Below are 1,138,506 nucleotides of genomic sequence, written 5' to 3'. Positions count from 1 at the left end.
AGAATGGGGTACAGTGATGTTTTGGCAGGCTTATGCAATGTATGATCAAATATTGTAACTAACCCACCAGGGCAGGTGTAAGGCTACTTTGCGCCATAGGCAAGACCAGCTACTCTCATACCCAACCCACCCTCCCACCTAATTTTTAGTTGTTTTTTTTTAATTGTCAACTATGTATGTCTCCCCCAACTCCTATGTGTGTCTCATCTCCCCAGCCCCTCTGTGTGTCTTTTTGTCACCGCAGTCTCTCTGTGTGTCTCTTTGTCACCCCCAGCCTTTCTGTGTACCTCTCCCAAGTCCAGCCCCCCAGTGTGGTTGCGCCCCCCAGCTCGCTGTGTAACTCTCCCCTGTCCAACCCAGCCTTTTGTGGTCTCTTCTCCCCAAGCCCTCTGTGTTTCTCTCCCCTGGGTGCCTCTACACTGCCCAAACCCTCTATGACCAGCAGGAGGGTAATGCTATACTCTCCCCTCCTGCCGGACATGCAGAGGAAACCGTGTCCTAGACGGCTTCCTAATCCACCTAGCAGTCATGTGTAAACCACCATTATTTTCATCTGAGTTCGGTGTTTTTAAATAAAACTATTATATTCCGTGAGCCTTGAATTTGCTGTTTAGTAAATTAATTAGTGCGCTGAATCGTGTTTGTAATAAATATATATATAGAGATTTTTTTTTACACATGAGGTTTATTTTCCTATGTATTATTTCATTTTCATTTGTAATTTACAGCGTTTTTTTTTTTTTTTTCACCTCTCCTTAAAGGGATACTATAGACACGCAGACCACTTCAGCTCATTGAAGTAATATGGGTGCAGTGACCTTGTTCCCTTAACCCTGCAATGTAAATCGCTGCAGTTTTAGAGAAACTGCAATGATACTAAGGCTGTCTCTTGTGGCTGTCAATCAGACAGGTGCAAGTGCTGACCCAGCGCCAATGTAGACCGGTGCTGGAGTTGAGTAAGTGATTGAAGTGTTTTAACTCTTGTAGTGCCAGGGGGTTGCGAGGGAGGGGTGTGCCAGTGGGACACGATAGCGTTAGGAATTCACTTTTGTATTGCTAAGGTCATAGTGTTTCTTTAAATCATTCTATACTTCTATGATGATGCTATATGTCTTACATTGGTTAGTTAATAGCGCCATCTATTGGCCCATTAGAAATGCAATATATATATTTTTTATTTATTCAATGTACCTTGTGATAGAAAGCCACTTCCACACACACATAGATTCCAACACACCTCCCAGACAAATGAGAAATAGTTTGCTGATTATTGTTCTCTCTTCTTTGTGAGAGTTCTTTTAATTCCAGCTACTGGTTAAAAATACGAGGTATGGATGTGGCCTACAGGATAATATGGCACACTACGCAGCGTATTTATCTTACCAGTGGCTGTGCTTTGAAAGCCATTATTAATAGTATTTTTTATAAGTATTGATTGTTTAATCAATTTCCTTGGTACGACGGTGGGAGAGTATGTTAGCGTTATCAGGATTATTGTGTTTGCTTTGCAATTACAGCAATTGTCTGGATGCATTCGATGTCTGGATGCATTCGATGTCTGGATTAAAATCTGTGCTTCGCATCCAAATCTTGTAAAAAGAATAGGATTTGGACGATTCACAAAGCTCCCATTTCTAAATGAAAAGGGACCGAATGCGTCTGGCAGGAGGCACATTTGGAAATTATAGTTTACATGCTTTTTAACGAATGATCATTTGAAGTACTAGTTGCAAAAAACAGCGCTTGTTTGCCAGACCCCACATTAAAAAATAAATAATAAATTAAAGTCCTATAAGGGTCAATAAGCCCTAACATAACTAACCGTAACTGGGCAGCAATTGGTATGTTAACCGCCCCCACCCTCTTCTAGGAGGTAAGGGGTTCCTAATCCGGCAAACTTTTATTATGAAAATTACTAATATGTAAAGAAATTCAGAAATTTTCCTCATACTTACCGTAATTTTCTTTCCCTGGATACATCGATGGCAGCCTCACGATAGGGTTTACTCCTCCCCCTAGGACGAGAAACACTTTACAAATAGGCCCTCCTATCAGTCAAGTAACTCACTCGAAGGATATAAAACAATGGGAAGGGAATTTATAGATGCTGCCATGGAACTATCCAGGAAAAGAAAATTACGGTAAGTATGAGGAAATGTTCTGAATTCCTGGCTAATCCATGGCAGCATCACGATAGGGTAACACCCAAGCTAAATTCAGAGGAGGGCAATAAAAACTAAGACAACGTAATAATGCTTCAAAGGAATCCTCATTTATTCAGAATCAAGAGACTGAGGAAAGAATGCTCCTTCCAAATTCAGTGGCCGTTCTGGACCTCACGTCCAAGGCATAATGTCTAATAAAAGTGTTGGCGGAAGCCCAGTTGGCTGCTCTACAAATATTTTCAATAGGAGTGTTAGTAGCAGCTGCCCATGAAGTAGAGAGAGATCTTGTAGAATGAGCCTTTAATCCCGAAGGGACTTGAGTTTCTTGAGTTTGATATGCAGAAGAAATAACAGAAACAATCCATCGGTTTAAAGTGTATTTTGATGCAGCCAATCCTCTACGAAGTCCAGCAAAGTTCAGAAATAGACTAGAAGATTTTCTCCAACTAGTCGTCTTATCCACATAAATAGAAAGGCACCTGGAGACATCCAGAGTATGCCATCTCTCTTCCTATGGGGTTGAGGGAAACTGAAAAAACTAAGGAAACAGAAAATTACTATCACAGGGATTTCATACGAACGGAAATTCATACGAATGCACTTTTTCCTAAACTAACGAACGCGACCAGAACCCATAAGGAGAACGCCGACCAAGATGGAGAATGGAGCGACACTACTGAACGCAGCTTCATAATAGAAGAGACAACCAGAGTCAGAGGCAATGCCTATAAGGAGGTCTCCCAATAATAATCAATTTTCCAGCAATTATAATTTTCCAATGGATGCAGGTATCATTTATTCTTGAGAATGTTATGACTTATCCAATGATATATACAGGAATTTATACAGGAATATCACTGCGGATTTAATTCATATTCAATATGTGGATACACCATGCACCGCTACCAATAGGATCACTGCGGCTATAGAAAAACCGCTACCCGTAGGATCACTGCGGCACATTTCCATCACATTATACCCATTATATTACAGCTATTAAACAAACAATGCGGAATTCTTCAAATAGTAAGGGTATATGGCCTTATATTCTTATCAAAACCCTTGGATATTCCATATTTTCCAGGAGAGAGAGGCTGAACTCACCCGGGAATTTAAGAGATAAAACAAAAACTATTAAAGGTTATGTAAGTTACCTGAAAACATGTCCACAGCCAAGAGGACAGGAACATAGACTGATGATACCAGGTACGGAGGGCCTATTTGTAAAGTGTTTCCTGTCCTAAACAGCCAAGGGGGAGGATCTAACCCTATCGTGATGCTGTCATGGGTTAGCCAGGAAATAAGAAATAAAACATTTCAAAACAAAACTCCCATCACCAAAAAACACGTTCATGATAAAAATGATAAAATAACTGAGCATTTAAAAATCCTCTTGTTATCAGTAAAGTGTGTGAGATTTCTCCCATACAGTTAGATGATACATTACACAGTGTGTACACCAGATGAACCAGACACAGCACTGTATGGACAATATAAATAGTTATCTCACAAATCGGTACTGTGGAGGTTTTGCCTAAATCTAAATTGCTGATCACATTGTGGGAGGTAACAGACACATACACCTGTCGGTATTTTCAAAGAACTCTTTATACTTGGATTCAACTGCATCCCACACACTTATATTGCCCATTTACTTTGTTATTGTAACTTCTATGGCTCGAAATTGTACCTAACCAGCTATTATCCAACTGTAGTAAAAACCAAAGAAAAAGTTACCTGCGCTCTCTCCTTAATCCCTATGTATATTTAGACAAATGGAGGTAATTTAGTTGCTACAATGGCCATTGGAGGGAATGCCCGCCTGCCAACGTCAAGGCAGACCCCCCTAGGCGGATCCTAACACTGACCCTTCAGCCTGCTTCCTTGAGCTTCTGGCAAAGATATCTCTAATGAGACAGAGAGGGGTATTTTTTATATACACCCCTATACTTATTAACCCTTAATAGGGAACACATGGGGTGGGCGGCAGCATTGTAACTAGGCTGTGTGATACGAAGTAAATACAAATACAAAAAGATAAGTCTTGCGCTCACTCCCATCACTCCAAATGGAGGTCCATTTGTCTAAATATACATAGGGATTAAGGAGAGAGCGCAGGTAACTGTTTTTTCTTTGGTTTTTACTATATATTGGGGCTGATGTGTATTGTAGTCATTGCTGCCGCCCAGGAACACCTATAGAAATATGGGCAGTGAATGTGGTTATAGTGTTTATATCATCATTGGCGCCGAGAGAATCGATCACAGTGAGGACTCAGGATAATTTTTTGGGGGATAAAATGAAACATCACAAGATATAACATTTCGAAACTATTTGAAGAAGGAAGATTTTTTTTTAAATTCTTTTATTTCATTTTTTTTTTTTTTTAAATATACACATACATATAAAAAAAAAAAATGAAAAAAGACAAAGCCAAGACACATATATCAACACAACACCACGTTATGCCTCCATTAATGAATGTGTCCTATTCCTCATGGATCATTACATCGATATATACAGAAAAAAAAGACCCCAGGGTTTCTGCGAAGCCGAGAGGGGGGAGGGGTATAAAGATGCTCAGGGATATGACTGCAGGCAATGATATCTATTTTGAAATCAGGCCTGTTTTTTTTGTTAGCCATGCTTGCCACAAAGCCTGTCTTTTGGGGGAATTCAGGAACGGGATGCTTAATTCCCTTTCCAATCCTTAGCTGTAAGAGTAATTGAGCTTTAATTAGCTCCCATGATAATTCTTGCGTTTTTTTCCAATTGCGTGCCAGTATGATCTTATATGCAATAAAACAATGTATAATAAAGCTCTCATTATTTCGTGTAATATTTGGCCAATGCATATGCAACAGTGCGATTTCAGGCTTCCTCTCTAATATTATCTCTGTCTTATCCAAAATATATTTAAAGAGTAAGTCTAATGCGTTTTGAATATATGGACAGCTCCACCATATATGGAGGTAGGTATCTTCTTTGAGACCACCTCGCCAGCATACAGAGATGACATTCTGATACATCTGTGCTATTCTACTTGGGACCAGGTACCACCTGTTTAGAACGTTATACTGGGTTTCAACTAAGTTCAAGCATTGTACTTGTTTACGAGTAATATTGAGAGCTTTACGCCATTCTCGATGATCTAAGACGCAATTCACATCTTTTTCCCATACTTTCTTCTGGGGCAGGTTGTCTGAGTAATTTATCCTTCTGATTACCTCTATTGCTTTCGCTAAAACCTTAGGAACTACCTCATTTGAGAAAAAGTATATTTTATTGTCTTTGGGGCATTTTTAGTAGCTAGAGTTAGATGTTTTTGTAAAAAGTTTGTTTTTGACTCTGAGATATGGAAACATTTCAGAGTTAGGTAATTGGAATTGTTGGAGTAGAGTTTCATATGGCATCAGATTATCTTGATCTAATATTTGGGACACCTCGCTCTCTCCATCTGGAAAGAGATATATCGTTTAGGTTTGCTTCTATTACATCAAGCTTTAAAGAGGCTAAAATTGCATATTTAATCCATATTTTTCTTTTAATCTCTTCCCATACAGGGAGCACTTGATCCAGTATTTTGTTATTTTTAATATCGACTCCCATTGTTTTGATTTTTTTCAGTGTTCCAGATAAGACCGGCGGAGTTCTTCAGACCTACGGCCTCCATTTCGATTTTGTACCAAACCTCATGTAAGGCGGTTTGTAGCTGGGTTCAATGAATATGAGTTATTAAATCCGCCCAGTAAATAAATCTGATGTTTGGAAAATTTAGAAAGAAGGAGGTTTTTAAGTTCAGGTCTGAAATCATTGGCTTATTTTAATGCCAGACAGATTTTATCTGGGTTATATATAAATTAATAGAGAATTTTAAAATGATTTTAGCTCCCAGTGTTCTTCCCACATGCAAACCAGACAAAGTAATTTTAATTTTTTTTTTTATTTTTTTTTTAACAGATCAACGTAAAGGCTTTTTTTTTTAAAATGTGGCAACTGTAGTTCTGGTAAATGTCAAACTATAAGGAAGACAAGTTTTAAAAGTTTTACTACAGTATAAAGATGTGCAATAAAGATAAGTAAAGTTGTGCAATTCAGTACGTGCGACGGACTATCAGAAAGCTTCATAAACATATTTTTGAACATTTTAATGGGATTTAGCAGAAGAGTGACACACACTGTTACCTGTGCTCTGTAACTTTAATAATGTTAATAATGTTTTAATAATTTATTTTGTATTGGAATAAATAGAGTTTCACCCCACTGGAGAGGTGAGGATCCCACTAGTCTTTTAGCAAAGAATGTGACCGAGATCCCATTAGCTCTCAACGTGGACTTAGATATTTTATCATTCATTTAAAATACATTTTATATCTATTGTTTATTTCGAAGATTGCATTTTAACTCTATTACAGGTTTTTATTTATATTTCTATATTATATTCTTGCATATATTTTTTGTACAATGTGTATCTACAAATCTAAGTTATTGGTCAATATATCTATTTATTAAATATCTCTGAATACAGGGAGATGATGTGTGAACAGACCTGTTATTTGTGACTTTAAAATCCCCATTAACCAATTAATTTAATAGTTTCCTTACATTGTGATTATATGACTCTGATGATGAGGATTTACATTGAATGATTTACAATGAGAGAATATTGAATACATTCATAAAATAATACCGATTTTCAAACATAAAAAATCTGATCTATCTCCCGTCTCCAGTAGACACAGTGCATTCTAAATACTTGGTATTGATTACGTATTGATTGTACAGACTATATTGCGTCATGATTACATTTTGAATATGTTTTCTTCATTTAATTAATACACAATGTATGTACGGTATGTAGAAATGTAAAGCCCATTGTTTGTTGTCCTGGTTGTCGTGGATGAATAGAAATGACAGGAATACGATGTATACAGACCAACGCTGCGAGGTTCTATTATTTGGGTTAAAGAGAATTGTCAGGGTTATTCACCAACGTTTCAATTGAAAAGGAATTTTAGATCACACGGCAGAAGAGTCAAGTCCGCTGTGTTTTATTTTGGTTATTTAAAATGAGAAATTCTCTTTGAATGTCTGACATTTCACTCTGTCATAAATAGCGATGTGTTTTCTGTATATTGTGTGTGTGCACCTGCCAACGCACGTATACATACTAACAAGTATTTAACCCCTTAAGGACACATGACATGTGTGACATGTCATGATTCCCTTTTATTCCAGAAGTTTGGTCCTTAAGGGGTTAAACATAAATATTTTGGACATTTCAGCAGTGAAAAATGATCAATTATTACAATAGGGTTTTAAAAATGTTATCGGACAAAAATGTGACAAGTGTTCTGTGTTTAAAAAAATATTTTTTTATTATTATAAACAATTTATTGCTATCATTATTTGCCTACATACTTAACTAATCACACAGGACGAATTCTCTCATCAGATCTAAATTTAAGTCTGGGAATTGATCAGAAAAGGCTGAATAGTTTATCCTATTGACCGCAATATGAACTGGCTATTCATTTAAACCGGTTATCGAGTTGTTTTTCCCGATTCTTATCTTGTTTAGTGTCACAATGTAAGTTTTTTTTCACACATCATTTATTTGTCCTTTTATCTTTTCATCATACTCACCTCCTGCATATGGTGATTTGAATTTATTCGGAAGATTCAACCCCTGAAGGGAACCATATACCAGGCTTTGTTACTTCATTTAAAGTGTGAGTGGCCATTTGGGATTGTAATATTTTGGCATTTTAACTACACAATTATCTGCCATGTTGAATTTCTTTCTATTGATTAAGCAGATACTCCCCAATTAATTGTATCCAATTACCTCCTGCTCCATGGATTCAGAGCCGCCTTTATCCTCACTTTGTGGGGGGCTGGATCTTTTCTGTCTACCAGTTCTTGAGAGGAATGTGGGGGGATAACTGAGCACCAACATCATTTAGTGTTAGGGGGGTGAGGCTGCCTATGTGATGCCATGTAGAGTGTGGAATCCCAACTGACCGTTCCTCATTGTAGTGATATGACAGCAGCAGTAACCTGACTCCCCGACGAGCATCGAGGCTTTGGGCACGTTCTATACAGACAGACATAGAGTTTATGAAGATAGTCTGAATGCACCAAGTCTTTTCTATGGCTAGCGATTTCACTGGCACAATGTATAGAAAGAATAAAGAGAGGGATACAATGATGTAAAGTACAAAGTGCCAGGACAGGTACCCTTTAACAGAGATAAACTTACCATTTAGAATAAAATCTAGCCCTATGCCTGATACCATAATATCAAAAAATAACCAGAAATTACAGAGAAATCTAGTTTTAACATGTTAGACCTTGTGACAGTGAGACAATAAAATGGTCTCTGTGTGGCAGTGATGTTGTGGTATAAAGTGCAATGAATTATTAAAATTTTTAAAAGGTGTTGAGGAACAAGTCTCTCTGCATTCTCCGGGGAGGGAGGGAACATATAAATGGGTTACTAAGTAATTTTATAGTGATCGAAGAGGACTTTACTCTGGACAGCTCAGACTGCCTACTAATCAAACAAGGAGGTAAGAAAACTGACACTTTCAAACAGTCAGAGGACACTAGGCTCAGCCATCCTCAGGAACAGTCACAAGGGAACCTCCTTTTGCATAAAAAATGGATAACAGGGATTTCATGTTTATATTTCTGTTTTTAGGTAAGTGACATAATTGTCCTATCAGGATTTTACTATATTTTATTTTCACTATGAAGGAACAGTATTAATAGAAATTCCCAAAGAGAGAACTACCCTTATAATAAGTATGTCCTAGTAGGCAAAAAAAAAGAATTCAGCTGAGTAACTGCGTTTTAAACGTACCCCTAAATCCTGGTTTCTCAGCAACTTTTTTAAAAGTTTTATTACATTGTTTATTATAATATAGACCATTCTGTAAAATAATTCACTTTATAGAATCCGAAATACAGAATTATGAATTGTCTCAGAATGAGCCCCTATTATACAACTTGAAGTAAATGGTTAGAGGCAAAAATATAATTATAATAAGCTAAAGAAATAGAACTGTCCCAGCATGCTTTGTATTTCCCTTATTCTATAAGTATATTCAGTATACATGCACGTGAAAACCAGTTGACTCGGCCGGTGTGTGATACGACAAGTGTGAACATTCGTCATATAGAGTCCCTATATACCTGGTGTCAATTAAAAACTACTGAAATAAGAAGTCTGTTATTTAGTGGGGGGAAACTGTGCATTGATTAATAAACAAATTGAGTTTTTAATATTTTAACCCTCCCCCCCCCCCCCCCTACTCACTGCAGGAACTTGAATACAGTGATAATAATTCAACAAAATATAATATGGTAGCGTATAAGAATATTTACATGACAGTTCCCACGCCAATATGACTTGTTATCACCTTCTAAATATAAAACTGGGCTTCCACAGATTCATAGATAAAATAGATAATGCTGCAAAGTAAACAAATAATTATATTTTTCTGCCATAAATGTTACTCTTTAAATAATAACATATTGCAGTAAGCATGGGGTATGTATTGCAAATAAAAATGAGCAATATTTTTGATATTGTAATTTCTACCTTAATACAGCTCTTGTGAAATCCAGATTCTACTGTTTGATGAAAAAAGTTAGTAAGATCATAAACTGACTTGAATAATTTAGACTAAACGAAAGGCTAAATAGGGCCCTGGGATGGGGCCCCTGTGACAGGGAGGGGTGCACAACCAAGGAGTTGGCTATACTCCCAAATATATATATATATAAATGAAACCAGGGGGCTGCACTCACCTGAACATGCATAAATGGGGTGCTGCTGGGGGCCACATCCGAGGGCCCTATTTAGCCTTGTACTGCAGAGAGAACAATCAAAAACAGGAAGGTGTACAATACACCAACCAGAGAAGTGGAGAATGAAAGGTGTACTATTGGATACACCAACCCTTTGTTGGGACGTAGGGATTAAGCTGTCAAATGGAGGGGGGAAAAGGGACTACTTGTGTAATAATGTCAGGGGTATAAGTGGACTGTAGGTGTCCAATGGTCCAACTCACATGGGAATGAGCCTTCCAGGACCGGCTAGCTGCCAAGAATACAAACAAATTGTCCTCCTCCGAGGCCTACCAGAAACTCAAGACACTTCAAAGGACCTACCTACTAAACTACGCATACTTTTTAACTCCATACTGCAAAGACCCCTGGACACCGTGTTACTGCTAGATGGGGCCCACAGAGCTGTGAACCTAGAAGATTGCCACAAGACACACTGAGAGATATCATATGTAGAGTTCACTATTTTACGCTCTAATAAGATATTCAAGTGGGTGATACACAGATCCAAATCTTCCCAGACTTGGCCTGGACAACACTTCAAGGTTGGAGGGCCCTTCGCCCGATTATCCAGCTACTTCAAGATCACCAAATCAAATATAGCTGGGGTCTATACAAATATAGACAATCAGTCTACAACACTGGCGTGCTTATCACCATCAAAATGACAGTGGATGACCCTGATTTTTTGAAACACCTTTACATGCCTCATGTGGACATACTAGAGTAGTACAATGCCGCAAATGGGACTCCAACTCCGGCCTTACCTCAAAGACCACGATGGAAGACTCAACAAGGGCAAAAGAGGCCCACATCGAGACCACCCTCTCAATTGGCACACTGAAGGGCAAGACAGGATCATTTAGTGCCATGAATTAATGTTTTAGGTTGTATACTACTTAAACTAGTTATGTGGCACCTATGTGCATTATAACTCATTATGCACTGCTTAGTGATGATCACATTTACCTGTGGTCCAACTCTGACTATGTTCAATGCAACCTGATAAACTGGGACTGCGCACTCATTACCCCAATGTGAGAGGCCGTCGATTTCCAAGCAAATCAGGACAGGGATCCTAGAGGGTTATTTACTAAAGTGAAATAAATTTTTTAAAAAAATTGGTCGTTAAGCGAGGATCCCTCACACCAGCGAGACAACCAAGTCTGGAATGTGCTAGAGAGCAGATCTATGTTCGGGGGAAATTCCCCAAACATAGACCAGCAGGTTACTCATTAATTAGGAATAGATTAATTATCAGAAGAATAATTGTATGGAAAAAGAGTTCAAGTAATTAACTATAATCAAAAAAGAAAAAAATAACATTTGTAGAGAAGAAAAAAAAAAGATAAATTTCTGATATAAAATGCTGATTGTTATCTTGAAAGGTTATTAAATGACATGTACGCTTCCTTGATGTTGTTTTGCATAATAAAACTTTGTAAATAAAATTGATTCAGGTGTTCACTTTTCAAATGATTGTTTGGTTAATTCTCTGATAATTGTATTATTTTTCTGGTCCTTATTTATAAAGATGTTGTAACACCCAGCTGGCATAATAATTTGTGAAGAACGAATGTGTTCAGAATAAAAATATAACATAATATTAACAAAATAAGACATCTTATTACACGCATAAAATAAATCCATAAAGAAATATTTCTCTCCATGTCTTGTGAAAAACGTTAAACTTACAATTGTAAATGTTTTCACGTTATTTTATTTCTTAAATAAACTAAATTATATTTCCTTTTCTGCCAACACATCACATACTTATTTACTTCTAATATCAATGAGTTACGCCGCCCGTGAAGCAGATTATGCATTCAGGAAGCAATTACAAAGTAAAGTCTGTTCGTTTAAATAGTTCTCACATTTATATAGCAATTATTGATTAAAAAAAAAAGACACATATAAACAAAACAAAACGTAATTTATGGGCACTTGAATTTTTTTCATGAAAAAAAAATCACAGGATCAGATTAGGGAAAATCTGTTTTACACTTCATAGGACACTACAGTCACCAAAACATCAGTGAATTGAGAAGTGAGACTTCACCAAACCTGCTTTATTAAGTAAAAGTTGCTTTGGTGACAATAGTGTCCCATTAAATTCTTGAAATGTTTATCCTACTTAGCTAAAGATTTCTAATGACGATATTTAACTTTTATATTTCTTTCTACCTTCCCCATAGGATGTGTTTCAAAGGCTGCCACAGACATTTGTGGGATTTCAGAGTTCTCCAGCCGGATAGTTGAGGGTACAGATGCTTCAGACGGAAGTTGGCCCTGGCAGATTAGTCTAAGATTTCAGGGCAGCCATATCTGCGGGGGATCCCTGATCTCGAGTCAGTGGGTGATGACAGCTGCGCACTGCTTAGAATTGTAAGTATCCCCCCACGTCTACACAATATGGGAATATCTAGCGATAAAAAGACCTAAAGCACTAAATGTCTCTCTAGCGGACCACGGGTAACCTGACCGGTTACCTCCGCTAATTCCCTTCCTTCAGCCGGTCAGGAACCGTTTAGAGTACAAAGAGACCCATTTCCTCCCCTCCTCCCCCACCCCACGACACACAGTCCTTGAGGTACAACACAATTTTATTGGCCACACACGGCTTTTATGTATAACCCCATACACAACTCTACAGGGTAACATCTCAGGATCCTTCCCCTCCTTGGCATCCTAGCACGGGAAGGGACTCTGTTCTCTTTGTCCCCAAAGACGGCCACTAAATCCACAGGGTTCCCCACACCAACCGCCACAGGTCTTCTTCCCAGAGGCCTCTGCGCCTGGGAGTCCAGGCGCGGGAAAAGGGACCGTTCCTTTGTCTCCGATGCACAGAAAAGCCCACCCGCAGGAAAAGAGCTGGTCTCTTTGTCCCCGCAGGCACCGAAAAGCCCGCCAACTTAGCCCGTGCCACAGGAGTTTACACACCAACCTCAGGGACCCTCACAGCAGTATCTTCCTCAGCCAGTCTCCGCTTGCGAGGTCCCATTGTGAAACCCTTCAACGGAAGCGTCTCCTTTCAGGATACGAAGGCTTCCCCTGGATTGCGGTTCCACACCTATGTTACGAGTGTGAACGTTTTTAGTAATTGGTGTGAACGTTCTAATAGGGCATTGGGGAGGTCCTCATTCCTGAGATGAACGAGTCGGGAAACAATCCACGAGTGCTCCCCCTGGTGGGTGTTCACATGTACAGCAACCACCCAGGGAAGCACTCATTAATTGTTTCCTTTTGTGGTTTGCGGTTTGACACTTATGTTGCGAGGTGTGAATGTTCTAACCTAACATTCTAAAAGAGGTATCGGGGTGATCCCTGTTCGGGAGGTGACTGAATTCCCTCCGTGTAAGACCTCTCGAACGGGGAGTGGGCACAATAAACAAAAGGAAGGGGAATCGCACATAATATAAAGAAAGACAATTCACTAACATGCGGTGGTTCTGCCACATCCTCCCTGAGCTCTGTCATGTCTTTTCATTGAAAAAATGGTTTCACAGGTTTTATTTTTGCATCTTTTATCCAAGAGACAAAGATCACTAATTCCATCAGTGAGGGTACCTATAGATGGTGGATACCTATACATATCACACAGTACCTATAGATGGTGGATACCTATACATATCACACAGTACCTATAGATGGTGGATATCTCTAGATGGCGCACAGTACCTGTAGATGTTGGAAGCTACAATGTTTAAGTCTGTGTTGCTCAGTGTTATTTACTATCCTGCTTTAGATTGTGATTCTGTGAGGACATCGAAGGTGATTAACCCCCTGGAAGGATTTAGAATCCAAATATCAGGGAATTTTAAGAGTTTGATACTCAGCATTTAGGAAACGAGGGCTGTGCTGTGTTACTTAGTTTAATGATGGAAGCGGCATTGTCAGCTGTGCTTTTGTCAACTCTGATGGAGCCTAAGAAATCAAACCATGTACCATATATCGATGTATATTCTCTTATGGGAGTGGGGAGGAATTTTCCCCAAGATTATTATGTCTGTCACCTTCCAATATGGCGCTGATGACAAACGTAAAATGTACAGAATTGACATTAGACAGTCCGGAACAGTGCCCCCGGCACACAAGAGCAGATAACTCAGCATGTGCAGTGTTTTCAGCTGAAATAACGCGCATGTTTGCTCCTACCACCAAGACCACTTCAAATCACAGACGTGGAATAAATGCAGAACAGACATTTAATGGTGTGGAACATTTTGAATATCACTGTGAGTGTATTTATCGGTTATTTTACTTGATTGAGTAAAGTTACACCATTTCATGCCAGTTTGTACTTTGTAAAAATATCTCTTTACATTATATTACCGAGATTTGTATTTTTTTAGATCAAGGCTTTTTGCTTCAATAAATTGTTACTTCCTTTTCCAGATCAAACACTACTTCATTGTACACTGTTGTCCTTGGTGCCTACCAGCTGTCCATAACCAATTCCCACCAAGTGACGTCCAACGTGAATAGTTTTATAATCAATAGTCTGTACGATGGCCCCTGGTATACCGGTGACATCGCTCTCATCAAACTCTCAAGCAACATCACTTACACTGAATACATTCGACCTGTGTGCCTGCCCCCCGGGTCCATCAGTTTCACAAACTGCATGAATTGCTGGGTTACTGGATGGGGGGCTACCAGCTTTGGAGGTGAGAGTCCGTGAATAACTACATAAACTGCTAAGCTCAATACCTAGTTATATCTTCCTTCTACAAATCCTGTCTTTACAGACAATGGGACATTCTGTACTTCACGGTCAGTGAGTCCATAATCTCCATCGTGGAGAATCAAACACGAATGGCGATACACAGGTTGAAGGAGCCAAGCAATGACTATAGAGGAATTAGTAAATTCAGCCATTTTAGACTGTTGACGATTAGATTTAATTTACTAAAGTTCTGAGTTTAATTTAAAAAAACATAAAAAGTTAGTCATAAACTGAAGTCCTGGTGACCACACATCTCCCCTTTATTAAGGGTACGTACCCCCGGCTTAGTTTCTGAGGGGGTACATGGCCTCTGAACACTGGTCATTATTCTAGGGCCAAAGGGAATCACAGCACCACGACCATGACGGCCCCTGCGGGGTGGCCTGCCTCTGCCTGTCATTTTTTTTCCGATTAGTGGTAGTATGCGTGCAAGCTACTGTGACAACAGATATGAGTGGCACTGTGCAGTGGCAGAAGTTGGCAGAGTAGACGCTGTAGGCCTGACACACACGCTTGCAGACAACTAACTGCTATTCAATCTATTACAGTCAAAAAAAAATTTTTTTTTTAAATGTACACTACTGTTACACCAAATATGAGTTGCACTGGTGTGACACTGTATCCTGGCAGGCCCTGAAACGCACACGCGTGAAGGAAACTGACTGCTATTATATTACAGTTCAAAAAGTTTTGTTTTTTTTAATGCAAGCTATTGGGACACCAGATATGAGTTAGTGGTGGCACTGGGCAGGCCCTGAACGCACACTCGTGAAGGAAACTGACTGCTATTATATTACAGTCCAAAAAGTTTTTTTTTTAAATGCAAGCTATTGTGACACCAGATATGAGTGGTGGCACTGGGCAAGTGGGCACAGTATACGCTGTGAGCCTGACACACACGCTGGCAGACAACTAACTGCTATTCAATCTATTACAGTCAAAATTGTATTTTTTTTTTTTAAATGTACACTACTGTTACACCAGATATGAGATGCACTGGTGTGACACTGTGCCCTGGCAGGCCCTGAAACGCACACGCGTGAAGGAAACTGACTGCTATTATATTACAGTCCAAAAAGTATTTTTTTTTGTTAAATGCAAGCTGTTGTGACACCAGTGAGTGAGTGGTGGCACTGGGCAAGTGGGCACAGTATATGCTGTGAGCCTGACACACAGGCTGGCAGGCAGACAACTGCAATTACATTACACAGAAAAAAAAAGCAGACTGATGTTCTAGCCCTTAAAAGGGCTTTTTGGGGTGCTGTCCTTACAGCAGAGATCAGATGAGTCCTTCAGGACTGTAGTGGACACTGAATACACTAGCCTAGCTATCAATTTCCCTATCAAATCAGCAGCAGCTACACTGTCCCTCCTCTCACTAAGAATGCAGCTTCACAATGAATGTAAAATGGATGCTGTCCAGGAGGTGGGAGGGTCTGGGAGGGAGGGTCTGCTGCTGATTGGCTGGAATGTGTCTGCTGACTGTGAGGTACAGGGTCAAAGTTTACTCAATGATGACGAATAGGGGGCGGACCGAACAGCGCATATGTTCGCCATCCGTGGCGAACGCGAACAAGCGATGTTCGCCAGGAACTATTCGCCAGCGAACCGTTCGGGACATCACTAACCCTCAGTAAAACATGGCAGTTTCTCTCAAACACGTTTTCAGCTGCAGGGTTAACACTAGAGGTACCTGAGCTGAAGTGGTCTGGGTGCCTATATTGGTCCTTTAAGCTTTTGTTCCTTCAAGCGCTTAGTGCATTTGACTAATTTATGATATATCATACTATATATATATATCTATATCAATACACATTATGATTAATCACAGGTTTTATTTGAGATGTTTGTTGAATCTTTACTTCACTTGTTACATTGTATTTTTATATTTGTTTCATTTTCTCCTATGCAATAAATGTATTTTTTTTTTTACATTCTATTTTGTGCTATTCTCCTTATTTATTTTTTAAATTTTTGATGATACCGAGTGGCACAACAGCAACATCTCTCGTTTGTTTGTTTATTATTGATAATTATATTAATTAAGTTCTATACCTATTAGTTTGTTTTCTTCTTCCTCTCCAATGTTCTATTGTTTGCTTGTGACGTTCTTTATAGCCCTTTAGCGCTATTAGAATAATATTCCAGATACCATAACTACTACAGTCTGCTGTATGGGGTTATGGTGCAAAGAGTGGCCTGGCACCCTCCCAGTGTAAGTAATGAAGCGCTATCTGAACAGGTTTACAACTAACCTGGGGTCTGCACCAGTCAGAGCCCAGAATCTACTGAAAAGATCTTCTATTAGCTTTACTGAGCCGAGCCTTGACTTTACTCAGGGCATCTGCCCTGCTTAGACTGGGACAATGAAGGGGCACTGTAAGTGTAAAATAGTGATCTCTGCATATGATATCTCTCGGTGTGTCTTGTGGCAATCTTCTAGGTTCACAGCTCTATGGGCCCCATCTAGCAGGAACACGGTGTCCAGGGGTCTTTGCAGTATGGAGTTAAAAAGTATGCGTAGTTTAGTAGGTAGGTCCTTTGAAGTGTCTTGAGTTTCTGGTAGGCCTCGGAGGAGGACAATTTGTTTGTATTCTTGGCAGCTAGCTTTTGATTTTTGTTATTTTGTTTGTAATTGTTATGTTTATTAAATAATATAGTCCTATAAATGACTCCTGCCTGCTTGCTTGGATAGAAGGGTGTGCCCCCTCAGAGGCACAGAGTGCTATAACCTTGAGCCAGGCATTAAGGGCTCTGGAATAGGTGGGCAAGATCTTTTTATTGTATATCTGTTTATCATACCTTACATACTACACCAGAAGTCTACTGGTTTCCCCACTTCATTTTCGTTTCATATACCATATTTGAGCGGACAGAGGAGGGGATCGGGTCACCTAGTACACTTCTGCCTATACGATCTGAGCCGGTCCTGGAAGGCTCATTCCCATGTGAGTTGGACCATTGGACACATACAGTCCACTTATACCCCTGACATTATTACACTAGTAGTCCCCTTTTTCCCCTCAATTTTACAGCTTAATCCCTGTGTAAAGTGGGCCATAGTAGTTGTGATGTTTTTGGTGTTCCTTCCACCTAACTATTTTGGAGCTTGCTGCACACCTATGGTTACCTGTGTATTTTTGATAAATAGGAGATCTAGATCTCTCTCTGCAGACAAAACAATTCATACTGATGGAAAGCACAGAGGTCCTGTTTTTTTTTTTTTTAATATTATAAGTAAGTATTCTCTTGTTTTAAACTATGTCCTAATAATTATTTGGTTTGTACGCAGGTCATTTCGTGGACCCTCAGACTCTACAGCAATTGATGGTCCCACTAATTACCAGAGACTCATGCAATGCCATGTACAACATTAACAGTGGACTTACGTACAATGTTACCGTAATCCAGAGTGACCAGATCTGCGCCGGGTACCAGGCTGGAGGGAAGGACTCCTGCCAGGTGAGTCAGCCCAACCGCAGATCTTCCATCTAGTTACACACTGGGGGAGATTAATTAAAGTGATTTTATTTTTAGCCACTAATCTGTTGGTATTTAATAATTAGTTCTAAAAATAATGGTTTGTAAACTATTGGCATTCGACTGCCTAAATTATGCTATGGGTTTTTTTTTTTAACCTCTTAAGGACCAAACTTCTGGAATAAAAGGGAATTATGACGTGTCAGACATGTCATGTGTCCTTAAGGGGTTAAAGAAAGTCCATTTCAAAAAAGACCAAAAAAATCTAGAATGGCAGACAAAGTAGTAAAACAACATCTTTCTTTCTGTAAGATTGATAAATCTGTTGCGTCAGAATGTCTATATTACACATCGTCACTTCCAGGGATCCATGGGAAACATACACTTTACTGTCGCTCTTTGCTTTGATGGGTTCTGTAATATTTAACAATCTTTAGACTACGTGCACAGCTATCTCTTCTCAGCATAGTGCACACCACTCTGGGCACGCCATTTAGACAACACAGAGAAATACATGGATCCCAAATGATCTGGTGCCCTCGTGTTTTAATAAAGAGCATTATCCAATCCTTGTCACCCTTCACCTGAGTGAATCAATGATTGTCACGTGGGATTGAAGGAGGGATGGAGAATTTATTGTATTTCTTTCTAATGAATCTCAGCCGGACTGTGTCCATATATTCAGCTGTATTCAATTATTATAATATGATATTAACCACACCATCCAGCAGCATGTGTAGGATTCCTGGATATGGATCATTCAAAAGCAGATGCTATTTACTATTCTGATGTATTTGGTCTGCATGAGGTTGGAACCAGTATGTGATATAGGGTTCCCACTTTCCATTTTTAATAAATAAACCTCTACATCTCCCTCTTCTCCTCTTTCTGGAAACTTGCTGTAGAATTGCCCAGTTGTAGTAATGTATGTGTCTCCAATTGCTCTCCCCTCTATATTCTGCAGCATTTCATTGGGCTAATTGAGTCATTGGCTCTGGATATAACCCAACCTCTGTCTTGCAGGGTGACTCTGGGGGTCCGCTGGTCTGCCAGGTGGACAATGTCTGGTATCAGGTTGGCATTGTGAGTTACGGAGATGAGTGTGTTCTCCCAAACAGACCTGGAGTTTATACCCTCGTATCCGTTTATGAAAACTGGATCAATTCAACTATTCCACGTGTATCAAATTCCGTGTCTCTTCCACGTGTATCAGTTCTGCTCCTATTTGGTGCTCTCACATTTCTGCTGCATTGACTTGAACCACTGTGATTGAAGGACCCTGACAAGGCACCCCTGCCCCCTCAGCATCGCTGCTTCCAGATGGGCATTACCCATGGCCTAAGGTCTAAACCAAGATTTGCTTCAGTGCAATTTGCATCCTCTGTGTGTTTTGCCTTAATGCAGCTCCTTCCACAAAAACAAACAAACTGTTATTTAATAGAGAAAATAATTATTATATATATATATATATATATATATATGTTTTTTTACGATATACCTTCAGAGATAAGCACTTTTTTCTATTTGTTTTGTATTTTAGGTTATTTGTAGATTAGATTTTTGTGTTTTTTATTGTAAAACGTGAAGTAAACACAAAGCTGAAGTGTCTGCTTGGAACATATTGATACAGATACTAACCGGCCTCCAATAATGGAAACGTATACCAATTATGGGTATCTATTGAAAACGCTGAACACTCCCCATAGAGATGCATTGATTTGGTACATCCCTATAAGCAGATGCAGATTGGCAATAGCCTCCCAATGATTTCCTATGGGAAAGTTTGGATTGGCTGAGATCATCAAGATTGATGATTTCGGCCATGGAGGCGAGCCAGCCACAGCGAGCCCAGCCGCCAATGTGGAAAAGGTAAGTAAAATACCTTTCTGCTCCTATTGGTTATCTAGCACTATAGCGTTAGGAACACATGTTGGTCCCTTTAATGGTTACAGTCAGTCAAACTTGGAGGTTTTGGTCCCCCAGGTAGACTAAGTCCCTGGTCCCTCCCCCAGTTATATTCGGAGTCATTTTATATTTTGAATAAATGTGAGAAGACAAATTAAATGAACTTTCTGTTTTATGGGACATTTTATCCTTTAGATGAACGTTTGGCTTGATAAGTCTTCCTTACACAATGTATTTCATTTACATACACAAAGCAAATCAAACAGTAATATTAATCTAGTCACAATGGTGTTGTTTTCCAATTGTTTTTACTGTAGATTTAATCTATCACAAAGCTCACAAAATGTAACCATTCAGGACACAGATATCAAGGCAACATAGAGAATTCTGCAATAACGTGCTAAGTTTGAAGCAAATTTACTGTTTATGCTGTTTGTTCTATATTACTCGAGAAAAGCTTTCATTTTCAGCTGAGCAATACAGCCTCCAGGGCATGGACAAAGTCTGGCTGCTGCTCAGCGCAGTAAACGTGCAAGTGGTGTTTGCTACCACTGAGTGCGACATAATGCAAACCGAACATGAAATAAATAATAATGTCAACTGAAAACATAAGTTAGGCACCAAATGTATTACAGAGAAACATGATGTATATTATGTCATTTACACTGGTTATATGGGAAATTGCATATGAGAGGGGAAAGATGTCTACTACAACAGTCATAATATAAAACCGAGCAAGCAATTGAGATGCACACTCCCCCATGAGGCACTGCCTCCGCTCAGGAGGACAAACAATGCCTAATCCTAAATTCCTAACATTCATGTAGAGGCTGGCGGCCTCCACTCTCTCCCAGAATTTAACACATAAAGTTGGTTCACACCAAGAGCACACGATTTGATTAGTCCCAGAAATATGATCACCAAGCCTGATCCACAATTTACTATTGGTAATCGCTCACAGGATTGCCCGTCTCTCGAGAGACACACTGTAAAAACACCCCACTTTACCCCACTTCACAAAAGTGAAGACTTAATAGCAGGTGGAAGGACGTACGTGGCCCAAGCGGTGCCCATACAACTCCCCAGAGGCCCTAGAGTCGTCTAGGGGAAAGCCACAGACTGACAAAGCCGTCTTTCTTTCCCTCAATTCCAAATACCTCAATTTCTTGCTCCACCTGCAGAAATACAATATTGTACATCGTTTATTTGTTATCGGTTATTATTCCCTGGTACACAGTGCGAAAGTGACAGAACACGCAGTTCACACACTCTCTAACACCCATAATGGCAAACCTGACTATAGTCACCCTCAATGTCATGGGACTCAACTCCCCGACAAAACGATCACTAACACTCCACGAACTCCACAAACGGAAAGCAGACGTGGCGTTTATTCAGGAGACCCACCTGAAGGCAGACTCCACTATCATTATCCGCAACAGACACTACCCCCACAGGATATTTCAGCTCCTATACAGATGCCAAAACCAGAGGAGTAGCCATCCTCATAGGGGCGCACACCCCGTACACGCACACGAACCAATACACAGACCCAACCGGTAGGCTTCTCATCATCAAAGGCAAAATTGGCAACACAATAGTGACATTCGCAAATGTTTACTTACCAAATACTAAACAAAGCAGGCACCTACGCAAATACCTCAACATAATCGAAAAGCATGTAAAAGGCATTCTAATACTGGGAGGTGATTTAAACATGTTCCTTGACTCGGAATTGGATACCACATCCAGCTCCACGAAGTACAACTCCAAGACCCGAATTACGATGTCCAAACTGTTAGACAAAACTCATCTGTTCGACTGCTGGAGAACTATACACCCACAAAGACGAGATTACTCTTTTTACTCAGCGGTCAAACATACATACTCTCACCTGGACATGCTATTCATCCCACACAGACATATTCCTCAGATTCAACCATGTGAATATGGTCCAATCACATGGTCAGATCATGTCCCCTTGTCTCTAGTTTTTCAAATTCCAACCCTGACACCCACCAGTTTTCAATGGAAACTCAATGACACCCTGCTGAACGACCCTACCACGGTCAAAACACTTGCAACTACATTGAAACACTACTTTGAGGACAACACATCACCGTCCACATCCCCGACAATAACCTGGGAAGCCCACAAATCAGTAGTGAGAGGACATATCATAGCCATAGCCTCCAAAATTAAGAAAAAGAAAAAACCTCAAATCTCAGACCTCTTGCAGGACATCTGCCAAATTGAACAGACACACAAAAATAACCTCTCTCTAGACCTCTACAAACAGCTAGTTGACAAACGCACAACTCTACAGACCCTATTAAACTCCAAAATCAAAAGAATACTCACACGCACCAAATACTCCTATTACACTCAGGGAGGAAAATGCAGGCAGATGCTAGCTAAAGCCCTTCAACAGAGCAAACACCGTACATATATAACTACAATCAAACAACATGACGGGACACGCACTCATCTGCTTCCACAAACCTTCATGCCTTCTACACAAACCTGTATAACCTTAGACAGGCGCCACCACAACCAGAAGCCCGTTTCCTTTCTGACCGGATCACACAAACGATTCCCACAAACATAAGACAGTCAATAGAAGGACCCCTGACGAACGAAGAATTTGGAGACATAGTTAAAAACCTCCCAATAGGCAAGAGCCGGGGGCCCGACGGCTACACTACTAAATGTTACAAAACCTTTACAGACTTGCTTCGCAAACCCTTTGCCACTGCCTTTAACTCACTTGTCTTAGGACATAAACTCCCAGTTGAGTCCCTAGAAGCTCACATCACACTAATTCCCAAACCCGGAAAGGAACCTGAGGAATGTGGGAGCTATTGCCCAATTTCTCTAATAAACTGTGACCTAAAAATCTTCACTAAGATTCTAGCCAACCATCTCAAACCACTCCTGAGAGGACTGGTACACCCAGATCAGTCGGGGTTTGTGCCTGGTAGGGAGGCCAAGAATAATACAACGAAACTACTAAGCTTAATAAACATAGCTAAGGGAGAAAGACCCCAGAGCCTCATTTTAACCATAGATGCCGAGAAGGCTTTTGATAGAGTGGACAGGTCCCTCCTCAAGGCCACAATGAGAACTCTGGGCTTCGGTCCACATTGGATGGACTGGCTCGCAGCCATATATTCAAATCCGGGAGAGAGAATATGGGTGAACGGACAGTTATCAGACACTATACAAATAACCAATGGTACAAGGCAGGGCTGTCCCCTCTCCCCGCTCCTATTCATCCTCACCATGGAACCATTCCTACAAGGAATAAGAGATAACCCGAACATATCTGGCCTTAAAGTAGCGGAACAGGAATACAAGGTCTCTGCTTTCGCAGACGACCAATTGTTCACAATATCCAACCCAGAATCTTCACTACAACACCTAATACAAGAAATAGATGCATATAATCTAGTCTCCAACTACAAAGTAAACATGAGTAAGAGTAAAATACTGCCACTAAATGTGTCCATCGACGCACAAACAGCGCTAGGCACAACTTACCCATTCCACTGGTCCACAGGGTCAATCAGATATCTGGGAGTCCAACTCACAACCCCACTGTCACATCTGTACCCCCTCAATTACACAACCCTCCTGGATAAAGTAAGTACAGAACTGAAATCATGGAACAAACCACAATTCGGCTGGCTATGCAGAATCCATATCTTAAAGATGATGATTCTTCCTAAGTTTCTGCACATAACTATTCACTAACTTTATATGGACAGGTAAACCCCCAAGACTACAATATGAGTGCCTCATAAAAAGCAAACAGCGAGGAGGCCTTGGCCTACCCGATTTAGAAATGTACCACAAGGCCATCATCCTCATCCTCAGGATTTATGAATGGTCGTACCCACAAAACACAGCCCAATGGGTACGGATTGAGGCAAGCTTCTTCACACTACCAATATACGCCATACCCTGGCTCAGCAGAGGGCCAGAACTTGAGACACATCCGGTGACAAAACACCCCACAATCACCCACACATTGAAACTATGGTCAACCACCAGGAAAGACAAATATCTCGCACCACACCCTTCATCACTCTACCCATTAACAGGAAACCCCTCCTTCCCCCAGGTACTGACCCCAGAGCTTTTCAGAATTTCCCCAAAGAGGCACATATACTGACTCTGGGGGATGTCCTAAACGACCAAGAGGTCATCCCCTTTGAACAGCTGCTACCCACAGAATCACAAACGAGACTAACACAACTCAGACATTCACAACTAAGACACTTTCTGAGCACGGACCAACCACTCTTACAGGGACATAGAACTCACACTCTATACGAGACCCAATGCGCCCAACACACCATCCGGAGGGGCCATATCTTCTCCTTCTACAAACAATTATGCCGACGTACCGAAGAAAACTTACCAACTTATACGACCCATTGGGAAACAGAACAAAGGATACAAATACAGGCCAAAGTGTGGCACAGAATATTCACCAACATCTTCCACACATCTAAAAGCAACAGCACACATGAGAGCAATTACAAACGAATAGCCAGATGGCACTACACACCAACCCGCATTAACAGATTCTTCCCCAACACACCGAAGACATGTTGGAGGTGCAAAAGTGCAGAGGGAACCACAAGCCACATATGGTGGCTATGCCCGATAATACGTAAATATTGGACCCAGATAGCTGATATTATACACACTATCACGAGACACAGACTACCCCATGACCCTAAGGTCCTGTGATTTTTGCTGTACCCCCATGCCCTACCCAAACGCACACGCATATTGACCAATCACCTTCTAACGGCAGCGAATGCCGCCATTCCAACTAAATGGAAAAAAAACACACCCCCGATCGATCAGAGTCTGGGTAGAAGCTATCAGAGAAATGGAGGAACTATCATACTCCTTCTCGCTCAAGTATGACGAGTATGTGGCCACTTGGACACCATGGTTGACATTCATACAAAAATAAGACCAAGACTACAACGGGACCCTCCCACTCCAAGGGGTCAAGCCAACCACATGAAACAACAAACCTAAACTCTCAATAGGCCTTCTTGGCCAAACTCTCCACAAGGGTTAAAATGATGGATTTACAATAGGACCCCCCAAATTCCAAACACCCACAAACAGTTACGCAAGGGCAAACACTACACACACACAAAGCACCAACATCTCAATGTAAGGTAACAAGGAGACCTGACTCGTGCCCTTATTAGGGGATGAGTGCATACTCTGATAAACAGACCCCAAGAAACGAATGTGTGAAGTAGCAACGTACAACACTGACGTTAACACTGATTAATAACCCTCTTTTTTATTCTTTTCTTGTTTATTAAGAATACCCCACCCCTAGAAATGTTGAAATGCTCTTAGCATACTAACAAGACAAATGATGTACTTAAACAACTGCTAAAACTGTATAGTACTCAAACAATTGCTAAAACTGTATTGTACTCAAACAAATGCTAAAACGGTATTGTACTCAAACAATTGCTAAAACTGTATTGTACTCAAACATTTGCTAAAACATTACTTTCCTACTGCAAAACAAATGTTGTAATCTTGAATATCATTCAATAAAACTTTTAAAACTCAAAAAAAAAACAAAAAGAAAGAAAAGAAAGAAATAATTATGTAAAGGCAATACACTGGGACCAGGTCCCTGATTGCCTGGTCAGTCATGGCAAGTGGTGGGGCATCCCGCACCCAGCTCAGTGCTCCTTGGATCTAACTTCAAGGTGGGCGACCAGCACTTCAAGTGGATAGTCGATATAAAACATATCCGGGTTTATTCTGAAAAGAGAGAACTGAATAATTACTGAATATTTACTATAAAATAACAGATTTGAAAAATGTCTCAGTCTTTCTTTTTTTGCAGAATAAACTGAGAGCAATCACACATGCGGCCTATACTTGGTGATTACATGTATACTGTTATCTCCTGCTCAGTTGATTGAAATTTAATTACACATGGGATGTTGCTAAGGGCCCTAGCATGCAATTTACAGGGTAGGCTGGAGATAATAACTTCTAAACTAAACAAACTGTGCTTTAAGGAAAGTATAAAAATGAGAGAAAATGTGAAGGGGTGGCTATATGAGTTCACAACTTTTCTGGGACAGCTTTCATTAGGACTCTAATCCCTGCAAAAATGGGAATCGGGGTCTAGTCCCACATTCTCAAATCTGTCAAGCAGTTCAGATTTGACAGGCAGCTTTCAGGATGCAGAAGATGGTTGGGGTACTCAGACCATGCACAGAGCACCTTAGCTACACTCTGTGCCTGGTTTGCCTTGAAGAGAAAAGCTGTCAGCAGTGGCGTACTAAGGGGGGGATGGCAGGGATTGGTTGGTTAGGATAGGGGCAGACCTAGTATATAAAGGGCAGCATCTTAATTTTGCCACAACTAATCTACTCACCAGTCTGGGTTGATCGGATCCAGCTTGGTGAGTTTGTGTTTTCTTTTTCAGTATGGACCAGTCATTGGAGGCCCTGATTGCTAGCTTCTGGACAGCGGCGGCACGCAGGGGAGCAGTGTGGATGCAGGTGTGGCTTGGCGGTGCAGTAGCAGCAGCAGACATGGAGGCTGGAGGGGCCCTGCGGCCTGCACGGAGAAGATGCCCCCAGCACAGATGAGCCCTGGTAGCACAAGAGGCGATGGTAGTCAGGCTGTGGCAGGCCTATGTCCTGCAATGGAGCACCTGGTGGCTGGCGGCGGTGGACATCGACAGGGAGTGGGTGCTGGCGGGTGGTGTGCCGGACGCGGCACAACAGAATGCTTATGTGTCTTTCATGGGGCCATTAGGGGTACTCCTCAATATGGAAGTGAAGGAGAGAATATGGAAGGGTAAGTTTGTCAAGGTGCTTTCGCTTCTACCATTGGAGGACTATATTGACCTCAAGGAGGAAGATATAAAAGACGCCACGAGAGATGAGGATGGGGAAAAGAAGCGCTATCGGACGATTACAAAATCATTTGGAAACTGGCTGCAGGCATTTTTTATTTTGCCAGTGTGATCTGTGAGAAATTGCCAGGGTTCTGTTCCTCCTTGTTCTGCTATCTCGACGGCATATTGGAAGCATACCAAAGGTACGGTGGATTGGCGTGGTGGCGGTACGACAAGCAGTTTCTGCAGCAGCTGTCGGCTAACCCTGGCATGCGGTGGGACCAAATGGACTTACCCTTGTGGCTGAAGCTGATGATGGCGCAGAAGGCGTCCCCCTTTTAGCCCGAGGCCGGCGCACGGGGCAAGTCCGTCTCATCGGCAGCGTTCAAAAAAGGAATTTACTGGCTCTTCAATGAGGGCCAGTGTAATTGGGAATCAATGTGCAAGTTCAAGCATGAGTGCTCAGGATTTGGAGGGACTCATGCCCTCCACCGCTGCTTTAAGAAAGGGAAGGGGGAGTTCCGGTGCCACATCGACTTCCCGGGGCATAACCCCGGTGAAGTTAGAGGCAATGCAGCCGTGGCTTACGGTAACAAGGCTGACGCTGATTTGTTGATGGCTGGGTTTTCGGAGGGTTTCATCATACCGTTCCGGGAGCTTGAGCTCACCTTGAGTTTTCATAATTTGCGTTTGGTGGTGTTATGGGCAAATGCAAATATTACAAGTTTTAGAATGAAATGTTGTATTTCTTAAACTGTGTACTTTGTCTTTAAGAGATATTGCAAATTGACAAGGTGTTAGAAATGGAACATATTGTTTTTCATAGATGTTTCTTTAAGCAATAACCTCAGTGCATAATATGTTTGCGCCATTTTGTCCCAGACGAATTACAATAACAATAATGCATAAACAAGCTTCAAGGCTATGCTACGACTCTTTCAGTACACAATATACTGTGGTAACCCCAAGTTAATGGAACTTCCCCAATTCCGGGAATCTCCCACGACTGTGCACTTATGTCTTAGTATAAACAACAGATAAGCTATTCAGACTTTAAGATGCCATCTTGAACTAAGTCAGGAAAATTTCCATGACGTGTGCACTTGCTTTTAGTTATGGCCATGTATCTTTGCCAACTTAAGGGAGGTCCTAAATTGATTTAAAGTAGACAAGTCACTTTTTCATATATGAACTATGGTGACCCTAGAATGACGACACCTAAGGTATAAATAAGTGTACTTTTAAAATGTTAAGAAACAGAGGAGAGACTTGGAGACAGACGCTGCTCCATCTTAAAATGACTGAATGGCTGACATGATGACATGTTCAGAAAGGGTATGTTAACCTATTAATGATATTTGCAAGCATTTAATTTCATCTTATAAACTCTGCTATAATGGATTTTATATTTATATTTTTATATAATAAATATCCAAAAAGACAAAACTATTGCTTCCAAGACAATCCTTATTTTGTATTGTATTCTCAATTATTTACATATGTTAAATAGAGGATCTCTTACTAACTATATAACATTATGGCTAAGATATCTGTATGGTTAGCCCTACTAAGTTCTATGCTTTAAGACATTATAGTGGTAAATAAGGGAACCGCCAGCGGTTACAGTGGCAGGTTTTTCTCAGGAAGTTCAACTGAGGAGAATGGCAGGGCTGTTTGCCATTGCCCCACTGGATAATTTGCGTTTGTCCCCATTGGGAGTGATTCCCAAGAAAGAGGCTGTCAAATTTCTCCTACCCCAAGGGGAGTTCAGGTAATGACAACATCAACAAGGACCTGTGCTCAGTCTCTTACGCATCATTCAACCAGGTGATCAAGCTGGTTAAGAATGCTGATGGCAAAGGTAGACATTGAGGTGGCATTTAGGCTGCTGCCGGTTCATCCGGCGTGTCATCATTTGCTGGGCTGTTTCTTCGAGGGACAGTGCTTTGTGGATCTCTGCCTCCCATTGGGCAGCTCTGTCTCTTGCTCCTATTTCAAGAAGATTAGGACGTTCCTGGAGTGGATGGTTCACATGGAGGTGGGGAATCGATCGGTGGTGCACTACCTGGACGATTTGATATGCATGGGTCCGGCAGGCTCGCCAACATGCCTCTATTTGCTTTGTACGCTGGAATGGGTGGCTGAAGTGTTTGGGGTGCCCTTGGCGGAGGGCAAGACGGAGGGGCCAACGGATTGTCTTAGCTTCTTGGGTTTGGAAATTGACTCTCAAGGGTGAGTGTCTGCTCCCGAGGGGGCTACGTGAGGTGGTGGTGGAGGTGTGTCAGGCTCAGAAGGTTACCTTGAAGCAGCTGCAGTAATTGATCGGAAGCTTAACTTTGCTTGTTGGGTAATCCCCATGGGTAGGATTTTCAGCCATAGTTTGTCTCGGGCGACGGCCGGGGTGAGGTCGCCACACCACTTTCTTCGGGTGTCCTCGTGTATGAAGGCTGACCTGGGGGTGTGGGACATGTTCCTGGCTCATTTTAACAGAACGGTGATCTTTCAGAAGACGTCTGTGTCAGCGAAGAAGCTGGAATTGTACACCGACACGTCGTGCAGTGTGGGCTCCTGGGGCAAGAGGCCTGGCTCGGTAGCCTGCTTATCCGCAATCTGGCATTCCTAGAACTTTTTCTGCTGGTGGTTATTGGCTGTGGGGTGCCTTGCTTCAGGACAGATAGGTGGTCTTTTACTCTGACAACATGTCTGTGGTGCACGCAGTGAACAATTTGTCGACCGCATTGGCTTCGCTGGTGCGCTTGTTGTGTAAAATCTTTTTGCTATGTATGTCACTCAATGTGGTGTTCTGTGCACGGAACATTCCGGGGTACTTTAATGTCGTGGCTGACGCCTTGTCTCATTTGCAGTGGTCCCGATTTTGGCTGGAGGCGCCTGGGGCGCAGGAGGAAGAGATCTGGCTGCTCAGGATAGCGTGCTTTATGGATTCGTGAGATCATCTTTGTCTCTGGGTACCTGGGCGGCATATTGTAAGGTTTGGGAGTCCTGAGAACTGTCCTTGCAGGGTATGGAATGGGAATTGGTGAGGGGGTCCCATCTGGATGCCCTGCTATGGTACACCTTTCAGTTTTTGGTCGGGGGCTCCTCTCCTGCGGTGGTAAATAGGCACATGTTTGCGCTGGTGCTCTGGTTCAAGTGGCACAGGTGGGAGGACCATACGAAACACTTTATCATTTGGCAAGCTCTTAAGGGGTTTTGAAGGGGTTGCGTGGTTCCGGACGCAAGGCAGCCAGAGCCATTTAGCTGTTGGACGGCTTGGTGCGTGCTCTCCCCTGGATCTGTTTCAGTGACTACGAGGTGTGTTTGTTTGCAGCAGCATTTATCCTGGCCTTTTCCGATGCATTTCGCATTGGGGAGTTGGTGAATGCTAACCGAGGGGGCCATGGTGGTGTTCAATGGGGTAATGTTCACTGTTCGGCGGATAGGGTGGCTCGGTTGAAAACATATGTCTTGGGGAAGGGTGTGTATGCCATGTTGCATGGGGTCCCAGGTTCATATTTATGCCCCGTCTTGCTGTTTTCTCGTTACCTGGCGTGTTGACCTCTGGGTGAGGGATTCTTCCTGGTTCACACGGACGGGTCAGTGCTTTCGCACTTTTTGTTAGGGTCTTCAGGTTGGGGCTTGGGAGCTTGGGGCTTCGGCCTGGCCAATTTGGGACATATTCGTTTAGGACAGGGGCCGCTACAGAAGCATCAAGGTTGGGACAAGGGGGGGACAAGCTTATTAAGAAAATTGGTAGGTGAGAATCGGCACGGCTCCGGTCCTACATGAGCTTGGGGCGTTTTGTGTAGTGGGCAATGTAAGGGGTCCAGGACTGAGCTTAATTGCAGCTCTTGTTTTTCTTAGGTCGAGTCGTGTGGATCGTGGGCCATTCCTACTTCTTCTGGGCTGCAGCTCATTCCAGGGGTCAGCTGCTGGGCTTTCCGGAGGATAGATTGTGGTGAAATGGTTTGGCTATTGGGGTTACAGGTGGTAAGCAGTTTGCCAGGCGGTCCTGGGCCTACTGGAAAGGGATAGGCGACCTGATATTCTTGTGTTTCATGCAGGGGGCAATTATCTAGGTATGGTCCTCAGAGGAAATTGGTTAAATGGATGAAGCAGGACATCAACAGGTTTAGGGCATTGGTCCCGGGGCTTCAGGTGGTTTGGTTGGATATAGTCCCCCGTCCGCGATTGCACACTCCCGTAGTAAGGTCAATGGGTTGATGGCAAGTTTTGTGAGGAAATTGGGGGAAGTGGAAGTACGGCATGAGGATCTTGAAGCTATGTTGCCAGGATATTACCGGCGGGACGGGGTTCACCTCTCATATGTGGGGTGGGATCTTTTCAACCTGCGGTTGCAGGAGGGGTTAGCAAAGGCCCTGTTTCTTTGGGGTGGCGGAGCTCAGATGGCTTAAGGGGTCAAGGTCTGAGCTTTTGATGTATTCAATAAAACTGTGGACATACTGTTGACCCTGTAGCGGAGCGGCAATATTAAATCCCACGATCTCCGCTGGTATTAAAGGTAAATCCACAGTCAGCGCTGAAAAGTAAGGCAATATCCCAAATCCCGAGTAACCGGACGAAACACAGTTCTGGGAGTTCTTTATTCACAGCTTCCAGTATGTATGCAAGTCCCCATGCAAGGGGTTTCCTTACGGATATAGCAGGGGTAACACAGTAAGGGACTACATGGGGGACTTAACATTTGGAGCAATTCTCCCATCAGGCACTGCTGCTCGAGAGGGACACTCCCACTGAAATACACCATTAAGTGGATTATCCCTCCGTGCAGCAGAACCAGCATTTCACATTTAAATCTACAACTTCAATAATATTCACCTTATTTGCACGAACGGACGTTCGGTAGATAGCTGGGGTCTGAGTGCACATTTCGTGTGATTACCGCTCAGATCCCAGCTAAAACAACCGAACGCCGCACGAAATACATTTGCTTATTAAATTCGTTGAAAAGTACCGAACACCGATGGGGAACCACAATAGGAGAAGACCGGAGAAGACCGGAGCTCCCGAACGGCCTGGAAGTACAGCGGTGTTCGTGTGGTTTTCAGTTCCACGCACTCGACGACCAAACACCGCTGGGGAGACAAAGGATCCAAGATGGCCGACCACCGCGTGGTTGGTAGTCGAACGACGGCCACCTAGGAACGCACTTAATTACCGATTGCAGCAATGTTGCAATCCAGTAATTGGTGCCACACGACCCTCCGTGTGTGGGCTTGGGTTCGGTACATAATTTGTTTCACGAACAGCCGGTAAAACAGCTGTACGCTAAACAGCTAGGTAAATGCTAGCGGCTTTCGGCTGCCAGCATACGAATTCTAAAGGAATTACAAGCACAGATACATTTCTATACAGCAAGCACAGTACATTAAGCACAATATGGCAGCAATGTTCTGGACAACCTTTAAAGATACAGTTTTCTAGTCTGAAGTGGCTAGGTTTGCTACAGACCCATACCTCTGGATTTGACTGGTAACAGGGGTGGGTATGGGGGTTTTGGGGTAATCACCACCTGCCCATATGGCGACTATACACTGGTCAAGGGGGGTGCCATGGTGGCCTTAGGATGTGCAAGCTGTGCGGCCGCACAGGTCACACACACAGGGTCAGGTAGCTGCAGAACTTCAAAACCGTCCGCATCAAAAAAAAAATGGGGGTGAGGCTAATTGATGTAGGGGTGGGGCCAAACCAGAAGCAGGGGGTGGGGCTAAACACAGCCTTCACCCGCTGCTGTCACTGCTGCACATCGAGGGGAAGCAGGATGGAGTCCCTGCTTACCCAATTAACAGACTCCAGGGACTTCAGTTAATCCACTCCTCCTCCAGCCCATACGGTGAGAGAGGGAGAGAGAGAGAGAGAGAGAGAGAGAGAGAGAGAGAGAGAAAGAAAGAGAGAGTGTGTGTGTGTATTGACTGCCTGCCTGTGACTGTCTGTGTGTGTGTCTGTCTGCCTGTAACTGTGTGTGTGTGAGGGAGGAGGGTGGTGGTGGTGGTGTGTGTGTGTATTTAACTGTGTGTGCTTGTCTGCCTGTAACTGTGTGTGTGACTGTGTGTGAGTGACTAAGTGCCTGGGGTTGGACTCTGAAGACTGTTGCTAATACTGTTGTGTTAAAAAAATGAATTCTATTGTAAGGGGCTGAGCTTTAGAGGGAGAGGCAGTTTTCTTTGGGAAGGGGGTGCAGGAGTTTTATGGAAGGTGGGTTCAGGGGTTTGTAGAATGGGGGCAGGACCTGCATTTTGTAGATCGGCAGGCAGGAGAGGGTTTTTGTAGAAGGGGCAGGACAGGGTTTTTTCAAAATGTACACATTTGTGCAATTTTTAAAAATAAAAGCATTAAACATTAAACAATGTTATGGGTGTTTTTTATATTCTAAAGATGAAGGGGTGCCAAACACAGGATCCGCCCTGTGTGCCAAATGCTCTAGGTACGCCCCTGGCTGTCAGTCAGACTATCTACTTTATGGAAGACCCACCTCTTTCACAGGTGTGTTTGCCCCTCTGGGCAGGCTGATCCCTTTCAAGCCCACAGCTGTTTGTTGTCAGCCCGGGGAGGTGTGACTAGGGCTGCATCAATGGCTGAGAATTGAGCAGTGACATTGCAGTTGCCTGATCTTTATACCAAAACTACTTCTTAAAACTAATAGTTTTTTTTGTTGGTGCTTAGAGTGTCCCTTAAATTAATTCAATTCTCAATTGAAAAATCCATTTTAGAATAAACTGTGCCTGTAGCGGAGTTGGAGAATTGTTCGAGATGAGCGATTTTTTCCTTACATTGTGCCATTTGGATTTTAATTTACTGTAACTCACACTTTAGAAAATAACTCCTCAGACTGCTAAGTATTCAGACTGCTGGTGTTCCACTCATTGAAACAGAACAAATGCTATTACTGTGTAAGAGACATTGTTAAAGGGACACTATAGTCACCTGAACAACTACAGCTTAATGTAGTTGTTCAGGTATGATCTATAGCTCCCTGCAGGCAATCTAATGTAAACACTGTATTTTCAAAGAAAATACAGTGTTTACATTGATTGATAGGAATACCTCCGTGGCCACTAGAGGGACATCCTATCACGCAGGGCCCTAAAAAGGCCTTGTACACGTCAGGCGTATTAAGATACGTCTGACGTGTGCAGGAGAGAGAAGGCACTGTGTGCGCGCCTTCTCTCTCCAGCCTGTCAGCGGAGGAGGGGGGCGGGCAAAGACCGCGAGCTGAGCTGTCAGTCAGCTCAGCTCGCGGCCGCGCACACCGCGCGCTTGCGCGGTAGTGCGCTTAGGACTTCAGAGGGCGGCATGAATGCCGCCCTCTGAAGTATGTGCGCATGTGCACAAGAGAGCAATGACGCTTCCAAATGGAAGTGTCTGAATGCTCCCTGCTCGCACCCGCCTATTTCGTCATTTTGACAAAATAGGGGGCGCGGCTTCACGAGGCTCCCGGCGCTGGAACCAGGTAAGTAAATTCGGCTGCCTGGAGAGTCCCTTTAACCCCTTAAGGACCAAACTTCTGGAATAAAAGGGAATCATGACATGTCACACATGTCATGTGTCCTTAAGGGGTTAAAACAAATTGTAAAAAAAAAATCTGGCAGGTTTCAGCTTGAATGGAATCCTGAAAATCTGTGATTTCCACAAATACAGCGTTAGTAAATAGCTGGGCTACATCCTGTGTACACAGGGCACCGCCGAATTATCCTTTTAATTAATGCAAAGGATGAGATCACTCATTTTCAGTAACCATACAGAGCTTATATTGCACAATTGTCCTGTTATATTTTCCTCCAATTCCAGCAATTGGCTGATTGTTGCTCTACAGGTAGCGATCCTATTATCTGTTAAATTTCCTTTAGTGATCTATGCTTTGCAGTACAATTAGGTGAGACAGCTGTCTGCAGAAACAGGTCTGGCCACTATCAGCAGGGAGAGTGTGGGATTGTGGGAGTCAGGGCAGTGTCTGTGAGGTGAGTGGACTGTGCACAGGGTGGCCATGGCTTTCAGACTCAACAAACCCACACAACTGATTTCTGTGCTTCTATACTCACTCCTGCTAGGTAAGTGTGTTTTATTTAAAACTTGTTTATGTGCCAATTTTTTTGAATACCACCTCTCCCTATTATTTAATCCATATATGCTATAAAATTGGGGGAGTCTGGACCCACATGTTTTATTGGATAAATATCTTGTTTGCATGTAAATTGTCTGCACATACAAGAGCTGGGCTGCAGTATGAAGCATTCATGGGCTGCAGTATGAAGCATTCATGGGCTGCAGTATGAAGCATTCATGGGCTGCAGTATGAAGCATTCATATGAGTGAATAGATATGTTAGAATGAGTTAAATATATAAATCTATGTAACTTCTTACAAAAAACTGAAATCGGTTATTCAATGAAGGTCTTCCACTGATATCTTTGCATCACATAGTTAAAATGGAATTGTTTTAAATCCATGTGGAAAAGACTCCATTAAAATGTCTTTGAATTCCCTACCCCCATGATAGATTTCCCCCAGCAGCAAATGAATGTTAGGCAATGTACGGCAGCAATTTTCATGCCCTGTCCATCAGCATGTGATATTGTTCAGCGCCCAGGAATACCAAGTTGATGATAAAATGTCGTATTTTTAAAATTAATTTTAAACATGTTGAATACTGTGTATTCCTTTCAACTCGATACATGTCTCACAGATAAACAAACTGTTTTTGTAATGTATTATTTAGTATCTTTTAATTAAATCAGTCTGGTTTTTCCCGTGTTCTGTGCATCATTTGGTGCCGACACACCAGATTTGTCATTTTCTTTGTTACTTTTTCCATCAGGAAAGTTTTCTGTTTTACATAGAATGTGATGGCAGATAAGAACCACTTGGCCCATCTAGACTTCTTAATACTTTCATTCTCATATCTAGAATAGCCTTATGCCTATCCCACGCATGCTTAAACTCCTTCAATGTGTTAACCTCTACCACTTCAGCTGGAAGGCTATTCCATGCATCCACTACCCTCTCAGTAAAGTAATACTTCCTGATATTATTTTTAAACCTTTGCCCCTCTAATTTTAGACTGTCCTCTTGTTGTGGTAGTTTTTCTTCTTTTAAATATAGTCTCCTCCTTTACTGTGTTGATTCCCTTTATGTATTTACTCATATATTTTACTAATTGTTTTAGAAGTTCTTCTCTGGAATGGATAGAATTTAGAGAGAGAAAGCCAGCACTGTTTAGACCATGTTTAGAGTACATTTTAAGTAAAACTTTCAGTGGTTCATGTGGTTTTGATATCTGCCAGTTTTTCTGTCTGTAATCATCACATACGGAATGAGAATCCCTCTATTCTCTGTAGGACACAGACTGACATGTTATCTGTTATTACAGGGGTCGTGCAATCTGCTACAGTAACAGGTAAATCCACTCTATGTAAGCAGTCATTCTCCGTCCCCCCCACTCACTCTGTATAAGCAGTCATTCTCTGTCCCCCCTACTCAGTCTGTATAAGCAGTCACCCCACCTACTCACTCTGTATAAGCAGTCATTCTCTGTCCCCCCTACTCACTCTGTATAAGCAGTCATTCTCTGTCCCCCCTACTCACTCTGTATAAGCAGTCACCCCACCTACTCACTCTGTATAAGCAGTCACCCCACCTACTCACTCTGTATAAGCAGTCACCCCACCTACTCACTCTGTATAAGCAGTCACCCCACCTACTCACTCTGTATAAGCAGTCACCCCACCTACTCACTCTGTATAAGCAGTCACCCCACCTACTCACTCTGTATAAGCAGTCATCCCCCCTACTCACTCTGTATAAGCAGTCATCCCCCCTACTCACTCTGTATAAGCAGTCATCCCCCCTACTCACTCTGTATAAGCGGTCATCCCCCCTACTCACTCTGTATAAGCGGTCATCCCCCCTACTCACTCTGTATAAGCGGTCATCCCCCCTACTCACTCTGTATAAGCGGTCATCCCCCCTACTCACTCTGTATAAGCGGTCATCCCCCCTACTCACTCTGTATAAGCGGTCATCCCCCCTACTCACTCTGTATAAGCGGTCATCCCCCCTACTCACTCTGTATAAGCGGTCATCCCCCCTACTCACTCTGTATAAGCGGTCACCCCCCTACTCACTCTGTATAAGCGGTCATCCCCCCTACTCACTCTGTATAAGCAGTCATTCTCTGTCCCCCCTACTCACTCTGTATAAGCAGTCATCCCCCCTACTCACTCTGTATAAGCAGTCATCCCCCCTACTCACTCTGTATAAGCAGTCATCCCCCCTACTCACTCTGTGTAAGCAGTCTCCCCCCCTACTCACTCTGTATAAGCAGTCATCCCCCCTCTCACTCTGTATAAGCAGTCATCCCCCCTACTCACTCTGTATAAGCAGTCATCCCCCCTACTCACTCTGTATAAGCAGTCATCCCCCCTACTCACTCTGTATAAGCAGTCATCCCCCCTACTCACTCTGTATAAGCAGTCATCCCCCCTACTCACTCTGTATAAGCAGTCATCCCCCCTACTCACTCTGTATAAGCAGTCATCCCCCCTACTCACTCTGTATAAGCAGTCATCCCCCCTACTCACTCTGTATAAGCAGTCATCCCCCCTACTCACTCTGTATAAGCAGTCATCCCCCCTACTCACTCTGTATAAGCAGTCATCCCCCCCTACTCACTCTGTATAAGCAGTCATCCCCCCTACTCACTCTGTATAAGCAGTCATCCCCCTACTCACTCTGTATAAGCAGTCATCCCCCTACTCACTCTGTATAAGCAGTCATCCCCCTACTCACTCTGTATAAGCAGTCATCCCCCTACTCACTCTGTATAAGCAGTCATCCCCCCTACTCACTCTGTATAAGCAGTCATCCCCCCTACTCACTCTGTATAAGCAGTCATCCCCCCTACTCACTCTGTATAAGCAGTCATCCCCCCTACTCACTCTGTATAAGCAGTCATCCCCCCTACTCACTCTGTATAAGCAGTCATCCCCCCTACTCACTCTGTATAAGCAGTCATCCCCCCTACTCACTCTGTATAAGCAGTCATCCCCCCTACTCACTCTGTATAAGCAGTCATCCCCCCTACTCACTCTGTATAAGCAGTCATCCCCCCTACTCACTCTGTATAAGCAGTCATCCCCCCTACTCACTCTGTATAAGCAGTCATCCCCCCTACTCACTCTGTATAAGCAGTCATCCCCCCTACTCACTCTGTATAAGCAGTCATCCCCCCTACTCACTCTGTATAAGCAGTCATCCCCCCTACTCACTCTGTATAAGCAGTCATCCCCCCTACTCACTCTGTATAAGCAGTCATCCCCCCTACTCACTCTGTATAAGCAGTCATCCCCCCTACTCACTCTGTATAAGCAGTCATCCCCCCTACTCACTCTGTATAAGCAGTCATCCCCCCTACTCACTCTGTATAAGCAGTCATCCCCCCTACTCACTCTGTATAAGCAGTCATCCCCCCTACTCACTCTGTATAAGCAGTCATCCCCCCTACTCACTCTGTATAAGCAGTCATCCCCCCTACTCACTCTGTATAAGCAGTCATCCCCCCTACTCACTCTGTATAAGCAGTCATCCCCCCTACTCACTCTGTATAAGCAGTCATCCCCCCTACTCACTCTGTATAAGCAGTCATCCCCCCTACTCACTCTGTATAAGCAGTCATCCCCCCTACTCACTCTGTATAAGCAGTCATCCCCCCTACTCACTCTGTATAAGCAGTCATCCCCCCTACTCACTCTGTATAAGCAGTCATCCCCCCTACTCACTCTGTATAAGCAGTCATCCCCCCTACTCACTCTGTATAAGCAGTCATCCCCCCTACTCACTCTGTATAAGCAGTCATCCCCCCTACTCACTCTGTATAAGCAGTCATCCCCCCTACTCACTCTGTATAAGCAGTCATCCCCCCTACTCACTCTGTATAAGCAGTCATCCCCCCTACTCACTCTGTATAAGCAGTCATCCCCCCTACTCACTCTGTATAAGCAGTCATCCCCCCTACTCACTCTGTATAAGCAGTCATCCCCCCTACTCACTCTGTATAAGCAGTCATCCCCCCTACTCACTCTGTATAAGCAGTCATCCCCCCTACTCACTCTGTATAAGCAGTCATCCCCCCTACTCACTCTGTATAAGCAGTCATCCCCCCTACTCACTCTGTATAAGCAGTCATCCCCCCTACTCACTCTGTATAAGCAGTCATCCCCCCTACTCACTCTGTATAAGCAGTCATCCCCCCTACTCACTCTGTATAAGCAGTCATCCCCCCTACTCACTCTGTATAAGCAGTCATCCCCCCTACTCACTCTGTATAAGCAGTCATCCCCCCTACTCACTCTGTATAAGCAGTCATCCCCCCTACTCACTCTGTATAAGCAGTCATCCCCCCTACTCACTCTGTATAAGCAGTCATCCCCCCTACTCACTCTGTATAAGCAGTCATCCCCCCTACTCACTCTGTATAAGCAGTCATCCCCCCTACTCACTCTGTATAAGCAGTCATCCCCCCTACTCACTCTGTATAAGCAGTCATCCCCCCTACTCACTCTGTATAAGCAGTCATCCCCCCTACTCACTCTGTATAAGCAGTCATCCCCCCCTACTCACTCTGTATAAGCAGTCATCCCCCCCTACTCACTCTGTATAAGCAGTCATCCCCCCCTACTCACTCTGTATAAGCAGTCATCCCCCCCTACTCACTCTGTATAAGCAGTCATCCCCCCCTACTCACTCTGTATAAGCAGTCATCCCCCCTACTCACTCTGTATAAGCAGTCACCCCCCTACTCACTCTGTTATAAGCAGTCACCCCCCTACTCACTCTGTATAAGCAGTCACCCCCCTACTCACTCTGTATAAGCAGTCACCCCCCTACTCACTCTGTATAAGCAGTCACCCCCCTACTCACTCTGTATAAGCAGTCACCCCCCTACTCACTCTGTATAAGCAGTCACCCCCCTACTCACTCTGTATAAGCAGTCACCCCCCTACTCACTCTGTATAAGCAGTCATCCCTGCCCCGACTCACTCTGTATAGGCAGTCAATCTTATCCCTTGCTCAGAGAATAATACTGATACATTGTATTATTTTGTGGATTTTTTTCTATCACTAGCTCCAGACATTCAGCCTGTGGGTTGTGGCTCCCCAATAATCTCCAACAGGATAGTTGGTGGCACAGATGCGGGGGAAGGAGAGTGGCCATGGCAGATCAGCTTACGATATAAAGGGTCCCATATATGCGGAGGGTCCCTGATCTCCAACCAGTGGATACTGACAGCTGCACACTGCTTTGTTTAGTGAGTAATTCTGTCTCTCACAGGGGGAAAACTATCTTGGGGTATCCCTGGCTCAATCACAACTAGGAGAGATTTACTAAATGGTGATAGGTGACTATCTCTCTCCACCAAAGATTCTCTTGACTTTTATCAAGTTGAAATCCATGAATTTTAATATTATATAGTGAGGTTTTCACTTTTACTATTTATTTAGATCCAGTGCCTAAGAAACAATTCAGAGAGTCAGCCACAAGGACATGGATCCCGTTTAGGACAGAGATTTAATGCCGCATCTAGTAGATGGTATACAGGGAGAGAATCGATGAATAGAGAATAATGTTTCTAATAATTTTAGTCTGACACATTCTATTGGACCTGGGGTTCCTACCCCCTTTGGAGTCATTAATAACCGTTTGATGTATCAATATCCATATCATTTCCATCCATCCCAGATGGCAATGAATTGCTGGGGGTGTGTTAACTAGTGGCAGATTAGCCCAGTGCTCGTAGCTAATCAATGCAGTCCAGTTTGGATAAAATTGTTCTTCAAAATATGAAACTCTAAATTCTTTTTCATCATTGTGGCCAAGAAAAAGGCATACTCGGGGACCCAGAGAGTGGCCTAGATTTTGTTAACTTAGCTACCCTGATTTGTAGTTGTCGTGATGCTCTGAGTTTTTTTTTTTTTTTTTTTTTTTTTAAATAAAGATTATATTTAACAGAATATAGATATAATTATAAAAGATACTCTCTTGAAATTGTGCAGTTTGTCCATCTTTTACAATAGTCTCACCAAGCCTGTAAGTGACACAACTAATCAGGATGTTTACTTACAAGGTATGAATTGGTTGTGTACCTTTTGTTTGTTTGTTTGTTTGTTTGTTTGTTTGTTTGTTTGTTTGTATTTATTTGTACAGCTCTGATATAGATGCATGTCTCTCTAAAGAAGAATAATGATGATGTGTCCATCTTTCTCTCCAGTTCTCTAAATCCTTCTTCGTATAACGTGTTCCTTGGTGTCTACAAGATGTCTGAACCCAGCAATAACGAGGTCTCATTTAACGTAATACAGATTATTAAGGACTCTAGCTACAATGGCCCTGGAACCAGAGGTGACATTGCTTTGGTCAAATTATCATCTCCCACTACTTTCAACAATTTCATTCTCCCTATCTGTGTGCCATCAACCTCCACCATCTTCACATCTGGCATGGAATGCTGGGTCACTGGGTGGGGGAACATTAACTCTGGAGGTGAGTCCCAAAATCTGATGGCATGGTCATTGATGGAGCTAGGGAAATGAATTGAGATAATCTATTTTAGGAGGAGCAGTCTGTAAGGGAGATGCACTAGTATTAATCTTGAATAAGAGAAGGCGAAGGCCTCTGTTAAGTGAAAGATATATTGAGAAGGAAAAGGTCTGGAGACGGTCTTGATTAGGGAGAGCTACAATGGAGTCAATTAAATAAATCTGAAAGACTTCTGAGTGAGAATGTATCAGAAAAAGACCTTTGTGTGGGGAATACCTGGGGAAGAATTCTAAATCAGAGAAGAGATTTCAAGTTGACAATACACATTTCTGCAAGTCCAGCACTTTTCTGCTCTAAGAAACCTTGTTTATACTAAAAAGAAGACTGTGTTGAGGCACCTTGGGTATCAACCTTTGAAGTGCTTGAAAAGGAGTGACGTGTTCAGGGTTATTCGCTAAAGTAAGAATTGCTGGAAATGTCTAGATTTAGGTTAACATAGCTGGAGATACCTTCCAAGTCAGTTCTGTTTTCTATTCGGCTAATTTGGCAGTTTATATGAAATTCACTGTGAATTCCTGACTATTTATTTTTAGTTTTGGGAAGGGGAGAGGGTTGGGTAAGTAATCCCTGATTCTTCACATAGGTAGTGCATGTCCTGATCAGAATCTTTTGCACTCAAGGTTTTGTATTTTCCCCAAAAAACTATTAACTGCGCATAAAGTCCAATCGGCATTTCGGCACGTTCGGGTCTTTACCAAGATCACAGTATTAAGCAAAATATGTGAATTTATAAGTGACCATGTAAAAAAAAAAACCTTACCAATCCAGTGATAAGACAGCCTGAGGACCGATTTAACCCGGAAGTATTGTGATGGGCAAATGCAAATACTGTACTCCTCAAACTGTGTACTTTGTCTTTAAGAGATATTGCAAACTGACAAGGTGTTAGAAATCGAACATATTGTTTTTCATAACTGTTTCTTTAAGCAATAACCTCTTGCTTACCTTCCGTGCATATTATGTTTGCATCATTTTGCCCCAGACGAAATAAAATAACAATAATGCATAAACAAGCTTCAAGACTATGCTACGACTCTTTCAGTACATAATATACTGCAGTAAACCTAAATAGATATGATTTTCAGACTTTAAGATGTTATAGTGGTAAATAAGGAAACCAGCCGCGGTTACAGTATCCGACATCCACATGTGTGGTGTGCATGTGATGTGACCGATCGGCATTCTCTTGCCATGGTTACTAAGTGATCAAACAAAGGTACCGGGTATCTAACACGGAAGATAGAAAGTAATCTATACCAACACCCATCATATACTAGAGGGACTGGTGTGGGGAAGCATATGAAAGGTGGAAAGTGATATGACATGAGTGTGATCAAAATGTGACAAACCAGCTAATCTCTGCAAACGTGTGGGTGAATGGGAGTGTTGGGAAGGGGAATCGCCAGCCTCGATCTATTGGGTGACCAAATATCCAATAAATGACATATTCTATACATATATTAACCATATCAACACTGATGCATATTAAGCACTCTAATAATATATAAACTAACTGGCAATACCAGGATCCATCCGTTGTCCTGTCTCATGTGTACTGCATGTTATGGTCAACACTCCGTAATGCCAGGACTGTCCCTTCTCTAATATAAAAGATATCCGTATACATAATTTATTAATACAACAGTAAAAAAAAGTTGGTATGCATATATATATATATTGCCGTCAACATGAGAGGGGGGGACTTCTACTACTTCTTAAAAAAAAAAAAAAAAAGACACAGTAACAAAATGTGCTCTGTCAAGCCACAACGTAAAATGAAAAATAAAAATTGTATTTTAGACTAGATCAGTGGCCAATTACATAGCACAAGTGTATCACATTTTTACATGCACAAGTTCTATCGGGAATGTAGCAATCTGAAACAAAAAAACATCTTAAATAAAACAATGTAAAAAATGTAGGTCTTTAAGGGCGATACACCTTCCTTTTTGTCCAGTGGATCTATAAGTTTTAAAGAAAGATGGAGTAGACCAGATTTTCATTAAAGGACCACTCAAGGCACCCAGACCACTTCAGCTTAATGAAGTGGTCTGGGTGCCAGGTCCAGATAGGGTTAACCCAATTTTTTATAAACATAGCAGTTTCAGAGAAACTGCTATGTTTATAAATTGGATAAGCCTTCCCCCAAAGCCTCTAGTGGCTGTCTCATTGACAGCCGCTAGAGGCGCTTGCGTGATTCTCACTTTGAAAATCACAGTGAGAGCACGCAAGCGTCCATAGGAAAGCATTGTAAATGCTTTCCTATGCGACCGGCTGAATGCGCGCGCATTCAGCCGACGGCGCGGAACGGAGGCGGAGAGGAGGAGGAGAGCTCTCCGCCCAGCACTGGAAAAAGGTACGTTTTAACTCTTTTCCCCTTTCCAGAGCCGGGCGGGAGGGGGACCCTGAGGGTGGGGGCACCCTCAGGGCACTCTAGTGCCAGGAAAACCAGTGTGTTTTCCTGGCACTAAAGTGGTCCTTTAAGTCCTTTTGGGGTCACTGTTTCCAAACGATAAATTCAGTAAGCCTCGCTCTCTAATTACAATTTAGACCTTCGGCCAAGGACGCAAAATGTTTTTGTTCTGCACTTTATAATAAAGCTGCCTACTGAAGAAACCACCAGGTGTGCCCTGGTCTACATTGTTCTATTGAATCTTTCCTGGGTTTGAGGCTCTGCCGGTCTGGAGCTCCCGATGGGAGTACTCCCCAGTTAGTGTGTGCATATACTCTCTCTATCTTTGTAATTCTCATTCATGGACTGCCATATGGTATCAAACGCAACATGGGCATATCAAACAAATCTGGCAAACGTCAATGTGTAAAATCTAAAATGGGCAAGCTTTATATGTGACTGTATTTTTCAAAACACCATGAAACTGTTGTACTCATGGGATGTGACCGCATATAAATATGAATATTTATTCATATTAAACTGTTCTAATTTATAAATATTTGATGTGGAATGAAAGCCCTGTTTCTCCTGAAAACCAATATGTTCTAAGAATAGGTGCACTTAATTTGAAAGAGGTGAATTTTGATGGAACAGTCCTAAAGAGCAAATTCCAGGTTTTGTTTTGGTTCAGAACTTGTACAATTGAATCCGAAGTTCAGGGGTTAAATAGAAAACTGTGGTAAAACTGATTGGCAATTGACAATTATAAACCAGAATAGCTAAACTGGAAAAAATATCCTACAGAAGCTACCTATTGATGTCTATTCTTCACGATGCACAATTTAGTGAAAAGCCTTGCACTGTCATAGTTGTAATGACCACATTAATGATTTTCTGGGTATTTTTTTCTCTTCTCTCAAGTGACACTCCCATACCCTGGTGTCCTCCAAAAAGTGAAGCTACCACTGATTACTAAAGCTTCCTGTGATCAGATGTACCACGTGGGCTCTGCAATCCGCCCTGGATACGCCATAATACAGAACGACCAGATTTGTGCTGGGTACCAGGCTGGACAGAAGGACTCCTGCCAGGTGAGTTGGATAGAACAATCATTGCCATTTGCCGTGTACCTGGTTTGCTTGATATTTTCCTCTCTGCTTACGTGAAGGAAAATCTTTTCCTCCCAGAAACGTGTTTAAAGGCTTTATTTGAAATGTTTACAGGCTACATAATCCCTCTAATGCTTAGCATTATCTGTCTGGAGCCTTGTGGGATGTGAAATTCCCCAAACTGCCTCAAAGGATTATAATACAATCTCTTTAAACGGAAATTCCATCAGGAAACGTGTTCTATGTGAGGAAGATTCTAAGACAGGCATAGGCAACCTTCGGCACTCCAGATGTGTTGGACTAAACCTCCCATGATGCTTTGCCAGCATTATGGGAGATGTAGTCCAAAACATCTGGAGTGCCAAAGGTTTGCATATCCAGGTTCCTGACAAACCATGCTGCCCCTATTCATATTCTGGTTCTGTGACCATAAAATAATTCTGCATGAGACCATGTGATGCATATAGCTTGGAGGGGATACAGTTAAACTGCAAGTTCCTACTATGTATAGTTTAGAGGAGAGGACGGAGAGTCAATATGATAAAATGTATCCGGCTGAAAGCCCATATTATGTATAGCTTAAGGGGAGAGCGTAATGTAGAATTTGTATTTTTCTAAATTCAGAGAGAAACTTGGTTTTAATTAGTAGATCTTCAGGCCAATGGGGATTAAAAGGAATTCTATCATCCTTTGTTTTTGTCATTGTATTCACTGGATACCCTGCTCTTGCCTTACAGGGTGACTCTGGGGGTCCGCTGGTCTGTGAGGTGCAAAGTGTCTGGTATCAGGTTGGCATCGTTAGCTGGGGAGATGAATGCGCCCTTCCTGACAGACCTGGTGTATACACGTTCGTCCCCACATACCGGGCCTGGATGGGATTGTACAACGCAACACTAAATAATCCCTCCGTGTCCTTTGCTCCCAGCATTCCTCTTCTCCTCCTCAGTATCTGCTTGTTAATACTTCAAAGGACTAACCATTTTTAATCCTTAATCTTTTTGGTTAAACTGAATGAACTTTAAAGTCATATTTATCAAAGCCGAACAGAAGCGACTCTGATGGAACGTGCAAAATGGAGACCGATTCATATGGAAACTAAGAGGAAGTTCCTTTGCATTTACTGCTTCGTTCCAGAATTGCCCGTTTTTGGATTTTTTTTATTTTGTGCTACCCATGGCTGTTATTCAATCTATTTTACAAAGAGATGTGGGTGAATTATATATTTTATAAACTGTGAATTACTATAGAAAAACTACCTTAATTAGATGGTTTGCAGAGATGCAAACATTGTCAAAGATCTCATTCGATAATATAAACCAGAGTCCTTTAAATCAACACTGGGACGAATTGAGTTTGTACGGTGTCACAGACTAACACACAAAATGCTGAAAGTAAAGAGATCGGCCACTCGGGAAATGCTGGTCTACCTAGTGTAGTTATATGTAAAGACAAAATTGCTTCTAAACTGTTCATCTTAGAGGGAGCGCGTCTCTGTGAGAGGTCTCCATAACACGTAGGAATAATCCATTATTAAGCACTGGGGTATTTGACTTTTGTTGATCCAGAAGTCTCTCTGGTTCATTGAATGTTATCAGGACACAAAGTGATACGGGATGTAGGTGCAGACATCTTTTAATTGACTTTTTGGAGATTATGTTGATTTTTATATATATATATATATATTTTATGTTGATAGTGATTTCTCTAAAATTTTATGCCAAATCTGAAATAAATTCACAAATTTTCTCAATAGTTATTAGTTTACAATTCATTAAATACATACTGCACTTTCAAGTTTGTGTTTTTTATTAACTGGTTTTTTTTTTTCATTCTGTGAAATAAAATAATTTTTGTTGATGTTTGTGCTGTGTGTTTTGCAATATATATTTCTAATTTGTAGAGCCTGTCTGTTGGGTAATAATGACTTTTGCTCTTTTATTAGAACTGTACCCCAGGATTGCCTTTCCATGTGCCCTGTGTGTCTGATTGAAATAAAAAATAAACTGGGGAATGCCACCAAAATATAGAAAATGTAATTTAGATCAGAAAGAAAATAAGATATAGTGGGGTGTATTCTTTAAACCGAGACTTTAAAATAATAATCTTTCAACAATTTTTTCGAACTATATTGAGAGATGCAATTAACTTCAATTACTGGATTAAGATATGCAATTAACTTCAAAAATTTGTGTAGCGTTTCAATGAAACAAAACATTCAGAATTCTTTAGGAAGTACGTCAAAAATTCACACTTTTAACGTGCTTGTGTCTAAGCAAATGGCTTTGTGTTATATAAAGTACTAAACCGTGTAACAAATGGGCAAAAACCAAAGCAAATTGTTTGAAAACACAACAATATATAATTGCCTTCAATGTCAAATGTTCTTGCCATCAATAAAGTGCCAATGTGAAAATAATTACATAGATTGTTACGCTTTGTTAAAACTTAAAAATAAGAAAAGGGCTTTTTAAAGCATTTAAATCGGACCAATCAGATGCATCCTATATAAGGAAGCCAATAATACTTGCAAAAAGGCAATTAAAGTGGCTAAACTAGAAAATGAGAAATTGATGGCCAAAGAATGCAAAACCAACCCCAAACATTTTTTCAAGTACATTAATTCTAAAAAAACAAAAAATGAAAGTGTAGGTACACTGAAAACAGAGATGGGTCTGTTAGTCAATGAAGACCAGGAAAAGGCAGAAATTTTAAATAACTATTTTTCTTCGGTATATATTAATGAGGATCCTATGGCAAGAGATATGCATATGATTGCTGCAACAAACTTGCAGATAACTTGTGATTGGATAACTCGAGACAAGGTGCTACAGCTATTAATGTATGAAAATTAATGTAAATAAAGCTCCGGGGCCTGACGGTATCCACCCACGAGTACTTAAGGAGCTAAGTGGGGAAATAAGTGAACCTCTGTATTTAATTTTTCAAGATTCTTTTGTTTCAGGTATTGTACCGGAGGATTGGAGGAAGGCAGATGTTGTTCCTATACTTAAAAAGGGTTCAAAATCCTTGCCTGGAAATTATAGACCTGTGAGCTTAACTTCTGTGACTGGGAAATTATTTGAACGGCTATTAAGGGATAATATTCAGGAATTCATTGGGAAGAACAGTGTTATTAGCAATAATCAGCATGGTTTTATGAAACATAGGTCATGTCAAACTAACCTAATTGCATTCTGCGAAGAAGTAAGTAGAAATATAGATCAGGGTGTCGCAGTGGATGTGATCTACTTGGATTTTGCCAAGGCATTTGATACGGTTCCTCACAATAGGTTAGTCTTCAAACTAAAAGAAATTGGTCTAGATGAATATTCTTGTTCTTGGGTAGAACATTGGCTTAAGGATAGAGTACAGCGAGTTGTCATAAATGGTAAATTTTCAAGCTGGACAAAAGTGGTAAGTGGTGTCCCTCAGGGTTCTGTTTTGGGACCGCTTCTATTTAACATATTTGTAAATGATCTTGAAATGGGCATTGAAAGCCATGTATCAGTGTTTGCAGATGACACAAAACTTTGTAAAGTAGTAAAATGTGAGCAGGATATTGCCTTGCTGCAGAGGGATTTGGATAGATTGGGGGACTGGGCACTAAAATGGCAGATGAAATTTAACGTAGAAAAATGCAAAGTTATGCACTTCGGGGTTAAGAATGCACAAGCAATTTACACCCTGAATGGTAGTGAACTAGGGATAACCACACACGAGAAGGATTTGGGAATTGTTATAGACAACAAATTAGGTAGCAATATGCAATGTCAATCTGCCGTTGCTAAGGCCAGTAAGGTTTTGTCATGTATAAATAGGGGCATAAATTCTCGAGATGAAAATATAATTTTGCCTCTTTATAAATCGCTGGTAAGACCACACCTTGAATATGCTGTGCAATTTTGGGCACCTGTTCTAAAGAAAGATATCATGGCACTAGAAAAAGTGCAGAGACGAGCTACAAAATTGATAAAAGGAATGGAGCATTTTAGTTATGAAGAAAGGTTAACAAATTGAAATCTCTTCAGTTTGGAAAAACGGCGCCTTAGAGGGGATATGATAACATTATACAAATATATTCAGGGCCAGTACAAACCATTATCTGGAAATCTATTCATAAACAGGGCTATAAATAGGACACAAGGTCACACATTTAGGCTTGAAGAAAGGAGATTTCATCTAAGGCAAAGAAAAGTTTTTTTTACAGTAAGAGCAATAAGGTGGTTTTGTCAGAAGAGGTGGTTTTGTCAGAGTCTATACAGATGTTTAAATTGCAATTGGATAAATACTTGCAAAAACATAACATACAGGGATACAATTTCTAATTAGTGGGCTAATAGCTGCCTGATCCAAGGAGACATCTGACTGCTATTTTGGGGTCAAGAAGGAATTTTTTCCTACTTTTTGCAAAATTGGAAGCGCTTCAGACTGGGTTTTTTGCCTTCTTTTGGATCAACAGCAAAAGCATATGTGAGGAAGGCTGAACTTGATGGACGCAAGTCTCTTTTCAGCTATGTAACAATGTAATATTAGTACTTCGCAGAGTACCTCAAAAATAAAAACACACTATAGTGCAGGATGTATGGTATAATGAAACCGTATCCCCCAAAATAATCTTATAGGTGCCCACTCACATTGAGCAGAGCCAGGAATTCGGCTCCATTATAGGGCCTTGAAGTCTTTGTGGTCGACTCCTTCCCTTTTGGTGGTAGCTGTGTATAACGGATGAAAAGCAAAATATGTATTTATTAAATAAAAATAAATCAAATGAATAAACAAACAAGTTAAACATTAACTGGAGAGGCCTGAAAGAGGTGTAATGCACAATCTATTTAATAATTGCAAACCATAACAATCTATTTTTAATTATTTTTGCATCGGCACTTTGATGATGGTATGGACATTGAAGGCAATTTATACAATATTTTGTCTTTTAAAACAATTTGCTGTGTTTTTGCACATTTGGTACACTGTTTAGCCCTCTATATTTCACACAACGCCATTTGTTTATACATGAGCACGTTAATTGTTAAAAGTGGAAATATTTGATGCACTTGGTAAATAATTGTGAAAATGTTTTATGGAAGGGCTACACTGTTTAAGGTTTTTTTATGGTGTTTAGAGGAGTAGACACGTGGGAGAGAAGAGCAGCTGATTTAAAAGTGCACATTATTTATCATTTTCTGAAAACCAAATAACTGAAGCGCTTTATACTTTGCTCTTTTTCAAATATGCGTTTCCTCCTCTATTCTCTACAATTGCTGGTTTAGAGAACACATTTTGTTTTTAATTCACAAGTTCATTGTATTAAATGAAAACTGAATAATTGTAAAACTAATCAAAGAACTTTTAATATTGTAAATATCATATTCAAAGAAAAAAAAATGGGGGGGACAGGAAAAAAAAGTCTATCAATGTAAAATTATAAACCTTTTTTTAATAAAGAAAAGAGAGAAATTTTGTTTTATGTAAAAGTATAAAATAATGTAGCCTAGATAGTTAATTTAAAAAAAGAAAAACGCACAACCTTCAAGAATTCAAGATTGATCCATACAAAGGCAAGGCTTAGCAATAGTTCAAACATGGACACTCTGTGCAGTTGAGATCCACCATTAGATTGCTCCACTTTTGTTTCAGTAGAATTCACCGAAGGATGTCTCTCCTCCTGGGTGGAGTTAGTGCTGCTGGATTCTGAGTGGGAGATGAGCTGGTCATGTGTTGTGTTCAGAAGAATACTTTGTCGCTGAACGAGTCCTCCATCAGTAATACTGACTGAAGGTACATAGCTCTTTATCCAGTTAATGTACATTTTAACTCTGGCGTAGACACCTGGGCTGTTGGGCTTAGCACAACTCACACCCCAGTTAATGACTCCAACCTGCAGCCAGATATTGTTAACGTTGCATACAATGGGGTCCACCCGAATCTCCCTGGATTGAAGAAAGAAAATCACGAAGTACACATCTCAGCATACACTTAAACAGAGTGAGATTTCTTTATAGAGAGATAGAAGATGAAAAGGGGGGAGACGTGTAAAAGTAGAGAGATGTAGAGTTGGAGAGAGAAGATGATTTTCATAAAAAGAGGTTAAAGAAGTGAAATTTGTTTGTGTACCTGGCAGGTGATCATATCATCCTCGATAAGATGGAGCACAGGACTATATCCCAGGCTGGACTGGTACATGGACTCACAAGTTGGCCTGTAAATTAGAGCCAACTCCACCTCCTGAAGGGTTGGAGGATCTTCTAGGGAAACTATGAGGAGCGAAAAGAATGAAAAGAACAAGGTGTAAGATAAAGTATTTTCTCCCTATTTAGTCCCATCATGAATCATTTCCCAGATTGTAAACAAGCACATCCCTAAGCCCTGTCAATTAAAATGGACAGCCTTGCATTCGCAATCTCACGCTGGTTCTAAATGTCAAATTTATATCAACTTACCTCCATAATTACTGTCCCCCCAGCCTGTAGCCCAACAGGAGGTTCCTTCTGGCAGGGTGACGGACGGAGATGGGAGGCAGACAGGGAGGATATAACTGGTGTATTGAGAAAAAATGGACTAATAGGTGGAAGATGTAGAAACAACCTGCCTCCCAATAAGGCCTAGTATCTAACTGAAACAAGCTCCTCTGCGAGTGTCTAATATAGAAGTAGAACGCAGAGAGCTAAAAAACAAAAAACTCTTTAATAATCCCTCATGAGGGAGAAACTCAAGACAAACAAACATAGGTAAAATAGGATTATATCAATGGTTCTAACAGATCTAAAGTAGTGAGTCACTGCAGTAACTTAGGAAATGTATGCAGAGTTGCTACGTACTGTTACAATACCAATGATCAAACAAATTAGATACAATAATAGTTGGGAACAAGACAGTCCTTAGATACACGATCTATAGCTGAAAGGACAAGTACCCCAAATACAGAGTAACTAGAGAAAAGCATGTAAGCTATGCAGAAAACCAGTAAATGTATTAGTAGTGCAGATGCACCTGATAAACCTATAGTACTATAGGAGATTTGGGGGAAGGAGTCCCTAGCATAGTATTAGTAACAGGCTGATTTCTAGTCCTCTGTGTAGTGAAAACGCCAAAGAAATTCTAAATTAAAATCATCCACAAAGAGTAAACGCTCAACGCGTGTTTCGGCGAAACAGGTCGCCTTTCTCAAGAGTTTACTCTTTGTGGATGATTTTAATATAGAATTTCTTTGGCGTTTTCACTACACAGAGGACTAGAAATCAGCCTGTTACTAATACTATGCTAGGGACTCCTTCCCCCAAATCTCCTATAGAACTATAGGTTTATCAGGTGCATCTGCACTACTAATACATTTACTGGTTTTCTGCATAGCTTACATGCTTTTCTCTAGTTACTCTGTATTTGGGGTACTTGTCCTTTCAGCTATAGATCGTGTTAGGAGGATGTAGGGGGCGGGGGGGGAAGAGATACCGTAGGAGAAAAAAAATGAGAAGGTAGAACAAATGGGAATCTTCAATTTGTCTGAGGTCAATTTAACTAAACAACAAATTAAAGTTCTCAATAGAGGCTTAAAGTATGCCCCTACGATCACATCAGATCCATTTACAGCATACTTAGATGTACAAAAATATATTAGAAAATTTACTTTAAATAATTTTTTTTTTAAATAACCCGATCCCGGTGATTCAAAAACCGGAACACACTATCTTCCATCATACAACTCTGAGAAACAAGTCATCTTTTTGTCTGGCCAATCAGATAAGTGGACCCATGTCAGCTTCCAATCTGGCAGTAGCTGCAGATATAGATAAACTACCAAAAAAAGTAGCTAAGCATAAACAAAACTTAAGTGTATGGGAAAGTAAAGCACTTAAGGAGCTCAGCGACAATATAGATATTACTATAAAACCAGCAGACAAGGGAGGGGGGATTGTGGTCCTGAATACTGAGGACTACAACACAGAATGCAAAAGAATTCTGAATGATCCCCTTACGTATAAGCAGATAAAAGGGGACCCCACGTCCGATACTAAAAAACGCCTGTTTTGGCATATTGGAGAGAGGTAGTTATTTGAATATATTGAGTAAAAAGGAGTTGGAGTTCGTTATGGTTGTATACCCGAAAAAACTGTATTTTACCAATTACCGAAAATACATAAGAGTCTTTTAAATCCCCCGGGTAGACCCATTATTTCTGGGATAGGGTCCCTGACATGCAATCTATCTCAGTACATAGATGCCATATTACAACCCTTTGTTAAAAAGGCTAGGTCGTATTTAAAGGACAGTGGCGACCTGTTAAGAAATATAGAAGGCCTGAAATGGGAGCAAGATTACCTAATGGTAACATGTGACGTTACGTCACTGTACACTGTCATTAAACACGATCTGGGATTAAAAGCAGTAAGAAAAACTCTATATGGGGATCCCACCATGTTAGTGGAACAAGTAGAATTTTTGATTGAATGTATTGACTTTATACTTAATAACAACTTCTTCTGGTATGGTAATGATATTTATCTACAAACGAATGGTACCACTATGGGGACCAGGTTCGCCCCAAGCTATGCTAATATTTTCATGGCCCACTGGGAAAATTTGTTTATTTACCGTCCAATACGATCAATGTGAACCCCTCGTGGTGATTATTATTATTATTATTATTGCCATTTATATAGCGCCAACAGATTCCGTAGCGCTTTACAATATTTTGAGAGGGGGGGATGTAACAATAAATAAGACAATTACAAGAAAACTTACAGGAATAATAGGTTGAAGAGGACCCTGCTCAAATGAGCTTACAGTCTATAGGAGGTGGGGTATTAGAAACATTAGGATAGGAAATATCAAGTAGGAGTGAAGCACAGCTGGAGGAGAGAGCAAAGCACTAGATGATTGATTGAATCATCTACCTTTGTTAAAAGAACTTTGAACCACAAATCAAACTACACAGTTCACGCATTGTCCATTTTAATTATTTCATGATTTGGCAATATAGCATTTCGGAGTTCGGGGTTTCGAATGACCCACCGATCACTCATAATTTAGATGAAAACTGAAATTTTGTTGGATCTCGCAACGCTTATTCTTCTGATAGTTTGGTCTGGCCGAATATCATCCGTGGATAAATATTTGGGATAGCATTGGGACAAACCAAAGAGGGTGCGAAAAGGAGCCAATCTGTGTACTGCACAATATGTAATACAATATAATTCAATATAATATAATAACCTAAATTTGGCGTAATCGCAATTCAGCCAAATCCGAATACATCATTATTCAGGTCAATCCTGAATTAGAGAAGGAGAGTAAAATGAAACTTTGCTTCAATATATTCTCCTCTTGCTATACTGACTGAGCTATAAAGTGCGGAGCTTATAAAAAATGATTAGACAATAAAATCCCTTATCTTAGCCAACAAACATAGGGTTCCGTTACACTATATGGCCAGATTGCGCTACGCCCTCGCCTATGTCACAGGGGTTGTAACTTAAATCCCTTATTGGTTTGCTAATATAGGTTATCTTAAAAAGCCTTCTACAAATGTAAACTGTATTCTTCTTGTGTGCGCTGTTACCTAATCTGTGTTTTGTGCATATTGTGGTCTTTACAGTAGCACTGCCACTAAGAAAAAGCATGTTCTGGGTGTGTTTCCAATGCGATGCTGGAACGTGAGCTCAGTTTCCTCGAATCCCCCGCTACAGGAGGAGAAGGGGGGTAATTCTGATATTTTCTGGGTTTGTGCAGGTCACTGTGTGTAAGCTGGTGTAGGAGTGTTTGTGTGCGTGCGTGCGTGCTTGCGTGTGTGTGTGTGTGTGTAAGCTGACAGCATATGTTGACCGTATATGTGTGTAAATTAGTGTGAGTGGCTCTATTTGTGTAAATTAGTGTGAGTGTGTATGTTAGTGTGCCAGAGTATATGTTTGCAGGACTAGTCTGAGAGTGTGAATGGCTAAAGAAATTAATGATAATGATATATATATATATATATATATATATATATATATATATATATATATATATATAAACATCTTAAACCTGATGAGCCCTGTTAGCCATTGTGAGCCCCTGTTAGCCGTTACTAGCCCCTAAAGAGATGAGACAGTATGAAATGCATAAGGCAGGACTAAGCAGGTAGTTTGAACCTTTCATCTGAGCATTCACTTTGCCCATAATCGGAACCTGTAACTTATAATGGCTCAAATGGAATACAAAGTGTTTGAGATCTGAGTGGACACTCACCGAAGGGCAAGCTACATGAGTTGTGCTCCACTCTCAGTTTTCTCACAAACTCTTGTTTTGCCTGATGTGGGAACCTGCCCTTTGCATCAGACCTGGACTATCTAAGTAGTGGTATTTGTGAAATGCCAGCCGGTCACTAAAAATTGAGCTGACAGATGACAGGTTATAACAAAGGGACACTCTTAGATGACCACATTGACAGGTGATTTATAGCACTGGTATGGGTGAATTCTCTGCATTATTGTAATTACTTGTGTTTTTATGAATAAATATTTCTACGGAGAACTCCGTGTTAATTAGTCTTCTTACTGTGTGTTAATTATAACACTATGAAATAGGACAAATCACTTGTACTGTGAAATTGATTGCATTCATTTGGTCCAATATTTCCTCCTTTTTTTTTTTTACAAATTACTAAGCTGTTTTTGTTACCACAAGCATATTGCTTCCTCTTATTTGTGTTTTTTGTGTGTGTTTTTTAAAATTCGTGTTTTCTGGTATTTTGATGTATTTAAGCTGCTTGTATTTTTTTCACTTTCTTTTCTTTTTCTATGGGAGATTGTTATTTGAATATTTATGATTGTGCCTAAGCCTTTTATTTACTCGTGTCAGTGCGTGTTATTGTAGACAAAAACCTTTTTTGAATTTTTCACATTTTTGAATTTTTAAATATTAAGATGTTTCTGAACCTGTTAGTCTGGTCTGACTTTGTATTTCACCAAAAGTGGTAGAAAGATAACAAGATAACCCTGTCTTTGACTCTATATATGGTGGGAGGTATTTTAGGATGTTCTGTATAAATAGCAAAGTGCTAAGGATGGACCAATCACAGCAAAATTCCATTGGTTTCTATGGAAACTGCTCCACTATAAGCACTTCATCCCACAGCTGCTCATTCTATATGGCCCAGTATGTGTAATTGTAACCATGGAAGAATATAATGACCCGGGCCAGAACGGAAACTGATGGAAGGAAGATTGTCTGATAATGTTTAATATCTGCACAGTCGGGTTAAACATCTTTCATGTCACTGGAACCAGTTAGATTGAATGAAAATTACTGACAATCAAGAATATTCTCAGCAAACTTTTAGTGAATTTTACAAATATGGGAAGAAAATTACAAATAAACCGTGTAAAAAACTAAATTCCCATCACCAAAAAAAGCGTAAGTACATTTTATGTCTTATTTAGAAGTAAAAGTATCACTATGGGCACCCACACCAGTGCATCCCAATGATATATCTCAATGAAGTGGTGTTGGTGCAGTGATCCGTTCCTTTAACTCGTCCAATGTATGACATTCCTTGCAGGGAAAATACACCTCTTGTGGCGGTCTACCGGGCAGCCCCTAGAGGAGCTTTTTCTGCACTAGCCAAGTCAGACTCAGTTATTCAATCAAATAGCTGCTCATAGAGAGTTTTGATTGGTACAGAGCAGAGGTCTTCACACTTGTGCTTGGAGAAGTATTGGGTTTGCGGAGATCATCAAGACTAATGATCTCAGCCGAAGAAGCGTGGCAGGAGCAGCGAGGCCAGCGTGCTCCGGTTTATAAGGCAAGCAAAATGTAACTTTTAAACCCTCACAGGGGTGGGGGTGGTGGGCACCATTATCTAAAGGGTAAGAATCAAAAAGATTTACAGAATTATTTACTAAAGTGAGAATTCCAGGTGAACTCAAAGTGAATTCTAAATTTAAATTCAAAATAGTCAAACTGGAAAAATTCTCGAAGTCCTTTGTAATTTGCCTTGAATTCTTACTTTGGTAAATGATCCGCATAAGGCAATATTTATTATATTTATTATTGCCATTTATATAGCGCCAACAGATTCCGTAGCGCTTTACAATATTATGAGAGAGGGATTTAACTATAAATAGGACAATTACAAATAAACTTACAGGAACAATAGGTTGAAGAGGACCCTGCTCAAACGAGCTTACATTCTATAGGAGGTGGGGTGTAAAACACATTAGGACAGGAATTTACAATCAAATAAGGTGGGCTGCCCTTTAGGAGAGGGCAAGAGACAGGTATGTGAGGTAAGGGTTAGTCTTGGAGGCCATAAGCTTTCCTAAAGAGATGGGTTTTAAGGCACTTCTTAAAAGATGCAAGACTAGGGGAGAGTCTGATGGCGGTAGGCAGGCTATTCCATAGGAAGGGAGCCGCCCGCGAGAAGTCCTGCAAGCGCGAGTTGGCCGTACGAGTGCGGACAACGGACAGGAGGTGGTCACGGGCAGAACGGAGAGACCGAGAAGGGACATACCTATGGATCTGTGAGGAGATATAAGAGGGGCTAGAGTTGTTCAGTGCTTTATAGGTGTGAGTTAGTACCTTGAATTGACTCCTATAGCATACAGGAAGCCAATGTAAGGACTGGCAGAGGGGTGAGGTGTGAGAGAGGCGACTAGAGAGGAAAATCAATCTAGCAGCAGCATTCATTACGGACTGTAAGGGTGCAGTACGGCTATTGGGGAGACCAATCAGGAGAGGGTTACAATAATCCATGCGGGAAATTACTAGAGCATGGACAAGCTCCTTGGTAGTATCTGGTGCAAGAAAGGGGCGGATGCGGGCTATGTTTTTAAGATGGAATCTACAGGATTTGGCAACATGCTGGATGTGAGGCTCAAAGGTGAGACCAGAGTCAAGTATGACACCAAGACAGCGCGCTTGCAAGGATGGACTGATGTTGGTACCACAAACTTGGAGGGAGAGCGAAAGAGGAGGGTCAGTATTAGGAGGAGGAAAGACAAGGAGCTCAGTTTTTGAGAGATTGAGTTTCAGAAAGCGGGAGGACATCCAGTCAGAGATGGAAGAAAGGCAAGCAGTGACACGTTGCAGGACGGCAGGGGAGAGGTCCGGGGAGGAGAGATATAGCTGGGTGTCATCAGCGTACAGGTGGTAGTGAAATCCAAAAGAGGTAATAAGTTTGCCAAGAGAGGCAGTATAAAGAGAAAATAGAAGGGGACCAAGGACGGAGCCTTGGGGAACTCCAACTGAGACAGGGCAAGGGGAGGAGGTATCATTAGAAAAGGAGACACTGAATGAGCGTTGGGAGAGATAAGAGGAAAACCAAGAGAGGACAGAGTCACAGAGACCAAGCGATTGAAGAGTTTGAAGAAGGAGAGCATGATCAACGGTGTCAAAGGCCGCTGAGAGGTCAAGAAGAATTAGTATGGAGTAGTGGCCTTTGGATTTAGCTGCGATTAGGTCGTTAGTAACTTTGATAAGGGCAGTCTCTGTAGAGTGGAGAGGGCGGAAGCCAGATTGAAGAGGGTCAAGGAGAGAGTTGGAATTGAGGAAATGAGACACACGGGTAAAGACAAGTCTTTCCAGAAGCTTTGAGGAAAAAGGGAGCAGGGATATGGGACGGTAGTTAGAGGGGGTGGATGGGTCGAGGGATGGTTTTTTTAGTATAGGTACTACAGTGGCATGTTTAAGGTCAGCAGGGACGATGCCAGAGGAGAGCGAGCAGTTGAAGGTGTGTGTTAGAGAAGGCACGAGACAAGTGGAGAGAGATCTAATAAGGTGAGATGGGACAGGATCGAGCGGGCAAGTGGTGGGGCGAGAGGAGCAAAGAAGAGCAGCCACCTCTTGGTCAGTAGCTGGGGAGAATGTCTGAAGGGTAGGAAAGGCATGATCTATGTGTGATTGAGAAACAGAAAGGCAAGGAGGGGAGAATTCTTTCCTTAGCTGTTCAATCTTGTCAGTGAAGTAACATGCGAAGTTATCAGCAGTAAGGTTAGTTTTGGGGGTGGCCACAGCAGGGCGAAGAAGAGAATTAAAGGTGTGAAAGAGACGCCTGGGGTTGCGGGAACATGAACTAATGAGAGTGGAAAAATAGGACTGTTTGGCAAGGGCAAGGGCTGCACTGTATGAACACAATATGAATCTATAATGGATAAAGTCTGATTGTGTACGAGACTTCCTCCAGGAGCGTTCAGCACAACGGGAGCATCTTTGCAGGTAGCGCGTTGATTTAGTATGCCATGGTTGGGGGCGGGTCCTCCTCGAGGTGCTTGTTTGGAGTGGCGCTGCAGTGTTCAAGGCAGATGTAAGAGTAGAGTTATATATGGAGATGGCCTGTGAAGGACAGGAGAGGGAAGGGATGGACAGCAGTTGTGAATCAATGTCAGCTGACAACTGTTGGAGATCAAGAGAATTAAGGTCCCTCCTGAGTTGAGGGGGGTTAGGCTGAGGTTTTTGGGTGAGGGGGTATGTGAGAGCAAATGATAAGAGGTGGTGATCAGAGAGTGGATATGGAGTGTTGCAGATATTAGATACTGTACATGCATAAGTGAAGATTAGGTCAAGGGTATTGCCAGCTACATGGGTGGGAGAATCTGCCCACTGCGATAGCCCGAGGGAGGAAGTCATGGAAAGTAGTTTGGTGGCTGCAGAGGTCAAAGGTGGGTTTATAGGAATATTGAAGTCCCCGAGAATTAGGGATGGAATGTTAGAAGAGAGGAAATAGGGTAGCCAGGCAGCAAAGTGGTCAAGGAAGAGAAGAGGGGAACCAGGGGGGCGGTAAATAACAGCAATGTTAGCAGAGAAGGGTTTGAAAAGGCGAATTGAGTGTATTTCAAATGATGGGAAAGAGAGAGAAGGGGGGGTGGGAAGAGGTTTAAAAGAGCAGTGAGGTGAGAGGAGAAACCCAACACCACCACCTTTACATTCAGAGTTTCTTGGGTTGTGGGTAAGTTGGAGACCACCGAAGGACAAAGATGCAGGGGTGGCAGTGTCAGAGGGGGAGAGCCAGGTTTCTGTTATGGCTAGTAAATCTATAGAACGAGAGATGAAGAAGTCATGGACAGCAGTGGATTTAGTTATATTGCAAACAGAGCGTGCGTTCCAGAGGGCAGTATTGAAGGAGGATTTAGAGGAACATGAGATGGGTATGAGATTAGTGTGGATCCTTGGGTTAGTATGTGCTGAGTTTGTTGCGAGGGGGCCGGGGTTAGGAGAGACATCACCAGCAGCTAGGAGCAGAAGGATAGAAAGGAAGTGAAGGTGGGAGTAGGATTTGAAAGTTTTGTAGGAGGGTATGTATGTAGAGGATTTGGGAGGAGTTGGTGGAGATAGGCTGGAAAGGTATGTGTAGAGTGCATGGGATGAATAGAGAGGGGAGGGGAGTAAGGTGGAAGTAATAATTATGGTGTTGCTAGGGACAGGTGAGTGAAAGGATAGGGATATTTTAGTGATGAGAGAAGTTAGTGTTAAAGTGAAAAATAGAAGGGAGAACATTAGAGAAAATGTGTATTATATAGATATGTAGATCATATATACAAACACACACAAATATCAATGAGTGTGTAAACCAGTGTAAGTATGCAGTGTGTTAAATGAATTCAGGTGAGGAGAGGTTTGGTAACTTGATTGGTGTGTTAAGGAAACCAGCTGATGTGCACTATCTATAAGTAAGTTGTTGACCATGGGGTGGGGTGGGGTGGGTAGGGTGGGCAATCTTCCAGAGATGATACCTCTGCTCTGAAGATTCAGCAGGACTTGGTTGCTTGGGAGTGCTGGGTGTTAATGCTGTTTTAAGGGGCCCAGTCTGAAATATAAGGTCTGAGGTTAGAAAAAAAAAAAAGAAATAAAACACACTATTATGGGTGGGGAGACATGGGCTATTGAGGTAATTAATTAGAGATGAAAAACTAAAAGGAGATAACATTTGGGATAAAAAGATAGGAAGGATCAGATAGGTGAAAGTCATAAACCATGAACATAAATTTACAAGATTATCAGTGAGTAGTAACACTAGGTAAACAAACAATTAACAAAAAGTCTTAAAGAATGAACATAAAATGACATGATCACAGCAGCTTTAAGCAAAACAAGAACAGAAGATCGGGATGGGAGATATAGGTATCAATTAAGTAGTGATAGTATAGGGAGGGAGATGGAATAGAACACAATTATAAAATAAGAGTTTAAAGGAAACAGGAATACAGGTATTCTTGAGTAGATCTTCCAGAGATGATACCTCTGCTCTGAAGATTCAGCAGGACTTGGTTGCTTGGGAGTGCTGGGTGTTAATGCTGTTTTAAGGGGCCCAGTCTCTGCTCTGAAGATTCAGCAGGACTTGGTTGCTTGGGAGTGCTGGGTGTTAATGCTGTTTTAAGGGGCCCAGTCTCTGCTCTGAAGATTCAGCAGGACTTGGTTGCTTGGGAGTGCTGGGTGTTAATGCTGTTTTAAGGGGCCCAGTCTCTGCTCTGAAGATTCAGCAGGACTTGGTTGCTTGGGAGTGCTGGGTGTTAATGCTGTTTTAAGGGGCCCAGTCTCTGCTCTGAAGATTCAGCAGGACTTGGTTGCTTGGGAGTGCTGGGTGTTAATGCTGTTTTAAGGGGCCCAGTCTCTGCTCTGAAGATTCAGCAGGACTTGGTTGCTTGGGAGTGCTGGGTGTTAATGCTGTTTTAAGGGGCCCAGTCTCTGCTCTGAAGATTCAGCAGGACTTGGTTGCTTGGGAGTGCTGGGTGTTAATGCTGTTTTAAGGGGCCCAGTCTCTGCTCTGAAGATTCAGCAGGACTTGGTTGCTTGGGAGTGCTGGGTGTTAATGCTGTTTTAAGGGGCCCAGTCTCTGCTCTGAAGATTCAGCAGGACTTGGTTGCTTGGGAGTGCTGGGTGTTAATGCTGTTTTAAGGGGCCCAGTCTCTGCTCTGAAGATTCAGCAGGACTTGGTTGCTTGGGAGTGCTGGGTGTTAATGCTGTTTTAAGGGGCCCAGTCTCTGCTCTGAAGATTCAGCAGGACTTGGTTGCTTGGGAGTGCTGGGTGTTAATGCTGTTTTAAGGGGCCCAGTCTCTGCTCTGAAGATTCAGCAGGACTTGGTTGCTTGGGAGTGCTGGGTGTTAATGCTGTTTTAAGGGGCCCAGTCTCTGCTCTGAAGATTCAGCAGGACTTGGTTGCTTGGGAGTGCTGGGTGTTAATGCTGTTTTAAGGGGCCCAGTCTCTGCTCTGAAGATTCAGCAGGACTTGGTTGCTTGGGAGTGCTGGGTGTTAATGCTGTTTTAAGGGGCCCAGTCTCTGCTCTGAAGATTCAGCAGGACTTGGTTGCTTGGGAGTGCTGGGTGTTAATGCTGTTTTAAGGGGCCCAGTCTCTGCTCTGAAGATTCAGCAGGACTTGGTTGCTTGGGAGTGCTGGGTGTTAATGCTGTTTTAAGGGGCCCAGTCTCTGCTCTGAAGATTCAGCAGGACTTAGTTGCTTGGGAGTGCTGGGTGTTAATGCTGTTTTAAGGGGCCCAGTCTCTGCTCTGAAGATTCAGCAGGACTTGGTTGCTTGGGAGTGCTGGGTGTTAATGCTGTTTTAAGGGGCCCAGTCTCTGCTCTGAAGATTCAGCAGGACTTGGTTGCTTGGGAGTGCTGGGTGTTAATGCTGTTTTAAGGGGCCCAGTCTCTGCTCTGAAGATTCAGCAGGACTTGGTTGCTTGGGAGTGCTGGGTGTTAATGCTGTTTTAAGGGGCCCAGTCTCTGCTCTGAAGATTCAGCAGGACTTGGTTGCTTGGGAGTGCTGGGTGTTAATGCTGTTTTAAGGGGCCCAGTCTCTGCTCTGAAGATTCAGCAGGACTTGGTTGCTTGGGAGTGCTGGGTGTTAATGCTGTTTTAAGGGGCCCAGTCTCTGCTCTGAAGATTCAGCAGGACTTGGTTGCTTGGGAGTGCTGGGTGTTAATGCTGTTTTAAGGGGCCCAGTCTCTGCTCTGAAGATTCAGCAGGACTTGGTTGCTTGGGAGTGCTGGGTGTTAATGCTGTTTTAAGGGGCCCAGTCTCTGCTCTGAAGATTCAGCAGGACTTGGTTGCTTGGGAGTGCTGGGTGTTAATAAATACAGGAGGCGCTGTTCCCATGGCCAAATCAAATTGTACATGATTCCAGTAATTCGCTTGAAAGCCCAAACTTATAATCATGTAACTTATTTGTCCCCATTATCCTTCGATGCTGTATCCCACATAAAGAGGAACATAGCTTTGATCCGGTAATCAGGAAAGTCTGTGTTATTTCTTTGGATGAGACATGACACCCTCAATGTGTAGACCAGCTGAATGAGAACGTGACCATCACTGTGTGGACAATATCAATAGACATCTTGCAAATCTGTACTGTGGAGGTTTTGTCCATTGGACAAGTCTAATCTAAACGCTTTCACACTTTGTGAGATATCAACTTAACGGGATTCTCTGTATTCAATGTTGATAACGTCAGTCAGGTAACTGTATCTCATTGTCTCTTTATTCAAGCTTGATCCACACACAGGCAAGACTTAGCAACAGACTGAACATGGACACTGTGTGCAGTTGAGGTCCACCATTAGACTTCTCCATTTTTACTTCAGTAGAATTTACAGAAGGATGTTTCTCCTCCTGGGTGGAGTTGATGCTGCTGGATTCTGAGAGGGAGATGAGTTTGTCCTGTGTTGAGTTCAGAAGAACACCTTGTCTGTGGAATAGTCCTGCGTCAGTAATACTGACTGAAGGCACATAGCTCTTTATCCAGTCAATGTACATTTTAACTCTGGCGTTGACACCTGGGCTGTTGGGCATAGCACAACTCACACCCCAGTTAATGACTCCAACCTGCAGCCAGATATTATTAACGTTGCACACAAGGGGTCCACCAGAATCTCCCTGGATTGAAGAAAATAAATCATGACGTACACAACGCAACATACAATTAAACAGTGAGATTTATTTATAGAGATATAGAAGCTGAAATTACGAGTGACGTGTAAACATAGAGAGAAGCAGGATTGGAAAGAGCAGTAGATTTTCATAAAATAAACTAATAAAGTGAAATGTGTTTGTGTACCTGGCAGGCGTCCTTCTGACCCTCCTTGTAGCCGGCACAGATCATATCATCCTCGATAAGGTGGAACACAGGACTATATCCCAGGCTGGACTGGTACATGGACTCACAAGTTTGTCTGTAAATTAGAGCGAGCTCCACCTCCTGAAGGGTCTGAGGATCTTCTAAGGAAACTATGGGGATCAAAAGAACAAAAACAGTAATTTTACTTACCGTAAATTCCTTTTTTCTTAGTATAGTGGCAGTACTTACAAGTGGGATGTTCCTTAGGATTCTGGACAAGAAGCTCCCCCTTCTTTAGAATTTAAATGCTGTGCTCCGCCTGCTGCCTCCATATAAGCTGTAACTCAGAGACACTCACCAGTAATACAAAAGAACCAAACGGAGACCGAATGATGCATAGAATTTAATCTATTTGAAAGCGGAGGGAAAGCCAGTACTGCCACTATACTAAGAAAAAAGGAATTTACGGTAAGTAAAATGACTGTTTTTCCCTTCGTATAGTGGCAGTACTTACAAGTGGGATATAGCAAGATCCCTGCATAAAACAAAGGGTGGGAACTCAGCAGGCCACAGCTTGTAGCCCCTTACGCACAAAGCAGCTCCAGATGATGAGAATACGTCCAGCCTACAATGCTTGATAAAAGTATGTAAGGAAGACCAAGCAGCAGCTTTGCAGATGTCTTCAGGTGAGGCGGCTGCTTTTTCAGCCCAGGAGGTTGCCATAGCTCTAGCGGAACGAGCCTTTAAAGGGAAACTAAGGGGAATCACTTTGGATTGATAAGCCAACCTGATTGTATACGTTAGCCATCTGGGCAAAGAGGGTCCTAAGACAGCCCAACCCCTGTTAGTGCCCTGAAAGAATACAAATAGATGATCTAAGGATCTAATCCCTGAGTCTTCTGAAGACAGATTTTCAGGGAACTTCTAACATCTAGGAGATGTCACTTTCTTTCCAGATCCGATGTAAGAGATTGACAAAAAACCGGTAGGACAATAGGTTGGTTAATCGCAGCACTAGAAATAACCTTAGGTAAAAAAGAAGGCTTGGTGTGCAGGACCACCTTGTCTTGATGAAAAAAATGGTGAATTCCGGAGAAAAAGAGAGAGCTCGGATCACACCTACTCATCTAGCAGAGGTGATAGTCACCAGGAAAACCGTCTCGAAGGTAAGAAACCTGATAGGAACCTCCAGTAATGGTTCAAACGGTGGTTCACAAAGGGCTCGAAGCACCAGAGACAGAACCCAAGTAGGGAAAGGTACTAACTTAGGAGGCCTCATAAGCCTTATGAACTTAAGAAATCTTCGAATAAGCAGGTTTGAGGCAATGTCACAAACCAGGAAGTGATTTAGAGCTGAAATCTGACCTTTGAGCGTAGATACTCCCAGGCCGGCTTCAAACCCATCTTGCAAAAAAGAAAGAATTTCCAGGATAGAGGCTGTGGCCGGATCCAAACCCCGAAGTGAACACCAGGTTCTGAACTTCATCCAAACTCAGAAATAGATTTTCGAAGTGGACCAGCGGACAGAAGACAGCAACACATCACATAAAGGTCAGAAAGACCATGGCCTTGAAGGATCACCCTTGCAGCAACCATGCCGTCAGGTGAAACATCTCCAGAGTTTCCACGGGGAGAGTCACATTCTCCAATATTTGAGAACAGACTGGGAGATGCCAACGTGAGATTGTCATGTTTTCCACTTCCGAAAACCAACTCCTGTACGGCCAGGAGGGCAGGACTGCCAAAATACTTGCCTTCTTCATCTTACTTGTGAACAATCCGTGGTATAAGAGCGACAACATAAGCCATGTCGAAGTTCCAAGGTATCGATAGACCGTCTAGTACAACTGGGTAATCTCCTGATGGAGGGAAGCAAATCATTGTACTTTCCTGTTTCTCCTTGTGGCAAATAGGTCTATCTCCGGGCTGCCGAAGCGTGCACCCAGCTCCCAAAAAAAACTTGGCTTGACAGTGCCCAGTCTGCCTGAGACCAAAGGCTTCTGCTGAGGCCGTCTGCAATAACGTTCAGAGACCCTCTGATATGGGTAGCTGATATAGCGAGAAGATTCGCTTGAGCCCAAGACATATGTGGTAGCAGAGCTCTTGAACAGCTTTTACCTTCGTGCCTCCCTGGTGATTCAAAAAAGCCACTGTAGTGGCGGTGTCTGACTGAATCCTCATTGACTGATTGGTGATGGCTGAACGGAAGGAAACCAGTGCCTTCCAAACCGCATTTAATCCCTGAAACTCGAGGAAGCGCCTGCCTCCACTCTGTTCCAAGACCTTGATGGAACTGAGAAGCTAGACGGGCACCCCAACCCATCTGGGAGGCATCTGTGGTTATCATAAACCATTGTTTCTGAGCAAACGATAGGCCCTTTGAGATTTTGCTTCTGTGTTTCCACCAGTTCAGTAGTCTTTTCACCCCTTTGGATAGGAGGAAGGGAGAGTCTAGATCTTCCTGTTTCCGTGTCCATTGGGAAAGGATGTCCCATTGCAATGGTTTTGCTTCTGCCTTTGCCCAGGCCACTGCTGGGATTGCAGAAGCGAGGAGGCCTAGAACCTCATAGCATCTCTGATTGAACTTAGGTTTTTATGCAGCTTTGATACGGCTTTTAAAATCCTCATTTTATTCACTATTGGTAGAAAAAGAGAGAGGGACTGTGAATTTCCTCTAAGACCCAAGATCTCTAGACTTCGTGACTCAGTCAGCTTGGATTTTTCCAGGTTAGGATCCAACCGTGATCTCTTAAAACCTTCATTGTAAGCTTGAGATGAAGATTTAGCAGTTGTCTTGATTGGGCCTTCAGGAACCAAACGTCCAGGTATGGAACAATCGAGATACCTTTCAGACGTAAAACCGCCGCTATGGGTGCCAGTATTTTCGTAAAAGCTCGAGGAGCTGAGGACAGGCCAAAGGGAAGAGTTGAATTGTAAATGGAGAATCCTTCGCTTTCTTGCTAGAACCGCAAACCTGAGAAACTTCCGGGAAGATTCTGAAACTGGTACATGGAGATAAGCATCTTTAAAAAACAACTCTGCCATGTAATCTCCCCTTGGAAATGTGTGTCACAGACAAAATACGTTCCATACGGAACTTCCGGTATGGCATGCCGGTGTTTACTAGTTTCAGGTCTAGGATCGGCCGGAAAGATCCATCTGGTTTTTGAACCAGAAAAAAGGTGTGAGTAAACTCCCTGAAATTCCCAACGTTTGGGTACCTCTCTACCACATTTCTTAAAAGAAGAAGAGCATTTGTTCTACTCTTGATGGATAGCTTGACAGTAGGAAGGATGGACGTGGTTTCGATGAAAACTTTATTCTGTAACCTTCTGAAATAGTTCTTGTAATCCACCTATTTGAAGCGCTCTTTCCCAGTCTTGGGCGAAGAACCGAAGGCGTCCTCCCTTCTCTTATGGCATCAAAAACTTCCTCTTTTGTCATGCCTGTTGGATTCCTGTCTAGACCACCGGCTGTTTATTTGAGGTACCTAGTTGGTCTCCCATACAAGTACTAACCAGGCCCGAGTCAGGATGGCTTCTGAGATCTGACGAGATCAGGGATTTTCAGGCTGGTATGGCCATAGGCCACCATGTTTTTGAAACCTGCAAAACCGCCCTGGTAACGAAAGGACCTCTGACCCTTGTACTGAAAACTTTAATATCCCTGGGTTCTAGATTCCAGAGGCAAGGCTTTCTTCGTATCAGACATCTGTCTAATAATGTCTTCCAAAGGAGTGCCAAAAAATGTTGTTCCTTTCAAAGGGTAATTCACATAAGGATGCCTTAGACGCAGAGTCAGCTGTCCATGTTCGTAGCCAAAGAGCTCTTCTGGCTACTGACGACAAACCCATAATCCTCGCTGATAAACGAAGAAAACTCATCTTTCAGTAGGAACATGAGATGGGAAGGATCTGTATCCGATTTCCCATAAGGGAATCTTCCAGGGCTTGTAGCGAAACGCTCTGAGCACTGAGAACCGCTGAACCTGCAATTTCAGCTCTGCACTGATATCCTGCGGCCTGGAATATTCTTCTACACGAAGTTTCGGCCCGTTCGTCCATTGGGTCTTTAAGCCCTGAGACTTCGCCAATGGGTATAGTGGTTTTCTTTGATAGCTGGGCAATCTGAACATCCACCTTAGGAAGATCTTCCCATTTTTCTTCAGACTGTAGCTTGAACAGCAGTTTAAAAATGTTTTGAAATGAACGTACGTCTTTCAGGATTCTTTCATTCTCTATGATAGAGATCCAAGATTTTAGGAGACATTGGGAAACCTTTAACCTTACCCTTGGTAGGTTCAGTTTCTTGTACCGCCGTCGTCACTTCTTTAATAAATTTCTTCAGCTCTTCTGGTGGAAAACCCTCCTCCACACTTGAAGCCAGGCTGGAAATATCTGAAGGTGAAGAGACGTCAGACACAGAAGGAGATCTATTCCTCCTACGCTGTGTGGGCAGATACTACCGAATAGCCGGTTCTTTATTCTTTATAAGCTTCAAATGTCTGGGACAAATTTTCCTGAAACCAGCCCAGGAAGGATGCCATATAAGTCTGCTCGGCTTTTTCTAGCCGATCCGTTGCGCACAGGAGGCCTAGAACCTCAAATGATTGCATGTATTTTTGCGACATCCGTCAGGTAGAGGTACCGCACATTCCAGACAACATAAGTGCTTAGATTTACTTGTGGTTTCGGAACAGAAGTTGACATCTTGTCTATATCTGTCTTATCTGGAGACATAGTTTTTATTCTAGGAGCATGCATAAGGAAAGGTGAAAAAAGGAGAGTTCAAATAGTTAAATCTCACCTTAAATCACCTAAGATCCGTGTAGGAGGGCAGGTGACACGGAGAACCAGAACTGTACACCCACCCTTGGGGTCAGGAAGGTCCTGCACAGCCATGTATCCAAATTTAGAATTTGGCGCCAAACACCATTTCGCGCATGCTCAGTAGCGCGATTCTGTGTTTGGTGGAACGCAAAGCCTCCCGGGCGTGCGTTCCACCGCTGTGCGCATGCGTAATGAGCAAAGGAGGACCGCCTGGGAACTCCGTCAGAAAAAAACACAAAAGACAGTACCCGGTCGCGTTCCGTAACGCGAACCCGGAAGTACTGTTGCCGCTCAGTTCCCGCCCGGGAAACTATCGGGCACTCACCTCCCGGTCAGCAACCTGTGCTGAACGCACCAAATCTCCACCTGTGGGGGAACCTGTCCGTCCCGTTGCCGGGACAAGAAGAACTGGTGAGTGTCTCTGGGTTACAGCTTATATGGAGGCAGCAGGCGGAGCACAGCATTTAAATTCTAAAGAAGGGGGAGCTTCTTGTCCAGAATCCTAAGGAACATCCCACTTGTAAGTACTGCCACTATACGAAGGGAAAATGTAAGATTTCTGATCACACTGACTGGGTAACTACAAGTGTTTATTGTATAAAGTGTTTATAATTTCCCTGATTACAAACAAGCACATCCCTAAGCCCTGTCAATTTAAATGGATAGCCTAACATTTGCAATCTCACATTGGTTCTAAATGTCCAGTTTATGTCAACTTACCTCCATAGTTACTGTCCCCCCAGCCTGTAGCCCAACAGGAGGTTCCTTCTGGCAGGTTGACGGACGGAGATGGGAGGCAGACAGGGAGTATATAATTCGTGTATTGTACAGGCCTTTCCAACTCCACTAAGGCGATGTCTCCACTCGATCCTTCATACTTGAAGTTGGGGTGAATTATGATCTGTTTTAGCCCCCTGGACACTACATTTGGATCTTGAAGGTTTGTCAGTTGATATGCCCCAAGGTATATTCTGTACGAAGGACTATTGTCTGACCTGTAAGCAGAAAGATGGTCAGTGCTGGATAGTGAGAGTGAAGGGATTTCGGTAAATAATTAAAAATACACTAAAATAATGATATAGAGTACACGTTTGTGAGAGATAACATAGACTAGTGAGGTCTACAGGCCAGTTATGGCCTCTGGACAGCTGATATTGATGGACCATAATAGTTAAATGCTGGGTAGTGATTGAAACTCAATAGTTCTAGAATTATACTGAAATAAATCACAGACTAATTACAGACACTGACCAGATAGATACTGTAAACTAGTCTCTAGTCAAGGTTTATATATGAAATAATTGAGGTAATCAGGAGGCAGTGTATGTATATAGTGTAGTTATAGTGTGTGTACACTGTTTGTATTGTATGTATATAGTGTGCATATAGCATAGGTAGGTCTATATACTGTGTGTGTGTGTGTGTTTAGTATGTGTATATAGTACGTGTATATGGGGTGTGCATATAGTGCATATCATGTGTGATAGAGGAATAGCAGAGCTTTGTTTAGTAATGAGCTTACACTGTGAAGCAATGAGCCGCCATCATCACCCAGGAATTTGTGAGGACAGTCCCACCACACAAGTGTTCTCCCTGAAAGTGGAAGCTGACCTGCCATGGCCACTTGCCCTTCTTTGCATCCGTACCTCCAACAATACGATCAGCAATTATCGGCCTCCCACAAACTGCAAGAAATAAGACTTATGGTTAGATGAGTGGAGTGTGACTAGACAGGGTCGGGGTTTGTGGAGAGTGGTTGAGTTGGTAGAGCTGGGTAGAGGATAGTTTAGTAAGTGGTAGTAGACAGTATAGAGCTTGGTTGAGTGTAGGGTGGAGAATCATTGGGTAAGAAGCACTGGATGAAGGGTAATGGAGTAAAGCTGGATGGAGAATTAGTGAAGTGAAGTGTACTTGAGTGGGCAGAGCTTAGTGGAGAGCGGTTGAGCGAGTACAACTGGGTAGAAAATGGAAGGAATTGCTAAGAATATGTGGAGAACAGTTGGAATGGGAGAAGTCTGGTTTTCATCAGTTGGACATGGTGTGAGTAAGAGATAGAGTATCTTAGTAACAGTGCATAACTCAGCTCATTAGATCTACTAAACAGAACGTATTCCCAGGATTATCCAACAAAATGGGAGCAAGTGACATAATATCACATCCCTTTCATTAGAAATCTCTCTAATATCCCCAAATATCACTACAAACAAGGCAGAAAATCAAAGAAATAAAATGTAGATAATTTTTAACTTACCATTCTCTGCCTGCAGCCACTGGACTCCTAAATGGAAAAGACAAGAAGATGATGTCAGAATTGGTCTCCATTATGTAAAAGAAACAAACAATAACATATTATCTCCATTATTATTTTATACTCGTTTATTAATGAAGATTTCAATCTGTTTTTTTCACATACCCCCAAACAAAACATGAAGAAAAATATACATTCACGTTTTCCTTGAGGTTATATCAATAAAACTTGTAAAAAATAAAAATTATTAAAAAAAAAGAGTAGAGTGTACCTTTAATTCCAAAATATATTATCTTCTTATATTTATGTAGGACAAATAAAAATAAATAATAATATAATATCTCCATGATTACTTTATAATTGGCTATAAATAAAGAATTAAATCAAACTAACATGCTGGCAAAAGCTAATTAATAAAACATGATGTAACAATTAATAAAACAGTTATCTAGACTTACAAGTTATTAATGTAACACATACGATAATAAATAAAACCCTTTCAGAAAGCTGATTTTGTGGTTTTATTTCTGGTCATTTATTTACAATATACTTTTGGAATAACTAAAAGGAAGTTATTCCTGTCCCATAATATACACAGAACCTAATTAACACAATAACAATAAGTTACAATCGTGTTACTTGAATATTCATTGTATCAGTTTACATTACAGAGAGCTCTGACATATTAAGTCTACATTTCTCCCACAATACCTTGCAAACTATGCGAATGAACACAAATGGCTTCCATTTCATTTATTCCCACAGCCATGTTGTATCCCAACCCCTATATCTAGACTAGCAGCCGCAGCTAAGACACCTATAGAAATATGGGCAGTGAATGTGGTTATGGTGTTTATATCATCATTGGGGCAGAGAGAATCGATCACAGTGAGGACTCGGGATAATTATTTGTGGTATAAAATGAAACATCACGAGGTATAAAATGAGTGTGTCGCCCCGTTAATTATCGCAGATCTCCAGGCAGAGAGCGCCAACTGGGTAACATGACGCTGCTTAGAGCAGAGAGGATTCTGGGTTACAAAACATTTAACTGTTTAAATGCCAAACCTCTGCTTATTGCCCCCAACTAATGACAAACACAACATAAAGTCCAGCTCTTTACACATTAATCCCAAATCTACAAGTTCCTTACATTGGTCAGCAAGAGTTACCCATGGCCCACTGTAGTCTGGCCAAACTTTTCCCTAAATAACTGGGGGTTTACTAAATAAACAGTGATTGGGGTGAATTAAAGGGTGAATTTACAAGGTTTAGTACCCAGTAACCAACCCCCTATTCCTCGGTTTCCATCTCTGCTGCTACAATAAATGTCTTTGCTGCCTGGCAGAGACTGGCCACATGGACAGCTGGGAGAGACAGAAGATGTTCTGTTAGCTTACCTTCCAGGAGAACAATCAGCACACGCAGGGTCAGGCTTGGCATGGTAGCCATTGTTCATTCACAGAGGATTGTCCTAGGACTGGCTGGAAGATCTGTAAGGACCAAGGATGGTCTTTTATAGAGCCTGAAAGTCATCCAACCAGTTCCAAAGCCATCAAATGTGTTACCATGCAAATACACCGAAACACCCCCAGGACATGATAATGAGGACTTAATATTCAGTATCACAAAATAAGAATAAAGCAATGCTCTGCAGAACATGGAATCACAGGGAGTAATGCTCTGCAGAACCATGACATCACTGATATTATGAGTTATTGGTCAATATATCTATTTATTAAATATCTGGTGTGAACAGACCTGTTACTTGTCAATGTAAAATCCCCATTAACCAATAAATGTAATAGTTTCATTAAATTGTGTTTTTTGAGACTGATGACAAAGATTTACATAGAATGATTTATAATGAGAGAATATTTAATACATTTATAAAATTATACCAATTTTCAAACATAAGAAATCTGATATTTTCGCGTCTCCTGTAGACACAGTGCTCAGTAATTTTAATATTAATTGTATGGACGTCTGAACACCCTCATCCCCGATTCTGGTTTCTGTTCACTTTAACTTGTTTGTCATAATGTATTTGATTGATTTTCTTAATATGTCCATTGTACGATGCTGCAGAATATGTCGGTGCTATAATAATAATAATAACGTATTGAAAATACAGACAGGATATTTTTCACACGCAAGTTTTGATTGGCTCTCTCACACCAAAACATTGCTATTCACTAACTTGTAATTGTCATTATATATATATATATAGGCTATTTTGCCCATTAATTTAATATGAACTTTGAAATATATTTGAATTACCAACAACACAGTTAAAACTATCCGGAGCAGACAGATCTCCTGTCCTTCTCCTACACCTTGAATATGGCGAGTACATCATCTAGCAATGTGCCATTATGGGACATCATTTGTCAGCGATCTTAGCTGGTATCAGCACGCCACGGGGCAGCAGGAATAGAAAGCCGTGTAACGCTGATTAGGCTGGCCGGCGTCCAATCACTAAACAATTAATTGGAGTTATTAGAAAAACACAAAATTCAGGCCAAGGCACACAAACTGAGACTTTATCGGAGACGGAGAAAGTTTAATTTTTAATAATGTATTTCTCCTCATACAAACATATTCATGCAGAACGCAGAGAAAGATGTCTATTGGAAAGAAAATTAAGTTGACAGTAAAGAAGTAATGGATAACAAATCTATGGGGGGGGAATGTTTGCTTCCCAGATGTGTTTGTATTGCAGTGCGCATGGTGGATTGGAATTCAGCTATAAACGCAGTTTGAATAGATTCTAAAGAAGGTAGGCTTGTGATTGGTGGCTTCTCTCTTCCTATATGAATAAAATCATTTAGTGACTGTTTCCTAGCATTCAATCATCCTTTTTCCCTCCAATGATCTCTCTGTAGGCGCCACGGATAATATTCAGAATCACGAATCAAAAAGATGTTCGGCCATTGTTTAAATTGGTCAGTAAATGTTAATCATTCTGACCTCCCCTTAGGGATGGGCAAGGGCAACCAGTTTGTTCAGTTTTTGTCATTGTGGGAATTTTTGCATGTTTACCATAAATCTTTGAATTTTAAAAACTTTCTGTGAAACGTAAAGCGGAACAGTCACAAATCAGTCAACTCACTAAAACATTGAAAATTATATAAAAAAAAATTTCACTTAATTGTATTATAAAGTATTATAAAGGAACACTATAGTCACAACGTAATGCAGTGGTCCTATCCTTTTAACCCTGCAAAGTATACAATGAAAGCTTGGTAGATTTATTTATTTTAATGCCCACAGGTTGGGGGGACCTGTATAGAAGTAGGGGCAGAAACACTAAAACATAGTAACTGCAACTGATGACAGAAACATTTTTGTGAAAAAACTATAAATCACTATTAATAAATCTAGAGAATCCTGAGAAGTATCTCAGTTAAATGATCTGTACTCATGTTTTGTTGAGGAATTGGGGTGACATTGCCCTAATTACAGGCTGGATGGCGTTTTGGTTTGCTCCATAACTGGGTTACCAGATGTTCCATGGATTTTACATACTGATGGGCAGCATGTGGAAAGTGTAAATGTAAAATTCTAATGCTGCAGGAGGGAAATCAGGTTAATCACAGAAATCCTTTAGCATATGAATTCTACAAACTGCAGGGCAGCACTTTTCATGTTCTGTCCACTAGTGATATGTGTCCAGGAAAACATGACTGACCCGGCAGATCCATCCATAGCCACGAGATCTGTGACCTCAGTGGCCTGGGCTCCATGTGTTTAATAGGATTAATTACCCGCAGGCCCGGACTGGTTAAAGGGCAGACCGACCTTGCTTCAATTAAATAAAATGTGTGCGGGGCTGGACACCTGGTTGGGGAGGCTGGATGTTGTTTTCATTACACTATCTGGTCCCAACTGCATAACCAACCGGGACACATCTAGCGGCCCCATCGAGAATCAGATGCTGCTGTATTCTTCTACTTCACTATTATTATTATTATTATTATTATTATTTCATTATCTTGTGAGTTTGTTAAAAAAAAACTATTATTAAGGTGAACCAAACCTTCCTATGTACAAGTCTAGTGTCTAGGTTCAAGTTACTGAGTGTATTTGTTAATTAGCGTCAGTGCATTTATTTAGTAAATGTGAGATTCTGTTAATATGATTGTGTATCTTAGTATGACTGTGTATGTGTGTGCTTTGGTAGTGTCAGTGTTGTCACATATTGATAATTTTGACAATATTGGTAAATACATTATAGTGGCATAAAAATTAGTAGTAATGTCTATTTCAATATCTACCCTGTGATCTCGTTAGTTCTTTAAATCCAAGGAAGGATAGATAGATAGATAGATAGATAGATAGATAGATTAGATAGATTGGATAGATTAGATAGATAGATTAGATAGAGTATATCCTTATATGCATTGTGGCAGGATGGCCAGGCTCTTCACAATAAACTTTAAATGCAACAATCAGGATAAAATAGTACTGCAGTTTATTGTCACTTTCCTCAATTTATACAAGGTTGTGCTCTCTCACAAAATAAAACAAAAAGAACATAAATCCTACTCCAACTTGGAGACTTACTAAACAACAGTGTTACTAACTATCCAACCGGCCAGCTAATCTGGTTCCCAGTTTTAAACAACATGAAATACAGCACTTTTAGCAGGTTTCACACAGTACCTTTTTCTCAGGGTCTCAGGGTCTCAGGGTCTCAGGGTCTCAGGGTCTCAGGCTTAACTGCCTCCTCTCTCCCAGCTGTTAGACTCCCTGATGTCTTCAGAGGCTAACCTTTTAAAACCCTAGTGCTGGTTAATTGCATTCACCTGGTTGATAACATTCAAGGGGTGACTCCCACCAATTAACCCCATCATGCTGGGAATAGAGATCGCTCCAATCTATTACTAACATAGAAAGCCTCTCTGACCCTGCCACAGCATGTATTATAATCCAAATATCTATGAACGCTATTAGCTGGTTGTCCACCAGGTGGAGACATCACACCCTAAGGTGTACATTCTATGCCCTCCTATTGAATTATACGTGAGCTGCAATTAACATTTTTGCCAAAACTAAAAGTGCGTTGGGTGCCAGCATTCCCACCTGCTTCTCCTTCCATCCCGTGATGCAAGCAGTCTGAAAATAAGTAGGGCTAGCTTTAACTTTGGTCTGAGATAGGGTTTGACAAGGTATGGCTGTTCATTGCATTAGGCTATTTTATGAGCGTATCAAGTGAGCCATCTTGTGGTAAAAAAGTAGATTGCAACTCATGTTCAATTCGATATTCAGGCACAGATCAAGGCCTCCCCCGATGGACGACCAGATAATAGATTTATCAGATATTAGAATTATTTATAATACAAATGTATTAGGAGGTAGTGCCCGTTATTTATTTATTGCTATTTGATGTTTGTTTTGATAAAGAAGTTTAAAAATGCTATTTCATTACCACTCATATAATGGCAATGGGATTTTCTTATTTTTCATGTTTATTGAGATTTCCTTATATTCTAGACATTTTAAGAGTTGTGGATAAAAGTCAAGTTGCACCTAGCGCTTGCGAAGCATTTTCTATGGGTTTTGTCTAGTATTAACTATTATTCTTACATTTCTACCATTTTAGTTCTCATATCAACGTCACAGATAACTTACAAATAGAGCAAATGAATTACTTCATCTCAGCACATTTGCAAAACTATTCTATTAAATAAACAATTCACCAAAGCCAAAATATGATCAAATTTGTATTAGAACAGCCAGCAATATGTATATCCTTAAATAGAACATTACTACCGGGCAATATTAAACCAAATACCTAAACACATGCCATACCCCAACACCATACATACACACCAATTATTATTGGGAACAAAGTCATTTTAACTTATCGTCCTATACAGCTATCGGAGCAAATGAATATTCTACTTTATTGAATAATTAGAGGGATTTCTTATACCATGGCTCTTAGTTCCCCTGCAGGAGGACGTGAGGATTAGAGGTATTCTAACACTATGTTTCAATAGAACCTGTAACTCGTTTGGTCCCTTTCACATATATTGAACATCCATTAGATAAAAGATAGATAGATTGTATGGACAATAGGTTATACATTACTTTATGTTGATGGATGATGATGGTCACTAGTTTAGTGTTCCCTCTAGCTCTCGAAGGCAAGGCGTGTGTAGTGGAAGGTGTCTGTAGGGAAAGGCGTGTCCAGGTGTCCTCAGCTTTACAAATGGTTTTATGAGGTTTTCCAAATTATGTTAAAGAATGCCCACTGGGTGAGTCTAGTGAAAAGCCCCTATTCTAACGGGCTGTGAAACCTAAACAATGGCTAGGGGTGTGTACAGTCAAATTAAACATTTGGTTAAGTCGATGCTTTACCTGTCCAGCGAATGACACAATGGAACTATTCTTCATCAGACATCATTCATGTTACACCGAGACTGTAGGCCGGTCTAAGCATTGATTTATATATACTTCCAGTCAGTCATTATACATATGTTGGATCTTTTTGGTGGTTGATATATATAATTATATAATGTAGATTAGATCACCTGTATTAGTCCACTAAAAATCTTATAATTATATGATTATTCTTGGCCCCTTACACACAGTTTAATTATTACATTATTATCATGCAAATACATCCCACGGCATATACTACACACAATATATATATTTATAAAGTCCAAAAACTTGCACTCCTGGTTATAACCAATAAAACACGGTGCAGGTTTGGCAACAACTATGTAAAAAACGAGGAAGAACTGAAAAAATGACCCATGAGAGCTCTCAGTTGGGAGCTGAAACGTCGACATTTTAATGGATCATGTAAATAAAAGCTACGTTTTACATTTTGTAATATTAAGTCCCTGGCGTGAGATTTTTGCTTTATTTATATATATAGACATTGTATCTATACTTTCATTATGAAACTTACTGATATGTAAATTCTGTTTACATATATTTAAATGCAATGTATCCTCTGAGTCTATTATGTATGTTGTCCTAAAGATTATTGAAAAACATCTCATTGCCTGATTGTTTGAAAATCTATCCGTTTGACAAACATTGCAAGATACCAATCTCTATTTACATTTGCCCAAGTGCTTCCCAGCAATACAATGGTCTTACTAGTTTATCAATTCTTTCTCCTGTTTGAGTGTATACAGGGGGTGGTCTAATCTGCTCAGTTGTCTCTTTGGTCAGTTGTATTCCTTAGTCCTGGCAAACAGTGAATGGCTAACATTGTTTTTTGGTTAACAGATTTTTTTTTTTTATTTCAAATTTAGTTTAGTTCAGATTTTTGGTTTGAACTCTTTCCATTCCTTTCACTTGATTAGCATTTCGTATTATTTCCAAACGTGTATGTTAAAATGTTCTGACAGCATGTATATGTGTCTGCATGTAAGTGTGACTGTGTATATGTGTGTATCTTGGTTTGTAATAATGTTAGTGTGTCTGTGTATATGTGTGACATTGTGTGCATAGTTAGGTTCATTTAAGGACGTAACTCCACAAACGTCAATATACATAAACACAGTCACATTGTACAGCTTTACCCATGACATGATTTATCATAAACCAAGCTGGTTTAATAATATCCCCCGGTCCTCCCCCTGCTCCTCCCCCGGTCCTCCAACCTGAAGTGTGACCCTTATTAGGCCAAATTTTAGAAGACATTCCTGCTTTTATTTCAAAGCTCCTAATCCAATGGTAGGCAGCCTTTACCACTCCAGATGAGATGTAGACTACATCTCCCATAATGCTCTTACATCCATGGTGCTGGCAAAGCATCAGGGGAGATGTAGTCCAGTACACGTGGAGTGCTGAAGGTTGCCTACACCTGTCCTAATCTACAGACAATCCTTGCCCCCACTATAGTAGTTACTTACAATATGGTGACTAAACAATGAAAGAAACATTGATCTTCCCCACAGAAACAAGTAAAATCTTGGAATGCTAACAGCGGGAAGGTATATCAGCTCACATATCACAGGCCTCCCCCCCCAAAGAGGTATAGATCCAATTCCCAGTCTGTCTTCAATATATTGCAGAACCCAGAGAACATCAAAGACTACAATATTAGACGGAGAGGGATAATTAGAAAGAGGTTCGTAGAACACAACCTGTCTAGACATTTTACTTGATTTCCATAAGGTCCAAGTCAATATACACTGCTACCGCTCCCAATGGAAGGCTATTCCAGGTATCTACTACCCTTTCTATATCACTGTTACTGCTCCCACTGGAAGGCTATTCCAGGTATCTACCACCCTTTCAATATCACTGCTACTGCTCCCACTGGAAGGCTATTCCAGGTATCTACTACCCTTTCTATATCACTGCTACCGCTCCCACTGGAAGGCTATTCCAGGTATCTACTACCCTTTCTATATCACTGTTACTGCTCCCACTGGAAGGCTATTACAGGTATCTACCACCCTTTCAATATCACTGCTACTGCTCCCACTGGAAGGCTATTCCAGGTATCTACTACCCTTTCTACATCACTGTTACTGCTCCCACTGGAAGGCTATTCCAGGTATCTACTACCCTTTCTATATCACTGCTACCGCTCCCACTGGAACCCTATTCCAGGTATCTACTACCCTTTCTACATCACTGTTACTGCTCCCACTGGAAGGCTATTCCAGGTATCTACTACCCTTTCTATATCACTGTTACTGCTCACACTGGAAGGCTATTCCAGGTATTTACTACCCTTTCTATATCACTGTTACTGCTCCCAGTGGAAGGCTATTCCAGGTATCTACTACCCTTTCTATATCACTGTTACTGCTCACACTGAAAGGCTATTCCAGGTATTTACTACCCTTTCTATATCACTGTTACTGCTCCCATTGGAAGGCTATTCCAGGTATCTACTACCCTTTCTATATCACTGTTACTGCTCCCACTGAAAGGCTATTCCAGGTATCTACTACCCTTTCTATATCACAGTTACTGCTCCCACTGGAAGGCTATTCCAGGTATCTACTACCCTTTCTGTATCATTGTTACTGCCCCCACTGGAAGGCTATTCCAGGTATCTACTACCCTTTCTATATCACTGTTACTGCTCCTACTGGAAGGCTATTCCAGGTATCTACTACCCTTTCTATATCACTGTTACTGCTCCCACTGGAAGGCTATTCCATGTATCTACTACCCTTCCTTATCACTGTTACTGCTCCCACTGGAAGCCTATTCCAGGTATCTACTACCCTTTCTATATCACTGTTACCGCTCCCACTGGAAGAATATTCCAGGTATCTACTACCCTTACTGTATCACTGTTACTGCTCCCACTGGAAGGCTATTCCAGGTATCTACTACCCTTTCTATATCACTGTTACTGCTCCCACTGGAAGGCTATTCCAGGTATCTACTACCTTTTCTATATCACTGTTACTGCTCCCACTGGAAGGCTATTCCGGGTATCTACTACCCTTTCTATATCACTGTTACTGCTCCCACTGGAAGGCTATTCCAGGTATCTACTACCCTTTCTGTATCGTTGTTACTGCTCCCACAGGAAGGCTATTCCAGGTATCTACTACACTTTCTATATCACTGTTACTGCTTCCACTGGAAGGCTATTCCTGGTAGCTATTGCCCTTTCTATATCACTGTTACTGCTCCCTATGGAAGGCTATTCTGGATATCTACTACCCTTTCTATATCACTGTTACTGCTCCCACTGGAAGGCTATTCCAGGTATCTACTACCCTTTCTATATCACTGTTACTGCTCCCACTAGAAGGCTATTCCAGGTATCTATTACCCTTTCTGTATCGCTGTTACTGTTCCCACTGGAAGGCTATTCCAGGTATCTACTACCCTTTTTATGTCACTGTTACTGCTCCCACTGGAAGGCTTTTCCTGGTGTCTACTACCCTTTCTATACCACTGTTACTGCTCCCACTGGAAGGCTATTCCAGGTATCTACTACCCTTTCTATATCACTGTTACTGCTCCCACTGAAAGGCTATTCCAGGTATCTATTACCCTTTCTATATCACTGTTACTGCTCCCACTGGAAGGCTATTGCAGGTATCTATTACCCTTTCTATATCACTGCTACTGCTCCCACTGGAAGGCTATTCCAGGTATCTACTACCCTTTCTATATCACAGTTACTGCTCCCACTGGAAGGATATTCCAGGTATCTACTACCCTTTCTATATCACTGTTACTGCTCCCACTGAAAGGCTATTCCAGTTATCTACTACGCTTTCTATATCACTGCTCCCACTGGAAGGTTATTCCAGGTATCTACTACCCTTTCTATATCACTGCTCCCACTGGAAGTCTATTCCAGGTATCGACTACTCTTTCTATATCACTGTTACTGCTCCCACTGGAAGGCTATTCCAGGTATCTACTACCCTTTCTATATCACTGTTACTGCACCCACTGGAAGGCTATTCCAGGTATCTACTACCCTTTCTATATCACTGCTCCCACTGGAAGGCTATTCCAGGTATCTACTACCCTTTCTATATCACTGCTCCCACTGGAAGGCTATTCCAGGTATCTACTACACTTTCTATATCACTGTTACTGCTCCCACTGGAAGGCTATTCCAGGTATCTACTAACCTTTCTATATCACTGTTACTGCCCCACTGGAAGGCTATTCCAGGTATCTACTACCCTTTCTATATCACTGTTACTGCTCCCACTGGAAGGCTATTCCAGGTATCTACTACCCTTTCTATATCACTGTTTCTGCTCCCACTGGAAGGCTATTCCAGGTATCTACTACCCTTTCTATATCACTGTTACTGCTCCCACTGGAAGGCTATTCCGGGTATCTACTACCCTTTCTATATCACTGTTACTGCTCCCACTGGAAGGCTATTCCAGGTATCTACTACCCTTTCTGTATCGTTGTTACTGCTCCCACAGGAAGGCTATTCCAGGTATCTACTACACTTTCTATATCACTGCTACTGCTTCCACTGGAAGGCTATTCCTGGTAGCTATTGCCCTTTCTATATCACTGTTACTGCTCCCTATGGAAGGCTATTCTGGATATCTACTACCCTTTCTATATCACTGTTACTGCTCCCACTGGAAGGCTATTCCAGGTATCTACTACCCTTTCTATATCACTGTTACTGCTCCCACTAGAAGGCTATTCCAGGTATCTATTACCCTTTCTGTATCGCTGTTACTGTTCCCACTGGAAGGCTATTCCAGGTATCTACTACCCTTTTTATGTCACTGTTACTGCTCCCACTGGAAGGCTTTTCCTGGTGTCTACTACCCTTTCTATACCACTGTTACTGCTCCCACTGGAAGGCTATTCCAGGTATCTACTACCCTTTCTATATCACTGTTACTGCTCCCACTGAAAGGCTATTCCAGGTATCTATTACCCTTTCTATATCACTGTTACTGCTCCCACTGGAAGGCTATTGCAGGTATCTATTACCCTTTCTATATCACTGCTACTGCTCCCACTGGAAGGCTATTCCAGGTATCTACTACCCTTTCTATATCACAGTTACTGCTCCCACTGGAAGGATATTCCAGGTATCTACTACCCTTTCTATATCACTGTTACTGCTCCCACTGAAAGGCTATTCCAGTTATCTACTACGCTTTCTATATCACTGCTCCCACTGGAAGGTTATTCCAGGTATCTACTACCCTTTCTATATCACTGCTCCCACTGGAAGTCTATTCCAGGTATCGACTACTCTTTCTATATCACTGTTACTGCTCCCACTGGAAGGCTATTCCAGGTATCTACTACCCTTTCTATATCACTGTTACTGCACCCACTGGAAGGCTATTCCAGGTATCTACTACCCTTTCTATATCACTGCTCCCACTGGAAGGCTATTCCAGGTATCTACTACCCTTTCTATATCACTGCTCCCACTGGAAGGCTATTCCAGGTATCTACTACACTTTCTATATCACTGTTACTGCTCCCACTGGAAGGCTATTCCAGGTATCTACTAACCTTTCTATATCACTGTTACTGCCCCACTGGAAGGCTATTCCAGGTATCTACTACCCTTTCTATATCACTGTTACTGCTCCCACTGGAAGGCTATTCCAGGTATCTACTACCCTTTCTATATCACTGTTTCTGCTCCCACTGGAAGGCTATTCCAGGTATCTACTACCCTTTCTATATCACTGCTCCCACTGGAAGGTTATTCCAGGTATCTACTACCCTTTCTATATCACTGCTCCCACTGGAAGTCTATTCCAGGTATAGACTACTCTTTCTATATCACTGTTACTGCTCCCACTGGAAGGCTATTCCAGTTATCTACTACCCTTTATATATCACTGTTACTGCACCCACTGGAAGGCTATTCCGGGTATCTACTACCCTTTCTATATCACTGCTCCCACTGGAAGGCTATTCCAGGTATCTACTACACTTTCTAAATCACTGTTACTGCTCTCACTGGAAGGCTATTCCAGGTATCTACTAACCTTTCTATATCACTGTTACTGCCCCCACTGGAAGGCTATTCCAGGTATCTACTACCCTTTCTATATCACTGTTACTGCTCCCACTGGAAGGCTATTCCAGGTATCTACTACCCTTTCTATATCACTGTTACTGCTCCCACTGGAAGCCTATTGCATGTATCTACTAGCCTTTCTATATCACTGTCACTGCTCCCACTGGAAGGCTATTCCAGGTATCTACTACCCTTTCTATATCACTGTTACTGCTCCCACTAGAAGGCTATTCCAGGTATCTACTACCCTTTCTATATCACTGTTACCGCTCCTACTGGAAGACTATTCCAGGTGTCTACTACCCTTTCTATATCACTATTACTGCTCCCACTGGAAGACTATTCCAGGTATCTACTACTCTTTCTATATCACTGTTACTGCTCCTACTGGAAGGCTATTCCTGGTATCTACTACCCTTTCTATATCACTGTTACTGCTCCCTCTGGAAGGCTATTCCAGGTATCTACTACCCTTTCTATATCACTGTTACTGCTCCCACTAGAAGGCTTTTCCTAGTACCTATTACCCTTTCTATATCACTGTTACTGCTCCCACTAGAAGGCTTTTCCTGGTACCTATTACCCTTTCTATATCACTGTTACTGCTCCCACTGGAAGGCTATTCCAGGTATCTACTACCCTTTCTATATCACTGTTACTGCTCCCACTAGAAGGCTATTCCAGGTATCTACTACCCTTTCTATATCACTGTTACTGCTCCCACTGGAAGGCTATTCCAGGTATCTATTACCCTTTCTATATCACTGTTACTGCTCCCACTAGAAGACTATTCCCGGTATCTACTACCCTTTCTATAGCACTGTTACTGCTCCCACTGGAATGCTATTCCAGGTATCTACTACCCTTTCTATATCACTGTTACTGCTCCCACTGGAAGGCTATTCCAGGTATCTACTACCCTTTCTATATCACTGTTACTGCTCCCACTGGAAGGCTATTCCAGGTATCTATTACCCTTTCTATATCACTGTTACTGCTCCCACTAGAAGACTATTCCCGGTATCTACTACCCTTTCTATAGCACTGTTACTGCTCCCACTGGAAGGCTATTGCAGGTATCTATTACCCTTTCTATATCACTGCTACTGCTCCCACTGGAAGGCTATTCCAGGTATCTACTACCCTTTCTATATCACAGTTACTGCTCCCACTGGAAGGATATTCCAGGTATCTACTACCCTTTCTATATCACTGTTACTGCTCCCACTGAAAGGCTATTCCAGTTATCTACTACGCTTTCTATATCACTGCTCCCACTGGAAGGTTATTCCAGGTATCTACTACCCTTTCTATATCACTGCTCCCACTGGAAGTCTATTCCAGGTATCGACTACTCTTTCTATATCACTGTTACTGCTCCCACTGGAAGGCTATTCCAGGTATCTACTACCCTTTCTATATCACTGTTACTGCACCCACTGGAAGGCTATTCCAGGTATCTACTACCCTTTCTATATCACTGCTCCCACTGGAAGGCTATTCCAGGTATCTACTACCCTTTCTATATCACTGCTCCCACTGGAAGGCTATTCCAGGTATCTACTACACTTTCTATATCACTGTTACTGCTCCCACTGGAAGGCTATTCCAGGTATCTACTAACCTTTCTATATCACTGTTACTGCCCCACTGGAAGGCTATTCCAGGTATCTACTACCCTTTCTATATCACTGTTACTGCTCCCACTGGAAGGCTATTCCAGGTATCTACTACCCTTTCTATATCACTGTTTCTGCTCCCACTGGAAGGCTATTCCAGGTATCTACTACCCTTTCTATATCACTGCTCCCACTGGAAGGTTATTCCAGGTATCTACTACCCTTTCTATATCACTGCTCCCACTGGAAGTCTATTCCAGGTATAGACTACTCTTTCTATATCACTGTTACTGCTCCCACTGGAAGGCTATTCCAGTTATCTACTACCCTTTATATATCACTGTTACTGCACCCACTGGAAGGCTATTCCGGGTATCTACTACCCTTTCTATATCACTGCTCCCACTGGAAGGCTATTCCAGGTATCTACTACACTTTCTAAATCACTGTTACTGCTCTCACTGGAAGGCTATTCCAGGTATCTACTAACCTTTCTATATCACTGTTACTGCCCCCACTGGAAGGCTATTCCAGGTATCTACTACCCTTTCTATATCACTGTTACTGCTCCCACTGGAAGGCTATTCCAGGTATCTACTACCCTTTCTATATCACTGTTACTGCTCCCACTGGAAGCCTATTGCATGTATCTACTAGCCTTTCTATATCACTGTCACTGCTCCCACTGGAAGGCTATTCCAGGTATCTACTACCCTTTCTATATCACTGTTACTGCTCCCACTAGAAGGCTATTCCAGGTATCTACTACCCTTTCTATATCACTGTTACCGCTCCTACTGGAAGACTATTCCAGGTATCTACTACCCTTTCTATATCACTATTACTGCTCCCACTGGAAGACTATTCCAGGTATCTACTACTCTTTCTATATCACTGTTACTGCTCCTACTGGAAGGCTATTCCTGGTATCTACTACCCTTTCTATATCACTGTTACTGCTCCCTCTGGAAGGCTATTCCAGGTATCTACTACCCTTTCTATATCACTGTTACTGCTCCCACTAGAAGGCTTTTCCTAGTACCTATTACCCTTTCTATATCACTGTTACTGCTCCCACTAGAAGGCTTTTCCTGGTACCTATTACCCTTTCTATATCACTGTTACTGCTCCCACTGGAAGGCTATTCCAGGTATCTACTACCCTTTCTATATCACTGTTACTGCTCCCACTAGAAGGCTATTCCAGGTATCTACTACCCTTTCTATATCACTGTTACTGCTCCCACTGGAAGGCTATTCCAGGTATCTATTACCCTTTCTATATCACTGTTACTGCTCCCACTAGAAGACTATTCCCGGTATCTACTACCCTTTCTATAGCACTGTTACTGCTCCCACTGGAATGCTATTCCAGGTATCTACTACCCTTTCTATATCACTGTTACTGCTCCCACTGGAAGGCTATTCCAGGTATCTACTACCCTTTCTATATCACTGTTACTGCTCCCCCTGGAAGGCTATTCCAGGTATCTACTACCCTTTCTATATCACTGTTACTGCTCCCACTGGAAGGCTATTCCAGGTATCTATTACCCTTTCTATATCACTGTTACTGCTCCCACTAGAAGACTATTCCCGGTATCTACTACCCTTTCTATAGCACTGTTACTGCTCCCACTGGAAGGCTATTGCAGGTATCTATTACCCTTTCTATATCACTGCTACTGCTCCCACTGGAAGGCTATTCCAGGTATCTACTACCCTTTCTATATCACAGTTACTGCTCCCACTGGAAGGATATTCCAGGTATCTACTACCCTTTCTATATCACTGTTACTGCTCCCACTGAAAGGCTATTCCAGTTATCTACTACGCTTTCTATATCACTGCTCCCACTGGAAGGTTATTCCAGGTATCTACTACCCTTTCTATATCACTGCTCCCACTGGAAGTCTATTCCAGGTATCGACTACTCTTTCTATATCACTGTTACTGCTCCCACTGGAAGGCTATTCCAGGTATCTACTACCCTTTCTATATCACTGTTACTGCACCCACTGGAAGGCTATTCCAGGTATCTACTACCCTTTCTATATCACTGCTCCCACTGGAAGGCTATTCCAGGTATCTACTACCCTTTCTATATCACTGCTCCCACTGGAAGGCTATTCCAGGTATCTACTACACTTTCTATATCACTGTTACTGCTCCCACTGGAAGGCTATTCCAGGTATCTACTAACCTTTCTATATCACTGTTACTGCCCCACTGGAAGGCTATTCCAGGTATCTACTACCCTTTCTATATCACTGTTACTGCTCCCACTGGAAGGCTATTCCAGGTATCTACTACCCTTTCTATATCACTGTTTCTGCTCCCACTGGAAGGCTATTCCAGGTATCTACTACCCTTTCTATATCACTGCTCCCACTGGAAGGTTATTCCAAGTATCTACTACCCTTTCTATATCACTGCTCCCACTGGAAGTCTATTCCAGGTATAGACTACTCTTTCTATATCACTGTTACTGCTCCCACTGGAAGGCTATTCCAGTTATCTACTACCCTTTATATATCACTGTTACTGCACCCACTGGAAGGCTATTCCGGGTATCTACTACCCTTTCTATATCACTGCTCCCACTGGAAGGCTATTCCAGGTATCTACTACACTTTCTAAATCACTGTTACTGCTCTCACTGGAAGGCTATTCCAGGTATCTACTAACCTTTCTATATCACTGTTACTGCCCCCACTGGAAGGCTATTCCAGGTATCTACTACCCTTTCTATATCACTGTTACTGCTCCCACTGGAAGGCTATTCCAGGTATCTACTACCCTTTCTATATCACTGTTACTGCTCCCACTGGAAGCCTATTGCATGTATCTACTAGCCTTTCTATATCACTGTCACTGCTCCCACTGGAAGGCTATTCCAGGTATCTACTACCCTTTCTTTATCACTGTTACTGCTCCCACTAGAAGGCTATTCCAGGTATCTACTACCCTTTCTATATCACTGTTACCGCTCCTACTGGAAGACTATTCCAGGTATCTACTACCCTTTCTATATCACTATTACTGCTCCCACTGGAAGACTATTCCAGGTATCTACTACTCTTTCTATATCACTGTTACTGCTCCTACTGGAAGGCTATTCCTGGTATCTACTACCCTTTCTATATCACTGTTACTGCTCCCTCTGGAAGGCTATTCCAGGTATCTACTACCCTTTCTATATCACTGTTACTGCTCCCACTAGAAGGCTTTTCCTGGTACCTATTACCCTTTCTATATCACTGTTACTGCTCCCACTAGAAGGCTTTTCCTGGTACCTATTACCCTTTCTATATCACTGTTACTGCTCCCACTGGAAGGCTATTCCAGGTATCTACTACCCTTTCTATATCACTGTTACTGCTCCCACTAGAAGGCTATTCCAGGTATCTACTACCCTTTCTATATCACTGTTACTGCTCCCACTGGAAGGCTATTCCAGGTATCTATTACCCTTTCTATATCACTGTTACTGCTCCCACTAGAAGACTATTCCCGGTATCTACTACCCTTTCTATAGCACTGTTACTGCTCCCACTGGAATGCTATTCCAGGTATCTACTACCCTTTCTATATCACTGTTACTGCTCCCACTGGAAGGCTATTCCAGGTATCTACTACCCTTTCTATATCACTGTTACTGCTCCCCCTGGAAGGCTATTCCAGGTATCTACTACCCTTTCTATATCACTGTTACTGCTCCCACTGGAAGGCTATTCCAGGTATCTATTACCCTTTCTATATCACTGTTACTGCTCCCACTAGAAGACTATTCCCGGTATCTACTACCCTTTCTATAGCACTGTTACTGCTCCCACTGGAATGCTATTCCAGGTATCTACTACCCTTTCTATATCACTGTTACTGCTCCCACTGGAAGGCTATTCCCGGTATCTACTACCCTTTCTATATCATTGTCACTGCTCCCACTGGAAGGCTATTCCAGGTATCTACAACCCTTTCTATATCACTGTCACTGCTCCCACTGGAAGGCTATTCGAGGTATCTACTACCCTTTCTATATAACTGTTACTGCTCCCACTGGAAGGCTATTCCAGCTATCTACTACCCTTTCTATATCACTGTTACTGCTCCCACTGGAAGGCTATTCCAGCTATCTACTACCCTTTCTATATCACTGTTAGCCATTACTGCTTCCACCATTCTAATCATGCCACATTACTTGTGTTGGTGCTGTATAAATAATAAAAGCCAATATGATCAATACACTTAAAGGAGGTTTGAAACCCGGCACACATTTTGTGTTATATGGTTGCATATTCTGGCTGTTGTCAATTTGGAGTAATTCTAACAAAACTCATCCTGTCTCCAAACCCATATAGTTTGTCCATCTTCGTTCCAAGTTGGGAAATTTCCGTCACTGTTTGAAGACTATATCTCCTATCCCTCTCCTCCTCCCCCCCCCCCCCCCCTCCTTATCCGTCCTATCAGGTAATTCCAGTTATTGTGTAATTGAGCTGTAATAATCTCATTTCACTGGGCTTGCCGTTACTTTGTGACCAATATAGTGCAGAAATTGAATTTCCGTGGAAATCTTGTGAAAGGTTAATTCCTATTTTTATCTTTGATAATTCCAGTCTATTCTCAAAGCGTCAACCGAACACAAACATCAAAAAGATAAAACAACTACTAAGCAGTCAAGATGATGGGCGATCAAAGCCTATTGATGTTCATTGATGCACATGGTAGGGAAGGATAGACCGTCTGGTCCGATCACACAAAAGAACTTCTGTAGCTCAAGTTGCCAAAAAACCTAATGCTGGATATGAAAGAGAGGTGTCAGAACACACAGTGCATCGCAGTTTGCTGCAAATGGGTCTGTGTAGCCGCAGACCACTCAGAGTGGAAATGATGACCCCTGTCCACTGTCGAAAGCACCTTCAGTTGAGGTGTGAGCATCAGCATTGGACCATGGAGCAATGGGTGAAGGTTGCCTAGTCTGATGAATCACATTTTCTTTTAGATCAGGTGGATGGCTGAGTGTGTGTGCATCATTTACCCATGAAAGAGATGACAGCACGATGAACTATGGGAAGAAGGCAGGTCGGCGGAAGCAGTGTTATGCTAAGGGCAATGTTCTGCTGGGAAACCTTGGGTCCTGGCATTCATGCAGATGTTACTTTGATATGTACCACCTACCAAGAGATTTTTGCAAACCATATACACCCCTCATGGCAATGGTGTTTCCTAATGACAGTGGCCTCTTTCAGCAGGATAATGGACCTTGCCACATTTCATAAATTGTTCAGGAATGGTTTGAGAAGCATGACAAAGAGTACAAGGTGTTGCCTTGGCCTCCAGATTTCAATCCAATTGAGCATCAGTGGGATGTGCTGGAAGAACAAATCTGATCCATTAAGATACCACCTCGCAACTTGCAGGATTTGCTGCTAATGTCTTTGTGCCAGATACCACAGAATACATTCCGAGGTCTTGTGGACAGTGGTGTATCCTGGTTTTGTGCTGCCCTAGTCATGACAAAATTCAGGCACCTTCCCCCCTCTCACCCCCGCCTTCTAAAAACACATGCACACTCACTGACAGACACATATACACTCAGTGTCAGACACACACACTCAACGACAGACACACATACACACTCACTAACAGACACACACACTCTCACTAACAGACACACACACACTCACTAACAGACACACATACTAACACACTCACTAACAGACACACAAACACTCTAACACATGCACTAACAGACACACACACACAAACAGACACACACATAGTAACACACTCACTAACAGACACACATGCACTCTCACTAAGAGACATACACACTCTCACTAACACACACACTCACTCACTAACAGACACACACAGTCACTAACAGACACACATACACTCTCACTAACAGACACGCATACACACTCACTAACATACACACTAACAGACACACACACTAACACACTATCTAACAAACACACACGCACTAACAAACTCACTAACACACACACATACACACACTAACACACTTTCTAACAGATACACACTCACTAACACACACACACTAACACACTTTCTAACAGATATACACACACTAACACATTCACTAACAGACACACACACAAATACACTAACACACTCACATTTTAAAAAAAATTAAAAAATTCAACTCCCCAGCCTCCCTACCTTTGGCTGGGGTGGATTCTCGCTTTCCCTGGGGTCAAGTGGGGCTGCTACGTGGGCGGTTGGCCGGTCACTGCGGTCGGCGAGGGAGCACTGATCCTCCTGTTCAGCTCCCTCGCGTGCCGCATAGTGATGCCAGGGCCGGAGTGACGTCATATTCCGGCTCCGGTATCACTGCGGTGCTCCCTCGCCGCCCACCCGGAAAGTGCCACCGCTGCCAGCCTCGGGGACCCTTGTGAGCCTCACAGTAAAAACACAGCTGCTTGTGGAGTCCATGCTCACTGCATCAGAGCTGTTTTGGCAGCACAATATTAGGCAGATGGTTTTAATGTGCTGTGTGCATAAACACACACACTGATCAGCCATAACATTAAACCCACCTGCCTAATATTGCGTAGGTCCCCCTTGACCTCCTTAAACAAGCAGTGACCCTCACCCCAGGCAGTAGTTCCCATGCGGCGAATACGTGATGTCAAACTGTGCAGCTTCTTGTGGCTCAAGGGGTCAATTACATATATTGTATCTCTCTCTCTTGGGTCCCAGCACTCTCCGCAGGATTCCTGTGTTTAACGTGGAGAAAGTACAATTGACCCCTGGAGCCACGAGAAGCTGCACATTCACTGTGTGAGAATTGCTGCCTGGGGTGAGGTAGGAAACTTACCTGTAACGTTCTGCATTTGTTGTAATTAGGGTCATATCTGTGTCTAATTTCACATCAAGCAGGTGGCAGCCTGACTAATCCCATTAAACACATGGAGCACTAGGCGGCCGTAACATCTTGCGTTACAGTGTTATAGTGTTACCAGATCTACCATGCTTTCCTGCACACACAATTCTTTCATGGTGATGTGCAACACTTGAACGGTGCTGTCCATCAGTAAGTAGTATTCATATGCTGAAGGGTCCCTCAATGATTAATAAACTGATTTCCCTCCTCTAGGATTTGAATTCTGCATAATAAAGGGCAGTCTATTTCAGGGACAAACAATACATTAGCAAATAAATTTAAAGCAGCACTGTGCCGAATTTGCAAAGACCCCATATTTTGACATCAGAGCAGGATGTTCGGTGGCTGGGGGTGGTGGAGCAGATAAAGGTGAAATTTACTTACCTGAATATGGCCATCTTGATCCAGTGGGTCCTCTTCAAAGCTGACATCACTGCTGTACTCTCACGCACGCGCTATAGTAGAGCATTGAAGTCTGTGGAGGATACCGCGTGATCTTCCATAGACACAGCCAATCCCTGCAGCTGTCGGGTTTGACAGAGACACAGACTCTACCCTGAACATCAGGCGTAGGAGAAATACAGAGACAAAGCAGTCCCTACAGTGGAATTCCAACACAATCAAATGAGTATTTCATAAAGATTCTATCTTTAGAAAATACACATTTTTCGGAGGGGCAGGGGGGAGTGAGAGTGCCAGTTTAACATATGGCTCAGCACAACCCTCTGCAAAAAATGCTATCCAAGCGCCGGCCCTGCTGGGTGCCTTCACAGACCGGAGGGGAGATCAGAGATCTTTCTCACCGGTCGGCAGACACATTGCTGGGCGTCCAGCAGAGGAGGACAGGGCCGTCTATAATATGAATAGGACCCTGGGCATATCATTTTCTTGGGCCCCCTGGGCCCTGCCCCTCCCCCCGTCAATTATGCCCAACCCCCAGACATACTGACACATACACACACAGACAGACATATTAAAACATTTGGATACATACTGACACACACATACACTGACACACAAATATATACTGGTAGACATATTGACACACATTCAGACATACTGACACACACACAAACGCACATACATACACACACAGACACATACACTGACAGATATACTGACACACACACAGACACATACACATACACTGACAGAAATACTGAAACACACACAGACACATACACTGACAGACGTATTGACGCGCACACACAGACATGCTGGCACACACACAGGCATACTGACATACACACACACAGACACACTGACACACACACACAGGCATACTGACATACACACAAAGGTATGGGACCGCGCCGGTGGGCAAAGTAAATGGAATTAAAAGTCCTGGTTAAGGTAATAATATTGAAATAGAGTCCAGTATAATGGAACTTTGGTCCTATGTTGGTCTCTGAAGTTGTAGGGTATCGCTCCTTGCAGATATATGAATGATGAATGATGAAGATAATAATGATAAAGGGTGATCCAAAAGGTATCCAAATAAAATAGGAGAGATAATACTCACTTTTTGTAGAGCTTAATCCAGCTCTGGTATGAATAGCTTGCAGCGGTATGATCCCCGCTTATGGGATATGCGGTGAGTATCCTCTTCGGTGTAGTGACAGACAGCCAGGGGGGGAGATAAAACAAAAAACAGTGATGGTGCAGTATGTTCCAAAAGTGGATAAAAGTATTTAAATATAGTAGATCCACTCACATTTAATAGAGCTTATACTAGCTCTAACACTCTAACACATGCACTAACAGACACACACACACAAACAGACACACACATAGTAACACACTCACTAACAGACACACATGCACTCTCACTAAGAGACATACACACTCTCACTAACACACACACTCACTCACTAACAGACACACACAGTCACTAACAGACACACATACACTCTCACTAACAGACACGCATACACACTCACTAACATACACACTAACAGATGTTATGGTACTTTTTCAGTAAACCAAAATGTTTAAGTGTCTATCTGTTCCTGTCCAAATTTAAAGAGAATTGAATTGCGTATATACGCTGAAGTAATTCAGTCTGACACACGGAGTTCAGGTTAAAATAACTTCGAGGAAATTTATTGGCAAGTGCAGAATCAGCGGGCGCGCAGGCCCTTTTAAGAGACATTTTCGTCATCATTGATTATCAAGATATCAGTGAATAAACATCATTAATTGGATTAATTGTTAAGTGTCTGGGTTAGTGTCCACCTATCAATATAATTAATTGGATCAAAAGCTAAGTGGTTAGTTCCGTGTCCACCCACCAAGAGGTGGTACTTTTTCGGACACGGGTGGGGGACAAGGGGTCTTGAGCGTCATTTTACTCGGTCGGTGATGTCAAATCTCGTGGTTAGGTGCAAGGTCTCTTATGAATAGAACATTTCATTACTACTGTGTTCTCGTGGCCTTTAAATTATACTTTGTTGCGAGTTAGGGGAAATTCAACAGTTCCTGGGTTAGTCATATCCTTATGGAGAATACTGTCCTTGTCTATTGTATTAGATGTGCTGAGAAATACTGTCATGTAATGTAGTTTTCATATGAAGAAGTCAGGTTATGAGGACAAAATGGAGGATTTGTCACAGTATCAGGTTAATACAGAGTTAGAGCAGCAATTCAATATAAATACAATAAGATTTTTTAATAATTCTACATCAGTCCCCCCTATGAAATGTTAGATTCTAAGAGATAAAAACTTTATTTGTTAATACCAGAAGACGTGTTAGCCCAAAGGCACAGAAACCCCGTGGCCGCTAGCTAGGTGTTAATGCAAAGTGCAAGTCTGTCCCTATTTTCTGACCCTACTAGGCTAGCTCATCTGTCAGTATGGCTCTCGAACACTTCACACCCAAGGGTATCCCATGGCAGCTAACCCACCACTTCTCCACATGGGGCCTTTACCATTCACCGACAGATGCTGTCCCTAATCTAGTCCCTTCCTAGAACTCTCGCACTTTATCATCAAAAGGGATGGATTGCAGCGGCAAACAGGGTGAGTTGAGATCCTGGAAATCTTGGTCATCAACATCAAGTAGTGTGAAAGTGGGTGCCGCTTGGTCAATAGTCTTCGTGAGAGCTTTCCTCAGGCAGGGGAAGACACAACAAAAGAGAAGAGCACAGATAAAAAGAGAAATTAGTATTGCCATACCAATATGCATTAAAGCCTTTTTCCAACCCGTCATCCAACCAAACCATCTGTCCCAGGGATCTTTTATCCCAGAATTCCTTTTTAATTCTTCTGAGAGGTCATTTAATTTTGCTATGGCTAATGTAACTTTACCATTAGGACCTGTGTTTTCTGGGATGTAGGTACAACATGTCATGGTGTCGGGCAAAATTTTACATACCCCTCCTTTTTCGGCTAGGATCATATCCAGGGCTATTCTATTTTGGAAGGCCATTTGGGATGTTGCCTGCAACTGTTCGGCTAATCCCTGGAGGGCATCTCTGGTGTAATTAACGAAACGCTGTTGATTGTAATAAATGTAGTTTATCCAATTTAAGTTCTTGTTTGCAGTAACTATGGTAAAAATTGATTCAAATCCTGCAGCAACTTCATCTCTTGCTTTAAATTCATTGGGTACCCCCCTAGGCACCCCAATGGCATCAATGTAAATGTGAGGGTCAAAACTTCCTTTTACCGGGGCTTCACGCTTGGCCTTAGTGTGGCTGGACTCATGGGTGTTGGTGTGTGTGTCAGAAATAATGTGTATAGGCATAATGGCCTTGGCCAATGTACACTCCCCCCACCACTCTGTGTCCATTCTGGATCTTAACTGTAAATCCCCACACAACCAGTAAATATCTCCAAGTGACCTAGTGTGCTGCTGCAGCAAACGTACAGGAACAGTTCTATATGTAGTACAATAACCTGCGGGAAAGTTACCCACAAATTTACCAATCCCATCATGTTTGACATAGCAAGTGTAATTACCTTTATATACGGTAACACCATGAGGAGGTCTTACATTTTTGGCTATAAGAGGATACTCCGCTGTCCATGCTTGACATTGAGACCTGTTGAAATTATATTGGTAGGCAAAAAGACTTAAAATGCATTTTTCTTCATCTACTGGCAGGGTTAAAGGTACAGTGCCCAGATGAGGCCGGGCACCACCACACACATAGCATGCGGTTCGGTTATGTTTGTTGGCATTATATTTCATCCATTCTAACCATAGGTTAACATCATTAAAACCTGTTTCAGCGGCCATAGTATCTTCAAAGGTGGGGTTAGCAATGGCCATCATGTCCTTAAAGGACTGGATGTGTGGTTTTAATGGGTTTGTGACCATATGAGTAGCTCCTTGCCACTCAGGGGAATTACACATATCTTTAAGGTAGAAATGCCCTAATTTAGTATAGGAACCCTTTTTCCAGTACATTCCCAATACATACTGGTCTGCATCTGTTGGGCTTGGATGCTCAACATTAAGAATTAATTTCATTGGTGTGCCTCCTCCAGGCTTTCTCAGAGTCATTCTTTGAAGGAGGGACCTACCATGATCATCTACTTTAGATAAGGCACTTTTTGGCTTGTAGCCCCAGGAAGGCCCGGCATTCCATCCCGCCGCCCCCCAATGGCCACAATCATGCCCCCATTGTTTGTCAACTACACAAACATATGGATCTTTTACATGAGGGATATCTCTATAGATATTCTGGATTTGTGTTGTAGTGAATGGGCATTCTACGATGTCACAATAATCAAAGGTATAGGTAGCCACACGGGTACATGATGAATTATACCAGAAGGTGTACCCACTAGCATCTTTAGTGATGGCTACTTGCTGGGCCTTAATTAAACTAATTAAGGAGACAATGTACCAGAGGTACATGGTTGTGCGGTATCTGCTTCCTCTGGGGCAGGAGACTTCTTGCAGTGGGAAGCGTGGATCCAATGTGGCCTGCCGGCCAATTTGACGGAAGTTGCGGTGATCAGGAGAACTTGGAATGGCCCGTCAAATCTTGGTTCCAGGGAGCTTTTCCGCACGAACTTCTTAACCAGAACCCAATCTCTCAATTGATTGCAAAAGGTTACTCCGGAGGGATAATCAACATCACTTGTAAGCAGATCTGTACTGAGGTGGCGGGCCATGCTGGGCCAATATGCATCCCCTGCTTTAATAGCACAAATGCTCAGTAGGTCACGCCAGGCGGCGGAATAAGTCTTTTGTATCTGAACTATCCCTCGGTAAAAAGGCATAGGCTGTTTCTCTGGGTCAGGGAGAGATTTCATTAAAGCACTAGCTTGTGTGGGGTTAAAAGCGACATATTTAGGAGGGGCCTGTTCTCCCCGACCCTGATGGCCGAAGGGATCATCAATAGAACGGTGGGCTCTCGTAGCCTCCATTGAACCCTGGGACAGCCTGTCATCCTCTTCCTCATCTAGCTCTATTATCTGGGACCTTCTGCGTGAGGGGAGCACCTGAGGAGACAGGGCCGGGGGATAGGAGGGAGCTCCGGAGGCGGGAGTTGCCATTGGGTCATAACCTTGGGACCGGTAATCACCGGGAAGCACCGGCATCAGGGGTGCTGAATGGCTGGGGGCCGCCATATTGGAGGCGGGGAAGGAAGTTGCATTGGGGTTAAGGGAAGACGTGGCGGCCATGTTGGATGTGGGCACATCCGGGGCAGACTGAACCGGACTGGGCATGACCGGAACCTGGGGAGTGGCTTGGGGAAAGGGGTATGACCAGTGAGGATAGGGGTATGGGAAGGGGTATGGCCAGGCCATTGGGGTGGGAGTTGGGGCGGAACCTGGAGTGGGCAGTGAGGTTGGGGAGGGATTAGCAGAGGGGGTGGGAAACTGGGCTGTGGTCGGGGCGGGCGAGGGAGAGGGTGGGGAAGAGTCAGTAAAGGTGCCTGAAGGAGGAGGAGCCGGAGTGGGATCAGCAAGATTGACAGTGGCAGGAGAGGAGGGGTTAGTGAACTGGGCAGATGCAGATGGGAGGGTAGGATTATCTACGGAGACAAAGTGTGAGGAAGGAATGGCAGATGAGATGTTAGCATTAGACTCAGAAGGTGGCTTGGGGATGGATGAGGATGATGGGAATGTTAGGGAAGGAGAAGGGGAAAAGTAGGATCCATCAGAATTTAGGACCGGGCAAACGGGAGAGGTGACGGGATGGGGATTGGGAGGATTGGGAGTGGGATACATAGTCAGCTGGCAATCTCCCGTTGCTGACTGGACCTTTGGGATAGACATCCCCCGGGCGCCATTTTGGGGCGCTGGCTGAGGAAGAGCCCCAGCAACACAATTATTATGGTACACAAACAATTTCACACCCTTGTGAATTATTTCTTCTTCAACCCAACCTTCTTGCTGAATAGCCTTTGCTACTCTGTACCATGCTTCAGCTGTTTTTAATAAATCATAATTTGCAAGCTTGCCTTTCTTTTCCATCAACAATCTACGCCAACTTTCTGGTTGTAATCTACCACATGTCGGCACAGCTATTTTACAAACTTTTGCAATCTTTTCAACACCTTTAACCATCTCCTCACCCTCTCTGTCATCAACTAAATCACATGCTAACCAGCCCTTACTGGGCTTACTTAAATCCTGCCCCATGATCCCTTCTCCCCTACACCAGCGTCCCAGATATAGGGAAAGATAAGGAAAATTGAACCGGAACGTCTACAATGCTCGACTGCCACCTGAGAATCGTGGGTCTTTCTCAAGTGCGTCTTCCCAAAACGTAGACTAGTCACTGAATCCGCCTACCCGGGGTGGTAGACACGGATTGGAGCGAGGTGAGAAGTGTGTGACCAATCACTTCTCTATTAAGAGGAATGGGAGTGGATAGTACAATAGTACAGGAAGTGTAGAAAAGGTAAAGAGTAAGGGAAGAAAAATCCTTAGAGACAGATACAGGAGTTTAAATGACTCCACATTAAACAAACAAGACAACAGTACAGTTGAAATACAGTGCATGCATCACAGTTCAAATGAAATCAACAGTAATCCCTTTCCTTCTACATGTGCTTACTCCAAAGTCACCTTTCTCAACCTCGTAGTGTCCCCGCTCGGAGGATGACTTCCTCAAGTCTCACTACCAGCGGCCAAGGATAACAACTAACACCGGTCCGAAATCCTTTCTAGCCTCCCTCGTTACAGCAGTCCACTTAAAGTGGCCACGCCACCCTCACTCCCGTAGTGCCCTTATAAAACCCACTCTATAAGTCTCACTACCACGTGATGCGGAAAACAAGCAATGCCTGCCTGAATCCCCCCAGGAAACTGAGTCCCCTGCCACAAGGCTAAGTCTCCTATCACAGTTAAAATAATCAGTGGACCTTCAACTCAACTAGAGCCGAAGGGTCCGGGTCAGGACGTCCCCAACTCAACTAGAGCTGGATGGTCCGGGTCAGGACGTCCCCAACTCAACTAGAGCTGGATGGTCCGAAAGCGCACAGTGAAGCTAGCTAGGCTATCAAAGTGACACAAAATTGGATCACAGGAAACTATGATTCTACACAGATCCCACAATTCCACAAACTTCTTTTTCCTTACAGCCACAGCCACGAGGCTCCTAAAAGAAGTAAACAGGCAAAGAAGACCCCCAGGAACACATCCACAGGTCAACCCCCCTTTTTCCCTACAGCCACAAACACGTGGCTCCTAAAAGGAGTAAAACAGGCAACAGGACTCCAGGCAAATCCCTCGGGTCCACCCCCCCTTTATCCCAAAAAGGGGAAAACAGACAAACACAGGACCCTCAAGCAAACTACCACTGGTCCACCACCCCCCTTTATCCCAAAAAGGGGAAACAAATAAACATTCAGCCCGGGCAACCAAACTAGACACACCCAGGCAACAGATAGACTAAATGCAGGTAACAAATGGGTAATAAGACTCCGGGCAAGATATTACCTGTCTTTGATGTCCTCCCGGGAAGCAGTCACAGACACGTGGACGGGTCAATCAAAGGGGCCGGAACGTACCGGTGGCTCTGCAGAAGTCTCTACCGTGTAACTGGAGGTGATCAGTCTCCCTTTCCTTCCCCCTGGATTCCTCCGTCCACCCTTGTCTTCCTTAGGACGGCTCACCGGCCAGACATAGCCCGGAGTCCCTGTTCGGGCGCCAAAGTTGTTATGGTACTTTTTCAGTAAACCAAAATGTTTAAGTGTCTATCTGTTCCTGTCCAAATTTAAAGAGAATTGAATTGCGTATATACGCTGAAGTAATTCAGTCTGACACACGGAGTTCAGGTTAAAATAACTTCGAGGAAATTTATTGGCAAGTGCAGAATCAGCGGGCGCGCAGGCCCTTTTAAGAGACATTTTCGTCATCATTGATTATCAAGATATCAGTGAATAAACATCATTAATTGGATTAATTGTTAAGTGTCTGGGTTAGTGTCCACCTATCAATATAATTAATTGGATCAAAAGCTAAGTGGTTAGTTCCGTGTCCACCCACCAAGAGGTGGTACTTTTTCGGACACGGGTGGGGGACAAGGGGTCTTGAGCGTCATTTTACTCGGTCGGTGATGTCAAATCTCGTGGTTAGGTGCAAGGTCTCTTATGAATAGAACATTTCATTACTACTGTGTTCTCGTGGCCTTTAAATTATACTTTGTTGCGAGTTAGGGGAAATTCAACAGTTCCTGGGTTAGTCATATCCTTATGGAGAATACTGTCCTTGTCTATTGTATTAGATGTGCTGAGAAATACTGTCATGTAATGTAGTTTTCATATGAAGAAGTCAGGTTATGAGGACAAAATGGAGGATTTGTCACAGTATCAGGTTAATACAGAGTTAGAGCAGCAATTCAATATAAATACAATAAGATTTTTTAATAATTCTACATCACAGACACACACACTAACACACTATCTAACAAACACACACGCACTAACAAACTCACTAACACACACACATACACACACTAACACACTTTCTAACAGATACACACTCACTAACACACACACTAACACACTTTCTAACAGATATACACACACTAACACATTCACTAACAGACACACACACAAATACACTAACACACTCACATTTTAAAAAAAATTAAAAAATTCAACTCCCCAGCCTCCCTACCTTTGGCTGGGGTGGATTCTCGCTTTCCCTGGGGTCAAGTGGGGCTGCTACGTGGGCGGTTGGCCGGTCACTGCGGTCGGCGAGGGAGCACTGATCCTCCTGTTCAGCTCCCTCGCGTGCCGCATAGTGATGCCAGGGCCGGAGTGACGTCATATTCCGGCTCCGGTATCACTGCGGTGCTCCCTCGCCGCCCACCTGGAAAGTGCCACCACTGCCAGCCTCGGGGACCCTTGTGAGCCTCACAGTAAAAACACAGCTGCTTGTGGAGTCCATGCTCACTGCATCAGAGCTGTTTTGGCAGCACAATATTAGGCAGATGGTTTTAATGTGCTGTGTGCATAAACACACACACTGATCAGCCATAACATTAAACCCACCTGCCTAATATTGCGTAGGTCCCCCTTGACCTCCTTAAACAAGCAGTGACCCTCACCCCAGGCAGTAGTTCCCACGCGGCGAATACGTGATGTCAAACTGTGCAGCTTCTTGTGGCTCAAGGGGTCAATTACATATATTGTATCTCTCTCTCTTGGGTCCCAGCACTCTCCGCAGGATTCCTGTGTTTAACGTGGAGAAAGTACAATTGACCCCTGGAGCCACGAGAAGCTGCACATTCACTGTGTGAGAATTGCTGCCTGGGGTGAGGTAGGAAACTTACCTGTAACGTTCTGCATTTGTTGTAATTAGGGTCATATCTGTGTCTAATTTCACATCAAGCAGGTGGCAGCCTGACTAATCCCATTAAACACATGGAGCACTAGGCGGCCGTAACATCTTGCGTTACAGTGTTATAGTGTTACCAGATCTACCATGCTTTCCTGCACACACAATTCTTTCATGGTGATGTGCAACACTTGAACGGTGCTGTCCATCAGTAAGTAGTATTCATATGCTGAAGGGTCCCTCAATGATTAATAAACTGATTTCCCTCCTCTAGGATTTGAATTCTGCATAATAAAGGGCAGTCTATTTCAGGGACAAACAATACATTAGCAAATAAATTTAAAGCAGCACTGTGCCGAATTTGCAAAGACCCCATATTTTGACATCAGAGCAGGATGTTCGGTGGCTGGGGGTGGTGGAGCAGATAAAGGTGAAATTTACTTACCTGAATATGGCCATCTTGATCCAGTGGGTCCTCTTCAAAGCTGACATCACTGCTGTACTCTCACGCACGCGCTATAGTAGAGCATTGAAGTCTGTGGAGGATACCGCGTGATCTTCCATAGACACAGCCAATCCCTGCAGCTGTCGGGTTTGACAGAGACACAGACTCTACCCTGAACATCAGGCGTAGGAGAAATACAGAGACAAAGCAGTCCCTACAGTGGAATTCCAACACAATCAAATGAGTATTTCATAAAGATTCTATCTTTAGAAAATACACATTTTTCGGAGGGGCAGGGGGGAGTGAGAGTGCCAGTTTAACATATGGCTCGGCACAACCCTCTGCAAAAAATGCTATCCAAGCGCCGGCCCTGCTGGGTGCCTTCACAGACCGGAGGGGAGATCAGAGATCTTTCTCACCGGTCGGCAGACACATTGCTGGGCGTCCAGCAGGGGAGGACAGGGCCGTCTATAATATGAATAGGACCCTGGGCATATCATTTTCTTGGGCCCCCTGGGCCCTGCCCCTCCCCCCGTCAATTATGCCCAACCCCCAGACATACTGACACATACACACACAGACAGACATATTAAAACATTTGGATACATACTGACACACACATACACTGACACACAAATATATACTGGTAGACATATTGACACACATTCAGACATACTGACACACACACAAACGCACATACATACACACACAGACACATACACTGACAGATATACTGACACACACACAGACACATACACATACACTGACAGAAATACTGAAACACACACAGACACATACACTGACAGACGTATTGACGCGCACACACAGACATGCTGGCACACACACAGGCATACTGACATACACACACACAGACACACTGACACACACACACAGGCATACTGACATACACACAAAGGTATGGGACCGCGCCGGTGGGCAAAGTAAATGGAATTAAAAGTCCTGGTTAAGGTAATAATATTGAAATAGAGTCCAGTATAATGGAACTTTGGTCCTATGTTGGTCTCTGAAGTTGTAGGGTATCGCTCCTTGCAGATATATGAATGATGAATGATGAAGATAATAATGATAAAGGGTGATCCAAAAGGTATCCAAATAAAATAGGAGAGATAATACTCACTTTTTGTAGAGCTTAATCCAGCTCTGGTATGAATAGCTTGCAGCGGTATGATCCCCGCTTATGGGATATGCGGTGAGTATCCTCTTCGGTGTAGTGACAGACAGCCAGGGGGGGAGATAAAACAAAAAACAGTGATGGTGCAGTATGTTCCAAAAGTGGATAAAAGTATTTAAATATAGTAGATCCACTCACATTTAATAGAGCTTATACTAGCTCTAGTGTAGTAGGCATACAGCGGTATAATCCCTGCCTCTGGGATATGTGGTGAGCGATCTTGAAATGGTTCTTAAGATGGTAACAGGATCTCAGGGAGAAGATAAGAAAACAGCGATAGTGCTCTCAGTAAGATAATGCAGGTATATAAAATATAATAAAATATACTCACAATGTATAGGGCAGGCTAACTGCTCTATGATACAGGTACGGGTGGTATAATCCCCACCTAAGGATTCTTTGGAGTATAGGAGATAATCGGGTAAAAAGCCAGGTAGTTTAAAATAAATAATAAATTAAATAAAAAAGTAAATAAAAGATAATGGTACAAAATAATAAAATGACCAAAATCTATTTATTAACAGTAATTTAAAAGCAGTACAATATCCAAACGCGTTTCACCAATTTAGGCTTTATCAATGGATTTGGATCACCCTTTATCATTATTATCTTCATCATTCATCGCCCTCCTCCATATATCTGCAAGGAGCGATACCCTACAACTTCAGAGACCAACATAGGACCAAAGTTCCATTATACTGGACTCTATTTCAATATTATTACCTTAACCAGGACTTTTAATTCCATTAACTTTGCCCACCGGCGAGGTCCCATACCTTTGTCTGTTTGCCTTTCTCATTTATTTCAAGGACACATGAGGGAGTCCTTGTTTGGGATTGCTGCCTTTTGTACCTCTGATATATTAGCGCTGACTCTATTCTCTGTTTTTTGATACTGACATACACACACACAGACAGACATACTGACACAAACAGACAGACATACTGACACACACAGAATTACTGACATACATACAGACATACTGACATACACAGACACAAACATAGTGACACACGCATAGACATACTGACATACACAGACATACTGACACACACACACACACACAGACATACCGACACACACACAGACATACTGACATCACGTAAACAAGCGCACCGCGGAAATGACCACATTTCATCCGAACAGAATATCGACACTTTAGCCATTCGTGTTTGGATGAAATACTGTAATTTCCACGATGCCCTTGTTAATGTGGAAAGGACGTTCAGAAATGGCAAAAGGAAGCAACGTGGGAACATGGAGGAGGGTGAGTATTATGGGAAAACGTTCTGGTAATCCAATCCGGGACAGTAGACAGACCCTATTTCCCACACATACTAGGGACCAAAGAACTAGGGGCATGTCTAATAAACAATAGCTGCTCATTGATGTAACAAATACCCTCCATTGCAATAAAGTTGAACCAGACCCAGGCACCTGTTAAAATAATTAACAAATGAGGGGAAATAGTGTCCCTCTCCAGCCCCCACCTATTAGCAGCGGACAGGGGCCCTAATTGATGAGGTGATGACCTATTGTCACCCCAGCTCCCCACTCATTGCTGGCAGAGGGGGCTATAGTAAAAATATCTGCCCCCAGTGACTAGGGGTCCTCAAGCCCCAAGTCAGCTCCCCAATAAATATCCTCACCCTAATAATAGTGGATCCTTTGTAACAACACCAGACTGAGACGTGGTAAATATTTATTGTAGTCTAAAATTTAAAAAAAAGAAGGTGAATATCAGAAACATACCGAGCAGATTCTTAGAGAATTCAGGTAGGCAGGTCATGCATAGCCTCTGATGAAGTGACCGATAATGCCACGAAGCGCATAAGACAAGACCTTCCAATAAGTTTCCAGGAGCAGATGATCGGACACACGTGTACACGCCGGGTCAGACATCAGTGGATTTTACACATGGTAGCAAGGAATACAGCAGAGATTTCCCCTCACTTAATTGAGCACAAGAAGTGGAAACACTCCATTTTACAGCCGGAGCATTGGGAACTCTCAACCACCGCAGCTCACTACCAACAGGTAGGAGTACCTGGTCTAGCAGGGGACATTATTCCCCTATCCATTCACTTACGCTGGATACTTTGTTGTGAACCTTCCAATTTTAGTGCCACTGTTTATAGCACAATGAACTTTCATTTGCAACTTTTATTTGCAACAGTGATGTAACAGACAGTGCAATGTGACAGAGACTGAGATGTGACAGTGACAGTGTGATGTGACATAGACGGAGATGTGACAGAGACAGTGATATGACAGAGACAGTGCGATGTGACAGAGACTGTGATATGACAGAGACAGTGTTAAGTGACAGAGGCAGTGCGATGTGACAGAGACTGAGATGTGACAGTGACAGTGTGATGTGACAGAGACAGTGCGATGTGACAGACAGTGCAATGTGACAGAGACTGAGATGTGACAGTGACAGTGTGATGTGACAGAGACGGAGATGTGACAGAGACAGTGATATGACAGAGACAGTGCGATGTGACAGAGACTGTGATATGACAGAGACAGTGTTAAGTGACAGAGACAGTGTGATGTGACAGAGACAGTGCGATGTGACAGAGACTGTGATATGACAGAGACAGTGTTATGTGACAGAGACAGTGTGATGTGACAGATACAGTGATGTGACAGAGACTGTGCAATGTAACAGAGACAGTGTGATGTGACAGAGACAGTGTGATGTGACAGAGACTGTGCAATGTAACAGAGACAGTGTGATGTGACAGAGACTGTGATGTGACAGAGACGGTGAGCCGTGACAGAGACAGTGTGATGTGACAGAGACGGAGATGTGACAGAGACAGTGATATGACAGAGACAGTGCGATGTGACAGAGACTGTGATATGACAGAGACAGTGTGATGTGACAGAGACAGTGTGATGTGACAGACAGTGCAATGTGACAGAGACTGAGATGTGACAGTGACAGTGTGATGTGACAGAGACGGAGATGTGACAGTGACAGTGTGATGTGACAGAGACAGTGCGATGTGACAGAGACTGTGATATGACAGAGACAGTGCGATGTGACAGAGACAGTGTGATGTGACAGAGACAGTGTGATGTGACAGAGACAGTGCGATGTGACAGAGACTGCGATGTGACAGAGACAGTGTTATGTGACAGAGACAGTGTGATGTGACAGAGACAGTGATGTGACAGAGACAGTGTTATGTGACAGAGACAGTGCGATGTGACAGAGACTGCGATGTGACAGAGACAGTGTTATGTGACAGAGACAGTGTGATGTGACAGAGACAGTGATGTGACAGAGACAGTGCAATGTAACAGAGACAGTGCGATGTGACAGAGACTGTGATGAGACAGAGACAGTGTGATGTGACAGAGACAGTGCGATGTGACAGAGACTGCGATGTGACAGAGACAGTGTTATGTGACAGAGACAGTGTGATGTGACAGATACAGTGATGTGACAGAGACTGTGCAATGTAACAGAGACAGTGTGATGTGACAGAGACTGTGATGTGACAGAGACAGTGTGATGTGACAGAGACTGTGATGTGACAGAGACAATGTGATGAGACAGTGATGTGACAGTGACGGTGATGTGACAGAGACAGTGTGATGAGACAGAGTAGGTTGCAAGGACATGAAAGTAAATATATTATATTTCTCGAATGACATGTATCCAAATCTGTTATGTCAAACTCATCTTAAGTACTAATAGAATTAAAAATTTAAATTTTATAACCTATTTAACCATTCGTTTCTACATGTCATGTGTGGCGGCCTGTCAAGGTATCACCGCCATGAATACCCTTTTCCCATAATAATACGCCAATAATCCACAGGTTGAAATATCGCCGGTATAACATAACCCCTCACACATGAGCCAAGGCTTAATGCTGGGGTAAGACTGATTTTAATGGAAAACAGGCATCAAATTAAACAGTCACTAAACTCCTCCTCTGAACCTGGGAGATAATTGGGTCAGAGAATGGACTAAACTCAATTATCTCCAGGTACAGAAAAGGTACAATATTACAACACCCCAAAAGTACCCCCAAAATACATAGAATCCCACAAAATACATAGAATCCCACAAAGTCACATCCCTGGGTAGCCTGGATGTGGGGGAACAATATATCTGAAAATCACCCAGATCCGTTTGGTAGTTTGTGATCAGTCCCGCAGGGAAGATTTGACCGGTCTGCCACGAGGTCGAAGCCCAGAAATAGTTCCATGGAAAGTGTGGCAAGAGCCGGTCTCCGTTCGTGGGGTTTTGCACGAAAACCACATAAAATATAGTCAAGCTGGTTCGTGGAGAATGCTCCCTGTGTTCGGTATTATGGAACTACCGAACGCTATTCATGTAGGTGAGGAGAACGGAGAGTAAATCCATAGAGACCGGTGTTCGTGAGAATGCCTGGCCGAAATGAGTTCCAGGCACTTGATAACCAGGTCCCGCTGGCAGCATTCGGCAGACAAGATGGCTGCCATCTATTGTCCCAACCATGTGCATTCATATGTACAAAATGGCAGCCACCCAATGGGGGATTCTATTAATGATCACCTATGTGGTTTTCGTACAAGATACATGATGTTCCATTTTCTAATTGGTCTCTGGGGTGGTCTCAGTTCGGCAACCGAACAAAGTTACGAACAAAACTGGGACATGATGATAACCGAAGGTAACTAGCCGAACACTGATGGGGTATTCCTTCACACCATGCACCTATTACATTTTAAAATGTTACCGTGAATATTATACAATGTGTCAGTCCAGTGTTGTTATGAAGGATCCATTGCACGCTAGGAGCTGATCCCTCCGAAGCCAGACAGTGAGAGTGGCGCCTATTACATTTTTTTATTGTGAGTTTAACACTATGTGTTTTCTATTTTGTCTTTTGTTTAGAATATAGACATTCTGCACTAGGTTTGTTTCTCATTTTAATTTGAAGGTGCTGTTTATAGACAAATCAAGCAACTTGGTTTATATAAGTATTTTAAAATTTATGTTTGCGCAATAACTTGTGGGTTTGTTTTTGGTCTTGTCAGAATATTTTTGCTGATTCTTGGTTGTTTGCAACATTTGTACAAAAGGTTTGCACATTGAGCACTTATACATATATTTTATTAATACACTTGCACAGAGTACTTCATGCATGTGTTTGTCCTGCACCTGTGCCAGGTTCCCCTTTGTTGGATTTAGAAGGGGTATTTTATTATGACAGTGAGCCGCCACTGGCATGCCCCTACTTGTGGCATAGTGAGTATGGGCAGGAGGGAGATTTTACCTCCCTTATGCTACTATGAGGATAAGTTTTACCCCCATAGAATTAAGGAGGGGGGGGGGGGGCGGCACAGGAGGATTTAGAAAGTGGTGTGGATCACAGCTCCCTGGCATTTCTATTTTTACATATTATAAGGAGGCCAGCAGCTCTCTCCTTCTAATAAAAAAACAAATTAATAAAGACTGCAATGTGATCTTTGTTCGTTCTTTGTAACTTCTATGTGTTCATTCGTCTGAACAAATAGCCGAAATTCCAATTGAAATTAGGACAAAAGCGAATGCCCAAGTATTCAACTGGACATGAGCACAAATTTGACAGACTGAGCTAGGGTGGGCAGATGAAGCCCATGTGGTACCCACCATCCATGAAACACTAAGATGATGGCGCCTAGGACATATATCCAGAGTAGAAATAAAGCATTAAAAAAGGTGGGATGGGGGGCCTAGGGAAATTTGGAGGTGACTAAGGGGACAATCAAATGTAGAGGAGTTGGGAGGTGGGTTTAAAAAAAAAAAGAGGTCTTGTAGACCAAAAACAATGGCTAATTATTGAAATGATGTTTCCAGATGCTTATAAAAGCCAGCAGAGATAATGCAACTTGCTTATTTAGTTGTGTGGCATGCAGTATGTTTATGAAAGAACATTCGCAATACATTAAGAGTTATAAATGGTAAGTGGTGCAGTTGTTTTCAAGACACAGTTTTATCGTGTTTTGTATTTGTGCTCAATTTTTCATGTTTGAGCCCTTCCTGGCAGTTTTATGCACCACGTTTTGTTATTTTCTTGCAAAGATAATCGGGCTGGAAAATAGCGAGTTAGCAAACCTTTCCAGCTGGCCTGTTTTAACATCATATTCTCCACAGTTCCAGGATTAGTGAATACACCCTTATAATGCCTCAAATGTCACCCTAATTTTACTAATTAGATACGAGTTGTATATATCGCGTCTCATTTTATGGAGTCGTCAAAATATTTCTGCCTTTGATCATAATCAATGAAGTCATGGTGCTGGGAAATTCTCATTTTATTGGCCCAGGGCCGTCTCAGTCTATGTGCACGGTGACATATTTGATGGATATCGTACAGTAACTGGTTGGATGGCTTTCTGTCTCTATAAAAGGTTGTCCATCCTTAGTCCTTTCAAAACAGATCTTCCACTCCTTCTAAGAGAACCTTCTGTGAATGGACCATGGCCACCATGCCAAGCCTGACCCTGTGTGCGCTGCTTGTTCTTCTGCAAGGTAAACTAACTGATCGCTTTCTGTCTCTCCCCACTGTCTATGAGGCCATTCTTTCGGTCGATAACTTGCAAATTTACTTTTCAGTTCCTAAAATTCACTGTTTGCTTAACGAGCAAACCCAGATTTGTTTGGGAAATAGTTTGGGAAATAGTTTGAGCCCCTTTTCTAGCTGTGTGTCACACAGACCCATTTATACATTTATTCCATGTTTATTTTGTGGGTTTATACTCCAGGTATCTGATAGCACTTTACATTTTTCTGTGAATTTGTCTGATGCTTATTACATTTATAGGATTATTTACTAAAAATAAATTTGAAATACATTTAGAATTTCGGAGAAGTCTCACTTTAGGGAAAAACTGTGTTGGATCCAAATGTTTTCTTTATCAAATTTTTACACTCACCCTTTACCACCAGATCTGTGTGAATTCTTCATTAATAAATAAGGTTTACCAATCCATGACAATATTTTTTTTCTTTTTACTATGTTTATTCTCAATGCAAAACAATTGTGACATCATGGTTCATCTGTTCTCTTTTAGGGATCGGGCTTCTGCAAGCGCAGGGCGGTAAGATGGCACAGATTTAATTTGTCATTTTATTTGTTTGATTTTCCCAATGAATGTTTCTGTAACGATATTTGGTAATATGAGTTGCATTTACTAATTTACAGTGACCGGCTCCAGGCTATGAATTAATTATAATAAGTTAAATATAGTGAGCAACTCAATATGTATGTTTAATAAAAAAAAAATATGTAACATTGTAATAAATCCAGGGCCAGACTGGCCCACCTTGATACTGGGAAACATAATTTCCCATTGTATGTGTGTGTCAGTGAGCATGTGTGTTGGTGAGCTTGTCTGTAGTGAGCTTATGTGTGTCAGTGAGCTTGTCTGTAGTAAGCTTTTGTGTGTGTTGGAGTTTGTCTGTGCTATGTTTGTGTGTGTCAGTGAGCGTGTGTGTATTAGCAAGCCTGTGTTTTTGTGTCAGTGAGCTTGTGTGTGTCAATGAGACTTCCAGTCCAGCACTAAATAAATCTGTTTTACAGTAGTATAGATATCTAGGGTCCACCCTCTAAAGTGTATAAGATCTTCTCCAGTAAGATGATCACCTATTGATGATGATTTTACCTTAAAGGGAAATCTCTCTGACTTAACGTTAGTATAAATGCCTCAATTGTAACCTGGAGAAAGTGCAGTTTTAGCCCTGGGGCCGCAGAAGTTGTACATTGTCAGGTTGACGTCACATATTCACCATGTGAGAAATGCTGCCTGGGGTGAGGGTGACTGCTGGTTAAAGGTAGGCTACTCACCTATAACGTTCTGTGTTTTGTTGTAATTAGGGTGATATCTGTGTCTAATATCACATCAAGCAGGTGGCAGGCTGACTAATCCCATTTAACACATGGAGCACCAGGCAGCCATAACTTCTTAGTGTGATAGTGTTACCAGACCTGCCAGGTTTTCCTGGACATACAAGTCTTTCATGGTGATGTGCAATACTTGAACGGTGCTGCCCATCAGTATGTAGAATTCATATGCTTCATGATCTCTCAATGATTGACAAACTGGATTCCTTTATGTAGGATTTGAATACAGCTCAGCCTTTTTCATGCACTGCCAATAAATTTTTATAAATTTGGTACGTGGCTCGGCCCAAGCCCTTTGTGATAAATACCTACAATTCATATGGATACCAACAAGATTGGAAGGAACTGTACTCATTCAATTTGCACAATTATAGGGTGAGACCAGACCACGGGCTAACACAATCCCCACAAGGTGAAATCCAGAATAGAAGAAAAGGCCAAAGCTCAGCCAGACAAATTTATTGGAACTAAGTTGTCAGCAAAGTTTTGACCCTTCGATGGGTCTTTGACAAGCTGGCACACACAGTGAATAACAACCGATTTAGACGCAGTGTAATTACAACAAAGTGACATTTTTGTGTGTCGGTGAGCTTGTGTGTGTCAATGAGATTCCCAGTCCGGCCTCTAATCTGTATAACCGTAGTATAGATCTATAGGATCCACTCTGTGTATATAAATCATAATCCAACAATCCAAATGCAACCATACTCCACCCATTGTTACCCACTCAATACATCAATATATCAAGCCATATTTACCCCGTGTTGTCTTTAATATCTGATATTTGTTGAGGCATCTTGGAAGTGACTATAATAGCTTGTAATATGGTCACTGAGAGAACAGCCACGCCAGTGCTTTTTCAGGATGTTTATATTTTAACATCCAGGGTACTCTCAGCAGGCTAAATAGGGCTGGACAGTGTCAATTAATGGGACATAGTCACCAAAATCACTTTAGCCTTATGAAGCCGTTTTAGTGTATAGACCATGCACCTGCAGTCTCAATGCTCTTATCTCTGCCATTTAGGAGTTAAATTACTTTGTATTAAACCTAGAGACAGGGGCAGAAACAGAACCCATATGATGGATTTTATACCTCACTTAATAAAACTGCCCCCAGTGACTCTGTCACAATCTGAGTCTAATACATCATTGTTTCCCCCTAATAAACCTTACCTCAGACTGACTGATGTGTTGTGATGGCTGAATATATTGAATATATGGGTTTGTGAATTCATTGTTATGTCTCTATGTTGCCTGCTTTACACGTTTTAACGTTTCTTGCAGTTTGTGGGAGACCGATAATCTCTGATCGCATTGTGGGAGGCTCTGATTCCACAAGGGGAGAATGGCCGTGGCAGGTCAGCCTGTACTTTGATGGATTGCCCTCGTGTGGTGGAAGCCTTATCGCAAATTCCTGGGTGATGTCGGCTGCTCATTGCTTCACTTTGTAAGATCATAACTACATAGAACTCTGCTGCATAACACCCTTTAGACATGGTTTCCTAACCTGGTGTAATGTCTAGTGATTAATATTGAATAATAGGAACTATTCATAACCTTCAAGAAGATGTATCCTACACATAACATGTGTGTAACGGCACCCCCAGGCATAAAAGGGGTTAAAAGCCGTTTAGTAGATCTTCCCCTTCCAGAGATACAGGCACAGCTACTGCAGAACACCAAACTCTCGAACTGGATACAAAATAGCACTCCAACTCCCGAACTGGAACCTCACTAATAGCTGCTAGCAGACGAACAGGAAAAGCAGACAATCAACTTACACTCCTGGCAATCAGTCTCTAACAGCATACAGTAAATCCCCCCAAGAACGAGACTAGGCTCCGTGTTGAGGGTCAAGCAGTGGTCTGTTTTGATTAACACTCACAGACTTTTATGCAAGTCCACATGCAAGGGGACATCCCACAGGGAGGGACAACATGTAACCAATCCCGTACAGTAAAACATAAAACACATCCAGAACAAACACATAAAATCCTCTCCTCTGCCTGTGATATAATTACTGAACACAATGGGTTAATGTAATTTATCACAGGCAGGAAAAATACAGTTTTTACAGCATATTCATAACTTCTAAAATATACATCACATTCACATAAAAATTATATATTCACAATCAATCCATTCAGGGGAACAACATATCAAAACATGGCATGAATCAGACCAGGGGTTCAGAAGTTAGTAAAGTATCTTTTGGGGCCTGGCTGGCAGCATAGCTATCTGGCCCAAACCGGTTTTACAGAGCCCTCTATCCTGGAGACAATGGGGAAAATAATCCAATTATATTCAGGGATAGAGGCAGACTCCATTGAGCACATGTTACCAGTAAAACACAAAAGGATACAAAAATACATAACTCCTATCATACTGAATTGAACGGGCCAAATCTCCCAGGGTCCATAGTCACAGGGCAACCAGGCTCCTCCAATGCAATGTGGCGAGATTGGTCTCGTCACATCTCTCCCCTTTTCCAAACAGACTAACAGGGTATCTGACCTCCTGATGGTCAGTGCCCTTGTTAGTCCAGCAGCCCACGCACAAAACACAATCAGCCGTACAGCCCACCCACAATAAATGGTTACTACACCTGGGTAGAGGAGAACTTTGTCCAGGTAGGTGGCCTTGGTGGGTTGCTGAGTGGTTGCTGAGTGGTTGCTGAGTGGGCAGAGACCAGCAGTACTCTGCCCTGGTGCCAGGGCTACCATGGAAGTAGCCTGGTTGGAGCCTGGTTGTGGGAGGGGGAGACCGACTGTCTCCCCTTTAGATACACAGCTCTGCTGCTAGAGACCGACTGTCTCCCCTTTGGCTATACAGCTCTGTCGTGGGGGGGGCAGGACCGACTGTCCCTACCCCCTGTGCTGTAAGTGCAGAGACCACGGTCCCATCTGCACAGTTGTGGGGCTTACTGTCTCCCCCTGGTATGTTAAGCTGCCGCTGGGGAGAGGGGGTAACAAGCTCCTCTCCCATATATACTTCCAGCCGTGGGGAGGGAGACTGACGGTCTCTGCTCCCAATACAGAGTCCTGCTGCTGGGGAAAGGAGACTGGGCTCTCTATTCCCTGTAGGATACTCTGCCGCTGGGGAATGGAGACTGGGCTCCCAATTCCTTGCTGTATCTCCCGCTGGGGAATGGAGACTGGGCTCCCAATTCACTGCTGTATCTCCCGCTGGGGAATGGAGACTGGGCTCCCAATTCCCTGGAATTCACTCTGCTGCTGGGGGACAGAAGCAACTATCTCTGCCCCCTGTATCTCAGCCTGCCGCTGGGGAATGGAGACTGGGCTCCCAATTCCCAATACATCACTCTGCCGCTGGGGAATGGAGACTGGGCTCCTAATTCCCAATAAATCAACACGGCCGCTGGGGAATGGAGACTGGGCTCCTAATTCCCAAAAAATCACGCTGCTGCTGGAGGGCAGGAACAACTACCTCTGCTCCCTGTAACTCAGCCTGCCGCTGGGGAGGGAGGACGCTGCTCTCCCCTCCCTTCACTTCACACTGCCGCTGGGGAAAGGTGACCGGGCTCCCAATTCCCTGCAGGACCGGCGGAGAAACCTCGGTCCCATCTCCACCGGCCACCTGGGGTTCTTCCCAGTAAAACTTTACTCTCTCGTCCCAGCTGAATGGGTCTGGCTCTGGGTCTGTCACTCTGCTCTCCTGCTGAGCCTTCTCACTGCATTGAAACAGCTGTGGTAGCTCTGTTCTAGCTCCATCTCCCGGGTCACCAGGTGGACCAGGTCTTGCTCAATCTAGTGAGTGTCGTCCCAGTCATACCTGCTCTCCCTCCACTCCAAGAGATCACTGAACTGGGCTTGTGTAGGGCTCCCAAATTCGAGCTCTGAAAAAGACTCCCATAACAAGCCAGGACCATCAAACTCCTCTCGCTCTGGCTTGTCATGCTCGGCTGTCCAGGGCAGGTACTGTGCCCCATACCACCGGAGCGCCTGGTAGGCATCTTCCAGCCATATTATTATTATTATATTATATTATTTATAGAGCGCCGTCAAATTCCGCAGCGCTTTACAATGGGTGGACGAACAGACATGTAGTTGTAACCAGACAAGTTGGACACACAGGAACAGAGGGGTTGAGGGCCCTGCTCAATGAGCTTACATGCTAGAGGGAGTGGGGTAAAATGACACAAAAGGTAAGGATAGTATTAGACTAGTGACAGTTGCAGAAGAGGAATCAGTTGGGAGCTATTAAGAGTTTAATTGATACGCTTTTATGAAAAAGTGGGTTTTTAATGATTTTTTTGAAGGAGTGGAGACTGGGTGAGCATCTAACGGAGGAGGGAAGCGAATTCCACAGGAACGGTGCAGCCCTCGAGAAGTCTTGAAGGAGAGCATCAGAGGTGGGAGTACGGACAGAAGATAGACGTAAGTCTTCAGCAGATCATAAGGGCCTAGACGGGACATACTTGTGTATAAGGGAGGATAGATAGGTGGGAGCAGCATTATGTAGACATTTGAAAGCAAGAACCAGAATTTTAAATTGAGCTCTATATTTTATACGAAGCCAATGTAGGGACTGACAGAAGGGTGAGGCATGGGAGGTGCGGGCGGACAGGAAGATGAGCCTCGCCGCCGCATTCATTATGGACTGTAACGGCGCAAGTTGGGAGCATGTAAGACCACTGAGAAGCGGATTACAGTAGTCAAGGCGAGAGAGTACAGTGGAATGGACCAACACCTAGGGGCGGATGCGCGCAATGTTTTTGAGATGGAAACGACAGGATTTGGTGATAGAGTGAACATGAGGCTTGAAGGAGAGGTCGGAGTCAAAGAGAACACCTAGGCAACGAGCCTGCGTGGTGGAGCTGATATCTCCTGCCATACCCGGAGCTCCAATTCCTTCACCCATTCCTCCAGGGGCTGCTCTCCCAGGAAGGGCATCCGCAGGGCTAGTCGCTTCTGCAATCGCTGGTCTTCCTTGGGGAGTCTCTCGCCCCGCTGGTACTCCGCAATACCCAGTGCCTGGTACCAGATGCCTTTGTGAACTGCATCTCAGTCATCCATGGCACCCTCATCGTACTCCACTGCTGGTTCCATCCTGGTGCTGTCAGGGTCGCTGTACTCGGACATGCATTGCCCTCAAATTGTAAAATCCACAGAATGGTGTCTCCTGTAGCTGTCCTTCTGGCTGTGTGAACGATCCCGCCGCTTTCCACCAATTGTAACGGCACCCCCAGGCATAAAAGGGGTTAAAAGCCATTTAGTAGATCTTCCCCTTCCAGAGATACAGGCACAGCTACTGCAGAACACCAAACTCCCGAACTGGATACAAAATAGCACTCCAACTCCCGAACTGGAACCTCACTAATAGCTGCTAGCAGACGAACAGGAAAAGCAGACAATCAGCTTACACTCCTGGCAATCAGTCTCTAACAGCATACAGTAAATCCCCCCCAAGAACGAGACAAGGCTCCGTGTTGAGGGTCAAGCAGTGGTCTGTTTTAATTAACACTCACAGACTTTTATGCAAGTCCCCATGCAAGGGGACATCCCACAGGGAGGGACAACATGTAACCAATCCCGTACAGTAAAACATAAAACACACCCAGCACAAACACATAAAATCCTCCCCTCTGCCTGTGATATAATTACTGAACACAATGGGTTAATGTAATTTATCACAGGCAGGAAAAATACAGTTTTTACAGCATATTCATAACTTCTAAAATATACATCACATTCACATAAATTATATATTCACAATCAATCCATTCAGGGGAACAACATATCAAAACATGGCATGAATCAGACCAGGGGATCAGAAGTTAGTAAAGTATCTTTTGGGGCCTGGCTGGCAGCATAGCTATCTGGCCCAAATCGGTTTTACAGAGCTCTCTATCCTGGAGACAATGGGGAAAATAATCAAATTATATCCAGGGATAGAGGCAGACTCCATTGAGCACATGTTACCAGTAAAACACAAAAGGATACAAAAATACATAACTCCTATCATACTGAATTGAACGGGCCAAATCTCCCAGGGTCCATAGTCACAGGGCAAGAGGCGGGCACCCAGGCTCCTCCAATGCAATGTGGCGAGATTGGTCTCGTCACAATGTGTTCTCTGCTAGTCTGCAATATTGTTTAATATAATGGTGTATATGTGGCGGTATCTATCACTATCTTCAATATTATGTAATATAATGTGCTTTGCCAATCATTGGTTATCAATGTGGAATGTGTTATAATACAAATAACCTCTTGTTATAAGCTCTCACTATCCAACATCGACTATCTCACCATCTGCTTACAGGTCAGACAATTGTTCCTCATACAGAATATACCTTGGGGCGTATCAGCTGTCAAACCTTCAAGACCCAAATGTAGTGTCCATTGGGATAAAGCAGATCATAAAACACCCAGACTTCCAATATGAAGGTTCGAGTGGAGACATTGCCTTGGTAGAGTTGGAAGTGGCTGTCCAATACACCAGTTATATCCTTCCTATCTGCCTCCCATCTCCAACCATCAACCTGCCGGAAGGAACCACCTGTTGGTCCACAGGCTGGGGACACACTCAAGCTGGAGGTGAGATGGCTTTACAATTGGTGTTTTGTAACTGACGGGAGTTCTGGAATTGTAGGTTGTCCATTTACATAGAATGGCTTGGTAATTAACCTGGTTACAATTGAGAACATTAAGAACGATTGACTGGCGGGAGAGAAAAAACTTTGTTAAAATGATAACTTGTTGTTATTCAGTCAGTGTTCCGAGTGTCTTATACTTTGTTCTTCACTTTCTTTCTGATCCCCATAGTTGCCCTCACAGACCCTAAAACCCTTCAGGAGGTGGAGCTTGCCCTAATTAATAGGACCACTTGTGAAGCCATGTACCAGGTCAGTCTGCACTATAGTGCCCAGTACCAGCTCATCCAGGATGATATGATCTGTGCCGGCTACAAGGAGGGTCAGAAGGACGCCTGCCAGGTACACAAACACATTTCACTTTTGTTTTGTGCTTTGTCTTTCTGTATTCGCCCGCTCTTTTTGTCAAAGCATCTTCTCCTGACTCACTGTTTTCATCTTTTATATGGATGTTTCTCCCCTGTCTTCCTACATTTTCCTCTAAATGTGTTGCTTTGTTTCCAAGGTAACCTAATCTAATCTAACTCAATTTCTGATAATATGGAGTTCTCTCTCTTGCTCAGATACTTGTAGAGTTGCGTGCTTGATGATGCCATTTTCTTCCATCCAGGGGGATTCGGGTGGTCCATTTGTGTGCAACATTAACAATGTCTGGCTACAGTTTGGAATAATTACCTGGGGTGTGGGTTGTGCCAAAGCTTATAGCCCAGGTGTCTACTCCAGAGTTCAAACGTACCTTGATTGGATAAAGAGCTATGTGCCTTCAGTCAGTATCAGTGACGGGGGACTCGTCCAGACGCAAAGTAGTCTTCTGAACTCAACACAGGCCCAGATGATCTCCCTCTCAGAATCCAGCAGCATTAACCCCACGCAGGTGTGGAGATATTCGACTGTAAATTCTACTGCAGCTCGAGTGGATCTGTCTAAAGGTGGAGCTCAGCTACACACAGTGTCCATGCTTGGGCTATTGATAAGCCTTACCTGTGTATGGATCAAGGTTGCATAAGAAACTTCAGGGATGCAGTGACCTGACTTACAGAATACAGAGACATCTCTTTAAGCTGAGATATCCCAAGGTGAGGAAGCATTTCAATGCAAACACATTGATGGTATAATGTTGAATCCTACTGCAGGACAGAAATCTGTTGAAATAACACAGACAGCACTAATTAGTGGAGCAAAGTGATGCTATTCTTTACAAGGGATGCAACACCGAAAAATGTATTCTACGTTTTGGACTTCCAAACAAATCACAGAAAACACTTTGTGTGCAATTTAATTTGACAACAGTAACTGCTTTGTGTATTTATTCTGTAAATATTTTTTATATCTATTGGATCCTCCCACTAATTTAACTTTCATCTAAGATATAAAATGTACACATTTAATGGTTTACCTTTTTTTTTTCCTCATTCACCCAATAAAATTCAGACTGGTTTTAGTATAAAAAAAAAAAAAAACCTGTCAAGGCTACACACAACCCATACAGAGCCAGGTAGATCAATCTTATATACAACCATCTGCACATATCTCTAGTGTTGTTTTGTGCAAGCGCATCATTGGCACAACCTCTTTCCCCCTCCCACCAGTGTCCCAATTCACAGGATGTCAAAGTTTGGAACTATGTGCGCGCAACATGCAAAATTCTAAAATAAGGGTTCTGTAATATTCCAGTACACACAGCACATTACTGGGGGCTCTGTAATATTCCAGTACACACAGCACATTACTGGGGGCTCTGTAATATTCCAGTACACACAGCACATTACTGGGGGCTCTGTAATATCCCAGTACACACAGCACATTACTGGTGGCTCTGTAATATCCCAGTACACACAGCACATTACTGGGAGCTCTGTAATATCCCAGTACACACTGCACATTACTGGGGGCGCTGTAATATCCCAGTACACACAGCACATTACTGGGGGCTCTGTAATATTCCAGTACAGCCTGCTGTTTACTGGGGGCTCTGTAATATCCCAGTACACACTGCACATCACCGGGGGCTCTGTAATATCCCAGTACACACTGCACATTACTGGGGGCGCTGTAATATCCCAGTACACACCGCACATTACTGGGGGCTCTGTAATATCCCAGTACACACAGCACATTACTGGGGGCGCTGTAATATCCCAGTACACACATCACATTACTGGGGGCTCTGGAATATCCCAGTACAGCCTGCACATTACTGGGGACTCTGTAATATTCCAGTACAGCCTGCACATTACTGGGGGCTCTGTAATATCCCAGTACACCCTGCACATTACTGGGGGCTCTGTAATATCCCAGTACACACTGCACATTACTGGGAGCTCTGTAATATCCCAGTACACACAGCACATTACTGGGGGCTCTGTAATATACCAGTACACACTGCACATTACTGGGGGCTCTGTAATATCCCAGTACACACTGCACATTACTGGGGGCTCTGTAATATCCCAGTACACACAGCACATTACTGGGGGCTCTGTAATATCCCAGTACACACATCACATTACTGGGGGCTCTGTAATATCCCAGTACACACTGCACATTACCGGGGGCTCTGTAATATCCCAGTACACACTGCACATTACTGGGGGCTCTGTAATATCCCAGTACACACAGCACATTACCGGGGGCTCTGTAATATTCCAGTACACACAGCACATTGCTGGGGGCTCTGTAATATCCCAGTACACACAGCACATTACTGGGGGCTCTGTAATATCCCAGTACACACATCACATTACTGGGGGCTCTGTAATATCCCAGTACACACTGCACATTACCGGGGGCTCTGTAATATCCCAGTACACACTGCACATTACTGGGGGCTCTGTAATATCCCAGTACACACAGCACATTACCGGGGGCTCTGTAATATTCCAGTACACACAGCACATTGCTGGGGGCTCTGTAATATCCCAGTACACACAGCACATTACTGGGGGCTCTGTAATATCCCAGTACACACTGCACATTACTGGGAGCTCTGTAATATCCCAGTACACACAGCACATTACTGGGGGCTCTGTAATATCCCAGTACACACTGCACATTACTGGGGGCGCTGTAATATCCCAGTACACACAGCACATTACTGGGGGCTCTCTAATATCCCAGTACATACTGCACATTATTGGGGACTCTGTAATATCCCAGTACACACTGCACATTACCGGGGGCTCTGTAATATCCCAGTACACCCTGCACATTACTGGGGGCTCTGTAATATCCCAGTACACACTGCACATTACTGGGAGCTCTGTAATATCCCAGTACACACTGCACATTACTGGGGGCTCTGTAATATACCAGTACACACTGCACATTACTGGGGGCTCTGTAATATCCCAGTACACACTGCACATTACCGGGGGCTCTGTAATATCCCAGTACACACTGCACATTACTGGGGGCTCTGTAATATCCCAGTACACACAGCAAATTACCGGGGGCTCTGTAATATTCCAGTACACACAGCACATTACTGGGGGCTCTGTAATATCCCAGTACACACAGCACATTACTGGGAGCTCTGTAATATCCCAGTACACACAGCACATTACTGGGGGCTCTGTAATATCCCAGTACACACTGCACATTACCGGGGGCTCTGTAATATCCCAGTACACACTGCACATTACTGGGGGCTCTGTAATATCCCAGTACACACAGCACATTACCGGGGGCTCTGTAATATTCCAGTACACACAGCACATTGCTGGGGGCTCTGTAATATCCCAGTACACACAGCACATTACTGGGGGCTCTGTAATATCCCAGTACACACTGCACATTACTGGGAGCTCTGTAATATCCCAGTACACACTGCACATTACTGGGGGCGCTGTAATATCCCAGTACACACAGCACATTACTGGGGGCTCTCTAATATCCCAGTACATACTGCACATTATTGGGGACTCTGTAATATCCCAGTACACACTGCACATTACCGGGGGCTCTGTAATATCCCAGTACACCCTGCACATTACTGGGGGCTCTCTAATATCCCAGTACATACTGCACATTATTGGGGACTCTGTAATATCCCAGTACACACTGCACATTACCGGGGGCTCTGTAATATCCCAGTACACCCTGCACATTACTGGGGGCTCTGTAATATCCCAGTACACACTGCACATTACTGGGAGCTCTGTAATATCCCAGTACACACTGCACATTACTGGGGGCTCTGTAATATACCAGTACACACTGCACATTACTGGGGGCTCTGTAATATACCAGTACACACAGCACATTACTGGGGGCTCTGTAATATACCAGTACACACAGCACATTACTGGGGACTCTGTAATATCCCAGTACACACAGCACATTACTGGGGGCTCTGTAATATCCCAGTAAATACAGCGCATTACTGGGGGCTCTGTAATATCCCAGTACACACAGCACATTACTGGGGACTCTGTAATATCCCAGTACACACAGCACATTACTGGGGACTCTGTAATATCCCAGTACACACTGCACATTACTGCGGGCTCTGTAATATCCCAGTACACACAGCACATTACTGGGGGCGCTGTAATATCCCAGCACACACAGCACATTACTGGCGGCACTGTAATATACCAGTACACACTGCACATTACTGGGAGCTCTGTAATATCCCAGTACACACAGCACATTACTGGGGGCTCTGGAATATTCCAGTACACACAGCACATTACTGGGGGCTCTGGAATATCCCAGTACACACAGCACATTCCTGGGAGCTCTGTAATATCCCAGTACACACAGCACATTACTGGGGGCTCTGGAATATCCCAGTACACACAGCACATTACTGGGAGCTCTGTAATATCCCAGTACACACAGCACATTACTGGGAGCTCTGTAATATCCCAGTACACACAGCACATTACTGGGGGCTCTGTAATATCCCAGTACACACATCACATTACTGGGGACTCTGTAATATCCCAGTACACACAGCACATTACTGGGGACTCTGTAATATCCCAGTACACACAGCACATTACTGGGGACTCTGTAATATCCCAGTACACACAGCACATTACTGGGGACTCTGCAATATCCCAGTACACACAGCACATTACTGGGGACTCTGTAATATCCCAGTACACACAGCACATTACTGGGGGCTCTGTAATATTCCAGTACACACCTGCACATTACTGGGGGCTCTGTAATATCCCAGTACACACATCACATTACTGGGGGCTCTGGAATATCCCAGTACACACATCACATTACTGGGGGCTCTGTAATATCCCAGTACACACTGCACATTACTGGGAGCTCTGTAATATCCCAGTACACACAGCACATTACTGGGGGCTCTGTAATATCCCAGTACACACATCACATTACTGGGGGCTCTGTAATATCCCAGTACACACAGCACATTACTGGGGGCTCTGTAATATCCCAGTAAACACATCACATTACTGGGGGCTCTGTAATATCCCAGTACACACATCACATTACTGGGGGCTCTGGAATATCCCAGTACACACATCACATTACTGGGGGCTCTGTAATATCCCAGTACACACAGCGCATTACTGGGGGCTCTGTAATATCCCAGTACACACAGCACATTACTGGGGGCTCTGTAATATACCAGTACACACAGCACATTACTGGGAGCTCTGTAATATCCCAGTACACACAGCACATTACTGGGAGCTCTGTAATATCCCAGTACACACAGCACATTACTGGGGGCTCTGTAATATCCCAGTACACACATCACATTACTGGGGGCTCTGTAATATCCCAGTACACACAGCACATTACTGGGGGCTCTGTAATATCCCAGTACACACAGCACATTACTGGGGGCTCTGTAATATACCAGTACACACAGCACATTACTGGGGACTCTGTAATATACCAGTACACACAGCACATTACTGGGAGCTCTGTAATATCCCAGTACACACATCACATTACTGGGGGCTCTGTAATATACCAGTACACACAGCACATTACTGGGGACTCTGTAATATACCAGTACACACAGCACATTACTGGGAGCTCTGTAATATCCCAGTACACACATCACATTACTGGGGACTCTGTAATATCCCAGTACACACAGCACATTACTGGGGACTCTGTAATATCCCAGTACACACAGCACATTACTGAGGACTCTGTAATATCCCAGTACACACAGCACATTACTGGGGACTCTGCAATATCCCAGTACACACAGCACATTACTGGGGACTCTGTAATATCCCAGTACACACAGCACATTACTGGGGGCTCTGTAATATTCCAGTACACACCTGCACATTACTGGGGGCTCTGTAATATCCCAGTACACACATCACATTACTGGGGGCTCTGGAATATCCCAGTACACACATCACATTACTGGGGGCTCTGTAATATCCCAGTACACACTGCACATTACTGGGAGCTCTGTAATATCCCAGTACACACAGCACATTACTGGGGGCTCTGTAATATCCCAGTACACACATCACATTACTGGGGGCTCTGTAATATCCCAGTACACACAGCACATTACTGGGGGCTCTGTAATATCCCAGTAAACACATCACATTACTGGGGGCTCTGTAATATCCCAGTACACACATCACATTACTGGGGGCTCTGGAATATCCCAGTACACACATCACATTACTGGGGGCTCTGTAATATCCCAGTACACACAGCGCATTACTGGGGGCTCTGTAATATCCCAGTACACACAGCACATTACTGGGGGCTCTGTAATATACCAGTACACACAGCACATTACTGGGAGCTCTGTAATATCCCAGTACACACAGCACATTACTGGGAGCTCTGTAATATCCCAGTACACACAGCACATTACTGGGGGCTCTGTAATATCCCAGTACACACATCACATTACTGGGGGCTCTGTAATATCCCAGTACACACAGCACATTACTGGGGGCTCTGTAATATCCCAGTACACACAGCACATTACTGGGGGCTCTGTAATATCTCAGTACACACAGCACATTACTGGGGGCTCTGTAATATCCCAGTACAGCCTGCTCATTACTGGGGGCTCTGTAATATCCCAGTACACACAGCACATTACTGGGGGCTCTGTAATATCCCAGTACACACAGCACATTACTGGGGGCTCTGTAATATCCCAGTACACACAGCACATTACTGGGGGCTCTGTAATATCCCAGTACACACAGCACATTACTGGGGGCTCTGTAATATCTCAGTACACACAGCACATTACTGGGGGCTCTGTAATATCCCAGTACAGCCTGCTCATTACTGGGGGCTCTGTAATATCCCAGTACACACAGCACATTACTGGGGGCTCTGTAATATCCCAGTACACACAGCACATTACTGGGGGCTCTGTAATATCCCAGTACACACAGCACATTACTGGGGGCTCTGTAATATCCCAGTACACACAGCACATTACTGGGGGCTCTGTAATATCCCAGTACAGCCTGCTCATTACTGGGGGCTCTGTAATATCCCAGTACACACAGCACATTACTGGGGGCTCTGTAATATCCCAGTACACACAGCACATTACTTGGGGCTCTGGAATATCCCAGTACACACTGCACATTACTGGGGACTCTGTAATATCCCAGTACACACTGCACATTACTGGGGGCTCTGTAATATCCCAGTACACACAGCACATTACTGGGGGCTCTGTAATATCCCAGTACACACTGCACATTACTGGGGGCTCTGTAATATCCCAGTAAACACATCACATTACTGGGGGCTCTGTAATAATCCAGTAAACACATCACATTACTGGGGGCTCTGTAATATCCCAGTACACACATCACATTACTGGGGGCTCTGTAATATCCCAGTAAACACATCACATTACTGGGGGCTCTGTAATATCCCAGTACACACAGCACATTACTGGGGGCTCTGTAATATCCCAGTACAGCCTGCTCATTACTGGGGGCTCTGTAATATCCCAGTACACACAGCACATTACTGGGGGCTCTGTAATATCCCAGTACACACAGCACATTACTGGGGGCTCTGTAATATCCCAGTACACACAGCACATTACTGGGGGCTCTGTAATATCCCAGTACACACAGCACATTACTGGGGGCTCTGTAATATCCCAGTACAGCCTGCTCATTACTGGGGGCTCTGTAATATCCCAGTACACACAGCACATTACTGGGGGCTCTGTAATATCCCAGTACACACAGCACATTACTTGGGGCTCTGGAATATCCCAGTACACACTGCACATTACTGGGGACTCTGTAATATCCCAGTACACACTGCACATTACTGGGGGCTCTGTAATATCCCAGTACACACAGCACATTACTGGGGGCTCTGTAATATCCCAGTACACACTGCACATTACTGGGGGCTCTGTAATATCCCAGTAAACACATCACATTACTGGGGGCTCTGTAATATCCCAGTAAACACATCACATTACTGGGGGCTCTGTAATATCCCAGTACACACATCACATTACTGGGGGCTCTGTAATATCCCAGTAAACACATCACATTACTGGGGGCTCTGTAATATCCCAGTACAGCCTGCTCATTACTGGGGGCTCTGTAATATCCCAGTACACACAGCACATTACTGGGGGCTCTGTAATATCCCAGTACACACAGCACATTACTGGGGGCTCTGTAATATCCCAGTACACACAGCACATTACTGGGGGCTCTGTAATATCCCAGTACACACAGCACATTACTGGGGGCTCTGTAATATCTCAGTACACACAGCACATTACTGGGGGCTCTGTAATATCCCAGTACAGCCTGCTCATTACTGGGGGCTCTGTAATATCCCAGTACACACAGCACATTACTGGGGGCTCTGTAATATCCCAGTACACACAGCACATTACTGGGGGCTCTGTAATATCCCAGTACACACAGCACATTACTGGGGGCTCTGTAATATCCCAGTACACACAGCACATTACTGGGGGCTCTGTAATATCCCAGTACAGCCTGCTCATTACTGGGGGCTCTGTAATATCCCAGTACACACAGCACATTACTGGGGGCTCTGTAATATCCCAGTACACACAGCACATTACTTGGGGCTCTGGAATATCCCAGTACACACTGCACATTACTGGGGACTCTGTAATATCCCAGTACACACTGCACATTACTGGGGGCTCTGTAATATCCCAGTACACACAGCACATTACTGGGGGCTCTGTAATATCCCAGTACACACTGCACATTACTGGGGGCTCTGTAATATCCCAGTAAACACATCACATTACTGGGGGCTCTGTAATAATCCAGTAAACACATCACATTACTGGGGGCTCTGTAATATCCCAGTACACACATCACATTACTGGGGGCTCTGTAATATCCCAGTAAACACATCACATTACTGGGGGCTCTGTAATATCCCAGTACACACAGCACATTACTGGGGGCTCTGTAATATCCCAGTACAGCCTGCTCATTACTGGGGGCTCTGTAATATCCCAGTACACACAGCACATTACTGGGGGCTCTGTAATATCCCAGTACACACAGCACATTACTGGGGGCTCTGTAATATCCCAGTACACACAGCACATTACTGGGGGCTCTGTAATATCCCAGTACACACAGCACATTACTTGGGGCTCTGGAATATCCCAGTACACACTGCACATTACTGGGGACTCTGTAATATCCCAGTACACACTGCACATTACTGGGGGCTCTGTAATATCCCAGTACACACAGCACATTACTGGGGGCTCTGTAATATCCCAGTACACACTGCACATTACTGGGGGCTCTGTAATATCCCAGTAAACACATCACATTACTGGGGGCTCTGTAATATCCCAGTAAACACATCACATTACTGGGGGCTCTGTAATATCCCAGTACACACATCACATTACTGGGGGCTCTGTAATATCCCAGTAAACACATCACATTACTGGGGGCTCTGTTAGAATTGAAAAAATTAGAATTGAAAAATGTAAAGTAATATACCTTTTTACCTAAAATAAGCAGTCAGTAATAACATTAATATGTTAAAGCAAATGTAAGATAATGGTGGTGAGTAGAAGGTGGCAGTAAATTTGAAGAAAGAAATAGTAAGTTCAAATAAGTTCAAGTAAAAACTAATGGTAGTATTATCAGTGAACAGAAGGTGGCAGTATATTCACAGATAAAGAGTTAGGTTTAAAAGAAATACAATTTTAGTAATGGTAGTAAAAAAATCAACCACTAGATGGCACTATGTTCTCAAGTTATACAATAATGGACTGCTAGTACTCCACTTAACCCCTTAACCTCCCTGGCGGTATGATTATGTCAGGAATTTTGTACCAAAAGCGGTACCATTTTTTTGCATTTGAATTACCCGCCCAGTTCCGCCCCATGTCAGGCATGTCAATCAAATTTTAATTAATCAAATCACATAATTACGTTAAAAGATTATTTAAATATACATGTAGAATTTTAATATATATGCATTTATAGGTATTTAAATTCTACGTGTATACTAATGTAATCTTTTATGTAATTATATGTATTTATCTATATATATATATTTGCGTTATTTGTATTTTATATATATATAGATATATATAGAATGTCATTCTAAGTGTATTTTGTTACCGATATATATATATTTTTTTTTTTTTATAATTCTTTATTTTTGTTGTGCAGGTGAGTACATAGGATAGTCATACGCCACAACAGCGTGCATTTATATTTGAACATAGGTGAAACAGTGGCATAGAGAATTTGCACATATTTTGTTTTGAAGAGCATATTGATAAGCTAGGCAGTTATGTCTGAACTATAATAAACAGTTTGCTAAGTAACTCGCTTGTTTAAGTGGTAAACAGTAGAGGGTCGGACAGCTAATTCTGTCTCATAACTAAAAGGTAACTTCGCTGATATATCTATAAATCAATGCTTTTTATTTTTCTATTTGGTGCTCGCTTAGACTAGCTGAAACATAAGGCTAAGCTTAGTCTGGCCATAGCATATATGTTAAACGTGAGGTGGCAGACAGATCAGAGAATGCATATAATTAGGCAAAACATTAGAGAATAAAGCAAGAACAACATATTACTAGCCCCCCAAGCCTGCCCGTCTCCATTGCCTGATTAGTTACAGGGCAGTTGATAATTACATGGCATTGTCACCCCTGCTGCTGTAGTAATAGTAAGTGCAGTTGATCTGGACGTGAAATAAAAGTCTCTAGTGCCAAAACAAGTACTCGGTAGGTGTTTGAGTCAGAGGTGATAGTCAGGCACCATGCTAGAGACCAAGTCCCATTCTCCCCCTCGTCCGGCGCCATGCACGGGCAGAGCAAGGTTTCCGAGTTTGTGGACTCTTCGTTAGTCTGGCAGGGTACCTTGGTTCCATGGGTGTTGCAGCTGGAGCCCCTCTGGATTTGCCCGGACTAGCCCTCCTCGCTTGTTGTGAACCTGAGCTGCGATGTAGCTGCGAGGACTGCATGGAATGTTTCCATGCTGTACCCGGCATATCTCGCCGGACTTGCTTTGCGGGCTGTCGTCGAGGTGGATGGCGTGATGGTGCATCGCTTTCCGTTGCCGCCATCTTGTAAGGTAGGCCTTGGGGGTCTCGTGCTGCCTCTTCTCCTCTCTCTTGAGCTTTCCAGGGGGGGGGCAGGCCGGGATGACCCCCCCGGCCCACAGGGGGGGGAAACGGGACCGGCAAGCCCCTCAAAAAGCCGGTGTGTGGCAGTTGGGGAGGGAGGCAGGGAGGCGGCCGTCCACCCCGCTCTCCTCCCGAGTAGGCCGCAGCTCCCGAAGCCCTGTGCCCCCTTCAGGGGACCCAAAGCTCCCGATCTCGGGGTCCACCGCCTCTTCCACCACCGTGTGGATATCTTGTGGGCTCATGTCGAGTACCAGGGCTGAGAAGTTGGCTTAACAGGCCAGATTTCTGCGGAGCCTGTCCTGCATGCGACCGGTCAGCATGGCGGTCCGGCCCCGCCCCCGATATATATATATTAATAACAAAATACAGTTAGAATGAAATTACATATGCATATATAATTTATATTAAATTTTGTTTCAATATTTTATTTATTTATTTTATTATTTTATTTATTTATTATTTTAATGATACGTATTTATATATATATATGTACATCTATTATATATATAATATATATACATATTATATATATGTAACGTCATTCTAAGTGTATTTTAATATTAATATATATACTTATATTAATATTAAAATACACTTTGTATGACGTTACATATATATAATATGTATATATATTATATATATAATATATATACATATTATATATATATATAAAAATATATTTAATTTATTTTTACACTTGTCTTTTTTTATTTTTTTTATACTTCCCACCAGCAGGGTATTGATATTTCAAACAGTCCCCCTGCTGGCAGATCCACAGCCAGCTATAGAGGGCCATGTGATCGCTCTTTGAGAGCGATCACATGGCCCCCGGGGGCCTGATTTGCTGTGGGAGGGCTGCCTGGGCTGTGAGGCAGTCCTCCCGAAGCGGATCGCGGCGGAGGTAAGTAAATCTTACCTCCGGGGGCTCTGTTATCTACCCCGAGCGTGACTCGGGGTTACCGCTTCTGGCAGCGAAAATTAACCCCGAGTCACGCTCGGGAATACCGCCAGGGAGGTTAAGGACACATGACGGGAATATTCCGTCATGATTCTATAGTTCCCCCCCATTGTGATTTATGACCCCCACCCACTGCGCAGGGGTGGGGGCCGGGGGGAGGACAGTAGGTCCACCCCCTCATTCTTTTTATGGCCCCCACCCACCACGCAGGGGTGGAAGCAGGGGGGAGGACAGTAGGTCCCCCCCCCAGTGTGTATCAGGGTCCCTGAGGACAGTTGTCAATCCATATCTGCCAAGTGACCCTATGTAGGGGGGACAATCCCTATTCTGCTCTGTCTCAGTGTGTATCAGGGATCCTTAGGATAGGTGTCAATCCATATCTGCCAAGTGACCCTATGTAGGGGGGACAGTCCCTATTCTGCTCTGTCTCAGTGTGTATCAGGGATCCTTAGGATAGGTGTCAATCCATATCTGCCAAGTGACCCTATGTAGGGGGGACAGTCCCTATTCTGCTCTGTCTCAGTGTGTATCAGGGATCCTTAGGATAGGTGTCAATCCATATCTGCCAAGTGACCCTATGTAGGGGGAACAGTCCCTATTCGGCTCTGTTTCAGTGTGTATCAGGGATCCTTAGGATAGGTGTCAATCCATATCTGCCAAGTGACTCTATGTAGGGGGAACAGTCCCTATTCTGCTCTGTGTCAGTGTGTATCAGGAATCCTTAGGATAGGTGTCAATCCATATCTGCCAAGTGATCCTATGTAGGGGGAACAGTCCCTATTCTGCTCTGTGTCCATGTGTATCAGGGATCATTAGGATAGGTGTCAATCCATATCTGCCAAGTGACTCTATGTAGAAGGAACAGTCCCTATTCTGCTCTGTGTCAGTGTGTATCAGGGTCTCTGAGGACAGGTGTCAATCCATATCTGCCAAGTGACCCTATGTAGGGGGAACAGTCCCTATTCTGCTCTGTGTCAATGTGTAGCAGGGAATATTTCCCTGTATAACAATGTTTGGCATTTAGTGAATATTCCCCTATATAACAATGTTTTGCATTTAGAATAAAAAAAAAAAATGATTGCAGCTTCCGAATGAATCTAAAATGGATGCTGTACAGGAGGTGGGAGGATCTGAGAGGGAGGGTCTGCTGCTGATTGGCTGGAATGTGTTTGCTGACTGTGAGGTACAGGGTCAAAGTTTACTCAATGATAAAGTATAGGGGGCGGATCGATCCGCGCATATGTTCGCCCGTTGTGGCGAACATGAACACGCTATGTTCGCCAGGAACTATTCGCCAGCGAACCGTCCAGGACATCACTACTTACGAGTTGACAAACCCACACATTGCAATGGAAACTTGCAGCAATCTTCCTGCAATGCTAAAGTATGGTTTGTAGTATGGTTTGTAGTATAGTTTGTAGTAAGACTGGACCTACTCTAATACTACCATCATTATCTAGGCACCATGGACTAACACCACTGTGCCGACAAAGAAAGATATGCTTGCTAGTAGAAGCACTCCATAAATCTAATCAACCAGGTGGGTGATTTTGCAGTTTTGACATGACCCTAGAATGAAATCCATCAAAATGTTCACGAGTGGGCTAGTGGACCCTTTCCTGGCATAATGTAGAGTCCAACTGTCTGCGTCCAAACTGTAGGTTGACTACTGGTACAATCTTTAAAATCCTTCCTGCTCTGCCTATTAGTGGTTACCCTGACAGCTACTAGATGTTGCTTCCACTTCCAGAATCACACCTGACTCAATGCATGAGGATATTGAAAGTTCAATCAATGCTTCTCATTGCTGTGCATTACGTCTACTATGCTTGTCTATGAGAACCATTTGATTGGACAAAAATGGTCATCAGACCTGATAACCTCAGTACAGGCTGAATGTCCTCCTCAGAAGAGCCTGTCTCAGTGTTGGGTTACAGGTGAGTAAAGTGCTATTTGTTTTTTTGTTTTTTGTTTTTATTAAAAGGCAGGTCTGAAGATTATTAGACAAGACTAACATTACTAGTTTTTAAAGATACAGGGAATGACACAGTATCTGCATTTCTATTTTTTTTTTTTTTTTTTTTGCACAGTCCACATGCCAGCACCCATTCTACCAACTGCCAACAGGGCAGGTACAGGGGATTATGGACACAATGGCTAAGGCGACAGAGGATTAGAGGACCAATGATGCGTTAGAAAGAATGAACCAGGGCTAGGGTTACGGGGAATGAAACAGCGCTAGAGGAACAGAGTGGTAAAAGGTTAAGGAGATTGGGGATTAGAGGAACAGAGTGGTAAAAGGCTTAGAGGAACAGAGTGATAAAAGGCTAAAGAGATAGGGGATTAGAGGATTAGAGGAACAGAGTGATAAAAGGCTAAGGAGACAAGTGATTAGAGGAACAGAGTAATAAAAGGCTAAGGAGACAGGGGATTAGAGGAACAGAGCGATAAAAGGCTAGGGAGACAGGGGATTAGAGGAACAGAGTGATAAAAGGCTAAGGAGACAGGGGATTAGAGGAACAGAGTGATAAAAGGCTAAGAAGACAGGGGATTAGAGGAACAGAGTAATAAAAGGCTAAGGGGACAGGGGATTAGAGGAACAGAGTGATAAAAGGCTAAGGAGACAGGGGATTAGAGGAACAGAGCGATAAAAGGCTAAGGAGACAGGGGATTAGAGGAACAGAGTAATAAAAGGCTAAGGAGACAGGGGATTAGAGGAACAGAGTAATAAAAGGCTAAGGAGACAGGGGATTAGAGGAACAGAGTAATAAAAGGCTAAGGAGACAGGGGATTAGAGGAACAGAGTGATAAAAGGCTAAGGAGACAGGGGATTAGAGGAACAGAGTGATAAAAGGCTAAGGAGACAGGGGATTAGAGGAACAGAGTGATAAAAGGCTAAGGGGACAGGGGATTAGAGGAACAGAGTAATAAAAGGCTAAGGAGACAGGGGATTAGAGGAACAGAGCGATAAAAGGCTAAGGAGACAGGGGATTAGAGGAACAGAGTAATAAAAGGCTAAGGAGACAGGGGATTAGAGGAACAGAGTAATAAAAGGCTAAGGAGACAGGGGATTAGAGGAACAGAGTAATAAAAGGCTAAGGAGACAGGGGATTAGAGGAACAGAGTGATAAAAGGCTAGGGAGACAGGGGATTAGAGGAACAGAGTAATAAAAGGCTAAGGAGACAGGGGATTAGGGGAACAGAGTAATAAAAGGCTAAGGAGACAGGGGATTAGAGGAACAGAGTAATAAAAGGCTAAGGAGACAGGGGATTAGAGGAACAGAGTGATAAAAGGCTAGAGAGACAGGGGATTAGAGGAACAGAGTGACAAAAGGCTAACGAGATAGAAGATTATAGGAAGAGTGTGGTAAAAGGCTATGGGGACACAGTCACACAGGCTAAGGGCAAGGGGAGATAGGGTATATCTTAATCTTTAAAATGTCCCTCTACTTCTGGTTCTGTCAGGTGGCTGAGGAAGCTCTCCAAGGCAGGAGGGATGCTGTCCTTGGTGTGAAAAGGTTCCTCGGACAGCTGTCTGGCTCACCAAGGAGGTGGAGAACTGAGCACTGTGCCTAGGTGTCTGCTGTCTTGTACTCTGGTTTGCCAGGACCCCTGGGGGTGCTATGGGGAGAAAGGCAGGAGTCGTGTCCTCCTGACATAATTTATGAGCCAGTTGAACAAAATTGTGGCCTAGGCACTCAAGGATCAGTTAATTGCCTGGGCCATACTTTTGTTCAACTTTCACGGTAGGGGCAGCCAACCCCAGGTCTGGTTGCACCAGCATTTTACTTAGAGTGCAGATTTCCTTGTTTTGTTTATATCATTTATGGGCCAGGCCGCCATGGTGGAGCCCTGCAGGGCCTGGAGGAATAAGAGGAGGCAGCAGGGAGTATGGCAGGTATTTTAAAAGTCCAAGTCTTCGGTCAGTGGCCAAGGATTGAGATTTGTGACCCACTCGGCATTTGTCTTTGCTGCCTTGTGGAAGTGCCACGCTCCTTACATGTGTATTAATTGTAGTCGCAGATGGCAGCCCTGTAGGCAAGTGGGTACTGTAATGGTAAATAATATGAGAGGAACTAATGTCAGAGTTAGATTAAATGGAGCATTTAGTGTAGTGAATTACCAGCTTGAGAGGGTTATAGTTGTGGTATAAGGGGTGGACGATTATTGGGTTTGGGGTTAGGGTGGGGTTAAAGTTAGTAATGGGGTGTTAATCCTAGGATTAAGGTAAATGATTATTTTTTCAGGTTTAGGCATGGAGTGTTTAAAGTTGGTACTAAGGAAATGGTATCTTTAGCGTGAGAGGCCGTTAGTGAGAGATATGAAGTGATCCCTTCGCCTTCCTGGCCAGCCTCACACACAGACACTGGAGGAGCTGGGACAGCACTGAGTGTTACACCCGCTATAACTGTTCCTGCAGCTCTACTATCAAACATAGGAGGCTATACTACAAGACTGGACTACAGTGGACACTGAGCAAGGGTCCCAAGATTTAGCTCTCCCCCATAAACCGCCATAAGCTCCAAAAAGCAAAATTGTAAGTCTTGATTTGCACCCTGGATTATCAACTAATAGGAGTGCGGTTTCTTACTAATTCTCTTAATGACTAGGTTATCGCTGTATATCGAGGATATGATTTCTGGTACCATATATTGCTGCTGTCTGTAGATACCCCCTTTATAATTGCCACCTGTCTTTGAAGCTGGATTTGTACATTCATTTTTCCAATACTGACATCTTGTTTGGAATGTTAGACGTTTGTTTATGTGACAGTTTGGTTCTGCAGAATATCATTCGTGGTAAAATATTCGGGGAAACATTTAGACAAAATGAAAAGGGATCAAATATGGGCCAATCGGTGCACTGTAAAATATATATAATATATACATGTAAATATAAATTAAATGCAACATTTAGATGATAGACTGATTTAAGCATTTTTTCTTCACACTTCAGCTGAGAAAATGTGACGAAAAAACAGAGTCAGTAGAAGAAATATCTATACTTATATACTTAAATACCCAGGGCAGACCATTTCCCCCCCCCCCCCCCCCCCATTCACTGATCCAAGCTAAACGCACTATCACAGACTGACTATAGGTCAGCTATATGCATTCCCTGCTAGTGTATTAAGTTTAAGATAATGAAGAGAAAGTGATGCTGTGTATCCCCTTTCTTTCTCACTTTTCTGGCTCACTGTGCATGCCCATTAGATTTGTTTTTTTAGTACTGCCTCTTTAAGAAGCACGTTGTTAACTGTTGCATTAGCATTTTAGTAGATTTTAGAATAAACTGGTAAAAGGAGTTATTCCAGCATCATTGCTTTCCCTAGGAGGCAGACGCATAGCAGGTGTTGAATTGCTCATAGCCTATTCTTTTATTCTCTAATTAAGAGTTTAGTTAATCACTAATGAGCTTTTCCCTATAGAGGCATGTTTCTGAGTGACTATAATCCCAGAGGCTCACACACTTAATTACACTCCTATTATAAGTAAGCCCCATACAATGGTTAATTATGGCAATTAATTAACTCTAACAAAACACGTTTGGCTGACCGGGATCCTAGGTGAAGAGAGCCATGCCCAAACGAGTTTACAATCTAAATGAACAGTAAATGCGTTTATAGTGTGAGGTGGGCGTTAGTTACTTGCTATATACTCCATTAGTTTCTGTGTTAGTCTACATGTAGCCAATTATCGTCTCACTGGGTTTCAGAACCTCCAATTTCCATAGAGATCCCTGAATCAATTCACAATTTACCCTTTTGTCAGTGTGAAAGAGTTACTCCTCTGCTGTGTAAAATGCCATATTGGGCACTATGTAGAGCAAACATGTCAAACTCAAAGGCTAACACGGGCCAAATAAACAAGGTTTAAGTCTAGCTGGGCCGCCAAAAAAAAAGAATTTGACGTAGACCAACAAAACTAAAATTACTGTATCATTCTAATGAAAACAATATGTAATCCTGGGTACATATATTTATATAAGTTACTCAAAATCTTCACTTAAAGTTACTTACTATGCCCCCCAATTTAATACCCAGCTTCCCTCGACCCTGCCTCTCTAATATACTGGCCCTCCCCCAATCTAATAAACTGCCCCCTCTCCCTCCACTCTAATTTAATACATTGCTTCGCCCCCTCCAATCTAATTTAATACACTGCCCTCCACCATTCTAATTAATTACACTGCCCCCCTCCACTCTAATTTAATACACTGCCCCCCACAACTCTAATTTAATACACTGCACCCCTCCCCAATCTAATACACTGCCCCCACTCCAAATTAATACAACGCCCCCCACAACTCTAATTTAATACACTGCCCCCTCCCTCTTCTCTAATTTAATACACTGCCCCTCCTCCCTCTACTCTAATTTAATACACTGCCCCCCTCCCTCTACTCTAATTTAATACACTGCCCCCACCTCTCTAATTTAATATACTGCCCCCTCATTCTAATACACTGCACCCCCCCAAAATCTAATACACTGCCCCCACTTCAATTTAATACACTGCCTCCACTCTAATTGAATACACTGCCCCCTCATTCTAATACACTGCACCCCTCCCCAAATCTAATACACTGCCCCCACTCTAATTTAATACACTGCCGCCCTCTACTCTAATTTAATACACTGCCCCCCACTCCAATTGAATACACTGCCGTTCTCCACTCTAATTTAATACACTGCCCCCCACTCTAATTAAATACACTGCCCCCCCACTCCAATTGAATACACTGCCGTCCTCCACTCTAATTTAATACACTGCCCCCTCCCTTCACTCTAATTTAATATACTGCCCCCTCACTGTAATACATTGCCCCTCCTCCCTCCCCCAATTTAATACACTGCCGCCCTCTACCCTAATTTAATACACTGCCCCCCTCCCTCCACTCTAATTGAATACACTGCCCCCCTCTACCCTAATTTAATACACTACCCCCTCTACTTTAATTTAATATACTGCCCCCTCCCTTCACTCTAATTTAATATACTGTCCCCTCACTGTAATACATTGCCCCTCCTCCCTCCCCAATTTAATACACTGCCCCTCCTCCCTTGCCACAATTTAATACACTGCCCCCCTCCCTGCCCCCAATTTAATACACTGCCCCACTCCCTTCCCCAATTTAATACACTGGCCCCCTTCCCTGCCTCCAATGTAATACACTGCACCTCTTCCCTCCCCCAATTTAACACACTGCCCCTCCCCCAATTTAATACACTGCCCCCTCCCTCCCTCCCTCCCTCCCTCCAATTTAATACACTGCACCTCTTCCCTCCCCCCAATTTAACACACTGCCCTCTCCCTTCCCCAATTTAATACACTGCACCCCTCCCTCCCCCAATTTAATACACTGCCCCCTCCCTTCCCCAAATTTAATACACTGCCCCTCCCCCAATTTAATACACTGCCCCCTCCCTTCCCCCAATTTAATACACTGCCCCTTCCTCCCCCCAATTTAATACACTGCCCCCCCTCCCTTCCCCCAATTTAATACACTACCCCCCTTCCCCTCCCCCAATTTAATACACTCCCCCTTCCCTTCCCCAAATTTAATACACTGCCCCTCCCCCCTCCCCCAATTTAATACACTGCCCCCCTCCCTTCCCCCAATTTAATACCCTGCCCCCCCTTCCCCCCCTCCAATTTAATACACTGCCCCCTCCCTTCCCCCAATTTAATACACTGCCCCTTCCTCCCCCCAATTTAATACACTGCCCCCCTCCCTTCCCCCAATTTAATACACTACCCCCCTCCCCCTCCCCCAATTTAATACACTGCCCCCTCCCTTCCCCAAATTTAATACACTGCCCCTCCCCCTCCCCCAATTTATTACACTGCCCCCCTCCCTTCCCCCAATTTAATACCCTGCCCCCCTTCCCCCCTCCAATTTAATACACTGCCCCCTCCCTTCCCCCAATTTAATACACTACCCCTTCCTCCCCCCAATTTAATACACTGCCCTCTCCCTTCCCCCAATTTAATACACTACCCCCCTCCCCCAATTTAATACACTGCCCCCTCCCTTCCCCCAATTTAATACACTCCCCCCTCCCCCCTCCCCCAATTTAATACACTGCCCCCTCCCTTCCCCAAATTTAATACACTGCCCCCTCCCCCACCCCCAATTTAATACACTGCCCCCCCCAATTTAATACACTGCCCCTCCCTTCCCCCAATTTAATACACTGCCCCCCCCCCCCCCCCCCCCCCGCACCCCCCAATTTAATACACTGCCAATGTAATGGTCATGGTGGTAGGGGTATCCTGTTATCAATTAGATCAATTGGTTGGATATAGCGTATCTGGCGAAATTACATTAAATAGAATATGGGTTTTAAATACTGAGGAACTATTTACAGGGATAGAAAGCAGTGGGTTAAACCATGTTGAGTTATTCAATAAAGTTTGGATTGTTCAAAATTTAAAGTCAATTTAATATTATCAGTCAAAACAGTCAAATTGTTCATTTTTTTCTTTCTAAAATATGAAATTAATTTTGAATTCCTGAAAAAGTTAATGAATAGCAATATTATCTGTACAATCAAGATATAATCAGTACCAAGTATTTGCAATGCACATTGTCTTGGGGAGACAGATATTTCTTATGTTTAAAAATCGGTATCATTTTATGAATTTATTCAATATTCTCTCATTATAAATCATTCCATGTAAATCTTCATCATCCGTCTCATATAAACACAATGCAATGAAACGATACAATTAATTGGTTAATGTCGATTTTAAAATGACAAATAACAGGTCTGTTCACACATTATCTCCCCGTATTCAGAGATATTTAATAAATTGATATATTGACCAATAACTCATAATATCAGTGATGTCATGGTTCTGCAGAGCATTACTTCCTGTGATTCCATGTTCTGCAGAGCATTGCTTTATTCTCATTTTGAGATCATGAATATTAAGTCCTCATTATCATGTCCTGGGGGGTGTTTCGGTGTATGTGCATGGTGACATATTTGATGGCTTTGGTACAGGAACTGGTTGGACCACTTTCTGGCTCTATAAAAGACTCTCCATCCTTGGTCCTTACAGATCTTCCATCCAGTCCTAGGACAATCTTCTGTGAACGGACAATGGCCACCATGCCAAGCCTGACCCTGTGTGTGCTGATTGTTCTCCTGGAAGGTAAGCCAACAGAGCATCTTCTGTCTCTCCCCGCTGTCCATGTGGCCAGTCTCTGCCAGGCAGCAAAGACATTTATTGTACCAGCAGAGGCGGAAACCAGGGAATAGGGGCTGGTTACTGGAGACTAAAACTTTAGGGAATAGGTTGGCCACACAGTGGGCTATGGGTAACTCTTGCTGACCAATGTAAGGAATTTATAGACGTGGGATTAATGTGTAAAGAGCTGGACTTTATGTTATGTTTGTCATTAGTTGGGAGGAATGAGCAGAGATTTGGCATTTAAACAGTTAACTATGGTTTTTTTTTTAACCCAGAATCCTCTCTGCTCGAAGCAGCCTCATGTAACCCAGTTGGCGCTCTCTGCCCGGAGATCTGCGATAATTAACGGGGAGACACTCATTTTATACCTCGTGATGTTTCATTTTTTCCTAGAAATAATTATCCCGAGTCCTCACTGTGATCTATTCTCTCTGCCCCAATGATGATATAAACACCATAACCACATTCACTGCCCATATTTCTATAGGTGTCTTAGCAGCGGCTGCTAGTCTAGATATAGGGGTTGAGATACAACATGGCTGTGGGAATAAATAAAAAACTTCATCATGAGAATCAAAAAAGAATCTATTAAAGTATAATCGAATAATAACGTATTGTGGGAGTAATAAGGACGTAATACGTGAGAGCTAAATTGGGTAAAGTTTCTAATATTTTTTTTTTTTTTTTTTTTTAAATGTAAACGTAAAATATAGATTTCCAATAACCAAACTGTGACATTTATTAGGTTGGAAGATATTTTTTGAGTTTAATTATTTTGGCCTCCGTTTTGTATTCTGCTTTCATTTCAATAGAGTTCACTGTTTAGAGAATAAACTGTTACAATAAATACCGCTATTATGTCATCTGCCTTAAAAGTAACATGGCTGCTCCCCGCACCTTGCCTGATTTTAGTAGTTTTTCATTTTGTCTTTATAATAGTAAGTGTATTTAACCTGTGTGTAAAAACTGGTACTGGGCGATAATACATGTTGGAGTTAATTAGGCTCTCTACTTATAATGGGACAGGAATATAACAGGAATATAACAGGAATAAACAAAATACAAAACCCAGATTTCACATGAGATTTTATTTAACATTATTAACGCGAGGCTCTATCTCCCTGGTTTATAATATTTATATTGTATTTTATTAATGTATAAGCATGTTAGCTTGCTTGAATTCTTCATTTATAGCAAATGATAAAGTAATAATGGCGATATTATGTTATATATTGTTATATACCGGTATATTCCTTATTTGTCTTACATAATGCAAGCTGTGTGTGTGTGACCGTTACTAGAAGATAATACATTTTGGATTTAAAGGAACAGTTTACTGAAATACAATGTTATAGATATAACCCCAAGGAAATCTGCATGTATATTTTTCTTCATGTGAAAAAACTGATTAAATTCTTCATTAATAGCCAATAATAAAATAACAATGTAGATATGATGTTATGTGTTTGTTTTACATGATGTACACAAATCCTGACATTGTCTTCTTGTCTTTTCCATTTAGGGGTCCAGTGGCTGCAGGCAGAGAACGGTAAGATATGAATTATCTAAATTTTATTTCTTTGATTTTCTGCCTTGTTTGTAGTGATAGTTGGGGATATTAGAGATATTTCCAATGAATGTATGTGATATTATGTCAGCTGTTCCCATTTTGTTGGAATTAATATTCATATAATCCTGAGAATACGTTCTGTTGTAGATTTAGTGAGCAGAGTTATGCACTGTTACTGAGGTTAAACAAAACTTCTGAGACAAGCCTTGTGTCTCTCTTTCTCTTACCCACACCACGCCCAACTCATTGAAATCAGGCTTCTCCCATTCCAACTGTTCTCCACATATTCTGAGCAATTCCTAAAATTTTCTACCCAGTTCTACTTGTTTAACTGCTCTCCACTCAGCTCTGCCCACTCAGGGCCGATGCAAGGATTTTTGCTGCCCTAAGCAAAAAAAAATGTTGCCGCCCCATTTGCTCCACCCACTCATGCAGACTGACATACACTGACCCAAGCAGACTGACACACACACACGGACCCACGCAGACTGACACACACACACACTGTCCCACGCAGACACATATACTGACACACAATGATACATGCAGACACAGACACACTGATACATGTAGACACACGCTGACCCATACTGTAGACACATGCTGACTCATGCTGACATACAGTGACCCATGCACACACATACAGACAAACACTGACCCATGCAGACACACACTGACCCATGCAGACACAGACTGACCCATACAGACAAACACTGACCCATGCAGACACACACTGACCCATACAGACAAACACTGACCCATATAGACAAACACTGACCCATATAGACACACACTGACCTATACAGACACACACTGACCCATACAGACTGACATACACACATTCTTACCTGCACCTGGCCGCCTTCAATGCGTGTCAGCCCCGTCCCTGCTATGCTCCCGCCCACTTGTCCCAACGTACAGGGCAAGGGGTGGGAGCGAGGAATTGAAGCGCCCTCATGGCAATGGTAGGGGGACCTGGCTGAGCAGGCTGAAGTGGATGCCGTCAGACCAGTGTTATACAACGCGCCGGCCCTGAGTACAATTCACCCAGCTCTGCCCACTTAGTAATTCTTGGTCCAGCTTTACTCAATTAATCTTCATCCAGCCTTTCTTACCCAATGACTTTAAGCCTACACTCAACCTAGTTCTTTACTGTCCACTCCTACTCACTCAACTATCCTCCACCCTGCTCCACCCACTCAACCACTCTCCACAACCCCGGTCCGGTCTAGTCACACTCCAACAATCTCTACACACTTAAATCACACTCCACCTATCTCTGCTCCCTCCAGTCACACTCCACCCATCTCCGCTCCCTCCAGTCACACTCCACCCATCTGCGCTCCCTCCAGTCACACTCCACCCATCTCTACACACTCAAATCACACTCCACCTATCTCTGCTCCCTCCAGTCACACTCCACCCATCTCTGCTCACTCCAGTCACACTCCACCCATCTCCGCTCCCTCCAGTCACACTCCACCCATCTCCGCTCCCTCCAGTCACACTCCACCCATCTCTGCTCACTCCAGTCACACTCCACTCTTCTACCATATTTCCTCAGTACTCCTCACACTACATTTAATCAATGTCTATCTTTCATTGTATGGTTAATATGTTCTGACATTTCTTGCAGTTTGTGGGAGGCCGATAATCGCTGATCGTATTGTTGGAGGTCAGGACGCAAAGAAGGGCGAGTGGCCATGGCAAGTCAGCTTGCAATTTCAGGGAGAACACTTGTGTGGTGGGACTGTCCTCACAAATTCCTGGGTGATGATGGCGGCTCATTGCTTCATAATGTAAGATCATTACTAAACAAAGCTCTGCTATTGCTGTATCACACACTATACACACACTATATACACACACTATACACACACTATATACACACTATACACACACACTATATACACACTATATACACACTATACTCATACTATTTACAGACTATATGTACACACTATATACACACAATATACACACACTATATACACACACTATACACACACACTATATACACACTATACACACACACTATATACACACTATACTCATACTATTTACAGACTATATGTACACACTATATACACACAATATACACACACTATATACACACACTATACACACACACTATATACACACTATACTCATACTATTTACAGACTATATGTACACACTATATACACACAATATACACACACTATATACACACACTATATACACACACTATATACACACAATATACACACAATATACACACACTATATACACACACTATATACACACTATACGCATACTATTTACAGACTATATGTACACACTATATACACACAATATACACACACTATATACACACACTATATACACACTATATACACACTATACTCATACTATTTACAGACTATATGTACACACTATATACATACAATATACACACACTATATACACACACTATATACACACAATATACACACACTATATACACACAATATACACACAATATACACACACTATATACACACACTATATACACACTATACACATACTATTTACAGACTATATGTACACACTATATACACACAATATACACACACTATATACACACACTATACACACACACTATATACACACTATATACACACTATACGCATACTATTTACAGACTATATGTACACACTATATACACACAATATACACACACTATATACACACACTATATACACACAATATACACACACTATATACACACAATATACACACAATATACACACACTATATACACACACTATATACACACTATATACACACTATACGCATACTATTTACAGACTATATGTACACACTATATACACACACTATATACACACAATATACACACACTATATACACACAATATACACACACTATATACACACAATATACACACAATATACACACACTATATACACACAATATACACACACTATATACACACAATATACACACACTATATGCACACACTACATACACAAAATATACACACTATATACAAACACTAAATACAAACACTATATATACACTATGTACATGCTATGTACAGACACTGCCTCCTTATCACTTCACTTTCAAACATAAACCTGTGTATAGAAAATTTACTACAATATTTAGCTGGTTAGTGTCTCAACTAGTCTTCAATATCTAAATATCTGTAATATATTTCAATATAATAGTATTAACTACTCAGTATCTATCACTACCCAGCATTTAACTACATCATTGACCATCATTAAAAGCTGGTCAGTATCCATAACTTGCCTGTAAACCTCATTAATCTATGTTATCGCTCACACACCTGTACAATATATTATTATTTTAGTGTATTTTTAATTATATACCAATGTGTCTTAATGTAATTTCTCTTACTATCCAGCACTGACCATCTTTCTGCTTACAGGTCAGACAATAGTTCCTCGTACAGAATATACCTTGGGGCATATCAGCTGACAAACCTTCAAGACCCAAATGTAGTGTCCAGGGGGTTAAAACAGATCATAATACACCCAGACTTCAAGTACGAAGGATCGAGTGGAGACATCGCCTTGGTGGAGTTGGAAAGGCCTGTCCAATACACCAGTTATATCCTCCCTGTCTGCCTCCCATCACAGTCCGTCACTCTGCCAGAAGGAACCTCCTGTTGGGCCACAGGATGGGGGGACACTAATTATGGAGGTAAGATGACTTTAATTGAACATTTACAACCAGCGTGAGAAAGCAAGTGGTGGGCTGTCCATTTAAATTGACACGGCTTGGGAATATGCTTATTTATAAGCTGGGAAAGGATACATGATTGGACTAGATGGGGAGAATACACTTTATACAATAAGCACTTGCAGTTAATAGGTCAATATGTTCAGAGATCTTACACCTTGTTCTTTTTCATTCCTTTTGCTCCTCATAGTTTCCCTTGAAAACCCTCAAACCCTTCAGGAGGTGGAGCTCGCTCTAATTTATAGACCAACTTGTGAGTCCATGTACCAGTCCAGCCTGGGATATAGTCCTGTGTTCCACCTTATCGAGGATGATATGATCTGTGCCGGCTACAAGGAGGGTCAGAAGGACGCCTGCCAGGTACACAAACACATTTCACTTTATTAGTTTCTTTTTATGAAAATCTACTGCTCTTTCATACTCTGCTTCTCTCTATGTTTACATGCCTCTCCTAATTTTAGTTTGCATCTCTCTATAAACAAATCTCACTCTGTTTAAATTTTATGTTGAGTTGTGTACTTCATGATTTTCTTTCTTCAATCCAGGGAGATTCGGGTGGACCCCTTGTGTGCAACGTTAACAATATCTGGCTGCAGGTTGGAGTCATTAACTGGGGTGTGAGTTGTGCTAAGCCTAATAGCCCGGGTGTCTACGCCAGAGTTAAAATGTACATTGACTGGATAAAGAGCTACGTACCTTCAGTCGGTATCACTGACGCAGGTCTAGCCCAGCGACAGGGTATTTTTCTGAACTCAACACATGACCAGCTCATCTCCCTCTCAGAATCCAGCAGCATCAACTCCACCCAGGAGGAGGCACATCCTTTTGTAAATTCTACTGAAATAAAAGGGGAGAAGTCTAATGGTGGACCTCAACTGCACACAGTGTCCATGTTCGGTCTGTTGCTAAGTCTTGCCTGTGTGTGGATCAAGCTTGAATAAAGAGACAATGAGATACAGTTACCTGACTGACGTTATCAACATTGAACACACCTCTTGTTAAGTTGATATCTCACAAAGTGTGAAAGCGTTTAGGTTGGACTTGTCCAATGGACAAAACCTCCACAGTACAGATTTGCAAGATGTCTATTGATATTGTCCACACAGTGATGTTAACGTTCTCATTCAGCTGGTCTACACATTGAGGGTGTCATGTCTCATCCAAAGAAATACCACAGACTTTCCTGATTACCGGATCAAAGCTATGTTCCTCTTTATGTGGGATACAGCATCGAAGGATAATGGGGACAAATAAGTTACGTGGTTATAAGTTTGGGCTTTCATAAAGGGGCTGAAGTGAAAGCAGAGCTGATTTAGAGAAGTTTTCCAAATTTACTATTTTGAATTTAAATTTGAAATCTACTTTGAATTCACCTGGAATTCTCACTTTAGTAAATAATCATGTAAATCTTTTTGATCCTTGACCTTTTTATTTAATTTAATCTATTTCGGTGCCCCCCTGTGAGGGTTTAAAAGATACATTTTAGCATTGTACCAATCAAAACTCTCTATGAGCAGCTATGTGATTGAATAACTAAGTGACTTGTTTATTGCAACAAAATCTCGTCTAGTGACTGTTAGGAAGACCATCACTAGAGGAAAACGTTGCCCTATCTACAAAACCACAATGTCATACATTGGACCAGTTAAAGGAACGGATCACTGCACCAACACCACTTCATTGAGACAGGGCCGGACTAGGAATTAAAAGCAGCCCTGGAAAAAAATTATTTACCAGCCCCATAATGCGTCGCGCCAGCATAGTGTGCAGATACAGATTTAGAAAAGATAACTTAAAATGACGGTATCTTGTTTATTTTGAGGTCCTGTGGGTGCACTCTTCACTTTAAATATGTTATTGTGCTGGAGTATGTACCTAGAAACAAGACTGGGCCAATATCTGCTCATTACATATGGTACATATTAATGACATTTCTCAGTGTAGTATGCATATATAAATGTACATTAATATATGTGTAAATATTATAGGCATAATTATATATATATATATATATATATATATATATATATATATATAAAATCAGTGGCGGATCCAGAGCCTGATCTCAGGAGGGGCACCTATAGATTATTTAAAGAAATAATCCATGCACAATAACCACTACTGCTCTGTGTAGTGGGTATGGTGCCAGGAGTGCCGGGACCCGCTCCTAGAGTAAATAGTCAAACCGTTTAAGTACAGTTTGACAACTTACCTGGGGTCTGCTGGGATATGGGGCTGTAGGGTATAGGAGCAGTGGTGCAATGTGTGAGGGGTGCAATGTGTGTGTAAGGTTCAGTGTGTAGGGGCAATGTGTGTATGGGTGGCTGTGTGTGTAGGGCAATGTGTGTATGGGGGTCTGTGTGTGTGTATGGGGGGGCAGTGTGTGAATTTGTATGGTGTGTGTGTGGGCAGTGTTTGTATGGGGCTAGAGTTCACTCTCACCACTTGGACCACCAGGAATCCCTGGTGGTCGCAGTGAAGAGAGTGAACTCTAGCCCGTAGCTCCAGGGCTAGAGTTTCCCTGTGGCACTCTCCCTCCCCCTCCGACTCTCTCTATTCACCCCTCTTTCTCCCCTTGTGTCTCACTCTCCCCCCTCTGTCTCTTTCTCCCCCCTCCCCCCCTTTCCCTGTGGCACTGTCTCTCTCTATTCACCCCTCTTTCTCCCCTTGTGTCTCACTCTCCCCCCTCTGTCTCTTTCTCCCCCCTTTCCCTGTGGCACTCTCCCTCCCCCTCTGTCTCTCTCTATTCGCCCCTCTTTCTCCCCTTGTGTCTCACTCTCCCCCCTCTGTCTCTTTCTCCCTCCTTTCCCTGTGGCACTCTCCCTCCCCCTCTGTCTCTCTCTATTCGCCCCTCTTTCCCCCCTTGTGTCTCACTCTCCCCCCCTCTCTGTCTCTTTCTCCCTCCTTTCCCTGTGGCACTCTCCCTCCCCCTCTGTCTCTCTCTATTCACCCCTCTTTCTCCCCTTGTGTCTCACTCTCCCCCCTCTCCCTGTGGCACTCCCCCCCTCTGTCTCTCGCTCTATTCACCCCCCATTCCCTCTGTCTCTCTCTCTATTCACCCCCCATCTGTCTCTCTCTCTTCCCCCCCATTCCCTCTGTCTCTCTCTCTATTCACCCCCCCATTCCCTCTGTCTCTCTCTCTATTATACCCCCCATCTGTCTTTCTCTCTATTCTCCCCCCCATCCCCTCTGTCTCTCTCTCTATTAACCCCCTCTGTCTCTCTCTCTATTCACCCCTCCGCATTCCCTCTGTCTCTCTCTCTCTATTCACCCCCCTCTGTCTCTCTCTCTTTTCACCCCCCCATTCCCTCTGTCTCTCTCTCTCTATTCACCCCCCCTCTGTCTCTCTCTCTATTCACCCCCCATTCCCTCTGTCTCTCTCTCTATTCACCCCCCCCCTCTGTCTCTCTCTCTATTCACCCCCCATTCCCTCTGTCTCTCTCTCTATTCACCCCCCCTCTGTCTCTCTCTCTATTCACCCCCATTCCCTCTGTCTCTCTCTATTCACCCCCATCTGTCTCTCTCTCTATTCACCCCCCATTCACTCTGTCTCTCTCTCTATTCACCCCCCATCTGTCTCTCTCTCCCCCCCCCATTCCCTCTGTCTCTCTCTCTATTCACCCCCCATTCCCTCTGTCTCTCTCTCTATTCAACTCCCCATCTGTCGTTCTCTCTATTCTCCCCCCATCCCCTCTGTCTCTCTCTCTATTAACCCCCCCTCTGTCTCTCTCTCTATTCACCCCCTCCGCATTCCCTCTGTCTCTCTTTCTATTCACCCCCTCTGTCTCTCTCTCTTTTCACCCCCCCATTCCCTCTGTCTCTCTCTCTATTCAACCCCCCTCCCGTCTTTCTCTCTATTCTCCCCCCCCCCCCCGCATCCCCTCTGTCTCTCTCTCTATTCTCCCCACCCACCTTAGAGGAGTCAGGGGGCCGGCCGCGTTCCACACTGCAGCCTCACCGGCACTCCTACTGCTGAGGGCTGAAGGGAGCATATCTCTACCATGCTCCCTCGCGGTTCCCACAATTCACAGCAGCATCCGTGCTGTGAATTGTGGGAACCGCGAGGGAGCATGGTAGAGATATGCTCCCTCCCCCTTCAACCCTCAGCAGTAGGAGTGCGCCGGACCGGCGAGGCTGCCATCCGGCCCGGTGGCTCCAGCCTTGAATGCGGCCGCCGGCCCCCCTCTGAGTGTGCCACCGGACTGGCCACCCGGTGGCACATACTTGCGCAGCCCCCAGATGCCGCGGCCCAGCGGGAAATTTCCCGGTATCCCGGTGGGCCAGTCCGGCCCTGCATTGAGATATATCATTGGGATGAACTGGTGTGGGTGCCCATAGTGGTCCTTTTACTTCTATCTAAGACATAAAATGTTTTTTGGTGATGGGAATTTTGTTTTTACATGTTTTATTTGTAATTTTCTTCCCATATTTGTAAAATTCACAATAAAAGTTTGCTGAGAATATTCTTGATCGTCAGTAATTTTCATTCAATCTAACTGGTTCCAGTGATATAAAAGACTGTGCAGATATTAAACATTATCAATCTTCATTCCATCAGTTTCCTTTCTCTAATAGCATCTGCCTCCCTTATTCTGGCCCGGGTCGTTATATTCTTCCATGGTTACAATTACACATACTGGGCCATATAGAATGAGCAGCTGTGGGATGAAGTGCTTATAGTGGAGCAGTTACCATAGAAACCAATGGAATGTTGGCTCCATCTTTACCACTTTGCTATTTATACAGAACACCCTAAAATACCTCCCACCATATATAGAGCTGTCTTTCTACCACTCCGGGTGAGATACAAAGTCACACCAGACTAGCAGGATCAGAAACGTCTTTATCTAAATTCAGAAAAGGAAACCTGTGATCAACGTGGAGACTTCAATACAGAATTCTGACTGAGGGCGTTTCCCATGACAATATATATAACAAATGGGGTAATTGGTGTTGTCGCAGGTATTTGCAGTTTATGATCATATACAGTTTCATTTGTTTAAAAAAATATAAAATTCTGTGATCTTTCAGGCTGCTGTTTAGTCCGTGAGTTTACTTGATCATGCATGATATATATGTATATCGAAAGTCATGTATATATTTAATTGGTTCACATTCAACTCAGTGAAGACTGCATTTTTTTTCTCCCCACTTCGCACCCACCCACCCAGGCTTCCCCTAAATATATAGCATGCTCCTCCAGCTATTTGAGATTCTCACTCAATTACCTCTCCATTCCCTTTGTATTTTACCAATCGCTGCTTCTCTGTTAACTCTTTCAGCCATCACCTCCAAACTTCCCCTGCTACCTCTTGTCTCAAATCCCCCTGGTATCCTTTAGATTGTAAGCTCACGGGCCATCTAGCCAAGCACTTTGTATAAAGGAGCTCCAATGGCTAGATATCAGCTTACGGGCAGGGCTCTCTCTACCTCTTGTATTTGTGTATATTGTACGTTCTCCTGCGCTGCGGAATCTGTTGGCGCTTTATAAATAGCAGAAATAAATAAATAAAGAGAGAGCCACTGCACCTTAATGTAGTATTTATGGAATATCCTGTCCCTGCAGGGTGAGCACTGTAAACATTGACTTTTCATAGAAAGGTCAGTGTTTACATTGCTGCCTTGTAACACCCCTAGTGGCAGCCACTAGAGGTGCTTCCTAATCCAGTGCTGCACAGTGTATTGATTAGATACATCAAAAAGGGATTCTGGTTGTTATCAGTAAGTTTAGCATCACAGTGTTAGGGATACATGTTTTTATTTCTGACACTATACAGTTCCTTTAAATAAATCAATATACCAAAAACCACTAATTAAGAAAAAAAAAAAACTCATAGAAACATAGAATGTGACGGCAGATAAGAACCATTCGGCCCATCTAGTCTGCCTAATTTTCTAAATACTTTCATTAGTCCCTGGCTTATCTTATAGTTAGGATAGCCTTATAAAAAATAGATAGATTAGGCGCACACTATATGATAGATAATGGTTAGGCAGCAGTAACCAGTACAAGGAACCCCAACCTTGTAATAGAAAAGAGTAGACAAAAAAAGAAAAAGGAAACCGCGCCCTAGGTATAAAGAGGTATATAAATAATATACGTACACAATGGTAATGGTGATGGTCTCTATACAATTGACCTCAAAAGATAAAACATAAAAAGATAATGGTGCAGTAAATCAAATACAGTGGGTGCGTGAATGGATACTTTGAGATAATTCACACTCACATTTCCCAGAGCTAACTCAGAGCTCAGCTGTTAGTACACATGGACGGAACAATCCCCGTCTTATGATATGTGTAAAGTAGTAGATATCTTGGTCGTCTCGGATTAGATGATATGCGAAGAGACAGAGAAGTCCAGATAGTGTAATATTTACTGATAAAATAAGTAAATAAAATAATAAAATTCCGTACTCACATTTACCAGAGCAGGACTTGCTCTAGTTTTTATGGCATAGGTGGTATAGTCCCCACCAAGGAGCAAGATGGTAACCAGGAAGTAAGAAGTAAAATCCAAATGTAGTAAATGGAAAAAATAATTTATTTGACAAATAAATAAAAAAAATATTATGAGTAAAGTCCTTTAAAATCCACTTGACGCGTTTCACCTGTCAAAAGGCTTCTTCAGAAGTGTGGCCAGGTTTCAGGTGAAACGCGTCAAAAGCAACTGAAAACTATCACTCAAACATGAAAGAAATCATTTGTGTGTGGAGAGAGTGCCGTTTGTGTGTGGAGAGAGTGCCGTTTGTGCGTGGAGAGAGTGACGTTTGTGCGTGGAGGGGTGCTGTGTGCGTGAAGGGGTGCTGTGTGCGTGGAGGGGTTCTGTGTGCGTGGAGGGGTGCTGTTTATGTGTGGAGGGGTTCTGTGTGCGTGGAGGGGTTATGTGTGCGTGGAGGGGTGCTGTTTATGTGTGGAGGGGTTCTGTGTGCATGAAGGAGTTCTGTGTGCGTGAAGGGGTTCTGTGTATGTGGAGGGGTGCTGTTTATGTGTGGAGGGGTTCTGTGTGCGTGGAGGGGTTCTGTGTGCGTGAAGGGATTCTGTGTGTCGGGGGGTTCTGTGTGTGTGAAGGGGTTCTGTGTGTGTGGAGGGGTGCTGTTTATGTGTGGAGGGGTTCTGTGTGCATGAAGGGGTTCTGTGTGCGTGAAGGGGTTCTGTGTGCGTGAAGGGGTTCTGTGTGTGTGAAGGGGTTGTGTAGGTGTGAAGGGGTTCTGTATGCGTGAAGGGATTCTCTGTGCGTGGAAGGGTTCTGTGTGTGTGGAGGGGTGCTGTTTATGTGTGGAGGGGTTCTGTGTGCGTGAAGGAGTTCTGTGTGCGTGAAGGGGTTCTGTGTATGTGGAGGGGTGCTGTTTATGTGTGGAGGGGTTCTGTGTGCGTGAAGGGGTTCTGTGTGTGTGAAGGGGTTCTGTGTGTGTGGAGGGGTGATGTTTATGTGTGGAGGGGTTCTGTGTGCGTGAAGGGGTTCTGTGTGCGTGAAGGGGTTCTGTGTGTGTGAAAGGTTTCTGTAGGTGTGAAGGGGTTCTGTAGGTGTGAAGGGGTTCTGTGTGCGTGAAGGGGTTCTGTGTGTGTGAAGGGGTTCTGTAGGTGTGAAGGGGTTCTGTAGGTGTGAAGGGGTTCTGTGTGCGTGAAGGGGTTCTGTGTGTGTGGGGGGGGGGTTCTGTGTGTGTGAAGGGGTTCTGTGTGTGTGGAAGGGTGCTGTTTATGTGTGGAGGGGTTCTGTGTGCGTGAAGGGGTTCTGTGTGCGTGAAGGGGTTCCACTGGTCTGGTGTAGAACAGGCTCTCGGGAGGCTGTTTGTAACTCTGGTCACAAAAATCAATGTTCTGGGAGAATTGGAAGCAGCTTCATTTTTTGAGGCCCCTTACACAGCTCAAGGTCTGGGCCCCAGGGCCTGACGGTGAGTATGCCCATAAGTCCACCTATATGTTCCACCCACTAAATTCACAGGGAGTGGAGTGTGTAGGGAATGTGTTATGTGTTATTGTAGAGGATCTAATGTGTGTGCTTATGGAATGTAGTGTATAGGCATACCAGTTTGTGTAGGTGATGCAGTGTGTTTGTGTGTAGTGGAAGCAGTGTGTGTTTGTGGTTGTGTGTCCATTGTGTGAATCTGTGTTTGTATGCATAAGGGATGCAAGGTGTGTGTCTGTAAGTGTGTGCATTGAGTGTGTGTAAGAAATGCATTGTTTCTGTGTGTATGTAAGAGAAGCAGTTTGTGTGTGTGTGTTTGCATGTGTGTGTAATGGATGCATTGTGTGTTTCTGTGTATGTATAGGGACGTATTGTGTGTGTGTGCGTGTAGTGTGAAAGAGCTCTCCCTTCTGTCCCTTAGAGCTCTCCCCTCCCCCTTAGTGGTCTCTCCTCTCCCCCCACCCTCCCCTGGGGGTCTCTTCTCACACCCACCCACCCTCCCTGTGTTCTCCTCACCTCCCCCCGTGTTCTCCTCACCCCCCTCTCCCTGTGTTCTTCTCACTCCCCCCTCCCTGTGTTCTTCTCACTCTCCCCTCCCTGTGTTCTTCTCACCTCCCCCTCTCCTCGCCCCCCTCCCTGTGTTCTTCTCACTCCCCCCTCCCTGTGTTCTTCTCACCTCCTCCTCTCCTCACCCCCCTCCCTGTGTTCTTCTTACTCCCCCTCCCTTTGTTCTTCTTACTCCCCCCTCCCCTCTTCTTCTTAGTCCCCTCCCCCCTTTCTTCTTACTCCCTCCTCCTCCCTTTCTTCTTACTCCCCCCTCCTTCTTACTCCCCCTCCCCCCTTTCTTCTTACTCCCCCCTCCACTTGTCTTCTTCTTACTCCCCCCTCCACTTTCTTCTTACTCCTCCTCCCCCTTTCTTCTTACTCCCCCTCCCCCTCTTCTTCTTACTCCCACCCCTCTTCTTACCCCCCCTCCCCCTTCAAACTACCCCTTCCACTTGTCTTCGTCTTACTCCCCCCCTCCACTTGTCTTCTTCTTACTCCCCCTCCCCCTTTCTTCTTACTCCCCCCTTTCTTCTTACTCCCCCTCCCCTCTTCTTCTTACTCCCCCACCCCTCTTCTTCTTACTACCCCACCCCTCTTCTTCTTACTCCCCCACCCCTCTTCTTACTACCCCCCTTTTTACCCGCCTCCACTTGTCTTATTCTTACTCCCCCCTCCCCTTGTTTTCTTACTCCCCCACCTTCCCTCTTCTTCTTACCCCCCTCCCCTCCCCAGTTCTTCTTGCCCCCGCCCCTCCCCCAGTTCTCCTCCTAACCTCACCTCCCCTGTAGCGTGGCCGAGCTCCTCTCCGGTCCGCGGTACAGGAGTTTCAGTTTCCTGTACCCGGACGGACTGATCGGAAGTTCACACTGAGTGTGCACTTCCTGTCAGTCCGGCCGGGTCGCGTACCGGAGAGGAGCTCGGCCACGCTACAGGGGAGGTGAGGCAGTGTGGCAGCCGCTTGAGCGCTCTCTATAAAGCGCTCAGGCGGCTGCAACATTTAAAGGGACGGCGATGGGGGCGCAGGGCGCCCCCTCCTATATGGCGCCCTAGGCGGCTGCCTAGTTCGCCTTATAGGAAGCGCCCGCCCTGATTGAGGCAGTAAGCTAGACCATTATCCTTTTCTACCATACCTCCCTTCTTTTGTTTTTAATCTAACTAATTCTTGTTTTACTTTCCTTTTCTCATTTATGTATCTAAAAAAATGTTTTGGCCCTTTTTTACTGACTGTGCTATTTTCTCTTCTGTGTGTGATTTGGAAGCTCTTATATATACAAAGAGCAAGCAATATGTCCGTGGTAACAAAAACCAGTAGTAATATGTAAATTAGATAAAATAGGAGGAAATATTGGACAAAATAAATACAATCAATTGCACAGTACAGTAAGCGATGTCTCCTAATTCATTGTGTTGTAAAGACACTGGGTTCTCCATTGAAGTATTTATTAACCAAAGCATGTAATAATTATAGTAATACAGAGAATTCACCCATATTGGTGCTATAAACCACCTGTCAATGTTTTTCTCTAAGTGCATTCCTTTTTTATAAATTGTCATCTGTCAGCTCAATCTTTGCGACGGGCTGTCATTTCTCAAATACCACTACTCAATAACAACTCATGTAGCTTTCCCTTCGGTGAGTCTCAAACATGTTTTATTCCATTTGAGCCATTATAAGATACAGGTTCCCAAATAATGGGCAAAGTAAATGCTCAGTTTAAAGATCTTCAGACTATTGCTTAGTCCAGCCTTACGCATTTCAGAATGTCTCATCTATTCAGGGGCTCGTAACAACTAACAGGGGCTGGTAAGGGCTAACAGGGGTTCGCAAGGGCTAACAGGGGCTCATAACAACTAACAGGGGCTGGTAAGGGCTAATAGGGGTTCGCAAGGGCTAACAGGGGCTCATAACAACTAACAGGGACTGGTAAGGGCTAACAGGGGTTCGCAAGGGCTAACAGGGGCTCATAACAACTAACAGGGGCTGGTAAGGGCTAACAGGGGTTCACAAGGGCTAACAGGGGCTCATAACAACTAACAGGGGCTGGTAAGGGCTAACAGGGGTTCGCAAGGGCTAACAGGGGCTCGTAACAACTAACAGGGGCTGGTAAGGGCTAACAGGGGTTCGCAAGGGCTAACAGGGGCTCATAACAACTAACAGGGGCTGGTAAGGGCTAACAGGGGTTGGCAAGGGGTAACAGGGGCTTGTAACAACTAACAGGGGCTGGTAAGGGCTAACAGGGGTTGGCAAGGGGTAACAGGGGCTTGTAACAACTAACAGGGGCTGGTAAGGGCTAACAAGGGTTAGCAAGGGCTAACAGGGGCTTGTAACAACTAACAGGGGCTTGTAACAACTAACAGAGCCTTGTAAGGGCTAACAGGGGCTCATCAACATATGCTGTCAACTTACACACACGCACACACACACACGCACGCAGACAACCACTCCTACACCAATTTGCACACAGTGACCTGCACAAACAAAGAAAATATCAGAATAAGCTGTAGCAGGGGGATTAGAGGAAACAAGATCATGTCCCTGAACCTGCTTCCATTATAAACTGCAGTAACAGGGTACCGGGCAGCATTTAACCCCTGACTGACTGAAACCTGTTTAAATGGTATAAAGTAGATGGAGTGTGGCTGGGGGGATTACAGAGGAAAGCACGGGTTACACGGTGTGACGGACCGCCTGGCACCCCGACCGGGTACCTTCCTCAATCGCTGCTTCCTAGTAATCCTTGAGTACCATAAGAACCGCACCGGACACCATAACCACCGTAGACCCCACAAACCGCCGCATGTTGGTTGGGGTCTTGCCGTCCTCCACCCACCGAGGGCCCAAGACCAGGATCCAGCTTTCAGTGGGTAGACCTCTCCTAGTCCAGAGAGTGTAGCAGAAACAGCTCTTATAAGAGCTAGTGATTATACTCAGGGGAGTATTGTGATATAGCAATCCCCAGAGTGAATATAGCTCTCCAATCTCCCAAACATGAGCCAAGACTTCATGAAGGGGTAAACGAATCTCTGTTTAATGGGAGCCACACTTGGCCTTATATGACAATCCCCATGCAAGGGGTACGCCCACAGAAACCTTGTGGGGGACTGATTTGCAACGTTACAGACCAATAACGTTACAAGGCACGACAATTATCTCCAAGCACAGAAAAAAACATACTTTTTTTTAAAACGCCCCAAAAGTACCCTAAAAATACATAAAACCCCACAAATGTTACATCCCCTGATAGCCCTTATCTGGGTGACCAACAAATCCAACAATCACTTAGATCAGTTCAGGGGTTCAGGAATTTCCTGTAAGTCATTTATTTGACCGACCGCAGGCATGGTCCTATAGCCCATAGAACTATATCATTTAAGCTGAACAAGCTCCAGGGTGGTCTCTGGTTCGTGTGGTTGTTCGGTAAACAAACCTTATAGTCCCAATTGCACGAACAGAGCTTGTTTAAAGTATTTTAGCCAGGTCCATTGCAGGGGCCATAGTCACAGGGTAGGAGGCTGGCAAACAGGCCCCTCCAAAAACCAGTGGCAAGGTTACTTTCGCCACACACGTCTTCTCAAATTATAGAGACAATAACTTATAGACTTTCAGTTACTGACAGAGCTCCCCCTTATGTTGGGGCGTATGGGCATAACCCTAAATAGTGAGAGAAAACATTTACTATCCCTCTACCTATAGATAACAAGGGAGGGACTGAAAGGGAGCGAAATGGGTCCCTGACGAGGTGTGTTAAAGACAATAAAACTGGCGTTGGGGGGTTTAGGATTTGTTTGATTTAAACTGAAACTCTGGGGACTGTTTACTCTGTGCTGGCTGTTTGCTCTGTGGTGGGTGTTTGCTCTGTGAGTGTAGTTTGCTCTGTGGTGGGTGCTGTTTGCTCTGTGTTGGGTGCTGTTTGCTCTGTGGTGGGTGTTTGCTCTGTGGTGGGTGTTTGCTCTGTGAGGGCTGTTTGCTCTGTGATGGGTGCTGTTTGCTCTGTGTTGGGGCGCTGTTTGCTCTGTGGGGGCTGTTTGCTCTGTGGGGGCTGTTTGCTCTGTGGTGGGTGTCTGCTCTGTGGGGGTAGTTTGCTCTGTGGGGGCTGTTTGCTCTGTGAGTGCTGTTTGCTCGGTGGTGGGTGCTGTTTGCTCTGTGGGGGCTGTTTGCTCTGTGGGGGCTGTTTGCTCTGTGGTGGGTGTCTGCTCTGTGGGGGTAGTTTGCTCTGTGGGGGCTGTTTGCTCTGTGGTGGGTGTTTGCTCTGTGGGGGCTGTTTTCTCTGTGCTGGGTGTTTGTTCTGTTGTGGGTGCTATTTGCTTGTACTTGTTTACTAGACTTTTTGTGTTACACCTGCTTAGGTTTGTATATCGCGATTTTAACGATTGAGGTATCTTAGAGATATTCCATCGTTCTGTATACACTAAAGCAGGGGTGCCCGAAAAGTCGATCCCCAGATATTGTACAACTCCCATGATGCTTTGCATGCCTTTGGAATGCCTGTTGAATCACAAAGCATCATGGAAGCTGTAGTTTTAAAACATCTGGTGATCTACCTTTTGGACGCCCCTACATTAACGGGTTACCCCATGCCCATTCCATCACTCTGCTTTGTCCAATTAAATGCTTCTCACAGAGGAACATTTGATTGGACCAATCTCCAGGCTCAGAGCTTGGGCTTGGAGGGAGAGAAGGATGGGTGGAGAAGGGGGGATAAGGGAGGGAATAATAGAAAAAACCATGGAGGTGGAAAGTGGTACCTCCCTCTCACCTGCCATTAGCCTGGTCTGCCCTTTAACCAGTCGAGGCCTGGGGGTAACTAATCCTATTAAACACATGGAACTCAAGCCTTTATTCAGTCACAGATCTCAGGGTTATGGATAGGGAGGCCAGGTCGGCCATGTTTTCCTGGACACAAATCACTTTTCATGTTGGTGTACAGAAGATGAATAGTGCTTCCCTGCAGTATGTAGAATTCACATGCTGCATGAATTCTCTGATTAACCTGAATTCCATCCTGCAGCGTTACAATTCTGCATTTTGCCTTTTTTTTCTTTTCTATGAGGGCAATGTCACCCCACTCTTCCTCTATAAATACAGTTACATTAACTGGTTTATTTTGAAAGATTTTGTAAATTAGTTTTTTCACAAAAAAAAATGTTTTCCAACATCTGTTGTAGTTACTATGTTGGTGGGAGATCTGTTCTGGATCTAAGCAAATCAATCTAGAATTCCTGTCAATAATTTTTATAAGTTCCGTCCTTTCTAGCTGTCAGTCAGTATAGCGAGGGGAGAATAAACAGAAAGAAACAAAGTTTCATTTGAATCTCTTCGTCCAATTCAAAGTTTGCCCTGGCTCTCCCAGCACTGAGCTGGACATATTTTCTTTATTATTAGACGTGTGCATTCGGATTTGGCTGAATTGCGATTAGGCCAAATTTGGGTTCATCGGCTGTTTGGACGAATTACGTAGTTCGATGGTTTGAGAAATCTCTCTATTTATATACAGTATCCAGATTTCCTATCTGTTGATTACTATTTTTTACGTGATCTATGAACCATAATGGTGGGAAAATGCTCCCATCAGTATATGGTCATCATATATTATTAAATCATAATATTATATTATATATTATGCAGTACACATATTTGCTCATTTTTTGCACCCTTTTTGGTTTGTCCAAACCAAACTATGAGAAGAATGAGTGTCGGACATCCCAAACAAAATTTCAGTTTTGGAAAAAAGACTTGACGAAAACAAACCTTCCCACCACACACAAGTCTTTTTAATATTCAATTAAATTAAAATGGAGCGTCTCATGAAAAAAACAAGTTATGGGTGATTTTCAATGTTTCGTTCAATTCTATAATTTGTAATTCCACTTTAAGTTTCACAGAAACTTTTTTGTTTTGTCAGAATTCAAACACAGACAGTAACGGGGCATAAATTCCCTCCAAGACACAACTGAGTGAACTGGTTGGACCTGCCCATCCCTAATGGTCCCTAAGGGGCCAAATGATTAACTGTTCATTTAAATTAGCACAGACTGAAAGGAATGCAAAGTCAGCAAATATCTGTTTTTAAAACCAAAAGAGATTTTATTTAAAATGAAACTCCATACTTGAATGTTTTGCACTCGGCTAGCATGCTCTGAATATCTCAATTTGCTTTAAACGTATTGAATAATTGTATTGAAAGACCAGTGTTCATATTACCCTCCGACCTGATCATAACCACGAGCATTTACCTCCACGTTTCCATCTTCTCCTGTGTGGGAGACCTCCCAAGTTTGCCGATACGGAATGCCAACACATTGCTTAGAATATTGTGAATTCTTCCTTAAAACCTTGATTTATCTCTTTAAACTAATAAAATATATTCACATAATGTTTGGAAGTTAAATACCTCTAATAAGATTCATTTCCTCCTAAGAAGTAGCAGCAGACATAGTATATTTATAGGACACTCATCTTCAAACTATTCATAAAACCCACATATTAACCCTATCAATACCATGCTGCTAGAAATCAGAAATCCATAGGAGTATCCATTATAATTATTCTCATCTTCACATTACACAGAAATATATTTGAACCCAGAGGAAGAAACATATTCCTAATTTGCACAATTAACGTCATGTGTTCCAGAATTGCAAATATCTATAATATCAAATTTGGAACATAAAAAATGTCTTCACCAAATCCGTTGTAAATTTTCTTCTATCCAATAAGGGATAATAATGATAAGAGGTGGCTATAGCCAGTTCTTTGGCACATTCGGCTCTTGATTCCCCCTGAAGTGCGATTTATCTAAATTATGGGCGATCGGTGGGTCATTCGAAATCCCGAACTCTGAAATGCTATATTGCCAAATCATGAAATAATTAAAATGGACAATGCGTGAGCTGTGTAGTTTGATTTGTGGTTCAAAGTTCTGTTAATAAAGGTAGATGATTCAATCACCAGGAGGGGTTCACATTGATCGTATTGGACGGTAAAGAGGGCTATACATTCCTTGTATTGAAATACAAAAATGCAGCTAATTCTCCCAATGACAAGATTAACCCTGAATATCGGGGATTTATTTAGAGGTGTCTACGTGGCTGCACCCCACTATTGTTAGCTACCCACTTGCCAATTTAAAATTGAAGGTCAAAATAGCCCCCAAAAAAGCCTAAAAAGATTAGATTTACTGAAATTCCTGACAATTCCAAGTTAAATTAAAAAACAAAGCATTTGGTGTAAAGGAGTCAAACAGAACTGCGTGTGAAGAATATCCTGCATGTATTTTCAATAAGTTATTTATATTATTATTAATATTATTATAGCACCGACATATTCTGCAGCGATGTACAATGGACAAATTAAGAAAATCAAACAAATACATTCTGATAACAAGTTAAATTGAACAGAAACCAGAATCGGGGATGAGGGTGTTCAGACGTCCATAAAATTAATATATAAATTACTGAGCACTGTGTCTACGGGAAACGGAAAAGATCAGATTTCTTATGTTTGAATATCGGTATCATTTTATGAATTTATTCAATATTCTCTCATTATAAATCATTCCGTGTAAATCTTCATCATCCGTCTCATATAAACACAATTTAATGAAACTATTACATTTATTAGTTAATGGGGATTTTAAATCGACAAGTAACAGGTCTGTTCACACATTATCTCCCTGTATTCAGAGATATTTAATAAATAGATATATTGCTCAAAAGCTCATATATCGTAATTATTCTAATCTAATGCGCCATCGAATGAAATGTGCACTTCAATTTTTAAAACCTTGAAGCGGAAAAATGTTTGTTTGTTTGTTTTGGACTGGCGAATGTAATGTGAATTTGTACAAGATGACACTGTGCACAGAAACCAAGCTTTGCATGCCTGGCAAATTCGCATTGCATGTCTGCTGTATCTCCGAGCGGTAAATGGTCTTACAGACAATGACGTTTTTCTTTTTTATTATTATTATTATTATTGCCATTTATATAGCGCCAACAGATTCCGTAGCGCTTTACAATATTTTGAGAAAGTTTCTTCCTGTGATTCCATGTTCTGCAGAGCATTTTGTGATACTGAATATTAAGTCCTCATTATCATGTCCTGGGGGTGTTTCGGTGTATTTGCATGGTGACACATTTGATGGCTTTGGTACTGGAACTGGTTGGATGACTTTCAGGCTCTATAAAAGACCCTCCATCCTTGGTCCTTACAGATCTTCCAGCCAGTCCTAGGACAATCTTCTGTGAATGAACAATGGCTACCATGCCAAGCCTGACCCTGTGTGTACTGCTTGTTCTCCTGGAAGGTAAGCCAACAGAGCATCTTCTGTCTCTCCCTGTTGTCCATGTGGCCAGTCTCTGCCAGGCAGCAAAGACATTTATTGCACCAGCAGAGGCTGAAACCAGGGAATAGGGCCTGGTTACTGGGGACTAAAACTTGCAAATTCACCCTTTAATTCACCCCAATCACTGTTTATTGAGTAAACCCCCAGTTATTTAGGGAATAGTTTGGCCAGACTACAGTGGGCCATGGGTAACTCTTGCTGACCAATGTAAGGAACTTGTAGATTTGGGATTAATGTGTAAAGAGCTGAACTTTATGTTATGTTTGTCATTAGTTGAGGGCAATGTGCAGAGATTTGGCATTTAAACAGTTAAATATGTTTTGTAACCCAGAATCCTCTCTGCTCTAAGCAGCGTCATGTTACCCAGTTGGCGCTCTCTGCCTGGAGATCTGCGATAATTAACGGGGCGACACACTCATTTTATACCTCGTGATGTTTCATTTTTTCCTAGAAATAATTATCCCGAGTCCTCACTGTGATCGATTCTCTCTGCCCCAATGATGAAATAAACACCATAACCACATTCACTGCCCATATTTCTATAGGTTTCTTAGCTGCGGCTGCTAGTCTAGATATAGGGGTTGGGATACAACATGGCTGTGGGAATAAATGTATCACTTCATCATCTGTAGCCATGAGAATGGGGAAATCAGAGCTGTTGTGTATGGAGCTGAATTTAAAATGCTGTTGTTTTTATATGAAAATGTAAACTGTAATATCAATACTGAAATAATCAAACGTTGGCATTTATTGTGTTGGAATTGTTTGTTTGTTTTTCAATTAGTTTATTTTCGCCTAACGTTGGCAATTCTGCTTTTATTTACAATATGCAATTTAATGTATTTTCAATACAGTTCACAGTTTAGTGTGTAACACATGTTGATATTCTGTAATCTAAACCAATTTTAACATTGTCTGCTTGTTTTTTCCATTTAGGGGTCCAGTGGTTGCAGGCAGAAAATGGTAAGATACGAATTGTCTACATTTTATGTTTGATTTTCTTCCTTGTTTGTTGTGATATTTGGGGATATTAAAGAGATTTTTAATCAAAGGGATGTGATATTATGTTGGCTGTTCCCATTTTCATGGAATAAATATTAATACTGTCCTGGGAATACGTTATGTTTAGTAGATTTTGTGAGCTGAGTTACAAAAAACTTCTGTGACATGCCTTGTGTCCCTCTATCTCTTACCTACACCACATCCAACTCATTAAAACCAGACTTCTCCTATTCCAAGTGTTCTCGACATATTCTTAGCAATTCCTACCATTTTCTACCCAGTTCTACTCGCTCAATCGCTCTCCACTCAGCTCTGCCCACTCAAGTATACTTCACTCAGCTCTGCCCACTCAGTAATTCTCCATCCAGTTTACTCAATTTCTCTTCATACAGCCCTTCTTATCCAATGACTCTCCACCCTAAAGTCCACCTAGCTCTATACCGCCACCCTGCTCTACCCACTCAACCACTCTTCACAAGCCCTGACCCTTTCTAGTCACACTCCACCCATCCCTACTCACTCCAGTAAAACTCTACCCATCCCAACTCACGCCAATAAAACTCTACCCATCTCTACTCACTCCGGTCACACTCCACCCATCTCTGCTAACTCTGGTCACACTCCACCCATCTCTACTCACTCCAGTCACACTCCACCCATCTCTACTCACTCCAGTCACACTCCATCCATCTCTACTCACTCCAGTCACACTCTTTCCATTCCCATTCCTATCCACTTTTCTAACATAAGTCTTCAGTTGTCCTCACAATACATTTAATTAATGTCTGTCTTTAATTTAATGGGATAGTTAACATGTTCTGACATTTCTTGCAGATTGTGGAAGACCGATAATCACTGATCGTATTGTTGGAGGTGAGGACGCAACGAAGGGCGAGTGGCCATGGCAGGTCAGCTTGCACTTTCAGGGAGAACACTTGTGTGGTGGGACTGTCCTCACAAATTCCTGGGTGATGATGGCGGCTCATTGCTTCACAATGTAAGATCATATTACTATATGATATTAACACACTATATGCACACTATATACACACTATATACACAATACATACACACACAATATACACACACTATACACACACACAATATACACACTGCTTACTGATCACTTCAATCATTTCACATATCAACCTGGTGTACTGCCCATTGACCACAATCTCTAACTAGTCATAACTAGTCTACAATATCTAACCGGTCTGTATCTTTCACCAGTTTCAATAACTAACTGATCAGTATGTATCACTTGTCTGTAATATCTTTCAATATGACTCTGCATTGATTATCTATCACTACTCTTTATTAAACAATCATTGTCCATCATTCCCAGCTGTTCAGAAGCCACAATTGGCATGTAGACCTTACTAGTCTAAGTTATCTCTCACAGACTTGTATAATACATCATTTTAGCCTATTTTTAATTATATAATGTATTTTTAATCAATTCTCACTATCCAGCACTGACCATCTTTCTGCTTACAGGTCAGACAATAGTTCCTCGTACAGAATATACCTTGGGGCATATCAGCTGACAAACCTTCAAGACCCAAATGTAGTGTCCAGGGGGCTAAAACAGATCATAATACACCCAGACTTCAAGTACGAAGGATCGAGTGGAGACATCGCCTTGGTGGAGTTGGAAAGGCCTGTCCAATACACCAGTTATATCCTCCCTGTCTGCCTCCCATCACAGTCCGTCACTCTGCCAGAAGGAACCTCCTGTTGGGCCACAGGATGGGGGGACACTAATTATGGAGGTAAGATGACTTTAACTGGACATTTAGAATCAGCATGATATTAGAAATGGTGTTTGACCATTTAAATTGACAGGGCTTGGGAATTTGCCTGTTTATAACCTGGGAAACAAGATATAAGTGGACTAGAAAGAGAGAATACATGATTGGACTAGAAGGGGAGAATAAACTTTTAACATATATACTTGTAGTTACTCAGTTTATATGAGATCATGTACTGATTTCTTATTATTCTTCTTGCTCCCTATAGTACCCCTCAAAAACCCTCAAACCCTTCAGGAGGTGGAGCTCGCTCTAATTTACAGGCCAACTTGTGAGTCCATGTACCAGTCCGGCCTGGGATATAGTCCTGTGTTCCACCTTATCGAGGATGATATGATCTGTGCCGGCTACAAGGAGGGTCAGAAGGACGCCTGCCAGGTACACAAACACATTTCACTTCATTAGTCTCTTTTTATAAAAAATCTTCTTCTCTCTCCAACTCTGCATCTCTATACATTGCATGTCTCTCCCCATTTCAGCTTTTATCTCTCTGTAAAGAATTCTCACTCTTTTTAAGTGTATGCTGAGTTGTGTACTTTATGATTTATTTTCTTCAATCCAGGGAGATTCGGGTGGCCCCATTGTGTGCAACGTTAACAATATCTGGCTGCAGGTTGGAGTCATTAACTGGGGTGTGAGTTGTGCTAAGCCCAACAGCCCAGGTGTCAACGCCAGAGTTAAAATGTACATCGACTGGATAAAGAGCTACGTACCTTCAGTCAGTATCAGTGATGGAGGACTCGTTCAGCGACAAAGTATTCTTATGAACTCAACACAGGCCCCTCTCATCTTCTTCCCAGAATCCACTAGCACTAACTCCACCCAGGAGGAGAGACATCCTTCTGGGAATTCTACTGAAACAAAAGTGGAGCAGTCTAATGGTGGAACTCAGCTACACTCAGTGTCAATATTTGGACTATTGCTAAGCTTTGCCTGTGCATGGATCAAGCTTGAATTTTGAATAGTGTTCCCTCTTCAGTTTATTTAACTTTACTGTCATAAATGGAGGATTTTTTCCTTTGATGCAAAACAACAAAACATGTATTTTCTTTGTTAATAATGTATGTAATTTTACCGTGATAGGTCTCTCTTGCAGTTATTTTTTTATATTTCTAAATCTTGTTTTATTTTTTGACAAATATATTTACAAAATAAAATCTCTTTGAGAAGTTTCCCAATTGGTCATAGTTTTTATTTAATAGGATGAATTATTTATTAAATGAAACTATATTATAGTTTGGTTGACATTTTGCAGTATCACTGTTTAATGTTTATTCAGCACACTCTTTTAGGGTACTTTTACCAATTTTGTTACTAAGTAACTAAACATGATCGAGGTTGGTTTTCTTCTGTTTCTATCATTTATTTGAAATTATTCCTTTGGGTTCTGCATTATTGTACCACTGATTATATTACCTTCATCATTGTTCAAGATGTGTTACTTATATTGCAACACTCCTTTACTATTTCACAAAATTGCAAATACAATAAATGAATAAATAGATAAATACAATATTAATTTCCACTGGTAAGTAATGTAAGAAGAGACAATATAGGGTTTAAGAACTCTTACTTACCTTTTTCCCAAAAAGTTATACGTTTTGTTCTATATAATTAACCAAAGCATATCAGAACAAAATTTTTATATTTGTAATATATGGGACTCAGAATTCAAAATTCCCTGACAAGTTATTAAATTAAAATGTCTTTCTAGATCCATAAATAAAAACAATGGCAGTCATTCACTCTTTAGAATAGCAAATTAACTGCAAACCCTTGAATAAAATTTGGACTGAGATGTACCCCAATTACCCTTTACTTTTGACAATTCTCTGGTCATTGTCTTTTGAGTAGCAGATGATGTTGGAGATTCTCATAACCAGGGCTCAATCTTACTCTCATGGTGCCTGTACACTACCAATATTCTTACTAGATGATGTCACAGTTAATAAAGTTTTCTCACCTAAAAACTGGTAAGAATGTTATCTACCTGTCCTCTATGGTGGCCCAGGTATGTCTTTGAGGATAACCCTCCTTTGGATAACCCTCCTCTTTGAGGATACTCACACATTATCCTGTACGCCAGCTTTTCTAATTTTAAATCTGAACAATTGGATCAATAAACAAATTTTAGATTTAATTACACAGAACAAACTATACCTCCTTTCATCCAGACCTCTCAAGACACTCAAGAATTATACTAGTGCCGTGTTATAATGGTATGGCTTACTTTTCATATGACTAGTAACATTGAGTGTCTGATTGTCAAGCAGGAGTAGGTTTTGGTCACTTTTTCCCTGCTGTAGTGATCCCGGACGAGCCCCCAAAATTGTTAGCTTTTCCCCCTAACTTATAACTTATGGTAAGCCACAAAGTCAGACCAAAGTAGCTGATAAAGAAATGTGCTTATTTACCTTAATACAGAAAATAAAATTCAGTACATAATTCTGACTGATGGAGTGTAACGGAGCTTCCTGTACCCCGGTTTAGTACCTCCGCCGACGGATGCTCCTAGTGCCTCCAGACACCATAAGTACTGCAGACCCCATGAACCACCGCAGCTTAGTTGGGGTCTTTCCATCTCCTACCCAGCCTGGACTTACAACAAGGCTCCAGGTTCCAGTGGGTGAACCTCTCTGCCTCTAGAGTGCGAAGCAGGAACAGCTCTTACAAAAGCTAGTGATTATTCAAGGGAGTACGAAGAGCATAGCAATCCCCTGTAGCAGTTTCCCCCAATAAGAGACAAGACTCTAGATTGAGGGTAAATCAGGAACAGAAAGTTTTTTTTTTATATTCATAAATCTTTATTTTTCATTTAAAATTACATCCATATAACATATTTCCAAAAATAGATTTTAAATATTACAGTAAGTTAAATATTGTACATATCATTACTAAAAAGCATATTTTATACATCTATACGATAGGTACAATCAAAATCAAAAGAATGCATACATTAGCCTCATTCTTACTCATACACAAAAATACATTTAAAGCTGCTAAATTTCCTAAGAGAGGTTGACAATAGGGTATGGGGGGGGAGGGGTTAAGTTTTAAGACATAAATATCTATTCCAAGGGGCCCAGATCTCATCATATTTCTCTTTAGATACATTGTTTATTGCTATGCCTGCTTCCATCCTACATTGATAGTCCACTTGTATACAGATATCTTGCCAATCTAAAGGGCCCATACTTCTCCAATTTCTAGCCATAACTATTTTAATTGCCATAAAGATGTGAATCATAAGAATTTTAAATTTTATATTAACCCTTGGCAAGTCTAAATGAAACAAGAACATTCGAGCCGTAATAACAGTTTGTGCCTTCAGAATAAGGTTTACCAAATCAGATAAAATTATTTTCATAGGTTTCAACTCCTCACAATCCCACCATATATGGGAGAATGAGCCCAGTTCCCTGCCACATCTCCAGCAATCTGGTAGAAGTGTGGGTTGGAATCTATGAAGGCAAGTGGGCACCAGGTACCATCGGTATACAAGTTTAAAGTACACTTCCTGTATATTCACCCCGTGTATATATCTTTTTACTAATTGTAGGCCCAGAAGCCAATCTTCAACCGGAAGGGAGAATTGGAGTTCTTGCTCCCATTTTATCTAATTGCCTTTGGCTTTTTATAAATTGGTTAAATCTGGAGGCAATTTTTTTCCTATTTTGGAATGCTATAAATTGATCAATTGGAGAGGTTTCAAAAAAATTTTTTTACCCATAATAAAAATTTTTATTCTTAAATAGTTAAATAATTCTTTAGAGGGAAGATTATATTTGAACTGTATCATTGGAAATGATAATATTTTATTACCCTCTAATATTTACGCAATTTTTGCAATTCCACACTTTTCCCATTCTTGAATATTTATGTCTTTTATATAAAGTTTTACACACGTTAGTGGGGCATTTCTTGATAGTAGATTAGTACCATATTTTTTCTTTAGATATTTTACTATATAGATCATTGTGTTATTGATCGGATTGCTAGATTTTATATATTTTTTTTAAATTCACTGTCGCACCATTTAAGAAATAAAGGTTCGATATTACAAAAATCCGATTTTTCAATATCTAACCAAGTTGGTCTTGATATTGTAAAGTTATCACACTTAATTAGATGTACTACCATATTAATCATATATAATTTTTGTACATCCGGAAAGGAAACACCCCCCTCCCTCCAATCTCTCTGTAAAATTTCCAGTGACACTCTAGGTCGCCTGTCCTGCCATATATAATCTGATATTTGTTTTTGCAGACCGCGTATCGTCTGGGAGGACACCATCAGCGGAAGATTACCAAATAGAAATGTCAATTTGGGAAGTAGGTAGGAGTTGACTGCCTCAATTCTTCCCAACCATGACAGTTCTAACCCCCTCCAAGTATTTAGAGTGCTCCTAAATTGGGTAGCAATTTCTGAATAGTTAAGTTCTCCAATTTAGTCCAAAGATAATCTTACCTCTAAATACTTTATATTCCTAGCTTCCCAATCACATTTAAATTCCTTTTTAAGCATTCTTTCCCCGGGCCCAGTAAATCAAAATTTGTGTTTTCATTACATTTACTTTATATCCAGAGAGTTTGCTGTATTCTTTAATAAGACAGAATACGGCTGAGATAGATCTAATAGGGTCCGTGAGAGACAATAGAACATCATCTACATAGAGTGTAATTTTATTCTCCAATGTGTTCACCTTTAACCCGCTGATACCCTCACTCTGTCTAATCGCGGCTGCCAATGGCTCTATGGAGAGGATATATAACAGGGGTGCCAAAGGGCAGCCCTGTCGCGTCCCATTTCTAATTGGGAACCATTTTTATTGGAACATAAATCCTGAGACTCTGGCTTGGGGATCTTTATATAATGCCATTGTACAGTCCTTGAAAACACCGCCTATGCCAAAGGCCTTCAAAACCTCTTCCAAATATTTCCAATTAACATGGTCGAAGGCCTTCTCGGCGTCAAGGGTGACCTCCAGCGTCGCTAAAATCCCCATAGGAAAGCATTGAAATTCGTTTTCAATGCTTTCCTATGGGGAGACCTAATGCGCATGCGCGGAATTGCCGCGCATGCGCATTAGGTCTCCTCGGCCGGTGGGCGGGAACAGTCTCGCCCGCCGGCCGACGGAGCCAGTAGGAGGAGCGGCGCGGAGGAGGAGACAGCAGCGAGGGACATCGCCGCTGCCTCAGGTAAGTGACTGAAGGGGTTTTCACCCCTTCAGTAACTGGGGATTGGTGGGTGGGAGGGAGAGGGACCCTCCAGTGTCAGGAAAACGGATCGTTTTTCTGGCACTGGAGTTTCCCTTTAACCCCTAAGGAATCTGGTCTGGATTCCAAATATAATATGAACAGAGAGAGGATAGGGGGCACTCCCGAGACCTACTTTTGTATGAAAGGTGCTGCCGCTGTGCCCAAAACTTCATGAATGAGAGAATAAATAGTTGCGGCGCACTCAGACTACAAAGAGAACAAAGAAGGCTACTAAAATGCCTATCTAAGTATAAATATGGGGATTTGGTTCCACCATATGGCCATATGTTGTTAAGCCCACCACTACTTTCAAAGTACCCCATTATTGGTGGGTCCTACACTAAAATGTGGGGGGCAAATAAATAGTAATAGTGTTAAAAATAAAAAAGTGTTAAATACTAGTAAGAGCATAGTGAGTATACAAACATAAGTGATGAAAGCAATTAAAAACAGTGTTAGAACTAAATAGTTCATGAGTTTGTGCTGAAATGGGTATACTCACTAATGCAGATGACTGTGCTAGCTGGAAAAAATAATTAAAGTATTTAATTTAACACTTTTATTTTTAACACTATTACTATTTATTTGTCTCCCACATTTTAGTGTAGGACCCACCAATAATGGGGTACTTTGAAAGTAGTGGTAAGCTTAACAACATATGGCCATATGGTGGAACCAAATCCCAATATTTATACTTAGATAGGCATTTTAGTAGCCTTCATTGTTCTCTTTGTAGTCTGAGTGCGCCGCAACTATTTATTCTCACACTAACATAAATACAGTCACATTAAGATACACACATACACAGTCACACTATCATAAATACAGTCACATTAAGATACACACATACACAGTCACACTATCATAAATACAGTCACATTAAGATACACACATACACAGTCACACTATCATAAATACAGTCACATTAAGATACACACATACACAGTCACACTAACATAAATACAGTCACATTAAGATACACACATACACAGTCACACTAACATAAATACAGTCACATTAAGATACACACATACACAGTCACACTAACATAAATACAGTCACATTAAGATACACACATACACAGTCACACTAACATAAATACAGTCACATTAAGATACACACTTATATACAGTCACACTAACATAAATACAGTCACATTAAGATACACACTTATATACAGTCACACTAACATAAATACAGTCACATTAAGATACACACTCATATACAGTCACACTAACATGCACGTATAAATACACTGTCAGACCATTTTAACAGATACAATTTCTGGAACTAATATGAATCTCTAATCAAGTGAGAGGAAAGCTAAGAGTTAAAACAAAAAAATCTGAACTGAGTGTTGAACATATCTGTTAACCAAAAAACAATGTATAATCAGACACGGTTTGCCAGGACTAAGGAATACAACTGACCAAAGAGACAACTGAGCAGATTAGACCACCACCTGTATACACTCAAACAGGAGAAAGAATTTATAAACTAGTAAGACCATTGTATTCCTGGGAAGCACTAGGGAAAATGTAAATAGAGATTGGTATCTTGCAATGTTTGTCAAACTGATAGATTTTCAAACAATCAGGCAATGAGATGTTTTTCAATCATCTTTAGGACATGATACTGTGGCGGAGCTCTGATACACCGACCAAGTATCTCCGCTGATTCTTCCTGATTATAACCCTTTCCCCCCAGTAACTAGTCTAGACAACACATAATTCCAGGAGTCAACTGAGGTTTTATTAAGCCACACTCTGCCTTTTATGCACAGACCCCCAGCATGGGGTCTCCATAGGTAAAAGTACAAACCCCTCCCAGGAATTTCTGTGTCTAAGATATAATTGAGTCAAAAGAAAGATAGCTCAATTATCTCTCAGCCAAAGGAAACAATACAAAAATAACATATCAATAATATACAGGAACCCTGCAAATGTCATATTTTATAATATATTGCATTTACCTTGATACAAGAAATGATTTAAACATATATAAATTGAAACTATGCATCAGTTTTCTAATAAAAGAATAGATACAATCAGTGGTGGAACTAATGTAGATCTTCCTGTGCAAGGCAATTTTTGGGGCTCCCTCAAGAACAAGAAAGGCAAAAAGATAGATCCCCATCTGTCGTACAACTCTTAAGATGCTAAGCCAGCTGGGGATCTAGCATGTTTCAATCTATGCAGGGTTGTATTCAGGGCCTGATTCAGATGAAAAGAGGCCCTAGGCTATTCCACTTATGAGGCCCTTTCACCTCCCATTTTTAAGTTTGTAAATTACATGAGAGACAATAAAATACATAATTACTGTGATATATATAAATATGTTAAATGAAACATGTTGTGATTGGTAATAACCTTTCTAAAAAATGTGGCACGGATAATAAATTAAAAAAAAGTCGAGATGAGGAGAGGGGGGGTGATTGTGAGAGGGAGGGGGTGATCAGGAGAGGGGGGGTGATTGTGAGAGGGAGGGGGGTTATGAGGAGAGGGGGGGTGATTGTGAGAGGGAGGGGGGTTATGAGGAGAGGGGGGGTGTGAGAGGGAGGGGTGTGATGAGGAGAGGGGGGTGACTAAAAAAATTACCTTAAATCCCTGGTGGTCCAGTGGGGGCTGCCTTGTTGTCCGGTGGGGTCCCTGGTGGTCCGGTGGCCCTCATTTCTGGTCTGCAGCTCCACAGAGCTGCAGACCATGGATATCGAGAGACACAATCAGAGCAACACTCTGATTGGGCAGTGCACGCGAGATCCATGGTCTGCAGCTCAGCACATTGCGGAGCTGCAGACCGCCGGTCTCGGCGATCGCGGCAGGAGGGGCATGCAGTCTGCCCTGGGCACCCCCCTAGTAAGTGGCACCCGGGGCGGACCACCCTCCCCCCTCTCCTTAGTACGCCACTGGTCATATCATATGCGTAGAATTTCTCCTTATTTTCGGTTCAGTGTTTTAGTGTTCACTGTTTTTAGAATAGTGTAATTTTAATTTTGCTAACAATTTGAATGTAGGCCCCTCTTGATCTTGAGGCCCTAGGCTGAAGCCTAGTTAGCCTATAGGAAAATCCGGCCCTGGTTGTATTTGTGAGTAGTGTTTATGCGTTTGAATGTAAGCATGTTCTTATATAGTGTATGAGTGTGTGTAGGGGTGTATTTGTATGTGCTTTTGTCATTGAAATGCAGTGGTGTACATGTGTGTAGTGTTTGTATTTGAATGCAGGGGTGTGTTTGTATGTAGTGTTGGCTTTTAAATGCATTTGTGTTTGTGTGTGTAGTGTTGGTGTTTGTATATATTTTTTGCATTTTAATACTGAGTGTGTTTGTATGTAATATTTGCGTTTAAGTGCATTGGTGTGTTTGGATGTAGTGTTTTTAAATCTGCTTTTAAATGCGGCTGTGCATTTGTGAGTAGTATTGGTGTTTGAGTGAATGGGTGTGTTTGTATATAATTTTGGAGTTTGAATTCTGGGATGTATGCACATACACAGATAGACACACAGACTGAAGATTAATTTATGAAGATTAGTTCTATTGTGTCATTCGCTGGACAGGTAAAGCATCCACTTAACCAAATGTTTAATTTGACTGTACACACCCCTAGCCATTGTTTAGGTTTCACAGCCCGATAGAATAGGGTCTTTTCACTAGACTCACCCAGTGGGCATTCTTTAACATAATTTGGAAAACCTCATAAAACCATTTGTAAAGCTGAGGACACCTGGACACGCCTTCCCCTACAGACACCTTCCACTACCCACGCCTTCCCTTCGAGAGCTAGAGGGAACACTAAACTAGTGACCATCATCATCCATCAACATAAAGTAATGTATAACCTATTGTCCATACAATCTATCTATCTTTTATCTAATGGATGTTCAATATATGTGAAAGGGACCAAACGAGTTACAGGTTCTATTGAAACATAGTGTTAGAATACCTCTAATCCTTACGTCCTCCTGCAGGGGAACTAAGAGCCATGGTATGAGAAATCCCTCTAATTATTCGATAAAGTAGAATATTCATTTGCTCCGATAGCTGTATAGGACGATAAGTTAAAATGACTTTGTTCCCAATAATAATTGGTGTGTATGTATGGTGTTGGGGTATGGCATGTGTTTTGGTATTTGATTGAATGTTGTCTGTTAGTAATTTTCTATTTAAGAATATAAATTTTGCCGGTTGTTCTAATAGTATATTTGATTATATTTTGGCTTTGGAGAATCGGATGTCTATTTAATAGAATACCTTTGCAAGTGTGCTAAGATGTAGTAATTCAACTGTTCTGATTGTAAGTTATCTATGGCATTGATACAAAAACCAAAATGAAGAAAACAATGACTATTAGCCAATGCTAGACAAAACCCAAAGAAAATGCTAAGAAAGCACTAGGGAAAACTTTACTGTTATTCACAAACAACTCAACATTTCTAAAGTATAAGGTAATATTATTACATTTAAAAAAAAACAAAAAACTACTGTTGCTATTATATGAGTATACTAGATTACCATCTAGTAAGTTCTTAATAAAAAAAAAAAACTATCAGATGTCAAATAGTAATAAATAAATAAATTGAAGGGATGTGTTATTATAATCCTAATCTCTGAAAAATCAATTATCTGGTCGTCCACCAGGGGGAGACCTCATTCTGTGCCTGCATATTGAATTGCATGTGAGTTGCAATCTACTTTTTTGCCACAAGATGGCTCACATGTTACTGTCATAAATAAAAGCAATGAAACATAGTGTGAGATAGCCATTTCTGGTCAAACCCTATCTCAGACCAAAGTTAAAGCTAGCCCTATTTTGTTACCGGCTTCTTGCATTATGGGACGGCAGTAGAGGCAGGAGGGAATGCAGCTCGGGTAAAATTTAATAGGCAGGCATAGAATGTACTGTTAGTCTATATGCTGAAGTTCAGGGTGTGAGGTCTCCCCCTGGTGGATGACCAGCTAACTGCTTTTGCAGAAATTGAGATTATAATACAAGCTATTAGAATGTAGTGCTCGTTATTTATTAATTGATCACTTTTTCGATGTTTGATAATTTTTCTTGTTTTGATTAAGAAGTTAATAGATGCTGTTTCAATACACTCATATAATAGATATAGGAGTTTCTTTTTTTTTTTTTAAATCTATTTATTATTATACATTTATTTATTATACATTTAGGATATTAATCTAGACATTTTAAGAGTTGTGAATAAAAGTTACATTTTACTTAGTGCTTTCTTAGCATTTTCTTTGGGCCTTATCTATGGTATTGATTTATTGACTCAAGTGATGCAGAGCCATTGTGGAAGTATACTTTGCCTTAAATGAATTAATTATTATAAAGTAAAACTTATATACAAATATCTTTGCAACAATTGAGTATGTTTGTACATTAACTATACACTATCTTCAGATGTCCATAATATATAAATTACTGTGCACTGTGTCTACGGGAGACGGAAAAGATCAGATATCTTATGTTTGAAAATCGGTATAATTTAATGAATTTATTCAATATTCTCTCATTATAAATCATTATATGTAAATCTTTGTCATCAGTCTCATATAAACACAATGCAATGAAACAATTAAATTAATTGGTTAATGGGGATTTTAAATTCATAATAACAGGTCTGTTCACACATTATCTCCCTGTATTCAGAACTATTTAATAAATTCATATATTGGTCAATAACTCATTGTGAGGATTGGCCAACCTCAGGCCCGATTGCACCCTGGGATACAGGAGAGTGTGGTGTCCATATTGGTAATTATATTTTATGTTTGTCAGTTGGGGGCAATGAGCAGAGATTTGGCATTTAAACAGTTAGAGGTGTTTTTTAACCCAGAATCCTCTCGGCTCTAAGCAGCGTCATGTTACCCAGTTGGCTGTCTCTGCCTGGAGATCTGGGATAATTAACGGGGAGACACACTTGTTACGACACTCACCGCCTGGAGAGTGAAGCCGCCGTGTAGTCGATATTCCCCTTTCTCCAGAAATGCAATTCCAGCATAACCGATCATAAAACTCCCGACCGGAGCATACGAACACGGTAACTCCCGATCAGCAATCCATTCGAAATCCTTCCACAGCTAGAAATAAACGAAAACGCTGTCCCAATAGTCAATCCCTCCACAAACGAGACAAAGCTCCGTTTTGAAGGTCAAGCAGAATGTGTTTAATGGGGGCTACCTGCCCAGTATTTATGCAGGTCTCCACCAGGTAGACACTCCCCTAGGGGACCTGGTGGAAGACTGTAAAATATATTAAACAGTAGCCAATCGCAGTGGCTATAACACAAGCCCTCCCCATTTTACCCATAATACATCTCTTCCTATCCTGGAGATAATTAGGGAGAAACCTAATTAACTCCGAGGATAGGAACCATCGCCATTTTAAACACAAACACAAGAAATACAATAAAATACATAAAATCAGAAGTACCGAAGATATAGTGTTCGTGCAACGTATCCCCAGATAGCCTGAATCTGAGGGCATATTCCTACCGAATAGCGCTCAGATCCGAAGTACACAGTCCAATCGCCATGGAGTCAAAGTCTCTCATAAGTCTTTCGGTGTACGAATGACTCCATGGGACGGCTATCTGGGTAAGTTCATACGGATGAAGAAAACCCCCGAACGGAACAGGGTTCGTATGCCTCCAAGGGAATAGAAGGGGAGACGGCCGTCTCCAGCGGTGTTCGGTAGATAAAGAGTCCGTTTTTAGATCCATGGGTTTCGCACCGAACACCGCTGATTCGCCTCGTGTCCAAAATGGCCGCCGCCTCGTGGTCGGCATACGAACGACGACCACCCGTACGATGGAACGGAGAGGTGTTTGCGGTTAACCACAGCGTTCTAATTTGTGGTCAAGGTGTTAATGAGCCGCACACTCCTCTCCTGGGTGGCCGATGTTCGGTAGTTTTACTCGGTACTTTAGAAAACGTAAAAACAACAGCGTACGGACAGGAAATCCACGAATCCAATGAAAACAGATGAACCCGCAATACAGGTCTATGCAGCAGGGTTCGTCACACGGCTCCCCTCTTGTGGAACACTCCGGCAGACCCGGCTTGGCCCTTTAGCGGGTCAACGTGGGGATGACCGGACTAGGAAGTAGCGAGGACGTCGGTTTGCCGGGATAACCCATCTGCATTCCCATTCTGCTTACCGGGTCGGTAGCTGATGGTGAAGTTATATGGTTGTAATGCTAAACTCCACCGCAGCAGTCTACCATTGTCTCCCGAGACCCGGTTAAGCCAAACAAGGGGATTGTGGTCCGTGATAAGGGAAAATTCCTGTCCATACAAATAGGGACTCAATTTCTTCAATGCCCAGACCAGGGCCAAACATTCTTTCTCCACTGCCGCATAACTCACTTCCCGGGGTAACAGCTTTCGACTGAGGTATGCGACAGGGTGTTCTCCTCCATCTTCCCCGACCTGGCTTAGCACAGCCCCCAGTCCATACATGGAAGCATCTGTATGGACGAGAAAACGTTTGTTAGGAAGTGGGGCAGCCAGGACAGGGGCATTCACGAGGGCCTGCTTAAGTGCTTGAAACGCAGCTTCACAAGCTGGAGACCACAGGACCTGCTTAGGGAGATTCTTCTTCGTCAGGTCTGTCAGGGGTTTAGCTATAGAGCTATAGTCGGGGACAAAGCGTCTGTAATACCCTGCAGTCCCTAGGAAGGCCAATACCTGGGTCTTAGTGATAGGTGTGGGCCAGTTCGCTACTGCCTCTATCTTGGCCGGCTCTGGTCTCTGGCTCCCACACCCCACCCTGTGACCCAAGTATTGCACCTCAGCCATGCCTAGATGACATTTTTCTGGCTTCAACGTCAGGCCAGCGGCCCGAATTTTATCCAGTACTACCCCTACGTGTACCAGGTGTTCCTCCCAGGACTCACTGTAGATCGCAATATCATCCAGGTATGCACAAGCAAATTCCTGGAAGCCATCAAGGAGCCTATCCACCATCCGTTGGAAGGTAGCTGGGGCGTTCTTCATCCCAAATGGCATAACCTTAAATTGGTATAAGCCAAAGGGGGTGACGAAGGCCGACTTGGGGATAGCGTCCTTGGCCAGGGGAATCTGCCAGTAGCCCTTACACAGGTCTATGGTGGTCAGATAGCGTCCCCTGGCAATGCGGTCTAATAATTCGTCTACCCGTGGCATCGGGTAGGCGTCAGTGGTGGTCCGCTCGTTGAGCCTCCTGTAGTCTACACAGAACTGGGTGGTCCCATCTTTCTTAGGCACCAGGATTACAGGGGAGGCCCAAGGGCTATCGGAGTGCTCGATGACCCCAAGCTGGGTCATCTCCTCTATCTCCTTCCGCATTCCTTCTCGGACTGCTTCAGGGATACGGTAAGGGGGCTGTCGTAAGGGGTTCTGTCCAGGGGTCTCTACCTTATGTACAGCTAGGGTAGTGTAGCCGGGTTCTTGGGAGAACGTCGCCTGCTTCTCCCACAGAAGCTGTTTCGCCTGTTCCTTCTCTGCGGGGCTTAACCTGTCCCCTAGCTGTACGAGATCAGTCAGATCCGTCTGGGCACCTCTGGCTAATAGGTCGGGTAAGGGCAAGCTTTCGGTGTCGTCTGCAGCGGGGGCACACACTGCGGCTACATCCTCAGGTCGTTCCTGATACTCCTTTAGCATGTTCACATGAAAGGATCGCTGGATCCTGTCATCTGAACAGCTGGCTATAAGGTAAGTAGTATCGCACACCTGGGCTAATACTTTATACGGGCCCTGCCAAGATGCTTGCATCTTGTTCGCCTTCACAGGTTTGAGCACTAGTACCTTCTGCCCAACCTGGAATACTCGCTGTCGGGCACCCCGATCGTACCATTCCTTCTGTCTCCCCTGGGCCACCTGGAGGTTCTCTCTTACCATCAGAGACAGTTTCTCCATGCGGTCCCGAAGTTCCAGAACATACGGCACTATGGGGGTACCTTCCTGCTCTGTCTCCCCCTCCCAGTGGCCTCTAATGAGATCTAGAGGTCCGCGGACCCTTCTCCCATAAAGCAGCTCAAAGGGGGAGAACCCAGTAGATTCCTGGGGCACCTCTCTGTAGGCAAACAACAGATGAGGCAGGAATCGCTCCCAGTCTCGGCAAGTGTCAGAAAAGGTCCTCAGCATCTGTTTGAGGGTGCCATTAAATCGCTCGCAGAGACCGTTAGTCTGTGGATGGTATGGGGAACTAAGTATCGGTTTAATGCCGCATACCCTCCACAGCTGCTGGGTGAGCACAGCGGTAAATTGGGTTCCCTGGTCAGAGAGAATCTCCTGAGGGAACCCGACCCTGGTAAAAATCCTAACCAGGGCATCAGCAACTGTCTCTGCCTCTATGTTAGACAGCGCTACTGCCTCTGGATAGCGAGTGGCATAGTCCACCACGGTGAGAATGTATTTCTTACCAGATGGACTAGCCCTGGCCAGTGGACCCACAATATCAACGGCTATGCGGGCAAAGGGCTCCCCAATAATAGGCATCGACATAAGCCTACCTTTTGGGTGGTCCCCCCGCTTCTCTACCCGTTGACAAGTGTCACACGTGCTACAATATATCCGCACAGCCTGGTTAATCCCTGGCCAAAAAAAGTTCTGCATAATCCTATGGCCTGTGCGGCAGGACCCTAGATGTCCGGCTAGCGGGACATCATGCCCTATCCGCAGAATCTCCCGCCGGTATTTCGCGGGCACTACCAGCTGTCGATTCGGCGGAGGGGCAACACTTTTCTGGGACGGCTTAGGGATCCGATATAACCTGTCCCCCACCCACTCATACCGCTCCCCCTCTGCTCCTTCCTCTCCAGTGTCTGCTCTGCCTCTATACCTCTGGAGAGATGGGTCTGTCTGGGTTTCCCTCCCGAACTCCTCCGGGGAATCCCAACTAGCTAACGTCTGCCCTGGGGTGTCAGTCGGGGAATCGGTTCTTACCTGGGTCTCAGCAGCAGGTGGGCCGGTTCCAGCAGCACGGGTCTGAGCACGGGTAGTCACGGGATTGGCTTCGCCAGGCCCCATAGTAGCATAGGCAGAAATCAGAGGGGCCAAATCATTTCCCAGCAAAACATCGGCAGGCAAGTCCTTCATAACCCCCACATTCACATGTCCAGCTCCCGCTCCCCAGTCCAAATGAACCCGGGCAACAGGCAGACGGAACACGGCGCCTCCTGCCACCCTTACTGCCACAGTGTTCCCGGTGTGTTGGTGTTCCGAAACCAGGTTCTTTTGAAGTAAGGTCATAGTAGCTCCAGTGTCTCTTAGACCAGTGACCTCTTTCCCGTTCAACTTAACGGTCTGCCTGTGGTGTTGGCGGTTGTCCTGCTGAGCTGCGTGAACTGGGTCCGCTTCGTGAAGGAAACCCCAAAACTCCTCCTGCTCAAGGCAGTGAGCAGAAGGCTGAGGTGGCTGCTGGGCTCCGCCGGCTGGGTTTCTCCAGGATGGTGCTTGGTTGGCGTGGTTTAAAGGGCATTCTGGTCTTTTATGTCCCATCTGCTTGCACCCAAAGCACTGGACCTGGTTGGAGTAACCCCGTTTGTTGAATCGGGCTGACTGCCCATGGTTGGTTGCTGGCGGTATAGCGGGGGTACGTTGTGCTGGGGGGTGATATAGGTTGGTGGTTGGAGGTGCTGCCGGTTTGTATTCCACTCGGGCAGGGACCTTGGCTGCTGTCTGATCGAGCTTACGGGCATCAGTGTATTCGTCAGCCAGACGAGCAGCTTCATGGAAGGTAGCGGGTTTACGGTCCCTGACCCACTCTCGAACTCCTGCAGGTAATTTGTCAAAGCAGTGTTCTAGCAGGAACACTTGCAGCACCTCTTCCCCAGTTACCGCTCGACACCCTGCCATCCAGTGGGTTGCCGTGCGGTGTACCCGGCATGCCCATTCCACATAGGAATCACCAGCCTGCTTATTATTGTCTCGGAATCGCCTCCGGTACGCCTCAGGGGTAACAGCGTACCGGGTCAAAAGGGCATCTTTTACTGTCCGGTAGCTAGTGAGTTCCTCCTCTGGGATGGCCCGAAAAGCTTCACTGGCCCGGCCGGATAATTTCCCAGAGAGGATAGGAACCCATTCTTCTGCGGGCACCTGGTGTAAAGCACACTGTCGTTCAAAGTCCGCCAGGAACCCGTCTATCTCTCCTTCAGTCTCAATAAAGTTTTTAAAAGCAGCAAATGGTACCTTTTTCTTCCCATTGTTATTATGGGGTACCTCTGCTGCTGCAGCTCCGCTTCTCTGGAGCGCCTGTTGTGCTGCTACTGCGGCTTGTACTTGAACCACAATATCCGCTGCAGGGTTGGGGCCAAAGTGTGCCAGCCTTATCTGAACTGCCCGGTTAAACGCTATTTCCTCGGGTGTTAGATCCAGCAGGCCAGGCACATTAGCTATCTCCCTTCCCTGTGCTGTATCCATCTCCACCAATATAGCAATAATCTCTCTTTTCTTGAGATTGCTCGCTGATCGTCCTCTGCGCTCCAAAATGTCTTTAAGGGTAGCACGCCTTAACTCCTCATATTGCATTTCCAATCAGGGGTGTGTAGCTGGCCTTCAGGGCGGTGGGATTCATCCCGTCGCTTGCCACCAATTGTTACGACACTCACCGCCTGGAGAGTGAAGCCGCCGTGTAGTCGATATTCCCCTTTCTCCAGAAATGCAATTCCAGCATAACCGATCATAAAACTCCCGACCGGAGCATACGAACACGGTAACTCCCGATCAGCAATCCATTCAAAATCCTTCCACAGCTAGAAATAAACGAAAACGCTGTCCCAATAGTCAATCCCTCCACAAACGAGACAAAGCTCCGTTTTGAAGGTCAAGCAGAATGTGTTTAATGGGGGCTACCTGCCCAGTATTTATGCAGGTCTCCACCAGGTAGACACTCCCCTAGGGGACCTGGTGGAAGACTGTAAAATATATTAAACAGTAGCCAATCGCAGTGGCTATAACACAAGCCCTCCCCATTTTACCCATAATACATCTCTTCCTATCCTGGAGATAATTAGGGAGAAACCTAATTAACTCAGAGGATAGGAACCATCGCCATTTTAAACACAAACACAAGAAATACAATAAAATACATAAAATCAGAAGTACCGAAGATATAGTGTTCGTGCAACGTATCCCCAGATAGCCTGAATCTGAGGGCATATTCCTACCGAATAGCGCTCAGATCCGAAGTACACAGTCCAATCGCCATGGAGTCAAAGTCTCTCATAAGTCTTTCGGTGTACGAATGACTCCATGGGACGGCTATCTGGGTAAGTTCATACGGATGAAGAAAACCCCCGAACGGAACAGGGTTCGTATGCCTCCAAGGGAATAGAAGGGGAGACGGCCGTCTCCAGCGGTGTTCGGTAGATAAAGAGTCCGTTTTTAGATCCATGGGTTTCGCACCGAACACCGCTGATTCGCCTCGTGTCCAAAATGGCCGCCGCCTCGTGGTCGGCATACGAACGACGACCACCCGTACGATGGAACGGAGAGGTGTTTGCGGTTAACCACAGCGTTCTAATTTGTGGTCAAGGTGTTAATGAGCCGCACACTCCTCTCCTGGGTGGCCGATGTTCGGTAGTTTTACTCGGTACTTTAGAAAACGTAAAAACAACAGCGTACGGACAGGAAATCCACGAATCCAATGAAAACAGATGAACCCGCAATACAGGTCTATGCAGCAGGGTTCGTCACAACACTCATTTTATACCTCGTGATGTTTCATTTTATCCCAGAATTAATTATCCAGAGTCCTCACTGTGATCGATTCTCTCTGCCCCAATGATGATATAAACACCATAACCACATTCACTGCCCATATTTCTATAGGAGTCTTAGCTGCGGCTGCTAGTTTAGATATAGGGGTTGGGATACAACATGGCTGTGGGAATAAATGTATCACTTCATCATCTGTAGCCATGAGAATGGGGAAATCTAAAACGTGACAACGCTGTTTATGTTCATTTGCATAATTTGCAAAGCATTGCGGGAGATATGTGGACTTAATATGTCAGAGCTCTAGTGTGTAGAGCTATATTATTTCAAGTTTTTAGGTTGTTTTTTTTTTTGTTTTTGATATGTTAACAGGAATATCTTGTTTTTAGTTTCACCCAAAGTATATGGAAAATGAACACAAATACAAAAATAAAAAACATGAATAAGTCAAAATCGCTGTTTTATTAATAATTATATAAGATTTTATTAATTATCCTTTGCCAGCAGGTTAATTTGTTTGAATTCTTCATTTATAGAGTGTAAAACAATAATGGAGAGATGATATTTGTTATTATATAAATTTCTTACAGTTACCAGAAGATAATACATTTTGGAATTAAAGGAACACTTTACTGACATGGTTTTTAACCCCAAAGAAAGCATGCATGTATATATTTCTTCATGTTTTCTTTGGTGGCTATATAAAAAAACAGATTGAATTTTTCACTAACAGCCGAGTGTACAATAATAATAGAGATATTATATTATTGTTTGTTTGTTCATTATACATAATCCAAACCAATCCTGACATTGTCTTCTTGTCTTTTCCATTTAGGAGTCCAGTGGATGCAGGCAGTGAATGGTAAGATATAAATTAGCTACTTTTCATTTGTTTGATTTTTATCTTTGTTTATATTGATATTTGGGGATATTTGAGCAATATCTAATGAGAAGGATGTGATATTATGTCAGCTGCTCCCATTTTTTTTGGAATTAACATTCATATCATCTACAACGTCTACAAAAACCTCTTGTGTCCCTCTATCTCTTACCCACACCACGTCCAACTCATTAAAACCACACTTTTTCCATCCCAACTGTTCTCCACATATTCTTAGCAATTCCTACCGTTTTCTACCCAGTACTACTCGCTCAAGCGCTCTCCACTCAGCTCTGCCCACTCAAGTACACTTCACCCAGCTCTGCCCACTCAGTAATTCTCCATCCAGTTTACTCAATTATTATTCATCCAGCCCTTCTTATCCAATGACTCTCCACCCTAAACTCAACCTAGATCTATACTGTCCACTACTACTCACTCAACTATCTGCCAGCCACCTCTGCCCACACAACTACTCCTCATAAACCCTGACCCTGTGTAGTCACACTCCACCCATCTCTACTCACTCCAGTCACACTCTTTCCATTCCTATTCACTCCAGTCACACTCCACCCATTCCTTTTCACTCCTGTCACACTCCACCCATTCCTTTTTACTCATGTCACACTTCACACTTCTAACCATAAGTCTTCAGTTGTCCTCACACTATGTCTTATTAATGTCTGTCTTTAATTTAATGGGATAGTTAACATGTTCCGACATTTCTTGCAGTTTGTGGGAGGCCGATAATCGCTGATCGTATAGTTGGAGGTCAGGACGCAAAGAAGGGCGAGTGGCCATGGCAGGTCAGCTTGCAATTTCAGGGAGAACACTTGTGTGGTGGGACTGTCCTCACACATTCCTGGGTGATGATGGCGGCTCATTGCTTCACAATGTAAGAGCATTACTAATCAAAGCTCTGCTATTCCTCTATCACACACAATATACACACTGTATGTACGCAATGTATACACACAATATGCAAACAATATATGCAAATGACATATACACACAACACTCACATTAAATGCAACATTATATTCACACACTACACAAATGCACTGTACACACTATACACACTATATACACATGCTACATACAAACACTATATTCAGATGATCTACACACTTTCTAAACACACTGTATATACACACACTGTTCCTGAACACATCAATCACTTATATATAATCCTGATGTACTGTCTATTGACTTCAATATGTAACTGGTCAGTGTCTACAATTAGTCTGTAATATCTTATTAATATTATCTCTTAATATTATCAGTATAATTGTAAAAACTATAGTGTGTCTTTCACAACCCAGCATTTCATTATCATTTCAATCATTATCAGTTGTTCAGGAGCCCTCACTGGCCTGTAGACCTCACTAGTCATCTCGTATCTCTCACAAACTTGTACAATATATCATTATTTTAGTGTATTTTTAATCATATACTGATATCTGTACTATACAGCACTGACCATCTTTCTGCTTACAGGTCAGACAATAGTTCCTCGTACAGAATATACCTTGGAGCATATCAGCTGACAAACCTTCAAGATCCAAATGTAGTGTCCAAGGGAATAAAATAGATCATAATACACCCAGACTTCATGTACGAAGGATCAAGTGGAGACATGACCTTGGAAAAGTTGGAAAAGCCTGTCCAATACACCAGTTATATCCTCTCTGTCTGCCTCCCATCTCCGTCCGTCACCCTGCCAGAAGGAACCTCCTGTTGGGCCACAGGATGGGGGGACACTAATTATGGAGGTGAGATGACTTTAATTGAACATTTAGAACCAGCTTGATTGCAAATGGCGGGCTGTCCATTGAGATTGTAAGGGCGTGGGAATTTGCCTGTTTTTAACCTGGGAAAGGATTCATAATTCCTAACACTTTCCAATAAGTTCATATATCTTACACCTTGTTTTTCTCATTCTTTTTGCTCCTCATAGTTTCCCTAGAAGATCCTCAAACCCTCCAGGAGGTGGAGCTCGCTCTAATTTACAGGCCAACTTGTGAGTCCATGTACCAGTCCAGCCTGGGATATAGTCCTGTGTTCCACCTTATCGAGGATGATATGCTCTGTGCCGGCTACAAGGAGGGTCAGAAGGACGCCTGCCAGGTACACAAACAAGTGTGAAATCATTTTTATTAGACTTGTCCAATGGGAGTCCAAAACCTCCACAGTACAGATTGTTAAGATATCAACTGATTTTGTCCTTCTCATTCAGCTGGTCTACACATTGAGGGTGTAAAGGATCATCTAACTGTGTGGAAGAAATAACAGACTTTCCTGATTACGGAACCAAAGCCGTGTTACTGTGTATGTGGGCTGCAGTATATAAGAATAATGGGGAGATGATTATACATACGAATCATATGAATACAATTTAATTTGGTAACAGTAACAGCGCCCCCTGTCTGTTTATTCTGTAAATATTCCCTCTATTTCGTTTGCATCCTCCTACATTGCTTGTAACTGCTTTCTAAGACATAAAACGGACGTTTTTTTGGGGGGTTTTTTTGGTGATGGGAATTTTGTTTTTACATGTTTTATTTGTAATTTTCTTTACATATTTGTAAAATTCACAATAAAAGTTTGCTGAGAATATTCTTAATCGTCAGTAATTTTCATTCAATCTAACTGGTTCCAGTGATATAAAAGACTGTGCAGATATTAAACATTATCAGCCAATCTTCATTCCATCAGTTTCCTTTCTCTAATAGCATCTGCCTCCCTTATTCTGGCCCGGGTCGTTATATTCTTCCATGGTTACAATTCCACATACTGGGCCATATAGAATGAGCAGCTGTGGGATGAAGTGCTTATAGTGGAGCAGTTACCATAGAAACCAATGGAATGTTGGCTCCATCTTTAGCACTTTGCTATTTATACAGAACACCCTAAAATACCTCCCACCATATATAGCGCTGTCTTTCTACCACTCCGGGTGAGATACAAAATCACACCAGACTAGCAGGATCAGAAACGTCTTTATCTAAATTCAGAAAAGGAAACCTGTGATCAACGTGGAGAATTCAATACATAATTCTGACTGAGGGCGTTTCCCATGACAATATATAAATAAACGATTACGTAGAAAAAGCATAATTCATACATTTGAATAAAAATTACATTAAACACCTCTGTTAACCGACTGAACTCGGGCATCCCTCTAATCTAAATTTCCCCCACCCCTTCCTGTCAAGTTTGCACCTCTGTAAAAAGAAGGTGTTATTTTATGTTCATTTGTATCTGTTGATCATACACCACGCAAGCCTGAGGAAGTCCTATTAGAAGATTTGCCTTTGAAGTCGAAGATTTCATCAGCATGTCCTCCCATTCAGCTTACGCATATAGTTGTGCTCAAAAGTTTGTCATACCCTGGCAGAAATTGTGACATTTTGGCATTGATTTTGAAAATATGACTGATCATGCAAAAAAAAAATATTTTCTTGAAGGATAATGATCATATGAAGCCATTTATTATCACATAGTGATATGAAGCCATTTATTATCACATAGTTGTTTGGCTCCTTTTTAAATCATAATGATAAAAGAAATTACCCAAATGGCCCTGATCAAAAGTTTACGTACCCTTGAATGTTTGGCATTTGTTACAGACACACAAGGTGACACACACAGGTTAAAATGGCAATTTAAGGTTAATTTCTCACACCAGTGGCTTTTTAAATTGCAATTAGTGTCTGTGTATAAATAGTCAATGAGTTTGCTAGCTCGCACGTGGATGCACTGAGCAGGCTAGATACTGAGCCATTGGGAACAGAAAAGAATGGTCAAAAGCCTGTGTAACAAAGTAATGGAACTTTATAAAGATGGAAAAGGATATAAAAAGATATCCAAATGACAGGATTACTGTTTGATCCAGCACGTAGAACTGTATAGCACGGATGACAAATAAGTAACGTATTACCGGTCCTTAGAATGGCCGGATTTAACGTACAAAGAATAGTCAAAAATACTAGCCGAGGTCAGGGAACACAGAAAGGGACCCAGCGATGAGGAAAGCCAGGAGTCAGGATACCAGAATATAGAGAAGTCAATAAACAAAGCCAAAGTAAAAAAACAGGTACAAAACTATAAACAGGAACGCGCTCTCGGACAACCACAAGGGAAACCACGACAGGGCACTGAGCAGGATGAGAACTGGGCCTCTAGATCTGATAGGCTGTAACCGGCCTTTGACCCCAAAGTCAGTTACCAGGTTTCATTTGCATAATTGCTGCTCAGCATTAACCCTTCTGTGGATTTGGTTGCTGCTCGGCACAACTTTTCCTGTGTGGACAGTAAATGCCATTAACCACATTTTTATAAGCGGATGAATACGTGACACCAAAGCCTTGAAAATGCCTGTCAGTACTGTTCAATCACTTATTAAAAAGTGAAGAATTTTGGGATCTGTTGTGTAACGGACCGTTTCACTTACAAGAGGATAAAACCCAGTTTAGGCGATATCCCCCTTTCCAGCTGCACCGGCAGCTATTGCAAACACCACTCTCCCGACTGGAGACACACGAACACTGGAACAGCTGAACAAGAAAAGCATACAATCCGCTTACACTCCTGGCAGTCAGCATACAATCCAATTCCCCCAAAGAACGAGACGACACATCGCTTTGAGGGTTAAGCAGGAACTCTGGACTGGCTCATCCAGCCTGGCTTTTATTTCCAACTCACACATACAGGCCACACCCAGGGGGAGGCATAAAAGAACCAATGGCATAGATGCTACCTCCCACACATCCCCTCCCCTTAGTGTGACACATAATCCCATTATGCATACAGTTTAAAATATACTTTCCACACATACACTGTAACTTTAAAACTATACATTCAATCCACTCCATAAAACACTCCATAAAACTCCATAAAAATTACATATTCGGAATCAGCACACTTCAAACATAAACACTTCCAAAAATCAGCCAAATCCCTCCAGCGGATCAAAAGTTAGCTGGAGGTCCCTTTATGACCGACCGCAAGCACAATTTCCTGCCCAAAACAGTTCCATAGATTTGGGCTGTGCGGCCGGTCAATTGCATGCGGAAAAATGACGGGACTTCGAACGGGACTTAGTCTCTGGAGCTGAAAAACGAAGTGTAGGAGAAGGTAAGGGTCAGCGGTGTTCGGTAAAATGTGTAGCCGATTTCAGTTCCATGAATTTGGCTACACATACCGCTGACCTCGTTCGAATGAACAAAGATGGCCGCTGCCACGTGTTCGTTTGTCGAATGGCGGCCACTTCGACTACTTCGGCACTTCGGCTGCATCCGAAGTGCCCATTTAAAGCTGCAGCACTGTTCCAAATTATTTAAAGGGACAGTCTTATAAAATCCAATCTGCTAAAAGAGTCTTTAACAGGTAATACCTTACAGGGGCCATAGTCTTAAAGGGTATTGTTACCAAAAGTCTCAATATGGCCCCAGACAGTTCTTAGAGGGCCAGCAGCAGCCCAATATAAAATAAAACATGCCCAAATGTAGTTTTTAAAGTGCAATATGTCCAGGGGCCATAGTCAGCGGGCAGGAGGCGGGCAAACAGGCCTCTCCAATGCTCAGTGGCGAGGTTCGTTTCGCCACATCTTGATACCAAGCCAAGGTCAGGTAGACCAAGAAAGATTTCAGCCACAACTGCCAGAAGAATTGTTTGGGATACAAAGCGAAACTCACAGGTAACCTCAGGGGAAATACAGGATGCTCTGGAAAAAGACGGTGTGGTTGTTTCAAGGAGCAGAATATGATGATACTTGAACAAAAATTAGCTGCATGGCCGAGTTGCCAGAAAGAAGCCCTTACTGCGCCAATGGCACAAAAAAGCCTGGTTACGATATGCCCGACAACACCTTGACACGTCTCACAGCTTCTGGCAAACTGTAATTTGTAGTGACGAGACCAAAATAGAGCTTTATGGTCACAACCATAAGCGCTATGTTTGTAGAGGGGACCACAAGGCCTATAGTGAAAAGAATACCATCCCCACTGTGAAGCATTGTGGTGGCTCACTGATGTATTAGGGGGTGTGAGCTCTAAAGGCACGGGGAATCTGGTGAAAATTGATGGCAAGACGAATGCAGAATGTTATCATAAGATACTGGCAGACAATTTGCATTCTGTTGCAGGAAGGCTGCGCATGGGACGCTCTTAGATTTTCCAACATGACAATGATCCGAAGCACAAGGCCAAGTTGACCCTCCAGTGGTTACAGCAGAAAAAGGTGAAGGTTTCTGGAGCGGCCATCACAGTCTCCTGACCTTAATATCATCGAGCCACTCTTTGGGAGATCTCAAAAGTGCGGTTCATGCAAGACGACCAAAGACTTTGCCTGACCTCGAGACATCTTGCTAAGACGAATGGGCAGCTATTCCACCTGCAAGAATTAGGGGCCTCATAGACAACTATTACAATAGACTGCACGCTGTCATTAATGCTAAAGGGGGCAATACACAGTATTAGGAACTAAGGGTATGCAGACTTTTGAACAGGGGTTATTTCATTTTTTTCTTTGTTGACATGTTTTGTTTTATGGTTGTGCCATTCTGTTATAACCTGCAGTTGAATATGAATCCCATAAGAAATGAAAGAAAAGTGTTTTCTCTGGTCACTCATGTTTTCTTTAAAAATGGTACATATATAACCAATTCTCCAAGGGTATGCAAACTTTTAAACGCAACTGTATTCATGGCTGATGTATTGGAGTGATGCTAAAATAGCCTTTAGTTATTTAAATATGCGTAGGTATTTGAGATTTAGATTTTTTATTAGATTTGATAAGTTGCACAAAAAAGTTTACGCAAAAATGTTGGTGAGAATTGGATAAATCTCCCCCATGTTTAAGTTTTCCTGTTCTCTGTATGTTATTTTCATGCTGATTACCAGGAGCAAGGTACAGAGCTGATAACAATGACTGGAAGATAAGATGGAGGCAGGAAAGAGTTGTGGATTCAGCACTTCTCTGATATGCAGACAGACTGGAATTCGGTCCACATTGATGTCCAATTTAGAGTTGAATTGTACAAGTTGGACAATGATAAATATTGTGAAAAATGTATGGATTCTAGGTTCAAAATAGAACTTTGGGTGGTCCTGATTAGTTCCTGCTATTCAGACTCTGAGTATTTGGTCTTCAGAGAATATTTTTAGTTATTATATAGGGCTAAAAATCACTGAGAACTAAGATCGGAGAAACAGGGGGAAATTGTCCTGATATCCCCTCTGACTGAAGGTCACAATGGTTTCCACTCAGCACAGCTGCACGTCTGGTCTAATAGCGTAAGGGGACTTAACATTCCTTCCCAGCAGCATCAGTGTTTAATATCTGAGTTCCTTAATCGATATGTTACCCGGAGGTTAACACCTGAAATGGCCCAAAGACCCAGAGCAATCTCTGACTATAGAGGAACTAAATGAAGCCCTGAAACTATCAAAATCTAATCGAGCCCTGGGCCCAGATAGCCTTAATTTTACACATGAGATTCAGGCCTCTTCTGTGCCTGCGGTTTGTATCTGGGTTAACAACGCGTTTACATCCCCACTTCCCATCTGAAACGGTACTCGCTAGGGGTGTTCCTTGTCTCTGGAGCTGTTCTTGGAGGCAGATAGACTGGATGGGTGTATAATAGGGTTCACCCTGAGCCGGAGGGAACACCGTGTCTCTGCTTATGCCGATGACATGCTCTTATTCCTAGAATAGCCGATGGTTTTGTTGCCCAATCCACTGGAGTCCTTCAGAACATTTGCCTTAATCGAAAACTTAGCATGCATAAGTATGAGGCACTGCATCTCTCACTTACCCATGAGTCTTCGGCCTACCTACGTCCTCAATTCTCTTTTAACTGGTGTTAAAATAAGGTTTGCTACCTCGACGTATGGTTGCCGTGAGAACTCACACAACTGTATCAGCTGAATTTTCTTCCGATTCACAACGCGTTGCAATCCAACCTACAATGTTGGACACTGCAATATATACCATGGTTTAGCTGTATGAATGTGCTTAAACTAAATGCCTTGCCGCATATCCTATATTTGTTCCAGACTATGAAAAAACTACCAGTGATAATCCTGAGAGCGTTATTTCAGTTCCCTTACGGCAGAAATACGGGGGTTTGTGCGTAGCCAGCAGGTCACTCAGTACCGTAGGGCCCTATTGGAGTTCCCGTTCATAGTTGCGTACTATCACGCTAGATGGGTATATGTGCCCCACCATGAAGCAGTGAATGGACATGGAGGTTCAGCAATCTGATGGCAAGATCTCCTCCATGCAGTGACTAGGGAGTACAGCACTGAGTGATTTCTCCGCTACACATGACAGTTGACCACCTCCCCCAACCCACATATATCCATAACAAACAACTCTGACCTGGCCAGTGGACTTAGCCCCACCGAACTGGTGGGATTCCATCGCCAGATTGGGTATACATTCATCTATGGTGCACACCTAACCAACTGAACCCATAACCGACCTACTTCCTGAACGACAGCCACACTAGACCAGTTTCACTACCACCAAATTAAGACCTATTACACATCGATTTGAAGCAGAGGACAGCTACATTGAACCCTAACCCAATTTGAAAGCTTATTTACCTGCTGCTTGTCTCGGGAGCTCATCTCCTGAGTGAAACTAACTCTGTGGTTCACGAGTAAGTGGGAGAGGGAAGTGGCTGGTTACACTCAACAGTTCAAGAGTGGGACAAAATGTTCATCCTCACACACAATGACTCTATAAGCTCGAAATTTCTGGAACTGAGTTACAAATTGCTGACATTCTGGTATACAACTCCAGATGTCCTGCACCACATGCACAAAGAGATACCAGGGGAATGCTGGCGATGCGGCTCCGAGTTGAGAACTGGGATCCACATTTGGTGGTCATGCCCAACAATCGTTCCCTTCTGGGAGATGGTGCACTCCAAGATAAGGGGAATTACCAGCTGTGAGCTAGCACTACAACCACTACCTAAGCTCTTAAAGCAGCAGATAAAAGAAGGGTACTCTGGGAAACGTAACTGACTACCTAACCGTTACTGAGTTACTTCACAGGAAGAATTAAAATAAAATATTATTTTCTTTTATTAATTTTTTTATTTCTGTTCCTGTAAAACCAAAAAAGAAAGATTGTCCCAAATAAATAAAACAAACAACTAATAAAGCTCTGCTAGTTTTAATACATTGCACTGACATAAAACATCAAAAAATAGCACAAAACCACCTGTGACACTTTGATAAATCTCCTTCCACTCAGTTATTGCTACAACGTATCCTGAAACCTGCGCTAATAATTCTGTGAATACAGCTAAACATTGTGTGATCATTCAGATTGTATGTGTTATTGTACAGGCTGTCCCACCCCAGGTGATATAACAGGTCTGGGTAACGTGTCCTGTCTGCCTGCACAGTGTCTCTAGCGTGACAGCGTCCTTGGCAACTGATCAAAGGTTGTCCTATCTGTGCATTACTATAGGGCTAAAGAGATAGACAGCACAGAAGGGGAGGGGAGTACACACACACCCGCCCTTTCTCTTAGACAAACCCTCTTGTTGTGTAAGTAATCCTTTCATTCACTCAAAGCTAAAGGACAGAGACAGCCACGCTGGGGTGTAAGGAAAGAGAGACAGCCACGCTGGGGTGTAAGGAAAGAGAGACAGCCACGCTGGGGTATAAGGAGAGAGAGACAGCCAAGCTGGGGTGTAAGGAGAGAGTAACAGATATGCTGGGGTGTAAGGACAGAGAGACAGCCAAGCTGGGGTGTAAGGAGAGAGACAGCCACACTGGGGTGTAGGGAGAGAGAGACAGCCAAGCTGGGGCGTAAGGAGAGAGTAACAGACATGCTGGGGTGTAAGGAGAGAGAAATAGACATGCTGGGGTGTAAGGAGAGAGAGGCGTCCACACTGGGGTGTAAGGAGAGAGAGACAGCTAAGCTGGGGTGTAAGGAGAGAGAGACAGACATGCTGGGGTGTAAGGAGAGAGAGGCGTCCACACTGGGGTGTAAGGAGAGAGAGACAGCTAAGCTGGGGTGTAAGGAGAGAAAGACAGCCACACTGGGGTGTAAGGAGAGAGAGACAGCCACACTGGGGTGTAAGGAGAGAGAGACAGCCACACTGGGGTGTAAGGAGAGAGAGACAGACACGCTGGGGTGTAAGGAGAGAGAGACAGCCAAGCTGGGGTGTAAGTAGAGAGAGAGACAGCCACCCTGGGGTATAAGTAAAGAGAAACAGCCACGCTGGGATATAAGGAGAGAGAGACAGCCACGCTGGGGTATAAGGAGAGAGAGACAGCCACACTGGGGTGTAAGGAGAGAGTAACAGACATGCTGGGGTGTAAGGAGAGAGAGACAGCCAAGCTGTGGTGTAAGGAGAGAGAGAGACAGCCACCCTGGGGTATAAGTAAAGAGAAACAGCCACGCTGGGATATAAGGAGAGAGAGACAGCCACGCTGGGGTATAAGGAGAGAGAGACAGCCACGCTGGGGTATAAGGAGAGAGAGACAGCCACGCTGGGGTGTAAGGAGAGAGTAACAGACATGCTGTAGTGTAAGGAGAGAGAGACGGCCACGCTGGAGTGTAAGGAGAGAGAGACGGTTACGCTGAGGTGTAAGGAGAGAGACGGCCAAGCTGGGGTGTAAGGAGAGAGACGGCCACGCTGGGGTGTAAGGAGAGAGACGGCCACGCTGGGGTGTAAGGAGAGAGAGACGGCCGCGCTGGGGTGTAAGGAGAGAGAGAGACGGCCACGCTGAGGTGTAAGGAGAGAGAGACAGCCACGCTGGGGTGTAAGGAAAGAGAGACAGCCACGCTGGGGTATAAGGAGAGAGAGACAGCCAAGCTGGGGTGTAAGGAGAGAGTAACAGATATGCTGGGGTGTAAGGACAGAGAGACAGCCAAGCTGGGGTGTAAGGAGAGAGACAGCCACACTGGGGTGTAGGGAGAGAGAGACAGCCAAGCTGGGGCGTAAGGAGAGAGTAACAGACATGCTGGGGTGTAAGGAGAGAGAAATAGACATGCTGGGGTGTAAGGAGAGAGAGGCGTCCACACTGGGGTGTAAGGAGAGAGAGACAGCTAAGCTGGGGTGTAAGGAGAGAGAGACAGACATGCTGGGGTGTAAGGAGAGAGAGGCGTCCACACTGGGGTGTAAGGAGAGAGAGACAGCTAAGCTGGGGTGTAAGGAGAGAAAGACAGCCACACTGGGGTGTAAGGAGAGAGAGACAGCCACACTGGGGTGTAAGGAGAGAGAGACAGCCACACTGGGGTGTAAGGAGAGAGAGACAGACACGCTGGGGTGTAAGGAGAGAGAGACAGCCAAGCTGTGGTGTAAGGAGAGAGAGAGACAGCCACCCTGGGGTATAAGTAAAGAGAAACAGCCACGCTGGGATATAAGGAGAGAGAGACAGCCACGCTGGGGTATAAGGAGAGAGAGACAGCCACACTGGGGTGTAAGGAGAGAGTAACAGACATGCTGGGGTGTAAGGAGAGAGAGACAGCCAAGCTGTGGTGTAAGGAGAGAGAGAGACAGCCACCCTGGGATATAAGGAGAGAGAGACAGCCACGCTGGGGTATAAGGAGAGAGAGACAGCCACACTGGGGTGTAAGGAGAGAGTAACAGACATGCTGTAGTGTAAGGAGAGAGAGACGGCCACGCTGGAGTGTAAGGAGAGAGAGACGGTTACGCTGAGGTGTAAGGAGAGAGACGGCCAAGCTGGGGTGTAAGGAGAGAGACGGCCACGCTGGGGTGTAAGGAGAGAGACGGCCACGCTGGGGTGTAAGGAGAGAGAGACGGCCGCGCTGGGGTGTAAGGAGAGAGAGAGACGGCCACGCTGAGGTGTAAGGAGAGAGAGACGGCCACGCTGGGGTGTAAGGAGAGAGAGAGACGGCCACGCTGAGGTGTAAGGAGAGAGACGGCCACGCTGGAGTGTAAGGAGAGAGAGACGGCCACGCTGGGGTGTAAGGCGAGAGAGACAACCACTGACAGAGAGGGACAGCTACATTGTGGTGTAAAGTTAGAGAGAGCCACTGTGGGGAGTATGGGCAGAGAGACAATCAAGCCAAGTTGTAAAGGAAAAGAGACAGCCGGGTATTATAAGTACAGAGAGACAGACACAGTAACATATAAAGAGACAGAGAGAATCTCACATACAGGATGCTGGAGGAGAGTGTCTGCGTGTTACCTGTTATACCTGCTGCAGGCTGTACGGCTCTGTTAAATGGCTCGGAGACAGTTAATCGAGGGTCAGACAGAGGGTTATCACTAAACTCAGAATTTCAAGTCTCAGGCCAAAGTAGCCTATATTTCTAGTTTGTCTATTTTGACCTTAAATTTGATTCCCCTGTGAACTCACTTTGGTAAATTCAGCTGAATCTCTTGGGATCAGGAAGGGATTCACTCAATTTCTGCCCTATGACTAGGCTGTCAGCTCTGACAGATTCCTTATTGTCCCTGCAGAACCTGAGATCTTGTTTGAAGCTGGTCGGTCTGTAACGTATCTATTTACTTTTACTTTCTATCACTTTAACCTTCTGTTACAGGTCAGCATGGGGTCCGTTTGGCAGTCGGTGCAGGATTTCTACACGTGGGCTTTGGAAAATGGAGGTAAAAATTGTCACTATAACAACAACACAGCCTTCCCTATGAGGGTGACTATCTAGACTTCCATCAGGTCCACTGCAGGGTGACATAGAAAGAAGGAGCTATGGGACAAGGAGTCTGTCCCTCCCACTGCAGGGTGACACAGACAGAAGGAGCTACGGCACACGGAGTCTGTCCCTCCCACTGCAGGGTGACACAGACAGAATGAGCTATGGGACATGGAGACTGTCCCTCCCACTGCAGGGTGACATAGACAGAAGGAGCCATGGGACACGGAGTCTGTCCCTCCCACTGCAGGGTGACACAGACAGAAGGAGCTATGGGACACGGAGTCTGTCCCTCCCACTGCAGGGTGACACAGACAGAAGGAGCTATGGGACACGGAGTCTGTCCCTCCCACTGCAGGGTGACACAGACAGAAGGGCATTATGGAACACAATGTTTATATGATATTGGACACTATAGTCACCTGAACAACTTCAGCTTAATGAGGTTGTTCAGGTGAGTGCTACAGCTACCCGGAGCCTTTTTCTTGTAAGCACTGTATTTTCTGAGAAAATGCAGTGTTTACATTGGAAGCTTGGAACACCTCTTGTTGCAGTCAATCAGACGGCCACCAGAGGGACTTCCGAGTTCGGAGGCCCTAAAAAGGCCTCTCGTCCGATGCATTCTGGGTGAATGCATCAGACGGGCTATCAGCACACAAAGCACTGTGAACGCGCTTTGTGTGCTGATAGCCTGTCAGCACTGCTGTGGGCGTGGCTTCAGCTGACAGCTTCAGCTTCAGCTGACAGCTGAAGCCCGAACCCACAGGGACGCTTACTGTCCACAATAGTGGTTGAAGGGGGGGGGGGAGACCTACTCTCCTTCCCCCCCCCGGCTCCCACCGCTGTGCGGCGGGTGGGGGCCCTAAAATTATCAATAAGGGGGGGGACCTACTGCCCCCCCCCCGGCCCCCACCCCTGTGCGGCGGGTGGGGGCCCTAAAATTATCAATAAGGGGGGGGACCTACTGTCCCCCCCCCCGGCCCCCACCGCTCAGGGGTGGGGGCCGGGGGGGACAATAGGTCCCCCCCCTTATTGATAATTTTAGGGCCCCCACCCGCCGCACAGGGGTGGGGGCCGGGGGGGGACAATAGGTCCCCCCCTTATTGATCATTTTAGGGCCCCCACCCGCCGCTCAGGGGTGGGGGCCGGGGGGGGGGCAGTAGGTCCCCCCCCTCATTGATAATTTTAGGGCCCCCACCCGCCGCACAGGGGTGGGGGCCGGGGGGGGACAGTAGGTCCCCCCCCTTATTGATAATTTTAGAAAGCGAGCTGAGCTGTCAGTCAGACAGCTCAGCTCGCGAACGCGCATTCCGCGCACAGTAGGTCCCCCCCCTTATTGATAATTGTAGGGCCCCCACCCGCCGCTCAGGGGTGGGGGCCGGGGGGGGACAGTAGGTCCCCCCCCTCATTGATAATTTTAGGGCCCCCACCCGCCGCACAGGGGTGGGGGCCGGGGGGGGGGACAGTAGGTCCCCCCCCTCATTGATAATTTTAGGGCCCCCACCCGCCGCACAGGGGTGGGGGCCGGGGGGGGACAGTAGGTCCCCCCCTTATTGATAATTGTAGGGCCCCCACCCGCCGCTCAGGGGTGGGGGCCGGGGGGGGACAGTAGGTCCCCCCCTCATTGATAATTTTAGGGCCCCCACCCGCCGCACAGGGGTGGGGGCCGGGGGGGGACAGTAGGTCCCCCCCCTTATTGATAATTTTAGGGCCCCCACCCGCCGCTCAGGGGTGGGGGCCGGGGGGGGCAGTAGGTCCCCCCCCTCATTGATAATTTTAGGGCCCCCACCCGCCGCACAGGGGTGGGGGCCGGGGGGGGACAGTAGGTCCCCCCCCTTATTGATAATTTTAGAAAGCGAGCTGAGCTGTCAGTCAGACAGCTCAGCTCGCGAACGCGCATTCCGCGCACATGCGCGGTAAAGCGCTCAGGTTCTTCATAGGGCGGCATTCAATGCCGCTCTATGAAGAACGCGATTGGTGCAGCGCGAAGCCGTCCCATTGGGCCCCGCGATTTCGTCATTTTGACGAAAAAGGGGGCGCGGCCTAGCGGGGAGCTCGGCGCTGGAACGGAGGTAAGTTTTTAATATAAAAACACCGAATTTTTTTTTTTAATTAATGAAAGTTCATATAAAAGCAAGAAGGAAGGCTGGGGGACCTGTCTTTCTTGCTTTTATATGGTGACTATAGAGTCCCTTTAAATAGCATTTATTAAGACTAAAATATTATTACCCTCTCTGTAGATAGCCGTACAGACCCTTGGCTCCTGGTATATTCCCCATTACCAGTGATCCTGATTTTCACTGTTTACCTCGTGCTTGTGGCCCTGGGACCCCGGCTGATGGATGGTCGGGAACCCTTCATTCTCCGATCTGTACTCCTAATCTATAACTTGGCACTGGTGGTTCTCTCTGCATACATGTTCTATGAGGTAGGTACAAAGGTGTAACCTGCTTGTCTTCAATCCCCCCCACCCCCCCTCTGGTTTATATTACTCTCCCGTCCAACCCTCTTCTGGTTTATATTACTCTCCCATCCAACCCTCTTCTGGTTTATATTACTCTCCCGTCCTCTGGTTTATATTACTCTCCCATCCAAACCTCCTCTGGTTTATATTACTCTCCCGTCCACCCCCCATCTGGTTTATATTACTCTCCCGTCCTATGGTTTATATTACTCTCCCGTCCAAAGCTCCTCTGGTTTATATTACTCTCCCATCCAACCCTCCTCTGGTTTATATTACTCTCCCGTCCAACCCTCCTCTGGTCTATATTACTCTCCCGTCCAACCCTCCTCTGGTTTATATTACTCTCCCGTCCAACCCTCCTCTGGTTTATATTACTCTCCCGTCCAACCCTCCTCTGGTTTATATTACTCTCCCGTCCAAACCTCCTCTGGTTTATATTACTCTCCCGTCCTCTGGTTTATATTACTCTCCCGTCCAAACCTCCTCTGGTTTATATTACTCTCCCGTCCTCTGGTTTATATTACTCTCCTGTCCAACCCTCCTCTGGTTTATATTACTCTCCCGTCCAACCCTCCTCTGGTTCATATTACTCTCCCGTCCAACCCTCCTCTGGTTTATATTACTCTCCCGTCCAACCCTCCTCTGGTTTATATTACTCTCCCATCCAACCCTCCTCTGGTTCATATTACTCTCCCGTCCAACCCTCCTCTGGTTTATATTACTCTCCCGTCCAACCCTCCTCTGGTTTATATTACTCTCCCGTCCAACCCTCCTCTGGTTTATATTACTCTCCCGTCCAACCCTCCTCTGGTTTATATTACTCTCCCGTCCAAACCTCCTCTGGTTTATATTACTCTCCCGTCCTCTGGTTTATATTACTCTCCCGTCCAAACCTCCTCTGGTTTATATTACTCTCCCGTCCTCTGGTTTATATTACTCTCCCGTCCAACCCTCCTCTGGTTTATATTACTCTCCCGTCCAACCCTCCTCTGGTTTATATTACTCTCCCGTCCAACCCTCCTCTGGTTTATATTACTCTCCCGTCCAACCCTCCTCTGGTTTATATTACTCTCCCGTCCAAACCTCCTCTGGTTTATATTACTCTCCCGTCCTCTGGTTTATATTACTCTCCCGTCCACCCCCCATCTGGTTTATATTACTCTCCCGTCCAACTCTCTTCTGGTTTATATTACTCTCCCGTCCTCTGGTTTATATTACTCTCCCGTCCAACACTCCTCTGGTTTATATTACTCTCCCGTCCAACACTCCTCTGGTTTATATTACTCTCCCGTCCAACCCTCCTCTGGTTTATATTACTCTCCCGTCCTATGGTTTATATTACTCTCCCATACAACCATCCTCTGGTTTATATTACTCTCCCGTCCAACCCTCCTCTGGTTTATATTACTCTCCCGTCCTCTGGTTTATATTACTCTCCCGTCCAACCCTCCTCTGGTTTATATTACTCTCCCGTCCAACCCTCCTCTGGTTTATATTACTCTCCCGTCCAACCCTCCTCTGGTTTATATTACTCTCCCGTCCTCTGGTTTATATTACTCTCCCGTCCAACCCTCCTCTGGTTTATATTACTCTCCCGTCCTCTGGTTTATATTACTCTCCCGTCCAACCCTCCTCTGGTTTATATTACTCTCCCGTCCTCTGGTTTATATTACTCTCCCGTCCAACCCTCCTCTGGTTTATATTACTCTCCTGTCCAACCCTCCTCTGGTTTATATTACTCTCCCGTCCTCTGGTTTATATTACTCTCCCGTCCTCTGGTTTATATTACTCTCCCGTCCAACCCTCCTTTGGTTTACACTTACATTTATCCTGCTCTTACTTTTGTACCTTTTCTAATTACCATATCCATATTATCTTCATTAAGTTCCTTGTGACGTCCGTATTGGCTGGATACAGCTATTTATGCCAACCTGTGGATTACAGTAACAGTGAGCTGGGCCTGCGGGTAAGTGAAACCACCTACTACATTACAAATCATACCAGCCTAGTGATATCCGTAGTACGTATCAAGTCATACCAGCCTGGTGATATCCGTAGTGTGTATCAAGTCATACCAGCCTGGTGATATCCGTAGTACGTATCAAGTCATACCAGCCTGGTGATATCCGTAGTGTGTATCAAGTCATACCAGCCTAGTGATAGCCGTAGTGTGTATCAAGTCATACCAGCCTGGTGATATCCGTAGTGTGTATCAAGTCATACCAGCCTGGTGATATCCGTAGTACGTATCAAGTCATACCAGCCTAGTGATATCCGTAGTTTGTATCAAGTCATACCAGCCTAGTGATATCCGTAGTACGTATCAAGTCATACCAGCCTGGTGATATCCGTAGTACGTATCAAGTCATACCAGCCTAGTGATATCTGTAGTACGTATCAAGTCATACCAGCCTGGTGATATCCGTAGTGTGTATCAAGTCATGCCAGCCTGGTGATATCCGTAGTACGTATCAAGTCATGCCAGCCTGGTGATATCCGTAGTTTGTATCAAGTCATACCAGCCTGGTGATATCCGTAGTTTGTATCAAGTCATACCAGCCTGGTGATATCCATAGTGTGTATCAAGTCATACCAGCCTAGTGATATCCGTAGTACGTATCAAGTCATACCAGCCTGGTGATATCCGTAGTGTGTATCAAGTCATACCAGCCTGGTGATATTCATAGTACGTATCAAGTCATACCAGCCTGGTGATATCCGTAGTGTGTATCAAGTCATACCAGCCTGGTGATATCCATAGTACGTATCAAGTCATACCAGCCTGGTGATATCCGTAGTACGTATCAAGTCATACCAACCTGGTGATATCCGTAGTGTGTATCAAGTCATACCAGCCTGGTTATATCCGTAGTTTGTATCAAGTCATATCAGCCTGGTGATATCCATAGTGTGTATCAAGTCATACCAGCCTAGTGATATCCGTAGTACGTATCAAGTCATACCAGCCTGGTGATATCCGTAGTTTGTATCAAGTCATACCAGCCTGGTGATATCCGTAGTTTGTATCAAGTCATACCAGCCTGGTGATATCCGTAGTGTGTATCAAGTCATACCAGCCTGGTGATATCCATAGTACGTATCAAGTCATACCAGCCTGGTGATATCCGTAGTACGTATCAAGTCATACCAGCCTGGTGATATCCGTAGTGTGTATCAAGTCATACCAGCCTGGTTATATCCGTAGTTTGTATCAAGTCATATCAGCCTGGTGATATCCATAGTGTGTATCAAGTCATACCAGCCTAGTGATATCCGTAGTACGTATCAAGTCATACCAGCCTGGTGATATCCGTAGTGTGTATCAAGTCATGCCAGCCTGGTGATATCCGTAGTACGTATCAAGTCATGCCAGCCTGGTGATATCCATAGTACGTATCAAGTCATGCCAGCCTGGTGATATCCGTAGTGTGTATCAAGTCATACTAGCCTGGTGATATCCGTAGTGTGTATCAAGTCATACCAGCCTGGTGATATCCATAGTACGTATCAAGTCATGCCAGCCTGGTGATATCCGTAGTGTGTATCAAGTCATGCCAGCCTGGTGATATCCGTAGTACGTATCAAGTCATACCAGCCTGGTGATATCCGTAGTACGTATCAAGTCATGCCAGCCTGGTGATATCCGTAGTACGTATCAAGTCATACCAGCCTGGTGATATCCGTAGTGTGTATCAAGTCATACCAGCCTGGTGATATCCGTAGTACGTATCAAGTCATGCCAGCCTGGTGATATCCGTAGTGTGTATCAAGTCATACCAGCCTGGTGATATCCGTAGTGTGTATCAAGTCATACCAGCCTGGTGATATCCGTAGTACGTATCAAGTCATGCCAGCCTGGTGATATCCGTAGTTTGTATCAAGTCATACCAGCCTGGTGATATCCGTAGTTTGTATCAAGTCATACCAGCCTGGTGATATCCGTAGTTTGTATCAAGTCATACCAGCCTAGTGATATCCGTAGTACGTATCAAGTCATACCAGCCTGGTGATATCCGTAGTACGTATCAAGTCATACCAGCCTGGTGATATCCGTAGTGTGTATCAAGTCATGCCAGCCTGGTGATATCCGTAGTACGTATCAAGTCATACCAGCCTGGTGATATCCGTAGTACGTATCAAGTCATACCAGCCTGGTGATATCCTTAGTTTGTACCAAGCTATACCAGCCTGGTGATATCCGTAGTGTGTATCAAGTCATACCAGCCTGGTGATATCCGTAGTGTGTATCAAGTCATACCAGCCTGGTGATATCCGTAGTGTGTATCAAGTCATACCAGCCTGGTGATATCCGTAGTACGTATCAAGTCATGCCAGCCTGGTGATATCCGTAGTGTGTATCAAGTCATACCAGCCTGGTGATATCCGTAGTGTGTATCAAGTCATACCAGCCTGGTGATATCCGTAGTACGTATCAAGTCATGCCAGCCTGGTGATATCCGTAGTTTGTATCAAGTCATACCAGCCTGGTGATATCCGTAGTTTGTATCAAGTCATACCAGCCTGGTGATATCCGTAGTTTGTATCAAGTCATACCAGCCTAGTGATATCCGTAGTACGTATCAAGTCATACCAGCCTGGTGATATCCGTAGTACGTATCAAGTCATACCAGCCTGGTGATATCCGTAGTGTGTATCAAGTCATGCCAGCCTGGTGATATCCGTAGTACGTATCAAGTCATACCAGCCTGGTGATATCCGTAGTACGTATCAAGTCATACCAGCCTGGTGATATCCTTAGTTTGTACCAAGCTATACCAGCCTGGTGATATCCGTAGTGTGTATCAAGTCATACCAGCCTGGTGATATCCGTAGTGTGTATCAAGTCATACCAGCCTGGTGATATCCGTAGTATGTGTCAAGTTAAAGCCTTGGATTTCACATGGTATGAATGAAGTTATACCAGCTTGACAGTTGTGACACCTTTGTATTATACAAGCCATTATGTGAGGGTCTCTATACATCACAGCTAATGTTGGCCTGTATTGTTATGGTTGAGGTTTAGGGTGTAATTTCTGACATTTTTATGCCTCCCTTGGCAGCATTATCTATGTCTCTCTTACAGATGGCCCGTGTCTGCTGGTGGTTTTTCTTTTCCAAAGTCATTGAGCTATTAGACACAGTGAGTACATCTACTTACATCTCCCAGGTCTCATTCTCTGCCAGATCTCACTCACTGTGAGGTCTCACTCACTGCTAGATTATTAGGCCATACTTCTGGTTAAATCCCATTCTACGACAACCCTCTTAATTCCATATTCTTCCACACACCCTTCCCTCCTAGTTAACCATGCCATAATTCTGTCTAGACCACCAATACCTAGTTTCACCCAGTCTCCCACAGCATATGTTTTACTAGAGTCTTCGCAATCCTTATTTTATTTTTCTCTTTTTTTTCAGATATTTTTCATAATGAGAAAGAAGTTTAATCAGATCTCCTTCCTTCACGTCTACCACCATGCAACCATGATCTTTAATTGGTGGGCTGGTGTGAAATACGTGGCTGGAGGGCAAGGTAAGTAACTCACCTCAGCACACTTACCTGCCTAGTCGGATAAACATTATATTTCTTTTACATTATATTTCTTTTACTATAACATTGAAAACTCACTTCAGTTGTGTCTCCCAACCAAAGAAGACAGTGGATATACCCAAACACCCAACCGGGCACAGATCTTTCAGAAACAAAGGTCTTCTGTCTCTGCAAGTCAACAATAAATCCTATGGAGATTATGTATCTAGACCAAACCCAGAACTCAAGTACCCCCTATGAGTCCAGGATTTAGGGATTACCATGTTGTGTCCTAAGTGGGTTTTTTTCTTCTTCTAAAAACACCTTAGACACAATTGGGAGATCCCTAAATCCTGGACTGTTATGGGGGTACTTGAGGACTGGATTGGGAACCTCCGATCTAGACTGACTACCTCCTGCCATGTTATATATTCGTGCTATTCCTACCCCAATTATATTTAACATTGTGTAATACTGTACATAAAAGGTAAAAGATCGTTTCCAGTTTGGCTCTCAGGCAATCACCAAGCAGTTCATCATAAAGATTAATTACACCGAGATAGACCCTCACTATTCACCAAGAAACTGCTTTAAAATGGAATGCAGAAATATACTTGTTAACCAAATAAATGTTTGAGAGCAAAACTTATTTGAGAACTCTGAGAATTTACAAAAGCCTAGCGGAACTCACTTGTGCCATTACAGAGAGAACATATTCTGGAGCATATCAGACTGATCCTATCCATAAGGGCAGTCCAGAACTGAACTTTGGGCCTCGTCAGTGAGGTGTAGCGGATACTCCCCTATAAGCACAGTGATTTTTATCACCGCTTAGGTGGATGATTGTCAATATTTGGTATCTTGATTAATTAGTTGGGGCCTCATCTCACTAAGAGAATTTTATTGACACAATTTGGTGAATTGTCACATGTACCCATTTCTTACTCTGAGAAAGTCAAACAATTTAGAAAGCTCTATGTGAAGTCCTTTTAGATAAATGGGGGGTACAGTCTTTGTATACTGGGCACTGATGCACTAACATTCACCATATTTACTCTGCAGCCTTTTTTATTGGCATGTTAAACTCGTTCGTTCACATCTTCATGTACCTGTATTACGCACTCGCTGTGCTTGGACCAACCGTGCAGAAGTATCTTTGGTGGAAACGCTACCTTACATTGCTGCAGCTGGTAAGTCTGGTGTAAAATTGTCAAATCCATTGCACTAGGTGATATTAAATAATGACCTTTAGCATGACAATATGTGTGTCGCCCTACTGCGACATATGGGGACATTGCACATAATGGTATGGTCCTCCGTACACAGTGAATCCCAGTATATTCAGGTTTTTGAAGAAAATATAGGTGATTTGGCCTGTGAACCACTGAATGAATAGCTTCTTGTTCCTACAGACCCAGTTTGGAGCAATCGCTCTTCATTCCGGCTACAATCTTGTGACCGATTGCCCCTTCCCAGATGGCTTTAATGGGGCTGTGTTTGCATACATCGTGACCCTCATTATTCTCTTCCTGAACTTCTACTACCAGACTTACCTGCGCAGGACACAAAGAAAGAAACTGTGAGGAGCCACCAAGGGCCTGGAGAGCAAGGACCTCTCAGAACACCTTGTTAAGAGCAAGATAACTTTGTACTGAGTGCAAGGGTCATTACAGCAGGTTTATTTACCATGATAGCAACACGGAGAGACTCTAGCTTCCTACAGCTTGTGCTGGTGATGATATAGTGTGTGGGGACTTCATATATATCGCAACACACTGTAAACTGGAAAACCTCATGTCATGCTGTTTGGGGAGTCTTTAAAGTGACACCGTAGGCACTATAACCATGTTATCCATTTAAATTTCTTATACTGCCTGGAGTCCTCTGACACTATTCATCCAGTCTGTAAGTGGCTTAAAGGGACACTATAGTAACCTGAACAACTTCAGCTTAAAGGGACACTCTAGGCACCCAGACCACTTCTGCTCATTGGAGTGGTCTGGGTGCCAACTCCCACTACTCTTAACCCTGCAAGTGTAATTATTGCAGTTTTTTTATAAACTGCAATAATTACCTTGCAGGGTTAACTCCACCTCTAGTGGCTGTCTATTAGACAGCCACTAGAGGGAACTTCCTGGTTTCTAGCACAGGAAACCTGTGCTAGAGCGTCGCTGGACGTCCTCAGGCTGTGTGAGGACCTCCAGCGTCGCTCAAAACCCCATAGGAAAGCATTGAAATGATTTTCCAATGCTTTCCTATGGGGAGACGTAATGCGCATGCTCGGCCTTGCCGCGCATTAGGTCCCCTCGGCCGACGCAATGGAGAGGAGGAGCGTCGCGGAGGCGGAGACAGCGGCGAGGGACATCGCCGCTGCCTCAGGTAAGTCACTGAAGGTGTTTTTACCCCTTCAGTAACCGGGGATTGGGGGGTGGGAGGGAGAGGGACCCTCCAGTGCCCTGCAGCCTCTCATGTAAACACTGTATTTTCTGAGAAAATACAGTGTTTACATTGAAAGCTAGGAACACCTCCAGTTGCAGTCACTCGGAGTGAACCAGAGGGACTTCGGAGTTGATGGAGGCATATGATGCCTCCATCCACTCAGATCTGCTGTCAGCAGAGCACAGGGCAGCACTGTGCACAGCATCCTGTGATTCAGTATCTCTTCCCTCTGCATGCAGACACTGAACTTTCCTCATAGAGATTCATTGATTCAATTCATCTCTATGAAGAGATGCTGATTGGCCAGGGCTGTGTTTGATTTGTGCTGGCTCTGCCTCTTTGTCAGTCTCAGCCAATCCTATGGGGAAGCATTGTGATTGGATCAGGCTATCACTTCTGATGATGTCAGCAAACTGCTTGTTTTTCTGAGTCTAACAGCATGCAGATTTACAGCTTCAGGCATGAATACAGTAAGATTTGTATTATATTTATGGAGGCATGAGGGGCCCAGGGGGGCTAGATGGTGGTATTAACACTATAGGGTCAGGAATACATGTTTGTTTTCCTGACCCTATAGTGATCCTTTAAAATAAAGGAAAGTCCCTTGCTGCCCATAGCATGGCCCCAACTGAAAATATGGCTAAGGCGGAGATTATACACTTCCTTGTAGTCATACCAGCAATGACCATTGTGATAGGCTGATAGTAGTCACCTGACACTCTCAGCCAATCACATGCATTCATTTCTGCTCAGGATACTGTCTTCAATAGCTCACGGTGAACGGAAGGGGTAGGCTACTGGGGACTCTCATTCAGCATTATTATTTTATTATTTATATAGCGCCAGCAAATTCCGTGGGGCTGCATTAAACCATTTCTAATGCTAAATGAAAGGACAGTGCCAGGGAACGCAAGACACTATAACCACTTCAATAAGAGGAAGCAGTTACAATGCCTGCAGTGTCCCTTTAAATATCTCATGCTAAGAGCACAGGGTGTCATTATGGGCTGACTACACGAAAGCATATTGATTCTTACATTTAATTAAGGATGGCAACAAAACTCTCCAAAACACCAGGTAACCATGGAAGGGTACAGGTCTACGTTATATCTCACAGATGTCTTCGAGAACAAACTCTGCTTCCTTGTGTGTATATATATATAATGGATTTATAATAGGACAGTACGTGGAATTCCTTGTCCAGTGAGACTGTTAACATATTAGAAGATACAATATATCGCTTAGCTATGTCACCAGCGATGCAGCAGAGCATTAACAAAGACATCAAAGGTCAAACCCATGAAATGAAAGATTGTTCTAGTAATTAAAATGCAGTTAATAAAATGCTCTTTTAAAGTTTTCCTGTATTTTCCTATGGACTGCTCTGCCTTTAAATACTCGGGCAAATCTTTGCTCTAGACCAGCCCTGACTGACTCCATTTCAATCTGAAGCCACCAGAGAGAGGCCTTCTGATTGGCACAGACATGGCAAAATGTAGACGGTGTCTTCCCTCAGACACAACAGTTTCCTTCTGCAAGGCTGCAGGAGCAGCAACTAAGCCTCAAAATAATTTCCAAAAAAGTATTCTGGTACTTTGACAGTCCTTTAAAATCAATGGATTGCGTGCTCCTTGGGTCAGGAACTGCATTCTGTGTGGTTCATTGATTTCCTTGGTGATTAAAGGGATTAAAGGGTCACTAAATTCCTACAAGGATCAGTAGAATTAGTAATTGTGTATTGAGATTTTAGTGTAGGCGGCAACATGACATACGACTAGCGTGGCGCTCTGTGTGCTCTCTGCCCATACACACCCCCCCCCCCCCCAACCACACAAATCATAATAATAAAGTATTTAACCAGGAAAGGTACATTCAGATTACTCTGGTTTCCAAGTACATCCAGGGGATGTTATCATTACCCAATTTAAAGGTACTCACTAATTTTATCTACCTCTGAAGGATAAAGGTTAAACAGAGTTTACTGATGATGCATTAGCCCATTGAGCAGGCCACATACACAGTATCAGTGTTCACATCCAGCACATATCAGGACACTCGCTTAAACTGGGAGAATGGAAATGAAAGGCTTTATTGGAATGAAATCCTCGTAGGTTGTAAATACCACATACGATAATAGGAGATTCGGTAACATGGGGCTGATACGAAGTTGTAATACAGAATACTGACATAGAAATGTATTAGAACACTAGAGTGTAACAATGCTGATACAGCATAAATACATAGAATACGATTTCTATCTGCCTGGTGATTCAGCAAATACAAGAAATATAAAAATACATCAGGCTTATGGTAAATTAACAAAGAATTAAAGGGGAAATCACAAATATTACGAAACCCGTTTATGTACCAACAACCCGTTTCTTCGATCATTTCCCCCGTAGCAATGGAGACTGTGGCTTTTGTACCGGCAAGGAAAGCTATTAAAAGGTGAAAAATAGTGTAATCTTAAGATTACAGATCTCCAAGATTTGGGGTTTTGAGGATACACTCTACACTAGTTCTCCAGGCACCACCGATAACCGTTTTGAAATAGACGCATCCATGGTGAAACATCCACAGATTGGAGCCAATCTTCTGGCATCCATGGCCATTGCCACATAAGGACACACCGTTCTGGATGAGGCATCATGGCCAAGTGACGTCCGTCCTCCGAGCAGAGGGCAGCTATACCAAGAGGAGAGCCATTGGGGTTCATGGGATATTTCTCAGTGGGATTTCCTGAATCATCCACATAAAGAATAGGGGCCAAGTGTTGAGAGATTATGTAGTCTTGGACCTTCTGAGATCGGAACCTCATGAGACCTGAAAAGGAAGAGGCAAAGATCAAAGTTAAGGACTGGAATGCTATGTAGTTACTCCATATTTCAGTTGGTTAAAAAGGAATGTGTACACAATGTAAGCTTGCTTAAGCTGGAGCTCAAATATCTCCATTCCTCAATTGTAAGGTTCTGCAGAACATGTTGACGCTATATAAATGATGATAATAAATTACCTTCCCCGTGTGCAACCCACACACCAAATGAAGAGCCTTCCATTCCACGCAGCAGAATGGACGGACTGGTTTCTATCTTCACAGTGACAAAACGAGACTCAAACCGTCCAGACAGATTGTGACTCAGCAGTACTCCCTGAGTGGGAAGCTCACCTGTAGGATGAAGGGAAAACATGAAGAGAGTCCCCAGGAAATAGAATGTGATCTGATGTTTGAAGTTCACTCACCTGTAACTGTGGGATGATCTGGTCCCACCCAACCCAAGAGTGCCATTAGCTGGCAACCATTGCAAACTCCCAGGCTGAACGTGTCGGGCCGACAGCGGAAAGCCTCAAACTGTTCACGCACGGCAGTGTTATACCGCACAGATGCAGCCCAGCCTGTTATACCGCAACAAACCAGATCACAAAAAAAATAAAAAACATGTAGCCTATCAATCACTGTGAACAGTACTAGATCACTTAAATACACTCACCTTTTGCAGAACCCAAGACATCTGCATAACTGAATCCTCCTACAAATATGAGGCCTCGAAAAGAGTCCAAAGTGCCCCCTCCAGATAGAAGGTCTTCCATAGTGAGATCCCATACCTAGAGAGAGAAGGACGCCAAGAACAGTTGGTGTTACATGGTAAGATGATGGGATCAGTGAATATTAGATACAAAATCTGAAGTTACCTCAAAACCAGCCATCAACAATGCAGCCGCCATCTCTCTGTCCCCATTGCTTCCTTCTTCACGTACCACAGCAACGCGAGGCTGAGATGAACCTATTACAAGAAGTTAGTTAAACCACCATGGTTTTATTGCAATACTTCAGACAAAGATTTTACTGTAATTTAAAGTACCAGGTGCTGGCGATAGTAAACTTTTCTCTGAGGGGTCAAAAGTCAGATGGAATTTTGGCCCCTCTCTCTGACGAAGTTCAATCTCTTCCTGGGCCACAAAACTTGGATTAGCCTGCAAGCGCTCCAGCTGAAAACTTGTTTCTTCCCACACAGCTCGCAGGTTCCCCACCTCATCGGAGAGCACTTCTTGGTCATTCACACAGATTCTGACCTGGAAAGATCACCATTGAATCAGAGATTGAACAGTTCCTTAAACGTGGGTAATTTAAGATTGAACGTAAGACTAACCTTGGCATTAGACCCATAACCACCGGTACGTCCAATTTTCAGACACTGCACCCCAGCTGCTCGGTACTGTGCCATGACCCCTTCCAGCACCAACTCAGACATCTCTAGAACCAGCCCCAACTCTTCTGCAAATAGGATCTCCAAAGCTGATTAAACAAAAAAAAGAGGGGAACATGTAAGGTAACGTAAAGATTACTAGGATTTGCATTTATTTTCCACAAATGAGGACAGAACTTGCAGAGAGTATACTAACCACTTCTGCCGGGGAAAGAAATCTGAATATCCAAGCCACAATTTCCTGCAAAGGCCATCTCCAGAAGACAAGTGATCAAACCTCCATCACTTACATCATGTCCGGCACTCAAGCAGCGATCTGAGGGTGTTAAAAGTGTACAGAACAAAAGTTAATATTTAGTTACAGAAAATCGATAATTTGTCCACAACACAACCATCTGACTGTCCCCAAGAATCTTTCACAGACGCAGCCCGGCTCTTCCGCTCACCTCGGAGAAGTTTCTGTGTAATCTGGAAACAGGACACCAATGTCTGAGGGTCTTCCAGGTCAGGTGGCTGATCTCCCAGCTGTGAATAGCACTGAGACAGTGCACTGCCACCCAGCCGGTAAAGGCCCGGACTGAGTGGAACATAGAGCAGAACACCTGGAGAAAGAAAGACTCTACAGTCAGACGGCTTCTCTATGTCAAGCAAGACAATCTCTTCAAACTTTGCCTATTTCTTTAAAAGGAACAATCTAAGCAACATAACCATCACAGCACGCTAGAGTTATGGCCACGAGTGCCTTGCTACCTCCCACTTGTACCTGGCACCTGGGCTCTGCCAGTTGCCACTCCCCACCTCCACTACTTCAGTTGGAGAGCTGGAACCTCCTAAGCAGTACAGGGTTGGCTTATTGGCTGACTGTCAGCGGACCTGTCTCAGCCAATGAGCGAAGTCTTGCACCTCTGGGTTATCTCAGAGAGAAAGTAGCAATAACAATTTGTAAAAAAAACAAATAAACAAGAAAAACATTTTTTTAACACCTACCACTTTTACATAACTAAAAACTAAATCAAATTTTCATTTACACAAAACTGGTGGATTAGGGTTTACAGGAGAGTAAAACTATAATACCTTTAATGTCAATATGTTAATGTTACCTTGTTGTTTGGGGTTTTTAAGGTCGGGTGTTATGGTTGCGGTAATGTCTGGACACACTGCGTACACGGAAACAACAAGAGACCCTGGGAAGGAAGGACATGGGTTACTAACTATAATAACTTCCTTCAAACACAGCAGAACCGAGAAACAAATGGGGTGAAAAACCATCAAAAAATAATATTCCTGCAATGTTTACCTGGGGCTTTGACGGTTTCTGTTCCCACTCTGGCTGCCATGCTGAGGGAATCTTTTCCTCCATCTATTGCCACTCCCAACTTCGCCATGACATCACACATAGCGACACAAGCGTCATACAATGCAGCTCCCTCTCCCGGGAGTTTGGCTGCCCACATCCAGTTACCGCTGCATTTCACATCCTAAAAGGAGAAGACAAAACGCAAAGATAACTTTTTATGTCTACTTGGACAGCCTGCTAATCCCATTGGCTTTGCTTCACTTACTAACGGGATTTATTGAAAATGTCATCTAAAATAAGAAATTCTGACATATACAATAATCCTTTTCCTGTAAAGCAACAGGAAGCATATTGACAAAATAACTTAAACGTAACGGCTTTAAGGACATGATCGAGCAGAATATCCTGTTTCACTGTAGGCTGAGGAAGGACGTTTAATTTACAAGTAACTTTGGAACTTCCTGTATCAGACATGAATAGGAAATGCAGTAAATAAGATATGGAAATATTTGGATGTCTGTGGATCTTTCTATGGTGACTCATAGAAAGGCAGGCAACTGCAATTAGATTACACAAAAAAAAAACAGACTGATGGTCTAGCCCTAAAAAAGGCTTTTTGGGGTGCTGTCCTTACAGCAGAGATCAGATGAGTCCTTCAGGGTAGAGGACCATACATGGTCTTACCTTCAGATCGGTTATCTGAGCAAACACGAGGTTGGTCAGAGCTTCTGCCACTGCCAGACGGGCTCCTGCCGCTGGATTTAGCAGACCTTTAATAGGTTGTTCTCCAATGGCTGTAGCTCCTCCCACAGTTCCAGAATAGGACAACGATACCACAGCCACGTCAGCCAAGGGTGTGTGTAGAGGGCCTACACATTGCTGCTGGGCCACAAGACCAGTGACTGAACGGTCCACCTGAGCACATACAAGGGCCGGGGATTAAAAGTGAAACACTGCGTGTTGGTAGACATAAGAAAAAAAAAAACACAAAACAAGATAAAACAGAGGAGATCCACCTAAGAAAGGAAAGTGCACTAACGTAGCCATTACCTTATTAGTCAGGTACCGTTTGCTTCCCACGGCTGGTAATCTCAGAACCCGCTGCAGAGCATCCCGGACTGTCAGCTCACTGGGTAAATTCAAAGGTTGTAGTTTAGGAGTAATTCGATTTAGAGCAAATTCCTAATATAAAATAGGAAAAAGGCAAATTAAAAAGGCGTTTGGAGAGACCAGTCCAATCAATAAGATGCAGAGGTGAGAGCTGATGTGTTCAGGGAGGAGATGGTACCTTGCGTGGCATCTTCCCCAGTACCCAGTCCAGCTGAAGATCTACAGGAAGGCTATTACGGTCATTGGAATTTGGGACAGGATCTGATTCACCGCCATTTACCAACACAATCTGCAAGGCGAGAAATACTGTATCAAAAAGGAAAAATATATATTTATATATTTTTAAAAAAATCTACAGCTGCCGATATGCGAGTCAGAAGGGAGGGCACACTTACCTTGCCATCTCCTGTGATCTTGCCCACAAAGTCTACAGGGCATCTCTCTCTACTGCAAACAGAACGCAGGAATTTCTCATCAGACGGACGGACAAGCAACGCATTGGATTCCTGATATTCTGCACCCCAAATCTCCAGCACACTCAAAGTAGGGTCCCCGAGCTTTACAGTGAAAGGGAATAAAATATATAGGTTTGTGTAAACAGGGAGAGAAAGGAAATAGTAAGGAATTTAGAAGCCACTCGGTCACGCTGAGCTCACCTGGAAGTGGCGTGTGTAGATCACAGCTCCTTGAGGCTCGCTGAGCTCTTTCAGAACATTACCTGTTGTTCAGAGAGAGACATTAGGAGCAGCATCAAAGAACTCTGACATAAAGTGTTTGTTTTTGCACTTGGTACATTATAAATGTGAAGGAAGACTCACCGTTGCCTCCTGCCCCCTGATCATGGATGCTACAGATTGGATTACTGGAGATTTTCTCCACACAAGCCCGCACTGCGCGATTCATTTTTTGCTCCATCTCTGCGTCCCCTCGTTGTACGGCTCCAAAATCAAGATCAATGGCATTATCACCCTGAACCTAAATAACAGTGAGTTACAGATTCAGATCCCACTACTCAATTACTATCCTGGGAACCAACTTATCACGAAAACAAAAACACCTCTAATTTCAAATCCCACAAAACCAGAAGATGGAGCTCTGTACCAGGAGTGCCACCCTAACAAATCTCTTTAAACTTTATAAATCATATTTACCTGAATAGAGGATGCAGCTCCCCCTCCAACACCTATCCGATAGATTGGACCCCCGACTTTTACCACCAGCATTCCTGGGAGAAATGGATTCAGACATTTAGAAACAAGTCTCAAATTCTACACATTCGTCAGTTGCCAGGTAACAAACCCATTCGTCCAGTGTACCATTTATAAATGATTTTCTTGGTTACCCCAATTTCTGTTTTTTGGATATAATCCACCGATACCTATAGTGTATAGCACCCGCTCTCACATTGTTACTATACTACGGCACAGCGATTGCAAACCTTTCACAGACCGAGACACGGCAATACGCGAAAATGTGTCAAGGTGCTACCAGAGATAGTTACTGCTTAAAGAAAGGCATGAAGATACAGGAGGAAAACTGCATAAAAATAAAATGGGAAAACTGCTCGGGCCATATATATATATATATATACATAATATATATAAAATAAATAAAAAACACACCACAACATGCCTGCCCAGACGGAATACACAACCCTACAAGGAATATCCCATAAATCGTTACCACAAAGCCATATAAAGAAATTCACTTTGAAACTTACATTCTAATTTTTTAGGACTGCAGTTACCCATTTGCTCTAGAGTCAAGGTACACTAGAGTCTCTAGAGGAGCAGAGTACTTTAAGGGAGGTTTGTCCCCATTTAGATGTCACACAGGTTCCTAACATACTCTGGACCTGTGAGCAAACTGAATCCCTTACCTGGTTCAGGAGTCTCTTTCTTATGGTGAACATCCTCCATTGACCCAATTCCTCCACTAAACATTATGGGTTTTACCCATTCTCGTCTTTCCCCGGAGGGCAAACGAAGTCCAAACGAACGAGCAAATCCTAGGATATTCATAGAGTATGTTATTATAACAGGGACACATTTTCAGTTAAAACATCCCTTCCTGGTAATTCTAGAGACTCTTACCGGTCAGGACTGGCTCGCCAAATTTATTCCCATAATCTGAGGCGCCATTACTTGCTTCAATAGCGACCTCTAGAGGCCGGGCAAACTGCACGGGGTATTGAAAGGAAGAGTCCTCCCAAGGGAGCGAGTACCCTATTAGAACGGTAACAAAAAAATTAAACACATTCATATTTCACATTTACAAATATATGTATAAAAGTTTCCCATTTAGTGCATGGGGACTAATCTTATCCCATAAACCCATACAAGGCGATTATGGGATATGTAGTCCACAAAGGCAGAAGTTACAGATTTAATGAGTGAAATTGCAGAATAAAACTGACAGTAGTCATACTGCAGCTGTTGTCTCAGTTTTACCACATCTCACACACACACACACAATATCAGCCTGTCAGATGAGTTGAAGGCATGAACGGTAAAAAAAAGTTGTTTGCCTGGGCAAGAGATATATAGGGTGAGATTTATCAAAGTGTCTTATTTTTGGGATTAAATCCGTTTATATTTATTACTTGTTCTACAGGTTGTCTAAAAAGAGTCAGAGTTTCTCAGACTAAATTCCGTTTCTTGTTTTTAAATTCAGATAGGACTGAAAAATGTAAAGTAGCAGAAAAAAAAATGGAAACAGCACCCTGGAGGGAAGATTGGTGAACAGACTGACAAATCTCTGCATCTTACAATCAAAACTAAGGTTAGGCCACAGACAGATTTAATAGATTGCTCCCTGTGTGCCGGGAGACAGGGATACGTACCTGGAATATGAAGGTTCCCAAAACAGTACCCAGCTGTACCCGCAATAACATGGGCCCCACGTCCCGTGCTCTGAACATCCCGAATACGTCCACCTGTGCCGGTGGTAGCTCCGCTGAATGGAGCAACACCTGGTACAAAAAAAGCAGAGAGTGAGGAAATCTGGCACAATAATACCTGTAACAAAGCACCTGTGGCAAATGCGCCTATCCCACAAGCTCCTGGAGGAGCCTGCTAGCTAGCCTCCTGCCCAAAGACTATGGCCCGTGTGACAGACCACCCTGTCACTGATTATACTCTGATTAACCGAACAAACTCACGAATTGCCCTCTCTATACCCCCTGTACTCGGACCACCTCTTGGCTTGTTAACCCCTGTTGACCTCTCTGACACCTCAATCATCTGTTCGCACCTAGCTGTTTCAAATGTTCTGCTGGGTGGCCGCCGTTCGCATGAACAAACACGTGGAAAATGTGTTGGCGGCCATCTTGTTCGCACGAACGCAGGCTGCAGTGTTCGGACGTCGAGAGCATGAAACTAAAATCGGACAGACTAACTCGTGAACACCGCTGAACTAACGTATAATAGAGTATCCATTAAAAATCCTCAAAATCAAAAAGAAACCAATGGAAATATAGCGTTTAAAACATCCCTCTACTGGGAAAACACAGGCCCCACTAAAAAGCCAATATATAAGTGAAAAGTGGAATAATAACTAGATAAATTCTAGTAGAAAATAAATAAATGTTCTCTTACATCACTCCTGTTTTTTTTACTAGAATTTATCTAGTTATTATACCTCTTTTCACCGCTAAACTTATACAATCGCCTGCTTCTTTTCTAAGTGAGCTAGGAGAGCGCCGTTCGGTAGGATTGTTCGCACGAACTTGAACAATTGCTACCTAGGAGCCAGGAGAACTGCTCGGGATTTCTTTCGTTTTAGGACTCCCGAAAGTGAACGACCGCTACCACTTTTCTTATGGAACTATTTTGGGCAGTCACCAGCTGTGCGGTCTGTCAAAACTTTACCCCGATGGCGATTTGGCTGTATTCATGGGATATGAGCGCTATTTAGAAACTTTGGGCGCTCAGATCCAGGCTGTCTGGCAATATAAGACTTGTGGGGGTCCCTTGTTATATTGTGCATGTTTTGGGGTGTTTAATATTTTGTGCATTGTACCTCTGTGCCTAGGAGATCATTAGTTTAAGCAGAGTACACCCAGTTATTTTCCAGACACAGAGACTCTGGGGTGGAGTTTGAATGTAACTGTATGGAGACGACCTGCTGGGGGTCTGTGTACAAATTGCCTGTGCACTGACCCATTAAACCAGTTCACTCCCCGCATTAAGTCTCGGTAATGTCTGTGGGGGAAAGCTATGACTCAACAGCTATACTCTCTACAGGAGAGCTTTATTCACTAAAAGCTGGATCCAGGACCCTGATCCAGGGTGAGAAGCAACGGTGAGACTCCGGCCAAGCTGCAGCGGCTGAAGTGCAATAACTAGAGAGCGTGCTTGGCGGAGGTATCCAGTCGGGGTACCAGGCGATCCGCCACATCACCGGTCTCACCACCAGTCTTCTCTGATTGTAAAGTCATATCCTTTGTCCTCCTTGCTCCATCCAATTTTAACCCACATTCTGGTCTCACACCTCCCCTCACACCTCCTTGACTCCGGCCTTTCCTCTACCTTGCCTGCAGCTCCCTCCGAGCCCCCACCTTGCCTGCAGCTCCCTCCGAGCCCCCACCTTGCCTGCAGCTCCCTCCGAGCCCCCACCTTGCCTGCAGCTCCCTCCGAGCCCCCACCTTGCCTGCAGCTCCCTCCGAGCCCCCACCTTGCCTGCAGCTCCCTCCGAGCCCCCACCTTGCCTGCAGCTCCCTCCGAGCCCCCACCTTGCCTGCAACTCCCTCCGAGCCCCCACCTTGCCTGCAGCTCCCTCCGAGCCCCCACCTTGCCTGCAGCTCCCTCCGAGCCCCCACCTTGCCTGCAGCTCCCTCCGAGCCCCCACCTTGCCTGCAGCTCCCTCCGAGCCCCCATCTTGCCTGCAGCTCCCTCCGAGCCCCCACCTTGCCTGCAGCTCCCTCCGAGCCCCCACCTTGCCTGCAGCTCCCTCCGAGCCCCCACCTTGCCTGCAGCTCCCTCCGAGCCCCCACCTTGCCTGCAGCTCCCTCCGAGCCCCCACCTTGCCTGCAGCTCCCTCCGAGCCCCCACCTTGCCTGCAGCTCCCTCCGAGCCCCCACCTTGCCTGCAGCTCCCTCCGAGCCCCCACCTTGCCTGCAGCTCCCTCCGAGCCCCCACCTTGCCTGCAGCTCCCTCCGAGCCCCCACCTTGCCTGCAGCTCCCTCCGAGCCCCCACCTTGCCTGCAGCTCCCTCCGAGCCCCCACCTTGCCTGCAGCTCCCTCCGAGCCCCCACCTTGCCTGCAGCTCCCTCCGAGCCCCCACCTTGCCTGCAGCTCCCTCCGAGCCCCCACCTTGCCTGCAGCTCCCTCCGAGCCCCCACCTTGCCTGCAGCTCCCTCCGAGCCCCCACCTTGCCTGCAGCTCCCTCCGAGCCCCCACCTTGCCTGCAGCTCCCTCCGAGTCCCCACCTTGCCTGCAGCTCCCTCCGAGCCCCCACCTTGTCTGCAGCTCCCTCCGAGCCCCCACCTTGCCTGCAGCTCCATCCGAGCCTCCTTCAGTCACTAACACCTTTGCCTGTTTTCTTTCTATCCTCTCCCAGGTTTTACATCACTCACCAGTTGGAAAATTGTGAGTTTCCGCAGTGAAGATCAGGTGTCGCACGGAGGAGTGCAAGCGATAAGGTCCAGCACACGAAGGGTCTGTGGGGTTCAGACATGAGACCTCGCTTCCCTGGATCGCACTGAGGACAAAGAAAGAATAATCATGGATTGTGTTTAAATTTTATATACTGCAATACAAACAGACAACCCAACCGCCACAATACAAACAGAGCTGCTGATACAGGCTGCACGGTATGGGATATATATATACTTTACTATACGGACTGCACGGTATGGGATATATACACTATACTATACGGGCTGCACGGTATCCAATCTATACACTATACGGGCTGCACGGTATGGGATATATACACACTATACGGGCTGCACGGTATGGGATATATACACTATACGGGCTGCACGGTATGGGATATATACACTATACTATACGGGCTGCACGGTATCCAATCTATACACTATACGGGCTGCACGGTATGGGATATATACACTATACTATACGGGCTGCACGGTATGGGATATATACACTATACGGGCTGCACGGTATGGGATATATACACTATACGGGCTGCACGGTATGCAATATATACACTATACGGGCTGCACGGTATGGGATATATACACTATACGGGCTGCACGGTATGCAATATATACACTATACTATACGGGCTGCGCGGTATGGGATATATACACTTTACTATATGGGCTGCACAGTATGCAATATATACACCATATGGGCTGCGCGGTATGGGATATATACACTATACTATACGGGCTGCACGGTATCCAATCTATACACTATACGGGCTGCACGGTATGCAATATATACACTATACGGGCTGCACGGTATGCAATATATACACTGTACTGTGCGGGCTGCACGGTATGCAATATATACACTATACTATACGGGTAGCACGGTATGGGATATATACACTATACTATACGGGCTGCACGGTATCCAATCTATACACTATACGGGCTGCACGGTATGCAATATATACACTATACGGGCTGCACGGTATGCAATATATACACTGTACTGTGCGGGCTGCACGGTATGCAATTTATACACTATACTATATGGGTAGCACGGTATGCAATATATACACTATACTATATGGGTAGCATGGTTTGCAATATATACACTATACTATACGGGCTGCACGGTATGCAATATATACACTATACTATACGAGCAGGACGGTATGCAATATATACACTATACTATACGAGCAGGACGGTATGCAATATATACACTATACTATACGAGCAGGACGGTATGCAATATATACACTATACGGGTAGCACGGTATGCAATATATACACTATACGGGCTGCACGGTATGCAATTTATACACTATACTATATGGGTAGCACGGTATGCAATATATACACTATACTATATGGGTAGCATGGTTTGCAATATATACACTATACTATACGGGCTGCACGGTATGCAATATATACACTATACTATACGAGCAGGACGGTATGCAATATATACACTATATGGGTAGCATGGTATGCAATATATACAGGCTGGGCGGTATGGGATATATACATTGTATACAGGCTGTGTGGTATAAAATATACACTATATACAGGCTGAGCGGTATGGGATATATACACTGTTTACAGGCTGTGTGGTATAAAATATACACTATATACAGGCTGAGCGGTATGGGATATATACATTGTATACAGGCGGTGTGGTATAAAATATACACTATATACAGGCTGCGCGGTATGGGATATATAAACTGTTTACAGGCTGTGTGGTATAAAATATACACTATATACAGGCTGTGCGGTATGGGATATATACACTGTATACAGGCTGTGTGGTATAAAATACACTATATACGGGCTGGGCAGTATGCAATATATACACCATATACAGGCTGCACGGTATGCAATATATACAGGCTGCGTGGTATGGAATATACACTATATACGGGCTGCATGGTATGCAATATATACAGGCTGGGCTGTATGGAATATACACTTTATACAGGCTGCGTGGTATGGGATATATACAGGCTGGGCTGTATGGAATATACACTATATACAGGCTGCGTGGTATGGGATATATACAGGCTGGGCTGTTAGGAATATACACTATATGCAGGCTGCATGGTATGCAATATATACAGGCTGGGCTGTTAGGAATATACACTTTATACAAGCTGCGTGGTATGGGATATATACAGGCTGGGCTGTATGGAATATACAGTATATACAGGCTGCGTGGTATGGGATATATACAGGCTGGGCTGTATGGAATATACAGTATATACAGGCTGCGTGGTATGGGATATTTGCACTGTATACAGCCTGTGGGTAAAGAATATTGACGATATACAGACCTGCTGTTGTCACAGAATTTGATGACATTGTTCGGATTACTCGTATCCTGAGTCTTCATGATCATGTCAAACAGAGACATCTCCTTCTCCTCCCCATCGACCGTCAGCTTGCCTTTAAAAAACCAATGGCGACTGTGCTCACTGTGGGAGAGACAGCTCTGTCATTCACCTGTCTACTGAGAGACCTCACACTAGAGAGGACAGAGTAACAGTATTATCAGAGAAAACACCAACCTGTTAGACTGCGCCAGGTCAAAGCATTCCACACTGCTAGGGTTCCGCCCCACGCGTTGGAACAGAGCCGTGTAAAAATCGAGATCCCACGAGTCAAACGCCAAACCTATGAGAACCGACAAAATCACAATGTGAAATCATCTTAAAAAATACTAAAAGTAATAATCAGAAAACAAAAAATAGCTAGACAGTTAGTTATGTTTTGCAACATTTTAATCCTTCATGTTGTGACGCACATTCAGTCAGACATTTCTTGCTCTCGTCTAAACTTTTCATTGCTCAATTAACTGTCAGACAGTAACAGGAGACCATGGTGGGACTTAGTATGTTCTAAACATGTGTGAAATCTGAATGAAATCAGGTGTTTTTATAATAATTTTTAAATAAATAACAGACGGTTTTAAACTGCTAATTGACTCCTTAAGGACCTCAGACGTACCTAGTACGTCCGTGGCAAATAAGAGCGCTTGAAGCGATCGTGACCGCTTCCAGCCGCTCTAAGAGTATTGCAGCGATGCCTCAATGTCGAGGCATCCTGCAATACCTCACCTGACTGCCAGGCCACTGGGGGACTGCCTGAGCTCTCAGGCTATCCCCCTAAAGCCTGTAAAAATGTTTTACAAGTTATAATAAAGTTTTAACAGTTTATAAATGTAATAAAAGTACTTGGATCATACATATGTATTAATTTAGAGGAGCAAAAGGTTTAAAAATAATATCAGGAAGTATTACTTTACTGAGAGGGTAGTGGATGCATGGAATAGCCTTCCAGCTGAAGTGGTAGAGGTTAACACAGTAAAGGAGTTTAAGCATGCGTGGGATAGGCATAAGGCTATCCTAACTATAAGATAAGGCCAGGGACTAATGAAAGTATTTGGAAAACTGGGCAGACTAGATGGGCCGAATGGTTCTTATCTGCCGTCATATGCTATGTTTCTATGATCTAAGTACTTGTATATGCACATATACATACATAAACTATATATATATATTTATTTAAATTCTACATATATATTTATATAATATTTTTACATAATTAAGTAATTTCATTAATTACAATTTGAGGGACCTGCCTGACAACCCAAGCAGAGGGTCCAGAGAATTTGGTTCCCAAGCCCTGCATTTAACCCTGTAACTTTCCAAGACACTATAAAACCTGTACATGGGGGGTATTGTTATACTCGGGAGACTTCACTGAACACAAATATTAGTGTTTCAAAACATATCACAACAATGATATCGTCAGTGAAAGTGCCATTTTTCACACACAAACAACACTTTCACTGATGACATAGTTGTTGTAATACATTTTACTGTTTTGAAACACTAATATTTGTATTCAGCGAAGTCTCCCGAGTATAACAGTACCCCCCATGTACTAGTTTTATGTTTGTTTTTAAAAGTTACAGGGTCAAATATAAGGCTTGCATTTCTGTTTTTTACATTGAATTTTGCCAGATTGTTTTTGTTGCCTTTGAGACCATATGGTAGCCCAGGAATGAGAATTACCTTCATGATGGCATACCATTTGCAAAAGTAGACAGCCCAAGGTATTGCAAATGGGGTATGTTCAGTTTTTTAGTAGCCACGTAGTCACAAACGCTGGTCAAATTTAGCGTTCAATTTAGTTTTTTGCATTTTTCACATACAAACAAATGTGAACACTAACTTTGGCCAGTGTCATATTGGGCCATATTAAGAGCCCATTTGGCCTTGTGCTGACAATTATGGGCATTATTATAGATTTGTATTGATAGAAAACACTAAAACAGTTATACCTCCCAATCGTCATGTATCTGGTGGAGATGGTGCTGGAGGGAAACTCACAGGATATAGCTTTAAGAAAACACATACCATATGCTAATCTCTTGAGTTTATCTTTCAAGTAAATCCATACCGCCTAACAGCCGTGTCCAGTGAAGCAGGGTTTCGGTGGGTGGGGTGAAAGGGTGGGCCACTGACGCAAATCACATAACCAGAACTGCCCAAAGGGGCAATCATGCCCCAAAAAATCTGCCCAAGTAATTAGGTCAGTCTGGCGTGAATGCATGTCAGGCTGCCTGCCAATCATGCATGCTGGCCAACCAATGGCATACTATGCAAATAGCACCCTGAGCTTGGCATAAATGCATCTAATGATGCGCTAGCTCCACGCTTTCTAAGGACTGTCTCCTAGCGCTCGCTAGTCCACTCCTTTCCTAACCTTCTTACTAGCAGGTAGAAGCTCCTGGTATATAGTCTGGGACAGGGAAAAGGTATATGTAGTGGGGGTATCTGTAAGCGAAGCTGTAAGAGCATTTGCATAGTGCGCAATGTCAGCTTTACCTTATCTAATTTCATTGTCCGCCAATCCACACAAGTTTTGTTTCCCTACATCCACATGTGAAGAGTAGTAAAAAAAATTCCATGGGCATGGGCCTGAAGCTGCAGCTCCATCAGCCCTTATGTTAATCTGGCCCCGGCCAGTGTTTGTGACTAAGTGGCTACTAGAAAAGTCCCTTGAGTTGACTACTTTTGCAAAATATATACATGTGAAGGTTATTCAGGGATTCCTGACCGATATCAGTGTTACAATGTAACTTGCGTTAATTTAAAAGAAAAAATGGTTTGGAAATAGCAAAGTGCTACTTGTGCTTATAGCCCTATAACTTTCCAAAGAAAGCTAAGAACATGCTAACATTGGGCATTTCTAAACTCAGGACAAATTGTAGAAACTATTTAGCGCGGGTGTTTTTTGGCAGTTGTAGATGCGTAACAGATTCTGGGGGTCAAAGTTAGAAAAAGTGTTTTTTGTTCATCATATTTTATAATTTGTTTATAATATATTATATGATATGATGAAAATATTGGTATCTTTAGAAAGACCATTTAATGGCGAGAAAAACTGTATTTGATATGTGTGGGTACAGTAAATGAGTAAGAGGAAAATTACAGCTAAACACAAAAAACGCAGAAATGTAAAAATAGCCCTGGTCCCAAACGGTAAGAAAATTGAAAAACGGTCTGGTTTCTAAGGGGTAAAAGAAAAGATTATATTTTGAATACGCAAAACAAGTAATTACAAAGCAAAGAGGGAAAGAAAAATGCATTCGGAATTTAAAGTAATTTTTAATTCATCACAGAAACTCCACTACTGACAATGGCGGAAAAATATCTGGGGGAAAAAAGGGCACTTTGCACCTTTCTAATGTATTATGAATTATAAGACATTTGTAAAACGAAAAATAAAATGACACAAGAGATGCACAAATCAGGAAATAGGTGCAAATGGGGAAAGAGACAGAAAAACACCCTAAAAAGGGTTTACAGCTGTGGACCCCAGGAAATGCTGCTTTTTTTGACATGACGAATTATGGAGAGGTTTTTTTTGGTAAATACGTGTTTTACAGCATTCTGCACCTTAAATTCAAAGGATTTGTAATATTCTGTTTACCTATTCCATAGTTTTGAATTAATAGCAAAAACAGATGTGAGAAAGGATGGACGCAAGTCTTTTCAGCAACGATAATGATAATGAAAAAAGAGAGCTTAGTTTCCTTTAATGCGGGCATCTCTAGGAAAGTATATCATTGAACACATGGGCCAGACCAAGGCAGGTAGAGAAAGGATAGAGTCACAATGTCAGAGCACCACGGGGCCGGAGATTACACATACCCAGCTCAGTGTTGGCCCTCTCCAGCGCCGCCCTGCCTTGCCCCAGCACATCCACTTCATACACCTGCTCAGGAAGGACAGACACCTGGAAGCTGGTCACAGGCTCAGGGTAGACACATTCCGTCATTCGGTCATACAGAGACATCGAGATCTTCTTCAACTCGCCCTCCTCTGGTTGGGTCTGGAACTGAGAGCATGAGTGGGAGATGTTTAGGGAAAAAGCAGAGACATCTGAATAATATGAGACTAAGGACAATAGGAAGAGGAGAACCACAACTATGGTTCTATAACAACATACAAGGAGTAGAGAGCCATGCAGAGTCAGAATGAAACTTCCCGGGTTCATTTTACAAATGGAAAGGTCATCGTGAACCAGAATGAGTTAATAAGTGAATTATAGAAATATCGCCACAGCAGCAGACAAACACTCCCTTATTCTCTGTTACATTGTATTATCTTATAATCTCTTCCCGGGGGCCCAGCACAATATACTATTCTGCTCCGTGTAGCTGTGTGAGTGCCTTACCTTTATCAAGTACCTCCGGGAACACTCAATCCTGTCTACATGTGAGAGACCGATAGAGCGACAGACGGAGACCGCGTTGGTGGAGGCTGCGGTGGAGAAATTCATCCTGAAGGAAAACACACAGATTGTATACTAGCTCTAAATGCTAACAAGACATGGGAAAACGCGGTAGGCCAGGGAAGCTCACCTTGGGCCAATTTCTATCAGAAGGTCAGAGGGCTCAGGGTGAAGATAAGACGTGTCCGAGATACCGTCAGGGTCAAAAGGACAACTGAAGAGCCAACGCAGGGCATCAACCTCCTGACTGGATGGGGGAGACTCACCTGGGGAGAAACAAAACAAATTGTGTCATGGGATCAGAGTGAAAGAGAGACTGGGGACAGTATACCGTGCAGTCAGCAGGGGGTATACAGTGTATTACACTATGCAGTCAGGGGGGCACACATTGAGGGTACATTATACTAAGCAGTCAGGGTGGGGGGGGGGGGCAGTGAGGGTACATTGCACCATGCAGTCAGGGGGGCACACAGTAAGGGTACATTACACTACGCAGTCAGGGGGGCACATTACACTACGCAGTCAGGGGGGGCACACAGTAAGGGTATATTACACTATGCAGTCAGGGGGGGCACACAGTAAGGGTACATTACACTATGCAGTCGGGGGTGGGGGGGGCAGTGAGGGTACATTACACCATGCAGTCAGGGGGGCACACAGTAAGGGTACATTACACTACGCAGTCAGGGGGGCACATTACACTACGCAGTCAGGGGGGGCACACAGTAAGGGTATATTACACTATGCAGTCAGGGGGGGCACACAGTAAGGGTACATTACACTATGCAGTCAGGGGGGGCACACAGTGAGGGTACATTACACTATGCAGTCGGGGGGGGCACACAGTAAAGGTACATTACACTATGCAGTCAAGGAACGACGACAGTGAGGGTACATTACACTATGCAGTGGGGGGGGCACACAGTGAGGGTATATTACACTATGCAGTGGGGGGGGCACACAGTGAGGGTATATTACACTATGCAGTGGGGGGGCACACAGTGAGGGTATATTACACTATGCAGTGGGGGGGGCACACAGTGAGGGTATATTACACTATGCAGTGGGGGGGAGCACACAGTGAGGGTACATTACACTATGCAGTTGGGCGGGAGAGGGGGGGCACCCACAGTGAGGGTATATTACACTATGCAGTGGGGGGGGGGCACACAGTGAGGGTATATTACACTATGCAGTGGGGGGGCACACAGTAAGGGTACATTACACTATGCAGTCAGGGGGGGCACACAGTGAGGGTATATTACACTATGCAGTGGGGGGGAGCACACAGTGAGGGTACATTACACTATGCAGTTGGGCGGGAGAGGGGGGGCACCCACAGTGAGGGTATATTACACTATGCAGTGGGGGGGGGGGGCACACAGTGAGGGTACATTACACTATGCAGTCAGGGAGGCACACAGTCAGGGTACATTACACCATGCAGTGGAGGGGGTGCACACAGTTAGGGTATGTTATGCCAGGCAGTCAGGGTGGGCACACAGTGAGGGTAAATTACACTACGCAGTCAGGGGGGCACACAGTGAGGGTACATTACACTACGCAGTCAGGGGGGCACACAGTGAGGGTACATTACACTACGCAGTCAGGGGGGCACACAGTGAGGGTACATTACACTACGCAGTCAGGGGGGCACACAGTGAGGGTACATTACACTACGCAGTCAGGGGGGCACACAGTGAGGGTACATTACACTACGCAGTCAGGGGGGCACACAGTGAGGGTATGTTATGCCAGGCAGTCAGGGGGGCACACAGTGAGGGTATCGTATGCCAGGCAGTCAGGGTGGGCACACAGTGAGGGTATATTACACTATGCAGTCAGGGGGGCAGCACACAGTGAGGGTACATTAGACTATGCAGTCAGGGGGGCACACAGTGAGGGTATGTTATGCCAGGCAGTCAGGGGGGCACACAGTCAGAGTAAATGGGTGGGCTGTAAAATAATTAAGAGGAATAAAAGGCAGTTAGGAAGTTCCGCCAGGTTGGTGGAGGGGACACTCACTTGTCCAGTTGACATTGTAGCACAACTCTCTCTGCTCACTCTGAATATACTCAGTGCCAGAAGGATGGGGTGCGCTGAACGGTGGCTGGACAGAGCGATAGAAGTGCAAGACCACCATCTTCACAGGTCGAGGGTCCTAAAAGAGAGAGAGTGAGTACTCAGTGATGGGGGGCTGGCAGGAAACCGAGCTTGGAGGAGCGATGGGCACATTATTAGTGGACTGATCAGCTGAGGTCGTCCATTAGTCACAGAAGAAGAGACTGAACAGAAAGTGAATGAGGCACAATGAGGTCTCTGTGAGTGGCCGGATCGCAGCGTAATTCATGGCATGTGTCGCCTGCGTGGTCTGCACTGCAAATGATCCACTTTTAATCCGGTTATCTTTGAGCAGAGGGGTGTACAATGGTGTACCCCGAATCCCTGTGTGCCCAAAACATGCTGTGAATCTCAACATCTACCACTCTCTGCCTGGCTTCACCTGGTATACACACTATACTATATATATATATATATATATATACACAGTGAGCATGCTGGCAGTATACACACTATTATTCACTATACTGTGTATATATATATACACACACAGTGAGCACGCTGACAGTATACACTATTATGCACTATACTGTATATATACACAGTGAGCACGCTGGCAGTATACACACTATTATTCACTATACTGTATATATACACAGTGAGCACGCTGGCAGTATACACACTATTATTCACTATACTGTATATATATATACACAGTGAGCACGCTGGCAGTATACACACTATTATTCACTATACTGTATATATACACAGTGAGCACGCTGGCAGTATACACACTATTATTCACTATACTGTATATACACACAGTGAGCACGCTGGCAGTATACACACTATTATTCACTATACTGTATATACACACAGTGAGCACGCTGGCAGTATACACACTATTATTCACTATACTGTATATACACAGTGAGCACGCTGGCAGTATACACACTATTATTCACTATACTGTATATACACAGTGAGCACGCTGGCAGTATAAACTATTATTCACTATACTGTATATACACAGTGAGAACGCTGACAGTATACACTATTATTCACTAAACTGTGAGCTGTCATACATCCTGCAGGGAACTGCATATTTTTTTATCAAAAAGCCAAATTGCATATGAGCAAATACTATTTCCGCACTGACAGCCTTACAGTGTCTTGAAATGGAAAAAAATCCCAATAGTCTGTACTGCAATTATCTATACAGCTAGGTATGTGATCCTACATCGACAAATATACACACTGCACATACAGAGCATGCACACACATAGCATGCACACACACTGCACACACATAGTATGCACACATACACTGCACACACACTGCACATACATAGCACGCACACATACACACTGCACATACATAGCATGCACACATACACACTGCACATACATAGCATGCACACATATACACTGCACATACATAGCATGCACACATACACTGCACACACATCGCATGCACACACACACTGCACACACATAGCATGCACATACAGAGCATGCACATACACACTGCACATAAAGAGCATGTACACATAGACTACACATACATAGCATGCACAAACTCACTCTATACATACTAAGTACACACCATGTCCACACACTAGAGACAGAGCGCACTGTGAGCTCACCTAAACCACGTGCTTCCTCAAACCCAGATCAGCAGACTGGGGGGAGGAGTGAGCAAAGGGAGCAGGAACTGAGGACAAGGGGAGGGTAGGGGGGAGGAGATACAGAGAGGGGGTAATATCACAGGGGGGATACAGAGAGGGGGTAATATCACAGGAGGGGATACAGAGAGGGGGTAATATCACAGGGGGGATACAGAGAGAGGGTAATATTACAGGAGGGGATACAGAGAGGGGGTAATATTACAGGGGGGATACAGAGAGGGGGTAATATTACAGGAGGGGATACAAAGAGGGGTAATATTACAGGAGGGGATACAGAGAGGGGGTAATATTACAGGGGGATACAGAGAGAGGGTAATATTACAGGAGGGATACAGAGAGGGGATAATATTACAGGAGTGGATACAGAGAGGGGTAATCTTACAGGAGGGATACAGAGAGGGGGTAATATTACAGGAGGGATACAGAGAGGGGATAATATTACAGGAGTGGATACAGAGAGGGGTAATCTTACAGGAGGGATACAGAGAGGGGGTAATATTACAGGAGGGGAGAGGGGGTAATATTACAGGAGGGGATACAGAGAGGGGGTAACATTACAGGGGGGATACAGAGAGGGGGTAATATTACAGGGGGGATACAGAGAAGGGTTAATATCACAGGAGGGGATACAGAGAGGGGGTAATATTACAGGAGGGATACAGAGAGGGGGTAATATTATGGGGGGATACAGAGAGAGGGTAATATTACAGGGGGGATACAGAGAGGGGGTAATATTACAGGAGGGATACAGAGAGGGGTAATATTATGGGGGGATACAGAGAGGGGGTAATATTACAGGGGGGATACAGAGAGGGGGTAATATTACAGGAGGGGATACAGAGAGGGGGTAATATCACAGGAGGGGATACAGAGAGGGGGTAATATTACAGGAGGGATACAGAGAGGGGTAATATTATGGGGGGATACAGAGAGGGGGTAATATTACAGGGGGGATACAGAGAGGGGGTAATATTACAGGGGGGATACAGAGAGGGGGAATATTACAGGGGGGATACAGAGAGGGGGTAATATTACAGGGGGGATACAGAGAGGGGGAATATTACAGGGGGGATACAGAGAGGGGGAATATTACAGGGGGGATACAGAGAGGGGGTAATATTACAGGGGGGATACAGAGAGGGGGTAATATTACAGGAGGGGATACAGAGAGGGGGTAATATCACAGGAGGGGATACAGAGAGGGGGTAATATCACAGAAGGGGATACAGAGAGGTGGTAATATTACAGGGGGGATACAGAGAGGGGGTTATATTACAGGAGGGGATACAGAGAGGGGTTAATATCACAGGAGGGGATACAGAGAGGAGGTAATATTACAGAGGGATGCAGAGAGGGGGTAATATTACAGGAGGGATGCAGAGAGGGGGTAATATTACAGGAGGGGATACAGAGAGGGGGTAATATCACAGGAGGGGATACAGAGAGAGGGTAATATTACAGGAGGGGATACAGAGAGGGGGTAATATTACAGGGGGATACAGAGAGGGGGTAATATTACAGGGGGGATACAGAGAGGGGGTAATATTACAGGAGGGGATACAGAGAGGGGGTAATATCACAGGAGGGGATACAGAGAGGGGGTAATATTACAGGAGGGGATACAGAGAGGGGGTAATATCACAGGAGGGGATACAGAGAGGGGGTAATATTACAGGAGTGGATACAGAGGGGGGTAATATCACAGGAGGGGATACAGAGAGGGGGTAATATCACAGGAGGGGATACAGAGAGAGGGTAATATTACAGAGAGGGGGTAATATTACAGGGGGATACAGAGAGGGGGTAATATTACAGGGGGGATACAGAGAGGGGGTAATATTACAGGAGGGGATACAGAGAGGGGGTAATATTACAGGGGGGATACAGAGAGGGGGTAATATTACACAAGGGGATACAGAGAGGGGGTAATATCACAGGAGGGGATACAGAGAGGGGGTAATATTACAGGAGTGGATACAGAGAGGGGGTAATATCACAGGAGGGGATACAGAGAGGGGGTAATATTACAGGGGGATACAGAGAGAGGGTAATATTACAGGAGGGGATACAGAGAGGGGGTAATATCACAGGGGGGATACAGAGAGAGGGTAATATTACAGGAGGGGATACAGAGAGGGGGTAATATCACAGGAGGGGATACAGAGAGGGGGTAATATTACAGGAGTGGATACAGAGGGGGGTAATATCACAGGAGGGGATACAGAGAGGGGGTAATATCACAGGAGGGGATACAGAGAGAGGGTAATATTACAGAGAGGGGGTAATATTACAGGGGGATACAGAGAGGGGGTAATATTACAGGGGGGATACAGAGAGGGGGTAATATTACAGGAGGGGATACAGAGAGGGGGTAATATTACAGGGGGGATACAGAGAGGGGGTAATATTACACAAGGGGATACAGAGAGGGGGTAATATCACAGGAGGGGATACAGAGAGGGGGTAATATTACAGGAGTGGATACAGAGAGGGGGTAATATCACAGGAGGGGATACAGAGAGGGGGTAATATTACAGGGGGGATACAGAGAGAGGGTAATATTACAGGAGGGGATACAGAGAGGGGGTAATATTACAGGGGGGATACAGAGAGAGGGTAATATTACAGGGGGGATACAGAGAGGGGGTAATATTACAGGAGGGGATACAGAGAGGGGGTAATATTACAGGAGGGGATACAGAGAGGGGGTAATATCACAGGAGGGGTTACAGAGAGGGGGTAATATTACAGGGGGGATACAGAGAGAGGGTAATATTACAGGAGGGATACAGAGAGGGGGTAATATTACAGGGGGGATACAGAGAGGGGGTAATATTACAGGGGGGATACAGAGAAGGGTTTTAATATCACAGGAGGGGATACAGAGAGGGGGTAATATCACAGGAGGGGATACAGAGAGGGGGTAATATTACAGGGGGGATACAGAGAGGGGGTAATATTACAGGAGGGATACAGAGAGGGGGTAATATTACAGGAGGGGATATCACAGGGGGGATACAGAGAGGGGGTAATATTACAGGGGGGATACAGAGAGAGTGTAATATTACAGGGGGGTACAGAGAGGGGGTAATATTACAGGAAGGGTGTGGCGGAACCAACCCCGCCACCGTGCACTGGAGAAGACTGCTTGCCAGCCTCTTGCCCTGTGACTATGGTCCCTGGGAGGTTTGGCCCTTGAAATAGCAGATGCTGCCCCTTTAACTCCCAAAGAAAGGGTTTGTACTTTTAAATTGGCACTTCGAATGCCGTCGAAGTGCCGAAGTAGTCGAAGTGGCCGCCATTCGAAAAACGAACACGTGGCGGCGGCCATCTTGGTTCCTTCCATGCGGTCAGCGGTATGTGTAGCCAAATTCATGGAACTGAAATCGGCTACACAGTTCCGCGAACACCGCTGAGCCTTACCTGCTCCCACAATGATTTTGCAGCTGCAGAGACTAAGTCCCGTTCGAAGATTCGAACGTTCGTTCGAATGGGACTTAGTCATTTTTTCAGCCTGAAATAGACCGACCACACAGCCCAAATCTATGGAACTGTTTTGGGCATGAGAATGTGCTTGGTCGGTCGGTCATAAAGGACTTCCATCTGACTTTTTAACCCCTGCACCGATTGCCCTGATTTTTGAGTATGTGTTTATTTCTTGTATGCTGATTATGAAAATGTATGTTTTATGTTTGTGACATGTATATTTTAGAAGTTATAAATATTGTGTAAAAACTGTATTCCTCTGCCTGTAATAATGAGATTATCCATTGTGTTCAGTAATCATATCACAGGCAGAGGGGAGGATTTTGTGTGGGAGTGTCTGTGTGTATTGTACGGATTGATTGGTTGTTCTGTAAAACCCTGTGGGCTGTACTATGTTTGTGGATTGGGAATAAAAGAGACTGTATGTGCCAGGACAGTCAGATTCTGCTTAACCCTCAAAACAAAGTGTTGTCTCGTTATTGGGGGAATTGAATTGTATGCTGACTGCCAGGAGTGTAACCCTTTTGTATGGTTTTCCTGTTCGGCTGTTTCCAGGATTCGTGTAGTTTGCAGTTCAGGAGATTGGTGCTTACAGTAGCTGCATGTGCATCTGGAAAGGGGAATATCGCCTAAACGGTTTTTAACCTCTGGTGAGCAAAACGGTCCGTTACAAAGGGATACAGAGAGAGGGTAATATCACAGGAGGGAATACAGAGAGGGGGTAATATTACAGGAGGGGATACAGAGAGGGGGGGATACAGAGAGGGGGTAATATTACAGGAGGGGATACAGAGAGGGGGGGATACAGAGAGGGGGGATATCATAGGATATCACCCTCCCATAGGTTGACCCACTAGAGGAACACCGTAAATGTCTCTCAGATACCTGTAGCCTCGTTTCAGCTCGATACTATCCCTCCCTCCCAGGGGATGCCCAAAGCCATCCCAGTTTAAAGTTATTCATTTCTTCCTCACTGGACATATTGAGTGGCAGAATAAAGTGCCTGTCCTGTTTCCATCCTGTTACCCAGTCAGGGCGGTGGTTATAGATGTCAGAAGAGAAATAAAGGGAGAGCAGCGGCCCGATTAGTTCAGGTTTGATAATCAGGACCGTGTGCAGCCAATAGAAAAGCTGTATATGGTTTGGACCGGATTTGTGCCAGGGATCCATAATATGGAATATTGATTTGCATGTACAGATTCTTCAGAATGTGACACCACAGTCACCAGAACAACTACAGCTTAGAGTAGCAGCTCTGGTGACTATTGTATGTCCCTGCAGCCGCTTTGCTGTAAACACTTTTTCAGAGAAAAGACAGTTACTAACTTACAGCCTAGGAACATAGCCTCTAGAGGCGCCTCAAGGGTCAGCGCTGCACAGTGTGACGGACATTCACTGGAGACACTGAACTTTCCTCATAGAGATGCTGATTTGCCAGAGTGGTGTCTGGCTCCTCCCTCCGCCCTGCCTTTTTGGCTGATATCATTAAGAATTGACAATCTCAGCCAATCCAATGCTTTCCTACGGGAAATTCTGATGATTTCAGCCGAGGAGGCGGAACATGGGGGGCACAAGCATCAGCAGCCCTGTGCAGCGCTAGAAATAAGGAGAGTTTTTACTATATTTATGGGGGAGCCAAGGGGCTACATGGTGTTTGTTTTAACACTCTAGGTTCAGAAATACACATTTGTTCCTTTAAAGTCACACTTGTAAATAGTATTAACCATTATATATATATGTTCCAAAAATAAATAAAAAAGACACAAACAGAGACATACACAGTGCATTTTATTGGATTCTCTCAGTCTCGCCCTTTAAACCACCTGCAGGGGGTCTCTGTCAGTTTGGGACACCACAACCTGCACTTTCCCTTCCAGTCGTTCCTCGAGCTGAACCCGCAGCTCCTTCAGATATCCCCGCTCAGAGTTACTGTGCTCACACAAAACAACGCTTCGTCCTTCAGCCACCGCATCCAGGACATCGTGATGGGACATCTCACCTGCAGGGGCAAACAGACAATAAAATATCCCCATTACCCAATTCATAAGCCAAACCCTGGCACCTAAAAGGACATCCTTTAAAGTTAATAGCGGCAGGAGGACTAGTTAGAGCCCAGAGCAGTGAATCGTTTCTTGGAATAGAAAGGTCCAACAACCCGTGCTCAGCTAATAAATCATCACATATTGCCTTTTACAAACGTATATGCTATACTAGATAAACAATTTTTGAGCGGTTTGACAAATAATAGCTGGCACCAATCTGCCAGTTCCTCTGCTATGTTTGGCCAATATGTGCGGACTTCCCAATTAGCCTTCCAACATTGGTGGGCAATCACGGCTTGGAACGCCGAGTTTTACTGCAATCTGGAGTAGTTATGATGCAAGGAATAATCTGGCCTGTTTCTCCGGTAATGGAAAAATGGTTTCCCTTCTAACCTGGGTCCCCGCTGGGCTCAAATGCTACCGGATGGTCCAGTGAGGCACTTCCAGCTTCTGCAGAGCTGCAATGACACTGCTGGAGGTGGAGTTACACCTTCGTCAGCAGAGGGATTAAACTCCATAAGTGCGTTTTATGGCAAGACGCTGCATATACAGGCTTGAGGCACCATGATCACTTCAAATCACTGACGTTGTCATGGTACCTGGAGTAACCAGGTTCAGAGATCAATATATGGAGGTTAAACAGTATTCACTGGGGGTACAGTTTGTTACCCGTTAGATAGAGATCTGCAGGGACTCCACTCAGAACGCTGCTCCCTGATCCGGCACAAACAGCTACCGTGCTCACTGAGGATTCTGGGAAAGAGAGGAATATATGTATATATTTTAGCCAAGAGTAATAATAAAAACAGATTATTAAAGACCTAGGAAAATATCCACCCGTAACATTCCATAAGGAAGTGGCTAATTTATCTCAGCCAATCCATAACCCCCTGTGAAATCAGCATTAGAGGCACTGCACATGTATACGCCATGTAAGCTGCTCGTGTCAATTGATGGGAACTGTTTGAACACACACAGCTCAGTCAGACGTTCACAGAAAATTTGAGAAGGCACTTCAGAAGTGCAAACGGCTTGCGTTAGATTCTCTAGGAAAGCGCCAGGCATGCACAGGAACGAGCATAAAAGAATAGAAGCCTAGTCAGAGAAGTAGAGGAGGACTGAAAGAAATGTTTTATATTTTTTTACTTTTACACGTTTTCATACTAAAAATATTTGTAGACACTTCGAGGTCACACGTACACTGCCCTTTAGAAGAGTGGAATTATAGATAGCTGTTTATACAGAGAGCAGCAGAGAAAGAGATAGTCATGTACGCTATTCAGAGGGCAGAACATTATTTACTGGGGAATACAAGACGTTTCTCGGTTTGTGAAACTCTGTGAAAGGTTATTGGTTGATGTATCTTCGTATTGTTAATTCACAAATAGCAAGCTGTACATATACAGGGAGGGCAGGGATGTTAAACATACATTACACCCACCCAAGGTTTTGCCCCTTCCAATGCCCAGGCGCAGGTGATTTAAGCCCACGTGAGTTTTAATGCGTTCAAGTGCAGTTGCTAAGGAAACTGGTTCAGTCAGCGTGCAAAGACGACCCATCCCAGTGTCCAGAAGAGGGGGCTGCAGGAGAGATAAGAAGGTTATTTTCCATAAAGGACTAAAGGGCACAGTATGTGTCTGTAAGATGTAGTTATGGTGACCTTCTGCAGGGTGAGGAGCTCCACACTTCTATACACACATGGATCTTCAGCTAGGATTGCTAGAGTCTGCTGTAAAGCCTTCTGGGAGCAGCTGAGACGGACGCGGGTTCTATTCTCTCCCTCCTCGCTGGTGGGTAATATACAGAATGCTCAAGGTTCATAGCAGAATATTCAGAGAGTGGACATGTACTATTCGCATACAGTGTGGAAATACCTGACTTGAAAGGTGCGCAGACAAGCCCCCTGCAGGGATTTTACTCTGGATAATACACTCTCAGAGAGGCCACAGCTGAACTCCAAGACGTGGGCATTTCCTCCAGGGTAGGACAGCGACGAGGAGGCGCGCAGAGGTAATGATACACATGGTCCTGGAAATATATACACGTTATAAAAAGATACGACAGGAAGAAGACATGGGAGTTTAAAGCAGATAGAGACAGTTTGGGATTGAAAGGAACACACACAATTTAAAGAGTTTGTAGAGGCTAGAAACCAGTCAGATACCATTTAGAATTTAGATTGATTATTTTTGAAGGCATGAAAGATGTGCATCTCAGAAATTAAAAATGAAAACACCCCCAATAATCTTACCAACAGTGCCATTTTTATGAATCAAGGCTTTCCAGGATATAATGCAAGAGCAAAGTTAGACCAAATTACACAGAGGAAGGACACAAAAACAGGCAAGAAAAGTCAGTGAGAAGGCTTAAAATAATTAAAGAGGCCAAAACAGACAAGCAGTGCTCTATTACCAGTTGCTCTCCCGAGCCAGTCATTAACTCCATTGGAGAGGGCATCATAGGCAGTGTGGGGAGAGTAGATGGCTATCCGTTTCTCCAGGGCCTTCACCATCAACCTCTCCTTCCAGTTCCCACAAGTGAGGCGCTTCAGAGCCTTGAATATGGGAGGGTGATAGGACAGGACCATTTCAGCACCCATTCCCACCGCCTCCTCCAGCACATCTTCCGTCAGGTCATTGGTCAGCAGGAGTTTCTGGACCATGTGTGGAGGGCTGGGTTCCACCAAGAGACCTACATTATCCCAGCTCTCCGCCAAAGCTGGGGGAGCAAATGCATTCAGATGAGAGACCACTGCACAAAGATCCATTACACCGCGCCGTGCTAACCACGTCCTCAGACTGGTTGGTTGAAGGAGACTCTTGAAGGTCCAGCTCAGCAGCATCCAGTGAGGGTAAAGTGTGATAGAAAGCCAAACAGGAAAAGTCTAGATAGAGGAGAGAAAAATTGAGGTATAGAACTGGACTTAAATTAAACAAATAATAATAATGCAGACATTACACTAACTACATGATTTGTAAAGAAAGCAAAAATACACACAAATAGAGGTAAACAGCCCGTAACTAAATTCTAAATCCTTCAATTGCCATTGACACAAATAACTCAGAGGCCCTGTTGTCTACTTTTATGCTGAAACAAAGACATGGTCAGGAAGAAAAAACACCTAACAATTGACAGTAAACATCTAAGCTATACTTTTCCCAGTAATCCATCTTGTATAAAGAACATACCTTTTGTGACGAACTGAACCGCGTCATGGGTTCTTGGAGGGGCCTGCTGGTCAGCCTCCTACCTCAGGACTATGGCCCCTGGTTCAGGACTGTTAAAAGGCTCTGTTTATATGTACTTTTGTACTCCAGAAAGAAAAACCAACCGTTAGCCCGGATTCCCTGGAACTGTTTTGGGCATAGGAAAACGTAAACGGTCGGTCAAAATTATGACTTATATGGAAATCCCAAACCCCTGAACCGATCTGGGTGATTTTTGGATATGTTGGTCCCCCAGATCGGGGCTATCAGGGGATGTGACTTTTGTGGAGTCATGTGTTTTGGGGTACTTTTGGGATATTGTTAAAATGTATGTTTTCTGTGCCTGGGGAGAATTGACTTTAGTATAGTTCCTGACTCAATTATCTCTCAGGCACAAGGGAGGGATTACCCTGTTTTGTGTGGCAATGTCCTGGACCGGAGAGTTAATGAATTATGTGTATGTTTTACTGTAGTTTCCTCTCAGGTCCAGTGGGGAATGCCCCTGGAATATGTATACAGAAACCCCATGCATATAAGGCTGTGTGTGGCTTCCATTAAACCAGTTCCTCTACATCCTCAAAATAGAGCCTTATCTCATGTTTGGAGGTAACAGCTATACAGGGAGTGCAGAATTATTAGGCAAATGAGTATTTTGACCACATCATCCTCTTTATGCACGTTGTCTTACTCCAAGCTGTATAGGCTCGAAAGCCTACTACCAATTAAGCATATTAGGTGATGTGCATCTCTGTAATGAGAAGGGGTGTGGTCTAATGACATCAACACCCTATATCAGGTGTGCATAATTATTAGGCAACTTCCTTTCCTTTGGCAAAATGGGTCAAAAGAAGGACTTGACAGGCTCAGAAAAGTCAAAAATAGTGAGATATCTTGCAGAGGGATGCAGCACTCTTAAAATTGCAAAGCTTCTGAAGCGTGATCATCGAACAATCAAGCGTTTCATTCAAAATAGTCAACAGGGTCGCAAGAAGCGTGTGGAGAAACCAAGGCGCAAAATAACTGCCCATGAACTGAGAAAAGTCAAGCGTGCAGCTGCCAAGATGCCACTTGCCACCAGTTTGGCCATATTTCAGAGCTGCAACATCACTGGAGTGCCCAAAAGCACAAGGTGTGCAATACTCAGAGACATGGCCAAGGTAAGAAAGGCTGAAAGACGACCACCACTGAACAAGACACACAAGCTGAAACGTCAAGACTGGGCCAAGAAATATCTCAAGACTGATTTTTCTAAGGTTTTATGGACTGATGAAATGAGAGTGAGTCTTGATGGGCCAGATGGATGGATTGGTAAAGGGCAGAGAGCTCCAGTCCGACTCAGACGCCAGCAAGGTGGAGGTGGAGTACTGGTTTGGGCTGGTATCATCAAAGATGAGCTTGTGGGGCCTTTTCGGGTTGAGGATGGAGTCAAGCTCAACTCCCAGTCCTACTGCCAGTTTCTGGAAGACACCTTCTTCAAGCAGTGGTACAGGAAGAAGTCTGCATCCTTCAAGAAAAACATGATTTTCATGCAGGACAATGCTCCATCACACGCGTCCAAGTACTCCACAGCGTGGCTGGCAAGAAAGAGTATAAAAGAAGAAAATCTAATGACATGGTGTGGCGGTACCAGCCTTGCCACTGGGCATTGGAGAAGACTGATTGCCAGCCTCCTGCCATGTGACTATGGCCCCTGAGATGTATTGCCTGCTCTCCTGTACTGCTGAGGATTGCTACCCCTTAGGTGGATTTGGCTATGGAGCTTGTGTAGTGCCCTCTGTTGGTAGCAACAGTAATATGCACTACCTGAATAGCAAGACTGGTAATTTGCATATTCGGGTAGATTTGCATATCGCTAATTCTGCATGCAGGAGAGACATTTGTGTTAATTATGGTCTTCCCCACCTATTTATCAATATGTAATTATGTTATAATAAGTCACTGAATGTTGCCTGCTATGATTTGACTGTTTGTAATTTTATTGAGTTTTCACAGCAATGTTAATGTAATGACCAAATGGGCTAGTCCCAAGTAAAATAAAGATTTTGTCAGTTCTACTTCACCCTCAATTTGGAGTCCTGTCTCTTATTGGGGGAATCTGCTACAAGGGATTGCTATGCTCTGCATATTCCCTTGCTATAATCACTCCTAAGCTCTTTTAAGAGCTCGTTCCTGCTTCGCTCTGGAAGGAAGAGAGGTTCGTCCTGCGGTGGTTGTGTTGTCGGCTAGAGTGCTTGGAATCCTCAAGAAGCGCTAGGAGCATCCATCAACGGAGGTACCCAGTCGGGGTGCCAGGTGATCCGTTACATTGGTGGCAGCGGTGGGATGGCTTCCTAGCCTTGGGAAAACCAGCACTACTTCAGAGATGGAAGGCCGTGCAGTATCTCCCTTTGATGCCAGGCTCCAGCAGCGACTACAGGATGTGATGCGCAGTATGGAGTATCCTATCCCAGAGGAAAAAGAGACAGAGTGGAGGGTGGCGCTTCGTACCGATCTCTGGAAGGAGGACATCGACGAAATTCGACCCTTCCGGTTCGAGGAAATCCTGACCACTAACCAGCGCCAAGCAGAACAACTAGAGCTGCGGATGCCATTATTGGGAAACCAGCCCTCAGAGGAATGGGTAAGCGAACTGGAGACGTTAGTTGAGACTGAGGTGTGGCTGGATGATTCCTATCGGGCCCTGCGGTGGCATGCTTACCACCTCTACCCATGGCTGATCGAGTACAAGTGTATTGAGGGGGAAGACTACGATGGCCCTGGTTTGTTGTGGGATACTATTGAAACTAGTCTCTGGTTCGGAGACACCGACATTGCTCGCTTCTGGTCCATCCGAGCTGAGCGGGCAGACAACTGGGACCTTACGGAGATCGATGCCATTCAGCCAGATCTATCTTTTCTTGCCAACCGGGAGTGGGAACTAGAACAGGATTATGTTTGCCTATTCCAATGTATAACGCCGCCTGTCTCTGACATGATGGGGCTTATTGACTGTATGCCACCGGAAGCATTGAGTTTAGTTCTTCCTCCCCAGCAACCAAGCCTGTTATCAGGGGACCTTGGTACTGTACCACATATGTCCCAACCAGCACCAGAGATGGAAGATCTTATTGACTTGTCCTGGGAAGACACCCAGCTGGCAGGTGGAGATGGGACCGAGGTCTCTCTACCGGCCCTACAGGGATGCTGGGCAGTCGGCCCAGATCCCCAGCGGCAGTATGTATCCCAGGGAGCTGAAGGTGCCGTCCTTCCTCCCCAGCGGCAGTGTGTGTCCTTAGGAGAGGAGACAGTTGGTCCCTCTTCCCAGCAGTCCAGTGAGTCTCAGGGAGCCGAAGGTGCAGTCCTTCCTCCCAAGCGGCAGTGTGTGTCCTTAGGAGAGGAGACAGTTGGTCCCTCTCCCCAGCAGTCTCAGGGAGCCGAAGGTGCAGTCCTTCCTCCCCAGCGGCAGTGTGTGTTACAGGGAGCTGAAGGTGTCGTCCTTCCTCCCCAGCAGCAGTGTGTGTCATTAGGAGAGGAGACAGTTAGTCTCTCTCCCCAGCGGCTGAAAGTATGTATGGGAGAGGAGCTTGTTACCCCCTCTCCCCAGCAGCTGAAAGTATGTATGGGAGAGGAGCTTGTTACCCCCTCTCCCCAGCAGCAGCTTAACCCACCAAGGGGAGACAGTAAGCTCCACAACAGTGCAGATGGGACCGTGGTCTCTGCACATGCACCACTAGGGGTAGGGACAGTCGGTCCTGTCCACCAGCAGCAGGGCTGTTTAGCCAAAGGGGAGACAGTCGGTCTCCCCCTCCAGCAGCAGGACTATGTAACCAAAGGGGAGACAGTCGGTCTCCCCCTCCAGCAGCAGCCCCAGATCCCGAGAGAGGAGCCTACCAACTCTTCTTTTCAGCATGGCTCCAACCAGGCTACTCCCGTGGTAGCGCTGGCACTCAGCAACCCACCAAGGCAGCCTATCAGTACCCCACACAGCCTTGTTGAGGCACCTGGACATGGACAAGCTAATCTTTTACCCAGGTGTAGTAACCATGTATTGTGGGTAGGCTGTATTACTGTTTGTGCTTCGTGGGTGGGTTGCTGGACTAACCAGGGCACTGACCGGCAGGAGGTCAGATACCCTGTTAGTCTGTTTGGAAAAGGGGAGAAATGTGGCGGTACCAGCCTTGCCACTGGGCATTGGAGAAGACTGATTGCCAGCCTCCTGCCATGTGACTATGGCCCCTGAGATGTATTGCCTGCTCTCCTGTACTGCTGAGGATTGCTACCCCTTAGGTGGATTTGGCTATGGAGCTTGTGTAGTGCCCTCTGTTGGTAGCAACAGTAATATGCACTACCTGAATAGCAAGACTGGTAATTTGCATATTCGGGTAGATTTGCATATCGCTAATTCTGCATGCAGGAGAGACATTTGTGTTAATTATGGTCTTCCCCACCTATTTATCAATATGTAATTATGTTATAATAAGTCACTGAATGTTGCCTGCTATGATTTGACTGTTTGTAATTTTATTGAGTTTTCACAGCAATGTTAATGTAATGACCAAATGGGCTAGTCCCAAGTAAAATAAAGATTTTGTCAGTTCTACTTCACCCTCAATTTGGAGTCCTGTCTCTTATTGGGGGAATCTGCTACAAGGGATTGCTATGCTCTGCATATTCCCTTGCTATAATCACTCCTAAGCTCTTTTAAGAGCTCGTTCCTGCTTCGCTCTGGAAGGAAGAGAGGTTCGTCCTGCGGTGGTTGTGTTGTCGGCTAGAGTGCTTGGAATCCTCAAGAAGCGCTAGGAGCATCCATCAACGGAGGTACCCAGTCGGGGTGCCAGGTGATCCGTTACACATGGCCTCCTTGTTCACCTGATCTGAACCCCATTGAGAACCTGTGGTCCATCATCAAATGTGAGATTTACAAGGAGGGAAAACAGTACACCTCTCTGAACAGTGTCTGGGAGGCTGTGGTTGCTGCTGCACGCAATGTTGATGGTGAACAGATCAAAACACTGACAGAATCCATGGATGGCAGGCTTTTGAGTGTCCTTGCAAAGAAAGGTGGCTATATTGGTCACTGATTTGTTTTTGAATGTCAGAAATGTATATTTGTGAATGTTGAGATGTTATATTGGTTTCACTGGTAAAAATAAATAATTGAAATGGGTATATTTGTTTTTTGTTAAGTTGCCTAATAATTATGCACAGTAATAGTCACCTGCACACACAGATATCCCCCTAAAATAGCTATAACTAAAAACAAGCTAAAAACTACTTCCAAAACTATTCAGCTTTGATATTAATGAGTTTTTTGGGTTCATTGAGAACATGGTTGTTGTTCAATAATAAAATTAATCCTCAAAAATACAACTTGCCTAATAATTCTGCACTCCCTGTATTTACTCTGGGGATTGCTATATTACTATGCTTCCTTGGAATATAACCGCTAGCTCTTGTAAGAGCTATCCTGCTAGACTCTCTGGAGTAGGAGAGGTCCGCTCACTGGAAGCTGGATCCCTGACTTGGGTTCAGGGTGGGTGGAGGACAGCGAGACCCCAGCCAAGCTGCGGCAGCTAAGGGTCTACAGTGCTGATGGTGTCTGGTGGAGTGCTGGAAGTACTCAGTGTTGCTAGGAAGCAGAGACTGGCAAAGGCATATAACAGAGCTCCACAGTAATAATACTCCCAGTATTTAAACTACAATAAATGTTTACAAATTAGTCTTTGCAAATAAACTTTTGATCATGAATAAGTTAAGTATTCAGTAATACAAATTGTACAGCGCTGCGGAATGTGTCGGCACTTTATAAATGCCAGTAATAAATCAATATAAATATCCATGGATTGTGTGCTGTGCTGCCCATTAGCATGTATGTCCAGTGACACATGACAGCAGATCTGGAAACCTTGGGGTCACAGTCACCTTCTTTTCCAACAATAACCAAAAAATAGAAAATAATTAAAATTAACATCAAAATAACTGAAACACAAAGTCCACAATCTCTGACTTTCTATGAGGACAGTCAGTAATTACCTGCTCTGTAAGGGACTGCTCAGAAAGTCTCCATATAAAGGATTTGCAGGCTGTTTAATGTAAGTATCTGCATGTAATCTGTATTTACTCTGCATTTATTAACCACCAGCAAATATAACCCGGAACCTGTCACTAAAATGAGGACATGGACACCGCCATCTTGCTGCTCCCACAGAACAGGAAGTCCAGCCTCACACTCATGGTAGACAGGAAGTCGGCCATCTTAGCACTCCCAGGAAGTGGCAGCAAGCTCGGAGGAGTAACAGGCGGCAGCCATCTTGGCTCACCCTCTGGAGCCTAAACGTGAGTTTGCAGAGCATTGTGAGCATTATCTCCTCTTGTTTATTCATTATAATTTATTTTCCTGTGTACTGTGGGGTGTGGCAGTGGGTATTGCAGGATAGTTTATTTCATGGATTTGTTTAGTTTATTGGATTTATGAAACATTTTGCTCTATATCTGCACCAGGTTAATGTAAAAACTGACAATAATCAATATTAATAATAATAAAAACTGACAGTAATCAATATTAATAATAAGTGATAATGAATGGTAATAATAATGAAAAGTTACAATAATGGTTAGAATTATAAAAAGTAATCATAATAATAATAACTAGTGACAATAATGAATGGTAATGACAATTATAATAATATTATAATAATTATAATAATGGTATAATATCAAAATGTTTAGCCAGGGAGATTGCAGTTCTCAGTAGTTTCATGTGTACTGGGATATCTGTATAATAATAATAATAATTCCTAAGGCATGTTGCTGGGTTACCGCGTGGACACGTATCATGTATACATATTGATGGGGAATGCATAGAAAGTGCCCTGCACTGCAGGAAGCATATCATGTCATCACTGAGGAATCATGCAGCATATGAATTCTAAATACCGCAGGGCGCTTTTGTTATCCTGATTTTATACTCCCTGCTGACCCGCTTCCCGCAGTCTTACCATCCTTGGTTATTATTGGGGTCAAGAACAACACCAGTAGCATGCAAGAGCGCTTCTACAGTGCCAGCGGTATTCAACAAAGTAAGGATTCAAAGTCAATGGATCCAAGGGGATTTTACATTGAGGGTAAAATAGCCAACTGGAAAACTTCACAATTATATATAGAAATAAATGAAACAACAACAGGGTAAAAAAAATTACCTATTCAATTGACCCTTTCATGGCAAATGTGTTTTGGTGTGACTTTAAAAGGCGTAATATTTGTTTCCAGGTGACATAGTGACATCCCATCTCCCAGCACTCGCCCGTTCTCGTTATATCAACCTCTGCAAGTTTTACTCTGTGTATTGCTTCATTTCTCTTATAGGAGGTAACATTCTATCCATCTCAATGAGTTGGGTTATGCTGACATTTTCATGAGTTCCTGATTTTAATTTTTTTTCATACTTGGTTCTATTGTAAAAGTGAGAATTTAAATACTGTATCTTATTTTCTCTTTTTCTTTTTTATCAGAGCCATTCCCGTAGCCTGAAATGGTGAGTGCATGACTTCTGTCCATTGTTTCCTGTAAATAATTCCTTGTTAATCAAGGTATAACTGTGTCTGTCTGTCTGTCTTACCTCCACAGGCTGCGACACTTCACACCGATTTAGGGGACATTAAAATCGAAGTGTTTTGTGAGAGAGCACCTAAAGCATGCGAGGTAAGTAAACGTTTACCCAACTGGGGGAATAGGTGCTCAATGTAATGTAATCGGAAAAAACATCGCTTCTCATGTGTGACAGTTTATTTATTGTGATTCTGATCTAGGTTGTGTTATTGTATCTTTTTGTTTGGTATCTGCTGTAGGCAGTGTCTGTGTTTAAAGGACCACTCTAGGCACCCAGACCACTTCAGCTTAATGAAGTGGTCTGGGTGCCTGGTCCATCTAGGATTAACCCATTTTTCTATAAACATAGCAGTTTCAGAGAAATGTTTATGTTAGGGTTAATCCAGCCTCTAGTGGCTGTCTCTTGACAGCCGCTAGAGGCGCTTGCGTGATTCTCACTGTGAAAATCACAGTGAGAAGACGCCAGCGTCCATAGGAAAGCATTATGAATGCTTTCCTATGAGACTGGCTGAATGCGCGCGCAGCTCCTGCCGCGCATGCGCATTCAGCCAAAGAGGAGGAGGAGAGCTCCCCGCCCGGCGCTGGAGAAAGGCAAGATTTTAACCCCTTCCTCTCTCCAGAGCCCGGCGGGAGGGGGACCCTGAGGGTAGGGGCACTCTCAGGGCACTATAGTGCCAGGAAAACGAGTGTTTTCCTGGCACTATAGTGGTCCTTTAATGGGGAAGTTCTAAGCTGTAGCTGTATTTAGTGGGGTATGTCCTACTCTAGACTGTGTCTTTGTGTATTGGGGGGGCTGTTTTACGTATTGTCCTTGTGTGTACTGGGTGCAGTTCTAGGATGTAGCTGTATTTAGTGGGGTGTGTTCTAGACTGTCTCTTTGTGTATTGGGGGCTGTTTTACGCATTGTCTTTGTGTGTACTGGGTGCAGTTTTAGACTGTAGCTGTGTTTTTATTGTTGGTCGTTCTCTGAGCTGTGTGTTTATTAGGAGTTTGGTGCTTTATGTGTGCATTTTGGGTATCGTTCTAGGCTGTGTCTTTTATGAGTAGTATGCTTTGTGGGCTTTGTTTTAGGCTGGATCTCTGTGTTATGAGTTGTTTGGGGCTTTGTGTGCATTTATTGGGTATTGTTCTAGGCTGGATCTCCGTGCTTTGAGTCATTCGAGGCTTTGTGTGTATTTATTGGGTATTATTATAGGCTGGATCTCTGTGCTATGAGTTGTTCCAGGCTTTATGTGCATTTATTGGGTATTGTTCTAGGCTGGATCTCTGTATTAGGAGTTGATCTAGGCTACTGTATAATAACTTTGGCTTTCAATGTGTCTCTTAGAACTTTCTCGCTCTATGCGCCGGTAACTATTACACTGGGTGCCTCTTCCACAGGAACATTAAAGGCTTCATGGTACAAACAGGAGATCCTTCAGGTGAGTTAATACATTAATGTAAATGCATCCTGCTGTGCTTGTTTCTAATTGTAAAGAAAAGGCCGTGTGCGAGAAGTCGCTAGACGTGGTCATTTGGCTACAGCTATATAGTGATGAATCGCATTGTCTTCTATTGTATTCTACATACTGAACGTCATTGAGAACGACCCAATTTTAAAGCAATATATATCAGGAGCCTTGTATATTGGGCACCCCTTTTTTTTTAGCAGCATAACCCATTCTTCTCAATTACGGTCGTCACTGAACTCGTTATTCTCTTCCCCTTGTTTTCCCTTCCCCTTCTTTGTTCTGACTCTGCTAGCCCTTGTCTGCTGTGTCTAATAGTTTCTCATTCTGCTCAGGTTCCGGAAAAGGAGGTCAAAGCATCTGGGGCCGGAAGTTTGAAGATGAATTTAGTGAATACTTGAAGGTGTGTGTTTCTGATTTAATATCTTATTCTGTTGTTTGATAGATCTGTTCTAAATGTGGAACTTCCACTGCTGAGATGGACACCTCTTCTAGTTAGTGGATCCATTACTTACACGTGTCTAAATCACACTCACAGCCAATATTCACTTTAACATTTGAGTGTTCCTGTAACTCTAACAGTGCCAGGGACCTCCAGAATTAAAGAAAATAAATATTACTCATCTTTGTACACAGCGAAGAGTCCCCAAATACCCTGGAGAGACTCCAGCCATCACAAATGAAAGTTGGTACGTGTGCAGCTATTACCTTGAATATACCAATCAAATATAGCACTTGCATAATCGTATTTGTGTCATAGGGAAGCAATAACTAACAAGGAACCCCTCATGGCATTCCCAAATTGTCCAAAATCAATTCATAAAATTGCCAGTTTCACTTGAAATCGGCACTTTTTGATTTAGGACAAGGTGGCTTGTAGTTAATAGCTACAAAGCAAACTGAAGTGCTTTCGGGGCTTGGAGTGTCCCTTTATTAACCCCTTAAGGACCAAACTTCTGGAATAAAAGGGAATCATGACATGTCACACATGTCATGTGTCCTTAAGGGGTTAAGAGCTTTTATTGTAGATCAGAAATATCTCGGAGCAACATCCACTCGGTCACTCACTTCATGTTAGCGATGCAGGCTCACTGGATGAGGCTGTATAATATCGAAGGACATATTGCAAAAATAATTTCTGTCCTTAGTAACAATTATTGCCACTGGGTACCGAACCGCTTCCAGAAGGAACTCTGTTACTCTGTTTCTGTTGTGTGGCACTAATTACCGTATTTTTCGCTCCATAAGACGCACCTAGTTTTTAGAGGAAGAAACCCAGAAAAAAAATTATTCTGAACAAACTGTCCCATAGTGTTTCTTACTATGGGACAGTTTGTTCAGAATATTTTTTTTTTCTCCCCTGTCCCATAGTTTTCTCTCCTCCCCCTTCCATAGTCTTCTCCTCTCTCCCATAGACTTCTCCCCCCCCCCTCTCATAGTCTTCTCCCCCCACCCTCCCATAGTCTTCTCCCCCCCCTCCCATAGTCTTCTCCCCCCCCCCCATAGTCTTCTCCCCCCCCCCCATAGTCTTCTCCCCCCCCTCCCATAATCTTCTCCCCCCTTTCCCATAGTCTTCCCCCTCCCATAGTGTTCTCTCCTCTCCCATACTGTCCCCCTCCCCTCCCCTTGTCCCATAATTACTTACCTGTCTTGTAGCGTGGGCTGGCCTTACAGCGCGCACCGCGGTACTGGAACTTCAATTTCAGGTTCCGGTTTCCGGCGGGACTGAAAGGAAGTGTGCACACTGAGTGCGCACTTCCTTTCAGTCTCGCCGGAAACCGGAACCTGAAATTGAAGTTCCTGTACCGCGGTGCGCGCTGTGAAGCCGGCCCACGCTACAATACAGGTAAGTAAAGCTTTATATTCGCTCCATAAGACGCACAGACATTTCCCCTCACTTTTGAGGGGAAAAAAGTGCGTCTTATGGAGCGAAAAATACGGTATACTGAAAGCAACATAAAGGGAATGCTGTGTAGCTGCAGTTCTTCTAGCATGTTGAATGTGCAGTGAGGACGGCTGTGAAACACAATCTCGCTGCACCGGTTAAAGAAAGCCTTTCATTAGTCTGGCTGTTGAGCGGTCCATTGGTGCTGTTTGCTAGTAAAGTAACTACAACAAAGAACGTCACATCAGCAGCGTCATGTAATACGCTTCCGCCCACAATTCTAAGTTCAGTATGTACACTGCCGGGTATTTCCTGGCATAATTTTCACCATCACTGCACCCTTTAGAGAGATTAATCACTTGGCAGGGGATGACCTAGGGTTGGACAGATGCTACCTGTCTGACTGCATAGTACTCACTATGAAACATAGTCACAGAGGAGTTGTGGCCTGGATCTGTTTTCATAGTCTTGTATAAGCCTTTAAGTTTCAGTGGGGGGAGGGTTTTTTTTTATTAACATTATGACATTCGATGGCATTCTAGATATTTCAGTGTTTCTAACTTTGTGGCACCAGAGAGGTGGAAGGTCATTTCCTATTGCAACATTATGAAGTCCCTGTGCCCAAAGCAACATCTATATTTAAATTATTTACATCAGAGCCAGAGAGCATGATGAGCCTGCGCAGAGCCTGTGTTTCAACCCCATCGAACACTATTGAAAATTTAATTGAAAAGGTAATGGTGAGCATGGCTCTATGACCCAACATCTGCACCCATCTTCTCCAATCCTCTAGCTGAATGGAAACAAGTTTCCAGCAACACCTGGCCATTCTCACGGGGTCAATGGGTGTTACCATGTTGTAACACCCACCCTCCACTGCCATCCCCTCTGCTGTGATTGGCCTTGCTTCGGGACACTTGCCCAAGCTGGGCAGTTTTCTTTGATGATTTCGACATCTGACTTGCACTTCCAGCACGTCAGAATCAGAACATTGTATACTGCCCCAGCCAGTGCAATACACAATTGGTGAGCAACTAGCACAGTGACAGGAAGCAGAGAACCACATTTGGGAGGGTTCTCCTGTTTTCCCTGTCGCTCAATCCTCTGTTTAGATCTACATGCTGTCAGCTGGAAGTTGTGTGTACCATGACAGGTCCAATTAAATAGCTACCCAAACAGGAATGGAATGCAAGATTGTATTTCATATAAATCATACAGCAAACCATGGGAATCAAGCATTTCCAGTTGATTCTTATAACTGATGTCTTTCCTTTATTATGTCCCCAGCACAGTGTACGAGGAGTCGTCTCAATGGCCAACAACGGTCCCAATACTAATAGTTCCCAGTTCTTCATTACATATGGCAAACAACCCCACCTGGACATGAAGTACACCGTGTTTGGGAAGTAAGTATGGTGGAGACCACTCTACACATTGTTATCCCTCTTCACCATCCCCTCTTCTCTTTGTATACACTTGGGCATATGACTCTTCCAGCTGTAGAATGATTGGGGTTTCCTACTCTATAATTATCCTTTTGTCTGGATGTAGGATTGTGGGGAATTATTGGGGTGCTCCAGTTTGTAAGTAATTTTCTCTGAATGTAGAGTGATGGTTGCTGTTTTAGGGTTCCCTATCCTGTAACTGTCCTCTCTGTCTATCAGGCGATTGGAGCAGTATTTGGGTGCCCTATTCTGTAAACATCCTCCTCTCCTTCTGTAGGGTGAGCAGTATTGAGGTGATCTATTCTGTAACTATCCCCTTCCCATGCTGTAAGTACATATGTACTTATGTACATTTCTCTCTCTCATTCTATTGGGTGATTGGGGCAGTATTGGGATGTCCTATTCTGTACATTTCTCTCTCTCATGCCGTTGGGTGATTGAGGCGGTATTGGGATGTCCTACTATGTACATTTCTCTCTCTCTCGTTCCGTTGGGTGATTGGGGCAGTATTGGGTTTTCTTATTATGTGCATTTCTCTCTCTCTCATGCCGTTGGGTGATTGGGGCGGTATTGGGATGTCCTACTATGTACATTTCTCTCTCTTATGCCGTTGGGTGATTGGGGCGGTATTGGAATGTCCTATTCTGTACATTTATCTCTCTCGTGTGATTGGGGCAGTATTGGGGTGTCCTATTCTGTACATTTCTCTCTCTCATGCCGTTGGGTGATTGGGGCGGTATTGGGATGTCCTATTCTGTACATTTATCTCTCTCGTGTGATTGGGGCAGTATTGGGGTGTCCTATTCTGTACATTTCTCTCTCTCATGCCGTTGGGTGATTGGGGCAGTATTGGGATGTCATACTATGTACATTTCTCTCTCTTATGCCGTTGGGTGATTGGGGCGGTATTGGGGTGTCCTATTCTGTACATTTCTCTCTCTCATGCCGTTGGGTGATTGGGGCTGTATTGGAATGTCCTATTCTGTACATTTCTCTCTCTCATGCCGTTGGGTGATTGGGGCTGTATTGGAATGTCCTATTCTGTACATTTAACTCTCTCGTGTGATTGGGGCGGTATTGGGATGTCCTACTATGTACATTTCTCTCTCTCATGCCGTTGGGTGATTGGGGCGGTATTGGGATGTCCTATTCTGTACATTTATCTCTCTCGTGTGATTGGAGCAGTATTGGGGTGTCCTATTGTGTACTTTTCTCTCTCACGTGCCGTTGGGTGATTGGGGGGCAGTATTTGACTACCCTGTTTTGTAACTATTCATTTTTCTATTATAGAGTAATTGATGGCCTTGACACACTGGATGAGTTGGAGAAGCTGCCCGTACATGAGAAATCATTCCGCCCTCTTACCGAAGTTCGAATAAAAGATGTCACCATTCACGCTAACCCCTTTGCTCTCTAGTCTGTGTAATCAGGATTATCAAGACCGATCCCACTTCTGTGGAGCTACCGATGGCTTCCAGATTATCACCCTGGGAATTTGTAACTTGCAATGATCAGTGATGGACTTCTGCCTAAACATAAATGATAGATATCCTCTCTGTTTATCCAGGACTTTGTCTAATTCTGTTATACATACTGTGCCAGATTTCACCTCAATGGCCAGTTTCATGTCTTTTTGTATTGATCTGTGAATGTTTGTGAAATTAAATTCATTTTTAAGATAAATTCATCATTGTAAAAGAAGGTGGTGACAAGACTGTAAATAGAATAGTGTTTTTTTTTATGCAGATTACATCAATAAAAAAGAAAAAAAAACACCTTTATTTGAAGGATCTTTAATTGAAACATTTAAATTTCAGTAGAAAGATACAATAGAAAAGCCCATCTAATTTTTAGAAGTCCTGAAAAATCGAATGAATAGGAAGTAACAAAAGAAAAATAAAGATAACCCCTTAACACCGTTACATCATTTTATGCCGTCCCCATTATAATAGGCTTTAAAGCCGTTTTTTGGAAAGTTGACAGCTGTGAGTCAGCACTAACAAATCCAAAGACAAAATAGAGAGAATGGAGGCAGCACCCCAAACAAAGGCTCCCTCAAAAGCACTTGAAGGTGATAAGAGAAAAACAAAAAAGACAACATTAGGCTGCGCCACAGTGTAAAAAATAACAGTCTTATCTCAGTATTGTTTGATTGGGAACAGAGTCTAGATATATAGCATTAAAGTCCAGTGTAGATCTCTGGATCCGTGAGATAGTGGACCTTTTCCAGGTATCCGTATATATACAAAGGGGTGATAAGAGATACAAAAAAGTGATGGTGCAGAACATTCACCAGGGTATGGATATGATAATTTTTTTTAGCAGTTTCACTCGCTTTCCCTCACATTTAATAGAGCTTAAGCCACGAGATACAACTGTGAAGTTTCATTATTACAATGCTAAGGATAAACGTCTTAATGCTATCAGGTAATTACTGGCTCTCCCCCCACCTTATCAAGACATCACAGTGTTCATGGATTTATAAAGTGTCACGCTGGCACGAAGACGGGAATTTACTGCAGTAACAAAGTGTTTGAGAGATAACTAACAAGATATCATATAGATGGGGATATCCCAAATTCTGGCGTGGAAGGACAGTAAATTATGTTTTTTCGGAACCAGAGTGAAAATGTGGGGCTTCATGGAACAGCAAGTGGGGGTTATCCCCTCCGAGACTCTCACTCCTTAATATTATGCCAGAATGGAGAATGGCGGGGCCATCTAAGCAATAAGTACTCTCAATATAGAGACTGTAGATATGGATTTGATTTGGATTTTATCCTTGGTGTTTTTTGTTTGTTTTTGTTTTTTTTTGTTTGTTTTTGGGGGGGGGGTTCTCCTTGCTTTCTGCATTTCCTCTTCTTACTTATTTTTTCCTCTCTATATATTCTCCCTTCTCTTTCCTCACAATATATAAAGGGGAATATATAAAACTTAAAAATGTGTGTGTGTGTATATATATATATTACATAACAAAAAAAAGAAGTAAGAAGAAAGGAAAAGAAAAGAAAAATATATTACATTTTTTTAAATAAAATATATAGATTATTACACTATTTCAAAGCAAACCGTGTGTGTGTGTATATATATATACACGGTTTGCTTTGGAATAGTGTAATAATATATATATATTTTATTTTAAAAATGGTATATATTTCGAACGATTCCAATTGAGATACCTAGTGTTATTTTAAAGAAATTTCAGATTTTGATCAATGCGTACGTATGGAAAAAGCATCCCCCAAGAATACCACATGGGGTAGCTAGACGGTCAATTCAGAAGGGAGGCCTGGGTATACCATGTGTCCGTTCATATTATATTGCATCCGCCCTTGCACAAGGAGTGCAACTTTTGACAAAGTTTCAGACTCCTCTGTGGTTATCATTAGATAATGACTGTTTGATACCAAATGTCATGAATTCCATACTGTGGAGAGCAGAAAGTTAAACTGTTATGTTTAAAACATACATTAAAAATATGGAGTACTTGGGCCCCCAAATTAATGGGTACAAATAAATGACTTTCAGTTGCCCCGTTACAGACAATTACAAAGGCCGGAATAACAAGTGATCTTTCAGTTACACATTGGGTTAATGCTGGGATCGATACAGTGGATAAGCTATGCAATATAGAGAGGGTATTAAGACATTCTCGGATCTTCAGAAGGAGTTTTTCATTTCACCTAAGGACATTTTTACATATTTAAGATTAAAACACATTATTATTACTAGACAATTATATAGCTATAATCCTACAGATTTATCAATATTTGGACATAAATGTCTAGGCCGCCTGCCAATCTGGAAACCATTATCTTTGTGTTATACAGCGCTGATTAATATTGACGCAGATATTAACCCCTTAAGGACACATGACATGTGTGACAGGATTCCCATTTATAGAGAATAAACAAAAAAAGAAAAAAATGCCATTCTACCTGTGTATGATTTACTGAGAAGATTATAGGCTTAAAAAGTAAATTAATAAATACATCAAAAAGAAAAATAATATGAACAGCAGGAGTGAGTGGAGACTATACAGCGAGTAAAACTCTGTGACTACTTATATAAGCTGAAGCAATACTGTTTTGCTACAATATAACATCAGTGTATTCCCAAGTAATAGAAGTGATACTGTATTATATATCACTAATAGCTGTAACAATTGATAATGTTCTATGGTGCTTAACCTCAGAAAGATCAAAGATAATGGTTTTAGATGTATTTATTAAAAGTTACTTTTTACGCCTATAATCTTCTCAGTAAATCATACACAGGTAGAATGGCATTTTTTTCTTTTTTTGTTCATCCTCTATGATATTCACCATTTAGGGGTTACCCCCCTTTTTTGTGCCCTGTACCTTGTGATATCTAAATTTTGGCCCTAGGTTAATTCTTTTCATTTTCTTCGTATAATGATTCCCTTTTATTCCAGAAGTTTGGTCCTTAAGGGGTAAAACCTTTATATATGCTCAAATGGGAGGAAGATTTCGGTGTAACGTTCTCTTTAGAAGTATGGTTCCAGGCAATGAAGATTACCAAAGCTGCTTCACATTGTTAACACATTGGGAGTGTTTTTGTAAAGTTCTGATGAGATGGTATTTGGTTCCACGGAGACTGTCTCGTATGTATGTTGATATCTCTCCTAAATGTTGGAGATGTCCGCTTGAAATTGGTTCATTTGAACATATATTTTGGAAGTGTCCAGTTTTGTTGGACTTATGGAAATCTTTAAATCGTACTATCCAACAAATTACTGGCCTTAATCTACTATTCCGGCCGGAGGTTTATTTACTTCATATGATCCCTATCTTTGCAAGCATGCCGCAAAGACAAATAATAATACACTTCTTGCTACAAAAACTAGTATAGCGGTACGGTGGAAATCCCCACTTTCGCCTACATTAAAAGAAGTTTTAGAACGAGTGGATGATATATACTACTTGGAACAAATGGCATACCGTGTGAAGGGGAAAGAATTTGTACACACTCAAAAATGGGCAAATTGGCTAAAGTGTAGATCTACTTTATCAGACTTGGACATTTCTAATAATCATTAGCACTTTTTCACTTAGAAGCCTATTTACTCTTTCGGGAACAGAAAAATAGCTCTGGCACCCTGTTTGGGGATTTAAAAAAAATACATTTTATCACATTACCGGTCAATTATTCATAATGCATAATGACCATAATGCATCATAATAATTCCCAGCATGCACTTTCATGGCCTTATTGGCTCCTCATTCTCTAGTTTTTTCATTGATTTGTAGTAATAGTAGTTACCGTGTTTCCCCGAAAATAAGACCTACCCCGAAAATAAGCCCTAGCTGAATTTTCGGGGTGGGCTGCAATATAAGCCCTACCCCGAAAATAAGACCTAGGCATTTTACCTTTGCGGCCCGGCGGGACTTCCTTCTTCTATGAGGAGGAGGGGGAGGAGCGTTGGGGCCGCGGCATCGCGCAGTGTGATGACGACGTGCGCAGCGTGATGACGACGTGCGCAGCGCCGTCAGTCTGCCTTCACGGATCTTCAGCGGAAGGATCCATTCCGGGCGGTGAGGTACTTTGAACTGTGAGTAGATACCAGTATTTTATGTCTGGGACTTATTTAATTAAAGGGGGGGGTGAATTAATTAAAGGGGGGTGAATTAATTAAAGGGGGGTGGATTAATTAAAGGGGGGTGGATTAATTAAAGGGGTGGTGGATTAATTAGAGGGGGTGGATTAATTAAAGAGGGGGTGGATTCATTAAAGGGGTGGTGGATTAATTAGAGGGGGGGTGGATTAATTAGAGGGGGTGGATTTATTAAAGGGGGGTGGATTAATTAGAGGGGTGGATTAAATAGAGGGGGTGGATTTATTAAAGGAGGGGTGGATTAATTAGAGGGGGTGGATTTATTAAAGGGGGGTGGATTAATTAGAGGGGGTGGATTAATTAGAGGGGGTGGATTTATTAAAGGGGGGTGGATTTATTAAAGGGGGGTGGATTAATTAAAGGGGGGAGGATTAGTTAAAGGGGGGGGGTTCAATGTACATACCGGTACTGTAAATAAATAAGCCCTACCCTGAAAATAAGCCCTAGTGTGTTTTTTGTGACTAAAATTAATATAAGACTCGGTCTTATTTTCGGAGAAACACGGTATGAATTATTATTAATGTCTATTGTGTCCATGCAGAAATATTTTCACAGCAAAGTAAGCACCCTCCTGGGGCAGGGGCTTGTTCTCTTTACCAATTCTGGTTTGTGGAACCTTTGAGATGCGATAGGCAAGGCGTTGCATGGACGGAACTTGTTTTCCTCCAGTATTATGGCTGTCTCGATGTTTGTGGCCTTGGAGAGATGTTCTGTAATGGCTCCTTTTTATAATGTTATTTTTATCTTGTTTTTGGCCTGTTTTCTTTGTGGCATCTAAATCCTTGTTTATGTTTGTCGTTGTTGTCTCATTGATGGTCATATCTGTCTCCTCCTACTAATTATTATAATTTTTTTAGTGGTGTAGCGGGACCTGGGTGACCCGACTGGTTACCTCCGCTATAGTTGGAAGAACAGACCCATCTCCCCCAAAGACCGGTCGACACACAGTTCCAGGGGTATAACAAACTTTATTTGCCACAGACGGCTTTTATACTTTTCCCCATGCAAGGGGGGGGGAACACATTAGACACAATGTCGCCTCCCAGGGACCACCCCCTCCCAGGGACCACCCCCTCCCAGGGGTCTTATAACAGAACCGGGACCTACAGTCCCTTTTTCCTTGTTTCCCGCCATTCAGTGTCCCCTCCCTAAGTCCCTCCCTCCCAGGAGTCTGTGCATGGGACAGGAACTCCAGTCCCTTTGTCCCCAGTTCCCACCACCCAAACACAGGGTTTCTCACTTCCCGAGATAAGGGGTCTTCTTCCCAGGACCCTCTGTACCTGGGAGTCCCAGCACGAGAAAGACTCCCACCTCCTGGGCTCCCAGGTCCAGAAAGCCTGCCAAACCGCCATTGTCCCCAAGAGAGTGTCCCTACCAATCTCAGGGAACCCCACAACAGTGTTCGGTGTGAACCTTCCCTGTTCGTGGAGTCGCTGTATGAACCCCAGCAAGGGACATGCCTTCTTTCATGATACGAATGCTCCCCCTAGTCGACGTTCGTCTATACGAATGGCGGCCACCCAGGGGAGGCACTGATTAATTACTTCCCTTGCGGTTTCACACTATATAGCAAGTTGCCAACGTTCTAATTGATTGATGCGAACACTCTCAAAGGGCGCTGGGGAGGTCCTTGTTCGGGAAACGAACAAGGCGAGAAGCAATCCACGAATGCTCCCCCTGGATGGTGTTCGTTTAACGAACGAGCCCCACCCAGGTTCGGCACTCGCCAAGGCTTCCCTTGCGGTTTGTGGCTTTCACACCTTTCACACGTTCTAAATAAACATTATAAATGGGATATCGGGGTGGTCCCTGTTCAGGAGACAAATGGTGTTGGTTTGTATGGGTCCTCCCGAATGGGGAGCAGGGAGCTTTCTCAGTAAGGTGAATGCACAAGAAGGGCAGGATGGAGAAAGAGTACGAAAAAGGGTAATGTCCAAGCAGCATACACACGTTACAGGGTAATATATCCACACATATAAAAGGGGCAATTCACCGTCGGGTAGCAGTCCCGCCACATCTGGTACATTGTAACAGAAAGAATCATCATTTCCATGGTAGCATAACATTGAAATGGTAACGTAACATTTGCCATATAACCAATAACACATTACAAATATATTACAGTGACATTTAGTTACAAGTCTGCAATATTTGTGATTCTATAGACCAGTGTGGTTTCAGTCGTGGGATATGTGTCCTGTCATCTGAAACCACTCCAAAGGTAGTTACGGAAGGATCTACTCTGGTGTTTATTGGGAAGGTATAGGTTTGCCAATGTCACCATATTATGGCCAAGTTGGCCCTTGACTAGTATTATTCTACCAGAATTGTCAGAATAATGTTCTTTATAAGTCAACGGGACCTGGGATGCTATGAGAATTGCCACTCCCAATTTGCTATTTCTAAGGGTTGATGCCCCATCCCCCTTGAAATGAGTCTCCTGGACAAAGATTACATCCACCTTAATTTTTTGGAAATCTGTTTTCAGGGCTGTTGAGTTACCTGGCATTCAGGGTGATTATCCTAATCGAAGCCATGAGCAGACAAGTGAATAGTGCAGGGATGTGGGGGAGGTAAACTTAGGATTTAGAGAGTGAGCTAGGAGGAGAAATTGACATAGGGTACAGATTACAGGTGTATAAGAGAACATCATTAGACAGGGAAGAAACAACCATCATTGGCTCCACATAGCCTTACTGTCTCCTGTGTCAGCCTTGAATTGCATATGTGGAGTGTTTCTTGCTTCCCCCAGTGAGCCAGTACTATCTGCTGCTCTCCAGTACTATCTGCTGCTCTCCTGTTCACCAGCGGCTAGCTGTGATGGAACAAAGACAAGTTGGGCTGGAATGTCCAGTACTCAGTGGGTGTGGAGTGTCAGATAGTTGAGGGGTGGTGTAGTGGGAGCAAGACAAAGTCCATGCAGTAGAGTCCAATTGTATTAGATCGGCGGTCAGCGCGAAGTGTGATGGTTCTGTAAGGGGGCATTCCAATATTGGAGTGAACCAGTTTAGGATGGGCCATCTGCAGATGGGCCTGCAGAAGCTGCTGTCGGGGAGGAAGGGGTACTCCCTGTTGGTCCCACGTTGGTCATGTTTTCTCCGTTATGATGGAGTTTTCTCCCTTTGGCGCTGTGGTGCTTGTGTGTTCTGGGTTGACTGTATGGCTCCGCACCAGTCCGGTATACTAATGTCGGGTAAATCCAGTGCCCTAGTGAACACAGGCACATCTTGATATGAGGATAAGGTATGGATTTGGAATGAACCATTGTACGTCGCTATGAGGGCAAAAAGGAATCCCCATCTATATCTAATGTTGCGTGAGCAGAGTTGGTCGGTAATGGGTCTCAGCACTCTCCTGGCTTGGAGCGTTGCCCAGGATAGATCAGGATAAATTTGTACGTAAGCATTATGGAATAACAACGGCTGAGATGTTTGGCGTAGCTCTCTCATTATATCCTCTTTAACTGAGAAATAATGTAGCCTACAGATGATATCTCTTGGGGCTGTATTAGGGGCTCCCTTGGATTTCAGTGCCCTGTGTGCACGGTCAAACAGTACCTGAGCCTCCGGAGGCCTATGGAGGAGGAAATTGAAGAGCTCCCTTAGCTGCGATTAGAGGTCCTCCTGATTTGCTTCTGGAAGACCTTTGATCCGCAAGTTGTTGCGGTGGCCATGGTTGTCTATGTCATCCATCGTGCGTTGCATCCCAGAGAGGAGGTAAGTATGGGATGTGACTTCAGCTTGCAAATGTTGTAACCGAGTAAAGAGCACATCGCGGTTGTCTCTGTCCCCCACATGGCGGATGTCCGTGCCAATAGCCTCCAGTTTCATTGGAATTAAACGTCCAGTTTCCCCAGCATGTTGACAATGTCGCTTTTGGAGGGTAGGTGTTTGTTGTTGCATCCTGGAGAGGAGGTAAGTATGGGATGTGACTTCAGCTTGAAAATGTTGTAATCGAGTAAAGAGCACATCGCATCCGTCTTCCAGGGAAGTGACTCTGTTCCCCAGATGGCAGATGTCCGTGCCAATAGCCTCCAGTTTCGTTTGAATTGAAACTTCCAGTTTCCCCAGCATGTTGGCAATGTCGCTTTCGGAGGGTAGATTTCGTAAAGCATCCCTGATCTGTAGGTCTGTGATACACACTGAGTCTGCAGAGCCCTCCGAACTGGAGGGTGCCGAGCCATTTTGGGATGATTCGGGCGCCATGTTGAGATCTGTTGCTCCTTGTTGCTGTTCTGCGTTGTCACGAAAACATTTCAACAGGACTCCAGATTTGCCCAGGGGATGTTTCCCTGAAGCTTGCTGTGAGGAAAGGGATTTCTTGTTTCTTGGGGTGTCCCATTTTGGGTTTGTAGCCCGATGTAATTGGATTTTGTGGAAAGCTCGTCCATGCAGCTCGGATGTCAGACCCCCTGCTTGAAACTTATTTTATCTCCGGGGTCATCTCAAACGTGTTTTGGCAGTTCCATATCCAGACAAATATCACCGTAGATACAATGCCTAAAATCAGAAAATGTTTCTTGTGGGAAAAATAAGAAAACAAATATTAGGAACTGCGGCATTGTGCTGGCCACGATTTTATATTTAATGCATTTCTCTTGTGACATAGGCTTTATTGCTGGGTGAGAATTAGCTCCAGACTTGTAGTAAATGGAATGAATTTATGTATTGGATTGACTGAGATAGCGCTTTAATATTGTTATGGTAAACATGGCCAACCCTGTATGTGTCTATCTTTAATTTGTGTATAGACCAAAACTGACAAATGCACTGTACTACATTATGAGCACATCATAAGACAGCTCTCCCAGAATGCAATATATGCAACTAAGCACAACTTGTACTGTCACATTATCAGATTTCCATCCCACAAGTTTGTTGGGTCCACATAAACTGACCTGACCTGCTAGTTTCCTAAGACATGTCTTAAAGGGACACTCTGACGTAATATTATTATTTACATTTGTCTCTTTAGTTGTAATACAGGGGCTAGAGTCTGAATTAAAGCTTTGTACAATTTGGTTCAGCTGTTCAGCATCTTATAGGGTAAAGGAGTCAAACTGGCTAAACTCACTGTGACGGAGCTCCCTGTACCCCGGATTGGTTCGGTAGATTACTTCTACCGAACAGCGCTCTGTTCGTATGCATTTTAGTGAACTTGTATGGAGGTGGAAGTCCCAGCGGTGTTTGTGCCATCGAATGTCCGATTTTAGTTCCATGAACTCTACGGCAAAACACTGCTGACCGCGTTCGGCTAAACAAGATGGCCACCACCACGTGTTCGGCTATACGAACGGTGACCACCCAGCCATTCATCAATTAGCTGTGGTTAACCACAGCTTTTGGGGGGTACAAGCAGCACACTCCACTTGCGGGTGGTCCGTCTGTTCGGTAGTTTGTTCGGTTAACCCCATATACCGAACCACATAGGGATAAGGCACGAACAAGTCTTTCCACAGTCCTGGGACAAAGTTTTAGAGTATGGGCCATAACCCTGGGGCAAGAGGCTGGCAAGTAGTCCTCTCAAAAAACCCATTGGCGAAGTGTATTTTGTCACACTCACCATTATTCAAATTAGAAAGGTAACCCAACATTTGGATAATAACCATTACATTTAGAAATTCCAGAAAGGAAGACGATGTGTTTATTGCACTAAAACTTCATCTTTATTGAATTGCTATTGAAATGTCCTGTGATTTTTCTTTTTGGTCTGTGTTTTTTTTAAATTTTATTTCCATATATTGGAATCGTGGATCATTTTACAATAATTATATTTTTACTCTCTCACCCTCAAGGTTTTATATTTCTGTTACCCACGAAAACCCACGAGTTTAACAGGACAGTCAAGTAATATATTCTTCTATTCTATTGTTTGTTAATTATTGTGTACTCTCTGAGGAGGGGGTATGTTGGAACCTATTTCTGGTCACCCTATGGTTGTATATAGTGAGTTCCCAAAGACACCTGATTTTGCAAGTATTCAAACTGTTTGCTAATGGTTTGAAAATTACCCAAATTCCTCTGGGTGCCAGTTATGCCCTCCATGACAGACGGAAGCTTTATGCGTTGAGATAAGCCTGGCAGTGCAGGGCTTCGCTCATTGACTGAGCAAAGATAACTGAAGTCCCTTGAAGAAGCATCCTTCTCTCTGTGGAGGCAGTGACCAATGCCCAGCCATTAACAAATGGTTTGACTACTTACATTGGTCAAGGTACCATAACCACTACATGGTGCTGCGGTGGTTGTGGTGCGTGGACTGTTTCTTTAAATGAAGTTTAACATTTAAATTCCTCCCTGATGTTTCTAAACATAACTCTTATCTATAGCCCTTCAGCATGTTTTGAGGAAGCAAGCCCTGAAAGATATCTCCAGTAATGGAGTGTTGGAAAACCTTAACAATGACAGTGTTCTCTACACCTATTTGCACAGTATAATCCTGTGAGAATAATATTTATGGTGTTTTTTTTTTTTTTTTAAAGGAATGTTATTAATATTATTAATACCGTATATCTTACAATAATGACAGTTCAACACTTATTCCTGAATTCCATGAGAAAGTTACTCACCAGCGTCATGTTTCCTGTGAATCAGAAAAAAGAATTGATGGTTATTAGTGAACATGTATTAACATACAAGAAAAGGCCATATCTGGAAATCATAATACGACCCACAACTGTTCCTCTTATCTGGGAATTGGGATCCTAAACATTTTGGGGCACTTACTGCTTTTCTCGTACCGGTGTGATTTTATTGTATTAAGTACAATACTGAGAGCAGTGTTTGTAGATTCATGGGAAAGGGGTTACTAATATCATTAGAGATGACTGAATATTTACTAATCAGGATTAGAAGACACTTGCAGTAGAGGGATATTCCAGTGAACACATTTATCAGACGTCTTATATTTAGAATTAAAGAGTGACACAATATGACGTGATACGTAAAAGTATTGCAACAAAAATCGACACAAAACAATCTAAAGAAAAAATAAAAGTACACAAGTAATAATGTGTTTTTAGTAGATATAAAAGGTGCTCTTCAACACTCTATTTTCTGATAAGGTCACAAGCCTTGCGTACAGCGCTGCGTATGGCTCAGAATATAGTGAGTTATCAGAACTCACAGGGGCATGTTTTTAAAATTCTCTGGAGAACCACACTATTATCGTCTGTGTTAAATTGGGGTTGTTTTCCTATTCCTTTATAGTGCTTTTAGTTTTGGAAATCATCGATTTTACAGATATGCGCATGTGCGCTTTACTCTTTTTTATTAGATGATATTGGGATTTTATTTTATTATAAACACGACACGAATATAATTGATATATAAACACATAAAAGACACCTTTTTTATCTGTTGTATCATTTCCTCATATTTATAAACAAGAGACATGGAGGTTACATATCAGATATGGGCCTCGATTTAATGTTGTTGGATAAACTGTTCAAATGATTTATTTTTTTGGGATAAACCTTTAAATTATTTAATATTGTGAAACATATTTTGATGTCTTAATGTTTTCATATATTCTTTTTATATATGATATTTTACTATTTTGAAAAAAATCATTTTAAATGTTTAGCCAAAAATATTAAATTGAGGTGTAATTTTAAAGGTCTCTTCAACATTGTATTACGTAACTAACCAGCTTCAAGCAAAATGATTTCTTACCTGTTGAACAGATTAGTTTGCTCATAATCTCTAGCTTTTTGACTTTGGATTTTAGTAATTTGGGTTCCATAAAATGACTCCGCTTCTCCTCTGTATCAAATAGGAACAGATCTTTGGCCAGTCTACAAATACTCGGTTGGTTCTCCAAGATCCTGATCTTGTGCTCCTCACTGCTATCATCCACATCATCAACCACCACAATGACTTTATTCTTCCCTGTTATGACGGACAAGGACCATGGAACATATTTTATTTAATGAATAGTGCCACATTGCAATAGTATAACATTGGAGGACTTCCACTGTGTGATCTCCTGTCCTATAAACCCTTGCAATGAGATGGACACAATGTACACCGCACTCTGAGAACCAGCTGATGGCACAGAGAGGACTCGTGAGTTAAACGTCTCGTCTTTACCAGGACTATGTTTAAAGCAGTCAGCATGTGAAAATAAACTTGGCATGGACCTTATGAAATGTACGGTATCATTTTCTAAGTCAGTCCCTACTCTGACGTAATTAAAAATCATATATTTTTAACAGTTTGTGTACACTTGAGATGATATATATCCATCGTTTCTGTGATCCCCACACACTCTGGCCTCATTCCTGTATCTCTAAATCTTTTCGGTTACCCTGTTCACATTATAGGTTACACCTGTTATTGATACATTCTGTTTTTCTTTTGATGGTCACTGCACAGCCTCACTCTACTTTCTTTTTCACTCATTCCTGGCCTGTGGCTACGTCGAGATTTTGTGATTTCTCCCAGTAGACTATATTCCTTACGATTGTTTGCATTTTTCCTAACATGTGGGCCAAGATCCAAAACACATCAGCACCTAGTTTTGTTCAGTTTTTTTTTTTTTTAAATCTATCGGATTTTTTTCATCTGTGGCATTTGTATCCTGTCATTTTTCAATTTGGGCCATTTTCTAAGTTTTATGTATTTTTCCAGCACTTTTTCCAATGGAGACCTTTTTCTGCAACTCTAAATTCGTCAGTCTTCTTAAAAGGAAATTTATGTGAATATTAGCTGAATTTTCTATGCAGAACACCGTCACGTTTTAGATCACTTTAATATATATAATCAAAAGAATGACAGAATATCGCCACCACTTCTAAGAGCCTTTTGATAAATATCCCCTGTTATGTTTATTGTAATCCAGGTATCTTCCCTCAAACAGTGGTTTATAGTAGGGACCCTGCCAACCCCAGTGCATCGGAGACTCCTCTACTGATACTGGAAATCATTTAATGAACAAGCTCTGCAAATTATTTTACTAAATATTATTTTACAGATGAAGAACTAACTTGGATACCTCTCCGAAAAGATTAAAAAAAAACTCTGGGGAATTGCAATCTAATGTGCGATATTTATCAATACATTAGCAGCTGCTGATAGACCAAAAACAATGTCAAGGTGATGGAGACCCCACCATTCTGATATTTTTAAGGATTTACCTGGTTATTGGAAAATGTTCCTATTTATGTTAAATCCTGCAGAAAAATAAATCATAGTGTCCCTTTTAAGGAGTTTCCATAAAAATTGCACATAACGATTTTCACCGTTACATCATAAAGGAAGTCCACCAATCCCTCTTACCTAGTGCATCTGACAAAGTCCTCAAGTCTTTGTCGTAGAGAGAGTCGGTCACATCGGTGATATTAATTCTCCCCCGGTTCTTTGTATGATACAGAATGCCGAACGTGCACCGAGAGAGCTCAGTCTTAACAGTTTCATAGTTACTGTTAGAGATGTAAACAGGATGGACATCACGGACCCCAGGGATAGATCTGGCATAGTCGATCAACCATTTATACGTTTCCTCACTTTCCCTGGAGAATATTCCTATAACGGTGCCTCTGAGCATCTTCGTCTTACAGCAGAGAAAGCGAAGGAAGAAACATGTCAATAAAGGGTTAAATAAGAATTCTGAGCTATTTAAATGGTTCATAGATGGACACCGAATGTCTGACCAGGAGAGGGAGTTAGGCACCCTTAGGGATCAAATTGTAGAATTTAGGCTACAGCTGTAGTCAAGCTTTGATTATAGCTGAAGTGCGAAAATTTCCCAGGTCAGATATTTTGTCACTGTAAATTGCATTTTGATTTTCAATTTATTACAATTTGGTGTTTAATTAATAAGCCCCTTAACGTTTCACAAAACCAGAAATGGTCAAGAACTGACTCTAGAATTTCAAGGTAATATTCCTAACCACATCTCCCCGGAAAGCCTCACACATTCTCACCCCTCCAATAGCCCACCTCCCCACATACCGTAGGGCCAAGCTGTTTTCTTTCTCTGTATTGTGGACTTCCTGCCTTCTTGTAACTGAGTAAAGATAGTCTAAGAATGAAAGTGAAAGACGATAAACTGAAAGTTACATTATTTAAAGGTTCTGTGCTAGCAGTACACGTTATCAGAGCACTGTACAGTATTGTCCATTAGACTGTTAAAAAAAGAAAATCTTCCACAACAAGAGGACATAGTCTTAAATTAGAGGGGCACAGGTTTAAAAATAATATCAGGAAGTATTACTTTACTGAGAGGGTAGTGGATGCATTGAATAGCCTTCTAGCTGAAGTGGTAGAGGTTAACACAGTAAAGGAGTTTAAGCATGCGTGGGATAGGCATAAGGCTATCCTAACTATAAGATAAGGCCAGGGACTAATGAAAGTATTTAGAAAATTGGGCGCACTAGATGGGCCGAATGGTTCTTATCTGCCATCACATTCTATGTTTCTATGTTAGAGACTTAGAGTGCTAGCTGAAGACTTGCAGTACAGGTCAATAGAATGGTGCAAAAATGCATTTAACTATCAATCGAAGGATCGATTTGGTCAGGCGTAGATTAGAAGGAATTTGGTTTGTTTTAACAAGCTGAAATAAATTCTTTGCAAAAGTCTATTAGCCAGTACTGCACGTCAACAGCTAGCACTACACGTCATCAGCTAGCACTGCACATTGCCGTGAGACAGGAACATTGCCGGTGAGATAGCTCAGTGGGTTAATCTCAGTCAGGGCTGCCATCAGAAATTTTGGGGCCCCTGACAAAGCACAAGGTCTGGGCCCCCTTCCCGGGCCCGCCCACACCATACCTAGTCCGCTGACAATGATGCAGGATTGAATGTGGTGTGTATAGTGGAAGTGAATTAGAATGTGTGTAATGGATGTAGTGTTTGTTTGTATTAGATACTGTTTGTGCAGTGAATGCAGAGTGTGTGTTTGTGTAGCGGATGCAGTGTGTATAGTGAACGCAGTGTGTGTTTGAGTAGTGGATGTAGTGTGTGTACAGTGATGTAGTGTGTGTTTGTGTAGTGGATGTAGTGTTTGTATGTACTAGATGAAATGTGTTTAGTGGATGCAGTGTCTGTAGTGGATGTAGTGTGTGTATTAGACGCAGTGTCTGTGTATAGTGAATGCAGAGTGTTTCAATTTGTGGTGGATGTAGTGTGTGTACTGTGAATACAGGATGTTGGTGTAGTGGATGCTGTGTGTACAGTTAATGCAGAGTGTGTGTCGGTATAGTGAATCCAGAGTGTGTGCATAGTTTAGTGAATGCAGAGTGTGTGTTAGTGTGTAATGAATGCAGAGTGTGTGTTAGTGTGTAATGAATGCAGAGTGTGTGTTAGTGTGCAGTGAATGCAGAGTGTGTCAGTGTAATGAATGTAGTGTGTGTGTTAATGTGTAGTGAATGCAGAGAGTGTGTTAGTGTGTAGCAGATGCAGAGTGTGTGTGTTAGTGTAGTGAATGCAGAGTGTGTTAATGTGTAGTGAATGCAGAGGGTGTGTTAGTGTGTAGCGGATGCAGAGTGTGTATTAGTGTAGTGAATGCAGAGTGTTAATGTGTAGTGAATGCAGAGAGTGTGTGAGTAGTGGATGTAGTGTGTGTACAGTGATGTAGTGTGTGTTTGTGTAGTGGATGTAGTGTTTGTATGTACTAGATTAAATGTGTTTAGTGGATGCAGTGTCTGTAGTGGATGTAGTGTGTGTATTAGACACAGTGTCTGTGTATAGTGAATGCAGAGTGTTTCAATTTGTGGTGGATGTAGTGTGTGTACTGTGAATACAGGATGTTTGTGCAGTGGATGCTGTGTGTACAGTTAATGCAGAGTGTATGTTAGTGTAGTGAATGCAGAGTGTGTGTCAGTATAGTGAATCCAGAGCATAGTTTAGTGATTGCAGAGTGTGTGTTAGTGTGTAATAAATGCAGAGTGTGTGTTAGGGTGTATTGAATGCAGAGTGTGTCAGTGCAATGAATGTAGTGTGTGTGTAAATTTGTAGTGAATGCAGAGTGTGTGTTAATGTGTAGTGAATGCAGAGAGTGTGTTAGTGTAGTGAATGCAGAGTGTGCTAATGTGTAGTGAATGCAGATAGTGTGTTAGTGTGTAGCGGATGCCGAGTGTGTGTTAGTGTAGTGAATGCAGAGTGTTAATGTGTAGTGAATGCAGAGAGTGTGTTAGTGTGTAGCGGATGCAGAGTGTGTTAGTGTAGTGAATGCAGAGTGTGTTAATGTGTAGCGATGCAGAGTGTGTGTCAGTATAGTGGATGCAGTGAGTGTGTTAGTGTGTAGTGTATGCAGAGTGCATGTTATATTAGTGAATGCAGTTTGTGTATTGTATTAGTGTATGCAGTGTGTGTATTGTATTAGTGTATGCAGTGTGTGTTGTGTTAGTGTATGCAGTGTGTGTTGTTTGTGTATGCAGAGTGTGTGTTGTATTAGTGTATGCAGTGTGTGTTGTATTAGTGTATGCAGTGTGTGTTGTGTTAGTGTATGAATAGTGTGTGTTGTGTTAGTGTGTGCAGTGTGTCTGTTGTGCCAGTGTATGTAGTGTGTGTTGTGTTAGTGTATGCAGTGTGTGTGTTGTGTCAGTGTATGTAGTGCGTGTGTTGTGTCAGTGTATCCATTGTGTTTGTGTGTTGTGTCAGTGTATGCAGTGTGTGTGTTGTGTCAGTGTATGCAGTGTGTGTGTTATGTCAGTGTATGCAGTGTGTGTGTGTGTTGTGTCAGTGTATGCAGTGTGTGTGTGTGTTGTGTCAATGTATGCAGTGTGTGTGTGTTGTGTCAGTGTATGCAGTGTGTGTGTGTGTTGTGTCAGTGTATGCAGTGTGTGTGTGTTGCGTCAGTGTATGCAGTGTGTGTATGTAGTGTGTGTGTGTGTAAATGTGCAAACTGGGGGGGAGGGGAGGGGGAGTAAGGGGCATTTTGCACATACATTTTTTATTTATTTTAAATGTTATTTTACATTTATTTTTAAATTAAATGTTATCCCCCCCTCCCTGCTTACCTTTGTCCAGGGTGGGGGGGAGATTCCATGATCCCTGGTGGTCCGGTGGGGGGGGAGATTCCATGATCCCTGGTGGTCCGGTGGGGGGGGAGATTCCATCCCTGGTGGTCCGTGGGGGGGGCCCGGCTCCCTGTTACCGCAGAGGGGGCCCAGGCAGCACACTGCTTCTTCTCTGCTCGTCTCTTCCAATAACTCTCGCGAGACCCGCGGAGCGTTGCCATGGCAACCGGGTCTCGCGAGAGTTATTAGAAGAGAGAAGAGAGGAGAAGCTGTGTGCTGGGCCCCCTCTGCGGTAACAGGGAGCCGGGGGCCCGCGGCTGCACACATAGATTGCGATATTTGAGAAAGAAAGTGGGGCCCAGGACTGCCAGAGCAGTCCGGGCCCCCCAGGGCCGCCGGGCCCGTGACAACCGTCATGGTTGTCACCCCCTGATGGCGGCCCTGATCTCAGTGGGGAATCTGTTCAACTGTTGGGGATTGCAGGTTCAAATCCGGGCAGAATTGACTCAGCCCTTCATTGTTGCGAGGATGGGTAATAGTAACATCCCCTGGATGTACTTGGAATCCAGAGTAATTTGAATGTACCTTTCCTGGTTAAATACTAGTGTCAGCCAGCACTGTGCCTATTTGGCATGCCTGTGTCCTTATAATTGCTTGTAGAAAAGAATATAAATTATAATAAATCTGTTTACGTCCTATCAACTGAGATTAGATGAATTAATTCACTGAGCTTGTTATACTGTCAGATATTCTAGGTGATTGGGAGGTATTTACTGATTCAAGCATTATCATAGTTGCACTAATGTGCTGGCGTCAAACCACGTTTACACAGTACTGTGCTCTGGGAGGAGGACTGTACAACTGTTCCAGTTCAGGAAATTCCCATCTGTTCCAGTTCTGAATAATAGCTCTGTCTGCCATCCTACCTGAAATTAATATTATTTTATTCTCACAATATTAAACTCTGACAAAGACAAGACTTTTAATTTCATTCTGGTACCATTATTAAATTCACTGTATATATATTAATTCCCTTGTGTAAGAGCCATGTATAAAACAAATTAAATAAAATAAAGGTTGTTTAAAAAAAAAAAAAAATGATAATGTACCATCTCTGGATTTCAACATTCTCCATGCTACTCACTAAAGGGACAATTCTCAGAAATTCAACGTAAGTTTCAAAGTTAAGGCCTGAATTGCCGAACTGTGATAATGAAACATGTTAGCTAGGATGTCAGATCGACTTGCAACTATTTTGGCCTTAAATTGGAATTTGACTGTGACTTTGAATTCCTGACAAATCTCATGTTAGTGAATAGCGCTCTCTGTTTCCACCGAGTACATTAATGCAATACTTGGCCACATTCGTCGTAAAGTTCCGTCACAGGTAAGATTTGGACGTTCCCCATTCAGCTGTTAGCTACGTAACCAAACATGGATTTAGGCTTTGAGATTGAAGCCATTGGTCTAATACGAGAATGAGAAGTTGGATTTCGGCTGATAAATTAAAACAACCTCGGCCAATAACCAGCAGCCACTCGGCTCGGCACGCTTAGCAACTCGAGGGTTTAAGCAAAACTGGCATTGAAACTGGCATCTACCATGCAGCACGCTTACAAACCAATAATGGACGGGATCCAAAAACCACACCTCTGAAACATGTCTCGCTGAAAGACGGTCTCTGGGCATTAACCCCTTCACCACCTAAGCAGATTCTGAACTTGCCATTCACTTGGGAGGTTTAACATAAAGGCAGGATTAAACAGCAACCTTGAGTACAGACTGCTCTTCAGGGATACCAACAGAATTAACAAAAATGTTAACCTACACAAAATCAATTCTCATTTATTCATTTTTCCTTTATGGAAATATTTGGTTGGTGTGTCTGAGTGTATAACAGAGCTCCACAGCAATAATACTCCCAGTAATGTGTCTGAGTGTATAACAGAGCTCCACAGCAATAATACTCCCAGTAATGTGTCTGAGTGTATAACAGAGCTCCACAGCAATAATACTCCCAGTAATGTGTCTGAGTGTATAACAGAGCTCCACAGCAATAATACTCCCAGTAATGTGTCTGAGTGTATAACAGAGCTCCACAGCAATAATACTCCCAGTAATGTGTCTGAGTGTATAACAGAGCTCCACAGCAATAATACTCCCAGTAATGTGTCTGAGTGTATAACAGAGCTCCACAGCAACAATACTCCCAGTAATGTGTCTGAGTGTATAACAGAGCTCCACAGCAATAATACTCCCAGTAATGTGTCTGAGTGTATAACAGAGCTCCACATCAATAATACTCCCAGTAATGTGTCTGAGTGTATAACAAAGCTCCACAGCAATAATACTCTCAGTAATGTGTCTGAGTGTATAACAGAGCTCCACAGTAATAATACTCCCAGTAATGTGTCTGAGTGTATAACAGAGCTCCACAGCAATAATACTCCCAGTAATGTGTCTGAGTGAATAACAGAGCTCCACAGCAATAAGACTCCCAGTAATGTGTCTGAGTGTATAACAGAGCTCCACAGTAATAATACTCCCAGTAATGTGTCTGAGTGTATAACAGAGCTCCACAGCAATAATACTCCCAGTAATGTGTCTGAGTGAATAACAGAGCTCCACAGCAATAATACTCCCAGTAATGTGTCTGAGTGTATAACAGAGCTCCACAGTAATAATACTCCCAGTAATGTGTCTGAGTGTATAACAGAGCTCTATAGCAATAATACTCCCAGTAATGTGTCTGAGTGTATAACAGAGCTCCACAGCAATAATACTCCCAGTAATGTGTCTGAGTGTATAACAGAGCTCCACAGTAATAATACTCCCAGTAATGTGTCTGAGTGTATAACAGAGCTCCACAGCAATAATACTCCCAGTAATGTGTCTGAGTGTATAACAGAGCTCCACAGCAATAATACTCCCAGTAATGTGTCTGAGTGAATAACAGAGCTCCACAGCAATAATACTCCCAGTAATGTGTCTGAGTGTATAACAGAGCTCCACAGCAATAATACTCCCAGTAATGTGACTGAGTGTATAACAGAGCTCCACATTAATAATACTCCCAGTAATGTGTCTGATTGTATAACAGAGCCCCACAGCAATAATACTCCCAGTAATGTGTCTGAGTGAATAACAGAGCCGCACAGCAATAATACTCCCAGTAATGTGTCTGAGTGTATAACAGAGCTCCACAGCAATAATACTCCCAGTAATGTGTCTGAGTGAATAACAGAGCCGCACAGCAATAATACTCCCAGTAATGTGTCTGAGTGTATAACAGAGCCCCACAGCAATAATACTCCCAGTAATGTGTCTGAGTGTATAACAGAGCTCCACAGCAATAATACTCCCAGTAATGTGTCTGAGTGAATAACAGAGCCGCACAGCAATAATACTCCCAGTAATGTGTCTGAGTGTATAACAGAGCTCCACAGCAATAATACTCCCAGTAATGTGTCTGAGTGTATAACAGAGCTCCACAGCAATAATACTCCCAGTAATGTGTCTGAGTGTATAACAGAGCCCCACAGCAATAATACTCCCAGTAATGTGTCTGAGTGAATAACAGAGCCGCACAGCAATAATACTCCCAATAATGTGTCTGAGTGTATAACAGAGCTCCACAGCAATAATACTCCCAGTAATGTGTCTGAGTGTATAACAGAGCCCCACAGCAATAATACTCCCAGTAATGTGTGATCACAGAGCTTCACAGCAATAATACTCCCAGTAATGTGTCTGAGTGTATAACAGAGCCCCACAGCAATAATACTCCCAGTAATGTGTCTGAGTGTATAACAGAGCCCCACAGCAATAATACTCCCAGTAATGTGTCTTAGTGTATAACAGAGCCCCACAGCAATAATACTCCCAGTAATGTGTCTGAGTGTATAACAGAGCCCCACAGTAATAATACTCCCAGTAATGTGTCTGAATGTATAACAGAGCTCCACAGTAATAATACTCCCAGTAATGTGTCTGAATGTATAACAGAGCTCCACAGCAATAATACTCCCAGTAATGTGTCTGAATGTATAACAGAGCTTCACAGCAATAATACTCCCAGTAATGTGTCTGAGTGTATAACAGAGCCCCACAGCAATAATACTACCAGTAATGTGTGATCACAGAGCTTCACAGCAATAATACTCCCAGTAATGTGTCTGAGTGTATAACAGAGCTCCACAGTAATAATACTCCCAGTAATGTGTCTGAGTGTATAACAGAGCTCCACAGCAATAATACTCCCAGTAATGTGTCTGAGTCTATAACAGAGCTCCACAGCAATAATACTCCCAGTAATGTGTCTGAGTCTATAACAGAGCTCCACAGCAATAATACTTCCAGTAATGTGTCTGAGTGTGTAACAGAGCTCCACAGCAATAATACTCCCAGTAATGTGTCTGAGTGTATAACAGAGCCCCACAGCAATAATACTCCCAGTAATGTGTCTGAGTGTATAACAGAGCTCCACAGCAATAATACTCCCAGTAATGTGTCTGAGTGTATAACAGAGCTCCACAGCAATAATACTCCCAGTAATGTGTCTGAGCGTATAACAGAGCTCCACAGCAATAATACTCCCAGTAATGTGTCTGAGCGTATAACAGAGCTCCACAGTAATAATACTCCCAGTAATGTGTCTGAATGTATAACAGAGCTTCACAGCAATAATACTCCCAGTAATGTGTCTGAGTGTATAACAGAGCCCCACAGCAATAATACTACCAGTAATGTGTGATCACAGAGCTTCACAGCAATAATACTCCCAGTAATGTGTCTGAGTGTATAACAGAGCTCCACAGTAATAATACTCCCAGTAATGTGTCTGAGTGTATAACAGAGCTCCACAGCAATAATACTCCCAGTAATGTGTCTGAGTCTATAACAGAGCTCCACAGCAATAATACTCCCAGTAATGTGTCTGAGTCTATAACAGAGCTCCACAGCAATAATACTTCCAGTAATGTGTCTGAGTGTGTAACAGAGCTCCACAGCAATAATACTCCCAGTAATGTGTCTGAGTGTATAACAGAGCCCCACAGCAATAATACTCCCAGTAATGTGTCTGAGTGTATAACAGAGCTCCACAGCAATAATACTCCCAGTAATGTGTCTGAGTGTATACCAGAGCTCCACAGCAATAATACTCCCAGTAATGTGTCTGAGCGTATAACAGAGCTCCACAGCAATAATACTCCCAGTAATGTGACTGAGTGCATAACAGAGCCCCTCAGCAATAATACTCACAGTAATGTGCCTGAGTGTATAACAGAGCTCCACAGTAATAATACTCCCAGTAATGTGTCTGAGTGTATAACAGAGCCCCACAGCAATAATACTCCCAGTAATGTGTCTGAGTGTATAACAGCTCCACAGCAATAATACTCCCAGTAATGTGTCTGAGTGTATAACAGAGCCCCACAGCAATAATACTACCAGTAATGTGTGATCACAGAGCTTCACAGCAATAATACTCCCAGTAATGTGTCTGAATGTATAACAGAGCTCCACAGTAATAATACTCCCAGTAATGTGTCTGAATGTATAACAGAGCTCCACAGCAATAATACTCCCAGTAATGTGTCTGAATGTATAACAGAGCTTCACAGCAATAATACTCCCAGTAATGTGTCTGAGTGTATAACAGAGCCCCACAGCAATAATACTACCAGTAATGTGTGATCACAGAGCTTCACAGCAATAATACTCCCAGTAATGTGTCTGAGTGTATAACAGAGCTCCACAGTAATAATACTCCCAGTAATGTGTCTGAGTGTATAACAGAGCTCCACAGCAATAATACTCCCAGTAATGTGTCTGAGTCTATAACAGAGCTCCACAGCAATAATACTCCCAGTAATGTGTCTGAGTCTATAACAGAGCTCCACAGCAATAATACTTCCAGTAATGTGTCTGAGTGTGTAACAGAGCTCCACAGCAATAATACTCCCAGTAATGTGTCTGAGTGTATAACAGAGCCCCACAGCAATAATACTCCCAGTAATGTGTCTGAGTGTATAACAGAGCTCCACAGCAATAATACTCCCAGTAATGTGTCTGAGTGTATAACAGAGCTCCACAGCAATAATACTCCCAGTAATGTGTCTGAGCGTATAACAGAGCTCCACAGCAATAATACTCCCAGTAATGTGTCTGAGCGTATAACAGAGCTCCACAGTAATAATACTCCCAGTAATGTGTCTGAATGTATAACAGAGCTTCACAGCAATAATACTCCCAGTAATGTGTCTGAGTGTATAACAGAGCCCCACAGCAATAATACTACCAGTAATGTGTGATCACAGAGCTTCACAGCAATAATACTCCCAGTAATGTGTCTGAGTGTATAACAGAGCTCCACAGTAATAATACTCCCAGTAATGTGTCTGAGTGTATAACAGAGCTCCACAGCAATAATATTCCCAGTAATGTGTCTGAGTCTATAACAGAGCTCCACAGCAATAATACTCCCAGTAATGTGTCTGAGTCTATAACAGAGCTCCACAGCAATAATACTTCCAGTAATGTGTCTGAGTGTGTAACAGAGCTCCACAGCAATAATACTCCCAGTAATGTGTCTGAGTGTATAACAGAGCCCCACAGCAATAATACTCCCAGTAATGTGTCTGAGTGTATAACAGAGCTCCACAGCAATAATACTCCCAGTAATGTGTCTGAGTGTATACCAGAGCTCCACAGCAATAATACTCCCAGTAATGTGTCTGAGCGTATAACAGAGCTCCACAGCAATAATACTCCCAGTAATGTGACTGAGTGCATAACAGAGCCCCACAGCAATAATACTCACAGTAATGTGCCTGAGTGTATAACAGAGCTCCACAGTAATAATACTCCCAGTAATGTGTCTGAGTGTATAACAGAGCCCCACAGCAATAATACTCCCAGTAATGTGCCTGAGTGTATAACAGAAGCTCCACAGTAATAATACTCCAAGTAATGTGTCTGAGTGCATAACAGAGCTCCACGGCAATAATACTCCCAGTAATGTGTCTGAGTGTATAACAGAGCTCCACGGCAATAATACTCCCAGTAATGTGTCTGAGTGTATAACAGAGCTCCACAGCAGTAATACTCCCAGTAATGTGTCTGAGTGTATAACAGAGCTCCACGGCAATAATACTCCCAGTAATGTGTCTGAGTGTATAACAGAGCTCCATGGCAATAATACTCCCAGTAATGTGTCTCCGTGTATATCAGAGCTCCACAGCAATAATACTCCCAGTAATGTGTCTGAGTGTATAACAGAGCTCCACGGCAATAATACTCCCAGTAATGTGTCTGAGTGTGTAACAGAGCTCCACAGCAATAATATTCCCAGTAATGTGTCTGAGTGTATAACAGAGCTCCACGGCAATAATACTCCCAGTAATGTGTCTGAGTGTATAACAGAGCTCCACAGCAATAATATTTCCAGTAATGTGTCTGAGTGTATAACAGAGCTCCACAGCAATAATACTTCCAGTAATGTGTCTGAGTGTGTAACAGAGCTCCACAGCAATAATATTCCCAGTAATGTGTCTGAGTGTATAACAGAGCCCCACAGCAATAATACTCCCAGTAATGTGTCTGAGTGAATAACAGAGCTCCACAGCAATAATACTCCCAGTAATGTGTCTGAGTGTATAACAGAGCTCCACAGCAATAATACTCCCAGTAATGTGACTGAGTGTATAACAGAGCTCCACATTAATAATACTCCCAGTAATGTGTCTGATTGTATAACAGAGCCCCACAGCAATAATACTCCCAGTAATGTGTCTGAGTGAATAACAGAGCCGCACAGCAATAATACTCCCAGTAATGTGTCTGAGTGTATAACAGAGCTCCACAGCAATAATACTCCCAGTAATGTGACTGAGTGTATAACAGAGCTCCACATTAATAATACTCCCAGTAATGTGTCTGATTGTATAACAGAGCCCCACAGCAATAATACTCCCAGTAATGTGTCTGAGTGAATAACAGAGCCGCACAGCAATAATACTCCCAGTAATGTGTCTGAGTGTATAACAGAGCTCCACAGCAATAATACTCCCAGTAATGTGTCTGAGTGAATAACAGAGCCGCACAGCAATAATACTCCCAGTAATGTGTCTGAGTGTATAACAGAGCCCCACAGCAATAATACTCCCAGTAATGTGTCTGAGTGTATAACAGAGCTCCACAGCAATAATACTCCCAGTAATGTGTCTGAGTGAATAACAGAGCCGCACAGCAATAATACTCCCAGTAATGTGTCTGAGTGTATAACAGAGCTCCACAGCAATAATACTCCCAGTAATGTGTCTGAGTGTATAACAGAGCTCCACAGCAATAATACTCCCAGTAATGTGTCTGAGTGTATAACAGAGCCCCACAGCAATAATACTCCCAGTAATGTGTCTGAGTGAATAACAGAGCCGCACAGCAATAATACTCCCAATAATGTGTCTGAGTGTATAACAGAGCTCCACAGCAATAATACTCCCAGTAATGTGTCTGAGTGTATAACAGAGCCCCACAGCAATAATACTCCCAGTAATGTGTGATCACAGAGCTTCACAGCAATAATACTCCCAGTAATGTGTCTGAGTGTATAACAGAGCCCCACAGCAATAATACTCCCAGTAATGTGTCTGAGTGTATAACAGAGCCCCACAGCAATAATACTCCCAGTAATGTGTCTTAGTGTATAACAGAGCCCCACAGCAATAATACTCCCAGTAATGTGTCTGAGTGTATAACAGAGCCCCACAGTAATAATACTCCCAGTAATGTGTCTGAATGTATAACAGAGCTCCACAGTAATAATACTCCCAGTAATGTGTCTGAATGTATAACAGAGCTCCACAGCAATAATACTCCCAGTAATGTGTCTGAATGTATAACAGAGCTTCACAGCAATAATACTCCCAGTAATGTGTCTGAGTGTATAACAGAGCCCCACAGCAATAATACTACCAGTAATGTGTGATCACAGAGCTTCACAGCAATAATACTCCCAGTAATGTGTCTGAGTGTATAACAGAGCTCCACAGTAATAATACTCCCAGTAATGTGTCTGAGTGTATAACAGAGCTCCACAGCAATAATACTCCCAGTAATGTGTCTGAGTCTATAACAGAGCTCCACAGCAATAATACTCCCAGTAATGTGTCTGAGTCTATAACAGAGCTCCACAGCAATAATACTTCCAGTAATGTGTCTGAGTGTGTAACAGAGCTCCACAGCAATAATACTCCCAGTAATGTGTCTGAGTGTATAACAGAGCCCCACAGCAATAATACTCCCAGTAATGTGTCTGAGTGTATAACAGAGCTCCACAGCAATAATACTCCCAGTAATGTGTCTGAGTGTATAACAGAGCTCCACAGCAATAATACTCCCAGTAATGTGTCTGAGCGTATAACAGAGCTCCACAGCAATAATACTCCCAGTAATGTGTCTGAGCGTATAACAGAGCTCCACAGTAATAATACTCCCAGTAATGTGTCTGAATGTATAACAGAGCTTCACAGCAATAATACTCCCAGTAATGTGTCTGAGTGTATAACAGAGCCCCACAGCAATAATACTACCAGTAATGTGTGATCACAGAGCTTCACAGCAATAATACTCCCAGTAATGTGTCTGAGTGTATAACAGAGCTCCACAGTAATAATACTCCCAGTAATGTGTCTGAGTGTATAACAGAGCTCCACAGCAATAATACTCCCAGTAATGTGTCTGAGTCTATAACAGAGCTCCACAGCAATAATACTCCCAGTAATGTGTCTGAGTCTATAACAGAGCTCCACAGCAATAATACTTCCAGTAATGTGTCTGAGTGTGTAACAGAGCTCCACAGCAATAATACTCCCAGTAATGTGTCTGAGTGTATAACAGAGCCCCACAGCAATAATACTCCCAGTAATGTGTCTGAGTGTATAACAGAGCTCCACAGCAATAATACTCCCAGTAATGTGTCTGAGTGTATACCAGAGCTCCACAGCAATAATACTCCCAGTAATGTGTCTGAGCGTATAACAGAGCTCCACAGCAATAATACTCCCAGTAATGTGACTGAGTGCATAACAGAGCCCCTCAGCAATAATACTCACAGTAATGTGCCTGAGTGTATAACAGAGCTCCACAGTAATAATACTCCCAGTAATGTGTCTGAGTGTATAACAGAGCCCCACAGCAATAATACTCCCAGTAATGTGTCTGAGTGTATAACAGCTCCACAGCAATAATACTCCCAGTAATGTGTCTGAGTGTATAACAGAGCCCCACAGCAATAATACTACCAGTAATGTGTGATCACAGAGCTTCACAGCAATAATACTCCCAGTAATGTGTCTGAATGTATAACAGAGCTCCACAGTAATAATACTCCCAGTAATGTGTCTGAATGTATAACAGAGCTCCACAGCAATAATACTCCCAGTAATGTGTCTGAATGTATAACAGAGCTTCACAGCAATAATACTCCCAGTAATGTGTCTGAGTGTATAACAGAGCCCCACAGCAATAATACTACCAGTAATGTGTGATCACAGAGCTTCACAGCAATAATACTCCCAGTAATGTGTCTGAGTGTATAACAGAGCTCCACAGTAATAATACTCCCAGTAATGTGTCTGAGTGTATAACAGAGCTCCACAGCAATAATACTCCCAGTAATGTGTCTGAGTCTATAACAGAGCTCCACAGCAATAATACTCCCAGTAATGTGTCTGAGTCTATAACAGAGCTCCACAGCAATAATACTTCCAGTAATGTGTCTGAGTGTGTAACAGAGCTCCACAGCAATAATACTCCCAGTAATGTGTCTGAGTGTATAACAGAGCCCCACAGCAATAATACTCCTAGTAATGTGTCTGAGTGTATAACAGAGCTCCACAGCAATAATACTCCCAGTAATGTGTCTGAGTGTATAACAGAGCTCCACAGCAATAATACTCCCAGTAATGTGTCTGAGCGTATAACAGAGCTCCACAGCAATAATACTCCCAGTAATGTGTCTGAGCGTATAACAGAGCTCCACAGTAATAATACTCCCAGTAATGTGTCTGAATGTATAACAGAGCTTCACAGCAATAATACTCCCAGTAATGTGTCTGAGTGTATAACAGAGCCCCACAGCAATAATACTACCAGTAATGTGTGATCACAGAGCTTCACAGCAATAATACTCCCAGTAATGTGTCTGAGTGTATAACAGAGCTCCACAGTAATAATACTCCCAGTAATGTGTCTGAGTGTATAACAGAGCTCCACAGCAATAATATTCCCAGTAATGTGTCTGAGTCTATAACAGAGCTCCACAGCAATAATACTCCCAGTAATGTGTCTGAGTCTATAACAGAGCTCCACAGCAATAATACTTCCAGTAATGTGTCTGAGTGTGTAACAGAGCTCCACAGCAATAATACTCCCAGTAATGTGTCTGAGTGTATAACAGAGCCCCACAGCAATAATACTCCCAGTAATGTGTCTGAGTGTATAACAGAGCTCCACAGCAATAATACTCCCAGTAATGTGTCTGAGTGTATACCAGAGCTCCACAGCAATAATACTCCCAGTAATGTGTCTGAGCGTATAACAGAGCTCCACAGCAATAATACTCCCAGTAATGTGACTGAGTGCATAACAGAGCCCCACAGCAATAATACTCACAGTAATGTGCCTGAGTGTATAACAGAGCTCCACAGTAATAATACTCCCAGTAATGTGTCTGAGTGTATAACAGAGCCCCACAGCAATAATACTCCCAGTAATGTGCCTGAGTGTATAACAGAAGCTCCACAGTAATAATACTCCAAGTAATGTGTCTGAGTGCATAACAGAGCTCCACGGCAATAATACTCCCAGTAATGTGTCTGAGTGTATAACAGAGCTCCACGGCAATAATACTCCCAGTAATGTGTCTGAGTGTATAACAGAGCTCCACAGCAGTAATACTCCCAGTAATGTGTCTGAGTGTATAACAGAGCTCCACGGCAATAATACTCCCAGTAATGTGTCTGAGTGTATAACAGAGCTCCATGGCAATAATACTCCCAGTAATGTGTCTCCGTGTATATCAGAGCTCCACAGCAATAATACTCCCAGTAATGTGTCTGAGTGTATAACAGAGCTCCACGGCAATAATACTCCCAGTAATGTGTCTGAGTGTGTAACAGAGCTCCACAGCAATAATATTCCCAGTAATGTGTCTGAGTGTATAACAGAGCTCCACGGCAATAATACTCCCAGTAATGTGTCTGAGTGTATAACAGAGCTCCACAGCAATAATATTTCCAGTAATGTGTCTGAGTGTATAACAGAGCTCCACAGCAATAATACTTCCAGTAATGTGTCTGAGTGTGTAACAGAGCTCCACAGCAATAATATTCCCAGTAATGTGTCTGAGTGTATAACAGAGCCCCACAGCAATAATACTCCCAGTAATGTGTCTGAGTGTATAACAGAGCTCCACAGCAATTATACTCCCAGTAATGTGTCTGAGTGTATAACAGAGCTCCACAGCAATAATACTCCCAGTAATGTGTCTGAGTGTATAACAGAGCTCCACAGCAATAATACTCCCAGTAATGTGTCTGAGCGTATAACAGAGCTCCACAGCAATAATACTCCCAGTAATGTGTCTGAGTGTATAACAGAGCTCCACAGCAATAATACTCCCAGTAATGTGTCTGAGTGTATAACAGAGCTCCACAGCAATAATACTCCCAGTAATGTGTCTGAGTCTATAACAGAGCTTCACAGCAATAATACTCCCAGTAATGTGTCTGAGTCTATAACAGAGCTCCACAGCAATAATACTCCCAGTAATGTGTCTGAGTGTATAACAGAGCTCCACAGCAATAATACTTCCAGTAATGTGTCTGAGTGTGTAACAGAGCTCCACAGCAATAATACTCCCAGTAATGTGTCTGAGTGTATAACAGAGCCCCACAGCAATAATACTCCCAGTAATGTGTCTGAGTGTATAACAGAGCTCCACAGCAATAATACTCCCAGTAATGTGTCTGAGTGTATAACAGAGCTCCACAGCAATAATACTCCCAGTAATGTGTCTGAGCGTATAACAGAGCTCCACAGCAATAATACTCCCAGTAATGTGACTGAGTGTATAACAGAGCCCCACAGCAATAATACTCCCAGTAATGTGCCTGAGTGTATAACAGAGCTCCACAGTAATAATACTCCCAGTAATGTGTCTGAGTGTATAACAGAGCCCCACAGCAATAATACTCCCAGTAATGTGCCTGAGTGTATAACAGAAGCTCCACAGTAATAATACTCCCAGTAATGTGTCTGAGTGCATAACAGAGCTCCACGGCAATAATACTCCCAGTAATGTGTCTGAGTGTATAACAGAGCTCCACGGCAATAATACTCCCAGTAATGTGTCTGAGTGTATAACAGAGCTCCACAGCAATAATACTCCCAGTAATGTGTCTGAGTGTATAACAGAGCTCCACGGCAATAATACTCCCAGTAATGTGTCTGAGTGTATAACAGAGCTCCATGGCAATAATACTCCCAGTAATGTGTCTCCGTGTATATCAGAGCTCCACAGCAATAATACTCCCAGTAATGTGTCTGAGTGTATAACAGAGCTCCACGGCAATAATACTCCCAGTAATGTGTCTGAGTGTGTAACAGAGCTCCACAGCAATAATATTCCCAGTAATGTGTCTGAGTGTATAACAGAGCTCCACAGCAATAATACTCCCAGTAATGTGTCTGAGTGTATAACAGAGCTCCACAGCAATAATATTTCCAGTAATGTGTCTGAGTGTATAACAGAGCTCCACAGCAATAATACTTCCAGTAATGTGTCTGAGTGTGTAACAGAGCTCCACAGCAATAATATTCCCAGTAATGTGTCTGAGTGTATAACAGAGCCCCACAGCAATAATACTCCCAGTAATGTGTCTGAGTGTATAACAGAGCTCCACAGCAATAATACTCCCAGTAATGTGTCTGAGTGTATAACAGAGCTCCACAGCAATAATACTCCCAGTAATGTGTCTGAGTGTATAACAGAGCTCCACAGCAATAATACTACCAGTAATGTGTCTGAGCGTATAACAGAGCTCCACAGCAATAATACTCCCAGTAATGTGTCTGAGTGTATAACAGAGCTCCACGGCAATAATACTCCCAGTAATGTGTCTGAGTGTATAACAGAGCTCCACGGCAATAATACTCCCAGTAATGTGTCTGAGTGTATAACAGAGCCCCACAGCAATAATACTCCCAGTAATGTGCCTGAGTGTATAACAGAGCTCCACAGTAATAATACTCCCAGTATTGTGTCTGAGTGCATAACAGAGCTCCACGGCAATAATACTCCCAGTAATGTGTCTGAGTGTATAACAGAGCTCCACGGCAATAATACTCCCAGTAATGTGTCTGAGTGCATAACAGAGCTCCACGGCAATAATACTCCCAGTAATGTGTCTGAGTGTATAACAGAGCTCCACAGCAATAATACTCCCAGTAATGTGTCTGAGTGTATAACAGAGCTCCACAGCAATAATACTCCCAGTAATGTGTCTGAGTGTATAACAGAGCTCCACAGCAATAATACTCCCAGTAATGTGTCTGAGTGTATAACAGAGCTCCACAGCAATAATACTCCCAGTAATGTGTCTGAGCGTATAACAGAGCTCCACAGCAATAATACTCCCAGTAATGTGTCTGAGTGTATAACAGAGCTCCACAGCAATAATACTCCCAGTAATGTGTCTGAGTGTATAACAGAGCTCCACAGCAATAATACTCCCAGTAATGTGTCTGAGTCTATAACAGAGCTTCACAGCAATAATACTCCCAGTAATGTGTCTGAGTCTATAACAGAGCTCCACAGCAATAATACTCCCAGTAATGTGTCTGAGTGTATAACAGAGCTCCACAGCAATAATACTTCCAGTAATGTGTCTGAGTGTGTAACAGAGCTCCACAGCAATAATACTCCCAGTAATGTGTCTGAGTGTATAACAGAGCCCCACAGCAATAATACTCCCAGTAATGTGTCTGAGTGTATAACAGAGCTCCACAGCAATAATACTCCCAGTAATGTGTCTGAGTGTATAACAGAGCTCCACAGCAATAATACTCCCAGTAATGTGTCTGAGCGTATAACAGAGCTCCACAGCAATAATACTCCCAGTAATGTGACTGAGTGTATAACAGAGCCCCACAGCAATAATACTCCCAGTAATGTGCCTGAGTGTATAACAGAGCTCCACAGTAATAATACTCCCAGTAATGTGTCTGAGTGTATAACAGAGCCCCACAGCAATAATACTCCCAGTAATGTGCCTGAGTGTATAACAGAAGCTCCACCGTAATAATACTCCCAGTAATGTGTCTGAGTGCATAACAGAGCTCCACGGCAATAATACTCCCAGTAATGTGTCTGAGTGTATAACAGAGCTCCACGGCAATAATACTCCCAGTAATGTGTCTGAGTGTATAACAGAGCTCCACAGCAATAATACTCCCAGTAATGTGTCTGAGTGTATAACAGAGCTCCACGGCAATAATACTCCCAGTAATGTGTCTGAGTGTATAACAGAGCTCCATGGCAATAATACTCCCAGTAATGTGTCTCCGTGTATATCAGAGCTCCACAGCAATAATACTCCCAGTAATGTGTCTGAGTGTATAACAGAGCTCCACGGCAATAATACTCCCAGTAATGTGTCTGAGTGTGTAACAGAGCTCCACAGCAATAATTTTCCCAGTAATGTGTCTGAGTGTATAACAGAGCTCCACGGCAATAATACTCCCAGTAATGTGTCTGAGTGTATAACAGAGCTCCACAGCAATAATATTTCCAGTAATGTGTCTGAGTGTATAACAGAGCTCCACAGCAATAATACTTCCAGTAATGTGTCTGAGTGTGTAACAGAGCTCCACAGCAATAATATTCCCAGTAATGTGTCTGAGTGTATAACAGAGCCCCACAGCAATAATACTCCCAGTAATGTGTCTGAGTGTATAACAGAGCTCCACAGCAATAATACTCCCAGTAATGTGTCTGAGTGTATAACAGAGCTCCACAGCAATAATACTCCCAGTAATGTGTCTGAGTGTATAACAGAGCTCCACAGCAATAATACTCCCAGTAATGTGTCTGAGCGTATAACAGAGCTCCACAGCAATAATACTCCCAGTAATGTGTCTGAGTGTATAACAGAGCTCCACGGCAATAATACTCCCAGTAATGTGTCTGAGTGTATAACAGAGCTCCACGGCAATAATACTCCCAGTAATGTGTCTGAGTGTATAACAGAGCCCCACAGCAATAATACTCCCAGTAATGTGCCTGAGTGTATAACAGAGCTCCACAGTAATAATACTCCCAGTAATGTGTCTGAGTGCATAACAGAGCTCCACGGCAATAATACTCCCAGTAATGTGTCTGAGTGTATAACAGAGCTCCACGGCAATAATACTCCCAGTAATGTGTCTGAGTGCATAACAGAGCTCCACGGCAATAATACTCCCAGTAATGTGTCTGAGTGTATAACAGAGCTCCACAGCAATAATACTCCCAGTAATGTGTCTGAGTGTATAACAGAGCTCCACGGCAATAATACTCCCAGTAATGTGTCTGAGTGTATAACAGAGCTCCACGGCAATAATACTCCCAGTAATGTGTCTCCGTGTATATCAGAGCTCCACAGCAATAATATTCCCAGTAATGTGTCTGAGTGTATAACAGAGCTCCACGGCAATAATACTCCCAGTAATGTGTCTGAGTGTATAACAGAGCTCCACAGCAATAATACTTCCAGTAATGTGTCTGAGTGTATAACAGAGCTCCACAGCAATAATTCCCCCAGTAATGTGTCTGAGTGTATAACAGAGCTCCACAACAATAATACTCCCAGTAATGTCTGTGTGTATAACAGAGCTCCACAGCAATAATACTCCCAGTAATGTGTCTGAGTGTATAACAGAGCTCCACAGCAATAATACTTCCAGTAATGTGTCTGAGTGTATAACAGAGCGCCACAGCAATAATACTCCCAGTAATGTGTGAGTGTATAACAGAGCTCCACAGCAATAATACTCCCAGTAATGTGTCTGAGTGTATAACAGAGCTCCACAGTAATAATACTCCCAGTAATGTGTCTGAGTGTATAACACAGCTCCACAGCAATAATACTCCCAGTAATGTGTCTGAGTGTATAACAGAGCTCCACAGTAATAATACTCCCAGCAGAGGCGGCTCTAGACTTTATGAGGCCTTAGGCGAAACGCAAACATGAGACCCCACTAACAAAAAAGTGTCACATATACACATTGATGCACTGTCTACCTGTGTATGTGCCTGAGAGTGTGTCTGACAGAGAGTATCATTGTGTGTGTGAATGTATGTCTCTGTGAGCATGTTTGCGTTTTTGTCTGAGACCCTGTGTATGGGGTAGCTGCTTGAAGTGTGTTGTGTGTATGGGGGCGGGGTGATGGTGAGAGGCGAGTGATGGTGAAAGGGGGGTGATGTGAGAGGCGGGTGATGGTGAAAGGGGGGTGATGGTGAGAGGGAGCGGGGGGATGATGTGAGAGGGAGCGGGGGGTGTGATGGTGAGAGGGAGCGGGGGGTGTGATGGTGAGAGGGAGCGGGGAGTGTGATGGTGAGAGGGAGCGGGGGGTGTGATGGTGAGAGGGAGCGGGGGGTTGATGGTGAGCGGGGGGTTGATGGTGAGAGGGAGCGGGGGGTGATGGTAATGTGAGAGTGAGGGGGGGTAATGTAAGAATGAGGGGGGTAATGTGAGAGTGAGGGGGGTAATGTGAGAGTGAGGGGGGTAATGTGAGAGTGAGGGGGGTAATGTGAGAGTGAGAGGGGGGTAATGTGAGAGTGAGAGGGGGTAATGTGAGAGTGAGAGGGGGGTAATGTGAGAGTGAGGGGGGGTAATGTGTGAGTGAGGGGGCATAATGTGTGAGTGAGGGGGCATAATGTGTGAGTGAGGGGGCATAATGTGTGAGTGAGGGGGCATAATGTGAGAGTGAGGGGGCATAATGTGAGAGTGAGGGGGCATAATGTGAGAGTGGGTGGGTAATGTGAGAGTGGGTGGGTAATGTGAGAGTGGGTGGGTAATGTGAGAGTGGGTGGGTAATGTGAGAGTGAGGGGGGTAATGTGAGAGTGAGGGGGGTAATGTGAGAGTGAGAGGGGGTAATGTGAGAGTGAGAGGGGGTAATGTGAGAGTGAGAGGGGGTAATGTGAGAGTGAGAGGGGGTAATGTGAGAAGGAGGGGGTGATGGTGAGTGGGGTGAGGCTGAGGGTGGTGACGGAGGGTTATGCTGAGGGTGGTGGGGGTGAGGCTGAGGGTGGTGAGGGGGGTGATGCTGAGGGTGGTGGGGGGAGTGATGCTGAGGGTGGTGGTGATGATGAGGGTGGTGGTGATGATGAGGGTGGTGGGGGATGGTGGTGATGATGAGGGTGGTGGGGGGGTGGTGATGATGAGGGTGGTGGGGGGGTGGTGAGGCTGAGGGTGGTGGGGGATGAAGCCGAGGGTGGTGGGGGGTAAAGCTGAGGGTGGTGGGGGGTAAAGCTGAGGGTGGTGGGGGGTGATGGTGGTAGGGGGTGAGGCTGAGGGTGGTGATGGTTGTGGGGGGTGAGGCTGAGGGTGCTGGGGGGTGATGGTGAGGGGTGATGCTGAGGGTGCTGGGGGGTGATGGTGAGAGTGGTGGGGGGTGATGGTGAGGGTGGGGAGGGGTGATGGTGGGGGGTGAGGCTGAGGGTGGTGGGGGGTGATGGTGGTGGGGGGTGAGGCTGAGGGTGGTGTGTGATGGTGGTGGGGTGATGGTGAGAGTGGTGGGGGGTGATGGTGGGGGGGTGAGGCTGAGGGTGGGGGGGGTGATGCTGAGGGTGCTGAGGGGTGATGGTGAGAGTGGTGGGGGGTGATGGTGAGGGTGGGGAGGGGAGGGGTGATGGTGGGGGGTGAGGCTGAGGGTGGTGGGGGGTGATGGTGGTGGGGGTGAGGCTGAGGGTGGTGTGTGATGGTGGTGGGGGTGAGGCTGAGGGTGGTGGGGGGTGATGGTGGGGGGGTGAGGCTGAGGGTGGGGGGGTGAGGCTGAGGGTGGGAGGGTGAGGCTGAGGGTGGTGGGGGTGATGGTGGTGGGGGTGAGGCTGAGGGTGGGGGTGAGGGTGGGGAGGGGTGATGGTGGTGGGGGGTGAGGCTGAGGGTGCTGGGGGGTGATGGTGAGAGTGGTGGGGGGTGAGGCTGAGGGTGGTGGGGGTGAGGCTGAGGGTGGTGGGGGGTGATGGTGGTGGGGGTGGGGGTGAGGCTGATGGTGGTGGGGGGTGAGGCTGAGGGTGGTGGGGGTGATGGTTGTGGGGGGTGAGGCTGAGGGTGGTGGGGGTGATGGTGAGAGTGGTGGGGGGTGATGGTGGGGGGGTGAGGCTGAGGGTGGTGGGGGTGAGGCTGAGGGTGGTGGGGGTGATGGTGGTGGGGGGTGAGGCTGAGGGTGGTGGGGGGTGATGGTGAGGGTGGGGAGGGGTGATGGTGGTGGGGGTGAGGCTGAGGGTGCTGGGGGGTGATGGTGAGAGTGGTGGGGGGTGATGGTGAGGGTGGGGAGGGGTGATGGTGGGGGGTGAGGCTGAGGATGGTGGGGGTGAGGCTGAGGGTGATGGTGGTGGGGGTGAGGCTGAGGGTGGTGGGGGGTGATGGTGAGAGTGGTGGGGGGTGATGGTGGGGGGGTGAGGCTGAGGGTGGGTGAAGCTGAGGGTGGTGGGGGTGAGGCTGAGGGTGGTGGGGGTGAGGCTGAGGGTGGTGGGGGTGAGGCTGAGGGTGGTGGGGGTGAGGCTGAGGGTGGTGGGGGGTGAGGCTGAGGGTGGTGATGGTGGTGGGGGGTTATGGTGGTGGGGGGTGAGGCTCAGGGTGGTGGGGGGTGAGGCTGAGGGTGGTGGGGGGTGATGCTGTGGGTGAGGCTGAGTGTGGTGGGGGTGATGGGGAGGGAGAGCCTACCTTTCCCTGGTGGTCCAGTGGGTTCCCTGGTGGTCCGGTGGCCACTGCTTCCGGTCTGCAGCTCCGCATAGCTGCAGACCATGTAATCTCACGAGATTTCAGAGCGTTGCCGCGGTAACCCGCGGCAACGCTCTGATTGGCCAATTCTCGCGAGTCCCATGGTCTGCAGCTCTGCACACTGCGGAGCTGCAGACCAGTGTCTGCTATGGTGGCCGGGCAGCCAGGAGGGGCCTCGCACCCGGCGGCATACCGGGCAAGCCGCCGGGCCCCCTCCTGGTGTCAGGTCCTCGGTCAGTGACCGAGGACCTGACACACTCTGCTCACAGGTGGTTTAGGCGGCCGCGAGGCCCCCGCCAGCGCGAGGCCTTAGGCGGCCGCCTAAACCGCCTAATTAGAGAGCCGCCTCTGACTCCCAGTAATGTGTCTGAGTGTATAACAGAGCTCCACAGCAGTAATACTCCCAGTAATGTGTCTGAGTGTATAACAGAGCTCCACAGCAGTAATACTCCCAGTAATGTGTCTGAGTGTATAACAGAGCTCCCAGCAATAATACTCCCTTTAATGTGTCTGAGTGTATAACAGAGCTCCACAGTAATAATACTCCCAGTAATGTGCCTGAGTGTATAACAGAGCTCCACAGCAATAATACTCCCAGTAATGTGCCTGAGTGTATAACAGAGCTCCGCAGCTATAATACTCCCAGTAATGTGTCTGAGTGTATAACAGAGCTCCACAGCAATAATACTCCCAGTAATGTGTCTGAGTGTATAACAGAGCTCCACAGCAATAATACTCCCAGTAATGTGTGTGAGTGTATAACAGAGCTCCACAGCAATAATACTCCCAGTAATGTGTCTTAGTGTATAACAGAGCTCCACAGCAGTAATACTCCCAGTAATGTGTCTGAGTGTATAACAGAGCTCCACAGCAGTAATACTCCCAGTAATGTGTCTGAGTGTATAACAGAGCTCCACAGCAGTAATACTCCCAGTAATGTGTCTGAGTGTATAACAGAGCTCCCAGCAATAATACTCCCTTTAATGTGTCTGAGTGTATAACAGAGCTCCACAGTAATAATACTCCCAGTAATGTGCCTGAGTGTATAACAGAGCTCCACAGCAATAATACTCCCAGTAATGTGCCTGAGTGTATAACAGAGCTCCGCAGCTATAATACTCCCAGTAATGTGTCTGAGTGTATAACAGAGCTCCACAGCAATAATACTCCCAGTAATGTGTCTGAGTGTATAACAGAGCTCCACAGTAATAATACTCCCAGTAATGTGTCTGAGTGTATAACAGAGCTCCACAGTAATAATACTCCCAGTAATGTGTCTGAGTGTATAACAGAGCTCCACGGCAATAATACTCCCAGTAATGTGTCTGAGTGTGTAACAGAGCTCCACAGCAATAATATTCCCAGTAATGTGTCTGAGTGTATAACAGAGCTCCACGGCAATAATACTCCCAGTAATGTGTCTGAGTGTATAACAGAGCTCCACAGCAATAATACTTCCAGTAATGTGTTTGAGTGTATAACAGAGCTCCACAGCAATAATACTCCCAGTAATGTGTCTGAGTGTATAACAGAGCTCCACAACAATAATACTCCCAGTAATGTCTGTGTGTATAACAGAGCTCCACAGCAATAATACTCCCAGTAATGTGTCTGAGTGTATAACAGAGCTCCACAGCAATAATACTTCCAGTAATGTGTCTGAGTGTATAACAGAGCGCCACAGCAATAATACTCCCAGTAATGTGTGAGTGTATAACAGAGCTCCACAGCAATAATACTCCCAGTAATGTGTCTGAGTGTATAACAGAGCTCCACAGTAATAATACTCCCAGTAATGTGTCTGAGTGTATAACAGAGCTCCACAGCAATAATACTCCCAGTAATGTGTCTGAGTGTATAACAGAGCTCCACAGTAATAATACTCCCAGTAATGTGTCTGAGTGTATAACAGAGCTCCACAGCAATAATACTCCCAGTAATGTGTCTGAGTGTATTACAGAGCTCCCAGCAATAACACTCCCTTTAATGTGTCTGAGTGTATAACAGAGCTCCACAGTAATAATACTCCCAGAAATGTGCCTGAGTGTATAACAGAGCTCCGCAGCTATAATACTCCCAGTAATGTGTCTGAGTGTATAACAGAGCTCCACAGCAATAATACTCCCAGTAATGTGTCTGAGTGTATAACAGAGCTCCACAGTAATAATACTCCCAGTAATGTGTCTGAATGTATAACAGAGCTCCACAGCAATAATACTCCCAGGAATGTGTCTGAGTGTATAACAGAGCTCCACAGGAATAATACTCCCAGTAATGTGTCTGAGTGTATAACAGAGCCCCACAGCAATAATACTCCCAGTAATGTGTCTGAGTGTATAACAGAGCTCCACAGTAATAATACTCCCAGTAATGTGTCTGAGTGTATAACAGAGCTCCACAGCAATAATACTCCCAGTAATGTGTCTGAGTGTATAACAGAGCTCCACAGCAATAATACTCCCAGTAATGTGTCTGAGTGTATAACAGAGCTCCACAGCAATAATACTCCCAGTAATGTGTCTGAGTGTATAACAGAGCTCCACAGGAATAATACTCCCAGTAATGTGTCTGAGTGTATAACAGAGCCCCACAGCAATAATACTCCCAGTAATGTGTCTGAGTGTATAACAGAGCTCCACAGTAATAATACTCCCAGTAATGTGTCTGAGTGTATAACAGAGCTCCACAGCAATAATACTCCCAGTAATGTGTCTGAGTGTATAACAGAGCTCCACAGCAATAATACTCCCAGGAATGTGTCTGAGTGTATAACAGAGCTCCACAGCAATAATACTCCTAGTAATGTGTCTGAGTGTATAACAGAGCTCCACAGTAATAATACTCCCAGTAATGTGTCTGAGTGTATAACAGAGCTCCACAGCAATAATACTCCCAGTAATGTGTCTGAGTGTATAACAGAGCCCCACAGGAATAATACTCCCAGTAATGTGTCTGAGTGTATAACAGAGCCCCACAGGAATAATACTCCCAGTAATGTGTCTGAGTGTATAACAGAGCTCCACAGTAATAATACTCCCAGTAATGTGTCTGAGTGTATAACAGAGCCCCACAGGAATAATACTCCCAGTAATGTGTCTGAGTGTATAACAGAGCCCCACAGCAATAATACTCCCAGTAATGTGTCTGAGTGTATAACAGAGCTCCACAGCAATAATACTCCCAGTAATGTGTCTGAGTGTATAACAGAGCTCCACAGCAATAATACTCCCAGTAATGTGTCTGAGTGTATAACAGAGCTCCACAGCAATAATACTCCCAGTAATGTGCATAACAGAGCTTTAAACTACAACAAATGTGTTTAGAAATCAGGCTGTGTAATTAACCCCTTAAGGACACATGACGTGTCTGACACGTCATGATTCCCTTTTATTCCAGAAGTTTGGTCCTTAAGGGGTTAAGATCCACAAGATTGTTATTAGCAAGTCACATAAAATTGTCTCAGAACAGTCCTCCCCACCACACCCCTATAATTAAAGCGTCTGTTGTCCATTTGAAATATTGTTGTGAAGCCTTGTTTAACCCCTTAAGGACCAAACTTCTGGAATAAAAGGGAATCATGACATGTCACACATGTCATGTGTCCTTAAGGGGTTAACCATGAACAGGAACTAAATCTCCAGCAGACCTTCCTCCAGAGTCCAGAACAAAGTTTCACTCCAGTTTATTTTTTGGCAGACAGTCAAAGCATATTTGTAACAGTAAGAGAATGCGGATTATGTAATCCTCCAGCTAAATCTGTAAATTAACCCTTCACTGGAATTCTAAATCGGTCAGTTCCCTGCTGTCACCTTCAGACAACGCTAACTGCAACATATGTTCTTCTGTTAGAGTTTGTACACTGAGCGACTCATTTAATAAACTGTGAATTGTTTAGTGAATGGCAAACTTCAGGCTAAAATACTCTGCTATTTTTTTGAGCTTGGCTGTTTGACCCATATACCCCTTGCACACAATTCCTAGTTTAATGATTCTGTCTCTATATGTCATTATAGTCGACATTCCACCCAACATTATAAAAGGACAAAAAGTGGCACTTTAATTTTAGGGGTGGAGCCAGGGGCAGGGCCATCCTGAGACATTTTAGGTGATTTACTAATAACAATTTACGCAGTTATAATTTATTATAGAAGGAGGAACACTGCATCTTAACCACTTAAGGACCACGACAATTGTGCGAATTCTGAGCCAAAACAAAACCTGGAATTTGCGCTCTATGTCTGTTTAACCATAATTCATCTCTTTCATATTGCGTGTACCCACACCTTTTATATATCATTTAATTCAGGAGAAACAGGGCTTTCGCTTCACACCACATACTTATCTATGAAACATAATGTAAAATGTCTAAAATCTAAAATACAGTAAGAAATTAAGAAATGTTATTTTGTTAGTTCTGTGTGGCATGTTAACTGTGAATGTCACAATACTGTTAGCTTTCAGTGCAATAAAATACACATATTTGCATTCAGCGATGTCTCACGAGTAAAACAACACCCCACATATACAGGTTTTATGGTGTTTTGCAAAGTTACCTGGTCAAATATAGGGCTTTCACCTTTTCAGTTTACACATTGAAATTTGCCAGATTAGTTGAGGTGACTGTTTGACACCAAGTGGCAGCCAAGGAATTAAAATTACCCCCGTCATGGCATACCATTTGCAAAAGTAGACAAACCATTCTAAATGGTGTATGTTCAGTCTTTTTTTTGTAGCCACTTAATCATAAACCCAGTGTTTGTGTGTGTGTCAGTGTGTATCTGAATGTGATCGTGTGTGCATCTGTGTGTCAGAGTATGTGTGTATCTGAATGTATGTGTTAATGTTTATGTATATCTGTGTAAGTATGTATGTACCAGTGCAGTGTATGTGCATCCCAGCAATCAAACACCAACATAGCAAACACACCCCTCCAGTCAATCAAAAACATTACATACAAACACAACCAACCCTACAGTCACCCAAAAACATTACATACAAACACAACCCTACAGTCACCCAAAAACATTACATACAAACACAACCCTAAAGTCAAACTCCAAAATTGATATACAAACTCACCACTGCACTCAAACAACAATACTCACAAATGCAACCATGCAAGGATGGGCACATGGTAGATTCCTATCTGGCAAAACATTACAGGATATTTACAACAGATATACCCCTTTGGCCACTCCTGTGCTAAGACCATCTCTACATTAGTGCTGCACCCAGACACACCATCAAAATGGAACTCCTAGAAAAGTGGGACATTAGGATGGAAAAATAGGGAATGTGGCCCAAAATAGGGACTGTGCTTTCTAACTAAGGACACTTGGGAGATATGGATCCCTGTTATACTTTAAAAAGGCTACTCATACAGTGGTTAAGGTGCTGTGAGTCTATAGACGCAGTCCTACCGTATTTTAGAATTCATATATACATGATGTAATCAAATATTTATTATTTGTTTTGTTAAAATATGATTATTAATCATAAATGTGAAATATTAATAAAAACATAAAACAAAATTGTAAATACTGAAGCGGAGATACTTTCCTATTGTAACATTTTTCATAGATAAATATTTTTGAAAGCAAACTTTTGAAATGTATTGTGTTTACTTAATAAACGTGAATATGATGTAGGCAGTGAGAGTTTGAGTACATCAAAAGAGCTGAGTACATCAAAGCAATCTGGGAAACTGAGTCCTGTCTCCTCCTGATTCATTCATGGAACCAAGCTGCTGTTTGGCGCAGTTGCACTGGGAGTAAAAATTGGTGTAGAGCTAGAGCTCCTCGGGTGAAACATGCTGCTCCTTTCTGTGGTCGTGTCTATGGGTGTCTTCGTCGTCACGTTCATTGGCATATCAGCCAAGGTCATGTTGATGGTTATATTTGTGGTCATATTCATGGTCACGGTGGTGGTCACGTTCATAGAAATATTCATGGGCAGAGTTGTGGTGATGTCCGTGGTCATCGTGGTGGACATGTTCATTGGCAGAGTTGTGGTGATGTCCGTGGTCATCGTGGTGGACATGTTCATTGGCAGAGTTGTGGTGATGTCCGTGGTCATCGTGGTGGACATGTTCATGGGCACAGTTGTAGTCGTGTCCGTAGGTGAATGGTCTTGGCTCCTCAAGAGACAGGCTACGATTATCACAAGCACAATAACAATGATGGCGAATATCATCCATATGAAGTATTTCTGAAAAAGAACACCAGAACACGATTAGTACATATGAGTCTAAGATTGAAAAAAACGTCAGGGTATTATTATTTGCATTCACTTCTTTGGCTATGTTTTTAAATGTAACATTCTGTAAAGCTCTATAAAAGACCTTCTGCTATCTGGTGAGGGATCGAGATCCACCACACGTCAGCAACAAGGGTTTTCAGTAATAACTGTAGAAGAAAGGTTTGGGAGAGTAACCAAAAAAGAAGGCCAGGTGTCCAAGTAAATCAATTAATTTCTCTCTTTATTAATCATTCATAAATGGTTGGTAGCTGTTGATAAGGTGCCGTTAAGGCACGCAACGTGTCCAGATCCATTGGCGTATGTGTCCCTCCCCCCGATAGAGTGCATTACTGTGAGATTTTGTTTTATGTTTACATGGGGTTAACTGTAAAGTGCACAATCAAGGCATCAATCGTATCTCCTGCCTTTTTTTAGTTGTAGCATTTTATTTCAGCCGGGTAGCAGTGGACTCTTGCACTAACTGTCTTTCATTTTCTCTGTTGTTCTGTCCGGGGAATTAACGAGTACTCTAGAACCCTAATGCTCATGCTGACCCAGCATCACAGAATAACTAAAGTAAATCGTAAAACTTGAATTGGATTATTGATAACTATTTTATTAGCGACATCTGTTCATATTTTTAATCAAAGCATCGACCTGTACGAAAGCATGCTGCTAGGGAGAGGAGTAGGATGAGGGGTAGGAGGGGGTAGAATGCAGGGTGAGGAGGGGGTAGGATGATGGCACAGTATGCAGGGTGAGGAGGGGGTAGAATGTTGGCACAGTATGCAGGGTGAGGGGGGGTAGAATGTTGGCACAGTATGCAGGGTGAGGAGGGGGTAGGATGATGGCACAGTATGCAGGGTGAGGAGGGGGTAGAATGTTGGCACAGTATGCAGGGTGAGGAGGGGGTAGGATGATGGCACAGTATGCAGGGTGAGGAGGGGGTAGGATGATGGCACAGTATGCAGGGTGAGGAGGGGGTAGAATGTTGGCACCGTATGCAGAGTGAGGAGGGGGTAGGATGATGGCACAGTATGCAGGGTGAGGAGGGGGTAGGATGATGGCACAGTATGCAGGGTGAGGAGGGGGTAGGATTATGGCACAGTATGCAGGGTGAGGAGGGGGTAGAATGTTGGCACAGTATGCAGGGTGAGGAGGGGGTAGAATGTTGGCACAGTATGCAGGGTGAGGAGGGGGTAGGATGATGGCACAGTATGCAGGGTGAGGAGGGGGTAGAATGTTGGCACAGTATGCAGGGTGAGGAGGGGGTAGAATGTTGGCACAGTATGCAGGGTGAGGAGGGGGTAGAATGTTGGCACAGTATGCAGGGTGAAGAGGGGGTAGGATGGTGGCACGGTATGCAGGGTGAGGAGGGGGTAGGATTATGGCACAGTATGCAGGGTGAGGAGGGGGTAGGATTATGGCACAGTATGCAGGGTGAGGAGGGGGTAGAATGTTGGCACAGTATGCAGAGTGAGGAGGGGGTAGAATGTTGGCACAGTATGCAGGGTGAGGAGGGGGTAGGATGATGGCACAGTATGCAGGGTGAGGAGGGGGTAGGATGATGGCACAGTATGCAGGGTGAGGAGGGGGTAGAATGTTGGCACAGTATGCAGGGTGAGGAGGGGGTAGGATTATGGCACAGTATGCAGGGTGAGGAGGGGGTAGAATGTTGGCACAGTATGCAGGGTGAGGAGGGGGTAGGATGATGGCACAGTATGCAGGGTGAGGAGGGGGTAGGATTATGGCACAGTATGCAGGGTGAGGAGGGGGTAGAATGTTGGCACAGTATGCAGGGTGAGGAGGGGGTAGAATGTTGGCACAGTATGCAGGGTGAAGAGGGGGTAGGATGGTGGCACGGTATGCAGGGTGAGGAGGGGGTAGGATTATGGCACAGTATGCAGGGTGAGGAGGGGGTAGGATTATGGCACAGTATGCAGGGTGAGGAGGGGGTAGGATGATGGCACAGTATGCAGGGTGAGGAGGGGGTAGGATTATGGCACAGTATGCAGGGTGAGGTGGGGGTAGAATGTTGGCATAGTATGCAGGGTGAGGAGTGGGTAGGATTATGGCACAGTATGCAGGGTGAGGAGGGGGTAGAATGTTGGCACAGTATGCAGGGTGAGGAGGGGGTAGGATGATGGCACAGTATGCAGGGTGAGGAGGGGGTAGAATGTTGGCACAGTATGCAGGGTGAGGAGGGGGTAGAATGTTGGCACAGTATGCAGGGTGAGGAGGGGGTAGAATGTTGGCACAGTATGCAGGGTGAAGAGGGGGTAGGATGGTGGCACGGTATGCAGGGTGAGGAGGGGGTAGGATTATGGCACAGTATGCAGGGTGAGGAGGGGGTAGGATTATGGCACAGTATGCAGGGTGAGGAGGGGGTAGAATGTTGGCACAGTATGCAGAGTGAGGAGGGGGTAGAATGTTGGCACAGTATGCAGGGTGAGGAGGGGGTAGGATGATGGCACAGTATGCAGGGTGAGGAGGGGGTAGGATGATGGCACAGTATGCAGGGTGAGGAGGGGGTAGAATGTTGGCACAGTATGCAGGGTGAGGAGGGGGTAGGATTATGGCACAGTATGCAGGGTGAGGAGGGGGTAGAATGTTGGCACAGTATGCAGGGTGAGGAGGGGGTAGGATGATGGCACAGTATGCAGGGTGAGGAGGGGGTAGGATTATGGCACAGTATGCAGGGTGAGGAGGGGGTAGAATGTTGGCACAGTATGCAGGGTGAGGAGGGGGTAGAATGTTGGCACAGTATGCAGGGTGAAGAGGGGGTAGGATGGTGGCACGGTATGCAGGGTGAGGAGGGGGTAGGATTATGGCACAGTATGCAGGGTGAGGAGGGGGTAGGATTATGGCACAGTATGCAGGGTGAGGAGGGGGTAGGATTATGGCACAGTATGCAGAGTGAGGAGGGGGTAGAATGTTGGCACAGTATGCAGGGTGAGGAGGGGGTAGGATGATGGCACAGTATGCAGGGTGAGGAGGGGGTAGGATTATGGCACAGTATGCAGGGTGAGGAGGGGGTAGAATGTTGGCACAGTATGCAGGGTGAGGAGGGGGTAGAATGTTGGCACAGTATGCAGGGTGAAGAGGGGGTAGGATGGTGGCACGGTATGCAGGGTGAGGAGGGGGTAGGATTATGGCACAGTATGCAGGGTGAGGAGGGGGTAGGATTATGGCACAGTATGCAGGGTGAGGAGGGGGTAGAATGTTGGCACAGTATGCAGAATGAGGAGGGGGTAGAATGTTGGCACAGTATGCAGGGTGAGGAGGGGGTAGGATGATGGCACAGTATGCAGGGTGAGGAGGGGGTAGGATGATGGCACAGTATGCAGGGTGAGGAGGGGGTAGAATGTTGGCACAGTATGCAGGGTGAGGAGGGGGTAGAATGTTGGCACAGTATGCAGGGTGAGGAGGGGTAGGATGATGGCACAGTATGCAGGGTGAGGAGGAGGTAGAATGTTGGCACAGTATGCAGGGTGAGTGTGGCGAAACCAACTTCGCCACTGTGAACTGGAGAAGCCTGGTTGCTAGCCTCCTGCCCTGCGACTACGGCCCCTGGACATATTGCTCTATAAAAACTATATGTGGGCATGTAATGATTTATATTACTGCTACTGGGCCTTTAAGGGTCCTCCGTGAACTTATTGGGACTTTTGTGATACTGTACCTTTAAGACTGTAGAACATGGTACTTTAACCCTGCTAAATATTATGTAGGTATTTATGTGTTCAGTTAAACTGGGGATATGTAGAAATGTGTGTTTTATGTGTTAAATGTATCAGTATGTAATTTTATGTCTTTTACTGTCTTTTTGCAACCATGTGGTTAATGGAGTCTGACTCTAGTCCTAGATAATTGGATTACTTCTCCAATTATCTCCAGGGCAGAAGGGAGGAAGCAGGGATGCATTGTGGGGGATGTTTTACTTCTGTTTGAGCCAGATTGTGCCATGCTGCAAGCCAGGGCCCAAAATATACTTTTAGTAACTTTTAAACCCCTGGTCGGATTCATGCCATTTTTTAATATGTTGTTCCCCTGAATGGATTGATTGTGGATATGTATTTTTATGTGAATGTGATGTATGGTTTTAAAGTTATGAAAGTTGTGTAAAAGTATATTTTACTCTGTATGCATAATGGGATTATGTGTCACACTAAGGGGAGGGGATGTGTGGGAGGTAACATCTATGTCATTGGTTCTTTTATGCCTCCCCCTGGGTGTGGCCTGTATGTGTGAGTTGGAAATAAAAGCCAGACTGGGTGTCCCAGTCTAGAGTTCTTGCTTAACCCTCAAAGCGATGTGTCGTCTCGGTCTTTGGGGGAATGGGATTGTATGCTGACTGCCAAGAGTGTAAGCCGATGTCTGCTTTTCTTGTTCAGCTGTTCCAGTGTTCGTGTGGTTCCAGTCGGGAGAATGGTGTTTGCAGTAGCTGCCTGTGCATCTGGAAAGGGGATTATCGCCTAAACTGGGTTTTATCCTCTTGTAAGTGAAACGGTCCGTTACAATTGGTGGCAAGCGGCGGGATCGTTCCTACAACCAGAGGGACAGCTACAGACAACATCCATTCCTGGATTACAAAGTGAGGGCAACGCCAGTACCCGTACAGCGCCCCTATCTTCAAGGAACCAACTGCAGCAGAGCAAGCATGGCACCCAGCTACACGCAGGAGGAGTTTGACAAAGAGCTGAGATCACGACTGATTTTCTTCGGACCCAACCCCCCGGAGAAATACGTGCAGCTTGTGAGTAGACAGGTAGATGAGTACCTGCGGTTCATGGCAGATCCAGCCAAGGGTATCGGTCGCCCTATCCGGCGGCAGAGTGCGTTTCGGGGACTCAAAGGTGTACCCCAGGGAGATGATGGTGTCGTCCATCCTCCCCAGCAGCCGTGTGTGTCCCAGGGAGCCGAAGGTGCAGTCCTTCCTCCCCAGCGGCAGGCTGAGTTACAGGGGGCAGAGGTTGTTGTTCCTGCCCCCCAGCAGCAAAGTGAAATGCCAAGAAGGCAGTGTGAAGCGAAGGGAGAGGAGAGCAGCGTCCTCCCTCCCCAGCGGCAGTGTGTGCCCCAGGGAGCTGATGGTGTCGTCCATCCTCCCCAGCAGCCGTGTGTGTCCCAGGGAGCCGAAGGTGCAGTCCTTCCTCCCCAGCGGCAGGCTGAGTTACAGGGGGCAGAGGTTGTTGTTCCTGCCCCCCAGCAGCAAAGTGATATGCCAAGAAGGCAGTGTGAAGTGAAGGGAGAGGAGAGCAGCGTCCTCCCTCCCCAGCGGCAGTGTGTGCCCCAGGGAGCTGATGGTGTCGTCCATCCTCCCCAGCAGCCGTGTGTGTCCCAGGGAGCCGAAGGTGCAGTCCTTCCTCCCCAGCGGCAGGCTGAGTTACAGGGGGCAGAGGGTGTTGTTCCTGCCCCCCAGCAGCAAAGTGATATGCCAAGAAGGCAGTGTGAAGTGAAGGGAGAGGAGAGCAGCGTCCTCCCTCCCCAGCGGCAGTGTGTACCCCAGGGAGCTGAAGGTGCCGTCCTTCTTCCCCAGCGGCAGTGTGTGTCCCAGGGAGCAGAAGGTGCCGTCCTTCCTCCCCAGCGGCAGTGTGTACCCCAGGGAGCTGATGGTGTCGTCCATCCTCCCCAGCGGCAGTGTGTCCTGCAGGGAGCAGAGACAGTCCGTCTCGCACCCCAGCAGCCGGACAAGAGAATGAAAGGGGAGACAGCTGGTCCCCCTTTCCACCAGCTGAGAGAGTGGCAGGGAGAGGAGCCTGCTAACCCCCCTCCCCAGCGGCAGTTTACCGTCCAGAGAGAGGAGCTTGTTACACCCTCTCTCCAGCGGCAGCCTAACCCACCAAGGGGAGATGTTAAGCCCCACATCGGTGCAGATGGGACCGTAGTCTCTGCACTTACAGCACCAGGGGTAGGGACGGTCGGTCCTGTCCCCCAGCCACAGAGCGATATATCTAAAGGGGAGACAGTCGGTCTCCAGCAACCAGGCTCCCACCAGACTACTCCCGTGGTAGTGCTGGCAACAGGACAGAGTACCGCTGGTCTCTGCCCCCTCAGCAACCCACCAAGGCAGCCTACCAGCCCCCCACACAGCCGTGGTGAGGCACCTGAACCCGGACAAGATCCTCCCTCACCCAGGTGTAGTAACTATTTATTGTGGGTGGGCTGCTCTACTATTTCTGTTTTGTGGGTGGGTTGCTGGACTAACCAGGGCACTGACCGGCAGGAGGTCAGATACCCTGTTAGTCTAATTGGTAAAGGGGAGAATTGTGGCGAAACCAACTTCGCCACTGTGAACTGGAGAAGCCTGGTTGCTAGCCTCCTGCCCTGCGACTACGGCCCCTGGACATATTGCTCTATAAAAACTATATGTGGGCATGTAATGATTTATATTACTGCTACTGGGCCTTTAAGGGTCCTCCGTGAACTTATTGGGACTTTTGTGATACTGTACCTTTAAGACTGTAGAACATGGTACTTTAACCCTGCTAAATATTATGTAGGTATTTATGTGTTCAGTTAAACTGGGGATATGTAGAAATGTGTGTTTTATGTGTTAAATGTATCAGTATGTAATTTTATGTCTTTTACTGTCTTTTTGCAACCATGTGGTTAATGGAGTCTGACTCTAGTCCTAGATAATTGGATTACTTCTCCAATTATCTCCAGGGCAGAAGGGAGGAAGCAGGGATGCATTGTGGGGGATGTTTTACTTCTGTTTGAGCCAGATTGTGCCATGCTGCAAGCCAGGGCCCAAAAGATACTTTTAGTAACTTTTAAACCCCTGGTCGGATTCATGCCATTTTTTAATATGTTGTTCCCCTGAATGGATTGATTGTGGATATGTATTTTTATGTGAATGTGATGTATGGTTTTAAAGTTATGAAAGTTGTGTAAAAGTATATTTTACTCTGTATGCATAATGGGATTATGTGTCACACTAAGGGGAGGGGATGTGTGGGAGGTAACATCTATGTCATTGGTTCTTTTATGCCTCCCCCTGGGTGTGGCCTGTATGTGTGAGTTGGAAATAAAATCCAGACTGGGTGTCCCAGTCTAGAGTTCTTGCTTAACCCTCAAAGCGATGTGTCGTCTCAGTCTTTGGGGGAATGGGATTGTATGCTGACTGCCAAGAGTGTAAGCCGATGTCTGCTTTTCTTGTTCAGCTGTTCCAGTGTTCGTGTGGTTCCAGTCGGGAGAATGGTGTTTGCAGTAGCTGCCTGTGCATCTGGAAAGGGGATTATCGCCTAAACTGGGTTTTATCCTCTTGTAAGTGAAACGGTCCGTTACAGTGAGGAGGGGGTAGGATGATGGCACAGTATGCAGGGTGAGGAGGGGGTAGAATGTTGGCACAGTATGCAGAGTGAGGAGGGGGTAGAATGTTGGCACAGTATGCAGGGTGAGGAGGGGTAGGATGATGGTCAGATTAGAAGTGAGAGGGATTCGAAATTACTCACCGGTAAAGCATATTCTGTAAAAGAAATAAGAAAAAAAATCACAATTATTAGCGAATATATCTTGACATTACAAATGTAGACTGGATTAGCCGTATTAGTCCAGTAGACAAGATGACAAAATAACCAGAGTATTGCAATGTGAATTATTACTTTTTTAAATTGGATTAAAATTTATATTTAAATGAACTGCATACTGAATTACTGCGGTTATTTTGACAACATAAAAATAAAAAATATTTTAAAATTTTAAAAAAGTCAACCTGTGGGGTTTCATACTGTTTATGCAATAAATATATAACAGTATCCGCTAGATTTTTTTTTAATTCTTTATTTTAGTGTGTATTTTGATTCATACAATAAGAGAATGGCATTGTGACATTGTGTGAATATATGCAAAATTAATACACATAGGAGTAGCGTTACTCGACATAGAAGAACACTGCCCTTTTTAGTATAGCGAAATATAAATGAGTTAATATAGGAACATGCTTAACAGCAGAGAATCAGGCTAGCATGTCTAAATTTGAGGTGCCAGCAGGATAGTCTAACTTAAAGGTAACACTAGACTAGGTGGGTGTTTGGCTGTTGTATGCAACGGGTACCAGGCTAGTCTAATCTGTTGTGCACAGGCCACAGGGACGATAAGAGAGGCGGCCATGCATTTTGCAGCAGTAGGCTGCATCTGCTAGGCAGTAGCTTGCTAATGACAGGGACCCCCTATGTAGTGCCTTATATAAGCCTGTGGGGGGGCTATAATTAAGGGGAGCCGGTCTACAGCACCCACCGCCCCGCTAAAATTCCCTGCCCTCATCCAATGCCCATGCTGACCACCATAGTTTCATATATAGATTGAGTCCCGGCAGTCCAGAAAAGGGTCACACCACTGGCCCCAGGCCTCTGCAAGGGCACATTTGCAGTTTCCAATACTTTGGTCCCGCTTGGCTCTGCTAGTGATGTCCTGGATGGCAGTATGCATGGCTTGAAAGTAATGTTGTTCCCGTCGGCGTTGTGTAATAAGCATCCGGGGTGTCTTCCGTTTAGCCCTCACCATGGGCATGCAGGAGCGGGTGCTGTGCCTCTCAGGATGTGGACGGGCCGTGGTTTGGCAGGCTTTCCTCCCAAGAGGCTTCCCATGGCAGAGTGTCAGGGATGGTCTCCGCGCTGAGCAGGCTGTGGAGCGCTGAGCTTCATTAGGCTGGTGCCACCGTGCTCCTTCCTCTCTACTCTCCTCTCCAATTCGAGCCAGTCTGTGTTCAAGCTTCAGCCAGAATGTGCGAAAGAGCTTGTCCAGTCGTTTTTGCAGCGATTCCTGTGGGTCTCCAGTGGTTTCTGCAGGCACTGTGTTCGCCATCTTGGCTCATAAAAGTAGACAGCGCGTGCTGGACAGGAGATGCAATGTGTCTCTCTTGGTAGGTATTTAATGCTTGTGGTGTATGCTCCAGGTGCCCAGTGCGGACCGGGATATCCCCCACCAGTCCAAAGGAGGGGGGGGGGGGTAGGAGTTAGGAGTTCTCACGCGAGGAGAGCGGCTGCCTCTCCCCGGCTCGACCCCTGGTAGGCCTCACTAGATTTCTCGGGTTCCCGGCTACAGTTCTGCAAGATTCGGGTGTCAAAGGATTCACCCGTGTCCCCTTCTCGCTCATAGCCCTCCAGAGGGCGGACGTGCTGGATTTCTTTTTTTCCCCCAAAAAAATTAGTAATTTTAGTTAGGAGCTTGGTTGCTGCATGTCTGCTCAGCCTGGAATCTAGGCTCTGCCCCCTAGAGAAACTAATTTTTAAAGACAATGGGTACGGATCGTTCCCTCTTGGCTAAGAGAGTCTCCTTCCCTTATATTCTGCTAGTGATTACACGCATAACGAACTGGAACTATTACAGGTCTCCGCGGGACTGTATGTCTTATCTAATGTGTCCTGCAAGGCAGATGTTCCGTGGTACCATTGCGTTACTTCCTGAATTCTACGAACCTCTCATTATTCTTTCCATGTCTTTGTTGGAACTGTTTTTGTTAGTGGACTCCTAGTTAATGGTTTAAATTTCAATCAATGCAATGTAAGTATGAGATTTATTCCTGTGGGTTACTCTCACACGTGACATGATCCTGGTTTTAAAGGACTCCAACCCACACTATTACATATAGAATAACCCACTAAAACCTCTAACTGAAGGGGACATTATACATAGTTACTAAATTGTTGTGAACCCGGTTATTTTAGCCATTACCTTGTATTATATTCTTAATCATCTCCAGATTGTTGGATTTGTCATCGTTAAAGAGGAACAGCTCCCTGGCCAGGTTGGCAATTTTCGGTTGGTTCCGTAGGATCTTAATCTTATGCGTTTCACTAACATCATCCAGATCATCAATCACGACAATCACATTATTCTTTCCTGCAATGACAAACAAACCATCCAGCCTGTATATTATTCACTCCAATGTCACCAAATAACTCTGGAATGTTGTAGGACGCGCTTTACGAAATCCCCCCATTAACACAATTGGTTTTAGTGACTGTACATGCCCTGTGCGGTGGGTTTCTGAGGAACAGGGCAAGATAAATAATGTGGGTAAAGAAACAGCAGAATCTCCCCAGAGCTCCTTTTCACTTGTGTTGCATGGCTGTATGGAGAAACCCAACAAGACCCGAGGGTTAGTGTCATGCTGGAGAGGAGGTAAGTAAGACCGTAACAGCTCGCAAAACAGTTACTTACCCAATTTATCTGATACGATAAGTTATATGTTTGTTGCTTTAGATATATTTTAAGATAAACTTGCCATGGCAGATTCACTGTAAGGATTTGTTATGTTAATTTGGTTTCTATTTAACCAGGAACAATGAATAATAAATAAATAGAGATCCCTCTAAAATACGAGGACGTCTAAGTATATTTCCCCATCATTCCATAATTATGACAGACAGAAGTCCACATATCACTCTTACCGAGACGAGCAGATAAAGTCTCCAATTCTCTGTCATAGATAGAGTCGGTTACATCGGTGATGTTTATTCTCCCTCGGTTCTTTGTATGATACAGAATAGCAAACGAGCACTTAGAGACCTCTCTGGAGACAACTCGGGAGTCGTTAACTGGGATGTAAACAGGACGGACATCTTTCACTCCATGGAGCGATGCAAGGTAGGGAATTAACCATTTATAGCTTTCTTCACTTTCCCTTGAGAATATTCCAATTACTTTATTTTGAGCAGACATTTTCATTTTTCAGATAATAGATTCTGGAAAAACATAGCAAAAAAGCTTAAATGAGTATTCTAAGCTATTCTATGTATTTAAATATCCAATGGTTCCCATGTTATGGAACTCCTGACACCATAACCTCTATGTCACGCCCAGGGCATATAATTCCTTAAATGTGATTTGTGTAGTGCCTACATGAATTGGCTAGCTGGTAGAGGTGGTATGGTTGATTGTGTAGGAATGTGATAGATGTCAGAAGGTTTAAAACATGAATTTTTCTTTTGAAGCTGTAACTTTAACCAGATATTCTCTGCCAGGTGTGAAATGTTACTAGTTTTAATGTAAACTAACTGAGGCCCAGGCCTCTCTGTGCCTGGGGTTAAGTGAGTTTGCTTTGCTTAAACTAATTATCTCCCAGGCATTAGAGGTACAATGAATAAAACTTAAAACAGCCCAAAACATACATAATAGAACCCCCATAAGTCTTATATCCCCGGATAGCTCAGATCTGAGCGCCCAAGTTCTCCAAATAACACTCAGATAATCCCGATAATAGAGCCGAGTTGCCACTGTGGTAACGTTTTGATTGAATTAGTTTGGGGGACAATGGCACCCCATTTAAAAATTGTCTTGGGGGTGGCAGCGTTAACATTATAGCTAAGTGTGTTTTTTGATATGTTGCTTCTTTAGCATTATTTCCAGTCGAGTGCAAACAAAGTGTGAATTGTAACCTTTTCACTACTAGAACTAAGTCACAAGCAAGCTTGGAGTAGTGTGACTTCGTGGCACCCTATACCACGTTGTAGTAGTTATGGTGCTTGGAGTGTTTCTTTAAAAATCAGCTAGCCATCACTACATTTAACAGGATGTTATGTGAAATGCAGGGACAGGTAACGGCACACGACTTTTTAGTTTATTTTTATTTTTCCATTTTAAAAAAATCATTTATTAGCATTGGAGTAAGCTTGGATAACAGCTATGTTTATGAATACAGAAATATAGATTTCCATTTTACTGCTCCTCCCCTCTATTGGTCACTTAGTCAATATTTAGTGACTGTCTTCTGCCTTTTTTCCCAGCTATCATCCTTTTGGTTGATTTTTTTCCAACACGGGTGGAATTTAGAAAACTCCCTTCCCGAACATGATTAATATGGCATGGTTCAGTTAGTTCATAATTCGGGTATATTTTGGCTCAGAATTCAGACATTCGGTTTAACGTTTAGAAATTTGGTCAAATTGCAGTTTGGTCTGCAATGAATCTCCAAGCCTAATAATTAACTCTGACATAGTCTTTAATAATAATTACACTGTCAACGGACTCTTCCAGGCAACACCCAATTTTTTTCACACAACTGAAACAAAAATCAAAATGTGAAAAGTGAACAGGTGGTGAAAGTTTGCTAGTTACTCCTTGCTGTACGAGTAATAATGATCCCCATTTACACCCGGCCTGTGTCATGCTTGGTCACACGCGGCATACACAGGGTAAAAGAAATCCACTGTTTTCTCTATTTTGGGCTTTGTTGCCTATAGGAGGAATATGTTACAATATGGGTTAGTTTTAACAGACCGAGCGCAGAGATCCTGTATAGAGAGACGGTATCTCCGCCCCCCAAATCCTCCCACATTGTTCACCCCCAAACCCTCTTCTGTATAAAATATTACCGGCAGTTTGATTATCTGCCTCCATCACTCGTCAGCCCCCCAATTCCCCCCAGTATTTCGCTCGCACTAACCTCACTGTGGCTGCCTTCTGTGCGAACTGCTTCCTTCCAGCTGCTAAATGAAAAACGTAAAAATGAAACTGAAATTAGAACTCGAATCCCCCTTGTGGAGGGCTGGCAATGGAATGCTTTAACGATAAACAACCTCCACTCTCCGTACATCAGCAGCCAGCACTGACACCGCTACATTTTTATTATTATTATCATTTTATTATTTATATATCCCCAGCAAATTCCGTAGTGCTGTACAATCCTTATCATCAGCCTGCACATACACTGCCATACCTCCCACTCACAGTCACTATGTTGGACCCAAATCCCTCTGTCTTTCTTTTCTAGGAGTTCCGTATTGTTGATGTGTCTGAGTGTATAACAGAGCTCCACAGCAATAATACTCCCAGTAATGTGTCTGAGTGTATAACAGAGCTCCACAGTAATAATACTCCCAGTAATGTGTCTGAGTGTATAACAGAGCTCCACAGTAATAATACTCCCAGTAATGTGTCTGAGTGTATAACAGAGCTCCACAGCAATAATACTCCCAGTAATGTGTCTGAGTGTATAACAGAGCTCCACAGTAATAATACTCCCAGTAATGTGTCTGAGTGTATAACAGAGCTCCACAGTAATAATACTCCCAGTAATGTGTCTGAGTGTATAACAGAGCTCCACAGTAATAATACTCCCAGTAATGTGTCTGAGTGTATAACAGAGCTCCACAGTAATAATACTCCCAGTAATGTGTCTCAGTGTATAACAGAGCTCCACAGTAATAATACTCCCAGTAATGTGTCTGATTGTATAACAGAGCTCCACAGTAATAATACTCCCAGTAATGTGTCTGAGTGTATAACAGAGCTCCACAGTAATAATACTCCCAGTAATGTGTCTGAGTGTATAACAGAGCTCTACAGTAATAATACTCTCAGTAATGTGTCTGAGTGTATAACAGAGCTCCACAGCAATAATACTCCCAGTAATGTGTCTGAGTGTATAACAGAGCTCTACAGTAATAATACTCCCAGTAATGTGTCTGAGTGTATAACAGAGCTCCACAGTAATAATACTCCCAGTAATGTGTCTGAGTGTATAACAGAGCTCCACAGCAATAATACTCCCAGTAATGTGTCTGAGTGTATAACAGAGCTCCACAGTAATAATACTCCCAGTAATGTGTCTGAGTGTATAACAGAGCTCCACAGTAATAATACTCCCAGTAATGTGTCTGAGTGTATAACAGAGCTCCACAGCAATAATACTCCCAGTAATGTGTCTGAGTGTATAACAGAGCTCCACAGTAATAATACTCCCAGTAATGTGTCTGAGTGTATAACAGAGCTCCACAGTAATAATACTCCCAGTAATGTGTCTGAGTGTATAACAGAGCTCCACAGTAATAATACTCCCAGTAATGTGTCTCAGTGTATAAGAGAGCTCCACAGTAATAATACTCCCAGTAATGTGTCTGATTGTATAACAGAGCTCCACAGTAATAATACTCCCAGTAATGTGTCTGAGTGTATAACAGAGCTCCACAGTAATAATACTCCCAGTAATGTGTCTGAGTGTATAACAGAGCTCTACAGTAATAATACTCTCAGTAATGTGTCTGAGTGTATAACAGAGCTCCACAGCAATAATACTCCCAGTAATGTGTCTGAGTGTATAACAGAACTCCACAGTAATAATACTCCCAGTAATGTGTCTGAGTGTATAACAGAGCTCCACAGAAATAATACTCCCAGTAATGTGTCTGAGTGTATAACAGAGCTCCACAGCAATAATACTCCCAGTAATGTGTCTGAGTGTATAACAGAGTTCTACAGTAATAATACTCTCAGTAATGTGTCTGAGTGTATAACAGAGTTCCACAGCAATAATACTCCCAGTAATGTGACTGAGTGTATAACAGAGCTCCACAGTAATAATACTCCCAGTAATGTGTCTGAGTGTATAACAGAGCCCCACAGCAATAATACTCCCAGTAATGTGTCAGAGTGCATAACAGAGCTCCACAGCAATAATACTCCCAGTAATGTGTCTGAGTGTATAACAGAGCTCCACAGTAATAATACTCCCAGTAATGTGTCTGAGTGTATAACAGAGCTCCACAGTAATAATACTCCCAGTAATGTGTCTGAGTGTATAACAGAGCTCTACAGTAATAATACTCTCAGTAATGTGTCTGAGTGTATAACAGAGCTCCACAGCAATAATACTCCCAGTAATATGTCTGAGTGTATAACAGAGCTCCACAGCAATAATACTCCCAGTAATGTGTCTGAGTGTATAACAGAGCTCCACAGCAATAATACTCCCAGTAATGTGTCTGAGTATATAACAGAGCTCCACAGCGATAATACTCACAGTAATGTGTCTGAGTGTATAACAGAGCTCCACAGTAATAATACTCCCAGTAATGTGTCTGAGTGTATAACAGAGCTCTACAGTAATAATACTCTCAGTAATGTTTCTGAGTGTATAACAGAGCTCCACAGCAATAATACTCCCAGTAATGTGACTGAGTGTATAACAGAGCTCCACAGTAATAATACTCCCAGTAATGTGTCTGAGTGTATAACAGAGCCCCACAGCAATAATACTCCCAGTAATGTGTCAGAGTGTATAACAGAGCTCCACAGCAATAATACTCCCAGTAATGTGTCTGAGTGTATTACAGAGCTCCACAGCAATAATACTCCCAGTAATGTGTCTGAGTGTATAACAGAGCCCCACAGCAATAATACTCCCAGTAATGTGTCTGAGTGTATAACAGAGCCCCACAGCAATAATACTCCCAGTAATGTGTCTGAGTGTATAACAGAGCTCCACAGCAATAATAGTCCCAGTAATGAATCTGAGTGTATAACAGAGCTCCACAGCAATAATACTCCCAGTAATGTGTCTGAGTGTATAACAGAGCTCCACAGCAATAATACTCCCAGTAATGTCTGAGTGTATAACAGAGCTCCACAGCAATAACACTCCCAGTAATGTGTGAGTGTATAACAGAGCGCCACAGCAATAATACTCCGAGTAATGTTTCTGAGTGTATAACAGTGCTCCACAGCAATAATACTCCCAGTAATGTGTCTGAGTGTATAACAGAGCTTCACAGCAATAATACTCCCAGTAATGTGACTGTATAACAGAGCTTCAGAGTAATAATACTCCCAGTAATGTGTCTGTATAACAGAGCTCCACAGCAATAATACTCCCATTAATGTGTCTGAGTGTATAACAGAGCTCCACAGCAATAATACTCCCAGTAATGTGTCTGAGTGTATATCAGAGCTCCACGGCAATAATACTCCCAGTAATGTGTCTGAGTGTATACCAGAGCTCCGCAGCAATAATACTCCCAGTAATGTGTCTGAGTGTATAACAGCCCCACAGCAATGATACTCCCATTAATGTGTCTGAGTGTATAACAGAGCTCCACAGCAATAATACTCCCAGTAATGTGTCTGAGTGTATATCAGAGCTCCACAGCAATAATACTCCCAGTAATGTGTCTGAGTGTATAACAGAGCTCCACAGTAATAATACTCCCAGTAATGTGTCTGAGTGTATAACAGAGCTCCACAGCAATAATACTCCCAGTAATGTGTCTGAGTGTATAACAGAGCTCCACAGTAATAATACTCCCAGTAATGTGTCTGAGTGTATAACAGAGCTCCACAGTAATAATACTCCCAGTAATGTGTCTGAGTGTATAACAGAGCTCCACAGTAATAATACTCCCAGTAATGTGTCTGAGTGTATAACAGAGCTCCACAGTAATAATACTCCCAGTAATGTGTCTCAGTGTATAACAGAGCTCCACAGTAATAATACTCCCAGTAATGTGTCTGATTGTATAACAGAGCTCCACAGTAATAATACTCCCAGTAATGTGTCTGAGTGTATAACAGAGCTCCACAGTAATAATACTCCCAGTAATGTGTCTGAGTGTATAACAGAGCTCTACAGTAATAATACTCTCAGTAATGTGTCTGAGTGTATAACAGAGCTCCACAGCAATAATACTCCCAGTAATGTGTCTGAGTGTATAACAGAGCTCTACAGTAATAATACTCCCAGTAATGTGTCTGAGTGTATAACAGAGCTCCACAGTAATAATACTCCCAGTAATGTGTCTGAGTGTATAACAGAGCTCTACAGTAATAATACTCTCAGTAATGTGTCTGAGTGTATAACAGAGCCCCACAGCAATAATACTCCCAGTAATGTGTCTGAGTGTATAACAGAGCTCTACAGTAATAATACTCTCAGTAATGTGTCTGAGTGTATAACAGAGCTCCGCAGCAATAATACTCCCAGTAATGTGTCTGAGTGTATAACAGAACTCCACAGTAATAATACTCCCAGTAATGTGTCTGAGTGTATAACAGAGCTCCACAGAAATAATACTCCCAGTAATGTGTCTGAGTGTATAACAGAGCTCCACAGCAATAATACTCCCAGTAATGTGTCTGAGTGTATAACAGAGTTCTACAGTAATAATACTCTCAGTAATGTGTCTGAGTGTATAACAGAGCTCCACAGCAATAATACTCCCAGTAATGTGACTGAGTGTATAACAGAGCTCCACAGTAATAATACTCCCAGTAATGTGTCTGAGTGTATAACAGAGCCCCACAGCAATAATACTCCCAGTAATGTGTCAGAGTGCATAACAGAGCTCCACAGCAATAATACTCCCAGTAATGTGTCTGAGTGTATAACAGAGCTCCACAGTAATAATACTCCCAGTAATGTGTCTGAGTGTATAACAGAGCTCCACAGTAATAATACTCCCAGTAATGTGTCTGAGTGTATAACAGAGCTCTACAGTAATAATACTCTCAGTAATGTGTCTGAGTGTATAACAGAGCTCCACAGCAATAATACTCCCAGTAATATGTCTGAGTGTATAACAGAGCTCCACAGCAATAATACTCCCAGTAATGTGTCTGAGTGTATAACAGAGCTCCACAGCAATAATACTCCCAGTAATGTGTCTGAGTATATAACAGAGCTCCACAGCGATAATACTCACAGTAATGTGTCTGAGTGTATAACAGAGCTCCACAGTAATAATACTCCCAGTAATGTGTCTGAGTGTATAACAGAGCTCTACAGTAATAATACTCTCAGTAATGTTTCTGAGTGTATAACAGAGCTCCACAGCAATAATACTCCCAGTAATGTGACTGAGTGTATAACAGAGCTCCACAGTAATAATACTCCCAGTAATGTGTCTGAGTGTATAACAGAGCCCCACAGCAATAATACTCCCAGTAATGTGTCAGAGTGTATAACAGAGCTCCACAGCAATAATACTCCCAGTAATGTGTCTGAGTGTATAACAGAGCTCCACAGCAATAATACTCCCAGTAATGTGTCTGAGTGTATAACAGAGCCCCACAGCAATAATACTCCCAGTAATGTGTCTGAGTGTATAACAGAGCCCCACAGCAATAATACTCCCAGTAATGTGTCTGAGTGTATAACAGAGCTCCACAGCAATAATAGTCCCAGTAATGAATCTGAGTGTATAACAGAGCTCCACAGCAATAATACTCCCAGTAATGTGTCTGAGTGTATAACAGAGCTCCACAGCAATAATACTCCCAGTAATGTCTGAGTGTATAACAGAGCTCCACAGCAATAACACTCCCAGTAATGTGTGAGTGTATAACAGAGCGCCACAGCAATAATACTCCGAGTAATGTTTCTGAGTGTATAACAGTGCTCCACAGCAATAATACTCCCAGTAATGTGTCTGAGTGTATAACAGAGCTTCACAGCAATAATACTCCCAGTAATGTGACTGTATAACAGAGCTTCAGAGTAATAATACTCCCAGTAATGTGTCTGTATAACAGAGCTCCACAGCAATAATACTCCCATTAATGTGTCTGAGTGTATAACAGAGCTCCACAGCAATAATACTCCCAGTAATGTGTCTGAGTGTATATCAGAGCTCCACAGCAATAATACTCCCAGTAATGTGTCTGAGTGTATACCAGAGCTCCGCAGCAATAATACTCCCAGTAATGTGTCTGAGTGTATAACAGCCCCACAGCAATGATACTCCCATTAATGTGTCTGAGTATATAACAGAGCTCCACAGCAATAATACTCCCAGTAATGTGTCTGAGTGTATATCAGAGCTCCACAGCAATAATACTCCCATTAATGTGTCTGAGTGTATACCAGAGCTCCGCAGTAATAATACTCCCAGTAATGTGTCTGAGTGTATAACAGAGCTCCACAGCAATAATACTCCCAGTAATGTGTCTGAGTGTGCAACAGAGCCCCACAGCAATAATACTCCCAGTAATGTGTCTGGGGGTATAACAGAGCTCCACAGCAATAATACTCCCAGTAATGTGTCTGAGTGTATAACAGAGCCCCACAGTAATAATACTCCCAGTAATGTGTCTGAGTGTATAACAGAGCTCCACAGCAATAATACTCCCAGTAATGTGTCAGAGTGTATAACAGAGCTCCACAGCAATAATACTCCCAGTAATGTGTCTGAGTGTATAACAGAGCTCCACAGCAATAATACTCCCAGTAATGTGTCTGAGTGTATAACAGAGCGCCACAGCAATAATACTCCCAGTAATGTGTCTGAGTGTATAACAGAGCCCCACGGCAATAATACTCCCAGTAATGTGTCTGAGTGTATAACAGAGATACACAACAATAATACTCCCAGTAATGTGTCTGAGTGTATAACAGAGCTCCACAGCAATAATACTCCCAGTAATGTGTCAGAGTGTATAACAGAGCTCCACAGCAATAATACTCCCAGTAATGTGTCTGAGTGTATAACAGAGCCCCACAGCAATAATACTCCCAGTAATGTGTCTGAGTGTATAACAGAGCTCCACAGTAATAATATTCCCAGTAATGTGTCAGTGTATAACAGAGCCCCACAGCAATAATACTCCCAGTAATGTGTCTGAGTGTATAACAGAGCCCCACAGCAATAATACTCCCAGTAATGTGACTGAGTGTATAACAGAGCTCCACGGCTATAATACTCCCAGTAATGTGTCTGAGTGTATAACAGCTCCACAGCAATAATACTCCCAGTAATATGTCTGAGTGTATAACAGAGCTCCACAGCAATAATACTCCCAGTAATGTGTCTGAGTGTATAACAGAGCTCCACAGCAATAATACTCCCAGTAATGTGTCTGAGTGTATAACAGAGCCCCACAGTAATAATACTCCCAGTAATGTGTCTGAGTGTATAACAGAGCTCCACAGCAATAATACTCCCAGTAATGTGTCTTTAAACTACAATAATTGTGTTTAGAGATCAGTTTGTTTAAATAAGATACATTGTTTTATAAATTACATTTTAGTTGTTTAAATTGTTATTAGCAAGTCACCTAAAATTTCTCAAAACATCCCTGCCCTGGCCACACCCACTCTCAAACCCCTTAAATTAAACTGTCCCTCTTTGGAGCATTATTCACTGCCACATTATCACTAACACTTACAGTGCACTAACACAAATGATGTCATTTAAACGTGAATATTTAACAGGGGCACTCTTTGAAGTCCAAATTTTGGCACCGTGCCAAGATGAAAGTCCCTGCTCCAAAGGTATAAATAATCCGTATATAGCATAATAAGACCCCAGCACTCAGTGAAGAGAGGTGAAATGTGGGTTTATTCAGCCATCAACTAATTGGCAACATATCGACACTGTGTGTGTCTTTTCAAGCCATAATCAAGTGCATCATACAAAGGTATTTATAAGTGGACACTTCAATAAGCAACCAATCACACAAGAGTCCACGTAACAATCAAAGCATATTGTGATTAGAAGGTTAACTATACAATACTGCTTCCAAAAACTGTCCTAAAAACTAAAAATATATAAAATTGTTGTTTCTTAAAGGAACATTTTGAATCTATATTGTATATAGAAGATAAAATACAGTGAATAGGATATATAACCCAAGTCAAACAAAGAAATTGCTTCTTAATCAGAAACTCTACTCGTTACATTTATCAAAAAGAAATACATTTCATAAATATCATCTTACATAAAGAATAATTGTATAGAAGCAAAATGAGAGAGTGGTTTAAATCCTCAATCTCATTTATACATAAACAAATCAGTGCAAATACCTTTGTATGTGTCGTAGTATCTTAATAAGTCTTTGATTACATGTTTTTATGTTAGAAACAATCTGACAATGTATAAGCTACGAACATTCTAATAATATATATTACACATTCGGCCTGTTTGGATAAGACCCCGAACATTGCAATTCTCTGGTTAGCTCGGGCAGAAATTCGTATCTCACGTTTTAACTATATTGTGACCAAGTCCAAAACGTTGCTTACTTAAAGAGAAACAAAAAGCAAAAGACACACAAAAAAAAAAACAACAAAGGAATTTAATTATAAAATGTAAGTAATACAACTACCAATGTATGTCATTTTTAAAATTAATGTTCAAGTATACGGAAGGATTCAATTTTATTAGTTAACACAAATGACTATTTAAATATAAACTGACCTACAACAATACGAGAATAAAAACAAAAAATGTAAATAAAAATATCTTTAAAAATGTAAAATTGGAATACAGACAATAAACAATTTTTTTTTTACATGAATACAATTTCTAATAAAAAAAAATATATATATAATATACAAAGAATAAAGATCTAAACATGCCTTTGTTCTTGTTTTCTGTATAAGTAAGTAGCTGAGGGTTGAAAGAGATGGTGCACAGCCATAGATGCCTACACACTGGTCTATAGTTAAATCTTCAGTTAGAGTGTTACAGGATCCCCTATGCCTGAACTGGGCTCTCAGTGGCCCACTTCTCTTGGCCCAATGTAACAGTGAGCTGCCTAGACACTGTAACACTGTACCATTACGCACTGCACTGCCACAACCCTAAAACTAATGGCATAACGATATCACTGACTGCGCCATGGACTCTTGGAGCTGCCCGCCCTGCAACCCCTTCCCAGCACTGCGACCAGAGAAATGATAGAGTGTTGTGTGGGAATGTTTTGGCTACTGGTAGTCATGGCTGCTAATTTGTCCCTTCAATATTGGTCCTGTTCTGTTTACTGAGCAGCACAATCATTTGTCAGGGGAAGAAATGATTACCACAAACCAGATATACCTCTAGCACCTATTAATGCACCCAATCAGCCAAAACGTTGGAGGCATTTATCAAAGTGTTCTGGGAAATCTGTCTTCATTCTGATTCTGTCCTAATAGTTCTAAAAGGAACCTAAAAACAGATGGTTTTCTTCACTGTAAACACCACAGGTTTTTGAAGAAACCTCCATTTCAAGTGTGGCAAAAAATGGCAAGTGAAACAGAAGACTTTCCTGTTAGAAATTGTAGCAATAAATCCTTTGTGTTTGTCGAAAAAATGATCCATAGTCAAAAATGAGTTCGAAAGCAAAATGTATAAAAACTGACGGATTGAATAAATTGCTCCAATAATTCACTGAAAGTTAGATGTTAACATTCTAGTGACAGGAGATAAATCTCCCCCATTGCGTAAGAAAACACTGACAAACTCAGGGGTCATTTTAGCGAACTAGTGTCATAATAGATGGGACCTTTGCTGTGTCAGTCCAGTAACAAAATGCTGGCAAATCCCCCCAGCTCAAGGCATACAGCAAGTGCAGACCACTGCTTCGGCCTTCTTTAGGCTTCAACAATGAGATAATGCTGATATAAGCACAGTGCGCAACGGGTTACTGTCTGGCCTACCCGTTCGATATAGGAATACACTAAGAAAATGCAAGGTAGTCATCACAGATTAGAATCTGAGTGCTGAATAAGGCAGAAAAATATAAATCAGCTGAAGGAAAAAAATAATATCTCGTTTAAATGAGACACTCTCAAGCAATCCTTAAATATGTCCTAATTATATGGTTATAGTACTGAATGAGGAGCACAGCCAGCTAAAATACAAAGCACTTTATCGTACAGGTACAAAGGTAACAGGTATCACCAAGTATCCAATCTATAAATCAAAGTATAAATGTTATCATACATGTACAGCGCTACGGAATCTGATAGCGCTATATAAATAATAAAATAATAATATACAAATTATCAATATGGTACTAATCCAAATACCGAAGAGAATGGATACCTATATAGAAATGTTAACCAAATAGTATATACCAGAACCAATTCAGTAATCCTCATTCAGTACTATATTATATTGTATCATTAGCCTTTGGAAATAGGGCTTTCTGAGTGAGCACCCTTATCTGTATACTGATTGCTTATATCTATTGCATATGGCAGACAGCCGGGTGTGACAACCATTTTCTTGTTAATACCAATTATATGGTAAAACATCCAATTTTGCCACAAAAGAGAAAAAAAATATCCTCCTCACTCCAAAATGTCAGTTGATTTTCTGTTTGGATTCACAAACTGTTACCCTAAATATTAACCTTTTATATCCATGAATATTAAGTATTTTCTAAAAAAAAACAAAAAAAAACAATTCTACAAATCTGTAAATCTGTCAAAAATGTCTGGTAAAAACTCCCAACTATTTTCACACAACACCATATCTTCACCATATTTTTTTTTCTTACTCTGCTATCGGGGAAATCTCTTTCTTTTCAGTGAATCATTAACTTAGTATTGTTTGCATATCTGCATTCTTTGAATTCATAAATACTAAAACATACTGGTTGTGAACAAGGAGTCATTTTGGGGCTTAATTCCAAGAGTGTAGAAGTTACCATGAGAACCACAGTTGGATGATGCACTGATTGGTGGTTGGCCAATCCAGGAAGATGATGCACAATTATCCATGTGGTGGTTGGATAATGCGTATAAATTTGTTTGGTGGTTGGATGGTACATGCTGGTCTGTTTGGAGGTAGGATGACAAATGTTGGTCCATTTGGTAGTTGGAGGGCCCATGCTGGTCTGTTTGGTGGTTGGAAGGTGCATGCTGGTCTGTTTGGTGGATGGATGGCCCATGCTGGTCTGTTTGGTGTTTGGATGGTGCATGCTGGCCTGTTTTGGTTTTGGATAACACATGTTGATTCGTTTGGTGGTTAGAAAATACATGTTGGTCCGTTTGGTGGTTGGATAATGCATGTTGGTCTGTTTGTTGGTTGGATGACACACATTGTTCCGTTTGGAGGTTGAATGATGTATACTGATTTCTTTGGTGGATGGAACATGCAAATTGGTCCATTGGGTGAAGACAGAATGAATTACAATTGTGTTCATTCAGTTGTATCTGCTGCTCACTGAGTTTCAATTTAGCTTATAGTACAACCACAGAAAAATGATCTGAAAAAAGAGATTTAATGTGGTTTTAACTTGCTGTACCTGAGATTGTTAAAACTCCCTAGTCAGTTTAAACCCAATACAGTATGAATATAATGAGAAATAAAAAATAGCCAAAATAAATATGAAAACCACAAGAATTGCATGAAGGACAAATAGCAGCAAACATTGAGTGCAATCGGTCACATTAATCCGATAATTGTTTACTCAGTGCATTTGTTTACAAATGTTGGGTAGCATGTAAAAATAATACGGAAAATCCTATAATAAAAATACCTAGAGACTAACATCCAAAAAAAGAAAAGAAAAAAACAACAACCTAAAAAAAAAAAAAATGCTACCCAACATTTGTAAACAAATGCACGGAGTATACAATGTCAACATTCAAGCCATTCAATGATCAAATTGCTAGTTAAATTTAAAAATGTTATACTTTTAGATTTGTATGTATTTCATTAATATCTTTAGGTTTGTCTTAGGGAATAAAGTCCTGATCGCAAGAGAGCAACCCTACCACCCGAACGGGTATATAGAGCCTTAGCAGTAGGTCGTTAATCGCCTATGCTCTCTGAAGAAGTGAAAACGTCTCACAAAACGCATAGGAGCGAACGATTACCGATCGGTCTTCTTTTGTTTCTGACACCTTTGAGTTCCAGTCCACCCTTCCTCCCTAAACGGCACAGCGACATCTGGTGGGATATACAGGGGGATACAGCAACAGCTGCGAGCTGGAACTAATATAATACACACTGGACCAGAGGTCTAGCTCAGGAGAATACCAACTACTTGGACTTACCACTCCTATTTTCTAAACCACAAGCCCGGCACAGGGGGTCTCCAAGCAGGTCAGAAAAACACTCTGAGGGTCATTAAGACAAACACACACAACACATCAGCCACAGAGACTTTATACAGTGTATGTGTACACAGTCCATGTGTTTTATTGTGTTCTGCTTATACCTGATAAGTTCCAAAATGTATATTTATGCTCTCTGCAATACACTGTTTTTCATTTGAAATTGTTTTAACAGTTTGCACTTTACACGGTGTATTTTCGTGCGTATATTCTTTGTAACATTTTATTGTCTCAATAAATTCATGCATTTACTGTACTGTACACATTGTATACACAGACTGTGTGCACCGATCTGTGGAGCTAACAGGAGATGTTTCTAAGCTCGCCTCTCTCCAGGGGAGCAGACAGTCCGTCCTAGTTGGACATGCAACATAAATTGGATGGATCTCACACAGAGAAGGAGGAAATAAAAATGGTTCTTTTACATCTTAGAGCTGAAAGGCAGACTTATAATGTGCTTTTTTTTTTTTACTCTCTGTACCATAGACAGTAACCCTTTACATAGTCTGGGTCATTACTAATAACCCTTTATGTAGGCCCGGTTCTTATGTTTTTTAAGCAGTTTCAAGATTCTGAAGTCACAGGACTGCAGCGTCAATTTTGCATGAAAATTTTTTCTGTCAAAGCACACTCTTTAAAAGGCAACATATTACTTGTATGCGTATCAGAGTGGAAGAGAAGAAGGTATGTACGGCGCTACGGAATCTGATGGCGCTATATAAATAATAAAATAATAATAATATGGAATATTGAGTAAAGGGATGATCGGTGGGGTATTGAGAAGGTTGTAGAGCAAGGGGAAGAACAGAAGGGCGAGGAGGGAAAAGAGCGAGGGCCAGCTAGTGCAAGGTGACCAGACAATCTATACTATAATAACCTCTATGTCTAGAGATTGTGGGTTTATTCACTAAATCTGAATTGTAACCAAGTGAAATCTAAATGGCAACATTTAGGGGAAAGTAGCTGATATGGAGAAATTCTCTATCTCCAGTATAGCATACCTCAGCTGTTTTAGCCCGGGTTTTGTCATTTGGATTTAATTTGCTGAAAGTCTAATTTTAGTCAGTAAGCCAGCATGTGTGTTGGTAAAATATTATTACATATCCATTTCTAGACTTCAATTGAAATATTACTTACTTTGATCCTTCCGTTTTCCCTAAGACAAAGAAAGTAAAGATGTTTGTTAGATAAAATGTATTGACACATTGTAATAATAACCACCATAAGAAATGCTTGTATAGTTAGATATTCAGATAAAATAATTCTCACAAGAATATGTTGGAACTCTGCAAATAAAATAAAAAATTACTGATTGGGCTGAGAATTGTGGTGAATTTATAAGAGAATTGGAAATTGTAACCTAAATTTACTGCATTAGAAAATCTCTAATTCATTATTTCTCCAACCTTTTGGGCTTAAAATGTGAAATTCACAAAATTCTCCACAATTGATGGGTTTCTTGAATAAACCTTCTCATGTTTAGTCTGACAAGCTTTGGTGACAAGGCCTGTCACTGGGTCCAGCCCAATCTCTGGTCATGTTTCGTTATATAGTGCATTCAATGGTTTTATTCCTAATGCGTCTGGCATTATTCAAGAATCTGCTAGTAGGAATGGTTGCAGTCTCGTCACTTATTAGTGTTTTTGTGGTGTTACAATGTCATTGTGATGATTTGTGGTTTGCAGGAATAGATCATGTTTAGATGTTCTCCTCATTTATATCAACACTGATAAAGTAGAGCTGGATTGGGGAGCTATACTTAGTGCTCTTGGGTCACCGAGGGGTGGAAGTGAGAAGTTGGACCTACTAATGGTGTTTGGAAGATACGGTTGTCTGACTTTTTGAAACAGCTAAAGCATATTTTCTGACTGTACAACCCCTCGATCTGTCATATAGATTTCACATCCATCTTCTGTTTCACCTTTTATTGGGCCTACTGATGGTCGATGGAGGAGTTGATGCCTGTTTTCTGAATGAGCGTTCAACCATGTGATCTGAATCCCAGATGACTATTGTTCTGACTCACCTTTTACTTTTTTACTATGCTTTGGAGTGTCCATGTTATTCTTGTGTTTTGTAGACATTTTTGGTGCTACAATAAATAAAGAGACATAAAAACATGATTATAAATCCCAGAGTTTTGTAGAAATCAGTTATGTTTAATGTTTTGAGAAGGCAGGGTTGCATTGGAAAGATATACTTAGTGCCCTGGGGTCACCGAGTGGCAAAGGGGGAAGCTGGGCTTACTAATGGTGTTTGGAAGCTACGGTTGTCTGACCTTTGGAAACATCTGAAGCTGACGGTACATCCACACGATCTGTCACACAGGCTTCACCTCCATCTTCTGTATCTCGTTTTACTTCTTCACCATGTTTTGGGGTGACCATGCTCGTTTTGTTTTTAAAAGGTCCTATAGCAGTCGCAAATAGACACAACAATATGATTATCAAGCCATGTTTTGCGGAAACCAGTCGTATTCAATCTTTTTCATTTTCGATATTGCATAGCACTGAGAAGGCAGGGTTGGATTGCGGAGATAAAATTGGTGCCCTGGAGTCGGCAAGGGGTAGAATGGGGAAATTGGGCCTACTGATGGTGGATGGAGGAGTTGATGCCTGTTTTCTGAATGAGCGTTCAACCATGTGATCTGAATCCCAGATGACTATTGTTCTGACTCACCTTTTACTTTTTTACTATGCTTTGGGGTGTCCATGTTATTCTTGTGTTTTGTAGACATTTTTGGTGCTACAATAAATAAAGAGACATAAAAACATGATTATAAATCCCAGAGTTTTGTAGAAATCAGTTATGTTTAATGTTTTGAGAAGGCAGGGTTGCATTGGAAAGATATACTTAGTGCCCTGGGGTCACCGAGTGGCAAAGGGGGAAGCTGGGCTTACTAATGGTGTTTGGAAGCTACGGTTGTCTGACCTTTGGAAACATCTGAAGCTGACGGTACATCCACACGATCTGTCACACAGGCTTCACCTCCATCTTCTGTATCTCGTTTTACTTCTTCACCATGTTTTGGGGTGACCATGCTCGTTTTGTTTTTAAAAGGTCCTATAGCAGTCGTAAATAGACACAACAATATGATTATCAAGCCATGTTTTGCGGAAACCAGTCGTATTCAATCTTTTTCATTTTCGATATTGCATAGCACTGAGAAGGCAGGGTTGGATTGCGGAGATAAAATTGGTGCCCTGGAGTCAGCAAGGGGTAGAATGGGGAAATTGGGCCTACTGATGGTGGATGGAGGAGTTGATGCCTGTTTTCTGAATGAACGTTCAACCATGTGATCTGAATCCCAGATGACTATTGTTCTGACTCACCTTTTACTTTTTTACTATGCTTTGGGGTGTCCATGTTATTCTTGTGTTTTGTAGACATTTTTGGTGCTACAATAAATAAAGAGGCATAAAAACATGATTATAAATCCCAGAGTTTTGTAGAAATCAGTCAAGTTTAATGTTTTGCTTTGTACATATCACAGAGCACTGAGAAGGCAGGGTTGGATTGGGTAAATATACTTAGTGCCGTGGGGCCACCGAGGGGTAGAATTGGGACACAAAAGACACAAAATTATGATTTTTATCTCCACAATCCTATTTATAAAAATAGGATTGTGGAGATAAAGTTAGGGCCCTGGGATCACTCTAGGAATTCGGGCCTGCTAATGATGATTAGAGGATCATGCAGTCAATTACAGAAAGATAATAGTAATAAACAAGTGAATAAGGCGCTGAAAGTTGATATTAAAATAAATAAATAAATAAATAAGTGCAAAAAAAGCAGCACCTTAAAATGCACTAGCCCCAAAAACACAACTGTACTGAATAAACTATAAATTTAAGGTGCACTGTGTCTTTAAGATAAATTAATTTATAACACACAAATAGAGTGAAATTGTAATACACAATATACAACTTCACCCTAATTAAAGTGATATTTCACATGAGCAAAAAAATGCTTCAAAGTGCAATATAAGTAAAAGTGCACTAAACAATTGCAAAACAAAAATGACTACAGCAATCACGTCCCATATCCAGATTTCAGAATGTGCCCCCGAATTACCCTTAGAAAATATCTATAGTTTGAGTTTGGTGGATTTTCCAAAATTTTGAAGGAACCTTCCCACTCTAGTGAGCAGCCCTGATTGTCAGTTTACCTCTGTGACATTGTCTGTTTGGGAATGATCGACCTCGTGTTTTATGAATCTTTGTGTGAATGCGTACACTACAGACACATTTAGTGGCATAAAAAAAACTTGTCAGCCTTAGATAGGGTTCTTTCTAACCTTTTCCAAATATTATGTCTCCCATGTTTAACAGCTTCTGGGCTCCGGGACTACTTGAATGCTGACTTGGAGATTCCTTATTAAGAGTTGCCTTCTCCTCTGTGCTGAAGAGGAAGAGTTCTTTGGCCAATCTTGCAATACTTGGCTGGTTCTCCAGTATTGACGTTTTCATCGCATCGCTGCTGTCCTCCAAGTCGTCAACCACCACTATGACTCTTTTCTTCTCTATAATGACAGACAAACTGTGAAATGTCTAGATTAATAATTCAGTAGATTTCCAACTCCTGGTAAACTGTGATACCTTTGGGAGATGTTTTGTCACATTACACCCTGAACCGTGCAGACAGCAAGGTTGTCCCTTGAAGGATTTGAACTCACAGCTCCAGCATCCCAGGCAGGTTCTCTACCTTGTTGTCCACTAGGGTTCAGTATCTGCCTGCATTATTCTGTTACCTGACTCTGGATGGAGCAGTACTGATCCACCTGCAGTCCCTTGCCAATTAGTCTCAGCTGTTCCTAATCAACAGGCTGTAAAACCCAGTTTTGCCTGAGGCCTAGTATCTGGTTGTTTGCTTTTTCTGCTGGATGTATGCTACCTTGCTGACTGTTTTCCTGGACTGTTACCTCTGCTTGCCTTACGGACTATGATATTCCGCTGCCCTGACTTCTGCTTCTCACCTCACCCTGCCTTTGAATGTCCCCTTCATTTGTACTGTGCTTTGGTATTGCCTCCTTGTGCCATCTCCCGCACCTGTGGTTCAACTCCCGGTAAACTGTGACACCTTTGATGAGTATTTATATTCACTATAACAGTGACTTTAATGACTTCTTGTAGTTAGTTTTTTGAAGATGTTTTACATCAGTTAGCTGCAATGCTGAACTGGGCATAAAAAGCTGATCTGAAAAACATTTTAATTAATTCTCTGGTAAATGAAAGGTAAGTGGGCAACTGGCGCAGTCAGTACTGACCTTTTAGGAAGATGTGCTTACAGGAACCCCCATTCATGAGATAATATATTAGAACGAGAGCCAGTCTTTTTATAGACATAAAGTTCTTAAATGTACATACCATGCACCTATTATGGTACATGTATCACATAGTAAGCCAATGTGGTATCCCATGTTATTCTGGGTTATCTTGTGTTATTCTGTGTTATCTTGTGCTTTGCGGGGTTACCCCATGTAATCTTGTGTTACCCCATGTAATCATTGGGGAGTCAAGAGTGTGCGTGACGTAGTTGTAGTGGTGAAAGGGTTAAAGTTCACTATTTGTCTGCACTAGACCGGAAATAATGACAAAATCCCCCTTAACACCACCCACACTTAAACATGATAATATAACCTTTACTATTTTAACGCTGCCACCACCAAGACAATTTATAAATGGGGTGCCGTGGTCTCCCGGGTAAATCAATAATAAAAACCCACCAAATATAACTTAGCACAATATCTATGTAATTGCAAAATACTAATTAGTCTCTTCAAGTAATGTGATTCTTTCACCAGACAAAGGCAAAACTTAATATAGGAATATTTATTATGAGCAAAAAGAATAGTCACAGTGCATGCAAAAAATAGATGATAAATTATTTACACCATCAACAGATAAAAACAAAAGGGATAAAATAACAGTCCCTATCACTTACTCAAAGTAACACTTCTGCCCCAGGCAGGGGCGTATTAGCCGCGAGGCAAACAAGGCATTTGCCTTGGGCGGCATTTTCCAGGGGGCGGCAAAAAAAGCCGCCCCCAAATGCCCAAGGCAAATGTCTTGTTAGCCTTGCGGCTAACTGACATGCCGGCGGGCTGCTGGGCGATCGGGCGGCACTGCCTGGCGGTCGGGCGGCGCTGGTGGGCGGCCGGCGAGGGAGCTCTTCCCCTGAGCTGTCTGCTCAGCTCCCTCGCCAGCCGCAGAGTGAGGCTGGGAGTCGGAGCCGGAATATGACGTCATATTCCGGCTCCCAGCCTCACTCTGAGGCGCGCGAGGGAGCTGAGCAGACAGCTCAGGGGAAGAGCTCCCTCGCCAGCCTGCCGCCCGCCCAGCAGCCACTGGACCACCAGGGAGGAAGAGACACCCCCCTCCCCAGCATTCCCAAAGGTAAGGTGGCTGGGGGGGGGGGGTGTTAAATAAAAAAAAAAGTGTTAAAAATACATTTAAATAAAATGTGTTACAAATAAATTTAAAAAAAACGTGTTAAAAAAAAAATGTGTTAAAAAAAATGTAAAAAAATGTGTTAAAAATTAATTTTTTAAAAAATGTGTTAATGTGGGTGGGTGAGTGTGTGTCTGTGTCTGTTAGTGTGTGTGTCTGTTAGTGTGTGTGTGTGTGTCAGTGTGTGTGTCTGTTAGTGTTTGTGTCTGTTAGTGTGTGTGTGTGTGTGTGTGTGTCTGTTAGTGTGTGTGTCTGTTAGTGTGTGTGTCTGTTAGTGTGTGTGTGTCTGTTAGTGTGTGTGTGTCTGTTAGTGTGTGTCAGTGTGTGTGTCTGTTAGTGTTTGTGTCTGTGTCTGTTAGTGTGTGTGTCTGTGTCTGTTAGTTTGTCAGTGTGTGTGTCTGTTAGTGTGTGTGTTTGTGCGTCTGTTAGTGTGTGTCTGTGTCTGTTAGTGTGTGTGTGTGTCTGTGTCTGTTAGTGTGTGTTTGCCTGTGAGTGTGTGTGTATGTCAGTGAGTGTGTGTGTCTGCTAGTTTGTGTCTGCTAGTGAGTGAGTGTGTGTCTGTTAGTGAGTGTGTTTGTCTGTTAGTGAGTGTGAGTGTGTTTGTTAGTGTGTGTGTGTTTCTGTTAGCGAGTGTGTGTGTGTGTATTTAGAATGCGGGGCGGGGGGAAAGGTTGGGTGGGGGTGGCGCGGGGGGAGGGGGGTGCGCCTGAGTTTTGTCCTGCCTAGGGCAGCACAAAACCAGGATACACCACTGGCCCCAGGGGGTCTCTGGTAGGAAAGATGGTCAATTGCTTAGGATCAGATTCTGGCCCCAAGAAATTACCAGGCATACTTCAGTTTCATTAAAGATATACCCTGTGGATTACCACACCTCACCCAGAGGTGGAGTTAAGGCATAGAGACACTAAGCGACCACCCCCTTGTGTCCAGACCCCCATCAATCCAAATGAAAACATTTGTCTCTATCTTCTCTTATGTACCAGGCCCAGAAATAATAATTGCATCTATGAATTTGTTATTATTTTTCCATTCCATTGATATGTCATACACCTTACTCGTGACCCAATATAACGGACATCACAATCCTTTCCCATGTGGTTAAGTAATGCTTTTATGTTTGGGCTTGTTGAGAAGATGGTGTTCCTGTTCTAAATGTAAAAAAATGAGGCTTCATTTTTATTATGTGGGCACATTTGACTGTTTCTTTTGGATATGATACTTGAACAAAAGGCTTATGATCATTAACATATCAAAGAAATCCTCTCATCAATGAAAAGGTACAGGCCAAATGGCTGAAGCTAGACATCAGGCTTTTCAAGCGTAGAATCTCACACCTTGCAGGGCCTTGATTAATTCACATCCTTATGGTAAAATCCTTTTCACATTCCTATGCCATTCACACTACCACTTCTGTCATCTGACTTCTGTGGGGGTCCCAGCTTCAAAAGTTGTAACCCATTTTGACATTGACAATACCATCTCTGCTAGGCCAGCAGGACCTTAATTTACTACCCAAATTACATTAAAGGACAATATTCCATAGTGCAATAAATGATTTAGGCACCCTTGCTGTGACAATCCTGTGTTACCCCATGTAATCCTGTGTTATTCCATGCTATCTTATGTCATCGTGTTTTATCTCCAGTTTGCCTGTGTTATCCCATTATTCCATGTTATCTCATGTTATCCCACATCATCCCTCTTACCGAGCTTATTTGACAATTTCTCCAGTTCTTTATCATACAGAGAGTCTGTCACATCCGTGATATTAATTCTTCCTCTGTTCTTCGAATGATACAAAATGGCGAAATGGCTTGAATGGAGTCCCTCGTTAAACATTTGGGAGCTGTTATTACCAATGTAAATTTGATTAACTTCCCGAACTCGGGGGAGAGACTGGAGATAGTCATATAACCATTTGTATGTGTCGTCGCTTTCCCTTGAGAATATTCCAATTACTTTATTCGTCATTTTCTCCTTTGGTAATAGGACAGTTTCTGGAATTAAATAACGGGAAGGGTTTGATGAGGATAATAAATAGACATCTATAGAATAATTATCATGGATTAATGAACATAGGATGAGTGCAACTGCTTGATAATTTAAAGACAGCCATGACGGCATATCTACCCTATCAGCACATCACCACTGCATCTCTATAGCTCTACCCTATCATGCATTGATACACTGCATTACTGGCACTAAATCTCTAAGGTTCTACCATATCCACACTTCACTAACTCACTGAATCTCAACAGCTTTACCCAAACAGCACTGCACTAACACACTGCATTACCAGCACTGCATCTATACAGCTTTACCCAAACAGCACTGAACTAACACACTGCATCTACACAGCTGTTACCTTATAGCACTGCATTACCAGCACAGCATCTACACAGCTTTACCCTATCAGCAGTGAACTAACAAACTGCATCTACAAAGCTTTACCCAAACATCACTGCACTAACACACTGCATACCAGCACTGCATCTACACAGTTTTAACCAAACAGCACTGCATTAACAGGGCCGGTGCAAGGATTTTAGCCGCCCCAGGCAAAAAAAAAAATGTGCCGCCCCATTTGCTCCTGGCTTGAATCTATGTAGGGACAGAGACACTATATTATTCAGAATACAGGTTGATATTCCCAACACTAGAGTGCTCCTCTAAAAGTATTGATTTTTTTTTTTTAAATTAAAATGGTCCTTCACGTCCAAATGCAGTCACTGACACACACATACACACACTCACGCACACACTCATTCACTCACTTACACTCAATGGTCCTCACAATCAGTGACCAATGCACACACACATTCACTGACTCGTGCAGAGTGACAGAGACACACACACTGACCCAAGCAGGGTTACACTGACTCATGTTGACTATCATGCAGACACACACACTGACCCAAGCAGGGATACACTGACTCATGTTGACTATCATGCAGACACACACACTTGCACTGGCCCAAGCAGACGCACACACACTAACCCAATTAGATGCACGCACACACACTGACCAAAGCAGACACACTGACCCAAGCATACACAAGCAGACACACTGACCCAAGCAGACACACTGACCCAAGCAGACACACACACGCTAACCCAAGGAGACACAAAGACACTGACCCAAGCAGATACTACACACTGACTCAAGCACACACACTGTTCAAAGTAGACACACACTGCCTCAAACAGACGCACACGTACTGACCTAAGCAGGCACATACACACACTGATCCAGGCACATACACACACTGATCCAAGCATACACACACACACACACACACACACACACACTGACACAAACAGACTGACACACATTCTTTAAAACACACACACACACACTAGTAAGTGCCCCTCTTCCTTTCATTTCACAATGAATCAGTCTCCGGCTTCTGGACTGCATCTGGCTGCCTCCACTCTCTCTCAGCTCTGCCCCCGCTATCCTCCCGTTCACTTGACCCCGAGTGCTCTGTGAACTTTGCGGTCTGAGGTTGATGGCACCGGCCGCTAGTCTGCAGCTATGTGAGTGCTCCCTAGCGCCCGGTGCCGTCACCTGCGGCATGAACTACAGACTTTGTCCCACATAGAGGGGAGGCAGCCCAAATCAGGTGCCCCCCTTGAGAAGTGCCTTAGGCGGCTGCCTAATCGGCCTATAGGACGTGCCAGCCCTGTGCACTAACAAACTGCATCTACACAGCTTTACCCTAACTGCACTGCACTAACACTGCATCTACACAGCTTTACCCTAACTGCACTGCACTAACACTGCATCACCAGCACTGCATCTACACAGCTTTACCCTCACTGCACTGCACCAACACTGCATCACCAGCACTGGATCTACACAGCTTTACCCTCACTGCACTAACACTGCATCACCAGCACTGCATCTACACAGCTTTACCCTAACTGCACTGCACCAACACTGCATCACCAGCACTGCATCTACACAGCTTTACCCAAACAGCACAGCTTTACCCTAACAGCACTGCACTAATACACTGCATCACCAGCACTGCACTAACACACTGCATCTACACAGCTTTACCCTAACTGCACTGCACTAACACTGCATCACCAGCACTGCATCTACACAGCTTTACCCAAACTGCACTGCACTAACACACTAGAAATAGCTCTGTCTGGCACACACAGGGTTAAACTGTAGATTTCTATATTTTGGGATTCACTCTGAAAAACTCTCTAGGTGTGCACACAGAGACTGTCTCTTTAGACAGCCCCCACCCCAGTCTCATTTCCCTTCCTGTCAAACTATTTCCCCACTCCTGACATCTCTCCCACTGCCATCACCCAGACATTTATTACTGTATTTCCACCTACCAAACCTGGATTTTGGCCTTCGCTGTTTTCTTATAAATCTCTCCTTCCGTGAGATTCCTCAGAATGAAAGTGAAAGTAGAATAAACTCACAGTTACTGTAACAACAATGACATGGAGACAGTGTAACAGTAACATACAGAGCTGGGGACTCTTACCAATGAGCCAAAATCCACAGCCTACCCCTCATATACCATACATCCCCCCCAATCCACAGCCTGCCCCTCATATACCACACATCTCTCCCCCCAATCCACAGCCTGCCCCTCATATACCACACATCTACCCCCCTAATCCACAGCCTGCCCCTCATATACCACACATCTACCCCCTAATCCACAGCTTGCCCCTCATATACCACACATCCCCCCCAATACACAGCCTGCCCCTCACAGTACCACACATCTCCCCCCCAATACACAGTCTGCCCCTCACAGTACCACACATCTCCCCCCCAATACACAGCCTGCCCCTCATATACCACACATTCCCCCTAATCCACAGCCTGCCCCTCATATACCACACATCCCCCCTAATCCACAGCCTGCCCCTCATATACCACACATCTCCCCCCAATACACAGCCTGCCCCTCATATACCTCACATCTCTCCCCCCCCAATCCACAGCCTTCTCCTCACAATACCACACACCCCCCCAATCCACAGCCTGCCCCTCATATACCACACATCTACCCCCCTAATCCACAGCCTGCCCCTCATATACCACACATCTACCCCCCCTAATCCACAGCCTGCCCCTCACAATACCACACATCTACCCCCCAATCCACAGCCTGCCCCTCATATACCACACATTCCCCCTAATCCACAGCCTGCCCCTCATATACCACACATTCCCCCTAATCCACAGCCTGCCCCTCATATACCACACATCCCCCCAAATACACAGCCTGCCCCTCATATACCACACATTCCCCCTAATCCACAGCCTGCCCCTCATATACCACACATTCCCCCTAATCCACAGCTTGCCCCTCATATACCACACATCCCCCCCAATACACAGCCTACCCCTCATATACCACACATCCCCCCAATCCACAGACTGCCCCTCATATACCACACATTCCCCCTAATCCACAGCCTGCCCCTCATATACCACACATCCCCCCTAATCCACAGCCTGCCCCTCATATACCACACATCTCCCCCAATACACAGCCTGCCCCTCATATACCACACATCTCTCCCCCCCAATCCACAGCCTACTCCTCACAATACCACACATCCCCCCCCAATCCACAGCCTGCCCCTCATATACCACACATTCCCCCTAATCCACAGCCTGCCCCTCATATACCACACATTCCCCCTAATCCATAGCCTTCCCCTCACAATACCACACATCCCCCCTCAATACACAGCCTGCCCCTCACAATACCACACATCTCCCCCCCAATCCACAGCCTGCCCCTCATATACCACACATCCCCCCCCAATCCACAGCCTGCCCCTCATATACCACACATCCCCCACCAATCCACAGCCTGCCCCTCACATTACCACACATCTACCCCCCCCCAATCCACAGCCTGCCCCTCATATACCACACATTCCCCCTAATCCACAGCCTGCCCCTCATATACCACACATTCCCCCTAATCCAAAGCCTGCCCCTCACAGTACCACACATCTCCCCCCCAATACACAGCCTGCCCCTCATATACCACACATTCCCCCTAATCCACAGCCTGCCCCTCATATACCACACATTCCCCCTAATCCACAGCCTGCCCCTCATTTACCACACATCCCACCCCCCAATCCACAGCCTGCCCCTCATATACCACACATATATCCCCCCCCACCCCCTAGTCTCCTGTCCCATTTCTCTTTCTCTTTCTTTTCCTGCTGTCTCTCCAGCAGCGTGTGTGTGCGTGTGTATGTGTGTGTGTGTGTGTGTATGTGTGATTGAGTATTGGGGGTACTTCTCAATGAGTTTACATGTTAGAGCGGTGGGGTATGGGGACACAAAAAGGGTAGAAAGTAGGTGGCTAGAATAGTTTTCACAGAGGGCTTAGTGTTTTTTATTTTTATGACACTTGCAGGAGAGGAAGCTGGGAGGAGAAGCAACTGTTTAGCTGAAATTCTGCCAGCCCCAGGAAGTCGCCTCCCTGCAACCAAAAGGTATTGAAGCAGGGGGGTAGTTAATAATATGTATACAGGACTGGGGCAGCCGTTAGGTGAATTAGGCATTTGCCTGAGGCATTGACTCTTGAGCCGCCCCACCAGCGCCAGGCTGATCCTTCGTGTCTGTATGTGTGAGTGTCTGTCTGTCTGTGTGAGTGAGTGTCTGTCAGTGAGTGTCTGTCTGTCTGTGTGTGTGTCTGTCAGTGAGTGTCTGCCTGTCTGTGTGTGTGTGTGTGTCTGTCAGTGAGTGTCTGCCTGTCTGTGTGAGTGAGTGTCTGTCAGTGAGTGTCTGTGTGTGTCTGTCAGTGAGTGTCTGTCAGTGAGTGTCTGTCTGTCTGTGTGAGTGTGTGTCTGTCAGTGAGTGTCTGTCTGTCTGTGTGTGTGTGTCTGTCAGTGAGTGTCTGTCTGTCTGTGTGAGTGAGTGTCTGTCAGTGAGTGTCTGTGTGTGTCTGTCAGTGAGTGTCTGTCTGTCTGTCTGTGTGTGTGTGTGTGTCTGTCAGTGAGTGTCTGTCTGTCTGTGTGAGTGAGTGTCTGTCAGTGAGTGTCTGTCTGTCTGTCTGTCTGTGTGAGTGTCTGTCTGTCTGTGTGAGTGTGTGTGTGTCAGTGAGTGTCTGTCTGTCTGTGTGAGTGTGTGTGTGTCAGTGAGTGTCTGTCTGTCTGTGTGAGTGAGTGTCTGTCAGTGAGTGTATGTCTGTCTGTGTGAGTGTGTGTGTGTCTGTCAGTGAGTGTATGTCTGTCTGTGTGAGTGTGTGTGTGTGTCAGTGAGTGAGTATGTCTATGTAAATAGATGATATATTAAATTATATTTATAATATATATCTATTCAGTTATATAGCTGTGTGTGTGTGTGAATGCATGTATTAGGCAGTGTGTGTATATACATGTATGTATAGGGCAGGCAAAGAATTTGAAACACAATTTAAAAATAATTAAGAAAGATGCTTCCCTATAAATGTTTTTATTAACTACATATTTCACTTTTCCTTTAAATGCTCACTGAAAATGTAAGCGGATATCTATAGCTATATATTTAAAAAAAAATTATATATATATTTTTCCCCAAAAACTGGACTGTCAAGGGTCTGGTCAGGAAAGGGTGCTGACCAGAGCAGTAACCTCTATAGCAGGGGTACCCAAAATGTAGATTCCCAGATGTTGCAGAACTGCAACTCCCATGATGCTTTGCATGCCTTTTAGAATGCTCTAGAATGACCCAGCATCATGGAAGCTGTAGTTTTAAAACATCTGGGTAATCTACCTTTTGGGCACCCCTGCTCTATAGGATGGCACCCAGAATGCAAGGAAACCAGCAAACACACGCATCATGTATTATTTCCATGGAACACAACAGAATCAAACACACGCACATACAACTCAACGTAAGAGAAGGGCCTCTGGGTAGAGTGAACACAGGAAAGCAGTATATCTACAGACTGCTACATAGGACAAAGGGACCAGACCAAAAACATTCATTATTAACATTAACTGGCAAACAAGAAGGGGTGAGGCTCAACTGAATAAGGAGAAGATAATTGCAAATTAAGGCCAGCTGGGAACAGAGAGATCTCAGTCTGGGTGCAGCCTGCAATAGCCCCACAGACAGGTAGGGGCACTGTGAGATACGGCACCAGGCTGAGAATAAACCGAATCGTGACGTGGACATATTTCGAGCTTACAAGTTCTTTTACCAGGCTAGCAGGAAATTTCATGAGGTTCCACGGCACCTGGGGCTGGGCAGGCAGCCCTAATCATTAAACTAATGCCCTTTTTATTATTTTCCCCTCAGTCTGTGACCGTCTGTGTCAGTCCGAGGGAATTAGGGAGGGAGGTGCTGGGGGCTGGTGCAGCCACATTTAGGCTGCAGGTGGCCGGCATTAACACTGTCAATCTCCCTCCCACTGGCTGCACCGGGCCCACTCTCTGAGGGGACCCATTAGGTTGCCCATGCAGTTGGGGTCACCCGATGGTTATTTCTGAAAAGGGGCCCGGTCGGCCACCACGGCCCTTTAAGAGACTTTTCACATTGGGCTGCTGGGAGGAAGTGATATCAGACTACTTCCTCCCGTCTACAGGAAGAGCCGGGTGAGAGAGAGGAGAGCCACAGCATGAGTGGGAGGAGGCAGCACAAGAGAAGTGGGAGAAATCTAGCTCCAGACCCACACTCCCACCAGACTGAGCCAACAGCAGGACCCCAGGTAAGCCTGAAGATTCTGACATGTATTTGTGTCAGTGAGTGTGTCACTGAGTGAATGTGTGTATCTGTGTCAGTGTATGTGTGTAAATCTGTGTGCCAAGGTGTGTACCCATTTCGTCCCTCCCGGGACTTCCTCAGGGATTTGTTGTCAGTTCTGTAGTCCTACGCGTTTCGTCCCTCCAGGGACTTCCTCAGGGATTTGTTGTCAGTTCTGTAGTCCTACGCGTTTCGTCCCTCCATGGACTTCCTCAGGGATTTTTTTGTCAGTTCTGTAGTTTTACGCGTTTCGTCCCTCCCGGGACTTCCTCAGGGATTTGTTGTCAGTTCTGTAGTCCTACGCGTTTCGTCCCTCCATGGACTTCCTCAGGGATTTTTTTTTGTCAGTTCTGTAGTTTTACGCGTTTCGTCCCTCCCGGGACTTCCTCAGGGATTTGTTGTCAGTTCTGTAGTCCTACGCGTTTCGTCCCTCCATGGACTTCCTCAGGGATTTTTTTTGTCAGTTCTGTAGTTTTACGCATTTCATCCCTCCAGGGACTTCCTCAGGGATTTGTTTTCAGTTCTGTAGTCCTATGCGTTTCGTCCCTCCAGGGACTTCCTCAGGGATTTGTTTTCAGTTCTGTAGTCCTACGCGTTTCGTCCCTCCAGGGACTTCCTCAGGGATTTGTTGTCAGTTCTGTAGTCCTACAGGTTTCATCCCTTCAGGGACTTCCTCAGAGGCAGTGTCTCTGAGGAAGTCCCTGGAGGTGTGAAATGAGTAGGACTACAGAACTGACAACAAATCCCTGAGGAAGTCCCTGGAGGGACGAAACGCGTAGGACTACAGAACTGAAAACAAATCCACACTTTTGACCTCTACACCTGCTGTTTTAAAATTACATGTAAGCGAATAAATTTGTTATGCACTTTTTTTTTCAAACTTGCATTACAATTTTTGCACTTTCTCTTCCCATAAATGATCCTGAGACTGCCACGGTTCTGAAGTAAGAGAGTGAACTCTTTAAAGATTATCCGAAAGCTTAAAGTTGGCATTAAAAGTGTCAGTGGCGACCCGGCTCCAAACTCAAGCTGCCCAGTTATAATTTCCACGACGACCAATTCTCCTCCTCAACACAGCATGGTTCTATGCCTTTATAACCCAGCATGTTATATAACAAAGTGCCGAAGTCAAACATATCGTTCAACATCTTATTTTATCTTACTAGTATTTTTATAAGCCTGCTTTATGAGCCTGCCTTCTGAACCTGCCTTATGAGCCTACCTCATGAGCCTGTATCATAGGCCTGACATATAAGCCTGATATATGAGCATGATAGATAAGCCTGATATATAAGCATGATATAAGCCTGATATATGAGCATGATAGATAAGCCTGATATATAAGCATGATATAAGCCTGATATATAAGCATGATAGATAAGCATGATGTATAAGCCTGATATATAAACCTGCTATATAAGCCTGATTTATATGCCTGATTTCAAGACACGTTTTCTACGCTTGATACGCTTCTCGCAGCTAATCACTTTATCGTTGAGACATCCCACTTTCCATGCATTAATGGCTTGTTTAGCTGCATTAATATATAAGAGATGGCGTGCTGTCAGCTATACTAACAGTACAAGTATATTGTTAATCCTTCTTACAACTAACCATACTGTTACCTAATGTTGGAACCCCTGTTAAATAGCCTAATGATTTAATATTATGTTCATAACAGTTAAAAAATGTGCCGACACTTTCATGCCGTAAACGTTCAACTACTATGTTTATATCTTTTACCTATGCTGTTGTGGCATTGACAAATGTATTGATACTCCTTGCACAAGAAAAATAAAGAATTAAAAAAAAAAAAATAAAAAAAATAAATAAAAATAAAAGTGTCAGTGGCCAATTGAACTTTTTTTGAACAAAGGTTTATACACAGTTAAACACAATGTTGTGCCTTTCTTATTTCCCAAACTTTCTTGTTTTATGTCTGTGGTTGAAGATTAGAGGAAATCGTCGGGGTGGATTCATTGCTGAAGGGAAGTTCTATTGATTTTATATTCATCATATTTTGCAGATAGTATTTGCACTTGCATAAGTAATAGGTTGTAATTGTCACCACTAATATTGATATATTCATGCCACTGGTCTATAACAGAGCAGAAACACCATCAGTGTTATTTCAGAATTTTTATTTTGCAAATATTTCGATGCCCTGAGCTTATTCTGCAGAGTCCGGTGATGTGTGCTTGCATGCTGGTACCAAGGAGGTGAGGAAGATATATTTGTCTTTAATTTCAGGTGTCCTCATGCAAGACCATGGGATCCTCCATAGATCAATATACATCTTATTGTATTATGACAGCTCATTGCATGCTCACGGCTCAATATTTCAAGGCCTATGCTACTAACCAGACCTAAATGTCACTTGCTAAACGGGGAAAATAAATTGGTATTCCTGAATTTTTTTTCTTGTTTTGAACGATGTTCTTCTATGTGATATTTCGATTCAGACGAATTTCGTCCATGCAGTTTTCGAGGAAAACTATTTGGATGAACCAAATGCAGTGAAAATGATCCAATCAATGTACTGCAAGTTTGTATGGATCAAACCGGAACAATGGCCATTTGATTTTTCATGTAGGGCAATGAAAGCTAAGCTTTATGTTTTCAAGTCCTAAGAGAGCTATCTGGATCTCTTTTCTGATATTTTGGCCTGACAGGCACCGGCCAAGTATTACATGACATATGGAGTGCAAGATCTTTGTTCTTTTAATATAAATATTATATATGTTCTTTGCAGTTCACTTATACTTTTCGTGCCATTTGGTTCACAGATCAAGTGAGAGAAAGTGACCCATTGTACAGTGCTACAGAGTTTGGCGCTATATAAATAATTATAAAAATAACCAATATAAGGAAAAACACGAGGAGCAGGAAAAACATATATACTGTATATCTATATCTCATAAATGTATTGAATACATTAAATATAGAATTATTATTTTAATGCTCCTTTTTTCACTGTATTGGTTACTTTTGTTCGGGGAATAAATTAACATTATTTATTGACTAGATACAACAAATACAGGGTGCACTAAGTAGGACAATGAGAGATAATAAAGAAAAATCAGCAATAATATAAAGAGTCTCTTAAAGTACAGTGAAGACCTGGAGTGTATATTCTTCAGTCCTTGCTTTGAATCCTCACTTGATAAAGCCTGTTTTTGGCGAAACGCGTTGTGTTTTTATAAGAATCCAAAAAAAGTAAATTGCGCACTTACTTTTATTTGTTGCTGTTTTATCCTGGCTGATTTTTTATCATTTTAAAGATCCAGTACTACAAAAGAAATCCCTGGTGGGGATTATTCCACCTACGTCTAGTTCATAGAGCAGTGTGGCTTCTCTGAACACTGTAAGTACGTTTCATTTTACCTTTTACTGCTGTTTTTTATACGGTAAACACTATGGGCCCTCTCTTGTGATTTTATTTTCATGAGACCGGCACTGCAAGTATCGCTAGAAGGATATCCTACATGTGGGGAGTTTAAATACCACTGTATGCTGTTTTACTCAGAGCTGGTTATAGCTCTCCCAATTGTAAGTTGGCACTCTTAGGACCTCAGTGTTGTCTGTAGTTGCAGTTAACCTACGTTATTGCACCATTGGGTTTTTCCCCCTTTTATGTATTTTATATGTTGACGCTTATCTGGAATGCTGTAAGAAGTCTTGAGGATACACCTCCAAGTGTCCAGTTATATCCTACTTGTGGGGAGTATTAAATATAAATACCACTGTATGCTGTTTTACCTAGAGCTGGGCATAGCTCTTTAAATTGTGAGTTGGCACTTCTCTACTTCTATGTTGTTCGTGATCCAGCTTTCCTAAAACGGTTTGGCACTATTGGTCTCTATTTTTGCTTTTGTATTTCATATTTACCACTGAGGATTCAAAGCAAGAACTGAAGAATATACACTCCAGGTCTTCGCTGTACTTTAAGAGACTCTTTATATTGTTTTTGTTTATTATCTCTCATTGTCCTACTTAGCGCACCCTGTATTTGTTGTATCTTGTTCTCTCCATTCTTTGAAGGGTTTGAGGGTTACCCTTCCCCTCAGGTGTGCAGCTCTATTGTCCCCTGTGATCAGTACTTTAGCGCTGTTCCTCTCCTATTATTTATTGTCTGTCTCCTGGCCATAAATCTTTTTTTTTTGTCACCATGAACAGAACTTCGTTATGTCTATTATCCCTTTTGTTGTTTTTTTATTCGTCCCTAAAGCATTTTGAAGTTCGGTTTTTCAGACAAATTGACATCAGTGACAATGTGTTTGAAAGGGGATGCCACTTACTACTGCAAACCTCTGTTTTGTAATGCAACTGCTGTAAATAATACAATAAGCTGTAATGAAGCAGTAATCATCATACATTGAGCTGTAATTAAACAATAAGTTGTACTGAAACAGTACTCTCATCATACATTGAGCTGTAATTAAACAATAAGTTGTACTGAAACAGTACTCTCATCATACATTGAGCTGCAATGATGCAATAAGCTGTAGTGAGACAGCACTCTCATACATTGAGCTGTAATTATACAATACGCTGTAGTGAGACAGCACTCTCATACATTGAGCTGTAATTATACAATAAGCTGTAGTGAGAATGCACTCTCATTATCCATTGAGCTGTAATTATACAATAAGCTGTAGTGAGACAGCACTCTCATTATCCATTGAGCTGTAATTATACAATAAGCTGTCCTCCCAGTATGGTGTTAGGGAACGGAGCTATTTGTCAGAATCATTTTCAAAGTGGAAGTTGGTAAGGACATCGTACTCGTTGGGTAGCTGGTGTTGGTCCGGTTGGTTGTGGTAGAATAGACTATTGTTGAAGTCAAGTCATCTGTTGCGTTCGAAGTACAAAATAAGCACAAGCATTATTATTATGAAAATCACAGCACCGAAGACAATGGCGAGGATTTTCTGAAACATAAAAGAGAAAACAATAGTCAGAACGGAAGGTGTTGAGAGGTTTAATTATTATGGTTTTAAGAAAGCATTAAGGTTTATTTATTATTGGAAATATAAGGCAGAAAGGTGTAAAAGTGACACTATCAGCAGGAATATTCCACGGGTTTCCATGGAGACTGCTCAACTTTTAGAATGATGTCTTAGGAAGGCAGAGAATTGACTAGTGAGACTGCATGTGTATGATCTAAACGCCAGAACCACTCCATTAACCTAAAGTTGTTTTGGTGCCTATAGTATCCCTTTAAAATGTGATCAGAATAAATACTAAATTGTTATTGTATGTGGTGTGACCTGAAGGGCTTGGATAAAGATAATAATAATTTATGTGATTATATAACTCACCCAACACTTTCTTTTGTAGGTGATATCGGAACCTGAAATAAAGAAGTAAAGCAAATCGTATTATCATTATGTTGAAACGATCTAGCTGAGATTATACCTCCTCTTTCCAGTTTTTCCAAATAAGAATTACGCTGGTTTAGTTTCTGCCTGTCCCATTGTTTATCTATTAGAGTATTTTTTTTAAGGGCTGTGTCTTATGTAACACAGCCTGGGCCAATCCTTGGGTCACAGACGTCTGGGTGCAGACATTTTTGGGGCGCCATCAGGTTGGCGTGGTCACATTAGTAACCTCTCCCCTTTGCAAATGCCCAGTACAGACAAGCAAGAGAGGCACACACTCTACCTGGTTTGACACACTTTAACAGATACACAGTCACTGTCATTGAAAGTGTGTGAGTGTGTGTGCCTGCCAGTGAGAGTGTGTGTCTCTCAGTGAGACTGTGTGACTGTCAGTGTATGTTTTTGTCAGTGAGTGTGTTTTAAATCAGTGCAAAGTTGTGTCTGACAGACACACTGACACACTATCAATAACAGAAACAAACTCTCACTGATTTGAAATGCACTCACTGACAGACACACTTACTGACACTGTCAGTGTGCTTGACTCTCAGTGAGTGTGTTTCAGACTTTGATTCGCACTGATTTAAAACACACTCACTGACAGACATACACTCTCACTGACAGCCACACTAACTGAGAGACCCCTGAGAGAGGACTCACACTCTCTCAGGGGTTCAGTAGGGCTCTTCTCCCTGGTGTCAAATGCCTTCTGTGCTCTTCTAGCTTCTTACTGCTCTCTAGCACTGTTTAGTGATGCGGGGCCGGAGTAACGTCATATTCCGGCTCACGGCTTGCCAGAGAGGGAGCACGAGGGAGCAGTCAGGAGCTGGAAGAGCATCAGACCTTCCTCGCCACTTCCACCGCCTGCCTCTACCCCGAGACATACTGTATTTCAACAGAGTAGGCACCTGCCATCCAGGTAAGCAAATCTCATCTATATTTTGTACAAGAAGAATTGCTAGCAAATGTCTAGAGTTCCTTCCACCACTGGGATTAGAAAACTGTGCTCTGCATGTCTGTTATCAGGGACACCATGGACATCTCTCCTGCTAGAATTCAGCCGAAAAGGGTAATAATAATTCAGTCTAAAAGGGAAAGCAATGCCTGCAATGGGAAGTAGGGAGGAGGGGCAGGCTCTGTGCAAGACCAGCAGACCCATCCTGGAGAGAGTTGTGAAACATTTTCACTCAGATCTTACAGCACATTGTGTTTATTTTACAAGTTCTTATCTTTAGTTCTGTTAAGTCAATTGTAATCGTACACAGGAGACTACTGCAGACTCTAACCAGCAGTTGGAGCAGGAGATGAGAATTTGTAAATTAGGCACACTGTGCAATCAGGAAAATAATTTAGACTCTTTTTTTAGGAAGTATGTGGGCAGCATACACAAAGTGATTTAACATACAAATGGTAGAAATTGAGCAGTGAGACTGCAGGGACATGATCTATACACCAGCCTCCAGAGCCTCTAGTGGCTGTCTCATTGACAGCCGCTAGAGGCGCTTGCGTGATTCTCACTGTGAAAATCACAGTGAGAGCACGCAAGCGTCCATAGGAAAGCATTGTAAATGCCGGGCTCTGGAGAGAGGAAGGGGTTAAACACTTACCTTTCTCCAGTGCCGGACGGGGAGCTTTCCTCCTCCTCTCCTCCTTCCTCGCAACGTCATCGGCTGAATGCGCATGCGCGGCAGGAAATTGAGCAGTGAGACTGCAGGGACATGATCTATAAGTGGTCTGTGTGCCTGGTCCAGCTAGGGTTAACCCTTTTTTTTTTTTATAAACATAGTAGTTTCAGAGAAACTGCTATGTTTATACTGAGGGTTAATCCAGCCTCCAGAGCCTCTAGTGGCTGTCTCATTGACAGCCGCTAGAGGCGCTTGCGTGATTCTCACTGTGAAAATCACAGTGAGAGCACGCAAGCGTCCATAGGAAAGCATTGTAAATACTTTCCTATGCGACCGGCTGAATGCGCGCGCGGCTCCTGCCGCGCATGCGCATTCAGCCGATGACGTTGCGAGGAAGGAGGAGAGGAGGAGGAAAGCTCCCCGTCCGGCACTGGAGAAAGGTAAGTGTTTAACCCCTTCCTCTCTCCAGAGCCCGGCGGGAGGGGGTTCCTGAGGGTGGGGGCACCCTCAGGGCACTATAGTGCCAGGAAAACGAGTATGTTTTCCTGACACTATAGTGGTCCTTTAACAAGCTCCCGGGTGGTCCCTGGTTTGTGCGGTTGTCCGGTTTCTGAACAACATAGTCCCAAATCACACGAACAGAGTAGTTTGCAGGGTATTTTGTATGGCCCATAATCATGGGGCAGGAGGCTGGCTATCGGGCTCCTCCAGGGGCTCGTGGTAAACGACCAGACCACAGAGCGTTTGTGACAATATACCTACCGCACTTACTGTACCTCCCTCTACTGCAATGCAACCTGTAAAGTGCTGAGTACACGTAAACCAGGAACTGACAAGGAAGAGCTAAAAATAGGTAATCAGGCAAAAATAGGTAATAAAATAATTTTCAGGCAAAAATAGGTAAGAAAAAATGTAAAATTACATCCTTGACATAAAGATAGGAACATCCTTGACAATTATTCCCAATTTCAATGTCAGAACCTGAGTCAGTAATTTCATATATCTAACCAGATCACATACAATATACAAAATCTATGTGTAAGAAGAAAAAAAGAAGATTCTCTCTAACCGTTAATTAGTTTCTTAATTTCCTTCTTTTTGGCTGAAGAAACACTTTGATAGGTTTGGTATTGAGGTTCCACAGAAAGATTCCTATTTTCCTCGGTGGAGAAGAGGAACAGATCCTGAGCCAGTCGACCAATCTTCGGCTGATTCTCCAGAATCCTGGCCTTTTCCACTTCACTGCTGTCTTCCATGTCGTCAGCCACCACAATGACATTGGACCTTCCTGTAATGAGAGACAAACCATCAAACCATTATTGTCCTTACTGACAGCGGTCATAATATACTGACTGGTCCTTACTGACAGCGGTCATAATATACTGACTGGTCCTTACTGACAGCGGTCATAATATACTGACTGGCCCTTACTGACAGCGGTCATAATATACTGACTGGTCCTTACTGACAGCGGTCATAATATACTGACTGGTCCTTACTGACAGCGGTCATAACATACTGACTGGTCCTTACTGACAGCGGTCATACTGACTGGCCCTTACTGACAGCGGTCATAACATACTGACTGGCCCTTACTGACAGCGGTCATAATATACTGACTGGTCCTTACTGACAGCGGTCATACTGACTGGCCCTTACTGACAGCGGTCATAACATACTGACTGGTCCTTACTGACAGCGGTCATAATATACTGACTGGTCCTTACTGACAGCGGTCATAATATACTGACTGGTCCTTACTGACAGCGGTCATAACATACTGACTGGTCCTTACTGACAGCGGTCATAATATACTGACTGGCCCTTACTGACAGCGGTCATACTGACTGGCCCTTACTGACAGCGGTCATAATATACTGACTGGTCCTTACTGACAGCGGTCATACTGACTGGCCCTTACTGACAGCGGTCATAATATACTGACTGGTCCTTACTGACAGCGGTCATAATATACTGACTGGCCCTTACTGACAGCGGTCATAATATACTGACTGGTCCTTACTGACAGCGGTCATAATATACTGACTGGCCCTTACTGACAGCGGTCATAATATACTGACTGGTCCTTACTGACAGCGGTCATAATATACTGACTGGTCCTTACTGACAGCGGTCATAATATACTGACTGGTCCTTACTGACAGCGGTCATAATATACTGACTGGTCCTTACTGACAGCGGTCATAATATACTGACTGGCCCTTACTGACAGCGGTCATAATATACTGACTGGTCCTTACTGACAGCGGTCATAATATACTGACTGGCCCTTACTGACAGCGGTCATAATATACTGACTGGTCCTTACTGACAGCGGTCATAATATACTGACTGGTCCTTACTGACAGCGGTCATAATATACTGACTGGTCCTTACTGACAGCGGTCATACTGACTGGCCCTTACTGACAGCGGTCATACTGACTGGTCCTTACTGACAGGGGTCATAATATACTGACTGGTCCTTACTGACAGGGGTCATAATATACTGACTGGCCCTTACTGACAGCGGTCATAATATACTGACTGGTCCTTACTGACAGCGGCCATAACATACTGACTGGTCCTTACTGACAGCGGTCATAATATACTGACTGGTCCTTACTGACAGCGGTCATAATATACTGACTGGCCCTTACTGACAGCGGTCATAATATACTGACTGGTCCTTACTGACAGCGGTCATAATATACTGACTGGTCCTTACTGACAGCGGTCATAATATACTGACTGGCCCTTACTGACAGCGGTCATAATATACTGACTGGTCCTTACTGACAGCGGTCATAATATACTGACTGGTCCTTACTGACAGCGGTCATAATATACTGACTGGTCCTTACTGACAGCGGTCATAATATACTGACTGGTCCTTACTGACAGCGGTCATAATATACTGACTGGTCCTTACTGACAGCGGTCATAATATACTGACTGGCCCTTACTGACAGCGGTCATAATATACTGACTGGTCCTTACTGACAGCGGTCATAATATACTGACTGGCCCTTACTGACAGCGGTCATAATATACTGACTGGTCCTTACTGACAGCGGTCATAATATACTGACTGGTCCTTACTGACAGCGGTCATAATATACTGACTGGTCCTTACTGACAGCGGTCATACTGACTGGTCCTTACTGACAGCGGTCATACTGACTGGCCCTTACTGACAGCGGTCATACTGACTGGCCCTTACTGACAGCGGTCATAATATACTGACTGGCCCTTACTGACAGCGGTCATAATATACTGACTGGTCCTTACTGACAGCGGTCATAATATACTGACTGGTCCTTACTGACAGCGGTCATAATATACTGACTGGTCCTTACTGACAGCGGTCATAATATACTGACTGGTCCTTACTGACAGCGGCCATACTGACTGGCCCTTACTGACAGCGGCCATACTGACTGGTCCTTACTGACAGCGGTCATACTGACTGGCCCTTACTGACAGGGGTCATAACATACCAACTTGTCCTTAATGAATGCTGTCATAACACACTGACTGGTCCTTGCTGACTGTGGTCATAATATAGTGACTGGTCCTTGCTGACTGTGGTCATAATATAGTGACTGGTCCCTACTGACTGCTGTCATAATATAGTGACTGGTCCTTACTGACTGCTGTCATAATATAGTGACTGTTGGAGTGGTATTTCTTCATTCTGAAACAAGTGATCTTGACAAACACCCCTGCTGGTTTCATTGTAGGATAAGATTTATTTTATTTCTCTTTGGCTGCGGGGTGGGGTATGGATTAGAGACTTTCTTTCTAGAGTAAATATGGAGGAAGGGGACAGCACAGAACAAATTTTAAATTTGCGGCCAAAGGAAAATTAAATAATTCAGTAAGTTACTGCATTAAAATTAGGGCTTTGATACGTAGAGAGTTGTGTTTATTAGTGACTGTAAAATACTGTGTAGACACACTTCACTTACATTCGGCGCTGGCTGCTCCACGTATCGCGTTGGTGGTTCACGGCGGCCATCTTGGATCTTGCATCTTGCAAAATCCGCAATGGTCATAATACTTTACCCGCGTATGTTGCTGGCCATTCGGTACAGAGCTGCTCCTCGAGGCCGGCTGGCGCTGCTTCTGTTGCTGCTGCTCTGCACTACAAACTGCACAGGAATTAGCACTGTACCTAAGACCAACAAAGGGAACATTTTGGGACCAGGAGGTTTACTAGTGACCCTGAGGGTTTCTTTTGGGGCTGTTAGTCCTCCTTGCTTCTGGGTTGAGCCACCTTTGATATTTCACCTCTAGGTCTTTTGTGTAGCTGCTGATTCGGGGTTTGCTTTTGCAACCCCTATTTCTAGTTGAGCCCCTGATTATACCACCTTTACAGCTTTGGATGTTTCACGTACCCTGCTTAATTCCTGCCCGTCTGGCTGGCTTCCTGATAGTGTCACTGGCCCCTTCCAGGCTCTGCATTGACTGCATTATTATGGATGATTCACAGACCCTCCCTCTCGGTTTTGGATGAATAGCAGGCTGATAGGTCAGACTCTGGCAATGACGCTTGGGGTTCTGGCTTAAGGTCGGAGTCCACATTTGTGTGGGAGACTTTTCTGGGTTAGCCACAGGTGGCTTAGAATGTGGATGGTGCGGACGCTCTGCTTCAGATGGATGTGAAGGTCATTGTGGTGCCAGATAGAAGATGTTTAACCAGTGCAATATCTGTCACTCACTACTCCTCGCGTTGGACACCGCCTAAACACTTAACAAAAAAACAGAAACAAAACCCCTTTTTAGAGGAAATGAGTGATACTATTCTGTGGCTAAATACAGAGCAGCTCAAACACATAAAGTGGATGTAACGGAACGCCTGGCACCCCGAGTGGGTACCTTCCGCTGACGGAGGCTCCTAGTGCTTCCCGAGGGCTCCATTCACTCCACCAGACACCATACCCACGAACCGCCGCAGCTTGGTTGGGGTCTCACCAACTCCTACCCACCCTGGACCCAAGACCAGGGTCCAGCTCCCAGTGGGTAGACCTATCTTAAATCCAGGGAGCAGGAACAGGAACAAGCTCTTAGCAGAGCTTAGTGATTATACCCTGGGGAGTATAGTGATTATAGCAATTCCCAGAGTGTGGTAGTTCTCCAATCCCCCAAACATGAGCCGAAACGTCATGAAGGTGCAAGATGATCTGTTTAATGTGCACAAAGGCATTTCTTTTATACACATTTTCGGGCCAGAGGCACACCCCCTGGACCTGGTGGTAAACTGAGATAAAAGGGACAAACCAATGGGAACAATAATTAACACAGTAACACTCCCACATACACAGTAAAATCCCTCCCCTCAATCCTGGAGATAATTGGCTTAAGTGGCTGTGGTACACTCAATTATCTCCAGGTGCAGAAAATATTCCCAAGTTAAAACTGTAAGAAAAACACATTAAAATGTTTCACAGAACTGAACCTCCACGTGTGACATGTTCCCAGATAGCTTGGATCTGAGCGCCCAATATATCCGAACAGAGCTCCTATAAACATAGTCGAATCGCCATGGGGTTTAAGTGTCTATGGAAGTCTCTTTTGACCGACCGCAGCATGGCTTTCCTGCCCAAAACAGTTCCACAGAATTTGGCTGTGCAGCCGGTCTATTTCCCCTGTTAAAGTCAGTTCAAATAGACGAACGTCAACCGTTCGTGCAAATGTCAATGTTAAAGTGGCGTTCGAATTGTTGAACACCGTTCAACTCCCGTCGAAGTTCAGAGAAGGTAAAGTTCAGCGGTGTTTGTGCCGTCGAGTGTATGATTTTTTTTTATTTTTTTTTGCAAGTAAGGTAACATTTTATTTTAATTTTTTTTGTCAATCTTTCTTTTATTATGGCATTTAAAATATGGGGTACAGAAGAGAGAAAGGAGTTGTAGCAAGATAATACAAAGTATAGGGTTTCAGCGTGTTTTGCAGACACTCCTCAGAATGACTGCAATTTTTTTTTTATATTAATTAAACATTTTCATACAGGCTAGGTTCAACTGTAGCGTAAAAGTACGAATATTAACAGATTACTTAAACTGCACTTGTTTGAACACAAATAGTGAGGAGTAAGCATGTTAGCTGGGGACACAGGCTACCACTGTAAGGCCTACCTAAATGCTGAGCCTAGAAAAACATGTTGATCTGTAGTGTCATGGCTATGCACATACATTGAGAAGTTAGTGCCTTAAGTCATCAGAGTAATACTATGTGCGAACAGACAAAAACAATTAGTGCTCAATAATCTCTACCTTGACAAAACGCAGAACTACCACCCTAACGTTTTGTCACTCTTTACAGCAGTCATTTTGTGAGATAATATCTATGGAGGCTCCAGCAGAATTCTCCGTAGATATCACTGTGGTACCCTTGTGCATGTGTTCTGCACTGACGTGGGCTCCTGGTGAATCGATCGCTGAAAAATGAAGATGGCGGCGCCCATGGGGAAGAGCATTAGGTAAGTATCACAGACCTGCGCCAAAACACACAAAAACCCCAGAAGGTGACAGGGACACTTTAAAGTTGGTTTTATTTGCTCAATTTAATCTTTAGCACCCACATTTAGACATACTTTATAAGGGTCAGGAATAAGTGTACGATTGTTGCGGTCTCTTTTTTAGTGTTTATGTGTTTAACGTTTTCTCTCCTGTGTTGCTCGTTAAACCTTTTTTGTAGGTTTTGCCTATTTTAGTACAATCTATGAAAAGGGAGAGAGGTATAAAAACAAAAAAAAGCCCCAGATAGTTCAGTAGTCAAAAATAACATCAAATGTGCACCAGTTACCGTATTTTATTTCTCATATTTCTCAAGATTATTTGTTAAAGTGTGAACTACCAGGTATTTAAAGTGAATTCAAAGTACATTTTTAATTTTAGGACAAATTAGCTGAACTGTAGAAATTCTGCAAGTCAGTTTTTTTTTATATTGGCTTTTTGGCCTAACGTTCCAACAGTTGACAACTTACCAAGTTTTCTCGATAGAGCCTCCAATTCGTTGTCGTACAGAGAGTCCGTTACGTCTGTGATGTTAACCCTCCCTCTGTTCTTTGTATGATACAGAATGGCGAATGAGCATTGGGAGATCTCATGGTTGAGGTTTCGGGGGCTGGTATTGGAGATGTAAACCTGGCGGACGTCGCTTACTCCGTGCAGAGATAGGAGAAAGCTAATTAACCAAGGATAGCTTTCTTCACTTTCTCTGGAGAATATTCCGATCACTTTTCTTCGAGACATATCCCTCTTGCTTTAGATAACGATTTCTGGAAAGTGACAATAAGTGGTTACTGTATCCAGTTTAGGTATCCCTGCACTAAGTACACAGAGTAGCCATTACAATATAGCATGTCTTGTCTTACCAAATCCTTCGCATTGTATCTATATATTGCTCTTCTTGCTTAACACATTTACCATAGCTCCCAACCGTATGGATTTGGCATGGGATTCGGGTAGCTAAGAGGGGGCATGGCAATGACACAATGATGGATGGTTCTGTCCAAAACCGAAATGCTATCTGACTGGCATGCACGCTACGCTGACCAGTGGCCATGATGACCTGGCCACTCAGGATAGCCAATTTGCAAAGTACTAATGTAGTGCTTCACCTTGGTTGAACGCAACAGATCTGCCCTGCCCTGTCAAGGGCGCATTTACCACCCGGGAGAGCAGGCGTCTGTGTATCCTGGAAAGGGTGAAACTGCAGGAAGCGTCTCTAGCGGCTATCTGAAATGCAGATATTGTACTAACCCTACAATGTAAACAGTGCAGTTTCTCTGAAAGTTATTAATCAAAGTGAGAATTCAAAGTTTAAGGCCAAAAAAAGTCAAACTGGAAAAATGATCCAAGTCAGCTAAATCAAGCTACTTTGGTCTTAAATGTGAAATTCACTTTGTAATTCTCACTTCGCATACCGGCCAATGTTCTCTGCCACCTTCCGGGACAGAGGTGGGCACGAGGAGACAGCAATCTGTGTGCATGTGGCAAGCTGCCTGTTAGAGGATCGTGCCTGCCCCAAGAGGGTGGCCAGGCCCTCTCAAGGTAGAACATGCAGGAGGCACTAGTGCAGTGACCTGGGCATAGTCCAGTACCCTCCTGGGTTTTGAAACCTCATGGCAGGTTTCAGAATGTGGGACAGGCCTATCATTGCAGGAACAGCACGCCAAAATGCAGGACTGTCCTGACAAATTTGGGACATGACTTGTTTTACTTGCGACACCCGTAATAGGCAGACCCGCCTGGCAAAGGAGTGAGACCGCCAAACTGACCGGCACTTTGACCAGCCCCCAGCTGTCAAGAACGTGCAGATAGTGCTTCCCAAGTGCTCCCTACATGGTCCTAGTGCCCGCTGTGCTCCCCTAGTATGCTGGGAAAGGATCCCAAAATAGGGACCATGGGCAGGCCTGCTTTAATGACTAACCCTGACAGTTAGTAGTTTAATTTATAGCATGTTTCTTCAGCTGCGTGAAATGTCACCTAACTCCTCATTACATTTACCTCTTACCAATGGCTGCAAATATTCTTTAATTCTGTCCATCACCTTCAAATTCTCCCGGCTCCCTCTGCTCTTATCTCCCCAATATAGCCTGTAGATCTAGCTACATTCTTTGTATAAAGCACTGTAATTGCTAGATCTAATCTCCCCGACCAGCCGGGCCCTGTTTACATCTAGTATTGGTCAGTTTATATCATACTGGCTTTTTTTTACCAACAGTACAGCGCTGCAGAATATGTTGGCTCTATATAAATAATAATAATAATAATAGAGTTTATTAATGGTCACAGGAAGAGGCTGTACTTGTATGTGCACATCACTCCCAGCACACCTCCCTTTTCGTTCTGCCCAACACCCAGCCCTTGGTTGATGCCAGGTGTTCCCCTCCTGCCCCCACACGCACACACAGAAAAACAGGTCCTAAACAAACCTTGTGCTGAGACGGTGCCTTGGTGCCTGGGTGTTTCTCTCTTCCTGAACTAAATGTGTAAGATAATAACGAAAGTGAAAGTAACTCCACTCTACCAGAAAATAGAACTAACGCGATAATAATTCACTTTAACCCCTTAAGGACACATGCTGGACATTTTCCATCATGCTGACCTCTTAAGCTGTCCTTAACCCCTTAAGGACCAAACATCTGGAATAAAATGGAATCATGACATGTCACACATGTCATGTGTCCTTAAGGGGTTAAGGGGTTAACGTTACATTCTAAGGAACAAAAATAAATATCCAAGTATATTGTGTTACTTTATAAGTTTAGACCCCGCCCCGCCCCTCTTAAAAAAAAAAAAAGCCAGAGTGAATATGGAGTTAATTCGAAAGAGCTTTATAGGCCTGGTGTGCATTTGACTCCTTAACCCCTTCACTGCCAAGCACTTTTTACATTTAAAACATATTAGAATAACATTGATTTGAAGCAAGGGGTGCACAGCTAGCATTTAATCTTATCATAACAGACATTCAGCGTATAGATTGCTTTGCAGACAGACTTAAACGTCTTAAAAGTCTTTGGTCAGTTTATACAGTGTGTGCTTTTCTTGCAATATTTAACACAGAGTCTGAAATGTTAGCCAAAAAGCAAAAATGCAATCTGTCTCACATACAATCGGTTTGACAAAAATATGGAAATACAAATGGTCAAATACCTTGCTTATAGATATTTCCCAGGATCCTGAAGGCATTACTAGCCTAATGAAGGCATTACTAGACAGCTTACTAAGAAAATGGCAACAGAATGTGGAAAGGATATCACAGACAGTTAAATCTTATGTTTCTAAAATAGTATTTGAACTGCTAAAGCAGTCTTGGAATGTTAATATATTGAGATCAATTTTGATGATCTCAGCCAACCCAATGCTATCCCATAGGAAAGCATTGGGAAGCTGTTGCTCATTATTATTATTATTATTATTGCCATTTATATAGCGCTAATAGATTACGTACCGCTTAACAATATTACGAGAGGGGGGATATAACTATAAATAGGACAATTACAAAAAAAACTTACAGGAACGAAGGGTTGGAGAGGACCTTGCTCAAACCGCTTACATTCTATAGGAGGTGGGGTGTAGAACACAATAGGACAACGCAGCAAAACACCGCGCTGCGTCAATCAGCATCTCCTCATAGAGATGAGTGAATCAAAGTTAATGGGGGGGAAAAAACACCGTGCAAAAAGGTGATACATTTTAACTCTTCCATTGCCGGGGATCTGTGGAACACTGCAGAACAGTTCATACATGAACGGGTCACTGGGATAAGTACTATAACTATGTTATGTTTACTCTTTCTAAGTTCCTGTCTGAGTTATCAGAGACGCCGACTGCAGCCCCCGCCCTGCGTTCCCACAGATAATAGATAGTGACCCATGTTTTCCGATTCAGCTAACTTTTTAGTTCAATTATATTGGAATAAGTCTATTTCCTTACCAACTCTCTACAGTTCAGTTTGGCGTATAAACCCCAATAACTTTATATTGGTTGCATGCAACCAATCACGGAGCTGGGCGTGTCTTGCCTCTTCGGGCCAATTTTCCAAATGACGTGTAGCTGATAGCCGTAGGTTTATTTCCTTATGGGGGAGGAGCCTTCTTTCGGCACAGCCGATGACTGACATCCTCCCTACGTCCCTAGACCCGCCCTACTTACACCCACGTGGGCGGATGCACGGACAATTGACAGGCTACACGTCATTTGGAAAATTGGCGCGAAGAGGCAAGACACGCCCAGCGCCGTGATTGGTTGCATGCACTGCCGGTCCGGGTATTTAAACCCAGCGGTGCGCATAAGCCGGTTCACCTTTGACAAAGGCGCTCCAATAGCACCGAAACGTACGTCAGGTCGTTACACTTTTTTTTTTTTTTTTTTTACCAGCACGGTTTGATGTGACCACTGGGTGAGGGGAGTGGGTCTGTGTTATGCCTAACCGACGTTAGAGCTAGCTTCCTTTAGTTTTCTAAGTGAACAGTGTAGAAATCTATTTTCTCCCTCAGCAGACTTACTACAGCTCCTTCAATATTAGGGGCAACCACTGCAACAAGCTGCCTTAGCCAGCCCTTGACAGGAATTGGGCTGTTACAAGTGTAGAAATCTTTTTTTCTCCTTCAGCAGGTTCATTACAGCTCCCTCAGGAATAGGGGCAACTACTGCAACCACTGACTCTGCCAGTCCTTAATAGCCATTGGGCTGATACATTGAATCTCCTGCACATCAAGTTGCAACTCTGTATCTCCTTAGTTATACAGAGATACGTTGTTTCCCACTGGCTGATACTTGGGACTGATTTATTTATTTACTATTTTTTTTCCACACTCTGATGCCAAGGGACACATCCAGCTGCCATTTGCCTGTGCCTCTCAGGTTAGCAAGTCCTTAGTGCACAATATTACAGCACCAGCCACACTTCATATTACTAGTACATTTTGCAGACCCACCCCAGTGTGTATATAATGGTTGTGGTATATTAAGTTTTATTTGTTTATTTATTTTTCATTTGGGATCATATTTTCAATGATACCCGCAATTACATAATTTTAGACCATTATTTAAAGCAGTACAACAGCTGCAGAACTCCTTTTCTTGGCGCTCCTGAAGCTTTCTAGCCAGGGAATACGCCTACTCGCTCTATTTTTGTATTTACAAGGGTTATCCCCTATAGAGTCCTGCAGACACACTCTAGTTCCCCCTGTTGGGAACCCAGCACTTTGGTGCCTTCTGTTTAAATGTAATTAGTAAACAAAATTAAAAGAAAGCATCTCCCACTTTTGAGGTCCCTGTAGCTTCGTAGTTCCAGGACTTGCAGCACATTTTGCAAAGACCCCTGAAGGTGATATCTCCGCTCAGACAGCAGAGAGTGGGGGGCTGCAGTGGAGTGTAGATATATGTACCTGAAGCTGTCCCTCACAGCCGCTGCGACCTTTTTCAGCATCTAGTGCTTCGTCTTAGCGTTACATTAGTGTCCAGCACTGAGATGGATGGAATATCTCATTTGGGAATCTCCATTGATCACATCAACAGGTGTCAACCTCAGGCTTTCCCATAAAACAAAGCATTCCCAGTTTTCTCTTATATCTTTGGATTTAATATTTCATAAATTAAATGATATCTTCGTGAAATGTCCTATCATGTAGTATGTAGAGGTTGAACGTTGCAGGATGTAAATGAATTGAATAATTCATGGAGAAATCTATTTTATATAAAGCCTACATAAAGAAGGGCAGCTGTCCATCAATACGTATAAAGATGTGTTTCCAGAAAAACGTGTTGGAACTGGTGGCCTATCCTCCGTATATAGAAATATATAGTTGGGAAAATAAGGATACTTCCTGACTGCAACCTGATGGAATTTGAATAGCTGTATTGCTAAAAGACGATGGGGGAGATTTACCAAAATGTTGTGACCTGAAAAGGGGTACAAAGTTCTAAAAGTTGGGTGAACATGTGTACTTGGAGTTTAGTAAAAGGATAAAAACCCCAAAAGAAAAGTGATCACACATCAAATATTTAACATCACACTGTTTCTATCACACTGTGTCTAAACTGTCCATCACACTGTGTCCATCATACTGTGTCCATCATACTGTGTCCATCCCACTGTGTCCATCACACTGTGTCCATCACACTGTGTCCATCACACTGTGTCCATCACACTGTGTCCATCACACTGTGTCCATCACACTGTGTCCATCATACTGTGTCCAAACTGTCTATCATACTGTGTCCCTCATACTGTGTCCATCACACTGCGTCCCTCATATTGTGTTAAGTATTTGATATGTGATCACTTTTCTTTTGGGGTGTAATATCCTTGGACTTACCTTTATTAAATACTATAGGTGTGTAAGGAGACATACCCAAATATACATCCCTCCACTTTTGGTTCTTTTGCAAGCAACGCTGACACATTTTGTACTTGGAGACCTGGACAGGCTCAAGGACATATTTGTTTCAAAACCAATGCAACAACATACGATAATATATTATATATATGCTTGCCACCTTTCGTCACCGTGTTAGTAATTTGGACTGATCTCCTCATCTTCACAGTGGTGGGACACAATCAATAACTAGGTATAAAAGTGGGTAAATGGTCACTCAATTCCAAAAATTGTTTATCAGAATGGCCATCTTAATAGATAAACATGTTAAATTGCATTTCACAAATAATCCTTATGGTCTAGCATACACAGAGAAGACAGATCCAGCCTTAAAAAGAAGAACACAGGGACACTGTTCATCTATCCGGATAAGATGAGGCTTGTTCTCCGCTATTCCATTATTTCTTTTGTTAACTCCCTTGTTTTACCTTCTAGCCCAATCTTGAAAGGTTCAACTAGCCCTACTTCGTACCAACAAAGGCACCGCTTAGTTTCTGGCCCCGTTTGACTGTGGTTATTTGGTATTACGCTGTTTTATTATTTCATAAATCCCAGTTTTTATTAGAGTCCGTGCATTGCATCATTGCATCATTACATCACTCCAACTCTGTACTTGTAAGAGCTTACTGTTGATGGTCCGAGAGTCTCGTCTGAGTTTTACTTGTTACTGCACTTTGCATTTTGTCTTCTCTATAGTATCATTCTTTAATCCAAGATAACTGAATTGTATATCAAGTTTTATTTTCGTTTTTGAAGCCTTTGGGCGATTTGTGTATATTCTAGAAATGACTAGAATGTAATGTTGCTATGACAGTGTTTTCTTCACAGTACGTATAACTTCCAGGGTCTGAGTGCAGTCTCTTTTTCCGTTGTTAATCGCTCTACACTCAGACACATTACTGGGAGTATTATTGCTGTGTAGCTCTGTTATACACTCAGACACATTACTGGGAGTATTATTACTGTGGGGCTCTGTTATACACTCAGGCACATTACTGGGAGTATTATTACAGTGGGGCTCTGTTGTACATTCAGACACATTACTGGGAGTATTATTGCTGTGGAGCTCTGTTATACACTCAGACACATTACTGGGAGTATTATTACTGTGGGGCTCTGTTATACACTCAGGCACATTACTGGGAGTATTATTGCTGTGGAGCTCTGTTATACACTCAGACACATTGCTGGGAGTATTATTGCTGTGGAGCTCTGTTATACACTCAGACACATTACTGGGAGTATTATTGCTGTGGGGCTCTGTTACACTTAGACCTATTACTGGGAGTATTATTACTGTGGGTCTCTGTTATACACTCAGACACATTACTGGGAGTATTATTACTGTGGAGCTCTGTTATACACTCAGACACATTACTGGGAGTATTATTGCTGTGGAGCTAAGTTATACACTCAGACACATTACTGGGAGTATTATTGCTGTGGAGCTCTGTTATACACTCAGACACATTACTGGGAGTATTATTGCTGTGGAGCTAAGTTATACACTCAGACACATTACTGGGAGTATTATTGCTGTGGAGCTCTGTTATACACTCAGACACATTACTGGGAGTATTATTGCAGTGGAGCTCTGTTATACACTCAGACACATTACTGGGAGTATTATTACTGTGGGGCTCTGTTATACACTCAGACACATTACTGGGAGTATTATTACTGTGGAGCTCTGTTATACACTCAGACACATTACTGGGAGTATTATTGCTGTGGAGCTCTGTTATACACTCAGACACATTACTGGGAGTATTATTGCTGTGGAGCTCTGTTATACACTCACACATTACTGGGAGTATTATTGCTGTGGAGCTCTGTTATACACTCAGACACATTACTGGGAGTATTATTGCTGTGGAGCTCTGTTATACACTCTGACACACGAACAATATGGAGCTCCTAGAAAAGAGAACAATGGAAAAGTGGGACAGAGGGTATTGGGCCCAAAATATGGGCTGTCCCTTCTATATAGGGACACTTGGAAGGTATAAATTTAGCCTGCCAGTCACCATAAATTACTGCTTAGCGAACAGATTCCAATTTTAGCTAGTGGCTTATTTTCATTCATGAAAGTATAATTAAAAATGATTTATTATAACACACAACACAGCTAACGGAAGTACCAGGCACGTCCTGCTAGAGTGGATCTATCTGCTCCACCAAGTGAAGGCATTCCTGTTGGCATCCACACAATGCATATTTTCATTGGGGGTATATATACCAAATTTTAATAAATAAATACATTTAAAAACACAAACATTCCAATTCCTTTAATAATTCAATACAGAAGTAATAGTAATAGTTTATTTTATTAGGTATAATTGATATTATTAGATATACATTTTATTAGATATGTTTTATTGCATACATGATAACACAAATATTATACATGTTTATATATCATATCCTAACAAAACTGTCAGAAACTGTTGCAGGAGTAAGCAAAGTGATGTCTAAACATATTGTGTGAGTAAATAGGTCCAGGATAGTCTTACTTCTGTTTAACTTACTGAGGGGAACTGGTGATGGTAATTTGCATATTCCTGCTTCATTAAGCATAACTATCTGTCCGAGGTGTTCCTAGGCAGTAATGTCTACATTAAGCCATAATTGGAGACAGCAAGTTCCGAAGCTACAAAAAATAGTTTTCAGGCAGTTAGGAAGGGAATTTTGAAATACTAATAAATTCACATTTTTTTATTAACTGCATTGTTCCAATGTGTTTAAAAATATGCATTATTTTCTAACCTAGACATTTCCTTATGACATTTACAGTTGCGTTGAAAGCCAAAAGATATCAAGATATAAAGAGTAAAATCCTCTGTGTTTGTTAACGTATTGAGATTTCGAGAGCTAATTTTGCACATTGCCTGACATAATATACTTATGCTTTTATCTTGTGATTTTTTAATCTAACTGAAACAATATAGACACGTCTGTCTTACAATTCCAAGGACTGTATATGTCTAGTTTCAGTTTACAGGATCTGTTGATTAGCTTTTGATTGACTTAATGCATGAAAAGATAAAATATTTTCTTCAATCCGAGTCAGGTCTGACTGAGCAAAAGCCATTGCATCTCATTGAATTGGTTATAGTGCCTGGAGTCCCTTGGCGCTGTCCCTCTATTCAGTGTTAAATCATTTTCGAGCAGTTTAAGGCTGAATGAGTGTCTCTGGCTACCCATAGCACTGCCCACACTGGAGGTGTGGCTTAGTCAGAGATTACACACTTCCTTATAGCCATACCGATTCATACCAGCAGTGACCCCTGTGATAGGCTAAAAGCAGTCACCTGACACTCTCAGCCAATCACAGCCGCCAATTTCTACTCTGGCTAATGCTTCCTCATTAACCCCATTCAGCACATAGAGGATGGGCTTCTGGGGACTCTAGTTTAGCATTACAAGTTTAAAACATTAAAAATGGTTTAACACTGAATGGGATGATATCAGTCCATCTAGTCTGCCCAATTTTCTAAATACGTTCATTAGTCCCTGGCCTTTCTTATAGTTAGGATAGCCTTATGCCTATCCCACCCATGCTTAAGCTCCTTTACTGTGTTAACCTCTACCACTTCATCTGGAAGGCTAATTCATGCATCCACTACCCTCTCAGTAAAGTAATACTTCCTGAAATTATTTTTAAACCTTTGCCCCTCTAATTTAAGACTATGCACAAGGGACTCCGTATACTATAGCCACTGCAATGAGATAAAGCATGTGTAGTGCCTACAGTGTCCCTTTAACATGCTTAATAAATGTCCTCCCTGCAGACAATATTCTAATCATTATCCTATAAAGAGTCCTGGCCCATGGTATCTCCCGAGCACCATCAGATCCAGGTATCTCCAGTTTTCTCGAATATTGTGGTTCTGTTCTGTTCTCAGTTTACACCGTAGCAGGTATTTCTATGGCCTCCTCTGTGGTTTGTTTATCTGAAAGCATATGGTGAGACAAGAAACAGCATTTCGTTTAATGAGATAAATAAAGAGATTTTATGTAAAAAGATTTAATTTTGCGTTTGGCATGGTTGCCAAGGGGACTCATAGCTGGGATACCGTCCTACCATTTTTCTTCAGTAATGCTACAAATAAATATAATGGTGACTTGATAACTCAATACAAGACTAAACCTATCTGCCAGTGTGTAATCTTACCATATTTAATCCATGCTTCCAGCACTTGTAGTTTCTCATAAATTACTTTTTCCTCATTGGTGAAGACAAATAATTCCTCGCTAAGGTTCCCAATACTGCGCTGATTCTCCAAAATCCGGCTCCTCACCCTGGAGGTGTCTTGCTCAACATCATCCACCAGCACAATAACCCTCTCCTTTCCTGCGTGGAGAAGAGGTAACGGAGGAAGTTTATTAAACTAGTTTCTCAGACAGACATTTCAGCTCTAAGAAATGTATGACAATAAGACATTAACATGTTATATGGATTGTTATTTGATTATTAATATTGGTATTTATATAGAACCAGCTTAAACCACAGCGCTTTACAATAAATAATCTCTTACCTAGTGTATCAGACAGATATTTCAGCTCTTTGTCATACAGAGAGTCCGTCACATCAGTGATATTAATCCTCCCTCTGTGATGGTGTGTCCTATTGGTTATTAATCTTCTTGTGATTGGCTGTTTGTTTAGGCCCAGTTTGATTGGTTGCTGTTCCAAACCTTTGTGTGTTTACTAATGAGTTTACTTGTATACAAATACCTGGGTGTGGCTAATAAACAGTAGTTCCCATTCTGCCATCAAGCTGTGTGTGGGGAGAGGTGTTAGCCGACTGAGTCTTCGTGAACGGGCTGACATCTGTGGTTTGGTGGCGGGAAGAAGCTGTTTGGACGGGTGTGCTCAGTCGGGGCACAGGGGACCCGTCACAAATATTATTTTGTATAATATGTATTGTACTTTGTGGCGAAAGTAACCTCGCCACAGGCTCTTGGAGGAGCCTACTGGCCAGCCTCCTAGCTCAGGACTATGGCCCCTGGTTCAGGACTGTTAAAAGGCTCTGTTCATGTGAGTTATGTACTTTTGTACAGCAGACAGAGAGACCGACTGGTAGTCCTGATTCCCTGGAACAGTTTTGGGCATAGGACCATGTGCACTGTCGGTCAAAATGATGACTTCCATGGAAATCCCAAGCCCCTGAACCGATCTGGGTGATTTTTGGATATGTTGGTGCCCCACATCGGACTATCAGGGGATTTGACTTTTGTGGGGTTTCCGTGTGTTGTAGGGGTACTTTTGGGGTGTATTGCATGTTTCTTGTATTGATAGATAATTTAATTATATGTTTGTGTACAGTGGCGTACACATGACCCATGGGGCCCCGGTGCGAAAATTGATCCGTGGGCCCCCCCCCCCCTCGCGCTTACTCTGCGCGGGCCGGGGCAGCAACACATGGCGGCGGGCACCTGGCTGAAGGGTTGCAGAGCTGCGACCGCGGTATGTACGCCACTGCATGCAGATGCACACACACTTAAAGGACCACTACAGACACCCAGATCACATCAGCTCAATTAAGTGGTCTAGGTGTCAGGTCCCTCTAGTTTTAACCCTGCAGCTGAAAGCATAGCAGTTTCAGAGAAACTGTTATGTTTCACTGAGGGTTAATCCAGCCTCTAGTGGCTGTCTCACTGACAGCCGCTAGAGGCGCTTCCGCCATTTTAAGACACTGAACGTCCCTAGGAAAGCATTGAGTAATGCTTTCCTATGGGCGGTTTGAATGCGTGCGCGGCTCTTGCCGTGCATGCGCATTCGGAGCTGAGAGGCGGAGGGATCCCCAGCGCCATGGGAGTCCGGCGCTGGAGAAAGGTAAGTGCTTAAGACACAAACACACACTCTCACGAACAAATGCATACACACTAGCTAACAGACACACACATTTATTGACAGTGACACACTCAGCGGCAGACATACATACACACTCACTTACAAAACATACACTCTCACTGACAAACACACACTCACTAACAGACATCAAACAGACTCACTAACACACACACACAAACACACTCAGTAACAGACACACACAGTAACACACTCACTAACACTCACTAGCAGACTCACACACTCTAACACACACACACACACACACACACTAACACACACACACACACACACACACTGACACTCACACACACACACACGCACACTAACACTCACACACACTCACTAATACACACACACACTAACACACACACACTAACACACACACTCACACACACACACTAACACTCACACACACACACTAACACTCACACACTCACACACACACACTAACACACTCACTAACACACACTCACTAACACTAACACGCACACACACTAACACACACTAACACACACACACACACACACACACAAACACTCACTAAAACACACACTCACTAACACACACACACACACTCACTAACACACACACACTCACTAACACACACACACTCACTAACACACACACACTCACTAACACTCACACGTTTTTTTTTTTATTTAATCCCCCCAGCCTCCCTACCTTTTGGAGTGCTGAGGGGATTCCCTGGGGTCCAGTGGTGCTGCTGGGCTCCTGGGGGGGCGGTCACCCGGCGGCCGGTCAGGCTGGCTGGTGCGCGAGGGAGCACTCTCCCCTGCGTGCTTCCTCTTCAGCTCCCTCGCGCGCCGCGTACTGATACCGGCGCCGGAAGATGACATCATCTTCCGGCTCCGGTATCAGTGCGGTGCGCGAGGGAGCTGAAGAGGAAGCACGCAGGGGAGAGTGCTCCCTCGCGCACCAGCCAGCCTGACCGGCCGCCGGGTGTAAGCAGGGCCAGCCTCGGGGGGCCCGGAGGTGGCCGGCTCCTGGGCCCCCCAGGAGAAGAGGCTGTCCCAGAGCGTACATACCGGGTCGCAGGGGCGGCCGGGCCCCCTGGTGGGCCGGGCCCGGTCGCAGCCGCGACCCCTGCGACCCTGGTATGTACGCCACTGTTTGTGTACCCAAGTAATTATCTCTCAGGCACAGGGGAGTGTAGGAGTGTCCTGGACCTGAGATTAAATGCCATTACAGTGTGTACTTTGTACTTTTACATAGTCCCCTCTCAGGTCCAGTGGGGAATGCTCCTGGAATATGTTAAAGAAAACCCCTTGCATGGGGACCTGCATATAAGGCCAGTTGCGGCTACCATTAAACAGTAACTCTTCACCCTTAACATAGTGACTCTTCTCATGTGTGGAGGGGACACCTGTATCTACTCTGGGGATTGCTATATAACTATACTCCCTGGCATTATAATCACTTGCTCTTGTAAGAGCACCCTACTCTACTCTCTGGCTTAGGAGAGGTCTCCCCACTGGAAGCTGGATCCTTATCTTGGGTCCAGAGTGGGTGGAGGACAGCGAGACCCCAACCAAGCTATAACGCTGGCAGTAGGGACTACGGTGCTTGGTGCAGTGGTGACTATGGTGTCCGGTGCGGTGCTTATGGTACTCAAGGATTACTAGAAAGCAGCGATTGGTGGAGGCACCCAGTCGAGGTACCAGACGTTCCGTCACACTCTTTATAATTGTGTTGTATAAGCATTGTATGACAATAAGACATTAACATGTTATATGGATTGTTATTTGATTATTAATATTGGTATTTATATAGCACCAGCTTATTCCACAGCGCTTTACAATAAATAATCTCTTACCTAGTGTATCAGACAGATATTTCAGCTCTTTGTTGTACAGAGAGTCCATCACATCAGTGATATTAATCCTCCCTCTGTTCTTGGTGTGATACAGGATCCCGAACGTGCATTGAGACACGTCCTGTGTGAAGTGACGGTACCCGGAGTTAGAGATGTAACAGGGTCTGACCTCCTGAACGCAGTCCCTGAACCCCTTAGATCTGAGCAGGGTCTGCAGCCAGGAGTATTCATCCTGCCCCGATCTGGAGAAGATCCCAACCGTGTGTTTCGGTGAATGCTACATAAGATTGGAAACCGCTTCGGTAAAGGTGTAGCAACCAAACAGAGTATTCAATTACCACATTTCAACATTAACTCAAAGGAGAAAATAAATCATGAAAATACATGGATGTTTATTTTGTTCATACAGGCATGTAATCTGCAGTGTATAAAGTGTTTTTGTCAGTGTGTGAAATGCATTTGCTATCATTTGAGAATTGTACGTGTAACGACTTGTTATTCTGAGTCCCCAGAATACTGAGAGAGAAATAAGACATCCGGTGATATGAGCTGTGACAGTGTCACTTTAATGCACCATATTTGGAGTCCGTACATTGATGAGTGCGCAAAGGGTTAAACAGCTGGGCTAGGGGCTAGGGGTTAATACAGCAGGTGTGGAGTTTATAAATATAGATTTATATAATAGTCTAATTTCAATAGAAAGATTTAATGTTACAATATGATTTATAGAATAAATTAGGGTTTCGGATTGAATCTAAGATATTGGTATAGGGCTGGTTTTAGGAGGCCCCTGGTCTTTTTGCCACCTACAAGCATCCAGCAGTGTGCATGCTAACTCCTCCCCGTCTGCATACCTGACAATATTTTAAATATTAAGACTAAGATATACTCTTTAGTTTTAGGGGTGTGAGTGGGGGGTGGCTCTGAGATATTTAAGTGACTTACTAACAACCATGTATACAACTAAAATGTGATTTAGAACAAGAACAATGTGTCTTATATACACAGACTGATTTCTAACCACATTTATTGTAGTATTAAGACACATTACTGGGAGTATTATTGCTGTGGAGTTCTGTTATACACTCTGACACATTACTGGGAGTATTATTGCTGTGGAGCTCTGTTATACACTCAGACACATTACTGGGAGTATTATTGCTGTGGAGCTCTGTTATACACTCAGACACATTACTGGGAGTATTATTGATGTGAAGCTCTGTGACACACTCAGACACATTACTGGGAGTATTATTGCTGTGGAGCTCTGTTATACACTCAGACACATTACTGGGAGTATTATTGCTGTGGAGCTCTGTTATACACTCAGACACATTACTGGGAGTATTATTACTGTGGGGCTCTGTTATACACTCAGACACATTACTGGGAGTATTAATGCTGTGGAGCTCTGTGACACACTCAGACACATTACTGGGAGTATTATTGCTGTGGAGCTCTGTTATACACTCAGACACATTACTGGGAGTATTATTGCCGTGGAGCTCTGTTATACACTCAGACACATTACTGGGAGTATTATTGCTGTGGAGCTCTGTTATACACTCAGACACATTACTGGGAGTATTATTGCTGTGGAGCTCTGTTATACACTCGGACACATTACTGGGAGTATTATTACTGTGGGGCTCTGTTATACACTAAGACACATTACTGGGAGTATTATTGATGTGAAGCTCTGTGACACACTCAGACACATTACTGGGAGTATTATTGCTATGGAGCTCTGTTATACACTCAGACACATTACTGGGAGTATTATTGCTGTGGAGCTCTGATATACACTAAGACACATTACTGGGAGTATTATTGCTGTGGAGCTCTGTTATACACTCAGACACATTACTGGGAGTATTATTGCTGTGTAGCTCTGTTATACACTCAGACACATTACTGGGAGTATTATTACTGTGGGGCTCTGTTATACACTCAGACACATTACTGGGAGTATTATTGCTGTGGGGCTCTGTTATACACTAAGACACATTACTGGGAGTATTATTGATGTGAAGCTCTGTGACACACTCAGACACATTACTGGGAGTATTATTGCTGTGGAGCTCTGTTATACACTCAGACACATTACTGGGAGTATTATTACTGTGGGGCTCTGTTATACACTCAGACACATTACTGTGAGTATTATTGCTGTGGAGCTCTGTTATACACTCAGACACATTACTGGGAGTATTATTGATGTGGAGCTCTGTGACACACTCAGACACATTACTGGGAGTAGTATTGCTGTGGGGCTCTGTTATACACTCAGACACATTACTGGGAGTAGTATTGCTATGGAGCTCTGTTATACACTCAGACACATTACTGGGAGTATTATTGCTGTGGAGCTCTGTGACACACTCAGACACATTACTGGGAGTAGTATTGCTATGGAGCTCTGTTATACACTCAGACACATTACTGGGAGTATTATTACTGTGGGGCTCTGTTATACACTCAGACACATTACTGGGAGTATTATTGCTGTGGAGCTCTGTTATACACTAAGACACATTACTGGGAGTATTATTGCTGTGTAGCTCTGTTATACACTCAGACACATTACTGGGAGTATTATTGCTGTGGGGCTCTGTTATACACTAAGACACATTACTGGGAGTATTATTGATGTGAAGCTCTGTGACACACTCAGACACATTACTGGGAGTATTATTGCTATGGAGCTCTGTTATACACTCAGACACATTACTGGGAGTATTATTGCTGTGGAGCTCTGTTATACACTCAGACACATTACTGGGAGTATTATTACTGTGGGGCTCTGTTATACACTCAGACACATTACTGGGAGTAGTATTGCTGTGGGGCTCTGTTATACACTCAGACACATTACTGGGAGTAGTATTGCTATGGAGCTCTGTTATACACTCAGACACATTACTGGGAGTATTATTGCTGTGGAGCTCTGTGACACACTCAGACACATTACTGGGAGTAGTATTGCTGTGGGGCTCTGTTATACACTAAGACACATTACTGGGAGTATTATTGATGTGAAGCTCTGTGACACACTCAGACACATTACTGGGAGTATTATTGCTATGGAGCTCTGTTATACACTCAGACACATTACTGGGAGTATTATTGCTGTGGAGCTCTGATATACAATCAGACACATTACTGGGAGTATTATTACTGTGGGGCTCTGTTATACACTCAGACACATTACTGGGAGTAGTATTGCTATGGAGCTCTGTTATACACTCAGACACATTACTGGGAGTATTATTGCTGTGGGACTCTGCTATACACTAAGACACATTACTGGGAGTATTATTGCTGTGGAGCTCTGTTATAAACTCAGACACATTACTGGGAGTATTATTGCTGTGGGACTCTGTTATACACTCAGACACATTACTGGGAGTATTATTGCTGTGTAGCTCTGTTATACACTCAGACACATTACTGGGAGTATTATTGCTGTGGGGCTCTGTTATACACTAAGACACATTACTGGGAGTATTATTGATGTGAAGCTCTGTGACACACTCAGACACATTACTGGGAGTATTATTGCTATGGAGCTCTGTTATACACTCAGACACATTACTGGGAGTATTATTGCTGTGGAGCTCTGTTATACACTCAGACACATTACTGGGAGTATTATTACTGTGGGGCTCTGTTATACACTCAGACACATTACTGGGAGTAGTATTGCTGTGGGGCTCTGTTATACACTCAGACACATTACTGGGAGTAGTATTGCTATGGAGCTCTGTTATACACTCAGACACATTACTGGGAGTATTATTGCTGTGGAGCTCTGTGACACACTCAGACACATTACTGGGAGTAGTATTGCTGTGGGGCTCTGTTATACACTAAGACACATTACTGGGAGTATTATTGATGTGAAGCTCTGTGACACACTCAGACACATTACTGGGAGTATTATTGCTATGGAGCTCTGTTATACACTCAGACACATTACTGGGAGTATTATTGCTGTGGAGCTCTGATATACAATCAGACACATTACTGGGAGTATTATTACTGTGGGGCTCTGTTATACACTCAGACACATTACTGGGAGTAGTATTGCTATGGAGCTCTGTTATACACTCAGACACATTACTGGGAGTATTATTGCTGTGGGACTCTGCTATACACTAAGACACATTACTGGGAGTATTATTGCTGTGGAGCTCTGTTATAAACTCAGACACATTACTGGGAGTATTATTGCTGTGGGACTCTGTTATACACTCAGACACATTACTGGGAGTATTATTGCTGTGTAGCTCTGTTATACACTCAGACACATTACTGGGAGTATTATTGCTGTGGGGCTCTGTTATACACTAAGACACATTACTGGGAGTATTATTGATGTGAAGCTCTGTGACACACTCAGACACATTACTGGGAGTATTATTGCTATGGAGCTCTGTTATACACTCAGACACATTACTGGGAGTATTATTGCTGTGGAGCTCTGTTATACACTCAGACACATTACTGGGAGTATTATTACTGTGGGGCTCTGTTATACACTCAGACACATTACTGTGAGTATTATTGCTGTGGAGCTCTGTTATACACTCAGACACATTACTGGGAGTATTATTGATGTGGAGCTCTGTGACACACTCAGACACATTACTGGGAGTAGTATTGCTGTGGGGCTCTGTTATACACTCAGACACATTACTGGGAGTAGTATTGCTATGGAGCTCTGTTATACACTCAGACACATTACTGGGAGTAGTATTGCTGTGGGGCTCTGTTATACACTCAGACACATTACTGGGAGTAGTATTGCTATGGAGCTCTGTTATACACTCAGACACATTACTGGGAGTATTATTACTGTGGGACTCTGTTATACACTCTGACACATTACTGGGAGTATTATTGCTGTGGGACTCTGTTATACACTCAGACACATTACTGGGAGTATTATTGCTATGGAGCTCTGTTATACACTCAGACACATTACTGGGAGTATTATTGCTGTGGAGCTCTGTTATACACTCAGCCACATTACTGGGAGTATTATTGCTGTGGAGCTCTGTTATACACTCAGTCACATTACTGGGAGTATTATTGCTGTGGAGCTCTGTTATACACTCAGACACATTACTGGGAGTTTTATTGCTATGGAGCTCTGTGATACACTCAGACACATTACTGGGAGTATTATTGCTGTGTAGCTCTGTGATACACTCAGACACATTACTGGGAGTATTATTGCTGTGGAGCTCTGTAATACACTCAGCCACATTACTGGGAGTATTATTGCTGTGGAGCTCTGTTATACACTCAGTCACATTACTGGGAGTATTATTGCTGTGGCGCTCTGTTATACACTCAGACACATTACTGGGAGTATTATTGCTATGGAGCTCTGTGACACACTCAGACACATTACTGGGAGTATTATTGCTGTGGAGCTCTGTTATACACTCAGTCACATTACTGGGAGTATTATTGCTGTGGCGCTCTGTTATACACTCAGACACATTACTGGGAGTATTATTGCTGTGGAGCTCTGTTATACACTCAGACACATTACTGGGAGTATTATTGATGTGGAGCTCTGTGACACACTCAGACACATTACTGGGAGTATGAAAAGTCCCATCAAATAGCTACTGCAGCGTTTTGATTGGTTGATGGAAAGTGATAACTGCAGAATATGTAAAGTCTAAGAATTGCAAATGCAGCAACGTGAGTACTTGTATTATCCGTTTTTTATTCAGGATTATTTATTATACATTATCTGTACAATAGAATAAAAAGAATGGTTTGGTTCGAGCCTGGACTGTCCCTTTAATTCTCTATGAACCTTCTTGAGTTTAGCCATCACTGACTGATCTCACAAATTGTGATGACGTCTCAATAAAATATAATTTCCTGCAAAACTGAGGATTTGCTGAAAACCAATAATTTAGTTTCTCATTGCATAAAACTCTTGTTTATAGTTTTCCTGATCATGAAGGAAAGAGAGACAATTTATAACAAAATATATAACATGATAGTTGTGTACAGAACAGGAACACAGTCAGCCTATACTGGGCTTATAACATGATAGACGTATACAGAGCTGGAACACTGGGCCTATAACATGGTAGATGTATACAGAGCTGGAACATAATCAGCCTATACTGGGCCTATGACATGATAGACGTATACAGAGCAGGAACACAATCAGCGTATACTGGGCCTATAACATGATAGACGTATACAAAGCAGGAACACAATCAGCGTATACTGGGCCTATATCGTGATAGATGTGTACAGAACTGGAACACAGTCAACCTATACTGGGCTTATAACACGGTGGACATATACACAGCTGGAACACAATCAGCCTATATTGGGCCTATAACTATGTAACTGTATACAGAGCTGGAACACAGTCAGCGTAAACTAGGGCTATAATATGGTAGATGTATACAGAGCTGGAACACAATCAGCCTATACTGGAGTTATATTGTTATAGATGCATACAGAACTGGAACACAGTTGGTCTATACTGGGCCTATAACATGATACATGTATACAGAGCTGGAACACAATCAGCCTATACTGGGTCTATATCGTGATAGACATATACAGAACTGGAACACAATCAGCCTATACTGGGCCTATAACATGATAGACATATACAGAACTGGAACACAATCAGCCTATACTGGGTCTATATCGTGATAGACATATACAGAACTGGAACACAATCAGCCTATACTGGGCCTATAACATGATAGACATATACAGAACTGGAACACAATCAGCCTATACTGGGCCTATAACATGATAGATGCGTACAGAGGTGGAACACAATCAGCCTATACTGGGTCTATATCGTGATAGACATATACAGAGCTGGAACACAGTCAGCCTATACTGGGCCTATAACATGATAGACATATACAGAGCTGGAACACAATCAGCCTATACTGGGTCTATATCGTGATAGACATATACAGAACTGGAACACAATCAGCCTATACTGGGCCTATAACATGATAGATGCGTACAGAGGTGGAACACAATCAGCCTATACTGGGTCTATATCGTGATAGACATATACAGAGCTGGAACACAGTCAGCCTATACTGGGCCTATAACATGATAGACATATACAGAGCTGGAACACAATCAGCCTATACTGGGTCTATATCGTGATAGACATATACAGAACTGGAACACAATCAGCCTATACTGGGCCTATAGCATGATAGACATATACAGAACTGGAACACAATCAGCCTATACTGGGCCTATAACATGATAGACATATACAGAACTGTTACACAATCAGCCTATACTGGGTCTATATCGTGATAGACATATACAGAACTGGAACACAATCAGCCTATACTGGGCCTATAACATGATAGACATATACAGAACTGGAACACAATCAGCCTATACTGGGCCTATAACATGATAGACATATACAGAGCTGGAACACAATCAGCCTATACTGGGCCTATAACATGATAGACATATACAGAGCTGGAACACAGTCAGCCTATTCTGGGCCTATAACATGATAGACATATACAGAGCAGGAACACAATCAGCCTATACTGGGTCTATATCGTGATAGACATATACAGAGCTGGAACACAGTCAGCCTATACTGGGCCTATAACATGATAGACGTATACAGAGCTGGAACACAGTCAGCCTATACTGGGCCTATAACATGATAGACATATACAGAGCTGGAACACAATCAGCCTATACTGGGCCTATAACATGATAGACATATACAGAGCTGGAACACAATCAGCCTATACTGGGCCTATAACATGGTAGACATATACAGAACTGGAACAAAGTCAGCCTATACTGGGCCTATAACATGATAGACATATACAGAGCTGGAACACAATCAGCCTATGCTGGGCCTATAACATGATAGACATATACAGAGCTGGAACACAGTCAGCCTATACTGGGCCTATAACATGATAGACATATACAGAGCTGGAACACAATCAGTCTATACTGGGCCTATAACATGATAGACATATACAGAGCAGGAACACAGTCAGCCTATACTGGGCCTATAACATGATAGACATATACAGAGCAGGAACACAATCAGCCTATACTGGGTCTATATCGTGATAGACATATACAGAGCTGGAACACAGTCAGCCTATACTGGGCCTATAACATGATAGACGTATACAGAGCTGGAACACAGTCAGCCTATACTGGGCCTATAACATGATAGACATATACAGAGCTGGAACACAATCAGTCTATACTGGGCCTATAACATGATAGACATATACAGAGCTGGAACACAGTCATCCTATACTGGGCCTATAACATGATAGACATATACAGAACTGGAACACAATCAGCCTATACTGGGCCTATAACATGATAGACATATACAGAGTTGGACTGGGCCAATAAATGTATGTTTTTCTTTATTCTTATTTGGCAGATTGCTCTGTCCCCAGAACAGAGACCCAGAGACGCGGTATTAAAGCAGTAATGACTGGTGTGTGGTGGAGAATTCCTGGACAGTCGCGTTAGTGATTTATTTGAGAGAATCTGCCCTCTCTGTACATGTCCCGATACGAGCCTATAATCCAGACAGACATTAATGCATTGCAGCAGACTCCTCTAAAATCAAGAAAGAAGCACCAAAAACAGAAACATGTATCAAATAAGAATGACTGTATAATATCTTACCATGATATATGATAAAAGATAACCTGGTGATCCTGTAAGAAGAAAGGATGACAAATATGATTTACCGATTAAATGGGAGTCATAGACAGACACACAATCGTGAAGAAGTATTGACAACATCACATATTCTAATAACAAAGTATTAAAATGAAACGCTAACGTATGATTTAACGGCTCCAACACCATTACCTTCACCCTTATAATTACATGCTATGGTTATTATTATAGGACGATATTACTATTGTGTTACATTTATCATTGTCTGAAATGGTCAATTGTTTTTCATATTGTGCTGAAACACATGATAATACTGTACTAGCATGGGATATACATACGGGTGGTGCTTCAGTCCCTTTGGCCACTGCCAGGCCCCCAACATGTACATAAAACAAAAGAACTGGACTTCACACCTGGTATGGCAGAACATACAAGGTATACATATTTCAAAACTAAACAATGTCATGTTCCTCAGTATCTACCTGAAAGTGGTGGGTTGTACGGAGGTGTTGCGTGAATTGGTACAATTCCATATGTTCTAAGAGCAAACCTTTTTGATGTTTTAATCAATCAAGTTTATATTGTACCTGGGGGGACAGGATGAAGCCTGGGTTGGGGTCGCACTGCTGGGGATTAGGAAATAATAGGTGGGAGACCCTTTGAGATATGGTGATCAAACTAGGTCGTCTCTCCTACAACAAACATTCCTATTTTCCACGACACTTCCCCTTCTCTGTAGGTCTCTGACCGAGGTCCCTCCTGGCTTTTTATCAATGTCAATTTTATACTTTACTTACTTTATGCTATAAAATACTGTTTATATTGGAACAACCCTGGATACAGTTCTGATATTTCCCTTTTGACTCGATGTACAATTCCCTTCTAGACTGTAAGCTCAGGGGGTTGTTCTATTTTACTTTTGTTTTGAAGTGTCTATATATTTATTTCCTGTTTGTATAACTACTAATGCTACTTTTACAAAGATGTTAAAGTGCTCCTGATAAGAGCCCTACGTATGAATATTTGAATAAATAAATACTGGTCAATTAAATTGGGTGTGGCTACATGTTTTACGTGTGTTTTTATATATTTTGGCCACTAGGGGCATATACTGCACTCATGATTAAGGAATTCTGTCAAAAAGATGTGTAATTGTGTGGCTACTCCCAGTATGTAAATATGTCCTTATTTATTGGCTGTATACCAGGTGTGGAGCCCAGGGTTCACAAATATCAGTTCTTTTGAGATTTTACTTAAAGAGACACTATGCTCACCTGAATAACTGTAGCTTAATGTAGTTGTTCTGATGTGTATAGTCTGCCCCTGCATGCATTTGCATGTAAACATTGCATTTTCAGAGAAGAGGCAGTGTGTACATTGCTCTTTTTGGACACCTTCCTGGGTCAGTGCTGCACAACGTGCAGGGAGACGCTGAATTTTTCCAATATAAATGAATGGATTTAATGCATCTCTATAAGAAGATGCTATTTGCCCATGGTGTCACTTGGCTCTGCCACATTCCGCCCCTTGGCTAAGATGATCAGAATTGACAATCTCAGCCAACCCAATGCTTTCCTATGGGATCATCAATTCTGGATGGACATGCTCAGCACTGGAATAAGGGTGAGCCTTTACTGTATTTACAGGGAGAAAGGGGGGCTTATTTGTGTTTTTAACACTATAGGTTCAGGAATACACGTTTTTGCTCCATTCCCTATAGTCTTCTTTTAACTTTTAGTTTATAATCTAGACACTATATAAATCTCTACCAAAATAACAGGATTCTAAAGGTACCTGTAGTAATAAATGCATTACCTTTATGGAACCTGTGGTTCTTAAAGCCTCAGCATGCTACAGAAATAAAGTGTGTGTAGGAGGAGTAATTGATGAGTCTATTAAATACCTTGGCTTGTCTTCATGATCTTTTCCATGTCTCTCAGCTTTTCCTTTGCCTTTTGGAATAAAGGTAATTTCTCCTTGAAGAGTTTAATATCACTCTTTGTGTAGCATATTAACTTGTTGCAGAAATCAGGAGTTGCTGTTTTAGAACATTTATCCTTCTCACATTCTTTTTCATCCAGGTCACCAAACACAATGATCCAGTTCTTCTTATCTACAAACCATAGAAAAATACATTTAACAAAGCAAACAAATGTATGATGGGTTTATAGCGCTTTAACATGGTATGTACGTATGGATGGATGGATGTGAAGCATGGTGTTTACCCTGATTGTAAAATGTTTTTGCCAGTTCCTCAAGGTCTAAATGTTTGTTCTCATCATCACTGAGTTCTCTTGATTTGTATAAAATTACATGGGATATTGGGGAAGCATCTTGTTCGAGTTTTTGTTGATCTTGATGGTACAAGCAGTGCTTAACATCGGTCACGCAGTCTTTAAAGTCTTCCAATCTCAGTAGGTTGACCAGCCATTGACAGTCATCATTCTCTGACCGTGTGATAATCCAAGCGTTGTGTGTGGCTCCTCCAAAGGGCTAAATAGAAAGAAATTAAAATGACCTTACATGAACATGCTCAAACCTGCTACAGGGCAGAACCAGGACTCCTTGGGGGAGGTTCAAACACCCATTACTAGTCTTGACAGACACTGATTTGATGTAAGTACAACTAAGGATGAAGATAAAACAAACAAACAAAGCACAGTTTTCACACCTTAATTGTTTTTTTCTATCACGCCATCATATTGCTTTTTCTTCTTTGCTACATTTTTTTTTATCCGCGCACATTATCCCTTTAAACTGTACGATCATAAGCCGTTTTGCAGGACGTATTGTATAAAAGTTCAAAGTACATTGGCTGTGCTTTCCCCTGTTTTTGTATGAGACTGTCTAATTAAAACCCCCTATGTTCATAACAATACTTATGATTGCTAACAGTTTTTTTTTTATATAAGTTTTTCACATTTTTATATTTGCTATAATTTCCATTTTACAAAAAAACAAAAAACCTTCACATTTTGCAAGTTTATGTGCTAGTTAGGCAAACTATTTTACAGCTAAATGTTATACTAATTTTTTTTCCAACAACAATTTGCATCGGGAGGTACACTGTATACAGTTAAATCTTACCAACTCTGTCAATTCAGTCAGATCTTAGCAAACCTAAGTACACACTCCTCTACGTGTCAGAACCAATAATAACTATGGGAAAGCATTGGATTGGCAAAAAATCGGCAATTATGATATTGTCACCAAGAAGACTGGGGCGGACCCGTGTGCTGCTGGAAATAACGTGAGTTTTCACCTTTCCTAAGGGGACTATGGGGAGGCAAGCCAACTAAATGGTGGATGAAACACTATAGGCTCAGGAATACATGTTTGTGTTCCTGACCCTATAGTGTTCCTTTAAGTTTTGTCCTTCATCTATGTGGGTCACTATTGGGTATTTGATGTATAATCTCGTGAGACCGGAAGTGATGACATCATTTCTGGTCCTGATCGAGTAGTCCTTACTGATGGCCATCAGCTGTTTAGCGGAGTATATATACATGACCAGGTTACGTATGATAAAAGTTCCCTTGAGAAAGGCATCCCTTTGTGTGCCGAAATGTTGGGGGGGTCGGTTATTGATCATATATTGATTTATAGATTCTAGCCTTTTTCTGTGTTTATTGTATGTTAAATTATCCTTTTATTGTGTAAATTAAGAAGTAATCATATTTTTAAGATTTTATTTTCAATGGAGTATTGTTTTGTAGTGAAGGAGTTCATATGAGTGCTTTTGCATATTTATCTGGATACAGACTTTGTACAAAAGTATTAGTGTTATAGTTTTATATAGTATTATAATATACTCCTATAAAATTAGTTTTGTCCCAAATCCATTAATTTTTAAAAAAAAATCCTTTATTGATTTATTTTTTTTAATATTGCATGCATTTTCTTTCCATTTTCAACAATCATTAGCATATTGATTTTTTTTTTTTGTTTTGTTCAAATCTCCATACAGCCCACCTTGTCTGTCTGGATTGTCTCAGGTTATAGAAGGGAATATAACATCACCAGGGCCGGATTTACACGTCAGGCGTCTGTGTAGGCACAAAATTCTAAGACAGCCCTGCTCCCAACACGAAACAAGGCAGATAAACGAAGTATAATACATTTATTAACAGAACGTTGCAGGATTTAAAAACAGCTAAAAAAAAATATTCAGATATGTATAAATGTATGTATGTGCACATTTCTGTTTGTAGTATAGTGTTTGAACCTGTGAGTATAGTGAGTGTATGCAGCTGTGTAAAAGAACACATGGTTACAAATAATGTTAGAAGTGGTTATAGTAAAATAAACTCAAAGGGCTAAACTCAAAGAGACACTCCAGACCCCTAAAGCAGTTTAGTTTGCTGAAAAGCTTTACATGTGAAGAGTGTATCCTCTTTCTTTTATATTTTTTTCAATAGACATAGATGATTTTATAAATTAACCCTGGTTTCAGTCGGACAACCTGTTCTGTTCTTCCTGGTTTGTTTAGCTCAGTGGCGCTCAAATCAAGAGGCTGCAATTGCCCAGAGCACCTGCCTTCTCATTGACTTCTCATTGAGTCTTCTGTAGCCCAGTGAGAATGATGATATTAGAGCTGCCGGAGCTGTTATACAGTGTGCATCACTCAGAGCTCCCCTGCTCCCCCTGCACGGCATTTCCCGTGTGAGAGGCTGTTAGTGGCAGATGGGAAGTGATCCCTTCCACTTCCTGTCCAGCCTCACACATAGACAGTGGAGGATTTGGGACAGCACTGAGTATAACACCTGCTATAACTGTTCCTGCAGCTCTGCTATTAAGGCTGGCTAGATACAGAGGGCACTGGCCAAGGCTCCTGGTACTTATCTCCCCATACCAGCTTATTTTATCTCCAACAAAAGCACATTATAAGTACTCAAAACAGGTGCCCCTAGTGGTCAAGTGCCTGTATACAGGTGCTTACTGTAGCGGAATGGACATCTACCACAGACAAGCTGTGCTGTATTTGGGCTGTCCGTATTTTTTTCCCTGTTATTTTGTACCAGATTGCTGTGTTATTTCGTGTGTTTCTGTTTTAGCCATTCGGGAGACTTCATACGAATTGAGTCCATTCGTCTCCCGAATGAGGACCACCCCTGTGCCCCATTAGAACGTTAACACCTGCCACTTAAGTACGAAAACAGCAAGGGAAACAATTAATGAGTGTTTCCTCTGGGTGGCCGCTGTACGTATAAGCGAACTGTGGCGAACTGTGGAGGGGACTACTTGCCAGCCTTTTACCCTGTGACTATGGCCCCTTTAATTTATTGTGGCTATTGGGACTTTAAACAATGGTTCTTCGAACTCCTGAACAGTCGAAGTGGCTGCCTTTTGACATTCGAACATGTGGTGGCGGCGGCCATCTTGTTCGCGTGGACCAAAACCATGAATAGACTTCAGGGGGACTTATCCGTGACTGCCCTGGAACTATTTTCGTCATGAAAACCTTGCGGTTCCCGGTCGGTCCTCCAGCGGCACTTAGCTGCGATTCTATGGAGCTTTTTTGGCGCATGGGACCATCCCTGCGCCTGGGCAAAACTATTACTTCCATTTTTTTTTACCCCAGTGGTGAAGTGGCTTTCGCCACATGAACATATGTCTGAGAGGATTGCGGCCATCTCGTCTCCCGAACGAGGACAGTGGTACTTGATCGTTAAATGCCTGGAACTATTTTCGGCTAGGCCCTCGCACCAACACCGGTAAACTTTTTCGACCGCTGCCTGTCCATGTTCCCGACCACCTACACGGACTGCGTTCGGGAGATGTAAACTACCGAACCGGGGGAACATTCGTATCCTGGAAGCAAACTATTCCCTTGCATGGTTTTCGTATAGGAACCACACGAACAGAGACCGGCCCAGACACCCATTCCTCTGGAACTATTTCCGGCTAGCGCCTCGTGTCTGGCCGGTCAAAACTTCCACACGGTGCCATTCCCGTTCTACTGAACCGATCTGAGTGATTCTTGGATATGTTGGTCACTTAGATCGGGGCTATCGGGGAATGTGCTTTGTGTGGGGTTCCCAGGTATGGTTGAGGGACTTTTGGGGTACAGGATATTTTGTCGCAGCACTGCACATGGTGTGAACCCAGGACTGTGTATGGTGAGAACCCAACACTTAACTCAGCACTGCGTATGGTGTGAACCCAGCACTGAACTCAGCACTGCGTATGGTGTGAACCCAGGACTGCGTATGGTGTGAACCCAGCACTGAACGCCACACTGTGTATGGTGTGAACCCAGCACTGCGTATGGTGTGAACCAACACTGTGTATGGTGTGTACGCAGCACTGCACATTTTGTGTATATATTATTGTTTTTAATTTGTTTCTACATATATTTGTAAAGTTTTTCCAATAATTTGATCAAAAAAGAATGAGTAACATCTCAAACCCGAAACAACCCTTAAGCAGTAAATAATAATAGATAAATGACACAAAACAGAATAAAACCAGTTACAGCAAGTTGTAAATATATTACCCAGAATCCTGTAATGTAAGCTCCAAAATTCCAGATAACAGAAACAGCCCAATCAAACCATCCTGTAGAAATAAATATGTTTTATTAGAAAAAATGATAACAAAAACATCTCACACATGACACCTGAATAATGGTTTTAATAGCAAACGTAACAACTATGTGATATTTGCCAGCATAATCCATACACGGTAACACACAAGGTGTAATGTCAGTACATATAGAATCCATACACGGTAACACGCAAGGTGTAATGTCAGTACATATAGAATCCATACACGGTAACACACAAGGTGTAATGTCAGTACATATAGAATCCATACACGGTAACACGCAAGGTGTAATGTCAGTACATATAGAATCCACACACGGTAACACGCGAGGTGTAATGTCAGTACATATAGAATCCACACACGGTAACACGCGAGGTGTAATGTCAGTACATATAGAATCCACACACGGTAACACGCGAGGTGTAATGTCAGTACATATAGAATCCACACACGGTAACACGCGAGGTGTAATGTCAGTACATATAGAATCCACACACGGTAACACGCGAGGTGTAATGTCAGTACATATAGAATCCACACACGGTAACACAATGTGCAATCCAAAAGGTATAAGGTGAAAGTGCACACCAGATTAGAGGAATATTACCTAGATACACAGTACACTCGATATACAGTATACTTGAGAAAAGGGTATTGCAGTTTTCCTATATAGAAATACAAACAAAACGCGACATAGTGTAATCTGAATGAATATTAGGTGAGAGGTTTAAAACTCGATACACACAATTTTATGAGCCCATTCAAGTTGGCTTTGGACTTATAGAACATGGATGTCTCCTTTATGGACATAAAACGCTATTATCCATAGGATGGGTCCCACAGCTGGTAGAAAGTACAGATCAGGAGCATATAGATTTTAAAAAATATATTGTTTTTAAAATTAATTTATTATTACTGAATATATAAAAAACAAACAATTATTCTATGTTGGAAAAACGGATTTGACTCTGAGAGATAGAATCAGGGGTCACAGATCGGCTATCATTACAGCCTTTAGAGATGGGAAGACAGAAAAATTCAATCATAGATTACCCACTCTTAAAGGACCACTCTAGTGCCAGGAAAACATACTCGTTTTCCTGGCACTAGAGTGCCCTGAGGGTGCCCCCACCCTCAGGGACCCACTCCCGCCGGGCTCTGGGGGGAGGAAGGGGTTAAACTTACCTCTTTCTCCAGCGCCGGGCGGGGAGCTTTCCTCCTCCTCTTCGCGACGTCATCGGCTGAATGCGCATGCGCGGCAGGAGCCGCGCTCGCATTCAGCCGGTCGCATAGGAAAGCATTCATAATGCTTTCCTATGGACGCTTGCGTGCTCTCACTGTGATTTTCACAGAGAGAATCACGCAAGCGCCTCTAGCGCCGGTCAATGAGACAGCCACTAGAGGCTCTGGAGGCTGGCTTAACCCTCAGTATAAACATAGCAGTTTCTCTGAAACTGCTATGTTTATAAAAAAAAGGGTAAAAGCTAGCTGGACCTGGCACCCAGACCACTTCATTAAGCTGAAGAGGTCTGGGTGCCTAGAGTGGTCCTTTAAATTCATCGCTATTGATGTGATACCCGTTCTCACCAGAGGAGGAGATTGTTCTAGACTATTGTTACAAAAAGAAACCTGGATAACACAACTGGACACTATACATCCCAAAGGACTTAACCAATATACATTGTTTAATTCGTTTTTGGATATTCGTTAATTTGGATCAGTGTAATCAGTATTGTTTATATATTATGGCTTAGAAGCAGGGAGTCTGGTAGTATTCCAACCCCTGAAATATGTTTGTATAGATATAGTGGATTTATGTTTGTTGTCTATGGTTAGCAAGTATCTAATTATGATAGACTAAGTATTTCACATGCAATATGAGGTTTTGTAGTTTACTATTGGTTGGTATTGTTAGAGTATATCACTTAGTTATATTTTTGGGCATAGTTAGATTATAATACTCCATACATGATTATTGAGTGCTTTCTATTTATGTATATACGGTGTTTTCTTTATTAGATATAGTAGAATTGTACTGTTGATATGTGTCTATTCAGGGACAGATCGTCACATGCATTATTAGTTACACTTTATTTTCTCTGGTCGGTGTCACATGTGTGGGCACTTAGGTTACACATACACCAGTTCATGTAAATTTTCTTGATGTCCTTGGACTGTCTCTTCTTGTTCATGTGGCACATGTACTTTCTTACATTATTTATTCCTTTGGCTAAATCTCCTATATTTACACTCTCTGGTTAGTTCTCACATCACCCCATATCCACAAAGATCTACTTCTGTGTACACTTTGTCTGCTCTCTTTCTTACATTGTACATTTAGATCGGTACATTATTCAGTTTGTAGTCATTTTTCACACTCACACTCCTCGGACAGTTCTTCATATCAACTTATACATTCACATAGATGCACATTAAATTTTCTCTGCTTTCATAATCCGTGGTAATACTCATTTCTGTCATTTAGACTTGTTTCAGTTTAAGCCCCATAGTCCGATGCATGTTTTTCATTAAACTTAGCAATATTTTCATTATTCATATATCCTCTATGTTGTACGCACGTCCGGTGGTGTTTCTATGGAAACCTTTGTTCATGCACGTCATTCTTGTCGTTCACGGACGTATTGTGTCATCACGTCCGGATACACGCCCCATGCATGCGCACGGGTAACAAGCACCAGACGGTGATCGGGAATCACTACACACAGATGGGGTAAGTTAGATATTTAATATTTTTTATATATTTACACTGTTTGCACACTTTCCTTATCTTGATAAAGACCCTGAAGGGTCAAAACGTTGATGTAGAGGTTGTGATTATTTTTTTAAATATATTTGGAAATCCAAGAGAGTGCTCCTGTTTTGACTATATACACACATACAAACACACACACACACACAGTTGATACTCAAAAAATTAGAATATCGTGCAAAAGTTAATTTATTTCAGTAATGCAACGTAAAAGGGGAAACTAATATATTAGATAGACGCATTACATACAAAGCAAGATAGTTCAAGCCGTGATTTGTCATAAATGCGATGATTATGGCTTACAGCTCATGAAAACCCAAAATCCACAATCTCAGTAAATTAGAATATTACATGCAATCAATAAAACAAGCAGTGTACATAGAACAATATCTCTTAACAAATTTAAACCTCTTTAGTTTACAAAAATGTTGCCTCAGAGGGGTTATGATAACATTATACCAATATATCCGGGGTCAATACAAACCATTGTGTGGAAATCTATTCACTAACCGGACCTTACATAGGACACAAGGTCATGTGTTTAGACTGGAAGAAAGAAGATTTAGTCTAAGGCAAAGGAAAGGTTTTTTTTTTACCAATAAGGATGTGGAATTCTCTGCATGAAAAGGTGGTTTTATCAGAGTCCGTACAGATGTTTAAACAGCAACTAGATGCAAACAGAATATTCAATGATAAAATATTTAACTGTAGGGTAATAGCTTCTTGATCCAAGGATTAATCAGACTGCCATTCTGGGGTCAAGATGGAATTATTTTCCTTGTTTGTTGCAAAATTGGAAGTGCTTCAAACTGTGGTTTTTTTGTTTTGCCTTCTTTTGGATCAACATCAAAAAACAAATGTGAGGAAGGCTGAACTTGATGGACGCATGTCTCTTTTCAGCTATGTAACTGTGTAACATATATACGTACATACATCTATGGAATCTTTATCCGTTACACAGTATCTAGGGTCTCAAAAAGAGAAACAGGAGAAAACAATAATAGTGCAGTATTTCCTCAAAAAAAGAAGACCAGGGACCTAATGAAAGTATTTAGAGAATTGGGCAGACTAGATGGGCTAAAAACAGAGATGGGGACCCTGGGCTGGGGTGGGGTTGGGAAATGGTGACACTGGGTTGAAGTTGGGGAGAGAGTTTGACACTAGATTGCAAGGGGTGGGGAGACTGGACTTTTATGTAGTAGGATGGTAACATAAACACTGGATATGTATCATGTAAAGGTAAGGATGTTATAAAGGTATTATTACTATCAATATCTTATATTGCCACAAATTGCCCCAAATGTGCTTTATAAATCAGGTTAAACGAATAAAAAATGTAAGCTACAATGCAAAAAGGAAATGAATATTGAAACAAATATAAAAAACACTCACCACTTCCTCTTTCTGAGCTCTTTACGAGCTCCCAACCCAGGCTGCGCAGGCCTTAATAATGTACCAGAGACAGGGCCGGATTAAGAGCCCAGTGGGCCTGGTGCTGACAATTATAAAGGGCCTAATTAAAAAATCTTATTTACCAAAAACACTAAAGCAGTCCTACCTCCTAAGCATCATGTATCTTATGTAGATGGTGCTGGAGGGAAACTCATAGGATGCAGCTTTGAGAAAACACATACCCTATGCTAATTTCACGCTTTCATCTTCAAGTAAACCCATACCCCCTTACAACAGTGCCCAGTAAAGCAGGAAGTCTATGGATGGGGTAAAAGGGTGGGCCACTGACACAAATCTGCCGAAAGGGGCGAACATACACAAAAAGGGGGCATGTCTGTGTCCCCATGTCTCCCAGTCCCTTAGTGTCTGTGTCCCTATGTCTCCCAGTGTCCCCATGTCACTAGGACTCTAGGGGATATTGAGAGACATTGGGAAACTGGGAGACATGGGGACACTGAGAGACCTGGGGACACAGACTCTCGGGGACACTGGGAGACATGGAGAAATGGGACACTGGTTGACTTTGGGACATGAGGGGACATGGGAGACATGGGGCACTGAGACACTGTGATATATAGGGGACACTGGTGACTTGATAAAGACCTGGGTACAGGTCAAAACATTGCGGTGTCCAATAAACCTGCGTAAATCTATCAAAGTGAGTGCCTGATATTTTTATTTTATACTATGGGACACTGAGACACTAGGAGACATGGGGACACTGGGAGACATTGGGACACTGAGACACTGGGAGACTAGGGGACTTTGGGAGACTAGAAAACACTGAGACACTAGGGACACTGGCACACTATGGACATTGTGAGACAACATGCACACTGGGAGACATGGGGATACGGAGATACTAAGGACACTGGCTGGGAGACATGGGGACACTGGGAGTGCCCCATGTCTCCCAGGTCTCAAAGTCGCCCAGTGTCCCCATGTCTCCCTGTGTCCCCATGTCTCTCAGTGTCCCCTAGTGTCTCAGTGTTCCCATGTCGCCAAGTGTCCCCTAGTGTTTGTATCCCCATGTCTCCCAGTGTCCCTTGAGACATTGGGACACTGGGAGAGACATGGGGGCACTGAGACACTGGGAGAGAAATGGGTACACTGAGATACATAGGGACACTGAGAGAATAGGGGACTCTGGGAGACTAGGGGACTTTGGGAGACTAGGGACACAAACACTATGGACACCAAGAGACACCAAGGACACCGGGAGACATGGGGACACTGGAAGACTAGGGGCCGCTGGGAGACTAGGGGCCACTCGGAGACATGGGGCCACTATGTCCCTAATGTCTCAGGGTCCCCATGTTCCCCAGTGTCCCTATGTCTCCCAGTGTCCCAATGTCTCAGCGTCCCCAAGTCTCTCACCTTCCCCATGTCTTGCAGGCTCGAAGCTGCTGTCTGGACTCTCTGTGCAGAGCTGCTCCCCGCGGATCAGTGACTAGAGAGAGGCAGGGAGGGAGATGCTGTAACTTCTCATCCCTGCCTCTCTCCACACAAACAGTGACCCCTACTGGCCGGTGCTGGCATTGCAGAATAATCTCTGTATATACTGAGACAGACATTTGTATTGCCGGTATTACTGCAATATCGGCACTGGCTAGGTAGCCTCAAATACCTGAGAAATACTTCTGAGAAATACCTGGCAAACATGAGAAATACCTGGCAACCTGGCAACCTGGCAAGAGTAGTGTGTGTAAAAAAAAAATTATTAATTTTTTTTTTTTTTTAAATCAATGGGACTATTCCATGGGGATGGGCCTGGAGCTGCAGCTCCATTAGCCCCTATGTTATTCCGGCCCTGACCAGAGAGAGTGGTGAGATCAGTACAGACGGTAACCGCGGATCTGACAGACATTTTTCAAATTACGTTCAAACGGCCGAAGTTAAAGGACAACTGACACCTCAACTATTTTTTAATATAATGATTCCTTCATGAAGATTGGGAAGGAAATAGATTATTTGTTAAATGCAGTAAATGCAAATAATGAAAAAAACTCCCTATCTTTACTGTATGACAAGATCCTTCAGCCATGTACATGCACCTTGGGTCAGACAGTGTTTTAAAACCGAAGTTAGTCTCTATGGTCATCTGCACAGCGCATTGACGCCATGAGACCCAATAACTGTCTAATTCAAACACTGTCTGACCCAAGCTGTTATGTATATGGCTGGATGATGATCTCATATAGTAAAGGTAAGGAGTGGTTTTTCTCTTTTTTTTTTTTTACTTCTACGTTACGTCCACGTTGGACACAGGTGGTAAGGGCAGTGCCTCAGGATTATATTCTGGGTCCAATTCTCTTTAATCTGTTTATTGATGATCCCAAAATGGGCATCGAATAATGTATCAGCAGTTGAAGTTTAATGTTGGGGGCACTAGACTCCACCCTGTCAGGGCTCCCAGGGCGGTCCCCTCTCCCCTTACCGATAAGCGAGCGGCATCCTCTCCTCTTGACACGCCGCTCGCGTCCTCCTCTCCTCCTCCCAGCGGCAGCATGTCTAACGCTGCACGCTGGGAGCCGGCACTATTATCTAAGCGCCGGGGTCACTCACGTGACCCGGCGTTAAAGCTACAGTGCAACAAACACAGTGGGGGGTATAGATATCCCCCACGTGTGTTTGTTAATACTGATCGGTGGTTAGCCAATCAGGATTCAGGCTAGGATTTAAATACTTACCTTTCCTGTCTTTCTGTGCCCTGTTGTGGTCTTTGCTTCATAGTATTGATTGTGAACGTGTGCTTTCTGGTTACGTACTCTCTGGCTTGTTATACTGACTTTGTGACTTTCTCCTACCCTTTGACCTCGGCTTGTTTCTCGTTATTCTGTTTTCTGGTTCCCCTTACTCGGCTTGTCTCCTGACTATTCTGTGTGTGCTTAGCCCGGCCACTCTAAGGACCGGTACTGCACACTTTCTGTGTGTGTGTCTGTGTGTGCGTTAGCGTGTTGGGTTCCCCGGAATCGTGACATTACAACGGGGCCATAATGGAACCTGCTGACATACCACAGCTCCTAGTTAATCAGGAGGCTAGAATGGATGGCTTGGACCACCGTATGGATCAGTTTGCTCAGGCTTTGCAGACCATACTGGCTCGTACTGCACACCTGCAGCCTGCCGTCCAGGAGGCGGTTGCTGCTGTGCCCGAACCCATTGCCACTCCAGTACCCGTTCCTGCTCATGTAGTCCATATGACACCGCCACAGCGCTATAGTGGTGACCCAGCTTTGTGTCGTGGTTTCCTCAATCAAATTGACATCCATTTGGTGATGAATCCACGTTCCTATCCCACCGACAGGTCCAAAATTGCCTTTTTGATAAACCACCTGTCTGGAAGAGCTTTAGCATGGGCAAACCCCATGTGGGAAAATATGTCTCCTATGTCCTTTGCAGATTTTTTGTCAGCATTCAAACGCACGTTTATCAACCCGGTAGGGTTGCCTCTGCTGGCAAAGCTCTGCTTAGGGTTCGACAGGGTAACAGATCTGTAGCGGATTATACTATCGAATTCCGCACTCTAGCAGCTGAAGTGGTTTGGAATAATGACGCCCTCGTAACAGCCTTTCAGGAGGGTTTGGCCGCTTACATACTGGATGAAATAGCATCCAGGGAACTGCCTGTTCTTCTGGATGATGTTATAGACTATGTAGTCCTTATTGATAACCGTATTAGAGAGAGGCGTACTCAAAGACGGCTGGATACACGGGTGTTACCTGCTCTACCCAGTACTGCATTACTAGCATTACCCGCTCCTAGACAATCATCCCCCGAACCCATGCAATTGGGTGCTACAGGGTTAACTGAGGCTGAAAGAACGTATCGTAGAAGGGAGGGGTTATGTCTTTATTGTGGTAAGAGGGGGCACCACTGTAATACCTGCCCTAAGTTACAGGGAAACTACAGCACCTAAGGCCCAGAGAGGGGTCGGCCTCGGGTGTTATGACCTTGTCCCCTCATGTGTCCATCTCCAGACCGTTTATTACAGTTTCTCTTTTGGTCAATAAAACCACTATAACAACCAAAGCCTTGATCGATTCAGGTGCGGCAGACAACCTTATGGATGAGAACTTTGCCAAAACCGCAGCCCTGACTTTGATCCGAAAGGCCACACCCTTGGCCGTTGAGGCCATAGATGGTAGACCACTTGAGAAACCTCTGGTGACCCATGAAACCCAAGATATAGTTATGTCTGTGGGTGCTTTACACAAGGAACGATTAACCTTCCAAATAATTGACTCTCCTACTGCTACCATCGTTCTGGGTTTTCCCTGGTTAGTTAAACACAACCCAGTACTTGATTGGGGTTGTTTAGATATACTCTCCTGGGGGGAATCTTGTCAACGAGACTGTATGGCCCAGGTACGTCCCGTTTGTTTACTCAACGTGCCCACAGCTAAACCACTTTCTGTTTCTGTCCCTTCTGTATATGCAGACCTTGCATTGGTTTTCGAAAAAAGGGAGGCAGATAAGTTACCTCCACACCGTGAGTATGACTGTGCCATTAACCTATTACCGGGTACTATGCCTCCTAGGGGTAAGGTCTACCCTCTTTCTGAGAAAGAGAACCAGGTCATGGAGGAGTACATACGGGAGGCCTTAACTAAAGGTTTTATTAGAAGGTCCTCCTCTCCGGCTGGTGCTGGTTTCTTTTTTGTGGCGAAAAAGGAGGGCGATTTGAGACCGTGCATAGATTACAGAGCACTAAACAATATAACGATTAAAAATGCCTATCCGATCCCTCTCATTACGGAGTTGTTTGATCGTGTCAAAGGTTCTAAATATTTTACAAAACTAGACCTCAGGGGGGCTTATAACCTTGTTCGTATCAAAGAGAACGATGAATGGAAAACGGCGTTCAATACACGCAGTGGGCATTACGAGTATCTAGTCATGCCTTTTGGATTGTGTAATGCTCCTGCCGTATTTCAGGATCTCATTAACGATGTCCTTAGAGACCTACTTCATGTCTGTGCCGTAGTCTACCTTGATGACATACTGGTATATTCTCCAGATTTGGAGACACATCATACTCATGTTAGGATGGTGCTTAAAAGGTTGTTGCAGAACGGTCTTTATTGTAAATTAGAGAAATGCTTATTCGACCAAACTTCTGTACAATTTCTGGGTTATGTTATTTCTGAACAAGGATTCAGCATGGATCCTTCAAAATTGGAAGCTATACTGTCCTGGCCCCTTCCCCAAGGACTTAAGGCAATACAGCGATTTATAGGGTTTGCCAATTATTATAGAAAGTTTGTTAAAAACTTCTCATCCATTATTTCCCCTATCACTAAACTGACAAAAAAGGGTTTACACCCCAGGGTTTGGAATCCTAATGCTATTGTGGCCTTCGAAACTCTAAAAAAGGCATTTGCCACTGCCCCTGTGTTACACCATCCTGATCCTTCCCTTCCCTTTGTACTCAGGGCGCCATGGAGCAGGGGGCGCCGTGGATATAAAAAAAAAAAAAAAAAAAAAATATATATATATATTTTTTTTAATTTGCAGCGGGGGCGGAGCTTACCGTGCGGCGGGGGCGGAGCTTAACGTGCGGCGGGGGCGGAGCTAAAAGCGCCGGAAAACTGCTGCAGGGGAAGCAGGAAGGAGTCCCTGCTTCCCCACCAAACAGTCACCAGGAGCTGCACTGCCTCCACAATGAACTCCACAGGTAACTGTGTGATTGTCAGGTGAGTGTGACTCTCTGCCTGTGTTTATTACTGTCTGTGTGTGTATGACTGTCTGCCTGTGTGTGTGTCTGTGTGTATGACTGTCTGCCTCTGTGTGTGTGTCTGTGCATGACTGTCTGCCTGTGTGTGTGTGTCTGTGTATGACTGTCTGCCTGTGTGTGTGTGTGTGTCTGTGTATGACTGTCTGCCTGTGTGTGTGTGTGTCTGTGTATGACTGTCTGCCTGTGTGTGTGTGTCTGTGTATGACTGTCTGCCTGTGTGTGTGTGTCTGTGTATGACTGTCTGCCTGTGTGTGTGTGTCTGTGTATGACTGTCTGCCTGTGTGTGTGTCTGTGTATGACTGTCTGCCTGTGTGTGTGTGTCTGTGTATGACTGTCTGCCTGTGTGTGTGTGTCTGTGTATGACTGTCTGCCTGTGTGTGTGTGTCTGTGTATGACTGTCTGCCTGTGTGTGTGTGTCTGTGTATGACTGTCTGCCTGTGTGTGTGTGTCTGTGCATGACTGTCTGCCTGTGTGTGTGTCTGTGTATGACTGTCTGCCTGTGTGTGTCTGTGTGTGTGTATGACTGTCTGCCTCTGTGTGTGTCTGTGTGTATGACTGTCTGCCTCTGTGTGTGTCTGTGTGTATTACTGTCTGTGTCTGTGTGTATGACTGACTGTCTGCCTGTGTGTGTCTGTGTGTGTGAGACTATCTGCCTGTGTGTGTGTGTGTATATGACTGTCTGCCACTGTGTGTCTGTGTGTATTACTGTCTGCCTCTGTGTGTGTGTCTGTGTGTATGACTGTCTGCCTCTGTGTGTATGACTGTCTACCTCTGTGTGTGTGATTGTGTGTATGACTGCCTCTGTGTGTATGGCTGTCTGCCTCTGTGTGTATTACTGTCTGCCTCTGTGTGTGTCTGTGTGTATTACTGTCTGCCTGTGTGTGTCTGTGTGTATGACTGTCTGCGTGTTTGTCTGTGTGTATTACTGTCTGCCTCTGTGTGTGTCTGTGTGTATTACTGTCTGTGTCTGTGTGTATGACTGACTGTCTGCCTGTGCGTGTCTGTGTGTGAGACTGTCTGCCTTTGTGTGTCTGTGTGTGTGTGTATGACTGTCTGCCTGTGTGTGTGTGTGGATGTCTTCCTGTGTGTGTGTATGGCCGTCTGACTCTGTGTGTGTGTGTGTGTGTGTGTGTCACATACAACCAATACACGCATATCACACACTGTTAATACACCCATTACAAATATCACACATAGCATACATATCACACACAGTCATCACACCTACTATCACATACACAGACAACACAAACATTACAGCATACATGGATGACGGGGGGGGGGGGGGGGCGCTGTGAAGATTTTTCGCACAGGGCGTCAAAATGCCTAAGGCCGGCCCTGTTTGTACTGGAAGTAGACGCCTCTGAATCAGGTATAGGAGCAGTGTTGTCACAAAGACAATCGTATGACGAACCCCTCCTTCCCTGTGGTTACTTTTCAAAATGTTTGTCAGAGTCTGAAAAGAATTACGACGTTGGGAACAGGGAATTATTAGCTATAGTGATGGCATTTAAAGAATGGAGGTACTTGTTAGAGGGAGCTAGACACAAGATTCTGGTTATAACCGATCATAAAAATCTATCCTATATCGCAGATGCTAAGAGGTTATCCTCTCGTCAGGCTAGATGGTCTTTATTTCTCTCACGTTTTCAGTACATAATCACATACAGGCCTGGTTATCGAAATGTCAAGGCTGATGCCATCTCCCGCCAGTACGAACCTGTAGATTCTATTACCTCCACTCCTGAGCCCATTGTACCCACAACTAATATAATAGCTACTACCCGTTTGGTTATCTCGTCTCTTTTTCTTGATGGTATCAAGTCATACCAATCCCAAGCACCCTCTGATACTCCTACTGGTAAGCTGTACGTGAAAGTAAAAGACAGAAAGAAGTTGTTAACTTTATTTCACACAGCCAAAACGGCTGGTCATCCAGGGGTTACCAAGACTTACAAGGGTCTTTTCCAACAGTTTTGGTGGCCCTCACTCAAAAAAGACGTGGTAGATTACGTGCAGGCTTGCCGTGTCTGTACACAGTGTAAGTCCCCTAATGTTAAACCCCAGGGACTCCTTATGCCCCTATCTGTACCCAAGAAACCGTGGACACACTTATCCATGGACTTTATTGTGGATCTTCCTTCATCTGATGGGCAGACAGTAATTTTGACTGTAACGGATAGGTTCTCCAAAATGGCGCACTTCATTCCGCTTAAGAAGCTACCTTCTGCGGTTCAGTTGGCTCAGGTGTTTGCCAAAGAAGTGTTCCGTTTGCATGGTATACCACAAGATATCGTATCTGACAGGGGCCCTCAGTTTGTCTCTCGGTTTTGGAGAGGCTTTTGTGCTGAGATGGGGGTCTCCTTATCATTTACTTCCTCCTATCATCCGCAATCTAATGGAGCTGCCGAACGAGCAAATCAGTCTGTGGAGTTGTATTTACGCTGTTTCACGAATGCACACCAGGACAACTGGTCCCATCTCCTTCCCTGGGCTGAGTTTGCCAGAAACACTGTGTCTCATTCTTCTACTGGCGTAAGTCCTTTTATGGTGGCTTATGGGTTCCAACCCGCTGTCCTTCCCGGTGTGTTCTCCGACAAGGGAATGCCCGCTTTGGACGAGCACCTCGCCTCCTTACGGAAGATGTGGGATCAGGTCCATGCTGCTTTGTCGTGCTGCTGCTACTCAAAAGAGATTTGCTGATCGTCGCAGATGTGCGGCTCCTTCTTATGCTCCGGGTGATAGGGTTTGGTTGTCCTCTAGGAATCTCCGCCTTAGGGTTCCCTCGATGAAGTTCGCGCCCAAGTTCCTTGGTCCCTATAAGGTGTTGCGTAGGGTGAATCCTGTCTCCTACTCCCTGGCCTTACCCCCTTCCATGCGCATACCTAACACCTTTCACACCTCCCTTTTGAAGCCCTTGCTCTGTAATCGGTTCTCTGGGTCTCTCAGGCGTTCCGATACCCTTCGCGCAGTCTCTAGTGACGTATATGAGGTGGCTGCTCTCCTTGATTCTCGTTTCTCTCGAGGTCGGTTGCAGTATCTGGTTGATTGGAAGGGTTACGGCCTGGAGGAGCGGTCGTGGGTTTCTGTCTCTGACTTGAACGCCCCCTCCTTGATCCGCTCCTTTCATGCGCGGTTTCCTTTGAAGCCTTCGGTCTTCGAGGGGGGGGGTTATGTCAGGGCTCCGCGGGCGGCGGTGAGGGGAGGCTGCAATCCTCTCGCAGCACTCACCCTCGGTCCTTCGCCGCCCGCGGTCCCCTCTCCCCTTACCGATAAGCGAGCGGCGTCCTCTCCTCTTGACACGCCGCTCGCGTCCTCCTCTCCTCCTCCCAGCGGCAGCATGTCTAACGCTGCACGCTGGGAGCCGGCACTATTATCTAAGCGCCGGGGTCACTCACGTGACCTGGCGTTAAAGCTACAGTGCAACAAACACAGTGGGGGGTGTGTTTGTTAATACTGATTGGTGGTTAGCCAATCAGGATTCAGGCTAGGATTTAAATACTTACCTTTCCTGTCTTTCTGTGCCCTGTTGTGGTCTTTGCTTCATAGTATTGATTGTGAACGTGTGCTTTCTGGTTACGTACTCTCTGGCTTGTTATACTGACTTTGTGACTTTCTCCTACCCTTTGACCTCGGCTTGTTTCTCGTTATTCTGTTTTCTGGTTCCCCTTACTCGGCTTGTCTCCTGACTATTCTGTGTGTGCTTAGCCCGGCCACTCTAAGGACCGGTACTGCACACTTTCTGTGTGTGTGTCTGTGTGTGCGTTAGCGTGTTGGGTTCCCCGGAATCGTGACACACCCCAGGAATTTGACTTTATTTACTGACTTGTTGAACCCACATATTCTGACTCATTGGCATGTCATGTCCTGTTCCACACCAATAAACAACAACCACTTTAAATAGGTCCAAGACCCCCCCCACTCCATCTCCCCTACGATGTGTTTATCCAATGACAGCCCTACAAGAACACACTGGCATATTTCAGGGCATCTGGTGGCCTATTGCAAACAGGGGTGTATTTGCCGCGAGGCAAACAAGGCATTTGCCTTGGGCGGCATTTTCCAGGGGGCGGCAAAAAAAGCCGCCCCCAAACGCCCAGGGCAAATGCCTTGTTAGCCTTGCGGCTAACAGACATCCTGGGCTGGTGGCTGCTGGGCTGGTTGCTGGGCGGGCGGCTGGCGAGGGAGCACTTCCTCTGAGCTGTCTGCTCAGCTCCCTCGCGCGCCGCAGAGTGAGGCTGGGAGCCGGAATATGACGTCATATTCCGGCTCCGCCTCCCAGCCTCACTGTGCGGCGCGCGAGGGAGCTGAGCAGACAGCTCAGAGGAAGTGCTCCCTCGCCAGCCGCCCGCCCAGCAACCAGCCCAGCAGCCCGACCGGCAGCCCCACTAGACCCCAGGGAGAGGGAGAACCCCCCCAGCATTCCCAAAGGTAAGGAGGCTGGGGGGGTAAATTAAAAAAAAAAATGAGTTAATGTGAGTGAGTGTGTCTGTTAGTGTGTGTGTGTCTGTCAGTGTGTGTGAGTGTGTCTGACTGTGTGTGTCTGTTAGTGTGTGTGAGAGTGTGTGTGAGTGTGTCTGACTGTGTGTGTCTGTTAGTGAGTGTGTGTGTCAGTGTGTGTGTGTGTGTCTGTTAGTGAGTGTGTGTGTCAGTGTGTGTGAGTGTGTCTGTTAATGTGTGTCTGTTGGTGAGTGTGAGTGTGTCTGTTTGTCTGTTAGAGTGTGTGAGAGTGTGTCTGAGAGTGAGTGTGTCTGAGAGTGAGTGTGTCTGAGAGTGAGTGTGTCTGAGAGTGAGTGTGTCTGTTAGTGAGTGTGTCTGTTAGTGAGTGTGTCTGTTAGTGAGTGTGTCTGTTAGTGAGTGTGTCTGTTAGTGAGTGTGTCTGTTAGTGAGTGTGTCTGTTAGTGAGTGTGTCTGTTAGTGAGTGTGTCTGTTAGTGAGTGTGTCTGTTAGTGAGTGTGTCTGTTAGTGAGTGTGTCTGTTAGTGAGTGTGTCTGTTAGTGAGTGTGTCTGTTAGTGAGTGTGTCTGTTAGTGAGTGTGTCTGTTAGTGAGTGTGTCTGTTAGTGAGTGTGTCTGTTAGTGAGTGTGTCTGTTAGTGAGTGTGTCTGTTAGTGAGTGTGTCTGTTAGTGAGTGTGTCTGTTAGTGAGTGTGTCTGTTAGTGAGTGTGTCTGTTAGTGAGTGTGTCTGTTAGTGAGTGTGTCTGTTAGTGAGTGTGTCTGTTAGTGAGTGTGTCTGTTAGTGAGTGTGTCTGTTAGTGAGTGTGTCTGTTAGTGAGTGTGTCTGTTAGTGAGTGTGTCTGTTAGTGAGTGTGTCTGTTAGTGTGTGTATGTCAGTGTGTGTGAGTGTGTCTGTTAGTGAGTGTGTCTGTTAGCAGCTAACAGACACACTCACTAACAGACACACACACACTGACATACACACACTAACAGACACACTCACTAACAGACACACTCACTAACAGACACACTCACTAACAGACACACTCACTAACAGACACACTCATACACTCACACACACACACTGACAGATACGCATCCATTAGCTAACAGTTAGCTAATGGATGCGTATCTGTCAGTGTGTGTGTATTTAGAAGGCGGGGGAAGGGTTGGGTGGGGGTGGCGGGGGGGGGGGGTTGGGGGTGAGGGGGGCGCCTGAGTTTTGTCCTGCCTAGGGCAGCACAAAACCAGGATACACCCCTGATTGCAAAGAAATAGGTGACAGATTGTTGTTAGAGCACATTAGGCATGTCTGGGGGTCTATTCCCAGAGAACGGGGCTGTTTTTTTTTTAAAAACAAAACACCCAAAAATCTTGACACGATTAGTATCCTAGCTTCTCATCAGCAAATCCAGCCATTAATAGGGCAGAAACGGGTGGAAATAGGAAACTGCAGGACTAATGATAACAGACTTAACGTGTTTATATTGTTCTTGTATTTTAAATGCAACATAAAATGGTGGTGGTAGTGGAGGTGGGAGGGGGAGAAGAGGTCACTGCAAAATACAAAATGACACAAAACCAGAAAAAGTAATGTAGTAAGTAATGTATGTTACGTCACTGCAGGGGTTTGGATAAAATAGGGGACCAAGGAGGCAAGGGGCAGAACCAGCTTAGATAAATATAAATACCAAGTTGAGAAGAGAGATGGATGTAAGCATAATTATACACTAGAGAGTAGATAGCAATCGCAATAACATTCATCATCAAAAAGGTAAAATAAGAAAGGGTTTTGTGCAGCGAATTAAAACTTAACGTTTACTAAAATTTAATACAAACTCACAATATAAAAAAAGATTGGAAATATAATACTTTATATACTAATCTTTAAAGGAGCACTATGATGTCTGGAATACAAACGTGTATTCCTGATACTCTAGGTGTAAAAACAGATTGTAGCCCCCCTGGCCCCCTTGCCTTCTGTTAAAAAGTAGTTTTACTGACATTCTTCCCATGCTGCGCCGGTATAGTCGAGGGTGGCCCCACCCCCACTCTGACTCCTCGGCTGAGATCAACAAACCTGATGATCTCAGCCAATCTAATGCTTTTCCATAGGAAAGCATTGGGTGGGTATTCCTCATGCCCGGCATCTCCTCATAGATGGTGTATCTCCTCATAGAGATGAATTGAATCATTGAATCTCTATAAAGAAAGTTCAGTGTCTGCATGCAGAGGGAGGAGACACTGAATGTCAGTCACACTGTGCAGCACTGACCCGGGAAGCACCTCTAGCAGCCATCTGAATGACTGTCACAAGAGGTGTTACTAGGCTGTAATGTAAACACTTACTTTTCTCTGAAATCGCAGTGTTTACATTAAAAAGCCTGCAGGGACTGACTACAGACGTAAGAGCCACTACATTAAGCTTACATTAAATTATAGTTGCTCTGGTGACTATAGTGTCCTTTTAATCTTCATATAAACATGCACTGATAATATTCCCGTATGTATCAATCAGAAACAAGTAGCTTTCTTGAAATCTCCCTCATTTGAACCTCAGAACAATATTCCTCATTAATGAGGCAGATATGAAGCTATTCTCTAAATGGTGTTATCAAATAATCTATTACTTGGACACTCCTTATTAGGAGAATAAATGTACAAATGAAAAACTGGCAGGGCTTCTACTGAGAGGGCAATGGCTCAGGTGTACAGTTAGATCCAAACTGGTACCATATTTATCTCACACTGATACAACACTGTAACAGAGCTACCTGTACCCCGGCTGGGTACCTTCGCCAAGGACCGCCTCCTAGCTGAAACAGGGAAAACCTCAGCGCTTCTGCCCCAGTCGCCGTGGCTTGACTGGGGTCCTCCTGGAGCCTCTCTGTCCTGGAGCAGGATAGGGGACTAGCTCTATTCCCTCCCAGGAACTGGACGACCCACATTCCTGGGAGCTCTAGTCCTTACAAGGACTTTCCCCGCCGAATCCTCCACGAGTTGGAACAAGGTGCTGAGCATTGATTAGCCCTTTCCCCTCCCAGGAACTAGACAACACATAGTTCTGGGACCACAACTGCTTTTAATAAGCCAAACTCAGCCTTTTATGCACAAACCCCAGCAGGGGGTCTCCATTGTATTCAGCCCAAGTGATCGATTTTTTACTTTGGGTATATAGAGTCTGTGACTTAGCATTTTAGGATACAGTACCAAGAGGAGAGCCAGTGATAGATCAGGCACAGGGACTACTATTTGAGATTGATGTTTTCATTTAAGCCAGTATCGTATCCCTATTCACAGATGGTAGTTACCCTGTTTCTATCCTGTCCTGTATGCATAGCTGCATCAGTTACACTTGTATATACTTTATTTTCCACCTATTTGATGGTCTCTTTTTTGTTCTGGGATATATTCGCCATTGAATTAATATTTTAACCCTACGTTGCTATATATATATATCCAGGTGATGTACCTGGTCTCATGGCCTTGTTTGCACTGAGACCAGAAGCACCATTTTTTTGTCTTTCTGATTAGTAAATAGCCCTATAAATAACATTCACCTTGCTGCCAATACAATGACAGGGGAATAACATGGAGAGAGCTCAAGGATTGGTATAACAGACACAGAAAATATATACACTAAATCACTAATTTAGCTCATGAGGGGGACAGTCAACATCAAATCAACTTAAACCTAATGCCGTGGTTATGGTGCCAGGACCCTGTCTGGACACCCATGACTAATGATTGCAGTATTATGTAGAAGAGTTTTAGATTTGTTTCAGGTCGATTTTGACTTTGAAATTCAAGCTGAAATGTATCTAAATTACAGGCCAACCAAACTGCGCATTGCTGAACATGTCCGGATCGGGGTCATACCTCTTATTCCTCCCCCTCACCCCCCAGTGCCAAACAACGAGAGAAATAATAAGAAAAAAAGATGACAAATTAAGTGAGAAGTGACCAATACAGTGAAAAATGTGCTCCTCCTCCGGTTTTACCATCTATTGGTTATTTTTTCTCACTTGAGCTGTGAACCAACTGGTGGAAAAATATTCTTATCAGTGTACAGTAAAATACCATATTTACTCCAATCTAATGCGCACCTTGTAAAGGAAAATAAAGTTTCCAAAATTTGAATGCACATTAGATTCTATGGCACCCTACATTTGGGGCAAAATTCTAAATATTCAGGCGAATTTCATTATAGCGAATTTACACAGGCGAATTTTGTTACTGTAAGAGGGCTTAAGAAAGAATAGACTTAACATGTAACACTAAAATTGAAATACCATTCAGGAAAGCGCATACAAGAGAATCTCACGGTGGCACTATTCACCCACCAAACTACAACATGTCTTCCTGCACACACCCAATACATGCTGGAGATGTGGATAGATGGGAGGGACAACAGCACACATTTGGTGGCATTGCCTCGGCCAGACAATCATATTGGAGAAGAGTGGGAGAAATTATCGACACCATCACAGGGGGGCCCTAACACCCACCCCGGAAACCATGCTCTTCCTACTATTCCCCGACCCCATCCCCAAACCACTGCGTGTATTAAAGACCCACTTACTCACAGCGGCCAACCTCCTCATCCCGGTTCATTGGAAAGCCACCAGAGCCCCTTTGATAAGGGAATGGTTCCAGAAGGTGGAATCAATTAGGGTAATGGAGGAACTGACAGCTTCTATGACCGGTAAATATACCAAGTACACCTCCACCTGGGAACCTTGGTTGAAATACATAGGCACTAGCACACCTTCATGAGGTGCCAACCGACACAGGGCCCTGATAGATAGATAAACAAACAATTAATCAGGTTGTAACATAGCATTAGGGGCCGGGGCAAGCCTCGTTCCCTCAGACTACCCACTTCTTACTTGTAATTTTTAACCTCCAACCCCCAACTCTTACCTGTTACATACCACATTTCATGCAGGGGCCGGTGGGGATGCCAGTCGCCTCGTGGGCTCGCAATCTAGACCATGGGCCGCAGAGAATGGCAACCTGAGCCTAACACCCTGTGGTACTTAAATCCCCTTCCCAGACGCACCACTTACAAGCCACAGACCATAGCTAAGAAGTTTGGATTTACTTGTCCATGGTTATAATGTTTGATTAAATTGTAGAAAACTTGCTAGGCAACTTTGATGTTTTATGATTCATTAGGATGTTCAACCGCTTAGAACACGGGTTTTATATTGGAGTTAAGTCATTCGCCCGGTAGGTGACATAAACAGAATGCCTCCACATGGTTACCACAAACCTTCCTGAATGGGCAGACATGTATAAGAGTAAATTGTACGAAGGTAAAAGGATGTAGAACGCCTTGGTATATGGAATACCTTGAGAAATATCACATCCCACGGTAGCATAACGATAGGCAAGGCCATCACAGAAAGTTGCAAATGTATTCTTTTTGTAACAGTGGCAGCTAACTTTGGTTCCATGTACTAGATAACCGATAGACGTGTACAACGCATGTTCCATTGTATCAAGCACTTTATTGTACAATGCTCTTCATTATGTATCATCACTGTACATTTCATACCACGCAATGTAACCATAAAGTATATAATTAAAACTTCTTAAAAAAAAAAAAAAAATATCGAAATACCATCAATGTTACTATGGTATATGGCAATAAACATTTTCATTGTAGCACAATGTTGTATAGTAGTATCTTCATGTATAAATGTGTGCAATGTCGCATTAGATTTGAGTAAATACGCTACATAATTATTATTATTATTATTATTATTATTGCAATTTATATAGCGCCAACAGATTCCGTAGCGCTTTACAATATTATGAGAGGGGATTTAACTATAAATAGGACAATTACAAATAAACTTACAGGAAACAATAGGTTGAACAGGACCCTGCTCGATCGAGCTTACATTCTATAGGAGGTGGGGTGTAAAACACATTAGGACAGGAATTTGAAATCAAATAAGGTGGACTGCCCTTTAGGAGAGGGCAAGAGACCGGTATGTGAGGTATTGGTTAGTCTTGGAGGCCATAAGCTTTCCTAAAGAGATGGGTTTTAAGGCACTTCTTAAAAGATGCAAGACTAGGGGAGAGTCTGATGGCGGTAGGCAGGCTATTCCATAGGAAGGGAGCTGCCCGCGAGAAGTCCTGCAAGCGCGAGTTGGCCGTACGAGTGCGGACAACGGACAGGAGGTGGTCACGGGCAGAGCGGAGAGACCGAGAAGGGACATACCTATGGATCTGTGAGGAGATATAAGAGGGGCTAGAGTTGTTCAGTGCTTTATAGGTGTGAGTTAGTACCTTGAATTGACTCCTATAGCATACAGGAAGCCAATGTAAGGACTGGCAGAGGGGTGAGGTGTGAGAGAAACGACTAGAGAGGAAAATCAGTCTAGCAGCAGCATTCATTACGGACTGTAGGGGTGCAGTACGGCTTTTGGGAAGACCAATCAGGAGAGGGTTACAGTAATCCATGCGGGAAATTACTAGAGCATGGACAAGCTCCTTGGTAGTATCTGGTGCAAGAAAGGGGCGGATGCGGGCTATGTTTTTAAGATGGAATCTACAGGATTTGGCAACATGCTGGATGTGAGGCTCAAAGGTGAGGCCAGAGTCAAGAATGACGCCAAGACAGCGCGCTTGCAAGGATGGACTGATGTTGGTACCACAAACTTGAAGGGAGAGCGAAAGAGGAGGATCAGTATTAGGAGGAGGAAAGACAAGGAGCTCAGTTTTTGAGAGATTGAGTTTCAGAAAGCGGGAGGACATCCAGTCAGAGATGGAAGAAAGGCAAGCAGTGACACGTTGCAGGACAGCAGGGGAGAGGTCTGGGGAGAAGAGATATAGCTGGGTGTCATCAGCGTACAGGTGGTAGTGGAATCCAAAAGAGGTAATAAGTTTGCCAAGAGAGGCAGTATAAAGAGAAAATAGAAGGGGACCAAGGACGGAGCCTTGGGGGACTCCAACCGAGACAGGGCGAGGGGAGGAGGTATCATTAGAAAAGGAGACACTGAATGAGCGTTGGGAGAGATAAGAGGAAAGCCATGAGAGGACAGAGCCACAGAGACCAAGCGATTGAAGAGTTTGAAGAAGGAGAGCATGATCAACGGTGTCAAAGGCCGCTGAGAGGTCAAGAAGAATTAGTATGGAGTAGTGGCCTTTGGATTTAGCTGCGATTAGGTCGTTAGTGACTTTGATAAGGGCAGTCTCTGTAGAGTGGAGAGGGCGGAAGCCAGATTGAAGGGGGTCAAGGAGAGAGTTGGAATTGAGGAAATGAGACAAACGGGTAAAGACAAGTCTTTCCAGAAGCTTTGAGGAAAAAGGGAGCAGGTATATGGGACGGTAGTTAGAAAGGGTGGATGGGTCGAGGGATGTTTTTTTTAGTATAGGTACTACAGTGGCATGTTTAAGGTCAGCAGGGACGATGCCAGAAGAGAGCGAGCAGTTGAAGATGTGTGTTAGAGAAGGCACGAGACAAGTGGAGAGAGATCTGATAAGGTGAGATGGGACAGGATCGAGCAGGCAAGTGGTGGGGCGAGAGGAGCAAAGAAGAGCAGCCAACTCTTGGTCAGTAGCTGGGGAGAATGTCTGAAGGGTAGGAAAGGCATGATTTATGTGTGATTGAGAAACAGAAAGGCAAGGAGGGGAGAATTCTTTCCTTAGCTGTTCAATCTTGTCAGTGAAGTAACATGCAAAGTTATCAGCAGTAAGGTTAGTTTTGGGGGTGGCCACAGCAGGGCGAAGAAGAGAATTAAAGGTGTCGAAGAGACGCCTGGGGTTGCGGGAACATGAACTAATGAGAGAGGAAAAATAGGACTGTTTGGCAAGGGCTGCACTGTATGAACACAATATGAATCTATAATGGAGAAAGTCTGATTGGGTATGAGATGTTTAATATATGATAATATATTATATTATCATTATATTGTGTATCTATTTTACAGCACACTTATTGGCTTATTTTCTCTCCCTGATATGTTCTTCTGTTTCCAAATCGGAATGTCGGTTCCGAACGGCTGCCGAGCCAAACCGACATTTGGGCGAAATGTCTCATTGTGCACATATTTATTTTGTAATACGTTTTTTTAAATAGGCGTTTTATTTTATTCTATACATTCATTTGTCGAGTTGGACTTTGAGAATTCTTCTCAAGCACAGAAACTCAAGAAATAGTGTTTCCATAAATATCCCAGAGTTCATAGTGTTTTAGACTCCATACTAATTTCTGCAGAGACTCTTAGCAATGGAAACGGTTTTAAACCAAAGTATAGGGTGTGATCCATATATAGATATGGGAGGAGAATTGTGAGGAATGTTTCGTTTTAGAATAGGAAATTATTGAAATAAAAAAGATTTGTTTGTTGTCGCCCAGTATAGAGCGTATTCATAACTTAACATCTTACCTATTAATTCAAATGGCTCTTTCTTTTCAGCAACGTCTTTACAATCTGCATTGAAACAGTGAATAGTGTGAGTGAAGTATTAATAATTGGATATAAAACACTCTCAATATATACAATTATATTCATAGTCCTCCCACAACAATTCACCCACTCCCCACCCCAGGGTCAATGCCCCCCCACTCTCCATCCCAGGGTCAATGTCCCACACTCTCCATCCCAGTGTTAATATCCTTCCATTCCCCATCCCAGTGTTATTACTCCCCAATCCCCATCCCAATGTTTATATCCCCACACTCCCCATCCCAGAGTTAATATCCCCCCACTCTCCATCGCAGAGTTAATATCCCCCCAGTACCCATGCCAGTGTTAATATCCCCCCACTCCCCATCCCAGTGTTAATATCCCCCACTACCCATCCCAGTGTTAATATCCCCCACTCTCCATCCCAGTGTTAATATCCCCCACTCTCCATCCCAGTGTTAATATCCCCCACTCTCCATCCCAGTGTTAATATCCCCCACTACCCATCCCAGTGTTAATATCCCCCCCACTCTCCATCCCAGTGTTAATATCCCCCACTACCCAACCCAGTGTTAATATCCCCCACTACCCAACCCAGTGTTAATATCCCCCCACTCCCCATCCCAGTGTTAATATCCCCCCACTCCCCATCCCAGTGTTAATATCCCCCCACTCCCCATCCCAGTGTTAATATCCCCCCACTCCCCATCCCAGTGTTAATATCCCCCCACTCCCCATCCCAGTGTTAATATCCCCCCACTCTCCATCCCAGTGTTAATATCCCCCACTACCCATCCCAGTGTTAATATTCCCCACTACCCATCCCAGTGTTAATATTCCCCACTCCCCATCCCAGTGTTAATATCCCCCCACTCTCCATCCCAGTGTTAATATCCCCCACTACCCATCCCAGTGTTAATATCCCCCCACTCCCCATCCCAGTGTTAATATCCCCCCACTCCCCATCCCAGTGTTAATATCCCCCCACTCCCCATCCCAGTGTTAATATCCCCCCACTCCCCATCCCAGTGTTAATATCCCCCCACTCCCCATCCCAGTGTTAATATCACCCCACTTCGCACTCCCCATCCCGTTATTAACCCCCCCCCCCCCCCACACACACACACACACCATCCCGGGGTTAATATCCCCCCACCCACTATTATGCATATCTCAAATTGGATTTTGATCAAGAAATCATGTTTCCACAATTATCCCAGTAATGTGCAGAGTGTGTGAGTGGTACAAAGAGCTTCACAGAAATGTGTAGCAAGTGTATCAGAGAGCTCTACAACAGACAAATTGTTGCAATAAAACTCACAGTAATCTGCTGGTAGAGATACAAAGTTACAAAGAATGCATTTTATATCTGTCCTTTATTCCCCACATACTTTGATTTCACCTATGTACTTTTCACCTATGTACCCTGTACTTACCGGCAGGTTCCATCACGAGGAGCTGAATTCCTGGATTTGGATAAAAACATTTATTATCGCCCTCCTCCGACTTCCTTCTTAGCAGCTTGTTTACTAAGAATTCAGAAACATGTCTGATTCTCAATGTTTTACTTTCACTTTCACTCTCGCTGTGTCTCTCTGTGTAACTGTAGGTCTCTCCTGGTACACAGTATAAAAGCCAGCACTCACTTTTAAAGTGACACGTTTGGGTGCAGTGACGTGCACGGCAGGGGTTATTTCTTAACACAGACATACATAAACCACATTATATATATATTAAACACACAGACTACGAAATATAGATATAAAGGCCGTGGTCTTTTATTTAGTTTATAAACATTAACAACTGTGACTTTAAATCACATTTAAAGGGACACTATAGTCACCAGACCAACTACAGCTTATTGAATTTGTTCTGGTGAGTAGAATCATTCCCTTCAGGCTTTTTGCTGTAAACACTGTCTTTTCAGAGAAAATGCAGTGTTTACATTACAGCCTAGTGATAACTTCACCGGTCACTCCTCAGATGGCTGTTAGAGATCCTTCCTGGGTCACGGCTGCCTATTATTATTATTATTATTGCCATTTATATAGCGCCAACAGATTCCGTAGCGCTTTACAATATTATGAGAGGGGATTTAACTATAAATAGGACAATTACAAATAAACTTACAGGAACAATAGGTTGAAGAGGACCCTGCTCAATCGAGCTTACATTCTATAGGAGGTGGGGTGTAAAACACATTAGGACAGGAATTTGCAATCAAATAAGGTGGGCTGCCCTTTAGACAGGTATGTGAGGTAGGGGTTAGTCTTGGAGGCCATAAGCTTTCCTAAAGAGATGGGTTTTATGGCACTTCTTAAAAGATGCAAGACTAGGGGAGAGTGATGGCGGTAGGCAGGCTATTCCATAGGAAGGGAGCCGCCCGCGAGAAGTCCTGCAAGCGCGAGTTGGCCGTACGAGTGCGGACAATGGACAGGAGGTGGTCACGGGCAGAGCAAGGAGACTAGGAAGGGACATACCTATGGATCTGTGAGGAGATATAAGAGGGGCTAGAGTTGTTCAGTGCTTTATAGGTGTGAGTTAGTACCTTGAATTGACTCCTATAGCATACAGGAAGCCAATGTAAGGACTGGCAGAGGGGTGAGGTGTGAGAAACGACTAGAGAGGAAAATCAATCTAGCAGGTGCAGTACGGCTATTGGGAAGACCAAGCAGGAGAGTGTTACAATAATCCATGCGGGAAATTACTAGAGCATGGACAAGCTCCTTGGTAGTATCTGGTGTAAGAAAGGGGCGGATGCGGGCTATGTTTTTAAGATGGAATCTACAGGATTTGGCAACATGCTGGATGTGAGGCTCAAAGGTGAGACCAGAGGTATGACGCCAAGACAGCGCGCTTGCAAGGATCTGTATGTTGGTACCACAAACTTGAAGGGAGAGCGAAAGAGGAGGAGCAGTATTAGGAGGAGGAAAGACAAGGAGCTCAGTTTTTGAGAGATTGCGTTTCAGAAAGCGGGAGGACATCCAGTCAGAGATGGAAGAAAGGCAAGCGGTGACACGTTGCAGGACGGCAGGGGAGAGGTCTAAAACACATAACCTGCATAGGCGTGCGCACGGGGTGTGCCGGGTGTGCCTGGGCACACCCTAATCCCCGTGGCACGCCTATGTATTGAGTCCTGCAGGAACTTTTATTTGAGCAGGAACGCTGTTCCTGCAGGCACTCAGTGCCCCCCCAAATGCCCCCTTCCGGCCCCCATGTTCCCCCTATCATGGGGGGGGCAAGAGGTGATGGACCCCGGACCACAAACCCCCTCCCCCCCAACCCCTCCGGTCGGGTGCCTGTCTTCATCTCAGCCGCGGCGAGGGAGCTGTGTGCTGTCTGCTCCCTCTCGCCGCGCGCCGTTTGCTGATGCCGGAGCCGGAATATGACGTCATATTCCGGCTCCCAGCTACTGTAGACAGCCCGCGCGGTGAGAGGGAGCAGAGAGCACACAGCTCCCTCGCCGCGGCTGAGATGAAGACAGGCACCCGACCCACTGGACCCCAGGGACAGGTCCACGCCAGCACTCCAGGTAGGGAGGCTGGGTGGACATTTTTTTAATTAAAAAAAAAATTGTATGTGTGTGTCTGTGAATGTATGTGTGTGTCTGTAAGTGTGTCTGTGAATGTATGTGTGTGTGAATGTATGTGTGTCTGTGAATGTATGTGTGTGTCTGTAAGTCTGAATGTATGTGTGTGTGTGTCTCTGAGTGTGTGTATGTAAGTGTGTCTGTGAATGTATGTGTCTGTGTGTATGTCTGGGTGTGTGTCTGTGAATGTATGTGTGTCTGTGAATGTATGTGTGTCTGTGAATGTATGTGTGTGTGTCTGTGAATGTATGTGTGTGTGTCTGTGAATGTATGTGTGTGTGTCTGTGAATGTATGTGTGTGTGTCTGTGAATGTATGTGTGTGTGTCTGTGAATGTATGGGTGTGTCTGTGAATGTATGGGTGTGTCTGTGAATGTATGGGTGTGTCTGTGAATGTATGGGTGTGTCTGTGAATGTATGGGTGTGTCTGTGAATGTATGGGTGTGTCTGTGAATGTATGGGTGTGTCTGTGAATGTATGGGTGTGTCTGTGAGTGTATGGGTGTGTCTGTGAGTGTATGGGAGTGTCTGTGAGTGTATGGGAGTGTCTGTGAGTGTATGGGAGTGTCTGTGAGTGTATGGGAGTATCTGTGAGTGTATGGGAGTATCTGTGAGTGTATGGGAGTATCTGTGAGTGTATGGGAGTATGTGTGTGCACGCGTATATATATATATGTGTGTGTCTGTGTATGTGTGTCAGTATATAAATACACACACATGTATATTATTTTTTTGGGGGGGTGGGAAAAGAGTTCCCACACTTTATTCCCCAGGACTTCTCCAGAGATCTCCGGATCTTCCCTGTCGGCTCACGCAGAGGCGGCACTATCTGAGTGCTGGCTCTGCTCTTAGCCTTCATGGGCTGGCGGGGAGATCAAAGATGGAGCAACATGGAGGGAGGCAGGAGAGGACCCGGGGAGCTCTAGACAGCAGCTCTGTCAGGTTCCTCTCACGAGATCTGAGCATTGCCAAGGCAACACTCAGATCTCGTGAGAGTTAACTCTAGGTCCGCAGGCTAGAGTTCACTCTCCACTGGACCACAAGGGATGGCGCATGGCAGCAAGGATCCCCCCTCCCTACATAAGGTAGGGAGGGGGGATATTTACTAATCTGCCCTAACCTTCACAATCCCTCCAAACATACAGCCCACACACACACAGCACCTAGACACATATAGCACGCTCACACACACCATACACTAACCGCACCCTCACAAATACACACAGCACCTTTACAAACACACAACACCCTGACACACAGCACACTAACAGCACCCTCACAAACAGCACCCTCACACACACACAGCACCCTCACACAGCACAGTAACAGGACCCTAACAAACAGACAAACACCCTCACACACAGCACACTACCAGCACCCTCACACACAAACAGCACCCACACAAACACCCTCACCCACATAGCACACTGCCAGCACCCTCACATCACACTAATAGCACCCTCACACACACACACTAACAGCACCCACATCACACACTAACAGCACCCTCACAGCACACACACAGCAGTGTATGTGTGTATATATATATTACATATATACACATGCGGCGTGTGTTTGTGCTTTAGGGTGCACACCCTAATGCAATAGGCTGCGCACGCCTATGATAACCTGTAACCAACAATCTCCGGTCTCAAAACCACTCTGAGATTTAACTCATGACTTACCAGAGTCCCGCCCTATTAGCCACAGCTTTAACCAATCACAGCTAGTCCACCCCCTTTTAAATATGCAGGTGACCATTTCCCCACCCCCTGCCGCATTAAACTAATGCTGCAGCCCACTCCACCAGACCAGATCATATTCTGAAAATCGTTTTTGAAAATATCCAAACCAATATCAGAAAGATGAATAGATACCATCCTCAAAAAATAAAACTTAACAATGACCTGCAATATCATCATTGGCAAAATGTAAAACCACCAATTGATGGCATAAACCTCTCCATGGCTCTGCTTAACATCAATGCACAGTGCTGATCACATACATTTTTAGATCTGGAAATTTTTATTCAAAATTCTAAAATACATTCTAGGAATTATTTTAAAGATGTAGATGCCAATAGCGATATCAAAAATAACGGAAAATTCCTTCATACTTACCGTAATTTTCATTTCCTGATAATTAGTCATGGCAGCATATACTTTGGGTAGCTCCTCCCCTCACAGCAGAAAGGACAGGAAATAGAACTCTGAAACTGGTATAAATAGATCCTCCCCCTACCCATCAGGCAGTCTTTGTAACTAGCTTCACCTCCTATAGTATATGCTGCCATGACTAATTATCAGGAAATGAAAATTACGGTAAGTATGAAGGAATTTTCCGTTTTCCTGACCATTATTCATGGCAGCATATACTTTGGGGAATACCCAAGCAATACATATAGAGGGAGGGACAGAGTTCAAAAACAGCCAAATAGTTATAAAACCATTATTGAGCTGTATACATCATAGAAGACCTTAAAAATAGATTCATAGAAGATTTTACAAAGCCAAACAAGAATCAATAGGAAATTGTCATAAAATCTGCTCAGCCAAGACAATTTACCCTAGAGGCTGCAAGGTCAGCAACCTCCTGACATTCAATATCTGAAATATCCTGAATAGATATATAGAGTCAGATAGGAATTAAGGCCATAATAGCATAAGCCAGAGAATGAAAATGTTACTGATACAAAACCAAATAGCTATCAAATCAAAACCTCAACAAAGTCATAACTTCCAGAGATCATACTGGAACAAGCAGATAATGTTGGATGAGAACGGACACACCATGCTATTAAACATGGGGAGAATTACACTGAGAATCTTACTACTTTCCGGATGTATTCAATAAAGACGATTCACACCGCTTCCTCTTGCCTTGTGAACTACTTACCTGAAGATACAGGAACAAATCAATATCTGCCTGTCAGAAAGAGGCAGAGCCTAGTAGAGAAATAAGAGTCTGTTATTAAAACACTGCAACAATGACCCGATGTTGGTAAATTCAGATTCACAACAATACCTCACCCAGTGGATGAATTGATACAGCAATGATCAGTCACAGGAGAGGAATAAACTAATAGCATTACTAGGCAAAGGCAAGAAGAACCATATACAAATTAGTTGAGGAAATAAAGAAATATCGGTATGAACCATAGAATTTGTGGCAACTAATAATTTATAAGGAGGCCAACCATGTCAGTACCTATATTTGTAAATAGCACAGATTATGCCAAACAGTTTAATCACATTTATTAGAGACTGTTGTGCAACATAAGAAATATCTATATATACACACACATATGAGGCGAGATACTGATGGGAAAGTGGTAACCAGAGGCACATTATACATTGTGGCAACAGACACACAATAAGCAGGGTAGAAGATATTCAGTTATCCTTATGAGAACAACAACCACATACTTACTCTTACCTTATCTTCAGACAGTGAAGAAGGACTTATGGCAGAGCCTATGATGATAATAAGCAGCTTGTTATATCTGCAAGATATCAACGCCAATCCAAACATATAATCCACAAATATTAAATCAATGCAATGTTAGGAGTGACCGTAACTTATACAGATCCAGGTACAGAGAACATGAAAAACATATCAGTCAAATGTTTGTCATTAATAAGTTGCATCACATTACATTATGCAGGATGAATCAACCACTTAAAGCCACACGTTGGTTGTAATTCCAGATATAAGGACACCTAGAATAAACCCCATGAATATCAGAAGAGAGGTATGAAATGGAACTACCTGTTTAGGGATTTCCTCTATAGTTCAGGTAGCAGGTGAATTTTACCTGAAATAGTAAACCTGGTAGAAAGGACTGGGGACTGGAAAGACCTTAAAATATGTGCAATACACAGCATCAAAGTTACCTGAGCATATGAGCCTAAAAGAATACCTTTATTGCAGAAAGGAATTTATAATGTTCCCCTTCACAACAGGGGAATTGGTCAGGAGTTTCTGATCATTAACTCATTAAGAACCAAAAGCATGCCACTCCTGACATATCCGAAAAGGGATTGCCAGACTTCCAGGACCCCAAGGGATAAAAGAGAATACAATTTATGCTTTAAGGAAATTAATTCAGATTTAAAGACTAAAAGGTTATGACCAGGTGAAATAAAAAACAATATTAACAGCTTTTAAATCAGGTAATGGCTTCAGCGTTACCTACTTGTGAGATCAATTATTAGCCCAATTTGTACTCTTGCAACTAGTATGATCTACTTAGCTGTGAATTAGTAATCAGCATATATCTAAAGGTAAAACACTGTCACCCATTAAAAAAAACATTCCCTATCTTGGACAGAGAGGAGAGGATACCTAGTAATAGAAAATCTATTGTCTCATGAATAATTACATAGATGTGTACACACACAAAAAAAATTAATTTATATTGATTCTGTTAAACAGTACCATGCTTCATTTTGGAAAATCAGGTCTCTTTCTTTCCTGGGAGAGGCACTCAGACAGGTTCAGTAACACCTGCACTCTACCTGAAGTGGTAAAAATGTGTTAATTGCTTATGAAACACCTTTGGGAGAAGGAATCTAATACAAAGCCAGCAGCAGTATGTTCCCTTATTTACTTCATTTAAAAAAAATAACTGAAATTGAAAATCCACAGTAGGCAATAATTACTTACCCAGTATACTAGTCCATTTGTATTTGCTAGAATTGAGCAGTGCTACATTTCAGCGCAAAACTGACCTTAGATCATTCGTATATACTAAATCCACCAATGCCGTATATAAATTGGGGTTATATAATATTATCAACCTGCATACAGATTATATGAATCACATACATTGTGAGAGATTCTAACAGCACCTTATGCACAGATATATCATTTACATATACTGAGTCTGTTGAAACAGTAATCATACATACAGGGCCGGCCTTAGGCATTTAGACGCCCTGTGCGAAAAATCTTCACAGCGCCCCCCCCCCCCCGTCATCCATGTATGCTGTTATGTTTGTGTTGTCTGTGTATGTAATAGTACGTGTGATGACTGTGTGTGATATGTAGGCTATGTGTGATAATTGTAATGGGTATATTAACAGTGTGTGATATGCGTGTATTGGTTGTATGTGACACACACACACACAGACACACACACACAGGAAGACATCCACACACACACAAGCAGACAGTCATACACACACACACAGACACACACAGGCAGGCAGTCACACACACACACAGACACACACAGGCAGACAGTCAGTCATACACACAGACAGTAATACACACAGACACACACAGAGGCAGACAGTCATATACACACACACACACACACACGCAGACAGTCATACACACAGACACACACAGGCAGACAGTCATACACACAGACACACACAGGCAGACAGTCATACACACAGACACACACAGGCAGACAGTCATACACACAGAGGCAGACAGTCATACACACAGAGGCAGTCATACACAGTCACACACACAGAGGCAGACAGTAATACACACAGACAAACACACAGATGCAGACAGTAACACACACAGACACACAGTGGCAGACAGTCATATACACACACACACACACACACACACACACACACACACGCAGACAGTCATACACACAGACACACAGAGGCAGACAGTCATACACACAGACACACAGAGGCAGACAGTCATACACACAGAGGCAGACAGTCATACACACAGAGGCAGACAGTCATACACACAGAGGCAGTCATGCACAGTCACACACACAGAGGGCAGACAGTAATACACACAGACAAACACACAGAGGCAGACAATAATACACACAGACACACAGTGGCAGACAGTCATATACACACACACACACACACACACAGACACACAGAGGCAGACAGTCATACACACAGACACACACACAGAGGCAGACAGTAATACACACAGACACAGTGGCAGACAGTCATATACACACACATACAGTCATACACACACACACAGGCAGACAGTCATACATACACACACACACACAGAGACACACACAGGCAGACAGTCATACACACAGACATACAGAGGCAGACAGTCATATACACACACACACACACACACACACACACACACACACATAGGCAGACAGTCATACACACAGGCAGAGAGTTACACTCACCTGACAATCACACAGTTACCTGTGGAGTTCATTGTGGAGGCAGTGCAGCTCCTGGTGACTGTTTGGTGGGGAAGCAGGGACTCCTTCCTGCTTCCCCTGCAGCCGTTTTCCGGCGCTTTTAGCTCCGCCCCCGCCGCACGGTAAGCTCCGCCCCCGCTGCAAATTTAAAAAAAAAAAAAATTATTATTTTTTTTTTTTTTTAAATCGGCTGTGCGGCCGCACGGCGCCCCCTGCTCCATGGCGCCCTGTGCGGCCGCACAGCTCGCACACCCCTAAGGCCGGCCCTGCATACATAGCCTGCATCTGCTATAGAGTGACACTATGCCTGTACACATATTAAGATTATATGAGTGAGATAAATTGAGGCTGTGTTTTAACCGAACTTCATACACATATTACGCCACTCACATATACTGAGGCTGTGACTCACAACCCACACATAGAACTAGTATTAGTTTGGATTCATATAGCGGAAGTGCCCTATATCATTCACATATATTGTGTTTCCACTAATACATCAATCATATAGGGAACAGATACACTGAAGCAATGTCTCATATAGAGCATGAAGAGGACGTATACTGAGGCTGTGTTTCCACAGCGACTCAGAGCATACAAAGAACACACACTGAGGCAGAGTCTTCAGATCAACTCATACACAGACAATATAGTGGATATATACACTGATGCGGTATCCCAATAGTAACACACACACACATACACACACACACAACATATAGCGGACATACACAATGAGGCTGTGTCCTCATAGCAACTCCCATAGAGAAAACATAATGGATACACATACTGAGGCTGTGTCCTTACAGTAACTCATACATAGAGCATATAGTGGATACATATACTGAGGCTGTGTCCACACGGTAACTCATACATAGAGCATATAGTGGATGCATATACTAAGGCTGTGTTCTAATAGTAACTCATACATAGAGCATATAGTGGATGCATATACTGAGGCTGTGTCCACACAGTAACCCATACACAGAGCATATAGAGGATACATACACTGAGGCCGTGTTCTCATAGTAACTCATACATAGAGCATATAGTGGATACATACACTGAAGCTGTGTTCTCATAGTAACTCCTATAAAGAGCATATAGAGGATACTTATACTGAGGCGATGTCCTCACAGTAACTCATACATAGAGCATATAGTGGATAAATATACTGAGGCAGTGTCCTCACAGTAACTCATACACAGAGCATATAGCGGACACCTACACTGAGGCTGTGTCCCCACAGTAACCCATACCTAGAGCATATAGTGGATACAAATACTGAGGCCGTGTCCTCATAGCAACTCATACCTAGAGCATATACCGGACACACACTGTTCATACATTACAGCATAAAGTGGAAACATACCGATGCTGTACCACCACCAGATTATGTATGGATACTCAGGCCCGGTGGTCTCCTGTGTAGTATATTCTTCCACTGTCTGCAAAAGCCTGCTTATTTGTGATAATGCACAGATAACGGCAATCAATGCCACATACCTTGATAGAAACAAGTGTGTGTGTGGACTTGGAGTTAGGTTTTTCAAAACCTGTCATATACATATGTGTACTTTAAACAGACACCCAGGAAGGTTCTCTTACCTTGGATATTCCTCTGTCACCAGGCTGTGGAATTCCAGCAGACTTTATACAGCCAGGATATCCATTATTAGCACTCTTTTTCACAGCGTCTTATTGCATTATCAGCACTCCTTTGCAAAATGTCTCCTTGCATTATCAGCACTCTTTTTGCATTATCAGCACTACTTTGCCCAATGCATACTTGTATCATCAGCACTCTTTTGGGTACATATACCTGTACCAAACATCCTTATATAAACTTACCTAAATGCTCACCACACAAATCTCCTAAATGTGACCTATTTGTTAGAAGGAAGCCAAAATAAGCAGCTGGGAGGGACTGAAAGAACAGAGACCCAGGTGCCTATACTAGTTTTAATCTAAATTACTAATGCACTCACCTGAACCGTTGCAGGCCTGTGTTTCAGCAAAATGGGGATTTGAACAACTGACAGCCTAAACTGTTTAAACTATAGGCTTCCATCTGTACCCCATATGCCATTCATCATCACCATACAAGGTGGAACACAAATAATAGGTATACCCCGGCAGTCACAACTCTGTTGGGCCTCATGTATGCAGTGTACCGCTGTCAACCCTTCAGGGAGAGTTATGGGTTAGACTCTTGATTGCTGAAGGAGGTACCCAGGCTGGCAACTCCTACACATGTAATGTTTGCTGGGTCTTCAGGGATAAAGTCTTAGACTCAACTGGGCCACATATATGCAGTGGACTACTGTCATCACTTCCAAGAGAGATAGGACAGACCCCTGGATGCTGGAGCATGTACCCAGGCTGGCAACTCTTACCGGTATGCTGTTTGCTGGGCTTCATGTAGACAGTAGATCACATACATCCCCTTAGGGGGTACCCAAGCTGGCCTGTTGCTGGGTCTTCAGGGATAAGAGGCTGAACCCTGGCATGCAGTGGACCATTTTCATCCCTTTCAGGGAGAGTTTGGGTCCGACCCCCGGTCACTAAAGGGGGTACCCAGGGTAGCAACTTTTCATCTTAGTGCGTATTGCTGGGTCTTCAGGGCTTAGAGGCTGAACCCTGGCATGGCTACAAAAATATAGCCTGGTGAGCATAAAAGAAAACCTTGGCCTGCATAAGCAGACTCCTTCCAAACTGCTTGTGAAGGACAGGAAAAAAGACTGCCTGATGGGAAGGGGGAGGATCTATTTATACCAGTTTCAAAGTTCTATTTCCTGTCCTTTCTGCTGTGAGGGGAGGAGCTACCCAAAGTATATGCTGCCATGAATAATGGTCAGGAAAAATAGTTGTCACTACGCCCCATGGCTAACAAATGCTCCAAAGAGCCAATTCTTAAGGATAAGAAGGAATTGCACGCAAGATGCAGATTACAAAATTTAAGCAGAAAAGATTAGGCAATAATTTATCGAAAAAGGCTATGACGCAAAAGAGCCAAAGAGTTGCATGGAGAATGTTATGAAAACTGAAAGAAGAGATCTCGTGTGCTATAAAGGAGAAAGATCAAAGAAAAAACTCAAAGACAATAATATAGTTGAAATACCCTTTATATGTAATCATAGTGGGAACAATAAAAAAGTTAATAAAATAATAAAAAAATACTGGGTGATTTTAAAAGTAGATCTTATTTTGAAACAAATCCTACCTCCTGATCCTAACGTAGTTTATAGAGGATGCAGAAACTGGAAGCAAATGTTGGTTAAAAGTAGTTTTAAAGCTAAATCCACCCGTTATCTTCTAAATAAAAACAAAGGATTTTATGGATGCGGATCCTGATTAGCGTCTAGAGAGACGAATAATAAAAAAAGGACATAACTTCGTTGAAGTATCAGGAAGATAAAGAGTTCAACATCAAAGACCAACTCACCTGTTTTTCTAAAAATGTTAGCTATATTTTAAAATGTCATTAAATTTATGTAGGAAGAATTACCAGATGTCTGCACATTAGGATCGCAGAACACAGAAGAAACGTGAAAAATGGCTTAAATCACTTCAAAACCTGCCATAATAAGAATCCGAGAGACCTCTTTATCTGTGCCAATGATTGGTTGGTTTTAATCAGGATTTCGAATTATGTCATTTCTTATCTTAAATTATTTATTTATTTTTTTTATGAGAAGGTCTCTCGTTTTTATTAATACGTCTTATTGATTTTTTTTTTTTTTTTTAATTCTTTATTTTATTTGTGCACAAGTTAAACAAGCAGGATTGCACTGCCACAACAGCTGGTGCAGACTGAGTGTCAGACATAGTATAACATTTACGTGGCCAATAGAACATTGCACTTTTTTTTGTTTTGAGTTTTAGCAAGATAAGACTACATTTTTTTTAGTCTAAAGAGGCAAGATTTCTCTCACTCAGTATGTACGATTATTAAACATAGCGCAGAATAGAACACAGGATAAGGGTGAGGTATAGCATGGAAGTAGTGTCTAAATATAGCCTAGACGGGGTGAGTGGCAGGTCTTTGGCTGCCGTGTTGTACCAGCGAACATCAGCCGAACCCGTCAATCCATGTAGGTATCATTCATCTTGCTATTATGCCCTGTGAGGGGTACTAGACTTGGTGATGACATAACGTTTCAGTGGTGTTGGAGGTAAACTAACCAATAGTTACGTGTGTGGTATGCACAGCAGTTTGGTGAAGTGGTCACAGCAATTAGTTTGGGGTTGGTGGTTATGCGTGTCAGGTTGTGTGGAGTTCATACTGTGCTGTCTGCTGGTGTGAGCAGTAGAGTATTGATTGCAGGAATGCTGTGAGTTGTTACTTGGACCTAGGTTTGTTATGTCACAATATGGTCTTATTGAATATATTTTTTATATATTTTTTATATATTTTTTATAGTGTTCGGTAATTTACACTATCTATTAACACTGCACTTTTATTAAACATTTTCGTATTACACAGGTATACGAACTTCAATAATATATATCTTCACTCTTTTGGCATATATATGATTGTGGTACTGTCAAATTCTCTTACTTTTTAAATATTGATCCCTGTATCTTTAAGTCAACCATTTAAACAATCTACCTCTAGAACCGTTTATTTTTCCACATTGCTGCTAAAGAAATATGTTACATCATCGTGGAATTAGATATATCTAACATATTTCTTAATTGTGTTCCACGACTGCTGATCCGCTCACGTGATAGGAGGTGACGTGTGGAAACAGAAAGAAGATGCAGACAGACGGGTGGAACGAATGATGCGTTCCAAAAGCAAAAGACTGCGGAAATTGAACAAGGGACATATAAAAGAAGCCACAAGGACTCAGCAATACCACATGTACCAACTGAAGAAGCAAAACTTCGGCGAATCGCGTCTTGGTGATTATTGGACTTTTATTCATGCTCATTTTTTATTGTTTGATTTATATTAATACATTTGTTCACCTCTTCCATATTCCTGCCATCTATTGTTTTTTTGAGAGACTGTTGGATCACCCTTACACCGTCTCAAGTGGGGCTTGAATCTCCCAATAAGGATCCTAAAGAGATTCATACCAGAGCCAGGGTCTGTATATGGCTCTTGTGATGAAACTACCCTGCTTATTCTGGACTTTGACTTTTTTTTGGGTTTAGTAGTTGAAACTACCGAACACCGATCACTCCCTGGCTCATTAACTTCAAAGATAACAGTCCATTAAGTGCTCTCCCTGTGTTTCCGCTGTTCGTATAGTCGAACGCCACGTGCAGGAGAAAACCGCGGCCATCTTGTTGTGGAGTGTCTGGACCTAAAATCAGACACTCGACTTCCTAAACACATGCCAAACTTTACGAATGCCTGCTTCCTTTTCCCGAACAGCTAGGAGAGCGCTGTTCGGTAGTTTTGTTCCCACAAACTAGGGGAACAAATGCTGCTGTGAGCCAGCGGATACTGTTCGTGTATTTGTTCGGTTTCAAAGACTTTCTGAAATAGACCGACCGCACAACTTAAACTCATGGGACTACTGTATTTCTGGGCAGGAGCCTCGTGTGCGGTCAGTCAAATTAAGACATCCATAGAATTTCTGAACCCCTGAATTGATCTGGGTGATTTTGGGATATGTTGGTCACCCAGATCAGGGCTATCAGGGGGTGTAACTGTGATGGAGCACTGGCACTCCGACCGAGTACCTCCGCCAATCGATGCTCCTAGTGCTTGATGAGGACTCCAAACACTCCACCAGACACCATAAGCACTGCAGACCCCACTTCCAGCGATACAGCTGTGGCGGGGTCTCACCGTCCTCCACCCACCCTGGACCCAAGACCAGGATCCAGCTTCCAGTGGGTAAACCTCTCCTACTCCAGAGAGCGTAGCAGGAACAAGTTCTTACAAGAGCTTATACTCAGGGGAGTATTGTGATTATAGTAATAGAAAGGATGGGAGTAGGTAAGATAGATGGGCAGGCGTGCAGGGCATGAACCCAGTTATATAAGTATAAGGAAGCGGAGAGGGTTTGATCAAAGCCCTAAAGTATGGCGGATAATAAAACTTAACTTTTAATATGTACAAAATCAGTGAAATAAGTGCAAAAGAAATATATACAAATATATACAAATAACAGCTATACTGGCTGTGGTTGTGATTATACCCAACCACAACCAGAGTGTAGTTATCCCATCCCCCAAACATGAGCCAAGACTTCATGAAGGGGTCAAGCAGGTCTGTTTAATGAAAGCCAGTATTCCCCATTTATCCAATTCCTCAGGCCAGAGACACACCCCCTGGGCCTGATGGAACACAGGCACACAAAGGACACAAACCAATCAGAACAATACAACAATGTCTGAAACTCCCACATAGAGCACACAAGCCCTCCCCTCTGCCTGGGATATAATTAAAGCAGCTAATACAATAACCTAATTATCCACAGACAGAAAAACACACATTTTCCCCAAAGTCTAGAAAACACCCCAAAACATAACACATCCCCAAAGTCTAGAAAACATCCCAAAACATATATATATATCCCTGGATAGCCATGATTTGGGTGAGCAACCTATCTAAAAATCACCCAGATCAGAGCAGGGGTTAAAAAGTTTTGTGGAAGTCTCTTTTGACCGACCGCACGCATGATTTTCATGCCCAAAATAATTCCACAGATTCAGGCTGTGCGTTCGGTCTATCTTCTCCTTCAAATAAGGTACAAATTGCACGAACGGATCCGTTTGTGCATTACTTCAATACATTTGTTAGTATGTTCTCCCTGAATAGCGCTCTGTTCATATGAACTTAGCCGAACGCACGGAAGGTGGAAGTCTCAGCAGTGTTCGCACCTTTGCGTGTCCAATTTTAGTTCCAGGCGATCGACGACAAAACACAGCTGAGCGTGTTCGGCTAAACAAAATGGCCAACGCCACGTGTTTGTTCATATGAACGACGACCACCCAGCCGCTCGTCAATTAAGCTGCTGTTAACCACAGCTTCTGGGTGGTTAACAAGCAACACACTCCACATGCAGGGTGGCTGGCTGTTCGAAAGTTTGTTCTGTAAACTCCATTTACCAAACCCCATAGGAAAAAGGCATGAACAAGCATTTCTACTGTCTGGAAACAAAGTTTTAGACATGGTCCATAGTCACAGGGCTATAGGCTGGCAAGCAGGCCTCTCCAAGTATAAGTGGCGAGGTTACTTTCGCCACATATCTTTCCCCCCAAGGGAAGACTACCCAGGTACCTGACTTCATGCCGGTCGGTACCTGAGTTAGTCTGGCAGCCCACCCACAACCATATGCTGGACCTGGTGAATTTGGTAGCCTGTCTCTGTCCAGTGAGTCCACCAAGTTTGTGTTGGTATCTGGTACTCCCGGTCTCTGGGGGGCTCTCTGGCTTGGAGTGGAGGTTACTTTGGGGGCAGAGATCAGCGGTGCTCTGCCCTGGTGCTAGCGCTTCAGCTGGGTAACCCAGAGCACAGTCCTGCCCTGTAACAATGGCATAGATAGGGCAGAGGCCAGCTGCGCTCTGCCCGGATGCCAGCTCTTCTGCCTGGTGGGCGTTCTTCAGGTGGGGGGTAATGTCACGTATTCATCCGCTTATAAAAATGCGATTAACGGCATTTACTGTTCAGACAGGAAAAGTTGTGCTCAGCAATATTACTGTCCTGACAGGAAAAGTTGTGCCGAGCAGCAATCAAATCCACAGGAGGGTTTGTGCTGAGCTGCAATTATGCAAATTGTAACCTGGTAACTGCATTTGGGGTCAAAGGACGATTACAGCCTATCAGATCCAGAGGAGGGGTATTTAGGCCCAGTTCTCATCCTGCTCAGTGCCCTGTGGTTGTCCGAGAGCGCGTTATTGATTCTGGTTATTCTGGTAATTTGACTTTGGCATTAATTTTGAGTTCCCCGTTTTCTGGCATCCCTGACCCTTGGCTTTTCCTTATCACTGTGTATTCTGACTCGGATTGTTTTGATAGTGATCTAACCCTTGTGAGCCCTCTGTGCTTGGCCTGTATAAGCAGATACGGTCACTGCGGACAATCCTCCTCAGATAGCTGAACTCACCAATACTAGTCTCATCCAAAAGCTGGTTTATTCTGAACATGACACAACAGGAATACAGCAGAATGAATGGATTTCAGTATTATGCGGTCAAAAGATGCTTTCCTTAACTTAACATGTGAAATACCAGAGTCCCAGTTTCATGAGGCAAATGTAAGTCGCCATGACACAGGAAGTACAGCAAGAACAGGGCGGAGTTTACATAGCAGGAAATGATGTAAGATGCTCACAGGAGGAACAAGAGCATTACCAAAATGGGCCAGAAGGTGGCAGCAAATACCTACCCATAGAAAAATACAAGGTAAATAAATCACAGAATATGCTATGTAAATTGCATCTACAATAACGAGAATATTAACTGTGTAACAGCACACTGTGTCTCTTTCTGTGTCCCTTGACCTCGGCTATTCCTGACTATTCTTTGGTACGTTAGTCCGGCCATTCTAAGGTCCGGTATACGTTACCTATCAGTCCTCTGTGTTACACAATTCTACGGGGGCCCTGATGGATGTGGAGGCAGCTTTCCGCTTGCTTTCCTTTCACCCTAATTGTCACGACCTGCTGAGTTGTTATTTTGACGGGGGGTACTTCGTCGACTTGTGTCTCCCCATGGGCTGTTCGATTTCGTTCTGTTACTTTGAGGCATTCAGTTAATTTCTGGAGTGGGTGGTTAAGGAGGAGGCTGGGAGTAAGTCAGTGGTGCACTACTTGGATGATTTCTTCTATGTGGGCCCGGTGAACTCGGTAGACTGTCTTCATCTTCTGCGTACTATTGAATGGGTGGCAGGGCAGTTCGGGGTGCCGCTTGCTGCAGGTAAGATGGATGGCCCTACAGAATTTCTCCGTTTCTTGGGTCTCGAAATTGATTCGTTGCAGGGGGAGTGTCGGCTGCCTCAGGATAAGCTCATGGGGATTCGGGGGGTCGTGGAGGAGGTGCTGCGGGTGCGCAAGGTGACTTTGCAGCAACTGCAATCACTCCTGGGCAATCTTAACTTAGCCTGCAAAGTTATGCCAATGGGGTGGATCTTTAGCCGGAGCCTGTCTGCGGCAACGGCAGGGGTGCGGTCGCCACACCATTTCATCAGGGTGCCGGCAAGTATGCGGGCCGATCTGGAAGTGTGGGGAGCGTTTTTGATGACTTTAATGGCACGGTGTTCTTTCAGATGACGGGGATATGGGTGGAGGAACTCGAGCTCTTCAGGGATGCTTCGGGTAGCATAGGCTTTGGGGCTTACTTCGGTGGTCGCTTGTGCGCGGAGCGGTGGCCAGCTGAGTGGAGTGAGAGCCCACTCATCCGGAACCTGGCATTCCTGGAATTGTTCCCATTGGTGGTGGCACTGTGGAACTGTAAAGTAGTTTTCTTTTCAGACAACATGGTGGTGGTACACGCAGTTAACAATCTGTCGGCGGCTTCCCAGCTGGTGGTATGGTTGTTGCGGCGCTTTGTTTTGCTTTGCATGTCGCTCAATGTGGTTTTTCGTGCAAGGCATGTGCCCGGGTATCTGAACGTCATAGCTGACGTCTTGTCTTGTTCACAGTGGTCCCGGTTTCGGATGGTGGCGCCAGGAGCGCTGGAAGTAGGACAGGCGTGCCCGGAGGAGATGTGGCAGCTCAGGGCATCATGCTTGGGGGATATGTGAGAGCTTCGGTGGCACCTGGCACTTGGGCTGCTTACAGTAAGGTCTGGACGGAATGGGAAGATTCGTTGGCTGGGCTAGATCAGGCACTGGTAAGAGAATCACGACTGGACGCGTTGCTGTGGTTCACATAGCGTTTGCTTGCTGGGAATCCGTCACCATTCATGTTAACCCCTGGTTCAGTCCCTGTTCCTGATTCATGATCTTCCCCATTTATGTTAACCCCTGGTTCAGGCCCTGGCCCTGATTCAGGATCTTCCCCATTTATGTTAACCCCTGGTTCAGGCCCTGGCCCTGATTCAGGATCTTCCCCATTTATGTTAACCCCTGGTTTAGGCCCTGGTCCTGATTCAGGATCTTCCCCATTCATGTTAACCACTGGTTCAGTCCCTTGTCCTGATTCAGGATCTTCCCCATTCATGTTAACCCCTGGTTCAGTACCTGGTCCTGATTCAGGATCTTCCCCATTCATGTTAACCCCTGGTTCATGTCCTGGTCCTGACTAAGGATCTTCCCCATTCATGTTAACCCCTGGGTCAGGTCCTGGTCATGACTCAGGATCTTCCCATATCTTCCCTGAATCAGGACCAGGGACTGAGCCAGGGGTTAACATTGTTAACCCCTTGTTCAGTCCCTGGTCCTGACTCAGGATCTTCCTCATTAATGTTAACCCATGGTTCAGTCCCTGGTCCTGATTCATGATCTTCCCCATTCATGTTAATGTATGTCTGTATGCATGTATGTCTATGTATGTCTATCTGTCTGTATGTATATGTGTGTGTCAGTATGAATGTATGTCTGCATATCATTATGAACGTATGTCTGTGTGTATGGATGTCTGCATGTATGTCTGTCAGTAGGTCTGTATGTATGCATGTATGTCAGTCTGTATGTATGAATGTATGTCTATGTATGTGTCTGTATGTATGTCTGTATGTATGTAGGTATGTCTGTATGCATGTATGTCTATGTATGTCTATGTCTGTATGCATGTGTGTATGTCTGTATGCATGCATGTATGTCTGTGTATGTATGTATGTGTATGCCTGACTGTCTGTATGTATGTATGTCTGGATGCATGCATGCATGTATGTATGTATGTCTATGTCTGTCTGTCTGACTGCATGTATGTCTATGTATGTCTGTCTGTCTGTATGTATATGTGTGTGTCAGTATGAATGTATGTCTGCATATCATTATGAACGTATGTCTGTGTGTATGGATGTCTGAATGCATGTATGTCTGTCAGTAGGTCTGTATGTATGCATGTATGTCAGTCTGTATGTATGAATGTATGTCATTATGAATGTATGTGTGTATGGATGTCAGTGTCTGTATGTATGTATGTGTGTATGGATGTCAGTGTCTGTATGTATGAATGTGTGTATGTATGTATGTATGTCGGTGTCTGTATGTATGTATGTGTCTTTATGTCTTCGTGCATGTGTGTCTGTATGTATGTTAGTATGTGTCTGTCTTTTACTATGTATGCCTGTGTGTATGTCTTAGTATGTGTGTGTCAGTATGTATGCGTGTATGTCTGTTTCCGTATGTGTGTCTGTTAGTATGTATCTGTGTCCTTTTGTATCAGTGTGTGTGTGTTTGTGTCTGTGTATGTATTCCTGTGGGCGGTATTTGGAGGTGGACCCAGTGGGCGGTATTTGGAGGCGGGCCCCTGGGGGCCCAGACCCTGAGCTGAGTTAGGGGCCCCAACATTTCTGGTGGCGGCCCTGAATAAAATAAATGAACACAAATTAGAAGTTACCTGTGATAATATTAATTGTATGCTTACTAATGCAAGGAGCCTAAATAAAAAATGGGGGAACTAGAGGCAATAGCATACACTAAGCAATATGACTTTATAGGCATAGCAGAAACATGGTGGGATAAGACATATGACTTAGCAGTTAACTTAGTGTATACTAAAACATATAATTTTCGGTGGCAGGGCCGGACCACCATGCTGGCTGGCCGCATGTCAGAACAGCTCCTGGGGCATTTGGCCTTTAATCGATGTTGTGCCCTTCGCCACTTGGTCCTGGAGAGGCCTGCTTCTTGCCCTGTGACTATGGCCCCTGTGAGATTGTGCCCTTTAAAAAAAACAAAAAACTTTATTTGGGCATTTTGGATTTTATTGCACTGTTTCTGCTCCTTTGATTCCATGGGAGAATGTGCCTTTTTCCTGTCCCATTCTTCTCCAGCAGGGCTTTGTCCCAGGGACAGTACCAGACCAGTTGAAACTGGCTGCTTTGTCCCTCCTCAAATCTCTTATCAGCTTAACCCCTTGGCGATCCAACTGTATTCGTGAGATCTGAGCGCTTTTCTGACATATTGAGCGCTCAGATCCAAGCTATCTGGGGATATGTTGGACATGTAAGTTAAACATTTTATTATATAAGTAATTATTTAGTTTTATTCTTTATTTTTGTAGTGCTTATGGTTGTAATATACATGCTTGTGGTACCCCAATGGCATTCCACACACTGGTTTCAAAAACAATAGATACAGTAGGGGATGAGTGAACAATGTACATTTTTTTATCATAGCTTAACATGGCTGGATTAATACGTTATGTATTTTTATGTCGTTTTTGTAACAGTTTTTGGACTTGGATATTTTCTGTACCTAGAGATAATTGGCTTACCACACGCACTTAAGCCAATTATCTCCAGGATAGAGGAGAAGATAGACCGGCTGCACAGCCTAAATCTGTGGAACTGTTTTGGGCATGAAAGCCATGCTTGCAGTCGGTCAAATAGGACTTCCATCTATCTTTTGAACCACTGGACCAAATTGTATGATTTTTGAATATGTTTGTATACTGATTATGTTGGTTCAGAATATTTATGGAAATTGTTTGTATAGTTTTGAAGTTGTAAATTTTGTTTAAAACTGTATATTTTCCTGGCTGTGATAATTAAGTTAGCCCATTGTGTTCAGTAATTATATCACAGGCAGAGGGGAGGGTTTGTGTGCCTTGGCTGGGAGTGTCTGACTGTACTGTAATGTTTTGATTGGCTATTGTAACTGCATGTCCCGTATCCCACAAGGTCCACGTGGGTGGTAACCTTGTGGGAAAACCTGCATAAACAAAGCAATAAAGCCTCAGTGCATGCTGTTCCTGTTTGACCCTCAACACGTAGTCTTGTCTCGTGATTGGAGGGGAACTGCTATAATCACACTGGGGATTGCTATACTTTGTATACTCACCTGGGTTATAATCACTTAGCTCTTGTAAGAGCTTGTTCCTGTAACGCTCTCCTGGAGGAGAGGTCTTTCCCACACGGTCCTGGAGGACAGAAGCTGATCCAGGGTGGAAGGAAGACGACGAGACTCCAGTTAAGCTACAACGGTTGTGGAGTCTGCAGTGGCTATGGCTCTGCTTAGGATGAAAATATATTTTTTTCTCTTTATAAATCAATGATAAGGCCAGGGACATTTTAGCCAAAAGGCAAACAAGGCATTTGCCTTGGGCAGCATTTTCCAGGGAGCAGCAAAAAAAGACGCCCCCAATTGCCCAGGGCAAATGTCTTGTTAGCCTTGTGGCTAACTGACAAGCCGGCCGGGCGTGCGGGCTGCTGGGTGGGCGAGCGGCGCTGGCGAGGGAGCACTTTCCTCTGAGCGGTCTGCAAGCTCCCTCGTGCGCCGCACAGTGATGCTGGGAGCCGGAATATGACGTCATATTTCAGCTCCCAGCATCACACTGCGGCGCGCGAGGGAGCTGAGCAGACCACTCAGGGGAAAGTTCTCCCTCGCCAGCGCCGCCCACCCAGCAGCCCCACTAGACCCCAGGGAGAGGGAGAACCCCCGCAGCAATGTAAATATTGCCGTTTATGAAAACTGCAATATTTGATGTTGCAGGGTTAAGGGTAGTGGGAGTTGGCACCCAGACCACTCCAATCGGCAGAAGTGGTCTGAGTGCCTGGAGTCTCCCTAAGTAATTATTATAAAAGATTCACCTAAAGAACATGAAGAAAATAGATTTTTGAATTGTGGCAATTGCTTGGGATGTAAAGCAGTAGAAACATAAAAATACCCCCAAAAATATCTCAGATGACAGAATTAATCACTTGCAGCACAAATAATGCGATTTACTTATTACTTATTTACTTACAGTATTTATTAAATACTTTACTCTCTAGTGGTCTCACTGTGATTGTGAGTTATGCCATTTATTGTAAATGAATATTAATGTGAGTATTATTTACTATTGTTGCTACTAGTAATTTAATTGATTGTAAATATTTTAAAGTTTATTATAATTTATTGTGTTAAAAAAGCAGCCAGCAGACACTCTCAGCCAATCACAGCTGCTCATTGCTTCTTAGGTTAATGCCTCCGTATTATCCCACGCAGCAAGGGACAGGTTATTGGAACTCTTACTTATAGTTAAAATATAAAAACAATAAAAAAAAGTTTAATACTGAATGAAAGGACAGCAGGAGGGCACTCCAGACACCAGAGACCCTAGCCAGTTAATTTTATTATGGCTTGTAGGGGTGTTGATGGGGACCTCATGTTCAAGCTTCACCTAAGGCCTTGAGAAGATTCAAACCTCTTCTGTTGGATCCCTCCAGAGTACCTTGGGTCAAAGTATGTCTCGGTTTAGGGGGTTGGCTCAAGCCCAGCAACACACCTGCACATGAATTTTCTTACAGGATGTATGGGGAGTTAGCTGGTAACTTGTTTGCACCAGGCAGAGGCAGGATTTACATTTTAGGATATAGCACCAGCTGGTAAATTGTAGCGACAAAGTTGGAAATCAGTCAAAAAACAGTTTCTTTGTAATAGTTAATGGATCCCATTATATATTCTCTATGGAGTCACTAACAGTAACAATGGGGGGGGAAGTACCGCCAATCCTCCAAAATTGCAATCTGTTTAAAACTTAAGTCTAGTGACGTGCACTTTAGAGAGGTAAAACGTAATGATTATAAATGAGCCCTGAGTTACTTCATCAGAGGCTCAGTGTGAATATCTCACTGCATAATGTAGACGACCAACTTAGTGCATTTATAAAGTATGAATAACGACAATAATAAGACAATACATTTAACAAACAGCAGTTACATATTGTGAATTTATAATAAGAGCTGATATTACATAGAATTGGCAAACAGATCTCTGTGGGATATGATGTCCGTCTTGTTTGACATTTTATCTTTGCTACCGATGAGGATTAGATTTTGGGCCAGTCTTCCAATGCTTGGCTGGTTCTCCAGGATCCTGATCTTCTGTTCTGATCCACTGTCCTTCAGATCATCAATCACCACAACTACTTTTTTCTTCCCTGTGTAACAAATAAAAGACTATTATTCATCTTAGGTGGGATAATTAAACATATTATGACCTTTATAACTTCACTAAACTTTAAGGTAATGTAAAAAGGGTAAACACTGGTTCTGTTTTACTCAGTAGAGGTTGGAGTGAGTCTGATTAGAGAAGACTACAGCATCAGCCCTCTTCTGGAGACTTAAAAATATTGACATGAAGAATGGGGGACATGTCTGTATGGAAATACTCCTACCAGAACACCCTTATGGAGAACAAAGAATCTATGGAAAGGTTCTAAAATGAAAGCAATGACTGCGGAAACCAATGGAATATAGAATCTGATTGTGTTGGATTGTATGTCGTATGTTTCATTTACTGACTCGTTCATTCATCGCCTTAAGAATGTCTTGTCCTTCCATTGGATTATCCCGAAACTTCTGTGGCTTATTTGAATGATTTTTTTGAGCATGTTCAACTTTTCTTGTGGTTTTTGGTCAGTAGTGGTGTAGTTATTGGAGTTCTGGCATGGTAACTTTCTGCATTTAGTATGCACCTTACTGTGATCACTGAAACCTCAGTGCCTGTTGCCACCAAGTCTTGCTACAGGTATTTTGCAGTCACTCAAGGGTTTTTCATGACCTGCCTTCTCAGAAATCTGGTCGCAGCAATTGATAGCTTCCTTATTGTGCCCCATCCAGTTAGTGTAACAACTGTTCCTTCAACTTTTAACTAGCAAATTATGCTTTCAGCTGTGTCTCTAGGAACATTCAGTGCCTTTGCTATGTTTTTGTATCCTGCCCTTGTTGGTGAAGGGCAATGATCTCTTATCTTAAGTTTGTGGACCATTCTTTTGAATTGGCTATATTTCTAACAAGCAGTCAAACGTGACACTCAGTAAACCCCTAGCCAGGTAAGGTATTTTAAGTTTTCCAGCTCAAGCACACCTGGTGAAACTAATGAAGCCCTTGATTTTTTGCATCAGGTGTGCTTGAGACAACATCTGTTTTGCATATTTGTGCTGTTGTGATGGATTCTATTCAGAGGGTTGAATCATTTTGAAACTGGAGAAGTCATAAGTTGCATTTTCAGTTGAATTCGGGGAAACCACTTGAAGCATTCGTTGTGTTGAGCTAATCATTTCAATGTGTTTTGCTTGATTTGTTCATTGCAAGCAGCCTAAAGTTTGTAAATTTTGACAATAAACATGATATTCAGTGGATGATTAATTTTGATTACAACTGTATACTCCAAAAAAAAAACTCTACCAAACAAGGTAGCCAAGATGTTGGACTACAACTTTCATAATTTTACTGCATTAAAAGAATTTGAGGAGTTTCCATCCATCAACATCTGGGGGTCCGGAGTGTAACAACAATCCTGCTGTGAAATATTGATGGCCAACAGAATTTCTGTGGATGACACAAGAGAAACCTTCAGCTGTCAGCTTGCTCTATATCCTCTTTATCTCGCTGAACAGGGCCAATTTAACATAGGGGCTGATGGAGCTGCAGCTCCAGGCCCAGGCTAATGGAATAGGCCCATTGATAAAAAAAAACAAAAAAAAAAAAAAACTTGTCTCCCAGCCAGTGTCCTTGGTGTCTCGGTATCCCCATGTCTCCCAGCCTGTGTCCTTGGTGTCTCAGTGCCCCAATGTGTCCCCATGTCTCCCAGCCATTGTCCCTAGGGACACTGAAACACTAGGAGACATGGGGACATTGTGTCCCTAGCGGCTCAGTGTACCCAAGTCTCCCAGTGTCCCCATATGACATGGGGACACTGGGAAACATAGGGACACGGACACTGGGCGACATGGGGACACTGGGAGCAATCTATCTATACAGCAGAATCAAACTCTAAGTAGTTTTTTGGTGATTTTACAGAATTTTCTCTTATGTCACTACTTGTAATTTACATCAGGTGATGTCACGCTTACATGAGTAGTTATGCAAATTAGTAAGGCCTGTATTTTTGTTCCAAGAAAGGTGGCAACCCTAACTACTCTTCACATATTCTTACTTAAGTATGGACACTTAAGAGGGATACATGGTAACAAAACTTGTGTGGACTGACTGTAATGAAATTAGTTAAGGTAATGCTGACTTTGGTCTCTCTAACAGTATGGCATGTCCCCTTTCTTCTACAGTCACTATATTCACCTTATCTCTGTCTCAGACTGTATACCAGGAGCTTCTGGCTGCTAGTAAGAAGGTAAGGAGACAAGTGGACCAGCGAGTGCTAGGGGACAGTCCTTCGAAAGCGTGGAGCGAGCGCATCATTAGACGCATTTATGCCAAGCTCAGGATGCTGTTGGCCAACATGCATGATTGGCAGGCAGCCTGACATGCATTCATGCCAGGCTGGCCTTCCAATTCTTTGGCAGACATGCCTCTTTTTTGGGCATGTATGTCCCTTTCTGGAGTTCTGGTTACATGATTCGCGGCAGTTGCCATTGACTTCCTGCTTCACTGGACACGGCTGTTAGGGGGTATGGATTTACTTGAAAGATGAAAGCATTAATTAGAGAGAGATTAGCGTATTTTAAAAGAAACTGAGTTTTCTTATAGCTGCATCCTGTGAGTTTCCCTCCGGCAATATCTCCACCAGAAACATGGCGCTTGGGAGGTAGGACTGTTTTAGAGTTTTTGGTCGATAAGATTCTGTACTTGGGCCCCTCATAATTGTCAGCACCAGGTCCACTGGGATCTTAATCTGGCCCTGTCGCTGAACTGCTTTATATGTCTGGAGTCTGTCGTATTTTTGTGACAGTTTTAAAAGGGTTGATTTCAGTAGAAAAAAAAAAACACTTCCCTGGCTGTCAATTAGGTTTTCAACTATTTTCGTTAGCTCCACAGAGCATGCCTGTCTTCCACCTTCTCAATGAGCTGTATTTCTAGAAAAGCACTGATTGAATGCTCACAGCTCCAGCATAGAGGCTTTTCAATGAGAAGTCTCGGATTCGAGTATTCTCTGCCACAGACTGAATATCTGTATCGGGGAATGAGGGGAGAACTTGCAATTGCTGCAGACAGCAGGTCAGCAGCTTTTGCAAGTTGTTATTTCAAATACCCTAGAAGAAAATGTGCGGGAAAAATAATTACATGTTTTCTTTGAAGGAATACCCACTAAATTGCAATAAAAAAAAATAATAATCAAAGAAGTGTTGTTTTTAATCCAGTGTTCTGGGGTACAAAAACTTTTACACTATCCAAATTCATATGGACTATCTATCTGTATTCCAACCAATCTACACTAAAACCATCCTTTTCAATATGGACTATCATATACTAATCGGACTCAAAAAAAGAAGAAATATTCTAAGTGAGAGGTGAGTGGTAAATGGGAGCAGTGAACTTTAAAATGTAACTTTTATTAAATACTTAAAAAGCATTATAGGAGCACTATAGGTTTAGGAACACAAACATGTATTCCTGATTCTATAACGTTAAGAGCACCATTTAGGTGTTTCTTCCACCCTTAGCCCCCTTAAAAGGGGTTAAAACAGACTGCCCCCGATCCACCTCTTTGGTAGGCATGTGCATGGGGAAAATATTTGTTTCGGTTCGGCATTCCGAAATTTGGGACTTCCTCAATTCGGGACTTTGGCAATTCGTCACTTCGGCACTTCGGATCTTAGACACTTCAGAACTTCGTCAACTTCGGAACTCCGGCATTTCGGGACTTTTGTTGTAGCCGCTTGATAGATAACTCCCTAATTCCCACGGTATTAGGGAGTTATCAACCAAAAGGCTGAAAGACCAATTTAAAGTAAAGATTACATAGTATTAGTAAATTATACCCCTACTTACTATACCGCGAGTAGGGGCATGTCTAGTAAACAGTGAGCAGTAACCAATCAGAGAGTTATGAGTCAAATTACACAGCGTGGTAAAATTCCAAAGAACTTTCCCTCGCTGTGTAAAATGACACAGAGCACTCTGATTGGTGGATTTCAAACCAACCAATCAGAGTGCTGTGACAGGTAAATGTAGAGACTTACCTGTCAGTCTCTTCATTTACCTGTCAGAGCACTCCGATTGGATGGCTTAAACCCACCAATCAGAGTGCTCTGAGCCTAATTGCAGGGCGGGTCAAAGCTTTATAAGCCTTCCCCCGCCCTGCAGAGCTCAGTCATTAGGTTCCCCCCCTTATTCTTGTTTAGGGCCCCCCCCCACCCACGGCTCAGGGGTGGGGGCCAAGGGGGAGGACATTAGCCCCCCCCTTATTCTTGTTTAGGGCCCCCACCCACCGCTCAGGGTGGGGGCCAGGGTGGGAGGACATTAAGTCCCCCCCCACAATTTTTATTTAGGGCCACCACCCGCCGCTCAGGGGTGGGGGCAGGGGGGTAATAGGTCCCCCCTTTAGTTTAAAAGCCCCCACTCGCACTTCGCGGGTGGGGGCCCTTTTTTTTTTTTACAGTGAGCAGCCACAGTCTGCTCACTGTTTAATAGACATGCCATAATTTACTAATGCTAAGTAATCTTTACTTAGTATTAGTAAATTTGTCTGAAAGACCAATTTAGGTCTTTCAGCCTTTTAGTAGATAGCTCCCTAATACCGTGGGAATTAGGGAGTTATCTACTTATTCATCCCTGTCATAACATTGACTGGCTAAGTAACTTACATTTTATATAAATGTATGTTACTTGATTGTTGTAAGTGTTGCACATGCTTACAGCTGAATCCTGGCTATGTTTGTATACTTTTTATTTGAAATTGTATACAGTGTAACATTCTTCTTCTTTCACTGGGTAAGTATATTACTGTGGCAATACTGTGCTTCGGAACTTCGGCACTTTGACACTTCTGCAACTTCGGCAATTCAACTATTCGGACATTCGGAAGCACCCGAATGTCCGAATTACCTGAAATTTCGCCGAATTTTAATTTGGACCAAATTAAAATTGCACATGTCTACTCTTTGGTGACATCATCAGAATTTATTATTTTTAGCCAATCCAATGTTTTCCCGTAGGGAAAGCATTGGGATGGCTGAAATAAGCAAGGATGGGGGTAGGTCCTAACGCCATTTTAACCAATCAGCACCTCCTCATAGAGATTGCCTGGGTACCTGCTGCCATTGCCCAGGCAGGGATCCAGCCTGTCAGTCTTCTCCCACCAGATGGAGACACTCCTCACACTCCCTCCTCTCATCTCTTCCGTCCGGACGCTGGGCGCGGTAGCTCCGCCCCTTTTTATGAGGCGGCGCATGCACTCCAACGTCATGACGTCGATGATGTCACAGCCCGCCAAAACCTTCCAATTCAGACGTTTTGGGGGTGTGGCCATCACTTAAAGAGCCAAGCTATAAAAAGGAATAATTTGCAATGAATCATTGCCCTGTGGTGGCTCAAGCTTGATTATTCCCTATAGTGCCTACTCTGGTTTGGTTTATTGGTATTTGACTTGGCTCTGGTTTTGACTATTCTGTGTTCTCCTTCACTTTGACTCAGCTTGTTTATTCGCTTACCTGTTTTCTGGCTCCCTTGACCTTGGCTTGTCCCTGACTATTCTCTGTCCTTTCCAACGTTAGTCCGGCCATTCTAAGGCCCGGTAAATGTTCTCCTATTTGCACTCTGCGTATTGGATCCCCGTGCTGTTCCTGACAGAGATGCATTGAATCAATTTTCTCTAAAAAGGCAGTGTTTGCATTAAAATGCCTGAAGGCAATGATTATACTCACCAGAACAACTACATTAAGCTAAAGTGGATCTGGTGACTATAGTGTCCCTTTAAAACTATAAATAAATGTCCCTGAGAAAACAATATGAACATGGTTATTTTACACAGTGGCCAAGTTGCAATGTTGTACCGTAACAATGAAACATTTAAAACTGCCCCAAAGCGGCAGATATATCTCATAGTAACACCATAACAGAAGGCAATATAGAGTAAGAAATTGAACAGAGGACCCTGCAAGCAGCAGACTTGAAAAGTCGATTTAGATAACGGCACTCCTGGGCTATTGTAGAAAAGACCTGGCATAGTATCTCTGAAGATCCTTAGGGGTGAAACCTGTTTCTTTATTAGGTGTTACTATGGTGGTACTCTTCTTTTCCGCACTGTACGTATTTGGTTGTATCTTCTTGATTATATAATTTATTAGTCAGAAGTAATGCAAAAGATGCTCAATGTTATGCAGGAACAAATGTATGTCTTACCTAGTTTCTCAGACAGATATTCCAGCTCTTTGTCGTACAGAGAGTCCGTCACATCAGTGATATTAATCCTCCCTCTGTTCTTGGTGTGATACAGAATCCCAAACGTGCATTGAGACACATTCTGTGTGAACTGTCGGTACCCGGAGTTAGAGATGTAACAGGGTCTGACCTCCTGAACCCGATCCCTGAACCCCTTAGATCTGAGCAGGGTCTGCAGCCAGGAGTATTCCTCCTCCGCTGATCTGGAGAAAATCCCAACTCTGTATTTCTCACTAACAAACTGGGATAAACATAAAAAAAAGTAACTTAGTAACATATCCCAATATTGATCATGTCTGATGTACAAAGCTATACTTACTGTAAGTGATCAAACACATCACCTACATGGCCTTGTTTACTCTTCAAGCTCCTATAAACCCTTTGGATTTGTGATGTGATATTTTATCGCAGTGTGAATTTACCATATTAATCCTAGTTAACACAAATCTACCAAGGGAACAGGTCCACGACTATTAAATGTGTTAGTGATACCAGCAATCAAATTAAAGCGGCGCTGTCATTCTGAACTTGCCTTTCTTTAATCGATTCCTCTTCTCTCAGGATCTGTTCTTCATTTCTTCCGGTCTGCTCTAGTTTTCTTTAAAACATAACATAATTCCTTCGCCATGACCATCTCTGACCAGCGCAGGAGCAAAGCGCGCTTCATTTCCGGTGGTCAGAGAAATTTTCCCAGAATTCTCACCTTTGATCTGTGTTCCCGCAAAGCCTCCTTTCACTTTTCCTGAACGTCCTGCCACTTAGACAGAACACCGGAGAAACTACCAAATTTCGTCGTAACAGAATGAGAACAGTTTCTCCATTGGTGTTAGGACACAATTCGGGACTTTGTTCAGATCGGAATTTCATTCTAATGAATGAAACTCCGATCCTATTCATTGCCGAGGCTGCATCTTGCAGCCGCTTAGTAGATAACTCCCTAATTCCCACGGTATCAGGGAGCTATCTACTAAAAGGCTGAAAGACCTAAATTGGTCTTTCAGCCACATTTACTAATACTAAGTAAAAAATACTTCGTATTAGTAAATTATGCCCCTACTTGCATGTCTACTAAACTACACTACACATACACACAATAAATCATTATACATACACAGAAACACACAATGCATCCCTACACACACACACACACACAGAAACACACAATGCATCCCTACACACACACACACATGCACACACACACACACAATGCATCCATTACACACACTGCATCCCTTACATACAAAACACACCATGCATCCCTTAGGCAAACAAGCACACACTGCTTCTCTTACACACACAGAAACAATGCATCTCTTACACACACTCAATGCACCCCTTACATACATTACATACTCAGAAACACACCTTGCATCACTTACATATACAAACACAGATTCACACAATGCATCCCACACACATATACACACACACACACACACACACACTACATCCCTATACACTACATTTCATAAGAACACACACACATTACATCCTGTACTATAACACATCCCCTACACACATACACACCACTCCCCGTGAGCGAACTCATGGGTGGGCCATGTAGGTGGACTTATGAATGGGTCTTGTAGGCATACTCACGGTCGTACCCTGAGGGGCCCAAACCGTGATCTGTGTAAGGTGCCCCAAAAATGGAGCTGCTTCCTGTTCGTTGATTTTTGTGAGCACTGACTCCAGAGAGCCTGTTTTAACACCAGACCAGTGGAGCCAGAAAGCAGCCAGAGGCCATCATTATCCTCTTGGCCTCATCTGGTGGTAAGTAGGCAATCCAGTATATTATTAATGGGACTAATCTCTAATTTACCTCACATTAAAGGGACAATATAGTCACCAGAACCACTACAGCTCAATGTAGTGGTTCTGGTGTCTAAAGTCTGTCCCTGCAGGCTTTTTAATGTAAACACACACTGTGTGCAGCACTGGCGTGGCTCATATGGCAGATCATATGGGTAGGGCATTATGGTGTCACAAGGTGGGCAGAGCACATGGGAGTGACAATTTTTTGTTTGCCTAGGGCGGCAGAAATCCTTACACATCACCCTGTAAAATGTTTAACTCTAATGGCAGGATAAGCATTTTACAGGGTGATCGCTGCATTTGATTGGTTGGCGTATTCACAGAAATAGTTGTACATGTGATAATGTCAGATGGAGAGGAAGGGAGACTGTCGTCCCTGTCAATCTCCCCGGACCTGACAGAGAGGGAGAAAGACCTTGCTAATAGGGAAATATAGAAAATAAACTTAATATTGGGGGTTTGTCTGCCATCTAGACCGGTAAAGGAACACCCCAAACCTTAAAATTAAACATCTGTATTTAACCTTGTATTTATCTTTGTTTTTCCTCTAATGTATGTATATGTTTATATTATTATTAATGAATATTTTATAAACATAAAAATACATATACATATCTATATATGTTTAGAATACTTAATATATATATATATGTGTGCATATGGTTATTAATATTAAACCTTTGTATGACTCAAAAAATACACACTGACTCACAAACACACATTGATACACATATGTATACTGACACACACCCACTGTGCCACAGCCTCCCAAAAACTTTCCTGGGCTGGCACTGGGCACTGGCATCATCACTTGCAGCCACACTGCTCTATCATAATGCACAGAGTCTTGACCACTAGGCACTGGCATCATCTATCCCAGCAGCCTTCGGTCTGTATATAACAAGAAGCTAAAATAGAAAGGTGAACAGCGCTAGAGATCAGAAATTGTACATGCGTTTAGTAGAAATACTGGCCAGCGGAGTAACTTAAAAAAAAAAGGAGAAACAAAGATACAAATAATGGTACAGTATGTATGAACGATATAATTCCACAAGAACAAATGGGTTATATTCACACTCACACTTTGAGGAGCTATATCAGCTCGGTGTTGAGAGCTTGGACGGAATAATCCCCGTCTATGGATTTCTTGAGGTTCCAGATCGTTGGTGAGTTTATAGGTGTAAGTAATCGTTATATGAAAAACAAGAGTAAAATACGCCACATGGTCTAGTACGTAAATATAAAATATTGTAGTAAGAGTAGATGATCCTACTTACATATACTAGAGCAACGACCTGCTCTAGTTTGGAGAATTTCAGGTGGAATAATCCCCACCTCGGGATATAGTGGACCCAGGTATAGCAGCAAAGCAGTATTAAATAGGAAGGAGGACAAAAAAAATGACTGGATAGTTTAAAAATTATATATACTTTAATACAATAAGTAAAAAGTGAATAATACACTATAAAACCAGTCCTGTATAAAAGTCCAAAATTCTTCCTCACTTGACGCGTTTCGCCGAAGCTTTCTCAAAAGTGAATGCTTGCTGCTTGGGGTCCTTGAGATTATATACCTTCTCTGATGATGAAAATCGATTCTGCTGTGCATATTTCCTCATTTCCTGTTTTCAGCAAGATAGCATAGACAGGAAGTTCTCCGGACGCCATCTTGGATGTGGGCAATTTGTGGGAAAGTTCAAAAATAGGAAATGAGGAAATACACATAATAGAATCGATTTCCACTATCATATACCCTATGTGTGCCCATATCTGTAATTATTCAAGTTTCTATCTGATCCAATATGTTATTATGTTATTGTATACCTTTGATTCCTATTTTTGAACTTTCCCACAAATTGCCCACATCCAAGATGGCGTCCGGAGAACTTCCTGTCTATGCTATCTTGCTGAAAACAGGAAATGAGGAAATATGCACAGCAGAATCGATTTTCATCATCAGAGAAGGTATATAATCTCAAGGACCCCAAGCAGCAAGCATTCACTTTTGAGAAAGCTTCGGCGAAACGCGTCAAGTGAGGAAGAATTTTGGACTTTTATACAGGACTGGTTTTATAGTGTATTATTCACTTTTTACTTATTGTATTAAAGTATATATAATTTTTAAACTATCCAGTCATTTTTTTTGTCCTCCTTCCTATTTAATACTGCTTTGCTGCTATACCTGGGTCCACTATATCCCGAGGTGGGGATTATTCCACCTGAAATTCTCCAAACTAGAGCAGGTCGTTGCTCTAGTATATGTAAGTAGGATCATCTACTCTTACTACAATATTTTATATTTACGTACTAGACCATGTGGCGTATTTTACTCTTGTTTTTCATATAACGATTACTTACACCTATAAACTCACCAACGATCTGGAACCTCAAGAAATCCATAGACGGGGATTATTCCGTCCAAGCTCTCAACACCGAGCTGATATAGCTCCTCAAAGTGTGAGTGTGAATATAACCCATTTGTTCTTGTGGAATTATATCGTTCATACATACTGTACCATTATTTGTATCTTTGTTTCTCCTTTTTTTTAAGTTACTCCGCTGGCCAGTATTTCTACTAAACGTATGTACAATTTCTGATCTCTAGCGCTGTTCACCTTTCTATTTTATCTGTCCATTTATCACAAGGTAGAGGGAACACCTTGTTGGTGAACTGCTGCTCACCCTTGAGAAGAGAGCGCTTATTACCCTTTTGCATATAACAAGAAGCTACTGGCGGCTGTCACTTCTCGCACCTCTGACCATCACTGGAGCCCTTGCACACCTCAGTTGGCCCCAGCTACTGTGACTCACAAGGAAATAGCCAAGTTTATCGATGGATCAATCTGGCGCAGTTGACATTCTACTAGTTTTCTCACTAAAACACTCCAAAAACTGAACATATAGATATATATCCCACCATTAGCAGTTTGGAACACTCGGCTGGCTAATGTAAATTCTGTACATACTGGACACCTGTGACCGGCACACATAGTATGATGGTGACTGGTGATCAATGGCAGTATGTCCTCCCCAGCCTCCCTGATATTCCTCCTGCTGATGTGAGCAGGAGTGGTGTCACTTAGGAGGGCTAGGCTGCCGGGGGAACTTGGCCAGGATAAAATTCGGTATTTGGAAGGTAATGGTGACATTATTATTGGTTTGAGTAACCTTTTAAATAAACTTTAACTCACCACCCCATACCCCTACTATTTCCATTACTTGTTATCTGTACATGCATCCTAAGCACATCTCAAAAAATATTGTCCACCCTTCATGCGGTAATATTCTTGGTTTTGATAGAGAATGATATTGAACATTGACACCTGAAGATCAGTCCCAGCAATAAGTACCACCTTTATTCATGTATAAATACCCGCTGTTACTGTCTGTATCAGGACTAATAAAGAGGCCTTACATTAAATATGCAGATAAGGGTGTTTTTTTAATTTGATATTATTTAAATTTATTTCCTTCACAGATGTTTTAATACAAAAAGAAAACATACATATCTCACATTATTTCTCTGTTAACAGATTAAAATTTGAAGGTAATTTTATCTCTTACCCCTTGTAATTGATGTGTCGAAATGGAATTCTTCCTGGGATGCTGAGATCCTATGGGATAAGAAAATAGATTGATATTATTCTGTCAGTCTCTCTAAATATATTTAAACCAGATACATTTAAAATGCTCCCATTGAAACAGAAAGGTTCAATAAACTTCAAATTCCCTCGTACCGAATGGCTGCACCTCGTACCGAATGGCTGCACCTCGTACCGAATGGCTGCACCTCGTACCGAATGGCTGCACCTCGTACCGAATGGCTGCACCTCGTACCGAATGGCTGCACCTCGTACCGAATGGCTGCACCTCGTACCGAATGACTGCATACAGAGCCATTCGGACTGAAAAATCATGACATTGTTCACACTGTTTAACAATATCCAGATTTTGCAAAACATGCTCCAAATGTGTCTGAATTTTTTGCAGGCCAAAAGTTGCCAGAAACCTGAAAATTCGAACCAGATGGTTAAAATCTGCGACCAGCCGGCAAATAGCTAAGGGACACTATAGTCACCCAGACCACTTCAGCTCAATGAAGTGGTCTGGGTGCAAGGTCCCTCTAGGGGTAACCCTGCCTGCTGTAAACATAGTATAGTATAGTACATATTTTCAGAGAAACTGCTATGTTTACATTTGGGGTTAAGCCAGCCTCTAGTGGCTGTCTTCCTGACAGCCACTAGAGGCGCATCTGCGGCACTGGAGGCGTTTAATGCCTCCATCACGCAGAGCGTCCATAGGAAAGCTTTATAAGCCTTCCCCCGCCCTGCAGAGCTCAGTCTGAGAGGAGCCCTCCATGGGTGAAGATGGATTATTATTTTTTGCGTCAGGTTTTTTTTCCCTTTTCGTCTGTTTTCATGCTCGGATTATTTTTTTTTATTTTAAGTTCGACGGGTATTATGGTTTTTTATTTCGCCTTTTTTGGGGCTGAAAAATGAAGATTTTAGAAGAAAGAAGACATCAAATGGTAAGTTTTATTTTTATTTACAGGTTAGTAATTTTATTCCCCCCTCATTATTTTTAGGGTGGGGGGGGATTTGTCTTAGGGCCCCCACCCACCGCCCAGGGGTGGGGGCCGGGGAGGAGGACAGTAGGTCCCCCCATTGTGATTTATGGCCCCCACCCACCGCTCAGGTGTAGGGGCCTGGGTGAGGACAGTAGGTCCCCCCCTCATTGTTATTTAGGCCCCCACCCGCATGCTATGGACTTGGAGCCTGATGTTGCGAGAAGATAACCAAACCTTCTCACTCACTTGGTAAACAGGGTTGGCACCTCGACGTGTATCAGCATAATGCTTGAAACGGTCAGCAGCAGTACCCAGAGCAGATTGAACGTTAACCCCTCATTCTTATTTAGGGCCCCCACCCACCGCGCAGGGATGGGGGCCGGGGGGGAGGACAGTAGGTCCCCCCCTCATTGTTATGTAGGGCCCCCACCCACCGCTCAGGTGTGGGGGCCGGGGGGAGGACAGTAGGTCCCCCCCCTCATTGTTATGTAGGACCCCCAACCGCCGCACAGGGGTGGGGGTCGGGGGGAGGACAGTAGGTTCCCGCCCTCATTCTTATTTAGGACCCCCACCCCCCACCCACCGCGCAGTGATGGGGGCCGGGGGGGGAGGACAGTAGGTCCCCCCTCATTGTTATGTAGGACCCCCACCCAACGCTCAGGGGTGGGGGCCGGGGGGGAGGACATTAGGTCCCCCCCTCATTGTTATGTAGGACCCCCATCCGCCGCACAGGGGTGGGGGCCGGGGGGCAGGACAGTAGGTTCCCGCCCTCATTCTTATTTAGGGCCCCCACCCACCGCTCAGGGATGGGGGTTGGGGGGAAAGACAGTAGGTCCCCCCCCCTCATTGTTATGTAGGGCCCCCACCCACCGCGCAGGGTAGGGGGCCAGGGGGGAGGACAGTAGGTCCCCCCCTCATTGTTATTTAGGGCCCCCACCTGCCACGCAGGGGTGGGGGCTGGGGGGAGGACAATAGGTCCCCCCTCATTGTTATGTAGGGCCCCCAGCCGCCGTGCAGGGGTGGGGCCCGTAGGGGAGGACAGTAGGTTCCCCCCCCTCAATCTTATTTAGGGCCCCCACCCACCGCTCAGGGGTGGGCGCCGGGGGGGAGGACAGTAGGTCCCCCTCTCATTGTTATGTAGGGCCGAACACCGAACTCAAACTGTTACTGAAATGTCCGGGTTCGAGGTCAAAAAATCGTAATGTTCGGTACGCACCCGAACTTTACAGATCGGATTCACTCAACTCTAAAGTTGAGTTATCTCACACACATACGCCCCCAGACACAGGTACACACATTCCTACCCAAGGATGCTCAGACACATACACAGATACACAATGCCAGAGACACAGACACTCTCAGTCAGAAATGAACACACACACTCGCAGACACATACACAGATACACAATGTTAGACACACTCAGACCCCCTCCCCCCATACAGCTCTCAGCCTCCTCCACACACTCAGTCACTACACATGCCTTCACACACCAATCACAGAAACAGAGCAAAGGGCTCTTGGAGGGGGCCCTCAATCTGGCGCTCTGCCTATGTTCTTAATCTGGTTCTGGTTATAGTCAATCCCATGCCACACCACCAATGGTAGGCAGCAATGTTTTTAATTAGAATTGTGATAATATGTATGAAAACAATGCACAGAGCTCCACAGTTCAAAATCTTTTTTTATACGGGGAACTCTGTCTTCATCTCCTCCTATTGTACCAACCCATCACAAATCCCTTTCTCCTCTTCCACTCATGCTCCCTCTCACCTCATCCTCTCATCACGCTCACCCATCCTTCTCCCCATTGCTCCCACTCATCCCTCCTACCCATATCTCCTCACTCTCACCCATCAAGCCTCCCTCACTCCATCACTCCCACCCATCACTCCTTCACTACAAATTACATCCAACCATCCCCATCACATCCACCTATTCCTCTCTGTAACAGAGCTTCCTGTCCCCCGGTTGAGTACCTCTGCCAAGGGATGCCCCATGTGCTCACTGAGGACTCCAAGCACTCCACCAGACACCATCAGCAGTGCAGTCCACACGTCCAGAGTTACAGCTTGGCTGGGAATTCACCGTCCTCCATCCACCCTGGACCCAAGACCAGGATCCCGCTTCCAGTGGGTGAACCTCTCCTACTCCAGTGTCAGGATTACAGAATGATCCAGCACGTAGAATTGTTTAACACAGAGGACTGATAGGTAACGTATCCCGGACATTAGAATGGCTGAAGTACCAAAGAATAGTCAGGAATAGCCGAGGTCAAGGGATACAGAAAGAGACACAACGATAAGGAAAAGCCAGGAGTCAGGGATGCCAGAAAACAGGGAAGCCAAAAACAATGCCAAAGTCAAATAACCAGAAGAACCAGAAGAACCAGAATAAATAACACGCTCTCACACAACCACAAGGGAAACCACGACAGGGCACTGAGCAGGATGAGAACTGGGCCTAAATACCCCTCCTCTAGATCTGATAGGCTGTAACCGGCCTTTGACCCCAAAGGCAGTTACCAGGTTTCCATTTGCATAATTGCTGCTCAGCATTAACCCTTCTGTGGATTTGGTTGCTGCTCGGCACAACTTTTCAGGTGTGGACAGTAAATGCCATTAACCACATTTTTATAAGCGGATGAATACGTGACATCCAGAGAGCGTAGCAGGAACAGCTCTTTAAAAAGCTAGTGATTATAATCTCAGGGGAGTATAGTGATATAGCAATCCCCAGGGTAGATACAGCCTTTTCCTCCACACGAGACAAGGCTCTATGTTGAGGGTAAAACAGGAACTTAATTTTAATGGAGGCACACTGGCCTTTTATGCAAGTTTCCCAACAAGGGTGACACCCAGGTGCACCTTGTTGGACACAGGGTCACAAGTTAACAAACCAATAAAAACAGCGTTATACAGTGGGACACTCCCATACACAAACAATAGAATCCCTCCTCTGTGCTTGGGACATTATTGAATCAGAAACTGTACTAATTTAACCCAATTATCTCCAAGCACAGAAAATCATACAATTTTATGAAACCCCAAAAAGTACCTCAAAACACAACATATCCTCACAACATAGCTTCATCGAACATCCCCTGATAGCCCTGATCTGGGTGACCAACATATCCTCACAACATAGCCTCATCTTACACCCCCTGATAGCCCCGATCTGGGTGACCAACATATCCAGATCAGTTCAGGGGTTCAGGAAATTCTATGGAAGTCATAGTTTTGCCCAGGCACACGCAGGATTTCAACCCCAAAACAGCCATAGAACACACATCACTCACAGCCACATACATCACACACACTGACAACTACAACACTTACACCCACCCCTACCAGCACAAAACAAAGCTTGCCCCACACACAGAGTTTTAACAAATATCCATCTTATATAAAATTAAAAAAATAACATAGTGAAATAATTCCACCATCCTGTTCTGCTCGACAGTTCCTATATTGGGGTGCTGACCCACCATCACTAGTCGGTTTCCTAGTTTACCACATCTGGTGACACCAGAAAACCAGCGTCAGCCATCACTGCCCACGTACATAATTAGATGTGCTTGCACTGACGGCTCTAGAACCATCTGTATGATGTGCTGTGTGTGTGACCCCAGCCAGGAGGTGGTCAGTTAGCCTGGTGTGCATCTATTGCAGTTTGAAACACCACTGCTGTCGATGAGTCCATCTCCTTTCTGGGATGCCCCACCTTTTATGGGTGTCACCAGTGATGCAAGCTGACTCACTGAAATGCTGCCCAAGGCCCGCCCAGCTGGGTTCACACGATAATGAAACGTTTTGCGCACGCCTATCCTCACATAGACTTCCTACACACTTCCTGTAAAGAGAGATCTATTGTTTAAAAGCCCTTTATTAAACAGTTTGTTTGAATTAAATTTTTTTTAATCTCTTGCTCTCCAATTAGCCTTCTAGACCCCGCTGAAGCCCTCTGTGTGTGATAAAAGTCCAATTAACTGAACCAGAGGTTAAAAAAAGTCTAAAGTAAACACACTGTACTGTAAGATCTGATTTAAAGTAAAACCATTTTGTTTTCATACAGGCTGTGTCAGTTAAAGCCAGGATAGGTGTGGCTAGGACTGCATAAACAGAAACGCAAGTTATTTAACTCCTAAATTGCAGAGAATTCAGCAATGAGACTGTAGGTGCATGATCTATGCAGCAAAACTACTTCATTAAGCTAAAGTTGTTTTCATGCCTATAGTATCCCTTTAAATATAGAATTATAGTATGACAAAACACAATTCATCTGCTTACCGCAAATCCTGGCCTGCCTTCATCCTGTTAATTTCCATTTTACATCGAACCTGCATTTCAACCAGCAAACACAGACTTGCACTAAAAGGGGTATTTCCCTTTTCTTAGTAACATCATGTGCTAATATCTCTGCAGTTCTGTTCCTATATTGAAAAGTCCTATCAAAAATAACAGTGGGACAGTGGTTTAAATTATATGCGTGGATAATAGCAAAGAGGATTGTACCGTGTGATTGGTCAGATGGTCGGATTCTCTTATCTGCTGCTCGTATCATCTCTTTAATTGTTTGCTGTTTCTCCAGCACATTCTGAGTCCGTGCTCGTCCATCACTATGTATCTTCTCCTGCCTGTTGAAGAGGATCAGCTCTTGGGCCAATGCCCCAATACACGGGTGGAGCTTTAGGATCATGTGTTTCACAGCCAGACTATCATCAGGCAGATCATCAACCACCACAATGACATTACCCTTCCCTGCACAATACAGACACAAAACAAACTCTGGTCACATTCAAGGAAGATTCAGCTAGAGTTTATCTCTGCAAAACCCATCATACTGCTAAGGTGTGGGGGTAAGATTGAGGCAGTGTCTCTGTTTTCCAATAAACAAATCAGTTAAAACAGACATTCCTCGTATAATTCTTAATGACAGGAAATAAATATACAGAGATAATAATAGTTCATCCAAACACAGGAAATAAATGTAACTAATATTCACTGTGAAAGATTAAAATATGTTAAATATTGTATCCAACAGAGTTACCAGCATGCATTAATGCACAGTGAATGCAGATACTGGATCCTTCTTCTACAATTTATAAGCTGAATTACTAACGCTATAGTGTCTCCTCACTTTTTAGATTCAATCCCCAAGCAGGCAGATCAGGGGCAGAGCCAGCAGCAGCAGACTGGAATAAAGGTAAGATTTTACAATATTCAGGGGGGCAAGAGGGGTTAGATAGTGTTTTTAATACTATAACCCATTATTAAGTCTAACGGGTTATTTCACTAAATTCTGAATGACCCGAATCGGGCAAAAGCATCGGTCTGTTCTCACAATTCAACAATGTCCGGATTTCAGCTGGATAAAATGCCTCCGGATGGCTGAAATCCAGACCAAATGCTGCAAATCCGAGTCTGGATTGAAAAGAAATTATAGGAATGGTTTGCCCGCTGGATGCTTGTTCTTGCCACAAAAAACCCTTGGTGGCATGAAAGTTAATTATGTGACATTTGGCCAATAAAATTAATAAATAAAAAGCCAATAAAGGTCAATAATACTACAATAATTGCAGCAAAATATCTACTAAGAATTTAAAATGAGCCATCAAAAAGGCCATAAAAAAATGGGGGGGAGGGGGGAGGGGGGATGAGGGGGACACAGTTGACCTAGCCGACAATGGCAGGGTCTATGTCCATCCCCTTCAGCCCCCACCCCTCATTAGTATACAGCCTTTTGGCAAAGGCTTTTCTAGTGACTGGGCAGAAATGGCTTCCCAGTCGCTAGTTTTAACATGTTAGCAGATATGCACTCTCCCCCGGGGATACAGAGAGAGGCTGCTGGTTAGGGAAGTGATGGACAGATACCATTTAATTAACCCTTGTGTCGCTATGGGGGTTTTAATTATTTGGCCGCTCGCTGCTAGTGCTGCCAGTGATCAATTACGCACGGACATTACACAAGCTCCCCACTGGACACCAGGGAAAAGATCCACTCCAGCTCTCTCAAATGTACGGAGGCTTGGTGGACTTAAATAAAAATATATATTTTTTAAAAATAACAATTTGTGAGTATGTGTGAGAGATAATGTGTGTGTGTGTGTGTGTGTGTATCTGTCAGTGTGTGTCTGCCAGTAAGTGTGTCTCTGGCAGTGTGTGTGCCTGTCAGTGTGTGTCTGCCAGTGAGTGTGTGTGTCAGTGTGTGTCATTGTGTGTCAGTGAGTGTGTCTGTCAGTGTGTGTCAAATCAGTTTGAGTGTCCTCTGTGTGAACTATTATGCATGTATTATATTTTAATTTGTGACTTTTATCATTCAGGTTAATAGTTCACAAACTCCTTCTTAGATACACAATGTAACGGCACCCCCAGGCATAAAAGGGATTAAAAGCCGTTAGGAGATATTCCCTTCCAGATATACAGGCAGCTACTGTAGACACCAATCCACCGAACCAGAGAAGCATATGAATGCTCTCAAACATACGAATGCTGTAAACAGACGAATAGGAAAAAAACATACGAAAGGTTTACACTCCTAGCAGTCGAACTGGAACAGCATACAATAAATTCCTCCCCCCCCCCCCCAAGAACGAGACAAGGCTCCGTTTTGAGGGTCAAACAGGAACAGACAGAGTTGTGGGTTTATTGTTCTTATATACAAATTCTTACACATTAGTACCACCCACAGGGTTTTGTAAAACAACCAATAAACACATAATACACAGTAATACACTCCCATTCATTCCAGCAGAATTTGTCCTCTGGGTGGCCGCCATTCGGGAAACAAACACGTGGCGGCGGCCATCTTAAACTACCGAACAGCGGTGTTTTGCCGTCGAGTGTCTGGAACTAAAATCGGACACTTGACTAGGCAAACACCGCTGAGACCTCCATACTTCCAGAAATTCGTATGGAAACTACCGAATGACCCGCCGTTCGGTAGAAAGAGCCCCATAAACAAGGGAATTCATTCAAACCCTCTCCAGGCTCTATAACACAGGCAATTCGACTGTTTTCATTCCCTTGTTTGTGACCGACATGGAACTGTTTTCGGATACTTTACCCATGCGGTCGGTCAAATCTTTGGAACCCCATATCTCACGAACCATTCATCCGAATGGGCTAATTTTTAAGTATGTTGGTCCCCCAGAATAGAGCTATCTGGGGATGTTGGATTTGTGGATGTACCCCAAGTATTTAGGGTACATCCAAAACTCGGGGAAAACTGTGTACACAATAAGGGGATTATGATGCTAGAGGAGGGGAGGAGATCTGTGGGAGGTTACTACTTAGAGATTGGATAATGTCTTAAGTGTTAGAACCTCCTCCCTTGCATGGGAGAGGGCTTTATAAGGAACTGTGGAATAAAGCTTGTCAGTCTACTCCTGAAACTGTGTGTCGTCCAGTTATTGGGATTGCGATGGGGATACTGCTGTATTACTTTACCTGCTGGAAACCTTGCCTATGGACTTAACATCACCTTGTTCCTGAGCCTCACTGGAATCTCTAGTGGAGAATAGCTGTGCAAGATCGGCTCTCCGCTACAACACATAATTCCTATCATACTGAACAGAACCCCTACATTCAACCTATCCTCAGATGGCTTGGATCTGAGCGCTCAGTATATCCAAACAGCGCTCAGATCCCACAAACACAGTCAAATCGCCATGGGGTTTAAGTCTAGCATGGGCTGATGAGAGGGGCCATAGTCAAGAGGCAGGAGGCTGCCAATCAGGCTTCTCCATTACCCAGTGGCGAGGTTGGTTTCGCCTTTCCCAAAAAGACTAACAAGGTACCTGACCTCCTGTCGGTCAGTGCCTTGGTTAGTCCAGCAACCCACCCACAAAACATAGTCAGTAGTGCAGCTCACCCACAATGAATAGTTACTGCACCAGGGGAAATGTGTAGCTGGTCGTTGTCCAGGGGCTTCACCACGGCTGTGTCGGGTACTGCTAGTCCAGGTCTGTGGGTTGCTGAGCAGGCAGAGACCAGCGGTACTCTGCCCCGGTGCCAGCGCTTCAGCTGGAGTAGCCTGGTTGGCGCTTAGCTGGGAAGAGAGGGTAGAAGCTCCTCTCCCTGGAACCGGTGCAACTGCTGGAGGGGGAGACCGACTGTCTCCCCTTCTGATAAACGGTCCTGTTGCTGGGGGTCTGGACAGGCTGTCCCTATTACCTGTAGTGTGGGCACAGAGACCATGGTCCCATCTGCACCAATGGGGAGCTTATTGTCTCCCCTTGGTGGACTAGGCTGCCACTGAGGAGGGAGGACAATGCTCTCCTCTCCCAGTATAAGACTCTGCGGCTGGGAGCTGGACCGACTGTCCACACTCCCTGTAGTTTGGGCACAGAGACCACGGTCCCATCTGCACCGGTGGGGAGCTGATTGTCTCCCCTCTGTGGGCTAAGCTGCCGCTGGGGAGAGGGGGCAACAGGCTCCTCTCCCTTATACACTTTCAGCTGCTGGGGAGGGAGACCGACTGTCTGCACTCCCAATACATTGTCCTGCTGCTGTGGAGAGAGACAGACTGTCTCTGCTCCCTGTAGGACATTCTGCCGCTGGGGAAGGGAGACGGGGCTCTCCACTCCCTGCAAGGGATACTGCCACTGGGGAAAGGAGACGCTGCTCTCTATTCCCTGCAAATCAAGCTGCCGCTGGGAATCTGGACCTACTGCCCAGCATCCCTGTAGCTCACCCTACCGCTGGGGAGGGAGGACGCTGCTCTCCTCTCCTTGTGGGGCTAGTGGAGAGACCTCGGTCCCATCTCTACTGGCCGGCTTGAGGTCCTCCCAGTACGCCTCGACAATATCCTCCCAGCTGAAGGGCTCTGGACCTGGGTCTTCCACGATGCTCTCCTGCTGGGTATCCTTGATGGAGCGGAACAGATGTTTGTAATCCTACTCCAGTTCCCACTCCAGGGTTGCGAGGTGTACGAAGTATTGCCTCACTGTAACCGAACCGCTTTCAGAATTGACCCCCCGTCCCACCCAAACTACACCCCCAAACTGCCGATTAAGATGGGACTCCACGCTCCTGCCATCAGAGAAACAGGGGCTGCCGAAGGGGAAGGAATAACTGAACAAACATGAGGCCACAACGTGCACTAAATCTTGTCAATTAGATTATCTTCTTAGTTGAACGAGTTGTGTATTGCTTCCTGAGCCTGTCATTCTGTCTAGTTAATTAATGGAGGTATACCTTTATATACCTGAGCCTGTCATACTGTCTAGTTAATTAATGGAGGTACACCTTTATATACCTGAGCCTGTCATACTGTCTAGTTAATTAATGGAGGTACACCTTTATATACCTGAGCCTGTCAGTCTGTCTAGTTAATTAATGGAGGTACACCTTTATATATACCTGAGCCTGTCATTCTGTCTAGTTAATTAATGGTGGTACACCTTTATATACCTGAGCCTGTGATTCTGTCTAGTTAATTAATGGAGGTACACCTTTATATATACCTGAGCCTGTCATTCTGTCTAGTTAATTAATGGAGGTACACCTTTATATACCTGAGCCTGTCATTCTGTCTAGTTAATTAATGGAGGTAAACCTTTATATACCTGAGCCTGTCATTCTGTCTAGTTAATTAATGGAGGTAGACCTTTATATATACCTGAGCCTGTCACTCTGTCTAGCTAATTAATGGAGGTACACCTTTATATACCTGAGCCTGTCATTCTGTCTAGTTAATTAATGGAGGTAAACCTTTATATACCTGAGCCTGTCATTCTGTCTAGTTAATTAATGGAGGTACACCTTTATATACCTGAGCCTGTCACTCTGTCTAGTTAATTAATGGAGGTACACCTTTATATATACCTGAGCCTGTCATTCTGTCTAGTTAATTAATGGAGGTACACCTTTATATATACCTGAGCCTGTCACTCTGTCTAGTTAATTAATGGAGGTATACCTTTATATATACCTGAGCCTGTCATTCTGTCTAGTTAATTAATGGAGGCACACCTTTATATATACCTGAGCCTGTCATTCTGTCTAGTTAGTTAATGGAGGTACACCTTTATATATACCTGAGCCTGTCATTCTGTCTAGTTAATTAATGGAGGTATACCTTTATATATACCTGAGCCTGTCATACTGTCTAGTTAATTAATGGAGGTACACCTTTATATACCTGAGCCTGTCATTCTGTCTAGTTAATTAATGGAGGCACACCTTTATATATACCTGAGCCTGTCATTCTGTCTAGTTAATTAATGGAGGTACACCTTTATATATACCTGAGCCTGTCATTCTATCTAGTTAATTAATGGAGGTATACCTTTATATACCTGAGCCTGTCATTCTGTCTAGTTAATTAATGGAGGTACACCTTTATATACCTGAGCCTGTCATTCTGTCTAGTTAATTAATGGAGGTACACCTTTATATATATCTGAGCCTGTCATTCTGTCTAGTTAATTAATGGAGGTACACCTTTATATATACCTGAGCCTGTCATTCTGTCTAGTTAATTAATGGAGGTACACCTTTATATACCTGAGCCTGTCATACTGTCTAGTTAATTAATGGAGGTACACCTTTATATACCTGAGCCTGTCAGTCTGTCTAGTTAATTAATGGAGGTACACCTTTATATATACCTGAGCCTGTCATTCTGTCTAGTTAATTAATGGTGGTACACCTTTATATACCTGAGCCTGTGATTCTGTCTAGTTAATTAATGGAGGTACACCTTTATATATACCTGAGCCTGTCATTCTGTCTAGTTAATTAATGGAGGTACACCTTTATATACCTGAGCCTGTAATTCTGTCTAGTTAATTAATGGAGGTAAACCTTTATATACCTGAGCCTGTCATTCTGTCTAGTTAATTAATGGAGGTAGACCTTTATATATACTGTGGCGAAACCAACCTCGCCACTGGGCCCTGGAGAAGCCTGTTTGCTAGCCTCCTACCTACTGACTATGGCCCCTGGGTTATCTGGGGCATATTGTACTGTATATTGCTGCTACTGGCCCTTTTAACAGCATCTATGGACATATTGGGACTTTTGGGACTACTGTCCCTTTAAGATTGTGAAGCATATTCAAGTGTACTGCCTGTAATATTATATATGTATTTATAGATGTGTTAAGTTTATCCTGGGTGATTTGTATGCAGCATTCTGATTGTTCGGTAGAATCACTCCATTCAGTATATTGAGTGAAACTACCGAACAACCAGACCACCCAGGAATGAGTGTGCCTCCAATTACCGTTTGCAACAATGTTGCAAACAGGTAATTGGCAATCAGTGCAGTGTGGTCTTTGTCCTCTGGGTGGCCGCCATTCGGGAAACAAACACGTGGCGGCGGCCATCTTAAACTACCGAACAGCGGTGTTTTGCCGTCGAGTGTCTGGAACTAAAATCGGACACTTGACTAGGCAAACACCGCTGAGACCTCCATACTTCCAGAAATTCGTATGGAAACTACCGAATGACCCGCCGTTCGGTAGAAAGAGCCCCATAAACAAGGGAATTCATTCAAACCCTCTCCAGGCTCTATAACACAGGCAATTCGCCTGTTTTCATTCCCTTGTTTGTGACCGACCGCAGGGCCAAAATGCATGGAACTGTTTTCGGATACTTTACCCATGCGGTCGGTCAAATCTTTGGAACCCCATATCTCACGAACCATTCATCCGAATTACTTGAATTTTGAATATGTTGTCCCCCTGAATAAGGGCTATCCAGCGATGCTGGATTTAAAGGTGTACCCCCGGGTTTTGGGGTACATCCAGAACTTGGCTGAAAAAGTGTACCGGATAATTGAGTTTAATTTTATCTGAGGGGAGGGGATGTGTGGGCTGAACCATGTATGTGATTGGTTATTTTATGCCTCCCCCTGGGTGTGGCCTGTATGTGGATTATTGTAATAAAAGCCAGGCTGGATGAGCCAGTCCAGAGTTCCTGTTTTAACCTCAAAGTGATGTGTCGTCTCATTATTGGGGGAAGGATTTATTGTATGCTGTTCCAGTTGACTGCTAGGGGTACAAGCCTATTCGTATGGTTCCTATTCAATGGTCTACAGCATTCATACGCTTGGGAGAATTTAAAGGTTTCTTGGATTCGGTGATTATGGTGTCTGCCAGAGTGCTTGGAGTCCTCAGGAAGCACTAGGAGCATCCATTAACGGAGGTACCAAGTCGGGGTGCCAGGTGATCTGTTACATTGGTGGCAAGCGGTGGGATGGCGTCCTAGTGCGAGGTAAAGCAGCTCGGAGACACAGTGCGTTTGGATTTACAATTGAGGGCAACGCTAGCAGTCGTGCAGCGCCCCTGGGAGCAGACAAGTATGGAAGGTTCTGGCTCTGGAGATGATTGGCTGGCCGAGGTGAGGCAGCGAGTGGCTGAGTATGGGGATGATATACCCATGGAGACACGCCGGGTGATCTGGAACCAGGTCATGGCCGAGCGAAACACAAGGCTGGACCGAGAATTCCGGTTGGCAAAAGAGAGGAAGTATGCTCAGCAGCAGGAGCGTTACAGCAGCCGGGTAGAGGCTGCATCCGAGGAGGTTAGCCGTCTTTCCCTGAGGCGGCGGGAGGAACCCGAAGTGGGGGTCCTCATAGACTGGTCCTGTGAAGAACCACAACAGGCAGGTAGAGATGGGACCAAGGTCACTCCACCGGGATGCTGGGCAGCCGGCCCAGATCCCCAGCAGCAACCAGAGTTGCCAGGTGGGGAAGCAGGTGGCCCTTACTCACAAATGTTGAGGGGCCTCACGGATTGGTCCTGGGAAGACCCACCAATGGCAGGTGGAGATGGGACTGCGGTCTCTCTACCGGCCCTACAGGGATGCTGGGCAGTCGGCCCAGATCCCCAGCGGCAGTGTGCGTTACAGGGAGCTGAAGGTGCCGTTCTGGCTCCCCAGCGGCAGTCTACGGTGCAGGGAGAGGAGCCTGTTATCCCCTCTCCCCAGCGGTTGAAGGTGTGTAAGGGAGAGGAGTTTGTTATTCCCTCTCCCCAGCGGCAGCACAGCTCACCAAGGGGAGACAGTAAGCCCCTCACCAGCGCAGATGGGACCGTGGTCTCTGCGCCCTGCCTACAGGGAGTACAGAGGGTCAGCCCTGCTCCCCAGCGGCTGAAAGTGTGTAAGGGAGAGGAGTTTGTTACCCCCTCTCCCCAGCAGCAGCTTAGCACACCAAGGGGAGACAGTAAGCCCCACACCAGCGCAGATGGGACCATGGTCTCTGCGCCCAAGCTACAGGGAGCTGAAGGGGCCGTCCTCCCTCCCCAGCGGCAGTGTGATTTGTTGGGAATTGGGAGCCCAGTCTCCATTCCCCAGCGGCAGGCTGAGTTACAGGGGGCAGAGGTAGTTGGTCCTACCCCCCAGCAGCAGAGTGATATGCCGGGAAGGCAGTGTGAAGTGCAGGGAGAGGAGAGCAGCGTCCTCCCTCCCCAGCGGAAGGCTGAGTTACAGGGGGCAGAGGTAGTTGGTCCTACCCCCCAGCAGCAGTGTGATTTTTTGGGAATAGAGAGCCCAGTCTCTATTCCCCAGCAGCAGGACACTGAATTGGGAGGAGAGACAGTCGGTCTCCCTCCACAAAGACTGAAAGTAGGCATGGGAGAGGAGATTGTTACCTCCTCTCCCCAGCGGCAGATCATCAATGGGCAGAGTGTTCTAATGGGAGAGGAGATTGTTACCACCTCTCCCCAGCTGCAGATCATCAATGGGCAGAGTGTTCTAATGGGAGAGGAGCTGGTTACCACCTCTCCCCAGTGGCAGCTTAATGTACCAGGGGGAGACTGTAAGCCCCACACCTGTGCAGATGGGACCGTGGTCTCTGCACTTCCAGCACAGGGGGTAGAGACGGTCGGTCCTGCCCCCCCACAACAGGGCTGTTTAGCCAAAGGGGAGACAGTCGGTCTCCAGCAACCAGGCTCCAACCAGACTACTCCTGTAGTAGTGCTGGCACCAGGGCAGAGTACCGCTGGTCTCTGCCCACTCAGCAACCCACCAAAACAGCCTACCAGTCCCCCACACAGCCGGGGTGAGGCACCTGGACCTGGACAAGTTTTTCCATTACTCAGGTGTAGTAACCATTTATTGTGGGTGGGCTGTATTGCTGTTTCTGTTTTGTGGGTGGGCTGCTGGACTAACAAGGGCACTGACCGGCAAGAGGTCAGGTACCCTGTTAGTCTGTTTGGAAAAGGGGAGAAATGTGGCGAAACCAACCTCGCCACTGGGCCCTGGAGAAGCCTGTTTGCTAGCCTCCTACCTACTGACTATGGCCCCTGGGTTATCTGGGGCATATTGTACTGTATATTGCTGCTACTGGCCCTTTTAACAGCATCTATGGACATATTGGGACTTTTGGGACTACTGTCCCTTTAAGATTGTGAAGCATATTCAAGTGTACTGCCTGTAATATTATATATGTATTTATAGATGTGTTAAGTTTATCCTGGGTGATTTGTATGCAGCATTCTGATTGTTCGGTAGAATCACTCCATTCAGTATATTGAGTGAAACTACCGAACAACCAGACCACCCAGGAATGAGTGTGCCTCCAATTACCGTTTGCAACAATGTTGCAAACAGGTAATTGGCAATCAGTGCAGTGTGGTCTTTGTCCTCTGGGTGGCCGCCATTCGGGAAACAAACACGTGGCGGCGGCCATCTTAAACTACCGAACAGCGGTGTTTTGCCGTCGAGTGTCTGGAACTAAAATCGGACACTTGACTAGGCAAACACCGCTGAGACCTCCATACTTCCAGAAATTCGTATGGAAACTACCGAATGACCCGCCGTTCGGTAGAAAGAGCCCCATAAACAAGGGAATTCATTCAAACCCTCTCCAGGCTCTATAACACAGGCAATTCGCCTGTTTTCATTCCCTTGTTTGTGACCGACCGCAGGGCCAAAATGCATGGAACTGTTTTCGGATACTTTACCCATGCGGTCGGTCAAATCTTTGGAACCCCATATCTCACGAACCATTCATCCGAATTACTTGAATTTTGAATATGTTGTCCCCCTGAATAAGGGCTATCCAGCGATGCTGGATTTAAAGGTGTACCCCCGGGTTTTGGGGTACATCCAGAACTTGGCTGAAAAAGTGTACCGGATAATTGAGTTTAATTTTATCTGAGGGGAGGGGATGTGTGGGCTGAACCATGTATGTGATTGGTTATTTTATGCCTCCCCCTGGGTGTGGCCTGTATGTGGATTATTGTAATAAAAGCCAGGCTGGATGAGCCAGTCCAGAGTTCCTGTTTTAACCTCAAAGTGATGTGTCGTCTCATTATTGGGGGAAGGATTTATTGTATGCTGTTCCAGTTGACTGCTAGGGGTACAAGCCTATTCGTATGGTTCCTATTCAATGGTCTACAGCATTCATACGCTTGGGAGAATTTAAAGGTTTCTTGGATTCGGTGATTATGGTGTCTGCCAGAGTGCTTGGAGTCCTCAGGAAGCACTAGGAGCATCCATTAACGGAGGTACCAAGTCGGGGTGCCAGGTGATCCGTTACATATACCTGAGCCTGTCACTCTGTCTAGCTAATTAATGGAGGTACACCTTTATATACCTGAGCCTGTCATTCTGTCTAGTTAATTAATGGAGGTAAACCTTTATATACCTGAGCCTGTCATTCTGTCTAGTTAATTAATGGAGGTACACCTTTATATACCTGAGCCTGTCATTCTGTCTAGTTAATTAATGGAGGTACACCTTTATATATACCTGAGCCTGTCATTCTGTCTAGTTAATTAATGGAGGTACACCTTTATATATACCTGAGCCTGTCAGTCTGTCTAGTTAATTAATGGAGGTACACCTTTATATACCTGAGCCTGTCATTCTGTCTAGTTAATTAATGGAGGTACACCTTTATATACCTGAGCCTGTCATTCTGTCTAGTTAATTAATGGAGGTACACCTTTATATATACCTGAGCCTGTCATTCTGTCTAGTTAATTAATGGAGGTACACCTTTATATATACCTGAGCCTGTCACTCTGTCTAGTTAATTAATGGAGGTACACCTTTATATACCTGAGCCTGTCATTCTGTCTAGTTAATTAATGGAGGTACACCTTTATATACCTGAGCCTGTCATTCGGTCTAGTTAATTAATGGAGGTACACCTTTATATATACCGGAGCCTGTCATTCTGTCTAGTTAATTAATGGAGGTACACCTTTATATATACCTGAGCCTGTCATTCTGTCTAGTTAATTAATGGAGGTACACCTTTATATACCTGAGCCTGTCATTCTGTCTAGTTAATTAATGGAGGTACACCTTTATATACCTGAGCCTGTCATTCTGTCTAGTTAATTAATGGAGGTACACCTTTATATACCTTAGCCTGTCATTCTGTCTAGTTAATTAATGGAGGTACACCTTTATATACCTGAGCCTGTCACTCTGTCTAGTTAATTAATGGAGGTACACCTTTATATATGCCTGAGCCTGTCACTCTGTCTAGTTAATTAATGGAGGTACACCTTTATATATACCTGAGCCTGTCACTCTGTCTAGTTAATTAATGGAGGTACACCTTTATATATACCTGAGCCTGTCACTCTGTCTAGTTAATTAATGGAGGTATACCTTTATATATACCTGAGCCTGTCATTCTGTCTAGTTAATTAATGGAGGTACACCTTTATATATATATACCTGAGCCTTTCATTCTGTCTAGTTAATTAATGGAGGTACACCTTTATATACCTGAGCCTGTCATTCTGTCTAGTTAATTAATGGAGGTACACCTTTATATACCTGAGCCTGTCACTCTGTCTAGTTAATTAATGGAGGTACACCTTTATATACCTGAGCCTGTCATTCTGTCTAGTTAATTAATGGAGGTACACCTTTATATATACCTGAGCCTGTCATTCTGTCTAGTTAATTAATGGAGGTACACCTTTATATATACCTGAGCCTGTCATTCTGTCTAGTTAATTAATGGAGGTACACCTTTATATATACCTGAGCCTGTCATTCTGTCTAGTTAATTAATGGAGGTACACCTTTATATATACCTGAGCCTGTCATTCTGTCTAGTTAATTAATGGAGGTATACCTTTATATACCTGAGCCTGTCATTCTGTCTAGTTAATTAATGGAGGTACACCTTTATATACCTGAGCCTGTCATTCTGTCTAGTTAATTAATGAAGGTACACCTTTATATACCGGAGCCTGTCATTCTGTCTAGTTAATTAATGGAGGTATACCTTTATATACCTGAGCCTGTCATTCTGTCTAGTTAATTAATGGAGGTACACCTTTATATATACCTGAGCCTGTCATTCTGTCTAGTTAATTAATGAAGGTACACCTTTATATACCGGAGCCTGTCATTCTGTCTAGTTAATTAATGGAGGTATACCTTTATATACCGGAGCCTGTCATTCTGTCTAGTTAATTAATGGAGGTACACCTTTATATACCGGAGCCTGTCATTCTGTCTAGTTAATTAATGGAGGTATACCTTTATATACCTGAGCCTGTCATTCTGTCTAGTTAATTAATGAAGGTACACCTTTATATACCGGAGCCTGTCATTCTGTCTAGTTAATTAATGGAGGTATACCTTTATATACCTGAGCCTGTTATTCTGTCTAGTTAATTAATGGAGGTACACCTTTATATACCTGAGCCTGTCATTCTGTCTAGTTAATTAATGGAGGTACACCTTTATATATACCTGAGCCTGTCACTCTGTCTAGTTAATTAATGGAGGTACACCTTTATATATACCTGAGCCTGTCATTCTGTCTAGTTAATTAATGGAGGTACACCTTTATATACCTGAGCCTGTCATTCTGTCTAGTTAATTAATGGAGGTACACCTTTATATACCGGAGCCTGTCACTCTGTCTAGTTAATTAATGGAGGTACACCTTTATATACCTGAGCCTGTAATTCTGTCTAGTTAATTAATGGAGGTACACCTTTATATATACCTGAGCCTGTCACTCTGTCTAGTTAATTAATGGAGGTACACCTTTATATACCTGAGCCTGTCATTCTGTCTAGTTAATTAATGGAGGTACACCTTTATATATACCTGAGCCTGTCATTCTGTCTAGTTAATTAATGGAGGTACACCTTTATATATACCTGAGCCAAGTCAGGTAAGCCTGGGACTGTGCATTATATTGTACAGACAGGGAAACACTACATCAGCTAAACTAGGACACACGTTACTTGACCACCTATCATTCTGTCTTCACATGATTAATGTCTTCTTCATTCATTAAAAAATGTGCACGTAATTTGGAATGTGAGGAATGCCGCTGGGGTACCTCACTGCAAAAATTAAAAAATAAAAAAATAAAAAACCAAGCTATAATATGCTAATTCAGACGATGAGTCCTGGACTTGGTACTTCAAGGGTCCTGAAGGTATAGCTGAACCCCGAAACACATACACCATCACAACATATTTGGGTTAAAAGGGACTGTGGCATTTATGCTAATCTGTTTCTTTGTGTGGCAAAAATGAATAAGTGAACCTTTCTGACTCTCTTACCAAACGTAGAAGACAAACACGTCAGATCATTGGTAAGAGAGATATCCTTCCTCTCTTTGTTCTCAGAATGATACAGGATCCCGAACGTGCATTGAGACACATTCTGTATGAACTCCTGGTGGTTGTTGGAGATGTAACAGGGTCTGACCTCCTGAACGCAATCCCTGAACCCCTCAGATCTGAGCAGGGTCTGCAGCCAGGAGTATTCATCCTGCCCCGATCTGGAGAAGATCCCAACTGTGTGTTTTCCTTCTGGAGTCTGAAACCGATGAGAAATATAACACATTCTTTGTTTAACTGGTTACAGGTTAGAATTTGATGCTGTATGGATTCAGATTAGGGAGAGAGCAACTTGCAGGAAGATGTGAGAAGCCAGACTTTAAACCTTCCTTCTGTCTATTCTTTAACAAGCATAGAGAAACAGGATATGTAACAAGAGACTAGCAGGGTTATTCACTAAAGTAAGGATTCAACGTGAATTTCACATTTAAAGCCACAGCAGCCAATCAGAAAGCATTACTGAATTTTATCATTTTGGCTGTTTTTATCTTAAATTTATAATTCACTTTGAATTCTCATTTTAGTGAATAGCCTTCATAGAAAATGGACTCATGTTTTGCCATGTGTCTTGAACAAAGGGGTCAAAAAACATTTAAGTAATATGGTAACATTGAAGTAAATGTCAAGAATTGGGTTAAAGCGACTGGAATCAACTGTGTTATAGTATTATTATTATTATTTATAAAGCACCAACAAATTCCGCAGCGCTGTACAATAGGTGGACTAACAGACAATTATTTACAGGAGAAGCAGGAGAGGAAGCAAGGTGGGTTACCAAGGTGCGGGGAGGAAAAGCTATTTTCAGAGGAACGGTGTAGCTCTAGAGGTGTCTTGAAGGTGGATGTCAGAGGTGCGAGTATAAACAGAGGATAGACGCAGGTCATTGGCAGGGTGTAGGGGACTAGATGGGACAAACATGTATAGTAGTGAAGATAGGTAGGTGGGAGGGGTGTTATGTAGAGATTTCCAAGCAAGTACCAGAATTTTAAATTGAGCTCTATATGGTATGGAATGGAAAGCTAGTGTAAAGACTGACGGGGGAAGAAATGTGTGGGAGGTCCAGGCAGATATGAAGATGAGCTTCACTTTAGCACTCATTACAGACTGTAAGAGTGCAAGTTGGGAATGCGTAAGACCAGTGAGAAGTGGGCTACAGTAGTCAAGGTGAGAGATAATAGAAGCACTGACTGGCAACAAAGCTGTATCCGGTGTGTTATAAAGGGGCGGATACGAGTTATGTTCTTGATTTGAAAGCGGCAGCATTTGGTGATTGACTGGACAAGAGGGATAAGGAAGAGGTTGGAGTCCAAGAGGCAGTGAACCTGCAAGGTAGAGCAGATGGTAGTGCCATTGACTCCAAGGGAGGCAGACACTGGAGTAGCAACATTTAAGGGAGGAAATATCGGAATTTCTGATTTGGACATGTTATGTTTGATGAAGTGAGCAGCCCTTGAGTTAGAAAGAGCAGAGAGGCAGTCAAAAAGTCAAGAAGGAGGGTGAGCGATCAGGAGAGGACAGCTAGATTTGCATGTCATCCAAATAGAAGTGATATTGGAAGCCAAAGGAACTGATGAGTTAACCAAGGCAGGTAGTATAGATTGAAAACCATAGAGGACCAAGGACAGAACCTTGGGGAATGTCAACAGAGATGGGTTTTGGATGAGAGGAAGAACCAAAGACGGAAACACTGAAAGAGCACTGGGAGAGGTAGGAGAGGCAGGAAAGAGCAGAGTCATGCAGGCCATAGTTGATAAGGTTTAGAAGCAGAAATGTCAAGGAGAATTAGAGTGTAGAAGAGTGTAGTGACCACTGGATTTAACAGCAATTAAAACATTGGATACTTTGGTCAAGGCCGTTTTTAACATAATCTTGACTAAAGCGCGTCAAGCAGAGAGTTGGATTCAAGGAAGTCTGTCAATCTTGTGTACACAACTCTCTCAAGGATCCTGGAGGCAAACAGTAGTCTATGTAGTAATCTTACCCAATCATCAAGCCCACAATGCTATTCTCATTTTCACGCGGCAACGCGGCCTGAACAGGGAATACTTACCATTTAGCCAGTCAAACAGCTCCTGCTGATGGTCCTCTTCCCTGCAATATATTAGATGCTGCCCAGATGGCGCATCTTTTATAGACATCCCGCTTACCCATGAAGAGACCACGTCATCTAGGCAATCCCATATGCTATCAATTAGGAGTTGCAGACATGATGTGGACCAATCAGAAAGCATGTTAGAATATACAAATTTAATGTGGGCTCTTGTTCATTGCTATATTTGCCTGTTCTGCCTTGATACATGTTAGTGCTTATCGTTTCTCTTGATATTCTGATATATACCTTGACTTTGTGTATGTCTTGTATAATGACCAAGCTTGTTTCTACCCTTGAGCCTTGCTGGTATCCTGACCCGGCTTGTTATTCTGTTTATCCGTATTTCTATATCCTGACCTTGGCTATTTCTGACTTTGTCTTTATCTTTCTTACATTAAATCCAGCCTCTCTATGTCTATCTAGAACCTCTGTTTGTGGGATTTACTATTGATGTAAGTTGGGGTACGACCCTCGAGACAGTAGTGAGATAGGGTAGGGGTGGTAGTTTGATGGGGAGTTCGGATCACGGTTGGGATTTTTTTAGAAATAGGATTATGGTTGCATGTTTGGAGAGTGAAGAAAATATACCAGAGTAGAGAGAGAGATTGAATATTTTAGTGAGGGGCAGAGAAAGAGAAGGAAACAGAGGGCAAATGTGATTTGAGGGAATAGAATCTAGGGTACAGATGGTGGGGGTAAGACAACCGTAGCAGAGCAAAAACCTCTTCCGCTGTGGCGGATGTGAGTGAAAATAGAACAGCAGAGGGTGTTGGGAGAAGTATTGTTAGAGAAAGAAAAGAGATGAGAGATCCCTTTCCTGATTGTAGAAACCTTCTCAGTGAAGTGAGTTTTGAAGTTAGTAGCGGTTAAGATATTAGGAAGATTAGCAGCAACAGGGCAAATAAGAGAGTTAGAAGTGTGAAAGAGGCATTTGGGTTTTTGGAAGAACGTGATTAAAAGTGTGTTGAAGTAGTTTTCTTTTGCGGAGAAAGAGCCAAGCTGTATGCAGGGCCAGTGAAGGGATTTCTGGCTACACAGACGGCGATGCATTTTGCGCCCTCCCCCAAAAAAGCATCTTCACCTGTGTATCTCGTAACCCCCCTTTTGAATTTCTTACCCCCTTTAGTCCCCCTTTACACCCACATGTGTGTCTCTTAAAGGCCCCTTTCTGTGGCTCTCTTTTCCCCAGCCCCTTTTCCGTGGCTCTCTCTTTCCCCCAGCCCCCCCAGACCCTTTCCGCCAGCCCCTTTCCATGGCTCTTTCTTTCCCCCAGCCCCTTTCCGTGGCTCTCTCTTTTCCCCAGCCCTTTTCCATGGCTCTCTCTTTTCCCCAGCTCCTTTTCATGGCTCTCTCTTTCCCCCAGCCCCTTTTCATGGCTCTCTCTTTCCCCCAGCCCCTTTTCATGGCTCTCTCTTTCCCCCAGCCCCTTTTCATGGCTCTCTCTTTCCCCCAGCCCCTTTTCGTGGCTCTCTCTTTCCCCCAGCCCCTTTTCGTGGCTCTCTCTTTCCCCCAGCCCCTTTCCGTGGCTCTCTCTTTCCCCCAGCCCCTTTCCGTGGCTCTCTCTTTCCCCCAGCCCCTTTCCGTGGCTCTCTTTCCCAGCCCCTTTCCGTGGCTCTCTCTTTCCCAGCCCCTTTCCGTGGCTCTTTCTTTCACCCAGCCCCTTTCAGTGGCTCTCTTTCCCCCAGCCTCTTTCCGTGTCTGTTTCATTCCCCCAGCCCCTTTCCATGTATGTTTCTTTCCCCAAGGCCCTTTCTGTGACTTTCTTTTCCCCAGCCACTTTCCGTGTCTCTTTCTTTCCCCCAGCCCATTTCCGTGTCTGTTTTTGTTCCCCAGTCCCTTTCTATGGCTCTCTCCCCTCAGCCTGTGTTGTGTTGAGACGGGTAAAAGGAGAGTTTGGAAGTTGGTATAGAATTGCTGTAGGTCAAGGTTTCCACAAGTGATTTCCACGAGGGCAGTATAATTTGATTACGAGGGATGCTGATATCAAAGGTCATCAGATAATGGTCAGATAAAGGAAATTGAATATTGAAGAGATTACCGGTGGTACAAAACTTGGTGAAGATGAGATCAAGAGTATTTCCTGCTGTATGAGTTGTTGAGTTAGACCATTGTATGAGCCCAAAGGAGGAGGTTACAGAGAGCAGCTGAGAGACAACAAAAGTCCCCAAGGATAAGAGAAGGAGAGCTACAGGAGAGGACATGGGGTAGCAAGAAAAAAAATGTTTAATGAATAAACCAGGATGATCAAGCAGGGCGAGATTAATGAGTTATCTTCTGGACTGAGGCAGGATCATTCCTAACTCAGGCTGTGGGTCACATAGACCTGCAATAAAGCTTATGGATGGAGAGATGCATCTGTGCACAGGTGAGGAGAGAGGACGTCAAGCAAAACAAACATTTGGTTAGCTAACAATGCAATAATGGAATGGGAATGGGCAGAAATCACAGAGAATATTTCCCACAATCTGAGTTTCGTAAATAATCCCGTATGTGTTTTCTATAATATTCTGTGAGTGCACAGCAGTAACAGCAGTGGATGTAGCTTCAGATGTAATAAGACGTGTCTAAATATTTGGCCAGAATTCATTACAATACAGATACTTAATTTACCATATAAACAGACTTTAGCATCCTGGTAAAATATCCCATAGAAACCTGATAAAATATTTTATAGATAGCTGCTAAAATTTGCCAACACAAATGTTGTTTTCCCATATCTTACCTTGGGTTTTTTCCATGCATTGCTCACATCTGTAAGGTAAGACAATGTTTTATTTTTTATTTTATTTTTCTCCCAGTTACTCCCTTAATATCAGTGTCAATGATTCTTGTAACATTTCTAACATATTAGCTGAAATTCCTTGGGGTGATACATATAATGAGGGGTTGGCTGAGCGTTTAAATGGTCATGATACCTTGTTTTTTTCCTTATAATATTTCTTTATTTAGATTTATAGTAAAAAAAGAAAGTAAGACATAAATCAAACATATAGCAAAAAGACAGAAGTGGAAACCACCCAGAATACGTATAATGAATAGAATACAAAGGGACAACCTGATATAGGTCAAATTTCCTTGAATGGGATCTGTGTAAAAATTGAAAACACTTTCATAGCGTAAAAAAGTAAATATAAGTAGTGTTTAAAGTGAGATATGAAATGCACTCACAAACAAACGATTATTCAGGCCTTTCACCCTCTCAGGGGTAGTGTGATGAGTAAAGATGTCCTCCGACACGATATATGTGGATGTAAAAAATGCAATATAGTGAAGTATGTTTAGAAATATATAAATTCACATTTATTCATTGCACTTACAAATTAGCAGCATAAAAAAGGACAGGACAGAAAACTGAGGATTGATACCTTATTCAGAGGGGGGAACAAATCTATAGACAGTTCTCTAAACCATAAATTTATCCAATTAGAACGTCTATTAGAGAAAGAAACTCGCAAATGGTGGGAAATTACATCTTTAGAACAGTATTTAGCTTACGATATCATCCCACGTGGTCTAAGAATACTTAAAATGCCAGCTTTTGGCCTAGAGGATAAATTACTAATGCAGGACTGGCATAATGCCAATGATGAATGCTCAAAAAAATATATGACTGGTTTAATTAATTACCAAAAAAGATCTTTGAAATCACTAGAGGATGAAATTAATAAAATAGAGAATGAACTCTCTTTACATGTAGAACTTAAAGCAGTAGAAAACAACTACACAATTTTAAAAGAGAAAATAAAAGCTGTTGATGATAAAATTTCAAATACTAAGTCCACCAAGTTTAAGAGGGATCAGGATGATTACCAAAAAGGCAATCAAAGAAATTGGCCCAGGCAAAAACCTGAACATGGGCACTTTAGATACTCGTACAAAAATCAATCCAACTCTAGATCCCAAGATCCCCATCCAAAAAGATTAGACACAAGACGTTTTTCCAACTCTAATTCTAATTCATTCTCTAAGCCTCTACTTAGAAAAAATTCACATGATAGTGTCAATCCCACACAGTATAAAAAGTACCCCACACGAACAGCAGGTAGCTATTCTCCTAATCATTCCAGATATTCTAAAAACAACCAGGAAGTTTTTTTAGGCAAGGAGCCAAACCAAAAACTAAATTCAACCCAGTTTTCCATACACACTCAAAACAGATTCCAGCACTTAAAATCTCCCACAAAGAAAAGACCGCACTTGGAGGTGGAGGAGGAGGATCCTCCACTCCACCTCTCACACAGACAGAATTAAACCAATTTGAAGGCATTTTTAATCTTTCTGACATATCCCTTTCACCGCAAGAACTGTCATTATTAAAGAAAGGCTTGAATTTTGCCCCGTCTTCCAACTGTAATCCCTTTAACCTTTATTTAGATAACCAGAAATTTCTAAGAAAATTAACATTAAAGAGATTCTTCAAAAGCAAGGAAATGAACTTGATCAACTCAGAGCCATATCTAAGCAATACTCCACTAGACTCGAATATAGAGAACAAGGTACCTGATACGGAATCTAAAATCATTCATACCTCTTTGAAACCCAAATCAAAATTTTTTTCCATGGGCAGCCAAGGGGAAATTCCTGGAGGTATTCAATGACTTGGTACAGGAAGATTTAAACAAAATTGTGGACAGTAAATTTAAACCTAATCTTACCAAAAAAGAAAAGCTAGCTCTAACCACACTTACAGAAAATCACAATGTGGTTATAAAAGAAGCTGACAAGGGAGGGGGGATTGTTATTATGAACAAAACTTATTATTTACAGGAAGCCTATAATATCTTACATGACGTTAACACATATCAAACTTTGGATAAAAATCCTTCTTCTGAATTTTTGGCAGAATTACATACACTACTGACCACCGGTCTAAATAATCACATTATAAACCAGGATGAATTTAAATATATCTTTAACCCAAATTGCAAAGTGGCAGTTTTTTATTTTTTGCCAAAAATTCACAAGAACACTCAAAACCCCCCAGGACGTCCAATCATCAGTGGAATCAATTCCTTGTCATGCAAACTATCAGAATATGTGGATTTATTTTTACAGCCTTATGTCCCATTACACTATACTTTTATCAAAGACACCAGGCATATTCTGCAAGATTTACAATCTATGGAATGGAAGTCTTCTTATATTCTAGCGACAGCAGACATCACAGCCCTATACTCTAACATACCCCACGCAAAAGGTATTGCTTGCATTCAAGATACCCTTAGATCACCACAAGTTTTAGAGGATGCCCAGATTGAGTTTCTGGTGAGCTGTATCCAATTCGTACTCGCCAAAAACTTCTTCTGGTTCAATGGTCAGTTTTTTCTTCAGCGGTGCGGCGTCGCCATGGGAGCAAAATTCGCCCCCAGTTTTGCCAACTTGTATGTGTCCCATTGGGAGCGCCAGCACATCAAGTTGGCGAACCATGGTGGGGGTGGTTTGGTCCTGTGGCGGCGCTTCATCGATGATGTCCTGATCATCTGGGATGGTTCTACAGAAGACCTTGATTTATTTCTGGGTCAAGTTAACGACAATGAATATAATCTAAAATTCACTTCGATATCCAGTAACTCCACTATAAATTTCTTGGATTTAACTTTATATGTAGAACAAAATAAACTAAAAACCAAGACGTATTTCAAGCCCACAGACTGCAACACAGCCATCGAGAACTCCAGTACTCATTATCCTCCATGGCTCTCCAACATTCCTAAGAGCCAATTTACCCGGCTCAGAAGGAACTGTACAGACAACCATATGTTCCTAGAACAGTCTAAGATTGTACAACAAAGATATACTGATAAAGGGTATAATGTGAAAAAAATGGAGACATCTAAATCTGAAATACTAAATTCTGACAGATCATTGTTGCTGACTAACAAAAATGAAGAGGGTCTGGAACTATTAACAGCTGAGCAAAAAATAAAAAATAGATTCAGATGGAAAAATAAAAATAAGGAGAAAAGTGACAATACAGATAGAGGAAAAAATAATAGCAACAGAAAAGATACTAATAACAAATTTGAATTCGCGTTTGTCACACAATACAATTCCCAAGCTAGACAGGTAGAAAAAATCCTTAAAAAGCATTGGTACATCTTAAAGAGAGATGAGATCTTAAAAGATGTATTACCAGATTTTCCTACAGTAATCTATAAAAAATCCAGCAATCTAAAGAACAAATTGGCACCCAGTCTATTACCTATCACTCCTTCCTGTAACAACTTTTTAAAGACCCAAGTACAAGGGTTTTACAGGTGTGGCCATTGTTCCACCTGTACACACCTCAAAAGGAAAATCCAAGATTTCACTGGTACATACACGAAAAAAACATATAAAATAAAAAACTATATTCAGTGTTCTTCTACTTTTGTAATCTATTTATTGCAATGCGGCTGTGGTGCCCAATATGTCGGACGCACATCCAGAAAGTTACACATCAGAATATTGGAACACCACAACAACATACGCAAAAATAAAAATAAAATTGACCATAGTGTACCAAGACACTGCAATTCTTGTCCCTCATTCTCTTGGAATACTCTGCAAGTTTATGGAATAGACTCGGTTCAACTAGGATGGAGAGGTGGAGACAAACTACAGGAACTAATTAGGAAGGAGGCTTGGTGGATTTTTAATCTAAAAACCTTGAATATGGGACTCAACCAAGAAATAGATTTACAGGGTCTCATCTAATCATTTCCTCAAAGGTTCTCTTCGCTGTCGAAGTTTCTTCAATAAGACGCCATGATTTTTCTTTGTCTATATGTATGTATATATTGACCTAAATGTAAATATGTGGAATATATATTTTTTATATATTCTTTTATATATTTTTTATATATTTTCTATACCTATTTTTTATGTTTATCCCTTACTATAGTCCAATCTCCTGATTCACTTAAGGAAGCTCTATAACCAATTTAATCTACACCCATAATTCCTTGCACATTAATAACATATGATGGGTATACATGACCCTTTAATTGAGCCCAATAATCTGTTTCACATATAAGAACCCTATAATTAAATTTACATCCAGTAATCTTGCACACTAGTAACTTATTATGGGGCTTCATGTCCCTCTAATTTGGTCCATATTAATTGGATTTTAAATCCATCCTGATTTATAAACTTATATTTACATATGGTTGGGTATACATATATAATTTATATTATACTGTTAATTTTGTGCTCATGTTCGTAAATGTGTACACATATTGAGATGTAGAGATATATCTAGAATATATGCTGTAATATTATTGGTAATTCTGCCACTCTATTAGATTTTGTAGCAATATGTGCTCGGTTTTGTTCTCAGGCGTTTTTTCGCCTTTCTATGCCTTTTGTCCCCTACAGGCAACGGTCTTTTCAGTTGACGCATGCGCGGTCATTACGCGCATGCGCACTATTACCCGGAACTGTTTTGAGAAGCTCCTTGTATTCCGCGCCGGATTTCTGCGGTTCACAGTGAAACGCATGTTTGATTGCATGTGTACCGGATCAAGAAGATGATGTTGAAGGGTATAAAAACCCTCAGAAGTGGATCCACAACTATCCCTGAAGAAGTCCGACATCCAATAGGACGAAACGCGTTGGATATTATTACACTTCTTATGTACTTATATTTGTTTTTATTTACTTTTATTTTGAATGCTGTATCTTCTCCCTGACTCTGGATTGTGGATACTCGACTATCACCACCAGGAGTTCCATATGTTTATGGAGAGATGCCTTTTTTATGCTGCTAATTTGTAAGTGCAATGAATAAATGTGAATTTATATATTTCTAAACATACTTCACTATATTGCATTTTTTACATCCACATATATCGTGTCGGAGGACATCTTTACTCATCACACTACCCCTGAGAGGGTGAAAGGCCTGAATAATCGTTTGTTTGTGAGTGCATTTCATATCTCACTTTAAACACTACTTATATTTACTTTTTTACGCTATGAAAGTGTTTTCAATTTTTACACAGATCCCATTCAAGGAAATTTGACCTATATCAGGTTGTCCCTTTGTATTCTATTCATTATACGTATTCTGGGTGGTTTCCACTTCTGTCTTTTTGCTATATATTTCCACAGGTGGTTGTGAAGTTCACCTGGAACTATCTCAGTATACGTGTATTCTCTTAGTGTATATACTTTATTCCTTTGTTTCATAAATCAAACATATGCATTGAATCAAACTATTACACTTACATATCTATTGTATCACATATAGAGCCTAGAACTTTCTTATCTGTGTATATTCCTCAGTATTACCACGGTGTTCCTTCATATCATAAAAGATTAATATCAATGCATAAACTACTACACATACTAACAACAAATATACAATGTGCACAGAGTATGCACTAACAAACACAATCGTAATTGTATGTGCGTAACGTAAGGAGTGGCTATCTGATATTCACTTCTTATATTTAAAGAAAGAAAGAGACGGTAGGGGATGGATATCAGATTGGATATTTTAAAATCCACCTTTGGTGATATTTTCCATAATTAAGTTGTGCAGAGTAATATCCCCTTTCCGTTTTGGCTTGGTGTTTCATCTGATTAATCACATTATTGATCTTTTTTATATCATTTTGAGACCAGTTCCTAGCAATGACAATATTTACTGCTAGAAGTCCCTGTAAAAATAACACCTTATCATTTCTTGATAACATTTCTAATTCCATATGGAATAGGGCCCTTTGAATTGTAGGTGGAATTATGATATTGATTACGCTAGAAAGAACACCAAAAATATCAATCCATACCTGTTTAACCTTGCTACAGCTCCACCATATATGTTGGTAGGTACCTACTACCTCATTGCTTCTCCAACATTCTGCTAAATTTGGCCATTCGACCGGAACCAGGTACCATCGCATCATGATCTTATAATGCAATTCAACCATATTTAAACAATGAGTCATTGTATTCACTACGACTAAGCTATTGATCCATTCTTCTAGATTTAAACAGTATTCTAGTTCCCTTTGCCAAATCTGATAAGGTTTCAAATTGAAGGTTTCATCCATATCTCCTAATATTCTTTACCATCTTGCCATCTCTTTTTTCACAAACACATTATTCAAAATATTTAGAATGTTATGGGTCATATTATTTCTATTGCTAATATATATATATATATATATATATATATAAATAACGCCACAATCTGAGTGAGTTAAAATATTCAGATTCTTTAAGTGCATATACCAAAACAGACACAGACACAGACACACACTCTCTGACACAGACACACACACACTGACAGGCAGACAGACACACACTGACACACATGGACAGAGACACAGACACACACACTAATAGAAAAGCAGACACACAGTCTCTCACTGTGACAGACCGCCTGGCACCCCGACCGGGTGTCTCCGTCAATCGATGCTTCCTAGCGGACGCTGAGGACCATAAGCACCGCACTGGACACCGTAGGCACTGTAGTCCCTTAGCCGCCATAGCTTGGCTGGGGGTCTACCCGTCCTTTCCCACCCTGGACCAAACTCCTGGATCCAGCTCCCAGTGGGAAGGCCTCTCCTCCAAGAGAGTATAGCTGGTTGCTCTTAAAAGAGCAAGTGATTATAGCACTCCGAAGAACAATCCCAGGAGCAGGGATTATAGCAGGTATATCAGTTCCCTCAAACACGAAGCGAGGCTCTGTGTTGAGAGTAAAGCAGGAACTGGTTTAATGGTAGCCACACTGGCCTTTTATGCAAGTCCCCATGCAAGGGACCTTGTGGGAAACTACAATGCAAAATTATAAACCAATAACAATAAGGTTACAAGACACGACACTCCCACACACAGCACACAATCCCTCCCCTCTGCCTGCTATTGATTAACTCAATTATCTCCAGGAAGAAAAAATACACATGCCTACAGGAATTTTCTTTTCCTATAATTAGCGCAAATGTTATTGTAGGAAACATGAGACACAATTTGAGAAAGTTTTTAATTTTTCTTCAAATTACTTTAAACTAAAGGTTTACTTTGATAAAAAGAGAGGAACTATTTGGTAAGTGACTTCATAATAAATAAGCAATAACTAAGGAGTAATAACGTACTATATTGGGGATGACGATGATATAGGGCTGAGAATAAGAAACATTTGAGGAAACACCATTTTACATTGTAAAATATGCCAGATATTGCAGACAATTAGATGCTTACCTTTAAGGAAGGAGGTGGCTTTATCAATTATTTCTGAACCGAAACCTGAGGATTTTATCAAAAGGATAAAACAAAGTGGTGAAATAAGCACACCACAAAGACAAACAATATATACAGCACCGAACAGATTCAAATAGAATAGAAAATGTGAAGCCATTGAGGGTTAAGTTAATTTTGTACCTTGGATAAAATGATTGTGATAGCATTTAATGTAGAGTTAAAAGTTAACAAAGTTAAAGGGACACTATAGTCACCAGACCAACTCCAGCTTATTGAATTTGTTCTGGTGAGTAGAATCATTCCCTTCAGGCTTTTTGCTGTAAACACTGTCTTTTCAGAGAAAATGCAGTGTTTACATTACAGCCTAGTGATAACTTCACTGGCCGCTCCTCAGATGGCTGTTAGAGATCCTTCCTGGGTCATGGCTGTCTAAAATGCATCCAAACATTCAGTGTCTCCTCCCTCTGCATACAGACACTGAACTTTCCTCATAGAGATTCATTGATTCAATTAATCTCTGAGGAGATGCTGATTGGCCAGGGCTGTGTTTGAATTGTGTTGGCTCTGCCCCGATCTGCCTCTCTGTCAGTCTCAGCCAATCCTATGGGGAATCACTGTGATTGGTTCAGGCTACCACTTCTGATGATGTCAGCAGACTGCTTGTTTTTCTGAGTCTAACAGCATGCAGAGTTACAGATTCAAGCTTGAATACAGTAAGATTTTGCTATATTTATGGAGGCATGAGGGCCCCAGGGGGCTAGATGGTGGTTTTAACACTATAGGGTCAGGAATACATGTTTGTGTTCCTGACCCTAAAGTGATCCTTTAACAAACATTTCCCCACTGTGATTTGAATCTCGGAAATAGTGACGTTCTGTCAATAGATGTTCATCTTACTGCAAAAATAATTTAACCCTTAAAAAGATTGTCATTATTTAATATGATGATTAAGAAGCAAAATTGGCTAAATGCTGTGATAATGAATTGAAGCACTCATTAAAATCGACAGATGTTGCATATGTTTAAAAGAGAGCATTCAAATAGGGAAAATGTAAGAGAAAATGTTACATTACCTGTGGCAACATTAATGATCCATCTCGGTGTATAATTCAATCCCAGTGATATATTATAAAGAGGTCATTGTAGCTTGTTTCCCCTTCATTTTGTTATTATTAATATAAGTAGGACAGACGCCATTCATTCCCCTATTACACAGTAATTCAGAAATGCTGATTTATTTACCTTTCACTTTATCACAACCTTCTTGTGTTTTAAGATAGCTGGGTTCTCCTGTTGGTTCTAGAAATGACAAACAGAGTGCAATAATACAATATATAAATTGGTTTCCTTACACAGAATTGAAAGTAACTTAGTAGCAGATATTGTTTGCTGTTTGAGTAAGATTTAATTCCATATTAGAACAGTGACATGAACGATGACACAAAAACAAAAAAATAGAAAATAATAAAATAATTGTAGATTATTCCATTTTACATGAGAAAAGAATCTTAATTTTACTAATGACAGGAGGAACATATTTTGCATTCTTTCTTTACTCCACCTCTGAATAGCAGCAAACAATAATCTAAGATCAACCACTCAAAAATCAGAAAAAAAAACATCATAGGCAGAACCACTTCCTCTTTTTTTGAAGCGATAAAGTCAAACTCTAATTAATCTTCAAACTATATACTTCTCGTCCTCATAAATAAATAAAACGGAAACAAAGATTTGAACGTGTCCATGACCTCTGTCCAAACCCTGAGACTGGAAGCAGGATCGGCCTGATGTGTCTTGAGACCTTTGGTAGAAGGATTGAGGCTGGATAGCTCTGGGTCTGGAAGGCAAAAAATGCTGGGCCCCGCTGTCATCCAGCTCTGGAAACAACACCCCTCATGGTCAGGGGACAAAAATCCTTCAGGAAGGTGGTTTGAGCTTTGTTTTTATGAGGCAAAATATTTACATGCTTATGGAGCTCTTTGGGAAATGGTTCTGCAGATAACACCCCCTCAGCCTGTGGTCCCAGCTCCCTTGAATTTAGCTCTACCAGCTAACAATTCTATATGAAGGAGTGCAGCTTTATGCCTCTCCACATTCATTGCAACACTAGCATTGCCTATCAAACAGATGATGTGCTGTGTCCATTCCCAAATGGAATTTGGTTCTAGGGTGGGAGGTCATAGCAGTATCTGCCAAATACAGAATTTGTGCCACAGGGCCCAAGGCATTCGTCTTGGCAAAATGCCTCCAGGTCTCTGGAGCATTTTGCATTCTTCTGCACGAAAGCTGCGCATGGGACGCATTCTTCTGCACGAAGGCTGCGCATGGATGCTCTTGGACTTTCCAGCATGACAATGACCCTAAACACAAGGCCAAGCTGACCCTCCAGTGATTACAGCAGAAAAAGGTGAAGGTTCTGGAGTGGCCATCACAGTCTCCTTACCTTAATATCATCGAGCTACCCTGGGGAGATCTCAAACGTACGGTTCATGCAAGACGGCCAGAGACCTGGAGGCATTTTGCCAATACGAATGGGCAGCTAAACCACCTACAAGAATTAGGGACAACTATTACAATAGACTGCATGCAGTCATTGATGCCAAAGGGGGCTATACACAGTATTAGGAACTAAGGGTATGCAGACTTTTGAACAGGGGTCATTTATTTTTTTCTTTGTTGCCATGTTTTGTTTTATGATTGTGCCATTCTGTTATAATTTACAGTTGAATATGAATCCCCTAAGAAATGAAAGAAACGTGTTTTGTCTGCTCACTCTTGTTTTCTTTAAAAATGGTACATATATTACCAATTCTCCAAGCAGGGCCGAACTGGCCCACGGGGATACCGGAAAATTCCCTGGTGGGCCGGTGCACCTGGGGCTGGCAGTGCAGCACTCTTTTTTTACTCCTTTTGACATTTTTGTTTCGGGCTGGAGCCTGGGGGAAAAGGTTTGCTGGATGACCGCAGTTAGGCTGCCAGAGGCCGGTAACAGAAAAAGGTGACAGCTGGTTTGCAGCAGAGAGGAGAGAGAGAGAGAGCACTGAAAGGTGACAGCTGGTTTGCAGCAGAGAGGAGAGAGAGAGAGAGCACTGAAAGGTGACAGCTGGTTTGCAGCAGAGAGGAGAGAGAGAGAGAGCACTGAAAGGTGACAGCTGGCGTGTAGCAGAGAGAGAGAGAATACTGAAAGGTGACAGCTGGTTTGGAGGAGAGAGGAATGAGGGAGCACTGAAGTGACAGCTGGTTTGCAGCGGAGAGGAGAGAGAGAATACTGAAAGGTGACAGCTGGTTTGCAGCAGAGAAGAATGAGAGAGCACTGAAAGGTGACAGCTGGTTTGCAGCAGAGAAGAATGAGAGAGCACTGAAAGGCGACAGCTGGTTTGCAGCAGAGAGGAGAGAGAGAGAACTGAAAGGTGACAGCTGGTTTGCAGCAGAGAGGAGAGAGAACTGAAAGGTGACAGCTGGTTTGTAGTAGAGAGGAGAGAGAGCGAGTACTGAACGGTGACAGCTGGTTTGTAGCAGAGAGGAGAGAGAGCGAGTACTGAAAGGTGACAGCTGGTTTGTAGCAGAGAGGAGAGAGAGAGAGTACTGAGAGTCTCTCTCACTCTCTAACAAAACGCTCCTTCTTGGTTTCCAGCTCTGCATGGACCGTCTGGCAGAGCCAACCTACGCACTGGAGCTCCAACTCCAGCCTCACCCTCGTGATAAAAAAAATATTGCGCTTGAAGCTTGAAGTCCGGTTACAGTGAAGTTACAGGTACTTATAGATTCACCCAGCAGCCCATAATTAATTGTGTGTGAGTGTGTGTGTGTGTAGAGCTTGTAGTGATCTTGTGTGTGTCAGTGAGCTTGTAGTGAGCATGTCTGTACTGTGCTTGAGTGTGTCAGTGACATTGTGTATGTCAGTGAGCATGTCTGTAGTGAGCTTTTGTGTGTGTGTCACTGAGCATGTAGTGATTTTGTCTGTATTGAGCCTGTGTGTGTGTGTGTCAGTGAGCATGTCCATACTGTGTTGTAGTGTGTGTCAGTGAGTTTGTCTGTATTGTGCTTGTGTGTTTCAGTGAGCTTATAGTAAGCATGTATGTAGTTAGCGTGTGTATTTGTGTCAGTTAACATGTCTGTAGTGAGCGTGTGTATGCGTCAGAGAGCTTCTGTGTGTGTCAGTGAGCTTGTGTTTGTTGGTAAGCTTGAATGGGCTTGTGTGTGTCAGTGAGCTTGTGTTGGTCAGAGAACCTCTGTGTGTGCCAGTGAGCTTGACTGCAGTGAGTTTCTATGTGTTACATAGTTACATAGTTACATAGCTGAAAAGAGACTTGCGTCCATCAATTTCAGCCTTCCTCACATTTGTTTTTTGCTGTTGATCCAAAAGAAGGCAAATAAACCCAGTTGAAGCACAATTTAGCAACAAGCTAGGAAAAAAATTCCTTCGTGACCCCAGAATGGCAGTCAGATTTATCCTTGGATCAAGCAGTTATTACCCTACATTGAAAGATTATATCCTTGAATATTCTGCTTTTGCAAGTATGCATCTAGTAGCTGTTTGAACATCTGTATGGACTCTGATAAAACCACTTCTTCGGGCAGAGAATTCCACATCCTGATTGTTCTTACAGTAAAAAAACCTTTCCTTTGCCTTAGACGAAATCTTCTTTCTTCCAGTCTAAACGCATGGCCTTGTGTCCTATGTAAAGTCCGGTTTGTGAATAGACTTCCACACAATGGTTTGTATTGGCCCCGAATATATTTGTATAATGTTATCATATCCCCTCTCAGGCGACGTTTTTCTAAACTAAATAGGTTTAACCCCTTAAGGACACATGACATGTGTGACATGTCATGATTCCCTTTTATTCCAGAAGTTTGGTCCTTAAGGGGTTAAATTTGTTAACCTTTCTTCATAGCTGATATGTTCCATTCCTTTTATAAATTTTGTAGCCCGCCTCTGCACTTTTTCTAGTGCCATAATATCCTTCTTTAGAACAGGTGCCCAAAATTGAACAGCATATTCAATGTGTGGTCTTATCAGTGATTTATAAAGAGGCAAAATTATATTCTCGTCCCGAGAATGAATGCCCTTTTTCATGCATGACAATACCCTACTGGCCTTGGCCACTGCTGATTGACATTGCACATTGTTGCATAGTTTGTTGTCTATAACAATTCCCAAGTCCTTTTCGTGTGTTGTTATCCCTAATTCGCTTCCATTAAGGGTATACGTTGCTTGTGTATTCTTTACGCCGAAGTGCATAACTTTGCATTTTTCAACATTAAATTTCATCTGCCATTTGAGTGCCCAGTCCTCCAGTCTATCTAAATCCTTCTGCAGCAAAGTAATATCTTGCTCACATTGTATTATTTCAGAAAGTTTTGTGTCATCTGCAAACACTGAAACATGACTTTCAATGCTGTCTTCAAGATCATTTATAAAAATGTTAAATAGAAGGGGTCCCAGAACAGACCCCTGATGGACACCACTTGCCACCTCTGTCCAGCTTGAAAATTTACCATTAACGAAAACTCTTTGTATTCTGTTTTTAAGCCAATGTTCTACCCAAGAACAAGCATTTTCATCGAGACCGATTTCCTTGAGTTTGAACACTAATCTTTTGTGTGGAACTGTATCAAATGCCTTGGCAAAATCCAAATAGCTCAGATGTGTGCCAGTGAGCTATTCTGGTAGTGAGCTTGTGTGTGTCAGAGAGCTTGTCTATAGTGAGCTTATTTGGGTCAGAGAGTTTGTGCATGTCAGATGAGCTTGTTTGTATTTGTGTCAGTGAGCATGTCTGTAGCGTGAGTGTGTCATTGAGCTTGTCTGTAGTGAGCTTGTGTGCGCGTCACTGAGCATGTCTTTAGTGAGCTTGTGTGTACGTGTGTTCTTGACTTGAGTGAGCTTGTGTGTATCAGCAAGCTTGTCTGTAGTGAGCTTGTGTATGGGTAAGAGAACATGTGTGTGTCGGTGAGCTTGTCTGTAGTGAACTTGTGTGTGTCAGCCTGGAGGGTGGGTATTATAGCACTGTAATATACATGGATCAACTGAAGTGAGGGACTGCAGGTAAGAAACAATATAACAGCTCCCAAAGCACATAGATATAAAAAATACAAACACTGGGGGTGGGGCTGAGCCACTGAGCGGATCAGTCGCATATCTGCTGAGCTCCAGGAATTTTAGGCCTGTACCACAACTTAACCCCTTAAGGACACATGACGTGTGTGACACGTCATGATTCCCTTTTATTCCAGAAGTTTGGTCCTTAAGGGGTTAAACAAGCTAATCCTGCAAAAAAGAGACCTAAATCGATACCAAAGCGTACTGAAGAGGAGGCTGCCTGATCCCACAACTACCACGTCACAGCTCTGGCCACTCCGGCGATACCCCGCGGACTGCGGCCTAGTGGAGCGGAGGACGGGGTGGACAGCTGCCGCCCTGCCCTACTGTCACGGGCCGTTAACGCACACGCTGGAGAAAGCTGAGGCGGGAGCAGATCTCCTCTCCCCTCCCCTCCCCCCCCTCTCCCCCCCCTTTGGACCGGTGGGGGTAATCCCGGTCCCCACTGGCCGCTACACTTACCTACGAGCGGCAACAATAATGCAGGCTGAGACCGCCATGTGCTCCCCCAAAATGGCGGACGGATGTGCGGCACTGAAGCCACCAAACACCCTGACCTTACCTGCCAGTCTGGAACAACGAATCGACGAGCTCTTTCTCCGCTTCTGGGCAAAGCTGGAAGCCCGAACCAAAGCCACACAATCACAGAGATGGAAAAGCCCACGAGGGGGAAGGAACAGCAGGCGCAGGTACACCCTCCGGGCACTCGACACTTGCAAGCTACAACCACTAGCACACAAGGCTCACCTGGGCCAAGGGCCAAAAGGGGGGAAACCCCCAACGCACCGGCCACCACGACAGAAAGCCCCCCGCTATGGGTGGCGAAAACACATCAGGGGCCACTGTCGCACCCTACCTGGGAAAGACTTGGACTCCGACAGGAGCCCCCGAGTCTGTGGTCATTTAATGCGGGCCCCTCACGAGGCCTGAGGCAGGAGGGTTGCCGTGAAGCATGAAGACCTGGCACCCCCTTGGGCACTCACCTACCTGTTCCCGAACACTGGGGTGAACGACCCAGACCGAGCACGGGACTGAAACTGCTGCCAGTCACCCCCATCAACCGACGCCATGAACCTACCAGCCTTACGACCCACTCCTCAGACCGCCAGAAAAATATACAGCCAGTGGATAACGGTGGTGATCACTACTGTTATAAAAGCATATTTTATTTAGCAAAGTTATCTTTACCCTTTGTGTTGATACCTAGCTTTAAAGCTTTTCATGCAGGCACACCATGATTATCTTTTAATCGTGCACAAAAGCATACTGTTTTTACTATTCATGCTAGCCTAGCAACTGTTTAGCTTTGTATATTAGCCTGCAGTTTTGTAAGCTCTACCAATAAGCATTATGTCTGCTTCACATAACATGCAGCAGCCTACTCTAAAGAATCCTACACCTGATATGCCTGGTCTCAGATACTTATGCTAACACAATCTTGAATATTGAGATATACCCTTGTCCACAGGTGTGAAGTAACAGTTACCATGTATACGACTCTAATATAGCAACAGGGTTCTCAACACTAGCGAGTTTCACATTTCATGTATAGGCTATAATGGACCAGGCCTAATTAACCCTTGCATGTAAAATATTGAATGTTACCAAAGATGCTCGAGGATTGCTGTTGGGGCACCACGAGCTTGTATGTCTTTATCACTATGCACAATAAAAATACAGATTTAAAAAAAAAAATTAAAAAAAAAAAACACTATGTGACACAATGAATTATAGGGCTGGAATATTTTTTTTCCAAGGCTGCTTTCTTTTTCCAGTCCGGCCCTGTCTCCAAGGGTATGCAAACTTTTGAGCACAACTGTATGTATCAGTGTGTATATGTGTGTGTCTGCATATATTCCAGCTTTTAAACATGAAAACTACACACAAATACATTCGTACTATCAAGTGCCAACACTACATGCAAACACACCAACTTAATATACAAACAATAAAACTACATACAAACACACCAACATAATATACAAACAATAAAACTACATACAAACACACCAACATAATATACACACAATAAAACTACATACAAACACACCAACATAATATACAAACAATAACACTACATACAAACACACCAACATAATATACAAACAATAAAACTACATACAAACACACCAACATAATATACAAACAATAAAACTACATACAAACACACCAACATAATATACAAACAATAAAACTACATACAAACACACCAACATAATATACAAACAATAAAACTACATACAAACACACCAACATAATATACAAACAATAAAACTACATACAAACACACCAACATAATATACAAACAATAAAACTACATACAAACACACCAACATAATATACAAACAATAACACTACATACAAACACACCAACATAATATACAAACAATAAAACTACATGCAAACACACCAACATAATATACAAACAATAACACTACATACAAACACACCAACATAATATACAAACAATAAAACTACATACAAACACACCAACATAATATACAAACAATAAAACTACATACAAACACACCAACATAATATACAAACAATAAAACTACATACAAACACACCCTGCATTCAAAACACACTGCAGATTTACACCACTGCTTTTAAGTAGCAACAATACATATTAACTCACAACTGCATTCAAATGCCAATACTCTACATAAATAGACCCATTCATTTCTCACACTCACACACTCACACACTCTATGTTCCATAAATAAAATGCTTACATTCAAACACACAAAATCTGCTCACAAGTAAAACCCTGCAAGGATGAGCAAGTGGTAGATCCCCAGCTGGCAATGCATCATGGCATCTGTACAACAGATGGGAATCTATCCATTGGCCACCCTTTCTTGCAATGGGGCCTGGGACAAAAGCACCTTCGTCACTGGGATTTGGAGAGGCCTGCTTGCCAGCCTCTTGCCCTGTGACTATGGCCCCTGGGATACATTTCCCTTTAAAAACACTGTTTGGGAATATTGGATTATAAAGGCACTGATTCTGCCCCTTGGACTTTTAACTGGAATAGATTCAAACATTTGGCGGCGGCCATCTTAACTTATCCAGCAGCGTTTTGCTGTTGAGTGTATGGAACTGTTTTGGGTATGTTCCATCAGGCACAGGGGGTGTGTCTCTGGCCTGAGGAATTGTATAAATTGTGAATGCTGGCTTACATTAAACAGACCTGCTTGACACTTTCTTGAAGCCTTGGCTCATGTTTGGGGGATGGGATAACTACACTCTTGGGGATTGCTATATCACAATACTCCCCTGAGTATAAGCTCTTGTAAGAGCTTGTCCCTGCTACGCTCTCTGGAGTAGGAGAGGTCTACCCACTGGAAGCTGGATCCTGGTCTTGGGTCCAGGGTGGGTGGAGGATGGCGAGACCCCGGGGCAGCTGCATCGCTGGAAGTGGGGTCTGCAGTGCTTATGTTGTTGGGTGCTTGGAGTCCTCGGCAAGCACTAGGATCATCGATTGGCGGAGGTACTTGGTCATAGTGCCAGCGTTCCATCACAGGGCCCTCTTTGAATTAGTTCCACCACTGCCCACTCTGCTGAGTGCTGGTGACGTTACATGCCGGTGCTCAGAGTGGTATACTACAGCCCCTATCCCCCCAATACAGCCCCAAACCCCCAACACTAGAGTCCCCTATCACCCTGCTACAGCTCATCTCAGCCCACTAACAGTGCTCCTGCGAGATTTGGTACTGGATCCGACCCTGCACCTCTACAATGGTGGCAGACATCAATGCCTTGACAGGCAGAATTAAGACCATGGAGAAGAATACCTACAGTCTTGGAATTAAACAGAATTCAACTACAATCCACCTACAGGAGGTGTTGAACACACGTGCAGCGCTGAGTGCTGTTGGAGGACATAGGATAGCATCGCAATCTGAAAATGCGGGGCATCCCTGATGCAATAGTTAGTTACCAGTAAACTGCTATAGCTCATCAGGAGACTATTTGCAGCTACCTTGACACCCAAACAGGCCAAGAAAATGCTGCTTAATGGACCATACCAAATTCCAGGGGTCCTAATGCCAATCCCAAGGTATCCAGGGATGTGATCCTATGTTTCAAGTCACGATCTGACACATTCTTATCACAAGTTAAAGGCCGATCACCATTTATATTTGAGCAACCTTCTTTGAGCTTTTTCTATTACCTTAGCAGGAGGTGACCTCTCAGCTGAGAGTGACAGATTTTCCATACAAATGGGGGTCCCCAAGGGCTCTTTTAGTCAAGAGAAATGGTCAATACCATAAGTTAACTTCAGTATGCAACGTGGACAAGTTCCTACACTTTTTGGGACTATTTACCCCTACATCCTTTGGGACTAGCTTACCTACTTATCAGTGGGACATGGATAATGTCGCAGTCTTCACAACAGCCAGCTCTACAGCCCCGGGCTGAGGCGTACAGGGATGTTGCTCCTCATGGCCAGATTCACATTGACTGGATCTCTTTACTGTTAATATTGTTTTTAGTTCTCTGTTGTATTCTCATTACATTCTATTTATTTTATCAATTTACTCTGCCGTGGTGACCTCTATGGGTCAAGTGACCTTTATGGGTCATTACAATGCCTAAGCAGTGTACCATTCCTAGGAATAAACCCTTATTATTATTATTATTATTATTATTTATAAAAAGCCAACAAATTCCGCAGCATTGTACAATGGGTGGACTAACAAACAAGTATTTGTGACCAAACAAGTTGGACACTCAGGAACAGAGGGGTTGAGGGCCCTGCTCAATGAGCTTACATGCTAGAGGGAGTGGGGTACAGTGACACAGAAGGAGAGGGTAAGGTAGAAAAGTAGGTTGCTAGAATAGCATTCACTATGTGTTTTGATAGTTGCCGGGGAGGAGTCAGGGTGCGGGAAGGGAAAGCTGTTAACAGATTAGTTCATTTGCATTTCTGAAAAAGATTTAATTTTTTTTTTGAAGGAATGGAGACTTGGTGAGAGTATAATGGAGAAGGGAAGATAGTTCCACAGGAGCAGTGCAGCATTAGAGAAGTTTTGAAGGTGAGCATCAGAAGTAGGAGTACAGAGGACAGACGCAGGTTTTCGCCAGTGCACAGGGGCCTAGATGGGACAAGGGCCGATAGGTAGGTTGGAGCAGCATTATAAAACATTATCCAGAGATTTATAAGCAAGTACCAGAATTTTAAATTGAACCCTATATCTTACGGGTAGCCAGTGTAGGGAGTGAAAGAGGGGTGAGGCATGGGAGGTGCGGGCGGACAGGAAGATGAGCCTCACCGCCGCATTCATTATAGACTGTAACAGGGCAAGTTGGAAACACATAAGGCCACTAAGAAGGGGATTGCAGACCAGCACCATAACCATGTCCAGCATTAAATAGCGCCAGATATGCACTATGTTTTAGAGATGGAAGTAGCAGGGTTTGGCGATCGATGGACATGAGGTGGTGATGGAGACGTCAGAGTCAAAGAGAACACCTAAGAGCGAGCCTGTGAGCTGGAGCTTGGAGGGAGACAGACATGGGAGTAGCAACACTTAAAGGAGGAAAGACAGGAGTTCGTTTTGATAAGGTTAAGTTTGGGGAAGTGAGCAGCCATACAGTTAGAAATAGCAGAGAGGCAGTCAGAGACACGAGTCAAGAGGTGCGTGAAAGATCAGGAGAGGACAGATAGATTTGCATGTCATCTGCATAGAAACTATATTGGAAGCCAAATAAACTGATGAGTTTACCAAGAGAGGCAGTATAGATCGAGAACAGTAGTTTAAAAGCAGCAGAAAAGTGTCAAAAGCAGCATATAATTAGGATTTTACTTCAGACTACAGAAGAAAGAGAAAAGAGGGTCAACCAGGACTGCAATAAAGGCCTATCACACCCCTTTTCCCTTGGGCTCTGGGGTTATGGAGCTCACTAATTTCTCTGTGATAATCACCATAGGACCTCTCATTTACAGTAGGCAACAGTAGGTGACCGCAGTCACCATACCCACCTGCTATTGATTCAGTCATGCACAGGGCAACACAAGGCCAGGCTATGTTCTGAGGCACTTTTATCTACGTTATGTGTTTATTCTTTTTACTAGACAAGTGCAATTTAGTTCGGTCCGAATTGAAATTTGGATGAATTTCAGACATTCGGATGCTTCAGAATGGCCGAAGTGCTGAATTTCCGAAGTCTGAACCAAACCTAACCTACCCTTAACCCTACCCTAACCTTACTCCTAAACCTAACCCTACCCCTAACACTGCCCCTACCCTAACCCTAAACCCTACCCTAGCCCTAACCCAACCTTAACCCTACCCCTACCCCTATCCTCTACCTCTAACCCTACCTCTAACCCTACCCCTACACCAACCCTACCCTACCCCATAACCCTACCCTACCCCTACTCCTAAACTAACATTACCCCTACCCTACACTACCCTACCTCTAACCCTACCCCAACCCTACACTAACCCTACACTAACCCTAACCCTAACCCTACTCCTAAACCTACCCCTAACCCTACACTTACCCAAAGTGCCAAAGTTTCCAAACTGAAGTGCCGAACTGCTGAAGTCCCGAATTTCGGAATGCCAAACCAAATAATTTTCCCATGCACATCCTTACTTTTTACACTTTATTTGGGGATCTAGACGTAATCTACATTCTTAACTCTGATAACTATATGAGGCCTAACAGTAGACATAAGCAGTCTTATTGTTCTTTGGCATAGTTTCTTAATTGCATATAATTACTGCCGCTTTAATGTATCCTATACTATTGGGGCAAAGATGTAGTCTTTTCTACTAAATGCCAATACCTGCTTACAGCACACAGTCACTACTAGGTAATCACATCTCTTGGCATGCAACCTTGCCTTGAATTAGAACCCAGGTTGTGTCACTGTATCCCAAGTTAATGGATCTTATTATTTATTTGTTTGTGTTTGTCTTAGACAGACCTTTACCCTGGTGGAGGTTTGCCAATAAGTCATGGATCTGAGCACTATTTGGACAACATGGAAGCTAGGATCAAACTATGTTTTTGGGGTATTTTGTGTTGTGCTCTCTGTGTTCAGGAGATAATTCGCTATTCTGGGTAAAAAGAAAAATATTGCCGACTGTCTCTCTCGTTTTGATTTTGATTCTTTTAAGCTTCTTGCTCCAAATGTGGGTCCAAAAGGAGAATAGCTACCATAAGGGATTTGGTTTCTCCAAATAAAACTGTTCAAAAGTTCACTCTCTACTTTGGCTGCTTGGACCACTTGGGTAGATGTTATGTCCACTCAATGTTTTGACCCTTATGGGAACTCTTTGCAAGCTGCTCTGCAGCTTATTTTACAGTTAATAACTAATTACGTTAAAAAAAATGCACTAATATATTTAGCAGGGATTTCTTATTTTATGACATTACCGGTCTTTAAGACAAATTTTAAAAAATGTATGATTACCATGATCTTGACCTGTTATGAACCTGGTCAGAAAGTCAGAAGGTTAAGGATACTACACATCTAACATCTGGGGATCTACCTTTTGGGCACTTCTGGTTTAGATATGTTAACAACAATATTCAAGCACATGTTGAATGGGATTTTTTACCTTGGGGGGGGGGGTTGGGGAAAAAAATGATTTTGACTTTGCCACCCTAGATAAATGGGGAAATGTGTAAGGAGAAAGGTAGTGATTAAAATACAGGAACACAAGTAGAAGTAAGTATAGGTAAATAAGATAATAAGAAATAAAGTATATAAATAAAGTATATAAGTAAATGTAAGGAGCAATATCAATGAAAAACATATATATATATTATGAAGTAATAAGGGAAGACCTGTCTGCGATGGAGCAGTAAAGAAAGAGGAGGAGGAGCCTGTTCACTGGGACTATATACTCCCTGTTTTGCATTTTGATTGGTTTAAATGTTTTCACTTTCTTTACTGCTGTGGAGTTTAGTAAAGAGAGTTATGCAAAATAGGAAGCCTCCTGTCATGTGATACAATGTGCCTGTATTTGGTCTTAATCAAACCTCAGTGTCTCCATGTTTTCTGTTTATTCCGTTTGATTATTTAGTTTCCTTTCCTTAACATACAGGGTCCCACACAGCTCCACAAAGCACAGTTATGGTGACTCTCTAAAATCACCCCTTCATGTAGAAAAAACTTTTACTCCTGAGTGAGAGATAGGGCTGTCACAAATACAGGGACACAGTCTACTGGCTTCACTTAATCAGTAGGAATAGATGTTTGAAAGTACAGGCCATTTTCAGGTCCCTCTGTTAATAAGGAGGTTAGACATGCTTACCTAATCTTATCCAGCCTTTAACAGTGTTCAGTTTTTCCTGCAGCTTCTCCTTATCCACTGGCTGTAGCGCAGGTAGATACTTCATCCATTCTCCCTTCTCCTCCGTCCTGAAGAGGAACAGATCCTGGGCCAACTTCCCAATACTCGGCTGGTTCTGTAGGATGCTGGCTTTCATCTCCTGACTGTTATCATCCAGATCATCAACCACCACGATGACTTTATCTTTCCCTGCACAACACAGCAGTAATAAGACCTCAACTGACTTACCCCATCAGGGTGACATATTCGCCTCTTCTATTTAATTTAGTTTTTTGTTCATTTTAGTTTTTCTGTCTACCTATAGATGCTCTAGAGCAGAGGTCCCCAACCTGTAGTACGATTACCCCAGGGGTACAATTCAGCTCCCCTGGGGGTTCGCGAATATATTTCAGTAATTGCAGAATTGAATTCCGCACTGCCAATTCTGGGCAGCTGCATGCTTTCTCCGTCCCCTGGGCTTCACAGTCACTCTCCCACACTGCCCCCACACTGTGATGGGAAACAAGGTCAGTGCCCCCCTTTCCATACTGTCACTCTCCCAAATTGTTTCCAAACGGTCACCCTCCCACACTGTCCCCACACTGTCACCCCCCCCCCCCCCCCCACACTGCCTCAAATCTGTCACCCTCCCACACTGTCCCCACACTGTCACCCCGCCACACTGCCCCAAATCTGTCACCCTCCCACACTGTCCCAAATATGTCACCCTCCCACACTGCCCCTCCCACACTGTCTCCACACTGTCACCCCCCACACTGCCCCAAATCTGTCACCCTCTGACAGTGTCCCCACCCTGTCACCCCCCACACTGCCCCAAATCTGTTAACGTCCCACACTGTCCCCACACTGTCACCCTCCCACAGTGTCCCCACACTGTCACCCTTCCACAGTGTTCCCACACTGTCAACCTCCCACAGTGTCCTCACACTGTCAACCTCCCACAGTGTCCTCACACTGTCACCCTCCCACAGTGTCCTCACACTGTCACCCTCCCACAGTGTCCTTACACTGTCACCCTCCCACACTGCCCCACACTGTCACCCTCTCACACCGCCCCACACTGTCACCCTCCCACACTGCCCCCAATCTGTTCTCAAACTGTCACCCTCCCACACTGCCCCAATACTATCCCACACTGTCACCCTCTTACACTACCCCCACTTTGTCACCCTCCCACACTCTGTCACCCTCTCCACACACCGCTTCCACAGTCCCCCTCCCACGATACAACCATGCTGTCTCTCTCTCCACACTGCCCCAACACTATGTCAAACTGTTACCCTTTTACACTACCCCCACACTGTCACCCTCTCCACACTGCCCCCACACTACCCCTTTGTCTCCCTCCCACACTGCCCCAATACAGTGTCACCTTTCCACACTACCCCCACTCTGACACCATTCCACATTGCCCCCCTCCCCACTTTGTCACCCTCCCACTGTCCACACACGGTCATCTTCCCCCAAATGCTACCTGGGGCAGAAGAGGAGCGGGGAGAGCCTTGAGAAGAAGCGGAGCAGGGAGAGCCTGGGGCAGATGAGAAGCAGGGAGAGCCTGAGGCAGAGGAGCAGCAGGGAGAGCCTGAGCCAGAGGAGCAGCAGGGAGAGCCTGAGGCAGACGAGAAGCAGGGAGAGCCTTGTTAAGAAGCGGAGCAGGGAGTGCCTGGAACAGAGCAGCAGCAGGGAGAGCCTGGGGCAGAGGCGCAGTAGGGATGAGCCTGGGGCAGAGAAGGATCAGGGAAGAGCCTGGGGGAAAGGAGGATAAGGGAAGAGCCTGGGGCAAAAGAAAAGCAGGGGAGCCATGGGCAGAAGAAAAACAAGGGGCCTTTGGCAGAGGAGGAGCCTGGGGCTGAGAAAGTGCATGGGAGCATGGCGCAAACGAAAAGCAGGGAACCCATGGGCAGAAAACAAAGTAGGGAGACTCTGGGACTGAGGACTGAGGAGAAGCAGGGGAGCCTTGGGCAGGAGAAAAGTAGGGATGCGATGGGCAGAGTGGGAGCAGAGGAGCTATGGGCAGAGTGGGAGCAGGGGAGCTATGGGCAGAGTGGGAGCAGGGGAGCTATGGGCAGAGTGGAAGCAGGGGAGCTATGGGCAGAGTGGAAGCAGGGGAGCTATGGGCAGAGTGGGAGCAGGGGAGCTATGGGCAGAGTGGGAGCAGGGGAGCTATGGGCAGAGTGGGAGCAGGGGAGCTATGGGCAGAGTGGGAGCAGGGGAGCTATGGGCAGAGTGGGAGCAGAGGAGCTATGGGCAGATTGGGAGCAGGGGAGCTATGGGCAGATTGGGAGCAGGGGAGCTATGGGCAGATTGGGAGCAGGGGAGCTATGGGAAGATTGGGAGCAGAGGAGCTATGGGCAGATTGGGAGCAGGGGAGCTATGGGCAGAGTGGGAGTAGAGAAACTATGGGCAGAGTGGGAGCAGGGGAGCTATGGGCAGAGTGGGGCAGGGGAGCTATGGGCAGAGTGTAATCTACTATATATTTCCGTTGCATGTGCATCTCTTGTTAAATGTTAAATCATAGCTCCTACTGCTACAAACTTTTATTTCAGTCTTTAGAATGGGCTTCAGAGACATAACTAAGAAAACACCAGGCCCCGGTGCAATAATTACCTTGCCCCCCTCACCCCATGTGTCTCATTCTCCCCTTCCATATATTTCAATTCCCCCCAGCCCCTCAATGTGTCTCAGTACCAATACCCCAATACCTTCCATGTGTCAATTTCTAACAGTGCCTTCTATGTGTTTCTACCCCCCAGTACTCTCCATGTGTAAATCCTCACCCCCCCTCCATGTGTCAATCCCCCCATTCCCCTCTGTACCTGCTATCTCCTGTAGCGTGGCAGAGCGGGCTGCGGTACCCATACTGTCAAGAAATGCTCTCTCAGTGAGTCCGCTTGGCCACGTTACTTGTTGTAACCAGCAGGGAGGTGTGGCCCTGCACTGGCCCTGAATTGATTTCGATCCGCGGTCACAGGGGTCGCAGCTGCAGCCAGGTCCCCTGGAGTGATGAGCGGCAACCTCTGTGACTGTGGTAGTGATGTCACTGATGTAGTAAATTCTGAATATTGTTTACAGCAACGGATCCCAACGCAGTCCTCACATCCTTGTTCCAGGTTTGCCAGTTTCCCACTGGGAACACAACTGGAGAGTGTACACTGGTATACACAACCCTGATTTAAATTTGTAACACATATAGTTTTGTGCTGACCTGCAATGTCATATTATATGAACCTTTGCAATCTCTTACCTAGTGTATCAGACAGATATTTTAGCTCTTTGTCGTACAGAGAACTTGTCACATTAGTGACATTAATCCTCCCTCTGTTCTTGGTGTGATACAGAATCCCAAACGTGCATTGAGACACATCCTGTCTGAACTGACTGTACCCGGAGTTAGAGATGTAATACGGTCTGACCTCCTGAACCCAATCCTTGAACCCCTCAGATCTGAGCAGGGTCTGCAGCCATAAATAATCCTCCTCTGACGATCTGGAGAAGATCCCAACCTAATTATAAGGAAGAAAATGACTGCTTGATTTACCAGAATCAGAGCAAAGTGACGTATAAAAGATACATGAAATTTACTTATCTAAAACGTGCAGATACTTTCCTATGGGGATTTAACTAACGTGAGGACACCCAGTGTCTGTTAGGCGACTAAAAGTTGCCTACCAAGCAGGAGGTGCCTCTAGTGCTGCAAGGTAATTATTGCAGTTCCTCTAAACCTGCAAAGTTTTACATTGCTGGACGAAGTAGGAAACAGACACTGTACCCAGATTACTTCAATAAGCTGATGTGGTCTGGGTCCTATAGCGTCCGTTCAACATGCTTTAGAAGTTTGTATTTCCTGTAAGTTAAACTTTAATCACACATAGGAGGCTTCTGCAGGGTCTAGAAGGTTATTAACAGAGCAACAGATAATACATTCCAAATTAAACAGAATGTGTAATACAGGAAGTGTAAATATCAGATGACTCTTTACAGGAAGTGTTTAAGAAGGCTGTGCAACGTAGATGTATAGCTGCTAGTTGGCTAAAACTAAATCTTCCATCAATGAGAGAGGTTGAATTAAAGATTCAAGAAAACTACATAACGGACGATCTATCCTCAAGAGTAAGCTTCCCTCCTCAGTTAGATGCTCACCCAGTCTCCACTCCTTCAAAAAATCGTTAAAAACCCACTTCTTCATAAAAGCGTATCAATTAAACTGTTAATAGCTCCCGACTGATTCCTCGTCTGCAACTGTCATTAGTCTAATACTATCCTTACCTTTTTGTGTCATTTTACCCCACTCCCTCTAGCATGTAAGCTCATTGAGCAGGGCCCTCAATCCCTCTGTTACTGTGTCACTATACCCCACTCCGTCTAGCATGTAAACTCACTGAGCAGGGCCCTCAATCCCTCTGTTCCTGTGTGTCCAACATGTCTGGTTACAACTACATGTCTGTTCGTCCACCCATTGTAAAGCGCTGCGGAATTTGATGGCGCTATATAAAAAAACATAATAATTGTAGCGGAGAGCTGATTTCCCACAGCTATTCTCCACTTAAGATCCCAGTGAGGCTCAGGAACAAGTCAATAGTAAATCCACAAGCAGAGTTTCCAGCAGGTAAAAAGGTACATCAATATCCCAACAGCAATCCCAATAACTGGACGACACACAGTTTCAGGAGCAGAACTAACTATCTTTATTCCAGGGGTCCTTATAAAGCATGCTCCCATGCAAGGGAGGGATTCACAGCAATTAAGACAGTAACCAATAATGTAACTGTTACCTCCCACACATCTCCTCCCCTCAGAGTGACTCATAATCCCCTTAACTAGTACTGTACTTTTACCCCAAACCTGGATGTACCCCTAAACTAGTACATAACATCAATATTAGGGTACCGCCAGGTAGCCCTGATCTGGGTGAATAATATATCCAAAATTCACCCAGATCGGACCAGGGGTTCGGTAGTTAGGTGGAGGGTGAAGTTTGACCGACCGCACACGAGGTGGTATCCGAAAAGGGTTCCATGTGTTTGGGCCCTGCGGTCGGTCTCCGTTCGGCAGAAAAAACAGACAGTTATATTAGCCATCCACACTTAACTTCACCTGGATATTACTTCACTTGTTCGGTACTTTGTTTCTACCGAATGGGGATTCGTTAGGACTCTCCGTTCGGTAGTTACGGAGCTCTGGAGGTCTCAGCGGTGTTCGGTAGTTTGAGTGTCCGATTTGAGTTCCAGACACTCGACGACCAAACACCGCTGAGTTTTTCATGCGTAAGATGGCCGCCGCTACGTGTACGCATACCGAACGACGGCCACCCAGATACATCCTTAATGAGCTTGTTAACCTGCGGTCAGAGAAAGTGTGAACCCTAAACCTAATAGCTGCCACACTTCTCTCTGGGGTGGTCTGCCAGTTCGGTAGTTTCCCTTCGCATAATATACGGATGGAAACTACCGAACACATACTTTAAATACATAAAGATACATGTGAAATGTGAACAATACTGTACGAATTGCATACTGCATACGGTTACATAGGAATCAACAGGACAGGCTTAATGCATTCCGCTACAATAATAATAATAAGACATTCTCAACATATCTTTAGCAAGGTCTGGGAACCCTGGATGGCATATACCATAGGGAAGGGTGTATTTAGATAGAGAGGTACGGGTGTGTTTTTTTTTTTTTTTAACATTGCTGTAAATGGCGGTTAGATACAGCGCTCTCTGTCATTGCTGTAAATGCAGGCTTCAAACTATATAAACAATGAAACCAGATAGGTTAAACCAGATAGGTTAAAAAAATAAAATAAAAAACCTCTGTCACGGCTGTAAACTATATACAGTCACATGATGTATAGTGACCGGGATTTGCAAATGTCAATTTTGATAAATAATTCCACAATTTATGCCTTCAACAGTCGACAGATTACTTTATATTGCTACATAAATATGCAGTGTACAACTAAACATAACATGAAACAAAATACCACATACCTTCTGTGCACGCTTTGTCAGGAAACCTGCTGATAGAATATAAAATCCATTAAGAGGAAAAGGATGTCAGATAATTTACCTAAAAACATATATACCACATGCACTTACTGTACCTCCCTCTACTGTAATGTAACCTGTAAAGTGCTGAGTACACCTGTTAGCGCTATATAAATAAAATATACATACACTGTATACCTACTGCACTTACTGTACCTCCCTCTACTGTAATGTAACCTGTAAAGTGCTGAGTATACCTGTTAGCGCTATATAAATATAATATACATACACTGTATACCTACTGCACTTACTGTACCTCCCTCTACTGTAATGTAACCTGTAAAGTGCTGAGTATACCTGTTAGCGCTATATAAATATAATATACATACACTGTATACCTACTGCACTTACTGTGCCTCCCTCTACTGTAATGTAACCTGTAAAGTGCTGAGTACACCTGTTAGCACTATATAAATATAATATAATATACATACACTGTATACCTACTGCACTTACTGTGCCTCCCTCTACTGTAATGTAAACTGTAACGTGCTGAGTACACCTGTTAGCGCTATATAATTATAATATACATACACTGTATACCTACTGCACTTACTGTACCTCCCTCTACTGTAATTTAACCTGTAAAGTGCGGAGTACACCTGTTAGCGCTATATAAATAAAATATACATACACTGTATACCTACTGCACTTACTGTGCCTCCCTCTACTGTAATGTAAACTGTAACGTGCTGAGTACACCTGTTAGCGCTATATAATTATAATATACATACACTGTATACCTACTGCACTTACTGTACCTCCCTCTACTGTAATGTAACCTGTAAAGTGCTGAGTACACCTGTTAGCACTATATAAATATAATATAATATACATACACTGTATACCTACTGCACTTACTGTGCCTCCCTCTACTGTAATGTAAACTGTAACGTGCTGAGTACACCTGTTAGCGCTATATAATTATAATATACATACACTGTATACCTACTGCACTTACTGTACCTCCCTCTACTGTAATGTAACCTGTAAAGTGCTGAGTACACCTGTTAGCACTATATAAATATAATATAATATACATACACTGTATACCTACTGCACTTACTGTGCCTCCCTCTACTGTAATGTAAACTGTAACGTGCTGAGTACACCTGTTAGTGCTATATAAATACAATATACATACACTGTATACCTACTGCACTTACTGTACCTCCCTCTACTGTAATGTAACCTGTAAAGTGCGGAGTACACCTGTTAGCACTATATAAATATAATATACATACACTGTATACAGGGCCGGTGCAAGGATTCTTGCCGCCCTAGGCAAAGATCCATTTTGCCGCCCCCTCTTGAATGCAACTACACTCTCTCAGAAGTTTATTCACTAAACTATGAATTCAGTGAATTGGAAATCGAATTGCATAGTTTAAGCAAAAACAGCTGAACTGTGACAGTTGCTGAGTTGGCGAATACTTCTAAATGGTATAAATTTTGCCATTTGGTTTTTAATTAGGTCTGATCAGCTGTCCCTTTCCTCCATAGTGCCCAATCTCTCTCATTAGCGTTTCTCCCCAGCTTTCTCCTTTGTGTCTGTTTCCCAAAGCTTGCAGTCTCTATGTTCATGATTTATCTGCTCACTCTATGCCACAGATTCTCTCCAGCCTGTTTCTCTTTATTCCAATAGGGTTATTCAATAAAGTGAGAATTGTTGGGAATTCAAATTGAACTTCTAATTTATGGTCAAAACACCCGTTAACATTCTCAAGATTTGGCTACTCTGCCCTTACACTTACAATTTCACTCTAGTGAATAACCCGGTAATTATCTTCTGTCAATTTCTCTTCTTTTCTTTTCCATGTCTATTTATTAAACAGTGGGTTGAAATATAACTTGAAACATTTATGCCAAAACAGAAGAGTTGTATAAAGTCATCTCAACTTTTTTCAAATCACTGTTTAGTGAATAGACTCCTAAGTGTCTAAGGGAAAGCAGAGAGACCAGTGATAAATTTAGGGAAAGGGAACAGACCGGGAAGGCAATTAGGAAAGGGATAGAGAGATTGTTGAGGTTTTTAGGAAACCTATACAAACTAGGAGACATTTTAGAAGAGACACAGTGAGCAGACATTTAGGGGGGGGGGGGGGGAAACTGTCCAATATGAACACACACATTCAGTACACACAGGAATACATACATCCACACACACACACACTGCCAATACATACATCCTTACACACACACACAGACTGCCAATACATACAACCATACACGCACGCTGCCTAATATATACATTCAACTATACACACTCACTGCCCATTATATACATACTGCCCAACACATACATCCATGCGCACATACTGCCCAACACATACTTCCTAATACATATACATTTTACATTGAATATATTTATGGTTGTTATAAAAAAATTTATTCAATTAATTTGGTGGGATTTATCTTATACTATTGTGCATTTAGTTTCTGATAATGGGGGTATTTAATGTATGCTACAGGGAACTTGTCTGAAAGGCACACTGTAAGTAAAACTTTTTTTTAAATATAATATATATAATTATATTAATGTATTAGAAATATAACTGGTCACACACTCACTGGCACACACACACACACGTCACTTACACCCTCTCACCAACACACACACTCTTACTGACAAATACACACAAACACAATGTCACCTACACATTCTCACTAACACACACACACTCTTTCACTGAAATACACACACACAGTGTCACTCACACCAGTTTACATATAGTCAGTTTATTATACACACACCCACAAACAAACTTAACACACCAATTTTTAAACATACAAACAATAATAACCATCTCCCCTTATGCAATACCTGTGCTACTGATGTGACTGGAGGAGAAGGGGACCATCTTTCAGCCTGCAGGTATCTGTCCTTGTTCCTGGTGGAGCAGGAGAGCCGTGCACTGTGAGCACAGGCTGCTTCCTGCTCCCTCCAGAGTGCTTCCTCTGTTCACAGGCAGGGGGCAGCCAGGATACCAGGTTACATCCTGGCTTTCCCTGCCTGCAGCAAGCAGAGTGTTCTGCTCGGGTGCTGGGGATTCAACAGATCCCCTCTCCCTGAGCAGATGATCGGCACTGCAGCAACAGGGAGGCAGAGGGAGCACAGGATATGGCTGCGCTGGGGGGTGGCTAAACAGCCACTTACCCAGCGCTCCGACCCCAGGCAGGAGAAGCCCGCTGCCCACCCACAGGAGCAGCCCACCCAGAAACCTCCCAGTGGGCGCCCCCTGCAGGTCGGCGCCCCAGGCGAATGCCTAATTTGCCTTAATGGTAGCGCCGGCCCTGGCTGTATACCTACTGCACTTACTGTACCTCCCTCTACTGTAATGTAACCTGTAAAGTGCTGAGTACACCTGTTAGCACTATATAAATAAAATATACATACACTGTATACCTACTGCACTTACTGTACCTCCCTCTACTGTAATGTAACCTGTAACACGCTGAGTACACCTGTTAGCGCTATATAAATAAAATATACATACACTGTATACCTACTGCACTTACTTTACCTCCCTCTACTGTGATGTAACCTGTAACGTGCTGAGTACACCTGTTAGCGCTATATAAATATAATATACATACACTGTATACCTACTGCACTTACTGTACCTCCCTCTACTGTAATGTAACCTGTAACGTGCTGAGTACACCTGTTAGCGCTATATAAATATAATATACATACACTGTATACCTACTGCACTTACTGAACCTCCCTCTACTGTAATGTAACCTGTAAAGTGCTGAGTACACCTGTTAGCGCTATATAAATAAAATATACATACACTGTATACCTACTGCACTGACTGTACCTCCCTCTACTGTAATGTAACCTGTAACGTGCTGAGTACACCTGTTAGCGCTATATAAATATAATATACATACACTGTATACCTACTGCACTTACTGTACCTCCCTCTACTGTAATGTAACCTGTAACGTGCTGAGTACACCTGTTAGTGCTATATAAATAAAATATACATACACTGTATACCTACTGCACTTACTGAACCTCCCTCTACTGTAATGTAACCTGTAAAGTGCTGAGTACACCTGTTAGCGCTATATAAATAAAATATACATACACTGTATACCTACTGCACTGACTGTACCTCCCTCTACTGTAATGTAACCTGTAAAGTGCTGAGTACACCTGTTAGCGCTATATAAATAAAATATACATACACTGTATACCTACTGCACTTACTGTACCTCCCTCTACTGTAATGTAACCTGTAACGTGCTGAGTACACCTGTTAGCGCTATATAAATATAATATACATACACTGTATACCTACTGCACTTACTGTACCTCCCTCTACTGTAATGTAACCTGTAAAGTGCTGAGTACACCTGTTAGTGCTATATAAATAAAATATACATACACTGTATACCTACTGCACTTACTGAACCTCCCTCTACTGTAATGTAACCTGTAAAGTGCTGAGTACACCTGTTAGCGCTATATAAATAAAATATACATACACTGTATACCTACTGCACTGACTGTACCTCCCTCTACTGTAATGTAACCTGTAAAGTGCTGAGTACACCACTTAGTGCTATATAAATATAATATACATACACTGTATACCTACTGCACTTACTGTACCTCCCTCTACTGTAATGTAACCTGTAAAGTGCTGAGTACACCTGTTAGCGCTATATAAATCTAATATACATACACTGTATACCTACTGCACTTACTGTACCTCCCTCCACTGTAATGTAACCTGTAAAGTGCTGAGTACACCTGTTAGCGCTATATAAATAAAATATACATACACTGTATACCTACTGCACTTACTGTACCTCCCTCTACTGTAATGTAACCTGTAAAGTGCTGAGTACACCTGTTAGCACTATATAAATAAAATATACATACACTGTATACCTACTGCACTTACTGTACCTCCCTCTACTGTAATGTAACCTGTAAAGTGCTGAGTACACCTGTTAGCGCTATATAAATAAAATATACATACACCGTATACCTACTGCACTTACTGTACCTCCCTCTACCATAATGTAACGTGTAACGTGCTGAGTACACCTGTTAGCGCTATATAAATACAATATACATACACTGTATACCTACTGCACTTACTGTACCTCCCTCTACTGTAATGTAATCTGTAAAGTGCTGAGTACACCTGTTAGCGCTATATAATTATAATATACATACACTGTATACCTACTGTACTTACTGTACCTCCCTCTACTGTAATGTAACCTGTAAAGTGCTGAGTACACCTGTTAGCGCTATATAATTATAATATAAATACACTGTATACCTACTGCACTTACTGTACCTCCCCCTACTGTAATGTAACATGTAAAGTGCTGAGTACACCTGTTAGCGCTATATAAATATAATATACATACACTGTATACCTACTGCACCTCCCCCTACTGTAATGTAACCTGTAAAGTGCTGAGTACACCTGTTAGCGCTATATAAATATAATATACATACACTGTATACCTACTACACTTACTGTACCTCCCTCTACTGTAATGTAAAGTGCTGAGTAAACCTGTTAGCGCTATATAAATAAAATATACATACGCTGTATACCTACTGTACTTACTGCACCTCCCTCTACTGTAATGTAACCTGTAAAGTGCTGAGTACACCTGTTAGTGCTATATAAATAAAATATACATACACTGTATACCTACTGTACTTACTGTACCTCCCTCTACTGTAATGTAACCTGTAAAGTGCTGAGTACACCTGTTAGTGCTATATAAATAAAATATACATACACTGTATACCTACTGCACTTACTTTACCTCCCTCTACTGTAATGTAACCTGTAAAGTGCTGAGTACACCACTTAGTGCTATATAAATATAATATACATACACTGTATACCTACTGCACTTACTGTACCTCCCTCTACTGTAATGTAACCTGTAAAGTGCTGAGTACACCTGTTAGCGCTATATAAATATAATATACATACACTGTATACCTACTGCACTTACTGTACCTCCCTCTACTGTAATGTAACCTGTAAAGTGCTGAGTACACCTGTTAGTGCTATATAAATAAAATATACATACACTGTATACCTACTGCACTTACTGTACCTCCCTCTACTGTAATGTAACCTGTAAAGTGCTGAGTACACCTGTTAGCGCTATATAAATACAATATACATACACTGTATACCTACTGCACTTACTGCACCTCCCTCTACTGTAATGTAACCTGTAAAGTGCTGAGTACACCTGTTAGCGCTATATAAATAAAATATACATACACTGTATACCTACTGCACCTAATGTACATCCCTCTACTGTAATGTAACCAGTAAAGTGCTGAGTACACCTGTTAGCGCTATATAAATATAATATACATACACTGTATACCTACTGCACTTACTGTACCTCCCTCTACTGTAATGTAACCTGTAAAATGCTGAGTACACCTGTTAATGCTATATAAATATAATATACATACACTGTATACCTACTGCACTTACTGTACCTCCCTCTACTGTAATGTAACCTGTAACGTGCTGAGTATACCTGTTAGTGCTATATAAATAAAATATACATACACTGTATACCTACTGCACTTACTGTACCTCCCTCTACTGTAATGTAACCTGTAAAGTGCTGAGTATACCTGTTAGCGCTATATAAATATAATAAACATACACTGTATACCTACTGCACTGACTGTACCTCCCTCTACTGTAATGTAACCTGTAAAGTGCTGAGTACACCTGTTAGCGCTATATAAATAAAATATACATACACTGTATACCTACTGCACTGACTGTACCTCCCTCTACTGTAATGTAACCTGTAAAGTGCTGAGTACACCACTTAGTGCTATATAAATATAATATACATACACTGTATACCTACTGCACTTACTGTACCTCCCTCTACTGTAATGTAACCTGTAAAGTGCTGAGTACACCTGTTAGCGCTATATAAATCTAATATACATACACTGTATACCTACTGCACTTACTGTACCTCCCTCCACTGTAATGTAACCTGTAAAGTGCTGAGTACACCTGTTAGCGCTATATAAATAAAATATACATACACTGTATACCTACTGCACTTACTGTACCTCCCTCTACTGTAATGTAACCTGTAAAGTGCTGAGTACACCTGTTAGCACTATATAAATAAAATATACATACACTGTATACCTACTGCACTTACTGTACCTCCCTCTACTGTAATGTAACCTGTAAAGTGCTGAGTACACCTGTTAGCGCTATATAAATAAAATATACATACACCGTATACCTACTGCACTTACTGTACCTCCCTCTACCGTAATGTAACGTGTAACGTGCTGAGTACACCTGTTAGCGCTATATAAATACAATATACATACACTGTATACCTACTGCACTTACTGTACCTCCCTCTACTGTAATGTAATCTGTAAAGTGCTGAGTACACCTGTTAGCGCTATATAATTATAATATACATACACTGTATACCTACTGTACTTACTGTACCTCCCTCTACTGTAATGTAACCTGTAAAGTGCTGAGTACACCTGTTAGCGCTATATAATTATAATATAAATACACTGTATACCTACTGCACTTACTGTACCTCCCCCTACTGTAATGTAACATGTAAAGTGCTGAGTACACCTGTTAGCGCTATATAAATATAATATACATACACTGTATACCTACTACACTTACTGTACCTCCCTCTACTGTAATGTAAAGTGCTGAGTAAACCTGTTAGTGCTATATAAATAAAATATACATACGCTGTATACCTACTGTACTTACTGTACCTCCCTCTACTGTAATGTAACTTGTAAAGTGCTGAGTACACCTGTTAGCGCTATATAAATAAAATATACACACACTGTATACCTACTGCACTTACTGTACCTCCCTCTACTGTAATGTAACCTGTAAAGTGCTGAGTACACCTGTTAGTGCTATATAAATAAAATATACATACACTGTATACCTACTGCACTTACTTTACCTCCCTCTACTGTAATGTAACCTGTAAAGTGCTGAGTACACCTGTTAGCGCTATATAAATATAATATACATACACTGTATACCTACTGCACTTACTGTACCTCCCTCTACTGTAATGTAACCTGTAACGTGCTGAGTACACCTGTTAGTGCTATATAAATAAAATATACATACACTGTATACCTACTGCACTTACTGTACCTCCCTCTACTGTAATGTAACCTGTAAAGTGCTGAGTACACCTGTTAGCGCTATATAAATACAATATACATACACTGTATACCTACTGCACTTACTGCACCTCCCTCTACTGTAATGTAACCTGTAAAGTGCTGAGTACACCTGTTAGCGCTATATAAATAAAATATACATACACTGTATACCTACTGCACCTAATGTACATCCCTCTACTGTAATGTAACCAGTAAAGTGCTGAGTACACCTGTTAGCGCTATATAAATATAATATACATACACTGTATACCTACTGCACTTACTGTACCTCCCTCTACTGTAATGTAACCTGTAAAATGCTGAGTACACCTGTTAATGCTATATAAATATAATATACATACACTGTATACCTACTGCACCTAATGTACATCCCTCTACTGTAATGTAACCTGTAAAGTGCTGAGTACACCTGTTAGTGCTATATAAATACAATATACATACACTGTATACCTACTGCACTTACTGTACCTCCCTCTACTGTAATGTAACCTGTAAAGTGCTGAGTACACCTGTTATCGCTATATAAATAAAATATACATACACTGTATACCTACTGCACTTACTGTACCTCCCTCTACTGTAAAGTAACCTGTAAAGTGCTGAGTACACCTGTTAGCGCTATATAAATAAAATATACATACACTGTATACCTACTGCACTTACTGTACCTCCCTCTACTGTAATGTAACTTGTAAAGCGCTGAGTACACCTGTTAGCGCTATATAAATAAAATATACATACACTGTATACCTACTGCACTTACTGTACCTCCCTCTACTGTAATGTAACTTGTAAAGCGCTGAGTACACCTGTTAGCGCTATATAAATAAAATATACATACACTGTATACCTACTGCACTTACTGTACCTCCCTCTACTGTAATGTAACCTGTAAAGTGCTGAGTACACCTGTTAGCGCTATATAATATACATACATTACGTATTTTAGTATGCATATTATGGGATAATTGAGGCATGCTCGATGTTATTTTATCTTTCCTATTACATGGTTATGTGGTTTTAGTTTTTACCTCGGCTCAGGATGTCCCTCATTCCCTTTAATTTAAGCTCCGTGTTTCTATCTGTCCAGGGTTTCAGTCGGTCCGGTTTGATGGAGTCCAGTTCAGCCTCAGTGAAGGACAGTGATTCCCATTTGTTTGTCTCTGCCTGAGACGCCCAGAATCTCTTCATCTCAGAATATTTATCTGTTACATCAGTGATCAGCACTTTCACAGGCTGGGAACCTGCAACCCGTGTAAAGACGTTATCAGCATTATCACATGGAAAACAAACTTTACACAATAGATAACAGATATCTTGTCTATCACTTTCTGAACTAGGTCGAGAATAGTTACACAGGATGATCCAACATTAGAATTAGGGGTTTTAGCCCTTTATAGGTATAAATAGAAAGGAGATTGTGGTGAAGCAATGACTAAAATATAACTTTTAATAAATAGAGTTAAAAATAGTCCCAAGAAGGGTCTAACAGGTAATCGTTATAGAGTAGAGAGTAACACAGAAGGAAATAATGTAGTAAAAACCAATCTGGTTTCTCCTGGGAGGTTTTTGGAGACTTATACATAAAAGATAGTTTGATACAAAATCAAATAAACTATCTAAAAATTATCTACTTGCAAGTATGTGGATAATCTACCACTAGATGTCACGTAGTAGCCGTATACGGCGCCATAAGGAATTGGTACATTGTAGCCAACGTTTTGCAAGGGATTTTAGCAGTATGAATAGTTAGTTAGGCAGCTGTATAATTCCAAGAATGTAACGAAATGACTAGTCCCTACGTATTTGTCAGCCGGCACATGTTCCCTCCATGTCGCAATCAATCAAACAAATTACCAAATGCCCAAATAAATACAATATTAATTAGGAAACCCAACTTAGAGATAACCAGTAAAAATAATCCCGAACACAGTAAGCTAGAAGTATCATGAGTTATGTACTGAAGGCGGAGGTAGAACCCCTGTTCGGGAGATACACTGGTAAACACCCGATGCGTTTCACCGGGATCATCAGGAGTTCTGGGGGCGGTCTGTAAGCCATTCGGTTTTTAAATAAACCGGTAAAAGCCATCACTGGTTGATTGACTGCTGGTGGGGTTTAACCAATATGCCATTATTTCTGCCGAAATCTCCCGATGTAAGTCACCAGGAGAAATAATACTAAAAAATAATAAATAAGGATGGAAAATCGAGGTTTTATAAGAATAATCTCCAACTAAAACTTAATGATATAAAGAATGACAGCAGATATAGCTATCCATTAATGTTGTCGAAATGGGAATGGCGGATACACTTAGAGGTAATCACTAACGTGTATTATCCTGATCTCAGATTCTTACTTGTAGGCTGATAGGTTATGTTCGGCAGGTATAACGCTTTGCTGAGCATCGGGTCCATACAGAGGTTTCTTTAAAAGTAGTATGGGAGATGCAGTGATATTGCTCCACCTAAAGCATTGAGTGATATATCTCGACACTTGTCAGTTAGTTTATATCAGTAAAAGGGGGAAATCACGTAGAAGTGATCTGTTATTTATGGGAAGCAAATCTTTAGTCGTAGGTTAGCTTAGCTGTCTAACAATAATGTGCTAAGGACCCAAACAATCTATAGTCTCCGGGATAACATATGTGGTATACGATCTGATAGCACCAGGGCCGGTGCAAGGATTTTTAGCTACACAGGCGAAGATGCATTTTGTACTGCGCTTCCCTCCAGCCGGACAGCCTGACATTGCGCCCCCAGGGCCGATGCACCCTAAGGTGGCCGCCTGATGGTAGCACTGGCCCTCGATAGCAGATTAGTATTGAGACTGAAGTGAAAATTAATAAATCAAGAAACAAAATAATACAATGGTAGTAATTAAAATGTAAAAAAGATCAAATGAAAAATAAACCACATGACAGACCAACTATATAGTAAGTGTGAAAGAATAAGCGCTCATATACACATAGGGCAGTGTAAGAGGAACACAATATGTAGCAATAGATGTGTATATAAATGGATGTATATGAAACATTGGTGATTAAGTAATAAAGGCCGTGTGATTGAACTTTTGATTGAGTCCAAGAGGACTCAGCGTTTTAAAAGTAAAAATCTATCTAGATTCCTGCTATAATATTTTGGGATTGATGTCGCCCCTTCGTGGAGATGTTCTTACCCTTTCAATGCTTCTCCATTGTGAAAATTGTGGCTATGTCTAGCTATTGGTGTGTATCACTGCCAGCAGTGATCGTATAAATGAGCTGTAGGATTCTTAGGCCAAGTTGTTGTGTGGTCTTACCAATGTATTGCATCCCACATACGCAGATAGCCAGATATACCGCAATTCATGAAGGATCTTAATCTGTACGTTTGGTTGGTAGTGAAAGATTTCACTATTTTAGTTGGTGTGATGTATTTACAGGCTTTGCAATTTTTGTGTAGCGGTTTTGGATTCTGTGATTACTATAAAAGTTGCAATCTCAGCATGTCTAATATTGCAAAGTGTTAGCTTTCAAACCATAACTCACTCCTTCTGTTTGGTATTTGTTTTATTACTTGTAGAAATTAATTGAAATCCTCGACATTTTGGGCATTTTAACAATCCGGACTGATTAGTCGATTTATTTTGAGATAGTTTTCTTTACTTGCACTTGGTTTGTAGGAATAATCCAATGTAAAGAGATGGTATATAATATGTACATATTACACTGCACTAAAACAGAACGTGTTAAATAATGACAGAATTAACTCATGGCAAAAATGCCAAATAGGCCTTAGCCATAAACACGTTACATCGCAAAATAGCGTTTGTCCTTGAGGGGTTAAGATTGTGCACGATATTTATAGCAACGTATATCAATTGGTTGTGTGTACAGTATTTGCAAATAATATATATATTTATTTAATGTAAGATTATCTCTACTTACGTTTTATGAAGTGAGTCAGGTGACTCTGCAATTCATCCCGGGATACTTGAGATCTCATGGAGTGATGAATAATGTGAAGAGAATTTCTATCAATGACATCCTCCAAGGACACATCAGAAATAGGTAGGACATTAGATGCCATGTCTCGAGAGATTTTAGATAGATAATCTGCCAGCCAGATGTAGTCTGGTTTGAGATCGGTGAGAAATATCCCAACCTTCTCCATTCTCTGCCTGTAACACAAAGATAATCAATGTCAGACAATATGTGGCTGTTTGTGTTCTAATGTCTGGATTTTCAGCCAAATTCTACATTTTGTTACAATATATCAAATATCAATAACTGCGCTATTCAATAACAGCATATTGATTGACAATTCACTGAGAAGAATTACCTCCAGATTTCTAACCTTATTGCCAGATTATTCATAGCCTGTCACTAATAACAGTAAAACAGTAAATGTCCGGATCCCACACTTTATGCAGGATTTGCATGTAAAATCCTTTATTTTAAACCAGACACTGAATGCATCCAGCCGAATGGTGCAGATCCGCTCAGAATTCTGTCATTTTCACCAAATTCGGTAAATCTGGACACAATCATGTGTTTGGTGAATAATTGTGCGATTATTCACTATAAGAGTGTGTTAGTGTATCAACACAAGAGTGAATTCAAACTATAAATATAATAATATAACTGAGATTAAAGAGATATAAGTGTTAAAGTAATGAAAGGAGAGAATAAAGACTCACATTATGATGAAATATATTTTATACAGTTATTCATTCAGGTAAAGTTGGGGTAATACAGCTCACTCACCGTCACATGAGAGGTAGGTAGTACTGACTGTCAGAGGGTAATATTGTATTCTGTGAGTGTGTGTAGTGAGCAGGGTACATGACTGCTCCTAGCTTACAGTGAGTGTAAAGAACCACTCCCAAGTACCATAACCACTACACTGCTACGAAGTGGTTATGGTGCCTGCAGTGTTACATTAATATATATCTGACCGGTGAGTAATACTGTTACCTTTCGGTGATTTCTGTGTTTTGGACGGATTGTTCCTCCTCTCTACAACTGCCCCCAACAGCAGCTTCTGCACCTCCACCTCCTGCAGTTCCAGTTCTGTCCTGGCTGCCTGGTTCCTGTGAGATCTCCATTTCTCTATCAGATGGCTCTTGGTTTTTGCCACCTGGAGCATATTGTTCAGAGCTAGTACTTGGGCAGCTAGCTCCTGCCAGTGCTTGTCCTGACAAAGGACCTTCCCCATTCATGTTAACATCTGGTGCTGGTCCTGATGAAAAGTTTTCATCCTCATCCTCAATATTCAGTTTCATTGCAGACTCTCCTTGCCCTTTGTCAGCTCCTCCTGGTGAGAGAGGGTTACCAGGTCCTCCTGGCGAGAGAGAGTTACCAGGTCCTCCTGGTGAGATCGGGTTACCAGCACCTCCTGGTGAGAGAGGGTTACCAGCGCCTCCTGGTGAGAGAGGGTTACCAGCGCCTCCTGGTGAGAGAGGGTTACCAGCGCCTCCTGGTGAGAGAGGGTTACCATCGCCTCCTGGTGAGAGAGGGTTACCAGCGCCTCCTGGTGAGAGAGGGTTACCAGCGCCTCCTGGTGAGAGAGGGTTACCAGCGCCTCCTGGTGAGAGAGGGTTACCAGCGCCTCCTGGTGAGAGAGGGTTACCAGCGCCTCCTGGTGAGAGAGGGTTACCAGCGCCTCCTGGTGAGAGAGGGTTACCAGCGCCTCCTGGTGAGAGAGGGTTACCAGCGCCTCCTGGTGAGAGAGGGTTACCAGCGCCTCCTGGTGAGAGAGGGTTACCAGCGCCTCCTGGTGAGAGAGGGTTACCAGCTCCTCCTGGTGAGAGAGGGTTACCAGCGCCTCCTGGTGAGAGAGGGTTACCAGCGCCTCCTGGTGAGAGAGGGTTACCAGCGCCTCCTGGTGAGAGAGGGTTACCAGCGCCTCCTGGTGAGAGAGGGTTACCAGCGCCTCCTGGTGAGAGAGGGTTACCAGCGCCTCCTGGTGAGAGAGGGTTACCAGCGCCTCCTGGTGAGAGAGGGTTACCAGCGCCTCCTGGTGAGAGAGGGTTACCAGCGCCTCCTGGTGAGAGAGGGTTACCAGCTCCTCCTGGTGAGAGAGAGTTATCAGGTCCTACTGATGAGAGGTCTCCAGCTCCATTGGTGGTAGCTTGTTCAGATTTGTCTACCATGTCTACATCTTCAGATGCTTCCTGTTTTTGTTCTTCCATAATCCTGTCTTTATCTTTACTATCAGGATTATCAGATCCTGCCAGTGTGTTCTAGCAGCTGATTTTCTTGTACTTTATTCACTTACTGAAGCATGTCCTGTTTCTGCAGGTAGTCCTCATCTGTACTGCCCTGTATGTAGATCTGTTCTTCTTTTTACTTTTTTTGCTCCTGAAACTGGTTCTAATCCTTCAGAAGATTGTATTTTACTGTTACTGTATCTGGTCCTGGTCAAGGCTCGTTCCTGTATCTGTTTCTGAACCAGTAGGAGGTCTTGATCCTGTATGTGGTTCTGGATCTGTATCTGGTTCTGATCCAGTAGAAAGTCTTGTTCCTGTATGTGGTTCTGGACCTGTATCTGGTTCTGATCCAGTAGAAGGTCTTGTTCCTGTATGTGGTTCTGGATCTGTATCTGGTTCTGATCCAGTAGAAGGTCTTGTTCCTGTATGTGGTTCTGGACCTGTATCTGGTTTTGATCCAGTAGAAGGTCTTGTTCCTGTATCTGGTTCTGATCCAGTAGAAGGTCTTGTTCCTGTATGTGGTTCTGGATCTGTATCTGGTTCTGATCCAGTAGAAGGTCTTGTTTTTGTATGTGGTTCTGGATCTGGATCTGGTTTTGATCCAGTAGAAGGTCTTGTTCCTGTATGTGGTTCTGGATCTGTATCTGGTTTTGATCCAGTAGAAGGTCTTGTTCCTGTATGTGGTTCTGGATCTGTATCTTGTTTTGATCCAGTAGAAGGTCTTGTTCCTGTATGTGGTTCTGGATCTGTATCTGGTTTTGATCCAGTAGAAGGTCTTGTTCCTGTATCTGGTTCTGATCCAGTAGAAGGTCTTGTTCCAGTATCTGGTTCTGTCCCAGTATCTGGTTATGTTCCTGTATCTGGTTCTGTATCTGTTTCTGTTGAAGTTCTTGTTTTCGTGCAGTAGAGGAGCAGACTGAGTTAGATCTGAGCATTGAGTGTGAGTGTGAGTGCTTGCTCAGGGGGACTGGTTTGTAGTGGATTATAGTCCAATTCCCCCAGAATCCTGCTAGCCCGGCAGCTCACACTCTATCTGGGTTGTGTAACACTCTCTCTGCCCCGGTCTGGGAGGTTTATGATATTTTTGCTGCTTGTTAATTCCTGGAATTAGAGAGGGTTTCACTTTCACATTGACTGAGCAGCACCTCCCTGTGTTATCATGGGCTGAGAATGGAAACTGAACACAAACTAACTGACTGACACTCCCTCCTCACTGTGCGACAGTAACTCAGTGAATCTATCTCTCACAATGTAACAGAGGTGGATCTGATCCCACTGGGAATGTCACAATGTAATACATGTGTGTATATATCATACAAATTACTTGTAAACAAAAACATAATATTTAACACATGTAAAAAATGAAGAACTGTAATTATTTTTAATACAAGAAATGTGATATTTTAATGAAAATTTAACTTTTCACTATTTCCCTGCTTGATTTGTGACATTTGCATTTTACATTGTTTTAACCCTTCCTATGCCGATGGCTGTAGATTCACACCACGAAGGGTTAATGAGATCTTTCTCAACATGTAATGTACACAGTGTGAAATCATTTGTGTGTTTATTTTGGTATCGTAGTTAGGGGCTAACAAGTCTCAAGTGTTGACTGTAAGCTCGTTTGAGCAGGGTCCTCATCTACCTGTTCCTGTGTCATTGTCTCATTTATTGTAAATTTCCCCCTTTCATTATATTCCAAAGCGCTGCGGAATTAGTTGGCGCTATATAAATACCAATAATAATAATATTAATAATAATAAAAATAATAATAAGTCTTGGGTCCTACCATGTGAAATCTTAAACCAACACTGCAGGGTTAAAGACCACCATAGTCCTGAATGTCTTAAAGTCCAGTCACAATGAGCACTTCACATTATTTCACACAGCGCCCTGGGCTCTCTCTCAGTACTAAATGTGGGTTATTGCGCAGGTATAATCACAACCTCTACAAGAAAACCCACCAGGGATGTCACTCAGTCTGCCCACTTAGCTACCAGGGGCTACCAGTGTCAGTTCTGTCCATATCATGCGTTTATTGTGCACAAGTCACACGTACAATAGGGAAGGCTTTATCCCAGGAGAGGGCCAAGCGTTGGACCACGCAGTCTAATAGTAAAACACTGCCTGTTTAGTGAACCAGGCTCTGTGTAAATTGACAGTATGGCTTCTATCAAATTAAAGAACTCTTCCAATCATCCTGAGTGATAAGTAAAACTATTGTTATCCCATAATCCCTCCTGGACAGGAAATTATAGGATAAGATCAGTCCCCAAACATCACAATTAGAGGCTCCTGATGGGAGAATCTCCTCAGAGTGGGATGAGTCTACCTGCAGCTACAGACAGACCCACTAAGCAGTGCTCCGAGGGACACATTAAAAGGTGAGAATTTTTTTTTTGCCAATTTAATGCACCAAAATAAGTGAAAACAAGATTTTCCTATATATAAGTAATATGTGAACTGCAAAACACACACTGAAACTGCAACATATCAAAAGCAGTTTAAATAAAATATAAAACAAAACCAAGTTGGGGGTGCACTCAATTAGTTATACTTATCAGTAAGTCTCCACTGTTCTCAGTGCATCGGAAAACATGTTTAAAAAAAGACTTGTACTCAAAGTTTGTTCAGCTCATTTAAGTACGATGCAGTAAAAAGTAAAAAAAAAAAATACTGGGATTCTATAGAAGAATCTAATGTCAGTTCTCCATGTAGCATGTGATCATCCTATAAGAATCTCAGGGATGGTCCGGAGTCAATCTGCTAACCAGCCAGGTCCCTACAAGCTCCCTCAATGAGTACAGGTAACGTCTCCCAGTTAGCGGCAGGAGGTATCAGAAATTTATGAGGAAGAGATTGAAGTAAAAGCAATAATATGTAATAACAGTAGGGTAAACACATAACTAGTAGGCTCCGGGGTTACGGCTAAGATGGCTTTCCTTACATTACTATCCTGTGCATCTAATACCATCACTCTATGTGTTATCCCTCCGAGTTCTATATCATGACTGTTGACAAGATAACCTACCCGTTACCCCCAATAATGACATGACACCTGAGTATTGGATAAGGGCAATGGCCACAGCTTTATTGATTCAACTTTTTTAAACACAGCCAGCATTACCACCACCTGTCAGCTGTTTATTTATTTATTAAAAATTCTTAAGAAACGCAGTCTTATTACCCATAGGGTCTCGATGCGCATACCAGCAATCAAAAACAAGCAAAACAATATCCAGCACACAACAGCATTATAATCACATGCATTTGAACCAGGTTAAAAATTTCATGTCATCCCGTATGCCTGAGCAAATAAAACTGTTTTTAAGCTCCGGCGGAACTTCAATAGATCATTCTCAAGTCTTAATGTCAGAGGCAGGGAGTTCCAAAATTGCGCTCCCTGAACATCACTCGTCCTCCCTCCGCACTTTTTCTTTTTAAAATTTGGAATCTTCAATAAGGCTAAATCAGCCGATCTCAAGGATCGACTGGGAGCATAGCGTGTGAATTTATCCTTCAGATAGTCTGGTCCCATACCGTGGATTGCCTTATATACCAAACAACCATTTTTAAACAGAACCCGTTCACGAACGGGCAGCCAGTGCAGGGCTTTTAAAGATGGAGTGATATGGTCATTGCGGGCCACACCCGTAAGTAGCCTTGCAGCTGCGTTCTGTATCAACTGTAGCTTGTGTATGATGTTCTGAGGCAGTCCAAGGTACAGGACATTGCAGTAGTCCAATCGGCTACCGATGATGGCGTTGACCACCGAGATTTGATCGGAGGGGGCAATAAATCTAAAAATAGACAGAAAAGGAGACCCTTGAAACAAGGGGATCCTGAGAAGCAACTTTGGACACGGAAAAGGCACTTGAATGCCCGGTAACAGGAAAGAGAGAGAGAGTAATAGGAGAATGAACAGGTGAGAGATAATGAATCATAACCTGTACCCCCAACTTGCTTGATATATCATACTAGTACAAAATAATAGTAAAACTAGATGAATAGCCCCGCACGAGGGCTATAGAGGAGTAACAAACAAGAGAACCCCCAAAAATATCTCTCCAATAGCTGCCTAGTATAATATGTGGATACAACCACCTTAACTAGGGCAAACACACTAAATGCCTGCTACCGTTGGCAAACCGAAAAGTCACCTAATAAAAAACTATAAAGTGCTACCTAAAGGTGTGAGACAAACATAAGAAAAATAAAGTAAAGGAAACGCTCGACGCGCGTTTCAGCGTGTATGCACGCCGTCGTCAGGAGCTAGTCAAACACTGTGTGCTCCCAGGCTTCTTAAATATCCGACGTATCATGACCAGATGGCTTGCAGCTGATCGAGGCAAATTGAAGGTGTCATTCTGTCCCACCTCCTATGCCGCATCATAGCCGAGTAGTGCCTATGCATTGGTGAAAGTGTGGGTCAATCATAAGGTGATCCCACAGCGGATCCGCCTATCCTCATTGCTGCACACACTCGGCGGCGGTCATAGGTTCAACAGCATGTCCGTCAAATGTGGGCGGACAAGGGGGAGGGGATGCAGTAACTAGCAATCCAATCGCCATGAATCCTTCAATGCTGGGCTGTCCAGCTAAGTGGGAGTGTGAAGCTCCGTCAAAGAGGCGGGGCTTCATGTCAATCACTCAAATCTGGTAAAAGGGGATTATTCACTAAACTAGCACATCGCACATACACCGATTATGGTGCTTAACGAGGGCTAATAGATAAATAAACAAACCACTTATGAGTGCCCACGATGGAAGATCATATTACGACATCTAACCCAAGCTTAAAGGTGAAATGAATGCTGCAAGACCAACTTTATAACTCCACTATCTTAGAAGGTTATGCTAATGCATAACATGGGTTAATACATCAAACCCATATGCTGCAAAGAGCTACAAAGAAAGACAGAGAGAGGGGCCATTAGTTAAACTGCGTTAAATGACAGTCCCTCAATTAAAGGGATAGTACTATTAAGTCAGATAAAGAGCTAGTGATTACACACAATGTTGTTCCAAAGATATCAACTTTTTATAGTTTGCCAAAAATCCATAAATCCATGACAAACCCTACGGGACGACCAATAGTCTCTGGTACAGGAAACTTAACTCAAAATATGAGTATCTATCTTGATAAAGTAATGAGTCCCTTTGTTTTAGCACTTCCTTCGTACGTAAGGGACACCAAACAGATGCTTCAAACTGTGGAGAGTCTCGTAGTACCCAAAGATGCAGTACTATGCAGTCTGGACGTGGAGGCTCTCTACAGCTCCATCCCACATAACTTGGGTATTAAGAACTTGAGACTTATTTTACAACAACAGTCCAAATTTGCTCAAGAATATATTGATTTTGTATGTGCTATTTTGAATTTTGTACTTACCAAAAACATATTTTTGTTCAATGGGACCATCTACCATCAAATCGTTGGCACAGCTATGGGCACATCTTGTGCTCCATCTTATGCCAATTTATACCTGGGCACCTGGGAGCACAGACTGTCAATAGATGTTCGTCTGACCCAATATATGACTCTGGTATATTGTTGGAAACGCTACATTGACGACGTGCTGGTAGTGTGGCTGGGGTCTACAGAAGACTTTAACAAGTTCGTACAACTGCTTAACGATAATGACTTAAATCTACATTTCACTAGTGAAATTGGGGGTAAACATTTAAATTTTTTGGACATTACATTGTCCCTGCAGGATGAATACATATCCACTACCCTGTTCCGTAAAAAGACTGCCACAAACAGTTTTTTGAACTGGCAGAGTCATCATCCCTACCCTTCAAAGGCTGGCATACCGACTGGACAGTACCTGCGTTTACGCAGGAACTGTTCTACGGTGGATGATTTTAAAATCAAAGCAGCCAACTTAAGAAAATCATTCAAAGATAAAGGGTACCCCAACAGGGTATTAAAAAGGGCTTACTCAAGGGCCTTAAAGTCCGAAAGAAGTGACCTTCTTAAAGACAACAATCCAATTATTAGTCACCAAATCCGTTGCATCGGAACTTTTGATGCAGGTTGGCATACCATGCTGTCGATCCTTGGCAGATATTGGCCAATCCTGACGGCAGACGAACAACTAAAATCAGTGATCTCCCCCTTTCCGTCAGTTACAGCTCGGAGGGGGAAAAACCTTAGGGATTTATTGGTACCTAGCCATTTTGGACCAATTGGCAATTTAGCCAAACCATATCTTCCTAAAGGCACGTATGGTTGCGGACACTGTAGTGCCTGCCAATTTATACCCAAAGACACTAAGATGTTTTCAGATAGTTCCAATCACGAAGTCCATCATGTACAATCTTTCTTCAACTGTCGTACGGAGGGGGTCATCTACCTTCTGACGTGTTCATGTGGAATTAAGTACGTGGGGAAGACCTTCCGCCCCTTTAAATTCCGCATTAGGGAACATGTGAACTCTGTCAGAAGGAGACTGGAAACCCCTATCTCCAGACATTTGAAGATATATCATGCTAATTCATCCAGCAGATTACGTTTTATGGGCATAGAACTTATACCCCAGCCCCAACGTAAAGGTGACTGGGACCGCAAATTGAGACAAAGGGAGTCCTATTGGATTTACAAATTAAAAACACTCTCCCCTAAAGGACTCAATGAGGGGTTCTCATTTACTCCATTTTTATAGTTTAAAGGGTACTATAACATCCACGATTAATAGGCTAGTCACCCTCTTAGAACTATTTTTAAATCCTTAAATTGCTGACTGCGCAATGGTGTATATATGTAAATAATAAAGTTTTTTTGTTTTTTGTCATCTGTTCTTTGGAACAACATTGTGTGTAATCACTAGCTCTTTATCTGACTTAATAGTACTATCCCTTTAATTGAGGGACTGTCATTTAACGCAGTTTAACTAATGGCCCCTCTCTCTGTCTTTCTTTGTAGCTCTTTGCAGCATATGGGTTTGATGTATTAACCCATGTTATGCATTAGCATAACCTTCTAAGATAGTGGAGTTATAAAGTTGGTCTTGCAGCATTCATTTCACCTTTAAGCTTGGGTTAGATGTCGTAATATGATCTTCCATCGTGGGCACTCATAAGTGGTTTGTTTATTTATCTATTAGCCCTCGTTAAGCACCATAATCGGTGTATGTGCGATGTGCTAGTTTAGTGAATAATCCCCTTTTACCAGATTTGAGTGATTGACATGAAGCCCCGCCTCTTTGACGGAGCTTCACACTCCCACTTAGCTGGACAGCCCAGCATTGAAGGATTCATGGCGATTGGATTGCTAGTTACTGCATCCCCTCCCCCTTGTCCGCCCACATTTGACGGACATGCTGTTGAACCTATGACCGCCGCCGAGTGTGTGCAGCAATGAGGATAGGCGGATCCGCTGTGGGATCACCTTATGATTGACCCACACTTCCACCAATGCATAGGCACTACTCGGCTATGATGCGGCATAGGAGGTGGGACAGAATGACACCTTCAATTTGCCTCGATCAGCTGCAAGCCATCTGGTCATGATACGTCGGATATTTAAGAAGCCTGGGAGCACACAGTGTTTGACTAGCTCCTGACGACGGCGTGCATACACGCTGAAACGCGCGTCGAGCGTTTCCTTTACTTTATTTTTCTTATGTTTGTCTCACACCTTTAGGTAGCACTTTATAGTTTTTTATTAGGTGACTTTTCGGTTTGCCAACGGTAGCAGGCATTTAGTGTGTTTGCCCTAGTTAAGGTGGTTGTATCCACATATTATACTAGGCAGCTATTGGAGAGATATTTTTGGGGGTTCTCTTGTTTGTTACTCCTCTATAGCCCTCGTGCGGGGCTATTCATCTAGTTTTACTATTATTTTGTACTAGTATGATATATCAAGCAAGTTGGGGGTACAGGTTATGATTCATTATCTCTCACCTGTTCATTCTCCTATTACTCTCTCTCTCTTTCCTGTTACCGGGCATTCAAGTGCCTTTTCCGTGTCCAAAGTTGCTTCTCAGGATCCCCTTGTTTCAAGGGTCTCCTTTTCTGTGTATTTTCTCTGGGTTACCCCCTACTTTGCAGCTTTGAGGTAGGCAATGAATGGGGTCTTTTTCAATGGTTTGCATATAGCTATGTGAATTATTGGATCTACCCTATTCATCATTCGTTTCTTCGTAAATCTAAAAATAGACCTCAGAAGCTTCAGGTGGTAGTGGCAAGAGCTTACCACCTGATTGATCTGGGGCTTCAGTGTCAACCTAGAGTCGAAAATGACTCCCAGATCTCTGACCTTGGTGGCAGGACTCGGAGATGGAGAAAACGAGTCCGGCCATGAGGGAAAGATACTATTCACCTCCTGGTTACTGAAGATGATGCATTCAGTTTTGGAGCCATTGAGTTTTAAATAATTGGCTCCCATCCACGACTGGATATCCTGTAGGCAGGAAGAAAGATTGATTTGATCCTCCTTTTTCTTGGCCAGGCAAAAGTACAACTGGGTATCGTCGGCATAGATATGATAGGGAAGCATGTGGCGGCGGATGATATGGGTCAGTGGCCTCATATAGATGTTAAACAGGATTGGAGATAAAGCCGAACCCTGGGGGACTCCACACGTCAGGGCGATGTTAGAGGAGTAAAATGTTCCCAATTTTACCCTTTGAACCCTGTCGTGGAGAAACGAGGTCACCCAAGCCAGCACCCTATCATCCACACCAGCCACAGTAAGTAGCCTCTCTATCAATCTATCATGATCGATGGTATCGAAGGCCGCCGATAAATCCAGGAGTACCAGGGCAATTTCCTCCCCTCTGTCCAAGGCCCACAGGAGATCGTCGTGGACTTTAACCAGGGCAGTCTCTGTCCCTCTACCAGGTCGAAATCCCGATTGGAAGTCATCCAGAATGTGATTAGATTCCAGGTGAGGCTGAATCTGCCATACCGCCGCTCTCTCGATGATCTTGGCCAAAAAAGGCAAGGTGGAAATAGGTCGATTGTTGCTCAACTCGGAGCGTGGCACAGTTGGAGTCTTCAGCAGAGGGATAACCACAGCCTGCTTCAGAATGCCAGGAACAACTCCGGTGGCAAATGACATACTAACAATGTCTGCAATATAGGGGGCCAAAACATCAGCGGCATCCTTCACCAGCTGAGCAGTGCAGGGATCCAGCGATGAGGACGATGCCCTGAGAGACTTGAGGATGATCAAAATCTCGGGTGTACTAACGGGTTTAAAATTCGAGAACATCGAGCCATCATAGGGTGTAAAAGTTTCTGTATCAGGTTCCACCACTATGTTGCTCCTAATTAGATCAATTTTTTGTTTAAAAAAGTGAGAGAGGGATTCGCAAAACTTTTGAGATGTTTCTTCTTGGGGAAGCGAACAGTTAGGATTTGCTAGGAGGTTTGTTGTGCGAAAAAGCTCTGCCGCTGAGTTTTTCGCTTTTGTAATCTTATCTGTGAAATATAGTTTTTTCGCATTTTTAATACTAGATTTATATAATTTTAAGGATTTTAAATATTCCAATTTAAGATCGTCATTGTAATCTTTTCTCCACCGTTTTTCAGCTGCTCGACATCGCCATTTCATCTCCCTGGTCGCCTGATTAAACCAGGGAGGGTTTTTATTTACTTGTCTTACTAGACAAGTTTTTTTCATGGGGGCTAGAAGTTCTATTGATTCTACAATCACTGAATTAAACAGTAAGATTTTCTCTTCTACTGTGTGGGAATCATGAAATTTAATGGGGTCCATTTTGCTGGAAAAAGTTGTGCTAAGAAGAGGTCCGGTGACTTTAGAAATATCTCGAGACCATGAGCAGATATTATTTCTTTTTGGGATGTGGGGGATTTTCTTCATTTCAACACCTACTGCCTCAAACTTGATCAAATTATGATCACTCCAGGCCGTGGGTTGAGGAGTAGCAGTCGAAGAAATCAACCCATTGTGGAAAATCCAATCTAGTGTGTGTCCGGTTCTATGTGTAGGGCCGGATACTGCTTGGTTATACCCTATGGTTTTAGCATAGAGTAATAAACTCTGGGCATGAGAGTCCATAGGAGAATCAGCCCATAAGTTAAAGTCTCCCAAAATGATGGAGGAGGTAAACTTCAGACTTATAGTAGTTAACAGTTCGGATATCTCCTCCATAAAGACGGATGTACTAGTATTAGGCGGATGATAAATAAGAGCAAGACCTGCCGTTTCCCTCTCAGTGCGCTGCCAAAGGAGAGAGAGATATTCAAATGTGGTGAAGGATGTCACCTCCATCTCAATTTCCCTGATTTTAAGGTGTTCTTTAAAGATAATCGCAATCCCCCCGCCTCTTCTTGTGGCCCGATTACACATAAGTATGTGATATCCAGGGGGGGCCAATTCATCAAGACGCGGTGGGGTTGAGGGTGAAAACCATGTTTCTGTTAAAAACAAAAAATCAAGGTTGTTATCCTTAATTACAATATTAATGGCCTCAGCGTTCTTAATTGCTGAGCGGGCATTCAATAGAGCACCCTTAAAAGACGGGCCATGATTACTCTTTAGAGTATTATTAGTCTCACTAAGGTTGCTAGCCAAATCAAGAATAGTTTTAATCTGGGAGCTTCCATAGTGAGATAATATTTTATTTTTCTTTAATTTGAGGGCAGTACGAATATCTATTGGGCCATTAGTATTTAAAGCCTGGTGACTACCCAACAGACAGATAAACCGTGTATTTCCAGAGTTCGTACAGCCTGCCTTCTGCCATTAGCCCTTGCAGGCTGCGACTCCCCAAAGCCTTGTCTCGTAAATTACTTACGCTGGCCAGGAACTCCGCCACCGTGATGCTGGCCCTCATCCCCATTTTCCGGCATCACGCCCCCCCCCCCCCCCCGCAGACAGCGCATGTTCTATTCCTGCTTGGAGACCCACATTAAAAATACCTAAACCAATTTGATTAAGGTGCACTCTGTCCGCCATCATCAAGTTGCGATTGTCCCCCTCCAGCTCCACGTGCCGTACCAACACACCACCAAGTCGACACACAAACCGAGAAATGGTAACGGTGAACTTACGTCTGCTCCTTTACAAACCCTTGGCATACGGCAAGCTCTGCCAGCATGGACAGGGAACAATCTTGGACCATATCAAAGTACACTCAGAAAACAACGCAAGACGCCATGCCAGGTCATGCTTGACAGAGTGCACTAAATCCACAGTCCTAAACCTACCTAAATCATTACCCCCTGCATGGATAAGGATGGTGACAGTTCCTGACAGGCAACCTGCTAAAGGCAACGCACTCCAGGAAAATCTGCTTCAGGACAACCCCCGAATACCCCTCCAGCGAACCCTCGCTAAATCCACTAGAATCCCCAGGTTCCATCCATAGGAGTGTGACTCTGCCCGTCGAGCTGCCCAATAGATAAATGAGTGTCCTAATATCCACACATAACGGGGAGCACACCCTGAAACAAATTACAACAAAGGAGGCCGGACATACAGCTAATATCTCCTGGATGACCATCTACCTAAACGCTGCACAGCCGAAACCCAAGACGCTAGCTTGCGTCACAGCCCCAATTCTAAAGGAATGAGGAGAGAAACCCATAGGATCTCGCCCACAAGACACCAATGCTTTCCCCAGCACCGACGTGAACTGGAAACAAGTAAGAGGGGGCCCATCTGCGTGTACCAATAGCGAGACCGACGACGGCCTAACTGCAGTATAACGATAAAATAACAGGACAAAACTCACCTCTAGTACCCAGAGCCACATGCCTCTACCGGTCTGATCCGTCTTCGACCTGCAAATATGTAAGTCCACAAAACTATCCAACCAACGCACACCCGATAACAACAGCGGGGAAACCGAACGTGATTGGGGGCTACGAGCTCCCCCACCCGTAAAGCTCTGAAAAAACAGGAGATGAATGCCACCTGGAACAACAGACTCTCGCTATCAGAACTGCACACACTAGTCAACACTGCCATCAACTGCCACAGCAAATCCACGGAAATTGGCCTTCGACAGTCCGGATGCCTCCGACTCCTCCAACCACGCAAGACCTGTTGCAAGCAAACCTCCTCTGTAATGTCTCGCCATCCCAAAAAGTAAATCAGGAATGATAGAGCAGACAATGCTCGTTCCGCCGTTGCACAAGAGTGACCATTCTCCAGTAACCTATTCAAATATTTCAACGTAACCTCAAACCGGGGTGCCTCAGACAACAGCCAAACCGACACATCCACGAATGACAACCAACCTACCCATACCGACCTGTAAGCCTTCCACGTAGAGGCAGACAACGAGTCTGACACCAAGGACATCAAGCCTCCAAAACTAGGTTCCATAAGTACGAAGGGCAGAGAAGACCCTCTCAATCCGCTCCCGGAGTTGACTCATGAAAACGGTCGCACTAAAATGGAGAAAGAGAGTCAGCCACTACATTCAATTCCCCAGGGACATGTCGAGGCTGCATCCACACATTAAACCGTAAGCTTAACAGCATTAGATCTCGCAAGATCTCGCAAGAGAGACAGAACTGGAGGAGATGCAGATGATGATCAATCACATGGACCACACTCATATTGTCCGTGTGAAAAACCACCACCCGATTCCGCAGATCCTCACGCCATAATGCCAGATCCACCACAATGGAAAAAAGTTCCAAAAATGTTAGGTTACGAATTACGAATCACGTCCAACCCCAGGTAGGGCTCTATTTTATTTTATTTGGGTGGGGGTGACTAGGGTCTTGGGGACCCCTAGTTACTTGTGGGGGGGGTATTTTTACACTCAGCCCCTACCCGTCGCCCAAGGGAAGACAATAGATCCCCCATTTTCATTTACGGTCCCCACACGCCACTCATGGGTGGGAGCCGGAGGGGAGGACAATAGGTCCCCTCCCCCTTATTGTCATTTAGGGCCCCTACCCGCCTCTCATGTGTGGGGCCCGGGTTGCTTTTTTTACAACAGTCATATTGACCCCCATAGAGTGAGGGAGGATATGTCTGCAATTAAATATCTGTTAGTCCACCTATTGTACAGCGCTATGGAATTTGGTGGCGTTTTACAATAATGATAACGATGCGATTTGACCAAGTTTACAGTATGTCTGTTAATATTTATTACATACATTTAAAAAATGTTTCTTGCTTTATCTTGGTTTGTATATTTGTTTCCTTGCTGGTTAAAAATAAATAAAAATAAAGGTCAAGTGATGCATGTCCCTTTAAGGACCAAGGCTTATCTAAGGTTAGATGTGTTTGTGACCAAATCCTTGTTGGCATACATACTATGTTTTAATTCTACCATAAGTTTATATTTTCCATTTAAGTGCACCTACACATAGTGTGTGAGTGTGTGTGCTGAGCCTGTGGGCGGAGCCTGGAGTTGTGGGAGGGGTTAGTTTTCCTATAAATGTACAGGCTTCCCGTCCCTCTGTGCTGTTGCTGCCGGGTCAGGTCTTCTTCCAGTTCTAAGGTCATCAACACAAACTGCCTAAACTCCAAACAAGGAGACATGCATTGATTCAATGTATCTCCATGACGAGATACTGATTGGAGCATGTACAATGTAATTACATTTAGGGATTTTACTTCAGATATTGTGTCCACCCTGGATTGCCACTGCTGGAGGGTTGGGGTAACTTGTTATTTCCACAATTCTGATACAAGGGACTCTGCAGCATTTAATAAATGTCTTGTAAGGGTTTTTATATTTGGGGTTCCAAATGCGTCAAATGCCATTTCCTAAACCGAGGTGATTGTTGGAGTAACCCTTTAATATCACACTGGCTGGGTTAGAGAAGGTCTCCATTCTGGTTATTTTTGGTTACATTTTGCAGTTGCCTGGCGAGTTTCTAACAATGCACAGTGTAGTTAGTAAAGTTAGTTGGTTAGTAAAGCTTACTTCTGCTTTTTGTACACCTTAAGAGCTGTAATATTGTGTTGGGTCTATTCATTAGACACCACACAGTGCAGAGTTATTTACTAAGGTGAGAATTGTCAGGAATTCAGAGTACATTCAAAGTGATTTCCACATTTAAGGCCAGAGTAGCTGAACTAGAACAATTCTCCAAGCTAACTATGCTTCCAGTTTGGCTACTTTGGCCTTAAATTTGAATTCCCAACAATTATCACTTTAACTCCTAAATGGCGGAGAATTTTGTATCTCAAAGGTCTAACGTGCATTATATTGTTGTGTTTGTAAAATGTAGTATCATTACTTTCACTAATGAGTTAATACTGTCTCTTGTAACAAGAGCGATGCCCCTTACATTCAAAACTACTCTCCATGTCATGGAACAAGACTGTATTCTACACCTCTCCTGCATAGAGAGCCTTCCAAATACTGGGCCAGCTTTATCAAAGTGTCACCAAAACATTTACACACTTTTATAGCAATTGATGAAAATCTCTAATTAATTGATTTGTTTTATATCTGTTTTCTTTTGCATTCGAAGTGACATTTTTGAATGTACACCATATTTTCTGTACACCATATTTGTTAAGACATCACAATATGAATAATATTTTCATTCAATAAACTTGGGCAAAAAGCAATGACTCCAATCACTATTATACACTAAAAAGGAAACCATTGACCATCATACAATGGCGTTCTCATGTGGACACACAATACAGGAAACGTAATATCACTCAGTTTAATATCCGGACAGGTGATATGTAGCAGCAAAACCAGGTTCCCATAGATTGGCAGGGTCAATCTCAATGTTTCAAAAATGATAACAATCAGTAATTTAAAAACCCATGTAAGTCACTTTCCAAGACGTCAGTATATGGTTAGAAGTGTTGGGGTCTATAAGTTGGTGTTCCCCAGTAGAGATATTATAGGTATAGTCGAGCTACCAAGCATCAGTCTTACATAAAAACACAATAACAAATAGGAACTTCACTTTGTCCATTTCCAAAGCCAGTATATCCAGAGATGGTCTCAAATCTAGCTCACAAACAGGGTGAATGAAGAACATGTCTGTAGGGTTTCACAAACTAAGCAGGCTTTGTAAATAGGAGATAAATACAATAAACTCATCCTGGAGAGGACCACATAATCTGAGAGGCTATGGGAGTGGAAGCAGCAAGTCCATACTTTGATCTATGCCCAAACAGTCACAATATAAATATTCATTTTTTTCTGTTACATTTATTATGAGTCAGGCTGCTGTCTCTAGAGTGACACTCTCCTTTTATCGAACTGTCTTTTTTATGTGTTCATGGCTCTCCAGTACTCAGTCTGTACTGTGCATGACGGCTGGGATTCCTGCTGTATATAAGACATAGCAATCACGCAGGAGGGAGAGTCCAGAGGGTGTGTAGACCAGCAGAAGGCTTTCTTTATGTTACACATAACTACTATGACAATAAAACGGAAATTCAACTTGTCATTAGCCTCATTTGTGTTTTATTCAGCTCCAGGCGAATCCAGGACCAATCCTAGAGAGATGGACCGTTTGGGAGCACAGTAGAGTAGAGGTCACTGGTCATAGTGAGGTTGACTCACTTATTAAGGGATTAGGGGTTTCCGTCTCAGGTTGTTCCTTGTTTTTCTCATATTCTTTCCCCTTCTCTGCTATGAGGAAAAGACCACTAGAATATCTTCCAATACTTGGCTGGTTCTGCAGGATCCTGCTCCTTTCCTCGGGGCTGCTATCTTCCAGGTCATCGATCACCACCAGGACATTGTCCTTCCCTGCACAGAACACAGAGATACATAATGTCAGCCTTCATTATTTGTACATATTTTTATAATTCGATTTATATTTATACTGTGACTTTCTTACCAAGATTATCTGACATAAATTTCAGTTCTTCATCATACAGAGAGTCCGTCACGTCTGTGAGATTGATTCTCCCTCTGTTCTTAGTGTGATACAATATTCCAAACTTGCACTCTGAAACATCTTCCATAAACTGTAACTTTCCATTGTTTGAAATATAAAAGGACTGAATGTCTGGAGCCTGACCTCTGAACCCCTCAGATTGGAGCAATGTCTGAAGCCATTCGTAATCACTCTCAGCCGATCTGGAGAATATCCCGAGAGTCCAGGGTGAAGGTGTCTTCTGTCCCTGTTACAAACAGATAAAACGGTCAGCACACAATATGGTGAATTTAAATAGAATTCTCATTTTCTGCATCTTTGTATGTTTACTTTAATATTATCTGAAATCTTTTACAATAAAACACATGAGATTTTAAAAGAAATGCATGATGTGTGTGTGAGATGCGCAATCTTAAGAAAATAACCAGAAATGGGGAGAATTAAAATGTTCCCTAGTGGAGTAACGGTGAATATTTTAGTTTAGAAAATTCCTAAATAAGTGAACATGTCGAGGGTATAAAGCAGTGAACTTGTTCAGCTTCTAAATAGAGCAAACTCAGCCAATCACATTGCCTTGATACTATGATGAAGAAATGGAAATTGCACTCACACAATGTAAGGATCTAATTTGTTTTGTAGCAGCTGTTATTATTATTCTCAATTTTGATTATTAACCTACTAAGTAAAAAGTAAACAAACACCTAAACAGCAGCATAACAAATGTACCCTTTGCAGTCCTATTGTATGGTTAATGGGTTACTCCAACCCTATCTTTTCTTAAACTAATGCTCTATGCGCCCCCCTCTAAGCAGAGTTATAACACAAGTTCCAACTTACTTTATATCCAGAATTGACATTTGGCAGCCTGGAACAGAGTGAAACAGGGTTCTGGGATGCAGGCCCAGACTGGCCATCGGGCATACCGGGCAAATGCCCGGTGGGCTGCGATGGCTGAGAAAATGCCCAGTGGGCCCCTATCCGAGCGCCGGCCCTGCTGTGTGCCTTCATGTATATATATATATATTTGAAGGCTTGGCCTGTAGTTGTGGGAGGGGCTTGGTTTCCCTATAAAGGACTGCCAATCCACTCCCACCTTACCGTTAATGGTCTGGCGAGTCTGAAACGTTTACTTCCGGTTCAGACCGCCATCTTGGATTTTTTCTTACCTGTTCCTCGTGGTCTCCTGGTCCAGTGCTCTCCTGAGTGGTCCGGTGCTCTCCTGGCTCTCCTTATCGCCGCCGGCGCCCACACAGCTCGTTCATTACTTGCCGCTGGAAAAAACGTAAGTTAGGCCCGCCGTAAAGCAACCGCTGCAAACTTCCCGGCTTTACACGGCGGAGCCCCATTCGTTTCAAACCGCGTTCGGTACTGTCGTTCGAATACAGCACGACGCTCGGCTAAATTCCCCTAGCCACTCGCAAATGTTCATTTCACTTAAAACTAACGAACGGCAGCATTCGGTTATACACATAGCAATTTCTTTTCGTTTCAAATTACAATTAAATGTATCCATTCGTATGTATCTATACTCCATCTAGTTCGCGCAACTACTCACGAAATAACACGATGTTCAAAACAGTTCTCCAGGGGAATTTCGCCCCTACTGGTCACAAACGATATTACAGGCACTCATAAATTCTACAAATGTATATAAATGTTCAAACCTATATTGGTGTCCTGATTTTCCCTGGCATTTTCCCACAGGTTTTCCTTACCAGGGAGTCTTACTAGGATTTGTGAATTCTGACATCTGTATCCATTGTATTTCTTTCTAGGTTGGTTGAAATTTAAATATGATTCAAGTAAAGGCCAACAAAACATATTAAATTAGTTAAATGTGTAATTTACTCTTCTAGGTTACCATTCATCGGACGGTAGCTTTTACAAGCAAGGAAGCCGTCACTTTCTCTCGGTTAAATCCCCTCTGCAGAGTGTCGGGTAGGTTCTGGTTTTAGGGCCCACGATCTGGCCAAACCACTACCTTATATTCAGAAATTTATATATCAGCATGCCCACAGGTCAACTACTCGATACTATCACAGTCACTCTTCATTGAGAGCCTGGTCTGACTCACATATCAGGTACTACGCCAGAACCCATTACTTCCTATGCTTTAAGGGGTACTGGTCCTAGGTTATGTGGCCCAATTAGGTAAACTATTCTGATCTTAATCCATAGGCTAGTGGTCCCGCGAGGCCAACATCCCCATCCTCATACTCGGAGGTACTACGCCCCTCGGGCCAAATCATAGCTAGCCGCCTCGCAACAATGCAAAGAGAGGGCCTCACCTGTCACTCCCATTCTTTCTTATGCTTTAATTGACACCGAGAGGCCAACACCCCGCCACAACGTTCGGTGGCCTCAAACTTCCCCTCGGGCCCACGCATAGATAGTGCCTCTCAAGCCGCTTGGCAAATAGCAGGGACTCATCTGTCATGCTCAAAAAGCTTAATTGTTTCACCCCTTGGTATCTAGCTAGCCCACCAGTACCCACTCACAAACCCATTACATACGACTGATTATATAATTTTATAATTTCAGTTATGTCATTAACTCCTGATATCCCTGAGGAACTATCACTACCTAGCACACCCGCTAGGCCAGCCACCCCTGGCCCTGGTACAGATGTGAATAGCCCTGCATCCCTTAGATCATGGACCATACCACGTCTCACAGCAGAACTCAGAAGACGCTGCATCCCTTTCCCTGCTACGGCTAGGAAGTCAGAGTTGTTTAGGCTACTGAACGCTACCACTGACAACTCCGAGGCAGGGGAAGGCCCTAGCGGGACCCAAGTACCAGCTTTTCATGCTATGATGACATCCCTTATGGCATCCATTGGCACAATAAGCGACAGGCTGGACAAATTGGAGGCCGGTGGTGCTAGTCAGTCCACTACAAACACGACAGTCACCACTCATCCTCTCACTAATACCTTGCCCGGTAATACCCTGGCAGCTACGGCGATTATAGAGTCTATTGATCCCTCGCATATGGTCCCAGCTCACCTTAAAAAGGACATTCTGGAGGGCAAGGACGTTAATCTAGCTTCATTGCTCATTGCCTCCCAGGATGTCCTAGAGAACAGGACCTTTGCATATGGGGACATTTCGGTTGTACTAAAGGCTAGAGACCCTTGGCTGAACAAAAAACTGACCATCCCCGAATTTGTATTAGGGTTTGGAATTTATAGAGATGTATACTGCACTGTTTACCCCGGGAAAAGAGCAGAGCTAGATGCTTACATGCACAAGATGGTGGATCTGGGGCACAAATACGGTGGTACTTCGTTTTACGATTACCACCGTTCCTTCTCTGCAAAGGTGGCTGCAGCTCTGGCTCAATTCAATTTAAACATAAATTGGAATAAGTTGGACACTGAGCTATTCTGCAGGCACTTTGCAGGCCTCTGACCCCCAACTTGTGCAGTATGCTCATCAGCAACACACAGCACTAATTTCTGCCCGACTACGGCCGAGGTCGAGCAAAACCAATCAGCTACAAACCTCCAAAGACCTACTAAAGGTTTGAAAGATAAACTGGGAAGGGATATTGGTTTTTTAAGCAAATCCCAAGTGTGTAATAATTTTAATGCAGGCAATTGTGGTTTTAGCTCTTGCAGATTGATGCATGTATGTTCACACTGTTTTAGGGCCCATTCCAGGACAATGTGCCCAAATAAAGCTTTCCCTAAACCCTATCTCACGTGCGTGAACCTCAGCTTATTCACCGATTTGCTACATCTACACCCATCACGACATTTCAGTGACTATCTCATAACAGGACTGTCGGAGGGCTTTCACACAGGGTTGATACATTTACCTACAGGCACACTGGAATGTGACAACCTACTATCCACACTAGATGACCCACAGCTGGTACATAAACTCATCATGACCGAGGTGAACCAAGGGTTCTTGCTGGGTCCTTTCCTTTCACCACCCTTCACTTCTTGGAGAACCAATCCCATTGGGATTGTCACGGGGAAAAACTCACTTAAACCTAGGCTGATTATTGATGTATCTGCACCACATTCCTCCACAGTCCCTAGTCTAAATTCCCTCATACCTTCAGAAGAGTTTTCACTGCATTATGCCACTATCGACCATGCCATTGGTGCTATCATTAAAGCAGGCACAGGGGCATGGTTAAGTAAAACGGATGTAGTGAATGCCTTCTAATTGCTTCCCATGCACCCTACACTTTGGCACCTTCACGGCATTAAATGGGAAGGGTTATATTATTTCTTCACCCATCTCACTTTTGGCTCCAAAAGCAGCCCGCGTATTTTTGCCACTTTTGCAGAAGCTTTATGTTCGTTGTTACTAAATGTGTGTAAATTAGATGATTTCCTCACGATTGAGAACAACACACTTCCACCAACGAGTTTAAAACACATGTTGGCGTTATTTGAATCACTCACTATCCCAGTCTCCCCACTCAAGACTTTGGGGCCCGACACCCAGATGCAATTTTTGGGAATACAACTGGACACCGTACACATGCAAGCTAGCCTCCCTCATGAAAAAATTGAGCGTATCCTGGCAAGCATTGAACACTACCTACGGCAAGGTTGTTGCACAAAAAAAGAACTACAATCATTGCTGGGATCGCTCAACTTTGCAATGAGAATCATTCCCCAGGGCAGATCTTTTATTTCACACTTACTATCCCTATTTCCAAAATTTACCTCAGACACGTCAAGTATTACATTAGACGACCACGCAACCTCCGATTTACGTATGTGGGGAATTTTTCTCACTTCTTGGAACGGGAGAGCCATGTTTATACCCCCTCACTCTGACACTTCACCTACACTATGGACAGACGCAGCAGCAAACACAGGATTTGCAGCCATCTGGGGAGACAGATGGCTTTGTGGGCCATGGCCAACCGAGGTCAAATCACTCCCAAAATTCACAGAGACCTCAGCTTTATTCGAATTGTACCCCATCTTGGCGGCAGCCATTACCTGGGGACCACATTGGTCCGGTCACACGGTTAGGTGCTATTCTGATAATATGGCTACTTGCATCACTCAGCATCACTTGTAATTATGAGACTCTTAAGACGACTCACATGGGTAGCAGCCACCTGTCAATTCTTTATCACATGTATTCACGTTTCAGGGTGCACAAACATCAGTGCTGATCACTTGTCTCAATTTCGTTTTCAGGAATTCTTCACGACACTACCCACCGCCTCCAGACTGGCAACTCCAGCCCCACTTTTCAAAGACATGATAATGGATTAAAAGCTTTGTTAGATCACGCACGTCACATTTCTCACCTGGCACTTTCTGTAAACACTAGGAACACTTACGATAGAGCATTTCACATATTCAAGAAATTCATCACTGATTTCCACATCCACAACATGTTCACTTCCTTTTGCCACATTAACCTTAAACTATCATTTAACACGATAAAACTATACCTTACTGGAATTCAACATCACATGCTTATCCAACAACCCAACGCTACGGGTTTCCTGTCCTCATATCAAATCAAGACAGTACTGAAAGGCATTAAAAAATTGGACGCACATGTCCCCTCAAAACGCCTACCCATAGACAACAACCTATTCCATGCACTAGTCAATTTGTTAGATTCCTCTCCTTTTGAGCCCAGGACGAATATGGTAATAAAGACAGCTATATATTTAGCCTTTTATGGCTTCCTCCGACCCAACAAATTCACGACTAAGACCATTACAACCCCCTGACTACCTAAGAACTATGGACTTGGGGAAACATAACGACCATTACCTACTAATGTTAAAACAATCAAAAACCAGCACCAGAGGTCATACTATTACCATCCCCTTGTACCCTACTCATAACTAATGGTGCCCTGTACAAGTTTTTGACACTTATCTTCACTCACTCCACAAACAACCTTTACAACCTTTGCTCGAACTGCATGGTAACGTTCTGACTACAACAAAGTTTATGCTTTATGTACGTCTACTATTGACCAGACTCGGCTTAAACCCTAGTCATTACTCAGGTCATTCTTTTCGAATTGGGGCAGCATCTACAGCATCTGCTAATCACATACCCCCGCACATCATCAAGACAATGGGACGCTGGAAATCCTCAGCCTACACTCTCTACATACCCAATCCGGTAAAAGAATTAAGACTAGCTTTCTGTGACTTATCTAAATAAAGAGTATTGGTCACCGTATTATGTCTTATGGTATTTTTGCCCACTTTTTACAGGCCTACTGCTCTGTCGGTTTCGGCACACCACAACCGACTAGTTCCAACTTATTGATATTATGGTTATTATATGCTAGATTTCTGTATACGGCTATATTGCCCCGACTACAAATTTGAAGGCTTGGCCTGTAGTTGTGGGAGGGGCTTGGTTTCCCTATAAAAGGGCTGCCAATCCACTCCCACCTTACCGTTAATGGTCTGGCGAGTCACCCCACCCGCCACTCCCTCTATTACAAACACCCTCTAAGGTGGGCCCACTTTTTACAGCCCTACTGCTCTGTCGGTTTCGGCACACCACAACCGACTAGTTCCAACTCATTGATATTATGGTCATTATATGCTTGATTTCCGTATACGGCTATATTGCCCCGACTACAAATATATATATATATGTATATGTATGTATGTGTTTGGACATATTGTATGTGTGAAGAGTGCAGTGTGTTGGGTGTGCTGTGTGTATGTGTGAAGGGTGCAGCATGCATAATATTATTATTATTGCCATTTATATAGTGCCAACAGATTCCGTAGCACTTTACAATATTATATACTACAGCACCACTACACACATTACGCTCCAGATACACGCTAGATCCCTTACCCTATATACACTCTGAATCCTCTATACACACACAATCTCCTATACACACTCTGGGTCCTTTACACACAAAATCCCCTACACACACTGCACCACCTACACACACACACACTACATCCCTTGTAAGCAAACACATACTACATTCTCTAAACACACACTCTCTACAACCCCTACACACACTGCAGCCGGTATGCAAACACTCGCTACATCCCCTATAACACTGTGCCCCCTGTACACACACTCTCTACAGCCCCTAGCCACACATATTACACCACAAACACAAATGAAATTTACCTATTTACACAATACCACACCACACTCTACACACACGCAATCCCACAAGCAGGCTCCAAACATGTGCACCATACACTTTCCTGGCCCTTTTTGTCCTCTGGTATCCCACTTGTGGAGACACCAGAGACAATTTAAAAGCAAACACAGCGCAAGCATGTTATTAAATTTGCTTGCGCTGCGAAGAACCAATTCAGGGCCTTTTTCTCTTCAGCGGGGCTCTGAGCATTGAACCAACATGCTCACTTTGAGAGGGGGCGTGCGTGTCATTAGTGATGACAAAACACACCCTCTCTGGCCCCGCCCCCTTTTCAGGGAGCCGCTGTGATTGAAAAATGCCTGGGCCGAATTTTTCCCCCAGTCTGGCCCTGCTTGGCTGCCAAACTCACAGGTGTCAGGGGTGTAGCTAGCCCCCAGCACACAATTACAAATATCTCTATATGTGCAGCATCTCCAGCAGAAACACTGCACATACAGACGCCTGCCACCATAAGCACTTCTGAAAGCAGAAGTAGTCATGGTGATTGGCCTAACACTTTAGTTCCAGTCATTTAGCCACCAGTTGGAATAAATTTAGATGTATTTAGAGAGACTGCTCTGTTGGTATAATCAAAACAATTATGAGCGACTTTGTTATGTTTGGAAGGTGGTTCGTACATTGAGTTATTCACAAAGCCCAGAACCACACCTCTCAATATTTCAAATGGACAGAGAGCGACACTTTACTTTTAGGGGTGTACATGTTGGTGTGGCAGGAGGCGAGGTGTTCTGGGACATTTTAGGTGACTTACTTGTAATTTTTACAGCTAAACTGTAATTTAGAGGAACAATGTATCTTATATACACAGACTGATTTCTAAACACATTTATTGTAGTTTAAAGACACATTACTGGGAGTATTATTGATGTGGAGCTCTGTTATACACTCAGACACATTACTGGGAGTATTATTGCTGTGGAGCTCTGTTATACACTCAGACACATTACTGGGAGTATTATTCCTGTGGAGCTCTGTTATACACTCAGACACATTACTGGGAGTATTATTGCTGTGGAGCTCTGTTATACACTCAGACACATTACTGGGAGTATTATTACTGTTGGGCTCTGTTATACACTCAGGCACATTACTGGGAGTATTATTGCTGTGGAGTTCTGTTATCACTCAGACACATTACTGGGAGTATTATTGCTGTGGAGCTCTGTTATACACTCAGACACATTACTGGGAGTATTATTGCTATGGAGCTCTGTGATACACTCAGACACATTACTGGGAGTGTTATTTCTGTGGAGCTCTGTTATACACTCAGACACATTACTGGGAGTATTATTACTGTGGAGCTCTGTTATACACTCAGACACATTACTGGGAGTATTATTGTTGTGGTGCTCTGTTATACACTGAAACACATTACTGGGAGTATTATTGCTGTGGAGTTCTGGTATACACTGAGACACATTACTGGGAGTATTATTGATGTGGAGCTCTGTTATACACTTAGACACATTACTGGGAGTATTATTGCTGTGGAGCTCTGTTATACACTCAGACACATTGCTGGGAGTATTATTGCTGTGGAGCTCTGTTATATATTAAGACACATTACTGGTAGTGATGTCCCGAACGGTTCGCTGGCGAATAGTTCCTGGCGAACATAGCATGTTCGCGTTCGCCACCGCGGGCGAACACATGCGATGTTCGGTCCGCCCCTATTCTTTATCATTGAGTAAACTTTGACCCTGTACCTCACAGTCAGCAGACACATTCCAGCCAATCAGCAGCACACCCTCCCTAGCAGACCCTCCCACCTACTGGACAGCATCCATTTTAGATTCATTTGGAAGCTGCAACCATTTTATTTTATTTTTTCAATTTATAATTTTTTTTTTCAGTGTATATAAATGTTACAAGCAGATACTTCCCCCAGACACTCTGTATTACTGCAGATACTTCCCCCAGACACTCTGTATTACTGCAGATACTCCCCCCAGACACTCTGTGTTACTGCAGATACTCCCCCCAGACACTCTGTGTTACTGCAGATACTCCCTCCAGACACTCTGTGTTACTGCAGATACTCCCTCCAGACACTCTGTGTTACTGCAGATACTCCCCCCAGACACTCTGTGTTACTGCAGATACTCCCTCCAGACACTCTGTGTTACTGCAGATACTCCCCCCAGACACTCTGTGTTACTGCAGATACTCCCTCCAGACACTCTGTGTTACTCCAGATACTCCCTCCAGACACCTTGTTTTACTCCAGATACTCCCTCCAGACACTCTGTATTACTGCAGATAATCCCTCCAGACACTCTGTATTACTGCAGATACTCCCTCCAGACACTCTGTGTTACTGCAGATACTCCCTCCAGACACCCTGTGTTACTGCAGATACTACTCCCTCCAGACACTCTGTATTACTGCAGATACTCCCTCCAGACACCCTGTGTTACTGCAGATACTCCCTCCAGACACTCTGTATTACTGCAGATACTCCCTCCAGACACCCTGTGTTACTGCAGATACTCCCTCCAGACACCCTGTGTTACTGCAGATACTCCCTCCAGACACCCTGTGTTACTGCAGATACTCCCTCCAGACACTCTGTATTACTGCAGATACTCCCCCCAGACACTGACACAGAATAGGGACTGTTCCCCCTACATAGGGTCACTTGGCAGATATGGATTGACACCTATCCTAAGGATCCCTGATACCCACTGACACAGAGCAGAATAGGGACTGTTCCCCCTACATAGGGTCACTTGGCAGATATGGATTTTGTGTTTGCGACATCACTAATTACTGGGAGTATTATTGCTGTGGAGCTCCGTTATACACACAGACACATTACTGGGAGTATTATTGTTGTGGAGCTCTGTTATACACTCAGACACATTACTGGGAGTATTATTGCTGTGGAGCTCTGTTATACACTCAGACACATTACTGGGAGTATTATTGCTGTGGAGCTCTGTTATACACTCAGACACATTACTGGGAGTATTATTGCTGTGGAGCTCTGTTATACACACAGACACATTACTGGGAGTATTATTGCTGTGGGGCTCTGTTATACACTCAGACACATTACTGGGAGTATTATTGCTGTGGAGCTCTGTTATACACTCAGACACATTACTGGGAGTATTATTGCTGTGGAGCTCTGTTATACACTCTGACACATTACTGGGAGTATTATTGCTGTGGGGCTCTGTTATACACTCAGACACATTACTGGGAGTATTATTGCTGTGGAGCTCTGTTATACACTCAGACACATTACTGGGAGTATTATTGCTGTGGGGCTCTGTTATACACTCAGACACATTACTGGGAGTATTATTGCTGTGGGGCTCTGTTATACACTCAGACACATTACTGGGAGTATTATTGCTGTGGAGCTCTGTTATACACTCAGACACATTACTGGGAGTATTATTGCTGTGGAGCTCTGTTATACACCCAGACACATTACTGGGAGTATTATTACTGTGGGGCTCTGTTATACACTCAGACACATTACTGGGAGTATTATTGCTGTGGAGCTCTGTTATACACTCAGACACATTACTGGGAGTATTATTGCTGTGGAGCTCTGTTATACACCCAGACACATTACTGGGAGTATTATTACTGTGGGGCTCTGTTATACACTCAGACACATTACTGGGAGTATTATTGCTGTGGAGCTCTGTTATACACACAGACACATTACTGGGAGTATTATTGCTGTGGAGCTCTGTTATACACAGACACATTACTGGGAGTATTATTGCTGTGGAGCTCTGTTACACACTCAGACACATTACTGGGAGTATTATTGCTGTGAAGCTCTGTTATACACTCAGACACATTACTGGGAGTATTATTGCTGTGGAGCTCTGTTACACACTCAGACACATTACTGGGAGTATTATTGCTGTGGAGCTCTGTTATACACTCAGACACATTACTGGGAGTATTATTGCTGTGGAGCTCTGTTATACACTCAGACACATTACTGGGAGTATTATTGCTGTGGGGCTCTGTTATACACTCAGACACATTACTGGGAGTATTGTTACTGTGGAGCTCTGTTATACACTCAGACACATTACTGGGAGTATTATTGCTGTGGAGCTCTGTTATACACTCAGACACATTACTGGGAGTATTATTGCTGTGGAGCTCTGTTACACACTCAGACACATTACTGGGAGTATTATTGCTGTGGAGCTCTGTTATACACTCAGACACATTACTGGGAGTATTATTGCTGTGGGGCTCTGTTATACACTCAGACACATTACTGGGAGTATTATTGCTGTGGGGCTCTGTTATACACGCAGACACATTACTGGGAGTATTATTGCTGTGGGGCTCTGTTATACACTGACACATTACTGGGAATATTATTACTGTGGAGCTCTGTTATACACTCAGACACATTACTGGGAGTATTATTGCTGTGGAGCTCTGTTATACACTCAGACACATTACTGGGAGTATTATTGCTGTGGGGCTCTGTTATACACTCAGACACATTACTGGGAGTATTATTGCTGTGGAGCTCTGTTATACACTCAGACACATTACTGGGAGTATTATTGCTGTGGGGCTCTGTTATACACTCAGACACATTACTGGGAGTATTATTGCTGTGGGGCTCTGTTATACACTCAGTCACACCAACAATATGGAGCTTTTAGAAAAGAGGGACATTATGAGAGAAAAGAGGGACAGAATATAGAGCTTTTCTGGGAAGCTCCCACACTACCTGAGCAGAATGCTCTCCCCGGCTGTTCCACCTCCTATAACCTACAATCCAGTACCAGCACTTTATTTAATCTACCTCAATACAAAAGCGTCCCAATCCTCCTTCTCCTACAGAGCACCGAAATTATGGAACGACCTCCCGCACACTTTCAAATCTTCCCCAAGCCTAAAGTCCTTTAAGAGACCCCTCTCTACATACCTCAAAACAGAATGCACCTGTCATGGTTAATTATATATTTCCTACCTGTTCTATGTTACATTTTGTTTTTATTGTGTATTAATATTGTTTTTGTATTTTATTGTACCCTAATTGTAACAATGCAATGATTTGTGGACCCAGGACATACTTGAAAATGAGAGAAATCTCAACGTATCCTTCCTGGTAAAATATTTTATAAATAAAGAATATCCCTGGAAAAGGTACATACGGGGGTATTTCTGAACTCAGACGACATAGCTGAGCAACATATGAAGTATTATAGTACCATAGCAAACATAAGGTTTGCAAAATATACAGTAAAATCTCACGGTGTGTGTCAAAAAGGCAGAAAAATGCTTAGTACCACTACATCTGGTACAAATTAGCGAAAAAATTATCCCATGCTTAAGTTAACATGCCTGTGATGATAGTCACCCCCTCTGGGGATAGAAGACAGACACTGTATGTGGGTACCCATATTTATTTTGTGTTTATATCACCCTGTGCCCATTATTGGTGCTGGGTGTAGTCCACATACTGTCTGGGTATGTTGAATGTATTGCTTGTCTGTGCCTCTCCCCCTCCCCCCTTTTCCTGTCCCATTGTTTCCCCAGCAGTTCATTGTCCCAGGGACACTACCAGACCTGTTTAAACTAGCTGCCCCGTTCCTCCTCAATCTCCCACCAGCTCTTGCTATTGTCTGACCCATCCTTCCTTATACTATAGTGCTTTATGCACCCTATTGTATGTAAATCAGACTGTTGGGGGTTTAAATGTGTGTGCTATATCTAGGAAAGTGAGTTGTTGTTTTAACCTTCACCAAGTGTTGCCTGGTGTTTGGTCCAGGGTGGAAAAGGCCCTCAGTGATCCCAGTCAAGCCTGGGCGACTAGGTCTGAAGTGCTCCATGGTCCCTGATAGCTACGAGGAAACAGACTTGGTGAAGGTACTCTGAGCTATGCCTTTTGAAATACCCTAGTGATGGTAAGCCTTTATGGGGTAGTTTGAATAAGCAATCTTAAGATACCCTGGAGTGCCTGCTTTCTCAATTGTAAGCCCTTTGTGGGGTTATTTGAACAGTCAAACGGCTATAATGCCCCAAAATGAGATATAGGCCATCAAAACCATCTATGAAAATTCTAACTATAGAAACTGAAATAGCCTTGTCTCTTATATGGCATTGTAGCTTTACAGAAAAGTGCCAAAAGCATACAATGGGGGTATCGTTATACTCAGCAGATGTAGCTGAACACAATGTTAGGTTTTGTACAGGAATAGCACACACTAGCTTTAAGAAATGCACATTAAAAAAAATCTTGTTAAAGGGACACTCCAGGCACCCAGACCACTTCTGCCCATTGGAGTGGTCTGGGTGCCAACTCCCACTACTCTTAACACTGCAAGTGTAATTATTGCAGTTTTTTATAAACTGCAATAATTACCTTGCAGGGTTAACTCCACCTCTAGTGGCTGTCTACAAGACAGCCACTAGAGGGAACTTCCTGACTCATAGCACAGATTATCTGTGCTAGAGCGTCGCTGGACGTCCTCACGCTGTGTGAGGACCTCCAGCGTCGCTCAATTCCCCATAGGAAAGCATTGAAAATCTTTTTCAATGCTTTCCTATGGGGAGACCTAATGCAATGCCGGATGGTTTTCCTGGCACTGGAGTTTTACTTTAAATGTGTATATGTAAAAAAAACCTGAAAAAACTAATTTTTTTCTACACAATTTAGCAGAGATTGGCAGTCAAATGGCTACATGAAAAGTGTTAAAATAACCTTGTGGTGTGATGTCTACTTTATATAACTGTATACTTTTGTGTGGCAATTTTGTTTTCTGTGATGGCTATTAAACTTACAAGACAAACTTAACATTTCACATTGAAATTGTATTTTATTCCTTGTATTTTGTGACCTGTAACTTTTTAAATAAGATGAAATCTTTGACATTTGAATTCGTTTTCCTAAGATAGGCATATTATGTACACGTTATTATTGCCAAGACTGTGAAAATTTAATTTTCTTTTCAGATTTTATTATAAATAATAGTTTATCACGTCACATCAAATTAAAGCCCCTTTTGCCCTTTAAAAAGCACTATATGATATAATATGTGTTTGTGCAATAAATACAAAAAATGCTAATGTGTTTGAATACAAAAAATGTAAAGATTGCTGGTGTCCTTAAGTGTATGTCCAGCTTCTAAATCTGCATCCTTAAGGGGTTAATATTTTGGATAAGCTTTTAAAATGATGTAAAAAAAGAACTCCTAGAAAAAATCATCAAATGAGGTCTTAACTGCTGGAGCAGTCCAGGTATGCAGAGATATGAGCTAAACGTGGATTGGAGGGGTAATGGTGCACGTCATGTGTTATACTAAGGGTGAGTTTGTAACCTTCTTCTTTCTCCTCATATTGAGTCAAGTTGCCACATTGTTGTCCCTTTGTAAGCTGCTCCTGTGAGGTCTTACATCAGTCAATAGCTGAGCTCCATCGGTGATGCTACACTGACTGGAACACATAGAGGTGTCTGGACACCAAAAAGGTTGGACTTCGTTCAGCGTCACTGTGTTGCCCGTTCCCTTTGGAGGGATTGCTTTTAGAAGAGCTGCACATTATAAAAACCTACAGTCATTCTAACAGTTTGGGTGGAACTTACCTTTTTTCCCTCAGAATGAGTCAGCCTGCGCCATTGTTCTTTCTTCGCAAGCTCCACCTGTGAAAAAATAACTAGAGCTTAAAAGTCTGTTTTCCCAAATTTCCTTCCCCCCCTCCCACCAGGGCCGTCTTTAATATTGATTGGACCCTGGGCAAGCATCTGCTTGGGCCCCCTGGGCATGCAATCGCTCCCTCCACCCCAACCTAGAGGCAAAACTAATGTAGAGAGTGCCTTGGTGCAAATACAATATTCAGGCCTGCCCTGTAGCACAAGAGTAAAGAAAAGATAGATCCCCATCTGTCATACAACTCCTGCGATGCTATGCCAGCTGGGGATCTACCATCCTTGCAGGGTTGTATTTTTTAGCAGTGTTTGTGCAATTGAATGTCAGCATGTTATTGTATAGAGTGTATGTGTGCATGTAGGGGGTATTTGTATGTACTGTTACCATTGGAATGCAGTGGTGTACTTGTGTGTAGTGTTTGCGTTTGAATGCAGGGGGGTGTTTTGATGTAGTGTTGTGTTTTAAATGCATATGTACATTTGTGTGTAGTATTGGTGTTTCAGCAAACTGGTGTGCTTGTATGTAATGTTTGTGTTTGCATGGGGTCTGTTTGCATGTGGTGTGATTTCTATAACACATTTACATATACACATTAACACGCAGATACACACATAAGCACACTGACACATGCTCACACCTTGACACATACACACACACACTCAGATACACACCCTTTGACAAACAGATACAAGCACTCAGATACACACACACACACACACACACACAGGTATGTAGAGATACACACACACACACATACACACACTGACACATCCACACACAGAGATACACACACACACAGGTATGTACACACACACACTCAGATACACACATACATAAAGGTATAAATGCAGGGGTGTATATGTGTACAGTGCTAGAGATGGAGTGTATTTGTGTTGGCATTAAAATGCTGGGATGTATGCATTACCACACACTCAGATGCACACTTACACACACACTGGCACATACATACATACACACACACACACACACACACACAACACACACAAGTACACATACACAGGTATACATACACACAGAAACACTGACACACAGACAAACACAGACAGATACACACACTGACACAAACACAGCCAGATACACACAAGGACATAAACACAGCCAGATACACACACACACATATATGTGAACATTTACATATTTTAATCTCTGCCTTCTAGCAGCTCTTGGACAGCAACTCCCAGCAACCTTGGCCAATATAATGTCTCAACTCTGTTCTTACATACCCTGGTCCAGAATTTGGCAAAAGTGACATTTGGAAATGGTGTACAGCCTTTGATAACACTTGATGCAATAATATGTTAAAATAAATACTTTTTACATTTATATTTAATAGGGAACTGTCAGGTTCTTCTAGGATTTTTAACATGTACTTATTCCCTGTGTGTTACATTACAAACACCAACACTTGAATAAAAGTGATATCATAAATTAGCATAACAAAAAAAAACAAAAAATATTTAGCCCCCCTCCTGTCTCCTTACCTTTTGGGTACAGTGGGGTGGCTTCCCTGGGGTCCAGTGGGAGCTTGCTGGCCCAGGCTGATGGGAGTCTGCCATCAGCTTTCTCAGTCCCTCTCCCCCACAATGCTTGCGTCCTCCATGTGGTGTGTGCCCCCTCCCCAGCGGCACTGAGGAGGAAGTGATCTGTTCTTACTGGGAAATTCTGACCTTACTTCCTCCCAGCATGCCACGGAGAAGAAAATGAATCACAGGGCAGTGTGTGAGGGGGCTAGCTGTGAGTATGTATTCAGCCACCCCCATATTACAGGGGCCAGGGCCAGAGCAGTATTAAAGGGCTGTGGCCCCTGATTACCTCAGGTGCTGCAGGGGGCCCATGGGGCAGCTGCCTTAGGGCCCTCAGGAGTAACTGGGCCCGGGGCAGCTGCCCCTTTTGCCCCTCCTTAAAGACGGCCCTGCCTCCCACCCATAGAAACCCTACTGGCAACTCTTTGTCTAAACAAGGCCTATTTGCAGGAGCTCCTGGGGCGGGCACACGCATCATCTAAAGAAGTCAACTGCTGGTGTTTTGTCCCAGTTCAGTTTCAGATAGACTTTGGCTTTGCTTTATGGATCTTCACTCTTCCTGTCTGATTTGGATTCAGCATCTGGACCTTGGATTGCTGTGGATGAACTGTAACCTTGGATGAACACCGGACAACCTTGTAACTTGTCTTATTTCTCAACTATTCCGTTCTTCATAATCCTATAGCTGTCCTCCTCATGTTATCATTTTCTGGAATCCATAACCTACGTTTTTTCCTGACTGCTCTCTCACCATTACAGTTTAGACAAACCAATACAAAGTGAATATAGGGTCCAACCCCAGAGCTTTGGTCTAGCATTTACAGCCCTTTTATCCAAAGTACTGAGCTACATGGCTCAGGAGCTTACAATCTAAAGGTTATAATGGTGACTTGACATGAGAGGGAGCATGGCTGATTTGAAGATTCAGGTGAGAGAGCCTTAGTACATTTACACAGACTGCTAAGATATGATGTGATTGAGGAGGTAATTGGGGAACATGCCATATGCCTGCAAAGGCAAGCTATAAAGGAAGCAGGAAGCAGGAAGCAGAAACCAGGGAGGATTTTGTTTGAAGTTTGAAGTTTGTTTGAAGTGAATATGGTGTATGTGAGGACTCTAAATGGGATGGAATGAGGATAAACATGTAGGTGAAGGTATGTACTGCTGGAGAAAGGAGGGTGTAACAGAGTTCCTATTGAGTATTTCTGCTTCCTCAGTGCTATTGGGAGGATCACCGAGATCGATAATCTCAGCCAATCCAATGCTCTCCCACAGGAAAGCATTAGGAGGCTAGTGCGCATGCACAGCAAGACGCCACACTACCACATCCTGCCTAACTCCCTATTTAAGGAACAGAGCCTTTCTACCCAGATTGTGAACAAGAGACTAAAGGAACATAAAACACAGGCACCTACTTACACCTATATGACATCAATGTATTCTGATCATTCACAGATCTTAAATACTGGAGACTATTTTCGATACTTGCAATTACGAGATTTTGCCCGGGGTACTACAGTCAGTTCTGCAGAGACCCATCCCCTCGTGTTCTTTAGAGGTTTGTGTGTCACCCACACTCCACAAAAAGGTCCAATAACTGGTATATATGCTCACATATGTGCTTCATCTGGAAATCGGGGTATATTATACAATGGGAAACAGACCTGCAGCAGACACTGGAGGGACGTGATTGGGAAGAAATGTTGGAGGCAGCTTTGAAAACCTCCATAGGAACAATCCTCTAAAACATTATTTTGGTGGTATACCTTCCCTGTAAAGCAGTTCGATATGGTGGAAAACACCTCCGATGTTTGTTGGAGGGGCTGTGAGTGTAAGGGAATCTATGTCCATATGTGGGCATAGGTGAGCAAATATCGGGAAATGGCTAAAGACATCCTGGTAGCGATATTCCACAGGCCAATAGAGATGGATCCATGGTTCTTCTTATTATCTAAACCAATTGGGGTTTAGCCAATATGTCACATATGCAAAAATGATTTTAGAAAATTACTGTAGCTGCAAGGAGAGCACTTGCACAGGTGTGGCTGGGTATGGATGTACCCAAGAAAGACAACGTCATACTTAAAATAAAGGATAACTTCCTAATGGACAAATTCACAGCTCAGAGCCTCAGATTCACAACACGATGGTAGCTTTCAATAAAGTGTGGTAACTATGGGAAGATTACAATGGCTGAGAGGCCACCAGTAGCATGGCTGAGTGTCTAATAGGGTCACAAGTATAACTATAAAGAATTTAAAAAATAAAAGAATACTACTTATAACATAGAGAGAATGTATACTAGATATACTAAACTAAGGTTGGAATGTATACTAAATATACTAAACTGAGGTTGGAATGTATACTAGATATACTAAACTAAGGTTGGAATGTATACTAAATATACTAAACTAAGGTTGGAATGTATACTAGATATACTAAACTGAGGTTGGAATGTATACTAGATATACTAAACTGAGGCTGGAATGTATACTAGATATACTAAACTAAGGTTGGAATGTATACTAGATATACTAAACTGAGGTTGGAATGTATACTAGATATACTAAACTAAGGTTGGAATGTATACTAGATATACTAAACTGAGGTTGGAATGTATACTAGATATACTAAACTAAGGTTGGAATGTATACTAGATATACTAAACTAAGGTTGGAATGCATACTAGATATACTAAACTGAGGCTGGAATGTATACTAGATATACTAAACTAAGGTTGAAATGTATACTAGATATACTAAACTGAGGTTGGAATGTATACTAGATATACTAAACTAAGGTTGAAATGTATACTAGATATACTAAACTGAGGTTGGAATGCATACTAGATATACTAAACTGAGGCTGGAATGTATACTAGATATACTAAACTAAGGTTGAAATGTATACTAGACATACTAAACTAAGGTTGGAATGCATACTAGATATACTAAACTGAGGCTGGAATGTATACTAGATATACTAAACTAAGGTTGAAATGTATACTAGATATACTAAACTAAGGTTGAAATGTATACTAGATATACTAAACTAAGGTTGAAATGTATACTAGATATACTAAACTGAGGTTGAAATGTATACTAGATATACTAAACTGAGGCTGGAATGTATACTAGATATACTAAACTAAGGTTGAAATGTATACTAGATATACTAAACTAAGGTTGAAATGTATACTAGATATACTAAACTAAGGTTGAAATGTATACTAGATATACTAAACTGAGGTTGGAATGTATACTAGATATACTAAACTAAGGTTGGAATGCATACTAGATATACTAAACTGAGGCTGGAATGTATACTAGATATACTAAACTAAGGTTGAAATGTATACTAGATATACTAAACTAAGGTTGAAATGTATACTAGATATACTAAACTAAGGTTGAAATGTATACTAGATATACTAAACTGAGGTTGGAATGTATACTAGATATACTAAACTAAGGTTGGAATGCATACTAGATATACTAAACTGAGGCTGGAATGTATACTAGATATACTAAACTAAGGTTGAAATGTATACTAGATATACTAAACTGAGGCTGGAATGTATACTAGATATACTAAACTAAGGTTGAAATGTATACTAGATATACTAAACTGAGGCTGGAATGTATACTAGATATACTAAACTAAGGTTGAAATGTATACTAGATATACTAAACTAAGGTTGAAATGTATACTAGATATACTAAACTAAGGTTGAAATGTATACTAGATATACTAAACTGAGGTTGGAATGTATACTAGATATACTAAACTAAGGTTGGAATGCATACTAGATATACTAAACTGAGGCTGGAATGTATACTAGATATACTAAACTAAGGTTGAAATGTATACTAGATATACTAAACTGAGGTTGGAATGTATACTAGATATACTAAACTAAGGTTGAAATGTATACTAGATATACTAAACTGAGGTTGGAATGTATACTAGATATACTAAACTAAGGTTGGAATGCATACTAGATATACTAAACTGAGGCTGGAATGTATACTAGATATACTAAACTAAGGTTGAAATGTATACTAGATATACTAAACTAAGGTTGGAATGTATACTAGATATACTAAACTAAGGTTGGAATGCATACTAGATATACTAAACTAAGGTTGAAATGTATACTAGATATACTAAACTGAGGTTGGAATGTATACTAGATATACTAAACTAAGGTTGAAATGTATACTAGATATACTAAACTAAGGTTGGAATGCATACTAGATATACTAAACTGAGGTTGGAATGTATACTAGATATACTAAACTGAGGTTGGAATGTATACTAGATATACTAAACTAAGGTTGGAATGTATACTAGATATACTAAACTAAGGTTGAAATGTATACTAGATATACTAAACTGAGGTTGGAATGTATACTAGATATACTAAACTGAGGTTGAAATGTATACTAGATATACTAAACTAAGGTTGGAATGCATACTAGATATACTAAACTGAGGTTGGAATGTATACTAGATATACTAAACTAAGGTTGAAATGTATACTAGATATACTAAACTAAGGTTGGAATGCATACTAGATATACTAAACTGAGGCTGGAATGTATACTAGATATACTAAACTAAGGTTGAAATGTATACTAGATATACTAAAATGAGGCTGGAATGCATACTAGATATACTAAACTGAGGTTTGAATGTATACTAGATATACTAAACTAAGGTTGAAATGTATACTAGATATACTAAACTAAGGTTGGAATGTATACTAGATATACTAAACTAAGGTTGGAATGCATACTAGATATACTAAACTAAGGTTGAAATGTATACTAGATATACTAAACTGAGGTTGGAATGTATACTAGATATACTAAACTAAGGTTGAAATGTATACTAGATATACTAAACTAAGGTTGGAATGCATACTAGATATACTAAACTGAGGTTGGAATGTATACTAGATATACTAAACTGAGGTTGGAATGTATACTAGATATACTAAACTAAGGTTGGAATGTATACTAGATATACTAATCTAAGGTTGAAATGTATACTAGATATACTAAACTGAGGTTGGAATGTATACTAGATATACTAAACTAAGGTTGGAATGTATACTAGATATACTAAACTGAGGTTGGAATGTATACTAGATATACTAAACTAAGGTTGGAATGTATACTAGATATACTAAACTAAGGTTGAAATGTATACTAGATATACTAAACTAAGGTTGGAATGCATACTAGATATACTAAACTGAGGTTGGAATGTATACTAGATATACTAAACTAAGGTTGAAATGTATACTAGATATACTAAACTAAGGTTGGAATGCATACTAGATATACTAAACTGAGGCTGGAATGTATACTAGATATACTAAACTAAGGTTGAAATGTATACTAGATATACTAAAATGAGGTTGGAATGTATACTAGATATACTAAACTAAGGTTGAAATGTATACTAGATATACTAAACTGAGGTTGGAATGTATACTAGATATACTAAACTAAGGTTGGAATGCATACTAAATATACTAAACTGAGGTTGGAATGTATACTAGATATACTAAACTGAGGTTGGAATGTATACTAGATATACTAAACTAAGGTTGGAATGCATACTAAATATACTAAACTGAAGTTGGAATGTATACTAGATATACTAAACTGAGGCTGGAATGTATACTAGATATACCAAACTGAGGTTGGAATGTATACTAGATATACTAAACTAAGGTTGGAATGTATACTAGATATACTAAACTGAGGTTGGAATGTATACTAGATATACTAAACTAAGGTTGGAATGTATACTAGATATACTAAACTAAGGTTGGAATGTATACTAGATATACTAAACTAAGGTTGGAATGCATACTAGATATACTAAACTGAGGTTGGAATGCATACTAGATATACTAAACTAAGGTTGGAATGTATACTAGATATACTAAACTAAGGTTGGAATGTATACTAGATATACTAAACTAAGGTTGGAATGCATACTAGATATACTAAACTGAGGTTGGAATGTATACTAGATATACTAAACTGAGGTTGGAATGTATACTAGATATACTAAACTGAGGTTGGAATGTATACTGGATATACTAAACTGAGGTCATATGTCAAGTATATATGTTTGTAAAGGTTAAATTATACATTTCTAATAAATATTAAATATGAAAAGAAAATAATACTACTAATAAGACATACAATAGAGTGCACAATGGCTACAGAAACTAGTGATAATATGAAGGTAAAGTCACACAAAATACTCACAGTGTTATAGGATGATGATGATGATGATGATGATGCCGATGTGTTTTCTGTAAGTCTGTTAGAAGAATCTGAGAAAACAATGAGCTCTCAGTTAATAATCTGATTTTGTGAAGAACATTGATAAGATATATGTGTATTAATAACAGAATAATAAAAGTGTGCACGTAAAGATAACTCACTCACATTCGATTATAAAATGTGGATTAAAATATGTTTGTGTAAAATGTGTGTAAAACATATCTATTTACTAAACAACATGACAAACACATAACAATAAATAAAATAAAAAATGCCAAACACAACTTGCTTCAGAAAAAACACTGATTATGCAGTATTGATAATAAGCACACTAGCTCAGCATGTAATGCTTACCGCTGGCACCCTGCAGTTTGTACTAAATAAAGCAAGCACGTTTCCACTTAAAAAGTCTGCTGCTAGATTTTGCATTTATTTAAATACTTATCCGGAATTCCCTTAATAATTCCTGGAGGAGATTCTGGAAGCAGAACAGGCACCTTTGGGCGATTTATATAGAGCCTGATACGGCTCTGCCTAATGTGAGTGAGATTCCTATCAATTGCTCTCTTTATTATTCCATACAGATTCAATTTCTTTGACTTTCTTTTGTTTTATTTTAGAAATGTTTCTATATGTTTTAGGAACGGTATGCAATCAGCTGAACAGTGCTCATCACATTATTGTATGTAGCCCTCTATACTAGGTTTTTGTGTATATACTGGTATACTGTGTTTGTTTTCATTGTTTGTATATGGTATGTTCATTTTTAGGTGTTGGGGAAGCGATTATTGTTACATATGCCTTTGTTCCGCTTCACTTGAAGCACCAACATTCTTTGTCTTATAAATCCCATGCATCTACTAAACAGGGACGTTTTATTTTATTTGGGCAGTGGAGTGTCCCTTCGTAGACACTTCCCTAATTTTAACACAACCAGATATCTTCCTTGAGGACCACATCTCACATAATGCTCTTTCAGCCATAATGCTGGCAAACATTAGAGGAGATGCAGTTCACAATAACTGGAGTGCCAAAGGTTGGTTCCTCCTGAGCTACAGGATAACGAAAAGCTAGCTATTGGTTATCCCGCTGTTTTTATTAGTAATTATTTATTTTGTATTTAATTTACAAGTTTTAGCAGGCATCGCAAGACAAAGTATAGAAATTAGTTAACCCTGTAGAAACATCACTCAGCACATGCAGATGTAAAGCCCAGCTTCAGAAATACTGAATGTGAACGTGTAGACCCCAGGATGCACCCGAGCGCACCCATAGCATTATGGGCATTCCATAGGGGCAGCAGAGCTAAGTGTACATCATTCAATCCAGTAAAACCTGCAATAGTGTTCACTGGGGTGAAGGAATTAAGAAATTACATTTCTATGGAAACCTTTTAAAAACTACTTTAAACCCAGTAACCTAGTGACATCCCATAACACCACCTCCAACCCCTGGATTTTATACTCTATTTTAATAAGCTCTTAGTCTTCATTGCCTTATTCTTATTTTTATGTCATTGAATATAAAAGTTGTGTTTTACGTAAAATAAAGGTAATCACCTTCTCATAGCTGGAAGATTTTCTGGTCCCATTATTTATAATAGTTGACAAAGGGAAGAAATATACCCTGAGTGTCCCTTTAAATGTGATTCTTCTAAACTCTCCATTCAGCTAAATCCATGATCCGTATGAATCTGGATGAGTTCCAACAGAGAATGATACATAGAGAGTAATGGTGGAGGGATCTTACCTGTCTCAGATACCAGTGCTTTCAGCACAGACAGTTTTCGAATGTTTTCTCCGGCCTTTTTACTATTTTTCTGGAAGAACCTCTGATGGGCTTTCTTTTCATTGTTACTGTATCGTAAAACATGACTAATCCCAGTGATCTTATCTGGTCCATTGTTCCCTGGATCACAAATCACCGCTAAGACTTCCCTCTTCCCTGCACAAAAGAAGTGTGATCACATTAATGGCCGTAGGCTTTCACCTGGAATTATTTATACAATTTTATAAATCTTTAGTTTAAATATGAAGATTTATTAAATTCTCAGTCATTATGCATTTTAGATATATTCAATGGAAGTAACTGAGTTTAAAGTTTTTTAGAACTTCTGTTGAAAAATTTGCAAAATGTAAAAATACATCCCTGGTATTTATTTGTTTATTGTAGCGATAACCAAAGTATATTCTTATTAGTTAGTTATTGGTGATTTGTGTCTTACCGGATAAACCAACCCAGCGTGGAGAACAGTGACGGGAGAGAGTAGATACCACCGCTAATTTTCACTTATTAACCTTGCTTCTTATTTCAGGCTATGTCACCTAAACTTCACTCTTCTTCACAAATACTAAATCCAAATAAGCTCCAAATTAACTCATACTAAAGGAAATAAACCCTCCATGCTCAATGCAAAAAAACAAGTAATATAAGTTTCTATCAGTTAAATGCGACCAAATAATGCCTATTTCCTACGAGCATAGATGATCAACTACCCCATCTGAGCTACTTTGCTCCAGATGTGAATGGCTCTTCACCCGATGGGCTGTCTTAAATAAATATTTGTCATGTTCTTCAGACTGCTTATTAGACTGTAGTTCTTATGTTGATGAACTGATCATAGCGGACTAATTATATATAAATATATTTGCGGCCCGCCTGCCCTGGGGCCACTTTGTGCTGTGGCTGCAAAGAGCTGCAAGACAGAAGAGCTATTTCCTGTCTTCCTTTTCATGTCCACAAGAGGGCAGAGTGTCTGTCTGTCTGCAGAGCAGGCCAGCAACTCCCCCTTCCCTCCTACTCGCAGTTCCAGAGGCTCATCTTAAGGTAGGGGAAGAGGGGCTTGGGGGACCGTCCTGTGTATTGTGTTAAATTGTGGAGGGTGGGTGGCAGTGTATTAATTTGGGGGAGGGAGGAGGCAGTGTATTAATTTGGGGAGTAAGGGGGCAGTGTATTAAATTGGGGAGGGAGGGGGCAGTGCTCATGAGCTGTAAGCCATAATAATCGCACTTATGACAAATCACGGCTTGAACTATCTTGCTTTGCATATTAGTTTCCCTTTTTACGTTGCATTACTGAAATAAATTAACTTTTGCGCGATATTCTAATTTTTCGAGTATCACCTGTAGAGTATCTCATCTCTAAGTACTTGATTAAGATCCCACTCTATATTGAGGCCCTGTGGGGTCCTTGTCTGTAACGTGAATCCAGTATATATTATCTTTCAGCAGAAATTTCTGCAAAAAGTACATGAAGGTATCTTAACATTTTAACAGATTCCCACCGCCTGTCAATTTGGCAGTTTTTGAGATTGTGCCTGCATATGTTATAGAAATCCCAATTTAAAGTCTACAATAAAAAAAGACCTAGTTTGACTGCACGTATGAATGACAAAAATATATTTCTTACCTCTGGTGGAACAAGGCCCGGACGGCCATCAGGCATAACGGGCAAATCCCGGAGGGCTGCGATCGCCACAGGCTGAGGCCGACAAGGGAGATAAGTGTATCTCCCCTGCCAGCCCATGCAGAGCCAGTGCTATCAAAGCGCCGGCCCTGCTGTGTGTCTTCATGGGCCAGTGGGGAGACAAACTATCTCCCCACCTGCCCACAGGCACTGAGATGCGGCCGCCGGTTGGGGATGGAGAGAGGACCCGGGTGAGCTCTATCCTGCAGCTCCGCCGGGTTCCTCTCGTGAGGTCAGAGCGTTGCTGCGGTTACTATGGCAACGCTCTGATCTCGCGAGAGTGATCTCTACCCCAAGAACTGCAGGGTACAGTTCACTTCTCAACGGATCACCAGGGATTTCCTACCGGACCACCAGGGGTTTCGTACCGTGTACCAGGGCTGGCAACAAGGTCCCCCCTCCCAGACAAAGGTAAGAAGGGAGGGAGGGCATAAATATAATATTATTTTTTTTAAATAATATAGTTTTTTTTATTTTTACCCCACAGCACCCCAAACATCACACTGCACCACTCACACACACAAACCACACCCCAAACACCACAGAGCACCCCAAACAACACAGAGCACCCCAGACACCACACAGCACCCCTCACACACACACATACCAACAGCACCCCTCACACATACACTGCACCCCAAACACCACAGAGCACTCCAAACACACAGTGAACCCCTCACACACACACACACTGCACCCCAAACACCACACATCACCCCAAACACACAGTGCACCCTTCACACACACTGCACCCCAAACACCACACACACTGAACCCCAAACACCACACAGCACCCCAAACACACAATGCACCCTTCACACACACACTCACTGCATGCCTCACACACACCCTGCACCCCTCATACACACACAGTGCACCCCCTCCCCACACACACACACAGTGCAACCTTCACACACACAGTGCAACCCCCCCCCACACACACACACAGTGCACCCCTACACACATTACATTCTAGACACACATACACTACAGCCCCTATGCACACACTCGCTACGTTACCTATACTCACACTGTCTACAGCCCATAGCCATACATATTACACCACAAACACAACACAACTAAAACCGACATTTACAGAAAACACCACACAATCAACTCACTCTACACACACACAATCCCACAAGCAGGCTCTAAACACATGTACAATACGCTTTCCTTACACTTTTGTCCTTTGGTATCCCACTTATGGAGACACCGGAGATATGACACAAGCAAACACAACACAGCGCAAGCATGTTAATTAATTTGCTTGTGCTACGTAGAACAATTACAGGGTCTCTTTTTCATGCCAGAGCTCTGCGCATTGAACCAACATGCTCACTTTGAGAGGGGGGCTTGTCATTGGTAATGACAAAACACCCCCCCCCCCCCTCTCTGGCCTTCTCAGTGGGCCGCTACAATTCAAAAATGCCCGGGCCAAATTTTTTCCCCAGTCCAGCCCTGAATGGAACATACTCAGAATCAATATTCCAAAAAAGGTGAGGTTTATTTGGATCAAAAGAACAAAAACATCTGCAACATTTCGGCTTCAACCTTACATGATTAAGGCTTGAGGCCAGTACGTTGTATGTGTTTTTGTTCCAAATAAACCTCACCGTCATTGTACCATGTCATGTCAAGGACTGTGGATCCCTCTCACATTGTTCTGCAGTGACAGCAGTGATTTGAACTTTACCTTCTGGAATATATTTCAGATCGCTGATATGTTTTTCGGAAACATGAAATACGGAGTACGAGTACTTAGAGATCTTCTCTCTTATCTTCTTTTTGATCTTGTCCTCTGATCCTCTAGGTATCTCAATGTGTTTAAACTGGAATAAACCATCCTTGTTCTTCCCATTCAGAGACGTCTTAAGCCAAGTGAACTCATCCTTCAGCCTTGAGATTATCCCAATCGAGTGTTTTATTGTGTTCTGTAATTACATGTTACAAATCGCAGAAATGGATTCATTAAACACCCTCCTTTATCTTACAATGTGTATCTAGATTTATAAAATGATAAATCAAACACCCCTCTTATATTTATTGAATAATGTACCCATATACCTTTATGCTTTATGTATAATATAGAAAACAATGTACACAAAACAAACTGGTGAGAGAGAAAGAGACAAATACAGAAAGAGACAGAAGCACAAAAAGACAGACAGAGAGAGAGACAGCTAAAAAACCTATCGGATGTATTTTATTACAATATTTTGTATGGCTCTATTTTCCTTTCTAAACACCAATTTTGAATTGGGAATTGCTTTGTAAACTTTATAGAATATTTTATTATATTTTATCATTAATGTATAACTAGTGAATCTTACTGCTTACTTTTCTTAGAGTCCATCTTGACGCGTTTAAGTCAGATTGTGGCTGAGATTCTGTAAGTGAAAACAAACCAACATCAAGATGAGAGAACATTTCTGTTGGAGAAAACAGAACATATCAACCTCAATTAGGGAGAAAATATGGAAACACCCATATCTGTTAAAGCTAAACATTCATATTAACAGCATTCATGTCATAAAGGTGCGACACAAACAGTGACCTTTGGAAAAGCTTCTCGTACATTGGGTCTGTGATCTGCAGCTTGAGTGCACTTTCTGATTGAAATAAACTGGAGGTGTGATAGGGCGCCTGTTGGCATACTGACGGAGTGACACAGGAGGTAAGAATTGTGCGGGGTCTTCTCGCTAGCAGTGTGTTATTGCGTGCTTTGACTGGTGGCCTGTAATCTCAATGTTCTCTGGGGCTGAACTGGCCCAATGACAAGTTTCCCAAGAGATAGCAGTACCTGAGAACGACCAGGCTGTCAGACTATGATAAGTAGTTATGGTATGGGGGGCTTTAAGTTGCTTGCAGGAGACATTGATGTCACTGGAACTGATCAGCTAGGCACACAGCTAGACTATTGGTGATTCTGTCACCCACAAAGGGTTAGCCCAAGCAAGTGCCTTATCAGCTAAATGGCTAATCATGAAGGTTTTCATGATTATGAAGGATCTTAGGAAATCAGTAGGAAATGAGCAGGGGGTTCATTATGAATGCTAACCTGGTTGATAAAACCACAGCAATTCAATGGATCTCCACCATAATGTTCTGGAGGTGTCATATGAGCAGGAGGAGCATAAAGATTAGTCTCATAGGCTGAGGACGTAATAGCAGATACACTGGCAGGAAATTGTGTCTCAGGTTGCAAGTGAGCGGTACGAGATAACATAGTCTGGAGGGCCTTGGCAAATTGATCCATATGGTGATCAAGCCTATCCATTCTCGCTGCTTGCATTGCAAGTTGCTGAAAGAAGTCTTTAGGGTCCATAATGGCTCTGTTGTACTGTCACGGTTGTGATAAAGGAACCCAAAACATACAAACCCTAATCTGCTTAAGTAAATACATAACGTATTACTAGGCCTTAGAATGACTGGACTTAACTTATAGAATAATCAGAGACTTGGTCGAGGTCATGAGTAGGAGAAAACCGGGTACACGGTAAACAAGCAAAAATATCAGGAATACAGAGAGCGGAGAAACGGTTAAACGAGCCAAGATCCAGGGCCGGACTGGCCCACCGGGATACCGGGAAAATTCCCGGTGGGCCGCGGCACCTGGGGGGCTGGAGGGAGACAGGGAGCCCTGCTCTTTATATTTTAATAATATTGCGGCCACCGGCCGCATTGTCGCTGCCGCCGGGTGGCCGGTCCGGCGGCACACTCTGAGGGTTTATACTCACCTTGCGGCCGGCGGCCCCATCTCCTGTGCTGACAGCTATGCTGCTGTCAGTATCAGTGAGTGTGCCGGGCGGCCACCTAAGCGATCCGGCGGCACACTCACTGATACTCACAGCCGTGCAGCTGTCAGCACAGGAGGACTGAGGGAGGGGCGGAGCTAACGACCATGCTCCCTCGCGGTTCCCATAATTCCCAGCATCTACACATCATAGAGTAATCACTACTCTATGATGTGTCCATGCTGGGAATTATGGGAACCGCGAGGGAGCATGGTAGTTAGCTCCGCCCCCTCCCTCAGTCCTCCTGCGACAAGTTAAGCAGGCACACAGAAGGGGAAGGGGGGGGCAAATAGAGGGGAAGGGGGGCAAATAGAGGAGAAGGGGGAGACAAATAGAGGGGAAGGGGGGCAAATAGAGGGGAAGACAAATAGAGGGGAAGGGGGGCAAATAGAGGGAATGGGGTAGACAAATAGAGGGGAAGGGGAAGACAAATAGAGGGGAAGGGGGGCAAATAGAGGGGAAGGGGGAGACTAATAGAGGGGAAGGGGAGAGGCAAATAGAGGAGATGGGGTAGGCAAATAGAGGGGAAGGGGGGGGAGACAAATAAAGGAATAATAGAAACACAGGGAGAGGGGGGACACAGAGACTGAGGGGTAATAGAAAAACACCAGGTTGGGGGGGGGGGGGCAAAGAGACAGAGGGGTAATAGAGAGACATAGGGCAAGGGGGGACAAAGAGACAGAGGGGTAATAGAGAAACAGGGGATGGGGGAGGACAAAGAGAGGGGTAATAGAGAGACACAGGAGAAGGGGGACACAGAGACAGATGGGGTAATAGAGAGACACAGGGGATGGGGGTACAAAGAGACAGAGGGGTAAGAGAGAGACACAGGGAGGAGATGGGGAAGAGAGACACACAGAAGGTTTGTTGGGGGTAACGCTGGGCTGGGGAAAAAGAGACAGAGAGTGGCTGGGAGAAGAGAAAGAGGCACACAGAGTCTGGAGTTAGAAAGAGACACACAGATGAGATTTGGAAGGGGAGAAAGAGACAAAGTGTCTGGGGCTAAGAACAACACAAAAAGGGCTGGGGGAAAGAGAAATACAGAGGCTGGAGAAGGGTAAAAAGAAACACACATGGACTGGGATGAAGTAAAAGCTGCACAAGGGTCGCTGTAAGAGAAAAAAAAGGAGACAATTGGAGACAAGATACACTAAACGAGGTAAAGGTAATAGACGTAAATTGATGTGATCCTGACAGTAATACACACATATATATGCATGTATATTGATGTGTGTATTAGTAACATATAACTATGCCTATAATATTTACACATATAGTAATATACATTTATATATGCATAATACACACATAAATGTCATTAATATATATATGTGTGTGTGTGTGTGTGTGTGTGTGTGTGTAATGAGCACGTATTGACCCAGTCTTGTTGCTAGTTGCATACTCATGCACAACAACATATTCAAAGTGAAGAGCACACCCATAGAACTTCAAAATTAACCAGATCACTTCATTTTTTTAGTTGTGCAACCGCAGACATTCAGCATTTCAGTCCCATTACTAAAATGTCCTTAATAGGCCAAAGTAGTTGTACTGAAACATTGATTACATGCAAATGTACGTCTACTTAAAATATAGGCACTCTTTTGTTTATTTTGAAGCCCTATATGCGTTCCTTCGTTGGAGTAAGAGTTTTCAATTTCAAGTTATTTTTTCACCCTCTATATCAGTACACTATGCTGTCGCGACGCATTATTGGGCTGGTATAGAATTTTTTTCCAGGGCTGCTTTTAGTTCCCAGTCCGGCCCTGCCAAGATCAATAACAAGGCGTCAAATATAAGATAAACGCACTATAGGGTAATCAGGAACCACAACAGGGCAACTTGCACCAGGAAGGCCTGACTTTAAGTAGCCTTTACTATTATACAATTGGTTGGTGTCACTGGAGAGCGCTTGAAGACCCAAATTCTGCAAATGGCCAAATTCGTGTCTTTTTAAAATTAATTCATGCTGAATGAATAGGCGCTCAGAGTCACGCCATTCTGACCTAGGTGCAACTGATTACAAATAAACATGCACAAGCAGGGTGCAGCGTCTATCCTGCCGTCAAAACAGTGAGAGGGAGCTATGGAACCGGTGAGTATGACAATAGAGGTGACAAGCATACCATATCAGGCTTCTGGAGACTCAGTCTTCATTCTCTTAGTTTATTACAATGCCTCCTGAACTCTTCGATGGATTTATTTTCTATTATGTATCCCATATAAATAAAGCATAATAATGCAACATAATGAAAATAATAAAAAAAACTAAACTAAAATAAATTATTTTCAAGCACGCGAAGAGATGGAGATATGGTGAATACATCATTGCTATCATTCACATTGCAGAATTAATATGAGTGTTATCTCATCCTTATATATCGAGAGGATTAGTGCATTATTTTATTTAGAAAAAAAGGACAATATCCCAGACATCCACTCCGATGGAGATAGGTGTATGGGAATAAGTACAACTGAAATAGATAGTAGCAAAACCAAAAAATATATAAAAACCTTTAAATGAATCTAAAGTCATAGAGCTACTATCTAATAGAGGGTCCTAAATAGGAAACAAAAGTCTGCATACCAGTTAACATGGTATCAGCCCTATAAGACAGATAAAGGGTATATATATAGCGTACCACTTGAGAGGGATACCTGTGGTGAAAGTGACCTCGTCACTGGTTCTTGGAGGGGCCTGTTTGCCAGCCTCCTACCCTGTGACTATGGCCCCTGTGATAAAACTTGGTTTAAATCACTGTTTGTGATTTTTTACGGCCACAGTTCGTATTTTCGAAGTGGCACTTCAAACTCCCAAACAGTTGGAGTGGCGGCCATTCGACATTCGAACACGTCGTGGCGGCCATCTTGTTTGCATGGACCAAAACTGCGAATAGACTTCAGGGGGACTTAGCCGCGAATGCCCTGGAACTATTTTCGGCATGAAAATCTTGCGGTTCCCGGTCGGCCTCCAGCGGCAAGAGCTGTTCCTGCTATGCTCTCTGGAGTAGGAGAGGTCTGTCCCACATGGTCCTGGATGTCAGCGGTTGGTCCAGAGTGGGAGGAAGACGCCGATATCCCAGCTAAGCTACGGCGGTTGTGTAGTCTGCGGTGCTTGTGGTGTCCGTTGCGGTGCTTAGGGTCCTCAGCTTCAGCTAGGAAACATCTGTTAGTGTAGGTGCCCAATCGGGGTGCCAGGTGATCCGTTACACCTTCTAACAAGCAAAACCTAGTAAGGGGTAATTGGGGAACACAAAGGGATAATCTGTATCTCATTCAAAAAGGAAAAAAACTCCTGGATATCAGCCAGTAGGAGATTAGAAAAATGAATATGAGAGAGACAGCAAGGCTCCCAAAAACGATTATAAAAAATTGCTACCAAGTTCCCACCATAACCACCATACCCCATAGAGAATATATTCCCATCTGTCCCTAATACCTCGGCACCGCACAAGACTAATGCCTACCTGAACCAAGGATCCTATAAAAGTTAACTCAAAAACAGAGTGAAGTGCTACCTAACAAGCGAAGGAGTGCATAATAAAATTAAAAATAAATGAAGCCCGACGCGCGTTTCAGCTTATTATAGCGCCGTCGTCAGGAGCAAAGCACTTTGTTTTTGCTACTAGCTATTTCAGGTTATATCTCCAACGGAGTGGATGTCTGGGATAGTGTCCTTTTTTTCTATTTCTAGAAATTAGGGTTACCCCCTAATACAACCAGGTGACCCCTTCTTAACTACGGGATAGGGTTATAGGCCTACCCTAGCTTATGTCTTTTGGCTGGTGGAGGATCATTTGACCTATCCCAGGGTTAATATATTTAAGCTTTTACGCATTATTTTATTTGTTTGTTTTGTGACTGAACCCTAAAATGTAGTTTGGCTAATTGATAGACTGCATGGAAGAATTGCATTGTCTCAACAATTTCCTTCTCAATTTAGACTACAAACTAATTTTATCATTACCCTTCTGGAATCCTTGGGATCTATGATCAACCGTTAAAAATCCTCCCTAACAGCTCCTCAACTGACTCAGTTCCTAGAGTTTGAAGTGGACACTATGGCTTGCATCCTACATCTCCTGTTATCCAAAATTCACCTGATCAAAACAGAGATTTTAAGGTTTTTTCATTGGGACCATCACTGGTCTTAGCTCGTCTGTTGGGTATTCTGTAATCATCCATCCAGGCAATCTTCCTAGTCCATGACTATTGAGCAATGAAACATCTGAAAATGGATTATCTGAGATTTACACCATCGTACAATCAAACCATTTCCCTTTCAGAGAAGATGTGCTGGTGGTTGGTGAAACTTTGAGGCATATCAGTTGTCTAGGAATGATAGAAGGATCTTGCGCTATTTAAAGTCTAGCCAAGGATCTCTCCAATGGCCGGAGACATTTCCTCCATTTGCCATGATCACCTGGGTTCTTCACCATCTACATCTACAGAAGAGTCATCTGTTGCATCCAGATCTGCTGGAATTGGAAATACTCTTTTTTGTGGGATGTGCCAGTCATCTTCCAGTTCTTGAAATCTCGACCTCAAAATGAAGAGCTACCCCTCCGGCAACACTTGGTCAAATTTGTGCTTTTACTTTGTTTGGTTTTGTTTCTTCACGCTTTGGATATTCATGCTTACACAGTTTCTTTTACTCCTAATGGGGTTACCTTTTCCATCTCAAACTAATCTAATAAGATTCAATTTCTATGTTTTATCCCTTCTCTTCGGATGATCCAGAGCTGTAGATCTTATCTCTGACAGAGTTTTGGGGCTAACTTTGAGTGTGGAGGAAATTCTGCGATTGGTGGATTGGTCAAGAAAAGAAACATCTAAAATTTCTATTTTCACCCATCGGAGCACACAGCTGCTTTGTTGCTATCAGAGCATTAACACTGCAAATATGAAGCCTCCTGACGTTATAAAATTGCAAATTATTCTAACCTAGATGAAGAAATTATTCTAATTTAATTAATGACAGGAGGTGAATATTTCTCCTCACTCTCCGTCCCTTTTTTTTTCCTCGTCTTTCGTTTTTTTCTTACTCCTTTTCCTGATAATATCAATGATTGTTCTGTTGGAGTTGTATCTAATTTATGTTAATTCATGTTGTTACATGTTATTTAATGCAGAAAACAAAGTGGTAAACCGCGCCACACGATAAAAAACAGTATAAACAAAATTGTACATACATACAAGTAGTCCCAGTATTGAGGTAGTAAATATAAACCTTAAAGGATAAAAATAGAAATAATAGTGCAACATGCCAATGTAAAGAGATACAATAGTGCTATAATATAAAGAACCAGTAGAAGGACCAATGTTACCTTTTTAGACCTTGATATCTATATTAAAGACAATAGCATCCACACAAAAACCCATTTTAAAGAAGTACACGTTAATAATTTTATTAAAACAGATAGTTGTCATTATAAAAGCTGGCTCCAGAGTGTCCCTAAAAGCCAATTACTTAGACTCAAAAGGAACTGTTCAGAATGTAATATCTTTGAGACTCAAGCTAATGAGATGAAAGAGAAATTTATTGAGAAAGGGTATAATAAAGGAGTAATAGAAGATACCATAAAAGAAATATCAAGTATGGACAGAAATTCTTTAATCAAAAAGAAAGACCAAAGTAAAAAAGATGGAAAAGAATTCATGTTACCGATAGTCTTAGACTACAATAATAAAAATAAACAATTAAAGAAAATAATAAAAAAGAATTGGCATCTACTAAAAGAAGATAGAATATTAGGGAAAATTATTCCAGAACAACCAAGAATAGTATTCAGAGGGGCCCCTAATTTAAAAATGCAACTCACAAAGAATTACACCAAAAGAGAAAACTCCAATGCTCTGAATAGCTTTTTAAGTAATAAGAAAGGATTTTTTAGATGCAATTGCTGTGTAGCCTGTAAAAAAACCCCAAAAATTAATAGACATACTATGGATTTTAAATCAAACAAAACTAACAAAAAGTATGAGATCAAAGACACTATCACATGTATGAGCAAGAATGTCATCTATTTATTAGAGTGCCCATGTGGTCTACAATACGTAGGAAGGACTATAAGACCTCTAAAAACGAGAATTGGGGAACATTGTAGGAATATAGAAAAGGGCTTCAAAAATCATCTTGTATCCTCTCATTTTGCACTCCACAATAATGACCCACGCCTACTTAAATTTATTGGCATCACAAAAGTATCCCAACATTGGAGAGGTGGTGATATGGTTAATAAATTGGGTAAAAAAGAGATGGAGTGGGTGTACTTTTTAGATACACTACAACCTAATGGACTTAATGCTGAATTTGATCTTTTAAATTTTTTATAATTTTTTACAAATATATTTTATATACATTCCTTTTTTTATATTTATATTTATATATATGTTTTTCTCAACTTTTAATGATACCATACACCTCTCATGTTGCCACTATATACAATTCCTCTTGCACATATAATTCCTAATGTGATTGGTGTGTTTTTTTCACTGTCTACAGTTCTTAATATATACCTCTATGGCCATATATACTGGCCCTTTAAGAATCTGCTATACATGTATGATATCCTGATTACTATATGTTTAAGTGTATACCTCTATGGCCATATATATTGGCCCTCTAATAATCTGCTATATATCTATAAAATCCAGATCACTATATGTATAAGTGTATATTTCTGTGGCAATATTTACTGGCCCTTTAAATACTCGTTCAATCAGAATTCCCTGACCACTATATGATCAACTTATAAACTTCACTATATATGCAGTCATGTAAACAAACTAAGATTGAACAGCTCTCTATAAACATTAATGTATATGTAATTGCTCTTTTTCTCATTTGTTTGAGGATGCTGTAAAGGGTAGTGTTTAAAACTACTCCCCCCACAATGCACCGCTAGTCGCGTGACGTCATTTCCGGGCGACGCACGCGACTACCGGAATTAGCAACAACATTAGGACTACACGTCCCATCAGCCCCTGCAGATTGCGTTACGTCACTTCCGGTTGGCGCATGCGACCGGCCGGAAACAGGAAGAGTGCACACACTGGGATTACAAGACAGATGCCCTATATAAGGACGGAACTGCCATTCCCCACTATCTACACTTCTGAAGAAGCCCCTATTCGGGCGAAACGCGTAAAGTGGATCAAGAAGTCTGGACTTTGAATTTTGGACATTGTATTTTTACTGAAGATTTTATATACAAAGGTTTTTTATTTTATTTTACAATAAAGTTGTAGTTTGTTTCCAGCTTTTTGATCTACCTCTCATTCCTGTGCACCTTGGATCCTGCTTATATCCCTTGGTGGGGATTATACCACCACAAGCACTCACCACCAGAGCAAGTTTAGTGCTCTGGAAATTGTAAGTAGGGTATTTACCCCTTGTTTTTTATTCCAATATTTATACATAATACACTATTGGATTTTCTCTGTGTTTCTATTTTATACACGCCTGTGGAGCCTTGGATACCAGTTACCACCACCATATCCTTAGACGGGGATCATACCGTCCAGGCGCTAATCAGCAGAGCTCTTAGCAGCTCTGTAAAGTGTGAGTTGGTCCTTCTACTGGTTCTTTATATTATAGCACTATTGTATCTCTTTACATTGGCATGTTGCACTATTATTTCTATTTTTATCCTTTAAGGTTTATATTTACTACCTCAATACTGGGACTACTTGTATGTATGTACAATTTTGTTTATACTGTTTTTTATCGTGTGGCGCGGTTTACCACTTTGTTTTCTGCACTTTCTGGGTAATAGCAGGTATTGGGAAGTCCTGCTGGTTTACTGCTGCCGTCCATCCATACATTCTAGAGAGCGCCTACACCTGTGTTGTTTCTACATGTTATTTAATGCCCTTATATTTTATGGGTCAGTTTGTTACAGGGGAGGATTTTGATGGTTAATTATTATCATTTTTCAATATATATATTAGTAGTGTTATGTAATTATTTATGCTAATATCCTTCAAGGTATTACGATGGTTGTCTCTTTTCTTTTCAGTTTGACTCCTTCTGGCTTGTTCGTGGCTTGTTCGGATTTTTAGTCACTTTTCCTTAGATTCGGTGATTGGAGTCATCTTCGTGGTTTGACGTTCTTTCCTGTTAATGGTTCCACAGAAGAAAGAGGAAGTGGCTATTGTGCTTTGACCTTTTATAGCCTTTTCTGTTTTTCTATTGGTCATTTTTGTTTCATGTGTTTGCTACTGTTTTTGGATGCAGTAATGAAAGGATAACAAATATTCGCCTGTTCTCATTAATTAAATTAGGATTATTTCTCCACTTAAGCTAAAGTAATATGAATTTTTGCTACTTTCTTCTGTTTCCTTGTTTTTTTTATGTCATATTATTCAGAACATATACAAAAACATTAAAGAACTTAATTTTCCCAGTGGAGCTAAATAAATCAATATTGAGGGCTAATGCTGTGGTGAACACTTACCTTCCTTCAGGATCTCCATCATCTTATCTAGCGTTTCTTCCATGCGTATTGTATTTGGATCAAGAAATGCAAGTTCCTTTTTGGTAAAAAGAAAGAGCTGACACCCTGGCAAGTTTTTCATCCACTGAGTTTCCTTCTTCTTTAATTCCTTTTCATTTTTACCAACTACCACCGCCAAGCTCTGACGTCCTGCATATCGTGAAAAGATACCACCATCATCTTCCATTAACGTTTTACCATAGTCAAAGGCCAGCAATACTTTGGTATTATTAATCCAATTCTAATATTTCCCACACATGTCATAACACTGTATGAATGTGATCTTATAGTGAATATTCCAAGAGATATACTGTACATTATTTAATGGATTTTAGTGAAAATATTATCAGAAATTTTTTTTATTCTACAACTGTAGTTTCTCTGGCACCAATTACATAGATCTCAATGTTATCAAACTCTGTTTGCTATTTGATAATATGTAATAAAGGTAATTGTGAAAGCGCTGAGATTTCCAAGTCAGGTCTCTATTCCTTAACATCTCATTCCGTCATTATATATTTTTCCTCTCACCTTTTCTTGCTATACATTGTTTCTGGAACTTGCTCATATGTTCCCAGGTTCTCGTTAGATCCTCATAGTAACAAATGATTGTATGAGATGTATCAATTATATCATTCCACTCATTCTCTTTGACATTATCCATTCTAATTCTCATAGAACTAGCTGATGTTAGATGGTTCTCTAGCCATGATATGTCAGTGTTTGGATCCCAGTAGCAGATCTTCACCTTACTCTCTGTATATCTGAAACATAAAACACAGACACAATTCAGAGACACTAACACAGGATGCATCACACTTACTATCAGCGACGCAAACACATGACTGCACAGAACTATGACCCAGTGTAACGACACTTACCTGGTCCTCAAGCCAATCGGGAACCTCCAAAGGATGCACGCACCGAATGAAAAAAAAATGAATGATGACGAATCCCAGCACTGAGAACACTGCTCACATTTGGAGCGCGTTCTTAAAGACGCACAGGGGACGTAATGTAATTTCCAGCTCGAATTTGTCTAGTGTCCCATTCACACGCATTCTGGGGTCACAGGCATGATGTGGACCAATCAAATCAAACATAACAGTATTTATATTTCTCTGGCACCACTGAATTGTGATATTTCTGTTATTGACCTTGACTTTGTTCCTGACCCCCTGTAAAACGTTTTCTTATGTTTGTTTCACTAAGTTTCCAGTTTTGTAACTTCCTGAATCCTGATGTGTAGACAGACAAGAAAGAAGTCAGGATTTCAACAACAAACGGTTTATAGAATGGGGTATACTGTGATGATGTTTGATTACGTTTGTTTTTAACCTGTTAAAGGGACATGCATCACTTTGCAAAACTGTCTCGTTCAAATACTTTGGCTTTTAATGAGACAGTTTCCTCACTCTGCAGGCTGAAAAAAGCCGATAAATATGATTTTGTTCCATGAAAAAATTACCTGCTTTTTCTTACTTGCTCATTTACCTACATTTCCTTTCCTATGCTTTCCACACCCACTCCGGGGGGAGAACTGATATAACCAGTGTCCTATCCCTAGGAATGCTGTAAAAATGCATTGAGCATGCTGGGCAGATTTACACGTGTGCAGTTGGAAGATCTCTTCACCTTGAGGAGAATAGAGGGAGTCTGATACGGGTGATAAATGCAGAGCAGGTTCCGGTGTCGGGGCTCTCTCTCCTGCTGCTGCACAATGATACCCTGCTTCTGTCATTAGTGGTTTGGTCTGAAATGGAGATGGGTGGATAAAGGGGAAGGAGGCTGAAGAAACACCACTAGTTGAGAGGCATGTCCAGCAATGTTAATAGCTTCCCTCCCCGCACCTTGGTGACCCACCTGCTCCCTCTCCTGCAACTGTGTTATCCTATAAACTAACCTTCACCTTAAACTATTGTAGTAACCTACATTCTACCATTCATGACACACACCCTACCCTTACCCCTTGTGCCACTTTACCCCACTCCCTCTAAAATTTATGAGTAGGGCCCTCAACATCGTCTGCTTTTGTGCGTCCAACCTATGTTTCTGCGATGAAATGTCTGTTAGTCCACCCATTGTACACTTTATAATAATAACAATAATAACAATAACAATAATAACAATGCGTACTGATGTGTTATCTGATTACTCTTAACTTAACACCTGCATGTGTTATTTCCTATGGTACAGTTGGAGATCATTTGTTATCTCTAATAACTGAAACCTGCGTGTTCTTTATTTTTCCTGCACTCAACACTTGATACCTCCTTACAGAAAAGGGAGGGGGAAAAATGAAATAATAATAATAATAACAATGCAATTTGACCAGGTTTATAGTATGTTTGTTAACATTTATTACATACGTTTCAAAAAATGTCTTACTTTATCTTGGTTTGTATATTTGTTTAAACATGTTTACTTGCTGGTTAAAAAATAAAAGAAATAAAGGTCAAGTGATACATGTCCCTTTAAGGACCCAGTCTTTTCTAAGATTAAATGTGTCTGTGATCAAAGTCCTTGTTGGCATTTTTTTTTGTTTAGAGTATGTATATGCTTGATAGAAGAAAGTATTAATATGTTATTTAATAATGGTCATAATAATTTCTACATAACTAAATAAAAAAAACTCACTCTAATCCCTCTCCCATATTCTACCCCAAGCCTAACACTGTATCAACCCTCTAAGCATAATGCTACCCTTATATCTACAACCTATCCCTAACCTATCGTTCCTGTAGGTTTTCTTGTAATTGTCCTATTTATAGTTAAATCCCCCCTTCTTATAATATTGTAGAGCGCTACGGAATCTGTTGGCGCTATATAAATTAAATGGCAATACTAATAATAATAAGTCTAACAATACACCCTCGAAACATAGGCTAGGATCCATGGAGTATACTGTCAGTATTGGGCTCTAACACAACGTGGCCACATTTTGTACATCATATAGGTCTTTTTATATAACATTAAAAAATGAAAAATGCTTTAAAATATCTCTGCTGAGCCACGCTTGTGTATTTTGGGATACATTTGTGGCTTTTTGTCACTAAAGTTAGATAAAACGCTAAACAAGATAATACGAAGAAAGTTAGATTTATAAGCTAAATGCCAGCACAGGGAGAGTCGGGTGTAAAGGAATTATAGAATCTTAAATGTGAGATTTTATGAATCATTAACTTGTTCTATCTTGCCGGCTCGCTGTCTCGTTGCTTTCGCCCTTTGACAATTTCCTCATACTTCAATCTCTCTGTCAGCTAAATGTCAGCGAGAATCTGATGGTAGTACATAGCGAGTGTGGCAGACCTCTCTGCCTTTGGATTACTACTGTTTCGTCTGTTTGTTCAGTATTTGCCAGTTGTTCGTATAGTTCTGCTTTCATTCACCTAAATACGAATAAACTACCGAATGGCAAGCCACCCAGCAGGGAAGTGTCCTGCTCGTTAACCTTTCTGCACCCATTAACATTGTGGTTAACTGCAGACACTTCCAACTACCGAATGGTCGGCTGGGTGGTCGTTGTTCGTATGTACGAACACGTGGCGGCGGCCATCTTGGACAGTCGAACTCCCAGCGGTGTTCGTCAACAAACTCATGGAACTAATTTCAGACTCTGCTTCCCACGGACACCTCTGAAATCACCGACCCTTCATCGTTCTGTCCAAGTTTCATACGAACCGTTCTGTAAAGTGACAATGTACGAACAGAGCTGCCCTAGATAGCCATCCCATGGAGCTCATTCGTTTAGTCGAAAGCACCCTGTACAAGACTTTTGCTCCATGGCGATTTAACTACATGTATGGGATCTGAGCGCTATTCGGTTATATTGAGCGCTCAGATCTAAGCTATCTGGGGATACGTTGAATGTGGGGATTCTATTCGGTACATTTGGAAATATATATTTTTATGTGAAGATTCTCTATCGCTGGAGGTAATTCAGTTATTTCTAGTACTTAGCCCAATTATCTCCGGATAGAGAGAAGGAGTTGTACTGTTTGAGTGGGAGTGCTTATTACTGTAAATGTATGTGATTGGTTGCTGTACAAAACTGTCTCAGTCGTCCACAAGGTCCCTATGGGAGTGTCCCTTGCTGAAGACCTGCATAAAAGATTGACATGTAGCCACCATTAAACAGATCCTGCTTGACCCTCAATACAGAGCCTCGTCTCGTACTTGGGGGGATTATTCGTATGTTTCCTGTTCGGCGCTTAGGAGTGTTCGGTAGCTGACTTCACGTTCGGGAAAAGGAACAGCTTTGGCGGCGCTATCCCCTTCTATAACCTCGGTGCCGTTACAGCAAGGAAGGAATTTTATTGAAAAGATGCAGATTTCAAGGTGTATTAAAGCTTCTTGTGGTTTTTCATAGGGTGTGAAAATAAGGTGAGATTGATGCTATTATCAATGATCTCTGCTGTTGACATTATATAAACCTTATGATATAAAATGCCCTCAGACATACATGTTACGTGTTACACATGAAGACACAGCCCGAGTACTCCAGGCACCATAACCAATTCAAAGAGATATAATGGCTATAGGGGCAGTGGTGATAGTGGTTATAGGTACAAACAGCAGAACTAAAAAAAAAACAGCGGACTTTGATGATTTTTCCAATTTGCCTGTTTGGGCCTCAATTTCAAACTGACTTTGACAATTCTCACTTTAGTAAATACAAATTGTCATTCATACACTCTGTGTTAAATCAGTCACAGTTATCATTGTAGATCTTTAGGGATCACATCGGTAATTAAATAACTGATTGGGAACTTGTAAATTCCTCATACTGCCAGGCAGAACTTTCTAACAGTAAATAACAATAAAATGCACTGGTGAAAAAATCCTAAAGAGAAATAGTGGTGCTACAATCACCTTAGTGGAGCCACAGAAACCACTAAATAAATACAAGTGACAGTTTAAAATACCGATGGTGGAACCTTCAGGGGGTGCTCTTTTAGATTGAATAAAAATAAGAAAATTACACAGTTTGTATCCTCTGTGACCAAAAGGGAATATCAGATTAAGTCCATTATGACGTGTTCAAGTAAAGATGTTATTTATATGGTAACCTGCCCATGTGGGTTTCAATAGATTGGTAAGACCACACGTAGTTTAAAAATCAGAATTAGGGAACATATAAATAATATCCAACGCAAATTCACTAATCATAGTGTGTCAAATCATTTTTTACAAGCCCATAATGGGGACCCTAAAGGTATAGAGTTTATGGGCATAGACCAGATTAAAGTTCATTGGAGAGGGGGGAACAAGGATCATATTTTAGGGTTAGCAGAGATGAAGTGGATGTTTGAACGTGACACTATGGTACCACGTGGACTTAATGTTGACTTTGAAATTAATAAATATGTATGAAGAATTTATTTCCTAATATTCTCCCTTTTTTCCTTTTAGAATTTTCTAATTAATTCATTCATTTTTATTTCTATACTGTTTTATATATATATTTTAATTTATATTGCATATTTAATTATTTTATTGCCTTTGTATAACATAATTTTTAGCCATTATTTATTCTTCTATCTAATTTTCCTCTTATTATTAACCAAAGTTTTTGTTATTTAGGTTTTTAGGATGTTATCTCTATTAAATTATATTTATCCCCTTTCTTCTAGTATTTAATTCCATATTTTTATAATTTATTGTTGTGTATTATTGGATAATATTTTTTTGGATGCAAGGTTGCACATTCTCTTTTTCCTCTGAAAAGGATCTTGAGTATATTAAGATTGGACTATTTTAGTATGTAATGCCAGGAGCATTTTATTGTATGGACGTTTTGTTTTTCCATGACGTTCCTGACACGTCCTAGTATAAGGCTAAACTGGAAGTGAAGACAGACGTCGGGACGTGATGACGCAGGACGCGTCCCGACGTCAAACCCGGAAGTAAAGTGCCGCGAATGTGGCGAAAAGGGCGCGAGGAACAGGTTTAAAAGACAGCATACCAGGGATCAGAAGCATCACCTCCGACGAAGGAGGATTGCCGAAACGCGTCAGGTGCTTTTTGGACTTTTAATGTAAAGGGACTTTCTTTTAATATTTGTATTATTTGATTATCTCAAATTTTTTGGAAGAATAAAGTTTATTGTTACCCCTTGAACCTGCGTTCCTTGGTGGTACATTGGATATAACTACAGAAAGGACCCAGCTGAAGCCCAATAAGAGATTGATTCAAGGCATACAGTTTGAGCCAGCTTTTTAAGTGGCTCTTTCCATGTAAGTGAGACGAGTATTAGAGTCTTGAGTTTTAGTTTTAACGTTATTACCCTATGTTTTTCTCCATCTGTGTTTATTTCCAGATTGTGTCCGAGTTTGGGTAATATTATTATTATATTTTCTATTTTATTTGAGTGCTCTCACCATCTCTATTTTAAACTAGCACTTTCTAACCCTTTCAAACCCTGTGGACCATGTTCACTGGTCCCCAAGAAATCCTGTAGACAAGATAAACCGCACTGAGCTCTTGGTAGATATAATGAAACTATAACTGTCCTCAGTATTATTAGAGGGCAGTGGGTTTAGAATGGATAATACAATACAAACAGGGCATGAACCATGGGGTGGGTGGGGTGTGTTTATCAAACAGAATTTTACTCTGAGTTTCTCTAAATTTGGAGCCATTTTTTACAACTTTATTATTCTCAATCTGCACAGGAAGAGGTTTCAATATGCTGTGTCTGTATAGAAAAATGATTAATCTGATTATTAAACATTGTGTCCTGTTTAGGAATGTCAGTAAGAGCCAGCTGATCAGTGAATGAATGGTAAATATTGTATTATCTGACAGATAGACTCACCCAGTGCGCTCATTCCCTGGAGGATCAGTAGGTGATCCAGATACAGAGACCGGGGGGACTTCAGGAGGCGATTCCTCTGATTCTAATCCACATGGCTGGACGGGTTTATTCCTTTCATTGTGTGATTTCCATGTATCCCCTGTAGATCTTGATCCCCCAGTATTCCCTCCAGTGCCTAGTGCCCCTGTATTCCCTCCAGAGCCTGGTGCCCCTGTAACTTCCCCATCGCCTGGTGCCCCTGTATTCCCTCCAGAGCCTGGTGCCCCTGTATTTCCTCCAGAGCCTGGTGCCCCAGTAGTCCCTCCAGAGCCTGGTGCCCCTGTAGCTTCTTTAGCACCTGGTGCCCCAGTATACCCTCCAGAGCCGGGTGCCCCTGTATCTTCTCTAGCACCTGGTGCCCCAGTATACCGTCCAGAGCCTGGTGCCCCTGTAGCTTCTTTAGCACCTGGTGCCCCAGTATACCCTCCAGAGCCGGGTGCCCCTGTATCTTCTCTAGCACCTGGTGCCCCAGTATACCGTCCAGAGCCTGGTGCCCCTGTATCTTCTTTATCACCTGCTGCCCCAGTTTTCCCTCTATCGCCTGGTGCCCCTGTGTCTTCTCTAGCACTTGGTGCCCCAGAATTCCCTCCAGAGACTGGTGCCCCTGTATCTTCTTTATCACTTGCTGCCCCAGTATTCCCTCCAGAGCCTGGTGCCCCTGTATCTTCTTTAGCACCTGGTGCCCCAGTATTGCCTCCAGAGCCTGGTGCCCCTGTGTCTTCTCTAGCACTTGGTGCCCCAGTATTCCCTCCAGAGCCTGGTGCCCCTGTATCTTCTCTAGCACTTGGTGCCCCAGTAGTCGCTCCAGAGCCTGGTGCCCCTGTGTCTTCTTTATCACCTGCAGCCCCAGTATTCCCTCCAGAGCCTGGTGCCCCTGTATCTTCTCTAGCACTTGGTTCCACTGTATCTTCTCCAGCACCTGCTGGCCCAGTATTCCCTCCAGCATCTGGTTCCCCAGTATTCCCTCCAGAGCCTCGTGCCCCTGTACCTTCCCCAGCGTCTGGTTCCCCAGTATTCCCTCCAGAGCCTGGTGTCCTTGTATTCTCTCTACTCTGTGCTGATTCTTTTAGTCCTTCAGGGGGTGATGGCTCTGATTTGTTCCCTTGAAAGTCTGATGTCTTTTGATCTAAGTCCCTTCTATCAAGTGGTGTGCTTGATGTTGTTTTAGTTTCCATGACGGTCTGATTTGACTCTTCAACCTGCCCTGGCCCTGAATCCAGTATTGCTCTTTTACTAACCATTGGCAATATATCCTGATTTTCCAATTCAGCCAACTCAGCCCTTGTTTCCTGTGTTGATCTTGTACTCCACTTTTTCACCACACTTTACCCTGCGCTACCCCTATACCAGTCCCAGGATCTGCTTGCATTCTGTTGATCTCACACAGAACCCGCTGTGCAGAGCAATCACTGTCCTGGAAAATAGATTATAAAATCCAGAATTCCGTCCTCGCTCCAGATAAATCCGATATATTCAGTATATATCCAGACAGGCTGTGTGTTTGTTACATTCTCCAGGCAGGCTGTGTGTTTGTTGCACGCTCCAGATATTGTGTGTTTATTACACGCTCCAGGCAGGCTGTGTGTGATGCACTTTGTCTCTGGTTGTTAATTCTATAGCATGCCAATACCCCAGTAAAATAATTCTCATATCGCACTCTGACCCTGCATCATATACTGTTTATTATCCAGGAAGGAATTATTTCAGCTGGAGAGGAAAGTCCAGGGTTTATTCAAATCATAAGGGAAGATCCAGTTTTTTAAACTGCGTCTGCCCATTCGTTTCCCCAACACACTGAGAAACACATTATAACTGTCCTCTGTCAGCAAAAACCAACAGGGTTATTTACTGAAGTGAGAATTCAAAGTGAATTCCAAATTTAAGGTCAGAATAGCCAAAATGGAAACATTCTCAGTCAGCTACGGTTTCCACTCAGCTGCTCTGGCCTTCAATGTGAAATTCACTTTGAGTTCTCAGTTCAGTGAGTAACCTGTTATTCTGTGGAGCTCTGTGATTCACTCTTGCATAGTGCATATTACTCTCAGGGATAGTCACTAAATTTGCGTTCCAAGCTGTTACTCCAGCGATCTCTGGAACGCATAGCGGTACGAGCATGTTAGCAATAAAACGCTTTGTTATCTTAAAAGTGGATATTTAACCACAAAGAACAAGGAATTTAATAGAGGAGTATCATACACTAGTTTTTTAAGACTAGTGATTTTATAAAAGTTAATGGGATGATTTTCCCTTTCTATGGCAACAAATATGGGCCATGTATAATTAAGGAAATAGAATGTTGCAAAGTTCCACAAGATTGACAGACTAACCAACGGTCACTGTATATTGTTTCTAATGGAAATTATATTAAGGAACAAAGACTTTCTCTCAGAGGAAGGTCAGTTTTTCCGATATAGGATAATCTGCAAGGACATTTGAAGTTTATACATGACAAAGTCTGAAGTACATGTCAGTCGTTGTCTAATTTGGTATTTCCTACATTACTGGGAGTATTATTGTTGTGGAGCTCTGTTATACACTCAGACACATTACTGGGAGTATTATTGTTGTGGAGCTCTGTTATACACTCAGACACATTACTGGGAGTATTATTACTGTGGAGCTCTGTTATACACTCAGACACATTACTGGGAGTATTATTGCTGTGGAGCTCTGTTATACACTCAGACACATTACTGGGAGTATTATTGCTGTGGAGCTCTGTTATACACTCAGACACATTACTGGGAGTATGATTGCTGTGGAGCTCTGTTATACACTCAGACACATTACTGGGATTATTATTGCTGTGGAGCTCTGTTATACACTCAGACACATTACTGGGAGTATTATTGCTGTGGAGCTCTGTTATACACTCAGACACATTACTGGGAGTATTATTGCTGTGGAGCTCTGTTATACACGCAGACACATTACTGGGAGTATTATTGCTGTGGAGCTCTGTTATACACTCAGACACATTACTGGGAGTATTATTGCTGTGGAGCTCTGTTATACACTCAGACACATTACTGGGAGTATTATTGCTGTGGAACTCTGTTATACACTCAGACACATTACTGGGAGAATTATTGCTGTGGGGCTCTGTTATACAATCAGACACATTACTGGGAGTATTATTGCTGTGGAGCTCTGTTATACACTCAGACACATTACTGGGAGTATTATTGCTGTGGAGCTCTGTTATACAATCAGACACATTACTGGGAGTATTATTGCTGTGGAGCTCTGTTATACACTCAGACACATTACTGGGAGTATTATTGCTGTGGAGCTCTGTTATACACGCAGACACATTACTGGGAGTATTATTGCTGTGGAGCTCTGTTATACACTCAGACACATTACTGGGAGTATTATTGCCGTGGAGCTCTGTTATACACTCAGACACATTACTGGGAGTATTATTGCTGTGGAGCTCTGTTATACACTAAGACACATTACTGGGAGTATTATTACTGTGGAGCTCTGTTATACACTCAGACACATTACTGGGAGTATTATTGCTGTGGAGCTCTGTTATACACTCAGGCACATTACTGGGAGTGTTATTGCTGTGGAGCTCTGTTATACGCTCAGACACATTACTGGGAGTATTATTACTGTGGAGCTCTGTTATACACTCAGACACATTACTGGGAGTATTATTACTGTGGAGCTCTGTTATACACCCAGACACATTACTGGGAGTATTATTGCTGTGGGGCTCTGTTATACACTCAGACACATTACTGGGAGTATTATTGTAAAGCGCTACGGAATCTGTTGGCGCTATATAAATGGCAATAATAATAATAAATATTATTGCTGTGGGGCTCTGTTATACACTCAGACACATTACTGGGAGTATTATTGCTGTGGGGCTCTGTTATACACTCAGACACATTACTGGGAGTATTATTGCTGTGGGGCTCTGTTACACACTCAGACACATTACTGGGAGTATTATTGCTGTGGAGCTCTGTTATACACTCAGACACATTACTGGGAGTATTATTGATGTGGAGCTCTGTTCTACACCCAGACACATTACTGGGAGTATTATTGATGTGGAGCTCTGTTATACACTCAGACACATTACTGGGAGTATTATTGATGTGGAGCTCTGTTCTACGCCCAGACACATTACTGGGAGTATTATATTATATTCCTATAAACCCACCTTTGACCTCTGCAGCCACCAAACTACTTTCCATGACTTCCTCCCTCGGGCTATCGCAGTGGGCAGATTCTCCCACCCATGTAGCTGGCAATACCCTTGACCTAATCTTCACTTATGCATGTACAGTATCTAATATCTGCAACACTCCATATCCACTCTCTGATCACCACCTCTTATCATTTGCTCTCACATACCCCCTCACCCAAAAACCTCAGCCTAACCCCCCTCAACTCAGGAGGGACCTTAATTCTCTTGATCTCCAACAGTTGTCAGCTGACATTGATTCACAACTGCTGTCCATCCCTTCCCTCTCCTGTCCTTCACAGGCCATCTCCATATATAACTCTACTCTTACATCTGCCTTGAACACTGCAGCGCCACTCCAAACAAGCACCTCGAGGAGGACCCGCCCCCAACCATGGCATACTAAATCAACGCGCTACCTGCAAAGATGCTCCCGTTGTGCTGAACGCTCCTGGAGGAAGTCTCGTACACAATCAGACTTTCTCCATTATAGATTCATATTGTGTTCATACAGTGCAGCCCTTGCCCTTGCCAAACAGTCCTATTTTTCCACTCTCATTAGTTCATGTTCCCGCAACCCCAGGCGTCTCTTTCACACCTTTAATTCTCTTCTTCGCCCTGCTGTGGCCACCCCCAAAACTAACCTTACTGCTGATAACTTCGCATGTTACTTCACTGACAAGATTGAACAGCTAAGGAAAGAATTCTCCCCTCCTTGCCTTTCTGTTTCTCAATCACACATAGATCATGCCTTTCCTACCCTTCAGACATTCTCCCCAGCTACTGACCAAGAGGTGGCTGCTCTTCTTTGCTCCTCTCGCCCCACCACTTGCCCGCTCGATCCTGTCCCATCTCACCTTATTAGATCTCTCTCCACTTGTCTCGTGCCTTCTCTAACACACATCTTCAACTGCTCGCTCTCCTCTGGCATCGTCCCTGCTGACCTTAAACATGCCACTGTAGTACCTATACTAAAAAAACCATCCCTCGACCCATCCACCCCCTCTAACTACCGTCCCATATCCCTGCTCCCTTTTTCCTCAAAGCTTCTGGAAAGACTTGTCTTCACCCGTGTGTCTCATTTCCTCAATTCCAACTCTCTCCTTGACCCTCTTCAATCTGGCTTCCGCCCTCTCCACTCTACAGAGACTGCCCTTATCAAAGTTACTAACGACCTAATCGCAGCTAAATCCAAAGGCCACTACTCCATACTAATTCTTCTTGACCTCTCAGCGGCCTTTGACACCGTTGATCATGCTCTCCTTCTTCAAACTCTTCAATCGCTTGGTCTCTGTGACTCTGTCCTCTCATGGTTTTCCTCTTATCTCTCCCAACGCTCATTCAGTGTCTCCTTTTCTAATGATACCTCCTCCCCTTGCCCTGTCTCAGTTGGAGTTCCCCAAGGCTCCGTCCTTGGTCCCCTTCTATTTTCTCTTTATACTGCCTCTCTTGGCAAACTTATTACCTCTTTTGGATTTCACTACCACCTGTACGCTGATGACACCCAGCTATATCTCTCCTCCCCGGACCTCTCCCCTGCCGTCCTGCAACGTGTCACTGCTTGCCTTTCTTCCATCTCTGACTGGATGTCCTCCCGCTTTCTGAAACTCAATCTCTCAAAAACTGAGCTCCTTGTCTTTCCTCCTCCTAATACTGATCCTCCTCTTTCGCTCTCCCTCCAAGTTTGTGGTACCAACATCAGTCCATCCTTGCAAGCGCGCTGTCTTGGCGTCATACTTGACTCTGGTCTCACCTTTGAGCCTCACATCCAGCATGTTGCCAAATCCTGTAGATTCCATCTTAAAAACATAGCCCGCATCCGCCCCTTTCTTGCACCAGATACTACCAAGGAGCTTGTCCATGCTCTAGTAATTTCCCGCATGGATTATTGTAACCCTCTCCTGATTGGTCTCCCCAATAGCCGTACTGCACCCTTACAGTCCGTAATGAATGCTGCTGCTAGATTGATTTTCCTCTCTAGTCGTTTCTCTCACACCTCACCCCTCTGCCAGTCCTTACATTGGCTTCCTGTATGCTATAGGAGTCAATTCAAGGTACTAACTCACACCTCTAAAGCACTGAACAACTCTAGTCCCTCTTATATCTCCTCACAGATCCATAGGTATGTCCCTTCTCGGTCTCTCCGTTCTGCCCGTGACCACCTCCTGTCCGTTGTCCGCACTCGTACGGCCAACTCGCGCTTGCAGGACTTCTCGCGGGCGGCTCCCTTCCTATGGAATAGCCTGCCTACCGCCATCAGACTCTCCCCTAGTCTTGCATCTTTTAAGAAGTGCCTTAAAACCCATCTCTTTAGGAAAGCTTATGGCCTCCAAGACTAACCCTTACCTCACATACCTGTCTCTTGCCCTCTCCAAAAGGGCAGCCCACCTTATTTGATTGTAAATTCCTGTCCTAATGTGTTTTACACCCCACCTCCTATAGAATGTAAGCTCGTTTGAGCAGGGTCCTCTTCAACCTATTGTTCCTGTAAGTTTATTTGTAACTGTCCTATTTATAGTTAAATCCCCCTCTCATAATATCGTAAAGCGCTACGGAATCTGTTGGCGCTATATAAATGGCAATAATAAATAAATAAATAAATATTATTGCTGTGGAGCTCTGTTATACCCCCAGACACATTACTGGGAGTATTATTGCTGTGGGGCTCTGTTATACACTCTGACACATTACTGGGAGTATTATTGCTGTGGGGCTCTGTTATACACTCAGACACATTACTGGGAGTATTATTGCTGTGGAGCTCTGTTATACACTCTGACACATTACTGGGAGTATTATTGCTGTGGAGCTCTGTTATACACTCTGACACATTACTGGGAGTATTATTGCTGTGGAGCTCTGTTATACACTCTGACACATTACTGGGAGTATTATTGCTGTGGAGCTCTGTTATACCCCCAGACACATTACTGGGAGTATTATTGCTGTGGAGCTCTGTTATACACTCTGACACATTACTGGGAGTATTATTGCTGTGGAGCTCTGTTATACACTCTGACACATTACTGGGAGTATTATTGCTGTGGGGCTCTGTTATACACTCAGACACATTACTGGGAGTATTATTACTGTGGAGCTCTGTTATACACTCTGACCCATTACTGGGAGTATTATTGCTGTGGAGCTCTGTTATACCCCCAGACACATTACTGGGAGTATTATTGCTGTGGAGCTCTGTTATACACTCTGACACATTACTGGGAGTATTATTGCTGTGGAGCTCTGTTATACACTCTGACACATTACTGGGAGTATTATTGCTGTGGAGCTCTGTTATACACTCTGACACATTACTGGGAGTATTATTACTGTGGGGCTCTGTTATACACTCAGACACATTACTGGGAGTATTATTGCTGTGGAGCTCTGTTATACCCCCAGACACATTACTGGGAGTATTATTGCTGTAGAGCTCTGTTATACACTCAGACACATTACTGGGAGTATTATTGCTGTTGGGCTCTGTTATACACTCAGACACATTACTGGGAGTATTATTGCTGTGGGGCTCTGTTATACGCTCAGACACATTACTGGGAGTATTATTGCTGTGGGGCTCTGTTATACACTCAGACACATTACTGGGAGTATTATTGCTGTGGAACTCTGTTATACACTCAGACACATTACTGGGAGTATTATTATTGAGACACAGATTATACTAAAGCCATATGCAAATTTGATCACAGGATACTATCGTTACATTGATGACCTCTTGATCATTTGGAAGGGTACATCATTGGAGGCACAACACATGATTGATGAATTGAACCACTTGTCTACACCGATTAGGTTCACATCAAATATCAGCAGGGGTTCAGTCCAATACCTTGTCTTGGAATTATCATATGGACCAGAAGGGATTGAATACACTTTGTTTTCTAAATTGACTGATCGCAATACCCTTTTGCATGCACAGAGTGCCCACCCTATGACTTTGAAAAAATCTATTCCGAAGGCACAGTTTCAAAGGGTTATACGCAATAACTCTAATTTAAGGCAGAGTTACAATTGAAGTTGATGACCCAAAAGTTTGTGAATAGAGGATATAAAGGTCGAGTGTTGAAAGAAGCACTTATTGAGGCCAAAGCAGCCCTGAATCAGGTTAAGGCTGACTCTACACAACGTATGGTGTTTCCAATGACATTCCACAACTCTGCTAACAAGGTTGCAGCTGTGATCAGAGACAATTGGAAAATGATAGCCACTGATGATACACTGCCTAAGATCTTTAAGGAACCCCCCATGATCTGCAGAATGCTTGGTTGTATAGGGAGAGGTATTAGCAGTAGAAAGAGGGAAGTGCTCATGCCATTGTACAGAACACTGGTGAGACCTCACTTGGAGTACTGTACGCAGTACTGGAGACCGTATCTTCAGAAGGATATTGATACCTTAGAGAGAGTTCAGAGAAGGGCTACTAAACTGGTTCATGGATTGCAGGATAAAACTTACCAGGAAAGGTTAAAGGATCTTAACATGTATAGCATGGAGGAAAGACGAGACAGGGGGGATATGATAGAAACATTTAAATACATAAAGGGAATCAACACAGTAAAGGAGGAGACTATGTTTAAACAAAGAAAAACTACCACAACAAGAGGACATAGTCTTAAATTAGAGGGACAAAGGTTTAAAAATAATATCAGGAAGTATTACTTTACTGAGAGGGTAGTGGATACATGGAATAGCCTTCCAGCTGAAGTGGTAGAGGTTAACACAGTAAAGGAGTTTAAGCATGCGTGGGATAGGCATAAGGCTATCCTAACTATAAGATAAGGCCAGGGACTAATGAAAGTATTTAGAAAACTGGGCAGACTAGATGGGCCGAATGGTTCTTATCTGCCGTCACATTCTATGTTTCTATGTTTCTATGCTACAGGAGGAACAGAAATCTTCGGAATATTCTGGTACACACAGATCCGGTGGATAGTTACACCAACACCACAAAGAGTAATATACGAGGATGCATACAATGCCTTGGATGTGTCACTTGTGGACATATGATTGCATCTAAGAAATTTACCCATCCGCATACCAATAAAGTATATGACATCAGGCACACCATTTCATGTAAAACTCCCTTTGTCATCTATAAACTTATGTGTCCCTGTGGACTGTATTATGTGGGGAAAACGGAGACCCCTATATGTGAACACATCCGAGGCCACCGGTCTAGTTTCAGGTTGGCATATCGTGATGGCCAATCTGACAAACCGGTGGCTAAACATTTTCTGGAGATGGGGCATCCCCTCTCCTAAGAGGGGTGGTAATAGAGGTAGGATGCTGCTCCAAAAGGAATCTTTTTGGATATACCAGCTGGGTAGGTGGCATCTAAAGGGCTTAATAAAAATATCCCCTATTATTTGTTTATTTGATTTCACCAGCTTGTACTACATAGATTTTATTATTATAGATGTCTTTTATGCATGTAAATAGTGTAAAATAGCTCATAGAAGTATATGTATACATGAGTAAGAACAGAACACATGAGCTTTACAGTAAAATGTATAGATTTTTATGAATTGAAGTGAAAGTATAAGCTTGTTTGTATAGTTAGGCTTAAATACACCATTTATTATTAGACATGTGCAATTCGTTTCGGGCCGAATATGAATTCGGACGAATTTCGGGCAATTTCGGACATTCGGGTTCTTCCGGTGGGTGGGGGCCCTAAATTAGAATGAGGGGGGAGGACCTCATGTCCTCCCCCCTGGCCCCTCCCTGAGCGGTGGGTGGGGGCCCTAAAATACTAATTAGGGGGGGCTAATGTCCTCCCCCATGGCCCCTCACCTCTGAGCGGTGGGTGGGGGCCCTAAAATACTAATTAGGGGGGGAACCTAATATCCTCCCCCCTGGTCCCCACCCCTGAGCGGTGGGTGGGGGCCCTAAATAAAAAAAATAGCCCCCCCTCCCCCGGGTGACTAGGGGTCCCCAAACCCCTAGTCACCCCCCTCCCGCCAAAAATTAACCCCTACCCCCTCACCCTAAAAATAATGAGGGGGTGACCATTTAACTAAGTACCTGAAAAAAAACTTACCATTTGATGTTTTCTTTCTTCTAAAATCTTATTTTTTCAGCCCCCAAAAAGGCCAAATAAAAAGCCATGCTCCCTACAGAAGAGCTAACTAACACAAACATTCACTACAGACAAGCTCACTGACACACACATGCTCACTACAGACAAGCTCACTGACACACATATGGTCACTACAGACAAGCTCACAATCACAGACATGCTTACTACAGACAAGCTCACTGCACACACATGCTCACCACAGACAGACTCAGACACACCCATGCTCCCTACAGACAAGCTCACTAACACACACACACATGATCCCTGTGACAAAAGCACATTCGTCACTGGGACTTGGAGAGGCCTGCTTGCCAGCCTCTTGCCCTGTGACTATGGCCCTATTTGGGCTTATTGGATTTTAAAACATTTTTTCTGCCCCTTTAAATCCATGGGAAAATGTGCCTCTTCCCCTCCTCCTGTTTCCTGTCCTATTGTTTCTCCAGCAGGGCGTTGAAACTGGCAGCTTTGTCCCTCTTCAATATCTCATCAGCCCTTGCTATTGTCTGACCTCACCCTTCCCTGTACTATAGGGCACTTTTAACATTGGACATATTGAGCGCTCAGATCCAAGCTATATGGGGATATGTTGGACATATAGGTTAAACATTGTTTTATAAGAGTTATGTATTTTTATGTGGTTTTTGTAATTGTTTTTGACGTAGAGATATTTCATGTTACTGGAGTTAATTAGGTTACCACAGCTACTTAAGCCAATTATCTCCAGGATAGAGGAGAAGATAGACCGGCCCCACAGCCTAAATCTGTGGAACTGTTTTGGGCATGAAAGCCATGCTTGCAGTCGGTCAAATGTGACTTCCATAAAACTTTTGAAACCCTGCTCTGATCTGGGTGATTTTTGTATATATTGTTCACCCAGATCAGGGCTATCCAGGAATGTATAATTTGTGGGGATATGTTGTTGTTTTGGGGTGTTTCTGGACTTTGGGTAAAACTGGATATTTTCTGCCTGTGGTAATTGAGTTAGTCCATTGTGTTTGGTAATTGTATCACAGGCAGAGGGGAGGGTTTGTGTACGTTAGCTGGGAGTGTCTAACTGTTCAATACTGTGTTGATTGGCTGTTGTCCTTTGTGTCCTGTGCTCCACAAGGTCCACGTGGGTGGTAACCTTGTGGGGAAAATGTGTATAAAAGAAATGACTTTGTGCTCATTAAACAGACTTGTTCTACCCTTCATGAAGTTTCAGCTCATGTTTGGGGGATTGGAGAACTACCTACACCGGGGATTGCTATAATCACTATACTCTTGTAAGAGCTTGTTCCTGTTCCTGCTCTCTGGATTTAGGAGAGGTCTGCCTACTGGAAGCTGGTCCCTGGTCTTGGGCCCAGAGTAGGAGGAAGACAGTGAGACCCCAACCAAGCTGCGGCGGTTCGTGGGGTCTGCGGTGGTTATGGTGTCTAATGGAGCCCTAGGGAACCACTTGGAGCATCCGTCAATGGAAGGTACCCATTCGGGGTGCCAGGCAATCCATTACAATCCCTACAGACAAGCTCACTGACACACATACAAGCTCACTCCCTAGCAGGCACACACACTCACACTCACAAACTGAGTAGCAGGCGCAACCACACAGAAGCTCCCTCACTAGCAGATGCACACACACACAGAAGCTCACTTACTAGCAGATGTGCGCGCACACACACACACAGAAGCTCACTCAATCACTAGCAGATGCATACACACACTCTCAAACTGACTAGCAGGCGCACACACACAGAAGCTCCCTCACTAGCAGATGCACACACACACAGAAGCTCACTCACTAGCAGATGCGTGCGCACACACACACACACACAGAAGCTCACTCACTCACTAGCAGATGCACACACACAAAGACATCCACACACACAGAGGCAGACATTCACACACACAGAGACAGGCAGACAACCACACACACACAGAGAGCCACACACACACGCACACATAGGCAGATAGCCCCACACACACACACAGACAGTCACACACACACCGCACACATGCAGACAGTCACACACACACACACACACACACACACAGGCAGACAGTCACACACTCACACACACAAAGGCAGACAGTCACACACACACAGGCAGACAGTCACACACACACACATGCCAGACAGTCACACACTCACTTTCCTCATAAATATCAATATACATGAATTTAAAACAAAATATGAGATGATCTATTATAAAGATTTATTAGAATAATAAGTCAGTGTTCTTTTAATCAGGGGAAAGGTCAGATAGAGATTAGTAGGGGTCTCTTTAATAACTTGGGAAAAATGAGAAGGAAACTACCACCAGTCTGACCATACAACAGCCGAGCGAGCTCCCCGTAGATAACACCCATAGCCCGAGTCTTCACTGCTCTCCTGTTTGTAGATACCTCGACGTCTCCCCTCTGGAACTGCTGTGTGAATAGCTGTGTATCTATATATCCTCCATGTACGAACATTGCACCCCAAATAATATACATATACATTGTATAAACCATTATTTTATGGTGATAGCACGTCACCCCTCTTCTCTGTCTTTCTGTGAAGAAGGTTTACTCTCCATTGCTTATTTAGATCCCTGGTCCTTATAAACCACAAAACAACTATTTCCTTTTTTTCCTCAATTGTATTCAGCATTTTCTTTGTAAATAGAACCACCAGGCATAGCTCAATGCAAAGAGCTTCTGGATTTCAGTGGAGAAGGTGACCGATGACTGGTGAACTCCAAGTAATTGTCAAGTCATTTGAATATTTGCAAATGGTTTAACTAGTTACATAGGGGAGGGCACCAGGGCATTCATAGCACTATAATCACTAGAGCTGACATAAAAGGCAGGAACTTGGTAACAATTTGCCACTTTCTGCATAATGGGGCCTAACCTAAAAAATTGTTAAAGCCATATTGCATCACCACGGAGATACAGCTATACAGCTACTAATGTCTGATATCCTATGGGTCGTGTAAAACTCATTACAAGTCTAATTTCACATTTATGGACATGTAATTCTGGTAATGCAGGTGTCACGTGGTTAGTGGCTGGAAATGTGAACATGATGAGGGACCACATAGCCCCTTGAGCTTGGAATGCAAAAAGAGACCACATTATTGGTGCTAGGTGCCACAAAAGCTTACTACAATCTAGTAGCAGGGCCAGATTAAGAGCCCAGTGGGCCTGGTGCTGACAATTATGATGGGGCCTAATTACAGAATCTTATCGACCAAAAACACTAAAACAGTCCTACCTCCCAAGCGTCATGTATCTGATGGAGATGGTGCTGGAGGGAAACTCAAAGGATGCAGCTATGAGAAAACACATACTCTATGCTAATCTCACACTTTCATCTTTCAAGTAAATCCATACCTCTTAACAGCAGTGTCCAGTGAAGCAGAAAGTCAATGGGCGGGGTAAAAGGGTGGGCCACTGACGCGAATAACGTGACCAGACCTGCAAAAAGGGTTGAACATGTCCAAAAAGGGGGCATGTTTGTCCAAAGAATTGGAAGGCCAACCTGGCATGAATGCATGTCAGGCTTCCTGCCAATCATGCAGGCTAGCCAACTGAGGGCATACTATGCAGGCAGCACCCTGAGCTTGGCATTAATGATGCGCCTACTCCACGCTTTCTAAGGACTGTCCCTTAGCACTCACATGTCCACTTGTCGCCTTACCTTCTTACTAGCAGGCAGAAGTAGTAGTTTGGGACAGAGAAAAGTTGTATGTAGTGAGGGTATGAGGAAATGTGACATGCAACAGTGTTAGAGAGACCAACGTCTGCATTACCTAAACTAATTTTATTGTCAGCCAGTGCACACAACTTTTGTTCCCATACATTCCTCTTAAGCTTCCAAACTTAAAGGGACACAATAGTCACCAGAACAACTACAGCTTATTGTATTTGTTCTGGTAGGTATAATCATTCCCTTCAGGCTTTTTACAGTAAACACTGTCTTTTCAGAGAAAATAAATCCACTGGCCACTCCTTAGATGGCTGCTAGAGGTGCTTCCTGGGGCAGTACTGCCTAGTCTTTCTGAACTTTCCTCATAGAGATGCATTGATTTAATTTATCTTCATGAGGAGATGCTGATTGGCCAGGGCTGTGTTTGACTTGTGCTGGCTCTGCCCCCGATCTGCCTACTTGACAGTTATCAGCATTGTAGTTTGCTCAGACCACCACTTCTGATCATGCCAGCAGACAGAGTCAGTTCAGAGGCAGAGCCAGCAGCTGCAGACTTGAATACAAGTAGGATTTTACTATATTTAGGGAGGCAAGAGGGGATCAGGGGGGGCTAGATGGTGGTTTTAACATAATAGAGTCAGAAATACATGATTATGTTCCTGCCCCTATAGTGTTCCTTTAAGCAAGAGTATGTGAAGAGTAGTTAGGGTTGCCACCTTTCTTGGAAAAAAATACCAGCCTTAATCATTTGTATATTTAATTATATATGCGTAACATCACATGATGTAAATCACAAGGAGTGACATAAGAGAAATATCTGTAAAATCACCAACAAACTACTCAGTTTCATTCTGCTGTATAGATGGATTGCTCCCAGTGTCCCTATGTATCACAGTGTCAGTGTCCCCATGTTGCCCAGTCCCTTAGTCTCCCAGTATCTCAGTGTCCCCATTTCTCCCAGTGTCCCCATGTCTCAGTGTGTCCCTATGTCACTAGGATACTAGGGGACACAGTGAGACATGGGGACACTGAGAGACCCAGGGACACAGAAACTTGGGGACACTGGGAGACATGGGGGCACTTGTGGATACAGACATGGGGACACTGGGAGACATGGAGACACGGGGACACTGAGACATTTGGGGACACTGGGATATATGGGGACACTGAGAGACATGGGGACACTGGGAGACATGAGGACACTGAGTCACTGACTGGGAGAGAGACACTTGGAGACACTCAGAGACATGGGGACACTTGTGGACATGGACTGGGAGACATGGAGACACTGAGACATTTGGGGACACTGGAAAACTAGGCACACTGGGAGACTTGAGGACATTGGGAGACATGGGGACACTGGCTGGGAGACATGGGGACACTGATACACTAGGGACACTGGCTGGGGACATGGGGACACTGGGAGACATGGGGACACTGTGTCTCAGTGTCTTCCAATGTCCCTATGTCTCACAGCATCCCCATGTGTCTCAGTATCCCTATGTGTCTCAGCATTCCCGTCTCACAGTGTCCCCATGTTTTCCAGTGTCCCCAAGTGTCTGTGTCCCCTAGTGTCTCAGTGTCCCCATGTCTCCCTTCCTCATTTACCTCCATCCCTCACTTACCTGAGCTGTAGAGCTGCTGTCTTGACTCTCTGTGTTGTGCAGCTGCTCCCCCACGGATCAGTGAGTAGTAGAGAGAGGCAGGGATATGCTGTAACTTCCTATCCCTGCCTCTCTCCACACACAGTGACCCCTACTGGCCAGTGCTTGTATTGCAGAATAATCTCCATTTATACTAAAAAAAAACACCTGCAATTGCATTGCCGGCATGGCCAGGCAGCCTCAAATACCGACATGGCCAGGCAACCTCAAATACCGACTGTGCCAGTAAAATACCAGTCAGGTGGCAAACCCATGAGTAGTGTGTAAAAAAATCTTTTTTAAATGGGCCTATTCCGTGGGCCTGGGCCTGGAGCTGCAGCTCCATCAGCCCCTATGTTAATCTGTCCCTGTCTTTCCAGATCCCTGATGAGTGGCTCGTTGTATTTCTTTAGAATCTGGTAGAAAGTTTCTTTGTCATCAGGACCCCAAGAGTTGGCGCATACATAAAGCTCCCTCATCTTATCCTGGTTGGTGAGCTTACTGCGGACAATGGAATAATGTTCATATGTAAGGAGCTTCTTGTCCAGGAGTTCATCGAGTACAGGATCCACCAGACTCATCCTCTTAATCAGATTTAACCTGTATCTGTCCACAAAAGGCTCTGGAGCTGTGGATATGGAGAAGACAGGTCATCATGTATTCTAAATGTAGTGAATAATCACAGCAGCATCACCAACTGTGGTTTATAGGAAACATCTAGTCCTGAAAAGAAAAAGAAAAATTCTGGACTATAAGTGTAACTGTTCCTTTAAATGGTTCACATCCCTTTCCAACATATCCCTTTAGGAGACAATATAATGGTTTCTTTAAATAGTTCAACTTGCTTTCCAACATATCACTTTAATTAGATTCTAAAAGTGCATGGATCCACCTATTTAAACCTCCAAAAGGTACAATTATTTTCTCAACCTGTGTGCAGTTGACATCTGTTTCCTCTGCTACAGGTCCCAGTGACTCCCTCAAAGCTAACACTCCGTTAATTATATTTATTTATTACTTGTTGCCAACCCAGATTGGATTTGATGCTTCTCCTGGATATTCCCTTTGGACTGATTTACTGTTGCTGAACTGGTTTGGACTTTAACAACTCTTCTGGATTTTCCCTATAATTATTCAAAACAAACCGGATTATCACCTAAACGTTGCTCTCACTCCTGGTGAATTTCCTTATATTTTCAACTCCTGCTCCTCAGATTGGTAAGTACTATTTATTTTTAATTTGTTTGACAAATATATTGTTTAAATTATTACAATAAGTTACTTTCTGTTGCTGCGATCTCTGTCCACCCACTCCTTTTTTTTTTTTTTATCTTTGTTTTTGATAAATATTACTTACCTCGTTTACAGAGACAAGACATTCCAGCTGCACCGGTCCTCTCCACCTCTGTGTTTGCGATCTCGTCCAATGTAATGCTTGAAATATTTGGAGGCAAGATGCACATGCCCACCAGCAAACCTCTGCACTTAGCAACATTTCTCCAAGTATTTGATTGGCTATGTATCAGCAGCATTTGATTCCCAGACCGAGATTTACTCGATCTGGAAGAAAGAAAGCGCCTAGAGTTTTCATTAAGCCTTCAATGTAAGCATTGCCCTTCTACTAAATGGCAATGTTTCACATTAAGAGTTGCTGATTATTTATTTGCTTCGAATTACGTGTGGATATCAAACAGGATCCTGGAGGCGGTATGTTAGTGTGGTGAGCGTGCAGTGCTGGTCATGATATTATTTCATTCTATTGTCATCTCATCCCATTATGCCCTATATCCAGTGATGTACTAAGGGGGGCGGTACGCCCCGGGTGCCACTCGCTAGGGGTGGTTCCCGGGGCGCACTTTCAAAGGGGCGGCATTTCAAGAGTATCCACGCTTGTTTCTTATCCAGCAGCAGCAGGTTCTCGCGATCTGTGAGAGCGTTGCCACTCTCTCGCGGATCGCGAGAACAGAGGACCTGCTGCTGGATAAGAAACGAGCATGCAGAGTTCTGGGCCCCTCTTCACTGCCCATCTATGCTGTGCCACTGGACCACCAGGAAACATCCCCTCCCTGGACACAGATAATAGTGGGCGTGGGAGGGGGCAAACAATACACACTGCTCACCTTCCCACCACTTATTCCACACAACACACACACACTGCATGCACATGCATACACTATACACAACAGCTGCATTCACTATACACATACTGCATAGACTATATACACACACTGCATTCACTATACAAACATACTTATGTTTGTGTGTATGTGTGTCTCTCTGTGTGTCTATATGTGTCAGTATTTGTCTATGACTGTGTAACTGCATAGGCGTGCCCTTGGGGTGTGCCTGGGCACACCCTAATCCCCGCGGCACGCCTCTGGAGTGAGACCAGCAGGGGAGATCTCAGGATCCCCCCTGTCGGCTCATGCAGACGGGACCTAAAAGTTGGCACCGAAGACGGAGATCCCACCTGCTTAAACACAAACAGGCAAGATCAAGTCACACTGCGACCCTGGCCCGACTTAGCCCACAAGCTGATCCCAAATCCTGCATGAAGCGGAAACCCGAACAGCAACCAGTAACAAACAAGCTACAATCACAGCTCCGATCCTGCTCGACGCCATGGAGAGCCCCAGAGCACCAAACGGAGAATACACTTACCCGCAATGTCCACGCTGGTTCCCGCGGTGACGAGCAGATGAGACAGCAATTGGAACCCACGACGCTGCTCATGGCAGAGCCTCAGCAGGACTTTCAAACGATCCCAACACCCTTCAATGCGCTGGGTATCAGCTGACCGAGCACTCCCAGACCGGGACACACAGAGGTATAAGTCCAAGGCATCTAATACAATAGACGCTGTCTATACCACATTGGCAACTCTTGAGCAGAGATTTTCCATCGACAGAGGACTTTAAAGTAACATTCACAGCTTACCCATTTTAATTGTTTTGCACTCATAATATTCATCCCACACCTGCATTATGCATTACGGTACGCATAGGCCATGCTCCCAGATAGCCTGTCACCTATTAACATAACAATGATATGCCTGACTGCCTGGCAACCTGCATGTTTAAATCTTACGTCTGTTTTTTCTTCTCCTCTCATATATGCATAACCTGTGATGCCCACAGACTAGTTTAAACACTGTTCTAGCCTAATTAACGTGTAACACTACTCTCAAAAACTGAAAGTATATGCTAACAATAATATAAAAATGTGCCTTGTAATCAAATGTCCCGCATGTTTTGCGAGAAAAAAGCTTGAGGACTGCTCTCAGGGCACCTCATGCCTGCTTGTAACGTTTTCTGTGCACTGCAAAAAAAAAAAAATACAAAATGAAGAAAAATTGTAGGATGGCTGTCAAACGAGCCGAGAAGGGATCCAGGTTTCTTTACAAGCACCAACCATTCCATGCATTCCAAGCAGATTTGTAAGCTTGTCTCGTGCACATGGTCCTATGCCCAAAACAGTGTACTTCCCCTTTAAGAAGCCAGAGACAAGGCTTGTAGTTCTGCTTATATATGGAAGACCACATGTACATTCCAAGAGGTAGATCACATTTTTACTATTACATGTTATTGTCTCTCTGATCTTGTATGATCTTCCTCTATTGTTTGATAAGATTTTGGGCACGGTTTACTGTCTATTTTTTGTATTGCATGTACTAACAAGGTTTGGGAATCTTTGTATTGTTCACTGCTGCCTGCCCTACATCCTCTGTTTAATGTTCTAGTGATCACCTATTACCCTCCCTGTTTTTATGATCCCATTATTCCCTATGTCTCATCCCATTATTCTCTAATGGCCTCGTGGCCGGCCGGTCAGAACTATCAAACCGATCTGAGCACTATTTGGATATGTTGTGCTCTCAGATCTGGGCTATTCGGGGATATAAGACTTGTGGGGTTCCTGTAAAATATGAATGTTTTTATGTGTTTTCTGTATTTCCCTGTAACTGAGTTACTCCGTTTTTACTCCATTATCTCTCAGACAACGTGTCGCCTGGGAGGGGCTTATGTATATTTCGAATGGAGACCCCATGCTGAGGTTTTGTGCATAGAAGGCTGTGTTTGGGCTGAATAATCAGTTGTACTCCAGTTGAAATGTGTGTTGTCCAGTTACTGGGGAGGGATTGAGCTATTTACTTCACAGCACTTTGTTCCAGAGCTCCTGTCATCATGGATCCAGTGGAGGAGAGTCCTGATCAGGACTAGTGCTCCACTACATATATCTCATCCCATAATTCTCTATATCTTATCCCATTATTCTCTAGATCAGGGGTAGGCATCCTTTGGCACGTGTGCCATGCATGGCACTCGAGGTGTCTTCGCATGGCACTCAAGGCTGCTAGAGCCACACAGGATCTGGCCTATCAGGAGTCTCAGTGAAACTTGAGATATCTATTAATATGAAAATGTGGTTGTGACAAAACCAGAGATGTTCCTCCAAGATACCTATTATTTGTTCACTTAGCCCATTCGTTTATTTTTTTATTACCCATGTAATTCGTCTGTTGGTTCGTCTAAATAAAAACTACCGAACCCCCAGACCACCCCCAAGTGAAGTGTGCCGCTAATTGACCACCCAAGCTCGTGGTTAAACACCGTGAAACCGCCAAACAGATGATGGGTCACCGTTCGTATGAATGAACACGTGGTAGTGGCCATCTTAAACTGACGAACGACCAGCGGTGTTTAGTCGTCGACTGCATGGAACTGTTTTCGGCCACGATTTCCAACGAACACCGCTGGGACGGCCGAACTTCCGTCTCCATTTGCAATGAACGCCATGGCGTTCGGTACATTCAAACCCAAGAACTATATACAGATAGCTAATGCTGGACAGATTTCTGCCGAACAGTCGGTGAAAAACTCTTTAACTCTATGGGGATTTGACTGTGTTCGTGAGATCTGCGTGCTGTTCGGCTATATTGAACACTCCTATCTGGGGATATGTTGAATGTGGGGGTTCGATTCGATAAATAAAAATTTTAATGTATTTTGTTACAGTTGTAAAATGGAAATATTTTCTCTACCTGGAGATAATTAAGTTTACTCTAGCCACTTAACCCAATTATCTCCAGGATAGAGAGGAGGGATTTCATAGTTTATGTGGGAGTGTTTTATATTGTACTGAATAATGATTGGTTACTGTAACTTGTGTTTCAGTCCTCCACAAGCTCCCTGTGGGAGTATCCCTTGCTGGAGGACCTGCATAAAAGGCCAAGCTCGTTTACCCCGCCATGAAGTCACGACTCATGTTTGGGGGATTGAAAGCTATAATCACTACTTTGCTCTACTTCAGCTGGGATTTCGGGAGAAGCTACAAGGATCTCTCCTATAAGGATACAAGGATCCGTTTTCGAGTGGTGAAGGTCAATTCTCAATTTATGCATTGCAGCACGTAGAGGAAGTGATCTTTTTCTCCCAGCACTTGTGAATGGAAATTCACACTGTAGTAGAGCAGCTCGCAGCTGCTGTTGTGGCTCCTGTCTTTGAGGTGTACCTAGCTAGCCTGATCCCCACAGGAACCCAGGGAAGCCACCCACACTGCTAGAAATACACAGAAATGCAGAATAACCCATCCCTCATACAAATAATACAAACAGCCCTCAAACAAACATACACACAATCCGCACAAACGCAACACCACTAACAATCCACATACATGAACACAACCCCACATGCAATACCCCAAACAGCCCGACACACACACAATGTGATATATCCAGCCACACACACAATTCCACAAGCAGCCCCCATACACAGCCAACATCCATAGATATCAATATATAACTTACACCTAATCACCCGTGGAAAATATCAATTTCAAATATCAAATATCAATCAACTTAGCTTTTCGGATACTTGCTTCCCTTAGGTTACCTCCCAACCTGGTAACCATATACAACTATTACAAAATACAAATGGACCAGGGATCCAGCTTGTATCACTAAAATGTAAACATAAAATGCAACATAGTGTAATAAAGTTACAATTAAAATTTGCACTTCATGTTTCAAGGTTGCACTCACAGATTGCCTCCTCTATGGTTAGGGGGATTCCTCCTGTTTGGTTACCACGCCAATTCCAGAATCAGGAAGTCCACACACTCCCAATGGTTGGTAAAAAAGGAATTTATTGGCTTTAAAGTAAGAAAATAAAATACTATTGCTGGTCCTACGCGTTTCGTCTCCCTTAGGAAACTTCCTCAGGGACCAAAAGTAAAATCACAGTAGTTAAAACATACAATTACATACACTGCCAAAAAATCAACTAGTGTACAAATGAGCCTATTTCCCCCTTCCCCTCAAACCCTTAAATATACATCAATCTGTGAGTGCAACCTTGAAACATGAAACATGAAGTGAATATTTAAATTGTAACTTTATTACACTATGTTGCATTTTATGTTTACATTTTAGTGATACAAGCTGGATCCCTGGTCGATTTCATAGATATCATACACGATACCACAAACTACTCATGAACATAAACAATACAATAGCTCACATACGCACAAACATCGATACAAAGCAACTGCAGTATAAATAACACAAGCAGAATACGGCAACATACACACCCCGATTAAAAAATAAATAAAAATCGGACCGGCACGCTATGGGCCATCACAATCTTAATTCAGCACAGTTCTGCTAAAATTTTGCCTACCGCTGCTCTAGATATTATCACATTATTCTCTATATCTCATCCCATTCTTTATATTATTCTCAATACCTTATTCCAAAAAATTCCTGAAAGCATCAAGGTGTCACGGTAGTTTACCCCAACTCGCAAGATTTAGTCCAACAATTGACAATATAGAGCAGAGATACGTCTTACCAGACCTTAGAATGGCCGGACTAGACGTAGAGGAGAGAAATACAGAGTCAGGAATGATCCGAGGTCAAGGGTACAAAGAGACAGCGAAAACAAGAACTAGCCAAGGTCTGGTACACAGTAATCAGCAAGCCAGCAAACAGTACAAAACAGGGATAAAGAGATAAACTGAGTCAAATACAAAGCCAAGGTCAAGTACGAAAAATCACAACTGAACACAACAAGCGCTAAAGGGAACTGAAACAGAAACCACGAGATAGGGCAGGGAGTTAAGGGAGAGGTAAGTATAAATACCCTAACATTTAATTTGATTGGCCCCTGTCATATCCATGCCCCCAAAATGTGAGTGTATGGGGAATGTGGGATGACCGGGGCCAATGGGAGACCGTTTTAATTTTCGGCTCCCACTTCCCCTTTAAGAGTGCCCGAGACGCGCGGCGCGCTCTTGGAGCTAGACAGGACACGTGACCGCATCCCACGGTCAGTGCCCACCGTCATTCGAGCCTCGAGCGATGGGAACTGAGGACCTCGGCTGGCCCCCGAATAAGGTAAGTACCGCTACACCAGGGAGACATAGTCCACATTATCCAGAGCGTCAACAGTTGCAAATTACTGCTCTACATCGTATCCCTTTATTCCCTATATATTAATTATCAGGGTCTGCCAGCTGTGTGCCCATCAGTAGTGTCTGGCAGCATTTTGCCCATCTTACCAGCAGGTTTGGGTGCTCTGGTTAGCAGATTGTGCGTGGCATCTGAAAATTGTTCACCTGTGTAAATTGAGGTAAAAACAGAAAATCAGGATTAATTGAGCTGAACCAGATAAATCACATCCTGTGTACTCTGCTAGGGGGTGGAGAGGAACATAGTCTATATTTATGTTGCGTTACACCCACTCCCTTTATTCTCTATATTCACTAATCTCGTTAATCTTTATAGCCTCTCATTTCACCCCTTTATTCTCTATACCCCCATCTGTATCCGTATTCCCTATATTCTCCTTTTCATCACCTTATTCCTAATCATTTCAAACATTATTCCTTTCCTACTTCATAAACGGTCTGTATATACCCCTCTCCATACCCAGCTGTCTTTGAATGTATATTTCTCTTTATAAGTGTCTGCCCGATGTGTGCCCATCTCTCTCTGTGGCAGAACCACGGCCTGTTCGTGAATCTCCATTTTCTTCTTACTTGTGCTTTCCCTATATTTTCGTTTATTGTGCCCGCTCCCTGTTAGGGAGTGCTTCACGAATGGAATTAATTCACCTCCCGAACGGGGACCACCACGATACTTCATTTAGAATGTTGGTTTAGAGCGTTCGCACCTCACAACATAAGTGTCAAACTGCAAACTGCTACAGGAAACCATTAATGAGTGCTGCCCTGGATGGCTGCTATTCCTAAAGACGTTTCACCAAGGGAGCATTTGTGGATTGTTTCCCGACTCGTTCGTCTCCCGAAAGAGGAGCTCCCTGATGCCCAATTAGAACATTCACGCCAATTAATCAGAACGTTCACACTCGCAACATAAGTGTGAAACCGCAAGGAAAGTAATTAATGAGTGCTCCCCTGGGTGGCCGCCATTTCGTATAGACGTACGCCGCCCAGGGGGAGCATTGGTATCCAAAAAGGACTCTTCCCTTACAGGGTTTCACACAGGGACCTCGCAAGCAGAGACTGGGCAAAGATGGGTATCGCTGCGAGGGTCCCTGGGGTTTGTGGGGACAACTCTGGGGCACTGGCTAGGTTGGCGGGCTTGTCGATGCCTGCAGGCGCAAAGAGACCAGCTATTTTCCAGCGGGTGGGCTTTTCTGTGCCTGTGAGATAAAGTGACGGTCCCTTTTTCCCGAGCCTGGATTCCCAGGCACAGAGGCTCCTGGGAAGAAGTACCTCTGGCAGCTAGTGTGGGAAACCCTGTGTCTTCAGTGGCGGGCTTTGGGGACAAAGGGAACCCTGTGCTAGGGTCCCAGGGAGGGGGAGGATCTGGGGATGTGACCTTGTATATTTGTGTGGGAAACCCCTTGCACGGGGTGATGCAAAAAAGCAGAGTGTGGCCAATAAAAGTGTTGTTGTACCTCCAGGACTGTGTGTAATCCAGTTACTGGGGGGAAATGGGTCTCTTTGTACTTTTAAATGGTTCCTGACCGGCTAAAGGAAGGGAATTAGCGGAGGTAACTGGTCGGGTCCGCTACAACTGGTGGCAAGCGGCGGGATCGTACTTCCCAGTCGAAGGGACCACACCAAATTAAAGAGGCAAATGCTACAGGAGATATTGGCAGCCCGAGGTCTACCAGCCAGTACCAAACTCAAGGCAGATTTGATTACCACCCTCATGAAGGATGATCTATGAAGCGGTGGGGACGCGGCACCAAAATCGGTGGCCAAGAAGGATCCCTTCAACAAGGAGATGGCCCACCACCTGGATTACTATATGGAAAACCAATCCCAGGAGATCCTAGCCAGGACCATCTCGGAGGTACAGACCTACCTCCTGGCTCAGCCAGGGCGGGCAGCGGAGGGGACCCTGGTGAGCACAGCCCCTGCCGGACAGAAGCCCAAGGTTCCGTGCGCGCCATTCAAAATTTTCACAGAAACAGAGGAGGACATTGACAAATTCCTCCTACACGAAATTGCTTCCTCTGATTGGGTTCCCCTGCTTGCTGGGAATCTAACTGGTAAGGCTGCCGATGCCTACAGAGCCGTGCCAACAGAAGGACTGAGATATTATGACATGGTAAAGCAGGTCCTGCTGGCCTGATATGCTGTGACCCCGGAAACTTCTTGCAGGACATTTCAGGAGTCCAAAAGGGGAGCCAAGACTCCCATGCCGAATGGGCTTGCTTCATGTCCTGGGCAGCCCAATATTGGCTGCACTCCCAAGGTGCCAAGTCCCCCAAGGCCATCCTCCAGCTGTACCTGCTGGAAAACTTTTACGGTTTATGGTTTCTCCCCCAAGATGCATGAATGGGTGAGAGACCGGCAGCCCAAGACCTACTGAAGCAGCTCAATAGACCGAGTACCTAGATGCCCACCGACCTAACTGATCGTCCCCTTTTCTTGGGATACCACGGCTGAGTTTGGGAGATAGTATCCATCCTCTTGATAAGTGTCTGCCTGCTGTGTGCCCATCTCTCTCCTCTGTATAAGTGTCTGCCAGCTGTGTGAACATGTCTCTCTTTGTTATACGTGTTATGCCCATCTCTCTCCTCTTTAAACATGTCTGTCTGTTAGGTTTTACCAATCTTACCAGCAGGCTGGTGCACTGTGGTTGGCATCCCAGGATCGCTCACTGTAAATTGACATCAAGAGAGAAAATAAGGAATTAATTGATCTGGACCAGATAAAACAGACTCATGTAGAGTTATTTACTACAGTGGGAAATCAAAGTGAATTAAAAATTTAAGGCAAAAGTAACTGAACTGGATGCATAGCTGGTTTATGTTTCCAGTTTGTCCATTTTTATCTTGAAGGAGTACTTCAGACTATATTATAAAAACAAAACAAAAAAAAAAACATAACTCCCTGTTTAATAGATTCACCTTCAATGGATACATGCATTCATTTTTAGTTTTTTCTCATTTGTGTTCTTCTGACGGCAGCCGTTGGCTTAGTGGAGCAAACAGAGGAAGCAAAACACCCTGGCGTCCTGGTTGACAGGAAGGGGTTTTATAATTTAAAAATAGAAATATTCAAGAAGTGCAAAAAATACAATCTTGTCACATACAGATAATAAACATATTAATCTTATTGAAGTCTAAAAATATATTGGATACCAATAACATGTCATTTTTTATAATTTCCCCAGGTAATTGTTGGCACTCAGCGGTCTAGAGCAGGCATAGGCAACCTTTGGCACTCCAGATGTTTTGGACTACACCTCCCATGTTGCTTTGCCAGCATTATGGGTGTCGATGGTTGCCTATCCCTGGTCTAGAGCATCAAACTGTGCAAATATGCCATAGCAGTCAGTTTGCAATGAAGGATGTAGGGTTTGCATTATTTAATTTACAGAACATGCCCACAACTTTGAAGATGTGTTTTTTTTTGTTTTTTATTGTGAAGCAAACCACAACTAGGACAAAAAAAACAGAAACAGTCAATGTGCATAACTATTCACTCCCTTAAAGTCAATACTTTGTAGAGCCACCTTTTGTGGCAATCACAGATCCAAGTCGCTTTGGATAAGTCTCTATGAGCTTTCCAAATCTTACCACTGGGATTTTTGCCCATTCCTCCTTGCAAAACTGCTCCAGCTCCTTCAAGTTGGATGGTTTGCACTTGTGAACAGCAATCTTTAAGTCTGACCACAGATTTTCTATTGGATTGAGGTCTGGGCTTTGACTAGTCCATTCCAACACATTTACATGATTCCCCTTAAACCACTCAAGTGTTGCTTTAGCTCTGTGTTTGGGGTCATTGTCGTGCTGGAAGGTGAACCTCCATCCTAGCCTCAAATCACGCACAGAGTGGTACAGGTTTTGCTCAAGAATATCCCTGTATTTAGCACCATCCATTTTTCCCTCAACTCTGACCAGTTTCCCAGTCCCGGTTGCTGAAAAATATCCCCACAGCATGATGCTGCCACCACCATGTTTCACTGTGGGGATGGTGTTCTTTGGGTGATGTGATGGTTTGCGCCAGACATAGTGTTTTCTTTGATGACCGAAAAGTTCACTTTTAGTCTCATCAGACTAAAAATACATACATTTTGGGAGTCTGCCACATGCCTTTTCGAAAAACTGAAAACGTGCCATTTTGTTTTTTTGCTGAAAGCAATGGCTTTCTTCTGGCCACTCTGCAATAAAGCCCAACTCTATGGAGCGTACGGCTTATTGTCGTACTATTTACAGATACTCCAGTCTCTGTTGTGGAACTCTGCAGCTCCTCCAGGGTTACCTTAGGTCTCTGTGCTGCCTCTCTGACTAATGCCCTCCTTGCCCGGTCCATGAGTTTTGGTGGGTGGCCGTCTCTTGGCAGGTTAGCTGTTTTGCCATGTTCTTTCCATTTGGTTATGATAGATTTGATGGTGCTCCTGGGGATCATCAAAGATTTTGATATTTTTTTTATAACCTAACCCTGACTTGTACTTCTCAACAACATTGTCCCTTACTTGTTTGGAGAGTGCCTTGGTCTTCATGGCAATGTTTGGTTAGTGGTGCCTCTTGCTTAGGTGTTGCAGCCTCTGGGGCCTTTCAAAAAAGGTGTGTATATGTAATGACAGATCATGTGACACTTAGATTGCACACAGGTGGACATCATTTCACTAATTATGTGACTTCTGAAGGTAATTGGTTGCACCAGAGCTTTTTATGGGCTTCATAACAAAGGGGGTGAATACATACGCACATGCCAATTTTCTGTTTTCTATTTCTTTTTTTTTTTTTTTTTTTGTCAATCTTTCTTTTATTGAGGCATAAAATTTACGGGTACAGAATAGAAATGGGAGACAATAAAAAGTCATACAATATGGGGTATCACAGTTCACTATACATTATCTCCGAAGATTGTCGGCCTCTTTTTTTTTTTAAGTAAAGTGTATTAAAAGCGTTGTTTAGCGTTAAGTGCCTGCGTGCTCAGTGTCGGGGTACGTCTTGTAGTAGGAATTAAGGCACCTCAAAATGTGAGTGTGTTGAGCGTGGGACCTTAGTTAGATGAGCTCAAATAGGTGTGCGTGTCGTAGCTGGGTGTGGTTGACTAAGTTGCTAGCGGAGAGTGCAGCAGGTAGTGTGCGGTGTGTTTCAAGCTGTGTTACGCACTCTGGGTGTAATGGGGGGGTGACAGTGGCTTAATACATATTATTATTCAAAGGCTTACGGAGCCAAAAAAGATAACAAAGAAAAGATAAAAAACACAACAATGTATGGTGAAAGAAAAGAGAGAATATAAACATAAACCAACAGCAACAGCATTGGGAATTACACACGTGGAACAGGTCAGGTATGTCTCTTGTTATGTGCAACAGGTAGAGGGTGTGTGGGCCCAGCTTTGCTGCTGCTTCAAGTTGGTAGGGCTGTGGTTTTCTGAGCCTCTCTTCTCGGCACGAAAGGGGTAATCTCCGCTACAGTCCATGTTGGACGGTTCTGTTGCTGTGATGTTAACGCTGGAAGGCCGAGTGCCTGCAGGAAGGCTGGTATATCAGATGCGTGGGATAGCTTGTATGTTGCGCCCTCCTTCTCTGCCTGTAGTCGGTGAGGGCCCCATTTGTAGGGGATAGCTTGGTCTCGGAGTAGCTGGGTGACCGGGCGGAAGGACTTCCTCCACATCATGGTGTGCCTGGAGAAGTCTTTATAGAATGCCAGTTGTACCCCTTCAAACTCCACCGTGGGGGAGCCCCTTATAGCCCCCATTATCTTGCCCCTATCAGAGTCCCGTATGAATTTAATCAGTACGTCACCGGCTCCTTCGTGTGGTGTTGAGGCCGCCCTGGTGAGTCTGAAACAGGAATCAATTGTGATCGACTTTGCTTGTCGTGGTGTAAGCAATGTGGCAATAAGCCGTCGGCAAAAGTGCGGCAATTCCGTGCTGGTGAGTGTCCCTGGCACTCCACGGACCCGCAGGTTTCTCGCTTTGCACCGGTCCTCCATTCCAGCCAGTTGGGCTTGTTGGTCCGCATACTGCTTGCGGAGTAAGCTCAGCGCCGCGTCCGTGGCACTTTGCGCTAGCTTAGTGTCCCCCAGGCCCACCTCCACGTTTGCCACTTTATTAGTGAGTGTGGCTACTTCTGCCCTTACCAGCGCCATGTCCGCTTGGAACATGGCCTGAATGTCCTTCACCAAAGCTTTGATATCAGCCTTGGTGGCTGGAGCAGCGTCCCCCATGTCCACAGGTCTCTGTGGCAGTTGTGGCGCGCGGGTCAGCGGTGCAGGCTCTGCAAAGTAGCTTTCCTCGTCCGAGGATTGTGAGGCATAGATCTCGGGCGCCATCTTGGATTCTGCAGGCCGCGACGCAGCTCGGAGAAAAGCCCCTATATCTCCGGATCCCGTGCTCGGATCTGCTCTCTGCTTCTTGCTCTTTTTCCCCATGTTGTCGGTAAGCTGTGAGCCGGTTTAGAGGTCCGGTGGGTGCGGGGATTTTGGCTCCGGGCGGGTTAATCGAGTGTGCCGCACGGAGCTGTCTAAGAATGCGGCCGGTTCCTGTTTTCTATTTCTAAAAAATAGTTTTATGTATATATTTTTCTCATTTCACTTAACCAACTTGGACAATTGTGTTCTGATCCATCACATAAAATTCAGATTAATAAAACATTGAACTTAAGGCTGTAATGTAACAAAATAGGTAACAAGTCAAGGGGGTGAATACTTTTGCAAGGCACTTTATGTGTATATACACTACAGCCATAAGGCTAGGTGGGAATATTTCTGGCATATGGTATTGAACACCCTCATTCTATGTTTCCAGTGCAGTGAGATACTAATCTTTCATTTATAATTGATGTTCCGGTTCCCCTTTTTTGTTTTGTCTGTCCAAAGCAATAAAATGGGGACGTTTGGCAACGCAGGGCATTTAAGGAAGACTCTGTGTGGTTGAAATGTCACCATTTTCTTTGGCACATTAAATAAAGGATTTAAAAGTTTGTGCTGGACATTTCCATTTTTCTGTATTGCTGTTGGCAGAGCCAGGGTACGTGCACCCTAATTTGACCAGAGTCCTCGCTGTTATTGAAATTGTCCATAGCACCAAGCATATCAACCACTTGCAATGCAACACTGTTATGAATTTATTGGTTCAACATTCTTCCATTGCTTTGGACAGTAGGTGGTCATAAATAGATATAATTTTATATTTCACCTCACTAAACACTGGATGTTGTCAAGATGGAGAAAAAAAAATGACAAATTCCAATTGAAATTCCAAATTTTCATATTTATTAAACCTAAAAAAAATTCCAGGTGGAATCTTAGTCCGCCCAAACAAATCTGTACCAATCAACAGAAGCGTTGGGTGATTGGTTTAAAATTAAAGCTTTTCTCATTTGAACACAATTCAAACGATAGGATTGGGAAATGCACAAAAAACTGATTTTAAACTAAATAGGGACTGAATGTATCCAGTAGGATACACATTCACAAATTATCATTACCTTGCCTTAGTGCAAGCAATCATAAAATTAAATTATTTGAAGTACTTTTTGCTCACTGATGGCACCAGCAGCCAGTGGGAAATATAAAAAAAAAAAACACCCTGGTTGTTCCACGTTTAAACATGTGGCAACGGGCCAGAGCTTCCTAGCCAGCCGGCACATTAAATGGTAAAAATAAATAAAAACATAATACATTTAAAAATATAGAATATAGAATTTATTCAGTGAGCTCACTAGTCTTTACCTTATAGGTACTATGTTCTAATTTCCATTACACTTGGCATTTGTTTACTAATACACTCTTTTAAACAATTTTTTTTTTTTTACTTCAATTAAGTTCCTTTTATTATTATATATTTTTTTCTGTGCTTAGTCTCCCTGATTTAGTTTGAGGGAACTGCCTTTAGTTATTTTTTAAAAGACTGCTTTATCCCTTTGAAATGATCACATACCCACAGTGTATCATTCAGGGGATTTAGCCAGTGGTTCTACTAGAAGGAATGGGGTATAAAGAGCACCATAATGTTGTCTGGCATTGTATGAAGAATACGCTACATTTTGAAATGGCTCTAATGGGTTAATCATATTGAATTCTGGCCGACTAAGGAACTTGAGCAAAAACTACATTTATATAAATGAGTCTTACTTGGTTCCAGATTTTTAGCATGCATATCCTAAAGATGTTTAATAAGGGCCATTCTCTATGACTCACAATGAAGCACAATATATGAGGCTTATTTTCGTGCCATTGACCTATGCTGTGTAACTGACGGTATCACCAGGGCCATCTTTAATGCGGGGCAAATGGGGCAGCTGCCCTGGGCCCAGTTACTCCTGGGGGTCCAAAGCAGCGCCCCGTGGGGCTCACTGCCCACAACAATTTCATGCCCTCAGGGCCACCCAAGGGGCCCATTTGGGGGCCATGGCCCTTTCAGAGTCGAGCTGGCCACTGTAGTATCAGCTGGCTGGGAGGAAGTTATGATCACTTCCTCCCAGCTTCAAAAGAGAGCACCGAGGGCGGAAGGAGGCAGCAGCATGGGGAGCAGGGATATGTCTACAGCGAGGCAAACAAGGCAATTTTCAGGGGGCTTCAAAAAACACCACCCCAAATGCCCAGGCAAATACCTTGTTTGGCTCCCCCCGGGACAGGCGGCCAGTTATTTTGTGGGCAGCGAGGGAGCACTTTCTCCTGAGCTCTCCGCTCCCTTGTGCGACCCACAGTAATGCTGGGAGCTGGAATATGACGTCATATTCCGGCTCCCGGCATCACTCTGCAGCGCGCAAGTGAGCTGAGAAGAGAGGGCTCAGGGGAAAGTGCTCCCTCGCCACCCGCCCACATGTCCAGCCGCCTCCTTGCCCCCAGGTGAAAAATCCACCCAGCTATCCCAAATGTAGGGAGGCTGGGTGGATTTTATATAAAAAATAATAATAATAATAATTAGAATATTAATAATTGTGAGTGGGGAAATGTGTGATTGTGTGTCTGTCAGTGAATGTGAGTGTGCATCTGTCAGTGAGCGAGTGTGTCCATCAGTTTGTGTCTGAGTAATAGTGTTTGTCTGTCAATCAGTTTGTGTGTGTGTGTGTCATTGTTTTTCAGTGAATGTGAGTGTTACGGTTGCCTGCAGGCTAGCTGAAAGTTGGACCGCTTAGATGTCCTGGTTCCCGATCTTGGAGAGTAGTAGCGAAGTTCCAAACAGCATCCAGTAATAATCTGTAAGTGTAGATATCCCACTAGCTATAAGTAAAGGTAGTATAACGCCTTTCCCTACAACACGAGTCGAGGCTGCGAGTTGAGGGTAAGAAGAACTTGTTTAATGGGCATTCATGCACGACTTTAATACACATTTTCAGGCCAGAGGAACACCCCTCTGGAGCTGATGGTACACAGGATTACAAAGTGTAACATCCAATAGAAACAAAGTGCATTTTCCAAAACAATCCCTCCTGCCCTGGAGATAATTGGTCTCAACGGTTACAGTAACTCCATTATCTCCAGGTACACAAAATATCACTTTTATAGACACATGAAAACTGGATAAAAATATATCTTTTACACCATAGTCTTTGCATGTCACATTCAACCCATCCCCAGACAGCTTGGATCAGAGCGCACGATATACACGAAAAGTGCTCAGATCTCACGAACTGTATGCAAACACTATGGGGATGAAAATTGTCTGTAGGGCTGTTCGACAAGTAGCAGCCCATGTATCCTCTGCCATAGTGTCCTGCAAGGGGTGGGTATATCCTTTGTAGGGGCAAAGTGTTGAACGCACTTTGGTATTTTATACACGAACGGACGGGGCAAGATGGATCCCAGCGGGGCTCGTGCAGAATAGTGTCCGAAAGGAGTACCAGGAATTTGGCGACCAGGTCCCGCTGGGCGTTCGACAATAAAAGATGGCCGTCGCCACGTGTTCGGGCATACGAACGATGACTACCCTGTCGATCAATTAGGTTGCGGTTAAACACAAGCCGCAGCTTCAGGGTGGCTAACTAGGGCACACGCCTCCGGTAGGGTGGTCGGTAGTTGGTTTGACATGTAGTTCGGTGTCCCGTTCGACCCTCTCATACGAACAGTGACCACCCCGTTGACGATCAATTAGGCTGCGGTTTACCACAAAAACTGCAACTCCTGGGTGGTTAATTGTAGGCACACTCCTCATGTAGGGTGGCCATGGTTCAACAGTTTGTTCGGTATTTTGAGAGGTGAACGGGGTTAATTGGCGGCACACGCCAGGGGCCGGGTGGTCGGCCATTCTTATAAACAAATGGCGTGCAATAGTTGTTCGGGCAAAAGTAACAAAATAACAACAAAGTAACAGGGTTGTAGCAGACGGGGGGGGACTTTTGTAACAATGAGTGTGTGCATCTGTCAGTGAGTGTGCATCTGTCAGTCAAAGTGCAGCCTTGACAGGAAGGGGTGGGGAAAATTTAAATTGGGGGAGAGCGGTGCCCGAGCATGTCCTGCCTAGGGCAGCACAACTCCTAAATACACCACTGATGGGGAGGAGAGGCAAGAATGAGCTGCAGCTCATTCTACACTCATCAGCCTCAGCCAGCACCAAGCTGAGTTGAAGGTAAGTGTGTCTAGTCCCTGATCCTCTCCTTCTCTGTGATCTGACTGAATGTATGCAGCTGGGATAGTTTTTAGAGAAACCTATTTAGGAGCCTCCCCATTCTGCCTTGCCTTATCCCACTCACTGCTTCTGCCCTACATTGCAGAACCCCACTCACTGCTTCTGCCCTACATTGCAGAGCCCCTGCCCTGTCCCCCCCTAACTCTCTGCTTCTGCTCTTTACCTCCCCCACTCTGCTTCTGACCTATGTCCCCCCAATCCTCTGCTTAAGCTTAGTGCCTTCCCCCACTCACTGCTTCTGCTCTGCCTTCCCCCACTCACTGCTTCTGCTCTGCCTTCCCCCCCTCACTGCTCCTGCCCTGCCTTCCCCACTCATTGATTCTCTACTCTCTGTCCCCACTAACTGCTCCTTCCATACATTGCAGAGCCCCACTCACTACTTCTGTCCTACATTGCAGATCCCCTGCTCTGTGCCATGCCCCACCTTTATTGGGCACACCGCTTTTTATGCACAGACCCCCACAGGGGGTCTCCATCCAGCACAACACAAAACACATACAAGAGGGGGCTGGGGAACAGATAACCATCTCCTGCTCTGGGAGATACGAACAGGACACAGGGACACACATGAGTACACTTCACATACAGGGGGGTGAACTTTGGGGCTCGGCACCCCGGGACAGGAAGGGGATACAAGGTTACATTTTACATGGATGCATAGCCCCGGGTATCATCTGGGATCCCTGCAAAAAGTGGAGCAATCGGATGTACAGAGCCGGAGATATCAGTGTCGGAAGTCTGGGGCTCTAGGCTCTGCACATCCCCAGAATCCGTTCCATGGTGTTGCTTGGTTTAGTTTGGTGAATTCAAACTTCGCGCCTAAACCAAGCAAAGACCAATCAGCCGAAATGGCGCGAACCAAATCGCGCCAATCAGCGTTAGGGGGAGGAAGGAGTTTCGCCACCCAATCCGAAGAAAGGGCGTGAAACTTGGCTGCACCAATCCGTACTTGAGGAGGGCAGGGGTTTGTGACCCAATCAGAAGATGGGGGGCGAAACCCGATGTCACCAATCCGCTGAAAGGCGCAAAACCTATTCACGCCAATAAGCGCCAGGAGGGGAACAGGAGGGGTTTCGTTGCCCAATCATATGGAAGGGCGCGAAACCCCTTTGAACAAGTGCCCTTCTTGGATTGGTCGCTCACTCCCTGTGGTGGCCAATCGGCACTTTATTCGTGCCGGCCAACCAGGAGAGTGGCGCGAACCCAGTTTGAATGGGCGCTCCCTCTCTCGTAGGTTGGCACAGACTTCCATGCGGCCAGCGGGAACCCTGCGGCCGTGATTCAGATTCACAGCCGCAGGGACTCTCTTTGGGGAGAGCGCACTCCTGGGCAGTCACGAGCATAGCCATGTGGCACCCAGGTAAGGGACAGGGATGAGGAATTATAGCTCTGTTGGGGAGCGGGTAGGACAAGGAAAGGTAGGAGTGATTATAGCTCCATTGGGAGCAGGTAGGATGATACCTGACACCGGGATCTAAGACAGTGTGCGCAGGCCGGTTCGGGAGACGAATGCTCCCTCTGGTGGGCGTTCGGTAATACAAACCAGCGGCCATCCAGGGGAAGCACGCACCACTCATTCCCTTGCGGTCTGTCGTTTTCATACTTCGTTAGCGAGGTTTGAACATTCTAAGTAAACGTTTTAACTGAGGTGCCGGGGTGGTCTGGCGCACAGGGCTCCTTGTTATCTGCTAAGACCTGATGCTGAATGATTGAAAACAAATTATCATCCCAATGTAATCATAGAACCATTGGACATGGAAGTTTTAAAAATGCAGAGGGCTATGTAAGTGGGTCCATGTAGACAATGTAAATTATACAAAGGGGCTTGTTCCCCAGATACAGAGTTATCTGCGAAGACCTGATCCTCCTTGTTGATCTCTTACAGCTATTTCGAAAAGTACCGCGATATGGATGTCACTCAACATGCTGATACTCACCTGTAAATTGATGGAACAGCTTGTCACAGGCCAAAGCAACAACCGCTTTATCTATGCAAATACAGCTCCATCTACCAAAGACTTAACATAGGACTGAAAAGTGGTTCCCACTTAAACGCTACTTCTTTAAGTAGACACCATAGAGGGAACAATAAATGTGATAGATCGGGATGGACTAGGAGTTGGAGCAGTGACGATCTACAAGTTCCATGTGTAGATGTGACATTTTATCTTGGGTGGGTGGTCAAGATTTCCTAAAACAACTTGATTCTAGCAATGGATTTTGGAAAAGACAATACAGGAAATGAAGAACATTGGGAATGTATATGGAATGGTTAGGGGAAATGGGTTGTATAGCTGGAGGGAGACAATATTAATATCAAACTATATATACAGCAAGATAGTATCATATAACACTAATTATAGTGGGTACATTTAATTAAAAGGGAATACATTAGGGGGGGGAGGAATGGACACAACAAGAGTGGGAAAGTAAATGTCTTTTGAATGTAGAGCCTACAATGCAGGCTCCTCCTTTCACCTATTTTCATGTGTAATAAGTGGTCTGTGTTTTCTCAGTTGATTAAGTCTTTTATATATATATATAACAGATTTAACTTGGCACTCACCCTCTAATGCAGTAGATTTGGGAATTCTTGCCCAGGTGCATCCCCAGCATACAAAATATAAACAAGGAGTAGTGGGAGCACTAAAAGGACTTCTTTGCAATTATATATATATATAAATAATACCGGCACTCTAGGTCTTCTAAAAAATCTGTTGGTTTATTATAAGTCAATCCAGAGGGTCAACGTTTCAGCTCAGAGATCATTAAACACTCACCAAAGTACAGCTGCTGCTTGTTTCCTCCAATGCACGGCGTCTGTTCGGCACTATTGCGCATGTGCGCCGTTTTGGAAATCACTTCCTCGTCACAGATCAGCTGGGGTCCTCCGCGTGACCCGGCTGCGTCACGTTGCCATAGTGACCGCAGTAAACACTACGGTCAGACGCAACATTCTGTCTCTGCATGCCGGGGGGAGAAAATTACTCCTTCTATCAGAGGAGGATCCACTTAAAGACCGGACTGGGGATATATTTAAATAGAGAAAACTACCTCAATAAAGAGATAGAAAGTGTTTCTTTACAGTGCCCAAAATGTAAAAGCTGCTCAACACTAAAAGTGGAATACCCCTTACCCACAATAAAAAACAAATATACAGAAATAAGGTATACAAATTATACCAAACAAGTGGAGCGCTCTAAACAGTAGAGGGGTTTACTCACCCCTTTGGTACAGTGACAGTCTTGAAAAACTTGAATGTACATATAAAAGGAAACAAGAGAAACAAAAATATAGTGCAGATGTTCCAAAATGGATAATTGGTAGTAAGTAATGACTGAAACCACTCACATGGACAGGAGCCTATATGGTATTGGCTCCGTAAAAGGATCCTTTATGCTTTTAGGGCAGCAACACACCCCTTTATCCCAGGTAGTGTCCCTCCAGGAGTATACAACGAGAAGAAAAGCAGAAAAACAACTGTGTAGAATTGCACATACTATAATGGTATTTTGAAATATAAATAGTTGTGCTCACCTTCTGCAGAGCCCTGAAATCCCGGCTCTGAGGTTGATAAACAATGTGCTACTTTAGAGGGGGAATAGCACTCTCCCCAATGGAGTTCCTGATGGCTATAAAGGACTTTGGACTAAAGTATAAAATAGTAAATAACATTTATTGTTAATACATTAAAAACAAAATAAATGGGTACTTAGAAAGTAAAAAGATCCAATAAAAGTCCAATAAAAAGTCCAGAATAATCAGCTAAACGCGTTTCACTCTATGAGCTTCCTCAGTAGCTGCATGATAGCCTCAGGAATCCTTCTTTTTAAATGTTTGAAAGTCCTTGTGGATCCTCCTCTTGAAGTCACATGGTGTGGAATTAATCACAAATTGGAAAACAGGTTACGCTCTACATTATATGTTACAAGAGAAAACATCTGTGGTAGAGAATTTCCATTTGTTGACAAAATTGTCAATCATCAGTGATGTTTAGTTACGTAATGTTCATTGGTAGTGACATAATTTTAAATATCCAATGGTGTGAATGGTTGGCGGAAGTGACATCACTAAGTGATATTGCCAACCATCTCCATCCTCCATTTTAAATGGTAACATGATTTTATATATCCAATGGTGTGAATGGTTGGCGGAAGTGACATCACTAAGTGATATTGCCAACCATCTCCATCCTCCATTTTAAATGGTAACATGATTTTGTATATCCAATGGTGTGAATGGTTGGCGGAAGTGACATCACTAAGTGATATTGCCAACCATCTCCATCCTCCATTTTAAATGGTAAAAAAAATAAAAAAAAAATAAATAAATAAAAAAATAAAATAAAAATACAATGGTGTGAATGGTTGGCGGAAGTGACATCACTAAGTGATATTGCCAACCATCTCCATCCTCCATTTTAAATGGTAACATGATTTTATATATCCAATGGTGTGAATGGTTGGCGGAAGTGACATCACTGAGTGATATTTCCAACCATCTCCATCCTCCATTTTAAAAGGTAACATGATTTTATATATCCAATGGTGTGAATGGTTGGCGGAAGTGACATCACTAAGTGATATTGCCAACCATCTCCATCCTCCATTTTAAATGGTAACATGATTTTATATATCAAATGATGTGAATGGTTGGCGGAAGTGACATCACTAAATAATATTGCCAACCATCTCCATCCTCCATTTTAAATGGTAACATAATTTTAAATATCCAATGGTGTAAATGGTTGGCGGAAGTGACATCACTAATTGATATTGCCAACCATCTCCATCCTCCATTTTAAATGATGACCTAATTTAATGATGTGAAATTACACTTTGGTATAGATTTAAAGAAAATGGCATAATTCGAAATCAATGTTCAAACCATTGGGTTGTAGAGTACCAAGGTTGAACATCCATCTCATTTCCTGTTGGCCTAAAATTTGGTTGGAATCCCCCCCCCTCCAATTTCCTAAAACTTTATAAATACCTATAAAAGACAGTCCCTTAGGATTACTATTATGGGAGATCTTGAAATGGTTAGAAATACTATGTCCCTCATATCCTTTCTTGATGTTCCTAACATGTTCCTCTACCCTTGTATGTAAGTTACGTTTCGTGCGGCCTACATATTTTAGGCCGCATGGACATTCCAACATATAAATGACATTTTTAGAGTAACAAGTAATTAAACTTTTTATGTGGAACTCCTCATTGTTTTTTGCATTATTGAAATTTTCTATGTGTCTTTTCTTATTTCCAGTATTCTTACATGCTAGGCATATACCACATCCAAAGAAACCTTTTCTACAGTCAATCGGTTTTATATTACAATCTTTTCGAATGTGATTTCTCACTAGTAATTTTTTCATATTGGGAGCTCCTCTAAAGATTAGTTTAGGTTTTTCTGGCAGAATGACGGTTAGAGCAGGGTCTTCCCTTAGAATTGGCCAATGCTTATTAATTATTCTTCTGAATTGATCATTTCCATGGCTATAATTACAAATAATTGGTATTGTGGCATTAGATTCTATCTTATTCTTTTTTGTATTCTTCAATAAGTTATCTCTTTTTATTATTGATACTTCGTTAAGTGCATTTGACAAAACATCTTGTTTATAACCTTTTTCAAGGAAATTATTTTCCAATTTTTGTGCCTGTTTAATGAATTCTACTTCCTCAGTGCAATTTCTTTTAATTCTAATAAATTGTGATTTAGGGATTCCCTTTAACCAGGGTGTAAAATGACAGCTTGTGGTGTAAATAAAACGATTAACATCTACCCGTTTAAAATGGGTGCTTGTTTTTATCTTATTGTCTTCTACATAAATATTAAGATCCAAAAAATTTACTTTAAGTTTACTAATATCTGTGGATAAAATGATACCCCAATTATTGGAGTTAAGTGAATTTATAAAACTAGTTAAAGATTCCTCCGTGCCTTCCCAAATAAAGAATAGATCATCTATATAACGGCGATAGGTAACGAGACCCGCTGCCCAGCCGGCCCCATAATGGACAAACTGGAGCTCCCAGTATGCCATAAATAAATTGGCATAGCTAGGCGCGAATCTCGTTCCCATCGCCGTTCCACATGCCTGGAGATAAAAGTTGCCATCGGTCATTACTTACTACCAATTATCCATTTTGGAACATCTGCACTATATTTTTGTTTCTCTTGTTTCCTTTTATATGTACATTCAAGTTTTTCAAGACTGTCACTGTACCAAAGGGGTGAGTAAACCCCTCTACTGTTTAGAGCGCTCCACTTGTTTGGTATAATTTGTATACCTTATTTCTGTATATGGGGATATATTTAGATTATCAATTGCCGAGATCGTTGTGCATGGGGGGACAGAAGTCATAATATATACATGGGAAAAGAAACATTAAAAGAGGAACAGATTATGAAATGTTAAATTCTGTAAATGTAGTATGAGATGTGCTCCTATCTAGTGAAGCTATATATATGTGTGTGTGTATACAGTTGATAAAGTTCTATATATGCAATTTTATTTAAAAATCCTATCTAGTGATATGATATATATGTGTATTATGTTAGTTAAACATACATGGTATATGGTAGAGTATGAAATGTACTCCACATTTAAAGTGATAGTGTCTAATAATACATCTCACTGTATTGAATAGAGTGATAGTGTGTATAAAAAAATACAATCAATCAACATAATAGTGTTCAAATCTAAAAAAAACAAAAAAGTGTCAAAATAAGCTATATCAATAGTACATAGTAGCTCAGTCTGCGCGGAGCCCTCCATGGGTGAAGATGGATTATTTTCTTTTGCGCTTGTTTTTTATTTTTTAAATTGCGTCGGTTATTATGGTTTTTTTATTTGCCCTTTTTTGGGGCTGAAAAAAGAAGATTTTAGAAGAAAGAAAACCTCGAATGCTAAGTTGTTTTTATCTAATTGTTTTTTACAGGTTTTTAGTTAAAGGTCCCCCCCTCATTGGTGAGGGGGGTAGGTAGGGGGATAATTTTTTTTTTGGGGGGTGAGGGGGTGACTAGGGTCCCCCCCTTATTAGAATTTAGGGCCCCCAACCCACCGCTCAGGGGTGGGGGCCGGGGCAGGACAATAGGTCCCCGACTTATTGTTTTTTTTAGGGCCCCCACCCCTTATTGTTATTTTTAGGGCCCCCACCCGCCGCTCAGCAGTGGGGGCCGGGGAGGAGGACAATAGGTCCCCCCCCCCCACTGGTATTTAGGGCCCCCACCTGCTGCTCAGGTGTGGGGGCCGGGGGGGAGGACAATAGTTCCCCCCCCTATTGTTATTTAGGGCCCCACCCGCCGCTCAGGGGTGGGGGCCGGACAATAGGTCCCCCCCTATTGTTATTTAGGGCCCCACCCGCCGCTCAAGGGTGGGGGACAGGGGGGAGGACAATAGGTCCTGCCCCCTTTTTTTTACTTTAGGGCCCCCACCCGCTCAGGGAGGGGGGACCCTTTTTTTTTTTTTTTTTTAACAGTGAGCAGCCACAGGCTGCTCACTGTTTAATAGACATACCCCTACTCGCGGTATTGCGAATATGGGGAACAATTTACTAATACTAAGTAATTTTAATTTAAAAAATAAAATAAAATAGGGGGCGGACCGAAAATCGCATATGTTCGCCATCCGTGGCGAACGCGAACACACTATGTTCGCCAGGAACTATTCACCAGCGAACCGTTCGGGACATCACTATTGTTCATCTGTAGGAAGCTTCTTGGACAGATCATTGAGTACACAATCCACCAGACTCATCCTGCTGATCAGCTTTGCCCGGTGTCTTTCCACAAAGTGCTCAGGAGCTGTGGGGATGGAGGGGACTATCAAACCTCCTGTGTCTGTATGTATTCTGTCATCACCCCTTTATATCTTCCCATCGCACAACTTTGTTCTCTGTATCCCCTCATCTCACCTAATCTGTTCTATATATCTTCCCATCTCACCTCTTTATGGCCTATATTTTACCTTTTTACCCATTTATATTCCACATCTTCCCATCTCACCCTTTTATGCTCTATATCTTCCCATCTCACCCCTTTATGCTCTATATCTTCCCATCTCACCCCTTTATGCTCTATATCTTCCCATCTCACCCCTTTATGCTCTATATCTTCCCATCTCACCCCTTTATGCTCTATATCTTCCCATCTCACCCCTTTATGCTCTATATCTTCCCATCTCACCCCTTTATGCTCTATATCTTCCCATCTCACCCCTTTATGCTCTATATCTTCCCATCTCACCCCTTTATGCTCTATATCTTGCCATATCACCCCTTTATGCTCTATATCTTGCCATATCACCCCTTTATGTTCTATATCTTCCTATCTCACCCCTTTATGCTCTATATCTTGCCATATCACCCCTTTATGTTCTATATCTTCCTATCTCACCCCTTTATGCTCTATATCTTGCCATATCACCCCTTTATGTTCTATATCTTCCTATCTCACCCCTTTATGCTCTATATCTTGCCATATCACCCCTTTATGTTCTATATCTTCCTATCTCACCCCTTTATGCTCTATATCTTGCCATATCACCCCTTTATGTTCTATATCTTCCTATCTCACCCTTTGTTCTCTGTATCCCCCACATCTCACCCCATCTATTCTCTATACCCTCCCATCTCAACTCTTTATATCCACCATCTCCCCCCTTTATTCTTTATAGCACATGTATCACTCCTTCTTAATATCTTCTAATAATATTCCTCTTTTATAGAGGAAAAGCAAGGTCATGAGGTGTCCAAGAGTAAGTCCATTATTTGCACCCCCACAAGCTGGCAGCTTACAGGTCCCTGGTTATATATGTCTTAAATGTTAACCTCTTGGCAACATTAGAAAGTTACATGCTGTCCTCGACAAACTGGGATTTAGAGACGTTAGCATGACACATCCTAATATTCGTGTCTCCTCCACTTCTCCTACTATACAATTACCCACCAGGATCCAGCATACCTAGCAACTAAAGCAGTCCCCCAGGATCCAATCGTTGCTGGTATAGTAACGTGATAGTGGGTTGACAGACAGTCACCAAAATCATAGTATCAGTTTGTCTAATTTAACCATTAAAACAAATTTAACCCTTTCCTGCTTTTACTGATCATTGTACTTTATCTGCAATCAGTCTGACCAGGGTGTTCTGCCTGATCAATTTGACTTGCTATGTTTTATTTTATTTGTATATTTTTTTTACTATATTTGTTAGTACACTAATACAAAAAATGATAAAACAAACATTTTAACCCTTTCAGTGCTATTAAGTCTGATTGCAGATTTTAATACTGTGATCAATCTGTCCTGTTCTTTTTTCTTTGAGGTGCTGTGTTTACTTTGTTGGGTGGCAGTGGGAATTGATGAATTGAGAGGTGGCTTGAGGGAGTTAGTGTTAGGTAGGAGTACAAAAATGAGAATGAAATTAAAATGCCACCTTTGTAAAAAGGCATTATGGCACTGTATTTATTTATTTTTTAAAAAGGGCCTACACCATTCTGGTGAGTGATTTAGTAACATCTTTGATGTATCGGATAGTGACACTCTGTGAGCCTCTGATATAGAGCCTAATGGTTGTAATATTTCGCTTAACCCATGAAGGAAGCACCCTGATAAATCATATATAGAGCCTGTATGCGGATCTATACCATGGTTCAAATTATTAGCCTATATGCTATATATTACATGTTACGCTATGAAATGTCACCCTTTTATTATTTTTTGACACAGATAACATATTTCAAATGTTCCTGAATTTATTAAAGGGGGCGTATTGGAAGGTACATGCAATTTGTGCACTTTATATATTTTGTTCATAGAGCCCCTACGTTATACTTCAGTGATGGTGCTTCCAGTCTACCACCATCTAAAATGGGTGCACAGAACATCCAGCAATCTCTGATGAAAATAGGGTATCCCTAAACGTATTTGCTCATGAAATACCCACATGTATGGCAACTCCTGAAATCACAACTAGCAGTTCTGTTTCTTAGCCAATACAATTCTGAAAGACAACATGTTTAAGAATATTGCTACTCAAACAAATGTATATGCCAACAAATATCTTTCAGTTGAGTCCTGTTGAACCATAGTAAGAAAACACCTAGTACCCCATTAAATTCACAACAGGGCATTAAGGTACTTCAATTAAAGGGGCATTGGGAACAATTAGTTCACAAAAATGACACAGAAAATGATATGTTGGAGAGATATGAGTGGATCCATAGGCCCAAAAAATGTCTCCAAGTTTAAAAAGCGCATGTCATATATTTACCTGGAAAATTGGTTCATGGAGGCCCCTGTTATATTTGTGAAACAATATTGAGTCTTTATTGCAATAAAACAAAGCAGGAATATGACCTTTCCTGTAAAAATTTAATTTATGTGTTTGGAAAAAAACAAATAAAATTATATGTGACCAGCATTTACGATAAAGTGGCTAGTCCAAACAACTCAAACTGTCTACTTTTGAAAATGGTAAGCCATAATGGTGAAAATTCTATTTCCTGGTCTGTCAGAATGTCTCAAAGGTGATGTAGGCCTAGCAAACCAATCTTTTTGAAAATGTAAATGGACAGGTCTTATTTTTGCCCCTGTAACTTTTAAAGTTCTTGTTGTACTTGTCAGATAACGCTGAATATGAATGTTTTATTGCAGGAAAAAATATAAGGATGATAACACACACAGCGAAAGTAAAGTGTTTGTGTGAAAAATTAAAAAATATATTTATATACGCATATGAACACTACATTTGGCCAGGTTTGTGAATACCCTGGGTTGTCTACTTATGCAAATGATTTGACATGATGGGGCTAATTTTCTTTCCTGGGCTGCTATAATGCCTCAACAGTGACATAGGCTGTTTATAGTATTGTGTGTTTGTAGGTACATTGCTTGTGGAGTTGCATATCAGTTGGAAAGCATGTGTGGGGGGACACCGCTTGTGGTATTGCATGGTTGTAGGTATGCTACTTGTGGGGTTGAGTGTGTGTTGATGGGGCTGTCTGTAGTGTAGCGTGTGGAGAGGGCCAATTGTGGTGTAGTGTGTATGTGTTTGAAGGGGGTTGGGAGTTTAGTTTGTGCGGGGATGAAATAAGGGCTTTAGTCTGTTTGTGTATAGGGTTGTAGTGTGTAGGAAGAAAAGAGGGGCTATAGTGTGTGTGTGAGTAAGGATAGGGATTTACTTGTGGGAGAGAGAGTGGGATGTTAGAGCTATAGAATATAGGGATAGGGGCTGTAGTGTAGGCAACATATGAGATGAGTGTAGGGATTGGAGTGTATCAAGGGATAGAACCTATATTGTGTGAATATTGTGAAAAAGTGCAATATTCTAGGCTCACAGTGTCCCACTCTAATCAGCTAAGTAAGCCATAACACCTGCAAAGGGTTTCTGAGCCTTTAAATGGTCTCTCAGTCTGGTTCAGTAGGAATCACAATCATGGGGAAGACTGCTGACCTGACAGTTGTGCAGAAAACCATCATTGACACCCTCCATAAGGAGGGAAAGCCTCAAAAGGTAATTGCGAAGGAAGTTGGATGTTCCCAAAGTGCACATTAATAGAAAGTTATGTAGAAGGGAAAAATTTGGAAGAAAAAGGTGCACAAGCAGCAGGGATGACCACAGCCTGGAGAGGATTGTCAGGGAAAGGCCATTCAAATGTGGTGGGGACTTTCACAAGGAGTGGACTGAGGCTGGAGTCAGTGCATCAAGAGCCACCACACACAGACGGATCATGGACTTGGGCTTCAGATGTCGTATTCCTCTTGTCAAGGCTGCTCCTGACCAACAAACAACATCAGAAGCGTCTTACTTGGGCTAAAGAAAAACAGACCTGGTCTATTGCTCAGTGGTCCAAAGTCCTCTTTTCTGATTAGAGCAACTTTTTCATTTCATTTGGAAACCAAGGACCAGAGTCTGGAGGAAGAATGGAGAGGCACACACTGCAAGATGCTTGAAGTCCAGTGTGAAGTTTCCACAGTCTGTGTTGATTTGGGGAGCCATGTCATCTGCTGGTGTTGGTCCACTGTGCTTCATTAAGTCCAGGGTCAATGCAGCCGTCTACCAGGAGATTTTGGAGCACTTCATGCTTCCTTCCGCAGACAAGCTTTATGGGGATGCTGACATCATTTTCCAGCAGGAAACCTGCCCACACTGCCAAAAGCACCAAAGTCTGGTTCAATGACCGTGGGATTACTGTGCATGATTGGCCAGCAAACTCGCCTGACCTGAACCCCATAGAGAACCTATGGGGCATTGCCAAGAGAAAGATGAGACATGAGACCGAACAATGCAGAAGAGCTGAAGGCTGCTATTGAAGCATCCTGGTCTTCCATAACACATCAGCAGTGCCACAGGCTGATAGCTTCCATGCCACGCCGCATTGAGGCAGTAATTGCTGCAAAAGGGGCCCAAACCAAGTACTGAGTCCATATGCATGCTTATACTTTTCAGAGGTCCGATATTGTTCTATGTACACTCCTTGTTTTATTGATTGCATGTAATATTCTAATTTACTGAGATTGTGGATTTGGGGTTTTCATGAGCTGTAAGCCATAATCATCGCACTTATGACAAATCACGTCTTGAACTATCTTGCTTTGCATGTAATGCGTCTATCTCATATATTAGTTTCCCCTTTTACGTTGCATTACTGAAATAAATGAACTTTTGCGCGATATTCTTATTTTTCGAGTATCACCTGTAGATTAAAAAATAATTAATAATAGATTTTAAAAATAAAAGCGTATTCCTTCCTCCCTCTTGCTTAGCTTGGGCCAGGGACAGGAGAAAGTTAATCCAGTCTGTTTACTAAATTGAGTATTCCAATTTTCTATCAATCTCCCTCTTCTCTTTATAAGTGTCTGTCAGCTGAGTGCCCATCTATCTTTACTCAAATTATGTGCCCATCTCTCTATCATTTTTATGTCTGCCAGCTGTGTACCCATTTGTGACTTCCAGTGTTCTGCCCATCATACCAACATTTTGTCTCCTTTAGTTGTCTTCTGAAAACTGCTCACTGCAAAGAGAGATCAAGAGAAAAATCGAAATTAATTGAAAAGTGTATTATTCATGTGAAGGACTCTATATTTATGTTGCATTAATGCTTTCTTACCTCACTCCAAGTGATGTTATAATTTTTCTGCTATTGCCATAAGCTCCAGGAATGAGATCTGCCCCATCCTCTCGTCTGCTTCTCCAGGTGTGTCCTTGGAAAGCTCCTGTACGGTTCTTTCACTAGAAATTCTGCTTTTTTCGGGAATCTCTTGAAGATCCTTTCACACTTCTTTCAGGTTTCTCACCAGCCAACCCTGCACTGTGGATCCCATTTTATCTAATTATATAATATTATAGAGTTCTAATTTTTCCTTACTTTACTTTTTGACTTGGTTTTCCTAACAGTTTATATGTGTTCTCAGGGCCGGCGCGTCCATAAGGCGGCACAGGCGGCCGCCTTAGGGCGCACGGGCTCTGGGGGCGCAAAATTTCAGTGACCGGCAGGAGGGAAGCTCTCCCTCCTGCCAGCCACCATCTCGGCCCCCGGCGCGGTTGTGCTGTGCGGAGATCAGACGCGGCGAGGGAGCTCTAATCTCACCGCTCTGCTCCCTCGCGCGCTGTCTGCTGATACCGCGGGAGCCGAAATATGACGTCATATTCCGGCTCCCGCGGTATCAGCAGACAGCGTGCAAGGGAGCAGAGCGGTGAGATTAGAGCTCCCTCGCCGCGTCTGATCTCCGCACAGCACAGCCGCACGCCGCTCAGCAGGACCCCAGGGAAGGATGCATCATCCACACCAGCTCTCCAGGTAAGGAGGCTGGGTGGGAAATGTATATTTATTAAAATAATTAGTGAATGTATGTGATGTGTGTCTGTGAGTGTCTGTGTGTGTGTCTGTGTGTGTCTGTGAGTGTCTGTGAGTGTCTGTGTGTGTGTCTGTGAGTGACAGTGTGTGTGTCTGTGAGTGTCTGTGTGTGTGTCTGTGATTGACAGTGTGTGTGTCTGTGAGTGTCTGTGAGTGTCTGTGTGTGTGTCTGTGAGTGTCTGTGTGTGTGTCTGTGATTGACAGTGTGTGTGTCTGTGATTGACAGTGTGTGTGTCTGTGAGTGTCTGTGAGTGACAGTGTGTGTGTCTGTGAGTGACAGTGTGTGTGTCTGTGAGTGTCTGTGTGTGTGTCTGTGAGTGACAGCGTGTGTGTCTGTGAGTGTCTGCGTGTGTGTCTGTGAGTGACAGCATGTGCGTCTGTGAGTGACAGCGTGTGCGTCTGTGAGTGACAGCGTGTGCGTCTGTGAGTGACAGCGTGTGCGTCTGTGAGTGACAGCGTGTGCGTCTGTGAGTGACAGCGTGTGCGTCTGTGAGTGACAGCGTGCGTCTATGAGTGACAGCGTGTGTGAGTGAGTGCGTCTGTGTGTGTGCATGTGAGTTTAGGAGTGTGTCTGTCAGTGTATGATGAGTGTGTTTGTCAGTGTATGAGTGTGTGTCTGTCAAGTCAGTGAGAGTATGTTTGTCATTGAGTATGTGCGTGACTATCCGTGTGTCTGTCAATGAGTCTGTGTCTGTCAGTGACGTCTGTGTGTTTGTCATTGAGCGTGTGACTGTCAGTGTGTACAGAGTGTAGCGGAGCAGAGCGCAGTACAGGAGCTTCTGTTTCCTGTACCTGGCCAGACTGACAGGAGGTGCTCACAGAGAGAGCACTCCCTGTCAGTTCGGCCGGGTACAGAAAACTGAAGCTCCTTTAGGGGATCTGCTCCGCTAGGCAATGCAACAATAGAGGTAGAAGGCACACCAGGAAGGGGAGTGTAACCACTAATGGGGTGTGGGGTGCACCAAGGGACAGGGAGGAAATGGGAGAGAAACACCAAGAGACAGGGAAAAGAGGGGGGAGGGGAGAAGAACACTAAGGGGCAGGAAGGGACCACTATTGGTCGGGGAGGGGAGCGGGGCTGGTTAAGAGGCACATAGGTGAAGATGTTTTTTTTGGGGGGGCGGAAAAATGCATCTTCGCCTATGTACCTAAAAATCCAAGCACCGGCCCTGTGTGTTCTGGTATGAGAAATTTAGTTACAGGCTTCTGCAACCTCATTTGGCCGAACGTCAAGACTTGTTAGCTTTAGTAGTCATAATTTTGTGGTTGCCCAACATCTAGAAACAGAAGTTTGCTTGCTTTCGAAGATTCCATCTTGATTCTCCGTGCTGATCACGGGCGTATGTATCAATAAACAAACTCTCTGTCAGGATCATGACAGGGATCCAACACGCAGAATGCAAACAGGAGATAGGTACGTATACCGGACCTTAGAATGGCTGGACTAACGTAAGGAGTAGGCAAAGGATGGTCAGAGACAAGCCGAGGTCGAGGGAACGAGAGAACAGGAAAGCGAGAGACAAGCAGAGTCAAAAGAAAACGAGAGGTAAGCAGGGACGAAAATACAAGCCGAATCAAAAACCAAAAGACAATAGAAATAAGAGCACTGAGTGACCAGACTAGCTAGAACCACGACAGGGCAATGAATCATTACAAATAACACTCTTTTATACCTTGGCTCTTTAATTGTTGACCCCGCCCCCAATAAGTCCTGATTCGCGGTTTCTGGCGGGTCGGGACGTGATTGACGTCATGACGTCGGCTAATGAGCGCCGCGTCATAAAAGGAGGCGGAGCTATCGCGGCTGGCGTGTAAACGGCCGGAGAGACTGACGAGATCGGGCGTGCCAGCCCCCTTTAGAGGACGGACGTCTAGGTGTCTAGCCTCCTCTGAGATAGACACCATAGGTAACATGACACTCTCTAAGAATTAACAGTGGTGTGGTCTTAGTTTGTATGCAGCCCACTAGTCACTAACAATACTTTAATGTCATCTGATCGCTGTGCTCATTTTCTATCTTGAAATAATGTTTCACTGTCTGGGTTAGATTGTATCCTTTATTTTAATCAGCACCTTGTCACATATTTCCTAATTTTTTACATTGTAGTTTAATGTCATATAGAATCAAATGTATATTTTATGCAAAATAAAATTGAAGAGTGTCCACCTGTTTATAATGTTTTAAAAATGTTGGAAGTCTCCTAAGAGCCCCTTTTTATTTTGTGCTAGTGCTAGTTATAGGTTCTGTCCTTAGGTCCTTAGTCCCCTACTGTTCTCAATCTACACTGCCTCCCTTGGTAAACTCATCAGCTCCTTTGGCTTCCAATATCACTTCTACAAAGATGACCAGCAAATCTATCTGTCCTCTCCCAATCTCTCGCCATCCCTCGTGACTCATGTCTTTGTCTACTTCTCTGCTATTTCTAACTACATGGCTTCTCCCGTTCTTAAACTTAACCTGTACAAAACAGAACTTCTCATCTTTCCTTCCTCAAGCAATGCTACTCCGAGTCTGTCTCCCTCCAAGTTAACAGCGCTACCATCAGCTCCACCACGCAGGCTCGCTGCCTAGGTTTTCTTTTTAACTCCGACCCCTCCTTCACCCCTCCTGTCCAGTCAATTGCCAAATCCTGCGGCTTTCTTTCTTCAACTCAAAAAAATAACAAGCATCCGCACCTAACGCCAGATGCAGCTATTGTGCTAGTCCATGCGTCCTCTGTCAGTTCTTACATTGTTACATTGGCTTCTCAATTCCTTAAAAAAATAATTAAAGACTCACTTCTTCAAGAAGGAATATCAATGACATTCTTAACAGCTTTCCCTCCTACCCACTTGGCTTCCATCCCTGCTACTGTATCACAAATATATAAACTCCTCTAGTAGCCTACTCTTCCCACACGTGAAATACATCCTATCCTTACCTCTTGGGTCACTATACCCCACTCCCTCTAGCATGTAAGCTCAACACCCTCTGTCCCTGTGCGTCCAACTCGTCTAGTTACAAATAAGTGTCTGTTAGTCCACCCATTGTACAGCGCTGCTGAATTTGTTTCGCACTTTTATAAATAATAATAATAAACAAAAGATATTTAATCTTGGTATTGGTATGATTCTTCTAAACCCATCCATATGAAGCTGGATGAGTTCCAGTACAGTATGATACAGAGAGAGTAATGGAGGGATCTTACCTGTGTCAGATACCAGCTTTTCCAGCTTACATAGTTGGTCTTCAATCCTTTTTCGAGACATTTTACTATTTTTATTGTGGAATTTCCAATAGGCTTTCCTTTCATCTTCACTTAAGGAGAAGTGCTTAATCTCAGGATATTTGATTTTCATCCTATTAATTGTTTCATCAGCATTGTTGCCATCATAATAAATTACCACTAAGACTTTATTCATCTCTGCACAAAAAATATTTATCACATTAAAAGCAATAGGTGTACACAATGCATCTCATCTAGAATTGTCTTTAAAAGCAAAAAAGAGGCAAAAATGTATTGAGTACTCATTCATAGTAAAATTTGAATTTATTCAATGTACACAGTGTATTGTTACGGATAATTGCATTTTACAAAATAATGAAATTAAGCATAAACTACCATAATTATTATTTATTGTAATGATAATAAGGTAGGTATACTATTTTTCCAATTTAGGCCCCAGTTTAATGTTTGGGTAAACTTTTCAAATGATTTAATATTTTTGAATAAACATTTAAAAAAAAAAAAAATCTAAATATTAAAATAATTAAAATATGGAAACGTATTAATTTATAAAAAAAATCCATTATATATTGAATATCAAAATATTAAAATAGTTTTTAAAATATTACATTGTTTATAAAGCTAATCCAAAACAAAAACAAATTGAGGCCTTAACCCCTTAAGGACTGGACTGTTTTTGCGATGTTGTATATTTGCGACCAGGCCTCTTTTTACACTTTTGTGGTGTTTGTGTTTAGCTGTGATTTTCCTCTCTCTCATTTACTGTTCCCATACAAATTATATATTGTTTTTTTTTTTAGGACAAAACGGGCTCTCTTCACATACCATTATTTATGTAATCTCATGTAATTTAATAAAAATTAAAAAAAAGATAAAACATTGAAAAAAATACATGTTTTTTTACTTTTACTTGAAAAATCTTTTACTCCTCTTCAAAAGCGAATGAAAAAAACTTCTACCGTAAATAGATTCAAAATTTTGTTTAAAAATACCCAGTGTTTACATGATTTTTTGCTTTTTTTTGCAAGTTATAGGGCTATAAGTACAAGTAGCATATTGCGGTTTCAAAACTTACATTTTTAAAATGTATCAATAAAGATTAAATTCTCATATTGTAAAACTGTAATCCAGTATACTTAATATTGCTCTATATAAGGAATCTTCGCCAGGATCCGATGTTAGAAAAAATATTACCGGTACAACCTCAATTTATTCATAGAGGATTGAGGAATTTACGAAGTATCTTAACGTTGAGTTATATCAGGGAGAAGAAAAAGAGGGACATGTTTTTTAAGCAAGAAAAAGGTTTTTTCGGTTGTGGTTAGTGCTTGGCGTGCAGAAGAACAGGGAACAAAACAAGAAAAATTATGCACTTTATGAGTAAGGAAAAGAAAGAATATGCAATAAGAGAAGTTATCACGTCATACGAACAATGTGATTTATGCCCCTGTGGTTTAAATTATGTGGGTTAAACTACTCGGCCACTCCACATTAGGATTGAGGAGTACAGCAGGAATATAATGAAGGGAGCTGAGAATCATAGTGTACCTCTCCATTACAAACGTCATCATAATCAATCTCCGTTAGGTAGTAATTTTTGAGGACTAATAAGAGTGGGAAAAGATTGGAGAGGGGGGGATTTTAACCAGAAACTTAGTAAAGAAGAGGTGAAATGGATCTTCGAACTAAATACCCTTATCCCCTACGGACTAAATTCCGAATTTGAAATTTGCCACTTTTTAGATTAATTTTTGTACTGTATATAAGCTGATACAATTTTTAAGTTATTTTTATTGAGTCATTTTTATGGTTTGTTTCTCATAAGTAGGGGTTCATCAACTAAATGGGGAAGGAGAAATTATAGAATAATGTATAAAATAAGAAATAAATAATAAATAAAAAATAAAAATACAAAAAATGACATAGAATAATAAAGGTTAAATGCACTTTTTTAAGAGATAAATTCCCTAGCATTTAGAATATACATAGATATTAGCTTAAGAATTATTTTGACACAGAATTGACCCATTTGCAATAATACACAGATGTATCTCTATATGTACATTGTTGCAAGAATGATGAGAAATAGTGAGGACTGCTCTGTAGAATCTCTGTTATATATATTCATGAAAACGACATTGCTATGAAATAGATATTGGAGTGAAAAGCGTAGGTTGAGACAACATTACATATAAGGACATTAGTTATAATTAGTTATATTTGGGACATGCATTTTAAACTATATTGCCCTTCTTATATATTAGTAATATAAGAATTTTATGGATTGAATGTATTTATTATATATGTTTTTATCTTAATAGTTGTATTTAGTATTTCCTTTCGTCTGTCCTTTGGACGGTATTCTGCACCTATATGAACACTCGATATGTGAGATCGAGGTTCTTGTTTAAGAGGAGACTCAGGCGTTAACGGAACGGAATCAGGATGACGTCATATGCGGAAGTAAACCGCAATGAGAGGGAGGCTTGGAATACACACAGTGCCCGCCGAGAAAGAAGAAGCATCGGCGCGCCAAACAGCAGCTAAACATCGTGCTCAAAATCATGGACAAGGTATAATAGCAGGACTTCTGACAGGAGGAGGAATGTATTGTGACTTTTACCCAGCTGAAGAAGCTGACAGAAGTTCGGCGAAACGCGTCCTGGGGACTTTGATACTATCACCTTTATGCCCTGAATTTGATATTTTTAATATATTTCTTTTTATATATTTGAGTGTATTTGATTTTAGTATATTCTAATTGGCCATTAGAATTTTAGATTCAGATTACCTAAATAAAGTATTTGGATTTTCATTATTAGGCTATTGGTTCCTGCTATATAGGAGTGTAGTCCTACACAATGTGTGGAAAAAGAGCCTAAGAGTGGCTCCATACTTGTGAGTATAATATACTTTTATCATTATTGAAATACTGGTTCCAGACCATACTGCACCATTTGTTATTTTGTTTGAGCCCTAGCCACATCGTGAGGAATTATTTGATATGAAGAAAGGGAAAGGTCGCCTTTCCGGACCTGAGAGCGTTTATCCCTAAGCTTGGTTGATAGCTCAGAAATATGTGCGTGGTTCCTTATATAGAGCAATATTAAGTATACTGGATTACAGTTTTACAGTATGAGAATTTAATCTCTCTTTCAGATCATTGTCTCTATACCATCAACACTGTGACTTTTTTGGAGTGACAGTCATTCAGACTCTGGACGATTTTATATTTGTATGTAGCGCTACACCTTCTTTATTTTTTTGTTTTGTGATCAGTGTATGAGGAAAGATTACACTTGGTGTTACAGCAGCTATTATATTTTTTATTGTATAATACTTTGTTAATTTAGTGTTTTAATAGAGCGCCAGTATATATTTCTATTATTACTTAGATACTTGGACACCTATTGTGACCATGTGATCGCACTGTTAAGCAATCACATGGCCCCAGGGGTCCTAATCCACCATGGGCAGACTGTCTGGGCTGCAGGCAGTCTCCCCACACCGGGAGCACCGACGATCGCTGCCGGGGGAACAACAGCGATCAGGTAAGTAAATAAGACCATTGTGACGGTTCAGGACCGTCAGCGGTCGGCAACGCTAAAATGCCGATGACGGTCCTGAACCGTCCTCGGTCGTTAAGGAGTTAATGAGGCCAAAAAGTGCAGGTAAGGATCGATCTTAATGGAGACAAAGAGGAGAATCTAGCAATATCTTCTCCTTGGGCATATCTGAAACACCCCTTTTTTTGTCAAATATATTTTATTAGAGACTTTTTTTTAACAGATACAATAAATATTAATGGGATGGGGAAACTGGGAGAAAATGAGTAAAAGTAGAGGAGGCCTTATTACCTTTTAAATAAAAAAATATTTTTAAGGCGTCTCAACAATTCCAATAGAATTTAGTAAATTTTTTATTGGATTTCTGTTTTCATTGTTGATAAAGAAGCTGATCAGGTCAGATTTGTTTGCTTGATTTAAATCATAATTCTTTCTCAAGGGTTTTTAGATTTTTTTATTTAGTTTGTTTCAAATGAGACGCCCTTTGTATAAAATGACCCCTTTAAACAAACAGCTTTGTGTGCATTCCAAATCCCCTTACCAAATATATCAGGATTATAGTCATGGTTAAAATAGTTTTTTATAGCATATTCTGCCAGGAGTTTGTTTTCGGTGTCTTCCTAAATGATCATTTAATTTCCATATTCAAATTGGGTTTATACAAAGAGTTTCGGATAGATGTAAAATGATTGGTGCATTGACCGACCAAGTAATGTTAAGTATATTGATTTTAAGATGTGTGGTATCATGCTCTCATTAATCATAAACCTTTGAATACGTGAATTCATATTGTGTCATATTGAATGGTAGGTAAAATAATTTTCCTCTTCATTAAGCAATCTGGACCACTCCTTTTGAACGTCTTTATTAAAGAAGCACTGCACTCATAACAACTTTATCTACATGAAGTTGTTATAGTGGCTGCAATTGTTCCCACCCCTCAAATGACAATATTTTACTAATTAGAAGGCGTGGGTGGGTGGTTTCAAGACACGCACCCAAGCCTTTCGGGTATAAGAGTTGGGACTGCTGCTTTCCAGCTCTCATATCCATGGCTTGCGTTAAGCTTTTAGGCACCCTTTGCAAAAAATCTAAACAGCTCCCCTCCCTGGTCTTACCCCTTTAACCCCTTAAGGACGGAGGGCATTCTATGCCATCCTTAAGGGGCTGGCTCTAAACGCCGCAGGACGGCATAGAACGTCCTGGCTGTTCTTGCCGCCCATGTGGCCGGCGCAATTACCACGCTGCAGATCGCAGTCAGGGGGCCCATCAGGGGGTCCCCCTCTGCCCAGTGACTGTGGTCTGCAGCCTCCGATCTCAGTGATAGGCTGTTACTGCAATCGGTATTTAACATGTCAGCCGATTTTAAAATCGGCTGACACATGTAGCCGCAGCATTTTCCCGCTGCAGATTGCGGTCGGGGGACATGCCTGGCCCCCCAGTCAGTCCCCCTGCGGTCAGTGACTGCGATCTGCTCAGCCTGATCGCAGTGACAGGCTGTCAGTGCGATTTGATCGCAGAGACAGTAACTCTGATCGCAGTGAGAGGCTATGTGTCAGCCTATTGGCTGACACATGTAACTACAGTTGGATCCCCCTGCAGATCGCAGTGGGGGGCATGCCTGGCCACCCAGGCACTCCCCCTGTGGCCAATTACCGTGATCTGCAGGAGGTGATCACAGTGACAGCCAGTCACTGTGATCACTGTTCCTGTGTGTCAGCCAATGATGTGAAATCACTGGCTGACAATGTATCTGCCCCTCTCCTTCCTCTTAACCCCTTAAGGGTAAAAATAAAATATTAGTTAAAAATAAACTATACTTAGATCATACACGGGTACTATAGATAGCTGCCCGTTCTCAGTATTCTCTAGCGACCCATTTTTTACTCTCCTTAAGGAAAGGAGACCACCAGACATTTTAGTAACTGGGTGCTGAGGGTCAATGGGATCAGATGGAATTGGAGCTATATGAATATAGGCATAAAACAGATTATTAAATCACATGCAGTAGCTAGAGAGCAGTGCTGTGTGCGAGAGGGAACGACAGGCTATTGCTCTGGAGTATATAGCATCCCCCAGTGCCTATCCTACTCAGCCTATGCCCATAGCTGTCAGGCAAAGTCCAGACCTATTTGCAGGGTAGCGTGGTTCTTCCAGCATGTCTCTTTGGCTCACCGCGTCAGTGTGGACCGACTCCCAGTATCTGCAGGCCGTATACAGGCGTGCACATAGGTGTGTGGGCCCGTTTGATGGGTATGGATAGCAGCTTGGTTTACGGTCCAGGCGAGCCCCCGGCCCATGGGAGCAGAGGGAGGCTGGTGTAGCTGTGGACTTTGGTGTACCCGGAGGGGTGAGTGTCCGTTTCGCCTCATTGCAAGGGGTCGCTTCCATGACTGCCGGTGCTACAGAGGTTATAATCCTCGGTTGCTCGTCCAGCCGGGTCCCTCCAGGAATCCTTGTTTGGTTTTCATCGCTCTGGTCAGTCTCGCATCCGCGAGCGGGAACTCGGGAGATGGTGTGTTCCGCTTGTCGAGGAGGTTTCTTCTGCTGGGTTCTTGGGCCGTGTACCAGGGTCTTTCCCCTATGGGCCCTCTGCCCGGGAACCTTGTAACGAGCTCTGGGCCATTCGGGTGCCTGGCACAGCACCGGAAACCATGTGCTGCTTCCACCGCTTTTCTGCCGGGAGGCCTGGAGGGTCAGGAGGGTTGCTCTCTCTCCTCTGCTCCCCTTTAGCCTGTGCCCCTCTGTCCCGCAACATCCGCCAGAAGTTGATGAACAGCGCATCTAGCCATTTGTCGAGTGTCGCTTGCGGGCCTCGTGCTGCTGTCTCAGGTGCATACACCGCCATCTTGATGTCAGCAGTGGAACTGGGCGCAGGCCACAGAAATAGCCTATATGCTTGTGCCGGGCTGGGGGGGAGACAGGGGTCCCAGGTGCTTCGACATTGTCCTGCAATACTGCTCGGAGAGAGATCAGCTGCCTCTCCCTGGTTTGCAGCTGCTGGTAGGCCGCAGTTTGTCGACGGTTGCAGAATGCTTCTCCAGTCACGGAAATCCACCCGGTTGAGTCTCGGGGGTATCCCCAATGCTCTGCTGTGTCAAGATATTTATTTTGTTGTAGTTTGTCTGCTATATGTCGTTTTTTTTGGTGGGTCTCTGCTCGGAGCTCTTTCTATGTGCGACCGATCTGATCGATGGCTAGGCCCCCTCCCTGTCCCTCTCTTTTAAAGACACTTAACATTCTACATGTTTTTAAAAAAATTGTAGGGAATAAGTGAGATATTTTAGTTAGCAGCTCATCATAGTAATATTCCACAAAACAAAGGCTGTAAAGCAATAAAAAATGTCTATAGGTTGAAACTTTAACCTAGGGACCTGTGTGATTTTATCTGAGAAGGAATCATTTTGATTTGAAAGAATAACTTATTTTGGTATGGTAATAAGTTCTACCGTCAAAATAATGCTATGGGGACTAAGTTTGCACCCAGTTATGCTAATGTGTTCATGGCTACTGGGAGAAAATTAATTTACTTTCCCACTATAAAAATGAGTCATTTATTACATGTGAGTTTACAGAGGAAGAGGTTCTATTTCCACTGTCAAAAGTAAAGACAAACAAGTCAATGGGACCTGATGGAATACACCCAAAGCTATTAAAAGAGCTCAGTGGTGTACTAGCAAAACCATTAACAGATTTATTTAACCAATCATTGTTAACAGGAGTAGTCCCAGAAGATTGGAAGTTAGCGAATGTTGTGCCCATTTTCAAGAAAGGTAATAGGGAGGAGTCGGGCAACTATAGGCCAGTAAGCCTTACTTCAGTAGTGGGGAAAGTGATGGAAACCATGGTAAAGGATAGGATTGTTGAACATCTAAAAACACATGGATTTGAAGATCAGAGACAACATGGGTTTACTTCAGGGAGATCATGCCAAACTAATCTTATTGATTTTTTTGATTGGGTAACTAAAATTATAGATCAGGGTGGTGCGGTAGACATTGCTTACCTAGATTTCAGTAAGGCTTTTGACACTGTTGCACATAGAAGGCTTATCAATAAACTGCAATCTTTGAGTTTGGATTCCAATATTGTTGAATGGGTAAGGCAGTGGCTGAGTGACAGGCAACAGAGGGTTGTAGTCAATGGAGTATATTCGAAGCTTGGGCTTGTCACCAGTGGGGTACCTCAGGGATCTGTACTTGGACCCATTCTCTTTAATATTTTTATTAGTGATATTGCAGAAGGTCTTGATGGTAAGGTGTGTCTTTTTACTGATGATACTAAGATATATAACAGGGTTGATGTTCCAGGAGGGATAAGCCAAATGGCTAATGATTTAGGTAAACTAGAAAAATGGTCAGAGTTGTGGCAACTGACATTTAATGGATAAGTGCAAGATAATGCATCTTGGACGTAAAAACCCAAGGGCAGAGTACAGAATATTTGATAGAGTCCTAACCTCAACATCTGAGGAAAGGGATTTAGGGGTGATTATTTCTGATGACTTAAAGGTAGGCAGACAATGTAATAGAGCAGCAGGAAATGCTAGCAGAATGCTTGGTTGTATAGGGAGAGGTATTAGCAGTAGAAAGAGGGAAGTGCTCATGCCATTGTACAGAACACTGGTAAGACCTCACTTGGAGTACTGTACGCAGTACTGGAGACCCTATCTTCAGAAGGATATTGATACCTTAGAGAGAGTTCAGAGAAAGGCCACTAAACTGGTTCATGGATTGCAGGATAAAACTTACCAGGAAAGGTTAAAGGATCTTAACATGTATAGCATGGAGGAAAGACGAGACAGGGGGGATATGATAGAAACATTTAAATACATAAAGGGAATCAACACAGTAAAGGAGGAGACTATATTTAAAAGAAGAAAAACTACCACAAGAGGACATAGTCTTAAATTAGAGGGGCAAAGGTTTAAAAATAATATCAGGAAGTATTACTTTACTGAGAGGGTAGTGGATGCATGGAATAGCCTTCCAGCTGAAGTGGTAGAGGTTAACACAGTAAAGGAGTTTAAGCATGCATGGGATAGGCATAAGGCTATCCTAACTATAAGATAAGGCCAGGGACTAATGAACGTATTTAGAAAACTGGGCAGACTAGATGGGCCGAATGGTTCTTATCTGCCGTCACATTCTATGTTTCTATGAGGGAAAGAGAGCAAGAAAATTCCGTTTGGGAGGGTTCTCCTGCTCCCCATCTGTGTTGTTCTCCTCCTACAGGCATTTCTTCTGCTTGCTAAGAGAACATAGAACTGTGTGACAATTATGTGCTAGCCGTAAAGTCAGTAAAGTCAGCATTCAAGTGGCATCAACCCTGATTGTATTGCTTAGAGAAGTGTTTTCAAGCAGGGCCACAGCAGAGGGGAGTCGCAGTGGAGGATGGAGATACAATATTGTAGATTAAGCAAAATTGTAACAGCTCCCAAAGCATAGAAATATTTAAGAAAAGAGAAAAGTGCTAGTGCGCTGAGAAATATTGCTCGTTTGAGAAAGCCCCAAGAGGCGGGGCGAAACGCGTCACGTGACCACGGCATTGACGCACACGGAAGTGACTGGGAAACATCTACCGGCAAGAGGCACCTCGAAACAGGAGTGAACAGGAGCAAAGACTCACGTTTTAACATCTATCCCTGTTTCTGATCGATTTGGTGTGGTGAGCTTGCGGCTGGACTGACCCATTTTTATGTTTTATTGCTTGGAATTCATTATTATACCAATAAATTTTTGCGTCTATAACAGTGGTCACTAAGAGCTTTTTCTGCGGATCCCACGTACCCAAGGGGCTGATCCTCCCTGGGCATGATAGCCGTGAGTGGGGCTTATACCACTCTACTTTTGTGAGTTTTTTACCTATAGGGATTTTATATATATGTGTTTTATATGTATATTTTTACTTTAATGCACTAGGAGTACCTCCTATTGTCCCCCCTCCCTGTTTTTTGTCTCCCTCATTACAGTACCCAGCTACCAACATTGACAGGCTATAAGGCTATAAGTATATGTGTGTCAGTGATTTGGGTGCACATATTTGACTTTTGGGTCTCTGTTTTAATCACTATTTTACATTTGGAGAGTCACTGGATGATTTTATAGGTGTCTCTATACAAATTTCTCAGCGCACTAGCACTTTTCTCTTTTCTGTATTACGTGGTACCTTTTTACCAGGGTACATTGCTGGTGCTGCTTATTTTATTGTATTGGTATATAATATAATATTTTTTTGTCTATTAGGTTGAATCTTGCGCCAATTTATCTTATTTGTATACTATAGAAATATTTAAATTCTCACTAATGGGAGCTGTTATATGTTAATGTAAACCATGAGAGATTCACTTTAAATTCATTATTATTTAAAATTGATTGGTATATTTATGCTACATATGTGAAAATCACAGTGAGAAGCGCGGAAGCGCCTCTTGCGGCTGTCAATGAAACAGCCACTAGAGGCTGGCTTAACCCTAATATAAACATAGCAGTTTCTCTAAAACAGCTATGTTTATAGCAGAAAGGGTTAACCCTAGCTGGACCTGGCACCCAGACCACTTCATTAAGCTGAAGTGGTCTGGGTGCCTATAGTGGTCCTTTAACTGTTTGCACTATTTAAGAGAGGCATATATTCAATGAGTGAATGGATGATACAAAATACACCTCTTACCTTTTGATGAAATACTTTTCAGATAGTGGTTATCGTCACTGGAAATATAAAATATGGAGTACCGAAATGTAGAAATCTTCTCTTTAATCATCTGCTCTGATGTTTCATATATGTTAATGTTTCTGAACTGGAAAATGATATCCTTCTCAGTATTATTCAGCAATGTTTTAAGCCATCTTAACTTATAACGCGAAAACCTTGAGAAGATCCCAACGGACATTTCATCCAAGCACTGAAACAGTAAGTCACATGTGGTGTCAATGTATTTATTAATCATCCCCTTACAGCTTAGAATTAGTATCTTTATTAAAAAACAATTGTATCATAAACACCACCAAAAAGACTTTACAGAGTATCTGACATTTTATCAGAAACACATGATCATAAACTATACCTGTATCACTGTTCAAAAATATAGAAATAAAAAAAATAACAAAACGAACAATGATGGGACAGACAGAGAGAAGTAAAATCCGAGAGAGAGAGACAGTGGCAGAAAGATTGAGACCGACAGAGAAGAAAAAGACAGCTAATCATAAATATTTCTATGGGGTTGTAGACAATGATTTATTTTGTATTTTTATTTTTTAGCTCTGACTTAGGAGTAGTTGATGTGTATATACAACTATATAGAATATTTGATTTAGTTTGTAATTAGTGAATCATGCACATAGTGACAGTGCTTACATTTATTATAGCCCACCGTGAACACTCGGAGTACGTTTTTGGCAGAGATGCTGTAAGAGAGAACACACCAACATGAATATATAACGGAACATTTCAAATGGAGAAAGTAGACCTATCAATAGCATTTGTCATAAAGTTACAGCACGTACAGTGACCTTTAGCAGAGAACTATGAGAAGATAATTATTTAAAGGGACACTATAGTCACCTGAACAACTTTAGCTTAATGAAGCAGTTTTGGTGTATAGAACATGCCCCATGCAGCCTCACTGCTCAATCCTCTGCCATTTAGGAGTTAAATCACTTTGTTTATGAACCCTAGTCACACCTTCCTGCATGTGACTTGCACAGCCTTCCATAAACACTTCCTGTAAAGAGAGCCCTATTTAGACTTTCTTTATTGCAAGTTCTGTTTAATTAAGATTTTCTTATCCCCTGCTATGTTAATAGCTTGCTAGACCCTGCAAGAGCCTCCTGTATGTGATTAAAGTTCAATTTAGAGATTGAGATACAATTATTTAAGGTAAATTACATCTGTTTGAAAGTGAAACCAGTTTTTTTTTTCCATGCAGGCTCTGTCAATCATAGCCAGGGGAGGTGTGGCTAGGGCTGCATAAACAGAAACAAAGTGATTTAACTCCTAAATGACAGTGAATTGAGCAGTGAAATTGCAGGGGAATGATCTATACACTAAAACTGCTTTATTTAGCTAAAGTAATTTAGGTGACTATAGTGTTCCTTTAAGCTATGTAAAAAGTAAAATTCAGCAGGAAGCGTAACTCCACCAGTCTTTATATCCCGGCTTTATTTCCACAGAGACAAAGGAGATCTATTTAAAGATTCCAAAAAATGGAGAACTCTGTAAATAAGCAATGCAGATAGAAAATAGTGGCTTGAAAGGAAAGCAACAATTAGCCGCTTTTCAAACATGTTCTTCGACTAATTAATTTAAAATAAAAGCGCGGTAACTAGGAGGAAGGGGTTTGGGAAGCGGCCCATAAGGTTTCCATGTGAAGTTACATGGACAGACATTTCAGATTATGATGTGATGGTATACCACCTCTGTTAGGCTTTATATAATAGGAAAGGCACCCTCTGAGCTTTGCTGGAGACTGTGACCATATTTGTTTGCTGAGATAGGTTATTTTAAGATGTCTTATAAGATTTAAAACAATTTTATGAGTGCACTCTTCCTTAATTATTATGCATACATGTTGGTCACTACAGCAGCACCATGCCTGCAAAATGCATGTTCTGGGTGTGCCTGCAATTCATTTTTGTCTTTACTCCTATGTCTAAGTCACCCTTTGCCCATTATAGGTGCAGCCGGGTGTGTTTAACATATTTATTTTGTGTGCTCTCCTGTCCCGCTGGCGTTTGTTACAAGCTAGGTGGATTTGGCTATGGAGCCTGTATAGCACCATCTGTTGGTAACAACCGCTGTATACCCTACCTGAATAGCAAGGCTTGCTAATTTGCATACTCAGCTAGATTTGCATATATCTGCAGGAGAGATATTTTGTGTTTTTTATTGTCTTCCCCATCCTCTTTATAAATATGTCATTATGTTATTATAAGTTGCTGTATGTTTTCTGATATGATTTGATTATTTGTATTTTTATTAACCCCTTCAGAACCGGCCTGTTTTTGCGATGTTGTATGTTAAGGACCAAGGCTCTTTTAACACTTTTGTGGTGTTTGTGTTTAGCTGTAATTTTCCGCTCTCTCAATTATGGTTCCAATACAAGTTACATATTGTTTTTTTCAGGACAAAAAGGGCTTTCTTTACATACCATTATTTGTATCATGTCACATAATTTACTTTAAAAATAATAAAATATGGTGAAAAATTGGAGAAAAAAAACATGTTTTTTGACTTTTGCTTGAAAAATCTTTTACTTACCTGCGAAAGCGAATGAAAAAAACTTCTCCCCCCCTCCCTGTAATCTCTTCTTCTCCCCCCCCGTAATCTTCTCTTCTCCCCCCCTCCCTCCCATCTCATCTTCTTCTTCCCCCTCCCTCTCTGTAATCTCTTCTTCTCCCCCCCCTCCCTGGAATCTCTTCTTCCCCCCCCCCTCCCTGGAATCTCTTCTTCCCTCCCTCTCCCTCCCTGTAATCTCTTCTTTCCCCCCTCCCTGTAATCTCTTCTTCCCCCCCCTCCCTGTAATCTCTTCTCCCCCCCCCCTGTAATCTCTTCTCGCCCCCCTCCCTCCAATCTCTTCTTCTCTCCCCCCCATTTTCTCCTCACCTCCCCTCCCCTGTAGCGTGGCCGAACTGCTCTCACGTCAACGGTACAGGAGTTTCTGTTTCTTGTACCCGGCCGGACTGACAGGAAGTGCACACTGAGTGTGCACTTCCTGTCAGTCCGGCCGGGACCGCGGACCGGAGAGGAGCTCGGCCACGCTACAAGGGACTAGGGAGGGGAGGTGAGGCAGTGCGGCAGCAGCCTGAGCGCTCTTTATAGAGCGCTCAGGCGGCTGCAGCATTTAAAGGGCCGGCGATGGGGGCACAGGGCGCCCCCTCCTATATGGCGCCCTAGGCGGCTGCCTAGTTCGACTTATAGGAAGCGCCGGCCCTTAGCACAGGTTTCATGTGCCAGGAACCAGGAAGTGCCCTCTAGTGGCTGTCTATTAGACAGCCACTAGAGACAGCCACTAGGGGTGGAGTTAACCATGCAAGGTAATTATTGCAGTTTATAAAAAACTGCAATAATTACACTTGCAGGGTTAAGAGTAGTGGGAGTTGGCACCCAGACCACTCCAATGGGCAGAAGTGGTCTGGGTGCCTGGAGTGTCCCTTTAACCCCTTAAGGACACATGACGTGTGTGACATGTCATGATTCCCTTTTATTCCAGAAGTTTGGTCCTTAAGGGGTTAAGGGTTTTTGTGTGTCCTCCTGTTTCAAAGACCCTAGAAAAGTATTTGGTAATATTTTTGAGTACAGCAGTATACCACTTGTACACCTTTGCTAGTTTTTGTGGAACTTGTAGGACTTAGTCAGAGACATGCCCTAATTTTAACATTCCTCATTGCTTGCTTTCAGAGTAAAGGGATTCTATGTTTGTCACCATACTGACCAGCTTTAAATGTTGACTATTTTTAACTCAAATCATAGCTAGTCCCAAACTTTGCTAAAACTAACACTAGCTAACCCTGCAGAACCCAGCATAGAACCAATTCCATTATTTAAATATCACAAGAGAAAATGAAATGCTATGAAAAGAATAAATGGATCAGAACTGCCCAAACCAGAAGCCCACAGGGCTCCCATATCAGTCTTCAGTAAATTATTATTTATTTATAAAATATTTTACCAGGAAAGATACATTGAGATTTCTCTCGTCTTAAGCATCTAAAGTAAGAATACACTTTAACATATATATGTGTAGTGCAGGGGTAGGCAACCTACGGCACTAGTGCCATGAACGGCACTCGAGGTGTCTTTGCACGGCACTCGAGGCGGCTAGAGCCAAACAGGCTCTGGCGTATCAGGAGTCCCAGTAAAACTTCAGATATCTGCTAATCCGAAAAGGTGGTGAAGGACAATCCTCAATTTATGCATTGCAGCACGTAGAGGTAGTGATCTCAGATCACTTCCTCCCAGCACTTGTGAATAGGAAGCCACACTGTAGTAGAGCAGCTCGCAGTTGCTGTTGCAGCTCCTGTCCTTGACATGTACCTGGCCTGGACTAGTCCCCACTGGAACCCAGGGAAGCCACCCACACTGCTAGATATACACAGAAATGCAGAATAACCCTCCCCTCATACAAATAATACGGACAGCCCACACACAAACATACACACAATCCGCACAAACAAAACACCACTAACAATCCATATACATGCACACAACCCCACATGCAATACCCCAAACAGCCCCCACACACTACCAAACACACACTTTGACATATCCATCCACACACACACACACACACACACACACACACACACACAATTCCACAAGCAGCACCCATACACAGCTTACATTCATATGCAGGGCCGCCATCAGGGGGTGACAACCATAACGGTTGTCACAAGCCCGGCGGCCCTGGGGGGCCCGGCCGCCCGGGCCCCACGTGGAGCGGCAAAACTGCCGCAGGTTCATCTGCACCGGGGCCCATCAGGTGGCCCAAGCATTTAGGGACACCCGATGGGCCCCATATCTTCAGGGGCCCGGTCAGCGCTGCGGCCGGGTAATTGCGCGACCCGGCCCCTTTAAAAAAAAAAATTTGCGGCTACAACGCAAGGGCTGCTGGGAGGAAGTGACGGCCGGTCACTTCCTCCCAGCTTACTGCGCGCGGGTGGAGAGCAGAGGAAGAGAAAAAGGAGAGGAGAGGCATCCCCTACCTCCCATCATCCCCAGCCACCCTCCTGCAACTTAGAGGTAAGAGGAGGGTGGCTGATAAATGAGGTGTGTGTATGTATGTGTCTGCAAGTATGTATGTCTGTGTGTGTGTGTGTGTGTGTGTATGTCTGTATGTATGTATATCAGTATGTATGTGTATGTATGTCTGTATGTATGTATATCAGTATGTATGTGTATGTATGTCTGTATGTATGTATATCAGTATGTATGTGTATGTATGTCTGTATCTATGTATATCAGTATGTATGTGTATGTATGCCATTATGTATTTATGTGTATGTATGTCTGTATGTGTATGTATGCCATTATGTATTTATGTGTATGTATGTATGTCTGTATGTCTGTACGTCAGTGTGTGTGTGTGTGTGTATGTGTCCATATGTATGTGTGTATCTTTCTGTGTCTGTGTCTGTGTGTGTGTATTCCTGTGGGCGGGATTTGGAGGCGGGGCTTGGAGGCGGGCACACGGGGGCCCAGACCTTGAGCTGTGTTAGGGCCCCCACAATTTCTCATGGCAGCCCTGTTCCTATGTATCATACACAATACCATAAACTACTCATGAACATAAACAATATAATAGCTCATATATGTAGGGCCTACTTTAACGCGGGGCAAACTGGGCAGCTGCACCGTAAGCCCTGCTGGCCTCAACTATTTCTAACCCTCTGGCTGGTAATCTGCACACTAAGGAGGCCCACCGGGTGGCCCATGCACAAAGGACCACCCGCTGGGCGTCTGTCAGCAGGGACACGCTGAGGTGCTTTAACAGCACGAGCGGGCCCCTTGCTTTTCGGCAGCAGGCTGGGAGGAAGTGACGGCCACGCATCACTTCCTCCCACAAAGAGAGGAGCGCGCAGGAAAGAAGAGTAGGCAGATTGGAGGGGGGCTGGCCAAGAGCTCTAGACCCCAACTCCCAACACCTTCAGCCATCAGCAGGAAAGGTAGGAAACTGGAGGGTGGGTTTTAAAGTGTATGTCTGTGTCAGTATGTCTGTCAGTGTGTGTGTGTGTGTCATATCTGTGTGTGTCAGTATGTTTGTGTGTCAGTATGTCTTTGTGTGTCAGCATGTCTGTGTGTCAGTATGTGTCAGTATGTCTTTGTGTGTGTCAGTATGTCTTTGTGTGTGTCAGTATGTCTGTGTGTGTGTCTGTATATCTGTGTCAGTATATCTGTGTGTGTCAGTATGTTTGTATGACAGCATGTCTGTGTGTGTTAGTATGTCTCTGTGTGTGTCAGTGTGTGTGTGTGTGCTTGCAATCATGCCAACACCACATACAAACATATTCCACAAAAACACACAAAAACTGCTTAGTGCTAAATACAGACCTGCAAACATGAGTAAATGGTAGAGCCCCAGCTGTCAATGCATTTTTGGAGTTGCAAGACAGATGGGGATCTACCTTTTAATCACCCATGCAACAGGGAGACCGCCAAGAATTATTGCACCTCTCTACTTTAGGTCCGCCACTCTGTTGAGGTGGAGGACGTGATTGCATGCCTGGGAAGGGGGTACAGGGTCCAGGGGGCCCTAAGCAAATGCTTTGCCCAGGGTCCAGTCATTATTAAAGACAGCCCTGCATATATACGCACAAATACAACAATACAAAGCAATTACAGTAAAAATAACACAAGCAGAATACGGCAGCATACACACCTCGATTTATAAATAAAATAGGACCGGCACGCTACAGGACATCACAATCCTATATCGGCACAGTGCTGCTAAAAGGTTGCCTACCCCTGGTGTAGTGAAAAGGAATTCATTTATTGTCTTTCTGTCTCACAAGATCTTAAAGGACCACTCTATGCACCCAGACCACTTCAGCTTAATAAAGTGGTCTGGGTGCCTGGTCCAGCTAGGTTTAACCCTTTTTTATATAAACATAGCAGTTTCAGAGAAACTGCTATGTTTATAATAGGGTTAATCCAGCCTCCAAATCCTCTAGTGGCTGTCTCACTGACAGCGGCTAGAGGCGCTTGCGTGATTCTCACTGTGAAAATCACAGTGAGAGCACGCAAGCGTCCATAGGAAAGCATTGTAAATGCTTTCCTATGCGACCGGCTGAATGCGCGCCCAGCTCTTGCTGTGCATGCGCATTCAGCCGAAAAGGGAGGATCGGAGGTGGAGAGGAGGAGGAGAGCTCCCCGCCCGGCGCTGGAATAAAGGTAAGTTTTAACCCTTTCCCCTTCCCAGAGCCAGGCGGGAGGGGCCCCCTGAGGGTGTTTTCCTGGCACTATAGTGGTCCTTTAACATGACATTTGGATCTTACCATCCTTCATAATTGTCACCATCTGATTCATTGTTCCACTTGCTTGTTTTCTCGCTTGCAAGTTTCGTGGGTTAAGAAATGTATGCTCATTTTTGGTGAAAAGAAAGAGATGGCACTTTGAAAGGGGAGATTTCTTCCATTTATATCTAATTTGCAATATGGAGTCTTCGTCTTCCATGTCATCAAATACCATCACCAAACTCTGGGGATCTGGATATCATAAAAAGACACCACAAGCATCTTCCATTAATACACAATAATGTTTCCAGTGGTCACAGGCCATCAGTAGTTTTGTTATTAGTTATCTAATTATAATATTTCCCACATATGTCTTAATACTGTACTATTTTAATCTCTACATGTGATATATGTGTAATATTGTAACATCCCACCACCTGATACATACTATACATGCGAATATTAACACCCCATATATCCCATAGTCTGCTACTTATAGCAGATATAATGGAGCATTCCATGATCTGTTAACACAGAGATTAAAGTCCAAATAGTGTAAATTTGGAAGAAGGATTCACGGTTTAGTTATCGGCTAAAAAATAGTTCATGTTCTAATGCCGCATACAAAGAAGGAATACACCAAATACCAATGTAGACCCAAAAAACACCTTAGTGGGAGGAGGCCCTTTCACAGCAAGGACTAAACAAAGTTTGAGTCAAAAATATAATTGCCTAGTTAATTTAATTCATACATAGAATGTTTCCAAGAAGGGAGGAAGCTGTTTAAAGTAAACCTGACATGACAGAAATCCCCCTCATGTCTTGAATACTCAATAAATTATTCATTCAATTAAAAATATTAAAATATAAACTCACCTTACTTGTCAAGTGCTGCCATGTCTTCTTCTTGGGTGTTACACTATTGCTGGGGTCAGCAACCTATGGCACCTGAGGTGCCTTTACACGGCACTCAAGGATGCCAGAGAAACATCCCATTGGGACTTCAGATATCTGCTAGTGAAACCAAGCGATGAATGTAGGTGGTGAGGGACAATCCTAAATTTACACATTACAGCACTTTGAGGTCATATTTCAAATCACTTACTCCTGGTACTTGTAAACGGGAATCTGAACTGGACTAGATCAGCCTGCTCCTGCCTTGGCCCTTTATCTGGCCATCCTGGACTCCACTGGTCCCCACCTACAATGCTGGACATACACAGAATACGCCTGCCCCTCATACAAATAATAAAAACAGCCCCCACAAACAGAACTTGACTGAAAACCCATATAACAACCCCAGAAGCAGTCTTTCACATGCAATACCCCAATCAGTCATGCGCACACACACCAAACGCACAATGTGACATATCATCCGCACACACAAAATTCAGTGCCGGTACACAGCCCACATTCATGGGTATCATACACAATACCACAAACTACTCATGAACATATATAATACATACAATACACATATAATATACAACAGATCAGCCCACATACACACAAATACAACACTACAAATCAGCTGCAGAATCCAAAGGTAACACAAGTGCAATACGGCAACATACACAATTAAAAAAAAAAAATAGGACCAGCACGCCAAGGGACTTCAAGATCTTGTATTGGCACACTAATACTAAAACTTTGTCTACCCCTGCACTATTGTAACACCCACCTCCAGTTTGTCCACTTTCTTATTTTCCCTGATTGGAAACACTTCCCCATGCTGTGCAAACCTTCTCCATGACACTGATATGTTGGCTTCCTTAACAGCATGGCGATGTCTGAGAGTGATGTCACTCACTACACTCCTATACTCCCTAGTCAGCAGTAACAATGTTGGCAAGGAGATAAACACATTGCTACACATGAAGAGCAGGAGAACTGTCTGTTGGAGGTCTCTCCTGCTCTCCGTCTCTCTATTCTTCAGCACACAGGTCTATGCTGAAGAATTGACAGGTGGGAGAGAGATATTTTAGTTCTTTATGTAATGGATAGTTTACATAAAAATGCAATACACTTACATTTCAACACAAAGTGTACAATCGAGAAATTTACAAAACTATAGAAAAAATTTAAAAAAGTAAACTAGATACATGCACACCTTTGAATATACTGTAGATATCAATGCAAATGGATCAAGCTGATTATTAATGCAATCTATATATTTGTTAGAGCAAGGGTGCCCAAAAGGTAGATTCCCAGATGTTGTAAAACAACAACTCCCATGATGCTTTGCATGACTTTAGAATGCTTTAGAATGAAAAAGCATTGTGGCGGAACCAGCCTCGCCACTGGGCATTGGAGAAGACTGATTGCCAGCCTCCTGCCATGTGACTATGGCCCCTGGGATGTATTGCCTGCTCTCCTGTACTGCTGAGGATTGCTACCAACTAGGTGGATTTGGCTATGGAGTTTGTCTAGTGCCCTCTGTTGGTTGCAACAGCAATATGCACTACCTGAATGGCAAGACTGGTAATTTGCATATTCGGGTAGATTTGCATATCGCTAATTCTGCATGCAGGAGAGACATTTTGTGTTAATTATGGTCTTCCCCACCCATTTATAAATATGTAATTATGTTATAATAAGTCACTGTATGTTGCCTGCTACGATTTGATTGTTTGTAATTTTATTGAGTTTAACAGCAATGTTAATGTAATGACCATATGGGCTAGTCCCAAGTAAAATAAAGTTTTAGACAGTTCTACTTCACCCTCAATTTGTCCTGTCTCTTATTGGGGAATCTGCTACAAGGGATTGCTATGCTCTGCATATTCCCTTGCTATAATCACTCCTAAGCTCTTTTAAGAGCTTGTTCCTGTTTCGCTCCGAAGGAAGAGAGGTTTGGCCTGTGGTGGTTGTGGTGTCGGCTAGAGTGCTTGGACACCTCAATAAGCGCTAAGAGCATCCATCACTGGAGAAGCCGTGTCAGGGTGCCAGGTGATCCGTTACAAGAATCATGGAAGTTGTGATTCTACAACATCTGGGGAATCTACCCTCTGGGCACCCCTGTGTTGCATATTCTGGTAGCACAATTTCTAAATGAGTTGTTATGCTCTATTTATACAGTGAAAATAACTTGTATACTGTAACGCGTTTGACGTGGCACTTAATCATAAACCCATAAGTCACCATATTGTTAATCCTACTCTGATGTATGAATTAAATTAAACTTTGCATGTGCAATCGAAACTCCAGCTTTATTAAGAAGAACATGTTCAAAGCTCCCAGATTTCCAAGTCAGGGTGTATAAGGTTACATTACATATTATCTGCCATTTGTGGTTCATTAGTCTCACCTTTTCTTTTCAAATATTCTTTACAGAACTTGTCCAAAGAAGTTCTTGGCTTCTTATTGCAATTAAACATTTTAACAGATGTCTCAATAATGTCTCCCCATTCATTAACTTTGTCCTTAGATAGGAGTTTGCATTCCACTCCTCCACTAATTTTCATGGAAGAAAATGAATTTAGCAGTTCACACAGCCATTTATTTTTGTTTTGAGTTTTCTTACTCCAGTAGCAGATCCTCACCTTGCTCTCTGTAAATCTGAAAAATAGACACCATTTACTCTCAGTTATACAAACACAGGATGAGGGAATTATCATGGAGAAATATGTGCTTTTCTGAGTGCAATGTGTTAAATGTTGAAATACAGTTTGTTCGTTTCCATGGTAACTGGGCCTGTAAGACTTTGCACCAAAACTCCTGAGGATCCCGGTGAGGATGACCGGGTGAAACGCGCCTATTTTGTTTTGTTTTGGTAGTCTTCTGTGACTAAAGTTTTTATTGAATTCTGTTTTGTCTATACACATATTTCATATCATTTTTTTCACCTCTCATCACTTGGAATATAGGGGAACATTGTTCGGCGGGCAAATAAGCAGGGACTGGATACAATTAATCTTATAGAGAGCAAGATCAGGGCACAGCCAAACTTTGTACCCCTGCCTGAGGGAGAATGATAGATTTGAGGGATTGGATTTTCACCTCTATAATTTATTGGGTACAAGGAAAAAGGTGGTTTGCGCACAATGACAGTTTCTGGTTTTATATCTGGAAAGTACAAGTGTAAAAAAACATCATAGGATAATATGTATATACAAAATTTTAAATGAGAGATAACAGGGTGAGCGGTACACGCCCCCTGAATAAGAAGGACGATCAAATAGAGCTTACAACCTCCATTGATGATGCCCGCCGAAAATACGAACATCAGACGGAACCGGAAGTAATTCGGCTAAACGTGACTAGCCGCAATGCGCGGCCATGTTGGGAAGGTCTCTCCAGACATATACACATAGAAGTCACCTTTTCCCACACATTGGAGGGGGCAAACGAAAACCGGAACTTACCTATATGGAGAAAAAGGGTTGGGACATTTCTTTTATTTTTTTATTTCACGTTTATTTAATTTGTATTTTATGTGATATATATGTCTGTGATATTTACCTGTCAGTATTGCACCTGAAGAAGACCGATTGCTAACAGTCGAAACGCGTTAGGATTAAGTTTTATCCGAATAAAGAGTTACTATTTACTTCATGCTTGGTTCCTGCATTACCATCCAGATAAATATTGTTACTTTCTGGGGGTTTTAACAAAAGAGTCAGCGCTGAATAAAGTCACAAATATAATTTGTTATAGGGCAGCACACCTTAAGGTAGAAAGGGGTTCCCTCCTAATACCCAACAATTAGCAATTAGAGAAAGAGAAGGAAAACAAGGTTAAGCCTAATATAAATTGGGATATACCAAAAAAATATATATTTACCAGAGATAAAATATCTGATAAAATAAAAAAAATCCGGGTATACTGAAATAAAAAAAAAAAAGAGTATAAAAGTCTTTAAAAGGAACAGTCAAACTTGATAGGATTAAAACGTTCTTGAGGGTTGGGTTCTTGTCATTCCAGAAGTACATGCAAGACACACGAAAAGAAAAAGGGACTCCAATGGTGCAGTAAATAATGTGATATGTATACAAAATTGTATAGGATATATTCTACTCACATTTACCAGAGCTATATCCAGCTCTGGTGTGTATAGGGTGAAGTTAAATAGTATGTAGTGGTATGTAGTTTCTCCAGATATTTCCAATGGTAATAATTCCGAACCGAGAAAGTAAAAATGGCAAATATAGTGCTCACTGTAGCAAAGAACACTTTAAGCAAACAACATTTTAAGAAATACTTAAAAATAGAGGATATGTACTCACATTTCTTTGAGCTGGCTCACTGCTCAATGAGTAGGGCGCTGGTGGTATATTCACCAACTAGGATTCTTTTAGTCCTCGCTTGAGATATTAGAATCAGGATGCCAGGTTTAAAACGTATTAAAAGATCCCTTTATTGGTACAAATAGATAAAATAAAATATATCGCCTTGCAAGGCTTTAACAAGTAGATAAGAACATATAAAATAATCAACCTGTCATCTCTTGTTTATATAGGGGGATAATGACAATCAAATCATTTGAATTTGGCGCCAAAATGTCGTCATATGGGCGGGCCAATAACAATATTTGGTCAGAAATATACAAAGACATTTCAATGTTTAGTTCTTGAATAAGCAATATGGTCCTTATGTATAATCACTAGTTTTAACAAAAACTAGGCTTTTTTTAAAAGTAACAGCGTTTTTAGTATATCATGTGATGTGATGTTCAGTATTACTCTCATGTCATGTGACGCAAGATTTAAGTTCCGCATCACGTGATAGTCTTAGTGTGCATGTGTAAGGACTTCTTTTCTCCTGCGCACGTATTGTGGGGTGTGTGAGGGAAGTGCGGTCATAGCCGTACCCTCACTAGCACGTGGCAGTCCATGTCATCTGTATGAGTGACTACATGTTTCTGCATCACGTGAACGGACTTCGAGAAGGAGGAGAGATATAATATAATCTCTCCTTTCTCACGTATACAGCCCAGAGCCTTCAAAAGAACTGTGCAAACAAGTACAATTTTTTTTTACACAACATCATCTGCAAACTTTTCAGCAGTATCAATTAGATGTGTGGCATTTCTAAATATAATAGTATTGGAATATTACATAGCAGGGTTAATTGAATGTGTAACCTATGTATGTGTGTATATATATATATTTATAAATAATTTATTAAAGAAAATAAAAATAATAGAGGAAAAAAACATAAGACCAAACTGAATAACTGAGGGGTAATATTGCACTGTGGATAAATATGTATAGAGAGGGACACTAATGATGATGCTAATATTATTTTAAATATAAAATGAATGGTAATATATATAATGATGGAAAATAGAAAAGAAAATGCAAATGCAGATAAAATAAATCTAAAAATAGTTGAATAAGTATAAAGATAGAAATGAAGGTAAAGATAATAGTAGAAATATATAGTAAAAATAATAATAATGAAATAAAACTAAAAATAAAAAAAAATGAAAATAAGTAAAAATACAAATGAAAATAAAAATAAATAAATACATGCAAAAATAAAAACAATAAACAGAAATAAATAAAAAATTTAAAAAGGGAAATATAAAAATAATAACAAGAAAATAATAATGAAAAATAAAAATATGAATAAAAATGAAAATAGATGTAAAATTAAATTAATTTAAAAAATTAGAAATTGGAATAAGCTTTAAAAATAGGGTCAGATTTATAGAAAATTGTCCAGATCGAAATCCACATTAAAATCTTGTGGGGCAAGAGTTTTTAAATTAAAAACCCATTCCATCTCCGTGCTTCCTAAAAAAAATGTTGATGTCACCACCTCTCCATGGAACATTGCATCCTGACACATTTAAAAAATGTAGGATTTTTCTCATGTATAATAAAGCGTTGTTTAGATACCGAGTAGTTTTCGTATGCTTTGATTATATTACGGCAATGTTCTGCCAACCTTATTTTTAAGCAACGAGTGGTCATGCCCACATATTGTAACCCACATGGGCATTCTAATAAATATATAACATTCCTGGTGTTACAGTTTATAAAGTCTTTGATAAGATCTATTTGTAATTGTGGATTTAAAATGTGTAGTTTTTGTTTTGACCTCACAGTTGGTACTTCTGCATACTATGCAATCATTGCTTTTTAAAAAGCCCTTACGTTTAGTTAAAAAGGAAAGGGAGGGCTGAGTAATGCCGGTTTTTGTAAAAAAAAAAATTGGAAGTATGGATTTAAAATTTGGTGCCCCCCTTAAAACAATAATTGGTTTGTCTGGAAATATGGTTTTTAAAATGTCGTCTTGTTTTATTATATGCCAATGCTTACTGATGATTTTTTTTCACAATGTTGCTTTTATTATTAAAATCAAAAATAATTGGCAATGAAATAGAATTGTCTGTGTTTTTATTTTTATATTCTAAAAGAGCGGATCTGTTCATATTTTTGATAGCTGCTATGTTTTCATCTAAATTTTTCCTGTGGTGTTTTTTTTTTTAAATACGTTTATTTTTAAGTGGTTCTGATAATCGTAAAAATCTTGCAGACTTGAACAGTTTCTTCTTAAGTGGAGAAACTGACTTGTTGGACTACCATGTAGCCAAGGCTTGTAGTGGCAACTGGATATATCTATTACATTGTTGCTGCAAACTTTCTTAAAAAAATGTTTTTGTGTTAATCTGATTTTCGTGTATGAAAATTTGTAAGTCCAAGAAATTGATGGAGGTCTGACTGTATTCCCATGTTAACACAATGCCATTATTTAATTTTTTTTTTAATTCTTTATTTTGAAAATGCAAGTTTGTACATATATGCAGGCAGTGCCACGACGATAGCTGCGTGCACAGCATTTCAGGACAGATTATGACAGTGGTGTGGCATACTTTAGCAGACATTAGCACAATTTTACATTTTGATATTGTTAACTGCGTGTTTGATCCACTGTGGTGCAGGCTTTGTTCAGGAGTGAGAGTGCCCAAAATGAGGTGTTTCAAAAGCTTATGTTTTGGCCAGTAGTGTGAGCCAGTGGATGAGAGATTTGCATGCGAGTAAGAGTTGCAAAGGAAAAATTAAAAGTAGGGTGTAAACGAGTAGTGGAATCTGAACTTGCGATCCCTGTGGGGTATAGTGTAGGGTGTGACTGGGAGTTGAGGGGTGTCGCGGGTCTTGTTCCTCTTGCGGTTCATGAGAGTAGAAGTGTGGGTCGGTAGTTTGGCAAGAGGGTGTCACTCACATCGCTCAGTTCTAGCGCTGCTTCAAGAGAGGCAGGTGAGTGGAGTAGGGGATAATGGGAGTGTACTCCCTATGTCAGCGAGTGTATGAGGGGCATAGGGACACATCCCAAGGAGTGGACTTTATGATATGACTGTGTCGGTACAGATCGCTATTTTGGAAAGTACCTGTTCTCCACGAGGTTCTCCTACTCTACCTGTTCTTGGTACGAGCAACAGGGTTTTCCGTTCAAACAGCTCCTTACTAGCAGTCATCGCAGAGGATAGAGTCCAGATACTCACAAAACCGTAAGCCATGACCTACCCGTCGTGCCAGGCGCAGTCCCACGGCGTCATCACGGGTCAGGTCTATTCTTTACGTTTTCATTCGCATGGTTTCACACGTTTTATTACTTACAATGACTGCTTCGTACAAACCGTTAGTTTCACTGCTCGTTTTGCCGAACGAAATCCATTTGTTACATTACTGGCTTTCGTTTATACAAACTCCCAAACGGAGGCCATCCTGTTCATACATTTTCCTTTCAGAACTCGGCTAATTTTTCGTGCACATAGTTCACACGAACACAGCATTTCAGGAACACTCCACATACTGACCCCTACCAGTCTCTTCCCATTATAACATGGTCACAACTATACAACTGTTCGTTAAACTTTTCTGCCGAACGAGTACCATGGGTCACACTCATTGGCATTTTCGTTTACAAAATCCCGAACGGGGGCTAGCACGTTTCGTACATTCTTGCACATTTACTCAGCTACAGATAGCACAAAACTCATACGGCTAATATTTTGTGCACAGGAGCACACAAAATACAGCATTTTGTTTAAAATAAGCTAATGTACTGACCCCTACCAGTCTCTTATTATACAGCATGCATATAAATTATAAATTATAACAAATAGGTTCTGTTGTTACAATGGCTTTGTGTTAGATTATTGACACATACTCTTTTTTGATACCTTGCTAATACAGTTTTGTTTTAACAACCTATAAGTCTTTGTATATTTATGCTTGGGACTCTGTTTACAGCTAATTTTCATTCTGTATTCTTTGCTTATAGTATAATTATAGTTTCTCTTAAATGGGGGAATTTTAGAACAATACAAGTAGCTTGATTTGGGGGGGCACTTTTGCTCTTTGACTTGTACGTTGTACACATATTAGTTATAAGGATGGGATATGTTTATATTCATTACTTCAATACATTGTTTTATCCGTTCATGTTACAGGTACTACTAAAGCTACTAACTGATTTATCAGTGCATAACCATACTTACCAGGTATGTACACCTGCTTACTACAAACGCATAAATTCTAAACCCCCCCAGGTTCAGATACTAGCGTACTGGCAAACAGGGACCTTAGAGTCCAATACGTATTTTAATTTCTACGGTTACATGCCTTAGGTCAGTGGTCCCGCGAGGCATACACCCTTCTCACTCTCGGAGATATACACCCATCGGGCCAATCATAGCTAGCCGCCTCGCATAGTAACATATTTTTCTGGTTACAGTCACCGAGAGGCCGTCACTCTGCCACTACGTTTGGTGGCCACAAAAAACGCCTCGCGCCAATGCATAGAGCCTCTCAAGCCGCTGGGCATCTAGCAGGGCCTCACCTGTCACCAAACTTAGCATAATTGTTTTGCCACTTGGCTTTAGCTAGCATGCCAGTACTAGGTCTCTTATGTACAAGTAATAATGGTATTCTTTATATTATTTAGTGTGTCTCAAGAAGGTGGCGAGGAACTTTCTCTACCCAGCATTTCGGCTAGATCTGGCACACCTTCACGTAGAGGAGATATGGCTAGTCCAGCATCAATCAGATCCTGGACTATTCCTCGCATTACTACCGAGCTCAGGAGACGACAAATCCCATACCCAGCTACAGCAAGGAAAGGTGAACTATTCAAACTACTTTGCACATCAACTGATAACATGGAGGAAGGGGAAGGCCCAAGCAATGCTAATTCTGGTGATATTTATGCCATGTTATCTTCACTCATGACTTCCAACTGGAATCAGTTACTTAGCCCTGACTACTGCCGGGCCTCCCGCTATAATCCAACCAGCATCAACTGAAACTCACTTAGGTGGTTCAGTGACCACTTCTGATGCACAGGACGTTAACCCTGCTCACATGATTCCAGCTCATATTAAGAAAGATATCCTGGAGGGTAAAGATGTCAACCTAGCATCACTTCTAATTGCCTCCCAGGATATCGTTGAGAATAAAACCTATGCATATGAGGATGTATCAATGGTGATAAGAGCTAGGGATTCCAGGTTAAACAGGAAACTGACCATCCCTCAGTTTGTGTTAGCCTTTGGCATTTATAGAGATGTTGTTGCTCTGTTTTTCCGAATAGAAGGGAAGAATTTGATTTGTATATGCACAAGCTGGTAGACCTAGGCAACAAATACGGTGGCACAGCCTTTTACGACTATCACAGGTCTTTTTCAGCCAAAGTGTCAGGTGCTCTCTCTCAATTCGGGAATAGGACCAATTGGAGCAAACTTGATACAGAATTATTCTCCAGACACTTTGCAGGTTTAAAGACACCAGCTTGTGCATCCTGTTCATCCTCTACTCATACAACAAATTTCTGTCCCGAATCAGTGGAGGATCATCCCTATGCTCCGGTTTCTAGCACCTCTGGTAGAACAGAGAAAACTATTAGGGACAAGTTAGGTCGTCCCATTATCATTTTCGGTAAATCACAAATCTGCAATAATGTCAATGTTGGTACGTGCAGTTTTAGTGCATGCAGACTGTTGCATAAATGTTCCAAGTGTTCCGGGCACATGCTAAAACTATGTGTCCCAATAAAATGTACCCTAAACCGTACTTAACGTCTGTCAACATCAATGCATTGTCAGCTTTACTGTCAACACACCCCTCTAGACATCTGGTGGATTTCCTAATTTCAGGATTTTCAGAGGGTTTCCATACAGGTATCCCTTGGCTGTAAACACTCTCATAGCCCAAGAACTTTTCAATCCCCACCATTTAATGCATGGAGAACAAACCCCATTGGGATTGTCACAGGGAAAACCTCCCTCAAACAAAGACTGATCAATGACTTATCAGCACCCCAAGTTTCAACTCCCTGATTCCCTCTGAGGAGTTTTCCTTTCAGTACACCACCATTGACCATGCCATTACAGCTATCATTAAAGCAGGGATAGGAGCCTGGTTGAGTAAGACTGATATCATCAACGCATTTAAACTCCTATCAATCCATCCCACACTTTGGTACCTACATGGCATTAAATAGGATGGCAGTTACTATTTTTTTTTCACGCTTAACTTTTGAGTCAAAAAGCAGCCCTAAAATCTTTGACATTTTCACAGAGACTCTATGCTGGTTGTTACTAAACATATCTAGGTTCCCCACAGTCATCCATTATCTAGATGACTTTTTGATGGTCGAAGATAACACCTTTCCCCCAAGAAGCCTCAGGGAAGCCATTAGCCTTTTTTACTAATTGGGAATTCCAGTATCCCTAAGAAAACAGAAGGCCCGGACACTATCATCACCTTCCTAGACATCCAACTAGTGGGGCTGTAGATGGGTGCACAGGGGCTCTAGAAGTGGGTCAGGGGCTGTGGTAGGGCATTGGGGATATACAAGGGGGGTCAAGGGGGCAGGGGATGTAGAGAGGGTCTGTAGATGGGGGAAACTGTGACTGTAGAGAGGGAGGACACAGGGGCTGTAGAGGGGGGACCCACGAGCTATGGTGGGGGGACACAGGGGCTCTAGAAGGGGAGGGCAGGGGCTGTAGAAGGAAGGGCACAGGGGCTGTAGAGAGGGGAACAAATGCTATAGAAGGAGGGTAGGGTGTAAAAGGGAAGGCATGGGCTGTAGAATGGGGGCATGGGCTGTAGAGGGGGGCACAGGGGCTGTAAGAAGGGGTGGGATGGGGCTGTAAGAAGGGAGGGCATAGGGACTATAGAAGGGTAGGCAGGGGCTGTAAAAGGGGCAAAGGAGCTATAAAAGGGGGTACAGGGGCTATAGAAAGGGGAACAGGGACTGTAGAGAGGCCATGAGCTGAGAGGGAGCACAGGGGCTATAGAAGTGGTGGGCAGGGGCTGACAAGAACAAACACTATTGTAATTGTATCTCCCCCACCCCTGAGTCTTACCTTAGACCAGGGAGGGGAGGGGAGGGGTGGGCAGGGGCAGGGGCAGGAGCCTGCACAGAGCAGCCAGTGAAGTCAGCCTCTCCTGATGATGTCAGGAGGAGGGGGCGTGACTTCCTTTGCTTTTTGCCCAGACTCCCCAGTGGACCTGGGAGAAAAGCAGAGGAAGTCACGCCCCTTCCTCCTGACATCATCAGGAGAGGCTGACTTCACTGACTGCTCTGTGCAGGCTGCATGGAGAGTGAGAAAATGTGAAAAATCTGAGTCCCCAGCCACAGGCAGGGCCAGAGCATGCCGGCCCCGGATGGAGCATTTAGCAGTTGCTCATTTGTGTTTAAGTCCGTAATAGGGGGTAAAGGGGATCAGAGATAGGTTGCAGCTGGCTATTCAACCAGTTAGTAGATATGCACCTACTCAGGCAATAGTTATATGGAATTATACTGATATCTAATATGCTTCTTTTGTTTGAATTCTTTTTTTTTTACTTTTTTTTATTCTCGTGGCTTGCATGTGAGCTGGCCAACTACAAATAACCATCACTTGATGAAAACATTTAATGAAGAATTTTAAACTATTTTACCGCTAGCTGCTAGCTCTGTGTTAGGTCAAATAGTCAAAATTTAAAGGGACACTAGTCACCAAAACAACTTTGCCTTAAAGGACCACTATAGGCACCCAGACCACTTCAGCTCAATGAAGTGGTCTGGGTGCCAGGTCCAGCTAGGTTTAACCCTTTTTTATATAAACATAGCAGAGAAACTGCTATGTTTATAATAGGGTTAATCCAGCCTCTAGCGGCTGTCTCATTGACAGCCGCTAGAGGCGCTTCCGCGCTTCTCACTGTGATTTGAGAATGCTTTCCTATGAGACTGGCTGAATGTGCGCGCGGCTCGTGCCGCACATGCGCATTCAGCCGAGGAGAGTCCCCCGCCCGGCGCTGGAGAAATAGGTAATTTTAACCCCTTCCACCCCCTAGAGCCCGGCGGGAGGGGGACCCTGAGGGTGGGGGCACCCTCAGGGCACTATAGTGCCAGGAAAACGAGTATGTTTTCCTGGCCCTATAGTGGTCCTTTAATAAAGTAGTTTTGGTATATAGATCATGCCCTGCCGTTTCACTGCTCAATACTGTTAATACAGCCCTAGTCACACCTTCTTACACTTACAGCTTACACAGCCTGCATGGAAAAAACGGTTTAATTTCCAATCAGATCTAACAGCACAGTGTGTGTACTGTACACACATTTTTATCTGAAAACTGCTTCATTAAGCTAAAATTGTTTTGGTGCTTAGATTGCCCCTTACATAGTGACATAGGCTGAAAAGAGACTTACGTCCATCAAGTTCAGCCTTCCTAACATTTGTTTTTTGCTGTTGATCCAAAAGAAGGCAACAAAAACCCAGTTTGAAGCAGATGTTTAATTTGTAAAAAAAAAATTGCTCCTGGCAGAATCTGGTATAAATGTGATGTTCGGTAAATGTGCGAATAATGAACTGAGCTTTACTTAAGAGAATTATTGATGTTAAACCAGAATTGTGCTCTTTTTTTTTTTTTAAAATAATTGCTAATACGTTACTCTATTAAACATTGAAATTGCTAATCTACTTAAAATCAGGTTAATTTAATCAAATTTTGATGAACACAATCATTGTGTCCTGTGTAGAATGTCAGTAAGAGCCAGCTGATCAGTGAATGAATGGTAAATATTGTATCATCTGACAGACTCACCCAGTGCGCTCATTCCCTGGAGGATCAGTATGTGACACAGAGCCTGTGGTGATTTCATTGCGTGATTCCTCTGTATTTAAGCCATGTGGCTGGGCTGGTTCATTCCTTTCATTGCGTGATTCCTCTGTATTTAAGCCATGTGGCTGGGCTGGTTCATTCCTTTCCTTGCGTGATTCCTCTGTATTTAAGCCATGTGGCTGGGCTGGTTCATTCCTTTCCTTGCGTGATTCCTCTGTATTTAAGCCATGTGGCTGGGCTGGTTCATTCCTTTCATTGCGTGATTCCTCTGTATTTAAGCCATGTGGCTGGGCTGGTTCATTCCTTTCATTGCGTGATTCCTCTATATTTAAGCCATGTGGCTGGGCTGGTTCATTCTTTTCATTGCGTGATTCCTCTGTATTTAAGCCATGTGGCTGGGCTGGTTCATTCCTTTCATTGCGTGATTCCTCTATATTTAAGCCATGTGGCTGGGCTGGTTCATTCCTTTCATTGCGTGATTCCTCTGTATTTAAGCCATGTGGCTGGGCTGGTTCATTCCTTTCATTGCGTGATTCCTCTATATTTAAGCCATGTGGCTGGGCTGGTTCATTCCTTTCATTGCGTGATTCCTCTGTATTTAAGCCATGTGGCTGGGCTGGTTCATTCCTTTCATTGCGTGATTCCTCTATATTTAAGCCATGTGGCTGGGCTGGTTCATTCCTTTCATTGCGTGATTCCTCTATATTTAAGCCATGTGGCTGGGCTGGTTCATTCCTTTCCTTGCGTGATTCCTCTGTATTTAAGCCATATGGCTGGGCTGGTTCATTCCTTTCATTGCGTGATTCCTCTGTATTTAAGCCATGTGGCTGGGCTGGTTCATTCCTCTCATTGCGTGATTTCTCTGTATCCCCTTCAGAGCCTGATGCCCCTGTATCCACTGCGGAGCCTGGCGTCCCTGTATCCCCAGCACAGCCTGATGCTGCTCTATCCCCAGCAGTGTGTGTTGTTTCTTGTATTCCATCAGATGCTGCTGTCTCTTTATTTAATTGATGTAGATTCTCTGATTCATTCCTTTCGAAGTTCGATATCCTTATACCCTGCTCATCTAAGTCCCTTTTATCTATTAATGTGCCTGATGTCCCTTTACTCACTGCCTCTTGTTCGGCCACCTGGTCCCCTGTATTTTGCTTTTCCCCTGCTTCCTGATGTGGCTCTTTAATCAGCTTTGCCCCTGTACCCTGATGTGGCTCTTTAATCAGCTTTGCCCCTGCACCCTGATGTGGCTTTTTAATCTGCTTTGCCCCTGCACCCTGATGTGGCTCTTTAATCAGCTTTGCCCCTGCACCCTGATGTGGCTCTTTAATCAGCTTTGCCCCTGCACCCTGATGTGGCTCTTTAATCAGCTTTGCCTCTGCACCCTGATGTGGCTCTTTAATCAGCTTTGCCCCTGCACCCTGATGTGGATCTTTAATCTGCTTTGCCCCTGCACCCTGATGTGGCTTTTTAATCTGATTTGTCCCTGTTCCCTGATGTGGCTCTTTAATCTGCTTTGCCCCTGCACCCTGATGTGGCTCTTTAATCTGATTTGCCCCTGCACCCTGATGTGGCTTTTTAATCTGATTTGCCCCTGCACCCTGATGTGGCTCTTTAATCAGCTTTGCCCCTGCACCCTGATGTGGCTTTTTAATCTGATTTGTCCCTGTTCCCTGATGTGGCTCTTTAATCTGCTTTGCCCCTGCACCCTGATGTGGCTCTTTAATCTGATTTGCCCCTGCACCCTGATGTGGCTTTTTAATCTGATTTGCCCCTGCACCCTGATGTGGCTTTTTAATCTGATTTGCCCCTGCACCCTGATGTGGCTCTTTAATCTGCTTTGTCCCTGCTCCTCTCTCTTCCCTTATACCCGGTTTCCATTCATTACCTAAACGTGTTCTTGCAATCACCTTTGCCTTTTCTTCCTGTGTTGACCCTGTACCCTGCTTTACCCCGATTACACCTGCACCAGACTTTCTCCCTGTATCCTGCTTTGCTCCTGTACCGCAGTCTTTCTTTATAACAGTTGCATGTGTCTTTTGCATTCTGTTGATTTCAAATAGACCCCGCTGTGCAGAATAATCACTGTCCGGGGAAGTAGATTATAAAATCCAGAATTCTGTCCCCTCCAGCTAAATTTGATACGCTCAATATATCAGTAACAGGATGATACCGTCTGCCCGTCCGTCTCTCGGTGATATTGTGCGTTTGTTGCATGCTCCAGGCAGACTGTGTGTGATGCACTTTGTCCCTGGTTGTTAATTCTATAGCATGCCAATACCCCAGTAAAATAATTCCCATATCGCACTCTGACCCTGCACCATATACTGTTTATTATCCAGGAAGGATTATTTCAGCCGGAGAGGAAAGTCCAGGGTTTATTCAAAGGGAGGATCCATTTACCTATAGACATGTTATTTAAACTCAGACTGCCCTCCGTTTCCCCCAACACACTGAGAAACACATTATAACTGTCCTCTGTTAACAAAAACCAACAGGGTTAGTTACTGAAGTGAGAATTCAAGAAAAAGAAAATACCCCCTTGCGGGGATAAGGTAAGTGTGTCCAGATCGTATCTCAATAGGGGGTAACCCTTGTATTATATACAGTAAGACAGAAGAGGTAGTGTATACCTAAGACCCAAGGTCTAGGTAACACAAGTGAGATACAGATCTCAGAAGTCTGCTAAAATTATAATCTTTAATTAGGTATACTTAACCATGAACAAATAGAACAACATAAATGTGAATACTTAAAGTAAAAAATCACCCAAACCGGTACAAGAGGAGATTGAAAGGGGCTCAGGGAGTAATGGATGAGGTATCACCTTAGGCAAATGTGCTCTAGATGTATACTCATTACTAGGGAATATAAATGGGAGGTACCAATGATCACTTAACTACCCGGCTGTATCGTGAACAGTACCAAACCCTTAAAACTGGAAAGGGAAGTAACCGGTGCCCCCGGTTACTAGGACCCACTGGTTATTGGATGTCTGTCAGAACCACAAAAACGTGTAGTCATATAGAGGTGTAGAGACATCACAGAGTCACACTAGAGGGTACTGCAACATAAAGTGTTACATAAATATTCATATGGCCACACCTGAATAGCTTAATGCAGGAAGGATAACCCCCTATCAGAGGGCGGACAGCTTCTGTAGTGTAAAGCTGATCCTGCAGTAACATTAGGTACTTGATAGATAGTGTAGAATTGGGATACTTAGATGTTCCCCTATTAAATATCAACGTACTCAATACTATTTGGAACTAGCCACAGTGCTGTATGCACTGACTGGTAGATAGTGTAGATTTGGGATACTTAGATGTTCCCCTATTAAATATCAACGGACTCAATATTACTTGGAACTAGCTACAGTGCTGTATGCACTGACTGGTCAAAGTAAGGCTAATAAAGTCGTATTGCACACTTAGTCTATCTTGGCTGGAATCCAACAGAAAGTAGTAATCATAGTACAACTCCCTTATTCCCTCCAAAAAATCTCCAAACAGGCCCCAGCTCCTCTTGTCCTAATACAACACCCCTAACATAGTGAAGTGAAAAATCGTGAAGAAACCGTGATTATAAAATCATCTAAATTATTCACATGTCTGCCTAACGCGTTTCGGCGCTGTGAAAAGCGCCTTTCTCAAAGGCTGTCATTGAGCAAATGCTCGAGAGTGCTTTTTAAGTATGAATCATAGCCGAAATTCGTCCAATCAGCAAACGACATGGGCGGAATTAATATTTAATCCGCCCCCCGTTCATGATAGGTGTCAGAGCCATCAATCTTACAGCCTCTGGCCAATCAGAGCGGGTACAGGGCGGGACTAAATGCCGGAGCTACGGTTAGATACACCCCCCAATGGTGATATATGTGCTGTCCGTCTTAAGGGCTCTGACCAATCTGAGCGGGCGGGGGCGGGACTAAGTGCCGAATCCGAAATCCAGTGCATAGTGGATTATATAATGAGAACTTTTTCTCTATAGTCATTTATCCTTCACACATCGTTATACTTGTTGTTTGCTAATGTACACATTCCTTTGTACATATCACATCTTTACCAGGCCATCATCATGAACCATACTACTAGTGGCCAAATTCAAGTTCTACCAGTCAGCAACTAATTTATAGTACGAAGGTATCCACAGTATCCTCTCTAGCTATGAGGCTTTATGGATACAGTAAGGTTTTACCTTCGGCAGGGTAATATTTATTGAGTTCCCAGTCTGTCCTATATGTACTAAAACAGAACGTCACCTCGACTGGGCAATAGTCAATAAGTTCCCAGTCTGTTCTATATGTACCAAAACAGGACGTTACTACTATGTACTATAAGTCCACCATTGGACTACCCCCATTGATGTTTTTTAAGCAGTCCACTGTGGCTATACTCTTAAGGCATTTTTTCCGATGATCCTGTCAGCACTATGCACTGGATTTCGGATTCAGCACTTAGTCCCGCCCCCGCCCGCTCAGATTGGTCAGAGCCCTTAAGACGGACAGCACATATATCACCATTGGGGGGTGTATCTAACCGTAGCTCCGGCATTTAGTCCCGCCCTGTACCCGCTCTGATTGGCCAGAGGATGTAAGATTGATGGCTCTGACACCTATCATGAACGGGGGGCAGATTAAATATTAATTCCGCCCATGTCGTTTGCTGATTGGACGAATTTCGGCTATGATTCATACTTAAAAAGCACTCTCGAGCATTTGCTCAATGACAGCCTTTGAGAAAGGCGCTTTTCACAGCGCCGAAACGCGTTAGGCAGACATGTGAATAATTTAGATGATTTTATAATCACGGTTTCTTCACGATTTTTCACTTCACTATGTTAGGGGTGTTGTATTAGGACAAGAGGAGCTGGGGCCTGTTTGGAGATTTTTTGGAGGGAATAAGGGAGTTGTACTATGATTACTACTTTCTGTTGGATTCCAGCCAAGATAGACTAAGTGTGCAATACGACTTTATTAGCCTTACTTTGACCAGTCAGTGCATACAGCACTGTAGCTAGTTCCAAGTAATATTGAGTCCGTTGATATTTAATAGGGGAACATCTAAGTATCCCAAATCTACACTATCTACCAGTCAGTGCATACAGCACTGTGGCTAGTTCCAAATAGTATTGAGTACGTTGATATTTAATAGGGGAACATCTAAGTATCCCAATTCTACACTATCTATCAAGTACCTAATGTTACTGCAGGATCAGCTTTACACTACAGAAGCTGTCCGCCCTCTGATAGGGGGTTATCCTTCCTGCATTAAGCTATTCAGGTGTGGCCATATGAATATTTATGTAACACTTTATGTTGCAGTACCCTCTAGTGTGACTCTGTGATGTCTCTACACCTCTATATGACTACACGTTTTTGTGGTTCTGACAGACATCCAATAACCAGTGGGTCCTAGTAACCGGGGGCACCGGTTACTTCCCTTTCCAGTTTTAAGGGTTTGGTACTGTTCACGATACAGCCGGGTAGTTAAGTGATCATTGGTACCTCCCATTTATATTCCCTAGTAATGAGTATACATCTAGAGCACATTTGCCTAAGGTGATACCTCATCCATTACTCCCTGAGCCCCTTTCAATCTCCTCTTGTACCGGTTTGGGTGATTTTTTACTTTAAGTATTCACATTTATGTTGTTCTATTTGTTCATGGTTAAGTATACCTAATTAAAGATTATAATTTTAGCAGACTTCTGAGATCTGTATCTCACTTGTGTTACCTAGACCTTGGGTCTTAGGTATACACTACCTCTTCTGAAGTGAGAATTCAAAGTGAATTCCAAATTTTATTTATTTTATTTTTTAATTTGACAATTTTTATTGGAGACCGGTACATCAAACACCATTCGTTCAGTAAGTTACGTTACAATCAGGGCTCGAGTCCTGCAGGAACGCATGGAAACGGCGTTCATGCACTTTTTCCAAAGCAGAAACGCCGCTCCCGTTACCAGTTCTGCAGGACCTGCCCTGTTACCTGCACACTCTGTGTTTCCTCTCCAGCTGCAGCTCACATCCGCAAGACTCGCGGCTGTCAGAGCGTTGCCACGGGTTACGATGGAAACGCTTCCCACAGCACGCAGGCGAGTCTCGCGAGAGTTAGAGCAGGAGAGGCAACACAGCGTGTGATGGCCCCTGTGTGCAGAGGCTGGCTCCCTCCACCGGACCACCTGGCGATCTCCCCCCTCCCTGACAAGGTAAGAAGCAGGGAGGGGGGAATAAAATAAAAATATATAAACACATACATTAAAACAAAAGAAATATACAGACATAAATTGGAAAAAAATGCTTCCCCTCTTTAAAGTTTTTGCCCCCCCTATCATTCAGCATACACACATCATCCAGCACACACACACACCATCCAGCACACACACCATCCAGCACACACACACACATCATCCAGCACATACACACACACACCATCCAGCACACACACACACACACATCATCCAGCACACACACACACACACATCATCCAGCACATACACACACACCATCCAGCACACACACACACATCATCCAGCACACACACACATCATCCAGCACACACACACACACATCATCCAGCACATACACACACACACCATCCAGCACATACACACACACATCATCCAGCAGACACACACATCATCCAGCACACACACACACACCATCCAGCACACACACACACACACACATCATCCAGCACACACACACATCATCCAGCACACACACACCATCCAGCACACACACACATACCATCCAGCACACACACACACATCATCCAGCACACACACACACACCATCCAGCACACACACCATCCAGCACACACACACATCATCCAGCACACACACACACACACACACCATCCAGCACACACACACACCATCCAGCACACACACACACACACACACACACACACACACACACCATCCAGCACACACATACACATCATCCAGCACACACACACACACCATCCAGCACACACACACACACACACACATCATCCAGCACACACACACACACACACCATCCAGCACACACACACACACCATCCAGCACACACATACACATCATCCAGCACACACACACACATCATCCAGCACACACACACACACCAACCAGCACACACACACACACACACCATCCAGCACACACATACACATCATCCAGCACACACATACACATCATCCAGCACACACACACACACACACACACACACACACACACACACACACATCATCCAGCACACACACACACACACACCATCCAGCACACACATACACACCATCCAGCACACACACACACACACACCATCCAGCACACACATACACACCATCCAGCACACACACACACACACACCATCCAGCACACACACACACACCATCCAGCACACACATACACATCATCCAGCACACACACACACACACATCATCCAGCACACACACACACACACCAACCAGCACACACACACACACACCATCCAGCACACACATACACATCATCCAGCACACACACACACACACACCATCCAGCACACACACACACAGCATCCAGCACACACACACAGCATCCAGCACACACACACATCATCCAGCGCACGCACACACACATCATCATGCGCACACACACACACCATCCAGCACACACACACACACACATTATCCAGCACACACACACACACATCATCCAGCACACACACACACACACACACACACACACACATCTTCTAGCACACACACTGCATTCATTATACACAATCTGCACTCATTACAAATACACTACATTCACTATACACACTCTGCACTCATGACATTCACTATACACACTCTGCACTCACTACAAGCATACTACATTTATTATAAATATTGCACTCACTACAAACACACTACATTCATTATACACACTCTTCACTCACTACAAACACACTAAATTCACTATACACACTCTGCATTCATTATACACTTTGCACTCACTACAAACACAGTAGTGTTATTATACACACTTTGCACTGCACTATATGCATAGGAGTGGAATTTTTTTTTTTTTTTTTTTTAGGGGGGAGGGGGCGGGAATCTTGGGTGAGTTCCCACACTTTTTTCCCCAGGACTTGACCCCTGGTTACAATACAGTCGATGTTGTCCATCCAAACTGGTCAATATTCACTTGCATACATGGATAGTTATACGCTGTACATTGCGTCATTCCAAGTGTTTGGCATACAACCCCTCCTTCATTTCACTTAAACAATAAACTTTAAAAAATTAAAGCCACAAAGGTGGGTAGGGGGAGATAAAGAAGAGGGGAGTGGGGATATTTCCAGTAAGTGTATTGCTGAGGTTGCATTTCTTCCACAGGGGCACCGATAGAGGAATGTACATGACTATGGGTGTATGAATATATATATGGATGGCCTGTGGTATTGGTTTTTGTTGGGCCATCTTCCGACCCCTCAGACTACTCCCACGCACAGCCTGCTCGGCCGCACACGTCTGGGTGAGCAGAGCAGTTCTCTTTGTCTTAGCGTGCATGTGTCAGGGTACCTGTGGTCTCTACCTCCGAAAGAGGTAGAGACTTAGCTGTTCCTCCATCCAGACGGTCTGATGGCTCCCTTCCCCGCGGTCTATCCGGTCATGCTAGGCCGGCCGCGAGGGAGTGACTGCCTTTTACAGCATCTAGGCAGGAAGTAGTCATCAGGACACTCCCCCGGAACGACCTGTCAGTCAATTGCTGCAGGACCAATCAAGACGCCTCGGAGGCGTGGTTACTGCTCTGAACAGGGTATTTAACAGAGCTTCTTTCATTAGCTCATTGCCCTGTCGTGGTTCTAGCTTGTTCTAGTCACTCAGTGCTTGTGTATTCTATTATCCCTTTTGGTTTTGACCCGGCTTGTTTACCTTACTCTGCTTATCTCTGTTACCCTTGATTCGGCTTGTCTCTCGCTTACCTGTCTTCTGTTACCCTCGACCTCGGCTTGTCTTTGACCATTCTATACTGTACTACTTACGTTAGTCCGGCCATTCTAAGGTCCGGTATACGTATCTGGCTACTGTTTGTACTCTGCGTGTTGGATCCCTGTCCCGATCCTGACATTACGACAGGGCCAATGGATCCTGCGAGTACAAACAGTCAGCTTGCCTCTCCTGATCCTAGGTTTGAAGCCATGGATCACAGAATGGATCAGATGGCGCTTGCGCTACAGGCTCTATTATCTCGTGCCAATAACCCACCAGAGGAGATACATAATACCCCTGTTTCTCCTGTCGGATCAGGTCTAGAGGTAGCCACAGTGGGTGCTTCTTCTCGCATTACCCCCCCAGTACGCTATGGTGGGGCTCCTGAGAAGTGTCGTGGTTTCTTAAACCAAATTAGTATCCATTTTGAATTGCAACCTCGCTCTTACCCTACAGATAGGGCAAAGGTAGGATTTATTATCACCCTACTTATTGAGAAAGCTCTGAGATGGGCCAACCCATTATGGGAGAACGATAACCCATTAGTTTATAACTATAACGCCTTTGTAGTTGCTTTTAGAAGAACATTTGACCCTCCAGGTAGAAAGGTTAATGCAGCCAGATTACTGTTGCGTCTGAAACAGGAGAACCGAGCACTGGTGGATTATGCACTAGAGTTCAGGTCTCTGGCGTCAGAGGTCAAGTGGAATGAGCAGGCGTATATGGATGTATTTTTGAATGGCTTATCTGAAGTAATCAGGACCGGTGCTAGGATTTTTAGTTACACAGGCGAAGATGCATTTTGGTGCCCCCCACCCTCGTTTAAAATAAGGTTCATACAAACACAGAAATAATCATGCAGAGACATACAGACACAGACAGAGACATACATGCATACAGAGACATGCAGGCATATAAAGACATACATACAGAGGCATACCGTCATACAGACACATACATACAGGCATACAGAAACATACATACAGAGACATCCAGGCATACAGACACATACATACAGGCATACAAAGACATACACGCATACAGAGACATACCGTCATACAGACACATACATATATACAGGTATACAGAGACATACAGGCATACAGACACATACGTACAAAGACATACAGGCATACAGACACATACATTTGTACATACAGAGACATACAGGCATACGGACACATACATTTGTACATACAGAGACATACAGGCATACAGAAACATACAGACATATACATTTTGTACAGACATACAGGCATACAGAGACCTACATACATACATACATACAGAGACATACATACATACATACAGAGACATACACAATTACATACTTACATCAGTTCAATCTTGTCCCCTGGATGCATGCTGTCTGGCTCCTTGGAGTCCTGTCCTGCAGCCCAGCCCCATCACAGGGCGCCAGCCACGCTGTGTGGTACACAGGGAGCAGGGATATGATGTCATTCATATCCTCGCCCCCTCCACACAGCCTGCGGCAGACACCAGGGTAGGTGCAGTGGCGTACACATGACCCATGGGGCCCCAGTGCGCAAATTGATCCGTGCCCCCCCCACTCTCGCGCTTACTCTGCGCGGGCCGGGGCCGCAACACATGGCGCCGGGCACCTGGTCGCAGGGGTTGCAGGGCTGTGACCCCTGCGACCGCGGTATGTACGCCAGTGCATGCAGATGCACACACACTTAAAGGACCACTACAGACACCCAGATCACATCAGCTCAATGAAGTGGTCTGTGTGTCAGGTCCCTCTAGTTTTAACCCTGACACCCTGACAGAGAAACTGCTATGTTTCACCGAGGGTTAATTCAGCCTCTAGTGGATGTCTCACTGACAGCCTCTAGAGGAGCTTCCGCTATTCTAAAACACTGAACGTCCATAGGAAAGCATTGAGTAATGCTTTCCTATGGGCGGTTTGAATGCGTGCGCGGCAAGAGCATTCGGAGCTGAGAGGCGGAGGAATCCCCAGCGCCAAGGGAGAAAGGTAAGTGCTGAAGACACACACACACTCTCACGAACAGATGCATACACACCAGCTAACGGACACACATTTACTGACAGACACACTCAGCAACAGACATACATACACACTCACTTACAAAACATACACTCTCACTGACAAACACACACTCACTAACAGACAAACCGACTCACTAATACACACACAAACACACTCAGTAAGAGACTCACTAGCAGACACACTCACTGACACTCACTGACACACACTGACACACACTGACACACACTGACACACACTGACACTCACTAGCAGACACACACACTGACACTAGCAGACACACTCACTGACACTAGCAGACACACTCACTGACACTAGCAGACACACTCACTGACACTCACTAGCAGACACTCACTAGCAGACACACTCACTGACACTCACTAGCAGACACACACAATGACACTCACTAGCAGACACACTCACTGACGCTCACTAGCAGACACACTCACTGACGCTCACTAGCAGACACACTCACTGACGCTCACTAGCAGACACACTCACTGACGCTCACTAGCAGACACACACACTGACGCTCACTAGCAGACACACTCACTGATGCTCACTAGCAGACACACTCACTGACGCTCACTAGCAGACACACACAATGACGCTCACTAGCAGACACACACAATGAGGCTCACTAGCAGACACACACAATGATGCTCACTAGCAGACACACACAATGACGCTCACTAGCAGACACACTCACTGACGCTCACTAGCAGACACACTCACTGACGCTCACTAGCAGATACACACAATGACGCTCACTAGCAGACACACACAATGACGTTCACTAGCAGACACACACACTGACGCTCACTAGCAGACACACACACTGACACTCACTAGCAGACACACACAATGACACTCACTAGCAGACACACACAATGATGCTCACTAGCAGACACACTCACTGACGCTCACTAGCAGACACACTCACTGACGCTCACTAGCAGACACACTCACTGACGCTCACTAGCAGACACACTCACTGACGCTCACTAGCAGACACACACACTGACGCTCACTAGCAGACACACACACTGACACTCACTAGCAGACACACACACTGACACTCACTAGCAGACACACACACTGACACTCACTAGCAGACACACACACACACACACACTAACACTCACACTAACACATGTTTTTTTTTTTTTTAATTTAATCCCCCAGCCTCCTTACCTTTTTGGAGTGCTGAAGGGATTCCCTGGGGTCCAGTGGTGCTGCTGGGCTCCTGGGCGGGTAGGCAGGCTGGCTGGCGGGCGGGTAGGCAGGCTGGCTGGCGGGCGCGAGGGAGCACTCTCCCATGTGTGCTTCCTCTTCAGCTCCCTCGCGCACCGCGTAGGGATGCCGGAGCCGGAAGATGACGTCATCTTCCGGCTCCGGTATCAGTATGCGGCGCGCGAGGGAGCTGAAGAGGAAGCACACATGGGAGAGTGCTCCCTCGCGCGCCCGCAGAACCGGGTGCTCGGCCACGCTACAATAGGTCGTCGGTTGGAGGGGAGCGCAGTGCGCTTCCCTCCTTCCGGTCACCCTGATTTTGCGCCCCCAGGGCCGGTGCGCCCTAAGGCGGCCGCCTGGGCCGCCTTATGGTAGCGCCGGCCCTGGAAGTAATCCTTGATGAGGTTGCTACCAGAGAACTCCCTGAGAATTTAGAGGATTTAATTTCGTTCATCTCTCATATAGATGAACGTTTAAGAGAGAGACAGAACACTCGAGAGAAGAACCGGAGACCTTCTTTTAGGTTAGCCCCCGCTTTTCCAAATCCTGACTCCACGGTATCTTTGCTTCCTGAACCTATGCAGATAGGGTATACCCGCCTCTCTGAGGAGGAAAGACAGTACAGGAGAAGAGAGGGTTTGTGTATGTATTGTGGAGCTAAGGGTCATCTACTCTCAAACTGTTCTAACCGCCCGGGAAACGCTCGCACCTAAGTCTCTCTAGAGGACAGGCCTTGGGTGTTTCTATTTTGTCCTCTACTCCTAATTATAAAGATCACAGGCTTCTGCTACCAGTTTCCTTAACTTGCGGGAGGGAAGTAGTAAGGGCTATGGCTTTGATAGATTCCGGTGCTGCTGAGAATTTTATCGACCAAGCCTTTGCCAGTAAAAACAATTTCCCATCCCAGCTAAGGGAGACACCCTTGGCCGTTGAGGCCATAGATGGTAGACCACTACTAGACCCTGTTATCTTTCGTGAAACCATACCCATTGAGTTAAATGTTGGCATCCTACACGTGGAGAATTTATCTCTTATGCTCATTTCGTCTCCTTCCGTTCCCATAGTTCTGGGGTACCCATGGTTGAAAGAACATAACCCTATTATTGATTGGGAGTTAGGGGAGATACTCTCGTGGGGCCAGGGCTGCCAGGATCAGTGTTTGTGCAAGGTTTCTCCATTAGCTAATATTAACATACAGGAGAATCCTACTCAGTCCACAGAAAGACAAATACCAGACCTTTACCTAGACTTAAGGGCAGTGTTTGACAAGAAGAATGCCGATTCTTTGCCGCCACACAGGTCATTTGACTGTAAAATTAAGCTTCTACCCGGGACTATGCCTCCGAGGGGCCATGTATATCCTTTGTCTGTTCAGGAGAACTCGGTTCTAGAGGAGTATATTCAGGAGAATTTAGAAAAGGGATTCATCAGGAGGTCTTCTTCTCCGGCCGGGGCGGGGTTCTTTTTCATTAAAAAGAAAGATGGCACGCTGAGACCTTGTATCGATTACCGAGGCTTAAATAAAATAACTGTCAGAAATGCCTATCCCATCCCACTGATTACCGAGTTATTTGATCGTCTTAAGGGCTCCAAAATCTTCACCAAGTTAGATCTCAGAGGGGCTTACAATTTGGTGAGAATCCAGCAAGGTCACGAGTGGATGACGGCATTCAATACCCGGTATGGCCATTACGAGTACACTGTTATGCCATTTGGACTATGCAATGCTCCTGCAGTATTTCAAGAGTTGATTAATGAGGTACTTAGGGAGTTTCAGCATGATTGTGTTATTGTTTACCTGGACGACATACTAATACACTCTAAGGAGATTGAGACTCACCATAGACAGGTCAGAAAGGTGTTACACAAACTTCTGCAACATGGTCTATACTGCAAATTGGAGAAGTGCAGTTTTGATCAGTCTCAGGTAGACTTTCTTGGGTACGTGATTTCTGGGGAAGGTTTTAAAATGGATCCTGGTAAACTCCAATCTATTTTAGACTGGCCTTTGCCCAAAGGACTCAAGGCTATCCAAAGGTTTATTGGTTTTTCCAACTACTATAGGCGCTTCATTAAGGGTTACTCCTCTATCATTGCGCCTATTACCAATATGACGAAACAAGGGGCTGATACTAAGTTCTGGTCTGAGGAAGCTCTTGGTGCTTTTAAGACTCTCAAGGAACTTTTTGCCTCAGCTCCCATTCTAGTTCATCCTGATACGACTCTGCCTTTCCTGCTTGAGGTCGATGCTTCTGAGACAGGAGTTGGGGCTGTTCTGTCTCAAAGGTTAGGGGTGGATAAACCGTTACACCCTTGTGGTTTCTTCTCTAAAAAAATTTCTGGGCCTGAGAGCAGATATGACATCGGGGAGAGGGAACTGTTAGTGGTCATTAAGGCTTTAAAGGAGTGGAGACATTTACTGGAAGGGACACTACACCCTGTTACTATCCTAACGGATCATAAGAACTTGTCTTATATTGGGGAGGCTAAGCGCTTGTCCGCCAGGCAGGCTCGCTGGGCTTTGTTCCTCACTCACTTTAATTATGTACTTACGTATAGACCTGGTTCTAAGAACTCTAAAGCCGATGCTTTGTCTCGTCAATATGAACCATCCACTATAACTGAACCACTTCTGTCCTCCATAGTTCCTAAGGGGAATATCATCGCGAACACGAATCTCAGGATTCACTCTCCATTGCTTTCTGAGATCATGAAGTTTCAGCATTTGGCACCCAAACAGACTCCTGGGGATCGACACTTCGTTCCTGCCGCTCTCCAACTGGAGGTGCTACGCTGTTTCCATAACAGCAAGGTGGCTGGGCATCCTGGTATCCGCAAGACTTATGCGCTGGTCTCTAAAGATTTTTGGTGGCCTGACTTACGCAAGGATATTAAAGAATTCATCGGGGCATGTGAAGTTTGTACCAAGACCAAGCTACCCATTCGCTTCCATGCGGATTTCTGCACCCTTTAGAGGTTCCTGAAAAGCCTTGGTCCTGTCTGGCAATGGACTTCATTGTTGATTTGCCTATCTCTAAAAAGCAGACTGTCATCCTCACTGTGGTAGACAGATTTACTAAAATGGCTCACTTCATTCCCTTACCTAAACTCCCATCTTCGCCCGAATTAGCGGAGATATTCGCCAGGGAGATTTTCCGGTTGCATGGGATACCTTCCCAAATTGTCTCTGACAGAGGCTCCCAATTTGTTTCCCGTTTTTGGAGATCATTCTGCTCCCAACTAGGCATCAAATTGAATTTCTCCTCTGCCTATCATCCTCAGTCCAATGGAGCTGCTGAACGCACTAACCAAAAAGTTGAACAATATCTACGTTGTTTCGTTTCAGAACACCAGGACGATTGGGTCGGTTTGATTCCTTGGGCGGAGTTTGCACACAACAATCTCGTTTGCGATTCTACTCATTCAAGCCCCTTCTTCATGAATTATGGTTTTCATCCGTCTATTCTTCCTTCGGATTCTCCTTCCCAGGGGGTGCCGTCGGTTGATGTTCATGTTGCCAATTTGAGGAAGTTGTGGGATCAAACTCGACAAATCCTTGTGCACAACTCTATGTTGGTTAAGAAACACGCTGATAAACGTAGAAGGGCGGCTCCGGTCTTTGTTCCAGGTGATAGGGTATGGCTGAGCACGAGGAACATCCGTTTAAAAGTGCCATCCATGAAGTTCGCTCCTCGTTATATTGGACCCTACAGGGTGCTGACCCGTATCAATCCAGTTGCGTATCGTTTAGCTCTTCCTAATACCTTACGCATCCCGAACTCGTTTCACGTTTCATTGCTGAAACCACTCATATGTAACAGATTTTCCTCCACAATAGCCCCTCCTCGCTCCGTTCAGGTGGAGGGTCAGGAGGAGTATGAGGTTAACTCTATTATTGATTCTCGAATCTCCCGGGGGAGAGTACAATATCTGGTTGATTTGGAAGGGATATGGTCCTGAGGAGATGAGTTGGGTACCTCAGGAGGATGTTCATGCTCCCCGTCTCCGCAGGGCGTATCACTCTCGCTTCCCATCTCGTCCCGGTTCATTCCGCCCGGTGGGCGTATCTGAGAGGGGGGGTACTGTCAGGGTACCTGTGGTCTCTACCGCCGAAAGAGGTAGAGACTTAGCTGTTCCTCCATCCAGACGGTCTGATGGCTCCCTTCCCCGCGGTCTATCCGGTCATGCTAGGCCGGCCGCGAGGGAGTGACTGCCTTTTACAGCATCTAGGCAGGAAGTAGTCATCAGGACACTCCCCCGGAACGACCTGTCAGTCAATTGCTGCAGGACCAATCAAGACGCCTCGGAGGCGTGGTTACTGCTCTGAACAGGGTATTTAACAGAGCTTCTTTCATTAGCTCATTGCCCTGTCGTGGTTCTAGCTTGTTCTAGTCACTCAGTGCTTGTGTATTCTATTATCCCTTTTGGTTTTGACCCGGCTTGTTTACCTTACTCTGCTTATCTCTGTTACCCTTGATTCGGCTTGTCTCTCGCTTACCTGTCTTCTGTTACCCTCGACCTCGGCTTGTCTTTGACCATTCTATACTGTACTACTTACGTTAGTCCGGCCATTCTAAGGTCCGGTATACGTATCTGGCTACTGTTTGTACTCTGCGTGTTGGATCCCTGTCCCGATCCTGACAGCATGTCGCCTCTGTCCCTGTGCCTCTCTACAAACTGGTCCCACCCCATCCAGGAGAGCGTCTTCTTGTTTTTCTTCCCTTCTAAGTCTGCGTATATCAATTCGTATTTTTGATTTTTAGCCACAGTAGCTATTATGTGTCTAATAGTTGGAGGTTTTGTCTGCTTCCAGCTGTATTTTTAATTGTTATGTTATTTTAAGTGATTTCCCTATCCACATTTGTTTGCAGGGCACCTGTCCTACTCTTACCCCCATTTTACTCCCTTTTGCACCCCTCTAGCCCTTTCCAGGACTTTTTTAGAGGCATTTTTGTGCCCAAAAGTTCGGGTCCCCATTGACTTCAATGGGGTTCGGGGTCAAGTTCGGGGTAAAGTTCGATCCCAAACCCAGACCTTTTTCAAAGTTCGGCCGAACCCGCTGGACCTGAACATCCAGGTGTCCGCTCAACTCTAGTCACCAACTCTACTTAAAGGAACACTATATTCACCAGATCAACTACAGCTTGATGTAGTGGTTGTGGTGTCTATAGCCTGTGCCTGCAGACTTTTTAATGTAAACACTTAATGTAAGCAAGTCACTCAGATGGCCACTAGCGTGCAGACACTGAACGTTTCCCCGTAGACATGCAATGATTCAATGCGTCTCTGACGACGAGATACTGATTGGAGCATGTACAATGTAATTACATTTAGGAATTTTACTTCAGATATTTTTCCCCCCCTGGATTGCCACTGCTGGAGGGTTGGGGTAACTTGTTATTTCCACAATTCTGATACAAGGGACTCTGCAGCATTTAATAAATGTCTTGTAAGGGTTTTTATATTTGGGGTTCCAAATGCTCCAAATAATGGTGAGAATTAAAATGTTCCCTAGTGGAGTAATGGTGAATATTTTAGTTTAGAAAATTCCTAAATAAGTGAACATGTCGAGGGTATAAAGCAGTGACCTCGTTCAGCTTCTAAATAGAGCAAACTCAGCCAATCACATTGCCTTGATACCATGATGAAGAAATGGAAATTGCACTCACACAATGTAAGGATCTAATTTGTTTTGTAGCAGCTGTTATTATTTATTCTCAATTTTGATTATTAACCTACTAAGTAAAAAGTAAACAAACACCTAAACAGCAGCATAACAAATGTACCCTTTGCAGTCCTATTGTATCGTTAAAGGGTTACTCCAACCCTATCTTAATGCCCTATGCGCCCCCCTCTAAACAGAGTTAAAACACAAGTTCCAACTTACCTTAAAGGGACTCTCCATTGCCAGGAGGACGAATCGTTTTCCTGGCACTGCAGGTCCCCTCTCCCTCCCACCTCCCATCCCCGGTTGCTGAAGGGGTCAAAACCCCTTCAGTGACGTACCTGAGGCATTAGGCCGCTGCCCGGCGCTGGATTAAGGTAAGTGGCTGAAGAGGTCTTAACCCCTTCAGCCCAGCGGGAGGGGGGCCCTGAGTGTGGGGTGGACCTAAGGGTTATATAGTGTGAGTATAAACAAGATTGTTTTCCTGACACTATAGTGATCCTAAACTCCTAAATGGCAGAGAATTGAGCAGTGAGCCTGCAGTCAGGGCCGGTGCTTGAATTTTTAGGTACATGGGCGAAGATGCATTTTTCCGCCCTTCCCTCTCCCCCCGAAAAAACATCTTCACCTATATGCCTCTAAACCAGCCCCTTTCCCCTCCTTGACCATTAATGGTCCCTTCCCTGTCCCTTAGTGTTCTTCTCCCCTACCCCCTCTTTTCCCTGTCTCTTGGTGTTTCTCTCCCATTCCCTCCCTGTCCCTTGGTGCACCCCACACCCCTTTAGTGGTCACACTCCCCTTCCTGGTGTGTCAGTGTGTACAGAGTGTAGCGGAGCGGAGCGCGGTACAGGAGCTTCAGTTTTCTGTACCCGGCAGAACTGACAGGGAGTGCTCTCTCTGTGAGCACCTCCTGTCAGTCTGGCCAGGTACAGGAAACAGAAGCTCCTGTATGTGTCTGGAAACAGAAGCTCCTGTACCGCGCTCCGCTACACTCTGTACACACTGACAGTCACACACTCAATGACAAACACACAGACGTCACTGACAGACACAGACTCATTGACAGACACACTGATAGTCACACACAGACTCAATGACAAACATACTCTCACTGATTTGACAGACACACACTCATACACTGACAAACACACAGACGCACTCACACACATGCTGTCACTCACAGACACACGCTGTCATTCACAGACGCACACACTCTGTCACTCACAGACACATACTGTCACTCACAGACGCACACTCTGTCACTCACAGACGCACACTCTGTCACTCACAGACGCACACACTCTGTCACTCACAGACGCACACACTCTGACACTCACAGACGCACACACTCTGACACTCACAGACGCACACACTCTGTCACTCACAGACGCACACACTCTGTCACTCACAGACGCACACGCTGTCACTCACAGACACACACGCTGTCACTCACAGACGCACACGCTGTCACTCACAGACGCACACGCTGTCACTCACAGACGCACACGCTGTCACTCACAGACGCACGCTGTCACTCACAGACGCACGCTGTCACTCACAGACGCACGCTGTCACTCACAGACGCACGCTGTCACTCACACACAGACACATACACTCACACACACACAGACACATACACTCACACACACACAGACACATACACTCACACACACACATACACATACACTCACACACACACAGACACATACACTCACACACACACACACACAGACACATACACATACACTCACACACACACAGACACATACACACACACAGACACATACACTCACACACAGACACATACACTCACACACACACACATACACTCACACTCACACACACACATACACTCACTAATTATTTTATAAATAAATATTTTCCACCCAGCCTCCCTACCTGGAGAGCTGGTGTGGATGATGAATCCTTCCCTGGGGTCCAGTGGGGCTGCTGGGCGGCGTGCGGCTGTGCTGAGATCAGACGCGGCGAGGGAGCTCTAACCTCTCTGCTCTGCTCCCTCGCGCGCTGCCTGTCTGCTGATACCGCGGGAGCCGGAATATGACGTCATATTCCGGTATCAGCAGACAGGCAGCGCGCGAGGGAGCAGAGCAGAGAGGTTAGAGCTCCCTCGCCGCGTCTGATCTCAGCACAGCCGCACGCAGCACCGGGGGCCGAGATGGTGGCCCGGCAGGAGGGAGAGCTTCCCTCCTGCCGGTCACTGAAATCTTGCGCCCCCAGACCCCGTGCGCCCTAAGGCGGCCGCCTGTGCCGCCTTATGGACGCGCCGGCCCTGCCTGCAGTGGCATGATCTATACATTAAAACTGCTTTATTAAGCTGAAGTTGGTTTAATGACTATAGTTTCCCTTTAAACAATTAGGCAAGAGCAGAGTGGGGAGTGGACCACCACATGAACAGTAAGTGGGTGGCTTTTAAGACCCCATGCTGATAACCACATAACGTTCACATGGTTTAAATAGCATTTTATTGTTGTGTTTGTAAAATGTAGTATTATTGCTCTCAGTAATGAGAGTGATGCCCCTTACATTCAAAACTACTCTCCATGTCATGGAACAAGACTGTATTCTATACCTCTCCTGCATAGAGAACCTTCCAAATACTGGGCCAGCTTTATCAAAGTGTCACCAAAACATTTACACACTTTTATAGCAATTGATGAAAATCTCTAATTAATTTATTTGTTTTCTTTTGCATTCGAAGTGACGTTTTTGAATGTACACCATATTTTCTGTACACCATATTTGTTAAGACATCCCAATATGAATAATATTTTCATTCAATAAACTTGGGCAAAAAAGCAATGACTCCAATCACTAATAAACACTAAAAAGGAAACCATTGACCATCATACCATGGTGTTCCCATGTGGACACACAATACAGGAAATATAATCACTCGGTTTAATATCCGGACAGTTGATATGGAGCAGCAAAACCAGGCTCCCATAGATTGTCAGGGTTAATCTCAATGTTTCAGAAATGATAACAATCAGTAATTTATAAACCCATGTACTGTAAATATTCATTTTTTTCTGTTACATTTATTATGAGTCAGGCTGCTGTCTCTAGAGTGACACTCTCCTTGTATCGAACTGTCTTTTTTATGTGTTCATGGCTCTCCAGTACTCAGTCTGTACTGTGCATGACGGCTGGGATTCCTGTTGTATATAAGACATCGCAATCACGCAAGAGGGAGAGTCCAGAGGGTGTGTAGACCAGCAGAAGGCTTTCTGTCACACATGAAGTCAGGGCCGGACTGGGAACTAAAATCAGCCCTGGAAAAAAATTGTATACCAGTCCAATAATGCGTCGCGACAGCATAGTGTGCTGATATAGAGGGTGAAAAAATAACTTGAAATTGAAAACTCTTACTCCAACGAAGGAACGCATATAGGGCTTCAAAATAAACAAAAGAGCGCCTTTATTTTAAGCAGACGTACATTTGCATGTAATCAATGTTTCAGTACAACTACTTTGGCCTATTAAGGACATTTTATTAATGGGACTGAAATGCTAAATGTCTGCGGTTGCACAACTAAAAAAATGAAGTGATCTGGTTAATTTTGAAATTTTATGGGTACGCTCTTCACTTTGAATATGTTATTGTGCATGAGTATGCAACTAGCAACAAGACTGGGCCAATACGTGCTAATTACACACACACACACACACACACACACACACATATATATATATATTAATGACATTTATGTGTGTATTATGCATATATAAATGTATATTACTATATGTGTAAATATTATAGGCATAGTTATATGTTACTAATACACACATCAATATACATGCATATATATGTGTGTATTACTGTCAGGATCACATCAATTTACGTCTATTACCTTTACCTCGTTTAGTGTATCTTGTCTCCAATTGTCTCCTTTTTTTCTCTTACAGCGACCCTTGTGCATCTTTTACTTCATCCCAGTCCATGTGTGTTTCTTTTTACCCTTCTCCAGCCTCTGTATTTCTCTTTCCCCCAGCCCCTTTTGTGTTGTTCTTAGCCCCAGACACTTTGTCTCTTTCTCCCCTTCCAAATCTCATCTGTGTGTCTCTTTCTAACTCCAGACTCTGTGTGCCTCTTTCTCTTCTCCCAGCCACTCTCTGTCTCTTTTTCCCCAGCCCAGCGTTGCCTCCCACAAATCTTGTGTCACTTTGTCCCCCTTCCCTACTGTATGTCTCTTTGTCCCCCCAACAAACCTTCTGTGTGTCTCTCTTCCCCATCTCCTCCCTGTGTCTCTCTCTTACCCCTCTGTCTCTTTGTACCCCCATCCCCTGTGTCTCTCTATTACCCCATCTGTCTCTGTGTCCCCCTTCTCCTATGTCTCTATTACCCCTCTCTTTGCCCCCCCATCCCCTGTTTATCTATTACCCCTCTGTCTCTTTGTCCCCCCTTGCCCTATGTCTTTCTATTACCCCTCAGTCTCTGTGTCCCCCCTCTCCCTGTGTTTCTATTATTCCTCTATTTGTCTCCCCCCTTCCCCTCTATTTGCCTACCCCCATCTCCTCTATTTGCCTCTCCCCTTCCCCTCTATTAGTCTCCCCCTTCCCCTCTATTAGTCTCCCCCTTCCCCTCTATTTGCCCCCCTTCCCCTCTATTTGCCCCCCTTCCCCTCTATTTGCCCCCCTCCCCCTCTATTTGTCTCCCCCCTTCCCCTCTATTTGTCTACCCCATCCCCTCTATTTGTCTACCCCATCCCCTCTATGTGTCTACCCCCTTCCCCTCTATTTGCCCCCCTTCCCCTCTATTTGTCTACCCCACTTCCCCTCTATTTGCCTCTCCCCTTCCCCTCTATTTGTCTCCCCTTCTCCTCTATTTACCCCTTCCCCTCTATTTGTCTCCCCCTTCTCCTCTATTTGCCCCCCCTTCCCCTCTATTTGTCTTCCCTTCTATTTGCCTCCCCCTTCTCCTCTATTTGCCCCCCCTTCCCCTCTTTGTCTTCCCCTCTATTTGCCCCCCTTCCCTTCTATTTGCCCCCCCTTGCCCTTCTGTGTGCCTGCTTAACTTATCACAGGAGGACTGAGGGAGGGGGCGGAGCTAACTACCATGCTCCCTCGCGGTTCCCATAATTCCCAGCATGGACACATAATAGAGTAGTGATTACTCTATGATGTGTAGATGCTGGGAATCATGGGAACCGCGAGGGAGCATGGTCGTTAGCTCCGCCCCCTCCCTCAGTCCTCCTGTGCTGACAGCTGCACGGCTGTGAGTATCAGTGAGTGTGCTGCTGGATCGCTTGTGTCCGGTGCGGCCGCGTCACTTCCGGTATAGCATTCTGACAAGGTATAGAGATCTGATAGAACACCGGCACACTCATTGATACTGACAGCAGGTACAGCTGTCAGCACAGGAGATGGGGCCGCGTTATTATTAAAATATAAAGAGCAGGGCTCCCTGTCTCCCTCCAGCCCCCCAGGTCCCGCGGCCCACCGGGAAATTTCCCGGTATCCCGGTGGGCCAGTCCAGCCCTGCATGAAGTCCATAACTACTATGACAATAAAACGGAAATTCAACTTGTTATTAGCTTCATCTGTGTTTTATTCAGCTCCAGGCGAATCCAGGACCAATCCTAGAGAGATGGACCGTTTGGGAGCACAGTAGAGTAGAGGTCACTGGTCATAGTGAGGTTGACTCACTTATTAAGGGATTAGGTGTTTCCGTCTCAGGTTGTTCCTTGTTTTTCTCATACTCTTTCCCCTTCTCTGCTATGAGGAAAAGACCACTTGAATATCTTCCAATACTTGGCTGGTTCTGCAGGATCCTGCTCCTTTCCTCGGGGCTGCTATCTTCCAGGTCATCGATCACCACCAGGACATTGTCCTTCCCTGCACAGAACACAGAGATACATTATGTTAGCCTTCATTATTTGTACATATTTTTATAATTCTATTCATATTTATACTGTGACTTTCTTACCAAGAATCTCAGACATTGATTTCAGTTCTTCATCATACAGAGAGTTTGTCACGTCTGTGACATTGATTCTCCCTTTGTTCTTAGTGTGATACAATATTCCAAACTTGCACAATGAAACATCTTCCATAAACTGTACCATTCCATTGTTTGAAATACAAAAGGACTGAATGTCTGGAGCCTGACCTCTGAACCCCTCAGATTGGAGCAATGTCTGAAGCCATTCGTAATCACTTTCAGTCGATCTGGAGAATATCCCGAGAGTCCAGGGTGAAGGTGTCTTCTGTCCCTGTTACAAACAGATAAAACAGTCAGCTCATTTTCTGCATCTTTGTATGTTTACTTTAATATTATCTGAAATCTTTTGCAATAAAACACATGAGATGTTAAAAGAAGTGCATGATGTGTGTGTGAGGTGCGCAATCTTAAGAAAATAACCAGAAATGGGGAGAATTAAAATGTTCCCTAGTGGAGTAATGGTGAATATTTTAGTTTAGAAAATTCCTAAATAAGTGAACATGTCGAAGGTATAAAGCAGTGACCTCGTTCAGCTTCTAAATAGAGCAAACTCAGCCAATCACATTGCCTTGATACTATGATGAAGAAATGGAAATTGCACGCACATAATGTAAGGATCTAATTTGTTTTGTAGCAGCTGTTATTATTATTCTCAATTTTGATTATTAACATAATAAGTAAAAAGTAAACAAACACCTAAACAGCAGCATAACAAATGTACCCTTTGCAGTCCTATTGTATCGTTAAAGGGTTACTCCAACCCTATCTTTTCTCAAACTGATGCCCTATGCGCCCCCCTCTAAACAGAGTTATAAAACAAGTTCCAACTTACCTTAAAGCGACTCTCCAGTGCCAGGAAGACAAATCGTTTTCCTGGCACTGCAGGTCCCCTCTCCCTCCCACCTCCCATCCCCGGTTGCTGAAGGGGTCAAAGACCGATCACGCCCGCCGGCGGGGAAGACCACGCACGCGCAATAGACCTCTCCATAGGAAAGCACTGAAAATGCGTTCAATACTTTCCTATGGGGATTTTAGCAACGCTAGAGGTCCTCACATAGCGTGAGGACGTCCAGCGACGCTATAGCACACCTGTGCTATAGACCAGGAACTGCCCTCTAGTGACTGTCTAATAGACAGCCACTAGAGGAGGAGTTAACCCTGCAAGGTAATTATTGCAGTTAATAAAACCTGCAATATTTACAGTGGCAGGGTTAAGGGTAGTGGGAGTTGGCACCCAGACCATTCCAATGGTCAGAAGTGGTTTGGGTGCCTGGAGTGTCCCTTTAACCCCTTAAGGACACATGACATGTGTGACATGTCATGATTCCCTTTTATTCCGGAAGTTTGGTCCTTAAGGGGTTAAATCCAGAATTGACATCTGGCAGCCTGGAACAGAGTGAAAAAGGGTTCTGGGCTGCCAAACTCACAGGTGTCAGGGGCAGGGTCGTTTTTAAGGAGGGGCAAAAGGGGCAGCTGCCCCGGGCCCAGTTACTCCTGGGGGCCCTAAGGCAGCTGCCCCATGGGCCCACTGCAGCACCTGAGGTAATCAGGGGCCACAGCCCTTTAATACTGCTCTGGACCGGGGCCCTTGTAATATGGGGGTTTGGCTGAATACAAACACACAGCTAGCCCCCTCACACACTGCCCTGTGATCCCTTTTCTTCCCCGTGGCATGCTGGGAGGAAGTGAGGTCAGATCGCCTCCTCCTCAGTGCCGCTGGGGAGGGGGCACACACCACATGGAGGACGCAAGCATTGTGGGGGAGAGGGACAGAGAAAGCTGATGGCAGACTCCCATCAGCCTGGGCCAGCAAGCTCCCACTGGACCCCAGGGAAGCCACCTTTCTGTACCCAAAAGGTAAGTAGACAGGAGGGTGGCTTAATATTTTTTGTTTTTTTTTGTTATGCTAATTTATGATATCACTTTTATTCAAGTGTTGGTGATTGTAATGTAACACACAGGGAATAAGTACATGTTAAAAATCCTAGAAGAACCTGACAGTTCCCTATTAAATATAAATGTAAAAAGTATTTATTTTAACATATTATTGCATCAAGTGTTATCAAAGGCTGTACACCATTTCCAAATGTCACTTTTGCCAAATTCTGGACCAGGGTATGTAAGAACAGAGTTGAGACATTATATTGGCCAAGGTTGCTGGGAGTTGCTGTCCAAGAGCTGCTAGAAGGCAGAGATTAAAATATGTAAATGTTCACATATATGTGTGTGTGTGTATCTGGCTGTGTTTATGTCCTTGTGTGTATCTGGCTGTGTTTGTGTCAGTGTGTGTATCTGGCTGTGTTTGTGTCAGTGTATGTATCTGGCTGTGTTTGTCTGTGTGTCAGTGTTTCTGTGTGTATGTATACCTGTGTATGTGTACTTGTGTGTCAGTGTGTATGTGTACCTGTGTGTGTGTGTGTGTGTGTGTGTGTGTATGTATGTGTCGGTGTGTGTAAGTGTGCATCTGAGTGTGTGGTAATGCATACATCCCAGCGTTTTAATGCCAACACAAATACACTCCATCTCTAGCACTGTACACATATACACCCCTGCATTTATACCTTTATGTATGTGTGTATCTGAGTGTGTGTGTACATACCTGTGTCAGTGTGTGTGTGTGTGTGTGTGTGTGTGTGTGTATCTCTGTGTGTGGATGTGCCAGTGTGTGTGTATCAAAGTGCTTGTATCTGTGTGTCAAAGGGTGTGTATCTGAGTGTGTGTGTGTATGTGCCAGTATGTGTCAAAGTGTGAGCATGTGTCAGTGTGCCTATGTGTGTATCTGCGTGTTAATGTGTATATGTATATGTGTTATAAAAAATCACACAATATGCAAACAGAGCCCTGCAAACACAAACATTACATACAAACACATCAGTTTGCTGAAACACCAATACTACACACAAATGTACATATGCATTTAAAACACAACACTACATCCAAACAACCCCCTGCATGCAAATAAAAACATTACATACAAACACATTCCTGTATTAAAACGCTAAAATGATATACAAACACCAACTCTACACACAAAAGTACACCTGCATTTAAAAGCCAACACTACAGACAATCACACATTCCTGCATTCAAATGCAAACACTACACACAAGTACACCACTGCATTCCAATGGTAACAGTACATACAAATATACCCCTACATGCACACATACACTCTATACAATAACATGCTGACATTCAATTGCACAAACACTGCTCAAAAATACAACCCTGCAAGGATGGTAGATCCCCACCTGGCATAGCATTGCATGAGTTGTATGACAGATGGGGATCTATCTTTTCTTTACTCTTGTGCTACAGGGCAGGCCTGAATTTTAATTTTTTTTTGCACCAAGGCACTCTCTACATTAGTTTCGCCTCTAGGTTGGGGTGGAGGGAGTGATTGCATGCCCAGGGGGCCCAAGCAGATGCTTGCCCAGGGTCCAATCAATATTAAAGACGGCCCTGGTCAGGGGTGTAGCTAGCCCCCAGCACACAATTGTAAATATCTCTATATGTGCAGCATCTCCAGCGGAAACACTACACATACAGACGCCTGCCACCATAAGCACTTCTGAAAGCAGAAATAATACATTTGGATGTATTTAGAGAGACTGCTCTGTGGGTATAATCAAAACAATTATGAGCGGGTTTGTTATGTTTGGAAGGTGGTTCGTACATTGAGTTATTCACAAAGCCCAGAACCACACCTCTCAATATTTCAAATGGACAGAGAGCGACACTTTACTTTTTGGGGTGTACATGGGGGTGTTGCAGGAGGCGAGGTGTTTTAGGTGACGTATTTATACTTTTTACAGCTAAACTGTAATTTAGTAGAACAATGTATCTTATGGACACAGACTGATTTCTAAACACATTTATTGTAGTTTAACCCCTTAACACCGCAGCCAAATGTACAAGTTGTGAACGAAACAAAACGTAAACAAAACCTGGCATTTGCGCTATATGTCTGTCCAACCGTAATTCACCTCTTTCATATTAAATGCACCCCCCTTATTATACATCATTTTATTCAGGGGAAACAGGGCTTTCATTTAATATCAAATATTTAGCTATGAAACATAATTTAATATGAAAAAAATGAGAGAAAATAAGATTTTTTTTTGATTTTTTTCGTTCTACATGACATTTTAACTGTCAATGTCATAATACTGTTTGCTTTTACTGCAATAAAATACACATATTTGTATTCAGCAAAGTCTCACGTGTAAAACAGTACCCCCTATGTACAGGTTTTATGGTGTTTTGGGAAGTTACAGGGTCAAATATAGCATGTTACATTTGAAATTGAAATTCGCCAGATTGGTTATGTTGCCTTTGAGACTGTATAGTAGCCCAGGAAATAAATTTACACCCATAATGGCATGCCATTTGCAATAGTAGACGACCCAAGGTATTGCAAATAAGCGATGTCCAGTCTTTTTTAGTAGCCATTTGGTCACAAACACTGGCCAAAGTTAGCGTTCGTATTTGTTTGTGTGTTAAAAATGCAAAAAACGCCAATTTTGGCCAGTGTTTGTGACTAAGTGGCTACTAAAAAAGACTGGACATACCCCATTTGCAATACCTTTGCTTGTCTACTATTGCAAATGGTATGCCATCATAGGGGTAATTTTCATTCTTGGGCTACCATAGGGTCATAAAGGCAACGTAAGCAATCTGGCGAATTTTAATGTGAAAAAAATTAAACATAAGCCTTATATTTGACGCTGTAATTTTTGAAAACACCATAAAACCTGTACATGAGGGGTACTGTTGTACTCAGGAGACTTCGCTGAACACAAATATTTGTGTTTCAAAACAGTAAAAAGTATTGCAGCAATAATATCGTCCGTGTAAGTGCTGTTTGTGCGTGAAAAATGCAAAAAACGTCACTTTTACTGGCGATATCATGGTTGTAATACATTTTACTGTTTTGAAACACTAATATTTGTGTTCAGCGAAGTCTCCCGAGTAAAACAGTACCCCCCATGTACAGGTTTTATGGTGTCTTGGAAAGTTATAGGGTTAAATATAGTGCTAGCAAATTAAATTCCCTATACGTTCAGCATGGGTTGTCAGGCAGGTCCCGCTAATTGTAATTAATTAGGATACCTAATTATGTAAAATTATTACAGAAATATATGTGTAGAATTAATATATGTATATATATACATATGTGTATATATACGTATATATATATATATATATATACCGTATATATATTTTTTATATTTTTATTTATATATAGGTATATATATAGTGATATATACGTATATATTTATGTATATAGATATATATATTATTTCGTTCTACGTGTATTTTGATATAAATATATATATATATTAATATCACAATACAGTTAGAACGAAATAAAACACATCTATATATTTTTTAATATTTTATTTTTAATTATTTTTTTATTTTATTTTTGTATGTATTTACATATTTATTTTTTTTATATTATTTATAAATATATATATAACAATAATTATATATATATTTAATCAGTATCAGTCTACGTGTAATTTGATATTAATATATATATATAATTATATATATATATTAATATTAAAATACACCTAGACGGTGTATGTGTGTGTATGTATATGTGTATATATATACTTAGATCATATATATATAATATATATATATATGATCTAAGTATAAATTTTTTTTTTACACTTATTCAACATTATTTTTATTTGATTTTCAGCCAGCAGGGGGACCAACTGTCATTACAGTTAGTCCCCCTGCTGGCAATACAGAAGCCAGCTATCCCGGCCATGTGATTGTGAGGTCCTCGCAAGGACCTCACTCTCACATGACCGGGAGGGACCGGAGGAGGAAGATGTGCCGCGGGGGGGCTCCCTGCGAATCCCCCCAACCGCGATCGCCGGCGTGGGACCGCCGGCGACCGGGTAAGTTACTAAAAACCGGAGGGCGTACTATTACGCCCTGCGGCGTTTAGAGCCGCTTTTAAAAGGACGTAATAGTACGCCCTCCGGTCTTAAGGGGTTAAAGACACATTACTGGGAGTATTATTGCTGTGGAGCTCTGTTATACACTCAGACACATTACTGGGAGTATTATTACTGTGGAGCTCTGTTATACACTCAGACACATTACTGGGAGTATTATTACTGTGGAGCTCTGTTATACACTCAGACACATTACTGGGAGTATTATTACTGTGGAGCTCTGTTATACACTCAGTCACATTACTGGGAGTAATTTTGCTGTGGAGCTCCGTTATACACTCAGACATTACTGGGAGTATTATTGCTGTGGAGCTCTGTTATACACTCAGACACATTACTGGGAGTATTATTACTGTGGAGCTCTGTTATACACTCAGACACATTACTGGGAGTATTATTACTGTGGAGCTCTGTTATACACTCAGACACATTACTGGGAGTATTGTTGCTGTGGAGCTCTGTTATACACTCAGACACAGTACTGGGAGTATTATCGCTGTGGAGCTCTGTTATACACTCAGACACATTACTGGGAGTATTATTACTGCGGAGCTCTGTTATACACTCAGACACATTACTGGGAGTATTATTGCTGTGGAGCTCTGTTATACACTCAGACACATTACTGGGAGTATTATTACTGCGGAGCTCTGTTATACACTCAGACACATTACTGGGAGTATTATTGCTGTGGAGCTCTGTTATACACTCAGACACATTACTGGGAGTATTATTGCTGTGGGCTCTGTTATACACTCAGACACATTACTGGGAGTATTATTGCTGTGAAGCTCTGTTATACACTCAGACACATTACTGGCAGTATTATTGCTGTGGAGCTATGTTATACACTCAGACACATTACTGGGAGTGTTATTGCTGTGGAGCTGTTATACACTCAGACACACCAACAATATGGAGCTTTTAGAAAAGAGGGACAGAAGGATTGGACCCAAAACAGGGACTGTACCTCATAAAGAGGGACACCTTGAAGGTTTGTTAAAGTGCAAAAACAATTTTATTATTATTTATTTATTTTTTTTAAGTGCTAATTTGGAGGCAATTTGTTAACGAGTCATGCTCCCAATTGCCACATATCCCCCTCTGTAATGCTCTGACTTTTAGCAGAATCCCAGGGTTAGGAGCCTCAAGAAGGAACCAACTAGCACAGTAATTTATTTTAAATAATGTCCTAAACCATGGGTCGTCAACCTGGTCCCTACCGCCCACTTGTGGGTGTTTCACGATTCCAGGTGGGTGGTAGGAATTTCGGCGGCTAAATCCTCCATTTGAGAGAGCGTGCGAGCGGGTGCGAGTGCGCACATGAAAGAATGAACGCGCGCGAGAATGCGTGCACGCGAACGCATGGGCGCGCAAGCGTGTAACACGTGAGAAGAGGAAGGGGAGGAGTGGGAGCTGATGCATGATAGCAGGGACAGGCAGAAGGGGAGCAGAGCACTTGTAAAATAGGAGACAGAAAAGTTTTAGGCAGGACAAGGAGAGAATTGTTGTTGACTAATAATAATAATAAGAAGAAGAAGAAGAAGTGGGCTAACTAGCTCAGCCTTACTTTTGTGCATTACCATAAGGAAGGTAAAAGAAAAGCATAAAAAGGGAGATAAAAATGAAAAGATCAAAAAAATAAAAAAGGGAAGAAAAATAGAAAAAAGGGGATAAAACAAAAGGAAGAGAGTACTCGTAAAAAAGGAGAAAGAGGGGCGGAGCCTGACCACGAGCCGGAGCGGTCGCACCTCAGCAAGGCTCCCGACCGCAACCTAAATAAAAGCCTGACAAGTGGGGAATAAAACCCCCAACTTACCCACTCCTGACCAGGGGCACCATCGATACTCTCCCCTACAGCCTCCCATGCCGTTTGTGTGTCCGGCGCGGATTAACCGCCGGAAGCGCAGACCCGCGGCCTACAAGCCGGCTGCAGCCCTCGATTGGACGGCATTCCTCGACGGCCTCGATCAGCCGGAGGATTCAACAGGGGACGAACCCTACATAGCACCCTCACCCACTCGGGCAGACATGGGCCGCCGGTCCCAGAAACCCCCACCGGAGACGGCTTCAGGGTCCAGAGATATCAGCACCATGCTGCAGCAACACAGGCCGCCAGCCAAAATGGCGGATGCGGCGGAGCAGGACACCATGAAGGTACTCAGGGGTCCCAGCCCACATGCCCAATCCCCAGAACAGGTACCTACACCAGGGGGAACCACTGATGGGTCTGCCCCAGTCACTCAGCGGGACTTCCAACACCTAATTGGGGAAATAAAAAACCTCCTGGCGACCAGCATAGCAGCCATTAAATCTGATGTGCAGGCTATAGATGTCAGGGTACAGGCCACAGAGAACGATGTTGCCAACATCAAACAGGGACTGACAACCATGCAGGACACAATACTGGCACTCCAGACTCAACAGCAAGCACTCTCCCTCCACTATATCGCCCTCGATGACAGGTCAAGGCGAAACCACATAAAAATAAGAGGAGTACCAGACGACGTCTCCTCAGACGAATTACCTCACTACCTGAGACGCCTCGTGGCCGCCATCCTGCCACCCACACAGGCCAAGAAATTCAACACGGATGGGATATACCGCCTGCCACCTTCGGGCAGGACAGCCCCAAGCTTGGCCCGAGACGTGATTGTCCGCTGTGCCGCCTCCCACGACAAAAGAATCCTGATGACCGCTCTCCGGGGCAAGACGCCACTCACATTTGAAGGCGCACAGCTTAACATCTACCAAGACCTCACCAGAGCCACGCTACAATGGCGCAGATCGCTGAACCAAGTCACCAGCACCCTCAGAGAAGCGGGGATAGAATACCACTGGAGGTCACCCAGATTCCTGGTAGTCACTAGACACGGAACTGTCCACAAACTCTCCACACTTGAAGAGTTCCCGACATTCTGCCACGCTTTGGGCATACCCGCACCTAACCAGGCCACTGACAAGTGACCTACTCCTGAGGCCTGACTCCAACAACAGAGACTTTACCACACATGTTTTACGTTGCACAGTTAGGACTACACATAATCTGCTGACCTTGAACCACTCCTAGCTCACCTCATCCCCCCCCACTGACAAGAGGGAGCGACCGCTCCAAACCTACGTACCCCCCCCCAGACCCCCCTGGGCTCTGGGTATACATAGAAGAAGGCCATAACTCAGAACCCGATAGGGTCACTACACACATACTATGGTTACTCACCCATTCTCCCGAGGCAATTCACACACTCACGATAACATACCATTGCGGACCCACACTCTCGTACATGATTTTGTTTAAATGCTATTGTTCATGCCGTACTATGTTTTCATAATTATGTTTGATGTACAGTTCAAATATTCTTGACCCGCAAGGGTGTGAAAAAAAAAAAACAAATTTCAATAAAAAGAGATTGACAAAAAAAAAAAAAAAGGAGAAAGAGGGAGCAGAGTACTTGTAGAATAGGAGAAAGAAGGAGCAGAGTATTTGTAGAATAGGAGAAAGAAGGAGCAGAGTATTTGTAGAATAGGAGAAAGAAGGAGCAGAGTACTTGTAGAATAGGAGGAAGAAGGAGCAGAGTACTTGTAGAATAGAAGAAAGAAGGAGCAGAGTATTTGTAGAATAGGGGAAAGAAGGAGCAGAGTACGTGTAGAATAGGAGAAAGAAGGAGCAGAGTACTTGTAGAATAGGAGAAAGAAGGAGCCGAGTATTTGTAGAATAGGAGAAAGAAGGAGCAGAGTATTTGTAGAATAGGAGAAAGAAGGAGCCGAGTATTTGTAGAATAGGAGAAAGAAGGAGCAGAGTATTTGAAGAATAGAAGAAAGAAGGAGCAGAGTATTTGTAGAATAGGAGAAAGAAGGAGTAGAGTACTTGTAGAATAGGAGAAAGAAGGAGCAGAGTACTTGTAGAATAGGAGAAAGAAGGAGCAGAGTATTTGAAGAATAGAAGAAAGAAGGCGCAGAGTACTTGTAGAATAGGAGGAAGAAGGAGCGGAGTACTTGTAGAATAGGAGAAAGAAGGAGCAGAGTACTTGTAGAATAGGAGAAAGAAGGGGCAGAGTACTTGTAGAATAGGAGAAAGAAGGAGCAGAGTACTTGTAGAATAGGAGAAAGAAGGAGCAGAGTACTTGTAGAATAGGAGAAAGAAGGAGCAGAGTATTTGTAGAACAGGAGAAAGAAGGAGCAGAGTATTTGTAGAACAGGAGAAAGAAGGAGCAGAGTATTTGTAGAATAGGAGAAAGAAGGGGCAGAGTACTTGTAGAATAGGAGAAAGAAGGAGCAGAGTACTTGTAGAATAGGAGAGAAGGAGCAGAGTACTTGTAGAATAGGAGAAAGAAGGAGCAGAGTATTTGTAGAATAGGAGAAAGAAGGAGCAGAGTACGTGTAGAATAGGAGAAAGAAGGAGCAGAGTATTTGTAGAATAGGAGAAAGAAGGAGCAGAGTACGTGTAGAATAGGAGAAAGAAGGAGCAGAGTACGTGTAGAATAGGAGAAAGAAGGAGCAGAGTATTTGTAGAATAGGAGGAAGAATCAGCAGAGTATTTGAAGAATAGAAGAAAGAAGGAGCAGAGTATTTGTAGAATAGGAGAAAGAAGGAGCAGAGTATTTGTAGAATAGGAGAAAGAAGGAGCAGAGTACTTGTAGAATAGGAGAAAGAAGGAGCAGAGTATTTGTAGAACAGGAGAAAGAAGGAGCAGAGTATTTGTAGAATAGGAGAAAGAAGGGGCAGAGTACTTGTAGAATAGGAGAAAGAAGGAGCAGAGTACTTGTAGAATAGGAGAAAGAAGGAGCAGAGTACTTGTAGAATAGGAGAAAGAAGGAGCAGAGTATTTGTAGAATAGGAGAAAGAAGGAGCAGAGTACGTGTAGAATAGGAGAAAGAAGGAGCAGAGTATTTGTAGAATAGGAGGAAGAATCAGCAGAGTATTTGAAGAATAGAAGAAAGAAGGAGCAGAGTATTTGTAGAATAGGAGAAAGAAGGAGCAGAGTACTTGTAGAATAGGAGGAAGAATCAGCAGAGTATTTGTAGAATAGAAGAAAGAAGGAGCAGAGTATTTGAAGAATAGAAGAAAGAAGGAGCAGAGTACTTGTAGAATAGGAGAAAGAAGGAGCAGAGTATTTGAAGAATAGAAGAAAGAAGGAGCAGAGTACTTGTAGAATAGGAGAAAGAGGGAGCAGAGTACTTGTAGAATAGGAGAAAGAAGGAGCAGAGTACTTGTAGAATAGGAGGAAGAAGGAGCAGAGTACTTGTAGAATAGGAGGAAGAAGGAGCAGAGTATTTGTAGAATAGGAGGAAGAAGGAGCAGAGTACTTGTAGAATAGGAGGAAGAATCAGCAGAGTATTTGTAGAATAGGAGAAAGAAGGAGCAGAGTATTTGAAGAATAGAAGAAAGAAGGAGCAGAGTACTTGTAGAATAGGAGAAAGAGGGAGCAGAGTATTTGTAGAATAGGAGGAAGAAGGAGCAGAGTATTTGTAGAATAGGAGGAAGAAGGAGCAGAGTACTTGTAGAATAGGAGAAAGAAGGAGCAGAGTACTTGTAGAATAGGAGGAAGAAGGAGCAGAGTATTTGTAGAATAGGAGGAAGAAGGAGCAGAGTATTTGTAGAATAGGAGGAAGAAGGAGCAGAGTATTTGTAGAATAGGAGAAAGAAGGAGCAGAGTATTTGTAGAATAGGAGAAAGAAGGAGCAGAGTATTTGTAGAATAGGAGGAAGAAGGAGCAGAGTATTTGTAGAATAGGAGGAAGAAGGAGCAGAGTATTTGTAGAATAGGAGAAAGAAGGAGCAGAGTATTTGTAGAATAGGAGAAAGAAGGAGCAGAGTATTTGTAGAATAGGAGGAAGAAGGAGCAGAGTATTTGTAGAATAGGAGGAAGAAGGAGCAGAGTATTTGTAGAATAGGAGAAAGAAGGAGCAGAGTATTTGTAGAATAGGAGGAAGAAGGAGCAGAGTATTTGTAGAATAGGAGGAAGAAGGAGCAGAGTATTTGTAGAATAGGAGAAAGAAGGAGCAGAGTATTTGTAGAATAGGAGAAAGAAGGAGCAGAGTACTTGTATAAAGGAGAAAGAAGGAGCAGAGTATTTGTATAAAGGAGAAAGAAGGAGCAGAGTATTTGTATAAAGGAGAAAGAAGGAGCAGAGTATTTGTATAAAGGAGAAAGAAGGAGCAGAGTATTTGTATAAAGGAGAAAGAAGGAAAATAAAAAGGAAAAGGAGAGAATTGTTGTTGGCTAATAATAGTAAGTGGGCTACCTAGCTCAGCCTTCCTGCTGGGCATTGCTATAAGGAAGGTTAAAAAATAGAAAAAAGGGAAAAAAAAGGGAGGGGGCAAATTGAGGAGGGAGAGGAGGGGAGCTGAAGTAAGGATGAGAAATCATATTATGAGCAAACAGAGAAATCGTCTGAATATCATTGAAACAGGAGACCTTCGTTTGTTCCTTACGAAAATCGAACCAGATATCAAATATTTAGTCTTGCAGCCTCAACCTCAAGGATCTCATTAATCACTAGTAAAGGTAATTTCAATTTACTTTATTGTTTTCTCATTAAACTTCATAAAGTTAAAAACATTATAAACATGCATAAAGTAGAAATAAAAAGATAAATGTACGTACATTTATTTTTTTTAAACACCCTCCTTTCTAAAAAAATATTTGCACGAAAACTGGTGGGCGGTAAGGACATTTTTCCATCAAAAAAGATGCATTAGTGGGCGGTAGGTAGAAAAAGTTTGACTACCCCTGTCCTAAACAATTCTAAGTTGGTCTCAAAATAAGGCTTTGATTTAACCCTTTGACAAACTGGTCGGACATTTTCCACCATGGCTTACCCTTAAGGATACATGATGAGACATTTCCATAATTTACTAAAATTAACCAGATCAACGTGGTTGCAGCAATTATGGTGTTAATGCTGCTTCAGTCTGCCTCAATTTCTGAGGCAGAGCGGCAGCAGCCAATCACACTCTCCCAGCACATGTAACCACTGGGATTGTCAGTCACAGCGATCATGTGCTGGGACCTCTGATCCACCTCCCTCCACCTCCGTGGAAGCAGTGACATGGAGGGAAACAGATCAGAGTAGATCTGCTTCTTCCTGCAAAATAAAGAGTGTTTATTTAAAATCCCACCCTCTTTACCCTGTTCTAATGAAAATTAACCATTTTCCTGACAATTGATCACTGTCTTTTTAAATCTTAAGGGTTTATTTTTATTGTTTTTTTTTTTAACCCTAATGGATTGAATTATTATTGTAATATTTTTTTCAATTATTTTTTTATTTAGCTGGAGTTGGTGGAAGTTAATGGGAAATTGGGGGTTAGCTGTAATAAAAAGGTTTAAAAAAAGGTTCAATAAAGTTTTAAAAAGGAAAAATACTTATTCCCACTACACCTGTTACAAATAAAAGATCCCATGCTAAGGTTTGTGGCTTTGTGGGGTAGTTTGAATTAGCAACCTTCTAAAATGCTCCAAAATGGGACATGGACCCAGCATCAAAATTCAAAGTTTGAAAAAATCTTGAAATAGCCGTGTCTTCAACATCCTGAATCTTAGGAGTTTACCAAGGGAGTTCACCAAGGAGGACACAAGGAGGAAAACAGCAGACAATCCCATTAGATGTAGCAAATGCCTTTAACAATTATTTTGTTAGATGCTCCACTGTCCTGATTGCCAAGCTAACAAATGACACACATCCTAAAAACTACAAATGTGGATCAGGCCCCACTAAATTTGTAAAGACCCAATATAGACAAGTTCATTTTTAGACCTGCACCTATTAGTGTCATTAAGAAACACCTTAATAATCTAAAAATGAAAAACCAGTCTGGACCTGCTCAAATCCCAGCAATGCTGTTGAAGCTCAGTGCGCCATTGTATGATGGTCAATGGTTTCCTTTTTAGTGTTTATTAGTGATTGGAGTCATTGCTTTTTGCCCAAGTTTATTAAATGAAAATATTAATCATGTTGCGATGCCTTAGCAAATATCGTGTCCAGAAAATATGGTGTACATTCAAAAATGTCAGTTCGAATGCAAAAGAAAACAGATATAAAACAAATAAATTAGAGATTTTCATAAATTGCTCTAAAAATGTGCCAAAAATGTGTAAATGTTTTGGTGACACTTTGATAAAGCTGGCCCAGTATTTGGGTATGTTGAATGTATTGCTTGTCTGTGCCTCTCCCCCTTTTTCCTGTCCCATTGTTTCCCCAGCAGGGCGTTGTCCCAGGGACACTGGCAGACCTGTTTAAACTAGCTGCCCCGTTCCTCCTCAATCTCCCACCAGCTATTGCTATTGTCTGACCCATCCTTCCTTATACTATAGTGCTTTATGCACCCTATTGTATGTAAATGAGGCTGTTGGGGGTTTAAATGTGTGTGCTATATCTAGGAAAGTGAGTTGTTGTTTTAACCTTCACCAAGTGTTGCCTGGTGTTTGGTCCAGGGTGGAAAAGGCCCTCAGTGATCCCAGTCAAGCCTGGGCGACTAGGTCTGAAGTGCTCCATGGTCCCTGATAGCTACGAGGAAACAGACTTGGAGAAGGTACTCTGAGCTATGCCTTTTGAAATACCCTAGTGATGGTAAGCCTTTATGGGGTAGTTTGAATAAGCAATCTTAAGATACCCTGGAGTGTCTGCTTTCTCAATTGTAAGCCCTTTGTGGGGTTATTTGAACAATCAAACGGCTACAATGCCCCAAAATGAGATATAGGCCATCGAAACCATCTATGAAAATTCTAACTATAGAAACTGAAATAGCCTTGTCTCTGATATGGCATTGTAGCTTTACAGAAAAGTGCCAAAGGCATACAATGGGGGTATCGTTATACTCAGCAGATGTAGCTGAACACAATGTTAGGTTTTGTACAGGAATAGCACACACTAGCTTTTGTCTGCTTTTAAAAGAGCTGAACATTATAAAAACCTGCAGTTATACTAACAGTTTGGGTGGAACTTACCTTTTTTCCCTCAGAATCAGTCAGCCTGCGCCATTGTTCTTTCTTCGCAAGCTCCACCTGTGAAAAAATAGCTAGAGCTTAAAAGTCTGTTTTCCCAAATTTCCTTCCCCCCCTCCCACCCATAGAAACCCTACTGGCAACTCTTTGTCTATAAACAAGGCCTATTTGCAGGAGCTCCTGGGGGGGGGGGGGGGGGGGGCACACGCATCATCTAAAGAAGTCAACTGCTGGTGTTTTGTCCCAGTTCAGCTACAGATAGACTTTGGCTTTGCTTTATGGATCTTCACTCTTCCTGTCTGATTTGGATTCAGCATCTGGACCTTGGATTGCTGTGGATGAACTGTAACCTTGGATGAACACCGGACAACCTTGTAACTTGTCTTATTTCTCAACTATTCCATTCTTCATAATCCTATAACTGTCCTCCTCATGTTATCATTTTCTGGAATCCATAACCTACGTTTTTTCCTGACTGCTCTCTCACCATTACAGTTTAGACAAACCAATACAAAGTGAATATAGGGTCCGACCCCTGAGCTTTGGTCTAGCATTTACAGCCCTTTTATACAAAGTACTGAGCTACATGGCTCAGGAGCTTACAATCTAAAGGTTATAATGGTGACTTGACATGAGAGGGAGCATGGCTGATTTGAAGATTCAGGTGAGAGAGCCTTAGTACATTTACGCAGACTGCTAAGATATGATGTGATTGAGGAGGTAATTGGGGAACATGCCATACTCCTGGAAAGGCAAGCTATAAAGGAAGCAGGAATCAGAAACCAGGGAGGAGGGGAGGGTGGGAAGCCTTTTGTGAAAATGGATGATTTTGTTTGAAGTGGATATGGTGTATGTGAGGACTCTAAATGGAATGGAATGAGGAGAAACATGTAGGTGAAGGTAGGTACTGCTGGAGAAAGGAGGGTGTAACAGAGTTCCTATTGAGTATTTCCGCTTCCTCAGTGCTATTGGGAGGATCACCGAGATCGATAATCTCAGCCAATCCAATGCTCTCCCACAGGAAAGCATTAGGAGGCTAGTGCGCATGCACAGCAAGACGCCACACTACCACATCCTGCCTAACTCCCTATTTAAGGAACAGAGCCTTTCTACCCAGATTGTGAACAAGAGACTAAAGGAACATAAAACACAGGCACCTACTTACACCTATATGACATCAATGTATTCTGATCATTCACGGATCTTAAATACTGGAGACTATTTTCGATACTTGCAATTACGAGATTTTGCCCGGGGTACTACAGTCAGTTCTGCAGAGACCCATCCCCTCGTGTTCTTTAGAGGTTTGTGTGTCCCCCACACTCCACAAAAAGGTCCAATAACTGTTATATATGCTCACATATGTGCTTCATCTGGAAATCGGGGTATATTATACAATGGGAAACAGACCTGCAGCAGACACTGGAGGGACGTGATTGGGAAGAAATGTGGGAGGCCGCTTTGAAGTCCTCCATAGGAACAATCCTCTAAAGCATTATTTTGGTGGTATACCTTCCCTGTAAAGCAGTTCGATATGGTGGAAAACACCTCCGATGTTTGTTGGAGGGGCTGTGAGTGTAAGGGAACCTATGTCCATATGTGGGCATAGGTGAGCAAATATCGGGGAATGGCTGAAAACATCCTGGTAGCGATATTCCACAGGCCAATAGAGATGGATCCATGGTTCTTCTTATTATCTAAACCAATTGGGGTTTAGCCAATATGTCACATATGCAAAAATGATTTAATAAAATTACCCTAGCTGCAAGGAGAGCACTTGCACAGGTGTGGCTGGGTATGGATGTACCCAAGGAAGACAACATCATAATTAAAATAAATGATAACTTCCTAATGGAGAAATTCACAGCTCAGAGCCTCAGATTCACAACACGATGGTAGCTTTCAATAAAGTGCGGTAACTATGGGAAGATTACAATGGGTGAGAGGCCACCAGTAGCATGGCTGAGTGTCTAATAGGGTCGTAAGTATAACTATAAAGAATTTAAAAAATAAAAGAATACTACTTATAACATAGAGAGAATGTATACTAGATATACTAAACTAAGGTTGGAATGTATACTAGATATACTAAACTAAGGTTGGAATGTATACTAGATATACTAAACTAAGGTTGAAATGTATACTAGATATACTAAACTAAGGATGGAATGTATACTAGATATACTAAACTGAGGCTGGAATGTATACTAGATATACTAAACTAAGGTCGGAATGTATACTAGATATACTAAACTAAGGTTGGAATGTATACTAGATATACTAAACTAAGGTTGGAATGTATACTAGATAAACTAAACTAAGGTTGAAATGTATACTAGATATACTAAACTGAGGCTGGAATGTATACTAGATATACTAAACTAAGGTCGGAATGTATACTAGATAAACTAAACTAAGGTTGAAATGTATACTAGATATACTAAACTGAGGCTGGAATGTATACTAGATATACTAAACTAAGGTTGGAATGTATACTAGATATACTAAACTGAGGCTGGAATGTATACTAGATATACTAAACTAAGGTTGGAATGTATACTAGATATACTAAACTAAGGTTGAAATGTATACTAGATATACTAAACTGAGGTTGGAATGTATACTAGATATACTAAACTAAGGTTGGAATGTATACTAGATATACTAAACTGAGGTTGGAATGTATACTAGATATACTAAACTAAGGTTGAAATGTATACTAGATATACTAAACTGAGGCTGGGATGTATACTAGATATACTAAACTAAGGTTGGAATGTATACTAGATATACTAAACTGAGGTTGGAATGTATACTAGATATACTAAACTAAGGTCGGAATGTATACTAGATAAACTAAACTAAGGTTGAAATGTATACTAGATATACTAAACTGAGGCTGGAATGTATACTAGATATACTAAACTAAGGTTGGAATGTATACTAGATATACTAAACTGAGGCTGGAATGTATACTAGATATACTAAACTAAGGTTGGAATGTATACTAGATATACTAAACTAAGGTTGAAATGTATACTAGATATACTAAACTGAGGTTGGAATGTATACTAGATATACTAAACTAAGGTTGGAATGTATACTAGATATACTAAACTGAGGTTGGAATGTATACTAGATATACTAAACTAAGGTTGAAATGTATACTAGATATACTAAACTGAGGCTGGGATGTATACTAGATATACTAAACTAAGGTTGGAGTGTATACTAGATATACTAAACTGAGGTTGGAATGTATACTAGATATACTAAACTAAGGTTGAAATGTATACTAGATATACTAAACTAAGGTTGGAATGTATACTAGATATACTAAACTGAGGTTGGAATGCATACTAGATATACTAAACTAAGGTTGAAATGTACACTAGATATACTAAACTAAGGTTGGAATGTATACTAGATATACTAAAATGAGGTTGGAATGTATACTATGTATACTAAACTAAGGTTGGAATGTATATTAGATATACTAAACTAAGGTTGGAATGTATATTAGATATACTAAACTAAGGTTGAAATGTATACTAGATATACTAAACTGAGGTTGGAATGTATACTAGATATACTAAACTAAGGCTGGAATGTATACTAGATATACTAAACTAAGGTTGAAATGTATACTAGATATACTAAACTGAGGTTGGAATGTATACTAGATATACTAAACTGAGGTTGGAATGTATACTAGATATACTAAACTAAGGTTGAAATGTATACTAGATATACTAAACTGAGGTTGGAATGTATACTAGATATACTAAACTGAGGTTGGAATGCATACTAGATATACTAAACTGAGGTTGGAATGCATACTAGATATACTAAACTAAGGTCGGAATGTATACTAGATATACTAAACTAAGGTTGGAATGTATACTAGATATACTAAACTAAGGTTGGAATGTATACTAGATATACTAAACTAAGGTCGGAATGTATACTAGATAAACTAAACTAAGGTTGAAATGTATACTAGATATACTAAACTGAGGCTGGAATGTATACTAGATATACTAAACTGAGGCTGGAATGTATACTAGATATACTAAACTAAGGTTGGAATGTATACTAGATATACTAAACTGAGGCTGGAATGTATACTAGATATACTAAACTAAGGTTGGAATGTATACTAGATATACTAAACTAAGGTTGAAATGTATACTAGATATACTAAACTGAGGTTGGAATGTATACTAGATATACTAAACTAAGGTTGGAATGTATACTAGATATACTAAACTGAGGTTGGAATGTATACTAGATATACTAAACTAAGGTTGAAATGTATACTAGATATACTACACTGAGGCTGGGATGTATACTAGATATACTAAACTAAGGTTGGAATGTATACTAGATATACTAAACTGAGGTTGGAATGTATACTAGATATACTAAACTAAGGTTGAAATGTATACTAGATATACTAAACTAAGGTTGGAATGTATACTAGATATACTAAACTGAGGTTGGAATGCATACTAGATATACTAAACTAAGGTTGAAATATACACTAGATATACTAAACTAAGGTTGGAATGTATACTAGATATACTAAAATGAGGTTGGAATGTATACTATGTATACTAAACTAAGGTTGGAATGTATATTAGATATACTAAACTAAGGTTGGAATGTATATTAGATATACTAAACTAAGGTTGAAATGTATACTAGATATACTAAACTGAGGTTGGAATGTATACTAGATATACTAAACTAAGGCTGGAATGTATACTAGATATACTAAACTAAGGTTGAAATGTATACTAGATATACTAAACTGAGGCTGGAATGTATACTAGATATACTAAACTGAGGTTGGAATGTATACTAGATATACTAAACTAAGGTTGAAATGTATACTAGATATACTAAACTGAGGTTGGAATGTATACTAGATATACTAAACTGAGGTTGGAATGCATACTAGATATACTAAACTAAGGTTGGAATGCATACTAGATATACTAAACTGAGGCTGGAATGTATACTAGATAAACTAAACTAAGGTTGGAATGTATACTAGATATACTAAACTGAGGTTGGAATGTATACTAGATATACTAAACTGAGGTTGGAATGTATACTAGATATACTAAACTGAGGCTGGGATGCATACTAGATATACGAAACTGAGGTTGGAATGTATACTAGATATACTAAAATGAGGTTGGAATGTATACTATGTATACTAAACTAAGGTTGGAATGTATATTAGATATACTAAACTAAGGTTGGAATGTATATTAGATATACTAAACTAAGGTTGAAATGTATACTAGATATACTAAACTGAGGTTGGAATGTATACTAGATATACTAAACTAAGGCTGGAATGTATACTAGATATACTAAACTAAGGTTGAAATGTATACTAGATATACTAAACTGAGGCTGGAATGTATACTAGATATACTAAACTGAGGTTGGAATGTATACTAGATATACTAAACTAAGGTTGAAATGTATACTAGATATACTAAACTGAGGTTGGAATGTATACTAGATATACTAAACTGAGGTTGGAATGCATACTAGATATACTAAACTAAGGTTGGAATGCATACTAGATATACTAAACTGAGGCTGGAATGTATACTAGATAAACTAAACTAAGGTTGGAATGTATACTAGATATACTAAACTGAGGTTGGAATGTATACTAGATATACTAAACTGAGGTTGGAATGTATACTAGATATACTAAACTGAGGCTGGGATGCATACTAGATATACGAAACTGAGGTTGGAATGTATACTAGATATACTAAACTAAGGTTGGAATGTATACTAGATATACTAAACTAAGGTTGGAATGTATACTAGATATACTAAACTGAGGTTGGAATGTATACTAGATATACTAAACTAAGGCTGGAATGTATACTAGATATACTAAACTGAGGTTGGAATGTATACTAGATATACTAAACTGAGGTTGGAATGTATACTAGATATACTAAACTGAGGTTGGAATGTATACTAGATATACTAAACTAAGGCTGGAATGTATACTAGATATACTAAACTGAGGTTGGAATGTATACTAGATATACTAAACTAAGGTTGAAATGTATACTAGATATACTAAACTGAGGTTGGAATGTATGCTAGATATACTAAACTAAGGCTGGAATGTATACTAGATATACTAAACTGAGGTTGGAATGTATACTAGATATACTAAACTAAGGTTGAAATGTATACTAGATATACTAAACTGAGGTTGGAATGTATACTAGATATACTAAACTAAGGTTGAAATGTATACTAGATATACTAAACTGAGGTTGGAATGTATACTAGATATACTAAACTAAGGCTGGAATGTATACTAGATATACTAAACTGAGGTTGGAATGTATACTAGATATACTAAACTAAGGTTGAAATGTATACTAGATATACTAAACTGAGGTTGGAATGTATACTAGATATACTAAACTAAGGTTGCAATGTATTATGTATACTAGATATACTAAACTGAGGTTGGAATGTATACTGGATATACTACACTAAGGTTGGAATGTATACTGGATATACTAAACTAAGGTTGGAATGTATACTGGATATACTAAACTAAGGTCGGAATGTATACTAGATATACTAAACTAAGGTCGGAATGTATACTGGATATACTAAACTAAGGTTGGAATGTATACTGGATATACTAAACTAAGGTTGGAATGTATACTGGATATACTAAACTAAGGTCGGAATGTATACTGGATATACTAAACTAAGGTTGGAATGTATACTGGATATACTAAACTAAGGTTGGAATGTATACTGGATATACTAAACTAAGGTCGGAATGTATACTGGATATACTAAACTAAGGTCGGAATGTATACTAGATATACTAAACTAAGGTTGGAATGTATACTGGATATACTAAACTAAGGTTGGAATGTATACTGGATATACTAAACTAAGGTCGGAATGTATACTGGATATACTAAACTAAGGTCGGAATGTATACTAGATATACTAAACTAAGGTTGGAATGTATACTGGATATACTAAACTAAGGTTGGAATGTATACTGGATATACTAAACTAAGGTCGGAATGTATACTGGATATACTAAACTAAGGTCGGAATGTATACTGGATATACTAAACTAAGGTCGGAATGTATACTAGATATACTAAACTAAGGTTGGAATGTATACTGGATATACTAAACTAAGGTCAGAATGTATACTGGATATACTAAACTAAGGTCAGAATGTATACTAGATATACTAAACTAAGGTTGGAATGTATACTGGATATACTAAACTAAGGTCAGAATGTATACTAGATATACTAAACTAAGGTTGGAATGTATACTGGATATACTAAACTAAGGTTGGAATGTATACTAGATATACTAAACTGAGGTTGGAATGTATACTAGATATACTAAACTAAGGTTGGAATGTATACTAGATATACTAAACTAAGGTTGGAATGTATACTAGATATACTAAACTAAGGTTGGAATGTATACTGGATATACTAAACTAAGGTTGGAATGTATACTAGATATACTAAACTGAGGTTGGAATGTATACTAGATATACTAAACTAAGGTTGGAATGTATACTAGATATACTAAACTAAGGTTGGAATGTATACTAGATATACTAAACTAAGGTTGGAATGTATACTAGATATACTAAACTAAGGTTGGAATGTATACTGGATATACTAAACTGAGGTTGGAATGTATACTAGATGTACTAAACTGAGGTCATATGTCAAGTATATATGTTTGTAAAGGTTAAATTATACATTTCTAATAAATATTAAATATGAAAAGAAAATAATACTACTAATAAGACATACAATAGAGTGCACAATGACTACAGAAACTAATGATAATATGAAGGTAAAGTCACACAAAATACTCACAGTGTTATAGGATGATGATGATGATGATGATGATGATGATGATGGTGCTGTGTTTTCTTTAACCCTGTTAGAAGAATCTGAGAAAGCAATGAGCTCTCAGTTAATAATCTGATTTTGTGAAGAACATTGATAATATATATGTGTATTGATAACAGAATAATAAAAGTGTACACGTAAAGATAACTCACTCACTCACATTCGATTATAAAATGTGGATTAAAATATGTTTGTGTAAAATGTGTGTAAAACATATCTATTTACTAAGCAACATGAAAAACACATAACAATAAATAAAATAAAAAATGCCAAACACAACTTGCTTCAGAACAAACACCGATTATGCAGTATTGATAATAAGCACACTAGCTCAGCCTGTAATGCTTACCGCTGGCTCCCTGCAGTTTGTACTAAAGAAAGCAAGCACGTTTCCACTTAAAAAGTCTGCTGCTAGATTTTGCATATATTTAAATACTTATCCGGAATTCCCTTAAAAATTCCTGGAGGAGATTCTGGAAGCAGAACAGGCACCTTTGGGCGATTTATATAGAGCCTGATACGGCTCTTCCTAATGTGAGTGAGATTCCTATCAATTGCTCTCTTTATTATTCCATACAGATTCAATTTATTTTACTTTCTTTTGTTTTATTTTAGAAATGTTTCTATATGTTTTAGGAAGTGTATGCAATCAGCTGAACAATGCTCATCACATTATTGTATGTAGCCCTGTATACTAGGTTTTCGTGTATACACTGGCATACTGTGTTTGTTTTCATTGTTTGTATATGGTATGTTCATTTTTAGGTGTTGGGGAAGCGATTATTGTTACATATGCCTTTGTTCCGCTTCACTTGAAGCACCAACATACTTTGTCTTATAAATCCCATGTATCTACTAAACAGGGACTTTTTATTTTATTTGGGCAGTGGGGTGTCCCTTTGTAGACACTTCCCTAATTTTAACACAACCAGATATCTTCCTAGAGGACCACATCTCACATAATTCTCTTTCAGCCATAATGCTGGCAAACATCAGAGGAGATGCAGTTCACAATAACTGGAGTGCCAAAGGTTGGTTCCTCCTGAGCTACAGGATAACGAAAAGCTAGCTCTTGGTTATCACGTTTTTTTTATTAGTTATTTTGTATTTAATGTAATTTACAAGTTTTAGCAGGCATTGCAAGACAAAGTATAGAAATTGGTTAATTTGAGCGCACCCATAGCATTATGGGCATTCCATAGGGGCAGCAGAGCTAAGTGTTTTACATCATTCAATCCAGTAAAACCTGCAATAGTGTTCACTGGGGTGAAGGAATTAAGAAATTACATTTCTATGGAACCCTTTTAAAAACGACTTTAAACCCAGTAACCTAGTGACATCCCATAACATCACCTCCAACCCCTGGATTTTATACTCTATTTTAATAAGCTCTTAGTCTTCATTGCCTTATTCTTACTTGTATGTCATTGAATATAAAAGTTGTGTGTTTTACGTAAAATAAAGGTAATCACCTTCTCATAGCTGGAAGATTTTCTGGTCCCATTATTTATAATAGTTGACAAAGGGAAGAAATATACCCTGAGTGTCCCTTTAAATGTGATTCTTCTAAACTCTCCATTCAGCTAAATCCATGATCCGTATGAATCTGGATGAGTTCCAACAGAGAATGATACATAGAGAGTAATGGTGGAGGGATCTTACCTGTCTCAGATACCAGTGCTTTCAGCACAGACAGTTTTCTAATGTTTTCTCCGGCCTTTTTACTATTTTTCTGGAAGAACCTCTGATGGGCTTTCTTTTCATTGTTACTGTATCGTAAAACATGATTAGTCCCAGTGATCTCATCTGGTCCATTGTTCCCTGGATCACAAATCACCGCTAAGACTTTCTTCTTCCCTGCACAAAAGAAGTGTGATCACATTAATGGCCGTAGGCTTTCACCTGGAATTATTTATACAATTTTATAAATCTTTAGTTTAAATATGAAGATTTATTAAATTCTCAGTCATTATGCATTTTAGATATATTCAATGAAAGTAACTGAGTTTAAAGTTTTTTAGAACTTCTGTTGAAAAATTTGCAAAATGTAAAAATACATCCCTGGTATTGTTTATTGTAGCGATAACCAAAGTATATTCTTAATAGTTAGTTATTGGTGATTTGTGTCTTACCGGATAAACCAACCCAGCGTGGAGGACAGTGATGGCAGAGAGTAGATACCACTACTAATTCTTACTTATTAACCTTGCTTCTTATTTCAGGCTATGTCACCTAAACTTCACTCTTCTTCACAAATACTAAATCCAAATAAGCTCCAAATTAACTCATACTAAAGGAAATGAACCCTCCATGCTCAATGCAAAAAAACAAGTAATATAAGTTTCTATCAGTTAAATGCGACCAAATAATGCCTATTTCCTACGAGCATAGATGATCAACTACCCCGATCTGAGCTACTTTGCTCCAGATGTGAATGGCTCTTCACCCGATGGGCTGTCTTAAAGAAATATTTGTCATGTTCTTCAGACTGCTTATTAGACTGTAGTTCTTATGTTGATGAACTGATCATAGCGGACTAATTATATATAAATATATTTGCAGCCCGCCTGCCCTGGGGCCACTTTGTGCTGTGGCTGCAAAGAGCTGCAAGACAGAAGATATATTTCCTGTCTTCCTTTTCATGTCCACAAGAGGGCAGAGTGTCTGTCTGTCTGCAGAGCAGGCCACCAACTCCCCCTTCCTTCCTGCTCGCAGTTCCAGAGGCTCATCTTAAGGTAGGGGAAGAAGGGCTTCGGGGACCGTCCTGTGTATTGTGTTAAATTGTGGAGGGTGGGGGGCAGTGTATTAATTTAGGGGAGAAAGGGGGACAGTGTATTAATTTGGGGAGGGAGGGGGCAGTGTATTAATTTAGGGGAGAAAGGGGGGCAGTGTATTAATTTGGGGAGAGGGAGCAGTGTATAATTTGCAGGAGGGAGGGGACCAGTGTAATAGATTGGGAGAGGGTGTGGGACTGTGTATTAGAGTGGTGTGAGGGGGGCAGTGTGTTACATTAGGGGGAGGGCAGTGTATTTATTTGGGGAGGGAGGGGGCAGTGTATTAAATTGGGGAGGGAGGGGGCAGTGTATTCATTTGGGGAGGGAGGGGGCCGTGCTCATGAGCTGTAAGCCATAATCATCGCACTTATGACAAATCACGTCTTGAACTATCTTGCTTTGCATGTAATGCGTCTATCTCATATATTAGTTTCCCTTTTTACGTTGCATTACTGAAATAAATGAACTTTTACACGGTATTCTAATTTTTCGAGTATCTCATCTCTAAGTACTTGATTAAGATCCCACTCTATTTTGAGGCCCTGTGGGGTCCTTGTCTGTAACTTGAATCCAATATATCTTATCTTTCAGCAGAAATTTCTACAAAAAGTACATGAAGGTATCTTAACATTTTAACAGGTTCCCACCGCCTGTCAATTTGGCAGTTTTTGAGATTGTGCCTGCATGTGTTATAGAAATCCCAATTCAAGTCTGCCCTATTTTGGGAATACAATATAAAAAGACCTAGTTTGACTGCACGTATGAATGACAAAAATATATTTCTTACCTCTGGTGGAGCCAGGCCCGGACTGGTCATCGGGCATAACAGGCAAATGCCCAGAGGGCTGCGATCGCCACAGGCCGAGGCCGACAAGGGAGATAAGTGTATCTCCCCTGCTAGCCCATCCAGAGCCAGCTATCAAAGTGCTGGCCCTGCTGTGTGTCTTCATGAACCAGTGGGGAGACAAACTATCTCCCCACCTGCCCACAGGCACTGAGATGCGGCCGCCGGTTGGGGAGGGAGAGAGGACCCGGGTGAGCTCTATCCTGCAGCTCCGCCGGGTTCCTCTCCTGAGGTCGGAGCGTTGCTGCGGTTACTATGGCAACGCTCTGATCTCGCGAGAGTGATCTCTACTCCAAGAACTGCAGGGTACAGTTCACTTCTCAACGGATCACCTGGGATTTCTTACCGGACCACCAGTGCTGGCAACAAGGTCCCCCCTCCCAGACAAAGGTAAGAAGGGAGGGGGGGCATAAATATAATATTTTTGTTTTAAATTTTATTTTTACCCCCCAGCTCCCCAAACATCACACTGCTCCCCAAACACTACAAAGCACCCCAAACACACACAGAGCACCCTAAAGACACACACAGCACCACACAAACACACACCGACAGCACCCCTCACACATACAGTGCACCCCAAACACCACAGAGCACTCCAAACACACAGTGAACCCCACACACACACAGCACCCCAAACACCACACAGCACCCCAAACACGCAGTGCACCCTTCACACACAGTGCACCCTTCACACACAGCACCCCAAACACACAATGCACCCTTCACACACACAATGCACCCTTCACACACACACACACACTGCATGCCTTATACACACACTCTGCACCCCTCACACACACAGTGCACCCTTCACACACACACAGTGCAACCTTCACACACACAGTGCACCCCCCACACACGCACACAGTGCAACCTTCACACACACAGTGCAACCTTCACACACACACAGTGCAACCTTCACACACACAGTGCAACCTTCACACACAGTGCAACCTTCACACACACAGTGCAACCTTCACACACGCACACACACACACACAGTGCACCCTTCACACACACAGTGCACCCCTACACACATTACATTCTAGACACACACACTACATCCCTTATACACACACCCTAGATCCCGTACATAACTATGGATCCTCTACACACATAAACACACTAAATCTCCTACGCACACTCTAGGTTCTCCACACACTCTGGATCCCCTATGAATACACTAGATCCCCTATAAGCAAACACACACTACTTTCCCTAAACACACACTTTACAACTCCTACACACACTACATCATCCTTACACACATACACTACAGCCCCTATGCACACACTCGCTACGTTACCTATACTCACACTCTCTACAGCCCTTAGCCATACATATTACACCACAAACACAACACAACTAAAACCAACATTTACAGAAAACACCACACAATCAACTCACTCTACACACACACAATCCCACAAGCAGGCTCTAAACACATGTACAATACGCTTTCCTTACACTTTTGTCCTTTGGTATCCCACTTATGGAGACACCGGAGATATGACACAAGCAAACACAACACAGCGCAAGCATGTTAATTAATTTGCTTGTGCTGCGTAGAACAATTACAGGGTCTCTTTTTCATGCCAGAGCTCTGCGCATTGAACCAACATGCTCACTTTTGAGAGGGGGGCTTGTCATTGGTAATGACAAAACACCCCCCCTCTCTGGCCTTCTCAGTGGGCCGCTACAATTCAAAAATGCCCGGGCCAAATTTTTTCCCCAGTCCAGCCCTGGATGGAACATACTCAGAATCAATATTCCAAAAAAGGTGAGGTTTATTTGGATCAAAAGAACAAAAACATCTGCAACATTTCTGCCTCAACCTTACATGATTCAGGCTTGAGGCCAGTACGTTGTATGTGTTTTTGTTCCAAATAAACCTCACCTTCATTGTACCATGTCATGTCAAGGACTGTGGATCCCTTTCACATTGTTTATGTATTTATAAAATATTTTACCAGGAAAGATACATTGAGATTTCTCTTGTTTTCAAGCATGTCCTGGGACAAATCATTGCATTGTTACAGTTAGTGTACAATAAAATACAAAACCAATATTAATACACAATATATAAAAAATGTAACATAGAACAGGTAGGGAATATATAATCAACCATGACAGGTACATTCTGTTTTGAGGTATGTAGAGAGGGATCTCTTAAAGGACTTTAAGCTTAGGGAAGATTTTAATTTGTGCGGGAGGTCGTTCCACAATTGCGGCGCTCTGTAGGAGAAGGAGGATCGGGCCGCTTTCTTTTTGTATTGAGGTAGACTAAATAAAGTGTTGGTACTGGATCGGAGGTTATAGGAGGTGGGAACAGCCGGGGAGAGCATTGCGTTCAGGTAGGGAGGGAGAGCATTGTTCTGGAGTGACAGCAGTGATTTGAACTTTACCTTCTGGAATATATTTCAGATCGCTGATATGTTTTTCGGAAACATGAAATACGGAGTACGAGTACTTAGAGATCTTCTCTCCGATCTTCTTTTTGATTTTGTCCTCTGATCCTCTAGGTATCTCAATGTGTTTAAACTGGAATAAACCATCCTTGTTCTTCCCATTCAGAGACGTCTTAAGCCAAGTGAACTCATCCTTCAGCCTTGAGATTATCCCAATCGAGTTCTGTAATTACATGTTACAAATCACAGAAATGGATTCATTAAACACCCTCCTTTATCTTACTATGTGTATCTAGATTTATACAATGATAAATCAAACACCTCTCTTATATTTATTAAATAATGTACCCATATACCTTTATGCTTTATGTGGAACAATGCCCAGTGCCCATGTTGAACAGAGAATAATAAATAGGTGAAAAATTCCCTCAGGCTATTTAGCAGTGTTTTCTCCCCTATATCTTACTTGGTGGTATAGGAGGTATTAGTCACATTTGTATATACCTTATTTCATTCTTTTTATTATTTACCTAGCCTCACCATTTGTGGGTCTGTTTAGCCAGCATTTATTTGCATTAGTTTCCTACGTGGCTATACTTATATCCAGGCGATGCACGGGGTCTCAAGCCCTTTTTTTAGATTGAGACTCCTTAGCATCTCTCTTTTTCTTTTGTGTTCTTACTAATTTAGGGGTTAGGTCCCTGGAGACCCCTGGAGTCTCCCTGCGGTACACAGGACCGCGAGTTTAGACTGGCACTCTTCCGTTTGGGTACAGTGCTGTAGTCTGTTCTTGCTGCCTTGTTCTGTTCTCTACTTAGTAAATTATGCCCCTACTCACTATACCGCGAGTAGGGGCATGTCTATTAAACAGACTGTGGCTGCTCACTGTAAAAATAAATAAAAAATACCTTTTGTCCTCCCCCCGGCTCCCACACCTGAGCGGCGGGTGGGGGCCCTAAATCAGACTTAGGGGAGGGGACCTAATGTCCTCCTCCCTGGCCCCACCCCCTGAGCGGTGGGTGCGGGCCCTAATGTAAAATAATGGGGGGGACCTATTGTCCTCCCCCCGGGCCCCCACCCCTGAGCGGTGGGTGGGGGCCCTAAATCAGAATAAGGGGGGGGACTTAATGTCCTCCCCCTGGCCCCCACCCCTAAGCGGCAGGTGGTGGCCCTAAATACTAATAAGGGGGAGGACCTAAGGTCCTCCCCCCTGGCCCCCACCCCTGAGTGGCGGGTGGGGGCCCTAAAAAAAATGTCCCCCTCCCTGGTGACGAGGGGTCCCCAAACCCCTAGTCACCCCCTCCCCTCCAATAAAAATTATCCCCCTACCTACCACCTCACCCTTAAAATAATGAGGGGGGGACCTTTAACTAAGTACCTGTAAAAAAAAACAAAAAAAATTACCATTCAATGTTTTCTTACCATTCGATGTTTCTTCTAAAATCTTCTTTTTTCCGCCCCAAAAAAGGGCAAATAGAAAAACATAATAACCGATGCAATTATATATAAAAAAAAAACAAGCGCAAAAAAAAAATAATCCTTCTTCACCCGGCGAGGGCTCCGCGCAAACTGAGCTCTGCAGGGCGGGGCAAGGCTTTTATAATTGCCCTGCAATTAGGCTCAGAGCACTCTGATTGGTGGGTTTAAGCCAGCCAATCAGAGTGCTTTGACAGGTAAATTAAGAGACTCACAGGTAAGTCTCTACATTTACCTGTCACAGCACTCTGATTGGTTGGCTCTGTGTCATTTTACACAGCGTGGGAAAGTTCTTTGGAATTTTCCCACGCTGTGTAATTTGACTCATAACACTCTTATTGGTGGATTAAGTAACCAATCAGAGAGTTATGAGTCAAATTACACAGCGTGGGAAAATTCCAAAGAACTTTCCCACGCTGTGTAAAATGACAGAGCACTCTGATTGGTGGATTTCAAACCAACCAATCAGAGTGCTGTGACAGGTAAATGTAGAGACTTACCTGTCAGTCTCTTCATTTACCTGTCAAAGCACTCTGATTGGATGGCTTAAACCCACCAATCAGAGTGCTCTGAGCCTAATTGCAGGGGTGGGGGCTGGGGGGGGGCGCTTTTTTTTTTTAAACAGTAAGCAGTCACAGGCTGCTCACTGTTTACTAGGCATGCCGCTACTCGTGGTATAGCGAGTAGGGGCAAAATTTACTAATACTGAGTAATTTTTACTTAGTATTAGTAAATTTGGCTGAAAGACCAATTTAGGTCTTTCAGCCTTTTGGTAGATAACTCCCTAATACCGTGTGAATTAGGGAGTTATCTACCAAGCGGCTGCAAGAGAAGTCCCGAGGTGCCGAAGTCCCAAAATGCCGAAGTTCCGAAATTCCGAAGTTCAGAAGTTGCCGAATTTCCAAAGTGCTGAAGTGCCGAATTTCCGAAGTTGCCGAATTTCCAAAGTGCCGAAGTTGCTGAATTTCCGAAGTGTCGAAGTGTCGAAGTGCCGAAGTTCCAAAGTGCTGAAGTGCCGAAGTTCCAAAGTTGCCGAATTTCCGAAGTGTCGAAGTTCCGAAGTGTCGAAGTTCCGAAGTCTTGAATTGCCGAAGTCCCGAATTGCGAAAATCCCTAATTTCAGAATGCCGAACCGTGCCGAAAATTTTCCCCATGCACATGCCTACAAAATATTTTGTATGGCTCTATTTTACTTTTTAAACACCAATTTTGACTTGGGAATTACTTTGTAAACTTTATAGAATATTTTATTATATTTTATCATTAATGTATAACTAGTGAATCTTACTGCTTACTTTTCTTACAGTCCATCTTGACGTGTTTAAGTCAGATTGTGGCTGAGATTCTGTAAGTAAAAACAAACCAACATCAAGACGAGAGAACATTTCTGATGGAGAAAACAGAACATATCAACCTCAATTAGGGAGAAAATATGGAAACACCCATATCTGTTAAAGCTAAACATTCATATTAACAGCAGAAAAATAAAATTTTCACCTCAAAGGAGAAAAAGTATAGGTGGATTGGCGCTAAATAGTACAAAACAGCAACTACCCCCAGTGTCTAAAAATCACTAAAAGACACTAACAAATAGTGAAGTAACAATAAAACAATATCTGTCTAAATATGTAGATATACATCTCCAACCGTTAGTTAAAAAAAGTCTGTCTTATCTTAAAGACTCTATGAGCTTATTACATGCCCCAAAAGACTTCAAATGGAATGAAGATTTTTTATTCATTACGTGTGATGTTACCAGCCTGTATACGTGTATTGACCACGAGATAGGCTGTCATGCTACACGTTTTATTCCTAGAAACCTCTGCATTATATCCTGCGGACCAGGTGGACTTTGTTATGGAGGGGATATCACTTATCCTCCGTAACAATTTTTTCTGGTTCGAGGATGATTATTTTTTACAATGCAGAGGGACAGTTATGGGGACCAGGTTCGCACCCAGCTATGCCAACCTATTTCTGTCTTATTTGGAGGATAAGTATGTTTATTCGCAGCATGCTGGAGTGCAAACCTGGTCCTATATAAAAGATATATCGATGACATCTTTTTAATTTGGAAGGGTGACGAAAGTTCTGCTCTTAATTTTATAATTTTTTTAAAATTCGAATCAGTGGAATATACATCTAACTCATGAGATTAATAAAGATCATATTCACTTTTTAGATTTGGAGATTTTTATACACAATCAAAAGATTATTGTTATTATTATTGCCATTTATAAAGCGCCAACAGATTCCGTAGCACTTTGATTAGCACTCACACTTTTTCTAAACCCGTGGATGTTAATAGTTACATCCAAAGGGATAGTTGCCATTTCCAACCATGGCTGGACAATATACCTAGGGGTCAGTTCGTCTGCCTAAGACGTAATTGTACGGACCTTGATTCCTTTGAAAATCAAGCTAACATTCTTAAAAAACAATTTTAGATAGAGGCTATCATTCAGAAATATTGGAAGAAGAAATTGATACCGTGATAGATATGGATAGGGAATCTCTTCTAATATACAAATATAAGGACAAAAAGTATAAAGATTAAACGATTCCAATGATTTTTAATTATAATAAGGAACATAAGGAACTAAGAAAAGTCCTTAATAAAAAATGGCACATCCTACAACAAGATGCAGAAATGTTACCATATATTTAAAATAAACCTGAAGTAGTTTTTAGGGGTGCTAAAAACCTCAGACAAATTCTGACCTCCAGTTATTTAGATAAACCTAAGGATAATAGTAATTTTGTAAACACATATAGAGATAACAACAAAGGTTTTTATTACTGTGGAGACTGTATGGGATATAGGAATCTTAAAAATAAACCTAAGAAAATAGAGAATTTCAAATCCATAGTGGGATCCTCTATTTTTAAGATTGATTCACTAATTACTTGCCATTCGAAAAATGTGGTGTATATGCTCACGTGTCCTTGTGGACTTCAATACGTTGGAAAAACCTCAAGGGCACTAAAGACAAGGATACGTGAGCATATTTACAACATTAAAAGGGGCTTCTTGAAACATAATGTTTCTTTACACTTTATGAAAGTCCATGGAGGAGACCCTACTGGACTTATCTTCCATGGTATTCAATTGATTAAGACTCACTGGGGGGGTGGCCATGTCGAGTCCGCGTTGAGCCGCTGTGAGATGAGGTGGATTTTTAATTTAGACACCTTGTCTCCTGGTAGTCTCAACCTGGACTTTGAGATGGCAGCACTTATATAAATTTTATAAATGTTATACATTTGTATCTTTATAAAAGAAAACTATTTAAAAGATTTTTGAAACTCCTTATGATGTATAGATGTCACTGTTTGCCTCCATATATGCATCTGTATTTTTTTTTTATATGTACAAGTATTCATATTCTATGTTATTGATGTTACTGTTTGCTTCTATGTAGACATAGATTTTTTTATATTCAAAAGTATTTATAATTCAATGTTATTATTGCTTTCTTTGTTTATATGCCCATCACCAAAATGGTGTCTCCCGAGTTATTTGGACCATCACTTCCGGAACATCCAAAACGGACATACAGGAAATGACGCAATGACGGCATGTGCATCATTGCGTCACAAGCGGAAGTAGAACACGGAGGAATACCGGGCGGGAAATTGAATTTCCGGAAGATAGGTTTAAAAACACGCCGAGAGAAGTCCAGTTTATGCACTTTGAAAAAGACTGAAGGTCGAAACGCGTTAGTGCTTTATTTATGTTATATATTTTTACGGCGGTTCTTTTACTGTTGTTCATCTTTATTTGAGTAAATACTTTTTACACTTCATTTATCCTGGTTTGCCATTCATCTTTTACGCATCTGGGTAAGGACATCAGTCAATACAGGTGTCTAAAAGTGATGACAGCTAGAGCCTGCTATCCTAGGCTCTATATATCGTGAGTGACCCATTACCTCTGCCATATATTAAATCTGTACACATACAGTATTATGCTATGTATACACTTTTATATTTTTCAGATTAACTTCAAGACTTATTAACTATTAAGTATAAATATTTTGTTTTCTTCTGGTTTACACCCCCCACATTGTTTAATTGTCAATTCATATTAACAGCATTCATGTCATAAAGCTACACCATGAACAGTGACCGTTAGAAACAGCTATGGAGATAAATCAATTAGCAGGTACTTACTCGTTCGATTGGCGCAAAGATTTTCTAACATACCTGGGGATAAAACTTACTAAAACGAGCTCTCTTTTAATTAAGCATAATCATATTCCTGTATTACATAAATTAAAAGATCAGTTAGAAAATTGGGGGACTTTGGGGACATCTTGGTTAGGGCGTGTACACACAATTAAAATGATGGCCTTACCCCATATATTGTATCTTTTTCGAACTATTCCTATGGCTGTGCCAAAAAAATTATTAAAAAAATTTCAACTTATGTTTAACTTATACATATGGAAAAAAAAAACGCCAAGGGTGGCAGCTAGGCTTACAGAGCTTCCATATCTACAAGGCGGATTGGGTATTCCTAACATTATTAAATATTATCAGGCATCTATGTTGTCCTATGCTTTGGCAGTACTTTTCCGTTTAAATTCACCAGTATGGTTAAAACTGGAACAAGCTTGCGCTAAACCCTATTTAATAGAAAAGCTTTTATGGGAGACCTTAATGAATGGTCAATAGGCAAAAACATGCTTTCTACGACAAAATTAATGCTCTATCATTGGTCAAAATGGACTCCTAAATTGCTAAAAGGTGTAAAGCTATTAGTCTTAGCACCATTATATGTAATAAAGTACTTTATACAAGATTTAAATTTGAATACTTGGGAAACTAATGGCATCAGTAAAGTGCATATGTTATATAATGAGGCAGGGCTCAAATCATATCCTAGTTTGCAGGCAGAGTTTGCCCTTCCGAATAAAGAGGTATTTTCGTATTTAAGGATCAAGAATTTTTTGTTAGAAAATAAGCTGTTAAAATTAGATATGGCCTTAGTGACTTGGTTGGGTAAATTCTGTTTGAACCCTAATATGGAGAGTAAACCTCTTTCAATATGCTACAAAAGCCTTTTATATGTAAATGGGGAAGAAAAGTTGCCTTATATGATATTATGGGAACGAGACCTATCAAAAACCTTTGATCTATCCCATTGGTATCAAACTATAAAAATTACTAAACAAATATCTCATAGCCTTACATATTGGGAAGCTTATAGCAAAATATTAATGCGTTGGTACTTAGTTCCCGCAAAAGTGTCTCGAATGTATGAAGCTGCCTCTGACAGGTGCTGGAGGTGTCAAAGGGAGAAGGGAACTTTATTACATATTTTTTGGGGATGCTCTCGTCTTGAACAGTTTTGGAACGATGTTAAATTAGTAATTCAAATTTTAATGGATACAGTGATACCAAATTTCCCTGAGTTCTATCTTTTACATATATACCAAGAGTGGAGTCGAATAAAAAATAAGGTAGTTATTATTCATATATTAATCGCTGCAAAAATAAGCATTGCTCAAAATTGGAAAAAAACAATCCCACCATATATTTTGGAAGTGCAGGAAAGAGTAGACAAGACGTATGAATATGAGAGAATAGTAAATAAAATAGAAGGAAGAGAAGGTGGCCATGAAAAAGCATGGCAAGATTGGTTAGCATATAGGTGTAAGGTATAAATAGAGGTTATAGCAAAAGGAGGAATAGCCTAAAACAGATATGAGGTTAAAGCATGTACATTATTGCATATTAATGAATAATTGATAGGGTATGACTGCAAAGCTGAAAGATTTAGGTAAAATAGTGTTAAAACTGTTAAAACAGGATGAATATGCTGGGCCTTCCGCTTGTGAGTAAGAACTAATTGTCAATGTCAATTATTTTTACTTTGCATACTGGTATAAGTTGAATATAAGGATTGTAAATTAAATCAAGGTAATAGCAAAGAAAAGTAAAATTTAATTTATTTTGTTTATGTATTTTTATTTTATTTAATTTTATGTTATTGTGTTTTGTGTTGTTTATGGCTTGTGTTGAAGCCCATGGAACAACGCAGTAGGAGGAGTGGGCCTTGACAGAGCCAGGAAGTGGGCAGGTGCTAGTGTTTGGGGGTTGGATTCGTTTAATGGAGCTTGGGGGCGGAGACAGGGAGTATAAAGAGCAGCCATTTTAGAATAGGGGCCATTTTAACCAGAGCCTTTCTTACCTGTAAATTGTCCCACCCACCCTCCCTAGGTTTAGCAGTTCCGTTTCAGTCACAGCGGCGGAACAGGGCATAGTAGAAATTGGAATTTGGCGTAGAGTTTGGACTGGACAGGCCGAGGTGTAGGCCTGATGGAATTAAGGACTGGTTGGTTCTAGCTCTTCGGTGGCGACGAACCTGTGGGTGTAGGGGTGTCTGAGGTACACCCCTACAGTTAACAATATGATGTGGGGCCTCTTTGGTAGGCCGTGTTTCAAGTGAATTGTTATTTGTTATATATTGTTCAATTGGTAGGGTCATTGTCAGGGGTACTGTGTGGGGGGTATAGTAATTTAATGTATAGTTGTTCAATGACCCTAAATTATGTTAATTATGTTAATTTATGATAATGTAATTAATAATTTAATTAATAAAAGCTGTGGACTTTATACTCCAACAGAATTAACTGTGTCCGTGTCTTATTTAGTTTAAGGTTATGTGCATGACGAATATCGTCTGTACAAAGGTTTATATAAAAGTTTTAGCACATGCCGAATAACGTCTGTGCAAATGTCATGTTTTTTCTGTGTGTGTAAGAAATAAAAAATTAACAATGGAAGAAACAGCTATGGGAAGCAAATGCAATTGCCCTATGGACCACTAGTATACTGGGTCTGTGATCTGCAGCTTGAGTGCACTTTCTAATTGAAATAAACTGGAGGTGTGATAGGGCGCCTGTTGGCAGTACTGAAGGAGTGACATGGGGGGTAAGAATGTGTAGGTTTGTGCTTTAACTGGTGGCCTGTAATTTCAACGCTTTCTGGGGCTGAACTGGAGCAATGACAAGAGATAGCAGTACCTGAGGACGACCAAGCTGTCAGACTATGATAAGTAGGTATGGTGGGAGGTGGTGGGGGGGTGGAGAGGGTTGCAAGTTTGCAGGATACATTGATGTCACTGGAATTGATCAGCTAAGCACACCGAGATCTTTATGAATGGACTTTTGTTGATTCTGTCAAAGGGTTAGAAAACAAGTGTCTTATCAGTTAAATGGTTAATCATGAAGGCGATCTTAGGATATCAGTAGGAAATAAGCTACATTGTGAAATTAATGCTAACCTGGTTGATAAAACCACAGCAATTCAATGGATCTCCACTATAATGTTGTGGAGGTGTCATATGAGCAGGAGGAGCATAATGACTAGTCTCATAGGCTGAGGACGTAATAGCGGATACACTGGCAGGAAATTGTGTCTCAGGTTGCAAGTGAGCGGTACGAGATAATATAGTCTGGAGGGCCTTGGCAAATTTATCCATATGGTGATCTAGCCTATCCATTCTCGCTGCTTGCATTGCAAGTTGCTGAAAGAAGTCTTTAGGGTCTGTGGTCCTGTCACGGTTGTGATAAAGGAACCCAAAACATACAAACCCTAATCTTCTTAAGTAAATACATAACGTATTACTAGGCCTTAGAATGATTGGACTTAACGTATAGAATAATCAGAGACTTGGTCGAGGTCATGAGTAGGAGAAAACCGGGTTCACGGTAAACAAGCCAAAATATCAGGAATACAGAGAGCGGAGAAACGGTTAAACGAGCCAAGATCAATAACAAGGCGTCAAATATAAGATAAACGCACTATAGGGTAATCAGGAACCACAACAGGGCAACTTGCACCAGGAAGGCCTGACTTTAAGTAGCCTTTACTATTATACAATTGGTTGGTGTCACTGGAGAGCGCTTGAAGACCCAAATTCTGCAAATGGCCAAATTCGTGTCTTTTTAAAATTAATTCATGCTGAATGAATAGGCGCTCAGAGTCACGCCATTCTGACCTAGGTGCAACTGATTACAAATAAACATGCACAAGAAGGGTGCAGCGTCTATCCTGCCGTCAAAACAGTAAGAGGGAGCTATGGAACCGGTGAGTATGACAATAGAGGTGACAAGCATACCATATCAGGCTTCTGGAGACTCAGTCTTCATTCTCTTAGTTTATTACAATGCCTCCTGAACTCTTCGATGGGTTTATTTTCTATTATGTATCCCATATAAATAAAGCATAATAATGCAACATAATGAAAATAATAAAAAAATAAAAATAAAAATAAATTATTTTCAAGCACGCGAAGAGATGGAGATATGGTGAATACATCATTGCTATCATTCACATTGCAGAATTAATATGAGTGTTATCTCATCCTTATATATCGAGAGGATTAGTGCATTATTTTATTTAGAAAAAAAGGACAATATCCCAGACATCCACTCCGATGGAGATAGGTGTATGGGAATAAGTACAACTGAAAGAGATAGCAAGACCAAAAAAATATAAAAACCTTTAAATTAATCTAAAGTCATAGAGCTACTATCTAATAGAGGGTCCTAAATAGGAAACAAATGTCTGCATACTGGATAACAGGGTATCAGCTCTATAAGACAGATAAAGGGTATATACATAGCGTACTTCTTGAGAGGGATACCTGTGGTGAAAGTGACCTCATCACTGGTTCTTGGAGGGGCCTGTTTGCCAGCATCCTACCCTGTGACTATGGCCCCTGTGATAAAACTTGGTTTAAATCACTGTTTGTGATTTTTTACGGCCACAGTTCGAATTTTCGAAGTGGCACTTCAAACTCCCAAACAGTTGGAGTGGCAGCCATTCGACATTCAAACACGTCGTGGCGGCCATCTTGTTTGCATGGACCAAAACTGCGAATAGACTTCAGGGGGACTTAGCCGCGAATGCCCTGGAACTATTTTCGGCATGAAAACCTTGCGGTTCCCGGTCGGCCTCCAGCGGCAAGAGCTGTTCCTGCTATGCTCTCTGGAGTAGGAGAGGTCTGTCCCACATGGTCCTGGATGTCAGAGGTTGGTCCAGAGTAGGAGGAAGACGGCGAGATCCCAGCTAAGCTACGGCTGTTGTGGAGTCTGCGGTGCTTGTGGTGTCCGTTGTGGTGCTTAGGGTCCTCAGCTTCAGCTAGGAAACATCTGTTAGTGTAGGTGCCCAATCGGGGTGCCAGGTGATGCGTTACACCTTCTAACAAGCAAAACCTAGTAAGGGGTAATTGGGGAACACAAAGGGATAATCTGTATCTCATTCAAAAAGGAAAAAAACTCCTGGATATCAGCCAGTAGGAGATTAGAAAAATGAATATGAGAGAGACAGCAAGGCTCCCAAAAACGATTATAAAAAATCGCTACCAAGTTCCCACCATAACCACCATACCCCATAGAGAATATATTCCCATCTGTCCCTAATACCTCGGCACCGCACAAGACTAATGCCTACCTGAACCAAGGATCCTATAAAAGTTAACTCAAAAACAGAGTGAAGTGCTACCTAACAAGTGAAGGAGTGCATAATAAAATTAAAAATAAATGAAGCCCAACGCGCGTTTCAGCTTATTATAGCGCCGTCGTCAGGAGCAAAGCACTTTGTTTTTGCTACTAGCTATTTCGGGTTATATCTCCAACGGAGTGGATGTCTGGGATAGTGTCCTTTTTTTCTATTTCTAGTAATTAGGGTTACCCCCTAATACAACCAGGTGACCCCTTCTTAACTACGGGATAGGGTTATAGGCCTACCCTAGCTTATGTCTTTTGGCTGGTGGAGGATCATTTGACCTATCCCAGGGTTAATATATTTAAGCTTTTACGCATTATTTTATTTGTTTGTTTTGTGACTGAACCCTAAAATGTAGTTTGGCTAATTGATAGACTGCATGGAAGAATTGCATTGTCTCGACGATTTCCTTCTATTTTGCACAGATATGGCTCAACTTAGACTACAAACTAATTTTATCATTACCCTTCTGGAATCCTTGGGATCTATGATCAACCGTGAAAAATCCTCCCTAACACCTTCTCAACTGACTCAGTTCCTAGAGTTTGAAGTGGACACTGCGGCTTGCAACCCAAATCTCCTGTTATCCAAAATTCACCTGATCAAAACAGAGATTTGAAGGTTTTTTCATTGGGACCATCACTGGTCTTAGCTCGTCTGGTGGGTATTCTGTAATCATCCATCCAGGCAATCTTCCTAGTCCATGACTATTGAGCAATGAAACATCTGAAAATGGATTATCTGAGATTTACACCATCGTACAATCAAACCATTTCCCTTTCAGAGAAGATGTGCTGGTGGTTGGTGAAACTTTGAGGCATATCAGTTGTCTAGGAATGATAGAAGGATCTTGCGCTATTTAAAGTCTAGCCAAGGATCTCTCCAATGGCCGGAGACATTTCCTCCATTTGCCATGATCACCTGGGTTCTTCACCATCTACATCTACAGAAGAGTCATCTGTTGCATCCAGATCTGCTGGAATTGGAAATACTCTTTTTTGTGGGATGTGCCAGTCATCTTCCAGTTCTTGAAATCTCGACCTCAAAATGAAGAGCTACCCCTCCGGCAACACTTGGTCAAATTTGTGCTTTTACTTTGTTTGGTTTTGTTTCTTCACGCTTTGGATATTCATGCTTACACAGTTTCTTTTACTCCTAATGGGGTTACCTTTTCCATCTCAAACTAATCTAATCAGATTAAATTTCTATGTTTTATCCCTTCTTTCCGGATGATCCAGAGCTGTAGATCTTATCCCTGACAGAGTTTTGGGGCTAACTTTGAGTGTGGAGGAAATTCTGCGATTGGTGGATTGGTCAAGAAAAGAAACATCTAAAATTTCTATTTTCACCCATCGGAGCACACAGCTGCTTTGTTGCTATCAGAGCATTAACACTGCAAATATGAAGCCTCCTGACGTTATAAAATTGCAAATTATTCTAACCTAGATGAAGAAATTATTCTAATTTAATTAATGACAGGAGGTGAATATTTCTCCTCACTCTCCGTCCCTTTTTTTTTCCTCGTCTTTCGTTTTTTTCTTACTCCTTTTCCTGATAATATCAATGATTGTTCTGTTGGAGTTGTATCTAATTTATGTTAATTCATGTTGTTACATGTTATTTAATGCAGAAAACAAAGTGGTAAACCGCGCCACACGATAAAAAACAGTATAAACAAAATTGTACATACATACAAGTAGTCCCAGTATTGAGGTAGTAAATATAAACCTTAAAGGATAAAAATAGAAATAATAGTGCAACATGCCAATGTAAAGAGATACAATAGTGCTATAATATAAAGAACCAGTAGAAGGACCAATGTTACCTTTTTAGACCTTGATATCTATATTAAAGACAATAGCATCCACACAAAAACCCATTTTAAAGAAGTACACGTTAATAATTTTATTAAAACAGATAGTTGTCATTATAAAAGCTGGCTCCAGAGTGTCCCTAAAAGCCAATTACTTAGACTCAAAAGGAACTGTTCAGAATGTAATATCTTTGAGACTCAAGCTAATGAGATGAAAGAGAAATTTATTGAGAAAGGGTATAATAAAGGAGTAATAGAAGATACCATAAAAGAAATATCAAGTATGGACAGAAATTCTTTAATCAAAAAGAAAGACCAAAGTAAAAAAGATGGAAAAGAATTCATGTTACCGATAGTCTTAGACTACAATAATAAAAATAAACAATTAAAGAAAATAATAAAAAAGAATTGGCATCTACTAAAAGAAGATAGAATATTAGGGAAAATTATTCCAGAACAACCAAGAATAGTATTCAGAGGGGCCCCTAATTTAAAAATGCAACTCACAAAGAATTACACCAAAAGAGAAAACTCCAATGCTCTGAATAGCTTTTTAAGTAATAAGAAAGGATTTTTTAGATGCAATTGCTGTGTAGCCTGTAAAAAAAACCCAAAAATTAATAGACATACTATGGATTTTAAATCAAACAAAACTAACAAAAAGTATGAGATCAAAGACACTATCACATGTATGAGCAAGAATGTCATCTATTTATTAGAGTGCCCATGTGGTCTACAATACGTAGGAAGGACTATAAGACCTCTAAAAACGAGAATTGGGGAACATTGTAGGAATATAGAAAAGGGCTTCAAAAATCATCTTGTATCCTCTCATTTTGCACTCCACAATAATGACCCACGCCTACTTAAATTTATTGGCATCACAAAAGTATCCCAACATTGGAGAGGTGGTGATATGGTTAATAAATTGGGTAAAAAAGAGATGGAGTGGGTGTACTTTTTAGATACACTACAACCTAATGGACTTAATGCTGAATTTGATCTTTTAAATTTTTTATAATTTTTTACAAATATATTTTATATACATTCCTTTTTTTATATTTATATTTATATATATGTTTTTCTCAACTTTTAATGATACCATACACCTCTCATGTTGCCACTATATACAATTCCTCTTGCACATATAATTCCTAATGTGATTGGTGTGTTTTTTTCACTGTCTACAGTTCTTAATATATACCTCTATGGCCATATATACTGGCCCTTTAAGAATCTGCTATACATGTATGATATCCTGATTACTATATGTTTAAGTGTATACCTCTATGGCCATATATATTGGCCCTCTAATAATCTGCTATATATCTATAAAATCCAGATCACTATATGTATAAGTGTATATTTCTGTGGCAATATTTACTGGCCCTTTAAATACTCGTTCAATCAGAATTCCCTGACCACTATATGATCAACTTATAAACTTCACTATATATGCAGTCATGTAAACAAACTAAGATTGAACAGCTCTCTATAAACATTAATGTATATGTAATTGCTCTTTTTCTCATTTGTTTGAGGATGCTGTAAAGGGTAGTGTTTAAAACTACTCCCCCCACAATGCACCGCTAGTCGCGTGACGTCATTTCCGGGCGACGCACGCGACTACCGGAATTAGCAACAACATTAGGACTACACGTCCCATCAGCCCCTGCAGATTGCGTTACGTCACTTCCGGTTGGCGCATGCGACCGGCCGGAAACAGGAAGAGTGCACACACTGGGATTACAAGACAGATGCCCTATATAAGGACGGAACTGCCATTCCCCACTATCTACACTTCTGAAGAAGCCCCTATTCGGGCGAAACGCGTAAAGTGGATCAAGAAGTCTGGACTTTGAATTTTGGACATTGTATTTTTACTGAAGATTTTATATACAAAGGTTTTTTATTTTATTTTACAATAAAGTTGTAGTTTGTTTCCAGCTTTTTGATCTACCTCTCATTCCTGTGCACCTTGGATCCTGCTTATATCCCTTGGTGGGGATTATACCACCACAAGCACTCACCACCAGAGCAAGTTTAGTGCTCTGGAAATTGTAAGTAGGGTATTTACCCCTTGTTTTTTATTCCAATATTTATACATAATACACTATTGGATTTTCTCTGTGTTTCTATTTTATACACGCCTGTGGAGCCTTGGATACCAGTTACCACCACCATATCCTTAGACGGGGATCATACCGTCCAGGCGCTAATCAGCAGAGCTCTTAGCAGCTCTGTAAAGTGTGAGTTGGTCCTTCTACTGGTTCTTTATATTATAGCACTATTGTATCTCTTTACATTGGCATATTGCACTATTATTTCTATTTTTATCCTTTAAGGTTTATATTTACTACCTCAATACTGGGACTACTTGTATGTATGTACAATTTTGTTTATACTGTTTTTTATCGTGTGGCGCGGTTTACCACTTTGTTTTCTGCACTTTCTGGGTAATAGCAGGTATTGGGAAGTCCTGCTGGTTTACTGCTGCCGTCCATCCATACATTCTAGAGAGCGCCTACACCTGTGTTGTTTCTACATGTTATTTAATGCCCTTATATTTTATGGGTCAGTTTGTTACAGGGGAGGATTTTGATGGTTAATTATTATCATTTTTCAATATATATATTAGTAGTGTTATGTAATTATTTATGCTAATATCCTTCAAGGTATTACGATGGTTGTCTCTTTTCTTTTCAGTTTGACTCCTTCTGGCTTGTTCGTGGCTTGTTCGGATTTTTAGTCACTTTTCCTTAGATTCGGTGATTGGAGTCATCTTCGTGGTTTGACGTTCTTTCCTGTTAATGGTTCCACAGAAGAAAGAGGAAGTGGCTATTGTGCTTTGACCTTTTATAGCCTTTTCTGTTTTTCTATTGGTCATTTTTGTTTCATGTGTTTGCTACTGTTTTTGTATGCAGCAATGAAAGGATAACAAATATTCGCCTGTTCTCATTAATTAAATTAGGATTATTTCTCCACTTAAGCAAAGTAATATGAATTTTTGCTACTTTCTTCTGTTTCCTTGTTTTTTTTATGTCATATTATTCAGAACATATACAAAAACATTAAAGAACTTAATTTTCCCAGTGGAGCTAAATAAATCAATATTGAGGGCTAATGCTGTGGTGAACACTTACCTTCCTTCAGGATCTCCATCATCTTATCTAGCGTTTCTTCCATGCGTATTGTATTTGGATCAAGAAATGCAAGTTCCTTTTTGGTAAAAAGAAAGAGCTGACACCCTGGCAAGTTTTTCATCCACTGAGTTTCCTTCTTCTTTAATTCCTTTTCATTTTTACCAACTACCACCGCCAAGCTCTGACGTCCTGCATACCGTGAAAAGATACCACAATCATCTTCCATTAACGTTTTACCATAGTCAAAGGCCAGCAATACTTTGGTATTATTAATCCAATTCTAATATTTCCCACACATGTCATAACACTGTATGAATGTGATCTTATAGTGAATATTCCAAGAGATATACTGCACATTATTTAATGGATTTTAGTGAAAATATTATCAGAAATTTTTTTATTCTACAACTGTAGTTTCTCTGGCACCAATTACATAGATCTCAATGTTATCAAACTCTGTTTGCTATTTGATAATTAAAGGTAATTGTGAAAGCGCTGAGATTTCCAAGTCAGGTCTCTCTATTCCTTAACATCTCATTCCGTCATTATATATTTTTCCTAGTTTCCCTCTCACCTTTTCTTGCTATACATTGTTTCTGGAACTTGCTCATATGTTCCCAGGTTCTCGTTAGATCTTCATAGTAACAAATGATTGTATGAGATGTATCAATTATATCATTCCACTCATTCTCTTTGACATTATCCATTCTAATTCTCATAGAACTAGCTGATGTTAGATGGTTCTCTAGCCATGATATGTCAGTGTTTGGATCCCAGTAGCAGATCTTCACCTTACTCTCTCTATACCTGAAACATAAAACACAGACACAATTCAGAGACACTAACACAGGATGCATCACACTTACTATCAGCGACGCAAACACATGACTGCACAGAACTATGACCCAGTGTAACGACACTTACCTGGTCCTCAAGCCAATCGGGAACCTCCAAAGGATGCACGCACCGAATGAAAAAAAAATGAATGATGACGAATCCCAGCACTGAGAACACTGCTCACATTTGGAGCGCGTTCTTAAAGACGCACAGGGGACGTAATGTAATTTCCAGCTCGAATTTGTCTAGTGTCCCATTCACACGCATTCTGGGGTCACAGGCATGATGTGGACCAATCAAATCAAACATAACAGTATTTATATTTCTCTGGCACCACTGAATTGTGATATTTCTGTTATTGACCTTGACTTTGTTCCTGACCCCCTGTAAAACGTTTTCTTATGTTTGTTTCACTAAGTTTCCAGTTTTGTAACTTCCTGAATCCTGATGTGTAGACAGACAAGAAAGAAGTCAGGATTTCAACAACAAACGGTTTATAGAATGGGGTATACTGTGATGATGTTTGATTACGTTTGTTTTTAACCTGTTAAAGGGACATACATCACTTTGCAAAACTGTCTCGTTCAAATACTTTGGCTTTTAACCCCTTAAGGACACATGACGTGTGTGACACGTCATGATTCCCTTTTATTCCAGAAGTTTGGTCCTTAAGGGGTTAATGAGACAGTTTCCTCACTCTGCAGGCTGAAAAAAGACGATAAATATGATTTTGTTCCATGAAAAAATTACCTGCTTCTTCTTACTTGCTCATTTACCTACATTTTCTTTCCTATGCTTTCCACACCCACTCCAGGGGGAGAACTGATATAACCAGTGTCCTATCCCTAGGAATGCTGTAAAAATGCATTGAGCATGCTGGGCAGATTTACACGTGTGCAGTTGGAAGATCTCTCCACCTTGAGGAGAATAGAGGGAGTCTGATACGGGTGATAAATGCAGAGCAGGTTCCGGTGTCGGGGCTCTCTCTCCTGCTGCTGCACAATGATACCCTGCTTCTGTCATTAGTGGTTTGGTCTGAAATGGAGATGGGTGGATAAAGGGGGAGGAGGCTGAAGAAACACCACTAGTTGAGAGGCATGTCCAGCAATGTTAATAGCTTCCCTCCCCGCACCTTGGTAACCCACCTGCTCCCTCTCCTGCAACTGTGTTATCCTATAAACTAACCTTCACCTTAAACTATTCTAGTAACCTACATTCTACCATTCATGACACACACCCTACCCTTACCCCTTGTGCCACTTTACCCCACTCCCTCTAAAATATAAGCCTTTATGAGTAGGGCCCTCAACATCGTCTGCTTTTGTGCGTCCAACCTATGTTTCTGCGATGAAATGTCTGTTAGTCCACCCATTGTATACTTTATAATAATAACAATAATAACAATAATAACAATGCGTACTGATGTGTTATATGATTACTCTTAACTTAACACCTGCATGTGTTATTTCCTATGGTACAGTTGGAGATCATTTGTTATCTCTAATACCTGAAACCTGCGTGTGCTTTATTTTTCCTGCACTCAACACTTGATACCTCCTTACAGAAAAGGGAGGGGAAAAAATGAAATAATAATAATAATAATAATAATAACAATGCAATTTGACCAGGTTTATAGTATGTTTGTTAACATTTATTACATACGTTTCAAAAAATGTCTTACTTTATCTTGGTTTGTATATTTGTTTAAAAATGTTTACTTGCTGGTTAACCCCTTAACGCCGTTACGGCGTTCTATGCCGTCGCGGCTTTAAAGGGCTTTAAAGCCGTTGCGGCGGCATAGAACGCCGTAATGGCTTGCAGCCCCAGGAGGTATAGTGTACTCACCTCCGCCGCGATCCTCTTCTGGGGGGCTGTCTGAGAGCCCAGGCAGCCCCTTTCCGGCAAATGAGGCCCCCGGGGGCCATGTGATCGCTCTCAAAGAGCTGGCTATGGATCTGCCAGCAGGGGGACTGTATAAAATATTAGACAGTCCCTCTGCTGGTAGGTAGTGAAAAAAAAAATATTAAAATGTTATAAAATAAATTAAATGCCTTTTTATATATATAATATATGTATATATATTATATATATAATATATTATTATTATTATTATTATTATTATTGCCATTTATATAGCGCCAATAGATTCCGTAGCGCTTTACAATATTTTGAGAGGGGGGGATGTAACAATAAATAAGACAATTACAAGAAAACTGACAGGAATAATAGGTTGAAGAGGACCCTGCTCAAATGAGCTTACAGCCTATAGGAGGTGGGGTATTAGAAACATTAGGATAGGAAATATCAAGTAGGAGTGAAGCAGAGCTGGAGGAGAGAGCAAAGCACTATCCCATAGGAGAGCAAGAGACAGGTATGTAAGGGAGAGATTACTCTGGGAGGCCATAAGCTTTCCTGAAGAGATGGGTTTTAAGGCCCTTCTTAAATGATTGAAGACTAGGGGAGAGTCTGATGGCAGTAGGCAAGTTATTCCATAGGAGAGGAGCCGCCCGTGAGAGGTCCTGCAAGCGTGAGTTGGCCGTACGGGTGCGAGCAGCGGTCAGGAGGTGGTCGCGGGCAGAGCGGAGGGTACGAGGAGGGGCATACCTATGGATCTGTGAAGAGATATAAGAGGGGCTGGAATTGTTCAGTGCTTTAAATGTATGGGTTAGCACTTTGAATTGACTCCTATAGGATACAGGGAGCCAATGTAAGGACTGGCAGAGGGGCGAGGTGTGAGAGGACCGACTGGATAGGAAAATCAGTCTAGCTGCAGCATTCATTACAGACTGTAGCGGGGCAGTACGGCTTTTGGGGAGACCAATCAGGAGAGGGTTACAGTAATCCATGCGGGAAATTACTAGAGCATGGACAAGCTCCTTGGTAGCATCTTGCGTAAGAAAGGGGCGGATGCGGGCTATGTTTTTGAGTTGGAACCTACAGGACTTGGCAACAAACTGGATGTGAGACTCAAAGGTGAGACCAGAGTCAAGTATGACGCCAAGACAGCGCGCTTGTAGGGATGGACTTATGTGGATATCACTGACTTGAAGGGAGAGTGAGAGAGGAGGATCAGTATTAGGAGGAGGAAAGACAAGGAGTTCAGTTTTAGAGAGGTTAAGTTTGAGAAAGCGTGATGACATCCAGTCAGAGATGGAAGAGAGGCAAGCAGTGACACGTTGCAGGACGGCCGGGGAGAGGTCCGGTGAGGAGAGGTATATCTGAGTGTCATCAGCGTACAGGTGGTAGTTGAATCCAAAAGAGGCAATAAGTTTTCCAAGAGAGGCAGTATAAAGAGAAAATAGAAGGGGACCAAGGACAGAGCCTTGGGGAACTCCAACCGAGACAGGGCGAGGGGAGGAGGTATCCTTGGAAAAGGAGACACTAAATGAGCGTTGGGAGAGATAGGAGGAAAACCAAGAGAGGACAGAGTCACAGAGACCGAGTGATTGAAGAGTTTGAAGGAGGAGAGAATGATCAACTGTGTCAAAGGCAGCAGAGAGGTCAAGGAGAATTAATATGGAGTAGTGACCTTTGGATTTAGCGGAGATTAGGTCATTAGTCACTTTGATAAGAGCGGTCTCAGTAGAGTGGAGAGGGCGGAAGCCAGATTGAAGGGGGTCAAGGAGAGAGTTGGAATTAAGGAAGTGAGACACACGGGTAAAGACAAGTCTTTCCAAAAGCTTTGATGAGTAAGGGAGCAGGGATATGGGACGATAGTTCGAGGGGGAGGATGGGTCAAGAGATGGTTTTTTCAGGATAGGTATTACAGTGGCATGTTTAAGGTCAGCAGGAACAGTGCCAGAAGAGAGAGAGCAGTTAAAGATGTGTGTTAGGATAGGCACAAGACAAGGGGAGAGAGATCTGATGAGGTGAGATGGGACAGGATCAAGTGGGCAAGTGGTGGGGCGAGAGGAATGGAGAAGTGCAGCCACCTCTTGTTCAGTAGCTGGGGAGAAAGTCTGAAGGGTAGGGAAGGCATGATCGTGTGGTTGATAAAGAGAACGACAAGGCTGGGAGAATTCTTTCCTTAGCTGTTCAATCTTGTCAGTAAAGTAATATGCAAAGCTATCAGCTGTAAGGTTAGTTTGGGGGGTGGCCACAGCAGGGCGGAGAAGGGAATTAAAAGTGTCAAAGAGACGTCTGGGATTGCGGGAGCATGTACTAATGAGAGAGGAAAAGTAGGACTGTTTGGCGAGGGCAAGGGCTGCGCTGTACGAAAGCAACATTAATCTATAATGAATCTATAATATATATATTATATATATGTAACGTCATACGTAATGTATTTAATATTAATATTAGTATATATATTAGTATTAAAATACACTTAGAATGACGTTACATATATATATAATATGTATATATATTATATATATATAGATCTACATATATATATTATATATATATACGTATAATTACAATAATAAATAAATAAAATAATTAAATAAATAAATAAAATATTGAAACAAAATATAAAATAAATTATATATTCATATGTAATTTCATTCTAACTGTATTTTGTTATTAATATATATATATTGGAAACAGAATACACTTAGAATGACATTCTATATATATCTATCTATATATAAAATACAAATAACCGCAAATATATATATAGAGATAAATACATATAATTACATAAAAGATTACATTAGTATACACATAGAATTTATATACCTATAAATGCATATATATTAAAATTCTACGTGTATATTTAAGTAATTTTTTAACATAATTATGTCATTCGATTAATTAAAATTTGATTGACATGCCTGACAACACAGGGAGAAAGTGCAGAGAATTTAATTCGCAAGCACTATATTTGACCCTGTAACTCTCCAAGACACCATAAAACCTGTATATAGGGGGTACTGTTTTACTCGGGAGACTTCGCTGAACTCAAATATTAGTGTTTAAAACTGGTAAATTGTATTACAACGATGATATTTTAAGTAAAAGTTAAGTTTTTTGCATTTTTTACAAACAAACGGCACTTTTATGGACTATATTATTGTTGTAATATGTTTTACTGTTTTAAAACACTAATATTTGTGTTTAGTGAAATCTCCCGAGAATAACAGTACCCCCCATGTACAGGTTTTATGGTGTTTTGGAAAGTTAGAGAGTCACATATAAGGCTTGCATTTCTCTTTTTTGACATTGAAATTTGCCAGATTAGTTATGTTGCCTTTGAGACGTATGGTAGACCAGGAATAAGAATTACCCCCATGATGGCATACCATTTGCAAAAGTAGACAACCCAACGTATTGCAAATGGGGTATGTCCAGTCATTTTTAGTAGCCACTTAGTCACAAACACTGGCCAAATATTAGTTTTTTGCTTTTTTCACACAAAAACAAATATGAACGTTAACTTTGGCCAGTGTTTGTGACTAAGTGGCTACTAAAAAAACTAAACATACCCCACGTTCAATACCTTGGGTTGTCTACTTTTTCAAATGGTATGCCATTATGGGGGTAATTCTCATTCCTGGGCTACCACACCGTCTCAAAGGTAACATTACTAATCTGGCAAATTTCAATTTGAAAATGGAACGTTCTATATTTGACCCTGTAACTTTCCAAAACACCATAAAGCCTGTTAATGGGGGGTACTGTTGTACTCGTGAGACATCGCTGATTACAAATATGTGCATTTTGTTGCTAACAGTATTATGACATTTACAGCTAAAATGTGAGGCGGAACTACAAATTAAAAAAAAAATTAAAATTTCTCACAGTTTTTTTAAATTTTATTCATAATAAATTGTTTCATATACAAATATTTTATATGAAATGAAAGCCCTGTTTCTCCTGAACAAAATGATATATACAATAAGTGTGGGTGCATTTAATATGAAAGAGGGGAACTACGGGTGAACAGACATATAGCGCAAATTCCAGTTTTTGTTTATGTTTTGTTTTGATCAGAACGTGTACTATTGACTCCGTCCCGAAGGGGTTAAAAAATAAAAGAAATAAAGGTCAAGTGATACATGTCCCTTTAAGGACCCAGTCTTTTCTAAGATTAAATGTGTCTGTGATCAAAGTCCTTGTTGGCATTTTTGTTTTGTTTAGAGTATGCATATGCTTGATACAAAAAAGTATTAATATGTTATTTAATAATGGTCATAATAATTTCTACATAACTAAATAAAAAAAACTCACTCTAATCCCTCTCCCATATTCTACCCCAAGCCTAACACTGTATCAACCCTCTAAGCATAATGCTACCCTTATATCTACAACCTATCCCTAACCTATCGTTCCTGTAGGTTTTCTTGTAATTGTCCTATTTATAGTTAAATCCCCCCTTCTTATAATATTGTAGAGCGCTACGGAATCTGTTGGCGCTATATAAATTACGGTAAATGGCAATACTAATAATAATAAGTCTAACAATACACCCTCGAAACATAGGCTAGGATCCATGGAGTATACTGTCAGTATTGGGCTCTAACACAACGTGGCCACATTTTGTACATCATATAGGTCATTTTATATAACATTAAAAAATGAAAAATGCTTTAAAATATCTCTGCTGAGCCATGCTTGTGTATTTTGGGATACATTTGTGGCTTTTTGTCACTAAAGTTAGATAAAACGCTAAACAAGATAATACGAAGAAAGTTAGATTTATAAGCTAAATGCCAGCACAGGGAGAGTCGGGTGTAAAGGAATTATAGAATCTTAAATGTGAGATTTTATGAATCATTAACTTGTTCTATCTTGCAGGTTCGCTGTCTCGTTGCTTTTGCCCTTTGATAATTTCCTCATACTTCAATCTCTCTGTCAGCTAAATGTCAGCGAGAATCTGATGGTAGTACATAGCGAGTGTGGCAGACCTCTCTGCCTTTGGATTACTACTGTTTCGTCTGTTTGTTCAGTATTTGCCAGTTGTTCGTATAGTTCTGCTTTCATTCACCTAAATACGAATAAACTACCGAATGGCAAGCCACCCAGCAGGGAAGTGTCCTGCTCGTTAACCTTTCTGCACCCATTAACATTGTGGTTAACTGCAGACACTTCCAACTACCGAATGGTCGGCTGGGTGGTCGTTGTTCGTATGTACAAACACGTGGCGGCGGCCATCTTGGACAGTCGAACTCCCAGCGGTGTTCGTCAACAAACTCATGGAACCTCTGAAATCACCGACCCTTCATCGTTCTGTCCAAGTTTCATACGAACCGTTCTGTAAAGTGACAATGTACGAACAGAGCTGCCCTAGATAGCCATCCCATGGAGCTCATTCGTTTAGTCGAAAGCACCCTGTACAAGACTTTTGCTCCATGGCGATTTAACTACATGTATGGGATCTGAGCGCTATTCGGTTATATTGAGCGCTCAGATCTAAGCTATCTGGGGATACGTTGAATGTGGGGATTCTATTCGGTACATTTGGAAATATATATTTTTATGTGAAGATTCTCTATCGCTGGAGGTAATTCAGTTATTTCTAGTACTTAGCCCAATTATCTCCGGATAGAGAGAAGGAGTTGTACTGTTTGAGTGGGAGTGCTTATTACTGTAAATGTATGTGATTGGTTGCTGTACAAAACTGTCTCAGTCGTCCACAAGGTCCCTATGGGAGTGTCCCTTGCTGAAGACCTGCATAAAAGATTGACATGTAGCCACCATTAAACAGATCCTGCTTGACCCTCAATACAGAGCCTCGTCTCGTACTTGGGGGGATTATTCGTATGTTTCCTGTTCGGCACTTAGGAGTGTTCGGTAGCTGACTTCACGTTCGGGAAAAGGAACAGCTTTGGCGGCGCTATCCCCTTCTATAACCTCGGTGCCGTTACAGCAAGGAAGGAATTTTATTGAAAAGATGCAGATTTCAAGGTGTATTAAAGCTTCTTGTGGTTTTTCATAGGGTGTGAAAATAAGGTGAGATTGATGCTATTATCAATGATCTCTGCTGTTGACATTATATAAACCTTATGATATAAAATGCCCTCAGACATACATGTTACGTGTTACACATGAAGACACAGCCCGAGTACTCCAGGCACCATAACCAATTCAAAGAGATATAATGGCTATAGGGGCAGTGGTGATAGTGGTTATAGGTACAAACAGCAGAACTAAAAAAAAAACAGCGGACTTTGATGATTTTTCCAATTTGCCTGTTTGGGCCTCAATTTCAAACTGACTTTGACAATTCTCACTTTAGTAAATACAAATTGTCATTCATACACTCTGTGTTAAATCAGTCACAGTTATCATTGTAGATCTTTAGGGATCACATCGGTAATTAAATAACTGATTGGGAACTTGTAAATTCCTCATACTGCCAGGCAGAACTTTCTAACAGTAAATAACAATAAAATGCACTGGTGAAAAAATCCTAAAGAGAAATAGTGGTGCTACAATCACCTTAGTGGAGCCACAGAAACCACTAAATAAATACAAGTGACAGTTTAAAATACAGATGGTGGAACCTTCAGGGGGTGCTCTTTTAGATTGAATAAAAATAAGAAAATTACACAGTTTGTATCCTCTGTGACCAAAAGGGAATATCAGATTAAGTCCATTATGACGTGTTCAAGTAAAGATGTTATTTATATGGTAACCTGCCCATGTGGGTTTCAATAGATTGGTAAGACCACACGTAGTTTAAAAATCAGAATTAGGGAACATATAAATAATATCCAACGCAAATTCACTAATCATAGTGTGTCAAATCATTTTTTACAAGCCCATAATGGGGACCCTAAAGGTATAGAGTTTATGGGCATAGACCAGATTAAAGTTCATTGGAGAGGGGGGAACAAGGATCATATTTTAGGGTTAGCAGAGATGAAGTGGATGTTTGAACGTGACACTATGGTACCACGTGGACTTAATGTTGACTTTGAAATTAATAAATATGTATGAAGAATTTATTTCCTAATATTCTCCCTTTTTTCCTTTTAGAATTTTCTAATTAATTCATTCATTTTTATTTATATACTGTTTTATATATATATTTTAATTTATATTGCATATTTAATTATTTTATTGCCTTTGTATAACATAATTTTTAGCCATTATTTATTCTTCTATCTAATTTTCCTCTTATTATTAACCAAAGTTTTTGTTATTTAGGTTTTTAGGATGTTATCTCTATTAAATTATATTTATCCCCTTTCTTCTAGTATTTAATTCCATATTTTTATAATTTATTGTTGTGTATTATTGGATAATATTTTTTTGGATGCAAGGTTGCACATTCTCTTTTTCCTCTGAAAAGGATCTTGAGTATATTAAGATTGGACTATTTTAGTATGTAATGCCAGGAGCATTTTATTGTATGGACGTTTTGTTTTTCCATGACGTTCCTGACACGTCCTAGTATAAGGCTAAACTGGAAGTGAAGACAGACGTCGGGACGTGATGACGCAGGACGCGTCCCGACGTCAAACCCGGAAGTAAAGTGCCGCGAATGTGGCGAAAAGGGCGCGAGGAACAGGTTTAAAAGACAGCATACCAGGGATCAGAAGCATCACCTCCGACGAAGGAGGATTGCCGAAACGCGTCAGGTGCTTTTTGGACTTTTAATGTAAAGGGACTTTCTTTTAATATTTGTATTATTTGATTATCTCAAATTTTTTGGAAGAATAAAGTTTATTGTTACCCCTTGAACCTGCGTTCCTTGGTGGTACATTGGATATAACTACAGAAAGGACCCAGCTGAAGCCCAATAAGAGATTGATTCAAGGCATACAGTTTGAGCCAGCTTTTTAAGTGGCTCTTTCCATGTAAGTGAGACGAGTATTAGAGTCTTGAGTTTTAGTTTTAACGTTATTACCCTATGTTTTTCTCCATCTGTGTTTATTTCCAGATTGTGTCCGAGTTTGGGTAATATTATTATTATATTTTCTATTTTATTTGAGTGCTCTCACCATCTCTATTTTAAACTAGCACTTTCTAACCCTTTCAAACCCTGTGGACCATGTTCACTGGTCCCCAAGAAATCCTGTAGACAAGATAAACCGCACTGAGCTCTTGGTAGATATAATGAAACTATAACTGTCCTCAGTATTATTAGAGGGCAGTGGGTTTAGAATGGATAATACAATACAAACAGGGCATGAACCATGGGGTGGGTGGGGTGTGTTTATCAAACAGAATTTTACTCTGAGTTTCTCTAAATTTGGAGCCATTTTTTACAACTTTATTATTCTCAATCTGCACAGGAAGAGGTTTCAATATGCTGTGTCTGTATAGAAAAATGATTAATCTGATTATTAAACATTGTGTCCTGTTTAGGAATGTCAGTAAGAGCCAGCTGATCAGTGAATGAATGGTAAATATTGTATCATCTGACAGATAGACTCACCCAGTGCGCTCATTCCCTGGAGGATCAGTAGGTGATCCAGATACAGAGACCGGGGGGACTTCAGGAGGCGATTCCTCTGATTCTAATCCACATGGCTGGACGGGTTTATTCCTTTCATTGTGTGATTTCCATGTATCCCCTGTAGATCTTGATCCCCCAGTATTCCCTCCAGTGCCTAGTGCCCCTGTATTCCCTCCAGAGCCTGGTGCCCCTGTAACTTCCCCATCGCCTGGTGCCCCTGTATTCCCTCCAGAGCCTGGTGCCCCTGTATTTCCTCCAGAGCCTGGTGCCCCAGTAGTCCCTCCAGAGCCTGGTGCCCCTGTAGCTTCTTTAGCACCTGGTGCCCCAGTATACCCTCCAGAGCCGGGTGCCCCTGTATCTTCTCTAGCACCTGGTGCCCCAGTATACCGTCCAGAGCCTGGTGCCCCTGTAGCTTCTTTAGCACCTGGTGCCCCAGTATACCCTCCAGAGCCGGGTGCCCCTGTATCTTCTCTAGCACCTGGTGCCCCAGTATACCGTCCAGAGCCTGGTGCCCCTGTATCTTCTTTATCACCTGCTGCCCCAGTTTTCCCTCTATCGCCTGGTGCCCCTGTGTCTTCTCTAGCACTTGGTGCCCCAGAATTCCCTCCAGAGACTGGTGCCCCTGTATCTTCTTTATCACTTGCTGCCCCAGTATTCCCTCCAGAGCCTGGTGCCCCTGTATCTTCTTTAGCACCTGGTGCCCCAGTATTGCCTCCAGAGCCTGGTGCCCCTGTGTCTTCTCTAGCACTTGGTGCCCCAGTATTCCCTCCAGAGCCTGGTGCCCCTGTATCTTCTCTAGCACTTGGTGCCCCAGTAGTCGCTCCAGAGCCTGGTGCCCCTGTATCTTCTTTATCACCTGCAGCCCCAGTATTCCCTCCAGAGCCTGGTGCCCCTGTATCTTCTCTAGCACTTGGTTCCACTGTATCTTCTCCAGCGCCTGCTGGCCCAGTATTCCCTCCAGCATCTGGTTCCCCAGTATTCCCTCCAGAGCCTCGTGCCCCTGTACCTTCCCCAGCGTCTGGTTCCCCAGTATTCCCTCCAGAGCCTGGTGTCCTTGTATTCTCTCTACTCTGTGCTGATTCTTTTAGTCCTTCAGGGGGTGATGGCTCTGATTTGTTCCCTTCAAAGTCTGATGTCTTTTGATCTAAGTCCCTTCTATCAAGTGGTGTGCTTGATGTTGTTTTAGTTTCCATGACGGTCTGATTTGACTCTTCAACCTGCCCTGTCCCTGAATCCAGTATTGCTCTTTTACTAACCATTGGCAATATATCCTGATTTTCCAATTCAGCCAACTCAGCCCTTGTTTCCTGTGTTGATCTTGTACTCCACTTTTTCACCACACTTTACCCTGCGCTACCCCTATACCAGTCCCAGGATCTGCTTGCATTCTGTTGATCTCACACAGAACCCGCTGTGCAGAGCAATCACTGTCCTGGAAAATAGATTATAAAATCCAGAATTCCGTCCTCGCTCCAGATAAATCCGATATATTCAGTATATATCCAGACAGGCTGTGTGTTTGTTACATTCTCCAGGCAGGCTGTGTGTTTGTTGCACGCTCCAGATATTGTGTGTTTGTTGCATGCTCCAGGCAGGCTGTGTGTTTATTACATGCTCCAGGCAGACTGTGTGTGATGCACTTTGTCCCTGGTTGTTAATTCTATAGCATGCCAATACCCCAGTAAAATAATTCTCATATCGCACTCTGACCCTGCATCATATACTGTTTATTATCCAGGAAGGATTATTTCAGCTGGAGAGGAAAGTCCAGGGTTTATTCAAATCATAAGGGAAGATCCAGTTTTTTAAACTGCGTCTGCCCATTCGATTCCCCGGCACATAGAGAAACACATTATAACTGTCCTCTGTCAGCAAAAACCAACAGGGTTAGTTACTGAAGTGAGAATTCAAAGTGAATTCCAAATTTAAGGTCAGAATAGCCAAAATGGAAACATTCTCAGTCAGCTACGGTTTCCACTCAGCTGCTCTGGCCTTCAATGTGAAATTCACTTTGAGTTCTCAGTTCAGTGAGTAACCTGTTATTCTGCGGAGCTCTGTGATTCACTCTTGCATAGTGCATATTACTCTCAGGGATAGTCACTAAATTTGCGTTCCAAGCTGTTACTCCAGCGATCTCTGGAAGCGGTACGAGCATGTTAGCAATAAAACGCTTTGTTATCTTAAAAGTGGATATTTAACCACAGAGAACAAGGAATTTAATAGAGGAGTATCATACACTAGTTTTTTAAGACTAGTGATTTTATAAAAGTTAATGGGATGATTTTCCCTTTCTATGGCAACAAATATGGGCCATGTATAATTAAGGAAATAGAATGTTGCAAAGTTCCACAAGATTGACAGACTAACCAACGGTCACTGTATAGTGTTTCTAATGGAAATTATATTAAGGAACAAAGACTCTCACTCAGGGGAAGGTCAGTTTTTCTGATATAGGATAATCTGCAAGGACATTTGGAGTTTATACATGACAAAGTCTGAAGTACATGTCAGTCGTTGTCTAATTTGGTATTTCCTACCTTACTGGGAGTATTATTAATGTGGAGCTCTGTTATAAACTCAGACACATTACTGGGAGTATTATTGCTGTGGAGCTCTGTTATACACTCAGACATTACTGGGAGTATTATTGCTGTGGCTCTGTTATAAACTCAGACACATTACTGGGAGTATTATTGCTGTGGCTCTGTTATAAACTCAGACACATTACTGGGAGTATTATTACTGTGGAGCTCTGTTATACACTCAGACACATTACTGGGAGTATTATTGCTGTGGAGCTCTGTTATACACTCAGACACATTACTGGGAGTATTATTGCTGTGGAGCTCTGTTATACACTCAGATACATTACTGGGAGTATTATTGCTGTGGAACTCGGTTATACACTCAGACACATTACTGGGAGTATTATTACTGTGGAGTTCTGTTATACACTCAGACACATTACTGGGAGTATTATTGCTGTGGGGCTCTGTTATACACTCAGACACATTACTGGGAGTATTATTGCTGTGGAGCTCGGTTATACACTCAGACACATTACTGGGAGTATTATTGCTGTGGGGCTCTGTTATACACTCAGACACATTACTGGGAGTATTATTGCTGTGGGGCTCTGTTATACACTCAGGCACATTACTGGGAGTATTATTGCTGTGGAGCTCTGTTATACATTCAGACACATTACTGGGAGTATTATTGCTGTGGAGCTCTGTGATACACTCAGACACATTACTGGGAGTATTATTGCTGTGGGGCTCTGTTATACACTCAGACTCATTACTGGGAGTATTATTGCTGTGGAGCTCTGTTATACACCCAGACAAATTACTGGCAGTATTATTACTGTGGAGCTCTGTTATACACCCAGACACATTACTGGGAGTATTATTGCTGTGGGGCTCTGTTATACACTCAGACACATTACTGGGAGTATTATTGCTGTGGAGCTCTGTTATACACTCAGACACATTACTGGGAGTATTATTGCTGTGGAGCTCTGTTATACACTCAGACACATTACTGGGAGTATTATTACTGTGGAGCTCTGTTATACACTCAGACACATTACTGGGAGTATTATTGCTGTGGAGCTCTGTTATACACTCAGACACATTACTGGGAGTATTATTGCTGTGGAGCTCTGTTATACACTCAGACACATTACTGGGAGTATTATTGCTGTGGAGCTCTGTTATACACTCAGACACATTACTGGGAGTATTATTGCTGTGGAGCTCTGTTATACACTCAGACACATTACTGGGAGTATTATTGCTGTGGGGCTCTGTTATACACTCAGACACATTACTGGGAGTATTATTGCTGTGGAGCTCTGTTATTCACTCAGACACATTACTGGGAGTATTATTGCTGTGGAGCTCTGTTATACACTCAGACACATTACTGGGAGTATTATTGCTGTGGCTCTGTTATACACTCAGACACATTACTGGGAGTATTATTGCTGTGGAGCTCTGTTATAGACTCAGACACATTACTGGGAGTATTATTGCTGTGGAGCTTTGTTATACACTCAGACACATTACTGGGAGTATTATTGCTGTGGAGCTCTGGTATACACTCAGACACATTACTGGGAGTATTATTGCTGTGGAACTCTGTTATACACTCAGACACATTACTGGGAGTATTATTACTGTGGGGCTCTGTTATACACTCAGACACATTACTGGGAGTATTATTGCTGTGGGGCTCTGTTATACACTCAGACACATTACTGGGAGTATTATTGCTGTGGGGCTCTGTTATACACTCAGACACATTACTGGGAGTATTATTGCTGTGGGGCTCTGTTATACACTCAGACACATTACTGGGAGTATTATTGCTGTGGAGCTCTGTTATACACTCAGACACATTACTGGGAGTATTATTGTTGTGGAGTTCTGTTATACACTCAGACACATTACTGGGAGTATTATTGCTGTGGAGCTCTGTTATACACTCAGACACATTACTGGGAGTATTATTACTGTGGGGCTCTGTTATACACTCAGACACATTACTGGGAGTATTATTGCTGTGGGGCTCTGTTATACACTCAGACACATTACTGGGAGTATTATTGCTGTGGAGCTCTGTTATACACTCAGACACATTACTGGGAGTATTATTACTGTGGAGCTCTGTTATACACTCAGACACATTACTGGGAGTATTATTGCTGTGGGGCTCTGTTATACACTCAGACACATTACTGGGAGTATTATTACTGTGGGGCTCTGTTATACACTCAGACACATTACTGGGAGTATTATTACTGTGGGGCTCTGTTATACACTCAGACACATTACTGGGAGTATTATTGCTGTGGGGCTCTGTTATACACTCAGACACATTACTGGGAGTATTATTGCTGTGGAGCTCTGTTATACACTCAGACACATTACTGGGAGTATTATTACTGTGGAGCTCTGTTATACAATCAGACACATTACTGGGAGTATTATTGCTGTGGAGCTCTGTTATACACTCAGACACATTACTGGGAGTATTATTGCTGTGGAGCTCTGTTATACAATCAGACACATTACTGGGAGTATTATTGCTGTGGAGCTCTGTTATACACTCAGACACATTACTGGGAGTATTATTGCTGTGGAGTTCTGTGATACACTCAGACACATTACTGGGAGTATTATTATTGAGACACAGATTATACTAAAGCCATATGCAAATTTGATCACAGGATACTATCGTTACATTGATGACCTCTTGATAATTTGGAAGGGTACATCATTGGAGGCACAACACATGATTGATGAATTGAACCACTTGTCTACACCGATTAGGTTCACATCAAATATCAGCAGGGATTCAGTCCAATACCTTGACTTGGAATTATCATATGGACCAGAAGGGATTGAATACACTTTGTTTTCTAAATTGACTGATCGCAATACCCTTTTGCATGCACAGAGTGCCCACCCTATGACTTTGAAAAAATCTATTCCGAAGGCACAGTTTCAAAGGGTTATACGCAAAAACTCTAATTTAAGGCGGAGTTACAATTGAAGTTGATGACCCAAAAGTTTGTGAATAGAGGATATAAAGGTCGAGTGTTGAACGAAGCACTTATTCAGGCCAAAGCAGCCCTGAATCAGGTTAAGGCTGACTCTACACAACGTATGATGTTTCCAATGACATTCCACAACTCTGCTAACAAGGTTGCAGCTGTGATCAGAGACAATTGGAAAATGATAGCCACTGATGATACACTGCCTAAGATCTTTAAGGAACCCCCCATGATTCGCAGAATGCTTGGTTGTATAGGGAGAGGTATTAGCAGTAGAAAGAGGGAAGTGCTCATGCCATTGTACAGAACACTGGGAGTATTGTACGCAGTACTGGAGACCGTATCTTCAGAAGGATATTGATACCTTAGAGAGAGTTCAGAGAAGGGCTACTAAACTGGTTCATGGATTGCAGGATAAAACTTACCAGGAAAGGTTAAATGATCTTAACATGTATAGCTTGGAGGAAAGACGAGACAGGGGGGATATGATAGAAACATTTAAATACATAAAGGGAATCAACACAGTAAAGGAGGAGACTATATTTAAAAGAAGAAAAACTACCACAACAAGAGGACATAGTCTTAAATTAGAGGGACAAAGGTTTAAAAATAATATCAGGAAGTATTACTTTACTGAGAGGGTAGTGGATGCATGGAATAGCCTTCCAGCTGAAGTGGTAGAGGTTAACACAGTAAAGGAGTTTAAGCATGCGTGGGATAGGCATAAGGCTATCCTAACTATAAGATAAGGCCAGGGACTAATGAAAGTATTTAGAAAACTGGGCAGACTAGATGGGCCGAATGGTTCTTATCTGCCGTCACATTCTATGTTTCTATGTTTCTATGCTACAGGAGGAACAGAAATCTTCGGAATATTTTGGTACACACAGATCCGGTGGATAGTTACACCAAGACCACAAAGAGTAATATACGAGGATTCATACGATGCCTTGGATGTGTCACTTGTGGACATATGATTCCATCTAAGAAATGTACCCATCCGCATACCAATAAAGTATATGACATCAGGCACACCATTTCATGTAAAACTCCCTTTGTCATCTATAAACTTATGTGTCCCTGTGGACTGTATTATGTGGGGAAAACGGAGACCCCTATATGTGAACGCATCCGAGGCCACCGGTCTAGTATCAGGTTGGCATATCGTGATGGCCAATCTGACAAACCGGTGGCTAAACATTTTCTGGAGATGGGGCATCCACTATCCTGCCTCAAATTTGTGAGTATAGACCACATTCCCTCTCCTAAGAGGGGTGGTAATAGAGGTAGGATGCTGCTCCAAAAGGAATCTTTTTGGATATACCAGCTGGGTACGGTGGCATCTAAAGGGCTTAATAAAAATATCCCCTATTATGTGTTTATTTGATTTCACCAGCTTGTACTACATAGATTTTATTATTATAGATGTCGTTTATGCATGTAAACAGTGTAAAATAGCTCATAGAAGTATATGTATACATGAGCTTTACAGTAAAATGTATAGATTTTTATGAATTGAAGTGAAAGTATAAGCTTGTTTGTATAGTTAGGCTTAAATACACCATTTATTATTAGACATGTGCAATTCGTTTCGGGCCGAATATGAATTCGGACGAATTTCGGGCAATTCGGACATTCGGGTTCTTCCGGTGGGTGGGGGCCCTAAATTAGAATAATGTCCTCCCCTCTGCCCCCCCCCCATGAGCGGTGGGTGGGGGCCCTAAAATACTAATTAGGGGGGGCTAATGTCCTCCCCCATGGCCCCCCACCTCTGAGCGGTGGGTGGGGGCCCTAAAATACTAATTAGGGGGGAACCTAATATCCTCCCCCCTGGTCCCCACCCCTGAGCGGTGGGTGGGGGCCCTAAATAAAAAAAATAGCCCCCCCTCCCCCGGGTGACTAGGGGTCCCCAAACCCCTAGTCACCCCCCTCCCCCCAAAAATTAACCCCTACCTACCCCCCTCATCCTAAAAATAATGAGGGGGTGACCATTTAACTAAGTACCTGAAAAAAAACTTACCATTTGATGTTTTCTTTCTTCTAAAATCTTATTTTTTCAGCCCCAAAAAAGGCCAAATAAAAAGCCATGCTCCCTACAGAAGAGCTAACTAACACAAACATTCACTACAGACAAGCTCACTGACACACACATGCTCACTACAGACAAGCTCACTGACACACATATGGTCACTACAGACAAGCTCACAATCACAGACATGCTTACTACAGACAAGCTCACTGCACACACATGCTCACCACAGACAGACTCAGACACACCCATGCTCCCTACAGACAAGCTCACTAACACACACACACATGATCCCTGTGACAAAAGCACATTCGTCACTGGGATTTGGAGAGGCCTGCTTGCCAGCCTTTTGCCCTGTGACTATGGCCCTATTTGGGCTTATTGGATTTTAAAACATTTTTTCTGCCCCTTTAAATCCATGGGAAAATGTGCCTCTTCCCCTCCCCCTGTTTCCTGTCCTATTGTTTCTCCAGCAGGGCGTTGAAACTGGCAGCTTTGTCCCTCTTCAATATCTCATCAGCCCTTGCTATTGTCTGACCTCACCCTTCCCTGTACTATAGGGCACTTTTAACATGACACATTGAGCGCTCAGATCCAAGCTATATGGGGATATGTTGGACATATAGGTTAAACATTGTTTTATAAGAGTTATGTATTTTTATGTGGTTTTTGTAAATGTTTTTGACGTAGAGATATTTCATGTTACTGGAGTTAATTAGGTTACCACAGCTACTTAAGCCAATTATCTCCAGGATAGAGGAGAAGATAGACCGGCCCCACAGCCTAAATCTGTGGAACTGTTTTGGGCATGAAAGCCATGCTTGCAGTCGGTCAAATGTGACTTCCATAAAACTTTTGAACCCCTGCTCTGATCTGGGTGATTTTTGTATATATTGTTCACCCAGATCAGGGCTATCCAGGAATGTATAATTTGTGGGGATATGTTGTTGTTTTGGGTGTTTCTGGACTTTGGGTAAAACTGGATATTTTCTGCCTGTGGTAATTGAGTTAGTCCATTGTGTTTGGTAATTCTATCACAGGCAGAGGGGAGGGTTTGTGTACATTAGCTGGGAGTGTCTAACTGTACAATACTGTGTTGATTGGCTGTTGTCCTTTGTGTCCTGTGCTCCACAAGGTCCACGTGGGTGGTAACCTTGTGGGGAAAACGTGTATAAAATAAATGACTTTGTGCTCATTAAACAGACTTGTTCTACCCTTCACGAAGTTTCAGCTCATGTTTGGGGGATTGGAGAACTACCTACACCGGGGATTGCTATAATCACTATACTCTTGTAAGAGCCTGTTCCTGCTCTCTGGATTTAGGAGAGGTCTGCCTACTGGAAGCTGGTCCCTGGTCTTGGGCCCAGAGTAGGATGAAGACAGTGAGACCCCAACCAAGCTGCTGCAGTTCCTGGGGTCTGCGGTGGTTATGGTGTCTAGTGGAGCCCTCGGGAACCACTTGGAGCATCCGTCAATGGAAGGTACCCATTCGGGGTGCCAGGCAATCATTACAATCCCTACAGACAAGCTCACTGACACACATACAAGCTCACTCCCTAGCAGGCACACACACACAGACACACTCACAAACTGACTAGCAGGCGCAACCACACAGAAGCTCCCTCACTAGCAGATGCACACACACACAGAAGCTCACTTACTAGCAGATGTGCGCGCACACACACACAGATGCTCACTCACTCACTAGCAGATGCATACACACACTCTAAAACTGACTAGCAGGCGCACACACACAGAAGCTCCCTCACTAGCAGATGCACACACACACAGAAGCTCACTCACTAGCAGATGCATGCGCACACACACACACACACACACAGAAGCTCATTCACTCACTAGCAGATGCACACACACAAAGACATCCACACACACAGAGGCAGACATTCACACACACAGAGGCAGACATCCACACACACACACACACACATAGGCAGACAACCACACACACACACAGAGAGCCACACACACACACAGGCAGACAGTCACACAGTCACACACACAAAGGCAGACAGTCAAACACACACACACAGGCAGACAGTCACACACACACACACATGCAGACAGTCACACACTCACTTTCCTCATAAATATCAATATACATGAACTTAAAACAAAATATGAGATGATCTATTATAACGATTTATTAGATTTATTAGAATAATAAGTCAGTGTTCTTTTTTTTTTTTTTAATTCTTTATTTTTGTGTCCCGCTGCACAAGTGTCAGGGTCGACATTCAAAACGTTTGAAGCATAATTGTCAGATTCATACATATGGCAATACACAAGAAAAGGTACAATATGCAGCATGAACAGTTTTTTTGTTTAAAAGAATTATTGAGTATAAGTAGGTAGGTAACTCGAGTGCCCTCAGTGGTCTATAGAAGTATGGCTATCTGGTGTGATGTGGTGGTTCGTGTTCCACTGAGGAGGACATCCCCGCTGGCTATGGCTGCCTCGCGAAATGACCCTGGTGTGTCAGTGGTGGGGATGGGGGGGGGGGGAATACACAACGTATTCAGTAGTTTAAACTCGGCGTCTGGCCGTTGTCTCACCAAAAGTGGCCACGTGTGTTGCAACTAAGTTGGGTACCTGGTGAGGTGTATTATGTGAGGTGTCGCTACGAGGGAGTAGTGTGTGATGAGCTCTAACTTAGGAGTGATGAACTGTGAGGTAGGGTAACAGTAGACATTGGAGGAAAGTCAATCCCCTTCACAGGGGTAGTCTCTCATGGTGGCGCGTGTTAAAGCCATATTGCATCACCACGGAGATACAGCTATACAGCTACTAATGTCTGATATCCTATGGGTCGTGTAAAACTCATTACAAGTCTAATTTCACATTTATGGACATGTAATTCTGGTAATGCAGGCGTCACGTGTTAGTGGCTGGAAATGTGAACATGATGAGGGACCACATAGCCCCTTGAGCTTGGAATGCAAAAAGAGACCACATTATTGGTGCTAGGTGCCACAAAAGCTTACTACAATCTAGTAGCAGGGCCAGATTAAGAGCCCAGTGGGCCTGGTGCTGACAATTATGATGGGGCCTAATTACAGAATCTTATCGACCAAAAACACTAACACAGTCCTACCTCCCAAGCGTCATGTATCTGATGGAGATGGTGCTGGAGGGAAACTCAAAGGATGCAGCTATGAGAAAACACATACTCTATGCTAATCTCTCTCTAATTCATGCTTTCATCTTTCAAGTAAATCCATACCCCTAACAGCAGTGTCCAGTGAAGCAGGAAGTCAATTGGCGGGGTAAAAGGGTGTGCCACTGACACAAATCATGTGACCAGACCTGCCAAAAGGGTTGAACATGTCCAAAAAGGGGGCATGTTTGTCCAAAGAATTGGAAGGCCATCCTGGCATGAATGCATGTCAGGCTGCCTGCCAATCATGCAGGCTTGCCAACTAAGGGCATACTATGCAGGCAGCACCCTGAGCTTGGCATTAATGATGCGCCTACTCCACGCTTTCTAAGGACTGTCCCCTAGCACTCATATGTCCACTTGTCTCCTTACCTTCTTACTAGCAGGCAGAAGTAGTAGTTTGGGACAGAGAAAAGGTGTATGTAGTGAGTGTAGAAGAAAGGGGACATGCCACAGGGTTAGAGAGACCAACGTCTGCATTACCTAAACTAATTTTATTGTCAGCCAGTCCACACAGGTTTTGTTCCCATACATTCCTCTTAAGCTTCCAAACTTAAAGGGACACAATAGTCACCAGAACAACTACAGCTTATTGTATTTGTTCTGGTAGGTATAATCATTCCCTTCAGGCTTTTTGCAGTAAACACTGTCTTTTCAGAGAAAATAAATCCACTGGCCACTCCTTAGATGGCTGCTAGAGGTGCTTCCTGGGGCAGTACTGCCTAGTCTTTCTGAACTTTCCTCATATACTTCATACCTCATACTTTCCTACTGGCCAGTGCTTGTATTGCAGAATAATCTCCGTTTATACTAAAAAAAACACCTGCAATTGTATTGCCGGCATGGCCAGGCAGCCTCAAATACCGACATGGCCAGGCAGCCTCAAATACCGACTGTGCCAGCAAAATACCAGTCAGGTGGCAAACCCATGAGTAGTGTGTAAATGTTTTTTTTTTTAAATGGGCCTATTCCGTGGTCCTGGGCCTGGAGCTGCAGCTCCATCAGCCCCTATGTTAATCTGTCCCTGTCTTTCCAGATCCCTGATGAGTGGCTCGTTGTATTTCTTTAGAATCTGGTAGAAAGTTTCTTTGTCATCAGGACCCCAAGAGTTGGCGCATACATAAAGCTCCCTCATCTTATCCTGGTTGGTGAGCTTACTGCGGACAATGGAATAATGTTCATATGTAAGGAGCTTCTTGTCCAGGAGTTCATCGAGTACAGGATCCACCAGACTCATCCTCTTAATCAGATTTAACCTGTATCTGTCCACAAAAGGCTCTGGAGCTGTGGATATGGAGAAGACAGGTCATCATGTATTCTAAATGTAGTGAATAATCACAGCAGCATCACCAACTGTGGTTTATAGGAAACATCTAGTCCTGAAAAGAAAAAGAAAAATTCTGGACTATAAGTGTAACTGTTCCTTTAAATGGTTCACATCCCTTTCCAACATATCCCTTTAGGAGACTATATAATGGTTTCTTTAAATAGTTCAACTTGCTTTCCAACATATCACTTTAAGAATCTAATTGAAGTGCATGGATCCACCTATTTAAACTTCCAAAAGGTACAATTATTTTCTCAACCTGTGTGCAGTTGACACCTGTTTCCTCTGCTACAGGTCCCAGTGACTCCCTCAATAGTGATGTACCGAACTGTTCGCTGGCGAATAGTTCCTGGCGAACTTAGCGTGTTCGCGTTCGCCACGGCGGGCGAACATATGCGATGTTCGGTCCGCCCCCTATTAATTTACTAATACTAAGTAAATATTACTTAGTATTAGTAAATTGTGCCCCTACTCGCAATACCGCGAGTAGGGGCATGTCTATTAAACAGTGAGCAGCCTGTGGCTGCTCACTCTTAAAAAAAAAAAAAAAGGGGTGGGGGACCTAAAAATCACAATAAGAGAGGGACCTATTGTCCCCCCCGGCCCCCACCCCTGAGCGGCGGGTGGGGGCCCTAAAATGAACAATAAGGGGGGGACCTATTGTCCCCCCCCGGCCCCCACCCCTGAGCGGCGGGTGGGGGCCCTAAAATGAACAATAAGGAGGGGACCTATTGTCCCCCCCGGCCCCCACCCCTGAGCGGCGGGTGGGGGCCCTACAAATAACAATTAGGGGGGACCTATTGTCCCCCCCCGGACCCCACCCCTGAGCGGCGGGTGGGGGCCCTAAAATTAACAATAAGGGGGGGACCTATTGTCCCCCCCCCGGCCCCCACCCCTGAGTGGCGGGTGGGGGCCCTACAAATAACAATTAGGGGGGGACCTATTGTCCCCCCCCGGCCCCCACCCCTGAGTGGCGGGTGGGGGCCCTAAAAATAACAATTAGGGGGGACCTATTGTCCCCCCCCGGCCCCCACCCCTGAGCGGCGGGTGTGGGCCCTAAATACAAAGGGGGGGGTGCCCTTGTTTTTTTTTTTTGTAAATCTGTTTATTAAGGCATAGTAAATAATACAGAGTTGGCTCGCAGGCCAGATAAACGAGCAAAATTTTCAAGGCATTAGCAAGACATGTATACAAAGTTTTAATATCTAGTAAATTGTGATATAAACAGGAGCAATACGATTAACCTATATCGGATCAGGAGATCCGAGCTTCCTCTTGTGGGTCAGTAGCAGGTCCCCAGCTGTCAGGTTCAGATATGTAAATGAGCAGTACCTCAGAACATTCCCAAGGTATTTACGTGGGTGCACCAGTGACTATTCTAGGTGTGACGTTGCTTTAGGTTAGGCAGAGATAGTTGGCATGATCTATCCCATGAGAGCAGAGTTAGGAAAATTGGGTCAACCGTTAGCAACGTAGAGGTTTAGATTTCTGGGTCTGTGAAGACGATATAGAGTACTGCCTCATCACTTCACATGCATAACCCCTTTACCTAGTGTATCCCCAGATAAGGCCAATATTCAGGCTCTAAGACTCTGCGGTGGTGGGAGATCATCCCTCCAGACAGTGTGCCACAGCGGAGCTCGAGATATATCCACCGGCTAGTACACCCAACAAACCACTAAACCATTTAAAAAGGGGGTCAGTTGATCGCCCATTGCAAAGGTCACGAGTTCTCAATGCGTAAGTACGTATGGGCACCATCCCGGGGCATTGAGGGGGTGGACTAGAGCGGTGGTCGCCCAAATTTAGTAAGTGTCCAGCGTGACCTAGGTCTCCAGGGTCTCCGAGGGCATCCCCGGAGATCATGGTTTACCATCCGCCATCAAGTCTGAACACCGGAAAATCGTCAGTCGGTAGTCAGGTCAGTCATGTACCGTGAGATGTCAATTATCCGTCCTGTGTATGGTCTAGCCAGTCCCGAGCCCAGATCCCCCGTGGCCCAGTGATCAGAGAGAAGAGAGTAGGAAAAGAGGTTAGAGAGGGGGGGGCATTGGAGGTTGCGCTGCGCGCCCCTGATGGTCCCCGTGCTGTCGGCAGCTGGCGATATAGAAGAACCATGGTGCCCACATTTCAGTGTGTCTGGCTACCCGGCCCATGATGGTAGCATGGGCTTCTTCTGCCCCCTGAATATCTTCCACTCTTTTAATCCACTCACTTCTGGTCGGTACTATGTCCGTCTTCCAGTGTGCCGGAATGTTAGCTTTTGCGGCGTTAAGCAGGTGTCGTAGTATTGATTTCTTGTACACTGGTATGGGTAGAGCAGAGATGTGTAATAAAGCCAGTTCTGCACCCCACGTTGGTAGATCTCTTAGGATGAGCCGAACCGCCTCTCTAATCATATCCCAGTAGGGAATGATAAGCCTGCACTCCCACCAGATATGTATCACTGTACCGAGCTCCTCCTGACATCTCCAGCACGTCGGAGGAGTAGAAGGGAAGATGCGGTGGAGCAGCACCGGTGTCCTATACCATAGGGAGATCAGCTTATAATTTAGCTCCTGATAATAAGAGCTCATAGAGCTCTTATGTTGCCAAAGTAGCGCGGATTCCCATTGTTGGGTGGTGAGATCCTTCCCTAGTTGTCCTTCCCATTGCCGTTTGAATGCCATCCGTGTGGAGGCGCCTCCGGTGAGCAGGTGTAAATATAGAGATGAAATTGCGTGGTCTAGGGTGGTACCTTGATCACAAAGCTGCTCAAACCACGTAAGTTCCCTGTGGAGTCGTGCATTGTGTGGTATGGAGGCCAGAAAATGTTTCAGTTGTAGGTGGCGGAAGTGTGAAAGAAAGGTAGGAGGTCTATCCCCTAGGAGCGATGAGAGATCCCGCAATCGTCCACCACTAAGAACCGTGTATATGGGTACAAATGTACGTTCACTCTCGATAGGCCATGCCTCAGTCGGGAGCCCCCCTCCAACTTCTTCATTGTGAGTAATCGGTAGCAGTGGGCTAGGCGTCGGCGACACCTGTTCTTGTTCCCTCAGGGATTGCCATCCAAGCAGGGTCTGCGAGACCAACCCCTCGCTAGGCGTCAGGGTGGGCCGTCTCCTGGGGGATCCCCATACCCTCGCCTCCAGCGTCGGGCCTATGAGACCTCTATCGAGGGCTACCCATTGTTTAGGTGTCGACGTTGAGTGCCAGTCCAGAACGCGCTGTAGGATAGCAGCTTGATAATACCTTTTGAAATCGGGGAGCGCTAGGCCACCTTGTGTCCTCGGCCGGCATAAGAGGTCATGGCGAAGCCGAGGGCGGCCCCCATGCCAAATATATTTGAGCACTCCTGATTTTAGGGCCGCAAAGAAGCTCACCGGAATGGCCAGGGGTATAGTCTGTAGGAGGTAGAGAACCCTCGGAAGGATGTTCATCTTAAGCACTGCCACTCTACCGTGCCACGTAACGTGTGGATAGGACCATTTGGAAAGGTCCGTTAGGATATTTTTAAGGAGAGGTGAAAAATTGCAGTCGTAAACTTCTTCCGGATTCGTGGTCACCCATACCCCTAAGTATTTCATTTTACTAGATAGCCAATTGAACGCAAACTGTGGTTCCAGAGATCGGTATTCCTCCGGGGGGAGCGTGATGTTTAGCGCCTCACATTTGGAGATGTTAAGTTTAAATCCGGACAATTGTCCGAATTTATCAAGTTCCGAAAGGAGGCAAGGTAGTGTAATCCTGGGATTGCGGACAAAAAAGAGAAGGTCATCAGCATAGGCCGCTACTTTGTGGTGAGTGCCATGCCATTCATAACCCTGGATGTCTGGATTCCGTCTGATCGCTCGGAGAAGTGGCTCTAGGTGGAGTGCGAATAACAGAGGTGAGAGCGGGCATCCCTGTCTGGTACCGTTTCGGATAGCGAAGTCGGCAGTCGTGGCCCCATTGACCCGTACCGTTGCTCGAGGATCAGCGTACAAGGCAGAGATCCACGCGAGGAACCTCTCTCCACACCCCTGCCATTGTAGCATTTCAAGCAGGTATGACCAGTTGACCCGGTCAAATGCCTTCTCCGCATCCGTGGAAAGAAGCATCAGCCGGGTGCCCTTGTTAACCCTTCCCCCCCCCCCAAAAAAAAATGATCTACCTACCTACCCCCCTCACCCTAAAAATAATGAGGGGGGGACCTTTAACTAAAACCCTGTAAAAAAAAATAGATAAAAACAACTTACCATTTGATGTTTTCTTTCTTCTACAATCTTCTTTTTTCAGCCCCAAAAAAGGCCAAATAAAAAAACATAATAACCGACGCAATAAAAAAAAAAAAAAAAATAACAAAAACCGACCGCACAAAAAAATAATCCATCTTCACCCATGGAGGGCTCCGCGCAGACTGAGCTCTGCAGGGCGGGGCAAGGCTTATAAAGCCTTGCCACGCCCTGCAATTAGGCTAAGAACACTCTGATTGGCTGGTTTAAGCCAATCAAAGTGCTCTTTGTCATTTTACACAGCGTGGGAAAACTCCAAAGAACTTTCCCACGCGTGTAAAATGACACAGAGCACTGTTATTGGATGGCTTGAAATCCATCCAATCACAGTGCTCTGTGTCATTTTACACAGCGTGGGAAAGATCATTTTTCACACGCTGTGTAAAATGACACAGAGCACTGTGATTGGATGGATTTCAAGCCATCCAATAACAGTGCTCTGTGTCATTTTACACGCGTGGGAAAGTTCTTTGGAATTTTCCCACACTGTGTAAAATGACAAAGAGCACTCTGATTGGCTTAAACCAGCCAATCAGAGTGTTCTTAGCCTAATTGCAGGGCGTGGCAAGGCTTTATAAGCCTTCCCCCGCCCTGCAGAGCTCAGTCTGCGCGGAACCCTCCATGGGTGAAGATGGATTATTTTTTTGTGCGGTCGTTTTTTTTTGTTTTTTTTTTAATTGCGTCGGTTATTATGGTTTTTTTTGGCATTTTTTGGGGCTGAAAAAAGAAGATTGTAGAAGAAAGAAAACATCAAATGGTAAGTTGTTTTTATCTATTTTTTTTTTTACAGGGTTTTAGTTAAAGGTCCCCCCCCTCATTATTTTTAGGGTGAGGGGGGTAGGTAGGTAGATCATTTTTTTTTTGGGGGGGGGGTAGATATTTTTTTTATTGCCCCCCCCCCTTATTGTTAATTTTAGGGCCCCCACCCACCGCTCAGGGGTGGGGGCCGGGGGGGGACAATAGGTCCCCCCCTTATGTTATTTTTAGGGCCCCCACCCGCCGCACAGGGGTGGGGGCCGGAGAGGGGGAGGACAGTAGGCCCCCCCTCATTATCTTTATGGCCCCCACCCGCCGCCCAGGGGTTGGGGCCGTGGGGGGGACAGTAGCCCCCCCCCCCTCATTATCATTATGGCCCCCACCCGCCGCACAGGGGTGGGGGGCGGAGGACAGTAGGTCCCCCCCCCTCATTATCATTATGGCCCCCACCTGAACCCAGGGGTGGGGGCCGGGGGGGGGGAAGGAGAGTAGGTCTCCTCCCCCCCCTTCAACCACTATTGTGGGTTTTAAAATTTGCCTGCCTATTGAAGGCACAGGGGTGGGGGCCGGAGAGGGGGAGGACAGTAGGCCCCCCCTCATTATCTTTATGGCCCCCACCCACCGCCCAGGGGTGGGGGCCGGAGAGGGGGAGGACAGTAGCCCCCCCCCTCATTATCATTATGGCCCCCACCCGCCGCACAGGGGTGGGGGCCGGAGAGGGGGAGGACAGTAGCCCCCCCCCTCATTATCATTATGGCCCCCACCCGCCGCCCAGGGGTGGGGGCCGGAGAGGGGGAGGACAGTAGGTCCCCCCCTCATTATCTTTATGGCCCCCACCCGCCGCCCAGGGGTGGGGGACGGGGGGACGGGGGACAGTAGCCCCCCCCTCATTATCTTTATGGCCCCCACCCGCCGCCCAGGGGTGGGGGACGGGGGGGGGACGACAGTAGCCCCCCCCTCATTATCATTATGGCCCCCACCCGCCGCCCAGGGGTTGGGGCCGTGGGGGGGACAGTAGCCCCCCCCCCCTCATTATCATTATGGCCCCCACCCGCCGCACAGGGGTGGGGGGCGGAGGACAGTAGGCCCCCCCCCCTCATTATCATTATGGCCCCCACCTGAACCCAGGGGTGGGGGCCGGGGGGGGGGAAGGAGAGTAGGTCTCCTCCCCCCCCTTCAACCACTATTGTGGGTTTTAAAATTTGCCTGCCTATTGAAGGCTATGGCGGTTCACACGGTTCGCCGGTTCGCGAACATTTGCGGACGTTCGAGAACCGAAAATTTTATGTTCGCGACATCACTATCCCTCAAAGCTAACACTCCGTTAATTATATTTATTTATTACTTGTTGCCAACCCAGATTGGATTTGATGCTTCTCCTGGATATTCCCTTTGGACTGATTTACTGTTGCTGAACTGGTTTGGACTTTAACAACTCTTCTGGATTTTCCCTATAATTATTCAAAACAAACCGGATTATCACCTAAACGTTGCTCTCACTCCTGGTGAATTTCCTTATATTTTCAACTCCTGCTCCTCAGATTGGTAAGTACTATTTATTTTTCATTTGTTTGACAAATATATTGTTTAAATTATTACAATAAGTTACTTTCTGTTGCTGTGATCTCTGTCCACCCACTCCTTTTTTTTTTTAAATCTTTGTTTTTGATAAATATTACTTGCCTCGTTTACAGAGACAAGACATTCCAGCTGCACCGGTCCTCTCCACCTCTGTGTTTGCGATCTCGTCCAATGTAATGCTTGAAAGATTTGGGGGCAAGATGCACATGCCCACCAGCAAACCTCTGCACTTAGCAAAATTTCTCCAAGTATTTGATTGGCTATGTATCAGCAGCATTTGATTCCCAGACCGAGATTTACTCGATCTGGAAGAATGAAAGCGCCTAGAGTTTTCATTAAGCCTTCAGTCTAAGCATTGCCCTTCTACTAAATGGCAATGTTTCACATTAAGAGTTGCTGATTATTTATTTGCTTCGAATTACGTGTGGATATCAAACAGGATCCTGGAGGCGGTATGTCAGTGTGGTGAGCGCGCAGTGCTGGTCATGATTTTATTTCATTCTCTCTCTATTGTCATCTCATCCCATATGTCCTATATCCAGTGATGTACTAAGGGGGGCGGTACGCTAGGGGGGGTTCCCGGGGCGCACTTTCATAGGGGTGGCATTTCAAGAGTATCCACGCTTGTTTCTTATCCAGCAGCAGCAGGTTCTCGCGATCCGCGAGAGCGTTGCCACTCTCTTGCGGATCGCGAGAACAGAGGACCTGCTGCTGGATAAGAAACAAGCATGCAGAGTTCTGGGCCCCTCTTCACTGCCCATCTATGCTGTGCCACTGGACCACCAGAAAACATCCCCTCCCTGGACACCGATAATAGTGGGCATGGGAGAGTGGGAGGGGGCAAACAATACACACTGCTCACCTTCCCACCACTTATTCCACACAACACACACACACTGCATGCACATGCATACACTATACACAAAAGCTGCATTCACTATACACATACTGCATAGACTATATACACACACTGCATTCACTATACAAACATACTTATGTTTGTGTGTCTGTGTGTTTCAGTGTATGTGTGTCTCTCTGTGTGTCTATATGTGTCAGTATTTGTCTGTATCTGTGTATGACTGTGTAACTGCATAGGCGTGCGCACGGGGTGTGCCTGGGCACACCCTAATCCCTGCGGCACGCCTCTGGAGTTAGACCAGCAGGGGAGATCTCAGGAGCGCCGGCTCTGCTCTAAACCTCCCTCTCCACCGACCCACAGGCAGTGAGGGAGGCAGGAGAGGACCCGGGGAGCTCTTGCCAGCAGCTCCGCCGGGTTCATCTCGCGAGATCTGAGCATTGCCGCGGAAAAGAGAAACATCACAGATTGTAGAGTAACGAGGGAGCGGTGGACGAGAAAATCATACTCCGCGTAGTAAGCGACAGACAAAAGGGTGTCGTGCGATGGGGGTACCATCGATGCCTTGATGTCCAGTGGAAAGCGCCGAGCAGTAGAGGTTATCCGTGTGGTACGCTTTTCCTTCTTTAAAAAGGGAGGTCAAAAATTGTAGGATGGAGGCGGGGCCTGACCTGCCAGCAGAGCAGTCGCATGGTGGATGAGCTCCCACCACACAGGCTGTTTACAGGGAAATACCAGCAGATCTCATGTCTGAATTAAAGCCGGGGTGTGCTACCCATACTGGGGGCGCCCTGGTAAATCATTTGATACCGGACTCAAGTGTTTCCCACAAGCGAGAACTCCAGGTGGCATGCTGCGGCCCACTGTGGACGGGGCAGGGGGGAGACGGCCGCTCCCCTCGCCTCAACGCCAGGGGCATGGAACCGCCGATTACCCGCTCCCCCCCTCAGGACCGGCGGGGGTGATCCCGGTCCAGGCAGCAGGGCTTAAGCGCGAGCTGACAGCAGAGCATACAGGGCAGCCCCATGCTGCACGGGCACTTACAATGGCGGACGCCACGTGCATTCAAAACTGCCACACGGACAAGCACAGAACCATGGACAAACTCAAAGCCATACTCGACGCCTTTTGGGCACGAATGGTGAGCAAGGAGCGACACACTAAAGCTCCAGTGTGTAAACCCATTAAAAGACCCGCACATACCCACCGCATAGGCCCCCGCCTGACGGGACCTAAAAGTTGGCGCCGAAGACTGAGATCCCACCTGCTTAAACACAAACAGGCAAGATCAAGTCACACTGCGACCCTGGCCCGACTTGGCCCACAAGCTCATCCCAAATCCTGCATGAAGCGGAAACCCGAAAAGCAACCAGTAACAAGCAAGCTACAATCACAGCTCCGATCCTGCTCGACGCCATGGAGAGCCCCAGAGCACCAAACGGAGAATACACTTACCCGCAATGTCCACGCCGGTTCCCGCGGTGACGAGCAGATGAGACCGCAATTGGAACCCACGACGCTGCTCATGGCAGAGCCTCAGCAGGACTTTCAAACTATCCCAACACCCTTCAATGCGCAGGGTATCGGCTGACCGAGCACTCCCAGACCGGGACACACAGAGGTATAAGTCCAAGGCATCTAATACAATAGACGCTGTCTATACCACATTGGCACCTCTTGAGCAGAGATTTTCCATCGACAGAGGACTTTAAAGTAACATTCACAGCTTACCCATTTTAATTGTTTTGCACTCATAATATTCATCCCACACCTGCATTATGCATTACGGTACGCATAGGCCATGCTCCCAGATAGCCTGTCACCTATTAACATAACAATTATATACCTGACTGCCTGGCAACCTGCATGTTTAAATCTTACGTCTGTTTTTTCTTCTCCTCTTATATATGCATAATCTGTGATGCCCACAGACTAGTTTAAACACTGTTCTAGCCTAATTAACGTGTAACACTACTCTCACAAACTGAAAGTTTAAGCTAACAATAATATAAAAATGTGCCTTGTAACCAAATGTCCTGCATGTTTTGCGAGAAAAAGCTTGAGGACTGCTCTCGGGGCACCTCATGCCTGCTTGCAATGTTTTCTGTGCACTGCAAAAATAAAAAATACAAAATTAAAAAAAATTGTAGGATGGCTGTCAAACGAGCCGATAAGGGATCCAGGTTTCTTTCCAAGCACCAACCATTCCATGCATTCCAAGCAGATTTGTAAGCTTGTCTCGTGCACATGGTCCTATGCCCAAAACAGTGTACTTCCCCTTTAAGAAGCCGGAGACAAGGCTTGTAGTTCTGCTTATATATGGAAGACCACATGTACATTCCAAGAGGTAGATCACATTTTTACTATTACATGTAATTGTATCTCTGATCTTGTATGATCTTCCTGTATTGTTTGATAAAATTTTGGGCACGGTTTACTGTCTATTTTTTGTATTGCATGTACTAACAAGGTTCGGGAATCTTTGTATTGTTCACTGCTGCCTGCCCTACATCCTCTGTTTTAATGTTATAGTGAGCACCTATTACCCTCCCTGTTTTTATGATCCCATTATTCCCAATGTCTCATCCAATTATTCTCTAATGGCCTCGTGGCTGGCCGGTCAGAACTATCAAACGGATCTGAGCACTAATGGGATATGTTGTGCTCTCAGATCTGGGCTATTCGGGGATATAAGACTTGTGGGGTTCCTGTAAAATATGAATGTTTTTTTTATGCATATTTTCTGTATTTCCCTGTAACTGAGTTACTCCGTTTTTACTCCGTTATCTCTCAGACAACGTGTTGCCTGGGAGGGGCTTATGTATATTTCGAATGGAGACCCCATGCTGAGGTTCTGTGCATAGAAGGCTGTGTTTGGGCTGAATAATCAGTTGTACTCCAGTTGAAATGTGTGTTGTCCAGTTACTGGGGAGGGATAGAGCTATTTACTTCACAGCACCTTGTTCCAGAGCTCCTGTCATCATGGATCCAGTGGAGGAGAGTCCTGATCAGGACTAGCGCTCCACTACATATATCTTATCCCATTATTCTCTAGATCAGGGGTAGGCATCCTTTGGCACGTGTGCCATGCATGGCACTCGAGGTGTCTTCGCATGGCACTCAAGGCTGCTAGAGCCAAACTGGCTCTGGCCTATCAGGAGTCCCAGTGAAACTTGAGATATCTGCTAATATGAAAATGTGGTTGTGACAACCAGAGATGTTCCTCCAAGATACCTATTCTTTGTTCACTTAGCCCATTCGTTTACTTTTTTTATTACCCATGCAATTCGTCTGTTGGTTCGTCTAAATAAAAACTACCGAACCCCCAGACCACCCCCAAGTGAAGTGCGCCGCTAATTGACCACCCAAGCTCGTGGTTAAACACTGTGAAACTGCCAAACAGATGATGGGTTGCCGTTCGTATGAATGAACATGTGGTAGTGACCATCTTAAACTGACGAACGACCAGCGGTGTTTAGTCGTCGACTGCATGGAACTGTTTTCGGCCACGATTTCCAACGAATATCGCTGGGACGGCCGAACTTCCGTCTCCATTTGCAATGAACGCCATGGCGTTCGGTACATTCAAACCCAAGAACTATATACAGATAGCTAAATCCATGTAGCTAATGCTGGACAGATTTCTGCCGAACAGTCGGTGAAAAACCTCTTTGACTATATGGGGATTTGACTGTGTTCGTGGGATTTGCGTGCTGTTCGGCTATATTGAACACTCCTATCCAAGCTATCTGGGGATATGTTGAATGTGGGGGTTCGATTCGATAAATAAAACTTATGTATTTTAATGTATTTTGTTACAGTTGTAAAATGGAAATATTTTCTCTACCTGGAGATAATTAAGTTTACTCTAGCCTTACCACAATTAACTTAACCCAATTATCTCCAGGATAGAAAGGAGGGATTTCACAGTTTATGTGGGAGTGTTTTATATTGTACTGAATAATGATTGGTTACTGTAACTTGTGTTTCAGTCCTCCACAAGCTCCCTGTGGGAGTATCCCTTGCTGGAGGACCTGCATAAAAGGCCAAGCTCGTTTACCCCTTCATGAAGTCTCGACTCATGTTTGGGGGATTGAAAGCTATAATCACTACTTTGCTCTACTTCTGCTGGGATTTCGGGAGAAGCTACAAGGATCTCTCCTATAAGGATACAAGGATCCGTTTTAGAGTGGTGAAGGTCAATTCTCAATTTATGCATTGCAGCACGTAGAGGAAGTGATTTTTTTTCTCTCCCAGCACTTGTGAATGGAAATTCACACTGTAGTAGAGCAGCGCGCAGCTGCTGTTGTGGCTCCTGTATTTGAGCTGTACCTAGCTAGCCTGATCCCCACAGGAACCCAGGGAAGCCACCCACACTGCTAGAAATACACAGAAATGCAGAATAACCCATCCTTCATACAAATAATACAAACAGCCCACAAACAAACATACACACAATCCGCACAAACGCAACACCACTAACAATCCACATACATGCACACAATCCCACATGCAATACCCCAAACAGCCCGACACACACACAACGTGATATAACCAGCCACACACAATATTCCACAAGCAGCCCCCATACACAGCCAACATCCATAGATATCAATATATAACTTCCACCTAATCACCCGTGGAAAATATAAATTTGAACTTAGCTTTTCGGATACTTGCTTCCCTTAGGTTACCTCCCAATCTGGTAACCATATACAACTATTACAAAATACAAATGGACCAGGGATCCAGCTTGTATCACTAAAATGCAACATAGTGTAATAAAGTTACAATTTAAATATTCACTTCACGTTTCAAGGTTGCACTCACAGATTGATGATTTATATCAAGCCCTCAGGTTGCCTCCCCTATGGTTAGGGGGGGTTCCTCCTGTTTGGTTACCACGCCAATTCCAGAATCAGGAAGTCCACACACTCCCAATGGTTGGTAAAAAAGGAATTTATTGGCTTTAAAGTAAGAAAATAAAATACTATCGCTGGTCCTACACGTTTCGTCTCCCTTAGGAAACTTCCTCAGCGACCAAAAGTAAAATCAAAGTAGTTAAAACATACAATTACATACACTGCCAAAAAATCAACTAGTGTACAAATGAGCCCATTTCCCCCTTCCCCTCAAACCCTTAAATATACATCAATCTGTGAGTGCAACCTTGAAACATGAAGTGAATATTTAAATTGTAACTTTATTACACTATGTTGCATTTTATGTTTACATTTTAGTGAAACAAGCTGGATCCCTGGTCGATTCATAGATATCATACACGATACCACAAACTACTCATGAACATAAACAATACAATAGCTCACATACGCACAAACATCGATACAAAGCAACTGCAGTATAAATGACACAAGCAGAATACGGCAACATACACACCCCGATTAAAAAATAAATAAAAATCGGACCGGCTATGGGCCATCACAATCTTAATTCAGCACAGTTCTGCTCAAATTTTGCCTACCCCTGCTCTAGATATTATCACATTATTCTCTATATCTCATCCCATTATTCTTTATATTATTCTCAATACCTTATTCCAAAACATTCCTGAAAGCATTAAGGTGTCACGGTAGTTTACCCCAACTCGCAAGATTTAGTCCAACAATTGACAATATAGAGCAGAGATACGTCTTACCGGACCTTAGAATGGCCGGACTAGACGTAGAGGAGAGAAATACAGAGTCAGGAATGATCCGAGGTCAAGGGTACAAAGAGACAGCGAAAACAAGAACTAGCCAAGGTCTGGTACACAGTAATCAGCAAGCCAGCAAACAGTACAAAACATGGATAAAGAGATAAACGGAGTCAAATACAAAGCCAAGGTCAAGTACGAAAAATCACAACTGAACACAACAAGCGCTAAAGGGAACTGAAACAGAAACCACGATAGGGCAGGGAGTTAAGGGAGAGGTAAGTATAAATACCCTAACATTTAATTTGATTGGCCCCTGTCATATCCATGCCCCCAAAATGTGAGTGTATGGGGAATGTGGGATGACCAGGGCCAATGGGAGACCGTTTAAATTTTCGGCTCCCACTTCCCCTTTAAGAGTGCCCGAGACGCGCGGCGCGCTCTTGGAGCTAGACAGGACACGTGACCGCATCCCGCGGTCAGTGCCCACCGTCATTCGAGCCTCGAGCGATGGGAACTGAGGACCTCGGCTGGCCCCCGAATAAGGTAAGTACCGCTACACCAGGGAGACATAGTCCACATTATCCAGAGTATCAACAGTTGCAAATTACTGCTCTACATCTTATCCCTTTATTCCCTATATATTAATTATCAGGGTCTGCCAGCTGTGTGCCCATCAGTAGTGTCTGGCAGCATTTTGCCCATCTTACCAGCAGGTTTGGGTGCTCTGGTTAGCAGATTGTGCGTGGCATCTGAAAATTGTTCACCTGTGTAAATTGAGGTAAAAACAGAAAATCAGGATTAATTGAGCTGAACCAGATAAATCACATCCTGTGTACTCTGCTAGGGGGTGGAGAGGAACATAGTCTATATTTATGTTGCGTTACACCCACTCCCTTTATTCTCTATATTCACTAATCTCGTTAATCTTTATAGCCTCTCATTTCACCCCTTTATTATCTATACCCCCATCTGTATCCGTATTCCCTATATTCTCCTTTTCATCACCTTATTCCTAATCATTTCAAACATTATTCCTTTCCTACTTCATAAACGGTCTGTATATACCCCTCTCCATACCCAGCTGTCTTTGAATGTATATTTCTCTTTATAAGTGTCTGCCCGATGTGTGCCCATCTCTCTCTGTGGCAGAACCACTGCCTGTTCGTGAATCTCCATTTTCTTCTTACTTGTGCTTTCCCTGTATTTTCGTTTATTGTGCCCGCTCCCTGTTAGGGAGTGCTTCACGAATGGAATTAATTCACCTCCCGAACGGGGACCACCACGATACTTAATTTAGAATGTTGGTTTAGAGCGTTCGCACCTCACAACATAAGTGTCAAACTGCAAACTGCTACAGGAAACAATTAATGAGTGCTGCCCTGGATGGCTGCTATTCCTAAAGACGTTTCACCAAGGGAGCATTTGTGGATTGTTTCCCGACTCGTTCGTCTCCCGAAAGAGGAGCTCCCTGATGCCCAATTAGAACATTCACGCCAATTAATCAGAACGTTCACACTCGCAACATAAGTGTGAAACCGCAAGGAAAGTAATTAATGAGTGCTCCCCTGGGTGGCCGCCATTTCGTATAGACGTACGCCGCCCAGGGGGAGCATTGGTATCCAAAAAGGAGACTCTTCCCTTACAGGGTTTCACACAGGGACCTCGCAAGCAGAGACTGGGCAAAGATGGGTATCGCTGCGAGGGTCCCTGGGGTTTGTGGGGACAACTCTGGGGCACTGGCTAGGTTGGCGGGCTTGTCGATGCCTGCAGGCGCAAAGAGACCAGCTATTTTCCAGCAGGTGGGCTTTTCTGTGCCTGTGAGAAAGTGACGGTCCCTTTTTCCCGAGCCTGGACTCCCAGGCACAGAGGCTCCTGGGAAGAAGTACCTCTGGCAGCTAGTGTGGGAAACCCTGTGTCTTCAGTGGCGGGCTTTGGGGACAAAGGGAACCCTGTGCTAGGGTCCCAGGGAGGGGGAGGATCTGGGGATGTGACCTTGTATATTTGTGTGGGAAACCCCTTGCACGGGGTGATGCAAAAAAGCAGAGTGTGGCCAATAAAAGTGTTGTTGTACCTCCAGGACTGTGTGTAATCCAGTTACTGGGAAGAAATGGGTCTCTTTGTACTTTTAAATGGTTCCTGACCGGCTAAAGGAAGGGAATTAGCAGAGGTAACCGGTCGGGTCCGCTACAACTGGTGGCAAGCGGCGGGATCGTACTTCCCAGTCGAAGGGACCACACCAAATTAAAGAGGCAAATGCTACAGGAGATATTGGCAGCCCGAGGTCTACCAGCCAGTACCAAACTCAAGGCAGATTTGATTACCACCCTCATGAAGGATGATCTATGAAGCGGTGGGGACGCGGCACCAAAATCGGTGGCCAAGAAGGATCCCTTCAACAAGGAGATGGCCCACCACCTGGATTACTATAGGGAAAACCAATCCCAGGAGATCCTAGCCAGGACCATCTCGGAGGTACAGACCTACCTCCTGGCTCAGCCAGGGCGGGCAGCGGAGGGGACCCTGGTGAGCGCAGCCCCTGCCGGACAGAAGCCCAAGGTTCCGTGCGCGCCATTCAAAATTTTCACAGAAACAGAAGAGGACATTGACAAATTCCTCCTACACGAAATTGCTTCCTCTGATTGGGTTCCCCTGCTTGCTGGGAATCTAACTGGTAAGGCTGCCGATGCCTACAGAGCCGTGCCAACAGAAGGACTGAGATATTATGACATGGTAAAGCAGGTCCTGCTGGCCTGATATGCTGTGACCCCGGAGGCTTATTGCAGGAAGTTTCAGGAGTCCAAAAGGGGAGCCAAGACTCCCATGCCGAATGGGCTTGCTTCATGTCCTGGGCAGCCCAATATTGACTGCACTCCCAAGGTGCCAAGTCCTCCAAGGCCATCCTCCAGCTGTACCTGCTGGAACACTTTTACGGTTTATGGTTTCTCCCCCAAGATGCATGAATGGGTGAGAGACCGGCAGCCCAAGACCTACTGAAGCAGCTCAATAGACCGAGTACCTAGATGCCCACCGACCTAACTGATCGTCCCCTTGTCTTGGGATACCACGGCTGAGTTTGGGAGATAGTATCCATCCTCTTGATAAGTGTCTGCCTGCTGTGTGCCCATCTCTCTCCTCTGTATAAGTGTCTGCCAGCTGTGTGAACATGTCTCTCTTCGTTATACGTGTTATGCCCATCTCTCTCCTCTTTAAACATGTCTGTTAGGTTTTACCAATCTTACCAGCAGGCTGGTGCCCTGTGGTTGGCATCCCAGGATCGCTCACTGTAAATTGACATCAAGACAGAAAATAAGGAATTAATTGATCTGGACCAGATAAAACAGACTCATGTAGAGTTATTTACTACAGTGAGAAATCAAAGTGAATTAAAAATTTAGGGCAAAAGTAACTGAACTGGATGCATAGCTGGTTTATGTTTCCAGTTTGTCCATTTTTATCTTGAAGGAGTACTTCAGACTATATTATATATAAAAAAAACATAACTCCCTATTTAATAGATTCACCTTCAATGGATACATGCATTCATTTTTAGTTTTTTCTCATTTGTGTTCTTCTGACGGCAGCCGTTGGCTTAGTGGAGCAAACAGAGGAAGCAAAACACCCTGGCGTCCTGGTTGACAGGAAGGGGTTTTATAATTTAAAAATAGAAATATTCAAGAAGCGCAAAAAATACAATCTTGTCACATACAGATAATAAACATATTATTAATCTTATTTAAGTCTAAAAATATATTGGATACCAATAACATGTAATTGTTTATAATTTCACCAGGTAATTGTTGGCACTCAGCGGTCTAGAGCAGGCATAGGCAACCTTTGGCACTCCAGATGTTTTGGACTACACCTCCCATGTTGCTTTTCCAGCATTATGGGTGTCGATGGTTGCTATCCCTGGTCTAGAGCATCAAACTGTGCAAATATGCCGTAGCAGTCAGTTTGCAATGAAGGATGTAGGGTTTGCATTACTTAATTTACAGAACATGCCCACAACTTTGAAGATGTGTTTTTTTTTATTTTTTTTTTTTATTGTGAAGCAAACAACAAATAGGACAAAAAAAAAACAGAAAAAGTCAATGTGCATAACTATTCACCCCCCTAAAGTCAATAATTTGTAGAGCCACCTTTTGTGGCAATCACGGTTCCAAGTCGCTTTGGTTAAGTCTCTATGAGCTTTCCAAATCTTACCACTGGGATTTTTGCCCATTCCTCCTTGCAAAACTGCTCCAGCTCCTTCAAGTTGGATGGTTTGCACTTGTGAACAGCAATCTTTAAGTCTGACCCCAGATTTTCTATTGGATTGAGGTCTGGGCTTTGACTAGGCCATTCCAACACATTTACATGTTTCCCTTAAACCACTCAAGTGTTGCTTTAGCAGTGTATTTGGGGTCATTGTCCTGCTGGAAGGTGAACCTCCATCCTAGCCTCAAATCACGCACAGAGTGGTACAGGTTTTGCTCAAGAATATCCCTGTATTTAGCACCATCCATCTTTCCCTCAACTCTGACCAGTTTCCCAATCCCGGTTGCTGAAAAACATCCCCACAGCATAATGCTGCCACCACCATGTTTCACTGTGGGGATGGTGTTCTTTGGGTGATGTGATGGTTTGCGCCAGACATAGTGTTTTCTTTGATGACCGAAAAGTTCAATTTTAGTCTCATCAGACTAAAAATACATACTGTAACGGATCGCCTGGCACCCCGACTTGGTACCTCCGTTAAAGGATGCTCCTAGCGCTTCCTGAGGACTCCAAGCACTCTGGCAGACACCACAATCACTGAATCCGAGAAACCTTTAAATTCTCCCAAGCGTATGAATGATGTAGACCATTGAATAGGAACCATACGAATAGGCTTGTACTCCTAGCAGTCAACTGGAACAGCATACATTAAATCCTTCCCCCAATAATGAGACGACACATCACTTTGAGGGTAAAACAGGAACTCTGGACTGGCTCATCCAGCCTGGCTTTTATTTCCAACTCACACATACAGGCCACACCCAGGGGGAGGCATAAAAGAACCAATGACATAGATGTTACCTCCCACACATCCCCTCCCCTTAGTGTGACACATAATCCCATTATGCATACAGTGTAAAATATAACTTTTACACAATATCTGTAACTTCAAAACCATACATCACATTCACATAAAAATACATATCCACAATCAATCCATTCAGGGGAACAACATATTAAAAAAATGGCATGGATCAGACCAGGGGTTCAAAAGTTAGTAAAAGTATCTTTTGTTCCCCCTGGCTCAAACAGTAAAAGTAAAACATCCCCACAATGCATCCTGGCTTCCTCCCTTCTGCCCTGGAGATAATTGGAGAAGGAATCTAATTATCTCCAAAGACAGAGCCAAACTCCATTACCCACATGGCAGACAAAAAGACAGTAAAAGACATAAAATTACATACTGATACATTTAGTACATAAAACACACATTTCTACATATCCCCAGATAGCTTTGATCTGACTGCACATTATTAGATGAATGGCACTCAGATCACACGAATAAGCCTTTCTGCAGGGAAAATAAACAGTTTAACCTGCAGGGCCATAGTCCAAAGGCAAGAGGCGGGCAAGCAGCCCCCTCCAAGGACACGTGGCGAGGTCGGTTTCGCCACACATACATTTTGGGAGTCTGCCACATGCCTTTTCGAAAAACTCAAAACGTGCCATTTTGTTTTTTTGCTGAAAGCAATGGCTTTCTTCTGGCCACTCTGCAATAAAGCCCAACTCTATGGAGCGTACGGCTTATTGTCGTCCTATATACAGATACTCCAGTCTCTGCTGTGGAACTCTGCAGCTCCTCCAGAGTTACCTTAGGTCTCTGTGCTGCTTATCTGATTAATGCCCTCCTTGCCTGGTCCGTGAGTTTTGGTGGGCGGCCGTCTCTTGGCAGGTTTGCTGTTGTGCCATGTTCTTTCCATTTGGTTATGATAGATTTGATGGTGCTCCTGGGGATCAGCAAAGATTTGGATATTTTTTTTTTATAACCTAACCCTAACTTATATTTCTCAACAACATTGTCCCTTACTTGTTTGGAGAGTTCCTTGGTCTTCATGGCAGTGTTTGGTTAGTGGTGCCTCTTGCTTAGGTGTTGCAGCCTCTGGGGCCTTTCAAAAAAGATGTGTATATGTAATGACCGATCATGTGACACTTAGATTGCACATATCATTTCACTAATTATGTGACTTCTGAAGGTAATTGGTTGCACCAGAGCTTTTTATGGGCTTCATAACAAAGGAGGTGAATTCATACGCACATGCCAATTTTCTGTTTTCTATTTCTAAAAAATAGTTTTATGTATATATCTTTCTCATTTCACTTAACCAACTTAAACTATTGTGTTCTGATCCATCACATAAAATTGATGTTCCGGTTCCCCTTTTTTTGTTTTGTCTGTCCAAAGCAATAAAATGGGGACATTTGGCAACGCAGGGCATTTAAGGAAGACTCTGTGTGGTTGAAATGTCACCATTTTCTTTGGCACATTAAATAAAGGATTTAAAGGTTTGTGCTGGACATTTCCATTTTTCTGTATTGCTGTTGGCAGAGCCATGGTACGTGCACCCTAATTTGACCAGAGTCCTCGCTGTTATTGAAATTGTCCATAGCACCAAGCATATCAACCACTTGCAATGCAACACTGTTATGAATTTATTGGTTCAACATTCTTCCATTGCTTTGGACAGTAGGTGGTCATAAATAGATATAATTTTATATTTCACCTCACTAAACACTGGATGTTGTCAAGATGGAAAAAAAAATGACAAATTCCAATTGAAATGTCAATTTTCATATTTACTAAACCAAAAAAAAATTCCAGGTGGAATCTTAGTCCGCCCAAACAAATCTGTACCAATCAACAGAAGCGTTGGGTGATTGGTTTAAAATTAAAGCTTTTCTCATTTGAACACAATTCAAACGATAGGATTGGGAAATGCACAAAAAACTGATTTTAAACTAAATAGGGACTGAATGTATCCAGTAGGATACACATTCACAAATTATCATTACCTTGCTTTAGTGCAAGCAATCATAAAATTAAATTATTTGAAGTACTATTTTCTCACTGATGGCACCAGCAGCCAGTGGGAAATATAAAAAAATAAAAAACACCCTGGTTGTTGCACGTTTAAACATGTGGCAACGGGCCAGAGCTTCATAGCCAGCTGGCACATTAAATGGTAAAAATAAATAAAAACATAATACATTTAAAAATATGTCTTTATTCAGTGAGCTCACTAGTCTTTACCTTATAGGTACTATGTTCTAATTTCCATTACACTTGGCATTTGTTTACTAATACACTCTTTTAAACAATTTTTTTTTTTTTTTACTTCAATGAATTCCTTTTATTATTATATATTTTTTTTCTGTGCTTAGTCTCCCTGATTTAGTTTGAGGGAACTGCCTTTAGTTATTTTTGTAAAAGATTGCTTTATCCCTTTGAAATGATCACATTCCCACAGTGTATCATTCAGGGGATTTAGCCAGTGGTTCTACTAGAAGGAATGGGGTATAAAGAGCACCATAATGTTGTCTGGCATTGTATGAAGAATACAACGCTACATTTTGAAATGGCTCTAATGGGTTAATCATATTGAATTCTGGCCGACTAAGGAACTTGAGCAAAAACTACATTTATATAAATAATGAGTCTTACTTGGTTCCAGATTTTTAGCATGCATATCCTAAAGATGTTTAATAAGGGCCATTATCTATGACTCTATGAAGCACAATATATGAGGCTTATTTTCATGCCATTGACCTATGACGGTATCACCAGGGCCATCTTTAATGCGGGGCAAATGGGGCAGCTGCCCTGGGCCCAGTTACTCCTGGGGGTCCAAAGCAGCGCCCCGTGGGGCTCACTGCCCACAACAATTTCATGCACTCAGGGCCACCCAAGGGGCCCATTTGGGGGCCATGGCCCTTTCAGAGTCGAGCTGGCCACTGTAGTATCAGCTGGCTGGGAGGAAGTTATGATCACTTCCTCCCAGCTTCAAAAGAGAGCACCGAGGGCGGAAGGAGGCAGCAGCATGGGGAGAAGGGATATGTCTACAGCGAGGCAAACAAGGCAATTTTCAGGGGGCTTCAAAAAACACCACCCCCAAATGCCCAGGCAAATACCTTGTTTGGCTCCCCCCGGGACAGGCGGACAGTTATTTTGTGGGCAGCGAGGGAGCACTTTCTCCTGAGCTCTCCGCTCCCTTGTGCGACCCACAGTAATGCTGGGAGCTGGAATATGACGTCATATTCCGGCTCCCGGCATCACTCTGCAGCGCGCAAGTGAGCTGAGAAAAGAGGGCTCAGGGGAAAGTGCTCCCTCGCCACCCGCTCACATGTCCAGCCGCCTCCCTGCCCCCAGGTGAAAAATCCACCCAGCTATCCCAAATGTAGGGAGGCTGGGTGGATTTTATATAACAAAAAAAAATAATAATAATTAGAATATTAATAATTGTGAGTGGGGAAATGTGTGATTGTGTGTCTGTCAGTGAATGTGAGTGTGCATCTGTCAGTGAATGTGAGTGTGTCTATCAGTTTGTGTCTGAGTAATAGTGTTTGTCTGTCAATCAGTTTGTGTGTGTGTGTCATTGTTTGTCAGTGAATGTGAGTGTTACGGTTGCCTGCAGGCTAGCTGAAAGTTGGACCGCTTAGATGTCCTGGTTCCCGATCTTGGAGAGTAGTAGCGAAGTTCCAAACAGCATCCAGTAATAATCTGTAAGTGTAGATATCCCACTAGCTATAAGTAAAGCTAGTATAACGCCTTTCCCTACAACACGAGTTGAGGGTAAGAAGAACTTGTTTAATGGGCATTCATGCACGACTTTAATACATATTTTCAGGCCAGAGGAACACCACTCTGGAGCTGATGGTACACAGGATTACAAAGTGTAACATCCAATAGAAACACAGTGCATTTTCCAAAACAATCCCTCCTGCCCTGGAGATAATTGGTCTCAACGGTTACAGTAACTCCATTATCTCCAGGTACACAAAATATCACTTTTATAGACACATGAAAACTGAATAAAAATATATCTTTTACAACATAGTCTTTGCATGTCACATTCAACCCATCCCCAGACAGCTTGGATCAGAGCGCACGATATACACGAAAAGCGCTCAGATCTCACGAACTGTATGCAAACACTATGGGGATGAAAATTGTCTGTAGGGCTGTTCGACAAGTAGCAGCCCATGTATCCTCTGCCATAGTGTCCTGCAAGGGGTGGGTATATCCTTCGTAGGGGCAAAGTGTTGAACGCACTTCGGTATTTTATACACGAACGGACGGGGCAAGATGGATCCCAGCGGGGTTCGTGCAGAATAGTGTCCGAAAGGAGTACCAGGAATTTGGCGACCAGGTCCCGCTGGGCGTTCGACAATAAAAGATGGCCGTCGCCACGTGTTCGGGCATACGAACGATGACTACCCTGTCGATCAATTAGGTTGCGGTTAAACACAAGCCGCAGCTTCAGGGTGGCTAACTAGGGCACACGCCTCAGGTAGGGTGGTCGGTAGTTGGTTTGACATGTATTTCGGTGTCCCGTTCGACCCTCTCATACGAACAGTGACCACCCCGTTGACGATCAATTAGGCTGCGGTTAACCACAAAAACTGCAGCTCCTGGGTGGTTAATTGTAGGCACACTCCTCATGTAGGGTGGCCATGGTTCAACAGTTTGTTCGGTATTTTGAGAGGTGAACGGGGTTAATTGGCGGCACACGCCAGGGGCCGGGTGGTCGGCCATTCTTATAAACAAATGGCGTGCAATAGTTGTTCGGGCAAAAGTAACAAAATAACAACAAAGTAACAGAGTTGTAGCAGACAGGGGGGGGACTTTTGTAACAATGAGTGTGTGCATCTGTCAGTGAGTGTTCGTCTGTCAGTCAAAGTGCAGCCTTGACAGGAAGGGGTGGGGAAAATTTAAATTGGGGGAGGGGGGTGCCCGAGCATGTCCTGCCTAGGGCAGCACAAATCCTAAATACACCACTGATGGGGAGGAGAAGCAAGAATGAGCTGCAGCTCATTCTACACTCATCAGCCTCAGCCAGCACCAAGCTGAGTTGAAGGTAAGTGTGTCTAGTCCCTGATCCTCTCCTTCTCTGTGATCTGACTGAATGTATGCAGCTGGGATAGTTTTTAGAGAAACCTATTTAGGAGCCTCCCCATTTTGCCTTGCCTTATCCCACTCACTGCTTCTCTACTCTGTGTCCGCACTCACTGCTTCTGCCCTACATTGCAGAGCCCCTGCCCTGTGCCCCCCTAACTCTCTGCTTCTGCTCTTTACCTCCCCCACTCTCTGCTTCTGACCTATGTCCCCCCCAATCCTCTGCTTAAGCTTAGTGCCCTCTCCCACTCACTGCTTCTGCTCTGCCTTCCCCCACTCACTGCTCCTGCCCTGCCTTCCCCACTCATTGATTCTCTACTCTCTGTCCCCACCAACTGCTCCTTCCATACATTGCAGAGCCCCACTCACTACTTCTGTCCTACATTGCAGAGCCACTGCTCTGTGCCATGCCCCACCTTTATTGGGCACACCGCTTTTTATGCACAGACCCCCACAGGGGGGCTCCATCCAGCACAACACAAAACACATACAAGAGGGGGCTGGGGAACAGAACCATCTCCTGCTCTGGGAGATACGAACAGGACACAGGGACACACATGAGTACACTTCACATACAGGGGGGTGAACTTTGGGGCTCGGCACCCCGGGACAGGAAGGGGATACAAGGTTACATTTTATATGGATGCATAGCCCCGGGTATCATCTGGGATCCCTGCAAAAAGTGGAGCAATCGGATGTACAGAGCCGGAGATATCAGCGTCGGAAGTCTGGGGCTCTAGGCTCTGCACATCCCCAGAGTCCGTTCCATGGTGTTGCTTGGTTTAGTCCGGTGAATTCAAACTTCGCGCCTAAACCAAGCAAAGACCAATCAGCCGAAATGGCGCGAACCAAATCGCGCCAATCAGCGTTAGGGGGAGGAAGGAGTTTCGCCACCCAATCCGAAGAAAGGGCGTGAAACTTGGCTGCACCAATCCGTACTTGAGGAGGGCAGGGGTTTGTGACCCAATCAGAAGATAGGGGGCAAAACCCGATGTCACCAATCCGCTGAAAGGCGCAAAACCTATTCACGCCAATAAGCGCCCAGGAACAGGAGGGGTTTCGTTGCCCAATCATATGGAAGGGCGCAAAACCCCTTTGAACAAGCGCCCTTCTTGGATTGGTCGCTCACTCCCTGTGGTGGCCAATCGGCACTTTATTCGTGCCGGCCAACCAAGAGTGGCGCGAACCCAGTTTGAATGGGCGCTCCCTCTCTCGTAGGTTGGCACAGACTTCCATGCGGCCAGCGGGAACCCTGCGGCCGTGATTCAGATTCACAGCCGCAGGGACTCTCTTTGGGGAGAGCGCACTCCTGGGCAGTCACGAGCATAGCCATGTGGCACCCAGGTAAGAGACAGGGATGAGGAATTATAGCTCTGTTGGGGAGCGGGTAGGACAAGGAAAGGTAGGAGTGATTATAGCTCCATTGGGAGCAGGTAGGATGATACCTGACACCGGGATCTAAGACAGTGTGCGCAGGCCGGTTCGGGAGACGAATGCTCCCTCTGGTGGGCGTTCGGTAATACAAACCAGCGGCCATCCAGGGGAAGCACGCACCACTCGTTCCCTTGCGGTCTGTCGTTTTCATACTTCGTTAGCGAGGTTTGAACATTCTAAGTAAACGTTTTAACTGAGGTGCCGGGGTGGTCTGGCGCACAGGGCTCCTTGTTATCTGCTAAGACCTGATGCTGAATGATTGAAAAAAAATTATCATCCCAATGTAATCATAGAACCATTGGACATAGAAGTTTTAAAAATGCAGAGGGCTATGTAAGTGGGTCCATGTAGACAATGTAAATTATACAAAGGGGCTTGTTCCCCAGATACAGAGTTATCTGCTAAGACCTGATGCTCCTTGTTGATCTCTTACAGCTATTTCGAAAAGTACCGCGATATGGATGTCACTCAACATGCTGATACTCACCTGTAAATTGATGGAACAGCTTGTCACAGGCCAAAGCAACAACCGCTTTATCTATGCAAATACAGCTCCATCTACCAAAGACTTAACATAGGACTGAAAAGTGGTTCCCACTTAAACGCTACTTCTTTAAGTAGACACCATAGAGGGAACAATAAACGTGATATATCGGGATGGACTAGGAGTTGGAGCAGTGACGATCTACACGTTCCATGTGTAGATGTGACATTTTATCTTGGGTGGGTGGTCAAGATTTCCTAAAACAACTTGATTCTAGCAATGGATTTTGGAAAAGACAATACAGGAAATGAAGAACATTGGGAATGTATATGGAATGGTTAGGGGAAATGGGTTGTATAGCTGGAGGGAGACAATATTAATATCAAACTATATATACAGCAAGATAGTATCATATAACACTAATTATAGTGGGTACATTTAATTAAAAGGGAATACATTAGGGGGGGGAGGAATGGACACAACAAGAGTGGGAAAGTAAATGTCTTTTGAATGTAGAGCCTACAATGCAGGCTCCTCCTTTCACCTATTTTCATGTGTAATAAGTGGTCTGTGTTTTCTCAGTTGATTAAGTCTTTTATATATATAAACAGATTTAACTTGGCACCAGTGGCGTACATACCGGGTACCCCGGTATGTACCCGCAGGGCCAGACTCTTCTGCTGGGAGGCCCAGGAGCTGGCCACCTCCGGGCCCCCCGAGGCTGGCCCTGCTGTCACCTGGCTGGCGGGCGCGCGAGGGAGCACTGTCCCCTGAGTGCTCCCTCTTCAGCTCCCTTGCGCACCGCACTGATACCGGAGCCGGAAGATGACGTCATCTTCCGGCTCCGGCATCAGTACGCGGCGCGCGAGGGAGCTGAAGAGGGAGCACTCAGGGGACAGTGCTCCCTCGCGCGCCCGCCAGCCAGCCAGGTGACAGCCTGGCCAGCAACACCACTGGACCCCAGGGAATCCCCTCAGCTCTCCCACAGGTAAGGAGGCTGGGGGGATTAAATTTAAAACAAAAAAAAAATGTGTGAGTGTGTTAGTGTGTTAGTGAGTGTGTTAGTGTGAGTGTGTTAGTGTGAGTGTGTTAGTGAGTGTGTTAGTGTGTGTGTTAGTGTGTGTGTGTGTGTTAGTGAGTGTGTGTGTGTGAGTGTGTGTGTTAGAGTGTGTGTCTGTTACTGAGTATGTTTGTGTGCATCTGTCACTGAGTGTGTGTCTGTCAGTAAATGTGTGCGTCTGTTCATGAGAGTGTGTGTGTGTGTGTGTGTCTAAAGGACGTCATCTTCCGGATCCGGCATCAGTACGCGGCGCGCGAGGGAGCTGAAGAGGGAGCACTCAGGGGACAGTGCTCCCTCGCGCGCCCGCCAGCCAGCCAGGTGACAGCCTGGCCAGCAACACCACTGGACCCCAGGGAATCCCCTCAGCTCTCCCACAGGTAAGGAGGCTGGGGGGATTAAATTTAAAACAAAAAAAAAATGTGTGAGTGTGTTAGTGTGTTAGTGAGTGTGTTAGTGTGAGTGTGTTAGTGTGAGTGTGTTAGTGAGTGTGTTAGTGTGTGTGTTAGTGTGTGTGTGTGTGTTAGTGAGTGTGTGTGTGTGAGTGTGTGTGTTAGAGTGTGTGTCTGTTACTGAGTATGTTTGTGTGCATCTGTCACTGAGTGTGTGTCTGTCAGTAAATGTGTGCGTCTGTTCATGAGAGTGTGTGTGTGTGTGTGTGTCTAAAGGACGTCATCTTCCGGATCCGGCATCAGTACGCGGCGCGCGAGGGAGCTGAAGAGGGAGCACTCAGGGGACAGTGCTCCCTCGCGCGCCCGCCAGCCAGCCAGGTGACAGCCTGGCCAGCAACACCACTGGACCCCAGGGAATCCCCTCAGCTCTCCCACAGGTAAGGAGGCTGGGGGGATTAAATTTAAAACAAAAAAAAAATGTGTGAGTGTGTTAGTGTGTTAGTGAGTGTGTTAGTGTGAGTGTGTTAGTGTGAGTGTGTTAGTGAGTGTGTTAGTGTGTGTGTTAGTGTGTGTGTGTGTGTTAGTGAGTGTGTGTGTGTGAGTGTGTGTGTTAGAGTGTGTGTCTGTTACTGAGTATGTTTGTGTGCATCTGTCACTGAGTGTGTGTCTGTCAGTAAATGTGTGCGTCTGTTCATGAGAGTGTGTGTGTGTGTGTGTCTAAAGGACGTCATCTTCCGGCTCCGGCATCAGTACGCGGCGCGCGAGGGAGCTGAAGAGGGAGCACTCAGGGGACAGTGTGTTAGTGAGTGTGTTAGTGAGTGCGTTAGTGAGTGCGTTAGTGAGTGCGTTAGTGTGTGTTAGTGTGTGTGTTAGTGTTAGTGAGTGTGTTAGTGAGTGTGTTAGTGTTTGTGTGTGTGTGTTAGTGAGTGTGTGTGTGTGTTAGTGAGTGTGTGTTAGTGAGTGTGAGTGTGTGTGTTAGTGTGTGTGTCTGTTACTGAGTATGTTTGTGTGCGTCTGTCACTGAGTGTGTGTCTGTCAGTAAATGTGTGCGTCTGTTCATGAGAGTGTGTGTGTGTGTGTCTAAAGGACTTACCTTTCTCCAGCGCCGGGCTCCCTTGGCGCTGGGGATCTCTCCGTCCCGATCCGCCTCTCAGCTCCGAGTGCACATGCGTGGCAAGAGCCACGCGCGCATTCAAACCGCCCATAGGAAAGCATTACTCAATGCTTTCCTATGGACGTTCAGCGTCTTCTCACTGTGATTTTCACAGTGAGAATCGCAGAAAATCCTCTAGCGGCTGTCAATGAGACAGCCACTAGAGGCTGGATTAACCCTCAGTGAAACATAGCAGTTTCTCTGAAACTGCTATGCTTTCAGCTGCAGGGTTAAAACTAGAGAGACCTGGCACCCAGACCACTTCATTGAGCTGATTTGATCTGGGTGTCTGTAGTGGTCCTTTAAGTGTATGTGTTTATGCATGCACGGGCGTACATACCGCGGTCGCACGGGTCGCAACCCTGCGACCAGGTGCCCGCCACCATGTGTTGCGGCCCCAGCCCATGCAGAGTAAGCGCGGGGGGGGGGGGTCACGGATCAGTTTTTGCACCGGGGCCCCATGGGTTGTGTGTACGCCACTGCTTGGCACTCACCCTCTAATGCAGTAGATTTGGGAATTCTTGCCCAGGTGCATCCCCAGCATACAAAATATAAACAAGGAGTAGTGGGAGCACTCAAAGGACTTCTTTGCAATTATATATATATATATATAAAAATAATACCGGCACTCTAGGTCTTCTAAAAAATCTGTTGGTTTATTATAAGTCAATCCAGAGGGTCAACGTTTCAGCTCAGAGATCATTAAACACTCACCAAAGTACAGCTGCTGCTTGTTTCCTCCAATGCACGGCGTCTGTCCGGCACTATTGCGCATGTGCGCCGTTTTGGAAATCACTTCCTCGTCACAGATCAGCTGGGGTCCTCCGCGTGACCCGGCTGCGCCACGTTGCCATAGTGACCGCAGTAAACACTACGGTCAGACGCAACATTGTGTCTCTGCATGCCGGGGGGAGAAAATTACTCCTTCTATCAGAGGAGGATCCACTTAAAGACCGGACTGGGGATATATTTAGATTATCAATTGCCGAGATCGTCGTGCATGGGGGGACAGAAGTCATAATATATACATGGGAAAAGAAACATTAAAAGAGGAACAGATTATCAAATGTTAAATTCTGTAAATGTAGTATGAGATGTGCTCCTATCTAGTGAAGCTATATATATATATATATATATATATATATATGTGTATACAGTTGATAAAGTTCTATATATGCAATTGATATGATATATATGTGTATTATGTTAGTTAAACATACATGGTATATGGTAGAGTATGAAATGTACTCCACATTTAAAGTGATAGTGTCTAATAATACATCTCACTGTATTGAATAGAGTGATAGTGTGTATAAAAAAATACAATCAATCAACATAATAGTGTTCAAATCTAAAAAAAAAAAAGTGTCAAAATAAGCTATATCAATAGTACATAGTAGCTCAGTCTGCGCGGAGCCCTCCATGGGTGAAGATGGATTATTTTCTTTTGCGCTTGTTTTTTATTTTTTAAATTGCGTCGGTTATTATGGTTTTTTATTTGCCCTTTTTTGGGGCTGAAAAAAGAAGATTTTAGAAGAAAGAAAACATCGAATGCTAAGTTGTTTTTATCTAATTGTTTTTTTACAGGTTTTTAGTTAAAGGTACCCCCCTCATAATTTTTTTTTTGGGGGGGAGGGGGTGACTAGGGTCCCCCCTTATTAGTATTTAGGGCCCCCAACCCACTGCTCAGGGGTGGGGGCCGGGGGAGGACAATAGGTCCCCCACTTATTGTTTTTTTTAGGGCCCCACCCCATATTGTTATTTTTAGGGCCCCCACCCGCCGCTCAGGGGTGGGGGCCGGGGGGAAAGTAGGTTCCCCCCTTGATTTTTTTTAGGGCCCCCACCCACCGCTCAGGGGTGGGGGGCGGGGGGAGGACAATAGGTCCTCCCCCTACTGGTATTTAGGGCCCCCACCTGCTGCTCAGGGGTGGGGGCCGGGGGGAGGACAATAGGTCACCCCCCTATTGGTATTTAGGGCCCCCACCCGCCACTCAGGGGTGGGGGCCAGGGGGGAGGACAATAGGTCCTGCCCCCTTTTTTTACTTTAGGGCCCCCACCCGCTCAGGGAGGGGGGACCCTTTTTTTTTTTTTTTTAACAGTGAGCAGCCACAGGCTGCTCACTGTTTAATAGACATGCCCCTACTCGAGGTATTGCGAATATGGGGCACAATTTACTAATACTAAGTAATTTTAATTTAAAAAAAAAAATAGGGGGCGGACCGAAAATCGCATATGTTCGCCATCCGTGGCGAACGCGAACACGCTATGTTCGCCAGGAACTATTCACCAGCGAACCGTTCGGGACATAACTATTGTTCATCTGTAGGAAGCTTCTTGGACAGATCATTGAGTACACAATCCACCAGACTCATCCTGCTGATCAGCTTTGCCCGGTGTCTTTCCACAAGAGCTGTGGGGATGGAGGGGACTATCAAACCTCCTGTGTCTGTATGTATTCTGTCATCACCCCTTTATATCTTCCCCTCGCACAACTTTGTTCTCTGTATCCCCTCATCTCACCTAATCTGTTCTATATATCTTCCCATCTCACCTCTTTATGGCCTATATTTTACCTTTTTACCCATTTATATTCCATATCTTCCCATCTCACCCATTTATGTTCTATATCTTCCCATCTTACCTCTTTATGGTCTCTATTGTACCTTTTTACCCATTTATATTCCACATCTTCCCATCTCACGCTTTTATGTTCTATATCTTCCCATATCACCCCTTTATGCTCTATATCTTGCCATATCACCCCTTTATGCTCTATATCTTGCCATATCACCCCTTTATGCTCTATATCTTGCCATATCACCCCTTTATGCTCTATATCTTGCCATCTCACCCCTTTATGCTCTATATCTTGCCATCTCACCCCTTTATGCTCTATATCTTGCCATATCACCCCTTTATGTTCTATATATTCCTATCTCACCCTTTGTTCTCTGTATCCCCCACATCTCACCCCATCTATTCTCTATACCCTCCCATCTCAACTCTTTATATCCACCATCTCCCCCCTTTATTCTTTATAGCACATGTATCACTCCTTCTTAATATCTTCTAATAATATTCCTCTTTTATAGAGGAAAAGCATGAGGTGTCCAAGAGTAAGTCCATTATTTGCACCCCCACAAGCTGGCAGCTTACAGGTCCCTGGTTATATTTGTCTTAAATGTTAACCTCTTGGCAACATTAGAAAGTTACATGCTGTCCTCGACAAACTGGGATTTAGAGACGTTAGCATGACACATCCTAATATTCGTGTCTCCTCCACTTCTCCTACTATACAATTACCCACCAGGATCCAGCATACCTAGCAACTAAAGCAGTCCCCCAGGATCCAATCGTTGCTGGTATAGCAACGTGATAGTGGGTTGACAGACAGTCACCAAAATCATAGTATCAGTTTGTCTAATTTAACCATTTAAAAAAAAAATAAAAAATTTTTTTTAACCCTTTCCTGCTTTTACTGATCATTGTACTTTATCTGCAATCAGTCTGACCAGGGTGTTCTGCCTGATCAATTTGACTTGCTATGTTTTATTTTATTTGTATTTATTTTTTACTATATTTGTTAGTACACTAATACAAAAAATGATAAAACAAACATTTTAACCCTTTCAGTGCTATTAAGTCTGATTGCAGATTTTAATACTGTGATCAATCTGTCCTGTTCTTTTTTCTTTGAGGTGCTGTGTTTACTTTGTTGGGTGGCAGTGGGAATTGATGAATTGAGAGGTGGCTTGAGGGAGTTAGTGTTAGGTAGGAGTACAAAAATGAGAATGAAATTAAAATGCCACCTTTGTAAAAAGGCATTATGGCACTGTATTTATTTATTTTTTAAAAAGGGCCTACACCATTCTGGTGAGTGATTTAGTAACATCTTTGATGTATCGGATAGTGACACTCTGTGAGCCTCTGATATAGAGCCTAGTGGTTGTAATATTTCCCTTAACCCATGAAGGAAGCACCCTGATGATTCATAAATAGAGCCTGTATGCGGATCTATACCATGGTTCAAATTAGTAGCCTATATGCTATATATTACATGTTACGCTATGAAATGTCACCCTTTTATTATTTTTTGACACAGATAACATATTTCAAATGTTCCTGAATGTATTAAAGGGGGAGTATTGGAAGGTACATGCAATTTGTGCACTTTATATATTTTGTTCATAGAGCCCCTACGTTACACTTCAGTGATGGTGCTTCCAGTCTACCACCATCTAAAATGGGTGCACAGAACATCCAGCAATCTCTGATGAAAATAGGGTATCCCTAAACGTATTTGCTCATGAAATACCCACATGTATGGCAACTCCTGAAATCACAACTAGCAGTTCTGTTTCTTAGCCAATACAATTCTGAAAGACAACATGTTTAAGAATATTGCTACTCAAACAAATGTATATGCCAACAAATATCTTTCAGTTGAGTCCTGTTGAACCATAGTAAGAAAACACCTAGTACCCCATTAAATTCACAACAGGGCATTAAGGTACTTCAATTAAAGGGGCCTTGGGGACAATGAGTTCACAAAAATGACACAGAAAATGATATGTTGGAGAGATATGAGTGGATCCATAGGCCCAAAAAATGTCTCCAAGTTTAAAAAGCGCATGTCATATATTTACCTGGAAAATTGGTTCATGGAGGCCCCTGTTATATTTGTGAAACAATCTTAAATAACAATATTGAGTCTTTATTGCAATAAAACAAAGCAGGAATATGACCTTTCCTGTGAAAATTTAATTTATGTGTTTGGAAAAAAACAAATAAAATTATATGTGACCAGCATTTACGATAAAGTGGCTAGTCCAAACAACTCAAACTGCCTAATATTGAAAATGGTAAGCCATAATGGTGAAAATTCTATTTCCTGGTCTGTCAGAATGTCTCAAAGGTGATGTAGGCCTAGCAAACCAATCTTTTTGAAAATGTAAATGGACAGGTCTTATTTTTGCCCCTGTAACTTTTAAAGTTCTTGTTGTACTTGTCAGATAACGCTGAATATGAATGTTTTATTGCAGGAAAAAATATAAGGATGATAACACACAGCGAAAGTAAAGTGTTTGTGTGAAAAATTAAAAAATATATTTATATACGCATATGAACACTACATTTGGCCAGGTTTGTGAATACCCTGGGTTGTCTACTTATGCAAATGATTTGACATGATGGGGCTAATTTTCTTTCCTGGGCTGCTATAATGCCTCAACAGTGACATAGGCTGTTTATAGTATTGTGTGTTTGTAGGTACATTGCTTGTGGAGTTGCATATCAGTTGGAAAGCATGTGTGGGGGGACACCGCTTGTGGTATTGCATGGCTGTAGGTATGCTACTTGTGGGGGTTGAGTGTGTGTTGATGGGGCTGTCTGTAGTGTAGCGTGTGGAGAGGGCCAATTGTGGTGTAGTGTGTATGTGTTTGAAGGGGGTTGGGAGTTTAGTTTGTGCGGGGATGAAATAAGGGCTTTAGTCTGTTTGTGTATAGGGTTGTAGTGTGTAGGAAGAAAAGAGGGGCTATAGTGTGTGTGAGTAAGGATAGGGGTTTACTTGTGGGAGAGAGAGTGGGATGTTAGAGCTATAGAATATAGGGATAGGGGCTGTAGTGTAGGCAACATATGAGATGAGTGTAGGGATTGGAGTGTATCAAGGGATAGAACCTATATTGTGAAAAGGTGCAATATTCTAGGCTCACAGTGTCCCACTCTAATCAGCTAAGTAAGCCATAACACCTGCAAAGGGTTTCTGAGCCTTTAAATGGTCTCTCAGTCTGGTTCAGTAGGAATCACAATCATGGGGAAGACTGCTGACCTGACAGTTGTGCAGAAAACCATCACTGTCACCCTCCAAAAGGTAATTGCAAAGGAACTTGGATGTTCCCAAAGTGCACATTAATAGAAAGTTATGTAGAAGGGAAAAATTTGGAAGAAAAAGGTGCACAAGCAGCAGGGATGACCACAGCCTGGAGAGGATTGTCAGGGAAAGGCCATTCAAATGTGGTGGGGACTTTCACAAGGAGTGGACTGAGGCTGGAGTCAGTGCATCAAGAGCCACCACACACAGACGGATCATGGACTTGGGCTTCAGATGTCGTATTCCTCTTGTCAAGGCTGCTCCTGACCAACAAACAACATCAGAAGCGTCTTACTTGGGCTAAAGAAAAACAGACCTGGTCTATTGCTCAGTGGTCCAAAGTCCTCTTTTCTGATTAGAGCAACTTTTTCATTTCATTTGGAAACCAAGGACCCAGAGTCTGGAGGAAGAATGGAGAGGCACACACTGCAAGATGCTTGAAGTCCAGTGTGAAGTTTCCACAGTCTGTGTTGATTTGGGGAGCCATGTCATCTGCTGGTGTTGGTCCACTGTGCTTCATTAAGTCCAGGGTCAATGCAGCCGTCTACCAGGAGATTTTGGAGCACTTCATGCTTCCTTCCGCAGACGAGCTTCATTTTCCAGCAGGAAACCTGCCCACACTGCCAAAAGCACCAAAGCCTGGTTCAATGACCGTGGAATTACTGTGCATGATTGGCCAGCAAACTCGCCTGACCTGAACCCCATAGAGAACCTATGGGGCATTGCCAAGAGAAAGGTGAGAGACATGAGACCGAACAATGCAGAAGAGCTGAAGGCCGCTATTGAAGCATCCTGGTCTTCCATAACACCTCAGCAGTGCCACAGGCTGATAGCTTCCATGCCACGCCGCATTGAGGCAGTAATTGCTGCAAAAGGGGCCCAAACCAAGTACTGAGTCCATATGCATGCTTATACTTTTCAGAGGTCCGATATTGCTCTATGTACACTCCTTGTTTTATTGATTGCAGGTAATATTCTAATTTACTGAGATTATGGATTTGGGGTTTTCATGAGCTGTAAGCCATAATCATCGCACTTATGACAAATCACGGCTTGAACTATGTAATGTTGCATGTAATGCGTCTATCTCATATATTAGTTTCCCCTTTTACGTTGCATTACTGAAATAAATGAACTTTTGCGCGATATTCTAATATTTCGAGTATCTGTAGATTAAAAAATAATTAATAATAGATTTAAAAAATAAAAGCATATTCCTTACTCCCTCTTGCTTAGCTTGGGCCAGGGACAGGAGAAAGTTAATCAGTTGTCATCCAGGTGGGCTTATTTTCTGCTCTGCCACCCCATGGGCTTTCTCAGGCGTGTACTGGGTTTAAAAGCCGATTATTGCCATGATAACTCGCGGCAACACTCTAATCCAATTCAGGGTGCAATACACAGAGTCTGCACCTGCTCTTTTACATTCCAGTCTGTTTACTAAATTGAGTATTCCAATTTTCTATCAATCTCCCTCTTCTCTTTATAAGTGTCTGTCAGCTGAGTGCCCATCTATCTTTACTCAAATTATGTGCCCATCTCTCTATCATTTTTGTCTGCCAGCTGTGTACCCATTTGTGACTTCCAGTGTTCTGCCCATCATACCAACATTTTGTCTCCTTTAGTTGTCTTCTGAAAACTGCTCACTGCAAAGAGAGGTCAAGAGAAAAATCGAAATTAATTGAAAAGTGTATTATTCATGTGAAGGACTCTATATGTATGTAGCATTAATGCTTTCTTACCTTTCTCCAAGTGGTGTTATAATTTTTCTGCTATTGCCATAAGCTCCAGGAATGAGATCTGCCCCATCCTCTCATCTGCTTCTCCAGGTGTGTCCTTGGAAAGCTCCTGTACGGTTCTTTCACTAGAAATTCTGCTTTTTTCGGGAATCTCTTGAAGATCCTTTCACACTTCTTTCAGGTTTCTCCCCAGCCAACCCTGCACTGTGGATCCCATTTTATCTAATTATATAATATTATAGAGTTCTAATTTTTCCTTACTTTACTTTTTGACTTGGTTTTCCTAACAGTTTATATGTGTTCTGGTATGAGAAATTTAGTTACAGGCTTCTGCAACCTCATTTGGCCGAACGTCAAGACTTGTTAGCTTTAGTAGTCATAATTTTGGGGTTGCCCAACATCTAGAAACAGAAGTTTGCTTGCTTTCGAAGATTCCATCTTGATTCTCCGTGCTGATCACGGGCGTATGTATCAATAAACAAACTCTCTGTCAGGATCGTGACAGGGATCCAACACGCAGAATGCAAACAGGAGATAGGTACGTATACCGGACCTTAGAATGGCCGGACTAACGTAAGGAGTAGGCAAAGGATGGTCAGAGACAAGCCGAGGTCGAGGGAACGAGAGAACAGGAAAGCGAGAGACAAGCAGAGTCAAAAGAAAACGAGAGGTAAGCAGGGACGAAAATACAAGCCGAACTTAAAAACCAAAAGACAATAGAAATAAGAGCACTGAGTGACCAGACTAGCTAGAACCACGACAGGGCAATGAATCATTACAAATAACACTCTTTTATACCTTGGCTCTTTAATTGTTGACCCCGCCCCCAATAAGTCCTGATTCGCGGTTTCTGGCGGGTCGGGACGTGATTGACGTCATGACGTCGGCTAATGAGCGCCGCGTCATAAAAGGAGGCGGAGCTATCGCGGCCGGCATGTAAACGGCCGGAGAGACTGACGAGATCGGGCGTGCCAGCCCCCTTTAGAGGACGGACGTCTGGGTGTCTAGCCTCCTCTGAGATAGACACCGTAGGTAACATGACAGTACCCCCCCTCTCAGAAAAGCCCACCGGGCGGACGGAACCGGGGCGAGACGGAAAACGAGCATGAAATGCCCGAAGGAGACGAGGGGCATGCACATTTTCACAGGCCACCCAAGACCTTTCTTCAGGCCCATACCCCTGCAAGTCAACAAGATATTGCAACGTCCCCTGAGAAATACGAGAATCAAGAATGGATTTGATTTCATATTCCTCCTGACCCTCAACCTGGACCGAAGAAGGGGAGGATACAGTGGAGGAAAACCTGTTGCAAACAAGAGGCTTCAACAAAGAGGCATGAAAAGAGTTAGGGATGCGCAGGGCATGAGGAAGGGCAAGACGATACGCAACCGGGTTAATCCGACTCAGGACCTTGTAAGGGCCTATGTAGCGAGGAGCAAATTTCATGGAAGGAACCTTCAAGCGGATGTTTCTGGTACTCAACCACACCTTATCACCCGGGGCAAAAACCGGAGCAACCCGTCTACGTTTGTCAGCGTGCCGTTTAAACATCGTGGAATTCTGAAGAAGAATTTGTCGAGTCTGATCCCACAACTTTCTCAGATTGGCAACATGAACATCAACCGACTGTACCCCTTGGGAAGGGGAAACCGACGCAAGAATGGTAGGATGAAAGCCATAATTCAAGAAAAAGGGGCTAGTACGAGTAGATTCACAAACGAGATTGATGTGTGCAAACTCCGCCCAAGGAATCAGACCGACCCAATTGTCCTGGTGTTCAGAAACAAAACAAGGTAAATATTGTTCAATCTTTTGGTTCGTGCGCTCGGCTCCTCCGTTGGACTGGGGATGATAGGCAGAGGAGAAATTCAATTTGATACCCAACTGAGAACAGAAGGATTTCCAAAACCGGGAAACAAATTGGGAACCCCTATCAGAAACGATTTCGGAAGGAATACCATGTAAACAAAAAATCTCCTTCGCGAATATTTCAGCCAATTCGGGAGAAGAGGGCAGTTTAGGCAAGGGTACGAAATGAGCCATCTTAGTAAACCTGTCAATCACCGTGAGAATAACAGTATGTTTCTTAGAAACAGGCAAATCGACAATGAAGTCCATAGCCAAACAGGTCCATGGTTTCTCGGGAATTTCTAGGGGTTGCAAAAGCCACATGGGAGCGTTTGAGGTTGCTTAGTCTTCATACAAACATCACATGCGCTGACAAAATCCCTTATATCCTTACATAAAGAAGACCACCAGAAGTCTTTGGAAATTAGAGAATACGTTTTGCATATGCCGGGATGCCCAGCAACTTTACTGTCATGAAAGCAACGCAGCAGTTCCACTTGGAAATCAGGAGGAATGAAGTACTGAGCCCCAGGAACAGGTTCAGGGGCTAGATGTTGTACTTTCTCAATCTCAGCAAGCAACGGCAAGTGTATCCTGACACTCGTGTTGGCAATAATATTACACTTGGGAACGATAGAAGACAAAGCAGTTTCCGTCACAGTAGAAGGTTCATGTTGGCGGGACAACGCATCTGCCTTGGAGTTCTTAGAACCTGGTCTATATGTGAGCACGTAATTGAAATGAGTAAGGAACAAAGACCAACCAGCTTGCCTGGCGGACAATCGCTTGGCCTCCCCTATATAGTACAAATTCTTGTGATCCATCAAAATAGTAACCGGGTGTAAAGTCCCTTCCAACAAATGTCTCCATTCCTTTAAAGCCATAATGACCGCTAACAGTTCCCTGTCTCCAATGTCATATCTACTTTCAGTCCCAGATAAGTTTTTTTTTTTAGAAAAAAAAAACACATGGATGTAACGGTTTATCCAAACCTTGTCTTTGAGACAAGACTGTGCCTATACGTGACTCCGAGGCGTCTACCTCGAGTAAAAAAGGCAACAAGGTGTCAGGATGAACCAATATCGGTGCTGAGGCAAAATGTTCCTTGAGTGTTTTGAAAGCAGAGAGAGCCTCAGTAGACCATGTTTTGGTATTAGCACCCTGTTTAGTCATATTAGTAATAGGAGCAATAACAGAAGAGTAACCTTTAATGAAGTGCCTATAATAATTGGAGAATCCGATAAACCTCTGAATGGCCTTTAGTCCCCTGGGCAATGGTCAATCTAAAATCGATTGAAGTTTAATCGGGTCCATTATAAACCCGTCTCCAGAAATAACGTAACCAAGAAAGTTTATCTGAGATTGGTCGAAGCTGCACTTTTCCAATTTGCAATACAATCCATGTTGTAAAAGTTTGCGCAATACCCTTCTGACTTGTCTGTGATGAGTCTCAATCTCACTAGAATGTATTAGTATATCATCCAAATATACTATAACGCATTCATGTTGAAATTCCCTAAGAACCTTGTGGCGAAACCAGCTTCGCCACTGTGAACTGGAGAGGCCTGGTTGCTAGCGTCCTGCCCAGCGATTATGGCTCTGGGAGATTGGGCCCTTTAAGAACAGTGTTCGCCCATTTAATGACTATGGGAGAAGGATTGGCACTTACTAGAGGGCACTTCAGATACAGCCGAAGTGCCGAAGTTACCGAAGGTGCCGAAGTCGTCGAAGTGACCGGCATCGGACAAAGGACCACGTGGCGGCGGCCATTTTAACTCGAACAGCGCCGACCCGTACCATCGACTGCACTTCGACACTTCGACTAAAGTCGAAGTACCGAACACACTTCGAACGGGACTTAGTCGTTTTTATACCAGGAAGGGACCGACCGCACAGCCCAAATCCATGGAACTATTTTGGGCAAGAAAAGGTGCTTGCGGTCGGTCATAAAAGGACTTCCGTGTAACTTTTTATTTACTGAAGGGATTGGTATGATTTGAGAGTGTTTATGTTTAAAGTATGCTGAGTCTGGATATGTGGTTTTTATGTGGATGTGATGTATGGTTTCAAAGTTATGAAAGTTGTGTAAAAGTATATTTTAAACTGTATGCATAATGGGATTATGTGTCACACTAAGGGGAGGGGATGTGTGGGAGGTAACATCTATGTCATTGGTTCTTTTATGCCTCCCCCTGGGTGTGGCCTGTATGTGTGAGTTGGAAATAAAAGCCAGGCTGGATGAGCCAGTCCTGAGTTCCTGTTTAACCCTCAAAATGAAGTGTCGTCTCGTTCTTGGGGGGAATTGGATTGTAAGCTGACTGCCAAGAGTGTAAGCCGATGTCTGCTTTTCTTGTTCAGCTGTTCCAGTGTTCGTGTGTCTCCAGTCGGGAGAATGGTGTTTGCAGTAGCTGCCTGTGCATCTGGAAAGGGGATTATCGCCTAAACTGGGTTTTATTCCCTTTTATGCTGAAACGGTCCGCAACAAACCTCATTAATTATATCCTGGAATACTGCTGGTGCATTGCAAAGCCCAAAAGGCATTACTGTGTATTCATAGTGGCCGTAACGGGTATTGAATGCCGTTTTCCATTCGTCTCCCTGCTGAATTCTTACCAAGTTATAAGCTCCCCTCAAATCTAACTTGGTAAAAATCTTGGAGCTTTTCAGTCTATCAAATAGCTCAGTAATCAGGGGAATAGGATAAGCATTCCTAATCGTTATCTTATTCAAGCCCCCGATAATCAATGCAAGGCCGCAGAGTGCCATCTTTTTTTTTATCCACAAAGAAGAAACCGGCCCCAGCTGGGGATGAAGACCTCCTAATAAATCCTTTGTCTAGGTTTTCACGTATATATTCCTCCAGGACTACGTTTTCCTTAGTGGATAATGGATATACCGTACCCCTCGGAGGCATAGTACCAGGCAAGAGTCTAATATTACAGTTAAAAGACCTATGAGGGGGTAAAGTATCAGCCTTCTTTTTGTCAAATACTGCCTTCAAATCCAGGTACTGAGATGGTATCTGTAAATCTGTAGATTGGAAAGAGTTAACAGGAGCATCAACTACGCAAACCGGTGAGATTTTCTGTAAACATCCTGTCTGGCAACCCTGACCCCAAGAAACTATCTCACCCAGGTCCCAGTCAATGGTAGGGTTATGCTTCTTAAGCCATGGATACCCCAAGACCACTGGAACAGAAGGAGATGAGATAAGCATGAGGGACAATCTTTCTTCGTGTAGGATACCAACGGTTAATTTAACTGGTATGGTTTCACGAAAAATAACAGGTTCTGATAATGGTCTACCATCTATGGCCTCAACGGTCAAGGGTGTATCTCTTAGTTGAGATGGGATATAGTGGTTAGTGGCAAAGGCTTGATCAATAAAGCTTTCAGCTGCTCCGGAATCTATCAAAGCCATAGCATTTATAACTCCCTTTTCCCCAACTAAAGAGACAGGTATAAGAAGTCTATGGTCTTTATAATCATATATAGAGGACAAGATAGAAACACCCAAGGCCTGTCCTCTTGAGAAACTTAATTGCGAGCGTTCCCCGGCCTGGTTAGGGCAATTTAGGCGTAGGTCTTAATCCACAATACATACAAAGACCCTCCCTTCTCCTGTACTGTCTCTCATCTTCTGAGAGCAGGGTGGTTACTATTTGCATAGGTTCTGGAAGAGCTAAAGTTGTAGAATCAGAATTCTGAAATGAGGGGGCTAGTCTTATGGAAGGTCTACGGGTTCTATCCCGAGTATTCTGCCTCTGTCTCATACGCTCATCTATTCGGGAAATAAATGAAATTAAATCCTCCAAATTTTCTGGAAGTTCTCTTGTGGCAACCTCATCTAGAATCTCATCAGATAACCCGTTCAAAAATACGTCCATATAAGCCTGTTCATTCCATTTGACTTCTGTCGCCAAGGATCTGAACTCTAATGCATAATCCACGAGGGTTCGGTTATGCTGTCTGAGACGTAACAGTAGTCTGGCTGCATTGGCCTTTCTTTCTGGGGGATCAAAAGTCCTCCTAAATATATCAACAAAAGCATTATAATGATAAACTAACGGGTTATCATTTTCCCACAGAGGGTTAGCCCATCTGAGTGCCTTGTCAATAAGAAACGTGATTATAAATCCAACCTTCGCTCTGTCTGTAGGGTAGGCGCGAGGTTGTAACTCAAAATGAATACCTATCTGGTTTAAAAAGCCTCGACAAGTATCAGGAGAGCCACCATAGCGTAGAGGGGAAGTGACACGAGAAGAAGCACCCACTGTGGCTACCTCTAGGCCTGTACTTACAGGGGAAATAGAGGGAGTACGCAACTCCTCTGACTGATTATTAGGACGAGATAGCAAAGCTTGCAAAGCTAGGGCCATCTAATCCATTCTATGGTCCATCGTCTCAAATCTAGAGTCAGGAGAACCGACCTGAGAGTTTGCACCTGCAGGATCCATTGGCCCTGTCGTAATGTCAGGATCGAGACAGGGATCCAACACGCAGAATGCAAAACAGGAGATAGGTACGTATACCGGACCTTAGAATGGCCGGACTAACAAGGAGTAGGCAAAGGATGGTCAGAGACAAGCCGAGGTCGAGGGAACGAGAGAACAGGTAAGCGAGAGACAAGCAGAGTCAAAAGGAAATGAGAGGTAAGCAGGGATGAAAATACAAGTCGAATCAAAAACCAAAAGACAATAGAAATAAGAGCACTGAGTGACCAGACTAGCTAGAACCACGACAGGGCAATGAATCATTACAAATAACACTCTTTTATACCTTGGCTCTTTAATTGTTGACCCCGCCCCCAATAAGTCCTGATTTGCGGTTTCTGGCGGGTCGGGACGTGATTGACGTCATGACGTCGGCTAATGAGCGCCGCGTCATAAAAGGAGGCGGAGCTATCGCGGCCGGCGTGTAAACGGCCGGAGAGACTGACGAGATCGGGCGCGCCACCCCCCTTTAGAGGACGGACGTCTAGGTGTCTAGCCTCCTCTGAGATAGACACCGTAGGTAACATGACACTCTCTAAGAATTAACAGTGGTGTGGTCTTAGTTTGTATGCAGCCCACTAGTCACTAACAATACTTTAATGTCATCTGATCACTGTGCTCATTTTCTATCTTGAAATAATGTTTATCTGTCTGGGCTAGATTGTATCCTTTATTTTAATCAGCACCTTGTCACATATTTCCTAATTTTTTACATTGTATTTTTATGTCATATAGAATCAAATGTATATTTTATGCAAAATAAAATTGAAGAGTGTCCACCTGTTTATAATGTTTTAAAAATGGTGGAAGTCCCCTAAGAGCCCCTTTTTATTTTGTGCTAGTTATAGGTTCTGTCCTTGGTCCCCTACTGTTCTCAATCTACACTGCCTCCCTTGGTAAACTCATCAGCTCCTTTGGCTTCCAATATCACTTCTACAAAGATGACCAGCAAATCTATCTGTCCTCTCCCAATCTCTCGCCATCCCTCGTGACTCATGTCTTTGTCTACTTCTCTGCTATTTCTAACTACATGGCTTCTCACGTTCTTAAACTTAACCTGTACAAAACAGAACTTCTCCTCTTTCCTTCCTCAAGCAATGCTACTCCGAGTCTGTCTCCCTCCAAGTTAACAGCGCTACCATCAGCTCCACCACGCAGGCTCGCTGCCTAGGTTTTCTCTTTAACTCCGACCCCTCCTTCACCCCTCCTGTCCAGTCAATTGCCAAATCCTGCGGCTTTCTTTCTTCAACTCAAAAAAATAACAAGCATCCGCACCTAACGCCAGATGCAGCTATTGTGCTAGTCCATGCGGTTTTCTCCCGCCTTGACTACTGCAATCTGCTTCTCAGTTGTCTTATGCACTACCAGCATGCCGCAATGCAGTCTGCAGCGAGGCTCCTCTTCCTGCCTGCCAGCATCTCCCACGCCACCCCCCTCTGTCAGTTCTTACATTGTTACATTGGCTTCTCAATTCCTTTAAAAAAATAATTAAAGACTCACTTCTTCAAGAAGGAATATCAATGACATTCTTAACAGCTTTCCCTCCTACCCACTTGGCTTCGTTCCCTGCTACTGTATCACAAATATATAAACTCCTCTAGTAGCCTACTCTTCCCACACGTGAAATACATCCTATCCTTACCTCTTGGGTCACTATACCCCACTCCCTCTAGCATGTAAGCTCATTTAAACAGGACCCTCAACACCCTCTGTCCCTGTGCGTCCAACTCGTCTAGTTACAAATACTTGTCTGTTAGTCCACCCATTGTACAGCGCTGCTGAATTTGTTTCGCACTTTATAAATAATAATAATAAACAAAAGATATTTAATCTTGGTATTGGTATGATTCTTCTAAACCCATCCATATGAAGCTGGATGAGTTCCAGTACAGTATGATACAGAGAGAGTAATGGAGGGATCTTACCTGTGTCAGATACCAGCTTTTCCAGCTTACATAGTTGGTCTTCAATCCTTTTTCGAGACATTTTACTATTTTTATTGTGGAATTTCCAATAGGCTTTCCTTTCATCTTCACTTAAGGAGAAGTGCTTAATCTCAGGATATTTGATTTTCATCCTATTAATTGTTTCATCAGCATTGTTGCCATCATAATAAATTACCACTAAGACTTTATTCATGTCTGCACAAAAAATATTTATCACATTAAAAGCAATAGGTGTACACAATGCATCTCATCTAGAATTGTCTTTAAAAGCAAAAAAGAGGCAAAAATGTATTGAGTACTCATTCATAGTAAAATTTGAATTTATTCAATGTACACAGTGTATTGTTACGGATAGTTGCATTTTACAAAATAATGAAATTAAGCATAAACTACCATAATTTTATAACATGACAGGAGGCTTCGTATTTGCTTAAGTCTCTCTTTACTAGAACTCCACAGCAGCACAGAAAACAACCAATCAGAAAAAAGTTAGGTACTATAAAACTCCCCTCCCCATGCATCATTTTCTCTTTCTTTGCTGCTCCGCACCAGTACAGGTCAGAGTACCTCTGCCTCCTGCTAATATTAGTGGGTGGCTGTATGGTTTTTATTATATTTTCAGTGTTTCACTTGTTTATGTGTTTTCACTTTATTCTCCTCTGCATATTGCTCTGGGGCTTGTGGGGAGTTTGTTTATTTTGGCTTCATTTTCATCTCCCTGGGGATTCTTTCCCTCTCTGTCCCCTTTAATTTTCCCTTCTCTGTTCCCCTGGACCTCATTCCTCCGGTCGGCGGGGTTCTGTGTTATTGCTCACACCCGCCGGCCGGAGGCTTTCACATGGCCGCCTGCTGCCTGCCTTGTCTGCGGACCGCATGGCCGCAGAGGGAAGAGGGGACTTTGTCCTACCCCACCTGTAGTTTTCTTCTTCTCCGGTCGCGGTGTTGTGGTACCGCCGACCGGAGGCTTTGCACATGGCCGCCTGCTTGCAGGTCCGCAAGGGGAAGAGGGGGCATTCGCTGCCCCACCTGCGGTTTTTCTCCTCCTCCGGTCGCGGTGTTAGGGTACCGCCGACCGGAGACTTTACACGTGGCCGCCGGTTTGCAGGTCCGGTCGCGGTGTTATGATGCCGCCGACCGGAGTCTCGGCATGTGGTTGCCCGCCCTGGCCGGCTCTATATGCGGCCGCATGTGTCCGCCGGGGGAGGAGAGAGCAATTACAACCCGCTCGCCCCCCCCGACCCCTCTCCTCACGGTCATACCGGTTTCTCGTCTAACCTGATTGTTAGCTCTCCTTTCTATGTATATCTCACAAATTACTGTGTTTATGTTACATGGACCTTAGTGGCATTTTCTATCTGAGAGTGATGTGTGTTTGTTTGGCACATATACACAGATGCTGTGAATTTTGCTGCCAGGTGTATGGCACAGATTACTGTGGTTTTTTTTGCTGACAGTGTAATTCGCAGATCACTGTATGTTTTACTGACAGTGTATTTCTAGATTTAGTTTTTCTACCGTGTGTATGCAGTTTGCTGTGTGTCTGACTGACGCTGTATATCTCAGACTTCGTTTTACTGACAGTGTATATGACAGATGCTTTGAGTTTTTGCTGACAGTGCATTTCTCAGACCGCTGTGTTTACTGACAGTGTATTTCAGGATTTTTTTTTTTTTCTGTCTGTGTATGTCGCCGTTGCTGCGCGTTTGACTGACAGTGTATTTCTAGATTTCGTTTCTGACAGCGTATGTCTCAGTTGCTGTGTGTTTGCTGTCAGTGTGAATCACAGATCGCTGTGAGTTTGCTGGCAGTGTATTTCTCAGATCACTGAGAATTTTGGACAGTACACGTCGCCTATTCTGCGCGTATCACGGAGTTCTGCGAGTTACAGGTGTGTATGTACTCAGCTTGTACAGGCTCTGCACATGTGTAGACAGTGCCAGTTAACTCTCGGATTCGTTTGCTTCTCAGTATATATTTTTTCTGGTCCAGCTATGAGGTCTCAGATGGGACTGCTCGGGTGTGAATTATCTGTCCGTGGCATGTATAGTATGGCTATCAGTCCTGGCTCTGTCTCAAACTGGTATGGGAGGCCAGTCTACGCTGATGCGATACAATTTTATCAGGTTCTCGGGGGAATTCATTAATTCGGCTATGGTTTAGCCCCTCTCCTCGCAGTGTCCGTGATTTCACAACCCCTGCAGGTGGTATGATGATGGTAACCTATAATACGCTAGAATTCCTACAGATCCGTGAGAGCATATGCTTACCTATTCACAGTTCAAGGACAGTTTCACTCAGTGTATCTTCCATTCACGGGCATGATGGTCGCTGGACTACCTCCGTTTTACCCAATACAGCTGGAATACCACTTTTCCCTGCTGGGCACTTGGGGGACCGCCAGTCCCGGTTCAGGTTATTACAACGGCATTACGCTGTCTAATAGGGTTGGTGTCTAGGGGTCCTACGTCACAGGATGCTTTGAGGATCCACTGATTTTTAGGGGCCTCTATCCAAACTCAGAGGTCCCCACTTTCACTCAGTACCCCTCGTAGGCGCTACGGAATTGGATGGCGCTATATAAATAACGTGTTATAATGATATAACTATATACACGACCCAGGATTGGCCTGATATGTCCGTGCCCCATTGATAGGCCTGCTCTGTCTGTGCCCCATAAGAATGGCCTGCTCTGTCTGTGCCCCATAAGAATGGCCTGCTATGTCTGTGCCCCATAAGAATGGCCTGCTATGTCTGTGCCCATAAGAATGGCCTGCTATGTCTGTGCCCATAAGAATGGCCTGCTATGTCTGTGCCCATAAGAATGGCCTGCTATGTCTGTGCCCATAAGAACGGCCTGCTATGTCTGTGCCCATAAGAATGGCCTGCTATGTCTGTGCCCATAAGAACGGCCTGCTATGTCTGTGCCCATAAGAACGGCCTGCTATGTCGGTGCCCTTTTATTGGTCCTCCTATGTCGGTGCCTATTTGCTTGACCAACTATTCTGTGTCCGTTAGTTTGGCCTGCTGGGCCTGCTCTATTGATGCTGAACCCCCTTTGGCCGCAGGCCTGGGGCTATATCACCGAGGAGAAGCCAGTGCCCACCAGTGACACGGAAATAGGCAGGTGTCCGGACAAGCACCGTTGCCATACTATCCAAGAGAACGCCAATATACAGCCATCTGGATATGGTAGGTAGGGTGAAGGCCCTAAACCTCAGACCTGAAGGGCAAGTTTTTCCTATGAAGACCCCGGACACACATCCGCGGTTTGCGCCAAACCGGCGACGGCACATCTCCAAGGAGAACTTTGCACTGGTGAGGACCGGTACTCAGACACCTACAGGAGAATGCGGCGCTTTCCTTGTCTTTAACAACTAACTCCGTATCTGCCCGGTATCCATATAGCTATCGGTAGTTATTCCTGCGTAAGATTAGCTCCTGGCCCTGTTCGGTGGGGCTTACTTGTCTTGCCTTCCGGCCTGCTTTTGCCTTCTAGCTGAGATAGGATTTGTGTTTTTTCTCGTTCTACGTTATTGTTGTCCTTTTCGTTTTCGTGACTTCCTTTTCCTTTCGCTCGGGGCGTCGAGAGGCCTGACTTGACCTCCTCCGACCTCCCGGGTGCTCGTGGATTGCGGAGAACGTCTCCAGCTTTCCTGAGACTACCAACGATCCGCCTGGACCCCGCGCGCGCGCACGGGATCCGGACGGTCAGTTGATAGTTTTCCATCGTTTTCCCGTAGATTACCCTCAGCCTTAGGCTGATACTCGTATTTGGTGTACCCTATAGTTGGTCACCCTGAGTCTCTAGGGACTCTAGCTTGGATCACAGGAGGGTGCGGCCCTCCACCTCTTCGATCCGAGAATATTTTATCTTCTGGAACAGTGAGCGTACCCCTCTCAGATACGGAACCGGACACTGATTTGTTATTAGAGGGCGCAGCCCTCCCTCAACCTCAGCCAGAGACTGAGCTGGATACAGGGGTCATGTTTGGAGGAAGCATTCTCCTAGAGAGGAACGGTCACGGATGCAGACTCTACTGTTTGGTTATTTGCGGGTGCGGCCCGCTCAGGCTATCAGCCGGACGTTAGCACGATATTTGATCTCATTAGTAGAGAGCGCGGCTCTCTCGTACACTCGACGCTCTACGGTGCCATCCATTTGTTCATCACACAGACTTGTACCTGTGCAAGACATCGATGACTACATGGAGGGGCGTCACTCCTGCATTCAAGTAGATCTGACGTCCGTGCTACTGATTTCGATATAGAGGACTGCCTGGTCATGCAAGATATCCATACTGGTTCCCTCTAGTCTATCTCCTGTAATGGAGGGATATTCTCACAGGGGTATAACGAGGGGTGACTCCCACTTATTTATACACATTCCTGGAGATGGTACGGCCATCGGATGGAACCCAGGTAATATGTGAGTGCAGGTTTGGGTATATTCTGCACCATAAAGAACAGAGGATTGCTTTCTGTTTTTGGATATCCAGACCATTGTGAACAACTGCTCAGACAGTTTTTCTCCCATATTTAGGTGGCAGGTGATACGGGGACCTTCATGGAGCATGCGGGCTCTGCCTTGCTCGGGTAACAGGATTAAGGAGGGCCTATTACCCGCTCTGAAGGTAAAAACCGTACGTATGGTTCACATGGTAAGACCGGAAACCCCGGTTTGTCTTGACCTCCCCGGTCCTCAGATCTTGGGATACGATGGCAGGACTGCCCCGTCTCCTCGAAACGCATACCTGGTGATCAGGGTTCGGAGATGGAGGACCCTCCATCTATACTCTAGTTATTCCTCACGGGAGCCATTTTGTTGGATTCACGCTACCCTACCTTTCAACTATCTTCGAGGAGACCTACGGGACCTTATGGTGGTACCTGGTATACCCAGACTTCTACACAGACATCTTTCACTCTTGGACGAGGGCATTTCTGGATGGAAATCTGCGTTCCTGTTTGCACTTCCCATTCCTTTGAAGATTTCTGGGATTCCCTATTCCCAGAATAGTCGACCTCCGTTCCTCCACTCAAGTTCAGTTCGGAACCCTGAATGGACGTCTTTTGGAGCCCTTTCTCTACGGCGTCCGAGGTTTTACACAGTCCGTTTGGACTATTGGAATCACTTAGTATACGGCTGGTTTGGACACACTCTCATTGTGTGCGTTATGAATTTATGCTCGGATGAGACATCCCACCGGGTAGGACAGGAATGTACGAAAGATCCTCCTCGGTTTCTATTGCGATTTTGGTGGTGGTCTTCGGTGCATTCCTTGAGATTGGAGATCTCCCTGCAAGGCCGCATCACCGAATGGCCCTGGCACGATCGGAGGAGCCGCCTTACGGATCATGAGTTGAGACTTGGTGTCAGTTTTCTTCTCGCGACCCTAAGTCCTAGTTCGGATTTCGAAGTTATACAACTACAGGAATGTGGCTAATAGGTCAGCTTGCCAGCTCATGGACCGACTTCTAGGAAACAGGTTGCTACACCAGGTACAATGGATTTACCGGCGGAGGGTGCTTTTTTCCGTATTTGAGATACTTCGTCGGTTGGCATCTCCTTTGACCCGTCGGCTGTCATTTATCGTATTTGGAATGTCCAATTAGGATTACTCTGATATTTCCTGGAATAATTACCAGCGACACAAACAGTGTTGGATTGGTGAACTGAGCGTTGAAACAGCAAATACGAAGCCTCCTGTCATGTTATAAAATTGTAGATTATGCTAGCTTTAGTGTACCTATAATCTTAATTTTATTAATGACAGGAGGCGAGTATTTCCCACCCATTCTTGTCCCTCCCTTGTTTAATGTTATGGTTTAGATTATCAGGTAAGTATGCAACTCTGTTTGTTGTCTCTGCTACCTGTCGCTTGTTCCTTATGTCTGTTTTTTCCATAAGTAGGGTTGGGATATTTTCATATTAGGTTAATTTGGTTGCTACGTTGAGTACCTACATGTTTATTCAGAGTACATTTCATTGGATAATCAACCTGTTCGATTCTGTTTTTCTCTCGTTTCAGTTTACAGTCCATCTACACTATCTAGTTTGACGGTTACACTTGGATGGTGGACATCGTTATATTCATCGTATCTAGGACTTCGTTTCTTCCCCATGATGTTCTCTGCCTTTTATTCTGTTTTGTCGCAGCTTGAAAGAGGAAATGATGCATGGGGAGGGGAGTTTTATAGTACCTAACTTTTTTCTGATTGGTTGTTTTCTGTGCTGCTGTGGAGTTCTAGTAAAGAGAGACTTAAGCAAATACTCGCCTCCTGTCTAATAAAATTAAGATTATAGGTACACTAAAGCTAGCATAATCTACAATTATTATTTATTGTAATGATAAGGTAGGTATACTATTTTCCAATTTAGGCCCCAGTTTAATGTTTGGGTAAACTTTTCAAATGATTTAATATTTTTGAATAAACATTTAAAAAAAACAAAATTCTAAATATTAAAATATGGAAACTTATTAATTTATATAAAAAAATCCATTATATATTGAATATCAAAATATTAAAATAGTTTTCAAAATATTACCTTATTTAAAAAGCTAATCCAAAACATAAACAAATTGAGGCCTTAACTCCTTAAGGACTGGACTGTTTTTGCGATGTTGTACATTTGCGACCAGGCCTCTTTTTACACTTTTGTGGTGTTTGTGTTTAGCTGTAATTTTCCTCTCTCTCATTTACTGTTCCCATACAAATTATATATTGGTTTTTTTTAGGACAAAACAGGCTCTCTTCACATACCATTATTTATGTAATCTCATGTAATTTAATAAAAATAAAAAAAAAAGATAAAACATTGAAAACAATACATGTTTTTTTAATTTTACTTGAAAAATCTTTTACTTCTCTTCAAAAGCGAATGGAAAAAAAACTGCTAAATAGATTTAGAATTTTGTCCTGAGTTTAAAAATACCCAGTGTTTACATGATTTTTTGCTTTTTTTTTTTGCAAGTTATAGGGCTATAAGTACAAGTAGCATATTGCGGTTTCAAAACTTACATTTTTAAAATTTATCAATAGAGATTAAATTCTCATATTGTAAAACTGTAATCCAGTATACTTAATATTGCTCTATGCCAGGATCCGATGTTAGAAAAAATATTACCGGTACAACCTCAATTTATTCATAGAGGATTGAGGAATTTACAAAGTATCTTACCGTCGAGTTATATCAGGGAGAAGAAAAATAACGTTTTTTTAAGCAAGAAAAAGTTTTTTTCAGTTGTGGTCAGTGCTTGGCGTGCAGAAGAACAGGGAACAAAACAAGAAAAAATATGCACTTTATGAGTAAGGAAAAAGAAAGAATATGCAATAAGAGAAGTTATCACATGTCATACGAACAATGTGATTTATGTAATGCAATGCCCCTGTGGTTTAAATTATGTGGGTTAAACTACTCGGCCACTCCACATTAGGATTGAGGAGCACAGCAGGAATATAATGAAGGGAGCTGAGAATCATAGTGTACCTCTCCATTACAAACGTCATCATAATCAATCTCCGTTAGGTAGTAATTTTTGAGGACTAATAAGAGTGGGAAAAGATTGGAGAGGGGGGGATTTTAACCAGAAACTTAGTAAAGAAGAGATGAAATGGATCTTCGAACTAAATACCCTTATCCCCTACGGACTAAATTCCGAATTTGAAATTTGCCACTTTTTAGATTATTTTTTGTACTGTATATAAGCTGATACCATTTTTAAGTTATTTTTATTGAGTCATTTTTATGGTTTGTTTCTCATAAGTAGGGGTTCATCAACTAAATGGGGAAGGAGAAATTATAGAATAATGTATAAAATAAGAAATAAATAATAAATAAAAATAAAAAATAAAAAAATGACATAGAATAAAGGTTAAATGCACTTTTTTTAAGAGATAAATTCCCTAACATTTAGAATATACATAGATATTAGCTTAAGAATTATTTTGACACAGAATTGACACATTTGCAATAATACACAAATGTACATTGTTGCAAGAATGATGAGAAATAGTGAGGATTGCTCTGTAGAATCTCTGTTATATATATTCATGAAAACGACATTGCTATGAAATAGATATTGGAGTTAAAAGCATAGGTTGAGACAACATTACATATAAGGACATTGGATATAATCAGTTATATTTGGGACATGCATTTTAAACTATATTGCCCTTCTTATATATTTGTAATATAAGAATTTTATGGATTTAATGTATTTATTATATATGTTTTTATCTTAATAGTTGTATTTGGCCCCCCAGGCAGTCCCCCTGCGGTCAGGACCGGTGCTAGGATTTTTAGTTACACAGGCGAAGATGCATTTTGGTGCCCCCCACCCTCATTCAAAATAAGGTTCATACAAACACAGAAATAATCATACAGACATACAGACACAGACAGAGACATACATGCAGGCATATAGACATCATGGCGGCGGGCACCTGGTCGCAGGGATGTGACCCCTGCGACCGCGGTATGTACGCCAGTGCATGCAGATGCACACACAATTAAAGGACCACTACAGACTCCCAGATCACATCAGCTCAATGAAGTGGTCTGGGTGTCAGGTCCCTCTAGTTTTAACCCTGCAGCTGAAAACATAGCAGTTTCAGAGAAACTGCTATGTTTCACCGAGGGTTAATCCATCTCTAGTGGCTGTCTCACTGACAGCCGCTAGAGGAGCTTCCGCTATTCTAAAACACTGAACGTCCATAGGAAAGCATTGAGTAATGCTTTCCTATGGGCGGTTTGAATGCATGCGCGGCAAGAGCATTCGGAGCTGAGAGGCGTAGGGATCCCCAGCGCCAAGGGAGTCCGGCGCTAGAGAAAGGTAAGTGCTGAAGACACACACACACTCTCACGAACAGATGCATACACACCAGCTAACAGACACACACATTTACTGACAGACACACTCAGCGACAGACATACATACACACTCACTTACAAAACATACACTCTCACTGACAAACACACACTCACTAACAGACATCAAACAGACTCACTAATACACACACAAACACTCAGTAAGAGACACACAGTAACACACTTACTGACACTCACTAGCAGACACACTCACTAGCAGACACACTCATTGACACTCACTAGCAGACACACTAGCAGACACACACTGACACTCACTAGCAGGCACACACACTGACACTAGCAGGCACACTCACTGACACTAGCAGGCACACTCACTGACACTAGCAGGCACACTCACTGACACTAGCAGGCACACTCACTGACACTAGCAGGCACACTCACTGACACTAGCAGACACACTCACTGACACTAGCAGACACACTCACTGACACTCACTAGCAGACACACTCACTGACACTCACTAGCAGACACACACACTGACACTCACTAGCAGACACTCACTGACACTCACTAGCAGACACTCATTGACACTCACTAGCAGACACTCATTGACACTCACTGACACTCACTAGCAGACACTCATTGACACACACTGACACTCACTAGCAGACACACACTGACACTCACTAGCAGACACACTCACTGACACTTACTAGCAGACACACTCACTGACACTTACTAGCAGACACACACTCACACACACTAACACTAACACATGTATTTTTTTTTTTTTATTTAATCCCCCAGCCTCCTTACCTTTTTGGAGTGCTGAAGGGATTCCCTGGGGTCCAGTGGTGCTGCTAGGCTCCTGGGCTCCTTGGCTGGCTGTCTCCCTGGCTGGCTGTCTCCCTTGGTGGCTGGCTGGCTGTCTCCCGGGCTGGCGGGCAGGCGCGAGGGAGCACTCTCCCATGTGTGCTTCCTCTTCAGCTCCCTCGCGCACCGCGTAGGGATGCCGGCGCCGGAAGATGACGTCATCTTCCGGCTCCGGTATCAGTATGCGGCGCGCGAGGGAGCTGAAGAGGAAGCACACATGGGAGAGTGCTCCCTCGCGCGCCCGCAGAACCGGGCGCTCGGCCACGCTACAAAAGGTCGTCGGTTGGAGGGGAGCGCAGTGCGCTTCCCTCCTTCCGGTCAGCCTGATTTTGCGCCCCCAGGGCCGGTGCGCCCTAAGGCGGCCGCCTGGGCCGCCTTATGGTAGCGCCGGCCCTGCCTGCGGTCAGTGACTGAGATCTGCTCAGCCTGATCGCAGTGACAGGCTGTCAGCGCGATCTGATCGCAAAGACAGCCTCTCACTGCGATCAGAGTTACTATGTGTCAACCTATTGGCTGACACGTGTAACTACAGTTGGATCCCCCTGCAGATCGCGGTGGGGGCATGCCTGGCCACCCAGGCACTCCCCCTGTGGCCAATTACCGTGATCTGCAGGAGGTGATCACAGTGACAGCCAGTCACTGTGATCACTGTTCCTGTGTGTCAGCCAATGATGTGAAATCACTGGCTGACAATGTATCTGCCCCTCTCCTTCCTCTTAACCCCTTAAGGGTAAAAATTAAATATTAGTTAAAAATAAACTATACTTAGATCATACACGGGTACTATAGATCGCTTAAGGAAAGGAGACCACCAGACATTTTAGTAACTGGGTGCTGAGGGTCAATGGGATCAGATGGAATTGGAGATATATGAATATAGGCATACAACAGATTATTAAATCACATGCAGTAGCTAGAGAGCAGTGCTGTGTGCGAGAGGGAACGACAGGCTATTGCTCTGGAGTATATAGCATCCCCCAGTGCCTATCCTACTCAGCCTATGCCCATAGCTGTCAGGCAAAGTCCAGACCTATTTGCAGGGTAGCGTGGTTCTTCCAGCATGTCTCTTTGGCTCACCGCGTCAGTGTGGACCGACTCAGTATCTGCAGGCCGTCCTCTTTGTGCGTGCACATAGGTGTGTGGGCCCGTTTGATGGGTATGGATAGCAGTTTGGTTTATGGTCCAGACGGGCCCCCGGCCCATGGGAGCAGAGGGTGGCTGGTGTAGCTGTGGGCTTTGGTGTACCCGGAGGGGTGAGTGTCCGTTTCGCCTCCGTCCCATTGCAAGGGGTCGCTTTCATGACTGCCGGTGCTACAGAGGTTAGAATCCTCGGTTGCTCATCCCGCCGGACCCCTCCAGGAATCCTTGTTTGGTTTTCATCGCTCTGGTCAGTCTCGCATCCGCGAGCGGGAACTCGGGAGATGGTGTGTTCCGCTTGTCGAGGAGGTTTCTTCTGCTGGGTTCTTGGGCCGCGTACCAGGGTCTTTCCCCTATGGGCCCTCTGCCCAGGAACCTTGTAACGAGCTCTGGGCCATTTGGGACATGAGCGGGTGCCTGGCACAGCACCGAGAACCATGGGCTGCTTCCACCGTTTTTCTGCCGGGAGGTCTGGAGGGTATATAGCATCCCCCAGTGCTTTTCTGCCGGGAGGCCTGGAGGGTATATAGCATCCCCAGGTTGCTCTCTCTCCTCTGCTCCCCTTTAGCCTGTGCCCCTCTGTCCCGCAACATCCGCCAGAAGTTGATGAAGAGCGCATCTAGCCATTTGTCGAGTGTCGCTTGCAGGCCTCGTGCTGCTGTTTCAGGTGCATCCTCCGCCATCTTTATGTCAGCAGTGGAACTGGGCGCAGGCCACAGAAATAGCCTGTATGCTTGTGCGGGGCTGGGAGGGAGACAGGGGTGCTTCGACGTTGTCCTGCAATACTGCTCGCAGAGAGATCAGCCGCCTCTCCCTGGTTTGCAGCTGCTGGTAGGCCGCAGTTTGTCGACGGTTGCAGAATGCTTCTCCAGTCACGGAAATCCACCCGGTTGAGTCTCGGGGGTATCCCCAATGCTCTGCTGTGTCAAGATATTTATTTTGTTGTAGTTTGTCTGCTATATGTCGTTTTTTTTGGTGGGTCTCTGCTCGGAGCTCTTTCTATGTGCGACCGATCTGATCGATGGCTAGGCCCCCTCCCTGTCCCTCTCTTTTAAAGACACTTAACATTCTACATGTTTTTAAAAAAATTGTAGGGAATAAGTGAGATATTTTAGTTAGCCGCTCATCATAGTAATATTCCACAAAACAAAGGCTGTAAAGCAATAAAAAATGTCTATAGGTTGAACCTTTAACCTAGGGACCTGTGTGATTTTATCTGAGAAGGAATAATTTTGATTTGAAAGAATAACTTCTTTTGGTATGGTAATAAGTTCTACCGTCAAAATAATGCTATGGGGACTAAGTTTGCACCCAGTTATGCTAATGTGTTCATGGCCTACTGGGAGAAAATTAATTTACTTTCCCACTATAAAAATGAGTCATTTATTACATGTGAGTTTACAGAGGAAGAGGTTATATTTTAACTGTCAAAAGTAAAGACAAATAAGTCAATGGGGCCTGATGGAATACACCCAAAGCTATTAAAAGAGCTTAGTGGTGTACTAGCAAAACCATCAACAGATTTATTTAACCAATCATTGATAACAGGAGTAGTCCCAGAAGATTGGAAGTTAGCGAATGTTGTGCCCATTCACAAGAAAGGTAATAGGGAGGAGTCGGGCAACTATAGGCCAGTAAGCCTTACTTCAGTAGTGGGGGAAGTGATGGAAACCATGTTAAAGGATAGGATTGTTGAACATCTAAAAACACATGGATTTCAAGATCAGAGACAACATGGATTTACTTCAGGGAGATCATGCCAAACTAATCTTATTGATTTTTTTGATTGGGTAACTAAAATTATAGATCAGGGTGGTGCAGTAGACATTGCTTACCTAGATTTCAGTAAGGCTTTTGACACTGTTGCACATAGAAGGCTTATCAATAAACTGCAATCTTTGAGTTTGGATTCCAATATTGTTGAATGGGTAAGGCAGTGGCTGAGTGACCGGCAACAGAGGGTTGTAGTCAATGGAGTATATTCGAAGCTTGGGCTTGTCACCAGTGGGGTACCTCAGGGATCTGTACTTGGACCCATTCTCTTTAATATTTTTATTAGTGATATTGCAGAAGGTCTTGATGGTAAGGTGTGTCTTTTTGCTGATGATACTAAGATATGTAACAGGGTTGATGTTCCAGGAGGGATAAGCCAAATGGCTATTGATTTAGGTAAACTAGAAAAATGGTCAGAGTTGTGGCAACTGACATTTAATGTGGATAAGTGCAAGATAATGAATCTTGGACGTAAAAACCCAAGGGTAGAGTACAAAATATTTGATAGAGTCCTAACCTCAACATCTGAGGAAAGGGATTTAGGGGTGATTCTTTCTGATGACTTAAAGGTAGGCAGACAATGTTATAGAGCAGCAGAAAATGCTAGCAGAATGCTTGGTTGTATAGGGAGAGGTATTAGCAGTAGAAAGAGGGAAGTGCTCATGCCATTGTACAGAACACTGGTGAGACCTCACTTGGATTACTGTACACAGTACTGGAGACCGTATCTCCAGAAGGATATTGATACCTTAGAGAGAGTTCAGAGAAGGGCTACTAAACTGGTTCATGGATTGCAGGATAAAACTTACCAGGAAAGGTTAAAGGATCTTAACATGTATAGCTTGGAGGAAAGACGAGACAGGGGGGATATGATAGAAACATTTAAATACATAAAGGGAATCAACACAGTAAAGGAGAAACTACCACAACAAGAGGACATAGTCTTAAATTAGAGGGACAAAGGTTTAAAAATAATATCAGGGGGGCGTGGCCTGACCGCTGAGCCGAGAGGACGCTCACCTCGACGGCTATGGCACATCGGGGCGCTAAAAGCGAAGAAAACAGCTCTAATAGGCGGTGAATCAGTGCCAATTGGCCTCCTGGTGAAAGGGGGAACCGGGGCGCACACATCGATGCCCACCAAGCGACAACTACTCCGGTGCGTACCAATCACCCAGGAGGGGCCTACCAGCATGGCGGGAGCGGGAGAGGCGGCCGCTCTCCTGCCGCCAGGCATGGATGACACCTCGCCCCACGATCCACGTTCCCCCCCCCTCTGGTCCGGTGGGGGTTATCCCAGGCCACCCCCACACGATCCCCACTATAAAAGACAGACCAGCAATTAGCCTACCGGGCCCAGAGAGAAGCATGGCGGAATACAAAATGGCAGATAGCAATCACACTGCATCCCTGGCCACAGCATGGGAGTTCACAGAGCTCCGACTCAACCTCATATTTAACTCCTTCTGGGAAAAGATAGAGGCCCTCACTTGGCCCACAGAGCAAGAACCCCCTCAAGGAAATACACCACAGTGCACACTACGGGAAAACCCAGAACCCGGTGCAGCAAACCCAAGACACGCCTACCCGAGGACGAGCAGACACATAAAAAGACCCACTTCGACTGATGGGGCCTGGCACAACAAGGCGAACAGGCGCAGCATACACAAAGCAAGTAAAGCTCAAGTGTCACCCACAGCAAGGTACTTTAAACCGCCTCGCCTACAGCATAGACCCGGGCCCGGCGCAACCAACAGAGCAAAAATGAGAAAGCGGCACACCACGGGTCCTTCATTAACAGCAGCGGCAGATCACCCACATCCGCTATGCAATAAACTGCAAACACACCGACCGCGGAGACCCACATATGGGTTTGCGTGCCACCAGCCGAATGGAACACATACCCACTCGGGAACTTCTCACCTCAACATATCCGGTCCACGGAGAACGAAGACAGCAGCTCAGAACTTACCTAACCAGGCACCACCACCACCGCTGACGGGGATCGGCTGATCCTGATGCTGGACTTAACACTAGACCTCAGAGCTGCCAGAAAGGGACACTATGCGCTCAGATAGGTTCACTGAGGGCCCAACTTTAACCCCTTGCTTACCGCAGCATTAATGGTCATAAGCATATATGCCACTCTAGCATACCAAGAGATGCACTAGCCTGCATAATACAACAAATAGGATGTCCTCAAGGGAGAAAGTACTGCCTCCTTCCTTATAGTTATTGTCAGCCAACTCAATATGTGTATATCGTGTTAAGTATCACCTCTGACATAACATGTTTATGCCTGTTTATTACTCTACAAATGTGTTTATTAGTTGACTACATTTTGGCTAATTTTATGATTTATGTGGGGCAGGGGGGGTGCCAGGCTCAGGGGGAACATAGCGCATTCTTTAGCCGATAGTCTGCTTTCTCCCTATATCAGAGTTTCCGTGTCTGCAATGTCTAGTGCATATTATTGCTTATGCATTCTACTACACATAGATTCTGTCAGGCGTAGCCTGTGTGTACTGTTAATCTGGCACACTAGGTCGTTCTTGCACTCTTGATTTACAATTTATCCTGCAACCCTGAGAACCTCCTGGGGATGTAACTTGACAAACGCATGTTTATTTAGTTTTTAACTACCTGAATCTAACATATTGATACCAAGCGCACTGTCTTAACTCTTGAAACTCGAGCATGATTCTTAATCGCAATTTCAATCTACGTTTACGCCTGTTTAATACAAACCTTATATAACAAAAAGTGCTGAGTTAATTTAGTTTTTAGTTACTTGAATCTAACACGTTGATGCCAAGCGCGCTGTCTTAACTCTTGTAGCACTAGCATGATTCTCACTCGCAATCTCAACCTACGTTTTAAGCCTGTCTAATACAAACCTTATATAACAAAAAGTGCTGAGTTCAATTACGCCACTAAATTGTATTTATCTGTTACTTGTGATTGAGTCTTATGGCTATTGTGGCTACGAAGACACTGTTGTAACTCTTGCACGACAAAAATAAAGAATATAAAAAAAATATATAATAATATCAGCAAGTATTACTTTACTGAGAGGGTAGTGGATGCATGGAATAGCTTTCCAGCTGAAGTGGTAGAGGTTAACACAGTAAAGGAGTTTAAGCATGCGTGGGATAGGCATAAGGCTATCCTAACTATAAGATAAGGCCAGGGACTAATGAAAGTATTTAGAAAATTGGGCAGACTAGATGGGCCGAATGGTTCTTATCTGCCGTCACATTCTGTGTTTCTATGAGGGAAAGAGAGCAAGAAAATTCCGTTTGGGAGGGTTCTCCTGCTCCCCATCTGTGTTGTTCTCCTCCTACAGGCATTTCTTCTGCTTGCTAAGAGAACATAGAACTGTGTGACAATTATGTGCTAGCCGTAAAGTCAGTAAAGTCAGCATTCAAGTGGCATCAACAGGGCCGCCATCAGGGGGTGACAACCATAACGGTTGTCAAGGGCCCGGCGGCCCTGGGGGGCCCGGCCGCCCGGGCCCCACGTGTAGCGCATGCTGATGGGGCCCATCGGGTGGCCCACTCACTTAGGGCCACCCCATGGGCCCTGTATCTTCAGGGGCCCGGTCAGCGCTGCGGCCGTGCAATAGCGCGACCGGGCCCCTTAAAAAAAAATCCCAACCGCAAAGTACTGCTGGGAGGAAGTGGCCGTCACTTCCTCCCAGCTCCCTCCCCCCAGCACCGCGCGGGAGGCAAGAAGGACAGGCCTGCAGCCCGCAGGAGCCACGCCGACTCCCATCAGCTACAGCCTTCCACCTGCAAAAAAAGGTAAGAAAAAATAGCTGTATTTGTGTATGTATGTCAGAATGTCTGTATGTATGTTAGAATGTCTGTGTGTATGTCAGAATGTCTGTGTGTATGTTAGAATGTCTGTATGTATGTTAGAATGTCTGTGTGTATGTCAGAATGTCTGTGTGTATGTCAGAATGTCTGTATGTATGTTAGAATGTCTGTGTGTATGTTAGAATGTCTGTATGTATGTTAGAATGTCTGTGTGTATGTTAGAATGTCTGTATGTATGTTAGAATGTCTGTGTGTATGTCAGAATGTCTGTGTGTATGTTAGAATGTCTGTGTGTATGTCAGAATGTCTGTGTGTATGTTAGAATGTCTGTATGTATGTTAGAATGTCTGTGTGTATGTTAGAATGTCTGTGTGTATGTTAGAATGTCTGTGTGTATGTCAGAATGTCTGTGTGTATGTTAGAATGTCTGTATGTATGTTAGAATGTCTGTGTGTATGTCAGAATGTCTGTGTGTATGTCAGAATGTCTGTATGTATGTCAGAATGTCTGTGTGTATGTTAGAATGTCTGTATGTATGTTAGAATGTCTGTGTGTATGTCAGAATGTCTGTGTGTATGTTAGAATGTCTGTATGTATGTTAGAATGTCTGTGTGTATGTCAGAATGTCTGTGTGTATGTTAGAATGTCTGTATGTATGTTAGAATGTCTGTGTGTATGTCAGAATGTCTGTGTGTATGTCAGAATGTCTGTATGTATGTTAGAATGTCTGTGTGTATGTTAGAATGTCTGTATGTATGTTAGAATGTCTGTGTGTATGTTAGAATGTCTGTATGTATGTTAGAATGTCTGTGTGTATGTCAGAATGTCTGTGTGTATGTTAGAATGTCTGTATGTATGTTAGAATGTCTGTGTGTATGTCAGAATGTCTGTGTGTATGTTAGAATGTCTGTGTGTATGTCAGAATGTCTGTATGTATGTTAGAATGTCTGTGTGTATGTCAGAATGTCTGTATGTATGTTAGAATGTCTGTGTGTATGTCAGAATGTCTGTGTGTATGTCAGTATGTCTGTGTGTATGTTAGAATGTATGTGTGTATGTTAGAATGTCTGTGTGTATGTTAGAATGTCTGTGTGTATGTTAGAATGTCTGTATGTATGTTAGAATGTCTGTATGTATGTTAGAATGTCTGTGTGTATGTTAGAATGTCTGTATGTATGTTAGAATGTCTGTGTGTATGTTAGAATGTCTGTATGTATGTTAGAATGTCTGTGTGTATGTTAGAATGTCTGTATGTATGTTAGAATGTCTGTATGTATGTTAGAATGTCTGTGTGTATGTTAGAATGTCTGTGTGTATGTTAGAATGTCTGTGTGTATGTCAGTATGTCTGTGTGTATGTCAGTATGTCTGTGTGTATGTCTGTATGTCAGTATGTCTGTGTGTATGTCAGTATGTCTGTGTGTGTTAGAATGTCTGTATGTATGTTAGAATGTCTGTATGTATGTTAGAATGTCTGTATGTATGTTAGAATGTCTGTGTGTATGTTAGAATGTCTGTACGTATGTCAGTATGTCTGTGTGTATGTTAGAATGTCTGTATGTATGTTAGAATGTCTGTGTGTATGTTAGGATGTCTGTATGTATGTTAGAATGTCTGTGTGTATGTTAGAATGTCTGTATGTATGTTAGAATGTCTGTATGTATGTTAGAATGTCTGTATGTATGTTAGAATGTCTGTGTGTATGTTAGAATGTCTGTACGTATGTCAGTATGTCTGTGTGTATGTTAGTATGTCTGTGTGTATGTTAGTATGTCTGTGTGTATGTCAGAATGTCTGTATGTATGTTAGAATGTCTGTGTGTATGTTAGAATGTCTGTATGTATGTTAGAATGTCTGTGTGTATGTTAGAATGTCTGTGTGTATGTTAGAATGTCTGTGTGTATGTTAGAATGTCTGTATGTATGTTAGAATGTCTGTGTGTATGTTATAATGTCTGTATGTATGTTAGAATGTCTGTGTGTATGTTAGAATGTATGTATGTTAGAATGTCTGTGTGTATGTTAGAATGTCTGTATGTATGTCAGAATGTCTGTGTGTATGTCAGAATGTCTGTGTGTATGTTAGAATGTCTGTATGTATGTTAGAATGTCTGTGTGTATGTCAGAATGTCTGTGTGTATGTTAGAATGTCTGTGTGTATGTCAGAATGTCTGTGTGTATGTCAGAATGTCTGTGTGTATGTTAGAATGTCTGTGTGTATGTCAGAATGTCTGTGTGTATGTTAGAATGTCTGTATGTATGTTAGAATGTCTGTGTGTATGTCAGAATGTATGTGTGTATGTTAGAATGTCTGTATGTATGTTAGAATGTCTGTGTGTATGTCAGAATGTCTGTGTGTATGTTAGAATGTCTGTGTGTATGTCAGAATGTCTGTGTGTATGTTAGAATGTCTGTGTGTATGTCAGAATGTCTGTGTGTATGTTAGAATGTCTGTGTGTATGTCAGAATGTCTGTGTGTATGTCAGAATGTCTGTGTGTATGTCAGAATGTCTGTGTGTATGTTAGAATGTCTGTGTGTATGTTAGAATGTCTGTGTGTATGTCAGAATGTCTGTGTGTATGTTAGAATGTCTGTGTGTATGTCAGAATGTCTGTGTGTATGTTAGAATGTCTGTGTGTATGTCAGAATGTCTGTATGTATGTTAGAATGTCTGTGTGTATGTCAGAATGTCTGTGTGTATGTTAGAATGTCTGTGTGTATGTCAGAATGTCTGTGTGTATGTCAGAATGTCTGTGTGTATGTTAGAATGTCTGTGTGTATGTCAGAATGTCTGTGTGTATGTTAGAATGTCTGTGTGTATGTCAGAATGTCTGTGTGTATGTTAGAATGTCTGTGTGTATGTCAGAATGTCTGTATGTATGTTAGAATGTCTGTGTGTATGTTAGAATGTCTGTATGTATGTCAGTATGTATGTAAGAATGTCTGTACGTATGTCAGTATGTCTGTACGTATGTCAGTATGTATGTAAGAATGTCTGTACGTATGTCAGTATGTCTGTACGTATGTCAGTATGTCTGTACGTATGTCAGTATGTATGTAAGAATGTCTGTATGTCAGTATGTCTGTACGTATGTCAGTATGTCTGTGTGTATGTCAGAATGTCTGTACGTATGTCTGTGTGTATGTTAGTATGTCTGTATGTATGTAAGAATGTCTGTGTGTATGTCAGAATGTCTGTGACTGTCTGTGTGTGTATGTCAGTATGTCTATATGTATGTATGCCAGTATGAATTAATGTATGTCTGTGTGTATGTATGTGATGTCGGTGTATGTGTGTGTAAGTCCTCATGCATGTGTGTCTGTATGTATGTATGTTAGTATGTGTCTATCTGTCACTATGTATGCCTGTGTGTCTGTATATGTGTGTATGTCTCAGTATGTGTGTGTCAGTACGTATGCCTATATGCGTGTATTTCTGTTTCAGTATGTGTGTCTGTTAGTATGTATTTTTGTGTGTGTGTGTGTGTCTGTGTCCTTTTGAATCAGTGTGTGTTTTTGTGTCTGTGTGTATTCCTGTGGGCGGGATTTGGAGGCGGACCCTGTGGGCGGGATTGGAGGCGGGGCCCAGACCCTGAGCTGAGTTAGGGGCCCCAAAATTTCTGGTGGCGGCCCTGGGCATCAACCCTGATTGTATTGCTTAGAGAAGTGTTTTCAAGCAGGGCCACAGCAGAGGGGAGTCGCAGTGGAGGATGGATATACAATATTGTAGATTAAGCAACATTGTAACAGCTCCCAAAGCATAGAAATATGTAAATTCTCACTAATGGGAGCTGTTCTATGTTAATGTAAACCATGAGAGATTCACTTTAAATTCATTATTATTTAAAATTGATTGGTATATTTATGCTACATATGTGAAAATCACAGTGAGAAGCGCGCAAGCGCCTCTAGCTGCTGTCAATGAGACAGCCGCTAGAGGCTGGCTTAACCCTAATATAAACATAGCAGTTTCTCTAAAACAGCTATGTTTATAGCAGAAAGGGTTAACCCTAGCTGGACCAAGCACCCAGACCACCTCATTAAGCTGAAGTGGTCTGGGTGCCTATAGTGGTCCTTTAACTGTTTGCACTATTTAAGAGAGGCATATATTCAATGAGTGAATGGATGATACAAAATACACCTCTTACCCTTTGATGAAATACTTTTCAGATAGTGGTTATCGTCACTGGAAATATAAAATATGGAGTACCGAAATGTAGAAATCTTCTCTTTAATCATCTGCTCTGATGTTTCATATATGTTAATGTTTCTGAACTGGAAAATGATATCCTTCTCAGTATTATTCAGCAATGTTTTAAGCCATCTTAACTTATAACGCGAAAACCTTGAGAAGATCCCAACGGACATTTCATCCAAGCACTGAAACAGTAAGTCACATACGGTGTCAATGTATTTATTAATCATCCCCTTACAGCTTAGAATTAGTATCTTTATTAAAAAACAATTGTATCATAAACACCACCAAAAAGACTTTACAGAGTATCTGACATTTTATCAGAAACACATGATCATAAACTATACCTGTATTACTGTTCAAAAATATAGAAATAAAAAAAAAAATAACAAAACGAACAATGATGGGACAGACAGAGAGAAGTAAAATCCGAGAGAGAGACAGTGGCAGAAAAATTGAGACCGACAGAGAAGAAAAAGACAGCTAATCATAAATATTTCTATGGGGTTGTAGACAATGATTTATTTAGTATTTTTATTTTTTAATAACCAGCTCTGACTTGGGAGTAGTTGATGTGTATATACAACTATATAGAATATTTGATTTAGTTTGTAATTAGTGAATCATGCACATAGTGACAGTGCTTACATTTATTATAGCCCACCGTGAACACTCTGAGTACGTTTTTGGCAGAGATGCTGTAAGAGAGAACACACCAACATGAATATATAACGGAACATTTCAAATGGAGAAAGTAGACATATCAATAGCATTTGTCATAAAGTTACAGCACGTACAGTGACCTTTAGCAGAGAACTATGAGAAGATAATTATTTAAAGGGACACTATAGTCACCTGAACAACTTTAGCTTAATGAAGCAGTTTTGGTTTATAGAACATGCCCCTGCAGCCTCACTGCTCAATCCTCTGCCATTTAGGAGTTAAATCCCTTTGTTTATGAACCCTAGTCACACCTCCCTGCATGTCACTTGCACAGCCTTCCATAAACACTTCCTGTAAAGAGAGCCCTATTTAGGCTTTCTTTATTGCAAGTTCTGTTTAATTAAGATTTTCTTATCCCCTGCTATGTTAATAGCTTGCTAGACCCTGCAAGAGCCTCCTGTATGTGATTTAAGTTCAATTTAGAGATTGAGATACAATTATTTAAGGTAAATTACATCTGATTGAAAGTGAAACCAGTTTTTTTTTTTCATGCAGGCTCTGTCAATCATAGCCAGGGGAGGTGTGGCTAGGGCTGCATAAACAGAAACAAAGTGATTTAACTCCTAAATGACAGTGAATTGAACTGTGAAATTGCAGGGGAATGATCTATACACTAAAACTGCTTTATTTAGCTAAAGTAATTTAGGTGACTATCGTGTTCCTTTAAGCTATGTAAAAAGTAAAATTCAGCAGGAAGCGTAACTCTACCAGTCTTTATATCCCGGCTTTGTTTCCACAGAGACAAAGGAGATCTATTTAAAGATTCCAAAAAATGGAGAACTTGGTAAATAAGCAATGCAGATAGAAAATAGTGGCTTGAAAGGAAAGCAACAATTAGCCGCTTTTCAAACATGTTCTTCTACTAATTAATTTAAAATAAAAGCGCGGTAACTAGGAGGAAGGGGTTTGGGAAGCGGCCCATAAGGTTTCCATGTGAAGTTACATGGACAGACATTTCAGATTATGATGTGATGGTATACCACCTCTATTAGGCTTTATATAATAGGAAAGGCACCCTCTGAGCTTTGCTGGAGACTGTGACCATATTTGTTTGCTGAGATAGGTTATTTTAAGATGTCTTATAAGATTTAAAACTATTTTATGAGTGCACTCTTCCTTAATTATTATGCATACATGTTGGTCACTACAGCAGCACCATTCCTGCAAAATGCATGTTCTGGGTGTGCCTGCAATTCATTTTTGTCTTTACTCCTATGTCTAAGTCACCCTGTGCCCATTATAGGTGCAGGGTGTGTTTAACATTTATTTTGTGTGCTCTCCTGTCCCGCTGGCGTTTGTTACAAGCTAGGTGGATTTGGCTATGGAGTCTGTATAGCACCATCTGTTGGTAACAGCAGCTGTATACCCTACCTGAATAGCAAGGCTTGCTAATTTGCATACTCAGCTAGATTTGCATATATCTGCAGGAGAGATATTTTGTGTTTTTTATTGTCTTCCCCATCCTCTCTATAAATATGTCATTATGTTATTATAAGTTGCTGTATGTTTTCTGATATGATTTGATTATTTGTATTTTTATTAACCCCTTCAGGACCGGCCTGTTTTTGCGATGTTGTACGTTAAGGACCAGGGCTCTTTTAACATTTTTGTGGTGTTTGTGTTTAGCTGTAATTTTCCGCTCTCTCAATTATGGTTCCCATACAAGTTACATATTGTTTTTTTCAGGACAAAAAGGGCTTTCTTTACATACCACTATTTGTATCATGTCACATAATTTACTTTAAAAATAATAAAATATGGTGAAAAATTGGAGAAAAAGAAACATGTTTTTTGACTTTTGCTTGAAAAATCTTTTACTTACCTGTGAAAGCGAATGAAAAAAAGTCTCCCCCCCCCCCCTCTCTGTAATCTCTTCTTCTCCCCCCCGTAATCTTCTCTTCTCCCCCCCTCCCTCCCATCTCATCTTCTTCTTCCCCCTCCCTCTCTGTAATCTCTTCTTCCCCCTCCCTCTCTGTAATCTCTTCTTCCCCCTTCCCTCCCTGGAATCTCTTCTCCCCCCCCCCCCCGGAATCTCTTCTTTCCCCCTCCCTCCATGTAATCTATTCTTTCCCCCTCCCTGTAATCTCTTCTTCCCTCTCCCTCCCTCTCCCTCCCTGTAATCTCTTCTTCTTCTCCCCCCCCTCCCTGTAATCTCTTCTCCCCCCCCCCCCCTCCAATCTCTTCTTCTCTCCCCCCCATTTTCTCCTCTCCTCCCCTCCCCTGTAGCGTGGCCGAACTCCTCTCCGGTCCGCGGTACAGGAGTTTCTGTTTCCTGTACCCGGCCGGACTGACAGGAAGTGCACTTCCTGTCAGTCCAGCCGGGACCGCGGACCGGAGAGGAGCTCGGCCACGCTACAAGGGACTGGGGAGGGGAGGTGAGGCAGTGCGGCAGCAGCCTGAGCGCTCTTTATAGAGCGCTCAGGCGGCTGCAGCATTTAAAGGGCCGGCGATGGGGGCACAGGGCGCCCCCTCCTATATGGCGCCCTAGGCGGCTGCCTAGTTTGCCTTATAGGAAGCGCCGGCCCTGAGCACAGGTTTCATGTGCCAGGAACCAGGAAGTGCCCTGTCTATTAGACAGCCACTAGAGACAGCCACTAGAGGTGGAGTTAACCCTGCAAGGTAATTATTGCAGTTTATAAAAAACTGCAATAATTACACTTGCAGGGTTAAGAGTAGTGGGAGTTGGCACCCAGACCACTCCAATGGGCAGAAGTGGTCTGGGTGCCTGGAGTGTCCCTTTAAGGGTTTTTGTGTGTCCTCCTGTTTCAAAGACCCTAGAAAAGTATTTGGTAATATTTTTGGGAGTACAGCAGTATACCACTTGTACGCCTTTGCTAGTTTTTGTGGAACTTGTAGGACTTAGTCAGAGACATGCCCTAATTTTAACATTCCTCATTGCTTGCTTTCAGAGTAAAGGGATTCTATGTTTGTCACCATACTGACCAGCTTTAAATGTTGACTATTTTTAACTCAAATCATAGCTAGTCCCAAACTTTGCTAAAACTAACACTAGCTAACCCTGCAGAACCCAGCATAGAACCAATTCCATTATTTAAATATCACAAGAGAAAATGAAATGCTATGACAAGAATAAATGGATCAGAACTGCCCAAACCAGAAGCCCACAGGGCTCCCATATCAGTCTTCAGTAAATTATTATTTATTTATAAAATATTTTACCAGGAAAGATACATTGAGATTTCTCTCGTCTTAAGCATCTAAAGTAAGAATACACTTTAACATATATATGTGAAGTGAAAAGGAATTAATTTATTGTCTTTCTGTCTCACAAGATCTTAAAGGACCACTCTAGGCACCCAGACCACTTCAGCTTAATAAAGTGGTCTGGGTGCCTGGTCCAGCTAGGTTTAACCCTTTTTTTATATAAACATAGCAGTTTCAGAGAAACTGCTATGTTTATAATAGGGTTAATCCAGCCTCCAAATCCTCTAGTGGCTGTCTCATTGACAGCCGCTAGAGGCGCTTGCATGATTCTCACTATGAAAATCACAGTGAGAGCACGCAAGCGTCCATAGGAAAGCATTGTAAATGCTTTCCTATGCGACCGGCTGAATGCGCGCGCAGCTCTTGCCGCGCATGCGCATTCAGCCGAAAAGGGAGGATCGGAGGTGGAGAGGAGGAGGAGGAGAGCTCCCCGCCCGGCGCTGGAATAAAGGTAAGTTTTAACCCTTTCCAGAGCCAGGCGGGAGGGGCCCCCTGGGGGTGGGGGCACCCTCAGGGCACTATAGTGCCAGGAAAACGAGTATGTTTTCCTGGCACTATAGTGGTCCTTTAACATGACATTTGGATCTTACCATCCTTCATAATTGTCACCATCTGATTCATTGTTCCACTTGCTTGTTTTCTCGCTTGCAAGTTTCGTGGGTTAAGAAATGTATGCTCATTTTTGGTGAAAAGAAAGAGATGGCACTTTGAAAGGGGAGATTTCTTCCATTTATATCTAATTTGCAATATGGAGTCTTCGTCTTCCATGTCATCAAATACCATCACCAAACTCTGGGGATCTGGATATCATAAAAAGACACCACAAGCATCTTCCATTAATACACAATAATGTTTCCAGTGGTCACAGGCCATCAGTAGTTTTGTTATTAGTTATTATAATATTTCCCACATATGTCTTAATACTGTACTATTTTAATCTCTACATGTGATATATGTGTAATATTGTAACATCCCACCACCTGATACATACTATACATGCGAATATTAACACCCCATATATCCCATAGTCTGCTACTTATAGCAGATATAATGGAGCATTCCATGATCTGTTAACACAGAGATTAAAGTCCAAATAGTGTAAATTTGGAAGAAGGATTCACGGTTTAGTTATCGGCTAAAAAATAGTTCATGTTCTAATGCCGCATACAAAGAAGGAATACACCAAATACCAATGTAGACCCAAAAAACACCTTAGTGGGAGGAGGCCCTTTCACAGCAAGGACTAAACAAAGTTTGAGTCAAAAATATAATTGCCTAGTTAATTTAATTCATACACAGAATGTTTCCAAGAAGGGAGGAAGCTGTTTAAAGTAAACCTGACATGACAGAAATCCCCCTCATGTCTTGAATACTCAATAAATTATTCATTCAATTAAAAATATTAAAATATAAACTCACCTTACCTCTTGTCAAGTGCTGCCATGTCTTCTTCTTGGGTGTTACACTATTGCTGGGGTCAGCAACCTATGGCACCTGAGGTGCCTTTACACGGCACTCAAGAATGCCAGAGAAACATCCCATTGGGACTTCAGATATCTGCTAGTGAAACCAAGCGATGAATGTAGGTGGTGAGGGACAATCCTAAATTTACACATTACAGCACTTTGAGGTCATATTTCAGATCACTTACTCCTGGTACTTGTAAACGGGAATCTGCACTGGACTAGATCAGCCTGCTCCTGCCTTGGCCCTTTATCTGGCCATCCTGGACTCCACTGGTCCCCACCTACAATGCTGGACATACACAGAATACGCCTGCCCCTCATACAAATAATAAAAACAGCCCCCACAAACAGAACTTGACTGACAACCCACATAACAACCCCAGAAGCAGTCTTTTACATGCAATACCCCAATCAGTCCTGCACACACACCAAACGCACAATGTGACATATCATCCGCACACACAAAATTCCGTGCCGGTACAGAGCCCACATTCATAGGTATCATACACAATACCACAAACTACTCATGAACATATATAATACATACAATACACATATAATATACAACAGATCAGCCCACATACACACAAATACAACACTACAAATCAGCTGCAGAATCCAAAGGTAACACAAGTGCAATACGGCAACATACACAATTTAAAAAAAAAAAAAAATAGGAGCAGCACGCCAAGGGACTTCAAGATCTTGTATTGGCACACTAATACTAAAACTTTGTCTACCCCTGCACTATTGTAACACCCACCTCCAGTTTGTCCACTTTCTTATTTTCCCTGATTGGAAACACTTCCCCATGCTGTGCAAACCTTCTCCATGACACTGATATGTTGGCTTCCTTAACAGCATGGCGATGTCTGAGAGTGATGTCACTCACTACACTCCTATACTCCCTAGTCAGCAGTAACAATGTGTGCTACACATGAAGAGCAGGAGAACTGTCTGTTGGAGGTCTTTCCTGCTCTCCGTCTCTCTATTCTTCAGCACACAGGTCTATGCTGAAGAATTGACAGGTGGGAGAGAGATATTTTAGTTCTTTATGTAATGGATAGTTTACATAAAAATGCAATACACTTACATTTCAACACAAAGTGTACAATCGAGAAATTTACAAAACTATAGAAAAAATTAAAAAAAAGTAAACTAGATACATGCACACCTTTGAATATACTGTAGATATCAATGCAAATGGATCAAGCTGATTATTAATGCAATCTATATATTTGTTAGAGCAAGGGTGCCCAAAAGGTAGATTCCCAGATGTTGTAAAACAACAACTCCCATGATGCTTTGCATGACTTTAGAATGCTTTAGAATGAAAAAGCATTGTGGCGGAACCAGCCTCGCCACTGGGCATTGGAGAAGACTGATTGCCAGCCTCCTGCCATGTGACTATGGCCCCTGGGATGTATTGCCTGCTCTCCTGTACTGCTGAGGATTGCTACCAACTAGGTGGATTTGGCTATGGAGTTTGTCTAGTGCCCTCTGTTGGTTGCAACAGCAATATGCACTACCTGAATGGCAAGACTGGTAATTTGCATATTCGGGTAGATTTGCATATCGCTAATTCTGCATGCAGGAGAGACATTTTGTGTTAATTATGGTCTTCCCCACCCATTTATAAATATGTAATTATGTTATAATAAGTCACTGTATGTTGCCTGCTATGATTTGATGATTTGATTGTTTATAATTTTATTGAGTTTTCACAGCAATGTTAATGTAATGACCATATGGGCTAGTCCCAAGTAAAATAAAGTTTTAGACAGTTCTACTTCATCCTCAATTTGTCCTGTCTCTTATTGGGGGAATCTGCTACAAGGGATTGCTATGCTCTGCATCTTCCCTTGCTATAATCACTCCCACACTCTTTTAAGAGCTCGTTCCTGTTTCGCTCCGAAGGAAGAGAGGTTTGGCCTGTGGTGGTTGTGGTGTCGGCTAGAGTGCTTGGACACCTCAATAAGCGCTAAGAGCATCCATCACTGGAGGTACCCAGTCGGGGTGCCAGGTGATCTGTTACAAGCATCATGGAAGCTGTATTTCTACAACATCTGGGGGATCTACCCTCTGGGCACCCCTGTGTTGGATATTCTGGTAGCACAATTTCTAAATGAGTTGTTATGCTCTATTTATACAGTGAAAATAACTTGTATACTGTAACGCGTTTGACGTGGCACTTAACCATAAACCCATAAGTCACCATATTGTTAATCCTACTCTGATGTATGAATTAAATTAAACTTTGCATGTACAATCGAAACCCCAGCTTTATTAAGAAGAACATTTTCAAAGCTCCCAGATTTCCAAGTCAGGGTGTATAAGGTTACATTACATATCTGCCATTTGTGGTTCATTATTCTCACCTTTTCTTTTCAAATATTCTTTACAGAACTTGTCCAAAGAAGTTATTGGCTTCTTATTGCAATTAAAAATTTTAACAGATGTCTCAATAATGTCTCCCCACTCATTAGCTTTGTCCTTAGATAGGAGTTTGCATTCCACTCCTCCACTAATTTTCATGGAAGAAAATGAATTTAGCAGTTCACACAGCCATTTATTTTTGTTTTGAGTTTTCTTACTCCAGTAGCAGATCCTCACCTTGCTCTCTGTAAATCTGAAAAATAGACACCATTTACTTTCAGTTATACAAACACAGGATGAGGGAATTATCATGGCGAAATATGTGCTTTTCTGAGTGCAATGTGTTAAATGTTGAAATACAGTTTGCTCGTTTCCATGGTAACTGGGCCTGTAAGACTTTGACACCAAAACTCCTGAGGATCCCGGTGAGGATGACCGGGTGAAACGCGCCTATTTTGTTTTGTTTTGGTAGTCTTCTGTGACTAAAGTTTTTAGTGAATTCTGTTTTGTCTATACACATATTTCATATCATTTTTTTCACCTCTCATCACTTGGAATATAGGGGAACATTGTTCGGCGGGCAAATAAGCAGGGACTGGATACAATTAATCTTATAGAGAGCAAGATCAGGGCACAGCCAAACTTTGTACCCCTGCCTGAGGGAGAATGATAGATTTGAGGGATTGGATTTTCACCTCTATAATTTATTGGGTACAAGGAAAAAGGTGGTTTGCGCACAATGACAGTTTCTGGTTTTATATCTGGAAAGTAAAAGTGTAAAAAAACATCATAGGATAATATGTATATACAAAATTTTAAATGAGAGATAACAGGGTGAGCGGTACACGCCCCCTGAATAAGAAGGACGATCAAATAGAGCTTACAACCTCCATTGATGATGCCCGCCGAAAATACGAACATCAGACGGAACCGGAAGTAATTCGGCTAAACGTGACTAGCCGCAATGCGCGGCCATGTTGGGAAGGTCTCTCCGGACATATACACATAGAAGTCACCTTTTCCCACACATTGGAGGGGGCAAACGAAAACCGGAACTTACCTATATGGAGAAAAAGGGTTGGGACATTTCTTTTATTTTTTTATTTCACGTTTATTTAATTTGTATTTTATGTGATATATATGTCTGTGATATTTACCTGTCAGTATTGCACCTGAGGAAGACCGATTGCTAACAGTCGAAACGCGTTAGGATTAAGTTTTATCCGAATAAAGAGTTACTATTTACTTCATGCTTGGTTCCTGCATTACCATCCAGATAAATATTGTTACTTTCTGGGGGTTTTAACAAAAGAGTCAGCGCTGAATAAAGTCACAAATATAATTTGTTATAGGGCAGCACACCTTAAGGTAGAAAGGGGTTCCCTCCTAATACCCAACAATTAGCAATTAGAGAAAGAGAAGGAAAACAAGGTTAAGCCTAATATAAATTGGAATATACCAAAAAAATATATATTTACTAGAGATAAAATATCTGATAAAATAAAAAAAATCCGGGTATACTGAAATAAAAAAAAAAAGAGTATAAAAGTCTTTAAAAGGAACAGTCAAACTTGATAGGATTAAAACGTTCTTGAGGGTTGGGTTCTTGTCATTCCAGAAGTACATGCAAGACACACGAAAAGAAAAAGGGACTCCAATGGTGCAGTAAATAATGTGATATGTATACAAAATTGTATAGGATATATTCTACTCACATTTACCAGAGCTATATCCAGCTCTGGTGTGTATAGGGTGAAGTTAAATAGTATGTAGTGGTATGTAGTTTCTCCAGATATTTCCAATGGTAATAATTCCGAACCGAGAAAGTAAAAATGGCAAATATAGTGCTCACTGTAGCAAAGAACACTTTAAGCAAACAACATTTTAAGAAATACTTAAAAATAGAGGATATGTACTCACATTTCTTTGAGCTGGCTCACTGCTCAATGAGTAGGGCGCTGGTGGTATATTCACCAACTAGGATTCTTTTAGTCCTCGCTTGAGATATTAGAATCAGGATGCCAGGTTTAAAATGTATTAAAAGATCCCTTTATTGGTACAAATAGATAAAATAAAATATATCGCCTTGCAAGGCTTTAACAAGTAGATAAGAACAGATAAAATAATCAACCTGTCATCTCTTGTTTATATAGGGGGATAATGACAATCAAATCATTTGAATTTGGCGCCAAAATGTCGTCATATGGGCGGGCCAATAACAATATTTGGTCAGAAATATACAAAGACATTTCAATGTTTAGTTCTTGAATAAGCAATATGGTCCTTATGTATAATCACTAGTTTTAACAAAAACTAGGCTTTTTTTAAAAGTAACAGCGTTTTTAGTATATCATGTGATGTGATGTTCAGTATTACTCTCATGTCATGTGACGCAAGATTTAAGTTCCGCATCACGTGATAGTCTTAGTGTGCATGTGTAAGGACTTCTTTTCTCCTGCGCACGTATTGTGGGGTGTGTGAGGGAAGTGCGGTCATAGCCGTACCCTCACTAGCACGTGGCAGTCCATGTCATCTGTATGAGTGACTACATGTTTCTGCATCACGTGAACGGACTTCGAGAAGGATGAGAGATATAATATAATCTCTCCTTTCTCACGTATACAGCCCAGAGCCTTCAAAAGAACTGTGCAAACAAGTACAATTTTTTTTTACACAACATCATCTGCAAACTTTTCAGCAGTATCAATTAGATGTGTGGCATTTCTAAATATAATAGTATTGGAATATTACATAGCAGGGTTAATTGAATGTGTAACCTATGTATGTGTGTGTATATATATATATTTATAAATAATTTATTAAAGAAAATAAAAATAATAGAGGAAAAAAACATAAGACCAAACTGAATAACTGAGGGGTAATATTGCACTGTGGATAAATATGTATGGAGAGGGACACTAATGATGATGCTAATATTATTTTAAATATAAAATGAATGGTAATATATATAATGATGGAAAATAGAAAAGAAAATGCAAATGCAGATAAAATAAATCTAAAAATAGTTGAATAAGTATAAAGATAGAAATGAAGGTAAAGATAATAGTAGAAATATATAGTAAAAATAATAATAATGAAATAAAACTAAAAATAAAATAAAAATAAAAAAATGAAAATAAGTAAAAATACAAATGAAAATAAAAATAAATAAATACATGCAAAAATAAAAACAATAAACAGAAATAAATAAAAAATTTAAAAAGGGAAATATAAAAATAATAACAAGAAAATAATAATGAAAAATAAAAATATTAATAAAAATGAAAATAGATGTAAAATTAAATTAATTTCAAAAATAGAAATTGGAATAAGCTTTAAAAATAGGGTCAGATTTATAGAAAATTGTCCAGATCGAAATCCACATTAAAATCTTGTGGGGCAAGAGTTTTTAAATTAAAAACCCATTCCATCTCCGTGCTTCCTAAAAAAATGTTGATGTCACCACCTCTCCATGGAACATTGCATCCTGACACATTTAAAAAATGTAGGATTTTTCTCATGTATAATAAAGAGTTTAGATACCGAGTAGTTTTCGTATGCTTTGATTATATTACGGCAATGTTCTGCCAACCTTATTTTTAAGCAACGAGTGGTCATGCCCACATATTGTAACCCACATGGGCATTCTAATAAATATATAACATTCCTGGTGTTACAGTTTATAAAGTCTTTGATAAGATCTATTTGTAATTGTGGATTTAAAATGTGTAGTTTTTGTTTTGACCTCACAGTTGGTACTTCTGCATACTATGCACTTATTGCTTTTTAAAAAGCCCTTACGTTTAGTTAAAAAGGAAAGGGAGGGCTGAGTAATGCCGGTTTTCGTAAAAAAAAATTGTAAGTATGGATTTAAAATTTGGTGCCCCCCTTAAAACAATAATTGGTTTGTCTGGAAATATGGTTTTTAAAATGTCGTCTTGTTTTATTATATGCCAATGCTTACTGATGATTTTTTTTCACAATGTTGCTTTTATTATTAAAATCAAAAATAATTGGCAATGAAATAGAATTGTCTGTGTTTTTATTTTTATATTCTAAAAGAGCGGATCTGTTCATATTTTTGATAGCTGCTATGTTTTCATCTAAATTTTTCCTGTGGTGTATTTTTTTTTAAATACGTTTATTTTTAAGTGGTTCTGATAATCGTAAAAATCTTGCAGACTTGAACAGTTTCTTCTTAAGTTGAGAAACTGACTTGTTGGAATACCATGTAGCCAAGGCTTGTAGTGGCAACTGGATATATCTATTACATTGTTGCTGCAAACTTTCTTAAATGTTTTTGTGTTAATCTGATTTTCGTGTATGAAAATTTGTAAGTCCAAGAAATTGATGGAGGTCTGACTGTATTCCCATGTTAACACAATGCCATTATTTAAAAAAAAATTTAATTCTTTATTTTGAAAATGCAAGTTTGTACATATATGCAGGCAGTGCCACGACGATAGCTGCGTGCACAGCATTTCAGGACAGATTATGACAGTGGTGTGGCATACTTTAGCAGACATTAGCACAATTTTACATTTTGATATTGTTAACTGCGTGTTTGATCCACTGTGGTGCAGGCTTTGATCAGGAGTGAGAGTGCCCAAAATGAGGTGTTTCAAAAGCCTATGTTTTGGCCAGTAGTGTGAGCCAGTGGATGAGAGATTTGCATGCGAGTAAGAGTTGCAAAGGAAAAATTAAAAGTAGGGTGTAAACGAGTATTGGAATCTGAACTTGCGATCCCTGTGGGGTATAGTGTAGGGTGTGACTGGGAGTTGAGGGGTGTCGCGGGTCTTGTTCCTCTTGCGGTTCATGAGAGTAGACGTGTGGGTCGGTAGTTTGGCAAGAGGGTGTCACTCACATCGCTCAGTTCTAGCGCTGCTTCAAGAGAGGCAGGTGAGTGGAGTAGGGGGTAATGGGAGTGTACTCCCTATGTCAGCGAGTGTATGAGGGGCATAGGGACACATCCCAAGGAGTGGACTTTATGATATGACTGTGTCGGTACAGATCGCTATTTTGGAAAGTACCTGATCTCCACGAGGTTCTCCTACTCTACCTGTTCTTGGTACGAGCAACGGGGTTTTCCGTTCAAACAGCTCCTTACTGGCAGTCATCGCCGAGGATAGAGTCCAGATACTCACAAAACCGTAAGCCATGACCTACCCGTCGTGCCAGGCGCAGTCCCACGGCGTCATCACGGGTCAGGTCTATACTTTACGTTTTCATTCGCATGGTTTCACACGTTTTATTACTTACAATGACTGCTTCGTACAAACCGTTAGTTTCACTGCTCGTTTTGCCAAACGAAATCCATTTGTTACATTACTGGCTTTCGTTTATACAAACTCCCAAACGGAGGCCATCCTGTTCATACATTTTCCTTTCAGAACTCGGCTAATTTTTCGTGCACATAGTTCACACGAACACAGCATTTCAGGAACACTCCACATACTGACCCCTACCGGTCTCTTCCCATTATAACATGGTCACAACTTTACAACTGTTCGTTAAACTTTTCTGCCGAACGAGTACCATGGGTCACACTCATTGGCATTTTCGTTTACAAAATCCCGAACGGGGGCTTGCACGTTTCGTACGTTCTTGCACATTTACTCAGCTACAGATAGCACGAAACTCATACGGCTAATATTTTGTGCACAGGAGCACACGAAATACAGCATTTTGTTTAAAATAAGCTAATGTACTGACCCCTACCAGTCTCTTATTATACAGAATGCATATAAATTATAAATTATAACAAATAGGTTCTGTTGTTGGCTTTGTGTTAGATTATTGACACATACTCTTTTTTGATACCTTGCTAATACAGTTTTGTTTTAACAACCTATAAGTCTTTGTATATTTATGCTTGGGACTCTGTTTACAGCTAATTTTCATTCTGTATTCTTTGTTTATAGTATAATTATAGTTTCTCTTAAATGGGGGAATTTTAGAACATTACAAGTAGCTTGATTTGGGGGGGCACTTTTGCTCTTTGACTTGTACGTTGTACACATATTAGTTATAAGGATGGGATATGTTTATATTCATTACTTCAATACATTGTTTTATCCATTCATGTTGCAGGTACTACTAAAGCTACTAACTGATTTATCAGTGCATAACCATACTTACCAGGTATGTACACCTGCTTACTACAAACGCATAAATTCTAAACCCCCCCCCCCCAGGTTCAGATACTAGCGTACTGGCAAACAGGGACCTTAGAGTCCAATACGTATTTTATTTCTACGGTTACATGCCTTAGGTCAGTGGTCCCGCGAGGCATACACCCTTCTCACTCTCGGAGATATACACCCATCGGGCCAATCATAGCTAGCCGCCTCGCATAGTAACATAGAGGGCCTCACCTGTCACTTCCTTTTCTATTTTTCTGGTTACAGTCACCGAGAGGCCGTCACTCTGCCACTACGTTTGGTGGCCACAAAAACCGCCTCGCGCCAATGCATAGAGCCTCTCAAGCCGCTGGGCATCTAGCAGGGCCTCACCTGTCACCAAACTTAGCATAATTGTTTTGCCACTTGGCTTTAGCTAGCATGCCAGTACTAGGTCTCTTATGTACAAGTAGTATGTCTCAAGAAGGTGGCGAGGAACTTTCTCTACCCAGCATTTCGGCTAGATCTGGCACACCTTCACGTAGAGGAGATATGGCTAGTCCAGCATCAATCAGATCCTGGACTATTCCTCGCATTACTACCGAGCTCAGGAGACGATGAATCCCATACCCAGCTACAGCAAGGAAAGGTGATCTATTCAAACTACTTTGCACATCCACTGATAACATGGAGGAAGGGGAAGGCCCAAGCAATGCTAATTCTGGTGATATTTATGCCATGTTATCTTCACTCATGACTTCCAACTGGAATCAGTTACTTAGCCCTGACTACTGCCGGGCCTCCCGCTATAATCCAACCAGCATCAACGGAAACTCACTTAGGTGGTTCAGTGACCACTTCTGATGCACAGGACGTTAACCCTGCTCACATGATTCCAGCTCATATTAAGAAAGATATCCTGGAAGGTAAAGATGTCAACCTAGCATCACTTCTAATTGCCTCCCAGGATATCGTTGAGAATAAAACCTATGCATATGAGGATGTATCAATGGTGATAAGTGCTAGGGATTCCAGGTTAAACAGGAAACTGACCATCCCTGAGTTTGTGTTAGCCTTTGGCATTTATAGAGATGTTGTTGCTCTGTTTTTCCGAATAGAAGGGAAGAATTTGATATGTATATGCACAAGCTGGTAGACCTAGGCAACAAATACGGTGGCACAGCCTTTTACAACTATCACAGGTCTTTTTCAGCCAAAGTGTCTGGTGCTCTCTCTCAATTCGGGAATAGGACCAATTGGAGCAAACTTGATACATAATTATTCTCCAGACACTTTGCTGGTTTAAAGACACCAGCTTGTGCATCCTGTTCATCCTCTACTCATACGACAAATTTCTGTCCCGAATCAGTGGAGGATCATCCCTATGCTCCGGTTTCTAGCACCTCTGGTAGAACAGAGAAAACTATTATGGACAAGTTAGGTCGTCCCATTATCATTTTCGGTAAATCACAAATCTGCAATAATGTCAATGTTGGTACGTGCAGTTTTAGTGCATGCAGACTGTTGCATAAATGTTCCAAGTGTTCCGGGCACATGCTAAAACTATGTGTCCCAATAAAATGTACCCTAAACCGTACTTAACGTCTGTCAACATCAATGCATTGTCAGCTTTACTGTCAACACACCCCTCTAGACATCTGGTGGATTTCCTAATTTCAGGATTTTCAGAGGGTTTCCATACAGGTATCCCTTGGCTGTAAACACTCTCATAGCCCAAGAACTTTTCAATCCCCACCATTTAATGCATGGAGAACAAACCCCATTGGGATTGTCACAGGGAAAACCTCCCTCAAACAAAGACTGATCAATGACTTATCAGCACCCCAAGTTTCAACTCCCTGATTCCCTCTGAGGAGTTTTCCTTTCAGTACACCACCATTGACCATGCCATTACAGCTATCATTAAAGCAGGGATAGGAGCCTGGTTGAGTAAGACTGATATCATCAACGCATTTAAACTACTACCAATCCATCCCACACTTTGGTACCTACATGGCATTAAATAGGATGGCAGTTACTATTTTTTTTTCACGCTTAACTTTTGAGTCAAAAAGCAGCCCTAAAATCTTTTACATTTTCACAGAGACTCTATGCTGGTTGTTACTAAACATATCTAGGTGCCCCACAGTCATCCATTATCTAGATGACTTTTTGATGGTCGAAGATAACACCTTTCCCCCAAGAAGCCTCAGGGAAGCCATTAGCCTTTTTTACTAATTGGGAATTCCAGTATCCCTAAGAAAACAGAAGGCCCGGACACTATCATCACCTTCCTAGACATCCAACTAGTGGGGCTGTAGATGGGTGCACAGGGGCTCTAGAAGTGGGTCAGGGGCTGTGGTAGGGCATTGGGGATATACAAAGGGGGGTCAAGGTCTGTGTGGGGGCAGGGGATGTAGAGAGGGTCTGTAGATGGGGGAAACTGTGACTGTAGAGAGGGGGGACACAGGGGCTGTAGAGGGGGGACCCACAAGCTATGGTGGGGGGACACAGGGACTATAGAAGGGGAGGGCAGGGGCTGTAGAAGGAAGGGCACAGGGGCTGTAGAGAGGGGAACAAATGCTATAGAAGGAGGGTAGGGTGTAAAAGGGAAGGCATGGGCTGTAGAATGGGGGCATGGGCTGTAGAGGGGGGCACAGGGGCTGTAAGAAGGGGTGGGATGGGGCTGTAAGAAGGGAGGGCATAGGGACTATAGAAGGGTAGGCAGGGGCTGTAAAAGGGGCAAAAGAGCTATAAAAGGGGGCACATGGGCTATAGAAAGGGGAACAGGGACTGTAGAGAGGCCATGGGCTGAGAGGGAGCACAGGGGATATAGAAGTGGTGGGCAGGGGCTGACAAAAACAAACACTATTGTAATTGTATCTCCCCCACCCCTGAGTCTTACCTTAGACCAGGGAGGGGAGGGGAGGGGTGGGCAGGGGCAGGGGCAGGAGCAGGAGCCTGCACAGAGCAGCCAGTGAAGTCAGCCTCTCCTGATGATGTCAGGAGGAGGGGGCGTGACTTCCTTTGCTTTTCTCCCAGACTCCCCAGTGGACCTGGGAGAAAAGCAGAGGAAGTCACGCCCCTTCCTCCTGACATCATCAGGAGAGGCTGACTTCACTGACTGCTCTGCGCAGGCTGCATGGAGAGTGAGAAAATGTGAAAAATCTGAGTCCCCAGCGACAGGCACGGCCAGAGCATGCCGGCCCCGGATGGAGCATTTAGCAGTTGCTCATTTGTGTTTAAGTCCGTAATAGGGGGTAAAGGGGATCAGAGATAGGTTGTAGCTCTCCATTCAACCAGTTAGTAGATATGCACCTACTCAGGCAATAGTTTTATGGAGTTATACTGATATCCTATATGCTTCTTTTGTTTGAATTCTTTTTTTTTTTACTTTTTTTATTCTCGTGGCTTGCATGTGAGCTGGCCAACTACAAATAACCATCACTTGATGAAAACATTTAATGAAGAATTTTAAACTATTTTACCGCTAGCTGCTAGCTCTGTGTTAGGTCAAATAGTCAGAATTTAAAGGGACACTAGTCACCAAAACAACTTTGCCTTAAAGGACCACTATAGGCACCCAGACCACTTCAGCTCAATGAAATGGTCTGGGTGCCAGGTCCAGCTAGGTTTAACCCTTTTTTATATAAACATAGCAGAGAAACTGCTATGTTTATATTAGGGTTAATCCAGCCTCTAGCGGCTGTCTCATTGACAGCCGCTAGAGGCGCTTCCGCGCTTCTCACTGTGATTTGAGAATGCTTTCCTATGAGACTGGCTGAATGTGCGCGCGGCTTGTGCCGCACATGCGCATTCAGCCGAAGAGAGTCCCCCGCCCGGCGCTGGAGAAATAGGTAATTTTAACCCCTTCCACCCCCTAGAGCCCGGCGGGAGGGGGACCCTGACGGTGGGGGCACCCTCAGGGCACTATAGTGCCAGGAAAACGAGTATGTTTTCCTGGCCCTATAGTGGTCCTTTAATAAAGTAGTTTTGGTATATAGATCATGCCCTGCCGTTTCACTGCTCAATACTGTTAATACAGCCCTAGTCACACCTTCTTACACTTACAGCTTACACAGCCTGCATGGAAAAAACGGTTTAATTTCCAATCAGATCTAACAGCACAGTGTGTGTACTGTACACACATTTTTATCTGAAAACTGCTTCATTAAGCTAAAAATTTTTGGTGCTTAGATTGCCCCTTACATAGTGACATAGGCTGAAAAGAGACTTACGTCCATCAAGTTCAGCCTTCCTAACATTTGTTTTTTGCTGTTGATCCAAAAGAAGGCAACAAAAACCCAGTTTGAAGCAGATGTTTAATTTGTAAAAAAAAAAATTGCTCCTGGCAGAATCTGGTATAAATGTGATGTTCGGTAAATGTGCGAATAATGAACTGAGCTTGACTTAAGAGAATTACTGATGTTAAACCAGAATTGTGCTCTTTTTTTTTTTAAATAATTGCTAATACGTTACTCTATTAAACATTGAAATTGCTAATCTACTTAAAATCAGGTTAATTTAATCAAATTTTGATGAACACAATCATTGTGTCCTGTGTAGGAATGTCAGTAAGAGGCAGCTGATCAGTGAATGAATGGTAAATATTGTATCATCTGACAGACTCACCCAGTGCGCTCATTCCCTGGAGGATCAGTATGTGACACAGAGCCTGTGGTGATTTCATTGCGTGATTCCTCTGTATTTAAGCCATGTGGCTGGGCTGGTTCATTCCTTTCATTGCGTGATTCCTCTGTATTTAAGCCATGTGGCTGGGCTGGTTCATTCCTTTCATTGCATGATTCCTCTGTATTTAAGCCATGTGGCTGGGCTGGTTCATTCCTTTCATTGCATGATTCCTCTGTATTTAAGCCATGTGGCTGGGCTGGTTCATTCCTTTCATTGCGTGATTCCTCTGTATTTAAGCCATGTGGCTGGGCTGGTTCATTCCTTTCATTGCATGATTCCTCTGTATTTAAGCCATGTGGCTGGGCTGGTTCATTCCTTTCATTGCATGATTCCTCTGTATTTAAGCCATGTGGCTGGGCTGGTTCATTCCTTTCATTGCATGATTCCTCTGTATTTAAGCCATGTGGCTGGGCTGGTTCATTCCTTTCATTGCGTGATTCCTCTGTATTTAAGCCATGTGGCTGGGCTGGTTCATTCCTTTCATTGCGCGATTCCTCTGTATTTAAGCCATGTGGCTGGGCTGGTTCATTCCTTTCCTTGCGTGATTCCTCTGTATTTAAGCCATGTGGCTGGGCTGGTTCATTCCTTTCATTGCGTGATTCCTCTGTATTTAAGCCATGTGGCTGGGCTGGTTCATTCCTTTCCTTGCGTGATTCCTCTATATTTAAGCCATGTGGCTGGGCTGGTTCATTCCTTTCATTGCGTGATTCCTCTATATTTAAGCCATGTGGCTGGGCTGGTTCATTCCTTTCATTGCGTGATTCCTCTGTATTTAAGCCATGTGGCTGGGCTGGTTCATTCCTTTCCTTGCGTGATTCCTCTGTATTTAAGCCATGTGGCTGGGCTGGTTCATTCCTTTCATTGCGTGATTCCTCTGTATTTAAGCCATGTGGCTGGGCTGGTTCATTCTTTTCCTTGCGTGATTCGTCTATATTTAAGCCATGTGGCTGGGCTGGTTCATTCCTTTCATTGCGTGATTCCTCTGTATTTAAGCCATGTGGCTGGGCTGGTTCATTCCTTTCCTTGCGTGATTCCTCTGTATTTAAGCCATATGGCTGGGCTGGTTCATTCCTTTCATTGCGTGATTCCTCTGTATTTAAGCCATGTGGCTGGGCTGGTTCATTCCTCTCATTGCGTGATTTCTCTGTATCCCCTTCAGAGCCTGATGCCCCTGTATCCACTGCGGAGCCTGGCGTCCCTGTATCCCCAGCACAGCCTGATGCTGCTCTATCCCCAGCAGTATGTGTTGTTTCTTGTATTCCATCAGATGCTGCTGTCTCTTTATTTATTTGATGTAGATTCTCTGATTCATTCCTTTCGAAGTTCGATATCCTTATACCCTGCTCATCTAAGTCCCTTTTATCTATTAATGTGCCTGATGTCCCTTTACTCACTGCCTCTTGTTCGGCCACCTGGTCCCCTGTATTTTGCTTTTCCCCTGCTTCCTGATGTGGCTCTTTAATCAGCTTTGCCCCTGCACCCTGATGTGGCTCTTTAATCTGCTTTGCCCCTGCACCCTGATGTGGATCTTTAATCTGCTTTGCCCCTGCACCCTGATGTGGCTCTTTAATCAGCTTTGCCCCTGCTCCCTGATGTGGCTCTTTAATCTGCTTTGCCCCTGCTTCCTGATGTGGCTTTTTAATCTGATTTGCCCCTGCACCCTGATGTGGCTCTTTAATCAGCTTTGCCCCTGCTCCCTGATGTGGCTCTTTAATCAGCTTTGCCCCTGCTCCCTGATGTGGCTCTTTAATCTGCTTTGCCCCTGCTTCCTGATGTGGCTTTTTAATCTGATTTGCCCCTGCACCCTGATGTGGCTCTTTAATCAGCTTTGCCCCTGCACCCTGATGTGGCTTTTTAATCTGATTTGCCCCTGCACCCTGATGTGGCTCTTTAATCAGCTTTGCCCCTGCACCCTGATGTGGCTCTTTAATCAGCTTTGCCCCTGCACCCTGATGTGGCTCTTTAATCTGATTTGCCCCTGCACCCTGATGTGGCTCTTTAATCTGATTTGCCCCTGCACCCTGATGTGGCTTTTTAATCTGATTTGCCCCTGCACCCTGATGTGGCTTTTTAATCTGATTTGCCCCTGCACCCTGATGTGGCTCTTTAATCTGCTTTGTCCCTGCTCCTCTCTCTTCCCTTATACCCGGTTTCCATTCATTACCTAAACGTGTTCTTGCAATCACCTTTGCCTTTTCTTCCTGTGTTGACCCTGTACCCTGCTTTACCCCGATTACATCTGCACCAGACTTTCTCCCTGTATCCTGCTTTGCTCCTGTACCCCAGTCTTTCTTTATAACAGTTGCATGTGTCTTTTGCATTCTGTTGATTTCAAACAGACCCCGCTGTGCAGAATAATCACTGTCCCGGGAAGTAGATTATAAAATCCAGAATTCTGTCCCCTCCAGCTAAATTTGATACGCTCAGTATATCAGTAACAGGATGATACCGTCTGCCCGTCCGTCTCTCGGTGATATTGTGCGTTTGTTGCATGCTCCAGGCAGACTGTGTGTGATGCACTTTGTCCATGGTTGTTAATTCTATAGCATGCCAATACCCCAGTAAAATAATTCTCATATCGCACTCTGACCCTGCATCATATACTGTTTATTATCCAGGAAGGATTATTTCAGCCGGAGAGGAAAGTCCAGGGTTTATTCAAAGGGAGGATCCATTTACCTATAGACATGTTATTTAAACGCAGACTGCCCTCCGTTTCCCCCAACACACTGAGAAACACATTATAACTGTCCTCTGTTAACAAAAACCAACAGGGTTAGTTACTGAAGTGAGAATTCAAAGTGAATTCCAAATTTTATTTATTTTATTTTTTAATTTGACAATTTTTATTGGAGACCGGTACATCAAACACCATTCGTTCAGTAAGTTACGTTACAATCAGGGCTCGAGTCCTGCAGGAACGCATGGAAACGGCGTTCGTGCACTTTTTCCAAAGCAGAAACGCCGCTCCCGTTACCAGTCCTGCAGGACCTGCCCTGTTACCTGCACACTCTGTGTTTCCTCTCCAGCTGCAGCTCACATCCGCAAGACTCGCGGCTGTCAGAGCTTTGCCACGGGTTACCATGGAAACGCTTCCCACAGCACGCAGGCGAGTCTCGCGAGAGTTAGAGCAGGAGAGGCAACACAGCGTGTGATGGCCCTTGTGTGCAGAGGCTGGCTCCCTCCACCGGACCACCTGGCGATCTCCCCCCTCCCTGACAAGGTAAGAAGCAGGGAGGGGGGAATAAAATAAAAATATATAAACACATACATTAAAACAAAAGAAATATACAGACATAAATTGGAAAAAAAATGCTTCCCCTCTTTAAAGTTTTTGCCCCCCCTATCATTCAGCATACACACATCATCCAGCACACACACACACACACCATCCAGCACACACACCATCCAACACACATCATCCAGCACACACACACACCATCCAGCACACACACACACACATCATCCAGCACACACACACACACACACACATCATCCAGCACACACACACACACACATCATCCAGCACACACACACATCATCCAGCACATACACACACACACCATCCAGCACACACACACACATCATCCAGCACACACACACATCATCCAGCGCACACACACACACACCATCCAGCACACACACACACACACACATCATCCAGCACACACACACACACACACCATCCAGCACACACACACACACACACACACACCATCCAGCACACACACACACACACATCATCCAGCACACACACACACACACACCATCCAGCACACACACCATCCAGCACACACACACACATCATCCAGCACACACACACACACATCATCCAGCACACACACACATCATCCTGCACACACACACATCATCCAGCACACACACACACACACACACATCATCCAGCACACACACATCATCCAGCACACACACACATCATCCAGCACACACACACATACCATCCAGCACACACACACATCATCCAGCACACACACACACACCATCCAGCGCACACACACACACACCATCCAGCGCACACACACACACACATCATCCAGCACACACACACACACACACACACATCTTCTAGCACACACACTGCATTCATTATACACAATCTGCACTCATTACAAATACACTACATTCACTATACACACTCTGCACTCATGACATTCACTATACACACTCTGCACTCACTACAAGCATACTACATTTATTATAAATATTGCACTCACTACAAACACACTACATTCATTATACACACTCTGCACTCACTACAAACACACTAAATTCACTATACACACTCTGCATTCATTATACACTCTGCACTCACTACAAACACAGTAGTGTTATTATACACACTTTGCACTGCACTATATGCATAGGAGTGGAATTTTTTTTTTTTTTTTTTTAGGGGGGAGGGGGCGGGAATCTTGGGTGAGTTCCCACACTTTTTTCCCCAGGACTTGACCCCTGGTTACAATACAGTCGATGTTGTCCATCCAAACTGGTCAATATTCACTTGCGTACATGGATAGTTATACGCTGTACATTGCGTCATTCCAAGTGTTTGGCATACAACCCCTCCTTCATTTCACTTAAACAATAAACTTTAAAAAATTAAAGCCACAAAGGTGGGTAGGGGGAGATAAAGAGGAGGGGAGTGGGGATATTTCCAGTAAGTGTATTGCTGAGGTTGCATTTCTTCCACAGGGGCACCGATAGAGGAATGTACATGACTATGGGTGTATGAATATATATATGGATGGCCTGTGGTATTGGTTTTTGTTGGGCCATCTTCTGACCCCTCAGACTACTCCCACGCACAGCCTGCTCGGCCGCACACGTCTGGGTGAGCAGAGCAGTTCTCTTTGTCTTAGCGTGCATGTCGCCTCTGTCCCTGTGCCTCTCTACAAACTGGTCCCACCCCATCCAGGAGAGCGTCTTCTTGTTTTTCTTCCCTTCTAAGTCTGCGTATATCAATTCGTATTTTTTATTTTTTGCCACAGTAGCTATTATGTGTCTAATAGTTGAAGGTTTTGTCTGCTTCCAGCTGTATTTTTAATTGTTATGTTATTTTAAGTGATTTCCCTATCCACATTTGTTTGCAGGGCACCTGTCCTACTCTTACCCCCATTTTACTCCCTTTTGCACCCCTCTAGCCCTTTCCAGGACTTTTTTAGAGGCATTTTTGTGCCCAAAAGTTCGGGTCCCCATTGACTTCAATGGGGTTCGGGGTCAAGTTCGGGGTAAAGTTCGATCCCAAACCCGGACCTTTTTCAAAGTTCGGCCGAACCCGCTGGACCTGAACATCCAGGTGTCCGCTCAACTCTAGTCACCAACTCTACTTAAAGGAACACTATATTCACCAGATCAACTACAGCTTGATGTAGTGGTTGTGGTGTCTATAGCCTGTGCCTGCAGACTTTTTAATGTAAACACTTAATGTAAGCAAGTCACTCTGATGGCCACTAGCGTGCAGACACTGAACGTTTCCCCGTAGACATGCAATGATTCAATGCATCTCTGACGAGATACTGATTGGAGCATGTACAATGTAATTAATTACATTTAGGAATTTTACTTCAGATATTTTTTCCCCCCTGGATTGCCACTGCTGGAGGGTTGGGGTAACTTGTTATTTCCACAATTCTGATATAAGGGACTCTGCAGCATTTAATAAATGTCTTGTAAGGGTTTTTATATTTGGGGTTCCAAATGCTCCAAATAATGGGGAGAATTAAAATGTTCCCTAGTGGAGTAACGGTGAATATTTTAGTTTAGAAAATTCCTAAATAAGTGAACATGTCGAGGGTATAAAGCAGTGACCTCGTTCAGCTTCTAAATAGAGCAAACTCAGCCAATCACATTGCCTTGATACCGTGATGAAGAAATGGAAATTGCACTCACACAATGTAAGGATCTAATTTGTTTTGTAGCAGCTGTTATTATTTATTCTCAATTTTGATTATTAACCTACTAAGTAAAAAGTAAACAAACACCTAAACAGCAGCATAACAAATGTACCCTTTGCAGTCCTATTGTATCGTTAAAGGGTTACTCCAACCCTATCTTAATGCCCTGTGCGCCCCCCTCTAAACAGAGTTATAAAACAAGTTCCAACTTACCTTAAAGGGACTCTCCAGTGTCAGGAAGACAAATCGTTTTCCTGGCACTGCAGGTCCCCTCTCCCTCCCAGCTCCCATCCCCGGTTGCTGAAGGGGTCAAAACCCCTTCAGTGACATACCTGAGGCATTAGGCCGCTGCCCGGCGCTGGATTAAGGTAAGTGGCTGAAGGGGTCTTAACCCCTTCAGCCCAGCGGGAGGGGGGCCCTGAGTGTGGGGTGGACCTAAGGGTTATATAGTGTGAGTATAAACAAGATTGTTTTCCTGACACTATAGTGATCCTAAAGTCCTAAATGGCAGAGAATTGAGCAGTGAGCCTGCAGTCAGGGCCGGTGCTTGAATTTTTAGGTACATGGGCGAAGATGCATTTTTCCGCCCTTCCCTCTCCCCCCCGAAAAAACATCTTCACCTATGTGCCTCTTAACCAGCCCCTCTCCCCTCCTTGACCATTAATGGTCCCTTCCCTGTCCCTTAGTGTTCTTCTCCCCTACCCCCTCTTTTCCCTGTCTCTTGGTGTTTCTCTCCCATTCCCTCCCTGTCCCTTGGTGCACCCCACACCCCTTTAGTGGTCACACTCCCCTTCCTGGTGTGTCAGTGTGTACAGAGTGGAGGGGAGCGGAGCACTGTACAGGAGCTTCAGTTTTCTGTACCCGGCCGAACTGACAGGGAGTGCTCTCTCTGTGAGCACCTCCTGTCAGTCTGGCCAGGTACAGGAAACAGAAGCTCCTGTACCGCGCTCCGCTACACTCTGTACACACTGACAGTTACACACTCAATGACAAACACACAGACGTCACTGACAGACACAGACTCATTGACAGACACACTGATAGTCACACACAGACTCAATGACAAACATACTCTCACTGATTTGACAGACACACACTCATACACTGACAAACACACTCATCATACACTGACAGACACACAGACGCACTCACACACACACGCTGTCACTCACAGACACACACTGTCATTCACAGACGCACACACTCTGTCACTCACAGACACATACTGTCACTCACAGACACACACTCTGCCACTCACAGACGCACACACTGTCACTCACAGACGCACACACTGTCACTCACAGACGCACACACTCTGTCACTCACAGACGCACACACTCTGTCACTCACAGACGCACACACTCTGTCACTCACAGACGCACACACTCTGTCACTCACAGACGCACACACTGTCACTCACAGACACATACACTCACACACAGACACATACACTCACACACACAGACACATACACTCACACACACACACATACACAGATACATACACTCACACACAGACACATACACTCACACACAGACACACTCACACACACACACAGACACATACACTCACACACACACAGACACATACACTCACACACTCACACACACACACAGACACTCACACACAGACACATACACTCACACACACACATACACTCACACACACACATACACTCACACACACACACACAGACACTCACACACACACACACAGACACTCACACACACACACACAGACACTCACACACACACACACAGACACTCACACACACACACATACACTCACACACATACACTCACTAATTATTTTATAAATAAATATTTTCCACCCAGCCTCCCTACCTGGAGAGCTGGTGTGGATGATGAATCCTTCCCTGGGGTCCAGTGGGGCTGCTGGGCGGCGTGCGGCTGTGCTGAGATCAGACGCGGCAAGGGAGCTCTAACCTCTCTGCTCTGCTCCCTCGCGCGCTGCCTGTCTGCTGATACCGCGGGAGCCGGAATATGACGTCATATTCCGGTATCAGCAGACAGGCAGCGCGCGAGGGAGCAGAGCAGAGAGGTTAGAGCTCCCTCGCCGCGTCTGATCTCAGCACAGCCGCACGCAGCACCGGGGGCCGAGATGGTGGCCCGGCAGGAGGGAGAGCTTCCCTCCTGCCGGTCACTGAAATCTTGCGCCCCCAGACCCCGTGCGCCCTAAGGCGGCCGCCTGTACCGCCTTATGGACGCGCCGGCCCTGCCTGCAGTGGCATGATCTATACATTAAAACTGCTTTATTAAGCTGAAGTTGGTTTAGTGACTATAGTTTCCCTTTAAACATTTAGGCAAGAGCAGAGTGGGGAGTGGACCACCACATGAACAGTAAGTGGGTGGCTTTTAAGACCCCATGCTGATAACCACATAACGTTCACATGGTTTAAATAGCATTTTATTGTTGTGTTTGTAAAATGTAGTATTATTGCTCTCAGTAATGAGAGTGATGCCCCTTACATTCAAAACTACTCTCCATGTCATGGAACAAGACTGTATTCTATACCTCTCCTGCATAGAGAGCCTTCCAAATACTGGGTCAGCTTTATCAAAGTGTCACCAAAACATTTACACACTTTTATAGCAATTGATGAAAATCTCTAATTAATTTATTTGTTTTATATCTGTTTTCTTTTGCATTCGAAGTGACATTTTTGAATGTACACCATATTTTCTGTACACCATATTTGTTAAGGGCATCACAATATGAATAATATTTTCATTCAATAAACTTGGGCAAAAAAGCAATGACTCCAATCACTAATAAACACTAAAAAGGAAACCATTGACCATCATACAATGGCGTTCTCATGTGGACACACAATACAGGAAATATAATCACTCGGTTTAATATCCGGACAGGTGATATGGAGCAGCAAAACCAGGATCCCATAGATTGGCAGGGTTAATCTCAATGTTTCGGAAATGATAACAATCAGTAATTTATAAACCCATGTACTGTAAATATTCTTTTTTTTCTGTTACATTTATTATGAGTCAGGCTGCTGTCTCTAGAGTGACACTCTCCTTGTATCGAACTGTCTTTATTATGTGTTCATGGCTCTCCAGTACTCAGTCTGTACTGTGCATGACGGCTGGGATTCCTGTTGTATATAAGACATCGCACTCACGCAGGAGGGAGAGTCCAGAGGGTGTGTAGACCAGCAGAAGGCTTTCTGTCACACGTCCATAACTACTATGACAATAAAACGGAAATTCAACTTGTTATTAGCTTCATTTGTGTTTTATTCAGCTCCAGGCGAATCCAGGACCAATCCTAGAGAGATGGACCGTTTGGGAGCACAGTAGAGTAGAGGTCACTGGTCATAGTGAGTTTGACTCACTTATTAAGGGATTAGGGGTTTCCGTCTCAGGTTGTTCCTTGTTTTTCTCATATTCTTTCCCCTTCTCTGCTATGAGGAAAAGACCACTAGAATATCTTCCAATACTTGGCTGGTTCTGCAGGATCCTGCTCCTTTCCTCGGGGCTGCTATCTTCCAGGTCATCGATCACCACCAGGACATTGTCCTTCCCTGCACAGAACACAGAGATACAATATGTCAGCCTTCATTATTTGTACATATTTTTATAATTTGATTTATATCTACACTGTGACTTTCTTACCAAGATTATCTGACATAAATTTCAGTTCTTCATCATACAGAGAATCCATCACGTCGGTGAGATTTATTCCACCTCTGTTCTTAGTGTGATACAATATTCCAAACTTGCACAATGAAACATCTTCCATAAACTGTACCATTCCATTGTTTGAAATATAAAAGGACTGAATATCTGGAGCCTGACCTCTGAACCCCTCAGATTGGAGCAATGTCTGAAGCCATTCGTAATCACTCTCAGCCGATCTGGAGAATATCCCGAGAGTCCAGGGTGAAGGTGTCTTCTGTCCCTGTTACAAACAAATAAAACAGTCAGCTCATTTTCTGCATCTTTGTATGTTTACTTTAATATTATCTGAAATCTTTTACAATAAAACACATGAGATTTTAAAAGAAGTGCATGATGTGTGTGTGAGGTGCGCAATCTTAAGAAAATAACCAGAAATGGGGATAATTAAAATGTTCCCTAGTGGAGTAACGGTGAATATTTTAGTTTAGAAAATTCCTAAATAAGTGAACATGTCGAGGGTATAAAGCAGTGACCTCGTTCAGCTTCTAAATAGAGCAAACTCAGCCAATCACATTGCCTTGATACTATGATGAAGAAATGGAAATTGCACGCACACAATGTAAGGGTCTAATTTGTTTTGTAGCAGCTGTTATTATTTATTCTCAGTTTTGATTATTAACCTACTAAGTAAAAAGTAAACAAACACCTAAACAGCAGCATAACAAATGTACCCTTTGCAGTCCTATTGTATCGTTAAAGGGTTACTCCAACCCTATCTTTTCTTAACCCGTTAAGGACACATGACATGTGTGACATGTCACGATTCTCTTTTATTCCAGAAGTTTGGTCCTTAAGGGGTTAAACTAATGCCCTATGCGCCCCCCTCTAAACAGAGTTAAAACACAAGTTCCAACTTACCTTAAAGGGACTCTCCATTGCCAGGAGGACAAATCGTTTTCTTGGCACTGCAGGTCCCCTCTCCCTCCCACCTCCCATCCCCGGTTGCTGAAGGGGTCAAAGAACGATCACGCCCGCCGGCGGGGAAGACCACGCACGCGCATTAGACCTCTCCATAGGAAAGCACTAAAAATGCATTTAATACTTTCCTATGGGGATTTTAGCAACGCTGGAGGTCCTCACATAGCGTGAGGACATCCAGCGACGCTATAGCACACCTGTGCTATAGACCAGGAACTGCCCTCTAGTGGCTGTCTAATAGACAGCCACTAGAGGAGGAGGCTGTCTAATAGACAGCCACTAGAGGAGGAGGCTGTCTAATAGACAGCCACTAGAGGAGGAGTTAACCCTGCAAGGTAATTATTGCAGTTAATGAAGCCTGCAATATTTACAGTGGCAGGGTTAAGGGTAGTGGGAGTTGGCACCCAGACCATTCCAATGGGCAGAAGTGGTTTGGGTGCCTGGAGTGTCCCTTTAAATCCAGAATTGACATTTGGCAGCCTGGAACAGAGTGAAAAAGGGTTCTGGGCTGCCAAACTCACAGGTGTCAGGGGTTTAGCTAGCCCCCAGCACACAATTGTAAATATCTCTATATGTGCAGCATCTCCAGCAGAAACACTGCACATACAGACGCCTGCCACCATAAGCACTTCTAAAAGCAGAAATAATACATTTGGATGTATTTAGACAGACTGCTCTGTGGGTATAATCAAAACAATTGAGTTATTCACAAAGCCCTGAACCACACCTCCCAACATTTCAAATGGACAGAGAGCGACACTTTACTTTTTGGGGTGTACATGGGGGTGTGGCAGGAGGCGAGGTGTTTTAGGTGACTTATTTATACTTTTTACAGCTAAACTGTAATTTATAAAACAATGTATCTTATTTCCACATACTCATTTCTAAACACATTTATTGTAGTTTAAAGACACATTACTGGGAGTATTATTGCTGTGTAGCTCTGTTATACACTCAGACACATTACTGGGAGTATTATTACTGTGGAGCTCTGTTACACACTCAGACACATTACTGGGAGTATTATTGCTGTGGGGCTCTGTTATACACCCAGACACATTACTGGGAGTATTATTGCTGTGGAGCTCTGTTATACACTCAGACACATTACTGGGAGTATTATTGCTGTGGAGCTCTGTTATACACTCAGACACATTACTGGGAGTATTATTGCTGTGGAGCTCTGTTATACACTCAGACACATTACTGGGAGTATTATTGCTGTGGAGCTCTGTTATACACTCAGACACATTACTGGGAGTATTATTGCTGTGGGGCTCTGTTATACACTCAGACACATTACTGGGAGTATTATTCCTGTGGAGCTCTGTTATACACTCAGACACATTCCTGGGAGTATTATTGCTGTGGGGCTCTGTTATACACTCGACACATTACTGGGAGTATTATTGCTGTGGAGCTCTGTTACACACTCAGACACATTACTGGGAGTATTATTGCTGTGGAGCTCTGTTATACACTCAGACACATTACTGGGAGTATTATTGCTGTGGGGCTCTGTTATACACCCAGACACATTACTGGGAGTATTATTGCTGTGGAGCTCTGTTATACACTCAGACACATTACTGGGAGTATTATTGCTGTGGAGCTCTGTTATACACTCAGACACATTACTGGGAGTATTATTGCTGTGGAGCTCTGTTATACACTCAGACACATTACTGGGAGTATTATTGCTGTGGAGCTCTGTTATACACTCAGACACATTACTGGGAGTATTATTGCTGTGGGGCTCTGTTATACACTCAGACACATTACTGGGAGTATTATTCCTGTGGAGCTCTGTTATACACTCAGACACATTCCTGGGAGTATTATTGCTGTGGGGCTCTGTTATACACTCGACACATTACTGGGAGTATTATTGCTGTGCGGCTCTGTTATACACTCAGACACATTACTGGGAGTATTATTCCTGTGGAGCTCTGTTATACACTCAGACACATTACTGGGAGTATTATTGCTGTGGGGCTCTGTTATACACTCAGACACATTACTGGGAGTATTATTGCTGTGGGGCTCTGTTATACACACAGATACATTACTGGGAGTATTATTGCTGTGGGGCTCTGTTATACACTCAGACACATTACTGGGAGTATTATTGCTGTGGGGCTCTGTTATACAATCAGACACATTACTGGGAGTATTATTGCTGTGGGGCTCTATTATACACACAGATACATTACTGGGAGTATTATTGCTGTGGAGCTCTGTTATACACTCAGACACATTACTGGGAGTATTATTGCTGTGGAGCTCTGTTATACACTCAGACACATTACTGGGAGTATTATTCCTGTGGAGCTCTGCTATACACTCAGACACATTACTGGGAGTATTATTGCTGTGGAGCTCTGTTATACACTCATACACATTACTGGGAGTATTATTGCTGTGGAGCTCTGTTATACACTCAGACACATTACTGGGAGTATTGTTACTGTGGAGCTCTGTTATACACTCAGACACATTACTGGGAGTATTATTACTGTGGAGCTCTGTTATCCACTCAGACACATTACTGGGAGTATTATTGCTGTGGAGCTCTGTTATACACTCAGACACATTACTGGGAGTATTATTGCTGTGGAGCTCTGTTATACACTCAGACACATTACTGGCAGTATTATTACTGTGGAGCTCTGTTATACACTCAGACACATTACTGGGAGTATTATTACTGTGGGGCTCTGTTATACACTCAGACACATTACTGGGAGTATTGTTACTGTGGAGCTCTGTTATACACTCAGACACATTACTGGGAGTATTATTACTGTGGGGCTCTGTTATACACTCGAGACATTACTGGGAGTATTATTGCTGTGGGGCTCTGTTATACACTCGACACATTACTGGGAGTATTATTGCTGTGCGGCTCTGTTATACACTCAGACACATTACTGGGAGTATTATTGCTGTGGAGCTCTGTTATACACTCAGACACATTACTGGGAGTATTATTGCTGTGGGGCTCTGTTATACACTCAGACACATTACTGGGAGTATTATTGCTGTGGGGCTCTGTTATACACACAGATACATTACTGGGAGTATTATTGCTGTGGGGCTCTGTTATACACTCAGACACATTACTGGGAGTATTATTGCTGTGGGGCTCTGTTATACAATCAGACACATTACTGGGAGTATTATTGCTGTGGGGCTCTGTTATACACACAGATACATTACTGGGAGTATTATTGCTGTGGAGCTCTGTTATACACTCAGACACATTACTGGGAGTATTATTGCTGTGGAGCTCTGTTATACACTCAGACACATTACTGGGAGTATTATTCCTGTGGAGCTCTGCTATACACTCAGACACATTACTGGGAGTATTATTGCTGTGGAGCTCTGTTATACACTCATACACATTACTGGGAGTATTATTGCTGTGAGGCTCTGTTATACACTCAGACACATTACTGGGAGTATTATTGCTGTGGGGCTCTGTTATACACTCAGACACATTACTGGGAGTATTATTACTGTGGAGCGCTGTTATACACTCAGACACATTACTGGGAGTATTATTGCTGTGGGGCTCTGTTATACACTCACACATTACTGGGAGTATTATTGCTGTGTGGCTCTGTTACACACTCAGACACATTACTGGGAGTATTATTCCTGTGGAGCTCTGCTATACACTCAGACACATTACTGGGAGTATTATTGCTGTGGAGCTCTGTTACACACTCATGCACATTACTGGGAGTATTATTGCTGTGGAGCTCTGTTATACACTCAGACACATTACTGGGAGTATTGTTACTGTGGAGCTCTGTTATACACTCAGACATTACTGGGAGTATTATTGCTGTGGGGCTCTGTTATACACTCAGATACATTACTGGGAGTATTATTGCTGTGGAGCTCTGTTATACACTCAGACATTACTGGGAGTATTATTGCTGTGGAGCTCTGTTATACACTCAGACACATTACTGGGAGTATTATTGCTGTGGAGCTCTGTTACACACTCAGACATTACTGGGAGTATTTTTGCTGTGGGGCTCTGTTATACACTCAGACATTACTGGGAGTATTATTGCTGTGGAGCTCTGTTATACACTCAGACACATTACTGGGAGTATTATTGCTGTGGAGCACTGTTACACACTCAGACACATTACTGGGAGTATTATTGCTGTGGGGCTCTGTTATACACTCAGACATTACTGGGAGTATTATTGCTGTGGAGCTGTGTTTTACACCCAGACACATTACTGGAAGTATTATTGTTGTGGAGCTCTGTTATACACTCAGACACATTACTGGGAGTATTATTGCTGTGGAGCTCTGTTATACACTCAGACACATTACTGGGAGTATTATTACTTCGGAGCTCTGTTATACACTCAGTCACATTACTGGGAGTATTATTGCTGTGGAGCTCTGTTATGCACTCAGACACATTACTGGGAGTATTATTACTTCGGAGCTCTGTTATACACTCAGTCACATTACTGGGAGTATTATTGCTGTGGAGCTCTGTTACACACTCAGATACATTACTGGGAGTATTATTACTGTGGAGCTCTGTTATACACTCAGACACATTACTGGGAGTATTATTGCTGTGGAGCTCTGTTATACAATCAGACACATTACTGGGAGTATTGTTGCTGTGGAGCTCTGTTATACACTCAGACACATTACTGGGAGTATTATTGCTGTGGAGCTCTGTTACACACTCATGCACATTACTGGGAGTATTATTGCTGTGGAGCTCTGTTATACACTCAGACACATTACTGGGAGTATTGTTACTGTGGAGCTCTGTTATACACTCAGACATTACTGGGAGTATTATTGCTGTGGGGCTCTGTTATACACTCAGATACATTACTGGGAGTATTATTGCTGTGGAGCTCTGTTATACACTCAGACATTACTGGGAGTATTATTGCTGTGGAGCTCTGTTATACACTCAGACACATTACTGGGAGTATTATTGCTGTGGAGCTCTGTTACACACTCAGACATTACTGGGAGTATTATTGCTGTGGGGCTCTGTTATACACTCAGACATTACTGGGAGTATTATTGCTGTGGAGCTCTGTTATACACTCAGACACATTACTGGGAGTATTATTGCTGTGGAGCACTGTTACACACTCAGACACATTACTGGGAGTATTATTGCTGTGGAGCTGTGTTTTACACCCAGACACATTACTGGAAGTATTATTGTTGTGGAGCTCTGTTATACACTCAGACACATTACTGGGAGTATTATTGCTGTGGAGCTCTGTTATACACTCAGACACATTACTGGGAGTATTATTACTTCGGAGCTCTGTTATACACTCAGTCACATTACTGGGAGTATTATTGCTGTGGGGCTCTGTTATACACTCAGACACATTACTGGGAGTATTATTGCTGTGGAGCTCTGTTATGCACTCAGACACATTACTGGGAGTATTATTACTTCGGAGCTCTGTTATACACTCAGTCACATTACTGGGAGTATTATTGCTGTGGAGCTCTGTTACACACTCAGATACATTACTGGGAGTATTATTACTGTGGAGCTCTGTTATACACTCAGACACATTACTGGGAGTATTATTGCTGTGGAGCTCTGTTATACAATCAGACACATTACTGGGAGTATTATTGCTGTAGAGCTCTGTTATACACTCAGACACATTACTGGGAGTATTATTGCTGTGGAGCTCTGTTATACACTCAGTCACATTACTGGGAGTATTATTGCTGTAGAGCTCTGTTATACACTCAGACACATTACTGGGAGTGTTATTGCTGTGGAAATCTGTTATACGCTCAGACACATTACTGGGAGTATTATTACTGTGGAGCTATGTTATACACTCAGACACATTACTGGGAGTATTGTTGCTGTGGAGTTCTGTTATACACTCAGACACATTACTGGGAGTATTATTGCTGTGTAGCTCTGTTATACACTCAGGCACATTACTGGGAGTATTATTGCTGTGGAGCTCTGTTATACATTCAGACACATTACTGGGAGTATTATTGTTGTGGGGCTCTGTTATACACTCAGACACATTACTGGGAGTATTATTGCTGTGGGGCTCTGTTATACACTCAGACACATTACTGGGAGTATTATTGCTGTGGAGCTCTGTTATACACTCAGACACATTACTGGGAGTATTATTACTGTGGAGCTATGTTATACACTCAGACACATTACTGGGAGTATTGTTGCTGTGGAGCTCTGTTATACACTCAGACACATTACTGGGAGTATTATTACTGTGGAGCTATGTTATACACTCATACACATTACTGGGAGTATTGTTGCTGTGGAGCTCTGTTATACACTCAGACACATTACTGGGAGTATTATTGCTGTGTAGCTCTGTTATACACTCAGACACATTACTGGGAGTATTATTGCTGTGGAGCTCTGTTATACACTCAGAAACATTACTGGGAGTATTATTGCTGTGGGGCTCTGTTATACACTCAGACACATTACTGGGAGTATTATTGCTGTGGAGCTCTGTTATACACTCAGACACATTACTGGGAGTATTATTGCTGTGGGGCTCTGTTATACACTCAGACACATTACTGGGAGTATTATTGCTGGGGAGCTCTGTTATACACTCAGACACATTACTGGGAGTATTATTACTGTGGAGCTCTGTTATACACTCAGACACATTACTGGGAGTATTATTGCTGTGGGGCTCTGTTATACACTCGGACACATTACTGGGAGTATTATCGCTGTGGAGCTCTGTTATACACTCAGACACATTACTGAGAGTATTATTGCTGTGGAGCTCTGTTATACACTCAGACACATTACTGGGAGTATTATTGCTGTGGAGCTGTGTTATACACTCGGACACATTACTGGGAGTATTATCGCTGTGGAGCTCTGTTATACACTCAGACACATTACTGAGAGTATTATTGCTGTGGAGCTCTGTTATACACTCAGACACATTACTGGGAGTATTATTGCTGTGAAGCTCTGTTATACACTCGGACACATTACTGGGAGTATTATCGCTGTGGAGCTCTGTTATACACTCAGACACATTACTGAGAGTATTATTGCTGTGGAGCTCTGTTATACACTCAGACACATTACTGGGAGTATTATTGCTGTGGAGCTCTGTTACACACTCAGACACATTACTGGGAGTATTATTACTGTGGAGCTCTGTTACACACTCAGACACATTACTGAGAGTATTATTGCTGTGGAGCTCTGTTATACACTCAGACACATTACTGGGAGTATTATTGCTGTGGAGCTCTGTTACACACTCAGACACATTACTGGGAGTATTATTGCTGTGGAGCTGTTATACACTCAGACACATTACTGGGAGTATTATTGCTGTGGAGCTCTGTTACACACTCAGACACATTACTGGGAGTATTATTGCTGTGGAGCTGTTATACACTCAGACACATTACTGGGAGTATTATTGCTGTGGAGCTCTGTTACACACTCAGACACATTACTGGGAGTATTATTGCTGTGGAGCTGTGTTATACACTCGGACACATTACTGGGAGTATTATCGCTGTGGAGCTCTGTTATACACTCAGACACATTACTGAGAGTATTATTGCTGTGGAGCTCTGTTATACACTCAGACACATTACTGGGAGTATTATTGCTGTGAAGCTCTGTTATACACTCGGACACATTACTGGGAGTATTATCGCTGTGGAGCTCTGTTATACACTCAGACACATTACTGGGAGTATTATTACTTCGGAGCTCTGTTATACACTCAGTCACATTACTGGGAGTATTATTGCTGTGGGGCTCTGTTATACACTCAGACACATTACTGGGAGTATTATTGCTGTGGAGCTCTGTTATGCACTCAGACACATTACTGGGAGTATTATTACTTCGGAGCTCTGTTATACACTCAGTCACATTACTGGGAGTATTATTGCTGTGGAGCTCTGTTACACACTCAGATACATTACTGGGAGTATTATTACTGTGGAGCTCTGTTATACACTCAGACACATTACTGGGAGTATTATTGCTGTGGAGCTCTGTTATACAATCAGACACATTACTGGGAGTATTATTGCTGTAGAGCTCTGTTATACACTCAGACACATTACTGGGAGTATTATTGCTGTGGAGCTCTGTTATACACTCAGTCACATTACTGGGAGTATTATTGCTGTAGAGCTCTGTTATACACTCAGACACATTACTGGGAGTGTTATTGCTGTGGAAATCTGTTATACGCTCAGACACATTACTGGGAGTATTATTACTGTGGAGCTATGTTATACACTCAGACACATTACTGGGAGTATTGTTGCTGTGGAGTTCTGTTATACACTCAGACACATTACTGGGAGTATTATTGCTGTGTAGCTCTGTTATACACTCAGGCACATTACTGGGAGTATTATTGCTGTGGAGCTCTGTTATACATTCAGACACATTACTGGGAGTATTATTGTTGTGGGGCTCTGTTATACACTCAGACACATTACTGGGAGTATTATTGCTGTGGGGCTCTGTTATACACTCAGACACATTACTGGGAGTATTATTGCTGTGGAGCTCTGTTATACACTCAGACACATTACTGGGAGTATTATTACTGTGGAGCTATGTTATACACTCAGACACATTACTGGGAGTATTGTTGCTGTGGAGCTCTGTTATACACTCAGACACATTACTGGGAGTATTATTACTGTGGAGCTATGTTATACACTCATACACATTACTGGGAGTATTGTTGCTGTGGAGCTCTGTTATACACTCAGACACATTACTGGGAGTATTATTGCTGTGTAGCTCTGTTATACACTCAGACACATTACTGGGAGTATTATTGCTGTGGAGCTCTGTTATACACTCAGAAACATTACTGGGAGTATTATTGCTGTGGGGCTCTGTTATACACTCAGACACATTACTGGGAGTATTATTGCTGTGGAGCTCTGTTATACACTCAGACACATTACTGGGAGTATTATTGCTGTGGGGCTCTGTTATACACTCAGACACATTACTGGGAGTATTATTGCTGGGGAGCTCTGTTATACACTCAGACACATTACTGGGAGTATTATTACTGTGGAGCTCTGTTATACACTCAGACACATTACTCGGAGTATTATTGCTGTGGGGCTCTGTTATACACTCGGACACATTACTGGGAGTATTATCGCTGTGGAGCTCTGTTATACACTCAGACACATTACTGAGAGTATTATTGCTGTGGAGCTCTGTTATACACTCAGACACATTACTGGGAGTATTATTGCTGTGGAGCTGTGTTATACACTCGGACACATTACTGGGAGTATTATCGCTGTGGAGCTCTGTTATACACTCAGACACATTACTGAGTGTATTATTGCTGTGGAGCTCTGTTATACACTCAGACACATTACTGGGAGTATTATTGCTGTGAAGCTCTGTTATACACTCGGACACATTACTGGGAGTATTATCGCTGTGGAGCTCTGTTATACACTCAGACACATTACTGAGAGTATTATTGCTGTGGAGCTCTGTTATACACTCAGACACATTACTGGGAGTATTATTGCTGTGGAGCTCTGTTACACACTCAGACACATTACTGGGAGTATTATTACTGTGGAGCTCTGTTACACACTCAGACACATTACTGAGAGTATTATTGCTGTGGAGCTCTGTTATACACTCAGACACATTACTGGGAGTATTATTGCTGTGGAGCTCTGTTACACACTCAGACACATTACTGGGAGTATTATTGCTGTGGAGCTGTTATACACTCAGACACATTACTGGGAGTATTATTGCTGTGGAGCTCTGTTACACACTCAGACACATTACTGGGAGTATTATTGCTGTGGAGCTGTTATACACTCAGACACATTACTGGGAGTATTATTGCTGTGGAGCTCTGTTACACACTCAGACACATTACTGGGAGTATTATTGCTGTGGAGCTGTGTTATACACTCGGACACATTACTGGGAGTATTATCGCTGTGGAGCTCTGTTATACACTCAGACACATTACTGAGAGTATTATTGCTGTGGAGCTCTGTTATACACTCAGACACATTACTGGGAGTATTATTGCTGTGAAGCTCTGTTATACACTCGGACACATTACTGGGAGTATTATCGCTGTGGAGCTCTGTTATACACTCAGACACATTACTGAGAGTTTTATTGCTGTGGAGCTCTGTTATACACTCAGACACATTACTGGGAGTATTATTGCTGTGGAGCTCTGTTACACACTCAGACACATTACTGGGAGTATTATTACTGTGGAGCTCTGTTACACACTCAGACACATTACTGAGAGTATTATTGCTGTGGAGCTCTGTTATACACTCAGACACATTACTGGGAGTATTATTGCTGTGGAGCTCTGTTACACACTCAGACACATTACTGGGAGTATTATTGCTGTGGAGCTCTGTTACACACTCAGACACATTACTGGGAGTATTATTGCTGTGGAGCTGTTATACACTCAGACACATTACTGGGAGTATTATTGCTGTGGAGCTCTGTTATACACTCGGACACATTACTGGGAGTATTATTGCTGTGGAGCTCTGTTATACACTCAGACACATTACTGGGAGTATTATTGCTGTGGAGCTCTGTTATACACTCAGACACATTACTGGGAGTATTATTGCTGTGGAGCTGTTATACACTCAGACACACCAACAATATGGAGCTTTTAGAAAAGAGGGACAGAAGGATTGGACTCAAAATAGGGACTGTACCTCATGAAGAGGGACACCTTGAAGGTTTGTTAAAGTGCAAAAACATTATTATTATTATTATTATTTTATTTTTTTTAAGTGCTAATTTGGAGGCAATTTGTTAATTCCCAATCATACTCCCAATTGCCACATATCCCCCTCTGTAATGCTCTGACTTTTAGCAGAATCCCAGGGTTAGGAGCCTCAAGAAGGAACCAACTAGCACAGTAATTTATTTTAAATAATGTCCTAAACCATGGGTCGTCAACCTGGTCCCTACCGCCCACTTGTGGGTGTTTCAGGATTCCAGGTGGGCGGTAGGGATTTCGGCGGCTAAATCCTCCATTTGAGAGAGCACGCGAGCAGGTGCGAGTGCGCACATGAAAGAATAAACGCGCGCGAGAATGCGTGCACGCGAACTCATGGGCGCGCAAACGTGTAACACGTGGGAAGAGGAAGGGGCGGAGTGGGAGCTGATGCACGATAGCAGGGACAGGCAGAAGGGGAGCAGAGCACTTGTAAAATAGGAGACAGAAAAGTTTTAGGCAGGACAAGGAGAGAATTGTTGTTGACTAATAATAATAATAATAAGAAGAAGAAGAAGTGGGCTAACTAGCTCAGCCTTACTTTTGTGCATTACCATAAGGAAGGTAAAAGAAAAGCATAAAAAGGGAGATAAAAATGAAAAGATCAAAAAAATAAAAAAGGGAAGAAAAATAGAAAAAAGGGGATAAAACAAAAGGAAGAGAGTACTCGTAAAAAAAGGAGAAAGAAGGAGCAGAGTATTTGTAGAATAGGAGAAAGAAGGAGCAGAGTACTTGTAGAATAGGAGAAAGAAGGACCAGAGTACTTGTAGAATAGGAGAAAGAAGGAGCAGAGTATTTGTAGAATAGAAGAAAGAAGGAGCAGAGTATTTGTAGAATAGGAGAAAGAATCAGCAGAGTACTTGTAGAATAGGATAAAGAAGGACCAGAGTATTTGTAGAATAGGAGAAAGAAGGAGCAGAGTATTTGTAGAATAGGAGAAAGAAGGAGCAGAGTACTCGTAGAATAGGAGAAAGAAGGAACAGAGTACTTGTAGAATAGGAGAAAGAAGGAGCAGAGTATTTGTAGAATAGGAGAAAGAAGGAGCAGAGTACTTGTAGAATAGGAGAAAGAAGGAACAGAGTATTTGTAGAATAGGAGAAAGAAGGAGCAGAGTACTCGTAGAATAGGAGAAAGAAGGAACAGAGTATTTGTAGAATAGGAGAAAGAAGGAGCAGAGTATTTGTAGAATAGAAGAAAGAAGGAGCAGAGTATTTGTAGAATAGGAGAAAGAATGAGCAGAGTACTTGTAGAATAGGAGAAAGAAGGAGCAGAGTATTTGTAGAATAGGAGAAAGAAGGAGCAGAGTATTTGTAGAATAGGAGAAAGAAGGAGCAGAGTATTAGTAGAATAGGAGAAAGAATGAGCAGAGTATTTGTAGAATAGGAGAAAGAAGGACCAGAGTATTTGTAGAATAGAAGAAAGAAGGAACAGAGTACTTGTAGAATAGGAGAAAGAAGGAGCAGAGTATTTGTAGAATAGGAGAAAGAAGGACCAGAGTATTTGTAGAATAGGAGAAAGAAGGAGCAGAGTATTTGTAGAATAGGAGAAAGAAGGAGCAGAGTATTTGTAGAATAGGAGAAAGAAGGAGCAGAGTATTTGTAGAATAGGAGAAAGAAGGAGCAGAGTATTTGTAGAATAGGAGAAAGAAGGAGCAGAGTATTTGTAGAATAGGAGAAAGAAGGAGCAGAGTATTTGTAGAATAGGAGAAAGAAGGAGCAGAGTACTTGTAGAATAGGAGAAAGAAGGACCAGAGTATTTGTAGAATAGGAGAAAGAAGGAGCAGAGTATTTGTAGAATAGGAGAAAGAAGGAGCAGAGTATTTGTAGAATAGAAGAAAGAAGGAACAGAGTACTTGTAGAATAGGAGAAAGAAGGAGCAGAGTATTTGTAGAATAGGAGAAAGAAGGACCAGAGTATTTGTAGAATAGGAGAAAGAAGGAGCAGAGTATTTGTAGAATAGGAGAAAGAAGGAGCAGAGTATTTGTAGAATAGGAGAAAGAAGGAGCAGAGTACTTGTAGAATAGGAGAAAGAAGGAGTAGAGTACTTGTAGAATATGAGAGAAGGAGCAGAGTATTTGTAGAATAGGAGAAAGAAGGAGCAGAGTATTTGTAGAATAGGAGAAAGAAGGAGCAGAGTATTTGTAGAATAGGAGAAAGAAGGAGCAGAGTATTTGTAGAATAGGAGGAAGAAGGAGCAGAGTATTTGTAGAATAGGAGAAAGAAGGAGCAGAGTATTTGTAGAATAGGAGAAAGAAGGAGCAGAGTACTTGTAGAATAGGAGAAAGAAGGAGCAGAGTATTTGTAGAATAGGAGAAAGAAGGAGCAGAGTATTTGTAGAATAGGAGAAAGAAGGAGCAGAGTATTTGTAGAATAGGAGAAAGAAGGAGCAGAGTACTTGTAGAATAGGAGAAAGAAGGAGCAGAGTATTTGTAGAATAGGAGAAAGAAGGAGCAGAGTACTTGTAGAATAGGAGAAAGAAGGAGCAGAGTATTTGTAGAATAGAAGAAAGAAGGAGCAGAGTATTTGTAGAATAGGAGAAAGAAGGACCAGAGTACTTGTAGAATAGGAGAAAGAAGGAGTAGAGTACTTGTAGAATAGGAGAAAGAAGGAGCAGAGTACTTGTAGAATAGGAGGAAGAAGGAGCAGAGTACTTGTAGAATAGGAGAAAGAAGGACCAGAGTATTTGTAGAATAGGAGAAAGAAGGAGCAGAGTATTTGTAGAATAGGAGGAAGAAGGAGCAGAGTATTTGTAGAATAGAAGAAAGAAGGAACAGAGTACTTGTAGAATAGGAGAAAGAAGGAGCAGAGTATTTGTAGAATAGGAGAAAGAAGGAGCAGAGTATTTGTAGAATAGGAGAAAGAAGGAGCAGAGTATTTGTAGAATAGGAGAAAGAAGGAGCAGAGTATTTGTAGAATAGGAGAAAGAAGGAGCAGAGTATTTGTAGAATAGGAGAAAGAAGGAGCAGAGTACTTGTAGAATAGGAGAAAGAAGGAGCAGAGTATTTGTAGAATAGGAGAAAGAAGGAGCAGAGTATTTGTAGAATAGGAGAAAGAAGGAGCAGAGTATTTGTAGAATAGGAGAAAGAAGGAGCAGAGTATTTGTAGAATAGGAGAAAGAAGGAGCAGAGTATTTGTAGAATAGGAGAAAGAAGGAGCAGAGTATTTGTAGAATAGGAGAAAGAAGGAGCAGAGTATTTGTAGAATAGAAGAAAGAAGGAACAGAGTACTTGTAGAATAGGAGAAAGAAGGAGCAGAGTATTTGTAGAATAGGAGAAAGAAGGAGCAGAGTATTTGTAGAATAGGAGAAAGAAGGAGCAGAGTATTTGTAGAATAGGAGAAAGAAGGAGCAGAGTATTTGTAGAATAGGAGAAAGAAGGAGCAGAGTATTTGTAGAATAGGAGAAAGAAGGAGCAGAGTACTTGTAGAATAGGAGAAAGAAGGAGTAGAGTACTTGTAGAATAGGAGAAAGAAGGAGCAGAGTACTTGTAGAATAGGAGGAAGAATCAGCAGAGTACTTGTAGAATAGGAGAAAGAAGGAGCAGAGTATTTGTAGAATAGGAGAAAGAAGGAGCAGAGTATTTGTAGAATAGGAGAAAGAAGGAGCAGAGTATTTGTAGAATAGGAGAAAGAAGGAGCAGAGTATTTGTAGAATAGGATAAAGAAGGAGCAGAGTACTTTTAGAATAGGAGAAAGAAGGAGCAGGGTACTTGTAGAATAGGAGAAAGAAGGAGCAGAGTACTTGTAGAATAGGAGAAAGAAGGAGCAGAGTACTTGTAGAATAGGAGAAAGAAGGAACAGAGTATTTGTAGGATAGGAGAAAGAAGGAGCAGAGTACTTGTAGAATAGGAGAAAGAAGGAGCAGAGTATTTGTAGAATAGAAGAAAGAAGGAACAGAGTACTTGTAGAATAGGAGAAAGAAGGAGCAGAGTATTTGTAGAATAGGAGAAAGAAGGAGCAGAGTATTTGTAGAATAGGAGAAAGAAGGAGCAGAGTATTTGTAGAATAGGAGAAAGAAGGAGCAGAGTATTTGTAGAATAGGAGAAAGAAGCAGCAGAGTACGTGTAGAATAGGAGAAAGAAGAAGGAGCAGAGTATTTGTAGAATAGGAGAAAGAAGGAGCAGAGTATTTGTAGAATAGGAGAAAGAAGGAGCAGAGTATTTGTAGAATAGGAGAAAGAAGGAGCAGAGTATTTGTAGAATAGGAGAAAGAAGGAGCAGAGTATTTGTAGAATAGGAGAAAGAAGGAGCAGAGTATTTGTAGAATAGGAGAAAGAAGAAGCAGCAGAGTATTTGTAGAATAGGAGAAAGAGGGAGCAGAGTACTTGTAGAATAGGAGAAAGAAGGAGCAGAGTATTTGTAGAATAGGAGAAAGAAGGAGCAGAGTACTTGTAGAATAGGAGAAAGAAGGAGCAGAGTATTTGTAGAATAGGAGAAAGAAGGAGCAGAGTATCTGTAGAATAGGAGAAAGAAGGAGCAGAGTATCTGTAGAATAGGAGAAAGAAGGAGCAGAGTATTTGTAGAATAGGAGAAAGAAGGAGCAGAGTATCTGTAGAATAGGAGAAAGAAGGAGCAGAGTATTTGTAGAATAGGGGAAAGAAGGAACAGAGTACTTGTAGAATAGGAGAAAGAAGGAGCAGAGTACTTGTAGAATAGGAGAAAGAAGGAGCAGAGTATTTGTAGAATAGGAGAAAGAAGGAGCAGAGTATTTGTAGAATAGGAGAAAGAAGGAGCAGAGTACTTGTAGAATAGGAGAAAGAAGGAGCAGAGTATTTGTAGAATAGGAGAAAGAAGGAGCAGAGTATCTGTAAAATAGGAGAAAGAAGGAGCAGAGTATCTGTAGAATAGGAGAAAGAAGGAGCAGAGTATTTGTAGAATAGGAGAAAGAAGGAGCAGAGTATCTGTAGAATAGGAGAAAGAAGGAGCAGAGTATTTGTAGAATAGGGGAAAGAAGGAACAGAGTACTTGTAGAATAGGAGAAAGAAGGAGCAGAGTACTTGTAGAATAGGAGAAAGAAGGAGCAGAGTATTTGTAGAATAGGAGAAAGAAGGAGCAGAGTATTTGTAGAATAGGAGAAAGAAGGAGCAGAGTACTTGTAGAATAGGAGAAAGAAGGAGCAGAGTATTTGTAGAATAGGAGAAAGAAGAAGCAGAGGACTTGTAGAATAGGAGAAAGAAGGAGCAGAGTACTTGTAGAATAGGAGAAAGAAGGAGCAGAGTATTTGTAGAATAGGAGAAAGAAGAAGCAGAGGACTTGTAGAATAGGAGAAAGAAGGAGCAGAGTACTTGTAGAATAGGAGAAAGAAGGAGCAGAGTATTTGTAGAATAGGAGAAAGAAGAAGCAGAGGACTTGTAGAATAGGAGAAAGAAGGAGCAGAGTACTTGTAGAATAGGAGGAAGAAGGAGCAGAGTATTTGTAGAATAGGAGAAAGAAGGAGCAGAGTACTCGTAGAATAGGAGAAAGAAGGAGCAGAGTACTTGTAGAATAGGAGGAAGAAGGAGCAGAGTATTTGTAGAATAGGAGAACGAAGGAGCAGAGTATTTGTAGAATAGGAGAAAGAAGAAGCAGCAGAGTATTTGTAGAATAGGAGAAAGAGGGAGCAGAGTACTTGTAGAATAGGAGAAAGAAGGAGCAGAGTATTTGTAGAATAGGAGAAAGAAGGAGCAGAGTACTCGTAGAATAGGAGAAAGAAGGAACAGAGTATTTGTAGAATAGGAGAAAGAAGGAGCAGAGTATTTGTAGAATAGAAGAAAGAAGGAGCAGAGTATTTGTAGAATAGGAGAAAGAATGAGCAGAGTACTTGTAGAATAGGAGAAAGAAGGAGCAGAGTATTTGTAGAATAGGAGAAAGAAGGAGCAGAGTATTTGTAGAATAGGAGAAAGAAGGAGCAGAGTATTAGTAGAATAGGAGAAAGAATGAGCAGAGTATTTGTAGAATAGGAGAAAGAAGGACCAGAGTATTTGTAGAATAGAAGAAAGAAGGAACAGAGTACTTGTAGAATAGGAGAAAGAAGGAGCAGAGTATTTGTAGAATAGGAGAAAGAAGGACCAGAGTATTTGTAGAATAGGAGAAAGAAGGAGCAGAGTATTTGTAGAATAGGAGAAAGAAGGAGCAGAGTATTTGTAGAATAGGAGAAAGAAGGAGCAGAGTATTTGTAGAATAGGAGAAAGAAGGAGCAGAGTATTTGTAGAATAGGAGAAAGAAGGAGCAGAGTATTTGTAGAATAGGAGAAAGAAGGAGCAGAGTATTTGTAGAATAGGAGAAAGAAGGAGCAGAGTACTTGTAGAATAGGAGAAAGAAGGACCAGAGTATTTGTAGAATAGGAGAAAGAAGGAGCAGAGTATTTGTAGAATAGGAGAAAGAAGGAGCAGAGTATTTGTAGAATAGAAGAAAGAAGGAACAGAGTACTTGTAGAATAGGAGAAAGAAGGAGCAGAGTATTTGTAGAATAGGAGAAAGAAGGACCAGAGTATTTGTAGAATAGGAGAAAGAAGGAGCAGAGTATTTGTAGAATAGGAGAAAGAAGGAGCAGAGTATTTGTAGAATAGGAGAAAGAAGGAGCAGAGTACTTGTAGAATAGGAGAAAGAAGGAGTAGAGTACTTGTAGAATATGAGAAAGAAGGAGCAGAGTATTTGTAGAATAGGAGAAAGAAGGAGCAGAGTATTTGTAGAATAGGAGAAAGAAGGAGCAGAGTATTTGTAGAATAGGAGAAAGAAGGAGCAGAGTATTTGTAGAATAGGAGGAAGAAGGAGCAGAGTATTTGTAGAATAGGAGAAAGAAGGAGCAGAGTATTTGTAGAATAGGAGAAAGAAGGAGCAGAGTACTTGTAGAATAGGAGAAAGAAGGAGCAGAGTATTTGTAGAATAGGAGAAAGAAGGAGCAGAGTATTTGTAGAATAGGAGAAAGAAGGAGCAGAGTATTTGTAGAATAGGAGAAAGAAGGAGCAGAGTACTTGTAGAATAGGAGAAAGAAGGAGCAGAGTATTTGTAGAATAGGAGAAAGAAGGAGCAGAGTACTTGTAGAATAGGAGAAAGAAGGAGCAGAGTATTTGTAGAATAGAAGAAAGAAGGAGCAGAGTATTTGTAGAATAGGAGAAAGAAGGACCAGAGTACTTGTAGAATAGGAGAAAGAAGGAGTAGAGTACTTGTAGAATAGGAGAAAGAAGGAGCAGAGTACTTGTAGAATAGGAGGAAGAAGGAGCAGAGTACTTGTAGAATAGGAGAAAGAAGGACCAGAGTATTTGTAGAATAGGAGAAAGAAGGAGCAGAGTATTTGTAGAATAGGAGGAAGAAGGAGCAGAGTATTTGTAGAATAGAAGAAAGAAGGAACAGAGTACTTGTAGAATAGGAGAAAGAAGGAGCAGAGTATTTGTAGAATAGGAGAAAGAAGGAGCAGAGTATTTGTAGAATAGGAGAAAGAAGGAGCAGAGTATTTGTAGAATAGGAGAAAGAAGGAGCAGAGTATTTGTAGAATAGGAGAAAGAAGGAGCAGAGTATTTGTAGAATAGGAGAAAGAAGGAGCAGAGTACTTGTAGAATAGGAGAAAGAAGGAGCAGAGTATTTGTAGAATAGGAGAAAGAAGGAGCAGAGTATTTGTAGAATAGGAGAAAGAAGGAGCAGAGTATTTGTAGAATAGGAGAAAGAAGGAGCAGAGTATTTGTAGAATAGGAGAAAGAAGGAGCAGAGTATTTGTAGAATAGGAGAAAGAAGGAGCAGAGTATTTGTAGAATAGGAGAAAGAAGGAGCAGAGTATTTGTAGAATAGAAGAAAGAAGGAACAGAGTACTTGTAGAATAGGAGAAAGAAGGAGCAGAGTATTTGTAGAATAGGAGAAAGAAGGAGCAGAGTATTTGTAGAATAGGAGAAAGAAGGAGCAGAGTATTTGTAGAATAGGAGAAAGAAGGAGCAGAGTATTTGTAGAATAGGAGAAAGAAGGAGCAGAGTATTTGTAGAATAGGAGAAAGAAGGAGCAGAGTACTTGTAGAATAGGAGAAAGAAGGAGTAGAGTACTTGTAGAATAGGAGAAAGAAGGAGCAGAGTACTTGTAGAATAGGAGGAAGAATCAGCAGAGTACTTGTAGAATAGGAGAAAGAAGGAGCAGAGTATTTGTAGAATAGGAGAAAGAAGGAGCAGAGTATTTGTAGAATAGGAGAAAGAAGGAGCAGAGTATTTGTAGAATAGGAGAAAGAAGGAGCAGAGTATTTGTAGAATAGGATAAAGAAGGAGCAGAGTACTTTTAGAATAGGAGAAAGAAGGAGCAGGGTACTTGTAGAATAGGAGAAAGAAGGAGCAGAGTACTTGTAGAATAGGAGAAAGAAGGAGCAGAGTACTTGTAGAATAGGAGAAAGAAGGAACAGAGTATTTGTAGGATAGGAGAAAGAAGGAGCAGAGTACTTGTAGAATAGGAGAAAGAAGGAGCAGAGTATTTGTAGAATAGAAGAAAGAAGGAACAGAGTACTTGTAGAATAGGAGAAAGAAGGAGCAGAGTATTTGTAGAATAGGAGAAAGAAGGAGCAGAGTATTTGTAGAATAGGAGAAAGAAGGAGCAGAGTATTTGTAGAATAGGAGAAAGAAGGAGCAGAGTATTTGTAGAATAGGAGAAAGAAGGAGCAGAGTATTTGTAGAATAGGAGAAAGAAGCAGCAGAGTACGTGTAGAATAGGAGAAAGAAGAAGGAGCAGAGTATTTGTAGAATAGGAGAAAGAAGGAGCAGAGTATTTGTAGAATAGGAGAAAGAAGGAGCAGAGTATTTGTAGAATAGGAGAAAGAAGGAGCAGAGTATTTGTAGAATAGGAGAAAGAAGGAGCAGAGTATTTGTAGAATAGGAGAAAGAAGGAGCAGAGTATTTGTAGAATAGGAGAAAGAAGAAGCAGCAGAGTATTTGTAGAATAGGAGAAAGAGGGAGCAGAGTACTTGTAGAATAGGAGAAAGAAGGAGCAGAGTATTTGTAGAATAGGAGAAAGAAGGAGCAGAGTACTTGTAGAATAGGAGAAAGAAGGAGCAGAGTATTTGTAGAATAGGAGAAAGAAGGAGCAGAGTATCTGTAGAATAGGAGAAAGAAGGAGCAGAGTATCTGTAGAATAGGAGAAAGAAGGAGCAGAGTATTTGTAGAATAGGAGAAAGAAGGAGCAGAGTATCTGTAGAATAGGAGAAAGAAGGAGCAGAGTATTTGTAGAATAGGGGAAAGAAGGAACAGAGTACTTGTAGAATAGGAGAAAGAAGGAGCAGAGTACTTGTAGAATAGGAGAAAGAAGGAGCAGAGTATTTGTAGAATAGGAGAAAGAAGGAGCAGAGTATTTGTAGAATAGGAGAAAGAAGGAGCAGAGTACTTGTAGAATAGGAGAAAGAAGGAGCAGAGTATTTGTAGAATAGGAGAAAGAAGGAGCAGAGTATCTGTAAAATAGGAGAAAGAAGGAGCAGAGTATCTGTAGAATAGGAGAAAGAAGGAGCAGAGTATTTGTAGAATAGGAGAAAGAAGGAGCAGAGTATCTGTAGAATAGGAGAAAGAAGGAGCAGAGTATTTGTAGAATAGGGGAAAGAAGGAACAGAGTACTTGTAGAATAGGAGAAAGAAGGAGCAGAGTACTTGTAGAATAGGAGAAAGAAGGAGCAGAGTATTTGTAGAATAGGAGAAAGAAGGAGCAGAGTATTTGTAGAATAGGAGAAAGAAGGAGCAGAGTACTTGTAGAATAGGAGAAAGAAGGAGCAGAGTATTTGTAGAATAGGAGAAAGAAGAAGCAGAGGACTTGTAGAATAGGAGAAAGAAGGAGCAGAGTACTTGTAGAATAGGAGAAAGAAGGAGCAGAGTATTTGTAGAATAGGAGAAAGAAGAAGCAGAGGACTTGTAGAATAGGAGAAAGAAGGAGCAGAGTACTTGTAGAATAGGAGAAAGAAGGAGCAGAGTATTTGTAGAATAGGAGAAAGAAGAAGCAGAGGACTTGTAGAATAGGAGAAAGAAGGAGCAGAGTACTTGTAGAATAGGAGGAAGAAGGAGCAGAGTATTTGTAGAATAGGAGAAAGAAGGAGCAGAGTACTCGTAGAATAGGAGAAAGAAGGAGCAGAGTACTTGTAGAATAGGAGGAAGAAGGAGCAGAGTATTTGTAGAATAGGAGAACGAAGGAGCAGAGTATTTGTAGAATAGGAGAAAGAAGAAGCAGCAGAGTATTTGTAGAATAGGAGAAAGAGGGAGCAGAGTACTTGTAGAATAGGAGAAAGAAGGAGCAGAGTATTTGTAGAATAGGAGAAAGAAGGAGCAGAGTACTTGTAGAATAGGAGAAAGAAGGAGCAGAGTATTTGTAGAATAGGAGAAAGAAGGAGCAGAGTATCTGTAGAATAGGAGAAAGAAGGAGCAGAGTATCTGTAGAATAGGAGAAAGAAGGAGCAGAGTATTTGTAGAATAGGAGAAAGAAGGAGCAGAGTATCTGTAGAATAGGAGAAAGAAGGAGCAGAGTATTTGTAGAATAGGGGAAAGAAGGAACAGAGTACTTGTAGAATAGGAGAAAGAAGGAGCAGAGTACTTGTAGAATAGGAGAAAGAAGGAGCAGAGTATTTGTAGAATAGGAGAAAGAAGGAGCAGAGTATTTGTAGAATAGGAGAAAGAAGGAGCAGAGTACTTGTAGAATAGGAGAAAGAAGGAGCAGAGTATTTGTAGAATAGGAGAAAGAAGGAGCAGAGTATCTGTAGAATAGGAGAAAGAAGGAGCAGAGTATCTGTAGAATAGGAGAAAGAAGGAGCAGAGTATTTGTAGAATAGGAGAAAGAAGGAGCAGAGTATCTGTAGAATAGGAGAAAGAAGGAGCAGAGTATTTGTAGAATAGGGGAAAGAAGGAACAGAGTACTTGTAGAATAGGAGAAAGAAGGAGCAGAGTACTTGTAGAATAGGAGAAAGAAGGAGCAGAGTATTTGTAGAATAGGAGAAAGAAGGAGCAGAGTATTTGTAGAATAGGAGAAAGAAGGAGCAGAGTACTTGTAGAATAGGAGAAAGAAGGAGCAGAGTATTTGTAGAATAGTAGAAAGAAGAAGCAGAGGACTTGTAGAATAGGAGAAAGAAGGAGCAGAGTACTTGTAGAATAGGAGAAAGAAGGAGCAGAGTATTTGTAGAATAGGAGAAAGAAGAAGCAGAGGACTTGTAGAATAGGAGAAAGAAGGAGCAGAGTATTTGTAGAATAGGAGAAAGAAGGAGCAGAGTATTTGTAGAATAGGAGAAAGAAGGAGCAGAGTACTTGTAGAATAGGAGAAAGAAGGAGCAGAGTACTTGTAGAATAGGAGGAAGAAGGAGCAGAGTATTTGTAGAATAGGAGAAAGAAGGAGCAGAGTATTTGTAGAATAGGAGAAAGAAGGAGCAGAGTATTTGTAGAATAGGAGAAAGAAGGAGCAGAGTATTTGTAGAATAGGAGAAAGAAGGAGCAGAGTATTTGTAGAATAGGAGAAAGAAGGAGCAGAGTACTTGTAGAATAGGAGAAAGAAGGAACAGAGTATTTGTAGAATAGGAGAAAGAAGGAGCAGAGTATTTGTAGAATAGGAGAAAGAAGGAGCAGAGTATTTGTAGAATAGGAGAAAGAAGGAGCAGAGTACTTGTAGAATAGGAGAAAGAAGGAGTAGAGTACTTGTAGAATAGGAGAAAGAAGGAGCAGAGTATTTGTAGAATAGGAGAAAGAAGGAGCAGAGTATTTGTAGAATAGGAGAAAGAAGGAGCAGAGTATTTGTAGAATAGGAGAAAGAAGGAGCAGAGTATTTGTAGAATAGGAGAAAGAAGGAGCAGAGTATTTGTAGAATAGAAGAAAGAAGGAACAGAGTACTTGTAGAATAGGAGAAAGAAGGAGCAGAGTATTTGTAGAATAGGAGAAAGAAGGACCAGAGTATTTGTAGAATAGGAGAAAGAAGGAGCAGAGTATTTGTAGAATAGGAGAAAGAAGGAGCAGAGTATTTGTAGAATAGGAGAAAGAAGGAGCAGAGTACTTGTAGAATAGGAGAAAGAAGGAGTAGAGTACTTGTAGAATAGGAGAAAGAAGGAGCAGAGTACTTGTAGAATAGGAGGAAGAATCAGCAGAGTACTTGTAGAATAGGAGAAAGAAGGACCAGAGTATTTGTAGAATAGGAGAAAGAAAGAGCAGAGTATTTGTAGAATAGGAGAAAGAAGGAGCAGAGTATTTGTAGAATAGAAGAAAGAAGGAACAGAGTACTTGTAGAATAGGAGAAAGAAGGAGCAGAGTATTTGTAGAATAGGAGAAAGAAGGACCAGAGTATTTGTAGAATAGGAGAAAGAAGGACCAGAGTATTTGTAGAATAGGAGAAAGAAGGACCAGAGTATTTGTAGAATAGGAGAAAGAAGGAGCAGAGTATTTGTAGAATAGTAGAAAGAAGGAGCAGAGTATTTGTAGAATAGAAGAAAGAAGGAACAGAGTACTTGTAGAATAGGAGAAAGAAGGAGCAGAGTATTTGTAGAATAGGAGAAAGAAGGACCAGAGTATTTGTAGAATAGGAGAAAGAAGGAGCAGAGTATTTGTAGAATAGGAGAAAGAAGGAGCAGAGTACTTGTAGAATAGGAGAAAGAAGGAGCAGAGTGTTTGTAGAATAGGAGAAAGAAGGAGCAGAGTACTTGTAGAATAGGAGAAAGAAGGACCAGAGTATTTGTAGAATAGGAGAAAGAAGGAGCAGAGTATTTGTAGAATAGGAGAAAGAAGGAGCAGAGTATTTGTAGAATAGAAGAAAGAAGGAACAGAGTACTTGTAGAATAGGAGAAAGAAGGAGCAGAGTATTTGTAGAATAGGAGAAAGAAGGACCAGAGTATTTGTAGAATAGGAGAAAGAAGGAGCAGAGTATTTGTAGAATAGGAGAAAGAAGGAGCAGAGTACTTGTAGAATAGGAGAAAGAAGGAGCAGAGTACTTGTAGAATAGAAGAAAGAAGGAACAGAGTACTTGTAGAATAGGAGAAAGAAGGAGCAGAGTATTTGTAGAATAGGAGAAAGAAGGACCAGAGTATTTGTAGAATAGGAGAAAGAAGGAGCAGAGTATTTGTAGAATAGGAGAAAGAAGGAGCAGAGTATTTGTAGAATAGGAGAAAGAAGGAGCAGAGTACTTGTAGAATAGGAGAAAGAAGGAGTAGAGTACTTGTAGAATAGGAGAAAGAAGGAGCAGAGTATTTGTAGAATAGGAGAAAGAAGGAGCAGAGTATTTGTAGAATAGGAGAAAGAAGGAGCAGAGTATTTGTAGAATAGGAGAAAGAAGGAGCAGAGTATTTGTAGAATAGGAGAAAGAAGGAGCAGAGTATTTGTAGAATAGGAGGAAGAAGGAGCAGAGTATTTGTAGAATAGGAGAAAGAAGGAGCAGAGTATTTGTAGAATAGGAGAAAGAAGGAGCAGAGTACTTGTAGAATAGGAGAAAGAAGGAGCAGAGTATTTGTAGAATAGGAGAAAGAAGGAGCAGAGTATTTGTAGAATAGGAGAAAGAAGGAGCAGAGTATTTGTAGAATAGGAGAAAGAAGGAGCAGAGTACTTGTAGAATAGGAGAAAGAAGGAGCAGAGTATTTGTAGAATAGGAGAAAGAAGGAGCAGAGTACTTGTAGAATAGGAGAAAGAAGGAGCAGAGTATTTGTAGAATAGAAGAAAGAAGGAGCAGAGTATTTGTAGAATAGGAGAAAGAAGGACCAGAGTACTTGTAGAATAGGAGAAAGAAGGAGTAGAGTACTTGTAGAATAGGAGAAAGAAGGAGCAGAGTACTTGTAGAATAGGAGGAAGAAGGAGCAGAGTACTTGTAGAATAGGAGAAAGAAGGACCAGAGTATTTGTAGAATAGGAGAAAGAAGGAGCAGAGTATTTGTAGAATAGGAGAAAGAAGGACCAGAGTACTTGTAGAATAGGAGAAAGAAGGACCAGAGTATTTGTAGAATAGGAGAAAGAAGGAGCAGAGTATTTGTAGAATAGGAGAAAGAAGGAGCAGAGTATTTGTAGAATAGAAGAAAGAAGGAACAGAGTACTTGTAGAATAGGAGAAAGAAGGAGCAGAGTATTTGTAGAATAGGAGAAAGAAGGACCAGAGTATTTGTAGAATAGGAGAAAGAAGGAGCAGAGTATTTGTAGAATAGGAGAAAGAAGGAGCAGAGTATTTGTAGAATAGGAGAAAGAAGGAGCAGAGTACTTGTAGAATAGGAGAAAGAAGGAGTAGAGTACTTGTAGAATAGGAGAAAGAAGGAGCAGAGTACTTGTAGAATAGGAGGAAGAATCAGCAGAGTACTTGTAGAATAGGAGAAAGAAGGAGCAGAGTATTTTGTAGAATAGGAGAAAGAAGGAGCAGAGTATTTGTAGAATAGGAGAAAGAAGGAGCAGAGTATTTGTAGAATAGGAGAAAGAAGGAGCAGAGTATTTGTAGAATAGGATAAAGAAGGAGCAGAGTACTTTTAGAATAGGAGAAAGAAGGAGCAGGGTACTTGTAGAATAGGAGAAAGAAGGAGCAGAGTACTTGTAGAATAGGAGAAAGAAGGAGCAGAGTACTTGTAGAATAGGAGAAAGAAGGAACAGAGTATTTGTAGGATAGGAGAAAGAAGGAGCAGAGTACTTGTAGAATAGGAGAAAGAAGGAGCAGAGTATTTGTAGAATAGAAGAAAGAAGGAACAGAGTACTTGTAGAATAGGAGAAAGAAGGAGCAGAGTATTTGTAGAATAGGAGAAAGAAGGAGCAGAGTATTTGTAGAATAGGAGAAAGAAGGAGCAGAGTATTTGTAGAATAGGAGAAAGAAGGAGCAGAGTATTTGTAGAATAGGAGACAGAAGCAGCAGAGTACGTGTAGAATAGGAGAAAGAAGAAGGAGCAGAGTATTTGTAGAATAGGAGAAAGAAGGAGCAGAGTATTTGTAGAATAGGAGAAAGAAGGAGCAGAGTATTTGTAGAATAGGAGAAAGAAGGAGCAGAGTATTTGTAGAATAGGAGAAAGAAGGAGCAGAGTATTTGTAGAATAGGAGAAAGAAGGAGCAGAGTATTTGTAGAATAGGAGAAAGAAGAAGCAGCAGAGTATTTGTAGAATAGGAGAAAGAGGGAGCAGAGTACTTGTAGAATAGGAGAAAGAAGGAGCAGAGTATTTGTAGAATAGGAGAAAGAAGGAGCAGAGTACTTGTAGAATAGGAGAAAGAAGGAGCAGAGTATTTGTAGAATAGGAGAAAGAAGGAGCAGAGTATCTGTAGAATAGGAGAAAGAAGGAGCAGAGTATCTGTAGAATAGGAGAAAGAAGGAGCAGAGTATTTGTAGAATAGGAGAAAGAAGGAGCAGAGTATCTGTAGAATAGGAGAAAGAAGGAGCAGAGTATTTGTAGAATAGGGGAAAGAAGGAACAGAGTACTTGTAGAATAGGAGAAAGAAGGAGCAGAGTACTTGTAGAATAGGAGAAAGAAGGAGCAGAGTATTTGTAGAATAGGAGAAAGAAGGAGCAGAGTATTTGTAGAATAGGAGAAAGAAGGAGCAGAGTACTTGTAGAATAGGAGAAAGAAGGAGCAGAGTATTTGTAGAATAGGAGAAAGAAGGAGCAGAGTATCTGTAGAATAGGAGAAAGAAGGAGCAGAGTATCTGTAGAATAGGAGAAAGAAGGAGCAGAGTATTTGTAGAATAGGAGAAAGAAGGAGCAGAGTATCTGTAGAATAGGAGAAAGAAGGAGCAGAGTATTTGTAGAATAGGGGAAAGAAGGAACAGAGTACTTGTAGAATAGGAGAAAGAAGGAGCAGAGTACTTGTAGAATAGGAGAAAGAAGGAGCAGAGTATTTGTAGAATAGGAGAAAGAAGGAGCAGAGTATTTGTAGAATAGGAGAAAGAAGGAGCAGAGTACTTGTAGAATAGGAGAAAGAAGGAGCAGAGTATCTGTAGAATAGGAGAAAGAAGGAGCAGAGTATTTGTAGAATAGGAGAAAGAAGGAGCAGAGTACTTGTAGAATAGGAGAAAGAAGGAGCAGAGTATTTGTAGAATAGGAGAAAGAAGAAGCAGAGGACTTGTAGAATAGGAGAAAGAAGGAGCAGAGTACTTGTAGAATAGGAGAAAGAAGGAGCAGAGTATTTGTAGAATAGGAGAAAGAAGAAGCAGAGGACTTGTAGAATAGGAGAAAGAAGGAGCAGAGTACTTGTAGAATAGGAGGAAGAAGGAGCAGAGTATTTGTAGAATAGGAGAAAGAAGGAGCAGAGTACTCGTAGAATAGGAGAAAGAAGGAGCAGAGTACTTGTAGAATAGGAGGAAGAAGGAGCAGAGTATTTGTAGAATAGGAGAACGAAGGAGCAGAGTATTTGTAGAATAGGAGAAAGAAGAAGCAGCAGAGTATTTGTAGAATAGGAGAAAGAGGGAGCAGAGTACTTGTAGAATAGGAGAAAGAAGGAGCAGAGTATTTGTAGAATAGGAGAAAGAAGGAGCAGAGTACTTGTAGAATAGGAGAAAGAAGGAGCAGAGTATTTGTAGAATAGGAGAAAGAAGGAGCAGAGTATCTGTAGAATAGGAGAAAGAAGGAGCAGAGTATCTGTAGAATAGGAGAAAGAAGGAGCAGAGTATTTGTAGAATAGGAGAAAGAAGGAGCAGAGTATCTGTAGAATAGGGGAAAGAAGGAACAGAGTACTTGTAGAATAGGAGAAAGAAGGAGCAGAGTATCTGTAGAATAGGAGAAAGAAGGAGCAGAGTATCTGTAGAATAGGAGAAAGAAGGAGCAGAGTATTTGTAGAATAGGAGAAAGAAGGAGCAGAGTATCTGTAGAATAGGAGAAAGAAGGAGCAGAGTATTTGTAGAATAGGGGAAAGAAGGAACAGAGTACTTGTAGAATAGGAGAAAGAAGGAGCAGAGTACTTGTAGAATAGGAGAAAGAAGGAGCAGAGTATTTGTAGAATAGGAGAAAGAAGGAGCAGAGTATTTGTAGAATAGGGGAAAGAAGGAACAGAGTACTTGTAGAATAGGAGAAAGAAGGAGCAGAGTACTTGTAGAATAGGAGAAAGAAGGAGCAGAGTATTTGTAGAATAGGAGAAAGAAGGAGCAGAGTATTTGTAGAATAGGAGAAAGAAGGAGCAGAGTATCTGTAGAATAGGAGAAAGAAGGAGCAGAGTATTTGTAGAATAGGAGAAAGAAGGAGCAGAGTATCTGTAGAATAGGAGAAAGAAGGAGCAGAGTATTTGTAGAATAGGGGAAAGAAGGAACAGAGTACTTGTAGAATAGGAGAAAGAAGGAGCAGAGTACTTGTAGAATAGGAGAAAGAAGGAGCAGAGTATTTGTAGAATAGGAGAAAGAAGGAGCAGAGTATTTGTAGAATAGGAGAAAGAAGGAGCAGAGTACTTGTAGAATAGGAGAAAGAAGGAGCAGAGTATTTGTAGAATAGGAGAAAGAAGAAGCAGAGGACTTGTAGAATAGGAGAAAGAAGGAGCAGAGTACTTGTAGAATAGGAGGAAGAAGGAGCAGAGTATTTGTAGAATAGGAGAAAGAAGGAGCAGAGTACTCGTAGAATAGGAGAAAGAAGGAGCAGAGTACTTGTAGAATAGGAGAAAGAAGGAGCAGAGTATTTGTAGAATAGGAGAACGAAGGAGCAGAGTATTTGTAGAATAGGAGAAAGAAGGAGCAGAGTACTTGTAGAATAGGAGAAAGAAGGAGCAGAGTATTTGTAGAATAGGAGAAAGAAGGAGCAGAGTACTTGTAGAATAGGAGAAAGAAGGAGCAGAGTACTTGTAGAATAGGAGGAAGAAGGAGCAGAGTATTTGTAGAATAGGAGAAAGAAGGAGCAGAGTATTTGTAGAATAGGAGAAAGAAGGAGCAGAGTATTTGTAGAATAGGAGAAAGAAGGAGCAGAGTATTTGTAGAATAGGAGAAAGAAGGAGCAGAGTATTTGTAGAATAGGAGAAAGAAGAAGGAGCAGAGTATTTGTAGAATAGGAGAAAGAGGGAGCAGAGTATTTGTAGAATAGGAGAAAGAAGGAGCAGAGTATTTGTAGAATAGGAGAAAGAAGAAGGAGCAGAGTATTTGTAGAATAGGAGAAAGAAGGAGCAGAGTATTTGTAGAAAAGGAGAAAGAAGGAGCAGAGTATTTGTAGAATAGGAGAAAGAAGGAGCAGAGTATTTGTAGAATAGGAGAAAGAAGGAGCAGAGTATTTGTAGAATAGGAGAAAGAAGGAGCAGAGTATTTGTAGAATAGGAGAAAGAAGAAGCAGCAGAGTATTTGTAGAATAGGAGAAAGAGGGAGCAGAGTACTTGTAGAATAGGAGAAAGAAGGAGCAGAGTATTTGTAGAATAGGAGAAAGAAGGAGCAGAGTACTTGTAGAATAGGAGAAAGCAGGAGCAGAGTATTTGTAGAATAGGAGAAAGAAGGAGCAGAGTATTTGTAGAATAGGAGAAAGAAGGAGCAGAGTACTTGTAGAATAGGAGAAAGAAGGAGCAGAGTATTTGTAGAATAGGAGAAAGAAGGAGCAGAGTACTTGTAGAATAGGAGAAAGAAGGAGCAGAGTATCTGTAGAATAGGAGAAAGAAGGAGCAGAGTACTTGTAGAATAGGAGAAAGAAGGAGCAGAGTATTTGTAGAATAGGAGAAAGAAGGAGCAGAGTACTTGTAGAATAGGAGAAAGAAGGAGCAGAGTACTTGTAGAATAGGAGAAAGAAGGAGCAGAGTATTTGTAGAATAGGAGAAAGAAGGAGCAGAGTACTTGTAGAATAGGAGAAAAAAGTAGCAGAGTATTTGTAGAATAGGAGAAAGAAGAAGCAGAGTATTTGTAGAATAGGAGAACGAAGGAGCAGAGTATTTGTAGAATAGGAGAACGAAGGAGCAGAGTACTTGTAGAATAGGAGAAAGAAGGAGCAGAGTATTTGTAGAATAGGAGAAAGAAGGAGCAGAGTATTTGTAGAATAGGAGAACGAAGGAGCAGAGTATTTGTAGAATAGGAGAAAGAAGGAGCAGAGTACTTGTAGAATAGGAGAAAGAAGGAGCAGAGTACTTGTAGAATAGGAGAAAGAAGGAGCAGAGTATTTGTAGAATAGGAGAAAGAAGGAGCAGAGTATTTGTAGAATAGGGGAAAGAAGGAGCAGATTACTTGTAGAATAGGAGAAAGAAGGAGCAGAGTATTTGTAGAATAGGAGAAAGAAGGAGCAGAGTACTTGTAGAATAGGAGAAAGAAGGAGCAGAGTACTTGTAGAATAGGAGAAAGAAGGAGCAGAGTATTTGTAGAATAGGAGAAAGAAGGAGCAGAGTATCTGTAGAATAGGAGAAAGAAGGAGCAGAGTATCTGTAGAATAGGAGAAAGAAGGAGCAGAGTATTTGTAGAATAGGAGAAAGAAGGAGCAGAGTATCTGTAGAATAGGAGAAAGAAGGAGCAGAGTATTTGTAGAATAGGGGAAAGAAGGAACAGAGTACTTGTAGAATAGGAGAAAGAAGGAGCAGAGTACTTGTAGAATAGGAGAAAGAAGGAGCAGAGTATTTGTAGAATAGGAGAAAGAAGGAGCAGAGTATTTGTAGAATAGGAGAAAGAAGGAGCAGAGTACTTGTAGAATAGGAGAAAGAAGGAGCAGAGTATTTGTAGAATAGGAGAAAGAAGGAGCAGAGTATCTGTAGAATAGGAGAAAGAAGGAGCAGAGTATCTGTAGAATAGGAGAAAGAAGGAGCAGAGTATCTGTAGAATAGGAGAAAGAAGGAGCAGAGTATTTGTAGAATAGGAGAAAGAAGGAGCAGAGTATTTGTAGAATAGGGGAAAGAAGGAACAGAGTACTTGTAGAATAGGAGAAAGAAGGAGCAGAGTACTTGTAGAATAGGAGAAAGAAGGAGCAGAGTATTTGTAGAATAGGAGAAAGAAGGAGCAGAGTATTTGTAGAATAGGAGAAAGAAGGAGCAGAGTACTTGTAGAATAGGAGAAAGAAGGAGCAGAGTATTTGTAGAATAGGAGAAAGAAGAAGCAGAGGACTTGTAGAATAGGAGAAAGAAGGAGCAGAGTACTTGTAGAATAGGAGAAAGAAGGAGCAGAGTATTTGTAGAATAGGAGAAAGAAGAAGCAGAGGACTTGTAGAATAGGAGAAAGAAGGAGCAGAGTACTTGTAGAATAGGAGAAAGAAGAAGCAGAGGACTTGTAGAATAGGAGGAAGAAGGAGCAGAGTACTTGTAGAATAGGAGAAAGAAGAAGCAGAGTACTTGTAGAATAGGAGGAAGAAGGAGCAGAGTATTTGTAGAATAGGAGAAAGAAGGAGCAGAGTACTCGTAGAATAGGAGAAAGAAGGAGCAGAATACTTGTAGAATAGGAGAAAGAAGGAGCAGAGTATTTGTAGAATAGGAGAACGAAGGAGCAGAGTATTTGTAGAATAGGAGAAAGAAGGAGCAGAGTACTTGTAGAATAGGAGAAAGAAGGAGCAGAGTATTTGTAGAATAGGAGAAAGAAGGAGCAGAGTACTTGTAGAATAGGAGAAAGAAGGAGCAGAGTACTTGTAGAATAGGAGGAAGAAGGAGCAGAGTATTTGTAGAATAGGAGAAAGAAGGAGCAGAGTATTTGTAGAATAGGAGAAAGAAGGAGCAGAGTATTTGTAGAATAGGAGAAAGAAGGAGCAGAGTATTTGTAGAATAGGAGAAAGAAGGAGCAGAGTATTTGTAGAATAGGAGAAAGAAGGAGCAGAGTATTTGTAGAATAGGAGAAAGAAGGAGCAGAGTATTTGTAGAATAGGAGAAAGAAGAAGGAGCAGAGTATTTGTAGAATAGGAGAAAGAGGGAGCAGAGTATTTGTAGAATAGGAGAAAGAAGGAGCAGAGTATTTGTAGAATAGGAGAAAGAAGAAGGAGCAGAGTATTTGTAGAATAGGAGAAAGAAGGAGCAGAGTATTTGTAGAAAAGGAGAAAGAAGGAGCAGAGTATTTGTAGAATAGGAGAAAGAAGGAGCAGAGTATTTGTAGAATAGGAGAAAGAAGGAGCAGAGTATTTGTAGAATAGGAGAAAGAAGGAGCAGAGTATTTGTAGAATAGGAGAAAGAAGAAGCAGCAGAGTATTTGTAGAATAGGAGAAAGAGGGAGCAGAGTACTTGTAGAATAGGAGAAAGAAGGAGCAGAGTATTTGTAGAATAGGAGAAAGAAGGAGCAGAGTACTTGTAGAATAGGAGAAAGCAGGAGCAGAGTATTTGTAGAATAGGAGAAAGAAGGAGCAGAGTACTTTGTAGAATAGGAGAAAGAAGGAGCAGAGTACTTGTAGAATAGGAGAAAGAAGGAGCAGAGTACTTGTAGAATAGGAGAAAGAAGGAGCAGAGTACTTGTAGAATAGGAGAAAGAAGGAGCAGAGTATCTTGTAGAATAGGAGAAAGAAGGAGCAGAGTACTTGTAGAATAGGAGAAAGAAGGAGCAGAGTATTTGTAGAATAGGAGAAAGAAGGAGCAGAGTACTTGTAGAATAGGAGAAAGAAGGAGCAGAGTACTTGTAGAATAGGAGAAAGAAGGAGCAGAGTATTTGTAGAATAGGAGAAAGAAGGAGCAGAGTACTTTGTAGAATAGGAGAAAGAAGTAGCAGAGTATTTGTAGAATAGGAGAAAGAAGAGCAGAGTATTTGTAGAATAGGAGAACGAAGGAGCAGAGTATTTGTAGAATAGGAGAACGAAGGAGCAGAGTATTTGTAGAATAGGAGAAAGAAGGAGCAGAGTACTTGTAGAATAGGAGAAAGAAGGAGCAGAGTATTTGTAGAATAGGAGAAAGAAGGAGCAGAGTATTTGTAGAATAGGAGAACGAAGGAGCAGAGTATTTGTAGAATAGGAGAAAGAAGGAGCAGAGTACTTGTAGAATAGGAGAAAGAAGGAGCAGAGTACTTGTAGAATAGGAGAAAGAAGGAGCAGAGTATTTGTAGAATAGGAGAAAGAAGGAGCAGAGTATTTGTAGAATAGGGGAAAGAAGGAGCAGATTACTTGTAGAATAGGAGAAAGAAGGAGCAGAGTATTTGTAGAATAGGAGAAAGAAGGAGCAGAGTACTTGTAGAATAGGAGAAAGAAGGAGCAGAGTACTTGTAGAATAGGAGAAAGAAGGAGCAGAGTATTTGTAGAATAGGAGAAAGAAGGAGCAGAGTATTTGTAGAATAGGAGAAAGAAGAAGCAGAGTATTTGTAGAATAGGAGAAAGAAGGAGCAGAGTATTTGTAGAATAGGAGAAAGAAGAAGCAGAGTATTTGTAGAATAGGAGAAAGAAGAAGCAGAGTATTTGTAGAATAGGAGAAAGAAGGAGCAGAGTATTTGTAGAATAGGAGAAAGAAGAAGCAGAGTATTTGTAGAATAGGATAAAGAAGGAGCAGAGTATTTGTAGAATAGGAGAAAGAAGGAGCAGAGTATTTGTAGAATAGGAGAAAGAAGGAGCAGAGTATTTGTAGAATAGGAGAAAGAAGGAGCAGAGTATTTGTAGAATAGGAGAAAGAAGGAGCAGAGTATTTGTAGAATAGGATAAAGAAGGAGCAGAGTATTTGTAGAATAGGAGAAAGAAGGAGCAGAGTATTTGTAGAATAGGAGAAAGAAGGAGCAGAGTATTTGTAGAATAGGAAAAAGAAGGAACAGAGTATTTGTAGAATAGGAGAAAGAAGAAGCAGAGTATTTGTAGAATAGGAGAACGAAGGAGCAGAGTATTTGTAGAATAGGAGAAAGAAGGAGCAGAGTATTTGTAGAATAGGAGAAAGAAGGAGCAGAGTATTTGTAGAATAGGAGAACGAAGGAGCAGAGTATTTGTAGAATAGGAGAAAGAAGGAGCAGAGTACTTGTAGAAAAGGAGAAAGAAGGAGCAGAGTATTTGTAGAATAGGAGAAAGAAGGAGCAGAGTATTTGTAGAATAGGGGAAAGAAGGAGCAGATTACTTGTAGAATATGAGAAAGAAGGAGCAGAGTACTTGTAGAATAGGAGAAAGAAGGAGCAGAGTATTTGTAGAATAGGAGAACGAAGGAGCAGAGTATTTGTAGAATAGGAGAAAGAAGGAGCAGAGTACTTGTAGAATAGGAGAAAGAAGGAGCAGAGTATTTGTAGAATAGGAGAAAGAAGGAGCAGAGTATTTGTAGAATAGGGGAAAGAAGGAGCAGATTACTTGTAGAATAGGAGAAAGAAGGAGCAGAGTATTTGTAGAATAGGAGAAAGAAGGAGCAGAGTACTTGTAGAATAGGAGAAAGAAGGAGCAGAGTACTTGTAGAATAGGAGAAAGAAGGAGCAGAGTATTTGTAGAATAGGAGAAAGAAGGAGCAGAGTATTTGTAGAATAGGAGAAAGAAGGAGCAGAGTATTTGTAGAATAGGAGAAAGAAGGAGCAGAGTATTTGTAGAATAGGAGAAAGAAGAAGGAGCAGAGTATTTGTAGAATAGGAGAAAGAAGGAGCAGAGTATTTGTAGAATAGGAGAAAGAAGGAGCAGCGTATTTGTAGAATAGGAGAAAGAAGGAGCAGAGTATTTGTAGAATAGGAGAAAGAAGGAGCAGAGTATTTGTAGAATAGGAGAAAGAAGGAGCAGAGTATTTGTAGAATAGGAGAAAGAAGAAGCAGCAGAGTATTTGTAGAATAGGAGAAAGAGGGAGCAGAGTACTTGTAGAATAGGAGAAAGAAGGAGCAGAGTATTTGTAGAATAGGAGAAAGAAGGAGCAGAGTATTTGTAGAATAGGAGAAAGAAGGAGCAGAGTATTTGTAGAATAGGAGAAAGAAGGAGCAGAGTATTTGTAGAATAGGAGAAAGAAGGAGCAGAGTACTTGTAGAATAGGAGAAAGAAGGAGCAGAGTACTTGTAGAATAGGAGAAAGAAGGAGCAGAGTATTTGTAGAATAGGAGAAAGAAGGAGCAGAGTACTTGTAGAATAGGAGAAAGAAGGAGCAGAGTATTTGTAGAATAGGAGAAAGAAGGAGCAGAGTATTTGTAGAATAGGAGAAAGAAGGAGCAGAGTATTTGTAGAATAGGAGAAAGAAGGACCAGAGTATTTGTAGAATAGGAGAAAGAAGGAGCAGAGTATTTGTAGAATAGGAGAAAGAAGAAGCAGAGTATTTGTAGAATAGGAGAAAGAAGGAGCAGAGTACTTGTAGAATAGGAGAAAGAAGGAGCAGAGTATTTGTAGAATAGGAGAAAGAAGAAGCAGAGTACTTGTAGAATAGGAGAAAGAAGGAGCAGAGTACTTGTAGAATAGGAGAAAGAAGGAGCAGAGTATTTGTAGAATAGGAGGAAGAAGGAGCAGAGTATTTGTAGAATAGGAGAAAGAAGGAGCAGAGTATTTGTAGAATAGGAGAAAGAAGGAGCAGAGTACTTGTAGAATAGGAGAAAGAAGGAGCATAGTATTTGTAGAATAGGAGAACGAAGGAGCAGAGTACTTGTAGAATAGGAGAAAGAAGGAGCATAGTATTTGTAGAATAGGAGAACGAAGGAGCAGAGTACTTGTAGAATAGGAGAAAGAAGGAGCAGAGTATTTGTAGAATAGGAGAAAGAAGGAGCAGAGTATTTGTAGAATAGGAGAAAGAAGGAGCAGAGTATTTGTAGAATAGGAGAAAGAAGAAGCAGCAGAGTATTTGTAGAATAGGAGAAAGAGGGAGCAGAGTACTTGTAGAATAGGAGAAAGAAGGAGCAGAGTATTTGTAGAATAGGAGAAAGAAGGAGCAGAGTATTTGTAGAATAGGAGAAAGAAGGAGCAGAGTATTTGTAGAATAGGAGAAAGAAGGAGCAGAGTATTTGTAGAATAGGAGAAAGAAGGAGCAGAGTACTTGTAGAATAGGAGAAAGAAGGAGCAGAGTACTTGTAGAATAGGAGAAAGAAGGAGCAGAGTATTTGTAGAATAGGAGAAAGAAGGAGCAGAGTACTTGTAGAATAGGAGAAAGAAGGAGCAGAGTATTTGTAGAATACGGAGAAAGAAGGAGCAGAGTATTTGTAGAATAGGAGAAAGAAGGAGCAGAGTATTTGTAGAATAGGAGAAAGAAGGACCAGAGTATTTGTAGAATAGGAGAAAGAAGGAGCAGAGTACTTGTAGAATAGGAGAAAGAAGGAGCAGAGTACTTGTAGAATAGGAGAAAGAAGGAGCAGAGTATTTGTAGAATAGGAGAAAGAAGGAGCAGAGTATTTGTAGAATAGGAGAAAGAAGGAGCAGAGTATTTGTAGAATAGGAGAAAGAAGAAGCAGAGTATTTGTAGAATAGGAGAAAGAAGGAGCAGAGTACTTGTAGAATAGGAGAAAGAAGGAGCAGAGTATTTGTAGAATAGGAGAAAGAAGAAGCAGAGTACTTGTAGAATAGGAGAAAGAAGGAGCAGAGTACTTGTAGAATAGGAGAAAGAAGGAGCAGAGTATTTGTAGAATAGGAGGAAGAAGGAGCAGAGTATTTGTAGAATAGGAGAAAGAAGGAGCAGAGTATTTGTAGAATAGGAGAAAGAAGGAGCAGAGTATTTGTAGAATAGGAGAAAGAAGGAGCAGAGTACTTGTAGAATAGGAGAAAGAAGGAGCATAGTATTTGTAGAATAGGAGAACGAAGGAGCAGAGTACTTGTAGAATAGGAGAAAGAAGGAGCATAGTATTTGTAGAATAGGAGAAAGAAGGAGCAGAGTACTTGTAGAATAGAATGTAGAATAGTCTTGCAGCCTCAACCTCAAGGATCTCATTAATCACTAGTAAAGGTAATTTCAATTTACTTTATTGTTTTCTCATTAAACTTCATAAAGTTAAAAACATTATAAACATGCATAAAGTAGAAATAAAAAGATAAATGTACGTACATTTATTTTTTTTAAACACCCTCCTTTCTAAAAAAATATTTGCGCGAAAACTGGTGGGCGGTAAGGAAATTTTTCCATCAAGAAAGATGCATTAGTGGGCGGTAGGTAGAAAAAGTTTGACTACCCCTGTCCTAAACAATTCTAAGTTGGTCTCAAAATAAGGCTTTGATTTAACCCTTTGACAAACTGGTCGGACATTTTCCACCATGGCTTACCCTTAAGGATACATGATGAGACATTTCCATAATTTACTAAAATTAACCAGATCACCGTGGTTGCAGCAATTATGGTGTTAATGCTGCTTCAGTCTGCCTCAATTTCTGAGGCAGAGCGGCAGCAGCCAATCACACTCTCCCAGCACATGTAACCACTGGGATTGTCAGTCACAGCGATCATGTGCTGGGACCTCTGATCCACCTCCCTCCACCTCCGTGGAAGCAGTGACGTGGAGGGAAACAGATCAGAGTAGATCTGCTTCTTCCTGCAAAATAAAGAGTGTTTATTTAAAATCCCACCCTCTTTACCCTGTTCTAATGAAAATTAACCATTTTCCTGACAATTGATCACTGCCTTTTTAACCCTTAAGGGTTTATTTTTATTGGGTTTTTTTTTTAACCCTCATGGACTGAATTATTATTGTAATATTTTTTCAATTATTTTTTTATTTAGCTGGAGTTGGTGGAAGTTAATGGGAAATTGGGGATTTATTTTGTGTAAGGCTAGTTAGGGGTTAGCTGTAATAAAAAGGTTAAAAAAAAAGGTTCAATAAAGTTTTAAAAAGGAAAAAAAGGAAAAATACTTATTCCCACTACACCTGTTACAAATAAAAGATCCCATGCTAAGGTTTGTGGCTTTGTGGGGTAGTTTGAATTAGCAACCTTCTAAAATGCTCCAAAATGGGACATGGACCCAGCATCAAAATTCAAAGTTTGAAAAAATCTTGAAATAGCCGTGTCTTCAACATCCTGAATCTTAGGAGTTTACCAAGGGAGTTCACCAAGGAGGACACAAGGAGGAAAACAGCAGACAATCCCATTAGATGTAGCAAATGCCTTTAACAATAATTTTGTTAGATGCTCCACTGTCCTGATTGCCAAGCTAACAAATGACACACATCCTAAAAACTACAAATGTGGATCAGGCCCCACTAAATTTGTAAAGACCCAATATAGACAAGTTCATTTTTAGACCTGCACCTGTTAGTGTCATTAAGAAACACCTTAATAATCTAAAAATGAAAAACCAGTCTGGACCTGCTCAAATCCCAGCAATGCTGTTGAAGCTCAGTGCGCCATTGTATGATGGTCAATGGTTTCCTTTTTAGTGTTTATTAGTGATTGGAGTCATTGCTTTTTTGCCCAAGTTTATTAAATGAAAAAATTAATCATGTTGCGATGCCTTAGCAAATATCGTGTCCAGAAAATATGGTGTACATTCAAAAATGTCAGTTCGAATGCAAAAGAAAACAGATATAAAACAAATAAATTAATTAGAGATTTTCATAAATTGCTCTAAAAATGTGCCAAAAATGTGTAAATGTTTTGGTGACACTTTGATAAAGCTGGCCCAGTATTTGGGTATGTTGAATGTATTGCTTGTCTGTGCCTCTCCCCCTCCCCCTTTTTCCTGTCCCATTGTTTCCCCAGCAGTTCATTGTCCCAGGGACACTGCCAGACCTGTTTAAACTAGCTGCCCCGTTCCTCCTCAATCTCCCACCAGCTCTTGCTATTGTCTGACCCATCCTTCCTTATACTATAGTGCTTTATGCACCCTATTGTATGTAAATGAGGCTGTTGGGGGTTTAAATGTGTGTGCTATATCTAGGAAAGTGAGTTGTTGTTTTAACCTTCACCAAGTGTTGCCTGGTGTTTGGTCCAGGGTGGAAAAGGCCCTCAGTGATCCCAGTCAAGCCTGGGCGACTGGGTCTGAAGTGCTCCATGGTCCCTGATAGCTACGAGGAAACAGACTTGGAGAAGGTACTCTGAGCTATGCCTTTTGAAACACCCTAGTGATGGTAAGCCTTTATGGGGTAGTTTGAATAAGCAATCTTAAGATACCCTGGAGTGTCTGCTTTCTCAATTGTAAGCCCTTTGTGGGGTTATTTGAACAGTCAAACGGCTATAATGCCCCAAAATGAGATATAGGCCATCAAAACCATCTATGAAAATTCTAACTATAGAAACTGAAATAGCCTTGTCTCTTATATGGCATTGTAGCTTCACAGAAAAGTGCCAAAGGCATACAATGGGGGTATCGTTATACTCAGCAGATGTAGCTGAACACAATGTTAGGTTTTGTACAGGAATAGCACACACTAGCTTTTGTCTGCTTTTAAAAGAGCTGCACATTATAAAAACCTGCAGTTATACTAACAGTTTGGGTGGAACTTACCTTTTTTCCCTCAGAATGAGTCAGCCTGCGCCATTGTTCTTTCTTCGCAAGCTCCACCTGAGAAAAAATAGCTAGAGCTTAAAAGTCTGTTTTCCCAAATGTCCTTCCCACCCCTCCCACCCATAGAAACCCTACTGGCAGCTCTTTGTCTATAAACAAGGCCTATTTGCAGGAGCTCCTGGGGGTGGGGGGGGGGGGGGGGTTGGGGGCGGGGGCACACGCATCCTCTCAAGAAGTCAACTGCTGGTGTTTTGTCCCAGTTCAGCTTCAGATAGACTTTGGCTTTGCTTTATGGATCTTCACTCTTCCTGTCTGATTTGGATTCAGCATCTGGACCTTGGATTGCTGTGGATGAACTGTAACCTTGGATGAACACCGGACATCCTTGTAACTTGTCTTATTTCTCAACTATTCCGTTCTTCATAATCCTATAGCTGTCCTCCTCATGTTATCATTCTGGAATCCATAACCTACGTTTTTTCCTGACTGCTCTCTCACCATTACAGTTTAGACAAACCAATACAAAATGAATATAGGGTCCGACCCCTGAGCTTTGGTCTAGCATTTACAGCCCTTTTATACAAAGTACTGAGCTACATGGCTCAGGAGCTTACAATCTAAAGGTTATAATGGTGACTTGACATGAGAGGGAGCATGGCTGATTTGAAGATTCAGGTGAGAGAGCCTTAGTACATTTACGCAGACTGCTAAGATATGATGTGATTGAGGAGGTAATTGGGGAACATGCCATACTCCTGGAAAGGCAAGCTATAAAGGAAGCAGGAAGCAGAAACCAGGGAGGAGGGGAGGGTGGGAAGCCTTTTGTGAAAAAGGAGGATTTTGTTTGAAGTGGATATGGTGTATGTGAGGACTCTAAATGGAATGGAATGAGGAGAAACATGTAGGTGAAGGTATGTACTGCTGGAGAAAGGAGGGTGTAACAGAGTTCCTATTGAGTATTTCTGCTTCCTCAGTGCTATTGTGAGGATCACCGAGATCGATAATCTCCGCCAATCGAATGCTTTCCCAAAGGAAATATGTGCTCACATATGTGCTTCATCTGGAAATTAGGGTATATTATACAATGCGAAACAGACCTGCAGCAGACACTGGAGGGACGTGATTGGGAAGAAATGTGGGGAGCAGCTTTGAAGTCCTCCATAGGAACAATCCTCTAAAACATTATTTTGGTGGTATACCTTCCCTGTAAAGCAGTTCGATATGGTGAAAAGATATACTATAAAAGATATACTAAACTGAGGTTGGAATGTATACTAGATATACTAAACTGAGGCTGGAATGTATACTAGATATACTAAACTAAGGTTGGAATGTATACTAGATATACTAAACTGAGGTTGGAATGTATACTAGATAAAAGTAAGAAGAAAAACAAGTTACTTCACAAAACATATCTATTATAGATTGTAAGCCCTTTAAGCAGGACCCTCTACACTTTATGTCTCTGTTAACATTCTGTTACTTGCCAGATATTCACATTCTATAATTGTATAACACTGACACTATATAGACGCTAATAATAATAATAAGACCTACAATAGAGTGCACAAAGGCTATAGAAATTATAGATCAGGGTGCCCATAAGGTGAATCCCCAGATGCTTTAAAAGTACATCTTCCATGATACCTTGTTATTCTAAAGGTATACAAAGCATCATGGGAGGTGCAGTTCTACAACATCTGAGGATTTATCTTTTGGGCACCCCTGATCTACAGATAATTTGAAGGTTAAAGCCGCACAAACACAAAATACTCACAGTGTTATAGGATGATGATAATGATGATGATGATGATGATGATGATGATGTGTTTTCTGTAAGTCTGTTAGAAGAATCTGAGAAAGCTCTAAGTTAATAACCTGATTTTGTGAAGAAATTGATACGATGGATGTGTATTGATAACAGAATTATAAATGTGGGCACGTAAAACTCTCTCTGTGGGTTTATAGGAAGATACTACTGCAAGACAAATCACTCAAATACAGACATTAGAGAGAGCAATATCAATGGAAAATACAACACTTTCATTGTTGTATAACAACGTCGCTGTAACACAGCACTTTCATTGTTTTATAACAACGTCGCTGTAACACAGCACTTTCATTGTTTTATAACAACGTCGCTGTAGCACAGCACTTTCATTGTTTTATAACAACGTCGCAGTAACACAGCACTTTCATTATTTTATAACAACGTCGCTGTAACACAGCACTTTCATTGTTTTATATTAATGTCGCAGTAACACAGCACTTTCATTGTTTTATATTAATGTCGCTGTAACACAGCACTTTCATTGTTTTATAACAACGTCGCTGTAACACAGCACTTTCATTGTTTTATAACAACGTCGCTGTAACACAGCACTTTCATTGTTTTATAACAACGTCGCTGTAGCACAGCACTTTCATTGTTTTATAACAACGTCGCTGTAACACAGCACTTTCATTGTTTTATAACAATGTCGCTGTAACACAGCACTTTCATTGTTTTATAACAACGTCGCTGTAACACAGCACTTTCATTGTTTTATAACAACGTCGCTGTAGCACAGCACTTTCATTGTTTTATAACAACGTCGCTGTAACACAGCACTTTCATTGTTTTATAACAATGTCGCTGTAACACAGCACTTTCATTGTTTTATAACAACGTCGCTGTAACACAGCACTTTCATTGTTTTATAACAATGTCGCTGTAACACAGCACTTTCATTGTTTTATAACAATGTCGCTGTAACACAGCACTTTCATTGTTTTATAACAACGTCGCTGTAGCACAGCACTTTCATTGTTTTATAACAACGTCGCTGTAACACAGCACTTTCATTGTTTTATAACAACGTCGCTGTAACACAGCCCTTTCATTGTTTTATAACAACGTCGCTGTAACACAGCCCTTTCATTGTTTTATAACAACGTCGCTGTAACACAGCACTTTCATTGTTTTATAACAACGTCGCTGTAACACAGCACTTTCATTGTTTTATAACAACGTCGCTGTAACACAGCACTTTCATTGTTTTATAACAACGTCACTGTAACACAGCACTTTCATTGTTTTATAACAATGTCGCTGTAACACTGTAGCGTTACTTACCTTATCCGGGGGCCGGCCGCGGTCCTCTCTTCAAGCCGCGCGCGGTCCTGCGGCTGCACGAGCCGCGCGCGGCTCATCCGAATCTCCGAGCAGGAAGAGGGGCAGTGACCGCGAGATACGGTCACGTGTCCCGCCTGCAGCTAAGAGCGCGCCGCGAGTCTCGGGCGCGCTCTTAAAGAGACAGTGGGAGCCTAAATTGCAAAAAGGCTCCCATTGGCTCCTGTCATGCCAATCACCCCATACACTTACCTTTTGGGGGTGTGGAAGTGACAGGAGCCAATCACATTAGTTTGAAGGCTACTTATACTTACCCTTTCCCTTAGTTCCTTGCCCTATCGTGGTTTCTGCTACAGTTCCCTTTAGTGCTTGTTGCGTTCAGTTGTGTTTCTCCGTATTTGACCTTGGCTTTGTTTCTGACTTCGTTTTCGCTTTATCCTTGTCTGTACTGTTTGCCGGCTTGCTGATTCCTGTGTACCAGACCCCGGCTAGTTCTCGTTTACGCTGTCTCTTTGTGCCCTTGACCTCGGATCGTTCCTGACTCTGTACTTCTCCTATTACGTCGAGTCCGGCCACTCTAAGGTCCGGTAGACGTATCTCTCCTCTGTGCTGTCTTCTGTTTGGCTGGATCCTGCGTGTAGGGGTATATACTCGTTACAAACACAGCACTTTCATTGTTTTATAACAACGTCACTGTTACACAGCACTTTCATTGTTTTATAACAACGTCGCTGTAGCACAGCACTTTCATTGTTTTATAACAACGTCGCTGTAACACAGCACTTTCATTGTTTTATAACAATGTCGCTGTAACACAGCACTTTCATTGTTTTATAACAACGTCGCTGTAACACAGCACTTTCATTGTTTTATAACAATGTCGCTGTAACACAGCACTTTCATGGTTTTATAACAACGTCGCTGTAACACAGCACTTTCATGGTTTTATAACAATGTCGCTGTAGCTCAGCACTTTCATTGTTTTATCCATTTAGGGACATTTTAGTTATTTAGCGGGGAGCAAACGTCACAAATCCTTATGGTAGAAAAGGCACTGCTTAGTTTCAAATTCTCATAGATGCATTATAATAACTGACCACAAGAGTGCGCTCTCTATTTGAAGACATATCTACACAACATACTTTTGTTAGTCTTCTTATGGCTAGTTGACCTGCCAAGATTTATAGGTAGAAATGGTAACAAACCAGAATTGGGATTTATCTAGGTAATGACGTTGAGTAATATATTGCTTCTGCATATATTGACATAACAAAGTAGGAAGACATATTTATCCACAAACTGCAGAGTAAGGGGGGTATTTCTAAGCTCCTAGACTTCACATTTATAGACAAACAGGGTTATTCACTAAAGAGAGAAATACAAGTGAATTTAAAATTTAAGGTCAAAGTAGCATAATGGGATGTATAGCTGACTGAGAGAATTTTTCCAGCTCAGCTATTTTGACCTTAAAGGGACTCTCCAGTGCCTGGCACTGCAGGTCCCCCTCTCCCTCCCACCCCCCATCCCCGGTTGCAGAAGGGGTGAAAAGCCCTTTAGTCAGTTACCTGAGACCCCTGCCGATGTCCCTCGGCGGTGGTTTCGGGTCGCCGCCGCTCCTCCCCTTCCTTACATCAGCCAGTGGGCAAGACTGATTCCGCTGGCCGGCCAGGGAGACGTAATGCGCATGCGTGGCAATGCCGCACACGCACATTAGAGCTCTCCATAGGAAAGCATTGAAAATGCTTTTCAATGCTTTCCTATGGGGAATTGAGCGACGCTGGCGGTCCTCACACAGCGTGAGGACATCCAGCGACACTCTAGCACAGAAAACCTGTGCTATGAATCAGGAAGTGCCCTCTAGTGGCTGTCTAGTAGAATGTCTAGTAGACAGCCACTGGAGGAGGAGTTAACCCTGCAAGGTAAATATTGCAGTTTATAAAAAACTGCAATAATTACATTTGCAGGGTTAAGGGTTGTGGGAGATGGCACCCAAACCACTCCAATGAGCAGAAGTGGTCTGGGTGCCTGGAGTGTACCTTTAAAGTGAAACTCCACTGAGAAATAAAATAATAATAATGCTTGCTTAGTAGATATGTCCCCAGTGACAACATGTATTTAATTATTCATTTTACATTCATTTTACTCTTGTCTGGAGCCTTTGTAAGCTATCCCCTTCTAGCCCCACCCACACTTTCTGTGTCCAATTACAGACTTCCTTTTCAAGGCAGGTGCTCTGAGCAATTGCTGCCTCTTGAGTTTATTTAAACAAACCAGGAAGTAACACTGAACTAAACAAACCAGGAAGTAACACTGAGCTAAACAAACCAGGAAGTAACACTGAGCTAAACAAACCAGGAAGTAACACTGAGCTAAACAAACCAGGAAGTAACAGGACCATCTGTCTGCTTGAAAGTCAGGGGGTGTAACAAGGGCAATTTATAAAAGTGTCATTTTCTATTGAAATCTTCACTTTTTGTAAAATGTTAAAGAGAGGACACGCTTTTCACACATAATGTATATTAGCAAGCTAAGGCGCTGTAGGTGGTTAGACTGTCTCTTTAACCCCTTAAGGACACATGACATGTGTGACATGTCATGATTCCCTTTTATTCCAGAAGTTTGGTCCTTCTGTGGTGGAATCTCGGTAAAAATAAATTTAGTAGGCCGAGATTACCACGTGGCATGTGTACGTGCATATGCTGACGTATCGATCAGTTGGTTGCACGAGGCAAGATACGATCAGTAGTGTACGGAGCATCTGCAAGAATACAGGATGTAGTATTCCCCCTCCTCCATTGTGCTGGACAAGCCATGCGGTCAAGCAGGAAGTTAATTCTTATTTGTATTGATTGGTCAAGAGAATGTGCGGGTGGAGCTTAATATGGGAGGAGTTATGTGCCTATATAAGGAGCCTGCACTATTGTCCGGGGCTCAGAACTTGTGGTATTTTGGTGACGCTAGTCCCTCTGAGTCCCGATCGGTGATCCAATAAAGAATCTCTTCCTTCCTGAAGAAACCTGTGTCCATCTCTCTGTGCTTCGCTTCCGTCAGTTTCTCCGGTATCATTTGGTGCATTGGCCGGGAAACTCATCGTTCAACGGTAGCTGAGAGGCAGAGGCGTGAGACGGTCTATCTTTGCCCACGTTCTCTACGGCTGCACCCCTGAACTTCTGCGTGGACCTCCCTTCGTCTCGGCGCCACTGGTCTGTTGTCCAGGAGATCATCGGCCTCTACGTGAGAAGTGCTGGGGTGTCCCCGTCGATGAGTGAGAACTCAGGTTCAGGAACGAGGAGGTAAGACAACTGCTGTTTTAGACGGCAGACCCACTAGGGGTATACCGATTGTGCGGTAGGCCCATAAGGGGTTATTTGTGTATGGAATCTGCCCCCTCTGTCGGAGGAAAGGAGCGAAGGCGCACCGCTCAATCGAACGCTCTTTAGTCAGACCGTTTGATTTGGTTAGTCAGGCGGGGTCCTGTGTAAATAGCCCTAGCCGGACACCGGTGTCTTGTCTAGACTAGCGTTCTAGGGTGTATATTACGTTCGCTAGGTCGGAGGGACCGGGAGACTAAGCGGCGCCTGTGTAAATTCGGTTCGCTAGCTCTCAACCTATCTTGGCTAAGTGGGAAGGCGTGTAAATTTGGAACCCACTAGATTTTTGATAGTAATCGACTAAGAGGCGCCTGTGTAAATTCGGTCCTCTAGCTCGCTATATGTGGTGCTTGGGCAGTGTGGCTAACCAAAATGGGTGTATATAGTTTTAGGTAGTCCATCAAGGTACTGGCCAATAGTTTAGTTGGGAATTGTAAATGTGATAAAGATTGTTTAGTAAAGTGTATATCTTGTTAGATAGCGCAAGCTCAGCCGTCTAGCGAGAGTGTTAATAGTGTGTTGCTGTATTATAGTGCACGGTACCATAACCCTGTATATTTACTGACACTGTATATAAGTACTAATCATTGTCGTCCATTGCATGTTTAACACCATAACCACTAATAATTGTATTGTGACCTTAACTTGTGCTTTGACCTATGCTAACCGTACTGTAACCGCTATTTGTAAAAGACGATGTTACTGGGGTGTGTTATAGACGGGTAATTCGTATATAGAGAATTATAGCGTGGGTGACTGTATAGTTACGCCAAAGGGCATAATATTGATTATTTAGTGACTGGTGTAACAGCTGTGTGTGTACGGGAATTCCCTGAGTGTTTATTGTGTTATTGTATACGTTTCACTTGGTAACTGTACCACGTGGTGCTGTTGCCAGAGGAAACGGGTGTGACTGTTGAATAGTACGCGTGCATAGTATTCGTTGTCAACGTCGTTCCATTGATAAGTATGGGCGCGTCGCAGTCAACGATTCCGGATCCCTTAGGTTGTATGGTGAAGAATTTTAAAAAGGGATTCAAGACATGTGATTTTGGGGTTAAAATGTCTCCTGTACGTTTGGTCACTTTGTGTACTAGGGAGTGGCCTACTTTGGTTGCGGCATGGCCGCCACGTGGCAGTTTGGATCCAACTCTGGTACAGCGCTTACACGTGGCTGTATCGGGTAGGCCTGAACTTTACGGCCAGTTTCCTTATATTGATTGTTGGAGACAGGCCGTAAATGACTCGCCAAAATGGCTTCAGACATGCCACGAGGAGCAATGTCGCCTCATGGTAGCTAGGACTTGTTTGTCCACTAGGACTGGTGTTAGGCCCATTTTGGACACGCCCCCTGAGTCCGAGATCCCTTTGCCGCCCCCTTACTTTCCGTTAAGAGGAAGTGACGCAAATGCAGGAAGTCCTGCAACCCTCCCCTCATTACCCCCATCCACTTCCGCTTCCTCCTCCAGTACAGAATCCACCCCCTCTCGTACTAAATCTCCCCTTCCGGAATCAGAACCAACCCCCATTAAATCCGAATATTTGGCGCCACTTCAGACTTCCGGTCAAGCTTCATCTAGCTTGACTCGAAGTGTTTTATTTACAACCTTTTCCCAAAACCAAGCTCCCACATCCCCATACCCTATTTCTCCCCGACTGGAACCTATGACTGACGCCCCTCCACGTAGCCCCATACAGACCCGACAACTGACCAGTGCCCAACAATTAAAACACTATCAGATGCCTCTTCGTCTGAATCCTGGGTCAGCCTATATCGATGCCGCAGGCCAAATGGCACATGCTGACCCAGTCTTTGTATATGTCCCGTTCACGACAACCGATCTCTTAAATTGGAAGACCCACAATTCCTCGTATACTGAGAAACCACAAGCTATGACTGATCTGGTCACCTCAATAGTACAGACACATAACCCGACATGGGCTGATTGCCAGCAGTTATTAATGACTTTATTCAACAATGAGGAAAGGACAAGAATTAATCAAGCGGCCATTAAAGCGCTAGAGGATAAAGCCCGTACTTTAAACCAAGCCAATCCATCAGCATGGGCCGCAACACATTATCCCAACACCGATCCCGATTGGAATGTAAATGGTGCTGATATGGTTCAACTCAGAGCCTATAGAGACGCTATAATTGCTGGCATGAAAGCCGGAGGAAAGAAAGCCATTAATATGTCGAAGACAGTTGAGGTGATTCAGAAAAGTGATGAAGCGCCCAGTGTCTTTTATGACCGATTATTGGAGGCATACCGCTTGTATACCCCCTTTAATCCGGAAGACGCAGATAATTCCCGAATGGTGAACTCCGCCTTTGTCAGCCAAGCTTACGGAGATATTAAGCGCAAGCTACAGAAGTTAGAAGGGTTTGCAGGTATGTCCATCACCCAACTAATGGAGGTAGCGAATAAGGTATATATGAATAGGGAAACAGAAAGTAAGAAAGAGGAAGAGCGCAAGATGCGTAGAAAGGCAGACATGCTAGCGGTAGCGATCGCAGGCGTAGATAGACGGGGCCCAGATAGAGGCGATAGTAGATGGAATAGGGAGCCTTTGAGTAGGAATCAGTGCGCGTACTGCAAGGAAGAAGGGCATTGGAGGAATGAATGTCCACAAAGAGAGCAGTACGAGAGAGACCAACCCAGGGCAGGTTACGGAAACTTTAGAGGCAGAGCGAGAGGTAGAGGAGGCCCCGGAGGGAGTAATGGTAATAGAGGGAGCAATGGGAACAGAGGAAGTGTTAGGGAAGATAGGTATTTCCCAGCAGCGCAAAGGTCCCGCGATAGAGAAGGCAGGGACTTTGTAGGATTGGCTGACACGGTCATGGAGGACTATTGATACCGACCGGGCTCCATCCCCCTTGGTCGAGCGGAGCCTATGGTCGATGTATCAATAGGGGGAAAAAGGAGTGCGTTCATGATCGACACTGGTGCTGAACATTCAGTGGTGACTAATCTAGTTGCTCCTCCATCTGGAAGGACTATTACTGTAATAGGAGCAACTGGAAGAAGTGCTGAAAAACCGGTTCTTAAAAGTCGACTCTGTACATTGGGAGGCCACGTAGTAAAACATCAATTCCTTTATATGCCTGAATGTCCAGTCCAATTGCTGGGACGTGATATGCTATCAAAATTACAAGCGCAGATTACGTTTCTACCAAATGGAACAACATCCTTAAAGTTTAATGGACCTTCAGGTATTATGACATTATCCGTACCAAAGGAAGAAGAGTGGCGACTTTATACAGCGTTGACTAGCCAAAACCCTAGGAGTGATGAGTCATTATTCAACATACCAGGAGTTTGGGCAGAGAACAACCCACCAGGACTGGCCCGCAATATTCCACCTATAAAAATTGAATTAAAACTTGGGGTTTATCCAGTAAGCCTAAGACAATACCACATCCCGCAGAAGGCTAAGAAGAACATCCAATCTTATCTGGATAAGTTCATACGGTATGGTATCCTAAAATTCTGTACTTCCCCCTGGAACACCCCATTGCTGCCTGTTCAAAAGCCCGGTACAGATGAGTATCGACCTGTGCAGGACCTGAGAGCAGTCAATGATGCGGTTGTTAGTATACATCCAGTTGTACCCAATCCATATAACCTGCTTGCTTTAATTCCGGGCGGGGCTACTTACTTTACAGTCTTAGACCTCAAAGATGCCTTCTTTTGCCTCCGAATTGCCGCAGAAAGTCAATGTATTTTCGCTTTCCAATGGGAGAACGCTGTAACGGGCTCAAAACGCCAAATAACCTGGACAAGACTGCCCCAAGGGTTTAAAAATTCACCTACCCTATTTGGTTCAGCTCTAAGTCAAGATCTACTGGATTTCGAGTCCATCCCAGGAGAGTGTGTATTGTTACAATATGTAGATGACTTGTTGATAGCAGCAGTTACAAAAGAAATCTGTCAGCAAGCAACGCACGATCTACTACACATTCTCTGGAAGGCAGGATACAAGGTGTCTAGAAAGAAGGCTCAGTTGTGTTTGCCAACTGTCAAATATCTGGGATTCCATATCTCTGAAGGTCAAAGAATTATGGGGCCAGAGAGAAAAGAAGCTGTGTGCCAAATACCGATACCCAAGAATAGAAGACAAGTGCGAGAATTCTTGGGGGCAGCAGGCTTCTGTAGGATATGGATTCCCAGCTACGCGATACTGGCAAAACCTCTGTACGCAGCTATCAAAGGTACAGAGCACGACCCCTTCTTATGGACCCAAGAACAGCAAACGGCATTTGAAGATGTGAAGAAGGCTTTGATGAGTGCCCCAGCATTAGGTCTACCTGATCACACACGACCATTCTACCTGTATGTACATGAGCAAAGAAGAATGGCTGTGGGAGTATTGACACAGTACTTGGGATCATGGCAAAGACCTGTTGCCTACATGTCTAAGCAATTGGATGCAGTGGCCAGCGGACTTCCACCTTGTCTAAGAGCCGTAGCTGCAGCCGCCCTGCTAGTAGCTGAAGCCGATAAACTCACTCTGGGTCAAGAACTTTATGTACGAGTCCCACATGCAGTACAGACGTTGTTGGATTACAAAGGAAATCATTGGTTTAGTAACAGCCGTATGACCAAGTATCAAGCAATGTTGTGTGAAAACCCAAGAGTGCATTTAGAGACTGTAAACACCTTAAATCCAGCTACCCTTTTGCCACAACCTACTGAAAGTCAACATGATTGTTTGGAAGTAATGGATGAAGTATTCTCAAGTAGACCAGATCTTCGTGATTTTCCCATCCAGAACCCCGATGTTCAATATTATACCGACGGCAGTAGTTATGTGAAAGAAGGGATCCGCTATGCAGGATATGCAGTGACAACAATAGACAAGGTGATAGAAGCTCGGCCACTGGCGAAAGGAACATCAGCACAAAAGGCAGAATTGATAGCACTGACACGAGCGTTACAATTGGCTGAAGGTTTAAGAGTGAACATCTACACAGACTCCAAATATGCGTTTTTAACCACTCATGCCCACGGAGCTTTGTATAAAGAAAGAGGACTACTGAATTCAGAAGGCAAAGAAATCAAGTACGCAGCTGAAATCCTACAACTATTGGAAGCAGTGTGGGAGCCGAAAGAAGTCGGTATCATACATTGTCGAGCGCATCTGAGAGGAGATGGTGATGTAACCAAAGGAAATCGGATGGCAGATAGTGCAGCTAAGCGTGCTGCTGAATCAGGAAGACAGGAATATGTGGGGCATATAGCTGCTCTTATACCAACTCCACTGTCCCAATGGACTCCAGTCTATACAGCTCAAGAAGAGGAGTGGTTAAAGACTGAACCAGGAAAGTATTTGGAGAACAAGTGGTATCAGCTAGAAGATGGAAGAATAGTCATACCAGCATCACTAGCGGTAGAAATTGTCCAAAATTATCACAACGGGACACATTCTGGGAGAGACAGTACTGAAGAATCTCTCAGAAAACATTTCTACATACCAAGATTGTCCAACTTGACTCAGGCCATTGTACAAAGATGTGTAACGTGTGCTAAAAATAATGCAAGACAAGGACCAGTAAAGCCACCAGGAGTCCAGTTTATGGGGGGACTCCCCATGTCCGATTTACAAATTGACTTTACAGTGATGCCTAAATCGGGTGGACATCGTTACCTGCTGGTAATTGTGTGCACCTATTCAGGCTGGGTAGAAGCATGTCCTACTCGTACAGAGAAAGCAGGAGAAGTTGTGAGATTCCTGCTACGAGAAATAATACCTCGATATGGACTACCCTGTTCTATAGGATCGGACAATGGTCCAGCTTTTGTTCATCAGTGCCTACAACAACTGACTCATATGCTTGGTATAAAGTGGAGGCTTCATACGGCATATAGACCCCAGAGTTCTGGTAAGGTAGAGAGAATGAATAGAACTATTAAGAATCAGTTGGCTAAAATGTGTCAGGAAACCCAACTTAAGTGGAAAGTTCTCTTACCCATAGCTCTATTGCGAATCCGCAGTACCCCTTCCAGAAGGATGGGCCTCTCTCCTTTTGAAATCATGTATGGGCGACCACCTCCCGTACTTGGTAACTTAAGGGGGGACTTGAGTCAGTTGGGAGAAGGAATTACCCGGCAGCAGGTTGTAGAGTTGGGTAAGACTATGGAGGAGGTACAGAAATGGGTACAAGATAGATTACCTGTGAATATTTATCCCCCAGTTCATAGTTACCATCCAGGAGACCAAGTGTGGATTAAAGAGTGGAATAATGTACCGTTAGGGCCCAAGTGGAGAGGTCCTTATGTTGTTCTTTTGTCTACCCCTACAGCAATAAAAGTAGCCGAAGTGACTCCGTGGATACATCACTCCAGGGTTAAACCAGCAGCAGTCGATTCTTGGCAAGTTACAGCAGATCCAGAGAATCCCTGCAAGATCCGGTTAAAACGCACGACTCAGTCGGAGTAACGAGGAATTATTGTGGATTACAAATTTTATTATTTTTGGGATTTGGTGCGTGAGTGAGAAGGCCATAATAAAGCCTGTCCGCCCACCGACGTATAGTTTATAAGCCAGGGAAAGTCTCGAAGGGACTCCTGTGAAGACGAGCAGAACTCCATTCCCTGCAGCCCTTACATCCTGGAAGCTGAGGTGCCTTCGCACGGACGAAGACTGAGGATGACGGCGAAAGATGTGTTGATGATGGTGTTTATTTATGTGTATTTTTATATTCAGGAAGGTAGAGGTACCGACACCCCTAGCTGTGAGGTATGCATTAAGACTACAAGAACAGGTAACCATATTTCCCAAACCCTAATTTGGCATTCACAATACGAGTGTAAAGGAGATGTATCGAGATGTAGATACCTAAATATAGACTATAGTGTGTGCCATTTAGGAGTAGGAGAACCTAAGTGCTTCAGTCCAGAGTATCAACCCCGTACAATTTGGTTGACTCTCAGGAATGGAGATCCTCAGGGGACCCTAATTAATAAGACAGTATTAGAATCCGTACATTCTTCGGGTGTTCTGCTATTTGATGCGTGTAAAGCGATATCAAGTGGTAGAAAGCCGTGGAATGTATGTGGGGATCTTAGATGGGAGAGGACGTATGGGTCTAATGATAAATATATTTGTCCCAGTAGTAAAAATAAATATGTGAGTCCTAGATGCCCAAATAAAGACTATAACTTTTGCCCATATTGGTCTTGTGTGGGGTGGGCGACTTGGGGACAGACAGTAGACAAAGACATGATAGTGACTAAGTTGCCTACCAGCCCATATTGTAAGTCTATGGAATGCAACCCAGTCCATATACTTATAAATAACCCCGATAAGTTCTTAGACAAATATGGCAATTTATTTGGGTTTCAAATATACGGGACGGGTTTAGATCCTGGGACAGTATTGTTTATAGGGATAGAGACTGATACGGTATCCTCCCAAACTCATCAAGTATACCATTCCTTTTATGAAGAGATGAGTATAGATAATAAGATCCCCCATAATGCTAAAAACCTGTTCATTGACTTAGCTGAAAGTATTGCCGGTAGTCTTAATGTTACCAACTGCTATGTGTGTGGAGGTACTAACATGGGAGACCAATGGCCTTGGGAAGCAAAGGAGGTAATGTCCGGTTCTGAGGCAGTTGACCAACTAATATCTACACAAGCCGATTATCATATGAGTGTTAGAGGTAAATCTGAGTGGAGATTAAAGACCTCCATCATAGGTTATGTTTGCATAGCAAGGAAAGGAATACTGTATAATACTTCTGTAGGAGAATTAACTTGTCTAGGGCAAAAAGCTTATGATGATGATACAAAGAATACAACTTGGTGGTCGGCTTCAAATGTCTCAGAACCATCTAACCCGTTTGCTAGATACGCCAATTTAAAGGATGTGTGGTTTGATTTATCCATCACATCTACCTGGAGAGCCCCAGCAAATTTGTACTGGATCTGTGGTAAGAAAGCCTATTCGGAGTTGCCACAGGACTGGGAAGGGGCATGTGTGTTGGGTATGCTCAAACCATCCTTCTTCTTGTTACCGATTGAAACAGGTGAGACTTTAGGTGTTAAAGTGTATGATGTGAATCATAGGAAGAAAAGGGGACCCATAGAGATAGGCGCCTGGGAAGATGATGAATGGCCTCCCCAGCGTATCATAGATTATTATGGGCCAGCCACGTGGGCAGAGGATGGTACCTTTGGTTATAGAACCCCTATTTATATGCTCAACCGTATTATAAGATTACAGGCGGTGGTTGAGATTATTACTAACGAAACATCACAAGCGCTCAATCTTCTAGCGAAGCATAATACCAGGATGAGGACGGCAGTTTACCAAAATAGATTAGCCTTGGATTACCTTTTGGCAGTAGAGGGATGTGTATGTGGGAAGTTTAACCTGAGCAATTGCTGTCTTCAAATAGATGACGAAGGGCAAGCAATAGCTGAGCTTACTAGCCATATGGTTAAACTAGCGCATGTGCCTACTCAGGTATGGAAAGGGTATAATCCAAGTAGTTGGTTTGGTAGCTGGTATGAGTGGTTTGGAGGGCTTAAGGCAGTGGTAGGTGGAGTCCTACTGATTTTAATGTTGTGTCTACTCCTGCCGTGTCTTATACCCTTAGTAGTTAGGTCTGTGCAAAGCCTGATAGAAAATATAGCAGAGAGGAAGGCTGCTGCACAGATAATGGCAATTTATAAGTATAAGGCTCTAGATCAGGGAGAACCAATGCAGAAAGATGAGTGTTGAAGATTCACATCATAAGATAAGTCTGGTCTGGTTCAAGGTAACTTGCGGTGTATGCAAACTAAGGTTAAGTGATGCCTCAAGTAATTGTGAAATATCAAGAGGCATCAAAGGGGGGAATGTGGTGGAATCTCGGTAAAAATAAATTTAGTAGGCCGAGATTACCACGTGGCATGTGTACGTGCATATGCTGACGTATCGATCAGTTGGTTGCACGAGGCAAGATACGATCAGTAGTGTACGGAGCATGTGCAAGAATACAGGATGTAGTATTCCCCCTCCTCCATTGTGCTGGACAAGCCATGCGGTCAAGCAGGAAGTTAATTCTTATTTGTATTGATTGGTCAAGAGAATGTGCGGGTGGAGCTTAATATGGGAGGAGTTATGTGCCTATATAAGGAGCCTGCACTATTGTCCGGGGCTCAGAACTTGTGGTATTTTGGTGACGCTAGTCCCTCTGAGTCCCGATCGGTGATCCAATAAAGAATCTCTTCCTTCCTGAAGAAACCTGTGTCCATCTCTCTGTGCTTCGCTTCCGTCAGTTTCTCCGGTATCACTTCAGGGGTTAAATTTGACACATTGTATTGTTATTACTTGCCCATTAGGTGACGTATCCTTTTATATTTAATTCTGTAATTTCTGTAAGCATTGTTTATTACTAAGATCATTTTCATTGTAGGATGAGTGTTTTGTGACTTACTTTGTGTTGTATATAATTGCCGGCAATGTTATTGTGTATCATTATTTGTTTTACCTGCTGCATATTTGTCATTGCCTCTCTTTAAAATAAAGATTTTACAAACAAAATTGAAATTAATTTTAAATTCACTTTGAATTGTCATCTTATTGAATAAACCTGAGAGACTGCATTTGTGACTGTATGTGTGTGTGTGGCAGCATTAGTGTGTTGTATATGGGGTATGACCGCGTGTGATTGTGGAGTGATTGGCCCTGTTTGGAGTTATGTCCCTAAATATGACAATACCCCGTGCTGCCGCTAGCATGCTGGCGTCAGGGTATCCCATTTTCCCCCAGTGACAGTGAGCTAGAGGACCACCTGTCACTCAATCTATGGCATTAGACCCCGTGTTTCATGGGCACATATGTCTAATGTTGAGGATTTAATTGACAGGTTGGGAGGGGATCATATTTTTCACTGACAGACACACGGCCTAACTGATACACATGCACTGTCTACACACATTCACTAAGACACACACACTGACAGACACACTTTCACCAATTTATACACACACTGATAGACACACTCTCACCAATGTATACACACACTGACAGACAAACACACTCACTGACAGACAGACACACGCTTTTCTTTATTTTCTTTTCACTTTAGGTAGCACTTAGGTAGTCAGTATGTGGTGATTATTTAGTCTAAGTTTACCAGATTATTCAGGCCTTTAGGATAGGCATTTTTAGTTCTTGGGGTGGTGTTCTCTTGACCCTTTATATAAGGTTCTCTATCTAGGTTTTTGTTTAGTCTATCTACCTATTAGATTTTCCAAAGCAGCCTTATGAGAGTAGGGATCCATTCCTACATTTTTGTTTTGGACTATTAACTCCTATTTTTAGGTAGCTGTGGGTTAGGGTGGTACAGGACGATTGTCTGTTTTACCTTTTCCCCTCCACCCGCTATATGTGATTCCCCCTCTTCTCCTTCCTGTTTTCTGGTATTACTTAGGTGCCTTTCTCTGTGTTCAGAGCTACTACACTGGGATCCCCTTGTTTCAAGGGTCTCCTTTTTTTATGGCATACATATTACATGCACATATGTTGTGTTAGTGGTTGGTATCTTGTTGTCTATAGCGTATGCAAGACTTAGTGTGTGCCTTGAGTGGGAAACATCGCTTGTTCCCCTTTGCAGATGGGGGGATGAGGGTAGGGCTGTGCCTGCATGATAGTTGTCTGAGCCACTGCGGTCTCCGCTTCGTCGTCTAGGCTGCTTATCTAAGAGCTAATATTTGGGCAGCGGAGTGGGTTGGTCAGTGGTGACAGCACTGCGTGTATTGTGGGTCTATGGCTGGGGTACATGTTGTGGGTACCTGCACTGTTTAGGTAGTCGTGTAATCCGGCCTGTACCTAGGTGTTAGGTGTGGGTGTTACGCGCCTCTCTGCTGCCTTCTCATTTGTCCTCCCGTGGGCGTCTAGTGCCAACGGGTGGCGGGGGTAGGGTTTCAAGGCATGTCATACTGCGTGTGCTGAAGTTTGAGAGAGCAGAGAAGTATCATTTACGTGTGCTCGTTTACATAAGGCATGGCATGAACAAACTAAACAATAAAAACATTTCAACTGATAAGAGAATTAACTGAGGTGTCTTTAAGTTGTGGCTATCAAACCGATGGTACATCGTCCCGATAGTTACTGTCTGTGGTCTTCGGGTCCTTGGGGGGGTCTTCAAGTGCCTGCCGTTTCAGAGGAGCCCTGTCTGTGCTGCCGTGGTACAAACGTCTTGACTCGCTCGGGGTCCCATCCATGTGGTGTATCTGCATTTGCTGGTGGTGCTGTGTTGCACACAGTCTCCTGAGGCAGTCCCAAGGTGTGTGACAGGTCTTGTGCTCCTTTTAGATTCTAGGCTATGTGTTTACCCTCTCCTGTCAGTACATGTATGGAATGGTCTAGGCGCCATCTGTATTGTACGTCCTGTTGCCTAAGGAGTGTGGTGAAGGGCTTTAATGACCCCCTCCATGCTAAAGTGCTACCTGACAGGTCCGCGAAAAATAAGAGGGAGTGTCCTTAGAATGTGAAGCCAGCTCGGTTCCTTACTGCCGCCAGGATTGCGGCCTTGTGTTTACATTGTTGAAAGCGGACTATGAGGTTGTGTGAGGCCGTCGGTGGTACCCTGGACGGTTTTGGAATCCGGAATATGCTCTCAAGGTGGATGGCTTTGGCCACTTTCGGTGTAAGCAGTTCTGCCATGAGTCTGCGTACATAGTGCGGTAGCTCCTCGGTTGGTACTTCGTCGGGTATCCCCCGTATCTTTAGATTAGCTGCTCGACGGTTGTCCTCCACAGCAGCGAACCGCCGGTCAAATTCTTAGTTCCTGCTCTGCAGGTTCTTGATTTCTGCTTGCATGGAGGTGATGCGCGCGTCTTGCGCAGCGGAGGTGTCCTCCAGGGCACTCATCTTCCCGTTGATTCCCAGAAGCTCCGTGCGGAGGGCGCCCATATCCGCCTGTAGCGTGGTCTGGAGGCCCACCAGCATTGCCTTTAGTACAGCCGCTGTGACCGGTGTGCCGTCCGGGTTCACGGGTTTTGTCCCTACCGCAGGTAAGCTTGGTGTTTCGGGTGCGTCCTCCCCCAGGGTAAAATCATCGGAGAAGTCTGAGTATGTTTCAATGTGGTCGGCCATCTTGGGCCTTGGTGTTCCGTGGACTTCCCTCCACATGGCCCCAATATCCTGGCTCTGCCTCGGCTGATCAGGCTTCTGTTTTTTAGATTTTCGACCCATGTCGGGTCTGCAGTCGCTTCTCAGTATTTTCTGCAGTTTTAGTCGAGATTTTCGGTCTGATAAGGATGAAGTTTAGATTATATCGCTGGAGCTTCAGTGCCATGCGACTGCTCTGCTCTGCAGTCAGGCTCCGCCCCCATTTTTCCTTATTTTTATGTCATTGAATATAAAAGTTGTGTTTTACGTAAAATAAAGGTAATCACCTTCTCATAGCTGGAAGATTTGCTGGTCCCATTATTTATAATAGTTGACAAAGGGAAGAAATATACCCTGAGTGTCCCTTTAAATGTGATTCTTCTAAACTCTCCATTCAGCTAAATCCATGATCCGTATGAATCTGGATGAGTTCCAACAGAGAATGATACATAGAGAGTAATGGTGGAGGGATCTTACCTGTCTCAGATACCAGTGCTTTCAGCACAGACAGTTTTCTAATGTTTTCTCCGGCCTTTTTACTATTTTTCTGGAAGAACCTCTGATGGGCTTTCTTTTCATTGTTACTGTATCGTAAAACATGACTAATCCCAGTGATCTTATCTGGTCCATTGTTCCCTGGATCACAAATCACCGCTAAGACTTTCTTCTTCCCTGCACAAAAGAAGTGTGATCACATTAATGGCCGTAGGCTTTCACCTGGAATTATTTATACAATTTTATAAATCTTTAGTTTAAATATGAAGATTTATTAAATTCTCAGTCATAATGCATTTTAGATATATTCAATAAACGTAAAGTAACTGAGTTTAAAGTTTTTCTGGAATTTTTATTGTAAATATTGCAAAATGTAAAAATGAAGCAAAGTATCCTTGATAATGTTTATTGTAGCGATAACCTAGTTATATCGTTATTAGTGATCTGTCTCTTTAACAGATAATAAAACAACCCAAAGAGTGGAAGGCAGCAACAGGAGACAGACAGTGAGATAAAGAGACAGTAACAGGAGAGAGACAGCGAGATAAAGAGACAGTGACAGGAGAGAGACAGCAAGATAAAGAGACAGTGACAGGAGAGACACAGTGAGATAGAGAGACAGCGAGATAGTGAGTTACAGAGACAGTGACAGGAGAGAGACAGCGAGAGAGAGGCAGTGACAGGAGAGAGACAGCGAGATAGAGAGGCAGTGACAGGAGAGAGACAGCGAGATAAAGAGACAGTGACAGGAGAGAGACAGCGATATAAAGAGACAGTGACAGGAGAGAGACAGCAAGATAAAGAGACAGTGACAGGAGAGACACAGTGAGATAGTGAGTTACAGAGACAGTGACAGGAGAGAGACAGCGAGAGATAGGCAGTGACAGGAGAGAGACAGCGAGATAGAGAGGCAGTGACAGGAGAGAGACAGCGAGATAGAGAGGCAGTGACAGGAGAGAGACAGCGAGATAGAGAGGCAGTGACAGGAGAGAGACAGCTAGATAAAGAGAGAGACAGCGAGATAGAGAGGCAGTGACAGGAGAGAGACAGTGAGTTACAGAAACAGTGACAGGAGAGAGACAGCGAGATAGAGAAACAGTGACAGGAGAGAGACAGCGAGATAGAGAGGCAGTGACAGGAGAGACACAGTGAGTTACAGAAACAGTGACAGGAGAGAGACAGTGAGTTACAGAAACAGTGACAGGAGAGAGACAGCGAGATAAAGAGACAGTGACAGGAGAGAGACAGCAATATAAAGAGACAGTGACAGGAGAGACACAGTGAGATAGAGAGACAGCGAGATAGTGAGTTACAGAGACAGTGACAGGAGAGAGACAGTGAGTTACAGAAACAGTGACAGGAGAGAGACAGCGAGATAGAGAGACAGTGACAGGAGAGAGACAGCGAGATAGAGAAACAGTGACAGGAGAGAGACAGCAAGATAGAGAGGCAGTGACAGGAGAGAGACAGTGAGTTACAGAAACAGTGACAGGAGAGAGACAGTGAGTTACAGAAACAGTGACAGGAGAGAGACAGCGAGATAGAGAAACAGTGACAGGAGAGAGACAGCGAGATAGAGAGGCAGTGACAGGAGAGACACAGTGAGTTACAGAAACAGTGACAGGAGAGAGACAGCGAGATAAAGAGACAGTGACAGGAGAGAGACAGCAATATAAAGAGACAGTGATAGGAGAGACACAGTGAGATAGAGAGACAGCGAGATAGTGAGTTACAGAGACAGTGACAGGAGAGAGACAGTGAGTTACAGAAACAGTGACAGGAGAGAGACAGCGAGATAGAGAGGCAGTGACAGGAGAGAGACAGCAATATAAAGAGACAGTGATAGGAGAGACACAGTGAGATAGAGAGACAGCGAGATAGTGAGTTACAGAGACAGTGACAGGAGAGAGACAGTGAGTTACAGAAACAGTGACAGGAGAGAGACAGCGAGATAGAGAGGCAGTGACAGGAGAGAGACAGCGAGATAGAGAGGCAGTGACAGGAGAGAGACAGCGAGATAGAGAGGCAGTGACAGGAGAGAGACAGCGAGATAAAGAGACAGTGACAGGAGAGAGACAGCGAGATAAAGAGACAGTGACAGGAGAGAGACAGCAAGATAAAGAGACAGTGACAGGAGAGACACAGTGAGATAGAGAGGCAGTGACAGGAGAGAGACAGTGAGAGAGAGGCAGTGACAGGAGAGAGACAGCGAGATAGAGAGGCAGTGACAGGAGAGACAGTGAGAGAGAGAGTGAGAGACAGTGAGATAGAGAGACAGTAAGAAAGAGAGACAGAGGGATATGCAATGCAGGGGTAGGACAGTGACAGAGAGACACAAGATAGAGAGAGTTAAATTAGCTACTGCAGAAAAGTATTTTAACAGATACCCGCTGCCTGTGCATTTGGACGTTTTTGAAATAGTGCCTGCATATATTATAGAAATTCAGTGCAAGTCTGTACTATTTTGGGATTACAATATAAAAAGACAAAGTTGGATTGAATGTATGAATGACAAAAATATATTTCTTACCCCTGGAATATACTCAGAATCAATGTTCCAAAGGCATCACGGCGTGGTACAATGAAAGTGAAGCTTATTTAGATCAAAAGAACAAAATCATGTGCAACGTTTCGGCCTCTTGAGGCCAGTACGTTGTATGTGTTTTTGTTCCAAATAAACCTCACCGTCATTGTCAGGGCCGCCATCAGGGGGTGACAACCATAACGGTTGTCACGGGCCCGGCGGCCCTGGGGGGCCCGGCCGCCCGGGCCCCACGTGTAGCGCATGCTGATGGGGCCCATCGGGTGGCCCACTCACTTAGGGCCACCCCATGGGCCCTGTATCTTCAGGGGCCCGGTCAGCGCTGCGGCCGTGCAATAGCGCGACCGGGCCCCTTAAAAAAAAATCCCAACCGCAAAGTACTGCTGGGAGGAAGTGGCCGTCACTTCCTCCCAGCTCCCTCCCCTCCCCTCAGCACCGCGCGGGAGGCAAGAAGGACAGGCCTGCAGCCCGCAGGAGCCACGCCGACTCCCATCAGCCACAGCCTTCCACCTGCAAAAAAAGGTAAGAAAAATTAGCTGTATTTGTGTATGTATGTCTGTGTGTATGTCAGAATGTCTGTATGTATGTTAGAATGTCTGTATGTATGTTAGAATGTCTGTATGTATGTTAGGATGTCTGTGTGTCTGTTAGAATGTCTGTGTGTATGTTAGAATGTCTGTATGTATGTTAGAATGTCTGTACGTATGTTAGAATGTCTGTATGTATGTTAGAATGTCTGTATGTATGTTAGAATGTCTGTGTGTATGTTAGTATGTCTGTGTGTATGTCAGAATGTCTGTGTGTATGTTAGAATGTCTGTATGTATGTCAGAATGTCTGTATGTATGTTAGAATGTCTGTGTGTATGTTAGAATGTCTGTGTGTATGTTAGAATGTCTGTGTGTATGTTAGAATGTCTGTATGTATGTTAGAATGTCTGTATGTATGTTAGGATGTCTGTATGTATGTTAGAATGTCTGTATGTATGTTAGAATGTCTGTATGTATGTTAGAATGTCTGTATGTATGTCAGAATGTCTGTATGTATGTTAGAATGTCTGTGTGTATGTTAGGATGTCTGTATGTATGTTAGAATGTCTGTGTGTATGTTAGAATGTCTGTATGTATGTTAGGATGTCTGTGTGTCTGTTAGAATGTCTGTGTGTATGTTAGAATGTCTGTATGTATGTTAGAATGTCTGTGTGTATGTTAGAATGTCTGTGTGTATGTTAGAATGTCTGTGTGTATGTTAGAATGTCTGTATGTATGTTAGAATGTCTGTATGTATGTTAGAATGTCTGTGTGTATGTTAGAATGTCTGTACGTATGTCAGTATGTCTGTGTGTATGTTAGTATGTCTGTGTGTATGTCAGAATGTCTGTGTGTATGTTAGAATGTCTGTATGTATGTTAGAATGTCTGTATGTATGTTAGAATGTCTGTATGTATGTTAGAATGTCTGTGTGTATGTTAGAATGTCTGTGTGTATGTTAGAATGTCTGTGTGTATGTTAGAATGTCTGTGTGTATGTTAGAATGTCTGTATGTATGTTAGAATGTCTGTGTGTATGTTAGAATGTCTGTGTGTCTGTTAGAATGTCTGTGTGTATGTTAGAATGTCTGTATGTATGTTAGAATGTCTGTGTGTATGTTAGAATGTCTGTGTATGTTAGAATGTCTGTATGTATGTTAGAATGTCTGTGTGTATGTTAGAATGTCTGTATGTATGTTAGAATGTCTGTATGTATGTTAGAATGTCTGTATGTATGTTAGAATGTCTGTGTGTATGTTAGAATGTCTGTATGTATGTTAGAATGTCTGTGTGTATGTTAGAATGTCTGTGTGTATGTTAGAATGTCTGTATGTATGTTAGAATGTCTGTGTGTATGTTAGAATGTCTGTATGTATGTTAGAATGTCTGTATGTATGTTAGAATGTCTGTGTGTATGTTAGAATGTCTGTGTGTATGTTAGAATGTCTGTGTGTATGTTAGAATGTCTGTGTGTATGTTAGAATGTCTGTGTGTGTGTTAGAATTTCTGTGTGTATGTTAGAATGTCTGTGTGTATGTTAGAATGTCTGTGTGTATGTTAGAATGTCTGTATGTATGTTAGAATGTCTGTGTGTATGTTAGAATGTCTGTATGTATGTTAGAATGTCTGTATGTATGTTAGAATGTCTGTATGTATGTTAGAATGTCTGTGTGTATGTTAGAAAGTCTGTATGTATGTTAGAATGTCTGTGTGTATGTTAGAATGTCTGTGTGTATGTTAGAATGTCTGTATGTATGTTAGAATGTCTGTACGTATGTCAGAATGTCTGTGTGTATGCCAGAATGTCTGTATGTATGTCAGTAAGTCTGTGTGTATGTCAGAATGTCTGTGTGTATGTTAGAATGTCTGTGTGTATGTTAGAATGTCTGTGTGTATGTTAGAATGTCTGTATGTATGTTAGAATGTCTGTGTGTATGTTAGAATGTCTGTGTGTATGTTAGAATGTCTGTGTGTATGTTAGAATGTCTGTATGTATGTCAGAATGTCTGTATGTATGTTAGAATGTCTGTGTGTATGTTAGAATGTCTGTATGTATGTTAGAATGTCTGTATGTATGTTAGAATGTCTGTGTGTATGTTAGAATGTCTGTACGTATGTCAGTATGTCTGTGTGTATGTTAGAATGTCTGTATGTATGTTAGAATGTCTGTGTGTATGTTAGGATGTCTGTATGTATGTTAGAATGTCTGTGTGTATGTTAGAATGTCTGTATGTATGTTAGAATGTCTGTATGTATGTTAGAATGTCTGTGTGTATGTTAGAATGTCTGTACGTATGTCAGTATGTCTGTGTGTATGTTAGTATGTCTGTGTGTATGTTAGTATGTCTGTGTGTATGTCAGAATGTCTGTGTGTATGTTAGAATGTCTGTATGTATGTTAGAATGTCTGTACGTATGTCAGAATGTCTGTGTGTATGCCAGAATGTCTGTATGTATGTCAGTAAGTCTGTGTGTATGTCAGAATGTCTGTGTGTATGTCAGAATGTCTGTGTGTATGTCAGTATGTCTGTACGTATGTCAGTATGTCTGTACGTATGTCAGTATGTATGTAAGAATGTCTGTATGTCAGTATGTCTGTATGTATGTCAGTATGTCTGTGTGTATGTCAGAATGTCTGTGTGTATGTCAGAATGTCTGTGTGTATGTCAGTATGTCTGTACGTATGTCAGTATGTCTGTACGTATGTCAGTATGTCTGTACGTATGTCAGTATGTATGTAAGAATGTCTGTATGTCAGTATGTCTGTATGTCTGTGTGTATGTCAGAATGTCTGTGACTGTCTGTGTGTGTATGTCAGTATGTCTATATGTATGTATGCCAGTATGAATTAATGTATGTCTGTGTGTACGTATGTGATGTCGGTGTATGTGTGTGTAAGTCCTCATGCATGTGTGTCTGTATGTATGTATGTTAGTATGTGTCTATCTGTCACTATGTATGCCTGTGTGTCTGTATATGTGTGTATGTCTCAGTATGTGTGTGTCAGTACGTATGCCTATATGCGTGTATTTCTGTTTCAGTATGTGTGTCTGTTAGTATGTATTTGTGTGTGTGTGTGTGTGTCTGTGTCCTTTTGTAACAGTGTGTGTTTTTGTGTCTGTGTGTATTCCTGTGGGCGGGATTTGGAGGCGGACCCTGTGGGCGGGATTGGAGGCGGGCCCCAGGGGGCCCAGACCCTGAGCTGAGTTAGGGGCCCCAAAATTTCTGGTGGCGGCCCTGGTCATTGTACCATGTCATGTCAAGGACTGTGGATCCCTCTCACATTGTTCTGGAGTGACAGCAGTGATTTGAACTTTACCTGCTGGAATATATTTCAGATCGCTGATGTGTTTTTCGGAAACATGAAATATAGAGTACGAATACTTAGAGATCTCCTCTCTGATCTTCTTTTTGACGTTGTCCTCTGATCCTCTAGGTATCTCAATGTGTTTAAACTGGAATACACCATCCTTGTCCTTCCCATTCAGAGACGTCTTAAGCCAAGTGAACTCATCCTTCAGCCTTGAGATTATCCCAATCGAGTGTTTTATTGTGTTCTGCAATTACATGTTACAAATCGCAGAAATGGATTCATTAAACACCCTCCTTTATCTTACAATGTGTATCTAGATTTATAAAATGATAAATCAAACACCCCTCTTATATTTATTGAATAATGTACCCATATACCTTTATGCTTTATGTATAATATAGAAAAATAAATGTACACAAAACAGACTGGTGAGAGAGAAAGAGACAAATACAGAAAGAGACAGAAGCACAAAAAGACAGACAGAGCGAGATACAGCTAAAAAAAACCTATCGGATGTATTTTATTACAATATTTTGTATGGCTCTATTTTCCTTTTTAAACACCAATTTTGACTCGGGAATTACTTTGTAAACTTTATAGAATATTTTATTATATTTTATCATTTATGTATAACTAGTGAATCTTGCTGCTTACTTTTCTTAGAGTCCATCTTGACGCGTTTAAGTCAGATTGTGGCTGAGATTCTGTAAGTGAAAACAAACCAACATAAAGATGAGAGAACATTTCTGATAGAGAAAACAGAACATATCAACCTCAATTAGGGAGAAAATATGGAAACACCCATATCTGTTAAAGCTAAACATTCATATTAACAGCATTCATGTCATAAAGGTGCGACACAAACAGTGACCTTTGGAAAAGCTTCTCGTACATTGGGTCTGTGATCTGCAGCTTGAGTGCACTTTCTGATTGAAATAAACTGGAGGTGTGATAGGGCGCCTGTTGGTATACTGAAGGAGTGACAGGGGAGGTAAGAATTCTAGCCCAGGTGTGATGGACCGCCTGGAACCCCGACCAGGTGCCTCCATCAGTCGATGCTCCTAGTGCTCACTGAGGGCTCCAAGCACTCCACCTGACACCATCAGCACTGTAGTCTCCACGTCCAGCGTTACAGCTTGGCTGGGAACTCGTCGTCCTCCACCCACCCTGGACCCAAGACCAGGATCCAGCTTCCAGTGGATGAACCTCTCCTACTCCAGAGAGCGTAGCAGGAACAGCTCTTAAAAGAGCTTAGTGATTATAATCACTGGGGAGTATAGTGATATAGCAATCCCCAGGGGAGATGCATCTTTTTTCCCCACACATGAGAAGAGACTCTATGTTTAGGGTAAGCAGGGACTCAATATTAAAGCGGCACTGTCATGCCGAATTCCGTTTTTTTTTTAACCCCCCTCCCGCCTCAACTACATCCAATCGACCCCCTAGTCATCCCCAAATGCCCCTATGCCCCCCACATTACCTATTTTTTATTCTTTATTTTCTGCCCCGATCTATATTCAGGGCGCCGCCATCTTTGTGTGGGTAGGTGAAGTCCCTGTGGGACACGTCATCTACCCACACTACACAGACTGTGAGATTCCCGCACATGCCCAGTGAAACATCTTGACATGCGAACAGGAATTTCACCTATTCATTCATTCATCAGACAGACGAATGAATGAATAGAAAAAATCAGACGAACAAACTAACACTGTGTATCAGTGTTTGTTTGTTTGTTCGGTTTATTACAAGGAGGGAGCTACCGGCGTGCAGCTCCCTCCTTGCAATATGTAAAGACAGAAGCGGCAGGGAGCAGTGCTCCCCACCACTTCATAAGCTCCCCAGGTCCCCTCCTCACTCTATGGGGGTCAATATGACCCCCATAATAGCACAAGGGAGATTAAAATCTCCCCAATGCCCCTACTCGCTATATCGCGAGTAGGGGCATGTCCACTAAACAGTGAGCAGCCTGTGGCTGCTCACTGTAAAAAAAAAAAAAAAGGGTAATAAGGGGGGGACGGGGGGCCTACTGTCCTCCCCCGCCGGCCCCCACCCCTGGACGGCGGGTGGGGGCCATAATGGGAATGAAGGGGGACCTACTGTCCTCCCCTCAGGCCCCCACCCCTGGGCGGCGGGTGGGGGCCATAATAGTAATAAGGGGGGGGGGACCTACTGTCCTCCACCCCCCGGCCCCCACCCCTGGGCGGCGGGTGGGGGCCATAATAGTAATAGGGGGGGGGGGACCTACTGTCCCCCCCCCCCCCGGCCCCCACCCCTGGGCGGCGGGTGGGGGCCATAATAGTAATAAGGGGGGGGACCTACTGTCCTCCACCCCCCGGCCCCCACCCCTGGGCGGCGGGTGGGGGCCATAATAGTAATAGGGGGGGACCTACTGTCCTGCCCCCCCGGCCCCCACCCCTGGGCGGCGGGTGGGGGCCATAATAGTAATAAGGGGGGGGACCTACTGTCCTCCAGCCCCCGGCCCCCACCCCTGGCCGGCGGGTGGGGGCCCTAATGGAAAAAAGGGGGGGGGGGACCTACTGTCCTCCCCCCGGCCCCCACCCCTGGGCGGCGGGTGGGGGCCATAATAGTAATAAGGGGGGGGGGACCTACTGTCCTCCAGCCCCCGGCCCCCACCCATGGCCGGCGGGTGGGGGCCCTAATGGAAAAAAGGGGGGGGGGGACCTACTGTCCTCCCCCCGGCCCCCACCCCTGGGCGGCGGGTGGGGGCCATAATAGTAATAAGGGGGGGGATCTACTGTCCTCCCCCCCCCCGGCCCCCACCCCTGGGCGGCAGGTGGGGGCCATAACGATAATGGGGGGGGGGACCTACTGTCCTCCCCCCGCCCCCACCCCTGGGCGGCGGGTGGGGGCACTAAGTAAATTCCCCCCCCCCCCCATCAAGGTGACTAGGGGTGCCCAAGCCCCTAGTCACCCACCCCCCACCCAAATAAAAAATGCCCCTACCTACCCCCCTCACCCTAAAAAATAGTGAGGGGGGAATAAAATTGCTAACCTGTAAAGTAAAATTAAACTTACCATTCAACGTCTTCTTTTTTCTAAAATCTTAATTTTTCAGCCCCAAAAAAGGCCAAATAAAAAACCATCATAGCCGTCGAACTAAAAATAAAATAAAAAAACCCGAGCGCAAAAAAAAAAACCTGACGAAAAAGAAAAAACCCGAGCGCACAAAAAAATAATCCATCTTCACCCATGGAGGGCTCCGCGCAGACTGAGCTCCGCAGGGCGGGGCAAGGCTTATAAAGCCTTGCCCCGCCCTGCAATTAGCCTAAGAACACTCTGATTGGTGGGTTTAAGCCAATCAGAGTGCTCTTTGTCATTTTACAAGCGTGGGAAAGTTCTTTGGAATTTTCCCACGCTTGTAAAATGACACAGAGCACTGTGATTGGATGGCTTGAAATCCATCCAATCACAGTGCTCTGAGTCATTTTACAAGCGTGGGAAAGTTCTTTGGAATTTTCCCACGCTTGTAAAATGACACAGAGCACTGTGATTGGATGGCTTGAAATCCATCCAATCACAGTGCTCTATGTCATTTTACAAGCGTGGGAACGTTCTTTGGAATTTTCCCACGCTTGTAAAATGACACAGAGCACTGTGATTGGATGGCTTGAAATCCATCCAATCACAGTGCTCTGTGTCATTTTACAAGCGTGGGAAAGTTCCAAAGAACGTTCCCACGCTTGTAAAATGACACCAATCAGAGTGTTCTTAGGCTAATTGCAGGGCGGGGCAAGGCTTTATAAGCCTTGCCCCGCCCTGCGGAGCTCAGTCTGCGCGGAGCCCTCCATGGGTGAAGATGGATTATTTTTTTGTGCGCTCGGGTTTTTTCTTTTTCGTCAGGTTTTTTTTTTTTTTGCGCTCGGGTTTTTTATTTTATTTTTAGTTCGACGGCTATGATGGTTTTTTATTTGGCCTTTTTTGGGGCTGAAAAATGAAGATTTTAGAAAAAAGAAGACGTCGAATGGTAAGTTTAATTTTACTTTTTACAGGTTAGCAATTTTATTCCCCCCTCACTATTTTTTAGGGTGAGGGGGGTAGGTAGGGGCATTTTTTATTTGGGTGGGGGGTGGGTGACTAGGGGCTTGGGCACCCCTAGTCACCTTGATGGGGGGGGGGGGGATTTACTTAGTGCCCCCACCCGCCGCCCAGGGGTGGGGGCCGGGGGGGGCAGTAGGTCTCCCCCCCCCCTTATTACTATGATGGCCCCCACCCGCCGCCCAGGGGTGGGGGCCGGGGGGGGAGGACAGTAGGTCCCCCCCCCCTACTACTATTATGGCCCCCACCCGCCACCCAGGGGTGGGGGCCAGGGGGGGGAGGACAGTAGGTCCCCCCCCCTCTTATTACCATTATGGCCCCCACCCGCCGCCCAGGGGTGGGGGCCGGGGGGAGGACAGTAGGTCCCCCCCCCCCTTTATTACTATTATGGCCCCCACCCGCCGGCCAGGGGTGGGGGCTGGGGGGGAGGACAGTAGGTCCCCCCCCCTACTACTATTATGGCCCCCACCCGCCGCCCAGGGGTGGGGGCCGGGGGGGGAGGACAGTAGGTCCCCCCCCCCTCTTATTACCATTATGGCCCCCACCCGCCGGCCAGGGGTGGGGGCCGGGGGGAGGACAGTAGGCCCCCCCCTACTACTATTATGGCCCCCACCCGCCGCCCAGGGGTGGGGGCCGGGGGGGAGGACAGTAGGTCCCCCCCCCCTTTATTACCATTATGGCCCCCACCCGCCGCCCAGGGGTGGGGGCCGGGGGGGGGAGGACAGTAGGTCCCCCCCCCCCTCATTATCTTTATGGCCCCCACCCACCGCTCAGGGGTGGGGATAATAGGTCTCCCTCCCTTATTTTACTTTACGGCCCCCACCCGTCATTTAGGGGTGGGGGGCAATATTTTTTTTTTTTTTTCTACAGTGAGCAGCCACAGGCTGCTCACTGCTTACTAGACATGCCCCTACTCGCGGTATAGCGAGTAGGGGCATATTATTTACTAATACCAAGTCATTTTTACTTGGTGTTAGTAAATTTGGCTGAAAGACCAATTTAGGTCTTTCAGCCTTTTAGTAGATAGCTCCCTGATACCGTGGGAATTAGGGAGTTATCTACTAAGCGGCTGCAAGATGCAACCGCAGCAATAAATAGGATCGGAGTTTCATTCATTAGAATGAAATTCCGATCCGAACAAAGTACCGAATTGCATCCTAACACCAATGGAGAAACAGTGCTCATTCTGTTAGGATGCAATTCGGCAGTTTTGCCGGCGTTCTGTCTAAGTGACAGGACGTTCGGCAATACTGACAGGAAGCATTGTGGGAACAGGGAGGAAAGCTAGGGATCATGGGAAAATTGCTCTGACCAGCGGAAATGAAGCACACTTTGCTCCTCCGCTGGTCAGAGCTGGTCAAGCGGAGGAATCCTCCATAAGACAGAGTCCCTACTTTGTCTTATGATTTTAAAGAAAACTAAAGAAGAATGGAAGAAATGAATAACAGATCCCGAGAGAGGGGGAGAAGAGGAAGAGATTGAGGAAAGGTAAGTTCGGCATGACAGTGCCGCTTTAATGGTACCACACCGGCCTTTTATGCAAGTCCCCAAGCAAGGTGTATGCCCACATGGACCTTGTTGGGGACAGGGACACAAAGCTTACAAACCAATCAGAACAGTAATTAAATGTACAAAACTCCCATAACAAACATACAATCCCTCCTCTCTGCCTGTGAGATAATTGAGTCAGATACTGTATTAACCCAATTATCTCCAGGCAGAAAAAACACATATTTAGCAAAACCCCAAAAGTCCTCTAAAAATACATAATAGCCCTGATCTGGGTGACCAACATATCCAAAAATCACCCAGATCAGTTCAGGGGTTCAGGAATATCCTGGAAGTCTTATTTTTGACGGAAAGGGCATATGGTCCCATGCCCAAAACAGTTCCAGGGAATAAGGGCTAACGGTCGGTCTCTCTCTGTCTGGAGTACAAAAGTACATAACTCACATGAACAGAGCCTTTTCAAAATATTTTAGCTAGGTCTATTGCAGGGGCCATAGCCACAGGGTAGGAGGCTGGCAAACAGGCCCCTCCAAAAACAAGTGGCGAGGTCACTTTCGCAGTAGGTTTGTGCATTAACTGGTGGTCTGTAATCTCAATGCTCTCCGGGGCTGAACTGGCCCAATGACAAGTTTCTCCAAGAGATAGCAGTACCTGAGAACGACCAGGCTGTCAGACTATAATAAGAACTGAGAACTTAATTTTCCCAGTGGAGCTAAATAAATCAATATTGAGGGCTAATCCTATGGTGAACACTTACCTTCCTTCAGGATCTCCATCATCTTATCTAGCGTTTCTTCCATGCGTCTTGTATTTGGATCAAGAAATGCAAGTTCATTTTTGGTAAAAAGAAAGAGCCGACACCCTGGCAAGTTTTCCATCCACCGAGTTTTCTTCTTCTTTAATTCCTTTTCATTTTTACCAACTACCACCGCCAAGCTCTGACGTCCTGCATACCGTGAAAAGACACCACAATCATCTTCCATTAACGTTTTACCATAGTCAAAGGCCAGCAATACTTTGGTATTATTAATCCAATTCTAATATTTCCCACACATGTCATAACACTGTATGAGTGTGATCTTATAGTGAATTAAATATTCCAAGAGATATACTGTACATTATTTAATGGATTTTAGTGAAAATATTATCAGAAATTGTTTTATTCTACAACTGTAGTTTCTCTGGCACTAATTACATAGATCTCAATGTTACCAACTCTGTTTGCTATTTGATAATTAAAGGTAATTGTGAAAGCGCTCAGATTTCCAAGTCAGGTCTCTCTATTCCTTAACATCTCATTCCGTCATTATATCTATTCCTAGTTTCCCTCTCACCTTTTCTTGCTATACATTGTTTCTGGAACTTGCTCATATGTTCCCAGGTTCTCGTTAGATCTTCATAGTAACAAATGATTGTATGAGATGTATCAATTATAACATTCCACTCATTCTCTTTGACATTATCCATTCTAATTCTCATAGAACTAGCTGATGTTAGATGGTTCTCTAGCCATGATATGTCAGTGTTTGGATCCCAGTAGCAGATCTTCACCTTACTCTCTCTATATCTGAAACATAAAACACAGACACAATTCAGAGACACTAACACAGGATGCATCACACTTACTATCAGCGACGCAAACACATGACTGCACAGAACTATGACCCAGTGTAACTACAATTACCTGGTCCTCAAGCCAATCGGGAACCTCTGAAAGGATGCACGCACCGAATGAAAAAAAATTCATGAGGACGAATCCCAGCATTGAGAACACTTTTCTTGCTTGTTTAGCTGTTCTACTGATGTAGCGTTTACCTGTCGTTGTGTTTTTCACCTGGCCTTGGCTTGTATTTGACTTTGTTTCCTCTCTGCTGTACATTAACCCAGCCACTCTGTCTATATCTCTGCTTATTGGGGTTACTCATCGTGACACCCAGCAAGATCCACCCACGAATCAAAACATAAAAACAGACAACTTCTGCAAATAAGTTTGTGGATGCTCATTATAAGAGGATTTATCAAAAATATCAGAGGACGTTCTGCAGTTTTATCAGTCAGTTAATGTTTGTTTCACTAAGTTTCCAGTTTTGTAACTTCCTGAATCCTGATGTGTAGACCAGGGGTAGTCAACCTTTTAATACTTACCGCCCACTTTTGTATCGTTCTTGATGGTAAAATTTCCTTACCGCCCACCAGTGCAATTTTATAGCGCAAGTAATTTAAAAATAAATAAATATGTACTTAACTGTACCTATTTTTTCGTTTTACTTTTTTTTCTATGTGTGTCTATGAGGTGCTGTGTGTGAAGGCTGTAGTGTGTGTGTGTGTGTGTGTGTGAGAGAGAGAGAGGTGCAGTGTTTTTGAGGGAGGCAGTGTGTGTGAGGGAGGCAGCATGTCTATGTAGGGTGCAGTGTGTGTGTGAGGGGTGCAGTGTAGTGTGTGTGAAGGGTGCTGTGTGTGAGGATTGCTGTGCGTGTGTGAAGGGTGCTGTGCATGTGTGAGGGGGCAGTGTGTGTGAGGGGTAGTGTGTGTGTGTGTGTGTGTGTGTGTGTGTGAAGGGGGAGGCTGTGTGAGTGTTTGAGGAGTGGAGTGTTTGTGAGGGGTGTAGTGTGTGTTAAGGGGAAGTGGTGTGTGAGGTGGGCAATATGTGAAGCGGGGTGTGTGTGTGAGGGGGCAGTCTGCGTGTGTGGGGGGTGCAGTCTCTGTGTGTGTGGGGGGATGCAGTCTGTGTGTGTGTGAGGGTGGCAGTGTATGAGTGAGGGGTGTAAAGTGTGTGTGGGGGCAGTCTGTGTGTGTGTGTGGGGGCAGTCTGTGTGTGTGAGGGGGCAGTCTGTGTGTTTGAGGGGGCAGTCTGTGTGTGTGTGGGGGGGCAGTCTGTGTGTGTGAGGGGGCAGTCTGTGTGTGTGAGGGGGCAGTCTGTGTGTGTGAGGGGGCAGTCTGTGTGTGTGAGGGGGTAGTGTGTGCGTGTGCGGGGTGTAGTGTGGGTTTGTGTGTGAAGGGTGCATAGGGTCTATGCTGTGTGTAGGTGGGTGAGAAGTAAAAATCTAATGAAAGGATCTCTACTGCCGGCCTTGGTCCACGGCCATCGAGGCCCACTGGGTGTTTTCTGCAGAACCCACCACCGCCCACCTGAAATCACAAACCGCCCACTAGTGGGTGGTAGGGACCAAGTTGACTACCACTGGTGTACACAGTCAAGGAAGAAGTCAGGATTCCAACAACAAACGGTTTACAGAATGGGGTGTACTGTGATGATGTTTGATTATGTTTGTTTTTAACCTGTTAAAGGGACATGCATCACTTTGCAAAACTGTCTCGTTCAAATACTTCGGCTTAGTCTTAGAGAAAAGGGAGAGAAAAAAAAAGAAAGAAATTTGAAATAATAATAATAATAATAATAACAATGCAATCTGAACAAGTTAATAGTATGTTTGTTAACATTTATTACATACATTTAAAATGTTTTCTTGCTTTATTTTGGTTTGTATATGTAGCGGAGCCCTAGTTCCACATAGACGTTCACCGCTGATAATCCAATAGTAACTCAGGAACCAGGGGTTAACACAGGAAAAACGGCATCAGTAGTAAATAATACAATGCACGAATATCCCATCACCTTTCCCAATAACTGGATGACACACAGTATCAGGAGGAGGACTGAAGTTTAATCCCACATACCCTGGTTTTATACATCTCTCCCATGCAAGGGAGACACCCACAGAAAATTATACAGTAGCCAATCATACACTGGTTACAGCCCACACATCTCCTCCCCTCAGCCTGTAAGATAATACAATTAACAGTACAGTTTTCATTCAGAGTTTTCCCTGATTTCTAGATGTACCCCAAATACATAACCTACACCCCTAAATGATACATCCCCTGATAGCCCTGATCTGGGTGAGCAACAAATTCAAAAATCACCCAGATCGGACCAGGGGTTTGGGAATTTTATGGAGGTGTTTGTTTGGTCTTGGCTTGGATTCGTATGAATCCTCTGGTTCGTAGGCATCCTTCTACCGAACGCTGGGCCGTTCGTATGTTTATTCACGAACGGGTGAAATTATGGAGGTCTCTGCGGTGTTCGTGTGGTCGAGTGTCCGATTTGAGTTCCAGACACTCGACGACCAAACACCGCTGGGCGTTCGTATGGCAAGATGGCCGCCGCCACGTGTTCGTATGCCGAATGGCACCCACCCAGGGAACACACAGTACACTCGTGTAATTGGCAATTGGGCTGGTGTTAATACCGATGAGGGAGGTAAATTATAGACACACTTCTCTCCGAGGTGGTCTAGTTGTACGGTACTTTGTTCGTATATCGAACGGAGATATTCAACTGGGTATCCCTTGCGTTTCTACCGAACAACCAGACGAATGCTTTATACAATACATTGTATCCAAAGGAATAAATTATAGGGAAATAACATTGCAACCATAATAGTTAGGGACAACAAAATGCAATCCGCTACAGTATATTATTTAAAAATGTTTACTTGCTGGTTAAAAAATAAAAAAAATATTGTCAAGTGATACATGTCCCTTTAAGGACCCAGGCTCTTCTAAGATTAGATGTGTCTGTGACCATCAATCGACCATAATTTGATGGTTTCCGGTTAAGTGCACCTACAGATGTTGCATGTATATATATATAGAAGGCGTATGCCTGAAATTGTGGGAGGGATTTTATGCCTATTTAAACCCAGCATTCCCCCCACTCACCTGTCTGCGACGATTTCGGAAATTCGCCTCATTTCCGTTTTCACAGACCTCTGACGTCAGTCTCCCGCGACGCTCGTACACTGCCCGCCGGTTTCGTGAGTATTTTTTCGCGAACGGAAGCCATCCGACGGGTCTCTCCAAACTGTAAGTCCTTTCGTATAGTCTTTGTTATACGTGTTTCGTTTGCGGCTTCCACGACATCAATACGCCTATTCACAAATGAGCTCCTACGTGCAGCTGTCTAAGCGCTACGCCACCCGTTCCTACTGCCTTCCCACCTGCAATTTGGGTTCATACCGCCATAGAAGACTTGGGCAGCCAGCAGCTCTCTGTGGCGAGCCTGGGTAAACGCACAGGGTGATCCGGCTTGTTTGGGGAGGCTCGGTGTGCCAGAGCAATGTGTGTTTATTTGATTTATGGAGATCTGTTCTCTGTTTCTGAGGGACCCATGTGTCTCCCAATATTGTAGCTTTCATACAAGTTTCATACGTTGGGGAGAATTACTGGTAAAGTAACAGGTTTTCATGACATGTAGAGCTGCCAGTATACGTGGGGGCCGCTGCCGGACGCTCAGTGAAGGGGTTTTATCGGGGTACAGCAGCCTGTCATGCATGCGAGGTCAGCAGACGTACACCTTGCTGGCTATTTCCCAGATACATGATCAGGGGACGGTTCAGTCCCCGTGGGGCCCGAGGCAGGTCACCAGAGTGCCCCCTTCCTCATCATTCTTCGCATTACAGGGCCACTAATACATGATTTGAGGGTCCCTGTCTAACCCATAGCGGCTTAGGGTTGCCTTTCGCTGTTAGGTTAGTTGGCTTAAAACGATTCGGCCAAACTCTGCTGGCAACTATTTCTGCCAGTCCTACGTTCCGGCGGGGGCTCCTTGGGGTATTTCTATGGTACACGTGTTGCAATCAGCACCTACATTCGATTACCAAAGCCGTAAATGTCTCCTTTTTATCCCGCTGTCACTGCCTATCTACCCCCTGTGCACCAAGGGCATGGTGCATGGCTCGGGTGGACTGCTCTCCTAGAGGCGCTCGAGGGGTCAATAGCTCGATTTCCAAACTGTATACTGCTCCAGTGTATGAGCAAATGCCCTCGCTACCCAGAAGCGACTGGCCTAGGTGGGTACCTGAGAACCAAACCTACCAGTAAGCGCAAACTAATCTTTTGATTAATGTAGGAAGATTATGGTTGTGGGTATTATGATGACTTGCCTGTGTCGACAAAACAATCTATTTTTCCTCTTTTCATGATGGCAGTGGAAATTCGTCAAGTACACTGTTCATTATACTTTTAGAGCTACATATCTAGTTAATGTTAGTCAGCCTATTTCGTTTTTTCTGTTTCAGGTTTAAAGAAATGATCGGCTAGTGTTTATTTTCCGTTTATTCAAAAAAAAAAAAAAAAAACAATTTTGCTAATATAATAATTGTGTTATTATATTAATATATTATCCCTGACGTTTCACGTACGCACACATACGCAGATATAAGCACTGATATACAGATATACAGTGACACGCATTGACGGTTACAGATGTTTGCCTGCTCGCTTGGTTATGGCTGAATTTTTGGATAATGGGCTACTCTGACTTTCTTTAACCTGCTAGTCGTTGTGAGGGTCTTTGAAGCGCCGTATGTACACAGCAAACGAAGCGTTGTCTGTACCACCCCTAATTCGTCCTCAGTCAGTGCGGCAATTTGCGTTACGTACCCGGCGTACTCCTACGCAGACATGCACATACGTTACTGGACGAATGCGTCTACTTTCATATTGCAGTTCTGGTGAGCGAGCCTCGGCTAAGGCAAATACGTATTTAACGATACTACGAACAAGATCTGCATATATATATTTAAAAAACAAAACAACGGATATACACGTTTATTCGTGTTGCTTTTCGAATCAAGGCCACGATCTGGCACCACGAGCCCCGAGGGCCATACATACGTTCATACACGCATTCTAGTTCGTACGTCCCGACCATCCAGACCCCACACGCTCTCTGGGCACTCCAGTTCCAGTCAAACCATACGCTACCCACGTCTCGTTCTGTAGTATGTCCTCTCTCAATAACTACCCTTCCATCTTAGTTAGCAACTGCTGGCTGTTAGGTTCCTAGGTGTCCACTAGTTGTTATTCTCCCCGGCTTCTTCGCCATAGGTTAGTGGTCCCGCGAGGCCAACACCCATCCTCATACTCGGAGGTACCATGCCCCTCGGGCCAAATCATAGTTAGTCGCCTCGCATTGTGGCATAGAGAGGGCCTCACCCGTCACTCCCATTCTATCTTATGTTTAACTGTCACCGAGAGGCCGACACCCCGCCACCTCATTCAGTGGCCACGCTACCCCCCTCACGCCAACGCATAGATAGAGCCTCTCAAGCCGCTTGGCAACTAGCAGGGCCTCACCTGTCACCAACCTAGTGTAATCATTTCGCCGCATCGCGGCACTAGCTAGTCGGCCAGCACACACACGCACTCACGCTCGCGCTCCTAGTAAGCTGGGGGGGGGGGGGCGGCACACCCCAGTCCCGTCAAGCATAATCACTATGTTGTGGATCCCATATCCGCTTCAGGTATCCTAGCGCTTTGTTTCCCGCCTTAGTTTCGGTCGTGCGTTACATACTCCTACATTGATGCAATACAGTATTTCAGTACTATCGTACTCGGCTACTCCGGTGCTTCCATACGTTATCTCTTACGGGCAACTGGTCGGCTAGATGCTTAGTTCTAGCAGTACGAGGATACCTATATTTATATTTTACCCCAGCCTGTCGCTCACTGGCGATCCTTCGGTTTCCACGTACACTACGCGCCCAGACCGGACACCAGGACCGGCGGTTCCTCCAACGACTTGTTTCTGGCTTTTCTTGCTCATATTCAGTCAAGTAGGTATGTTGGGTCTCGCGTTGCCCTCCACATTGCACGTTGTACAGTTTTGGCCTCGTTTTGGACCATCGTCGGGTCCTCCAGGCGCTGACGTGACGTACAATGACTGCTTCCGGACTCTTGTATTACGGATATACCGTTTATTTCTTCGCAACGTTTTGGGGGCACTTTGGTACATTGAGTTCTAAATCACCGTTTCTCTACTCACACTATCACTCTTTTCACGTCGGCGTCACTTATACAAGCAATGCGGGATATGCTTTAGCGATCGGATCGGACCGGGTGAACTGAATTCCCATTTGTTTCATATCGGTCATCGAGGCATCGCTCCGCCTCCTTTTTGGCCAAACCAATACAATTCGAATCCTTAATCTACTAATTAGGGACTTGTCTGCACGCCTGACATCCGCAGGGTCCCCCATGCGCAGTCAAGTCATTCGTCACGCATTTGTCGTTGTTCACGCTTCTCTTTATCGTAAGCTTAAGTAGTCCATCGGGAGTTACTTCCGGTCATGCTGGTTGTTTTGTTCTAAGGCGTAACACCTTACGCATCCTGTAGTACAATCTTTTACGATCTCATGCCCACCAAGTAACCGCTATAGGGTACTTGCTATACGAGCACATATCGTCTTCAAATTTAGCCAAAGCTTCTTTTCAGGTTCCTCTCTCGTGCCCACATTTCCCTACGGTGGGTCGCGGCTTTGCATTCTGTTCTTCGATTCTCATCACGGCAGTTTCATCAGGCGCCCAGTCCTTTTTCGCTATGGTTTCATGCAGGTAATCGCACGTGTACGGTCAGGTTAACGCTTTTCCACAAGAGGTTAATACCCTGCCGTGCATAGATGGTACAAGTCCACATGGCACTAATTGTAGGTAGGGCTTCTCTCAAACACAGGGCTACTAGCACGGCCTCAACTCTTACGGGATAGTCCTTATCTTCACCTATTGGTACCCGTTAGCTAGCAGCTCTACTACACGAGAAAGCTCAATGGGTTTCTGAGTTTTGCATAACTTAAACTTATTACGTTTCCTTCCTCCTCACAACATGCTACAAGAACTAGCTCCAGGTATTGTATTATCTTTAATAAACGCTAACCCTGACGTCTCAAGTCCCCCGCAGTATCCTCCATTTTAGCCTCTTCCGAAGTCCCGAAGTCGGACCTTGCTTAACCCCTTAAGGACACATGACATGTCTGACACGTCATGATTCCATTTTATTCCAGAAGTTTGGTCCTTAAGGGGTTAAACATAACGGTTGAGATAAAAGAACACGCAGTCCAGATTTCCTCTGCAGGTCAAAAAAGGTATCGATCATGCCTGAAGTTAGAGTCTATGCAGGTAAGATTTGCCTACTAATACTAAGCAAACGTACTCTACGGCTTACGATATGTGTAAGTATTGTATGTGGTTCAAGATACTAAATACGTTCAGATTACAATGGTTGCTCGTACAATTTTTGCCACATCTCTCAAACAGTTCATGCTATACATTCGCTCCTTGTTTGTTAGTCTTGGCCTCAATCCGAACTTCCTTCTCGGTACATTCATTCCGTGTTAAGGCCGCCACAGCAGCCTCAAGTCATGCAGTTCCAACTCATCTTGTAGAGAAGATGGGTCGCTGGAAGTCCTCGGCATACAACCGGTTCATTCCAATCCAGAAAGAATTCAGGCTCGCTTTCTATAATATGTCTAAATGATTTGCTATGTTTAATAAATGTCACACACTTTTTGGCCCTCTTTTGCAGGCCTAACCTCACGTCGGTTTCGGCACACCTCAACCGACTCTCATATATTAAAATTACACACAGTTCAATTTGCGCCCCTTCCATAATCCCGTACACAAATAGAAGGCGTATGCCTGAAATTGTGGGAGGGATTTTATGCCTATTTAAACCCAGCATTCCCCCCACTCACCTGTCTGCGACGATTTCGGAAATTCCCTCCCACCACACCCTCTTCATATATCATTATACCTGGGTGGGCCCTCTTTTGCAGGCCTAACCTCACGTCGGTTTCGGCACACCTCAACCGACTCTCATATATTAAAATTACACACAGTTCAATTTGCGCCCCTTCCATAATCCCGTACACAAATATATATATATGTAAAAGGACATACAGGGCACTCTTTAGAGTATGCATATGCTTGATAGAAGAAAGTATTAATATGTTATTTAATAATGGTCATAATAATTTCTACATAACTAAATAAAACAAACTCACTCTAATCCCTCTCCCATATTCTACCCCAAGCCTAACACTGTATCAACCCTCTAAGCATAATGCTACCCTTATATCTACAACCTATCCCTAACCTATCGTTCCTGTAGGTTTTCTTGTAATTGTCCTGTTTATAGTTAAATCCCCCCTTCTTATAATATTGTAGAGCGCTACGGAATCTGTTGGCGCTATATAAATTAAATGGCAATAATAATAATAATAAGTCTAACAATACACCCTCGAAACATAAGTTAGGATCCTGGCCATATTGTACAGCGCTACAGAATCTGCTGGCGCTACATAAATAATAAAATAATAATAATATGGTGTGACTAAACTCCCACACTTTCTACATCATACAGGTAATTTTAAATAACATTGAAAGATTGAAAAATGGTTTCAAAGTATCTCTCTTGAGATATATGAAGAAACTAAGTTAGATTTATAAGCTAAATGCCAGCACAGGGAGGGTCGGGTGTAAAGGAATTATAGAATCTTAAATGTGAGATTTTATGAATCATTAACTTGTTCTATCTTGCAGGCTCGCTGTCTCGTTGCTTTTGCTCTTGGATAATTTCCTCATACTTCAATCTCTCTGTCAGCTAAATGTCAGCGAGAATCTGATGTTAGTACATAGCGAGGAAGGGATTTTATTGAAAAGATGAAGAATTCAAAGTGTATTAAATCTTACGGTGTTTTTTTTCCGGTGGTTTTTCATAGGGTGTGAATATAAGGTGAGATTCATGCTACTGTCAGTGATCTGTGCCGTTTACATTATATAAACCTTGTGATATAAAATGCCCTCAGACATACAGGTTACGTGTTACACATTAAGACACAGCCTGAAGCCTCCACTCACTATAACCAATTCAAAGAGATTTAATAGGTCCTACAGTGTCCCTTTAATCACAATCCCTGACAGACTTATTCACTATTCCGGTTTATTCACTTATGTGGGAATTTTTAAGTATTGAAATTACATTTAAAGTAAATGTAACATATTAGGCAAAAACAGCAGAACTGAAAACAGCGGACTTTGATGATTTTTCCAATTTGCCTGTTTTGGCCACAATTTCAAATCGACTTTAGATTCCTGACAATTCTCACTTTAGTAAATACAAATTCTCATTCATGGTAAATATTGTATCATTTGACAGATAGACTCACCCAGCGCCAGTCTTTGGATCTGCTTGCATTCTGTTGATCTCACACAGAACCCGCTGTGCAGAGCAATCACTGTCCTGGAAAATAGATTAGAAAATCCAGAATTGCATCCTCACTCCAGATAAATCCGATATGTTCAGTATGTCAGTAATGGGATGTTATCGTCTGCCTGTCCGTCACCCACCAGAGCCTGCTGTTATCACTCAGTGATATTGTGTGTTTGTTATACTCTCCAGATATTGTGTGTTTGTTGCACACTCCAGGCAGGCTGTGTGTTTGTTGCACACTCCAGATATTGTGTGTTTGATGCAGATATTGTGTGTTTAAGGCTGTGTGTTTGATGCACTTTGTCCCTGGTTGTTAATTCTATGGCATTTCAATACCCCAGTAAAATAATTCTCATGTCGCACTCTGACCCTTTATTTTAAACTGTTTATTATCCAGGAAGGAATTATTTTGGCTGGAAAGGAAAGTCCAGGGTTTATACAAATCATAAAGGATCATCCATTTACCTCTAGACATGTTATTTAAGCTCAGGTTGCTCTCTGATTCCCCAGCACTCAGACAAACACATTGTACACATCTTCTGTCAACAAAAAACAAGAGGGTTTGGGGGGTATGGCTTGACCGCCGAGAGTAATGGCCGCATAGTCAGAGCGCTCTGCACCCGAGATCCCACATACGCCCTGTAAACAGCTATTACCCCAATACTAACAGCAGATAACTAACGGGAACACTGCCCGAACAGTGCCTGAACATGTCCAGCCGCAAATTGCAAAAGAAACCTAAAGGTAATGGACCTTCCATGGCAGACATGCTGGGTGCACAGCGGCCCTCTCCCGTCACCTTCCAAGATGGCGCCAGCCAGACACGCTCTGCCTCCAGAGGCTCTCCCGGCTCATATGCTTGCCACACACACCCGGCACACACCCAGATGCAGACCGCCTCCAAGAGGTCCAAAAAAAATTATGAGAGTAAGGAGCCTACCTGAGAGTGTGAGGGATGCCAACCTGGAACACAGTCTGCTGACCTGCTTCAAGGAGCGCCTGTCTGACATGCTGTACTGCTCCCTTCTGCTGACCCTAAAGCGTTCCTGAGGGACCTGGGTATTGAAGTGCCCCAAGACCTACAAATGCCACACAGAGGGCCTAGCAGTTTGGGGCTTTTGCCACGAGAATGGATGGAGCAGCATACCTGACCTGTACAAGCACCCAGCAAGGGCAGACACACTGGAGCTCCAGACATGCAAGTTTGACCATGAAACAGACTGTAATGGTTTCCACAGTTAGTCTTAGTTTGAGTTGAACCATTGGTGGGGAGGGGAAAGTGGGGTTCCCCACAGGAACTGAAGGGGTACATTGTATTCCTGTCTGGATAGCTAAATATAGACGAGTTGGGGACTTGTGTTCCTGTTATTTCATTTTATTGTATTGTATACATGTTGATGGAACCACACCACCATTTTGGGGGATTTCGTTGTGATGCTCGATATTGGTCCTACGGTAGGAGACTTCCCCCGCGAAACTGGTAGCCACCCCCGATTGGCCTGGCCACAGATAAGACCGGGATTTTCCTTATAATGTTTGACAAAGTTATGACTGATTTTTATTCATGTTACACAAATGCTACTGCTTTTCTCTTTCCTGTTTCTTCTTCCTCCTTCTATTAACCCCTCTCACTCTCCTCTCCCTCCCTACTCTCTTCCCCTCCTCCCTACTGGGGGGGGGGGGGGGGGGAGATTGGAGACGAAGGTTTAGAATGACACAAGTCACTCCTAAGCACTCGACTGACATCAGCAGGTCACCCTAACAAGACCGATGACACTTAACCTTACATCACTAAACGTCAATGGCCTGAACGTCCCTAATAAGAGACGCCTCCTCCTCAGAGAGCTAAAGAGGCAATGAGCTGATATTACATTCATACAAGAAACCCATATACAGCGCCCATCTCGGGTTCAAGTAGCGGATCACGTCTACACCAGGGCCCATGTCTCCAGAGCTCAGACTAAGAGGCATGGCGTGTAAATAGTCTTACACATAAACTGCCTGCTTTAGGTGCAAAAAACACAAACTAACACAGAAGGTAGATACCTAATCCTCACGGGAACCATCCATAACACTACATATCATCTGATCAATGTATATGCACCTAACAACCCGAGAGCAGATTTCTGTATCAACTTAGGCAATCTTGTTTTAACACTCCCCCATGGGGTGTTGGTGGTGGGGGGAGACCTTAGCGAGGCGCTGTGCCTGACGAATGACCGCAGTCAGCTGAAATCCCAGGGCAGGGGGTCAGGATAAACTATTGCAAAAATGTATCACCCACACGGGGGTATTGGATACATGGAGACTCCAGCACCCCTGTACAAAAGATACATACATGTATTCAGAAGCCCACTTCACCTATTCATGTATTGACCTCTTTTAAATCAACCAAATGGCATGCAATATGTCCAGACCGCGAGCGTAAATCTGATATCATGGTCCGACAACGCTGATATCAGACACCACCTCCGGCTACCAGGGGCGCGCCCGCTGTGGAAATGGAGACTTAATAGCCATCTCCTCAGGGATCCAGAGACAACTGAGCAAGTACGCTCGGAAATCAAAAGCTATTTCCAAGACTATCAGACCCCCGAGTTAGCCCCCACAATGATATGGGCCGTCCACAAAGTAGTCTTGCAAGGCTTCTTAATTAAGCTAGCCACAGCCGGTAAAAAGTGCAAGTCTGAGAGAATGTTTGAGCTACAAAAAGCACTATGCATAGCGGAAATGCAACACAAACGCTGACCCCTCTGAAACTAGCGGAGCTAAGGGAATCCCACAACTGCTAAGCGAGCTAGCCGTAGAAGTCTTGGGGAGGGACCTTCTGCGAACCAAGAGGCTCTTTTATGAAAGATCCAATAAGGTAGATACACTCTTGGCCCAAGCCCTGAAGCCCAGGCAAAAACACAAATTGATCACCGCACTCAAAGACACCCAAAGTAACATAGTCACCAACCCAGTAGACATTAACACATTTACTTTACACATGTTTTGTAATCACTCACCCACAATGACCAGTAACAATGTAGAATACACAGTGTCAGTACAGGCTTGTCTTGACAAAATAAGATACCTACAATTAAAGTCAACCTCATTGATGCCCTGGGGGCCCCAATCACCTGCGAGGAGGTTGATCTGGCCATATCAGCCCTTAAAGGCAACAAAGCTCTTATGCACAGAGGTCTTCATTGTATTCAGCACAAGCCCCCCGTCGTCCGCAACATTTCTGGGCCTGGGAGATAATTGCGTTAAAGACCGGTACACTAATTATCTCCCAGGAACAGAGAGCAAAACACAAAAATATAAAAGCTTTAAAATACCTCAAACCATCATAAAAATATATAATAACCCCACATATAATATATCTTTAAATAGCCCTGATCTGAGCACCCAAGTTCTACGAATAGCGCTGAGATCCATGCAGTGTAGGGGAAACTCCATCGTGTTAAAGTTCTGACCGGCCGCACATGTGGTCCTATACCCGAAATAGTTCCAGGGCATACAGGGAGTGCAGAATTATTAGGCAAGTTGTATTTTTGAGGATTAATTTTATTATTGAACAACAACCATGTTCTCAATGAACCCAAAAAACTCATTAATATCAAAGCTGAATATTTTTGGAAGTAGTTTTTAGTTTGTTTTTAGTTATAGCTATTTTAGGGGGATATCTGTGTGTGCAGGTGACTATTACTGTGCATAATTATTAGGCAACTTAACAAAAAACAAATATATACCCATTTCAATTATTTATTTTTACCAGTGAAACCAATAGAACATCTCAACATTCACAAATATACATTTCTGACATTCAAAAACAAAACAAAAACAAATCAGTGACCAATATAGCCACCTTTCTTTGCAAGGACACTTAAAAGCCTGCCATCCATGGATTCTGTCAGTGTTTTGATCTGTTCACCATCAACATTGCGTGCAGCAGCAACCACAGCCTCCCAGACACTGTTCAGAGAGGTGTACTGTTTTCCCTCCTTGTAAATCTCACATTTGATGATGGACCACAGGTTCTCAATGGGGTTCAGATCAGGTGAACAAGGAGGCCATGTCATTAGATTTTCTTCTTTTATACCCTTTCTTGCCAGCCACGCTGTGGAGTACTTGGACGCGTGTGATGGAGCATTGTCCTGCATGAAAATCATGTTTTTCTTGAAGGATGCAGACTTCTTCCTGTACCACTGCTTGAAGAAGGTGTCTTCCAGAAACTGGCAGTGGTACTGGGAGTTGAGCTTGACTCCATCCTCAACCCGAAAAGGCCCCACAAGCTCATCTTTGATGATACCAGCCCAAACCAGTACTCCACCTCCACCTTGCTGGCGTCTGAGTCGGACTGGAGCTCTCTGCCCTTTACCAATCCAGCCACGGGCCCATCCATCTGGCCCATCAAGACTCACTCTCATTTCATCAGTCCATAAAACCTTAGAAAAATCAGTCTTGAGATATTTCTTGGCCCAGTCTTGACGTTTCAGCTTGTGTGTCTTGTTCAGTGGTGGTCGTCTTTCAGCCTTTCTTACCTTGGCCATGTCTCTGAGTATTGCACACCTTGTGCTTTTGGGCACTCCAGTGATGTTGCAGCTCTGAAATATGGCCAAACTGGTGGCAAGTGGCATCTTGGCAGCTGCACGCTTGACTTTTCTCAGTTCATGGGCAGTTATTTTGCGCCTTGGTTTTTCCACACGCTTCTTGCGACCCTGTTGACTATTTTGAATGAAACGCTTGATTGTTCGATGATCACGCTTCAGAAGCTTTGCAATTTTAAGAGTGCTGCATCCCTCTGCAAGATATCTCACTATTTTTGACTTTTCTGAGCCTGTCAAGTCCTTCTTTTGACCCATTTTGCCAAAGGAAAGGAAGTTGCCTAATAATGATGCACACCTGATATAGGGTGTTGATGTCATTAGACCACACCCCTTCTCATTACAGAGATGCACATCACCTAATATGCTTAATTGGTAGTAGGCTTTCGAGCCTATACAGCTTGGAGTAAGACAACATGCATGAAGAGGATGATGTGGTCAAAATACTCATTTGCCTAATAATTCTGCACTCCCTGTATGGTGCTTTTGCCGGTCAACTTTCGGGGTGCTACTGTGGCCGCAATACGGGGTGCTCCGCTTGGCTCTTGGTAGCGTTTGTTCCCCTTAGTCTCAAGCACCTTCCCTCCGCAAAGCGCTCTCCTGGCGGACTGTGGAAGTAGTTCAAAACCGCAAACCAAGTTGTCCAGAAACTGCACGGTCACCTCATGCCGAAAACACTATGATAGCTTTCGCAGCAAAGTCCCGCTGAGGTGACCAGGAACCCACGAAGTCCTAATGCCAAAATTAGTTCCATAGCAGTCGCAGCTAAGTACCGTTGAGGACTATACATCGGTTTAGTTCATGCGAACGGCCACCAGAGAGCTAGCGTTCGGTTCCATTCACAAGAAGGGAGAGAGCCGAGCCAAGGGCACCCAGGGAAAGCTACTAATGGCGGCTGGGCATGGTAACTCCCAAACGGTGTACCAGACCTGGACCATAATCGGTGGGCAGAAAGCCGGCTTCCACACTCCTCCAGGAGTCCATGGCAAACGTACGTGGGAAGGAGCGTTTGTCACACCCACCATGGATCAGGTCATTTTTAAAAAAGATAACTACCTAATCGAAAAACTGACAGCCCAGGTTAGAAGCACAGAGTCAGCATTCGCAAAAGTTTGGCAATCCTGGGAGGAATACCTAGAACACTAAAGGTCCAGTTGCACCAAGACAAATGGGGCTTCAGATAAGCAATGGTCCCACACTCAAAGGAGTGTCCGTCTCTCGCTTGCCCCCCTCTCAGCCCCCCAACCCACCCATAAATACCTATTCCCCTTCATACTGCTTCCCTCCCCCCTAACTATTGCTCCATCTTTTTTCTCTCTCACCTTTGGATATCAAACCCAAGAAAGAAGCCACGAGATTGTCAACAATGCAAACTCACGTCAGTAGCAAGTGACACCATAAAGTTGTCCCATGAGCAGGTACAATCCTAATAACGCCATGTAATGATCACAACCTGCACCCACAGAGGGCACAGCTTTTGTGTACCTACCCAACTCTGTCAGACTCACTACCAGCTGACACATTCATGTATGATGTGTGACAAACTCCCCTCTTTACATGAGTTTGCCACAAGCTCCTGGAGGAGCCTGCTTGCCAGCCTCCTGCCCTGTGACTATGGCCCCTGTGATAAACCTTGCTTACAGACACTGTTTGTGCCTTTCTAGATTTGTATGATTACACTTTGAACTCTTAAAGCGGTTTGAAGCAGCACTTCGAACTCCCGAAGCGGTTCGAAGTAGTCGGCTGGCATCTGAACATGTGGCGGCGGCCATCTTAAGCCGCGAGCACAATGAGCAGGGTTTGGTCATTGAGTGAATGGAACTCAAATTGGACACTCGATGGCACGAACACTGCTAAACACAACTCAACAAGGGAAGAAGCCTTTCTACTTAAAGAAAGGTGACCTTCACAAACTGGAACTTGCTGACAAATATCAAGAAATGAAGAAACAAGGGAAGCTGGAAAATGTTCTCAGTAAGAAGAGAAAGCGAAATTCAAAGAAGGACCATAAACGGCTTCCTAATCTGTAAATGAACTTTACTTTAACTTGATATAAAGACTTAAAGGAAATTTGTTTTTTGTTTTTGTTTTTTTTTAAAGAAAAAAAAAATAACACAGTAAAGGAATTTAAGCATGCGTGGGATAGGCATAAGGCAATCCTAACTATAAGATAAGGCCAGGGACTAATGAAAGTATTTAGAAAACTGGGCAGACTAGATGGGCCGAATGGTTCTTATCTGCCGTCACATTCTATGTTTCTATGTTATGGGAGCATACTGCCATCTTGTGGTTCATTATGATATCTCAAAAACACTTAATTTGCATTATTTACCCAATACATGGGTCAACGATATGTATCCGATATATTTGTATGTTATAATATTTGTATGTTATAATATTTGTATGTTATATGTGAGTAGCTAAAGTATGAATTTGTACTTTATGGTACTGCTTCCTGTTATTATTTCCCCATTTATATGTAATTTAACGTTTATTAAATCAATGTTTTTTAAGTAGAGACGTGGAAAAGTAGAAGTAGATATTTTTTGTCTGAGTCTTAAGTAGTAGTTAATCATTATTAACCTACCTATCCAACCAACCTACCTATTCTACCTAATACACAAGGTACGTCCGGTCTAGGCCCCTACGCTCTGCTATGTCTAACCTCTGTTCGTACTCCTACCTCTGATGCTCACCTTCAAGACTTCTCTAGGGTTTCACCATTCCTATGGAACGCCCTTCCCCTCTCTGTTAGACTCTCACCCAGTCTCCACTCCTTCAAAAAAAATCTTTGAAAACTTACTTCTTCAGCTTTCTCTCCCCACACCCTTATTCCTCTCCTGCAACTGTCATCAAAAAAACACCTAGCCTTCAGTGAATACTATCCTAGCAACCTAAAAGTGATCAGTCCCCCATTACCATATGAGGTAAAGGACAGGGACTCAATAAATATTATCAAAAGAAGTGATAGAGAGGACACGGATAATTGTATGAAGATAAAAATCCAACCTCCTAACTTCCTGTTTCTCATAAAGACACCTTTTACTGGACTCCGAGTGGACGACCTGGAAAGTGACCTCCCTTGTATAAAAGCTCCCCACAAGGGGATTATTGTGCTTGTTTAAGATTGCCTATTACTTGTCATTACTGGTACTGAATTGCTCTTGCTATCTGTCTTAATTATTTTTGAGGATTGCAATTTGTTTATATGGCATTGACCTCAATAATCTTTGGCACAATGGTGGCACAGGCAGATACATTTACTGATCTTTCTTCTTTGGAAATACATAATCAGTATGTGAGGTGGGTTGTATAAATTGTCTAATAAAAGCAGTCATTGCTGGGTTTATGGGTACGCTCCACATTTCAAGGGACATGGTTAATGTTTTTAGAGGTACCATGGTCTCTTAAATCTCTTTATGAACCAAATCATATAAGACTGTATTTAAAGGTTTTGTTCAAAATGGGGGATTAGACCCCAAGGACACTGCCCCAGCTAATTATGATAACTCCGAACACACCATAATAAATGCAGTTTTATTATATTTTAATATGATCACTATGCATCACTTTGTTTAAATAAATGTTATGCTAATATATGTTTTTAAACAGAAAGTGCTTGATAGTGAAGAGGTAAACAAATATTTGTGCACAATTTTCATGAAAATTAGAACATTTTATGAAAAAATAGCAGGGCTTTTAATATATATATATATATTGGCTTAAAATTTACATTTCGCTTGTCCAATCTCCACAGTTATTTTTCACAGACATACAATACTTCAAATACTATATACTGGTGCAATATATAAAGTGGACAGTCAATAGAAAGCACCAGTCTCTAGTGCACATAGCAGACTGAGTGGATGGTTTGGATCAGTCTCAATGTTTCAAACATGGACACCACAAGCACCACAAGCAAACACACACACAGTGTTTTAGAAACCTGTAATTCTCTTCCTTATAAGTTCACAAAAATATGTTAGGATTTTGCCTATAAACAATCTACTACGTGAAACATAAAAATGATGGAAGCTAAATAATATTAAACTGTATAGTGTGGAATCTTGACTTGAAATGTTATGTCTCCGTACGTGTCAATTTGTTGGTGTTACTGAGACAGGATCCTGTGTATATAGCTGAGTCTGTAAGAGAATAGCGCAAGACTACCATAAAATATACAATAAAAACATGACAAAAAATGATCAGAACTCTTCACTGTGTCTATTTTCAAAGTGTATATCCAGAGATGTTCAGGTTGTATGTTGGATTCTGTAGGTATAACTGTGGGACATAATATTAGACGTGCCCAGGGTTTATTAAAATTTCCCAAGCTAACTATATGGGAGAAGATAAATCCTGATCCTGGAGAGATGGATAACATAAGAAACTGTTCATAGTGTTGTCGACATGATGATCTCAAGAGGTTGAACCCGTCTAAATTTTTCATGCAAACTGTATTCATCGTTCTTCTCAGTCTCTGAGATAAGTATTAGCTCACATGCATATTTTTTAATACTTGGCTGGTTGTCCAAGATTTTTTTTTTCTTAGTGGGACTGCTGTCTTCCAGGTCATCAATAACTACGTATACATTGTCCCATCCTGTACAGAAAACACAGAGAGAAAATGATAACCCACAAGATAGTTTACATATTTATTTGATGACAAATATCTTGAGATTGTGGAAATCTTACCCAGCAACCCAGACATTAATTCCAGTTCTTCGTCATACAGAGAGTCCGTCACGTCTGTGACATTAATTCCACCTCTGTTCTTAGTGTGATACAATATTCCAATTTTGCACAGAGAAACATCATCTATAAACTGTAATAGTCCATTGTTTGAAATATAAAAGGACTGAACGTCTGGAGCCTGGTCTCTGAAGCCCTCAGATTGAAGCAATGTTTGAAGCCATTTGTAATCACGCTCAGCTGATCTGGAGAATATCCCAATAGAACAGGGTGAGCTTGACTTCTGTTCCTGTTACATAAAGGAAACAGAGTGTCATATTTTACCAGCACACAACATATTACCCTGTATACCTGTCACACCTGGTAGCCCTGGGAACATTCCAGGTAAGTGATTTAGAATTATTTCTGGGATGTTGTAACTTGCCTGTTTCCTAGGCACCAATGAGTGGGACCTTCATCATGTGTGTTGGATCATCCACATTTAGTTTTTCTTATTATTTTGCTTATATCATTTCTTTAATCTAATTTTTCACATTAAGCAAAAATGGCATTTTATATAAGACATAACGTAGGCCTTCTTGGACGAAGAAAATAATGACTATAAATTGTACTCCGTCTTTATCGACTCTAGTGTACAAGGTGGAAAGAGCAAAAAATTGTTACAGTCTAGGAGAAGTGGGTGATGGAGGATATGATGAAAAAGGCATTTTAGGAAAGAACGGGGTGGGAAAGTAGAAAGGCAGATAAACATGTCATTTAGGAGCACAATGTCATAGTCAAGCATCCAATGGTGCAAAATTGAAACAGGATGTCTGTATATGAATCTCTGGAGAGGTGCACTGGTCATTAAATAGTTGGTGGTTTTATGGCTTTGTATGGCCTTATTTAACTCTGAGATCCTCCAAACACAGCCCCCCAGACTGTTAAGTCTTTGCCTTTTTTACCACAAAAACAATGTTTCTGAAAGATAATGGTGAAGGGAGTATCCTATGAAGATAATGACTCTTTATACGTAGTGGTTATTTGAATGTTGAAGTGAAAACACCAATCCACTGTAACAGGGACTCCAATTGTGCTTCTCTCTAAAAGACGGTCAAGATTCACAACCCCAGTCCTTCTAACAGCTTCAGCCTGTTCATGCTTTGTCCTGAGATCCTTAAAGTATTTCCTCAAATGTCTGCTCATGGAAAGGGGACTAGCTGACAGTGGAATTTAAGAAAAAGAATTAAAAAATAGTCAAGTATCAGTCCTGATAGTTAAATACTTCATATGTCCAGGATCTATTTTTTTTTTTTTTGTTAGTGCTAACCCTATTGTTATGGACATGAAATATGATGACTATTTTAACACAATATTTGTGCTTTTACGCCCATAACTCTCAAAGTTAGAAGTTCACCATTTGTCAGATATTCGCTGCATAAATGCCAGTCTTAAGCACTGAAAAGGTTAATTAACAAACCAGTTTAAGCAGTTCAGAGTCAGGAGGCAGGCTGATGGGTAGGGAGTAGGCTGGAAGGAGGGACATGCTACTATGGTTTGTGAAGCTGTTTTGTGGATGTTGGACAGTTGGTTTTGGGAGTTTGTTGGGGATGGCAGCGATGTAGCAGTACAGGGGCACCGGCAGCCTTACTCATTTTTTCTAAGGCTGCAAGTATGCGCACTAGGCTCATATTTTGTATCCTTTTTTATTTTATCTAAGATCCTGGGACGTTAAGTATAAAACTGTATAATATTGTTATAGCTTTTACACTTGTGTTTAGATTAAATTGCTTGAATAGCCTTTGATATGTTTTAACTGCAATCATGGAAAATTTACGATTAGTAATGCAAAGGATAATCGTCTAGTAAGTATTACAAGTGTTTAGCTAGAACATGTTTATTAATATTTGTTATATTTTCTTTAACGTCTTTTTATTAAACATTATCTTTTGCTGCACTCTGAGTGATTATCATTTGGTCTTTAGTTTCTAGGATATAACTCTGCCAAAAAACCTTATGCGGCCAATAATCTAAAATTATAGCTGTACAACATAAAAGGGTTGGTTTTGAATGCTTGCAAATATATGTGGGCTTCCAATAACTCTATTGTTAGTGTAACTAGGTGAAGTCTATTGTTAGTGTAACTAGGTGAAGTCTATTGTTAGTGTAACTAGGTGATGTCTATTGTTAGTGTAACTAGGTTACACCAGGACACATGACTGGTGGCCATCTTGATGCTCTTTGAAGCACATAGTCAGCAGCAATCTTGGTTTGTCTAAAAGTTTTAACACAGTAGTTACTGTGAAACCCTTTAAATTGCGCAAACTAATTCATCCAAAATCTCAAACCACAACACCTATACTAACTCTTCATCAACCCTACCCCAACGCTATGTTTACACTAACTCCAATCATGCACCCACCCAAGCTTAACCCTACGCTATCCCTAACCCAGTACTAACCATATATCATCAGTGACCCGTACCCTACACTAATGCTAACCATATGCTAACCTTCATCCTAACCCTACACAAAACCTAGCCCTAACCTAACTCTAACCCTAATCCTAGCTCAGTGGGATTCCCTATGCTGGGATCAATAGTGACATCAGCATAGGGATTTACCAGCCTTTATTTCTACTGCTGAATATGAAGGCTTTCAGCATTGTTACAAGTCAGCAGCTGTGAGTGAGTGCTCACCATACATATTGCATATTATCCACATCTGTACCCCTAAAAATAAATCCTTCAGAAATCAGGTCTGGGTGGCAGTGGATGTGACTAAAGCATTTTGAGAAGGGCGGTCTACTAAAGTACCGATAGGTGAGCTAAAATAAAGTCTTGATACCAATGAAACCTGTCCTGGAGCTTAGGAGGACCGAGAAGATGCAGACGTCATGTAGCCTTCTCCTTCAGAACTCTGTAAAGGGGGGATAACCTACAGAAAACATCCGGAACTTGATTTTTCTCTATCTATTGAAACCAAAAACTCTGATAATAGCTATTGGTCATTTATGTTTCTATTTGTTATGTGTGTAAACCTTATAATACACAGATTCAATGAAGAAATTTCATTACAGGGGAATATGGGTATACCAACGCCCCCTAGTGGACAGCAGATTAACAGTGAGAACTGTATGTTATAAACCAAATTCTATAATAAAGACTCTAATGCAACCAATCCATAACCATGTGGTTTCCTCCAGGAAACAGACATAAAACGGCAACTTTAACATTTTGTAGATTTTTTTGTTGGCCTTAGAATGTCTTAGAAGTATGTAGAGTAGACCGATTATACATTACTCACCATGTCGCAGATTGGAAGATCTTCCATTCCTGTATTTTCATCATCGTTAACTAAGAGGTAGACAGATAAATGAAATCTTAATGAATAACTATTTCCTGGGAAAGACCATTGATAAATTCATTACAAGAAAAACGCCACGATCAACGTGAGCAAAGATAACTTTATTGGCACTGAGGAGTCAGGGATGTGGAACTGCATCACAATGGGAGCCAAAACACATTCTGGCCTTAGAAATGCTTCCTTTGAGTAAGATTTTGGCTCCCCTCCCTCCCCTGTGATGCAGATCAATACTCCTATCTCGTGCGTGCCTTAATTCAAGGACGTAATGAACCCTGCATCTTTATTGAGCAGTGGTAAACCGTCCTATTTATTTATCTATGTGCATGTCACTGATCATTACTATTTTTACTATACTGCACATGTCAAGACTTCCAGAAGGAGCACGCTAATACTACAATGCTTTACGAAACGTCAAACCTACTAATAACCTTTTATGCAACTGGAATACTAATACAGAACAACACGATGTGCAGAGGCTGATTTCTAAACACATTTATCATGTTTCATGTATTGTATTATTGTATTGTTTTACACATTATGTTAACCCTTTCGTTACCTATCACTGTGTTTAACATTATTATCATCACAGTTATTTGAAACTTCGGAAGCACATCTACCATATGAATATAGGATGAAATAGAAGTTGTGCTGGTTGATGCTCAACGATGTGGAAACATGTAAATGATAGAATTGTACATAATTTTTTAATTTTATTCATCCATTTATCCTAATAGAAATACTGAAATCTGTTAATACGTCCTCAGTTTGAAATATTAGTTTAGAGGCAATACAATAATAAATAAATGAGATCGGATACCCTACCCATAGGAATATGTAAGGAGCTTGAAGTCATTATTAACAATACAACTCTCTGAAATTAGTATTTAGCTTTGATAAGGGATTGCAATGTTTAAATTCACATTTTTAAATGTTTGACTATTTGTTTATTTCTGTTTTGTCACACTTACAGCACCTAATCAAATGGCATTTCTGTCTCTATGTTAATATTTTGTACCCTATGTGAAATATTAGGAGGGCTGGAAACCTCCGGCCTTGCGGGTCAGTACAGATCTCAGTGTGGATGGTCTAACTAACACAGTGCAGGCAATATATGGGTTTGAGAGATGGAGGTCCTGGAGCTGTGAGTTGTGACATCATATCTCCCTGTAACCTCCATCAGTATGACCTGCACAGTATGACATCATAACTCCCTGCATCCTCCATCAGTATGACCTGCACAGTATGACATCATAACTCCCTGCATCCTCCATCAGTATGACCTGCACAGTATGACATCATAACTCCCTGCAACCTCCATCAGTATGACCTGCACAGTATGACATCATAACTCCCTGCATCCTCCATCAGTATGACCTGCACAGTATGACATCATATCTGCCTGCAACCTCCATCAGTATGGCCTGCACAGTATGACATCATATCTCCCCATAACCTCCATCAGTATGACCTGCTCAGTATGACATCATATCTCCCTGCATCCTCCATCAGTATGACCTGCACAGTAGGACATCATATCTCCCTGCCTCCTCCATCAGTATGACCTGCTCAGTATGACATCATATCTGCCTGCAACCTCCATCAGTATGACCTGCACAGTATGACATCATATCTCCCTGCATCCTCCATCAGTATGACCTGCACAGTATGACATCATATCTGCCTGCAACCTCCATCAGTATGACCTGCACAGTATGACATCATATCTCCCTGCATCCTCCATCAGTATGACCTGCACAGTATGACATCATATCTGCCTGCAACCTCCATCAGTATGACCTGCACAGTATGACATCATAACTCCCTGCAACCTCCATCAGTATGACCTGCTCAGTATGACATCTATCTCCCTGCATCCTCCATCAGTATGACCTGCACAGTATGACATCATATCTGCCTGCAACCTCCATCAGTATGACCTGCACAGTATGACATCATATCTGCCTGCAACCTCCATCAGTATGGCCTGCACAGTATGACATCATATCTCCCCATAACCTCCATCAGTATGACCTGCTCAGTATGACATCATATCTCCCAGCAACCTCCATCAGTATGACCTGTACAGTATGACATCATATCTCCCTGCAACCTCCATCAGTATGACCTGCACAGTATGACATCATATCTCCCTGCATCCTCCATCAGTATGACCTGCACAGTATGACATCATATCTCCCTGCATCCTCCATCAGTATGACCTGCACAGTATGACATCATATCTCCCAGCAACCTCCATCAGTATGACCTGCACAGTATGACATCATATCTCCCAGCAACCTCCATCAGTATGACCTGCACAGTATGACATCATATCTCCCTGCATCCTCCATCAGTATGACCTGCACAGTATGACATCATATCTCCCCAGGGGTGTATTTGCCGCGAGGCAAACAAGGCATTTGCCTTGGGCGGCATTTTCCAGGGGGCGGCAAAAAAAGCCGCCCCCAAACGCCCAGGGCAAATGCCTTGTTAGCCTTGCGGCTAACAGACACCCTGGGCTGGTGGCTGCTGGGCTGGTTGCTGGGCGGGCGGGCGGGCGGCCGGCGAGGGAGCACTTCCCCTGAGCTGTCTGCTCAGCTCCCTCGCGCGCCGCAGAGTGAGGCTGGGAGCCGGAATATGACGTCATATTCCGGCTCCGCCTCCCAGCCTCACTCTGCGGCGCGCGAGGGAGCTGAGCAGACAGCTCAGAGGAAGTGCTCCCTCGCCGGCCGCCCGCCCAGCAACCAGCCCAGCAGCCCGACCGGCAGCCCCACTAGACCCCAGGGAGAGGGAGAACCCCCCCAGCATTCCCAAAGGTAAGGAGGCTGGGGGGGTAAATAAAAAAAAAATGAGTTAATGTGAGTGAGTGTGTCTGTTAGTGTGTGTGTGTGTGTCTGTTAGTGTGTGTGAGTGTGTCTGACTGTGTGTGTCTGTTAGTGTGTGTCTGTTAGTGTGTGTGAGTGTGTCTGTTAGTGTGTGTGTGTGTGTCTGTTAGTGAGTGTGAGAGTGTGTGTGAGTGTGTCTGACTGTGTGTGTCTGTTAGTGTGTGTGAGTGTGTCTGTTAGTGTGTGTGAGTGTGTCTGTTAGTGTGTGTCTGTTAGTGAGTGTGTCTGTTTGTCTGTTAGAGTGTGTGTGTGTGAGTGTGTCTGTTAGAGTGTGTGTGTGTCTGACTGTGTGTGTCTGTTAGTGTGTGTATGTCAGTGTGTGTGAGTGTGTCTGTTAGTGAGTGTGTGAGTGTGTCTGTTAGCAGCTAACAGACACACTCACACACTCACTAACAGACACACTCACTAACAGACACACTCACACTCACTAACAGACACACTCACACACAGACACACTCATACACTCACACACACACACTGACAGATACGCATCCATTAGCTAACAGTTAGCTAATGGATGCGTATCTGTCAGTGTGTGTGTATTTAGAAGGCGGGGGAAGGGTTGGGTGGGGGTGGCGGGGGGGGGGGGGGGTGAGGGGGCGCCTGAGTTTTGTCCTGCCTAGGGCAGCACAAAACCAGGATACACCCCTGTATCTCCCTGCAACCTCCATCAGTATGACCTGCACAGTATGACATCATAGCTCCCTGCAACATCCATCAGTATGACCTGCACAGTATGACTCATATCTCCCAGCAACCTCCATCAGTATGACCTGCACAGTATGACATCATATCTCCCTGCAACCTCCATCAGTATGGCCTGCACAGTATGACATCATATCTCCCAGCAACCTCCATCAGTATGACCTGCACAGTATGACATCATATCTCCCTGCATCCTCCATCAGTATGACCTGCACAGTATGACATCATATCTCCCAGCAACCTCCATCAGTATGACCTGCACAGTATGACATCATATCTCCCTGCAACCTCCATCAGTATGACCTGTACAGTATGACATCATATCTCCCTGCATCCTCCATCAGTATGACCTGCACAGTATGACATCATATCTCCCAGCAACCTCCATCAGTATGACCTGCACAGTATGACGTCATATCTCCCTGCAACCTCCATCAGTATGACCTGTACAGTATGACATCATATCTCCCAGCAACCTCCATCAGTATGACCTGCACAGTATGACATCATATCTCCCTGCATCCTCCATCAGTATGACCTGCACAGTATGACATCATATCTCCCTGCACCTTCCATCATTACGACCTGCACAGTATGACATCATATCTCCCAGCATCCTCCATCAGTATGACCTGCACAGTATGACATCATATCTCCCTATGACCTGCACAGTATGACATTATATCTCCCAGCAACCTCCATCAGTATGACATCATATCTCCCTGCAACCTCCTTCAGTATGACATCATATCTCCCTGCAACCTCCTTCAGTATGACCTGCACAGTATGACATCATATCTCCCAGCAACCTCCATCAGTATGACCTGCACAGTATGACATCATATCTTCCTGCAACCTCCATCAGTATGACCTGCAAAGTATGACATCATATCTTCCTGCAACCTCCATCAGTATGACCTGCAAAGTATGACATCATATCTCCCTGCATCCTCCATCAGTATGACCTGCACAGTAGGACATCATATCTCCCTGCATCCTCCATCAGTATGACCTGCACAGTATGACATCATATCTCCCTGCAACCTCCATCAGTATGACATCATATCTCCCTGCAACCTCCATCAGTATGACATCATATCTCCCTGCATCCTCCATCAGTATGACCTGCACAGTATGACATCATATCTCCCAGCATCCTCCATCAGTATGACCTGCACACTATGACATCATATCTCCCTGCAACCTCTTTCAGTATGACATCATATCTCCCAGCAACCTCCATCAGTATGACCTGCACAGTATGACATCATATCTCCCTGCATCCTCCATCAGTATGACCTGCACAGTATGACATCATATCTCCCTGCCTCCTCCATCAGTATGACCTGCACAGTATGACATCATAACTCCCTGTAACCTCCATCAGTATGACCTGCACAGTATGACTTCATATCTCCCTGCAACCTCCATCAGTATGACCTGCACAGTATGACATCATAACTCCCTGCAACCTCCATCAGTATGACCTGCACAGTATGACATCATATCTCCCTGCATCCTCCATCAGTATGACCTGCACAGTATGACATCATATCTCCCAGCAACCTCCATCAGTATGACCTGCACAGTATGACATCATATCTCCCTGCAACCTCCATCAGTATGACCTGCACAGTATGACATCATATCTCCCTGCAACCTCCATCAGTATGACCTGCACAGTATGACATCATATCTCCCAGCAACCTCCATCAGTATGACCTGCACAGTATGACATCATATCTCCCAGCAACCTCCATCAGTATGACCTGCACAGTATGACATCATATCTCCCTGCATCCTCCATCAGTATGACCTGCACAGTATGACATCATATCTCCCTGCAACCTCCATCAGTATGACCTGCACAGTATGACATCATATCTCCCTGTAACCTCCATCAGTATGACCTGCACAGTATGACATCATAACTCCCTGCAACCTCCATCAGTATGACCTGCACAGTATGACATCATAACTCCCTGCAACCTCCATCAGTATGACCTGCACAGTATGACATCATATCTCCCTGCAACCTCCATCAGTATGACCTGCACAGTATGACATCATATCTCCCTGCAACCTCCATCAGTATGACCTGCACAGTATGACATCATATCTCCCTGCAACCTCCATCAGTATGACCTGCACAGTATGACATCATATCTCCCTGCAACCTCCATCAGTATGACCTGCACAGTATGACATCATATCTCCCTGCAACCTCCATCAGTATGACCTGCACAGTATGACATCATATCTCCCTGCAACCTCCATCAGTATGACCTGCACAGTATGACATCATATCTCCCTGCAACCTCCATCAGTATGACCTGCACAGTATGACATCATATCTCCCTGCAACCTCCATCAGTATGACCTGCACAGTATGACATCATATCTCCCTGCATCCTCCATCAGTATGACCTGCACAGTATGACATCATATCTCCCAGCAACCTCCATCAGTATGACCTGCACAGTATGACATCATATCTCCCTGCAACCTCCATCTGTATGACCTGCACAGTATGACATCATATCTCCCTGCAACCTCCATCAGTATGACCTGCACAGTATGACATCATATCTCCCAGCAACCTCCATCAGTATGACCTGCACAGTATGACATCATATCTCCCAGCAACCTCCATCAGTATGACCTGCACAGTATGACATCATATCTCCCAGCAACCTCCATCAGTGTGACCTGCACAGTATGACATCATATCTCCCAGCAACCTCCATCAGTATGACCTGCACAGTATGACATCATATCTCCCAGCAACCTCCATCAGTATGACCTGCACAGTATGACATCATATCTCCCAGCAACCTCCATCAGTATGACCTGCACAGTATGACATCATATCTCCCTGCAACCTCCATCAGTATGACCTGCACAGTATGACATCATATCTCCCAGCAACCTCCATCAGTATGACCTGCACATTATGACATCATATCTCCCAGCAACCTCCATCAGTATGACCTGCACAGTATGACATCATATCTCCCAGCAACCTCCATCAGTATGACCTGCACAGTATGACATCATATCTCCCTGCAACCTCCATCTGTATGACCTGCACAGTATGACATCATATCTCCCTGCAACCTCCATCAGTATGACCTGCACAGTATGACATCATATCTCCCTGCAACCTCCATCAGTATGACCTGCGCAGTATGACATCATATCTCCCTACAACCTCCATCAGTATGACCTGCACAGTATGACATCATATCTCCCTACAACCTCCATCAGTATGACCTGCACAGTATGACATCATATCTCCCTGTAACCTCCTTCAGTATGACCTGCACAGTATGACATCATAACTCCCTGCCTCCTCCATCAGTATGACCTGCACAGTATGACATCATATCTCCCTGTAACCTCCATCAGTATGACCTGCACAGTATGACATCATAACTCCCTGCCTCCTCCATCAGTATGACCTGCACAGTATGACATCATATCTCCCTGCAACTTACATCAGTATGACCTGCACAGTATGACATCATATCTCCCAGCAACCTCCATCAGTATGACCTGCACAGTATGACATCATATCTCCCAGCAACCTCCATCAGTATGACCTGCACAGTATGACATCATATCTCCCTGCAACCTCCATCAGTATGACCTGCACAGTATGACATCATATCTCCCCGTAATCTCCATCAGAATGATATGTGCCGTTGACAGATTATTCCCAGAGATCTGGGGCAATCTGTTTTGGTTTTTTTGAAGGACACAGTTGCTCCCTAGCGGTTATTTGTAAGTTCTAGATATCTACATATTCATCCCTTATATACAGATTGAGATGCTAAACTTTCAGATGGTTATAGGACGCACAGATTGTAAGTATTTCTTGTAGCTGACCATTCATGTATTTATTTGTTCTTTGTATTTATTGTATTTAATTATTTGTTTGTTTATTGTATTTATTTATTGCAGTTGAGTATTTAGTTTCTATTAAATTGTATTTTAAACTTTCTAATAAAGGTTGTTATTGTGGCGAAACCAACTTCGCCACTGTGAACTGGAGAAGCCTGGTTGCCCGCCTGCTGCCTTTGGACTATGGACCAGACCTTATGGGAATGTGATACCCCAGATAGCTATACCATGGAGCCTATTCATATAATGAAAGACTATGGGAAAGACTTTAGCTCCATGGCAATTGTACTGTGTGAATAGGATCTGCGCGCTATTCGGTAGTTTTGTGCGCTCAGATCCCAGCTATCTGGGGATATGTGAAATGTCTGTGTGTTATGGATAAAAAGTAACTTCTGTATTTTAAAGTGTTTTATGTCTTTCTGTAACCATGTGGTTAATGGAGTCTGCTTCTAGCCCTGGATAATTGGATTACTTTCCTCTTTGTCTCCAGGATAGAGGCCTATGTAAAACCTTTCTAAACTGGATTGCCATGCGGCTAGTAAGGGACCAAAGATACTTTTAGTAACTTTTGAACCCCTGGTCGGATTCATGCCATTTTTTAATAAGTTGTTCCCCTGAATGGATTGATTGTGGATATGTATTTTTATGTGTATGTGATGTATGGTTTTAAAGTTATGAAAGTTGTGTAAAAGTATATTTTAAACTGTATGCATAATGGGATTATGTGTCACACTAAGGGGAGGGGATGTGTGGGATGTAACATCTATGTCATTGGTTCTTTTATGCCTCCCCCTGGGTGTGGCCTGTATGTGTGAGTTGGAAATAAAAGCCAGGCTGGATGAGCCAGTCCTGAGTTCCTGTTTAACCCTCAAAATGAAGTGTCGTCTCGTTCTTGGGGGGAATTGGAGTGTATGCTGACTGCCAGGAGTGTAAGCGGATTGTATGCTTTTCTTGTTCAGCTGTTCCAGTTCGGAGTGTTATCTTGTATCCAGTTCGGGAGTTTGGTGTTCTGCAGTAGCTGTGCCTGTCTCTCAAAAAGGGGATTATCGCCTAAACGGATTTTATTCCCTTTTATGCTGAAACGGTCCGTTACAGTTATATTTTACCTACATATGATAGTGCCGTGTTCCTGACTTTCTTCAGCTAACCTGTAGCGGAGCGCTAGTTTAACATAGACTTTCCTCCGCTAGTATTCCAATAGTTACTCAGGATCAAGTAGGTTATCACAATAAAAACAGCATAAGCAGTAAATAAAGAAATGCACCAATCTCCCATCACCTTTCCCAATAACTGGACGACATGCAGTATCAGGAGCAGAACTGAACTTTTAATCCCACACTCGGCTTTTATACATTTCTCCCGTGCAAGGAAGACACCCACAAAGAATAAGGCATCAGCCAATCCAGGGCTGGATACAGTATACATTTTCCCTCCCCTCAGCCTGAGAGATAACTTAATTACATAAAAGTTATAGAACACATTTTTCCCCAATTCTCATATGTACCCCCAAACAATACCATACACCCATAATTTACATACCCCCGATCCAGGGGAGCAACATACTGAAAAATCGCCCAGATCGGTTCAGGGGTTCGTGAGTTTTATGGAGGTCTTCATTTCACCGACCGCACAAGAGGTGTAAGCCGAAGATAGTTCCATGTGCTTTGGCCTTGCGGTCGGTCTCCATTCGTGCAGTTGAAAAGCATGAAAAGGTCTACATAATGGGTTTTGCCTGGGTTCGTATGATTGGCAATTAAGGTAGTGTGAATAACGATAGGGGGGGTCAATTAGTGCCACGCTCCTCTCCAGGGTGGCCTGGTTGTTCGTAGTTTGTTCGTTTGTCGAACGGTATGACTTCAGATGGTGGAAAGTAGATTCTTACCGAACAACCAGACGAATGATATAAAAGATAGCTTGTTACTTGTTTCTTCTAAGTAACGAACAGTGGCAAATAGTGTAAAATACTGCAACAATTAAAGGTAGGGACAGCCAAAAATAAGAAAGGTGGTGAGTAGCCAAACACAATCCGCTACATAACCCATTTATATTTCTAACACTACGGGGTTTTTTTCATTGTCTGTATACCCGAACGGCAATCTGTACACAATATCACTATTTATAATGTATATTTGCTGTCTATGCACCCCATGTATCCAGAAATGCCATTCTAATACAATAATAAAACAAAACGTACTCGGTAGTAAGGCAGGTAATGAATGAGCAATGGACAGAGGGTGAAAGCTATGACCAGGATTGGCTGAAAGATCTCAGTCATTACAGCAGACACTGCCCACCCCTGCAACCTGCTGCTAACGAGGGACATTTTGTGCATTTATTTGTTTATTTAATTTTAATGGTATACCTCTATAATGTATTCAAAATGGGGCAGTAGGTGAACTAGGAGGTTGGATGAGTTTCAGTAGATGATAATATTGAGAGGATAAAGGTGGGGATCTTACCTGTCTCAGATACCAACTTTTCCAGCTTAGACAGTTGTCCTTTAATTCTTTTTAGTGCCTTCTTATAATTATCCTGGTTGAATTTCTGGTAGTCTGACTTTTCCTCTTTACTGATCGAGATTACGTGTTTTACGCCTACACGAGACAGTCTTTCCTGGATCCTGTACATCTCCGAGCTGTTGTTTCCTTGACCATCAAACACCACTAGGACTGTCTTCAACTCTGCACAAAACAGGGTGGACTCAAATTATTAACCAGTAATAACACTGGATGTTTATTTATTTTACTTACTTATCAGTTTAAAAAACCCTAGGAAAGATAATCTAATAGGTAACCGTGGCCCTTGACTACAACCTACAGAGTAATAGCCTGGTTACATGGTTGTCCAGCCTCTTAAACCTATGTTAGCCCACTGATTGGTCGCTGCAATGTATCTACAGGTTAAAATGGGACAGGAGTAAAAAAATTGGAACAAGGTCGAACACCACTGGTTCATGCAACTGACGTTTCTTTCTTAAACTCTTGAAATGATGGGGCTCTTAATATTATAACCAACATTTACCAACCAGCCAGTTAGCCACTAGCGTAGTTGTTGCTAACCTTGGCCTCGATTTAATGTTTTTTGATACGCTTTTCAAATGATTTAAAAACCTTAAAATGATTTAATGTTTGTAAAAAAAAAAAATACTTTAACATTTTAATATTGTTTTATACATTAATTCATTTTAATTTATGATATATTTTTTGATATTTTAATATTTAGAAAAGATACATTTCTAAAGTTTATCTAAAAATATCAAATCATTTGAAAAGTTTAGCCAAACATTACATCAAGGCCCTTACTGTCTGTTTCCTAACTATAAAACGTTAGAAACGCCACGGAATTAGCAGCTGACGTTTCTGTTGGCAGTTTGAGTATAGTGAGAGCTAACGGATACTTAGCAGGATTCTGCTTAAGAATTCCATTACGAATTGCCTGTCTAGCGGATAACGTTCAGTCTCTATGCTATTTAGGAAATACAATATTAAGATTGTGTGTTCGTTGAGCGTCTAAGTATATTCAATATGGAGCTAGCTGGCTGTCTCTTACCTAATGGCGAGATGTCTTCCAGGTCTTTGATATGATTTTTGGTAACATGCAATATGGAGAAGGAACACTCAGAAATCTCCTTTGTGACCTTTTTCTTTTCAGCTTTAGAAATGCCAATATGTCTGAACTCCCTTAATTCACTGTTAGGTCCCATCTCACTCAGTGCTGCCTGAAGCCATTTCCATCGATCCTCCGACCAGGACAATATGCCAATGCGCTTCTAAATTAAGTTAAACATAGCAAAGAATGGTAAAGAGTAGCAGAAAGAAAGACTGTATCCCACGACAGATATTACAATTCTATTCGTGAATGTTAAAAGGGTAAATTCACCCAAAAAGTGAAAACTGTCAGACATTGCTCGGCAATTATGATTCGTGCCAAAGTCAACCCTCCAATTAAGTTTCTCTGGGCGAAAAACAATCCTCACAAAAATTACAAAAAACAAAATGAGAGTTGTGCTCTCTGTAGGGATAATTGTGAGACAGAAGAGCAAATTGTAATTCTAAAATAAAAACTCCAGTGAGACAAGACAAAAAATATACATGAATGCTTATCTGCGAAAAAAAAGAATTTTATAGAGTCCAAAAAAAAACAGAAAATCTAACAATAGTGTATAGAATCCAATGTAGGAATAGAAAAGGAGGAAAAGAATAATATGAACAGGTGATGTCACGGATCATTTGAAGCATGACATGCGAAACGCGTCATCCAGGGGACGGAATTGCCATACTGATTACAGACTGGTATAGACTTAAAGTCAGCATTACACCATCCCGTACTGAAGGACTGCAGCTAGCCCACACCATTCAATAACTAGTCAACGTTTTGAATGCTTTAGTAAATTTGATTGATGTTATGAAGCATCGACTGTGTCTCTCCTTTTACACCAAAGCCTATTGAGTACCCATCGTACGTACATATATTACTGAGAGTTAATTCTGTAAGTGCTTGGCACAGCCTAATGAGTTAACCTTCATTGAACTTCACCAATCACTGCTGATATATGGTGTGTGTTTGTAAATCACCATTTGGGTGACACATCACGTTATTGTAATAACTATAAATGTATATACACCTTACATCGATCACTACGTTGGAATTTATACTCACATTGATTATATGTACTGGTACAATATATAACTGTACACAGAGAAGCACTGGGATTTATAGGCACCTTATACTGTCATTGTTTGGATATACTAAATCATTTTAATTCTATTTAATTACAGGTGTTAGATGCATACTTGCAAAAACATAATTTAGATTATGTAATTATAAGGAATAAAATGTCTTACTCTGAAAGACGTCCGTCTTAAATGCTGAGATTCTGTAAAAAGAGGGGAAAAAAGATCGGGATGACACAATGTTTCTTATTTAAAACTATTAAGATATAGAGGCGCTCTTCATTTTTTTAGAAGCTCGATCAAATCAACACAAATATGAATGGCACCAAGATATGACTATTAACGTCAGAACCATTCCAATATGTGTCACCCAGAGAGACGTTATTAATTAATTCCTCCACACAGTCCGCCATTATAATATTATTATGGAATTCACCCACGTTGGAATTGACCAATTACATTCCATAAATTGCAAATGTTGATGCCTTTCTAAGTTCATGTGACCTTGATAATGTCCCATGGTAAGACAGTTCTTTTGTGAATAGCTGCGTAGAGAACATATCATGTTATTGTGTGTGATATTTATACATAGAAAACTAAAAAATGAGTACCAATGCATTCTCTGAAATACAATAAAATGATAGATACAACAAAATGTTTACAAAATATAAACTGCCATCAACTATCACTTGTTTACTATGAAATACTAAGTAGAAATAAGGAATACATTAATTAAAGAAAAGGTCTATGGGGAAAAATAAAGTACAACTACATATTTAAGAGTTGGTCAAGATTTGATGTGCGACCTTAGTGATTTAACCTCTAAATAATTGAGCAGTGAGACTGCAGGGGCATAATCTATAAACCACAACCACTTCATTAAGCTAAAGTTGTTTTGGTGCTTAAACTGTCCCTTTAAGTCTAGTCTTTCTGTGCCCTTTGTCATACCATTTATTTGTAATTCGGAGTTACCTTTATCTAGAATTTGTTTCATGTAGTTCAGCTTTTTTTCCATGATTTTCCATGGCTGTGATTGGCTTGTCAAATTAATATATAAATGGCCGATATATTCGAGGTCTTTCTTTGTGAATAGGAGGAGCTCACAGTGTGCAAACCGACCCTGTCCCCACTGATCTCTCTTCTGCGTTATGGAGAGTTCGTCTTTCATGTCATTGATTATAACCACCAAGTTACAGGCTCCTAAATATCACAAAAAGACATCATCGTTGATTAAAGTAATAATCACAGACACTATCAATAATTATTGAGCCTATTGTTCTACCTCATTTTTTTTTTGAAGAGAATGACATAATATTGATAACTTTTCATTCACCCTTTAACATTCCACCACCTATTACAAAACATGCTTGTTGACAATCTAAGCAAACTGATTGGATAATCCATGGTTAACTGGTCCTCTTAGTTCCTGCATGGCTGGTGGAGTAAATATTGTCATCATCGATCACTCTTTGCATCACGAACCCTGGATCTTTTTTTATTATGTTTGTGTTATCTGTGTGAGTTTATTTACAATTTAATCTTGAATCACCCAAGTTAAACCCTGAATTTAGGCCAATCGTACACAGAGAATAGTATATTAGGGATATGCGTCCAGTTAATATTTTTGAATATACTTTTCAAATGATTTAGAACTTTTGCATAAATGTTTAAAATGATTTAATAATGTAATATTTTGATATTTGGTGATATATTGATATATACTAAAAAAATGTTTGATATTAAAAAAAAAAAATTTGATAAGCTTAAAGAAAAATACTAAATGGAGGCCATAATAGGATAATAAATGCTTCAGGATTTGAAAGAGAATATTTTCAGGAATTGACACCTACAGTTATAATGATACTTTTCAAATTGATTCCAAACTAAATATGTGGAAACGATTATGACAATTCCCAGATTTTACTATTAACATGACGTAAAGTCATGATTTTATTAAAGACACGGAGGCGAGTATTATGCATAACTCTTTCTTTATTTCCTCAGCAGCAAAGATAGAGGAATATGAATATTGTAAAAAATGAAAGAAAAAAAAAACAGTATAGATACACAGGCAACCAATCACACAACAGAGGAAGTGAGTATATAAGGCCTGTGTTTCCCACAATCCCCCTCTTTCTTGCGAAAACCGAAGATCAGGTAAGAAGAACGAAATCCAACTTGTCCAGAACAGTAAACGGCAACCAACCGATAACATCAAGCTAAAAGAGAGAGAGAAATATGGTAATATCCAGACTTCAAACTGTAAACTTACCAAAACAAACTGTAGGCAATTCAATGAGAGAAACTGTAATCAAAAACATAATGTCGATAGCTCCAATCATAGAAAAACTGGAATCTGAAAAACATAACGAAAATCATTAATATAACATATAAATGACATGCGTAAACTATAACAAGAGACAGACCGAATTGAACTTACCCGAAGAATCCAATAGCATCTCATCCCAAAAACCCACCTCGGGAGGGTGGGAGGGAATAATACTCGCCTCCGTGTCTTTAATAAAATCATGACTTTACGTCATGTTAATAGTAAAATCTGGGAATTTTATTAAAGACACGGAGGCTCCTATTATGCAAGTTTAAAGCTGCGCTATCACCTGAGATGCGATATGTTCAATAGGTCTGAAATAGAAGTCGCGGAAGGTCGATTCCCTAGACCAGTCCGCTGCACGCATGATGTCCTCCAGTCGACAGCCGACCGCGGACGCTTTTGAAGCCATGGCGCCCCGAACAGAGTGAGGTGTAAAAACCGAAGTGTCAATACCTGCTGAAGACAAAAGCCAGCGTACCCAACGCGCCAGAGTCGGAGTTGACACAGGTCGATGAGGCGCTTTAAAAGACACGAATAAAGGATGTAGGTCCAGGGAGCGGATAGATTGGGTAGCATCCAGATAGGCCTTCAAGCAGTCAACCGGACAAAGAGCCGTACACTCTGGGAACCTAGGGTACACAAACGATTTGGATGCCGATTTTGTCCGTCTGGATATGTTGAAAGCGACACCTTCTGGGGTAAAAGCAATAGCGTCCCAATCAAGGGCTCTAACATCAGACACTCTTTTACACGATACTAAACAGAGAAGCATCACTAGTTTGGAGGACAATTGTTTGAGGCTCAGTTCATGATTAGGGTACCATGAAGAGAGGAACTGTAACATGATGTTGACGTCCCAGAAGACAGAGAAACGGGATCTTGGAGGGCGAGCGAGACGGATACCCTTGAGAAGACGACATACAAAAGGGTGTCTGCCGACTGGTGAACCATCCAGACCACTATGCCCGGCCGAAATCGCCGAGCGGAAAAGGTTGATCGTGCGGTACGCCTTGCCCGCATCAAATAACAAAGTGAGGAACTCCAGGATCAGATGGAGAGGTGCAGATATGGGATCCACTGCCCGTTCCATGCACCAATTAGACCAAGATTTCCATGAGGCCCGGTAGGCTGATCTTGTACCGGGAGCCCAGGCATTATCGAGGAGCAGGAGAGTTGACCTCGGAACATCTGGGACAGACCTGGTTCCCCTGAAAGGAGCCACGCTACCAGAGGCAGTTGCTGCATGAGCACTAGACCGTGCGAGTTCCCGTCCGGATCCAGAAGAAGGTCCGGGAAGCTCGGGATCAATCGGGGGTAGTCTATTGACAACTCCAACAGGCGTGGGAACCAAGGCCGGGATCTCCACAGGGGAGTGATCAATGTCAGGCAACAATCGTGACGAACCAACTTCGAGATCGTTCGGGCGATCATGTTGAATGGGGGAAACGCATACAGGCATCCCGATGGCCATTCCTGGAGAAATGCGTCTGTCGCCACAGCCGCCGGGTCCGGCCTCCAACTGTAAAATTCCGGTAGATGAGTGTTCAGACGGGACGCGAACAAGTCCATCCTGAACCGTCCCCATAGCATGTCTAGGCTTTTGAATACCGAAACGTGCAAGTGCTAGTCTCCCGAGTCTCTCAAATGTCTGGAGTTCCAATCCGCGTCCGAATTGTCTAGGCCCGGAATGTGTTCCGCCGTCACTGAGACATTGTTGGAAAGGCAGAACTGCCAAAAATCCTTTGCTAACAGGGCTAACATCCTGGACTTGGTGCCCCCGAGATGGTTTATATAGCGTACCGCCGAAACGTTGTCCATCTGGAGGAGAACGCAGCAGTTCGCTCGTCTTGGGGTGAGGCTGCGAATCGCGAATGCCCCAGCTAAGAGTTCCAGGCAATTGATGTGTAGGGACTTCTCGATCTCGGACCATCTGCCTCCGGTGGAAACGTCGCCACAGCGAGCACCCCAGCCGTGTAAGCTGGCATCGGATTCGATCACCACGTCCGATACAGAACCAAAGATGGCCCTTCCGTTCCAGGCTTCCATGTGTGCCAGCCACCACGCCAGTTCGTCCCTGGATTCCTCGTCCAGTTGTACTCGGGATTCGTATGAATGACCCGACCGGAGGTGTGAACCTTTGAGCCTCTGGAGGGCACGATAGTGCAGCGGGCCCGGGAATATCGCTTGTATGGAGGCCGCAAGGAGGCCAATAATTCGTGCCAATTGTCTGATGGACAGGTCTGATACGCGAAGAGCCCTTCGCAACTCCTTCCTGATGGCCTTCACCTTTGAGTCCGGCAAGAATAGAAACTGGCGGACGGAGTCCACCTTGAAACCCAAGAATTCCATCGACTGAGCGGGTTCCAGGACCGATTTGTCCCAGTTGACCATGAAACCCAGGTTCTGAAGCAGATCGATCGTCCACCTCAAATGTACTAGGAGGTGGTCTCTGGACTGGGACATGATTAGAATGTCGTCCAGGTAAATGATCAATCGCACTCCACGGGTGCGGAGGAACTCCATTACAGGTTTCATGATCTTGGTGAAACACCAAGGAGCCGAGGAAAGGCCGAATGGTAGGCAGGTAAAGCGCCAACGCCTTCCGTGCCAGGTGAAGTGTAAGTAGTCTCTGTAGGCCACCGCTATCGGGACCGTGAAATATGCGTCTTTCAGGTCCAACTTGGCTAGCCAGTCTGACTGCCGAAGGAGGTCCCTGAGGCAGTGGATACCTTCCATTTGAAAATGTTGGTAGCGGAGGAACGCGTTGAGAGGGCGGAGATTTATCACTGGACGGACTCCGCCCCCTTTTTTCGGTACCAGGAAGAGATTGCTCGTAAAGCCCGGAGCGGCGAACGGCAATTCTTCTATGGCGCCTTTGGACAACATCTCCTCGACCTCCGCGGAGATCATCCTGTCCTGATCTGGGGGAAGAGACAGTTCTCTGGGGACATAAGATTGGACAGGCAGAGAGACAAAATCTAGGTGATAACCTTTCACACATTGGAGGACCCAAGCGTCCGAAGTAATACATGCCCACCCTTGGTGGAACAGAGCCAGCCTCCCCGCTACCCGCCCGTGAGCGACAGGGGAAGAAGGGGTACTCACCATAAGGGCGTCTGCCCGAAGCGGCACCGCGGGGGTATCTGGAGCCCCAAGATCTCCCTCTGGCCGGGAAGAAAGGAGGCGTCTTTGAGTCCTGAAATCCCCGGGACGGGAAAAAGGAACCTCTGGAGGCACGGAATGAGCCTCGGAAACCACGGCCGGGGGGACGGTTCCTGCTACGCCCGGCCCCTCCAAAAACCTTGGGCGCGAACATGCGCTTCATGTTCGCCTGAGCCTTGTCTATGGCCGTAAAGGTTTTAACGTAAGACCCCAGGTCCTTAACGAAGGAATTACCGAACAGGACACCTTCTTCGGAAGGGCCCGGCTCCGCTACCGTCATGGCAGCCAATTTTGGGTCAATTTTGAGGAGAATTGCCTTGCGCCTCTCAGAGGACATGGCGGTATTTGCGTTCCCCACTAGGCATATAGCCCTTTGTACCCAACCGATGGCTACATCGATGTCCAAATTCGAATCGCCAGTTCTAGTGGCGTCAAGCAACTCGTAGAGCTTCGAAAGTGGGCCCAGGGTATCCAAGATCTTGTCCTGACAGCCCTTAAGAGAGTAGTCTAGGCCCTTTTTGGACTTCCAGCCAGATTTATTCAGGAACTGGGCAATTTGGGGGTCAATATCGGGAGTCTTGCAGGCCGAGCCCGGGAGGGAAGGCCTGGGGCACTCCGCCCGCAGCTTATTGCGACCTTCCTTAGACAAGGGGGTACGCATGCGTCTGGCCACATATTGGGCTATGTGTTCTGGGGGAACCCATTCAGCTGACCGGGGGTGGCGGAGGTCGTCAGGGTCAAACAGGGGGTTACCCTGAGGGTCAAATAGCACTTTACTATCCCCAGCGGGGTCCTGAACAAGGCCCTTGGTAACGGCAGAGGAACCCGAGGGGGTTACACCCGTAGGGGGCAAATCCTCGTCCGAACCATCCTCGTCATAGGAGTCATACTCCATAGCGTCAGACTCATTCTCCACACTCCGGTCGGAATCTGACACATCATTGAGGGCTCTAGCCCGTTTCCATAATCTAGCCTTTTTAGCCCGGCCAGGGGCTCTTTTGCGCGTGGGATGCGCGCTGTCTGTGACCGCGTCAAGCGAGTCCATCATGGCAGGCATAGCCCGCATCGGGGAGTGGGAGCTGACGTGCTTTGCCTTAGCCCTTGCCTTACGGGCCCCAGGCATGGCGGGGGCCGGCGGGGGGGTCCCATCACCCAGGGGGGAGGGAGCCGCCAACGAGGGCAAAAGTATATTCTGCAGAGATTGGGAAAACGATGTGGACACCGCTCCCATGGCAGAGGCAAAGGCCTTCTGCAAGGATGAAGCCATAGTGGCGTCCAAGAGGGCATGGAATTCCTGAGAAGCTATATTACCCTCTGGAGCATCCTGAGAAAAGGTGCCAGTAGGGCCTTCCTGCCCTTCATCCTTGTCTTGCATAATGGAAGGGAAATTACTCACAGATTACGTTGAAAAGGGGTATGTAGAGCAACAGGGTTGATTAACCCACGAGAACAGGGAAAAAGAGATGCAGTTAGGTGTGCCAGGGGACCCAGGGAACAGCAGAGGCGGACAGCAGGCGGACCGCGAGCCGCAGAAAGACAGTGGAACCGGCCGCGAGTAAGCTCCGCCTCCAAAATGGCCGCCGCACGAGGAGGCCGGCAGATAGCTCCTGCGGTCCGGGCCTACTGGGGGAAGGGGCGCGTGCACCTTATCCCCGCGGCACGTATGCCGAGAGGGCGAGAGACATGCAGCCGCGGTCGGAACAAACAGACCGCGGCAAACAGCCGCTCACGGAAAGCTTGCGAGCGAGCACCCAGCGGGGAAAGAACAAGCCGCAGGGGAGGCAAGGGAAAAATCTCCTCCGCGGAGAAAAAACAGTAATAGAGGGATGGGAAACCCACTAGGCACACCAGGAGAGTAAAAATAAAATACACAATAAAACGAGCAAAGTGTAAACAGCAGTAAAATTCAATAAATTCAATAAATGCTGAGAACATGTAGAGCAAGATAAAATACTTAGCTGATCTGAGGAAGCAGCAAAGAAAGAGGGGGATTGTGGGAAACACAGGCCTTATATACTCACTTCCTCTGTTGTGTGATTGGTTGCCTGTGTATCTATACTGTTTTTTTTTTCTTTCATTTTTTACAATATTCATATTCCTCTATCTTTGCTGCTGAGGAAATAAAGAAAGAGTTATGCATAATAGGAGCCTCCGTGTCTTTAATAAAATTACATCTTTCTAAATGAAAGTATTTAAATTCTAGAAAAAGTGGATTCTGATATACGTGATTATGGTACATGTGACTCTGTATTTGCCCTCTCACCATTTATGGATATACACAGGTCCAGGAAAGCCTCCATGTCATCGTGAAATTTCTGAGTCTGGTCACAGTAACAAATGATGAACAGAGACGTATTGATTATTTGCCTCCTTGCCTTCTCCCCATTGATGAGAAAGAGAGGCACACAGGTTACCATATCTATTCCTTGGATGGAGGAGTACATGGTCAGCTCATTGTAGAGCCACGATAAGTCACTCTTTGCATTCCAGAAGCAGATTGTTACCTTCTTCTCTTTAATTCTGAAGAACAAAACCCGAAAATACAAAATTTATGGTAAATAGAATGACCGGCACCGAATTACAGACACAGCATGTTTCCATGTTTAATTTCTTGAGAAGATGCAAAGGGGGTAAATTACTACCTTAACCCCTTAAGGACCAAACTTCTGGAATAAAAGGGAACCATGACATGTCACACATGTCATGTGTCCTTAAGGGGTTAAAGGGCACAGCTCATTATATTATTACAGCTCATTATATTATTACAGCTTGTTGTATTGTTACAGTTTATTGTATTGTTACAGCTTATTGTATTGTTACAGCTTATTGTGTTATTACAGTATGACGATATGGTCCTTGCGTATCTGGCACCAAAGGTGTACAAGTTCAGGCCTGCTATTGTCCGTGGGTTTCTTTGCCTAACCTGCACCGCTAACTGATCAACTAAGCCCGAAGGTTATGTTTGCCGACAACCTAGAATATATTGTGGTTGCATGTTACGGTTGTTTCTTAGGGCATACAATGCAGCTTAAACTATAACTAATATTCCAAAATAACTAATGATACGTAGGTCAGTTTGTCACATACAGCTTATTGTATTATTACAGCTCATTGTATTATTACAGCTTATTGTATTATTACAGCTCAGTGTATTATTACAGCTCATTGTATTATTACAGCTTATTGTATTATTACAGCTCATTGTATTATTACAGCTTTGTGTATTACTACGGCTCAGTGTATTATTACAGCTCAGTATGTTATTATAGCTTGTTGTATTATTTTCTTAGTTATCTTCCTGTAGCCACCCACGTCTTTCGATGTTTGCTTTAGGAATATTTTCTATGTTGTTGAATTTTACAAATGGTAAGCCAAGATGAGATGAAAGCACAGTTAGAAGCAGCTATTTTACTCCAAAACTCACAATATGTCCAGTAAATCAATCTGTCAATATTGGAAATCTGAATATTAGTAATATGGTCTGGCAAACCTTAACTGGGGTATTGCTGTATCCAAGAGAAGATGCAATGAGAGAGGGAGGGAGGTGTGTGTTAATCAGATTAATTTACTTTCTGTGCATATGGCGAGATCTCATTTCACTGCATGTCATTCGAGGACTGACACATATCAATGAGCTGTGCTTGTAGCTGAGTATGACTAACTATAAATAAATTCTTGTATTAAACATTGTGTCCTGTGTAGGAATGCCAGTAAGAGCCAGCTGATCAGTGAATGAATGGTAAATATTGTATCATCTGACAGACTCACCCAGCGTCTTCATTTCCTGGAGGATCAGTATGTGATATCTCTGTTACGCCTCCAGAGCTTGACGTCCCTGTGTGTGTTGCTTCTTGTATTCCATCAGATGTTGATGTCTCTTTATTTAATGTCTGTAGCTTCTCTGATTCACTCCTTCCAAAGCTTATACCCTCTTCATCTAAGTCCATTAATGTGCCTGACGTCCGTTTACTCACTGCCCCTTGTGTGGTCAACTGCCCCCCTGTTTTCTGTATTGCCCTTGCTCTCAATATTGCCAGTATACCCAGATCTGCCTGATTTTCCATTTCAGCCAACTCAGCCCTTGTTTCCCGTGTTGACATTGTACTCCGTCTTCCCTTTTCACCTCGCATGATCCTCTTTTCCTTAGCACCCTGCACTGCTCCTATACCCTGTGATGCCCCTATACCCTGCGCTGCATCTTCAGCCTGCGCTGCCCTTATACCCTGCGCTGCTTCTATACCCTGTGCTGCCCTTATACCCTGCGCTGTCCTTATATCATGCGCTGCCCTTATATCCTGCACTGCATCTGCACCCTGCATTGGCCCTATACCCTGCGCTGCCCCTATACCCTTTGCTGCATCTACAGCGTGCGCTGACCCTATACCCTGCACTGCATTTGTACCCTGCATTGCCCCTATACCCTGTACAGCCCCTATACCAGTCCCAGGATTGTCTTGCATGCCGTTGATCTCACACAGAACCAGCTGTGCAAAGTAATCACTGTCCCGGGAAGGACATTATACAATCCAGAACTCCATCTTCCCCCTAGATAAATCCATACGTTCAGTATATCAGTAAAGGGATGTTAACGTCTGCCCGTCCGTTACTCAGAGATATTGTGTGTTTGTTAGACACCCAGGCAGGCTGTGTGTTTATTACATGCTCCAGGCAGGCTGTGTGTGATGCACTTTGTCTCTGGTTGTTAATTCTATAGCATGCCAATACCCCAGTAAAATAATTCTCATATCGCACTCTGACCCTGCATCATATACTGTTTATTATCCAGGAAGGAATTATTTCAGCTGGAGAGGAAAGTCCAGGGTTTATTCAAATCATAAGGGAGCATCCATTTACCTCTAGACATGTTATTGAACTCAGTCTGCCCTCCTGCCCTTTCCACAATTAGTCTAATTTGTTAAAGGTACACTCCAAGCACCCAACCAATACAGTGCGTTGTGGTGGTTATTGGTGCCGGAAGTGCCCTTGCGCCCCCTCACCCATGGTAAGCAGTCAAACCGTTTTGGATTTGACTTCCTACCAGGAGTCCGCTGCGTACCTCTCCCCATCTCCACCACCTCATCCAGACAAAAAATCCTACTTAAGGGCCAACTCATTGCTTGAGAGCGTCAGCAGATCACTCTCTTCCAGCTGTCTGGCAGAGGTAGTGGAGACCGATGTGGCATCCAATGCACCTGAGGTACCAAGTGAAACTGTTCTAAAATTGTTTAAAACCTTACAACGGGGGGTTGCCAGTGCACTCCTGGCACCATAACCACTACAGCATGCTATATTAAATATGGTGCTTTGAGTGTTCCTTTATTATGAAAACAAAAACTCTTACTTGTCAGTCTTAAATTCACAGGAGTGTCTGACTGAACAAGGGCATCATGTGCAGGACTTTAATAAAAACACACAAACTAATGTAGAAATATGTGCAGTTCAAATCACATTCTGCTACAGCAAGGAATCGGCAAGTCTGCTGGTTACCTGCCGTCTTCCACTGGTCTGTCTGTATAACTAACTTCACTTCTATCAATGTCTGTGTCAGACTCAGATATCATGTCCAGTTTTTGGATAAAGTCTTCTTCTTCCTACCCGTCTCGTACATACAGTGGGCGCGAGAGCCACTCCCCTTTCCCTGTCCCTTTTTATGCCCCTTCTTTAAATATGTTTTAATCCTTTTCTTTTTCATCATTGTAAATATTGTCCTCAAATATCTAATACCCTATTATATGTACAGCTACAAATATTTCTATAGCTCCATCCTATTCCGTAGCGTTGTACAATAGGTAAAGTAAGACACACATTGAATACTAACAAAACACGTTTGTCATACAGAAACAGTGGGTGAATAAAAGTCTGCTTAAACAAACTTACGATTGCTACGTATGCTGTAAATATAGCGTCACATAGTTTGCATACATTGTATGAAGCGTAAACTGACACATCAGCTGAAAGCTAGGGTGATATGTTACCAGATTTTTACCAAACATTGAATTAATAAAAATATAAACATATCTGAAAGGTACTAGCGGAATTAATGTTCCTCACTGGAATTGGATAAACCCTAACGGCGCAGTTAGAAAGTATTTTTTTATTGTTGTAGTTGAATATACGGCTGTATCTGCTAGAGACAGACTCCAAGATTATGAAAGACACAGGATTGAAAGCTGGCCAAGAATGGGGTCATGGAATCGTACGTAGAAATAGAAAAGTACAGTGACACTATTTACATTTCAATTATTGTCATTTTCGGCCCCCCTTCTGGAGTCTAGTTCCCAGTCTTCTCATTTCAGACACCTCTCTCTCCCGATTAGATTCCTGTCTTTACGGTCTACTTACCTCCCAACCCATGTCGTCATCCTAAACCTATCAAATAATCCTTGTCTTCTTGTTCTTCTCTACACGATATGGTATAACGGAATCCCCATATTTGTTTACTGAGTAACCTGGTAAAATGTAGAACTGTATTTGTATTTATTTATTTATAAAATATGTTACCAGGAAGGATACGTTGAGATTTCTCTCATTTTCAAGTATGTCCTGGGTCCACAAATCATTGCATTGTTACATTATGATACAATAAAATACAAAACAATATTAATATACAATAAATACAAAATGTAACATAGAACAGGTAGGAAATATATAATTAACCATGACAGGTGCATTCTGTTTTGAGGTATGTAGAGAGGGATCTCTTAAAGGACTTTAGGCTTGGGGAAGATTTTAAAGTGTGTGGGAGGTTGTTCCATAATTGCGGTGCTCTGTAGGAGAAGGAGGATCGGGCCGCTTTCTTTTTGTAATGAGGTAGACTAAATAAAGTGTTGGTACCGGATCAGAGGTTATAGGAGGTGGGTACAGCCGGGAAGAGCATTTTACTCAGGTAGGGTAAGAGCTTCCCAGAAAAGCTCTTAAACACAAAACTGGAAAGATGAAGGGTGCGTCTGGATTCCAGCGACAGCCAGTTTAGTTCTTTTAGCATGTCACAATGGTGAGTCCTGTAATTACATTGTAGCACAAATCGGCAGAATGAGTTATACAATGGATTGAGTTTATTAAGGTGGGTTTGTGGTGCAGGTGCATATACTACATCCCCATAATGCAGTGTGTGTTGTTGCCTAATCTGTATTTTGTGTATATTTTGGTCTTTACAGTGTTATCATTCTGAGAAATTAATGTTTCAGATGAGCCCCCAAATCTTGTTTTTTCTGACTTCTTCGTCCTCATATCAGCAGTTCTCATTGTATTATGTATTGATTAGTATTATTTACAGACAATCTCCCTCTTCTCATCATAGTACCAGCTCTTCTCCTACCCCAGTTTATACAATTCCTTTATCCACCTCTCATTCAGTCCCCTCCTCTCCGAGATCATTTAGACTCAATATTGAGTCCTTTCTTCTAAACGTATCCATTAATTCCCATCAACTCTAACATTTCTCATTTTATCTCAATGTTCCCCTTATTTAATCCTACATTAGCCTGCCTCTCCTGCACTGCATGTCAGTCCACTTCTCCAGTCCTCCAGGTCGGTTTACCCATGAATCCCCCTGAAACATGCCCGTCATGTTCATAAAAATCTCCTCCTACTATTCTTTATCAGTCTGTGTTTTTCCATATCAATATCAACTGGTCCATTCATGATCTGCCCCCACCTTCCAATAAACCTTTTACTCCCAGTTTGGGTTTACCCATGTATCTTCTTCCGGCCCCTGGGCTACTATTACGTTTGATGTGAGATGATGTCACTGCTGGTTGCAACAATTAGCTTTACGTACAGATGAGTCTCTTTGGACAAAACCATTATTTAATATGCAGGACAGACATTATCGCACAGGACTAGCGCCAACTGTGTTCACCTCAATGGGCCACATGTGGCACAGATTCTCCTTAACTAATCTAATGTGAAAGAGATAGGGATGGTATAACTGGAAAAATAAAATAACAATAAAAAATAGATGTGGAAAAAGAAAAAGGAGGAAACCGCGCCCTTAGTGTAGATACGTAAAAATATACAAATATACGTACACAATGGTAATATCAAGGGGTCTTCTTATACAATTGACCTCAAAGAAAACATAAAATATAGAAACAGTAATAGTGTGGTATGTCAGATATAGTGGGTGGATAAATAGTGGTAAGTGATCCACACTCACATGGCCCAGAGCTAACTCAGAGCTCAGCTGTTAACACGCCTGGACGGAACAATCCCCGTCTATGGATGTGTGGCTTTCTTTCGCGATCACAGATGGGCGATATATGAAAAGAATAAGAGAACTCCAAATAGTGCAGAGTGTATATATATAAAATATGTGAATAGGTAATAAAGTATCGTACTCACATTTGCTAGAGCAGAACTTGCTCTAGTCTTAAGGGCATAGGTGGTATAATCCCCACCAAGGAACAGGTTGATGATCAATTGACCTCAAAGAAAACATAAAACATAAAGGCAGTGATAGTGTAGTAATTTGAATATAGTGGGTGGATAGTAGGTAATAAGTAATCCACACTCACATGGCCCAGAGCTAACTTAGAGCTCAGCTGTTAATACGCCTGGACGGAATAATCCCCGCCTAAGGATATGTAGTTGTCCTCACAGTCTCAGATGGGCAATATATGGAAAGACAAAATGACTCCAAACGGTGCAATATGTATAAATAAAAGACGTGAATAATTAAAAAAGTATAATACTCACATTTGCTAGAGCAGAACTTGCTCTAGTCTTAATAGCTTGGGTGGTATGGTCCCCACCAAGGAACAAGTTGGTAGCCAGGAATAAAAATGATAAAAAATCCCAGTATAATAAAAAGGATAATTTATTAACAAAAAATATATATTAAAAGTAAATAAAAAAATATGTATATAGTCTCTAGTAGTCCACTTTACGCGTTTCGCCTGTAAAAAGGCTTCCTCAGAAGTGTGGATAATGTCCTGGTACCAAACGTTTATATAGGAGTCCTAATAATGATGATTGCTTCCTGCTTTGTGCAATTGATGCTTCCTGTAACCACTGGTGAACCGCACGCGTCATACCGGAAGTGACGCGGCGCAATATGTTCGTGGTGATATCCGTGTTCCATATATGGAACACATACAAGACTATAAAAGTGGTGCTGTGTTCCATTCAGTTGGATAAGGTCCATATGAATAAAGTAGATCTTACTGCTGGATTTTTCGTTAGGTCTTTCGGATACATCTAGCGTAACTTCCGGTGTCGGCCCGGAAGTGACGCGATGTCAGGGACCATGATGGTATTATGCGTTCCACAGGTGGAACGCAAATGTAGCCGGAACTGTTCCGGTTCCACTGGTGGAACGCAAATGTTGCCGGAACTGTTCCGGTTTGTATTCTTGTTGGAAGGGGCGATCCTCAGAGTAGTAATCTCGATAGAGAGGAAAAATTAATATGCAGCTTATCAATGGAATACCAAATAATAAATATACACATCTAGGAATATATGTGTAAACAGGGAAAAAGTCTATTAGCCCATAAAAAGTGCAACATTGTATATACAGGGAAATAAACCCAAGTGGGTGGTGTAATAAATAATAGTGTATGATGGAATTATACACTCAGATTAGAGACATCATAAGAACTAAACAATATATGGAAAATATACAGAAAAATAACAAATATAGAAACTAAGTAAAAAAGTCAAAATGTTAAAAAAAGGGGGCTTTACAGATCTATAAGCCATATTTACAACTGAAACATGAGTAAGACATGATACATTAAAATGCCATTAAGAAGAAAAAATACAAAATACATAAAAAACATATATTAAAGCATGCAGCACTAGTGGTTACAAATAAGAGGATGGGGAGACTGATAAAAAGAATGGAATAGATAAATTATGAGTAAAAAATATATTAATTAAAAAAGGTCTATAAAAAATTGTATAAATCAAATTCTATATTTAATCCATTAGGATGGAGGGTGTCGATATTGAAAACCCACTCCATCTCTTTTTGGCCTATTTTTCGAATCAGGTCTCCACCTCTCCAGTGATTTGTCACTGTGGCTATCCCCATGAATGTAAGATGCTTTGGATCATTATTGTGTATACAAAAGTGGGATGACACTGAATGGTTAGTGTAATTCTTTTCAATGTTTCTGCAGTGTTCTGCTATACGAGTTTTTAGTGCTCTTATTGTGCGTCCAATGTACTGGAGCCCGCATGGACATTCTAATAAATAAATTACATTCTTACTCTCGCAGGTAATAGTTTCCTTTATTGTGTAAATTTTACCCGTGTTATTAGATTTAAATGTAGTCCTTTTTTTATCTGTAGTCTTGGTTTTTTTACAAGCTGCACAGCTATTACATCTGTAAAAACCTTTACCTTAGGATAAAAAATTTTCTTTGATAAGATTAGGTTTGGCGTCCCTAGTAAAATTTTTTGTAAGGTGCATTTTTAAATTTGGTGCGCCTCTAAAAATAATTTTTGGTCTTTCTGGGATTATATCTTTTAAAATTGGATCTTCTTTTAGAAGGTGCCAGTGTTTATTCATAATCTTCTTCAGATGTCTATTTTTGTCGTTATAGTCTAATATTATAGGAAGTGTAAAATCTGTTTTTTGGGATTGTAGTGCTTTTTCTTTATGTATGAGGTCTTTTTGACTGATTTCAAGGTTTTGTGATATGGTAGATTCTATTAATTGTTTATTATATCCTTTATTAATCAGACTATTTTTTACTTTATTCGCTTGCTCGATAAAAGTGGTATTGTCAGAGCAGTTCCTTCTTAATCTTGTGATCTGGCTTTTCGGAATGCTGTCGAGCCAGATTTTGTTATGGCAGCTTTTTGTATCTATATAGTTATTCACGTGTACATTCTTAAAGTGCGTTTTTGTGTTGACAACATTGTCCCTTATGTAAATATTAAGATCTAAATATGTAATTTCGCTATTGCTTATTTCAGACGTTAAAACTATACCTTCCTGGTTGGAGTTTAAAAACCTTATAAAATCTTGTGCTTCTAAAATGGAACCTTTCCAAATAAAAATGAGGTCATCGATGTATCTAGAGTAGGACACCAGGTTCTCTGCCCAGCCATGATTATTCCAAATGTATCTTTCTTCCCATTCGGCCATATACAGGTTGGCATAGCTGGGCGCGAACCTGGTGCCCATAGCTGTACCTCTATTCTGTAAATAAAAGGAGTCCTGAAACCAGAAATAATTGTTGTTGAGAATTAGTTCGATGCCTTCAATTAGAAAATCTATCTGATCCTGTAACATGGAGTTGTCTTTTTCTAACATTTTTTTGACTGCTGTACACCCTTTATTATGCTGGATGATGGTGTACAGTGATTGTACATCGCAGGTGATAAGCAGATAATCGTTTTGCCAGCTGATTATTATTTTCTGTGTCTGAAGTGGGCATTTTAAATAGTCTTAAGCCTCATCAAAGATAATCAGAGGTTGTGGGTCTTTGATGACCCACAAGAATTGCTCAAAGAACTAGAATTTTCTTTAATAAAAGAAATGAAATTAAGGTGGGAAATAGCTACCCTAACTAAATATGTCAATGACAAAATTACACCAAGAGGCTTAAGACTATTTAAAATGCCCACTTCAGACACAGAAAATAAGACATTCATGGAGGAATGGTACAATCATTTAGAATTTTGCACATTTGGGCTCATGAAAAGTCTGATTAAAGTAAAAAGTGAAAAACTTTCTAATTTGGACAAAAAAATAAATAGTTTAAGAGAACAACTCATCCCTTTTGCTGACACTGAAGAGTATTTTAGTCAAACACTTAAAATTAAAAAAACAGAAATAGATACCAAAAAAATCAAAATCAGCAAATACAATAGAGATAAATGGGATTATGCACACAACCAAGTCCGCACATACAATGCAAAAAAAACACAACAAAATAGGAGAAATTACAATCACCAATACACAGACACTGGTAATAATTTCAAATATAAACACCCCCAAAAAAAGGAATTCAATGAAAGACAAGAATTTTCACACAACTACGATCACAAATACAAACCACAACACAGATCTCCAAGTAGACACCCTGGAAGATACAATCACAATTGGAATAGGTTCAATAATAGGACCTTTGAAAACACCACTGCAAATAGACACACGGTAACCGATGAAAACAAAAGAAAGATTTCCACTAGACCTTTCGAGTACAGAAAGAAAGAAGTCACACACTTCACCACAAAAGAGCCATCACACAGAGAGAAACAATACAATCACCAAAACACCTCACCATTGGTCGTAAGACCCAAAACACACAAATTCACATATGAACCATCCTCTCCTCACTATAGGACCAAAGAAAGACAATACTCTTGGGAAAAGGTTACAACAAGAAATCACAAAAAACATGACGAACAGATACTCAACACATCTAAAGAAATAGCTACTAAAAACAGATACCATGCCCTATCATTTTGCGAACCCTTTGACGAGACCTCTTTTTTAGAGATCCCCTCAAACAGAGAGCGACATACGAACCATCTAAATATTACCCGGATAAAAAGTCGCAAAAGAGATTTAGAGGATGCAGATCAGGCAGAAGACATCAAGAAAGGAAGGATAGAAAGATTCTAGATCACCAACCTAACAATTCCCCCACAGGCATTTTTAACTTATCCAATAAAATTTTAAATAAAACTGAAACTGATGTCTTAAAGAAAGGCCTCAAATTTGCACCAACCAAACCATACAATTCCTTTTTGACTTTTATCGATATTGGCAAATTCGTCAGAAATGCCACCTTAAAAAGATTTTTTTCTATCAATAAAAATCAGAGTAACACCACCAACAACCACCAAAATACCCTAACTGACCAATACATTAATAGCAACTTAAAAAATAAATCAAAATTCTATCCGGCTCACTGCAAATCCAGCGCCCTAGATATCTTTGAAAAGAAAGTGGGAAAAGACATTAGAACCTTAGAGAATAATAATAAATAGAAAGACAAAGCTAATTTAAATAAAAAAGAGAGACAAACCCTAAAAGATTTATATAACGACAACTCGATTGTCATCAAACCCGCCGACAAAGGCGGCGGCCTTGTCATTTTGTCCAAAGAACAGTATGAGGAAGAAGCTTATAAACAACTAAACGACCATACTACCTACACAAAACTTCCCAACAACCCCATTACTAGAATCAAAAAAGAACTTGAACTGTATTTAGACAAAGGATTAAAAGCCGGTATTCTAAATGAAAAGGAATTACAATATATTAATATCGCCCATCCAAAAATTCCAGTGATATACTTCCTCCCTAAAATACACAAAAATCTCTCTAAACCTCCAGGGCGACCAATTGTCTCGGGTATCGGGTCTGCTCTTTCTAATTTGTCAGAATATATAGACATCCTACTCCAACCCTATGTAACTCAAACTAAATCATATCTCAAAGACACTAGAGATCTTTTAAAAAAACTAGAAAAAATCAGCTGGCAAAACAATTATCTGCTTATCACCTGCGATGTACAATCACTGTACACCATCATCCAGCATAATAAAGGGTGTACAGCAGTCAAAAAAATGTTAGAAAAAGACAACTCCATGTTACAGGATCAGATAGATTTTCTAATTGAAGGCATCGAACTAATTCTCAACAACAATTATTTCTGGTTTCAGGACTCCTTTTATTTACAGAATAGAGGTACAGCTATGGGCACCAGGTTCGCGCCCAGCTATGCCAACCTGTATATGGCCGAATGGGAAGAAAGATACATTTGGAATAATCATGACTGGGCAGAGAACCTGGTGTCCTACTCTAGATACATCGATGACCTCATTTTTATTTGGAAAGGTTCCATTTTAGAAGCACAAGATTTTATAAGGTTTTTAAACTCCAACCAGGAAGGTATAGTTTTAACGTCTGAAATAAGCAATAGCGAAATTACATATTTAGATCTTAATATTTACATAAGGGACAATGTTGTCAACACAAAAACGCACTTTAAGAATGTACACGTGAATAACTATATAGATACAAAAAGCTGCCATAACAAAATCTGGCTCGACAGCATTCCGAAAAGCCAGATCACAAGATTAAGAAGGAACTGCTCTGACAATACCACTTTTATCGAGCAAGCGAATAAAGTAAAAAATAGTCTGATTAATAAAGGATATAATAAACAATTAATAGAATCTACCATATCACAAAACCTTGAAATCAGTCAAAAAGACCTCATACATAAAGAAAAAGCACTACAATCCCAAAAAACAGATTTTACACTTCCTATAATATTAGACTATAACGACAAAAATAGACATCTGAAGAAGATTATGAATAAACACTGGCACCTTCTAAAAGAAGATCCAATTTTAAAAGATATAATCCCAGAAAGACCAAAAATTATTTTTAGAGGCGCACCAAATTTAAAAATGCACCTTACAAAAAATTTTACTAGGGACGCCAAACCTAATCTTATCAAAGAAAATTTTTTATCCTAAGGTAAAGGTTTTTACAGATGTAATAGCTGTGCAGCTTGTAAAAAAACCAAGACTACAGATAAAAAAAGGACTACATTTAAATCTAATAACACGGGTAAAATTTACACAATAAAGGAAACTATTACCTGCGAGAGTAAGAATGTAATTTATTTATTAGAATGTCCATGCGGGCTCCAGTACATTGGACGCACAATAAGAGCACTAAAAACTCGTATAGCAGAACACTGCAGAAACATTGAAAAGAATTACACTAACCATTCAGTGTCATCCCACTTTTGTATACACAATAATGATCCAAAGCATCTTACATTCATGGGGATAGCTACAGTGACAAATCACTGGAGAGGTGGAGACCTGATTCGAAAAATAGGCCAAAAAGAGATGGAGTGGGTTTTCAATATAGACACCCTCCATCCTAATGGATTAAATATAGAATTTGATTTATACAATTTTTTATAGACCTTTTTAAATTAATATATTTTTTACTCATAATTTATCTATTCCATTCTTTTTATCAGTCTCCCCATCCTCTTATTTGTAACCACTAGTGCTGCATGCTTTAATATATGTTTTTTATGTATTTTGTATTTTTTCTTCTTAATGGCATTTTAATGTATCATGTCTTACTCATGTTTCAGTTGTAAATATGGCTTATAGATCTGTAAAGCCCCCTTTTTTTTAACATTTTGACTTTTTTACTTAGTTTCTATATTTGTTATTTTTCTGTATATTTTCCATATATTGTTTAGTTCTTATGATGTCTCTAATCTGAGTGTATAATTCCATCATACACTATTATTTATTACACCACCCACTTGGGTTTATTTCCCTGTATATACAATGTTGCACTTTTTATGGGCTAATAGACTTTTTCCCTGTTTACACATATATTCCTAGATGTGTATATTTATTATTTGGTATTCCATTGATAAGCTGCATATTAATTTTTCCTCTCTATCGAGATTACTACTCTGAGGATCGCCCCTTCCAACAAGAATACAAACCGGAACAGTTCCGGCAACATTTGCGTTCCACCAGTGGAACCGGAACAGTTCCGGCTACATTTGCGTTCCACCTGTGGAACGCATAATACCATCATGGTCCCTGACATCGCGTCACTTCCGGGCCGACACCGGAAGTTACGCTAGATGTATCCGAAAGACCTAACGAAAAATCCAGCAGTAAGATCTACTTTATTCATATGGACCTTATCCAACTGAATGGAACACAGCACCACTTTTATAGTCTTGTATGTGTTCCATATATGGAACACGGATATCACCACGAACATATTGCGCCGCGTCACTTCCGGTATGACGCGTGCGGTTCACCAGTGGTTACAGGAAGCATCAATTGCACAAAGCAGGAAGCAATCATCATTATTAGGACTCCTATATAAACGTTTGGTACCAGGACATTATCCACACTTCTGAGGAAGCCTTTTTACAGGCGAAACGCGTAAAGTGGACTACTAGAGACTATATACATATTTTTTTATTTACTTTTAATATATATTTTTTGTTAATAAATTATCCTTTTTATTATACTGGGATTTTTTATCATTTTTATTCCTGGCTACCAACTTGTTCCTTGGTGGGGACCATACCACCCAAGCTATTAAGACTAGAGCAAGTTCTGCTCTAGCAAATGTGAGTATTATACTTTTTTAATTATTCACGTCTTTTATTTATACATATTGCACCATTTGGAGTCATTTTGTCTTTCCATATATTGCCCATCTGAGACTGTGAGGACAACTACATATCCTTAGGCGGGGATTATTCCGTCCAGGCGTATTAACAGCTGAGCTCTAAGTTAGCTCTGGGCCATGTGAGTGTGGATTACTTATTACCTACTATCCACCCACTATATTCAAATTACTACACTATCACTGCCTTTATGTTTTATGTTTTCTTTGAGGTCAATTGATCATCAACCTGTTCCTTGGTGGGGATTATACCACCTATGCCCTTAAGACTAGAGCAAGTTCTGCTCTAGCAAATGTGAGTACGATACTTTATTACCTATTCACATATTTTATATATATACACTCTGCACTATTTGGAGTTCTCTTATTCTTTTCATATATCGCCCATCTGTGATCGCGAAAGAAAGCCACACATCCATAGACGGGGATTGTTCCGTCCAGGCGTGTTAACAGCTGAGCTCTGAGTTAGCTCTGGGCCATGTGAGTGTGGATCACTTACCACTATTTATCCACCCACTATATCTGACATACCACACTATTACTGTTTCTATATTTTATGTTTTCTTTGAGGTCAATTGTATAAGAAGACCCCTTGATATTACCATTGTGTACGTATATTTGTATATTTTTACGTATCTACACTAAGGGCGCGGTTTCCTCCTTTTTCTTTTTCCACATCCATTTACTACAAGGTTGGGGTTCCTTGTACTGGTTACTGCTGCCACACCACCCAAATATATATAGTGAGCGCCTAATCCACCAACACCTACAACAATAAAAAATAGACTGACAGAGTACAAACCCCCACTACTGCTATGGACACAAGAGCAAACATGAATCAAGTTTAGGGGTCTTTTCTAATTGTTTATTTACAGCCATGGTTCTTATAATGGTTAAAATGGTTTTCATTTGGATGCGCCTCTGGGTTTATTAAATAATTGTATTCTAAGCAGTTTTTGCAGCAGACTTTCCATATCTCTCTTTTCCTTCTCTGAGATGAGGACCAGATCACTAGCATATATAAATATTTTTGGCTGCTTCGCCAGGATGGTAAACTTCTCTTCTAGACCACTGTCCTCCAGGTCATCGATCACCACAAGGACATTGTCCTTCCCTGCACAGAACACAGAAATCAAGAATTTTACACCAGAAAATGTATAATGCAAATATTTGTGTATGATCGATAGGAGATTTAATAAACAATGAGACTAAGACAGAATATTCTTATAGACATACATCAAATATCATTAATTTAGTTCAGATTGATATTCCACAGTAAAATATGTAAAGATATGAAAAGGTTTTATGTTGAAAGTCGTGGCTGTGATAGTATCTCCAGCCTAAATATGCACATTCAGCTGTCCATAGTGGAAAGAGCCCAGGATCCAGTAAGACTGCAGGGATTATACAATGGTCTGGATAGAGGTGGGTCAATGGGCACTGTCAAAGATAAGTGCACGCCTTAAGCAGCTCCAAAGAAACAATATCTAGGGGAACCTGGATCCTGGAGATATTTCCTGGTTCAGTTTCTTAATATATTTACTGGGTTTCTCTCAGCCACCTTTCCTAACATGTTTCCTTGAGTTATTCTATTCTTTAACTGTTTGACAAAGTTATAAAAAATATTCTCCCATAATGGAATTATATATAGTCCTCATGATTTACTGCTTAGCTATGATGTCAAAAGCATTGAGGTACCATAACATAACATTTTTATATATTTTTTTTATTTAAAAGGAAAGTTTTAATGTATCTGATCTAACTAGTACTTAAACCATCCAGTCTTTAACCCATCTAATCTCTAACCCACCCAGTCTCTAACCAATCCAATCGCTAACCCATCCAATCTCTAACCAATCCAATCTCTAACCCATCCAATCTCTAACCCATTCAATCTTAAACCAATCCAATATATAATCCAACCAATATATAATCCATCCAGTTCCTAACCCATCCAGTCTATCCCATCCAATCTCTAACCAATCCAATCTCTAACCAATTCAATCTCTAACCCATCCAATCTCTAACCTATCCAATATCTAACCTATCCAATCTCTAACCCATCCAATCTTAAACCCATCCAATATATAATCCAACCATTCTCTAATCCATCCAGTTCCTAACCCATCCAGTCTCTATCCCATCCAATCTCTAACCAATCCAACCAATCTCTAATCCAACCAATCTCTAATCCAACCAATCTCTAATGCATCTAGTCTCTAACCCATCCAGTCTCTAACCCATCCAATATCTAATCCAGCCAATCTCTAACCCAACCAATCTCTAACCCAACCAATCTCTAACCCAACCAATCTCGAACCCATTCAATATTTAACCCATCCAATATCTAATCCAAACAATCTCTAATCCATCCAATTTATAATTTATCCAGTCTCTAACCCATTAAGTACTCAGCCTCTACTTTCTTTATTTTGTAAAACTGACAATAAGTCTGGCTGAGTGTGTTGAAGCTCTCCTAGGTGAGAGTATATATATTACTGAAAATGAGTCATTGATTGTTGGTGATAGAAGTAGAACCAAAATCATACTTTGTCTAGGAAGAAGCCCTACGCCATGTCTGTCCTGACCTGGAAATGGGTCACAGAGGAAATGTTATATCTTTTATTCTTCATTATATGAATCTCAACCTCAGATGTAAAAACAGCATTTAAGCAACCCATGAAAAATTTCCAAAATCATTTTAAAACACTAATTCCCTTATAGTTCCTCAGTCAGACCCTACATGGGAATTTAAAGAGATACATATATGTCCATGCTATGAGTCTCTTACCGAGGGAATGTGACATGTATTCCAACTCTTTATCATACAGAGAGTCCGTCACATTTGTGACATTAATTCCACCTCTGTTCTTGGTGTGATACAATATTGCAGCTGTACACCGAGACACGTCCTCTCTAAACTCTTGCTCTCCCTTATTGAAGATGTGACAGTTTTCGACACATTGAATATAATCCCCAAATCTCTCATTTCGAAGCAGCATCTGAAGCCATTTGTAATCACTCTCAGCCGATCTAGAGAATATTCCAACAGTGCAGGACGGTCTTGTGGTCTGATCCTGTTACCAAGTAGAAGCAGGACATTGTCATTAAGAGAAAACACGATCACCTTATGCAAAATAACAAAACTGGGCAGTTCTCTTGACCATAGTCCACAATTCTCAGATTAGAGAATTAAACCTTTGGATTCTTTTTTTCACATTATTTACATTTCTTTACGTCAGTTGGTTTAATTTGCTTGGTAAATAGCGACTGAAATCAGATCACAAGTTTAGTTAAGGGCAAAGGGTAGTTCCATCACCTGATACATTTCTCTGTGTGAAATGAGTTGACAGTCTGGTTACTAAATAAGAAATGTTACAGATTCTTCTCCTACTGATTTCACTTATACTAATTGTAAAGAAATAAATGAAATATAAAACATAGAAAACATATCTATCATGTAAAAAAATACAAACTTCATATATGATATACAAGGTAAAACCTTTCTCCAAGTACCCACAGGTAACAAGCCAAGTCACATTTGTGAAACCACACTGTATTATCCTCATTTTATGTTAATAATTAATTATGATACACCGAAAGTAATAAAATATAGTAACTCCCCCTCCCTCCAATATTAATAGCCCATGAAGCTAATTCCTCATTTCCACATGAGCTCACGTAGGTCTGTTACACACAAGCTCTGTTGAGGGTCCAGAACCCGCTCTGTAATAATTTAAAGATCCTTTGACCCATTTGTTACTTCTCTACCTAGGATCTGCCATCATACGTATTCAAAACACCCAAAGGGGGATAAAACATTAAAACCGTATTATGACAAATGATAACCTGATTTCAGTAAAATAAAATCTCAATTTATAATTCATTAATGTTATGCTGTAGACAAGACATCAGCAACATCAGCGTCACATATCTATTCTGTATGTGTGTACCTATCTTACCAATCTATGTTCTTCTCTTGTCTTTTCAGTAATTGGAGAAACCGGAGAGCCTGGGAAAGAGACAGAGTGTGTTAGATTGTATCACATTGTACAAAGAGTTGTAGAAACTCAGACTGATTGGATGCTGTATTTGAAAACGTGACTCTTCTACCAATGGTTTTCTTGACTTTTCATTTTTAAGGCCCACAACACTGAACCCTAGTGATGTGCTGAGGTAAGCAAAAGACATGGAGCTTATCACAATCCTTGGGAGTCTAATGGTCTTTCTAGTCTCCTGTAGCAGACCTGACATGGAGTAGGGAAAACAGCTCGGTGTAATTCAAGATCATCTCCTGCTATACCACCTCCTATCAGACCACCTTTTTGAAGACTACCTGGTAGCCCATCATGGAGGGGGACACAGACCTATGACTGATGGTAGACATCTAGTCCCTCAGTTAGACCTTGTACGTTATCTAGTCCATGACTTTAAAATGCTTCTCTATACATACCATGTTTTTCGACACATAATGTTAACCCTTAATTTAAACTTTTAATCTGCCAATCTTGTACAGTTGGGTTTTGTAGGGGGTTCAACTAAATCTATGTAACTTTGCCTTAGATGTGCAGATTTCTACATCTTTTTAATATCCTTATAAACATCGTTTTCTGACCTGACTAAGGTTGAAACCTGAATTCCATTGTTTTCTTAAGATGACTCCAGATTTGTCTGATAAAATTAGGGCAGTCCAGAGAATGTGGCTTAATCATTTTCACAACGTAGAATTTTTTTAAACCTATTTATCTAACTGTGAACATCACGTTTCATAAACTCAACGGCTGAGAAACTAACCAACTTGTGAGGATTATATCTAATGACACATTGTAATTATTACTAATATTAGAGGGTAGAGGTTAACACAGTAAAAGAGTTTAAGCATGCGTGGGATAGGCATAAGGCTATCCTAACTATAAGATAATGCCAGGGACTAATGAAAGTATTTAGAAAACTGGGCAGACTAGATGGGCCGAATGGTTCTTATCTGCCGTCACATTCTATGTTTCTATGTTTCTATGTTAATATTATTAAAAATAACTTCAAATGTTAAGAGCAACAATTTTCCCTTGATTTGTTTTTTCTCCAAATAAATGCTCCTAATTTAGATGAGTTGTCTTGTCATTGTTTTATATCTTTTTTTAATAATCACTTTATTTTTTATAATGTAACTTATATTTGTCATTTCTGATACCAGATAGTTCCTCCAGGATCCTGAGCATTTCCTTCAAGCTTCTATCTTCAAAATCTTCAGTCACCACAAGAACATTCTTCATATCTGTTCAAAACAGTTAACAGCCAATAATAATGTTCTTTATTACAAAGCAGGATGTAACGACAAACAGTAAATAAGGACTTGAAATTAATGCTTCTTCAAGCGCCCATCAACACGTAGAAGACTTATTATATACAAGATGAGACTAAATACAGGATGCTCAGACACCTCCTGGTTTACCTGTAATATTACAGCAATTGTACCCCATAGTTTAAACACACTCTGCATTCATTCAAGATATTCCTTGAGGAACTTCGTACAAATACATTAGAATGTTAACCTGTAATACAGGTCAGCAATTTGTAACCATGCATGATCTTGTGTCTCTAAAAGGTGCATTTTTTCTTTTAGTAATTAAGCATCGCAATACCACACCACACTATCTGATTCCCAACTCATTGTGCTCCTCAGGGGTCTGGAAGTCTGGTCAAGTTCCATAACTGGCAGATTTCACTCAACTGTTCCAAATATACTGGAAACAAACAAGCCTAGAGTTGGGCAAACGGTAGATCCCCAGATGTCGTAGAAGTACAATCGTGCTTTGCCATTCTAAAGGCGGACAATGCCTCATTACACCTGTAGCTATACAACACCTGCCCAGCCCTGATCTAAAGTGTTTGGCAAATGCAATAAACCAGGGAATAGAATCGAATGTCTGTGAACAGAAAATGGATTGTATACTCGGGGAGGATTTATGCCCATGTCATAATAAGAAAACTAGCGCAAATCTATAAAAGTGGAACAATCACCAATGTAATGTTTCAGTTGATCCTACTGGACCCAAGGTGGTTGCCGCACATTTTGGAACATTGTGGCATATTTCTGATCTTGACACTTTGATAGATCTTTCCAGTTATGTATCTTACCAAACAGAGAGATGTGTTCCAGATCACTAATATGTTCCTTGGCGATATGTAAAATGGAGTACGAACACCTGGAGATATCCTCTCGGATTCTATCCACTGTGGTTCTCGATATATCAATGTATCTGACCTCTCTCCAATAGCCCTTAGTGCCGTTACTATTTAGTAATGTTTGAAGCCATTTGCCACCGTTCCTTGAAAACATGCCAACTGGATGCACCTACAAAAGTTGGTCAGAAACAGTTCTTTGGAGTTAGGGAGCATTTCAGATACTTAGTAGGAATCAAAGGTGTGTATTATTTTTAACAAACTTTTTGGTATTTGCAATCTCAATAGGTTTTCTCTATGTTACAGATTGTTGACATCATACATTTTAATTTAGAGTCATCCATGTGTATTAAACGTTCAAAGTCTAATAAAAGGGTAATAAAAGAATACAAAAAGGATCACATATCCCTTACCAAACTTTTCAAACTGGACCTCTGCTGGCCTTCTGTAAATAGAAGAAAAACTGATTGAGTAGGAAAGGATTCTCTAGGGTCTTCATTAACCAATAAATACAGAACAGAACACGGACACGTTAACAGGATTGTGATGGGGAAATGCGATACCAGTGAAGTAAAGGTCATAGTTACTTGTTTGTTTGTTTGTTTGATATAAAATAGTTGAGGGGGACATGTGTTCACACTGTCCAATAGTTTTGGAGAAAAAGATCTTTGACCAATTATTACAAAAAGGTTAAAGAAAACAGCCACATGTTGTCGATGTCTTGGAAGTGACAGTTACCTATAAATTGTGTGTACCTGTTGAAGCTAGAAGCCTCAGGATGGTTCCCTGTGTAACTGGATATATTCCTAAGTGGATGTTCCATTAATGTATCCTCCCATGCCACCACTGAATGATTGAGAACTCATCACGTCAATCATATGTTAACATGTTAGCATTTTCACATTAATGTGTTCTGTATTACGTGTTTCTCTGTACAGGTCTCTCACCGTGGATACAGTATTCCAGGAATTGTAGCATGTTTTCGGTTGGGGTCTGTGGGCAGCTAATGTGACAAACGACGATCAGAGAGGACGTTGTGATCACTGTCTTCAGTCTTTCCTGAGAAAGACACGCACAGTTCACAAAACCCACACTCCTGTCAGACAGATACTTGCTCCACTTCATCATCAATGACAAGTTTGACTGCGTGTCCCAGACACAAAGTGTCACCTTGCCTTTGGCGGGCCTGAAAAAGACCCCGAGAAAAGTTCAATTACAAAGTTTGTAGATATTGCCTTCACATCACCATGTATCACTTAAAAAACGATTATAAATGAAAAAGATTGTTTCTAAAAAAAAGCCTACTCAACACTTTTCATAGAATATTTCTACCTTTTTCTTTACTAAGTACACAGCATCAATGAAAAGGTCAAACAAGTATTTTATCCAGTGGGAAGCTGCAAGCTTTAAGACCAGACGCATATTTTTTGTTATAACAAGCTTTCTTGTTACCAACAAGAATCAAAACTGTGATACAATTTCAAAATGTCCACCTCCTCATGAAAAAATGACAGCTCTTTACTAGTGATTATACTAGTGATTAGTGATTCTATACGTTGGTGACATGGATATAATGTTAATCTGCAGTAAATATATCCTCCTGGGAACCAAGGGGAAAAAATGTCTTCCAATTTCTTATTTTTTGTGATTTCTGGGTCTCAGAAGGATATTTATGGAAAGAATAAAGTGGAGAAAGGACACAATTAAGGAATAAAAGATCCAGAGGGAGAGACACAAAGGAAAAACACCGTAGAAAAGATGGGGAGAGAGGGGTAAAACGGTGCGAGGGGTGGAAAATAACCCGGTAGACGGAAGTGAAAATGTTGTTAGAAAGAAAAACAATCTGAGGGAAGGAGGTGACTGTTTTGAGTAGTCTTAAAAGAGAGGGGGAAACTGTTGGTGGGAATGAGGAGAATAGCAAAGTAATCTCCATTGTATCTGTTAGAGATAGACATTATGGTGAAATGTATAATGTTAGACATTAGGGTTAAAGGATAAGGTTTAACATTGAGATAAAAGCCAGGAATGGGTGCTGGAGCTGCCGATTAGACATAAGGGTTAAAGAACAAAGGTTAGGAATTGGAGTTATAAAGTAGGTACTGGTGTTACAGTTTGGTGTCGGAGGCAAAGAGCGAGGCACTGGGCTCAGAGGTTATTTTTGGCCATACCAAAATAGTGATGGTAAAATGTCCGTACCAAAGTGGAGTTTAACATAACCAATCGATTGTTTTAGAATTCGCACATTTGCATTATTGCATGATTTCAGACCCTGACACTTTTTAAATAACATTGATAAAACAAGATTGCTGCTTGTCCTGTGACACATTGTGTATCTATCGATCGCCTCTTACTGCTCCAGAAAGAGAGAACATAGAAACAATGGGATATAGCGGCAACATACCACGCTGGGTTTCATTGCTAAAAATCTTACATTACATCTATATATATAAACGTATATATATATATTATTATTATTGTTATTATTATTATTGTTATAAATAATATATACATTGATATACATATAGACATATATATAAAAGTATCAATTTATTCTTACTTTTTCCCCATTTGAGAGAAGACCTGAGTGTATCCCTCGCCTCTTTGCTAAACATACAGTAAATATATATACAGAGAGAGAGAGATTTGAAAATATAAAGATGTTTTTATTACAGTTACAGCTATTTACACTATATTTTTCAAGAACTCGAGAACTTCACACATTTCTTTCTGTGCGGTCAGATATTCTCTTACCGTTCACATGAAGACTCTGGTTGATGGTTCAGTCTGGAGGCCATCCGGTTCTCTGGTCTCTGCTCGGGTAGTCCTGTCACTGCACCTCCTGGAGCTTTCCTGAACTTTTCCTCTAATATTTTGATCATCATACTCATGGTTGAATTATTATGTATTGTTCTCCCGGCACCATGTGTTGCTTGGCTTGGAACTGTCCTTGGTTCCGATCTACCTACTTCTCTGTCTGGGCCTCTATCCAATTCTGTAAACCCTTTAGCCATCCCCAACACCTTCCTTGTATTCCATTTGGCTGGCTCTGGCTCTCTTTCTTGCCTCGATGTCTCTGTCACAGTCACTGTCAGTTGTTGTGTTGGCTCTGGCACTGTATCTGTTTTTTTATTTGTTGGTTCTGCCACTGCCCCTGTGCTATAGTTAGTTGGCGCTACCACTCTCTGTGGAACTGGTTCAGATTTCGTATTAAATTGATTAGCCATCTCTGCCACCCTCCTACTTTTTAACTGAAGTGGCTCTGGCACTGTATCTGTTTTTTTATTTGTTGGCTCTGCCACTGCCCCTGTGCTATAGTTAGTTGGCGCTACCACTCTCTGTGGAACTGGTTCAGATTTCGTATTAAATTGATTAGCCATCTCTGCCACCCTCCTACTTTTTAACTGAAGTGGCTCTTGCACTGTGTCTGTTTTTTTATTTGTTGGCTCTGCCACTGCCCCTGTGCTATAGTTAGTTGGCGCTACCACTCTCTGTGGAACTGGTTCAGATTTCGTATTAAATTGATTAGCCATCTCTGCCACCCTCCTACTTTTTAACTGAAGTGGCTCTGGCACTGTATCTGTTTTTTTATTTGTTGGCTCTGCCACTGCCCCTGTGCTATAGTTAGTTGGCGCTACCACTCTCTGTGGAACTGGTTCAGATTTCGTATTAAATTGTTCAGCCATCTCTGCCACTCTCCTACTTTTTAACTGAAGTGGCTCTGGCACTGTGTCTGATTTTTTTGCAGCGGACTGTGTCACTGCTTTTGGTCTTTGCTTATTTGGTGCTACATCTTTTTCTGGAACACTTTCCAAGTCTTTAAAGCCTTGAGATCTCTCTGCCACATTTACCGTACTCCATGTAGGTGGCGGTATCTGTGTCTCTGCTTTGTTATTGGCTGATGCTATCACTGATTTCTGTCTAGCTGGCTCTGTCATTATTTGTGCTCTATGTTTCGTAATTTCTGTCTCTCTCTCTGGACCCCTTTCCAGTTGCTTAAACCTTCCAGCTATTTCTGCCACCTTCCTTGATTTACTTTGACCGATCTCTATCATTGACTCTCTACTTTGTTTATTTGGCTCAATCACATTATGCGTTATTTGTTTATCCGACGGCATCGATACTCCTGTTCTCCTGTCGGTATTACTGTTCTCCTGTCCTCCCTGTTCACCTGTCCGTATCACCATCCTTGCACTATGATTACTTGGCTCTACCACTTTCTGCGTCCCCCCTTTATGTTGGCTAAACACTTGTGTCATGCTTGCCACCCACCCTCTGTTTTTTGTTGTCTCAGCACTGTCTTTCGTTGGCGCTACCATTGTCTCTAGTTTTTGCTTTGTTGGATCTGTCATTGTCTGCGCACATTGTCCAGCTGGCTCAGTCACTGTCCCTGTACCTTGTACATGTTTCCAATGTCTTTTTGTTGGCTGTGCCACCATTCCTAAGCTCTGTCCAGAAATATTATTTATTCTTCCCCTTTCCGATTCATCTGGATCATTCGTCATTCTCCAATCTCTTTCTGGTTTCTCCAAGTGTCTCATTTGGTTTATGTCTGTCCCTGCATATACGGGCTTCCTCAGTCCCACTGACTGGTCCATCTCTGCACCTTTCATGAATTTTTCAGATATTTCTGTCACCCTTCCTTTAGGCTTTTCAGCTTGTTTAACTTTTCCCTCACCTCGATCAGACTTACCCAATCCACCTGGCTGTCCTTCCACTTTTCTGGCACCTGCTTGAGTTTTCTCAGCCACCCTCACAGTCCCTCCATCAGCAGGCGTTTTCAATGTCATAGCACCATCTTTCCTATTTCCCTTTGGCTCCCCAGGCGTTGACCTCGCACCTTTTTCAATTTCCTTCCACACAGCGAAGACTGTGTTTTTCCCTGTACCTTCTTCAAGCTGCATTTTGGCTTCTACCAGTTCCAATGGGTAAAACTTTAACTCCGTCCGCTTTGAACAGCCTACAAGACTTCAGAGTTATATTTAGGAAATCCAGAATTCCTTTGAGCCAATGAATGCTTTTCTATTTCCCGTTTTAGTAATGCCAAGTAACGTCGAGCCTCTTCTGAAAGGGTGTTGTGGTATCTTCTGAATACTGTAAGCTAAAACACAGGCTTATATTTTTTTTCACTGACTAATTAGATCAAAGTTCTATCAAATATTTTTTTTTCCTTATCAGATTTGAGTTTGTAAGAGTTTAAATATTATCTTTTAGCCTCAGAAACTCCTTCAGTCTGAGAGGTACAATAAGTCACCTTTGCACCTTATAAAACATAAAATAATGTAAAAGAGATAAATCATCAACGAAAATATCTCGTGGAATGCAAGCAATTCCTCCTCTTCACGTCAGGTGCCCCTTTAGAAGTCCACTGGCGCTTCTCAATGACTCAGAGTGCTGCGGCCATTGGCTCTTAAAGCTCCCATTAGAGGTACATATCTCAATACTCCCCCCATCAGACCACCAGGGATCCAGGTCCTCCGATCACCCTACACCGACCACCAGGGATCCATCTCAGCAGCTTAATCTCCACCAGAGCACCAGGGATCCAGGTCCTCCGATCACCCTACACCGACCACCAGGGATCCATCTCAGCAGCTTAATCTCCACCAGAGCACCAGGGATCCAGGTCCTCCGATCACCCTACACCGACCACCAGGAATCCATCTCAGCAGCTTAATCTCCACCAGAGCACCAGGGATCCAGCTACTCAGATTATCCCCCTCTGGACAACCAGGGATCCAGCTCCCCAGATCACCCTCCCCCAAACCACCCGGGTTTTAGCTTCCCACATCAGATGTTGTATTGTGCAACTTAACATGGACTTAAAACCAACTGGCTCCTCTAACAATCTAACCCTAGGTCACCCTATAACTTGGCACGTTTTAGATCTGCACTGAATATAGTTCTGGGGAAGATTAGTTTAATATTGTGTGAAATAGGTCGCAAAAAAACAAACAAAATGGCAGCCAGACCATGTGTATTTTAACTGTAATAAATAATCCCCAAATGTATGCCGCTAAACCATATATATAGATATAGGATCTTTAATCAATTATTCTCTACGATATGTCGTTACATTGAGAACATTAAGGCGATATCTCAGAAATCATTTTAATTTACAATTTCATTTTTTTTTTTATTGGATTCTCATTAAAATTCCCACAATGATTATTGTTACACAGAGATTTGGCACAAAGATGCAATATTCTGGACAAGCTATTTTCTATAGGTGGACAGAAGTTGTTGCCAGTTGTAACAGAATGTATTAGATTTCCATCTTCGAATGACGTAGATCACAGCCGTCGTGGTTATTAATAAGAGCGGATATTTCTGAATTATAATGAGAAACAAAAAAATCTCATTAGAATTTTACTATAACTTGATATATACATAGACATTGTCCCTTCATATTACGACATCTTAGAGCCCCCTCACTCTGTCCCCATATTATTATATCTCACAGCCCCCTCACTCTGTCCCCATATTATTATATCTCACAGCCCCCCTCACTCTGTCCTCGTGTTATTATATCTCACAGCCCCCTCACTCTGTCCTCGTGTTATTATATCTCACAGCCCCCTCACTCTGTCCCCATATTATTATATCTCACAGCCCCCCTCACTCTGTCCTCGTGTTATTATATCTCACAGCCCCCTCACTCTGTCCTCGTGTTATTATATCTCACAGCCCCCCTCACACGGTCCTCATATTATTATATCTCACAGCCCCCCTCACTCTGTCCTCGTGTTATTATATCTCACAGCCCCCTCACTCTGTCCTCGTGTTATTATATCTCACAGCCCCCTCACTCTGTCCCCATATTATTATATCTCACAGCCCCCCTCACTCTGTCCTTGTGTTATTATATCTCACAGCCCCCTCACTCTGTCCTCGTGTTATTATATCTCACAGCCCCCTCACACGGTCCTCATATTATTATATCTCACAGCCCCCCTCACTCTGTCCTCGTGTTATTATATCTCACAGCCCCCTCACTCTGTCCTCGTGTTATTATATCTCACAGCCCCCTCACTCTGTCCCCATATTATTATATCTCACAGCCCCCCTCACTCTGTCCCCATATTATTATATCTCACAGCCCCCTCACTCTGTCCTCGTGTTATTATATCTCGCAGCCCCCCTCACTCTGTCCTCGTGTTATTATATCTCGTAGCCCCCCTCACTCTGTCCTCGTGTTATTATATCTCACAGCCCCCTCACTCTGTCCTCGTGTTATTATATCTCACAGTCCCCTCACTCTGTCCTCGTGTTATTATATCTCGCAGCCCCCCTCACTCTGTCCTCGTGTTATTATATCTCACAGACCCCCTCACCCTGTCCTCGTGTTATTATATCTCACAGCCCCTTCACTCTGTCCTTGTGTTATTATATCTCACAGTCCCCTCACTCTGTCCTAGTGTTATTATATCTCACAGCCCCCCTCACTCTGTCCTCGTGTTATTATATCTCACAGCCCCCTCACTCTGTCCCCATATTATTATATCTCACAGCCCCCTCACTCTGTCCTAGTGTTATTATATCTCGCAGCCCCCTCACTCTGTCCTCATGTTATTATATCTCACAGCCCCCTCACTCTGTCCTCGTGTTATTATATCTCACAGTCCCCCTCACTCTGTCCCCATATTATTATATCTCACAGCCCCCCTCACTCTGTCCCCATATTATTATATCTCACAGCCCCCCTCACTCTGTCCTCGTGTTATTATATCTCACAGCCCCTTCACTCTGTCCTCGTGTTATTATATCTCACAGCCCCCTCACTCTGTCCTCATGTTATATCTCACAGCCCCCTCACTCTGTCCCCATATTATTATATCTCACAGCCCCTTCACTCTGTCCTCGTGTTATTATATCTCACAGCCCCCTCACTCTGTCCTCTCGTGTTAATATAATTAAGTATCCCAGTATTAAATGAACAGTACTCTGGGTGCCTATAAAATAAGTGACTGACGTATCAACTTACCAGGTAAGTATATTGTCTTCCAGCTGTAAACACATAGAACATTTGGTTAGAGTCTGGGGATATTTCATGCCAAGTAAAGTGATTAAACAGGTCACACTTATTATCAAGGCGTAAGAAGTTATGTCAATTATTATTATATTTCTAATTTTTTTCTTATTTTAATTCTCCAACCCTGAGCTGGGGAATGTGATATGATAGGGTCTCCTGACACAAACTGGCTTCATTTAAAGGACCACTATAGGCAGCCAGACCACTTCAGCTCAATGAAGTGGTCTGGGTGCCAGGTCCATCTAGGGTTAACCCTTTCTGCTATAAACATAGCAGTTTCAGAGAAACTGCTATGTTTACATTGAGGGTTAATCCAGCCTCTAGTGGCTGTCTCATTGACAGCCGCTAGAGGCGCTTCCGCGCTTCTCACTGTGATTTTCACAGTGAGAAGACGCCAGCGTCCATAGGAAAGCATTGAGAATGCTTTCCTATGGACTGACTGAATGCGCGCGCGGCTCTTGCCGCGCATGCGCATTCAGCCGGTGACGTCAGAAAAGGGAGGAGAGTCCCAGCGCTGAGGGTGCCCGGTGCTGGAGCCCGGCCCTGGAGCACGGCGGGAGGGGGGCCATGAGGGTGGGGGGGACCTATTAACACTATAGTGCGAGGAAAACAAGTTTGTTTTCCTGGCACTATAGTGGTCCTTTAATGAATGTGTTAAAACAAGAGGTTTCCAAAACGTAATCGATAGCTGTTATGGGACTACAACTCTCATGATGCTTTGTTAGCATTAAGGCAGGCAAAGCATTGTGGGTATTGTAGTTCTACAACGTCTTATGTTCTGCCTGTTGGATAGCGCTGGTAAACAGGTATAGCACAGCTCAGTGAAAGATAACGCAAGGTTACAGTGCGCCTCGTCAGTCTGGGAACATGTGACAAATCGACAAATCTAAATACATCACCGGAGTTATTACTTTATCATAGATACTTTGTGGCTATCTCCTTACTGTCTCAATAAAAAAATAAAAAAACATTAAAATAACGAAGAAAGTGAACTAATAAAAAATATCGCATTTTTTATTAATTCACTTTATCTGGCAAAACTAATTTTAATTATTAATTATAGTACTGTACAATTTCAACTTTGAGTGCTCCAAAATGAATTAACTTTCTAAAAATCATTTCACCAAATATTAATTGTGAATATAAATGCAAATATCCGCTGTAAGAAGTAGCGGGTAATCGAGCACATTGCTGTGTATTATAATTTGATATCAGCCAACTTTTAAAAAGTGGTCCTGTTTAGTAAATATATATGAGTTATAATAAATACGACCTAAAACTCAGAGTACGATTATTAATAATTGCTCTCGCTAGAAGCAAAAATGTAGCAAACATTTGTTTGTTTTTTGCACTTTTTTGATACACACCTCCCCGTAATTAATTTTCATTTTCTGCTCATTATTTGTTGGTTGTTTATCAACTCAGGCTGAACACGAGCTATATCAGAGTCACGGCCGCCATATCTCATTTCTGCCATGCTTTTGGACAGTGCATGAAAAGTCCTGGCTAATATTTACTAATTTAAAATAGGACAATTCACTGTTTGTTGAATAAACCCACCTCACCAATAGCTGTCCTTGTGCAGGACACCTAATGATACGTATTCACCTACCTCAGATCCTCATAGATTGTAAGCCTGTGTGGGCAGAGCCTTCTACACCTTTAAATATCCCCTTTATATAATTGTACAGCGCTGCTGTACAGCGCTGCTCAATATGTAGGTGCTATTAGGTCTCCGGCCAGGCAAGCATTGAAAAAGATTTTCAATGCTTTCGTATGGGGAAATGAGCAGCGCTGGAGGTCCTCACACAGCGTGAGGACGTCCAGCGACGCTCTAGCACAGATAATCTGTTCTATACTCTAGGAAGTTCCCTCTAGTGGCTGTCTAGTAGACAGCCACTAGAGGTGGAGTTAACCCTGCAAGGTAATTATTGCAGTTTATAGAAAACTGCAATCATTACACTTGCAGGGTTAGGAGTAGTGGGAGTTGGCACCCAGGCCACTCCAATGGGCAGAAGTGGTCTGGGTGCCTGGAGTATCCCTTTAATGGGTTAATTGGTTAGGTTATTGATATATTGTAGTTGAATGACTTGTTTTATATCTTAAAAATTACAAATGTGAACATAATATTAGTTTGCTGGCTGAACTGCGTTTGGTTGGGATGTATGGTAACGAAAGATGTCTGCAGGCACAGCTGAACATTTTAAGACATTATACACCTTCATATCTCCTATTAACTCTAGTATACATCTCCCTTCAATTAACTACTGATCTCTTCTCATTTTTTAACCTTGCGTGATGCACACGGTTACCTCTCGATCGGATGATGCATTCAATGTGTCTTAGTTTGTCCTTCATGTCTGAAAGATGTGATCCCAAGATGTTGTCTCTGTATGACTCCTTCTCCTGGGAGCTGATCACGAAGAGGTCCTGTGCCAAAGCCTTAATCATGGGCTGATTCTCCAGGATCCTCGTCTTGTCCTCTTGACGTCCCTCATCCATATTGTCACGTTTAAACATTTGTTATGAAGGAACACAACTGCAGATTTCTTTATAGTTCGAATATTTATTAGAAGTAATTGGTATTGACGTTAATTCCAAATTACAGGTACTGTAGCATTAAGTAATAAACGATAACTGAAGTCCACAATTATATGCACTGTAGCTTTAAGGAGTAAACGATAACTGAAGTCCACAATTATATGCACTGTAGCTTTAAGGAGTAAACGGTAACTGAAGCAGCAAGAGTCCTTTAGTAGTAATAATCAATTAGGTGATAAGAAGTTACAATTAACTGTTCCACAGGCTTTAACTGAAGTAAGATAGATGCAGCTAACTGAGACAAGTATGAGTTGAAGTTAGCTGTAACGGTTGGCTTTAACGAAGGACTTTGGAGACAGGAAATAACAGTTTGAGATGTAACGCTTATCACAGAGGTTTTACTTAGCTTCCGGCACATAGAACACTGGTTCCCGAGATTTCCTCAGAGGCGGTTTATCCTGCATGGATAGAGGTCAGCTTTAGCCGTGGTTGAGGAAAGGTGAAGGGAACTTGAAGTCTTCCAGTCCGGTCCGGTAACAGCAGGCTTTCACAACGATGTTGCAGCCGGTTCGTGAGTACGGAACGTAGTTCATTAATCCAGCGTTGAGCAGCTGGTGCGGTCAGATTAAATAGGGAGACCGGGGCATGAATAGGTGTGGCTAAGCTCCGTGGAACCAGGAATTAAGGGGATATCATAATTAAGGCATGACACATATCATCAGTGAGCACCACGACTCGATCCTTACCTGCGACATGACACCAGAATCCCATGAAATGACTTTAGAATTACATATAATGGTCATACATGTCCAGATATATCAGATACTGGTGGTTATAAATAATGTTTAGATAGACCTCAAGGCCTGGATAGATTAAACATTTAAAGTTAATAAGGATTTTCATATAATAGATGTTCTACAGTGCCCTCCACTAATATTGGCACCCTTAGTAGATATGAAAGAAGATTGTGAAAAATTGTCTTTATTGTTTAACCTTTTGATCTTTTTTTTTTTTTAAATACACTGCATGGTTCAATACTTTCTATGGGTAAGGCCTAACGCGTGTGGTGCTCGCCACGCATGTGCATTGAGTTTCCGATTCGCCGTTACGTCGGCGGAGGAGGAGCCCAATCCAGAGACATCGGCACAGGAATCTTCTAAGCGTAAAAAAGGCTATTGACCCTGTATTTGTGCGTGGCAGGTGCAGAGGGTGGCAGAGGGACACTGTAGTGATAGGAGTGCAGTTTTGTTAACCTAACACTGTAGTGTTCCTTTAAAAGATTGCTCCATCCACTAGGCTGTAAAAGGGCAAATGATCAGACTAAAATATAATTAAACATATATAATTGTTGCTTTTTTTATTATACATCTTTCTCACCCAGTATTTGAGACAAATCATATAGTTCCTGGTCATATAAAGAATCGGTTACGTCGGTGACATTGACTCTTCCTCTCCTTTTTGTATGGTATAAAATCACAAACTTGCAGCGTTTGACGTTGTTTCTGAAGACTACTGAAGAATAGTTTGAGATGTGGATAGGAAGCACCTCATTCACTGATGGTAAGCTGGAGAGGAATTCTATCAGCCATTCATAACAGGTCCGGTCATCTCGAGAGAAGATCCCAACAGGGATTCTTGTTGTACCCAACGTGTTCCTGAATCCTTAAAATGGACAGTGATAGAATTAATGTGGTCAATGTCATCCTTCATATTCTATATATAATCTTTGTTAGATCATCAAAGTAAAAAAAAAAAAATGCAACAATAAATAGATTTTAATTCTACCATTTTAGTTTGTCTATGTATTGTGTTACCATTCTATTTTATATTAGACTGCAAACTACCACTTAATTTGATGGCATTTCATAAAAAAAGAAAAAAAAGATAATGATAATTGAATTGCTGCTCATAATCCTGTTGGAAAATTCTGTTACAACCCATTAAATAAAAAATCTAATAGTCAGATGTTATGAATTATTGTTAATCCCGGGACTCTCCAACCAAACTATCATATATGAAAGCACAGAGAAAGGAATTATCTGCTAACACAGAGTAATGAAGAAATGTGTAGGAATGTGTTATACTGGTGGTATCTTCCTCTCGGGTAAAAGGCCGTACTAGACATTCAATGGTACCAATGTGCTAGAGAGTTTGTGGCTTAATGAGCTTATTACTACCCATCTGGTGGCCTAACCACTGACAAGCAATCTGTGTCCATCATGTCTAACATACGTTACGTTATGAAAAATGATGAAAAATTTGTTTTGATTCATTAATTTTCGATTTTCGGTTTGTCAGAAATGTTTGATTTGGAAGAACCGAGTTTTGTTTAAAAATGTCGTTATAATATTATTATATTATTATATTCAGTTTGAAGCCCATGGAGCAACGCAGTGGGGAGTGGGCCTTGACAGGGCCAGAGAGTGGGCAGGTGAAATTAAGGTCAAGAGGGGTGGTTAAAGTGACATTCAGTTTGGGGGGTGGAGAGTAGGGGTTTAAATAGCAGCCATTTTGGGAATGTGGCCATCTTAATCAAAATCTCACTTACTTGTTACTTGTCCCTCCCACCCTCCCTTTTTGGTTGTAGTAGTTCCCGTTTGGTCACAGCGGCGGGAATAGGGCGTGGGTTAAATTGGATTTAGGTGGAATAGAATGGGGATAGGCCAAGGTCTAGGCTAGAATAGGCCGGAAGGAAAAAGTGGTTGGTAGGTTCTAGCTCGTTGGTGGCTACGAACCTGGGGGTGTAGGTGTGTCTGGGGTACACACCTACGGTTAAACATATGGTTTTGGGGCCTCTTTGGTAGGCCACGTGTAAAAACGTTATGCACTATTGGAATGTTCATTATTGTTATTTGGTAGGGTCATTGTCAGGAGTATTGGGCATGAAGATCGGAATTAATTAGTACTTGTGACAATGACCCTAAATTGTTACATTATATATTTATATTTATAATTAATAAAGCTGTGGACTTTATACTCCAACAGAAAACTGGTGTCTGAGTGTCATTCATTTATGGGTTAGCACATGCCGAATAACGACTGTGCACATGTCATGCTCTTTCTGTCATTCAGAGGATGTTATTAACTCCATAAATTGCCATCTTTATCAAATTGTCAATTGTAACTTCGGCCGAAATTCGATTTGGAACAAAACAAACTGCACATGTCTAATATACTTAACATGTGGAAAATTATACTAACTTCGCCTCCTCAAATAAGTCCGTCTAGACATGTGTCTATTGGGGATTTCGAAACCATCAACACTTTGCCAAATGTTTGAAAACGTTGTAATATTTGTTATTGTTTTTCATTTCCTTAACACAGGGCTGTATCTCTGTCTACATTTAATATTTGTCGTATTCGCCTTATAAAGGTAATATAAATTTATATTTAAAAATACGAGTTTATTTTAAACACATTCTGTTTATATGAATATAATCATAGTGACAAGAAATTAAGGAGATTCAGACATTTGGGAATTTCTCATTCTGTTCAGAAAAGCCTTAATTTATCCTATAATTTAGATTATGTTTATACTCTCTATAAGTATTAGATTTAGCAGGGTTGTACCTGTATACATCTTCAATATTATTTTTAACAACCGTGTAGAGAGAGAGGACAAGGAAACGCATTGCGCCAAGTCCGGTACCAGGGACATACTGCGTCATGGTATATGGAGGGATTCTAGTCTGTTAAATAGCAAGAATTTTAGATCAACCTATTAAACGATAAATATTCATCACGGCCATCGTTTTGTTAAAAGACATAGTATACAAATAAAAGTAACGCACTCTGTGTATACGCACCTGCCACTATACTGTTAATACCGGTCATGGCGAAGGCACATAGACTGAGATGGTCCGGTAGGTGATCCGCTCGGTGATCCGGTAAGTGATCTGGTAAGTGATCTGCTAGGTGATCCGGTAAGTGATCTGGTAAGTGATCCGCTAGGTGATCCGGTAAGTGATCCGGTAAGTGATGGCATTAAAGCTGCAGGTTATTTGGCACCGTGGGATTAGTGTGTGCTAGATATAGATTCTCTCTGTGTGTTGGGGTACGTGGTGCAGATTCTTACTGTGTGCTGGGGTACGTGGTGCAGATTCTTACTGTGTGTTGGGGTACGTGGTGCAGATTCTCTCTGTGTGTTGGGGTACGTGGTGCAGATTCTTACTGTGTGTTGGGGTACGTGGTGCAGATTCTTACTGTGTGTTGGGGTACGTGGTGCAGATTCTTACTGTGTGCTGGGGTACGTGGTGCAGATTCTTACTGTGTGTTGGGGTACGTGGTGCAGATTCTTACTGTGTGTTGGGGTACGTGGTGCAGATTCTTACTGTGTGTTGGGGTACGTGGTGCAGATTCTCACTGTGTGCTGGGGTACGTGATGCAGATTCTCTCTGTGTGCTGGGGTACGTGATGCAGATTCTCTCTGTGTGCTGGGGTACGTGGTGCAGATTCTCTCTGTGTGCTGGGGTATATTGAGGTGTAAGAGACCATGTGCATTAGAACTGACAGTGTGTGTCTTGTAGTAGAAGCTGTGTGGACTATGTGCGTGTGTTTGTCAGTGTTAGCTGGGGCATGTGTGCTAATGTGTGATGCCCCACTAATATTACCAAACCGTACCACCCACCCCGCCCCCGCCTTTTCCCTTCCCCAATTAAGACAGGAAACATAAATGTGGTATAAAACAGGCCACAGCTTTATTCATATATATAATTAATTAATTAAAACCAATTCAAATCATGTATAAAAGAATGTATATATTTAACTCAACAACCCGTCCTTGCCAACCGAACCTTAATAACCTTGGAGTACCTCTTTCCAGGGCACCTGCCCTCCCCCCTGGTCCAAGCTAATTGGCCTTCACCTTGGCCCACCAATTCCCCATGCCAACCCCTGGCCGCCTTTCCTGGCACGGAGGGCACGCCCAAATACCAAACCATTGCCCGAGGTTAGGGGAGGGACCAGACCCAGCATTCCTTCGTCCAGTATACACCTTTCCCAACAGGTTCGGCAAGGACCATACCCGCCAGCTGTGACAAGAAAAAACCATTAGTAAGACGGAATAGGATAACAAAGTAATAACAAAGGGAGGGAGGGAGGGAGATGTTACCACGCCGTTAAATCTAAGATGGCTGAGGTAAGGGAGACAAAATGGCTTGTATATAAATGACCACACCCAACCCTTATTCTAATTGACACACCCAATTATGACACCTACACCCACCACACCCACACATGCCTCCTATCCGGCTAGCTTTCAGCCCGCCTCCTCTGGGCCTTGTGTGCAGGTAGTGGCTAATGTGTGATGCCCCACTAATATTACCAAACCGTACCACCCACCCCGCCCCCGCCTTTTCCCTTCCCCAATTAAGACAGGAAACATAAATGTGGTATAAAACAGGCCACAGCTTTATTCATATATATAATTAATTAATTAAAACCAATTCAAATCATGTATAAAAGAATGTATATATTTAACTCAACAACCCGTCCTTGCCAACCGAACCTTAATAACCTTGGAGTACCTCTTTCCAGGGCACCTGCCCTCCCCCCTCGTCCAAGCTAATTGGCCTTCACCTTGGCCCACCAATTCCCCATGCCAACCCCTGGCCGCCTTTCCTGGCACGGAGGGCACGCCCAAATACCAAACCATTGCCCGAGGTTAGGGGAGGGACCAGACCCAGCATTTCTTCGTCCAGTATACACCTTTCCCAACAGGTTCGGCAAGGACCATACCCGCCACAAGCGCCAGCTGCATATAAGCCTAAATCAGCGGGCGCGACCCCCAACTAATGCCATGGCCTGTTCCAGCGCATCCTGCAGAGCCAGGTTGAAGAAATCCAACCCCACGTCGGTCAGGTGGACCCCGTCCGGGCGAAAATAGATCGCCGCATCTCGTTCAAAAATTCGGTGACGCACCGCAATGCCACCGACTCCGAGCACGAATTTTGCTACCCTTTTGTTAATCTTTATCCTGCATCGCTCAATAGCCCCCTGATCGCGCGCCCCCAATAGTTCCTGGAAACTATCCCCGACCAGACTAAACAAAGCTGCGGAAACAATACACGCAAGCGCGCTAAATCCCGCCTAATTATCTCCCCCAAACCCCATGCAGGCAGCGCCCCCAGATCGTTGCCGCCCAAATGAATCACCAACACATCTGGTGCCCCTAGGAAAGTGGCCAACTGCACGACCTCCGGCAAGAGCTGGCCCCATCTCATGCCCCGGAAACCAAACCAACGGACCTCCGCCAGCTCCCGAGGAATTCCAAGGCGTGTCCCACCCGGGCGTACCCCAGCCCGCTGGTGAGCCCAGTAGACGTACGAATGCCCAATCAGCCAGATCCTACGGCCGGGCCCTGTGGAGAAAACACAAGGGGGGAACCTATTAGCCGCGTGGGCCGTACATAGGACCGAAACCTCCCCGATTCCCACCTGCCAATCCTCTGAACAGCCTGATCCGAGAAACCCAGCCGAGAGGCCTCAGTTGCGGCCCCAATGCGGAAGGAATGAGCCCCAAAATCCTTGCTAGGGATCCCCAGCCGATCAAGGGCGATGCGAAATACCCTAAGAAATTGAAATCGAGACAAGTAGGACCCATCTTCATGAGTTAACAGCGGGCCCGAGAAAACTGAGCACCCGGAACTGTAAGCTAGGTATGCTGAGACGGGGCAAACCGCCGAATCCGGAATGGCACGAAGGGTAACCAAAAATTGCACTGAATCGCCCGTGACAAATACATCCTGCAATAACAGCCCTCCAGGGGTCCCCCTGCTAGTGCTCACCAATTCCCCGACCCGAAGGGCCCCAAAAAAGGCGAAAGTAAAAGCCACCAAAAACAATCTAGACTCCGAAGCCGAAAAACAGATCTGCGGTAGCACCGAGGCGATCCCTAACAGGAGCGCGCCCGAAACCGGCCTCCGAGCATCCCGCACCCGTGGGCCTTTACGCCAAACGCGCATCGCAAGCTTCACCATGAAGTGCTTTGTCACATCGGGCACCTGGGTCAAGTTAAACCAAAAACCAAGGCCCGATAGCTTCCCTGAAACAGTGGCCGGGGAACACCCGCTAGCCTCCCAGAACCAGAGCAAGCGTAACAGACCCTGGACCCTCTCGGCCGATGAGCTGAACCCACCGCAATCATGCTCAAGCGCGACCCAATCCCCCCAAGCCTTACCATACCGGGCCCATGTTGCCTCGGACACCGACGACCGAATCCACTCTCTTATTCGTTCAGCCCAAGGGACCAAAGTTCCGTGGGACAGAGGAGACCTTCCAGATCCGCTTCCGGAGCAGCCGATCGAAACACCTGCCATTGGAAACGAGAGAGAGCGTCAGCCGTGGTATTCACAACACCCGGAATGTGTACAGCGCGGCAAGACACGTTCAAAGACAAGCAACGTAAAACCAGACGCCGCAAGAGCCTGACCACCGGAGGGGAGGAGGCCGTTAGATTATTAATGGCCTGAACCACTCCTAAATTATCACAATGGAAAACGACTCGCCGGTCCTTGAACTCTCTACCCCACAAATGAACTGCCACCACGATGGGGAAGAGTTCCAGGAGGGCCATGTTCTTGGTAAGGCCAGCAGCAACCCAGGCCGCAGGCCAAGGTTCTGCGCACCATTGTGTCCCCAAGATTGCCCCAAAACCCGAAGCTCCGGCAGCGTCAGTGAACAGGTGAAGCACTGAATTCGACACCTCCGGTTGCTGCCAATAGGACCTGCCATTATACCCGTGTAAGAAAACCATCCATACTGCCAAGTCCTCCTTGAGCACCTTGGTTAAACGGATAAAATGGAATGATTTAACGATGCCAGCCGTGGCGGCCGCTAGTCGCCTGTTAAACACTCGTCCCATTGGCATAATCCGACAGGCAAAATTCAACTTGCCAAGGAGGGATTGAAGCCGTTGTAAAGTAATTTTTCGGAGGGAGCTCGCCTCGTGCACCGCCCTACGCAGGTCCTCTAATTTGTCATCCGGGAGCCGACATTCCCCCGTAACCGAATCGATCTCTATCCCAAGAAAGCTCAAGCACGTGGACGGGCCCACCGTTTTGTCGGGCGCCAGCGGCACGCCGAACCCACAGGCCACGTCGGCTATTGATTGCAAAACGTGCGAGCATATCGCGGAGTTCGCGGGACCCACACAAAGGAAATCATCCAAATAGTGAAGCACGGAGTCATAACCGGACTCAGTCCTCACTACCCATTCCAGGAAGGAGCTAAAACATTCAAAATAAAAACAGGATATAGCACAACCCATCGGGAGGCACATATCCACGTAAAATCGTCCTTCAAAGGAACAGCCTAGCAAATGATGACACTCCAGGTGAACCGGCAGGAGGCGAAAAGCCGACTCGATGTCGGTTTTCGCCATCAGTGCACCAGGGCCCGCGGCCCGAACCATACGAACCGCTGCATCGAACGAGGCGTACGAAACCCGACATAGCTCCGCCGCAATGTCATCATTCACGGAACCCCCTTGGGGGTGCGAGAGATGATGAATCAACCTAAATTTTCCAGGCTCTCTCTTGGGTACAACGCCTAGTGGCGAAACACGAAGGTTCGGAAGGGGTGGGTCACGAAACGGGCCAGCCATGCGGCCTAAAGCCACTTCTTTAGCCAGCTTGTCCTTCACAACCTCCGGGTGTTCAGCAACGGAACGCAGGTTCCGACACAAACCCGATGCCGATCGAGCCCGATGGGGGATCCAAAAACCAGATGTAAAGCCATCCAGTAGCAAGGCAGCCGCCTTTTTGTTTCTATAACGTTTTAGCCACGGTTGCATCGCGACGACGTCCACCGGCGTCTTCGCCCTTAGCGCCCATGGCATCTCCCCTTTCCCCGAACTTACCTCGTTTAAAACACTTGGAGGCGGGGTGGGACCCGCCGCAACCAGAGCATTCGTGTTTGAAGCGACAACCTGCTCTGAACTTACATTGGCCGTCGTTAAACTGCCAACAGCAACCTGTTCTACGCTGACTGGCCGACGCGGAGGGTGAGGACCCAGAGCCGGCCCCCCCAAGAAAGGACGAAAGGCCTCCCTGATGTGAAGCCGGGCGGGTCATGATGGCCAGCCACAAACCGATATCCATCTGGTCCCAACTCAGGGAAGGGCGCACGGCTAAACGCTGGCGGAACTGTTCGTCGTAACGCCACCAGCCCAATCCGCCATAAACCCGACACGCGTTCCAGATCATATCCTGGTAGCAAAAAAGAGAAGAGCATTTATTGGGGGTCTTTTCTCCTATGACGCTAGCCAGGATCGAAAAAGCCCTGATCCAGTTCCCAAAAGTTTTCGGTATCTTCCAAAACCGAAACTTCTCTTTTTCCTTTTCAGACTCCTTAGCCGCGGGATCAGCCCGAGGCAGGTCCTCCATAGGGAGTAGTGAAAAGATCTCGACAAATTCTCCTTTCTCAATTTTTGTACGCAACTCGGCTGTCAAATGAAGGCCCAGGGGGCCTGACCAACACATGTAGGCCGCCCCGTGCGCTGCGGGTGCGACCCCCAGGTCCTGGACCGCAGCGGAGGTCACTGATGACCCCGCGGGGGTCTCAAGCTCCCTTGCAGAGGGCGAGGGTATTAAGGGGCAAATAGGCCCTCCCGCGACGGCCGAGGTAGAAGGTGTGGCACCTGACCCTCCGCTAGACACCCAACCCGTCCTAAGTTGGTTATCTAAGATCGAGGTGTGGGTAGCCCCAGGGGAGGGGGATTTTTCCAGGGAGTGTAGAAACTGTCGCATAGTGTGTAGCAATGAATCCCATTCAGGGGTGACTCCACTAATACCCCCGACCCTAAACCCTGTACCCCACTATACTCACTTGCAGGAACCGCATGCGAAGCCATCTGGGAAGCCACACCCTGGCCGCTAGACTGTGATGGCCCTGCTGGAGCTGCGACCGCAGGAGGGACTGCACCAGCCGCAACGTCAGAGAAACGAACCGTGAGCCTACCAGGGGTGATCTGCGAAGACAACACAGGTGAGATAGACCCCAGCCCACCCACCCCTGTGGAAAGGAAACCGGTAGGAGAGGGTCCCAGATGAGTGGCAGGATAGATTGGGGGCAACGTGGGAATTAAGGGGCCAGGGGGGGCAACCTGGGTACCAGCCACAAGTGGGCCAGCAGGTGAGACAGGGAAATTAGGAGGAGCAGGCCCAGGGGACCCAGCCAGGGCCCCAGCCATGATGGGGGCAGTTGAGGTGGAAGGGAGAAGTGGAGGGGCAGATACAGGGTGGGGTGAGTGTGAGACAGCAGCCCCAGAGACAGAAACAGCAGCCAGAGTAGCAGGCACAGGGACAGGAGCAGCACCAGGGGAGGCAGAGTGGGAAGGCAGAGCAGGGGGGGGGGCTGTACAGTGATTTGGAGGGAGCAAGGTCCCTGGCCCGTGCCCCAGAACCCCCCACCCCCCCGGAGACAGCCCTGCCGACCTGCGGCCTACTTACCCGTCCTGGAGAGAGGGCCGCCCGCCCTTGCGCCACTGTGGAACCCGCCAAGGCCGACCGGGTGATCGGTGCCCGCTGAGCAGGGAGCTGTTGGGATCTCGCGGCCGACCTCCGCCGAGCCCGCGAGACCGGGGGGGTGGTAGCCGCGATGCGGCATGGCCGGCACTCATCCGGCGTGTGGACACGTGGGAGGAGGTATGGGTAGCGCGGGAAGCTGCTCCGCCCGCGGCCGCGGGGGACCCGGCGTGCAGGCCTGCGACAGGCTCCTACTCCTCTCCCTCACCCGACCCTCCCCAGAGGGGCTATACCGGGCAGGGGGACGTGCGCGACGGCGCTGAGTCTCATGGCCGCCAGCAGAGGGAGCAGTCACAGGAACAGCACCCAGATTAACATGGCTGCTGACAGAAGGAGCAGCCAGGGCGTGTCTTGGCCACCATCTTAGATGGCCACGTTTTAGAGAGGCTCCTGGACAAGGGGGGCAATTTAATTCATAAAATGACAATTTAATTGAAATGGAGAAACTTTATTTTTAAATCATAACAGTTAATACAAGTCCTAACATGGAGAGGACGAAGAAAGCTGAAAAATCTGTACCTGCAATGAAGAAATCGGGAGCAGGAGCTGCTGGGGTGAGTAAGGGTTCCCAGGCTCACTCCCCTGCCTCCAAGCCTGGCTCGCGGCTGGTTTCGCCGCTTAAAATCTCGTTGGTGGCGCCGGGGAAATCCCTCCCCACCTCCCTCCCGGTCTCACACGCTAAGACTTATGCCTGTGCGGTCGCGACCCGCTCGCGGCATCCAGAGAGCGGCGGGACCGCGGCCGCACTAGCCGACACCTCTGTGTGCGGCTCAGAGTGCTCCGAGCACTCAGCATGCTCGGAGCACAGAGCTGTGTCTCCCGCGAGCGGCAAGGACCACCCAGCAAGCCGCTCGCGGTCTCAGCATAGAGCAGCCCGGTCACTCACTTACAAAAGTGACCGGGCTGCAAGTAAAGGGGAGGGTAGTGTGAGGTCTCGCTCCCCATCGGGATCCTCGGCCTCCAGGTTGTCGGTCCCGGTGGGGGGGGGCTCTGCTATCCGACCCACAATTCTTAAAGGCACAGTACGGGCTATGGAAAGCCCAGAGGACCAAAATATGGAAATAGGAGCTGAAATGCTCCAAACAAGTACTTTCTCTGCACTACCACAGAGAAAAGGTCATGATGCATTAACAAAGATGGCTGCCAGACCAGACATTGCATATTCCACTCCCAAGATGGCCACTGCCACCTCCAATATGGCTACCACCACATTTATGGCTGCGACTTACAATCCTAATATGCCACCTGAATTGGCGGATGATCTGCCACCATCAGCTGGCATGATAATACAACTCATTAAAGATTTGAGAGTCGATCTGAAAAACGACTTTAAGAAGGACTTTGACACTTTGTATGGAGCCATGGAGGGCATTAATCAGCGGACAGAGATAATAGAGAATAGATTGCACTCTCAAGAGCAATCTCACCTGGATTTGGTTGAAACTGTAAAAGAGCTTCAGAAGCAAGTACACCAACAGGCGGAAAAATTAGCGGACGCCGAGGATAGAAGTAGGCGTAATAACCTAAGGATCAGGGGGATCCCTGAAAATATAGACTCTCTGGAATTACAAAGTTATTTCCAGGCAATGGTGAAGGCAGCTCTACCAACTGCTAAAAATACGGATCTGCTACTGGACCGCATCCATAGATTGCCTAAACCTGGTAATGCGCCTGCGGCTGCACCCAAAGATGTGATAGTGAGATTTCACTATTACCACATTAAAGAGGAATTTCTGGGTGCAGTACGCACGTCAGGTCTCACGGGGGACTACAGCGGCATGAAGGTCTTCCAAGACTTCTCTGCCCAAACAATGAGGCGACGCAGAGAATTTCAACTTTTTACCGCGGAACTAAGACGAAGAGGGATAAGATATAGATGGGGATTCCCGGTTAAAGTCCTTTTCCGCATGGATGGCAGGAATTTTATAATCACGTCGCCTGAGGAAGGAATGGAACTCATCCAATCCATGAATAGGAGTCAGGTATCGCCTCATAGACTATCGCCATCTACTCCTCTGCAGGCCAGCAAGAGAAGCAAATCGGACGCTTCCTGAGTTTCCAGTTCATAGGGCTACAGTCTTCATTTTCCACGGTCGTAAATCGTTCGACACTTCAAGTTCAGATGTTCTTCCTATTTTCACTAAGGATTTTTTAATTTTTATTTTTATATATACACATTTATCTTCATGATTTTTCTCTATTCTCTATTGATTTTTATGGCTTGGTTCTGAGAAAACTTTATCTCTGCAACAGGCTTTTGGGTTCTGCTCTAGTCTGGAGTTTTAGCGGGATTACTTTGGATTTTGACTTGTTTCTCCTGGTTATGACTGTCCTTAGAGTTTGCACACCAATGACTATTTGACATGAGACTTAACGGTTTATTTCAGAAACCGATTTGACCACTTAAACCTTTCCAAACTTTTACAATCAATATTATTCTATGGTCCCTTGTTTTTTTTTGTATATCATTGCATATTTAATTTTATTATTATTTATTTATTTTTTTTTTTTCGTGATTTTTGTCCTTTCAAAATGTCATATTTTACAGCTGCCTCTTTGTTTTATTTTTTTTTATTTTTATTTATATTTTTTTTTTTTTTTTTTGTTCATTAATATTGCTCCCCTTGTATCCAGCAGCCTTCTCTCCCCCCAACCTGGGCCTAATACCCTGAGATGGAGAGACTTTTTTTGCTCTCCCTCATGGCCCTTTTTCACTGTTTGTTTATTTCCCCTGATAGGGGTGTATACCCAAGTTTTTTGTACCCCGTTGATATTTTTATTTTTATATTTTCTTTGACCATCCATCCTTTAAAATTTGGTAGAAATGTTTACAGACCACGAATCACAGAAATACCTCACACAAAAATGCATATTATGTGGCATCAGCGACTTGCACAAATTTGTTCATTTATTCCCGTACACACATGTACACATCTTGAGTTTGTTGTGACAGTATTGTTGGATGTTTCTTTATTGGAAGGCGGTTGTTCGGACTCTCACAAAGTTGAATGTTCTTTTACTCTTTATCAAGCATTGCTGTTCCATAAATTATGGTTTTAAAATATATGTCATTTAATGTGAGAGGCCTGAACACCGCCCACAAAAGACGCTTACTATTCAAAGAAGCAAAATCCAACAAATCAGATGTCATCTGTGTACAGGAAACGCATTTTAAAAATGATAGAACACATAAGATTATGTCAAAGCTTTTCCCAGTCCAATATCATAGCACTTATAAATCCAAGTCTAGAGGTACATCAATTTTCTTCCACAGGAATGTAGCATGTTCGACGAACAAAGTCATGACGGATGATGAAGGGAGGTATTTAATATGGATAGGTTCACTTAACACTATTGATTATACCATAGTGAACGTGTATTTTCCCAACACCGGTCAGTTGCAGTTCTTTAGGAAATTGATGGACTTAGTGAATGAGAATGTGAGAGGCAGCTTGGTAATGTGTGGCGATACGAATTTTGTTATGGACGGTGAATTGGATAACGCTAGAGAAGACAATGATCAACAACATAGAGGGGACAGCGACAGATTAGCAAACAAATGTTCCAGATACATGATTGAATGTGGTTTATATGATTCCTGGAGACTGATGCATGAGAATGAAAGAGATTTTACGTATTATTCTGTTTCTAAAAATATGTATTCCAGGCTAGACAGGTTTATGGTCCAGAACGCTTTAATTCCGCACATCTTGAAATCTGATATCTTAGACATTAACTGGTCTGACCATGCTCCAATCATAATGCATATTGACGAAATTGCTTCTTCAGCCCCGAATAGATCCTGGAAATTAGGCGATTATTTATTAAACGATGTTGTGAATAGATCATTGACGGAGAAAGCTTTGAGCGATTATTTTTTGGAAAATGCCTCACCCGAGGTTCCTGGCGAGGTGTCTTGGAATGCGCATAAGGCTGTGTTAAGAGGTCATTTTATTTCTAGAGCGTCTCACCTGAAGAAACTTAATAGCAATAATTTAAGAACATTGGAAAAAGAACTGTACAATTTGAACCAGGCCAATAAATGTGGTCCCTCGTCTTCCCTATCAGCAATGATAGGGGAAATTAAGGCTAAAATTAACAAAATTAATTTAGATCGTACATCTCTTATGGTGAGACGTCTCAGGAAAACGATTTACTTAAAAGGCAACAGGGCCTCTACTCTTCTGGCATCCAAACTCCGGCATGTGAATGCACAATCAAAAATAGCGTATTTACTTGATGATCAGGGGCGAAAAGTGTTTCATCCTACTAAAATAAGTGACATGTTTGCAGAGTATTATGGTAAACTTTATAATTTGGAACGCGATTCGAACCTTACCCAGCCTTCTGCAACAACCATTGATAAATTCTTAGACAGAGTGACGTTGCCTCGGTTGTCTCCAGAACACTTGGAGAGTTTAGAATGTGAAATATCAGCAAAAGAGATAGCTGAGGCGATTAAACTTATGCCATCCGGAAAAGCCCCTGGCCCCGATGGATTCACTATTTTATATTATAAAACTTTTCAAGAAATTTTGATTCCCCACATGACCAAATTATTCAATTCCTATAAGTCCGGGGGAACGATGCCAGAGGAGTCCTTGAGCGCACGAATAGTCACCTTACCAAAACCAGGTAAAACTCCTGATAGATGCCACAATTTTAGACCCATTTCCCTAATTAATAATGATTCAAAGATTTATTCTAAAGTTCTCGCAAATAGATTAACCAAATTAATCCCATTGCTAATAAATAAGGATCAAGTGGGTTTTGTAAAGGATAGACAGGCGCCCGATGGGACTAGAAGATTCATAAACTTGATTCAGCACATCAATATGACCAAAACGCCTTCATTGCTTCTATCTCTAGATGCAGAGAAGGCGTTTGACAGGATACATTGGGGATATTTATGGAGAACGTTAGAAAGATTCAACATACCACTATCCTTTATCACAGCAGTTAAGGCGCTATACTGTGCACCTTCCGCCCATGTCTCGGCTTCCGGTTTTTCGTCTAAAACGTTCTCTCTAACCAATGGGACGAGACAGGGGTGCCCTTTATCCCCAATTCTATTTGTTTTAGCAATAGAACCCCTGGCTGAACTAATTAGAATAACCCCACAAATTGCAGGAATTGTTGTTAAAGAATCCGCTCACAAAATTGGCCTGTTTGCAGACGATATAATTCTGGCTGTCAAAAACCCAAAAGAATCTTTGAGCCACCTCAAAGACATTTTAACTCAATTTGGCGAAATATCGTACTACAAATTAAACGAGTCTAAGTCTCAGGCCCTTCCATTTCATTTAAAAAATTCGGAAACTATTGCCCTTAAGAAATTATATTTATTTGATTGGAGAGCTGACTACATGGAATATCTTGGCATTAATTTATGTAAAAATTTGGTAAATATGCATAATCACAACTTGAGGAAAGCATGGTCGGACCTACAAAAGGAGATGGAGAGATGGGGCGGAATGGAACTTTCATGGCTGGGGAGGGTCGCATCTGTTAAGATGACGATACTTCCAAAAATTCTATATTTTTTTAGGACCATCCCTTTGTCCATCCCATTATCATTTTTTAATAAAGTTCATTCGACAATTATGAAGTTCATCTGGGGGAATAGGCCTGCTCGAGTGAAGCTCACTTCCCTGCAGCACCACAAATCGAATGGCGGTATCGGTGTTCCCGATTTCCGCAAATATTATTTCGCCACTAACGCTGCAGTGGCTGTGAGCTTTGGCAATCAGGTTGATAAACCCAGATGGATGGAAATAGAAGAATCCAGAATTTTACCGGTTAGACTGTCGGAATTACCCTGGTTAAATTCTAAGAAAAGACCTGGAATTACAAAGTTATTTTTATCTACCAAGACTACACTTAAGGCCTGGGATATTGTTTTTAAAAATGATCATTCTCCCAGCCTATATAGAGCAATGCCTATTGAATTATTGAAAGATTATATTCCAACCTTAAAAATAGAACTGTTGAAGGAATGCTCTATAACTAATCTTGACAACTTTTTCCACGGCAATGCTATTCTTTCTTTGGAAAAATTGAAACTTAAGTATGGATTAACGGATGTATGTGAGTTGGAATGTAAGGTAATCATTGACAAATTGAAAGAACAATATAAAGTACCTGAAACGGATAAAAACTATAAAACGCTTGAGATGTCTCCATTAGAGAAAGCTTTTTTATGCAGCCCCACTAGTAAAGGCACGATATCCTTATGCTACTCGTTTTATAACACCAAGCCCCTAGTTAAATTAAAACACATTTTGTCATGGGAGACGGAGTTGGGTGCCCAGTACGATCTAGAAGAATGGTTCGGTTTTTTTAAAGCTTTAAAAGGTATTTCGTATTGCACCGACCACTTTGAAAATCATTATAAAATTTTATATCGTTGGTACCTGGCCCCATCTAGATTGCATAACATGAACAATATGTATTCTGACCGGTGTTGGAGGGATTGTGGGGGTGTGGGCAATATGGCCCATATTTGGTGGTTCTGTCCTAAATTAACTAAATATTGGAAATTGATTCACGACCTAATTATTAAAGTGAACAGGACCATTAGCATTTTAACCTCGGAACTAGCCTTATTTAAAAAACTCCCGGAATCCATTAATAGAACAGACAAAATAATCATAGGTCACATTTTGATCGCTGCTACATCCTGTTTACCTAGACATTGGAAGTCCCAAGATGTGCCATCTCTCAGGGAAGTTTTTAATTTGATTCTAGAAAACAAGGCACACGAATTATCACATAGAGCTCATATGCGTGGTTTCCCAATATTAAAATATAATTGGGACAAGTGGGAAGAAAAAATCAAAACAGCATATGGTCTTTGACATATTTGTTATTAAAGTGCATTGATGTAAAAACATATTTTTTTTATTTTTGCCATATACACTGTTATGCCTATTGTAATACTGGATGGTTATTCTTTTCCATTTCCAAGTTTCCCTCCCCTTCCTACCCCCAATACAATGTTTATATTCCTGTTGTTATACAAATATGTAAAACTTTAATAAAAATTATTTGAAAAGAAGGAGCAGCCACAGAGGCAGCACCCTGCAGGCGTGCTAGCTGTGACTGCAGGTGCCATCCACCATCTTGAAGGGCCTCAGCCCTGAGGGCAGCGAGGATAGCATCAATATCCATGCCCTTGGCCGTGAGACAAGCAGTAGTAGCACAGGAGGATGCAGAGATGTTACCACGCCGTTAAATCTAAGATGGCTGAGGTAAGGGAGACAAAATGGCTTGTATATAAATGACCACACCCAACCCTTATTCTAATTGACACACCCAATTATGACACCTACACCCACCACACCCATACATGCCTCCTATCCGGCTAGCTTTCAGCCCGCCTCCTCTGGGCCTGGAAGAGTTAAGAGTTTGTTATTCCATGTTTTACGAAGCAGACAGGGTGAAAGTGAAAGAGAATTCTCTCTGTATTAGACACACCTTACATGGGACGCTCTCTGTATTAGACACACCTTACATAGGACACTCTCTGTATTAGACACACCTTACATAGGACACTCTCTGTATTAGACACACCTCACATGGGAAGCTCTCTGTATTAGACACACCTTACATGGGACACTCTCTGTATTAGACACACCTTACATGGGAAGCTCTCTGTATTAGACACACCTCACATGGGACGCTCTCTGTATTAGACACACCTCACATGGGAAGCTCTCTGTATTAGACACACCTCACATGGGACACTCTCTGTATTAGACACACCTTACATGGGAAGCTCTCTGTATTAGACACACCTCACATGGGACGCTCTCTGTATTAGACACACCTCACATGGGAAGCTCTCTGTATTAGACACACCTCACATGGGACGCTCTCTGTATTAGACACACCTTACATGGGACACTCTCTGTATTAGACACACCCCACATGGGACGCTCTCTGTATTAGACACACCTCACATGGGACGCTCTCTGTATTAGACACACCTCACATGGGACGCTCTCTGTATTAGACACACCTCACATGGGACGCTCTCTGTATTAGACACACCTTACATAGGACACTCTCTGTATTAGACACACCTCACATGGGAAGCTCTCTGTATTAGACACACCTTACATGGGACACTCTCTGTATTAGACACACCTCACATGGGACGCTCTCTGTATTAGACACACCTCACATGGGACGCTCTCTGTATTAGACACACCTCACATGGGACGCTCTCTGTATTAGACACACCTTACATGGGACACTCTCTGTATTAGACACACCCCACATGGGACGCTCTCTGTATTAGACACACCTCACATGGGACGCTCTCTGTATTAGACACACCTTACATGGGACGCTCTCTGTATTAGACACACCTCACATGGGACGCTCTCTGTATTAGACACACCCCACATGGGACGCTCTCTGTATTACACACACCTTACATGGGACACTCTCTGTATTAGACACACCCCACATGGGACGCTCTCTGTATTAGACACACCTCACATGGGACGCTCTCTGTATTAGACACACCTTACATGGGACGCTCTCTGTATTAGACACACCTCACATGGGACGCTCTCTGTATTAGACACACCTTACATGGGACGCTCTCTGTATTAGACACACCCCACATGGGAAGCTCTCTGTATTAGACACACCTCACATGGGACACTCTCTGTATTAGACACACCTTACATGGGACACTCTCTGTATTAGACACACCCCACATGGGAAGCTCTCTGTATTAGACACACCTCACATGGGACGCTCTCTGTATTAGACACACCTTACATGGGAAGCTCTCTGTATTAGACACACCCCACATGGGACGCTCTCTGTATTAGACACACCCCACATGGGAAGCTCTCTGTATTAGACACACCCCACATGGGACACTCTCTGTATTAGACACACCTCACATGGGACGCTCTCTGTATTAGACACACCTCACATGGGAAGCTCTCTGTATTAGACACACCCCACATGGGACACTCTCTGTATTAGACACACCTTACATGGGACGCTCTCTGTATTAGACACACCTCACATGGGAAGCTCTCTGTATTAGACACACCTTACATGGGACGCTCTCTGTATTAGACACACCTCACATGGGAAGCTCACTGTATTAGACACACCTCACATGGGACGCTCTCTGTATTAGACACACCTTACATGGGACGCTCTCTGTATTAGACACACCTCACATGGGAAGCTCTCTGTATTAGACACACCTCACATGGGACACTCTCTGTATTAGACACACCTTACATGGGAAGCTCTCTGTATTAGACACACCTCACATGGGAAGCTCTCTGTATTAGACACACCTCACATGGGAAGCTCTCTGTATTAGACACACCTCACATGGGACGCTCTCTGTATTAGACACACCTCACATGGGACGCTCTCTGTATTAGACACACCTCACATGGGACGCTCTCTGTATTAGACACACCTCACATGGGACGCTCTCTGTATTAGACACACCTCACATGGGAAGCTCACTGTATTAGACACACCCCACATGGGACGCTCTCTGTATTAGACACACCTCACATGGGACGCTCTCTGTATTAGACACACCTCACATGGGACACTCTCTGTATTAGACACACCTTACATGGGAAGCTCTCTGTATTAGACACACCCCACATGGGACGCTCTCTGTATTAGACACACCTCACATGGGACGCTCTCTGTATTAGACACACCCCACATGGGACGCTCTCTGTATTAGACACACATCACATGGGACGCTCTCTGTATTAGACACACCTCACATGGGACGCTCTCTGTATTAGACACACCTCACATGGGACGCTCTCTGTATTAGACACACCTCACATAGGACACTCTCTGTATTAGACAGACCTTACATGGGAAGCTCACTGTATTAGACACACATCACATGGGACGCTCTCTGTATTAGACACACCCCACATGGGACGCTCTCTGTATTAGACACACATCACATGGGACGCTCTCTGTATTAGACACACCTTACATGGGACACTCTCTGTATTAGACACACCCCACATGGGAAGCTCTCTGTATTAGACACACCTCACATGGGACGCTCTCTGTATTAGACACACCTTACATGGGAAGCTCTCTGTATTAGACACACCCCACATGGGAAGCTCTCTGTATTAGACACACCTCACATGGGGCACTCTCTGTATTAGACACACCCCACATGGGACGCTCTCTGTATTAGACACACCTCACATGGGAAGCTCTCTGTATTAGACACACCTCACATGGGGCACTCTCTGTATTAGACACACCTTACATGGGAAGCTCTCTGTATTAGACACACCCCACATGGGACGCTCTCTGTATTAGACACACCTCACATGGGACGCTCTCTGTATTAGACACACCTCACATGGGGCACTCTCTGTATTAGACACACCTTACATGGGAAGCTCTCTGTATTAGACACACCCCACATGGGACGCTCTCTGTATTAGACACACCTCACATGGGAAGCTCTCTGTATTAGACACACCTCACATGGGGCACTCTCTGTATTAGACACACCTCACATGGGAAGCTCTCTGTATTAGACACACCTCACATGGGACGCTCTCTGTATTAGACACACCCCACATGGGACGCTCTCTGTATTAGACACACATCACATGGGACGCTCTCTGTATTAGACACACCTTACATGGGACACTCTCTGTATTAGACACACCCCACATGGGAAGCTCTCTGTATTAGACACACCTCACATGGGACGCTCTCTGTATTAGACACACCTTACATGGGAAGCTCTCTGTATTAGACACACCCCACATGGGAAGCTCTCTGTATTAGACACACCTCACATGGGGCACTCTCTGTATTAGACACACCCCACATGGGACGCTCTCTGTATTAGACACACCTCACATGGGAAGCTCTCTGTATTAGACACACCTCACATGGGGCACTCTCTGTATTAGACACACCTTACATGGGAAGCTCTCTGTATTAGACACACCCCACATGGGACGCTCTCTGTATTAGACACACCTCACATGGGACGCTCTCTGTATTAGACACACCTCACATGGGGCACTCTCTGTATTAGACACACCTTACATGGGAAGCTCTCTGTATTAGACACACCCCACATGGGACGCTCTCTGTATTAGACACACCTCACATGGGAAGCTCTCTGTATTAGACACACCTCACATGGGGCACTCTCTGTATTAGACACACCTTACATGGGAAGCTCTCTGTATTAGACACACCCCACATGGGACGCTCTCTGTATTAGACACACCTTACATGGGAAGCTCACTGTATTAGACACACCTCACATGGGGCACTCTCTGTATTAGACACACCTTACATGGGAAGCTCTCTGTATTAGACACACCTCACATGGGACGCTCTCTGTATTAGACACACCTCACATGGGACGCTCTCTGTATTAGACACACCTCACATGGGACGCTCTCTGTATTAGACACACCTTACATGGGAAGCTCTCTGTATTAGACACACCTTACATGGGAAGCTCACTGTATTAGACACACCTCACATGGGACACTCTCTGTATTAGACACACCTTACATGGGAAGCTCTCTGTATTAGACACACCTTACATGGGAAGCTCACTGTTTTAGACACACCTCACATGGGACACTCTCTGTATTAGACACACCTTACATGGGAAGCTCTCTGTATTAGACACACCTTACATGGGAAGCTCACTGTTTTAGACACACCTCACATGGGACGCTCTCTGTATTAGACACACCTCACATGGGACGCTCTCTGTATTAGACACACCTCACATGGGACGCTCTCTGTATTAGACACACCTTACATGGGAAGCTCTCTGTATTAGACACACCCCACATGGGACGCTCTCTGTATTAGACACACCTCACATGGGACGCTCTCTGTATTAGACACACCCCACATGGGACGCTCTCTGTATTAGACACACATCACATGGGACGCTCTCTGTATTAGACACACCTCACATGGGACGCTCTCTGTATTAGACACACCTCACATGGGACGCTCTCTGTATTAGACACACCTCACATAGGACACTCTCTGTATTAGACAGACCTTACATGGGAAGCTCACTGTATTAGACACACATCACATGGGACGCTCTCTGTATTAGACACACCCCACATGGGACGCTCTCTGTATTAGACACACATCACATGGGACGCTCTCTGTATTAGACACCCCACATGGGAAGCTCACTGTATTAGACACACCTCACATGGGACGCTCTCTGTATTAGACACACCCCACATGGGACGCTCTCTGTATTAGACACACATCACATGGGACGCTCTCTGTATTAGACACACCTCACATGGGACACTCTCTGTATTAGACACACCCCACATGGGAAGCTCTCTGTATTAGACACACCCCACATGGGAAGCTCTCTGTATTAGACAGACCTTACATGGGAAGCTCACTGTATTAGACACACATCACATGGGACGCTCTCTGTATTAGACACACCCCACATGGGACGCTCTCTGTATTAGACACACCTCACATGGGACGCTCTCTGTATTAGACACACCTCACATAGGACACTCTCTGTATTAGACACACCCCACATGGGAAGCTCTCTGTATTAGACACACCCCACATGGGAAGCTCTCTGTATTAGACAGACCTTACATGGGAAGCTCACTGTATTAGACACACATCACATGGGACGCTCTCTGTATTAGACACACCCCACATGGGACGCTCTCTGTATTAGACACACATCACATGGGACGCTCTCTGTATTAGACACCCCACATGGGAAGCTCACTGTATTAGACACACCTCACATGGGACGCTCTCTGTATTAGACACACCCCACATGGGACGCTCTCTGTATTAGACACACATCACATGGGACGCTCTCTGTATTAGACACACCTCACATGGGACGCTCTCTGTATTAGACACACCTCACATGGGACGCTCTCTGTATTAGACACACCCCACATGGGAAGCTCTCTGTATTAGACACACCTCACATGGGACGCTCTCTGTATTAGACACACCCCACATGGGACGCTCTCTGTATTAGACACACATCACATGGGACGCTCTCTGTATTAGACACACCTCACATGGGACGCTCTCTGTATTAGACACACCTCACATGGGACGCTCTCTGTATTAGACACACCTCACATGGGACGCTCTCTGTATTAGACACACCCCACATGGGAAGCTCTCTGTATTAGACACACCCCACATGGGACACTCTCTGTATTAGACACACCTCACATGGGACGCTCTCTGTATTAGACACACATCACATGGGACGCTCTCTGTATTAGACACACCCCACATGGGAAGCTCTCTGTATTAGACACACCTCACATGGGACGCTCTCTGTATTAGACACACCCCACATGGGACGCTCTCTGTATTAGACACACATCACATGGGACGCTCTCTGTATTAGACACACCTCACATGGGACGCTCTCTGTATTAGACACACCTCACATGGGACGCTCTCTGTATTAGACACACCTCACATGGGACGCTCTCTGTATTAGACACACCTCACATGGGACGCTCTCTGTATTAGACACACCCCACATGGGAAGCTCTCTGTATTAGACACACCCCACATGGGACACTCTCTGTATTAGACACACCTCACATGGGACGCTCTCTGTATTAGACACACCTCACATGGGAAGCTCTCTGTATTAGACACACCTCACATGGGAAGCTCTCTGTATTAGACACACCCCACATGGGAAGCTCTCTGTATTAGACAGACCTTACATGGGAAGCTCACTGTATTAGACACACATCACATGGGACGCTCTCTGTATTAGACACACCCCACATGGGAAGCTCTCTGTATTAGACACACCCCACATGGGACACTCTCTGTATTAGACACACCTTACATGGGGAGCTCACTGTATTAGACACACCTCACATGGGAAGCTCACTGTATTAGACACACCTCACATGGGACGCTCTCTGTATTAGACACACCTCACATGGGAAGCTCTCTGTATTAGACACACCTTACATGGGAAGCTCACTGTATTAGACACACCTCACATGGGACACTCTCTGTATTAGACACACCTTACATGGGAAGCTCTCTGTATTAGACACACCTTACATGGGAAGCTCACTGTATTAGACACACCTCACATGGGACGCTCTCTGTATTAGACACACCTCACATGGGAAGCTCTCTGTATTAGACACACCTCACATGGGACACTCTCTGTATTAGACACACCTTACATGGGAAGCTCTCTGTATTAGACACACCTTACATGGGAAGCTCACTGTATTAGACACACCTTACATGGGAAGCTCACTGTATTAGACACACCTCACATGGGAAGCTCTCTGTATTAGACACACCTTACATGGGAAGCTCACTGTATTAGACACACCTCACATGGGACGCTCTCTGTATTAGACACACCCCACATGGGAAGCTCTCTGTATTAGACACACCTCACATGGGAAGCTCTCTGTATTAGACAGACCTTACATGGGAAGCTCACTGTATTAGACACACCTCACATGGGACGCTCTCTGTATTAGACACACCTCACATGGGAAGCTCTCTGTATTAGACACACCTCACATGGGGCACTCTCTGTATTAGACACACCTTACATGGGAAGCTCACTGTATTAGACACACCTTACATGGGAAGCTCACTGTATTAGACACACCTCACATGGGACGCTCTCTGTATTAGACACACCTCACATGGGAAGCTCTCTGTATTAGACACACTGTGGTGGAATCTCGGTAAAAATAAATTTAGTAGGCCGAGATTACCACGTGGCATGTGTACGTGCATATGCTGACGTATCGATCAGTTGGTTGCACGAGATATGATCAGTAGTGTACGGAGCATGTGCAAGAATACAGGATATAGTATTCCCCTCCTCCATTGTGCTGGACAGGCCATGCGGTCAAGCAGGAAGTTAATTCTTATTTGTATTGATTGGTCAAGAGAATGTGCGGGTGGAGCTTAATATGGGAGGAGTTATGTGCCTATATAAGGAGCCTGCACTATTGTCCGGGGCTCAGAACTTGCTGTATTTTGGGGACATTAGTCCCTCTGAGTCCCGATCGGTGATCCAATAAAGAATCTCTTCCTTCCTGAAGAAACCTGTGTCCATCTCTCTGTGCTTGGCTTCCGTCAGTTTCTCCGGTATCAACACCTCACATGGGACACTCTCTGTATTAGACACACCTTACATGGGAAGCTCTCTGTATTAGACACACCTTACATGGGAAGCTCACTGTATTAGACACACCTCACATGGGACGCTCTCTGTATTAGACACACCTCACATGGGAAGCTCTCTGTATTAGACACACCTCACATGGGACACTCTCTGTATTAGACACACCTTACATGGGAAGCTCTCTGTATTAGACACACCTTACATGGGAAGCTCACTGTATTAGACACACCTTACATGGGAAGCTCACTGTATTAGACACACCTCACATGGGAAGCTCTCTGTATTAGACACACCTTACATGGGAAGCTCACTGTATTAGACACACCTCACATGGGACGCTCTCTGTATTAGACACACCCCACATGGGAAGCTCTCTGTATTAGACACACCTCACATGGGAAGCTCTCTGTATTAGACAGACCTTACATGGGAAGCTCACTGTATTAGACACACCTCACATGGGACGCTCTCTGTATTAGACACACCTCACATGGGAAGCTCTCTGTATTAGACACACCTCACATGGGGCACTCTCTGTATTAGACACACCTTACATGGGAAGCTCACTGTATTAGACACACCTTACATGGGAAGCTCACTGTATTAGACACACCTCACATGGGACGCTCTCTGTATTAGACACACCTCACATGGGAAGCTCTCTGTATTAGACACACTGTGGTGGAATCTCAGTAAAAATAAATTTAGTAGGCCGAGATTACCACGTGGCATGTGTACGTGCATATGCTGACGTATCGATCAGTTGGTTGCACGAGATATGATCAGTAGTGTACGGAGCATGTGCAAGAATACAGGATATAGTATTCCCCTCCTCCATTGTGCTGGACAGGCCATGCGGTCAAGCAGGAAGTTAATTCTTATTTGTATTGATTGGTCAAGAGAATGTGCGGGTGGAGCTTAATATGGGAGGAGTTATGTGCCTATATAAGGAGCCTGCACTATTGTCCGGGGCTCAGAACTTGCTGTATTTTGGGGACATTAGTCCCTCTGAGTCCCGATCGGTGATCCAATAAAGAATCTCTTCCTTCCTGAAGAAACCTGTGTCCATCTCTCTGTGCTTGGCTTCCGTCAGTTTCTCCGGTATCAACACCTCACATGGGACACTCTCTGTATTAGACACACCTTACATGGGAAGCTCACTGTATTAGACACACCTTACATGGGAAGCTCACTGTATTAGACACACCTTACATGGGAAGCTCACTGTATTAGACACACCTTACATGGGAAGCTCACTGTATTAGACATACCTCACATGGGAAGCTCTCTGTATTAGACACACCTCACATGGGAAGCTCTCTGTATTAGACAGACCTTACATGGGAAGCTCACTGTATTAGACACACCTCACATGGGACGCTCTCTGTATTAGACACACCTCACATGGGACGCTCTCTGTATTAGACACACCTCACATGGGAAGCTCTCTGTATTAGACACACCTCACATGGGACACTCTCTGTATTAGACACACCTTACATGGGAAGCTCACTGTATTAGACACACCTTACATGGGAAGCTCACTGTATTAGACACACCTTACATGGGAAGCTCACTGTATTAGACACACCTTACATGGGAAGCTCACTGTATTAGACATACCTCACATGGGAAGCTCTCTGTATTAGACACATCCAGGAATCTGCATTGAAATTAACTCTTTCGGTTTTGGAAGTAATTCTATAGAGACTGTAAACTTACATTATATCGCTCATTACTCTCACTGGTAAATGTTTTTTTTCTTCCGCTTTATAGACATAAAATTGCATAATCTGTAAAAGCAGGAGTTCTGCATTGCCAGAGACACGGACAGCGAACAGGACAGGATGATCATATTGGACACATCGATCCACAAACTGAGATACGGGCCTAGGTTTGTTGGATACGCTTTTCAAATTATTTAATATTTCTGGATAAACATTTAAAACAATGTTTTTCAAAATATTGAAATATGGAAAAATATATTGCACATAATAAATATATATCAAAACATAAAAATAAATAAAAATATGAAAACGCTAAAGAATTTAGCAAAATATGAAATAATTTTAAATAGCTTGAAAAGTTTATGCAAATATATTAAATAGAGGCTGTGATGAGAACCTCCCCCCTCCCCCTCCCCAGGTCTGGTCACCCGAAGCCAACGCCAGCGAGCTAGCTGTGAGGGAGAGGGGTCCACAGGTGGGAGCTGAAGGGAGAGGGTTTAACGTTTGTGATTGATGAGAGAGGGGTTTATAGCTGCGGGCCTGTAACATGGGTACGGGGCTGGGAGACGGAAGAGAGAGATTTACATAGGGTGTGTGTACCTGCATGTGCCCCTTCTGCACTTTACAGGATAGTGATGTTGGAGGTATCCTTTCTCCTCCTTATGGCGTACTATTTATCCTTTACAAACTCCAGTGAAACGCGTTAACGCGGTAGTTGTATCACATGGTCACAACATGATCCGTTGGTAGTGGAGTTTTGTACCAACAGTTGCGAGGTGAAGTCCTGCACTACACTGCTGTCTATTGCCTGTATACCTGCAGGAATGTATCATTTCAATACTTCCCATTGGATGTGGTCGACTATTAACATCCTATCGCGATTAAACACCAGGTGCCAGCGTGGTCCTACCACGTATAGTCGTATTTGGGACTGTCTAACCCACGAATGCTTCTTACGGGGAAATACCTAGTTCCTTAATGTGTCAGGGTACTGTGTCCGTATCTAATTGTGTTTTTTATTGGTATATGTAGCTGTTTTAGTGGCTTAAAACTACGAAACTGAAGAAGTCGCCCAGACAAAACGCGTTGAGCCTCAGCAGGAACCCTGTGTTGTGGTATTAGCAGTCTTTGTTACATGCTTGTTTGGTATAGAGTGTTTTATATTGTGCATTTTTTGTGCATCTAACCTGCCTTTGAGCAGTGGGAGTTAGCTGTTGTACTTCACTGTTTCTCCAGCACTTTGCACTTTGAGTATTTGCACTTTAGCATATGCACTTTAACAGTGTGTTAGTTTAAGCCGTTATCCCTAAGGGTTTATCATTTGTTTGCTTGTTTTGCACATCTATGGTGCTATTGCCAATATATGGATTTTATATTGTGATTCTCAATAAAATTGTAGTTAAAACGTTCTACCAACTACGCTACTCTTGCATTTCTGTTGGTATTGTAAGTGACTGTGGCGCCCTGTTATCTGGATTTATTCAGGAACGCTTCTTCCAGCCTGGCTGGAGCTGAGTTACATACTGAGCATTTCATACTGAAACGCAACACATACAAGCACCCCAAACACTTCAGATCACTGAAGTGCTGATGGTGTCTGGAGCAACCCTTTAACAGTTTTCCAGTGAACTCCAAACAGCTAGTGTGCTAAATCCTGCAGAATCCTTCATCAGCCGCCAATATCAGCAAAACATGTATTTTTAACTCATCGTTGGATTATCTTTACATTTAACTCAAGAGGTGAGAGGACTCCGGAACACTCAGATTTATTTGTCGAATACCCAGTTCATCAGAAGTTCTGTCCGGGCTGCAATTGCCAACAGTCCTCTGACATCTGACCAGCATTAACAAAGTAACTTGGAAGCCAAATCTTCAAACCTGCAGTTTATTGAATAACCTCAGCCTTAGTTGATAACATTTATGGGAATTTTCTGACTTTCTTGGGATCCCACACAAAGATAAGAGCAGACATTCTGAGCGTGTGCTCTTTGATCTGTGGGTAAGTGTAACTCTGCACACGTGATCACAAGGAAACGTTCCGAAGATGGAAAATTCATATTCAGGACTCCGATGAACTTTGCTTCAATCATATAACAATAAAATAAATCATAGCCTTTCAACAAACTGGAATTTATAAAAAATAAATTGTTACATACAGAACATTAAATAAGCACATCGATATCACCCGGTACATTGTATTTTCTTCTGAGAATTTCCAATACTCCTAATAATCCATTGGTTCTTCATATATCCTTTCCTCTCTAATAAATATTTCCATTTCATTAAGTTTCATTTGTAGCCAGTTTTTATCTCTCTTCTCTGTCTCTGATATGAGGAGTAGGTCACCGGAACATCTTCCAATAGTCGGCTGGTTCTTCAAGATCCTGTACTTCTCCTCGAATCCGCTGTCTTCCAGATCATCGATGACGACAAGGACATTGTCCCTTCCTGAAACAGATACATCGAGATAGAACACATTATTAGTCTACATTCCTTTTTTAATGTTCCTTAGAACATCAGGATCTTCTATGTTTGAATCCAGGTCTAGACAAGAGAGTAGAGTGAAGAGATATATTGTATGCTCATTAGGAAATAATCTAAAAATTATCCTAAATAACACAAAGTAACCGTATGATTCAACTGGGGTTCCATGATGTCTAGATCACCTAATTATTTTAGGAAACGATACAGGACTCTATATTAAAGGACAACTGACATCACATTTTCACTTCTAATATGATATATTTTTTTAATGATGTATATTGATTTTTTTGATTGATTTTTTTTGGAGAAAAATTTCACATTTTTATCTGGTTGAGCGGCCATGTTGGGTCAGACACTACTGTTATCTGACCGACTGCTGCTCAACCTAACTTTCCGGCCGCTGTAGGTTCACGCAGAGCCATCCCGGCAGCAGCACGTTAGGCTGAGCAGTAGTCGGTCATATGACGGTAGAGTTTTTCATAAATAAATAAATACACATTTTCTTAAAATGTCATTAAGTTTCATTAAATGTAATAAAGTTTTAAAACATGAGAAGCAAACACTTTGACGACAGTTGTCTTTGAAATATTTTGACTCCCACTATTTACATACCAAGTCTCTGTGACAGATAGTCCAGCTCGTTATCGTACAGCGAACTAACCACATCGGTCAGGTTTATTCCGCCTCTGTTCCTGGTGTGATACAATATTCCCACCGTACACCAATTAACGTCTTCCCTAAACTGATGGAATCCATTGTTTGAAATGTAAAAAGACTGCGTATCTAGAACGTGACCTCTGAACCCCTCGGATCGGAGCAGAGTCTGGAGCCATTTGTAATCGCTCTCAGCCGATCTGGAGAATATCCCGATATTGTACGGAGGATATGGATTCAAATTCTGTCACAAAGGAACAAAGAAAGAGCGTTAACGTGAAAGACGAGTTTGATTTATAATAACCTGTCACACAAAAAAAAGGAATTTAAATTGGAATTAATGTATAAAAAAAAAAATCACAACTTTTAAATGCACACCAAGTTAAAACCAGCGGCAGTTAGATTGGTATTTATAATTATATAGCATGTAACAACCCAAAGTATCCACGTTCCATTCTTGTTTTATGCATTCTAGTAAAATATCAGGAGGCCAGTAACAAGTGACTAATAAAATAAGAGTATTTTCATAAAAAACAGGGGATGTCGGGGAAATAGCAAGGAGGGGAAGGGGACATTAGAACTCGTGACTCGAGCATTAGCAGCGATGGTTCTAACATTAGAATGCGAGAGTCCAGCGCTAGTACCTGTGATTCTAACATTAGAATGCGAGAGTCCAGCGCTAGTACCTGTGATTCTAACATTAGAATGTGAGTCCGGCGCTAGTACCTGTGATTCTAACATTAGAATGCGAGAGTCCAGCGCTAGTACCTGTGATTCTAACATTAGAATGCGAGAGTCCGGCGCTAGTACCTGTGATTCTAACTTTAGAATGTGAGAGTCCAGCGCTAGTACCTGTGATTCTAACATTAGAATGTGAGAGCCCAGCGCTAGTACCTGTGATTCTAACATTAGAATGTGAGAGCCCAGCGCTAGTACCTGTGATTCTAACATTAGAATGCGAGAGTCCGGCGCTGGTACCTGTGATTCTAACATTAGAATGTGAGAGCCCAGCGCTAGTACCTGTGATTCTAACATTAGAATGCGAGAGTCCGGCGCCAGTACCTGTGATTCTAACATTAGAATGTGAGTCCGGCGCTAGTACCTGTGATTCTAACATTAGAATGCGAGAGTCCAGCGCTAGTACCTGTGATTCTAACATTAGAATGCGAGAGTCCAGCGCTAGTACCTGTGATTCTAACATTAGAATGTGAGTCCGGCGCTAGTACCTGTGATTCTAACATTAGAATGTGAGTCCGGCGCTAGTACCTGTGATTCTAACATTAGAATGTGAGAGTCCAGCGCTAGTACCTGTGATTCTAACATTAGAATGTGAGTCCGGCGCTAGTACCTGTGATTCTAACATTAGAATGCGAGAGTCCAGCGCTAGTACCTGTGATTCTAACATTAGAATGTGAGAGCCCAGCGCTAGTACCTGTGATTCTAACATTAGAATGTGAGAGTCCGGTGCTAGTACCTGTGATTCTAACATTAGAATGTGAGAGTCCAGCGCTAGTACCTGTGATTCTAACATTAGAATGCGAGAGTCCAGCGCTAGTACCTGTGATTCTAACATTAGAATGTGAGAGTCCGGCGCTAGTACCTGTGATTCTAACATTAGAATGCGAGAGTCCAGCGCTAGTACCTGTGATTCTAACTTTAGAATGTGAGAGTCCAGCGCTAGTACCTGTGATTCTAACATTAGAATGCGAGAGTCCAGCGCTAGTACCTGTGATTCTAACTTTAGAATGTGAGAGTCCAGCGCTAGTACCTGTGATTCTAACATTAGAATGCGAGAGTCCAGCGCTAGTACCTGTGATTCTAACATTAGAATGTGAGAGTCCAGCGCTAGTACCTGTGATTCTAACATTAGAATGTGAGAGTCCGGCGCTAGTACCTGTGATTCTAACATTAGAATGCGAGAGTCCAGCGCTAGTACCTGTGATTCTAACATTAGAATGTGAGAGTCCAGCGCTAGTACCTGTGATTCTAACATTAGAATGTGAGAGTCCGGCGCTAGTACCTGTGATTCTAACATTAGAATGCGAGAGTCCAGCGCTAGTACCTGTGATTCTAACATTAGAATGTGAGAGTCCGGCGCTAGTACCTGTGATTCTAACATTAGAATGAGAGAGTCCAGCGCTAGTACCTGTGATTCTAACATTAGAATGCGAGAGTCCAGCGCTAGTACCTGTGATTCTAACATTAGAATGTGAGAGTCCGGCGCTAGTACCTGTGATTCTAACTTTAGAATGCGAGAGTCCGGCGCTAGTACCTGTGATTCTAACATTAGAATGCGTGAGTCCAGCGCTAGTACCTGTGATTCTAACATTAGAATGCGAGAGTCCGGCGCTGGTACCTGTGATTCTAACATTAGAATGTGAGAGTCCGGCGCTAGTACCTGTGATTCTAACATTAGAATGTGAGAGTCCAGCGCTAGTACCTGTGATTCTAACATTAGAATGTGAGAGTCCGGCGCTAGTACCTGTGATTCTAACATTAGAATGCGAGAGTCCAGCGCTAGTACCTGTGATTCTAACATTAGAATGTGAGAGTCCGGCGCTAGTACCTGTGATTCTAACATTAGAATGCGAGAGTCCGGCGCTAGTACCTGTGATTCTAACATTAGAATGTGAGAGTCCGGCGCTAGTACCTGTGATTCTAACATTAGAATGCGAGAGTCCGGCGCTAGTACCTGTGATTCTAACTTTAGAATGCGAGAGTCCAGCGCTAGTACCTGTGATTCTAACTTTAGAATGCGAGAGTCCAGCGCTAGTACCTGTGATTCTAACATTAGAATGTGAGAGTCCGGCGCTAGTACCTGTGATTCTAACATTAGAATGCGAGAGTCCGGCGCTAGTACCTGTGATTCTAACATTAGAATGTGAGAGTCCAGCGCTAGTACCTGTGATTCTAACATTAGAATGCGAGAGTTTGGCGCTAGTACCTGTGATTCTAACATTAGAATGCGAGAGTCAAGCGCTAGTACCTGTGATTCTAACATTAGAATGTGAGAGTCCGGCGCTAGTACCTGTGATTCTAACATTAGAATGCGAGAGTCCAGCGCTAGTACCTGTGATTCTAACATTAGAATGCGAGAGTCCAGCGCTAGTACCTGTGATTCTAACATTAGAATGTGAGAGTCCGGCGCTAGTACCTGTGATTCTAACATTAGAATGCGAGAGTCCGGCGCTAGTACCTGTGATTCTAACATTAGAATGTGAGCGTCCAGCGCTAGTACCTGTGATTCTAACATTAGAATGCGAGAGTTTGGCGCTAGTACCTGTGATTCTAACATTAGAATGCGAGAGTCCAGCGCTAGTACCTGTGATTCTAACTTTAGAATGTGAGAGTCCGGCGCTAGTACCTGTGATTCTAACATTAGAATGCGAGAGTCCAGCGCTAGTACCTGTGATTCTAACATTAGAATGCGAGAGTCCGGCGCTAGTACCTGTGATTCTAACATTAGAATGCGAGAGTTTGGCGCTAGTACCTGTGATTCTAACATTAGAATGCGAGAGTCCAGCGCTAGTACCTGTGATTCTAACATTAGAATGCGAGAGTCCAGCGCTAGTACCTGTGATTCTAACATTAGAATGCGAGAGTCCAGCGCTAGTACCTGTGATTCTAACATTAGAATGCGAGAGTCCGGCGCTAGTACCTGTGATTCTAACATTAGAATGCGAGAGTTTGGCGCTAGTACCTGTGATTCTAACATTAGAATGCGAGAGTCCAGCGCTAGTACCTGTGATTCTAACATTAGAATGTGAGAGTCCAGCGCTAGTACCTGTGATTCTAACATTAGAATGCGAGAGTCCAGCGCTAGTACCTGTGATTCTAACATTAGAATGCGAGAGTCCGGCGCTAGTACCTGTGATTCTAACTTTAGAATGTGAGAGTCCGGCGCTAGTACCTGTGATTCTAACATTAGAATGCGAGAGTCCGGCGCTAGTACCTGTGATTCTAACATTAGAATGCGAGAGTCCAGCGCTAGTACCTGTGATTCTAACATTAGAATGTGAGAGCCCAGCGCTAGTACCTGTGATTCTAACTTTAGAATGTGAGAGTCCGGCGCTAGTACCTGTGATTCTAACATTAGAATGCGAGAGTCCGGCGCTAGTACCTGTGATTCTAACATTAGAATGCGAGAGTCCGGCGCTAGTACCTGTGATTCTAACATTAGAATGCGAGAGTCCAGCGCTAGTACCTGTGATTCTAACATTAGAATGCGAGAGTCCAGCGCTAGTACCTGTGATTCTAACTTTAGAATGTGAGAGTCCGGCGCTAGTACCTGTGATTCTAACATTAGAATGCGAGAGTCCAGCGCTAGTACCTGTGATTCTAACATTAGAATGCGAGAGTCCAGCGCTAGTACCTGTGATTCTAACATTAGAATGCGAGAGCCCAGCGCTAGTACCTGTGATTCTAACATTAGAATGTGAGAGTCCAGCGCTAGTACCTGTGATTCTAACATTAGAATGCGAGAGTCCAGCGCTAGTACCTGTGATTCTAACATTAGAATGCGAGAGTCCGGCGCTAGTACCTGTGATTCTAACATTAGAATGTGAGAGTCCGGCGCTAGTACCTGTGATTCTAACTTTAGAATGTGAGAGTCCGGTGCTAGTACCTGTGATTCTAACATTAGAATGTGAGAGTCCAGCGCTAGTACCTGTGATTATAACATTAGAATGTGAGAGTCCAGCGCTAGTACCTGTGATTCTAACATTAGAATGTGAGAGCCCAGCGCTAGTACCTGTGATTCTAACTTTAGAATGCGAGAGTCCAGCGCTAGTACCTGTGATTCTAACATTAGAATGCGAGAGTCCAGCGCTAGTACCTGTGATTATAACATTAGAATGTGAGAGCCCAGCGCTAGTACCTGTGATTCTAACTTTAGAATGCGAGAGTCCAGCGCTAGTACCTGTGATTCTAACATTAGAATGTGAGAGCCCAGCGCTAGTACCTGTGATTCTAACATTAGAATGCGAGAGTCCGGCGCTAGTACCTGTGATTCTAACATTAGAATGTGAGAGCCCAGCGCTAGTACCTGTGATTCTAACATTAGAATGTGAGAGCCCAGCGCTAGTACCTGTGATTCTAACTTTAGAATGCGAGAGTCCAGCGCTAGTACCTGTGATTCTAACATTAGAATGTGAGAGTCCAGCGCTAGTACCTGTGATTCTAACATTAGAATGTGAGAGCCCAGCGCTAGTACCTGTGATTCTAACTTTAGAATGCGAGAGTCCAGCGCTAGTACCTGTGATTCTAACATTAGAATGTGAGAGTCCAGCGCTAGTACCTGTGATTCTAACATTAGAATGTGAGAGCCCAGCGCTAGTACCTGTGATTCTAACTTTAGAATGCGAGAGTCCAGCGCTAGTACCTGTGATTCTAACATTAGAATGTGAGAGCCCAGCGCTAGTACCTGTGATTCTAACATTAGAATGCGAGAGTCCGGCGCTAGTACCTGTGATTCTAACATTAGAATGTGAGAGCCCAGCGCTAGTACCTGTGATTCTAACATTAGAATGTGAGAGCCCAGCGCTAGTACCTGTGATTCTAACATTAGAATGTGAGAGTCCAGCGCTAGTACCTGTGATTCTAACATTAGAATGTGAGAGCCCAGCGCTAGTACCTGTGATTCTAACATTAGAATGTGAGAGTCCGGCGCTAGTACCTGTGATTCTAACATTAGAATGCGAGAGCCCAGCGCTAGTACCTGTGATTCTAACATTAGAATGTGAGAGTCCAGCGCTAGTACCTGTGATTCTAACATTAGAATGTGAGAGCCCAGCGCTAGTACCTGTGATTCTAACATTAGAATGTGAGAGTCCAGCGCTAGTACCTGTGATTCTAACTTTAGAATGCGAGAGTCCAGCGCTAGTACCTGTGATTCTGACATTAGAATGTGAGAGCCCAGCGCTAGTACCTGTGATTCTAACATTAGAATGCGAGAGTCCAGCGCTAGTACCTGTGATTCTAACATTAGAATGTGAGAGCCCAGCGCTAGTACCTGTGATTCTAACATTAGAATGCGAGAGTCCGGCGCTAGTACCTGTGATTCTAACATTAGAATGTGAGAGCCCAGCGCTAGTACCTGTGATTCTAACATTAGAATGTGAGAGCCCAGCGCTAGTACCTGTGATTCTAACATTAGAATGTGAGAGTCCAGCGCTAGTACCTGTGATTCTAACATTAGAATGTGAGAGCCCAGCGCTAGTACCTGTGATTCTAACATTAGAATGTGAGAGTCCGGCGCTAGTACCTGTGATTCTAACATTAGAATGCGAGAGCCCAGCGCTAGTACCTGTGATTCTAACATTAGAATGTGAGAGTCCAGCGCTAGTACCTGTGATTCTAACATTAGAATGTGAGAGCCCAGCGCTAGTACCTGTGATTCTAACTTTAGAATGCGAGAGTCCAGCGCTAGTACCTGTGATTCTAACATTAGAATGTGAGAGTCCAGCGCTAGTACCTGTGATTCTATCATTAGAATGTGAGAGCCCAGCGCTAGTACCTGTGATTCTAACATTAGAATGTGAGAGTCCAGCGCTAGTACCTGTGATTCTAACATTAGAATGTGAGAGTCCAGCGCTAGTACCTGTGATTCTATCATTAGAATGTGAGAGCCCAGCGCTAGTACCTGTGATTCTAACATTAGAATGTGAGAGTCCAGCGCTAGTACCTGTGATTCTAACATTAGAATGCGAGAGTCCAGCTCTACTACCTGTGATTCTAACATTAGAATGTGAGAGCCCAGCGCTACTACCTGTGATTCTAACTTTAGAATGCGAGAGTCCAGCGCTAGTACCTGTGATTCTAACATTAGAATGCGAGAGTCCGACGCTAGTACCTGTGATTCTAACATTAGAATGTGAGAGTCCAGCGCTAGTACCTGTGATTCAAACATTAGAATGCGAGAGTCCAGCGCTAGTACCTGTGATTCTAACATTAGAATGTGAGAGTCCAGCGCTAGTACCTGTGATTCTAACATTAGAATGCGAGAGTCCGGCGCTAGTACCTGTGATTCTAACATTAGAATGCGAGAGTCCGGCGCTAGTACCTGTGATTCTAACATTAGAATGCGAGAGTCCAGCGCTAGTACCTGTGATTCTAACATTAGAATGCGAGAGTCCAGCGCTAGTACCTGTGATTCTAACATTAGAATGTGAGAGTCCAGTGCTAGTACCTGTGATTCTAACATTAGAATGCGAGAGTCCAGCGCTAGTACCTGTGATTCTAACATTAGAATGTGAGAGTCCAGCGCTAGTACCTGTGATTCTAACATTAGAATGCGAGAGTCCAGCGCTAGTACCTGTGATTCTAACATTAGAATGTGAGAGTCCAGCGCTAGTACCTGTGATTCTAACATTAGAATGCGAGAGTCCGGCGCTAGTACCTGTGATTCTAACTTTAGAATGTGAGAGCCCAGCGCTAGTACCTGTGATTCTAACTTTAGAATGCGAGAGTCCAGCGCTAGTACCTGTGATTCTAACATTAGAATGTGAGAGTCCGGCGCTAGTACCTGTGATTCTAACATTAGAATGCGAGAGTCCAGCGCTAGTACCTGTGATTCTAACATTAGAATGCGAGAGTCCGGCGCTAGTACCTGTGATTCTAACATTAGAATGTGAGAGTCCAGCGCTAGTACCTGTGATTCTAACATTAGAATGTGAGAGTCCAGCGCTAGTACCTGTGATTCTAACATTAGAATGTGAGAGCCCAGCGCTAGTACCTGTGATTCTAACATTAGAATGTGAGAGTCCGGCGCTAGTACCTGTGATTCTAACATTAGAATGCGAGAGCCCAGCGCTAGTACCTGTGATTCTAACATTAGAATGTGAGAGTCCAGCGCTAGTACCTGTGATTCTAACATTAGAATGTGAGAGCCCAGCGCTAGTACCTGTGATTCTAACATTAGAATGTGAGAGTCCAGCGCTAGTACCTGTGATTCTAACTTTAGAATGCGAGAGTCCAGCGCTAGTACCTGTGATTCTGACATTAGAATGTGAGAGCCCAGCGCTAGTACCTGTGATTCTAACATTAGAATGCGAGAGTCCAGCGCTAGTACCTGTGATTCTAACATTAGAATGTGAGAGCCCAGCGCTAGTACCTGTGATTCTAACATTAGAATGCGAGAGTCCGGCGCTAGTACCTGTGATTCTAACATTAGAATGTGAGAGCCCAGCGCTAGTACCTGTGATTCTAACATTAGAATGTGAGAGCCCAGCGCTAGTACCTGTGATTCTAACATTAGAATGTGAGAGTCCAGCGCTAGTACCTGTGATTCTAACATTAGAATGTGAGAGCCCAGCGCTAGTACCTGTGATTCTAACATTAGAATGTGAGAGTCCGGCGCTAGTACCTGTGATTCTAACATTAGAATGCGAGAGCCCAGCGCTAGTACCTGTGATTCTAACATTAGAATGTGAGAGTCCAGCGCTAGTACCTGTGATTCTAACATTAGAATGTGAGAGCCCAGCGCTAGTACCTGTGATTCTAACTTTAGAATGCGAGAGTCCAGCGCTAGTACCTGTGATTCTAACATTAGAATGTGAGAGTCCAGCGCTAGTACCTGTGATTCTATCATTAGAATGTGAGAGCCCAGCGCTAGTACCTGTGATTCTAACATTAGAATGTGAGAGTCCAGCGCTAGTACCTGTGATTCTAACATTAGAATGTGAGAGTCCAGCGCTAGTACCTGTGATTCTATCATTAGAATGTGAGAGCCCAGCGCTAGTACCTGTGATTCTAACATTAGAATGTGAGAGTCCAGCGCTAGTACCTGTGATTCTAACATTAGAATGCGAGAGTCCAGCTCTACTACCTGTGATTCTAACATTAGAATGTGAGAGCCCAGCGCTACTACCTGTGATTCTAACTTTAGAATGCGAGAGTCCAGCGCTAGTACCTGTGATTCTAACATTAGAATGCGAGAGTCCGACGCTAGTACCTGTGATTCTAACATTAGAATGTGAGAGTCCAGCGCTAGTACCTGTGATTCAAACATTAGAATGCGAGAGTCCAGCGCTAGTACCTGTGATTCTAACATTAGAATGTGAGAGTCCAGCGCTAGTACCTGTGATTCTAACATTAGAATGCGAGAGTCCGGCGCTAGTACCTGTGATTCTAACATTAGAATGCGAGAGTCCGGCGCTAGTACCTGTGATTCTAACATTAGAATGCGAGAGTCCAGCGCTAGTACCTGTGATTCTAACATTAGAATGCGAGAGTCCAGCGCTAGTACCTGTGATTCTAACATTAGAATGTGAGAGTCCAGTGCTAGTACCTGTGATTCTAACATTAGAATGCGAGAGTCCAGCGCTAGTACCTGTGATTCTAACATTAGAATGTGAGAGTCCAGCGCTAGTACCTGTGATTCTAACATTAGAATGCGAGAGTCCAGCGCTAGTACCTGTGATTCTAACATTAGAATGTGAGAGTCCAGCGCTAGTACCTGTGATTCTAACATTAGAATGCGAGAGTCCGGCGCTAGTACCTGTGATTCTAACTTTAGAATGTGAGAGCCCAGCGCTAGTACCTGTGATTCTAACTTTAGAATGCGAGAGTCCAGCGCTAGTACCTGTGATTCTAACATTAGAATGTGAGAGTCCGGCGCTAGTACCTGTGATTCTAACATTAGAATGCGAGAGTCCAGCGCTAGTACCTGTGATTCTAACATTAGAATGCGAGAGTCCGGCGCTAGTACCTGTGATTCTAACATTAGAATGTGAGAGTCCAGCGCTAGTACCTGTGATTCTAACATTAGAATGTGAGAGTCCAGCGCTAGTACCTGTGATTCTAACATTAGAATGCGAGAGTCCAGCGCTAGTACCTGTGATTCTAACATTAGAATGCGAGAGTCCAGCGCTAGTACCTGTGATTCTAACATTAGAATGCGAGAGTCCGGCGCTAGTACCTGTGATTCTAACATTAGAATGCGAGAGTCCAGCGCTAGTACCTGTGATTCTAACATTAGAATGCGAGAGTCCGGCGCTAGTACCTGTGATTCTAACATTAGAATGCGAGAGTCCGGCGCTAGTACCTGTGATTCTAACATTAGAATGCGAGAGTCCGGCGCTAGTACCTGTGATTCTAACTTTTGAATGTGAGAGTCCAGCGCTAGTACCTGTGATTCTAACTTTAGAATGTGAGAGTCCAGCGCTAGTACCTGTGATTCTAACATTAGAATGCGAGAGTCCAGCGCTAGTACCTGTGATTCTAACATTAGAATGCGAGAGTCCGGCGCTAGTACCTGTGATTCTAACTTTAGAATGTGAGAGTCCGGTGCTAGTACCTGTGATTCTAACATTAGAATGCGAGAGTCCGGCGCTAGTACCTGTGATTCTAACTTTAGAATGTGAGAGTCCGGTGCTAGTACCTGTGATTCTAACTTTAGAATGTGAGAGTCCGGTGCTAGTACCTGTGATTCTAACATTAGAATGCGAGAGTCCAGCGCTAGTACCTGTGATTCTAACATTAGAATGCGAGAGTCCGGCGCTAGAACCTGTTATTCTAACATTAGAATGTGAGAGTCCAGCGCTAGTACCTGTGATTCTATCATTAGAATGTGAGAGTCCGGCGCTAGTACCTGTGATTCTAACATTAGAATGTGAGAGTCCGGCGCTAGTACCTGTGATTCTAACTTTAGAATGCGAGAGTCCAGCGCTAGTACCTGTGATTCTAACATTAGAATGTGAGAGTCCAGCGCTAGTACCTGTGATTCTAACATTAGAATGCGAGAGTCCGGCGCTAGTACCTGTGATTCTAACATTAGAATGTGAGAGTCCAGCGCTAGTACCTGTGATTCTATCATTAGAATGTGAGAGTCCGGCGCTAGTACCTGTGATTCTAACATTAGAATGTGAGAGTCCGGCGCTAGTACCTGTGATTCTAACTTTAGAATGTGAGAGTCCGGTGCTAGTACCTGTGATTCTAACATTAGAATGCGAGAGTCCCGCGCTAGTACCTGTGATTCTAACATTAGAATGCGAGAGTCCGGCGCTAGTACCTGTGATTCTAACTTTAGAATGTGAGAGTCCGGTGCTAGTACCTGTGATTCTAACATTAGAATGTGAGAGTCCGGCGCTAGTACCTGTGATTCTAACATTAGAATGCGAGAGTCCAGCGCTAGTACCTGTGATTCTAACATTAGAATGCGAGAGTCCGGCGCTAGTACCTGTGATTCTAACTTTAGAATGTGAGAGTCCGGTGCTAGTACCTGTGATTCTAACATTAGAATGCGAGAGTCCGGCGCTAGTACCTGTGATTCTAACTTTAGAATGTGAGAGTCCGGTGCTAGTACCTGTGATTCTAACATTAGAATGTGAGAGTCCAGCACTAGTACCTGTGATTCTAACTTTAGAATGTGAGAGTCCGGCGCTAATACCTGTGATTCTAACATTAGAATGTGAGAGTCCAGTGCTAGTACCTGTGATTCTAACATTAGAATGTGAGAGTCCGGTGCTAGTACCTGTGATTCTAACATTAGAATGCGAGAGTCCAGCGCTAGTACCTGTGATTCTAACATTAGAATGCGAGAGTCCGGCGCTAGTACCTGTGATTCTAACTTTAGAATGTGAGAGTCCGGTGCTAGTACCTGTGATTCTAACATTAGAATGCGAGAGTCCGGCGCTAGTACCTGTGATTCTAACTTTAGAATGTGAGAGTCCGGTGCTAGTACCTGTGATTCTAACATTAGAATGCGAGAGTCCAGCGCTAGTACCTGTGATTCTAACATTAGAATGCGAGAGTCCGGCGCTAGTACCTGTGATTCTAACATTAGAATGTGAGAGTCCGGTGCTAGTACCTGTGATTCTAACATTAGAATGCGAGAGTCCGGCGCTAGTACCTGTGATTCTAACTTTAGAATGTGAGAGTCCGGTGCTAGTACCTGTGATTCTAACATTAGAATGTGAGAGTCCAGCACTAGTACCTGTGATTCTAACTTTAGAATGTGAGAGTCCGGCGCTAGTACCTGTGATTCTAACATTAGAATGTGAGAGTCCGGCGCTAGTACCTGTGATTCTAACATTAGAATGCGAGAGTCCAGCGCTAGTACCTGTGATTCTAACATTAGAATGCGAGAGTCCGGCGCTAGTACCTGTGATTCTAACATTAGAATGCGAGAGTCCGGCGCTAGTACCTGTGATTCTAACATTAGAATGTGAGAGTCCGGCGCTAGTACCTGTGATTCTAACTTTAGAATGTGAGAGTCCGGTGCTAGTACCTGTGATTCTAACATTAGAATGCGAGAGTCCCGCGCTAGTACCTGTGATTCTAACATTAGAATGCGAGAGTCCGGCGCTAGTACCTGTGATTCTAACTTTAGAATGTGAGAGTCCGGTGCTAGTACCTGTGATTCTAACATTAGAATGTGAGAGTCCGGCGCTAGTACCTGTGATTCTAACATTAGAATGCGAGAGTCCAGCGCTAGTACCTGTGATTCTAACATTAGAATGCGAGAGTCCGGCGCTAGTACCTGTGATTCTAACTTTAGAATGTGAGAGTCCGGTGCTAGTACCTGTGATTCTAACATTAGAATGCGAGAGTCCGGCGCTAGTACCTGTGATTCTAACTTTAGAATGTGAGAGTCCGGTGCTAGTACCTGTGATTCTAACATTAGAATGTGAGAGTCCAGCACTAGTACCTGTGATTCTAACTTTAGAATGTGAGAGTCCGGCGCTAATACCTGTGATTCTAACATTAGAATGTGAGAGTCCAGTGCTAGTACCTGTGATTCTAACATTAGAATGTGAGAGTCCGGTGCTAGTACCTGTGATTCTAACATTAGAATGCGAGAGTCCAGCGCTAGTACCTGTGATTCTAACATTAGAATGCGAGAGTCCGGCACTAGTACCTGTGATTCTAACTTTAGAATGTGAGAGTCCGGTGCTAGTACCTGTGATTCTAACATTAGAATGCGAGAGTCCGGCGCTAGTACCTGTGATTCTAACTTTAGAATGTGAGAGTCCGGTGCTAGTACCTGTGATTCTAACATTAGAATGCGAGAGTCCAGCGCTAGTACCTGTGATTCTAACATTAGAATGCGAGAGTCCGGCGCTAGTACCTGTGATTCTAACATTAGAATGTGAGAGTCCGGTGCTAGTACCTGTGATTCTAACATTAGAATGCGAGAGTCCGGCGCTAGTACCTGTGATTCTAACTTTAGAATGTGAGAGTCCGGTGCTAGTACCTGTGATTCTAACATTAGAATGCGAGAGTCCGGCGCTAGTACCTGTGATTCTAACATTAGAATGCGAGAGTCCAGCGCTAGTACCTGTGATTCTAACATTAGAATGCGAGAGTCCAGCGCTAGTACCTGTGATTCTAACATTAGAATGTGAGAGTCCAGTGCTAGTACCTGTGATTCTAACATTAGAATGCGAGAGTCCAGCGCTAGTACCTGTGATTCTAACATTAGAATGTGAGAGTCCAGCGCTAGTACCTGTGATTCTAACATTAGAATGCGAGAGTCCAGCGCTAGTACCTGTGATTCTAACATTAGAATGTGAGAGTCCAGCGCTAGTACCTGTGATTCTAACATTAGAATGCGAGAGTCCGGCGCTAGTACCTGTGATTCTAACTTTAGAATGTGAGAGCCCAGCGCTAGTACCTGTGATTCTAACTTTAGAATGCGAGAGTCCAGCGCTAGTACCTGTGATTCTAACATTAGAATGTGAGAGTCCGGCGCTAGTACCTGTGATTCTAACATTAGAATGCGAGAGTCCAGCGCTAGTACCTGTGATTCTAACATTAGAATGCGAGAGTCCGGCGCTAGTACCTGTGATTCTAACATTAGAATGTGAGAGTCCAGCGCTAGTACCTGTGATTCTAACATTAGAATGTGAGAGTCCAGCGCTAGTACCTGTGATTCTAACATTAGAATGCGAGAGTCCAGCGCTAGTACCTGTGATTCTAACATTAGAATGCGAGAGTCCAGCGCTAGTACCTGTGATTCTAACATTAGAATGCGAGAGTCCGGCGCTAGTACCTGTGATTCTAACATTAGAATGCGAGAGTCCAGCGCTAGTACCTGTGATTCTAACATTAGAATGCGAGAGTCCGGCGCTAGTACCTGTGATTCTAACATTAGAATGCGAGAGTCCGGCGCTAGTACCTGTGATTCTAACATTAGAATGCGAGAGTCCGGCGCTAGTACCTGTGATTCTAACTTTTGAATGTGAGAGTCCAGCGCTAGTACCTGTGATTCTAACTTTAGAATGTGAGAGTCCAGCGCTAGTACCTGTGATTCTAACATTAGAATGCGAGAGTCCAGCGCTAGTACCTGTGATTCTAACATTAGAATGCGAGAGTCCGGCGCTAGTACCTGTGATTCTAACTTTAGAATGTGAGAGTCCGGTGCTAGTACCTGTGATTCTAACATTAGAATGCGAGAGTCCGGCGCTAGTACCTGTGATTCTAACTTTAGAATGTGAGAGTCCGGTGCTAGTACCTGTGATTCTAACTTTAGAATGTGAGAGTCCGGTGCTAGTACCTGTGATTCTAACATTAGAATGCGAGAGTCCAGCGCTAGTACCTGTGATTCTAACATTAGAATGCGAGAGTCCGGCGCTAGAACCTGTTATTCTAACATTAGAATGTGAGAGTCCAGCGCTAGTACCTGTGATTCTATCATTAGAATGTGAGAGTCCGGCGCTAGTACCTGTGATTCTAACATTAGAATGTGAGAGTCCGGCGCTAGTACCTGTGATTCTAACTTTAGAATGCGAGAGTCCAGCGCTAGTACCTGTGATTCTAACATTAGAATGTGAGAGTCCAGCGCTAGTACCTGTGATTCTAACATTAGAATGCGAGAGTCCGGCGCTAGTACCTGTGATTCTAACATTAGAATGTGAGAGTCCAGCGCTAGTACCTGTGATTCTATCATTAGAATGTGAGAGTCCGGCGCTAGTACCTGTGATTCTAACATTAGAATGTGAGAGTCCGGCGCTAGTACCTGTGATTCTAACTTTAGAATGTGAGAGTCCGGTGCTAGTACCTGTGATTCTAACATTAGAATGCGAGAGTCCCGCGCTAGTACCTGTGATTCTAACATTAGAATGCGAGAGTCCGGCGCTAGTACCTGTGATTCTAACTTTAGAATGTGAGAGTCCGGTGCTAGTACCTGTGATTCTAACATTAGAATGTGAGAGTCCGGCGCTAGTACCTGTGATTCTAACATTAGAATGCGAGAGTCCAGCGCTAGTACCTGTGATTCTAACATTAGAATGCGAGAGTCCGGCGCTAGTACCTGTGATTCTAACTTTAGAATGTGAGAGTCCGGTGCTAGTACCTGTGATTCTAACATTAGAATGCGAGAGTCCGGCGCTAGTACCTGTGATTCTAACTTTAGAATGTGAGAGTCCGGTGCTAGTACCTGTGATTCTAACATTAGAATGTGAGAGTCCAGCACTAGTACCTGTGATTCTAACTTTAGAATGTGAGAGTCCGGCGCTAATACCTGTGATTCTAACATTAGAATGTGAGAGTCCGGCGCTAGTACCTGTGATTCTAACATTAGAATGCGAGAGTCCAGCGCTAGTACCTGTGATTCTAACATTAGAATGCGAGAGTCCGGCGCTAGTACCTGTGATTCTAACATTAGAATGCGAGAGTCCGGCGCTAGTACCTGTGATTCTAACATTAGAATGTGAGAGTCCAGCGCTAGTACCTGTGATTCTATCATTAGAATGTGAGAGTCCGGCGCTAGTACCTGTGATTCTAACATTAGAATGTGAGAGTCCGGCGCTAGTACCTGTGATTCTAACTTTAGAATGTGAGAGTCCGGTGCTAGTACCTGTGATTCTAACATTAGAATGCGAGAGTCCAGCGCTAGTACCTGTGATTCTAACATTAGAATGCGAGAGTCCAGCGCTAGTACCTGTGATTCTAACATTAGAATGCGAGAGTCCAGCGCTAGTACCTGTGATTCTAACATTAGAATGTGAGAGTCCGGCGCTAGTACCTGTGATTCTAACATTAGAATGCGAGAGTCCGGCGCTAGTACCTATGATTCTAACTTTAGAATGTGAGAGTCCAGCGCTAGTACATGTGATTCTAACATTAGAATGCGAGAGTCCAGCGCTAGTACCTGTGATTCTAACTTTAGAATGTGAGAGTCCAGCGCTAGTACCTGTGATTCTAACATTAGAATGCGAGAGTCCAGCGCTAGTACCTGTGATTCTAACATTAGAATGCGAGAGTCCAGCGCTAGTACCTGTGATTCTAACATTAGAATGCGAGAGTCCAGCGCTAGAACCTGTGATTCTAACTTTAGAATGCGAGAGTCCAGCGCTAGTACCTGTGATTCTAACATTAGAATGTGAGAGTCCAGCGCTAGTACCTGTGATTCTAACATTAGAATGTGAGAGTCCGGCGCTAGTACCTGTGATTCTAACTTTAGAATGTGAGAGTCCGGCGCTAGTACCTGTGAATCTAACATTAGAATGCGAGAGTCCAGCGCTAGTACATGTGATTCTAACATTAGAATGCGAGAGTCCAGCGCTAGTACCTGTGATTCTAACTTTAGAATGTGAGAGTCCAGCGCTAGTACCTGTGATTCTAACATTAGAATGCGAGAGTCCAGCGCTAGTACCTGTGATTCTAACATTAGAATGCGAGAGTCCAGCGCTAGTACCTGTGATTCTAACATTAGAATGCGAGAGTCCGGCGCTAGAACCTGTTATTCTAACTTTAGAATGCGAGAGTCCAGCGCTAGTACCTGTGATTCTAACATTAGAATGCGAGAGTCCAGCGCTAGTACCTGTGATTCTAACATTAGAATGCGAGAGTCCGGCGCTAGTACCTGTGATTCTAACATTAGAATGCGAGAGTCCAGCGCTAGTACCTGTGATTCTAACATTAGAATGTGAGAGTCCGGCGCTAGTACCTGTGATTCTAACATTAGAATGCGAGAGTCCAGCGCTAGTACCTGTGATTCTAACATTAGAATGTGAGAGTCCAGCGCTAGTACCTGTGATTCTAACATTAGAATGCGAGAGTCCGGCGCTAGTACCTGTGATTCTAACATTAGAATGCGAGAGTCCGGCGCTAGTACCTGTGATTCTAACATTAGAATGCGAGAGTCCAGCGCTAGTACCTGTGATTCTAACATTAGAATGCGAGAGTCCAGCGCTAGTACCTGTGATTCTAACATTAGAATGTGAGAGTCCGGCGCTAGTACCTGTGATTCTAACTTTAGAATGTGAGAGTCCGGTGCTAGTACCTGTGATTCTAACATTAGAATGTGAGAGTCCAGCACTAGTACCTGTGATTCTAACTTTAGAATGTGAGAGTCCGGCGCTAGTACCTGTGATTCTAACATTAGAATGTGAGAGTCCGGCGCTAGTACCTGTGATTCTAACATTAGAATGCGAGAGTCCAGCGCTAGTACCTGTGATTCTAACATTAGAATGCGAGAGTCCGGCGCTAGTACCTGTGATTCTAACATTAGAATGCGAGAGTCCGGCGCTAGTACCTGTGATTCTAACATTAGAATGTGAGAGTCCAGCGCTAGTACCTGTGATTCTAACATTAGAATGCGAGAGTCCGGCGCTAGTACCTGTGATTCTAACATTAGAATGCGAGAGTCCGGCGCTAGTACCTGTGATTCTAACATTAGAATGCGAGAGTCCAGCGCTAGTACCTGTGATTCTAACATTAGAATGCGAGAGTCCAGCGCTAGTACCTGTGATTCTAACATTAGAATGTGAGAGTCCGGCGCTAGTACCTGTGATTCTAACTTTAGAATGTGAGAGTCCGGTGCTAGTACCTGTGATTCTAACATTAGAATGTGAGAGTCCAGCACTAGTACCTGTGATTCTAACTTTAGAATGTGAGAGTCCGGCGCTAGTACCTGTGATTCTAACATTAGAATGTGAGAGTCCGGCGCTAGTACCTGTGATTCTAACATTAGAATGCGAGAGTCCAGCGCTAGTACCTGTGATTCTAACATTAGAATGCGAGAGTCCGGCGCTAGTACCTGTGATTCTAACATTAGAATGCGAGAGTCCGGCGCTAGTACCTGTGATTCTAACATTAGAATGTGAGAGTCCAGCGCTAGTACCTGTGATTCTATCATTAGAATGTGAGAGTCCGGCGCTAGTACCTGTGATTCTAACATTAGAATGTGAGAGTCCGGCGCTAGTACCTGTGATTCTAACTTTAGAATGTGAGAGTCCGGTGCTAGTACCTGTGATTCTAACATTAGAATGCGAGAGTCCAGCGCTAGTACCTGTGATTCTAACATTAGAATGCGAGAGTCCAGCGCTAGTACCTGTGATTCTAACATTAGAATGCGAGAGTCCAGCGCTAGTACCTGTGATTCTAACATTAGAATGTGAGAGTCCGGCGCTAGTACCTGTGATTCTAACATTAGAATGCGAGAGTCCGGCGCTAGTACCTATGATTCTAACTTTAGAATGCGAGAGTCCAGCGCTAGTACATGTGATTCTAACATTAGAATGCGAGAGTCCAGCGCTAGTACCTGTGATTCTAACTTTAGAATGTGAGAGTCCAGCGCTAGTACCTGTGATTCTAACATTAGAATGCGAGAGTCCAGCGCTAGTACCTGTGATTCTAACATTAGAATGCGAGAGTCCAGCGCTAGTACCTGTGATTCTAACATTAGAATGCGAGAGTCCAGCGCTAGAACCTGTGATTCTAACTTTAGAATGCGAGAGTCCAGCGCTAGTACCTGTGATTCTAACATTAGAATGTGAGAGTCCAGCGCTAGTACCTGTGATTCTAACATTAGAATGTGAGAGTCCGGCGCTAGTACCTGTGATTCTAACTTTAGAATGTGAGAGTCCGGCGCTAGTACCTGTGAATCTAACATTAGAATGCGAGAGTCCAGCGCTAGTACATGTGATTCTAACATTAGAATGCGAGAGTCCAGCGCTAGTACCTGTGATTCTAACTTTAGAATGTGAGAGTCCAGCGCTAGTACCTGTGATTCTAACATTAGAATGCGAGAGTCCAGCGCTAGTACCTGTGATTCTAACATTAGAATGCGAGAGTCCAGCGCTAGTACCTGTGATTCTAACATTAGAATGCGAGAGTCCGGCGCTAGAACCTGTTATTCTAACTTTAGAATGCGAGAGTCCAGCGCTAGTACCTGTGATTCTAACATTAGAATGCGAGAGTCCAGCGCTAGTACCTGTGATTCTAACATTAGAATGCGAGAGTCCGGCGCTAGTACCTGTGATTCTAACATTAGAATGCGAGAGTCCAGCGCTAGTACCTGTGATTCTAACATTAGAATGTGAGAGTCCGGCGCTAGTACCTGTGATTCTAACATTAGAATGCGAGAGTCCAGCGCTAGTACCTGTGATTCTAACATTAGAATGTGAGAGTCCAGCGCTAGTACCTGTGATTCTAACATTAGAATGCGAGAGTCCGGCGCTAGTACCTGTGATTCTAACATTAGAATGCGAGAGTCCGGCGCTAGTACCTGTGATTCTAACATTAGAATGCGAGAGTCCAGCGCTAGTACCTGTGATTCTAACATTAGAATGTGAGAGTCCAGTGCTAGTACCTGTGATTCTAACATTAGAATGCGAGAGTCCAGCGCTAGTACCTGTGATTCTAACATTAGAATGTGAGAGCCCAGCGCTAGTACCTGTGATTCTAACATTAGAATGCGAGAGTCCAGCGCTAGTACCTGTGATTCTAACATTAGAATGCGAGAGTCCAGCGCTAGTACCTGTGATTCTAACATTAGAATGTGAGAGTCCAGCGCTAGTACCTGTGATTCTAACATTAGAATGCGAGAGTCCGGCGCTAGTACCTGTGATTCTAACATTAGAATGCGAGAGTCCAGCGCTAGTACCTGTGATTCTAACATTAGAATGTGAGAGTCCAGCGCTAGTACCTGTGATTCTAACATTAGAATGCGAGAGTCCGGCGCTAGTACCTGTGATTCTAACATTAGAATGTGAGAGTCCAGCGCTAGTACCTGTGATTCTATCATTAGAATGTGAGAGTCCGGCGCTAGTACCTGTGATTCTAACATTAGAATGTGAGAGTCCGGCGCTAGTACCTGTGATTCTAACTTTAGAATGTGAGAGTCCGGTGCTAGTACCTGTGATTCTAACATTAGAATGCGAGAGTCCCGCGCTAGTACCTGTGATTCTAACATTAGAATGCGAGAGTCCGGCGCTAGTACCTGTGATTCTAACTTTAGAATGTGAGAGTCCGGTGCTAGTACCTGTGATTCTAACATTAGAATGTGAGAGTCCGGCGCTAGTACCTGTGATTCTAACATTAGAATGCGAGAGTCCAGCGCTAGTACCTGTGATTCTAACATTAGAATGCGAGAGTCCGGCGCTAGTACCTGTGATTCTAACTTTAGAATGTGAGAGTCCGGTGCTAGTACCTGTGATTCTAACATTAGAATGCGAGAGTCCGGCGCTAGTACCTGTGATTCTAACTTTAGAATGTGAGAGTCCGGTGCTAGTACCTGTGATTCTAACATTAGAATGTGAGAGTCCAGCACTAGTACCTGTGATTCTAACTTTAGAATGTGAGAGTCCGGCGCTAATACCTGTGATTCTAACATTAGAATGTGAGAGTCCAGTGCTAGTACCTGTGATTCTAACATTAGAATGTGAGAGTCCGGTGCTAGTACCTGTGATTCTAACATTAGAATGCGAGAGTCCAGCGCTAGTACCTGTGATTCTAACATTAGAATGCGAGAGTCCGGCGCTAGTACCTGTGATTCTAACTTTAGAATGTGAGAGTCCGGTGCTAGTACCTGTGATTCTAACATTAGAATGCGAGAGTCCGGCGCTAGTACCTGTGATTCTAACTTTAGAATGTGAGAGTCCGGTGCTAGTACCTGTGATTCTAACATTAGAATGCGAGAGTCCAGCGCTAGTACCTGTGATTCTAACATTAGAATGCGAGAGTCCGGCGCTAGTACCTGTGATTCTAACATTAGAATGTGAGAGTCCGGTGCTAGTACCTGTGATTCTAACATTAGAATGCGAGAGTCCGGCGCTAGTACCTGTGATTCTAACTTTAGAATGTGAGAGTCCGGTGCTAGTACCTGTGATTCTAACATTAGAATGTGAGAGTCCAGCACTAGTACCTGTGATTCTAACTTTAGAATGTGAGAGTCCGGCGCTAGTACCTGTGATTCTAACATTAGAATGTGAGAGTCCGGCGCTAGTACCTGTGATTCTAACATTAGAATGCGAGAGTCCAGCGCTAGTACCTGTGATTCTAACATTAGAATGCGAGAGTCCGGCGCTAGTACCTGTGATTCTAACATTAGAATGCGAGAGTCCGGCGCTAGTACCTGTGATTCTAACATTAGAATGTGAGAGTCCAGCGCTAGTACCTGTGATTCTATCATTAGAATGTGAGAGTCCGGCGCTAGTACCTGTGATTCTAACATTAGAATGTGAGAGTCCGGCGCTAGTACCTGTGATTCTAACTTTAGAATGTGAGAGTCCGGTGCTAGTACCTGTGATTCTAACATTAGAATGCGAGAGTCCAGCGCTAGTACCTGTGATTCTAACATTAGAATGCGAGAGTCCAGCGCTAGTACCTGTGATTCTAACATTAGAATGCGAGAGTCCAGCGCTAGTACCTGTGATTCTAACATTAGAATGTGAGAGTCCGGCGCTAGTACCTGTGATTCTAACATTAGAATGCGAGAGTCCGGCGCTAGTACCTATGATTCTAACTTTAGAATGCGAGAGTCCAGCGCTAGTACATGTGATTCTAACATTAGAATGCGAGAGTCCAGCGCTAGTACCTGTGATTCTAACTTTAGAATGTGAGAGTCCAGCGCTAGTACCTGTGATTCTAACATTAGAATGCGAGAGTCCAGCGCTAGTACCTGTGATTCTAACATTAGAATGCGAGAGTCCAGCGCTAGTACCTGTGATTCTAACATTAGAATGCGAGAGTCCAGCGCTAGAACCTGTGATTCTAACTTTAGAATGCGAGAGTCCAGCGCTAGTACCTGTGATTCTAACATTAGAATGTGAGAGTCCAGCGCTAGTACCTGTGATTCTAACATTAGAATGTGAGAGTCCGGCGCTAGTACCTGTGATTCTAACTTTAGAATGTGAGAGTCCGGCGCTAGTACCTGTGAATCTAACATTAGAATGCGAGAGTCCAGCGCTAGTACATGTGATTCTAACATTAGAATGCGAGAGTCCAGCGCTAGTACCTGTGATTCTAACTTTAGAATGTGAGAGTCCAGCGCTAGTACCTGTGATTCTAACATTAGAATGCGAGAGTCCAGCGCTAGTACCTGTGATTCTAACATTAGAATGCGAGAGTCCAGCGCTAGTACCTGTGATTCTAACATTAGAATGCGAGAGTCCGGCGCTAGAACCTGTTATTCTAACTTTAGAATGCGAGAGTCCAGCGCTAGTACCTGTGATTCTAACATTAGAATGCGAGAGTCCAGCGCTAGTACCTGTGATTCTAACATTAGAATGCGAGAGTCCGGCGCTAGTACCTGTGATTCTAACATTAGAATGCGAGAGTCCAGCGCTAGTACCTGTGATTCTAACATTAGAATGTGAGAGTCCGGCGCTAGTACCTGTGATTCTAACATTAGAATGCGAGAGTCCAGCGCTAGTACCTGTGATTCTAACATTAGAATGTGAGAGTCCAGCGCTAGTACCTGTGATTCTAACATTAGAATGCGAGAGTCCGGCGCTAGTACCTGTGATTCTAACATTAGAATGCGAGAGTCCGGCGCTAGTACCTGTGATTCTAACATTAGAATGCGAGAGTCCAGCGCTAGTACCTGTGATTCTAACATTAGAATGTGAGAGTCCAGTGCTAGTACCTGTGATTCTAACATTAGAATGCGAGAGTCCAGCGCTAGTACCTGTGATTCTAACTTTAGAATGTGAGAGTCCAGCGCTAGTACCTGTGATTCTAACATTAGAATGCGAGAGTCCAGCGCTAGTACCTGTGATTCTAACATTAGAATGCGAGAGTCCAGCGCTAGTACCTGTGATTCTAACATTAGAATGCGAGAGTCCGGCGCTAGAACCTGTTATTCTAACTTTAGAATGCGAGAGTCCAGCGCTAGTACCTGTGATTCTAACATTAGAATGCGAGAGTCCAGCGCTAGTACCTGTGATTCTAACATTAGAATGCGAGAGTCCGGCGCTAGTACCTGTGATTCTAACATTAGAATGCGAGAGTCCAGCGCTAGTACCTGTGATTCTAACATTAGAATGTGAGAGTCCGGCGCTAGTACCTGTGATTCTAACATTAGAATGCGAGAGTCCAGCGCTAGTACCTGTGATTCTAACATTAGAATGTGAGAGTCCAGCGCTAGTACCTGTGATTCTAACATTAGAATGCGAGAGTCCGGCGCTAGTACCTGTGATTCTAACATTAGAATGCGAGAGTCCGGCGCTAGTACCTGTGATTCTAACATTAGAATGCGAGAGTCCAGCGCTAGTACCTGTGATTCTAACATTAGAATGTGAGAGTCCAGTGCTAGTACCTGTGATTCTAACATTAGAATGCGAGAGTCCAGCGCTAGTACCTGTGATTCTAACATTAGAATGTGAGAGCCCAGCGCTAGTACCTGTGATTCTAACATTAGAATGCGAGAGTCCAGCGCTAGTACCTGTGATTCTAACATTAGAATGCGAGAGTCCAGCGCTAGTACCTGTGATTCTAACATTAGAATGTGAGAGTCCAGCGCTAGTACCTGTGATTCTAACATTAGAATGCGAGAGTCCGGCGCTAGTACCTGTGATTCTAACATTAGAATGCGAGAGTCCAGCGCTAGTACCTGTGATTCTAACATTAGAATGCGAGAGTCCGGCGCTAGAACCTGTGATTCTAACATTAGAATGCGAGAGTCCGGCGCTAGAACCTGTGATTCTAACATTAGAATGCGAGAGTCCAGCGCTAGTACCTGTGATTCTAACATTAGAATGCGAGAGTCCGGCGCTAGTACCTGTGATTCTAACATTAGAATGCGAGAGTCCGGCGCTAGTACCAGTGATTCTAACATTAGAATGCGAGAGTCCAGCGCTAGTACCTGTGATTCTAACATTAGAATGCGAGAGTCCAGCGCTAGTACCTGTGATTCTAACATTAGAATGCGAGAGTCCAGCGCTAGTACCTGTGATTCTAACATTAGAATGCGAGAGTCCAGCGCTAGTACCTGTGATTCTAACTTTAGAATGCGAGAGTCCAGCGCTAGTACCTGTGATTCTAACATTAGAATGCGAGAGTCCGGCGCTAGTACCTGTGATTCTAACATTAGAATGCGAGAGTCCGGCGCTAGTACCTGTGATTCTAACATTAGAATGTGAGAGTCCGGCGCTAGTACCTGTGATTCTAACTTTAGAATGTGAGAGTCCGGTGCTAGTACCTGTGATTCTAACATTAGAATGCGAGAGTCCAGCGCTAGTACCTGTGATTCTAACATTAGAATGCGAGAGTCCAGCGCTAGTACCTGTGATTCTAACATTAGAATGCGAGAGTCCAGCGCTAGTACCTGTGATTCTAACATTAGAATGTTAGAGTCCAGCGCTAGTACCTGTGATTCTAACTTTAGAATGTTAGAGTCCAGCGCTAGTACCTGTGATTCTAACTTTAGAATGTGAGAGTCCAGCGCTAGTACCTGTGATTCTAACTTTAGAATGCGAGAGTCCGGCGCTAGTACCTGTGATTCTAACATTAGAATGTGAGAGTCCGGCGCTAGTACCTGTGATTCTAACATTAGAATGCGAGAGTCCGGCGCTAGTACCTGTGATTCTAACTTTAGAATGCGAGAGTCCAGCGCTAGTACATGTGATTCTAACATTAGAATGCGAGAGTCCAGCGCTAGTACCTGTGATTCTAACTTTAGAATGTGAGAGTCCAGCGCTAGTACCTGTGATTCTAACATTAGAATGCGAGAGTCCAGCGCTAGTACCTGTGATTCTAACATTAGAATGCGAGAGTCCAGCGCTAGTACCTGTGATTCTAACATTAGAATGCGAGAGTCCAGCGCTAGAACCTGTGATTCTAACTTTAGAATGCGAGAGTCCAGCGCTAGTACCTGTGATTCTAACATTAGAATGTGAGAGTCCAGCGCTAGTACCTGTGATTCTAACATTAGAATGTGAGAGTCCGGCGCTAGTACCTGTGATTCTAACTTTAGAATGTGAGAGTCCGGTGCTAGTACCTGTGAATCTAACATTAGAATGCGAGAGTCCAGCGCTAGTACATGTGATTCTAACATTAGAATGCGAGAGTCCAGCGCTAGTACCTGTGATTCTAACTTTAGAATGTGAGAGTCCAGCGCTAGTACCTGTGATTCTAACATTAGAATGCGAGAGTCCAGCGCTAGTACCTGTGATTCTAACATTAGAATGCGAGAGTCCAGCGCTAGTACCTGTGATTCTAACATTAGAATGCGAGAGTCCGGCGCTAGAACCTGTTATTCTAACTTTAGAATGCGAGAGTCCAGCGCTAGTACCTGTGATTCTAACATTAGAATGCGAGAGTCCAGCGCTAGTACCTGTGATTCTAACATTAGAATGCGAGAGTCCGGCGCTAGTACCTGTGATTCTAACATTAGAATGCGAGAGTCCAGCGCTAGTACCTGTGATTCTAACATTAGAATGTGAGAGTCCGGCGCTAGTACCTGTGATTCTAACATTAGAATGCGAGAGTCCAGCGCTAGTACCTGTGATTCTAACATTAGAATGTGAGAGTCCAGCGCTAGTACCTGTGATTCTAACATTAGAATGCGAGAGTCCGGCGCTAGTACCTGTGATTCTAACATTAGAATGCGAGAGTCCGGCGCTAGTACCTGTGATTCTAACATTAGAATGCGAGAGTCCAGCGCTAGTACCTGTGATTCTAACATTAGAATGTGAGAGTCCAGTGCTAGTACCTGTGATTCTAACATTAGAATGCGAGAGTCCAGCGCTAGTACCTGTGATTCTAACATTAGAATGTGAGAGCCCAGCGCTAGTACCTGTGATTCTAACATTAGAATGCGAGAGTCCAGCGCTAGTACCTGTGATTCTAACATTAGAATGCGAGAGTCCAGCGCTAGTACCTGTGATTCTAACATTAGAATGTGAGAGTCCAGCGCTAGTACCTGTGATTCTAACATTAGAATGCGAGAGTCCGGCGCTAGTACCTGTGATTCTAACATTAGAATGCGAGAGTCCAGCGCTAGTACCTGTGATTCTAACATTAGAATGCGAGAGTCCGGCGCTAGAACCTGTGATTCTAACATTAGAATGCGAGAGTCCGGCGCTAGAACCTGTGATTCTAACATTAGAATGCGAGAGTCCAGCGCTAGTACCTGTGATTCTAACATTAGAATGCGAGAGTCCGGCGCTAGTACCTGTGATTCTAACATTAGAATGCGAGAGTCCGGCGCTAGTACCTGTGATTCTAACATTAGAATGCGAGAGTCCAGCGCTAGTACCTGTGATTCTAACATTAGAATGCGAGAGTCCAGCGCTAGTACCTGTGATTCTAACATTAGAATGTGAGAGTCCAGCGCTAGTACCTGTGATTCTAACATTAGAATGCGAGAGTCCAGCGCTAGTACCTGTGATTCTAACTTTAGAATGCGAGAGTCCAGCGCTAGTACCTGTGATTCTAACATTAGAATGCGAGAGTCCGGCGCTAGTACCTGTGATTCTAACATTAGAATGCGAGAGTCCAGCGCTAGTACCTGTGATTCTAACATTAGAATGCGAGAGTCCGGCGCTAGTACCTGTGATTCTAACTTTAGAATGTGAGAGTCCGGTGCTAGTACCTGTGATTCTAACATTAGAATGCGAGAGTCCGACGCTAGTACCTGTGATTCTAACTTTAGAATGTGAGAGTCCGGTGCTAGTACCTGTGATTCTAACATTAGAATGTGAGAGTCCAGCACTAGTACCTGTGATTCTAACTTTAGAATGTGAGAGTCCGGCGCTAATACCTGTGATTCTAACATTAGAATGTGAGAGTCCGGCGCTAGTACCTGTGATTCTAACATTAGAATGCGAGAGTCCAGCGCTAGTACCTGTGATTCTAACATTAGAATGCGAGAGTCCGGCGCTAGTACCTGTGATTCTAACATTAGAATGCGAGAGTCCGGCGCTAGTACCTGTGATTCTAACATTAGAATGTGAGAGTCCAGCGCTAGTACCTGTGATTCTATCATTAGAATGTGAGAGTCCGGCGCTAGTACCTGTGATTCTAACATTAGAATGCGAGAGTCCGGCGCTAGTACCTGTGATTCTAACATTAGAATGCGAGAGTCCGGCGCTAGTACCTGTGATTCTAACATTAGAATGTGAGAGTCCAGCGCTAGTACCTGTGATTCTATCATTAGAATGTGAGAGTCCGGCGCTAGTACCTGTGATTCTAACATTAGAATGTGAGAGTCCGGCGCTAGTACCTGTGATTCTAACTTTAGAATGTGAGAGTCCGGTGCTAGTACCTGTGATTCTAACATTAGAATGCGAGAGTCCAGCGCTAGTACCTGTGATTCTAACATTAGAATGCGAGAGTCCGGCGCTAGTACCTGTGATTCTAACATTAGAATGTGAGAGTCCGGTGCTAGTACCTGTGATTTTAACATTAGAATGCGAGAGTCCGGCGCTAGTACCTGTGATTCTAACTTTAGAATGTGAGAGTCCGGTGCTAGTACCTGTGATTCTAACATTAGAATGTGAGAGTCCAGCACTAGTACCTGTGATTCTAACTTTAGAATGTGAGAGTCCGGCGCTAGTACCTGTGATTCTAACATTAGAATGTGAGAGTCCGGCGCTAGTACCTGTGATTCTAACATTAGAATGCGAGAGTCCAGCGCTAGTACCTGTGATTCTAACATTAGAATGCGAGAGTCCGGCGCTAGTACCTGTGATTCTAACATTAGAATGCGAGAGTCCGGCGCTAGTACCTGTGATTCTAACATTAGAATGTGAGAGTCCAGCGCTAGTACCTGTGATTCTATCATTAGAATGTGAGAGTCCGGCGCTAGTACCTGTGATTCTAACATTAGAATGTGAGAGTCCGGCGCTAGTACCTGTGATTCTAACTTTAGAATGTGAGAGTCCGGTGCTAGTACCTGTGATTCTAACATTAGAATGCGAGAGTCCAGCGCTAGTACCTGTGATTCTAACATTAGAATGCGAGAGTCCAGCGCTAGTACCTGTGATTCTAACATTAGAATGCGAGAGTCCAGCGCTAGTACCTGTGATTCTAACATTAGAATGTTAGAGTCCAGCGCTAGTACCTGTGATTCTAACTTTAGAATGTTAGAGTCCAGCGCTAGTACCTGTGATTCTAACTTTAGAATGTGAGAGTCCAGCGCTAGTACCTGTGATTCTAACTTTAGAATGCGAGAGTCCGGCGCTAGTACCTGTGATTCTAACATTAGAATGTGAGAGTCCGGCGCTAGTACCTGTGATTCTAACATTAGAATGCGAGAGTCCGGCGCTAGTACCTGTGATTCTAACTTTAGAATGCGAGAGTCCAGCGCTAGTACATGTGATTCTAACATTAGAATGCGAGAGTCCAGCGCTAGTACCTGTGATTCTAACTTTAGAATGTGAGAGTCCAGCGCTAGTACCTGTGATTCTAACATTAGAATGCGAGAGTCCAGCGCTAGTACCTGTGATTCTAACATTAGAATGCGAGAGTCCAGCGCTAGTACCTGTGATTCTAACATTAGAATGCGAGAGTCCAGCGCTAGAACCTGTGATTCTAACTTTAGAATGCGAGAGTCCAGCGCTAGTACCTGTGATTCTAACATTAGAATGTGAGAGTCCAGCGCTAGTACCTGTGATTCTAACATTAGAATGTGAGAGTCCGGCGCTAGTACCTGTGATTCTAACTTTAGAATGTGAGAGTCCGGTGCTAGTACCTGTGAATCTAACATTAGAATGCGAGAGTCCAGCGCTAGTACATGTGATTCTAACATTAGAATGCGAGAGTCCGGCGCTAGTACCTGTGATTCTAACTTTAGAATGTGAGAGTCCAGCGCTAGTACCTGTGATTCTAACATTAGAATGCGAGAGTCCAGCGCTAGTACCTGTGATTCTAACATTAGAATGCGAGAGTCCAGCGCTAGTACCTGTGATTCTAACATTAGAATGCGAGAGTCCGGCGCTAGAACCTGTTATTCTAACTTTAGAATGCGAGAGTCCAGCGCTAGTACCTGTGATTCTAACATTAGAATGCGAGAGTCCAGCGCTAGTACCTGTGATTCTAACATTAGAATGCGAGAGTCCGGCGCTAGTACCTGTGATTCTAACATTAGAATGCGAGAGTCCAGCGCTAGTACCTGTGATTCTAACATTAGAATGTGAGAGTCCGGCGCTAGTACCTGTGATTCTAACATTAGAATGCGAGAGTCCAGCGCTAGTACCTGTGATTCTAACATTAGAATGTGAGAGTCCAGCGCTAGTACCTGTGATTCTAACATTAGAATGCGAGAGTCCGGCGCTAGTACCTGTGATTCTAACATTAGAATGCGAGAGTCCGGCGCTAGTACCTGTGATTCTAACATTAGAATGCGAGAGTCCAGCGCTAGTACCTGTGATTCTAACATTAGAATGTGAGAGTCCAGTGCTAGTACCTGTGATTCTAACATTAGAATGCGAGAGTCCAGCGCTAGTACCTGTGATTCTAACATTAGAATGTGAGAGCCCAGCGCTAGTACCTGTGATTCTAACATTAGAATGCGAGAGTCCAGCGCTAGTACCTGTGATTCTAACATTAGAATGCGAGAGTCCAGCGCTAGTACCTGTGATTCTAACATTAGAATGTGAGAGTCCAGCGCTAGTACCTGTGATTCTAACATTAGAATGCGAGAGTCCGGCGCTAGTACCTGTGATTCTAACATTAGAATGCGAGAGTCCAGCGCTAGTACCTGTGATTCTAACATTAGAATGCGAGAGTCCGGCGCTAGAACCTGTGATTCTAACATTAGAATGCGAGAGTCCGGCGCTAGAACCTGTGATTCTAACATTAGAATGCGAGAGTCCAGCGCTAGTACCTGTGATTCTAACATTAGAATGCGAGAGTCCGGCGCTAGTACCTGTGATTCTAACATTAGAATGCGAGAGTCCGGCGCTAGTACCTGTGATTCTAACATTAGAATGCGAGAGTCCAGCGCTAGTACCTGTGATTCTAACATTAGAATGCGAGAGTCCAGCGCTAGTACCTGTGATTCTAACATTAGAATGCGAGAGTCCAGCGCTAGTACCTGTGATTCTAACATTAGAATGCGAGAGTCCAGCGCTAGTACCTGTGATTCTAACTTTAGAATGCGAGAGTCCAGCGCTAGTACCTGTGATTCTAACATTAGAATGCGAGAGTCCGGCGCTAGTACCTGTGATTCTAACATTAGAATGCGAGAGTCCGGCGCTAGTACCTGTGATTCTAACATTAGAATGTGAGAGTCCGGCGCTAGTACCTGTGATTCTAACTTTAGAATGTGAGAGTCCGGTGCTAGTACCTGTGATTCTAACATTAGAATGCGAGAGTCCAGCGCTAGTACCTGTGATTCTAACATTAGAATGCGAGAGTCCAGCGCTAGTACCTGTGATTCTAACATTAGAATGCGAGAGTCCAGCGCTAGTACCTGTGATTCTAACATTAGAATGTTAGAGTCCAGCGCTAGTACCTGTGATTCTAACTTTAGAATGTTAGAGTCCAGCGCTAGTACCTGTGATTCTAACTTTAGAATGTGAGAGTCCAGCGCTAGTACCTGTGATTCTAACTTTAGAATGCGAGAGTCCGGCGCTAGTACCTGTGATTCTAACATTAGAATGTGAGAGTCCGGCGCTAGTACCTGTGATTCTAACATTAGAATGCGAGAGTCCGGCGCTAGTACCTGTGATTCTAACTTTAGAATGCGAGAGTCCAGCGCTAGTACATGTGATTCTAACATTAGAATGCGAGAGTCCAGCGCTAGTACCTGTGATTCTAACTTTAGAATGTGAGAGTCCAGCGCTAGTACCTGTGATTCTAACATTAGAATGCGAGAGTCCAGCGCTAGTACCTGTGATTCTAACATTAGAATGCGAGAGTCCAGCGCTAGTACCTGTGATTCTAACATTAGAATGCGAGAGTCCAGCGCTAGAACCTGTGATTCTAACTTTAGAATGCGAGAGTCCAGCGCTAGTACCTGTGATTCTAACATTAGAATGTGAGAGTCCAGCGCTAGTACCTGTGATTCTAACATTAGAATGTGAGAGTCCGGCGCTAGTACCTGTGATTCTAACTTTAGAATGTGAGAGTCCGGTGCTAGTACCTGTGAATCTAACATTAGAATGCGAGAGTCCAGCGCTAGTACATGTGATTCTAACATTAGAATGCGAGAGTCCAGCGCTAGTACCTGTGATTCTAACTTTAGAATGTGAGAGTCCAGCGCTAGTACCTGTGATTCTAACATTAGAATGCGAGAGTCCAGCGCTAGTACCTGTGATTCTAACATTAGAATGCGAGAGTCCAGCGCTAGTACCTGTGATTCTAACATTAGAATGCGAGAGTCCGGCGCTAGAACCTGTTATTCTAACTTTAGAATGCGAGAGTCCAGCGCTAGTACCTGTGATTCTAACATTAGAATGCGAGAGTCCAGCGCTAGTACCTGTGATTCTAACATTAGAATGCGAGAGTCCGGCGCTAGTACCTGTGATTCTAACATTAGAATGCGAGAGTCCAGCGCTAGTACCTGTGATTCTAACATTAGAATGTGAGAGTCCGGCGCTAGTACCTGTGATTCTAACATTAGAATGCGAGAGTCCAGCGCTAGTACCTGTGATTCTAACATTAGAATGTGAGAGTCCAGCGCTAGTACCTGTGATTCTAACATTAGAATGCGAGAGTCCGGCGCTAGTACCTGTGATTCTAACATTAGAATGCGAGAGTCCGGCGCTAGTACCTGTGATTCTAACATTAGAATGCGAGAGTCCAGCGCTAGTACCTGTGATTCTAACATTAGAATGTGAGAGTCCAGTGCTAGTACCTGTGATTCTAACATTAGAATGCGAGAGTCCAGCGCTAGTACCTGTTATTCTAACATTAGAATGTGAGAGCCCAGCGCTAGTACCTGTGATTCTAACATTAGAATGCGAGAGTCCAGCGCTAGTACCTGTGATTCTAACATTAGAATGCGAGAGTCCAGCGCTAGTACCTGTGATTCTAACATTAGAATGTGAGAGTCCAGCGCTAGTACCTGTGATTCTAACATTAGAATGCGAGAGTCCGGCGCTAGTACCTGTGATTCTAACATTAGAATGCGAGAGTCCAGCGCTAGTACCTGTGATTCTAACATTAGAATGCGAGAGTCCGGCGCTAGAACCTGTGATTCTAACATTAGAATGCGAGAGTCCGGCGCTAGAACCTGTGATTCTAACATTAGAATGCGAGAGTCCAGCGCTAGTACCTGTGATTCTAACATTAGAATGCGAGAGTCCGGCGCTAGTACCTGTGATTCTAACATTAGAATGTGAGAGTCCGGCGCTAGTACCTGTGATTCTAACATTAGAATGCGAGAGTCCAGCGCTAGTACCTGTGATTCTAACATTAGAATGCGAGAGTCCAGCGCTAGTACCTGTGATTCTAACATTAGAATGCGAGAGTCCAGCGCTAGTACCTGTGATTCTAACATTAGAATGCGAGAGTCCAGCGCTAGTACCTGTGATTCTAACTTTAGAATGCGAGAGTCCAGCGCTAGTACCTGTGATTCTAACATTAGAATGCGAGAGTCCGGCGCTAGTACCTGTGATTCTAACATTAGAATGCGAGAGTCCAGCGCTAGTACCTGTGATTCTAACTTTAGAATGCGAGAGTCCAGCGCTAGTACCTGTGATTCTAACTTTAGAATGCGAGAGTCCAGCGCTAGTACCTGTGATTCTAACATTAGAATGCGAGAGTCCAGCGCTAGTACCTGTGATTCTAACATTAGAATGTGAGAGCCCAGCGCTAGTACCTGTGATTCTAACATTAGAATGCGAGAGTCCGGCGCTAGTACCTGTGATTCTAACATTAGAATGCGAGAGTCCGGCGCTAGTACCTGTGATTCTAACATTAGAATGTGAGAGTCCAGCGCTAGTACCTGTGATTCTATCATTAGAATGTGAGAGTCCGGCGCTAGTACCTGTGATTCTAACATTAGAATGCGAGAGTCCGGCGCTAGTACCTGTGATTCTAACATTAGAATGCGAGAGTCCGGCGCTAGTACCTGTGATTCTAACATTAGAATGTGAGAGTCCAGCGCTAGTACCTGTGATTCTATCATTAGAATGTGAGAGTCCGGCGCTAGTACCTGTGATTCTAACATTAGAATGTGAGAGTCCGGCGCTAGTACCTGTGATTCTAACTTTAGAATGTGAGAGTCCGGTGCTAGTACCTGTGATTCTAACATTAGAATGCGAGAGTCCAGCGCTAGTACCTGTGATTCTAACATTAGAATGCGAGAGTCCGGCGCTAGTACCTGTGATTCTAACATTAGAATGTGAGAGTCCAGTGCTAGTACCTGTGATTCTAACATTAGAATGTGAGAGTCCGGTGCTAGTACCTGTGATTCTAACATTAGAATGCGAGAGTCCAGCGCTAGTACCTGTGATTCTAACATTAGAATGCGAGAGTCCGGCGCTAGTACCTGTGATTCTAACTTTAGAATGTGAGAGTCCGGTGCTAGTACCTGTGATTCTAACATTAGAATGCGAGAGTCCGGCGCTAGTACCTGTGATTCTAACTTTAGAATGTGAGAGTCCGGTGCTAGTACCTGTGATTCTAACATTAGAATGCGAGAGTCCAGCGCTAGTACCTGTGATTCTAACATTAGAATGCGAGAGTCCGGCGCTAGTACCTGTGATTCTAACATTAGAATGTGAGAGTCCGGTGCTAGTACCTGTGATTCTAACATTAGAATGCGAGAGTCCGGCACTAGTACCTGTGATTCTAACTTTAGAATGTGAGAGTCCGGTGCTAGTACCTGTGATTCTAACATTAGAATGTGAGAGTCCAGCACTAGTACCTGTGATTCTAACTTTAGAATGTGAGAGTCCGGCGCTAGTACCTGTGATTCTAACATTAGAATGTGAGAGTCCGGCGCTAGTACCTGTGATTCTAACATTAGAATGCGAGAGTCCAGCGCTAGTACCTGTGATTCTAACATTAGAATGCGAGAGTCCGGCGCTAGTACCTGTGATTCTAACATTAGAATGCGAGAGTCCGGCGCTAGTACCTGTGATTCTAACATTAGAATGTGAGAGTCCAGCGCTAGTACCTGTGATTCTATCATTAGAATGTGAGAGTCCGGCGCTAGTACCTGTGATTCTAACATTAGAATGTGAGAGTCCGGCGCTAGTACCTGTGATTCTAACTTTAGAATGTGAGAGTCCGGTGCTAGTACCTGTGATTCTAACATTAGAATGCGAGAGTCCAGCGCTAGTACCTGTGATTCTAACATTAGAATGCGAGAGTCCAGCGCTAGTACCTGTGATTCTAACATTAGAATGTGAGAGTCCAGCGCTAGTACCTGTGATTCTATCATTAGAATGTGAGAGTCCGGCGCTAGTACCTGTGATTCTAACATTAGAATGTGAGAGTCCGGCGCTAGTACCTGTGATTCTAACATTAGAATGCGAGAGTCCGGCGCTAGTACCTGTGATTCTAACTTTAGAATGCGAGAGTCCAGCGCTAGTACATGTGATTCTAACATTAGAATGCGAGAGTCCAGCGCTAGTACCTGTGATTCTAACTTTAGAATGTGAGAGTCCAGCGCTAGTACCTGTGATTCTAACATTAGAATGCGAGAGTCCAGCGCTAGTACCTGTGATTCTAACATTAGAATGCGAGAGTCCAGCGCTAGTACCTGTGATTCTAACATTAGAATGCGAGAGTCCAGCGCTAGAACCTGTGATTCTAACTTTAGAATGCGAGAGTCCAGCGCTAGTACCTGTGATTCTAACATTAGAATGTGAGAGTCCAGCGCTAGTACCTGTGATTCTAACATTAGAATGTGAGAGTCCGGCGCTAGTACCTGTGATTCTAACTTTAGAATGTGAGAGTCCGGTGCTAGTACCTGTGAATCTAACATTAGAATGCGAGAGTCCAGCGCTAGTACATGTGATTCTAACATTAGAATGCGAGAGTCCAGCGCTAGTACCTGTGATTCTAACATTAGAATGCGAGAGTCCAGCGCTAGTACCTGTGATTCTAACATTAGAATGCGAGAGTCCAGCGCTAGTACCTGTGATTCTAACATTAGAATGCGAGAGTCCGGCGCTAGAACCTGTGATTCTAACATTAGAATGCGAGAGTCCGGCGCTAGTACCTGTGATTCTAACATTAGAATGTGAGAGTCCGGCGCTAGTACCTGTGATTCTAACTTTAGAATGCGAGAGTCCGGCGCTAGTACCTGTGATTCTAACATTAGAATGCGAGAGTCCGGCGCTAGTACCTGTGATTCTAACATTAGAATGCGAGAGTCCAGCGCTAGTACCTGTGATTCTAACATTAGAATGCGAGAGTCCAGCGCCAGTACCTGTGATTCTAACATTAGAATGCGAGAGTCCAGCGCTAGTACCTGTGATTCTAACATTAGAATGCGAGAGTCCAGCGCTAGTACCTGTGATTCTAACATTAGAATGTGAGAGTCCAGCGCTAGTACCTGTGATTCTAACATTAGAATGCGAGAGTCCAGCACTGGTACCTGTGATTCTAACATTAGAATGCGAGAGTCCAGCACTGGTACCTGTGATTCTAACATTAGAATACGAGAGTCCGGCGCTAGTACCTGTGATTCTAACATTAGAATGCGAGAGTCCGGCGCTAGTACCTGTGATTCTAACATTAGAATACGAGAGTCCGGCGCTAGTACCTGTGATTCTATCATTAGAATGCGAGAGTCCAGCGCTAGTACCTGTGATTCTAACATTAGAATACGAGAGTCCGGCGCTAGTACCTGTGATTCTAACATTAGAATGCGAGAGTCCGGCGCTAGTACCTGTGATTCTAACATTAGAATACGAGAGTCCGGCGCTGGTACCTGTGATTCTAACATTAGAATGTGAGAGTTTAGCGCTAGTACCTGTGATTCTAACATTAGAATACGAGAGTCCGGCGCTAGTACCTGTGATTCTAACATTAGAATGCGAGAGTCCAGCACTGGTACCTGTGATTCTAACATTAGAATGCGAGAGTCCAGCGCTAGAACCTGTGATTCTAACTTTAGAATGCGAGAGTCCAGCGCTAGTACCTGTGATTCTAACATTAGAATGTGAGAGTCCAGCGCTAGTACCTGTGATTCTAACATTAGAATGTGAGAGTCCGGCGCTAGTACCTGTGATTCTAACTTTAGAATGTGAGAGTCCGGTGCTAGTACCTGTGAATCTAACATTAGAATGCGAGAGTCCAGCGCTAGTACATGTGATTCTAACATTAGAATGCGAGAGTCCAGCGCTAGTACCTGTGATTCTAACTTTAGAATGTGAGAGTCCAGCGCTAGTACCTGTGATTCTAACATTAGAATGCGAGAGTCCAGCGCTAGTACCTGTGATTCTAACATTAGAATGCGAGAGTCCAGCGCTAGTACCTGTGATTCTAACATTAGAATGCGAGAGTCCGGCGCTAGAACCTGTTATTCTAACTTTAGAATGCGAGAGTCCAGCGCTAGTACCTGTGATTCTAACATTAGAATGCGAGAGTCCAGCGCTAGTACCTGTGATTCTAACTTTAGAATGCGAGAGTCCGGCGCTAGTACCTGTGATTCTAACATTAGAATGCGAGAGTCCGGCGCTAGTACCTGTGATTCTAACATTAGAATGCGAGAGTCCAGCGCTAGTACCTGTGATTCTAACATTAGAATGCGAGAGTCCAGCGCTAGTACCTGTGATTCTAACATTAGAATGTGAGAGTCCAGCGCTAGTACCTGTGATTCTAACATTAGAATGCGAGAGTCCAGCACTGGTACCTGTGATTCTAACATTAGAATGCGAGAGTCCAGCACTGGTACCTGTGATTCTAACATTAGAATACGAGAGTCCGGCGCTAGTACCTGTGATTCTAACATTAGAATGCGAGAGTCCGGCGCTAGTACCTGTGATTCTAACATTAGAATACGAGAGTCCGGCGCTAGTACCTGTGATTCTATCATTAGAATGCGAGAGTCCAGCGCTAGTACCTGTGATTCTAACATTAGAATACGAGAGTCCGGCGCTAGTACCTGTGATTCTAACATTAGAATGCGAGAGTCCGGCGCTAGTACCTGTGATTCTAACATTAGAATACGAGAGTCCGGCGCTGGTACCTGTGATTCTAACATTAGAATGTGAGAGTTTAGCGCTAGTACCTGTGATTCTAACATTAGAATACGAGAGTCCGGCGCTAGTACCTGTGATTCTAACATTAGAATGCGAGAGTCCAGCACTGGTACCTGTGATTCTAACATTAGAATGCGAGAGTCCAGCGCTAGAACCTGTGATTCTAACTTTAGAATGCGAGAGTCCAGCGCTAGTACCTGTGATTCTAACATTAGAATGTGAGAGTCCAGCGCTAGTACCTGTGATTCTAACATTAGAATGTGAGAGTCCGGCGCTAGTACCTGTGATTCTAACTTTAGAATGTGAGAGTCCGGTGCTAGTACCTGTGAATCTAACATTAGAATGCGAGAGTCCAGCGCTAGTACATGTGATTCTAACATTAGAATGCGAGAGTCCAGCGCTAGTACCTGTGATTCTAACTTTAGAATGTGAGAGTCCAGCGCTAGTACCTGTGATTCTAACATTAGAATGCGAGAGTCCAGCGCTAGTACCTGTGATTCTAACATTAGAATGCGAGAGTCCAGCGCTAGTACCTGTGATTCTAACATTAGAATGCGAGAGTCCGGCGCTAGAACCTGTTATTCTAACTTTAGAATGCGAGAGTCCAGCGCTAGTACCTGTGATTCTAACATTAGAATGCGAGAGTCCAGCGCTAGTACCTGTGATTCTAACATTAGAATGCGAGAGTCCGGCGCTAGTACCTGTGATTCTAACATTAGAATGCGAGAGTCCAGCGCTAGTACCTGTGATTCTAACATTAGAATGTGAGAGTCCGGCGCTAGTACCTGTGATTCTAACATTAGAATGCGAGAGTCCAGCGCTAGTACCTGTGATTCTAACATTAGAATGTGAGAGTCCAGCGCTAGTACCTGTGATTCTAACATTAGAATGCGAGAGTCCGGCGCTAGTACCTGTGATTCTAACATTAGAATGCGAGAGTCCGGCGCTAGTACCTGTGATTCTAACATTAGAATGCGAGAGTCCAGCGCTAGTACCTGTGATTCTAACATTAGAATGTGAGAGTCCAGTGCTAGTACCTGTGATTCTAACATTAGAATGCGAGAGTCCAGCGCTAGTACCTGTGATTCTAACATTAGAATGTGAGAGCCCAGCGCTAGTACCTGTGATTCTAACATTAGAATGCGAGAGTCCAGCGCTAGTACCTGTGATTCTAACATTAGAATGCGAGAGTCCGGCGCTACAACCTGTGATTCTAACATTAGAATGCGAGAGTCCGGCGCTAGAACCTGTGATTCTAACATTAGAATGCGAGAGTCCAGCGCTAGTACCTGTGATTCTAACATTAGAATGCGAGAGTCCGGCGCTAGTACCTGTGATTCTAACATTAGAATGCGAGAGTCCGGCGCTAGTACCTGTGATTCTAACATTAGAATGCGAGAGTCCAGCGCTAGTACCTGTGATTCTAACATTAGAATGCGAGAGTCCAGCGCTAGTACCTGTGATTCTAACATTAGAATGCGAGAGTCCAGCGCTAGTACCTGTGATTCTAACATTAGAATGCGAGAGTCCAGCGCTAGTACCTGTGATTCTAACTTTAGAATGCGAGAGTCCAGCGCTAGTACCTGTGATTCTAACATTAGAATGCGAGAGTCCGGCGCTAGTACCTGTGATTCTAACATTAGAATGCGAGAGTCCAGCGCTAGTACCTGTGATTCTAACTTTAGAATGCGAGAGTCCAGCGCTAGTACCTGTGATTCTAACTTTAGAATGCGAGAGTCCAGCGCTAGTACCTGTGATTCTAACATTAGAATGCGAGAGTCCGGCGCTAGTACCTGTGATTCTAACATTAGAATGCGAGAGTCCAGCGCTAGTACCTGTGATTCTAACTTTAGAATGCGAGAGTCCAGCGCTAGTACCTGTGATTCTAACATTAGAATGCGAGAGTCCAGCGCTAGTACCTGTGATTCTAACATTAGAATGTGAGAGCCCAGCGCTAGTACCTGTGATTCTAACTTTAGAATGCGAGAGTCCGGCGCTAGTACCTGTGATTCTAACTTTAGAATGCGAGAGTCCAGCGCTAGTACCTGTGATTCTAACATTAGAATGTGAGAGTCCGGCGCTAGTACCTGTGATTCTAACATTAGAATGCGAGAGTCCAGCGCTAGTACCTGTGATTCTAACATTAGAATGCGAGAGTCCGGCGCTAGTACCTGTGATTCTAACATTAGAATGCGAGAGTCCGGCACTAGTACCTGTGATTCTAACATTAGAATGCGAGAGTCCAGCGCTAGTACCTGTGATTCTAACTTTAGAATGCGAGAGTCCAGCGCTAGTACCTGTGATTCTAACTTTAGAATGCGAGAGTCCAGCGCTAGTACCTGTGATTCTAACATTAGAATGCGAGAGTCCGGCGCTAGTACCTGTGATTCTAACATTAGAATGCGAGAGTCCAGCGCTAGTACCTGTGATTCTAACTTTAGAATGCGAGAGTCCAGCGCTAGTACCTGTGATTCTAACATTAGAATGCGAGAGTCCAGCGCTAGTACCTGTGATTCTAACATTAGAATGTGAGAGTCCGGCGCTAGTACCTGTGATTCTAACATTAGAATGCGAGAGTCCAGCGCTAGTACCTGTGATTCTACCTTTAGAATGCGAGAGTCCAGCGCTAGTACCTGTGATTCTATCATTAGAATGCGAGAGTCCGGCGCTAGTACCTGTGATTCTATCATTAGAATGTGAGAGCCCAGCGCTAGTACCTGTGATTCTAACTTTAGAATGCGAGAGTCCAGCGCTAGTACCTGTGATTCTAACATTAGAATGCGAGAGTCCAGCGCTAGTACCTGTGATTCTAACATTAGAATGTGAGAGCCCAGCGCTAGTACCTGTGATTCTAACTTTAGAATGCGAGAGTCCGGCGCTAGTACCTGTGATTCTAACATTAGAATGTGAGAGTCCGGCGCTAGTACCTGTGATTCTATCATTAGAATGCGAGAGTCCAGCGCTAGTACCTGTGATTCTAACTTTAGAATGCGAGAGTCCAGCGCTAGTACCTGTGATTCTAACATTAGAATGTGAGAGTCCGGCGCTAGTACCTGTGATTCTAACATTAGAATGCGAGCGTCCAGCGCTAGTACCTGTGATTCTAACTTTAGAATGCGAGAGTCCAGCGCTAGTACCTGTGATTCTAACATTAGAATGCGAGAGTCCGGCGCTAGTACCTGTGATTCTATCATTAGAATGCGAGAGTCCAGCGCTAGTACCTGTGATTCTAACTTTAGAATGCGAGAGTCCAGCGCTAGTACCTGTGATTCTTACATTAGAATGCGAGAGTCCAGCGCTAGTACCTGTGATTCTAACATTAGAATGTGAGAGCCCAGCGCTAGTACCTGTGATTCTAACTTTAGAATGCGAGAGTCCGGTGCTAGTACCTGTGATTCTAACTTTAGAATGCGAGAGTCCAGCGCTAGTACCTGTGATTCTAACTTTAGAATGTGAGAGTCCAGCGCTAGTACCTGTGATTCTAACATTAGAATGCGAGAGTCCAGCGCTAGTACCTGTGATTCTAACATTAGAATGCGAGAGTCCAGCGCTAGTACCTGTGATTCTAACATTAGAATGTGAGAGTCCAGCGCTAGTACCTGTGATTCTAACATTAGAATGCGAGAGTCCGGTGCTAGTACCTGTGATTCTAACTTTAGAATGCGAGAGTCCGGCGCTAGTACCTGTGATTCTAACATTAGAATGCGAGAGTCCAGCGCTAGTACCTGTGATTCTAACATTAGAATGCGAGAGTCCGGCGCTAGTACCTGTGATTCTAACATTAGAATGCGAGAGTCCGGCGCTAGTACCTGTGATTCTAACTTTAGAATGCGAGAGTCCGGCGCTAGTACCTGTGATTCTAACATTAGAATGCGAGAGTCCGGCGCTAGTACCTGTGATTCTAACATTAGAATGTGAGAGTCCGACGCTAGTACCTGTGATTCTAACATTAGAATGCGAGAGTCCGGCGCTAGTACCTGTGATTCTAACTTTAGAATGCGAGAGCCCAGCGCTAGTACCTGTGATTCTAACATTAGAATGCGAGAGTCCGGCGCTAGTACCTGTGATTCTAACATTAGAATGCGAGAGTCCGGCGCTAGTACCTGTGATTCTAACATTAGAATGCGAGAGTCCAGCGCTAGTACCTGTGATTCTAACATTAGAATGCGAGAGTCCAGCGCCAGTACCTGTGATTCTAACATTAGAATGCGAGAGTCCGGCGCTAGTACCTGTGATTCTAACATTAGAATGCGAGAGTCCGGCGCTAGTACCTGTGATTCTAACTTTAGAATGCGAGAGTCCGGCGCTAGTACCTGTGATTCTAACATTAGAATGCGAGAGTCCAGCGCTAGTACCTGTGATTCTAACATTAGAATGCGAGAGTCCGGCGCTAGTACCTGTGATTCTAACATTAGAATGCGAGAGTCCGGCGCTAGTACCTGTGATTCTAACTTTAGAATGCGAGAGTCCGGCGCTAGTACCTGTGATTCTAACATTAGAATGCGAGAGTCCGGCGCTAGTACCTGTGATTCTAACATTAGAATGCGAGAGTCCAGCGCTAGTACCTGTGATTCTAACTTTAGAATGCGAGAGTCCGGCGCTAGTACCTGTGATTCTAACATTAGAATGTGAGAGTCCGGCGCTAGTACCTGTGATTCTAACATTAGAATGCGAGAGTCCAGCGCTAGTACCTGTGATTCTAACATTAGAATGCGAGAGTCCGGCGCTAGTACCTGTGATTCTAACATTAGAATGCGAGAGTCCGGCACTAGTACCTGTGATTCTAACATTAGAATGCGAGAGTCCAGCGCTAGTACCTGTGATTCTAACTTTAGAATGCGAGAGTCCAGCGCTAGTACCTGTGATTCTAACTTTAGAATGCGAGAGTCCAGCGCTAGTACCTGTGATTCTAACATTAGAATGCGAGAGTCCGGCGCTAGTACCTGTGATTCTAACATTAGAATGCGAGAGTCCAGCGCTAGTACCTGTGATTCTAACTTTAGAATGCGAGAGTCCAGCGCTAGTACCTGTGATTCTAACATTAGAATGCGAGAGTCCAGCGCTAGTACCTGTGATTCTAACATTAGAATGTGAGAGTCCGGCGCTAGTACCTGTGATTCTAACATTAGAATGCGAGAGTCCAGCGCTAGTACCTGTGATTCTACCTTTAGAATGCGAGAGTCCAGCGCTAGTACCTGTGATTCTATCATTAGAATGCGAGAGTCCGGCGCTAGTACCTGTGATTCTATCATTAGAATGTGAGAGCCCAGCGCTAGTACCTGTGATTCTAACTTTAGAATGCGAGAGTCCAGCGCTAGTACCTGTGATTCTAACATTAGAATGCGAGAGTCCAGCGCTAGTACCTGTGATTCTAACATTAGAATGTGAGAGCCCAGCGCTAGTACCTGTGATTCTAACTTTAGAATGCGAGAGTCCGGCGCTAGTACCTGTGATTCTAACATTAGAATGTGAGAGTCCGGCGCTAGTACCTGTGATTCTATCATTAGAATGCGAGAGTCCAGCGCTAGTACCTGTGATTCTAACTTTAGAATGCGAGAGTCCAGCGCTAGTACCTGTGATTCTAACATTAGAATGTGAGAGTCCGGCGCTAGTACCTGTGATTCTAACATTAGAATGCGAGCGTCCAGCGCTAGTACCTGTGATTCTAACTTTAGAATGCGAGAGTCCAGCGCTAGTACCTGTGATTCTAACATTAGAATGCGAGAGTCCGGCGCTAGTACCTGTGATTCTATCATTAGAATGCGAGAGTCCAGCGCTAGTACCTGTGATTCTAACTTTAGAATGCGAGAGTCCAGCGCTAGTACCTGTGATTCTTACATTAGAATGCGAGAGTCCAGCGCTAGTACCTGTGATTCTAACATTAGAATGTGAGAGCCCAGCGCTAGTACCTGTGATTCTAACTTTAGAATGCGAGAGTCCGGTGCTAGTACCTGTGATTCTAACTTTAGAATGCGAGAGTCCAGCGCTAGTACCTGTGATTCTAACTTTAGAATGTGAGAGTCCAGCGCTAGTACCTGTGATTCTAACATTAGAATGCGAGAGTCCAGCGCTAGTACCTGTGATTCTAACATTAGAATGTGAGAGCCCAGCGCTAGTACCTGTGATTCTAACTTTAGAATGCGAGAGTCCGGCGCTAGTACCTGTGATTCTAACTTTAGAATGCGAGAGTCCAGCGCTAGTACCTGTGATTCTAACTTTAGAATGTGAGAGTCCAGCGCTAGTACCTGTGATTCTAACATTAGAATGCGAGAGTCCGGTGCTAGTACCTGTGATTCTAACTTTAGAATGCGAGAGTCCGGCGCTAGTACCTGTGATTCTAACATTAGAATGCGAGAGTCCAGCGCTAGTACCTGTGATTCTAACATTAGAATGCGAGAGTCCGGCGCTAGTACCTGTGATTCTAACATTAGAATGCGAGAGTCCGGCGCTAGTACCTGTGATTCTAACTTTAGAATGCGAGAGTCCGGCGCTAGTACCTGTGATTCTAACATTAGAATGCGAGAGTCCGGCGCTAGTACCTGTGATTCTAACATTAGAATGTGAGAGTCCGACGCTAGTACCTGTGATTCTAACATTAGAATGCGAGAGTCCGGCGCTAGTACCTGTGATTCTAACTTTAGAATGCGAGAGCCCAGCGCTAGTACCTGTGATTCTAACATTAGAATGCGAGAGTCCGGCGCTAGTACCTGTGATTCTAACATTAGAATGCGAGAGTCCGGCGCTAGTACCTGTGATTCTAACATTAGAATGCGAGAGTCCAGCGCTAGTACCTGTGATTCTAACATTAGAATGCGAGAGTCCAGCGCCAGTACCTGTGATTCTAACATTAGAATGCGAGAGTCCGGCGCTAGTACCTGTGATTCTAACATTAGAATGCGAGAGTCCGGCGCTAGTACCTGTGATTCTAACTTTAGAATGCGAGAGTCCGGCGCTAGTACCTGTGATTCTAACATTAGAATGCGAGAGTCCAGCGCTAGTACCTGTGATTCTAACATTAGAATGCGAGAGTCCGGCGCTAGTACCTGTGATTCTAACATTAGAATGCGAGAGTCCGGCGCTAGTACCTGTGATTCTAACTTTAGAATGCGAGAGTCCGGCGCTAGTACCTGTGATTCTAACATTAGAATGCGAGAGTCCGGCGCTAGTACCTGTGATTCTAACATTAGAATGCGAGAGTCCAGCGCTAGTACCTGTGATTCTAACTTTAGAATGCGAGAGTCCGGCGCTAGTACCTGTGATTCTAACATTAGAATGCGAGAGTCCGGCGCTAGTACCTGTGATTCTAACTTTAGAATGCGAGAGTCCGGCGCTAGTACCTGTGATTCTAACATTAGAATGCGAGAGTCCAGCGCTAGTACCTGTGATTCTAACATTAGAATGCGAGAGTCCGGCGCTAGTACCTGTGATTCTAACATTAGAATGCGAGAGTCCGGCGCTAGTACCTGTGATTCTAACTTTAGAATGCGAGAGTCCGGCGCTAGTACCTGTGATTCTAACATTAGAATGCGAGAGTCCGGCGCTAGTACCTGTGATTCTAACATTAGAATGTGAGAGTCCGACGCTAGTACCTGTGATTCTAACATTAGAATGCGAGAGTCCGGCGCTAGTACCTGTGATTCTAACTTTAGAATGCGAGAGCCCAGCGCTAGTACCTGTGATTCTAACATTAGAATGCGAGAGTCCGGCGCTAGTACCTGTGATTCTAACATTAGAATGCGAGAGTCCGGCGCTAGTACCTGTGATTCTAACATTAGAATGCGAGAGTCCAGCGCTAGTACCTGTGATTCTAACATTAGAATGCGAGAGTCCAGCGCCAGTACCTGTGATTCTAACATTAGAATGCGAGAGTCCGGCGCTAGTACCTGTGATTCTAACATTAGAATGCGAGAGTCCGGCGCTAGTACCTGTGATTCTAACTTTAGAATGCGAGAGTCCGGCGCTAGTACCTGTGATTCTAACATTAGAATGCGAGAGTCCAGCGCTAGTACCTGTGATTCTAACATTAGAATGCGAGAGTCCGGCGCTAGTACCTGTGATTCTAACATTAGAATGCGAGAGTCCGGCGCTAGTACCTGTGATTCTAACTTTAGAATGCGAGAGTCCGGCGCTAGTACCTGTGATTCTAACATTAGAATGCGAGAGTCCGGCGCTAGTACCTGTGATTCTAACATTAGAATGCGAGAGTCCAGCGCTAGTACCTGTGATTCTAACATAAGAATGCGAGAGTCCAGCGCCAGTACCTGTGATTCTAACATTAGAATGCGAGAGTCCAGCGCCAGTACCTGTGATTCTATCATTAGAATGTGAGAGTCCAGCGCCAGTACCTGTGATTCTAACATTAGAATGCGAGAGTCCAGCGCTAGTACCTGTGATTCTAACATTAGAATGCGAGAGTCCAGCGCTAGTACCTGTGATTCTAACATTAGAATGTGAGAGTCCAGCGCTAGTACCTGTGATTCTAACATTAGAATGCGAGAGTCCAGCACTGGTACCTGTGATTCTAACATTAGAATGCGAGAGTCCAGCACTGGTACCTGTGATTCTAACATTAGAATACGAGAGTCCGGCGCTAGTACCTGTGATTCTAACATTAGAATGCGAGAGTCCGGCGCTAGTACCTGTGATTCTAACATTAGAATACGAGAGTCCGGCGCTAGTACCTGTGATTCTATCATTAGAATGCGAGAGTCCAGCGCTAGTACCTGTGATTCTAACATTAGAATACGAGAGTCCGGCGCTAGTACCTGTTATTCTAACATTAGAATGCGAGAGTCCGGCGCTAGTACCTGTGATTCTAACATTAGAATACGAGAGTCCGGCGCTGGTACCTGTGATTCTAACATTAGAATGTGAGAGTTCAGCGCTAGTACCTGTGATTCTAACATTAGAATACGAGAGTCCGGCGCTAGTACCTGTGATTCTAACATTAGAATGCGAGAGTCCAGCACTGGTACCTGTGATTCTAACATTAGAATGCGAGAGTCCAGCACTGGTACCTGTGATTCTAACATTAGAATGTGAGAGTCCAGCGCTAGTACCTGTGATTCTAACATTAGAATGTGAGAGTCCGGCGCTAGTACCTGTGATTCTAACATTAGAATGCGAGAGTCCAGCGCTAGTACCTGTGATTCTAACTTTAGAATGCGAGAGTCCGGCGCTAGTACCTGTGATTCTAACATTAGAATGCGAGAGTCCGGCGCTAGTACCTGTGATTCTAACATTAGAATGCGAGAGTCCAGCGCTAGTACCTGTGATTCTAACATAAGAATGCGAGAGTCCAGCGCCAGTACCTGTGATTCTAACATTAGAATGCGAGAGTCCAGCGCCAGTACCTGTGATTCTATCATTAGAATGTGAGAGTCCAGCGCCAGTACCTGTGATTCTAACATTAGAATGCGAGAGTCCAGCGCTAGTACCTGTGATTCTAACATTAGAATGCGAGAGTCCAGCGCTAGTACCTGTGATTCTAACATTAGAATGTGAGAGTCCAGCGCTAGTACCTGTGATTCTAACATTAGAATGCGAGAGTCCAGCACTGGTACCTGTGATTCTAACATTAGAATGCGAGAGTCCAGCACTGGTACCTGTGATTCTAACATTAGAATACGAGAGTCCGGCGCTAGTACCTGTGATTCTAACATTAGAATGCGAGAGTCCGGCGCTAGTATCTGTGATTCTAACATTAGAATACGAGAGTCCGGCGCTAGTACCTGTGATTCTATCATTAGAATGCGAGAGTCCAGCGCTAGTACCTGTGATTCTAACATTAGAATACGAGAGTCCGGCGCTAGTACCTGTGATTCTAACATTAGAATGCGAGAGTCCGGCGCTAGTACCTGTGATTCTAACATTAGAATACGAGAGTCCGGCGCTGGTACCTGTGATTCTAACATTAGAATGTGAGAGTCCAGCGCTAGTACCTGTGATTCTAACATTAGAATACGAGAGTCCGGCGCTAGTACCTGTGATTCTAACATTAGAATGCGAGAGTCCAGCACTGGTACCTGTGATTCTAACATTAGAATGCGAGAGTCCAGCACTGGTACCTGTGATTCTAACATTAGAATGTGAGAGTCCAGCGCTAGTACCTGTGATTCTAACATTAGAATGTGAGAGTCCAGCGCTAGTACCTGTGATTCTAACATTAGAATGCGAGAGTCCAGCGCTAGTACCTGTGATTCTAACATTAGAATGTGAGAGTCCGGCGCTAGTACCTGTGATTCTAACATTAGAATGCGAGAGTCCAGCGCTAGTACCTGTGATTCTAACATTAGAATGTGAGAGTCCAGCGCTAGTACCTGTGATTCTAACATTAGAATGCGAGAGTCCAGCGCTAGTACCTGTGATTCTAACATTAGAATGCGAGAGTCCAGCGCTAGTACCTGTGATTCTAACATTAGAATGCGAGAGTCCAGCGCTAGTACCTGTGATTCTATCATTAGAATGTGAGAGTCCGGCGTTAGTACCTGTGATTCTAACTTTAGAATGTGAGAGCCCAGCGCTAGTACCTGTGATTCTATCATTAGAATGCGAGAGTCCAGCGCTAGTACCTGTGATTCTAACATTAGAATGCGAGAGTCCAGCGCTAGTACCTGTGATTCTAACATTAGAATGCGAGAGTCCAGCGCTAGTACCTGTGATTCTATCATTAGAATGTGAGAGTCCGGCGCTAGTACCTGTGATTCTAACTTTAGAATGCGAGAGTCCGGCGCTAGTACCTGTGATTCTAACTTTAGAATGTGAGAGTCCGGCGCTAGTACCTGTGATTCTAACATTAGAATGCGAGAGTCCAGCGCTAGTACCTGTGATTCTAACATTAGAATGCGAGAGTCCAGCGCTAGTACCTGTGATTCTAACATTAGAATGCGAGAGTCCAGCGCCAGTACCTGTGATTCTATCATTAGAATGTGAGAGTCCAGCGCCAGTACCTGTGATTCTAACATTAGAATGCGAGAGTCCAGCGCTAGTACCTGTGATTCTAACATTAGAATGCGAGAGTCCAGCGCTAGTACCTGTGATTCTAACATTAGAATGTGAGAGTCCAGCGCCAGTACCTGTGATTCTAACATTAGAATGCGAGAGTCCAGCGCCAGTACCTGTGATTCTATCATTAGAATGTGAGAGTCCAGTGCCAGTACCTGTGATTCTAACATTAGAATGCGAGAGTCCAGCGCTAGTACCTGTGATTCTAACATTAGAATGCGAGAGTCCAGCGCTAGTACCTGTGATTCTAACATTAGAATGTGAGAGTCCAGCGCTAGTACCTGTGATTCTAACATTAGAATGCGAGAGTCCAGCACTGGTACCTGTGATTCTAACATTAGAATGCGAGAGTCCAGCACTGGTACCTGTGATTCTAACATTAGAATACGAGAGTCCGGCGCTAGTACCTGTGATTCTAACATTAGAATGCGAGAGTCCGGCGCTAGTACCTGTGATTCTAACATTAGAATACGAGAGTCCGGCGCTAGTACCTGTGATTCTATCATTAGAATGCGAGAGTCCAGCGCTAGTACCTGTGATTCTAACATTAGAATACGAGAGTCCGGCGCTAGTACCTGTGATTCTAACATTAGAATGCGAGAGTCCGGCGCTAGTACCTGTGATTCTAACATTAGAATACGAGAGTCCGGCGCTGGTACCTGTGATTCTAACATTAGAATGTGAGAGTCCAGCGCTAGTACCTGTGATTCTAACATTAGAATACGAGAGTCCGGCGCTAGTACCTGTGATTCTAACATTAGAATGCGAGAGTCCAGCACTGGTACCTGTGATTCTAACATTAGAATGCGAGAGTCCAGCACTGGTACCTGTGATTCTAACATTAGAATGTGAGAGTCCAGCGCTAGTACCTGTGATTCTAACATTAGAATGTGAGAGTCCAGCGCTAGTACCTGTGATTCTAACATTAGAATGCGAGAGTCCAGCGCTAGTACCTGTGATTCTAACATTAGAATGTGAGAGTCCAGCGCTAGTACCTGTGATTCTAACATTAGAATGCGAGAGTCCAGCGCTAGTACCTGTGATTCTAACATTAGAATGTGAAAGTCCAGCGCTAGTACCTGTGATTCTAACATTAGAATGCGAGAGTCCAGCGCTAGTACCTGTGATTCTAACATTAGAATGCGAGAGTCCAGCGCTAGTACCTGTGATTCTAACATTAGAATGCGAGAGTCCAGCGCTAGTACCTGTGATTCTATCATTAGAATGTGAGAGTCCGGCGTTAGTACCTGTGATTCTAACTTTAGAATGTGAGAGCCCAGCGCTAGTACCTGTGATTCTATCATTAGAATGCGAGAGTCCAGCGCTAGTACCTGTGATTCTAACATTAGAATGCGAGAGTCCAGCGCTAGTACCTGTGATTCTATCATTAGAATGTGAGAGTCCGGCGCTAGTACCTGTGATTCTAACTTTAGAATGCGAGAGTCCGGCGCTAGTACCTGTGATTCTAACTTTAGAATGTGAGAGTCCGGCGCTAGTACCTGTGATTCTAACATTAGAATGCGAGAGTCCAGCGCTAGTACCTGTGATTCTAACATTAGAATGCGAGAGTCCAGCGCTAGTACCTGTGATTCTAACATTAGAATGTGAGAGTCCGGCGCTAGTACCTGTGATTCTAACATTAGAATGCGAGAGTCCAGCGCTAGTACCTGTGATTCTAACATTAGAATGTGAGAGTCCAGCGCTAGTACCTGTGATTCTAACATTAGAATGCGAGAGTCCAGCGCTAGTACCTGTGATTCTAACATTAGAATGCGAGAGTCTAGCGCTAGTACCTGTGATTCTAACATTAGAATGCGAGAGTCCAGCGCTAGTACCTGTGATTCTAACATTAGAATGTGAGAGTCCAGCGCTAGTACCTGTGATTCTAACATTAGAATGTGAGAGTCCAGCGCTAGTACCTGTGATTCTAACATTAGAATGTGAGAGTCCAGCGCTAGTACCTGTGATTCTAACATTAGAATGTGAGAGTCCAGCGCTAGTACCTGTGATTCTATCATTAGAATGTGAGAGTCCAGTGCTAGTACCTGTGATTCTAACATTAGAATGTGAGAGTCCAGCACTGGTACCTGTGATTCTAACATTAGAATGCGAGAGTCCAGCGCTAGTACCTGTGATTCTAACATTAGAATGCGAGAGTCCGGCGCTAGTACCTGTGATTCTAACATTAGAATGTGAGAGTCCAGCGCTAGTACCTGTGATTCTAACATTAGAATACGAGAGTCCGGCGCTAGTACCTGTGATTCTAACATTAGAATGTGAGAGTCCGGCGCTAGTACCTGTGATTCTATCATTAGAATGCGAGAGTCCGGCGCTAGTACCTGTGATTCTAACATTAGAATGCGAGAGTCCAGCGCTAGTACCTGTGATTCTAACATTAGAATACGAGAGTCCGGCGCTAGTACCTGTGATTCTATCATTAGAATGCGAGAGTTTGGCGTTAGTAAAGGTGAGATATTCATTACTACTCATGACTCCACTGTTAGCACCGGTCAACTTATTAGGAACTTCAAAGTGCTGTTTAACTTGTCTGACTTTCTGTTTCTGGGCTGCAATCACATTAAAAACAATTAAAATAATAAAACCTGGGGCGGAGCCTGACTAGCAAGCGAGTAAGACGTGCTCTGCTCGAGCTCCCGCCGGACGGCAACATAAACGCCAGAAATCGGGGGGGTGCAACCCTGAAACACCCGCAAAACGAGGCTACTCAGCTTGGGGAACCCAGTGCACACCCGCAGATACCTGACTTGCCACCCGGAATGCCCGGGATCCGAAGCGGAAGGCTGTGGCCTACAAGAGAGGACGGGCTGGGAAGACGGCCACTTCCCGATAGCCGCTCAGAGCCGCAGACAAGCACAAATCATCCCCCCCCCTTTGGACCGGTGGGGGTTAACCCGGTCCCCGCCACACAGAACCGGCCCGGTCCCTAATCTGCTGATGCAGCTGGCAACCTCAGCTGGAGGAGCAGGCCTCTAAGATGGCGGCCATAAGCGACGACTACACTCCTGGAAGGCAGCAGCAGCCTGCATCACCAGACCTCAATCTACCGGTGAGAGACTCTCTGGACGCAATTTTTGGACTCAGCTACTGGCCCACACAAGACTAGCTGCTGACATACGTCTCACTGGCCCACCTACAGCACTAGCAGGCGGCTCCAAGAGGATTGGGAAACCTCAGAAGGGCACTAAAAAACGCCAAGCCCCAGCAACTCGCATGAATCACCCACCTGGACAGAGGGGATTGACCCGCAGGTACCAGCCACACAAGCGGAGGGCCGCAGACGCCACACGGTAACACGCGCCAGACACATGTACAGCCCAACGCATCCCCCCGCAGGGAAAGACCCTAGACCTGAAAGGACCCCAGGCTCGTGGCAGGAAGGTACCAGCCCTCACACTGACCCAGGGCCGAAGAGGCACCATGTCCACAAAGGGCTGCTTAGCCGGCTTGCTTTATATCCTCGACTGCTCCTATACCCACCTGCGTACAGGAATCGGATGATATGTCTGGCTGGGAGATGCAGCTACAGTGTGGGGTTGGAACTGCACACAGCGGGACTAGAATGTATATAATATACCTGGACACTCTACGACCTAATTGAGCTCTAAGTAATGTACTGCCACACCATACACCAGCTTCCACTAACTACACTGCATAGCATGCCCGCATCCTACAGTGGTAATAGCTTACAGATACAAGCAACCTCACACTTACTTACTCACACCAAGCAAGTTATAGCAATGTTACTCATCACTCAATACCTCATGGCCTAAACACACACGGCATAGAGCATCTATACACTATACGTTAGTCGGCTATGGCTAGACCACAAACCATGCTAATACATAACGCCTATATTAACTCAACTGACCTAGCATTGTTGAGCACATTTTATTGTTATTTTTACTTTCATTGTAACTTTTATATTATTTACCTAGTATTACTCTGACAAAAGAGCTGTTTAGTTAAGCTAGTAAGAATATAAAAATTGTGCGTAACAAAAAAAAATGCTACAGCCTGTTTATATAATGACGTTAAAAATTTGATTGCCTGGAAAGCGCTATAGGAGTAGGGATATTCAAGCCTGTTCATTTATAATCGTTGAACGCACAATCGATTGTACTACAAACGCTAAAGACAACGCTTATTTCTTATAATATGTTATGTTAAAATAATAAAACCTATAGATAAATAAATGTGGGATAAGTGAAGCTGTACAATTAACATAACTCGATGACATCACTACTTCATCACGTTAATATCTCACCTTGTTCCTTGTATTCAATGATTCCTCCATCGTTAGGTCTATTTCATTCACAGTAACTGTAAGAATATAAAGAGACACTCAGGACGGGGCTAACCCATTAATATATTACCAATATGAAAAAATAATCAATTAAACTGGCTTAACTACAATTACCAGAAAAGTAGTGATAACAGGGAATGCGGTAAGAGAAATACTACAGGAGGGGAAAGAGGGGCATAAAGGGTGGGTTTATTGGAACCAAACTATTTATTAATTCAAAAATAAGTATTATATTACTAAAGTGCATAATGGCTTCTACCTGCTTTTGTTTTTTAATTCTGGCTCATTCAACGTTCATGTGGGCCTTCTGATTACTGTCTATGTGACAATAAAATGTATGTGGGTTAGTGTTATATAAATATAATATACATACACTGTATGCCTACTGTACTTACTGTACCTCCCTCTACTGTAATGTAACCTGTAAAGTGCTGAGTACACCTGTTAGCGCTATATAAATATAATATACATACACTGTATACCTACTGCACTTACTGTATCTCCCTCTACTGTAATGTAACCTGTAAAGTGCTGAGTACACCTGTTAGCGCTATATAAATATAATATACATACACTGTATACCTACTGCACTTACTGTACCTCCCTCTACTGTAATGTAACCTGTAAAGTGCTGAGTACACCTGTTAGCGCTATATAAATAAAATATACATACACTGTATACCTACTGCACTTACTGTACCTCCCTCTACTGTAATGTAATCTGTAAAGTGCTGAGTACACCTGTTAGCGCTATATAAATATAATATACATACACTGTATACCTACTGCACTTACTGTACCTCCCTCTACTGTAATGTAACCTGCAAAGTGCTGAGTACACCTGTTAGCGCTATATAAATATAATATACATACACTGTATACCTACTGCACTTACTGTACCTCCCTCTACTGTAATGTAACCTGTAACGTGCTGAGTACACCTGTTAGCGCTATATAAATATAATATACATACACTGTATACCTACTGCACTTACTGTACCTCCCTCTACTGTAATGTAACCTGTAAAGTGCTGAGTACACCTGTTAGCGCTATATAAATACAATATACATACACTGTATACCTACTGCACATACTGTACCTCCCTCTACTGTAATGTAATCTGTAAAGTGCTGAGTACACCTGTTAGCGCTATATAAATAAAATATACATACACTGTATACCTACTGCACTTACTGTACCTCCCTCTACTGTAATGTAATCTGTAAAGTGCTGAGTACACCTGTTAGCGCTATATAAATATAATATACATACACTGTATACCTACTGCACTTACTGTATCTCCCTCTACTGTAATGTAACCTGTAAAGTGCTGAGTACACCTGTTAGCGCTATATAAATATAATATACATACACTGTATACCTACTGCACTTACTGTACCTCCCTCTACTGTAATGTAACCTGTAAAGTGCTGAGTACACCTGTTAGCGCTATATAAATAAAATATACATACACTGTATACCTACTGCACTTACTGTACCTCCCTCTACTGTAATGTAATCTGTAAAGTGCTGAGTACACCTGTTAGCGCTATATAAATATAATATACATACACTGTATACCTACTGCACTTACTGTACCTCCCTCTACTGTAATGTAACCTGCAAAGTGCTGAGTACACCTGTTAGCGCTATATAAATATAATATACATACACTGTATACCTACTGCACTTACTGTACCTCCCTCTACTGTAATGTAACCTGTAACGTGCTGAGTACACCTGTTAGCGCTATATAAATATAATATACATACACTGTATACCTACTGCACTTACTGTACCTCCCTCTACTGTAATGTAACCTGTAAAGTGCTGAGTACACCTGTTAGTGCTATATAAATAAAATATACATACACTGTATACCTACTGCACTTACTGTACCTCCCTCTACTGTAATGTAACCTGTAAAGTGCTGAGTACATCTGTTAGCGCTATATAAATAAAATATACATACACTGTATACCTACTGCACTTACTGTACCTCCCTCTACTGTAATGTAACCTGTAAAGTGCTGAGTACACCTGTTAGTGCTATATAAATAAAATATACATACACTGTATACCTACTGCACTTACTGTACCTCCCTCTACTGTAATGTAACCTGTAAAGCACTGAGTACACCTGTTAGTGCTATATAAATATACATACACTGTATACGTACTGCGCTTACTGTAAATTATACACATGGAGGGACCAGGGGAGGATGAGACATGTGGAGGGACCAGGGGAGGAATTGAGACACCTGGGCACATACACATGGAGGAGGTGAGATGGATGAAGAAGCTGGGGAGACTAGAAGTGATATAGAGAGGCTGGGGAGAAAAAGTGCTGAGGGGAAGAGACACACACATGAGGCTATAGAGAGGAAGAGGAGGGAAAACTACGTGAATGATGACAGGGGTAGGGTTGGGTGTAGGGTTAGGGGTAGGGTTAGGGTAGGGTTATGGTAGGGTTAGGGTAAGGTTTGGGTTAGGGTAACATTAGGGTTTGGGTAAAGTTAGGGTAGGGTAAGTGTTAGTGTATGGTTAGGGTTGAGGTAGGGTTATGGTAGGGTTATGGGGTAGAGATAGGGGTAGGTTAGGTTAGGGTTAGGGTTATGGTAGGGTTAGGTTAGGGGTATGTTAGTGGTAGGGTTAGGGAGCCCTACATATGTGCCGAATTGCCGAAGTCCCGAATTGCCAAAATCCTGAATTTCGGAAGTGCCGAACCAAACGAAGTGCCAAAAAATGTTTTCTTACCCATATTTCCAAACCGAACCGAATTTTTTGATCATGCACATCCCTAATACCTACAGCGTACACCTCTCCCTACTTCATACATTTTTATGTCATTTAATATATTACTATTGTAGTACCAGACTGTTCCTGCTGGACTAGGAGTATCCTTTGCAAAGTTTCATCTTCCAAATCATCAATAATCACAAGGACCTTCTTCACTTCTGTGGAAATAAGTGGGGGAGGGGGGATGTAAGAACCAAAGTCGACAAATGAACATTTAGACTATAAACATAACATTAAACGTCTGGAGGTCAAGTTAAGAAATTGTTGCATTCTGCTCGTCATTCTAGTACCACAAACTCATCTGATTCCTTTTCCATGTGTTATCCCGAAAACCACTCGAAAAAATTATGGGACGTTTTACAGGTTGGTAGACAATGGTTTGAAGAAATGCTGTCTTAAATTCTCAGTTAAACTTGAAAATTGAAACAATTCTAATGTAATGTTTGGAGATAACATGTATTCTGCAATAGTAACTTCAACAGATTCCCTCAGACACCAACTAATCCACCAGACTCCAATTCTCCCAAAGAAAAACATAAACAATCTTCATTAGTGAAATAAACACATAATACAAAAATCAAGAAATAAATATAGGCAGGCTTAAAAAAAGATTGGGGGAACACGCCGAACAGACCAATAGTTAGTTGGATATGTTTCACCCATTTATTCGCGAATATACCATTATCATATCATTTATTGCCCAACACCTAGCTCAGCATATATAGTGGAATCTGGTATTCTGACCAAACACCATAACAAAGATATCTAGCCTACCGTATATCATTGTTTGGGATCACAGATTCCCCCAAATATCCGTAAATATATAACATATAATAAATTCTATGGAACTTACCAAAAAGAGAAAGGAAATGTATGTCATAGATATTTTTCTTTGCAAAATGTAAGATGGAGTACGAACACATCGAAATTGCTTCTCTGATTTCCTCCTCTGTGGTTCTAGATATGTCTATCTGTCTGAACTCCATCAGTATATCCTTCTGGTTTTTCTTACTCAGCAATGTCTGAAGCAATAACCCACGATCTTTGGACCTTGAGAATATCCCAATGTGCTGGAATTTTTAAAAAAATAAAAATCTGATAAAAATCTGAAGAGCAGGGTTGCAAATCTCCACTCCCAAATATTACAGAAGATACTTCTGCATAAATGCAGAGAAGATAAAATTGACTGGTCAATCTGCTCTTATGCAGAGAAAGTTACAAATGAATACTAAGGTTGCACTGAGCACATACACTGGTGCACAGTAAATAACTATATAGGCAGTAGTGCATCAACTCATTTGCAAGACTCTTGGTAGTACTATATATACAACATGTCCATGAAGGTAAGTTGTCTTTAATAGGCATGCATATTTAATTAGCATGTAATATGTCCAGGTGCTTGGAATGTGAAAACGTATTCAAAAGTGCTTCAAGAATAACCAGCTTTTAATGATGAATACCTTTAAAATGGCAAGGCTTCCATTTACATTTTTAATATTCTGTATATTTTTTTATTACATGAAGTATATTAAGTATTAATTATGAGACAGACTTAATACGCAATGTGAAATATGGATGTAAAATCCCTGATTTGCTTACCAAATATTTAGAATAGTGTTTCTGTTGCCATACTGGAAATTAAAGAAGACAGTAGATGTTAATAATGATTGTTTGTCCAGAATTCTTTAATTTCAAGGATTTGGACTCATTGTACAATATGTAATCCAATCTTCTAAAATGAAAAGTAAAATATGATTGTGCCCAACCATTTGAATAGGATGACAAGAAGATAGAAATTAGTAGCCAGCCAGTCACCGTCCCTTCTAGACGTACTGCTGGATAGAAATTGGTAGCCAGCCAGTCACCTTCCATACTAGACGTACTGCTGGATAGAAATTAGTAGCCAGCCAGTCACCTTCCATACTAGACGTACTGCTGGATAGAAATTAGAAGCCAGCCAGTCACCTTCCATACTAGACGTACTGCTGGATAGAAATTAGTAGCCAGCCAGTCACCGTCCATACTAGACGTACTGCTGGATAGAAATTAGTAGCCAGCCAGTCACCTTCCATACTAGACGTACTGCTGGATAGAAATTAGTAGCCAGCCAGTCACCGTCCATACTAGACGTACTGCTGGATAGAAATTAGTAGCCAGACAGTCACCTTCCATACTAGACGTACTGCTGGATAGAAATTAGTAGCCAGCCAGTCACCGTCCATTCTAGACGTACTGCTGGATAGAAATTAGTAGCCAGCCAGTCACCGTCCATTCTAGACGTACTGCTGGATAGAAATTAGTAGCCAGCCAGTCACCTTCCATACTAGACGTACTGCTGGATAGAAATTAGTAGCCAGACAGTCACCTTCCATACTAGACGTACTGCTGGATAGAAATTAGTAGCCAGCCAGTCACCGTCCATACTAGACGTACTGCTGGATAGAAATTAGTAGCCAGCCAGTCACCGTCCATTCTAGACGTACTGCTGGATAGAAATTAGTAGCCAGCCAGTCACCTTCCATACTAGACGTACTGCTGGATAGAAATTGGTAGCCAGCCAGTCACCTTCCATACTACACGTACTGCTGGATAGAAATTAGTAGCCAGACAGTCACCGTCCATACTAGACGTACTGCTGGATAGAAATTAGTAGCCAGCCAGTCACCTTCCATACTAGACGTACTGCTGGATAGAAATTGGTAGCCAGCCAGTCACCTTCCATACTAGACGTACTGCTGGATAGAAATTAGAAGCCAGCCAGTCACCTTCCATACTAGACGTACTGCTGGATAGAAATTAGTAGCCAGCCAGTCACCGTCCATACTAGACGTACTGCTGGATAGAAATTAGTAGCCAGCCAGTCACCTTCCATACTAGACGTACTGCTGGATAGAAATTAGTAGCCAGCCAGTCACCGTCCATACTAGACATACTGCTGGATAGAAATTAGTAGCCAGACAGTCACCTTCCATACTAGACGTACTGCTGGATATAAATTAGTAGCCAGCCAGTCACCGTCCATACTAGACGTACTGCTGGATAGAAATTAGTAGCCAGCCAGTCACCTTCCATACTAGACGTACTGCTGGATAGAAATTAGTAGCCAGCCAGTCACCGTCCATACTAGACGTACTGCTGGATAGAAATTAGTAGCCAGCCAGTCACCATCCATTCTAGACGTACTGCTGGATAGAAATTAGTAGCCAGCCAGTCACCTTCCATACTAGACGTACTGCTGGATAGAAATTAGTAGCCAGACAGTCATCTTCCATACTAGACGTACTGCTGGATAGAAATTGGTAGCCAGCCAGTCACCTTCCATACTACACGTACTGCTGGATAGAAATTAGTAGCCAGACAGTCACCGTCCATACTAGACGTACTGCTGGATAGAAATTAGTAGCCAGCCAGTCACCTTCCATACTAGACGTACTGCTGGATAGAAATTAGTAGCCAGCCAGTCACCGTCCATTCTAGACGTACTGCTGGATAGAAATTAGTAGCCAGCCAGTCACCGTCCATTCTAGATGTACTACTGGATAGAAATTAGTAGCCAGCCAGTCACCTTCCATACTAGACGTACTGCTGGATAGAAATTAGTAGCCAGCCAGTCACCGTCCATTCTAGACGTACTGCTGGATAGAAATTAGTAGCCAGCCAGTCACCGTCCATTCTAGACGTACTGCTGGATAGAAATTAGAAGCCAGCCAGTCACCGTCCATACTAGACGTACTGCTGGATAGAAATTAGTAGCCAGCCAGTCACCTTCCATACTAGACGTACTGCTGGATAGAAATTAGTAGCCAGATAGTCACCTTCCATACTAGACGTACTGCTGGATAGAAATTAGTAGCCAGCCAGTCACCGTCCATTCTAGACGTACTGCTGGATAGAAATTAGAAGCCAGCCAGTCACCTTCCATACTAGACGTACTGCTGGATAGAAATTAGTAGCCAGCCAGTCACCGTCCCTTCTAGACGTACTGCTGGATAGAAATTAGTAGCCAGACAGTCACCGTCCATACTAGACGTACTGCTGGATCGAAATTAGTAGCCAGACAGTCACCGTCCATACTAGACGTACTGCTGGATAGAAATTAGTAGCCAGACAGTCATCTTCCATACTAGACGTACTGCTGGATAGAAATTAGTAGCCAGCCAGTCACCTTCCATACTAGACGTACTGCTGGATAGAAATTAGTAGCCAGCCAGTCACTTTCCATACTAGACGTACTGCTGGATAGAAATTAGTAGCCAGCCAGTCACTTTCCATACTAGACGTACTGCTGGATAGAAATTAGTAGCCAGCCAGTCACCTTCCATACTAGACGTACTGCTGGATCGAAATTAGTAGCCAGCCAGTCACCTTCCATACTAGACGTACTGCTGGATAGAAATTAGTAGCCAGCCAGTCACTTTCCATACTAGACGTACTGCTGGATAGAAATTAGTAGCCAGCCAGTCACTTTCCATACTAGACGTACTGCTGGATAGAAATTAGTAGCCAACCAGTCACCTTCCATACTAGACGTACTGCTGGATAGAAATTAGTAGCCAGCCAGTCACCTTCCATACTAGACGTACTGCTGGATAGAAATTGGTAGCCAGCCAGTCACCTTCCATACTAGACGTACTGCTGGATAGAAATTAGTAGCCAGCCAGTCACCTTCCATACTAGACGTACTGCTGGATAGAAATTAGTAGCCAGCCAGTCACTTTCCATACTAGACGTACTGCTGGATAGAAATTAGTAGCCAGCCAGTCACCGTCCATACTAGACGTACTGCTGGATAGAAATTAGTAGCCAGCCAGTCACCTTCCATACTAGACGTACTGCTGGATAGAAATCAGTAGCCAGCCAGTCACCGTCCATACTAGACGTACTGCTGGATAGAAATTAGTAGCCAACCAGTTAATCAGTCAGCCAACTGATCTGAGATAGCCAGCTAGGCATGTTATCACAGCATTTCAGGCAGCCGTCCAGGCAACCAAACAACCAGCCAGCTGTCTAGCTCATCGCCCTTTATTCTACCATACCATACATTACTGTGCATTATTACCATCACAAACATGTGTAGATCAAGGCCACCCAGCATGTATCTATATATTTGCCCATGTATGTGTGTGTTTAATATATTTACCCTCCGGTACACGTCTCTCGCTGTTTATGTCGATACAGTGTTCCAGGAAACTCTGCATGTCTTCTATAGATTTTGAGGAATTTTTAGATTGAAAAAAGATGATCTGAGTGGAAGACCTGATCTTGTTCTTCAACTCCTCCTCTGTGGCGAGAGATAAAGTCAAACCAATTTTCTCAAAGGAGGAATACACACTCAGCAAAGTGGCCAGCCACGAAATATCAGTCTGTGTCTCCCAGTAGCAGATCAGCAGCTTTCTTTGTGGATCTCTGAAACAGAAACCGGGGCAGGATGAATACCTGGACCTTGATGATCTCTAGGAAATGGTGGTAGAAAGATGTGCCTTCTGTCCTCACCTTATCTCTTGTACAAGCCATTGGCCACCATAAACCCAAATTAAATATATTTTATGGTAAATAATGTATTGTTTATAATGTATTTTTTTTTTTTTATTCTTTATTTTTGTAGTGCACATGCATGATACAGACAGGCTTGAGGTGCCCCAACAGCAATCCTCAGGCGTTTCCCACGTTTTAACATGGGGGGGATGCACAAATCTTTATGTTTTATCAGGCTTAAATAACGTAACAGTAACGTGACAGTAGCATTAATTAGTTAAGGCATCGATTAAGCGTAAGTATATATGTTATGCAGCGTTGGTTCATGCGTATACTATGTTAGTTTCAATATAGATAGTACAGGTAATGCAGTATATGTGATGCAGTAAACAGTTCGCCTACACTGTTAGACATGCTAGGGTAGAGTCGCTCATCATATTAGTTGTGCTTATGATTATAAAGTTTTGTGTTTTAACAAGTTAATACACATAGATTAACAGTAGTTTCTTACTAGCTAATAAACCTCACTATTGCCCTAAGCATCTCAATCATCGTTGCGTTGTGCGAATGCTGGCTGGGAGATACATACAACATCAGTAACTAGACTTAACATTTCTAGTGATATTCAGACTTCACTGTAAGAGTAATTCGCTGAATAAAGCCCTCCAGGAAGGCAGATGCTCGCTAGTACAAGGGCTATCTAGACATGCAGGGAGCCGGGATCACACAGGAGTTCACTCCCAGAGCTGCGTTGGATCCATGGGTCAGTACCATGTGCTGTGCATCTCTCTGGCGTTTGCCGGTTGCTGGGGTGTTCGTCCTCAGCTAGCATTATGCTCTCTCGTGAGTGTCCCCCTGCTCCAGCCTCAAATGAAATGCTGGATCATGGTCCTGCAATGGTTCCCGCTGATCCACTCATGCGAACAGTGACCGGAGGCAGAAGTCTCTTATCTTGTGGGTAGGGGTCCCGTGAGGGGGCTGCTGCGGTTCGCTCATGTGTTGCTTGGTCACTCTCCAGCTGCTCCCCCCAGTGTCAGTTTGGGGTTGGTAATTGCTGCTATTGCTGTCGTTCACACTGACCTCCTGGGGGGCATCCAGCCACCTCTCAGGTACTGCGGTCGCTCTGCTCCGTCGTGTAGTTTATGCGGCGGCCATCTTAGCTTGTGCCATGCTGGCCCAGACTGGTCTCGCCGTTGTCCAGCTCCCTGGAGTGTGCTCTGCCTCCCTGGTGGGGGGGCCGGGATAACCCCCACAGGCCCACAGGGGGGGGAACGGGGCCTGTGATGAGCCCGAGGGAGGCCCCGCCGGACCAAGCACGGGAGATCGGCCGTTTCTCCCGCCAGAGCCTCACAACAGGCCCAAACTCAGCGGCCCATACAGTGTCGTCGGCAGTCCGACAGGAGCTGACTTTGCACATGCAGATGGCGCTTGGGTCCTCCTGCCAGTTGGCATCTGTTTGGTATGATTTCCAGGGGGAACTAGGCATATTTAGTCAGTTTTGCAAGGGTTCGTGGAGGAGCTGAATTAAAAATATTACCAATTCACAACTGTACCTACCCACGTAACATAAACGTACACATACAGATATTCTTCCCATGTAAATACAAACATTGGCTTCCTGGACTGTGTGATAATACAGTGATATAATGATCATGGGAGATTTTTTTCATGCATTTTTAAATACAGAATGTGGACAAAATCTATTCCATTCTAAAGTCCAGTCTGTTGGGATTCTACATCCATTGTTTTATCACGAGCTGAGGATATTTTTTCATGGTCTATGTCTGCATCAAGGACTAAGGTTTAAATACATACTGTAATAAAACAATTCAACGTGTAATAAAATCAAAATTATAGTAACGTCAATGAATGGTAATATTACCGACATCTTATTGGCATACTCACTGAGTGGACTCAGACTCCGGTTTATGATATATGAATTCCTCTGGTGGAACTCTTTGTAACTGATCCGTCTCTGTCTCTTCATCCGTTCCCCATTGCTGAGCCAACTCTGCCATTGTCCTTGTTGCTCCCATTATCTCCGAACTCTGTATAGTAGGTTCGAGAACGGGCTCTGCACTTCTCTCGGCTTTCCCACTCGATAACTCTGCCACTCTTTGTGAAACTAATCCACTCGATAACTCAACCACTCTCCCTGAAACTAGTCCAGATTTCACTGATCGCACCGACTGCCTTGGAGACTCTGTTCTTGCAACTTGTTCTTCTTTTTTATGTTGTTTAGTTGGCTCTGAAAAAATCTTTATTCTATTTTCATCTGATGCTATACTCAATTTCCCTCCCTTTTTTCCTGTTCCTGTATTAATTTCCTCTCGTTTTCCCACTGTTCCCGTATTCCATTCCTCTTGTTTTCCCACTGTTCCTGTATTCCGTCCCCCTTGTTTTCCCACCGTTCCTGTTTTCCATTCCCATTGTTTTCCCACTGTTCCCGTATTCCATTCCTCTTGTTTTCCCACTGTCCCTGTATTCCATTCCCCTTGTTTTCCCACTGTCCCTATATTCTGTCCCCCTTGTTTTCCCACTGTTCCTGTATTCTGTCCCCCTTGTTTTCCAATTGTCCCTGAATTCCGTCTTCCTTGTTTTCCCACTGTTCCCGTATTCCATCCCCCTTGTTTTCCCAACGTACCAGTTTTCCATTCCCCTTGTTTTCCCACTGTTCCCGTAATCCATTCCTCTTGTTTTCCCACTGTTCCCATATTCCATTTCTCTTGTTTTCCTATTGTTCCTGTATTCTGTCCCCCTTGTTTTCCCACTGTTCCTGTATTCTGTCCCCCTTGTTTTCCCATTATTCCTGTATTCCATTCCCCTTGTTTTCCCACTGTTCCTGTATTCTGTCCCCCTTGTTTTCCCATTGTTCCCGTATTCCATTCCTCTTCTTTTCCCATTATTCCTGTATTCCATTCCCCTCGTTTTGTAATTTTTTGTTTATCCCCTTCTGCCTTCACTGTCTCTTCCTCTCCGCTCTGTCTATCATTCCACCAATTCCCACCTTGTTTAATCTTCTTTAATCTTTCAGATAATTCTTCCACTATACCTTCACCCCATTTTGCTGGTTGATTCACTGCTTTCTTCTCAGCTCCCAGAGCTGCTGTCCCAAATTCTGTCTCTGGATCTCCCTCTGTCTCCGAATCCCAGTCTGTCTCTGAATCCCACTCTATCTCTGAATCCCACACAGGGTTCTGTTGCATTTTCTGCCTCCGTTTGTCTGGGTTGCACACAGGAGTAATCACTTTCCACGGGAAGAGCTTGTAAACTTCCGGATCAATTCGATGTATCGATATATACGAGCGAGATGGCACTGTGCAATGATTTATGTGAACGTAGCATATCATATGATTTTGCAGCATATGTTGAACTCTGCCCCTTGTTATTGATTCTCTAAGTTATGATTAAAGTCCTCTCTAACATTTTCCCAGCTTCACATTTCCTTTTATGAGCCAAGGCTACATTCTTCTTGCTGGGTGTGGGTAGTTCATATTAATTTGCTGCCGGAAGCTATGTGGGTGATAAAAAATTGCCATTGTGGCTCTTTTGATGATATATTATGGGGTTTAAATTGCTATTTATTGGGAACATGCTCTACGAAGAAAGGTCTGGGAGGAGTGCTAAAGGATCAGAGGGGGCTATTAGAGACATTCTTTGTAATGGATCTCCTGTACTTGGACTGAGTACCTCTGTCAGGTCTGCTTCCTCACGGCTACAAGGGGACCCTGGAGCGCTTTATACCCAGTCACCGATGCTGGACTAAGGGCTACCAGGATTATAGTCCTTTCTCTGTATGCATCCTTTCATGCAGAGCAGCAGTGATTATAGCCTCTATCCCGACACATCATTCAAGACTTAATGTAGGCGGTAGAATGAACACACTTTATTGAAATACACAGTACTCTATATACACAGTTCGTCCTTGGGGTGTTCCTTACAATTAAATGTAACATAATCCAATTCCTTCCCTGGCGCCACTCTGGGCAGTAATTGTTAATGAGATCAGTTAGGAGATCAATCCAGAGCTGTGTCCTCTTTAGACAGGATGCCAGGGAATCTGAGCTCCAAAACTCTCTCTCCCAACAGAGCATCCCCACAAACCATATTCTGGGAAGCTCGACACCTCTGCTTCCCACTGTCCAAAAACAGCTGGATAGGAAATACCCACAATGACAGTACTTATGTTCCACCGGATCGCAGATGTGACGAAACCAACCTCGCCACTGAGAACTGGAGAAGCCTGGTTGCCCGCCTGCTGCCTTTGGACTATGGCCCTGGGAGATTGGGCCCTTTACAAACAGTATTCGGCCCTAACAGAGTGCATGTCACTCATTCTGGCCCTTTAAATACAGTGGGGCCATTCGGTACTTGCCCTGTGTGAGCAGTGATACCCCCCAGATAGCTATGCCATGGAGCCTATTCATATAATGAAAGACTATGGGAAAGACTTTGGCTCCATGGCAATTAAACTGTATTTGTGTGGTCTGCGTGCCATTCACCTAATAATGTGCACGCAGACCTGAGCTATCTGGGGATATGTTAAATGTCTGTGTTTAATGTATAAAATGTGACTTTATGTATTTTAAAGAGTTTTATGTTGTTTTGCAACCATGTGGTTAATGGAGTCTGCCTCTAGTCCTGGATAATTAGATTTCTTCTCCAATTATCTCCAGGGCAGAAGGGAGGAAGCCAGGATGCATTGTGGGGATGTTTTACTTTTACTGTTTGAGCCAGGGGGAATAAAAGATACTTTTACTAACTTTTCAACCCCTGGTCTGATTCATGCCATTTTTTAATATGTTGTTCCCCTGAATGGATTGATTGTGAATATGTATTTTTATGTGAATGTGATGTATGGTTTTAAAGTTATGAAAGTTGTGTAAAAGTATATTTTGAACTGTACACATAATGGGATTAAAGGGCCACTCTAGGCACCCAGACCACTTCAGTTTAATGAAGTGGTCTGGGTGCCAGGTCCTTCTAGGGTTAACCCATTTTTTCATAAACATAGCAGTTTCAGAGAAACTGCTATGTTTGTGAATGGGTTAAGCCTTCCCCTATTTCCTCTAGTGGCTGTTTCATTGACAGCCGCTAGAGGCGCTTGCGTGATTCTCACTGTGAAAATCACAGTGAGAGCACGCAAGCGTCCATAGGAAAGCATTATGAATGCTTTCCTATGTGACCGGCTGAATGCGCGCGCAGCTCTTGCCGCGCGTGCGCATTCAGCCGACGGGGAGGAGAAGAGGAGGATCGGAGGAGGAGAGCTCTCCGCCCACCGCTGGAAAAAGGTAAGTTTTTACCCCTTTCCCCTTTCCAGAGCCGGGCGGGAGGGGGTCCCTGAGGGTGGGGGCACCCTCAGGGCACTCTAGTGCCAGGAAAACGAGTATGTTTTCCTGGCACTAGAGTGGTCCTTTAAGTGTCACACTAAGGGGAGGGGATGTGTGGGAGGTAACATCTATGTTATTGGTTATTTTATGCCTCCCCCTGGGTGTGGCCTGTATGTGTACTCATGTAATAAAAACCAGGCTGGGTGCCCAGCACCTCAGACCACTGCTTGACCTTCAACACGGAGCCTTGTCTCGTTCTTGGGGGGATTCACTGTATGCTGTTGGAGATTTGACTGCTAGGAGTGTAAGCTGATGTCTGCTTTTCCTATTCATCTGCTAGCAGCTATTTGTGAGGTTCCAGCTGGAGTGCTACCTTATTCACCTATATCCAGTTCGTGAGTTCTGATGTTCTGCAGTAGCTGTGCCTTTCTGAGGAAAGGGGATTATCGCCTAAACTGGGTTTTATCCTCTTGTATGCTGAAACGGTCCGTTACAGCAGCCAGATCACAGGGTCCATAGTCTGTAGGAAGGAGACTGGTCACCAAGCTCCTCCACGAGCCCGGGGCACAGGGGCTTCTGACACATTCTGTATCTAGGATCCAAAAACACTTTCTGGGAATTCCTCTGTGGAGAAGAATCAGTGCGGAGTATTAGGGAAATCATCTAAAGAAAAGGATCTTTGACTCGGAGAAAAAATTTAGTAAATAGTTTTGAGGGGAGCACAGAAAATAAATAGCATGCCCCCACTTCAACGGGAAAGTTGTCTGCATCTTGGAGCTTCACGATGAGCTCCATAAACTTTAAAAAATACTGTATTAGATCTGTCCTCAACAATCCCATCGGGCAGCGATGTTAAAACAACCGTAGTAGGTGCTGGTGAAAGTTATAACTGGCAGTACTACAAAATTAAAAAAATAAACACATAAAAACAAACAGTGACTCACTCCACACATGGTAAGATGTGACAAAAAATATTACAGATAAAACATTTTAAAAGTAATTTTTGAGCCATATCTTACCATGTGCGGAGTGACTCTGTGCTTCGCAGGAGCTGGGGAGCAGTGTGTGTTTGCTCTGTGCTTCGCAGGGGCTGGGCCTGGGGAGCAGTGTGTGTTTGCTCTGTGCTTCGCAGGGGCTGGGGAGCAGTGTGTGTTTGCTCTGTGCTTTGCAGGGGCTGGGGAGCAGTGTGTGTTTGCTCTGTGCTTTGCTGGGGCTGGGGAGCAGTGTGTGTTTGCTCTGTGCTTTGCAGGGGCTGGGGCTGGGGAGCAGTGTGTGTTTGCTCTGTGCTTTGCAGGGGCTGGGGAGCAGTGTGTGTTTGCTCTGTGCTTCGCAGGGGCTGGGGAGCAGTGTGTGTTTGCTCTGTGCTTCGCAGGGGCTGGGGCTGGGGAGCAGTGTGTGTTTGCTCTGTGCATTGCAGGGGCTGGGCCTGGGGAGCAGTGTGTGTTTGCTCTGTGCTTTGCAGGGGCTGGGCCTGGGGAGCAGTGTGTGCTTGCTCTGTGCTTCGCAGGGGCTGGGCCTGGGGAGCAGTGTGTGTTTGCTCTGTGCTTCGCAGGGGCTGGGGCTGGGGAGCAGTGTGTGTTTGCTCTGTGCTTCGCAGGGGCTGGGGCTGGGGAGCAGTGTGTGTTTGCTCTGTGCTTTGCAGGGGCTGGGGAGCAGTGTGTGTTTGCTCTGTGCTTCGCAGGGGCTGGGGCTGGGGAGCAATGTGCGTTTGCTCTGTGCTTCGCAGGGGCTGGGGAGCAGTGTGTGCTTGCTCTGTGCTTCGCAGGGGCTGGGCCTGGGGAGCAGTGTGTGTTTGCTCTGTGCTTCGCAGGGGCTGGGGCTGGAGAGTAGTGTGTGTTTGCTCTGTGCTTTGCAGGGGCTGGGGCTGGGGAGCAGTGTGTGTTTGCTCTGTGCTTCGCAGGGGCTGGGGCTGGGGAGCAGTGTGTGTTTGCTCTGTGCTTCGCTGGGGCTGGGGCTGGGGAGCAGTGTGTGTTTGCTCTGTGCTTCGCAGGGGCTGGGGCTGGAGAGCAGTGTGTGTTTGCTCTGTGCTTTGCAGGGGCTGGGGCTGGAGAGCAGTGTGTGTTTGCTCTGTGCTTCGCAGGGGCTGGGGCTGGAGAGCAGTGTGTGTTTGCTCTGTGCTTTGCAGGGGCTGGGGCTGGGGAGCAGTGTGTGTTTGCTCTGTGCTTCGCAGGGGCTGGGGCTGGAGAGCAGTGTGTGTTTGCTCTGTGCTTTGCAGGGGCTGGGGCTGGGCCTGGGGAGCAGTGTGTGTTTGCTCTGTGCTTGGCAGGGGCTGGGGCTGGGAGCAGTGTGTGTTTGCTCTGTGCTTTGCAGGGGCTGGGGCTGGGGAGCAGTGTGTGTTTGCTCTGTGCTTGGCAGGGGCTGGGGCTGGGAGCAGTGTGTGTTTGCTCTGTGCTTCGCAGGGGCTGGGGCTGGGGAGCAGTGTGTGTTTGCTCTGTGCTTCGCAGGGGCTGGGCCTGGGGAGCAGTGTGTGTTTGCTCTGTGCTTCGCAGGGGCTGGGGCTGGGGAGCAGTGTGTGTTTGCTCTGTGCTTCGCAGGGGCTGGGGAGCAGTGTGTGCTTGCTCTGTGCTTCGCTGGGGCTGGAGAGCAGTGTGTGTTTGCTCTGTGCTTCGCAGGGGCTGGGGCAGGGGAGCAGTGTGTGTTTGCTCTGTGCTTCGCAGGGGCTGGGGCTGGGGAGCAGTGTGTGTTTACTCTGTGCTTCGCAGGGGCTGGGGAGCAGTGTGTGTTTGCTCTGTGCTTCGCAGGGGCTGGGGAGCAGTGTGTGCTTGCTCTGTGCTTCGCAGGGGCTGGGGAGCAGTGTGTGCTTGCTCTGTGCTTTGCAGGGGCTGGGCCTGGGGAGCAGTGTGTGTTTGCTCTGTGCTTTGCAGGGGCTGGGCCTGGGGAGCAGTGTGTGTTTGCTCTGTGCTTCGCAGGGGCTGGGGCTGGGGAGCAGTGTGTGTTTGCTCTGTGCTTCGCAGGGGCTGGGGCTGGGGAGCAGTGTGTGTTTGCTCTGTGCTTTGCAGGGGCTGGGGCTGGGGAGCAGTGTGTGTTTGCTCTGTGCTTCGCAGGGGCTGTGGCTGGGGAGCAGTGTGTGGTTGCTCTGTGCTTCGCAGGGGCTGGGGCTGGAGAGCAGTGTGTGTTTGCTCTGTGCTTTGCAGGGGCTGGGGCTGGGGCTGGGGAGCAGTGTGTGTTTGCTCTGTGCTTCGCAGGGGCTGGGGCTGGAGAGTAGTGTGTGTTTGCTCTGTGCTTTGCAGGGGCTGGGGCGCAGTGTGTGTTTGCTCTGTGCTTCGCAGGGGCTGGGGAGCAGTGTGTGTTTGCTCTGTGCTTTGCAGGGGCTGGGGAGCAGTGTGTGTTTGCTCTGTGCTTCGCAGGGGCTGGGGCTGGGGAGCAGTGTGTGTTTGCTCTGTGCTTTGCAGGGGCTGGGGAGCAGTGTGTGTTTGCTCTGTGCTTTGCAGGGGCTGGGGCTGGAGAGCAGTGTGTGTTTGCTCTGTGCTTTGCAGGGGCTGGGGCTGGGGAGCAGTGTGTGTTTGCTCTGTGCTTTGCAGGGGCTGGGGAGCAGTGTGTGTTTGCTCTGTGCTTTGCAGGGGCTGGGGCTGGAGAGCAGTGTGTGTTTGCTCTGTGCTTTGCAGGGCCTGGGGAGCAGTGTGTGCTTGCTCTGTGCTTTGCTGGGGCTGGGGAGCAGTGTGTGTTTGCTCTGTGCTTTGCAGGGGCTGGGGCTGGAGAGCAGTGTGTGTTTGCTCTGTGCTTTGCAGGGCCTGGGGAGCAGTGTGTGCTTGCTCTGTGCTTTGCTGGGGCTGGGGAGCAGTGTGTGTTTGCTCTGTGCTTGGCAGGGGCTGGGGCTGGGGAGCAGTGTGTGTTTGCTCTGTGCTTTGCAGGGCCTGGGGAGCAGTGTGTGCTTGCTCTGTGCTTTGCTGGGGCTGGGGAGCAGTGTGTGTTTGCTCTGTGCTTCGCAGGGGCTGGGGCTGGAGAGTAGTGTGTGTTTGCTCTGTGCTTTGCAGGGGCTGGGGCGCAGTGTGTGTTTGCTCTGTGCTTCGCAGGGGCTGGGGAGCAGTGTGTGTTTGCTCTGTGCTTTGCAGGGGCTGGGGAGCAGTGTGTGTTTGCTCTGTGCTTCGCAGGGGCTGGGGCTGGGGAGCAGTGTGTGTTTGCTCTGTGCTTTGCAGGGGCTGGGGAGCAGTGTGTGTTTGCTCTGTGCTTTGCAGGGGCTGGGGCTGGGGAGCAGTGTGTGTTTGCTCTGTGCTTTGCAGGGGCTGGGGCTGGAGAGCAGTGTGTGTTTGCTCTGTGCTTGGCAGGGGCTGGGGCTGGGGAGCAGTGTGTGTTTGCTCTGTGCTTTGCAGGGCCTGGGGAGCAGTGTGTGCTTGCTCTGTGCTTCGCAGGGGCTGGGGCTGGGGAGCAGTGTGTGTTTGCTCTGTGCTTCGCAGGGGCTGGGGCTGGGGAGCAGTGTGTGTTTGCTCTGTGCTTTGCAGGGGCTGGGGAGCAGTGTGTGTTTGCTCTGTGCTTTGCAGGGGCTGGGGCTGGAGAGCAGTGTGTGTTTGCTCTGTGCTTTGCAGGGGCTGGGGAGCAGTGTGTGCTTGCTCTGTGCTTCGCAGGGGCTGGGGTTGGGGAGCAGTGTGTGTTTGCTCTGTGCTTCCAGGGGCTGGGCCTGGGGAGCAGTGTGTGTTTGCTCTGTGCTTCGCAGGGGCTGGGGCTGGGGAGCAGTGTGTGTTTGCTCTGTGCTTCGCAGGGGCTGGGGCTGGGGAGCAGTGTGTGTTTGCTCTGTGCTTCGCAGGGGCTGGGGCGCAGTGTGTGTTTGCTCTGTGCTTCGCAGGGGCTGGGGCGCAGTGTGTGTTTGCTCTGTGCTTCGCAGGGGCTGGGGCGCAGTGTGTGTTTGCTCTGTGCTTTGCAGGGGCTGGGGAGCAGTGTGTGCTTGCTCTGTGCTTCGCAGGGGCTGGGGAGCAGTGTGTGTTTGCTCTGTGCTTCGCAGGGGCTGGGGCGCAGTGTGTGTTTGCTCTGTGCTTTGCAGGGGCTGGTGCTGGGGAGCAGTGTGTGTTTGCTCTGTGCTTTGCAGGGGCTGGGGCTTGTGTTTGCTCTGTGCTTTGCAGGGGCTGGGGCTGGGGAGCAGTGTGTGTTTGCTCTGTGCTTCGCAGGGGCTGGGGCTGGGGAGCAGTGTGTGTTTTCTCTGTGCTTTGCAGGGGCTGGGGCTGGGGAGCAGTGTGTGTTTGCTCTGTGCTTCACAGGGGCTGGGGCTGGGGAGCAGTGTGTGTTTGCTCTGTGCTTTGCAGGGGCTGGGGCTGGGGAGCAGTGTGTGTTTGCTCTGTGCTTCGCAGGGGCTGGGGCTGGGGAGTAGTGTGTGTTTGCTCTGTGCTTCGCAGGGGCTGGGGAGCAGTGTGTGTTTGCTCTGTGCTTCGCAGGGGCTGGGGCTGGGGAGCAGTGTGTGTTTGCTCTGTGCTTTGCAGGGGCTGGGGCTGGGGAGCAGTGTGTGTTTGCTCTGTGCTTCGCAGGGGCTGGGGCTGGGGAGCAGTGTGTGTTTGCTCTGTGCTTCGCTGGGGCTGGGGAGCAGTGTGTGCTTGCTCTGTGCTTTGCAGGGGCTGGGGAGCAGTGTGTGTTTGCTCTGTGCTTTGCAGGGGCTGGGGCTGGGGAGCAGTGTGTGTTTGCTCTGTGCTTCGCAGGGGCTGGGGAGCAGTGTGTGTTTGCTCTGTGCTTTGCAGGGGCTGGGGCTGGGGAGCAGTGTGTGTTTGCTCTGTGCTTCGCAGGGGCTGGGGCTGGGGAGCAGTGTGTGTTTGCTCTGTGCTTTGCAGGGGCTGGGGCTGGGGAGCAGTGTGTGTTTGCTCTGTGCTTTGCAGGGGCTGGGGCTGGGGAGCAGTGTGTGTTTGATCTGTGCTTCGCAGGGGCTGGGGCTGGGGAGCAGTGTGTGTTTGCTCTGTGCTTCGCAGGAGCTGGGGCTGGGGAGCAGTGTGTGCTTGCTCTGTGCTTTGCAGGGGCTGGGGCTGGGGAGCAGTGTGTGTTTGCTCTGTGCTTTGCAGGGGCTGGGGCTGGGGAGCAGTGTGTGTTTGCTCTGTGCTTTGCAGGGGCTGGGGAGCAGTGTGTGTTTGCTCTGTGCTTCGCAGGGGCTGGGGCTGGGGAGCAGTGTGTGTTTGCTCTGTGCTTTGCAGGGGCTGGGGCTGGGGAGCAGTGTGTGTTTGCTCTGTGCTTCGCAGGGGCTGGGGCGGGGGAGCAGTGTGTGTTTGCTCTGTGCTTCGCAGGGGCTGGGGCTGGGGAGCAGTGTGTGTTTGCTCTGTGCTTCGCAGGGGCTGGGGCTGGGGAGCAGTGTGTGTTTGCTCTGTGCTTCGCAGGGGCTGGGGCTGGGGAGCAGTGTGTGTTTGCTCTGTGCTTTGCAGGGGCTGGGGAGCAGTGTGTGTTTGCTCTGTGCTTCGCAGGGGCTGGGGCTGGGGCTGGGGAGCAGTGTGTGTTTGCTCTGTGCTTTGCAGGGGCTGGGGAGCAGTGTGTGCTTTGCAGGGGCTGGGGAGCAGTGTGTGTTTGCTCTGTGCTTCGCAGGGGCTGGGGCTGGGGAGCAGTGTGTGTTTGCTCTGTGCTTCGCAGGGGCTGGGGCTGGGGAGCAGTGTGTGTTTGCTCTGTGCTTTGCAGGGGCTAGGCCTGGGGAGCAGTGTGTGTTTGCTCTGTGCTTTGCAGGGGCTGGGCCTGGGGAGCAGTGTGTGCTTGCTCTGTGCTTCGCAGGGGCTGGGGCTGGGGAGCAGTGTGTGTTTGCTCTGTGCTTTGCAGGGGCTGGGGAGCAGTGTGTGTTTGCTCTGTGCTTTGCAGGGGCTGGGCCTGGGGAGCAGTGTGTGTTTGCTCTGTGCTTTGCAGGGGCTGGGGAGCAGTGTGTGCTTTGCAGGGGCTGGGGAGCAGTGTGTGTTTGCTCTGTGCTTCGCAGGGGCTGGGGCTGGGGAGCAGTGTGTGTTTGCTCTGTGCTTCGCAGGGGCTGGGGCTGGGGAGCAGTGTGTGTTTGCTCTGTGCTTTGCAGGGGCTAGGCCTGGGGAGCAGTGTGTGTTTGCTCTGTGCTTTGCAGGGGCTGGGCCTGGGGAGCAGTGTGTGCTTGCTCTGTGCTTTGCAGGGGCTGGGGCTGGGGAGCAGTGTGTGTTTGCTCTGTGCTTCGCAGGGGCTGGGGAGCAGTGTGTGTTTGCTCTGTGCTTCGCAGGGGCTGGGGAGCAGTGTGTGTTTGCTCTGTGCTTCGCAGGAGCTGGGGCTGGGGCGCAGTGTGTGTTTGCTCTGTGCTTCGCAGGGGCTGGGGCTGGGGAGCAGTGTGTGTTTGCTCTGTGCTTCGCAGGGGCTGGGGCTGGGGAGCAGTGTGTGTTTGCTCTGTGCTTTGCAGGGGCTGGGGCTGGGGAGCAGTGTGTGCTTGCTCTGTGCTTCGCAGGGGCTGGGCCTATCTCTGTCTCTATCTCTTAGATTTTACTTATTTCTTTACTCTTTTTTATTTTTTTATTTAAAACTATACTTCAAGCAATTAACCGCTGCTGCAAGTGTCAGCTGATCACTCTCAGCCAATGAGAACTAACAAAAGTTCCCCACTAAGAGCTTCTAGGTCTCTGATGCCATGAGTTGAGGTAAGAGGTCAAAGTGTTCAAAAACAATCTGTATTATATAGACTGTACTATTTCTACAAAGGTGAAATACTTGACATGTGCACAGTCGTCCTTGTCGGCATATGCACCAAACCCCCCACCACATACTTAGTTATAATAATGACACTGACACCTGGGTTTTGGCAAAATTATATCACAGCTTTTATTTATTAATTAACATAGAATTATAAAGGTCATTGTCACACAACAGGCCCACGTTGGCCTGCACAGTTTACCACATTATTTTACAATTTAACCCCTTGACAATGACCCACCCCAACGTAACATCATAACATAATACACCAACATTGTAACACATTAGCTTAACCTGAAACATGACCATTGCCACCGAAGGGCATCAACCATTGCCACCAAGGGCACCATCCATTGCCACCAAAGGGCACCACCAGTGTAGGGGCATACCGAGACACCCCTACACACCCTGGTTCGGAGCTACCTACGAGCTCGAACCTACCAAACCAGTCCAAAGGCCTACCTATTAGCCCTGAACTCCAAACTGTCCCCCCTCTCACTCTTTTCTCCCCCCAACTTTACTCTCCATCCCCCGCCACAGCTCAGAGCTCGACTCCTCGAGTTCCTGAGCGACACCCCCCCCCCCCCCAGGGAAAAGATTGCCCGCTGGAGGCCCTCCTGGAAACCTAGCAGGAGAAAATCTAAGCCCACGTCTGAGAGGTGAACCCCGTCCCGCCTGAAATAGCCTGGCAGCATATCCTCCAACTCTCTGTGCCTAATTACAACCCCCCCCACTCGCCTCACATATGCCGCCATGATTTTGTTGACCTTACCCTTAATTTTCGCTACCGCGGAGGGGTTCCGCGCGTGCCGCCAATAAAACCTCGGAACCATTTCCGACCACACCACTATAACCCCTGGCACTAACTCCTGCAACTTGTCTACATCCCTCTTCATACTTTCTATCAAAACTTTCTGCGGCAATGCCCCCACATCATTGCCTCCTGCATGCAGTACCACAATGTCCGGGACCTGGCCCAACAAAATTTTTTGAAATACCTCCCCACAAATAGCATTCCAACCCCAACCCCGGTATCCAAACCACCGGAGTTGCACCACGGATCTTGGAAAGCCCAGCTGTAGACCCCGATGTCGAACTGTAGCTCTCCGATGTGCCCAGTAAATATATGAGTGGCCAACCACCCATGCCGTCCAACCTGTAAAACATAAAACACAATTCCGAGAGGAGGAAGATGGCGGCCGTGCGGATGTTGTTGGTTGTTGCGCTGCTTGTTTGTGCCAGCAGCGGGTCATTGGAGTCTGCCCTGGGAGACAGTGCCTCCTGTCATATGGTGTGCGATGGGACCTACCCCCTGCACACTTACCCCGAGGAGGAGGAGCTTTTCGCTTGCCACCGGGGATGCCGTCTGTTTTCGATCTGTCAGTTTGTGGAGGATGGAAATGATTTGAATAAAACTAAAACAGAGTGTGAATCAGCGTGTATTGAGGCCTATCCTAAATCCAATGAGCAATATGCCTGTCAACTGGGCTGCCACAGCCAGATGCCTTTTGCAGAGAAGAGGCAGGAAGAACTCTCTGATATGGTCCCACGGATCCATATACTTTTCCCTTTGACTCTGGTGAAGACCTTCTGGGGTGACATGATGGATTCTGCCCAAAGCTTCATCACATCATCCTGGACTTTCTATGTCCAGGCAGATAATGGGCAGATTGTCGTTATCCAGACGCAACCAGAAATTCAGCACTTTGGCCCATTACAACCAGGAAATCCACCAATGGACATAATGCTGGAAAAAATACCATCAGATATGGCACCTGGTGAATCTATAGGAGATGGACCTTGGAACCACAGAGCTGGATTTCTAAGCTTTGAGAGTGGAGATCGTATTATGAAATGCTTTTCTATGAATTCAAACTGGCTTCTTACTGCAACTTTAATCCTGTCATGGTGTTGCTTTGGATGTGCTGTGCCACAGTAGCTACAGCAGCAGAGCAGTACATACCTTCCGAGAAACTGAGTATCTATGGTGATATGGAGTACATGAATGAGCAGAAGTTGTACAAATACTCACCCACGTCTCTTGTGGTCGTCCACGGCAAACCCGAATCAAATGAAGAAGCAGGACCTCTACCAGCAAAAGTGGACCTTTCACAGTCAGCCATATAAGCTTAGTGGTCCTACTGCCTTTTTACATTCTTCTTTCACCCCAAAACCTGAGAGACACCTGCAACATTGGGATTTTTTTAAAAGCTGAATAAAGGACAATTGTTTAGAGTCTGAGTCTCATGGTGGATGGTAAAGTTGGACTTTCTGGCCTCTGTGCTTTGCTGTAACTGGCTTTAGTGATAAAATTGTCTTTGGGGCTAGGTATAATTCTATAAATCCTTCCCTAATAAGGGTGGTTGGCACATTATTTTGTTAATCTGCACCTCAATATGAAGTCTGCAGGAAATTACTTCCAGAATTCGAGCAAATGTTTTGTTTTTGACATGGCCCTGTTTTACAAATGGAATAATTTCACAGCTGGAAGTTTGTACTTTTATATCTATATATAGCCAATATTTAGATAATCTGACAACCAAGTGGTGGTACAGCAGTTAAGCCAGTGTACAGATTTGGGTTTGGTGATGAGGATAGTTATTGCACACTAATTTTACTAATAGAAAGGGCATTTTCTAGCCTTGAAGGAATAGACTGTGTAATCTATGTCATTAGAATTGACCTATGCTTATCGTCTTGAAAATCCTGCATATGAAGGATTCTCTCCTATTATTCTATTTAACAAGTGCATTTCCAGGCAATATTTGAAGTTAAATAACGGTTGAGTCTTTTTTCTGAAATGTCCATACTGGTAATAATAAACTATATATTTCTCTTTATGAAAATAGAAAAGGGGTTGACGGAACAAGAGTGGCTTATTCCAATTGGTGATTCATTCTGCAACTGTAGACACATGTAAACATCAGCTGGTGTTTAACTGAGGGTTCAAAAAAAAAAAAAAGCATTACAGTGGGTAAAATGGAGATCTAAAATGTGTTTTCTTTTTTCTGGTTTCCTTTGTAGTAGGCAAGCTTTAACGGTTGAAATGTTCCTATGGATTTCTAAAAGTAATTTACTTTAAACTAAGTATAATTCAGCTAGAGTAAACTGGGATGTAGGAATTTTGAGCATTTGTTTTATGGGTTGACTGATGTTTAATTTTACAGTTTTCCCATAATAAAATCTTACTTGATTAAAACTAAAAAAAAAAAAAAAAAAAAAAAAACACAATTCCAACCGTGACACAACATTAACATAACAAACCCTCTGAACCACCCATAGGCCTCACACTAACTTGTCTGGCCTAACATACGACCTGAACCGCAGGGACTCCCACCTGCCGATCCTTTTCACCCTATCATCACCCAACCCCAGCCTCGCCGCTTCCGTAGCCGCACCAATCCTGAAGGAATGGGTCCCAAACTGCCTTGGGTCCACTCCCAACTTGTCCAAAACCTTCCGCATCACCTTGAGGAACTGGAACTTCGACAGCGAAGAACCATCCTCGTGTCGAAAATACGAACCTCCGGCCGTCGCCCGGACTCCGTGGAAGGCCGTGGCGCACTTGACCGGGCACGTGCCCCCACCCGGGAGCTCCCGCAGCGTAACCAAGGTCCCCTTACCCATCATGTCCGTTTTAGACCGCCTCAAATTGATCACCACCTTGTCACTCCACACCTCCACATCCGCTGCCTGAAGCCCCCCCGCCCCTTGGCGGTTGCTGCTGACCAGCTCGCTGATCCGAAACGCCCCAAAAAAGGCGAAACTAAAAACCACTGAGAACAACAGAACTTCGTAACTCGAAAAACACACACCGGGCAAGGCCCCCACAATCCGTTGCAGCAGCGCAAACGACACCGGCCTCCTGGAGTCCACCGACACTTTCCCCCTCCTTAGCCCTTTCAGTGCCTGCCTCACCAGAAAGTGTTTCGTGGCGTCCTCCCAACCATTGAATTTAAACAAGAAAGCTAACGCCGCCAGCTTGCGCCCTATCACCGCTGCTGAAGATCCTTTGGTAACCGATCTACACACAAGCCACAACAGCGTGTCCAACCGGCCCTCCCGCGAGGGCTGGCCCCCCGACAGTTGCACCAAGTCCTCCCATTCCCCCCACACCTTACTGTAAGCCGTCCATGTAGCGGGGGCCAGGGAGTCCCGTATCAGTCCACCAAGCATGATGTCCCGAGCCGCCACATCTCTTCCGGGCAAGACATCCCCTCCTCCTGAGCGCCCGGTGCCGCCTGCCGAAACCTCTCCCACTGCGAACGAGATAACGCATCGGCAATCACATTCAACAGACCGGGCACATGCCGGGCCCTAAAAACAATATTGAAACGCATACACAACAATACAAAACGGCGGAGAAGCCGAACCACCGGGATAGAGGACGCTGACAGCCCATTCACTGCGTCCACCACTGCCATATTGTCCGAAAAGAAAACGACCTTCTTGTCCCTCAACTGCGGACCCCATAGCGACAGTGCTACGACCAGCGGGAATAACTCGAGGAACGCCAAGTTGCGGATCAGCGGGCTGACCCTCCACTCCATTGGCCAAGTCCCCGCGCACCATTGCCCGGAGAAGTAGGCCCCAAACCCAACGCTACCTGAAGCGTCCGTGAACAGCTCCAGTTCCTGAGACGAAGCCACCGGCTCCCGAAAAAACACCTTCCCATTAAACTCCCGCAAGAATTCATCCCAGACCTCCAGGTCGGCCTTCATGGCCGCCGAGACCCGGAGAAGGTGGTGCGGGAACGCCACCCCCGCTGTCGCCCGGGCCAGGAACCTGTTAAATACCCTGCCGACTGGGATCACCCGACAGGCGAAGTTAAGCCGGCCTAGCAGCGACTGAAGCGCCCGGAGCGTGACCTTCTTTGCTCCTCGCACCTCCGCCACTGCCTGCCGCAGCGCAACCAACTTATCCTGCGGCAGCCTACACTCCCCTTTGATCGAGTCGATCTCCAAGCCCAAGAAGCTCAAGCACGTCGTGGGACCCACCGTTTTGTCACCCGCCAGGGGGACTCCAATAACATGCGCCACCCATTCCAGAGTCCTCAATCCCCTCCTGCACTCCTCCGAACCGGGAGGCCCGACGCACAGGAAGTCATCCAGGTAATGGACCACCATCCTAGTGCCCGCTTCCAATTTCACCACCCATTCCAGGAACGTGCTAAACTTCTCAAAGTATGCGCACGATATCGAGCACCCCATGGGTAAACACAAGTCCACATAGTAAGCCCCCTCAAAATGACAACCCAGCAGGTGATGGCACTGCGGATGGATTGGTAAAAGGCGGAAAGCCGCCTCAATGTCCGCCTTAGCCAACAACGCCCCCCGTCCCGCTCGCTGCACCAGACTCACCGCCTGATCGAACGAAGCGTACGAAACCGAACAGAGGGCCTTGTCGATGTCGTCGTTGACCGACGACCCCTTGGGGTAGGACAGGTGATGTATCAAGCGGTACTTGCCGGGCTCCTTCTTAGGAACCACCCCCAACGGTGAAACCCGCAAATTAGGTAAGGGGGGCTCGCTGAACGGCCCCGCTACCCTTCCCAACTGCACCTCCTTAAGCAACTTTTCCCTAACCACCCCGGGAAATTCCCCGGCCGACTTCAGATTGCGAAGCCGTGACACCCCGTCCCGATCCCGAAACGGGATTACAAACCCCTTAGAGAACCCCTCTTCCAACAACCCAGCATCCGCCCTGTTAGCGTATTGCTTTAGCCAGGGCAGCATCGCGCCGACTTTCACTGGCGTTGCTCCCAGTGGCAGGGGACGCGGCCGAACCTCCGCCCGCTGCGGGAGCGGGCTTCCCCTTCTTAAAGCATCTGTGGAGGCCGTGAGTCCCTCCGCACCCTGAGCACTCGTGCTTAAAGCGACAGGTGGCCCCCCACTTGCACTGCCCCTTGTTGAATGACCAACAGTAGCCCCGTTTTTGGTTGGCCGACACGGCGGTAGAAGCGCCCGTGCCGGCCCCGGACTGAAAGGGGGACGCTTTTTGCGCCATCATCAATTTAATCCAGAGCGGTAGGTCCATCTGGTCCCACCGCATCCCCGGATTAGCGGCCAGGCGCTGACGAAATTGCTCGTCGTACCGCCACCATGCTAGGCCCCCGTACGTCCTATACGCTTCCCAAACCCCGTCCAGGTAACAGAAGAGCTGCGAACAGCGCTCCGCCGCCTTCTCGCCCATCACGCTGGCCAAAATGCAAAAGGCTCTGAGCCAGTTCCCAAACGTTTTGGGAATCTTCCTGTACCTCCGTTTCTTTTCTTCCTCCTCCTTTTTTGCGTCTTTTTTATCCTCCTCCTTGAGGTCAATGTATTCCTCAAGGGGGAGAAGCGAAAAGAGCTCCACAAATTCACCTTTCCAGATCCTCTCCTTCACCTCGGGCTTGAGGTGACAGCCTAAAGGACCCGCAAACGAAACGTGGACGTTCTGTCTCGCCGCCTCCGGGACCCCCCCAAACAGATTCTCACCCTCGGTCCCTACACTGGAAGCCTCCGCCGCGGGGGTCGCGCCCCCGCCTCCGTCTACACCGCCCCCGGCCCCGGAAATCCCGGCTGGACTAGACCCGAGGACCTTCCCTTGTGGAGCCCAAACCTGACTAAAATCCCCTTCCTTCCTATTCCCCTCACCCCAGGAATCAATCAACTGTCTAATGCCTGCTAAAAGCTCCCCCGACTGCTGAAATGACAGTGTCTCACCTTCCGAACCCCTTGCCGCTGAGGGCCGTGGAGTTGTCATCCGGCTCTGTGCGACCTGCCCCAAGCGTTCAGCTGCTCCAGGCCGTGGGCCTGTGGCGCTGGGTCCCACCCGGTCCACGGGCGACCTTGACGACTCCTGTCCTGCTGCCCGGTCCGCCTCGCCCGCCGGCGACCGTCTGGAAGTCCTCGCTGCATAGGGTCGCGCCCCCTTGGCGGGTGACCGTCTGCGAGACCTGCAAGGAGAAGACGACATCTTGGGTAGGCTGGTCGTAGGAACCCTGCCCCGTCCTCCCTCCTCCTGGGACCAGTCACCCAACTCCCTTCTATTCGTCCGCCTTCGAGGGTTAAGAGCCTGCGCCGCAGTCCGCACTCCCTCCGAGGAACTCCCACTCCTGGAACTATCGTCCCGCAGCGTCCGCCCCCTACGCCTGGCGGGGGGCAACCCACGCCGCCCCCGGGTGTGGACCTCCCCGCAGGGGCCCCTGCCGTCCGACTCTGATCCCCTCCGGTGGTCGCTCCGCGACCTGTGTCTCCTAGCTGCTTGCGCTCCGGCCCTGCGGGCCTGCCCTTTAGCGGGCGCCGATCTCCAGCGCTGTCCCTCGCTGGCGCTACCGTCCGTCAAGTCTCTGCTTTCCCGACCAGCCTGACTACGCCCCCGGCCTAGTCGCACGGGAGACCCTGGCGAAGCGCCGCGCTCCTGCCCTCTGACTGGGGACCCCCCAAGGCGTCTCGCAGCGGTGGATCTGTCCTGTTCCCTCCGGGCCCTAGCAGTCCCCTGCTTACCACCTGCCACCCTACCGTCACCAACCATGTCAGTACCGGGACCCACCCCCGGGGTAGCCCGTGGGCTAGCAACTGAGGGGGCAGTAGCGTTGGAGGGCGACTCACCCGGGCGATTAGCAACCGTGGCTCCTGCTCCTCCAGCAGCACTTCCAGCACTCCCGGAACCAGCTGCCAAGCCTGCCGTACCGCTCCTCTTCCGTCCGCTGGCCCACGCCTGCAATGGCCGCTTCCTCGAACTCCTGGCAACATCAGACACTTCTCCGTCCCTTCCTGTAAAAGAGGACACAAAAACCGAACGTTCGTCAGTTTTGCTGCCCCCACGTTCGGCAGCCGAACGGCCGGCAGTAGAGCTACCTCCACGCTCAACCCCCGAACGTTCGGCAGTGGACTTGCCTCCCCGTTCGGGAAACGACTGTTCGGCAGTATTAGCACCTCCACCTTCGTCTCCCGAACGTTCGGCAGTTTCGGCCCATTCGCCAGATCTCCTACCTCCACGTTCATCTCCCGAACGTTCGGCAGTTTCCGTCCGTACAGCGATCCGCCCACCTCCACGTTCGCTCCCTGAACGTTCGGCAGTTTCCGACTCGGTTCCTGAACCCGCGGCCTGCGACTCCGGCCTCGCCTGACGGCCGTTTCGAGCTGCCATACCGCGACGACGCCCACGGCCGGTTCCACCTCCGGCCTGCCCGCCAATCGCCTCACTGCCGCCCCGACGGCCTCTGGAGGGGCTCCTCGGACGCCGGGAAGCTGGAACCACGCTGGGGCTCAGCCTCTGCGGAGGCCTCGTTCTCCTCACCGGCCTCTGACCCTGGGAGCTACCAGATCCGGACGGCAGAGCATCACCAAGACGGTCCCTCAGCCACTCGAGACCCCTCTCCTGCACAGCAGCCCTGACTCCTTCCAGCCAATCTTCCATCGTCCTGACAACCTGCAGAGGAGACAAAAGAAAACAAAGCCACACAAATCCTGCTACAACGAACAGGTAAGTGTAACTTTGGATTAAAAGTGCCGTTAGACCTAAAATGGCCGCTACTTATACCCCCTTAGTAACTCCTCCCCACTCCATGTCCTTAGACCAGCCCCCAACTACTGACAACTAGCTGCCTGCCTCCTGGCAATGTCAAGGCCCATTCCCCTTAGCTGCGCTGCTCCATGGGCTTCAATTTTAGTGTGTGTCTGTCTGTGTGTGCACTGATGTGTCTGTCTGTGTGTGTGCGCTGATGTGTCTGTCTGTGTGTGCGCTGATGTGTCTGTCTATGTGTGCGCTGATGTGTCTGTTGGTGTGTGCGCTGATGTGTCTGTGTGTGCGCTGATGTGTCTGTGTGTGCGCTGATGTGTCTGTGTGTGCGCTGATGTGTCTGTCTGTGTGTGCGCTGATGTGTCTGTCTGTGTGTGCGCTGATGTGTCTGTCTGTGTGTGCGCTGATATTGAGTATCTGAATTCAGAAATAAGCAGAGGTTTAGTGTACGTGTCATAGGTCAGTGTCTGTGAATGTAGGAGTTATATGTACTAATCACATCCCTCCCAATGTCACTGATCCCTTCCCCCAGCACCTTGCAGTCTACCTCCGCTTGTCAATAGCTCCCTATCTCACATTACACGTATCTGCTTCCTCAGCATTTAGTTATCCCCATATCACTACATTCTTCTCCACATTTAACATCTCACTTTCCCATACAACTTCCTCTTCCACCATCACACCACTTCCCCTTCCACCATTACATATCATGTGATATGCCTGGGAGAGAGTTGGACCTAACCAGGCGCCAAATGTGTTTGATCTAGGGAACAAGAGGCAGAGCCTCAGGGTGTTACTAGGTGGAGATGTGGAAAGGCGAGTGGTGGAGCCATGATATTTTGTTTTGGGCTCCAGTCCCCGGTATTTCTGTAACCTATCAACGCCCCTGGCGCGCACGGCCAAACATGCGTATCACACAGAGTGAGTGACTTTACAGGTCTCAGGTCAGGTTATCCAATATACTTATATATACTGATATATATTCCCAGAGTTATATAGAAATATATTAACAACTCACTGTTTGATAAGTAAATTATTATCAGTAAATACAAAATTTTAGTAATTATTTATTGTATCTATTATGGTGATTTTTTCCCCACATTAGTTAAATATGACCAAGTGATATTTAAATGGATCTGTAACGAACAACTTGCTCGAGCCAACTGTCAATCAATCGATTTCTCCGATATAGAGCGTATAAAGTTACAATGACCGATTACACAAATTAAGTATTGTCAGTCTTATACAGGACTGGAGCATCATGCATGAACCTGTATCCAGGGTAACATTGCGCAGTGTATATTTACTGTTTAGAGCGATACATTTGGTGGAACGTTCTGTATAATCCTAGCGGGAGCCATTCTAACAGTCACGATCTATAACTGAGGATTCACACTGTGATAAACGATACATTTGGTGGAACGTTCTGTATAATCCTAGCGGGAGCCATTCTAACAGTCACGATCTATAACTGAGGATTCACACTGTGATAAACGATACATTTGGTAGAACGTTCTGTATAATCCTAGCGGGAGCCATTCTAACAGTCACGATCTGTAACTGGGGATTCACACTGTGATAAACGACACATTTGGTAGAACGTTCTGTATAATCCTAGCGGGAGCCATTCTAACAGTCACGATCTGTAATGGGGGATTCACACTGTGATAAACGATACATTTGGTGGAACGTTCTGTATAATCCTAGCGGGAGCCATTCTAGCGGTCACGATCTGTAACGGGGGATTCACACTGTGATAAACGATACATTTGGTGGAACGTTCTGTATAATCCTAGCGGGAGCCATTCTAGCGGTCACGATCTGTAACTGGGGATTCACACTGTGATAAACGATACATTTGGTGGAACGTTCTGTATAATCCTAGCAAGAGCCATTCTAACAGTCACGATCTGTAACGGGGGATTCACACATTGATGAACAGGCGATGGTAGAATTATACTTTAATGTGCGCCTCGCGTGGTACTGAATCGCAGGCTCCGTGATTTAACTTCAAACGTATATTTTGATTGGAAATCAGAACTACATGGAAAGAATAAACAGAAATAATAATTAACAATTTAATATAAATAATGTCACAGCCAGGTTGGATTTTGAGCAGGATAATAGGTGATCAGAAACTTACTGAGAAACAGCAACAGCAACAGCCACGATCCTCTTTATTTCCTATAGTGAATAAATAATACACCATGTAATAAATATAGTCTAAAGATACAACTACTGGGAGTGTAGGGCCCCCTAGTGGGCCTGAAACGTAATTAAGGGGATCTTCTCCAGGGACTGGAGTTTAGGCAGTAACATGTTGCTGTATGTTGGGAGGGGCCTCCCCTTACCTTTTAATGGGCCCCTCTGTTTCCTGTCAGTCCCCTTCGGTTCCTGCTGTCTGCTGACGTTCTGGTCTGGTGGATTACTGTTCAGCGTACGGTTTGTTGTTTTGGCTAAAACAAAGGGACATAGGAGATTACCCCTTATGCACACGGATAGAATGCCAATAACATATAAACTACAGAGTAATAGGTGTGATTTCTGTGAATACTGTGTGTGTCAGTAGGTGGCGGAGGGGATTAGTGTATATGGTGTGTGTCAGTAGGTGGGGGAGGGGATTAGTGTATATGGTGTGTGTCAGTAGGTGGGGGAGGGGATTAGTGTATATGGTGTGTGTCAGTAGGTGGGGGAGGGGATTAGTGTATATGGTGTGTGTCAGTAGGTGGGGGAGGGGATTAGTGTATATGGTGTGTGTCAGTAGGTGGGGGAGGGGATTAGTGTATATGGTGTGTGTCAGTAGGTGGGGGAGGGGATTAGTGTATATGGTGTGTGTCAGTAGGTGGGGGAGGGGATTAGTGTATATGGTGTGTGTCAGTAGGTGGGGGAGGGGATTAGTGTATATGGTGTGTGTCAGTAGGTGGGGGAGGGGATTAGTGTATATGGTGTGTGTCAGTAGGTGGGGGAGGGGATTAGTGTATATGGTGTGTGTCAGTAGGTGGGGGAGGGGATTAGTGTATATGGTGTGTGTCAGTAGGTGGGGGAGGGGATTAGTGTATATGGTGTGTGTCAGTAGGTAAGGGAGGGGATTAGTGTATATGGTGTGTGTCAGTAGGTAAGGGAGGGGATTAGTGTATATGGTGTGTGTCAGTAGGTGGGGGAGGGGATTAGTGTATATGGTGTGTGTCAGTAGGTGGGGGAGGGGATTAGTGTATATGGTGTGTGTCAGTAGGTGGGGGAGGGGATTAGTGTATATGGTGTGTGTCAGTAGGTGGGGGAGGGTGTTATGGTACTTTTTAGCAGTAAACCAAAATGTTTAAATGTCTATCTGTTCCTGTCCAAATTAATAAAATAAATTGCGTATATACGCTGAAGTAATTAAGTCTGACACACAAGGTTCAGGTTAAAATAACTTCGAGAAAATTTATTGGCAAGTGATTAAAAAGCGGACGCGCAGGTCCTTTTAAGAGACATTTTACGTCATCATTGATTATTAGAATATCAGCAAATAAACATCATTAATTGGATTAATTGTTAAGTGTCGGGATTAGTGTCCTCCTATCAATATTATTAATTGGTTCGAAAACTTAAGTGGTTAGTCCCGTGTCCACCCACCAAGAGGTGGGATTGTTCTGGACACGGGTGGGGGACAAAGGGTCTTGAGCGTCATTTTACACGGTCGGTGATCTCAGGCCTCGTGGCCAGGTGCAAGGTCTCTTATGAATAGAACATTTCATTACTACTGTGTTCTCATGGCCTTCAAACTATACTATGTTGCAAATCTACGGAAAAGTCAGCAATTCCTGTGTTAATCATGTCTTTATAGAAAATACAGTCTTTGTTCTATTGTATTAGATGTGCTGGGAAATTCTGTCATGTAAGGTAGTTTTAAAATGAACAAGTTAGGTTATGAGGACAAAATGGAGGATTGTAGAAGTCAGGTTAGGAGGACAAAATGGAGGATTGTCACAGTATAAAGTTAAAATGGAGTTAGTGCAATAATTGAATACAAGTACAATAAGGTTTTTTAAATAATCCCACATCAGTCCCCCCTATGAAATGTTAGATTCTAAGAGATAAAACTTTATTAAGTTAGTACCAGGAAGACGTGTTAACCCAAAGGCACAGAAACCCCGTGGCCGCTAGCTAGGTGTTAATGCAAAGTGCAAGGCTGTCCCTAGTTCTGACCCTAATAGGCTAACTCATCCGTCAGTATGGCTCTCGAACACTTCACACCCATGGGTATCCCATGGCAGCTAATCCACCACTTCTCCAACACGGGGTCTTTACCATTCACTGACAGATGCTATCCCTAAGTTAGTCCCTTCCTAGAATTCCTGCACTTTATCAACAAAAGGGATTGTTTGCAGCGGCAGACAGGGTGAGTTGATGTCTTGGAGCTCTTGGTCATCAACTTCGAGATGGGTGAAAGTGGGTGCCGCTTGGTCAACAGTCTTCTGGAGGGATTTTCTCAGACATGGGAGGATACAACAAAAGAGAAGAGCAAAGATAAAAAGAAAAATTAGTATAGCCATACCAATATGCATTAAAGCCTTTTGCCATCCTGTCATCCAACCAAACCATCTTTCCCAGGGATCTTGTATCCCAGAATTCCTTTTTAACTCTATAGACAGGTCATTTAATTTTTCTATGGCTAATGTAACTTTACCATTAGGGCCTGTGTTTTCTGGGATATAGGTACAACAGGTCAAGGTGTCAGGTAAAATTTTACAAACCCCTCCTTTTTCGGCTAAGATCATATCTAGGGCCATTCTATTCTGGAAAGCCATTTGGGATGTGGCCTGCAACTGTTCGGCCAACCCCTGGAGGGCGTCTCTGGTATAATTAACAAACCGCTGTTGGTTATAATAAATGTAATTGATCCAATTTAAATTCTTGTTTGTGGTAACTATGGCAAAAAGTGATTCAAATCCTGCAGCAACTTCATCTCTTGCTTTAAATTCATTGGGTACCCCCCTAGGCACCCCAATAGCATCAATATAAACATGAGGATCAAAACTTCCTTTCACTGGGGCGTCACGCTTAACCTTAGTGTGCCTGGACTCATGGGTGACGAGGTGTGTGTCAGAGATAATATGTATAGGCATAATAGCTTTAGCCAAAGTACACTCCCCCCACCACTCCTTGTCCATTCTGGATCTCAGCTGTAAATCCCCACACAACCAGTAGATGTCCCCTAATGACCTGGTGTGAAACCGCAACAAGTCCATAGAGACACTCCTATAGGTAGCACAATACCCCTTAGAGAAGTTACCCAAGAATCTACCAATTCCATCATAATTAGCATTGCAAGTGTAATTACCTTTATACACGGTAATACCGTCTGGGGGTTTGACATCCTTGGTTAGGAGAGGATACTCCTTTGTCCATGCACTACATATGGACCTGTTAAAATCATAGTGATAGGCAAAAAGGCTTAAAACACATTCCTCTATATCTACTGGCAGGATTAGAGGTACGGTACCCAGGTGAGGCCGGGCACCACCACACACATAGCATGCAGTCTTATTATGCTTATTAGCATTATATTTCATCCATTCTAACCATAAATTTACATCATTAAAACCTGTTTCAGCGGCCATGGTATCTTCGAAGGTGGGGTTAGCAATGGCCATCATGTCTTGAAAGGTCTGGATATGAGGTTTTAATGGGTTAGGGACCATATGGGTGGCCCCTTGCCACTCGGAAGAGTTGCACATATCTTTTAGGAAGAAATGCCCTAATTTACGGTAGGAACCCTTTTTCCAATACATTCCCATCACATACTGGTCGGCATCCGTTGGGCTTGGATGCTCAATGTTAAGGATTAATTTCATTGGTGTACCTCCCCCAGGCTTTCTCAAAGTCATTCTCTGGAGAAGGGATCTACCTTGTTCATCTACTTTAGATAAGGCACTTTTTGGTTTGTAACCCCAGGCAGGCCCGGCATTCCATCCCGCCGCCCCCCAATGATTACAATTGTGCCCCCATTGTTTATCAACTACACAAACATATGGGTCTTTTGAATGAGGGATATCTCTGTAAATACTCTGGATTTGTGATGTGGGGAACGGGCATTCTACAATGTCACAATAGTCAAAGGTGTAAGTAGCCACATGGGTGCATGATGAATTGTACCAGAAGGTATACCCACTAATATCTTTGGTGATGGCTACTTGTTGGGCCTTTATAAGGCTGATTAAGGAGAAGGTGTACCAGAGGTACATGCTTGTGCGGTATCTGCTTCCTCAGGGGCTGGAGATTTCTTGCAGTGGGAAGCGTGGATCCAATTTGGCCTGCCGGACAGTTTGACGGAGGTTGCGGTAATCAGGAGGACTTGGAATGGACCGTCAAATCTTGGTTCCAGGGTATTTTTCCGCACAAACTTCTTGACCAGAACCCAATCTCCGGGAAGCAGGTTATGGGTACCTGTATCCAAATCGGGATCTGGAATTGAAGAGAAAACTTGGGCATGTATTTTGTTCAAGGCACTTGCAAGTTCAGTTACATAATCTACTAAAACATCTGATTGGAGCTGTAACTGCTGCGGATAATAACAACCTAGTCTGGGTGCTGTCCCGAATAGAATTTCATATGGGGACAGTGAATGCTTCCCTCTAGGTGTGTGCCTAACACTAAATAAAGCTATTGACAGGCTTTCTGGCCAGGGCATCTTTGTTTCTTGCGACATTTTTAACATTCTGGCTTTTAGAGTGCCATTCATGCGCTCTACTTTACCACTACTTTGTGGGTGGTAAGGGGTGTGGAAGGCTAGGGTCACACCTAGAGCAGTCCAAATTTCTTTAGTCACTGTTGCTGTGAAGGCTGGGCCTTGATCACTTTCAATGACTTCTGGGAGTCCAAATCTACATACTATCTCTGTAAGTAGGCGTCTTGCGGTTGTCTTTGCAGTGATATTGGCCACTGGGTAAGCCTCTGGCCACCCTGAGAACATGTCCACTATGACTAGTGCATATTCATGGGGCCCACTCTTGGGCATTTGGATGTGGTCAATTTGAATTCGCTGGAAGGGGTACATGGGCTTTGCCAGGTGTTTTGCAGGCACCTTGATTGGTCTTCCTGGATTGCATTTTGCACAAATAACACAGGCCTTACAGAAGCTGCTGATCAATGTTGTAATTCCGGGTGCTTCATAGTACTTCTGTATGAGGGCGGCCATCAATTCTTTTGACAGGTGTGCAGGCCCATGTGCCCATTGGACAACTGCTGGATATAAATTTTTAGGAAGGCAAAATTTGAAGTTGTTGTAATATACTCCGTCCTTTTGGACAGCCCCTTTATTTTTCCATTTTTGGGTTTCTTCAGGAGTGACTGCAGCTTGCTGTTCTCGCAAAATTCGCAAATCAGTAGGAAGAGTTTGCAGAGCAAAAATAGGGACTTCTTCTTCTTCTTCTTCTTGTCCGGACACTTCGTCATCCACTTCCTGCAGATCCCTGGCTGCTAGCTTAGCAGCCTGATCAGCCAAATGGTTGCCCTTTGCTTCATCTGTATCCAATTTCCCATGGGCCTTTACCTTCAAAACGGCCACTTCTTCAGGGAGTAGGAGGGCATCCATTAGCTCCTTAATTGCAGTACTATGTTTGACTGGTGTACCGGCGGTGGTAAGAAATCCTCTTGTCTTCCAAATTAGGCCGAAGTCATGTGCCACACCCAGAGCATATCTTGAATCTGTATAGATGTTGGCACGTTTTCCTTCGGACATTTTGCATGTTGAAGTCAGAGCCTGTAATTCAGCTTCTTGCGCAGACATTGCTGGCGGTAAAGATGATGATTTGATAACTTCGTCTGTTGTGGTTACGGCATATCCTGTATGATATCTTCCTTCTTCATCAGCATATCTTGAGCCGTCCACGAACAGGGTAAAATCTGGATCTTGTAATGGATTCTCATGCACAGTTGGTAGGTGCACTGTCTCCATTTTCATCTGTTCAAAACAGTCATGAGGTGTTTCAGGGTCATAATCATTCACTATGACCAGATCTTGAAATTCCTTTTCTAGGAAGTGGCGTGGCCATGCTTCCAGAAGGTCAGTTGTTGGGTATTTGACAATACCATTTTCCTGTAGCTGTTCTTCATCCATGGTGGCCCATAGCTTTGCCATGGGCCCAAGGTCATTCCATGACCTTGTCTTCAATTTGGTAACAGGAATATGTGGGATAGCAGTATCCCAATGGCGGTAGAGGTAGTTAAGTTGTTGAGGTAGTTGGATTAAGACCATGCTATTGCCTTCAGAGTCACAATAGAAATCTTGAGCAGTGAGCTTCACATCAGTCCAGTGGTAAAGCTCATCTTCATAGCAAGGTTCGGGAGCAATGTCTGGTTTGTACCACATGGTACAGAAGGCGTAATCTGGGCCTTCACAGAGAGGCTTCTCATCTTCATAAAATGTCAAACGTGGATGCATGACTTTCTTGATACATCCACAAAGCAGGTAAATGTAGGTTTCATCTGTGATAAATCCATAATAGATACCCCCCTCAGGGAGTGGAAGAAGAGTGGATGGATTAAGAACTTGACATCTTTGGATGGAAATATTGTCAGGTAGAAGAAGATGGCACTGGAGACGTAGGTGTCTGGCTGGAGACACGTGCTTAAGCTGGACTTGGTTGATGATGGCAGAGATGTCATGAGGGGCCAAAACAACCAGAGGGTGGCCAAGGACCAGGTCTGAGGTTCTTTCTATGAGCTCTCTTGCAGCAAAGACAGCCCTGAGACAGGAAGGAGTCCCTCTGGCCACAATGTCCAGTTGACATGAGAAATATCCAATAGGCCTCTGGCGGCCTCTTAAGTCATTAGTTTGGGTGAGAACTCCTGTTGCGTGGCCTTGTCTTTCAGAGACAAATAATTTGAAAGGTTTGGAGTAATCAGGTAGGCCCAAGGCAGGAGCAGAAGCAATGGCACGTTTGAGAGCATTGAAATAGTCCAGAGCTTCATTAGTTAAACAGAAAGGGTCAGACTTAAGTGCGTCATAGAGGGGTTGCATGAGCAGGGAGGCCTCTGGGATCCATGCTCTGCAGTAGGAAATGAGGCCTAGGAAGGCATGGAGAGATTTTGAAGTTCTTGGAGTTGGAATATCCAGTACGGCTCTTACCCGGTCCCGGGTAAGATGTCTGGAACCTTGAGATAGGCAATGTCCAAGGAAAATGACTGAGGGTTGGCAGAACTGTAGTTTGATGAGCGAAGCCTTGCATCCTTGTTCTGCCAAATAACAAAGCAGGCTAATTGAGCACTTTTCAGTAGTGGGCATATCATCTCCACAGAGCAGCAAATCATCCACATACTGAAGCAGAACAACTTCTGGGTGCTCGGCTTGCCATGGGTCAAGGATGGTGGCCATGGCCTTTGCAAATTGACTTGGTGAATTTTGTGCCCCTTGGGGCATGACAGTCCAGGTATACTGTTGCATCTCATGGGTGAAAGCAAACAGGTATTGGCAGGATGGGTCCAGTGGGACACTGAAGAAAGCATTTGCTAGGTCAATGACTGTGAAAAATTTTGCAGATGGTGGGACTCCAGAGAGCAGAGTATGGGGGTTTGGTACAAGAGGGGTGTCCAGGACGGTAGCTTCATTAACAGCACGGAGATCCTGAACCATCCTGTACTTCTCTGGCTCACCTTTGGGAGTTTTCTTTTTCACAGGGAATAATGGGGTGTTGCATTCAGATTTACATTTCACCAGGGCACCCTTCTCCAAGAGTGCCTTGATGTGGGTAGAAATGGCAGCGGCCTGTGCTGGTTTTAATGGATATTGTGGTTTTCTTGGTAATTTAGCTCCTGGAATGAGCTTTACCACCACAGGGGGAACATTTAGGTGACCTATGTCCTCTGGGCCTGAGGACCATAACTTGGCGGGCACCTGTATCTTTAATGCCTCTGGGAAATTGGACCTTAATTCTGCTGCTTTCTCACGGGGCTTTTCTAAATGCAGCATTAGAGGCAAGGAGCACAAGGCTGAGGTGTCTGATTCAGATAGAGGTGTGGACATTTCTACCTGCCCATCCGGGGTAAAGGTGATGGATGCTTGCAGGCGTGAGAGAACATCAGCACCTAATAGGTTAATTGGGCATGTGGAGGATACCACAAAGCGAGCAAGCAGGCTAGAGCCAACTCGTAATGGAGTTGTTAAAGGGCTATGTCTTGGCTGGCCATCCACTCCAACACAAGAGACGTCAATATTTGACAGAAAGGATGGGTCTGGCAGGTCTTGTTCTCGCAGAACACTACGGGCTGCACCTGTGTCAACTAGAAATGTGGTAGGGTGGCCTTCAATAGGCAAAGTCACTGTGGCAAGTGGCCCCCCCTTGTCCCCTGTAGACACTGCCATGACAGGGGTTGCAGACACAGGCTTGCCAATTTCCTAATCATCTGGTTCCTCAATTATCGGAACCTGTTTGGTGGCTTTGGGAGCTGGGGCAGGTTTAGAGGGCTTTCTGGGCTCCCTTGGCTCCTTTTTAGGTTCTGGGCAGTCACTTCTAAAGTGCCCCTTGGCTCCACAATTAAAACAATGTCCCCCCTCCTCCGGTCTAGTACCTTTTGGGACTGGGGTGGAGCGGGATACCATGAGAGGCGCTGAAGTGGATCTTCTTGGGGTCTGGGCGGATTCCAAACCTCTTGCAACTAAAAGTAGGGTGTCCAGGGGAACAACCTTATATTCAGGGCGTGCAGCAATGATTCCCTTGCGTATAGAGTCCTTAACACCTTGGACAAACGCACCTGACAGCATTTGTGAATGAATTTTGTCAGTAAGATCAAACCCCAAATCTGTAAACATTTGATACAGTCGTGCATGAAACCTTTCCACTGATTCTCCTTTATCTTGAATAACATCAGTAAGGCCAGCAGCCTGATCTGCAAGTTTGTCCTTAGCCCATTCTTTTAATTGGGTGCAAAAAGTTACTCCAGAGGGGTAATCAACATCACTGTTGAGCTGATCTGTACTGAGGTGTCGGGCCATACTTGGCCAATACGCATCCCCTGCTTTAATAGCACAAATGCTCAATAAATCACGCCATGCGGCTGAATAAGTCTTTTGAATTTGAACTATCCCTCGGTAGAAGGGCATAGGTTGCTTTTCTGGGTCCGGGAGTGATTTCATCAGAGCACTAGCTTGAGTGGGGTTAAAAGCTACATATTTAGGAGGGGCCTGTTCTCCCCGACCCTTGTGGCCGAAGGGATCATCGATAGAACGATGAGATGGGGCTCCCGCAGCAAGTTCCGATGAGACATGGGACACCCTGTCCATCTCGTCATCATCGAATTCTATGATATTGACTCTTCTACGCGGTGCAGGTGCCGCGTGAGGTGAAAGGGTCGGTGGCTGGGAATGAGCCCCAGATGCAGGGGTGGCTAGTGAGTCGTAACCTGGGGACAGGTAGTCGCCGGGAATTACTGGCATCAGGGCTGAACTGGGAGCCGCCATATTGGAGGCGGGGAAAGGAGTTGCTTCAGGATTAAGGGAAGAAGCGGCGGCCATATTTGATATGGGCACTTCCGGGGCAGATTGGGCCGGACTGGGCATGGCCGGAATCTGGGGAGTGGCTTGGGGAAAGGGAGGGTAACCGGGATAGGGCAGGGCCATGGGATATGGGAAGGGGTAGGGCCAGGCAGGGGAGGGCAAAAGAGTAGGGTGGGCAGGTACGGTTAAGGAGGTAGGATATTGGACTGGGGCGGAGCTGGTTATCGGAGGAGACAGGACAGGATTAGTAGGGATGGATGCAGAAAGAGGAGTCGTAGCATGGGAGGGAGGGGTAGTTAGCTGGACGGGTGCTGATGGAAGGGGATTAACCATAGAGAGGGATTGCAGGGAGGAGGCGGCAGATGAGATGTTAGGATTAGGCATGGAAGGAAGCGTGGGGATGGCTGAGGGTGATGGGACCGTTAGAGAAAGGGAAGGGGTAAAGAAAGATCCATCAGAATTCAGGACCGGGCAGACAGGGGAGGTGATGGGATGGGATTCGGGAGGAGCGGGAGTGGGGACAGCAACACAATTTTTATGATACACAAACAATTTTACACCTTTGTGATTTACTTCTTCCTCAACCCAACCTTCTAACTGAATAGCCTTCGCTACTCTGTACCATGCTTCAGCAGTCTTTAATAAACCATTATCTGTAAGCTTGCCTTTCATTTCTGCTAGTAACTTGCGCCAACTTTCTGGTTGCAATCTCCCACATGTCGGCACAGCAATTTTACATACTTTTGCAATCTTTTCAACACCTTTAACCATCTCTTCACCCTCTCTGTTTTCTACCAAATCACATGCTAACCAGCCCTTGCTGGGCTTATCTAAATCCTGTCCCATAATCCCTCTACCCCTATACCAGCGTCCTAGATATAGAGAGAGAGAAGGAAAATTGAACAAGAACGTCTACAATGCTCGACTGCCACCCGAGAATCGTGGGACTTTCTCAGGTGCGTCTTCCCAAAACGTAGACTAGTCACTGAATCCGCCTACCCGGGGTGGTAGACACGGATTGGAGCGAGGTGAGAAGTGTGTGACCAATCACTTCTCTTTTAAGAGGAATGGGAGTGGATAGTATAATAATATAGAAAGTGTAGAAAAGATGAAAGGCAAGGAAAAATCCTTAGAGACAGACACAGGAGTACATGAGACTCCTCATTAAACAAACAAGACAACAATACAGTTGAAATACAGTGTATGCATCACAGTTCAAATAAAATCAACAACCCCGTAGTGCCCCTATAGAACCCACTTATAAGTCTCACTACCACAAATGAACAGAAGAACTGGAATTCCACCAGCCCCAGCGCTCAGGGCGGTGGTTACCAAAAGAAAACTGGAATCCCCCCAGCCGAAGCTGAGGTTTACCAAAACTGGAATCCCCCCCGCCTCGGTACTCGGGACAGTGGTTACCAAACTTGGAATTCCACTAGCCCCAGTACTCGAAACTGTGGGTTACCACGCGCACACTGAGGCTAGCTAAGCTCTCAGAGTGCCACCAGAAGGATCACAGGAAATTATGAGTCTACACAAAATCCACAGTTCCAACAATCCCCTTTTTCCTTACAGCCACAGCCACGAGGCTCCTAAAAGAGGTAAACAGGCAAAGAAGACCCCCAGGAACGCATCCACAGGTCAACCCCCCTTTTTCCCTACAACCACAGCACCGTGGTTCCTAAAAGGAGTAAAACAGGTAACAGAAGACCCAGGCAAATCCCCTCAGGTCCACCCCCCTTTATCCCAAAAGGGGCAAAATACAAACAGATAGACAGATATACAGAAGACCCAGGCAAATCCCCTTAGGTCCACCCCCCTTTATCCCAAAAAGGGGAAAACAAGCAAGACAGAACCCCAGGCAAATCCCCTGCAGGTCCACCCCCCCTTTATCTCAAAATGGGGAAACAGGCAAACAATTCAAACACAATTCAAACACACCCAGGCAACAGATAGACTAAAATGCAGGTAAACAAATGAGTAACGAGACACCGGGCAAGATATTACCTGTCTTTGATGTCCTCCCGGGAAGCAGTCACAGACACGTGGACGGGTCAATCAAAGGGGCCGGAACATACCGGTGGCTCTGCAGAAGTCTCTACCGTGTACCTGGAGGTGATCAATCTCCTTTCCTTCCCCCTGGATTCCTCCGTCCAACAGCGTCTTCCTTAGGACGGCTCACCGGCCAGACATAGCCCGGTGCCCCACGTTGGGCGCCAAGTTGTTATGGTACTTTTTAGCAGTAAACCAAAATGTTTAAATGTCTATCTGTTCCTGTCCAAATTAATAAAATAAATTGCGTATATACGCTGAAGTAATTAAGTCTGACACACAAGGTTCAGGTTAAAATAACTTCGAGAAAATTTATTGGCAAGTGATTAAAAAGCGGACGCGCAGGTCCTTTTAAGAGACATTTTACGTCATCATTGATTATTAGAATATCAGCAAATAAACATCATTAATTGGATTAATTGTTAAGTGTCGGGATTAGTGTCCTCCTATCAATATTATTAATTGGTTCGAAAACTTAAGTGGTTAGTCCCGTGTCCACCCACCAAGAGGTGGGATTGTTCTGGACACGGGTGGGGGACAAAGGGTCTTGAGCGTCATTTTACACGGTCGGTGATCTCAGGCCTCGTGGCCAGGTGCAAGGTCTCTTATGAATAGAACATTTCATTACTACTGTGTTCTCATGGCCTTCAAACTATACTATGTTGCAAATCTAAGGAAAAGTCAGCAATTCCTGTGTTAATCATGTCTTTATAGAAAATACAGTCTTTGTTCTATTGTATTAGATGTGCTGGGAAATTCTGTCATGTAAGGTAGTTTTAAAATGAACAAGTTAGGTTATGAGGACAAAATGGAGGATTGTAGAAGTCAGGTTAGGAGGACAAAATGGAGGATTGTCACAGTATAAAGTTAAAATGGAGTTAGTGCAATAATTGAATACAAGTACAATAAGGTTTTTTAAATAATCCCACATCAAGGGGATTAGTGTATATGGTGTGTGTCAGTAGATGGGGGAGGGGATTAGTGTATATGGTGTGTGTCAGTAGGTGGGGGAGGGGATTAGTGTATATGGTGTGTGTCAGTAGGTGGGGGAGGGGATTAGTGTATATGGTGTGTGTCAGTAGGTGGGGGAGGGGATTAGTGTATATGGTGTGTGTCAGTAGGTGGCGGAGGGGATTAGTGTATATGGTGTGTGTCAGTAGGTGGGGGAGGGGATTAGTGTATATGGTGTGTGTCACTAGGTGGGGGAGGGGATTAGTGTATATGGTGTGTGTCAGTAGGTGGGGGAGGGGATTAGTGTATATGGTGTGTGTCAGTAGGTGGGGGAGGGGATTAGTGTATATGGTGTGTGTCACTAGGTGGGGGAGGGGATTATTGTATATGGTGTGTGTCAGTAGGTGGCGGAGGGGATTAGTGTATATGGTGTGTGTCAGTAGGTGGGGAGGGGATTAGTATATATGGTGTGTGTCAGTAGGTGGCGGAGGGGATTAGTGTATATGGTGTGTGTCAGTAGGTGGGGGAGGGGATTAGTGTATATGGTGTGTGTCAGTAGGTGGGGGAGGGGATTAGTGTATATGGTGTGTGTCAGTAGGTGGCGGAGGGGATTAGTGTATATGGTGTGTGTCAGTAGGTGGGGGAGGGTATTAGTGTATATGGTGTGTGTCAGTAGGTGGCGGAGGGGATTAGTGTATATGGTGTGTGTCAGTAGGTGGGGAGGGGATTAGTGTATATGGTGTGTGTCAGTAGGTGGCGGAGGGGATTAGTGTATATGGTGTGTGTCAGTAGGTGGGGGAGGGGATTAGTGTATATGGTGTGTGTCAGTAGGTGGGGGAGGGGATTAGTGTATATGGTGTGTGTCAGTAGGTGAGGGAGGGGATTAGTGTATATGGTGTGTGTCACTAGGTGGGGGAGGGGATTATTGTATATGGTGTGTGTCAGTAGGTGGCGGAGGGGATTAGTGTATATGGTGTGTGTCAGTAGGTGGGGGAGGGGATTAGTGTATATGGTGTGTGTCAGTAGGTGGGGGAGGGGATTAGTGTATATGGTGTGTGTCAGTAGGTGGGGGAGGGGATTAGTGTATATGGTGTGTGTCAGTAGGTAGGGGAGGGGATTAGTGTATATGGTGTGTGTCAGTAGGTGGGGGAGGGGATTAGTGTATATGGTGTGTGTCAGTAGGTGGGGGAGGGGATTAGTGTATATGGTGTGTGTCAGTAGGTGGCGGAGGGGATTAGTGTATATGGTGTGTGTCAGTAGGTAGGGGAGGGGATTAGTGTATATGGTGTGTGTCAGTAGGTGGGGGAGGGGATTAGTGTATATGGTGTGTGTCAGTAGGTGGGGGAGGGGATTAGTGTATATGGTGTGTGTCAGTAGGTGGCGGAGGGGATTAGTGTATATGGTGTGTGTCAGTAGGTGGCGGAGGGGATTATTGTATATGGTGTGTGTCAGTAGGTGGCAGAGGGGATTAGTGTATATGGTGTGTGTCAGTAGGTAGGGGAGGGGATTAGTGTATATGGTGTGTGTCAGTAGGTGGGGGAGGGGATTAGTGTATATGGTGTGTGTCAGTAGGTGGGGGAGGGTATTAGTGTATATGGTGTGTGTCAGTAGGTAGGGGAGGGGATTAGTGTATATGGTGTGTGTCAGTAGGTGGGGGAGGGTATTAGTGTATATGGTGTGTGTCAGTAGGTGGGGGAGGGGATTAGAGTATATGGTGTGTGTCAGTAGTTGGGGGTATTAGTGTATATGGTGTGTGTCAGTAGGTGGGGGAGTGTATTAGTGTATATGGTGTGTGTCAGTAGGTGGGGGAGGGGTTTAGTGTATATGGTGTGTGTCAGTAGGTGGGGGAGGGGATTAGTGTATATGGTGTGTGTCAGTAGGTGGGGGAGGGGATTAGTGTATATGGTGTGTGTCAGTAGGTGAGGGAGAGGATTAGTGTATATGGTGTGTGTCAGTAGGTGGGGGAGGGGATTAGTGTATATGGTGTGTGTCAGTAGGTGGGGAGAGGATTAGTGTATATGGTGTGTGTCAGTAGGTGGGGGAGGGGATTAGTGTATATGGTGTGTGTCAGTAGGTGGGGGAGGGGATTAGTGTATATGGTGTGTGTCAGTAGGTGGGGGAGGGGATTAGTGTATATGGTGTGTGTCAGTAGGTGGGGGAGGGGATTAGTGTATATGGTGTGTGTCAGTAGGTGGGGGAGGGGATTAGTGTATATGGTGTGTGTCAGTAGGTGGGGGAGGGGATTAATGTATATGGTGTGTGTCAGTAGGTGGGGGAGGGGATTAGTGTATATGGTGTGTGTCAGTAGGTGGGGGAGGGGATTAGTGTATATGGTGTGTGTCAGTAGGTGAGGGAGAGGATTAGTGTATATGGTGTGTGTCAGTAGGTGGGGGAGGGGATTAGTGTATATGGTGTGTGTCAGTAGGTGGGGAGAGGATTAGTGTATATGGTGTGTGTCAGTAGGTGGGGGAGGGGATTAGTGTATATGGTGTGTGTCAGTAGGTGGGGGAGGGGATTAGTGTATATGGTGTGTGTCAGTAGGTAGGGGAGGGGATTCGTGTATATGGTGTGTGTCAGTAGGTGGGGGAGGGGATTAGTGTATATGGTGTGTGTCAGGTGGGGGAGGGGATTAGTGTATATGGTGTGTGTCAGTAGGTAGGGGAGGGGATCAGTGTATATGGTGTGTGTCAGTAGGTGGGGAAGGGCATCCGTGTATATGGTGTGTGTCATTAGGTGTGGGGTATTAGTGTATATGGTGTGTGTCAGTAGATGGGGGAGGATATTCGTGTATATGGTGTGTGTCAGTAGGTGGGGGAGGGGATTAGTGTATTTGGTGTGTGTCGGTAGGTAGGGGAGGGGATTATTGTATATGGTGTGTATCAGTAGGTGGGGGTTTTTAGTGTATATGGTGTGTGTCAGTGGGGAGGGGATTAGTGTATATGGTGTGTGTCAGTAGGTGGGGGAGGGGATTAGTGTATATGGTGTGTGTCAGTAGGTGGGGGAGGGGATTAGTGTATATGGTGTGTGTCAGTAGGTGGGGGAGGGGATTAGTGTATATGGTGTGTGTCAGTAGGTGGGGGAGGGGATTAGTGTATATGGTGTGTGTCAGTAGGTCGGGGAGGGGATTAGTGTATATGGTGTGTGTCAGTAGGTGGGGGTGGGGATTAGTGTATATGGTGTGTGTCAGTAGGTGGGGGAGGGTATTAGTGTATATGGTGTGTGTCAGTAGGTGGGGGAGGGTATTAGTGTATATGGTGTGTGTCAGTAGGTGGGGGAGGGGATTAGTGTATATGGTGTGTGTCAGTAGGTGGGGGAGGGGATTAGTGTATATGGTGTGTGTCAGTAGGTGGGGGAGGGGATTAGTGTATATGGTGTGTGTCAGTAGGTGGGGGAGGGGATTAGTGTATATGGTGTGTGTCAGTAGGTGGGGGAGGGGATTAGTGTATATGGTGTGTGTCAGTAGCTGGGGGAGGGGATTAGTGTATATGGTGTGTGTCAGTAGGTGGGGGAGGGGATTAGTGTATATGGTGTGTGTCAGTAGGTGGGGGAGGGGATTAGTGTATATGGTGTGTGTCAGTAGGTGGGGGAGGGGATTAGTGTATATGGTGTGTGTCAGTAGGTGGGGGAGGGGATTAGTGTATATGGTGTGTGTCAGTAGGTGGGGGAGGGGGTTAGTGTATATGGTGTGTGTCAGTAGGTGGGGGAGAGGATTAGTGTATATGGTGTGTGTCAGTAGGTGGGGGAGGGGATTAGTGTATATGGTGTGTGTCAGTAGGTCGGGGAGGGGATTAGTGTATATGGTGTGTGTCAGTAGGTCGGGGAGGGGATTAGTGTATATGGTGTGTCAGTAGGTGGGGGAGAGGATTAGTGTATATGGTGTGTGTCAGTAGGTGGGGGAGGGGATTAGTGTATATGGTGTGTGTCAGTAGGTCGGGGAGGGGATTAGTGTATATGGTGTGTGTCAGTAGGTCGGGGAGGGGATTAGTGTACTGAATGTGGAAGCATTTAGTAAAATAGGTGTTTATTCTGAAGTTTTCACCTGATAGAAAGGAGTTTGGTACACACCGTTTGTCATATTCAGCCTTTTCCCCAGTGAATTAAATTTTTCTTCCACGTCCCGATCTGATGATTTTCCATTTGAAATGGTTTCTTTGTCCGGAGCGCTGAATAAGAACGTTGCAAACTGTTTGAGTTTTGGTTGACTTTCTAAGATTCTCTCCAGGGCTTCGGTGCTACTATCGTCCACATCATCAATCACCACGACCACTACTCTATTTGTTTCTGCCGGCAATACAAAACATACAAAACGTTAAAAGAGAGTTTGATAGATCAGGGATTACACAGGAAGATTTGTGCCTACGGAGAAAACTGAGACTATTTATGGTTTATTTAAAGGACCACTACAGACACCCAGATCACATCAGCTCAATTAAGTGGTCTGGGTGCCAGGTCCCTCTAGTTTTAACCCTGCAGCTGTAAACATCACAGTTTCAGAGAAACTGCCATGTTTCACTGAGGGTTAATCCAGCCTCTAGTGGCTGTCTCACTGACAGCCGCTAGAGGGTCTTCTGCGATTCTCACTGTGAAAATCACAGTGAGAAGACGCTGGACATCCATAGAAAAAGCACTGAAAATGCTTTCCTATGAGACTGAATGTGCGCGCGGCTCTGGGGAAAGGAGGAGGAGAGCAGGAGGAGAGTTCCCCGCGCTGAGCGAGCCCGGCGGGGGAAAAAAGTAAGGGATTAACCCCTTCCTCTCCATCCAGCCAGGGTAAAATATAAGATTTGCCAATTTCTGTTTTTGCTAATTAAAATTTGCCAGACTGGCTATGTTGCCTTTGAGACGGTATGGTAGCCCAGGAATGTGAATTAACCCCCCCATGGCATACCATTTGAAAAAGTAGACAACCCAGGGTATTCAAAATGGGGTATGTTCGGTGTTTCTTAGTAGCCACGTAGTCACAAATGCTGTCCAAAGTTAGCGTTCATATTTGTGTTTTGCATAACAAATAACTTCAGCAAGTTCCAAAATGCATCCACCCGGGGTCTCCAATCGGGGGTTAGATTTTTGTATAAAAGCAAGAAAAAAACACAAATATTGAACCAAATATGTTATATCTCCCTTACTAAGAAGGGGTCTGCTAGTCACAGTAAAATGTGTCCCTTAACCCACATAAAATATCACACAACCATTTTATTATCAGTATATTTTGGTTTATTACATCTGGTGGTCGTGTCTCTTATTATCACCGCTCCACCCTTTTTACTGTATATTTGGCGTTTATGGTGTCTGTGATTTTCTTATTGGGGTAAAGCACCTAAGTGTGTAGCAGTTGATCTTAATCTTGCTCAAAATATTGTGATAATGTTTAATAGGTTGTTTTAGAAATGTTGGTAATATTCTTAAGGCGGCATTTTTTCCCGTTTTTCACCCTTATTAAATGCTTTTAGTGCTCCTTTTAATACTTATTGTTTTACAATAATATTATTATTATTACTATTATTGCCATTTATATAGTGCCAACAGATTCCGTAGCGCTTTACAATATTATGAGAGGGGGGGGATGTAACTATAAATAGGACAATTACAAGAAAACTTACAGGAACGATAGGTTGAAGAGGATCCTGCTCAAACGAGCTTACAATCTATAGGAGGTGGGGTATAAAACACATTAGGAAAGGAAATAGCAATCAAATGAGGTTGGAGTGAGGCAGAGCTGGAGGAGAGAGTAGAGTGCTGCCCTTTAGGAGAGAGACAGGTATGTAAGGTAGAGGTTACTCTGGGAGGCCATAAGCTTTCCTAAAGAGATGCGTTTTAAGGCACTTCTTAAACGAGTGAAGACTAGGGGAGAGTCTGATGGCGGTAGGCAGGCTATTCCATTGGAAAGGAGCCGCTCACAAGAGGTCTTGCAAGCGCGAGTTGGCCGTACGGGTGCGAGCAGCGGTCAGGAGGTGGTCACGGGCAGAGCGGAGGGAACGAGGAGGGGCATACCTATGGATCTGTGAAGAGATATAAGAGGGGCTAGAATTGTTCAATGCTTTATAGGTATGGGTTAGCACTTTGAATTGACTCCTATAGGATACAGGAAGCCAATGTAAGGACTGACAGCGGGGTGAGGTGTGAGAGGACCGACTAGAGAGGAAAATCAGTCTGGCGGCAGCATTCATTATAGACTATAATGGGGCAATACGGCTTTTGGGGAGACCAATCAGGAGAGGGTTACAATAATCCATGCAGGAAATTACTAGAGCATGGACAAGCTCTTTGGTAGAATCTTGGGCAAGAAAGGGGCGGATGCGGGCTATGTTTTTAAGATGGAATCTATAGGATTTGGTAAAATGCTGGATGTGAGGCTCAAAGGTGAGACCAGAGTCAAGTATGACGCCAAGACAGCGTGCTTGCAAGGATGGACTGATGTGGATACCACTAACTTGAAGGGAGAGCGAAAGAGGAGGATCAGTATTAGGAGGAGGAAAGACAAGGAGCTCAGTTTTGGAGAGATTCAGTTTCAGAAAGTGGGAGGACATCCAGTCAGAGATGGAAGAAAGGCAAGCGGTGACACGTTGCAGGACGGCAGGGGAGAGGTCCGGGGAGGAGAGGTCTATCTGAGTGTTATCAGCGTACAGGTGGTAGTGGAATCCAAAAGAGGTAATAGGTTTGCCAAGAGAGGCAGTATAAAGAGAAAATAGAAGGGGACCAAGTACAGAGCGTTGGGGAACTCCAACCGAGACAGGATGAGGGGAGGAGGTAAAAGGAGTCACTGAATGAGCATTGGGAGAGATAGGAGGAAAACCAAGAGAGGACAGAGTCACAGAGACCGAGCGATTGAAGAGTTTGAAGGAGGAGAGCATGATCAACGGTGTCAAAGGCAGCAGAGAGGTCAAGAAGAATTAATATGGAGTAGTGACCTTTGGATTTAGCTGCGATTAGGTCATTAGTAACTTTGATAAGAGCAGTCTCAGTAGAGTGGAGAGGGCGGAAGCCAGACTGAAGAGGGTCAAGGAGAGAGTTGGAATTGAGGAAGCGAGACACACGGGTAAAGACAAGTCTTTCCAAAAGTTGTGATGAGAACGGGAGCAGGGATATGGGACGATAGTTAGAGGGGGAGGATGGGTCAATAGACGTCTTTTTCAGGATAGGTACTACAGTGGCATGTTTAAGGTCAGCAGGGACAATGCCAGAAGAGAGAGAGCAGTTAAAGATGTGTGTTAGGGTAGGCACAAGACAAGGGGAGAGAGATCTGATGAGGTGAGATGGGATAGGATCGAGCGGGCAAGTGCTGGGGCGAGAAGAATGGAGAAGCGCAGCCACCTCTTATTCAGCAGCCGGGGAGAAAGTCTGAAGGGTAGGGAAGGCATGATTTACGTGTTGTTGAGAAAGAGAACGGCAAGGAGGGAAGAATTGTTTCCTTAGCTGTTCAATCTTGTCGGTAAAGGAGCATGCAAAGCTATCAGCTGTAAGGTTAGTTAATGTATTAAGCAATCAATTTATGTACTGAAGACACTTTTTAAATTTTCAGCTACACGAGCAAATATCAGTGGGTCATGAAGTCACAGAAATTAAACAGGGGTAGTCATGCCACCAAAATTCGAAATGTTTGACGATATTAGTCTAAATCCTCAGTCTTGTAGCTCCCGGGGTCAGTCTAGGCCAGAGTGAGAGGGGACTGAGTAGGGCTAGCCTGTTTAGATGTTAGTCTGTGTGTAAGGGGAGGAGTCAGTTAGGAGGGGTCAGTGGCTATTTTAGCGTTAGACAATTACCTGTGATGTTGTGTGTATCTAGCCTACCCTTGTTTTTCTCCTTTCGCCTCTCTTTCTTTGTCTTTTCTTTCTTTGCATGCTTAGCTGAGATCCCTGGAAGAGGCGATAGGAAACACGAGTCGGTCGCGGCCTAGGTGGGACAGAAGACCCCCACGCCACTTGAGCCCAGTAGACTACGCTGGGGAGCAGCTGGGAGCTTAGGGAAGGCATCTGGGTACGCCCGACTCAGTTGGTCATCAGATGGGCACCTTTTATACCTCGGCAAGCTGGGGGGGGTTGGTTAAGTCATGTATTGGTTTTGATATGCTTCGGATCATAGTCAATGTTAACGCACCTATTTAAATTACAGGTTTTGCGGGACAATGGTTTTAATAAACCAGCTGTGGCCTTCTTGTCTACCCATACCCGGTGTTGTGTTTTTATTTACTACATCAGCTTAGCCCGAGCATCGAAGGTACAGCGATCACTGCATCACACACCTAGAATTGTTACTTCAGCCAAATTCCATAGTATTCTTCCTGGTTTCAAATTCCTTCTTCCTGTTGGAAACAAGTGTAGCAGAAAGAGGCATTTTCCTGCCAATTGTTTCAGATTCATCTTTAATGCAATCAGGATAATTCTGTTACTGCAAGCGTTAGCGTTAAAGAGGTCCACAAACACGACGTGACCTTCTGCCACACACCCCCTTCATCCCCCCCTCTATTCTAATAGTAGCATTACAAATAATGTTGGTATTAAATTGAGAGATATCTGTGGCTTTTGTTTATTTGATATAATACGTATTCAAATGTCTTACTCAGTTCTTCCAGTTCCCGGTCGTACAGCGAGTCGGTCACATCCGTGATGTTTATTCTGCCACGTCTCTTGGTGTGATAGAGGATTGCGTACGTATAGTGAGCCGTCTGCGCACGGAACTCGCTGAAGTTATTTGTTATAAAAAATGGTTCGATCTTCCTTTCTTTTTTGAAGCGTCCGCTTTTCAGCAAATCTATCAACCACTGATACGCTTCCTCTGACTCCCTGGAGCAAATCAGTATAGGTTTGTTCATTGTCTAAAAAGATACATTATTAATCACAAAGTATTCAAATTATAGGTTACCTATAAAGAGAGTACTAAACCAAATCCAACACTGCCTGAGCCTGTCCTGATAACGTGCAGTCAGATCCCCTACATTAGATATAAACCCAGCACTGTCTGAGCCTGTCCTGATAACGTGCAGTCTGATCCCCTACATTAGCTATAATCCAGCGCTGTCTGAGCCTGTCCTGATAACGTGCAGTCAGATCCCCTACATTAGCTATAATCCAGCATTGTCTGAGCCTGTCCTGATAACGTACATGCTTGATGTGTGTTTAATTTAACTAACAAGAAATGGTTAGGGGTGCAGAGTGAGACAAGAAAGTTCTACAGTTCGGGGGGTGAGGGGGACACACAGCCATTAAAGCTAGATACACCTCTGATTGTAAAACCTTTACTTGGATGACAATACTCATTACCCTTTGTAACATGCACACTGTGGCCCTCTCTCTTTAATGTAAGGAACATGCACACTGTGACTCTCTCTTTAATTTAAGGAACATGCACACCTTGACTCTCTCTTTAATTTAAGGAACATGCACACTGTGACCCTCTATCTTTAATTTAAGGAACATGCACACAGTGACCCTCTCTCTTTAATTTAAGGAACATGCACACTGTGACCCTCTCTCTTTAATTTAAGGAACATGCACACTGTGACTCTCTCTTTAATTTAAGGAACATGCACACTGTGACCCTCTCTCTTTAATTTAAGGAACATGCACACTGTGACCCTCTCTCTTTAATTTAAGGAACATGCACACTGTGACCCTCTATCTTTAATTTAAGAAACATGCACACTGTGACCCTCTCTCTTTAATTTAAGGAACATGCACACTGTGACCCTCTCTCTTTAATTTAAGGAACATGCACACTGTGACCCTCTCTCTTTAATTTAAGGAACATGCACACTGTGACTCTCTCTTTAATTTAAGGAACATGCACACTGTGACTCTCTCTCTTTAATTTAAGGAACATGCACACTGTGACCCTCTCTCTTTAATTTAAGGAACATGCACACTGTGACCCTCTCTCTTTAATTTAAGGAACATGCACACTGTGACTCTCTCTTTAATTTAAGGAACATGCACACTGTGACTCTCTCTCTTTAATTTAAGGAACATGCACACTGTGACCCTCTCTCTTTAATTTAAGGAACATGCACACTGTGACCCTCTATCTTTAATTTAAGGAACATGCACACTGTGTCCCTCTATCTTTAATTTAAGGAACATGCACACTGTGACCCTCTCTCTTTAATTTAAGGAACATGCACACTGTGACTCTCTCTTTAATTTAAGGAACATGCACACTGTGACTCTCTCTTTAATTTAAGGAACATGCACACTGTGACCCTCTCTCTTTAATTTAAGGAACATGCACACTGTGACCCTCTCTTTTTAATTTAAGGAACATGCACACTGTGACCCTCTCTCTTTAATTTAAGGAACATGCACACTGTGACCCTCTCTTTTTAATTTAAGGAACATGCACACTGTGACCCTCTCTCTTTAATGTAAGGAACATTACACTGTGACCCTCTCTCTTTAATTTAAGGAACATGCACACTGTGACCCTCTATCTTTAATTTAAGGAACATGCACAATGTGACCCTCTCTCTTTCATTTAAGGAACATGCACACTGTGACCCTCTCTCTTTAATTTAAGGAACATGCACAATGTGACTCTCTCTCTTTAATTTAAGGAACATGCACACTGTGACCCTCTCTCTTTAATTTAAGGAACATGCACACTGTGACCCTCTCTCTTTAATTTAAGGAACATGCACACTGTGACTCTCTCTTTAATTTAAGGAACATGCACACTGTGACTCTCTCTCTTTAATTTAAGGAACATGCACACTGTGACCCTCTCTCTTTAATTAAAGGAACATGCACACTGTGACCCTCTATCTTTAATTTAAGGAACATGCACACTGTGACCCTCTCTCTTTAATTTAAGGAACATGCACACTGTGACCCTCTCTCTTTAATTTAAGGAACATGCACACTGTGACCCTCTCTTTTTAATTTAAGGAACATGCACACTGTGACCCTCTCTCTTTAATTTAAGGAACATGCACACTGTGACCCTCTCTTTTTAATTTAAGGAACATGCACACTGTGACCCTCTCTCTTTAATGTAAGGAACATTACACTGTGACCCTCTCTCTTTAATTTAAGGAACATGCACACTGTGACCCTCTATCTTTAATTTAAGGAACATGCACACTGTGACCCTCTCTCTTTAATGTAAGGGACATGCACACTGTGACCCCCTCTCTTTAATGTAAGGAACATGCACAATGTGACCCTCTCTCTTTAATGTAAGGAACATGCACAATGTGACCCTCTCTCTTTAATTTAAGGAACATGCACACTGTGACCCCCTCTCTTTAATTTAAGGAACATGCACACTGTGACCCTCTATCTTTAATGTAAGGAACATGCACACTGTGACCCTCTATCTTTAATGTAAGGGACATGCACACTGTGACCCTCTATCTTTAATTTAAGGAACATGCACACTGTGACCCTCTATCTTTAATTTAAGGAACATGCACACAGTGACCCTCTCTCTTTAATTTAAGGAACATGCACACTGTGACCCTCTCTCTTTAATTTAAGGAACATGCACACTGTGACTCTCTCTTTAATTTAAGGAACATGCACACTGTGACCCTCTCTCTTTAATTTAAGGAACATGCACACTGTGACCCTCTCTCTTTAATTTAAGGAACATGCACACTGTGACCCTCTCTCTTTAATTTAAGGAACATGCACACTGTGACTCTCTCTTTAATTTAAGGAACATGCACACTGTGACTCTCTCTCTTTAATTTAAGGAACATGCACACTGTGACCCTCTCTCTTTAATTTAAGGAACATGCACACTGTGACCCTCTATCTTTAATTTAAGGAACATGCACACTGTGTCCCTCTATCTTTAATTTAAGGAACATGCACACTGTGACCCTCTCTCTTTAATTTAAGGAACATGCACACTGTGACTCTCTCTTTAATTTAAGGAACATGCACACTGTGACTCTCTCTTTAATTTAAGGAACATGCACACTGTGACCCTCTCTCTTTAATTTAAGGAACATGCACACTGTGACCCTCTCTTTTTAATTTAAGGAACATGCACACTGTGACCCTCTCTCTTTAATTTAAGGAACATGCACACTGTGACCCTCTCTTTTTAATTTAAGGAACATGCACACTGTGACCCTCTCTCTTTAATGTAAGGAACATTACACTGTGACCCTCTCTCTTTAATTTAAGGAACATGCACACTGTGACCCTCTATCTTTAATTTAAGGAACATGCACAATGTGACCCTCTCTCTTTCATTTAAGGAACATGCACACTGTGACTCTCTCTCTTTAATTTAAGGAACATGCACAATGTGACTCTCTCTCTTTAATTTAAGGAACATGCACACTGTGACCCTCTCTCTTTAATTTAAGGAACATGCACACTGTGACCCTCTCTCTTTAATTTAAGGAACATGCACACTGTGACTCTCTCTTTAATTTAAGGAACATGCACACTGTGACTCTCTCTCTTTAATTTAAGGAACATGCACACTGTGACCCTCTCTCTTTAATTAAAGGAACATGCACACTGTGACCCTCTATCTTTAATTTAAGGAACATGCACACTGTGACCCTCTCTCTTTAATTTAAGGAACATGCACACTGTGACCCTCTCTCTTTAATTTAAGGAACATGCACACTGTGACCCTCTCTTTTTAATTTAAGGAACATGCACACTGTGACCCTCTCTCTTTAATTTAAGGAACATGCACACTGTGACCCTCTCTTTTTAATTTAAGGAACATGCACACTGTGACCCTCTCTATTTAATGTAAGGAACATTACACTGTGACCCTCTCTCTTTAATTTAAGGAACATGCACACTGTGACCCTCTATCTTTAATTTAAGGAACATGCACACTGTGACCCTCTCTCTTTAATGTAAGGGACATGCACACTGTGACCCCCTCTCTTTAATGTAAGGAACATGCACAATGTGACCCTCTCTCTTTAATGTAAGGAACATGCACAATGTGACCCTCTCTCTTTAATTTAAGGAACATGCACACTGTGACCCCCTCTCTTTAATTTAAGGAACATGCACACTGTGACCCTCTATCTTTAATGTAAGGAACATGCACACTGTGACCCTCTATCTTTAATGTAAGGGACATGCACACTGTGACCCTCTATCTTTAATTTAAGGAACATGCACACTGTGACCCTCTATCTTTAATTTAAGGAACATGCACACAGTGACCCTCTCTCTTTAATTTAAGGAACATGCACACTGTGACCCTCTCTCTTTAATTTAAGGAACATGCACACTGTGACTCTCTCTTTAATTTAAGGAACATGCACACTGTGACCCTCTCTCTTTAATTTAAGGAACATGCACACTGTGACCCTCTCTCTTTAATTTAAGGAACATGCACACTGTGACCCTCTATCTTTAATTTAAGGAACATGCACACTGTGACCCTCTCTCTTTAATTTAAGGAACATGCACACTGTGACCCTCTCTCTTTAATTTAAGGAACATGCACACTGTGACCCTCTCTCTTTAATTTAAGGAACATGCACACTGTGACTCTCTCTTTAATTTAAGGAACATGCACACTGTGACTCTCTCTCTTTAATTTAAGGAACATGCACACTGTGACCCTCTCTCTTTAATTTAAGGAACATGCACACTGTGACCCTCTCTCTTTAATTTAAGGAACATGCACACTGTGACTCTCTCTTTAATTTAAGGAACATGCACACTGTGACTCTCTCTCTTTAATTTAAGGAACATGCACACTGTGACCCTCTCTCTTTAATTTAAGGAACATGCACACTGTGACCCTCTATCTTTAATTTAAGGAACATGCACACTGTGTCCCTCTATCTTTAATTTAAGGAACATGCACACTGTGACCCTCTCTCTTTAATTTAAGGAACATGCACACTGTGACTCTCTCTTTAATTTAAGGAACATGCACACTGTGACTCTCTCTTTAATTTAAGGAACATGCACACTGTGACCCTCTCTCTTTAATTTAAGGAACATGCACACTGTGACCCTCTCTTTTTAATTTAAGGAACATGCACACTGTGACCCTCTCTCTTTAATTTAAGGAACATGCACACTGTGACCCTCTCTTTTTAATTTAAGGAACATGCACACTTTAACCCTCTCTCTTTAATGTAAGGAACATTACACTGTGACCCTCTCTCTTTAATTTAAGGAACATGCACACTGTGACCCTCTATCTTTAATTCAAGGAACATGCACAATGTGACCCTCTCTCTTTCATTTAAGGAACATGCACACTGTGACCCTCTCTCTTTAATTTAAGGAACATGCACAATGTGACTCTCTCTCTTTAATTTAAGGAACATGCACACTGTGACCCTCTCTCTTTAATTTAAGGAACATGCACACTGTGACCCTCTCTCTTTAATTTAAGGAACATGCACACTGTGACTCTCTCTTTAATTTAAGGAACATGCACACTGTGACTCTCTCTCTTTAATTTAAGGAACATGCACACTGTGACCCTCTCTCTTTAATTAAAGGAACATGCACACTGTGACCCTCTATCTTTAATTTAAGGAACATGCACACTGTGACCCTCTCTCTTTAATTTAAGGAACATGCACACTGTGACCCTCTCTCTTTAATTTAAGGAACATGCACACTGTGACCCTCTCTTTTTAATTTAAGGAACATGCACACTGTGACCCTCTCTCTTTAATTTAAGGAACATGCACACTGTGACCCTCTCTTTTTAATTTAAGGAACATGCACACTGTGACCCTCTCTCTTTAATGTAAGGAACATTACACTGTGACCCTCTCTCTTTAATTTAAGGAACATGCACACTGTGACCCTCTCTCTTTAATTTAAGGAACATACACACTGTGACCCTCTCTCTTTAATTTAAGGAACATGCACAATGTGACCCTCTCTCTTTAATTTAAGGAACATGCACACTGTGACCCTCTCTCTTTAATTTAAGGAACATGCACACTGTGACCCTCTCTCTTTAATTTAAGGAACATGCACACTGTGACCCTCTCTCTTTAATTTAAGGAACATGCACAATGTGACCCTCTATCTTTAATTTAAGGAACATGCACACTGTGACCCTCTCTCTTTAATTTAAGGAACATGCACAATGTGACCCTCTCTCTTTAATTTAAGGAACATGCACACTGTGACCCTCTCTCTTTAATGTAAGGAACATTACACTGTGACCCTCTCTCTTTAATTTAAGGAACATTACACTGTGACCCTCTATCTTTAATTTAAGGAACATGCACACGGTGACCCTCTCTCTTTAATGTAAGGAACATGCACACTGTGACCCTCTCTCTTTAATTTAAGGAACATGCACACCTTGACTCTCTCTTTAATTTAAGGAACATGCACACTGTGACCCCCTCTCTTTAATTTAAGGAACATGCACACTGTGACCCTCTCTCTTTAATTTAAGCAACATGCACACTGTGACCCTCTCTCTTTAATTTAAGCAACATGAACACTGTGACCCTCTCTCTTTAATGTAAGGAACATGCACACTGTGACCCTCTCTCTTTAATGTAAGGGACATGCACACTGTGACCCTCTCTCTTTAATTTAAGGAACATGCACACTGTGACCCCCTCTCTTTAATTTAAGGAACATGCACACTGTGACCCCCTCTCTTTAATTTAAGCAACATGCACACTGTGACCCTCTCTCTTTAATTTAAGCAACATGAACACTGTGACCCTCTCTCTTTAATGTAAGGGACATGCACACTGTGACCCTCTCTCTTCAATGTAAGGGACATGCACACTGTGACCCTCTCTCTTTAATTTAAGGAACATGCACACTGTGACCCTCTATCTTTAATGTAAGGAACATGCACACTGTGACCCCCTCTCTTTAATGTAAGGAACATGCACACTGTGACCCTCTCTCTTTAATGTAAGGAACATGCACACTGTGACCCCCTCTCTTTAATTTAAGGAACATGCACACTGTCCCTCTCTCTTTAATGTAAGGAACATGCACTCTGTGACCCTCTCTCTTTAATGTAAGGGACATGCACAATGTGACCCTCTATCTTTAATTTAAGGAACATGCACACTGTGACCCTCTCTCTTTAATGTAAGGAACATGCACTCTGTGACCCTCTCTCTTTAATTTAAGGAACATGCACAATGTGACCCTCTCTCTTTAATGTAAGGGACATGCACAATGTGACCCTCTATCTTTAATTTAAGGAACATGCACACTGTGACCCTCTCTCTTTAATGTAAGGAACATGCACACTGTGACCCTCTCTCTTTAATGTAAGCAACATGCACAATGTGACCCTCTCTCTTTAATGTAAGGAACATGCACAATGTGACCCTCTCTCTTTAATTTAAGGAACATGCACACTGTGACCCTCTATCTTTAATTTAAGGAACATGCACACTGTGACCCTCTCTCTTTAATGTAAGGGACATGCACACTGTGACCCCCTCTCTTTAATGTAAGGAACATGCACAATGTGACCCTCTCTCTTTAATGTAAGGAACATGCACAATGTGACCCTCTCTCTTTAATTTAAGGAACATGCACACTGTGACCCCCTCTCTTTAATTTAAGGAACATGCACACTGTGACCCTCTATCTTTAATGTAAGGAACATGCACACTGTGACCCTCTATCTTTAATGTAAGGGACATGCACACTGTGACCCTCTATCTTTAATTTAAGGAACATGCACACTGTGACCCTCTCTCTTTAATTTAAAGAACATGCACACTGTGACCCTCTCTCTTTAATTTAAGGAACATGCACACTGTGACCCTCTATCTTTAATTTAAGGAACATGCACACTGTGACCCTCTCTCTTTAATGTAAGGAACATGCACACTGTGACCCTCTCTCTTTAATTTAAGGAACATGCACACCTTGACTCTCTCTTTAATTTAAGGAACATGCACACTGTGACCCTCTCTCTTCAATGTAAGGGACATGCACACTGTGACCCTCTCTCTTTAATTTAAGGAACATGCACACTGTGACCCTCTATCTTTAATGTAAGGAACATGCACACTGTGACCCCCTCTCTTTAATGTAAGGAACATGCACACTGTGACCCTCTCTCTTTAATGTAAGGAACATGCACACTGTGACCCCCTCTCTTTAATTTAAGGAACATGCACACTGTCCCTCTCTCTTTAATGTAAGGAACATGCACTCTGTGACCCTCTCTCTTTAATGTAAGGGACATGCACAATGTGACCCTCTATCTTTAATTTAAGGAACATGCACACTGTGACCCTCTCTCTTTAATGTAAGGAACATGCACTCTGTGACCCTCTCTCTTTAATTTAAGGAACATGCACAATGTGACCCTCTCTCTTTAATGTAAGGGACATGCACAATGTGACCCTCTATCTTTAATTTAAGGAACATGCACACTGTGACCCTCTCTCTTTAATGTAAGGAACATGCACACTGTGACCCTCTCTCTTTAATGTAAGCAACATGCACAATGTGACCCTCTCTCTTTAATGTAAGGAACATGCACAATGTGACCCTCTCTCTTTAATTTAAGGAACATGCACACTGTGACCCTCTATCTTTAATTTAAGGAACATGCACACTGTGACCCTCTCTCTTTAATGTAAGGGACATGCACACTGTGACCCCCTCTCTTTAATGTAAGGAACATGCACAATGTGACCCTCTCTCTTTAATGTAAGGAACATGCACAATGTGACCCTCTCTCTTTAATTTAAGGAACATGCACACTGTGACCCCCTCTCTTTAATTTAAGGAACATGCACACTGTGACCCTCTATCTTTAATGTAAGGAACATGCACACTGTGACCCTCTATCTTTAATGTAAGGGACATGCACACTGTGACCCTCTATCTTTAATTTAAGGAACATGCACACTGTGACCCTCTCTCTTTAATTTAAAGAACATGCACACTGTGACCCTCTCTCTTTAATTTAAGGAACATGCACACTGTGACCCTCTATCTTTAATTTAAGGAACATGCACACTGTGACCCTCTCTCTTTAATGTAAGGAACATGCACACTGTGACCCTCTCTCTTTAATTTAAGGAACATGCACACCTTGACTCTCTCTTTAATTTAAGGAACATGCACACTGTGACCCCCTCTCTTTAATTTAAGGAACATGCACACTGTGACCCTCTCTCTTTAATTTAAGCAACATGCACACTGTGACCCTCTCTCTTTAATTTAAGCAACATGAACACTGTGACCCTCTCTCTTTAATGTAAGGAACATGCACACTGTGACCCTCTCTCTTTAATGTAAGGGACATGCACACTGTGACCCTCTCTCTTTAATTTAAGGAACATGCACACTGTGACCCCCTCTCTTTAATTTAAGGAACATGCACACTGTGACCCCCTCTCTTTAATTTAAGCAACATGCACACTGTGACCCTCTCTCTTTAATTTAAGCAACATGAACACTGTGACCCTCTCTCTTTAATGTAAGGGACATGCACACTGTGACCCTCTCTCTTTAATGTAAGGGACATGCACACTGTGACCCTCTCTCTTTAATTTAAGGAACATGCACACTGTGACCCTCTATCTTTAATGTAAGGAACATGCACACTGTGACCCCCTCTCTTTAATGTAAGGAACATGCACACTGTGACCCTCTCTCTTTAATGTAAGGAACATGCACACTGTGACCCCCTCTCTTTAATTTAAGGAACATGCACACTGTGACTCTCTCTTTAATTTAAGGAACATGCACACTGTGTCCCTCTCTCTTTAATGTAAGGAACATGCACAATGTGACCCTCTCTCTTTAATTTAAGGAACATGCACACTGTGACCCCCTCTCTTTAATGTAAGGAACATGCACAATGTGACCCTCTCTCTTTAATGTAAGGAACATGCACAATGTGACCCTCTCTCTTTATTTTAAGGAACATGCACACTGTGACCCCCTCTCTTTAATTTAAGGAACATGCACACTGTGACCCTCTATCTTTAATGTAAGGAACATGCACACTGTGACCCTCTATCTTTAATGTAAGGGACATGCACACTGTGACCCTCTATCTTTAATTTAAGGAACATGCACACTGTGACCCTCTCTCTTTAATTTAAGGAACATGCACACTGTGACCCCCTCTCTTTAATTTAAGGAACATGCACACTGTGACCCTCTATCTTTAATGTAAGGAACATGCACACTGTGACCCTCTATCTTTAATGTAAGGGACATGCACACTGTGACCCTCTATCTTTAATTTAAGGAACATGCACACTGTGACCCTCTCTCTTTAATGTAAGGAACATGCACACTGTGACCCTCTCTCTTTAATTTAAGGAACATGCACACCTTGACTCTCTCTTTAATTTAAGGAACATGCACACTGTGACCCCCTCTCTTTAATGTAAGGAACATGCACAATGTGACCCTCTCTCTTTAATGTAAGGGACATGCACAATGTGACCCTCTATCTTTAATTTAAGGAACATGCACACTGTGACCCTCTCTCTTTAATGTAAGGAACATGCACACTGTGACCCCCTCTCTTTAATGTAAGGAACATGCACAATGTGACCCTCTCTCTTTAATGTAAGGAACATGCACAATGTGACCCTCTCTCTTTATTTTAAGGAACATGCACACTGTGACCCCCTCTCTTTAATTTAAGGAACATGCACACTGTGACCCTCTATCTTTAATGTAAGGAACATGCACACTGTGACCCTCTATCTTTAATGTAAGGAACATGCACACTGTGACCCTCTATCTTTAATGTAAGGGACATGCACACTGTGACCCTCTATCTTTAATGTAAGGGACATGCACACTGTGACCCTCTATCTTTAATTTAAGGAACATGCACACTGTGACCCTCTCTCTTTAATTTAAGGAACATGCACACTGTGACCCCCTCTCTTTAATTTAAGGAACATGCACACTGTGACCCTCTATCTTTAATGTAAGGAACATGCACACTGTGACCCTCTATCTTTAATGTAAGGGACATGCACACTGTGACCCTCTATCTTTAATTTAAGGAACATGCACACTGTGACCCTCTCTCTTTAATTTAAGGAACATGCACACTGTGACCCCCTCTCTTTAATTTAAGGAACATGCACACTGTGACCCTCTATCTTTAATGTAAGGAACATGCACACTGTGACCCTCTATCTTTAATGTAAGGGACATGCACACTGTGACCCTCTATCTTTAATTTAAGGAACATGCACACTGTGACCCTCTCTCTTTAATGTAAGGAACATGCACACTGTGACCCTCTCTCTTTAATTTAAGGAACATGCACACCTTGACTCTCTCTTTAATTTAAGGAACATGCACACTGTGACCCCCTCTCTTTAATGTAAGGAACATGCACAATGTGACCCTCTCTCTTTAATGTAAGGGACATGCACAATGTGACCCTCTATCTTTAATTTAAGGAACATGCACACTGTGACCCTCTCTCTTTAATGTAAGGAACATGCACACTGTGACCCTCTCTCTTTAATGTAAGCAACATGCACAATGTGACCCTCTCTCTTTAATGTAAGGAACATGCACAATGTGACCCTCTCTCTTTAATTTAAGGAACATGCACACTGTGACCCTCTATCTTTAATTTAAGGAACATGCACACTGTGACCCTCTCTCTTTAATGTAAGGGACATGCACACTGTGACCCCCTCTCTTTAATGTAAGGAACATGCACAATGTGACCCTCTCTCTTTAATGTAAGGAACATGCACAATGTGACCCTCTCTCTTTAATTTAAGGAACATGCACACTGTGACCCCCTCTCTTTAATTTAAGGAACATGCACACTGTGACCCTCTATCTTTAATGTAAGGAACATGCACACTGTGACCCTCTATCTTTAATGTAAGGGACATGCACACTGTGACCCTCTATCTTTAATTTAAGGAACATGCACACTGTGACCCTCTCTCTTTAATTTAAAGAACATGCACACTGTGACCCTCTCTCTTTAATTTAAGGAACATGCACACTGTGACCCTCTATCTTTAATTTAAGGAACATGCACACTGTGACCCTCTCTCTTTAATGTAAGGAACATGCACACTGTGACCCTCTCTCTTTAATTTAAGGAACATGCACACCTTGACTCTCTCTTTAATTTAAGGAACATGCACACTGTGACCCCCTCTCTTTAATTTAAGGAACATGCACACTGTGACCCTCTCTCTTTAATTTAAGCAACATGCACACTGTGACCCTCTCTCTTTAATTTAAGCAACATGAACACTGTGACCCTCTCTCTTTAATGTAAGGAACATGCACACTGTGACCCTCTCTCTTTAATGTAAGGGACATGCACACTGTGACCCTCTCTCTTTAATTTAAGGAACATGCACACTGTGACCCCCTCTCTTTAATTTAAGGAACATGCACACTGTGACCCCCTCTCTTTAATTTAAGCAACATGCACACTGTGACCCTCTCTCTTTAATTTAAGCAACATGAACACTGTGACCCTCTCTCTTTAATGTAAGGGACATGCACACTGTGACCCTCTCTCTTTAATGTAAGGGACATGCACACTGTGACCCTCTCTCTTTAATTTAAGGAACATGCACACTGTGACCCTCTATCTTTAATGTAAGGAACATGCACACTGTGACCCCCTCTCTTTAATGTAAGGAACATGCACACTGTGACCCTCTCTCTTTAATGTAAGGAACATGCACACTGTGACCCCCTCTCTTTAATTTAAGGAACATGCACACTGTGACTCTCTCTTTAATTTAAGGAACATGCACACTGTGTCCCTCTCTCTTTAATGTAAGGAACATGCACAATGTGACCCTCTCTCTTTAATTTAAGGAACATGCACACTGTGACCCCCTCTCTTTAATGTAAGGAACATGCACAATGTGACCCTCTCTCTTTAATGTAAGGAACATGCACAATGTGACCCTCTCTCTTTATTTTAAGGAACATGCACACTGTGACCCCCTCTCTTTAATTTAAGGAACATGCACACTGTGACCCTCTATCTTTAATGTAAGGAACATGCACACTGTGACCCTCTATCTTTAATGTAAGGGACATGCACACTGTGACCCTCTATCTTTAATTTAAGGAACATGCACACTGTGACCCTCTCTCTTTAATTTAAGGAACATGCACACTGTGACCCCCTCTCTTTAATTTAAGGAACATGCACACTGTGACCCTCTATCTTTAATGTAAGGAACATGCACACTGTGACCCTCTATCTTTAATGTAAGGGACATGCACACTGTGACCCTCTATCTTTAATTTAAGGAACATGCACACTGTGACCCTCTCTCTTTAATTTAAGGAACATGCACACTGTGACCCTCTCTCTTTAATTTAAGGAACATGCACACTGTGACCCTCTATCTTTAATTTAAGGAACATGCACACTGTGACCCTCTCTCTTTAATGTAAGGAACATGCACACTGTGACCCTCTCTCTTTAATTTAAGGAACATGCACACCTTGACTCTCTCTTTAATTTAAGGAACATGCACACTGTGACCCCCTCTCTTTAATTTAAGGAACATGCACACTGTGACCCTCTCTCTTTAATTTAAGCAACATGCACACTGTGACCCTCTCTCTTTAATTTAAGCAACATGAACACTGTGACCCTCTCTCTTTAATGTAAGGAACATGCACACTGTGACCCTCTCTCTTTAATGTAAGGGACATGCACACTGTGACCCTCTCTCTTTAATTTAAGGAACATGCACACTGTGACCCCCTCTCTTTAATTTAAGGAACATGCACACTGTGACCCCCTCTCTTTAATTTAAGCAACATGCACACTGTGACCCTCTCTCTTTAATTTAAGCAACATGAACACTGTGACCCTCTCTCTTTAATGTAAGGGACATGCACACTGTGACCCTCTCTCTTTAATGTAAGGGACATGCACACTGTGACCCTCTCTCTTTAATTTAAGGAACATGCACACTGTGACCCTCTATCTTTAATGTAAGGAACATGCACACTGTGACCCCCTCTCTTTAATGTAAGGAACATGCACACTGTGACCCTCTCTCTTTAATGTAAGGAACATGCACACTGTGACCCCCTCTCTTTAATTTAAGGAACATGCACACTGTGACTCTCTCTTTAATTTAAGGAACATGCACACTGTGTCCCTCTCTCTTTAATGTAAGGAACATGCACTCTGTGACCCTCTCTCTTTAATGTAAGGGACATGCACAATGTGACCCTCTATCTTTAATTTAAGGAACATGCACACTGTGACCCTCTCTCTTTAATGTAAGGAACATGCACTCTGTGACCCTCTCTCTTTAATGTAAGGAACATGCACAATGTGACCCTCTCTCTCTAATGTAAGGAACATGCACAATGTGACCCTCTCTCTTTAATTTAAGGAACATGCACACTGTGACCCTCTATCTTTAATTTAAGGAACATGCACACTGTGACCCTCTCTCTTTAATGTAAGGGACATGCACACTGTGACCCCCTCTCTTTAATGTAAGGAACATGCACAATGTGACCCTCTCTCTTTAATGTAAGGAACATGCACAATGTGACCCTCTCTCTTTAATTTAAGGAACATGCACACTGTGACCCCCTCTCTTTAATTTAAGGAACATGCACACTGTGACCCTCTATCTTTAATGTAAGGAACATGCACACTGTGACCCTCTATCTTTAATGTAAGGGACATGCACACTGTGACCCTCTATCTTTAATTTAAGGAACATGCACACTGTGACCCTCTCTCTTTAATTTAAGGAACATGCACACTGTGACCCTCTCTCTTTAATGTAAGGAACATGCACACTGTGACCCCCTCTCTTTAATTTAAGGAACATGCACACTGTGACTCTCTCTTTAATTTAAGGAACATGCACACTGTGTCCCTCTCTCTTTAATGTAAGGAACATGCACTCTGTGACCCTCTCTCTTTAATGTAAGGGACATGCACAATGTGACCCTCTATCTTTAATTTAAGGAACATGCACACTGTGACCCTCTCTCTTTAATGTAAGGAACATGCACACTGTGACCCTCTCTCTTTAATGTAAGGAACATGCACAATGTGACCCTCTCTCTTTAATGTAAGGAACATGCACAATGTGACCCTCTCTCTTTAATTTAAGGAACATGCACACTGTGACCCTCTATCTTTAATTTAAGGAACATGCACACTGTGACCCTCTCTCTTTAATGTAAGGGACATGCACACTGTGACCCCCTCTCTTTAATGTAAGGAACATGCACAATGTGACCCTCTCTCTTTAATTTAAGGAACATGCACACTGTGACCCCCTCTCTTTAATTTAAGGAACATGCACACTGTGACCCTCTATCTTTAATGTAAGGAACATGCACACTGTGACCCTCTATCTTTAATGTAAGGGACATGCACACTGTGACCCTCTATCTTTAATTTAAGGAACATGCACACTGTGACCCTCTCTCTTTAATTTAAGGAACATGCACACTGTGACCCTCTCTCTTTAATTTAAGGAACATGCACACTGTGACCCTCTATCTTTAATTTAAGGAACATGCACACTGTGTCCCTCTATCTTTAATTTAAGGAACATGCACACTGTGACCCTCTCTCTTTAATTTAAGGAACATGCACACTGTGACTCTCTCTTTAATTTAAGGAACATGCACACTGTGACCCTCTCTCTTTAATTTAAGGAACATGCACACTGTGACCCTCTCTCTTTAATTTAAGGAACATGCACACTGTGACCCTCTCTTTTTAATTTAAGGAACATGCACACTGTGACCCTCTCTCTTTAATTTAAGGAACATGCACACTGTGACCCTCTCTTTTTAATTTAAGGAACATGCACAATGTGACCCTCTCTCTTTCATTTAAGGAACATGCACACTGTGACCCTCTCTCTTTAATTTAAGGAACATGCACAATGTGACTCTCTCTCTTTAATTTAAGGAACATGCACACTGTGACCCTCTCTCTTTAATTTAAGGAACATGCACACTGTGACCCTCTCTCTTTAATTTAAGGAACATGCACACTGTGACTCTCTCTTTAATTTAAGGAACATGCACACTGTGACTCTCTCTCTTTAATTTAAGGAACATGCACACTGTGACCCTCTCTCTTTAATTTAAGGAACATGCACACTGTGACCCTCTATCTTTAATTTAAGGAACATGCACACTGTGACCCTCTCTCTTTAATTTAAGGAACATGCACACTGTGACTCTCTCTTTAATTTAAGGAACATGCACACTGTGACTCTCTCTTTAATTTAAGGAACATGCACACTGTGACCCTCTCTCTTTAATTTAAGGAACATGCACACTGTGACCCTTTTTTTTTTAATTTAAGGAACATGCACACTGTGACCCTCTCTCTTTAATTTAAGGAACATGCACACTGTGACCCTCTCTTTTTAATTTAAGGAACATGCACACTGTGACCCTCTCTCTTTAATGTAAGGAACATTACACTGTGACCCTCTCTCTTTAATTTAAGGAACATGCACACTGTGACCCTCTATCTTCAATTTAAGGAACATGCACACTGTGACCCTCTCTCTTTAATTTAAGGAACATGCACAATGTGACCCTCTCTCTTTAATTTAAGGAACATGCACACTGTGACCCTCTCTCTTTAATGTAAGGAACATTACACTGTGACCCTCTCTCTTTAATTTAAGGAACATTACACTGTGACCCTCTATCTTTAATTTAAGGAACATGCACACTGTGACCCTCTCTCTTTAATGTAAGGAACATGCACACTGTGACCCTCTCTCTTTAATTTAAGGAACATTACACTGTGACCCTCTATCTTTAATTTAAGGAACATGCACACTGTGACCCTCTCTCTTTAATGTAAGGAACATGCACACTGTGACCCTCTCTCTTTAATTTAAGGAACATGCACACCTTGACTCTCTCTTTAATTTAAGGAACATGCACACCTTGACTCTCTCTTTAATTTAAGGAACATGCACACTGTGACCCCCTCTCTTTAATTTAAGGAACATGCACACTGTGACCCTCTCTCTTTAATTTAAGCAACATGCACACTGTGACCCTCTCTCTTTAATGTAAGGAACATGCACACTGTGACCCTCTCTCTTTAATGTAAGGGACATGCACACTGTGACCCTCTCTCTTTAATTTAAGGAACATGCACACTGTGACCCCCTCTCTTTAATTTAAGGAACATGCACACCTTGACTCTCTCTTTAATTTAAGGAACATGCACACCTTGACTCTCTCTTTAATTTAAGGAACATGCACACTGTGACCCCCTCTCTTTAATTTAAGCAACATGCACACTGTGACCCTCTCTCTTTAATGTAAGGAACATGCACACTGTGACCCTCTCTCTTTAATGTAAGGGACATGCACACTGTGACCCTCTCTCTTTAATTTAAGGAACATGCACACTGTGACCCCCTCTCTTTAATTTAAGGAACATGCACACTGTGACCCCCTCTCTTTAATTTAAGCAACATGCACACTGTGACCCTCTCTCTTTAATTTAAGCAACATGAACACTGTGACCCTCTCTCTTTAATGTAAGGGACATGCACACTGTGACCCTCTCTCTTTAACCCCTTCCCGACCGCGGACGTATCAGGTACGTCTGGCAGAAAACAGTCCATAATGACCTTGGACGTACCTGGTACGTCTGCACCTATTTTGAGCTCTGGAAGCTCTGATAGTATAGCAGTGATGTACTGCATGTGATGAGTGCCTTGAGGGGTCCTGGCACTCCGTGCATATAAAATAATATATATAAAAAAATAAATATAAAATAAAGAAAATGATCAATATTAACTCCCCCCCCTTTTTTTTTCGAAAGGCAGTGAATCATGGGGCTTCTGGGGGCGTCCCTAGCATGCCGCATCATAAGGGGCAGGCTGGAGTCATACAATCACAGCTTGCCCCATTAGCAATTTCATCCCAAGTGTGTTCCCCATTTCTCTGATTAGTGTGGATCTGCCTCCCTCTCTTCACTTGTGTTTTAGTGTGAGAGAGAGAGAGAGAGATCTGTGGTTTAGCTAGAGAGATTTAGGTATTTATAGGTAGGGATTTGTAAAATCTTGAGACCCAAAGGCTCTTTTCAGAGCCATTAACCCCTGTCTTGCCAGTGATCACTATAATCACTGGCTCTTGCACAGCAGATCTTTTCTGCTGTTTGTGCCTTTTTTTTAGGGGTTCATTTTTTTGTGATCTTTTTTGAGACCCAAAAGCTCTTTTCAGAACGATTAACCCCTGCCCTGCCAGTGATCACTATACAGATCACAGGCTCTTGCACAGCATCACTTATTTTGCTGTCTGTTCATTTTTTCAGGGGTTATTTTTTTTTTTTTTTTTGTGACAGGTCACTAAGTAAAGCAATTGTGATCATGGCACACGGGTCACGGAAGACAACCCGCGCTGAGCAGTCATATGCCACCCTTGCGCTAGAGTCTGACGCGTCTATGTCAGACTCTGACCCTGATTTTGACCCTGCCAGGTGCTCAGATACATCATCACTCGATACAGTGTCTACTGCTAGTGATGTATCTGGTGATGTTGTATCTGTGCCTGCTAGTCCCCCTGCCAGAAGGAGACGTGCTGCTCCAGCTGGCAGAACTGCTGAGGAGTGGGTAGTGCCTCATAACCAGAGGCCAGACATCCCATCCTTTACTGCAAATCCTGGCATTAATTTGGATGTCACAGGATTTAGCCCTCAGCAGTTTATGGAGGTGTTTCTGGGCGATGATGTATTGGGGAACATTGTCGCCCAAACTAATTTATATGCCCATCAATTCCGAGCTAAAAAAACTGACTCTTTTTTGGCAAAGCAGCAATGGGCCCCCATCGATGTGCCAGAATTTAAAAGATTCTGGGCATTGACTATGCTGATGGGCATCATAAAGAAGCCCTCCATCCGCTCCTACTGGAGCAGTAGCCCCATCTGCTCTACCCCCATTTACTCCCAATGTATGTCGAGGAAGAGGTATGAAATGATTCTGCATTTCATGCACTTCAGCGACAACAGCCTGTGTCCCCCTAGGGAGCATCCCCAGTTTGACAGGCTGTATAAAATCCGCCCCCTGATTACCCACTTTGCTGCCAGGTTTGCAGAGGCTTATACACCTGGAAGGAATATATGCGTGGATGAATCCCTGATGAAGTATAAGGGAAGGCTGGGATTCAAGCAGTATGTTCCTTCCAAGCGCTCTAGGTATGGTGTAAAGATGTATAAGCTCTGTGATAGCGAGACTGGGTATACTCAGGCCTTCCGGGTGTACGAGGGAAAGGATAGCCACCTTGACCCTCCAGGTTGCCCAGAACATATGGGAACCAGTGGCAAGATTGTCTGGGACCTGATATTCCCCCTGATGAACAAAGGGTACCACTTGTATACTGACAATTTTTATACAAGTGTCCCTTTGTTCAAGCTACTGTACTGTTTTGATACAGTAGCTTGCGGCACAATTAAAAAGAACAGCACAGGTTTCCCAGGACAACTTGCACGCACCCGGCTACGGAGGGGGGAGACCTCAGCTCTGCGCCAAGAGGAGCTGTTGGCAGTTAAGTACAGAGACAAGAAGGATGTGTACCTTCTTACCACCATCCACACTGAGGGGACTGTGGAGGTCCCTGTACGTGGCAGAGCTGAGAGAACGAGGAAGCCAGTGTGCATCAAGGCCTATAACCGTCATATGGGTGGGGTTGATCTGGCAGATCAGCTGCTGCAGCCCTACCTAGTTATACGAAAGACAAGGGCCTGGTACAAAAAGGTTGCAATCTACCTAATGCAGATTGCAACCCACAACGCTTTCTTGTTGTTCAAAAAAGCAAACCCCGGGACGCAACTGAGATTTTTACAGTTTCAGCTCCAGATCATTTCGGGGATTTTGTACCGTGATGCACCTGCTCCCCGGGCGGTGATGGGAGAGAGCAGAGTTGGGGCTACACATTTTATTTTTAAAATCCCCCCTACTGCGGCAAAACAGAGTCCCCAAAAAAGATGCAGGGTCTGTTCTAAGAGGGGGCAGAGAAAAGACAGTGTATATTACTGTCCTGATTGCCCTGGGCAGCCTGGACTCTGCATTGGAGACTGTTTCAAACGATACCACACGCTGGCCCATTTTTTATTTATTTTTTGCCGTTCAGTTATTTTTTTTTGGTGTCTTTTTCTTTGGGGGGGGTTGTTACATTTACCCCGTGCATGGGGGGCATGGGTGTCCTTAGGAGGCCTCGCAGAAAACAACCCTGTAAGGGGTCCGCGGGCGGCTAGTAGGGGAGGCTGCTCGCAACTCGCAGCACTCACCCTCAGTCCATCGCCGCCCGCGGTCTCCCCTCCTCCTACCTGTCGGCAAGCGGCGTCTCCTCTCCGCCGCTCGCATCCGTCACGCCTCCCAGCGGCAGCATGTATAACGCTGCACGCTGAAAGGTCGTTGATTTATGCAAACGCCGGGGTCACGTGAGTGACCCGGCGTTAAAGCAACAGTACCACAATCACAGTGGGAGGCTTAGATATCTCCCACATGTGATTGTTAATTCTGATTGGAAGTTATCCAATCAGAATTTAACCTAGGGTATTTATACTCACCTTTCCTGTTCCTCCCTGCCCTGTTGTGGTCTTTGCTGTATAGTATTGATTCTGAACTTGTGATTTGTGGTTACGTACTCTCTGGCTTGTTAAGCTGACTTTGTGACTTTCTCCTACCCTTTGACCTCGGCTTGTTTCTCGTTATTCTGTTTTCTGGTTCCCCTGACTATTCTGTGTGTGCTTAGCCCGCCACTCTAAGGTCCGGTACGGCACCTTTTCTGTGTGTGTGTGTGTCTGTTAGCGTGTTAGGTTCCCGGGGTGTGTTCCACAGTCAAAAAGCGGTGTGCGTGTCTACGTTTCAAGTATGTACCCTTTTGTGGCGATATATAAAACTGGGGTATGTGTTAAGCCCCAAGCTAAAGATAGGCCTATCAGAAGACATACTCTCAATTTCAACTCAAATGGCAAGTCATTCAATTGTTACCGTACCTTCCCCAAATCCTGGCAGACCTATGCATGGGGGGGGCATGGGTGTCCTTAGGAGGCCTCGCAGAAAACAACCCGGGGTGTGTTCTTGCAATAAACAACAGCGGGCTCTCCTAAATCACAGTCACATAGCGGTGTGCGTGTGTAAAATTGAGGATTGAACAGTTACCTCCACACACGTTCTTCAACTTGTTTTATCTTTTTTCTGGCTAAAAAAAAGTTGCATCAAAGCACTCCACATACATGCAATACCTCGGGGTGTCTACGTTTCAAGTATGTACCCTTTTGTGGCGATATATAAAACTGGGGTATGTGTTAAGCCCCAAGCTAAAGATAGGCCTATCAGAAGACATACTCTCAATTTCAACTCAAATGGCAAGTCATTCAGTTGTTACCGTACCTTCCCCAAATCCTGGCAGACCTATGCATGGGGGGGGGGCATGGGTGTCCTTAGGAGGCCTCGCAGAAAACAACCCGGGGTGTGTTCTTGCAATAACCAACAGCGGGCTCTCCTAAATCACAGTCAAATAGCGGTGTGCGTGTGTAAAATTGAGGATTGAACAGTTACCTCCACACACGTTCTTCAACTTGTTTTATCTTTTTTCTGGCTAAAAAAAAGTTGCATCAAAGCACTCCACATACATGCAATACCTCGGGGTGTCTACGTTTCAAGTATGTACCCTTTTGTGGCGATATATAAAACTGGGGTATGTGTAAAGCCCCAAGCTAAAGATAGGCCTATCAGAAGACATACTCTCAATTTCAACTCAAATGGCAAGTCATTCAATTGTTACCGTACCTTCCCCAAATCCTGGCAGACCTATGCATGGGGGGGGCATTCGTGTCCTTAGGAGGCCTCGCAGAAAACAACCCGGGGTGTGTTCTTGCAATAACCAACAGCGGGCTCTCCTAAATCACAGTCAAATAGCGGTGTGCGTGTGTAAAATTGAGGATTGAACAGTTACCTCCACACACGTTCTTCAACTTGTTTTATCTTTTTTCTGGCTAAAAAAAAGTTGCATCAAAGCACTCCACATACATGCAATACCTCGGGGTGTCTACGTTTCAAGTATGTACCCTTTTGTGGCGATATATAAAACTGGGGTATGTGTAAAGCCCCAAGCTAAAGATAGGCCTATCAGAAGACATACTCTCAATTTCAACTCAAATGGCAAGTCATTCAATTGTTACCGTACCTTCCCCAAATCCTGGCAGACCTATGCATGGGGGGGGCATTCGTGTCCTTAGGAGGCCTCGCAGAAAACAACCCGGGGTGTGTTCTTGCAATAACCAACAGCGGGCTCTCCTAAATCACAGTCAAATAGCGGTGTGCGTGTGTAAAATTGAGGATTGAACAGTTACCTCCACACACGTTCTTCAACTTGTTTTATCTTTTTTCTGGCTAAAAAAAAGTTGCATCAAAGCACTCCACATACATGCAATACCTCGGGGTGTCTACGTTTCAAGTATGTACCCTTTTGTGGCGATATATAAAACTGGGGTATGTGTTAAGCCCCAAGCTAAAGATAGGCCTATCAGAAGACATACTCTCAATTTCAACTCAAATGGCAAGTCATTCAGTTGTTACCGTACCTTCCCCAAATCCTGGCAGACCTATGCATGGGGGGGGGCATGGGTGTCCTTAGGAGGCCTCGCAGAAAACAACCCGGGGTGTGTTCTTGCAATAACCAACAGCGGGCTCTCCTAAATCACAGTCAAATAGCGGTGTGCGTGTGTAAAATTGAGGATTGAACAGTTACCTCCACACACGTTCTTCAACTTGTTTTATCTTTTTTCTGGCTAAAAAAAAGTTGCATCAAAGCACTCCACATACATGCAATACCTCTGGGTGTCTACGTTTCAAGTATGTACCCTTTTGTGGCGATATATAAAACTGGGGTATGTGTTAAGCCCCAAGCTAAAGATAGGCCTATCAGAAGACATACTCTCAATTTCAACTCAAATGGCAAGTCATTCAGTTGTTACCGTACCTTCCCCAAATCCTGGCAGACCTATGCATGGGGGGGGCATGGGTGTCCTTAGGAGGCCTCGCAGAAAACAACCCGGGGTGTGTTCTTGCAATAACCAACAGCGGGCTCTCCTAAATCACAGTCAAATAGCGGTGTGCGTGTGTAAAATTGAGGATTGAACAGTTACCTCCACACACGTTCTTCAGCTTGTTTTATCTTTTTTCTGGCTAAAAAAAAGTTGCATCAAAGCACTCCACATACATGCAATACCTCGGGGTGTCTACGTTTCAAGTATGTACCCTTTTGTGGCGATATATAAAACTGGGGTATGTGTTAAGCCCCAAGCTAAAGATAGGCCTATCAGAAGACATACTCTCAATTTCAACTCAAATGGCAAGTCATTCAGTTGTTACCGTACCTTCCCCAAATCCTGGCAGACCTATGCATGGGGGGGGGGCGTGGGTGTCCTTAGGAGGCCTCGCAGAAAACAACCCGGGGTGTGTTCTTGCAATAACCAACAGCGGGCTCTCCTAAATCACAGTCAAATAGCGGTGTGCGTGTGTAAAATTGAGGATTGAACAGTTACCTCCACACACGTTCTTCAACTACTGTGGGGTGTAAACTTTTCAAATATATGCACGCTCATGGCAAGAAAATACATTGGGATATCTGATAAGGCCCTCAAAACAAGATAGGCAAACAAGATATATAAAATTTGAAAAACGCATATCAGACATTTTGCTTTGCACCCCCCCAGTGAACCCGACAAACGTATGCATGAGTGTTATCGCTGTACTCGGGAGATGATGCCAAGTACATATTGTGGTGTCCTTTGGCAGTAACACCTAACAGGAGCTTAGAATCTATGCACAAAGTAGAATGTGTGAGTGAAAAATAACACCACAAAAACGTTTGACAGAGACTGGTGGTAGAATTAGTGCATGTAAAGTGTTCAAATGCCACCATGTGAAATGCCCTAGGGTGTGTACTTTTCAAAAACATACAGTTTGACTGAGGTGAATTACATTGGTCGGCTTCAGACATGTTCCAACTGGGACATGGGTGCATGATGGCCAGCTGTGTTTTTTTTTGTTTGTTTTTTTTATCATATTTTACTTTTTTTATTCTAGTACATTATATGATATGATGAAAATATAAGGAACATGCACACTGTGTCCCTCTCTCTTTAATGTAAGGAACATGCACTCTGTGACCCTCTCTCTTTAATGTAAGGGACATGCACAATGTGACCCTCTATCTTTAATTTAAGGAACATGCACACTGTGACCCTCTCTCTTTAATGTAAGGAACATGCACAATGTGACCCTCTATCTTTAATTTAAGGAACATGCACACTGTGACCCTCTATCTTTAATTTAAGGAACATGCACACTGTGACCCTCTCTCTTTAATGTAAGGGACATGCACACTGTGACCCCCTCTCTTTAATTTAAGGAACATGCACACTGTGACCCTCTATCTTTAATGTAAGGAACATGCACACTGTGACCCTCTCTCTTTAATTTAAGGAACATGCACACTGTGACCCTCTCTCTTTAATGTAAGGAACATGCACACTGTGACCCTCTCTCTTTAATGTAAGGAACATGCACACTGTGACCCTCTCTCTTTAATGTAAGGAACATGCACACTGTGACCCTCTCTCTTTAATGTAAGGGACATGCACACTGTGACCCTCTATCTTTAATTTAAGGAACATGCACACTGTGACCCTCTCTCTTTAATGTAAGGGACATGCACACTGTGACCCTCTCTCTTTAATGTAAGGGACATGCACACTGTGACCCCCTCTCTTTAATTTAAGGAACATGCACAATGTGACCCTCTATCTTTAATTTAAGGAACATGCACACTGTGACCCTCTATCTTTAATTTAAGGAACATGCACACTGTGACCCTCTCTCTTTAATGTAAGGGACATGCACACTGTGACCCCCTCTCTTTAATTTAAGGAACATGCACACTGTGACCCTCTATCTTTAATGTAAGGAACATGCACACTGTGACCCTCTCTCTTTAATTTAAGGAACATGCACACTGTGACCCTCTCTCTTTAATGTAAGGAACATGCACACTGTGACCCTCTCTCTTTAATGTAAGGAACATGCACACTGTGACCCTCTCTCTTTAATGTAAGGAACATGCACACTGTGACCCTCTCTCTTTAATGTAAGGGACATGCACACTGTGACCCTCTATCTTTAATTTAAGGAACATGCACACTGTGACCCTCTCTCTTTAATGTAAGGGACATGCACACTGTGACCCTCTCTCTTTAATGTA

At 43.3% G+C, this 1,138,506-nt stretch overlaps 16 protein-coding genes, 2 long non-coding RNA genes and 2 pseudogenes across 22 annotated transcripts; 8 read left to right on the top strand and 12 right to left on the bottom strand.

Annotated features, from left to right (window-relative positions):
• Positions 1 to 8,746: 8,746 nt before the first annotated feature.
• LOC134571380 (uncharacterized) lies at positions 8,747 to 46,787 on the top strand. Its single transcript, XM_063429581.1, has 11 exons — positions 8,747 to 8,868; positions 12,215 to 12,404; positions 14,415 to 14,686; positions 18,038 to 18,207; positions 19,249 to 19,476; positions 22,672 to 23,605; positions 36,309 to 36,449; positions 40,176 to 40,359; positions 41,320 to 41,591; positions 44,962 to 45,131; positions 45,887 to 46,787. Exons 1-11 carry the CDS (start codon positions 8,829 to 8,831, stop codon positions 46,133 to 46,135), a joined length of 2,850 nt encoding a protein of 949 aa, XP_063285651.1. The 5' UTR covers positions 8,747 to 8,828; the 3' UTR covers positions 46,136 to 46,787.
• A 16,756-nt stretch (positions 46,788 to 63,543) lies between these two features.
• LOC134571379 (serine protease 27-like) lies at positions 63,544 to 72,696 on the bottom strand. The gene is made up of 6 exons (XM_063429580.1): positions 72,645 to 72,696; positions 71,248 to 71,274; positions 70,519 to 70,681; positions 69,717 to 69,991; positions 64,169 to 64,338; positions 63,544 to 63,987 (listed from the first exon to the last, which is right to left on the bottom strand). The coding sequence occupies exons 1-6, from the start codon at positions 72,694 to 72,696 to the stop codon at positions 63,592 to 63,594; spliced, it is 1,083 nt and encodes a 360-aa protein (XP_063285650.1). The 3' UTR covers positions 63,544 to 63,591.
• Positions 72,697 to 112,779: 40,083 nt separating this feature from the next.
• Positions 112,780 to 134,303, top strand: LOC134571378 (serine protease 27-like). Its single transcript, XM_063429579.1, has 5 exons — positions 112,780 to 112,979; positions 117,818 to 118,092; positions 118,321 to 118,490; positions 118,759 to 119,022; positions 134,193 to 134,303. Exons 1-5 carry the CDS (start codon positions 112,780 to 112,782, stop codon positions 134,301 to 134,303), a joined length of 1,020 nt encoding a protein of 339 aa, XP_063285649.1.
• Positions 134,304 to 139,799: 5,496 nt separating this feature from the next.
• LOC134571377 (serine protease 27-like) lies at positions 139,800 to 146,498 on the top strand. The gene is made up of 7 exons (XM_063429578.1): positions 139,800 to 139,888; positions 141,450 to 141,476; positions 143,134 to 143,296; positions 144,931 to 145,205; positions 145,435 to 145,604; positions 145,790 to 146,071; positions 146,373 to 146,498. Exons 1-7 carry the CDS (start codon positions 139,837 to 139,839, stop codon positions 146,496 to 146,498), a joined length of 1,095 nt encoding a protein of 364 aa, XP_063285648.1. The 5' UTR covers positions 139,800 to 139,836.
• A 15,455-nt stretch (positions 146,499 to 161,953) lies between these two features.
• On the top strand, positions 161,954 to 165,818 carry LOC134571376 (serine protease 27-like). Its single transcript, XM_063429577.1, has 6 exons — positions 161,954 to 162,005; positions 162,981 to 163,007; positions 163,881 to 164,043; positions 164,544 to 164,818; positions 165,066 to 165,235; positions 165,420 to 165,818. Exons 1-6 carry the CDS (start codon positions 161,954 to 161,956, stop codon positions 165,816 to 165,818), a joined length of 1,086 nt encoding a protein of 361 aa, XP_063285647.1.
• Positions 165,819 to 168,262: 2,444 nt separating this feature from the next.
• On the top strand, positions 168,263 to 185,961 carry LOC134571375 (serine protease 27-like; annotated as a pseudogene).
• Positions 185,962 to 193,283: 7,322 nt separating this feature from the next.
• LOC134572063 (very long chain fatty acid elongase 4-like) lies at positions 193,284 to 789,654 on the top strand. 4 transcript variants are annotated; one of them, XM_063430862.1, is made up of 9 exons: positions 193,284 to 193,323; positions 196,242 to 196,305; positions 198,590 to 198,777; positions 200,699 to 200,779; positions 203,897 to 203,953; positions 204,232 to 204,346; positions 205,406 to 205,533; positions 205,756 to 206,173; positions 789,613 to 789,654. In XM_063430862.1, the coding sequence occupies exons 2-8, from the start codon at positions 196,248 to 196,250 to the stop codon at positions 205,924 to 205,926; spliced, it is 798 nt and encodes a 265-aa protein (XP_063286932.1). In that variant the 5' UTR covers positions 193,284 to 193,323; positions 196,242 to 196,247; the 3' UTR covers positions 205,927 to 206,173; positions 789,613 to 789,654. The 4 variants fall into 4 exon arrangements, with proteins under 4 accessions (XP_063286932.1, XP_063286930.1, XP_063286931.1 ...); XM_063430860.1 differs by having other exon boundaries at positions 193,300 to 193,353; XM_063430861.1 differs by lacking the exon at positions 193,284 to 193,323 and adding an exon at positions 194,477 to 194,491.
• On the bottom strand, positions 208,853 to 229,516 carry PFAS (phosphoribosylformylglycinamidine synthase). Its single transcript, XM_063430859.1, has 29 exons — positions 229,482 to 229,516; positions 227,841 to 227,976; positions 225,946 to 226,081; positions 225,759 to 225,864; positions 225,233 to 225,419; positions 221,579 to 221,684; positions 221,345 to 221,485; positions 218,970 to 219,094; positions 216,237 to 216,365; positions 215,488 to 215,619; positions 215,274 to 215,402; positions 214,546 to 214,619; positions 214,213 to 214,369; positions 214,051 to 214,112; positions 213,790 to 213,951; positions 213,573 to 213,683; positions 213,335 to 213,466; positions 212,969 to 213,199; positions 212,285 to 212,465; positions 212,088 to 212,171; positions 211,434 to 211,589; positions 211,184 to 211,303; positions 210,931 to 211,076; positions 210,643 to 210,853; positions 210,473 to 210,564; positions 210,271 to 210,385; positions 210,023 to 210,175; positions 209,796 to 209,948; positions 208,853 to 209,605 (listed from the first exon to the last, which is right to left on the bottom strand). Exons 1-29 carry the CDS (start codon positions 229,482 to 229,484, stop codon positions 209,298 to 209,300), a joined length of 3,978 nt encoding a protein of 1,325 aa, XP_063286929.1. The 5' UTR covers positions 229,485 to 229,516; the 3' UTR covers positions 208,853 to 209,297.
• On the bottom strand, positions 234,825 to 244,464 carry NIF3L1 (NGG1 interacting factor 3 like 1). The gene is made up of 7 exons (XM_063430856.1): positions 244,310 to 244,464; positions 237,504 to 237,975; positions 236,966 to 237,119; positions 236,752 to 236,878; positions 236,533 to 236,671; positions 235,761 to 235,844; positions 234,825 to 235,048 (listed from the first exon to the last, which is right to left on the bottom strand). Exons 2-7 carry the CDS (start codon positions 237,931 to 237,933, stop codon positions 234,864 to 234,866), a joined length of 1,119 nt encoding a protein of 372 aa, XP_063286926.1. The 5' UTR covers positions 237,934 to 237,975; positions 244,310 to 244,464; the 3' UTR covers positions 234,825 to 234,863.
• On the top strand, positions 244,548 to 252,345 carry PPIL3 (peptidylprolyl isomerase like 3). Of its 2 annotated transcripts, none has more exons than XM_063430857.1 (7): positions 244,548 to 244,612; positions 245,788 to 245,810; positions 245,903 to 245,977; positions 247,212 to 247,305; positions 247,668 to 247,735; positions 250,505 to 250,623; positions 251,953 to 252,345. In XM_063430857.1, exons 2-7 carry the CDS (start codon positions 245,808 to 245,810, stop codon positions 252,077 to 252,079), a joined length of 486 nt encoding a protein of 161 aa, XP_063286927.1. In that variant the 5' UTR covers positions 244,548 to 244,612; positions 245,788 to 245,807; the 3' UTR covers positions 252,080 to 252,345. The 2 variants fall into 2 exon arrangements, with proteins under 2 accessions (XP_063286927.1, XP_063286928.1); XM_063430858.1 differs by having other exon boundaries at positions 244,606 to 244,630.
• LOC134571033 (uncharacterized) lies at positions 294,751 to 307,976 on the bottom strand. The gene is made up of 5 exons (XM_063429074.1): positions 307,933 to 307,976; positions 305,939 to 306,232; positions 305,220 to 305,387; positions 302,999 to 303,012; positions 294,751 to 295,514 (listed from the first exon to the last, which is right to left on the bottom strand). Exons 2-5 carry the CDS (start codon positions 306,213 to 306,215, stop codon positions 295,038 to 295,040), a joined length of 936 nt encoding a protein of 311 aa, XP_063285144.1. The 5' UTR covers positions 306,216 to 306,232; positions 307,933 to 307,976; the 3' UTR covers positions 294,751 to 295,037.
• On the bottom strand, positions 322,111 to 322,406 carry LOC134571031 (uncharacterized). Its single transcript, XR_010085176.1, has 2 exons — positions 322,364 to 322,406; positions 322,111 to 322,177 (listed from the first exon to the last, which is right to left on the bottom strand). It is a non-coding gene; the product is annotated as an uncharacterized LOC134571031 (long non-coding RNA).
• On the bottom strand, positions 339,468 to 351,305 carry LOC134572065 (uncharacterized). Its single transcript, XM_063430864.1, has 5 exons — positions 351,215 to 351,305; positions 349,262 to 349,555; positions 343,344 to 343,562; positions 340,590 to 340,621; positions 339,468 to 340,199 (listed from the first exon to the last, which is right to left on the bottom strand). The coding sequence occupies exons 2-5, from the start codon at positions 349,527 to 349,529 to the stop codon at positions 340,116 to 340,118; spliced, it is 603 nt and encodes a 200-aa protein (XP_063286934.1). The 5' UTR covers positions 349,530 to 349,555; positions 351,215 to 351,305; the 3' UTR covers positions 339,468 to 340,115.
• On the bottom strand, positions 359,025 to 359,781 carry LOC134572059 (uncharacterized). The gene is made up of 3 exons (XR_010085229.1): positions 359,704 to 359,781; positions 359,340 to 359,519; positions 359,025 to 359,118 (listed from the first exon to the last, which is right to left on the bottom strand). It is a non-coding gene; the product is annotated as an uncharacterized LOC134572059 (long non-coding RNA).
• On the bottom strand, positions 362,215 to 373,780 carry LOC134571374 (uncharacterized). Its single transcript, XM_063429575.1, has 5 exons — positions 373,756 to 373,780; positions 373,468 to 373,677; positions 371,568 to 371,599; positions 362,839 to 363,132; positions 362,215 to 362,319 (listed from the first exon to the last, which is right to left on the bottom strand). The coding sequence occupies exons 1-5, from the start codon at positions 373,778 to 373,780 to the stop codon at positions 362,215 to 362,217; spliced, it is 666 nt and encodes a 221-aa protein (XP_063285645.1).
• On the bottom strand, positions 425,319 to 435,326 carry LOC134571373 (uncharacterized). Its single transcript, XM_063429574.1, has 3 exons — positions 435,233 to 435,326; positions 431,806 to 432,162; positions 425,319 to 425,663 (listed from the first exon to the last, which is right to left on the bottom strand). Exons 1-3 carry the CDS (start codon positions 435,324 to 435,326, stop codon positions 425,473 to 425,475), a joined length of 642 nt encoding a protein of 213 aa, XP_063285644.1. The 3' UTR covers positions 425,319 to 425,472.
• Positions 437,193 to 503,941, bottom strand: LOC134571372 (uncharacterized). Its single transcript, XM_063429573.1, has 12 exons — positions 502,725 to 503,941; positions 501,696 to 501,928; positions 498,799 to 499,011; positions 489,478 to 489,506; positions 486,730 to 486,988; positions 483,447 to 483,674; positions 470,307 to 470,363; positions 469,065 to 469,109; positions 461,599 to 461,627; positions 456,725 to 456,983; positions 442,738 to 442,983; positions 437,193 to 437,272 (listed from the first exon to the last, which is right to left on the bottom strand). The coding sequence occupies exons 1-12, from the start codon at positions 503,939 to 503,941 to the stop codon at positions 437,193 to 437,195; spliced, it is 2,895 nt and encodes a 964-aa protein (XP_063285643.1).
• Positions 789,655 to 831,503: 41,849 nt separating the features above from the next.
• Positions 831,504 to 889,798, bottom strand: LOC134571370 (uncharacterized). The gene is made up of 4 exons (XM_063429572.1): positions 889,721 to 889,798; positions 871,652 to 871,708; positions 831,804 to 832,089; positions 831,504 to 831,712 (listed from the first exon to the last, which is right to left on the bottom strand). Exons 1-4 carry the CDS (start codon positions 889,796 to 889,798, stop codon positions 831,504 to 831,506), a joined length of 630 nt encoding a protein of 209 aa, XP_063285642.1.
• A 168,540-nt stretch (positions 889,799 to 1,058,338) lies between these two features.
• On the bottom strand, positions 1,058,339 to 1,071,633 carry LOC134571369 (uncharacterized). The gene is made up of 7 exons (XM_063429571.1): positions 1,070,333 to 1,071,633; positions 1,068,093 to 1,068,358; positions 1,064,552 to 1,064,583; positions 1,063,806 to 1,064,022; positions 1,063,027 to 1,063,110; positions 1,060,114 to 1,060,169; positions 1,058,339 to 1,058,395 (listed from the first exon to the last, which is right to left on the bottom strand). The coding sequence occupies exons 1-7, from the start codon at positions 1,071,631 to 1,071,633 to the stop codon at positions 1,058,339 to 1,058,341; spliced, it is 2,013 nt and encodes a 670-aa protein (XP_063285641.1).
• Positions 1,071,634 to 1,082,531: 10,898 nt separating this feature from the next.
• Positions 1,082,532 to 1,084,550, top strand: LOC134572057 (transmembrane protein 59-like; annotated as a pseudogene).
• Positions 1,084,551 to 1,138,506: the final 53,956 nt, after the last annotated feature.

The sequence above is a fragment of the Pelobates fuscus genome, chromosome 8 (genome assembly GCF_036172605.1).
Source record: "Pelobates fuscus isolate aPelFus1 chromosome 8, aPelFus1.pri, whole genome shotgun sequence".
Classification (NCBI taxonomy): domain Eukaryota; kingdom Metazoa; phylum Chordata; class Amphibia; order Anura; family Pelobatidae; genus Pelobates; species Pelobates fuscus.
This window is presented reverse-complemented; position numbering and strand designations above follow the sequence as displayed.

Excerpts from the sequence above, each read along its gene's own strand:
- LOC134571379 (XM_063429580.1), bottom strand. The coding sequence starts at position 72,696 with ATGGCTACCATGCCAAGCCTGACCCTGCGTGTGCTGATTGTTCTCCTG. Across the intron at positions 71,275-72,644 it reads GCTGATTGTTCTCCTGGAAG|GAGTCCAGTGGCTGCAGGCA; the intron begins GTAAGCTAACAG and ends TTTTCCATTTAG. Across the intron at positions 63,988-64,168 it reads GTCAGAAGGACGCCTGCCAG|GGAGATTCTGGTGGACCCCT; the intron begins GTACACAAACAC and ends TCTTCAATCCAG.
- LOC134571374 (XM_063429575.1), bottom strand. The coding sequence starts at position 373,780 with ATGCTTCACATCCATCCATCCATAC. Across the intron at positions 373,678-373,755 it reads TCACATCCATCCATCCATAC|ATAAGAAGAACTGGATCATT; the intron begins GTACATACCATG and ends TATGGTTTGTAG. Across the intron at positions 371,600-373,467 it reads GATCATGAAGACAAGCCAAG|GATCACCAGGTTATCTTTTA; the intron begins GTATTTAATAGA and ends TTCTTCTTACAG.
- PPIL3 (XM_063430857.1), top strand. Across the intron at positions 247,736-250,504 it reads AATTTAGTGAATACTTGAAG|CACAGTGTACGAGGAGTCGT; the intron begins GTGTGTGTTTCT and ends TTATGTCCCCAG. Across the intron at positions 250,624-251,952 it reads AAGTACACCGTGTTTGGGAA|AGTAATTGATGGCCTTGACA; the intron begins GTAAGTATGGTG and ends TTTCTATTATAG.
- LOC134572065 (XM_063430864.1), bottom strand. The coding sequence starts at position 349,529 with ATGTCTCGAAGAAAAGTGATCGGAATATTCTCCAGAGAAAGTGAAGAA. Across the intron at positions 343,563-349,261 it reads GGCTCTATCGAGAAAACTTG|GAAGGTCCAATGTCATTGTG; the intron begins GTAAGTTGTCAA and ends CTCTCATTACAG. Across the intron at positions 340,200-340,589 it reads CCTACAAAAGAAAGTGTTGG|AAAATCCTCGCCATTGTCTT; the intron begins GTGAGTTATATA and ends TTTATGTTTCAG.
- LOC134571376 (XM_063429577.1), top strand. The coding sequence starts at position 161,954 with ATGGCTACCATGCCAAGCCTGACCCTGTGTGTACTGCTTGTTCTCCTG. Across the intron at positions 162,006-162,980 it reads ACTGCTTGTTCTCCTGGAAG|GGGTCCAGTGGTTGCAGGCA; the intron begins GTAAGCCAACAG and ends TTTTCCATTTAG. Across the intron at positions 164,044-164,543 it reads GCGGCTCATTGCTTCACAAT|GTCAGACAATAGTTCCTCGT; the intron begins GTAAGATCATAT and ends TTCTGCTTACAG.
- LOC134571380 (XM_063429581.1), top strand. The coding sequence starts at position 8,829 with ATGGATAACAGGGATTTCATGTTTATATTTCTGTTTTTAG. Across the intron at positions 40,360-41,319 it reads GCTGCACACTGCTTTGTTTA|TTCTCTAAATCCTTCTTCGT; the intron begins GTGAGTAATTCT and ends CTTTCTCTCCAG. Across the intron at positions 41,592-44,961 it reads GGGGAACATTAACTCTGGAG|TGACACTCCCATACCCTGGT; the intron begins GTGAGTCCCAAA and ends TCTTCTCTCAAG.
- LOC134571378 (XM_063429579.1), top strand. The coding sequence starts at position 112,780 with ATGTTGCCTGCTTTACACGTTTTAACGTTTCTTGCAGTTTGTGGGAGA. Across the intron at positions 112,980-117,817 it reads GCTGCTCATTGCTTCACTTT|GTCAGACAATTGTTCCTCAT; the intron begins GTAAGATCATAA and ends ATCTGCTTACAG. Across the intron at positions 118,093-118,320 it reads GGGACACACTCAAGCTGGAG|TTGCCCTCACAGACCCTAAA; the intron begins GTGAGATGGCTT and ends TGATCCCCATAG.
- PFAS (XM_063430859.1), bottom strand. Across the intron at positions 225,420-225,758 it reads CCCGGAGGTACTTGATAAAG|TTCCAGACCCAACCAGAGGA; the intron begins GTAAGGCACTCA and ends TCATGCTCTCAG. Across the intron at positions 212,466-212,968 it reads CTCAGATAACCGATCTGAAG|GATGTGAAATGCAGCGGTAA; the intron begins GTAAGACCATGT and ends TTCTCCTTTTAG.
- NIF3L1 (XM_063430856.1), bottom strand. The coding sequence starts at position 237,933 with ATGCTGCTGAGCTGGACCTTCAAGAGTCTCCTTCAACCAACCAGTCTG. Across the intron at positions 235,845-236,532 it reads TGGAAGGGGCAAAACCTTGG|AATCCTCAGTGAGCACGGTA; the intron begins GTGGGTGTAATG and ends TCTCTTTCCCAG. Across the intron at positions 235,049-235,760 it reads TGCAGATCTCTATCTAACGG|GTGAGATGTCCCATCACGAT; the intron begins GTAACAAACTGT and ends TTGCCCCTGCAG.
- LOC134571370 (XM_063429572.1), bottom strand. The coding sequence starts at position 889,798 with ATGGCAGAACTGCTTACACCGAAAGTGGCCAAAGCCATCCACCTTGAG. Across the intron at positions 871,709-889,720 it reads GGATTCCAAAACCGTCCAGG|GTGGAGCTTGCGAAGAAAGA; the intron begins GTACCACCGACG and ends ATTTTTTCTCAG. Across the intron at positions 831,713-831,803 it reads ATTTATGTCAGATAATCTTG|GGAAGGACAATGTCCTGGTG; the intron begins GTAAGAAAGTCA and ends TGTTCTGTGCAG.
- LOC134571372 (XM_063429573.1), bottom strand. The coding sequence starts at position 503,941 with ATGGAAGAACAAAAACAGGAAGCATCTGAAGATGTAGACATGGTAGAC. Across the intron at positions 501,929-502,724 it reads AACACAGAAATCACCGAAAG|GCAGAGAATGGAGAAGGTTG; the intron begins GTAACAGTATTA and ends TTTGTGTTACAG. Across the intron at positions 461,628-469,064 it reads AGCCACCTCCTTCCTTAAAG|ATGTGAGCAATGCATGGAAA; the intron begins GTAAGCATCTAA and ends CTTACCTTACAG.
- LOC134571033 (XM_063429074.1), bottom strand. The coding sequence starts at position 306,215 with ATGAAAATGTCTGCTCAAAATAAAGTAATTGGAATATTCTCAAGGGAA. Across the intron at positions 305,388-305,938 it reads GACTTTATCTGCTCGTCTCG|GAAAGAATAATGTGATTGTC; the intron begins GTAAGAGTGATA and ends TTGTCATTGCAG.
- LOC134571373 (XM_063429574.1), bottom strand. The coding sequence starts at position 435,326 with ATGGCGTCCGGAGAACTTCCTGTCTATGCTATCTTGCTGAAAACAGGA. Across the intron at positions 432,163-435,232 it reads GATTTTCATCATCAGAGAAG|TAAGTATAGCTTTGTACATC; the intron begins GTATATAATCTC and ends GATCACTTACAG. Across the intron at positions 425,664-431,805 it reads ATATCTGTCTGAGAAACTAG|GGAAGAAAAAAGTAGTTGTG; the intron begins GTAAGACATACA and ends TTTGTTACACAG.
- LOC134572063 (XM_063430862.1), top strand. The coding sequence starts at position 196,248 with ATGGGGTCCGTTTGGCAGTCGGTGCAGGATTTCTACACGTGGGCTTTG. Across the intron at positions 196,306-198,589 it reads GTGGGCTTTGGAAAATGGAG|ATAGCCGTACAGACCCTTGG; the intron begins GTAAAAATTGTC and ends CCCTCTCTGTAG. Across the intron at positions 203,954-204,231 it reads TCATTGAGCTATTAGACACA|ATATTTTTCATAATGAGAAA; the intron begins GTGAGTACATCT and ends CTTTTTTTTCAG.
- LOC134571377 (XM_063429578.1), top strand. The coding sequence starts at position 139,837 with ATGGCCACCATGCCAAGCCTGACCCTGTGTGTGCTGATTGTTCTCCTG. Across the intron at positions 139,889-141,449 it reads GCTGATTGTTCTCCTGGAAG|GGGTCCAGTGGCTGCAGGCA; the intron begins GTAAGCCAACAG and ends TTTTCCATTTAG. Across the intron at positions 141,477-143,133 it reads GTGGCTGCAGGCAGAGAACG|TTTGTGGGAGGCCGATAATC; the intron begins GTAAGATATGAA and ends CATTTCTTGCAG.
- LOC134571369 (XM_063429571.1), bottom strand. The coding sequence starts at position 1,071,633 with ATGCAACAGAACCCTGTGTGGGATTCAGAGATAGAGTGGGATTCAGAG. Across the intron at positions 1,063,111-1,063,805 it reads ACATTTCCTTTCTCTTTTTG|AAGTGAAGAAGGTCCTTGTG; the intron begins GTAAGTTCCATA and ends TTATTTCCACAG. Across the intron at positions 1,058,396-1,060,113 it reads CATTGAATACAAGGAACAAG|CCCAGAAACAGAAAGTCAGA; the intron begins GTGAGATATTAA and ends ATGTGATTGCAG.